General features: G+C 40.7%; 6 protein-coding genes and 4 long non-coding RNA genes across 21 annotated transcripts; 4 read left to right on the top strand and 6 right to left on the bottom strand.

Moving 5' to 3' along the window:
* Nucleotides 1-423: 423 nt before the first annotated feature.
* On the bottom strand, nt 424-511,888 carry LOC129047029 (uncharacterized). Its single transcript, XR_008508975.1, has 3 exons — nt 511,865-511,888; nt 83,066-83,136; nt 424-912 (listed from the first exon to the last, which is right to left on the bottom strand). It is a non-coding gene; the product is annotated as an uncharacterized LOC129047029 (long non-coding RNA).
* Nucleotides 75,438-76,468, top strand: LOC118691995 (uncharacterized). The gene is made up of 2 exons (XR_004981110.1): nt 75,438-75,553; nt 76,148-76,468. It is a non-coding gene; the product is annotated as an uncharacterized LOC118691995 (long non-coding RNA).
* LOC129047030 (uncharacterized) lies at nt 131,430-163,337 on the bottom strand. The gene is made up of 2 exons (XR_008508978.1): nt 162,982-163,337; nt 131,430-134,691 (listed from the first exon to the last, which is right to left on the bottom strand). It is a non-coding gene; the product is annotated as an uncharacterized LOC129047030 (long non-coding RNA).
* On the bottom strand, nt 151,092-154,582 carry SOX1 (SRY-box transcription factor 1). Its single transcript, XM_036391258.2, has one exon. The coding sequence runs from the start codon at nt 154,457-154,459 to the stop codon at nt 153,341-153,343; it is 1,119 nt and encodes a 372-aa protein (XP_036247151.1). The 5' UTR covers nt 154,460-154,582; the 3' UTR covers nt 151,092-153,340.
* Nucleotides 164,400-166,092, top strand: LOC118691942 (uncharacterized). The gene is made up of 2 exons (XR_004981103.2): nt 164,400-164,611; nt 165,185-166,092. It is a non-coding gene; the product is annotated as an uncharacterized LOC118691942 (long non-coding RNA).
* Nucleotides 511,889-554,784: 42,896 nt separating the features above from the next.
* On the bottom strand, nt 554,785-671,314 carry ARHGEF7 (Rho guanine nucleotide exchange factor 7). Of its 5 annotated transcripts, none has more exons than XM_036384079.2 (23): nt 671,061-671,314; nt 656,043-656,129; nt 626,121-626,155; nt 625,005-625,089; nt 622,440-622,570; nt 619,804-620,005; nt 610,770-610,858; nt 604,594-604,688; nt 604,224-604,319; nt 598,057-598,179; nt 588,456-588,594; nt 587,511-587,570; nt 586,166-586,312; nt 584,233-584,319; nt 580,729-580,807; nt 579,261-579,400; nt 578,394-578,618; nt 577,258-577,351; nt 574,359-574,448; nt 571,005-571,181; nt 561,702-561,801; nt 561,021-561,075; nt 554,785-557,877 (listed from the first exon to the last, which is right to left on the bottom strand). In XM_036384079.2, exons 6-23 carry the CDS (start codon nt 620,000-620,002, stop codon nt 557,755-557,757), a joined length of 2,118 nt encoding a protein of 705 aa, XP_036239972.1. In that variant the 5' UTR covers nt 620,003-620,005; nt 622,440-622,570; nt 625,005-625,089; nt 626,121-626,155; nt 656,043-656,129; nt 671,061-671,314; the 3' UTR covers nt 554,785-557,754. The 5 variants fall into 5 exon arrangements, with proteins under 5 accessions (XP_036239972.1, XP_036239983.1, XP_036239947.1 ...); XM_036384090.2 differs by lacking the exon at nt 671,061-671,314 and adding an exon at nt 656,220-656,372; XM_036384054.2 differs by lacking the exon at nt 626,121-626,155 and having other exon boundaries at nt 671,061-671,307.
* A 36,678-nt stretch (nt 671,315-707,992) lies between these two features.
* Nucleotides 707,993-745,760, top strand: ANKRD10 (ankyrin repeat domain 10). Its single transcript, XM_036406491.1, has 6 exons — nt 707,993-708,296; nt 714,097-714,249; nt 722,634-722,725; nt 737,488-737,723; nt 741,129-741,224; nt 744,106-745,760. Exons 1-6 carry the CDS (start codon nt 708,096-708,098, stop codon nt 744,570-744,572), a joined length of 1,245 nt encoding a protein of 414 aa, XP_036262384.1. The 5' UTR covers nt 707,993-708,095; the 3' UTR covers nt 744,573-745,760.
* A 37,431-nt stretch (nt 745,761-783,191) lies between these two features.
* On the bottom strand, nt 783,192-789,832 carry ING1 (inhibitor of growth family member 1). Of its 3 annotated transcripts, XM_036390711.2 has the most exons (4): nt 786,540-786,735; nt 785,148-785,168; nt 784,970-785,039; nt 783,192-784,830 (listed from the first exon to the last, which is right to left on the bottom strand). In XM_036390711.2, exons 1-4 carry the CDS (start codon nt 786,651-786,653, stop codon nt 784,127-784,129), a joined length of 909 nt encoding a protein of 302 aa, XP_036246604.1. In that variant the 5' UTR covers nt 786,654-786,735; the 3' UTR covers nt 783,192-784,126. The 3 variants fall into 3 exon arrangements, with proteins under 3 accessions (XP_036246604.1, XP_036246624.1, XP_036246596.1); XM_036390731.2 differs by lacking the exons at nt 784,970-785,039; nt 785,148-785,168; nt 786,540-786,735 and adding exons at nt 788,773-789,488; nt 789,705-789,832; XM_036390703.2 differs by lacking the exons at nt 784,970-785,039; nt 785,148-785,168 and having other exon boundaries at nt 786,540-787,028.
* An 8,983-nt stretch (nt 789,833-798,815) lies between these two features.
* Nucleotides 798,816-833,913, top strand: CARS2 (cysteinyl-tRNA synthetase 2, mitochondrial). Its single transcript, XM_036380384.1, has 15 exons — nt 798,816-799,033; nt 799,607-799,657; nt 803,769-803,886; nt 806,464-806,535; nt 807,099-807,204; nt 807,922-808,005; nt 810,435-810,564; nt 812,819-812,952; nt 815,913-815,980; nt 818,629-818,695; nt 823,139-823,277; nt 825,227-825,350; nt 827,304-827,402; nt 830,736-830,996; nt 833,749-833,913. The coding sequence occupies exons 1-15, from the start codon at nt 798,816-798,818 to the stop codon at nt 833,821-833,823; spliced, it is 1,746 nt and encodes a 581-aa protein (XP_036236277.1). The 3' UTR covers nt 833,824-833,913.
* Nucleotides 833,914-834,969: 1,056 nt separating this feature from the next.
* On the bottom strand, nt 834,970-886,235 carry NAXD (NAD(P)HX dehydratase). Of its 6 annotated transcripts, none has more exons than XM_036401828.1 (12): nt 886,159-886,235; nt 884,242-884,822; nt 882,685-883,056; nt 879,142-879,292; nt 878,036-878,081; nt 876,299-876,387; nt 863,559-863,667; nt 848,874-848,924; nt 848,691-848,795; nt 848,214-848,334; nt 839,651-839,771; nt 834,970-837,210 (listed from the first exon to the last, which is right to left on the bottom strand). In XM_036401828.1, exons 2-12 carry the CDS (start codon nt 884,801-884,803, stop codon nt 837,060-837,062), a joined length of 1,878 nt encoding a protein of 625 aa, XP_036257721.1. In that variant the 5' UTR covers nt 884,804-884,822; nt 886,159-886,235; the 3' UTR covers nt 834,970-837,059. The 6 variants fall into 6 exon arrangements, with proteins under 6 accessions (XP_036257721.1, XP_036258490.1, XP_036256929.1 ...); XM_036402597.2 differs by lacking the exon at nt 886,159-886,235 and adding an exon at nt 886,053-886,132; XM_036401036.2 differs by lacking the exon at nt 886,159-886,235 and adding an exon at nt 885,475-885,568.
* Nucleotides 886,236-920,419: the final 34,184 nt, after the last annotated feature.

The raw sequence follows: 920,419 nt of genomic DNA, 5'->3' as shown, positions 1-920,419 counted from the left end.
GCAATTCCATGCTCACTAAAACTTTCCTGCTTGTCAACAAGAATTTTTTAGGAGATGATGTCAAATGACTTGCTAAAATCAAGGTAACATTTTCTCCACAGTTATCTCCTCATCTACTAAGCAAGTTGTTTCATCAGAGAAGGCTACCATCCAATATGGTTTGCCTTAGTCACCTTTTTGACCTAAATTTGCTTGGACATGCTTTTCCTGGGAAAAGTGTGAGCTTGACTGGTGTGTAGTTTCCCAGATCTTTCTTTGGTAGATGATCATAAATTAGACTTTTCCTACTTGTCTGGTGCTCTGACCTGCATGATTTTTCAAAGATGATAGAAAGCAGTTTTGCATTGAGGTTAACCAACTTTTTCAGCTCCTTCAGCTGCATCTTATGAGGTCCTGTTATAAATGATCAAATCGAGAGCCAAATTTATAAGAAAATTTAGCAATGATTTATTAGATTTTCAGCAAAACAGAGTTTCGATCAGAAAAAAACCACCACAGCCTCGGGCAGCGTCGAACCTGGGATCGGCGCTGGGTGAACCTGGATCTGACCTGCAAAATGTCAGAGTCTCCCCCTTGGTTCACCCCGACTGCTTCATGCAGCGAGCTTATATACAGTTTATTCTGCCTGAGGCAGAGATGACAGAATGTTCCTCTGTGTCCCTTCACACGTAGAACTGGGGCCATACATGTGCAGGGATAGACAAAAGTGGTTCCAGGTGTTTAGATGTTGTCAGAACACTTCGGAGAACTTGGCATTCAGATGTAACAGGGTGGCACCGGTGCTTGAGTGCAGTAGATGCAATCTTCGAGGTGCAGAGCACTCCTACACTCCAGGGAAGTCGTTGATCATCGCCCAGGAAGGTCCCATTCATACGTTAACAGGCTTGATATTATCTGAATGTCCTAGGGGAACTAATTGAATAAAAATTAGACTCTGCTCCTGGCTGGGGTGGTCAAAAGACATAGCTTGGATTTTACAATATTTTATACATAAACAGCATAAATTATCTCTACCATATACTACAGTCCCATAGCCTTGTATATACTGGGTTTGTATAGATGGTCTCTAACTCAGCTCTCCTCCACTTCTGGTAAGAATTGCATATCTACATTTTCTGTTTTTCTAAACCTCCTGATACATAGCTAGTTGTTAAAATGAACATTCCCTGTGTGGTGGTTTGACAGGAAATGTGTTTTTTGGGATGCTGTGTTTTTGGCCAATGGATATTCAGACTTTAATCTTGGCATTTAACCTGGCCATTGGGACATGGACACGCCTCTGAGAACACGGGGTTAAAAGCAGAGCTCTCCCCTGGGAGGGTCCTCTTGGGTTTCCGGCGAGAAAGAGTTCGGGTCTCTCCCCCGGCCCAGCTGCTGGCTGGGCAGGGGGAGGGGAAAAGCCATGTGGCCGAGAGAGGTAGGCCTGAGCCCGGGGGTGGAAGGGAGAGAGAGAGAGAGAGACACCGGGAGCCATCGGGCAGCCCCCCCTGAGAGACACAGAGAGAGAGAGAGAGAGAGAGAGAGAGAGAGACACCGGGAGCCATCGGGCAGCCCCCCCTGAGAGACACAGAGAGAGAGAGAGAGAGAGCCGCTGCCTGGGACTGTAACCTTGAGACTTGATAAACATGGGCCTGCGCCGGCAGCACGGCTGGGAAGGAGAAGAGGCGGGGGTTCAGCCGGCCGCTTGTAGGAGCTTTTAACCCCTTTTTGGAGAATGAGAACTTTACAGAACATTGACCTTTCCTAGAAGATACAGTGGAAGATGAGGAAGGAAATGGGCCAGTGTGAGAGAGGTCTGGACGAGTGAGAGATAGTAGAAGAATAGAGAAGAATCCTAGTGGGAAGAGATGATGGAGTAGCTTTTGCTGGACTCTTTTTGTATAGCCATGGACAGAACCATGTTCCTTGTGATACAGAGACTGCATTCTAGAGGGAGGCAATGGCCTCAGAACCAAGAGGGTTCAGTGTTGATGCCCCTCGGCCCCAGGGGGTGAAAAATATGGGGGGGACAGGTGTCCCAAAGGAGAGATTGTGGGGACAGGTGTCCCAAAGGAGAGACTGTGCCTTTTTTGGATCGGGACAGAGCATCCTTAAAAGACAACCCTAGAAGCAGTTCTGGTCGGTGTTCAGTGGTGAGAGCACTGGACATGAAAAGGAAGAAGTCACGATGGCAGATGTACTCCGGGCGGTGCCACGAGTGACACAGAAACACACGAGGCTTCAGCTGTGTTTCCAGGGGAAGCCCATGGCACAAGAAGGACTCCTCTCCTCTTGATGAACTGAGGATTGATTGTCTAAAAGGTGGTGCTGGACCGAGAGTTGGTGATTTGAGGAACCAAATGTATTGTGTTGGAAATTTGGTGGGGGGAGGAGGAAATGCACTTGTGAAGTTTTCATTTTCCCTGTGTGTGTGTTCCTTTTTATCTGTAGTTGTAGAGTAGTTAATAAAGTTCTGGTTCTTTTTCCCTAAGTAGGAGCCTGCTTTGCTTATTCCTGGTCACATCTCACAGCAGAAACCAGGGAGAAGGTATCTTCATGGGGGCACTGGCATTGTGCCAGTGTCAAACCATGACACCCTGTCATTGAGCTATTTTATAAAAATGTAGCTTTTATTTTAACCTTCCTTTTTTTCTTATTATGATTATAGTTCTCTTGTTAAAGACAGAAGAATTTATGCCACTTGACACAATGCAGCTGCAAATCAAAATACTTTATTTTTTCACATAGAAGTCATTGAAATAGTTTTTGTGGACAAGTGAATCCAGGCTCTGCACCAAGAGCTTGGGATACCTGGGTAAGAGCTGCTGAAAAGCCACAGAGGGAACATTAAATAACTCTGTGAAGATGATAGAAAAGGAAAGTGGCCTTTATTTTCTGAAACACCGTTTCTCACTCATGGCTGAAATTCAATAGTAAGAACAAAGCAGAAGGCTCTGCCCTGAGTGTGTGTGAAGTTTGGATGTGCTGGGCTGATGGGGAGGGTTCAGTGCTGGTGCAGGCAGCGCTGGTAGCTGCAGAGCTGTGCTGCCTGCTGGAAAGGCAGGACCAGCTCCGGGGCTGACACGTCTCCCAAGGAGGAAAAAGTTTTGCAGACTTTAGGAGCGCACTGAGGCAAAATACAACGCAATAAAAGAAGGGGGACGAGGTAAAAGCACAGGCACTGATATGGCCACACGCAGCCTGTGTGGTTTGCAAAGTGAGGGTGAGGCAAGCAGAGGACTTCAGTTCGCAGACTTGTCCCCAGGGAAAAATTCCCACGATTTCACTGGAAGCTCTGCCAATGTGAAAGCGAGGAGTGGTCCCATGTGAGGTTCCACAACCACCTCACGGCACCAGAGCAGAACCACACATTATATTCAGGAAGGGTATGCAGGCTCCTCGCTAAACCCACAACAAAGCTGATTTTGAAACGGTTTTAATGATAGACAATCTGCATACCAATTGACTCATTTGCGTATACAATAGCTTGGAACAATACCAGAGAAATATGTAAAAAGTCTGCAATGCTGTATGACAATAGCTTCCAAGTATGCTGACCTTCGGCAAACGAAACAAACGAAAAGTACAGTACTCTTCTGATGAGGCATTAATGACGGATTAAGAGCGGATACAGCTGCATCACACGAGCACTGTTTTCACTCCACGCCTTCTCCGTAATTACAGCAGAAGCGCTGTGTGCGGCAGGCAGCGAGCACAGCCTGGAGCACACCCGTGGTTTACAGCGCCCAGGGGCGCCGTGTGGCGGTGTGGGCCGGCCCCGCTGTCCCCAGCCCCGTGTGGCGGTGTGCCCCGGCCCCGCTGTCCCCAGCGCCGTGTGGCGGTGTGGGCCGGCCCCGCTGTCCCCAGCCCCGTGTGGCGGTGTGGCCCGGGCCCCGCTGTCTCCAGCCCCGTGTGGCGGTGTGGGCCAGCCCCGCTGGGCTGGTGTGGCCTGGCCCCCGCTGTCCCCAGCGCCGTGTGGCGGTGTGGGCCGGCCCCGCTGTCCCCAGCCCCGTGTGGCGGTGTGCCCCGGCCCCGCTGTCCCCAGCGCCGTGTGGCGGTGTGCCCCGGCCCCGCTGTTCCCAGCCCCGTGTGGCGGTGTGCCCCGGCCCCGCTGTCCCCAGCCCCGTGTGGCGGTGTGGCCCGGCCCCGCTGTCCCCAGCCCCGTGTGGCGGTGTGGCCTGGCCCCCGCTGTCCCCAGCCCGGCTGGGCTGGTGTGGCCCGGCCCCGCTGTCCCCAGCCCCCTGTGGCGGTGTGGCCCGGCCCCGCTGTCTCCATCCCGGCTGGGCTGGTGTGGCCCGGCCCCGCTGTCCCCAGCCCCGTGTGCAGCCGCGCCACGGCACTGCCGGAGGTTAAACAGACGGCAAGGATGTGACACCTAGAGAAAAACATTATTAAAAAGTGAACAGAAAGGACAGAGAAACTTGTGCAGCTGCTTAGTCACCAGTGTTAGGAAAATTAATCCACAAACACCAGAGGTTTGTGTCCAAAAAGGAGACAGAAATGTGTCCTTTTTTGGCTTTATTCGAATTAAGAGAGAGGCCATGGGGCATTCCCCTGGGATCTCTCGAATTTTTGGAGGATGCAGCCTTCTTTTTATCCTAATTTCCCTTCTCTCTTTCCCCATTGGCTGAGGTACTTGAGAGGTACAGACTCCCTGATACCAAAGATTTCCCTCTAATGTATAACCTTTCCTTTTAATTTTTAATTCTTACGGAACTTAGGGGTTTTTCTTCCTCATTGTTTCTTTCATCTTTTAATGTCTAATTTCATTTATCAGCAAACCTAAGTTTATTTGTAAAAGCAAATATCTTTTTCCATTCATCAATCCGTAGAATCCTTCCCATTGTTACTTTTATCTCCCGGTGCTAGTTTTGTCTACCAGCAGACCCACCGCTTGTTTGTAAAGACAAATCTGCTATTCCTCTCACCGGGGATCTGACATTGCCTGTAACAGCGGCCTCCAGAGAGCAGGGCTGGTGGAAGAGTTTGTAGGCTGGACCACAGTGTTTCTCTGTGCAAGACAATCTTCATGTGTGCCACTGCCCCCATTCATTTCAAGAGACTGGAGCTGCTTGAAGTGGTGCTCAAACCCTCAGTGACTCCTTATGGTTTTGCTCTTACCCTGCTGTCCTCCCTGGGTATCTGCCTCCAGAGCAGGGAGCCATACCATGTATTTATGGAACATAAAAGTATATATGCATATACTTCCTTTTTCAGGTCAATACACCAAACAATGTGAATAAAAATTTATTCAGTTGAATAAGACTGAACTTGCAAACATGCCAGGAGACTTCCTGGTTTAATGAACTGACTTTGAGTGGTTCAGTTCAGACACAACCTGGATCTGCTTCCTGACTCTTCCCCCATGACACATATCTAGGGTAACTCCCATGGAGCAGTTTTCCAGACAAAATGTTGCTCTCATTTTTTTTCCCCCCTTCTGCAGAGGCTTATGCTCTGATTTGGCCCCAAGTATGCCTCTAGAATATGCCTTCCAGATGAATGATTACTTCTACTTCTCAATTCAGTTAGTATTTGGTACTTCTGATCCCATGCCTTAATGCCATTGTTTTTCAAAGATGATTAGGGGTCCAGCTGGGAGCATTATTCTCATTGGCATTACTATTTCCTCAGTACCAAGTGTGGATAGTGCTTGCTCCAGCTTCAAGTGCAAACTTTGGTAGCTTTATGTTTCTTCTACATTTGTGATGGAGCAATGTTCTTGCCGTTCCCTCCACAGAGTCCTGACAAAGATCACAGGGGTGGTATGTTTTAATTTATTTGTTATTTTCAATGCAGGTCATTTCAGTCATCTGCCTTAGAGCTTATCCAGGCTGCCAGCAATGCTGGGACAAGCACAAGTGAGTGCAGCAAAGAGGCAAGTGTCACAGACATCTTTCTATGAAAATCCTTTCCTTGGGATTTTTTTCCTCCTGAGAAGCTGTGAGGCCTCAGGGACAAAATGTAAACAATCATTGTCTGCTGCTGTGGAATGCATCAGGTGGATTTTTGACTGGCCCATCTTGGATGTTTATAAGTCATGGCCAATCACAGCAGCTGGCTCAGACAGAGAGTCTGGGACAGCTGCCTTTGTTATTCATTTTTTTCTATTCTTAGCTTAGCTAGCCTTCTGAAATGAAACCTTTTCTTCTATTCTTTTAGTATAGTTTTAATGTAATATATATAGTAAAATAATAAATCAAGCCTTCTGAAATATGGAGTCAAATCCTCATCTCTTCCCTCATCTGAAAACCCCTGTGAACATTGTCACAGGCAAGAACAAAAAGATATACTTCTTAAAGGTGTATTTCAATGTTAGTCTTTAGGTAGAAGAAAACTTTAGTAGCAACATCAGGAGCCATTGGAGCCACAAGCACAACAATATGCTTTGAACAGGTCTTAAGTACCAGTGCTTGAGACAACATGCTTTACTAGACCTGTGTAGGAAATTATTTCCTGTAGAGTACAGACTTGCCCTGAGTGAGCAATTTAACCTTTCCACAGCTATTATTTAACAACCTCCTGGTGATTTTTTTTCCTGTGGAGGTTGTTAACACACATCTTATCTGTGTCATTGACTACTAATTAGTCCAAATCAAAAAACACTAGAATTTGCTGATAATGGTCAGGACAACAAAGTGTTTCATACATACAGATACACATTGCAGCCTTTCCTGTGCTCAAGTCATTAACATTTAACTGTCCAGTTATTGTATTCACAGCCAATATTGATGCAATTGTAGAATAATAGTATCACAGAATATCCTGAATTGTAAGGGACCCAACAAGGAGCATTGAAGTCCAGCTCCTGACCCTACACAGAACACCTCAAAAGTCACACCATGCACCTGAAAGCATTGTCCAAACACTTCTTGAACTCTGTCAGGCTTGGGGCTGTGACCGCTTCCCTGAGGAGCCCATTACCATGGGCAGCCACCCTCTGGTGAAGAGCCTTTTCCTGATATCCAGCCTAAAGCTCCTCTGACTCAGCTTCAGGCCATTCCCTCAGGTCCTCTCACTGGTCACCAGAGTGAAGAGATCAGTGCCTGCCCCTCTGCTTTCCCCTGCGAGGAAGCTGTAAACTGTGATGAGGCCTTCCCTCAGCCTCCTTTACATCAACTGCCTTGATGTGCCTTGATGTTGATGAGTATATGAGTATAAAATTTTCATGAGATGAAATTTGGGGCAGTCTGTCAAGCACGTTGGAGGACGGATTCATAACTCAGAATGGTTTTGGTACACTGAAGAGATGGCCTGATATTAAAAAAACAGGAGAAAAAAATGAATGCACATTGCATATAAGAAGAAGAAATCAATGCACAAATGTGGAGAATTTTTCTTTCCAAGTGTCAGCACCATGGCTTCCCAGGATTAACAGCCTAATCTGAACCAGTGAAACAATCCTGTTTCAGAAATATCTTAGAAGAAACATCAAATATAAGACATAGGAAGACTCTGGTAAAACTTACAGTGGAATCCTATGACTGGCTTTGCACACTGGACTTCAAGAAAGAGGCAAGCAAGGAAGACTGCCATGATATCGGTCTTGCAGTACCTGAGAGGACAGATGATTATCCTGGCCTGTGGAAGTTGTCAAGAAGCTTAATTGGCCATAAAAAAAAAAAAAAAGTAGCCTAATTGCAAAGCCAAAATTCCTAAAATAATTTAGCCAAGTTGATTTTCTAAGACTGGTCTGGCAAAATGCAGTCTGATGGTGATGGCAGCTGAGTTGAGCTCTAGAGTGGCATAGGTTACTTGGTCTCAAACTCCTGCTGCTGTCACTTCATTTGCATATGCTATGGATATGCCTGAGCAATTTCCACCTGAAAGACCAATCTTGATCTTACAGCAGGTCATGGGAAATTGACTAAATGACTTTCTGAGGAACCCTCCAGCCCAACACTGACATTTCAGAAACACCCTTTTCCAGCCCTCAGTTACTGCCTTAAGTCAGATGTCCGTTCGTTGTCATAAGGTCTGTGCTTATCATGAGAAGTGCCAGGGTGGTCACAGTCAGCATAAGTTCATCCAGAACCTTTGAGAGAAATGTGAAGCTTAAAACAGTTCTCAGCTGATCAGGGAGCAAAGGGTGAACAAAATTTTACTTTTCATTGGATTCTGTAGCTATAAATGTCTCATCTTTCTGTCCACCTCTATTAAGAGTAACAGCAATAAAAGACACTCCCAACCTACTAATCTAGAGCACCTACAAGTTTTTTTTGCAGATGAGCTTTCTAGCAGTGTAAGATCTTCTTGTCATCTTATTGCAGGGGTTCCATACTGTCACCTCCTTATCACAAAAATTTCATACCTTCTTGGTGTTTCTTGTGGGCAGGTCTCCCAAGCACTGTCTCTTTCTTCTTCATAAAGTAGCCAACCAACACCAGTTCCCTTCTCAAGCAACCAATCCACTCTTTTATACCACTCTTCTTCTCACTGGTTACAGCTGTGGCCTGTTAAAATCAGGCCTGTTCCTAATCTTTGATAATTGGTCCAGCTGCAACTCCTTAGGGGTAAGATTACTTTCATCACTATCTTTATTTTCTTATATTCTATCCCCCCACAAGGTCTCAGTTACCTATTGTTCTTACTCTTGAGATATGTGCTGGGTGAGAGGTTACACCAGGTTCTCCTACTTTTTCAGTTGGGATTTTTTTGTCTTCAATTAGTTTTACCTGCTTTTCATTTCTAACACTGTATTTGTACAGACCCATAGTTCTGCACAAGAAAAAAGGTATGCAAAATAAGAGTGGAGGAAAACTAGCTAATCTGTCTCCTTTAGCAGTTATCCTCATTCCTGTTGAGGTGGTAGAAGTGGACTAGAGCCAATTCCTTTTTGCATGCCACCAAAATGTGCTAAATTCACTTGTGTATCTGCCAACATTTATCTTTATTTTCTTTTTTTAATTTTTTTTTTTTTTTTCCCCAGCTTTATCTCCAAGGCACCTTACTCCTATAGAGCTTTTTAGCTCACTAAGCGTTCTTTGGTAAGAGAGGTGTAGGGATGCTATCAGAATAACATTGCATAATCCACCCCAAGAGATTGTCTAGGAGAGATGATCACTAGAAACTGTAGTGTTAATTTCTGATTATGTCTCAGTCATAAGAGCAGTTTAACAATAACTTGTTGTGAAACCCATGGGCATAATAGTGGGTAGATTGACTATAAAGATCATTCAAATTGTAACCTTCTAGGAGTCAAAAAAGCAAAAGGCAAAATTGTGACCAATTTGAACTTTCTTGGTTGGGAACTTAGAAATAGCTGTATTAGTTATGAAGACTGGTCCTAAATTTCCTTGCTCTTAGTAAATAACCAGTATCTAATGGTTTAGAAGATAATGGAAAAATCTTAAAATACTGTCTTGCCTCTATGATAGTGAATAAACTATCACCACCATTTTATATGCTTCAACAGTTGGAGTAAAAAATTAGGAAGAAAAGAGAAAGTAATTATCTGAAAAGAAGACCACTGTCCTGGGCTTTTCTTAACAGATATATCCATCTAGGCTACCTTTTCCAAATGAGTATCACCTCTGTTCAAAACACAGCCTTTAAAAAGACTGGGCTGATTTTCTCCTTGTTTTGAACACTCTCTGAAGCATGTAAATTGCCGTACTAGCTCAGTCCCAGTCTTTATTTACCACAGATCTTTATGCTCTAAAGGAATCATGCAAATGCAGTAGGTGATGGAGTCTCACCTGGTGCATTAAAACAGAATGGAGCATACCCAAACTGTTCCTGAGAGATTTTTGTTTATCCTGTCCTTTAAGAGCTTCAGCAATAAAAATGCTACAGGGCACTGTGCTGGAGTTTTCCAGCATTCTGCCATTAGGTTGGAAAGTTTTTTACTCACTTAAATCTCCAAGGGTTCTCTTTTCTTGCCTGACTTGGAGGATTTTCAAACCAGCTAGGGATTTCTAAGTAATTCAAGCAGGAGGGAGGCCTGAAGGCCAGTAAATTACAGTGGTTGAATGTCCAGGCAAAAAGAGACAGTGAATTGCATAGCTGGAAGTGCATGAAAAATAGAAAGGGATGAAAGTGATTGATTAGAGAAGGTGGTAAACTGAGATTGTTGTGACTGAAACCAGAGGTTTTTTCCCTCCACATTTTTTTTTCAAGACACCCACACACTTTTCAAGTCAACTGAGCAGAGGCCAAACACAGCTGTATGGATATGGATGTGGATGTGGGCAGACTCATGGATTTTGGTAAATGTGGGCATGCTGCTGTTAGGTACAGTAAGAAAAGGGAAGAAGACCAGGAAAAAGTGTCCAGTGTGACAAGAAGTGTCTGTTGGAATTTAAACACTTTTTAGAAGTGCCATAGAAAGCCAAGTTAAAGATAACTTGCTCTGCCAATTACTGATTTTATTAACTTTGAGAGTATCTTTAGATATATGGAGAAAGAGACCTGCAATTTGGCAATATACACCACATACAACGTAATAGCTTGTTTTAAAACACAAATGATGCTGACTATTATAATGTGAACTGTTTTCCAGATGAAAAGAATGAAAGGGATGTAATTGGAGAAGTATGCAACAGTGGCTAATATGCTATTATTTGCAGAGATATTACAACTTATAATCTTCTTTCATGGGTTTACGTTGTTAGTGTTTAATCAGGCGTGTGAGTGTATTCAGGTGTTAAACCATTCTATTAGCTAGGAAAATTGCACTATTATTTACTGAACTGTTTGTGATATATTGTTGTTGGTTTTTTTACTTTCTATTTCTCGGCTTTGTGCAGTTTATGCTATTGTCCTTTCTACTTTTGTCTTGTATGGTGGCTTGTAAAGTGTCACTAGGGCAAATGAGACAGGTAATAATCATGGGTTTTGAGTTTTGCTCTTAATAAGTTATATGAGCTAATTTTATGTCCCATCTTGTGTTTTGGAAGGCACCAAGCTACAAGATGGTGCTTTTGATCTGTTATCGCTTTCCATAAAGTATTTAAAAATATGTAACAAAACACATAATACAGAAGTGAAAACACATGGTCCTCTCCATTCTTCTAGCAAAGAGTGAAACGTAGAAGACTGGTCATGGACCAACCCTGCATGGGTGGAAGTGCTAGCAGAGCAATCTGACTGTGGAACTAGCCTACCTTAGCTGGGGTTTTGTGGAGACAGTCTTGGACAGGCCAGTTCCAGGAGTGCTGTCAAGAAGAGGTCAGGATCAGTGTACCTGTACAGAAAGAGACCCAGGAGACCATAACCTTTCTGTGGGGGTACAGGGAGGTAGGGCTGCAGTACCCATGAAAGCTTAGCAGCATCCACAAAGGCAACATGGATAGAGCTCATCTCCTCTGCCCTTGTTTCAGATCTTGCCTTGCACAAGGAAGGACGCAATTAAGGAAAGCCTCTAGTACTGAATTATTAGGTGTTGCCACCAACTACTCTGAGGCCAGAAAATTCACTTCCCTTCTTGTATTACCCATTTATACTTGTAAGCTCTAGTGCTGCTGGAGGTGGAAATCCACAGGACATGGGTGACAGAAGAAGCAGTCTGTGGACACAAGAGTGTACAACTTGTTTACACAACATATAATATGGGATAGTCCCATTGTATGACAAAGAAAAGTGGTGCTACACCCTATGGTTAGCATGACAACATGTAGTTAGAGTATTTAATGATTACCAGTTTAGAGATCACTTGTTTAATACACAGCACTGAAGACTAAAAGGAACTTCCCTCTAAAATTATTTGGTAGGATGATTTAAAATCTGATAGAAAATTTAGGGAGATCTTGATAAATTCAGTATAGGGACATTGAGACATATACACTAAAATTAATTTTCACTTGAAAAGGGGAATTCACTGAAAGAGATGGAAAGACTCTTGTTACTTTTGGTGAAGTGAGGAATTCACCCAAAGGGACCATATGCTTTTGAAGGGTACACCCATCTGAAGTGAATGCTGAACGCCAGGAAATCTTGTGAAAGTGCACTGAGAGCATTGCTGGACAGATCCTTGTGTTCACATCTCAAGACTTGGTGTAGAACATGTCTTCTGGGTTGACCTAACATCTTTGTTAAATTAAAACCTTTCAGGGGAGAACAGGATCTTGATATTTCACCTATCACATGATTTCAGATCAGGTTCTGGATCTGGATTCTGGACAGAATAAGTAAAATGTGTTGGATTGGCTGGATCACATGAATTCTGGGGATATGGCTCAGTAGATAAAGTCAAGATGCCCCAGTACAGAGCCTCGGGGCAAATACAGTCATGTTCTGACCATAGTGGAAAGAAATCTTCAAGACTATGAGTTTTGGCTAGCAATTTCTGTCTGAAAGGGCAATATTTTGAGAAAAAGAGAAGTGTGGTAAAGTACAGTATGGGAGGTGTTTTAATGGACTGAGATTAAAACAATCTCAAAAATTACCTTGTATGAATTTCAAAATTGCCTTTGCTGGCAGAGCTCTGTCTTCATCTGCTTTACTAAAAATATCTACTGAAATGCAGATATTTCCAGAAGCTACTGCACTATTCTTTATAAACTTTAGGTTTCTTTGCTAAACCTCTGTTCTGTCAAAAGTGATCCTAATTATCTGATGTTTAATGTCATTCATCAGACCAATTTTTCATTCTTCACATGCTGTTTCAAGAACTCTGATCCCTAATTTAATTAATGAATCATTGTTTCCTGAGTTATTAGCTGCATCTGTTCTTCTTCACTTTTTAAAACAATTGCAATATTTTTTCACTTGTCTCCTTAAAAATAAATGCTGAGAATTGGTTGAGATATTCAAAAGAGCTGTTGCTTTCAAGCCATTCTCCCTTCCCTTCCCTTCCCTTCCCTTCCCTTCCCTTCCCTTCCCTTCCCTTCCCTTCCCTTCCCTTCCCTTCCCTTCCCTTCCCTTCCCTTCCCTTCCCTTCCCTTCCCTTCCCTTCCCTTCCCTTCCCTTCCCTTCCCTTCCCTTCCCTTCCCTTCCCTTCCCCATGGGGATGAATGTGACCCCCCTGAAAGCTTCTATGGGGTCAGCTGCAAGCTATTTCATCTGTGGTCTGTCTTCTAATGGCATCTGTGCCCCAGTGAAATCCGGGAACATTTTGATATCCAGTGTTTTATCTCACATTACAGCTAATTAATGCATGCCTGTGAAGCACTTTGAAATTACAAAAACACTTACTTAATATTGTTCTTTTTAATGGTTTACTCATCTTAACTCACATGAACTTTGAATTAGAGGGTTTCTGTCTTTGTGTTCTAAAATCCATCTTATCAAAGATTGACAAGTTGTTTCCACTTTTCAGAACATGCCTTTTCAGTTTTGGCTTAACTCTGCTATTCACTGAATGAAACACCATGAAAACGTGAGCTCACCAAAGTCAGCAGGGACCATGAGTCCATACAGAAAACATCACCTCAGCCATGACTAGACTCCTAAAGTGGATGCAAGGAAGATTTTAGGAAGTTGCATGAAGGACCCAGGCTTAACTTCCCACTTGTGGGATCTGCTCTGGTTTCCTGCTATGCCTGATCAGCCTCGTTGTGCAGCATTGTGGGGCGAGAGCGCAGCCCAGCCCCTCAGGCTCTGGCATGAGTCAGGGGGTATGGGCTGGGATTTACACCTGCTCTAACTCTGCCTAGAAAATAACACTACAGTGTGGCTTGGGCAAATGGTGTTTTCATCCAGAACTTCCAAACACTCTATTTCTGCTGAGGGCTTAAGGGTGCCACAGATCACCATATCTGCAAAAAAATTATTTTGTAGGAGTAAGGCTGAGCTTTTGATTAAAGTAGGACAGGGACTTAAAACCAGATTAATTTTCATCTAAAAGCTGTGGCTTCCTTTCAAACTGAGCTGTGGTCTTAGGGGATATCAAAGTGCAGGTGGTGGGATGAAGGAAGACCTTGTGCTTATTACCCCTGACATAGAACAGGACATGGTTATGCTGGCACTTAAGATCATGTGAGCATTCATTGCTGGCTCAGGCAAGGCTGCAATGAACAGACACTTCCCAAAAAACATGTTGAGAAATCATCTTAATTGTGTCCATTGTTAAAATAGGTGGTTTTACCTTAAGCAGTGATATTATTATTATTATTTGTTATGCATATTATCATACTGCCTACTTGCACTTGTATGTTATTTGAAAGTTAATTATACCTCTCATCCTTTCATCGTCTCCACTAATTTTCAATTTTAATGCATTAATGTGTTATTCTTGTATGACATGTATCCTAGATTCAGGAATAAAAATTAAATTGAAATCTTAAGGTAAAAAGAAGGTTCATCTCAGTTAATTAATATTTACCTCCAGCAGAACACTGACTAATTACACTGGTGCTGTAGTGGGGAGAGACCTGTATGAAGCTGGTTACCCATTATCTGCCCAGCCTAAGGAGCAATCCCAGCCCCTGTGAGCTGATGAGAGTCCTTGAGAGGCTCCCAGCTGCAGGGAAAGCACAGATGCTTTCTCCCTCTGTACTGTGCTGCTGAGGGACCAGAACAGAGATGGCACCAGCAGCTGGAGGCAAACAGCCCAGGCTGGTGAACAGGCAGAATTTGTGTGGTGCCCTGCAGCACCAGGGAAGGGTGAGCACCTTTCTGCTCCTGCCTGTCCCCCTCCTGGGCTGCAGTGTGCACTGGTGCTGGGGAGGGGCACGTGGCATCTCAGCTCTGGAGATCCACAGCATCACTTCTCTTGGAGGGACTGTGTGCCCTGGATCCCAGGGAGTGTCTACCAATCCACTTTCCTCTTAGGCTGAGGATGGCTGTGTCACGCTGGCTCCTTTCAACAGGTTACTGAGGAATCATAATAAACGGCACTTGCCAGCATGTCCTGGAGTCCCCCTTAGTTCACCTTAAGCTAAATGGGGTTCTCTTATCATTGGAAGGAGTGGTGGGATAGGGAGTGCTGGTGCCACAGGCTGCAGGGCAGCTCTGCTTGTCTGTCTGCTGTGATCCTCCAGCATCACAGCACAGCAGCCCTGTGGTCCAGCAGAGACAGTAACCTGTGCTTGGGAAGGTGGGGCTTAATCCTCAGTGAAATTTCTTCCCTGCTGACTTCATTTTGGGCAAACTTTTCCAATTTCTCCTACACCAACAGACCAGGTCAAACACTCACTGGGCTTACCAAGGTCTGTGGATAAGCAGCTCAATGGTATTCCTGGGAACAGGGTGTTCCTTGTGCAGACGGTCCTGTGACTGCTGCTGAGAAGCTGGCTGGCATTAGGAGAAGACCTGAGTTCATAGCTATGAGATTCCCACAGCCAGAACAGGAGGAAATGGCTGCACTCGTAAGCTACATTCTGTTGGCAGTGCTAGGATGGGGATTCCTTACCCCATGCATGTGCCCCCACTAGAACCAGGGGGCCATGTAAAACAAACAAAATCACCCAATTTTCCATGCAAAGGACCATTTTATATCTACCTCAAGTATGTCTTCTGTCTTGATGGCCTAACAAACTCACAGGACTGAGTAGGCATCTTTTCTCTAAATCACTTTTGTCAGATCTTTTCATTAATCATTGCTGATCTGAACAGTTTGATTCCACTTAAGTATGTAAAGCATGTGCTCAGTGACTGACTTAGTTATGGAGCCACCATTTAGTCCAGAGGTTAAATGCAAAGTTGTATTACACACAGAGTATTGCTAAAATAACCCCAGGCTTTTAGTTTTGATTTCCACTTTATTGATTTGCACTAGGTAAATTTAATTCCAAATATTAGAGATGGCTGAGATAGTCATTCAATTTTGTTATTGTAGTGAAGAAACCATTAGGAAAATGGAGTAGTAAAGGTCACAGTAATCTTTTCTGGAATGAAGAACCAATTTTATTCAGAGGTCAGATTTGTACCAAAAACTCTACGGCACTCTCACTGTATCATTATTTAAGCATTTACACTGTTTCATTGATATACAACAACTGTGAAACATGACATTGCTCAATAGAAAATGAAAACGTGTGAAAGAGCTTCTTTCCTTCCACACATGGGCTGTGAATTTCCCATGTTATGCAAGCAATTTCCTATGTTATCTTGCTTGCACTCCTGAATTTACTCGGCTGTGGCTCTTGACAACAGCAAGCTTCTCTTTGATCTCAGACATACTTCTAGGCATGGTGTCAACATCAGTGTGTTAAAAGAAGGGGACTGATGAGGACTGGGTCTCGTCCTGGCTTTACTGCAGACTCCTTGCATAACTCCAGGTAAGTCCTGTGGAGGCTTTGTTCCTTCATTAGCCAAAACAGGACTAGCAAGGCACCCATGTTTCCTGAGGTTAAGGTAAATATAATCCATTTCTAAATAGAAATATGTGTGAGCTGCAAACACAAAATAAATATCTGTAACTATACTTCTTCCTCCTTTTCACACAGTGAGTTATCACTAAGTCTATAATTTTAATTCTTATGTGTCTTTATTGTCATGGGTGAGCATCAGAAATAATGCTTATTTACATAATGTAAAATTACATATGTTGAGGATTTCACTTTCTGCTTATCATCCTGTCCACTAAGGGTCCCTTCCACCCTTATATCCCACAGGACTGTTCCTGTTTGATCCATATACTGTATCTTTCCCAAAGGGAAAAATGGGCATAAAAGCAAATATTCTACAAAGGTCTGATAAGCAATTTTCCCATGATTTGTATGAGTGCCAAGATCAATTGCATAAAGTGTGTGAAGAAATATGCTTTCCTAAAATTTCCTCAGAAGTGGACTAAACCTATGGCATAATTTATATGCTCTTTTCTTCAATTGTTCTACTGAATAAAAATAAAAATATTTTTATTATATCAACACATTTTAGTTAATAAAACATTGTATTAAATTTTCTGGTTTAGATTTTAAGCCCTTTTGTGACATTGGTGCGCCAGTGATTTTCAAGCATTACTTTGTCTGAAACACACAGTAACATGGAAAATGGCTTCAGAATCCTGGATTAGCTGTCACTGATGGCATAAGTCTGTCAATAGCAGCCGGTAAATGCAGGAGACTGACTTTCTCCTCTTATATTTATTTATAACTGCCATTTCAGAATAGCAATAAGACACTGCAGGCCATGCATTTTGAAGGGATTATTGCACTTCTCTTATGACTAAAGTCACCTGCCCTTTAGCCTTGTGTCTTATAACACCTCCTGAGGAGTTCAGTAGCAGTCCAGAAATGACAGCATGCTGTGTCCTATCGCTTCAATGTATTTAGCTTGATCATATGGAAAAATAATGACAAAGTAAGGGAATGTGCAAGAAACCCACCCTAGCTATTCCATTCTTTTCCCATTCTTTTTAAACCAACTTACCAGTGAAATAATTTGCAGGTTGCCAACTGTTTGTTAAAATGTACATGAAATGTGGAATTGTTACAATTAGGGTATCTTGCAGTATATATGAAATACCAACCTTTTAATACAGTTTGGATTGTTGTGTAATATAGAAATAATGCTAAATTCTTAAAAGGGTTAAACAGTTCCATTCTGCCTTAAATTACCACTGTCATTCAATTCATTAGATGAGTTTATGGAGTTACAATATGTCTGTAATTTATAGCCTGCTTACTGACAAAGCTTAATGCTAACATATGCCTAATTTGCCAAGGTTATCTCAAGCCCCATTCATCTCCCCCACTAACAATATGCTGCTGATTCCATGCTTCATGGATGAGGTACATGCGGTTTCATATTTAGTGCTATCAATCACAAGTAATTGCCTCCAGCTCCCCGCCTCAGTGTTCAAAGTGATTTCTCTTCAGCCTCCGAGGCTTGATGAGAAGGGAGTGTGTGTAGCCAGAGGAGGGCATCCTCCTCCAGCCTTAGCAACTGCGGGCCTCAGGCAGCTGCAAATCGGAGAGCAGCGGCAGCGGGCATTCCCAAACTTTCCTCTTCTGGAGCACTTGGCAGTCAGGAAAGTGCATTCCTGGCTATGTGACTGTGCAGCAGCAGCAATTGTCTATGGGAAGTGAGTCGGCTTCTGGAGTGCTGCCCTTGGGATTTCCCCGTTCATGCAGCTGGACTGATCTGGGACACCTCCAGCCCAGGTCCCTGCGGCCCAGATCTCAGTTTGTCATGCACCACCCCAGTCCTCAGCCCTGGGTCTGGTTGCACTGGCATGTGAGATGCGGTAGGACCAGAGGCTGCCGGAGGAGATTACAGTACACACTTTATTTTCAGTATCAACTGAGTCTTCTCAGTGGGATTGCCATTCCAACAACCAGCTGTACCTTATGTAGCATAACAGCTTTAAATCAAGAGAGTCCCTGTCTACCACTTCATAAACCTGTGCCCAGCTTTGTTTCTGGGAAGAGTCCCTTTGGTTTGTCTTGCAGAAGTGTGTGCTATATCCAGGTCTGAGAGTGACTAACTCACAATTCCCTGTTCTCTTCCTCTTTGCCTGCTTGCTGTTATTTTCTGCAACCTCACATTAAATTATAAGGGCCTCTTTTATCTGCATGTACCTACCCCTCTCCCTCTTCAGTTAAGCTTTTGTGGTATGCCTGTGGTCACCCTTGAAGGTGGACACTGACTGGAAAATTCAGCTGCAGTGTCTGTTCCTGAGCTGTTTATGCATAATCTTATTGGAAGTCATGGGCATTGCTCACAGTCTCGTATGACTACTAAAATTTGTATTTATAGCACGTGGATAAAAATTTCAATTTTATGAATGCAAGCAAACACACACCACACACATTGTCTGTCGAATGAGCTGCTGAGCCATGCAGTTATGTAGGCTCCTGAGCCTTCAGATACATTCCAGATAGCTCTTAGATCACCTTAGAAAACACATAGAATGAGTTAACAAATATGTTTTGCCTAAAATATATCTCCCACTTCACTCTGGGATCCAACAAAAGAGAATATCAAGGGAAAATGTTTCCTCTTGGATGCTCTGCTATCAACTAGCTGGAATCTCAGATTTGTTGAAGATGTTTTGTGCTTGATATTCTGAAACTTCCCCAGAATAATGGAGATTGTTTGGCAGACCCAGTGAAACTCTCTGTTCATGTTAATTGACTGTGATCTGCAGTACTGAAAGAAATGACTGCAGCTAAAACAATCCTGAATGAATGAACAGCTGTATAGGATTTAAAACTAGAGTGATGTTCATTAGTTTCACTGCATAGAAACACCATAAATTTCAAGTCCACTAGGAAAAAAAAAAGCATTCTGGGGGGGAAAAAAGTTTATTTAAAGAAATAGCTGACGCTGATTTTGGTTGTTTTGTTTTTGGGGTGGTTTTTTTAAGAATGAAAAATCATTGTCCTGTATGGAAGTGACTGCTGAAAAACAGTGTTAGCTTCTGTTAGGGATTTGGGTTTTTTTCTTTGTTCCTGTGCTGGGCCAGAACCCAGGGGCATGCCATGAAAGGATAGCAGTCATGGACTTCACATATGTTTACTTCAAAAAGAGCTAACTCCCATAGCAATCAGAAAAACTATTGCACTTGCAGAAGAAAAGCCCAGCTCCGTGGCTGTGTGGTTCATTGCTGCTATGCTTGTTATGAACTAACATTTGGGTGGAATTTAAAACTGTGGTCCTCGCTTGTACTTACAAAAGATTTTATTTCTTAAGAGTCTGATGGGATAAAGTCAAAGAATCTGCTAAAAATTTGTATCCATTTTACTGCCTGGCCTCAGATGAAAGGTCAACAATTTTATTTTTGTAGTACAGGTCTAAATTTTTAGGTGTGCTTTTTAGTGAAATTGGGTGAGTAACAGAAATACATGTAACACTGTTTTCCATGTAATTTATTAATATACTTTACAATTTAAGAGGGCTGCACTGTATGGATACAAAACAAATTCCATTCAGAGAATTCAGTATATTCAATAGCTATTAATTACCAGATGGGTTGGATTTTTTTTTCTATTAGGAATATCTGAAATAAACATCAAAACAAATTAGAGAACTCAGAGAAAACATGTCTGAAATGGAAGTTTTTTAACGCAAGTATTGTGAGGTTTCAATAAGATACACATTTATCAAACACAACTTAAGCAGCACCAGCCAATAAATAAAGTATTCAGAAAACTTATCTTTTTGTTTTAAATATTGTTTCTTAAATCAGTGGCTGGAAGGAAATGTCTTTGTGAATCTTTGCATACATTCCAAAGGGCTCTGAGGCTAAGTGGCTGCACTTTGCATAGCGTCTGCTGACTTCCCATTCAGAGCCCCTCGGGCAGGCGGGGGGTGGAGGGGTGCTGTGCTGTGGTTTGTGGGAATAGGCTCTTTCAGTTCTGGTTTATTACATGGCTAATTAACCAAGGTCACCGAGCTCTTTTATAAGCCTGCCAATAGAGACATCACTGGTGCTTTAACAGATCTGTTTATTATATTGCATGCCCTGATAATATGACATTGATTAAAAAAAATATATGGGGCAGCATTTACCTGGAGCATTGTATAAGCCTGCAAATATGGGAAACAAACAAAAAAAATCCCTGAAATAATAGGCAATACAATATTTTTACATGTTTAATCTTAAAACCATTTCCTTTCTATATTGTTGCACAATGGCTTGATGAAGCAAATATAAACAACTGGGATTTATAAGCTGTTACATTAATGTGTCACAGTAATAACCTGACTTAACCTGTGACAAAGGATCTTCAGGAGATTGCCACTCTATGTACAAATCACCATGGAATCGCCTGGCAGTGAACAATTGGTGAGTAAAACAAGGGACTGCACCTCAGGATTATACATCAGGCTAAAATCAGCCTGTGTCCCTGAAACTGCTGTGAATGCAGAATAGATCTCCTTACTGCTGGCTCTGCACAGAGCCATCTTGCAGGGTGTTGTCACCCTCATTTAAGTAGCGAAGGACTCTCTTAAAACTAGTGAGAGCACTGCTGTTCTCTGCTCCAAAATGTCAGGTGAGAGTCCTCCTCAGGCTGTTCTTGGCATGCCCAGTGTCCCCTCATTGCCGCTCCAGCCCTGCCTGTGAACACAGGTGTGTGTGACATTGTCCCTGTATGAATGACAAGTGCAGCACTTCCCAGGGGAGCTTTGGCAACAGCTCATCAGCCCCACAACACCCAGCTTGTACCTTCCTCTGAGTGACCCCTAGCAGCTGTGCACTGCTCCTTTCTCATCTGCCAAGAGGAGCTCATGGGAGCACTGCTGCTGCACGGCAGTATCCTGAGCATCAGCAGGGATACACACACCCTGCTGTGTGCCAGCCTCTCCTCAGACATGGGATGAGCTGCAGCTCCCATGTCTGACACTGGCAGTGGGGGTCTCTGCAGGTTACTGATCCTGCGTATGAGGTGATCCATAATGGAACATGTTTGTCCATGACTATGTGGATATGGCAATGTGTCTCAAAAGTTCCAGCTGGAGGTTGCCGGGTGTGGTTTGACCCCCACAATGCTACAGACTTGAACTGGAATGATTTCAATATGATCTGCAGAAAGGTGAGGAATATCCATTCCAGTCTTGAGTGATGGTATGGGGAGCAGTCTGAACAGCCTTATCTGGAGATGCCAACCTGCACTTCACAGAATCAGATTCACAAAATCACAGGGTATGTTAGCTTGGAAGGACAGTGATTCATCTGGTCCAACCTCCTTGCTTAAACCAAGTCCCTAGATGGTTCTTTAATATCTCCAGTGTTCAGTCACCTGCACAGTAAAGTTCTTCCTCAAATGCAGGTAGAGCTTCCTGTGCATCAGTTTCTTCCTGTTCTCTCCTCTCCTATTGCCTGGCACCACAGAGAAGAGCCTGCTGTAATGCTGTATCCCTGTACGGTTTTGCTTTATCCAGGAGAGACAATTCTTCCTATAGTTATCTGGACAGAAGCTTTTGCTCCTTTGAAGTATGAGCTGCCAGGAGAAGCTACAGAATGGTTATCTGTGCCTTATAATCTGATTAACACCACCCTTGGAGCTGTTGCTGGTCATGGTGGACCACATCTGCAGTAGCCACAACCAGCAACAGTAATTTCTGTTATCTTTAGAAGAATCTAATGCAGAACTAGACAAGATGCAAAGAACGACGAGGCCCTTTCATAGGCTTTTACAGTTCATATGGGAAATTGCATCATTACAAATCACTTCTATATACTTGGTTTCTATTCCTTCCTGTACCATTTCTGGTCTTGTTTCTTGGACACAAATTGTCAGTATGAAAAGAGAAAAAGCTTAGAAACACAAAACAATTTCCCTGAAACATTCAACCCAAAGAATTACACTCTGCCAGAATGAAGTGTCAGTAGGAATCAGACTTCTGACTCCATGAAGATCAGGCAAAGAGAAGATTTTTGCCGTCTGTCTCCTGTACTTCATCATTCAGTAAATTTAGCAGATGAATCTGGAATTATATTTTGCTCTTTAGCTGTTTAATATCCTGTCACAGTCCTTGGAACATGGGTCAAAATACTGTTCTAGCCATGAGAACATAGGACAGGCTAGTGACCTTGATTAGAAACAGAGAGATACTTGTTTGCAGCTCTTCGGTCACACATAGATTTGCTTTCTCACTCCCAAGAAGGAAATTCAAGCACATCATTCATGTCCTGGGTGAGTGAAAGGATGGAACAACTACCTCTCACCTTTTCAAAAAGGAGAAGAGTGATGGGTTCTCCATTTTTTATGAAACAAAATGATATGCACCCTATTTGGTCTGATTTGATTTCAAATGTAATTCTATTTTTACTCACTGTGGCCTAAGTACTTTCACATGCAGTGAGTGCAAACAGGCTGTCCTTTTGAGGTGGGGGTTGCAGGCTCACAGAGAAGGTCTCCACAGACTTGTGTCCTGACACATCCATGCAAATCATACAAGAAGTTTAATCCTCTGGAGATGACTGTGGTAAAGAGTAGTTTCTAAATATTTTAAATTGGGAGCAACTTAAGACATTGGCTTGTTCAAACCAGTATAAAATATGTTAGTCTTATCAGGATCTTTTTTTCTGTGATTTGTCTGATTGTGGAGCCTTGGATGTTCAGACTGAATTGGCACAACTTTTTTCATTTCACTCTGAAAGGTCAAACCAAATACATTCTGTTCTTACTCATAAGTACAGTTTGAAAGGGAACCTCGCTGTTGCTGCCACTCCAGGTGTAAGGGCAGTGTATCTGTAAACATTTAATTACCTATTCTGTAAAACCTAAACTAATGTTTTATAGGAAAAATCAAACCACAATGTTTCTGGAGAGGAACATGTTAAGACTTTTATTGCTTTTATTTTCTTCCAGCAGTGCCTAATATCTAAATGACATAGATTTAAACAACTTCCAAAAGCTTTTGACTTGAGTAGGCCATGCCAACCATTTTACCAACAATCTTTTCCTTCCACAACTATATTTTTTCCAGTCACGTGAAATCTGCTATGTTTGGTATTAATATTCTGTAATTCTTTGGGTAAAAAAGGTCAACAATCTTTTTATCCTAGCATCTTTTCTTCTGAACACCATCCTTTGTACCTGGCTAATAACTTGAAGTAGTATAAAAATTTAAGCAGATAATGTTTGTTCCCAATGTTTCTCAAGAGTCCTTTTGGTTTTAGACACCCACACATGGTCTCTTTTTGTAAAAAGAGGTGTTTTTCCTTTAAGCCCCCATACTCTGTTTGCTAAATCCTCAGTGAGCTGAAGGGTTTACACCAGCAGGATGGATACACATGATCCTCTGAAAGCTGCCATTAGAGCAATTCATAAATGTAGCTAACAGAGTGGTAAAGGCACTGTGAGTTCTAAAATACCTTCACATCTTGGATCTTAAAGTTCTCCTAAAACACTCTATTACTGCAGTTTTGACTTCACTATCAGTAACAAAATTACAAACATTATGTTACCTCAACAAACTGCTGGAAGACCTGTTAGGAAAATTCTTTAAGCTTCTTAGTCTGTAATGCCTGAACCTCACTTCTTTCAGCATAAAATTCTTTGAAAGGCCTCTAAGCCTTCATTGTCCCTCTTATCTGCTGATCCCAAACCCCAGGAGCATTATGTATGTGTATGTATATATATCTCACATGTGTCTGTAGGGGGATAGAATATAAGTAAATAAAGGTAGTATAGAAAATAATCTTACCCCCTAAAGAGTTGCAGCTGGATTAATTATTAAAGATTAGGAGCAGGCCTGACTTTAACAGGCCACAGCTGTAGCCAATGAGAAGAGTGTTATAAAAGCGTGGATTGGGTGGTTGAGGGAAACTGGAGTCGGTTGGCTGCTGTGAGAAGAAGAATGTGTCTGTGCCTAGAGGAGCTGCCTATGAGAAACATCAAGGAGGTATGAAACCCTCGTAATAAGGAGATAACAATATGAAATCTTTGTAATATAATGACAATACGTGTTATTGTTACACGTCTGAAACTTGCAGCAGTGCTTGGAGAATCACTGCATACCCAAACTGGGCTTCTTGTTGCACAGCCCCACAAAATACTTCTGCCTCCTTTAAAATATCCTTCTGCTGCCTTGTGTAAAGTGGAGGCCAGTAGTCTGCTTGTTGGATGGTCAAAGCCTCACTATATTCATTTTGCTCTTCAAAACACAGAGTTCGCTCCTCCCAAAATTGTTATCAGGTCAGTACAAAAACTTCTTTAAAGGGACCATTCCTGTGGCCAACACCAGGGTTTATTTGGCTTCTTGAAAGAGGATGAAAGTTGAGAAGAACTGCTGAGAACTTTCCTGAGACCCCTTTCAACAAACCCTTGGAAAAGATGCTTGGAGCTTCTCTGCTTCCAGCCAGAAGAAAGGGGAGCAGGAGGGTCTTTGTGCAGCTTGAGGAACAGAAAGAACATTTGGGCCTTTTTTTTGCTTTGATAGTGAAAGACCAGTTGGTCAGTGGGTTGAGTCAGGAGGATTGGGGGCTGTTGTTTGTCTTTGTCTTGAATGTAGAGCAAGGGAGTTGAGGATTTGGTTGGACTAAAAACATCTCCAAAACCTTTGCTTTTCACACAAACTTCACATAAAAGGAAAGTGGTGGTTAGGAAAGGGGTCTGGCTCAACTTCTGGAGCAGATTTCACTTCATGATGTTGAGATGTCAGCATCAACCATTTTGATTGCCTAATTCTTTCCATTACATGCGAATGTTTTCTTCTGTCTGCAATTCTGCCAAGTTTCTGTGACTTGGGATTAATTTTTTTTGCTTGCTCTCTGCCAGTCCCTGAATAAAGAGAGGCAAGACTTCCCTGAGAATGATGTTAGAAAAGGCTTTTGTGATCCTTTTCAACTTTTTAATATAAATCTTCACTATTTTTATGATTTTGAGTAGGTATTCAATTTGTCATGATCTGGGAATAAGGAGGGGTTCTTTTTGCCCCATGAGACTCTGTGTGGATCAGAGCAAGACAGGAGGAACTTCACTACTTCATTCTGTCATGGGCCTGGTCTATCAAAAGTGGTGATTCATCTTAGGTATCTCAGATTTTGCTTCTCTGATTTGAGATATGTGAAGGAAGTTGGGAATCTGAAAAATTTTTAACAGTGTCACTTACCATTTTAAAAAATAATTATTTAAATATTAAAATATACCTAAATTTATTATTTAAATATAAAAATATTTATTTAAGGTATAAGTAAACTCTTCCAAAATATTCTTGCATCCTGCTCAGTATTTCCTTCTCTGCTACAATATTTAAATTCTATTTTTGATGTAGGAATTGACCTATTTAACTTTTTCCCTTAGCTATTTTTATTTTCATATGTATGTATTTTATACTGTGAAAAAAGAACCTGTCTTCACTCCAATTATGTATGAGTACTTATCTCTGTATGTGTGTGCTTACTTAAAATTAAATGTCTTAATGTACTCAACAAGATTGCTTTTCCAAGAATCCTAAGCATGCCTATATTAATATTTGAGGATAAGAATTCTTTTTGAGGTTAAGAATTCTAAATTCTTTTTGTAATGTATTTGCCCTGAAAGTAGAACTTCTCAGAAAGTGAGAGAAATATTGTTGGGCCTGCTAGGGAGTCAGCTTTCCAAATCTCAGCCTGAACTCTGACAGGAAGAAATAAAAACATAATATATCCTCTACAAGTTGGTCTGAACCAGCATATATATATTTATTTCTGCATAAGAAAACTGATTTTAAAACTAGCATTTTGCCTTTGACTATATCATGTTATTCTTAAACACATCTCTTGACTAGCAAAAGCCATGCTTAGGCTGGGAAAAGAAGGATTGCAATTATGTAAATCTTTCAATCCTATATAAATATAGCCTATCTACAGAGGCTTGTTGAATCTCTCTCAGTTGCAGAAGTGGTTCTCATCAAGCCAGGAAACATTATATATGTTTCCTGGAAATATAACATTATGACCATGCTCAAACTACAACTCACAATTCCAACTCTGATTATTGGATATGAATGCATTAAAAATGTCACAAATTATTTAGGGTAAACATAAACAATATTCAATGTTAATTGTTTGACATTTTTAAATGAATCTGAAGTAGTACAAATATTTAGTGGACAGAAAAGATTTCATTGTATAACTAGTAACTTAATTATTTGTCTCCATGAAATAAAAAGAACACCTGAAAATTGTTTTCATGCTCTTTTGCTGATCTTGGGTAAAGGCCCTTCTATGGTTTACAAAACTTTTTAGGGAGGGGGTGTTTTCATAACAAGTAAGATAGACAACTAGTTCTGAGACTTTCATTACCCCACCATGTTGAGAGATGCTCAAAAGATGCGCATGGGGTATTTGAATTGCACCATTTTGTACATCACCTCCCTTCTGGGTACTTCACAGCTTCACTTCAGGCTCTCTCTCTCTCTCTCTGGCTGCTGACCTGACAGAAATGTTTATACTTTAGATGCTTCAGAGCTGCCATTCTTCAAAATTGCCTGTAGCTCTATTTGCTCAGTTCTGCATGCAAGGGGAAGACAGACTAATTTTCACCCTGTTATGTGTACATTTGCTTGTTGTTTGTATTTGTTGTACTTCTATTCTGGGCTTTCATCCAATACCTTTTATTAACATTTTTTCTTGGCTGTCTTTCCCATTCCACATCCTATTTTTAATTTATTCTTATTTTTAACTAATTTCAACACTTGTATTTTTTTTAGCACATCCTGCAGTCTTTTTCACTGTTTACTGGCGCTGTTTCCTTCACAACATTCCTCAGCAAAGTCTCCATGTCTCAATAACAATGTTCCATTTAAGGTCTCTAAAGAAATTTTTTTTGCATCATCATTCACTGACATAGGATCTCCCTGTCCTAGAACTCTGAAATGGAGTGTATTCAGCTTAAAAGCTGGTTTATTGGCCAGGGATTTATTTTGCATTGAACAGAAATAAGGTGCTAAGCTTCTTCAGTGGAGTCCTTTTCCACCTTCTGACAGAATACCAGGAAAATATTGCAGCTGAGCCTGGGACACTGGTGATAGATTTTTGTATTTGTACTACTGGTCTGAAAAGTCTAGTCTGGTTTGCCTTCAGATTTAGAGAGCTGGAGAGACAGATCAGTCCAACATCTACACTTTTAACCATCTCTGGTTAATCTCCATCTTCTGTTAGGGTCATGTTCCATTTCCTCATGGACTAGGAAGAAGCCATAGAGATTTGAAACCCTGAGAACTAGAAGATGTTGTCAAACAGGCACAGAAAGATATAAGGTCCCTGTGCACTGGGGGCTATCTCATCCTGGCATCTGTCTAACAAACCCTTCTTCACAGAAATGGTCTTCTTGAGAGGTAGCAACCGTGGAGATTGCTGTCCTCTACAGAAGCATTGTCCTTGTGACCTGACTGGCTCAGCCACCTTTTTATGCTCTGGAGACATTTCTATGGATGGGAAGGTACACATACTAGAGGAGATCCCCCTTCTGTCCCTGCTGTGGCTGGCATGGGATTCTGACTTGCAGAAGCTGTGTCAGATGCCTGGCCAAACCCAGGTCCACATAATTCCAGCTCTACTGAAGCTTTTGATGTTGATTGACTGTTTAATTTGGGCCACCAAATCACCTTGGTGTTCATCTCCTGCTGCATGAATGGATCAACCATGTCTGCTTCAGTCTGGTGGGAGCCACTCTGTGCACTAGGGAGCACTAGGTAACAAGGGTGCTCTTCATTCACTCTCTGTCTCTTCAAGTAACAAAGGTAAAAAAAAAAAGGACACAGGAGCGAGTCAAGGGAAGGCTCTCTGGAGCACGTCAAGTAGAAAGAGTTGCACAATGTGTTCAGTAACCACAAGCAACTAAAGCATGCGATAACTGAGCTGGTAACAAACCCACGGTTTCCAGTCACTAAAATGTATGTGCGAAAGGTAAAGATACGTGTTTTAAAGAAAATTCTATAGTTGTGCCATGGGAATTGTAGGGTATTGCCAGGGCGGTGGCTGAGGAAAATGCACAGTATGCTAGAGATCTAATATTTGATAGTCAATGAGGAAACCAAGATGTAGCAGGGCAAATCATCATCCCAGGTATGTTTCTTCACCTTTCTCTTTATTTTATGATTCCATGTGTCTTGCTTCTGGTAGGGGAGATGTTGAAACAGTTTGGGCCACCATGGCAACATGGTTCTGCTTAGCAGTTGTTTGTTCAGTCCAGGAGGAACATCATTGTTCCCCATCAAAAGCCTGACCAAGCTTAAGATGAAGGTATGAACAAACTCACTAAGTTTTAATCTGAGCAAGATCAGAGCTGGTGGTGAAGAAGGAATCTGCAGGAACATGTACATCCTGGGGGAAGAGAGATTTGATGTCTTGGTGAGCATTTGCCTGTCTTTCCACGAAGTGCTGGCGGTAAAGAAGTGTTTCTTACCCTATGTGAATTGTGAGTGAGGTGTGGTGAGATAGGCATTGCCTTACCAATTTCTGGAGTGGAGTATTTCCTCTTGCTGGGTGTATCCTTGGGGCTGACAGGGAAACCACTAGAAGGTATTCCAGCTGAGATGTGCCATACCGGAACAAGGCACTTCCCAGGGCTGTGTCTACACTAGCACAGCTCAACAGTACTGTTGTGTGGAGTGCAGCAGCTAAATGGTTTGAAATCTACCTCCTTCATTTCTTCTTCCTCCCCAAGACAGAAGAGGCCAACAGGCACTTGAAGAGGGATTCCCCAGGTTTAATTGTTCAGCAGTTTCTAGCAAGACACTTTCAGTGGAAAACTCTTGACTCTGAGTTTCTCTTCCAAGGAAGCCCAGAATGGGTTCATTGACCTGTGGGGTACCCACAGGCTTTCACCTGAAGCAGAAATGGATAAGTTGGTTTTGTTTTGGAATTACACACAGAGAAAGGAGAAAACCATTGAGAAGCAGTGATTTGGTGAACTTTGTGCCTCAATTCTGGGCTAAGCATGTTATACATGAAATGGAAATTAAATGACAGGTAACACAAACTGCATATTAGCTCCTCACCTCCATCATCTAGGTTTTTTTTTGAGCACACACTTTTTAAAGATGGGATCTTGTGGTACTACCACCCCTAAAGACTCAGCCTCTCAAAAATGGAACAAAAAGCAACGGAACGTCTTATCCCCACTGGCCATTCCATTAGATTGTGTTTTGAACAATGGTATTAAAAATCACTGTACAGTATAAATGTTGGCAGACAAATATGTTTTCATAGCCTGGGTGACCATGATGTCCCAATTTGAATAGACCATTCTGAAATCCACTCATATTTCATGGACTCCAAATGCCAAAGAGCATCAGAAAATCCACTCCTTCTCTTCTCCCTCATATTTTTCGTTGGCTCAGCTTACCCATAGAAGAATCATGCAGTGTAATTTACTCTGTGATAGATATTCTGCACAAATCTAGTAGCATGCTCTTCTGCTGTGGATCATTACTGAATTAGACTTGCAGGCAGAAGAATCTGAATGTCAAGCAATGCCAGAATTTATGATCTATCATTTCATCTTGCTTTGCACTTTACAACCCAAGCTTGTAAGTAGGTGTATCTCCAGTGACTTCATTAATTTCTGACTTCACAATAGATTTGTCAAAGAGAAATCCTGCTCTTTCACACTGGCAGGAGCTTACAAACTGCAGGAGAGAACAATCTCATGGTAATACCAATGATCAAGAATTGGAATCTAATGGAAAATAATCCATGCATGTGCCAAAAATGAAGTAGAAAATTTTACTTTCTACAAAGGCAGAAATCTATGTGGAACACAGAAGTAAGCTGGAGATTTTTTAATTTATTTTTTATTTTATCTGAATTTTTTTTTAGATTATTTCAACTGGCTTTTGTATAGAGTACAGACCCTTTGAGAACTCCTGGGCTAGAGTTGAATTGGAGAGCTAAATAGTTTTTCCAGGCTCCTAGGCTGGGATGCAAACTCTACCTGCATTTTAAGTCTGTGTTGGAGTGAGATGTATGAGCCCATTGTAACACTGCTTCTTCTCTAGCAAAGCAACTCTTGTGTATGGGCTAAAGAGGAGCTACACCACATTCTGTGAGATGCCCTCTGCAGACAAGAGGTATCCAGCCAGGATGCAGACTTTGCCAAGGCAAACAACTGCAAAGATGCAAGTTGTGGCTGCATTATTCATGGTAAGGAGAAAATTAAGTTATTTTCAAACCCAGTAACCTGAAGCAGCTTGAGAGGTGGACTTAAGAAAGAGTTAGGAAGGGAGAGAACACTTTGAATTAATTAATTATTTGAGATTAGGAGATACTGCCAAGTATCATGCTGGTAATGTTGCTTCACATTTATAAAATAGTTCAGACTTTACATGTCACAGTACAAAGATGTACAGGGAGGGCCTCTGACAATTTATGCAGGAAAAGTCATGGAATGTACAGGCCAGAATACCCCCAAATTGCTTGTGTCTGTAAATTTCCTTTTGCACTGAAACTCCAACTTGCCAAGATTCCCCCAAAGCCTCGTGAAGGAATGAGGCTACGGAGGTTTCGTTCTGGATTTCAGCAGCTCCTTGCTCTGTAATCTCTACTGCTGCCTGTTCTTGGAGAAATTTGCATTCCTAAGTGATTAAGGGATGCTTTGTCCTTCAGGTTTTTTAGGTCATTTCATTATGAGAAGCTTGCAATATTTTTGCCAGAGTTTCTACCTCTTTCTTTCTCTCTTTCTCAAAAACAAAAAACCCAACTAAAACCAAACCTGATCTTCTTATCTAGTACCTTAGAAGAGTCATTGGTGAGATCAGAAGCTTTAATGGCACTGTTTATTGTAGTTCAAATAATCTCTAGCAGCATCTTCCTGGAGCTATAACAATGGAGGGGTATTTTATAGCTTTGAGCATAATAGTGTCATATGGAAAAAAAGAAAACCTTGTTATCTCAAACTCTTTATCAGACTTAAAGTGCACACTAGAGAGACATTTTTTATATATATTTAACTCAGTACTTAATATGAAGAGAAATAGACCAAAGAACAATCTTTACCTAAATTACTGAGCCTCCTGGACTTCTTACCTCTTTGTGTTTGAATGCATACAGACAGTTTGAAAACAAGCCACCACTCCTGACAAGAGTAATTATTTTAATCTTTGTCCTGGAAACATACTGCATTTATTCTTTGGTTGTGGAGGAGCCAATTGGGAAACATTGTCAGCTCAAGTTTTCTTTTCAAGAAAAAGTCCCCATGTCCTGTACCCTGGTCCTTGGCAGGAGCCCATTGGACACCTGTGCTCCCAAACCTGGCCTGCCAGAAGTGCCCACTACAGATGTCAGAGCTCTTTTGTTGACTTCCTATTAGGCGCCACTTAATGGATGTGAGCCGAACACAGCTTTGCCTAAGCACTTATCAATAGACAGCAAACATTCTTCTTTCCATGGGCAAAGGGTCAGACTGTTTTGCCTGGCTATAAAGCTGTGCCAGATAATTGCTGGTGATTAGCAATTTTAATTACCAGGTGCTAGGGGTCGTTTCTTGTGGAGCTTTTTTTGCTGTTGTTGTAATTGGGCAGGCTGTCAATAGGTATGGCTTATTGTACACATGGTGGGTATTTGCAGATACATTGAGCATCCTTTTAAAGCAGGTAAAATAAAGTCAGTAGCAAACTTGTTTCTATTTGCATCTGATCAGCTGCATAGTGCTCCAACAGGTTTTGTGATAAAACTTGTCTGATACGGGAATCTTTAATACAAATTGCTAAAGCAGCCTTTAATCCTCTTGTAAACACTAGTATGTACTATTGTTATTGAAGAGAGGCAATGATTTTAAAGTCTTTTCCTGCTACATTGGTCAAGTTGGAACTAAGCTTGTCAAACATGTTCTACCTCATTGGTTTTGCATGCAGACTTTTAGGAGGTTTTCATAGAATCACAAAACCAATGGCACAATGAGCAGCAAACTAATCTTTTCCCGTATTCGGCAACAAAATAGGTTCAAAATAGAAGTGACACAAAAGACTCTTCTCTGATCTTCCTTTCCAGAGACAAAGTAAGCAACTACAATACTTCTGTATCCGTTTTTACGAAAATTTCCGTGTATTTCCTTTTACCTACATTATTCTACATCACAAGTCTTGCAGACACATTGAAGGTCTCTGAAAGATGAATGTACTGTTTAGTAATGTGTTAGAAGAATAGGCTTGTTCTTTGAGGCAATAAAAAAGGATGAATACCTCTGCAGTACAGAGTTCTAGCTATGTTTTAATTTGTTCTGCAGTAGTATCTTGTCATCTCCCAGCTCCCATCATGGCTTTGTTTTTTCCAGCAATAGCTAGGCTGCTTGAAGGAGAAAGGAGAAGCTTACAAGGAGGTGTGAAACTGTAGTGCCAGGCCTCTTTTGTATCAAAAATTGAAGGTGTCTTAATGCTTGAGATTGCTATATTGGTGCTTATGAAGTTCTTCAATGTGGCAGATTGTGCAGATACAGATTATCCATACTGATTCACATTCTGCCACTAGTAAATCAGAGCTTTGATACATTTGAAACCTGCACTAAAAAAAATAAAAGAAAAAATAAATTAAAAAGTAGTTAAATAGTGCATGTAGAAAGATGCCCCTGGGGAGGAGGATGCCATTTCCAGGGTGCTCTCATCCCATGTTTTGTGACACAGCTACACCCTGTGAAAAACATAGTTTTTCCTTTCTGCTAACTCCAAAAATCTGCTGCAAAACCCTAGTCCTGACAGTACTATAAAGAAAGCTGCAAAAAATTAAGATTCCTGAGAAGTGGGACAGCCTGGAGCAGAATTTGATTTCCTGAAATCAGACTTTGAGCAGTGGGACATGTAAGACCCTGGTAGGAGATGCATCTATCAGGGGCAAAAAATGTTGGCCATAGGACTAACACGTAGTCGTGATGGGTCAGTTTTCACGAACAACCTTGTTGTGGTTCGTTTTATGTTTGTTCAGTCCCCCCCATTGTTCTCTTAGAAGGTCGTGCCCAGTTTCCAGTTTATGTCAATCCCCAAACCCCTCCCCAGTTGTCTTGGTTATGAAATGTATCTTTCTTGTTCCCCTCCCCTGGCTGCCTGCCTGTCACTTGGCACCCCTGCCTCTTTTTCCAGAAGCTTCTGGCTAGGGTGTCGGGTGATTGGGTTAGGAGCCAGGGCCCCACCCACAACTGTTTTCTATTGGTTCCCCAGTTATGTCAGTTCCCAATGTATCTTTCCCTTCCCTTCTCTGATTCGTTGTCCCTCACCCCTCCCACTCCCTTTAAAGCCTGAGGCTTTCCCTGCCTCGGGGCTCTCAGTTTCTTCTTCCTCCCCTGCTCCTACCCTCCATGTCCCCTACCAATAAAGCCTCCTACCCCGAAGAGACTGAGAGTTGCCTCTTCCTTCCGTCCTGCGACCTTGGAGTCTTACAGCGGCCAACGTCCGCAAGGCCTGTCATCGCCTTGGGCACACGGCCCCGGCTTCGTGTTGGGGAAGTGCCCTATTGGCTGGAGGTGGGCTGGACACTTGCTAGCCTGGGCGTTCCGATTCTCCACCGGCCACTGCTCCAAACCTTTGTTTCCAAGCCTGAAATCTGATATTTATTATATAAACAAATTTCTTAGCTCAGATATGAAGACATTGGTTATACTTCCCTCTGTATCAGCTGCTGGAAATAGACCATTTTTCTTCCTACATTGCATTCTTGTTTGCTTAAAATCATAGGCTGAAGAGAAAGGTTCTTAATACTGAAAACCACTGATGCCAGTTTATTTTGGTTTCAACATGGACTTATATTCCCTCTTTTTCCATTTTCCTGATATTGGCAGTTCAAAAAGATGCAGAAATCATCACAAGGCTATCTACTCCTGTTGCCACAAGAAGTTCACAAAACAGGTGTTTTCCTACCTCTATGTATTGGTTGACTCTGGCTGGATGCCAGACACTCATTAAAGCTCCTCTATCCCTTCCCTCTACACCCGGATGGGGCAGAGAAAATACAATGAAGGAAAAGGGCCAGGAGAGATCACTCACCAAATGCTGACACAGGCAAAACAGACTCAGAATGAGGATAGGTACTGAATTTACTACTAACAAAATCAGAGAAGGATAAAGAGAAGTAACATAAATCTTAAAAACATCCTTCCCCCACCCTTCCCTCCTTCCAGCTCTAGCTCCTCCCCACCAGCAGGGTAGGCAGACAGGGAAGAGAAGGTTACTGTCTGTCCATCACAAGTTGTTCCTGATGTTGCTCAGGGAGAGGAGTCCTTCCACTGCTCCAGCATGGGGTCCTTCCCATGGGACACAGATCTCCATTAGCTTCTCCAGTGTGAATCCATCCCACAGACAGTGGTTTTTCACAAACTGATGAAGTGTGGGTCACCCTTCCACAGGGTGCAGTCCTTGAGGCACAGCCTGCTCCAGTGTGGGTCCCCCCACAGTGTCACCAGTCCTACAAGGAAACCTGCTCCAGCATGGGCTTCTCTCTATGGATCTGCAGGTGCCTGGCAGGAGCCTGCTTCAGCCTGGGTGTCCCATGGGCTCACAGCCTCTTCCCAGGCATCCAGCTCTGGCATGGGGCTTCTCCATGGGCTGCAGGTGGGTCTCTGTGGGGTTCCATGGGCTGCAGGGACAGAGCTGTCTCACCATGGGCTGCACCACAGACTGCAGTAGTATCTCAGCTCCAGCTTCTGGAGCACCTCCTGCCCCTCCTTCTGTACCTTGGTGTCTGCAGGGATGTTCTTCTCACATATTCTCTCTCTGCTCTTCTCTGAGCACAATTACAACTGCCCAATAACTTTTTTTTCTTCTCAAATATATTATTACAGAGGTGTTACCACCATCTCTGATGGGTTCAGCCTTGACCAGCAGCACATCCTTCATAGAGCTGGCTGGCATTGGCTCTGCTGGACATGAAGGAGGCTTCTGGCAGCTTCTCTCAGTAGCCACTTTTATAGCCCCCTTGTTATGAAAACCTGGCCATGCAAACCCAAAACTCCACTATGCCCCAGCAAGCAAAGGGAAATACTTAGTTACTTAAACTCATTCATCCCAAACACCTGATGTGATGATCATAGCCTGTCTCCAAAACCTCAGGTTTTGGCCTCAAGTGAATACAAATGTCAGTAGATGGTATCCTTACCAGTTATAAAGCAATTGATAGGAATCTGCATGTAACTGTAACAGTAGGTTTGCTTTCTCTCACTGTTTGTGTGGCAACATGGAGCTGCAAAGGCCCGAGATGAGAATTCAGCTGCATTCACAAGGCAATTCCTGAAGAGAGTGGATTATGGATAGAGTTTACCCTTAACTTTGAATTGCCTTGCTTTTGTAGATTGAAGTTAGACCCATACAACAGTATTTGAACATAGACTGGTGGTACTTTGTTGATATTAGTTACCTACTGTGACACACAGCACATGGCAGTTGCAGTTTTGTGCTCTGTAAAATGCAGGTATTGTACACCTGAATTATAATCTTGCTGTGATAATATGCCTCTATTGATTCAACAAAACAAGTTGTCTATTTTGTCTTCACTCAGACATCTCTGTGAAGGAAAGACTGACAATCAGAATGGTAAATATTTTGGACTTCACAACCTGTGGCATGACAAAAAGGATAAAAGCACAATAATTTTGAAATGAGACCTTGCAGACAATGCCACTCCATTTGAACCAGTGAGATGAACTTTCTGTAAGATATGTTTATTATACAGCCATGTTAAAATGTAGTGAACAATCATTTTTAAAAGTATAAAGTGAAAAATGATCTATTTAGTATAAAACAGTATGTTTTATACTGTTAAAAGATACTGTTTGAAGTATAAATATGAAGGTAGAGAAATGTAAAATGAAGCTGAATTTTGAACTTTTACAAAATGGATGGTGTCTTAATCAATGAACAACAATGCTTTACTTTTTATGAGGTTTTTGTATTTATTACTTAAATCAGATAATGTACAGGTTTTGAAGATAGAATTGTATTCATAGAACACTAAATTTAGGGTCTTCCTTGCAAATTAAAGTTTTTTAAAAAGTAGCTTTCTTATAAAATATTTCAGTCTCATTTTACATTGACTTAATTTTAAAATTTTATTTCTGTACCTTCACAGTAAACATGTTGCAATCCTAATGGAGCTATACCGAATAGCATGCCTGGGGAAATGATAACCTTTGGCAGGACATAGGAGGTATTTTATTTTTATTTTTCATTGCTCAGTGCATCTTTTACACCACCTCAAAAAGAAAGGTAGTTCCAGTGGAACATGAATGCTACTTATTTTCACTACTTTATATCCCCCTCATATGCGAGTTATTCACTGCAGTGCTCATGAAATAAAGTTGGGGAAAAGACCATGTACCAGAAACTTAGGTGCTTGTACAGGGGATTGTACTGCAATTCCTGGCCTGAAGGAAGTACTCAGCAGGATGGCAGGACTGTACTTTGAATGATTAATGTGCTCTGGGTCCTGAAAGTGTGCTGAAGGAAAAAAAGCTGTCACTCATCATGCCAAAGGAAGATAAAAGCATCCAAACACAGCAATGTAGTGAGGTGTTCAGGAGAAGACCACGTTGTAGTGAGTCCAGTTGTGGGGTAGAGGAAAGGGAGATGTCTTCTCTCTCATTCCTTATGATGAAGGGAATGATGTTTTGTGGCTGATGAGAATACCAGCCACTGAAGTCAAGTCATTTGAGAACGATGCCTGGGTCCACAGCAATGGAAAACCGACAGAAATTTGTTCATGTATTAACAGGGCTTTCAGGGATTGGAGGAGGAAGGACAGTGTGTGGCATGCAAGGATGAAAGAGGTTAATGTGGTAGATGGTGGTGAGAAAGAAGAAAGGAAGCAAGTCTAAAATTAAATAACTAAAAGATGAAGTGATCAATGTCCTACAAATGGCATCTACTTTTCTAGTCAAAGTTTTTCCTGAAACAGAGAGCACAAATTTTTATATACAAAAGTAATATATCAGTGACTTTTTAGAACCTTTTGCTATTTGTGAGCCACAGTAACTACAAGACAGATAAGTGGTCTGTAAAAGCTACTTTAAGATGTATACGCCTTTTATATTGAAGAGAGAGTTGCAATTGTCTGTTGCCCTCCTTATTGCCCTGGATTTTACATTTTTGAAGACTGTTGATCAGTTCCCTCAATCTTCCTTTTCTGGCCATTCCATTTCCTCCAACTGCTCTTTTGGTATGTCCTGATTAGGGCTCATGCTTCATATCAACTTGAGTGCAAATCAGTCCCTCTATCGACTCAGTGCTGTAGTTGAGGCTTTATCAGCCTCAAGTAAAGCAGAAGGATTGCTCTGTATGTCTTACAGGTGACCCTCCTGTTTACACATTCCAACATGTTGGGATTTTTTTATTTTTGCTGCCACATGATGTCTTTGGCTGACGTTCAGCTTGTGACAACTCCAGATCCTGCAAAGCTCTTAAGCAGTCAATCATTTCCCACTCTGTATTTAAGCAGCTGAAATGCAGAAATGAATGTGGAACTTTTAATCTGTTTTTTTCAGACAATTCCAGTTTCCTGAAGTTTATTCAGAGTCTGATTCCTGACCTCCAAATCATTTTCACCTACCTCCTACTTGGTTAGAGTCAGATGTAAATATACAATCTCTATTCCACCATCTGAGTTAATAATGAAAATACTGAATAGAGCCAGACAGAGGACAGACTCCTGGGAAATCCTTCTCAATACATCCTTTTAATTTGATAACTAATTTCCTGGCACAGCTTTCTGGCCAGTTTTGCCTCCACCCTATGGCTGCTATTTTACCCCAGTCCTGCAACTGGGGCTAGTTCCTGTGAGCACCTGGTATTTTGTCAAAAATGCTTCTTTTTTTGCCGTCTGTTGTACTTGCACACTGGTTACCCCAGGAAAGAGTAGCAAGCACACAGTGTCTGAGGAGCTTCTCTGGGCTCTCAGACAGCCAATTAGTACACTTGGGGTGCCTGTGGGCAATTTGTCTTTTCATTTTGCCACTTAAATTTAATTTGGCATTCCAAAGAAATGCCCTCAGTGTTTAGGCAGTTTTTTTTTCATATACTGCTGTCCTCCTCAAAGGAAGGAAAGTAGTTGTGTGAGAGTGAGCTAGTGATAAACACAAGGATTTTTTTTCTCTTCTTAGTCCTTGATGTTTTTTTCCTTAATATCGATATTCTGTTAATGGATTTACTATCCAAAAAAGAATGTAAAGAAGGGCTATGTGAACCCAGATAAACAGGTTTTGGTTTTGAAGCCTCAAATACATGTTTTTAACACTGCTCAGGTAAAAAATTAATTCTGTGGAAAATTAGAAGAAAGCTTTTTGCTTGGAAAAATAATAAGCCAGGTGTAATACTAGATTTTTTTGCTCTTCAGCTCTTTTTTAACAAACTTGTCAATAATTTCTCCAGACATTTTAAAGTTCTGAATTGAGTCCTTCATGAAATTAATGTACCCTGTAAGTTAAGGACGGCGCTTATCAGCGAGGACTGATAAAAAATCATCAAAAGTGGATATGGTTATGGATGTGGTTCAGGGGTAATGGGCATTACCAAAGGTCAGAATGTTGCTGTAAACATTCAGAGCAAGTGGAAACAAAAAGTCAAAACCTTTTAGATATTCAAAGATATACTCCCCTGAAGGTTGGATCGAGGCATTTTAATTCCTCATCTTTCACAAGAGGAGAAGATGTGAGCTGAAGAGAAATGTTCTGAGATATAGTTCAGGAGTCATTCAAATTTGTAGAGCAGTGTGTATGAACACAGCCTGCTCCGTGTCCCACCTTCAGAAAATAAGTGTTTGTGAAATGACTTTTTATTTAGAAGCACCTCAGATCTTGCAATTACATAATTTTAGATGTCAAAAGCCTGGATGTGGATAAGTGTGAAGAACATTTTAAAAAAGGAATCTTTCAGATACTGAAGTTTAAATCCCATATTGAATGAATAATCCACTCTAGAAATGTGGAAAATATTTAGTGAACAGCTGGAGTGACTGCAGTCAATTCATCACTCTTTTAACATGGGATAGAGGTCAGCAAATGCTAACTATGTTTAAGTGGGGATATGAAAATGAGTATAATCAAGAATTTTTAAAAATATAAACCATCTGATTAAAGGAAGAGAATTAGACGATAATTTTCCAATATCAGAAGCTAAGCTAAGGGATAATTAGGAGAGCAAAAATATGAATTTTGAACTGCAGAGAACATTTCAGCTATCAGCAGAACACACAATGAGGCTAACACAAGCCTTAGCTCCACTTTTAGCAGAGTGGGGACTGACATATCCATTTTCACCCCAGGCAGTACAGTCCTTCTCTGCAGCCAGGGAAGAGGCTGCTGTATTCCCACTGCTGGAGAAGTGGCATGCTGCAAACATCCTACTGCATGTTGCTGCAAAAAGGAACAGCACTGGGGCTTTAAGGCTTGAACCTTCAGCTGGGTTGTGAACACCAGAAGGATACACTTGCCTGGCTGAAACAGATTCCTTTCTGACATTTTTACTGTATTTTATTATGGGCTTTCCTGTTCTGTCTCCACAGTAATTTGGCCCTAAGTGAGTAATAGAGAGGTTTGCACAAAATAGTAGAGTTGTAGATCATCATCAACAAAAATAATAAAAGCACTTCTATCATCTTTAATTTCCAATCAATGAACAAGTGAGGTTATTGGCTGAATAAGGGGTAGAGGATTGTCAGGCTTTTTAATTCAACCATTTTTCTGGTCTGACTCAGCTGTCAGAGCTGACTTGAAGGAAATGGTTGAGACAACACACAATCTGAGTTGTTAGAGGGCAAGGAAATCTATAGAATGAAAGCAATGATTATGACTTCCTAGGAACATTGATATGCTAAATCTGTGAGTGAGAAAGATATCTTGGTTAAAACTTTTAAATAAATTCAAGATTTTTGTAGAGAAATTAGCTTTTCAGGCCCACAAGAAAGCTTGCATTTTAAATGTTGGCTGCTTGGATACACCTCACCTAAAGGAATTGTCTTGTGTGATTTTTTGGTTGCTAAGGATGCTATTGCAAACAGACAGAATTTCAATTGGAGCCTAGAGCAGGCAGCTAGCATGCTATTTCTGGTGGAGTGTGGAGTAGGCTGTTCTTGGTTATTTATTATTACTTTCATAGCAAGGTATGAATTCCTGGAACTGGCAAAGTAATCTGTCTTGGATGAAGTGTCTTCCATTTCAGGTGAGGAGATTTGGGATAGCACTGCACAAGGTGATTTATTTACCAGATTTATCTAAAAAATAAAAACAGAGAGAATTTTCCAGGGTGAAGATTTTTAGGTTTAGTGCTCAGAAGCTTAAGAAGGCATATTCAGACATAGCAGATTACTACTGACAGTGAAATTGGGGCAGCATGAAGCTCAGCAACAGTGTGCCCAGCGGGATGAAGGCAGCAATCATCCCCCTGTACCTGGCACTGCTGAGGCCACACCCCAAATTCTCTGTTCAGTTTTGGGCCCCTCACTGTTGTGTGGGACATTGAGGTGCTGCAATTGAAGTGTCCACAGGAGAGCAATGGAGATGGTAGAGGGTCTGGAGAACAAATTCTATGAGGAGCAGCTGAGGGAGTTTGGGTTGTTTAGCCTGGAGAAAATGAGGCTCAGGGAAGGTCTTATTGCTCTTTACAATTACCTGGAAGGAAGCAGTAGTGAGCTGGGTGTTGGTCTCTTCTCCCAAGAAACAAGCAATAGGACAAGAGGAAATGGCCCCGTGTTGTTCCAGTGGAGGTATAGACTGGATATTAGGAAAATCATCTTCACTGAAAGGTTGATCAGGCACTGAAACAGGCTGCCAAGGTGTACTGGTTTTGCATGGTCTGTTTTTTGGTGCAGGGGGGATCCATAGACGTGGCTCCTATGAGAAGATGCTGGAAGCTTCCATTGTGTTCAGCAGAGCCAGCTTCTGATGGCTCTGAAGATGGACATGTTGCTGGCCAAAACTGGGCCCATGAGAGAGGTTGGTAATGCCTCTGGTCAGAGGAGAGGAGGAAGTGAGAAGGACACGTGAGGGCAAACAACATGGTGGCACCAAGGTCAGTGGAGAAGGAGGGGAGGAGGTGCTCCAGGTGTTGGAGCTGAGATTCCTCTGCAGGATGTGGTGAGACCATGGTGAAGCAGCTGTGCCCCTGCAGCCTGTGGAGATCCATGGGGGATGCAGGGATCCACCTGCAGCCCATAGGGGAGGTGCCCATGTAGGTGCAGGTGGATGCCTGCAGGAAGCTGTGATCCAGTGGGAGTCCTGGTGGAGATAGGGGACCTTTGCTTAGAGGCTGGAGCAGCCTGTCCTTGAAGGACTGCACCCCGTGGCAGAGAGGCCCATGCCACAGCAGTTTTTTGGGGACTGTGTGCCCATGGGGGACCTCACACTGCAGCAGGTGTGGTTTGGCTGCTGCCCAAGAGAGTGGACCCAGGCTGGGGCAGTTCATGGAGAGCTGTCTCCAGTGGGAGGGACCCCATGGTGTCACAGGGGAAAGACTCCTCTCCCAGAGCAGCAGAAGAAAGTCTCAGTGATGAACTGACCAAAGCTCCCATGCCCTGTTGTCCTGGCTTTGAGATCACCCCAGGACACCTGTCTCCCTGCACTGTTGGTGGGAAGGAGGGAGGGGCTGGGAGGAAAAAGGATTTAAAGGGTCTATTTTACTTCTCATTATCCTCCTCTGATTCTGTTAGTAGTAAATTCACTTTGCAACTTTAATTGAGCCTGTTGTGCCCTTGGAGTGTTTTCTCCCAGTCCTCATCTCAACTCATGAACCCTTTGTTGTTTTTTTTCTCTCCTTTACAACTCTGGCAGGGCAGGGTGAGTGAGCAACTCTCTGGGTGCCTGGCATTGGCCAGTATCAAACCACAACAGTGGGGAAGTGGTGGAGTTACCATCACTGGAGGTGTTGAAAAGACGTGTAAGTGTGGCACTTGGGGACATGGTTTAATTGTGGACTTGGCAGTTCTTGGTTAACAGTTGGACTTGACCTTAGATGTCTTTCCTAGCATAAATAATTCTATGATTCTGAGGTCACAGGTGGGAGAAAAATCCCAGTAAACACACTGAAATCAGTTACATTAAGTGGTATCATGTCATAGTTATACAGCCATCAAAACCCAGCCAGTTTTAAGCTGACTGCAATATTAGCCTAACCTTAGTGGGGATTTGCAGTGCAGGAATAATCTCAATCCTTTTTTCCAGAAGATGTGAGAATAGATGTTGCCTAAGTTACTGTTGTTCACAGAGACATAAAGATGTCTGTAAGCTCCAGGCTCCCACGGAGGCTTTGAAATTTTTCGTCAACATCGCTGTCACTGAAGAAGAGCAGGCTTGTTCTGTCAGCAGCTGTTAAAAAGTCCCATTAAAGCAGTTCCCAGTACCTGCTCTGCTTCTGTTGCCCTAATATCCTAAAGTCAGGTAGTACATTTAGGTAAAAAAGTACTCTCCTTGCCTATGGTTTGGCGACAAGTCTTAAAGACATCTTTAAATAAACCTATTTAGGAGACTATATCCAAACAGATGGTTACTCACACAGTGGCAATTCTCTCCATTTCCAAAGGCCTCTCTGGATGGAAGGAGGAGGGAAAGAGGGCACCTGGCCAGCTGTCAGAAGCTGTGAGCTCCTGGCTGCTTGTGTGTCATTTTGCACTGCTTTGCCTCCCACCTGCCCCCAGATTATGCTCTGGCAGTGACTGACAGCAAGGCACACATAGGCTATCATTGCTTTTAAATGTGAGATTCACTGTGAATTTTAAGAGTCAGCCTGTGGTTGGTCACTGTGTATTTTTCTGCTCCTACCTCTTTTTCCCCATCCTCTTCTGGATATGCTGTTGAAAGTCATTCTTAAAGGAAGTTTGTTGCAGTGACTAACCACTGTGACTCCAGAGACATGGAATTACTTTTATTTTTTAAAAAATCCAGGTAAGCTTTTCTTTCTTATATGGCAATAGATAGCCCTTCTTATTAATTTGAAATGTATGTAATTCAGCTTAAGTGGGGGGAAGGGAAATCAGAAGGAAAGGATGCATCCTGTTAGAAAATGGAAAATACTGTATTTATCATCTTAAAAAGAACAAAAAGATCTGCAAGTTATGTGGGTTTCTGTGACAGTAATTATCCTTCTATTCAAGAATGAGTAATTACATTATTCTGCATGCTATCTTCCCCCCTCCCCAGTTATGTGGCATGTGCAAGCAGGTGCACACACACATGCAATGTGCTTGTACCCTGAAAAATAAAACCAGGGTGCACTAGAAAAGGTAGCTCCATTTTCTTGTTTTTTTTTTTTTTTTGAATAATGGTGATTATGCTAGTTCTTTAATTATGCTAAAGATAATGTTTAGCATAGGAAGGGGAAGGCAAGCTGAATTTCCTTATTTCTTTTAAGGAAGCTGAGTACTGCTTTGCCTTGGCACTAGCCTGTGCAAAGGGTTCACGCCCTTCTGCCTATAGTGAGAATATATTAAATATTGATTAAAGTAGAAGACAGTTTGTGGAATGTGTGTTGAAAGAGAGAGCTTTTGGAGCTCATTGCAGAATGACTATCTGCTACAAATATTATTTCTGTGTTCGTTCTAATTAAAATGTGAAAAGATAACATTTGAATGCATCGTTATATCCCAAGTATTTTTCTGCCAATTGTTTTTTTCAAATTATTCTTACTGACTTACTAATTGACAGAATCATTTAGGTTGGAGGAGATGTTCAAGATCATCAAGTCCAACTGTTAACCCAGGACTGCAAAGTCCATGATTAAACTGTGTCCCCAAGTGCCACATTTACACATCTTTTCAACACCTCCAGTGATGGGGACTCCACCACTTCCCTGAGCAGCCCCTTCCTTTGATTGACAACACTTTCCATGAAGATATTTTTCCTAATATCCAACCCAATCCCTGGCACAACTTGGGGCCCTCTCCTCTTGTCCTATTGCTTGTTTCTTTGGAGAAGAGAGCAACACCCAGCTGATTACTGCTTCCTTTCAGGTACTTATAGAGAGGGATGAGGTTGCCCCTGAACCTCCTTTTCTCCAGGCTAAACAACCCCAGCTCCCTCAGGCACTCCTCAGAGCATTTGTGCTCCAGACCCTCCTCCATCTCCATCGCCCTTCTCTGGACATGCTCCAGCACCTCAATGTCTTTGAGGTGCTGTTGACTCACAGATCAGCAAAGAACAAGGGCAGATTCTTAGGAACATGGAAAAGGAGGAAAAAGGGAAAGAAGGAAGGAGAGGAGAGGTGAGGAGAAGAAAAGGAAATGGAGAAGGAGAAGAGATCTAACACAGTAATCTAACACAGTGATCAGTGAATGCAAGGCTTAAAAGAACCCGAAGACTGGTCACAGGAAAAGCACAAAGCAGGTACAGCTTTATGGAGAAGATACAGTCACAAACAAGACACTCAACTCATCAAAAGACATTTCTGCATTTCTATGTGCTTACATTTCTGAAGTACCATCTCCAGAAGAAAACAAAGTTTTCCTTTTAGTGAGTACACAGCACACCAAGGCTGAACAATTTGTTAATGTGAACATTGGAGAGAAGAGCGATTGCAGCAATCAAGGTTCTGACACATCAACTAAAGTAGTTGGGTTAGACTAAAAATTCTGTAAAACACCCATGTGCCCAACTTTGTGGACAAAATTTATATGACTGGAGGGAGTGTGTGGCTTTGTGCTCACATATTCAAGGACAGTGAGGGTGGGAGCACACCTGGGTTAGTGTGAGTTTTGTTGCTGGCTTTGTGGATGCAGGTTTAACTGCACACACAGCCCCAGGAAGCCCCTGTTCCCGGGGAGACTGGAGACAGGAGCTTCACTGCTATGTAGGTTTTAACAGTTTTGTTAAGAAAATCTAGTGAGAGTTTTTGGACAGAAAAATTGCAGGATTTAGCTGGAATGTGAGGAATCTTTGGGTCCCTAGTTAATTATGATTTGCTTTGTTATAGTAACAGAAATAGTTAGCGAAAAGAAGACAGTTCTTGTAATAATAAGCGTAGGCACTCTTACTCATTTTTTTTATTTGTATTCTTCCTTCTCAAAAGAAGCTGCTGTAAAGAACCCCAGTTCTCACAGCCACTCCTCATAAGACTTGTTCTCTTGTTCTCTAGAACCTTCCCCATCTCTTCATCTTCCCCATTCTTCTATGAACATGCTCCAGCACCTGAATGTGAAGTTTACCTTTAACTTGTCTTGCTTTTTTCACATGCTGGCTGTGTAAAGCATATGAATCTTTGCCAGACTTGGTAGCTACTCACAGATTAGAGCTCCCCAAGGAACTTTTGCCTGCTTTTACAGAGCCATCCTTGCTTTATGCAATGCTGTGCTTCTGAGCAGCCTCTTGTTTAATCAGTAATACTCATTTCTCTATCCTACTTATGATGCACCCACAGCAACAGTCATAAAACCTCGGTAGAGCCATGGATGCAACCTCAGGTCTTCCCAAAGCAGAATCATCTACACACTCCAATTGCTTAGGGAGTCTCACCCAACTTGTTCTTAAGCAAGCAACCTGAAGTTAGAGGTCCCATTTTCCCCTCTGACCTTCTGTCCAACTGTTTCTCTATTTCTCCTTTCATTTGTCACTCCTAACCTGAAGTTTTTCTGCTGCTCTTAAATCTGTGCTTTCCAGCCCTCACAGATCACATATCAATAAAGAAGTGTGGACAAGATGTATCAATAAAAAATGAGTACTTACAATAGCCCTCTACATATTTGAAAACTGTTGCTGTATCTTCTCTAGGATAAATCTTACTTCATTAGGAAGTGTGTTTAGACCTCAAAGACCCCTGTTTCAGGGCAACATGCAAATGTAGCTCATTTTTGCCTGTAGCCAAGGACCCAGAACCTGACACTGCTCTAGGCAAGTCTTCACCAGTCCATCTAACCTACTCACCCACTCTGAACCTAAATTTTTCCTGGCAAAGGCAGCATTCTTTAAATAATGCCCTACATTTCTAAAATTCTATCTCAGAGAAAAGTGAAGCCTAAGACAGGGTTTCCAATGTAGACTGAGAGATTTCCCCTCTCTAGATCATCAAATCTGTCTATCTATCACTTGGAAAAGTCTTTCTCCACTGCTCAGGCCTCCTCCTCCCTAAAACAGTCAAGTCACATCCATGTGTGGTGGGACACTGGGTCTCATGTGGTGCCCCTTTAGACCTACTTACTATTTTTCATGTGATCCTTCAGTTCCAGACTTGAGAAGTGATGAGAGGGCTGTGCCACAGTCCCCTAGAGCAGTGGTTTTCCAGCACAAACCCCAGGCTGTGGCAGTATGTGGGGTGAGGGTTGGCAGGGTGGGTGAAGGAGGCTGGGGCTGCGTTTGGGAGCCAGGCAGGTTGCAGCAGTGTCACCCAGCCTGTCTGCTGTCACCACTCTGTCCCCTCATGCTGTACCTGGATGCTGTTTCATGCCAAAAAAGAGAGTTTAGGAGCATGATAACACAAGTACAGGACCAAGGATTTGTCTGGGGAGCGAGGTCAGTCGACAGCATGGGTGTGCATTGTGTTAGGAGAAGGCGGTTCTGTTCATAACATTTTTAGATACATACTTGAAAAAAAAAATGACTGCAGGAACAATCATGAGTCATGGTCACAGTAAAAAAAAAAACTGTCTTAATTTTTGTTTATCTGTCTCAACAGCTTAAGCCCACTTCAGAGCACTTCAGAGAAGAAGTCATCAGCCTCCTTTATTTTTGTGGGACATCTGACATTTAACCATCTGACATTTAACTATGTCAGAGAAAACCATGGCATAAGGAATTGAGATGATCAATGAAATTTCTTAGGCAAATGTTTGTTAATGCTCTGCATTTAAGCCCCAACTGTATTTAAATGCCACCCCTGCATTTAAACCTAACCCAGATTTATTCAAACATTTATTTGCCCTACAAATAATTTTGTTATGTCAGATTTCTTCCCAAGCAGTTATTTGAATTATTAGAGAATTAATCTTCTCTCATAGTTAGCAGAAGAATAATGTTGAGGTATTTTTCCTTTTTTATAGTATTTGCTCTCCTGCCCAGCTATTGCATATAGTATCCTGGTAGAATAGGTTGCTTATTCCTAGCCTTGAACTTATTTACCAAGAAAACATTAGTTTTAACAAGAAATTTTCAAGTGTCTTGTAACAAGTCATTATTTCACCTTGGTGACTATTTCCTTTGATCGTATTCATTCTGTGCTGAGAAAAAACAAAGTGAAACAAAGAGTGGAAAAAAATCTCAAACCACTCTGAAACAAAAGCCAGATTTCAAGTGTATATGCATGAACTTTGATAAAGTTCTTGAAATAAAAAAAATGCAGGCTTTGTGTAGGTTGTCCCATTACAAACAACAGTACCAAAACATGCATACTCAGAGATTAAAAAAGAAAATAATATTTTGTGTGTTTTGAGAGGGGATGCTGGCATGCTGGTCCAGGAATAGAATTCCAATGTTCCTGGCAAATAGGAGACAAACTGGAAAGGCTGGGAGTATAAATAGCAATAAAAAAACTGGACATGTCGTGTCCAGTTCTCTTCTTCTGCTCTGCATTAGCAAAGCCTTGTATGAAATGTGTCCAGTTTGGGGTGCCACTTTTTGGGAGGAGTAATTGGAGGAGGAGCAGTGAAAATGATCAGAGCTCCAGCAAACAGCATCTCAATCCTGCTTGCACTAGCTGAGTGAACACTGAGGTGCGACATGCCGGGTTTTTCAGTACGTGAAAAGCTGCAGTAGGGATGGACTGAACTGTTCTTGTCTAAGGTGAATGGGAGAGAAACCACAGACTTATACTGCAACAAATACAAATTCAGGTCAGACACAGAAAAAACCTGCCAACTCTGGAAGCAGAAATATTGCAATAACACTGGGAGATTTCATTATTACTGAAGGTATTAAAAACATGTTAGACTGACATCTGTTAAAAAGGAATCGGAATGTTTGAGCTTCTTTGGGCATAGAGGACAGGGGTATAACCAGGATTTCAGCAGTCCTGTGGTTTTACAACTGTATGAGTAGTCCATCAAGATAAGGGAATCAACATCAGAGTAGAAGGTAGATCCAATCACTTTGTCATCTACCTGCAAAGAAAAAGCTGCTTTCTTTCTTCTTCCTGCCCCCCAAAAGGCACTGGTGACTGGAGAATTTGAAAGATCTCCTAGAACTCGCAAATGCAGATTTTACTTTCCTGCTACTTTCACAGACACTCTGTGATGGTGCAAATATATTTCTGAGTTTCCATGTAAAACCATACAGGATAAAAATAAAATTACATTATATCTGGATCCATGAAAGCTGTGGGTGGGTGGGAGGGCTGCTGCCAAAGCTGTGATTTTAAGCTTCATGAATTGGGGAGAAATTGCAGCTCCGCAGTGAGATTGATTCCATGACTGCTCAGCTTGATAAGCTCAGCAGAAGATCGGCAGGAAAAAAAATCCTAAAACCTGTGGGGATTTTTTGTTTGAATAAAAGCCCCTGTTATGAAACTGTAGTACTGCTTGTTAGTAGCTTTCGCTGTTTGACAAAAATGCTACCCATCAGCTGATAGCATTAGTGATTATTTATTATTTCAGCCTCTAGTTAACAAATATAATAATAAATTTCTGCTGAAAATACCATTGTACTTGGCAATGGATACTTTTTAAAACTTATTTCATATCTTCTACTGAGACACATAAATAGAATTCAGCAATAGAAATGTTTTTCTGCACAGTTGGGGTAGAAAAAATGGTTGTGTACATTTACTTCCTAGTTTGAGAATTAAGGACACAGAGGAGCTTTTGGATTTTACATCTTGGCTTTAAAGGGAGCTGGGAAATCTACACCAGGCTTCGTTGTATTTTTCCTGTAGATCTCCATTCCCTTTGCCATCTCTCCTCCCTCTTTTTAAACAGGCTTTGAAAGTCCTTATGGACCAGATAGAGCATTGCTCTAGGAGTTTCCTCATAACCAAATCCTGTCACATGAGGATACTGCTAAGAGAAGAAAAAGCACTAACAAGTTCTAGCAATGCCAAATTACATTCAGTTCTTGTATTTCCACTTGGCATGGTAACACTTCCAAAGAGCAATTGTTTCACAATCAGAACTTCTGCAGCCTGTTCATTCCTTTCTCTTACTTAGCTGTTCAGAGACCATCAGACACCAGGCAAGCCAATAAATGTCCATCTGAGTAATTATGTAGCTTAAACATCAAGTGAGACAAACTATTTTTTTCTTGCAAGTACAATTTAAAGGGACAAACCTGATAGTATCACTAGAAATAATTCATTTGCATAGCAATTCTTTTCTCTTTAGTGATCTTCAGGTGTTGATTAAATTAAAGGTCCTGACTTTTAAGAAAGCTCTTCTCCTAAAACAGTCCCTCTGTCATGACAGACATGGAAGACAATTCTCTTAGACAAAACTCAGTATTTGCACCATGACTTGTTTGACATTTTCAGCAAAGTACTCAAGAATATGCTAGCTTTTCCTAGGCTATTTGGACTTAAATTTACACTGAAAGTTATATTTATAAATAAGGAGCTTGGCCTGCAAAATTGGAAATAGAAGAAAGTCTCTTTTTAGACTTGTCACTAGAAGAAACACTGCTATGCATAGGGATTTCAATGGCTCTTCCAGGAAGGACGACTGGCAACATAATTTAAAATGTTTTTAATAAAGAGATTGAGAGATTTTCAGCCCTTCCCTCTCATAAGCATTTAAAGACAAGAAATTCCTTTACACAGCACAGCAGATGTGCAAAAAAGATGATTGATGCTTACTATCCATGCTGATAGCCATGTTGCCCAAAGGGAAGACCTGAGCAAGAGGGATTTCTGAACTGAGCACTCTGAGGGAGGAGGAAACCTGATTTGCTAATTGGTTTTGGTGGGATACTTGTTAAAGAGGTCAAAACCAGATGAGTCTGGTTAATATGTCCTGCAGTGAATTACAGATATCTGCTGGCTCCATCCTTTGTTTCAGGGTCTGTGTGCAATGTGGAAGTAAATAATTGACATTAAGTCTATGTTATTCGGAGTCTCAGATTAATTGTTGTCCTTAACAGGACAATGACTTTAAATCACTTTCATCCCAGTAAACTCCAGGTGTTCAGCGAAGGGGGCCATGCTGCAGAGTCACCAGGACTAAAACTTGTATCTGCTAGCTTTAGATATCCACAGAATAAATTTCTGTGTGCATTCATGTCCCTGACTGCCTTTATATTAATTGGAAGAGAGTTTGACCATATTTTTGGCATCTGCTTTAAGATGGCATGAATCACACCTTCAAAGTGCTTCTTTCTCTTTTCTGAGCAAGCAACCAGTTGTGGCCAGCTTAGGGACAGACATTTAACTATCAAATCTATTAGGTTAGGACAGATGAATCCCAAACAAAAGTGCAAATATACACAGTGTGCCTGGACACACATCCCTTGTGTTGTGGTACTCTGCTGATGCCAAATGACATCTGTCTGGGCAGTGCCATGGGGCACTGCTGGGTGCATGTCTGCCTTTCACCAGGAAAGTGGACAAGAGGGAGGGAGGAGAGAGTCTGGCTGCTGCCAAGTTTTCATCCCAGTGTGGTATGGCAAAGTGGCTGCAAAAGCCACCCAGACCAAGAACTGACATACTCTGGGGTCCCAGTGTGTAGAAATAGCCCATGTGCCAGCTATAAAACAGATGTAGTTCAATTCACAAGACATCCCTTGGGCATTAGATTAGGACCTCTCAGCTGGTGGCTTCACTCCCTCCTTACATGACACTTGTCATAGAAAAAAGAAGTCAAAGGCACTAAGGCTGAAAAATAATAGCATCAGCTTTCCTCTGTTTTAATTTTCAGATAGAGGAAATTATTGCTCAGCAAGAGAGGCAGTGTTAAGGCAAAACCTCTGCCTAAAGGCCCAGGTGTCTTCTCTGGCTGCAGAGCTATTGCTGTTTCAACACCAGCAGTCTGGCACTGCACGGGGCATTGCTCCAGCTGAGGATGGCTGGTGGGAGCAGCACTAGTGAGGCAGGTCACCCTCCCTCATTGTTCTTTGACTTTGCTTTCAGGTAATTTCAGAGAGAGGTTAATAAAGACTGTTTTTCTTTGAGCAAGGCTTGCTTTCTGTGATCATTTTCTGATAATATCATTTGTTTTCAGCTTGGCAGTAGGTTTGTGGAATGAGATCCCCCTGGACCTCCATGACTTTGTGTTTTACCTGGCAGCAAACATCTCAGTTCTTTCTCTTGTCACTTGATCTGGGATAAAAGAAACCTATGCTTTTCTTAAGGAGGGAAAAAAAAATTAAAAATCCCAGAGGGAAAGAATGATTAGAGGAAACATGGGATGTTCACTGTAGTGGGTGGCCATTTTCTGCCAAAGCCCTGAACTCAAACTCTGTTTATCAAATAAATGAAACATTTCAGCATGTGCAGTGTGCCTGATTCTGCAGCAAGCAGCAGAAACAACCCCATGTGCCAGGCAAGGGGTGAGATAGCATTACACTTCTTCAAGCTCTAAAAAGAAACCTTTGTGCCAGCTTTGGTGCAATATTTGGTTTGCTTGTAAAAATTCAGCCTTCTGTAATTTATAGTAGGTGTAATGAAATATGTGTAATTTGATGGAAAGTCCTTGATAAGATACCAGCAGTGGCAGCATGGGGTTATTTCCTAACTGGCATTTGAGAGAGCCAACATGATTAAATCAGGGCTCATTTTAAGTTGACTTGTAATTGCCTGCACAGGAAAGGTAAAAAGTGAGTTCCTCTGTAACTATGAGATTTTGTTCTCCACATCCAGATGGAATATAATATTGCTGCTGTAGCTTGTAGGCTTTTGGGGTTTAAATAGTGCCTGCAATCTGGTGCCATGCTGATTTACTAATCCTTGATCTTAGTTGAACATGATCACAGTCCCTGCTTCTGTTCATAAGGGATAGGCTTACTGTTAATTGACAGGCTTTGGCGTCCTACCAAAAGAGCTGCTATGGAGAGAAGGAACTAAAACTGAGCAGAGGATGTGTCGGACAAGCCAGTTTGGTGGGGGAGAAATCTATTCAGTAGATCTTTATGCCAAAAATTATTTCTATTTTATTGTGTCATTAAAACTACAGTATGTGATTTGCATTTTAAGATAAAACTAATAAAACCAGAATAATCTGAAATGTGTTTGCAGAGTGATTAAGTAAATAAGACGTGCTGTTTGGAATCTTCCCAGCTACTCTGCTTTCTGTTTATTTAATTATTGTGTGAACTTCCATGTTCGTGTCTGCTCACAAAACTTGTGTGCAATGGTACATGCATACCCAATCTCATATTTGTAATATTGCCCACAGGTTTCAAAGAGGTTGTATCCCAGGGCTGGGGACTGCATGACATTTTATCCAGAATTTTTGAAATTTGATGGGAAGATGTTAGCAAGCTGTAATTTCTTTTCCAGTAACTCCCCAGAAGTTTCAGACTTTCTTCTTTTTATTTAGAACTTTGTTTGCCCCAAGTTTTGATCCCTTTCTATAGCTTTCTAAACCTGGCAAAACCTGAGAGAAAAATAATTTTGTGGGGAAGGCTGAAATTCTTTAATGTCTATCTTCAAGACTTCTGCACTGCTGGCCTTGCAGGCTTCAGGTATGTTAAATTGAAGGACAATATTTAGATGTCAATGGTACTCTAGGAGTATACAACCTTCCACCAAATAGTTTTATACCTTGCAGTCTTCTATAGCCTTCATTGGCTATAAAATTGTCAATGTAGATGTGTTTATTTGTGGACAACTTTGAACCTATCTTGTGTTCTGTATCTGCCACTCCTGCTAACTTTGAGCCCACTTACCTACAGGCTAGTATAAGTGCTTTGAAATCCCTGGAATACAGTTTTTACCCTGGGTGCTAAACTTTGGGGGATTTCCTGCCTAGTTTCAATATTTCATTTAACCAATGGAAAAAGGCAGGGTAACTCTGAAAACTGAACAAATTATTTTGTGCTGAGCCAGGGCTACACTGTGGAGCAGGGCAGTGCAGTGGCATATCTGAAGGTCTCACACCAAACTTAAGCCAGTGAGTTGAAGTCAACTCTGAGCCTTCCCAGCTCTCAATTGTTTGAGATGCTCAGATGGTGCATTTTCCATGATGGTGTAGAGAATATGCCTTCAAAGTGGCCAAATAGGTGTTCCCTGACTATGTTCTCACATAGGGAAATTGGAGGGCAGGGTTGTGATGTCAACAGTCATCTTACATGGGTGTAAACCCACCCGTGAAGTCTGTCCATATTAGGCAGACATGTCTACATCAACATGGGGTTTTTGTTCTCAGGATACATCAGTTCAATAGAAAAACAACCCTTCCTGCAAGCCAGTCCATGGCCTCTGGGACGGTCCTAGGCCTCCAAAGCCACATCAGAGCTATTGCCATATATCTGTAGGTCTGTATAAACCTTTGTCTTAGAGGCAAGGTCATAGTTTGGAGTGTGGCACATGAGAAAAGAGTTCATGTTCACTCTCATCTATGTTCCTGAGCTGTGTCAAATTCTTCCAAACTCTGAGATCAAAAACTCTCTACCTCAGGCTTAGTCAGCAGTGCCAAAGCAATCTTTCCCTCATCATCTGACCAGTTGGAGGATATCAGTATTTTGGTTCCTGTAAGGTCACGGAGTGCAACCTTCTATTGTCCTGGCTGGTTTTAGCAAAATCTCTTTCTCATCCCTGCATATTTCTCATCTCTGCCAGCCATATCATTATGGAAAGAATGGTTGTCTTCATCTACCTCCTGTGAAGGGTTTTTATAAAACTGCTCTCATGCCTGGGGCCTTGGTCTTCTATGGAACCTGACTTGGGTATCAATGAGATTTAGAGAAATCCTGCTTCAGCCTACCTGTGGTGGTGTCTATGATTTTGCCTCAATAATTCTGCAACATATCCTCTTCTCTGGCACCCCAACTGGCTGGATTATGCTGAGATATGGCCCAGCTCTTTCCAGTCTGTGGTCCTTGGTTTTGTCCATGAAGACAAGAGAACTAGAGTGAGGAACTGAGCTAAAGGGGGTGCTGTAAGCCAGATCCTCCCCTGTCCTGGATTTGGACACAGCTGGGGTGCACAGCTAAATGTGGGAGCTGGGAGACATTCCTGGGTTCAACAAGAGAAAAATGAGCTGGAGTATTTTCTTGCTCTCTAATTATTCTTAAGCAGGTTAAAACCAGCAAAGGCATTGCCAGTCTTGACAGATCAATTCACACTTTATGACTTCATGAACTCATATTGAGGTGTCACTGGAACTTCAAGGCAAAAAACTGTAATATTTTTGTATCAGACAATTGTCAGTGAATCATTGAGTGTCCTGATTTGGAAGGGATCTACAAGGATCCTTGAGTCCAACTTCTGGCCCTGCACAGGATAACCCCAAGGACCACACCATATGCCTGAGAGCACTGTCCAAACATCTCTTGATGCTCAAGCAGACTTGGTGGTTTTCATTGCTGGCTCCTTTGCCTCCTGTGGCTGCAACAATTCAAATATTGAAAGACTTTTGGCTTCTAACCAGAGAGGCATGGAGGCATGTATTGTATGGAAATACCAATTGGGCTGTTTCTGGAGCTGTAAGAGAAGTTGAAGCTTCTCACCTTGTCTTAAGGCTACTGAACTTTCTTTTTAACTCTGAACTGGTACTAATAGTTGATAATTTTTTAACAATCTAAGAATAATCTTGTTGTGATCACTCAGAAGATATCTTGTGAATGAATAGAGGTATGATATTAAGTTAAATCATATTAAAAAACTTACCTATACATTCTCATTCAAAATTCAAAAGGTTTTAGTTCTTGGTTTAATTTATTTCCTGCTGTGATGGTTTAAAATTTTTTAGGTCAGGACAACTTTAATTCTGAAGAGAAAAGCACACAGGCAAGCTGAATAAGATTTACCTAAAATGCATTAAAAATTTAATTTGAATTAACTTTAAGAAATTCTCTTACCTTGAGTGAGTAGAAAACATATTTGAAAGTTGAAAAAATCAACTTTGTCACGAGAGGAACTTAAAAATGGGAGGTGGAAAACAAGGTCTAGTCTCAAAAAAGTTATTTTTTACAACTGTCTATATAATTTAGGAGAGTTTCTGATAAAACTAATTACCTGGAAAATTCAACTATTCCCTGAAGAGTCATTGTGTTCAATTTGGAGACACCACTCAGCCATTACAGTGTGAAACACCTTTGTTTTAATTGAAAATCTCAGAGCAGTCTCCTCCAGGAAGTTGTTTCCCACCTTTCATTAGTAAGATTTCACGGTGAGGGGCACCTGCAAACAGCTGAAAACTGCCTTATTACAAATATTTTATTCAAAATATTTTATTCAATATTTTATTCAAAGTACTTTTTTTATAAATAGCTTTCTGTATTGGCAGGGATTTTGAGTAATGTTAGAAAATGTTAGCTACAATTAAGTAGTTCACTAATAATTCAAAGCTAGAGAAAGTTATCAGAAGGATGCTAAAAAAAATCTCAGGGTAGAAATGAGGGCATGTATGTTTAAAGACAGTCCTAGGGGGAAAAAAAGTATTGTGGTGAGAATGTAATGTATTTATAGAGCTCAAAAGGGTGTGCTCTGTGAAGGTATTGATAGGCAGTGTGTCCTTTTTTCAAGTCTTATCTTCAGGGTAGCAGAGCTCAAATGTGCCAAACACTTCTCGTGTTCAACTCTGATTGCATCTGTGCAATTTTCTCTGAGATTTATGTCTGGTGCCAATGAAAGCAGTGGGCATTGTCTCACTATATTTAACATATTTGTTAGATTAACTGATTGCTTAAATGTTTTTATTCTTATCACATCTGCAGTGCCAAAACTTCACTGATCAACAAAAGGATGCTGGCTGGACAGATAGCAAAGTGACTGCTGTTCCAGGCAAGAAATGCAGGCTCAGAAGTGTGACTGCTGCAGCCAGGGGAGAACAGAGCTCATGTGCCTGCTGAAGTTGTATTCCTGGTATTATATTGGGATTTTCCTAAGCGTTCTTGGGAATGCACCCTCTGACACATGTGCTTGGCTTCTTCATTTAGGAGAGACTGTAGAAAAGACAAAGGCATCCGGAGCAGGAAAGTCAGAAGATGCAGTAACAGGGCAAAAATATTCACACTGTGACTTTTACTGGTGTCCTTTCAGTTATAATATCCTTGCAGAATATTTAATACCCCAGCACATGCTCTACTACCCCAGCACGTGCTCTACTACCCCAGCACACATCTGAGTTAACTGAATGTGGCTACTGACCATGGATAGAGGAAATCAATTGTTGTTGCTGTGATTGTGTCACAATTTTTAATTACAGAAGTAAGTAGCTGGTTGGCTTGAATTTGGGCTTCTTTAGCTTTCTGATGTGACTTGTGGGGTCTGGAGTTCTCAAGGCACACATCTAGGTGCAAAGAAATCATGCCTGCTGTTCACTGGTGTTCCTCTCTCTGTTGCAAGTGGGTGCTCTAGAACATTGTGCTGCTGGTCTTTCAGAAGAGGTGAGTAATTTACTCCAGGACTATGCTTGGTCATAAAAAAACTTCCAGCATTGCATAGCATGATTATATATATGCCATCAGTAGCCTCTGTGTGGGTAATTGAAGTAACCTTCATTGGTGTATTTGCTGTATTGCACTTGCCAGTGTACTCTGGGACTGGATGAAGTACTATGTTTAATCTTTAATTTCTGCTCTGAGAAGTGGGCTGTAAATGGTAGATATGGGAGAAAGAAACCATAAATGTACCATCTGACACACTTTAGTTCATCTAGTTTCATTTCATCAAGTGCCCTTTATCCCTACCATTTATCACTGGTTCATTTCTTGTAACTGCTGTGGCAGAGAGGGGCTTGGGAGGTGATTTAAGAGAGAAATAAATAAAAACCTTACAAATCAGCTCACTTGGAGACTGCCTAGAGGAAAAAGCAGCTACTGTGGTAGGAGATCAAACCAAGGCTGACATCCCAGCCAGCAAGGGGACAAAATCACTGGGGTGAGAGGGGCAAGAGAAACAGAAGAAGACATAAGGTTAATTAGGAAGGATAAAATAAAAGCATTGAGCTTGAGAGAGTGAAAGAGAGGAAACTGTTAAACAGGTCATGGAACAGAACATCAGATAAGGGAAAGGACATTTGCCATTTTAGCTGCAAAACTACAGTGTGAGCCAACTGTTCTACCGTCTGGTTTAGTCATTTGAGAAAAATTTTTTGCCTGGGTTGTTCCAGAGTTTTCACTACCCTTTCCATGTTCAGGGTGACCAGGACCATTTTCTCTAGATTTTTATGTCTGCCTTTCTATTCACATTAGCCAAAGGAGTTCATGGAGACTTAGCAGGTATCAATATCACAGTGGCACAGAAGTAGAAGTTATCTGAGCCCACATCAGGCCTTGTGTGGCTGATACTGAGATTCATGGCTGCATCCTTCAGTGCCCCAGCAGTGCTTCTCTCAAAACACATGAGCAGGGTGGAGTATGAGTACTGAAAAGCCACAGTAATTTCAAATTTACTTCTCATTCAAGTTGACTGTCATTGTTTAGATTGTGTAGTTCTCCTTTATGTTCTTGCACAAGATGTGTGCAGGAACATAAAGGAGAACTACAGGAACATTCTCAGCCAGAACACAACTGATAAGCTTTGAAACCATATATATTTCACAATGCTCACAAAATCCACACAAAATAGACATCTTATAATGCCCAAATATGCTCATTTAAAAGTTGATGGAGGAATTGTCCAGAATATAGAATATCACAACAAGGTTTTGTACAGAGCAATTTTTTTAATGAGGCTTTTGTTTTGTTGTTGTCGTTGTTTCTGTTTTAATTCTTTGAAAATAGGATTTGATGCTGATCTGCTGAAAGGCCTTATCCAGCAGTACTGCTGGCACTAAGTCACAGGGTAAACACAGCCTGGCGGTGCAAGTCACAATGGACCACAGCTTGAAAATTACTGGCCTAGCAGCCTGGGAGTGGGAGCTCTCAGAGCCCTGCCTTTGAATCTCTTTTCTATTTCCTTTCTGAATTTCATCATGAATAGTACAAAAACCATCATTTCTGCCTCTGCTTTTGCCTGTGTAAAGGGAAAAGTGCAAGCACGGAAATACATTGCCTTTTCCCCCCCCATAAAGTCTTCATTCAGATGCTCATCAACCTAATTTTTCCTTCCTTCTCTCTGCTCTTTGCTCGTGGGCTTTCAGCTCTCCTTTGCCATATCCCCCTGCTTCTGTTAGCATTGCTCCTTTGTGCCTCGTGTTGTTTCTCCTCTCAGCGTGGCCTGCTGATGTGCTGTCATGCTGAGCAGAGGGGCTGGAGCAGGGAACAGTCCTGCCAGCACTGGAGGAGAATGCTGTGCCTCCATTCAGTGCCACATTTATGTTCACTGATTATCAAGAGGTGCTGGATCCAACTGAGCCACTTCAGCTTGGTGTGAGAGCATATCAACAGAGTAAGGAGGGAGCCCCAGGCCCTGGCACACACTGATCCATGAGAGCATCCCACAGCAAACCTGGACTCTCTTTCCCTCTGGCCAGCAGGGACTCCATCCCTCTGGTGCCTGCCTGGTGAGACTCTTTTGTACCAATGTGTTTGTACTGCATTACCTGTCCACCTGGCAGCACACAAGAGACAGGGCTAAAGATTTGATCTCCTGCATAAGTTCCTTGGATGCTCTCCAAAACACATCTGCTTAGGCTCTTGGCTGAGCACAGCAGCCTGCAGCAAGCATGGCCTGTCCTGCTGAAGGCTGGAGCATTTCAGTGTCCTTTGGGGCACTGCAGCAGCTGCTGTGTCTCAGCTGGGGGACACGGGCTGGCTGAGCTGCTGGAACCTTGCTTGCATTTGGCTGTGGCTCTCCAGCCTCGAGGGAGATGGTGGCTTGCACTGCCTGTTTCCATCAGCAGGCTGTGGCACTTAGAGGCCATTTGCCATGGGGTTGGCTTCACTGTGCCACCACAGTCCCCTGCCACTGGGGTGACAGTTCCATGTTGGACTTTCAGTCACCCCCATCACTTGTACCCCATTTGTATGACACTTTAGCATTTTGATTGTTCCATGGGTTTGTGCAACATTTATATTCCCACCCAAAATTCAAAAGAAGGTGTTTGTTAGCCTACTGAGCTAGAATTTTTGTTTGAATTTTTTGGGATGAGATGTTGTTAAACATATTTTCCCACAAAGAAAGTAATTTGTTGTAATTTACTGCTTAGGTTGGTTGATCTTTGAATGTTTACTGCCAGGCAGATGTACATAGTTTGTTCTACAGTTGATCATATCCCAAACCTTGTCTCAACTTTTCTGTGGACTGCTTGAACACTTCAAATTCATGCTGCTCAGAATAACAGGATTATAATTTATTGAACAGTTTCCTGTTGCATAGTATATTTTACACTTCCATAGATAGCCTCTAACCTTTATGAGAGGCATGTCCTCAGCCTCTGCATCCTTTCCACTGTGATTATTTTTGTTATGATTGGTTCAAAGTCTTTTCACAAAGTCCATCTTTTGAGATGTGGGCATCTTTGACAGTAACTTCAAAGAAACAGTAGAAAAGTTAGATTACTGAAAGGATATTTTTTCTTTGAAGAAAAGAAAAAATAGTCAATGGAAATTTTAAGCCTCCAAGTGTTCCAAAGGATTAGGAGAACTATGACAGAAATGTAAAAAATAGCATGAAGGAAAAATTTCAGAGTCTCTTTTCTTGCATGACAGCTTCCTATTTCATCACAAAATCTGTTATGTTGTCTTTCAAAGTCCTGTCTTAGCTTCCACTCCAAATCTAATCCAGTAGACTTTTTTGAGCTAGGTGTACAGATTTAGAACCGTTGGTAATACAAGGGTTTGTCTCTTATTCTCACCTCAAATAATTATGCTGTTGTTTTAATGCATTCCTTTTGTGGCTGGTGAGGTGCCATTTTTATTTACTGGTGATTCTGGAAAACATTTTGTTGGCAACAGAGAGGTCCCAGTGTATGCCTGGGTAATGCCCTGCCTCCCAGCCACACTGGGGGAAGCAGGAGGTCAGATCCCATGCTGCAAGGGCTGAAGAGTCAGGTGTGCCCAGCCCTGCCAAACACTGAGCAGGGCAGGAGCTGTTAGAGATGAGAAGAGTAAATGGACTTGGCTGGCAGTAAAGCTGAAATGCCTCTGAATCAGTTGTACTCTCCAAGGGGCCAGCTGAGGGATTTCAGTACCTGAGCTGTGATGGGAGTGGATGAGTGTGCACTTCTTCCAGGCACAATAATACAGTTTTCTTCTGGGGATAACTGTCAGTGCCTAGAGAGAGCAAGGAAAAGCTCTTCTTTGCTCTTGATGATCCTGCTCAGCATGGGATTTCCAGGTCAGAGGTTCTCTGCAACCTCCCTTGTGCTCCCAGGAGAAGCCATTTACCCTTCCCATGGCTTCTGTTTTACAAGAGGTCATTTTTTTAAAAAAACTCCATAACAAAACACAAATGCTTGTCCATTTATTGTCCATTTATAATAAAATAAATGTATTTTATTTTCTGTATGAATTTATGATCATCTTGATCTGTGCATATGTCTTGGGAATGTAGGCATTAGCTTGGGGGCTTGCTACCCTTGACCTGAAAGATCCCAAGTGTGTAGGTATGCTTTGAACTCTTTCTCTCAAATCAGCTTCATTTTTGCACTCTCTGTGTGCTAAAAGCCCAGCACATAACAACATTGAGCCAAAACCAAGTACTGAGTACCATTTTAATCTGGGCTTCAGGTACATCCACTTTTATGGACTGTAATAATTTTATAAGTTCTTATCTCCATAACTTTATTCATAGTTACCTTGGCATATTGTTTGCTACAGGTTTTGGGCTGCAAAAAACTCTGCTGAAGGGTCTTCCATCAAATTAATCATTATTACATAAATTTTTTGTGCACTTTAATAATTTTTCAGCTGTAATATTTTCCTTATGATGATATGGTTTTCTGATGTGGCAGTTCTGTGGAGCATACCTTTTAACATGACCTGGTTGAGCCTTTTTCCCTTTCAGTATTGCTGATTTTTTTTTTCTATTTGTTTGGCTGAGTTTTTACTTTTTTTTTCCTAGCACTACAAGTAGAAAATGGTGTCTATCTTATCTTCAGCTTGCACTAATTTTTTTCTTCACATGCTGTGACTCTCTTTCTGCTAGAGCACTGATTTGTCATGGTAAATTATACACAGCTCAGTGTCATGTGGATTTCTGTGCTTTAAGTTGCATCCTTCACTATTTTTCTTAGTCTAGCACCTTCCATCAAACACATTTATTTCTTTTGCAGCTCAAAAAAAAAAAAAAAGAAAAGAAAAAAAAAAGGAGAAGAGTAAATAACCTTCTGCTATTCCTGAGGTGCTTTGTTGCAAACCCTACAGAAGTTTTTGCAAACTACTATTTATGCAGAGTAGGATATGCTAAGGGATACCACAAATCAGTTCTCAAAGAGAAGTGGGAATTTCAGGAGCACTGTTACAGTCTCTTTTTGACTCTTCGCCCTGGCCATATTTCTCACTTGCTCTCTGAGCGTTTTGTGGCATGATTGCTGTTATTTGGTATGATTTATTTTGTCTCTGGCTGGTGAGCTGTGGGCTGCTGGGGTGGCCTGATGCCACTAAAAGCTGGTGTGGTGGGACAGAGCTGCTCACAGGGCTGCTCTCTGCTGCCTTACCACGCTGCGTAAAGGAGCCCACATTGTGTTGAGCAAATGGAGAAAGGATCTTCTCATTGCCATTGAGATGAAATTGCTTGAGGGGAAATTTGCTGTTGGAGAGGAATGGATGAGGTAGGAAATAATCTTGCCCTGGTTTTTCCATTAGAGTGTGGAAAATACCCTCCCTTCTTTGGCAGGTGGGTCAACCTTTTGGCAGGCCAAGGGAGGAGCCAAGCCCACGGTTGCAGGTGCAGGTACCTGGCAAGGGAGGCTCACAAGGAGCTTTGCCGTGGCCCTTGTGGTGCCAGAGTGGCTCTGGGTATGATCCCAGAAGCTGCTGTAGATACCACTTAAACCCTTGCTGCTACAAGGGGGAGACAGACTCCTGGTCCTTTCCTGCCCGAACCTCAAACGAGGGGAGGCAGAGGGAATGGGGAAGAGGAGGCTGTGTCCATCTCAAAAGAGATGAAGCTCCACCCCCAGGACAGCTGAGTTGCTGAAGAGAGAAATGACATTCCTGCTGAGGTACACCAGCCCTTCACACCTCCCTCCACCTGTCCCCTGACTGCAAAGTAGCCACTTCAAAGGACTATTTTATACATGGAATAATTGAACGGGTGAGCTGTGGAAAATAATTTTTTGTGGACTTCCTAGTTCCAAATTATAAGTGCTGCATCTTAACCAAGGAATTCTTACAATGGCAGAGTGAGGAGCAGATAAAAGCCAAGTAAATAGTGTGTACATGTCTCTAGTTTAGCACAGTAGGACAAAACACAAAGTAGGAGCTGCATTCAAAAAGCTGTAGCACCATGACAAAAAGTCTCCAGATTTGCTTTAAAGTGAGGGCATTAGCTCTGGTCCTAACTCTCAGAAGGGGGTGCTATTACCTCATCTGAATTCTTTGTATTTTATAAGTATATCTATATGGTGTGCATGCATATGTATGTATGTATATGTAACACCACTGTAGTTTTAAAAGCAGGCTAAAACCCATATTTCACTTTGTCCACTGCTTTAGTGAATGGTTTTTATGAAAAATTATCATAAAGTTGCTGCTTTTTTTGTTTTAATTACTCACTAGTGCAGTAGGCAAAAAAAGTTTCAGCAATATGGGGTTCTTTTGAAAAGTATGGGAAACCTTGAAAATGGAAAGCCAGTGGAACAAAAGGAAGAAGTGGCAGAAAAAAAGTAGTACCTTTATTTTATATTGCACAGTGCACAGAAAAATTTACTGTCTTGTGCAAGAAGTGAGAACAACATATTCATATTAAGTATGTATGAAAAACACTGGGTTGAAATCAGTGCATTTTACTATGCAAAAATATGATGGTTTAGATTATGAAATCAGATAATTTTAAAAGTCTGGATATTGTTGCAGTATTTCCACTAATTTTTATCTCTTGACATTCATAGCTTGGACATTAAATAATCTTGTTAATTTCTTATCTTGTATGGACATTTATTTATTTAATTTGTGCCTCTAAATTAAAAAATAATAGTTGCATATAACTGTCTTGAGCACACTGCTGATGAATGTGACTTCTTTTCTTCATGTCTGCCTGCCCCTACTAACTCTTAGAGGCACATCACACTTCTTCCCTACCATGGCCTTGCTTTGGAAAATACTATCTGGGTCTGTAGCCTCTCTCTTTGGGCAAGAAAGAGCTCAGGTGCTCAATATCTCAGACCGGGCCCAGTAAGCAGGGAAAGCTGCACAAGCAAAGGATCCTGCTGAATCTGCAAGGCTTCCCCAGCACTGCTGGCATGCTCCCTGCTATTCCTGACCATCCATGAGGTTGGTGGGTTATGGTGTCCATGGTGGGTTATTTAACACCATGGGTTATGGTGTCCAGCTGTACCTTTGGAGAGCAGCTGTGCCCTCAAGCTGCTGGTTTGCAGGGCTTTGAACTCTTACACGACCAGGACATCACCCTGACTTGGAGCCCAAAATACAGCCTTAGCATTAACTGATAATAATTAAATGCCACAACCTGTGACTCTGTAATTAGCAGCAGGATTTCTGTTTATTTGGGATTGCGGCCATAGTCATGTTCTGGGTTTAATGGGTGAGCACAGGTGCTCCTAATCATTCTACAGTGTGGAGCATGATTTCCCACAGATGCCTGCAATCCAGACTTGTTGCAGAACCCAACCACTGGCTTCAGTGGGTACTTAGAAAAGAAGCATTTTAGGGATGGTTCCTATTTTGTGTAGGGAACTCCTTTGGCAGATATTTGGCTAGTGTCTCTGAAATATTGTAAAAACAAAATTTTCATTGTCCTGAGGATTGCACTTTCTAGGTTTCTTCTGCCCTATTGTCTCCATTGTGGTAATGTCATGGAAATTATTACCTAGAAAGAAGTGTAAACATAGAGGTAAAATGACATTGAGACAATAACCTTGCCTACTATTCCTCACTTATCCAGAGATCACAGCTGGAATTTGGATGCAGAAAAAATTGAATGTGGAGCTTCAGAAGAACAAAAGCAGCTTCTCGTAAATATTTCTCAAATCTTAGTTTTGTAGGTCTATGAATTGTTTATCCTCAACCAGGAATAAGATCCCAATCATAGATACCTACTTTAGGGTGAGATGCCTCTGGATTTGCACATTTCCTTTCAATATGATAAGAGGAACTCTTAATTCCAGACAGATTAATTTAAAATGTTAAAACAGATGAATTCTACTGCACCCAAGACCTTTGTGAGGAGAGTCTGGCAAGTTTCAAATTAAGAAGTGTCTTAGTCTGGTCCCAAAGAGCTGGCTAGTGTGACCTTGAGCACTCCATACCTTCATGCCTGGGATTTGGACTGTTTCTAAAAGTCCTCAGGATGAACATGAAATTGCCTTCTCCAAGGACGAAGTGTCTAGAGAGTGTCAAAGGTGGATTTCACTTCATAACTTCCTTGAATTTCTCCCTGTGGAAAAGGTGGACTTTTAAGGAGCTGAGTAAGAGAAGGCTGTTGTGCATTCAGAATGGCTGCAGGAAGACTGACAGGGAATGAAGAGCAACTGTTCAGTTTGAGAGACTTATTTCACTCTGGGTACACATATATATATTTTGAAATACCATGACCATATTTTTCAGGGTCTAACTTAAAAGATCATCCCGTGATGCCTGTAACAATCTCATCTGGAATTATCCAGTATTAAGATTCATATGTTTACTTTCACAACTAAATACTACATACTACAATGATCTCATTTGCACTTTGTATTTGTTAGCAACTTCTAAATATAGAATTTTAAATCCTTGGCTATAGTTTTAGAAATTTGCAGGTTTGTTGTCTGAAAAAATCATTCCATCTTGCATAGCAGTAAGCAGTCATCCATAGGAGTTTTAGGGCTCTCTGTGCTGGATATTGCAAGCTTCTCTAGGCACTGCTGGCTGGGTAGTCATCATCCTTGGAGCACAGCGTGCGTGCTCCTCTGCCTTGTGCTTTGTGCTGTGATGTAAGATCTCACTTTCTGTTCTCATGTCTGAGACCTAAACACTTGCTTCTGAGCCCAGGAGCTGGCTGAAGATAATCCCTGCTCTTAACCCTGCACAGATACAGGGATGAAGGGCCCCCAGGGATGCTGGGCCAGGCCATGCCTCTTGGAGAGCAGACCTCTGGAGTGTTTTCTTGCTGGGGAACATGCAGTTTATACTTGTGTGGTCCAAAAAACATGAGGTGCAGTCATCTATGTGTGTATGAATGGCAACCTTCTTCTGTTTGGTTATCAAGGTACTAGCAGGCAGGCTAAGATGAGGCTTTCTGCCAATGAGATATAGTCAATTAATAAAAAGGATATGGTAACATCAATGTGAAGCAGAATGTGCAGTCTGCCTTTTGGTAATGCCAGTGCAGTACACAATAGTTGCTCAACTTGCACACCTCACCACTAACAGCATTGAAGGATACAGGAAGAAAACCTTTCTGGAGGCTCAGACTGCTTAGGTGGGTGTCAGGAAAAGTACATGAGTCCATGTTGGAAAGGACTGATACAAACGTCCTCATGTGTGCAACATGACAATGCCTTCTTATTGATTTTGTCACTTCTTGTAGCTATGCTATAAGAATTCTTGGGTGTAATCACCTTGGTTTTCTGGTTTGGGCCACAAAACTCAGTGCAGAAACCCAGCACAACATCTGTTTTCAGCTGCACCACCTACTTGTACCTCTCTTCTTGGCTCTGGCTGCAACTCACGTTGTTGTGTGCATGTATCACATATCAGAGGGAAAATCAGGCCCTCCATGTCTAACACCTCTTTGCAGCAGGGCTGAGCTCTCCAGTACCCTCTGATAAGATTGCGCTATAGAACAGTCCATGAAATGCAGTGTAAAGTGATTTCAGATACCTTCCAGCATTTTACCAGCACATAAATAGTTAGCTGCCATTGGAAATCTTAAGCTACAGACAATGGGAGATGGTAACCTCTTGTGCACAGGATTTAAAACTATAGGATCATTGACCTTGAATTGTGCATGTAGCCTGGGAAATCTAGAGTTAAGCAGCTTGCAAAGCCATAAAAGCCAGCCACCAGTCTGAAGAATAGAAGCCTTCTTCTAGTTTTCCTGCTGATATTCAGTGTTGTTTCAATCAAAGTACAGGTAGTACTTGAAGAATGACAGATCTTGTGAGCTTTATATACCAGTAAAATGAGATTATGCTTCATGACCCTGCTGCATTTGACTTTTACATTAGAGAATATGATTCAGGATTTCATTTGAAAATCCACAAAAATATAAATTAAAATATTTTTATTGTAATTGCTCATTTCTCATTAATTGCACATCATAACTGACTCACAGGAAAGTGAGAATCATAATGAAGAAAATCAGAAATAAAAAGGAACTCACGATCTTAATGTGTATCAGTACTGAAAAAATTACAAAAAATATAATGAAAAGCATAGAAAACTATATTTTTCTTACTAGCTTTATTCTTATAATATCACATTTTAAAAATACAATTTTAGAAAAAAAATGAACTATAGCTTTTTGCAGTGATAGGCGACAGGTCAGAAAAGCGTTTCAGAATAATTTTACACCTTTTAACCTTAAAAAATACTTTGCTGACAATTGAGAAAGGGCCTTAAAAGAAGCACTGATAGGCATTCTCACAGCAGGGTTGCCATGTCCCATCACATAGCAGAGGGTTTCTGCATAATGTATCCTGTAATAAGAAGTGTACTGCAAATCACCGGGCTTGAGTAGCAGTTTTAAGAAAGTAATCCTTGGCATGAACTGCTATTAGTGATGACACTGAAAGTTTGTTACGTAAAACTCTTCAGAAGACACAAAGAAGGTAAACTGTTTAAAATTTTGATTTGAGCCTTGAAAGAACTACTTTATCATAGAAATTTATCTGCATTTAAATATATATTTAGTCTGCTCAGTTGTTTTTTTTTTTCTTTATTTTTGCTTATGCTTGGACAGACTCGTTAAATGGAAACTGCAGAGTTTTGTTAAATGAATGTCACTTTTCTCTCATTCCATGCCACAAATGGTAATTGTTCCAAAAGCGTCTTAATAATTACTGGTGTTAATTATGAATGTTAATATAGTCAATGATCACTCAGAGCCCCCATGTTGCAAACCCTTTATAAATGAAGTAAAAACTAAAAAAAAAAAAAAAAAAATATAAAAAAAATTAAGAATTGCAGAGACTAAACAAAGACTGAATCAGTCCATCAAAGCACAGCAAGCTATATTCATGTTTTAATGGCTAGACTAATCAAAATGGGATAGGAATCTACAAGAAACCTTCTTGTTGAAATTAATTTTGTATTTGTCTGGAAATGTAAATAAAAGAAAACGTGAAGGGGCCATTTCCAGGCAAGTTCTTTTCAGTGTTAATGATGCAAATCAGTGAAGTTTCTCAGTCCCTGGGGAATCTTTTTGTCTTTCTCATTTCCATAAGAATGATTTTTAGGTGATTAAAATAAAAATCTAGGGGAAAAAAAATAATTCTTTATACTTTTCTTACAATACACTTTAGTTGATATCTGAAAAAAAAAAAAAACCAACTAGCTGGAATTGACTTTAGAACTATAATAAACCTTCCTGGGAGAGTATTGGTCACAAAATGTTTTTGTATTTCTAATGGAGACATTTTTTGTTGTCTTTAGAAGTATTTGATACAAGTTGCAGTCATTTGAAAGCTTGATGTTTCAATGTAACTCCAGAATTTTCTCAGCAGCTAGTAAGGGGTAATGAAACGTTTCATTTTGTTGTTTTCTAAGTGAGCAGTATGAGAAACAGGCAGAGACATAATATTTAAAATTTTGGCTTTCTATATTTCTGGCAAATATTTTTTTCAAGGCTAGATTCTTCCTGAAGATCAAGAACTGGATTGATAGTGAAATGCTGGAGATGTGTTGATCATTTTAATCTTCTTTTAATCCCATCCTTCCTCCAGAAAGAAATACCTGAGTGACTCAATAAAAAGCTTCTATTAAACCATGGCTTTACTAGAAGGCAAGATACACCCCACAATGGCTAGGACTGGCTTCACTTTCCCTCTTTTTCCAGGGAATAAGAAATAGCAAAAATAGAGATTATCATAGTCCATGTTAGCCCCATGTCCAGCACAGATAACGCCTCTCTCCCTCCCATGGCAGTGTGTAGGGAAAGGACTAAATAATGTCCAGCTGTCCTGACCCACTCTGCACAGAGAGAGAGTGGCAATGTCCCAGGCTCTGCTGGCACACACGGGACACTTGTGTGCACCTCCTCATGCAACAGGGGCAGTGACAGCCTGCAGGGAGCACGGGGAGCACTGGCCCTGCTGATGCCTCCCAGCAGGCAGCACAGCTCTCCCTCACGCTGGCAGGAGAGGGCAGGTGGCAGGAATAACCCTGGAGGGAGCTCAGAGCAGGAGCTGCTGCTGGGCTGCACTTCCAGGAGCAGAGAAGATGGCACCAGAGAAGTAATATGTTCTTATTTCCAGGCAGTGCTCAGCCAAAGTGGGTGTCCTCAAAGTTCATGAGTTGCCCAGGCCCAAGCAAAGAAGCAAGGCAGTGTCTTTGGTGTGCACTGTCAGGGTCTCCAGTGAGAGAAGAGCAGGGATGCAAGAAGCTGCTTTGGCACAGGCAGGGATCCCCACTGTGGATTCCAGGCTGCACAAGGAGGCTGCAGGCAGGAGACACAACAAGGAACCAAATCTCTGTGCTAGCCCCAACCAACGCACTCTTGTGGAACAGGGAGCTGCTGCCCTCCTGGAAATTCACATAGAAATGGAGTTGGAGATTGCTGTTGATTGGGATTGGATTGCTTCCCACTGGGTTTCCTCTTCAGCTGCTAATGAGCCACCAAGGAGAATCAAGTTGTTCCCAGGAGTGCTTGTGTCCTGGGTTTGGGTTGTGGAGGAATGAACAGAACTCTTGGGCTGCATATGGGATCAGATGGTACAGGGCACGACTGTTCGGGGAAAATACACTGGTGTCCGATGCCTCCATTTCCTTCTGATTGCCTTTGAGCTGATTTCCTTCTTAATTGCCCTTCATAGCTCCTGGCTGAAGACTTCCTCTCCTGCTCCAGGCTTCCCCAGCCATGAAGGGGATCTCCCCCTGCTCCAAAGGGGCAGACTTCTGAAATGTTCCTGGCTGTGGTGAAGTCAGAGGACGTTCAAGCTCCATTATTCAACAGACAGTAGTCAAGGGTCACAAAACCTGAAATGGTGTCTAAAATCCCAAAATGAACAAAACCAGAACTAATTTTTTTATAATTCTTTTTAAACAACAGCACTTGGAAATACATTTTGATGTTGTTTTATTAGTTGTTGGCTATCTGATGGTAATATTAGACAGGTGACTGTTTTCAAGCTATTCTCCAGACCCTAAGGCTATATATTTTCTTGTCTCCTTAGCATGAAGAGAATATAAAAGCCCAGACTTTAAGAAGAAATACGCTATATTTCATGAAATCATGATTTATGACGACACTGCCAATCCATAAGTTTAATGCTGTTCTTACTCCTCCTGTTTGGGTGAGGCAAGGAACAAATTACAGGACAGCTCTTTGAAGTCTTTAAGGGAAGAAACTGCTTTCCATTTGCCCCTCCTCCTCACAGTGTGGTCCTGAGCCTTATGCCTTGCCTCTACATCCCCACAGACCCCTGAACAGCTCACACTACATGCAATAAGCAGCAAGGTGAGAGGGAGGGTCAGAGTGAAGTGCTCCTCAAGGCAGCTTCCCCTGACTACCCTGGAGTCAGCCCTGCCTGCCTGTGCACTATCCTCTGCTCACCTCCCTCATCATGGGAGGCTAAAACATTTCTTCTAACAAAAGTAAACACACACAATTTCAAATGTAGGACATGGCAGTGCTTTATAAAATCCTTTACAGACACCTACTGTCCAGTGAGTTTTCCTGAGGTTTGAGGCTCTGGTCCCACCCCTTTGTGGAAAGATGTTTTCCTCTGCTCCCAGAGTGTGCTTGCTGCCTGGCTAGGAGCTTGCTTGCTGGAGCATTGCCACAGAACATCCAGTCATTTGCTTTCAGTGGCATGCCAAAGAGAAAGAACATGACCCTCTAGCCTAAGGACTGAGTGCAGATACTTGGGATTTTCTTATGTTTCAAAGAAAGATCTGAGAGCTAAAATCAGCTTTGTTCCCAGCTTTCCTTCTGAGCACATGTAACCTATATAGAGATTGGGTAACCCTTCAGTGAGGTATGAGTTTGATTTCTCTTAGACAGAGAAAAGATTGTACCTAAATCTGCAATTTCCTAAGGAAATAGAAAAGCACTGTGGGTACTGGACAGATACTGATGCTACATATTACAGGGATCCTGGTCTGGCACATCCCTGGTCTGCTCAGCTTGCTAAGACCTTTGCTGGTTGCAATCTAAACTCTTCTTCCCTGGGCCTGGAAGGTGTTATCTGGAAGGGGATGTAACTGGTAGCCTGAGAGTGTCCCATTAGGTCCTGGCTGTGCCTGTTGCCAAGTGACACTTTGCAATGTGCATCCTGCAGCCAGTTGGGTACAACTCCAATGTGCTCTGCTCTTTGTCCTCAAAATGTGGCATTATGGATTGCAGCCTTGTAGCTGCCAGGCAGGGATGAGCCTGCTCTGGGAAATAGGTCCAGCAGATCTGCAGAAAGTGTAACTGGATGCTACACAGCTGACACGAACTGATGTGGAAATGCTGTCAGCTCATCTAGTCAGAAACCTGTTTGAGACTGTGCCATGTGCACACTCCACTGGCTGCTCCCAGCCGTGCCCGCTGCAGCTCGGGGCTGGAGACAGGACTGCTGCTCCTGGACCTCAGAGCTGCTCCTTTCCCTTGGCAAGGACGTCCTGCACAGCCCTGTGCTGTGGGCTGGGGCTACACATGGTGATGTCAAGCTGGGGTGAGCTTTCCAGTCAGATGCAGGTTTTGTGAGTACACATTGCTCAAGAGATGAAGAGGCTCAAGGTGTCTGCTCTGTCCCTTCCCTGGGCCTTCCATTCATTTCTTTGTGCTAGTTTTACAGGAAATATCCCTGCACCTTTAACAGTGAGCCATAGAAAAGGCAAAATGAGGTCCTATAAGAAAAGAGATCTGGCTGTAACACGTACTTTGCTTCCCTCATCCTCTTCTCCAAGACTGGATCAAGAATTTCCTTGTGAATCCCAGGAGAATCTGCAAAGAAAGTTAAAGGAGTGGTTGTTTTCCAGACCACTCACCTTGGAACAGAAAAACAAGTGGTCTGCATATTTTAGAGCAAATGGAAGAATCCTGCAAACATTAATGTTTCCCTGGGGCTACACAGTCTCCAAGCAGGAATAACAATTGTGAATTTAGACAACTTAAAATGCCTTTATGCTGTTTCAGGGGCTAAATCCCACCTGACTCTGTTGGGGTATGATTAGGACCCACTTGAGGAGAACTTCAAGGCACAGAGATAGTGAATTCTTACCAGAATTTATAATATCACAAGAATGAAATTGAAATTTCTCTCCCAGTGAAATGGTTTTTAGTGATCCTCTTATGGTGTTGAGAAGATCCTCTGGAAGTTTTCTGGAACGATCCTTTCGGGATGAGTCCTGCACATGCTATATCCCTCAGAGAAGTGATATGAGATGGGATAGCTCTGGTGCAGGTGCAGTAGGAGAGCTTTAGAGGTGTTAGAAAAATACATTCGGAAGTGTGAACTTTCTTCACTAGGAGAGTAAATCAGTCAGGATAACAAATCCTGGTACAATTAATTAATTAGTGCATCTTAATTGGAAGGACTATGAAAAGTCTAGCTACTTATCCTAGAAGACAGGCTGAAGCCAACACTAAATTTACATTTTGGTAAGGACAAAATATATCCCAGAGGACGTGAACAGGAACACGAGTCTGTTTCACATTTGCAGAAAAGTGTAGCTCTGTTGCTGTCCCACTGCTCTCAGGTATTCCCCAAAAGAGGAATTCTCAACAGGAAGCTCCAGTTGTTTGTGTTTGTCTCCAATATTGCCCTAGCACAGTTTTTCATGGAGGAGGCTGGAAATGCATCATACTTTTGCAGAGGTTCTAATGAGCAGTTTTGACATAGTTCCCAAGGCAAAATGTAGCCACTGAATAAGCTGTGTTTATGGTAGAGATGGTTTTGTTCTAGGAATTCAGGCTTAAAACTCCAAAGAAATTTGGAGTTTTAAGCCTGCATTACTGAAACATTTCACTTTGTGGGGTTTTTTTGTCATGGAGAGTGGCGTCTCAAACCGCACAGCCCAACTCCCAGGAAATTCACCCACGTCCCAGCCTTAAAATCCACGCTTGCCTTAGGTCCACAGCTCATGAAAAAGTTGTCCTGGGAAAGATGTCTCCCTCCCCTCCTCCTCCTGCAGCCTGCAGCAGGACCCATTGTCTGCCGGCGGCAAGGCATAAAGGAGTTAACGAAGGAGCCGGCAAGGAGGTATGACGGGGTGATGTCAGAATATTTCCAGGGAAAGAATGTGCTGGGGGCGCTGGCCGGGCTGGGGCTGGGGCTGGCGGCCCCCGGCCCCACCCCGACATTCTTCTTGTCCGGTTCCCACAGGCGGAGAGTGGCACGGGGGGTCAGAGTGGACGAGCACAAAGAGGGACCCCCTGCTGCCGGGGCCATCGTGCTGGGCTGTCACTGCTACTAATTCATGACTTCACCTTTAATCTCACTGATCCATTATAGGTTAAAAAGAGACCCATTTTACAGCTGACAAGATTGAAGGGAGAGCAACCCAGGAACGGGGGGGCGGGGGGGTGGGCATGGGGTCGGAAAAAAAAAGAGGGGGGGAGAGAAATAACCCCCGCTCAAGTTTGTACAATTGGGACCATCTGCTAAAAATAGATTTTGTGGGGTTTGTTTGTCCTTTCCCTTCACTATGACAATATCTATTTTAAGAGGAAAGCTGGTAACTGGAGCTAAATCCAAATTTTAGCACACAGGGTCAGAGCAAAAAGGAATGGGGACGAGAGGGAAGACCCGGGGAAAAAAGATTTTAGGGCTGGGGCTGCGCAGGGGAAAGGATGGGAAGCATTCAGATAGCTTAGTGCTGCTTTACAGCATGCTTGGTGAGGTCATCATGAGGAAATGACTAAGAAATTTATGAAATGCTGAAGTCAAAGGTAAGCTGATCAAATCAATATTGATTCAGCAGAGTAGTAACTATATGTGTGTGGCACTTGCAGCATGTTTATAATGACACAAGTGATGAATTTTCATAAATAATTAGACCTACTGTGCTGTGAGCTGTAGATGAAGTCTCCAGAAGCAATTCCACTACTTTCATTAGTAACATAATCATGTTCAATTTGCCCTTTAATGAAGGTTTTTATGCTGCTACTTCAAGCAGCTAAAGCACATATTTTCAGTGAACTTCAAGAAAGTAAGCAAATTGGAAATAAAAACGTGGAGTCTCTGAAAAAAAAAAAAAAGCAGCAGAGGAATGGTGATTTGCCCATACCTGCGAAAAGAATTAATTTTTACCATATAGCAAAAAATTCAACATTCTTGCATTTCTTGGTTTTTGTTCTATCATTTGTTCTATGTCAGTGAGGATGCTGGAGGTAGCTATGTGTAATGCTGGTTCGGGGGGTTAGGGCATTGCTCCTTTTTGCTTCCTCTAACTGATGCTCTTTGACAAAACCTTTTAATTCCCAAAGCATTTTTACCAAGTCCACCAAACTAGTCAATCACTCCTACTGTCCTGATTGTATCAGAGAGCATTGAAGCTCAAGAAGGAAATTGTTTGCTGAATTCTCCCTGCCTTTTGCCCTTGAACTGCTGGAGCTGCATCTCATAGGATTTTGCAGTGTAAGTACGTAGTTTAATACTGCCAGAAGTTCAGAGCTTTTGCATCTGCTATAACACCATGTTCCTTCCTTTTCCCACTCCCAGCAGAGGAACTCTGGGAGTTATTGGCATCATGGTTGCCCCACTGCCATGAGGTGAGGGTGGAGAGTGGGGAAGTTTATCATGAGGATGCAAAAGAAATTTGCAAAGATTTTTGGGTTTCTGATATTGGAGTCTGTGAATGAGATCAGCTGCTGGTGTCTGTTGTGGGAAGTTATAGGAGGGAATGGGGACCTTTAGCATAAGCCACTGTCAGTTGAAGTCAGTGATGAAAGTCCTGTTGAAAAGAGCCTCTGGATCAAACCAAAACCTGTTTTCCTGAGAGTGACATTGCCTGCAAATGGAGGCAGATTGAGGTCCGTAACTGGCCAGTGCTTTGGACACATTCTGCTTACTTTAGTCACACAAAATGACGTATTGATGCAAGTTTCCAGGATCCAAACAGGCAGCCCTTTCATAGGCAAAAGCCCTAATGAAGTCACTGGCAGGCAGCCTCACTGGCCTGAGGCCTGCAGGCTATTTCCCTAGTCAATACACTGGACCTAATCTTATACCCCTTGAGCATCAAACTCCCTGTGTATTTTCTGCAAGTGCTTTTTCTCTTTCTGCAAAAGTGCAAGATTTGTGTGCTGTAGAGTGTGGTGTCAGTGAGCAGCTGCTTCTCCTTCAGCATGAGTTGTTCAGCACACAGACTTCATTGGCTACTGGTTGGACAAAACCACACTGCAAAGCTGAGGCAAGGAATAGGGGGCTGCCAAATACAAACCTCCTGTTTTAGTTTGGAAACAAAACAAAATTATCAAAGCAAAAGAAAATTTTAAATGGCTTCAGCAAATATTAAGAAAATATATATTTTTGCCTGATAATCTGACTACTTTTAATTTCGTGGAACATGTTAACTCCTCTGGTTAAGTTGAATGCAATCAGTGGAGCTGATTAACAATGAGTTAAGGGTTACCTTCCAAAATGGATTTCATTAACTCTTTGTACGCTTAGTACTTCTGGTTTCTGATCAGTCAGCTGGAATTATTTTTCCCATTCCTAAGAGTGTAAGAAATATAGATTGGAATGGCAGCTACATATATTACCTTGGTTACATAGTGTCATAAAGCACTAAGTTAAAATTATAAAAATCATAAGGATGTTTCCATAAGGATGCTTTGTTTTAGTCAAGGAACTTGTATTTGTTCTTTCTTTCTGGAATTTTTGATTTAAGTGCTTCCCACAAGGAAATGTTATAATGCAATGCCCAGATATACATATAAAAAGCATCTTTTGGAACTGAAAAATTACTATCTCCTTCACACTTCTGCCAGAAAATTATAGAATGAATAAAATCCTTCTCAGATTTTTTTTTTCTAAGTTTTGCACATGTTTAACAATACACCTGTAGGCAGATGCCCAGAGGAGCCAAGAAAGCAGCTTTTGTGTTTATTGGATGGATTAGGACTGAACTGCTGAACTGGATGGCAGCAGCTTGGCCTGGAAGTAAAGGAGGAGGGAATGAAGGTGATCCAGATGACCAGATTAATTGTGAGTCCTCCCTGTTACCACATCCCTGACACTTGGTAGGATAAGTGCTTGCAGTCCATGCAAAACAGCCCTGAAAGGCTCTGCCTCTAGCTGTGCTAGATCTGATCTAAGCCCACAGGCAGGATCTCAGCTCAAATATATCTGAAAATATGGGCCTTAAATATTTAGCTTTCTCTGGGAACTAACTTCTGACAACTTGCATCCATGTTGTCATCATGCTTGGCATGCTATAAATACATCCATGATCTTTGTTGCCAATCAACTAATACCAGGTCCTTATCACAACAAGCTCATACACCTCACAGTGTGCTCAAGGAGTTATCTTTCTATCTCCTTTTTAAAGATAAAACTAATCCATTGTAAGCCCCATAACAAGGAGCCACTCACAGGGTGAAAGTATAAGTGCAGTTTTTAAATGGTATTGTATTTGTCTCATGGTGCTTGCCATTAAAGACACAGGTATGAAAAGATGCTCTCTGTTTTTATGCAGCACTGCTGTGGAGATAGAATACAGTTTTCCTTGTGCTTGCCAAAGGAGTTGTGCATAGTTTAATTAAAATGTATTATTATCCTAAGGCTTTTTCTTTTTTATAGTAAAGTGAAGCACCCTACCGAAGACACAGGACATTCATACACCCAAATCTGTGTCAGCATCCTGCTGGCAGTAAGAGCTTTTGCACAAACATCTGATTGCAGAGTTAGAATTCAACAAAGCAAGAAGGAACAGGCTGAAGAGCAACTACCTAAATACATACAGCAACACAGAGAGCGGGAAGCGGAACTGAGAGAACAATAAATGAAGAAACAATGAAAAGGTCAAGCACTTACTCAGGATTCATAAGTTGATTCATAAGTACAAATGTTGCAGTTCAAGCAGTGCAGGTGAAAAATGAAATTTTGTCTCTTCACAAATTTTTTTTTGTCTCCATATTTCTTTTTTCCAGCTCACGAACACCACTGAAGGAAATCTTGCTTATAGTGGAAAACCCCGAATATGAGGCGCAAATAGTACATGGGGGCATTGAGACAGGACAAAACCACATTTTTGTGACTGTCTTCATGAGAATGCACTGAATTCAAAGAGAGATACATTTTGTACAAATGATGTTGAACATCTGATGCACAAACATGATCTTCCATCCTTTCTTTTCACATAGTGTTGGTTCAGTCAGAAATGGTGGATGGCAGAACCCTCACTTACTGTGCAAGACATGTGTGGTGATGATGATTCTCCAAGCTCCAGAGTTTTGAGAGCATCTGGAGCAGAGTGCTCCCTGACTGTGGGGGGCTCACAGGTGGCTTGTGTGTCCACACACATACTGAGGCTGGGTGGGAGCAGGGGGCAGGCATGCCCACATGTAGGTGAAGAGTTGTTGAGGAAAATGGAAGAAGGAAATTGTCATATCAGGAGTTGTGAAGTCTGATACTACTTGAGCTACTTCTACAGCATCAGACCAAGCTCTCTTGGAAAGGATAAAAGAAAGCCAACATAGTGCATTGAAACTCCTGTATGTGGTATCTTCAAGGATTCCCTTCAGCAGTGGTGTACCCCATCACTGCTCCTTCCTGAGGAGAATTTATGTCCTTTCCTCAAATATTCTTCAGTGCTGTTGACATTTCTGATCTTCTCCATCCCCTTCCTGCAGTGCATACGTTCCTCTGCTCTCTGGTGTTTTTCCTTTGGTACATGTTTCCTTGGCATGTGGTCCTTTCCTCCTCTGGACCTCCTGCCTCATCACCTTCTCCCACTGGCAATTCTGGCCCCACTGGCTTTTTGTACAGTGCTTGAACAGTTCTTTCTTCATGCTCTAGAAAAAGCAAAGCAGGGGTGCAGTGTCAGACAACCCCTGATGAAAAAAGAAGGGATGGATCTGACAACTCCATGAATCTGCAAGTCCCTCACACTTGGAATCCTCTTAGCTCCTGCTGGGACTGGTTGCAGTAGGTGACTGAGCTATAGGAACTGGTTTACGCAGAGCTGACAAGACAGCAAATGGTGTACCACAGCTTTGAGAAAAAAGTGTGATTACACAGTACCCTAATTGCTATTTAAATATAATCCCGAATTGCTCCTGCATTTCTCTGACAACATGGAGAGATAAAAAAAAAATTAATTTGATTTATTTAAAAAAAGAAAATAAAAACCAAGTGAAAGCAAACAAACTTTCAAATTATTCCCCTTACTAACTGCATTGCAAGTAATGCAGTTACATCAGGGCTTCCTTTGGGTCAATATTTTCTTTTGCCTGAGGGCCAAATAGGTACTTAAGCATCACCTAATAACCAAAGACCAAATACAAGCACCAAGCTGACATGTCATCCATGTCCCACCCCCTCCAGATTGTTTCTGTCTGTCTCATGCTCTTCAAATGGCAATGCAAAGCCCATATGCTGTGGTGTCAGGGAAAAATTCCCAACACAGCATCTGGCTTCGTGGCAGATCCCCAGGCAGTTGGTGTATCAGCTTTGGAGCTGCCTCTGCTTTTGTCATGTACCAGGGATTGGAGATGGGACTGCCTTGTCACCCCACAAACCCCTTTGGATTCCAAGGAATCACTAGGTTTGTGCTTGTCAATAAGCTTCTGCTTAAACCTCTCATGAGATCTCTATACAGGCCTCCTTTTATGGCACAATAATGAGAATTTCTTAACGCCAATGTGAGTGTGTTCAGCAGAAATATGTGGGTTTAGTTTAAAGTGGACCTCGGCCTGGTACATACAGGTCACTGTGTACTTGGATTTCTTTCTCAGAAAACTCTTGAATGCTCTTTGAAAAGGTTTTTTTTTTTTTTTTCCCTTTGCTCACCAGTGTAGAAGCCACTTCTTGATGAATAGGATCCATAATGCCTGGAGATATTTGAGATCAAGCATATGGTCCATTGAATATGCATGGAAGCAGAGTGGGAGGGAATTGGTGTGCAGCACTGGGGAAAGTGTGTCTGAAAGTTAAGCAGAACAGAGTTTGGGGCAGCCTTTCTGCATATTTGGGGAACCATCACTTTCTGTTTCCTCTGATATACTGGTTACTAGCTAGCAATTCGTGGTCAAAAACATAGCTGGGGGGGGGGGTTTGAGCACTCAAAGATTTGGTTGTAGCTTGTGTTAGACAGAAAAATACCATTTCACTTGTGGTTTCCTGCAAAATGCTTACTTTTACAACCAAACCATTAAACAATAAAAACTCAAGTTATTCAGAAGTCCATAAAGATAAGAAACTTATTTAACTGACAAATGACCAATTCTTTGCTAGGAGAGAGTCTCAAATGACTCTTCTTCACATTTAAATGAAAAGAGTGCTTGGAGATTACACATTCTGGTAAGTTTTCCTTACCAGTGGAGAGAGAGAAAAGGAGACAGGACTGAATAGGAGCGATTGGGCATGAAGTAGTAACTATGAGGTCCTGGAGGCAGGAGAACAAGAGAGGGAAGGAAAAAAAAAGACAAGAGAACCCAGAAGAAAGGCAAGGGGGAGGAGGGGTGGAGGAAAAGATATGTAGCAGTTATTTAAGTGATGCCAGGGAAAACTGGGATGTTTGTGTGTTTGAGAAGAAAGACAATTTTAAAGTACAGAATTTGAGCCAGGAACTATGAAGATTTACTGGAAATAACCCTGGTTAAAATGTTGCATCTCTGAGATTTGAATGAGTTTTGGGAGGGGAAGGGGGGTTGGATTTTTTTGCATCATTGCCACAGCATTATTTTACGTGTCAAAATGTGAATTAATCTCTAAATCACCAATATGTTAAGATTCATTTACTTCATGGTCCAGAATAATGTATCACACTGCATTTATTTCTTATGGTTGCTGCAAGTTCTACAGAAATGAAGAATTAAAATACTTTTTAAAGTAACCTCTCCCTCATATACAGGATGTGACAGTGGGGCAATCACAGTGACATGCACCATTGTCAATATTCCTACCAAAGGAAACATTCATTTTCTAATCTTACTAGTAAGAGTGGATATGGGAGAGAAGAACGGTGCTTCATTACTGCGTGTAATAGCCCTGAATAAATTGCACAAAATTGACCTCTTGCACATCTGAATTCAGTCCTGCAGATGTACCATTTTGTGCAGGGCAGTGTGTCTGTGTGTGTGTGTGTCTGTGAAAAATGCCTGTGTGGGGTCATGTTTTAAAATAACCTCTATGTCAGAACCAACACCATTCTGAAACACAACTCTAAACCTTTCTGCTGTCTTTCTGGTGCAGGACCGACCCTTCAGCATTCATCCATCTCTTAAATCTGATTTAAAATCACAAAGGTGGCGGGAGGAGAAACACTAGGTACATATACTCTTATTTTTGTCTACTCAAGTAGGCATTTTCAAGGGTGTCTTTTCAAGAACAGTTCTTCCTATCTATGGGTCGTGTGTGAATACTGAGGATGACAGCTTAAAGTAAGACCAGTCAATCTATTAGACCCTGTCCTGTGCAACTGTGTCCTTGGGAGTGCTCATGCATGTGTGATATACTTACATAATATAGATTCATTTGTTTTTATATGAGTTTGCTTTACACACACACACACACACATATATATATATATATATATATATATATATATATATATATATATATATCTGAGGAAAGCCATTCAAATGTTCAAACACTTTCTACAGTAACATGAACACATTCAGGGAGATATTTGTAAGGTACTTAAGCTAGAGTGTTTTAAAAATAAGCAAAAAGAGAATAAAATGGTGAGTCTTTTAAGGCATCTTCATAGCAGGCTGGAGAACAAGCCTCCTGGCTGAGCTGCTCATGAGCAGTGATTTCCTCCCAGGAAATTCCATAGTGCTACAAAGCCAAATGCATTCAACCCTTGGCCCATCTGAGTGTGCTGGAAGGAAATCCAGCCTTTAGCTGGATTTCTTCTTTACAGATCTCTTAAATGACTCCAAATGCTGTGGTGCCTGTGGTGGTGGGGAGCCTGGGGGCAGGACTCTACTGTAAAAGCCATGAGTCACGCGTAATGTGCCACTTTCTGCAACAGTCCCTTTCAGCACTTTCAGCATCAATCCCTCTAGAGACTTTTCAAAGTTAATGAACATCTCTGGGTGCAGTGGTCTCATGCCTAAAGTTTGAAGGTTAGCAATGAAGGTTTACCATTCATTAGAAAACTTTATTTCAAGGGAAAATTGTGTAAATGCAAGGTACTTGTCCTCAGAAAATTCAAAATGATGCATTTTGGATCTGTTTATGTTCAAATCCATTTGCTACAGTTCTGTGCCCAAGAAAATTTTGTCCAAGTAAACTATAACTGTCAGAATCTGGTTATATTCAGAATGTTTTCTGGGTTCTTAATCACTGTGGATCCTATTTCACAAAGATCTGAAATATGTGCAGGAGTCCAAGAGGCTTCCATGTAATTTAAGCTGCTGTAATGTAGGCTTGGCCTCCAGCAGTTGCTGAATAAGCACAGGAGGGCACACACATGCTTGGATCCAAGAAAGTGCTTGGGTGCTGCACCAACTCATGGCCTCCCTCTAAAACCTGACTTTCCATCGCTAAGGGAGATGCTGCTAAAGGTCTGGTTTCCTCCAGGCACACAGTCCAGGAACAGCATGCCAGGCAGCGCCCCACTTTCAGGGAGTCTGTGCTGAAGAAGGCAGCTCTGTGCAAATATTGCACTGGAGTCACAGGAGTTACAGCATGCATGATCACCAAACTCATGCAAAACCCAGCACTTTTTTCTTAAGAGACAGGGGGAAATGTCTACTCTTGCACTCTTTGCAGATAAAAAGATAGCACTTTCTGCTCAGTAACTAGAGCCTTAATTAATTGCCTTACTTAAACTAAAGAAGACTAAGAAAAGTAGATGTATCTACAAAAAACTTGTCCCACATTCTAATGATGTCCTTGTATTGTACACATACAACTGATTCTTGTATGCTTGCTTTTCTCTTCATTGATCATTTTTTCTCTGAGCTTTTACCTCTACTTCCCCTGTTTAACAAACAGTCACTGTGAGAATGATGTACACATTACAACCCCTCGTTTTGCTGCTGTAAGTCCTGACACATGGCACCAGCAACATGTGGACTCAGGGAATTATGCAGGCCTGTACAGAGACATTGAAGATGCACCAAGGTAAGGATGGCAAAACCAAGAGGTCTTGTCACCTTTGAGACAAAGTGAAATGCTTGCCCAAATCTAACTGAAACACATTTCTTGATTTGTGTTCAAAAAAATTTACATGTACAGTGTGTTAAATACATATTAAAAACAGAAGAACTACAAACCCAGTTACTAGACTAAAACTGACTTCTGCTGGCAATGTGTGATATAATTTGTGAGTTTAGCTATGTTGAAAAGTGTGCCTCTGATTTTCCCTCCTTGGGTCTTTGAGTCCTTCCTAAAAATTTAATCAAAGCTAAACAACTGCAGAACCTGCACTCCTTCATAAACAATGTTTTCTTTCCTATTTGGATATCACAGATGTACAAGGGACAAGCTATTATCCTACTCAGATCCTGTGGAACAGTCATGTGTCGGACACTGGACAAATAAATTGGAATGTTTGGAAGCCTGCTCCCTGCTGCTGGTGGTCAGCAGCTGTTCTGTGGCAATGGCTGTAGCCAAAGGCTGAGGAAGGCACTGCAAGACTCTGTTTCTGAATTGGTCCCTTCTCTCCTTTGTCCTCCCCAAGATCTCACAGCTCTCTTTGTACCTGCTGTGAAGAGGAAGGGGGCTCAGTGGAGCTGGTATTCCTGTCATCCAGCGGCCCTAACTACCCAAATTCCTACCCTTGCTGATACCTGCTGCTCACTTCCCCAGTAAAGCAGGGCAACTTTTATTTCCTTTGCAAATGAGGCATTCATAAGAACAGTAACCAGGGCAGGAATTTTCCAGCAAAGAATAATAGGCATTTCCTATGTGAACACAGGTATATAACAGCACAGCTTGGGCTTCTGTTGTATGAGGTAATTTATATCAGTGATTGTAGAACTGGGGCCAAAATCTCTCAGCACTGGTGCTGTATTTCCACTCATTTTGTACTAGGGTCTTCCTGTGAATCCCCTGTGGGAGCAGTTCAGTGGTACTTAAAGAGATGGTATTTCTGTAATTATCTAATTATTGCTCTAAGGTTCTTTCTTGTGCTTGTTAAACCTTCATACCAGTGAAAGTGTAACCCCACACTACTGAATTTGGATAAAATGTGATTGAGAATCAACATTAATTCCCCTGTAGTCTTTGGAGTAGGTACTGTTGGCTTACTTTTATTATTTCCGGTTTGAAAACACAGAATTCAGACTGAATCACGCTGAATAGAGTGAAAAGTTTCAAAGGTAGTGGAGTGTGCAGATGGGGCTATAATTCTCCATTAGATTCTTTATATTAACTTAAAAATTAATGGGACATTTATTTCTTTAATGAATATTATAACAATTACCTGAATTCCTGTTAGTTGCTATCAATCTAATTTCTAAATTCTGATCTTTTTTTTATTGCAGTAAGGAATCAACAGTGAATTGGTTCATATTTATACTCAACAACCTTCCAGTTACTTACCTCTTAATTAATATTGTTTTATGCTCTTTATTAATTCCTTTATGAGTTCCTTCCCCCTAGGACACAGGAGTCTAACACCAAAAAAAGAAAAAAAAGAAAAATTAAGGAAAAATTAAGGGTGTCTTGGGTTACTTCTTCTGTTTCCTACTTTTCAATTCACATTTCACAATCAGCCTTAAATATTACACCTTCATTTGAATTTTCAGCTGCTGAATCATGATCAGCTGAAGATCCAGTAGCCCTGCACTACTGGATATAACTCAAAGGGTTATGCTGTTTTTACTGCTTGGCACATACTCAGGAATGGCAACTTAGCTTAGCAGTTGGAGCATATGGCAGGGGGAGATAGGCCAGCATCTTGGATGAAGATGCATATATTTTGTACTCTCATGGTATGATGCATTCTTGTGCTTTGCAGATGGCACCTCAAAATTGTGGCTCTGAAAACTAATTTTGCCCAGCCATGCAGGTCTGCTGACACAAGCACAAGGATCATCTGTTTCTGCAGACACTACTGCACACTGCAGATATCCTAGGCAGGAATTTTTCTGAGAAGAACACCTGCATCTCAGTTGCTGTGGTAAGCAGGGAAAAAAACCTCAGGAACCTCTGACCAGCCTTTGTATCTAGAGAGAACAATTCAGGCAGACACGACTGCTACCCTCATGTAACACTTGGTCGCCGTTTCTCCTGCAAGTTTATTACATCCTGGTAGTCAGGGCAAGAGTGGTGGCAATACATTGATCTTATGGCAGCTGGAAAGAGGGATTTATTCTAATTGACAGACATCTAACCTTGCCTTTGATTTGCCAGCAGCTTCCCTGCACACAGACCAGCCATCAGACCTCAGAGAAACTGCTTTTGCACCACATAGCAGGGATTGTAGCACTAATAGTGCCTCTCTCAAAACTTGTTTGTGTTTTATGCCTGCCTCTCTGCCTCCACAAAACCAGCAAAACAAAAACCAAAACCAGCCTCTTGTTATGTGTGCAAGTGGATCAAGGGCTCGCTAGACAGGTTCCAGGCAGCAGATTCTGTGCAGCTAACAGAACTGCAGATTAAGGTATGAGCACTTTCTGTTCTCTGCCATAATTTGCATTACTTAAAATCATTCTGGGAACAGTTTTTAAATGCACTAGGCTGGAGTGCACTTTTTCTCAGAACAGTACTGCTTCCTCTCCAATCTCATTCTTTGTGGTACTGTGTCAGTGATCCGATCAGGGAGATCATTTAAGAGTACATCAAGCAGATGTATTTTTAAGCATAATTTTCCTGCATGTGCAGTGGGCTTCACATGAGCTACTGTCAGGTCTTCTTAGCTTTCTTTTTTTTTCCCAAATTTCTGTGCTCTCTGTCGGACAGACAGCCTCAGTACTAGTCTGTGCTTTTTGCTAGATATTCTCCTGAAACAGTAAACAGTTTGGCAGCAAATAAAGCCATGGGTGGTGGACACAAACAGTTAAATTCTATTGTCTACCTGCAACAGGAGAGCGAAAGGAGAAGGAGAAATTGGAATTAAAAACAGATCTGTCAAGCAATAAATGGGATAGTGTCTGGAGTAATGTGAAATTACTGCCAGCTTACAGTGTACCAAGGGGCTTTTTTTTTTTTCAGATGATTCCAAAGAGCTATTATTTACAGTACCCCTGAGCAATTGTTTCCACATTGAGCTAAGACAAGGGAGCTGTTGCTGGCACTACCAATAATATATGTCTGCCTCCTACCAGCAGGCTGGAAAGCTCAAACATCTGCAGGGTAAGGGATGGATTCTGGGGAGGAACCTCCTCTCGTCAGACAACTTCTGTGGACACAAAAGATGCACACATTTTTGACAGCATGAAAGTAGATAAGAGCATTTGCTGCCTGCAAATGAAATGCTAAAACAGCAGAGAGGTGCCATAATACCTTCCTGCATTCAAATGTTGTGTAAATTATCAAGAGATTTCAGAAGGTACCTTATTACCCTCAGCGAAAGGAACCAATGTGCTACAATCATAGCATAGATTTAAGGCAGATTTGAAGACTTAGAATAGAAAAATATCTGCCCTCTAAATTTATGGTGCTCTGTCTCCCTTATTTTTCCCATTTTTAGATTTCAGCTGATTACCTGGGGTGCCTCATTTAGGCTTTCTGACTACTATTGCATCCAAAATCTTCAGTGATTCAGACAGCTACTGAGAAACCCTGGTCCTTTGTACAGTCACTGGAGAGAAGCAATTTCCATGCCTAAGTGCAGATCTGACTAGGACCCATCATTGTATTGTCTGTTTTATCTCCACAAGCAGGAAGAACAAATAATTCTGAAGCACTGAGAAAAATCTTTTCTACCTTCCAGGGTCTCATCTGTCATGCTTTCCCTGGGAAGAAGACAAGAAGAGGACCACATATTTAATTTTTTCTATGGGTTTTGTTTGCTTCAAAGATTGAACTGAGTTTTCTTTTTCTTTCTTCTTGTATCTGAGGGGCCCGAGAACATGAGTAGCTCTTCTCTTGAGCCCATTTCAAAAGTATGTTAAGTGCAGGAGCATTGTAGCATCATTTGTTCATAGTGTTCTTCACAAGTGTATAGAAATTAAAATTCAGTTATAAAAGGGTGCACAGCACCAGTATAATAAAAATCTTTTTAATTGAGTTATTTAAGAGAAGATGTTTGCTTACTCCTTATCTCAGTGACCAATCTATTTACATCCAGACACTTTTCCACAGTGCATTTTTGGAAAAAAAAAAAAAAAGGCACATGAGAAGATTTTGAAATCTTTAGAAACAGAAAAAGTCTTGAAAGTCTTAGGTAGTTTTTCTCAAAAGGAACAGAAAAAACCCTGAAAAAGGCTTTGGACTTTGCCATAGTGATCTCTATTTTCACTGTAACTAAGTGAAACTTTGGACATGGAGATTCTGAGGGGGTTGTTTAATGCTAAATGGAAAGTTTCTTAAAACTTTAAGGAAAAAAATAGCGTGAATGAAAAGCGAAACCCAGTTTGGGATTTCCTTTATCAGTTCGCCTATTTAAAGTGGAAACCCCAGAGGTGAAAATAAAAGAAACAGTGGAAGACATAAAGAAATCAAATCAAAAAAATGATGTAAGCAGATGACTAATGAGAAAGCGGCTGTTACCCTACTGAGAAATCTGAGGCTGTTTTATAACATTTGCCATGGCTTTGTCACAGCACATAAGATCTGTCATATACATATTGTGTACCTTATTGGAATGGTCCCTTAAAATAATTTGTGCTGTTTCATGATGTAAAACATAAAAAAGGCAACAAGAATGGAATGAGATGTCAGCATAGCACTGAAAATAATTTTTCAGCATATTATAGGAGGAGAAGCCATGGCACCTGAAGTTGAATATCTATGAGACAGAGCAAATTTGTTTTGAAACAAATATCAACAAAAAATACTTATTAGGCTGTCTGAGCCCTGGAAAATCAGTCATTGACACAGTGAGGTTATTTTACCAAGCTGATACACTGTAATGATTATCAAATGTGTTCAAGGAAATAAAATCCTGTAGTCAAGTCAATCCCATCCAGAACCTGATTAGCTTTTAGAGCTCAAACTCGATTACCTGATTTCATTAGTAAAAAACACCACAAGACTACCAGACACTTAGAACCATCAAATGATTTTTTTCCTTGTGATCTCAGAGTGGATGTCACGTGAGAAGGCAACAAAAGACTGACACAGACATTGATTCTTCTTCAGGAGATTTGCACAGGGCTTTTTAACTGTCTTTTGGCTGTGAAGAAGTTGTCAGATGCACTTTTTTCCTTGAGCTTCTATCTGTAAGAACATGTGAAAAATTGAGGTATACTGAGGGAAATGGTTTTAACACTCTAGACAAACACAAGAGAAGAGCTTGTGTACATGGAACTGCTGATGGTGCAGAACATTTAGACACAAGCTGCTTACAGATGTTCCTGTAAGCATCTCTTTTTCTTCTGAAAAGAGAAAGACATGCTGTAGTCTAGTGTGAAAAGTCTGTGTTGTATCCATTTTTCTTATTTCCCTGGGCAGGAATTATGTTTTGTCTGAGAATGTTACCTGGTAAATAGATAATGCCTTCTTACTGCTGCTAGTTGTCTCATTGAATGTTCAGCTGGCAGACTACATGGATATACAGATGAGGAGATATTAAAAATTATATGTAGCAAGATACTAAAAAACAGTCTGGACATGGCCCTGCTTTGGGTGCCCATGCTTGAACAGGAGGTTGGACAAAATAATCCCTGGAGGTCCATTCCGACCTGTAATTCCATGGTAAGATCACAAAAGCTGATCATTGTTTTAGCTCAGAAAACAACAGCTCATGTCACACTCTTATGATGAAAATAGTAACCATGTGAGCCTTAATTTTAGTGTCAATCCTCTCTTTTAATATAGAGATGTCAACCTTCTTGCAGACAGCTACTTGGTGGTGGTTGTGGGCTTGACTGGTGTCAGCAGGTATAATCTGGGCTGATACTACATCCCAATGAGACCTAATGAGCCCATTTCTCATTTATGTCCCACACATCTGGCATGGCTTCACAGGACTTTGTGGAAACATCCTATTTATGTTGTGGGTAGATGTACTTTGGGATCCAGAGTGTCTCTGCATCATGTGTAAGCTTTTGGGAGGGTAAGCAGTCATTCCTCCTGCCAAGCACCAGACCTGACAGTTTGTGTGGCAGCTATAGAACCACTGCCCTGGGAAGACCAGTCTGTCTTTGAAGAACCTTGTGCTGCTGTCATTGAGAGACTGGAGCTCTGCCAGCACCCACATTGCTATGAGGGCTGGTGGGTAAATAAGATCCTTGAGCCTCTCCTTCCCACAGCCCTCCCACACAGGTCTTTGCAGAGCTGAGCCTCAGCTTTCAAACCAGTGCAATTTTAAAAAATACTCCTTGTATAGCCATTTTAGTGCCTGATATTGTCAGTTATTAATCATAAAAATCCTCTGATGGAGCCCTGCAGAAGGAACTGGAACTGAACCCAATCAGATACCATATTTTAATTATATTGCCTGAGCAAGGCAGCTTTGCTCATGGTGATTTTCCATACAGCATTTGCAAGGTTGGAATTGTCACAGCTCAGAGTGCAAACAATTAACATACTATTTAAAACTTAATATTTGAAAGGTATATTTCATTGATGTTTCATGTTGCAAAGAAAAGATGGTCATAGATTTCACAAACATTCCTGCAAATAGTTCTTCCCATTTTTCTGATACCTATGATGCTGGTAAAAAAATAGGAGCATTTCTGGTTGTCACTGGGAAGAAAGAGTAGAAAAATTAGAATTTTTTTTAAAGTGTTCTTTTTTAACATACTTCTATTTTTGTGGGACAAATTAAATATAGTTGGGGCTCAGAACATGAAGGTGTTTTGATAGGTGAATGTTGGCTCTATACTCAGAAATTATCAGCTTCTTCCAGGTAAATTCTTCTTGAGGACATTTACTTCCCTGGGACTTCAGCAAATTGCATTAACTAATGAATGTTGAATGTGCCTAAACTTTGTCACTTAACAGAAAGTGGAGAACACAATTCTGCCTTCTTCTCCTGGCTCCTATATCGTCCTTACCTTTGGAATCCTTTACTTCAGAAATGCATGGATGTCTGTGCAGGGGGTGATTACTGCTGAGTGGTTGTACTGTGTTTCAGTGTGGCATTCTTGATGGTTTGTGTTTTGAGGGGTTTTACATGGAGGATGAGCTTCATTTCAGCATGGCCCCAGGAAGCCATTGCTTTTAGGGTGCTACTGCCTACTGCTGTTGCAAAGAATGCAAGAGGAGGACGCAGCAGTGATGACTTTTATTAATAATGATAACTGCTTTTTAGTTATATTTCCGAAATCTACCTTGCATACTATTTAGTGTAGTGGTTCTGATACACATTCCAACTCCCACATGGAAGTAGCTACTCTCAGTACAGTTGCAGTGAGCTGCCTACACTTAAAATAATCCAGCTGATCTTGTGTTTTCCTGCAGGATGCTTTTAGTAGGCACAAAAAAAATGTGGTACAAACTTGTCATGGGCTTTCTGAGAAAACTTCTGTGTCCAAATTCCTCAGCCTGATTTCCTGTCTTACATGTAGTTTTACCATAATTCTTTGACCAGTGGACAAGGAGCAGCCTTTCACAGACTATCAGGACATCAAGTAATTTCTTAGTAACTAGCAATTCACTTCCAGAGCTAGAGGTGGTCTAAACTGAGCTCCAAAGTGACCATTAACTTTTTCTCTTTCAAGTAGAGCCAGGGATTATTTTTCCCTCTGGGTGCACACTTGCATATCTTTACAAACAGGGCACTGTTAGATTTCTACCCTGCCATAAACCCTGACTGTAATACCTCATCCACTACTGACCTGAAGTGAACTCCGAGGAGAGGGAACAGTAATAAAGCGAAACCCAGCAAACAGTGTGAAGCTTTTGTAAGATCTTATATAACTGGATTGGCTATATTGGGATCTTGCCTTTGGTTTTAATTATAGATTTAAGGGTGCACTTATCGGGCTCTGTGCCATCTCTTTGCTCCCTCCCTTCACTCTTGATTTGCTTTATATAATGAGCAGCCACTACAAAAAGGATGTTTTTCCCCCCTTCCTTTTAGGAAGAGGACAGGCCGACAAAAGTTCACTGGGGGTTGGGGAGGTCTAATGTGTTAATTGTCTCATGTGTCACTCTGGTCTCAGGCTTCAGCCTGGTCCCTCCACAACATTTCAAAGATCATCTGTCAGAGCCCAGCAAAAATGTGTGGTGTCCAAAAACTGGCCAATGTTTCTTCCCAAAAGCTGGGGTTGAGTGACAAGTACCTCTTTGAACTTGCAGAAAAGTGTCAAGAGAATGACAATCCCCAAATCTACCCAGATCTATCACTTACTCACATCTGTTCACCAGCATACACAAAAATTACTTCCACGGAAGCAGAGCCAGAGCAGATGCAAAGCAGCAAGGTCTTTTGAGGGCATCATAGAGCACTAATGAAACCTGACTTGAGATTTGAGGAAACAGGACTTGGATGCATAAAAAAATTTAAAAGATAACTGAGTGAATTTATGCTGCCTGAGCATCACTTCTCGACTTAATCTTTAACTCAATTTGTATTCATTTTCCTGGTGACTTTTACCTCTCAGAGCATCTGCTCTACCAATTGTTATATGTGCACAGGGAGAGGGGCTTGTAAAGCAATAGAGAAGCTGTCCTGCAGAATTACTCTGGCTGTGCCTTAAAGGGTAGACACCTGCTGCCTCCTTTGAGGGGTCCCAAGCTCAGAAATCAGGTTTCTGAATCTGTTATTCATATCAGAATCTAGTCCTCTGAAGGGCTATCTGGAGATAACTGCCCTGCCACAGTCAAGAAGGTGATTATAGAGCTAGTGGCTATCCCCCTGCTCTAGCTTAGATGTCTTCAGCTTTTTGTTTCAATCTTGTGAATGGATAGGGGTTAATGAAATCAACAGAAAAGTAAGCTGAATTCCTCTAAGTCAGTGAAATTAACAGTATTAATCTCCACTATCTGTAGTTAGGAGAAGGGTTCTGTGATGTAAGGGTAACGAAAGGAGGGGAGAGAGCAGGATACCTGAGCATCTCAACACAAAGGCAGGCCAGATGCACTATGGCTGTCCCACAGCCTAGAGCTAAAAAACTCTGCTTGCCTTCCTATTGCTTTAAAATCTAGGTATAACATAGCAGGGGAATTAAGAGTTCACTGTGTTAACAGAGTTTTTTTATCCTAGAATGTTTGTAACAGTCCATCTCTTAAAATATGAATGCAGTGGCATAGCTCCTGGTTATCCTTTCACTGATACCAAGTTAGAAATATTGCTAAGAAGGACAGCAAAACTTTGGAAAATGGTGTACCTGACTCTCCTTAACAGCAGCCTACTTCCTACCAGCCCTGTGACTACTGAAGAATTTGTCATTCCAGAAAATTGTACATCGTTTTGACATGTGAAATCACAAAAAAAGACTGCTCCTAATGAAGCTGAAGCTGAACAGACAGAAAGTTTAAATGCTAAGGCCTTACAGAAGACACTGCAAAACACAGTTTGGGCTTCTAGGTTGCTATAGGTGTACATGCTCTATAGCAGAAGTGGGAGTGTTCATCCTTGCTCCCAACTCTCAACTGGTATCACTGCATCCAGTTTTGTTTTCTTTTTTTATGCTTTTTTCTAGGATGTGACTCAGTGCTTTTCAGAAAGCAGAGCCTTTGTCTCCATCATTTTCCCTGCCAATCCTTTACATCACCTGCTTGATCCAGAGTTGGGAGTGACTCATTTTTCTCATCCAAGCACATGTGCACACAATGAGCTGTCTCTCATCTAATGGCCCTTCACAGAAACTTATATGTAGGGTCATGATTGTGTTTTGTTGCAGATGCCCAGTGCCCATCTGTAGAGGACAGTCTCTGTCTGTCTCAAGATTTATATTCTGAATGCTTTAAAGGCTTTGCAAGTGAAAGCAAATGATTTATTTTTTTTTCCCTTCCTCCCTCACTAGCTAATTTTGTATCTATTATTTACTGTGGGAAAGCTATAACAAGCAATCTCTACATTTTGTTCTGAGGCTGATTTCCATCCTAAACTATTTACTGAAGAGAGCTTGAAACTGGAAAAGTTTCTGGAAAAGTTTCACACCACTCACTCACTCACCACCTTGCCTTTGTTGTTGGCCCTGTATGTGAAGATAGTTTTAATGGAAACCCCTAAACTGCATAGAGACTCTTGTGACAGACTAAGTAACTAAAATTTATATATGAATGACTGAAATCAAGACATGTACAATGCAGACAAGTGAACTAGTCCACCTCCTCTTTTGCCCTGTTAGAGTCAATGGAAAGATGTAAGCTCCTCCCAGCAGTAATTTGGCTCAACCTGAATTAGACAGCTACCATAGGTCACATGGATTACAACAAAGAAAAGGCAAAGCAAAACAGCTTTGGTGCAGATGTCTACATTTTGTTGGTGTCTATTGTTAGGGTGCCTTACATAAATTAAAGTTAGTAAATTCATTGTTGAATAGAGCAGAGATTCAGGAATTTCCAAAGAGGCAGACCTCAACATTATCACAAAATGATACCATTTTAATTTTAGATTTTGATTCTTCTGCTGAGAGTTCATTTATTCTCAGCATTAGGCATAGGCATCTCCTGTATGTACTTTGACAGTAACACCGCCAAGAAAAGATGCAAATTTTTAGGATAGAATAATGAAATTTCTTAGATTGAAAAGGACTTTTAAGATCATCAGATCCAACTGTTAATCTAGTGCTGACAAGTGCACCACTAAACCATGCCCCTAAGCACCCTGTCCATGTCTTAAATACCTCCAGGGATTGTGGCTCCCCCAGTTCCCTGGACCTGCTCCAGTGCTTTACAATCCTGAGGATTTTTTCCCTAATATCCAATTTAAACCACCCTTGGCACACCTTGAAGCCATTTCCTCTTGTCCTATTGCTTGTTACTTGGGAACAGAGACCAGCCTTCATCTCAATACAACCTCCTTTCAGGTAGTTGTAGAGAGGGATAGGGTCCCCACTCAGCTTTTTCTCCAGGCTAAACATCCTCAGCTTCCTCAGCTGCTCCTCATCAGCCTGGTGCTCTGGACCTTTCACCAGCTCCATTGCCCTTCTCAGGATACAATCCAGCACCTCAGGGTCTTTCTTGTAGAGGGGGCCCAGAGCTGAACGCAGGATTTGAGGTGTGGTCTCACCAGTGCTGAGTGCAGGGAGATGATCACTGCCCTGGTCCTGCTGGACACACTGTTCCCCTGGTTACCCTGCACATGCTGTGTGATGGCAGTCAGGATGATCTGCTCCATGTCCCCCCAGAGGCACGGAGGGTGGGCTGAGAGTTGTTGTTCCCAGAATGCTCCATCTGGCTCTTCTTGTAGATGGGCATCACATTGGTCAATCTCTGGTCAACCAGGACCTCCCCACTTAGAACTGCCAGAACTGCAGGTAAACATTGAAAAGTGGCCAGGTGAGCTCGTTCACCATCCCCCTCCATAGCTTTGGGTAGATCTCATCCAACCCCATCGACTGCTCCAACAGCTTCTCAGGGCACAATAAAGACAGATAACTACACTCAACAACCTTCCAGATTGCCCTGAAGAACTGCATCAGTAGGACTCAGATCAGCAAAGAGACTGACCATGTCTCCAGGCATCTATTCTCATATCCTGGCTGGATGAGAGATAGCAATGGAAGAACAGGAAAGATAAGGGCAACAGCATCATTCATGGACTTACCAGGAAACTGGATGGACTAGTGAGATGGCTTTGAACCTCTCTGTCAGGAAACATTTCCACGTTGTCCTATCTCACAATCTCACACATCTTCTCTGCTCCTCCTTTGCACCAGTGTGAACTCATAATGTCTGTGATACTGTACTGTGCTCAGGCCCAGTGGAGGAGACCCGACTTCTGGATCATGAAATGTCATCAGCAAAGAAAGGAAGATTCAATATTCAGGGTCCCAGAAAACTGATAGAAGGTGCCAAGGTTTTATAGAAAATTTTAGTGATATCTCAGAGAGCCGTCTGGAAGGCTATCTGCTTCCCTCTTCTGTCTCCCAACAACCTGAGGAGAGTGAGCTGAGAGCCTCTACATAGAAACAAACCTTGACAGTTTATCAGGCGTGGGTTGAATTTTGATGATGCTCGCAGCAAGGCTGAGGCAAATTTCTCATTACTTTTCATGTAGAAGAACCCACTTTGTTTGTCTTTGTGCTCTAAGAACCTTGGAAAATGATAGCCTTGGAAGTGCCCATTTCCCAAGAGATGCAAAAAAATTCTGATGCCTCTTGAAGCTCCCTTGTGTGAGCCATTGGCCATGTGTTTTTGTACTGTTTTAGGAACAGGCCAGAAAGCAAATGGCTTGGTGAAAGTCCTGACACAGAGACAGTGCTTTCAAGGCCTCCCTCTCCCTGTGCAAGGACAGCCAGAGATAGAGAGTACTTCTCATTTCCTTGCTGCCCTTTGTGCAAGGCAGGTCACAGACTGCTTGTTTAGTCAACAATTCAATATATTCTCCAGGCAATATTTTTTCCTTCTGCTGAGAAGATTGTCTTTCCTTTAATCCATTTATTCCTGATCTGCTTTTCCTGTAGTCCTCATGCTCACTGAACACTGTAGCAAATCTGCTCTTACTTGTTGTTAAAACAATGGAATTTTTTCACAAGACAAACCAAAAATGGGTGGCTAAAACTTACACAGTTCTTGTTTTATGCCTTTTTCTCAGGAAGCATGGAATATTTTAGAAATTCTTCTATCTGATTAAGAGTAAGCCTTAAAGACAGAGCATAAGAGCACTTGTTCTACCAGCAAAAGCTTGTTTTCATGGGGATAGCAGGGAAGAGCACCTGGACTCTCTCAGGAGAGCTTTGGAGGAAAGAAGGTAGACATAATTGTAATGAGCCAATATGGCCTTTGTTCATCTATTGTCATGTTTTTCTGCTTCGGGTTTCATTCCTTTTGTGATATATAAAATATTACTTGAATTTTGATTGTATCTCAATTCCATGCAGATATTTTCAATTATAAAATAGGGTAATGTAAACTTCCATGAATAAATCTAGTGAGTACTACTATAAGATTGTTTTCCCTTGCCTTTTCAAGCAGCAGTCTGAAATTCTTTGAGGAGACAAGATAACAACCTGACATGGAATGGAGTAATACAAGATGAATGTTATGAATTTTTGTTTTCTTTCAAGCAATCTTTTACATTTGCTGTGTAACACTTTGATACTGAACTCACAGGGGTATTAAGGGATGGGAAACCATTTCTGTAAAAGGTTTGAAACCACTAGTTGCTGGAGCCCTTTTTGGAATTTGCTTCTTTCTAGTAACTTGTCCCTTGCCATGTTTGTGACAGACCTTTCAGAGTCATTTTTCCAGATTATGCCATAGCAGTACAATTGGACATTCATTTAAAGAAGCTATATTTGCATCTCAGGACAAGAAAAATTATTGAATGATTTAGATTGGAAGGAGTCTTTAAAAGTCATCTAGATCCCATCTCCTTCAAATATGCTGGGACATACTCAATTCAGCTGGGTTAATCAGAGCACCATCGATCCAATATGCCCTTGAATATTTCCAGGGCTGGGTCTTCCACTACCACTCTGAGCAACCTGCTCCAGTGTTCACCACCCTAATCATAAAAAAATCTTAAATGGCTTGGCTGGCTGTCTGTTTGCAAGTCTTGATTGATTTGCAAGTCTTACACTTTACAACCTTGCACAAACATACATGACTCTGTTCTGAGAAGACAGCAAGGCCTGAACTCACTGCATGGTTTGAAAATTAAGTCCCGAAATGACCTAGCCATCAAATGCTCACTTGCCCTTCTCATGACTTTGCTCTCAGTGAAAATTCAGCAATTAACCACAAGTTGCAAGGGTGTGAGTCTGCTTTTGCAAAGTTGCAAAGAAGAGAGGGGAAGAGAGCACAACTTCTCCAAAGGACCTCTCAGTGTACCTTGCCCCAGTGAACCCTCTCTGTGGGGGCTCATTCCTGGGATGTGCCCATGGGGTCTGCTGACCCCAGCATGGCCACCTGTGGCAGCATGAGGGTGAGAACATCTGTCCTTCCCAAGTGGAGTGGGACCACCAACAGCTCCCACAGGTCAGCGAGCACAAACCTCACTGATTGCTATAGGTATTCCTCTCCACTGACCTACATGATTTGGTCTGGTGACCTACTGCTTTTGTTTATTTTTTAGGTTATAAAATATGCTTATCCACCCTCTATAAGCAAGCATGCAAATCTGAGAGTTGTAGTTCTAGAAATCCACTCAAAAATGCCAAGTAAAGGACTGCTAACCAGGCCTCTCTTGCCCTTAAGCACCTGAACCCTTACAAACATGCTTAGAGGTGCAAGATTGCACATCCTATTAGGAACCTGCTAAGCTAGCCTGGCATACCAGCTGGATTTTTAAGGTACTCTGTGAAGATCATAATCCCCTTCTTTCTGGGAGCAACTTTATTACCCCAGGGAAGCAGCTGAGTCAAGATTGTGCCAATATTTCCATTATATTGTTAGCTCTCTCTTTTTTAAGCCTTCATGAAAAAGAAGTAATTTTGTCCAATAATTAAAAACCAAAAAACTTCTCATGGCAGCAGATTTTGTTTATGATTTTCACACAAATATTTTTGACAGCGTTGACATTTTTACAAGCATGACTAACCACACATTTACCCAGTTTCTTTTTTTTTTTTTTTTGGCACTTAAATGTGCTAAAGATAATGTAAGCTAGAGAATTCTGAACTCTGGCAAGAAGTTTACTACATGCCAGGGACTGTTTTCTCTTATTTTAAAAGACAAGTAGATAGCCAAGATACTGAATTTGAAATGACACCTGCTGAGCTTGCATCATGGTGACTGTGACAAAGGATATTCCTGTCAAAGAAGAATTTCTTAGTAACTGTTTTCATTCAGGGCTTTGTCCCATGATTTCTTTGCCATGTTGGGTATGGCACAAATTTCACAGCTTTGGTTTCTTTCTCTGTGAAATGAATTTCATTACCTACTTCACAGGAATATCTGCTGTGTAAATTATCAGTACTTAGGCAATGCTGAGGGAGGAAGGGACTTTGCAGCCTGGAAAGGACAGAAGGGTGCCTGCACATGGCAGGGGTATGCACAGTGCTAACAAATCTGCATGTAAAAGGCTTTACCTGGGAGCCAGCTAAGGATACAGATACCCTCACTCATCCACAAATACCTTCACCACCACTTCCCTGTGATATTCTATGCTGCTCCTTGTGAAAGCCACTGCTTCTCAGGAGTCCATCTCAGACAGCTGAGGAAATGCCCTGTGCTATGAAAGTCACAGAGCAACACACTTCCTAAAGGAGCTGTTTCCCAAAACTGTCCCGTCCATGCTGAGGGTGATATCACAGTTGTGATATGTGTGCTCCAGAGTTAATACCTGCCAGCACCTCTGACACAGTGGTCCTAAGACACTTGTTTATTGTCAGTTTATAGTGTTAAGGAGATAGATGAGTGGTCTCTTGGAAACTGTTGTGCACAACCTGCAGACAAATGCTGCCATTTATGGTGGTGCTGTCTGAGAATTTTAGGGAGTGTGATAGCTGTGTATGACCAACCCCACAAACCTCCTGTCACTATACACTGGTGCCACCTTTAGCTCTCTCTGCCCCCTTCAATATCTTCTGCTTTTTAGTATGCCAGTACCACACTCCTGCCGAGCAGCTGCCTGTTTGGCATGACTCATGCCAGACATTTGGCTATTTTGGACAAATGGGGATAGGCTATTTATCCCAAATAGCTGCCTGCCCTGGATAGCACATTATCCTGAATAATGGAAGCACTATCAACCTAAAAATCCTTTAGAATTGTTCTGCCTGCACCCACATACTGCAGCAAAGAACTCTGGAAACATTCAAATAAACTATTAATACAGCAGATGACGACAGACACACTTTTGAAATGATAAATTGGTTTGATTTGGTAGCACCCCCGCCAAGGCAAGGAGGCCACTTTCTCTGGGTGCAGGGTCTGGGAACTACTCCAGAGCTCTGTGCCCCAGCCCTTGAGGAGCTCTCAGGAAAGATGCAGGTACCCTGGTGACTTCTCTAGAGCTAGTGCTGGTCCCTGGCTCCCTGGTGGCAGGCTTGCCATGGAAACGTTTCTGAATTTTTTTTTTAAGCTGTTGATTCACACACCAGAAGGAGCAGCTTTGGGTTTGAAAATCTACTGGGCATGTTCTGCCCAGGGAAACCAAAAGCCATACAGTTTGGGTAAAAATTAGGACCTTCTTTGCCCTGTTTACCTGCAGATGGCTTGTATAGGATGTGAAATTCAAGGGCGTCCTCGAAGTTCATAGTGTCTCAGACACTATGATAAAGGGGACTTGAAAGAATTTTCTGTCTTGACACAGACCCTCCTGGGAGAGCTTTTTTTTCCTTTTCGTTTGCACTTTTTTTTTTTTTGTTAGGTTTCCCAATCTTTTAATGGACCCATTGTAATTTATAGTAGATCCTTGCCTAATGATGAATGATGTAGTTTGCTAATGATGGATTTGGTTACAGTGTGTGTGTGTTGTAGAGTGAGAGATGATTTTATCTTGTTCTGATGGAGGACTCAGGTTACCAAGAAGTCTTTATAGCTCTTTATCAATCCACCAGTGGAGCCACCAGTTTAAAACATAGGATTTTTCTCCTTTCTCCTGCAAATCTTAATAAATTTTAAAACAGTTTTAAAACTGATTATTTCAGAACACTGCTGTCCCATAGGTATGTTTGTCATCATTTACACTGGTCAAATTTCCACTGGTTTCAAGGTCTGATGGGAAGAGTGCTGGGTATGAAAAGAATTTGGGGTCAGACCCAGAGAGAGAGATAGAGATGGACCAGCAGCAGGGCCAGTGTCCCTGGTGAGCATTAGGGTGAGCTGGTAATAGCAGTGGCAGCTAGCAGAGGAAATTGGTGGTAAATGGAAGACTCTCACATGGATTAACCTGCCAGGCTTGTTTTTAGAATCTGTTCTTCATTCACTTCAATGGCTCATGGGCATCCCTTCCCCCTCCCCATCTCACTTAAACAGTTTTAATTTATTTTTGTGTTTGGGAAAATATGTTTTACATCACTAACATCCTCTATAATTTCCTCATATTTGGTGTGTTATTTTATTTTTTAACCAGTATGGTATTTTTTTGTTATATTTATAAACTAATTGGAAACACTGACAATTTTTTATCAGATTCCATGCATATAATTTGGTTATATGTATATGGAGTTAATTTATAACAATTCACTAGCATTATTCAGTCCACTATTTTTCTCTTCTAAACACTTTTTTCAAAGGCAATTTTAATAAGATTGGCTATTTCTTTTTCCTTGAAGAGGGATGGGGAAAAATATTTGCCTGCAAAAGGCTTTGAAATTTTAGCCTTAAAATATGAAATTAGTAAATGAAAAGATGGCATTCAATGACACTATTTTGCAAAGGTGTATGTGATCTGCCACAATCTGTTTGCCTATGACAATAAACAGAAGTGTTCTGCATCTCTTATCACAATTTTTTCTCCAGAAAGGTTACCAGTATGCTGCACACAATATAGAATTTTCAAATTTTGAAACATTTCGTTATTATAGTAATGGCTATTGCTGTTCCTAACATATACCCTGTCAGATGGCTTAAAAAATTTATGCCTTGGTTCATGCAAAAAAAAAAAAAAAAAATGGGGGGGGAGGGGAAAAAAAAAAACAAAGGTCAAAACTTTTAAAATGTCACTTCTTCTACAGTTTTGCATAGAAAATACATTGAAGCAGTGGGAGGGCTCCTTGCCCATAGAAACAGGCTGTAAGAAAAGAATGTTATCCTGCTGCTGTAGTTTCCACTTTCACTGGCAGCTGCGGGCTGAGCAGAAAAGCACTGTGGGAGCCTATTGTTACCCCAGCTGGGTAATAGTTTTCTTATTTTACAGTCAGCAACCGAGGGGGGTTGGGGTGTCTCAGCAAAGTGCCTGAAAATATAACTCCTGCAAACAGATCACTTTCTCCTTCCCCATGAGAAAGAGGGATCCATAAATCTTTTATTTAATTTGTTTCCTCTACCAAGGTAATTAACTATTTCAAAAAAAAGATGAGTTTATTTTCCAAATAAATTTATGCTGTGTGGAGATGTTGCTCTGAAAGTGGTAAAATCCCACATCTCTATTGAAAAACTCAATAATATTCTCTTTTGGTGGTGGTGGTGTTTTTTTGGTTTTGGGGTTATGGGGGTTTTGGTATGAAATTTGATTTCTGAAAAGTAAATTTTGCAAGAATAAGCCTGTATGGATGGCAAGCCACATTTTTACCACAACAAAATTTTGATAGGAAATGGGGTAAACTTCACAAAGCCTTTCTTATCCTGACAGGGAAAGTGTGAGCACCCCTACAAAAGTAGCACACATTGACTTTATGCTGAATGGTTATAGCTTGTAAGTCTGACTCTTACAAGACTTTAGGTTTCTTTCAGTGCTGGCCTGTCCAAGTGAGGGCAACAATTTATGTCACCACAGCAACTTAAGTTGAAGGAAGAGGAACAATGACAAAACCATTTAGCTCAGCAGACTTTGCTCATGTCTTTCATTTCCTACCAACTAGAATTTGCAAGACCAGCTGCAAAGGAAGTCAGATCTTGCCTGTGGTGTGAAAGTTGACAAGCTGAATGATTTATCTCCTCAACTTTTTGATAGACTCAGGTGTCACCACAGTTCCCATGTGAAGTCCTGCAGAGCACTCCATCAGCAACGTGTAAAGGCAAACCACCCTCTGGTCAGTTGGATGAGAGCAAAGGTGCAGTGCCCAGTTGATGGGCAGGTCAGAGATGATCAGAAAACTATTTTGATCAGAGGAGACTGTCCCCTGGGCTTTTTCCTGTTGCAAATCCTTTGCAGCCCCTGGAAAGAAAGGAGGATCTGCTCCAAAATGGGGTGGATCTTGTTGTAGCCCTGTTTACTATCCAGAAGCATTGAGGTGTTCCTGGAACAAATCTCCCTCTCTAGAAGTGATGCAGGGGAGTAGGCAAAAGGAGTGCTTCCCTTACCATTCAACCTAATCTCTGCAAAGTGCTCTCTCTGTGGAGCTCAGCGCAGAGGAATGTCTGGATCGTGCCCAGGCTCCTTATATTGATGTAGTTTGCTTTAATCTTGTAGTTGGTGGTGGTGGCTATGTCACAGTATCACTGGGTTGATGCTGCTGAGCCCCAGCTGCCTTTTGTGGCTGGGTTACAGCTTGCTTGTCTGTGTTCTCCTACTCCTCCAGACCTCAGGGCAGACAGAGCTACAGCCTCTCTCCCTCACTTGCCTTGCAGTGTCTCTCTTCCATCTGTGCCATATAGTCAACTCTTGCTGACTGATGTGCTGGCTGAGTTCATGGGATGATATGCAGAGACGTGATATGTGAGAGCAGGTCTGATGCTCTGCTGTTCCTCATTTTTCTCCAGTTCCTGCATCTAAGGTTCTCAGGTTGGTGGAGACACTGCTCCCCTGTTCTACAGAGAAACCCTCTGGGATGGACATGTGCTGGGTGCATGTGCAGCTAGGATGGACTCAGCTATTTGTGTCATGGGAAGATGATGGCGTATGTGGTGGGAGTTCCCTGGAAATGGTCTAGCACTGCCAAGGTCACAGCTCAAAGCCTCGGGAAGGCTGTGGCTGTGCTAAATATTTGCACCTTATATCAAGGTCTCCTGGCTGCCAATACTGAAGGTTTGTCCAGCACACATTCCTGGATCCCAGAGGTGGGATATAGATATAACCTGTCTGTTGTGCAGGGAGAAAGGGAGGGCTGAGGCTTTGATAGGAAAAGAAGCCAAACTCCATACATTTTCTGGATTATCTTGGACAAATGAAATAAAAATGGTACTGTGGAAAAGAGTGATTCATTCCTTGCTTTCAATACTTCCTCTGCAGATATTTTCAAGAGAAAGAATGAGCAGCATTACAGCTTGGCATTTAGACCAATGACAGCAACATAAATTACATGCACTTGTTACATCTGCCAGCATGGAGCCTCAGTTCAAGCTGTGGCACGTACTTGCTTTTACAGGCCCTAGATTCAAGCCCAGTTATTAAACAAGCATGGTTTTGGATATTATGAATATTCATAACAGCAGGGTTGAGCCAGAACTGAATAGGTCTTTTTGCAGACCCAAGGGATGGATTTCCAAAATTTCACCCTGTATTTCAAGATGAAAAATTCTTTTCCTTTTCTCCACAAACTCTCATCTCAGTTCTAAGCCACACCAACAACCACTCTGGCGTACCACACACAAGAGGAACCCACTTTGGCTTTTATCAACCATGCTCCCACTGTGTGAACCACCAGAATCAGGGCAGGCTGATAAAGGAGACCAATGAGCTCTTTCTCTGCTCAGAGGGCTGGACCAGCTTTCCTACCTAAAATCTCCCTCATGCCCTAAAGAGAAACCTGCTGCTGGGAGGTCACACCTGAGGGCATCTGCTTGGTGATGCAACAGGACAATGCATCATGATCTGTCAGAAAGAGGAATAGAGCATCTACACCATAGGAAGTTTTGTTAAGGTTTAAGGACCAGTTCATGCAATGCTTGTGAATCTTCCCCAGCAGAATTCACACTCTTCTAAATGTTTGAAAACATGATGAAAGACTGCAAGCCTGAACTGTGGCATGAGAGTGCAGTCGTTGCAGTAAAATGGTTGGCTACTCTTCTATGATTAGTGGATTTTAGGTTAAACTTGTCCTTTATTTCTAAGAACATTTCTAGCTAGTTGAATAAATAGCTGAGAAGCAGAGGATTCCTGTACACTAAGTATCTATTCATAGCAGTGCTTCAGACTCCAGTACACCTGTGACCTTTTCATTCTGGGTAATAAGTAAAAGCAGTGGTAAAGGGAAAGATGGGGCAAGGAAATTTCCTGTTTTATCACTTCAGGAAACGGGGTTAAATACATTGTGTAAACGCACAGAGATACATACACAGGTATACACAAACACACACAACAGTTCCATTCATGTTATTACTTTAAATTTTATCTCTATAATTACTTAAAATCTTCTTTTGTTCTCTGTGGAAGTGAGGCATTAATTAGAAACGCCACCATCCCACCTCTTTACCCGGTGGGTGCATGAACTGGGTGGCTGGCCAGACCAACAGATACACATGCAGTCAGTGCTGTAACTCTCTAGGGCAGAGTTTACAGCTCCCTCTGTGCTGCCTGTTCTGCACTCACAGAAGAAAGGACACAAGCCAGCAGGTGCTTTCAGTCTATGGATATGTCTCCCTGGATTTGTGCACTGCTGGTGCCACAAGCTGAGCAGAGGGGGTTTTACTGAGTCTAACAAAGCACAGAGCTGGAGCTGGAGAGTGTTCCCAAGGTCCTAGGTATGTTACCTCAGACTTGGCACAATATCATCTTGGTCATGCCATTTTGGGTCAGGGCATGGAGACAGCTGGTTCCCATCTGACTGCAAAATGGCCTGTAGCCATCCCCTGCACAAAGGAGGGTGGGGAAACAGATGGTGGAGCAGTTTGCCCAAGGCCACACAGGAGGTCAGCAGGAGAAGTAAGAGTGGAGCAGACATCCCTGTGTCCCACAACAATCTTCTGAGTTCACTGCCTAGTAGAGTTTCACTAAGGAACAGCATATTTAAAATCTAGGCAAAACTCCATCTATTTTCTCCACTGCCACGTCTCTGTGGGCAGAGTCACTGGGTATTTGTGTCTGGGAGAACATGGGAAGTTTGTGTAGAGCTTTCTTTGATTCATTAAAGTTTGTAATAAACAATCAAACACACAGAAAGAATCTAACATCATCCAAAGAAGGACCAACTTGCACTGTAAGCTTTTGAAATTGTTGTCTACTGACACTACCTTAGTAGCAAATGGTACCCTCATGGGCAGCAGGCTTTGTCTCATCTGTCTTCAGGCATCTAAATGGACAACCTAAGCCAGATGTCTATGTCTCTGCTAGAACCAATGGAGAGAAACAGAGCTATCTAGTTTAGACACCAGTCTAGGGAGGACTTGAGTTGCTCTTCAAGGTCCTTTTGTTATAAAACATCTTAGTCAAGTAGTTTGGTCTGGAAAGCCAACTTTTAGAGAGTTTACACTTGATATGAGAAGTTATGCTTTGGGCATAATGCTCTAACTTCAGTAGGGCCAGGTTTCACTCCTTGGTTTTGCCTGTTTATACAATATCTCTATGTTCAGCATCCAAATACAGCACACATCAGATTAAAATCTGTCTTCTCACTCAAAAATCCATGCAAGTTTTTGAAGACTTGAACTTTCTGGGAGCCCAGTAATTAGAATGGAGTTTGTCATCAGCCTCACTCATAAAAATCATCTGTGTTTTGTTTATTTTCAGATTATTCATCCTAAAAGCTTTAGCGATTGAAGGATTTAATAAAACTGAAAAAAAAAAACTTCCTTTAATCCATTTTTGCTTTTCAAGGTGAATTACAATATATTTATGTAGGTAAGTGGTTGTTCCCCATTTGAAAACATAAGAAATACTGTTGACTTACAGAAGACCTTTTCAGTTTGATAAAGTTCCATGCATGCATTAGGCAGACAATTAGTTTTAAAAAGCAGAAATACAATGCCTGAGTTGCAGACTGTCTACTGTAATGTATTTTTATTTTTATAACACTTTAAAATTGCTAAGATTTTGCACTGATTCCATGTTAGGTATTATAATGTAGCCACTCTGTATACTAGAAAATCACTGCTTCTTCAGGAGCACTTGTTCGTGTAGTTTTTGGGCACTGTTTACTGCCATTTTTTTTTTTATCCTTTAACTACAGGCCATTTCCCTTAAATTACCGAGAACTTTATTTGAGCTAAAGGAAATAAGATGCTGGCCTTTAACCCCAAGTTGAAGCAGAGCTATACTGTGGTATTCTTAGGAGAAGAATCTTGTATTTGACAAGTTTCAGGCACTTCATGCCTTTTGGGGAACTGAATGGACTTAATGGTTTTCCAAGAGAGCATTAGGTCTACTTGGAAATTTTAATGAAAAACAGACTCTGACACTGAGGATGGAAAACACAGACAGAGGTTGCCTAGAGGGATAGTGGATGCCCTATCCCTGGAAATACCTGAGATCAGGTTGGATGGGTCTCTGACCAAGCTGATCAAGATGAAGGTGTTCCTGCTCATTGCAGGGGATTGGACTGTAGATGTTCCTTCCAACCAAAACTGTTCTTTGATTCTATGACTGAAAGGGTGATTTGAAGGGAGTTGACATGTTGCTAATTATGCATTTTAACAGGACCAAGGGCCTACAAATATTTTGTGATATTCTCCTTTTTCCACAATCTTCATGTGCACAGGTTATCTCAAAAGTACATCTTCAAAATATGTGTTTAAAATTGTTTAGAGAAAGTAGCCCCTAGATGTGTCTTTTCCCATTGTCTACCAAGGGAGTCTTTGGGTCAAATGAATACAGGGCATACACATTGGATAAGATGCTCCCAAGAATATTCCAGACAGCTTGGAAAAGCATTAGCCCATTGAGGAGAAGTCACATATAATGTTTGTCTATCACCTCATTATATTGAAGTGTGGCTATTCAGAAACACAGATTCATAGAATGGTTTGTTTATAAGGGACCTTAAATGTTGTCTAGTTCCAACCTCCCTGCTGTGGACGTGGAATATTCCACTAGACCAGGTTGCCTGGAGCCTCATCCAGCCTGGCGTTGAACACATCAAGGGATGGGGCATCCACAACTACTCTGGACCTCCTGTTCCAGGGTCTCACCATCCTCATAGTGAAAAATTTCTCCACACACTTAATCTAAACCTACCCTTCTTCAGTTTAAAGCCATTTCCCCTTGTCCTATCACCACATGCCCTTGTAAAAAGTCTCTCTATGGCCTTCTTGTAAGCTCTCTTTAGGGCTTTACTGGTTGGACAGTTCCTACAACATCCCCTGGGACCTTCTTTTCTCCAGGCTGAACACTCCCAAGTCTCTTAGCCGGTCTTTGATCATCTTAGTGGCTTTGTCTGGACTCATTCCAACAGGTCAAGATCTTATGTTGGGGGCTTCAGAGCTGGATGCATCCCTCCAGGTGTGGTCTCACTGGAGCAGAGCAGAGGGGCAGAATCCCCTCCCTTTCCCCTGGCCCCACCTCTTTAACACTGCCCAGGATGCAGCTGGTTTTTGAGTTATGAGCATGCACTGCTGAGTCATATTGAGCTTTTCTTCCACAAGCAACCCCAAGTCCTTCTCCCCAGGGCTGATCTCATTCCATCTTCCCCAGGGCTAACATCCATTGATAAAGGTCTGTAAGCTGCAGCATTTGCCTCTTTTGCTTTCTTTTGTCCCAAATCTGCCATTTGCCTTTATTAATAATTCATATGTCCATTTTCAAAATGGAAATTATCTGGTTTTCCTTTCAAATTTAAACAGATTCTATTTGTCTTCAGAACTAGCTACTCTTCCCTTTTTTTCGTATAGAGATGTGACTCCACAAAAACATCTACTCCCTGCTTGTCTTACAGGAACATGTTCATTTTTTTGTAGGAGGATCTGCAGAAATACAACTGAATGTAGAGGATGATGAAGAGGAAACAGTCTGTTTTTTTTCTCAAATGGAAACTGATGGGGAAAAAAAAGCTACTAATATAATATTTTTTTAAAATATATCTCTGGTAACAAAGGCAAGACAATCAAGGTGTGGGACTCAGTTGCTCATACAGAAATGTTTAGAGTTGTTTTAAACATGCATGGTACCTATTTAGTTGCCTCCATCTGCTCTTCCATAGGTAGCTCAGAGCTCCCTAACATGCCTGCCAACATCTGACACTGGCATCCAAAGTAGTTGATCAAATACTAGGGAAAATGCTTTCAAGTGGCATATTGTGTCTGTGTTTGCAAAGTGAATCTTGCCTTGTCTTTTTTGTTTCATTTGTGGCAATTTGCCATTGTGTCTTCTTTTTTCTTAAAAAAAATCTAATTTTATATTTCTATGTTATTTTTCTTCAGAGAAATCCCATCTTTGATATATATACAATATCGGTTGGTCTCAGGCACTTCTCAGTAGAGACTGCCCAGAAAGTGACTGGAGATGCAACTTCCAAACATCACTCACAAGTAAATTACCAGACATACATGTTCTTTTAGTAATTATCTCATGACAGAACTTTTCTGCTTGAAGTATATTTGTTTGTGGACTAGTGATTCAAAAATTTGTGAGAAGAGATCTGAGACTAAACACTTGCAGGCTAAAGGAGTCACTGAACTCTGACACTTGCTCTCCTTTGGGAAGATGCTGCCCAGTAGGAATGATGTGGAAAAGTCACCACCATGTTTTTTCTAATGTATATGTTTTGAAAAGAAGCAGTGAAGAGTAGAATAGAATAACCCTTTCATAAGAAACATGCCACAGCATAGGAGAAGAACGCACACTTGTTTGAAGACAAGTCACCTTCACTGCAGACCACAGTAAGATCCTGAAGTTCTGCAGAGGGCTGAGCCCCAAGAGGTGTTTCTCTTTCTAGTGTTTCTCTTGGCTGACTCTTGGCAGTGCCCTGCCCAGCAGGATGGATGTGCTCAATGCCCTCATCTCTGGCCCATCTCTCTTCTGTGTAAGGGCCTGGGGGTTCCTTTTAGACTCCTCTTGAAAGCCCATGTACCCACAATCATCACATCATCTAATGTTTAAGAACTGTGTCCTCTTTCTTTCCATTCATCCACTGTAAAAGACCTATATATTATAAACAAACTGAAATCACCACATTATTTTTATACAGACACGTAATGTCTAACAAGCACAGCAGATTTTATAGTCATAATATTCCTTTGATGACTACTAACCTGAGCTAGTAAAGCCCCTTAAGCAGTTCCAATTGTCATCAAAGATCAGATGGGATTGTACAAACTAAAGGTGATGAAAGTGTTGTATGAGATGTCTCTGTAAAAAATTCTGTCTTTCATTCAAGTAATTTCCTGGCAATACCCCTGTGAGCAGCAGTGAGAATTTTGTGTGAGTAAGAATTGGTTGAAGATAGCAGAGATAGATCTACACCCTGGGCATTTCTACCATGTATTGTAGTACTGGGATGTATCACATCCTTAATTCATAACAACTAGTAAGTTGAGGCTCTTTCTCACCTCGGTTTACATGAAATATTTCTATTCTTATCTCTTTTTTGCCATTGGATCTTTGCTGAAAGGGAGAGTTTGCCCTACTGTGGAATGGGTAGCCTGCTCTGCTAAAGCTGTTCTTACCTGCAGGGATCCCTGGTTCTCCAAGAGAACCAAGGTCTAGTAAAGCCACTGATGCCCTTTGCCTCTTGTTCAAGCCCCTCCTGACAGTGTCATTGCCTGACCTGCAGAACCTTCTCTGAGCAGCAGCTTTGGCAAGGCTGCTTCTTCAGAGCCACATCCTCTCACACACCCCTTGGTTTCCCCAACTTTGGGGTGAGTTAAGGCAGAAGACGTATTTCTCTTGGCTGTGCACCATCCTTGGGAAGTACAAAGCCAGAGAACATTTTTGGGCTCCAGCCTTCTCCTGGAGGGGACTCTAGAGTTTTCTGTGGAGGCTGGGAGTGGCATCACAGCTGCTGATTGCCCCACACACCAACACAGATCTCCATGAGTAAATCCTCCTGCTTGGCTGTTTCCCTGCTGTAGCTGGTACAAATACTCTCCCATTCCAGAGCGACAAACCCTTCCCTTCATACAGATAGGTCCATAAAAGTTCCACCACCCTTACAGTTTTGCCCAAGATGCAACATTAACTGACATGAATCATGTTTTTGCAGACATTTTTCTATACATGGAAAAATTAATTGACCCTTTGTAAGAAGTTGCCTTGAAATAGAACATAAGATACACGCAGCTTTTCTGTGGCTTCATTTTTTGTTTCTTTGGAAGTGAGAACCCAGAAAAATGTTTCCTTAAGAAGCTTTATAAAATTTCATGTGTTAGTAAGTGTAAAGGTACAGCAAAACAAGGTATGAGTGGATGGAACAACAAGCAAATCTGTTTAAAGAACTCCTCCTCTGTAAAGTTAACAATGACTGAATAGTAAATTGTTTTTTAATAAGTTTTGTATTCTCCTGGGGTATGGTTAAAGGGTTAATTTAACGCTTGACCCATTAAAACCGTTGAGTGCAGTGAGAACCTTGTAAGGCTGATCAGATGATTATTGCTGGAAGATAAGTGGTTGAAAACCGAGCCTCACTAGTTCAGGTAATCAAGGGAAATTGGCATAAAAGAGAAGATGCGGCTGAGTAAAGACAGAACAGCTACCTGAGATTCTATTACTTGTCGTCTTTCAAGCATAATAATGAGATTATAGTAACCCTAAACTGGCTGAAAACAGAAATCTGGCTGTCTGTCAAGTTCATTGTGTTGAGTTTTACAACACTCCAGATCTGGTTCCTCTGAACCTATAATAATTATACCAGGAAGACAGGCTCAAAGAAACCCTTTTCAACCTTGGACCTTTGTCAGGTTTTGGCTTATGACCAGAGTACCATTGTTTATGTCATGGGAAAGAAAAAAGAAAAAAAAAACAACCAAAAATATTGTTAATGTTTATTATTATTTTTTCATCATGCAATTCTTAAAAAAATATTGCCACAAGTCTTTCCTCACTCCAGCTGTCACATTGCCTTGTGATTTTCTGAATGAACTTGTTATAGAATCACGAGGCCCTTGGCTTCTCCGTTGTTATTCCAATCAGAGCCTTTTGCTGAAATAATTTTTTGTGCCTTTCTTTGACACACAGTCTTGCATCACACACATGTGTTGTAGTACTCCTACCTCTCAAAAAATGAAAATCTACCTGAGAGGCAGAAACTCAGAGTCCATCATGCTAACCTCAAAGGAACATCTGTTTCCAGCATGGCTAGTTTTAAACTCAGGTTGTTTTGTTGTGGAGAGTTGTCACATACATGGGATATGAGATCCTGTTTTGAGACCAGTTTGAGATAGTAGCTGTAAGGCTGTAGTTCAGGAAAGCCTTTAGGCACATTTTGAATCCACTTGGCTTCAGCTCTGTCAGTTGCACCATTTCTCCTGCTCAGAGGGAGCCTCTACCTACCCTTCCTTCTCTCTTGGTTTATACTCATATAAATGCTTTTCCAGGTCAGTGAAGGCTTGGGCTCCTAGTAGGAAGAGATGTTCACATCTGTTACTCACTTCAGACTGTGAAAAGATGATCAGGTTAAAAGTCATTAATTACTGTGGCAAGAGCTGTGTCAGAGGAGGGTGTCACCAACTTTTTCCTGGAGGTCACCATTGCTGCTGTTGCATGGGCAAAGCTGCCTGGGTTAGCCTGGATGAGCTGGGCAGCTGGCATTAACCTGGCTGCTCCTTGCCAAAGTGCTTTACAGGATTGCTCACACAGCCAGAGCTGCTGGAGCAGTAACCTCCCACCATGGTCAGGGATCAGCACCTCCGCACAGTACTGCTGTCACTCAGAATGGCAATAAGAGGGGACATCTTACACAGCTTCAAGCTTCCATGCAAGAGGTGCTGATTTCCTGGCCTCTGCTGCTGGCAGAAAAGCTCTTTGGCTTCATATGTTTTGTGGTCTTCTGAGCTGATCAAACTGAGTTGCCAAAGAACACTTTCTCTTGCTCTGAACTGTATCTCCTAGAGGGAGTCAGAGCACAGGCATGTTAATTTGCAGTTCCAAAAAGTCCTTCAAGCACAGATCAGGCCCTAAGCACAAGTATGGACTTAGGAATATGATTGCATGCTTTGTTCATATGGAGATTGTGGTTGGAACAAGTGTGTTTTAGACAGACACCCAGCATGTGTTAAGGGTTGTGCCCACTGCAGGCTCTCCCATGATTTTATATAGGCTATTGAGTTGTGACATCGTTCATAAGCTGCTTTTAGTCCCACTTCCAACTTCCAAATATGCAGGCAGCAAAGAACCACTGTTTGTTGAATAAGGATAATGACTATCACTGATCTACTTTCCACGGTTGCCATGAATTAGCAACCACTGGTAAATACTTCTTAGACCACAAATATTTTTAAGATATAACAACAGATGTCAGAGCCTACTTTTCAGTACTCCTATTTCTTAAATGTGAGGTTTTTATCTCAGTGCTTTTTCTGGAAAGGCTGCATTGTATGGGCCTTTCTCATGTGAGCAATACAGAGCAGTCCTATGGCTTTAACCTTAAAACTGAGCAGAATTTCTGGCAGCAGTGTGTTTCATGAATCACACACTAAATGTTTTTTATTGCAGAACTATCTTCCCTGTTGGTTCAGAAAATCAGATTCTTTGTCTCATAACTAATAAGCAAGGCCTTCAAAATCACCAAGTTTATGTCAAAGCAGAGCTAAATTATGAGCAGCCTTTGCAGTCTCAGGCCTGTTTCTCATAAATCAAAGTCTATTCAATTATGCCTTGCAGTATCTGAATCACTGGCTGTGAGAAATGAAAATACACTGTACTATGGTATTTGCAATTAATACAGGATCTATGGTGCCAAAACTTCAGAGCCCTCCAAGCACTAGCTCAGGAAGATGGAACACTGCAGTTAAACAGACTGGCAAATTTGTCATCAAATAAGATATTCTCCACTCCAAAATTATGACTCATCAAAATGGAACTATTTCTTAGATGTCTGTGTTTTAGCAAAGCTGCCCTGGGAGAGTTTAACCCAACCTCAGAGGGAAGGACTGGTCATTATGGAAGGAGACAGCAGCTTGAGGCCAAGAAGTGAGCTGAGCTCAGTGCCTGCAAACAGATACTAGTAATGGCTTTTTAGTTTACTGCAGATTTTATTTCAGGTAGAAAGAAAAAGCAAAATGAATTCAGTTACTAAAAATAGATATATATCTAAAATATTGAGTGTAAAATCCTAAGGCTTCCTGGAAAGGCCATGTTGTATGGGCCTTTCTCATGTGAGCAATACAAAACCCTCCTTTCCTGAGGAGCCTCCCTTCTAGGGCTCAGCAGAGAAAGATCACAGCACAGTCCAAGCTGGCCAGAGAACAGAGGGGGGCCCAAAATGTTCCACACACAGTGCTCTGGCTTTCCCTCCCTAGCCATGTACCTGATCCTGTATCTACTCTCTTGGAATGAGGAATAACTCACAGATTCCATGCTTCTGCCATTTGCATTGAGTATGCCTGCTAAAATGAAATGCATTCATGCTCATTTGCACAGGGAACAGCAAGTTTGGCTAAGGTAGAACTGAGAAACTCATTCTTCACTCTTCTGTCCTGGAAGTATACTGGTTCATACATACCTGACACGATTCAGTTACTGTTTAACATTAACATGGATTTAGGACCTCATCTTCATATACTAAAAAAAATAAATTACTTGCATGAGTAAATGAAAGAGAAATGTGAAAAGATATCTTTTATATGAATATAAATACTTGAATACTTGAAGACCAGCACAAGTCCTGAAAGCGAGGACTTAAGTATGCTTCACTTCAATTCCTCAGTATTAGCAACTCTGAAAAAAAAGAATGTTTGTAATATTGAATGAACCTCTGCAGTGATGTTAAGGCCAAATATTATGAAGGAACTACGGGGAAACTGCAGAGTTAATAGAACTGAATTGAAGCAAGGATTTTCAGAAGTGACTTAATCTGAGGCTTGAAAACTGAAAGAACTTTAATCCTTGTTGAGAAACTGCTGGCTCCCTTCACCCAAACATATTTATATAGATATTTAACTGATTTCACTAGTGAACAAGCTAATGTATTCTAGAACAATTTATTTTAAAATGTGAACTGTAAAATTATGCTACAAAGTTTATTAAACTTTCAGGTGTTACATTTTGACATACTCAGATCTTTCCTTTAACAATGACAGAATGCTACACAAAAATACTGCATTTCATCTGGTGCAGGTCTTTATCTTATCTTGACAGATTATTGTTGGTTAAATTGTAGAGCTGATTTAAAGGCAGGACTCTTCAAGGGAGTGAGAAATTAAGGCTTCACCAAATGGTAATAAAGCTATTAAAAATGCAAACAGAAAACAGCTACACTGTACAGGTTAGACAGCTAATCCAAACTAGCAGTTTAAAAAAGCAGAGCAATTACACTTTTATTTAAATGCAAGGAATATGAGCAAGAATAGAATGAGGTGCCTTGTTTAAATGCATTCTTTTGAATATTTATTAGAAATAATACATGTAGTTAAGCCACTTATCTGATTTCAGTGAATAAGTAAAATGAAAAAGATCAATTTTCATAATTATACTAAAGAAGTCTGTCTTTCATAAAAATCTCATTAATAACACCATTATTACTGAAGAAATATCTCAGTATTATTATTGTTATTCTAATTATCAGCAAAATGCTACTGATAATGTTGTCATAAAATTCCTTTTTAGTATCCTATTAAGGAAGATAGACTAAGTAGTGGTTTAAGTTAAATCTAGATACTAAGTGGCATTTAGAAAAAAATATTCTTTGTGTATTTGGATAAAATACATTATGTGTATAATTACATAAATTACTTCAGGTTTGGGAAACAAGAGGTATATAGATAATGGTCACATGCATATGTATTTTTATATCTATAGAACTATATAGCCAGCTTGGAAGGAAACACACTGAGGCATGCAAGCAGAGTAACAAAATGTTGCCTGAGGACAAAAATAGTTTCCTCGCAAAATTTTAACAGACATTTTCACTTATTTTTCATCATAATTATTAGAGGGTCTGTCAATCCTCACAATTTTTTAGTACTCATCTGGATTTATTAAATTGCTAAAGATCTGGGGATCCTCTAGATATTAATATTAGAAAGGGCATATTACCTTGCACAGGAAAGAAATTTTAGCTGCTTATATCCATTTTCCAGCATGATTCAAAACTAGGCCAGCGTGGGCTGCAGCACAGAGGAGGGAGCAGGAAGGATTTTTGGAGCTGGAACCTGACAGTTCTTCATTCTTATGGCAGACCAGGACCTGGACAGCCAGCATGGCTGGAGAAGAAAAGAATTTGTTCCTGCCATGTAATTCCCACCGGAGGAGCTGACACCATGTTGGGGATCAGCAGGGATGGAGATCCTTGGCCAGGCAAGCAAGACAGCTGGTTCCTCATCCGAATAACCAACTAATAAATTATAGCTATGGTAGCAACCAAAGTCAGTAAAAACCAGGTATGCAGGCTTCCTTGGGAGGCCCAGGCCTGTGAAGAGCTTTCTGAAGCAGGAGGCATCTGCAAGATGAACACACAGTTGGAAATGTTGCTCAAGCTGTCATGGGGAGGCAACCTGCTGCCCTTCTGCCCTCTCTGGGCTCTCACATCATGCAAAAAGAAAAAAGCCACTGGTAGCATAGCAATCTTGTAACCCATATCTCTGGAAAGATAATGTAATAAGACATATTCAGGTTTGTGAGGCAATAGATTTTTATTGATTTAGATGGTTCTGGCAATTTCTGGTTCTGCTTTCCTAGCCACAGCAACTTAAGTAATAGTGGAAGCAAGTTCATTTGACAGTACAAGAAGATGCTGGTGTGTGGGAGGCAATGAAAAGAGCAGACTAAAGGACACTTTTCTGGCCAGGTCTTCATTATTGATATACACTTGTCTTGAATGCACAAAAACATGGAGGGCAGTGATTGGAAGAATGGCTGTTTAGCGCTGATTAAGCAATGCCTACAGTCATGATTAGGGAGGATCTAAGCAAAAATTCAAGGCTTTTCCTGAACAGGATTAGAAAGAAACACATTCCACAGCAGACCACAAACTGTTTTTCTCTTGATACATACTATTTTTTGTTAATTGGTATCATGTTCTGAAAAAAAAAAGCCCTGGCAGGTAAAATTTGTTTGTGTCTATGACTTAACTATTTTCTCTTGTATTAAAACACTTAGAGAAAATTCATCTGAGTAGAGAGAGTCAGGTAACTTTCAGAAACAACTTCCAGTGTATTGCAGTCACTGGATGCAATAGAGATAGTTGTACTTGTACCAATGTGTCACAGGTCGCATTTTCCACTATGCATGAGAGTTAAAGCAAACAGAAACAGCTTTTATCACAGCAGAATGTCATGATCTGCACTTAGGGTTCAATCTTTCCATCGACTATGTGGGCAAAAATTGACATGCCTCAGAGAGTAGGATTGAATTCTCCACTTGTTTTAGAAAGTGTTCTAAAAATAAAATCAATATAGGGAGTTGTAAAAATAACTTTTTTTTTTACTTGCTAGGGAGAACTGCATAAATTACAGCTTTATTTCCTTCTACTTGAGAATTATGTAAGTTGTACGAAAAGCTCAAAATAATTTCATACAACCACTGTGCTTTTGCATCTGCGTGTCTCTAGCGATTTCTTTTTTCCTCCTTTTTTTCTTTCCCCCTTTCTCTTGTTCTCTCTCCTCCACTCTGTCTCTCTATGACTCAGGCAAGCACACACATGCACACACTCTTCAGTAATAAGGGCATATTCTGTAGGCAACCCACAGTTTTCACGTTTGAAAGTGTTCCTGTGGCTTCCAGTGTGATTTTTCTCAGCTTTGATGTATAACCACCTACCTCTGCAGGACAAATTGATTTCAGTTGATCTCTTGGGTGCACACTTAGGGCAGGTTTCACTTAGTCAATCTCAGTCTCCATCCCACTGTTTGGATTTACTGTGGATACTTTGTAAACAGTAGCCACTTTTAAGGAGGCAGAATACAAATAAGACGATAATAGCAGTGCATACTCTTCAAGGCAAGAACCATCTCCCTTTGTCTAGCAATATTTCTGTTACAGTAACAAAGCAAATCATAATTTACTAGGGACCCAAAGATTCCTCACATTCCAGCTAAATCCTGCAATTTTCTTGTCCAAAAACTCTCACTAGATTTTCTTAACAAAACTGTTAAAACCTACATAGCAGTGAAGCTCCTGTCTCCAGTCTCCCCGGGAACAGGGGCTTCTGGGGGCTGTGTGTGCATTTAAACCTGCATCCACAAAGCCAGCAACAAAACTCACACTAACCCAGGTGTGCTCCCACCCTCACTGTCCTTGAATATGTGAGCACAAAGCCACACACTCCCTCCAGTCATATAAATTTTGTCCACAAAGTTGGGCACATGGGTGTTTTACAGAATTTTTAGTCTAACCCAACTACTTTAATTGATGTGTCAGAACCTTGATTGCTGCAATCGCTCTTCTCTCCAATGTTCACATTAACAAATTGTTCAGCCTTGGTGTGCTGTGTACTCACTAAAAGGAAAACCTTGTTTTCTTCTGGAGATGGTACTTCAGAAATGTAAGCACATAGAAATGCAGAAATGTCTTTTGATGAGTTGAGTGTCTTGTTTGTGACTGTATCTCCTCCATAAAGCTGTACCTGCTTTGTGCTTTTCCTGTGACCAGTCTTCGGGTTCTTTTAAGCCTTGCATTCACTGATCACTGTGTTAGATTACTGTGTTAGATCTCTTCTCCTTCTCCATTTCCTTTTCTTCTCCTCACCTCTCCTCTCCTTCCTTCTTTCCCTTTTTCCTTTTCCATTTTCCATGTTCCTAAGAATCTGCCCTTGTTCTTTGCTGATCTGTGAGTCAACAGCACCTCAAAGACATTGAGGTGCTGGAGCATGTCCAGAGAAGGGCGATGGAGATGGAGGAGGGTCTGGAGCACAAATGCTCTGAGGAGTGCCTGAGGGAGCTGGGGTTGTTTAGCCTGGAGAAAAGGAGGTTCAGGGGCAACCTCATCCCTCTCTATAAGTACCTGAAAGGAAGCAGTAATCAGCTGGGTGTTGCTCTCTTCTCCCAGAAACAAGCAGTAGGACAAGAGGAGAGGGCCCCAAGTTGTGCCAGGGATTGGGTTGGATATTAGGAAAAATATCTTCATGGAAAGGGTTGTCAATCACTAGAAGAGGCTGCTCAGGGAAGTGGTGGAGTTCCCATCACTGGGGTGTTGAAAAGATGTGTAAATGTGGCACTTGGGGACACAGTTTAATCATGGACTTTGCAGTCCTGGGTTAACAGTTGGACTTGGTGATCTTGAACATCTCCTCCAACCTAAATGATTCTGTCAATTAGTAAGTCAGTAAGAATAATTTGAAAAAACAATTGGCAGAAAAATACTTGGGATATAACTATGCATTCAAATGTTATCTTTTCACATTTTAATTAGAACGAACACAGAAATAATATTTGTAGCAGATATTCATCCTGCAATGAGCTCAGGAAGCATCATCTCAGTGCAAAAGGGCCAGAGCTTCCTAATACTACTTTTATACATGAAAAATGTCATTTTTTTCACTTAGGCATTTTTTAAGAGATGAAACAAAACATTAGAGAAGTAATTGCTGAGTCCAGGAAATTACTGCAAAGTGATGTGAGACACATAATATCTATCAGTGTTACTGCAAGTGAATGTGTTTTGGGCCAGATTGTGGCCAACCACTGAGAATTTCAGGAGAGAGGGAGCAGGCTACAGCAAGCAGATAAATGGCATTTTTCTTTCTTGAAATTTTCTTTCTATGCTATCTGACTACTGTGTCCCCAGGGAGAGAAGGTAGGAAAAAGAAGATTTTGTAAACCACTGGACGTTAGGCTAAGACCAAAAAAGCTACTCCAGTCAAGGCAGACTCATAACTTCTGCTTTGCTCCGAGGAGCAAACTGGCCCTTGGAAATGTGAACTGAGCACGTCAGGTGCACAAAAAGAAATACTCACTCCAAAGAATGTCAGGGAGCATTTGACAAACAGCCCCTTGAAAGTTAGAGAGAAACCATGTCCATTAATGCCCACCAAGCAGTCCTTAGATGCACCTGTTATCCTTTCTCCACCAGTATTAGCATGAATTAACTGCCTTGGCTTGTTTCCTTTGATTTCTAAATCTGATGTGACCTTTAAACTCCAAATCTTTTCTTTGTTCTGTTACACATTTCAGGTTCTCCATGACAGTTCCTGTAAATTTCACCATGGTTCCATACATAATTTCTCTTCACATGAAGCTGTTGTTGACTTAACATTCTACAGAAAAACATATACCCCATCTCTCCAGGCTCTCCACCCTAATTTCTCCCCTGGTATTGGAGGTGTATTATGACTTTTATTTCTATTTGCCATTTTAGAGGAAGGATATGTTTATAATTTTGATAATGCATATGCTTATGGTTAAAGGATATTTTCTGTCTCCAAGTAGGAAGGCAAATAACCGTCTTCAGTCACTACTTATTAAATAAAATTGTAGCTAGTAAATGGCCAACTTTAGCCATTTTTAAGTCTAGCCATTCATTTAGCATGGCATTCCCATCTAGAAGATATTTACCCTTAAGAAAAATTACAGAAAAAATGGATATATGGGAAGGCAGAGGGGGACAGAAAGATTCATAGAAAGAGTCATGGCTCCTGTGGAGCTATTCTTTGTTTCACAACACAATCTGTGCTGTAATCCTGTCTGCTCAAAAAAGAGTGAAAAAGGGTCTGTTATTTCACCCCTCATTTACATGGTAAGAGTGTGTTTTGATCCCCAACTGCTGAACAAAGAAAATACAGTAGCCGATGCTCTTAATTTGACCCCTTCCTTTATGAAAAAGCATGTTACTGTAAACATTAACTCTGCTAATAGTCCTCAGAAACACTGCTTTTTGTCTTTGCTGTGACAAACTTAACCCTCCTTGGATGTGAGATTTGCCCTCATTTGAAGGTCCAAGGCTCCCTTACAAGTTTCCCTTTCCAACCAGTGTAGCCGATGAGCTGACCCAGCATGCGCATAACTGCTGCACCTGTGGCATGTCATCCTCATTGGCTTGGAGCTCCTCAAACCATTAAAAACATGGCTCTTTTAGGTGAATAAACTTCACAGAATCACAAAGTGTTTATGGCTCTAAGCAACCTCCACAGACTGGTCCAACACTCCTGCTCAAGCAGGGACACCTAGAGCCAGTTGGCCAGGACCATGCCAGGACAACTGACATATCTCCAAGGACAGAAACTCCACAAATCCTCTGGACAACCTGTGCACGTGCTTGATCATCCTCACAGTAAAGCATTTTTTTATATATACAAGGAGCCTCCTGAGTTTCAGGCTGTGCCCTTTGCCACTTGTCTTGTCACCACTGAAAAGAGCCTGTCTCTGTCCTCTTTGCACTTTCCATTCAGATATTTTTATACATTGATATGATGCCTCTGAGCCTTCTCTTCTCCAGGCTGGTTAGTCCCAGCTCTCAGCCTGTTTTCATATGAGAGGTGCTCCAGCCCCTTAACAATCTTGATGGACATCCATTGGAATTCCTCCAATATGTCTGTGTCCTCTTGTACTGGTACTCTCTCTTGGAGAGCTCAGAGCTGGACACAGACATCCCCTTGTGCTGAGGACAATGCCACAAGTACTGAGGAGAACGATTGCCTCCCCTGACCCACTGGACAGCAATACTTGCTCCACAGCTGGGCAACCCCCAGCATGCACTATACCTGGGATATTTCTCTTCCCAGGTGCAGAACTTTTCACTTCCCCTTCTTGAACTTGATGAAGTTTTTGGCAGCTCATTTCTTCAGCCTGTCAAGGTCCCTCTGGATGGCAGCATGACCCTGGCATATCAGTCAATCTTCCCAGTTTTGTGTCATCTACAAATTTGCTAAGGGTGCACTCTGCCCTGTCATCCAGATCATTAATGATGATGCTAAACAAGATTGGATCTCTGGGGTACACTGCTGGTGAGAAGCCTCCAACTAGACTTCATGAGACTGACCACCACCCTCTGGGGCCAGCCATTTCATCCTGTTTTGAATCCACCTCACTGTTGGTTCACCCAACTCATAATTCAACAGTGACAAAGCCTTTCTTAAGTCCAGGTAAAAAATATTCTCTGTACTCGTCTTGTATATCCTGACAGTCATTTCAGCATGGAAGGTTACCAAGCTGGTGAAATATGACTTCCCCTTGATGAAGCCATGCTGACTACTCCTTGATAACTTTCTTGTCCTTCAGGTGCCTGGCATTTATTTTCAGGATGGTTCCAACACCTTCCAAGGGATCAAAGTGAGACTGAGCAGCATCTGCTTCCCTGAGTCCTTCCCTTCTTGGAGATTGGAGTGGCATTTGCTGTTCTCCAGCCTTTGGGAAGTCCTCCCAAATACCATGACTGATCTAGATCATTGAGAGTGGCCTCACAATTCATAGTGACAGCTGCTGGTTCCTCTGCACTTGAGCACATATCTCATCAGGCCCCATGGACTTATGTATGCCTGGTTCATTTAAGTGCCCCAAGATCTGATCCTCTTCCACCAAGGGTACATTTTTCTTGCTCCAACCTTTCCTCTGGTCTCTCAGACCTGGGATTATTGAAGGCTGTTCTTGCTAGTAACAACTGAGGCAAAGAAGACCTGAAGTACCTCATGTCCTGCATAACCAGGTCCCTGATCTCCCTCAGCAGTGGGCCCCTATTTTTGTTAGCTTTCCTTTTTTTACCCATATACTTGTAGAAGCCATTCTGTTACCTTTGCCATCCCTTACTGCATTAAGTTCTGGTAAATCTGACTGTGACTTTTTTCCACTGAATACTGGGCTACCACATTGGGTTTCTGCAGCCCAGGGGATAACTGTGATAAAGTGTTGAAAGAACATCAAGACCCAGAGGATGGTATTCCTGTCATCATGTCTAACTGCAGACCTGGAGAAGCATCAGTTAAAGGGAAGTTGCTGCTAGTGCTGCTACCAAACACTGTGACAGGATTGTCAGCCTGGGTTGAAAACACCACTGAACAAGATCTTGTTGGGGTAGATGGGTTGGATACTAAGAGAGTGGCAGCTGTGTTTAAGTCTGTTTAAGTCATAAAGGCTGTGACACTAGACACTATCAGTCTAGTTTTACTCCTATAACATACATGGTCACCCTGATATCTCTACTGTATCCATGCTAGTTCACACCCAAATCTTTTCTCCAGTAAGTTACCTGTCTCCCTGTGGAGGGAAATCTTAGTGCAGCTGATAGGCCACTTTGCTGAAGGAGACATGAAAAATAAGCCACCTGGCTATGGCGAATTCTGTCTTGAGCAATCCTGTAAACTCTCCCACATGTCCTTGCACAACCTGGCACCCCCATGCCATCATGCCCCCTCCTATGTCACACATCACTTATTGTCAGCATCATGTTAGAGAACCCCTCTGCTGTAGGTTCTGACCTGTTTTATGCTGAAAAGTCACTTTATACTGAAGTCTACAAAATTCTGTGCAGAGTGATGTCTGAGAGTCACTCCAGGGTACCAGAAGACACCTGGATTAGGCTAGGGCAGACAGCATTATGCTAGGGCCGGGGAGTCACCAGCCAGCCTCACATTTGACAAGGGTCCCAAAATCTCTCACCCCAGCAGCTGTGGATACAGCGTAAAATATAGACTCTGTGTCTGTGCATTTTAGTTTATACTGTTTTTCTTATTGGCACTAAATGTAACTGGAGGAAGAAGAATGAAAATAAAACATCACCAAAGAAAACTCACACATTGTCCTGTAGGTATTCAAGGGGCAAGCTCCCTACTGTGGAGCACTGTGATTGAGGGCACCTGGCACTGACAAAGGGACAAGAGCCCACCCAGCTGGGTGCTGTGGGAGATCCCTGTGAATTCAGCGGAGGGAAGAGAGCTGATCTCCAAAGACTGCATGCTGCAAAGGCAGCTGCCTAGAGATGCCACAGGAGGAGATCTGCCTGAGCTCCTCAACACTTCTGCAGGCAACCACTTCTGTGGCTTCAAGTTCATTATTAGGCTCTCTTTGAGGAGTTTTTGATATTTCTGGCAAAAATGGTTTTGTTTACTTTCAAGTAAACAAAAGAAAGAGAGAAAGAAAATTTCTCTTCTGTCCTAGAATTAGGGGGTGTTTAGATACTTTGAATGCATTTAAATCATTAAGTAGCTCAGGCAAGAGGTTAGTCACCAGAATTTCCAGACTCAGGATTTTTAAAGATTGTTGAAAGCTAACTCTGAGTACCTAACAAACTGAGGCTGAACAGTTTTGGACAGTTACCAAGGAATAGAGAAAAAATAGCCTTGGAGACCCTAAAACTTTGTGTAAAGCATTAGGCCAGTCACTGGAGAGCAGAGCTGTGATTGATTGGTTAAACTGATTGTTTCTCAGTTTAAAACAAAGATATCCCTTGTGATTATTTGGTGGCTTGGAGAATGTCATTGGGCATTGCATTTATACCAGCACTTGTGCTACATTCACACAGCACTGAGGGTGCCATCACAGAGCAGTTGCCAGTGTGATATATGTTCTGAAAACTGGCAACGGACCTCTGATGTGTAAAGAAGCACCGTCAATGTCAAAATGAGGTAACAGCTTCTTTTCGTAATATATAACAAGGTCAAGTAATATGTCAAGTATTTTTGCTCCTGTTATCCAAATACATTTGACAGACTTACTTTATATTTTTCCCTTAATTCTTCTTGAAGTGGGATTTTATTATACCATTTGTATTAGAGTTATGCTGTATGGTTCCTCATCTTCATTGCTGTATAAAGACAGAGGCTTCTTATTTATGAATTTAAAAAGATGTATTACATTTCTATCCCAGACAAAATGCTGAAAAATTTATGAAAATAAAGAAGGCAAGACAGTTGCACCCTGTATCAAGGTGAAAGTGGTATCATAATTTCAAAAGTGTTGATAATTTTATATGTGTGTTATAATGGTGATAAGAAGTTTTCCTAGATGTATATCTCCTACTAATGGTGTTCTCCCTCAGAAAGAGACACATTAGAATTGTCACGTAAATTACTTTTCCCCTGTTAAGCTGAACTTGTCTCCACTAGATTCCTTTAATTGTTCAACAAATCCTACAGTATCTTGTTTACTTAAAGAAACTTTCCTCTCTCTGACCGTTCCTCCCTCAGACAACTCATCTGAAGCCTGAACATGTGTGCCAGCAGTACCTGCAAGAGGACCTTGTGCCCCTCCTCGTGTCCTTCTGAATTTGCTGCTGCTTCTTGTTCACTTGTCAATATCACAGCAGAAGACAAGCCCCATGGATCACAGCTGGAACTGTGATGGGGAGCCCTTGCAGGGAGCTAGCTGTGTCCTTCCCATACCAAAAGATACAGAGGGATCCACACTGTGTGACAAATGTTTGTGGCAATCTCAAGAGGGCAGCCAGCATCAGCTTTCTGAGGGTGCAAGGCAGATCCTTCCAAAATAGGGTGAATTTTGGTGTGGCCCCCACAACATCTTTTTCTTTCCTTGGTATGGGATTCCATGCAGTTGTTCCTATTGACTGTCCATGAATTGGAGACTGGACCAAATGTAACTCAGTCTGTGTACATATTACTGCATGGCTGTAGGTTGTGAGGGAGTGCAGCAAGGAACAGAACCACTGAGCACAGATCCCACTGAACACCAAACAAAGACACGGTAGCTCTGCATTTATGCAAAAGTGACAAAACTGTGTGGGCATCGTTTTCATAACCACGAATTCCCTCAGAACCTCTCCCAAAAGGCCCGAGGAGCAAAGACCTGGTCATGCCATTCAGAAGGAGGATTTACATAAAAGTGTCACATGTAACTGCTTACATGCTATTGGCATGTGTTTATATAATTATATTTTATACTTTTTATTATATTATTTATAACCTTTATTAATAATTTAATGACTCAAATATGTGAAAGATGTGCCAGAAAAAGCCCAAAGAAATCACAGTATGTTCCTTTCCCAGAATAGCATGAAGACTGAACTGAAGGCGAAAAGGAGCATTGCGACCATGGATCTAAGAAGAAAATCATATAATGAGTTCCATCAATGAGACATTGACAACTTCCTCAGCTGTCCCTCCTTATGTGTTCTTCTTCAAATGGAGGAGAATTAGGAAAAAAACCCAAATTCTGGGAAATAATATTCCTGATATGAAGTCTCATCTCAGAAACTGAATGTAAGTGCTTATGAAAAAGAAAAATATAATGAGTATTGGATCTGATCTTCCGCTGGAGAGCAGAAAAGTAAGGAGGCAACCAAGAAAAAAGGTGGAAGAAGACCTGGTGATTGGAAACAGATTTATATTTTGATAGTTTCCAATGTTACAACATTCAGTTTTTTTCTCACTGGCAATAACTCAGCCATCTTCACCAAAGGGGAAAAAAAAAAAAAAAAGGGGAGCATATTTTGAGGAAAAAAACATTGTCTGATGGTCATTCTGACCAGCCTCATCAGGGAGGTGATAGCAAAGTGATGCTGATCCTCAATGACAAAGAGTAAAGACTTTGAATTCATAGGTGACAGACATGGGTCAAGACATGTGGATTGAAGAATGGGTCAAATAGGTGAAGCAACTGTGAGAGAGGACTTTCAGAAAGCAGAAAATGTGTAACTATCAGAGGAACAGGCATGTAATAAATGAAAATAAAATATCACAGTATGGAATATAATATCATTGTTGGAAATAATTATATTAGTCTCAGAAAACACATAAAAATGGGATCATAAGAAATATGGCAGTGTTTGTTGAAAATCAGAGACATTTAAAGGTGAACCAGGTGAAGAGACAAAGCCACATTTCTAGGGAGCCTCAGTGCATGGCAGACCCAGAGACCCATGTACAGCCCAGTAAAACTGACTGATGGATAATATTAGAGACTGCTAGGGAGTGAGGGGTACTTAGCAGAAAAAGGTGTCAGCATTCTGTCATGCAGCAGATGTCAGGAGAACTGCAGTTGATCCCCAGAATACATTTTAAGATAACAGAAAAAGCAGTGATTATGCGGTTACATTAAAGAACAGGGATAGCAGAAAGTTCTGAACTGTTTTGTTCTTGTGCTTGAGCACAGAGCATGGAATCATTTGAGAATTAGACCTTTTTGTAATGCTAGTGAATGAAAATGAGCATTAAATTTGTCCTAAGCTTGTGACTTTATATCATAGACTCCCAGGAACAGCATATCAGAAAAATTTATTTGTTATTCCTGCTGACTTTCAAAGAACTCTTCTATATTTCTGATAGAATTGAAGGCCCATGAATCTTGAAGCTTGAGCTGGGTAGGCTTGTCCTTGCCTACAAAGAAAAAGAGTTTCTATTTCCCAGTGGGAAAGCAGAAATTAATTCATAATTCCAAACCCCTATTTATTAGTTCCACTCACCAGTAATGGACAAGAAACAAATCCGTGTGACTTGGGGGACTGGTTACTGTGGGAGAGCATTAAGCATGAATAGTGAAGGCACAGATCCAACATGCAGTGGGCTGAAATTGGCTGAAATATGTTCCCAGCAAGTATTTCTTGAATACTTATAAGTAACAAAAAAATACAAAAACCCCTAAACTGTTCCAATTGGTTTGTTAACCATAATAGCCCATCATTTGGTGAACATACTGTTTGCCATCAACTGTTTGTCCATCCCTCCTGCTGATGGAAGAGAGCTCTGGCTGAGTGGACAGATGTTTTTTTCTGCTAACTTTGACAACACTTGGGTCCATGGTCCTTGACCAAAGGAACTAATTAAGTAGTAAAATCAGCTCTTTGTAAGACAGGAAGAAAGAAAGGGGTAGAACCACTGAAGAACGTGAGGCACTGATTAACTCACAAGTGTTTCCCGTGTAATGCAAATCATTAATGCTTAATCGTCTCTGAGACTAATAAACCAGAACCATAAATATAACAACAATATCACAAATCATGTATGAATCCTACAGGATTCTACAGGATCTTTTTTCTTTCTTCATTAATTGTTCAATCTGTAAGAATAATTTCTTTAACTTATTTACTAATCTCTAAATTCAGATTCTATACATCACAACTGAACTTAGCTGGCAGGTTCTTTGTAGCATGGGTAATGGTGAAAAAAAAAAAAAGAAAATAGCTCTCCTCAAGAACTGAAATGTGGAAAATTTGCCAGAATTATCACAAACGCAGACTACAATCAGCCTAATATTAAAGGAACACTCACTGTATCTTTCCTCTGCCTGTTAAACTACTAATTGATGTGCTACTGATGAATAGAAGGGCTGGCATTTCAGCCATGAACTCACTTCACCGCTGTGGTTTACTGAGAGCCCCGAGCTGCTAAGCTCATTACAGATCCCTTCACTGAACTGGCTTTACAGGCAATTTTGTGAAGGGGCAGCATCAGAGCTAGCCCACTGATTGGGACTCCATCGGCTCAGCGGGGCTCCTGAGCTCAGGGAGAGAGCACAGCACTGAGCTAAAAATACGTCTTTGCCTCTGTAGTGCCAGGAAGATTGCCTGGCTGCGCTAATTGGGAGGGACCTGGAGATCTGGGTGGTATTTTAGGCTAATCTCGAGGTGGGACCTCTGCAGCATGTATGTGGCTCTGAATACAATCTCCTTCAGCACAGTCATTTATACCATTGCAGGCGTTTATAATCAGAACCATCCTTGATTGACTCGTGGTTGTTGCTGCACCTTAGACTCATCTTGCAGGAGTGAGGGGGGATGAGAGAAAGTGAAATGGCTGTGCACTGAACACTGTGAAATTTTAATGTGGTGTTGAAGTTATAAAATGGGACAAATTGCCCTGGCAGGACCAGGGCTTAGTAGGACTGCTTAGATATACAGTCCTCTCTCAGAAACTGACTGTAGAGTTGCACAACAGAGAGGATTTTCTTAAACCCCCTCTGTTGAGATTTGTTTTTCAGTCCTGTTCTCTTTCCCTGTGTAATCTTATTTTTAATTCTCTGAACACCCTAGCCCTGGTATCAGCTATCTCACCAGTATTTAGAACCCAAAACTCCAATGTTTGAAAACTGGCATGGTCAGAAGAGTCTGTGTTTCTGCTCATCCTTCATGTACTTGATAAGGCAGAATGAAATAGAGGACAGAGGAAAACAGAAGGAGTGTAAAGAACAGGGATAGACTGAAAGCATGCATAAAATCAACAGAAGCAGAAGTAAAAGTCTGACAGAAAAAGCTAGAAGAAAAACTCAATAATGGGAAATATTGAGCAGCTAAGCATTTTTGATTAAGTAACACACTGAACTACTTCGTTTGTTTATTTGTTTGTTTGTTTGCTTGCTTGCTTGATTGCTTTAAGAGATGTACACTTTTACAGGGTATTTCTTGTTTTACTAGTAAAATGTTTTTCAGCAAAACAGAATATGTCATTCCTCCAATTTTTTTATTAAGTGACTTCATAAAATACAAGCATGATTAGATGAGAAATGCCAATTGCTTATTCATTGCATGAAATATCTGTACCATTGACCAGTCTACCAGTTGTCAACCACAGGCTGAAATACCTAAAGAAAGTTTTATAAGTCTCTTTACATGTTACTGCAACATTTTCATGAAAGAGTTGCCGCAGAGATTTTACAGCATGTATGAATGATAACAGTGTAATTACTCAAAGAGAATGCAAACTCCATTAATTTTAATGTGCTCTTTTTACCCCCAAGCAAAGTGCTTTGCAAACTTTAGTGTACCATTTCTTTGCACAACATCAACCCTCCAACCATGCTGCTGCAGTGATCTTGGCAGTGGACATAAACACCAGGCAACCTTCCAAGAGAAAGACGGAGAACGGTGCCCTCACACAAAGCAAGATGGAAAATTTCAGGATATTAAAGCACACTTGAAAATAAATGAAATGAGAAGGGTTTTAGATTTTGAAATGGCACCTCTTTTCAGGCTGCTACATCTCTATTTAGAAACCCCAGTGAGGAGGTTGATGCTGTAAGTGCTGAAGGCACGAACGCCTTTTATTTTCCTGTTAAGGCCCTGTACCTAAAGTTCTAGCCCTGAAGTAACAGCTGATATGCCACTTCCTTTGTTTTTTACAGTCGTTGCTAGTTATTTCTAATGACTTCATGATAATATAATTCTAATAAGAACTTAACAGGAGCCACTGCTCTGGGTTTAAAATGGTCCTAATTCTGCACAACTGCTCGGGAACATCTGGCTATGAACCTAGAGGAAAGATTTCAGAGGAGAACAAGTAGCATGGTTGAAAGACTGGAAAGCATTACTGGCAGAGTATGTAGAAGAAAGGGAAAGTATTCAGCCTAGATAAATCGTATTAAAGCCCATGTTAACAGATTATTTGGCCATGTAGTGTCTGTATGGGAGCAAAGGGATGGCTGTAGAGGACTCTTCAGTCTATCAGGAAAAGGTAATCATGTTACACTGCACCTGGAAGTTCCAGCTAGACAAATTTTTGTTTAAAGAAAGGTCAAAATGGTCAATGCTGATGGCAATTAACCACTGAAATTGTCTACTGAAAGTTGTGGTGAATTTTTCATCCTTGAAAATTCTCCAAATAAAACATGTTTCCAAAGTATACTTCATTTTAACCACAGGCTTTTGATTTGAAAGCAGAATTATTTCAGGAAAGATCAGAGATATTCATAGACCTAACACCTATAATATTTGCTACATCAATAAAATGTAATGCAAAACACAGCAGTGGGCCAATCATTCCATTTTACTGTTCAGTTAAATTCTATCCAGAGAGCCATTGGCAACATTTTGTCCAAGGTTTTGTGCAAAACTGTCACTGATGCAGAGCAAGAGAAGGGAATTGCAGGTACATCCTGATTTCAGATCTACAGAAAACAGTGTAATTGACTTCAGTGGGAGTTGGTCCAAGGTCTTACTGAGGATTTGAGAAAACAGAAACATTTTTTTCTGGCCTCATGTGTAAATGGGTAAAGGTTTAGAATATTTATAAAGGCTTAGAATCCTTCTAATTACCATGGGGTTTATTGTGTCAGGCAGATAAATTTTCTGTGATCTCTCAGGTATAAAGTCAGGGATAAACTTGAGTATTTCAGAAGAAGAAATTTAGCCCTATCATCAAAGCTAAAAGTTATTTTGTCTGTAGTAAATAATTTAGTTTAAATGTATTAAAAAATGTACAAGCTGAGTCCTAGAATTTAATTTCATATGCTAAAAATAATGCCGGGTATAGAAATCTTCTCATCGTTTTTTTACCAGATGCTTCCATTTCTACTTCCCTGATCAGATAGGGTAATCTACTAACTTAAATTTTTGAATGTTACATACTTTTGATTTAATGTGGTTCTGAAATCTGAGTTTTTAATAGAGCCATGGACTCAAATTTTTGGTTCTGTAAAAGCCCAGAAGGTAAGGGGCCAATGTGTATGTCTCAAACACTGACTGCTGGATAGCTATGGAGCCAACCAAGGATTTTTGGTAAGAACAGTCTGTGAGAAGGATGTGGCTGGAGAGATGAACCATATGAAGGTAGGGCAGCACTTTTCTTGAACAAATACCCTTGTTCTGGCTCCTGGAGAAAGCACAACAAGCAAGTGCAAGAATGAGGTTGAGAAGCAGGCATGGCCTGTTGACCAAAGGCCAACCCAGTAAGGGAGGATCAAGGCCAAAAGACCCCAAAGCCCTCTTACCCATTTCCAGAAAGGTCTAGCAGAATGAAATGCCCATGACAACTAATTTGTGTCAAAAGTGAGAAACTTAGCTCCAGGTTGGGAAAGCTTGTCTGTAAGAAGGTGGCCCTGTTAAGCCTGGGCAGCATCCCCTCAGGAGCCTGGGCAAGCCATCAGCTGGATTGACGCTGAAGCCAGGACTTGTGATCTTTCTTTTTTTCCTTTCTTCCCTTCTTTTCTCTCTCTCTCTCTCTGTTAAATCCCCCTCTCTTTTCTTTGACCCTACACATTATGCAAAATGAACCATTATGTGTTTATGCAGTAGGATAAGGGACTTGCAAATCAATTTCCAGGCCATGTGTATAATTTACTAATAAAACTTAGTGAGTTTTTGCAGACCCTCTGACTTCTGTAGTTTGTTTTTGACCACAGCTGTCAATGAATCTCAGGTCTTTCCTTTCCTTTTAAGGTGGGATGTCACAGGGTTCTGTAAACATATGTTTTCTATATATGAAATTAAGAAAGGGGTAAAAATACATTTAAAAGCAAAATCTCACAAGCTCTTAGATTCTACTGGAACTGTAAACTCTCCTTTTACTGACAACCTCTGAATTTTTTAGATTTCACAGTGTCAACTTCTCCGAGCAGAGTGAGACAAGCTGCATTCATACAGAGAATGACCTGATGAATTCTCTTTAAAGTCATGCTGAAGTGAAATCTGGACAATAAATTCCAAAGATGCCTAGTATATAGTGGCAGAAAATAGCATCTTGAATGTATTAGCACGTACAAAGCTCGCTTTTTAAAACTGGTTCATTGTCTGCTTATGGGATCATGGTGAGTTCTAGATGCAAGAGGCATCTTTTATTAATGCTTCCTAGTACAATACAAAATATAAATCCCATATAAGTCTGTTTTACCACTGGGTCCTGCATTTTTCACCCACCTGAAACTCCCACAATGTATGGAATGCACAAGAAAGATTTGAAGGAGCCATAATATCAAGTGACTGCAGTTCATCTGCTCTGGTAAAGGCAAGACCTGCACATAAAGTTTCCACTCCTGTGAGTTATGGGTCATTTGCTCATTAACAAAGTGACTAATCCAGTAGGGAAGAGAATGTCTACTGAAAATAAATTACATTATACTACTGACTGCTGTGATGGATTCTTTATATGCTCTTTGTGTTATCGTTCAGAGGAGCCCTTTTACCCAACCCTTGGTGTTGCTGCCATGTTGTAAGGAATTTTATCAGAGCAAACAGGAGTCTTCATGAGGCAAGAAACAATAGAACAAGCAGGAAATAAATAATAACCAGATAACCAGGAAACAGCAGTAACACAATAGATGTCCAGTCATTAGTTTAAACTGTCGCATTTGTCCTGAAATGATCAGAACAACCACAGTGGAGCTGCAATAGTGAAGTTTATGATAAATCCACGCTTATGCATTTCGAAGGCCACTTCAGGAGAGTTAGAGAAATAAATAAGGGTATCGAGGGCTAAAGTTGTTGATGAAAGTAGGTGAGCTGGGAAACATCTCCAAACATTTAAATTCTGTAACATTTTAGAAGCACTTACCACTGAAAAGAAACATTGTTTTGCTTACCCACCACTTATGATGACCTAACACTAATAGGGTAAACTAGATGGAATGTTTAATCACCATGGTGTTTCCTTCCCCACAGGTTTTCTTCCCAGATGGAGTTTAATGAAGCAAGCCTGCTCAGCCATTTCAGTCCATGTAAGTGGCAAAAGATAGTTTTGACTCATTGAAAGATCTTTATGCCACTGTCAAAATTTTATAGATTATAGATTTTTTTAACCAAGCTACATTGATCCTGGGTATTCAAATTCATAATATTTATGCAAACAATGTAAACTCTGAAAACTAGAGTCATTTATGACAAGATTTTTTTTATAATTTAACCTATTCAGTGCATACAGGATGAAGAAAAAGGAGTAGATTTGAGTTTGCTTTATTGCCTATTGATGCTTACCAACACAAAGGGATTCTGCATTATATTTGTAGTGTTCTGACTGCTTTTTCCACTTTGATTTCTCTCTTGTACCTCTTTTTCTGGAGATGCTTAAAAGGAACTCTACCAGTCTGTAAATAAAACAACCTTTAACAGTGAGCAGCAAAGTTGTGGCTGCTTTGCAGCTCTCAGAGTCAAAGCTAAGTTTATACAACCTAATCTGAGTCATCACCAAGGAAAAAAAAACCAAACAAATTCTTTCCTCCCTGTACATGTTGCAGTACAAAACAGAGAGAGATCTGAGTTTTTAGTTGTGGTTGTTCATTACCCTCTTTGGTAAGACTTGCTGAATTTCTATTTATGTGCTTAACAACTGGAACAAGCTCCGTTTATTACTGCATAAAAAGTCCTCCTTCATCACTTTCTTCCAAGCTACACAGAAGCCTTGATCAGTGAAGATATGAGATTGCTTTCCTGACATTTATTGAATAACTATTATTTAAAATTTTTTGCTTATTTCAATGAATTTGTCATATATTGTATTTTACAATAGATTCTTTTTTCACCTGTTATTTACATTAAAATTTCAATGCTGTGTTGCTAGAAATAAGGCAATGAATGTATACAGGCAAAATTGAGATTCACCAAAAAAATAAAGAATGAGTGACAATACACCAGAAAATGCAAATATTTGTGTTGCTATCAAATTACATTTATTTGTAAGAAATATTAAAAGTTAAAAGTATTGCTATAAAAAGTAACCTTGAGCATCTCTGTTCAAGCATTTCTAATTCTTTCCAAGTTAATCTGGTCTCACAGGAAAAGAAAGATGTAGCAAAAATAACCTTTTTCAGCCTAGTGGCAAGAGGCACAGTGGTGTAAAAGCCCTTGAACCGCAGCCCACCAGAAGTCATTATACAGTGACATCACTCAGGGTTGGATCAAGGCTTTAGCAAAAGGTATTTGGAATTTTAAGCAGATGTGAGACCAGAATCAAGTTGAATATATAGATATCAATTGCACTGAAATGTGTTTGTCTATTTTAGTAGAATTAGAGAACAATTCTATCAGTCTGCATCAGTACCTGCAAAACAAGTTGCTTTTCCAAAGAAATCTGAGTAGCTGACAATTTGCTCCCCAAAACTATTTCCTTTCACAGTTTCATCAAAGCTATAATTCAATTTAGAAAAATAAAATAAATAAATACCCCAAACAGGTTTTTTGTAGTGTTTTTATAGTTCAGAATTCTACTCTGAAAAATGAAGTAGGAAAACCACAATGTTATATATGCAAATAGAATTAAAATACCTGAAGGTTTACTTTTCCATAGTGTAGACATTGCACAATAACTGACAGGAACTTAAATTTCATCATTATCATGCAATTGTAGAGTTTCTTCAAAAGTTACCTTGATAGCTAATTTGAGATTGCTGACTTAGATCACAATGCAGTAATTAGCTGAAGTTAAAATTAAAGTAAAATTTTAAAGAAAATTAATCAAGTAATACAATACATGGTGTAGTACTTTTTCCATGGGCAACTCAACTGATAATCTTACAGCTCATAAATTATCAGGAAAGACATATGCTTTGATTGTACAACTTTGTTACAAAACTGTCTTTGAATTAAGGTGGCAATGCAATAGGTGCTATCTTCACTGAAAATACTATGTGTGGGTTTTTATAGTACTTTGAAGAGGTATTTTGCATCAATTTTTATTGTGGCAATAAAAATAGTAAAGGTTTGAGGACTGCAGGATGTCTTGTAGTTCTCTACTGCTTTGGAGGAGTGTGATTAGTTATATATCACTCACACATATCTTACAGTAAAATAATTCTTTGAAAGGCTAGAACAAATCCTGAATAAAAAGAGTTAATGCAAACATTTTAAAGTAATTCTGTTCCTTATCTGAGCATGAGGTGAAATGAAACAGGAGGAAAAGAAGAACTTGTATTTCAGCAGAAAGGGGTTCTTGTCTCTTCCTGGCATCTCTGCTCTCCAGTAATTTTTAATCTCATAACTCAGAGTTTTGATCATTTTTCATGACAGAGAGTTGCTTGGCTATCTTTTCTACATAGTTTTATACTGAAACTGGAATAAGAAAAACAAGACAAAACAAAGCCTAAACCCTGTATGCTCCATTTGCTGAATACATGGTTTTCTTCCCCAAGTGTATGTGTGCCAGGTAGCACCACACTGGACTGGATGATAATAAACATGAAAAAATACAGTCAGTGCATGAGCAGAGATCTCTGTGGCTGAATGTACCAGGACTAGGGTTGGTATAGGGATGGGGCAGAAGTTCCAGCTGTGAGAGAAAAGCAAAGTTCAGCTTCTCAAGGGAGGAGCTGATCTTGTTTCCAATTAGTTCCTCCACCCAATGTTGGGCCACTGGGAAAGGAGGTTGTCCCTGCTTATCTGAGCACCCTGCCTGAAGGGCAGATCTGGGGCCATTTCCCTCCCAGTAGAGCCAAGGTCCTTAAGCTGGGGTGATGGGAACTGGTTTGGTTCCATGAAGGGACAAAAAGCCTGAGTGGAGGTGGGTAACCCACCTTTGGGCTGACACCCCTGGTGTGTGAGGCTGGCAGGCTGCTGAGAAGGGCTGAGGTCCAGCTGGCAGCACGAGCTTAGAACAGGGCTCTTGTAGAGATGGACATGCCTGAGTCCAGAGTGTTGACATGACCTTGTGGGCCCCTGTTTCCCACCCTTGGTCTGCACCCTGAGGACATCATCCATCTCACCATCAGCAGCTGGGAGTTGTGGTGGCCACACCCTCTACATAGCCCCATGGCAGCACCTCCATGGAAGGTGTGACCAGAAGCTGCTCCTCTTTGGAGTTCCTGCTTTACAAGATCTTTCTGGAAGTGCTTTGGCAGAGAGCCAGATGAAGATGCACCTCTAACAAGAACAGGGCATTTGGCCCCTGCTGTCCTCTGTGTAGGCACTGGCTGCAAAACATTGCTTTTCCTCTGGGTTTCTGCATTCAAGTCAGTAAGTGACTTATCCAGACCTGAAGCATGTCCGACACTTCCTAGAACATAGGTTTTGAGGGATCCAGTTGTCTAAGAGGAAAAGTTTTGAGGTGCTAAGTAAACAAATACCTGGCAGAGAAGGGTGCTTACAGTGCATATCATCTTTACTGAAATATTTGTATGAGGCAGATAGCAGTCTGAGTTCTTGCATTTGACCACAGGGCTTATGTAGTGGAAAACAGGCTTTCTTTTAACATAGTAGTTATCCTTGGAAAACTCTCTCTGGTGAGGGGAAAGATCTTCCAGCCAAAAGATGAAACGTTACCTGCACATTAGGTTATTTTCCCCATTCACTTTCATCTCTCTTTGGTTTTGTTACTCTCATCTTTTCCTTCATATCCACTGCTGCAGTCTGAAAAGGGCAACTTTAATTTCGGGAAGCCAAACAAATCACAGTGAATAATTATTTAATTTTAAATAATTCCATCCTTTTCTTCCTTTGTAATTTATGTGGTGCTGCTACAGAATGCACTAACCAAGCTAAAGGGAAAGAGCCAGTTTAAGGGGTAGGAAAGAAGCACTGAATTATTCTTGGTCCTGCAAAGAATGCATTTAAGAGTTTCTTAGCCCAGCTCCCTTAGACCAATGAAACTTTCTTCTCTGCTCCCTCATGAGCACTGAACTGTCTGCACTGAAGGGTGACCACTCTCACGTGTGACTGCTGTGTCTGTGTCGTAGGCAGTGTCAGAGGCTGGGCAGGATCCATCTCTGTAGGCTCACTGGAGTAAGACTATCCTTGGAGAAGCAGCTTTGGATTCACTGACTCCTTTGAGATAAGAGACTGGGTAGATGAAACACAACCCCCAGCGTTTTTAGATATCGATGGCACAGACCTTTGCTCCTTGAGCACAGGCTCCTGACATGAGGGTGGAAGAGAGGGGAGTTTCCTCTGCTCACCACATGGTGATCACAAATGTCACCTACAGACAAAAGAAAATGAAAAGGAACAATAAGTGAAACACGGGCAATGATTTAGTCTCCTGAAAATGCACATTAATCATCTGACAGCCCTCAGCTTTACCGAACTGAAAGTTCGTTTCTCATGGCAGAGTTAACTTTGGGACCAGTGCCGGGAGGCGAAGCTGGAGCAGGGCTGGCAGCAATATTCAGGAGCGACAACTGCATGAGTGTATTGAGAAACAGAGTATTCACAAAAACTCCTTACGGACCCATAAATACCCAGCTTAGTTGCTGGTTTAATCACTCGCAAAGACATTGCCTGACTCTTTCAAAGCCGCGAGTATCTGAAGTTTTGGAAGCGATTGTGAATAAATACTTCACTGCCTGCTCACAGCGACGTTTCCCCGGCGTTAGCTCATTAGAGTGCCTGAAAGAGACCCGACAGAAAATAAGTTAAATGCAACTTAAATCATCACCCCATTCGACGCTAAAAGCGACACGAAAGGCGAGGCGTTCACCAAAAGGTTGCAAAAGGAGTCAGCTGCACCGCAGTTAGGAGTGGAGGGAGCGGGATTGCGGGATGGGAGCGGCCAGCGTGGCTGGGATCCCAGTCCCCAGTTGTGGTGGCACTTTTTTTGCTCTTTTTCCTCCACACGATTTTTTTTTTTTTAGTGACTTCGAAAGATGTCACGGCAAAGTGAAATCTTTGTGGAGAGCTGATCATGCATTCAGACTGTAGTGTTTTCAAAATGTGATGTTTTGCAATGATGACATTAGAGTAGCAACCAAGGGTCCGAGACAGCAACGCCTGCTGCAGCTGGGCTTCGCTTTGAAATGCCCAAGACAATGGGGGCCACTGTTCTTCATCGCTTCGCCTTTCCATTCCATTTGCATAGTCTGTTCTGCCTGATTGACCAGCTTGGGCTGTCCAAGGGACCAGCATTGTTCACAGATCACTTCAAGATGGCACAGATGACAAGATTCAGGTGAGAGATGAAGTGGGATGATTCTCAAATGCCATAAGAAAAAGCTACCCTGGGAACTTTTAGCTCAAGTGAAATAATTCAAGAATTAAAGCAGTTAATTTTTTTTTCAAGAGAACGATCATATTTGGAACTGCGCCGTCATGACACACAAATAAGTAATAGGAGGTTTGTGGGTTTCGCTGAGGTGTTTTAATTTGTTTGTGTTTGGTTGTGTTGGGGGGAATTTTTTTCTGTTTTGTTTTTTTTTTTGCCGGGTAGTTTGCTTTTTTTTTTTTGTCTTTTCCATCCCAGATCTCACCTTCCTCAGGCTAGGACGCGAACCATGCCACTGGAAACCTTCGTGAATAAAAGTTTGCTTACAAAAAAAAAAAAAAAATCTGAAGTCCAATATAAATAAAGCTCATCATAGAGGCGAGTTTTTAAATTCTTTGGTGCCCGCTCCGTAACTAAATGCCAGTTTAGGATTACTCAGTTAACGTTCACAAAGCGCTTTCGAGGAGGAAAAGCCTGGCAGAAGGGCGAAGCGCGCCGGGCGCTGCCGGCCAGCCCTGCGGCGGGACGGCGGCCCCAGCCCGGGCTCGGGGCGGGCAGCGAGGGGAGGCTGCAGGGCGCCTCGCTCTTCCCCAAGAAGTTGCAAACTCTCTGCTGGCACAGATTCGCCACTGAAATGTCATGGTTTCGGCTGCTTTTTCGCTTTTTTTTCTTTCCCCCCCATACTCAGGTTCTCAAGTAAACACACACACACGGTAGCGCCCCTAAAATGAGTTTCATTTGACACCGATGTTTTGACTTCATCTCAAAAAGACAAAATCTTTGTCGTACAAGTATGTTTTCCCTGGAGGGGTTTCCAGCACAATTTGCTATAATTTCTTTACACCTAACGGAACTGATGGGATCTGAGCAGTAAAACATATTCCCACAGTAGTTTCGCTCTCTCGCTCTCTCTGTTACCCTCCTGGGGTTCAGCTCACTCTCTAGCATAAATATTGCCAATAATTGTGCTAATACGGTGATTCTCGGAAGGCAGCAGAACTCTCTTCTCCTCGTGTATCAGACCTAAAGACTGATGCGACTCCTGCTTAATCTCTGGGTGTATTCTCTCCTAGCTGCTCGTCTTTCCCCTGCAGAGACTAATACACTTAATTACATGATTTACAAGAATTGCCAACAAGGTCCCAGGGGCCGCTAAAGACCGACCGCCGCCCGACGAGCGGGGCGTAAGGTGCATGTCTGACTGCTGCACGGCACCTCGAAGGGAAGCCGCCTTCAGCGGGACTCGGCTCTTCACATTTATCCAAAATTTCAGGTCCTTCTTCCCTGTTTTACACACCCCCCTTTCATGTTGTGCTCCGGTCCCAGGTTGGTTTGAGGGGTGCCGTCGTCCCCGCTCCCCCTCCTCCCTAGAAGGTGGCTAAAAGCTGCAGAGGAAACTTAAGTGGCTCTGGAGTTTGTTTAATTTCCCTCCAGTGTTTACTGATAATTCGAGAGACGCTTATCTCGGGGAATATAACGATTAATACAACCGCAGGTTTCCAGATAAGTGATTGTGATGGAGATTGTTGGCGAGAAAATAGACAATTATCCGCTGTTAGCTTTACATAAAGATCGCATTAACTTGAATTAGTTATCAGACAAAAGAACATCAGAAAGCTGCACCTTTCTGCCAAGGCAACCGCTTGCAGGCGGTGTGCTCCGCACAAGCAAACGCACCGCTGCCTCCCCAGCATCTCCCCAGCATGAAAGGGGCGGCGGGCCCGGGCCCGGGGGGGCCGCGGCACCGACACGCCGCGCTCCTGCCGAGGGAGGCACGGCCAAGCGCGGAGCGGGGAGGGCGAGCCCCGGGGCCGGGGGATCGCTTTAATATCAGCTGCCCGGCCCGGCCGCTTTCATTTCCATAGGGCGAAATTAACATGGACGTGGGGCAGGCGCTGGGGCGGGGGCAATGCGCCCGGGGAAGAAGCGGCGTGGCTGATCGCCAAGGAAACCTCGCTGAAAGGGAAGGGTAGAGCATGTGGCTATTAAAACCCCGACACAATAATAACATTAAGAGGGGAAAAAAAAAATAAAACCATAATGATAACTTGGAGGCAGCTCGCCATTTGCATATGAAACCAGCGGCCAGAAGCGCGGCAGCCCCTTGCCGCATTATGTGCTCGGCGGTCCGAGGTCGTCCCCCCCCTAGCAAGACTGAAAAGCCTTTTGATTATTTCTCCTCTCCCTAGGAAAGGCTGATTCCTCCGTAATTGATAGCGGGGAAGGGCCGTAATTAATTTTTCAGGGAAGTACAGTGCAGCTTCTTCTCTCGGCTGGAGGGGAAGGGCTGAGAGCGAGGAAAGGGGGCGAGGGAGCGGAGGCGAGAGGAACTCCTTCCGAGAACCCCTAATTAAAAGTAATCACGCTTCACCCTCTCCGGCACCAAGACCCCCCTCGACTCCTCGCCACCCCCTCGCTCGCTAGGGAGGCAGGAAGGGCAGGGACCGTGGGCTGCTTTCACCGAGTCAGAAAGCATTCACCAGGCGTTTGTATTGCGGGAGGTTTCTGTGGGAATCGGGTGGCTCGAGTAATTGGGAGGGGAGGAGGGTGCACTCCCGGCTGGCTTCTCTCTGGAATTAAAGGCAGTCTTCAAAATAGGGTGTTTGTTAGAGAACTTCAGCTGGGAGGAAACCTGCCATTTCGGATCAGTGCGTTTTCTGTGCTGGGCTTCCAGACAGACCCTTAGCACCGTGTTCATCTGGGGAAGGGGAGAGGAGCAGGAGGGAGGCTTTTCGTGTGGGACGGGGCAACGGGGGAGAAAACGGCAAGGTGCTTCAGGCGGCAGGCTGAAGCCTAACAGATGCTGGGAAACAAATAATTTCGGGGGAGCAGGGGCACCTCGGGTTCGTGCCTGAGGCAGCCGCGAGGGGAGAGGAGAGAGGATGCCAGGTGAAAGGGCTCTGCTCCCACCCGGGACGGAAAGCCCGTCCCCAGCCTTGGGACGTGCCGCTGCCGCCGCTGGGTCCCCGCTGAATGGAGCGGATAATGATCCCCGGTTCCCAAGGCAGGCTTGCTGCTGCCTGGTGAGCCTTGGATTTGTGTGGTCCAAGCCTTTCCCAGCTTGTCCCATTCTGTCACCGGGATAAGGGGCTCCCTCGGCTCGTTTGCACCTGCGTCGCTTTTGGCTCCTTCAGGAATGCGCTGAAGCTTGTAATCAGCTTTGTGAAGCCATTGAGTGCACGGCTGAGTGAAACTTCCAAAGCTCGCAGAAAACTGGCCCGCTGAATAGGAGTCAGCATGGGGCTTCTCTCCAAGCCCCTGGCCTGCCAAATTCCAGCAGAGCCCCTCACAATCAGTCCACACAAGCTTTACTGCTCTCCCCACACTGAGAGAAGCGAGAAAAGAAAAGCTAAAATACCAGTCACCGAGGTTAGCGGTTTGTTCCCAGATTAATGGCAAACGCCTCTCTGCCCGATGCTAACCAATTCATTCGGCTGATGTGTGTGTACATATATATATACACACACACACATATATAAATGCATATATGTATGTGTGTGTGTGTGTGTCTGTATGTGTGTGTATGTGTATAGATATACGTGCACATGAATATCTATGCAAGCCTATGGCTATAACATTAAAAAGGAAATAAGGGAGAGTTATTATTATTTTATGTGACCGCAGAAGTTCTCATGGCAGCAAACAGGTAGCAGGCTGTTTTGCTATCCCACAGGGTCATGCTATTCTCGTCTCAGTCTTTTCTGCACCCGTGTGGTTTCAAGACTCTGGATGAGTGACTCTCATCTGCAGTCTGGTTTTCCATCTGGAGGGGTTTAGTATCAAACAAAATTCCGGAGGAGAGCAAAAGGAAATAACGAGCAGGTTAAAAAAAATAAATAAATCACCAACCCCACCATCACTAAACCCACTTCAGAATAACTCAAGAGGACCAAGGCTCTGGGGCACTCGCAGGACGGGTTTGCCATGCCCAAGGCTCACGGCCACCTCATGGTCCCCAGCTTGGGGGAAGAGGGGATTCTCCACTGCAGCCTGGATCACTTCCCTACTGGGGAAAAGCGTTCAGGAAAGGTCCCATTTGAAGCAATCCCTTCATTTTTAACATCCTTAACACTTGCAACATGTATCCCTTCACTCCTACTCCCACCATCTAATTGCACAGGCAGGAGTGACGCTAAACAACCCGGGAATACATAGCACAACTTCATCACACCTCTCATCTGGGTTCTGTATGGGGTTGAAGATTCACATTTATTAGGGGAAACAATTACTCGAGTTATAGAAACCCATTCCTTTCTAAAGCAAGTTCTGTCACTGTAATAAACGCTATGAAATGTTCTTAAATCTAAAAGTGTAAGACGTGTGTAAGCACTGTGACATCAAGTCCATGCGTATAGACCAGCTCAGCAAGGCTTTGTCTTCTGGTCTTGGGACTTTTAATTCCATTTATGTCCTTCCTCTTCTACATGTATCTAAAACAATGAAAACAACATTATGACAACATTAATATTTTTTGCAAGCCCTCCTCTTGGGCTAGCATAAGGGGGGAAATGTAGACTTCCAACATTTCCAGAGATGATGTCTCCTGAAGGTTTTAGCCATACCTCTGAATTACATAATGGAAATCATGTTTTCTTGTCATCCACATTAAAACAGCCGTGGCAGAAGGGGCAGAACTAGCTCCACTAGAACTGGTAGATGTTTCTTGTGAGTTCAGCGGGATTCTGTCTCCCTTTGCTGTCATGCTTTGGGCGTCTTCTCAATTACCGCAATTTTCAGGAATGTCCCAGAAACTGATGACAGCAGTAGGTATTTTTGCCATTGCTTTCTGACGAGTTTGTAGGGCTCATTGGACAGTCTCTTACACAGTGGGTGAATAGTTTAGCAGCATCAACCCTCTGTATCGTGGCCCGCAAGTCACTCTAAGGATAGGTAACCTCTGATGTAAAGAGTTAGGCAGCAAAAGCGCAGAGGACCATGTCTTGATGTTGAAGTCCTGACCCTTCCAACTGCTGCTGCACAAAAACTTCTACACACGGCTACAAACGGTTTAAAGCCACATTTCTTTCTGTCTGTAAAGTTTCTTTTCTTTTTGGAAGTTTGATGTGCTATTTTCGACCGTGTTGCTCCTTCCAACCATTCTCAGTGACAAGTCATGAGGATATGCAGTAATTCAGAAATTAGTGAAATTTTATTCTTGGTGGGGGCGTTGGATTAAGAGGCTGGGAGAGTGTGAAACAAGTCAACGTGTAATTGTATGATAAGGCTCTCACGAGGAATTTATTGGCCAAGTTGCTATTTCTATTCCTTCCTAATCTCGTTTAGCACATTCATTCTCTGCAATCTGTCTCCATAATCTTCTGTGACAGAATGGCAGCCAATAGAAGCATGCATGTTTGGAGAGAAGAGAAAATATGCAGAGGCGTGATAAACTGATGCTAATTATCCATATTTAGGACACCGAGTGCAGAAGATCAAGGTTTACAAATAACAAACCAGAGCCAATGATGATGGCTTCCTAGTGTGGAATATATTGGAGGGGACAAGATAAGGGTTTCACATGCAGAAGAGATTTATTGGTCAAAGGGTTCACCTTCCACTTTTCCACTTTTATATAGCAGTAAATTATTTGGGCTAAATTCACCAGAACATTACTCTTTTATTTGGCAATGTGCCATGACTTGCTCTTTCTTTGTGTCCTTTCAATGCAAATCCTTGTAGTGTAACATCAGTTGATAAGAAACAAATAATTGAAGTAATAGGTAATTCCCTTTAAATTGTGCATATAGGACAGTAAGGTAATCATCTAATGTAGAATGAGACCGGAGTATAGAGCAGATAACTGAAAGTGAAACAATATCCATCTCGGCTATTAAATTACATTTATACTGGAGAAAAATAACCTGCAGAAGGCTGAAGAAGAGACAACACTAGTCTAGTCACCCTTAGGCCATTTTCCTATAGACTTCTCAAATTTATTTAATTTTAAAAGACAGCTTACCACCATTTTCCTCGCTTCCCCTTTCTCTCTCATTTCTTTTTTCTTTTTTCTTTTTTTTTTTTTTCTCGAAAGCTAACATTTAAATTAGTGATTCTGCATTCCCCTTTTAAACAAGTGCTGGCTCTGAGAAACAATAAGGGAATTCAGTTTGGCAGTATCTGTGTAGTATGGTTGAGGGTCAGTGGAATGATCTTAGCAGTCTGCAGTAATTGTATTGTAAAGATTCCAAAATGAGAATAATATTAGTTGAGTTTATTTTATTTACAAGTTCAGAAAGTATTCTGTACAGTGGCAAAATTCTAAATGTTGTTTCTGTTAGCACCTTATTGTCAGGTGGAGGTAAACTGTTCTTTAAGAAATTCACTCTTGAATTGTGTGTCAGCACTCCTGGCTTCTCGAATGGTATTTTTCCTGTGTTGGTGGTACGAGGATACTCTGCAAAATACAGAACCCCGCTGTCAGAGCAGAAAATACAAAGGCCCTTCCATTAGGAACACTCTTTAAAATATCTCTTCTTTGATATCTGAAAAGACATTTCTTCCTTGACTATTCTTTTAAAGGAGAAAATTTTCTGACTTTTTGTTTTACTGCTGAATGACTGTGGATTTATTTCTCTTCCCCTCTGAGGTATTCCTTTAAATTGGTTTGTGTTTTGTGGAGAGGCAGAAATACTGCATACCAAGCTGAACATTTTCACAGGTTTCCTAAAAATATTTCCAAGGGCTGTCTCGCTTTTTCAAGTTCCAATAAGTAGCTGACTTCCCTCAAAATGACCTGAAACACATCGTTGGGGAAGGAAGGTAGGCGAGCAGACAGAGTCTATGACAAAAGTCATAGAAGTTGCCATTTGGTCACTAGTGGACAAAAATGAAGGGCATAGGGAGCGGAGAGCAAGGATGTGGAGCACGACAGCCTGGGGACAAGCCCGGCTCTGGGGCTGCCCCTCGCAGGCGGTGCTGGCCCATGAGACGCTCCCGGGCCCTCTGGACAGGGAACGCCCGGGTCCCGATTCACCCCCGCTAAATTCCACCGGGACCAGTCCCACCTGTCCCGCTCGGGGAGCGCAGAGCGGAGCCCTCGCAGCCCGGGGGCCGCCGGTTCCCTGACCCAAGTCAGGTGAACCTTTGTCCCTTGTCCCCTCTGCAGGGACAAGAGGCGTTTATCTCCCCGGCAACGCCACAGCCCGGCCCGGAGCTGCTCCCCGGGGACCTGGGGCTCCCCGCTCGCATCCTGGCTGCCACCACCGCACCTCCCGCTGTCCCCCGCCAGTCCCACAGCCCGCCTGCCCCCGCGGAGAGGCGGAATGCAGCTCCCCACGGGGAATGCGGGCGGGCCCGGGGGAGCCCTGAGCCGGCTCAGCCGGGGCGCCGGGGCAGCGCCCGGTGCCCCCCGGGCGGCGGGGCCGCTCACTCCGCCTTCTGTAACAAACTGTGTGGCGCTGCCGGGGGGGTGACAGGGGGTGTGCACGGGATAGCGGCTCCTGGGCTTCATTAAATGACTTTTGGCAACTAGCTTGTCTAATCGGGGGGATTTTGGCAGTAACGGGCTCAAATCCGGCCCGGTTTGAATCTGCAGCCCTTTTGGCTGGAGGCAGAGCGGCAGGAAGCTCTGCTGCAGCTGTCTCCAACCCCCCTTTCCGTAAGAAAGAGCTTTCTCTCCCTGTTCGTAGGGAAAAGGCAGACGTCTTCCACCGCAAACTCCCAGAGTGTTGTTGAAATCAGCATTTCAGAGTTCCATTTGCCATCTCCAGAGACTCTGGAAATCCCTGTAAGCCTGGTGTTCTCGCTAAGCGAGGCGTGCGCACCGGCGGAGGGAATGCCGAAGTTTCCCTTCCAGGGGTTTTGCGGCTGCGCTTACTATTTGACGCTCATTGAGGGAAAGGGCTCCGTTCCAGATGTTGTCCAACTCTTTCACAGAATGGAAACTGAGCTTCTGTAATACTTTTTCTGCTCGTTTTTCATTTGTTAGAAATTAATATGTTGTGTACCACAAAAGACAAACACGATCCTCTGTGAATTTTAGCTCTGATTTTCTTTATACTTCCACTCAAATTTCATGCCTGTAGCGAGTCCTCTTCCTGTTAGGCAATGAGAATGTTATAATAAAACTAGCAGGTATGGCAAGACACCTCGGTTTGACGGTACCTGAATCTGGTGTGCAGCCATGTAAGCATGGAGAGGGACTTGCATTCTGCAGCAAATCTCCGGAAAGTATGATGGGATGCACCCAAGGACATGACGTCATTGCATATATTTGTGAAGCAGACACAATTTTTATTACAGATTTTTTCTTTTTAAATGTGTCTCCTTGTTAAAGGAGATCAACAAGAATACCCCGAGGAGCAGAGACCGTTTTTTAAACAACGGGCTCTGAGTTCGTCCATTTTCATGACAATAGGCTTACCTTTCAAATGCAGTATTTTCTCTTATTGAACATCTAAGGCTCCCCTAAGACAGATGATAAATCCAGATGTCTAAACAGGAACACTTAACCATGAAAACATGAACACATCGTTTAGATATTATGAAATATATAAAACATGTCTGAGACGCACAGACACATCTAGTTTATCTACCTGAAACTACCCACTGAACAGTAAACCTACATAGCATGCTTCTACTGAATTGTACAGAACTGGGCTCGTTTGGTCACGCAAGGATGCCTTTTGCAATAATGCCACTTCATCGCTTTCCTATTCTTAAATATGTGGATTTATGGCACATTCATCATAATCAGCTTGTCCCACTTATCTAGTCAGTTTTGGTCTGTGAGACCAAAACTAAAACTGAGATGCTGCTATATTCAGGAAAATCAGGCAGAACTTTTCCCTGCCGCTGCTTAGTTAAAACAAAACAAATAGGAAATTATTTGCTGTCACCCAAACTTAGTCTGCTAAAGAGACATTTTCGTTGGAGGCATAGCAGAAACTTCCTCAGCCTTGCTAGAAAGTTAGAAACTGAGAGGAAGATGAACGGAGGAAGCGCTTTTGGAGGGAGAAATGCATGTTCTACTGTCATTACCTCGTTCCCGGCTGTTCCATATGACACGTAAGTAATTATTTGGCACGTGAGCACAGAAATTTCACGTTCGGAAAACGCAATCCATGTCCATATCCGTCTTCACTCTTATGGCTGTTCAAAACACTGCTGAGGAGTTTTTTAGGCTCAACTCCATGCTTCCCTTATTCGTACTCTGTCCTGACACATGTAGGCTTGAGCTCACCTACAACTGTGTATTTTAAAAGACGTTTCCCACTTAGTTTTCCTTTTTATGGTTCTTCAAGGTAGAAAATGCACGTGTTCATAGTGACTCGATTGCACAACATCTTGGGGTTTGCATTATTTCCTACATTCTGTCATCGGGGAGGGAGGGGGACCATGACAAACCATAAAGCTTTCACCTGCCCTGTGACTGAAAAGCCATTTAGGGGAAGGTAAGACTGATAATGCACGAAGGCACAGATAATTTAAAAAACCAAACAAACAAGCCCTTGACAAAAGTAAGCCCTCTTTCTCTCTTCCGCTACCTACACGTAAAATAAAAGGTAATAAGGAACGTTAATCTGATCACGGGCTCAAGGAATTACTCAAGATTGTTCCAAAAGATAAAGATACCCAGCGAGCAAGGAAAGAAGGAGAGACCATGTTTGAGGTGTATGTAACTCGGAAGTACTGTAGATGGTTTCAGAGTTTTCCTCACCAGGTGGGAATTGTGTTTTCGTGTCTATACTTCGTTTTGAACTCCCGTGCTTGGGGTTTTAGATCTTTCCTGGCCTTGGGCTACTTGTGTTTGCAGCTCCAAAACTGAACAGCCATTCATTCTTCTAATCTGATTAGGATTGAACTATCCACTCACCAGTGGTTTTAGCGGGACAATCTTCCTATAAACTTTTTCTACATTGGATAGATTTAAAAAAAATTCCAAAAACAACAACAACAAAAACCATCTCATCAAAACAAACCCTTCTGAAATCTGTGCAAGACAATTTTTGGGTAGGAAATAAACTTCTCCCTACACCTCTCCTGCAACTTCACCCCCTTCCTGGGATGTATGGCGCCTTTGTTCACCACTAGTTCCTAGTTGCTATGGAGTTTTACGCCTTGGTAAACTATATTTCACCTCCTCCCGGTGAAAGCTATTCTTCCCCTAAATGCACACTTTGCAGACTCCGGTCCTTCCCCCCCCCCCCGTGTCGGTCGCACTTCCTCAGCCCACGCTGGTCTGCCCCGGGCTAAAGCCGCGTTTTCCCACTCGGATCTCAGCTCACCCTCTAGCACTTGCCCAATTGTTTGACCACGGACAGATGCTCTCCTGCTTCTCCTCGGTTTTATTGTCCTTCGTTTTATTTTTTTTAAGGTTTCTGAGGGGCAGTCCCTCTATCTGAGAGCCGCAGTTAACCGTGGCACACGTCTTCTCCAAATCAATGAGAGGTGTCCGGGCTGAAAGCGTGGACAATGGGATTTTACCGAGCATGAAGCATATTACCCCCAAACCCATCCCGACAGGCCGTGCTAAAGCATTTGAATGACTTTCTTGAAACGAGACCCTTCTGAAGGCTCCTCCCTCCAGAGAAATACACCATCTAGGAGAGATAGGCATGAAACTGCACGGGGGCACCCAAGGCTTTGTAAATTGGGGATGGGGTGTGTGTCCTTTGTCACAAAGCTCCACTGCTTCCACCCCAAAGCCAGGGACCAGTGTGTTTTACCTTGGGGGCTGCCCCTCACTCACCACAAGCTCCGGACATGTTAAGGGATGGGATTTTCACTTTAGAACTTCCAGACTTTTTGACGGCACATACCGCCGTGTAGTTCACCTCAGTCAGCTACAAATTTCTAGCCTATCCTACAGAGGCATCTCCAGGTGTGTCCTGGTTTTAGACATAAAGACTGGGGAGGACTTCCAGGTTTCCTGCTTGCATTTTGGCCATGCAGCTATAGGAGTGGGCCCCATATATCACACTGCTCTTACACCAAAGATCTTCAAGATCCTCCAAAATTTAGTTTGTTAATCTTTACTTTTGCACAGTTTCCTCCAACAGTAGAGTGGTTCAGTGCGTGCAAAGTCAATGGGCTTTCACTTCAGCCTCTAAAGAAAGCCTCCCATTGCATCTGCACGCCTCCTATGTACCTGCACGCCTCCCATGTACCTGCACGCCAGGTTCCCCAGCTCCTCTGCCAGCTGTCCCGCTACTCGGGGCCGCCCTAGTGTTCCGGCTTTTCTTGACACTATTGAGCAGAGGCGCGACGGGGCTGGAGCCAGCAGGCAGGCAGGCAGGCAGGCAAGGCCCTGTCCGCTCCGCACCCACAATCTGTTATCCTTCCTACCCCCCGGGCACCGGGTCGGCTCCCGCTGCTCCCCCACCACGCCCCTGGCTGCAGATACTCGGTTCGCACCAGCCTCCCGGCTCGGAGCTCTGCAAGACCATGTCCTGCCTCGTTTTCTGTTTTGCCTCCTCTTTCTTTTGGCCTTGCCTCTTCAGAAGTGACTTTTCAGCCAGGCTTGGCTGTCTGACTCCTCTCCGCCTCGGCCGTGTGAAACCTCTTGCCTCAGACTTCAGTTTCCCCACGGAAAGCAGCATCCATCCCTAACCTTAGAACAAACAGAGTGAGAGCCGCTTAGTCTTGGCCGGTACCCTCCTGTCCCAGCCTGGCTGTCCCGGGCGCCAGCCTCTGTGGAGCTGCGTGAGTCCCGAGGCGCTGGGGACACGGAAAGGCAGCGGGGCGCGACGGCGCCGCGCTTTGCAGGGTGGGGCCACGCGTGGCCGCAGGTGCCTGGGGTTTCACTCTGCACTTTCATAAGGGATGTCTCCGAACCGGGCCAGGCCCATTGGCTTCAGATCCCCTTCGGTTCGGACGATGCGCACAGAGACGCTCGGTGCTGCTCGTGGGGTAGCGCCGAACCACCCAGCATCCTCGTTTTTTGAGGTGCTGAGTTTTCTGGTAGAGGAGGAGCCAAAATGCCGCGAGGTGGGGGGACAGCTCGCTTCACTCTCCACCACCGACCCCCCCACCAAAAAAAGGAAGCTAGCTTGTGTCGTCTGCCCGCCCTGTGCAGTGTCTGTGTGCGTGGGCTGTGCGCGGCACGGCGGAGCGGCGGCGCCGCTTCCCCGCGGGGCGCGCCCCGGCAGCCGAGGCGCCCAGCGCTGGCCGCGCTCGGCGGCCCGTCGGGGGCCCTCTCTCCCGCCCAGGGCCATCCCCCGCCCCCGGGAGACGGGCAGCAGATGGCTCGCGGTCCGGGAGGGCGCCCGCCCGCCGGTGAACGCATGACTGGAGCCGGGCTTTGGTGCCGCCCAGCCCGGGAGGGTCCCGTGCGGAGTTCAAGAGCGGCCTTTCCCGGCGGACAGCAATGCGCTTGTTTTGTCCAGCTATCTCGACCCGCCCCCGCCCCTCACGCCTGGAACTCTCCCTCCTTCCCTTCTTGCCCTACTCGTCCATGGGAGACTCGAAGGCTGCGGTCGGGAGACGGGGCGCCCCGCAGCATTCCCCCCACCGCCATCCGGGCAGCCTTCCGGCCTCCCGCTGGGACCGCTCCTCTCGCTCCTTCCCGACTGTGGCGTCTCCCTTCTCCCCTCAGTAGGGCCGGGCCCTCCCCCACCGACCCCACTCGCTCCAAGGGGGGGGTCTGGTCCCGCAGGCTGCCCGGCCGGCCGCTGGCTTGCAGCGGGAGCCGTCGGTTTTCCGCCGGTGATTGTAAACGGGTTTGACTGGCCGTTGATCTCGGGGTCAGGACTCTCCTCGCTAATCCCTCGCTCTCCAAACACCGCCCCCCTCCTCCTCCCCACGCTCTCCCTCCCTTTCTCTCACCTCTCTCCCCTCCTGCCACCCCCGTTTTCCTCCTGCATCATTCATCTGCAGCCCCTCTGACGGCATCGGGGGCACCTCGCTGCCCGGGGCCGCGGCTCGCAGAGACCCACTCGCACCCCACAAACAACATCCCCCAGGCCCACTGCCCCGTCACTCCGGGAGCAAGGAGGGCCCTCCCTGCGAGATCAGCCCTCTGCACACTGACACGGACACACGGACACACGGACACGCGGACACAGGGACACAGGGACACAGGGACGCTGTCTGTCCCCACGGGACGGCCCCGTCCCGGCGCTCCCCACGTGATGCTTTGTAGGAGGGAAGGGGAGATCTGGAGATTACTGGGGCGAGCTGGCAGAAAGTGTGAGGGAAGGGGGAGGGAGGAGCAGAAAAGGGCTCGGGGGAGTCGGTGAGTGCTCGGGAAAGGCGGGGAAATCGTGGGGCGTGGGAGAGCGTCGGCGCCAGGCCTGGGAGAGCATGCCGTCCAGATAACCCATCAAACCCACAGACACCTGCCAGTTCGCATCTTTTAGCTCCGTTTTACTTTACAACAATGCTTAGATCAGCCTTTTGGTTTGGTTTTCGGCGGGGGAGCGTGTCTGTGTGATGCTGCGGTGCTTTTTTTCTTTTATAGATTTTTTTTCCTTCCGTGGCAGTTTCCACGTAATAATAAAATGCTGTAACCGCGTCAGACGTTCAGGTGACCCGGCCTGATGTCGCCTGCATGTGGCGCAGCTGGGAGGGAGGGTCCTCCCCACCCCCCACCCCGCCCTACCAAGGAGCATTTTGCAGAGCTTCTTGTCCCGCTGTGGCCCTACGGGCGCCTTGGCTCTGATTTCTGGAATCGTCCCTCTTTTTATCTTCATGGACAATTTCGTGTGCCCTCCTCCCGCGCTCCGTTGCTCCCAGAGGCTCGGAGCCGTCCCACCGACGCTCCCCCCCGGGGCTCGTTGCGATGTGACTCCGGTTGAGGGCGCGGGGGAGTGGAACTGGAGGGAACGGCTTTTCCCCGGGGCCCGACGCCACTCCTACGAGCTCACTGAGGCACGCACGGTGGAGTGGAAGGAGGGGGGAAAATGTTTTTTAAAACAGGAGAACCGTTGGGAAAAGAGCTATGGAGTTCAGGCCAAGTTTGGGTTTTGGCTCGAAGTTCGGAGCGGATCGAACCTGTTATCTCTGAGTGCCTCCTGTCCTCCTGGCCCCTCTGCCGCCGTCCCCCTCCCGGGGCACAGGAGAGCGGTGACCGCGGGGTGGGCTCTGGCCCGGGGGGGCCGTGACCCCAAGCTCCCCACGCTACACGCAGCCGAACTGCGCGGAGAGGGCACCTCGGCCCCGCTCCCATCCGCCTTACTCCCTGGATTTTCCTTCCTTTTACTGAAAACGAGATGACTTTTTGCTTTAATTCTTCCACATACGTGATTTTAATAGCTCTGTCAATCATGCTATAGGAGGAACATTTCATACAATTTTAGATGTAATGTACTTAAACCATAAATTGCTTAAACCTATTCTTAGTTTTGCATATTCAATTATTCTCTTATATATAACTCTCATAGCAAAAAGCCCGAAGATATAATTATGTTACTGTACCTAACCCCAACTCATCTGCCTAGGAAAGTTGTTTTGTTTAAATACCCAAACAAGTAAGTTTAACTCAAATTAAACCGAACTGCCAAACCAACCAATAGACCACGAACAGCAAAAAAATTCTTGACACCCCGATGGTGTCTCAGTGGGGGTAAGATGGGTAGGTAGTTTTTTGGTATTTCGTGGAGATGGGGGGGTTTTTTGGGGTGGTTTTTTTTTTTTTTGGTTGCTCGGCTTTTTTTTTTTTCTTTTTCTTTTGTTTATTTTGGTTTGGGTTTTTTTGTGAAGGTTTGCTTTTTTGTTTTGGTTTTTTGGGGGGGCGGGGGGTTTGGACATTTGCAGAGCGAACTGCATTACATTGGAAGACGGGCTGAGGGTGTTTGAATCTTATTTAAATATAGACGACATTGGGTCTCTTTAATCCCCTTGTGTTGAAAGTGCAGGTATTCCTATTATTCTAGGCATAACGCCATTGAGCCGCTAAATTGTGATGGTAGGAGGGAAAACTCATTAAAAGGAGCTAATTTAAGAGAGTTATAATTTTTTTTTTCCTTTTTAAAAGAAAGCACTTCCCCACAGTATTTCTGCTGTTTGGACGCAAATGAACAGATGTTTGTTTGCTTTTCTCCCTTGACCGCTCCAATCCTGTTCCATCAGTCGTAGTCAGCGATACAGGATCGTCTCGCTGGGATTTTTCTATTCTACATTGTCATTAAATGTGATTTTCAGTAGCTATGACCCTTAAAGAAAAAGGCACGTAACAAGGGTGCATCAGACGTGTATGTGTCTGCATGTGCACGTCACACACACTTCTCTTGGTCACGACGCTATCTATGGTGTGTACAGATCTTTCTGAGTATATGCACATGAAGGACAACAAGAAACAGTTCAACAGGTACCCAGCTTAATCTGCATACCTAAAGGTACAGCTATTTTTAAGATTTCATCTAAGACTGTGCTTGGCTGGAGGTGATCAACACCGCAGAAAGTTTCCCACAGGTTCCTTTCCTGCTTTCTGTATGCACTCTTTGGTCGCTGAGCATTTCCAAAAGTAGTCTGCTGACTGCCTGAACCCGCACACTCCTCCATTTTAATAACGGCTCGAATAGTTAAGAAAAGAAAAGAAAAAAAAGTTTGGGCTGAAATCAGCGGACAGCTTCTATGAAAATTTTGCGTTCAGTGTGAGTGATTTATACAAAATCATCGACAGGAGTCCGAAGAGTTATGTATGTCAATTGACATGTCCGCATTACAGAAGTGCAATGTCTAAGACAGACCAAACCCGCTCCTCATTAGCTAACTAAAACTTCCCCACTCCTGGACGGATGCGGTACTCATTCACCAGAGCTAAAAGACGAACAGTCCTACAGCCTGTTGGGATCGACTTTGAAGTCCTGGAAGTTAATTATTTTTCCTTTTGTTTAAGTAGCTATGACTACTTTAAAAATTCATTTGCTACAGTAGTTTACAGCAAACTTTTAATTCTAACATATAGAAAAGTATCTCTCAACAGCTAGAAAAAAAATTTAAATTAGATCTCAAAGCATTAAACAGCATTCTGTAATGAAATGACACGCATCGTTTTGCTCGACAGCTTTCGCACCAGTCGCTAAAAATGGGGGGCGGGGGGATGGGGAAGGGGGAGAAAGGTGTGACCCCGCCGCTCCCCGCTCGCCCCCCGGAACGCTCCGGGTGGATGGGGCTGCTTTTCGGGCGGGAGGTTTAGAGGTCGCTTTTCTTTGCGGGACGCGCAGAAGGAAGCGCTTTCACTTTCCGTGGTGTTAATTAGAGGGGAAGTGCCGCGCTGGACGGTGCCCTCCCGTTTCCCGGGGAGCTGGGTGTCCCCCGGGACTCCCGGCCGAGTGGGGGCCCGAGGCGAGAGGGGCGGGCAGCGCCCGATCACCCCCCAGGGGAAAAGTCAAGGCTCCGGCAAGGTCCGGACCACCAGCCCAGCCATAAAATCCACAAAACGAACGTTCACGGCTAGAACAGTAACGCAGTAAACTGCCTTCCCTTGCAGTAGGGAACGAGTATTAAAATAAATCTACCTTCACCCCTTCTGATTTACACAGGTTAGGGAACATCGACATTTACTGCAGATTGCACTTCATTCTCTTTGCCGCTGCTGCTTAAAACTTCCTTCCCAAAATCTAGGTTTCTCTGCTGTGTTTCCAGGTTTACCATGGTAAACACCACTATGTTCGCCAGTTAGCTTTTCTTTTTATACAGGTGACTTTTTCCGCTTTGAAATTTATTTAATCAAAACAGAAAAAAAAAAAAAAAAAGGACCGCATCCTTAGGATTTCCATTTAGCAGAAAGGCTTTTTAGTAAACTATATACACAATCTGATTTCCTTCGTACCGCCTAAATAAAAATTATTTCACAATGCATTTACAAGACATGATACAAAAAGAAAACAAAATCAAAGAGAAAACAAACAAAAATATCCAGATACAATAAAGTTTAACGAACCCCGGGAAAAAAAAATGGAGCTTCCAAAACAAAACAAAAAAAAGTTTTATAAATAAACAAACAAGTAACGAAAAAAAAGCCCAACCCCAGCCCAAAAAACCCTCGAGAATATCTAAAAAAAAACTTTTAAGTGTTCTTTTGGATTTGTCTTAGTACATGAGTAATAAATGAGAACTGTTTCCTCATCAACTTCGAGTTAATTAGTCAATAAAAAATCTTCGCAAGAAGCGATCCGTGACTGAAATCGTAGCGGTTCCGCGCGGTATAAAAGTTGGCATCACCTACAACTTTGTGTCTTTATTATTGGTATTTTTTTCTTTTCGCCGCCGTTTCCCCCTTTCTCTCTTTCTTTCTCCTCTTTTGCAAATAAACGTTCTATGTCTCTTGGGTGAATGATAAATACTGTACAAAAAGTCTCGATAAAACACAGGAGTTCAGTCTAAAACTAGTTTCATAAACTAGTTCTTCTAAAAAAAGGTAAGTAAAGCAACCGTTACCTTTTTTCTCTCTCGTTATTATTATTATTATTTATTATTATTATTACAAGAACATCAAAACATTTCTGTACAAAAAGGAAGGAAGAAAGAAAAAAAAAAAAAGAGAGGCGGGGGAGGGCGGGAGGGAAGGGGCGCGAGAGGCAAAAATAAGAGGGGGGAACCTGGGAGCGGGGCAGGAGCGGCGCGGGGCCGGGGCGCGGGCGGGCGGCCGGGGCTGAGCGTGCGGTGGCAGCGGCGGGCGCGCAGTCCTGCAGGCCGGCCCGGGGCCGGGGGCCGAGCCGGTGCCCGCGTCCGTGCCTCCCTCCGGCGCTCCGGTGCTGGCGGGGGCTCAGATATGCGTCAAGGGAACGGTGCCGTTCACCCCCGTGCTGGCGCTCTGGTAGTGCTGGGGCAGGGAGTGGAGCCGGCTCTGGGCGGCAGCGGCCGCCGGATCCCCGCCTTCCCCGGCCGGTAAGTACATGCTGATCATCTCCCGCAGGTCCCCGGGGCACGGGGCCCGCGAGTGAGAGGTGACGGGCGGGCTCACGCTGGGCTCCGACTTCACCAGCGAGCCCAGGGCGCCCAGCGCACCCGAGGAGGCGGCCGCCGCCGCCGCCGCTGCCGCTGCCGCCGCCGCCGAGTTCTGGTGGGGCTGGGAGCCGTAGGGCAGGGCGCCGTAGCCCGAGGGCGAGGCGCTCATGTAGCCCTGCGAGTTGGAGATGGGGCTGTACTGCAGGGCACCCATGTCGTAGCGGTGCATGGGCTGCGGGTTGTGCGGGTGGTGCGGGTGATGGGGGTGCGGGTGGTGCGGGTGCCCCCCGCTGCCCGGGTGCTGGCTGTAGGCGAGCTGCGCCTCCTGCATCATCGCCGCCGCCGCCGCCGCCGCCGCCACCGAGCCCGGGTAGGCGCCGTTGGCCCAGCCGTTCATGTGCGCGTAGCCGCCGCTGGCCGTGCCGCCGGGGCTCTCCAGCCGCTGCCCGACGCCGCCCGGGCTGACGCCGACGCCCATGCCCACGCCGACGCCGGCCGGGCCTCCCCCGGCCGAGCCGGCGCTCAGCAGCCCCCCGGCCAGAGAGTACTTGTCCTTCTTGAGCAGGGTCTTGGTCTTCCGCCGGGGCCGGTATTTATAATCCGGGTGCTCCTTCATGTGCAGCGCTCGCAGCCGCTTCGCCTCGTCGATGAACGGTCTCTTCTCGGCCTCCGACATGACTTTCCACTCGGCCCCCAGGCGCTTGCTGATCTCCGAGTTGTGCATTTTGGGGTTCTCCTGGGCCATCTTCCGTCGCTGGCCCCGCGACCACACCATGAAGGCGTTCATGGGTCTCTTGACCCGGTCCTGGTTCGCTTTGTTTCCCCCGCCGCCGCCGCCGCCTCCGCCGCCTCCCGCTCCGGTCTGCCCCGAGAGGTTCGTGGGGGCCTGGGCTCCGCCAGGGGAGTGCAAGTCCGTCTCCATCATCATGCTGTACATTCAAATAGCTTTTTTATTTTCCACCGGTGCCAGACGTGAAAAATGAATCAAACATAGAGGAGCCCGGGAGGCCGGGGAGCGAGCAAGGCGAAACCCGTTTGTATCTAGGTAGCGACCGCCGTGCGGCAAAAAAAAAAAAAAAAAAAAGAAAAAAAAAAAAAAAAAAAAAAAAAAAAAAGAGGAGGAGAAGAAAACCGCGAGGAGAGCGATCGGCGACCCTGCCGGCGAAAAAACTTTCTCCCTTTCGCAAATCACTCTCGGGGCTCGGCGGCGACGGGGGTTCGAGCTGCTCAAACAGGTGCACGGCAAACTTGCTGCTTCACTTGGCGCGGCGGGAGGAGTGTGCGGAGCCGTCGGCGGTGTCCTCCGCTCGCCGGCGCTCCCCGGCAGACGCGCGCACACCCCTCCGCTCCCGCTCTTATCCTTAACGGAGCTATTTTTTTTTTGTTCTTTGCTGCTAACTTGGAGAGAGAGAGGGAGGGAGGGGAGGGAGCGTGTGTGACTTGCATCCGCTGATCGCAGGTGAACGGAGAAGAGGAGAGGAGAACCCACCGCCACGCGAAAAGGAGGCGGAAAAAAAAAAAAAAGTATTTCAACGTTAACTGAAAAAAAAAAAAAAATGCAGGAGGAGGATCGGGGGAGGGAGGGGGTGGGGGAAGGAGCCCAACCAAAACACGCGCCGAGCCCGGCGGCCGGGGCCGGCGGCACAGTAATTTGCTGGCGGTGGTCTCCCTCCCGCGGCCCGGGCGGGACGGGCCGGGCAGGGCCGGGACGGGGCCGCCTCGGGAGGAGGAGCCGCCGGGCGCGCGGGCGAGCGGCGCCGCAGCCATACGGCGCGCGCCGAGCCCGCCTTAAATCGCCTGACGGCGGCCAATGGGGGCGCGCCGGCGGGAGCTCATTTGCATATGGCGCGCGCCGAGCGGTGACGTGCGGCGGGGCGCGCCGCGTTCGGAGGGGCGGGAGGGGCGGCCGCGGCCCCTGAGGGCGCCCCCGGGGCGGGGACACCCCTCAGGCCCGGCCACCCCTCAGCCCCGCCGGGCACCGCCGCAGGGAGCCCTGGAGCCGCGGGCCGCCCCGTCCCCGCTCACTGAGACGACCGTCGAGCAATGTTTAGTGGGGCTGAGGCGCCCAGGATCTCCGCCCCGCTCCCGCAGCCGTGCGAGCGGCAGGTAAACATGCTTTATTGCGGGACTTCGTTCTGGAGATTTCTCCGGAGCCCCCTCAGACGTCTCTCCCAGGTGTTAAAACTGCTGCCAGGCCCAGGCATGCAGAAGAGGCTGGACGCAGTCGTTTTTCACTTAGTCCTAGGGGAGTTAAAAGCACCTGCGACTAAAGAAGGTACACGGAAACATGTTATCTTTGTATATAGTAAGTACAGGTGTATGATTTTTTTTTCCCTTGAAAACATTAAAAGACTACCTTTGTGCCCTGGCTGTCCTGTGAGATTATAGTTATTTTTATAGGGAGGAGAAAATAGTCCACGTGGAAATTCATGCTGCAGTCTTTAATTGCAGCCATAGGAATGGCAAGTCCGTCGCACAAATGCCCACGCATGTATGAAGGGCCGTCCCCATCATCTTCTGCCAGGTGGAGAAAGGCACACACAGCGTGCCTGCTCTTTTCATGGTCCGTGTTAATTTTCCTGACCCTAGTGGCCATCCAAGGCTGGAATCACGCTGCAACTCCCCCAATTACTGTTATTACCACCAGAAGTTTTATGCAGGAAGAGTATGCACCGCTCACAAAGCACCGGTCCTAGCATTGGGCTAGGATTAGACTCTTTTTTTTCTCATTTCCAATGACTTGTTATGATAATATGGGTTTGCTGGGGAGAGGAGAGTGCCTCTCCACTTCTGACGGCCGAAGGCTCAGCCTGCTTCCAGCCTTTGAGCTCAATCTGAGTGATGCTGTTAACTCGGGTGCCGATGCTTTTGGGAGGACATTATTCTCTCCCAGTCAGCCCTAAGGGGGCAGGGGAGATGGTGCAGGAGCCGACCCGCGCTCCTCCAGCTGATAGTTTCTTAAGTATTTACCATGGCAAAACACGGGAGCCCCTTGTGATTGCTAAATTATGTATTAAAACTACAACTGCTTGGGATAGGAGGGGAGGAAGAGGGGGGAGAAGGTTACTGCAGAAAGGCACATTTCCACTTGGATGGACAAATGAAGGTATGAGGAATAAAAACTGCGAGATACGATGGCATGGCTTGCAAATTATCCACCCAAGGCCCTAGTGGTATTTTTCCCTGAAATTTGATAGAAAGGCACCTAAAGGCCTCCTTGACAAATAAATGGGTCGAATCACTGTGGGGCAGTCTTTTCCGGATGAGTCCTATGCATCCTGCCAGCCAGTGGATCCTGTGGGAACACACTCTTATCCCTGGGAATTGGGGATGCACACCAGCTTCCCTCCCCCTCACCTTCAGGGAGGAGGCAGAACTTTCCCTTCCCTGGTGCAGAGGCAGCTGCTAATCCACACCCTCCCGGGGTCTGTCCCCTCCTGGACTTTTACTTTTTCCCGGTGTGGGGTTTACGCCCTTTCCCCTGACCCCCGGCAAATAAATATAGGATGCCCCTAGAAGCAGCCGAACGACCACGAACACGATAGCGGGGAGAAACGCGGGCAGGGAGCAGAAGCGAGGATGTGCTGCTGCCTGAGTGCCTCTGGCCCGGGCGCACCCCGCTCACCTGCTGCCAGCGGGTGTCTATCGACTGAACGGGCGGGAGGAAGGTGTAAAAGCCAGTTCGAGGGGGCAGCCAGGGGCTTTTCTTCCGTGGTAAAGGTAGCGCAGATCCCGATTCACGGAACTGGGAACGAGGTCAAGCACTTTGGCGAGTGTCGTTTGACAGGGCTGCGGGGCTGGGCTAGTGCAGGCCGGGGCTGCGCCTGGAGATGAGAGGTCCTTGGACTTTCCCCTGCAGAAGGTGTGGTTGTCAAGAATCAGGAGTCGGGCGGTGGAGGGAATAGGTGGGGGCGGCCGGGAGTGTGGGGTAAACGCTGCAGGGAAGTCAGAGGGGAGGCGGAGAGGAGGTCGCGCACTGGGAGCAGGACCAGGTCTGGCCGCGGCCTCTGTCGCCCGCCGGGCCCGCGGAGGGGACAGCTACCGGCGAGGGCTTCTCGCAGGCCGGTGGCAGTGACGAGTGCTTCCCCCGGGCACGGCTGCCCCCCGCCTCCGCGTTGCCAGGTGGGACCGCCTGGGCGGGCTGTGCCTCTCCCGCACCCGGCTGTGCCTCGGGGCGGGGGTCCCGGCCTCGGGCCCGGCTGGCGCTGTGCCCGCTGTGCCCTCCGCTGTGCCCTCCGCTGTGCCCTCCACTGTGCCCTCCGCTGTGCCCTCTGTGCCCCCGCTGTGCCCCCGCTGTGCCCTCTGTGCCCCCGCTGTGCCCCCGCTGTGCCCGCGCAGAGCGGAGCGGGCAGCGGGCGGCGGGGCCGAGCCCGGCGCCCCGGAGCAGGCGGCGATCGCCGTCTGCTGGCTGCCGCCGTGCCTCCCTTGCCCTCGGCCTGCGTCGGGGCCGGCGAGCGCCAGCCCGCGCCGAGGCGATGCCTGATCCCTCGCCAGCCCTGTCTGAAACGTGAGGCGGGGAGGGAGTGGGATCGCTTGCAGCTCCTCTGGCACTTCACTCCAAAACCCGCTATCCAGAAGGAAATGCAAAACACTCCCTCGCTACAGGGGTGCCATTACTGGGCTAAAGCGAGCGAACCGGGAGGGAGCAGAAAGGGCAGGCAAAGGAGAGACAGGAAGCATTTTCCTGCCTCGGTGACTTGGCGACTCGGGGATCACAGCTTTCAATGTGACCTGCTTGCTACCCAGTCGAGATGGAATGGTTGGAAAAAGGGTGCCTGAATAAAGTCCCGCTTTCTTTTGCAGCGTTAACAACTGTTCTGTGCCATCCTACAGCATCAGTCCTAAATCAGCTACAGGCTCTCTCTGTGTTTTGTTGTCTTTTCTCAGCTTGCTGGGTAAAAGCGTATGGAGAATCTCTGGAGCTTTCGAGTAGGGGCTCACCCTGTGAACGGTACTCACACATATAATTCAAATTTCACAGCTGACCTGCTCTGAAAACCTCAATCAGCTTCTAATTGAAGGGAAAACAAAATATTGCTTCCCTACAGCAGAGCTAACGATTTAATCATTATATCAGACATTATAGCTTTTAATTAGGCTAATGCTGATACTGTATGGAAAGAGATAATTCAACACAGTTCTTGATGAATTCTGTAATTGGGTTAACGGAGGAGCAGTTGGGGGAAGAGACGTCAATATTCAAGCTGCGTCTATAGCCACCAGGTTTATGAATGAAAGGGAAGGGAGAAAAAGAAAAGGGGGGGGGGGGTGGAAAGGGCTAAAATTCCCTGACGAGAAATGTCTCCCCCCTTCGCCCGGGAGAGCCGTGCCAACCAACTGGAAGCGTGAGGAGAGTAAGGGCTGTCCGCCTCGGCGCGCCCCGCTCCCGGCCGCCGCTCCCAGACAGCCCGGACTGCTGCGACACCAGCGGCACCCGAGAGGCAGCCCCGCCTCGCTGCGGCTCCCCGGAGCGGCTCGGGCGGGGGTCAGTGGCTCGCAGGCCGCTCTCCCTCTATTTCCACCCCAACCCACGGGTCGCCCACCGCCACGCTGGGAGCCGGGTACGGGGCAGCCAGGGCCACCAACACCGAGACTGTCCTGCGGGGGTGCCCCTGGGCAAAGTCGGGAGCCCGGCGGGGAAACGCGGAGGGTGGTACGGGACGGGGCCGAAAGGTTTCTGAAGTCCTCATGAGAGCAGGCAGCTGTCCCGCACCGCCGGGCGGGCTCGGCTCGGCTGCCGGGAGCGCCCGCCCTGCGGGGCAGGAGGCGCGACACGGAGCCCAGGGGTGTGCTCAGGGCCAGCCCGCTCCGGGCAAAATCAAAGCGGCCGGAGGGCAGGCTGCTGCTCCTTGTAGCTACTGCCATTTATTTATGTATTTATTGTGTCACATAAAAGGGCGCCTGAAGCCACTTTTCTAAAGGAATTCTGCATCACCGCTCTCTCCACAGTGTCGATAAATTGCCTCTTCCCGAAGAGTTTCTATATCCCAGCCTTTCTATTTTCTCTCCTTCCTTTCTAGTTTTCACTGGCTTTGAAAATAAGCTTTATATTTCCGTCGCGCCTAAAAGAAGTAGTATCGATCTCCCCGCACGTCTGATCTCCGCAGCAGCCGCGGCCGCCCCAAGGGGACAGCGGGTCCCGGCCGGGCGGGCGGGTGTGCCGGCGGTGGCCGGCATTGCCGAGGGAAAGGCGAGGCGCACCTCGCTGGGACGGCGGGACGGTCAGACCGCGCCTAAGCAGAGATTTTCTTCCCCCCTTCTTTTCCCGGCAGGACATTCTGCGTGTCCCCTCGCCTTGGAACGGCCCCGATCCTTCCCCCAGTGGGACTTTCGAGTCGGTAGAAAAAACAGAGTCGTCTTTTTACGAAGTTTTGCCAGCAGGAGCATTTTCTAAAATGTTTGTTTATGCTACGCATCAGCCCGACTTCCAGCACAATATTGTTCCGAAAGAAGAATATCCTGTATTGTTATCCATCCTTGTCTAATTTTGTTAGTAATTACAGTTAAATTGAACAAGTAATTGATAACATTCCAATGACACAGCTCCCTGTGATTAACAAGCTGAATACACCTTCCAACATTACACGAAAGTTGTACTTTTCAAGTCTGTTCAAATTTTAAAATTTCTTTTAAAATTATTATTACTAAGGCACACAGCAGGAATATGTGCTGATCAGATGGCACAGCATCTCGCGGGAAATAAGGGTTTGCACTATCCTATTTTTCACGGTTTGGGGTTTCTACCTAAAAGGATAGCCAGACCATTTACTTTTTACAGTCGAGTTATTGAGTGGTCCTTTAGACAAAAATACGTCACATCAAAAAACAAAAAAACCCACCCACGAACTGAAAACATACCTAGCAATTTACTTTCAACCAAAAGAAAAATATTTAAATATAGTTTAGTTTTGTAACTGTAAACTTGGAAAGGAAAAGGAAGAGCTGTGGGGGTGGAGAGTCTGTCGGACTAGAACGACATGCGGAGTTATTACATAGTTAATCTTTAAAATTGTGCTGCTGAAATGTCAGTCACGGAAAAAGAGCTTCTCAAGCCCAAATGCGGCATCCCATTTGCAGCAGGGCAACCTGGATGGTTATGTCTGTGGCGCGTCGCTCAGAGCACCATAAAGGTAGTATTTCTGGTTTGCATCCCCCTCAGTTATCCCCAAACTGCAAAGGTATCATTCAGAGCAAGTCAGAATGAATTTGTGTAAAAAATAAACGAGGAAAGAAAAAAGCCTAAATAATATGCTAGCTTCTTTCTTGCAGGCCATCCTGTTATTGTAAATTAGATTAGCTACACAGGCTTCAATATAAACATGACATGAGGTTCACAGGAGAGCAAAAGTATCATCCACTCCAATCTCTCCTTTCATCGAAACATCCCACACAAATTACATCTCCTCGTTTAATACACCTTTCAATGAGATTAAAACATCACTTTGACACGGTTTCAAACCTTTTCGGTCACGCATTCAGTGCTTACTTAGGAAAACAGCAAACAAGGGCAAAACTAGAAACATCTAAATAATCTCAGACGGCTGGTCTGGAAATTAAAGGTACCCAGAGGAAATACATGATCGTCTTGCTCCATCCAGTGCAGCATTCTGGCCATGGGAAGGCAGATAGCGAACCCCAGTGAAGGGAAAAGAAAAACCCAGTTTATTTCCCACCAAAGGGAGATCCCGGTTACTTGGTCGGTGTTGGGATCCCGTCTTTATTTGCCTTTTGGAAAAGGGGTGTTTGTCATCTGTTTTTCAGCAAATTTTCACAGTGTCCTTAAACGGGTGCCGCCCTAGTAGTCATCGTAAAGTGGGATAGTAAACAAACCGCTCCTGACATCTTTAGCAAATATGTAATTTACAGCAAAGACCGGCAAACCTGAAAAAGGTGCTGGAGCGGAGCGGGGGCGGGGGGAGGGAGGCAGGTTGTTAATGGACGGTCCTGTTTTAGGAATAACAGCGCTTGCAAATAGCTGGGGCTACAGTTCAGCTGCACCCACAGCCTGACCCAGCCCGCAGCCGCTGCAGGGCGGTATCCCCCGCCCCCGGCCGGACCCCTCCTCCCCGGGTGGGAAGCGCAGCCCTCACGGGAGATCCTTTCTCGAGGTGGAGATGTCAATTTTTGCTGCAGGGTCAGCGCAGCCGGGCGGCCCACGGCGGGGAGGGGATGGCGTGAGCCCCCCGGGCCCGCAGCGGCCGTTCTGCCCCTCCATGGAGCCGGCACCGGGAGCGGCGGGCGAAGACGGGGCGCGCTGGGGCAGCCTGGCTTGTTGGGAACGGCAACTCACTGGCTGCCCAATTTGCAACCACTCTCCCTATCCCCATCCATCCATCCATCCATCCATCCATCCATCCATCCATCCATCCATCCATCCATCCATCCATCCATCCCCCCAGCCCCCCTTAACAAAGAGGCTTTCAAAACATAACCTTTTATGGCAGCCTGTGGAATCAATGCGATAAAACGGGGTTTTAATGGGTTAATTGACTGGAGCCGCTATCATGTTTAAACACCTGTTTCTGAAAAGAGATTCAGCCAAAACGCGTCCCCTCCCTGATCGATAGATGTACAACCTTGCTGCACTGCCTGTTGATCGACCTCAAATACCACCCTCAATTATGAGAGGGAAAATCCATTTTACCTTTTTTTAATATCCCAATATTTTACAGCAATAGTGAGAAACTCTACAGCCACTTTGAAGCTGGGGAGGGAGAGTAAGACCCTGGGTGGGACCACGCCAGATAACGTTAACCTCCGGGCTGGGACTTGGCTTCGAGAGGCTGGGCGCAACCTTCCTGTCGAGAGGTCCCGGCTGTCACTTTCACAGAGGAGCGGATCCGGGGATCCCCTTTCCTTGGGAAGATCGAGCCGGCCTCAGCCCGGCCGCAGTAGCATTGCTGGGAGCCCATGTGAATTCTCTCTCCCAGGGGGAGAGATTAAGCAGGCATTAGTTGTAATAGCTGAGGGCTGCTCTGCCTATTGATTTCCCTTTTTTTGGCAGTATTAATACAGCCAAGCCCGCCGGTCAGTCACAGCGAAATTGATTCTTTGCCCAAGACACCTTTCACTAAATGGCACCCGTGCACCGACATGTTAATTTTGGAACGTGTGAGCGGAGCGGGAGCTGCGCGCTCGGGAGGCAGCGCCGCCGCCCCCGGCGTCCTCCCCGCCCCAGCCCTCCCGCAGCCCCCTGCCCCTGCCCGGCCGCCGCTTTCCTCCCCCGCCTCAAAACCCAGCGAGGCGTCTTCCCCAGAAGGCGGAGGGGGGCAGCCCAAAACGCTGTCACACCACACCCGCACCCCCCCAAATCCGTGTCACAGCCGATAACCCAGTGACTGCAACCGGCTCTTCCCTCCTTGAAGCAAAAGTAACTTGGAAGCCCTCCCCTCGCCGGCTTCCCCTCCTCCATTCCCAAGACAGGGTGAAGACCCCCTCAAAAGTTAGAGGCACACTTACAGTTGCTCTTCCAGCTCCAGCCTCCTCCCAACATATCATCTGAAGGGGCAGCCTTATTATTATTATTATTACTTTTTTTTGTTTGTTTTTTTTCCCTCTGCTCTAGCCTAACTCACACCTTCCTCCGAGCGTGCCCGCAGGTGCAGGGAGGGCAGCGCGACACGGAGCCGGCGGTCTCCTCCTCGCCCCTCGCCCAGCCGCAGCTCCCAGGCGGCTGTGCCCGAGCCACGAGTGCCCGGCGACACACGCACACTCACCATTCGCGCTCTCTCGCTCACTCGCTCTCTCTCTCTCCCCCTCACACACACACGCGCACGCACACACATACACACCGCACAGGAGAGGGGGAGAGAGGGAGAGCGGGAGACAGAGAAGAAAACGAAATTTATTATTGATAGAAAAGACTTTAAAGACAATTTCAAGTTATTGTTTCGGTCTGCAGAGAAAAGAAAAAAAAAAAAGAAAAGGAAAGGAAGAAAAAAAAAGGAGAGGGGCTTTTCTCCCCACCCCAACATAATGAAACGCCTTTTGTGTGGCACCGAACAATACCAAACAAGTATTCTAATAAATAGCCACTTTTTTGTTCCGTCGCGGCAGTGAATAGAATTGAGCAGTTGGTTTGAGAGCAGCTGGAGCGCCGCACCGAGCGGGGAGGTGGAGCCCGGAGCCTTCGTCCTCTTTCTCTTCCCCTTTCCTTTTCTCACACGCACTTTCTCCTCTAACCTTGCATTTCTGCCTCTCCTCTCCTGCTGGGCCACTGTCCCCTGCCCCTTTCTGTGGGAGAGAAGCCTACCGGAAGGGTAGAGCCACCCCTAGGTGCTCCTTCCCGCACCTGTGTGGCTCCGCGGGGCTCCCCGCGCCTCCTCCCGACACTCACCGCGTCTGCCTCGGCCGCCCGGCACGCCGCTCCTGCCCTCCCCCGTACCCTGGAGCTCCCCGGCTGCCCAGGGACCCTGCTCCTGCCCTCCCCCGTACCCTGGAGCTCCCCGGCTGCCCAGGGACCCTGCTCCTGCCCTCCCCCGTACCCTGGAGCTCCACGGCTGCCCAGGGACCCTGCTCCTGCCCTCCCCCGTACCCTGGAGCTCCCCGGCTGCCCAGGGACCCTGCTCCTGCCCTCCCCCGTACCCTGGAGCTCCCCGGCTGCCCAGGGACCCTGCTCCTGCCCTCCCCCGTACCCTGGAGCTCCCCGGTTGCCCAGGGACCCCGCTTCCGCGCCCCCCCCCCCCCGCCGTACTCTGCCTCCGACAGCTCGGGACCGCAGAGGCTCCGAGCCCGGCCAGACCCTCCTTTGTTGACAATAAACTTGGATTTCACAGGGAGGCTCAGAGTCCCCCTCCGCCCTCTCGCTCCCCCTCTCCCGGCCTTCCCTCTGGATGGAGCCGGGCTTTGTCAGCCTCCCCCTCTCCGCTCAGGATCGCTGCGGAGGGTCCGCTCTTCCTCCGCCCTGTACCGCTCATTGCCATCACCTCCCCTTTCCTAGAGAGCGCCGTTAGTTTTCTTCTTGCAATTTTTTTTCTTCCCTCCCTAAAACACTCTTTTCCAGTCCCTTTCTGCCAACATGACAACCGCTCTAGGAAAGAAAGTCGATAGAGGTTATTAAAATGGACACAAGTCAGCTAAAGATTTTCAGGTAAAGCGGGGAGTGCCCCGTTTTCCGTTCTGCTCCGGCTGTGCGGGTGTGTGCCTGCCCGTCTGTGCCGAGGATGTGCGGCGAGGAGGGAGGGAGGGAGGGAGGGAGGGAGGAGGGGAACAGAGGGATGGCTTTGGCCGCCCGAGGAGCCGGCTGGAGCATCCGGGCGGGTCGTGGCTGCCGGGGCTGAACCCTGCGGGGGAGCCAAAGGAGCCGGGGCCCGAGCGCTGGGAACGGACACCGCGGGCAGCCCTCTTCCTACGGCCCGACTGTCTCCTTCTTTTATTAGGGGGTGGATCTAGTCCTCATTCAAAATATAAATTAATACATGCACACCCCCCCAACGCCCCGCCACCCTCCGATTCTGTTGCCAGCCAGTGCCTTGCTTGTCTCGCAAAAACTGCGGGAAGTACCCGAGTTTCAAATACACCCCAGCAATCGCTGCACAGGCTCCTTAGCATGCAGGGATTACCTCGTCAGCTATTCTGAGGTGCTGAGTCGCATACAATCATTAGAGATGTTGGAATAAAAAGCAGATTGCTTTTAAGTTTAAATCACCGTTGCCCTTTACAGATTCGTATTGACGCTCGGAGGGGGAGCAGGGCAACGGACGGGCGTGTATTAAGGACCAGAATTAAATGTTACATCCTCGTCCGTGGCGCTAGAAGTGGGAGACATCTCGACCAAGGCTCAGCGCTCGCCCTCCGCTAGAGCCGATCCTTGCACGTCCTTCCAGAGCTGCCCAGAAGGACCCCTGGAGGTGAGGGCAAAAAGCGGGGGACGGCCGCTGCGGGAGTGCCGGGATGCCCTCGGTGTCCCCTCCCCAGAGCCCGTCCCTTTTCCCGGGGGGGTCTCGCTGTGAGCCGTGCCCGGCTGCGTACCTCTGCCTGCACGGAAAATTCCTCTCCCTTCTTTTTCCACCCCCCTCCCTCCCCTCTCTTTTAAGTGGATTTTTGCTCTCACTTCAATAACACGCCGGCTCTAATTAGCTGCAATATTAAGAAACGCTGCTAAATGACAGTTTTATCGGGTTTGTGCAGATAGGAGGAACGCGGGGACCCGGCGAAATATCCACCCAATGCGTTTGGCGCTGGATCCCCGCCAGCAGCCACCGCTCGCTCTTTTTATATGGAAAAATGGCAACATTTTGGAAAGCAGCTTTAAAACTTTGACTTATATTTTACATGCTAAATAACGGGGAGAATGGCGACAGCGTTACAGAAAGCTTCAACCCTGCAAATATTTGAATGGGGCTTTTTTGTAAAGTAGAGCAGCTGTCAGTCAGCTGGCTTTGACAGCCTGCCACAATTTTGTCATTTAATAGTGGGTGTTAGGCTAAGTGCAAAACACTCTGGCAAACAGATGTCAAACCTACATCTCATATAAATGGGGGTTGTAAAATTGAGTTTTAACCCACATATAGGGTTTTAAAAAGCTGTGCCAGTGTGTAAACTGTATACAAAATAAAGATACTGACAATCTCCCGTGTGGGCTTGTTATTTAAAGTAGGCTTATTTAGAAATCTGACCTCCAAATTATGCTAAATCTTCCTACATTTCAAACAGTGGAATATGAGAACAGTGCTTGGGAAAGTCGAAATTAAGGACAAATGTGATGGCTCGTTGAAAGGGTCTGATTGCCGCGTGTACGGAGAAACCAAGGCTGTTAATTCATTAACTTGTTGTTACTCCTCCAAATGTGAAGGGAAGGAAGGAAGGAAGGAAGGAAGGAAGGAAGGAAGGAAGGAAGGAAGGAAGGAAGGAAGGAAGGAAGGAAGGAAGGAAGGAAGGAAGGAAGGAAGGAAGGAAGGAAGGAAGGAAGGAAGGAAGGAAGGAAGGAAGGAAGGAAGGAAGGAAGGAAGGAAGGAAGGAAGGAAGGAAGGAAGGAAGGAAGGAAGGAAGGAAGGAAGGAAGGAAGGAAGGAAGGAAGGAAGGAAGGAAGGAAGGAAGGAAGGGAGAGAGGGAGGGAAGGGCTTTGCAGGTACAGAGGTTTTAGGGACTGTTTTCTACAGTGGGACCCGAGGGATTTAATTTAGGAGAAGGTGGCAGGGGAAGGAAAGACCGCAGATGCAGGGAGCAGGCAGCTGCAGAAGCACAAACTCCGTGGGGTGAACGACGGACCATGCAATGAGGTGGCCAGAGCCACTGCAAAGGGTGGAGGGCACTCTCCCAGGACATGGCAAAATATTATGAACGGTAGCAGGAACATATCAGTCACAATTAATTTCTTCAGAAGTTACTATTAGAAACATGAGCTGCTTTTCCTTTTGAACTCACATTTCCAAGACTCATATCTACACCGAGATGTGGTTTTCCCCTGTGCTTTGAGGGACCTTCCTGACAAAATTCCTTTTAGCATCTAAAAACTGTCATAAGTATTTACACAAAAAATTGTTCGTTGCCTCAGTTGGTTTGGACAAAGCAAGAAGAGTAAAGATGATAATTCATTGCACGAATGATATTATATGGATTATATCAAATTCCTCAGAATAAGTCTGCACCCACATTATCATTTTGGAAGCTAGACATGTAGTTTCCTAGACAATTCGATATGAGGGGATTAAACGAAACATTTAATTGAAAAGAATTGTTCATATTAATAATTAACCACAGTTTAAACACACACTCAGCTGATTTCCTTGTCGAGTACTCGCTTGCAATATTTGCACTGTCCTAGCTGATGTTAAATGAGTAGAGGAATGCACACGGGGTGATTATTGATCATATGCAGTTACTGCTGTTTACATTTAAATCCCATTTGATCCGAACTCTCTCCACGCTCGTCTCCAAATCCCCAGAGCTCTGCTGCTTGATTGCAGCGTTTTCCCCTTAGCAGGTTTTTGTTTGTTGCTTTGCGGGGGCTTTCGACACTTAGTTTGCAGAACGACAATGAGTGCCTGAGCCTGGCTAATCCTGCCGCAGGTGTTCGGGCAGCACGGGCAGAAGGGGATGCCCGCAGCCCCGCGCCCGGCGGGAGCTGCCCCCGGCCGCAACTGCGGGGCTGCAGTTCGCACCCAGGGCTGTCGGAGAGGGGCTCGGAGCCTTCGCCAGCCCCTACCAGGCTCTTGGGTCAGTACAGTAGACACTCTGTTGCTGGGTCTGACCTGAAAGTTGCCGCTTCAGAAACCCCAGATTTAAAAAAAAATATATAAAAAAATTAAACCCCCCAGCGGTTCGCCTGGAGTGTCCCACGCTGAGGGCACTGGGGACTCCTCGGGTTCCAAGCAGCAGCCCCGAGGTAAGGTCTCTTCCATGCCTTGACAACACCGACTACAGCCTAGCACCGCATCACATCATCAAAGAAGAAATAAGGTTTTATTCTGGAATAATTGCCGCTGAGTTATTTTAAATCAATTGTAGCTGCAACTTTGATGGGCAGTGTGGCTGGCTCTGCGGCTGGCCCCTGGCTCCAGAGAGGAGCCTGGACTGTCTTTATTCAATTTCCTCATGCAGAAAAATGCCTGTAGCTGTTATCCAGCCCATTTGCCTGCAAAGAAAGGCTATGACAAGAACATCACCCTTATTTTCAAACAAGTAAGTGATCAACAAATCTAGAAAACAATTATTGCCATCCTTGATAGGTATTAAAAATCTTCTCTTGCTGCTTAAAAATGAACATTCTGTTACCTCTAATATGTTTGCTTTTTTTACCAATATACTTATATGAGTGCTTTCCATCATAGACACAGCTGTCTCTTTTTCAGCATTCTGCCATGAAACAGTTGCAAGCTTCAGAAGTCAAAACATAATTGACACAGCTAAATATTTTTTCCTAAATGCAGCAGTTTTACCAAGTCTTTAAATTAAGTCCAGTGACAACCTGAGTGTCCTACAATTGTTCTGGAATACAGATCAGCACCCTCTCCAAGAGCAGTGTCATGGGAAATCCAGGCACTTGTGTTTATTCCATTACTTCAGATGTTAATATTAGCATGTTTTCAATGTGGAAATATCATTGAACAAATTCAAATGATAGAGCAGGGAAATTACTAAAACTACATTGAAAATGTAAACAAAGATGATTCTAATTTTAATGTTTAAGGATTAAATGGGGTTTGTGCTGTAGACAGGAAGAACAAAGTTCACCAAAATTGTGTCTCCCATGGTTTTGGTTCCTGTGATTGCTGTGGAAGGATGCCTGATCCATACTGGAGTGAAATCAAAGGGAAGCTGTGACTTCTGTAACATGCAAGCTATAAAAATCAACAGGGGAAATATAATTGTTTGTTTGTGTTGCTTCTGTCATTTAATTTTAAAGCAGTACACAGTAATGGAATTGCTTTCTCAGTGTGGTGTTTTTTTTCTTTTGGAGGGAGAGTGGAGGTGGTTAGGTCTTAGATTTGTTTCCCCTTTCAGTAGGGTCTGAAGTTGAAACCACAACATTCAAGTGCGAAATATACTCTCCAAGATCAAAGTGCAAAACAGTTTTTCAAGTGGCTTATGAGCAGAAAGTATGAGTGAAGATTAGGTTATCCCACTGCAATGCAATCCAGTCATTTGATGAAATCACCAAAGCTGAAGGCAGTGCTTTAAAATGGAGCATGGCTTAGCATCAGGCTTAGCTTCAAAGAGACCAAGGCAACCTAACACTCCTCACTGAAGTGTTTAGAGAGTGTCATCATTGTCATGAACCCACCAGAACATGTTACACATTTAAGAAATCAGTTTCTTTCCGAGTATCCAAGCACATGTACCAAAAGATCATATTTTTATGGCAATGGTTTCACATATTTTGTATATATTTAACATAATATATTTGTATTTCCTGAGGAAGGAGACAGTATACTCTCCATTTGATGCCCCAGCAGCATATGCAAAATGGGAATCTATATTTTCTTCTGTTTACTTTGTAGAAGTTCCAGTGCTGGAGAAGCTCCTTCTCAAACCATTGGGATGAGTAGATCACAATGAGGCATAGCTTGCTGAGAAAGTGACTGCTCTGACACTATTCAAATCTTTCAGCTCCTCTTCCAGTGAGGATGATTCACTTTTGCTGCTTTACCAGGACTGCTCCTGGGTCCCCTAGGGGATTAGATTGCTTTTCTGTTGCATTAGGTCCAGCCTGCTGTCAGTTTGTTGCTTTATGTTCCACCAAAGTGTCCCAATGCTCTGATTGTTGCTACTGCAGAAATCCTGGGCTTTTGGCTGGGATGGACATCTCATATCCTTGTGAGAAAACCTGGAGGAAGGAGAGAGGATGGTTTTCTCTGAAGCCTTCTTCTCAAAGGCAAAATATGGATATGAGCCAATCTGAGCTGGGAGTCCTGGACTCAGACCCTGCTTCAGCTCTCAGAAGCTGCTCAGATGCATTGAAACAGTGCAACCAACTGGCTATTAATAATGACTAAGAAACAGCCTGAGGTCCCTGCTAAGTCCTTTGGGTTTCAGCATTTGTAGGGCTCCAGAATATTTAGACACAAAATTGTCACTGAAATGAACATAAGCTCCGCATCTACATCCCTAGACTTACGTATCCTTGGCCTGAAGATGTCAGATATCTGACTTAATCTCCCCAAGCCTCCACTGAACCATAGATACACTGGCTACTATAGCACACAGGAACATCACAGGGGAATTATGAGAACAAACTTGCTAATACTTTTAAAGAGACATAAAGAGGTATCAAATGTACTCAGGATTATCATTACTATTTATCACCGTGACACTCACTGGCTGGGAAAGCAGGAGATAATGTTTAGAAAAATCTGAGGAATATTGTCTTGTTTGAAAATATCTCTGCTACTAATGTGATGACTGTCTAGTGGAGTTGTGGTTGCTGGGAATTCACATACTGATTTTATGGAGAGATAAAAGAGTGGAGTTTATATGGAATAAACCCCCTTTTGAATAAAACAATCTGCATAAATGCTTTAAGAAAGCCTATAATTATGATAAAAATGTTGCTCAGAGTTAAAATTATGAAGCAATCAAAATTTATAAACAGTCTCTCATCGACTTTTAATCATACTTTCTCATATACAAACTGTACAAAACATATAGTAGCAATATCTAACAATACATATTTTATTTTTGATAATTTAGGGTGCCATGCCATTCTCTTTAATCAGACAAAGCTTGTCTTGTCAAGCTCTACAGTACTATCCTTAAATGTCAAAAACCACATAAAGTTCTCTAGTTTTATCTACACTTATCTGAGGTTTTATCCTGCTGGCAGTTAAACACCCCTGCAGAGGTGTTGTGCCCTGTTTGGGCTAGATCCAAAACTTTGTATGGTGATATTTCCACCAAGAATCTCTGGATCAGGGTCTCTACCCTCACTGCCTGCTCTGAAGATACTCTGTCAGTGTAAGACAGGATCCTACCCACACCTCCCCCGGAAATCCCTTGTAGACATTGCTCTTCATTTGTCATTCATTAAGGAGAATGCTCAAATTAAATGCATCATGTAGGACTTTGATGGCAAGAGATATTCAAAAGAAGGAATATTTGTAATGGGAACTAATGGGAACCTTGCCAGCTTGAATGTTAGCCTACCATGTCTATAAGCTCCATTGTTTCCTCTGAGCTGAACTAGCTGAACAATTTGGGATGCATCCTGATAGTAACGTGTCTCCCTTGGCAAGTTTGTAAAATTCACTGGTATTATTGTGTTATGAAAAATATTACCACAAATGTGGTCAGATGGGTCATTATAATGAAATATTTTCTTCAATACATATGTATTTTTAATGCAGTATTACTAGATCCTTTTCTGGAACAGAATAGCATGCAGAGTATTCCATCTGAATTCCATATGAAAATGAGATCTATTGAATTGACTGGCACAGCCCTTATTGATAGGTTAACTGTTCCAGTCCTCTTAATTACCAGAGTGAACAGCCTTTTCTGCTTAAACATTGATTCAACTGTTGCTTTCAGCTAGACATAATAAGAAGTAACAACTGCCCTGAGTCTCACAAGGTTTACACCTTCCAAACAGAGTGTGAAATCATGTCCATAAATACATGCTTCCAATGTTTTCAAGGGATGACATCCTTCTAGGACTTTCTATTGATTCCATTTGTCTTCAGGTCCTTGTGAGTTCATTCTCTTTTCACTAACCAACAAAAGTTGCCAAGTGGACTAGTGGTGAGAGGAAGGACTGGAGAAGTCTCCTTTCACAGTCTGTGGGGCCAGACCCTAAGGGGTGTTCACCCTATTAGCCTCTGGAGCACTATGAATACTTTGTGGCTTTTTCAAAGAAATCACGCTGTATTTTATATGAATTCTGATGCTTGAAAGGGCAAACGTTTTTGGCTTGGGAAAGTAAAAACTCAGCTTGATCCTCAGCTAGATGATTTAGATGGCAGTTTTTGAAGGACAGAGAAGCTTCGTAAGTGCAGTAGATGTGCGTTCTCTGATAGGGTTTGACTATCAAGCAATGGCATTCTTTGATGTGCTTGCCATGCTCCTGCCCATGTCCCAAATCCAAGCACAGTACAACTTATTTTTCAGCCAAAAAAATTCCTTGTCCCTTTGGGACTTTTTGATTTTGGGAGAGACAGGCAGATTTTTTTGTTTTCTTCTTTTACAGTCCAGTTTCCTGACACTTAGCCCTATTAGGGGTTCACCTAATAGGTGAACAGAAGGATGGATAGAAGTTATTTTCTTTGATTAATATGACACTTCATTTAAAAGACTTCTTTACTATGAAATCTCTACATTTAGTAGTATATAATCACTAAATATAAACATCAACTCTCACTTTGTGTCTATATGTGGGCCTAAAAATGAGGTTCTGTTTCCAGCTGAGACAGATGAATGTCATGAGTGCTCTGTGTAGGATGCAGGGCAAAATACTACAACAAAACCTAAACAAACCTAAAGCATAAAACCAAACATTTTGTACACTTACATTAAAATTATACTGAAAATTGGGAGCATGAACTACAAAACTAGGCTTTTTTTCTGTTTTACAAACTGCAATGTCTGTTAAGAAAAACTAAAGCATAATTGCACATTGGAATTTCCTGCCTATTCTTACATAGACATTTGTGTTTTTCTCTTATCATCTCCCACATGTAAATGGAGCAGCTTCCTAACCCTTTTGTTATATATCACATTCAATGTAACAGTTTAGCAAATTCTCCAATTGTGTTGGTGTTTGCTTTCACAGACATGGAAAGCAATTTGATGTGTCCTTTTAATGAGTCATTTTCATGCAAGGAGAAAAACAGTGGTTGGGGAAGTTCCTAAAGCATGCTGCTCATTGATTTAAGATTCCCTTTTGAATCAAGGTTGCTTAAAACTGAGATTGTTTTGTGAGAAGAGTTATTCAAACCATCTTTTCTTCTAACTCATAAGTTTGAAGAACTCCAGTTTCTTTTGCTCCTTTGAAGGGACTGCAATTTTATCACTGAATTGACTTTGCCACAAAACAGTGAAGTGAAATTCAAGGTTTAGTTTATAAAGTTTTTAACACTTGGGTTGCTAGTGGTAGCTGTCAAAATGTTAGAAGGATGCAAAATCATCTCTTCATGAAAGGGCAAGGGAAGTGCAGATGGAAGTCTAGTAGGGTAGAAGTTCTCTTCATCTGTAGCAGGTGTTGGCTCTAAACTATAATGGTGACAATATAAATGTAATTTTTTAAGCTGTGCTCCTGTGCTGATCATTTCAGTGGGGTCTCTAATGAGTGCAGAAACCTACCAATCTTGCTTGAATTCTGCCTTCGACAAAGGGTGGCTTGAGAAGAAAACTAATTGCAATGGATAGTTTCTTTAGAGGAACAGGGAATTTGGAACCCAACAAAACAACTGAGAAGAACAGATGAGCCAGACCTCCTACACTGGTCACTGAAGCAACTACAGTGGTCATCAAACCCTACTTATGGTCACATGTGCTCTTGCACTAGGGTTCCTCTGGGGTTTCACTCAACTGACAAGATGGAGAGATGGCACATACTGACCCTTCAAGCACCAATAAAGGAGGGCATGAAATTTTGGCTACAGTGAGCCACATGAGCTGTGTCACACTGAAGAATGTAGGGGTGCTTTCCTACCTCTTTGCTTTGGTGAGGCAACTCAGACATGGCCGAGCTCCACGACAGAGGTAGATTGAGGTACACACCATCCAATCCTTGTGTTCAGCTTTTGTTTCAGATGTACTGACAAAGACCTGTGGCATGTGTGGCAGTGAGTCTCCTCATCTAAAACACTGAGATTCATGGCTTTTGGGCATCCTACAGCATCCTACAACAAAGGACACAGCTCCAGCCACATAAGGATGTGGGAGAATGTGCAACAAAAAAGCACAAAGGAAGGTAGTTCCTGTAGCATGTTGCATTCCCACGTGCACGTGGCATTTAGCAGGGGCTGCAGGCAGCGTGTGTGTGCAAGGGATGAATTTTTGGTCATGTTACCAGGGCAGCAGGGGTGTGCACTGGGCACTGGGGAAAGAGCTAGAGGACACAGACTGCCAGAACAACTCATCCAGATTACAGCTCCCTCACTGGGACAAGCTGGTGGGTCACAGGGAATAGGCTGCAGGATTGAATGAATGTTTTTCTGGATTTTGCTTGCTGGATACATGCAAAGCACATCAGTGCAACTTGTGACTAGAACTCAGTCTTGTAAAAGGAAATTTTGCTGGAATAAGGTACCATTAGAAAGCAAATTCTCTAGAATTCATGTGAGCCCATTTAAAAGCAAAATCATAGCTCATTATTTGTCTTTTAAACTAAAGGAAAATCTTCTAAAAGCAAGAATTGACCCTAACTTAGTTGAAATGTAGGTGAAATTGGTAGCTGAAGCTACTGGTGAACATAATTTATAGTGTGCAGACTCCATAAATTGTGTTCAATATATTTTCCAAACTACACAGATAAAATGACAATTATTTATTAAAAACACTACTTCAGTACAAAAATTTAAAGTTTCTTTTTGGGCACAATGACATTTGCTGTACTTAGAACCTGTATATTAGAATGATACAGGTCATAGTGAAATTGTACAAGTCTTACCAAAGAGCGAAACCACTGCATAGAAGCTGAACTACTTAACCCAGCCATGAATTGTCTAAACAAAATAATTTGATACTGGCTGTTTTCCACATTTTAATTAGCAACTGCAGACGGCTGTTGCATAATCCTATTTAATGTCTGTGCTTGATACCTCCCAAATAGCTCAGTGATTGAATTCATACCTTAGTGTGGCTAAATGCATTAGCTGAAAGAAAACCACCAACACTAAGATTCACTTTCTGACATAAATCTAATGCAAGCATGTCTTCTTCACTAGCTTAACAGAGAAAAAGCTCTTTTAATTTACAGTCTGTTGGTTGCAAAGATGCCCCAAGGTATTTTGTATAAATGCATATTGATGTCTTCAGAGAATTTTTCCTCCCCAGCAGAGTTTCTTTGCAACAGAGATCACAGTGCCCCCATTAGATAATCACCACCTCAATGACATGCAGCCTAATCATGCAATTGATCACAGTAAATCAAAGATTCAGGAATTCTCTGAACAGCTGTCTGCAGCTAACCCTTTCTGTGCACTGGGCTGCCTTGGCCAGGTTTGCCCTGGAGGCAGAGCTATGGGAGGGGCAGGAGGGCAGGTGTGCAGTTTGCAGCCCACCTGTCTGAGTGCTGGGCCCCAAGGTGCAGCCCGGGCTGTGCCGCTGCTCCTGCTCCCCACTGCTGCTGCCTCACACTGCTGCTTGCCACAAAGCAACCAGCTCTCCAGTCCTGCTAATTATGGTGGCTAACAAGCTACTCACATACCTGTGTGCAACACAAATCACATTAATTAAATTCTCATCATTTAAGATTTTTGCAGTCACAAACAGTGACAGTTCTACCCTGCCTACCTACTGGTAAACCTTTTTTTTCCTGTGCTTTTTTTCCCCCTCCACACAACCCTGCTGTTTTAATTGAGGTTCTGAGAAACAAGAGACAGCATTGGCATCTCACTGCTGCTTACTTATTTGAGTGCTAATGCTCAAAGAGTATTTTGTTTAGTGTTCATATAAAAGGGTAGAGCTTTAAGTGTTTGCTTTGCCACACTAGGATATATATTTTAAGATGCTTAACTGCTTCTTCACATGAGAAAATCAACTTGCCAGTTGCTTAACAGGGGAATGAGCATAGGTAGAGAACTTATGTACATTTGCTTAGCCAAATAAAAATTTACCTAAAAATAACCTTTAAATGTTTCCAAATGTAGAAATGCACATGATAAAACATTCTAAGTGATTAAACAAGATTTTAATGATTTTATTATCTCAGCTCAGTTTGTCTTTAAAAAAAAACAAACCCAAAACTACCATAAAGAAAACGAATTATGTTATGTTTTATCTTATCTCTCCCAGAATATATTTTATTACAAAAGTCTAGAACATCTGTTGTACAGCTTTCTGTGCATTTTAATAACTATTTTAAATTTTTTTAAAGGGAGGGTACATATTTCTGTTTATTGAAATATTTATTGGATGATAGAATGTACAGATCTCAGTGACATAGTACATATGATTATAAAAGAAAATAGCTTGCACTGGGTTTGTCTTAAAACCAAAGGGTTTCTTTCTGTGGCCAGCATAAAGTTACAAAAAACTACACTGGCATTTTTCAGAAACAACAAGGGACAATATTCTATCTCTTGTCAGTGGTAGAACAGATATATAATTTCATGCTTGATTTTTATAAGGAAGTCTGTTTTCTGAATGTACTATGGCTTAGTAATAAAAGAAAGCATCAACATAAATTTGTATCAACATAGACATTGTTTGCTGAGCCAAGACTACAAACAAACCCACCAAAGCTTTTATGCTGTTCATCTGGAAATTAAGGAAAGCCTACTTCTTTCTGAAGGTCAGCAATGAAAGCTGCTACCCAGGTGCTCTGTTAACTGAACTTCCAACAAGACCAAGAGGTATTCATGTCCTCAGGACTACCTCTGCATTAAATACCACTCCTGGCTGTACCTGCAAAATGCTGCTGGCCAGTGTTACCTGGACAGTGTCATTTGTCCAGGGGGCAAAGAAAAACACAATCTAAGCCCAAATACATGTTTGTGGACAGGAACTGAGGTGGTCATCTCAGGAGAAAAGATATTTCCCAAATCATAAAATGGCTTTTATGGTCCTGATTTATCAGTCTTTTTTTCCCTCAGAACTCCTGCTGGATGCAAAAGGGAGTTCAGTGGAAGAAAACGATGGTGGGAGTGGATGAAGTGGAGTGTACTAGAATAGATCTAGAATTAAGATAATGTTCTCTTGAGGAGAAGGTGAAAGCCAGTGCTAGAGATAGTGTAATAAATTATTGGTCCACAATAAGATTTTAAGATGGTTTTGTTTGTGTTGTTTTAATGCACTTCTCTTTGGGTGCTTTATTTCAGGCAAAGTCCATGAAGAAATTTATAAAGATTCCCCTCACTCCATCTATGTCCAACAAATACTAGAAAAAAAATTACAAAAGCAGGCAAGGACACTAGATTAATTACAGGGAACACAGTGCTTGTTCATGATTTTCATGGTATTTATTTAAAGACACCAAAATAAGTGAGAAGGATCTTTGCATTTTATTTATCTAAAGCCTTGTGATAACAAAAAGTTTGTGATTCATTTGAGCAGCCAGAAGTGGCTGATATACAGTAATGAGAAAGGAATCTTATTCAAAATACCTAATATTCAAATAGGTTAATTCTTAATCTCCATTTCTACTTCTTCCATTTCTCTCTACACTTCCAAAGTCAGTTTATGTGTTAAGCTCTGACTCTCAATGTGAAACCAGGTATTTCCTAAAGACATGGGAGTACATGGAGAATCTTTAGGAATTGAGAGACCCTCAAACTCCATGCCTTTATTTTTTCCCTGTTGGCTTGGCTTGGTTTGGAAATAAAAGCTAAAAAGTTATCTTATGAAAATCAATTGCATGTCTTAGAAAACACAGAAAGTAAAAACACAGTTCAAGTAGTGAATGGAATAACTTCAATTGTTTTTGGTTTGGTTGTACTCAGTAAATTTCACTTATATAAATGTGTTTTAAAGTTAATTATCTACTATAATTCTAATCTAAATATATTAAAGGGACTTCTTTATCATTCTTAGTCTCCTGTGAAGTCATTTGAGTGTCCAAGTGATTGAACTCTAGCATAAAACTGTTGACATTAAAATAGGGTGTAATAAAGAGAGCCAGTTAATTGCTGGAAGGTCAATGAAGAGAAAAGGATTGTGCTCAATTTAACAGTACCATGGCAAGTAATGCTAGGAAGTGCAACAGCTGCCAAAGAACGGACATATGGGTGACCTGCAATGAAGAAAATGAAAAATGACAGATCATTTTCTTATTTTCAGATAATTGAAGTTGCAGATGGTTCTATGATTGACAATTCATACAGAAAAACTGAGAGATGAACTTTGCCAGAAGCCTGTGTTCTCAAAGTCTGTACCTGAGCTGGTCATCTGAACACCCTCTGAAGTCAGTAGGAACAAATGGTTTCTTACTAAAGTACTTGTCTAAAACGTAGTTCTCTAGAACTACATGTATTTTTCTTCACTGGAAATGAAGAGATCTGGAGGTAACAAGTTCAGATGCGAACATCTAAAACTAGATGACAGAAATCCTACCAAAGGCATGTCTGATGCTGGAAAACCATTAGCAGTGTAGGTGGGACAAGGGAAGACCAGGGAGTAACAGCCTTGGACACCTACCAACTGCTGCCACACCAGATCTTCAGCAGAGAACTTCAAGACTGTCCAGTAACACTACATAAACTTAGCTATTGTTCCAGACCTTGGTTTTATAGAAGTTATACAGACTATATACTGTGGTTCTGAAGTTAGAAAGTTGTTTTTAACTTGTTTCATGATTCTGTTTCTAGATCAAACTTCATACAGGAAGTACTAAATTGCAGTCTGCATCAAAGTAGTCTTGAAAGGAGAAATCCTCAGGAAGCAATATATGCTGTTAGTGATGCATGAAGCAGTTGGAGTAGGACCACAAATCTTTAGTCCTAAGAAGCCTTAGTCTTGCTTTTATCATCAGCTCAAAAATATATGCTGAGATGAAGCCATTGTCTGTAGATAGGGCTGGTCATAAGCTTCCTTGAAGACAAATCTAATTCTTCCTTGAAGACAAATCTAATTCATCTAATTCTCTGTGAATTAGACCAAAGACCTTCAGTTGTTTTCAAGTTAGACTTTGGAGGTGTTTATTTAGAAGTTTACATGTCCTGCTGATTTTATTGCACTTCTTTTGATCTGGGGAATGCGCTGTAATACTGTGCTTTGTAATCTGCAGTATTATCAAAATATTTTTCCACTGTGATTTTCAGCTCTTTGGGTATTTGAAATGTTAATGCTTTGCACTCACAATTCACTCTTGAGCACCAGCCTGCTTTCCCAGGCCATGGCCATGATCAAACAGGTAGGTGAAAGTGCAAGTGTTCAGATAAATATTCATGTATTTATACTGTGATCATGAAATTGAAAAGGCTCTTTTACAAGTACAAAATAGAAGGTTAGGTCTCTCTTCAGCTGAACAACATATTCTCCTCCCTTCAGCATCTTGTTCCCCATCAAACCACCAACATACACAAAGACTTGCTCTCCACTGTGCAGTAAAACCCAACTCTTATCTTTTTTCTATCAGTTCTCCAGTGCTATCTTGGGGCAAGAATACTTCTTATTCTTCATTTTCTCTAGTGAACAAATGCTTAAAATGTCATAATTTTATATGCTGGCAGTTGTGTCAATTTATATAGGTAAAGTTCCCCCTTCTGTTTCTACTTAAGCACACAGAATCTGGCATATGTCTCATCTGTGCTATGGTATCTTTTTTATATGTCATTGTTGAAGATACCTAAGAATTGCAGCCCAGCTTTTGATTATTTGCTTAATCTAGATTCTTTACTGTCTAACTCAGTTAATTTATTACTTTTATCATATACTAATGCTGTGATATGATCAAATGTCACAGAATAGTTATAATGCTGTTACAAATTTAACTTGATTGGGAAAATACTGTTGATACAGGCATTGAAATTCTTCCAATCAAGTCTAAGAAATTTAAACTGATTTGACATTATCTTTGGGCCAAAGAAGCTTAAAAAAAGTCTTCTGTGTAAAAACTACTGATTTATATCTCTTCTTGATAGACTGAAATTTACTCTTTAATTTACTGAATCTTCACACTCATTTATTCCCACATGGTCTAAAACTCTTGACTTTGTAAATAGTCCCTGAAAGGTTTCTGCATGATGCTTGTAAAACTGGGGCTCTCACTTTGCTGATCCCAAAGATCCCCTCTTCTCCATGGTGAAAGAGGGTTATTAGGCATGGTACACAAGAAACAAGTTCACTTCAAAGGACAGAGAGAAGAAAGCAAGTGTGCTTGGAAAGTGTCCTGCTAAAGATGAGTTTTTAAAATAGGGACTTTAGTAGAAATATCAGTACTTCTGTGACTATGCAGGCTATGGATCTCGGTTAAAGTCTAGATTTATAGACGGAGCAGGTATCTGTGCTCTTAGATATAGATTGATGCTAAAGACAGACAGGAATACAGGGATTGAGGAGTTATGCCTATATTATCGTACACTGATGATGCAGACCTTCAGGCAGTTTTCTCCAACAGTTTTCTGCAAAGGACCATATAATGGGATGATAAGGACAGATGTTAAAATCCTCACTTAAAGAGTGAGTGTGGTAGAAAGAGAACAGAACTATATGGTAAGGCATTTGGGCTTCTCTTTAAGAGAGAACATCTGTACAGTAAGATTAGATTTTTACCTAACAAAAATGAAACCAGACTACTGGCTTGGAAGACTAAGTACTATGTGTGCTTACTTAAACAAGGAGTGGGAAGAAACAGGTGCTGAGAATCACTGAGGTTCTATTAAGACATCTGTTTGACATCCAAAGTTAGTAGCATTTTTTAGAATGGGTAACACCCAAGGATAAAAGCTGTAACAATTACAGATGGACTGAGGAATACAAAAGTAACTCTTTAAAGTTCACACAAAAAATAAAGAGCATGTGATGTGGATAAGATAATAGGGGGAAGGCTGTAAAAAAATAATAATATCAAATAAAATGCTAAATAAACATTGGTATGTAGATAAAGATAAAATTCATGTAAATGTCTATGCACCGGGAGGCCTAAAATTAAAAACCAATTTGCCAGGAATTGGAGAACCTATAATCTGTATTGCATGATGGCATCACAAAAGAGTGGGACATTGTTTGTGACACGTGTAGCCATACGGAGAGATCAGACTGACAGAAAGGTGTGGGAGTGATCTTGCACCTGGAAAAAACCCATAGATTTCATTTACACAAACTTTCTGAATAGGAAAGATCACATGTCAGATCTTGCCTCAATACAGACCTCTGCCTTCAGAACCACTGTGTGGAAGCCAGCCAGAGAAAGCCTTTGGATTAAATCCTGACACCAACGAGCACATGACTGGGTTCAGGATTTTACTGCCTTTGCAGTGCCCTGAGGCTGCTGGGATAACCCTGCCTGCTCCCTGACTTCTGAACCTGCAAGAGCAGCCCTTGGTGCAGCAGGAGCAGGTTCTTCATTCTTCACAGCATCCTCCCTGCCTGAGCACACCCAGCCAGGCACAGCCCTGCCGGCGTCCCTAGGATGTGGGTGGAGCAGCTGTAGGGATGGAACCCCGGCAGGAGTCCAGTGCCAGGACAGTTTAGGATAGAGTGGGAGGAGACATCGAATTTTATGGGACTGGGAGAACAAAGCTTATTCACAGAGATGCCAGAGGGTATGACATCTAAGTACCATAAAGTAAGTACCAGTTGCAGCAGAAAGCAACTGTAGTGTTTAATAGCAACAGTGACAGCAATCATAGAGATGATAGAGTCTGAATTAGCACACAAGCTACTAAATTATTGATAAGTTCAATGTAACTTTTTGGAAAGCTATTCTCAGAGACAAAGTCTCTTTCTGATTTGATCCTAGCAGTTAAAATGTAAACTTTTCAACACTCTGCACAGAAGGTGATGTGTTAGTTACTGTATAGGAAACAGGAAACAAGAACCCCTAAATGAAATTAAACGTTTCCATAACACACTGGCACAAAAAACAACCAGTCAGAAGGGAAGCTGCCAGAATCTGTAGGCTAAATCATCCCTAGCAGTATGAAAGAGATCTCAAATGAGGGGAAAGCTGTGGGAGAAGTTGCCTATTTAGAATTGTGTTCAGCTGCTGCCTTTGTTGTTTCTCTGACTTTTCTGGCAAGGCTGGTAGATTTTACTCAGAGTTATGAATGTAAATAATTGTTCAAACTCACACTTAAATTAGGTAGTACAGGAGGGAAGATATTAGCCCTAGTTTTTTATCCTCATGGTCTTGAAGGTTTTTAAATGTAACACAGAAGGAGGTGGTTTAAGGTAAATCAAAGAGAGTATCTGTGTTTTCTTTATCCTTAACAAGAGCTTTGTTACAGATTAAATAAGTACATCCTTGCTTCTTCCCTAGTACTTCCTCTCCAGTTAGTGCTACTTATTTTTGGACTAAAGTCAACTAATACAGTGAAATGAGCAGGCAAATACCCTTTCCATGTCTCTTGAACTGATCAGCAAAAAAAGATACTTCAAGAATTAGAATGATTTTGGGGAAAATACACAGTCAGTCTAAATGTTACAAAGATACATATCATCCTAGGAAAATCTGTTGAAAGTACAACTCCTAAATCCTAAAGGCATTAGAGATGAAAAAGCCCCAAATTTTGTTTTCAGACTGTAGTAGAAGTGCTGGTACATGGCACTACCTGCAGGGAGATGGTAGCTGTCTTGTAACCTGCTCCTCCAGAAGCTTCCCTGGGCCAATTAAAGTGTGTATAATTTACTCTGGATCATTATGGTTATGAAGGATGGTGATGAATATGTGAAGACCATCAGATAACTCACTTTATGTGACCTTTATGTGATTTTCACTAACAAATTAACTTCCCCTTAGAATGAAAAGGTGAAAAACACTGCACAGAGAGATATAAAGGCTGGTGAGTCATTTCGGTGACATTATTACTGAAGTCTTTTCCAAACAAAAATGGCAAGTGCTTGCGCTTTCTCTGCTAGTTTGCTGAAACTGGCTAACCCAAAGTTAATACATTCTTCATCACCAGCCACCATTCTCCCTGCTATTGTCATCGCTGTTATTTAGAAAAATATCCCTACAGAGCCATATTTTCCCTTCAGCCCTACTGCTGGAAGGACAGGCCATTTAGACCACTGGTGAGGACTGAAGACATTTGATTTAGAAAAATCTTTTGTTTGGGACAGTGTCTAATTGTGTATATTCTGGATTACAGTTACAAAATATTGTTCCTCCACTCAAAGCTCCTAGGAGCTATATCTCAGAAAAAACGAAAATAATCCATAGTGGCCTAATTTTGATTTTGCTGTCATTACTATTACAATAACAACATGAGGCCCCAGACAGAAATAACACCTTTTGGAAACATTTAAGAAGATTCACTACTTGCCACAAAAGACCTTATGGTCCCAGAATTACCTATAGAGCCCAAGTCAGCAATACAGAGGTCCCTTTAAAATACTTGCACTTGAAGAAACCTTTAGCTAAATGGTACTCTACCAGTTTAAACTCTCACAGCAATGAGTTTCCTCCTCTCTTGTGTGAACAACCTTTCTTACAGAAGCACATTAATAAGAAGAGGTGTGATCCTGGTAGATCATGAAATACTGAAAATAAGTAAGATGGAACCTCAAAGGGGATTTCTGGGATTCTACACTACAGATCCCTCCACAAACTACACCAGCAGTACAGCAGCAGTGCTGCATATCCTGTCACAACCTTTTTAGGGCTTTTCTTTTTTTAGGAGAGCCACTGTTTGGAATAAGGAAAATGTTCTGAGGTGAAAAAAAATCCCAACATAAAGAATGCATTTTATATTTTGAAACTGCACATCGCTTTGAAGGAGAAGATAAATTTAATGATGTTAAAGAAGATAGAACTGCTGACTGATGTAACATTTCAGGACTGATTATTGAGCCTATCTTTCCAATGGGGTCTGTTTTTGTGTGCCAGTTTTGTGAAAGAGTGAAGGCTTTCCTGTACACAAATGCCCTGGGGCAAAGGGAAGGTTTAAAATCTCCCACACTTTACCCTGAAAGGTTGGTGCTAGATAGCAGTCTTGACACTTAGGCTGCATTTAGACAAATCAATTGTATCTTTCTCCAAAGGTGTACACTATTCTGAGGTGTACACCATTCTGAGGTGAACACAAAGGAAACCAGCAGCAATAAGGTGAAAAACAACAGAGAAAAAAAATCACATTCCTTGATTTGGGAATACTAAATTCAGCCACGAGGTTTATTTGGGGAACATTATCATTCTAGGCTCACTCTGTAATCAACAGAGAAGAACAGGCACTTCCAGGATGTGATTTGAATGAAGAATGGTCTCACTTTTCCTTCATCAATTTCCTTTCTCTTTCAACCTCCTTTGCAGAAGGCCTTGAACAACTCTGCTCCTGACTAGGCAACTCTGCTGCTAGTCTCAGGTGCTTGTCACTGGGTGTGAAAAGTCAGGAAATACGTTCACATGTTTTTGGTGCTTAGTACAAATTCAGGCAGAATGAAACACTACAGTCTCCATAGTCTGTCAACCATGTCTACTTGACTGTATGAGTGCCTGTATTACAAATTAACAGTAAAGAATACTTAAACAGCAGTGACAGCTGGGACCAAGACTCAGGACTCTCTCATGCCTGCCCTCACCAATGGGCTGAAAAATCAAGCTCCCTCTTACCTATTCTTTTTGTGCTCCATAGCCTCACACACTGAGCAGAATGAAGAACTTCCCTAGCCTGATGGGGAGGATAAACTCTGAGGAAAAAGGAATTGCAGTTCAAACCCCTTCAGTCCAAGAAAGGCTTAAAATCCATGTTTCCCACTTCTTGTAAGAGTGTTCAAACAATGAAGTTATTCTGAAGTGGCTGCTGCCTCTTCCTCCCCCATCATCAGCTGCTTGCTCTCAAGAGACGACTCAGTGCTCTGCATTTCAAGTGGAGGAAGGTGACTGAGGTTCAACACTTGTTCAGATCAAAATGGAGAGGTTTCCCAGGTGATTGGTAGGTGGAAGTTTCAGTGACCTGCTCAGACAGTGGAGAAAGAAAGGTTCCTAGCTGCTTTGAATTATTTCAGAAGTGGCCACCTTTCCGCACCCATTGTATTTGGAATGGAGATGTCTATCTCAGAGGCTCTGAATCATCCTGCTGGGCCAGGGGCTGCCTAGAAGCATGACAGCACCAAAGCTGAGCAGTTCCTGTTGACAGTTCAAATACTGCCTTCACTTCATGACACAGTTCTTAGCCATTTCCTTTGAGCAGGTAGCAAAGAAGTGGTGCTTCAGTGACATATCTCCCTCACCTTCCATGATCTAGATCAGTAGGCTGGAATACAGGAATGGTTGATTTAAGCAAAACAACCCTGAAGACCACTGATTCAAGGTAATTTGTTTTAATTTCTCAAGATTTCCCTTCCATAATGAGTCAGTATATTTGCAATCATACTGCTGAGCTCACTGGAGAACTGAGAAATGTATCCAGCACATACATACAGGTATGTGCTGAATGCCAGCCTAGACATGACATTCTCCAGGCCATCCATTAGCATAGCAATAAGCATAACAGGTAGAGAAAGTGTGTTCACTCCACTATAAATGGCTAGTTGCATTAAGTATAACATTTACATTTGCTTGTAGTTGTCTGAATTCAGAAGCAAATTTGACGCACTACACTCATGCCAGTAGATCCTCTATTTCCTCCCCCCCTCCACTTAATTGCACACTTTTTTTGCTATCTACTCTTCCCTTTTCAGTCCTCAGCATGCAAATTATGCCCACTTTCACTTATTTTCTGACTAATTTAGAACTAAAATTTATGCTGCCGTTCACGTCACTGCTGAAATTGGCTCAGAGCTTTCCAAGGGAGTTGCACTTGTTGACAGCAGGTATGAATATATTTCTTAGCTTTGAATGCCTTCATGTGAAAAAAAAATTGCAGAGCACTGTCAAAGCTGTGGCTGATACACTGCATAAATGTATAAAGTAAATAACCATACTTACTATGATGAATTCTAGTCTTAGTCCCTAATAACCACCTTTTGCAGGTAATAGTTGCTGAACTTCTATGTGGAAAATATAAGCCTGGCACCCTAGCATTTATGTACTAAAAAGCAAAGGCTGGTTATCAATATGCTTCCTTACATCATGAAATTCACCACATGGCTAGGTGGTTAAAATATTACCAATTACTGCAATATGATCATGGGCTCCTCCAGTGGGAACAAGAAGGAAATCCCCCAGGACAGCATGAGTCTGAGAAGTAAGTTCTATTCTAGATATTTTTTAGGTAGAAGGTGCTGAGCCTCCTTTCATAGGATATTGATTTGGATCTTTGTATTACATATTGACTGGCCTGATTGACCTTTGCCTGAACTGCAGCTGAACAGTTTTCAAAGCATCTGCTTACCAGAACAAAAGTAAACTGCAAAAGCATATTAGATACAAAGCACTGACCTCTCTAGACTGGTTTTTTTCTTTGTTTGCTATTTAAACATCAGTTTGTAGCCTGAAAGACTGCTTACGTAGGCTAACAAATTAACTGAATGAAATGTTAATGTTTTGGTCATAATATATAAACTTTTTGAGAAATTTTACTGTTTAAAAAATGTAGAGACTCTCTACTTTGCTAGCAAATAATGTAAGAAAATATTTCTGCTATGAAAGAAGCTGGCAAAGACCAAAACCCTTTACCAGTGCACCTTTTTGGAATGAAACATTCCATACATTGAGAGGTAAATACTGCTGATAAGAAATCAGTAAAAACACCAGCCAGTGTTTTTGGCTGTAAGGAAATTAGTAAAAACACCAGCACCAGTGCACTTTTAGACACCCATGAGGAATACAGGTGAAATAAGGAGATGTAGCTACTGTCATTATTCTTCAAAAGGAAGTATTTATAGTAGCCCTGAAAGCATGTGATTCTCCTTGTTACTTCACATTTGACTTTAATAAACATTTAGCTTGGTTTCAGCAATGTACTTACTACATTTGAATTTAGAAAGATTAAATAAAAAAGGAAAATATACACTGCAAATAGAAAAAGGGACAAATTTTAAAGATAATCTATCTTTCCCATTAACTCTACTCTAGAGAACAGAGCTTTTAAGTGAAATACCACATACAACACCCTGTGAAAACAGAATTGAAAAAGTCCAGCAATGAACAGGTTTCACTCAGTCACTGTTTTCCAATGGGATTTACAGCCACCTTGCTGAATGAGTATCTAGAAGGCCCTGGACCCACTCTATCAGGCAGCAGTAGTTATACTCATGGCTAACAGATATGGGTAAGCACATACACATGCACTAAAACCACAATTCCATTAATTATTCTGTTAGGTAGGAAAGAAAGAAAAAAAATTCAGTTGAAATGGCTGAAGGCATAGGGGCTGGACCAGCGTTTCAATACCTGGAGTATTGTCTTTCCCTGGGCCTTGTGCTGAGCTCATTTGGTTCCTGACTGCTCTTCTCATAATTAAGTTTTCCACAGTACAATGAATATACTGAATGCTGAGGTCAGAACCAGGCTTAGAAAAGACCAAGGATCTTTGCACTTGCCACTGGGCAGAACAACTTTCCAGAGGCACCAATGATTGCCCTAGCTCCCAGAAAATAAAGCAATTTTCCATCTGCAGGCTTAAAAGGCTCTAAGGCCACCGAATGAACTGTTGTGTGTTGACCCTGGCAGGCTGCCAGATGCCCACCAAAGCTGCTCTATCACTACCCTCCTGTGGAGTTAGGGAGAGAGAGAAAGCTGGGAGTTAGGAGTGAGAGAAAATATAATGAAAGCCTTGTGACTAGAGATAAGAGCATGGAAAGATCATTCACCAGATACTGTCATGGGCAAAACAGACTAGACTAGGGAAAAAAATTATTACCAATCAAATCAGAATAGAATAATGAGAAATAAAAACAAATCTTAAAAACAACTCCACCCCTCCTTTCCCTTCCTCCCAGGCTCAGCTTCACACCCGGTTTCTCAACATCATCCTCCAGTGATGCAGGGGGATGGAGAATGGGGGCTGTGGTCAGTTCATCACATGCTGTTTCTCCTGCTCCTTTCTCCTTAAGAGGAGGAAAAATGCTTCCCTGCTTAAGCATGGGGTCCCTCCAAGGGGGACCCAAGTCCTCCATTAACTTTTCCAACATGGAGTGCTTCAACAGGCTTCAGTTCTTCACAAACTGCTCCAGTGTGGCTCCTTCCAGGTGATGCAGTTCTTCAGGAACAGCTTGCCCCATGGGGTCATAGGTCCTGACACCTGCTCCAGTGTGGGCTTCTCTCTCCATGAATCCACATGTCTTGCCAGGGTAGGCTTCAGGGTAGGCTTCCCACAGAGTCACAGCCTCCTTTGGTCATCCAGCTGCTCCGGTGTGGGGTGGTCCAGGAGCTGCAGGTGGATATCCCTCCACTCTGGAACTCCATGGGCTGCCTGCCTCACCATGCTCTTCACCACAGGCTGCAGGGGAATCTCTTCAGCACCTGGACTTCCTCCTCCTTCTTCAATGACCTTGCGGGGGTCAGCAGGACAGTTTGTCTCACATATTCTCACTCACCTGCATTTGCAGTAACTTTTGCCCCTTCTTAAATACATTTATCACAGAGATGCTACAGCTGTCACTGCTTGGCTTTGACTTGGAGTCTTCTGACATTTGGTCTATGAGACATGGGGGAAGATTTTAGGAGCTTGTCATAGAAGTCTCCCCTGTGGCCCCCCCAGTACTAAAACCTTGTCATGCAGACCCAATACTAGTCCTTAGGAAAAATAGTCTCTCCCACCCCTCAGGCACACAACCCAGGTATCTGGCAAACTAAGCAGCTGTTTTCTACTTTCCCTAAAAAAAGTTAGAGTCAGAAAGAAGGTCAGGGTGGGGAAAGAGCAGAAGAGATGAAGTCAGAGCTAGTACCCAAGGACAGTTGGTCTCAGAGGTACTGTGAGACACAGAGGTACAGATGGCAAATTGGGAAGAATATTTCTGTCTGAAAGTGATGCCAACCCTAACCAAAGTGAATGAGCTCTGGAGAGACGAGAGGTTTGTGGGTTACGCCCTCTAGCATAAATTTTTAGCAGAAGGAGGAAGGCACAACGCAGGAAGGAGGTATCAAAAATTTCAAGTGTTTTTGAGAACAAACACTTATGCAAATTATGCAATAATACAGTATCTTCTGTCCCTGAAACCTGGCATAACAGAGACCTCGTTATACCTGAACTAACACATAAGCAGCCCATCCAGGTACACACTGGTCCATCACCTGAACTGTGGGTACCAAGCCAAACACTAAGTAAATAACATTTGACGCAGAGACTCAACTCCCAGAGAACATTGCCAAGGCTGGCCAATTTCCTTGCTCTCTCTTTGCAGAAAGGGAGGACCCAATGCATGCCAAAGTCATGGACTGATAGTATGTGTATAACCTAAGCTGACATAAAGTAATGAAAAAGGGTAGCAGGAGAAGTGGGTATGGGTCAACAAAACTTAGCTGCAAAATTCCAGAAATTTCTTTGTCCAAGTCTCTGACCTCCATGACACTAATGCATATGGCTGATGAAAAAAAACCAGATGTGCCTTTACTTTCAGTACATCATTATTAGGCTTTCATTAGTATAAGCATGAGTAAGAATTTGCTGCAGAGTCTTATTAAAAGTCTTCAAAGGTATCTGAAAAAAAAACCACTTCACTATAGCACCATAGATACTGATAGCTCACCTGCAAAAGTATGATACTTTGTCACATGAACACAAAATAACAAAATGAGCACTGATCCATTAAACAGATTGTTCATGACAGGGCATGACATTAGGGCAGAATCTTTTAAAGAGCAAATTCATGTAGTCATGTCTAATTAATTAGCTGAAACAAGAGACTGACAAAACTTATGGTTGCAGCTAAGCAAGATCCTGAGTGAAGTACAGTATCAGAATTTATTGCTACTCAGTCAGATAAGACCAACAGCAAACCACCACAGAGAGAGCAAATCAGGGATAATATCTAAGTCATTAGTAGTTAGGTTCACTGTGTCACACATATTCTGTGACCACACAAACATGACCCATTTACACCCATTTACAACACACCAGAACAAGGAAGCATCACAACACGTACAAAGGCAGTTAAATCCTGGATGGGCTCACTTATAACTGTGGACACTTCTTTTGTAAATTTAAGAATATCCTTTTTCAATCCACTTGTTCTCAGGGCCAGATTCAGCACGTCTACTTCAAGGTTTCTTAAGTATCAAAATGCCAGATTCTAGGAAGGTGGTTCAGGTCACACAAAACTATCAGCTGGGAGAGGTCAAGCATCTTCAATGATCAAGTGGTGATCCAAGTCTTTGCCTATGGGGTGAACTTGCAGCTCACTGAAAGAAACCACAAAGAGTGGACTGCACCTCAACCAATATCCTGAGCAGGACATTGGGACCTGTTTTGGAGCTGCATGTATACAGAGGGAATAAATTTTAGTAACAAACTTACATCTGCTGTTTTCCTACTTGTACACAATGCCTTCAGAAATCCCAAGGTGCTAGGAAAAGATGTAGAAAGAATTCAGGTCATCTTTATCCAGATCCCTAAAGCACAGCCTTGAGTCAGGCACTTATGCCTTGATTTTGATGGAATCCAGGGACAGAAACAAAGAAGAGCCATAAACCAGTGAGGCTGGCAAGGGGTTACTTTCATCTTGCTTGGTGGAAGTGAGATGAAAACTTCATATGTAATAGGAAGACATTCAAAGAGGCACTGGAGCAATCCATTGGCAAAGCTCCTGCTGGAGGTGTCTGAGGGAGCAAAAGATGGCAACAATTAAGGGAGCTGTGGCAGCAGGAGTAGGCAGAGGATTTGTCTTGATGATTTAGGAGACAAAGGAGATGGGAATGTATTTATAGAGGCAAGCTGGGTTGGAGAAGGTATTTTCAAAATAGAGGTTGCAAGAACAAGGTTACCGTACTTGTGTCTCTGCCACTGAGTCATTGCGACAATTTCCCCATCTGTAAAACTGAGATAATAATACTTACCTATCTTACAGAGGGAGGGGAGTGTGTTGTGAGGATTAATTAGCTAAGGTTTGTACAGCACTTTGAACATGTAGAGAGCGATATAAGTGCTCAGTACTAAGATTATTATTAATATGGAAGGAATAAGCCAGGGTGGGGGTGGAGAGGCAGTGAGCAAGCTTTTAAAAGAAAAGAGGAAGGAAGTAATAACAGGATGACAGAGAATAGGAAGGGATGGGATTAAGGGAGAGTTTCTTAAATTAGAGGTAAACACAGGGAGACTTTACTGGAAGCTTAAATAAAGGAAGAAAGCATTAGGAGTGGAACTGTTAAAACTAGAGGCCTATGAGCTCTGATATTATTCTCCTCTCATTTTCTCCTGTTTTGTCAGCTTTACACCACATTGTGGGATTTTTGTTGTCTTCCCAGAAGTCTTTATCTGGAACACTAGCTGCAAGTAAAATAGTCTTTATCTGGAACACTGGAAGTGAAATAAACGTGAACTGTCAAACTCAAACTTTAGCTGTGGCACTACAACTCCCACCACATGAGTAAGTTGTGGATCTGAACCCAGAACTTAAAAAATAAGCAGTTTCCTATTTGTGTAGTTTATGTAACTGTATCTCCCTCCTCCCCGGTAAAACCTGAAGAAAGAAAAATCAACCTCTCTCCCAGGAATGCCGTTAAAGATGGAAAACTCATTTATTTTTAGCAGGTCTAAAAATCACATATTTAAGGCCATTTTGATCTCTTATTTCAATGAGGTAAAGTAGGTGAGGGTATTTTACTGGCCAAGGGATTGTGATGGGTTGTTTGAGACTGGCAATTTTAAATGGAGTGCATGCTGATTACACATAGAATTATTCCAAGACACTCTGTAGTCTGTTTCTCCAAGGCACCAAGCAATTGCAGTGGTAACTCTGACTTTGTTGTCCAGGAATTTATAATGGGAAATTATATTTCCCCCTGCCACATTCCCAGCTTCTATTTTGTAACAGACAACTCATAAAATAACTTAAATTGTTCTGAATTTTACCCAGAATAATCAGATAAAACACTGGAGGCAACACTCTGTTCACCCAGCAGAGGAGATACAGTACAAAACATTTTAACTAAGGTGGGCAAAACAGACTTCAAAGCCAGTGCACCTTACAGAGCTTGTTTCAGCCTAATAAAAGCAATGCCATTGAGACAGATTATTATCCTTACAGACTAGTTTGTCCTCAACCTTTCTTTGGGGATCATGGATTGAAACTAGCACGGTTCTTGATGTATCTTTTTATTCTCTTGGTAGTAACAGCACTTGAAATGACCTTTTAGTTTATCATTAGGTTTATTACTTTGTATAGCTGCCTCCACACACATGATTCCATTCATAAACATAAGGAGACACAATTTCAAGGAAATAGCACATTTTTCTGCTGTGCTCAGATCCACAATAACAACCAGTGGATCAGGATAGGGTAAATGATTACTAATACAATGAATGTTCTCACTAAAGGAACTGGCTTGAAGCAGGAAGTTTTTATAAAGCTAAGTATTACTGAAAAATAAGTCTAAAAGCTCAAGAATAGTTTCCATTTGCTGTGACACTGGATGATGGTAGCTGGTGCTAGTAGGAGGGGTGTCTGAAAGAGCCTGAGAACTCACCTTCTGACAGTGAAGATCCCTGAAGTCTCTCAAGCTGGTTATCTCTGATACAAAGGCTGTTCCCATTTGAAAATTTGGTCCTAATGTAACAGGAGAATGAATCAGAGCTTTAAGTGAAGCAAATACCCATTTGCCCTTGAACTGTAACAAAATCCAGTACAGCAGAAAAAAGGGAGGTTCTTTGAAGAGCTTGTGAAGTTGCCTGAGAATACTGTGAAAACACTTTTTGCAGCTGTACTATCAGGGTTATGTGGGCATTTACTCTTATTTATTTAGGATGTTTACAATAGAACCTCATGGCTTTCCCTCTTGGCTCCATGTTGTTAACAATTGTCTTCAATAGTAAATTATGTATTTCAAAATAAGTATGCTTTTAGCAAGGCCATACTCTGTCTTCCTATCACTAACAGAACAAAACACTCACCTCACCATGTGCAAGAAAACAAAATGCCCAACAATAACAAGGGGATGAGGGTGGCCCAGCTGTACAGCATAAGTGAATGCAGAGATTCAGTGCAGTTTGCATTCATTCCTACAAAGGTGTCCTCTCCCAATAATTCCAGTCATAGCCTACCACTGCCCAGGTCAAACTAACTGATTTGGATAACTACATAAATATTGCCAGTTTCTTAGCCAGTGGTTTGCATGAGAGACAGCTTACCCCTTCAGGTGTGAGTGTGTATTACAGCCCAGTCTAGAAGAGCAGTAGATCCCTGTGTAGTTAAAGGAGTTGGCAATGTGGTGCCCTCCTATTTCTTCCCTTCCACAGATTTTGATTGAGAAAGACATTCATGCAACGTTCCTCACACAGGTCATTAGGACATTTTTCCAAGGAAATGCCAGCCTGGCTATCTAAGCATTGTTTTAGCCTTCAGACCCCTATTCTTAACCTTACACCCTTATTTTGGTGTGCCACACTCCTTACTCTCTTACCTTGACAGGCCTAATGCCTAAAGACCAATTAGCAGCCATGCTAATTTTTGCAAAGGTGACCTGCTGTTATTATTAATACTGTCAGGTCCATTCATTTCAGGGGTTTATAACATCTGCATAGCATTTAAATGACAAAATGGGATAGTGTATTTTGGGCATTTTAAAATCTGCACGGTGCTTCAAAGACATTGTGATGCCTGGGGCAGAATTCATAGCTCTTACAACAATTGATGTTTTAAAAAGCAATACATTTTAAAAAAGAAGGCAGATATTCATGAAGGTAATCCTGAATAATAGTTCTTGGTGAGACTTTGCAAGTAAAAATTTGAGGGTTTGTCCATGTGAAGAAATTAACTATGGCAGAACTACAGCTGTAAAATTATAATGCTGCAGCAGCTACTGCTTGTGTAACTCTCTATGCTCCTACACAGACAGTATTCTGGAATAATAGACTGTATTTTGGGTTTTTTTTGGTAGACCTTACACTGCTTTGGAACTAACATAAACTCCTTCTGTCTCATAATCACTCAGCCCCCTACTACTGAAATCAGCCTTCCATTTTCTCTTTTGTGCAAATGCCCCTTCACCAAATTACACTTTTGCAGCATAACCAATGACTACAAAAAATGTCTGCAACTACTAATTATACCCCCAAAAACCAAAAACTGACAAAGAACCTGACATGGTAAGGGAGGGCAAAAGCAGGAAAGAAGGCCAGAGCCAAGGCTACCATATTTTATGTACAGTACTAAGGAGAATGTTTAAAGTGATCTCTGACCAGTAAGAGAAATCACTACACCCCATTAGAGGATATGAAATTCCTTCCCTTACTTTTCTGGGATTCGCCAATTTATTGTGTGTAGCACTGGCAGATGAGCCCTAAAAAGTTTGTGGCAGTGATTTAAAAGAGAAGCAACACATGGTTTAGGGAAAAAGCTGAGCCAGTTCAACACAGCACCTTCAGTGAGTGAATTTCAATTGACTTTCAACTTAGTATCGCAGGAAACTTTGAGAGAAAATGGACTGAAGTATTTACAGTGCATATAAATCACAATAAAAAAAGGGAATACTTTTCCAGTTATCTACTTGATGAATAAGGTGGAACAATATTAAGCTGGAAGCTTAAAAATTTAATATGGGATAATGCAGAAGCAGAATTGATTCAGCTGGGGATCTGATATTGTAATAACCAAACAAAAATGGACCTTGAGTGGTTTATGTGTGTTATCAGAACTCTTCCGGTGAATCGAGGTTTTAGTAAGAGGATATACTTTTCATGTAAACTCTATAGTCTTCTGATAAATGTTTAATATTAAACTTGTCTAAAATTCTAATAAAATAAAACATACAAGGACAACATCTACACGAAGTAGTTCAAGTTGCTTTTACCACGGCCCTAAACAGTTTATATTGTGTTTGTTATAACAGAACCCTGTTTAATAAAAAAACAGGAGTTGGAGTCACATGGATCAAAAAATGGGAGTTTCTGTTACATAAATAAAAAATTCTCATTCACCAGACGAAACTGGTCACAATACATTGTGCAGACTGGTCCATCAGTGTGCACCAGACCATGGGCTGCATCCTACAGAAATAGCTTTAACTGAAAGGTTTTATAATTTTGAAGTTTGTAGTCCCAAATTTTTTATGCTTGCCAGGAATGGGATAATAATGAAAAGTAAACACTATAGCTACAGAATATGCTCACAAATATTTGTATTTTAAGTGGCTTTTCTTTTCATATATTTTTAGGACTATATACTTTTTCTTCTAAAAATGCTCAAATAATCAAGTTTATTGGTAAGAATATAATTAAATAAATAAAATATAATTAAATATATATTGCAAAATATTCCCTAAAATAAGCTCTTAGCAAGAAGACATTTATCTTTTCCTAAGTACTTTCCTCTTCCTAGCAGAAGACAGAAACATAGCATGTGAACCATGTATCTTAATGCAAGAATTTGAATTCTGAATCAGAAAATGGTCTGAGCCAAACTCCAAAGAAGAAAAGGTAACATCTAGTCACACTTCCTATGTTATGATCTCCCTCTCCTAGTCTGGAGAAAACAAGCAGGACTGAAGCTGGTAGTGAAGTAACCTGCCAGAGTGATAGAAAAACAAGGATTAAGAGTCCCAGATTCCCACTCAAGCATCATCTGCTGTGAGCTGCATTTGTGCTCACTCCTATAGTTTGTTCAGCTTAGAGAAGACTTGTGACTGAATTTTCTTAGTTAACTGATGCAATATAAATTCCCAACTAGGAATGTATGATCAGTGTGAAAACATGAGAAAACTTGAATTGGGATCAAGCAGTCAGTTAAGGACAACATTAAGAATTCACATACTTGTGCTGATTTTGCACGCTGCTACTACAAACCCCACAAAGTCCCGGTTCCATTATCCTACCACAGCTAAAAGAGTTTATTTGTCTAAATATGTTTTCAGGAAGGTGCCTCTGTCAGGGAGGTGCTGGCAGCATTAGTGCTCGAGCCAGCCTGCACAAAAAATGGTCTCCATTGCTGGGAACTTCAGAAATACTCCAGTATTTCAGCTTTTGTTACCGTCTCACCCTTAGGAATGTTGTGCTTTGCTGTGTACCAGTTAGTCTGTATATTACCCTTACTGCAAGTTTGGCAAGCATAGAAACAATCACAATTTTCTTTTTTTTTTTGGTTACAAAATTCCAACTTGACCACATATTTACAAAGGATAATGAAGACCCTTGAAGACAGAATAAAATCACATTTAATGTAGTTATCCCAAGGCTGAGTAAATGGTCTTTTCTGCTATATGTCTTTATTTCTCTGACAAGCTGTTCACACTTAATTTGTACAGAGCACCATTCAGTCTTGATGTGCACTCTGTCTTCCCAGATTAGTTTAGTCAAATAGTCACCTCATCCAAACAACTGTTTTACAAGAGATACTTTATGGCCAGTCAACAGAGAAATCTTAGTGTATGGTGGAAAAGAGCTGCAGAAATTGCTTCAAAAGGAATGAATTAGCAGATAGTATGTTGGGAAGGTGACCCAAAGACACAAGCAGCAAAATGCATGAGAACATGAAGCTACTGTGTTGTAGTCCAATATTTTGTCTCAATGGCAAAAGGAGATGTCATTCATGGACAGTATGTGAGCCTAGTCATTATTTGCAGTCAATTTTCTTTTGTATTCCCTTAGCAAACCAATAAATACACCATGGATTTCAGAGGGCACCTCCCTGTCTAGTTCTTTTAATCACTTTATGGACTTGTCCATAGTTCTTTTAATCACTTTATGGACTTGTCCATGAATTTTTCTGACTCCTGTTTTGGAGACCCTCTGAGGGTTTGCATCTGCAATCTCTTGTGGTAGCAAGCTCTGGAAATTCACCACACAGTACGTAAAATGATTGGCTGCTTCTTTGTTTTAACTCAGTTTTGTACTGTTTTCACTGAGTAGCCTCTATTTCATATAATGTGGAATTTGGTGAACAACGGTTCTGCATTATCTTTCTACCAGAACTTCACTCATTTGCCACCTTCCCCCCTTTCTTCTCCAAAGAGAAGAGAGGTATGACTTCAATTTATTACACAACTCTTGATTAGTCATATGATCAAAACCACCTGTTGTATGTATTTTATTTTAGTAAAGCATTTTGAACTTTTAGACAATGTTGTCATAATCTTTGAGAAGCTTCAGTTAAAAAAAAAACCTACACATCAATAGTAATGTTCATTTTTCTCTCCATGTGGAAGCAAAAGAGAGAACAGAATGACTGAACATTTCTAGCTGTTTTTAAAGGTGTTCATAGAAATAATATAGTTTATGTTGTGAGATTTGAGACTAGGTAAGCAATCATGAAATTAAGGACTGAACTATAATATGCACGGAAGATAAGAAAAAACTTAAATTGTGAGATCATGGAGCTCCTCTCAGAATCAGCACCTCAGAATTAAAGACAGTGGGGACTAAGATATGACTGAGAATGAAAGGCTCGATTGCCCTCTGACATATGGGAGCCTGGATGTCTTTCTCTAGGAAAAAATCCTTCACTATATAATTTCCTGACTTTCAGCATCCATTTGAGTACAATTTAAGCATCATCATAATATTTCTCTAATATAACTTTATGGTGTGACTTTTCTTTCAAAATGTATTCTAAAATACAGAAAAATTCAAATGAACTTCATGAACATACACCTTCCTATGTAACATTATACCATCTGCTGAAGGTATCTCCTTTCCTTTAACCTTAAAACCTACTTTCATTATCATCTAATCAACCACAGCAATGTATTACACCTCATTTTCTCTCTTTTATCCCTACCTTTGTAGTATATTTTCATAGAAATACTTAACCTGTGCTTACCAGTGACACAAACAACTTGAGTGCCACGTCCTGTGAAGTCTGGGGACCAAGGTCAGGTCATTGCCTATTTCAATATCTATGTCTCCACACATGCCCCTGAGTAAGTCAGGCACATATGCACAGCATTTATTTAAATCCTTTCGTTGCTCATCTCAAAACAATTGTTTAATAATGGCTATGTGCAGACTGAAAAGTTTAAGCCATATATTTGACTCGGTACTAGAAAGCAGAAAGAAATTTCCAGCTTGTTCTAGCTCCAGGGACCTGCCAGGCCCCTCTTTTCCAGCCTTTGCTGACCCCTGAGCCCCTGATAAACACAACCAGCTGAACTTGGCTGCTTCTTTGTCCTGGGTGTCAAAGGAATAATCACACTCTAACTGCTTAACCTACCTTTGGTTCCTCTTGTGTCTTGTTCCCCTTCCCATGCTCTGCTTTGCATTGTAATTCCTTGGCTTTCTGACTGCTGCTTCTGACCTCTCTCTTGTTTTGCCCTTCAACTTGGTACAACCGTATTGAGTTTCCAGTCCTATGGCTTGGCTTCTGCTCCCAGCTCTTGCCTAGATGCTTACCTTGTGCATCTTTAGCCTTCTGTTGCCTGACTTTGACTTGCCTTGCTCTGATTGGGCCCTACATCTAACTCTAGCCAGATCCTGGAACTATATTTGATCATGTGTTCCCAAATGCTTGTTCCAAGTCTTTGCAAAAACTGCTTGGACTTTCAACCCAAATCCTTCTAGTATTCTGTGATTCTTGTGGTACAAGCAGGGGGGCATTCACAGAGGGCTGAATATGGGCCAGTGGCCCAAACACAAGTGACAGCCAGACCTTGTTATGCCCAAGTATGCTGACAAATTTTCCTCACTTTAGACACCCCACAGAATTTGGAAGAAGAGTATAAGGGTTATCCACTAATCATCTCTAAAATGATGATTTATAGAGTTGTCAGCTCATGATGGGATATCTAATGTGAAAAGATAAGCAGAATAAAAGAGTATAGATTTTAATTGCTTTGTTGTATATGGACCTTTTCTACTTTCACTGAATTTAGGAGAAACATTTCAAAAATGTAACCATCTAACTAGACAACGAATTTTGCTACTATGGCTGCATATGCATACAGATGGTGAGGTCTTGGCAAAGCCAAAAGTACTTGGATCCCACTGTTTTTGAGAACTTGGAGGTTTCATGCTCAGAAAAATAGCCAATTTCTGAATAAAAGAAACTGGGAAGAGGGAATTACTTGATTTTGTTTCTCTTTGCTGAGATAATGAATATTTTACTGAATGTGGGAAAGCACTAATTCTCTACTTCGTGTAATTCATGGAAAGCAACCTGAAAACTGACCAAAGACTGGAGAACTATAATGTCCTCTATCCATCCAACTCTGTTTCCCACTATATTCCCTTTTTTTTTTTCTAACTTTCTTTCCAATCTGAAAAGAAGGGACTGGTGCTAAGCTTCCTCTGTTCTCCAGTCCTCAATTTAAATTTGTGGATCAAAATCAGTTTGATCAGTTCTTATGCAGGTGTCATCACTTGTTAACTTTTGATAAACTTGACTCATTTTTGTAACATTTTATGTATTTTCTTCTAAAATATTTAAAATGGTTTCCTCCACGTAGGATATAAAGGACGTGGGTATTTACCCACTTACATGGGTGATGTTGAAATGTAGTGCTGTTTGAGGTGGTATGAACAAAGCCATTGCATTGATGGTTTTGTCATGCCTGAATAATGTATCCAATCCAAATTAATTTTGATAATATCACTATACCAAACCACGATATATAATTTTTATATATTCTAAGTATTTTTTAGCTACATGTGGTATAGAGTTGAACAAAAAACCCTACCCCTAAATGACATAATGACATTACTGAGGCTGGTTTCTATGAAAATAGTACTTACAAACTATAGTATAGTAGTCTCTATATATTCATTCCCTCTCCCATCACTTAATTACATCACCCTTTAAGACAGACATATAATGTAATTAGAGATTTGAACAGTTCACAGCCAGATCACTTAAAGTAACATTGTTAATGGGCTTTAGAAGTTCTCCCTTTAATATTGCCAGTGTTATAACTTCTAATTACCTTTATAATTAGGGCTGTGTCATTCATGATTGAGGTAACAGTTGCTACCACTAATGGGTATTAGAGGTCTCTCAGAAAGCATGTTTTGATGTTCTCACTGAGTTGCTTAGGGCAGGCAAAAGCTATTTGTCCTTAGAAACCTAGTGGTTGCTATGTGGTGGCCTGGGCTGAGGCATCCTTACTATCCACTTTAATACTGCCACCACCACTGCTGTTTTCACTGAGGAGTGACTGTACTAAAGGCACTCACCACGCACTGCCCTTGAAGTGCAAATGTGGCACCTATGGATGAAATCTGTTGAACTGTATTTATTATTGCTACTACTGCTGCAAATAACAGCATAAACTTGAGTGTCAAACCTGACTGATATTCAAAGAAATCCATAGGTAATTCTTCCCCATTCCCAAACCTACAAATTAGCAATGGTTATGATTTGCAAAGTTTAAGATGACACATTTTTTTATTATGCATGAGTAATTCAGAAGAGTAACTACAGCTAGGTTAAAGTCTAAAGGAAAACAACTGGGATTTGCAGCTACTTTGCCAAGATATAAGGCTAGAATAATCTTTTCAAGTATGTTTTTTCTAAAGACTTCTGGTACAGATTGAAATCAAGTCTTCTATGAAGAATAAGAGTCAAAGGTTTTCTCCTTGCTTATATGAAACTAATTCAGAGATAAAGGCCTGTTCTTTGGCCATGCTACACTTTGAGGCTTAAGAGTTCATTCACAGGAGAGTGGAGAACTCAGGATTTACTCTACTTCCATACCTCAAATCACCAAGATTTATGTAACTGGAGAACAAAAAAGGTTTGGAGAATTATTAAATACAGGTAGATAGGAAAAAAAGTCAACTTCATTGGACAGACTTTCACCAAACTGGTTTTAATAATCAAGGTTGTCCCTGAGGACTGGGGACTGAATTACTTCTCTTATTTACTTTGATTCTCAGAGCTTCATTACACTGCATTATATGACTGTGATGGAAAATATTAAATCCTCAGGGATTGGAGAAGCATTTACTTCTTAGATTTGTTTGTTTTCCAGACACAGATTCAACTGATTTCCTGACTCAGGTTAAATTACACTGAACAGGTAAAAGGGCAACTCTGTGATGCAGAGAAGAATGCCCTGGGGATAAAAAAAAAAAAAGATTGATTTATCCCAGTCCCACTAAAAACACCCAGGAACTTAACATTTATTAGACTGGACATGAAGGACATACTCATATAGATAAGATACACATGGTAAATTAGCCCTTTAAGGTACAACATTGAAATCAATACACTACACAGACACCACAAAGACACTCTCATTCCTCTTCATCTAAATTAAAATCTAGGTAAAAAATAGAAAAAAAAAAAAGAAAACAAATCCCAAACTCATGTATCTACTTGACCAACAGGTATGAACATTTCCCTCCCTCATCAGGTAAATATATAATGTGCTCATAGTTGAATCAGATTTAATTTCTGCAGACTTACGATATTAGTTTGGCAAGTATCTTTGCTTCTTTGTGTCCCTTTTCAGTGAAAACAAAGTAATTATAAGAGTACTACCTTTGTCTGCTTTGACCTGAAATAGTACTAGATACACTCCTTCAGATACAAATACAATCTCATCAAGGAAAGAATTCCAGTTAAGAGTGGTCATATTTCCTGTTGATTACAATACAGAATTCCAGGATTTAAAAAAATACCTATATTAAAGTAATCTTAAAGACTTTTAGATCAGCAAGATTTTTAGATCATACACATATCTATGTGTTCATACACATAGTGTATGTGCATATGTACTTATGTAGACACATACAACTCATACAAATTATAGTGACATGAGTGCTGAACATTTTGCTCACACATTCCTAAAAGTTTTCAGAAATCTTTACTAGCCATTTGGCTACAAATCTATTCCATTAAATTTCAGAGCAGTCATGACATAAATTCTACTGCTATATTCTTAAACTACAAGACAAAAGGTATTAGATCTTAGATCACATGAAACGATGCCAAGATCATTTCAGGAGCCTGAAGCTACTTGTAATGCAACACAAAAAACAAGTAATTCAAACTACTCTATGCAATATTTACAAATATGTCAATCTTAGATGAACAAGCTGAACAAAGCATACCTGTACACATACTGTCATAGAGGAACTGAAAAATGTCTCCCTCAAAAGGAATAGCAGTTCAGACTGATTTTCAACTTTAAAAAAAGTTATTTTGTATTTTGGGTAAAGGCTCATGGTTAATTCAATTTTTGATTTTGCATCATATGGATAGAAAATAATTGCAGTAATTGTATAATTAATATTACACACATTCTTAAAATTACCTCCAAATAAAGGACAAGTAAAGGCAAGGAAAAGGAATGTGATGAAAGAGAGCTAAATCTATGCCATCATTATGCTGCCTAAGTCTTCGTTTAAGTGATCATAGGGGCAAGCCTTATTACACCTCAATCAGATGCCTCCATCTGAATGATCTTTAGGTTTTCTTCATGTTCACTAGAGTGGAAGAGGTACTACAAAGGGCACAATTTATCTCACCCTTGGTGGAGAGCCCAGAGAAGTTATGGAGCCTGTTACTTGCTTGGAGATACTCAAAACTTGACTGGATGTTTCAATCAGTTTGGATAGTTTGTGCGCTACAAGTGTGTCTATCCCTGTCCACTGGCAGTAGAAAAAATGAGATGATGAGGAGAGCTCACTGATGAGGAGAGCTCCTGATGCTGCCCCTCTGCCTGCCCTCAAACATCTCCTACTAGGTGACTCTGCAAAGTCAAGCACTGCCTGTGTTTCAGGACCACAAAGTTCCCTAGACATACAGAGAAGTTTTCATGGTCTGGAAATGGTTCACATAGCTCTTAACTGTCTTTTTGAAGGACTTTGGAGCAGGAACAGATATGGCAAAAACCTGTGTAAGTCTGAAGTAGTAGACAATCCACTGCAGAACTGCCAAAGCCAGTGCAAAACACAAGAGTCTGGATCATTTTAATCACAAAAGGACAAGAATGGTGACTTTTTTTCATGCTGCTTACTCTATGAAGGCCCTTACTTTATTTTGGCCTAGCTCATGTGCACCTCAGAAAGTGTTCTGGTAGTCTATATCCCAATTAGATGTCAGTAGATAATGAATGAAATGCTTTTGTCTAGGATATCCTAAAATGGCAGTGTTTCACCTGTGCATGCACATGCTTTGTCTAGCTGTTGGAATGTATGCTCACATTGTACCATACAGTTCTAGTGCCCTCAAATCATCCAAATGGAGGCCTGGCCAGATTATTCAGTGGTATACAGCCAGATGCATGCGTGTCCTTCCTTCCAGTGAAAGCCAGAAAATGATGGAGAAGAGTTACTGGTATGGGTGAAGACAAATCTCTGTTAATACCAGTTTAAAAAAAAACCCAAACCAACTGTAACATTAGTACCAATGTCACACTTTGCCCTCTGAGATCAAGAGGAGAATTTCATGTGACTTGACAAGAAATCTGGTACCTTCTCATCTACCCCTAGGAGAGAGATACAGCCAGAAGATGCATCCAGATGCAGAAACAGAGAAACACTTCCAGGTATCAAATACAGGCTGGGCGAAACTGCTTTTACCACCTATTCATCCCTCAATCAACAAGCTTCCTCTGCAGCTTATTCTTACTGCTGACATACTCATCTCCTGTGGCACCCCAGATAAGGAAATTAGGAAAACAAAGATAAGATAGTTTCCCCCATATTCCAAGAGGATATGAAGTTCATGTTTTCATCAGACCTAGTCAAAAGTTCACTAAATTGGAATATCTTTCGAGTACTAAAATGTCTTACATACATTACAAATGCAACCCATAACTGAAAACCTTTTACATACATGGAGGATAAACACTTAAAAAATTCCATCAGTGTTTTCTTGGAAGAAGCAGTAATGGTTAAGAACTTCCCACTAGGCAAAATGAGGATATCTCAAACTGCCAATTCTATTGATCTTAGTTGAGCTAAGAAAAGTTTATTCAAACATATCCTTCTAAAAAAGCCCAGCAACATGTCAATGCCACGCTCTGCCACTAGAGAGTAAAAGGAGGAAAAAGCAACCTCACTCCAAATTCTACTGTGATAGTTTTCCAACTTCCAAAAAGGCACAAGCAGTATTTCCTTCTGGTATTAATATATCCAGACTACCAGTTTTAATAGTGTTTAAGGTGAAACTACTTAATTCTATTGTCCTCATGCATCAAAAAGTCATCAATGGAGTTAATAGAAGGCTGAACATCTGCAAGTTTATGAAGAAAGGAGTGATGATTAAGATAAAACCATACCCTTACTGATCTCAGGCTGCTCTTTCAGATTAAAAGAGTAAAATTAAATAATATCATAACATGAAAGACGTCAGAGCTTTCTGAGAGTGAGCTCATGACAGGCACAAACACTAATAACTCCATCTATCCAACATTCTTCACTGACAAATCATTATACCAAAGGCACATGCCTGTGCACATGGATACACATAGATTAATTTAAGCATACTTCTTTTTGCTATAGGATTTCTACTTATTTTGTTCTTTTTGAATGTAAGTATATTACTCCATCAAAAAATTTCAACATCTTGAAAAATACTGGAGAAATGAATAATGTATGCACAGGCTTGTATGCTATGTGAGTGTTGTATGAGTCAACTGCAATTCCACAGGTCTGTTTCCTTGCACAGAGTTTCATGCTAAATAAAGCCCCATTTCTGCCCCTCTCTATCATATGATTTAGCAGGTGCACTTTTGAAAAAATGGGTAATTGCATTTAAGTCAACCTGCATGCACTGAAGTTAAGCACCACTGAAGTGTTTGCAGGATTAGGGTTTAAGCTTCCAATTATCCCCATTGCAGCTGTGTGACATAGACCCCAATGAATGCATTTCTCATCAGTTTTAATTCACGTTTTCTCTTTCTGGGGACTGAAAATGGCAAACATAAGTAGAGGCTGAGTGGTGTTGTTTCTGTTAGGCCTACACACCTAATAAAACATAATATTTACTCTCATTATTATCATCAATAACTGAGTTAGAGATTCACTATATGACCCAGTGATCATGCTACACAGGCTACCTCACTTTAAGAAACAGCCTCAAGTTTTAAATTCAATATTGGGTAACTTCATAAAATATATATATATATATATGTGTGTGTGTGTGTGTGTGTATAGTGGATTCAGTATGTTACTAGAATGAAACCAGTGATTGCTAGAGAGGTTTTGTGGTTGGTGTCATTCAGAAGATCCCAGTACCCCAGTCCTACTGATACCTAAAAAAAAAGGCCAGACTACATTTGTTTACCACTAGACCCTGCTGTGGTCATATATTCATATGAAAAGCAGGGAAGAACAGCTATCATACTGTAATTTTTGTCATAAGGTACTCACATAAATTAATGAAATCAGGACCTTGTCCATATTAACTTGAAAAGTGCACGAACTATTGCTACTACATTACTAATTGAAATTTAGACATATGTAAGTAAGCTGAATTTATTGTCTGATGGCAGTGAAACCAGCAGAATGTCCAAAGAGACATCAGACAACTCTCAGAAATCACTAATACTCAGGATTCCTGCCAGAAAAAACACCAAACCAATGAACAAACAAACAAACAAAAAAACCCAAGCAACTCTTGAAGGTTGTAAAGATCTGACTTTTTTTCTTTGCTTAAGTCTGTATTTGATGGACTTATTGACATAAACCCTGGAATCACAGTGTTTTACCCATTAGAAGACTATGGTCTTCCATACATGAATGGACATCTGGATGCAGAGATGTAAAGGTTAAGTTTGCTGCATGTCTGGCTTTCCTCCAGATAGTCTAGACACAGCCAGCATGAAGATGAAATCCAATAACTTGAGAACACTTCAGAATCTGATAATGAAGACACGACTCAATTCACTGTCAGGTTTAATGGCCTTTCCTTGTTCTACCTTCCTCTTAGGAGGATTCAGGTTTGGTCTCAACAGGAAGTCACAGAAGAAGTCCTCAGACTTTTGGAGTTTCTTCTTCACAATGACCAAGGATAGCTACTGAGCAAATGTCAGTGAGAACTGTATTTTAGTTTCTTATGTTACATATTGTAGAACATCAAGTGGTTTGGATTGGAAGGGGCCTTAAAGACCATCTAGTTCCAACAAATCTGCCATGGGCAGGGACACCTTTCAGGTTCCTCAGTGCTCCATCCAGCCTGACCTTGAACACTTCCAGGGATGAGCATCAACAGCTTCTCTGGGCAACCTGTTCCATTGACTTACCACCCTCACAGTAAGGAATTATTTCCTAATATCTAATGTAAACCTGCTCTCTTTCAATTTTTACTTCATTCCCCCTTGTCCTGTCACTACATGCCCTGTAAAAATTTCCTCATCTTTCTTGTAGTCTCCCTTCAGATACTGAAGACTGCAATTAGGTCACTGCAAAGCCTTCTCTTTTCCAGGCTGAACAATCCTAATTCACTCAGACTTTCCTCTAGGAGAGTTGCTCCATCCCTCTAATTATCTTCACGGCCCTCCTCTGGACTTGCTCCAACATCTTTGGATGTGTCAAAAGACCCCAAAGAATGCCAAGTCCAACACTTTTCCTCCCTAGATGAGCAGCAGATGCTCCAATAATTAAGTTTCCTGATCTTATTGATTTACATGAAGATGGTTGAGTTATGGTGATACAACAGAATGCAACATGGTTGAGATTCAACCAATGAAATCCAGATTTCCATTTCTTTCCTCTTGCACAAGGCATAGTGTTTTCTGACCTTTATCTTTTTTCCATCTCATCTGCTCCCAGTCATACTATTTTCCATTGCCCAGCCATTTTCCAAAGCATCCTTTCTGTCCCTTTTTGCTTCCCCTGGGTCATTTTCTTCTTCTCAATGATTTTAGTCCAACCATGCTCTACATTTGTACTCTTTCTCTCCAATTCTTTTTGCCATATTTGTTCATTGGATCTGTTCCCTCTATACTGCCCTAGACAACTACATCTGTATATATCGTGTTGGTCACCATTCCAAACATTTGACTTCCCATAGCTTCTAATACTTCATCTGGAATCTGATTTTCATCAATCTAGTTTTATTTTAAAAAATGACCACAATATTATTTAACAACATGAGGTACCTGAAACAACAATTACTAAAATATGTTAAAAATATGCCACAGAAAATTTTCTATTACCTTGTTACTTTGAAAAATACCCATGTGTCCCATTTTTTCATTATGAAAGTGTTCCAATCACCGGTGTGACAAAATTGTATTTGTCTTTGCAAATTTAAAAGGTTTGTAATAAAAATAGGGTTTTAATTGCAAACTTCTGAAAATTGTAAATTTGGGAAATTTTGACCAATAGTTATACACAGACTCTTAAACACTTGCATGTTATGTTAAAAACAATTAATTTAATCTTAGAACAGGCTGATGAAACAAATAGTGTTTTAGTGGTAGACATTTGACACTTTCCAAAGTGAAACTCACAGGTCCCTACGTGCTTGCATTGGGTCATTGGACAAAGACTACCCAGAAGATGGATGCCACCAGACACTGTAGACACTAAATTTTGCTCTGGAATAGGATTTTGTTTCTATGCATATGCACATAATTACCAACAAACCCATCCTTAATAAAGTATATTTTGTTGGGGAATTGGTTTATGAACACTGGCTAACATAAGCAGCAGCTATACTCAGGTAGCTTTGCAACACAACACAGGACATCCATCCCAGAAGACCCATTCAAGTGTTGGTAAGATTTCTAAACAAACCAGCAGTCATATTTCAGAACTCCTGTCCAGGTTAAAGGGAAAATAAAAATCAGAGACTGGAATAAAATCTAAGTCTTCTAGCTTTTAGTGGCATTTCTTAATGAAGATGTAGTTACTGCAGCTCTGTGCTCGGAAATAAACTCACCATGCACCCTGTTATGTTCAGTCTCAGCAACAGAACCCAGGACTCAGTTACTGGAAGTTAGAAATACAGTCTTAACCCTCCTGTTTGTTTTCCATATAGCACACAGGAAAGCAGTGGGGAAGAGAAATACTCATTGTCAGCCCCCATCATATTCTGCAAGTATAAAAAATTGTGGCAGACAACAGGGAAGAAATTAATATATTTAAATACTGAAGTGAGAGAAGGAGCAGAGAAAATGCATATAACACAACAGATGACCTCTATCAACATAGATTTTTAGGTTGCTGCTGCTGCATTGGGCAAGAAAAATGTCTATCAAATACACTAAACTGAAATACACTAAACTTTAACCTGCAGAGGGTTTGTAGGAATATTAATGGCATAGTCCATCCCAAGAAAACACTGCAGAGAAGCTAATAATTAGAAAAGGACTTTGAAAGAAAAAAAATCACAAAAAGAAGAGTTGTCATGCATTATTTCAGTCAGCTGGTACATAATAGAAACCAAAGGCAAGTAAGTGTTAACAGTAATTTTAGAGAATTTCATCATTTTTAACGCAAGTTTTCACATTTTCTTTGCCCACAAAAAAGTGCATGCATGTCAAAAATGACTGAAGGCAAAGCCATTTTACCTTACGGATCTGACCAAATAACTCCTTTACCCTTAGAAATGAACCTGATAACTCTGTAAGACCTCTGTGATATAGGATATCGATTCAGTGCCATGATATGATAGAAGACCAAGTCTATTAAGAGGTGAGGCCTTTCTTCTGAAATCAGTTTCACATAAATTTGTAAAGTAATGGACTACCAGGTTAGGAAACACACATTCCCTAAAGCTGAATGGGATCCTGACTGTATTGCAAGATGGTGAGGAGGGGATTAAATTCTGCTGCATTGCAACTTCTCACAGCACATCTTCATAAAGCCACTGGTAATTGTAAATGTGGAAAAGGTGCACCATTTTTGGAAGTCAGGGTGAGAGAAACAGGATCTAGATGGAAAATTTCTATCAACTGATATCCCACCTGGCTAGGACATTGCTAGAAGCATGGAAGAGTACTACAGAAAGAGCAAGGCTTATCAAACTCAGTTGGAAAAGGGACAAAAAAGGAAGGTTTATCTTTTCTCTAATTAGTCTCTGGAATTGTGGACAAGTAACAAAATGATGAGTCCTAACACATGAGCACAGTACTTGTGCAGTCATTTGGCCAAAAGGCTTCATCAGAGTAACCCTTTGTTTTCTGTCTTCTAGCAGACAACTACATCATCTCAGTACTCCCAGTGGTTCAGCAATGAGCCTGCATAATTTCTCTTTTATCAATGTCCATTTAAATGGTCACAAATAAGAAGGGCTATAACATTTTGTGGGGAAAAAAATTTATGTCCAAGGGGGTAAAATGTAAACTTCAACATACATGCAGATGCAATTTTAAAATGCAGAACTGTAATTATTCGAGTTGTGGTGATACCACGTATAACCCACGTTCACTCCATTTTTTATGAGTGTATCAACTTTTTTTCTCTCTACTCAGTTGTTTGGCCAGCTCCATAGTGCACCAACGTTTTGCAACTTAGAAAGGCTGGCCATCATTAGATCATAACAGCTGGGTCCATACTAAGGCATTAGTACAAGTAAATTAAGTGAATTAGGTATTACTATCATCACTAGTGCAATTTTGCAGTAATAAAAAAGAGAATAAAAATGTTATAACTGCTATTTTAATTCTAGTGTGGAATGTATCTATTTAAAAAATGGCACCACCAATATTCCAGTTGATCATCATTAGCGTGGTAAGGGATCTGGATAAGAGAATTTTGTTCCTATTTGTGTTTGTTTCCATCAAATACACATACAGCGCATACTAATTGAGTGCTACAGCAGTATCAAAGTACAAGAAGGAAAATGGTACTTGCTAATTTAGCAAGCAACATTATTTTTTGTCCAAACAACACAATTTTGCATTTTAGGAATTCAAGAGAAACACCTGGCTTTACCAAGACAAGAATCTGGATTTAAATCCAAGCATTAAATCCATCCAGGAGGAGACCACACCAGTCCAACTGCCCTGTAAAGATGGTGTGTGTAATGTGCCAGCAACAAATATTGGAAGACATCCTGCCACTCTGTGTCCTGTGTGATTAGTAACATGTAAGAACTGGGTCCACGAAGCTGGTTTTTCTTTTTCCCTCAGAATTCTCTGATACAAATTCATCTTTCAGTTTACAGTGTTTGAGAACCTTTTCACAGTAAAGCTCACATTTTGTTTGCAGATTTTCATTGCATTTCATAAAGACTAGTCTTAAAAAGAAGAAAGTATGAACAGAGCTGGTTTTTCTTCCTTGTCACTTAAAGGGTACAAGCACTGCCTCAATTTTTCAGTTACTCTATAAGTAATATCTCACTGCATTTTCTTTAGGAGTATATAAATATGCTTAGCTTTGGTTTCTTAATGTACACAGCTCATTCTGCTAAGAGATCAAGGCAAGTTCATGCCTCATCTTCAAACGCTCTAATGCGTTAGGAAAATGCTACAAACATTTGGGGGTTAGAAGTGCACACAGAAATTACCAGTAACATTTCCCCTTCGATTGCCATCATTGTGAACAAACACTGTCAAAGTAGAAAGAGAGCAAGATGACATAATACATTATGACACTACCAAAAACATACCTGTAAATGAAAGCTTTGAGAAAGTGCTATATTTTAAAATAGGAAATATAGATCACTTGAATGAATACACAATACTCTCTGAGGCTTTGAATTAAACAAAGACCTTAATAATTACCCTAATTATTTCTGTTGTGATTCTACCTTTGAGCCTATATGAAAAAAACATCTAACAATTAGTTACACTAATTTAATCATCTGGTTTTAAATAAATGGCTGTTAGTATTTCTTTTAACAAACTTGTTTTAGAAAGACCAAAGACAAAATTGGTTGTTTCGATTTAGCATCCAACATGTCATTCAGTTTGGTCTAACATATTTATTTGGGTTTTCTGCCCAGCAGCTGAAGTCCTCTATCTGGCGACAAAAGACACGCAACAAAAGCCAGAGCAGAAGGTGGAACACATTATTTGGTAACATATCTCAAGCACAGCCTGGACAAACCACCTCTGAGGGTAAAAATATACATCACATTTCAGCTTCCAAGCCCTATTTAGTCTTCAGTCTCTCAACTGAGCCTGTCAATTAGGGTGTCAATTAGGCCTTGATCCAGCAGAGCACCGAAGCATGTGTGTAATCTGAGCATGTGAATAACCTTGTTGCTCACTGCAAATCAGGATGATAGTGACGGGGGAGAAATGAACAGGACCACCAGTTCATTCTCACATGCAGCAATTATAACACATTTTAAAATATTTTCTTGAGGCAACATACTGGAAAATTGTGGCATTTGTCATCTCTGCTCCTTTCAGAGCCACTATAAACCAGGGCTGCCACTCTTTTTTTGTTTGTTTGTTTGGCAGAAAGAAATTAGATATTCAGTCCTCTAAAACTACATGAAATATCACCTCTTTCCAAATTACACCTGATGTAAAGTGTCTCTCTTTATTGAGCTATATAATAATAAATATTTTTCTTATGTGTAGTGCAAATGCAAGATTTTCAGTATCTGACCTTTTAGTAGACTTGAGACTAGCAAGGCTGCTGCTTCTAGATACGTAATTAGAAGTGATTCACTATTTTGTGCCTCAGCTTGCCTGTACCTAACATGAAGACCATGATCCCTCTCTTTTTGCAAACCACTCAGGTCTCCCAATTAAAGAAGAATTCCTCTGGAATAACTTTTTGCTGTTGTTGCTTAGGCATACATACTGTGGCTCCTGAGGCAAGTCAGTAGCCACTGCAAACTGATCCATATTCCTTCCCATGAAAGTTAAAAGTGTAGCTATGGCATGAGATTCTTCAGTTAGAGAATCACAAAGAACTGCACAAGGATGTGCCTGCAGAAGTGCTAGTGGAGGCAGGGCTGGGAACGTCACACTCAGGACTCCACTGGACTGTGGCCATAGTTCTACTCTCTGGATGCTCCCTTAGTAACTAGATGAGAAATACAGAAATGTCATCTTTAAGAATGTCATCTTTTCTCCTGGACTCTTTAAAGCTTATTCCCATGCCAGTTTAAAAATACCACAAATGTTTGGGGTAAACAATGCAACATGGAACTTGCTAATGACAGAAACAAGACAGCCTTTACTGGCTTTCAACACACTTTCAACACTAGGCGAATTCAAGTAAAAATACCATGACAGCACAAATTCACATTTTCCTCTCCAAGTCTGATCTTAGCCTGTGACACCATCAGCCTGACAAATTATTTTTTCTTAACTGCAGAGCAAGTGATGTACCAAGGAATACAAAACTAGTTTCGGGGTTTTGCGACACTCAAGTTACAAAATGATTCCATGCTGGGTTAATTCCACTCAGAACGGAAAGGGATCCAGTAAGAGCCTAATCTTGCTCCCACTGGAGTTTGCAGCAAAACTTACGCAGAAAGAGAATGAAACCTAAATTTGACACCGATGTTAAAACTGATGGACTCCTTTCTATAACCTGTCAAGTCAGTGATAGGTTGTTTGTACCTTTGATTGTTACAGGGAAATTACCAGATCAGAATTCTGAATCCTTGTAATAAATGAACTTCTAAAAATGTAATACTTGCTTCTCAAACACTGTGTCATATGTTTTGTCAGGCTAGTGTAACACAAAAGGTTGTGATGTATACATTAAGATTTAAATGCACTCTCTGGAAGTGACATGAAATGTGCAGCCTTTCCATTGTTTTTACACAAGAAAATTAACTCATTATTTCTATCTCAAGATTCAACCTTCAAAGTATCTCAACAGCAATGTTTTTTACCTTCTGAAAACTGCTGCACATGAAATGTTTTTTTTTGCAGCTTTCTACTGAAGGAAGAGTTAAAAAAAAAAAAAGACTGATATTGGCAAAAACTTTTCTCCCCAGTGCATTGGCATGTTTACTTAGCCACACATATTCAAAGCTCACCAAAACATCCTTCCTCTTTCGAGCAAAAACATCCTCCTGATTTTTTGGTTTAAGCAGAAGAAAACACATGGTGGAAGGTGCACACACTCTATGAAAGGAGAAAGCCACTGAGCCAGAAAACAATTCTAAAATGTGTACAGGGATACAACAGTTAAATCTCAAAGCTGCTGAGAAATTGCTTGGATGCTATGAGCAAAAAGTGTGGTTCCAGAGTATAATCCTAGTGATACACTATGTTCTTTGCAAAAGGTTGTGAGGCCTTGGCCTAATAAGCATAATCTCATTACACTGCAAATAAAAGTTTCCTATTTATCTCCAGATTTCAAATGAATCTAATAAGGCTTATGATACAGTCACCCAATACCCTAATCATATTTCTGCCTATCTAAAAGCAATCAGTAATTGTGTTATAGCAGAACGTGCTGACAATACCTCTGACACAGAAAGGAGAATGAGAGCCCAGCTGTACTAATTAAATTAAATGCTAGGCTGATGGAATACATTTGCTGAAGCTTGGAGAGTATGGGTGCAGAATTAATAAGCATTACAGCTTAGAGCAGGAGATGATATCATAATGGATGCAAGGTTTTGATGTGGAGAGCCTCATTCAGATTCAATGTACCATAATGTACGGATGTGACAGCTGCTTAGAGAGGTGCAGAACCTTGAACAAAGTGCACAGGAACTTTCTCTCCCCCCCCCCTTCTTTTTTTCCCCTCCTCTTCCCCCTCCCCCCATCTTTTTTGTTACTTGCTTGAGAACTGTATTTTTATATTATCTGTGAGCTAAAAAAATACTGTTGTGGCCCACAGTTTATTATTTATTGCAATCCTACTGGTTTGCACAGTGATTTATTTTCTTCCTATCTCCTCCTGTCTGCCGTTTTAAACTTACCATCCCTGCAAATGAGAGAAAAGCCCTTCGAAAAACATTTTATAACGCAGTATGTGTATGGTTAATCATAATTTCGCCTCTCTTCCCTTATTTTTAACGCCAGAAACCCCGAATGCGGGGGTTAATCCTGCGAGGGCAACGAAAATCCAAACCCAGACCACTCCTGCCACTGCGGCCAAGCTGCTGCAGGGAGGGCTTGGGAACGAGCAGGACCCCAGGGAGCGGAGCCAGAGCCGCCTCCCGGCCCCGAGCCGCGGGCCCGCCGCGCTCCCGCCCGGCCCGTGCCAGCGCAGCACAATCTCCCGCTCATAAATGGTGCCGGGAGCGCCGGGCCGGGCTGCTCCGCCAGCTCCGCCGGCCGGTGCTCATTACCATGAGAATTTTGACAGGATATTAGATTTACTAATCCTGAACTTTCCGGGCTGACCCCTCATTCGCGCGCAGACAATGCCGCTGTCTGCCGGCCAGGCCCCTCCGCCTGCCCTCAGCACGATTCACCCCCCGCCCCCGGCACACGCACAACCCACACACGGACACCCCCGGCCCGGGGCTCCTCTGGCCGCCACCGCCCCTTCCGCCCCGGCCCGCCCGGCTCTGCAGCCGCCTCCCGGCGCGCTCCGGGCCGTGTGTGCCCTCGGCCGGGCCGAGGCGCGGAGCTGCCGCTTCCCTCGGGAAGCCGAGCCCCGTACGGGACTGACCGCAGCCCGCTGGAGGGGCTGCCCGCGCCAGCTCTCCCCGCCGGCCTCCCTCCCCCCCAAAACCGGCCCCTCCTGAAAACACAGTGCCTATTAAGTTGCTGAAAACAGCAGATTTCCACTGATACTATACAGATAGAGCTGACCATTAAATCGCAATTTTACATCCCCAGGCAGCAGTGGCTGCTGACAACCTCTAAAGCTTGTAATCCCATTTAACCCCCTCCTGTCATGAGCAGGCCCACCCTTTTGGAATAATGCAGGCCAAATTAAACCTGACACGGCAACAAGAGAAATAAAACCCCCTTTAGCTTAAAAGTCATGCCACAGTGGGTAACCCTGACCTTCAGCTTTCCCGTTCCCTTCTCTAGGGAGCTCCCCCCCGCCGCTGGCGTTGACAGAGGCGGGAGTGGGGAATTACAAGGCGGCTGGATGGCCCTGGGGACAAATTAAAGGGAATTTTGCTAGACAATAGAAGGAAATTTCACCTGAGGGGTTTTCTTTCCTTCCCCCTTTTAAAAAAGTCTTTCTATAGTAATAAAAAATAAGCCCTGATCACTCCTTGCCAAGTGCTCCCTGCCTGACCTGACCGCCAAAGGCCATCCCTGCTGGAGCGGTCCCAGCCTGTTTTGCAGCCTCCCTGCCACGGAAAGGAACCTCAGCTTTTCACAGCCCATGGCTGGCATTTAGTGCCCATTTCAGAAGGAAGCTGACCACTTCTAAGGTCCTTTAAAACAACGCCCCCCCCCCGCCATCCCCCATAAAAATAAAAAAAAAGAGTTCCTTTCCTAGCTCAGACTCCTGCCTGTAAGTTGTCTGCTTTGTTAGAAGAGGAGGGAAAAGGCACTGGCAGAGTGAGACTCGTCCTGCATTATTCACACACAGCTCCAGTCCAGGAGTACAGGGAGAGCTTTCAGACCTAACCCAGGCAACACTGTATTCATTACTCTGATCTCATTTGGGAAAATAACACTGTTTTTTTGACAGTATTTTCAGGAATACCGAACTATACGAGCAAGCGTCTATAAACAGCGTACATCCCCACCACTGCACCAGTGCTTGCAAATGTGCAAGATGACCTTTCACGCTTAATCTACACACAAGCAGACCACAACAAGTTGCTCCCCAGTTCTCCTCTCTGTTTACTGCCTGCTGAAGAAAAGAGCCAAAAGTCAGAAAGCACCTTGAACAGGTAAAGGCCACATTGCCGCTCTATCTGCATTTTCTTATTTCTCTTTTTTACGAGAGGCACGGTGGGAATACAGTTCTATAGCCAAATTACAAACCAACACATTTTTCTACCTGTCCATCTGTCTGCAAGTACACGCCCGTAATCAGCACAACCTGCCCTTGCCATCCAACACACTTTTCTCAGCACTCCCCCACCTGCCCTTATTTCTGTATGCTGAAGAGCATGCGAACGAATGCCTTCCAAACCAGAGCTATGCCTGCAGCAGGAGAGGTAAATCCCCGGATTGAGTGGAAAGTTTGCTGCGGAAGTTTTCGAGCAGCATACAGCGAGACTCTGCAAAGGACCCTGTCTGTACCACACCACTTTGCCCACAACTCACCGAGTCACTCTCCCAGAGGCCCCACAGCAGGAATGAACTTGCAGCGTTTCTAAACTGGAGCACTAAAAAAAATCAAGCTCATTACCTGGACACATGGCTTCTCATTACTTCATTGCTTCAGATGCCACATCCCTTGACGCTGCAGATCGGCTCAAAAATTTGAAATACTCCTTCCTTTTTCTTCCCCATTTCCCTTTTTCTTTCTTTCGTTCATTCTTTTAAAAAAAGTAAAAACCAACAAAAAAAAAAAGGATGCTTGACTAAAGTTAGCTTAAATTTGTTAAGAATAAAACTGGTATAAATGTTTATTTCGACTTCCTCGTGCAGCAGTGTACCGAAGCCCAGCCCGCCCAAGCCTCTTTAGCAATGGAGTGGTTTATTTAATTTGTCAGTATAATAGAAGCAGCTGAGTGAGAGACAGAGAATGCAGTGTGGTATAAAAGAAACAAAGGCTAAAAGTACCACTATTTTGATTCCCTTTTTAAAATTACTTCCAAAGTGTGGTATCTATTGTGAAGAATAATGCTGAACAAAGCACAGTGTCTTGGCAATATTCACAGAGCTCATTCACAGAGCCAGTTCTGTCTGTACATTCAGAGGTAGAATACACTTATAAATGATGCATTGGAAGGACTATAGTTCCTATTGTATTCCCAGTGTAAACAAAAAGACAGACAGAAGCTGAATGGCATATGGGCAGCAGGGCAACACTTTATTCAACCATTCCAGCACCATTGTGAAGGTAAAATGGGAGTTCTCTCTTCAAATCCAGTGAACACATTTTGGGTTAGGCTAACAATTTATATATATAAAACACAGATCTGGTTGTACTTTTGAATACTCCTGTGGAAAAGTGATCTTTAAAGCAATCTAAAACAGGGATTGCTGTCAAGTTTTGGAGGTCATTCCCAATAGGATTATGTAGCCTCTGGAGAAGACTGTCTGAAAGAGGGTCTGTGTGGTGGCTGTGGAGGTGGGGGCTTGATGCACAGAGCCAAAATGGCTTAAAACAGCAGGAGCAAAAGCTGACAAGGAGGCCGAGGTGCTCAGGATCTGACCTACCTGGAAAAAAGATAAGCTATTGGAAGGGGCATTCTTTGTATAGAAGGATAGACTGGAGTCTATCCTTCTTTTCCCACCATCGTGCCCTGTTTTCTAGGCAGCAAAGACTGTCTGATCCTGCAAAAGGAGATTGGAAATTGGAAACTTTGCCAGATGATCATAAATTGCCTTTACTAAGTCAGGCATTGTCCCTGTTGAACAGTTTATGGTCAGAGAAAGCCTCTTCACTTTGTCTGAGGGGAAGAAAAAATCACTCCTGAGGAGGAAATATTAAAATTAGATGTGTCCTTTCTGCCCTTGCTGTGTCAGTTGATGCCAGGAAGTTTTATGATCACTAGCTCCTCTCCGTCCCTTTATATTTTCTGTTGTCACATAAAGGCTCACGTGCTGAAACTACTCACAGGATCCAGTCTTTCTGATTCATGCAGGCAATGCCTGTGTCTGTGTGATACAGCATATCTGCTGCACATCACACTCCTTGGTTGCATTTGGAGGGATTTGCTTGAGTAGGGCAAAGGGACTGCCTTTTTTTTTTTCCTTTGTTTTTTTGTTTTTTTTTTTTTTTTTTTTTTTGTTTCGGTGGTGTTGCTTTTGCTCATTGCTCACCATGGGTGATCACTGACTGGTTCCAGCAACCAGATTAGGAATTGCATATTTGGTTCTGTCTGATGGCTTTTTTGCGCTCAGTACAACTGGGGCCAGGCAGGATTTCACACCTGTTTGAAGTCACTGGTATTCTCCAGTAGTGTCCTTTGGGAGCTAAGGGAGGGTTCCTGCTCATTTGGGAGCCATCTGGAGATGAGTCTGCCTGACCTGTTTTGGAATTAAAAACTCTGGCAGAATGTGCTTTCTGATGATGTGATGGAGATTTCACGAGTTTCTGCCTTAGATAAGTCACTGTCTTATCAAGATCTAACACGATCATATAAATACAAGAAGGCTTCCAATGAGGATTACTCAGCTTGATCCCTAAAGCTGAGTGCAAGCCTCTCTTTATGAGTATTTATAGTCTTTAATTAAAATAGAATCTGGAAAGTCTGTGTCCCTGAGCACTTTCTTAAATTCTTTGATTCTATTCACAAGAAAATAGTACTTGGATTAAAGTATGTTTGATGTTTCTAGGAAAGAATCCCAGCAAATACTATGTTTTCACTGAGGGCTGCTGTCTGCCAGAACTGATGCCAAGAAACCCAAAATACTTTGGTGACTGTGCTTAGATGTCAGCCTTGATTACAGATGTTTGTGTCCTCCCACTAGGGTTTTCTCCATGAGGGTCAGGTTAGCAACAGTTGAAGCTGTTAGAAAGAGTTTGCAGCTGATGTAGTACCATGGTCAGAGCTTGAGCTTGAGTCTGTCAGTGCACTTCATGAACTCTCTTGCACAGCACCAGGTCCTAGGCAGAGCCCTAGGCAGAGTAGGTAGTGGCATTGCATATGGCTGGAGGAGTGGGAAAAAAAGGGTGTGCCAAAAAAACCCAAAAAGGGTGAGGGGTGAGTGATCAAAAGAAAAAGGCTTGGAACTTGAAGAAGACCTGGACTGACTCACTACCATTCAGAAGGTATGTTCTCTTGTCAGCTGGATGGAAATTACATAGTTTTGTGCTGTAAATTAGAGATGCAGATGGACAAATTTAGTCTATTAGAAATTGACTTTAAGTGACTTTTAAAAACACAGAGCAATGACATATGTGTGGAGATTCACAATTTTTTGAGTGTTCTTTACTCAGTGCCTCAGGTAGGCAAACATATTTCCATTCCAGTGTTGTGGTTTAATACCAGTTGGCAGCTAAGCACTTTGCAGCCTCTTGTTTACTGCCCCCCCTGCATTGGGATGGGAAGGAGACAAGTGGAACAAACATAAAACTGATAGGTTGAGATAAGAACCGCTTAAAATTTGAAATGAAGTAAAATATGCTACTATTACTACTACTACTAATTGTAATGAAAAGCAAATAAAAAAGAGAGAGGAATAGAACTCAAGACAAACAAGTGATGCACAATACAATTGCTCACAACCCACTGACTGATGCCCAGCCTGTTTTCAACCAGTGATCAGTGGCTCCCAGCCAGTTAAGCCCAGTTTATGTACTGAACTTGGCATTCTGTGGTACGGAATATCCCTTTGGCCAGGTGAGGTCAGCTGTCCTGGCTATGCTCCCTCCTGGCTTCTTGTGCAGCTCCTCAGTGGCAGAGGGCAGGAAACTGAAAACTACTTAGCAACAGCCAAAACATCAGCATGTTATCAACATCATTCTTGTGCTAAATCCAAAACAAAGCACTGTAACAGATACTAGGAAGAACATTAACTCCATCCCAGTTGAAACTAGGACACTGGGAGATTAAAGATGAACAGTTGCCAACTGGACACCACAAAATGAGGGCCAAAAAGTTATTGCTGGAGACGTAGGTGTGTCTTAGAGGTCATAGAATTTGGACAGGTAACACAGACTTGTCAGACACTTATCAAAATCAGTGATGAAAAATTGAACTTCAAAATAAGACAGCCTTTGCTAATATTTTCCAAATCTGTCACCCCTAGATATTCAGAAAAGGCTGCTGAGTCTTCACATAGAAGGGACCTCTGCACATTTCTGCACACTAGAAGGAATAAGTGTGAGCTAAGTATTTATACAAATATGTTCTTTTTATTTGGCATGTCACTATATATTTTTTCTGTGGCTATGCTATGAAAATGAAAAATAATCTCTTTTTCAGTCACTTATATTATGACTGCAGGATTCCAATGCAGATATAGTCATCACTATTATAGGTTAAAGTATTAGAAGTAAAGATGAAACCAACTCACAATATCTAAAAATTGTCAGTGGAAATAGGTATTATTTGGTGTTCTGGAAAGAAGAATGAAAATTTGTGTTGTTTATTTTTGACCACCAAAGATTCATGTTAAGGTATAAGGAATTAACTATAACCTGGTACAGAGGAAAAAATGTCTAATCAGCTACTACATCACTACCACTCAATGTGTTCTGAAAGACAACATTCTTTCTAGGACTTTCTAGCACTTAAATTCTTCAAGACATAAGTGAAAACCCATAGCAGTTGTTCTTTTAGGAAGAAAAATTTGTGCTGTGAACAGGCAATAGATTTTAGATGCTGAATTTCAGTGACTGCCCTAGCAAACTGAACATCTTATTAGGGTACTGGTTGAAGTGTAATGTTTGGAGAAAATAATAGAGGAAGACATTTCATGGAGAAGATTTTAATGCCTTATAGGTAACCTGGTTCTTAGAAATGTGTTTGTCAGGGAACAGAAACAAAAACTCCTACTTTGTATGTCCTATTAAAACCAAAATAATTTAATTCAAATTTCAGCTACTTTCTATCTACAAAAAGACCAAGAAAAATTTAGAGAAATAATTTTTTGGAGAAATTGCATGGGGATTACTTTTGAATTACATATACATTCAAGAAAATTATAAGATGATTGAAAATAATTCATTAATAGATAAAGACTGAAATAATTTAATACATTATTCATGATATATTATTCTCTCAGTTCCCTTGTTGATGACCTTCTTGTTACGTTTTTTTAACAGTGCTAGTGGAAGCTATTCTTTATAAATGAATATCCAGAATTCTTGACATAGCTGAAATAATAAAATGTGGACATCATTGTACAGAAAAGCCATATTTTATCTTTTGCAAGTGATTATAAAACTTCTTGCATCATGTCAAAATGGTATTATTTCTGATTTATATCAGTGTAACTAAGCTTAGAAAAGTGTCTTTTCACCTCAGAGGCGATGCAGCTTCCACTTGTTTTCCTTTGTAAATTTGTCCTTCATGAACAATTTCCTCAAACACTGTTCTAGGTAAGCATTTAATGTTCTAATGGCATTTCATTCGGTATAGTTTTTATCAGCACACAGGTGAAGGCACTATGCACACTGAGGAAACAGGAAACGAGTAGTTTCAGGAGGAGTGGCTGGGTGAAAGCCTGGCTTCCCATGGATTCCTATCCTACATTCCTAGAGCACCATGCTGTAAGGAGTCTGCTTTTCCTTCCTGTGTCCTGTGACTTTCCCTCCCCTGTGGCCTTAGCCCCTCCCTAAGTCCTCAAGGAATCTCCTTCCTCTTGTTGGCATGTAGCTCTTCTCCACTAACTCACTTTTACTATATATTGACCTCCCTCCAGCATTTCTTAAAGTGCTAGACAATGTCCCAAATTTTTTAAGGTCCCTGATAAACCTTCTACAGATCACCAATTTCCTCAGTTCCCTCTTCTGTCTCCAACTACCAGCTGAACAAGAGGCAGCATGTTGTATGGGTGATTCTGTGCTGCATCTGTGCTTATTAACTTCACGATGTTTATTTACTGCTTTCTGAAGAGAGAACATCTGTGCATATGCTGCAATCTTCTGTCATTGGTGGGTAGGGATTGATTTGGATTTCTTGCCTCTTCATAGTGACTGCTTTCCTTGAAACAAGAAAAATTAGATATCTCCGAGACACTCTTGGTTAGACTTGGCAAAAGCTAGTAAGGATGAAAGGGAGATGGATATTTGAAGAGCAAAAATGCATAAGGCTACTCATTTTAGGAATCCAGGCTCAAATACACTTAATAGGTAGAGAGCATTTGAGGCTATTAAGTGCACCATCCATTTGTTTCTCACCTCATTTCAACTCTGTCTTTATCATTTTTTGACCTCCAGTAAAACAGAATAGATGGAGCAAACTTGTCCAGTCCTCCAACCTTCACTGAACTGCCTTGTAAATGGACATATGCCATTCAAGTTTTTTTTGTTTTGTTTTGTTTTCATCTCTTCTGTGTCCCCTAATTTCCTTCTGTCTGACGCTGTTTCATAAAGTTTTTTATAGTGTTCTTTCCTTCCTTCCTAGCTACATTATATTAAAGCTTCTCTGTTCTATTCTAATCCTTTCTATTGCTGCCTCAAATCATCCTTTATTACAGAATGTGGATTCTTGTGCTTTTATTCAATAAGTAGCTGTTACCTTACTTTCATTTTATAACCTTGCAAAGCATCTTTCTGTTTTAGCTATCTGTTTTCTCCCCTGCTCCATTTTTTCTCCAATTTTTTACTCCCTTCACTTATCCTTCAGTTGTCTGTATTCTTTCCTCATCATCCAAGCCCCATTTCCCGTAGTAAAAATATGACAAATTAGTAAATATTAATGCTACCTTGTATGCTCTATTTGATAGATTCTTGTTTGAAAGAATATTATGTTTGTTTACAAAATGTCTGAATGTTACTGGCTGCTGAACTAATGAGAGCAAGTTTTCAAAGTTCTCTCTTCCACAAGAAGATTGATTCCTTACTTCCTATAAGAAAAAAGTAAATTTAAACTCATGACTGTAAATTAAACTGAGGATTATAACATTTTTCACTTACAAGATACTTTTCTTCCAGATATTTTTATGTAGATGGGTAAAAGTAAGTGCAACAAGTATTACCTTTCTTGACATGAGAACTCAGATTGTATAAGAGCGTAGCAGGAGGGAATTTTCTGTCCTAAATTCCTATTCTAAATGTGTTTGACCACACACTGGTCAAAAAAAAATCCAAATCTGCCACAGGTAGCAGCTGCTTAGCCTGATGTACTTTGGAGTCATTTAACTGGTTTTACATGCAGTCACAGGTGAGTTAAAGATATGGACTTATGGGAGATGTCCCTAGACCTGATATTTGGAGTGGCAGTCATTTCTAGACAGATTGGACTTGTACAGATTGTCCTTCAGTGTCTGAGGGCAGAGGGTAGATGTTTGCATCTGTGTGTTTCACCATGCTGTTGCAGTTTTTTTCCATTGATTCCTTTGCGTTTTACGTTAGTTGTCTTTTCTAGAATGAGAATTTTCTCTCTTACACACTACCTGCTCTGGTGTTACAGTCACAAAAAAATCAAAGGTAAAAACGCTAAAAGTTGTTTTCATGGGAAAACAGACCAATTGTATAATTCCCCATCTCCTCAAACTATATTTACTTTGGGAAAAATAACCACTTTGCATCTTAGAAATATTAAATTATTAAATACAATCCCAAAGGAATTACTGGGGCAAAACCCATTAGTCTTGCACTGTGCAAATGTGATGGCAGGTTGCACTTCCCTGAGGCTGTAATAGATGGTAATAGTCAAAGAAAGGTAGGCAGCAGAGGAATTCTTCTTTGATACAGAAGCCAGCTTGATCCTAATGCATCTAAGGATTTGACTGCAATTAATCAGTGTATACACTGAAGCAGCAATGTGATGTTGATGGTTTTAGCAAGGCTACCACTCATTAGGCTGAGATAACTGTGCATACCGTTTAAGGTCTGCTGTGGTGCATTTAGAGTGGAGTCTTGCAGAGAAAACACAGTTTGGTTTCCACAGTCTGCCTTGTCTCATCTTTGCACAGAAAAGAAAGGAAGCAAGCAGCAAGCATCCCTTTCAAATCATGGGTATGTTTTCTGGACATACATTGGCTTTCCTCTTATTTGCATAGAAGAAACACATTTCTTCAAGTTGTGGGGCTTCAAACTCTGCTATGTATGCTACTTGGAATTCCCTCTGTAAGATTGTGCTGTGTGCTAGAGATGTACCTTCTTGCTTTAAAACTTTGCAGAGTTCCCTGAGTCATTATTGTCCTTTCTGGCACACACCATGGCACCTGTCTCTAGTGGCTATTTGTCAAGAATATTGAAAGCCAGGAGTTCCTGTAAAGGTGGGCTATGAAACAGTGGTTTTGCTGAGTAAGGACCAGTGGACCAATCATCCAGAACACTCTTTGTGCCACTAACGCACTGTGGACTTGCAGCAATTTTCTTCCTTTCTGCAGCCATCCTTCCTTTCTGCAGTGCCTGGAGATTGTTTAACACAGATTACCCGGGAGAGGCACAAGAACCATCATTTCTGTTGTTTTATCTTAAAGCTGGAGTTGGAAAAGAAAATGTCCTGTAATAGTGCCAATTACTAACCAACAGTGCTTCAATATACAAGTGGCTGTGGTTGATGGAGAAGTGAATTTTAAAAATCAGGGGCAAGTGATGGCAATAAAAGAATTTTTGGAAAAATGGTTATATAATTGCTTTTTTCTTCTAGAAGGTGTTTTATTAAGTTTACCTTTGCTACAGTCATGGATTAGAAACATCATTCATTTTAAAACCAGAAAGAGCTATTGCAGTCAGGTGTTATGACAACTGGTGTAGCACAGGAGGTCAGCTTTGTGGAATAAAGTTTATTTGATGTGATAGATAATATTTCATAAAGTGTCAAGTCTTAAATAAAAATATCCAGCACCAGAGAATCAGGCATAGCTATAGATTGTTTGAGGCACTAGCTATGTTTACTGTTGAGGACAAACATTCTGTTCCTAAACTATTTGTCACCCTTTAACTTTGTACCCTGCTATTGTAGTTGGAAGAGTTCTCCACTAGCATATTTTATCTCCTCATGTTTATACTTTCAAACTGTTGTCAAGTCACTTCTTAACATCCTTTTTTCAGTTAAACTAGTTGAAATGCTCTTACTCTAAATGATGTTTCCAAGTTTTAAAACATTCCTGTAGTTCCTTAAATTCCTTCTAATTTGTTCTCCTTTATCTTGAACGAGGACATGACAACCAAGTAGAGGATATGAAAAGCAATCCAGCAGTCCTACTTTCTGCTTTAATTTCTTTATGAATTGAAGGTATGTACTAATAGTATGTACTAGTATGTAAAGTAGCATGTACTAATTTAGTAGTGGACTGAGAGTTTCTGTTCAATTTGCTACCCATCATGACCCTTAAGTCTTTTCCAAGATAGTTTTTCCAGGAATGGAGAATTCTAATCTTCAAATGATCTTCCAGCTCTATCTTATGGAAGAACTGTCATTTGCTACTAACCCATTTTCATCTTCAGGGCAGATATTTTACAATTTTAAGACACCCATTAATTTTACCCTGCCATGAATTGTCCTGTCCAGACTATGTTGTAAAAGAATCCTGCTATTTGAAAGACTTCAAAAAATGTCATTCATGTTTGATGCACTGTCTTGAACTTTGAGAAAGGACCTGCACTCACTGTGAAACCTATTAAGAAAGCATTTGGCTGAGTGTTGAGTGTCTTTAAGGAGGGATTGGCCAATAGTTTGTGACTTCTGCAATGTGTAGTCTATCCCTTTTCTGACAGTTTCTAGCCCTTCTGCCCATATGTAAAAGATCAAGACCTTCCAAAGGACATTTCCTCTCAGTTCTTCCAATAATTTTCCCAAACATCTATTTCATAACTATCCCCTTCTTCAGACATCGTTCTTGTTTTTATCTGTTCCCCATTCTTTTGCCTTCCATTCCAGTCCCCAAAAAAGCTTCCTCTCCTCACTTCCCTTCTTAGTCTATAGCATCATGTTCTGGAGGAAGACTGAGTTAGGAGAGGCTACATAGTCAAGGAATGGAAGAAGGAGAGCATGGAGAGATGCTCTTCTGGAGCCAGCTGAAGTAATTGATCACAGCACTCTCAACTGCTGGTCTGCCAGCTGAGATGCAGCTCAGGAGAAGAGCTCAGTGGATGTCCCTGCCTCTAGCAGAGAGTATGAAGTTAGCTCAAGTCACAGCTAGCACTGACTAAAATAACCTGTCCCAGTTTGCGTGGGATTACTTGACTTCCCTATGTCATTACCTCACTAATACATTACTTGATTTCACTATGTCACCTGGTGCTGGTATGGAAACAAAACTTTGGGGATGGCAGATTCTGAAACTGGTGCACCTGCTGGCAAAGTGCATCTGGATTAATTTGATCAATCTGAACTGGTTTACACACTCTACCTTTACAGTTCAGCCTGAATGTCTTTGTGTGCAAACGTTTTCTTACTGGCTTAAAAATATTTGTATTTTTGGTCTAGTTTGGAGTTAAGTATATATATTTAGCTAATGAAAATCAGGTTAAGTTCTAGTATATTCTCAAATTGAATTGTTGTATTTGATATAAACTCCTACAGCACTGTAAATAAAGGAAGAAAGAAAAAGTAACAGAGAATAAATGCATGAAAGTATGAACGAAGGAATGAAGGAGCAACTTTTTCGATTTAACAAAGCAATTGATTTAAAATTCATGAGGGCAAATATGTGCCATTCTTGAAATTATAGATTATGTACCAATTTAATCAATGAGGTTGATCACAAATTCTCTTTGAAGGAAGGACTTAATACTGTGTGAATGAATGCTTACTTTCAAGCATACCAGCATTGTTGTTGCTTGAATGCTTACATTGGACATATTCTTATATGCTGGAACACAGCTGCAGCATGCAGCACTGAGTCTAGTTACAACCTGATGCTGCTATAACTTTATGTTGTCCTCATCTTAACACAATAAAATAGTAGAGAGTTATTAGTCTGAATAACATAGCCAAAACATTTTAATAAAATAAAATTTTTATGTCTTCAAACCAAATGAATTTAAATTGATTTTTTTAAAGAACATCTAATGGAATTCTTTTATTCCTTAAAAATAACTGATATTATAAAATATTTTACATTATTTATATATTTAAGGCAGGAAGGAATTCTTTCTCCATGGAAGAAGCAGCAGATGATTTAGCCAGAATGCAAACCAACCAAAATCACCACAGAGGACAGGAACCCAAATAATCAAATTGTCAAATAAACAAAAGTAAAGAGCTAAAAGCATGAGGTTACTATAAGCTATTTTCTATAATAACCCTCCCACTCCTTGAAAGAAGAGAGAAAAATCACTAGTCTCTTTATAGAGTACATCAAACCTCATTTTGTTCTAATGTGTTAAAGTGCACACTGAAAAAGGCAGAGTTGACTCCTGGGGAAATAATGTTAAATCAGTTCAGAAAAACGAAGTTTGGAAAAAGACTTTCATTTTCCTTTTAGTATTGCAACAAATGTATTCATCTGCCTAGATAATCTGGCATTTTAAATAACTTCACTCCTAAGCTCTGTCAATTTGATCTCCCAAGGTTAATTGATTATTTCTACAACAGTCTTGCCAGAAAAGATCAGAGCTCTTACATCTTTCCATTAATCCTTGCTGTTCAGGGAGAGGGTGCAAAATGAGAGTACTACTATTGGCTTAAATCTTTGCAGGTGTCTTATTTCCCCCCTCCCTAAAGTTTTATCATGTCTGATTAGTTTCACATCATGGCACTCCATTTCATTAGTTTCACTGACATGGCATTTCAAGTAGGGCTGTAATGATGGGAACAGCAAATCTACTGTCAAGCATCCATAGCTGGTCACAACCCAAGAGCCCTAACCCCCTATTAAAAAGGGTGCTTGAGTCGAGGGTAGGAAAGGAGCAGTGAAAAACTGAATTTACTGGGAGAAAAGGCAAAAAGTTTTGAAACATCGCTCTCCTAAAGCTGGCATTCAGCATTTTTCTGCGGTAAACAACCGTCAGCATGCGCCACAGCCTCTCCGGGCTGTTCGAGAAGAGACCAGCTTTATCAGCAATTGCCGTCGCAGTCCTTCTTTGCGGTGGCATCAGCAACACAATGGGGGATTAACCCTCACACGAGGCAGTGTGACAACTCATCAGTTGAAAAACAGAACCTGGTCAAACGACAGCTTTTAAATCAGCATTAAAACCGCTGGCATAGACAATCCCTTAAAAACAGCTAGACAAATGCCCTGCTGTGGTTTGTGGGGAGCCCTCATTTATTTGAAATGATGGCAAATTGTGTTTTCCTGTCTGGGAACAAAAATATTTCCAGCCCGTCAAAAGGCTGGAAATAATCAGAAGACAGAGATTAGTTTCTGTTATCAGCTCCTTCTGTTTTTCACCTCTCCTCTTCCCGTAAATTTGTCTGGCAGTTGCACCCATTAGCTGTTTCCCCTGCCTTTTGTTTTGAATGAAAATGAAGATCTGACTGCCTTAAAGAGATGTTGGTTAAAGACACACGTATCAGTGGAGGTAAAAGTCTGTGTCAGTGGCACTCTTGTGAATGGAAATTGCAGCAGGTAAAATTGCCAGCCTGTAGGTGGTCGGAGTTTGGTGCTTCGAGAATGCGGGAAGGCTAGCAAGGTGTGCCGTGCTCTCTGCTTCCCTTCCTTTCCAGCTAAACTCACTACTGTCTTAAAATCTGAAAAAGGGGCTACAGCTGTATTTAAGTAACCCTGGAGGTGTCACTATCAGCAGGATTCTATCAGGTGTATTAAGTTATGCAATGAAATACTAATGACCATCTCCCTTTGCAGAGGTTACACTTAGATCAGCAACCACAAAGTCATTTAAAAAGATCCAGGGCACCAAAATTAAAACATGTGTAAATTAAACACATGTGAAGTGCACAATATGTGGCAAATTAATACAGAAAATACTGAGAAATGTGCATCTTCAGGGCTTGCCTGCACACCATGATGTGACAGGTATTATTGCCCTTTGTACAATTATTTAAACCCTGTAGGAATTCCCAGTGTCAGAGTATGTCAGCATACTGTTATTAGACAAGTTTAATTAGGATCTACCCTGCTGCTCCTAACAAGTATTTAATTAACTTCTAGGCAGGGTAATTAGCTTTAGATTGTGGCTGATTTTCTGCCTCACCTTCTGTTGACACTCGGCCTACTGTAAGGCAGCTTGCTTTCCTGACAGTGTAATGGATAGTAGCTTTGGGAAGACTAATATCAAGGCTGACTAGTCTAATAATAAAAAAAAAAAAAGATGAAAAGACAAAATAATGACTATCAGGTCAGGGTCCAGAGGGATAAAAACAAAAAGCCACTCACCACACAAGTAGACAGAAGAGCTTGGTAATGGGAAAGAAGCAATCTGATTTTAAGCATTGCAGAATAGAGAAGAAAGCATGATATTGATAAACCAAGCAAAGCAAAAGGACTTGAAAAATATTTATTTCATGTATTTCTTTAAACTGGATAAAAGATGCAGCTTAATTCCTATTTACATAGCACTACTGAGGTGTGCCTGTACCTTTCTGAAAAAGTCTCTCCAATATAAATGAATACTTGAATCTCTGCTCTAAAGAAATATGCCTCACTTCCCATCAGCACAGTAAAGAATATGCCACAAAGTGAGCATTTAAAACAATTAGCATAGACCAAATGAACCATAGCAAATTGGTCAGGTCACCATTTAACCCGTTGGTGGCTTCTTGAAGAGCTCTGTGATTTCCAAGGGTGTAGCTTTTGATATATGGTATGCTATTCTTCTACCCAGTCCTGATATATCATTAAAAATAATGGGACTGCATTCAGTGCCACAGCTACAAAAATTTTGGGGCTAGAGGGAGGGAGCACTCAGGAATTTAAAACCCTTTCCCTATCATTAGGACAAAAGGGTTATAATTCTCTTGCATTTTGAAAGAAGAATAATTTTTTAAAAAGTCTTTTAATTTTTTGCTGAGTGCCCCAGGTATCAAAGTGTGTTCTTCCAAACCTGCCTTCAATAGAAATATGCCAGCATTGCTCCAAAGCATTCCCTCTTGCAGAAATACTGCTGCTGGGGTTTCCATCATTGTTAGAGTAAGAGAATTTTCTTCCAGTCAGGCTCAGCCTGACTATTAAGATTAGCCCAGAAGTATCCAAATAATCACCAGAATATTATTTGAAGGAGGACACACGTGTTTCACATACATTTTCAATATAGCACTCCAGGTGACTTACACAGACTCTTGTTTGTTTCACATTTCTGCAGCGGCTCTGCTCTGTGAAGAGGTGGCAGCACTGTTGAGCTGAGGGAGGGGAAAACCAGAGTTAGGGCTGCAGTGCTGCTTCACAGGTGTCCACTGCAGATCCAGTGAGGGTGGCATGCTTGGTATTTCTCACTGAGGTTTAAGAAATTTCATACTGTTAGCTGACCATCTCCTTTACAAGGCCAAGGACTGGACTGCAGTTATAATGAGATGGTAAGAATTTTATGCCTGTATCCCATTTGTTCACAGCCATGAAAAGCTGACTCCAAGACCATTGAAAGCAGTGACTGAGGGCTTTTAGCAGTCACTTACACTAACAACCATAATTTTGGATAATTTTAACAATAGCTAACTTCCTGCTTGGTGAATAATGACATTAAAATAAATTCTGAAATAGATATTTTGGTTGTGGGGTATTTTTTGTTGTCGTTGTTTTTTGTTGTGTTATTTTTGTTTTCAAGATTGCTAAGTTTGTACTTCTGTCATCAGTAGAGAAAACAGACCTCTTGCATCTAAAATAGGGTTAACAAGGAAATGCCCCAGCTGACTGTAGCCTTCTTTTGATGTAGAAGTCTGATTTTATGCTGTTCTGTAAAACAAGCATGTAGCTGGAGTTAGGTTCAGGACCCTGGGAGAAACCTATGTGGCACTTTGTACGTATTAAAGAAAACTCTGTGGAGTAAGTCATTATTCATTCTTCTCTCTTATGCAAGTAGGTCTATTAAGAAAAATAAGAACAGGAAAAACTAGTCAAAATGTTCAAGGATTACTAGGGGTACACAGATCACACTTCCCCTTTCCTGGGCTATTCAAGTGCACTTGCTAAAACATTTTAAGGGTGTTATATCAGACTTTGACAACTGAAATTGCTGAAGGAATTTTAATATCTTGTGGTGGGTTGACCCTGGCTGGATGCCAGGTACCACCCTAGCCTCTCTGTCACTCCCCTCCTAAGCAGGATAGGGAAAGAAAATAAAACAAAAGGCTCATGGATTGAGAGGGAGAGTCACTCACCAGTTACTGTCATTGGCAAAACAGACTTGACTTGGGGAAGTTAATTGAATTTATTACAAATCAAATCAGAGTAGGATAATGAGAAATAATAAAAAAAATCTTAAAAATACTTTCCTCCCACCTCTGCCTTTTTCCTGGCCTTAACTTTGCTCACAATTCTCTCTCTTCTACCTCCAGCAGTGCAGGAGGATGGTGAATGGGAGCTGTGGTTAGTTCATCACACCTTGTCTGCGCTACTCCTTCCTCCTCATCTTTCCCCTGTTCCATTGTGGGGTCCCTCCACAAACTTGTCCAATGGGAGTCCTTCCCATAGACTGTAGTTCTTGACAAATTGTTCCAGTGTGGGTCCTTCCCATGGGGCACAGTCCTTAGGAACAGACTGTTCCAGCGTAAGTCTTCCATGGGGTCATAGGTCCTGCCATCAAACCTGCCCAGCATGGGCTTTTCTCTCCATGACTCCACATGTCCTGCCAGGAGCCTGCTCCAGCAGGAGCTTCCCATGGGATTACAGCCTTCTTTGTGCGTCCACCTGCTCTGGGTGGGTCCTTCACAGACTGCAGGTGGATCTCTGCTCCAATATGAACCTCTGTGAGCTTGCAGGCACACAGCCTGCCTCACCATGGTCTTCATCACAGACTGAAGGGGAATCTCTGCTCCAGTGCCTGGAACATCCCCTTCCCCTTCTTCTCCCCTGACCTTGTTGTGTACAGAATTGTTGCTCTCACATATCTTTGCTTCTCTCTCCAGTTCCAGCCACACGACAACTTTTTGTCTTAAATTTGTTAATTCAGACATTCCTCCACTGTTGCTGATGGGCTTGGCCTTATCCAGTGCCAGGCCTGACTTGGAGATGGCTGAAATTGGCTCCTTTGGACATGAGAAAGTTTCAACCAGCTTCTTACAGAAGCCACCCCTGTAGCCCACCCACTCCTGAAACCTTGCTATGCAAACCCAATACCTATCTATTTCCCTATCATTAGGATGCCTGCAGCACTACAGCCTGAGTCAGAAATGCACGCTGTCTGCGTGGAAGCACCTATGTCACTGCACAGACATAGCAAACCTTGAAGATACTCAAAGTTTTGCAGGATCTGCACTTTGATAGAGCTGCCCATTGGATGTTGCCACACCCTAGTTGCCCAGGAAGGCGAGTTGGGCTATTTGACTGTCAGCTCTAGCATGGGCTGGTACCAGGCACCTGTACCATGGCTGATACTAGTTCTGGAGTGTTTATTAGACTCTTTATTAGGTTTATGTAGCAAAGTTTCTGTGTTGGAGTGGGGGGGCACAGGGATGACTGACTACTGTGAGAAGACACCAGGAACTGTTCCGATGTCAGAGACAGACCAGTCACCTCCAAAATGTCTTTTGTTTTTAAATTGCCTTATCTCAACCTGCATGTTTGCATTTTTGTTTGGTTTTGGTTTTTGGTTTGGTTTGTTTGGGATTTTTTTTTTGTTGGTGCGTGTTTGATTTCCCCTCTATTTTATTTTCTCCTCTGTCCTGCTGATTAAGGGGAGTAATGTAGCAGCTTGCTGCAATACATTGCTGGGAACCTGGCTTCTAGCCAAGGTAAACCCCCAACAACTCCCCAGGGCAATGACCACTCTTGGAGAAGTGGAAGAGGATGTCGAGTGTGCACCATAATTTCTTCAGTCTAGATTTCAGGAGGAAGAGAAAGAAGCAGCAAGAGGAACCAGTCATACATTGACACACTCTTTCATATGTCAGTGCCAACAATAAAGGAATTCAGTCTTCAGAACAATCATAAAAAGTGTTCTTTAAAAATACTTCACTTTAAAATAGATTGATGTGCTTCAGTGAACATTTTAGAATGCAGACCACAACACTGAAGAATGTAAATGAGCAATATGACCTAATAGATGAGATTATTAATTCTGTAATTTCTGTCACAGAATCACAGAATATGCTTAGCTGGAAAGAACCCAAAAGGATCATTAAGTCCAGCTTCTGGCCCTGCACAGGGCCATCCCCAAGAATCACACTCTGTGACTGAGAGCATTGGCCAAACACTTGAACTCTCTCAGGCTTAGTGTTGTGATCACTTCCCTGGGGAGCCTGTTCCAGGGCCCAGTCACCCTCTGGGTGAAGAACTTTTTTCTAATATCCAACCTAAACCTCCCCTGACACAATTTCAGACCACTGGTCACCACAGAGAAGAGATTAATGTCTGCCTCTTCACTTCATGAGGAATCTGTAACTGCAATGAGGTCTCCCCTCAGTCTCCTCTTCTCCAGGCTGAACAGACCAAATGCCCTCAGCCTACACAGCTTCCCCTCAAGGCCCTTCACCATCTTTGTGGCCTCCTTTGGACACTCTCTAATAGTTCAATGTCTTTTTCTTATTGTGGCACCCAAAACTACCCCAGCACTTGAGGTGAGGCCAGCCCCAGCTCAGAGCAGAGCAGGACAATCCCCTCCCTTGCCCAGCTGGCCATGCTGTGCCTGATGCCCCCCAGGACAGGGTTGGCCCTCCTGGCTGCCAGGGCACTGCTGACTCACGTTCAGCTTGCCATGGACCAGGACCCCCAGGTCTCTCCATGGCACTGCTGTGCAGCCTCTCATTCCCCAGTCTCCATGATGTCATTTTCTGTCTGCCAAATACCCATTGTATGTTTTCTAGTGGAACCATCATAAGCAAGAGATGAATGGACCTTCCATAGCAGACAGATATAATACCGGCTAATTGAATGAAATTAAATACCGATTAGCAGGGCTATCAATAATGACTAGGAAAAAGGCAGTTTCTTTGCAAGTGAGTTCCTTTTATTTTTTATAGTTCTGCAGGTAAGGATTGCATACCCAGAGGAGCTTTTGGATAGCATGATGATGGATCCCTGCCTATAGGGCTTGTAGACAAGACAGGCAGCTAATATGCTACAGCTTCTATGTGTAGTATAGTTCTCAAACCAAGTGGCTACTCCTGTTGTCTGTCAAACATTTCAAAGTAGACAAATGTATGTAGGTCAGTGTTCATGAACATACATATCTATAATCAAGATGAATTGCAGAACTTGAATGAGGCTGGTTAAACATTTAATTTAATTCTTTTCCGAGAACATGAAATGCTCAATTTATCTCATAACGTCCTTGGCTGTAGCTATCAGGAGCACTAATCACACCACTGTGGGATTAGAGGGAATTGGCTGTTTCTCCTTGCCTCATAAGACCTCAGAGGTGTGATTATCTCATGGTTACCACACCCCTGTTGTGTCTCACTACTTCAGTGAAATAAATGAACTGTTAAATTGACAGTTATAAATGAAGTTCCTGCTGACCAGCTGACTTTGTGGCTTTTTATAAAAAAAAAAAAGGAAAAAAAAAGAGAGATATTAGAAAATAGTAATTTTTTAAAAATTGTTTTCTAATTATTTTGTAGCTTGTTTCCTCTTGAACTTGTAGTATGAAACTAGCATGACAGAAAATTGTCCTCCTGCTCTGTGTTCCTTGCCATGAAATCTGATATATAGGAACTCAGAAAGCTCAGCATGAACAAGCAGAAAAACTAAGAAAAAAAATATGACTGCTAGCTGTCAGAAAAAAAGTCATTATATAGAGTGTATTAGTAGTTCAAATGCATCAGTCACAGGAGACTGTTTGTCAGGTTACATCTCACCCAGAGCAATGTATTTGGCTTTTATCCTTGTGACAAATGATTTCTCAACTTCTGTACTGCTGGCAACCAGCCAAGAGACTAAAGTGACTGTAATATGCCCCCCCTCCCACTGCTGTCTCACCCAGCAGTGTCTTCAGCTAGAAGCTCACTCTCTCCTCCCATGTGCACGTGTACATGGCCTGGCCACAGAAATCCCATGGGCCAGCTCAGGGGACAGCAGCAGCTCCCACAGGAACCATCCAATTGTGCTGTTAATTAGAAAAAGGTACATAGGGAGGATAAGAACAAATGTGTTTTCCTTTTCTCTCTCATTAACCTCTTCTGGTATTCATCAGTTTTGTACTTTTTTCCCCTAAATACTGCAGATAACTGAAGGATAATTTGCCAGAGGAAACTTTTTCTCTCTTGATTTTCACACACAAAACCTGTGCCTGCAGCTTGGTCACTGCTGCTATTGAAGCCCATAGGAGTTGCACCTTGTTCAGGAAGGCAAATTAAAGACCCCTTTAGATGGAGATTCTCACTCTTAGGATGTGTTTTACACCTTTTAAGTGGTTCTTGTCCTTTTTCTGGGAATCACTCCTTGAATCATGTTTACAAATTGGGCCATTCCAGCAGAGGCAAACTAATGCCAGCTTCAGTAATACGCTGTTCTATGCACTCCTACCCAGTTTTCCAAAGATGGCACTGGGTAGTTTTGGTGATCTACTGGAAGCACATTTTGCTTTTATTATCCACCCTCCCCTACAGCTATTTTCCACTTCTTTTCCCCGCAGTTTTTTCTTTTCCTTGTTGACTCATACCTCGGTGTCATCTACAACACCATCTGCAGTATGACCTTGTAAATATTGTTTAGGCAGCAGACTGGTTTCTGTCCAAGAAGAGTCACTGAAGTGTCACCTGGTAGAGTTTGGTCAACTCCCCACCTTTAATTCAGACCAGAATGGCCTTATTTTATGGATAAATCCAGATCCTTTCATCTTTTAATATACAAATGCTCATTTACTTATGGCATTTGCCTGCCACTTGCAGAGTAATGCAATCATCAAATGAGAGGAAATGATATCCATTTCATGAGTATGTTATGCTGACAAAGCAATGTAAAAAGGTTTTATAAAAAGGTGGAGTTGTGTCTGCTCTATAATCAGTTATATAGGCACCTTTCAGCAGAGCTGAGAATCTGGTGTAGTGGGCAAAAAAGGCCTGTGGAGCTGTGGTTCTCTACAAAGTGTCTACCAGCACGGTATCTCGGCACTCCCGGGGATTTACTGTGGAAAACAGACCCCAAGAGATCCAGTTAAGGGAAATGGGCATTGCATAAAAACTTGCAGATCTGGATTTCCACTTGAAGGTTATGTCCTGCTGTTAATCTTCCCTTTTCTCCTGCAAAGCTTGTTGCTTTTGCTTGGGTTCTCATTTTTACTATGTCCTCAGTTAAAACATAAAATTTAAATAATTTTCCCTAGGTCTGGCTTTTCTTACCCTTTCTGTAGCAAAAACTATTATGTGTCTTTTAGGTAGCACACAGCAAGTACTGCCATATATATTTATGAACTCTCTATACACATGCATTTTTCTGAAGCAGTGACAAATGTATCTAGCACCAGTTATGGCATTGAGCTGAAATATTTAAGTGCAGCTTTTGCTTGTTGACATGTCCCTGAAACACTAAAAATATTGTACTGTAGTAGCAGAAAATACCATTATTATTTAAAGAGAAAAATATGTCTGCAAGAATTACAGTTTGCTACTATCATGAGTTTTAAAATAAGATACTAATTTTAAATAATTGATGATTGACATCTGATTGAAATGCTGTAGAAATAAATAACACTTCATTGTTTATTGTGGGAGATAATTGTATAGAAAGCATTTTTTATTTTCTTTCCTTTACTCCCATTTTGCCTGTTCTGTACATCAGACATATGAAAAAAACCCCAAACCTCGGGGAAATGAAAGTTTTCCTCTGTCAAACAGAACAGCTGTTTCCCATATCTGCACATCTTTATCCCATCCCAGTAAGGCAAAGTCTGGCATATTCCTCCTGGCAGTGCCAAACTTATGGCAATATCTTGCTGACAGTTTCCAAAATGTGCTGCTGATCCAAATTTATTGCAGCTAAAATTAGTCTTTTATCTCTGGAAGTCTCTAAAGCAACCTTAAGGAGAGTGGCTTTACCAAGCTAAAATAGTCCTTAGAATGTTGTTTTTTTCTCTTACATTTCTACTTGTAAGGTTAAATGGGATTCTCAGATAACCTTATGACTCCAAGAGCTAGAATTCAAGGAGACTCCTCAGCATTGGAAGGCATGGGATACCACTGTAAAAGCTCTTGGTGCTGAGTCATTTTAAAAACTGCAATGGGAATAGAAATGGGTTGGCAGAGGAAAACCCCACTAAATAGTTTTTTCTCTTTCTTTTCCAGATTTTGATTAACCCTTAACAACCAGGATGTCTTTATTTCTGCATGAGAGAACATCCTTGGACTTAGGGAACACTGAATTAATATTGTTTTGATGACATGACTCTTCTCTGGTAACATTTAATTTCTGCTTCTGAAATGATACACAGTCAAAAGGGTTTGATACCTGATCTGGTCTATTAAAAAAAACCAAACAAAATGAAATGAAAAGCAACATTTTTGTGTGGAAGTGTTCTCATGTCTCTGTGTGAAGACATGTGTGAGTGTGTATGTGAATGCACACACTATGCTTCACGTATTTAAGCTTGCCAGTATTAAATTCTTCAATGAGACATTGGGACAGTTTACTGAAGTAGAAGTCTATCTGGCAGCTTTTTTTTTTTTGGAAGCTAAGAAAGTGAATTTTCTGCTACATGCTTGCTTTTGTAGGTTTTACCTGTGAATGCAATAATCTCAGATTTTGCCAGACATTATGGCTGCCAAACAGCTCATGAGACTGATGGAACCTGCCTAAATCCCATGTTGTTCATCTTTGAAGAGCTCATCCTCAGACTGCAGCTGGGAACTTTACAGGAGGCCTTGCAGAGGTACAGAAGAAAAGTGGCAGTAAAATCACTGTGTGCCTGTGCTTGGGGCTTACCAAATGGTGAAGAGAACCAACTCACAGACAGTGAAAATTAAAAAGGAGCTATCCTCAGCTTACCAAAAGGAAAAGGAAAAGAAAAAGGAATATGAAAATAATTTCTTTCAGTGTAGGTGGCACCCACTGAATGAGAAGAAAAATAGATTTGGATTGGTGGTATATTTTGGTAACTTTTTGTCATCAAGGTCTTGTTATAAGATTGCCTTTTAAAAATGTGTGTGTCATATGTGGCCTGCTGAACAGTGAAATGCAACTGCAACAGTTTTCCCCCTCTGCTCCTCAGACTTCCCTGACATTATCTTAGGGATAGCACTTTTCATCTGCTCTGCACAGGACTGCAATGTTGAGTACAAATTGGAAAATAAATGTGTGGATAAAATCTGCAGATACGTGTGGCAGAGGGTTCACAATAATTCCATTGGTAACAGTCCCTCACCTTATCTCCTGACCCTGAGAGGGTCAGGCACAACCTCCCATGGTGTCACACTGAAAAAATGCCACTGTCCTGGGCATTTCTTTCAGAGGTAACACATGGATGAAATATCCACCAGTCAGGGGAGCTGCTGGAGATGGGAACAGTGGAGCAACTGTTTGAGAAGGCCCCTCTGGCAGCTGATGAAAGTTCTGCCCTTCAGGAGCTGCCCGAGGGATGTGGGAGGCTGGGATGATTGCATTGCTCCAGTGCATGCTGTGACAAATAGTTCCAGAGAAAGGTTTTGATGTGAAGGGGCCTGACTTATGCTGCTTACACCTCTGTTAAACACCACAGCTCTGTTTTAACCACAGGAATTAGTAGCAGAAACCACATACGGTCTTGGAGCATGATTATCTTAATATTTCAAATTAGCACCATGAGGGAAAGACTGAAATGTTTTGCAATTACCTTCTGTTTCTCTTTGCTTTAAAAAAAAAATCATAAATAATTAGAAAGAGTGAGTTATTAAATCCTGTGTGAGGCCCTGACTCCATGGAAGATGGCAGTAGCTTTGCCACTGACATCACTGAGATAGGATCTCCTCACAAATATCTGGTCATTATTTTATAGTTCTACTTCGATATAACTTGTAGAAGCAATTCTTATGGTTATTAGGTTAAATTTACAACTTTTTCAATTGCAGAAGTGTTTTAGGACATGTGGCTATCATGGTTTGCTTATCACTATATTTTCTGAGAGTAATTATGCCTTGAAGAGTTAATTAGAAGTTTATCCCCATATATTCACACACACACACATAGAAGCAGCTAAGCTGGTTTTCCATACAACCATAGCATTTTTGAGCAGTGAAGAATTAAAAAGGCATTTGTTTAAATAGCAGGTAATTTTATAAATAAAAACTTCAAATTTTTAATTGTTATATAATTGGTGTTCTCTGATTAGTACTGAAGAGTAAAGGATTGTGTGAATATTTGGAGCCATTTTGGATCTTTGTGTGATCTCACTGATCTCACAGCAATTAAAACATGAGATTTCTGTGAAACCACTCTATAAGGTCTTGAAGAAGTTAGAAGCTTTATGTTTTACTGTTACTGATATTTTAAATTTAGTAAGCCTTCTTGTCTTTTAGGACAGATACTACAAAAGAAGCATGAAGACCTGAGTATCTCGTTTCTGTGTAATTTGCTAAATTTACAGGGAGACAGAAAACTCAACTCAGGGCAAAATATGTAAAAATCCTTATGATAAAATTACTTGTATCCCTCCCCTCCCCCTGCCCCCAACCTCTCCTAGCTAGAGACAATGCTAAGAATAAATTTCATTATAAGATTTCTTGCTGGATAATATGAATCACATATGCCATATATCTCATGTAAGAAACTCCAGGTGACTCTACTGAAATGAATCAACCTGTATGCCATGTTCACAGCTCTCCTGATTTAGGTATTGCAGTCCATGAAGGATTAAACTATGATCAAATGTATACATTTCTGTAACCAGCCATTTCAAATTCCCTGAATTGGTGCATTCTACATAAATAAAAGGACCTGATTTTGTGCTTTGAAATCAGTCCTTTGCCTTCTGTTTGCTGCACAATGCCATCTGACTTCTTAAAAATTGACTGATCCTTTTTTTTCATCTGCACCTGCTTTGCTTCAGAAATATCACTTAGGGAAATCTTGGGCTAGTTCTGTCTGCTATGACGTTAGCTTTGTCTTCAAGAGCAAGGAAGATGTGAGGTGAAAAAAAAAAAAAGAATGTGTAATCTAAAACAAGGAGAGGGAAGTGATTCATTTGAACAATCAGCGCATTTCAATTTCATTTGACAAAAGAATGAAAAGGCTCCTAGACCAGTGTGTTGGCAAATTTCTTGCAAATAGACACATCAGCTGCTATCATCAGCCTACATAGGCTGTATGCTTGCACTACCAAGCCACTTAAGTAGGTGCTTTACTGTATGTTTTTTATTGTTTTACCTACTTTGTCAAGACAATTCAGATGTATACATTTAATTGCTTTGGACTAGAACTCTATAAAGTGAATTTATTTTTGTGATATAAGAAGATTCAGCCTGCATCATCCCCAGCATTCTTTAGCTGGAGTGAGATTTGAAAACTGCTGTACCAAGGAAGTGCTACTGGCTACAAATTCATGAGAATAATGGACAGAGAGGCACCTATAGAGTAGAGGGAAAGGCACCATTAGGTGACAATTAAGATCTGACGATGTCAGGCTTTCTCCAGGTCTCCATCAAGACTGCCTGAATCACCTCCCCTTCTGACTTGAAAGATGGGTAACACATGTCAAATTCCCAGGTGTGTCACTAGTGTGAAGAAATTTCTTTAACTGAAGGGAATTTATTATTTGAAGTTTAAAATAAATTTGCCACTTACTTTTCCGCTGTTTAATATTGTTGCAAGGTGCTAGCTTCAAAGGTAAACCTTTTTGCCAGGATTTTTCCTACAACTTTTTCTAGAAACCATCTCATTGTTATGAAGGGTTTGGTCTGTGTCTCTGTTTAATATCTGTTTTCTTGAATTGCTCAGGTAAAGGGAGAAAGTGGTGTGTGCAGAGGTGAGACACATCTGGGATGCCTCAGACTCTTGCTGTTTCACCTGGGAGGGAGAAAGAGACTGGATTTTCACTGAAACTGATATTTCCAAAGTGTTTACACTTGGCCAGCCATGCCTATCATGGCCAAGACTGAACTGTATAACTTTCTCCTAGGAGATTTCAGCACTAAGGACTTCACACTCCAGACCTTTCCTTGACAGGCAGATCTCAGGAGGTCAGACAAGTGAGCAGGGAAGCCAAATCAAGAGGCAGAACCGCCTTGGTGCAATGTATGAGTAGTGAAGAACTGCTTTCCCAAAGGATCTTGTAGGAATAGGAGAGAGAGAGAAGGTGGACAAGGATGATAGGAACATGGCTTTGTAGAAGGAGAGGTTAAATAGACTAGAGCCCTTTTGCTTGAGAAAAAAATGATTCAAGAGGTTTATGGATATCGAGTGAAATAAGGAAGGTAAATGGAAAATAACTGTTCTCTATTTCTTTTTATACACAAGCTAGGAGGAAACAAATAGAAGGTCTGGAAATTAGTTCAAAGTAAGCAAGGAAGAAATTCATTGTAGAATTAACTAGTAGAGCAAAAGTAGAGTGCACAGAAAATATAGTTATGCAAAAGGTCCTTGGCTTCAAGGATTAGATAAGATCACTAAAGGATAATTTGTCCTGTGGAATTACATTTGAGAATACCTCCTCTGCCTTTGGCTATCTCTGAGCCTGTGATTTCTGAGAGCTATGAGGATGTGAACTCTGTGTGAGTTCCCCTGGCCTTAGAAAGAAAGGGCTGCCGGAAAAGGAAAACAAGGAGAAAACAGTGGGATTGAGAGATGAGAAAATTCAAGGTGCAGCTCACAGGCTCAAAAGTGTGCAACTGGGAAACTAGAAGGAGGCTTGACAGTTCCCACTGCTCCCTGAGCCTGTCTGAGGTAGAAATGGAGTTATCCTTTCTGCAGGCCCAGTAAGAAAAGGGAACAGAAACTGATCCTTCCCAAACTTCCTTCTGCTGATGGAGTGAAAGACCAGCTTGGCTGAGGCCAGGAGGAAGTGATGGAATGGTCCTGGGGACTTGCTGGGTCTCTGAGAGGAAGAAGGGTAGGAGCTTTGGGACGACAGTCACTGTTGGAAGCAGGGTCCTGCTCCTGAGCCCCTCAGGCTGATCCAGTACAGCTATTTTCAATCTCTGCACCTGCAGTGGCACTGCTCTAGCTGTGATGCTTTTGATATGGTAATGAGGTACCTTTGGGTAAGTAGAAAAGCAGTCATGAAAGTTTGTCAGAAAAGACAAAGAATCAAGAGAATTTAGGAGTATAGCTGATATAGTCTGTATAGCTTTATACAGACTTCTACATTCTCTAAATAATACGTTTTCATAAATAAAATCTGTCATTTCACTAGATGATGTAATGTAGGGTTAGCCTTGTGTTAAAATGACATATTTGCTCTACTGTCATTTACAGGTTTTTGCTCATTTCACAGGATCATTTACCTCTCCTTTCTCGAGATCCTTATCCTTCTGGTAAAAAAAGATCTTTTTTGTTTTTTCCTCACATGTGGTAGTGTGTTCCTGTTGCAATCCTGAGGAAGGACCATTCACTCAGAACTTTTCCATCCTCCTATCTTCAGGGATCAGGCCAGAGAGACACAGAAAGATGGAGCTGTACTACCGTGCATGTTAAAAATGATTTTACTTGATAAGTGTGAAATTACATCTAATTACAAAGTTAATGTAAGTGAATGTAATCAGATACTTACAATGGGTAATGACATGATATTTACAACTTATAATGATCTTGTTATTATACTGTATATAATGATATTATCAAAATTTCTTCTGAAGTTTTCTCCTTTTTAATTGGCCTTTTCATATAAAAGAAATTATTTTAAATGCTTTATAATATTCTGTGTAAATCCTTTAAAGTCAAACATATAGGTTTAAAGCTTTATTAAAGCCTTGGTAATATCATGGCTATTTACTCTTTCAGGTTTTTTTAATGAAAATAGAAAAATGCAACAGCTCTTTTTAAGGTGGGGTGCAAGAAAGCCTTTGAAAAATTCTGATTTCCATTCTTTTTATTGTATACCACTTGAGGAAGTGAGCAGAATTGTTAATAGGAGGCAGCATGTGGGCAAAACCTTACCTTAGGTAGCAAATGACCTTGGAGCTATTCTCTTGGGTAAGTAATTTTACTTTTTTATGCCTTGGTTTCCCTATCTGTAAATGGGCTATGATATTTCATTTCATCTTTAAAGTATGTCATAATATACAAATGAAAACTGACAAATATCACATGGAAAGGAAATTAAGAATTCACAGAAGGAATGGAGACAGATTTTAATTGGAATGAAGGCGCTCCACTTTAGTAAACACCAGCCTTGCCTAATTTATGAATATTGGTGCATGTCCCCTACCCCCTTCACACAAAGCTCAGATAATTGGTCTTTGTTCAGCGAACTGCCTATGGGTTGGAATAACAGCAGGAGCTCCCTTTGTGAGTGCTTTGGGCCCAGCTCCAAAGGTCCTCTCAATACTGGTGTATTCAAGGCTGCTGCAAACACGAGGCCTGATTCATGTCACCCACGTTACACCACTTCTATGCCAGCATAATTCCATTTAAAGTGATGGACTTGCTCATGCAGCATAATACTGAAGTAATTCACCTGATTTTAGTGAAATTACTCTGGCATAGAACTAGAGTCAAACAAGGACTGATTGGGGACTGTAGGGCTTGAATTTTAATTGTTTTCTGAAGTCTCCCGGGTATAAAATGCTGTATTTTGACCTGTGAGCATTTGACACCTTCTCTGCATGGAAGCAAATGACCCCAGTGAGAAGGCCAGTGCTTTAATCCTTCTTACCACTGCCTCATGGTCCCTTTTTTAAAGTAAGGATCAAAAGGGCCAAAAAGTGGTTGCTAAGCTTGCTTGACAGCACAAGAGAGCCGTCCAACAGGCCAATTCTCCTTTTTCTTTACTCTGGACAGTAAGCCTGGGGCAGTTAGAATATAGTTGAGGCTCCACCAGAAAGGCTCTATCCAAGTCAAAGACCACACTGCAGCTCCAGAAAAGGCAGCATCAGTAAACAGCTGTCCTTTGAATTCAGAAGTGGAGTTCTAAGTCTGTGGGAAGCATGGCTGTCCTACAGTGCCTTTACATTGATAATGACACAAAGAAGCAGAAGCTCTGGCTTTTCATCATTTTACATCTTTACTGTAGTGTAATAATGAAGCCTGCCATGTAACATAGCCTGAAGTGGCTCAGGTAGTTAAAAAGGGAGCAAGATAGAGGCTAGAGAAAGCAGAGGTGCTTAACTTAACCAGTGCTGGATGTCCAAAGCAGAGGTGGTTACCCACAAACACATGAAGAGACACCTCTACTAGGTATGGCTGACTAACAATAACTTGCATAGAGCTGAAATTGCCATGCAAAGCATGATTGGGTGCAGCATTAAAAGTAAGGAGAAGAAGGAGGTCTAGGTATGGCCATCACCATTCTGGGTTGTGGTCTGAGTGATGATTAGGTTGCCTCATCCATTAGACCTTTTTCAGCAAAGGAGAAAGGATGCTTGTGAGAATGGAAGGACCTAAACCACTGGAAAGTACAGACTTAAATCCTTGTAGAAGGTAAATATCAGGGATCATTCCTGCATGCAGAAGTGGATATGAAAGGTGAAACAGAAAAATAATTAATAGATGTTTTATCATCACAAGAGAACAGAAGGTAAAAGGTAAGACAGACATACTCAGGAGGAATAGTGTTTGAAACACTAGGTCTGCTTGTTTGCTTGCTTTTGGTTTTTTTTAACAATAAATTGACAACAGTAGTGTAAGAAGATGATGTTAAATTAGATTCTGAGGACAGACCACTGCAAGAAGGCTGGTAATTTTCAGATAGTCTCTTTTGTCAAACACCAGTTTGAATCCAGGTAATTTGTGGAGTCAAATTACCTGGATTCAAACTGGTGTTTGACACAAGCTGAAATACACTCCCAGAAATACTGCACCAGAAGAATGTTCTCATGATCTCAGATTTTATGTTGCTGATGTACAAGGAAACATATTAATTCTAATGAACAACAGAAGAATGCTTGTATGCAACCCAAGGAACACAAGATCTCCTGTAATTCATAATTTCCCAACCAGTTATAAACTGTAATTTCTATAGTTTGGCACTCACAGCAGGATATTAAAGCAGCAGGCTCCATCAAATTGATGGTACATTTGATCACAATGTACCTTCTTCTAAGGAAGGCAGGAGAGCTGGAAATGCTGTCCTTGTTCAGCAGCCCAAGATAAGAAATATCTGAATAAAGAATATGCCAAGAAGACAACATGTTTGATATAGACTCTCCATGTGTATCCTCTGAGACTACTGACGTGCAGATGTAGTCACTGAAAATAAGACAGTGCCTTCTTTGATGATTGAGGCTATTATTACATGGTTTATCCATTGTGCAAGGATCCACTGCTATGATGTTCAAAATTACTTCCAAAACAGGAGGCTATACTATCTTCACATCTTAGAGTGGACACAGAGGGTTTCCATTTGTGCAATGAGAGGAGGTCATTAAGAAACATGCAAAAGAAAGGATGAAAAAGAATAAAGTAATGCACAGGAATGATAGTTCCATATTTTCTGCACATCTGTGGAAGCCTGAGCATCTTTGAAGCATCTAAGACACCAAGATGCAGTCTGCCCAGTTGGACCAGAAAAGAAAAAAAAAAAAAAAGAAAAATAAAACCAAACCTGAAGTAATGTCCTACATTTCCTAAAGGTCTATTATCCTGGATTATGAATCATATTAGAAAGGAGCTAAAGTCAGCATCATTTCAAAATCAGAAATTCACAACACTGGTAAGAATCTGAGAGGTCTGCAAAGGGATACAAATGGAATACTTTCAGCTGGATAGCCAGTTCAGTCCAGGAACTCAGAGTCCCACTGATTCATTTGTGAACACAAGATGAGCATCCAGTTTGACCAGGAGGAAAGTCAAATGACTGGAGGTGTGAACTGCTACCAGCAGATTAGCCCCAGTGCTTCTCTATGCATTTATCAGCTGCTTAGGTAGGGTTCTGAACATCAAAAATATTGATTCAAGCAGTTAGAAAACTAAACACTGGCACTGGCATGAAATCAAGGAGTAATGAGAACTGAGGGGATGTTGTCCTAAGGCAGTTACAGAAGTAAGAGCAATGGACATGGTAAAGACTGCTTGAGGGATGGATACTCTGAAGAATATCTTCAGTTGTCATTACAGCTTTTGGGAATGTCTTTCAAGAAAGACTTGTAAATAATGGAAAAGGAGACAATATTCAGAAGGAGACAGTGCCTAGCATAATAGATTTTCTGGCCAATAGAATGTGTTGGCCCTCACCCACTCAGGAGTATGAGGCTGAAGAGAAATTATGAGCAGAATTCTTCAGGACAGGGGCTAACAATAACGTGTTCAGTATTTTCTTTGATGGACACTCACAAGAAGTGGAAGCAAGTTGCCATATTTGTTGACAGAAAAACAGTGTCAGGGAGAAAGCTTACTTAGTAGGTTACAGCATAAATCAGATTAATTCCTAGGGACAGGATAAAGTCTAACTGGAACACTGCAAGACCACGTGCCCAATGCATACAAATAACCAGATTTTCTTAGCTATACAGCAAGGAGCCAGACCTGTTAGAAGCAGAGATGATGTCTATTAAGGTACAAGGAAGCCTTGTATAGAAGGAAGGGTATATGGAAAGCCTTTAAGTCACCTTTATGATGCAACCAAGAAAAAAAGAAAGACAAATATTACTCTACCTGTAAGGTTATAGGTTTCAAGTAGAGATGGAAATGATGAAAGTAATTGAGCTTCTATGATAAAGAACCTATGTTAAATGAACTGAGATCAAGTCTTAGCAGATACAGAGGTTTTCTTCAGTAATCAGGAAAGGACAGCCTACTTTGCAAGAGGAAAAAAAGAGCTTTGTTTGTTTAGCCGAAGAAAACAAAGGTTGAGAGAGGGAATTTATTGTGCTCTACAGATATGTCAAGTGAATAAACATCAGAGAAGAGGGAAAGTATTTAACTAGAGAGCAATATTGACATAAGAATAAAAGGCAGTAAACTAGCTAGGAATACACTTAGGCTAGAAATTAGAAAACTGTTGGAAACATCAGACCTGTAGGACTTGAAAACAATCTTCCAAAAGGCTGTCTGGGCGAAAATTCCCAGCCACTTTGCAGATAGAGACAGTGGTCTGTTCATGCAATAACATCTGCAATGCAATCAGCTGTGAGAAGAGGGAATTTCATTTGATGGTTCTGAAGGCATCTTTGAATCCAGTGCTAGAACATAGATACCCTATGTTAATATCTAATTCTATGCCTCATCTTTAAAATTTGATAATACACAATATTTTAATTCTATTTATAGAAAGAATACATAAGATTTTGCACATATACTCTAGTAGTTATGATATAAACTTGTTTATAATAGTTTTTCTTAAAACTAGTTATTGTGCATGACAAATACTGACTACAGTTTCCAGAATCCCCGAAAATCTAATATAATGGTTTGTTCACACCTACAGTACTGTCTTTAAAACAATGGGTTTTGAACTAAAAATCACTACAAGGAGAATAAAGATTGACAGGGTGATGTCACTCAGCATTTGATGTCTTCAGTATCATATTGTTCAGGGCAAAAAGCTTGCAGGTAGATACAAAAAAACCAAATCCAAACTAAAGGGAGCCACCTTTACATTCAATTTTAGTTTATTCTCAGCAAATAAAGCTTGATTCTAACCCTTCATAACAGTCATGTGTAAGTCAAGACTACTTGATACTAGCTAGAAAAGACAGACTTGGCCATTTACTGCAAATCTATGTTTTCTAGCTGCATTATTTATGAAAATATTAATTATAAATGAGAAGCCTGCCGAGTATGGACAGCAAGCAGTGAGAAATGGAGAGATGTCCAAAGGAGGAATGTGATCAGTTTGAGAGCACTCCTTGCTGCAAAGCTTGGCTTGGCTGAAATGTGAATCCCAGCGATTTCTCTCGGTTCAGACCTGCAAGCTTTGCTCTGTCACGGAAGAGAAAGAAGCTTATCAGTTTCCTGTTGCTCCCAGATAGGTTTCCTCCTGGCAGGGGAGTTTTGCATCAAGCCTTCTCTACATTTTCCTCTGACAACTCACCATTTGGTTTCCGACATCTCTATTAGCAGCAAGATTTTTCCCCTCCACAGTTTTAGTTTCAACAGGTGCCAGGACTCGAACTGGTCAAAGTACAAAGATGTATTCTTTCCTAAATTGTTGCTATCACAGCCATGACTGTCAAAGTGTTGCCATTCCACTTCCTAGGTCAATTCATGGCATGAATACCCTGTCAAAGGCACAATGATTTATTCATTCCCCTCAAAGGTAAGTATCATATGGTGGGGCTCATTATATGATTGATTTCAGCTTATTTGAATGATTGCATTGCTGATGGTGGACGCAAAGGGAGGCAGCAGAGTTCTGGGAACTAGACACATAACACCAGTGTGTTTTTCATGGGAGCACTTACACTCTAAATCTCAGGCTTCAGCTGGGTGATTCATGTCAGTTCTAGTAAGATTGCCAGAGCCCCTTAAAAAAAAGCAAAAAAATTTCTAAGCCAGTTTTGCTTAAATGCGATATGAGATTTTTAGGGATCCTTGGAAATTTGTGCCTGTCACTCCTGATCTCTCTGATGGCAGTTTCACTAAGTGCCTGCCTCAGTAAGATAGCAAACTCCAGGGAACAGAGCAGCCTGGGAGGAACAGAACTTGTGTGGTTTCTCTGGCTGCTTTCAGATCCAGGTCTTTGCTGCTGGGAGATGGGAAAAGAAGTGGATAACTTTGGCTCTGCTGATCAGGCATGGTGCCCCTCTGTGGTTCCACACACCAGCAGTTGTTTCAGTGCAGGTAGAGCCTTGTAAAGATATAAGTGGAATTAAACTTTTGAAATGGTATTGAAATGGGAAGATTAGTGGCTTGGAGACAAGTGGAAACTTTGTCATATAAAATAGACAGTGTCTTGAAAGGTACCTATATGACACATGCAGCTTTAGTGCATAAATGTCAGGATTTGGTCCACACTGTAAAACACACTTGCTGTTTTGAAGAATACATTTTAATGAGTTGTTCTACAGTGGAAAGCTAAGAACAGATATATTTTAATGAACCTATAAACTGGATATTTAAATGAAGCCCAGTCCTACATATCACTTCAGCACTTCACAACATTGAGACATTCAGACAGTAAATTCTTCTTGGGTGTTAAGAGTGCACTACATTCCCCCTTGAATTCAGAGCAGTAGTGTGTTACTGAAGTAAATCTCCCAGTTGCCTCCGCTTCCACTTTGTTTTGCATTATGAAGCAGTCTCAGAGTAAATGAACTGGTTTCCTTTCAAATGAAACTAAAGGGAAAGGTCTGCTCCAGATGTGCACCTAGAGGAGTCTAATCACAAATAGGCAGAGGACAGATAGCCTGAAGTGACCTCCCCCAAAAATCCCACTCTGAAATGTGCACCTAGAGAATGTCAGGTCCTCAGGACTAATTACTCCACAGAGGCCCACTCCTGCTCAGCCACACTGCTTGCTGAAAGGGCACACTCCGTATCAGTCTGGTCCTGTGGACAGCATGGTCCAAAAGACTGGTGTGACAAACAGGGCCCACAGTTCAACCCTTCGTGAACACTGAAAGCAGCATTTTCTTAGCTTTTCACACAAACACCACTACAGCCTGTCTAAACTAATTGAGTTTTTAGGTAAGTGTATTTGCTGTAAGTGTATTTGCTGGGTAAGTGTATTGCTGCTGGAGCAAAGTTTGAATACAAGTATTGATAACAGATCTGCCCCCATCCTTTCTCCCTTCATGTCAAATCCTTGAGAAATTTAGTGGTTTTTTTAAAGCTGCTTCCCAATTTTGAGAATCAGTGAAATGCAGCAGACCTGAATTTCTGTTAAAAAATTTGGTTTTAAATCTTTACCTTGCACAGAAAAAATTCAAAATGCAAAATCTAAAGAACCAATAGTGAATGAAGGTCTCCCTTTTTATTTTCTTTTCTATTTTGGGTTCTGGACCTGCTTCCTATCTTTCCAGGAACACAAAACTGGATAATAAATTTTTATAGTTTAAAAATGCACAAACAGTTCTGTTTCATACCCAGCCTCTTCCCAGGTGTCCTCCCACCTTTGAAAGCATCATTCTGTTTGTACTTACAGCAAATTTTAGTAGATTCCCTGGAAATAACTGAGTTCAGTGATAGTGAAATATTTTGCAGAAACATATTTTCTCAAGTTTAATGGGATACTTGCATAAGAATGGTGACTTGCAAAGTGATCTGCTGGGTCTGACACGAAGAGACTATGCTGCTGATGCATGCAGCAGGTGACAGGATGCTGTTTACATGCTGTTCTCTGGATCTTCTGATGACCTTGGTTTATTTTCACCTCTCTTCCCCCAGAGTGATGGTGAAATACAGCTTTAACTCATGGATAGACATATGCAGGCTTGTTGTGTTTTACGTCATGGACCATACAGAAATATTGATGTGGTTTTATCTGTTCAATTTTGAACCAGTTATTATAGCTCCAGAGAACCCTGATATTAAGCTCCTCTTTGAGTTTTATCCAGGCATAATGTGCTTTCAATTGAAAGGCTGGCACTGTGAAGAAGATGCAGAGGGTGTAATCACAGCCATTACAGAGAGCCATCAGTGGAGCCAAACCTACACTTTCCACAGTCAGCCGTAGGCAGCTAGATGAAAAGGAACTATTAGAAACCAAACCCAGTGCCCGATGTGTAATAAACGGCCACAAGAAAGCCTATTGAAGAACTGTTTCCACAAAAGGCAAAATGCTGTTATACAGAAAAAGAAAAGATTTGGGGCTGGTTTAAAAAGGTTAACTTTTCAGGATAAACTGACAACATTGATATTGGAAAGCTGCCACCTTTACCATCACTGCTTGTATCTTCAAATTCTGCCCTCCAGCCTTTGTAGAGGGGCAGAGTTTATCAAAGGGATGTCTTAATAATTTTCCTTTCTCCCTGCTTGCCTCATTTTTTATTTTCTTTTTATTTTGGAGGTGGATTACCCTTAGGGTCATTTTTAGGTCATTTGTATTCAATGATTAAAGGAAGTCAGAGCACTCTAGGTCTTTCTCTGTCCTCCCTGCCAACAGTGCTTTGGGAAAGTGCAGCTCCTCCCACCTTCTCAGCATGGGGAAACATCAGTGACTTCCTGAACTGAGTCTCCACAGGGAGGAGAGGAGGTCAAGAGCAGTGTTAATAATCACCTGTCAAAAGAGGAGCAATAGCCAGTGGGGCTAAGAATCGTTTAAAGGCAGTGTTTCTGAGAAGTTTGTGTTCATTCACATCCTCTACATGAGGACCAGTCTTTCCCAAGAAATTGTGGAATCGCAGGGCTGGGAAACATCTTGCCAGGTATTTAGCCCAAGATCTGTGTCAGGTGCACTTTTTTGCTTAACATGCTATTTAATGTGTTTTCTGAGTCTGGCTTCTTTGATGCTGAGGTTTCTGCAAGCTCTGTAGGGGACAGAAAGTATTATAGACCTCCATATAAAGAGGTTTCTGCCAGTTTTAAACAGTTAGTGGATGCAAACAAAATATATTCATAGTTGAGAAATCCTTGGAGAGGTGAACTTTCCCACTGACTGAATCCTAAGGATCTGGTTCAGTGTGAAGGTTTAGAGTGGAATAAAGAGAAGAAAAGGGACGAGATCAAAGGTGAAAAACTCTGCTTTTGAGTTCTTAGAGCAGTGCTAACAAGGCAGGTACTGCCCTGCTCAAATCCCTTTTTGCTAACATAACATGTCACCCTCAGCCCATACGTGACACCATATGAGGCTTGACATTTTTTCCCTTTTTAATCAGTGGCATGCCTCTTTTTAATTTTTAATTATTTTTTTGGTAGTATGACCCAGCACCAAGTGAGCATGTAGATATGCAAAATGTATTTCAGGAGCTTACCTGAGTAATGCAATATGATTAAAGCTAGGATTCTTCAGTGGCCTCTGCAATGTAACCTGTTCTCATGGAAATTCACTGGTATTTGGATGACCACCTCCCTTAGGCTTTTTAAAAAATCCCAGCAGAACTACAACTGAACACCAGAAAAGAGCACTCTTTGAATGCTAATGAAATTAATCTAATCTTCATTAAACAATTGAAAAAAAAAAAAAAGTGGCTTAGGGTTGATATTGCCCAAAGTATTGTAAACAGAACACATAGTAAGAGGATTATGGTAAGCTCTTGTGAGAGGAGCAAAAGCAGGAGTAGAAACTGGAGTCCTGGACTGAAATAATGGCTGACTTGTTTCTAGAGATTTATGCACAGTGAAATAATAAATTTTACAAATAACACACCAGATATCCAAAGGAGTTCACCCCAAAGGAGTTTAACTCAATTTTTGCAATGAGTTCACTTTAAGAAGCTGAAGAACCCTTGAAATTCTTCAAAATATTCCATAATGCAACTCGGGTAAGTGATTTTTATGTACAGTGGTGCTCCCAGTATAAGCAGAAACATTACTTGACAGTGCTGTAGCATTTACTATAAAATTAAATGAAATTGTTGCCAATTCAGCTCCTTAAAAATGGAGCTGCACTTGCTTTTTCAGGCTAAGAATTTCAGAGAATTTTCATGTTCAGAAGTTTCAGTTTAATTATGCATTTTCTAAAGTAGTTTATCACCTCCCATGCGTAAGCCCTACTAGCTCCTTAAATATGTGCATTTTCTCTCATCTGCAGCAGATGTTTTGGTTTGGCAGGCAATCTCAGGGTTGATGTTGGCGCCCAAAACCTTACAATCCCTAAAGAAGGATGTGGTGCTTCTCAGTTCTTGTACAACATCTGGGTGGCTTGAAGGTTGACAAGCCAATTCCCTTTTCTACCCAAATCCATTTTACCTTGGTGAGGTATGGCTGCTCTGCTTCCCTGCCTCTCCCCTCCAGTTTGCTGAGGGTGCTCTTCTGTGTGGAATGCCTTCTTGGCAGAACATAAGGAATGAGACTGAGCATGGCCTTCTGAGCCCATGGGTGCAGCTTACTCTTGAACAGACTAAATCACAAGGTCTCAAGGTTTGCTTGTGCCTCTTATCCAGTGCTGGGTGTAGGTAAAATATAAGACTGTGTAAGAACATGCAAGATCGGGGACTGGCAATCACGTTTTCTGTCTCCTGTAATATCCCTTGTTCACTCCTACATGCCTTCTCAGTTAATCTTTTAATATTACTTGTACAAAGGAACTGCTTCAACTGGCAAACTAGAGAGAATTCCTCCCACTTCCTACATTCACTCCAGAGATACTTGTATTCCCATGGTATGTCCTTTTTCTGGATTGGCTTTTGCCACATTTTGAAGTGCTTTCTCTAACCACCACTGTTTTTCACCTTGTAATGGCAATGACAGCATCTTTTGGCTCCAAATTTTAAAGAATGAGAATGATTCTTCCTCTGTTTTTCAGACCTATTTTCGAGGGGAAAATAGGACAAGCACTGAGTGAGCTGGTAAAGGCAGCAGTTCCTCATCATGGCGCCCTGAAACTTGTACCTGCTTTGGTCTTACAGTGGGGGTGAAGAACATGGGAATAGAGCAGAAGCTCTCTAAATGTGGTGGCAGGCAAGAGATGCTGCTGAAAGAGCATTGCTGGGAGATGTGGTCATAGTGGTTGGAGGTGATCCCAGCACAGAGAGCCCCACCATTATCAGCGCTGTTTTGCTGGGGATGGTGCATCCTGTCTGCCTTGAGGAGGCTGATATTCTGGGGGAGAAAAGCTTCTCTTCACTTCTCTTAGTGAGCTGCCTGACAAGCTTTACTAACTCCTTAGGAGAGGCAGTGCCTGGCAGGATTTTTCAGTCATGTAAGGCTGGTAAAACGTTAAAGGGCATAAAGAAATTGGGGAATGTAGCAGCCAATGAGGTGGGTTAAATATTGTGATACATAGCATGAGCACAATGTATGCCTTTGTTCCTGGTTTTCTTGGCAGAATACAGCACTCCAGCCTCATCATCCTGCAGCACATCAAACAAGTCACTATAATTTGCATTTGTTCATTCTGTGTAGTGCATACACAGCTTACACATGCTAGTTACACATGGGGGCAATGCAAGCAAAACTCTCCAAACCCTTATGACATCCCTGCTATAGCAGGGATTAGACAGAACTGTTGGAAGAATTAGGCACCCTCCCTTAAGAAACAGCTAGTCATTCCTGGGAGGATTTAGAGCTGGCATGTAATACACTTCCACTAGCCCCTAGTTACACAGCCAAACCCTGGTCTCTGCCCATACTGACCATGGGGCTCCATGTAACTTCAGGCAAAAGAGGAGGGAAAAGGACAGCAGATTATGTGATCCAGTGGCTGATCTCAGATGATTCTGCCCACATTGCTCTCCTAAGACTGAGCAAATACTAACCTAAAGATTCTACCCTAAAACTGAAGTAAACTACCTCTCTTTTAGGTTAAGCCTATATGAAAGTTGCATGGACTGGAGAACAAACGAACTGGGTCAAATGAACAGTCTATACACTAACCAGTCTGGAGTCAAAATATGCAGCTGGCCACCACTGGAAAGGAAGTGTAATGGGACAGGACTCCTCTGAGGGAGCTGTGTGTCAGAGAAAAATAGTGGGGAGGTCAAAGAATCATGGAGAAAATGTGAAAAGAGGACCTAAAGACGCCAAAGTGCAATATTTGTAGCAATATCCTAAGAAAACCCACTTGTGAGAGCAAGGACAAAAGTTCATGTGTGTTTTTAAGAATGAGGACAACCCAGCAACTTGGAATGGCAAGCAAAGACCTTGCCTCTGGATACTTAGGGCCTCTTTTGTTTACTTAAACAAGACTTTGTATTACTCTTCTTTGTGGCTAGATCTGACCTTACCAAAGATATCTGTTTGCTTGATAATTAACATGGTGGTGACAGCCTGTGAAGGCATAATACTGGTCAAGGATTCAAGTGCAAAGAGGAGATTCAATTCTTTTACTTTTCAGTTCAATTCACTTTTTCTGGCAACTTGCTCTTGTGTATTGAAAAGTTCACTTTGCTTAGCACTTGGTGAACTTTCCCTCTAATTACTGCATGTCATTAAGGTAAAACTACCTCTTTATCCTAAGGAGAAACCACTAATGACTATGCAAGCTTCGCTTGCTACTCATGTCACCAAGTCATTGCACAGCATAATCTTTGGGTAATTTAATGCCTGAATCGGCTTGGATCTAAGCTTAGGCATTTTTACTACTGAGCCAGGATTGGTCTATAACTCATTTATGTCATGTGTAAGGAGCACTATGATATGATAGATGTGTTTCTGTTTGAAAACCAAAAAGTAATCTGATCTTACTAAGTCTGATGATCTGTAGGTACATTCTCCACTAGATGTGTTTGAATTTGATATTTAAATTATGCTTCACAGTCCCCTGATCTCTTTGCTGTACACAATGGTAGACAGAGAAAGTTCAGCAGTAACAGGCGGGACAGATTGAAGGAACCGTCACCCACCAATGGTGATGACAAAGAGCCTTTTACAACAATTATCTAGTTAAAACACCATTAGCAATTAATGACATGCGTCAGAGAACTTACTGAACTCATTTAAGACTAATTTACTAGCCATAAAAATATGGCATTAAGTATTTATGGATCATTAGCTTTTATTCCAGAATGAAATATTGCTATCTGAAACACTCGAAAACTGTTGAAAAAAATCACTCATTAAAACCATATGAAGTTAAATGAAGTAATGACAGGAAGAAAGGTAATGGAGGCATGGTTTCTAAATGTTTGAGTAGAGGAAACTAACTTGTATCACTGAGTGGATGAAGATTGCATTTTCAGACAAGATTGAAATCTACACAAAAAAATTGTAATGTGCAATAAATCCCTTTTTAAATGAAGAAACATTGTATCATTGATCAAAATTCTTATCATGGTCATTAATCACAGCAATTTTTTTTGAAACACTGATACAGAGACTATAACAATGTTAAAATTAATTATTTCCTTCAAATTTTTAATACATAAATGCAAGTTTAGCAGCTGCTCCAACCTCATATATATTACTTCAAATATGCTTTGAAAACAACATAAGGCTATTAGAAATGAATTGTAGCTAACTACAATTTCCACTTCACTGTTCCTCAGTAAGACTAACTCAGAATGCAGCTTCACTTCCTTGAAATAGGAGAATTGTAAATGTCACATACTCTAAAATTCTAGAGAGCTTTTAAAATAAGGTGAAATACTTGCATCCTCTGCATCCTCTGCACTGTTTCTATGGGAAACTTGGTTTCCTGAAAGACTGACTTCTGTGTTCTGCAACAATGACAACAGTAGTTTCACAACATTTTCTAGATTCTTCCAGATTGAGTGAGTAAGGTTTGAAATATACACTTGAATGGCAAACTCCCTTGTCATTGACACCAATTTCATTCTGTAACTTCTGTAACATTCTGTAAGCTACCTCTGAAGTACAGCACAAGGAAAGAATTTGTCTTTAACTAGATTGGGAAGTTTGATTTATAAAGAAGAAGGGAATTTTGGCAAGCCCTGTATTTAATATTTTCTATTATAAAGTTTTATCTGCTTTTCCACAGAAGTTCAGGTGTCCCTCTGATTTGCAGAAAGATTTTGATTTTTGACAGGAGAAGAACCAATTCACAGGATAAGCTAGTGACAATATTTAATTCAGTTGAGTAGTTTCCAAATCAGAGTCCAAATTGTAGTATGCAGGGGTTTTGGACAGTCAGAATCACCTGGAGAAAGTCAAGACAAATATCCTGGACTGTCTGTAAAGAGCTCAAGTAACTTTTAGAGTAGAGACAGGTTCTTCTGTAAAATTCAAAGCCTCATGGCAGATACTGCCACAGCCTGAGAGGCTTCTGTCTGTCCTCAGTGACCCTTCAGGTGAGTGCCCTTAATATCCGTAGCAAAGTGGAATAGAAGGAAGGGGGGAAGGAGAAATGGTGCAGTGTTCATGCAGCCACTGGGTAGGAAAGAACACAAAGGTCCCTGTCCAGGAAGAAAAGCAACACACAGCAATAAAATGACCCAGTGTAACTCTGTACCTTTAAAATGTGTGCTATCAGTTAAGGAGAGTTCACAGAGTTGTAATATCGCCATATTCTTTGAGCATCTGCATAAAGGACCTTATTTTACCCCAGAGAGGTAAGTCTCCATTGAATGCATAACTGATGTTTCTAGGACAATATGTGATTGTCAAGAAATCAGATTTGGCACTGACTCCCTTCCTTTCCCAATACATCCCATCAGCAGGTTATGCAAGGCTGCAAAACCTTCAATGCAAGCAAACTGGGAAAGCTTTATGATATCAGCTCTGGATCTGAAAACATGATGGTAGATTTGATAAAGAGATGATCAAAAGGAACATGTTTTATGGTTTCCTCAATATTTATTTTACTCTCTCAGCACAAACTTCAGCAAAACCTTTTTCCCAGTCTTAATATTGTCTGTGTTACTGCAGCATTTAACAGGACTAAATACAGCATTTATTAGGACACAATCCTGTTGTTATTTGGGATTAAAGAGGGACACAGATTACTTTTGTAAAAAGTTAGTACAGAGTATTTTCAGGGTATCAGATGATTTTCAAAACACTATGTGTTGTATGCTTGCAGCTTTAACAGAGCTTCATTTAAATCTACTTTTAAGTCAAAAACTTTCCTCAGAGCTCACCTATTAATCATTATCAAACCATTTTACAATATGTAAAATTGATTTGATATAATTATAGGAATTCTCTGCCACTTAAAAAATGCCTCCAGGATATTTCAAAACTTAAAGTCATAGAAAGGCTTAGGTTGGAAGGGACTTTAAAGATTGGACCTATTCAATGATTACATGCCTTGTCAGAGTGTAATTGTAATTTGCAATACAATGCTACTCTAGTTTAGTGTCTAACTATAGAAATCAATACGGTTTGTTGTATTTTCAAAATTCAAATTTTATTAGATTCTTCACAAAATTGTGCTTTGGAAGAGTGGTAAACATTTTCACATAGAACAGGGAAGGACCATTTATGTAAAACTTTGACCAAAAGTCTGCTCCTACAGCTGTACCACAAAAACCTGTAGTAAACTACACAGGTGTGAAGAGGTACAAACCAGAAATAATTGCCATTGGGATCATGGAATCATAGAACAGCGTGGGTTGGAATGGGACCTTGAAGCTCATCTAGTTTCACCTCCCTGCTCTAGGAGATACAACTTACTGTATAAAACAATTATTTTATTTGACTAAAATGTTAAAAATCTATTCTCTCCTTTCAGATAGAGTGTGTAAGGAAAAAGACTCCAGCAATATCCTTTGGTTTTGGCAGGATCTGATCTCTGTGAAACTATAAGATAATTGTGTGATAGTGAAATTAGCTCAGTGTGAGAGGGCTAAAAAAATGATGAGGAAATAAATGGTGCATAGGAGATGGAGATGTAAGAAATTTTCTTTGAGAAATTTAGAAGACCTGCCGTCACCTCTTTAGGTTGTTATTCTGAGACCACATGTTCAATCTCCTTACTGTGAGGATGGAAGACAAACACTTGGGGGTTATTATTAATCTAGTCTGAGATATAATTCTTCCTGGGCATGGCAGAGCATGTGGCTTCTCATCTCTCTGTAACATTTGTCATAATTCTGTGAGACCATTAGTAGGTGGTGAAATAGGGATTAATCTGTTTGTGTGCATGCATGTGTGTGTGTATCCACGGTCAACACTTTTGATTTGGGTTATAAAAAACTAGACAGATAAGAACCACAGAAAATCATATTAAAATTTGTTTTCTTTGTTCTTCTCCTCTGTCTTTTCTTTCTCTTTTTATATGCAAAATGAAGTTTAGTATAAGAAATTGAGGTTACTTCCTGTTTATGAAATAATTTTCCTCTTTGCTGAGAAATGAATTCTGGGGGTCATTTGGGTATTATTTCATTAACTCAAAGGCCAAAGACCTTCTAGTATATTAGCAGAGAGTGTAATTATTACTAAATTAAAAGTAAGTACCCTTGAGATATTGTGGGCCAAATCCTCAGCTGGTTTAACTCAGCATTACTCCACTGAAGTAATAGCAAGGTGATGTGCATATTCACTGAGAAACAATCCAGCATTGATTATAAAGAGCCCTAGGAATGATTAGCTTAGTTATTGTGAAATAACTTCCAAGCGGTTAACTCCATCTACTTTAAATTATTTTAACTAATTTGGAGCACATAAATTAAGGAGTTTAATTTACCTATACAGCAGTAATAGAGACAAGGAGGCTTCTTCAGAGGGTAACTGAGAATGGTTATCCATTTATAATAAATGGTTATCCATTTATACTAGGGCTGAAATTAGTTGATTATGTTCTCTGTCAGGAGATAATAATGTGATTGCATTCCCAAACAGATGTATGACTTAGCACTTGCTCACTGATGCCAGAGAGCGAAGCCAGAAACAATTTCTATGGGCTGATGTCACACACCATATAATTGTAGCTAAAAATTATGCTGGAGCTTATCTTACCAGTCATTTGTCCCAGGGCTACAAGAGGGGCTCTGAAAGTTACCATCAGCACAGAGTGCCATGTGCTGCTTCCAGATTTTTTCCTCGTAAAACATAGACCCAGTGAAATGTTTTAATCCGAAGTGTGATGATGGAAATACCCCTCAGAGGGTCACTTTTTTTTGTCTTCCTTCACAGGGAGACAACAAACATACCTGCTTGCTAATGTGTTTTTTCCCCTAACAGCCCTTCATCCTTGTACCAAATGAAGTTTTGTAATGTTCTGAGCAATAATTTCTAGAGCTTCTCTTCAAGACTTTCCTGCCAATATCTCTGCTAAAGCCATTCTGCTGTAAAGTTATCAAATTCTTTTTGTTCTTCCCTTGGTGGACATTGCAAACTGATTCCTGTGCTCTCTGTACATGCCTTCTACAGCACAGCTCAAGCCCTCTCAACATTACTGAAAGCTGACAGCTTTCAAGGAGAAAAGCTAAATTCAGACTGTGCTTGCAAAATGTAGAAAACCAACATTGCTGCTCCTGTCCCAATATTAGATTGTGACTCTTGCTTCTGGGATCTCCTCTTCCTCCCCAGACCCAGCCATAAGTCTACTCATCCAAACCCTTGGTGGCAGCAACAGCATCTGGTAGCCTGACTTTCTAGGGCGCTGTCAAAACACTGGGAGTAGCCAAAGGCCATTTAGGTGTCTCCAGCCTCCTCTGTTTACCCACCACAGAACTCTCTCTGCTTTTGCATGTTGAAGGATTGCTGTGTTTCTTCCTTAACTTGGTCTTTCATTCCTGTGTCTCTGCTGGCTTCCCCTTCAACTGTTTTTGGTGTGAAGTATGTTGAGCAGATGGGGCATTGAGGTGCAGTGGAAGCCTGACTGACTGGAAGTGGATCAGAATCAGCTGTTGTTGCTTATCTTGTCATTCCTCTGAGTTTCCTCCAGCATTAGATTTGCCTTATTTTTTTTTTTCTCCAGGAGCGTCACAACTTTTACTCATATTCACTCAGAAAACTTCTGCAACAGCAGGTCCCTTTCTGATGGATTGCTGCCTCTTCAGGTTTTCATTTTGTGATTGTGTACCTGTTGTCTTTTTCTTTTTGGTGTAGAAGAGCTACACCATTTGCTCTGCATTTGTCTTTACTGAATTTCAAGTTTAACATCCAATGTATCAAGATCAATTAGTTTTCTAATAATGTCTTCCCTTATGGGCTTAACGTTATGTCATAAACATCTTAAGTGTATTCTCTATTTTATCACCTGAGAAATTCATGAAACTGGATCTAGGACAGTTCAGTGCAGAATCTTGCTTGAATTATACCTACACTGGTAATGTATTTGGGACTTCTCTGGTTTAAATGAGCTTTAAGCTATTTTATGGGGATTTTATTTAGCCTATATTTCTGCAATCTGTTTATGGCAAGATAATGCAAAACAAACTCAAAAAATATATCAAAGTATAGGTATATCACAGATATTACTTTCCTTCTGAAAGGGTGAGTAGATTGATTTGATGTGATTTACTCCTGACAAAGTTTTGTCAGCAGTTTTAATCACTTTCATATCCTAAAGATTGTTTACACACTGATTATTTGATTCTTTGTCTAATGTTGCTTCTGGACACTGACTGAGGTTATGGTCTCCTATTCCCCCTTTTTAATGATAGATACTATGCTGACTTCTCTGCAGAATTTGGAATTCTTTCCTTCCCCTCCTGAAGTTGTCAAAGATAGTTCTAATGCCTCAGGGGTTGCTTTGGGTGATTCTTTAGGTTCTCAGTGGTGAATTTAATCAGGAACAAATTTAAATACATTTGAAATAACTAAATGGTACTGAACCCACCCTTTCTCTGTTCTGGCCCTCATACCATTCTCTTTCAAATGAATTGCTGTAACATTTGCTCTCAGTGAATCTTTTTCGTGAAGACTGAAGCAAAATGGGAAGATTTGGCTGCCTTTATGCCTGTTATTTTCTGTCCTCCCCCATTAATTGGTGAGCCTATACTTTCTTTTAGCTCCCTCTGATTTTAAATGCATGTCCTTATTGTTATTAATTAATTTTTGCACTTTAACACATCTAATTTTTTCCTCCATGCTTACATTGCCTCATTATACTCATCCTGTGGGTATAGATGTGAAGCTGCATCTATACTACATCTCATCTTGTTTTTCCTATTTGTCTTTTGGTTTTCAAAGGACTCTGTATTTTCATCTTGCTCTTCTTCCTACTTCCTTCCACATTGGCATTTCTGATGTTGTGCTTTTTATGTGACACTCTTCAATAGCTGCCAGATCTTTGAAGTTCTGTTCTCAGAGTTGCTTATCCAGGAATACTTCAAGAAAGTTACCTAAGTTTACAAAATACATTTATTTTGAAAAGTATGATTAGGTATAAAAAAAATTAAATTAACAAAATTAAGATAACAAAATAATATATTTTAAAAGAAGGCTGAAATATTTCTCCCCTTTAAAACATAGATCTTTTATGTGAATCAAGAGTTTGAAGACTTTTTTTGCAATTAGAAAACTTTCCAGACACATGACTCAGACTACCTTTTAGTTCACATGGTCAATTGTAATTTGACATGCATTCTAAATGAGCAGATATATAAAGTAGTAAAAATTGTCTTAGAACTAATGCATTTAATTCCCATATTAGTTTCTACTTGTCCTCTATAAGCCCTGATTTGCATAGCAAAACTGAGTGGCAGTGAAGGGTTTAAAGTAAGAAAGTGAGCTTTGTTGCTGCAGAGCTCTCAAACTTGAGTGTGAAGCACGGGTGGTCTCACTTGCTATTCTCAGCCTTTTCCTGGTTTTGTGAAGCAGTTGTCAGAGAACTGTTCAGTCTTCCCATGGCATGGTTAGTACAGCTACAGTCCTGAAGCAAAGAACATTTGATCAGATGCTGTTGCTAACAATGTAGAAGGAATTGGTATATTGGAGGAACCAATCAATTATACATTTAAAAGAAACTAATAGTAGTTTCAGAGAAGGATTCTCATTGCCTTTAATCTGCTACATCCTTGTAGTGTTATTGAATACCTTTGGAATGAGTGGTTCGGAGGATTGCACTGTTGTGTGCTTAAAATTACTTATCAGCCATCATTTTATTGATATATAGATAAGAACGCCACTGTGAGCACTTTAATTGTTAACTTTTTCTTGGCTGGGGAAAAGAAATTCTTTTACCTACAAGCCAGAGTGACATGGTGAGACTAATTAGAATTCAATATACTTTAATATAGTGCAACAAATGTGTAGCCATACTGAAAGTTTAAGGAAAAAAATCAGCTCAGAATGAAGGATAAAGAATTAAAAAGGAAAAATGTTTATTTATTGTTTTCCAAGATTTTTTTCACTTCATCTAAGGGAAAACGGTTTTATCTGTAATGCCTATGACATCAGTACAAGAGAGTTCTTCTAGGAAAATACACTGAACTAAGTTTTTCTATATTGCCCTTCATTAGAGAGGTCAGTTTTGAAGTGGCAAGTACTCAATTAATTCCAGTTGCAAAAGAGTAAGCAGGATCTCAGCCTCTTAAAGAGAAGGAACATAAATGAGAGATGTTCAATCAGCTAAACCTGATTAATTTCTTCTGAGAATACTTAAAGAACTGACAGATGAATCATATGGCTGTTCAGAGAACTTTGGAAGGGTGATGAATTGCCAGGAAATTGTCTCTGGACAGCTATGGTTTCTATCTTTAAAAGAAATAGTATTGAGAAATTATAGACCACCTGAGTAACTTCAATTTCTAAAAGAAATGAGCAATCAAAGGAATTATTTCTAAGCACCTGAGAAATAATGAGATGAGGAATGGTCCCCATTGATTTGGCAAGAACAAACAACATGAAATAAATATAATTTATTTCTCAAAGTGGGTAACAGACCCAGCTCACTGAGAAGAAATAACAGATGTTATCTTTTCCAGATCTTAGTAGAACTGACACTGTCTCACATGATATTTACACAAACAAGCAAAGGAAAAATATTAATGACAAAGAAATTAATGGACATATAGCAAATGAGTTTGAAAAGTGTACTGAGACAATAGTTAGTGATGCTTTACAGTCAAAATGGAAGGCTAAATCATATGGACTATGACAGAAGTCTGTCCTGGTTGTTGTACTATCTGATAGTGTTGTTAATAACCTGGATGGTGGAAGAGATGAATATCCATTTTAGCACTGCAAGAATGTAAATCCTGGGCCAGAGAGACATACCTTTGTTTTTTTTCTGCCTTCTTGCTTCAGCTAAGTAGTTAGAAATGCACTTATGCTAGCTTCCCCACTTAAGAGAGCTCCCCCTCTAAAAAATGCACCCTGCCTTATTCTAGAAGGGATTGGGCAACCCCAGGCTGGTCTCCCAGAGAGAGGTGCAGAGTCACTTTTCCTCCAGCAAAGGTTGCTGGAGTCCTCTACTCTCCACTCCTCTACAAGGAAACTCCCCACACTCAATAAGCATGGCTGCATATTCACCAAATTAATGTAAATGTTGCTGTTTGTGGGCTGAGTGTGTGGGGAGAGGGGGAGCAAGCACACTGTTCAATGGCTGTGCTCATGTCAGTCATAAAAAGTGAGTGGGCTGCAGAACTGATGAGCATTTTCAGATGTGACATTGCAGCCAATTGGATCAGTTGTCTGACTGCCAAACACATCATTAATTTAGACATAATGGCAGTGAAACAATCAGCAAATAAAGGGGGATGGGTCTGAAAGGCAAAAGCCAATAGGTTTCAGAAAAAAAAAATCTAAAGCAAAAAAGGATTTTGTTTGGCTTTCTTTGCTCTCATTTGCTGGTATGTTGAACTCTACTAATTGATTCCATTAATAGGCGACCTGTCTTTGTGAGGAGACTGGAGTTTTAAGGACAAATGCTTTTGCAGGTTGAGTATATTATAAAATTGATGTATTTGGCCTCTTAGGCAAGATGCAAAACAACATCCTTGAAGTTCCATTAGCAGAACACAGTGTTTATATGTCCATGATCCCCATAAGGACTTCCTTACCAGCATAGTTTAAAAAATAACCAAAAGTTGAGAAAACTGCAAGCAGCATTCCTAGAGCAAGGATATCTACCATATTCTTCCAATAGGAAGATCTGCCTCACTTTCATTTAGACAATGGAAATTTCTAAATCTCAGAGAGCTCGATGTCTAGGGTCTGCTTGCCCTGTTCTTCAGCAGTGCCCTTAAATGCCTTTACCATGCAGTCAGGCGTGAACTGCTCTGTTTTGCAAAGCCAGTTGGTGTATGTTTTTAAAGGGAACTTTTTAGGACAGAAATGAAGATTTGCATTGTAAATTACAAAAGGCAAACTCTCTGAGGGAGAATGTCTCCTTTTGTTACGTTCAAGATGCTACTGTCACATAGGAAGGCATTTGCTTAGGATAATGCGATATTCTGCATCGCAGTCTCCAGAAGTCAATGGAATAAGTGGAATTTTTATTGTGGATTAATAATATCCACAGATCAGGAAAACCACTGGGCTCACACACTCAGGGCTCATGAACCACATGTGTTGGGCAGAAAAAAGATTCAGGACAAATGTTAAAAAAAAGTATGGTAGAGTTCAATAAATACTACTGGAATGTCCTCCAGTGTATTGCCAGTGAGATGGTCCATGCTCAAACATATCTATCTTGAAGCAGAAAGAAGTGATCTTGTTCCTTCCAGTCCACTGTCAGGACACTCTCTCTGCTGGCTAAGACCATATTGTATTCAATACTCCACATTGTTGAATCAGCTTGCTTTCTTTCCATCACATACAGAAGAATAATGCTGACGACTATAGACAAAAGCACAGGTCATCAAGAAATGGCCTTTTTATACAAATGGCCATGTGGAACACATAAGAACACTGGTAATGCTTGACCAGGTTTATACTCTTCCTAGCAGGAGAAAACACTACATGTAAAACCACAGAAAAGGTACCAAGAATAAATTAAGACTGATGCAATTCATAGGAGAAGTTAGATCCAATGTCCTAGTTTCAGCTGACATAGGGTTAACCTTTTCCTTAGTAGCTGCTACAGTGTTGGGTTTTGGATTTAGTATGAGAATAATGTTGATAACATGCTGGTTTTCTGCTAAGTTGTGTTTACCCTGCGTCAAGGACTGTTCAGTTTCCCATGCTCTGCCAGTGAGGAGCTGGACAAAAAGCCATGAGGGATCTTGGCCAGGAAGGCTGACGTGATCTGGCCAAAAGGGCATTTTATAGTATAGAATGTCATATAAACTGGGGTATATAATTGGTATATAAACTGGGAGGGGGATTGGATCAAATCATTCCCTGCTCAGGGAAGGCTGGGAATCTATTGGTGGGTGATCAGCGAATATACTGTGCATCACTTGTCTGTCTTGGGTTTTATGCCTCTCTCTTTTTCACATAATAATAATAAAACTGTTCTTATCTCAAACTATTGGTTCTACCCTTTTTCCCCACTTGGTGGGGGAAGGGGGAATGAGTGCATTGTGCTTAGCTGCCAGCTGGCATTAAACCATAACATCCAGGCAGAGAAACCTGAGAGTAGTGTGCTTCTGGAAACAATTTGAGTACATGAGGAATTACAAAATATTCCAGTGACTGTGGAAGTTTATTTAATTGAGTGTGACAGACCCCTTCATCAGGGTCTGCCCCTACAGCAAACACTGGGGGATGTCCTGCTTCCAGTTTGTTATTGGATAATAACAATAACTTCTTGTTATTGTCTGGTTTCAAGGGATCTAGGCTGGATTTTGTTGTGTAAAAATTGGCATTAGTCATATCTTACTTATGGACAATCTCAAAGTTTTTCAAAATTAAAAAAAAAAAAAGATCTTCACATTGTTTGAAGACCCTCCCTGTGCATCTATATGCAACCTAGATGGTAAACACTATGTCCAAAATATAAGGAGTGATGGTCTAGCACCCATGGAAAATATAAACTAAATAATGTATCCTGCCACTTCAGAATTTGTCTCCATGAAGGACTGCAATGGTTGAAAATAATGTCTGCTTGTTAGAAGAAAAAAAGGAAATTCCATCAACTCCTGAAGTTCATGCTCTGTGAAAAAGAGTTGTGGTCTTGGAAATTACTATCTATAATCTATCAGTGATATATTTGAATGTTAGTAGTGTGGATTAGCAAAAAAGAACTTGCAACTGGACAATGTTCCTACAGACAGAATGCAGTGGCTTATTCATTTACCTGGCTTTAGGTCCATGGTGAACAAGGCTGTGTATGAATCATTTGTCTAACTGATGGAGGAAAAGTGGGTCCTCCAAAACTTTCTTTCCAGATACAAATACACCAAAATTTTAATGAGCTTTGGGAACACAAAACTGTCTTTTAGGAAAAAACCTCCCAGACTTCTATTAAAGGTCATGTTTTATGATCAATGGAATCTACTATTCCTCAATTAACAATAGTAAGGAAAGGGTTATATGCATAGAAATTAAGCTATGAATATGTGCTGCCAACAGAATGTTCTCAAAACTGCTCACAATGTGGCCTGTTAGAGAGTAAGACAGTACTTTTAAATAGGACCATGATTTTTATTCCAAGCTGATTTAATTTTATGCGTTTTTTCAATATTGTTTCTGTTATTTAAGTGTCAAAATCTTACTACTTGAAAAAAAAAAATCACATTATTTAATTAACATAAAGCTGAAAATATGTGGAGCAGCTTCTGACAATTGCCTTCTATAATTTCAAACTTTTATTTTGTTTTGAAAGATAGCACTTCTTGGTAGAAAGAAAATCTTCTGAAATGTGGATGCTGCAGTGCAATTTCCATGAATCTTCTGGCATCCAGACTGAATCAATAGTTCTAAGAGGAAGGCAAACTTTGCCATTCATTTTAATGCACTGTTTACTTTGAAGCCTAGTTATAACCTTGTAAATATTATTTTTATTATTTATTGATTTACTGTCTTACTAGAATGAAAGTTCAACCTTTTTTCTGTAACAAATTGAGTTTTTTGTGTGTAGTTTTTGGGCTGCGCTCTCTCCTCTATCTTGTCTCCTCACCCTGGCAATTTTGCCAGTACACCCCAAAACACCAGGCTGGTTTTCCACTCAAAACCACACTTCTAAAAGGTAGAAGATCCCTAGAAGCCAATGCCCATGAGAAGTTCAGAGAAAGGAGGGAATAACCAATGGTCTTGGCAAATACAGTTGCCAGAGCTGACAACTGAGAAATCAAAAGCTAGCAGCTGGTTTTCACCAGAATCAGAACAAGGCCTGGTGGTGTTTGTTTTGCTCCCAATGACAATTTGTAGATTGCCTCATAATACTGCCTGTTGATGTGAGGAAACAAGGATGTCCATAACTAACAAAACCTTTAAACTATCAGCAGAGAGTAGACAGAAGCAGCATCAGAGATAAAAACAAAGAAATTTATTCCTGCACGTAAGTGCAAATTTGGGTGGAGGGAAGGTAGATGAAACAAACCATTGTCATCTTTCATTGTTGAACATTCTTGAGTTTTCCAGACTGGAGAGTGATTTTTTTTTTTTTTTTTACATAATGTGAACTGTCGGACAATACCCTTTTGTAGACAACTCTCAACAAATCCATTTCCCACCATGAACCTTCACTAATGTTTATTTCTGTAACACAGTCACATGTAACACATGGATATGCATCTGTGTCAATTTACTTCATAGTCTTGCTCTCTGATTAATTTTATTTCAGTACTGGAAATTTCACTAAAATGAGAAATATGAAGTGACACCACAACTCCTGAAAGTATTCCAGCATCTTAAACTGGTAAAACATACTTCATGCTGAAAAAAATAGGACACTAGTTTTACATACATTTCCAGCCAAGAAACAGTTCACACTGTGGGCAGACAACTGTTATGTCCAGTTCACTGATGAAGCAACCACAGTCTCTTTATTAATGAAGAAGATGGAGAGGTGAAATACTTTCACTGACAGAGAAACTCTGCTGCCAGGGTTAGAAAGGCATCCTTAGAAAGATTGCCCAAATGACCAGCCTCAGAAGAACAAACACTCCCTCCCTCTGTCTGACAGAAGAGTAGTAAACCTCCAACCATCGCCTCTTACAAACCAGGAGAAAGGTAACTCCACCAGAGTACAGGTTAACAAAAACAAAAAAGCTTTTGTCCAGCATTCATTTTGCTGTGGGAGGAGCTGACCCTTCAGTGGACTCAGACCCCCTGGGGGTAACTCAGCACCTTCCTCTCCCACTGATGGCAGAGATCTTGTGGCAACTCTTTTTTAATCTAAACTGACACAGACCAAGAAACAGGGTTTGTTTATTCTGTAAGAATAGCTTTTCTCCCATTTGAATTCATGTTAGAATGATATGAACTGGAAATACAGGGTGCATTAGGGAGTTGCATAGTCTAATCTGAAATGGATGTGCCAGATTCCATGGCCAAAATCCATGATCAGCCATGAGATAGTTCAGCAGATAAGTCTGATCCTGAGTAGGTGTCCCTCAGTCTACATGCTTTTCTGAACTGCTATTGTCTCAAAAAAATCTCGTGACATTTCTCTCATGGGCTGAAAGCTTATCCCAGTGTCAGTCAAACAGACAGTACAAAAATAGAGCCTCCCCTTGATGTAGCAGAAGAGCAGAGACAATTCCATAGTAGTCTAACCACAATCCTGATCTGCGAGTGGTCCATGCAAGGTGTAATATTTAGAAGAAGCAGCAAGGAGTCTGTGAGGGACGGTCAGAGAACAACTTTCTTACAAAAGACACACCAAACCACAGAGGACTTCAGCATGCTCAGGACTGGGAAGTTTCCTTGCCCTATACCCAGAGTCCTGAGTAAAAAAAAGTAATCCAGACCTTAGGCCCTTGCAGTTTTGATCCACAAGGTCTACCCTTGTGGATCAAAACTGCAAGGGCCTAAGGTCTGGATTACTTTTTCCTGAGAATGGTGATGAGACAGCAGTTAAACTCACTAATGTCCTCATGAATCAAGTTTTAATTCTTTGGTGGTTCAAGACTAATTAAAGCATTTTGTTATAAAATCTCTTAAATAAAAACTCCAACACTTTAATTTCTAACAGTGCTTCTTTATATGATAAGGAAAACAGACATTTTCCCTGACAATCTTGAAGCAAAAAGAACTTTTGGCAGATGTGGTGACTTCTTTCCTGTTTACTGATCTTTTCACTTCCAGAAGGCCCAGTGGAACCACTAATTCTTTCAAAACCATCCTGCTCCACAGGTATTTAGATAATGCATTATTTGGTGTCTGTGTCTTTCCATATTTACTCCTGAAATTCCCTCTCAGCTTTCCTAATTCCTGTCTTGTCTTTAACCTCTTATAAATTGTGCTATTGTCTTCAATTTGGTTTGAATTCCTTTCTCCAAAGGACATGTCTCTGATAGAATAACAATCTTAAAGCCTGCCATGTAAACTTGTTTTTTTTTCAAAGTTTCCTTTTTAATTCCTCTTTGGCTTAGTTATTTGTTCTTTCTGTTAATCTATCAGAATACACTTAGGTGGTTACCATTGCTGATTTTACATCTGCTCACTCTTAACCATACCACAAGAAATTAGGTAGAATCAAATTTGAATAAAAACAGATCTGGTTTTTTAAAAAAATTGTAATCTCAGTTTTCAGTCTAAGTAAAGTTTAGCTTTAGGTCAGCATGAGTTAATGTTCTGTCCAAAGCAGATAGTCCAACCCTGTCCAAAACTGTAGCATCAGGGTATGGTATGTACAAACACTAGTGTATGATTATTTAAATAGCAATCCCTCATGCTTTGCAGTTTTCATTAGTTTCCTTATATAAGTGAAGAGCCTGTGAGTAGTGACTGAAGTAGAGAAAATGGGCTATTTAGGTCTTTAAATACATTCCAGAGTTCTTGTATTTGCTACAAATATAGAAGTCAAATATAGCACATCTAGTGATTCAAGGATCTCAGTGTGATTAATATTGCTTGGATGACCTGAAACACATCTTGATTTCAAGACTGGCTTGATGACATGACCACAGAATCATTAGGTTGAGAATAGCATCACTTCTATTAAGATCTTTAAGGCAAAGATATTTGGATAAATGCATTAGGCATCTTTAGTTATGAAAATGCCCTTCATGGCAACCTCCTTTTTTTTCATGTTTTGGTTTTTTTAAATGATTTTGTGATGTCATAACCTTTAAAAAATTCACTTTCACGGTCTGCCAGTGTTCAGATATAGACATAGGCTGGGCTTCCTGATTTACCTGCATGTAGGTAACATTTTGGAATTATTCTTTTGGTGTTTCTTCTCACTGTCATACATGAGGAGAAGCACTGCTTGAAGAAAATATTTCCATTCACAGAGCATCTGTATTCTCTACTCCAGGTGTGTGTTAAAATCTGTGAAGAGACAAGTGTGTGTCAGTGTTGATGGCTGAGGCCAGCAGGTGCCCTTCAGCCCAGCACTGTCCCTCAGGGCAGCCAGGTAGGATGAGGGTGCCAAGGGTCTTACATAGACCTGCAGCAGGGCCAGATCAGATTTCTGATCAGAAATTTTCAAGAAAAAACTATTCAATGGAAAAATGGAGAATGGTCCCTGGCACTGCTCTTGGCAATATATGATTTTGTTCCCTCAGCATATTTGCTTTCATTTGGTGTCCTTCAGTGTACAGTGAGCTGTTTTAGCCAGAGGCTGGCATGGCTGTACCTTGTTGGCAAAGCAGATCAATTGACAAAGAAGCTGTCTAAGTTAGAAATTGAAAAGCCTACTGCTCTCATGAAGGCTCAGTGTTGCAATGAAGGGCTCCCTAAGCCTCTGTTGTGAATCTTCTTCTGAAATCAAGTGTCTACAACAACCACCTTTTCCTATCCCCTGCCTGCCTTACAAATAATAATAAACTCAGTGACAAGGACCTTGAACCAACTCCAACTATGGCATGATCCAGGCTCTGAGTTCAGGGTTGCTGTGTCCCAGCATCTTCTGATGAGATATTTTCACTTTACATATAAAACTTCATCTCACTAAGAAATTAGATGGATTCCACATTCCTTTCTGTATCAATACCTAAGTTACTAAGGTAGTGAGTTATTATCTAGTTTGTCCTTAAAAAATCTTATTAACTCCAAAATTACTGAATTTTTTAGTAAAAAAGACATGGAGACAGAGGTATCCCATTTCCAAGAATACCCTGTCTTTTAGAGGGCAATCACTTTTCTGAATCTGTAAAAGATACATAATCTTGTCTTTTCCTGCAGAGGAAAAAGCTGGTGCCAGCTTTCTGTACAGAAAAGTCTTCAGACAAAAAGGGGAAAGGGTGGCATTCATGTGTTTTCTGGCACTGCCAGATTAGTGTTTTAGGTTGTTTGTTGGTGGTTTTTTTTTATTTTTAATTCATGTGGGTTTGGGCCTTGTGGGTGAGATAGGCCTCTCTTTTGCAAAGTCCATGAAGGCTTAAACAGAATCATGATGCTTAACTGCTCTGTGCTACTTTTGACTTTCCTTTTCTATATATGTATAGAAACAGGGATGAAAACACCTTTGAGACTTCTCTGGTATGTGTACATAAATGTAATACTTTTGAAATTTGCAACAGTTTTGACCATCAGTATTTTTGATCCAGCCTGCACCCTATAACTTGTATTTGCAACATGAACAAGCAAAGTATTGTTTCAATTAAATTAGCACCTTCAGAGAGTTCACACATGAAATTATGAGTGATTGAAAGTGGAGGAAACTAAATTAAGACATTTAATGTGTGATTATTCACTTAAAGGGTTGTATTATCATACTTAGAAATATGGTGAATTCCAGTTTAATTTTTAGTGTTGTGAATCCTGAACCACTGAGCCAAATGTTAAATGTTGATCATACTCAGCCATGCAACACTCACACTGAATATTTTTGTTTTTGTAATGTTTCTTCAGTTTTCCCAAATACCTTGTGGTATATCTGGGTCTTAAGAAAGATAATTTCAGCCAGTAAATACAGCAGATAGCTGTGTTTACCTTTTAAGACCTTTGAGAGATTATAAGTATACTGTCATTGAGTTTTGTGTCCCATTGTTTCCACATGGATGAGCAGTGCAAATAATAACCATGCTGTCATGCTATAGTCTCATTATCTGGAGTGATCTTCTCTGCTTGGATATTATGCCATAATCTAGTTCTTTTCCAATACTTCTCACCTGTCTTTGTCTCTACTTCAGACTGCAATATTTCTGAGGTAAATATTGCTTGTTGATGGATATATGATAGATTGATGGATATATGAGCTTCTTGTGTGTTTTGAATAGCTCAGAAGTATAAACAAATATAGTATTGCTGCTTTATTTTTACTTCATGGGGGAGAGATGTATTTCACTATGTGAAAAATTCCTCCTCCTGGCATTTCAGATAATCCTAACAGCAATTCAGTAATAAGCTTGACCGTGACTTCTGGAGGCCACACTGAGGCTTAGCCTGAAGTTTGCAGCAGGCCCAACTTTGTGGCTAGAACTGGTTGCTCAGGGGCTTGTCTAGCAGTGTGGTAAGTATCTCCAAGGATGGAGATTCCACAGGCTCTGTGGCACCTCTGCCAGTGCCCACCCATTTCCTTCATGACAATTCTTTTCCTCCCGTTCTGTTGGAATATCTCTGTTTGCCTCTTGTATTTTCTACAACTCTATTCCCCTTGTGCCACCTTCCAAATCCTGTTATCTGATATTTTAGTTTCTTACAAGAGGACTTCTCCAAAGCACAGATACCTTGCTCATGTTATTTTGATAAGAAAATGTCAGTTGCAAGCTCTGTTCTTGCTGTTCCCTTCTTCAGCACTGGAAACTGGAGACTTCTAGGAGGTCTGTGAGTATGTAAGAAAGTATTTCTTGGAAGTCCATGTTCCTTGCTCAGATGTCTTGTAATACTCTGAAGACTTAAGGTCCAAGCCAGATTTCCCCTAAACATGTAGTTTGTTACAGGACATGCAGCTGCTGTGTAACTCTAAGGACACACAGCCCTTACCATGGCTGGACACGTCCATAACATATGCCAGAGGTCTTGACAAATAGTGGTGTCTTGATGCTGCTTATTCTTTTTAATTTCTTACTTCAGCTTTTATGTTCCATAATGCTCAAAATGGAAGAAGAAAATGACATCTGTGACCTTCTCCAGTTATTCAAGTAGAGTCAGTTCTAATTTTCCATGTTTTTTACATATTTATTCATGATAATGCCTGAATGGGTACTATTTTAATTTGCTTCTCTTAGAATTCTTTCCTTTATAGTTAATGCTACATAATTAACACACTCATCTGAATATACAGAAATCTGACAATCATAATCTTTAGGTCAAAATGGGAAATGTATTTGTACACCTGCAAAACACTTAATTAAGAGCTTGCTCATTAACTATTCTTTTTCTTTTGCTTTCTGATGTCTCTAGGAATGGGTGTAGGTTTTGTTCCTACCAGAACTTTTTTGTCTCACTATGATGCAAGATTCCTTTTAAAATAATCTCATTATATTTTCAGAGAGTAACTATTCCTTTACTTTTTTTCCCAATTTCCTTTGTTTGTATTTTTTTTCATCTGCGTAGAAATAAGTGTAGAAGGTCCCTCTCCCTTCCTCTCTCTATCTGTGCATAATACATACATCTATCATATTTGTAGAGGCTGAAGAGGTATTTTGTGGGATATCTCTCAGTGATGTAGTAAAGGTTCTTGAGAGGGGAGGGTTTGTATTATGCTTCATAAAAAGACAAACACTGCAATGTTGCTGTATATTCATTTATCCATGCTGTGGGTGCTCAGAATGTGGAGGAACATCTTTGTGGACCTTGGATTTGATAGAGGTCACACAGTCTAGAAAGCTGTTGTCAGTATGCTTTGGAAGTCATGACTCAAAGCTATTCTTCTCTGGCAGAAACAATTCAGTTTTTTCACATGTGCGAACATCATGTTCTAATAAGTTCTCAGGAATTATTGATTTGTAGATGGCTCCTATGACCATCCTTTGAAGCAACTTGTAAAGTATTATAGTCTACCTTCTTTTCAGCAGGAATGATTTGAGTCTAGCAAAAAGTGTGCCTTCACTTTTTCCCCTTGAAATAAGTGGTGAGTGCAAAGCCAATATTTTAAGATTTCAGACACAGCAGAAGGAAGTTAAGTTTTCCAGCAAACAGGAGGTTAAGTTGTAGTATAGAAATTTGTTTCATAGTGTATATTGTGGTGGTAACTACTTTGTGAATCATTCTACTGGCTTCTAGTTGGATAGTGTTGAGCTTCACAACACCCACATATAAACTATCCATGGATAGATTCTAGAGCCTTACATCTCTATAGAAATAATAAATTCTGAAAAAACCCCAAATTTTATATAAAATTATTAGAACTTATTTATAAGACAAAACAGGTATTTAGGACCAATAGTCAGCAGTTGGGTACTAAAAATACTTTCAGTGTAACTATGTGGATTGCAAGAAAGTCCAAATTTTTTTGGGGGGTCTGTACTTTTTCTCAGTGCTGTCACAGTGGCACTAAGATATCCAAATTGTTTTTTGAGGTCTGTACCTTTTCTCAGTGCTGTCACAGTGGCACTAATTCTCACTGTCACAATCTGCATGTCTCCAGGACTGTCCTACAGTTCTTGATAGAGGTTTAAGATCGGCATCTGCCTTTACCTCACCTTAATGACAGTAATGACTCAATGTCTGGAGAAACATGTATTTGTGCGATAGCCTTTGGCCTGCCCAGTTACTGAAGCATGGACTGGGGATGGAGGCAGAAATAGGTGAGGAGGAATCATAGCTGTAACCTGCTGGCATGCAGATAAATCTTGCTGCAGAGTTCAAGGGTTAGGTGATGATAGAGAGAGAGATGCCAAAGTATTTTTGGTGTTTCTTTCAAAAAATACTATGGAGGTAAAAGAAAAGTGAGTTCAGGTGATTTCTAGGAATGCATTGAGAGACCTCCACTAAGGTCAGGTACCCAAAAATAATTCCAGCAGGAGAGGAAGGGACATGTCCTCATTCCTGAAACCACAAATGTCAGCACTAACATGCAATTTTTATTCTCTTTGTAGCTCCAGGGACCAAGATAAAGCTCCCTACTCTGCAGTGCTATTATGGCGTGTAAGAGCAGCCTCTGTGCTTTTAAAATGAGTATAAGCCATCCTGTCAAATATGTCTATTTTTTTCATGTCCCAAGCATATATTTTAAAGGAAAATATGCTTTTCATCCTCTGCCTTCCACATCTGTTCACACCTCTGATATTTACCAATACAGAAAAAGATGATGCATGTATAAAAGTAATATTTAGAAAATTATAACCAGTTAAAATGTACAAAATGTAATAGTTTCCAACCAGTTTGAATGAGCCCAAATAAGCAGGCAACAGAGGTAAGATTAGAGGCACTTGAGAGTGCAGTGACATGGTTAATGTGAAGAAGTGAATGTGGCTTGCAATGAAAAAGAATCCCAATGAGCATCTAGTGTCTACTGTAAGCCACAAAAGGTTGCTGGCAACAATACTTTGGGGAATAATGGCCATTACATTTTCATGGTTTTCTACTCAATTTCTCCCCAAATGCTGTCATTAAATAAAAACCCTTCCAAAAAGCCATCACACCTAATGTATGTTCAGAACTATTTCTGAAACTATCTGTTGTCCCTGTTCTGATTTCAGTGGTCAGGTATCTACACCAAAATCACTGCTAATTTATTTGGCATACCATGACAGACTTTTGGTTCATAGAAAGTTATGTAAAGCTAATTTCCCTCCCTACACTACACTTCACTTCACCCAAGTGACAATTTTAAGTAATTTCTGAGAGCAGGTCTTAAAAAGTCTTTCAGGATAGATGATCAAGCAGTCCTGCAGAACCTAACTAGTTTGTTGAGGTGTCCCAGTAAGTAATGCAGCTGACAGTGTGTTGTAACCTGAAAGCTGTTTATTTTTCTATGCAAAGTAGTTTTGTAATAACTGCTCCTTATAGAGAAAGCATACAACACAGAGGAAAATACACTAAGTCATAGCTGGACTGTACTAGCAGTGAAGGTTGCTTGGAAAAGTTTATAAATTTCATCTGTTCTGTGCAGAGGGAACTTGAACTTCTAGGGGTGCTACTGTGGGTGGGTCCTGCCTCTTGTGCACCTTGATATTTCCAGAGTTCATCACTTATCAACTCAAGGCTTCACAAGGCCAAAAACAAATTAAATTCAAGAAATGGTAAGAAAATGATGTATGACAAATAAATTTATAAATTAATTTCAGGGCACCAAATTTGGGGAACAAAGTATTTCTTCTCCTGAGGCAAGCAGCCATTTCCCCACTGCCTAGGGAGTGAGTCTCATTCTGTACCTGGCTGTAAGCAGCCTCCTCTCCAGCCCTGGTCAGTTGAAACCATAATTTTGTCGCTGTTATTTGTGTGCCATGCTAGGAACTTGTTGTTTTGCTTACACCTAGAGCAAACCCCCTCCATGGCATTACCTCAAATGCTATCACAAATAGACTTCTTGGTTCTGCTTCAAGTTGCACAGCAGGATAAAGAATGAAAATTCAGAAGATAGGAATTTTATCAGTGGTGTGGCTGAAGAAATTTGTCACAGACATTCCCCTCTTATGCTGCCATCAATTTGCATGTAGTGTGGACAGATAAAACTCATTAAACTTCAGCACTGTATATCTTCAGGACTGATTCTAAATACAAGTAGCCCTCAAAAAATAGCACAAAAGGTAGAGAAAAACAAACAGTGAAAATAACTGTAAGCTAATAATAATTTCTGTAGAATGTAACACATAGAGACATGTGGCAGTGTTTCCTAGCTTCTAAAAGAGTAGCTTTGTAGAGTTAACAGTTCATTAAAATGAGAATAGCAGGGAACCTGAGTTATTTTGCTGATTCATGAACTCTGCAGACACAAATGCTGGTAGAGTAGTTATTCAATGAGCTTCCATTACATTAACAGAACTGTTCTGGGTATTACTACTAGAAAAAACAACCTATAGAATCAAGTACTTAGAATCTGATTTTCAAATTGCTCTCCTTTTTGCATTTGCATCGATGTTTTGCATTTGTTTGAAGCTTGCATCTGCTTCCAAACAATAAGCACTAATTTTAAACCTGTTTAGTACTCATTTAACCCAGATAGTTCTTTTGTGGCCATTTCACATGCATCTGGGATTCAGTGCAAAGAGGTTGCATGGAACAAAATGAGAGGAAAATGCTACTAACCAGCAGCTGCAAGAAAGGGCCAAAAGAAAAAAAAAGTGGAAACACTATACGAATATGTTACCATTATGACTTGAGAAGCAGGCACATATATAGTGACCCTGTGATTATGTTAGGTAGAGGCTGCTGTGGATGATGACTCGCTACTGGGAAACCTAAGCTTGATTTGTGTCAGAGATACTGTCACTGATTCAATGGATCTTTGATATGCCTTGGGTAATTTGCACTACTTACATGTCATCTGAGGTCAATGAAGCTTGCCAGAGCTTTATACTGAAAGACATACTAAGGAATAGAATGTCACCTAATGTAAACTAGCAGAACAAGGAGTCTCTTTCCTGCAACAATTAAAGCATCCACTGGAAGGGTGGTGAGACACTGAAACAAGTTGCCCAGAGAAGCTGTGGATGCCCCATCCCTGGACCCATTCAAGACCAGTCTGGATGGGGTTTTGAGCAACCTGGTCTAGTGGAAGGTGTCCCTGCCCACAGCAGGGAGCTTGAAACCAGGTGATGTTTAAGGTCCCTTCCAACCTAGGCCATTCCATGGTCTTATGAAACATCTAGTTTACCACTGACAAAGGCTATAGTCACTTTTGATATTTCTAGTCATAAACCCCAAAACTAATTGGATTGAATAGCTGAATACATGTAACCTAGACACACCAGGGTCCACATGCAGCTCTCATTTAATCAGAATAAATTAACTGGAAGGCAATGATGTGACCCAGGAAAAAATCCACTGGAGTTGAGGATGGATGTGTTCAGCTATACTCTATGAGGCAAAAATCATGGGTGAGAGCCACCTGTAATATAATGCAGCCTTGCAAAGTACCTGTGATCCAAATGGTACAAGTATAGATATTCAATCCACTCTACAGAGGCGTTTGTCTTCATTATGTCAGTGTTAATGGGGCTATGCTTCTCAGCCTGACACAGTGGTTGTATCCCTGGATCAGCACCTGTTGTAAGGTGAGCTCTTGCAATCTCTCACCTCTGCTCCCACACTGGGTTTCTTATTATGTTTTTTGTACAGAGACTCAACACATTAAAGTGTGACAGACATCTGAAACAGGTCACAGTGCCAAATGCCACATCATCTGCTGTTCCATTTCAAGACAAGGAGAGGACAATGTTAACTGCTGCTATTTACTATCAGCCACTTGTGAAATTAATGGGAAAGCAGTAATGACAGAAATTTTCATCCTGTATTATCGATTTCTTTTTAACCTGTCGGCAAATGTGGTTCATAAGGTGTCTATTTTTATTCCAGCACATTATGTTTATGTTTACACTATCTTAGCATTATCTTAGCATATTGAGCTGATCTTGCTCTGACTTAGTTAAAAAGAAGAGTAAATCTTTAAGCAAGAATACATATTTCCATATCATGAGGTCTCTCCTTGCTGTACAGTGGGAAACTGAAATGAGGGACTGTGTTTTCAAAGTAGTGTGTGTAGAAGAAGTGTGACTTCAAAGTTTCATTCTTAAGTATTGTTCCTCTGAGACTAGTGGAGATTTACAGGAGTTCAGCACATTTGATGCAGCTCTCTTGTTTTATGCTACTTAGAAATACACAATTTTCATTAAAAACTACATTTTGGAAATTTAGGCTTGAATTAATTCCTCATTTTTTACTTATTAAGAAGATGTCTATATTAAACGAATCTGACCTTTGCATCTTAAAGGGTGGATAAAACAAAACAGTTCAAATAATAAGTAAAAAACACCAGATTTTTTAAAAGACCTGAATTTTCTGTCTGTACAATTTAAAGCAGAAAAAATAGGTCTCAAAATAAAAGCAGAAGAACATCAGCTGCCTCTCCTTCACCCAAGGCTTGCACTTATTACTGGATCAAAAACATGAAAACCTTTAATGGAACGCTGCCCAATACAACACATATAATTGAATAACCTTGAGAGGAAAGATTGGGGATTTAAGGGAGAAGATCAATTTAAAATCACTTAATGGATGGAGGCATTTAAAATTACATAGACTGAAGAAGGTGAAAGGTGCTATGGAATAATTGCTTTCATCCTCTGGAGATAGTGTCTTAAGATGTAAATGAGTGCCCATGTTTCAGTAATTTATTGTATGAGAACTATACCATCACCAAAGGAAAGAAAATTGTGAGATAAAGAAAAAATAATTTCTGAGCCCTGTAAAGACCACCTCACCTAAGTTTGATTCAGTGTCCACTGCAGTCTGTGGGAGATTTTATTCCCTTTGAAAGATGTCAGTGGACTTCAGTAATCTTGCATGAGCCTCTTATGATGGTATAATTTTACAGGAGAGAAATAAATTGTTATAAAAGATATATCAGCTCCTGAAGCTCGAGTCTGTAGCACTCCTGCACATAAGCAGACTCCCTGAAATGCAGATATTTGGTCACATCAAAAGCAAAAATCTTGGAAGTGAACAGCTTTGTCTTTGGTGGACATGGGTACATGGCCTTCTTCATCCATCACATGCTACACATCCTTCAATGTGCATGTACATGGTAAGACTTGCAACATCTGTGGGCCAGTAGATTACAAATCCAATAACACCTTTTACTATGCAGCAGCATGAATGTATAAAGAGGGCCTTGCACTGGCTGCTCTGTCATGGATTTGACATTTTTGTCCCTAGAAGGCAGTCTTGGGCATGTAATGATCTGAGTAAGTCTGGGCAGTCATGTGTGGCTCTTCCAGGCTGAAGATATATATGGGTGTTTGGGATTGTGTTAAGGATGGCACAAGCCCAACTCTTTATGCCCTGAGTTCATACAAATTCCCTGTGTAAAAGCATCCAAAAGATCAAAGCTTGGGAATTACTGGCTTCCATGAAGAACTGAACATACTCTTAAAATCTATATATACATCTTCCAAAAAGAAGTAGGAAAGAGTCTTTGACAAAAATGCTTCTCAAGGATGAAGACGTTTGAGGTGCATCAAACCCAGTTTGGGACAGCTTCTTGCATAGGGTGCATTACATCTGCTACAACCAAAAAAGAACTCTGTAAATAGCTCTGTGTGAGTAGCACATTACACTTTTCAGCTGATAGAAGCAAAATGACATACCAATCATCTTCTAACACATCTAGAAGTATTGCACCAAAGTCCTAATCCTCCTTTTCCTTTGTGTGTTTTCTATTTACTTCATGAGTCACTTTATGCCTGGTGACTAACTCCTGACTGGAGGAAAAAAAAAAATCACATAACCCCAGGAAGTTTTTTTTGTCAATAGACTTTAGTGTGGAAAGTTCTCTTCTCAAATGCATGTCATCTAATATCTGCCACCCTTGCCAGACTCTGAAGAAACAAGTTTACAGAGTGGTGATCCTCCTAACTGCTATTTCGCTCTCCCTAGCCCTCCATCTCACAGGAAATGATTCTTTCTCTAAACTCTGACACTGCTGCTGCTGAAGAGCTCTTCAGTTCTGAACACGTTATTTTACCATTCACAGGCCTTTGAACTGTTGCTTTTAAATGTGGCTGTTGAATTAATGAATAATTTTGCCAGGTGTTAGAGCACATGAAGGGAATACCAGCCACATGCTTTGGTTGATCTCTGTTCATTTTTACATTACAAGATGTTTATTATGGTAAGATAAAAGGTCTGGCTCATTCCCATACCTTTAATATGGAATTCAAATAATGAAGGCAGAGTTAGTAAAATCTTCTGAGAATGAATGAATAAATGTGATTTACAAAGCCAAAGAAAACAAATAATTTGTTTATATGCAAAACTCATTAAAAACATTGCTTATTTACTCTGATTTAGATTAAAGGAATAATGCTGTTATATCAGGTTGTCACCTTTTTTCTGATGAGAACCATGACATATCAGTGACTATAAAATACATAAAGAATTAGAGAGCCTTCAGGCGTTGAGATACCTGAGGTGTTTGATTTTTTGGAGGAAGCTGAAAAAATATTTAGTTGTCATTCATTCACTGATAAAAGAATATCCATCTTAACACTTCTGGCTTTCTGTGAACAAAAGCCACAAAGGAGTTCTTCCAGGATGGACTGCTTTTCATTAGTGGTGGTGGGGAAGCAGAAGAATTGTCCTTCTTTGAAGTTTTGGACAGAGGCCTCACCTAAGCACAAACTCTGAGTGCATGGTAGTATCAGAGATGGAATTTGGTTCTGGACTGTGCCTGGACTATTTGTGCTGCCATGACATGTTTGGAGGTCCTAGTCTCCTCCTTATCCAGACTAACACCTTTGTGGGACATTTTTGTCCTATTCACATCTGGGTTACAGGCCACTGTTTCACCTGTGTAGAAATCTTGATACAAGTAACAGGGGAACAGGTTCCTCCAGAGTCTTTCTCCAGTAGGAGGTCTGTAAGAAGAACTGAAGGATGCTCACTGTGCGAGCTGGCATAGATTAGGCCACCATGATACTCCATGAAGAGCTCTCCATGGACATCTTTCATGTCATTAATGGCACCACTTTTATTGTCCAGAAGGAACATTTGCTCCTAACAGGACTGATAAGATTTATCAATACTTTTTGTATTCTCCTGAGGTGTGGTCCACTTCCTGGGATGTCTGAATAACTGACAATATGTAGCATAGGATATTGACTATCCTGAGATTATTACCTTTCTTTTCTAGTGGCGAGGCATGGCTTTGGTGGCTGCTGATCGTTTGTGCTACAGTTTCTATTTCTGTGCTACTGTTAGCCAGCTTTCCTGATGTGCTTTGTCATCATGACTCTTGTGCCATTGGATTTCAAGAGAGCAGTGACAGATTCACACTGCCTGCTCTCTGGGGTGTCTTGCCCCTGGCTTTCCTGAAGAGAAACAGCCTTGATGCTTAGGCAGCAAGAATCTAGCTGGAAGGGCCTTGAATTTTTGTGGTGAGGCCATGCTTTATGTGCTGTTGAGTAAGTGGCCTGGGGAAGTCTCCTAGGCTGAATCTCCATTGCACATCTTTCTGTAGTGTATAGGGTCTGATAGTCCTTCCCTAGTCTGCTTGCAAAGCCAAATCTACCACATTCACAATTCTTCCCCTGGAGGGTGACAGGGCAGAGAATGAAATGTGCAACAAAAGTTGTTCTCATCAGAGCTCATCCTCTAGAACCACAGAGGCAGTATAAGAAGCTACATAGAAAATAAACCTTACAGGGAAAGACCGAGAAAAGATAATGAAGAAATCTATGACCTGCAATGTTTGCCACATTATAAAGTTTATTATGATGTGCTCAGATCAACTGTTTTGCTATCCAGGGAATAATGCTTTCCCCTCTGCTGGTCTTAACCAACAATTGCTACTTAACACTGAGAAACAGGCATCTTAAGAAAAAGGACAGAGACAAAGAACCTCTTCTTGAATACACTGATATTAAGATAATGAAAGGTTTCAATGGTAGTATTATTAAAGGTTGACAATACTGGGTTTTATGATTCTCTTTATACAGTTCAGATAAATTAAATAAAACTAGCTCTTATCTGTACAGCTCCTAAAGCCACACTGTAACAATAGTCTCAAGATCGTCTTCAGTAAGATACCCAAAGTCAGGGCAGGTCTGTGAGGAAGGAGCTAATGTCAGGTGCTGTCTTTAGACTCCTAACAGAAGTACCAATAGGACCAAAGTGATGACCTACAAATTTCCTGTATGTTGCATGTATGTCAAATACAAAGAGAGACTAATCAAAATAACATGGGAAAGATAAAAATGACAAAACATGGCTGGTGTAACACCACTGATGCCTTAACTGATAGCTCAATGTCAAAGTTATGATGCATGTGTTGCTCACTGTAAAAATGTCAGCATTCTTCAGGTATAACATCTCCCAGGGACTGACTGACACATAGGTTAAATTGCAGATTCTGCTCCTTCAACAAAAAGTGATTAAGTAGAGCTTAAAAAACCCCTTCAGATAAATAAACTATGTTTAAAACCATCTTCAGCTTCTCGTTGGTAAATACTGTTTCTGTCTACTAATATATATTGACAAAATTAGTGTTTTCATGCAATATTTTATGGTACATTACCTAAACTCAATGAGCAACTCACACTCTGTTTTTTTGTTGCTAACAGTGGTTCACAATGTTTCACAACTAACTACGGGTGTCACAGAAATAATTTGACAAGCAATAAAAAGAGAAAATGTTCTTTGGTGCAGTTTTTATGGTCTATTCTACACAGTCTCAATCACTGAAGTGGAAAAAATGAAGACAAACAGCTTAACTAGTATGTTTACATGCATCTAACCAGGTATTTTCTTTTAAGATTAATTGAATTTTACATATAAATAAAAATGCTTTGATTATGATTTTGTGAATTTGAAGGAGCTTTGAAAGAACTGTCAGGTTCAGAAAGGAAAAAAGCTCAATTTTTCTGACACTGAAACACGGTGAAAAAAGGGCCTTGCCTTTTTGATTTGTCAGTTTCCAGAATACTACACCTTAAGTTCTTCCTTAACTATTAAACTAATGGTGAGATTTTTGATTTCCAGATAAAACTGAAAGAATCCCTTCAGATTTCCAGGACAAAAATCTGAAGCCATTTTAAGGAAGCCAATATTGCTTCAGCTCAGCAAGGTACATATAAATATAAAATTCAGCAGGATGAATTGCTCTGATGTGCTGAGAGGATCCTAAAGCAGGGCACATCTGGCTGTTTATTTGCTAGAGTTCTGTAAACTATTGTTAAAGTTTCACAGGTAAGAATTAAAACCCGGGAAATACTGGAGAAAGGGTGATCATTCTTATCCCTTGTTTGTTACAGCACAATGATTAGTTAGCAATTTGTGAGCTATTCCTTTGAGCTACATGGTTTAATGCCCACTGACTGCCCCTATACCTTGGAAGAAGTAAGAGAAGAAAGCAGATGTAGCTAACAGGATAAGTATTTAAACAGCATCATAGCCTTTTTGCAACAACCAAGGTGACAGAACATTTAAAGCAAGAAGGAAAAAAATCCCTAAAGATGTGTAGAAACCACTGGTGGAAGATGTTAATGGGATTGATCTAAAGCAGTCTTTTACAAGTGCATTGAGAAGAGCATGGACTCTATATGCTAAGCAGCTCATATAAGAAGGGAATATACCTGGCTTTTAATCTGCATTCAAATATTTCTATTAGAATTATTTTATAAAAAGACCATATCTATCTATGACATGAACACAATTCCCAGCTCCAGATTTCCTAGGACTCTTTCAGGACAATGATATGAGACTGTCCAGCACCTAGGCAAAAAGTCATTCTCTAGAGTGTACAGATCTCTTTTTCAGGGCACAGTCTTTAAGAGGAAATCATATTTTTTAGCACAAGGCATCCAATGTTACCAAGTTATTTAGTAGAATGTAATTGCCCCTCTACCTTACGTAGCACTTGCTCCAAAAGGTGATTTTCAAGAGCTCTTACTGACTGACATGGACTTCTTAGGAGTCAGCTTCAAGAACAAAAGAAATGCCTAGGTGGTAGAATATGGGGGCTTAAGTATTTGGTGTCCATGGTGTGATGCCCTGCTAGGCACACACACACACAAACACAGACACACAAACACACACATATGCACACAGAAGACAAATCAAAGACAATTTTCATGCCAAATATTAAGGAGCATTTGCAGTTAGCAGCTTTGTGGCCATCTGAAGAGATTTAGAATTTAGAAATCTAAACCTTGCTTGAGTGTCACTAAGATTTCAATGTAGCACAATAGAGGTCTTGAGAAATACCAGTCATTTGGGATATCCCAGCCAAGGTGGATACCACACTGATGTGTCTGCCTGACATCTTGTGCCCGAACCAACTCACTCAGGGCTTAGTTGAGCATCAGTGTGTGGTATGTACTGTACCATGTAACATGTTTTTTTTCATGGAGAAGTACCTAAAGGTGTACTACACTCCTCTTGTTCTCCAAGCGAAAGTCATCTGTTGCTGTTACACAGTTTTACATTTTCCCTACTGTGATGACTCAACTGTAGCTGGCACACTGAAGGGAAGAAGCCAAATCTCCACTCATTTCCTTGCTCTTCCCACTCGCTCTCCATGAAAAAGAGGCATTAGCAGCTGTGCAGAATCACTGTTATACTGCTGCCTGCTGCTACATGCAGCCCACACAAAATCTTGCTATTAGTAAATAAAATAAATGCCAAGATAATTTAAAAATGATAAAATAACTGTTAAGTGAACATTTAAAACAGCTTGACAAATAGAGGCAAATTACAGTGACAAAGGTATCGACCACACTTCTAAGCTCATTGCTCATAACAACGGAAATGACTCCATCTTATGATGAAGAGAATGTCAGACTGTCTGTTTTTAAGGATTTTTAGGAAAAAAAAACTACGACAAACCTGCACAGGGGAAGAACCTCCTAACTGGAAGGAGAGTTGCTGAAACAGAGAGGGTTTTTTACACCTTCAGTCTCATGATAGACCCTGGGCAAAAAAGCCCTGTTCCTGATAGCCAAGACACAGACTGTCAGGACTGGAAGACACCTGGAGTGCATCCATGTTCTTCATGGCCTAAGGTGGAAACACATCCAGTGAAAGACACCACTGTCTCTGGAGCACCAGCTGCAAGGCTTTGCTACTCCTGTTTTAAGAAGGTCTTCTGCATATTCAGCCTTTGTCTCCAATTCATTTTGGTGAACAGATTTTTGCTCTGCAGGTATGTTTCACATACTTGAAGGCTGTTAGCTTCTTCCCCCATCATCCTTTCTGCCAAAGTTTACTGAATTTCAACCCATTTCTAAAAATATATTTTCACAGGTTTTGCCTCTCCATTGCTGCTCTGCTTGACTTTCTGCTGTTGGTCCAAATCTTTTCTGAACTGTTTTAATGAAAGAACAATTAGTACTACAGAAGGGACTTCATGAGTGATAAGCTGCACTGAAAACCACAGAAAATGTTCTCTTATTGTTTTCATCTTTAAGTAACCACTACTTTAATTTCTTGGTCTGTTATGGGAAATGTGTTGTAATGAATTGTACCTGATGTTAAAGGAGGAACTCAGACACATCCAGAGGGATTTAGGAAAAATGATTCCCCCTTGAGTTATTGTTTTGGGCATTTAATTTTCTTTCAGAACAGAAGTAATTCCAATGATGCAGCTGAAAAATGCTGATGCATTAATAATATTTAGTTAAAATAGTGAAGACAGATATTTTTTTGTTTTCAAATTGTGCTGTGTGTTGGTGGCATTTTCATAGTTAGAAACTCACACACAAGTCTTGAAAAAGACTTAGCGAAAATACCAGAAGAATTGCCTAACTGCAGGTACTTAAAGCAAACATCTTAAAATTTGGGGAGCCACAAAAGAATGAGACCTGCAATGAAATCTGGTTATTTAGAGGAGTCTGGTCTGTTTCCTGGGATAGCAGGGTAAATTCACTTGTTTTATGAAAAGTTAATTTGTGATTCTGTGAACACGGACCTAAAGATTAAAAATCTAATTAATGCCAGTCAGTATGGTATCATGAAAAGTAGGTCTTGTCAAAAAAACCTGATAGCTTTTTTTACAAGATTACAGGTCTGCTTGATAAAGGCAACTGTGCTGACATAGTTTACATGGATTTCTCCAAGGCATTTGACAGAGTACTGCATGATTAAAAATCTTAGGTTACAGGTGCAAGTTGGGTGGATTAAAAATTGTTTCAGTGACAGGTCTTAAAATGCAATTGCTAATAGGAAGGCATCAGTGAGCATTACTGCCAGAGCTTCTAGGGAATGGTCTTGGTCTCACTGCATCAAATTATTTTAATCATTTACATAGGTAAGTAGCTCCCAGACTTTTCTGTTTGTGGCTTTCTGTTTCACTCAGAATCACAAATACTTCCAGGTACATAAAAAAAAAAAAAAAATGTCTTTCAGGGCTGGTTCCTCTGCTCTGTATTGTCTCTCACATACCCATGCCCTTGTTTAACTGTTGCAGCACCACCACTAGAACCCGAATTTGGTTGCTGCCATTTTAGGTAAAGTCAAACAATGTTTTTAGTACATTATCAGAGGGTGGAGTAAGGTGTAATCTACTGCTATGGGCTTTATGTGGCATGGGCACATTTAGAAACAAACAGCATTTGGAAATCTAGGAATTAATGTTGCTATATGAACAACTTCTGTCTATATTGTGGAAACCTGTCTTGTAAAATTCTGAGGAGATTAGTGTTGCCTTCAATAACTGCCTAATCCTGAGTTTTATTTGTGATCCTGTGACCAATGTAGACCTCACGAATTAGAAATGTAAACTAAAACCCAAGAACTGATTTTTTTTCCCTTGATGAGACTTCTATTAACCCTTGCGTCCAGCTTTGGTATACATCTTTTGGAAAAGGGGGTGGGGTGTGGACAACACACCAAAAAGCTAAAAAATGGAAACACAGAAATATTTCAGAGATGGAAAAAAATCCATGTAGTGTCATTCTTGGGAAAATCCACTCTTTTTTTTTTTTTTTAAGCAAAAGGGTTGATATGCAACTTGGTCACTCTCTTTAAATTATCAGACATGGAAAAGATATTCTGTAGGTAGAAGCTATTCACTCTTTCAGACAAATATATAACAAAAACTGGAATACAAAGTTAAACTGGAAAAAAAAAAAAGAATCCCTAGAAGCAAAGGAAAATAATTGCTGGAGATTCTTACCAGGGCAGGTAGCAACCTTGTTAGTCTCTGGAGTGCTTAAAATGGTCTCTTTGTGCAAGATAGGTTGTGTTCCTATTTCTAGGAAAGATACAATGTCCTGTATGAAGAGGCAATCCAGCCAAATACTGAAGCATGTCTTTCTGCTCTCAGTCTATAGATTTTTGAATGAGGGAATAAAATTCAGAAAGACTTTTTCTGTTTTGGGGGGCAGGGAGAGTGTTAAATTTGGAGATAGTCTGGTTCAGGTAGGGCTCACTGACATCACCTGCAGACCCATGTGCTTTCCTACCATTTCTTTAAAACCAGGCCTATAAATTTGAGACACCTTCATGATATCTGAGATGAAGTGGCACCATTGTCTGCCAGATACTGCTATTGCCTGTACCCAGCTCTTCAGGTATAAGGAGAGAGTCCCTTCTTGTGCACACTCCCTGTATGGTTGTTGGGTTTTCTTGCTGTGGGTGGTGACAGACATTTAGCAGTTAATCATTTTCACTGTGGCTAGGCCTTAGACTAGGAATCATCTCCTTAGGCTGAATTAGTCAAAGAAACTGAGCCACCAATTGAAAAAAAAAAGTCTTCTTGATTGCTTTGTCCTTATCCAAAGCAAGGTCTGCCACTCATACCCCTCTTCTGCCTTTCCCACCATGATTACTGTTTCCCATCCTTTCTATAGGAATCTAGGATGCTTTTTACTCTCAGCACCAGGGGTTCCCATTCCTCCTGGGAATAAGGCTGTTTGCTTTGGTGTGGTCTTTGTAGGCTCCTCACCTCTTTCACAGGCCCTTTGGCCTGTGAAAAATACCTAAGAAAGAAAACTCTTCTTAACAGACATGACTTTGAACAAGGATATAATTTAGTTTTAACTAATGGATTATAGAAATGGTAGGGAGGGAGACAGCAAAAAAAATATTATTTCATTCTCATTATCACTGTCCTTTAAATGTTGCTGTAGATCATTTACCCTGAACTGACTTTTAAACAGTATACTTGAAAATACATTATGCAGACTCTACTTCTTCCACTTCTAAGAAAAGAAGAAAGCAAATACTTGTGGCTCTCCAACCAGGGTAATGCTAGGTCCTTATGCAAAGAAGCAAGGCAAGAACAGCAAACCAAAGACACTGAGGATAGAGAGTAAAAATGCATTTCTGAATACAATTACCAAGAGCACATTCCAAAGAGAAATTCAGTACACAGATAAATGTGACTCTAGACAATGCTGTGTAGATGCTTCATATGCATCCTGTCATCTAATTATCTTGGGATCTATGCTTAGTGAAGAGAGATGACAAACTAGTACATAAACATACACACCAGGCACACTTGTGCCATTAGAAAGTCATGAACATCTTCGTTTGGTACAAGGATGCAATTAGAAGACATTTTGGATACATCAACTTAATTCAAATTTTACTGCTCTCTCTTCCTTCTTTCAGTGCTTCTATAATGTTCAACACTCCACTTAGTAAGGAAGTCCAGCCCCTAAAACCTTTCCTGCTGTACACAGACCTGCCTTGTGGCTGAGTAGCAAAATTCGACTGGAAATGCAGAAAAGCCTTGAAGAGGTATGTGCTCTTCCTTTGAAATGTGAGTCACTTTTGACTTGGTTCATGTTTACAAACTTGATTCTACTTCTGTGAGAAAGCCTGACCAAAACCAAAGCATGAAGGCTTATTTTTCATGAAGTTGAAATAGGCATAACTGTTTTTCCAGTTCATGTCACGATATCAAGGAGCAATAAGAGAAACAGCTTGGAGAAAATATTCTCCACCTCACCCAAGTAGATCAATTACCTGCAGCAGCTGTGCTACAAGAAAAGCTGGAGACTATTTTTGAAATTCATGAGTAATGTTCGGTAATGTTACAGTCAGGCACCTACCTGTGGGTGTCTGCCATGCAAAAGTCTACAGGGGAGGAAGGTGTTTAAGCTCTTGTTGTACATAGGATGTACAGTCAAAAGAGCCTAGACAATGCTTTGGGTGAACAATGTTCTTGTCATTTTTAGGTGACCTAGATTCTAGACTGCATCTCATCTACATCTACAATACTCTGAATCTGGAGTTTCTTCTATCCTAGAGCCAAACACTGGTGGTGAAAGGATTGGTAAGAAGGCAAGAACACTTGGGTTTATAGATCTAGTTTTGAACAGTGGAACTAGAAAATTAAGAAAAATTAAGATGATTGTTTTTCTTTTTTCCCTATCAACTAGAAAATACATGACCTTCATGTAAACTGGTGATTATTTATTTACAGCTCATTCATGTATTTCATATTAATAAGACTATATTCCTGATGGGGATAGAACTCTATGCTCCTAAACAGTGAACTTTCACTAAATGAAGACCTGCTGCAGTGAGTGATTTTTATGCTTTTCTGACTATAACCTCTCAGAGCACATTCCATCTGCTCTGCTGAGTTCAACACCGCATTTGGATTCATGTGCCCTCTAGTATCAGTGCAGGAACTTTGACATGTATTTACACACTGATCCAGCCAAATAGATGAGGCACAGCAGGAAGCAAAGAAGGAATGGATATTCTGCAAAGAAAACCTCAGTAGGGGGAGGTGCTCAGGCTGAAGTACATATTTCATTGTTCTTCTAGGCAAAAATTAGAACCAATCATCAGGCTCCAAGGTTGCACACTCTGTCTGGGAAAGGCCAGGCTGCCTCCATCTCCAGCATCTCCATCTGCTGGAGTCCTGTGAACTTGAAATTATTTTGGTTCATATTAGGAACAAAGATTAAGCTCCAGTTTGGTTCCTTACCTCCCTGCAATGCCCTACAACTTTCCTTGCCAAGAACAAAAAAAGAAACTTTCCCATCCTCTGACATTTCCATCTAGACTTCAGTTGAAGTCACACTCATTTGGTAAGACCAACCCAGCAGATACCTATTGGACATTGTGAAGGCTACCTCTCCTTTTCCTTCCTCCTCTTCTAATCTCTGCTAATATTTACCATTTCTCAACAACCCTTCAGAACAGGAAGCTGCACCCAGGGTAATGGCAGTGCTTGTTTCACTGAACACCTGGAGGACGACAGGGCACAACAGGTCAATGGGAACAACCAGCTAAGTAGGAGATGCTCTACTGATTTCTTACAATGATGTACAGTGATATAACATTTAGGAAGGCATTGGCTGGGCCTTCAAATGAGAAAACATCTAATTTCCAGTTTGGTTGGGTTTTTTTGTTTGTTTTTGTTTTGGTTTTTGTTTTTGGTTTGGTTTGGTTTGGTTTGGTTTGGTTTGGTTTGGTTTGGTTTGGTTTGGTTTTTTTGTGGAAGCAACTGTGGTGCCTCCTGGGGCCTCTTCTGAAGTTAGTTTGTAATGGAATATTAATAATGAAGTACCTGTCTAACTGCAGTCACAATTTTCTTGCAAATTATTTTACAAAGCATTTTATGTCAAGACAACCTGCAGTTACTGATCTTAGATTTTTTTCAATTGACATTTTTTCTTTTTAACCACAAGAAGTGGGGTGAGATTTTTTTTTGCAGCTGTGTCTAAAACGAGTACCACTTGGATAGATTCTACATGGAGTCATAGTGTTAAAAAAACCCAGAAACCCAAACCCTAAAATCTGAAACACAGAACACTTCCTTACACTTCCTTGCTTGTCATGGAAAGGAAATGGGCCTTACAAGAATTGAAGCAATCACTTGCACATGCACGTTTAAGTAGTTTATCCTGCAGAAACAGAGGATTCTCTTGGTGCATGGTTCAATTCTGTTCTTGATGACTACCACCTTCTTGCAAGAACATGTAAATATTGCTCTGGAAGTGCTGCTGCTTGTCTCTGGAGTTTGGACTGGACAGTTGGCTTCTGGATGACAAGAACTCAGTTGAAATTAATTTACCTTACAGTTAAAGTTGATAATAACCTTTTCCATAAGCATATATCTGCAGACAACAATTGTTCTAAGCTCTCAGCTCAACTTTTAGCAGTAATCTGGTATGTGGTTAACCAAATCCTTTCTGCCATCTAGTCTTCCTCCTTCCAGCATTTTACCTTGATTTCATTCACATGTGCAAGGTTTAAGTGCAGCAATAAATGCATAATGCCCCTTTTCCTTTAACCATCTAGCCTTTGTTCAGTCCCCCTGTTGCTGTCTTCTGTCACTTCAGACTATTAAGTTATTCTTTGTTCTGCCAGGAAAACTGAGGCAAGTAGTTCAGGGATAGGTTCTTAGCAAGACTCTCCTCTACACTATTTATCTGTGTTCTTCCACACACATGGAAACAGTTCTGTTTTTCTTCTCTACCCTATTCTTTTGCTCTTCATAAGCCACTTCTGAAAGTGATACTTAAAAGAATCAGCCAAAAAATAGTGGTTAAACAGCTCTGTAATGACAACAATCATTATTTATTGATTTATAAAAGGGATATGTGAAAATTATTCAGAATCATCAAGCTGTGACATTACTAACCTGTGTAATGAATAGTAACCCACTATTCATTCTTTCTTTCTTTCTTTCTTTCTTTCTTTCTTTCTTTCTTTCTTTCTTTCTTTCTTTCTTTCTTTCTTTCTTTCTTTCTTTCTTTCTTTCTTTCTTTCTTTCTTTCTTTCTTTCTTTCTTTCTTTCTTTCTTTCTTTCTTTCTTTCTTTCTTTCTTTCTCTCCTTCTTTCCTCATTTATGCTCACCTGTGTCTTGGATCAAATTAGAAAGTAAGCTCTTCAAATCAGAGACTGCATCCTCCTATATCTTGGGGACTGAGATAGCAATAATTGTGAAAAACTGAGGTTATGTATAAAAGTTATCATTCATTGGAGGCATTCATAAACTGTGAATAATCAGAATTAATTATATACTCTGGGTCAAGAATGATACAGCTTGTGAATTATCAGAATATTAGAACGACCAGAACAAGCTTGTATCATCCTCTGCAGGAAGAGTTCTCAGTAGTGGTACTGAGGAGGGAGGCAGAGAAAACAAATGAAATATGAAATAGGAAGAGGATACTACACCTTTGTGTGGCAGCCTGTTTACTGCATAAAAGTTTTGAAAAAGAATGAGCACCAAATGTGGTATCTCTGTTTCAGCTCCAAGAAAGAACACAATTATTTCTCTTACCCTGACTGGAAGGCAGCCATGCATCTACCAGCCTGAAAGATGCTTCCCATGCCCTCCAGTGCCAAATTGTGTGCAGCCTGACATACACCTGTTACACTACTGCTGCACCTGAGTGTTCCCAAACACAGCAGCAGGCAGTATGGCCAAAAGACCCTGTGAAAATTTGCACAGGCAATCTGCAGTATTCCCCGCTTAATGTACCCTTCAGCTATCTCTTGCAATCACATTGTGGCACATTCCTTTCACTGAATTTCCTGAGGTTTAAACAGCAGTTCAGAATCTGACATAATTCCTCATGTTAGACATTCATATGGGAAGTAAAAAAATGGACATTCCTTTTCTGGAAAGAATACTGGTTTTCACCATTGAAAGGAAGATCAGGAAATGGTTGTCAATCCCATGTGATTAGGGGAGAATGCCAGGCTAGGTACAGCTCATAAACTTGCTGTGTCTGATAAAACTTTTCCTGAAGAGAAAAGATGGGCCCCATAGGTGTGGAGGTCATGTGCTGGAACAGCATGTGGCAGAGTTGGCTTATTGAGGGTCTGGTCAAATTTAACATTGACCAAAAAACCTACATATTATTCATACTCTCTAAAATGACATTGGGTCTGGGAACAGCAATCATTTTTACAGGGTTTCCATTGGGATTATAGAGTCTGAGAAGACCAAAAAAAGAGGAAAATCTCACATAGGAGAAGTAGTTTCTCACTGTAGATGCATACTTTATGAGAGCAAAGTTTAGCCCTACTCACTAAAAAAATATGCACCTGTATATATGAAATACATATCAACTTCTTCCCACTTGTCAAATCCTTGAGGCACATCTGGCTTTCCATTCACAGAGGCAAATTCTGTGTTAGGTAGTAGTATTAGCTTTCCTATAAAATTCAGCATGGTGAGGATTTGTTCACAGACTAGAACATATTGTCCTTGCTAACACAGTACATAGCATATGTCCATTTGAAGGAAAAGTGATTTCTTACCCGTTTTGGAAAATACTCTGGTTTCATCTGAAACTGCAGATCTGTCAACTCAAAATTATTGTACATAAATATTTCCCTAACTTTTAATTGAAATTAAGATAAAATAAGTTTCTGTTAGAAATGTTCATAATTTCTCTCAGCCTACTTGGTAGTCTTCAGAAGAATTTGTTGTATGTATATATGTATGGATCTCTGTGTGTGTGTGTGTGTGTGTATGGTTTATTTATGTATTTATGTTATGAGAAAGTGATACACAATTTTCAGTAGGCCAGTTGTATACCTAAGTAAGATAATGGATATGTGTGCCACATGGTAAAAAACATAAGGAGATTTTTTTAAAAAAATCACTTCTAAAGTGACTGTTACTTTGTTATAAAGAAAAATTTTTAGATTTTGGTGAGTTGCACTAGTCAAGCAGAACTGTTTTCACTCAGGTAGCGAGTATTTTGTATATGGAAAATTTTGTAGCCAAATTCTTTTTGCTTGCTGTTGAAATAAAAAGTAATTTTTCTGACTGAAGTGGAGTCACACAATGGCAAATGGGAGAAGAAGAAATTTGACTCTGGGGAATATCCAGAAAATTGAAATATATGATGGCATGCAATTATACTTTTAAAGAAATAACTTACAAAGTGCACTGTGTTTGCTCAGTAACACCTTATACACACCTTTAGTCATTAACTGTGAGGGAGAAATAAGTCACTGAGGCTCAATAACAAAACACAATGCATAGTGTCAGGACTGACACCATGGTTAGTCATTTTGATAAAGATGGTTATTCTGCAGATTTTTCCTCAGCTGTGGTATGGTTTTAGCAATGTGATACACCTAATCCTACCAGCTATTAATATAAACTTCAACTGTCACTTGCAGACTCAGCAGCAAAAGCAAATTAATGAATACTTCTGATATTGTGTTTGGTCAAATGACTGCATTTTTAATAGGAAAATATTAAAGTCAAAGCCACAGTATAGGTGGTGTTTGCACCATTAATCAGAAACAGCAAGACAGTTGAGCAGATCTGGGTTTGGTTGGCAACTAATATATTTTATTTTAATTATATGACATTGTATATCCACCAACATGCTGATATCAGTGAATGGATCCATACTGAGACATTGAATTACCAGACATCCAGTTTGAAGGGAATATTTAAAAGTTTGGCTCCTATTCTTCTCATCAAAATATAAACAACAGGAAAAATAAAGGAGTGGATACAATTGGACTTTTTCATACATTACCAAGAAATATTGGGGTTTTTTGTAAATCTGCAGCTGCAGATATCTTGGCCTTGCTTCTGACCCCTTGAGCACCTATCGATTTGTGATCATATTTTAGTCACAAAGGTTCCTCCTAGACTCAGATCCCAGTCAGAGAGGTGAAATCCCCTGGCATATGGAAGAATAACCCCCACCTGCTGAGCACCCCCTTGCCTCTCTTGCCATCACCACAGCCTTGAATGTCTCATAACAATTATGCTGCACGTGAATAATTTTTTAATGTTTGGCTTAATACACACAGATTCTTTAGACAATAATAAAAAAAATCCAGCAAACATCATCACAATCTGGAAATCTCTTTCTTAACTTAGAAAACGGTTTCTTAATGGCACAGGGGGAGAACACGACAGCAAGCTTGACAACATAATTAGAAGATTGTTACAAGGAAAGGGAAAAGCATTCTTTATACAGCTCTTACTACTTTCAATAAGATTATTCTCCCTGAATAGCTAATCAGCTTTTCTAGCTTCCCAAATCCATGTGCTTTAAGCTGCTCTCCCAGTTCTTCTTAGTTGCTAAATGGCAAACAGTGACACCTCCAAAAGGGAAATTTAAAGTGTTAACCAAATGTGAGCAAACAGCATGATGGAGACTGCAGATAAAGAGATCTTTGGCAGATTAGAAGCAATTTAAGAAGATCACACTGTCACACCTGGGTTGACAAGAGCTGACAGGGTTTGTTGATCTCTGCTCCTATCTCCAATTTGAGTGTCATGTTTCAACAGAAATGAGAGGAACACACATAAAAAAATCTTTTTAGTACCGAACATTGGCTTTACAGCAAGTGTTTATGGCAGCTGAAACAAAAAGGAGCTAAAGTAGATGAAAAGATTAAAATAAAACTGTTCATCTCTAAGTACACAGTACTTCCTCCTAATGCTGAGTATCCCATTCTCTCCCTTGACAGAACCTCACTCATCCCAGACACTCACTACCCACTTTGATGTACGGAGGCTTTTTCTGTTGGCAAAATCTTCCAAAATAATAAAGATTGAATTAGAACTAGGAAACAGGAAGGGAAAAGTAAGCACAAAAATCTCTGTAACAATAACATTGAGGACTGGTTTTGCATTGCTAATGATACAACCTATTAAAAGGCTGGCTTTTTTTCCTGAAAGTCAATTACCAGGCATTTATTTACTGAGACTTTGGTGCTCTTTGCTTTCTATCTCTGTCAATAAAGAAGCCCTCTTCAGCTGAACTTTGTCGCCTTTGTAAATTTTAGAAATAATTATTGATATGGATCCTCATACAGACTCCCTTAAAAAAAAATAAATTATTACTCCCCTCTAATAGAGAACAAGAGACACATGAGGGTCCCCAAGTGGCACTGAACTCAACATGAAATAAAAAAGGAGTAAAGAACCAAAATGTATCTGGACATCTATAGAGAAACACAGCTGGGAAATGAGTATATCTGTTTTCTGCTAGGCCTGACAAGTAACATTCCAGCAAGCTTAAAACAGCCTTAAAGTGCATATAAATACAATTTAGCATCTTGGGGAATCAAGTATATGTAAAACTCTAAAGTTTTAGAGTATTCTAAAGTTTTAGATCAAGTACATTGTCATGGTTTGATGCTGGCGCAATGCCAGTGTCCCCATGAAAATACATTCTCCCTGGTGTCTGCTGTGAGATGTGACCAGGAATAGAGCAAAACAGGCTCCTACTTAGAAAACTTTATTAACTTGCAACTATTTGTAAAAAGAAACAAACAGAAAGAATGAAAACCTTCCAAAAAACATTTCCTCCTCCCCCCCACCAAATTTCCAATACATCCATCCCTCAGATCACCAACTCTCAGTCCATCACCACCCTTTAGATAATCAATCCTCAGTTCATCAAGGAGTGAGGAGTCCCTCTTGGACTTCCCCAGGAAACACAGTTGAGACCTCTTGTGTTTCCTGTCACATGTGGCACTGCCTGGAGATCATTTGCCATGGTGACATCTTCCATCCATGCCCAATGCTCTCACCACTGCACATGGACCAGAGCTGCTTCTAGGGCTTTCCTTTTAAGGGTGCTTTGCGCAGTTCCAAAACAGAGCACAGTCTCTCACTTTCGGGACACCTGTCCCCCTCAAATTCACCTCTTGGGGCCAAGGGGTCTCAAGAACAGAGATCTTCTCCTCCACTGAACATCGAGGGCACCAACCACCCTCCTCACCCGTTGTCTCTGTTCATGCACTCCTATAACATCACTGCACTCCCTTGGCTCCAAGCCATTGCCTCCCCCTAAATGCAGTCTCTGTGTCACAGGAAAAAATGGTTCTGTCCATGGCTATACAAGAAAAGTCCAGCCAAAGGCCACTCCATCACCTCCTCCCACCTAAGATTCCTCTCTCATGGCCTATTTCCTCTTATCTCATCTCTATCTCTCTTCTCATTCAGCTCCAGGAGGATCAGCATTTGTAAGGTTTCCATCATCCAAGAAAAGGGTTTAAAATCTGAGGCTCTGCCTGTCCAGAACTCCCATGGCTGCCCAGTGTCTCTTGGTGCTCCTCCACCCTTCCATCCTCAGGCCCCGGCCTACCTCACCCGGCCGCATGGCTCCCCCTCCCCGGCCCAGCCACAGCAGCTGGGCAGGGCAGAGGTCTGACCTGTTTCCCCGCCGGAACCCAAGAGAAGTTTTCATGGGAGATCTCTGCTTTTAACCTCCTGTGTTCTCAGAGGCATATCCATGTCCCCCGGTGGCCACACCAGGTGCCAATATTCAAATCTGAGCACCTACTGGTTTGACCACAGCATTCCAAAAACTCACTTCCTCTCAAACCATGACATAAATCTAAAATTCAAGTAAGTGGCTCCATGAACACTATCCAGCAAAAAACCCTGCTGGGCAGATAAGGAAAAGGAACCTAACAGTCCTTAAACTAAAGGTGCTACCTTGAGACAAGAAATGCGAGGAACTGCGTAGAGGGGCATGTGGTGTACCTTTAAAACATTTTGGGGTAGATGTCACCCTCTGCAAAAACAAGTTGAACCCACCTTTGCTTTTCAAGGTTTCGATTCAACTTTGTGCTAATCTATTTCAAATGCAGCTACTGTTGACCAGGCCAATTGCAACTTTTTCCCATCCCATGACTCTTCCAGGGCTGTGCAGCTATGCTGTGGTCCAACCATGAATGGCTGATTAGTTTTCCAGTAGTTCATCAAACAGATCCAGGCCACCAGCATTCAATGGATCAGGACTCTTCGAAGTGGATGGAAGGGAAATGGGTACAGTGCCATCCTTTCTACCATTAGATTATAGTCAGCATGGTATGAAATTGCACCATTAAAGGCTTCATGGTCAGATGAAGACAGTTTAAATCCAAGGCTCCACTAGAAGAGGTGGCTGCACTTCCTTCCAAATGTAGCTGCATGGTCATGGACCCTCCCTTGTTACCTGCACAAGTGGCTTTTTGTAGCCATGACATGGAGGGGATCACAAAACTTCTCTGAACTTTTTTCCTAGGTAATTTTAATATGTCATATTTTCACGGGCAGCTGTGTGAACCTTGCACCAAGAGGGGAACACAGCTGGCATAAGGTACACACATGTCCACTCAGGAGCAATGGTAATGAGAACTGCTTCTTCAGTGGAATTCTAGCCAAAGCTGATCACTAAACTCAGGTAACTGTATTCTGTAATTACAAACAAGAGTTAATTAACCTGGGTCCATTACAAGACAATACCTGAGGAAGCCATTATCTCTCTTAAAAGGGACCAAATTCCAGTGTCATGCCTCTGCTCTGTTTTTCAAGACCCAAGAGTTTTTTATAACTCGGTCCCTTGGCTACTGCTACTGACATCAGTGAGTACAAGTGTAATCTTGGGAAAAAGCGTCCACAATGCAAAAGACTTATTTTCTGCTTAATATCCCTACAAAGACAGTGCAGACAGTACATTTCCTCACTGTGTGAGCAGACAATATGAAATTTAGTCATGCTATCTAAATGGAGAATTAACCAGTGATCACAGGAATGGAGGGACTGATGGAGAGCTGGCACCGTCAGTCATCTGCAGCAGGACTTTAAGGCCTAATTTTCCCAAGAGAGAATGCACTTTCCAAATTGCAGTGCAATTTTCAAAAAGTGGGAGCTGAATATTTAAATGCCTGCTTCCTCCGCACCCAGCTGTGCTTTCACCTAAAGTCAATTTGGAAACAGCAATAAAAAACATTTTGCATGTAGTTTACACATATAATGGCATCTCTAGTAATGCACAAATCCTTCTAACTACAGTAACAGTTCCTTATTTTTGATACACAGTGTAGAACCCAATTAATATAACTTATATTAGAAATATTTGTATCCCAGGCCTTGTTCCAATATCTAATCTTTAAGGTCACATAAGACCAGTAAAGCAATTATGAGTAAGGTTCAAAATATCACTATATTTCATTCAAGCAGTTATAAAACTTATTTTGTTTATTAATGGGAGCTCTCTCCTCCCTCCTGACATGATGTCAGAAAGACCTGAAAAGTAGGAAGATGAGGTGCCTAATTTAAATGGGCATCAGCACATTGGTTAGATAGAGTCTGGAGAGCGAATCTGAAGATATGAGTCATGACTGATTGAAGTTGTCTTGGCAGATAATCAGAAAAGGGGCATTTCTGCCCCTCACCTCACAGTGAACTCAGGCTGCAAGACTTTGCACATTTTCATTTAAAATGAAATACAGCAAACCAAACAAATATCAGCATCAGTGTTTGCCAAAAAAGGTGTGAAACAAGGTATTGCAGGTCACCACAAGTAATGTCTAAGAGGTGGGCTTGAGGAAAGAAATGTTTTATTCTAAAATTTTGTTCATCCTATTGAAATCCTTTTTAGGTGTCAGATACAGAACCTAGGGGAACAATGCAAACTGCAGAGCATACATTTGTTGCTCTCCTTTTAGCTGTACTGTTTCCCAGCTGCAGTGACACAAAAACATTACATTAGGACAATATATATTTTCAGAGAAAGCATAAGGCTTCCCAGTTCAGAAACGACAGGGTACCTGCTAAATTGTGGGGCAGGACAGGTGGTGGCTGTCATGCTTTCACACCTTCCCACGACACTGGCTGCTGGCAGGCACATCACAGTGCTGGCAGACAGAGCCAGTGTGCTCTTTCCCCAACAAAACATGCTAATTGCTAGCCAGTGGATTTGATCCAGCTGTTGGCAGGTGTTTTGGGTGCATTTATGAACACAGCTTTTGCTCAGAAAAAGTAGAAAGATGGTGTTTCAGGATGAGGAAAAGGCAGAATTATTATGAACCACTCTGAGGCAAGAGATATAAACCACTGGCAGTGCAATATCCCCCTGTCCATGGAAGATGTCTGAGGCATTACTGGAAGCCATGTGTGGCTCTGCTTAGCTGCAGACCAGAGTCTCATCCTCTTGTTCATCCTCAGAACCAAATTCTCCCTGGACATCTGTCAGGAGTGACAGAGGTTCTGGAGGTAATGTGATTATGTGAAGGTTAGGCTGAGGATATTAACTAACTACTCCAGTTTTTTGGCTTCACTGTACATCTAACAAAGCTGTTGCTGTTAGATTACCCTGTCCCCTAGTCAATTATATTAATATTGACAAAAATAATGCAAGACTGTATCATTTTTGTTCTTGCCAGCTGAAGAGACTATAATGGACATTATATTTATGTGTTTTCCAGATCTTCTGAAATAAACTAGTCTATCTTTTTAGACAAGCAGCTTATCTTGGGGTTCTTTGAGTGCCATTTATTTTAAAAGTATAAAGTATATAACTAAGGAAAGGCACAAATATTTCACAGCTAACACAAAATAGGAAGATGGATAATTTATTTCCACAGTTGGCTTCCAAATAATATTTTTTTACAGTTTTAAATACATTCTTTATTTTGTAATATGAGGAAACAGTCTGAGGTATAAGAAGATTAGCTGATTACATTGATAGTAAATATGTTACATGAATTCCTACTCTGAAAGCAAAGCAGGTGAAAGATTACCACAATGAGAAGAGAAAACTAATCAGTCTAATACTAAATACACATTGGTACCAGAATCTGAAACAAGGGAAAAGAAAGAGAACAAAGATCATCCAATCTGTTTCCCTGCAACTGTGAGATCATCTACTCTATATTTTGCCAGTGCTAGAGACTTTTGACTTTAGTGTCTTTATAATTTTCTTTTTCACAGCCTAATAAAAGTGAGGATTTTCCTTGCAATAGGCATTTTAAGTGTTTTATTTATAGTGTTAATTACAAAATTACAGCAACCACAAGAAACACATGAATATCTATATCCAAATCAATGGGTATGTGAATGTTATGTCATTCTCTGATTTTCCTGCACTCTGTGTATCACATTAGTCATGGCTTAATCCAGCAGTAGTTTATATATTTATGTTTATACCTCAGTCCCCCCAATCTTTTAATCAGTTTTGTTATTCTTCCAAATTCCCTTCAGATTGGCAGCCTCTTTTTTGCTAAGTGATGGCCAGAATCGACTTGAGTTTTCCAGAAGGATTCACAGAAGTTCCTTTGGAAAAAGGATGCCTTTGAGTAGACAGTCCAAAGTAGTATTCAGTATTATCCCATCACTATAGCAACAAAGTATTCATCACTACACCTTCCACTCCATGGTTTGGGGTTTTTTTCAGTATTACCACTTTCTGTGTTTCTCCTGCATATTGAGTAATATCTCTCAAATTATTATTATTACAGTGCAATCAGTCACATTTTCCTAAGACAAATCCATATTATTTCCGTACCATGCCAATGTTTTCAGGATCTATATGGTTCTTTCATTATTTCTTTGTTTTGGCAGTTTGCATTTCTAAGAGTTGTAGGGCTAGATGAGGAGCTTGTACCATCTCTGAGAGCTTTGCAGGAGTGCAGTCGCTCAGAAAGCAAGGAAATATTCACAGCACCCTGGATAATCTCACCAGCTATTTAATAGAATTGCTGTATGAATATCTACTTCTGCTCATGGGATTAAGAACTTCTGGAACAAGGTAAACATGTAGGGATTGTGGTTTGTCCTGATGATTTTCAGGGAAATGTTCTCGTACCTCTCCATCCATGTTCTTATGAGCCCTTGTAAGGGGTATTGATGTTCTCAGCTTTACTCCTTTCATGATCCTTGCTAAAGATAAAAACTGGGGACTCATCTCTGAACCCACTGAAAGCTGAACCATCGTGTGACAAAGAAAATGCAAACTGGATGTTCACCATGACAGATTTTGTGAAAAAATCACGTTTTGGTTGGGGAGCTATCAGCCAGCACATCATATATGCCAGATTCCAAACCAAGTTCCTAAAGATGTCAATCATGCAGAGATGTTTTCTGACAGAAGAACACAGTGACTAGGACAAATTCTACAATTGTCTCAAAACTGTGATTGACAGAATACCAAAACACAACTTACACTTTGTGATGGGTGACATTAATGCCAAAGTAGATGTGACAACTAAAGAATTGAAGGAGCAGCAGGGAAGTCTGGCAGAGGGACGTATCAACCAAATCCGAGGGACCTTGATACTGTGTTTTATGTCTTACTGTATTCTCCTAAGTAACCTTTTCCTCCTAAAATGGCAAATATAAAATGAACATGAAATTTGCCAGACAGAGAGAAAATCCCAGGATATTGTAAATCTCTGTTCTTTTTATCCTTTAAAGAGACCAATCACATTCATATCAATTTAAGATCCAAAAAAACTATGCAAGATGCAGTGACTTATGAAGCATTCAAAACCAAAACAAGTACACTTGAAACCCAAGAAAAAATGGTCAAGAAAAAAATGCCATACAGAGAAAGGAATGATTTGTTTATCTAGGCAACCTGCTACTAGTCACAGAAGACCTCAAGAAAGAAGTAACATCAAATATACAGCACAGAACTTGCTGGATTTGCCAGTTTACCAGAATAGAGATGTATAGAACAAAACCAGGTCAATATGACATCGCAAGAGATAATGCAGCATTAGAGAAGGAACCAGGCATCTCTGAAAAGCACTGTCTGTTTTAAAATAGTGGTTTTTTAAAAGACAAGAAAGAGAGAGTGAAAGAGGGAAAGAGAGATATAAAGAGAGAGAGAGAAAGAAAGAGAGAAAAGGAAGGAAGGAAGGAAGGAAGGAAGGAAGGAAGGAAGGAAGGAAGGAAGGAAGGAAGGAAGGAAGGAAGGAAGGAAGGAAGGAAGGAAGGAAGGAAGGAAGGAAGGAAGGAAGGAAGGAAGGAAGGAAGGAAGGAAGGAAGGAAGGAAGGAAGGAAGGAAGGAAGGAAGGAAGGAAGGAAGGAAGGAAGGAAGGAAGGAAGGAAGGAAGGAAGGAAGGAAGGAAGGAAGGAAGGAAGGAAGGAAGGAAGGAAGGAAGGAAGGAAGGAAGGAAGGAAGAAGGAAGAAGAAGAAGAAAGAAAGAGAAAGAAAGAAAGAAAAAGAGAGAGAAGAAGGAAGGCACTGGAATGGTTTCAGTATAGTGGAGTTAGTCTCTAATCAGACAGACAGCTCTCCCTGATGTGCCTGTGTTCATTCTTGCTCAGATCAATGTTATACATCCAGCAAGGAAAAATGTATGCCAATGATAAGTGAATGTTAGTTGTCACTGCCATCTGAACCAGCTGAATGAACCACATAGGCCTTTTCAAAGAATTGCTGAGGTTTCACATATCTTACCCAAGGACCTTTACCAGCTGCTGGCCTAAGTAAAAAAGAGTAAGCAACTCATTCTAGCATATCCAGACATGAAGGCGATGCCTCAGGTTCACAGCCAAAAGGCTGTTTGTCTTTTAATGTACTATACAGGTCCTCTTTTTCCTTCTATTACACAAGCTTCAATACAAATATTTAATTTTATCACATCAGCCTATTGTGGAATGTTGTGTAAAAATTTAATTTTGATGTGTCTAAAACAAAAAAGTATATCAATTCTCACATGACTGGATACCTTGTAGTACTTCAACTAGTGGTGCAAGCTGCTGAAGGGCTATGGATGAAGAAATGTCATTTACAGATGCCAGCTGGCAAGTACCTAGAGACCACCTCAACTTTCAGCAGCATGAAAAGCAACCAGAAGCTCTTTAGACAGTGCTACTGAATCTATTTTCCTTAAACACTTCCAATATGAAATTTCTTCCCTTAATAATTAATACAAATGATTATCCCTTTGGGCATAACAATGCAGGCTCTTAAAGCTTGAGCTGGAGATGGTTTTCCTCCCATGGAATGCAATCTCTGTGTGTGCATGCATGCAGACATGCTCAAGTGTTTTTGTACAGCTATCACTGCCTGACCAAAGCCTTTTTAAGCTTTGGCCAGTCTCAATCAAATTTGGCAGAGATTACAGATCTCAGAGCTACAGGTTATATGGAAACAGAAATGGAGAAGGATGATTCCTGCTCTCTGTAAAGTCTCCTATATGCAATTAATGGACACTAAGCAATTTTCTTCTCAGTTAAGATTTCTATTCCGGGTAGATTTTCATGTTTTTGTTGAGGCACAGACCACAAATCTCAAACTTCTATATACTGAGATTTTTTCACATCTCTCCTATTTGGATTCTTTGGTGGTTATAAAGAATGTTTGTAAACTGCATTTATTAGTATAATTTATTTTAAAAGTAAATTATCAAGGACACATGCATTGGAAAGAAATGCTCCAGTTTTCAATAAACAATTTCTTTCTATTAGATAACATTACTTTTTAACTAAAAGCACTTAAAAGGATAGTAAGAGAACATGCTAAAACTGAAAAAATGGCTAACCAACATTCTCATTTGGAAAGTCATACCATACGGACTTTCCTAATTTCAGACGTTGTTCCAAACTTTGTTAGGAAAATGTCCTAAAGCATTCAAGACTCTCCCTCTTATGTCTTATGTCCCTCTTTATCTTCACATAAAGATTTCTTCTCTGGTATTAGTAAAAAAGCCTCCTGTGAAAATTTTTCTCCTGCAAAAATTCTGGTCTGTGTTCAGGCATTAATAGGATTAATATTACCCTGTGTGAGCCACTCCCCTTGAGAGCCAGCACCAGGAGTTCAGTCAGAAAAGTCTGAAATCTCTATCATAAGAGCTTGAGCAAATCCCAGAGAAAGGTTCCTGTGTGTCTGCATTGGCCCATGATGAAGTCCAATTCAACTACAACAAAACTTAAATTTCTTAGTTGAGTTCAGTTAGTCATGGCAAGATGATGAAACATTATTGGTATTCACTTAATAATCAACACTGGGTTCCACCTCTGGTTTTAAGCCTTTTAACTTTCAGTGCAATCCAAACCATGGTCTCCTGATTACCTGTGCAGAAGTTCATCTGGCTCTTGGGCTTGCTTTCTGCATTTTCCCTCAGCAAGGACTGTGGGCATTATGGAAAAGGTGGCACCTTGTGTCAGGGTCTGAACCTGCCAAGATGGTAAGGACTCAGGCTGCAGCCCAGGCTGGGCTCCCTGCTCCAAAGCAGTGTGCAGGCATCAGGATGACATGAATGCAGATGTCCCCCTAAAGAAGCATCCTTTCCCACACAGTGTAGATGCAGTCAGCTTCAAGAAGCAGTGTGTCATACAACATGAAGAAGGCTGGTAGGAATTAGCTTTATGTCTCATTCATTTCAGTTCTGAATTATTTTTCACAGTTGTTATTTACAGTCTAAGCCTTTAAAATTTGAGCCAGCAATATAATTATGAAATAAAGATTAATTATAGAAAATTTCAAGAGGAAAAAGCATCTTTCTTTTTTTTTTTCTTCAGAGGAAATTGCTAAAAGCAATGATCTCAAATCCCATCTTTTCACAAGCCATTATAAAGGAGAAGGCTCCAAGCTGCAGTGGCCTTACTCATGCACAGACCGGAGGATTTACATTAGCTAGTATGTTTTCCTTCACTGAATATGTTTACAGAAGGGGCAGCTGTCAGTTCTGAATTGGTTTCCCTCAGAATTTTTCAGTGTTCAGAGCAACCACTGCAGTCTCAGATGTGAGCTAACTCAGAGAAATTTACATTTACAGGGAAAACCCATCTGCCATCAGCTGGGTGGAAAGGTTGGCGTGTCTGTTGTGGCATACACTGCTGAGACAGATGGAAGACCTCCCAGAACCCATCATCTCTCTCCTCCCAGGTCTCAAAAAGCAATGCCACATGCATCCTGCCCAGTTGTGGGGATGGTAGCAGCTACACAGCTTCCCCTGATTCTCTCACACAGCTCCTGCTGCTTCTGAGCATGTTTCATTTTAGTGCCAAATCCCAGAGTGGACTATGTGACAAATCTTCAGGAATTATTTAACATTGAAAATTCTCAGAGTTAACAGGGAAGTCTGAGGGGATAGACAGAACTCAAGTGATACCTTGAAAAGAGTCTGTTTGCTCCTTTCAATACATTACTATAAGCACAAAACCAAAGGGCATTCATAGGAACTTAGTCTGTACAATTCTAAATTACAAATTACTTTATGAGCAATTATGCTTTAGAAAAGGCTTTCAAAAAGACATTGAGGTTTTCAATGTGTGTGTACTATAATTTCCTTGAATATTGGAAAGCTGGCAGTGTTGACATTAATCTGCACAGTGTGAACTTACAGGCTCAGTCCATTGCAATAGGAAGGGAGAAGGAGGGTAAATCACTGAATACCTTCTTTTAATCTCTTACAACACGAGTGCTTAAATTTTAATCCTGTCATATCAGCACTTAAAAAGAGCATTTCCATAACTGAAGGAGATCTGATGATATCTGTGATAGCAATACTTTAAAAATTGAAGAACAAGACTGTGTCTAATAGGCAGACATTAAACTGATCTCTAATCCTGCATTCAGGATTTCATGGACCCTAAAGTACTGACATATGACTCATGGTAAAGAAAAGTAGAATCCTTTGGATTATTACATGCACATTGTGAAAATGAGTAAATAAAAAATGGAATGGAAGGTCTCCACATTGCCTGGGATCTGTATTATAGGAGACATCTGCTTTCATGCTTCCCCTGCATTAAAGCTAAGTGTAAAACCTAATCACTTCCTATTTATTAATTTATGTTGATATGAGTAACTACTCCCTAAGGTACTTAGGGTACTTACATTGTCCTAAATCTACTCAATCTAAAGTCAGTGTTTAAATTTCTACTCACTTCAAAGAAAGGAGAATTAGAGTAATAATGAGGGCTTTGGCAAGTACATACAAACTATAAGGTGGTTACTAACTAAAGCAGGCACAGAAAGAAAAGGGTCATGGAAATACAGAAGAGAAGCTATAAACATTAAATTTTTGCTTCTTTCCTATCCCTTCAATTGGCTCTGACTGCACAAATGTAAAATGTAATTTTGATTCAGTATAAAATAATAAGCAATAGAGGAAAGTGTTGACGTGTCAGACTCTCAGCTGGTTTAAACCAGCAGAGCAATCTATATCAGCTGAGAGCCCAAACCCATGAGATTGTTAAATGATTGTTAATTATTACAAGAAAATAGCTCCTTTCATGGAGTTTTCCCTATTCACCCCCAAGAAAATTCACATAATGGTTAATTCCATGCTGTCAATTTCAGAGAATTTTTAGACTTTAATGTAAGACCAGAATAAGAGAATGATCTTTTAGCATTTTATTTATTAATAAATTTATTTATTTATAAGGAGTGGGAAGAAGACAAAATGGCTTCTTTGCACATGTAAAGATAAATGATGAGAAAAGCATTTTTGAATGCATAAAGACAAATTATTGAGTGGCTGCAGATGATGCCTCTGTAATGATATAAAAAGAGAACCTAGTTACAAATGGTCTGTAAAACTAAATCTCTGAATGAGATAGAGCAAGAAAATATTTAAAATGCATAAGGAAGTTAAAAGTATACAAAGGAATACTACAGGACTTTTACTAAATAAGCAAATTAGTATTAATTAGTCAAAACCATTCATGAGCAATACTGACATTCCAGTCTGTTGATAAAACATTTTTACAGTATTAATTTTAAAATCTTTATATGGAATGTAATAGCAGTAGTTTCTATGTTATAAACATTCATGTAATTCAGACATATTGGTGTGTTTCTCATTTCAATTCATATTTATTTTCTGTGTTCCTGCTTTGTTTCAACCAAGCTGATCTTAATTGTAATGATGCTGAAGAAGAATACAGCCAAAGTTTCCACAGGTGGTGTTGAAGATAAGCAGCAATAATGTATGGCTCAATCAAGAACAGGGAACCAGAAGAGTTAAAAGAACTTGAGTAGAGTTTCACAGTTAACATGTCACTGAAATTTATGGTAGAAGGTCATCAAATGTGTCATAAGTACAGACACATATGTGCTTAAAGAATGGTTATGAAGCCAAAGGGGAAAAGCACATAAGGGAGAGTAACAACTTGTTCTAAAGAGAGTCTGCTCTGCCACATCATTTAGTTCTGTACTAGAATTTTCTTTAACCAGGAGGAGAGATGAACACCAAAGGAATGAAATTTGTTGATGATGCATAATAGGAAGGAGCAATCAATAAAAAAAATAGAAGGAAAATAAGTAAAGATGATTCTTAACAGACAGTGCCCTAAGGAAGATAAGTGCCTTATGCAATTAAATATAGAGAGGTGTGAGATAATGAGATTAGGGACAGAAAATGAGAGAAAGTGCTTATGGCCTATGTAAACATGTGGTACAAAAAAGTGACTAGAAGCAGGATCTGCAGACAGACTGAGCTCAAAAAGCTTCAGGACAGTGGTTAACAGTAATATAAAATATTACTATTTTGGTTCAGAGAGGTAACAATAACATCACAGATGAAGTTATTCCAGCTCTTGCATGAGGGATTTATGAACAAAGCTGTATTTGCATACTATGAGGAGTTCTCTATGCCTTATAAAAATAGCAGATGCAAAGGGTACTGGACAATAGAATCAGGTAGACAGCAAACTTAATTATTCATAAAGGTCAGAGAACAAAACAAAATTGCCTGCAGTCTTCACAGAGGTTAAACAAAATGGATCTTACCGAGGAATATGTGGTCTGGAAAATTTCAGTGGAAACAGAAGAAATTTTACCACTAATTGATCTACTAATAAATAGAAGAGTAAAAAGCATGGTTGGAAACAGTCAAATGAAACTGAAAAAATATAGAGTGAAGTGTGGATAGTAAATAGAATATGCTGTCCAAGTAGCGAAAGCAATAGAAATAAGCATAATTCCCCAGAATTTGTTACTCAGCTGAGATTTCTTTCCTATCTAACTTTAGGTAGCTAATAGTTTTTTAAAAGACTGAATTCTAGGTGGACTACCTCATTCTCTAAATATTCCTTTCTCTCACCATTAGATAAATACTGAGCCAATATATATGACTTCATGTAACTCAGGAAAGTTTGTATGTTGCTTAAATTTTGATACCATAAGTGTGGTTTTCAAGAATTGCTTAAGTACTAGGGCCAGAATTTCAACGTTAGGCAAATGCCTGTCATAAGAATCACAATCCTTAAGTCAGACTGAGCTGTCTCTTGGCTTTGGAAGCACTTGAATTTTGGTGACACCATGCTCAAAACTTAAAATTTCCCTTTAAATGGGCCAAATGTACTTGGGTTATATAAAACTATGTTTGGGTTATATCATGACCATGCTTTACTGCAGATGGACTCCAGGAACAAAATCTTTGAGATTCATTTATGTGTACACACTCCCTGCTGTGTGCAGTTACGCCCATTTCTTTCTTCTAAAACATTTTTCTTCTCAGCCACCTTCCTCTTTTTACTTCACAGCTGTCCAGCTAGAAAACCTACACATAGGGAAGATGGTGGGTTAGTGCTCTCTTCTTTCACGAGAGGATGCAAAGCACCACCTCCCACATGTCCTAACCTTGTGCTTATAAACTCTCATCCTGAGGAAGAGGAAGTGCATCACAGTTCGGGAATGGGCCCTAGAAGGATTTAAAATATCCACATTCTTTAAAAGTAGGATTAGTAGTGCTTCCAGTTTCTAGAAATAATGTATATTATTCAGAGTCAACTCCATTTAACCTTGGAGAGAAAGGAGTAGGAGGATCGATCAGAGCTGCAATTCTCTTCTGCCTAGGTGATGGCTAGACAGCAGTCCTTCTCCCTTTTAGTCCCTTTTGTAAATTTTTCATTCCTTTGTTAATAAAGTCACAAATTCAGCCTGAGTGATGGCAATTGTCCTATGTACCAAAGCTTCATGAGAAGATTCAAATTCACCAAAATCTAATTTCCTCATCGATTTTCAAAGTCATCTATATTAATTTATTTATAATATATTTATATGATATTATTTATATCAATAATGATATACAAATTTTATCACAGTGGCTCTGCCAGCCAAGTTTAAAAGGCAAGAAATGAACCTGCAAAGGAAATCATTCTGCAAGCCTACCTTTAGCAGGGGTGGACTGTGAATGCCCAGGCAATGGAAAGGTTTGGTTGTCTGTCACCTTGAGCAACACTTGACAAAATGAGAGATTCACCTCATCTGCAGTGTTTTCATACTGGCTCTGTGCTGACCTCAGGTAGCTTATTTATGTCTCTCCTGAGCTATCAAACAGTCCCCTGGTGGAGGCCTGAACAACCCAGCTCAATGTAGTAGATCAGAGAGGTCTTGCAGATCCAAGAGCTCCTGAACTCTCTTTATAGATTTATCTCTGAGCCCATCAGACAGTGTCTGTCTGTATGAGCACATGCACGTGTGTGCAGCTGTACTTCTGTAAGCTGAGGGCATGTGTGCATTCTGTCTCACCTTTCATCTAGTGCCAGCTTCACTTCTTCTGTTTTTAGTTTGAAAGCCTAAGGATTACTGGAGTGGTGTTTCTTCACTGCTTTTTGTCATCCTTTCAGCTTACAGCCTGGACATATTGGAACAGCTGCTCCTTTTTCACAGGCTAGGAAGGACCATATGCTTGATATCAACACAACCCCAGCATAACAGGTGGCAAATGTATTTTTGTTGCTAATAAATTCCCACTTAGGTTTTAAATTGCTTGAGGTCCAACTCTCTTTATAGCAATAATACATGAGAATTCCAACCTCTGCTTTCTGGCAATCAGAATGAACTGGTTTCATTTGTGTTCGCTGATTTTATTGATATAATGTTTTCTGCTGGAGCCTGTATCATAATATGAATTTCTGACATTCCAGGTTATGACTAGTTTTCATAGATTTGTCACTTATTTTCAGATGATTCTATATTTACAGCATTATAATATAATTATAGTATTACAATAAAATAATATGCACCATAAGCACAGGATGCTCAAATGGATTAGCTTTTTAATCAATCCAGTAAAATGCTGACAATGGAAAGGGATAGTATTTTTGAGGTGTACAGACCAGAATCATGAGACTGTGCAAGCATATGCACCCACCAAAATCTGTGGGAGCACAGTCCTTTCTATAAGTTTGTTACTAAAAATTTAATTCCACTGAGTTTTTATCTTTTTTTAAGATTTTTTTAAAGATTTTTAAGATTTTTAAGACTGATTTTTCAAAAGCCCTGAAACTTAGGGTGCAACAGTTTGGCATTTTTTTCCAGATACATTTTTTTTCATGAGCTACATAGAGATTGTAGATCTCTTCAAATTATAGATCACAGCAACAACAAATAAAGGGAGAAACCAAACAACCAACATTATTGCCAAAATGAATTCAAACTGGTTGATTTTACATTCCCAAAAGCTGTTTCTTTAGAAGATACTGCTGAATTGAGCCTTCAAGTCAGATAATTAACTTTTACATGGAAGAATATGAAAAGTGCTGATTTATCAATTTTCGAGTGGAATTACTTTATTTCCTCTATCTTTTAGCAGCTTCAGAATTTTCCAGCCTTTTTGCAGTCTTCATAACAGGTAGCAGCATTTGGTATGGTTTTGTTGTATATTTGTACTTTGTGTTTTTATTACTGCGCCCATTTTCTAAGCATTGTTACATCAAAAGGCAGAAAAAGTGTAGCTTCTCTGATGGTCAGGGAGGCTATAATATAGATAGACTTCATAGCAATCTGTCAAGGCAACTGATCAGTGTATCTTAACACATGCTTTAACTCTGTAAATGCTTTATATAAAAATTTTGAAGTCTGGATGCCAGCCTCCACAGACACAGATGAGCAGTAGTGGCTGAATGAAGGAGTCATGTAGATGAAAATGTTTATCAAAGAGAGAGATTCTTGTGGTGCTTTTGAGAGAGAAAGAAGACCTCATGAGAGAGTTTAGGTTCTGGAGCCTGAATGTGTGAGGATGATTGCACACACCTCATCCCATGGGATCCCCTTGCTGCAGGGAATCCCCCTGTCAAGCCTTTCCTCTCCTCACAGGCACCGAAATGCCTCCCTCAGGGAAGTACCTTTCACCTTGGCAAGTAGGGATGCAAACCAAAAATCTGGTGCTTTGCTCTTGTGGTAAAACACCAATCACCAGTCCACCTGTCATGAAAATTTGGGTGCCCTATTTTATCTGAAGGGAATGAGGAGCATTCATTTTGTAGTTTGAAAGCTGGGAGCATAAAGAGGCAGTTTGGGGCTAATGAGTGACAGCAGCTGATCATAGCATAAATATTAGAATAAAAAACCGGGAAAGATAAATATTAGAATAAGATCAATATTAGAATAAACCAGGAAAGTGAAAGTGTTGGCAATTAAAGTGATTGCTTTTTTATTATATATCATTACTATTACTTATTGCCATGTATTGGGATCAAAAACCAGGTAATTTCATTTTGAATTTTTCTTGATTATACTCAGGTGATACTTGAAGTTATGTCATCTGCTTTTCTTCAGCAATTTTGCTGTCTCTTGAGATTCATATACTATGCCACAAGTCTACTTTGGACTAACATTTGAGACCTATGTTCTATCAGAAAAAATGTTTTAAAGCTTTTAAACATATTATTTTCTCTTCAGGCTGCCATCAACTGAACATTTATTTGAACAGGTCAAAGAGGAGAGGTGCTCAAACATTTGAACTTGATGCCTGAATTTAAATTTAGTTTAGTTTTAGTTTGCTGCAAGCAGTAAATTAAAAACAGGATGGGCTTTTGAGCATGTCAAGATGGTTTGTTCCATTGTGGGGAAAAATGTTTTTAAACTTGTATTGTCAGTACACTGGTATTTAATCCTGTGCACAAGATTTTTGCAATACAAGATCACCAAGAACTTCCTCTTGGGATCAAGGTCTCAGCATGTTGAGTACAGTAAAAGCATTTCTGAGAATATGATGGTCATAAGAATTTAATGTCTAAAAATACAGGTAATAAAAAGGCTGAGGAGTAAAACTGATTTAGTATGGTTTTTTTGTACAATCACATTTATCAAAGTATATGTCACAGGAGCAGCAGCAATCATTATATGATTATTTATCTCATAACAAAATGACATTGTGGTACCTATAGGTCCTGAGAAAAGACTGAAAATATGTGTGAGAAATGGGAAGAATTCCATACATAAAAGAGGAAATAAGCTTTGTATAAATGACATGACAAACAGGAGGACACAGAATGGAAAATATAATAAAAACAAATAGAAGATAATGAGAACAGTAAATGTATACATAAATATACACACTTTTTAAATAGATATACACTCATAGATACACACCTGAAAATGTATAATAGACAATAAGTTAGAAGTTGCTAATACATTACAGATGCTGAAAATCTGTAACAGTGTGGTCACAGACCACAGACTGAGGCAGACATTTACTACACTTTAATCTGGATCCAAAGCTACATGAAGCAAGACTGAGAGGGGATCTTATCAATAAATATCTGAAGAGAGGGTGTCAAAAGGACAGAGACAGGCTTTTCTCAGTAGTGCCAATGAATAGGACAAGAGGCAATGGGAAGAAATGGAGGCATGGGAAGTTTCACCTGAACATGAGAAAGAACCTCTTCACCCTGAGGGTGACTGAGCACTGGAACAGGTTGCCCAGAGAGGCTGTGAAGTCTCCCTCAGTGGAGATGTTCAAAAACTGTCTGGGCACAGTACTGAGTAATTTTCCTTAAGGGAAATCCTAGGTAACGTTTCTTGCTTGAGCAGGGGGGTTGGACTAGATGTCCTCCAGGTCCCTTCCAACCTTTGACATCCTGTGATTCTGTGATTCTGTAGGGTCAGCAGTCATCATCTACCCCCTTCAGTGGGATTAATTTCAGTTCTTTGCTTTGTGCCTAGGCATAGTAATAGTTGGCTTTAATACAGTCACTATGAGCAGGTATTATTGCTGAAGAGCATGTGTCAGAAATGGGCAGTGTTTTTGTGGAGCACTGCTGTAGGATATACAACACATCTGCTTCATGTGAACTACTTGAGCAGCAGTGGAGATCCAGTGCTGGAGTTGGGTTTGTTCCCATGAAACGATGGATACTGTCTATTCTGCCATCAGTGGTTAAGTTTCAGCACAAAAACCTTTATCTTCAATTTGAGTTACACTGACAATCATTTGCTAGTTTAAGGCAAGCTATTGATTGACATGTGGATGTGGAAAAAACATATTTGGAGATGGAGAAACGATAGTGGAATACCCATGACAGAAGAAACATTATTCTTCACAAGACAGCACTTACAGAACAATGTCAAAAAAGACAGAGGCAGAAAACTAAACAGTTTTCTAAAACTACATCAGTGTTGAAAAAGAGATCAAACTTCGCATGAACCACAAAACTTTAAAATGAAGCAAAGCTTCAGTGTTCAGCAATATTGTCTTAAAAGAGATGTGCCAAATAGTTTGGGATTAATTAAAATATTTCCTCAAATGGAGACAATTGCAATTGGTTTTGGAGAAGCTTGGCAGTGTAGGAGGATCATCCTTGAGAAAATATAGATTTAAGGCACATTGCTGATGAGGGTGGGACTTGGTAGAAACCACCTTCTAAAAGTAAACAAAGAGGAGCAGATAAATGATATTTTGCACAATAAAGTCAATGAAGTAAAGTCCAGTACTGGGAGTAGTAGCATAGAAAGATCACCATCCTTGTTCTTTTCTGTATTTTGGACTTTAAATAGGGTCTGTCTTTGTTACATTTATTTTAAGTTATAACCATGAAGCAATGGTGAAGATTTAAACCCACTGTGATTCTCTCAGGATTTTATTCTCATATAAAATCTTGGACAGTCTGGTGCTCTGTACTTAACTGTGGATATACTTGATGTTACCAAGTTTAAAAAGTCATGGGGGATAATAAAGATTAAAAAAAGAACGAACAAAAAAACCCCAATCCCCAAAACCACCCTCCCCACACCAAAGATTGCTTCAGGCTGATGCCCCTTGTATTCAGGTAGATTCTTCAGGAAAAAAACTACTGGGAAAAAAAATTGACCTTCTTTGCCATTCATATTGCCAAAAATTACTAGAAGGAGATTGCCAATATCATCAACTCTTCCATCATTTTTGTCCACAACTTGCTGTAAGACCTCAGGGTTTCTGGAGCTTATTTCATGTGTGCAGATCATATGGCAAGTAGGGATGGACCTTTATCAAGGCTCCCTTAGAGTGACCTCTCCCTGCTCCTCATTTTTTATGTACTGAAAGAGTAAAAGTGACTATAAAGCTGTAACTAATGATACTGTCTCTCCAACACAGTGCATCAAAGACTTGTACATATCTCTTTTGGTGAGTCACAGGCACTTCTACTCCAATTCTGCTTCAATTAATGTATATCTTAAAAAATACATATACTTGAGTACAAAGATCTTGACTTTGAGCTATTTGCCTGTTTAGTCTAAAAATGCAAAAGTGATCAATAGTTTCCACCTGAAAAGTGAAAATAGTTGCCATCTGTATTGTACATTGATGATAAAATTGCCTTCATTCATAGAGTGATTTAAGCAGATCTAACAGATTAAACAGCTGTCCTACAGTCTGAACCTTAAAACTGGCATTTAACTTAATTTTTCCATCAGTATAATCTATTCTCAAATTCTACCCAATACTTGTAAGTCTATAATTAGCAGGAAGTAATGCAGACAGTAACAGATTAAAATGAAATCTAAATTGTTCCATAATATTATCCAATACAATTCCATGCTAAGTCTTCTTCTATCTGCAAATACAAAGAGGTGTTTTGCATGTTATTTTGGTGTGAGAATTTATTCACCACCGATACAGAGAAAAGCCTATTGTTTTCTCTCAGTCTATCATGATGTAGGGCAACACTGGTAACCCAGGAGAGAGGAGAGGGGACAAGGTTTGCATTTACTGTCTGGGAAGGGGCAGCTAATGGATGTGTCTGCTCAGCCAAAAGCACTGCCAGCTTGAGTTTCTGTCCTCTGCTCCCTCATTGGAAGGCAAACTCCTGCACTGGCCTGAAGCACTGCTGTCAGAGGCCAGGGCTGTCCCTTGCATGAGTTTGCCACCCAAGAACAGGGGCGAGAAGTGAAAATTCCTGATGCAGCCTGAGAACAACTCCAGTCTTCCTACAAGACCTGTGCTTTCCGAGGGGTGGCATGGGAGTGTTGGGTCAGCCATTTCTGGGGGTAAAATTTGGGCTTCAAGTCCAACACAACCACATAGAGTAAGTACAAACTCATGTTCTTAGATGTAGGTGCCTTAAAAGAAAATTTAAATCTTGCATGGTTTTCTGAGATGTTCTTGACTGCAAGTTTAAAAAGATCCAACAGAAACAAAATTATCTGGTATAATCTTGCTAACAATTATATTTTGTGGTAAAAAAACAGAGTAACTGGAACAATCTCATATTAAAACATGTACCAGTTGGCATTTAAAAAATAGTCTAACTACTTAAACAAATGGAACAGCTGCTCCTTAACAGGAGAACTGTATCCAGCAAACCTTGACATCACAGGCTTTTGTGAAGTTTGATGCACTGGCAATGCCACTTCAGTGTTTCTGAAAGGATTTTAATACATTGTATTTTGAAACAGAAGAGACTGTGAATATCACAGTGTCATTTGTTCTAGACATAAATATGACAGCATTTTTAATGTCATACACTCTTTTCACAGACAAATTTAGTCAAGCAGCCCTGATGAACCCAACAGCATTTGAGGGCAATAATGAAATTGAAGAGTGAAGAATTCCATCCTCAAGTGAAGGAATTTATGAATTAATTGCTAAAACAAGATGTATTTCTGAGGAAAAAAAGCATTCAAAGCTGAAAGGAAGTAGAGGACAAGTATCAAATAATAAAGACTTGACATAGATTAGAGGTGATCAATAAATGAAAGCATTTTTTACATCATGGTTGACTGGTGATGAGTCTGAATGATGTTGTCCTTCATAGGCATCAGTAGTTGCATATATCAACTCATACTCCAGTTGGTCAAATTACAGTTTAGCTGGCTTCAAGCTGAAGTCTCTTTCCTGTATTTGTTACATAGGCCCTGCTGGTAATTAAAATGGCTCACAGTAGGTAAGATTTTTAGCAGTCTCAGCAGGGTCCTAGTTTAAAAAAGTTACAGCTTTCTTTGCTGAAATTTACTTTTACAAAGTACTGACAAATATGTCACACAAATATGTTCTACAAAACAGTTTATTGCCTTCATTATGTGTCTGATCAATCACAAATAACTAAAGTAAATCAATTTGTGTTCACTCATAAAAAATGGTGCATAGAGTTTAAAAAGCTCACCCCAAACTAATCAAATACTTTGAATAATGAACAGATTAGACAAAATCATGGTCTGCTCGTGCCTGCACCACAATCAGACAGAGAAGCTTAACTCATTGGATGCATTATTCATCGGGAATTATTTGCTCTACCTATTGGTGGGGAAGCTTGCAAACACTACTGCTCTATCTGTTATCATCTAACAGCCTGAAGAAGGAGATCTGATTGCCTTTATCATTACACAGCATCTTGCCATTGAGATGAGAATTCTATTTATTTATGTTGTCTGAGAAAAATGTTGTCCATCAAATGCTCAAATGTGTCAGAGACAAACCAGGATGGCTGATGTAAAGACAAATCATGCATCTTCAATCTACCAGTATTCTTTGCAGAAGTCAGGAAATGAATAATAGAGAACCAAAAATATGGTGGGTTTGGTAGTGAGTGAAATTTACAGTAACATTTTTTTTCAAAAAGGGTAATGAAAAAAACCACAAAATTGAAATAAAATTAGGTAATGTGCTCTGATGTAGAAAATGGAAAAATAGCAATACCTAATATTTCAGTTTCAAAATGTAAATTAGTTAAGACTGTATAAGGTAAAATAATGATCTAGATAGGACTATAGGGTAAAGTGATGATATTTGTATGTGAAACAAAATTTAAAAAATTTAGATCCAGTGTGGATTGATAGAGAATCTGGGAAATTATGTGACTATATAGTAGAGTAACAGATGAGAAAACTGTTCTTCCACCTGATATGTCTTGAGTTATATTTGATGAAAAAGATATTTAAATATGAAAACATATTTCTTTTTCTATGTTGACTGTACTCTGTTAGCATCTCACATGAGCATAAAATAAGAACATTTACACAGAGTTGAAATGCTGATTTAGCTTTTATACATGTTATGGAATTATAAATGAACTTCAAATGAACTGAAGTCCTTGATCATTTCAGAGCAGCAATGAACCTGGCCCTTATTCAGAATCCTGTAAGAAGGGGACAACCAGTAATATTTAAAAGCCCCATCAACTATGTATAAAATTTTCTCACAAAGCTAACTGCTGCTAAATTTTATGAAGACAGAGTGCCTAGTAAATCAACACAGGATAAGACATCAACTTTCGATGAATAATAAAACTCTCCCTCATTTTTACAGCCTACTTGTAACATCCTTGCAAAGTTTTGATCATGTAATGATTCAGGCATCAAAACAACTGTTAACTTCAAGAGCATGAGCAAGGCACTCATATATGCAATTCCTAACCTGAAAAACCATGAATTTATGTAACTGTTATCACTGTGGAATATATATATAATTTTATCTGCTAATGATGGTAAGATATTAAAGAGAAGTCTATTTTAGATACCATGACCTCATTTCAAATGTCTATTAATGGAAGGAACATGACAAAATGTAAAACAGTATTAGACTGCAAAGGAATGGAAGCTTCTATATTGAAAAGTTGTCATCTTAGCCTCTTCTAAAGGAAGAATGGAAAGTGGCCAGCCAAAAGAGTGAATGGTAGCCTTCCTCCCTTCCTCCCTTGTCAAACAATGGCTTTGAAAATGTAGAAATGAAAAATTACTGAAGTTTTCTCCCTTTCAGGACTGCTCATCTTGACTTACATCATTTAGTTGTGTACATGTATTATTAACCCAATATATTTCATCAATAGAGATGCTGTATCAGGACTTGCAGGTGAGGAACAATAATTCTGGACAGAACAATTTCACTCTCACGCAGCACAAAACAAATATCTTAGTATAAATTTTAGGACACTCTTTTGGATGGTGCTCCTTCAAATGAACCATAAATTATCTCTCCTAAAACGATGTTATGTGTTTTATGCTGTCTCTTTTGTCCTGGCACAAAAATGAAAACTATTTTAATACTAACCTGAATAGTCCAGCTCTTTGGGCATTTTCATAAGTGGTGATGTTTACTTAGAACTCAAAAGACAATTTTAAATTGTTACATTTCCCACTTAAACTTTAATAACCACTTCTTCAAATTAAATGCAAATTAAGTCATTATAACTAGCAAAGATAATACATGCAAAATAACCATTTCTGGTCATGTTCTTCTTATGTATTCCTTAATGCTCCAAAAATAAAAAAGAACAACACCCAGCATATTGAAAGATGTCTAAAAATCAGGATATTGCTGTTACTTTGTGAGTGCAAAATTCAGTTCTGCATCATTTTTGGTAGAAACCTGCTATTAATATGAACTTTAACAAAGCAATAGTACAGCAGTGGTATCAAAATATAATGTAAAATGCTTCAGTTCCCCCAACAGTGTAAGACATTGATGTTAACAGCTTAAAAACATCCTGAGAGATGCATAATAGTTTGGAGTTTAAAAATAGGTAATATTATCAGGTTAAGTTAGACAAACATTCATGTGGCATCTTTCTAAGCCTCTCTAGCATATAGATGTTACCAAAATGTTTCATTACTGTTTTCAGAAATTGGGATAATGGAAAACTACAGTTTAGAGGAAACCTCAGGAGACCTCTAGTCCACCTTCATCCTTAAAGAGGAGTCAGCAATATGCTTATATGAAGTTGCTCAGGAATTTATCTTGTTGGATCTTGAAAATGACCCATAATGAAGACTGCATAACCTCCCTGGGCAGCCTGTTCAAGGGTTTGACAGTCCTCATGGTGAAAATAGAAAAAAATTACTATTAGTACCATCAAATCCAGCAAGACTTAGGTTTATGTTCAGATGCATTAAAGCCCATGAAGAATTGGGTTTTTGCACTGCTTTCACAAATAAAGGCAGTAGGTAATTCTTGCAGTTGCCAAATATGTGCCTGGACTTAGGCAAAGCCTTCCCCTCCTGCTTTTTAAATCTGCTCACACAGTGGCACCCATGGCTGGAGCACAGCGAAAGCTGTGCTAACTGAAATAAAATATCTCATCAAACCAAAGTAAAGAATGGAGGAATTGATAAGAGAGAAAGCTGACCTAAGATGTGTAGAGGTGGTTATAGTAGCAAAAGGATTATTTGTCAGCAGAGCTTGCCCAAATACTCAGCAGCTGCACCCTGAGAAGACTCTTCTGCCTCTCTATGTAGTTTTGCTGGCACTGCTGGGTGTGTTACTCTTCCATGACATCAGGTCTGAGCAGTGTATACTTGAACTACCCTTTCTGAACTTAAAAAACAGCCTTGGATTGTACCCCAAGAAATGGGCAGAGAGTTACATGGGCTTAAAGCTTCATAGCTCACTAAATGCAGTAAAGGATTTAATATAAAATCAATCAGTGTTCGGTTACCATAAAGCTAAGCCCACAGGGAATGAGATTTTTGCCCTTTTTCAATAATTTTTTTACTAAGTGTATTCCTTTGAACACTATATATTTTTCCATGAGAAATTTCTGCCTTCTTCAATTAAAAACTTCATTAAATTCCCAAAGAGTCCAAGAGCAGCCTCTGCAGCTAAGCTCCCCAGCACAGGGCCGGGAGGCACCTTTAGATTGCCAGCTGAGGAATGTCACCTCTGCCCAGGAGGACAGAGGGGTGACACTGTCTGTGCTCAGTCACACTTGTGCCACAATGGGACCACCATCACCACTTCCTCTTTTATAAGGCCAAAATCCAGCTCCTCTTGGGGCCTTTCTGGGTCGCTGCGACTCCGAGATTGTTAAAAGTCTCTTTTCTCAGCTTGGGTGTTTGAAGAATGAGTTGGAGCTCTTCAGTTCTCAGTCTCAAGGTTATTTATTGCGTCTTATCTATAAAAAATTTTCTCCTGCCCTGCGAGGTCCATCCAGCAGGACAGTTCCAGGCACACTGCCTGCCCCCGGGGTGGTGTTATGTCTTTATACTAAAAACTAAGTGTACAATGTTTACAATTACTTTCCAATACCTATCACCTATGTTAGACAGTGAGCTTCTACTCTAGACCAATCTGTAAGTGCCAACAACACAGCAGAAGATGGAGGCCAAGAAGAAGAAGGAGAAAGGCTGGACATACCCAGATCCCTCCATCTTGCCTCCTGAACCTCCACACCAAAAATCTAAAATCTACTTTTCCACCCCGTGATAACTTCACTATTATTCTACCTAAACTGTTGTGGCTTGCCGATCTTCATATAAGGTTGGTAATTTGCTCCACAGGTCATAATCAAACGTACAGGTGTTTTGGGCTCGGTCCCAGGGCTTCTGAGCCCCCTGGCAGGGGTCTTGGCCGTCCTGGACAGCCAGAGGGATGTCCTGGGTTCCCACAAGCTCCCAGTGAGGAAAGTGTCTGCATTGCAGAACCAGGGCAGCTGGTGTCCCTGCTCGGGTAAACACACTGGGGAGCCAACACAAGGAAAGAACACCTGCCTTTGGGCAGAATGTGCTGCAGAGTTTCACTGGGAGGGGTCCCCCAAAACTGGAGCAACCTTGAAGGGGGTCCTGGCACCCTGCAATTCCTGGGGCCTGGCACGACCCCCCGCAGCCCAGTTTGGGAGGAGGAGCTGAGGGGAGCTGCTGGAGCTGCTGGAGCCAGGCAGGCCCACGGGCAGGCACAGAGCCCTGGTGCCTCCAGCTCACAGCTACCAGGACAGGCACATCCAGGACTGCCGGGAGGGGAATGCCTCGCCTTGTCCCTGCAAAGAGCCCAGCAGGGCAGCTTCACAGAGCTGTGCATACTGAATGCTAAATTTCCTTCACTCTCTTGCTCCTCTTGTGGGAAAGCAAGGCTTTCTTTTCCAGCCCAATTTCATTTTCTTGTTAAATTGCATTGGCCATCCCAGCTGATTGAAGAGGAGCCCACTTATTGGGATTTTTTCAAATGATTCTGACAGGTACATTTTGTCTAAAATATACCACAACTGTGGCTGTCTAATCCCAAAAAGGCTTTGTTTAATTTTAAATGTGTCAGTGCAAAACATGACCAAAGACAACAAGCAACTATAATCAACTGAATGTGTAACATGGATGCTGAATTATTGTTATGCTTCAAGAAAATCTTTGTTATTCCTTTCTAAAAGAAAAAAAAATATGAAAAGTATGAAAGTGATATTAAGCAGATGTTAGACTGGAGTTGTCAATCTTGTCTAAGCATGCAGGTGCTAATGTGTTATAATTATCCCTTCTGGCAGTTGATATTTAGAATTTTGGATCCCACCTAGTCAATCATAGCTGTAATTGTTAAGCTTCTTACATAGCTAATATGCTGGGTAATAACCAGATCAAGATTTAATATTTGACGTTTACCATCAATTATCTTTTCTTCTGACATACATCTCCCCCACTCAAGTTCTTGCAGATCGGAACACTTTTCTGATTTCAGTAAAATAAATAAGAATCTGGTTATAGAAGAAGACTCAAATAAAAAAATATTCCCATCATTGCCTCTTATCTCACTGCTTCATGTTTCTTAAAGATCAGTAAGATATCTCATGTTACAAGCTCTACAGGTATAATAATTGGATTCAGAACAATTCCTTCCCTTTTTACTTTTTGATGGATTTATTTACAGAAAATCTCACACATGCTATTGCAAAATCGTGGTGTAAGCATGTTAACCTTAGTCAGGCATATTTTCAGGTGACAATATTTGCTATGAAACAAAATGTTGGCGTTTGTTTTGTACATAGAATATAAATGCATTTGTTCAAACCACATATATTATACCAGAGGATTCTTTCTGCTAAAAGCACTGTGAAAATTAATTCTGTGATTAAAATACTTTAAAATTAAATTTAGTGTGCCAGTTCTGTCTTTTTTAGTCTTGTACGAAGTAAAATATGTGTTATAAAATTTGCTCCAATGAACACAAGTAGAACGTGAGGATTTTTTCCTGAATGTTCTGAGATCTCCTCCTGTGTGATAAGGTTGAAGTGCTCAAAACTTAAACACTTCCATTCCAAATCAGCATGCAGCACTCATAGCATGCTCAGAAGTTAGGTGTAGCTTACAGGTGGCTGGTAAGGAACTATGTGACCAAGTTTTCAGTCTCTATAATTGCATGAAAAGACTTTAGATTTGCATCAGAAAGAGTTCTTTATTTTTATTTGCCTCTAGTGATAAGACATGATTCTCCCCTTAGATGAGAGTGGGTCTTTTTCTAGTGCTTCTAATCCTGTCTCAAAAGACCTTTGACAGAAAAAAAGTAAAATACACATTTGTCTTTGGTGCTGATTCAGCAAACTTCTTCAGTATCTGCCTGTATTTATATACACTGACTGTGCTCTATTTTGCATTTTGTATTTCCTACAAAACAGTTCAGGTACACAATTTTAAAGATGAAAACATTTTTAGTTTAAATTAAATAAAGACTATCAAATGTCAGGAAGAATATATTCAGTCCAGACTCTCACCTTTACTCACCTTTTTGTGTTTCTACAAGGATACAGAACACTATTTTAATGCTTTTAAATAATTTTCGGTTCTAGCTTCCATATGAATGCGGACAAGTACTGTATGTTAATTACAAAACTGTAATTTTACATAATCTTTTCCTTTACAGGCAAGCTAGTACTAAAGCAAATAACAGTGGATAATATTACAATAGTAGAAGGCAAACAAGTAAGCTTGAAAATGGTGCTTTTACAAGTGAAGTTCTCCCTGTTGTCTAGAGAAGACAGTACCTTCGTTCAAGGGGATCATGCACCAAGTTTGAACAGAAAAAGGCTGCAGTCAGGCAGCCAAGGGACAAGAGCACTTCAAAGCAGAACAAATGAAACTGGACCATGCCATTTAGCAATAAAATGTGAAGTCATGTAATAGTGCCCTTTTAAGCCACTTGTGACTTTTAAGACTTCAAATGAAATGCTATTAGCACAGACAGATAAACATGCTAAGCTGTTATTTGCCTGGGACAATACCCTTGTGATTTGTAACAGGCAAAGAAAAAATAGTAGCCTAGGTGTTCAGGAAGAACGACATGAATACCAGTAATCTCTTCAGACTGATGCCAAGACCTCTGATAACAAATCCCCCAGAAAATCTTGTGTTAGTCAAAATGACTGGGAATTTTTTTAACTTTATTATAGAAATTTTCTTAGATAGAATGGAATTTCTAGAAGATGAAGAGGAAAGATGAAATTTGTACAAAAAGAAAAAAGTATTTATATCAACCTCACATTCAGTTTTGAGTTGCAAATGAAAAATAAAATCACTATGACTATTTATCAAAGGGTTCCAAGCATCTGCCTTGATTATACATTGTGGCACCTCAATCTATTTGCCCAAGCAAACCCACTGAAAATGTTGGCAATATAATCTCTCTGGAATTTGCAACACAATTTACAGAACCAGGAGCTTGAATAGAAACCAGACCACATCTGGTTAAAATCTTGCAAATAAGGGGACAGGTTCACATCACATCTTATGTGAAAATTTACTCATTATTTAACCTGTTCTATACTTGTGTTGACTGGAAAACAGTCAACATTTCTGTGTTTTAATTTTTCCCCAGCTCAAAGCACATATGTATTTCTTGACTGAGAAAGCAAGAAGGATGCAATATTGAATTTCTCTTCATGAAGTTTTGGGTGACATTTATAAGAGACAGAAAAAGCACTGCTTTGATAGAAGGCTGTGAAAGAGCTCAACCTTCCTAAAAAAGAAAAGGGAAGTCCCATCTTTTTCAGAGCTGCATCAGAGAGCTCTGTAAAAGAGGTGCCAATCCAAATTAACCTGGAGTCCCACAATAGGCCAGGGGTAAATTTAAACAAAAATCTGGCTAGCAGCTTCATTTTTTAACATAGGCAGTATATCTAGTCAGTAACTGATGTATGCTCTGTTTTTCCAGCTGGCACAGGCTCTTGGGGTATGCAGGCACATATTTCCAAGCATGTTGTTCTTCTGAGTTGTTTGTGCTTGGACCATAACTGCAGTCTCGGCAGCCAAAATAAAAGATGCCAAGCAATACTGGCTGAGGGACAGACGGATTGGGCTGAATTCCTGCCTGATACAATGTGCCTGACATCGGTGGAGTCACACAGTGACAGTTCATTGTTCTCCACTTTCAAACACAAAATATGGAGGGGCTTTAAGGCAGGACGGTGAAAGCATTGCTGCCTTCCTGAAATTTCTTTTGTTCTCACCTATAGACAACAGTTACCAGCCATGGGGATTCCCTGTTTGACCAAATTTTGTGTCCTGTGTGCAGACAGGACCAGTGGCCCTGGATAGATACAGATTTACCTGGCAAAGGATGGTGAGACATCCAAGCTAATTTCCTCCTCCCACCCCTCAGTAACAGTGTCACATGCCCTTGAGTACTTCCCCTGGTGCCTGCTGAGGATGTGGGGCCACTGAAATCCACAAGAGAAGCCATGTCTGCCTTATGGATTGATCTGTCAGCGTTGATCTGACAAATCAACAAAGTTTCTCTTCCTGGGTTCACCAGGTGCAAAACAGAAGTAAACAAATGCTTGCCTGCTGATGTAATGCTTGATATTCAAGTAATGAAACTGGTGCACATTTTAAATAAAGGTTCAAATAAACTTTCTCAGCTAGGATATATTTGAGATGTATATGGCCCAACTCCCTTTCATCATATGCAATGAAATCTAGAGGAATTTTCTTGGCAGGGAAGGTAGAATCTGGAAAGAAAACATAGAACGGCTTTCTTGGTGTGCCATATGTTATGATTAAAATCTAAACTAAATATATATGAGCTCAAGTAAACAAAAATTATCTCCTGTAGTTTGCTTTAAAGTACCATGCTATTGTCTCTTTAAATAATAATGAAAAAGGAGAAAATATTCTACAACTTCCATAAAAAAATGTCATATTTGTATAGACCCCAAATCCCCTCTGTTTAAACAGGGTGATTAATATCAGCTCCTGTAGGAAATTAAATTCAGGGAAGAACAGTAATATGCAGATATGCAGATTTCTAGGCAGAATGGCTAGCCCTGGGTAAGAGAGTCAGGTTGATTAATCTGCATCCTCAGAATACAAAATGAAATGCTGGGCTCTCCTGGGTAGTACCAGAAATGACTTTTCTTTCTTACATTAGAAATAAATGGACAAACACAAACACGTATATTGCAAAAGGCCTTAATATCACATGCAGTGTTTACAAAAGGTGATAAGAGTTTAATATTTAAAATATCCTATTTCATCTGAGAGGGGAAAGAAAAAAAAAGAGCTGCTTCTCATTAGGATGAAGAGTTTTCTTTATGCTAAAACAGTATTTTTTTTAATCTTTCATAAAGATGACAAAATTATAAGGAAATCCTGTATCAGCATGCAAGGAAATCTTTAATCTGTTAATAAACATTTTACTGAAAGAATTCTGGGAAGATATTGGACACTAACATGGTCAGAGTGTGGAAAAAAACTGGAATTGTAAAACAAAAATAGTCAGCCCTGGGTTTTTAATATAAATTTCAGTGCATTTGCTTTTTCATTTCAAAATTAGAAATACAATAAACACAATTCACTAAAAGAATGATTCCACAGGCTTAATTTCCACAAATACAAATTCCTCCATAAATATAACCTTTCTCTCATTTCAGAATAATAGCATTTCCCCATTACTAAGAGTAAATATCAGATTTTTAATAGTTCAGTCTTTAAAAAAACACCCCCAAAACCTCAGAAAAATATTTACAGCAAAATGCAGAATGTCATTTTCAGATTTTTTTCCCCCTGTCGTTACTGGAAAACCAAGCCTGTTATTTAAAATCATTCAGGGTCTCTCCAATAATTGTATAGAAGTAGGCATTATGCTATATTATTAAAGCTGTAATTTCCTGCTGAATCTGGCTGGATGTTTCTTTTTATCACTTGGCAATTTCTATCTAGTTATGGCATAATTAAGTTTCCTGACCCTTGCTCACTCTCTTAACAGGACGCTTAGAAATATACTAGAATTGCAGATTTTCAACCTGATGTCCTCTCTCCCCACACAGTAATGGAATAAAATTATTAATCCAGTAATTGTACAGAACACATTACTTTGCATTGAATGTTCCTATTTCTCATTTTCTGTTAGTGACAATCAGGCAGGGGTACAAATCATTTCTGCAGGGAGCAGAGCCCTTGAAAAAGCCCCTCATTCACTCCACTGGAGCTACCTGTACAGCTGTGATTATTCAAAGTCTTACACAGTACTGGGCTCAAGCGAACAAAACAAAGTTAATAAAATGGAATAAGGAACAAGATATTTTCCTGTCTGCAGCCTCCTGTGCGCCAAAATTAGAACCTTACCTCCAAATGATAAACCACACTTCCCGTTGGGTTTTTATAACAGGACTAATGAGCCTTGGCCAAGCATTTCAGACTTGGCTGGCCTTAGCAGTGGCCACCTCCTGTGGGGGTACACTCTGCATACCTGGGCCACTAAGGGGTGTGGCTGGGAAGGACAGGAAAGAAGTTGGAAGGACAACAAAGAATCCCTGTTCTTGAACCTTTGTATAAGCCCCAAGGGTGAGTGTCTTCATGAATTAAAGTCTCTACAGAAGAAATCCAGTGAGTTGCAAAATCCCAACTGAATTCAGTGGAGTTACTCTTTCCCACTAAGAAATTTGAAATTTAACTTGATACGTCTTGAATTGGATCTTGGTTTGGTCATTGTCTGCATGGAACATCTAAACTCAGTGAGGCTTATCCCAACATCTATTATGAGCTCCACCACTTGCAAATGAATAAAAGCTTGGAAAACAACTTGTTTGGTTTTTTTTAAACAGACATTTCCTCAAGCAGCTCACCTAATAACTTTCGTTTATTTAGAGAGTAGCTACAGCTGGGGTGGAAAGGGTAGAGGGGAATGTTCTATTTTATCGCCATTTTCTATGAATCCTAGTTCAATCTGATCATGCACAGTGTTTTGACTCCAGCAGTGGATCTCCCTAAAATATGTAGTCATAATCCTTGCACTGGTGTCTTTCCTCTTTCCTGATTGCACCAGACTTATCCCCTCTCTGCCTCTTAGAAGAAATATATTATCACACTAAAACATCCTGGTTTATTGGACTGAAGTCCTGCAAATATATCTTCAGTGTGCATTTGAATTGATGGAACAAGCTAGGGAGAAAGTCTCTGAAGCAGCATTGCTCCTTTAATAAAATTCTGATCTTAGAGAGGATAAATAGCAAAACAAAATCCTTATCTTCATGAAAAACACTAGTGATTTTATTCAGATGCAATAGCACATTTCAAACTGAAACAAGGCAAAGTGCTGTGTATCATTACAGAAAAGAAACACAAATAAAGCCCAGGATGATGCATTAGGATATTCCATTTGATCACAGTTCTTTCTTTGTATTTTTCCACGCTCTTGTCCTCTAGTAATGAATATCTTTGGGTTTTTCTGAAGCACACTGCACAGCCAGAGAGTGCTGGTTGCATAAGCATTTCCATTACAGGCTGTCAGGTTTATAAACTCATCTGTGTTCCTTGCTTTACATCTGTACGAGAGGAATGTGTGCAATTTTCATGGCTCTGGTAAATCAAATTGATCAAATAATAAAAATACTCTTCTAAAGTGCATTAGACAATAGGCCATTTCCAGTGAAAAACAATACTGCAGCAGTTGTTTCAAGGTGGCTTTTTTTTTGGTTGTGTGGGGTTTATTGTTTTTTGGGGTTTTTTTCTTTTCTTTTTACCTTCCACAAAATAGCTCTGGTTTTATTTCCATGGAGTCAGTCACTACAGAAAAGGTAATCGCTATAATCACAGCAAAGATTTCTGTTTGTCTAAGCGTCTTAAGTGACTGCCATCACCATAGTGTCTGAGCAGATTCCAGACAAGTCATGTTTCATGGAAGGCTTGTTGTGAACTAACTTTGTTTAATTTATAAAGCAAATAATTTTGCCTTGGACTTGTGTGGTCAACTCAACCACTTATACTATTAATAATCAGCTTTTATACTGTGAATGCTTCCCAATCTGAGGTAATAAAGAAGAGATGGGGAAAATAAAGCTGAGAATTTTAAAAATATTCATTTCCCTCTCCTGCACTCTCTTTAATATAGCATACACTAATTGAAGTTTATTCTTCTTTCATATCTAGAAAAAAGCACCATTTGCACAGATCAAGCTGCAAAAAATAATACAGTGATTTATCAAATTATCTCCTTGCTCATATTTGCAAGAGCGTAGTGGATAGAGATGCATGATATATGAGTGCATTACATAAAAAATATACATAGGTATTAATCCACAAAACAGTTGTTAAGATTATAGCTTTAGGCTATTGGCTTGGTCTGAGGCTTTGCCTTGGCAATAGGATCATGGTCAGCTCTATGGACACAAGAATTATATATTTGTGCAAACCATAAACATTTGTTTTCTACAAAGATCTTTATGTACATAGATAATATTTTCTTTAGCATATCTGCAGGAAGCATAGTCTTTCTGCTCAACTTGTTCTAAAGTATGTGGTTTTCCAATAAGGAGGTTTTGCACTTCCCCTCCTAAACTTTTCCTTCTCTTCACAATAAGCACATCCAGGGACAGAGCACTCTCTACTCAGCCTGGTCTGGCTGCCCATGTGAGTGCACAGGGTCTGGCACACTGCATAAACTGCTAACGAGCATCATTCTCATTCTCATAGTCTGATGATATTTATTTAGGATTGTTAAGCACCCTAAACACAAACATCATAAACAAATGATACATATGTAGTCCATCTGTCTAACCAAACAACCAAATAGTTGCATGACATCCACTCTATTGCATGTGTTCCTACAGTCAAACCATGCCAGCTCTTGTTTGATTTCACCTGTGTGAACCTACTTAATTTTACCACCTGACAAGAGAGTGATCTTTGAAAATGACATGTTGATGTTGTAATTTCATTTACAGTGTTTTGCTTAATAAGAGACTAACAGTGAAACAATTACAAACCCTCCAAATCAGCTACTAATAAATACATGCATTCATTATGAGGAGGTGGCAGGGAAGAACTATCACTTATGTTCCTATAGTTTCATTGATAAAAACGATCTTGGAAGCAGGGGAATATATTAATTTTTTCCTTTTGGGTTTTTTTTTTATCTAGAAGTCTGGAAGACATTTCTAAAATAGATCTATTTTCTTTTCATTCTGCAGAATAATGCATGAATGATTATAACATATGCTCTATCTCCAGTTTTTTCAACCAGTGGAAAAGTGCCTGACACAATAATCACAACTTGTTGGGTTTTCAATCTGATGCTGTCCTATTTTATCATGGTAGTTAAATGTCCATTCTTGTTCGGCGTGATAAATGTTATGGCCATTTAACAGTACCGAAAAAGAGAGACATGTTAAACCAAATATTGCTTCAGATTGTGTCTTTTATTCTCCTTTATCATCATATCTTAATTTATAGTATAATCATCATTATCACAACTGTCAGCCTCATTTAACCTTCCCTGCTCTCCCATGATTCTCCGCTGTCAGGCCTGATTGCCTGCCTTCTGCTGACGGGCTGATAATGCCTGACTGATTAGCCCTCCCCGAGAAGAAGACAATGATATATAGAAGCGCGCCTGCTCGCTCTATATATTAATGAGGAGCTGGCAAAGCTTTGATAAGGCACTGGAATAATCCATCAGCCAGAGAAGGAGCTTGTAAAACTGGTGGAACATTTCATGGGAAAAACACCTGGGAAGGATGTAATGACCCAGCAGCTAAATACCTCTCAGCCCTCCTTCCCCTCTTGTAATTAACATCAGATCGCTGCTGCGTGGATGGCACCCGGGGCGTTATCAGTCCCCAAATCCTGCTTACCTTCTCCCTGTTTTGCACCCAGGGCTTTAGGGCCTTTATGATGTCTTTAGCAAGAGGGCAATTAATAGCTCATTTTCCTTGGCGTTGGGAACTGTTTATCTTCTGAACTAGCTCTTATCGCAGGCCGCTACCTATGAAAGGCGGGAGTCATCGGCGGTTTTGCGCTCTAGTTGTTACACTTACTCAGCAGAGGCCTGCTTTGCCATTAGATACAAAGCTTCTGATGGCTACTTGAGTTTGAATGCACTGTTATTACAGGTATTATATGAAATTGCTTGTGTTATGTGAAGGGGATTATAGAGGTTTTGGATCAATAACTTCAGTGGATGTTGGGAGTGATTACAGTGCTCTGTCAATTTTTCCCATTTGGCTGTCAGTACTGATTTACAACACACCACCTCTTTTATTCACATCAAATCACTCATTTCATTGGTAAATTCTATATATCTCAATTTACTTAAGTAGCTGATTTGGGTAAAATAAAATGACTTCCTCTCTTGTATGTATGCAGGAGTGTGTGTGCATGTATACACACAACAGACATAACCCTATAGAGCTATAAAAGGCACTGACATTTCCAAAGCTTTTTGTCCCCTTAGAAAGGACAACATGCAACATCATATAGGTCACCTAAATAAAAACAAATAGGTACACTCAAATAATTTCTCCAGTGGCTAGGGTTTCCTTAACACGCTTTTTTCTTTCTTTGCACAAAACAGCAGATCTGCTGAGGTGCAACTGTGCAGAGGATGCTGAGTATTTTACATGTCCGTAAAAGTCAACAAAGAAACAAAATAACTTGAGACATAGGCCATGCATCACCAGATAAACATCCCAAAGAAACTTCCCCTGGCATTTCAGGCTTCCATCTGGTGCATCCTGCTGAAAAATGCTCGAGTTAAAGACATGGAGAATATTCAGGACACCCACCCCATAAGACTGCTTGGATTGATTTTACAGTACCACTGGGGACTGACAGAGGTTGATTCTAAAGAGGACATTTTGCAAAGTCAAGGCAAGTCAAGATATTTTAAGAAAATATCAAGTTTCCTGTTTCCAGAGATGTGTACAAAGTTACTGAAAAAGAAAAAGAGAACTCTTAGGAATTACCAGTGATGAATCACATATGGCAAAAGGAGTAGCAGTGAGATGAAACATGGTGAGATAGCCAGGCCTTTATGTACCTGTAGAAATTCTGTGCTAGAAGACAGAACATGATGTGCAATCCTTCTAACCAATGTAATTGGAGGTATGTGTTTCCACTGTTATGTCTATATAATAATTTTATTTCCTGTTGAGATATAGATGTATCTGTACTGTTAATTCTGGAATAAAATCTAATAGTATTTTCTATTAACCTTGGCATAAAAGGGGCCATATATTTTTTGTTTAAGGAACAAGCAACTTTTAGGGATAGTCTATAAGGAGCAAACAATTAAAATTTAACATCCCTCCCAACTAATCCCCAATTGATTAAGATTCAAAGAGTTAAATTGATAAAAAATGGATTACAGAACAATTAACTCAGACACTTTTGAGTGCTAAAGTCATTACACTGAGGTAATAGATTATAGGCATGGAAAAATACATTTATTCTCATCCCTGGAATATAATGCCTTATGTATTTTTATTGTTGCTTCCATTAAAGTATACAGATTAAATTTCTCAGATTTATAACTCATTCTTTTTCCATCACTGCAATATATTTCCTGATAGTGCTTAGCTGTTTTAAAACAAAATAAACAGAAAAAATACAGAATGATGCTTAAAATCTAACAAGTCAAGTTTGCATAAACTGTGTTTGTGTCATAAACAGTCATATGACTACAGGAACTCTGTGTTTAGTATATGATACTGAAGTAAGTGATCTCTGAAGTCATCTTTTAGTTTTTAGAGACCTAGCACATGACCTTTCAGAGGACTGCTAGTATTTTTACTAACACAAAAGCCCACAGGTTATAGGTTATATTTATGTTTAAATTAAATGTTAACTGGGAAAAATGCTAATGAAACAAACTGTCTCAAAGTATTCAGTCACTGGAAATATAGAGAATGTAAACATGAGTCAAAAATTTTATATCCACTCATCTTTCAAAAGGCTGAGCTAGTTGCACACAGAAGTAGCAATCAACCAAAATCAGAGCCCAAAATAACAATTAAACTGAGAAGCCATTTATCCACAAAAATGCAGACTGCTACACTTTGTACTGCACTGTATCTGAAGATCAAGGGCAGTTTTGCCAATATATCTTGTGGAATGAGCTGGTGCTTGGCAGGAATAATGTTAGTAGTATTGACTACAGGGTTGCACAAAATTAGTTATTTGTGCTTTAAAAAGTTATGGTCATATAACTTTGTTCTGAGGCCTAGAGGACTTAAATTTGAGTTCTGTAAGGTCATACATAATTATTCTGTGGTAAAATTAGGCACAAGTGTAGGTAGCTAAATAAGTCAAAGCTTTATCAATCCTTTACATGGATTTTGGCTCTACGACATTTGGACCATGTATGAAGCTTGAGGATACATGCTGCATTTGAATAAGTTGTTAAATAAAGATTTACAATAGCCAAAGTAATAATTTATGTGTAGCTCCAACAAAGACATCACATTGTCTTGGCCAAAGAGTACATGTTGACAAAATGTCCTGATTTACAAATGGAAAATAATAATCTTGAAGATAGTGCTACTGTATAATGGTAAAAGATTTCCAATTTACTTAAATACTAAATAGCTATTCCTTCAAGAAAAGCATGGAGTAAACAGAAATTTATGAGAAAATTAATATTGTCCCCTACCACAAATTTATCTACATATGTTCACATCTCTCAAAGCAGGTATATGAAACTAGTACTGCTTTCAGCAGAAGGTGGTGAAGACAATTTCAACGTAGGCGAAGAAGAATCGTAAACAAATGTATAATAGCATTGAAATGTATTTTATGATTCTGATCCCTTTGGCCTGATTCACATGTTCATGGTCATGCTCTTTGGCACATCAGAAGGGCAAGTTTCCTCTGTGGCATCAGCTTGTAGTCAGTTCCTCAGACATGTTATGTTAGCTGGCAAGATGATAATTTTGGGGAGAGAGGTGTGGAGTGTGGTGTGAGGGATGCACTGCCCTGTGTGTGCTGGTTTCCAACTGAGATGTGTCACTGCCCACATTCCTCCACGGGAAGCTGCTTCTGCCACCTGCAAGCTGAAACCAGACCTCTCTATCTTCAGCTAAGTGAAACCCAACGAGTAGTCATGGTCTTCTACTTCTCAATGAAAATTTAGACTTCCCAGAAAATTTTTCACCCCAGCTGTTTAAAGCAAGCTGGGAGAGAGTATGTACAGCAGGGAACCCATTCCCAGCATCCGGCAAGGTCAACACAAGGCTGATGAAAACATGACTACCCATAAAACCTTGAGAAGGCATTGTAAAGGTAGTAAAGCATTGCATCAGGTTTGTAAACCTCTTTCACACTTAAATGATGCTGTGCAAGTAAAAGGCAAAAACCCTATTGTTTTGATGAAAAGTTGAGAACCTCATATGATCATAGAGCTCTAGCATTCAGGGGCTGTGAGACAGAAAAAACAATTGTGGGGCTCATGATGAGGCTGCCTGCCAGGCTGGAGCCATGGGCAGGTTGCTGGGAGGTGATGAATTAAAAACATGCAGGGAAGCATGAACAGTTTAAAAAGTAACTCTAGGAAATGTGTGATTATCTGAATGGTTAATGGCATAGAAAAAAACCTGTTAAAATTAACAAGTAAAAATAAAAAGAAATCCAGGAAGCGTTGAAACAAAAAATATCTAAATGATACTACAGTCCACACTCAACTGAAACCTGTTTGAACAGTTTTAATGCATAAATTCTTACCAGTAACATATTTATTAACTGTCTAGCTCCTTAATAGGGCTTCATGTAATCTACTACAAGGGTGGCATTACATGTGTAAAAGAGAATTGGTTGGAGATTGCTTTGATTTATTCTGGTTTTGACAAAGAGAAAGTCAGATGCTTATTTGTACAGCATCCTTTGAACTAGAACAACTTTATACATTTTATTTCAAAAGTAAACTTTTTGTTTTTGGCTGAAGGAATATTTTCAAGGTGTGTTCAAGGATGTTCTATTGTCTCTATTATGGTCAGCTCTTGCAGAAAAAAAAGCTGTGTGCTACATGAGATCATATGTATACAAAAGCCACAGGGATTATTCTTCCTGAACACTTGCTTGTGTGAGTTAATTGCCTAAACAGGCAAACTTAGTTGCCTTACTTGCCTAAATAAGCAACTACTCTGAGTTAGGTGAGGATATCCAGGGTACCTCTCAGTCATCCGTCCAGGGCAGTGCTGGTCTTCCACATGTCCTGCAATTGTACCTGGCAGCATCATAAGGATGCATCAGACAAAATGGGTTTTCTCAAATTGTTGTAGCTGTCTAGACTTAAGCAACTGAAGCAAGGTCACAAGATTGCCAACCATTGCAATGTATCTTCTGATCCAATCTTTGCTGCTGAATGCTGTTTGCTAGTGCCTCTGAGCACTACCTATATGTGTAAAGTTCCTGTTCACTTGAATAAACTCACTACAAAAAATCTATAACTGCTAAAATTCCACATTTGGTTTGCTCTATGTAATTGATTTAGCACAACTAAGTCCTAATTAGTTTTTCTGCAGAGGAGAAAAATTAATTTAGCTGTAGATTACAGAAGCCAAATGTCTTGTCCAGACTCACATAACAGCAGGTTCAGGAGTTATGTCTCATGGCTTTCAAACTAATACCAGACTTTTCAGGAAAATATCTTCAAGGCACTGATTTGATAATAGTTAAATTGTACTTCAGAATGTTGCTTCATTTCTGAGACTACTGCAAGATGTTCTATAAAAGTTGTCTGAGCTTAAACATAGCTCATGATGAAACATTATTTTGCATCAATGGGTCTTCCTCGAAATTGGAACTATATTTGCATAGTTGACCATTATGTAACAAAAAAGAACTTTGCTGCAGCCAAGAAATGACCTGAAAATTGTGGACCTTCCCCAAACATCCTGTGCAACTGTATGAGGACAGAGTACCTACTTAGTTGTGAGAGACATATGAAACGGAATGCATACAGCAGCTTGTCACTGTACTGAGTCATTGCTAATATCCTTTCTCACATTAATAGTGTTCTTTTTTTCTGCTTTTATCTCTGCCCTCTCAGACATCGCACATTCATTTTAGAAGATATCCTCTCTGAAAACCTAGAGCCAAAAGCTTCCTCTGAATCTCTTCCCGCAAATCCATGCACTCCCAGAAGTCACAGGTCAAGTACCAATGCCCCTTGTCTTTTAATCCTACAAAAGAGTAGCAGGGCTAGAAAGTTCTTAGAAGCTTTGCCACAGATCATCCTTGAGGACACTTGTGCACAGTCCTGAGCTAGTGTGAAAGGTCTGGGAAACACAGACCTCTGTTTCTGTTTGAAAAAAGTAAATTTCAAAGATATAAAATCAGTAAGATAAAGCATCTTATCCTGAGCTGAGCATTCCAGGTGTGCACTAACACACAGGTTTTTGTGGCTTTTGCTCATCCCCTACAGATAAATGTGCCACTCCAAACATTCTCTGTGTCAGTACATCTGTATAAAATCAATAAATCCTCCTCATTTACCTGTGTATCTTTTACCCTTGGGTAGATGATTATATCTTGTGGTTTCTGTTTCGGCACATCATCTGAGATATGTGATGTCCAAACTAGGACACACACGTGGGCTTTCAGTTTAATCTGAACTGCTTTTCTCCAGTTCAGAAATGCTTTTACCTCAGATGAATGTGTCTCAAGCATAGCTGAGGATTTTATCTAAGCTGTTTGCTATGAAGTTTTCAGTTCAACACTGGGTTTATGATCCCAGAGCTCATGTTTAAATTCTAGTTGTAGCTGTCATTCAGTCTCAATCTCAGCTTCCTCAGCTGTCAAATGGGAATAATGACTCTTTTTCCCTGCAGGCAAAATGCCATGAAGGACTGAAGATTACTTATCATCATATGCAGAATCATAGAATGGTTTGTGTTGGAAGGCATCTTAAAGATCTAGTTCCAACCACCCTGCCATGGGTAGGGACACCTCTCATGAGACCAGGTAGCAATGCCCCATCCAACCTGGCCTTGAACACTTCCAAGTGATAGGGTATCTGGACAACTTCTAGGGCTTCTCTGCACAACTGGTTCCAGTGTCTCACCACCCTCAGGGTAAATAATTTCTGCTCAATACCTGCCCTCTTTCAGTTTGCATTCATTACTTCTTGTTCTACAAGAACTGAACTTATCACTACAGCTCCTGACAAGGAATCCATCTCTGGCTTCTTTGTAGGCACCCTTTGTAGGCACTGGAAGGCTGCTATGAGGTCCCCAGACAACCTTCTCTTCTCCAGGCTGAACAGTTTCCAGTGAGGATCTCTGTCCCCTTCCACAGAAAGGGCAAAAGCAGTAGTTGAAGGTCTCTGTGCCTGGCCCTGCAAAGTAGGAGTAAGAGACACCTGGGAGATGCACTTCATGCAGTGCTCTGCAAGGAAATCCTCAACTATTCAGCCAGACAGAATTACCACAAAAATGTGTCTGCCTGCAGCATCAGCATTGGGTAATTGATTTGAAGGGGAGCTATAGGGATACCAGGAGAGTTGTAGGGATAAAATTCTTGGGTGTAGAAATGGGAAACCAATGCTAACAGGTCAGATCTTGACCTGCATTTTATCTGCTACCTCAGGTAAAAAAGAAGTCTGATTTTCTGGATCATTCTGCTATGGGTGACCTGATGGGTTATATTCCATACACCCCAATGATGCCATTTGCAGTTAGAGGATTTCCTAGGAAATAAAATATCAACTTGAGGAATTAGTGAAAGAGGCTAGAGACAAATATGGTCATAAATTCTTGTGTCAAGAGCTTTCTGTGTTTAGCTTAGTGATTGCATATGACTGTCACAAACCCACCTTCTTCATTTTATCAAATGTACGTATTTTTTCACACATATGAATATGCAAGATCATTATTTTATCGTGAATAATTTCCACTTCTTCAAAACCAGAAATGTATCAAACATGGTGGAAAGGCTGGGGACAGATTTGGCCCAAAGTTTTACATTGAACCCACTAATTCTGGAAACAGCATGCAAAACCAAGTTAAATAGCAGTTACTACAGTGAATCCAGAGTCAACTTTCTTCTGATTCCAGCCATTCCATAGACATATGTTTCTCCCCTTCTCCTTATAATTCCTGTCTTCTCCAGGAAATGGAACAAAGAGGATATTTAATATATTTTATTTCTTAGCATGGGAACACCTGGAGATTAGCTACACACCTGGTATCAGGGATTGGTACTTGCCCTTTTGAGCAGTGATGCTGACATCAAACAGTGGCTCATTTAAATGAGCATTCTCAATTGAAATGCGCAAATCTGATTCAACTGAGATCAGTCCAGTATTCTGATGCTGCACTTAATTTATGGATGAACAGATACTTTAGCTTTTTTAATATTGCAGGTGTTTTCCTCGCTGTTAACAAATACCAATCCATCTTAATTTAGTTGCTACATCATGGTGTTTTAATTTGAACTGTCTTCTGATAGGACAAAGTTCTTCTTTATTTTAAACACGGTAATCTATGTGGGTGAAAACAGCAATGGGGAATTTCTCTGTGACATATTTATAATTCAAATGAAAAATAATTGAATACTTTGCAGCTCAAAAGTGGTTTATCACCATGGGTATTGCAGTGTTTAGAGTTACTCAGTTTGACCATGTTAAAGCAAGAATAGATTGTTCAGTTGTGAAGCATATTATTTGTTGCCTATTTAGTCAGCTGTTTCTTCCAGAGAAAAATCCTCTTCATTTGGAGTAGAAAGCTCAAACCAAAATGTGTAGGGACAGTGAAAGCTTGCCATAATAAGCCCTTACCTAATGTGAAAACATTAGTTTTGAAAACAAGATAATTTGGGAGTCTGCCTACACTTACTGATTGCAAGCAAAAGTGACCCTTACTACCATCTTAGCAGTTAAATATTTTACTACTCAGCCTTCTATCTTTATGATGTTTTCTGTTGCCAGTCTTCTATGCTCACCTTCATTACATTGATCATGGAATTGGGTATTCTATTATTGTGATGTTAATAAGCTTTCAGGTTAGAATCCATTTTTTGGCTTTGTTTGCTAAAGGATTCCAGGCACTGTGAAGGGTCATTAACATCATGCAACAAACCCATGACGTTGGGGCAGCATTCTGTAATCCCTACTTACAATTATCTTAATATATATTGCTCCAAGCAATGTCAAAATCCTCATCTTAAAAAAAAGAAACTCTACTCAGATGATAACTTTGAAAAACTGATGCCTTTTGCACTATGAGGGTCACAGGTTTGAGAGACTGTTCCTTGAAACAGCACTGAAGATGCCAATCCATTTTCTCGTCCTTTAGTAATCAGATTAATATTCAAACACATCAAGCCTTAGCTTCCCACATGTAGGCAAGCGCGCAAACACCTCACAGCTACTATGTAACCAGCTGATTAGAAGCTGCTTTTATTTCTTTTATTACAGGTTTTGCTCAATTTTAACCCTAAGGTTTGCTTTATGGGGAAGTATCTGCATACTGCCTTCCTTTTGTCTCAACCAGAGGGTTTAATAGCTAAGGTAACTGAAAAGGACTAGCACCAGAAAGGCTTTGGTTACCAGAGTAACCGTAAAAACAGACCCCAGTCTCCATGGCAAAGAGAAAAGCTATTTGCTGCAGCCTTTTCAGACCTTGAACAGACACTGACAGTTTTCCTATAATCAGTGCAGATTATTTGTAGCAACTAACTATATTATAATGTTAACTATAGGAGGTCTTTGAAAATATACAGGGCAAAAAAAAAAAGGGAGTAAATATAAGGATTTTTTATGCTAGATTAGGTATGACTATATCATACATTTAGAAATTATATAGAAATCAACCTAACATTGTATTTCCAGTGAAATCACCTCATTCTAAATGTTCCCTCCCCCCCCCACCCCGTCTTTTCTGTTTGCTTTTAATTTTCTGCAGGAAATTGGTGGGTTTTGTGGTTTTTAAATACCTAGAATTCTAGTGAATAAGTTGTTATGATAAATATATATGCTACTGTTTTACTGTATGCTGACTTCTATATGTTTTCCCAAATACTAAAATACTATACATCAGTGATGCTTTATCTTATCTGAATGACTTGATAGCTGTTTCTTCTTGGTGTCTGTTTCAGGGTCTGTTCAAATTGCACAATATATATTTTTTAAAAGATCTCTGTAATTCATGGGTCAACAAACCCTGCAATACAATTACCTAAATTACCAGAGCACATTGTAAGTGCTCCTTGTGGCTAATCATTCTGTCCTCAGTGAATTGCTTGACTTGCCAGTGGCTTATTCTCTGTAATGGCACTGTTCAGTCTCTGTCTTCCAAACCAATGTCTGTGAGCAGAGTCATTAGTTCTAATATGACTTATGATGAAACCTTAAGTCTTAACTGGTTTTAGCTATACCTGTTTAAATAGCTTATGGTTGCACTGGGGAGAGATCTATTACAATATATATCCCAAATCAGTTTGTTTCAAAAGAATAATCTAAAATAAGCATTTTAATGGCGTGAGGTACAAACATAATGAATAGAGGAAGGAAATATTTAGAGGAATAGTTCATTTTAAAATCTATGTGCACACATCTAAAATAATGCCATAAACATTTAGAGCACCTAAGGTGTAGGCGTGGAGGAAACAGTCTTAAAAATCATTTGAACTAATCTGTCCTAGATTATACTAGCAACATAAAGTTTAAATACGTACTTTAAAAATTGCAATACACACATAAATATGAATTTGTAGATGTTTGTTTACATATGACAATTACTTATATAAGTTAAATACAAATATATAAAACATTAAAAAGCCTATAAAATTCAATATATGTCCTTCAGACAACTTATAAAATTGGCCAAAATTGTATTTCAAATAAAAATTAAAATTAAAAAATAATGTTTTTATTTAAAATAAAGAAAAATAACTATGTTGATTATGTTAAGCTTATTTTTCACTGTCTGTATCTGTGTTGTTGTGAAGGAAATAATTGTCTAAATAATTGAATGAAAATTATTGCCAGACACCTGTCATAGCAAAAAAAGAAAGCTTTTATCACCTTGTATAATAACTTTGCTATAACAGACACTGAGGCAACTTTTTTTTGCTTAAAGCCACAGAAGTTCAAACACCAAATATAACTCAGCAGACCAGCACCTCATGTCATGGCCCAGGATATGATTCTTCAACTTTTCTGTAATATAAATGTTGATAAAGTGTCTTCTGTGTTTTGATGCTGAAATTAAAGTCACAGAACTATGTACCATAAAGTAATGTAATTTCTCAAAATGAATGGTATAAGATTAGTGGTGGAAGGCTTAGAGCACTTATCCTTCAAGGCAGGGTGGATATTTTTAACTGGAGGTATTTTCACTCCAATTAAAAACAAAGAGCTTCACTGGGAGATGAAAAGCAGAGTTTACTGAAATAAAAGCTAAAGCATTGGGATAATGTTTCATCATTTTATCTCAAAAGTGGCATCTTCACATGGTAAACAAAAAAAACCCCAAACCCCAGTGTCTTATTAAAGTCTACTAATTTCAGTTAACTCTTTTCTGGAAAAATGCTATCAAGTGTGGTTAAAATAGAAACAGATTGAGAAGGCTTAAATCCAGAAGAACCAGAGATAGAAGATGCTTGTTCTTTTAAAATGACTGCTCAATGTACTCGGTTCGGAATGCAGAGGAAGAAAGAGCATTAAGGGAAGGTCCTCAGAATGGGCAAATGTCCTACTACTCTAGACCCTGGAAGACATGCACCAGTACCACCTCCTGCAAAGTCTCTTGCCTATTCTAGATTTCTGCCTCTTTCTAGTGCCTTGGGGCACTCTTGGGGCCTATTTAAAGTTAATAAATAATATTCCCTGAGGGAGGCTGTTGGAACAACCTCAAGACATCTGAGCTTCAAGTCCCTATTGCAATGAACCGCTGTTGCCAGAGAGATCCATCCAGAAGAGCCAACAGCCAAAAGAGTAGGCTAGATTATCTTTGGGAGAATAGCAAAGCAGATGTTCAAAACAGAGTTTCCTACAATTCCTAATTGCTTGGATTATGAGGCCATCGGCTGCTCTGAAATCCTTCTTTTCTGCCTTCTTCATCTTGATGTGGTTTGGAATTCTGGGAACTTCAGAAAGTTTTGACACATCCAGTGCCAAATCTCAAGGCTAGTAGAGAAGAACATCATCATAAGTTTTGCTAGAGGAGACTTCCTGCTGCACCAGTTTGCCCAGTGTTTCCTAGGATATGGGAAAATATATTCTGAGTACTAAGGTGAAAATAAAAACCTTCTGACCCAGGCCTCTATTTTAAATTGGTCCTCTAGAGCATGAAAAGGTAGGTGTACATCATCAGATAGCCTTTTCTGTATGGATTGTGGCTTTTTTTTTTTTTAATGCTACAGGCTGAAATAAGTCTCTTGAAGATAAAAAGAAGAAAATGTAAAAACAAGTCCATAACAGATAAAATACAATGTTGAATTCTAAGTATAATGATGAGCACTCCTGATGCCCCTTATATATTTAAAATTGCCATTCAGCTGCATTGAATGTAATTCACGCTATTTTTCCAAAGTATAATCCCACAAGGGTTTTGACCAAACAAAAATGCTCTAATGACTGCAAATGGTTCAAATATTCTGTCCAGTGAGTTGAAGTTAAGTGATAAAAGTTTTCATGTTAAAAGAAATAATAAGTGGAATTTCACACATATTATAGTAATCATGAAGCCTCCAATTTACATAGAAATAATGTAAAAGAATTCTGACCATGATGGTTTAAGTGAATCATTACATGCATCGCTGATACATTTAGAAAACTGCAGCATGCCAGGTATGTTTCTTTTAGCATAATAAGTCTTGTAATGGAGCCTTTAAAAGCCTTAAATGTATAGTTAGATTAACCTTTCTGTTTGGATTAAAAAAAGGGAAGAAGAAGAAAAAGAAAAAGAAGAAAACAGATAATCGTTAAATAGCCAATTAAATCAACATTCATTTCCCTTTACAAGTTAGTCTAGTTTCTTTTGAGTGTCCTCTCCAAGAAACATTTTGTTATTTACACTGCACTCACATTTAAATGGCTCTGCTGTGCTAATGTATTTTAGTTCCATAGGAGTTCACTCCTCCTCTCTGGATCAGTTACAATTCACAGCTGTACTGAGGTACCCAACCCTAGGTGCCATTCCCAAGTAGTTGTTTAGCACAGACTGATATTAATACACAGCTGTGGGATCTGAGGTCTCAGAATTCAGGTGGACAGAAGTCTTCAACTACACAAATCTTCAGGAGCTGTCACCTTAAGGTGGCAAGACAAACTTTCTACAAAATGCACGGGGAAAGTAACTTGCCTGAGAAAAGTTATAGAGCTAAGACTTGTTAATGTTATTGTATATTTTTTCAGGGTTTTATTAAATTATTGACCCTGACCTTGTCTTTCAATTGTAGATTCTACATTTGTGTATTTTGGTGTGTTGCTGTTGTTTTGTTTGGGTTTTTTTAGAATGAAAAACATTTTTGGTGTTATGAAAGGTGTGCTGAAAACAATAATTCAAACAAATCAATCAATTCCATATCCCAAAGAAGCGCATTTTTATCACCACCACTGTAGAGCTCAGAAGGACATATTAAATTACATGTGAAGAAATTTGACCATCACATTGTCAGTCCCTGAAAATCAGACCCCTCTCCCAGGCTGTTTCACCCCTATTTGGTTTTATTTCTTGTGTGGTCTGTGATTATCACACCATTTGTCTTTACCGTTTCCTTCAGGCCTCATGGGAATGCAAAATAATACAGATCCCAGAAAGAGACTTGGATTGAATTTGATTCTTTCCAATAGAGAGTTCAAACAGCTAAAGAGGGTCACAGAATCAATATGCTCAAAAAATGGGTATTTCAGAGAAAAACTCAGTCAGGATGCAAGAGGGAAAAGCAGCTGTTCTTCCCTCTTCACCTTCACCCTTCCACACTGTTGCTGCTGTCATCCTCTTTCCCATTTCCCTCCCTTTTGGAAGCTGCTTTCTATTCTTTTTTTTGTGTTCCCCTCCTCCTGCAGCCAGCTCTCTCCCTCTCTGGCTGCTGCTCTTTCCTAATGCTGGCTTCCTCCACTGTCTCTACAAGGCTTTTGTGGTTTTGCATGTTAATTCATAGGCGTGAGATCACAAATAAACTTCAGGTTTAAAAGACTGTTTCACTCACTGAAAAAAAACCCCAGTCTGACTGCTTTACATGATACCTTGTACTTTTAAAAGGTACATTTTCAGCATGATGGGGAGGCAATATAAAGATGCTTACCTAACTTAAAATCCAAGACCCTCCGAGATGAAAGATTTTTAATATTTCCAAGTAGATACAGAAAAAACCCTGATGTGCTAACTTTTATTTTAACAGATAAGAGCACAAGTGAATCAATTCAAAGTTGTTTACTCATGGTCTCATTCTATGACTATTCAAATTCCATGTAAAGCAGTGATGCTCCCTTCAAACTGTTCCTACTGATGACTGTTCTAAAACAACTTTTTTAGCATCCACAAGCAGACTAGCAATATTCATTTGACTGCTGGTATATTGGCTTTTTTTTAAGTGATGTTTATTCACATCAATTCACACTGAACATCCTCCACACACTAAGGTACAAATGCAGCAGCCTTCACAGGATCCCTGTACCATCATGAAGCATCAGGATGAACTTGGTGTTTTCTAACTCCAGAATGGGTGTGGAGGAGAGACAAAGCAAAATAATACGCAGGCTTGAACACTTCTAGTCCTAGAGCAGTCAGCAATGCCATGGGCATATTTTAGCATGGAATTACAACCAGAGGCTCTCCTCCTGGAAGTACTGGAAAGAAGATATGGCTGACAAACATGGTTCTCCTTTGAGATCCACCTTAGCCTCCAAATGCCATTCTAAAATGGCAGACATCACCTACAGGAGCCAAGTTAGATCTGACATCCTATTGCAAGTATCTTGTATTCAGGCACCTGAATTACATAACATTAGAGGTCCGTGGAGGGTAGTTGAATTCATCCTTGCAAATTTAAATTTTCACAATATCTCAGAATTCAAATTTCCACATCAAAAGAAAAATGTATAGCTATCCTGCTTGCAGAGTAATTTAGAAAATACAACCTGGGTGTAACCAGTACAAGTTGAATCAGTATGGGAGACAGAAGCATCTCAGAAGTATTCACAGAGTAATTTGGTACTAAGAGGGTGTGAGGTCTTGCAGCATGCAGAAAATTTGTAGAGCTTTAAAGAGATAACATAGCTGACTGGTTTCCTTAGGGTGTCTCTGCAGAGCTGATAGCTGATGATGACCAGCTGACATGGGTCAGACTCAGTTCTTCTGCAGGTACTGCATAATGACACCAGGATGATGAAGCTGTTAACCTGGCCTTGCAAATTCAGTCCATAACCATAAGTGGCCTGAACAACTTTATTGTCAGTGCCTGCTCTTTAGTGACCTCCCAGCATATGTAACACAGAAGTGGAAGATGTAACACTTCTGCAAGTGGAAGAAGGTGAACTTTGGAGGCAGTCAACTCATCAGTGCATGAATTAGTACCTTGAATACTGGTGATTCAGGCTGCTTTGGAATCTGAAAAGTCCTCTACCACTTCCTGTGCTAGAAGAAGGAAATACTCTTGGCAATCAGCTGCAGGAATAACAGAGGAATGACAGAGGGAAATGTGTTCTTGATGTAGGTGAGGAACAGGGCTGGCAAAGATGCTTAGAGCTCTGGGTTCTTAACATCCACTCCATGATCAGAGGTTGGTCACAGATAGTTACAAAATGAGGTAGCCACAAAGAAGGGACAACACTGCTAATTTATGCAGTTTATCACATATATATGTCACAGCAGTTTGAAACACAGTGACAGAGATGGTTTCAGAACAGAAAAAGGCCTTTTGTTCCTGTCTCTTTCATTCCTAAGAGGGTAAATCAATAAAAAAAAACATCTCTTGAAGTGTGAAAAAGGGTACCAAACTTCACCTATAGAAATAAAAGTTTTAAAATTGTATTGCAAGGAATTGTAAGTGACCCATTGGAAAGGAAGGGTTTACTGCTCTACTATGTAATGGCAATTTCCTAAGCCTCAGTTCAATGAAGGGCTCTGGCACTTGCCACCCTAAGCATATGAATAGTTCCACCAACTTTCAAACCACTTGTATAATTCATGCCAAGTGCATGTTTGTATCAGTGTCCTGTAAGGTGCTAGGAGTCATTCCTACAATTTTCTGTACTGCAAGTTGTAAAAGATGAACTGAATTTGAAACAATGTTTCTTTCAGGGATTCCATTTGGTGGCTGAAAGATTCTCGTAACCATGAGAGCTAAATGAGGGATACTCAGGAATGTGTTCCACAGCAGAAATGTCAACATAGAAGAAGAAGAAGATGAAGATGAAGAAGGTGAAGATGATGAAGAAGATGAAGAAGAAGATGAAGATGAAGAAGATGAAGAGGGAGAAGAAGAAGTATTTAAAGAGAATACAATAGGCTCCAGCTATATGGAGTACTTAGCACAAAAAAATACCACTTTAAAAACTATCCTTCAGCAAGAAACTAAAAATGCCTTAACTGTTCTTGGTGCCATACTTTGCATGTTCTCCGCTATGGTAGACTATTTGTGTTACCTGATGAAAAAAAAAATTATTAGAATGCTGTGAAGAAGCTTATATGCTAGCAGTCATATTGTTAAAAAAGCATGTTTTATGGATATATGTAGAACATATCCTTTATGTTATTTAAACACCCAATGATGCTTCTGAGAAAAAAAAATCAGGTCACTAGATCTAGTGGAACAACAGATTTCAAGAGACAGCAGGAGGTACCTAATTTAATTCTGTGTGGTGGGCATATGTGTAAGCCTAAGGAACCACAAGTGATTACAGTAAAATTATCTTTTCATCAATTACTATAACTGGTCAAAATTGCTAGAAATATAAAAGAAAGCACAGAAGTGTTTTGTGGGAACATATTCTTTAATCATATCCCTTAATAGAAATTCACCAAACTGTTTCATTTTTTTAAGGATTCAAGGTTTCATTCTTATCCAAGAAAATATTTCAATAAATGCTTTAAATATCTCAAAAACATTTGCAGAAGGAAACTTTGCCATTTTTCTAATCCATGCTAACAGGAAATCTTAGTAAGGGTAAACATTCTCCATGAAAACCCAATGAGAAATTCTGGCCAGTTCTAAAAATGGTTTGAAAGTGGCACAGAACAACACTGCACACAAATCAATACTGCAATATTAGTTCTAAGCACCTCTTCCTCAGATGTTAAATCAAAATATTTTCAAACTGCCTAGACTGACCACTTTCTTCCTCATCTTCTTAGAAAACAAGCGATTCTAGAATGGCACTTTCCCAATTCTTAATAAAAGCTCTGTCTTCCAAATTGATTGATGGTGGAGAAGAATTGATAAAGCCTAGGTTGCTGGTTCCACTCCTGGAGAGGCCATTCACTTAAGAGTAGGACTTAATGATCTTTGTGGGTCCCTTCCAACTCAGAATTCTGTGATTCTCATGGATTCTAAGGTTCTGCGGCACACAGGGGATTGCACAGAGCATCCTTTCCTGATTTTGTGGTGATGTCAATGGTCACTGTCTCACAAGGCTATTAACTTTGATCACAGCTTCTCCCCAAAATGGCTGAAACAAACTGAGGGTTAGCTGGGAGCCTCAGCTCCACGATGCATTAATTTAATCTTCTGCATTATCTGAAAGAATGGGTCCTACAGGTGATTGCTGAAGGAGGATGCAGCAAGAGGACTCAGCTCAGAGCAGATAACACTGATTCTCCCCAGTATTTATCAGCAAAGAAAACAGGCTTGAGTTAAAGATGTAGGAAGAAATTTATCTTGTCTCCAGACCTAAAATTTACTTTTTTTACCACCCCCCCTTGTGTCAAGTGTCAAATCTTACAATTCAGTCACAAAAGCAGGAAATTCTGTCAGTCTGGTATCTGATACAATCAGAAGAAAATGAAGGAATGCATAGACAATGCTTTTTAGAAGATTTTGGGGTACATCCGGATGCACAAATTTGCCTTGTCTTGCTCTTGCTCTCAGCTGGCTGCATGTGAACAAGCTCTGGCCCATGACTTCTATAGCTGTGCATGCATGGCTCCATGCCCAAGCTGATAAACCCCTCTGGGAACATGGCCAGCTTGCAAAACAGTCAGGTGACCATATATCTCTCTGCATCTGGCCCCACCAATACATATTTAAAGATCTATTTATTGCCTACAAGAAGATTCTATTCAATACACACATACACTGATGTCCCTAGATGCATGCAGAATACTCATGTCCACATATATGAACATCAGTGAATGCAGCAAAAAAGCCTCATATTCTGGCATTAATGAAATTCACACCTGATAAACACAGAGGTAAAAAAAAATAAATACTTAGCTGATTTTAATTTCAGCATATAAAATATCAAGCATGTAATACGAATACTAATGACAAAATCTTATCAAGAATACCTTTTGGTTCGGGAGAGATTACTGGAAAATACTACAAAAGAGTTATTATATGGTGTAATAAATGCAGTTGTTACAGCACTGGGAGGACAGTGGGTGGTGGCAATTCCAGCAGACTTAGTGGCAGCATAGGAAGAGGTATTAGAGAACACCAGACTCACTCACAACCAATTAGTAGCATGGAACTGAGGGGAGCACAGCAAGGAGACCTAATAATAAGAGTTCTTAAATATAAGAAACTGATGCAGAGGACAAATTAAAGTCAAGTGCCATGATTTTTTAGGAAGACCATTGTAGCTTAGCATCTATTTAGTGTAGTTTCTCCTGCCAACTGAAGCAAAGCTCATTACCTGAGATTAATACCATATGTGTTTGAACTCAACTGCGTTCTCCATGCTACTTTTTGTTATTGTGACGGGTGTATCTTTTAAGCTAATCAGTTAAAAAAAGATGATGATGTTGCTTAGTGATTTTTTTCTCCTATTTTGTACTATAATGAGTGCTCATTTCACTCTGAAATGATGATTAAAAAACCCCGTCAGTGTAAGTGATGACTATCCACAATAGAATCTAGTAATAAGCAAAGTTCTTAATTCTGGAAAAATAGACTGATGATTCAATAACAAAAAAAAGATACATCATCTTTCATTTAGATTTTATTTCATTCTCAGTCCAACCCTTTACATGAAAATCCAAGTTCTTGTACAGAGTTTAACTAATTTCAAAGGAATACTTATGGCATTCTTAAAAAGGGAAATGGACAAGGTTTGTTTAGCAATTTTTGAAGCAAGAAATCACTTTCATGACCAAAAAATAATAATGAAAAAGAGTTTCCGACAAGTCAAGTATACTTGGAACTTGCAATTAATTAACAGTTTCTTCCACAAAAAAAAGACAAACCCTGAAAAGTCAAAATTATTTGCTACAGCATGTCTGAAACATTTACTTTTTCAGTTCAGATTCACAAGTTATTTTTATAGTTATATTCATATTACTGCCAGTCTTGAAAAAGTTGGTATTAATTTTTATGCCAGTATATGTTTGATTTGCAATCTCAAAATGCACAGTTCAGTGGACTTTTTCTGTTTATACTGAGAGATGCCAAGAGAAGCTCATTAAAAATATCTTTTTAAAAATCAAGACTAACCTATACACTCGCTCTGCGTGAACCAGCCTATAATTTTATTGTGATTTTTGAAACTTCTTTTGGGTGATCATTTCATTTCAAAGAACTTGGAATTATAGAAAGCGAAGATCAGAGATTATGACAAATCTAATTTACTAATAAATAACCCAGAAAAAATGATTAAAAAAAATCAGCTGAATAAATTCTACAACTTTGTTCCAGGGAACCATATGAAATTTCTGGTCAAAAGAGAAGTAAAACTTCTTGGTACTTTTGTTTCATAGGAAAAATAGGGCAAAAACCTGACAAAGAAAAAAAGACATGAAAGAAATATTACTATTTCTCTACTGTTGTGATAAGTCTTCTTTTAACTAAGTGTCCTTAGTCATTTCATCAACTTAAAATAATACCCTGGAAGCTAATTCCTTTATTTAAAGCCAAAAAGTGGACCCATCTTCAGGAGATACTTGCTAGTCATAGAGCTAGTTTACCCTATGTTAACCAGTTAAACACATATTCATCATGAGAAATCACATTAGCAGGTGTCACAACTGAATAGGAAGATCTCTGGGAACCAGAGGAGTGGCTCATTTCACTCCTGAGCAGCACAGTTACTCCTGCCTGATGTTGGGTAAACCCCCCCATGAACTGTCCTTACATGGGAGATGAGGGCAGATGTGTGCAACTAATTATTTTAACAGTTTCAGAAATGGTGTGACACTGAGTTGAGTATTTCTTGGATGCAATATTTTGCCTGTCACACAGACAGATCTAAATCTGCTCTCCAGCAGTCAGGAGATGTGGGGTTGTTGAAGACAGATGGTTCTCCTTCTCCCAGACTCAGTGCCACTTTGATGGTTTCTCAGACCACACCAGATATCTGTCAATATTTCTCTTGGTCCATCTGGCCAATGCCTTGATTTTCCTTCCTGGTTTATGTCATATCTTCTACTTCTCTCTCTCCTCTTCACACCTACTCATATAATATTTCATGAAGCCCTGTATTAAAACATTCAAATGGCCTGTTGAACAGGGATGGGTGTTTTGGTCCTACTTGATGGTCAGTTGTATAGGTTAATGCAGCCCACAGCAATGTTCTTCCTAGCGAGCTCAGTGGAAACATCTGGAAGCTGTTCCTCTCTAGTGCACAAGAAACCACCTTCATGCATGCAAGAAATCTTGTTACCCAGCTGCAGCACTCCATCCAGCTCTCTGGTCATTATCCCTGCCTTCCTGAGCCTTAGGGGATTTACAGCTGCACTTTTGGTTTCTGTGTGCTTACACAGATCTTACACAGGGCCTTTACAGGTCATATAGCTTGGCATTATAAGATAAATGACCAGAAGTGACAGAAAACCCCCAGAACTCTGTAAGTCTAGAAATCCAAAATTATAGGGAGAAGAGGAGCACTGGCCCTCTTAATCAACTGAAATACCTTGCACAGCATGAATAAAGCTTTGTAGGTGTGGCATCAACTAATACAATTCTGAAGTACCTAGCCTAATAAAGGTAGCTAATTAAGAGTATTAAATGATAAGACATGGTTCTGCACCTTTGTCATGTTGGGTAGGATATATTTCCAAGAAACCTGGCTAAGTTCCTTTAGCCTGAGGAAATGCAAGAAAATCTGGCATAGTCTGGAATAATGAAGGGAAAAAAATACTAATGAAGTGAAGAAAAATTGCTAAAAGGTTGAACAGTGGCAAATAATTTATGACAAAAATTTATTCTGGTTGTAAATAAAAGATTCCTCTGGTAGCCACCATTTTACTGCTTGATTTTTGTAAACAGACATAGTATGACACTGTACACTGTACTGGTACAATACTGTCAAAAAACAGGTGATAAATAACTCTTTTTTCCTTCCTAGATACATTTATCACTTATTTATAGATTTATGTGTTACAGTAGGTCTTTGGTGGCACTAGGTCATGCACACTGTCCTCTGAGATGGGCAAATCCAACACCTTCTGATGTACCAGTAACAGTAGATATGAATTAATGAGGACTATCAATACAGCTCACTCATTTTCAAAACCTGTATTTCAGTGTGTTGTAACAGAACCAAAAAATTCAGGAAAATAGTACTCTTTTCTAGGGAGGATGAAAGGGCAGTTGGCACCTGCAGATGAACAGTCAGAGGTCTTGCTCTTATCATTCAAAGGAGCACTGGTCAGAACTGGCAATAAAGGAAAGAGAAAGAGAAGGAAGGATGCTTTTTAATACATTCTGTAGCATTTCCTCACTTTCATTAGACTGTCTTTAGACATTAGACTGAGTTTCTGTCACCCAAGCTGCTTTTACTAATAGCAAGATAAATGTCATAAGGAGTGCTGATTAATAAATATTTGATGCAGCTTTATGCTTTATCAGTAATACAATGCTGAGCATCAGCTGTGTGACATCCAAGGTCTTCCAGCTTCATTTATTACATCTTAAGTTTCTGAGGAAGAGTGGAGCAAAGCTTACTGGACTTCTGTCTGTCAATAAATACACTGAAAATCAAAACAACCCTTTTTGAGATATATTTTTCTTTATACCCAATCTGGAGCAACTGCAGAAATATTCTTCCTGTAACTTGAAAGAATGTGTGTTTGATACTGGTATATTATTCTCCATAATTTTGAAAATGATTCAACAAACGTCTCATTATAAGGATTTAATTTCTGAACTCTATTTTGCAGCATACAGCTCCACCTGTTGAAAAGGTTCTAGGAAGATAAACTCTACTATACTAGTTCACCTTGCTGTTTCTGAGAACTTCACAATTTCAAGGTCTCTTGAGCAATTCAAAAATAAATTATGCAATAATTGCTGACAACTCAAGCATAAGAGACAACATACTGCCAGCCTCAGTAGAAGTCAAAGGGAATTGCCTCCAGTCAGCAGTACTGGTGGTGATGTATTTCTGACAATATTTTAGGAAGAGAACAGTCCTCTCATATCTTTCTGTGAGAAAGGGTTTTAACTGAAGTAGCCTGCAGATGAACTTACAGTAAATTAGCCTTTGATAAAGTGAGTTCCTATTTTTCAACACAATTAAGCAATGAAGCAGGCATAAGAAGTGTTACCTTTGCTTTGAAGTGTCCATACTTTCAGGACAGAATGAAAATGTTAATTATCTAATTAACATTAAGTATGTAAAAATTCAAGCTACTATACAATTTTGGAAGAAATTTATAAGCAATATAGTCTCATGTAGTATCAAATAGAAAATGTCCATAGTCACCTTGGAAGACATAAAAATACCATTGGCCAGATACACTGAATTAGGACTAATCAAAAATACATTTGTGGAAGCTGACAGGGGGTAAAGGAGAGGGAAACAGATTTCTGCCAGTGCTTTAAATGTGCTACCAAAGTGAAAGAATAGTTAAGAATGTCCTGTACATATCGTTTCTACCAATGATTCTCAATAACATAACTCTGTAACTGATACTTACAATTATTGTTTTGCTACCATCTCTCCTAGGTAACCTGCTGGTATGTAGGACATGAATGCCTCTTTCAGTTATGCAATTACAAGGGCTCTGACTGGGCTTCAGTGGTGAAAACTTCTAGTAATTCCAGTTGAAAATCAGTATTAAAGGGAGTATTGTAGGGTCTGGTTTTCATGTGCCAAAAACCAGAAAGGCCACAAGAGACTTCATTATAAAAATATCTTAAATCAAAATGCATATATAGACTTAACTATATATTTACAAGATTTTCTTATTAGCGTCTCATAATACCGTAAATAAATAAATAAATTCAAAGTGAGTAAGTAGTTGAGATTGTATCAGAGATTTATTTTATCATTCTCAGAAGATTTTGATGATGTCCAGAATCATGTTGTTGCCTAACCATTGTCATGTTAATATAACTGGAAGGGTGTGTAGTAGGGGATAGATTGCCTCAAATTTGTTTCATTTTTCACTTCTTCAAAAAGGACCTAGAAGTTCATAAGAAATAATTCAAAAATTAAAATGCTTTAATTACTTCCATTATTCTAAGAATTATGAAAATGAGAGATCTGTGCTGAATGACAAGGAAATTAAATTGCTATTTTTACTGAAATACCTAAAGGTCAGTAAAATAAACAAATTTCATTGTGTACAGTAATCACATGAAAGCTCTTGAAGTATAAAAAAAATTACCTATAGGCTTTATGGTGCTAGATATTATAAGCTTTTTGACCTGTCTCACCTCTCTTTGCAATGCTAATTTCTGGCAGGCTGAGTAGTACACAGAAAAAAATATTGCATTGGCAAAATGAGCTTGCATTTGGCAGAGGTGAATTTGGAAGTAAAAGGAATGTAGTGTTGGCCAAACTTTGAAATGTGACCATCTTTTCACCGATGTAAAATTTTCATAAAAATGTGCATTAACTTGAACTCAATTTATCTAAAGATCCACATGAAGACACCCACAATGCATTGATATTTACCTTTTATTTACATTTAAATAACAAAATTTTACTGTACTTGACAATAAAATGCACCTGTGAGAAGCTTTATGGAAGTTATGGCATGCAAGGTGCACCTGCCCTTCAGGCTGGTCCCAGTAGCTGGTCCTTGAAGTCCTGTGGCCAGGGGCTGCCTGTGGTGCATGACAGGGAGCCCCTGGCTGACGAGGCTGCTGCGCATCGTGCGAGTTACACTGCCTGTCCAAGAAGCCCAGCTGCAGCATTCACAAGGATTTCTACTGTGCATTTCTGAGGTTTAGCCAGAAAATTTATGGGGTTTGTTTTTGGCCAGTTTTAGCTTGCTTCTTTTTTTCTACACTGCCTCTTTTGAACTCTTTCTTTTAAGGAAAAAAAGCAAGACAATAATAACGTTTCCCTTCTCCCTCTCCCCTAAGCTTGTCTCATACACTGACTGATGTCCCAGCAAATCCTATTTACTAGACTCGCTTTTCTTATCTTTTGACAAAGTGTACAAAGCCAAAGTAGGTAAGATTTGAATAGGTAGCTGCACAGCATGAACAATGCACAGTAAGCAGCAGCCTGCAAAGTTTACATTCACGTAGTTCTTTCATGTAGATGCAGTCTTGACCTAAGGGAAGGGACACATCTCTAGTGTACACATATACTGCCACAAGCAGAGCTCCAGCACAGAGCTGACACACAAGACATGTTCAGCTGATGTAGGTAATTATGATATAAATGTAACACCTTCATGAACCTTCAATTTTACTGCATCCTTGCCATGCCAGAGCTGTAGTCAATATCATCAGCTGACATTTCTGAAAGCCACATGTCAAGAAAAAGTGGCTGTAGTGATCACTTGCAAACAATCTTTGGTAACCAGATGAAGGCAGATGTAAAATTTCCCTTTCCAAGATTAAGAATTCTGTAGCGAGGACTACACAAAAGTACACACGCCCTTCTGGTAATTCACTGTTCCCTTTAAGAGTAAAGGTAGTGCAGAGGCTAAAACATAAAATCTCATCCTCCTGAAAATCAGGATAACACAAAGCAAATTCATTAGACTGAGATGTAACTAAGCTGCATTGCAGACATTTTCGACTTGCTACATGAAAATAGCAGGTTTTAGGTAAGAATTTGAAGGTTTAGATTATTTTCCCCTGTTAAAGTGTTTCCCTTCTCATACAAAATTCTTTTGTGTGGTGCTGTAGTGTGCCTGATGCAGAAAAATGCACTAACAAACAGTAACTTCTTAGATATTTTCTTTACAAAGCATCATGGAAATCTATAGTACTGCATGAATAAAACACAGTCCTATTAGCATAATGCTAAAAACCCCAGACTGTAAATGTCGAGCTGTGACTTTGGTATACTGTCACCAGTATTTTATGCAATTTATGTTTTCATCTGTGCTTTGACAACTTTTCTTTCTTACATACTGGCATCTAATTGAAGAAAGATCCTGCAGCTGGACATCACAAAGGAAACTGCCTTTTTTTAAGGACAGTTGAATCTAAGGGTAGGCTTCTATTAAATATTTTTCCTAAAATGATGTGAAAAGGAGATTTTAGAAAACTGAACAGAGCCTGAGGGAAAAGTAATGTCATTAAGAATGAACAATAATCCTGAATGGAGAGAAAAAAAACCCAAAAAAACAAGACATACTGAGTTTCATTTTAAAGTTTGTTTTACCGGGTATGTGTGCAGTTAGAGGTGATGATGCCAGTATTAGCAGATAAAGACTTCACACTATCTTTTTCTGAAACCTTAGGAGAAACAGACTGTGTTATTTCACTCTTCTCTTCATGTGAAACATATTAACCTGTCAGAAGTACTTCCAAACTGTGCCTGAGGGTAAGAGATCATCAAAGGGGACAGCAGAGTCCTAGGGAGTTATACTAAGTTCTCATGCCAAGGCTAGAGAGAAAAGAGGTCATGGGACATGGAAACGTGGAGATAGGCTGCTGTTCAGCGATTATCCCTTTTCTCTGCAAATATTGCCTTCAGTGCATTGTGTCAAGGCTATTCCCTCGAGTCTGAATCAGAGCTGCAGTGAATGGCAGCTCTAACAAAGTGTAGGGGAGGTGGCAGTTCAATCAGGAAGGTACAGACAGTACATTCTATGGGTAATTGCAGGATTCCCTGTAGTATGTAAAGCAAATTAGAAAATACAAATAAATGAGGGGCAATTACTAAAATGTTTGCTTTGGAAACCAGAAATATTTTTTCCCCATTGAAACAGTTATTGTCACCTCATTCTCTCATGGACTTAGAAATGGGTCTAAACCAAAATTTTATAAATAAGTTGCTTTGTGACTAGGGAGTGTTTGCAAAACCGTGGCTCAATTTCTTCCGTCCAATGGAGACTCTATGAAGTCTAATAATATGTTTTAACTGGTGCATATTTCCTTACTGTGGCTGTCATTTTCAAGAAACTTGACAAAATTTCATCGGTTGAAAACTTCATTTCCTCAGTTAGATTTTAGTGGAATGGGTCAAAGCATTTGTAGTTTATATGTGGTAGCTGCTTACAGGAGACAGTGCATCCAAATAATTAACCTTTTATAGAAAACAAGTAACACCAAACAGAAAATCTGTTACTTATTTCCCAAGAAACTATCACAGAATCAAAACAGTTGTCAAGAATATTTTACAGTGGATATTCTCATAATTTTACCAAAGCAAAAAGGTAAACTGGAAGGGGAGAACAGTACATGAGATTCATTACATGACCCATTTAACTGTCCACAGATTCAACCCACGAGAGCAAGTTTCCATTTGGGTTCTGTTTATGCTACTGAATGCAAGCAACTTTCCAAGCTGCTGTGTCTTCTCTGGCTTGATAACCTGTTAGACATGATAGACAAGTTACATGCCTTTTGTATCAGAGATAGCCAAACACCACAAAGCATTCCTGGCCACAAATAATTTTTGAAAAGAAAAAATTAGGCTGAAAAAGCACTCAGTATTCTGATCCTTAGAGAACAGGCAGCACAGTATAAATACTCTAAGAATTATTAGTTGAATAAGTATTCAGCACACTCAAACGACTTCCTTTTATTGTTTGAGGCTTTTTAAACATCATGAACACTGCTAGGGTTTGTAAGCATTCATTGAATACTGGGTGGGTTAAAACTACACCATGTCTCTGTTTTCCTAAAAAGGCATCCACTGCATGTGCTTTGATGCTGATCCAAAAACAGCATTCTGTGTTTGTCTCATGCTGCAGGGTTTTTGGCTAATCTGTGCCATAATGTACCATAGCAAACAGAATCAGGCATGTGACAGTTTGCTACATCTGTGCTACGATAAGTCATTCATCTCAACCTGACACTTTTCTCTTTTCCAAAGTGACACTGCAATAGAGAAATATGCTTGCTCATTTATGGGAAGGAGAGTAATAAGTCCTGGCAAATGGAGTTGAATTTCATTCATATAGCACATAACTCGCAGTTTGCACTTTCCTTAAATTTCCATGGATAGTGTCCCACTAATTTCAGCCAGAAAGCTACATTTCTAAAATTATTTTACCATTGAACTGTAAAATGGGGTCCTATGAGGTACTTTAAGAGACATTCTGTAGCACCAGGAGTAAAAATAGCAGTACTTTCTTCAGAAAAATTATAGCTGCCAGTTCCAGATTTTCCATGGTAATTAACCTAGATGCACTCAAGTGATGAGTACTCTCCCTAATGACTCTATTGGTTCAAAAAGGGAACATTTTCCTGTGATCTCCTCTGACAGTATCATCAGGATGTTGTCAGTGCAAACAATACCCTTATCTAGCTTCTTTTCAAGTCACCTGATTAACTGGAGAAAATAGAAACAGAAAGAAAAGAGCATGTCCTTGCAGAGAGGCTGTAAATGTCACTGAAAGGCCAAGGGACCAGTTCCACCTGTCCTTCCTTCGTTAGTTCAGCTCCTCCTGCTGAAGTGGTGGCTTACTGGGGTGCTTTATTTCCCAGTCTCTCAGCCAGAAGGTGGATCTTTACTGTTAGAAACCCAGTTCATGTATCCTGGTCACAAAGGCGCCTTTGTAAAGAGAACAGTGGGTACAGGGCTTGAAAAACAACTTTCCTTCCCATTTAGAACCCTATAGGCTCATTATTCAATAGCACAGTGGTAACATAATGCATTTTCATTTACTTCACCCTAAATGTATGTAAATTAAAGGGTGGATTTTTTATTAAAAATAACACTGATGTGTTTTTTGTTATTCAGAAAAGAAATTGTATTAGTGAAAAACAGCACTAATGACATTTCACATTCAAATTTGCCACTTGCTGGAAAAAGGCAGGTCTCACCCTGTGCTCAAAATATAAAAAAAACCCACAAAATCTCTACTAATTGGTATTGTCATCCATATGGTTAGTCCATATGTGTGTTTTGCTTGTTTTAACTTACGGTTGTCTCTTTAGATGCAAGAATTGCATCCTAATAAAAAAATGCTGTGCTCTTTGCAATGAAAAATAGATCTGAAATGAAGTGGCAGAATCACTACACACCCTTGCTGAAGGCATTTTGGGTGGTAAATGTCATGTTTATCAGGAAGGATTACACATTTATATGTGTTTTGGGCTTTAGGAAACCAGGGACACTGCAAGATGTGACAACTTGCCTTTAACATTTGAATTTTTGAAGCACCTGGGGCTTTAAATCTAATCTTATTTAGCCCAAACATTTAAATGGCTATATTGTAAGATCCTGTTCCTGCACCCAATTGAGTGTTTGTCTTCATAATCAAATCAAGCAAAGATACTTCAAGGCTGCCTCACCTGTGTGAGATCTGCAGATAAATGATGGATTGTCTAGGTAATTACGAGGTATAGAGAGACAGTGTACGAGCATAGATTGAAGTATTTACTCACATCTAACCTAAACTCCTTCTAAAGCTAGAACATTTACTAGTCCTCTCAGTTTGCTGTTTGAAGCTCCCCTAGTCACATCCTGGGATGAGATGAACTCACACACAAAAGATAAAGTATATAAAGAAGGAAAAAAAAAAGGAAAACCAAAAGACTTTGACTATATATATTTATGGCAAAGTGAATGAAAGCAAGCCAGAAAATTTAGAGTTTTTTATTTTATTCTCCAGATGTTCAAGCCTATGAATTTTTATGATTCAAGCTCTCATTTTTGTTACTTTCCCGTACAGTTCTTTTGATTCTAATGGATCGTCTGTCACGACAGTTGTCTCTTCATGAGACAGAGAGGAGAACAAATGCTGAAAGAGGTAGGATCAATCTCATGGAGAACTGTAAAAATCAGAAGGGGACCTTAAACCATGGATCAGAATTCAAATGGGTGAAAACTGAACCCTAAGATTTGTTCACAATTGACTTTTGTTCTCAAGCAGGCAGTTCCTTGACTGGTTTAAATTCTTTTCAAGGTGTTCTGTTTCATTCCAAATATATTGAAATGAAACAGTCAAGCCTTGAAGTCAGTTATGTAAGACAGTAGGGCCAAACATCAGTTCAGAAACAGAGAGCAAAACTGCAGATGAAAAGTTAGAAATATTTTGGTGGAAAAAGAATCAGGACATTGAGCAGCCTCTGAAAGTCCAAAAGATCCTACTAAGTGGGGAAGCAATTTAGGAGACTCAAAGAAGATACTCTGAACAGTGGGGGAGACTCTAAAGTAAGCAAGTTATTGTGAGAGCTATCCCTGAACTCATCTGTAACTTGCTAGTTTTAATCTCAGTAACAGTTTTGGCTAGGCAATGAAAAAGTGCAAGACGTCTTTGTTAAACAAGGTACAAAATAAAATTCACAAGCGGATCATGAAGAGGTAGATGCCCACTGCTTTTGTCTTGATCTGTGGTTTTCCAATATCTGTCATCTCTATTTAGATTTTGAGCCTGTAAAAGAATTACTTTTCTGTTGACATGAATAAATATGACAGCAAAGAAACTCATTGCACTTTTATGAAAACAAGGAAGAAAAGATACTTCTGTTGAACCTCTTCTGCCACTTGTGGACTGGGATACTTTTATTCAGTTGTCAGAGAAAGGTGATGGTGTACCTTATCTGTAAGGAATAAGCATGCATGTGATGCTTCTGCACCGTGTCTTGGATTTGAGTTTGATTGGTGCTACTGAAATTTCATGAATGACAATAAATTATACTTATGCTGGTCCTCAGCCACATTACTCAGTACAGTAATTTTAGATTAAGTGGTAGCCTGAAAGTTCAGTAGCTTGAGTTACTGTAATGTTTTTTGAGATATACAGTTGCTATATAGCCTACTCTAGTCTCCCTCTGTTTTTACTTATGGGAGTAGAGACAGCTAGCAATTTCTTTCATGACATCATTCTGTTACTGGGGGGAAGGGGGGCAGTACACTCAGCTTTTAGGCATCTTCTGACACTGAAATCAGACAGCTCTACCTCGTGACCCAGTAGCCCATTTGAACACAACAACATTGTTGAGAATTAATGGTCCTCAAAACACAAGAAATTAAGTTTCAGGGCCAAAGCTGTGAATTCTGAGTTAAACAAACATTTTGCACTGTGAGGCACATGATACTTTCTTGCATGACATTTAATATTAGTCTGGAAAATGTATCTTCTAATTTTTTCTCTGACATCTGCTTTTCATTCTCAAAGCATTTTTGTCCTGACTCACTCTCACAGGTAATCCCAGAGTGGCAGAGAAAGAAGTCCATTGACAGGCATCTTTTGTTGTAATTAGGGAGCAGTGCTGTACCTCAGATGTCTTACTATTAAAATTTTTTTTGGGGGGTGGGGGGAAATCTAAAAAACAGTGCAAAAGGATTTTCTATAAAGACATCAATCCATACTAGATATAACACAGGCCTTGTTAACTTGCACAGTTTAGCATACCTATTGGGGTTTTTTTTCAAAAAACGATGAATCTCTGTGCTCCCTCTTAAAGAAAAAAAAAGATGCTTTATAATTCTAAAATAAAAGTATATTCCCATTAAAAATTTCACATAAGCACTGGCTGACAGCTCAGCAGCATCTAATTTGGATACACAAATGTCACATTTTTATTTATGAACTGGGTTAGTGAATGAAAGTCCATGTGTGATCATTCATAAGAAGTAATCAGCATTGGATGTACTTTTCTTTGAAAATGAGGCAAAATTTCACAGCAAACACAGCTATAGCAAGGGAAATGCTCTCAGAATCTGTCTTCTGTTCTTCTGTTACATAATAAGTCAAGGTTAATCACTAATGAAAATAATCTGGGAAGCACAGCTACTGATTAAACATCAAAGTCATCTGTGCCATGTCACTAAGGTCCAATATAAAATAACCATAATTATTAATACCTTTTGGTGTGCTTTAAAAATTATTTCTTGTGACATGAATATTCTACATGTAAACTCACTTCCAAGGGACAAAGTAAAGGTCTAAAAGGCCTTTGTGAGTTAATGATGGAATTTAATTAGTGCTGCCTAAAATGGATCCACAGTCTCCAAGTATGCTGAAAAAGAAAACTGTAAAACTAATTTTCTATGTCTTACTGGTATTCTAATATGAATAAAAGCTATTAGAGTAATAAACTCAGTTCTAATTGGAAACACTGAAACTCTCAAAAAGAACAAAATTTGGAGTTCACTAAATGTGGTATTTTTGGAAGGGTATATATATGAGGTAGAAATCTTGGTTTTAGTTATCCTGTATTGTATGGAAGAAAACTTAAAGGACAAGAGAGTAATCCTGAGAACTATACATGAGAAAGGAGAGTTGGCTGCCCTTGTAAACTTCACAAGATACAGTAAAACAAAATAATTTCTAATAGACTGGCTGATATAAAACAAACACTGGGATTCTGCATGGACCATGCCAGTTTGTTGTGAGTATGAGGCTTGTGTATTTGCTGGGGTAGCATCCACAGAAGAAAGATGCAGACCATAATAGGCCACTTTCTTAGATGCGACAATATAACACAGCCAGGCAAAATCTGACCACAGAAAATTGTGAGCTTTTCCAGATGAAGCACTTACCAGCCCCACTTCAAAAGGTTCCTAGGAACACTGTGGCATGCAAATTCATACATGCCTAGTAGGCCAATGGATGTACTCCATGTTCAGAGGCCAATTGCAGCATCTTCATTTCCATGAAGAAATCATTCTGACTATCCTAGCTAAATCCCCCCAGGTGCAAGCAGAGGCAATTTCCTCAATCTAGAAGCAGTTTCTTGGGAGAATAGGCCAATATCCACCTGCCTACAACCTCCTGTTGGGTAGTTGTAGGCAGCAGTATGTTCTCTCCTGAGTCTCCTCTTCTTCAGACTCAACAACATCACGTCCCTCAGTACCATCATGCTGCACTTCTGCATCATAGAAAGCAAAAATGAATGTATTTTAGCCACTTCTACACTGTAGAGATAGTAAAGAACCATGCAATCTTAGAACATAATTAAAGGTAAATCTGACAATGTTTAACCAATTTGTAAAGAGCTCTATTACAAGGTGGGACACAACACAGGTATGTGCAAGTCTCCTCTCCTGTCTGTTCTTTCAGAAGGGAAACAAGGCTTTGTATCCCAGGTGGGGTGCACCAGCAGTCACTTCTGTGTAACTCCAGGTGTGTCTCTGATGAATAATAAGGTGATGCAAAGGACCAGAGAATGAGTAGGTAGACCCTTTACAGTCTAAAACACAGCAGTGGCAAGTCTTCAGGCAAACTGCGGCAGTACATCATATGAGGTTTTTAACCTATGTAACAACCAAGGGAATGAAGACTTAACTATTTATGGAGCAGGCTTAACTATAAATGGAGCAAGTATGCACCATTAAACAAGGATTAACAGTAATTAAAGAGCTGTAAGTAAAACAAGCTTCTTTATGTGCTTTTGGTATCCTTTCAACTCAAATGAAATATGTATTGCATCAGCTTCTATTCCCACCACACTTAATCAACCACTTACCACTGTAAGAATTTTATATACCCTTTTTTTTTTTTTTTGCATGGGGACTAAACTCCTACTGATGTCATTTCATAGAAGTATATTGAATTGCACCACAAATTAATTTGGCCCTGCACCTCTGCAGCTGTGTGGAAGATGTTGGCTTTTCACCAAGATCACACAAAGATGGAAATATTCATTTTCCACCAGTAAATTGCAGCTCCCACATTTGTCAAAAGCAAAAAGCATATTTTTACTTCCTTATTTATTTTTCCCATGAATACTGTTTTTGCAAAGCACAAACAGAAAAAACCCCACAAATAGAAAATATAGCTATCTCCAATCATAAAAATTCTCCAAATTAATGAAAACTTGCAAATATGTTAAAAGACACAATTTGAACACTTTGAAGCAAATTTCTGTAATTCAGAGAATTTTGACAAAATATATCCTCTATGAAATCTTAACAAACTCCTTCCTCTGCTCTCAGAGTGGTCCTTGCTTATGGCAATAAGCATCCATACCAGATCTGTATCTTTCAAGCTCAGCCCTAAAAGTTTATTTACTGAGACCCATGGGGGTATGTACAGAGATAAAACTGAACAGGAATGGGTGCTGACACTGAGTCAATTCAGTACTCAAAAGTCAGCCTGGATTCCATGATCTAGAAGCAGGTTAGTGTTTATGGATCTACTGTCAACAATGACCGGGCAAAAACTACAGGATGGAACTGATAAACACAAATGTGCTAAATGAGTTCAATAATTAGCAAATATTTAAATGAGCATTAAGAAGAGATACTGCTGTACTCTGGATCAAGTAACACATGAACCATGTTCTAGAACAGACACAACCCCTCCTCAGCCTTTAGCTCCACACTGCCTAACCTTTCTAGAGGGGAGCTACCTAAAGCTCCCTAATAAGACACAAAAATGGGTGGTGTGCACCCAGGGACAGTGTGTGGCATATCTGATGGGGCTGCAGTGACTGAGTGAAAGATGTATTTGAACCTGTGTGACCAGTGGACTCACAAGGGATAAAAGGTTGCCTTCCACTTGGTCTACCCTACTATGAATGGTCCTCAAGTAAAAGACTTATATTAACCAAATCTCATTGTTTTACTTCTTATTAAATTACATTCATTGCAGTTCCATATTTTAAGATATTTTAACATCCAAGCTCTTTTAAATTATATGTCTTCTTCCTTTTTAGTTTGCTTTTTCGGGGTTTGTGGCAACAATGCCAGTACTAATGAGAAAATCATGATCCAGTTGATTTCAGAGATAAAACTCTCAAGGGCTTTAATAAAATTTGAGTTGTATCCCTCAACATTATGCTGAGCTCTCCTACAGTTTTGCTCAGCAGCTATTGCCAAGTCAATTCATCATTATGTGCTCTTTCCTCTTCCAGATTAGACTGTACACACTTGCACCAGCAAGTCCCTCCCCTCTGCTTCCTAGAGGTAGTTGGGAATTCTCCTACTAAGTCAAAACTCTGTCAAAATATAAATTCAGAAGCACTTCCGAGTTTAATAAAAGTTCGAAAAATACTTTGAAATTGTCAGAATTTTGACATTTTCCAAGGAGAAAATTACTTTGCACGCAATTGTGTCTTGGGTGGAATATATACATGTTAAAAGATAACCAAAAGGCGAAGGTTAACACATATGAAATTATTGCAGCCAAACTTTTTAATTCAAATTAATGTCTGGATGGGCTTTCAAAACTGGAATATCAATTTCTTTAAGATCAGGATGGAATGGAAATTTTTTGAGTTTTAAAAATTTTCACAGGATGGAAAAATTATTTTTGTCCATCTCTGGCAGCTTTTACAAAGATAAAGAGCTGAAATGTGGCTTTTCCTTTCTGACTGGGAGTAATAATTTTTAGTGTACAGTCATGTCATTATCTCCTCAAGCCAAGCTGTTTGTTAGTATGGGGATAGAGGATGAATAGCAATAAGTCTTGTATCTTGGATATGCCTCCTGCTTAACTGAGTTCTCAGAAATTAGAAGTTATGTGTTTGGTGTAGTGATTGTTGCTTGCTACCCCATAAACTGCTTTGGATATTCTCAGTTCCCACTGCATTCAGGGTAGAAGGAGTATCCTAAACATCCTATGATCACCAAGCATTATCCTTCAGGCTCTTTCTACAAAAGATGAACAATGTCCTAAGGGCATTATATCACATTATTTAGAGAAGAATTTGCTGTTTATATATATATATATATATATATATATATTTATTTATTTATTTATTTATTTATATATATATATTTTTTTTCCGTTTCACTGTAAGAAAGCTAGTGCTTTTTACCAAAACTGTTCTTTTCTTCTTTAGACCTTACAAAGTGCCAAATTCTGTTAGTCTTAGTCTACTGAACAGCATGCCATGCCAGGATTGGCATGACCTCAACAGAAATGGGTGTGTAACACTTGGTAGTGAATGTAGCAAAGATGTGGGACTCAGCTTCCTAAAGAGTTGCTGAAGTTACTGTATTTGAAAACATCTGAATAATGATGAGCTTACCTGTGTTTCATTGCCTTTAAAACACATGAGTAAGTTTTCAACAGTTAACAATTAAAGCCTATAAAATGAGGTCATTGTTGTCAGGTGAAAAATATAATTAACACCTTCACATCTTCAGTGGACCACACAATCATTCCAAATTTGGGGCTTTTTTCAGTTGCAGTGTGGCAGCTACCCACAGCCAGCACTACTGATGCTCCATTATGGTGTCATTTCACTTGCCTGGCTTTAATTCTGGGACTGAAAAGCACAAACCCCTGCCCTGTTTGCAATCCAGAAACTGTCACTGCTGCTCCCTCTTATAAACCAGTACAACCTGGCATCAATGAGACAAGCATTAAAAGGTGAGAGCACAACACCATTTAAAAAAAACATAGATATTTTATGCGTAGATATTCCTATTGATTCCCAGCCCACAATATTGGGACCAATGCTTAAAAGGCGGATGGAGGTTGCAGAGGTAAAATTACACAGTTGGACATTAATCAATTTTACTGGAGATGAGCTTCATTAAGGAAGATAAAAGCAACATCTACATAGAAAATTCCCTGTTCAAATGTCCCTGATGGTCTCATGTTATGCTTGCAGTAGATAAATAAATAAATAAATTCTGAGAAAGCACAGATGAACAAGTTTTCCAAAGTTCCAGTACCTGGTATATCTCTCTGTCATGATGTATAGACACCACATCAGAGAGCTACAGTCCCAAGAGAAAAGAAAGGATATTGATGGTCTTATAACCATAAGAAAAAGTTAATGTTTGTTACTTAAAAAAAAAAAAAGCATTACAGCACCAGTGGGAGAGTAATGACTAAATTATCTGATTCAGAGAAGATACCTGTAATGTGTAATAAACACTAACATTAGAGCCTGACTTGCAGTAATAATAAGCAGCAACTGATTATAAGCATTTTGTCTTCAGTGTTTATTTGTCTGCACCTGAATATTGCTGCTTGGCAATAATTGGATTCTAATCACTCAATCAAACTTTAAATTTACCAAGTGTGAGCAAAACATGCTATGTTCTGTTTACTCAAGAACAAACAGATCTCATACAGAAAAAAGATGTCTGGTTGCCTCGCCCGACAGGAAAAAAAATCAACTCTGCAAAGTAAATTAAACTGACAATTTTCTTTTAGTTGTCCCTAAGGGACTTACCTGAGTAACTGTCCAGGTTATTTGGGTTACAGCTATATTTTTCTACACTTCTAGGAAGTCTTTTAGTAATCCACAACCTGGAGACATCTTGGCAGTATACCTTACTCTTGGCAAGTGTTTTAGAAAAATAATTTTCTTTTGAATGGCAGTATATTAAGAAATGCCAGTCATCTGATATTGCTATGAGCTCTCATACAGCTAATGAATGGATGCTATCTTTTCAGACCATTGGGGTTTTTTTTTGTTTTGGTTTTTGTTTTGTTTTTTTGGCGTGGGGTTTTTTGGGGTGTTTTTTTTTTTGTGTCCAGTTTCAGTGGTACAAGGAGATGGGATCAAATATTTACAGGTGGCTCATGGGCACCTCTAGTGTCTGTCAGTCTTGATCAAATGCAACTACTGCATAAATTGAGTATAAATGGTACCTTTAGGGAAGTGCCTGTCATTTTAAGGGGAGAAAAGACCCTCTTGTGAGGATGAACTAAATTTTTAGGTTTATAAATATTCCCTTAATCAGACATTTTAACCATATATTTTTAACCAGTCAGGCATAATCAGGCATGCTTAAAAGCTGTCCTTTGGACTTTGCTATGATGGGTGCTGGAGCAATGCATAATTAAAAATGAAAAAGGCTTTTAGAGCCTGTTTACTTCGGTGACTACTGTGAAACAAATGTTTCTTTCTCCATGCATCGCCCACCCACAGAAAGGGAACAGAACAAAGATGGCTCTGTCAGGCCTCTTTCCACTAGAGAACGCCTTGAGAGGCCAGAATGTATTAGGGCCCTGCTGAGCCCATTCAGCTTCACATAACACTCATACACACCGTACAACTAATTACATGTCAGATTAGCGATTTCATTATTACCACACTACCACTAATTAAAACTGCTTTGATATTTCTCAAGTAGTTTTGTGTGTTTACACAGTTTTAAAATCTGTTTTTTTGATTTTTTTTTTTTTAGAAAAATCAAATTGGTATTTCTGAAAGGGTGAAAATAACACATCGAGGAAGCAAAATCTATACTGTCACTTTTCTCCTGAAAGCCAACTTTTTGCTAGTGAATTCTAAGTGTAAAGTCCCAACCATACCTTAATCTGCAAATTGACATATTCATGTCAGCTTTCCATTCCTAACACTGCCCAAAGCTTAAGTTATCCAAGTAAGTAAATTACAAAAGTTACATCATTTTAATCTACATTCATCATTTTAATTGCCTGAATCTTCACTCAGACAAAGCAACACTGTAGTTTTATGGTATTTGATTAATGAGGGCAAGAAAATTGAAGTTTTGCAATAAAACTAAAAAAAAAAATCAACAGACTTTTATAGTTTTTTCCCTTATGATTTTAATTTAATGGCTCATGTTTTCATTACTGCAGAGGCTGTACACTTTAGCTTGCAATTATGTCCCATCTGTGAAGCACTGTGTTATTACAGTTTATTCTAGTAGCTTTTCAATCACTTTTGAGTTGTGCTTTACAAGTATTCTTGCAGCAGGTGGGCTTACTGGCATGGGACCAGAAATACACAAAGCGCAAAGCTGGAGTTTAATGGCAGCCATATGCATGTGGCACAGAGCGCCAGCCTTCCCCCATATGCTGCTAAGCAGCCCCTTCAGCCTGCCAGTCACTCTTCTTACTGACTACAGTCTCTAAGTAGTTTTCTGCCAGGGAAAAATATACCAAGGCAGCAAATTTCTCCAGTGCACCATCCTTATTACTGAGACAACCCTGTCATTAGCAAAAGCACAATGAACCTGATCTGGAGATGCATACCAATTAGGTTGCATGGAGCACTTTTCCTTCTTATCTCTATGGAAACTCGGCCTCCCTGGCTGCAGTGGACAATCAGTAATGTTTCATCCACCCATATGTCACCTAGTTAACACTGTACACTTTTATGTAAACCAAAAAATCTGCTCCAACCCTCTCAACAACGCAAAGTAAAGAAATTAAAGAAAGGGACCAAGCAAAGTGCCCTGCACAGTTTGGAGCAAATGTGCCTTTGACTGTACAAACCTGTACGGTCAGCACTCCTGGCCACACATAAAGCAGCAGGAATTGCAACTTTAGCAGGAGTGAACACAAAATCTACATTCCCCAGTTCTACATCTGAAGAAGCTTCTGTAAATAACTAGAAGCCAACTTGCCTGTAGCAATGGATATGATATTTAAAACATCATAGAAATGCTGTGCCACCTGCTTTGTCCAGGAAAGTGCTTTACACTACTTTTCTCCACATACTAGCCTTAAATGTATTTCCCCCCCTCCCCCCATGCACCTATGGTATTTTTAGAAAGCTACATTTTTACCCTGAGATTAACAAATATTTTTATTCATGTTTCCCTGACTAAAGAGGAAGGACTTTGGGAATAAATACACCTGATTAATTCCTTCTGTGCTTATTTTTATGCCTTTTTCCTATTTAAGCTATTTGCTCCCATTTCTACATTTCTTTGTTTAAAAACAACAACGGGAGGGACTGGGACAAGATTGCCATGGTATTGATTTTAGCCACTACAGGATTTATCTGGATTTTAACATAAGAGAATGGATACCATTAGACTTGCCAGAGTTGCATCAAAAGCTACAGTTTTGATAGTACACACACCACATACATTGAAAAAATACAGCCTCTTCAAGGCAAGAGAAGGAGCTTTATAGCTGTTTACAATCCATGTTTCTCACCTATAATGTATCACTCCCATTTGCTTTGTCCTGCAATATTGTTTCTTCATTTTGGATACTAGATAGCAAATAATAAAGTGTAGAATAGCTGTACACGGGGCAACAATACCTTCCCTAGGAATGAATGTCATCTTTATAGCAATATTTACTTTGTAATTAGCAAAGAAACACCCCATAGATAGATCAAATATTGACTGAAAAATAGAACAGGTCATAAATGTCAAAAGGAAAAAAAGGAAATCTCCTTTTGAAAGCATACAGAGCAGAGTGAGTACAGATTTTGAGAATACTCCAGATTAAAAGCTATTAATGTGCTTAATATTGGCAGAGGCATATTAGCAGAAGTGAATTCCTATTCCAGAAGAACAAACATTTAAAGGAGCTGAATGGAATTAAAATAGAATCTATCAAACAATGGGTGCTGAAAACTAAAGCCAAGCTGGGAACTGGTGGTGACTCCGGAAGCTGCATGAAAAGAAAAAGGAAGAAAAAGGAGCTGAAGGAATGCTGGTTTCTCTCTCAGAATTGACTAGACTTATGTCAGTGCTGTTGATATTCCCTTGATACTGTCACTTATAGAACATTTAATTTTTATTACAAAAGCAATTCTGGATATGTGTAAAATTCTAAGTCTTCTAGTGGGAGCAATTTAAAACTGGATAATGCTGTCCTGAGGGGATTGTACTACTCCTTGGGTTTTGTTTTAAGGTTTAACTCATCACATGGGAAACTTCTTCTTCAGGAGTAATTATTAATAGTTGTGACCCTTGAGAACAATGGAGAAATACTTAGTAGAGAGCTTTGTGGGAGCTGTACATTCAAGTGTTAAATACGCTCTTAGCAAAACAGAGAGGACTGGAAATCAGATTGAAATGGGCCAGCAGAATTTTGGCCAGTCTGATCAGGACTGTTACCAACCTGCTATTCAGCTATATATGGGTTGCTATAAGCAGAGATTCAGCCAATTTATTTGGAGATTTAATTTTAGAGATACAACAGTGGTTTTTTTTCCTGTAAAAGATGTTGTACCTGATGTGAGCCTTGTCCTTTATCAGAAAAAGAGAAAAAGAATTACAGAAAATAACGTAAATATTTCACCTGCATCTCTTTCAGATAAGAAATCCATTGCATTTCTCAGCCTGCAAAATGAGATCTGGTATGCTTGCTGTATTTGTACCCTATAGCTCTAGAAGGGTAATGTTTCAATAAGAGCCAATTCTGTGCTCAGTGAATAGGGTAAGGAGCACTTTTTAAACAAGCTTCCCTTTTTCCTTTTAGGATCCAGTCATTAATTATACACATTTTAGTTTCCAAAATAATGACTGAAAATGCACTGTAGGTGACTTGTACTAAACAGAGAATAAGAAGGAGAAAAAAAACATTCCCATGGGATTTTCATTATTATTTGGTGGAGACTAGAACATCTTAAAATTAAACATTTTGCTAAAAATAATCATAGAAATGTGATGCCAAACTAAGACTTTTTAAATACAAACTATTTACAGAGGATGGACATTTATGTAGTAGAATAAAAATAACTACCGTAAGGTTCAAAGTCTCTGGAATTTCACAATCATTCTTGTAGCTTAGCAGCTCTGTCATAGTTATGTGCTAACTGTGATTGCTGTGTAATGAAATACAGAAGTCTTCATATATAGTTGGTTTTTGTGCTATGGAAACGTGTTCCTAGTATGCTTTTTCAAATATGTCCTTAGATCCTGCCAGGAACAACATTTAAATCCTTGCATCACATAACTCTTGCCCCCCAGCCCTTGATTTATTTCACACTTTTTCTTTCCTTAAGACATATTCACTGACCTTTTATTTTTATTTTTATTTTTTTCTGGGACAATTTAATAAGATACTTTTGACAGGTGGGTAAAAACTGCCCCTTTATCTTGCTGTTTATGATATTTGTATAGAAACTTTTGAATTTAGAATGGGTCAAGTCAGGATCAGAGGTTATTTCAGTAAAGAAAGGAAAGAATGTAACTGTCAGTCTTCATGGGCAGTGGATAAAATGGACTTCAGTCAGCATAACTACATATTTTATTTTACTTGAAGATGTGAGGATCAGTTCAATACACTACCTTAATTTTTTTCTTGATATTATATCACTTGCACTATGTCAAGTTAACATATTTTACTCTCTGGTGTTGCTGTACAACTTAGTGAGCATTGTCTCAATGCAAAACAAGGCAAACAAGTGACATAAACTGTGCTCTGCTCAGGACTTGAGGAGAGGTGGAAAGGTGTTTGAGCTGCTTTTCTCCCATATGATTTCAGAGCAATATTTGGAGCATCAGGAGCACATGCTGAGTTACAGCAGCTGCAAAATTAATTAACCAGCTAAAGTGCAAAAAGCTTTATCCGCTTTCTAATAAAACCAACCTAACTTTAGATGTAGCATTGAAGAGCTGAGTTAGGAACTTGCCAAACTCGTTTTCCTGTATAGCTGGTAAAGGACAAAGCCTTCAGCCTGACAGTAATCTGAGTCTTCTTCTGAAGGAGAACTGTACTCTCCATGGGCAGTCATGAAGTCTGTGACAAACGCCCTAGCATTAATTAGCTCCTGAGCCTAACTTTGGCTGGGAGTAAGCTAGACATGAGTGCCTGACCCTTTCCACAACTACTGTGGCACCCCGGCCTCAAGAAAGGGACAAGACTCTCTGTATTGTTTGTAGTTAAAAATCATAGAATTGTTTAGGTTGGAAAAGACTTAAGATCATTGAGACCAACAATTAACCTAACTCTGCCAAGTCCACCACTAAAGCATGCCCCTAAGTGTCACACAGGCACACTGTGTAAATACCTCCAGGTATGGTGACTCACCACTTCCCTTGACAGCCTGGTCCAATACTTGGAAGACCTTTGGAGAAGAAACATTTCCCGTTATTCAATCTAAACCTCCTCTGGCACAACTTGAGATTGTTTCCTCTCATCCCATATCTCTCATTATTTGGGAGAAAAGGCTGACTCTCATCTGCCTACAGCATCCTTTCAGGCAGCTGTAGAGAGTGATAAGGTCTTCCCTGAGCCTCCTTTTCTTCAGGCTAAACAACCCCAAGCCACAAGCACTGCTGTGTAAGAGGGGGTTTCCTAAGAATCAGTTTACTCCTGATGGAAGTGATCTGAGTGACAGGTCTACAAAATGAAGTTGTCTACTTACACCAGCCTTTACTGAAATGGCCCTTCAATTTCCAGCTATTTGAAACCATACCTTCTTTTTCAAGAAGGCCAAGTATGGCTTGTTATTGACAAAATAGAGGAGGATTTTTCTGCTTGTTGTTCCACCTTTTTTTTCCCTCTGGGGCAGAGTAGAAGCACTACCTCAGCTGATTGCTTCTGATGATGCTAAGTGCTGACTTATATTGAATTCAGCTTGGGTGTAAAGTAAGGAAACTTGGAAAGTTACTACATATTTTTCTGTCTCATCATCCCAGAAAAAAAGCAAAACCTATTCAGTAGCTAATACTAACTTGTAACTAAGAGAGAAAAGGTCATATACATATACTAATGAAAATTAATACTGAAAATCCAGAAAATGTAAAAGGAAATAAAATTCCTTGGGAAGTAATGAAATGCACAGTCATGATCATGACACAGGCTTGAAGTCCAATCCTGGCACAATTCTTAAAAACAAATGCAAGTGTAACATTTCCATTCACAAAATAAGCTTTTAATGTTTTTTCTCCACAGTGCAAAAAGAAAGTATTTTTTCTGTAGTTTTACAGAATCTAGCCTAATTATTATATCCTTCATTATTCTACCATATGGGGACAATAAAACACTTTGCCTCTGAAAGTCCAAGATCCAGAAAACAGTGGAATTATTCAAGAAAACTAAGAATATGGTTTCATCTCCATTGAATATACCAAGCACAAATTGATGCAGTTTTGTGCATCATGCAGAAAGGCATTTCTACTAAAGATATGACTTCCAGACATGATTTAGAGAGCTGAAGGGGAATACTGTGCATAATATAACAAATGTGGTACATTTTCTTGGAATAAATGTAAATTTTTCAGAGGGAATGTTCTAAAAAATGCCACTAATATGGAGAGTTGCAAAGTTAGTGTAGAGATGAAGTACCAAAATTATTCTCAGATATATTGTATAATTTATGATATCAGATACAAAATCAGCATTCAGGCTTGAGATTTTCTTTGCAATTATTATCAGGCTGGATTGGAAATGCAGGCTATTTATCATCACAAATCCTGGAGATCTTAGGAAACATGTTGATAAAAAGATAATCTTATCATTGAGGAAAATGTATAAAGTAAGGATGGAGATATGTCAAAGGCCAATAGTTCACAATTACTCCAGTCAATTCAGAGTGGTCTTTAATATTTTTTATCTTTAATTATGTTTTTCTAGTTTTTGTTCAATCATGACTGACTGCTTTTTGACAGATAATCATTCTGTGATCTGCTTGGAAGCTGGTTGTCCTAAACCTGTCTTTTTATTTTCAATATGAATTGATACAACACATAAACAGGCTTCGCTGCAAATTTGTAACTTTACAGAACTTTTGCAAAATTTGTGATGAAAAACATCAGTGTGCTATTTATTCAGCTTTAATTCGTGTAAATTAGATTGTTATTTAGCATTTAATGGCTATCAGTTGTTATATGATATTTTTACCAGCTCTTCTTTGGATGTTTGTCCAGTTGAGCTACATAGCTGAATACCTGAACTGTATCATGTAATTTCTGTTCTCTTGAAAAATGCAAGCACACACACATATATGTACTTATGTATACTATTTTCTCTCTCTATTCACCTATTTATATATGCACTGACATTTACATACACTTATATATCTACATGTACTGATAAACACACGTGTCTGCATTTGTGCATTCACACAAACACATAAACACACACACAGATCAGTGCCATGTCTACTAATACCAATCACTACTTCCCTTAAAGAAAATTATTTCTCCATCCAATTACAATATCTACCAGTCCTTAGCTTCATTTTCCATTAGAATGGTCCCAAAAGGGGATGACATTTGCAGGAATTCTCAAAACTCAGGAACCAAGATACTAAAATCAAGATATTACTAAGATTCATCCAAAACACTATGGGTCTTCTTCCCTGGGTGCTGACTCACCCAGTATCCTGTGCTGTAAGGATTCCTCTTGCCATCCAAAGAAGGACAGCCTTCTCAGGGTGTGTGGAATGCCCACACAGAAATGCATGAGGAGTTTAAGGGGAACTGTTTTCCTTCCCTGACATGCACTATATGAGACACTTACCTTGCCTTTCTGCTTCCTTGCAAATGCCTTGCATGAATCTCTTTTTCCTGGTTTATGTGCCATCCTAAACCCAAACCCAAAGTGTTTTTAAAGACACTGTTGACAGGCAGGAGCACGCTGGGAGCACCATAGACCCTGCAGTAAGTGCACACTTCTCTGGCCTGACACACCCAGCCCACCCTTTCCTCTACCTTAAAGGAATGCTTCCCTTTCCCTTCCCTATTGTTAAATCCATTCCTCAAATCAATGCACATATATTAATTATATGCACAAATAATAAAATAAAGTAAATCCTTTAAAAGCACACCTAGTATCCATCTAGCTAAGAAAGCTGAAATAGCCAGCATCCTCCTTAGGCCTGGGGCAGGACATGTACAGCATACTCAGAGGCAGAGAAAGGTGCACGTCCTTTCTCTCATAACTTATTTTCTGCATGTCTGCTAGGTGCTCTGAAGGAAGCAATGAGGACGTGTGCCTCACAAGATAGGAACAATTAGCCTGATTAGGCTGATGGACAGCCTGCCCCCATACTGGTGAATGGGCAATGGAGCTCAAGTCTCTGCACTGCTAGGCAATGTGACAGGTTTCTGGCACGGCATTGGCCCATGCTTTCCATCTGGTCTGCTTCCAGCCATGCCTGGGTTCTGTAGCCTGAAGTCCCAGTACCCTCATGAGCCCAGCTCCAGTTGCAGGCACTGGTTGGCACGTGGCCACCCTGATCCAGACCTAAAGCCACAAACATGGGTGGCTCTGCAGCTCTTGTCCTCAGTGACACAGGACTGTCCTAACATGTTTCATTTGCTGCTTGGGATTGGAGCTGCCTGTACCTACTTGTACTTTTTGCCATCAACCTGAATAATGCCTGTCATATTTAACAGGGATACGCCAGCAACCTTCAGGATTAGCTATCAGTGGACCTAGAAAGTAGCAGGTAACTGGGCAGAATAAGACCAAAAACAGGAAGTAAAGGAAAGAAGAGTTGTCTCCCTTCCAGATTACACAAATTACTTAGTCCTCTCCAACAAAGGGGAAGAATTATCCCAGTTTTGCATTTTAGGTACACAGCTTCCCTAAGTTAATTATGGAGTCAATTCAGCCATGTATGACTTATATGAGGGCAGCTCTCCACCCTGTCCTTCAAAGACAAGATAGTACAGCAGGAAGATAGCTAAAAAGCAAAAACTGACAAGAGCAGCAACACAAAAATTTAGGAAAGGTAATGGCATTTATAGAAAATTGTGTAATATATGTACTTCAATGAGAGATGAATGATCACAGAATATTCTGGGTTGGAAAGGACCCACATTGGTCATCAAAGTCCAGCTCTTGGCCCTGCAGCCTCAAGAATCCATGTAAATTGAAAGGCTGCCCACTTTCAGGATGTTATTCTGCGTCTTGTGCTGTTTAGTGTTGTTTTCCTCTTAAAGCTCAGAACTGAAGTGATTACCTGACTATCTCAGCTTAGTTAAAAAAAAATAGGCAAGAACATAGTTCTAAATGCAAAGAAGAGTTTAAAATGTAACTCGTATTTCCCTTAATCAGACAAAATATGTCAAAACACAAAAGAAAAACCAGTATTTTTTCATAGTTGGTTTTAGTACCTTGATTTGTAGGATGATTTATCATGTGATAGTGAGCAAGCCCAGCACTTTCCAACAACACACCCACCCACTCTTGAGTACCAAGCCCAGTCCGGGGAAGTATAGGGACAGGCTTCCTCATGCTACCCTAAAATCTTTCCAAAAACTATTTCAGATTCCCAGAATTCTCTTTCTGGACTCCGACTCTAGTCTGTACAAAAGCAGTGTTCCTCAGAAGTGCAAAATTTCTGACTGACCTTATCCTTGGCTTGCCCTATTAGGAAGCAAAAGTATAAACCTGTCTGTACACTGTAATAGAAGAGTTGTCTTTTAATAGGTGCAAAAATATGCAGGGATTTGCAGCTTTTTCTATTTTTACCTCCATGCTGATTGAATGTCCCTGGTTAGTCTTTCCAGTACATATTCAGTATTCCTAACCTATGCGTTCTCTTACATAGCTCACATAGTACAGACAGCAAGACAGTCTTCAAAATTTAATCAATAAATCTCAAAAATCTGACTTTGGACCAGGAATAGAAAGCTGCAGTTTAAAAGTTTGAAAACACCAGAACTAGCCTTATGTAGGATCAATGTCCTAAGAAGGTTCTATGAACATAGAGCTTATGATAAATATTAAGGCAAAGGGAAGAGATACCCATTTGCTGGCTTTCAAATGAACGCTACCTGCCTCCCTTTTTCACTGCTGTATGTCTTCTCAGTTCCCAGAAACCTACCTAAAAATACTCTATAAAATTGCATCTATGTTAAGACCACGGATAGCAAGTCATGGCTTGCTCCATCTGAGTTAAACCAGACAACTAATGACTCTTCAAAATTGAAGTTTTTAATGGAAATGCATTTCTGAAAAAATGTTGGCCCCTTGAACACTGGAAGCACCACAGGTCTTGCAGTGTGGCCAGGCTGAAAGCCTACTGAAGCCAGTGCAGAGGCATCCATCAACCTGAATGGCCTTTGTACAATACCTTTAATGTTATCTCTTTATATATAGAGGGAAAGTAAAATGTTTATAGCAAATCCTTCCTAAGCACAGAGAGAACTTATTATGAATCAGCTATTCATGATTTGTACAGCTCAATCAGTAGCATTTTTTCTTTATGAATTTTCCCTTTGCAGGGGATGTGCATATTGCTTATAAGACAGAAAAAATAACAGCTCTCTGCATCATCACTCCTTTTTTGCATTCATCTTACTTTACACATACTGCCACTCCACAGGGCAAGCTTTCTGTGCAGGACATCCCCTCATTATGAGTGCAAATAAGTTATTCTAAAAGTGGATTTTTAAGAATATCTGAATAATATGCCATTGTTCACCACCAGTTCATACAGTGTGTTTACAACAACAGGGCCTAATATTTGTTTCTCAATAGAAAGTAAAGTGTAGCATTATTCTAGAGATGTATCTGAAGTAAGATATTCAGATTAGATGTCCTCAGGCAGGTTAAACTGGAAAATGTTAGGCTAGCATCTGATGTTATCTTTTTTTGCCTTTTTGACCAGAAATGACTACACACTCTTTAAGCTTATCTATGAAAACCTGACAGAAGGTAGCAATCAAATATCTGACCACAGCATCAGTTGATTAAAAAGAGCAGAAAAGGTCCAAAGTAACCCTGGGAAAAGTGAAATTTCCCAATGTACCCGTAAGTTTCGACCATTGTGGCTTCAGTATATCTTAATCAGCTGAAACAAGTACACCAAGCAAATGAATTCTTTTTTCTTTCTTAAAAGAATTAAATGGTCTTTATGTACGTCAGGACTTGAGGTTCCTAGCTAAACTAGATAAACTACTCGGAAATTTAACAAGGAGGCACAATCTGGAGTCTGTGGAAATTCTGCCTCTGCAGCAACTGATACTTTCAAGTTACACCTGCAGATGTTCTTAAACTCTTGAATTTTCTCACAGTATTCTATTTCAGTAATTTTTAAATGAAAAAAAAAGATGAGAAGACATTAAAAAAGAGATATCTTTTCTTCTCCCATCTCTGTCCATTAAATGACTGATTCCAATTTAATGCACTGAAGTTGAAGGTCTTTGAAATTCAAAGATATGTTTCTCTTTCCATCCCTAATGGGATAATAGCACATACTAATGCACATGCATTTGTTCTTTTAGTCACAATTTTATAAGAATTGCAAGTTGCAAACATTATCGTTTTATGATTATTGTGCAATTAGACAAAAGAAGACACACAGAGACAGGCAAATGGAGAGGACAGAAGATGATGATATCCAATAATATAAGATTCTTTTTCTTTAGACTACACAAAATTCCATTTATAGTCTGCATATTTCTCAAATTCACCCTTTCAAAGAACTCCAAAAACAAATCTTATATATGGCACTACTTATATTGCTTTTTTGCCCTTTCCTTAAACCCTTCACGTCATACAGAGCGAAAAGAAAGCGTGATATCCTGGTACAGCCATGTAAAATGTACAATAACTTATTTTAAAACGGAAGCACTTAAATGCTAGCAAGCACCAGTGATCTGCTTCGAAGCTGTCATGAAAGGACACTTTAGACATTAGAGTGCATTATTGGGTAGTAATAGTAAATGGCTTTATAAAATCTCACTGGTCATTATTGCCATCTCATAATTCTCTTTTGTGTTTGCAAAATGGATAAATGAGCATTTTCAGGCTTTCAGAACAAATAGTATAACTCAAAATTGATAAAATAATTTTAAATAGTTTTCACTTTAAAGAAGCATTGTTTTGATCTACTGCAGCACTCCAACTATATGTATGCACAGCATATCTTCATGGAAGTTACTGAATTTAGCTTACTGAAAACTAAAACTGGAATTGTCTTTTTTTACAGTTTCAGGCTCATTACACTGTATAAGCTCAGGATTTTGACTCATAGATAGTTGTACCATATAGGAATTTGTCACAGCCCATCATGTTTCATCTCCATGTCTAACTATGCATTCCTGAACTGTACAGACTTCAAAGGATACTCATGTGTACCACTTTTCTTATGACTGAAGCACAGCTTCTGTAATGCTTAAAAATACATTTAGTAGACTGCCTTTCCTTTACACTGAGTTTAGTCCCTGGAGTGCAGCTTGGGAACAGGATTTCACACATGCAATTATTTATCCAAATGGCAGCCTATGCACCTACCTCTCAATTACATATGCCTGTCCTTAGATACAGCATAATGAAAAAGCCCATAAATCTAAGAACAGTGCATCATTTGTTTGTGGGCAAACAGGGTGCCAACAAGGTTTACCCACAGAAAGGAGGAAAGCCATGGAGAGGGGAATCTGCTGTGATTATCCATGAGTGAAAGGAGTACACCCCGTGGTTTGGTATGCACCAAAACAACTCTATGTTTGCTCAGCAGGGTTGGGGTGTGCTGTGGATGGGAAATGCAGAAGGCTGGCATGTCCTTCTTCATTTTCCCTCACACCTCTAGTAGAGCTCAAAAAAAAATCTTTATTAGAGAAACTAAGATTCCACTTAAACAGTGAAATCCTCTCCTCATGGTACTCAGGGGGAAGGTCTGTCTTTAACAAAATCATCGAACCCATATTCAAGATCCTAGAATTAGTCACAACATAGAAAAAATTCTTCCAGAATTTCATTTCAAAACATTTTCCTGCTCAAAAGAAACACACCCCAAACCCCCAAAATGCACGGGAAAAACTCCCCCAAACCTCAACAAGAAGGAAAATTGGAAAAAGATTAGTAAAACGTTGCTCTTTCTGCCCAGAGTCAGAGACTGGAGCTCCCGAGAGCTCTCTGCACTGTGAGATGGGCAGAGTGGGACGCTGCCACACTGCAAACAGAGCAGCTTCTCTCAGAAGGAAGCGCAGCTGATTAATCAACTTGATATTACCCAACTGATTAAACAATGAGACATCCTGGGGTTTTGCTGTCTGTCCTGATGAGTGCTCATCATAACTATTAGTACAAAACCCCAGCATGTCTCCCTTGGGAGTAAACTACCTTCTAATGTTTTTCCTCTAAAGATTAATTCCATTGTTATGGAACCTGTGTATAAAGGAATTATAAACTAATCATTAGTCATTTTCAAACAATTTGACCTTTCTGGCTTTGACTGGTGGAGTGTTTTTGGAAGAGGTCTTGTTCAGTTTGCCTTATTCACGTAAGCTGGTTTACTTAGACAAATAGAAAAGGGACTTATACATTTGCAGTACTACACTCATTTCAAAAGCAGAAAAAGTGGATATTTTTAAATGAACCTAATTTTTGTTTTATGAAGTATTGTTTAAAGGATTAACAACTGTGGAAACCATGAAAACCTTTACTTTGTTACACAAAATGATCCAAACCTCTGCCTAACCTTCAATACAATAAGCTCTCTCTCTGAAAGGTGCCATTAATGTGTTACCTGCAAAAGGAAACAGGTTTTTTTAATGTGACCTCAAATGTTAAACAGTGTATTTGTCTCATGTCAATAAATAATTTCTAAAGTTAAAAATCAAGTCATTCTTGAAAGGCATGTTCTCTGCATGTTTAAAAAGAGTTTCCCTTGTCTATCAATCTGTGTTTTATCATGATTACTGGTCTGTTTATATGTCAATTACTCAGGTGCAGAGAGCAAGCATGAATAAATTATCCTGGAATTCCTCTTTTAGGAGGAGCCCCAACTTTCTACATTCCAATATATCCTCATAGGTGTTACCAAATATAAACATTTCACCTTGCAGCAAGACCATTCACAACTTCCCTAAAACTCTGCTTGTAAGAAAGCTTCAAGCTGACTGAGACCAAGGGCAGGAAAAGGCAATTTACTTCTAACTTTGTATTCAGGCTTCCCCCCTCCCCCAATTTCCAGTGACAGCAGCTCTAAAATGCTAACAGCTTTTTAGCTTAAAACAAATTAATATCCATTTTAATTCAGATGTGTAGTTTTAAAAGCGGGAAATATTTTTTATTCTGTAAAATCTGCCAGTCCCCAGGGAAAAGAATTTTAAAATAGTCTTATGCCTGAATTTTGACTGGCTTCATCAATGAATGTTCTACCATGCATATCCTCTGGACATATTCTAGGTTTCTCCTTTCTCCAAGTTTTTCTGATATGTATGCAGGTCAGAGCAAACAGATCCATGAAAAGTCCAAGCCCTTGAGCACAAAGGACACAAAGAGCAGCTGTCCAGCTTCAACCCTGCAGGCATAATAGCAGTAGACTCGTGATTCTCAGTGCTGCAGTTCCCCACAGGGACATACATCCCCACACAAAAGCTTGCAAGGGGTTGGTTTTTTTTTTTTTGTTTGTTTTTTGGTTTGGTTTTTTTTTGGTGGTTTGTTTTTTTCCGTGCTGTTTTAAAGGTGTGCTCTAGCTTAGAGAAATGACATAATAGGGCCCACTCACATTCAGCGCTCACAAACTACCAGATACTCAGATAACAAATAAATCCAGAGGCAAGTGCTAAAACTTATTTCGGTTCTGAATTGTGCTGATAGCTTTTGAGTTATTTATAGCCTTAAATACTCCTAAATCTTTGGAAGTATCCACTTGTTAACTTTCCTGGTAATCACCTAAAATGAACTCATATTTCTATAGTCTATCTAAAATGGATATCAGCTCAGCACACTGATATTTGTAATCACTGTTGTTTAGATGCTTAAACTCCTCCTCATTTTACATAATTGCATCTAAACACCTACACATATTTACTGCAGTGAATGTCATATAATCAAAATGTTTGACAAAACACATTCTCCCCACCCCCCCAAATACTCCCATAAACCTGAAAAATGCACCCATGGGGACTAACAATTCAATATAGGCAGGGTTTTAGACATCAACATCAACACCTTTTCCTTTGTTTCACAGCTGCATTTTAATCTTTTAGAAAAATCTATGGTAAAAACTTGACATCTTAATTTTGATAGAGCCAATGAAAATTTTGCTCAAATATGGAACAAAACCTGAGCTTTTCAAACTATGCTGATGAAGCCCAATGGTCTACACTATATTTCTGAAGCACATTTGAAAGTTATGTAAGAAAACCCAGACTATTTCCATAGACATTAAATGTACATGAGTTCATTGAAAAATATTATTCCCATTTTAAGAAAGGCTGACAATCTTATAACCATAAAACTACATTTACAGTTTGTGGACAAAACAGATAAACCAAAGTGGTCCAAATTAAGATATCTTTTCTGTTTCCTCAAAATAAAATAAATTTATGGATATTTTTCTCCATTAAAAAAGGGTTTTAGAAGTGTAACATTTATTTCAAACCTCCATTCCATGAAACAATTTCCTTTGATTGTACTGCTGGCAATTTAAAATACAATTTATGATTAATCTTTTCACATATAATTTTATAAGATTTCTTTCAATTGCAATTGCAAATTTTTAAAGCTGTGAATAGGGCCTGTAGAAAATAAACTACTACACAAGTTTTTCTAAAAGCCAGCAATTTCAGCTACCTATACAGTAGGTAACTCACACTCAGCTTAAAAAAATAAACTTCATAGTCCAGCCATGTTCCCTGCCTGTCCCGCGAACAGTGAGATTTCATTATTTGTTTACTGCGTAATAAAATCTATTAGCAGACAAGGTACTGCAATTGCCAGAACATCAGTATGACTAGTTGAACTTCAGATGCTGGTTGACTTGGGATGTCAAAGCTCCCAGGGTTGTTGGGAGCCTGGCATTAAAAGAACAGATACAATCCTAAGCCTAAGTGTTAACAAAGACTGTTGGCATCCCAGAGGAGATTAGGTTGCTGATCTTGTAAGGATCAGCTACTTACTTAGTGATGTTTACACTGACATTGATGTAGTGACATCCTGATCTAATTACATGTCAATAAACCACAGTCCTGATGCCCTGAGAAGATCAGAAGAGGATTACCAGAACTGCACTGCCAATCTTTAAAGCCTAAGGAAGAAGCCCTATGATTTAATTACCATGAATTCAGTAACTGTAAAACTATTGTTTAAAATTGGACAATTCTTTTCATAATTAGATTGCACCCCTCCCTATAAGTATCACCTGCAAATTTTCCAAAATTCTGCACCCAATTCACTGCCTATGCAAACTATGTGTAAACTTGTTTTGATGTCTTCATTTCACTTGTGTCTAAGATTCTAATTTGACTTTGAGCCTAAATATTTTAAAGGATTTGTTTTAAATGTGCATAATTATTTTCATATTTGCTGGTATAGTACCAGAGAGTAACTTCAGGACAATTTGACACTGTTGTGGTGTGTTGATCCTGGCTGGATGCTAGGTACTCACCGAAGCTGCTCTATCACCCCAATTCTGCAACTGGACAGAGGAGAGGAAATACAGTGAAAGGTTTAAGAGTTGAGATAAGGACAGGGAGAAATCACTCATTGACTACTGTCACTGGCAAAACAGGCTCAGCTTGGGAAAATTAATGAATTTATTGCCAGTCAAAAATCAGAGCAGGATGATAAAAATAAATAAAACAAATCTGAAAAACACTTTACTCCACCCCTCCCTTCTTCTTGGGCTCTACCTCCTGTCCCTCAATGATGCAGGAAGATGGGGAATGGGGTTTATGGTCAGTTCATTGCATGTTGTTCCTGCCTCTGCTCAGGGACAAGAGTCCTTCCCCTGCACCAGTGTGGAGTCTGTCCCAAGGGAGACAGCTCTCCATGAACTTCTCCAGCATGAGTCCTTCCCATGGACTACAAACTGCTCTAATGTGGGTTTCTTTCCAGCTCTTTCTGCTCCAGCATGGGCTCCCCAAAGGGGGACAAATTCCACCAGGAAACCTGCTCCAACATGGGCTCATCTCTCCATGGGTCCACAGGTTTCTGCCAGGAGCTTTCAGTGGGGTCACAGCCTTCTTTTGGACATCCACCTCCTCTGAAATGGGTCCCCTCCATGGGCTGCATGTAGATCTCCTCATTCCCATGGTCCTCCATGGGCTGCAGGGGCAGAGCTGTCTCACCATGGTCTGCATGGTGGACTGCAGAGGAACCTCAGCTCTAGCTCCTGGAGCACCTCCTGCCCCTCCTTCTCCACTGACCCTGGTGTCTGCAGGGATGTTCTTCTCACATATTCTCACTCTGCTCTTCTCTGAGCACAATTACAACTGCTCAATAACATTTTTTTTCTTTCTTAAATATGTTATCTCAGAGGGTCCACTACTACATCCCATTGGCTTGGCCTTGGCCAGCATCACATCCATCTTGGAGCTCTCTGACATTGGCTCTGTCAGATGTGGGGAAAGCTTCTGTCAGCTTCTCACAGAAGTCACCCTGTAGCGCATTCCCCCTCCTCCCACCGCCCACTAAACCAGCCTATGCAAACCAGTACAGTCAGGAGGGTTGTTTATCTCCTTAATGCCAACAGCACTACATGACCCATGCTGTAGTCTTGGGGATGGTTATTTCTGCTAAGGGAAAGGTGGAGTTATCATCCTCGAGGTGGAAAAACATTATTTCGCCTAAACAGCTGGGAAACTTCTTGATAGCTTTGCTGTAAATGTGAGAAGGGTTCAGATCTGTAGAACAAACACAAATTCCTTTAAGCATCACACTATGGGTGAGGCTAGTACCACTTTTAAACACTTTCAGCTAAGAAAAATGCAACTTAATTAGTCCAGAACTACTTTTTTTCTGCTAGTTATTATTGTGCTTTGAAGGCTTTATTAAGCAAGGTTTGACAAAGGGAGATGGATGTAGTTTCCTTTATCTTTGGATTTTAAGTAACTGGAATTGCCAATGTTATTGAATCCTAAATTAATCCCCTACCCTTTCTAAAATCTCAGAAGGACCTCATTCTGAGCATTGTGTCTGCCTCACTTATGTGTGATTTTGGTCATGGTTTTACTAGAAAAGGCAAACTTCTAATGTATTACTGAAGTACAGGTTCCTGTAGCACAGAATCCTCTTCCAGGACAGAGTACTGCCAAATGTTTTGCACAAGAAGCTGGATATTTTACTTCATTCCTTAAACCCTGGGAGGGTGGGAGGGGCTGCTGGAATTAGGGGAAAGAAACCCATCTTGTTTTGTACAATTAATCTTCCTAGAGTTTTAGAATATAATTTTTGTTTAAAAAGGAATACTATATTCTGTCTGCCCTGTTCTGCCTGGGCTGTTGAACCAGATGATTTCCAGCTCTGCTCCTCCAGCCTTGCCTACTACTTTCTCTACTCTCTTTTTTCATCATTTTATTCACTCTTCAAGTAAACTACTGGGTAGTGATGCATGAAGCTTTCATTATGATATCCAAAGGTTCACAACTATTTCGTATTACTGGAAAGGACCCAATCTTGAAGAGCAGCTGAGTAACTTACATGTCTAAGCCCCACTTTCATAAATGACTCATGCTCTTTGAAAGTCAATGTTGTAGTGCCTTTCTGTGGGAGATGACAGCTTTCAAATATTTCCTCTGATGAAATAAATTGAAAATAAAGGAGATTTTTTAATGGTAAGCTTTTGAATGAGGAAAGCACTAGGGGGGATATGGGTGACATTGAAAACTGACTCCCGGACAGTTTCAGTGATTTTGCAGATACCTTTTTTTTCAGAAGGAGATTCTAGTGTGACTAAACTTGATTTTATGTAATTTGTGTTACAGTTCAACTCTGATGAATTTCTACTGCCCTCATTCAACGCACAACTGGGATAAGCATGTGCCAAGTTGTTTCAGTGTATGTGAAATAACTACTCTCCATGAAAAATTCCATTCCACACACCTACAACGTGCTCTGTAATAGTAGTAATAACATGAAACACTTAATGCTTTCATCTTCAAAGCACACTGCAAACAGTAGTTAATAGGAGAAACTCTCACAAAAGGACTGATGAAGAAACAAAAATTTCTTGAAGTAGATAGCTTTTGTTGTATGTCAACTGAACTTTCATGAACTCAACAACTTTGAATATTTCAATTCATAAAAGACTGCAAAAAGAAAATATTTTACTGCAACTATATCTAAATTTAATTAATATAATATACTGCAAGGACAAAAGACCTCTAGCAAAGGCTGCATCTTTGCTAGAGGGTACATCTTCCTGAGCACAAAGCTCTGATGCTGCAGTGGACTAAAGGCTCTAAAGACTCTCAGCTAATTTTAGCCCTTAAAGAAACTTAAGTTCTAAAAGCAATAGTTCCAAATTCCACCTTAGTTACAGACCCAAAATAGCTGATGTGGATGTCTGCTCTCCTCTGAGGGTGTCTGCCTCTCAGTTTGAAGTGAACTACCTACTTATGGTCTTTCCTGAGACTTTGTGGTAAAACTGGTGTGCTTTGGAACTGAGAGCAGTTCTAGACTCCTTGTAAAGACACAGTAGACCTGGGGGAAAGCCATTCATGTACAGTTAGAAAATAACCAGCATTAAAAAAGACTGATGGCATAGTAGTCATTCAGTGTTTAGTTCACTGCCTGAACCCTAGAATATCTGTTTTCAACTTGTTTGATTCAAATTGGAAATGTGAATAAAAATGTAAAACAACTCAGCCTGAAGGAAGAATCATATTGAAGTTGAAGAAAAAAAAATCTGGGAGAAAAGTGCCATCTTTAGGAGCTGATGGAGAAATTGCAAAAAAACCCTATATGATGCAGTATGCACAAGTTCAGCTCTGTGTAACCACATAAATTCTGTTTAATGTCACAGAATACTCTCCAATACTTCTTACCACACCTCAGTGGAGGGCTGGTAACATGGAGCTGTAGTTTTCCCATTGCTTCTCATCTTCACCACAGCATGAATTCCTGCATCTAACAGGTGCTTCTTGGGAGCTTTTGCATGAGGAAAGGAAGCTAACAACTTACCTTTCCCCAGACATGCAGGAATAAGTTGCAATAGATATGTTTTATTATCACCAACAACAATCTAATTAGCTTCACCCTCTCCCACAACTCAGTGAGAACTTGTAACAGATACACAATGAAGAACATCAATGGGAAGGGAGTGTAATGGTGATAGAGACTACATCAAAAAAGGAACATCATTTAAAAGGCTAATATACCACATTAAGCTCAGAAGCTGAACCCTGATCTAAAGTCTGGGCTCAATATATCCATTTGTCTAATTTCCTCGCTTCTGAAATTAAGCATTATATAAATGTGTCGCAGTGCTCCAGTTGTTCATCTCTTAAGAAATGAAAAGCTCTGAGTCTCATTCTGCATGTTTAAAGAAAAATAAATTGCAGCTGAGAGATATAGGGCTGACCGAAATTGGATTCAGTGTTTATCTAAAGTGGGCCTCCTTTCACTGCACCATGGGCAGCATTAGGATACAGCCTACATGGTCCCCAGCTCCTTCAGTACACAAAATGAGAACAGTGAAAACAGAGCATTTATTTAGGGTTTTTTTTTTTTTTGACAGTGCAGATTTAGTTTGCTCTGTAAGATTACAAATTTTAGTGAGGCTTTTCTCCATTGTATGCTACAGGATATTACACAATATTACTATCCAAGTGAAAAAAGAACACTTTTCTGTAACCTCAAGTAACTACAAAGCCCACTGAATCACAGACACTGCCATCCCTAGTCAGTTCTTGTGCATGCAACTTCGTGGGGTTGTTTAGAAAATGAGAGAGCTTTTACTTGTGAGAAACACAGCAGATTTCAATTAATACGGTCAAGATTTACCACACATGTGGTTCTAAACCATTTTCCATCAACACAAGCTATAACGCTTATTAGCCAAGTCCTCCTAAACTGTGCAATGAGCTATACAACGAGGATGCTTAGGAATTTAAGTGACTCAGTCTTTCGAAAGGAACCTTGAAGCAGCTCTTTCTGCAACTCACCCTGTTGCAGTTTTAGGATTCAGGGACAGTGACTGTCCTGGTTCTGGCCAGGACACTGTTAATTTTTTGCAGTACCCAGGAGGGGGCATGGCTATGACTCAGAGGTTATTCTCTCTCACCTCAGGTCATTTTCCAAGGATGAGGGAAAGGGTCTGTCCCAGATTAGGTAGTATGGCAGAAGGGGCAGTTGAATCTTTTTGGGGGTGAGCACTTGTGCACAAACAGTTTGTTTCCTGTACAGTCTATTATTAGTATTGCTGTTATTATTGTTCATTTTTTAAATTCTTATTGCTCTTTCCAGTAAATTGTTCTTATCCCAGCCTGTGATCTATCTTTGCCTTTTGTGCCTCCAATTCCCCTTTCCATCCCACCACAGGGGAAACAGAGGGGGAGGGGGCAGTGAGCAAACTGCATGGTTTGGAGTGTTTCAGCGGGGACATTGAATTGGGGGATGTCACTCCTAAACCATGACAGGGACAAATTGAACCCATGCAGTATCAGCCAGTGTCTGAATCTTTATTCCTTGTTTTGATTCACCAAAGGCAAATCGTGCTTGAGAAACCTGATCACCTTCTATGACAGAATTAGTTGCTTGGTTGATGACGGGTGGGCATTGTCTACCTGGATTTCTTCAAGGCTTTTGGCATGGTGTGCCACCTCCTATAGAAGTGGATGTGTGGTGGTCTGGACAAGTGGTCCATGTGATGGGTGGGGCACTGGCTGGCAGGCTGCACCCAAGGGTAGTGGCAAATAGCTCCCAAACTGACAGTCTGTCACCAGTGGGGTCCTCCAGGGGTCAACAATGGGTCCAACACTGCTTAGTATCTTCATAAGTGATCTGGATGCTGGGGTTGAGTGTACCCTTGGTGATATTAAACTGAGTGGGGAAGTAAACACTTCAGGAGGGAGAGCCACCCTAAAGAAAGACCTGAATAGGCTGGAAGGGTGCGTTAACAAGAACCTTAGGAAAGTCAACAAAGACAAGCGTGAGGTCTTGCAGCTGTGAAAACCTAATCAAGGGGTGCAGCACAGGCTGGGACCTACACAGCAGGGAAGAGGTTTGTGGAAAGAAACCTGTGTTTTCTGGTGGACAAGAAATTCCATATTAGTGAAAGAGCGCGATTCTGCAGCAAAGAAAGCCAACAGGATGCTGGGTTGGATCAACAGGGACTGCACCAGCAGAGATAAAGGAGCCATTATCCCACTGTACTCACCACTGGTTAGGCCGCACTTGCAATACTGAGTTCAGTTTTGGCCCACAAAAGAGATGTGGAGAGGTTGGAGAGGGTCCAGAGAAGGGCCACAAAGATGATCATAGGATTGGAAAGCTTCCCATGTGAGGAAAGGCTGAAAAAACTGGTTTTGTTCAGTCTTGAGAAAGGAAGACTTAAGGGAGACATTTTCACTGTGTTCTAGCATATAAAGGGCGGCTTTAAAAAGAAAAAAAAAGCAGAAACTCCCTTTTTACAAAAAGTCACATGGAAAAGACACAGGGCAATGGGTACAAGTTACTCTAGGGGAGATTCTAACCAGACACAAGAGCAAAATTTTTCACAATGAGAATGATCAGCCATTGAAATAATCTTATTGAAGAGTTGGATTCTTTGACACTGGATTTGTCTGGACAGGGCTCAGGACCATTTTGTCTAGACCATGCTTTTACTGAGAAAGTTTGTGTTGTGGTTCTATTTTTAGAGTCCCATACTGTTGTTATCAGATCTCTAAAGTCCATACCTCCTCGGTATATTCTTACAGCTGCAGATCTTCACAGCACAGACTCCTTCTTCTGCACACTACTCTCTCTCAGCTCAGGGCTCCTCCAAGGCTCTCCCTGACTGGCTGACCCACCCCCTTTTATCCCAGTTATCTTCATTGGTCACAGCTGCAGCCCAATTAAGCACATCACAGCTGCAGCCCATCAAGGGCAACCAGGACCTCCCGGGGCAAAGCCTCTATACAGATATTCAGGTACAATACATTTTGCTAGGACTCAAAGGCCACCTCTACTATAAGTTTGGACCAGATGATCATTGAGATTCCCTTCCAGACTGGTACTGTATGATCCTATGATTTTTCCCAAGGGTTCCTCTTGTCTGTAGGGCATGCAGTGCACATTTTCTGATCCCACACCTCTCACTGTGTTATGCGTGCAGGCAAGCAGCTCTCTCTTTTCAAGAACTTTCAGAGGTTTTTATTGAAATGCACCTCCTCAGTATTTGTTGGTTTTGAATCAGTTTCAAGTATAAACCTACACTTGTTGGAACAAATTAAATATAAGAAGCATTGTTTTATCACTTCACTCCTTGCTGTTAGCAATCAAAGCTCTGTAGAAATTAAATTGTAGTAGCTCATAAACCCGGTATTGAAGTGAACAGCTCTTGTTTGAATACAAAGATAGAGAGATACCATTACTGACAATAATGTCAGTAACTCCTGACTCTTGGCCACTCCACAGAGATGCAGAGGAATCTCTTGGCTTCTCAGGATGCATTTGGCCCTCCTCACATTGCTTCACCTTTAGAAAAATCAACATTTAGAAACCCTGGTCTCGAGCAAGGACATTTCATTGTATAGGGGCTGTGAAGAGGGAATCATATGCAATCACATAATATCAAAATAGAAAACTGCTGGATGGGAGTAAATAAGAAATTTCTGCTTGTGCCCAGCCTCTTAGGGTTGCTTGCAATTAAATGAAAGAAGACTTAGGAGACAGCTCAAAACCAGAATCCTGGTTTCCCTTACTGCTCAATTGCAAGGTCTCACCTTATTTCCACCTACCCTTTTTATTTTTCCTGAATTATTTCTCCTTGTCCTTTTGCTGGGCACCACTGAAAAGAGCCTGGTACCTTCTTCTTGACACTTGCTTTTGAGACATTTATACACATTAATGAGACCCGGAGTTTCCTCTTCTTTACACTGACCAGGCCCAGCTCCCACATTCTCTCCTTATAAGAGAGGTGCTCCAGACCCCTCATCATCTTTGTGACCCCTTGCTGGACTCTCTCTAGTAGCTCCTTGTATTTCTTGTACTGAGGAGACCAGAATTTAACACAATACTCCAGATATGGCCTCAGCAGGGCCACATGGAAGAGCAGGATCAACTCTCTTGATCTGCTGGCTACACTCCTCCCAATGTCTCCCAAGATACCATTGCCCCTCCTGGTTGCAAGGGCAATGCCAGCTCATATCAACCTGTCATTCCCTGATACTTCCAGGTCCTTCTCTGCAGAGCTGCTCTGTAGGAGGTCAGCTCCAGCCTGTGCTGGTACTTGGGGTTATTCCTTCCCAGGTGCAGGACCCTGCACTTGCTCTTGTTGAACCCCATTAGGTTTGTCTGCCCAATTCTCAGACAATCACGGTCCCACTGAATGGCAGCACAGCCATCAGGAGTGCCAGCCACTGCCCCAGTTTCATATTGTCAGCAAAATTGCTGAGGGTACATTCTATGCCTTCCTCCAGCTCACTGAGATGCAAGTTAAATAAGACTGGACCCATTATTGTTCCCTGGGGAATGCCACAGACTACAGGCCTCTAGCTGGATTCTATTCCACTGCTTATGACACTCTGAGCTCTGCCAGTTCTCGATCCACCTCCCTGTCCTCACACTCCACATCTCCTGTCTCACCTACGAGGATGTTATGGGAGACAGTGCCAAAAGCCTTGCAAAAGTCAAGGTAGGCAACTTCCACTGCTCTCCCCTCATCAACCCATCCTGCCATGCCATCATAGAAGGCTATCACATTGCTAAGACATGATTTCCTCATGGGGAATCCATGCTGGCAAGACCTGATGACCTTCTTTTCTTTTGCATGCACAAGCCAGCAGGCCACTGTCAGTGCACAGCCATTATACATTTGGGCAAGACTTTCCAGATCTACTGAGAAACTGGAGCCACTTCTGCTGCCACACAACCCTTTTCTATCTGCAAAAATAGATAAATTAAGTAGTATTAATTCAAAAGGCTCCTCAATTCTTCTCTAGAGAAACCTAGAGGTATAAAAGAAGTATTGTCTTCTTTTGAGCCCCTATTTCATTACCTTCTATCCAAGACTTCGATAACTTTTTCCCATTGTCAGTGTATCAACAACACTTGTAAAACACCCTTTAAAAATTCTTAAGGAAATCTTAATCCAACATTGTAATCTTGTAGATGATATCACTGATTTTAAGCTCTGTGGCTATCTTCTGTGTCACATAATTAGACTTTCCCCTGGTTTTATATTTTTAAACAGTAAGAAATTACTTAGAAATAGATGCCCTCTAGCCTAGTGGCTATTTCTGGAACTGTAGATCCCACGTTGGCAGAGAACTCCAAAGAGGAGACAGCCTGCAGAAGCAGAAAAGGCAGAACTCTGGAAATAATCTGCTGCCTCCTGCATTGCCTGTAACAAATCCCACCACAACATGGCAGCCAGAAAACAACACCCACTGCTAAATGGGCAAAAGTCTATCCCAAATGAATGCTGACATTGAATTACAGTGTCTTAATCAGAGTTGTAGCTGTCTCTGTAATGTATGGAAGAAGATGGTTCATGGGGATGATTCAGTTAATTTAAAGCCTGAATCACTTTCTGGAACGGTACATTTTTCTCCACTGCATAAGAAGGAACATTGCCTTAAATTAGGTAAGTCAGCTGCGTGCTAAATTTAAATGGGATGAATGTTAGCCAAAACCCCCATCTGCATTAAGTAGCTGGGCCAATACTCAGCTCATCTCCTTCTTTAGGAACTGATAGACTAGAATACACTGGGGCATCGAACTGATTTACATGCCTTTACAAAGGCCTCCAAATACCTGCACAGAAGCTCCCAGCCTCTTCTTTCACAGGACTTGTGTATGGTTTCTGCTGCTGCCCAGGAAAAGAACAGTGAAAGTCTTTCCTAAGTAAATAATTGCAGAAAACGGAGGCAGAGAATAACAGAAGCAATGTTTTAATAACTGCAACAGAAGACCATAGAAGTATGTAAATGAGAACTAATTTCCAGGAAAAAAGAGAAGTATAAAATATTCCTGTATCAAATAAAAACATTTTCCTCTGTACATACAATCTTCAACTCAATTTGACAGGACTGCAAACCCTCATTGACTTTGTGCATAAGAGACAGCAACTGAACTGAAACTTTTCTGCACTGAGTCTCATTTTCCAGGAAAGAAGAAGATGGGGATAAAAGGAAGATAGAAAAGCATCCACAGTGATTACTTTAAAAGAGAAGCAAAGAAAAACAGTCTGGGAAAACAGATTTTTCACAAGCTGAGGATAAGCTGCTCTGTGACCAGCTACTAACATATAATTAAGGCATTGTCTCTGTAGCAACAAGGAGAATGGGAATCTTCCTTAGCAAGAAGATGCCTGTTTACACCTTTTCTTATTCACAGTTAGATTTTGCTTGTGGTTGTATATTTTTTATGGTTCAATATTTACAAAAAGACTACAAAATTAAAAGAGATCCCACAGTTACAGAAGACAACATAATTATAAGGGTCAACTTGATAAGACATATAATCTTCAGAAACCTGCAGGTTTGCCTAATAAAATATTTATATCAGTCACCATAGGACACCAAGTGAAAGCAATGGAAATGAATTCCTCAGGTGTAACTTCTCAGTATATGGGAAATGTCAAAGAAATATTGTATTTGGGAAGATTTTCAGAGGAAGCCAGTATTTTTCTCTTTTTCTTCCTTACTTGACATAATTGCAAATTAAGTTAGCACTCTCTCTGAGGCATATTGATTTATTTCTTATTTTACTGTCAATGAATTGTTGTTTACATATGCTACATATATACAGTTGATCATAAATTTGTATAAAACAAGTCAGTCTCTACCATTTTAAGATCAATATTCTCAGCTACATGCAAACCTCAATGTGTGCAGTGGAGAACACTTTTGTGCAGCCATGGGACAGTTAAAAGAGAAACAGAATCATTTCAGCTTTAAGTTTTAGTGAAATACTAAGGATCTACTTTCAAATTTAGATTTTTAATTTAACCCTATACACATATCTTTAAAATATCTCAGGATCAACTCTTCAAAACTGGAAATCCTAGTAAAAAGATGAAAGAAAATAGATAACAGGACTATTAAAAAAACAGGGGAAGAAAGAAATATTAGTATGAAGCATAGACCTGAGACTAGATACATCACTTTTAGGGAAAGGCAGGGAAGACACAAACAAATTGCTGTGAATCTAATTGAAAGCTATTTCTAAAAACTGTGTCAAAGTAACTAAATATCAGGTTGTAAAATTGCATTGAATACACTTGCTGCAGTGTCTAATACAGCAACATCTTTTTCTTGCAATAATACTATGGCATTGAGGGCAAACAGGAGCTTCTGACTCCTCTGTTCAAGAGTGCTAGCAGAAACCAAATTTTGGGGTCTACTTTTGAAAAGCCAGACTTCCAGCTATGTAAAACATATTGAAATAAATTATGGAGAGATTTCTGAAAGGAATAGTTCATAAGGAGCTTATTGCAGAGGGATGCAATAAAACACAGGAGTAATTTAAAACCAGTGATGGGCTTGTGAGAATTTTTTTAGACTGAGGGTAAGGGTGTGTTTTTCATTGGAGGTATCACCAGACTCAGAGACACATAGAATGATAACTCTCTTTATCAATTCTCTTAGCAGATGATTATGAATGGTCTAAACAGAAGCAAAGGAGGCATGTGGATGAAAAGACAAGAATTTCACAGGCAGGAAGTTAAGAATGGGGCTCAAAAACTCCTTCTGTGGTGGAACACTGTGAATGATGTGGTACAGCAAGGGATGATTGATAGACACGAAATCAGGTCGATATTCACACCCTCTCTTTCATGTGTATGTGTATGTGTACGTATATGTGTGTGTGTATGTGTATGTGTGTGTGTATATGTGTATGTGTGTGTTTTTAAGACATACTGCTCTAGAGTAGCACAGAGCCATTACTATCCAGGCACAAATCTTTACAGAAGTGTCTTTTGTAACTTTCTGTTTTGTACGGAGACAAAAGAAAAAAGCAATCAGTGATGAGAAAAGAGAGAATCAGCCAGCTCAGTTTAACAAGTGTCACTGCTGAGCCTCTTTCTGGGTGGTAGGAATTACAGTGCACTTCTCTTCTGGTATGTTTCAAAATATAATTGCAAATTAATTACTGTATGACAATAAACAAGCAGCTACAGTACACAGCACATTTACTGTACAGAGCTTTATTCCATCTCTCTAGTACTCCAAACAGGTGTTCAGTGTTACCTACAGCTAGAATTGGGGCTACAAATCAGCATGAGATTCATCAAAACGGATCCCTGCCACTTCACACTATTACTCCAGCAGATATAATTCATACTGCTCAGCAGTGGAAGCATTATATGCACCTTCCCCCAGCCTCTTTCTCCCTCCTTGCAAAAATGTCAAGAGAGACAGAGAGAGAATATCGAAGGAGATCCTGAGTGTCAATGAAATACCCCACGGTGCTGAAGACAGAGAAAACATTGGCAAGCTGCTTTAATAAAGGAATTCTGTTGCACATATCCAGGTTCTAAAAAGATGGAGCAAAACTATGGGAAGGCAAGATAGGAAGAAAAGGGAGATTATATGTACCGGCTACAAGATTTATATATAAATACTCAGGAAACATGTAAAGGTCTGTATACTGTTTATCCATGCTGACATTTCAAGAACCAGTTACTGGAGGTATTACAGAGCTTTTTAAAGACATTATACATGAGGCTAAATGATGAAAATAGCATTGTATCTTATTTTAACAGATGATGAAAATCCAGTAAAGTTGTGTTAGTTTAGATCTCTATTTGTAGGTTTATAATCCATACTGATATGCTTATGCTGACTGTTGCACAGGCTAGTTCCACTTGCAGGAAATATGGACATAGGTCCAAACTGCAAAAACAAATCCAGATGCTCAGAGCCCTTGAAGAATTTAATTTAACCTAGCACACTTTTCTCCTTGCTGCAAGGAACTTCCACATGACATTGCAGATCCTTTCATTCAAATGCCACCTGAAATGCCTGACCTACTGTGACAGACAATTTTCTCTGCTGTGCTTGACTTTTGGTCCCTGTCAGCCTCAACTGTACTATGGAAATGACTGCAAAGCCTAGTGCCCCCAAAAGACACACTGAGATGATTTCTCATGGAAATCATGAGACATTTTTACCTTTACGAATGCTGTGGTTAGGGACCACCTCTCGTGAGACTTTCTTGCTATCAGTCTGTAGCTCCTGAATGACAGATGGGAAGGATGTGGGATAGAAACCATCATGGTGTCTTACAAATTCTGGGACTCTTACCAGTCTGATGCCAACCCCAGAGATGCTCTAGATATTGTCCTGCCTCTATTCCTCTGCCTTTTTCTTTTAGAGAAGGAAAGTGATAATGGTCCAATTTTTACTGTTGCATAACCTCTTCTTTCCATTCCATTTCAACCTCATCTGTATCCTAATTTAAGATTCCCCACCCCCCTTCAATTTCCAAAATGGAGGAAAAGTTACATTTTAGGATCAAGTCATTCATATGGATCCCTACAGCCCTTTGACTGGTGAAGTGAAGCACTGATCCTTTTCTAGATTGCCCAGAAATTAGGTGGGTGATATTCATTTGACCAAACTATCCCCCTTATGCTGGCATCATTACTGGTCAGCCCAGCTATATGACACAGCAACAAGGGAGCAAGCAGCCTTCCAGCTCCTTGGCATACACCAAGAAAGAGACTGTGAAAGGAGATCCTGGGTGTCAGTGAAGTATCCAGGGGTGCTGAAGACAGAGAGACAGTGACAAACTGTTCTGGTCTACAGCCCTATACTTTCAACTGTACATCTTGGCAAAGTAAGATAGATTTGGTGTTACCAACAGTAATTTAATGCATAGACAGAAACTGTGATCAGAACAAATAGGTCTTTTTAATCTGCATGCAATACAAAGAATAATGCTTTTCTTTTACTTATAGACCCGTTATGATTAGACATGGATTTGCCAGTTTAAGTTTAATAGAACATATTGTATGCACCTACAGTCTAAGCACTATATTTTAAAGTGAACCAAATGCTGATGTTATGGGTTTGTTTTTACCAAAAAAAAAAATCTGACCTGATTGTATCTTATTCTGCAATATCATTTCTACATAGCACTGTTGATTGCAGGCTGATGGAGAGGTTTAATCCAAAACATTCAAACCTTCATACCTAAATTTAAGACCCTTAATCTATATTTAAAGTGTCTAGAATTAAATGGCCTGATTTTCAGCTGTGCTGAGCACTCACAGGTGTTTCAAATATCAGTGGGAACAAACATTAACATGCATACAGAAAACTGGCTGAAGCCACAGTATTGATACGGAGACATGCATTCCTGTCACATGCCACGGAGATGGCACCAGTCTTGAAGAGATTAATAAGGAACTAGAAAGGGTGTCTCTCAGCCTCCTGCCCTCTCCCAGTAATCTGTCCTTCACCAAGACAAAAGTGAATTTATAGCACTTCCAGTTCATGCTGTAGTATTCGTGCTTAGGAGTCTGCAAGAAACTTCACCTGTGTTCTCAAATACAGGGAGATCAAATCACCGTCAGCGCTCCTGGCAATCCTGCAGTATCCATAAAGCATTCCTCTCTGTTTCCTAGACTTTGAAGAAAAACTAATCTTTTTTTCCCCCAGAAAACATGCTTCAAGGGTTCATTAGCTGACTGGTTTGACTCTCAGCTGGTGTACATCAGTATAATTACATGGTTTTGTGCATCAATGAATATAGTACTGACAAATATATTCCCAAATTTTCTATAGCTTTATTATCTCCCTAACAGCATAACAGCAATAGCAAATAAGAGTGCATTTCCCTCTTTAGGAGATGAAAAGTATTCCAGGATACAGGGTAGAGACTTGTGTTTTAAACCAGTTGCAGAGGAGGATGAAATCCTTCCGGTCCTTTAAGAACTTGGGCATCCTTGTCCACCATTGCCTTGTACAAAAATAATTGAATATTTGACATATTTGACCATCAAAATTAAACTAGTGAATTTCATCAAAAGAGCAGATTGTAGATTTTTTCCTTTTAATAAGGAAACCAAATGTACATATAATTATCTAAAGTTTTGGCTCTTATGGGGCTGTGTTTTAGGCTGTTAGAATCTAAAAGATTGGGCAAAGAAACTTCAACCAGTTCCTCTATAGAATTCTTTTTTTAAGAAAACAATTAAAAGTAGCTTCACAAATTAAGTCAGTGCAAGATTATGATTTGAACAAAAAAAAGGTAATGGTTTCCTACTGTTTTGGGGTTCTTTTTTGCTGTGAAGGAAAAAGCAGTCTCTTGCATACATGAAAACATGATTCTTGTCTTCTTCAAATGTATTATAGCAAAAAAAAAAAAGAAATTTAACTATTCATTTCAATTACATTCAGCACTATATAATAAATTGTAGTGTCTGGAGTTATGCAGACTTAAGGCCCTTGAGTGGGAAGCAGAAATAAATGAAGTTTCAGAGTAAAATGTTCATTACAACTCTCACAAGCTAGACACAAGAAAAGCTTGCTTCTCCTATTACTTCGAGTCAATACATAGCAGTACAATATAAGTGTCTTCCATTTTCCCCTATTTCACGCTAGATTTGTCTGATAGATGAGTGTACTTAAGTAAACAGCACATGCAATTTTAATAGGACAGGTGCTCTGAATGTACAGGGAAGGTCACTCCTATTATTTCAATTAACAGCATAAGCTACAAAAACACATGAGGGTGAATTAATTTAAAGCTTCAATTTAATGCTACTAGTAAGGACATCCTTAGGCCTCTTGGTTGTCTTGACAACTCCTGCATCCCAGCCTGCAGAAGCCAATCTCTGCTGCTCCCCTTCTCAGCATACAAACAGTTCAGATAGTACATTAGCAAAGAATATGATGCCCATGTAAATGTTGAAATATTTTTGTTGCCATAGAGATAAGAAGAATGGCAAAAATACAGGAGCACTTGACATACTCCAAGGCAGACTTTTAATTAAAAAACCTCAAATGACAATGCCAAGATGGCTGAACGTACCATAGTGCTTTTATACTAACCTATTGCATACAAAATCTGAGTCCAAATAATATACTTGCTGCTGAAGGGACTAAGAAGCACAGACAATTAGTAAATTAGGAGATCCAGGATTTTCAAGAGGCAAAATAATAAAGAATTTTTTAAAAAATTAATATTTATAAAATGTTTCAAAATAGTAGACAATTCATTATGATACTGTGATTTTATATTTATTCAGAGAAACAAATGTCACAAATATTACTGGAAAAAAAAGATCTATGCTGGGAAACAACGGAAATTAAAGTGTCTTGCAAATGATGTGACTAAGCAAAACAACCTTGTACCCATCAGGGTCAGTACTTCAGCTCTACATCTACTTTAAATATATGGTCACTTCCACACATACACTTGCAAACTTGCATGTAACACCAGAGTCGGGTGAGTCACAGCAAGTAATCAGTTCAGCATCTAAATTTTGAACATGCCAGGAATTACTTAAACTCAGCGTGCTTTTACCTGATGAGACAGAAAACCAGGCCTGAAAAAGGGTAATAAATTACCATTCTATTCAGTGACTTTCTATGCTCCTCTCCAGCTCCACTAACACCTTTTAAATATTTGACTTTACAGCCAAAGTAAAAGTGGGGAACAGGACTGCTCTGATGAATCCCCAGCAAAATAGGAACCATTCTGACATGTGACTAATAGACACAGAATCCTGAGGGGTTAGAAAAGTATATGCTTAATTAATGCTGCTGCCATTTTGTATAGAGCTGTCTGACTTCAAAATTGCCATAGAGATGTCTTATTTACACTAAAGGCATGGAAATGTTGGCCTGAATCCAAATAAATATTTTACACACTAAATGTAATACTGGAATTCATTTCTGGGTGAAATACAAGGTTTTAACGTACAGCATATTTTAGCTGGTCTTATTAGTTGCATTTGGGGTTTTTTTCCCCCTCTCTGAAAGTTTGTAGATGGGCTCATGTTCTAAATACTGACCTGGACAGCTTATGAAGAGAAAAGTTATAAAATGCTCATGCATGGCTCTATTACTGTTGGTATTAAGGCTGAATTTGCTTTCTTTCCCTGTATGATTGCAAAGCAGCTGGCTAAATTTTCACCTCTCTCAGAAGAGACAACTCTCCCAAAACATCTGCTCAGTTCATGAGCAGACCTTAAGGAAATCTTACAAGCATCTGCTTCAGAAATTGTATCAAATGTATCTTAGAAACTTAGTTGAATCACAGATTTCTATAACACTGTCTTGGTCAGACAGGTTTTGCCCTCTCAGAAAATGGCATTTCTGTTATGGTAGTTTGGTGTTATATACATCCATCAATTTACATCTGTAACTCCTGGGTCAGTGCCTTATCTTAATACATTTTGTTCTTTCTGTTCATCTCTACTGCAGCAAGGCTACTGGCTCTCCCCACATGGAGGGAAATATCTCTTTGGCAGATCACCTCTGAATAGTCCAAGGATCAAGGAAATGTATTTTATGACCCAGGGAGAGAAGAAAACTACACTAGTGACAGTAGCAAATTGTGTCTGAACCTTCTTAAAGCAGGAAGTAAATGTGACGCTGAACATGTGGCTTAACCTGGGCTCCAGGTACTGCCAGTGGCTCTGACATTCAGCACCACCACGTCACCTTTCCCAGGCTGGCACAGAGAAGAGCAGTCAGTGAGTTACTCAGATAGGCTATGAAAGGGAACTTATGTTTCAGCATAATTTCCTTTTTAAAGGAACCACAAAAGCAGAATTGCGCAGGAATACATAATTCCAATTGATTGACAGATTTTGTTAGGGAAATGTGGTTTTATTTTGATTCAGAAAAAGATTATGCATTTTAGTGGATCTTAATGAAAAGTAAATTGATGCCACCAGCAGTGGGACAGACCTTCTTGGAATTTCCCTCCCAGCCTCACATGTAGGAAGCTCAGCCTAGGGAGGTATCAGGGCACCTGAATCTTTTCAGGCACCTGACCTTATTTCAGCCATCTCAAAGGAGTGATTTGACCTCCAAAGTACACCAAATTCCAAAGCATTTTGTAATAATTCTTCAGCCATCTCTGCAGTTTTATTTGCCAAAGAATTTTCTGGCAGTATTAGCTATGTGTTGACTAGATTACATCATAAAATAAAAGAAACATAATCTTTTTTATGTATCTTGCTTGCTGTCCATCTCAAGTATCATTCCCATGGGTAATTCACATGGTTATCTTTCAATGACTGCCATATTCAGAACCACTATGAGGTCAGGTAAGCCATTTTCTGAAATAAGGCTGGGCATAAAGAAATGCTGTCTTGATCGTATAAAAATTTCCCTCTATTAAATGCATTCAAATAAAAACATAACAAAAACATAATAAAAATTTTTGCCTGTGATTGTTGAAGTCAAATCCTTGAATCAGTCTTACAATGCCTGCCAGATGTATTACTCTTAAAGTAATATGCCTGGATAATTCATATTTTCTCTTCTCTAGTCCTTACAACCTTTGGCCTACAATTTTATTATTCAACACTTACATGTTTACAAATATGGGAAAGAGCATGCACAGAAGCCAGGGCTCACCATGTTTATGTTGCACTTCCCCAAATTAACATGTAGATCATTAAATGAAGAATGCAGAGCCAGGTAAAAATGCTTAATGCATCTCTGAATATCCATTTTAGCTTGGCATTCACATGAAAAGCCACTTAGAATTGTTACGCTTCAGTAATTCCCAATCAACTTACTGACAAAAAGATGGGTTAACAGGTCTAATTGGTCTTTCCATTTCAAATACCAGTAATGCAATGAATAGATTGTTCATAGTAATAATAATCAGTCAAGTATTTATGACAAATCTCTCAATATGTTTGTATTAAGAGAGTCTAAAAATTATTTTGAAATAATGTGTGTAGAGGTAGGAGAGTTAATTCCAAGGTAGTTAGACTGCTTCTTCCTTGTGCTTTTGTAGGAATTTAAATGAGAGATATTTTTGCTAAAAGGTAAGTTTACAACCTCCCTCTGTAATGGTTTCAACAAACTTTCCTGAGAGCCTTTCAGTAAACAGTTCCTTTATTGGAACACTGTCTTTCTGCATGAGAATTGAATTAAGAATTGCTTTATTTATTTCCATTAATAAAGAAAGTGGATTCCAGCATCTTTGGAATGGTAGATTCAAGCTAAGAGGCTTACACAGAGTCAGTCTACTTTCTTCACAGTTGAAAACTGTACTGAAAATGCTCAACAACATTGAAAATAAATACAGCACACCATAAACAGTGAAATCATACAGAGTAAGATGAAGTGAAAATGTGTAATAGCTTGTTGCAGGATATAATGGATAGTTTCCTTGGCATGTTACAGAAATTAAAATAGAAAAAGCTAAACATACCAGTCTGACTCACTCATTTCCTTAACAAAGCAGAATTTGATGTTGTGAGAACCAGATCCAATATACTCTCTGTTTTGATTAGGGTGTAGATGGCAGAGCTACATAACTTAATTTCTCTCATTTACTTTCTTCTGTTATTGATATTTTTCTGCATTTGTTAACACCAAGTGTTCCCCTCCCCAGTTTCAAATATCCAATAGTAATTTTCCATTCTGACTTTTCTCCAGCCTTAGTGGTTGTGTTGGATGATCACATTCATATTTTCTCTGCCTTCAATTGCCGGTATGCCTACCGCCACTTTTTTCAAAGCTTCTTTATATCTTGCCAGTATACAATCTAATTATGTGTCTCAGCAGGTTGCAGTTACAGATAGGATGCCTTCTTTACTTCAAAATATCTTTGGTGCTTCTTACTTGAGTCTAAATCTCACTCATCTATAAGCGCTTTAAATGGCAGGGTTTATAGGGAGGAGTAATATCATTTATTAGCCTAAATGTCACAGTTGGGAAAAAATGTTTCCAAGCCCATAAGCCATTGCTTGGGTCATTTTTACATACTATAATGCTTCTAATTTCTTTTCTTCCCAGAATTACACTTTTTGCTTTATTTCATATGCTGAACAAAATCAGAAAACATTGAGCTAAGCTATTATCCTGTGTTTCCTCAGTTTTGACCCGTGATGATACCTTGCAGAAAACTTAACCATCAAGTGAAAGAATCTCCTAGAGAAAAAGGAAAATAATCTAAAAAATATGCCACAGGCAGCAGCTAAGGAAAGGACTGGTGGGAAATGGATGCACAGACACACTGCAGTTGTAAATAAAGTTCTAAAGGCAGGAATCCTGCTGCCTGAAACTGGGTGTCACAAGTTGCAAAATAATAGTCTACTCAGAAGAATAGAAGAAAATGCAATGGAAAGTGACAGGGTATGGGTGAATTTCAGGAAAAAACAGAAAAAAAATCAGTGTCCATGTTTGCGCACTCTGGAAGTCCACTCAAAAGTTGTAGGAGCATTTTTAAGGAGAAATTCTCATTTTTTTTCATTGATGCCAAACATTTCCTATGCTTGCAAAGCACCGGGACTCGACAGTTTTATCCTGTGGCATGTTTATACTGAGACAAGTTGCTTTATGTCAATTAAAATGGCCTCTCCGATGACTCGGGATCAGAGTAAAAAAGCTTTGCATTCATAGATATAATCCCTCCTCTTCTCATTCTCCCTACAATAAAGCATTTCTAATAACATTTACTAAATGTCAATGGTGTATCCCTGTTTTTTTGTCTGTAATCTCTGGTGACACAGGAAGAATGCATGTAGACCAAATCTTAACCTCCATTTCTGTTGACCTGTATAATTCACAGGTGACTTGGTCCCCGATGATCCCAAAGGATACACAAACACACTATTGTGTGTCCTCATTCCACGGATGATTGAGTGAGAAGGAGAGGAAGAGGCAGAGACAATATGTGATGTCATGGTACTGCAAGTCTATTTGGGATGGTCAGATTGCTCACAGGAGCACAGCCAATTCATTCTGCTGATCCTCTGTCAGTCACACATGTTGTGAAGCGAGGTCCTCTTACCTCCCGTGCCACGGGGCTGAGAGAGGCAGGCTGCTCTCAGGCAGGGATTGTGCACATGAACAGCAACAGGGGTGTACACAGCATCTCCAGAGACAGAGTCCTCTGCAGATGAGGTGCCACATACTGCTAAGAAGAACAAAAGACTCTCAGCTGATACAATAGCTTGAGAAATGACTATACTCAAGCTCAAAAGAAGCTGAACTGCATAATGTCAAGGAAGGGAAAGCAAAAAGGAGCTGGGTTACTGAGGACTGTAAAAATAAAGGCTTAATCTTCAAGGAAGATCAAAAATCATATCATGAGCAGTCTCAAGTTTGCATCACTTTGTGAGCAATGCTGCTTCCCTCTGCAGTGCAGCCACAGGAGGGAGGGAAAGTTACGTGCCGCCAGTGCACATGCTGCAGCTTCCAGGGTTCCCCAGCAGCTGTTGGAGCATGTGAAGAAGTTTGAAATACCATTCCAACCCCCACCTGTGTGGGAGGCAGGGTGCTTACACTCTTTCATCTGCTTTGCCCCAAAGTGTCCTTTATTGTATCAACCCTCATGCAATTGTGGAAATAACAACTGTAGCCCAACTGGCTCAGCATCTTTCAGAGCCCAGGCTGGAGCAAAGCACTTCCATTCTCCCTTATCCTTCAAAAATGGCATCTTTTGGCCTCATTTTCAGAGGTGACTAGTGATTTTGATCACTGCGCTGACGTACCAAAGGACAAATGCCCTGCAATTTTCAAAGAATAGGCTGGTTTAAACCATCTAACATCTTTTGAAATTTCAGGCCACATGACTTGCCTAAATTGACACTTATGCAGGTGTGTGTGTACAGGGATGAGGGAGGAGGAATTCATGTATTTATGAGAGGATGCATTAGCCCACTCCTGATATGGAATATGAAAACTGTCTGATTAAAAATAGAAGACTATTCAACCACCACTAAAAATAACATTAGACTACCTCTTCCTCATGCAGCCATGCAGGGGACTAGGCAAGCTGAGATGAGGCAAACTAAACTAGAAATCATAAAATTGAATCAAAAAGAAAAATATACTGATGGAAATAAGGTCACTAAGAGAAAAGTTGTAAATGCTGGAAGCAAAGTAAAGATACCAAAGGTAAAGATATCCTGTAACTGCCCATAAAGTGGTTTTACTTTATGGCTGAATGAAGGAGAATGATGTCGAAACTCAGAGGAAAAGGACACATATGAAGAGAGCAGAATATTGAGGCAGAAATTGTTGTAATTCTAAGGTTTTTGACCACTTCCAACCACAAAGAAATAGCAGAAAAAAGGAAAAAAAAGTCTGAACTGAATCATACTTTTAACCAAAAAGGAAAAATATTCCTGTTTTTCACAGACCAGATATCAGCTGATTCAAACAAAGCTGAAACATAATGATTTGACAATTACTACGCAAAATATAATGAAACATCCTCACACTTTATGTGGGATCTTCGCCTTCCCCTTTATGAAATGGAAAAAATAGAAGATATCTGAAAAAAGACACTCTTCATCTTGTTTTTATTTGGAAAAGTAGAGGAGACACTTTCCTTCACATGCTTTCTCTGGGTTTTGGAATACAGAGTCTTCTCCTACCCCAAATTCTTGCAATGAAAAAATAATCCCAACTATCCTCTTTCATATGTTCCTCATTGCTCTTTGAAGTAAGGGAAGACAGGCTTAGAAGAACAATAGTTTTTCTACTTCTTTATAGAAGGGAAAATTATAATTATGTATGTATCCAGAAGAGCTAATTCAAAGGCTTTTGCATTAATTCTCTGTTTCTTATAAACTGGGTCAATTCAAAAGGAGGAGTGAAAAAAAACCCAGGTACAAACAAAAAAAAATTAGTTTTTGCCTAAACTATGAATGCCTGAAGCATTACAAAAACAGCAAGGAAGCTCAAATAGAAGTACATGAGAAATTTTTGGTGAATACTGAAAAGACTACAATTTAGCAAGGAAAAATACCCATTGCAGATGTTGGAGAAGGCTGAAAAATAGCTGGTTCTCCATGGAACACCCCACATCACAGAAGTGTATATCCTTCTAAATTACAAAAAATGCAAAAATCTTGGGACAAAGGGGAACATGGCATGACAGACTTCAAATTGTCTGCAGACTCAAAGAGCAATATTTTCAAAAGATAGAGTTTTTATCCATTCATCTGTATGTTTGGTATATAGAAAAGACAGCAGATAAAGAGGAGTAGCCTCTTGAGGAAACTGGACAAAGTAACCTGTGCTTCAATTTTTTTAATTTTTTGAAGCTTAAAGAAAAAAACAGAATATATTTTCCCCATTTTATAAAGATTTGTTATTTCAACTTCATTTTTGAACCCTTTATATTTTTTGACATTTTCTATTATATGTTTGTGCATAAATTCAAGCACCCATTTTGCATTTCAAATTTTACTTTTAATCTAAAACAAAATCCATTTACTTAGGAGTAAATGGAGGCAACATTGCTTCCAACAGAAGCAGCAGTACCTGACCTCTAATTAGTGTTTAGAACTAGAACCCAGCAATGCTGTGATAAATTGATCTCAGTCTAAGAATAAAAATCAACTTCCAGTATTTTAACATATGCATCTGTATGTAAATACACAGATAGGAAAGCCTAAATTTACCTCTATTTAAACTAAATGTTGTGATGATGATTAAATCTGTATTAATTTGTCCTGGAAAAGGTTGTCTGGAGAAGCTGAGGAATATCAATCTTGAAGATACACAAAACCTATTTGGAAGTGGTCCTGGGCAACCTGCTGTAGCTGACCCTGCTTGAGCAGGGGGCTTGCACTTAATGACCTCCAGAGATGAACTCCAACCTCAGCCCTTCTGTGATTCTGTAAATCTCCTGGGTTTCATCCATTATTCACATATCCTGTGTTGACATTTGAAATTCTAAAGCCATGGGATTCAAATCATCAGCAAAACCTAAAGGCATTTTTTAATTCTCTTAGAAGGGACACTTATGGAATTATCAACTACATGCACATACATCTAGAATCACTGTTGGCAATCCTAATTACTGCAGGAAAGCATTTTAAAAGGAATCTGAGCTGAGAATAAATGGAAATTGAACCAATCCTCAGTACATTTCAACTTAGAGCTAAACTCTAGAATTTCACTGATTAGCTCCAGTACATTACCAGTAGGAATTATGACAGAGAGCCACTGCACCTCACAATCAGATTTTTTGCTGTTTTTTTATTTGACTGTGTATAAATCAGTGAAAAAAATATTTTTCTCCTTTTGAACTTTAATAATTAAGGACAATACTTAAATTAAATATCAGTTGGGATCAGTTTTCCTCTTAGGCCTGGACCCTACAAGTTTTGAAGGTCATAGCAAAATTTCAACTTCAGTCACACACAGCCAGGCACTTTGCCCATGAATAAAGACATTAGAGCTGACATCATTCTATTTTAGCATAATTTTGCTACTTGAAATTGAGAAAACCTGTCTGTATTTAGCAGCTGTGTTTCCTTAACTAGCATTACTAGAATAAAATCTTGAAGAGGATCATTTTATGTTTATGAAATATAAACATTTTCCAGGTTCTACTGGGGCTTTGAGATAATCACTAACACAGTCAAACTAAGCAAAACCACAAATACCACCCTACCTCAACTAGAAAAAGATTAGCATGTCAGTGTTCATTAAGTCTGTTCTCAAAGGAGCATGTCCATTTTTATTGTCACACAGAGCAGCTAGGATGACAAAATAATGTCCCATGAATACCATCAGGAGTTCACCACAGCATATCAAGTAATGTGACAATCCAATCCACGGATTAAAAACCAAGATGCTGCCTGTAAGAATAATTTTTAGCTCATTCTGTATATCATTGTATTTCCCAATCTGGCACCGTGAACCATAAATAATCCTATCATTTATTAATTACATTTTCTAACCTAGTCAAGAAGAATCCTGCAGTGTGAAGCAGCAGATCATGAATAAATGGTTCATTGAAAAGCAACTCTTATTGCCAAGTAGTTGTAAATTAGGGTTGTGATAATTGCTTACTTTAACCTTTTTAAACAGGTTCCTCTAAAAAGCTCCAGGACGGATGTTTTATTGTTACAACTTTGACCTCCAATTTGTTTTGCATTATGACAAAGGGATGGTGTGATTAAAAATTCAGTACTTTATGTTATAAAACATCCAAACAGTATGTTTGTGCATGTTTATAAATATATATACAGATTTACACACATATGCATTTAACCATAAAATACTCGTGCATTGTGTACAAAGCACAGCTACAGAAAACACAACAGGCAGCTGAACTGTAATGTGTTGGTGCAGCCAAGATAGCACTTTGCTAAATATACTGTGACACCTTTACAGAAAAAATCCATGTGTTGCTCCTTCCCTGCTGATCATATAAGCTGTGATTAATGAGCAAGCAGGATGAAGATTTGTTAGGGGAAGCAGCTGGTGCTGGGGACATGAAATCTGCATTCTTCAGGTGGTTTTATTTCAGACTGGGTCTGTTTTATTCCCAGACACAACGTGCCTATTAGTGGTTGGAGTGCATTAGGTGATTCCCAGAATGCAGCTTTCAGTTTAATCCAAGAGGAATCCACATACCAGGAGGCTGCTCTGCAATGGGAACCACAGTGCATTACATGGAGTCGAAAGGCTGATGGTCTCAAACACATGCTCCTGGGCCAAAATAAAACACAAATCCTCTGTGCCAGCAGCACAAGATCACACACCAGCCCAGGGGCAGCATAGCCATCAATGCTGCTAAAATGACTGCACACCTTTGCACCAGAAATTGGCTCCTGACCCCTGGCATGTGGCTAGCTGTACCTGTCCCTGCTGCCTCAGCAATAATGGGACTGTGCCCTGCCACAAGATAGCCAAGGCAGCAGTGGAGCTTTAGAACACGACAGAAGGAGGATGACAGGAGAAAATTTACTTCTTAATGAGCTTTCCATGCTGGTCATAAGAATCATCACATTTCCCCCTCTGTTTCACCATAGAAGGACTGGCTTGAAGGGAAAAATTGGTAAACACCTGCCCTAGAAAGAAAATAGCAATTGCATATATGGCCTTTGCTATTGATGGCAAGAATTGTTTCTCACTTAAGCAGCAGAATAAAAAAGAGTTTTAGGATTCAGCAGAGAATTTAGGAGGTAAATTGGGGTTATCAGCAAACAGTCCTGTTCAAACAGTGTAAACAGCAAATACTGCACAAACCCTCATCAAAATAACACCAAAACTATCACTCAAAAATCCTCTCAAACCTTATCTTTTTATGTTTTATTGCTAGCCTTTCTGCCACATGGGAGGTCTTAATTTTAGATTTACTCATTGTCCTCTGTTTCCCATACTACTTAAGATTAAAAGACCCAATCATGGACACCACTCTGGAGCTCTCTTCCAAGTTTCTCACCAAGCTTTCCTAGCATTTGCTAGAACAGTGGGTTTAGCCTGCAATTGTGAAGCCATCATCTACTTGGAAACTTTTTGTTGAGTTGTCTTTCCAGTCATGTCAAATTCACCCATTTTATAGCTGTGCATCACCTCCTTAGTCCAATCTGTTATTTAGCCAGCCGATACCTGTCAAGGTAAAACGTGGTTTAAGTTTTACAGTATTTCAGCACTCCTTTAACGTACAGAAACAGAAATGTCATATTCCGTACGTTCCCTTCTTCATAGAAATAACAGGAACAAAATCCATTGAAAGCAGTAAGTTTGCCAGTCAGCAGCAGAAGAGGTGAGATGTTTTGTTACTGTTTGGGAGAGAAGTACCGTACTCCCAACTCATGCAAATGTGGCCTGGGATTAAGCATCATCCTTCTGCCCACTTTGAATGTATTGAAAGCGGGATGGAGGAACCATGGCTGGAGGAATTGCCCTCTCAAGGAGCTAAACATTACTCCCATGGACAGCTTTGGACACCCAAGGAAATGTCTGTGAAATACTTTGTGCTGACAATGTGGAATTTGCTCTTTCTGAACTAGGGATGACGTGCCCTAAGAAAAATAACTTCTGTGCATTTACTGCAGTTGTACTAGGCCTTGTTTAAAGTATCTCAGACCATACCTTACTCTTTTAATGCAGACAGAGGTACCAGACAGCTCCACTGGGCTGCAAGTCTGGCCCTGCTTCACTGCTACATACAGGTGCCTCAGAGCCACCTGTGTTACTGGGGTTTCTTTCTAATAATGAGTTTCCAGTGGTATTTTCTCTCAAACCAAAATTTGATGAAATGCAAAATAGCAAAGGATAGATTTCCTGAGTACATGGTTTCCCTTGTCCAGCCTGCAGCATGAAAGCCTGAGGCACAAATCCCATCTAGCTATAGGCAAAGATGGACATGAAAGGGCAATTTAAATACCCGAAAGCACAAAAGAGCTTCAAAAGCTACTTACTGACATAGAAACAATTAAAAAAACACAAGACATGCTTTTTTTTTTTACATGGAGCAGAGCCCTAGACAGATAATAGAGCAATGTGAGATTTTTTTGAAAATATCACTGTGTTATCATATTTCAGAGGAAAAGAAAGGGTATTTAATGACTATTTGTCAGAGTAGAGTCATGGAAGTAACTATCAGCTCTATGACTATGCACAGTATCAATATTTGCTTGTTTCTACACCTCAAAGATTTAAGATACTGGAAAATGAATGAATGTGTTTTTAATAGGTTTTATTTTTCCTCCCTAGGGATTTTTTCCAACAAAAACATGAGTGGCAGAAGTAGATTTAATGATGACATTTCAGCTCTCACTTCTTTGGTAGCAATTGTAAATGGTTTCATGATATGAAACAGGTGTTCCAGCATGTTCTATTGGGCAACACAAGGAACATTTTTCTCCCTGATGTCATTGTACATGATGTGTTAAATAATTGCTATTTTCTGATAGCGAATACCTGTAGATGTGTACTAGGAAGAAATTCAGCTAGCTTGTATCTTTTGGTTAGTCTGTTAAACAGGAATTTCTTTATTTTCTGAACCATATCAGCTTTTCCAACCCTTGCCAAGTGACAAAAAATCATACAGGAAGGACTCGCCTTTTGATTCAGTCACAGTGAGACTAAGAGGACCCATTGACTCATGATAAGAAACAGATAATTTCCAGGATGTTTTCATTTTGTGAAGACCAAACATTTGGCACCAAAACAACTGAAATAACACATCCAAGGATGTCCTGAAATGACCCTTGATGACTCTCCTTAAATATGAATTGAGGGATGCAAGAGTTTATAGGCCCAAAATGCATCTCAGTCCTCTTTTATGCTGTGATCCACTACTTGATGAACAGAGATTTCCCCTTCTAACACTCTGTTCTCCACCAAATACAGGTCTGGCACACAGTCAGAGGGCTGACTGTTCAGCATACTCATATACTATCCAGAGTACCTCTATGTGCTTAAGGAACCAGGATTCTGGGATGTACTAGGCACACCACCACAGCTAAATCCAGCTTTGCTTCATTGCTGGCAGTGACAGGAATACTGAGATGAAAGCTTGAAGAACTACTAGGAAAAGCAATTTTGGGAAAGTATCACCTCAGCAAGGTTAGAAGAAGAGAAATAACACCAATTATGATATGATAATTACACAAATGATAAAGCAAGAGCTGTTGGCAGGATGAAGAAGCAGGTGTAGAAGAGGACAAGAGGAACATAAGGGCAAAGTCAGCCATTAGACTCCTTGGGCAGCCATCATGCCAGGCAAGTGTGGCATTTACCAGGACTACCCATATCACAGCCTGCCCTCTGCTTCTCTTTTGCTGCCAGAGCTGCCTCTTCCCAATGTATGATCCCACCGGGTTCCAGGAAAGGCTGGTACAGAGGCATGGCAGAAGCTCATAGATTTAATTACAAAACTAAATCTGAGCAGGTGTCATTGCTAAAACAGTCTTTGTCATCAGTTCAGATGAAATTCAGCAAACACAACAATGGATGCAAAACTCATTCCCAACTGATCTTTGCTAACAGTCTTTATTCTGAAATAGAACTTGAATTGTTTTGAAAAAGGAACAGTCATTTTGCCAAAATCAGCAGGATGCACTGAATCTTAAGTTTCAGCAAAGATGACTTTTTTTCCCTCAGAAAGCCAAACTTATTTTCCTTCTGTACTAACCTAAAATGCAACTTCCTTCCGCTGATGTTTTTAAATAGGCCACCCAATAAATATTAACCATATTTCAACATTTTTTTACAGGCATACTACATGTTAACAACATTTGAGGTCTGCGTGACACATCTTTTCCCCTTACTGAGAATTTGGTACATAAGCATCATTGATAGTACTTCTCCGTTCACCTTGCCAAAAAAAGCCCATATTGTTGAAGATAAACTGTTTTAATACTAATTCTTTTTGTTATAGTTATGTATTTTATCTTTTCTTTGACACGTAAATGTTGGTAGTACTGTCAGGTTTGAAAGATAAAAGAACACCTTTCTGGATGTTTGTGTAAGCAGCAGAAAAAATACATTTAAATAGTATTGTTAAAATCCCACATAGGCCCAACAACACGTATTTACATTGCAAACTATGCTGTAAGGGAATAAAATAATTGCTACACTTTATAGCCCAGATAAATGGTGGAATAGCAATAAATAATCTCTTTGGTGTGGAATCAGTCTCCACACATAAGTAACTGTTCCCTGTAAGTAACCAGCCTCTATTGTTTATGCAGCAACCAGCAAATGATCAATTTTCAAGGATATGCTAAGCACAGGCAATACCCAGTGCTGGCCTTGGACAGTAAACATCAGACATCATCAGGATGTGAGCTTCCCTTAAACATAACTGCTAAACCCTGGCTTAGCCAAAGTCAATCACAAAATCCCCATTAACCAAGGTTAGGCCTGGTTATGCATTTGGCCTTCCCAGTTACAGACCCCAGTCACACCAAGGCATGGATGAAATACCTGAGCTCCCAGATCCTCTGCAGAAAGTCTGTGGATGCAGGGAACCTCCCAGTTCTTCTTGACTGAGGGGTATCCCTGAGACCCACTGCTCAGCTTCTGCACTGCAATATGTTACCTGTCCACCTAGAGAATCAATTCTCTGCTCTCCTATTTTGAGGTGGCTTTAAAAGCAAATTTCATTGATTTTACACAGAATGAAATGCAAATCCAGACACATGGCTCAAATATGCAGCATGTACAGAACACAAATATATCCATTCCTGAGACTGAATGCAATTAAACCAAGCACACAGACCTTTTCCCATCATTATCAAAAGAAAAACCAAAACCAATCCAACAGGTCAGAAAAAGAAATCCGTAACTCAGCCCTTTCAAATTCTTTCCAACTTTCAGGTACCAAGCACAATTTACAATGAAGAACAATCTGAGAATTGTTTTTGCGTAGTGAGTGACGGAAAGTAAATACTGGGGAAGACCCATGTTAATTGCAACAAGCAATGCTGATGAAGGTTAGGGCAGTACAAGTGTCTGCACGCTGTCAGACAGACACCTTGTCAAGCCTGTGGGCAGAAGGTAGGCAGCTCCTGCTCTTCCACCCTCTCTGTCATTAACTATTGATCACTTCCTATTTTTAAGCTTCACACCAGTGGCAAAGGAATAAATTGACAGCTTAATAATTTGGCTGTCCTAAAGACATTCCCAAAGCCTATCCTCAAGGGGAAGAGCTGCCTACAGATGAACATATAAATCCAAATGGGAAAAGCAGAGATTCTGAGCAGAGATTCCAGAAACAGTGAGCCATTTCTGAAACTGACTGACCTCTCTTTACTCTTCAGTTAATGCAGATAAATGCAACCTCCCTTGGCTCCAGGAAGCCAAGTGTACTGTACCTTTAGAACCAATTTCAACACAAGAGGAATTGCATGTGACCAGGCAATGCAAGATCAGGCCAGACTGCTATTGTTTGAAATGGGAGACTCCTGTTCCTGGTGAATGTGGACCTGCAGCCTTTTGGGGATGGTCTGATAGTCCCTCAAATAGATTGGAATCAGAATGACAGAAACACCTGGATGATGCCATTGCAGAACTTCCCAGAGCACTCTGCTGGAGGAATGGGGTTTGGCCCCTGACCCAACATGTATCCCAGACCTCAGGGCTCTCAGGAACCTTCCCCAGAGTATCCAGCTGCCAACACAGCACCTGCCACCCATCCAAGGCATGGGAGCACAATGCCAGCAAAGCAGGGTTCTCTAAGAGCTACCCTAGCCAGGCTGAGAAGCTTTGTAGAAAGACAATTCAGCTTCTTTGTAAAGCTTGTAGAGCCACAGAGGGACATGTATGACATGTCCTTCTCTCTTGAGCTTCACAAAGTGCCTACTCTCTCTTCTTCCATGGACTGGAAGTTTTATTCTCTTATTTGTCATTTAACTGCAGGAAATTATATATTCCAGTGTTTTACCTTTGATCTCTCCAGTCTTACATAACAGCTTTCAGAGGCTCACATGGAAGCTCATGTAGGCAATACTTTCCCTTTCTGCTGCCACAGACATTGGCATCACCCTCAGTCGAGGTAGTTCAGTTCAGTGTAGCAGCTCAATTGGCTCTAACATCCTTTTTCTGGGGCTTTTGCTCTTCTTGTCCCACTGAAAGCCACTGCTCAAAGCAACCATTTCCCAGCTGGCACACCTTGGTGATGTGGACTAAGGGTAAGAAAAATGCTTTCTTTGTAGAACTCCGTGACAGCTGGTAATTATTATAAAAAACCCTCACCTCTTAACGTTAAGGTCTGTTCTGTGGAGGTACAAAGTAGCAGGGTTTAAAATCCCCTTACTACAGAGGCATGGCAGAACTCAGAGAAAGCTGGCTGCCTAGTTGTGTGGGACATGTCCACTTCATTGCAAATCCTAATTAATTACCATTTGGTAGCTGTCTTGGGTGTAAGGATCTGTTAGATTAAAAAAAATACAATAATCTTGGTAGGTAGCTACAATTTTATTTGTATGCATGTATTGCACATAGGCAAACAGGAGTTCTGTGCTTGTACTTCCAATTTCTATAGGATTTTACCCTGCACACTTTGTTTAGGTCAAGAAACTTCTCTAGGACTGAATAGAAGACAATGTCTGGAATATCACTGCAAATGTAATGGACGGAGTAAATTGACAGCAGCTCCAACTAAATTACAGTTTAAAAGACAAGGGAAGACTCAAGGGACATCAAACAAAGGAAACTCTAGCTGACCAGCGCTCAGGTAAAATTGAATTGGAAATGTTCCCTGACTGATTAACATAACAAAAGTCCCAGTATTTAAAAAGAAAGTCATTCTGCAGAAATAAGGGGGGGAGGGGGGGTGGAAGAAACAGATCTTCCTCCAAACAACAGTAGGTATCTTAAAAAATATACATTCAGAGAAAGATCTAAAATACAAGAGTAAATAAGGAGGTTTTTAACAGTTTTTTAACACTCAGAAACATATATATTTTTTAATAGAATATGATTTGAAAATGTCTCCAGCATCATTCACCCAGTTTATCAGACATAAATAAAAGACACTGCAATTAAAGATTTTTAATTAAAATTTGGAAATATAATTTTTTAAAATACAAAGAGAAATTTTAAATAACTGAAAATTTAAAAAATGTTTCAGTTTTATTTCTTAAAATAATTAAAGTTGCATGAAATACAACTATTGAGAAAATCAATTTTTATTTAACATATCTGTAAAATTAGTGGGGGTGTTTAATACATAAGAAAGATATTTTATCTCTTAAATATGTAAGAAAAAGGGATAAATACTGATGTTTCTTAAACCAAGTATTTTCTGTAGTGTTTCCCTAGTCAGCCCACCTTCTCTGAGACAGGGAGTTCTCGTAATGATGCTCAGACTGCTTATCCCAAGTTCCCAGCTCACAGTGGGCCCTTGTCAGCTGCCCTGTGCAGGGAAATGTGAGAGTCATGTACTTCATCTAAAGAGGTGCTGATGAAATAACAGGTAGCAGTCTTTTTGTAGTATATTAATTCTCAGGTGATGGACACGTTACTTAAAGTCTGGATCTACAAGCAGATTCAATTCTTTGAAAAACCAGCAATAGCAAGACTCAGAGCTCAACTTAGATTTATCAGTTTCTTGCTTCTTAGTTATTGCTAACAAGTTTCTGGTTTAGCTGGGATCTCAAGTGCATCACCCCACTGAGAATGGGAGCAGGTTCTAGTTACTGGGCACAGCCAAAGAAAGAATGCTCAGAAGAGCATGAACTGGGGAGGGAATGTGAACAAGCAAAGCTTGCTTTGCTCAAATGTTTTGCTGAAATATATCTAAGACTCAAAATGAGACTTAATGAGAAGATTTCTTTTCACAGACTATAAAAATGTTGAGTTTTGTGAGACAGCTAAAAATAAAGCTGAGCATTATAACTAGCCATGGCAGGGGGATCTGCTGGACCAGGTTAACCAGTAGATTTTGTCTTTCCTACTTGTGTGGAGGTACTGCTGCTGTGCCTCCTTGTACTCTCCAGTTCCGTCTAACCCTCTGGAAAATGGCAATGAACTTTCAAGTCTGACACACAGAAAATCCCCACAAGTTCCAAGACCAGGGTGTCAGCAGTGGTAGTCTCCTTACTAATGTACCACTGAGTCAGGAGAGAGGGAGGACATGGAGGACTACCACTGTGGCCTCCAGGAGCAAGGCAGGAGAGAAAAAACTTTAAGAAAAAGGTCGTTGGTATTGCACTACTCAGAGTAATGCAGTAATTTAATAAGATTAAATTATTCTTTAATTTCTGTTTAATGGATGGATACCAAGAATAAGAGGCAGTTGCTGGAATAGAGGTGACTATACAACTCTAAACCCTCAAATTTGTTTTTCTCAGCCACCTGCTGTCATTCTAAAGAGTCACAGCCTTCTACCAGGTCCAGCTGTCATATTCCAGCCCAAGGTGAGTGTCTCACACACCCTTGGCTATGCAAAATGCCTTCTAAGACATAGAAGGCATTTGCAAATATATCCAAAGTGCTCCTCAAATAATAGCTACTTCAGGAGGTACAAGGTGATGCTCAAATGATAAACTCTCTGGTTCTCCTATTTCATAACATGGTCATTCCTTCACACAAGCCATGGACACACATACACAAATACACTTGGAGAGGCTTAATTTTCACAGCACAACATTAAGTAAAATTCTGACTTTGACCATATGCTAAACAACTGCATCTGACACAGCCAAGAGGGTCACAATCTCTCCACTGTGCTTTAGCCTCCAACACTGAAATGCATGCTAAAAAAAAGATTTAAAACACAGATTCTTCCTTTTCTTTGAGAATATACTTGCAGAATCAAAAGAAAAGGACAAACTAAAAGGGACAGTCAATTAATAAACTGTACTTCATTATTTAACTGTTAGTCAATAGAAAATGTGTTAAACAGTGTGCCTGGTAGGACAAGATGAAACAAGCATGTGTGGGGGATAAAGAGTGGGATGGAGGATTGGTTCTGTAGAACAAACACAAGACACTGAAGAGAGGATTTGAAGCCACATGTTGTCTGTGAGACCTGCTTGAAGAGAGGACAAGATAGCAACATCAAGAGTTTGACACTATTTTGCTAACATGTGTTAGCCAGGATATTCTGACTATATGATACAGCCTGGAAAATATTTCATACCAAACCTTTAAATACAATGCTAACTTCATAAGCAGCTATGATTGTGTTTAGTACTTACTTGATGTCCTGGTTTCATCTAAAGAATAAGAGGAAACCTTTAAAAAAATTCAGGAAATAGCATTCTGAAATGAGTTCTTTCTCATACTTTAGCACAGCATTTAGATAGAAATATCAAGCCTTGTTTGATCTCTGGCTACCTCCTTCGATTTTGAAAATTATTTTTCCCTCTCTAGAAAGATGTTCATGCTTGGTGTCTACAGGATTTCCTTGAACTGTCTTCATGCAGCCAAATCCTTCCACGTACCCAATTTGGTGACTTTGCCCAGAACAGTTCTATTTCCCTTCTAGTTCATCTTTCACAGCATTTTTCCTTTTCTGTTCATTCTTTTAGCAAAGTTGGCAAGCAAAGAGAGTCTGAATTATCACCATTTTACTTTGGATTATGTTTCTCATGGAGAGGAATATGGTGGGTGCTTCTGCTGACGTTCTGTCCTTTGGAAGCTTCTGAGTATATACACTGAGATTGCGCAGGCATCGAGCATGCCTGTAAACACTTGCACTGCAGAGCCAAACAATTAAATAGTTCAGACATCAATCACCCTCCTCAATTATGCATTTTCTTCACAAACACACATTCTTTTCTGTTGTTCACAGAGGATGGCATGTAGGAAATATGGGGAAGACATTGGGAGATCTGTGTTGAGATGAGATTTATTTGCCACCACCGCCTGGCTCATCACATCTGTTTTGGAGGTATCATTTACCTTTAACAGCAGTTTATTTTAGAAAGTCTTAATTCACTTCTGTCAGGCAATCAGATTGTTGCAAAATATATAAATTCTATATACAAATACCATCAGATGATGCAGCAGGCAATCACTGTGGTAATTAATCCCACATTTTTGTAGTTGAAGTAACAATTCTCATTTCAGGATAGAGTTTGAGTAAGAAGAGCCTATCTATATCTGTAAATGAATGATATCATTATTTTGGGAAATGAAAGTTTAAGCTCTGTAAAACATACAATCCCATGGAGATCTCAGCAGGGGAACTTGTACGTGCAGGTGTTTAATGTGATAAGGTACGTTACCATTTATCTGTGTACTTACAGACAAATATTAACATAGTCATGAATTAAGCTTTTAATCCCTTTTATTATAAATTGAATATCTTTATTTTAACAAACATCAACAATGCACATTATTGTGCTCCAAACTATTCATTACTATTCCCCACAGTGTACCATTACATGATACGCCATAATACATGTGTTAATATAATGCCAAGCATCTGCTTGAGTATTCCATAGTATATTTCATTCTCTCCCTCTCTCTCTTTTTGTTTAAACAAAGAGGCAATCTCACAAAAGACACTTTCTATATAGGAAACCACAGAGCCATTCAGCCTCATGCTGGAGAAGGACAGTAACACAGTGTGTGCCATTTTCTGATGATTCAGGCTCTAGTTCCAAGTCTTCAGATTCCTTGACAGCAAGAAATAGACTTGGGAACAAAGAAAATATAGAGGTAGATGTGAGGAGGTGGATTTAAGTGAGAGTGCTCAGATAGGGTCACCAAAACAATGTGCAAGCAATTTGTCCATGATCTCCAGGTGCTTTTCCTCAGAGCTGCAGTACCAGGACCTGCCGGTGCTGGCACCTGGAGGGAGAGTCATTTACTCAAACAAGTAACACCATTAACTTCAGAATTAATTCCTCAGGAAAATTACCTTTGCCTTAGGATCAGAGAATCACATACTCATTAAGGTTATGAAAGATGTCCAAGATCATTGAGTGATCAAAGGTTGGGCTTGTGTTTCAATTTCCAAAGAAAGTCTCATACTGAAAATATTATATTAGTAGTAACCCCTGATGACTTCAGTTTTGCTGTAATTCAAACTACCAACTGCAACCTTGTAGCTGTTTTCCTTGCAAAGGGATTAAAACACCCCCCATTTGGAGTCGGCAAAAACATTGAGGCAATATCACTGCCAGCAGAGAAGGTGGTACATTTCTGTCTAAACAGCTAACTAGCTTGTTTGTTTTCATTTTTGTAGAGTTTTTGTTTTTCTTCTAGGCAAGCCTGTTAACAAAAATGACTCATGATTGTTGCATTAAATGAAAGGTTATTGTTCCAAAGACATTATCCCAGAGATCTCGTCAATTACTGTAAAGGAATTCTGCTGGAAACATATTAGAATAGTTCAAATAAATTGTAGGTAAGCAGGAAGAAAAGGGAAAATGGATGATGGTACATGGGTTATGTTTTAAGAGCTGTACATTGAATCGAAACAATTCAGTGTAATCTGCATTATCCCCAAAAAGCCTTTTGATTGTTTTATTCCTTCAAATGTGCCCTATTTAAATATTTTTCAAGCTTTACATATTGTATCTATGTTATTAGCTCTGTAAAGTGTTTACATGTAGTCTCAAAACGCAATCCTCAAGGAACTGTAATTTACAGAGAAGCTAACACTGTCATAATAACATTTTTATCCTACAACAGATCAGAGCTTAAAGTAATATTGCAAAGTAAAACAAATCCCATTAAATAAATCAGAACTACCAGCAATAAAATTACAGTAAGCTGAATCACCCTTGAGAGAGCACTGTGGAAGCCAGGCTGTGAAAGGGTGCTGAAGCAGAATGCTGGAGCAAACAATGGGGAGTGAAGGGATTACAGACTCTGCTAAAAGTTTCTTTCACCTCTGGGTCTCAGGGGAGAACAAAGCCAGACTTCCATATGTAGTAATTAAAGCTGTTTAGTGACTTCTCTTTGAACAAGTCTATGGCCACACAAACGTCCAGGATTTAAGGGGTGAGTATGTATTTTCTGCATTGCAAGGAACTGACTCCACTACAATAAACAGCAAAACTGAACAAATACAGAACTTTGTGCCTCCAGTTTTTAATTTGCTGTGCTAAACCTGCAACATTTGAAACATTTCTTGAATTTCACTAGCAAATAAAGATGTGTCCCACTGCATGCAAACAAATAGCAATAAAACCCCACAAGAGTGCAGGGGAATCATCAGGCTAACATGCTTGTCAAAAAATACCTGGAACAAATCCATGATTGCAGTGGTAGGGTACCATCAGGTTTTGGGGGAATTAATAGTATTTCCAGTTTGTTTTCTGCTATGCAGTTGTCACTACTTGTAACGTGCACTGTAAGTGCCACCTTCATCCTCTGACTTTGTGAATTGCTGGCTGGCAACCCCAGGCTGGCTGACCACATTATTCTCTGCAGTCTCTGTACCAAATCTAACATATTTTTTCAAGATAAATACTGCAGAAAAAAAATTGACATATTTTCTCAAAAGTTACTGAGTAAAATTTTAGATTCTGTGAAATATTTTGCATTGACTTCAGAGAGTCCAGGATTTTACTCTCTTGATATTTATGTGCATGTTAAATGATTGCTGTTACTCTCTTTGTACATGAAAATAATTTCATCTTGTTCTGAAGACCTAAGATAAACCAAAATGATCCTAAAAAGTCACAATTTGCTCTATCTCAATTTGCCTGAAATATGTCTCTGCTGAAATTTCTTTCAAATGCAAAATATCCATCACTGCACTGATTAAAATAGGGAGAAAAATATTATTGCAGAATAAATAATTCTTTCTCACTGAACTGGGAAGGATTTAGAAAGAAAAGGCTGGTTTTAAGTATAAACAATTGACTTTACAATGACCAGTGCCATATATTTAGGACTGCAGACCAGTCTTTTAGTATGTTGATAATATGTCCCATCAGCCATTTCCTCTTCAAAAGTGTTTTTTCTGATTTAAGAAGTCAAATCAAATCCGAGCTGTCTTGAAAAAACTACAGCTTTCTCATTTTTAAAGAGTCACATTCTCTTCCTTGGATTAGACTGCAGTAGCTCCTTGAAATATGACATCATCTGTTTTGCACAAATCCAAGCACTTGTTCAACACACTATAAGCAACAAATTTATGATCATGTTCAGCTATCCGTATCTCAGATCTTCAGCAAACTTAAGACTCCTCTGAGTCTTATGGCATTACTAAATTTCCTTCATTTTCTACATGAGGGATATTCCTCAGACCCCATTATTACTGCACACAAGTAGTCTAAGATGAGAAGAACAATGACACGTGCTTCAAAAAACAAAAACCAAATGGAACCCAAACCACCACACCATATAATGAAAATCAGAAAAACATCTTAGTAAATTCCTTTCTCTGCTCACAAAGATAAGAAAAGGAAAAATAAATCCCAACAGACTGTTCTTTACTTGAGAAACTGGATAACATTGTGGCTAGGGCATAATCATAAGGTTGAAAGCTGTCTATGCTCATAAAAAGGTTTCCATCTTTCTGCAAGCATTTCCAATCCATTATTTTGCTCCACCAACAATATGTAAACAAGCTAACTTATAAGACCTCCATGCTTAAACAAGTCTCTTGGAAAAATTCCTCTAGCTAATGGATAACAAAAGCAAATAAGCTCTTTTCTGTCAAACTGAATCCAGAAACATGGAGTAGGTCAGTTCAGGACCACGGAAGGAGTCAATTCCAAACAAATAAAAACATTTTACACTGAAAGAAAACTTCCTTCACCATATAACAGTTATGTAGACCTAAAAAGAAAAAAATGAATACTACAGTAGTGTTACATGTTTGTAGACAGCAATATTTTCATCCTTTGGGTGCATATTCTAGATGTCTGTGGTAGTCTGTGCAATTAGCCAGTGGCAACCAAATGTCTATGACCATCCTATAAGATCCTCAGTGAGATTCCTGACACAGAGGAGTGTGGCTGTGCATGGGCCAAGGACAAGCCCATCCTGTGAAATGCCATGGACACTCAAGGGTCACTGCTGCCTCGGGGCACTCCTTGGAGCACCTCCTAACTAGAAGGACAGAAAGGAGACCCAGACTCTTTCTCCTTCTTTCCAAAGGATGAAATACAAAATTGTTGAATTAATTTCAAAGCAAAACGCCACCATTAATTCACTAAAAAAGTAGTTTCAAATGTTTTTCCCATTCATGGACCTTCAAAGCTCCCACGACAGAACCTGATTCAAGCTTCTGTATCTATAGGCCATTATATAACATAATACAAAAATAATTTTGTTTAAAAATAATTTTTGTTGTTCATTGAAGTAGCCCAAAATTCACCAGGGAGACATGGACCTGAAGTTTAAAGCAAACAGAAAACAAATACACTTGTTCTATCTTCAGCACACAGTAGACCACAGGATTTCCTCATCAGGGTCTTCATTACTGAACCCAAGTGAAGGTATGTGAGATATAAATAGTTTTGATCTAAAGACCTACAATCCTGTAAATATTTCATGACGAGATAATTATCAAAATGAAAAAATTACATTATTTATTTCTAGTCTAAGTCTATTTAAGATGAGCTTCCATCTGAGCTATTCATGCTTTCTCCCACTTTTTCCAGCTCATACACCCACAGTGTAAAGAAGATCTAGACCAGCAATTCAAAAGGATAGTAACTGTACTATATAAGAGGAAGCCAATATGAATTGGGTTGGGTTATCTTGACATTACCATCAAAAAATTATCATAATTCCCACTTTCTATTACTGCAGTGTCAAGAGGAACCAAATGATGAGCAGTAAGTTGCAAACTGCTGTAACAGCACAGGCCAAACACAGTCACCAATGCCTAGTGTAAAGACACTAAACAAGGCTGGTGGGGCAGCTAATATGATGGGGATTTTACTGAGTGAGACCTGAATGACAAAGATCTGTTGAAAGCCAAAGAGGCAGTTTAAGAGTTCCAGGATGTTCCAAGCCTCTTAAATCTTATCCAAATGTTTAAATTCAAGTTCTTCTCAAGTTACTCTCTGATTTATTTTCTCAAACCCATCACTCTAAAGTTTTAGCAGCAAAATTTTAGTAGCGAAATAAAGTTTGCAACTCATTCTGGGTCTTCACTATGATCTGAGTAGTTTTCTGTGAAAATACTCTGTCCAAAAGTCCAACTAACTTGGACTTCTTCTACATAATGTACCTCTTGGCTGTTAACTGGGGTGGTACACAGAGATTGTGGAAACTCTGCAGCTAGACAGGAAAAAAGCTGTAATTTCAAACAACATACTTATGAAACAAAAAAGATTAATTTACCTTTACAAATCACTCCTCTGTGCCACTTGTCACATCTTAACTAGGCTATCCTGAACTTTCCATTTGCAAAATGACATTCAAACATGAATTAATTAATTCTAAATTGACTCCCTGATGTCAAGGCATAGTGTAATAAGTTATTCTAGTTCCTTTGTTGATGGAGAAATCTGAGACAGAAGTTAGAACCTCAATGTCTAGCACATCAGAGCAGTTTGAAGTTACGTGGCATGATTACCAGGGCTAGATCTAAAGAGATTTACAACATGATGTTTCCTTCACAGAGACTTTCCAAATAATGCACCAACAGAGTTCGGTCCATCTCTAACAGAAAAAGCTGCTTGTACTTTTTTTTTTCTTTTAAACAACATAGAATTGGAAAAAATCCCACAAATAACCAAAATGGAATAGGATGTATACATTTTATACACACAACACACATTATTTCTTGCAGAAATAATATTTCTTGTGCTCTATTTAACTTACAAAATCTCACAGGTCTCCTGAAGTCAAAGTATATTTGTAAGTAATAAACTATCTAAACTGGCTTACACATTAATAAACAAAAAGGCTTTAGGCCATGCTCACATTAAACTACAACTGTGCCATCAGTAAATGAACATCAATTGAAATCAATTTAGCTAGGATAAAAAGTCCCTTTCCCCTGCTGCTGATCATCTGGTGTGCTAACAGCTCCCAGTGATGAAACAGGTGCTTGTAAATTAATTAGCCTACTGAAACACACCTTAAAATGAATTTCCCAGAACACCCTGGCAGTGAGCCATCCTGGTCCCATGAGCTGATCAGTGTTCTGTAAATATTGAGATTTGATAAAGTAAACGCTACTCTGGCAGCAGATGGTTTGGAATGCTCTGTTGACATTGCCTGCGATTACTTGGATATGAAGACTTTGCTTCTCATAGACCTCCTTTGGGAGCCACTGGAGGACTTGATCCCCTCTCCAGCTATTTGCCTTCTAATTGAAAATCCTTATTCCCAGATGGAGCATAATGCTACTGCTTCAGGCGTCTAGCTCTGCACTGCTTGACTGTTGATACATGGGTAATTGCTTTCAGTAATGCAGGTTAAATGTGACATTTAGTGCTTAATAAAAATCATCAAGGCCAAAGCCGTTTATCATTCTTACACTTGGGCTGTCAGTTCTAAAGGAATTTTCAATTCATTTGAATTCTTGTTGAAGAGGCAAGTAGCTCCTCCCTGGGAAAGGGGGAGAGGCTGGAACCAAATTTGGGCATTTTTCTGCTTTATTTCTAAGACATGTTTGCTAACAAAACCCCTTTAAAATTAACCTATCAAACATGGCAACTACCTGCCTTTGTAGTTAGTATGTTGGTGAATAATATATAATCAGCAGCAACTGTGTACACAAAGCACATAAACCAGATGCACTAACTGCACCTTCTGTGGGTGGCTGGAAGCTGGAAATGATTCCTCCTGTAGCATCATGAAGAAATGAACCTGAAAGGAAAATAGACTGTGCTGAACTGAATCATTTCAAACTCTAACCATTTATAAAATAAGGAGGGCAAAAGCCTCCCTCCCATGGTAGGCATGGCAGCCTCACTTCATTGAGAGTGTTTAGAATACTTGCCGAAGTGCTCTATCATTGTTTGGTTTTTTTAATCTGATCATTCCTATTGGGGCAAACAGAGTAACATTCTTGTCATGGATTAGTGATCTGATAATGCTGCATTCCACAAAGGTTCAAAAGAAGAGATTTAAAATTAGGATTGACTGAAATCTGCTGATTGAGCATTAACATCGCAGTAACATCCCTGCTTTCCTGTCTTGACATCAATTTTACAGGCACGATCTTTGAAAAGGGCATACAAACCTCTGAGTTGTGAATAAGCAGATCAACATTTAGATCACTTCTACTGCCAAAAGTTCATTCCCTTAATTCAGAGACTTGCTTCTTTTAATGTCTGTCTTGTTTTTCCAGAGAACTGAAATAAGTAGCCAGCTAACTACATCATATTTGAAGGGATTTTAAGACATCTCTTGGTAGACTTTGTAACAGTTCAAAGGGAGACAGAGGCACTGACCTTTGTGCACTACCCAGTTTGACAGAAAAGGGGCACAGGAAAGACAAAAAGACTATCAACCAGAACATCATCCTTGGCTACCATGAGCTTTTACTAATACCTTTCTCTTTCAGCAGAACCCCCTTTTTCAAATTAAGAAATTTTGCTGAAGAAATATTTTTTTTAACAATAGCAACAACAAAATCCAACAACAAAATTAGTCCATATTTTGGTCATATTCAACTTCGTCTTTGAACTTCATATAATTTGGAGCAGGCCTTGTGTCCTAGTTCAGGGCAAATTTGGGAGAGATAGTTATTGTGTGTCTGTTGCAATACGTTATCACTTTATTAACTAAAGCAAATCTGGGCATACCAGTGATTTCAACAACTGAAAGCCAACAGAGTTAGGAAAGTGGTAATTTAATTAAAATTAAAATTGTATTCATTAAAATGATCAGTAATTAGAAAAAAAGTATTTCTCCAGACGCTGTTAGTGATGGTATGAACTTCAAATTCATAACCTGATCCTGAGTGAGCAGTTTTCGTAAGTTTCATCTTCTCCTTTTGGAAGGAGCTTTTATTTTCCCCTTTGCTCAATTCATTTTGCAAAGCTCAGGCTCTCCTCTGTATGTCCCCATTACAATCAATAACTAATTATCTTATTTTCCAGAATTTATTGCCCCTCATATTTTGTTCATCATGTTAGATTGTTTGCCTCATCATGGAAAATATAAGAATTTTGAGTTCACCTCTGCCTTAGAGGAAATCTTGTGAAACTGAATTTCTCCACTTTTGAGCAACCAGACTTGTGTGTCTACCAGACAGCCCACACAGGGAGCCTGGCAAGTCAGAGCAGAGGACTCATTTCAGCCAAATATGACCTCTACAGAAAGTAGCAACTTCTGGTAGACATCTGAGGGAACGTGAATAACCACTTTTCCACCCGCCTTTCTTTTTTCAGGAGTAACTGCAAAGATCCCATTTGTTTTTGAGGTACATAATCCAGTACAAGATCCCTTTATTTGTATTAGGTTTCTAGTAGGATTCTCCACAGAGATTCTGCACTGCCTAAAAGATGTAACAGTGTCCCTGGTCTGCCTTCTCCTGTTCTTCACTGCCCACCTGCACCTCTGATATACCTGCATACCTCTAGAGCTGCCGACTCTAAACCAACACAGAAAAAAACACTTGCTATAGAAGTATTTTGGGAAAACATAGAAATAATTATTTCCCCTTCTCATAAAAAAAAAAAAAGCAAAGCTCTGCCATATTGTCCATGAAGAGGTCCAGAACAGATCTTAGATTTAGAGAGGTGTATGGATCTGTCAGCACTCCTACTGCTGACTACAGCACTTCCTAAATTATAAGGATTAAATTTGGCAAAAGATTGTTTGCTGTAGATACTTTGCTCTTTTTCCACTGTGCTGGAATACCATATATTAGGAATTCCTCTTGGGAAAATAACTTTAAAAAAAATATAGTGGATGCTAAGTAACTTAATGGATAATAAAGTGCCTTGCGCTTCTGGGACTGCTATTTAAGGAGTAACCTGATGTTTTATGTAAAATAAGTATTGCAGTCTTGGGACTTCACCCCACATTTCTGTAGGATTAACTACAGGTAAAGCACTTTTTCCCAATAAGAGCACACATTTCTATGAGTCATTAACAAGCTCCCACAGGACAAATGGCCTTTTTTGCTGCCATCTCCTCCACTCTCCCATTCCTCCCCCAAAAACTGGGAGTTACTAAGTAAAGAATAGTAAAAAGAAAATCAGTAATGAAGTATCAATACAGGCTGGTGATGAAGGGATTGAGAGCAGCCCTGCCAGCAAAGACTGGGGGGGACTGGTGAGTAAAAAGCTGGGTATGATCTGGTAGTGTGCACTTGCACAGGAGGCCAGCTGTGTCCTGGGCTGCATGCAAAGCACCGTGGCCAACAAGGTGAGGGAGAGGATCTGCCCCTCCACTCTGGTAAGACCCCACCTCCAGGGCTGCATCCAGCTCTGGGGCCCTTAGCACAAGAAAGATGTGAACCTTTTGGAGCAGGCCAAGGGAAGGGCCACAAATACAATCTGAGGGTTGGAGCACTTTCCTGTGAAGATAGGCTGAGAGAGCTGGGATTATTCAGCTGGAGAAGAGTAGGCTCCAGAGAGTCCTTATAGGAGCCTACCACTACCTAAAATGGGCTTGTAAAAAAGATGTGAACAAACTTTTTAGCAGCGACAGGAAAAGAGCTCAGGTCATGTTTTTAAACCAAATGAGGGTAGGTTTAGGCTAGATATGCCCTAATTTTTTTTTTCAAATCTAGTGTTGAAACACTGGAACTAGATTCTCAGTGAGGTGGTGGATACCCCATGCCTGTAAGCACAAAGGCAAGGCTGAACATAGCCCTGAGAAACCTGATCAAGTTGAATAGGGCCCTGTGCATTGCAGGGGGTTTAGAGTAGAAGGCCGTTGAAGGTCTCTTCCAACCCAAACTCTTCTAGGATTCTCTGTAAATGCCTCCTCAGCACATAGGCAGCAGTGCTAAAGTACAGACTCAGTTAAATGTAGCAATACCAAAAATGTTGTATACAAAAAGTATTTCTTTGTCCTCTCATGTAACATATTAAAATTTGCAATTACGCCGTTCTAGTGGATATACTCTATTGCATGCAAGCTCACTTATGACTTGAGTAGGCTGCTCATCTGCTGTATTCTGTCTTGACATAGGACACTGCAAATGTCTTTAGCACTGAATGTCAAAGAGTGTTTGTATGGAAATTTCAACTATCTTCAGAAGCAGTGGGAAGAAAGCCCTCATATTGGATAACTGCACACAGGGCATTGTTATCATCTATAAAGGCAGCTGTATCTAACCATGAATATTGGGCTAGAAGCTAATTTCCAAAAATGAGACAGAGGAGGAAACATAGGGCACAAAAAATCTATTGGATACTAGGCACTTAAAAAGAAAAAAATATATATCCACCAATCTTCATTTATTACTTTCTCCTTATACAGATCCATATTTTTGTTTCAAAATGAAACCTTATTTTCACAATAGTCTTTGAGATCTTTAGAGAAAATGTCTCATGGTTGCTGGTCAGGGGAAGCAGAAAGTGGGAACTGGTTAGAAGTGGGAACCGATTCCCTCTTCATCCTCTTAGAACAGTGATGTTACTCAAAGCTGAAGGAAACTTATTTCAAAGATGTGAAAAAAGAAAGGTTGAAGAAAGGCTCATTTAGATTTTGTGGCTGTCACTGCCTTGGTTGAAGAAAGAACTCCTTGAGTAAAACTCACACTTCCCTGACACAAAAGAGAAAATTACTTCATAATATTCCTACCAATATGAAGAAAATATTCATCTTGCTTCATTTCTCCATGTGCTCAGTAATCACAGCCACAGTAAGTTAAATACAATAAATAGAGGAAACGTTCTGAGAATGGCAAAGCATTCTAACAATGAGAGGTCCCCCTTTGGTCTCCAAGCAGCTCCTTTGCTGCTTTGGAAGAGCCAGCTGCAGGGTTGGCAAGGTGGGCAGGAGAAGCAGGGCCATCTTCATTAGTACACTCAGCAGAGATCTGGAGCTGCTACTGTTATTCAGAAAAGACACATTTGAAATTCCAAGGAAGTTCACCTTAAAAAAAAGTTTGACTGGGACAAGGCAGTCAGTTGGAAAACGGTGCATCAATAGAAATCATGGATTTCTCCTCTGTGTGAGTCTCCTTTCCTATGGTTTAAACTTTCAAGTTCACTTTAGACTTGACTAGTAAGGTTTGAAGTGGCAATTCCTCAATACTAATTGATGACAAGTCTAAATTACCTACTTTGTTCCAACATTTTGCTCTCTTGCTAGGCATGGTATGAGTAGTGACAGTCCCTCATTAGCCCTGATTGGCTTCTTTCATAGTTGTATGTGTATGAGCCTGGAGTGGTAAGAGCACCACTGGAAGAAGTCCTTGCGTCTTATTGTTGACTTTCTACATTTTTATCTACCACCATCAAATTCTCTCAAAATGCACAAGCCTCCATGCAATCGACTTGGTCTGTAAGGCTTATCTCCTAATTTCCCTCATCAGCTTTCTTCAAATGTTACCCCTAAAAATCTTTGTGCTGTTACTTTATTGTCTACCAGACAATTCTCCTCCTCAACTTTCCTTCCAACATCTCTTGCTTTTAACTTACATATCTTTAACCAGCTTTAATCTCTCTCTGGCCTGGAAACAATTTCTGGTCTATATGTCTCACTCAACTTTGAGAAAATTATTTCCAGCATTCTGTACTTTGAGGGTTTGAGCTGCCAATTTTTCTTCTGACTTCTTCAGAACTTACAGGTTTTGCACTTCCTCGGCATCATCAGTCCTTTTATTTTTTAAAGTCCAGATGTGCACCCAGCCTGCATATTTATTTAGCTAGTCCTACACTATTATACCCATATACATGCTACCAATTGGTATCTTTATTACTAATATAGGTATGCATTTTAGTCTAGTGTAATATATATCCCCTTGACACACCTAATAGTGTAGGAGAGGTGACTGTCATGATGCTTCATACATGATACTATTAGAATAGAGATTGCCCTGAGTATTAGACAGATATTTCAATTTCACCTCAACAGTGCACTAGCGTGAGATCTCCATGCAAAAGTGATTGAGACAGGGTTTTCAATTTGGGTGGGGGAAGGAGTTAGTCCTTAATATCACCATTTCTTTTCACTATGTGCCTGTCTCCTGACTAATTCCACTGCTGTTTCCCATCACTTAGACTCCATGTCCTAGCCCCTGGCAGTATTATCAACCTCATCTACCCAGTAGCAGGTCCAGCTTTGACTCTGTAAGTGAAAACAATCTTTTACATTTGTTAATAACTAATTAGCTCTTTTTAAAAGAATACAAATAAATGGTTCTGAAACAAGAAGAAATTTTACCATGCTTTTTGATGACAAAACACTTTTTTACAAGTGTTTGGTTCCAAATGGCCTGAACAACTGTTTTCGAGGTTATCAGCAATGTTACATTTTCAGAGAAGATATTTTATATCTATACATTGAGCTGGCAGAAGTATGTTTGACCACTAGTGTTGATTCTTTTTCCTAGAAAGGCAAGGAAAAAGGTCTTACCACAGGTTGGCTGCCATTATTGTGGCCCCATTGCTGATATCACCCTCCCCCAGAATTACTTCAAAACTAGTTTTCAAAGATGCAGATTTTACATGGTAATAGCCAAGAGGTGCTGAACTTCCTTCTGCAGCAATCATTGTGTGGAAAAAAACCCATCATTCTTCATAACTGAAATTTATTTAGACATTCCTTATGTAAAATATGATATATAAAGAGTAGGTTTTCTATACTTGGCATCACAGTTTCAGTGGATGTCCCCTGTGCATTTGCCCAAATAAATAGTGCCTGCTTCTTAATGCTACATCAATGTTAAAGAATTTAATTTTACCAATTTTTGGTAAAAATATGTGAATCTCTTTCTATACCTGTTTGTTGTGAAATAAATCAGTTGCTCAAGACTTCTTTTTTAATTTAGACTAGCGACAATGTATAGGTTGTTAAACTAATTTTGAAATAAATACTTGAAACATGAAAGATAAAAGGGAGTTATTCTACTGCCTCTTAAAGTAGGAGTTTCGTCTATTATTATCAGTTTCTGACTTTTTCATTGTGTGTGAACAGGTTTAATATGAGTTTTTAATGGCTGTAAAAAGTCTTGAAATTCTAAATACACTTTTAAATGCTGACATATAAGAAAGATCACTATTATAAAAGATAGTTAATTATGTTTGGTCTATATTAAAATTATACAGGTAAAATTATTCATCCATATGATAAAATAAGAAGTTATTAATCAACACCAGACACTATCCAAGTAGATTAATTGTATGGTCAGTAGAATGAAACAAAAAAAAAGTGTGTATATTTTCAAATCTGGAAAGGATTGTCAACAGCAAGTGCTAAAACAATTGTTGAAAAGGAAAACTGTAACATTGTTATTATGGTTTTTAATTAAATATTCCTATCCATACTATGTTTAAAAATATGGTTTTATCTAAAATGTTGGGCAGAATTATTAATGCTAGGAATACATCTACTCCTTTAAATAACTGTGTAAATTTAGAATTAATTGATTATGAGCCACTATCCCTAGCCAAGGATGTAATTGATTGCATCTGAAATGCACTTTAGTTTGAAGTTTCTAATATTGTAATAAGCCAAACCTGGGTAGGCTGTAAAAAGTATAAGATGCATTAGGTTTATGCACAGATCTCACATATACATTAATAATTTGCTAATAGATCAGTTTAAAAATGGGTTTGGGAGTGGATGCTTACCTTTACTGTAAGAAAAGAAATCTAGCTTCTTTTAGAAGGACAAGAGAAAAAGGTGAAAACTGAAATTCTGCTTCAGAACTGAAGGAGTCTGGCAGGCCCACAGAAGTTCATACCAAAATAAAGGGCCCAGGGAGAATATCTATAATGTAATGCATGTGTAAAGACAGGTCTTTCCTGCCTCTGGAAAGACTTCAAAAATTCCGAATATTTTCAAGGGAAATCCCACCAACACTGTGAAACGAAATACAATTATGCACCACAGTGATAAAATAAGAAGTTATTAATCAAAAAAAGACACTATCCAAGTAGGTTAATTGTCTGGTCAGTGGAATGAAACCAAGAAAAGTGAGTATTTTTTCAAATCTGGAAAGGGCTGTCAACAGCAAGTTCTAAACAATAGCTGGAAAGGAGAAAAGTTTTCTTGGCTTTATATTTTCACCAGTGCTTTGGACAGGTTGAACTTAATGGGGCAAGCACTATTCCTGTGCTTGCAGTATGTTAACCATTTCCATCCAAAAAAATTCAGGAATGGCTGATTTCAGAGCAATAAATTTCAAGTCAGTGTGATAGATATGGTTACCTAAGACCAAGTCATGGAGCCAGACCCTAAAGGAGGTTAAGAACATAGAAAATATAAACCAAAATATCTGTAAGGTCTTTAGCATAACTGATAAAATTCATACCTAAAATGTCACAGGCAGGGGCTTACAGCCAGTACAGAAAGATAAAGGAAACAAAATATCTGTAGGAATTATGATGAATGTATAGCTACCATCTGGAAAATATGAAATTACAATACAGTACAAAAGTCACCAAGAGATAAATACATTTAATAATAAATCCTGTAAGACCAGAAAGGTGGACTTTCTTCCATCTACCGAAAGTATTTGGGTTGTCCATCCTGACCTCCAAAGATAAATTCAAATATGTGATTTGCCTGGTAATAATGATTGTGTAATCCAAAACTACTGAGTTTCTGGTTCATCAAACAGTTAACATTTTTTGTTTGGCTTTCAAACTGTTCATACAAATGAGGGAAATACCAGAGGCTACTTTGCTCATATTTGAGCAGAAATATGTTGAAAGAGTTTAAAGACAGGCAAGGAGGCACCTCTGTCCAGAAACAGAGATGAGTACCCCAGGGCAAACTGGGAATCCTGAAAGTAATACCCAGAAGTTTCATCTTGACATTCATCAAGGCTCTTAAAACTGCCCACCCTTTCTCCAGACGTTGATTGTGTGGAGAGTCTTACAGTATACTTAAATTCACTACAAATAGTCTAATAGCCAGCCTAACCATGGAACTTCTGTGCCTTTTATTAACTAATAGCAAATGTAGGCCAATTTATATATCTCATTTCTCTGATTCTGATGATTAGACACTAGTAAACACACTGTAGTGCTAAGTGTTGCTATCACAATACTGAGAATGTGACTGATATTTCAGATTGATCAGATTTAAAATGACCATGATCTACTCAAGGTTTTCCCTGACTCAAGGGAGAGCCCTGGGGGAGAGCTGTGCTTGGTGCAAGTTAATGCAGCAGTTGACTATGTTTAAGTTTTTATGTTTTAAAATGCAGAAGACACTCACAAAGCAAACAGATCTTTCCTGTCATGAAGTTGTCCTGAGGAACCCCTGGGACTACAGGTGTCCAAAATTATTGATTGCATGAGGGCCAAGGGAAGGAACACCTGGGAGTGATGCAGCCAAGAGTCCTGTGACTTATTTCTTCCAGCCTCTTGAAATGTGAACTCTAGGATGGAGGCTTATGGTCCTCTCAGCTAAGCTCCTGCACCAAACTGCAAAATTCGCCTCTGAAGTTTTCCAGTTTGACCTGTGGCTGGCCTTCTAAAATCAATACTTTATATTATCTTTCTTTTGCTTTTATGGTGTGTGTTTGGTTTGTTTGGCTTTTTTTAACCTCATGCTATTTATTCTCTGTCCTCATTCTGCATGCTATGGCTTGGTTTGGAAGGGACCTTAAGGATCATCTAGTTCCAACCTACCCACATGGTAGGGATACCACCCACTAAACCAGGCTGCCCATCCAACCTGGCCTTGAACACTTCCAGGAATGGAGCATCCACAATTTCTCTGGGCCACATGAGTTCATCTCCCAGTCTGTGCTCATGCCTGGAATTGCCCCAACCTGGGCAGAGCACTTTGCACTTTGACTAGCTGAACTTCAGAAGGATCTTGTGGGCTCATTTCTCAAGTTTGTCCAGGTCCCTCTGAATGGCATTTAATCCTTCTGTTGTGTCAGCTGCACTGTTCAGCTTCATGTCATCTGCAAATCTGCTGAGGGTGCACTTGATCCCACTGTCTTTGTTATTGAAGAAACTATTTAAAAGAACCAATACAGACCCTGAGTGCTTATCACTGGCCTCCACCTGGACATAGGGCTGTTAACCAAAACTCTCTGCCAGCCAACTCCTCATTCACCAAAGTCCACCCTCCAAATTCAAATCTATTTGGAGACAAGGATGTCACATGAGAGACCATGTTAAACGCTTTGCAAAAATCTAGATAGACAACATTGCTTAGTCTGCCCTTGTCAGCTGTGGCAGGCACAGAGGTGAGTCCCACAAGCTGTAGTTCCCTGGGTTTTCCTTTCTATCCTTTTCAAAAATAGGAGTGATTCTCCCTATCATCTCCAGCAGGCAGTCTGTTTGCTTTAGCTTTTGTGGAAAACAAGCAAAAGGCTCCATCTGGCCTCTGCTCCCCAGTCCTTGCAATAGTGGTAGTGCCACTGCTGTAAATGTCAGCTTGTGAGAGCTCCTGGCAAGCCTGGGTCTTGATCTCTGTGGGTTCCCTCTACACTCCTTGCTTCTCCAAACTGCCTTGAACCAGGAAGCCTGAACCAAATCCTCTGCATTAACATTCCAGAGGATGTGGTCACTCACTCCCTCTCCTTATGAATCAAGTCCACAGGGTGACTCCTGCTAGATGATTCAGCAACACCAATTCCTCTGTAAGGAGCTCCCCTTCATAAGGCACCATGGAAAGCAGAAACCCACCATAGCACTATTTGTAACCAGGGAAATTTGAACAATCTTGTATTTTTATCCATGGTTTTCTGACTGGTATCTTCAAAGATAAGGAAATGTCATCTATGTGGAAATTTCTGAAAGCTCCAGCAATCCCAAATATAGCTTTAAACTATGACTTTAAAAATGTAAATTTTTAAAACTGATTAACCATGATTTTCTGTCTCGACTCATTTGCCTAATCCATAAGTGGTATTTTGCTGGAAGGAACACACAGCTCTCTCTTACAGGTAAAGTTAAATTCTTAGGAAACAGAGAATAATATGTATGTTTGCTTTTCTGAAACATGTTGTGTGAGTTTCATACAGCTATAACAAATGTTTTTATATTGCCATATACATAATGATGTTTTAAATGACTCCATGATAGCTCATAACATTTTCAGTGGTTTTCTGTAAAATCTGTAGAATTAAAATTAGTAATTTCATTATCTATTTCTCTATCTCAACGGTTTATCTTTACAACTTCAGATTTTTAAAGGATTTAAGTTGACTCTGAAGATTACTGATTTAGGAATATCTAGACACATTAATTTAGAAATTATGTCTTTTTCAAAAATTGTATTTTTCATGATCTTTCAATGTCTTTAGAATGTCTTACCAAGTAACAGAATTATGCATGTGTTCATGTTCATTACATCCTAGTAGATTTTTCAACTAATATTCCTGTTATAACTAATATTTTTTCAACTAATATTCCTGTTAAATATCATGTGTGTGATATTTAATTATTAGTAAACATTCTGTCGAAAGAATCAGAACTATGCAGTTGGGTATGATTCTAATTTATCACACACAGAGATAAGCATAGATTTTCACTCATAATGTCATTCTGTTTTCTCCAAAATTACTGTGTTGCATGGTCCTTAGAAGACTTGTCTGCTGTTTTTAGAGTTGATTTACCAGTGGAAAAGTCTCTGCATTTCTCCCTCCAAATGTTCCTTCTTGCATTCTGCAGGGCTGAAACTCAAGTGAAAATCTTTTTTAATCCCTATGTGAAATGACTGTTTTCTGTAGGAAAAATTGCTAAGGAGTATGATGATGAGTAATGAAATATGAATGTGTTTTTACTTTGGTCTAAAAAAAGGAAGTCTTACTGAGAAGGAAAAATCCTTTCAGGGCTGAGAATATAAACAAATAATCCAGAAATTTCAGTTCAATTGTGTGTATAGGGCACTCAAAGAACAGTTCATATATTATTTGTCAGAATACAAGCATACAAAGATTTACAGGCACAACTCTGATGATAAACAAACACAATTTTAGGTAGATCACAGAAAGTCCAGGGGTTTGCTTAGCACAGCATGCTAGAACATGCTAAAGCATTAGACCAGACACAGAGACAGCTACTGTGTGATGGATGGCCTCAGAAGGACACTTTTCTTAACAGCCCACCTAGCCACCAGGTGCTAGCCACCAAAATTCACGGGCCCCAGGACCCATGAAAATCCCATTTGTACCAAGTAACCACCTTCATGATACCACATTTTTCACCATCCTTGGACTTCTTAGCACACAAGCCTACTGCTAGTTAAAGTACTCTGAGGACTAGGACTGGTCAACACTACAAAATCATTAATTTATCTCCCACCTTTCTTGTAGGCGCTCCAACTACTTATCTCTCAGTTAAATCTGAGAGGGTTTGGGTGGGCAAAAAATGCTGTTTTACTTGGCCCAAGGACCAGGAATCACCCTAGAAGCACACACCGTTTAATAGCATGGACAGATCTAACCTTCTCTGATATTCTAAGCAGGATGAGCAGGTGATGCAGGTGATGCTTATGCTGACAGTCAAATGGACCATGTACTATGGCAAAAGTCACCTTTATGGGGTTAACCTTTCCTCCCCTACATCAGAGTTCCCATTAGGAATAGTCTGTGCAATGTACTATCCCCTGGTCCATGCAAGGGTTCATACTACAGCTGATGGTGGGACAATGTGGCTTGGCTGTGCTCTATTTCTAAACACAGCACCACCATCTAGTACCTCTCTCACACCAAAGAAGCCCTAACCAAGCTTGCCCTAAGAAATACTGCAGCATTTCCAGCATGATGGATTTCCAACTAAAGGCAGAATTCCCCTGGGAGAAACTGTAATCAAATGCCTCATAATTCAAACCTTCATCTATAAAATGGAAATGCTTTCGTTATCCCGTTACTGCCAGCTGCACTGCTTCCCTCTGCCATAGCTACAGACACAAGTTGGGATTTCTGAATGTAGCTTAGTAGCCAAGAGTGCTTCAAGCACCTCTGTAGGGATTGGTACCCAAAAAGAGGTTAACAATTGCAGTGCCACTTGTTAGAAATCTGCATGTTAGAAATCTAACAGGGGAATCTGAAGGTTCAGGGTCCACATTGAAGTAATGATACACGTGGGAATAGCCTAACGGCAGGATACGATAGGTTTGTAACGAGTTAGTTTTATTCAAAGAAAGTGAATGGAAATGAGATTCCTGTTTCATTACTATAAGCTCTGTATTATGGTGAAGCATGCAGCTAAATACAAATAATTAGCTTTTTGGTTATTTCTCATCTGTTATCTTTAGAACAGAGAGAGGAAATCAGTTTAGTAGGTTCTTCTGAAGCTTGTAATACAATTCACCATTTTTGCTGCAAGATTATATCATGGATGATCCCACCAGCATAAAAGTTCAGTAGAAAACACATTAAAAAGTCTCCAATCAAGTTAAATGCAAAATAACTAAGAGCATTTAATATTTAAGCAAAAGGTTAATGTTTAGAATGTAAGTAGTTCTAGTGGAAATATTCAAGTACTTCCAGCAAATCTCATGATAAGTCATCAATTAAAGGGTTAACTGCATTAAATTACTGCACACTACTTTAGATACCCTTCTCTCAAATTTCTCTCACCTTACAATGAGAAAGGTAGTTCCCCAGATACAGTCAGAAATACCCAGTTTTACTGAATATATATCTTTGGTGTTCACAGTTTCATCTCAGAGACAAATGTTACGTGATGTGTAAATGTTATCCTATGTAGTTGAGAAAAAATAAATCAGTTTTCCTTTAAGGAATAAAACATATATAAAGCCACAATGTAAATAAATTGAATTGCTGTTGCTGTGGGAACCATAACTTTGAATATCCTCACTATTGTACATTTAAATTTCCTACCATAATGTTGCATTAACTTTTTTTCTTTTTTTGCATTACATTTATATCTAATGTGATTCCATTTCCCACTCTTTACAGATGCAGATTAGCTACTGTAATGTTCCTGATGCAAAAACTGTTTTTGGTAAATCATATCAAAATGTTTCATGGAACTCACTGAGAAGTGTTGATATATGGAAATTGGTCTTTTAAAAAACTCTTCCTAAACCCCAAATTGCATATTTTGAATGGCACTCCCCCCTCTTTCTAACACCACTTCCCATATATCTGAAAAATTAAAGGGAATGGCACATTTGTGACATTTCAAAAGGAAAGTTCCTATTATTGCTGGCCTAATGCTTATTATAAATACACTGTACAACATGTTAGAGTAAACTAAACAAACAAATGTTAGTAATAAAAGTTAACATCTTCCCAAATTTATCAGGCTTGCATTGATAAAGAATCTTTCCCAATGAACTGTAAAGATCCTGATATATGAAAACACTGCATAGCTTTGGAGCTTATTCATAAGAAAATAATTTTAGATTATAATTTGTGACCAGTGACCTATGAATCAACAATTGACTGTAAACTTATTATGGCATTGAATATATGCATTTAAAACATGTTGTGTGGTATAACTTTCACTGGAAACAGTCCCTCCAGTGTTAGATAAAACCTTTGGAAATTTTCTTTTTTTTTCCCTAGTAATTTCTTGTCATTTTGGCTTCTTCCAGTTCAGAATAAGATAATGACTAGTTAATTTCAGCTAAGAGTCATATTTTTCAGGTACTACATGTAATATATTTATAATGCTTATAATTGTAATTGTTTAGATTAAGGTACTTAGGGACAAATAGAGTAGGTTCCAGAGAGAGTATTACAAGAGGGACTATTAAAATCAGGATAGAGCATAGATCAATAGTACTCAAGAGACTGGTTGCTTTCAAACAATTCATATGAGAGAGGTTAAATTATATCAATAAATTATATTATTTCAATGAACAGTATTGGTAACAAAAGTTGAGAGCACTGAATCAGCTAGTGCTCAGTTCATACCAAAATATTTTTCCCCTAGAAAAATTCTTACAAAGTTATGCTGCAGTGGAAATGAGGCACAGCAGTAAAAAGCAGAGTGTTTTGTTCCTCACTGTAATTGAATAGAAATGGCTCTGCACTTTTCTTTTTGCAGCGTGCATTTAATACTGACTTCCTATGGAATTGCCTGTGGGTTTCAGGTCTGGTCTGCTTGTCCAAAATCCATCCATAGCAGGATCCCACTGATTTAAATAGTCTAATGACATGCAAAATAATATTAATTAAACCAAAACAAAACCAAAATCTTATTGAAGAGAAGGCTCTACTTGAAACTGTATTTAAGGCGAAGTGGGTGTGCAAACATATGAATGTGTATATCTATGTATGTACACATATATTTATACAAGCACAGGTCTGCATTTCTACACTGAGCACCTACAGACAGGCAAAACAATACACATTAATTAAAGGCATCATTAAGAAGAGTATATGGAGGGAAGAAATGAGTATATTACACACTTCTGTAATTTGAAATTGATCACAAGTCATTCTTAGACGATCCATTTATTACAGTGTCTTGCTAGCTCTGACTTATATTTATAATCTATCAAGCACTTAATCAAAATGTTACACAGCTTTGACAGAGAACTTTCCTATACTCTACAGGATATGACTGTAAAATGTCTTCCTTTCTTTGACTGCATGATTGAAAAATCAAGCTTTGAAATTTTATTTTAATAACATTGTTAAAGGTCTGTGTATTTCATTTCATTGTCAAAGTCTAATAGAATAATAAACCTTGATATTTCATCAGCCTTAAGTGTTTTCTTTTCTCTCTCTCTCTTTTTTCCCCACATAATGGTTTTAAGATTTTAGTTACTTAGTAGATTTAAATTGTTCTCTTGGCATCTTTGTTATTGATTCAGGTATCCTTAACCTCTCTGAACATGTCGAGACATCCTTTCATACTTGTATAAGGTGGAGATTTTCACTAAAGCTCCATCTAATTTATACAGATTCTCCAAAAACCCCTCAGAACTTGATCACTTTCTGGATTTTCTTTAACCTCTTCTTCCTTGACTTTTTCTATATTTTGGCCAACATTAATAAAGGAATGAGTGTCATAGATAAGGCTGAGTAAGAAATGTTACAGTAATGTTTCTCTGAAAGTGATCTTCAACTACACGCAATTCAGAAATAAAAAAAATGAAAACAAACCACCTTTTTGATCTAGTATTTATCATCTCTTTAAATCTCCAACAAAAATGCTCATGCACGTTTTGTTTTGTATATGTAATTGCTAATAGTGATCACTAAAAGGAGCAAAAAAGTTTTTTGTTGAGAGCTTGAAATATTTGAAAATTGGTTTAAATTCTGTCATGGTCCAGTTAGGACCAAATATAAAACAGTTTTCTGGGGTTTTTGGGGTTTTTACCCTCCAATATTTTTTTTGCCTCTAACAATTGAAATAGATGTTTCAGTATTACATATTTGCACATGGCAATTTTCATCTGAAAAGCCAAAATGTCTTCTCCCCAGGTTCTATACCTGAGTTTTGCCCTAGACAGCTTTCTTCATTATTCTCCCCCCCTGTTGGTATTATTCTGAAAAAGGGGAGTGATAGGGAACTATTTTCTGGCAGGTGCACATAGGTACTTTGATACCCATTTGAAACTGAAACCAAGGTGAATGATGGGAAATGTAAGTGAGGACAGATATATTTTAGCATTTTGGCACAGAGCAGATCTTTAAAGAGTGCACTTACACTTCTTCAGGGAATGCTTCCAAATCAGAGCCCACTTCCTCCGTGAACTGGAGGGGCAGGAGGTGCAAAAGGACTTTAGCACAATCTTAGGCTGTAAATATTGTGTAATTGCATCAACTCTGCTTTAACCTTTTAGTTCTCACCAGTTCCTGATTTGTCTGCTTTTTTGTGTCCTTTCATATGGCAAGGTGAAATATCTGTTCCCCATTTGTACCCCGCAGGCTGACCTCTGATCTAGGCTGCTCACTCGGAATTCAGTTCCGAATGACTACTGTTCTGTCAGGCAAAATCTACATAATCTGCTGTCAGAGACTGTCAAACAAATGGTTGACTTCACCCCATTTCAGTAAAATGATCAAAACAACAGTAAGAAAAAAAAATAAAAATCCTTCCTTGGGCGCAAAAACATGGTACAAAAATTGAGAAAATGGCCTGAAAATTAAAGGAACCGTTGAAAAGGTAAAAATTACATTATTCTTTTTAAGATGTAAATAGCTGCAAAATGCTGAATGGATACTCTTAATTTTACTTCAGTTGTGGGAAGAATTTCTCCTATTTCAGAATTGAATTCTGCAAATTTATTTATGTATCTATATATAGAAAATGCTTTCAGATCCAGACTATAGTGCAATTAAATATGTGAAGACATACTAAAGAGCAAGCAATTATATGTGATCCAACAATTGCATGGGAATAATTATTTAAAGTCCAAAGGTCTTTGTTTAGAAATGTCATCAAACCGGTTGATTGGATATAAACCACCATTAAAAGTAAGTTTACATATTAGTTTTCCTCAGGGGAAAAAGAGCAGTTAATACATCCATTTTTAAATGTAATTACATTTCCAGTTCTACAGGTATTTTATAGCACAACTTGTATCTTACTAAACAATTTTCTTTTGTTCTTGTAATAAAGTTCCTTGGAATGTTAAATGAAGAAGCTGTAGGCATGCTCCATTTAATCTGCGTCCGCTAGAAATTACATATTTTGCTTTCTAAGAGCTTTACATCCTTTTCATAGATGAGGTTGTTTTCTTTTTTCATACATGAGGTTGTTTTCTTTTATTGGTTTATATGTATAACAATTTCACTTTATTCTGTCTCTGTGGTTTTGGGTTTTCTTTAATTATTAAACCTTCAGAGATACTTTATGCTTGCCCCGAGAAGCAGCAATTCACTCTGCTAAAGGTAATGTGCTATTTTGTCTCATTATAATAAACATCAATGTTTTTACAACTGCAACAGTTCTCCACCAGTATTAGCATATTTTGGCTGAGGTATTGTTTTACTGTGACCTGTATAATAAGTGTCACATTAGCAACACAACAAATCAAACGTTTGTTAATTTCCCTCGCTTTCCCACACAGCTGCTGGTGTTATCGTGTCACCAGATTTTAATTAATATGATAAGTAACACTTGCAAGACAACAGGCTGATTTTTTCCCCCGTGTGTATGTGTCTCTGTGTGCACACGTGTAGACCAGAAAAGCAGCAAATAACAGACTTTTGTGGCAATTGCCTCGTTCACATTTAAAGCAACTCAGTATTAAAAGATAATTCTCTTCCACCTTGCCCTGAAAATCCAGAGGATGAGTCTGAAAATATGCTATAAATGTATTTGATTTACCCATTCTACTGGTTTTTTGTATTTTTAAGCTTTCATTGCCTGAGATATACATGGGAGTCTATTTGAATCTGCCTCATTTCTTTTGCCCCTATATAAGTAATAACAAATATGTGCCTGACTTACAAAAACCCCAGCAAGAGGGGTTTTTTCAGGCATTGCATGCTTCTAACTGAATTGCTCTAGTACAAGTCAAAAGTGCCATCTATTTGTAACAGCCAGAAATGCACCAGAGGCCACTGCTGGATGTTGTGTGGGATAACCACATTCCTACCCGGCATGCTGCTTCCCAGCCCACCCTGGGGTCACCAAAAAGCCAAAGAAGAGCCAGGAAATACCTTGAGGGAATTGGCATGGGAGGTTAAAACCCATTTTTGTTCGTAACGTGTTAATCACATCACATATCATCAACCTCTAGAAAGAAATTCCCCACTTCTGCAGAAGTACCTAACTGGTTTTTCAGTCTGCCCTTGGAAGCACAGAAAAGAACTGACTTCAAATTAAATTAGGGAGCTTGCCAATTGCATGGAAGGCAAAGATCTCAGCAGCAATTCATTACAACACATTTTTAAATATCAATAGCAGCATTAGAGATAGAGGTATATACATAAACCCATAATTTTGTCTTATTATTGTTAAATTATACAATACACAAACGCATTCTTGTTAAAGATAGGGCACAAATGAAACTGCAAGCATCAAGTTAATCCTTCTAGTACAATTTTCACTAGACAGAGTGAAATTTCCTGAAGATTTGTCCTCCACCAAGACCTCCCAGTAAGTGGAAGGATTCTTTTCAACATATATGAAAAACAGGGCCACTCCTTGAAGAAGTTTTGACGTCAATTGTGTTCTCTATTTTAAGGGCAATATCGAGCTTCCTACAACCTTCAAGTGGGAAGGTTGAAGAATATAACATATATCAAAATGAAAGGAGAAAACCCTGAGCAGCAGGGATCTGAAAGCAGAAAAGTGAGATGGGAATGGGTCTTGCAGAGAAAATTCCCCTGCTGATATCAAAGGAAATAAAAGTGCACACACAAAAATAAAAGACACAGAGCTGCCTTTTACAAGGCCCTGTTATAAACTACTGCTGATATTAGGCTGCTGAATTTTAATTCCCTCCTCCACTAAAATGCCCTTTCTCTTTTAACCTACTACTCATTATAGCTTGCGAACCGACAAACTCCCCAGAAAGAGACTGCTGGGAGAAAAAAAAAAGCCCTTATAAACTCCCAGAATCTCTGCACCAGGCAGATCCCAAGTTAATTCATTTGTGTGCCAGAGAAAAGGAATGGCACTTGGACATTTTATTAGAGAAGAAACAAATTTTATTAAGCATTTCAGAAAATATTTAATAGTCAAAAGGAATACATCAACTGTGATTAAATACTGGTAGATATTATGACCTTAAACTAGTCCTAAGGAAAAGGCACATCAAAGCTGTACAATTCCCAAAGGAACATTAAAATATATATTCAACCCAGCCTGGCAGGCTTAGTCTGTTGCAAATGAAGTTAATGTGATATTTCCATTCATATCAGGAATAAGACTGAAGTAGAGTGCACAAATAGTAGCACATCTCCCAGAGCAATGAATTTTGCTAGATGTCTGGACAACACCTCGGTTAAAGAGTGTTGTCTGTAGGACAAATGTAACACCAGAGGATAAATGGATATGTAATAATAATAGCCATGTCTTATGTGCTCTAGTAGAATCAATAAGGCTTTTTATTCTGTGCTTAAAGAGCTGTGAAAAGGCTGTCCCAACATGGTCCTGGATACAGACACCTAATCCCCCGAAGAAGAGATCAGTAAATTGATGTTTCTGGGCATATAAACTAAAACACGCAAGAATACACACAATAAAAAAATAAAGGGAAAAAAACCCAACAAAACAAACAAAAAAAAACCCCACCTGCATGTTTGATACTACCGGGTCTAAAACCAAACAGGTTTGAGAATCCAACTGGGGGAAATTGTTCAACATCTTGCAAAAAAAATTAAAAGGAATAGTGACCAATTTCATTGGCTAAGCAGACAAGAGTTACTTCTATGACTAAAGGAACTAACTTAAATATGTATTTTCAAACTTTGCAACTCCCTGAGCCATACCAGTAACCTACCGAAAGCCAAGTGCCAACAAAATTTCCATAGCTATTTACATAAATCTAAATGCAAATCATACATCCATACAGACATAATACTGTCACTGTTTGCATTTTTATGCCCTTTGACTGACGAACAGCAATTGCTTTTCTTTTGAGTTATTCAGCAATTATAAAAACCGTGACAAGAACAAGCCCAGAGTGGTCTAATAGTTGCCCTATCCTTGGACTTGTGGAGAAAGACAACATTTGGAGTAGATGCAGTCCAATTTCAATGAGGGTGCCAGCATGTCCCACAGCCCCCATCACGCTACATGTCCAAGAAACAGGTCTTGGCCACCAGATGGGAGGGCTAAATCTGCACTTGGAAACCCTTTGACCATATTGAAAAGGAAAAGACTGCAAAACAGCCCACAGAGCTGGAGGCTGCCTCCAGCTAGAAGCTGTATGCCTCCCCCTTCAATACTTCCAAAGGTATTCTTCACCAACCTGGCAATATTTACAAACTGCTCTCAGACAAGTTAATAATGAGAAAGTCTTTTCTACCCCACATTACAGCTAAATAAATATTGATCATTCCTTGAAGGAAAAAAGCTCAGATGGAGAAAAATGCTCAGAAAAGTTGACTGAAGGATATCCTAGGCACAAAACTCTTCCAAGCATGCCAGTCTTAGGCACAATTGTGTTACTAGTTAGCTACTAGCTCTCGAGTAGGTGACAGTATCTCATCTTGAGACAAAAGTTAACCAACAGAGACAGGGAACTAGTTCAATCAGCTTGCTCAATCCTTGCTTTCCTAAAACACTAGGTAGGCTGTTGAAAACAGTGGCTTTTCTAAAACACAGGCTGTGATCACAAGGGTAACTCTTTAAACTCTGTGGCATCCAAAAGCCACTCCAAAACAAAAGCTTCCAACCAGAAAGTCATCAGTTTCCCAAAATTGAGTGTAACTATTGCAGTACAAGAGAGCTAAAACTGCCCAGGATATTCTACATATGGATTTAAGTAAGGACACTCCCACTCCGTGGAAAACTTTCACATTTATGTTTGTGTCTAAGCTGAAGTGTTTAAACTGGATTTTTATGTGCAGATTTGCCATTCATCTGATAAATGTCTACCAAGAGAGACATCTATGGTCTGTGTGAGCTCAGTTTTGCTCAAATACAAACTCTCATTCAGGAAAAAATGTCAGCTTTAAAATTTTGTTTCCTGAAAATGTTAATTCATACCCTCCCTCTAATTCATACATTTGCGTCAGTTGTCAGCACTGAGCTGGTAAAAATCTCTGCAAATTATCAAGCAAATCTTGATTCTCTCTGAGCTTGGCAGTCAAGCCAGCCTTTCAAGGGGCATTTTTAGCAGCTCAACAGAAGATATGACCAGTTGACATGCTGAATCACTGATCTCCTCCCTCACCTGTATAGTTAGTTCTAAGTAATTAAAATAAATAGAAGATAATATTGTGAGTAATGTGGAGCAAGTTTTGCTTGGTCAGTTAAGGTGTTTTTGAATTTATTGCAAAATTTTAGGAAATACATTTAAACTAAGAACTTTTTTTTGATTTAAATAATACACACTATTGAACCTAGAGTGTTTCTCTTTAAGAAAGTGACTAGTCTAGTCTGAACACTGCATTATGAACATTCGAGAGGTCTGAGAAATCATGTGAGACAGTAAATGATGCAGTAAAATAGTGTTCTTGTGCTTTTTTTTTTGTTAAATTCCTACAAAATTGTACTTGTAATGTAACAATGGCTTTGTCATGAATAGGGCTCTTTGTCATTTGTTAGCTGACCCATCTCTGCTGTTGCAAAAATCAAAAGAGAATTGATTTTGACAAACTGGCATGCAGCTTTAGGGTAACACAACCACTAGATGAACAAAAAGCCAGCTTCACCACCAGTAGGCAAATCAATACTGTACCTGTGTCAGGTATATGTGGTTATAACAAAAGAAATAGAAAAAAACCCCAAAACTACACTCCTCTTAAAATCTGAGAATTTCATTTGGTCTTGTATTTTTCTGGGGGTTTTCTGGTCTTCTCATCAAAAAATTTTTATGTCTTAAAAGAGGAGGGATCCTACCTACAGCAATGCACATAAATTCATATGGATGTCTGGTCAAGAAATCTTGAAGACATAGTCAACACCTTTAACCCTCAATGTTTCACTCTCCCATAAACAACACACCTGAATAAGCAGAGAATACCATTTCTGTATTTAAACTGATACTAATAATAAAAATAAAATTATCATTCATTACACAAACCATTCAAGTCAGTGCAGGAGAGCAAGAGGGAAAAATTAAAAGACCATTACATCTTATGTGATTCCTATTTTTTTTTCTAATGTTAAGTGATTGCGTTTAGACTGGACATCTCACCGGCATCTTTTATTTCTGCAAATATTAAGTTCAGGAAGCAAGTGGCTATGAGGCTTGCTCCTGATTCATCTGTCAGGTTTGCCTTTCATTTGAAATAGAAGTGGCAATGTTAACTGTCAAGACTAGGTAGAGTGGATGATTGTATTATAAACACAAGTTATGATGTACTGATACATGTCACGTTGTAGAGCATAATTTTTGATTGTATCACAATGACATCCATATTCTCTATCAGATGCACGTAGTTTTAAATATTTTTAGAAAAATGTCCCTGGTGCCAGCATAAAGGAAAAAAAATGCTCTCAGAAGGGTTCACAAAGTATAAACAGATAATTAGATGTGCCAAAAAGGAAACCATATTTTCATTATGGCAGCACTGAGGGAGAGCTCTCTTAGACATGTTGCTGTCAAAGGGGAATCATTCCTACAGTCTTTATTCACCTGGAACATCTTCACTCACATTAAAGGAAGGAATCAATTGAAGAAAGGCTTTTTTACTGGGTTGGGAAGATTCAGTATTGTCCATTCATTTATCTACTATGTTGCCTTTCAGGAAAAAAAAGCCAAACTTACCATAGTTCCCACCACTTTTTTGCTCTTTGTGCATCTTAAATAATATTAAGGGATGCCAGGAATAAGCATATCTAGGGAGCTGGGGTTGTTTATCCTGGAGAAAAGATGGCTCTGAGGAGACCTTATCAATCCTCTACAACCACCTGAAAGGAGATTGGAACCAGGTGGGGCTCAGCCTCGTCTTCCAGGCAGCTAATGACAGGATGAGAGGACACAGTCTTAAATAGCACCAGGGGAGGCTCAGGTTGGGCATCAGCAAGGATTTCTTCATGGAAAGGTATGCTAAACTTTGGAATGGGCTGCACAGGGAGGTGGTGGAGTCACCATCCCTGGCAGTGTTCAAGAATCAACTGGGCATGGCACTTAGTGCCATGGTCCAGTTGATGAGGTGATGATCAGTAAAAGGTTGGACTCAATGATCTTGGAGGTCTTTTTTATCCTAAATGACTCTGTGATATGTGCAAACAAAAACTTTATTTAATAAAATTATGTAGCAAGAAAATTCTTCCCACACTTCATATTAATAGGACATTCCTAATTTTTATTTCACAAATCCAAAAACAGACATGTTCATAATGATCCAATTCACTTTTTTAACTATTCTATAAGTCAGTTACCTATTTGTTCTTAGATGTGTTCATTTGTGTCTTATGAATGTTAATGATATACATGTATTAGAATGCTGTCATGTGAAAAACCTTGATATATTGGTATCTAAAAACTTGATAGCATGCATGAGAATGAGCAGCAGTTAATTTTATTCATAATTTGTAAGAAAGGCTCTCAAACATATCACAAAAGCTTTAACAGACATTATTTCTGGTTTATTATTTAATGGGGGAGGAGCATGGGCTTGTTAAAAGTCTCTTCAGTTATACAGATCTGTTCTTACACCTTGGGAATGCTTCACATACCTTCATATGTAGACTAACATCAACTAATGTAAATCATATCTAACTGTGTATTTATCTGAAAGACCAGAATTACCCTGAAGCATTTGTTTTATTCTCTCAGAATTATGAGAAATGCCTTTAAAGAATTACCTTGTTATGGAATATTTGCCAAAGAGACTGGACCCCAATACCTTTTCTTTTCATACCAGCACTGAATTTCTTTTATGCTTCTATTAAAAATACTCTTGGGTAAATTTGACACAAAAAGCTGTGATTAAGTAATAATATAATGGTGACAGAAACAGAGAAATCAACAGTTAAAGCTCCCATTAGTGTATGCACCTGCTTCACAAAGGTATATTACTTCATATATCAATGGAATATGTGTGACAAAGCAGAATATGTTTTCCTTGAATATTTTAACCTATGATTGTTTGAGATAGTTACACATCTCCCTGCTGCAAATAAGTTGAAAACGGAAAGTTGTACCCAGACCCAGTTTTGCTCTGAACAAGTCTGCTTGCAAAAAAATTAAATGTCTGTGATGTTTTCTGTGAGCCCTAAATGCTACACAGTACTTTAGTTATGGTGGAACCTGACACAAGGACATATTTAACTTCATAATATTGGTGTTTTACAGGGAGACTCCATAGCAAATCTCTCTGATCTTGCCATTTGTTGAGCAGCCAGAATTATAAATAAATAAATGAACTAGAGTATTAATTGCTGCTGGCAACTGTCTCAGCAGATGTCAAGCTGGATGATGAATGGTGCCTGAGAAATGGCAAACTTCAGTACCAACTTGGAGTAAAGTTGGATAGAGATACTTCAACTCCCTTTTCTGTCAGAAATGTCATGAGTAAGGGACCAGTGCTCCAGAGGACTCCCACACAACTCTGGAAGATAGGGACTAATGCAGCATTAATGAGTGATAAATAATAGTCATGTAAAGAACATAGGAGGCAGTTTCATAGCTTATCAAATGCTAAAAACAAAGCAAAACAAAAAAACCTGCCCCAGACCTTAGACCAGGTGAAATAAATGAGTTATATATCTCAGGGGATTAGATTCTAAAAATGGACATAAGAGTTGTTGAAAGGATTAGTCAACTAAATAGAACACATTTTTGTTCACTGATAAAGATCTATAAACTTACCTAAAGATACTCCCATTAAAACCTCAACTGTATACCGTGAGTTTTGAAAGAAAAGTTTTGTTATAGACAGAATATATGACTGTAACATACCTGGATGTCAGCTGCTGCCCTGTTGTGCATCACCTCCATTAAAGGAGCTTCCCATTTCTAAATAAACAAGCAAGCAAGCAAACAAAGGTGTGGGTGCCAGGAAGAAATCCCTATTCTAAAAGTAATAATTGTGAAATTGCCATTTACTGCTTTCATGACTCCTGATGATATTGTTAAAACCTGGAATTGCTCCTTAAGAGTATTTGATGTTTCCTTTAGTCCTCTAGCAGTTCTAGTTTAGCTGCATTTTTGTATTCTTCATCCCCTGTGAACTGCACCCTGTCTTTAAAGGGAAACTATTAACTCAGAGGAGTCTTGGCATCACTTGCATCACCTATTCTGCCCTAAAGCTGGAGAGGGACACTTTAGAAGGGCATGATAATGGTAAAATAATGATAAGATAAGGGGGCATGACTTCCAACTGAAAGAAAGTAGGTTCAGATTAGATATTAGGAAGTAACTCTTTACTGTGAAGGTGGTGAGACACTGGAACAGGCTCCCAAGACAAGCTGTAGATGCCCCATCTCTGGAGGTGTTTAAGACCAGGCTGGATGGGTCTTGAGCAGTCTGGTTTTGTGGAAGGTGACCCCATGCATGGCAGGTGGGTTAGAACCAGATGATCTTTAAGATCCCTTCCAACCTAAACCATTCTGTGGTTTGTCAGGGTTCTGTGAAGGACATGAGCAATGGAAAACCTTTCAATGCTCTTAGATTATAGTGTTTATCCTGGAGGTCAGCTGTAAGATTGACAATTGACACCCACTTATCCAGTGGTGGATAGAAGAGCACAACTCCCATTGCCTTTCTGGATGTCAGAGATCAGGCTGTCAACATGCTGGGCAACAAAGATGATAGAAAGGGCTGGTCCTGAGATTGAAGGCAGCTTGTGCTGAAGCCCTATATTCATGCTCAGATTGTTCAATGCCTTGTATTGGACAGACTGGCAGTCCTACATTAAAAATGGGACAAGATAAGCTCAATATTGCTCTTCAGCTCTGGGATGAGCAGAGACTAGGTCCAGAAGGAACTTATTCCCACCTTCCACAACAAAGCTGTAGAGGAAAAATGAAATTTTATTGTAATCAGTAGGCACTAAAGGAAAATGAATTACAAGATAAAAAGGCTAGGTAAAACAGATATTTAACTGGTCTGGATGCGGCCAAACTGTCTACCTGAATAGAAACCCACACTCGTCAGTTGGGAATCTTTCTGAGTCAAACAGGGGATGGTAAGTTTCCTATTTGCTCCGTCAAAAGCTCTTTCTCAGGGAATTGGGGCTGTTGTAATTTCTTTCTATTCTCAATTTCCCAGGAGATCAGACCACACTCAAGTCTGAAACTGCCTTTTAAATAAATGAAAAGGAAGAGAGGGTATTTGCATCCAAGGTGCAAAAATACTGTATTTAACTCAACTTTTCATACTGCAAGCCATATAGCAGAAATCAAGTTTTTATTCAAAAGTAGACAAAAGAGTTTATTAAAGACAGTATAACCAGGGTAACTGAAGCTTTTGGCTTAAATATTACTTAAGATTTTTACAAAAACTATTCATTAAGTTCTAAATTGAGATACTCTGAATACAGTAGTCTAGAATATGACTTGATCTAATACTTCTGAAAAATTCTCAAAAATCACAACCTTGCTGCCAAAGACTAGATATAATTGTACACAATTTATGCCCTCACATCACACACAGCATGTTCATTTTGAACTTGAGGTGTTACTCTTTGCAGTGAAGAGCAACTAAATACTGGGCTGCCCCCAGTATTTAGTTGTTCTTTAGTGGGAGCAAGAGGACAACCCACAGGTCAAGGGAGCTGCTCTGTCCCTTCTGCTCAGCACAGGTGAGACCAAATCTGTGGCAGAAGAATGACATTGACATAACTGGAGCAATTCCAGCACAGAGACACCAAGATGGCCAGTTGGCTGGAGCACCTGATGTACCAGGGGACACTAAAGGAGCCAGCTTGCTTGACTTTGGTGACAAAGGTAAGGGCCTTATTGCTATCCACAACTCCCTAGTGGAAGGTTTTGGAGCAGATGGAGGCAGATTGCTCTCAGAGATGCACAATGGTAAATTAAGAGGGAATACAAGCTGAAATATGAGACTTTCTGATTTCCTGTGAATTAGGAATTTATTTTTTTTAACTATTTGCAGCTAGAAGTACAACAGGAAGTGGCAAGAGTGCAAGGTTGTGCTTCTGCCCCCAGCTTATGTGTCTGCCAAAGAGGTGGTCTGATAAAACAGACACCAAAGCTGTAAACATGCCAATGAAAACATGATGTTGATGATGGTAGGCACCACAACAACCATCAAGTTCTTTTAATAACAGAATATACTTGTAGAGCCCCTGATCTACAGAAACACATAAAATATAACTGCTTTATTTATTTGTTTGTTTTCTTAATTCCTAGAACAAATATGCAAAAAGAGACAAAGCATTCTCTTAGCTAACAGAGCAGAGCAATACAAAAACCTGTGCCCAGACAGGTTTCTGGCAATTCTGCCTGTTGTCAGCAGAGAAAAAAGGCCACAAAACCAAAGATGGCCAGGCTGTACACGTTTTTGGAAGTAACAGGGTAAAATATAAATTTTAAAAGGGAAAGGAAAATGAAGAGAGAAACACAAGAAGGAAGATGATTAGAGTTTTAAAAAAGCCATGGGAAGAGGAGGTGAGGAGGTGAATATTTCTGGCTTTGCAAGTGAACTCTGTGTCCAAGAGCAGGAAGGAACAAAAAAAGCTGCACACTGTCACAGTATTGGGTTGCTTGTGCTGTGAAGGGAAGATGCTGCTGCCCCCGGGAACAAAGCAACAAGGGCTGCTCTCTGCTGCACTCTAGCATACCTTTCTTGCCATTGGTGTCCTGTGGTCCCTTTTCAAATCACCAGCATAGTCCTGAGAGCTACAGAGGGTCATGACTCTTTCAGAATATAACTGCAAACATTTTAAGACCATCTCCTAATATTGCAAAAATATTTTGCCTTCATATAATTGTGCTATACACATCTTTCTACTTAGCAAGTGCACACTGGATATTTTTTGTCCCTTTCTTACCATAGTCACCCAGATACTAATTTTTTCTCCCCGCTGAGTGGAACAATGAGAATTTTTTTACCATTATTTCAAATGTTTTTTCACAAGCTTGATTCAAAAAAGGATAATTCCCTACTATATTTTCAGTCTGATTATCAGATGATGACGGACAATAGATTGATAAGAGTCACTCAAGAAGATGCAAGCTCTTGTATATAACAGCCACTGCAATTATCAGACACTACTAAACTGTTATTGATCCTGTTCACATTGGGTGATAACTGAGCATTTTCCACTTATTTAAAGTGCTGTTAGCCAGAAACTCCCATCAATAAAAAGCAGTAGACAAATTTCTTCAAATGGGGTTCGATAAACAATAATGCATATAGAAGGTGCATAGTTCCTTAATGCCAGTGAAACAGCTTACTGTGGGGCACAAATGTTCCAGCCAGCTGCTGCTAAATGGTTGATTACAATAAAACAGGAACCTCCACAAGGTCATTTCATATGTAACCCAAGTATCACTGGCAGAACAACTGCAACCGTCCATGAAAAAAAAAAAAAGAGCTGTTGCCTCACATAGTTTCAATAATATCAAGAAGAGAAAAAACCCTCTCTGGATCCAAAAAAAGTGGACTTTTCCCTATAAGATCATGGGGTGGATCTCATTGTCTTAATCACAGAAGCAAGGTTTCTCATATATAATTGCATTATTTCAAAGGTATGTAAAGCTGTGTTTAATATTAGCTGGTGCATTTTGATAGAACTATAATCATAGGAAAAGTGGTCCTTATCAGTGAAATTCATATTACTTTCATTTTGTTCTCTTTAATACTGGGGACATACAGGACGTGATCTGATACTGAGTGTATTATATTTCTCAAGCAGGGCCAGAAGCAACATAGCAGTGGTCTACATGTAAAACTGGCTATTAAGGATATTAACTAGTAATTGCTTAGAGTAATCTCTCTAAATAATCAGTAATTAAAAAAATAAATAAAACGGCTGACCATTGTGATTTAAGCTCAGATTAAAATTGATCAAAAAAGTCAATTGGAATAGTTTTAATTATTTATGGGGCTGTATTTTCCTCCAACAGAAATGTCTTTTATTTTACTGTGGACAAAATAGATAATTTGTAGCTACAATAGAACCTCTTTAGCAGTTGAGCTAGTAATGCACAGTATTTCGGGTCAAAAATATCCGTTCTTGATTTGAATAAACTGTTAACAAACCAGTTTTCTTTGAATCCTCTGCCATCACAACAGCAGGACCCCCCCAGGAATATGCATAGAGTCTGAATGAGCAGATTTGGTGAAAGACCCAGATACCTTCTCAGCAACTTTTAGAGATAAATTTTTGCAGCTTATGCCCAAGGGCAGGAACATAGTGTACAGATATGTGTTTGCCATAGTGTTTGGACATAGTGTACAGATTATGTGTTTGCCAGACCACAGCTGATGATTCGTGCTAGCATGACTCAGCTTGGCCTTGGTGGGGCTCAGCAACATGGGGATTGGTCTTGAAAGAATGACTGCAAGTCTTCAAGAGTCCAGCTCCTGCTTCTCTTCATCCATGAAAAGGCAAGGCAGAGGAAGAGAGGAGGACATCAGACACAAGTTAACAGTACATTTTAGAATAGCATAAGTACTGGCTTGAAAACCAGTGCAAAAAATACACAGTTTGTTACCAAAGACTGTTTATACTGGTGCAATTTTAAGAAATATATCTCTGGCATCAGTGAAAGCCCATTACAGCACTATGAGCTGTACGTGGTAAAGAACCTGGGAACAGAATTATGAGCCTAAAAAGACTGAAGGTGCTTATAATTAAATCTAAGCATATCACATTAATTGGGATCTTGGCACTTTCATTTGGGCAGTATGTATTTCTGCCACTGTTAATTTGATGGGGGAAGCTGAATACTTTTGTTGTACTATTCACTAACTGCTGGACACTTGAGTCATTCTTATTTAAAACTGAAAAACACTTTTCAGACATTAACAAATGTTGATAATTCCATTTTACATTAAGGAGGCAAAAAACCTGATTTCCAAAGTTATTTTCTGAAGATTAAAATTCTCAGACCAGCTGGGGGAGGAATCCATTGTTTTGAACTCAGTGATAACATACTAACATTAGACCAAACCATGCAGCACTAAAGTAGATTCTAGAACTTCAAATCTGCTAATTTCATCAACACAGCCTAAAACAAGCATCTAAATAGCATAAGCTGAATTTTTAAAAAATTATAATAATGTAAACTCTTGGCTCTATCTTGACTGCACACTCTTTTTGGGTTTCAAAGCCTTCAAAATACAGTTGGGTCTGTTTTTCAAATTCCTTGACCAAACACGATTCGTTTTCTTTTTTTTCCTCACAATAAATACTATTCCCTTCTCTGTATCCACCTTTCTGTCTTATTTTAATGCAGGCTGAGACTCTCCAATATTTACTTTGTTTTCTGAAGCCAGAGCTTAAGTTACAACACCACATGGCATGGGACTGTCATAATGCTCCTGAGGGCAGCAGTGCCAGAGCTGCTGCTGGGCCCCACAACCCTCACTACAGGAGAACGTGCCCCACTTCAGGCTACTAGGGATGTCCACCATTGCACAAGTAAATTAAAGGTCTGACCCAACTGCTTTTTGATGCCAGTTGGAAAGAGAGGAGATATCTGTACAGTTATTCATCAATGCCTTGGACCTAGATAATTTTTAATGTCCCTTCCAACATAAAACATTATATGACTTTGTAAGCATTAAAAAGCATTTAATAACACCGCTGGAATTGTACTTATAAACCTTGTTTTATCGATTAAAAGATAATTCTAGTCCCCTTTGGTTTGTGGGGCTTTTTTTCTTATTTTCCCCTTTCTTCCCTGATCCTCATTTTTCTTTGTAATAAAATTTTTAGAGAATATGAAGAAGGAGGAATAAAAAAAAGACAGGGAAACCAAATTAATTGTAAGGATGAGAAGAATTTTCCTTGAGCACTACAATGTGTTAATCTGGTTCAGTTAGGTCTCCTTGTACTTAATGAAAAATAGAACAGTAGACAAAAAAAATGTTTGAAACACTAACCCAATTCACCCACTTCAGTTTATCTTCCAAGTCCTTTTGGATGCACACTTTGCTGGATAGTCTCAAAGATGTACACTGAAAAAAAAACTTCTTGTGGGGATCTCAGAATGGCAGCAACTGTAAGATCCTGGAGGGTTTCAGGACTTCATTGGCTGAAGTTCACTGCAGATGCAGTGCACACCTCTCACTGCTGAGCTGCATGCATAACGGAGTGACAGAATCCTACCAAAAGAATCTCATAAAAGTAAAGGGCACAACCAAACAAAATCAGGCTTATGAACAGAACTGCAATACCCTTAACTTTAAGTAGAAACAGTTTCTGGTCATCTAGCAGCATGGCACAGAAATGCAAGAGGAACTAGTGAGTGAACAAAGAGAGACTTGACATTCGCTTCCTCTTAACACAGACGCTGAAGGCGAGAAGCTGCAGTTCAGTATCACACAATTATGTGGCTCATTCATTAGTACCACATCATTGACTACACCATGAAAGAAATGACAAATTAGCAATTTCACAGGACTAGCATAATACTATCATTTGTATCACAAAGTCAGCAAAATCTAACCTCCAATAATTCAGCTCACTATTCTAACCCAGGGCAGGCCATCAATACGGTTTTATGTGGCTTGTACTAATCACTAAAGTCAGATAATATGCAAGGTTAATGGTTGCAGACAGTCTGGGGAAATATCCAAGATCTGATAAGGAAACCCCACATTATTGCTGTTCTATGTGTGTATATCCCAATCAAGAATAGGCAAAGGAAGGAAATCAATGTCTAAGGCAGTTATAATACATCTCTTGGTGTAACATATAAATTGGCCCTTCATTGCCCATTCACATTTCAGTTAATAAATAGTTCAGACATAGGACACATGGATAGTGAAAAAGTGTAACCATTGTATGTTTGTCTCTCGTACTTTAGATTTATGCTGTCTTAGTACAACAGACTCTATCCAGTGTTTTTCAATTACTTCACTAGTCCTTTAAAGAAAATAAGAAGTGATGCTTAATCCTGATTGGTACTTTGTTATATAGTCCACCACCTGAAAGGAACTTGATGCATTTTTCCTCATTTAAACAAACAGATAATCAACCAGGATATTCTAATTCTAATCATACCCCACCACTGCTTACAGCCACAAATATATATTTCATCTCCATCGCCAATAATAAAAGTTCCTTTTTTAATACTAGTTACAGCAGATGGGTTGTTGTTTTTCTTTTACATTTAGCACTAAGCTATCCAAGGATACCCTATGGTAATTTGCAGAAAAAGACTGACCTCAATACACTCATGCATATATTTTAGAGTAGCATTGCTTATAAAATATAAAATCACATCATTTAAACCCATACCTGTCTAGTGTACCTAAAATGCCAAATCCCACACTTTGAAACTTTTTTTGAGTGGGTCCTTTTTTCCTTCTACTTTAATTACATCACTTTACTCTGCACAAACCAAAACCAGGCAGGCAGTGTATTTAATTCATAACTGTAGCACTCAATGCAAATGTAAAATTGGCAGCTTTGATGTTGCAGCATTAAATATAGCTTATCTCACCAGTGACAGTGAGAAACAGGCACTCTCTTAGGACTGTGAGTTATGACAGTCTCTCCAATGAGTGAAAAATCATCCCTGTACAGCTGTCACTGATGAGATTTTCCTTTTCTTTTTCTTATGGCATGTGAGTGCTTCAGCATAGTTGCAGCCACCTTGCTAGTGGCAAAAATGGAGACTGCTTTGATGCAACAAAGGATGCCCTTTTGTTCTGCATGGTTTTCTTTGCCATATTAAAAAAAATAAATAAAAAAAAACCCCAACAAACCAGAACCAAAACCAAACTAAATTTTTCTTAAGAAAGAAAACAAAACTTGTTAGATACAGTAACTATCTTGTATTAAACAAATGTACTATTAAGGGATTAGAAAGTGATAAGCACACAAAGCCAAAGATTAAGAGATGTCTCCAGTGCTCACATCATTCAGATCATGACTTTTTGCAGATGTGTATAAGTGCACTTTCACTCACTTCAGCACAAGAAATACATAGCATTTTTCTTTAAGGAGAGCATCACATTACCAGTGAGCTTCAGGGACAACTGAGCACACTGTGTAAACTAACTCAGTACAAGATGTCTTTCCAAAAAGTTTGCAGTCTGATAAAAAGTGTTTGCAATTGATATCTGATGCTGAGAAGAGGGCAGGTCAGTAGAAATACTTCTAAATTCTGGGAAGTGAGGCTCTTTTCATTATGCAATTGTGAAATACAGACGCCTCTGTCTTTCAAAATATTCTTGGCTGTTTCAGTCATAGCAATTTTAGATGAACACTCGATGATAAATAAGGGTAAACAAGGGAGAGCAAACATGTCACACATACCTTAATTTACCTGCTTCTGTCTGACTATGTGGCATTACATGCCTAAAATCCCTTCTCCGTCTCTGCTTGGGCAACAGATATTGCAGAAGGACTGATGGTCAAAGGACACAAGTGGGAAGACACAGTGCAATCATTTCTTCCACAAAAGAGTGCAAGATCCAGACTCAGTGGGCTGCACACAGACTAAAAGGATAAGGGTCTGCAGAGCTCTGTGTGACCAAACTTGCTGTTGCTTTACCTATTTCCTACATATCTTTACTTGAATATGAGTTTATTTAATAATAAAACGTTTGGAGGCACCTTTAATCACAGACCCACATATCATGCTCTCCTTTCTCCCTCCAAAATTAGTTTCCTGGGAGAGAGCATGTATGCTTGGAGCCTTATGTTCACATCCCAGGGAAATGAAAGGGAGGGAGTGCTGACTCTCCAGTGTTCAAGCCTCAGAAGTTTCTTTATTCAGAAGGCAATCAAACTTCTTATTTCAGGTCCCCACACTAGACGAAACAAAAAATGCATCTCATATGCAGCCTATTCTGCAAGTGTGATACTGTCCTGTGACTGCCCATGACCCATTTGTAAATAACTGTGCAAGAACAGCCTGTACAGCTTTGCTTCCTCCTGCTCGTACCTTCCAGCAAACACATTCCAGTAACACTCATTGCTTGATGACCAAGTATACAGCCAAGTCTTCCTCAGCCCAAATTTTGATGCCCCCTCTCTCATGACTGCTCCGTCCCTCTCTGACCATCCATCATGTCCCCAACTTCCCCTTTGTTAAGGGCACTTCTAAGTGAAACACTCTGCTGCCCTCAGCTTTTCTCTTACCTTGATCTAGCGCTTCTCAGGAAACCCCAGGTCTATCTACTACATCCAGTATTTTTTATTTGATAGCAGGAAGGGGAAGTCTGTTCACTCTAACAGACAATTGCCCTAAATGTGTAATTTTTTTCAAATAATTTTTCTTATAAGCTTTTTATGATTTTTATGGTTTGGTTGACCCCTGCATGAATGATCACAAAGCAACCCAAATGATCTTTTTCAAATTTTTCCTCAAAATGCTCATCCAAAGACAGATAGACTAACAGTGGCCTGTGGGTACAGACGTAAAAATATGCCCAAAATACTGTCCTTGCTTTTATGCACTCTTCATATATTCTCCATGCATATAACACCTCTTGTGTTTTACTTAGGAGGAAAATTTTGGGGAATTTAAAATTTGTTCGTTCTAAGTTATTCTAGGACCTTTTATAATGGCTAATTTAAAAATTGATGAGCTGGCTTGGAGGTCTGGGGATTTCCATTTCAAAATACTTCATGTTCAAATGAGAAGTCCAACGAACCTTCATCCCCATTTTTCTAGTTAGAAAATCAGGACAGGTGGAAACTTTTTACTGCATTCTAATAGCAGAGGATTCATACCAGGATCAAAGGTAACCCTAGCCAAATTTGGACAATGTGGTATTTCTCTGGAGCCCACCCATCTCCTGCTATCTCTTGCATGTTCATGGTCAAAGCTGCCTCTTTCAGGAGCAGAGACTCTGCAGCAACTTGCAGCAGCTCTCTGGTAAAAAGAAAACTACCCTGAGAATTGCTCCATTATTAAAGCAAGCAAGCTAAAATTGAATCCTAGACCTGCTGTCATACTGAAAAAGCAGCCAGGTTTCAAGGGGCAGAGAATAATAATGCAGTTATTCTTAAAAATACAAGAGAGAATTGACCATCAATTTGAGTTTTTCTTTCCCTCACTCAGAAATAGAATGCTGCAGTCCTAGATTAACACTATCAGAAGAGAAACGAGTATGCAGAGCATCAGCAGTAATGCCTGGAGACTTCAAACAAGATAAATTCAGTCTGAACCCTTTTGCCACCATTGGGCAAAAGAACTGCAAGAGGAGTACAAGATAGTAAGGCATGAGGCAGCTGGGATAGTGACTGGCAGAAATCTGAGCCAAAGAAGCAGGGCCAAGGTGACAAAAAATTTACCATAGTTTTAAACTCCCATGAAGTATTTATTTGTACACAAACAGAGCTTTTATGTAATTCTCAGCCATACCTTGGTCCCATGGAGAGGGATTTCCTGTTGACCACAACACAAGATTCAGCCTCAGCAAGACCCAAAAATGAGTTCTGATTTACAAAAGAGATTACCCAAACTGAATGTACAAAGAACTCTCATGCAGGAACTCCCAAAGGCTAGATGATTTATTTGAATACTAATAGGAGGGCTGTCTCTCCAATACCAATATCTTTCAGTGCTATTTATGTTTTAGCAAGGACTAAAATATTTATTTCTGTTTATCTGAGGACTAAAACAAGATCTATTTGGGTTTTTTTAATACATAAAATAGTGATAAGTTTCACAGTTCAACAGGACTAAAATTTTTCTGCAAATGAGCAAGAGCTCATTGTGCAAAGTACTGACACCTCCTTTAAGGATAAATGAATAATAGCTCTCTTCAAAATCCTGAAAATAAATGTCTCGCATTGTTTCTCTCAACACAAAAAGAAAAGGATGGAAGGATTGAAAGAACAATTAAAAGATAAGGACAGAAAATTGTCCAGCAAGTTCATTGCAACAGCTAATTGCAGCTGTTTTAAGGTAGCCTTTCCAATTCTACTATTAACAGTACTTCCTTTTCATCTCATAATAATGCAACAATGCTTAATTGTTTCCTCTTGGTCTCAGGGATGCTGGATAAGGTCATTATATAGCTATGTTCTATCTTTATTTCATTCATACTTATAGCTCATAAATCATACTTTCCCAAAGTGTGCATTTACAGAAAGAATCTGATTTGATCACTAAAATTCCCACTTTCTTTCCCTCCTTTTTGAAAAGACAAAATTATGATGGTTAGGTTGGAAAAAACACCCTTTGTTTTTCTAAAGTGGTTAGATCACAAGAACAATTTTTGAAATTTGAAAATGCATTTGAATAATGCATTTCTGAAGATGCCTTCCTGAATTTGAAGAGAGCCTGAAACACCAGTTCTGAGGTGCAGGCTACCTCATCCACTGCAAGGACTGATAACTCTGTGACTAATCACAGAGCTGTGTCTGTCACTGTTGTTAATTACATCACCACTAATCAAGGCTTAAAAACAGAAGCATTGTCAGCACTGGTGCACAATTCTCAGTGATATAAGTAGCTAACCAAGTAGAAACAGTTGTAAAGTTCAGAGGAACAAGCTTTGGAGACTCTAACACTTAGAATTATGGTGAATTACCTCAGAGAACAACATCTCATACTAGAACATGACACAAGATATATTGGGAGAGGCAGTAAACCCGGGGGGCTGGGAAGAGAAATCTTCTACCATTAAAATTCATGGCAAAACACTGATGTGAAAAGAACCAGTGTTTCATACCATTTCTCTTCTCTTGGCCAACATAGTTAGTTACACATGGGACATGTTGGAAAGAATAAGTTTCAATCCAAAAAGGAACTGGTACACGGCAACTCTATATTCTCTTTCTCATTTTCCTGATGTACTTATTTTGTTAATTAGATTTAAAACATTACTTATACCAATACAATGAAAATAGCATCTAGATGTTATTTGCTGCTTAGATATAGAGTAAAAATTTTCAAACTAAAGAAAGTGTCAAGCTTCCTAATTTGTTATTATATTAACAGAGATGCTTCTGATGGGAAAATTGAAATGAAATGAAATAAATAAAATGAAATGAAATGAAATGAAATGAAATGAAATGAAATGAAATGAAATGAAATGAAATGAAATTTGCCCAATCATGAGCTTCTCCCATCAGAATTTTTCACTCTTTTCTTTCTATTTTTATTTTCCTTTTATTCTTTTTCTTTCTATCCATTTCTTCCCATGAGCTTCTTCAATTATTAAAGTAGATTTTTTCTACTTTTCACTAGTCAACAGCTCAATGCAGAGGGCAAGATGAGCAAAGAATTTGACCTTGGATTGTTCAATAGATGGGACATGGGCCAAACAAACATTGGTCAGACTTCTACAGCAAAAGTCCTGCATTCATAAAGTTTATTAAACCCTTCAAGGAACTCTTCAGTGTTATTATCCTCATTGATGAAAGGTTTATGAGAAAGCACTGGGAGTAACCCTGGATGTTTCAAAGTTTCAGCTTTGAGTATAAGGATTAGGACAGTTTGAGGTCTGAATGGGCATACAGTATAAACATAAAAAACAAGGTGTATCAACCTGGGACAATTGCCTGGTCTAAAGTGAGTAATTTTTGTTAAGGAAAACTGAAACAATTTATCAAACAATATTAAGCATTGAAGCACTGCTGACCATGCTCTGAATGAGTGGAGGAAGCTTCCTACTCAGCAGTGGGAATGTGGGGATATGGGCCTTGGTGGGTCTTTATCAGAAGCTTCTGAAGCTTGCCTCTAATATTGGTGGCTGGATAATGATTAACCATTTTTTTACCTTTTTTTTTTTGAAAGCCTATCATCAGTACCTCTCCTACCCCAAATTTTCTATGGAAGCAATGGGGACCAAACATTGCTGATTGTGAGCTTGGAAAAAATGTGTAAAGAGGTTTTGATTGTAAGTGTCAAGAGTGAAAATTATAGCTGTCTGCTCCTGGAAACTGAGTGCTTTGACACAGAGGAGTAGCTGAGTGAATATACAACCTCAGCTGTACCTTCCCTATTCAAGGCTGTATCATCTTTCCAGAACCTTCTGCCATAAGGAACAGTGCTGCTTCTTGGAGGGGAACATTTTGTATGAAGTTACATAGCACATGGAGTTTGCTGTTCAACCTGATAACTGATGTCAATCAGAACCTACATATTCCTGGGAAATTATTTTTGTTGCCTTATATGGGGTCTGTCCATCCCAAATTGCACTCCTAAAAAAGGAATTCAATAAGTAGCAAGCTTACCTATCACTTACCAGCTGACCATGTAAATAGCCTGCAAAATAGTAAAAAAAGGCAGGTAGTAATCAAATGGAATAATAGCTCAGGGGAAAAAAATATGCTATTAGCCCTGCTGGACTCCACACGGCAAACAGCCCTTCCACTCATAAAACCAGGAACAGATCTGCTGCACAGCAAGAAATCAGCTGGGTTCAGCAGCATGTGTCAAGGCAGGGAGGGAGTGAACCTGCTCTTGTGAGACAAAGGGCTACACTCTGTGAGATAAACAACATTAAGGCAGCATGATCAAAGAATATTTAAAAATAACCACATTAAAGAAATTCAGAGGGGAAGAAAATATTCAAAAAACCTAAATGGAATCTCATTGAAAAATAAAATAAAATAAAATAAAATAAAATAAAATAAAATAAAATAAAATAAAATAAAATAAAATAAAATAAAATAATCCTGCCATACTCGTGCCAAAACATTGAATCTGCTACCTTGGAGTCACACTTTTTGTTCTTCTTCCTGCTGTTTCAAGGAAGCCAATACATAAAACAAGGCACAGAAATGTAACCTTTGCCTGTTCAGCCCAGGTTGGTACTGGAAGCTGGGAAGCAGGGTCACCTATCCCCACCTCTGGGAAAGTGCCAAGGAAGAGGACAGAGGTTCTAAACTAAAAGAATTCAGTTATTTTGCTACTTTGAGCCCTTTTCAACTATGAAACAACACAGTAATGATTTGTATTATTAGAGTCCAGCATGAGATTCCATGTGCCTATCCCATCTTCCTGTTCACCATGAGGAGTCTCATCATGAAATGTTGGGGCTGGAGCCAATGGAACAGTTGGCTACACAACAGAAAATTCTCTGTGTCCTTCAGCATGTCCTTTAAGACACCCTTGTCCCCCATATCCACCTCATCTCTAAAACAGGGGTAACATGACTTATTCACTGGCTACTCCCCAGCTGCATTGATGGCTGGGAGGCAGCTGGGGATCCTCAGGTAATGTAGCATGGACATCACAGGAAGGATAATTCAAAGCAATGGGCTGTCTGCATTTCTTGGTGCCAAGGGAAATGGCCTAGCTGCAGGCAGCAGGTCACCACACCATTATTAAATCAACAGCTGATTTCTAGTAAAGCAGAGTATTTACTTGTGTTAAGTCCTGATGTTAAAGTCCCAGTGCAAGAAACTGTTTGATGTGTTTCATGGAACACTAAGGTATAGTACAGACTCTTTTCCTGACAGATTTGCTACACTTATCTATGTCTTACATTTACAGCTTTTCAAAGCTCACACATGTAGGATCTAAAATGTTTGAATTTTACTTCCTTGCTATGGAAATGGTCTGTATTTAAATCTACTAATTCCTAGTGTCACTGGAAAATATGCACTCAGTTTATCTGCTTACACACAGCTTGAAGCAACTCAGCAATAAAAGATTACTTTAAACACCTGAAATAGGATTTTCTGAGGTGCTGAGTGCCCAAACATCCAAATGTCCAATAGTAGCTGCAGAAGTTCAAAGCCACAGAAAAACTGCCTCCTTATTTTCCTGTCTGATGTATGTAAACAGATTTAATGAAGGAAGGAGGAGGGAATAAGGAGTTTGCAATTAGTTTACAATTAGTTCACTGTTTCAGGGCAGATAGTGCTCTTGGAGGTTGAACAAAGGCTGGAAAACAGTGGCTGATGGAAGAATAAGCAAGAGCAGACATTAAAAGCAAACATTTAAGAAAAAAATGCCACCTGCATATTTTCTCTGTCTGGGACAGTGGCACATCTCTCTCCGTATACACACATCACTTTATAAGCATGCTGACTGCATCACCAAAGCATCTCAGGTACAGGTGAGAAAAACACAGAGCTTTAGCTGTGTAGAAGGAGTTCAGAAAACCAGTAAATCCTTTCAATATTTCAGAAGACATCCAGGAACAAGCTGTTTACTAGTCTTCATGCTCACTACCTGGAATAAGTTATTTGTTACCAGAAGGTGTGTGGACACTGCTTTCAGCAGTGCTGCTTCCACTCTCTCTAAGTTTTCTCTTAGAGATATCTTTTGACTTGTTTCACTGCAGGACAATGCAGGCAACTGCACTGGTCTTCTCTATCAAATTAAATATTTATGTATGCTTATGTCTAATGAAGAGCACCATTATACTGACAGGTTAATCAAAAGAAAGAGCAAAGTATAGGGAAAGTACATTCTGTGAACATCAAACTTGAATGAAAAATTAAGAATGATAAGTAAAACAGGGATGAATTTATCATCCTATTTTAGTCTCTGACTCTCTCTCCTCCACTTCTTTGTTTGCCTTGTCTTTAAAAGATGAACAACCATAATTTAATAGAGACTTACTGTAGACACATCAGTACAAGGTTTCAAATGACAATCCTGAAAAACACTCCTCGAGTATTTTTTAAAGTTTTAATGAAAAAACAGTTGCAAAAAAATAATGGCACAAGCCTACCGATTTTTTTTTACATAAAGTACTGAACTGGATATACTCAAACAGATCCTCAGGGTGGTGCCAGCCACAGGCAAACTACTCTGACCCTGTGTTTGTTTGGTCAGACCTCTCATTAAATTTCATTATTTGGCACTTGTGCTTCTTCAGACTATAGCAGGTAAGCTTACAGACCTGAGGTCCACCTATTTCCTGAAGTGTCCTCTTCTACATCAGTCACATTTTTTACTGAGACATGTTTCCATCCCTCTTTCTTGAAAATCTCCAGCCCAGAGAATGAAAAGCACAACTTTATACAAAGATAACATTATGCTCTTTTCATACCCTTCAGCCATCAGGTCAGTCTGAATTTGTGTTTGTTACAAATAAGAATCTGTAACACTATGGCATGGAGGGGTAACCTTCTGTCCAATTACAGTTATGTCCTCTGTGTTTTGTGCCCTGAGGTACCATTACACCTCTTCCTGAAGAGAAGACCAGTAGAGCATTATCTTACCACCAATGGGTAGCTCAGTGTCACTGACAGTGTCAACTTGTGCTGACACTTCTGAAGAGCTGCTGTACAGGCAGGGTATTCACCATGATTAAGTGTTTGCAGTCATTTATGGCCCAGGTACTTGGTGAGGAAGACAATTTTTCCAGCTGCCTACATTCCAGTTTCTCTTCTACCTGTTAGCCATATATTGTCATAGGTGCAAAGCAGACTATCAACAAAGGAAGTAAGTAAACAAAAGGTCCTGTCGTTCACCCAAGGAGCAAACATCTGTTAAACAACTGATACAAAAGGTTAAACACTCCTAATTTTGTAACATTCAAGACAATAGAAGAAATCAAAGCAGGTACAGCCCTGTCAACATCCTTTCAAAATGGGATGATATTATGCACATGTTCATCCCTCAGTGGGGTGGCAGCTCACATCAGTGTAATACCAGGTGGGTATGCACACAGCTCAACCTGCAATCATAGTCTGCTTTCAGCACCTAATTACCTGGCTGAGGCTCTCAGACCTCATTCCCAAGTTCCACCAGTCCCTAGCCAAGGCTCTCTTTCTCTGACAAAAGCAGCTTCTTCAGCCCTCTCCTCCAGACAACTCAAAGTCTCTTGTTTAGTTGTGAATTGATGCCGCCACCACCACCCAAATTGTGCCATGAGCTCATTCACCATGAGCTGACTGCTTGTCTTCAGGAACACCTCAACTTTCCCAGTGACAATCAGCCATCCCCTGTTGCCAGCCTGAGTCCTGATAGTCAAGAGTCACAAAAAGGAGGTGCCCAGCTCTCCTCTCCTCACAGTGAAGGCAGCACCAGGTTGTGCAAGGAGGGGCACAAAATAAGCACAACAGACATGTTGCATAAAATGAGCCATACCTGTGGTATCTGAGAAAATATTTTTGTCTGTATTGCAAGACTAGCTTATAAAGGCAGAATTTAATTATTAACAGTTCATGGAAAAGCAGCACTGAATTTCTGAGAAGCCAGCAAAATAAAAAACAAGAACAAGTAAGAGGTAATTAATTCATTATTTTATACATTAAATCAAATGTACATATTGAAACTGCAGGGAACTGAGACAATAATCTATATCCCTCAACTTAGAAACAAGCAGAAAATTAGACTTTGCCATAGGTAATACCATCACTGACAGGAAAGGAAGACAGGTCCACTTCAGGCTAAACTGGTGCTTACTGGTTTTAGAAGAGATAAGGCAGCAGAATGTACTAAGTCCAAAATGATAAAAGGGGAAGGCTGGGGGAATGTTCTCATCTGGTTTGTTCAGTGAGTGCATTGGGCTCAAGTCAAATCAAGCAGGTCTGTTGCACTGGCTCCACTATTAACCTAACTGCTCTGTCATTACAGTTTGGAACTGCTTTCACAACAAACACATTTTGCTTTGTCAAAACAGGTTTGCATCAACTGCACTTTCATGCAGAAACCAAAACCCCTTCCTCCAGGCTGCATGAGGCCTGGTACAGCTCCAGCAGTGGGGACCGGGGACCCCTGCACAGCAGCCCCAGCCCTGTGGTGAGAGCTGAGGATTAGCACTGAGTCCCACTCAGGCAGGGAGCCTCCACTCTGACAGCTCTGGCAGGTGTAAAAGGCATTCTGGCAGGACCAATGGACTGTGAAGGTACATTCTTTTTAAAGGTGTATTCCTTTTTCCAGACCTTCTTAGGGTTTGTCTCTCCTGCTGTCCCCTCAAAGCCCCACTTCTGCAAGTGGAGTAGGGATGTGCAGCCCTCACCAGCAGCGCCATGGGAGATAGTACAGAGTAGCTGATTCACTGCAAACTCATGCTTTTGCATACCACATACAATCTCTCCCATGTAAATAAGCAGTTTAAATGTCACCCTTATTTCTCCACCAAGGTGTTTATTGTGGACACAACACTGACAGCAGGAAACTGGTGCACTGAGACTTAATTCTTAGACTTTACACTTGGGAAAAGCTAAAAGGACAGCCATCATACATGGTATTCTATGTGAGATTGCTTACCTACATCTCCATGTATCTGCAAAAGATCCTGTTTGTAGGTATATGACTCAGGAGCCCTCTTGGGGCTCCAATCTTTCACAGAATCAGAAGGGGTCAGATGGGAAGGCACCACAGGGGGTCACCTGGTCCAACCTCCCTGTTCAAGAAGGGTCATCCCAGAGCACATGGCACAGGATGGTGTCCAGACAGCTCTTGAATATCTCCAGTGAGGGAGACTCCACAGCCTCTCTGGACACCCTGTTCCAGTGCATGGTCCCTCACACAATAAAGAATGATTCACATTTTAGAAACCCCCATGCATGGAAGCAAAGAGACTTCACGTGTTTTATAAAATTACTCTTAATGATTACTTGGATTTCAGGTACATCCAGAGAATATAAGTATTTGGGAGACTGATTAAAATGACCAAAAAAAAATATCAAAAGTGATGTAACTTTTTGCTGTTATCAAGCTTGTGCCCTTGAGCATTAGTGTTGAGAGTTTTGGAGGACTCCATACAAAGAGAATTAAAAGCACTTGTAGCATTGCATCAAGGAAATGTTCACACATATACATGTATAGGAATGAAAGAAAAGATAGGTGGTAAAATCATAAAACTGGTCATAAGGATGAGTTAGTGCATTCTTTAGAGACCTTGAAGTAAAGAGAGAGAAAGAAACCAAGCAGCCTCATTGTCAGAAGAGCATTTACATCCTGCAGAAATCCATTCTGTCCTGTGTGGGAAATGTATGCGCACAGCTCTCCACTCTGTTGCTGATTGCTGCCCTGTTCATCCCACACACTTCCCAGGGCAGCAAAAGTGAACTGACCTCATGTGACACCAAGCCAAATGTTAGTTGGACTTGGCTTACTTTACTAAATAAACACATATACTTGCTATTCTCAAAAGCTGATATTGAGGAACACAGAAATGCATGCACAAATTTTTCTTTGCTTATGCAGTTATATCAGTTTTTGCCCGAGTTTCTGGAGAAATTAGGGTTTTTTGAGGGGAATGGTTTTTGTCACTGTTGGGTTGGATTTTTTTTTTTTTTTTTTTTTACCTCCAGAGGCTTCTTGATTACAAATTCAAATTCAGGCATCATAGTTGCAATCAGTATTTCATAATACCCCAACTTCATGGGTAGCTTGGCTGGCCATTTTTCCAGTCCCTATTATCTTTATCTATTTAATGGCCCAGATGTCAGAACAATAGAACATGTTTAATATTGACACTGGGAAAGCATAAAGAAAATTAATATTGCTTTTGTTTATTTTTATTTACTAGTAAATGCTTGTTTTGGTGAGTTACTCTAAATACTCTGCACTGTTATGGAAGGGTTTTTTTCTAAAATTAACTGCTATTCACAGGTTAAACCAAATTCAGATGTCACAGAAATTAACCATTTTACATTTTAACAGTTGGATTACCTTATTAATCCCATTAATTATGGCTAGTCTCGTGTCAGCTGCATTGTGTGACAGATATTTGCTCAGCTGAACAGCATGCATTGCTTCTGTTTGCAGTGATCCTACCTCCACCAGTCTGTTTTTATTTACAGATACTTCTATTATCACTTGCCTGGCTTTATCCCACTGCTAACATCCCAGAAATCATGATACAGCATGTTTAACTAGAGCAGCTGCTGCAGATCAAGGCACAGCCCAGTAACTCTTCAAGCAACTCAGAGTCCTTAGAGCATATTTCATTGAACTATTTATTTAGGGGGAAAACCTGCATTTTCATCATCTCATGCCAGTATTTACAATCTGAAAATACATTTGAAAATAAACTGCTTCTTTGGACAATGCAATGGATGAAGAATATAAATATTCTGGACAGAGTTTAAGTTATTTCAAGGTTTTGAAATAGCTGGTACAATTCATTCTGGTTCTGGTTTTAAGACACAGTGCAGGGCACACAAGGCCATTTTTTTCCCTTTTATATCCATCCTGTTTCTGTGGGACAAGCCATCCAACTTTTTGAATAATTTTCTCATAGGAACATTTAATAAATGTTTATTTAATTCTCTTAGAACTCCAGAAGACAGAAAATGAAGGTGGAAAATGCACTGCTGTTTGCTTTCTATTGATGATTTATAATATTAACACATTCACAGACAATGACTGGGTGATGCCCTATTAAGAAGGTGGTCGATGACATATTTGCTTTGAGATTTCTTCAGAAATACAGATAACATGAAAGTAGATCTTGGCTCATTATGGTTTACTTCATCTTATCATAAGATATCTTTTCAGTGGTGTCATTGAATAGGAGGGACAACTACAGCCCACCTTTCTGAGATTCAAGTCTCCCTAACCACAGAATAAATCCAACTCAACCCAGCAGGGCTGAATGAACCTGCTAAACAGTTTTGTTTGCAGACCATGGGCACCTCCTCTCCAGAGAAACTGCAGGAGGAGGGAGCCTAGCATGGTGAGAGGATGAGGTGCTTCGAAAACCATCATTGCTTCAAGTCTGTATTGCAACAAGGGCATTTTTAGCTCAGGACTGTAAAGCAACATTTTAGTTTTAGTCTCGGGCCTCCTTATTGACCTGACTTTGTTTTGTCAATCTGACATGTAATCTAAGAAATCCAGCCCAGCTACACAGCCAACTTGTGCTGATTTAGCCACCCTGGTGGCTAAGCACTCCCAGGAGGCTCAGGAGGTCTGAGAATGTCCAAAGGCTGATGGTGACAGTCTCATTGTTTCCCTGCTGACCCCTGAGAGTGGGCTCAGCTGAGCCTGAAAGACTTCCAGCACCACAGAGCAGTGACCAAAAACCTTGTAACCCTTGTCTATTGGAGCTCTGCATTTTGAACACTGAAACCCTGAGGCCTGCAGGTGCTTCTCACACCAGTTGCTCTTCTACATAACTTCTCTCAAACCAACCTGTCCCATCAAACATTCTGTTTCAAAGAATAAGGCATTTCTCCCCACCATGAAATGCTTTTTGACGTGTTATCTCTGCAACACTCAGGAGTGAATATCAAGTTCAGCACCCTCTGGCCTTGAACATGTTCCACATCTCTGACATCCAGCAGTATCACTGAACAGGTTCCTGGTTGTGCAACAGAAAGGAGACAAAAGGAGCAGCTATAGGTTTCTAGCTCAATAACGGGTTTTGGCACAATTTGCAAGGATTGCAAGCCACAGAGCACTGCTGTTTGACAGTGCATGTTGCCTAATTTATTTATATACTATTTCAAACAAAGACAAGTAAACAGGCACTGCACACCAGAGCACAGTGGAACTAAAGGCACAATGGATGCAGGAGTGTATAATAAATACTCCAATAAGGAGAAAAAAAAAAAATCTTAAAAAAACGTTCAAAGAGCCTACTCAAGCATTCAGAGATCAGAGAATACACACCATAGGGCTGTTTATACAGTCAGCAGAAGGTGCTGTCCAGAAATTCAGCAGCTCCTGCTGCAGCTCCATAGGTTTCCCCAGACACCTCTCTCTCCTGCCAGGACTGAAGGGTGCAGAAGGAGATGGCTCAGATGTCCTCCAGCCCAGGTGATGCTCTGTGAGCAGGTTCCCCAATAACTTTGTACACACTGAGCCCAGCACAGAGATGCTGCCAGCTGCAGGCAGCTGCAGGAGGGCAGTGCATGGTTGTGCTGCACCCAGGTGTGATCAAAGGTTACAGCTGAGGTCCCTAAAATAGAATTAGACACAGTCTTTCCACAGACAGTCTTGCCCAAGCACAATGCCTTTGAGCCCCGTTTTTTCCTTTGCTTCTTTTATTTTTTTTTCCTTGAGTTAACCTTTAATGTCAAGGAAATCATGTTAAGAAAAAAGACAGTGAACACTTGCATTTGAGGGGAAAGGAGGAGCAAGTTCAAGTGACATACACTTTGGGATGATGGTTTATATCAGCTCAAAATTAGAACTGTGAGATATTCATCCACTGCATTTTTTCCTGCTTTCAATGTGACTGAGACGGTCATCATTCCAGCTGGAATTATTAAGCAGAAGTCATATCCTAATGCATCAATAATGAATCATTTATCTAATTATCTGTATTTGTCTCTGTTCCCATCCAGTTTTGCATATTGAAAAAGATAAGCAACAAACATGATCTATTTTTTCTCCCATTTACACTTTTAAATATTAGCTTTTAATAAGAATTCATAGGGAAAAAAGCATATTATAGCAACTAAAAATGTTGAGCATAGTGCTGTTCTTTGCTGTTCTTTGTGCTATTACACAATTTAAAATAATACGCTGCTTCTGATTTGCATTCTATATCTCATTGCTGCAACTAGATTTTTCCAAAGAGAAAAAAGTTGACACAAAAAGCACTGGGGCAAGAGCATCTGGAAATTAAACACAGAAAACCTCTCCCTCAGCTAAAGAAAAATGGTCTAACACTAGCTCTGTGCCAAAGTTTAAATCAGAAGAAAACAACTAGGCAAGGCTCCTATCTAGAATTCCAGACTAACCCTGATAAGGGGAAAAAAAAAAAAAAAGTTAAGAAATAGTGATAAAAGCAGTATGAAGGGATCAGGTGGGATGAAAAGGTAGCTGAGAAATAGGCACTTGAGAAGAAAAAGCCATAAATTGGAGCTTGAGGATACAGAATTTGATTCCAGAATAAGAAATAAGCAATTACAGGGATTCGGGAGATGAACAACATTGACTTAGACACAGAACTGTGGGTCTTTAATGTCCATGACCATCCTCTTTCAGAACAAAAGCAGAGAAAGCAAAAGATCATCCTTTTAAATAGCATATTGGTGCTCAGGGAGCATTTTGATCCTCAGTGGAGGATGGAACAATTTAACAAAGGACCTGGCCTTGGAGGCTTCTGAGGGACAAAGTGCCTTGGGGCCAAGACCCTCTGGGCTCTCTGTTCTCACCTTCCGTCGCTGCCTCACACTGGCTGCAGCAGTCCCAGGCTGAGCATAGGTCAGGGTTATGGTAAGCAAAATTATTATTATTTTACTCAAAATTTGCCATCCTCGTGTCCTCAGCAAAGCCTACAGGTGTGGATTTGCACGAGCGAAACCCGCTGAAGCCAGCAGCCCCCGCGTTCCCCATCCCGCCCGCAGCCGGTCCCAGCCGGGCCAGGGGGGCTCCGAATTCCCGGCACGTCCTGGTGCTCCCCCCGTGCCTCCTGCCACGGGCGGCAGCGCCGCAGCGGCCCCGGGGCTGCCCCATCCCGCATCCCGCGCCGGCAGCCCGGCTGCTTTTCCAGAGGGATGCTGGCGACATCTGGTGGCGCCGGGAGGGACGGCCGGGCCGGCGGGAGCGGCGCGGGGTGGCCGGGGAGCCGCGGGGACGGGGCCGAGCCGCTGCCTCAGCCCCGCCCCAGCCACCGCTCGCCCCACCGTGAATCGAGGCGGGGGAAATAAACCTCGAGGGCTGAGATAGGAACAGTTTTGATAATTGAAGCGAAGTAAGATATTATAATAACAAACATAATAATTGTAATTAAAAGAGAGAGAGGAATAAAACCCAAGACAGACAAGTGATGCACAGTACAATTGCTCACCACCCACTGACTGATGTCCATCCCTGAGCCCATCCTGAGCAGCGATCAGCGGCTCTCAACCCGCTCCCTGTTCCATTTAACACCGAGCATGACATTCTCTGGTATGGAATATCCTTTTGGTCAGTTCAGGTCACCCCCTGGCCACGCTCCCTCAGAGATTCTTGTGCACCTGCTTCTTGGCAGAGCATGAGACACTGAAAAGTCCCTGACTCAGGGCAAGCACTTCTCAGCAACAACCAAAACACCAATGTGTTATCAATGTTACCCTGATACTGAATCCAAAACACAGCACTGTACCAGCTCCTGAGAAAAAAAAATATTTACAGTATGCCAGCCAAAACCATGACAGATGATGAGAGGAAAAAATATACTGGGCCTAAATTGCTGGCTCCAAGCAAGTTCAACATCTTAGGGAGCTCTAAAGGTCAGATAACAAGAAAAATCAGGTTGATCAGGTTGATTGGAACTGAACCATCTTTAAGGTCATTCCATTCTATGACTCAATAACTACCCCCTTTGCAGTTCTTGCAATGTAGCCACAGCAAACAAGATGTGTGAACCCAGGTGTGAGCTCCAAACTCTTTAACAGGTTGTGTCTCATCATGCCAAGATACAGAACATCTTTCAGTGTAGAAAGAAAATACCTTAAAAAATACTGGTGATTTTACTGGAAATGTAAATCACACACAAACTAGGTGTTTAAGTATATTTCAAATATAGCAAGCTTATAAGAATTTAAGACTTTCATAGAAACATCATTCTGCTCCTGAAACAAAGTAAAAGAGTAAACAATTTGTAAGCATCCTGAAGAAACAGCTATTAGTCCATTTCTCAGTTGGAGTTTTCAGCATACTTTTTTACAGTTGCCATGTCTGATTGATTCTCATGCTGCAAAGGAAACCCCAGAAAAAAAATGATGAGTTTTACCATTTTAACCAAGGAAGTTAATGGGATTCTTGTACCAGACTCTAGATTACATCTAGTTTTCCCAGAGAAGTTGTGGATGTCCCATCCCTGGAAGTGTTCAAGGTGAGGTTGGATAAGGGTCTGAGCAACCTGGTCTAGTGAAAGGTGAAGAGCCCTGTCCATGGCAGGGGGGTGGGAACAAGATGATCTTTAAGGTCCTTTCAGCCCAAACCATTCCATGATTCTATGATATCAGTAAATTGAGTGCTATGAAATCATAAATACTTTCTCCCCTAAACTGATAGCCATTGGAGGTCACTAAGAACACCTATGCACACATCTTTCAAACATGAACTAGGTCTGGTGAATCCTTCCTCATCTGGACTCATAACATGGGCCAGCTGACCTTCCAAGGTCATGTTGAGGAAAATGGAAATTTTAGGCTAAAAAGTTTCTCAGTTCTGCCTCCTGTTAGAAGCACTGCCAGAATTCCCAGACAGCAACAGTTTCCCAGACAGAAATTCCCAGACAGAAACAGAGCCTTTCTACCTTAGAGGAACTTTCAGAAGAGCTGTAGTTACTTAATAGTCGGTCATATCCACACATTTCTTAGATTTGAACATCATAAATATTCCACTAAACCTCTAGCCACTAGCTATGCATGGAACAGCTAAAAACCAGAGGCATTTTGAGGTTGCCCTTCCTGGTACATTCAGAACCATCACACGCAAATATAGAGAAGAGAAAGTACAATTACTATATACATGGAGTTTGAATTTGGCTTGAGAAATGGAGAAATGCCCTGAGGAAAGGATTATAACATGGTTAAGCTCCAGGACAAATTCTTTGCCTGAATGCTATAAAGGTCTTCTAAGCTGGTGAAAAAAAAAAAAAAAAAAAAAAAAGAAAGAAAAAGAAAAAGATCAGGCTCTTTGCTTCTCTGAACTGTAGGAGAGGGATTCTTGTTTGGGGCAGTTTAGGACTCAATTGAAATAAGTATTCCCAGAGAATTCTTTTGCTGAAGTTTCCTCCATATATCCATGTACCAATTGCTTTCCAAGAATCATAGACATTACAAAGAGAGGGAAGCACGGTTGGAAACTTGGGAATGACAGAATTGATGTGTTTCCACTTTCCAAAGAAGGCAACAATGAGTCAGCCCTGGATAATCACTGAAGCCTTGACTCCAGCGTGCTGTGAATAATCCACAGTTAGAAATCAAGGAGTATGGAATGCTTTTCTCTATAGTGGTAGGTGTGTTGCTAAGAGTGGGGGTGAAGGGGAGAACATGGCAAGGACTCTCTTGCATCTCAGCGAGTCTTGACTGTTGGAGTGGCCTATTGACACTGCTGGCAGATGATACAGACTGAAGTACTTTGTGAGCCACTCTGTCTTGCCTGACAGGGACTTCAGCTCTACTCAGCGCTGCTAAGGCAGCAGCAAGAGTGTGATGTCTAGTTTTGGTCACAGCACTTCAACAAAGATGGGAGCCAAATGGAGAGAGTCCAGAGAGGTAATAAGAATGAAGAGAAGTGTAGAAAACGTAACCTGAGGTAACAACTTTCCCTAAGAGAGAGAAAACAGAAAATACAGTCCATGAACTGTCTTCAAAAATGTAAGCAGTTACTGCAAATAGAGAATATATCCTTTGGGGTAGGAAAAGGAGTAACAGATTTAAACTGAATCAAGGGTACACTACATTTTCCTCAGTGTTCAGAGCAGTTACACCTTCTGGTTTTAGCTGGACATAAATCATTGCACTGCCTAAATATAATCTCAATATTTTATTCTTAATTATCCTATGTGCATTTTTCTCTGTTGCCTTACAAAAGTAATACATACAGTCAAAATACTGCTAACAAGTTCAGTGTTTACCAGTACCTTATTTTCTGTATACATCAGTTTACAGCATTCCTATCTACTTCATACAGTTATTGTGAGACCTACTCAAATACCTGCTAAGCTATTTGAAATGTGCAAGTGTGAATAGCATAATTTTATTAATCCATAATGATATTGTGTGTATTTATTAATAGCATATCTCAATATATGTTTAATTGTGGTTTTTTATATATTATTAACAGAATCAATAAAAAATGAGAAAAATGAGGCCCCAAACTGTGACCCTGCTTTCATCAGAAATTTTTCAGTCTGGCATCTTATAGTCATCTATAATTACACAAAGCTGACAAAAAGGTTGTTGGAATTGTATTCTAATAACTGAGGAAAGAGACAGGGTCAGTAGAGTCATGCAGTCATTTCAACAGACCAACATCAATAACCTACTTTTCCAAAAGAGAAACATAGTCAATAAAACATAAAAGAAAAGCATTTAAAAAATTTAAAAGCTTTTCCAAACACAGAAAGTCCATATTATGACAGCAACTGGCCACTCCAGGATGCACATTATCAAAGCATGAAAGCACTGCTGAGGTGACTGAAGTCACTCTGCCTTTAGTCTTGTGTCTCCCAGCACACCCAAGGCACACATTAATGGCTTAATGTGTTATTGCCTAATTAAATGATTGAATGCCTTGCATGTAAAAGACAATCTGTTAAGTGGTAGGTTCTGGCACGCCTCACCCTGAAAACACATTAAAAGCTCTTGCCATCTGAAAGGGAAAGAGGGCACAAACATTTGGGTCTACACTATACAAAATAAATCAAATAAAAAGTGTCAAAATTTAATGGCAGTGATAGTGAGTGCACAAAATCATGAACTTGCTTTCAATCCATCAGAAGGGAATGAGGAAACAAAAAACAAAAAAGCCTGAATTCATTGTAAACCAGGTGGCAAATGCCTTCTAAATCACTTGCATGCAGTATTTGTGATGTTTTCTGGAAATACATGCCAACACAGAGGTAAAACCTAACCTTTGTACCAGGAATTTGCAGGTGCATGTTTTTACTAATAAAATCATTGCTGTTTGTGGTTTGACTACATATGCTACACAAAACACCAAAAATACACTATAGCTATACCTCAGTGAAATTGTCTTGCACTTTAAGGGTGGATTAGCATCATCTAGAGATTGCTAAGGCTAAGAAAACTGCATTAGCTCCTTTTAAGTCCAGAAAACCTAAACTCAGTCCACACCACAAAAGATTACTAGGAAGTATGGCTTAAAACTGGGCCTAATCACAAAGAAAAAAGGGCTAAATGGCCCAGTTCATCACCTGGTTCTCCCAGCTTCCACAATCCTTGTATTTCAGTGGCAAAACTGAAATGGGATTGCTTAAAGCAGAGCACAGCTCTAACTCTTGTCAACTGTACAACTGTACTCTGTTGCTGCCTTTGTCTCATTGGAAACTTCAAAAAACTGCATGCAGTGCTAAAAGAGAAGTCAGAGGAACCCTTAAACCTGATCCACCAAAAGTCACAGAAGCAGCAGAAACCCAGCCAGTAGCAAATATTTTTCTTTGAAGCAAAGCTGAAAAGAGACAGTGCCCAAAGTAACAGTGCGTGTGTTCAGGTCAGACACTTAAACCATAAGCAAACTTTATTTTAGAGTTTTTTCTAAAGATAAGAGCTTGAGGATGACATTGACTTTAGGCAGAAAATGCTGTAACAACCACCTGAGGACCCTGGAATCCATCCAGTTGGCCATGTACAGTTGTGGATGTCCCAGAAGCCAGGAGGCTGAGCAGCAGGATGGTAGGCAGCAGCACTGCAAAGAAAACTGCAGTTCTGCCAGCATGAAGCTGAGCTTCACCACTGAAAATTGCCTGCTGGTCTACTCTGCTTTTAAAGACAGGATCACAAGGCATTTCTGCCTACCTGGACATGGCAAACTCCCAGTTTGGCTGTAAGAAACAGCAGGCCTCAGTTCAGGTGTTCCCTCAGGCAGAGGGAGCTCAGTGTGTCACACCTCAAGAGAAGCTCCTGACTGGAGATAGGCCTGGAACAGGAGACCCTTCTCTCCATGTAAGCCACTTCACTAACAAAGCTGACATTGTGGTTGCCTTGCATTCTTGTTTTATTTTGTAGAATAACATGTTACAGAAGATGGGTTGCTCAATGAGCAGAGGAGCATTACAAACTCCTAAGCCCAAAATGCAGCCACTGCTGCATAGGCACTCACATCCCAGCACCCCAGAACATGGCTTGGGTTGGAAGGGATCTTAGAAGTCATTGATTTCCAAAGCCCCAACTTCCACTAGGCCAGGTTACTCAATGCCCCATCTAAACCAGCCTTGAACACCTCCAGGGATGGGGCATCCACAACAGTATTTCAAATGTCAGATTTTGGGTGTTTGATGTGAAGAAACACTTACATCAAAGATTCTGTAGCCGTAGATTGTTCTTTAATGCTCTGGGTTTAACATATAGAAGCTCCTTTCAAACAGTTACAATTATGACTGCTATGAATTACAGCCTAAAGTTTCACTCAGATAGTGAAGGCCAGGAATATGTGCAGTGTTATACTCCTGAAAGGCATGTTATCATCTGAGCATGACAGGAATGCCCTAACATGACTCACCTTCCCTGATTATGATCATCAGTGAAAGCTGCTAAATTTGGCAAGTGTGAGTCATTTTGGAGGCTATATATATGTAAAGAATTGATTGTCAGTCTTTGTAGTCTCCTTGAGTTTAAAGTATTGAAACAATGGTCTGCTCTCTCAATGAGCTGCTGAGTTTACAGGGAAGGTAAAATATATGTGCTTACCTGAGAAGGTCACATTTTCATGAGGGAAAATAAGAAGGGGAGAAATTTAAAGGAAGTAGAGGTTATTTCCATTTCCCTGATCCCTTTCTTTAAAATCAGATATCCCCAAAGCATTTGTGATAGATTTTTGTCTCATCTGTTTTCAAAACACTGCATGAAGGCTGCATGATCTTCTCCCAGAACAGTCACATGTGCTTATATTTACTATAAGAAAATATTGCAGTTTGTCTAACTTGAAGTTTGATGCCGTTAAAATTCAGTTTCTTATCTTGTCAGTACAGCATGTAGAAAATAGTTTCTCCTGGTTCTGCAACTTTTTCATCTCTTTGAAGACCAGTTCCCCTTGCCACTTGTTGTAGATTAAATAATTCCAAATTCTTCAATATTTAGTAATAAAAGTTTATTCTGTCATTACCAGACTCATGTTTTTTCAATGAACTTCTTAAGTTTTGATGCCTCCCTAGCAGTTTATCAAGGATTCCAGCAGAGCCTTCCTCACACCAATTAGAGGAAACAACTATTTCACAGTATGAAAATAATTCCCATTGTTTTCTGTTTCCACTAGATCTCTATGCTGTAGTCCAGCAGAATCAGTATTATCTTCTAGTATTTTTTACTGTGCTTCTCATCCTTACTTAGCCTGGGGTTTTATCACTTTCTGTCCCTGCCTTCCTCTGGTAGCCTGTATTTCATGATACTGAAGTTAATCCAGTGCATGGTTTCCTTTGGGTTTGTTTTTTTTTCCTGAGCAATTTTCCAATTCATAAAAATAATTTTGAATTGACACTGTCCTTCCTTATTCCGAGCATCCTTTCCAGCTTAATACTGCTTAGAAACACCACCACACCACTTCCATCACTCACTCACCATCACATTCACACAGTATTCTCCATTGAAAATACTGAGAGGTGCCAGCCCAGGAGACACTGTGAATACAAAGGTTGACAGCAAGTCAGTAGCTGGAGAATTAAAACATCCTTATGCTTTCCCATAGACATTAAGAAATGGAGGGCCTTTTGCTTTGGTCATCCAAGGTCACAATCATGATTCATCAACCCACAAGGTTCAACAATGTCCCTATTTGCAATTTGATATTTGTTCAGCTTATCAAATCTCAGTTGTTCTTGTAAGGACTGCAGAACTAGTCCTTGTGCAGAATGGATTGGCTCCTTTTTCACTGATTCACCCAAAATGTAGATTATTTTTCAGTGTTATTAAAAATATAATCTCCTTAGCTGACCTCCAGCAGAAAACAAAACCAGAGATCTTTCTATAAAAACAGCTCTAAGACACTACATCATACTCAGGCCTCTCATTGGTTTAGTACCACTTAGTTTTGTCCCTGGCATAATATTTTAACTAGATGACTGGGCAACAGACCCTTTAGAACTGCAAGTCAACCCTAATAAACTTGGACTAGTGATACAAAACAAATTGAGTTTGACTGCTGTAATACATGCTGTTGGCATAATTTCATTCAGGGAAATCAGAAGTCTAATGGATTGGTCAAGGTCATTGCTGTGATGATGCTCCCTTCCTTCATGCCCCTGCTGTTTAAGGGATGCCTGCTGAGATAATGAATCAGATTAAGTATCTTGATGACACTTTTGATTATGCTCCTTCCTCAAAAAGGTTATCAGATTTTGGCTGGTGGCTGGCAATCAGCTTTGGAAAGGCAGCAAATTTCAGAGACACAAGCTGTCCCTTTTTGCTAATGTAGTGACCTAACAACAGCAACATACACACATCGGGCCAGAAGGCTTGATTGTTGTAATTCTGTCCTAGCAGGACCTTTCCACAGCTTGCAGGGGGTTCAGAAATGTGTACATGCGCTGGAGTCAGCATCACCACCTTACTCAGAACTATCATTTCCTACAGCAATACTTTCACCTCAGTCAATGGAGCTGCTCCCCAGCCACTTCCCAGTGACAGAGTTTGGGAAGCAAAATCCTACAGTAGAAAGCTGTCCGTGTTCCCATATACACCTCTGCTACTTCTCCAGGATCTGACACACATAGAGGGAGGCAGGATGTCATATACATGTGATATATATGTGGCCATAGAAGTACAGCCACTTGGTTCAGGGGGGCCGTGGTGAAAAGGAGCTGCCACCCGTTCGTGCAGCTCCTCTGAGCCACCGCCAGCTGAAGCATCACAGCTCCGCACCCTCGCCCAGCCTCGGCACCCACGGGGGTCACAGGGGTGTCACAGCGCGCCCAGGTGTGGTACAGGTAATGCTGTGACACAGGGCACACGATGAAAAGCCCCCTGGTTCAGGGTGCAGGCAGTGCGGTGAGTGAATGCAGGCACAGCTAGAAAAGCAGCCGCGTGTTTGGGCACTGCTCCGCTCTAAGCAACATCTTCAACATCTCAGCACTAGATGGCGGCGACCTTCACAAATTTCTAATCAATGAGAGCTTTATTCTCAAAGTGCTTGCCGAACCTCTGCTTTCTCTCTTTCAAAACCACTAGAACTGCTTTCTCTTCTACATAAGAGTTTTCTGCAAAATGTCTCTGCAAACAATGAAATAGGTCTGTTTTTCAGTACAGGTATTCTGAAAAGTAAAAGTATGTTTCACTAAAACTGCATTATGCCTTTGAAATAAATCCTATCTGTCTGAACAGCGAATAAACATCCTCTTCCGAGCTTACATCTGATTTCTGTTTTTATACACAAGTCCGTATGGAGAGAATGCTTGTAGTCTTCATATAGATTGATCACTTATGCAGTTCACCTGTGTTATTTTGATGGGACTATTCTGTTAGAGAAAATTCTGCAAAGTCTTCCCTTTTCCTTCAAGTTACCATTAATTTTTCTAGATGTTTACAAAAGTCATTTCACTCAATCTATAAGGGGAAAAAACCCCACAAAACACAAAGGAAGCATATCTATATAATAGGTATTCCACAGCTCCTCAGAAAGTCCTTTGGCCCTGTCTAGCAGACCTGCCAAGTGCCACACTTGTGATATTCACTCCCTTGGCCCAGTTACACATTCCCTCCTGACCTCTCTTGCAAGTCACAGGAGTACTGTAACTTATCCCCTGCACCAAAAGCCTGCACTGTCACTGGCATTTCACTGATCCATCAGTCAGAGGTTTGTCATACAAGGGAACCTGGGGCTGAGAAGCAGCTCTAGTACTGCAGAAGCCCAGAATCTGATGCCCCTCAGCACACATGGTCTGAAGTACCTAACTGGAAGATGCATGCATCCTAGCTGCAGGCTTGTACCACAATTCCTCCACCCCATCATCTGACCTAGCATAGAAAAGGCGCATCCACTTCATGAGGAAGCAGTCATGAGCCTCAGGAACTGAGTAACAACTGTTGGGCATTTTGTCTTTTTCAATCCTGTGATAAAGCTGGGGCACAGTGACACAGAACAAATCTCCTTGAGTGACAAAGGGACTGAGCAGACCCCTGGCAGTAACCATAGTATTGAGACCACATCAGATCTGGAGCCAATTCAAAGTTTAGCCCTGGATACCAAATTAATAACATCAGCAAGGGTGCAAAGGTAGTTTACTGTGGTCCTGAAGCTCAGAGCAGAAAGAAAACCTGCTTAGAAGGAACTCCACCTAACCCTGCATGTCAGTTCAGAACAGACCTTACAGCACTGAGCACAAAGTACACATTGGAAATATATGGTAAGATCTAAACCTAAGATAATAAACTGAAAGAAATCATGCTTGTTAAAATTAATATCTGTTCTATTTCTGAGATTTGTTTCATACATAATTATACAAAATATACATAATAAGACTAAAAATCTAGCTTTTCAAAAGTAATTCTTTTCACTGCATACAGTCTTGCAATTTCACAGCTATTTAATGCTTACTCAAATTATAGTAAAAATGTAAGTAATCCAAGTTCATTATTAAGTTGATCCAATAAAACCATTTTACTATCATATTTTGTAGTTTAAGGATTGATTTCTTTCATTGGTGCTTGTGTCAAAACCAAATTTGAAGCTGAAGACTGAGACTTTTGAGACTTTTCCTCAAAGTTTGTCGCCTAAGAAACCTCTCCAGCTTGAATGTCTGCATAAGATGAGTTGCAAACAATTATATATACCAGAGACCTCTGCAAGTCAGAGGTCAGGTGTCGCAGACATCTTTTTATGAAAATCCTTTCTTAGGATTTTTTCTTCCTGAGAAGCTGAGAGGATCCAGGAACAAAATGTAAACAATGGTTATCTGCTGCTGTGGAATGCAACAGGTGGATCTGTGATTGATCTCGTGTGGATGTTTGGATTTAGTGACCAGTCACGGCAGAGCTGGCTCTCGCTCTCTGTTCGAGCCAGCTGCCTTTGTTATCATTCTTTTCTATTCCATTCTTAACTTAGCTAGCCTTCTGAGATGAAGCTTTTCCTTCTGTTCTTTAGTATAGTTATAATGTAATATATATCATAAAATAATAAATCAAGCCTTCTGGAATATGGAGTCAGATCTACGTCTCTTCCTCATCCTGAAAACCCCTGTGACCACTGTCACAGTCAGGCTCAGCCATGGATGGCTGATAACGTGGGCACAGCCCAGGAACACATGGAGTAAAGAGAACATAAGGCAAGGGTGCAGTGATTCTTCTTCCCTCGTGTCCACCAGCTGATCTAACACGGATGGGGCAACTGATGGGCCGTGGACAGAGCTCACATTAGGTCAAAGGGAAAGATTACCATTGTCTTCCTGACAGTTCAGTCTCTGGAATTTTACAAGGTTGTGTAATTTGATATTCCATGTCTCAATCCATGAGGCTTTCCTCTCTCTCCACTTCACTGTAAACATCTAAGAGACTGCCTTTAATAGTGCATTTTGCCTTCAATTTCAGCAAAAAAGCAGGCAAAATGTATGTATTCCCCTGTACTTTAAAGAAAAACCTAATGAATTTCAAGGGAAAATATTTACTTTCCCCAAGCAGGGAAAAAATATGGGAATGATATCTGCAAGCTTCCAGAACTGCAGCAGTGTTCATAATATATTTATTAGAAGCAGCCCAAAGTAAATAAATTTGAGTTTATCAGAAGTATTTCAGTTACTCAAGGTATTGTTAAATCAGATCAAACTCTATCAGACAATTGGAGGTCCAAGGTTTGGTCCCAACACTTCTGAACTGACCCCAATTGCCAAGAGTCACTTGTCTCAAAACCAAAATGCCACAAGTTTTGATAGTCAGAAATTGTGAAACACTTATCCTTGCAGCTTTTTCTAACCCATGTAGCACTTCAGACTGAAAAATGATCTCAAACATAAACTTGGAAAAAATCTGCTGATTTGTATTTGAAAGTGCAAAGAAAATTTTCCATCCTGAAAACCTAATATTGCTTGATTTTATATTTTATACTCTTCAGTGTGAATAGCTTGACTCAAGACTTGAGTCTGTACATAAAAGGGTTTGTTGGAGATGTGCAGGAGAAGGCAAGATGAGAAGCCATCACTCAGCCTGCTGCAGAAGACATGTTTTTGCCACACAGCTGTTTGACCATCCAGTTAGGTACAGATCAGAGTCCTGGTGTACCACCAGCATACCTCTGAAAATATGAGTCACTAAGGACTGACTTAGAAATCTAGACTCAACCCACAAATGGATCTCCATGGCCCACTTTCACTTTGTTTGGGACCCAAACACTAGCAAGATCTGCAACTCTGGAGGGTCAGCATCCTTTGTCATGTAAAGTTCTGCTCCCAAACAGCCAGAAAGAAGCACAGCCATGCTGAATATACATTTCAGAACAGCTTATATCCAAGCATAACCTGACTACTTTTAAAATGAACATTATAATCTTAACCTTATGATATTATTGAGCATATATACTAAAACTGGAGCAATACAGAGAATGTTAGCAGAAAATTAGAATATTTTCTACCTGAAAGGAAGTCGTAGCCAGGTGGGGATCAGCCTCTTCTCCTAGGCAACCAGTGACAGGATAAGAGAACATAGTTTCAAACTAGGCCAGAGGTGGTTCAGGTTGGACACCAGGAAGAATTTGTTCACAGAAAGGGTTGTTAAACATTTAAAGGGATTGTCCAGGGAGGTGATGAAGTTGCCATTCCTGGTGGTGTTTAGGAAACAACTGGAGATGGCACTTAGTGCCATGGTCTAGTTGACAAGGTGGTGATTGCTCAAGGTGTTGAATTCAATGATCTCAGAGCTTGTTTCCAACATAACAATTCTGTGATTCTGTGAAATTATTACACACCCAAAGATAATCTAAAATCGAATAATTTTTTTTATCAGAGTACAGGCTTTAAGATTTTTCTGACTTCCCCATACACTTAAATTCCTAAAGCTCCATTCTGATAAAGATATTGACATAACCCAGTCAAAAGCACTGCATAGCACAGCCCACAGGTTTACCAAGGTCTGACTTCAATACCAGCCTCAGCCAAGAATGACAATGTTCCAATTCCGAATGCTGTTTTATTTTTTATAAATTATAAATGGATACCATGCCCACAATGATAAAATGATTACTCAAAGGCTGAGTCAAATACACAGTACATCCATTGCTTTTAAGAAAAGGAAGCTCTCCAGTCAAATCAGAAACAGATGGCAACATGGGAGATGGAAAATTCTTCTGCAAGTGTCAATTCCCATTGCTTTCCAAATCAGCTGTCAAGGGACCTTCTGGCAAAACAGACTTAACCAGTTCAAATCCCCCTTTTCTTTACACATACAGTGTCCCACAACATTCCCTGGAAAAATGAAGCAAACCAAATTTGGTTTTCAAGACTGTAAAACTCAAAATGTTTGGTAATCTTTTTGTAAAAGCTTCTTCCTTGAGTTTCTCTCACAGAACTTTATTTTCCTTGGATTAGTCCCAACATCTCAGATTCCAAACACTTTAATATACTTAAAATTCAACATTTCTCAGTTTAAGTTACAGTATCATCAATATATTTCTCAGTTGTATTTCAAAGGAAATTTGCATTTGCTTTCAGCAATACAGTTTCACAAGAGAACATCCATACTTTCAAGAGTGAAGACTAGGAACTGTTGAAAAAATTTCTACCTAAAATAAAATAACTAGGAAAGAAAAACGTTGAAAAAAGAAAAGCTTTATTAAATGAATTTTGTTTCCACATTTTGTTTGGTAGAAAACTGAAATATTACTCTTTGTATGGATTATTCACTGTCTATTGAAAGTATCTGTGTGGTTTTAGCCTCCCATCTATAACTGCAACTTAATGTATGTTACAACCTGCCATGATTTGTGGCTCTGGTCTTGAGAAAGAAACTCCATGATGTATCAGAATACTATCTCTTAATTGAGAACTCAGTCTGTGCAAAATAATAGCAGCAGGAAATAATGCAGGATATCCTGGAGCTACTGTGAGTAGCTGTGAGGCACAGTATGGCATTTTTCAACACAAATTTTTCAGCATTCAGTTCTACGTCTTCTCATGGAAGATGTCCTCTTGCTACCTTCACTGCTGCTGTAAGAGACTTAAGGATCACAATTGCCTCAAACAGTGTCAAGGCCACAGAACGAACTTGCCATAAGATAAGCTATCACAGCTGGAACTTGAGATAAGAAATATCTGGGACATAAACTTGAGACAAAAAAAAAAAATCACTGAGACATGAACTCCTATTTGCTTTGACTAAACAGTGTGGATGCCACTGCAAATTCGAGATGTTTCTTTTCATCTGTTGTAGTTATAACACTTGAAGTCACCAAGAATACCCAGTTTGCATGATGAAGTTAAAATAAAACCAGATCATCTGTTCTTACTATATCAAATCCCAGTCAGAAAGCCTTAAATGCTTCAATGTAGTTACTTGTTTTGTACAAATAGATGCTGTCATCCCATACCTTGTAATTGACAATCACTTACTCAAAAATTTTACCAGGTATATGACGCGAATGAAAAAATTCTGTTACTTTAACAGCAAATGGAACCTGTGCTGAAAGGTGGCTTTGGACAGTAATATGAGATTTTAGTTCATTTCTTTAGCAAAATAAAATGTAAAATAAAGAGTGAGGGAAAGGGGGAATTGGGAAGAATCCATTGGTAAACACACAGTTTAAAAAAATGTAATAAAATAAGAGGAAGTCTCCAGAACTTTCAACTTCTGATTTGTATGAAAAATCTTGAAATCTTTTTTTAATATATGGAGAGAGAATGCTTCTAGAAACATAGTAGCAAACGTGACACTGTATACCCCATTTCACCCTCCAGTTACTCATTTAATATTCAACGTTAAAACAAAGACAAGAAAGAAGTTCAAAGGTCTTATAGTAAATTCCATCTATTCATTTTTTTCCCTTGTGTTTTTTAAAGTTGTGCCTATGCATACAGCTTTTACCATATACTTTTTCCTTGCTTTTAAAATGTCATGCTGGTCAAATGCACCAGAAATTAAAACCACGTGAATTTGCCTCAGATGTAATTTGAATTCTGTCATGCTGGAGCACTCAAAACTTTGCCAGTATGGAATTATATGACTGAATACATAAATGTCATATGTTTTTCCATCACTCCATGAATGCCTACATTGGCATATCAAGACATATCTCTCCTCTAGAAATACCCATATTGAAGTGTTAGAAAAGCAAATGCAGGTTAACAAGCAATCAAGCATATGCATGATGCAGGGCACTGAGTTCCTTCAGACTGTTAGGTCATGCAAGAAAACAGAAGATGAGTCAGAAAACCTTTCCACAATACACCTGTCATGTTTCTTCAGGAACATATCCAAAATTCCTTAAAATATACCCAGTCACACCAAAGCATTTCTAGAGAACACAAACAGTATAAAAAAAGGCAGTAGGTTTTAGCTTTGTATGATTGAAGGTGCATTTTAGACCTATCTCTATGATTTACTATTTCTTCAGTACTGGACTGCATCACTTTCATCCACGTGCCCTTGATTGGGAGCTGGTTATCCCCATTTTTGCAAACCTCTAGCACAAAAATTATGGATATCTTCTTCCCCATTCCAATAAAACTGAAACCCAGGGGACTTAGCCTAAATAGCACCTGGGAATCTGGCACTAAGAATTCTAACAAGATCACATTGCATGCTGGGGAAGAACAGAACTCCTAGATCTAACCACGGGGTCTCCCTTCTCTGAGTGCTACAGTACAAGCCCTGAATTTGAGTCTGCTCCAGCAAAACACTGGATAACTGCTCTTGCATCAGCAGCTGTCTGGTATGAAGTTCCTGGGAAAGGTAAAGGGGATCCTATTCCCCTCTTGACACCAGGTGGGATAGCTTCACAAGAACAGCTGTAACTACTCTAAATGCACTGACACATCATTAAAAATTCTTTTGTACATCTGTAACATAAACAATCCATACAAGAGTTCAAAATAAAAGCAAATCTGTTTATTGAAGACACACATAGGAGAGCTTTCAACCTAACCAATCCTTCTTGTTGCACCATTTTCTTAGACATTTTGAAAACCAGACAGGCAATACAAACAGTATGCCTTACAGTAGGATTCCTTTGAGTCCTAGAACAGCATGAAATGAAAAACAGTTTTATGTATGATTCTAGGATAATACCATTGCAATATTTATTATTCAGACTGCAAACTCCAAGAAGTGTTCTCTCGCATGCCCTTGGTCCACACCAAGAGGAAAAAACGCAATCAATATAAATAATTTAAAGTCCTGGATTTGGAACATGTATTTTCCCATACAGGATAGCCTCTGGTACTCCAAGCACTGCTAGAACCAGTCTATGAGCATCATGACTGACTGTTCAGCTTACATTTCTGCAAGTCTCAGGCACAGAAACTGAGATAATGCAAACAAGCTGTATTCTCATCCCCTCAAGTACTTTGCCCATCCCAATGCTCACGGATGGCCTGGTCTAACAGGCTGCCATTTGCTAATGAGAAAATGCCAATTCCAGATCTAACAACCTAACCCCCATCCATCTTGTGAGCATTTATGGATGACCTCCTTTCACTAACAAGGATCAGCTCATCTCTCATTCCCATCATACCAACCTACTGAGAGCCACGAGGGAAGCTGGGAGCTTGCTCTTCTTGGAGTCATTCTCAGCACTGGCTGCAGCCCAAGCACACTGTCCCTTCCTGCTCCTCACCTTCAGCAGCGCTAAGCAAGAAATAATCTGTCACTTGTAAAACAGATTAGAGAAAAGTATGTGTTTTATGTAAATTTCAGGGAAAAGTCATCAGAACTAATTGCTTGAAGTGATTGGGAACGCTGATGGAATTAGGTTGCTGTAGGGATTTTTTTTCTGTTCTACAGCAGGGAAAACCTTGAGTACCTGGGCTCAGTACAATATTTTGCATATCAAATAGGTACCAAATTGCAAGCACTAAAAAATTTGCAGTCCAGCCAAGCAGACATCTTTCCGTGAAATATGAAATAAGAAACCAACTTAACCTGAGCAACATTTGCAGTCCAGCCAAGCAGACATCTTTCCGTGAAATATGAAATAAGAAACCAACTTAACCTGAGCAAAACAAAGGCTTCTTCTTCATCTTCCTAAAGTCCTTCTTAAGAAAAATATATACCACTTTAGGGCATGCAAGTTCCTCTAAACATTTCACTCTGTGTGTTGTATACTAGATGTCAACTTTCTATAGCACTGAACAGTTATCACATCATTCAGATTTTCATGAGTGGCAGGAAATGTCACCACTGTGCCTGGACTAGATGCTGAGTGCAGCCAGATTAAGAGCTCTGGGTTCCCATTGTTTGGTTTGGTCTGACCAGAGCTGACACTTTAAGGATAAACTAACCAGCTATATAACTGTTCTCACACTTCATTGACCAAGAGTTTTCTCTTGCTGCTTTGCCACAGACCAATTATTCTCTTGGTGTCTCTCTGTCTCTCCCAGTACATTTTGGATGTCTCTAGCTAGTTATATCTCATTTTGTTCCTTTGGCATTTCTGATGTTATCTTCACTTGCTCATCCTATCCTTTTATAAGCTCCTTTAAAATGAGACTCAGCCTGGATTGTGTGTTCCCTTCTGTACGTCAGGGCAGAGTTTTCATTGTCTGAGTTTTTCAATGCATCTCCTTCTTTTTTGTCTCTCCATCTCTGCCCATCATGACCATTTCTTTTTTTATTCTTTTGTGAATAGCTATTCAGTTTTATTTGTGTTATTTAGAAATCCTGACTCTGCCACCATGTACTAATTGCTTCCCTTTTATTCCAACTTTGTCTGTAACACCTTTCCTTTATCCTACTTGTATTGCACTGGTACATTCAAAAATATTTGGAGTTAACTTGTTTTTTTGTTTGAGCTAATCTTTTAATCATCTAACTGTATTAAGCTTTTTAGGAGCTTTTTTTCTTTCCCTTTACTGAGCTCATGACAAAACCCGGAGTGTTCATTTGCTTTACAAGTAGGAAGTAATTTTTTCCCCCAGCTTGCATCTCAGTTCACACTACTGAGGACAAAGGGGAAAAAGTATGCTTCAAAAGCTATTTTTCCAGCCATAGGTACTTAGATAGTTCTAAATGCTGAGTGTATTACTTATCATTGCTGGACAAAATACCGTGCAGACTGTCAGTCCTTTAAGGGCTTACCTTGTTTCTTGATGTTTGTTGTGCAAGGGCTGTAAATGTGCACCCTGGTGGGGTCGTAAGGTCAGAGGGCATTTTTTATGAATCATGCAAGTCATCCAGCCTTCAGCCTTCTGTTTGGAGGAAGTGCTCCTATGAGGAGCCTGTATCTGCTGGACAAAGCTGAGAACAGAGAGACACTACTGTGGTCCAAAAAAGACCTGCTCTGTACCATACCTTGGGCAATGAAGTGCACACAGATGCTTCTGGATTGTCATTATCTGGAAAGGATGTGCCACTCAGGGAACTCAGACATTCAAAGCTTTCTTCAGATGTTGACCAGATATAGCACTGGGTGGTTCACTGCTGGATTAATTTATCTGTTTATCCTTGCCTTGGAGTAGACACACAGCCTCAGTTGTGAACTTCCCATGTCCAGCAGCACCAACAGCTTCTAAATCTTCCTGTCCAACTCTGTCATTGCTTAGTAACCACCTTGTCCTCAAGAACAGCAGAAGCTGGAAGGACAGAGGTAATGCCACTGCTACTGGAGCTTATTTTGTCAATAGTCTCTTCTTGTCTCCTAACTCTTCCTCTACCCAGTATTCATATTGCCATTATTATCGGCTCCAGCACAGAAACGCTCACTTTAGTCCCAAGTTCTTTCTCTTGCAGACTGCTGAAGCTGATTCCAAAGCTGCCAATGGCATAAATAGCATGCTAGTCCATGTCAAAGATGCCTATTATGTTGAAGCTTCTTTTGCATTCAAGAAGTCCTAGATGGTTTTGATTCTGAAAGCATCTTCCTCCAGTAAATAACAACAATAATAATAATTGCACAACCTCACTACATATAGAGACAAGATATCTTGCTTTTCCTAACAAATTTACTTACAAATTTTGTGACACTTATTGATATGTCATCTCCGTGTCATGATGATGTCATCATGTCATCTCCACTGCTTGAGCTATATTCCTCAGAGCTGTCATGACTGGCTTTCCCTGTACATAATATTCCAGTGTCATCATAGGGCACAGTCACAGAAATTGAAGGATGTTATGGCATGGTACAGGGAATAGTTTAAATGGGAATTTCCTCCTCTGGAAGGTCACACTTTTGCACAAAGCCAGTAGAAGTACTCTTTACAGAAACTGCAGAAAACTAATGACAAAATAAAGCCATATTGATCAAGCTTTGAAGAGTAATCTTGAAAGGGATGAGTTTTCAGAGAGGAAAGTAAGGTACATGTTATTGGAAATCAGATGTTTCAATTATTATTTACAGTCACAAAATCTCAGTCAGTAGTTTCATACTTTTAAGATTTTCCAGCTGCTTATTTGCACATTTTGGGGTGTTTTTCCCCCCAGTTCATTTTAATACATGCTAACAAAAAAAAAAAAAATCCTGTATGACTCAGGAAACATAATTTCAATGGAAGTCTAAAAAAAAATCATCCAAAAAAATCCCCCAGAGTGAGAGAATAAGGATTTTGAAACACTACTGCAGCTATCTCCACATCCATCTCCCTTTCTAGGAAAACTAGCAAAGTATGAGGCTCTTAAATGCAAAATAATATTTTCCCTATAACTTTTTATTTGCAGATAAGATAAGCATCTGCAATTTAGATAGAGCTGTGAATGAAAGTTTCCAATCTAAGTCTCAGGAGTTGTTAAGTGATTGATTTGCACCTGGACAATTTGTTATAAAGAAACAAATTCTAAAATAAATACACTTCAGATGTATCACAGCAAATAGTTTTACCCAGCTCTCTGAAAGAATATTTTCTTAAAGCTTTTCTAGCAGAATATGAAATCAGCAGTTTTCCATTTTGAGCAAAAGCAAAAATTCATGCAAGTTATTGTAATAAAACAGTGAAGAATTTCTGCACACCTCGTAAGTTTCAAAGGACAAAAAAATCCACCTTAGCAAGATAAGTGCATGCTAGATAGCCTGCCTAAAGTAATCTAACTCAATGTAATTGCAATATGAAAACACAGAAAATGAAATTATGAAAAAGTAGTGATGTGAAGTTTCACAGTGAGCTAGAAGTAGAGATGGGAGCAGAAACAGTCATCCTGGGCTTTTTTCTCACAATGTAGTCCATGGGGAAAAGCAGACAGCAACTTCACTACATCTTAAGTACTTCAAGACTGCGAATAAAAGCATCACAACATAAATGAGGCTTTGACTTAAGAATCTTTGAAAATGTTATATGTGGCTCAAGATATTTTTTCAGGTTAACACTAAGGCACATTCCACTGACTGGTGAAATAACCACAGTGCACAGTAATGTTTAATGACCTGTTTGAGAGCATTCATAGAATGCAATATTAATTATCCCTCACTGGATTCTTATTCTTTAATGACTGACCTGTAACATTTTACAGCAATGAGAAAGATTTAACACTCCTGTCATTGAAAGACACAAAGACTTCCATGTTTCCTGTGAGCTTTAATGAGCAGCCAAACATAATTCTGAAAACAAAGCTAATGACCACTTTAAAAATTCTCCCCAAAATTCAATGCAAGATATTTTGCTTTTGCATTTCAAGCAGGTAGGTATTTAAGTATCTATGCACATTTACCCAGTTTCATTTATGCCTACCAGCCTCTGCAATGTTTAAAGGACGACATGTATTCCGGTATTTGAAAGACAAAGTTTTGAACATCAAATAACTTGCCCTATGTTTCGGCATCTATTTAATCCCACTGTATTTGTAAAGGAAGAAAAGCACTCACTGAAAAGCATATGCAAAAAGGAGCCTGAGTGCATAAAGCTGGAGTGAAATACATCCTTAGATTGTCCACCCAAGGCTTACTTCCCTGTTTTGAATACCTGCTCTCTGGAGAAGACTCATTTCTCAAACAGGACGTTTCACAGCTGCCTAAAACTCCACCTCCAGAAGCAAAAGAGTGTAAGGGGGCTGGGCAAGGCAGTGCTTGCACATCATCAGCTGCTGTGACAAACCTGCGCTCTTTTTGTGTACCTTTGAGGTGTACATGCCTGTCATTCACCCCAGCCTCCTGAAGGATGATGATGGTAGGTGGGCTGCTCCACTGATAAAACAAGCACTAACAACACATAGGTGTGGAGAAGACTGAAAACCAGCACAGTTTGTAGCCAGCTGGCAAAGGCACAATGTGACAGGTCAGGAAGGGAGGTCCCAGTTAATTTGGGAAAGGCCAACAGCAGAAACTCTTGCTGAGGGGTACCTTAGCAGTTCTGGGGAAAGATGGTCCCTGAGAGAAGCAGTGTCTAAATGAGGGTACAGAGAAAAATGTTCTGCCCTGCTTTGCTTTTCCAAACTGCATGGACAGAAGATATACCACTAAAAAGCTGGATTTGTGAGATACTTGATTTGGAGGGCACTGCTACTGCATGGAGTTACTATGCCCTAAAATTTAGGAGACATACAGAAGATGAGCACTCTGTAGGTGATCCCCATAGCTCCTTCTACAACTGATGGACAGAAACAGGCATCTCTAGAAAATTATTACTTTCACACATTTCTCTCATGCTGTATTTGCCACAAAACAAATGCAGAAAAAGAGGAGAAAAATCTCTGTTATGCAATGCCATCTGAAACCCCTGACCTCACTGCTCTCCGTGTAAAATTCAAAAGCCAAAAGGAGAGGAACAAAAAGCTCCCACCAAAGCTCCAGCGAAAAAAAATTTCTCATGATGTTGCTATGGCCTTTTATCATTCCCCATAGTGACTGGCACTGTTTTACAGAGCTGTGCAGAGAGGCAAGAAGAATATATCTGGTCCTGCATCACCTCAGGCTCAGTCCTCTGCTTTTGATTTCAAGTAACTATCAAATTGGGAGTACAGTGCACTTGAACTAATTTCTCCCTTCCAAATATGGGTAATAAAAGGAAACCTACCCTGCCTCATTTTCTACATGCAGAAAATAAAAGAAAAAGATCACCTGCACCCAGAACAATCTTCACAGAAAGGGACAGTGGTGGCAAAGGACTCAGTGTGCTTCCAAATACTCACTAGTGCTACAATATCAGAAGACATCTTTAGCAGGGAAGTGAAAACAGAATTTTGTTCTGTGATGTGTATAAGAGATCAGTCAGACACATAACTTTTACTGGCACTGCACTGAAAGGCAAAGTTTGACTGTAAAGGCAGATGGGGTAATTTCTGGCAGTGTCATTAGGGTGAATCTTTTTCTCTCTGCCATAAATCAGTTGTAAATAACACACTGTTGTTCTGGAAAGGTAGTTCAGAGAATAATTTCTTTACTACCATAAATGAAAGCAACATGGGGCATGTACAGCTTAGTGGAATTGAATAGTTAAATTGCAGTTTGTGGTGCTGACTTCTCAGTCCACATTAAACTACTTCTGAAAATAAGATCAGAATCTCAATTCTTTTAATTGTCTTTAGTTATTTGGAACAAATAACCAAGCCCTTTTTGAGTTCATATCATAAAAACTGAAGTTCATTTTGGATTCAAAAGGGGAATAGACCCATAAAGGCTCCATTGCAAAAATACTGTTGACCACAAAGCATAATCAACTAAAAGATGAAGGAGCACAAATGGAGGCACTCTGTTTTCTGATCAGTAAAATTACCTGAGGGAGATAGTTTAGGACTGCATTTATTCTTATATTTTTGGAAGGACTATGGACCAGAAGTAGCTTCATCAGAAAGTTATCCTACTACTGAAACACTGAAAATCATGACATGATCTTATATTGCAGTACTACAGCATGATATTAGTTTTACATTATAAATTATATACATGTGTTTCCATAAGAGTCTATGGTGTCCCATTTTAGGTAATATACTCCAAAATACAGTTTCCTTAGCAGAAAATCTGCTAGAAAATTTATTTCTCTGATGTGAAAGGCCAGAATAAAGACAAATTGAAGAAGAGTGAAAAAACTTCTTTTGATCATACCAAGAACATGCAATTTTTTTGTTTATCAAATGCTTTCTAGATTTTTGGAACCAGAGCAGAAATAGCATCTCCCAACAACACTCCTTCATTCAGAGAACACACAAGAAGGTTGGGCAGGAAACATCACCACATGTCATCACACACTGCCCATGCTGTGAATGTCAGTGATAGCAGCTTTCCATTAAGACTGCTGTATTGACTAATAAAATATTCAAATTGTTGCCAGTGATGCTTGCTTTTCTTCAAGTATGGTAGCAGAGAGCTACCAAACAAAACCAAATGTTGACATAAATGACAGCCTTCTAGCACTCTGAAATTAATTTTAGTGAAAAAATGATTCATTTTTTCATAATGCTTCCAAAGTCATAAATCCCACAAAAGGTAGCCAGGCAAGAGTAAAAAGGAAAAATGCTTTTTTACAAAAGAGCTTTTTTCTATTTCCCCATCCAACAGGTGGATGTTTCACCAAGATGACAGGGAGAATTGTTATGATGATGACTTGAGAAGTGCCTTTTATTTGTGGGTTTCTCAGATCACTCCTCCATCCTCAAAAAGTGAACTTGGGAGGCATCAGGTGCATGGTCTAAGAGAGTGGGCTGGCTGCAAGGAGCCCTAGAAAAATCTCACCCAACTTTTGTCTCTATCTCTCCCCTAGAGGGACGTACTCTCCCCTCTTGCAACTCCATGAACTTTTTGAGGGGGCATGTGAGGAACAAGTAGAGACTGCACAAAGGCTGGGTGTATGGGAGGTGCAGGCATGGAATATTATCATGGGATTTTTTAGCTTTGAAAAGACCTTATTATCTAATCTAAACCTCCATGTGCCATCAAGATGCTCATGTTCTTCCTGCTGGTCTGCTTCCTGTGTAACTGGACACTAAGCAGAGGACTGCCTGATATACTGCAGTGCAGTGTAGCTTTGCAGGGATGTGAGGAACAACCCATGATCCCTGCTTTCATCGGGAATAACCAGTGATGATAGACAACCACAAACTTTCAAACCACCACCAGAATGCACAACATGTTTGTCAAGTCCTACAGAGCACTGATTTTGTTTATTGTCAGCTTTTTGGTCTTTGCTAAGTTGAGAGGCCCGAATAACAAAGCCATAGCTGAAGGAAATTGATATATGTAGTGAACCCAAATCAAAGCTGTGACACTCTTTTTCTCTGCTCAGTATCCATGATAAAGCAAAGGACTGTTCATTATGCAATATAAGCTCTACTTTAGCAGATTATTTCTTTCCAGTAGTGCTATTGTTTTTTTAAACTTACCCATTATAAGCAAGCAACAGGAAAAAAAATGCTTATACATTATTATGATGGAACTTATTTTCTTATTTCTTAGCTTAAAAGTGGTATTCAAGTGTGGATCACGTGTGAATTCTGTTGTAACTGAGTAAACAAAATGTGAATGACTTAAGTTCCTCTGAACCTGCAGCCTTCTCAAGACAGAGAAATAGGCTGTCATAAATATGCCTGTAGAATAATATGAAAAAACTTTCTCTAGTCAATGTGCATTCAGCAGGAATAATGCATTCATGTTATTTTCATTTTATTAATTTTAATATGGAAATCAGAGCTTCATTACAGTGCAACAAGAAATACATGATAATATAAAATTTCAAAGCACACAAATAAAATTATGCCTTACCAGCTTTCATTTCCCCACAGCACTCCACAAATAATACAGACAGAAGTTGTGTTTCAGGATCGGTGTGGCATAACCAATTTTGCTCAGGCAGAGAGCCAAGAAAACACAAGTTTTAATCCCTACCCTCAGGCTCTCAGTTCAGCAAGGCACTTATGTTCCCGTGTAACTTTGAGAAAGAGCAGTGTCGTTGCAATGAGCCTATTTCACCATTCATGCATTTTTTAAGTACTCAGCTGAGGTGCTAAGCTCCTTTCTGCCATTTTTTTCACCTGTAATGGGAAATATGCTCAACCATAGCTCAGTGTTGCTGTGAGGTTCCTCATCTGTACTTCTGATGCAGCTCAAATACCATGGAACGCCAACGTTTTGAGGCCTTTAATATGTTTATTTTCCAAAACATAAATTCCATTTTACTAAGATATTGCCTCCTGATTTTAAGCAATGCTAAGCACCTCTCTTCTTATTATTACAAGAGTATAAGTGAACTTCCCTTGCAGCCCACCAGTCTTTGGTGAGCCCACCTGAACTCTGCTATAGTCCCTCCACCACTTTGTACCCATCATTGCTGCCCTCCTCCTTGGGTTTTGTTTGAGGGGTTGCCTGTCTATGAAGATAAAGCATCATTTTAAATTTGGACCAAGCTTGCCTTCACTGTGTCTCTACAGCTTCACATTTGGTGACTATCTGCACCTTCAAACCTCTATCTCCTGTTTTGCACTAGTTTTTGTCCTGGTTCCAAGGATTTCCTCCTTTCTGCACTCAACATCGCCTCAGGCCCTTTTAAAGCTGTTCACATCCCTCCTACAAGGACCAACCTTCCAATTCATCATCCCAGCTGCTGTGATCCACTCCTCCAGCTCCTTTGCTGGATTGATGGATCACCTCAGTAACAGGCTCTCACAATAAGCCCAGCACTCCATGGAGTACTTCAGCACACCTCTGATCCTTGCTTACCCCTGACAGTAATGCCACAGCACACATCATTTTCTTGCTTCATTCCAAAGTATTTCCCCAGTTTTCCAAGCTGTCCTAAATGTGCTTTTAGTCTCTCAGTACCTGTGACATTCTCTTAAAAACCATCAACCTGACATCAACAAGGCAAAATATGAGCTGAAATCTTTGCTTTTCTGTGAAATTCATTATCCTATGCTCTCCTCTACTCCAGCTTAATTTTCCTGTTTCTTCTTGTCTTTCCCTTACACTCAGCTCACTTGTTTACTGAGGTAAGATCTGTCTTCTTGCTTGCTCATGACTGCAGCAACATCCACAACATATATCCAATGAGCCATATCTCCAATTAGCCTTCCTAAAGGCCTGTGAAAAGTCAACCACTATTTTTTGAGTCCAGATCACTTGGTCATCCCCTTCTGCTCTTTCCCAAGGGGACCTCCTCCATTGGACACTCCCAGGAAATCAGCACCTACCCATGCTATGCTTTGCTACTGTCCCACCACCTCCCAGTTCAATATTTTACACACAATGAGGATTATCAGCAGGTTATTCCTTGCTGTCTTTAGAACACTGTTTTGTGTACATGGCTGCTGAGTACATTGTATTGTGATAAAACACAAGACTTTTCAAAGACTGCAGGTCTATAATAAGATTTAAAAGCCTGTAATATTTGAGAAGGAAGGCTGAAACTTATTCAAATGCATTTTAATGATGACTTGTTTTCAAAATATTATTTTTCACTGTGTGACTGTAAATTACTTAGCTGCATATTCCAATTTTGCACCAGAAGTGGCAAAACACTGTCAGCAGATCCATACCTGTTTCCCATATAAATACTGGACTTGTTTCACAGTGTCCCAGAAGGATAATCTTAAGGAACATCTACTTGGAGGTCATTTTCTTCCAGATATCTGCCCTCATTGTTGCAGCTAGACCACTACGTATATTCTGGTGAATCCAAAACTGGGTTTGAGGCACCTCTGTTCAAGATAGCCTCTCATTTAATTACAAGTGCTTAGACTTTATTTAAGAAATTAAGGTAGACTGACTATAGCTTCTTAGTCCTACAATGCTGATGGCATGAGGTCTTGGAGGATGCTTTCAATGGGGTTTTAGAGGCCAGCTGAACATTCTGCTCTATGTCATTCCAAACAATTTTCTGGAAGTTTCACTGATATAAAATCAGCACAGGAAATCAAAAATTAAAATCACTGGTTTCTTTATCGCAGAGAGGAGCCTGAGACAACACAGAAGATGCAACCGCTGCACATTGACATGGCCTGCATTCACACCTCACTATGTATCAACAGAGAAAGATAACCAGCTTTCTACTTTTAGCACACTTTCCAGCACAAACTCACTACATTTGCTTCATTACAATATTTCCACCTAAGACTAATAAGCATCTGTACACAGGCTTGCATGGCCAATGCACCCAGAGCAGCAATAGAGCACTGGAGCTTTTAAAGCATTAATTTCTGAAAATAATTCAGCCACTGGGAGGTAGTGGGCCAGTGTTTTGGGATCACTGCTTTTTCTAGAAATAAGACAATATTCACATCCTGCACTGCATTAGGGCTGCATGTTGTCTGTGGGTAACAGAAGGGGATCTTTACCCCCCCAGCTCACGCTGGTGAGGTACATGTGATGTGCTGGCTCCAGTGCTGGCCTCCTTGCTGCAGGAGTGACATAGACTTACCTGGGTGAGCACAGAAAAGGGCCAGAGAAATTATGAACTCCTTGAATCATCTATTATATGAGGAGAGGCTGAGCCCAGCACTATATCAGTCATTTCCTCAGATATGTCACAGGATTTCAGCTACAGAAAGATTTCTAAGTTTTCTTATCTTAGACCAACTTTAGTGCTGCATTGCTAAACAAGCTCCTCTCAGAAAAACACAAACACCAGAAATTGAAAGGAGACAAGACTCTGCTAAGCTCTACAGATCTAAACAATCCTTGCAAACTTTACTTTTTCCACTGTGAAGCTGGGCATGGGACAGAAATGAGCCATAAATATTTAAGTGCTACAATATCAAGTTGCCTTTCTACTGGTTCTCCACGAAGATGAACTTTATTCCTAGTTTAATGGTCTCTCCTAGTTTATCTGAAAAATAGGTCTGTTGACCTCATGCTCATACACATCAGTCCCACCCTCTCTTGTGTACAAAATTTTTAGGTAGCTACATAGGGTTACTTCCTGGCCCTCTCACATCCTGGATCCCCATTGTACCACCCACCTGCCATTTGTCTGAGGACCCTGCACAGTGACCTGATAACCAAACTGGCTTTCAGAGATTCCTCAATGGCAAGCATTCAACTCAAAGTTACAGAAGCACACAGAGAGGGACTCATGTCAAGCCTTCAAATCATATAGGATTTAGTGTATTAAATAACACAGCATCCAAGCACTTCCAATTCTGGAAACAAAGATGGCATCTTAGCATAACCCTCCATGTTTAGGTTTATATTTTATTCCTCAGAAACAGAACAAAACTACTTGCATTTTATTTTTTTCCTGTCTTTCCATACATTTCATTCCTGTGCAATCAATAACTTCCAAAACGGAATTCTAGTCAATCACTCTCTCTTTGACAAGCCTACCAGAGAAGCAGAGAACAAAGCAGAAAATAAAAAGTGAGCTCATAGATGCCTCTAAAAAGTTAGGCTTGAAAAACTTCAGAGTGGAGAGGACTTTTCATGCTTTGTGAAGGAATAGGACAGACAATACCATAGACCCTTACTTCAACCCAAGAGCAAGTGAAACGTTATTCTGACACTGCAAAAAGCTGTGAAAAGCTAAAAGGAGCAGAAGTTAATGGAGATTAACACCAGGGGAACACCTTTATTTTAAAATACACTCCATCAAATCTCATTCTCCATCACTACATAATAAAGCCTCTTATTTGGCCTTATCATAATGCAGAGCACTAGGGCTCAGGAGCTCAGTCCCTGAGTAGGGACCAGGTGCCCGAAGCTAGCTCGCTCATGCCAAGGCCGCAGGGCTACCATCTAGCAAGCATGGTGATTATCAGCTCTAGAGTGATTGCAAGCTCTCAGGATTTCAGCTCTGCTTGCTGGGTAGTGGTGCCCTGGGCCGGAGGCTGCAGCAGACGGAGAGAGAGAAGGAGAAGGCACAGGCTGTTCCACGGAGATGGCTTTATTTGGGGAGGTCCGTGAAGGGTCTCTGCTCTTCTTCTTTCTCAACTAATGGGGTACAGTATGCTTCTTTTATAGGGTTGGAAAGGATCCAAGCTTGACCAATGGGTAAGGGGTTAACATGACATTGCCTTATAGGGTTACAGAGGTAGGTTAAGGGGTGGAGGACAAGAAAACAGGAATTTTCTTTTGCTGTTTCAGCATTCCTATTGTTCATATCCTCCATGGTGCTTTTCCTAAATCTATGGGGTTTACTGCAACTACACAGGGGTTTCAAGCTTCTTTTTTTACTGAAACCATCCTCTATGACACTGCACAAGCCCTAAAATCAGTTGTCTGACCAGACAAATACAGTACCTGCCTTGGTACAAGCAGCTGGAGACAGCAGAGGGACCTGCAGAGCTCTGTCTTCTCACACACATCAGCACCTGACTGGATGGCCTCAGCAGCATGGTGGTTCTGGCTTTATCAAATCCTTATGTAAATGCTATTAAAATTATTTCACAGTGTTGCACAAAAGTTCTGTACTGGATGCACAAGTTGCTACTCATAAATTTTCAAACTTGTTAAACATAAAATGAAGAACATAAAACCAGTCATAATCCATAAAATAGGAAGTCTTTAATATAATTAAGATTATTTTTTTCCTGTGTTAATTTAAAATATTTCAGCTAACATCTACCATATTTCACTGAAATATTTATGGTAATTTACATTCACCAGTTTTAGTCCCAGTTTTCAAGATTTAAAATTGTTGAGATATTGCTGCCCAATATCCATTTCCAGGATGTGCTCATATTGCATTCATGAAAATATCTGCTGAAACACTCAGGCGTAAGAAATTAAATTCCATATCATTTTTTTTATTTTGAAATTAAAGGTCTTGCTGTAATCAAATGGAGGAGTTTATAAAGGTAGACCAAAATAAACTAAGAGTTTCTCATATTTCTCAAATTGTTTTAGTGTCATCTTTCAGCTGGTGTGTATTTTATCTTTCTACAGGAATTACAACATAAGTATGGGATACTAATATTTCCAAATTACTACCTTTGCAGCTAATGTATTGCAATTACTGATTATTTTAATATATTGGCTTCCATTAATTAGATTATAATAACAATATTATTAGACAATCATTGTTGGATCATGTGGCTCATGTTGTTGAATCTTACACTGACTTGATGAAAATCAGACTGTTTCAGGAATATTCCTATTGTCACTTGTAACACACCTTCAGTCACAAGTCACAGGTATTTGTTTCTAACTGCTGCTGGGTTTCATCATGCCTAAATCATTGAGAAATGCTTGCAAAGTTAGCCCCTCAAACCAATATATGTGAAAACATGGCAATACTACTTAGCTTCAATGTACAGAGGAAAACAACAGCTTGTTAAGCTATGCTGGGAATGAAGACAATGCAAGTTATTTGCCCAAATCTGCTTTTCTCCTGAGTAGAGGGTCAGCACAACATCTAGTCTCAGTCAAGAGCAAGCAAGGATATGCATATGTTTATGTCATTTAGCTGTTTGTGTCAAGTTTTTTTTTATTGCAGAAATATACAAGATCATTGGAAAAAAACATTTTTTATTGACAAATGCACATAATTCAGTTAAGAGAGATGAACAAGTTTTATTCCTCAGTGAAGCAAAATGAAGTTACTGGCATAACATGAAACATCTCCAATGATGTGAGTTCATCCTCATCTGTATTTAATTCTTCGCAGTTTTTAGGGAATGCAAATACTAAAAGACAAAAATAAGCATGTGGGGAAAACATAACTTCCCCATGGCTTCTATGGACCGTGTGATGTGCCTGCTGTGCAGCTTAATGGAAGTACAAAGATGTTTCTGATGCTCAGATACATGTTTTTTGAAAAACCTGATTAAAGAAAGTTTTGAAGGCTAGTGACTTAGAGATTTTCCCCAATTGGTCAATTTCTGATGATAATAGTAATAATGTGACATCACATTACAAGCTTTCTATAGATAACCCATTCAGTTGCTTTGTTCACTGAAAATTATTTAAAGACCATGTTCCTTACCTGAACTCACTTCTGTGTGCCAGCAGATCTAGCAGATGCCTCTGCTGAAACATGCACTTAAGAGCTTACTTAAAGTACTAAATTGAACTTCAGCCCTAAGAGTGTCTTAATATGAACCCAAAGCAGGCACACTTTAACTGTGAAACAAGGGCCTTTCCATCAGGTCAGCAAGCAAAACATCCTGCACCTGGTACCTCACAGACTGACAGCTCTGCACAAGTCAGGAGCCAGCTTTTGCAGAGCTCCATCCTACATCAGAGTATGAGTCAGTAGCATGGGAGAGATCTCTTCTTGTTATCAATGAACAGCTGAAGGCACTCCAGAAACCCATGCCCACAAACATATCAAAGAAGCTCGAGATGCTCTGCCAATGTCACTGCAGAGCCCCAGATCACAGCGTCTTCCCAGCAGGTTAGAGATGACAGCAGAAATTCAGAATGGCACTAGATGATCAACAGCTTAATGGCCTAGAAAGACCTAGCAGGATTTAAAGGAAATTAAAACAATGCAGAGATTTATCTTCCTTTGCTAAAAGCAGAGAAGGTAGAAGATCAAAAGAAAGATAATCTCTGTGGAGCTTAAAGGATCCCAACACTTCCTTGCCAACAGGTAACAAAGCCAGCAACAGAAGAGAGAGCAAAGAAAAAGGAGAAGATTGTCCTGATTAAGAGAGGTGATTGTTCCCTTTTCAACCAAGTCCTTTATGCTGTCTGGCTTTCCCTTTCCTCACAGTGAAAGTCAGGCAGAAAAGAAAGACACTCATTGCTTTTTCCTCTTCTTCCTCAATACTAAAATGAGATGAGCCCTGACAGCATTTACTTCTTTTCATTTAAGGATCCAGCACAAACTAAAACAAGGAAAGCCTTCAGTGAGCAGGGTGCCAGTGAGGAGGGGGGCCCACTGTAGTGCTCTGCAAGGCTGTGTCTGTATCAGGCTCAGGGAGTGCTAATTCCTGTTACATCTGTACCCAGATGATGCAATACCACTGCTGCACAAGGTCAGCATCCACATGACAGGCTACCACAAAGAACTGGAAAGCCCTCATTGCTGCTTCTGACAATCAGCTTCAGTGGAGCATAAGACAGTAGCCCATCATCTACTGAGAGAAGCATTATTGTATAAAGCTAGTAGATATTTCACTCTCTTGCAGAATGAAAATCATGGGAAGCATTATGTCCCCTGGACATTCAGAAAAGAAACACAGTGGTCAGATACAGAATCACTACAGCATATCACAGCTGCTAGAGCTTAGTAACTGAACAAATATCTTTCTATCTTTAGGTTTCTATGTCATATCCAGTCTGGAATGAGACCAGCTGTAAGTTATTGCCACCTATGATTGTGCCATGGGCTATCCCTTAGGAACAGCTAGTCTCGAAGCATTTCTATTTGTCAACATTACCCAGGAAAACAGTCACTTGTGACTTTCTTAAGTTGAAAAAGGAAAAGAAGTCATAGGCTTTAAATTCACACATTTTTATAACACAAAAGATACAGTTAGGTCCACCTTTCCAAACAAGTCTAATGTTGTCTTCAGAGGATTTTATACTGTGTCAGTTTTGCACAGCAACAGCCACCCTCTCCCAGCTACCTGGAAAATGAATACAATTATTCAATCACAGAGTTGACACATCTCCTTCCTGTGTTATAAAGCTCTCTCATGTTCTATTTAGTAGTATTTTGAAAATTCCTTATCCCTTTCAGTGCTGGATCCATGCCACAAACTGTGCAGTGATGTTCCTGATTTCCTGCTCAAGCCTGCACTACCCACCACATCTTGTTTGTGTGATGAATTACATAACAAAGAGTACTTGAGCAAGAGTATTTGGGCTTGAGCACATCTGCCCAGGTAAAGAGAGCCTTTAAAAACACACAGTATATCCACAGAATGTGTGTAATGCCCATGAAAAGACATGTCCCCAAAAACGCGGCAGGAAGTTCACAAAAGTTCACAGAGTCTATCTCTTTGCCAGTTTCTACAGTGGCATTTGGATGGGACTTTCAGCAGCCTGTCATCACCACGTGTGTCCTTTGATCCAGGTCCTCTGCACACAACCATATCCCTACTTTCAGACCATTTTAAAACATTTTTTCAGTCCATTTTAAAACATGGACTCTTGCAGCTTAAAGACTCTTTCACTTCTTTGAACAGGACTTTTTCCTTTTGCTGTGCTGCCATCCAAAGCAGCATTGACACACACAAAAGCTTGATCTCTAGGGACAGCAGAGATCCAGTGTTCCAGAAAATGAGATCTCTTATTGCATTAAAAACTTTGGTCTTATCTTTATAAATAACTAAACTTGCATTTTTCTAAGCTTTCATATAATGTTGAGAGGAATACTGAAAGAGGATCAATGCCCTCTTTCCCCTACTCACACAATGTGAGGTACAAATACCTAACTGGACAGAACTTCTGTAAGATGATGTACTGGTGTTATTCTGGAGTGGGTTGACATCAAAAAATTGAGTTCCAAATGGTTTTTCAGGAGGATAAAAATTCAGACACATCCAAAGTTGAATGTTTATCTACCTAGTACCACAAAAAAATATGGTCTGTTCTGAATTAGACTAGTATTGAGACATTGAGGCAGCATCTTCAGCAAAATGTGCTTTCACTGTCAATAGAAGACAAAAATTGGTCAGCCAGAATTGAACCTGTAATGGGAAGGTTTCCACTAGATCAGAGATCTATATCAACTGGATCTTTTTCTATATCCTTTCAACACAGTACTTTTACACTCCAGCCACAAGACTGATGAGGACGCTGGCCATCAATGTCAAAGTCTCTGATGCACATCTCAGACTTGAGTAACTCAACTCCCACATTCCTATTCTGTTAGACTAACCAGAGTATTACCTGATTTTAAGTGCTTTATTAAATTAACAGGCAGTAGTCTCATTTAAAATGCTATTCTGGATTGGAGACCTATTGAAACTATTCAATTCACTTTAAAAACTCATTACAGTAAATCTTCCTATGAGCTGACAAATTATTTTAATGATTTCAGTACAGTTATGTCAGCTTATGAAGTCAAGTGTTAATCAGTAGTCCATTATTCATCTTACATATTTGCAGCTCAGCCTAATAAAACAACTGAAGAGTCCAATGTCATTTTATCCTTTAACATTTATGGGCATGTTTACATTGATTTTGTAAAAAATTGTCAGTTAATGCAACATAATACCACATTTCCAATATGGTTTAAATGCAACATTTTCACTATTCCAATATGGTTAAAAACTTCCATGAAAGACCTTGATGAAAGATTAAGACCAACTCCAAAGAGACACTGGAGATGAGCTCTCAAACAGATAAATCAAGACACATTTTGCTAGCTGCTATGAAATATGAAGTATTTGATGTACTTTATAAATGCTTTGCAGCTGGATGTTCCATTTCCTAGGGAGACTGTAATGACATTTTTGTAACACTCTCTAAGTTTTGGATCTTTGCTGATTGGTAGAAGTATAAACTGTGCTCTTTCTTCAGTGTAAGCAGTGTTTGGGAAAAGGCTGTGTAAATTGTCTGAGGAAGGCTGTTTAATGCTTCAGATGTGCTACAAGCCTAGACAAAGGTGAGTAGCCATAACAGTTACAGTAATGAGTATCCCTAAATCATTGCTTCTTCTATGGTACTGTGTAGTGGGCACACCAATTACTTCCTGCTCCCATTATTCTGAAATGGTTGCTCTCTCTTTGGCTTCAGTGTGGCAGTGAGAACATATTTTTTTATAGATGACCTTAACACTAGCAAACATGGATGGCTTAAGGAGCAAAACAGAAAGGCTGTTCAACTTCAATGCTCTTACATTTGACAAAAGAAGAGACCTGAAAAACTTTTGCAAAGCTAGCATTTTAGTCTGAGTGCACACCTGATTTCCCAGTGTTTCCCATCACTTTCACATCTGATTTGAAATTAGTTACAGATATTTAAATGATGGAATGCTCTGGGGAAATTAGGACCAGCACTTTGAGCAAGGATAAGCTAAAATTAAGAGAAAGTTTTAATTGATTTCAGAGAGGTGAGAAAACCAGTGGGGGGAAAAAAATAAAATCCATGTATGGATAAAGAAAAAAATACATTCATCACAAAGGCCATCACATCATATATTTAAAAAAAATTTACTGTTTCATGCTTTGCGGTAGTCTTCTCCAGATCCCTAAGCACTGCCAGTTTATATTTCCTCCTCCATGTTCATACTCAATATGCATTGGTCTGATTTTGCAGCATGTATTCTTTGACCGGTGGCATCAGAGATGGACCTAGAAATATTCTGAGAGATCATTTCATCAAGAATTTACTTCCTTAAAGATCTGATTCTTCACAGCTGTGTAGTGTGACTAAAACTCCCTACAGTTGCAGTGGGTGCTTTTTGCCCATTTATACCACTGTTATTGTGGGGTAGCCTGCAATCCCAGAAACTTGTGTCCAGCCACCATTTCCTTCTCCTCCAGCTTCATAATCTAACCTGGAGGATGCCCAGGCCTTTGAACTGTAACCCAGCTGCCATGCCAGCCTCCATTTTTTACCTACTCTCTGAAATCACCAGAGAAACACCAAAGTACTAGACACAGGAGGGTTAGGATCCTGGCTTCCCATTTGTAACAGCAAACTGGAGGAATTCTGCTTCAGGTCACTGTTTAGCTGATTTTCCTCTGCTTATTTCCAGCCCATTTTGAACTTCTAAAAGCTATTAAAGTAGAATACCTCCTTTCTTTCAACTGCTGAAGCCCATTAAGTAGCCAAGTTCCAGCAAAAATTTTACATTTATTGACTTATTTGTACTGTGTTTCAGAGGCTTAAAGCAGAAAGATGCTGCTCCAACTACCTTTAAGAGCAGTTTGGATAAAATGAGCTGAATTATGCTGTAAAATAACATGGCCCTCAGGCTATCACACTAAGAAAAGTTGAGGAACCAGCCCTCCTCATAATGCAGAAAATTCCTATTTCAAAGCAGAACATTGGCATTCAAATAGCTACATTAAGAAGGCACCACACACAGAGATCTGCTCTTTTTTCTGGCCACATTTCATAACGAGGAAGTAAGAGTATGTTTACAACAGGTGACAATGCAAAGCCTGAGCTCTAGAAGGCAAAGCCTTGTTTACAGAGCTCTTGCTGGATGTCTTAATAAAAATACTCAAAGCTTTTCATTGATATGCACCACGTGGATTCAAGTACACAGATAAGGCAGAGTGAATTCAAAGCTGAGAACACAATAAACATTGAAGTGTGCTAACCTTACACCTAACTTGAAAATAAAAAGACACCCATAAACAAGCTCTCAGTTTTCAAGGACTGAAGTAGACAGATGTGAAAGTATTGAAACTTCAGGCTGTTCTCAACTTTTATCTCTGCAATTTACATAAGGAAGTACAGCATTTTACCAAAATCTACACAGTTTAAGCAAAGATAATGATCAGAAGAGCAAAAGCAGGAAGGTGTATGAAACAGCATTCTACAGACATTCATCCACAAAATATGGGTTGCACTTTTGTGACCTTCATTATCATAATTATTGATGAAAATCGTTTAACATATTTTTCATCTTACATATTATTTTTACACATTTTAAAGCCTACCAGATAAGCTGGTGCCAGAGCTATTCTAGCACCAGATTTCTAATTTGAATAAATTATCCAGATATGCCTTTACTGACGACTCCTTTTGAATAAACAACTGCATGCAAATCCAGCCAAGGTGACCACAAACTACTTGAAAAACAAGGCTGGAAAATTTAAATACATTTAGTACAGAGAAAGTAAATATGCAAAAATATGTTTATACTTAATTCACTTGGTTTACCTTCTTGTGTAAAAGGTCAGGACCTTTTTTTTCCCAGTAGTAGGGTGCATTCATTAGGTAAGATATTCCAAACCTGAAGATATTAATTTTTATTTTACTACAGGGTTTGATGGCCTTCAATTACACTATTGCCTGCAATGGTTGGAACCTGCTTTTTATTGCAAAATAATTATTATCATTTGCCTTGTACCTCTAGGGAAAACTGTACTCAGTAAAGAATTTAGATTCCAGCATCAGCAGAAACTTAAAATTTCAAGACAAATGTATAGAGCATCATCCAACCAATTATGTCAACAGGGGACAACTTTGTGTGTTATAAGTGACCTGTAACTTATGGCTGCCTAGACTGCAAATGTGTTCCTTTATAAACTTACAAATGCTGACTGCAATTGAGAATATCTGCTTTTGTGAGTTACAGCAGTACATAAAGTTAACATTGATAAACATCATATTTGTCTAAATATGATGTCTAAAATAGGCATCATGACATAAGTTTGGAGGTCTTACAGTGTTTCTCTGTTAGGTACTTATTCCTAATCCATAACACTGCTAAATAACAGAATAATACTTGGGCATGAGATGCATTAGCAGCTCTCTCATGGGAAGCTTGTACTTTCTTTAGTGTACAGCTGTCCCACTCTGGTGCTGTCAGTGGGGGAAATGTCTAATGCGAGTGAAATTTAAAGACGTGGTTTGTTTTTATGGATGTCTGTGCACATACCAGAGCTTCATTAGAGCACCTCATACCTAAATGAAACATCCTTTCTGTGCATCATTTTTTCCGAAACCCAGAAAAAAACCTGCATTTCCATGACAAAGGTGAATCCAACATCAGAAACATTAGGAAACATACTCCAAACAAATTCACTAAATCTTATTCAAATATGGCAAGAGAAGGAAAATTCTTTCTGAAGCTGTAGACAGAGTGGATTCCTTGGCAAACTTGTTTTACCTATTGTGTGGTTTTGGTGCTTGGACAACAGTACAGTCCAACTACAACTGAAATGTTTCCTCCTAAAGAAAACTGATAATGCAATGTTCCAGAACTTGTAATTAAAAAGCTAATATCACCACCACATGTCAGTTTCCCAGTGAAACAAATGCAAAACCACATTGCTAGATAGTTTTTACCAAAACAAAAAGATTGGTTCTGTTGAATAGACTCTCTGTTCTCATATTAGTAAGTACCAACAGATGCTCTTTTATATGCTAACATACATTCCATTCAAAGGCACTTGAAAATTTAGTTATATTATCATTCTTTTAAACACAAGCAATATTATTTATCTCAATTCAGCTTTAAATGTAATATAAAGCAAATTTTCTCATTGTGAAGAAAACTGGAATTGAGTGCATGCTACATTTTGTCTAACCAGCATTTACCCACAATTTTTTGATTTTAAAGATTTTTCTCTAGACAGAGTTAACCCAATAAGCTACAACAATTAAATACTTGTAATGTTCACAAATATTATTCCAAATGCAGCAGTAAAACATATACCAGTCTTAAAACACTTTGAGAAATAAAACACTGTATTTCTGGGAGCCAAACACAGAGGTATGTTAAGTGAATAATAAAAACACATTTGTGTGTACTAATTGGATAATGACATATATTGCTTTGACTGTCAGTTACCACTGTGCCTTTAAAAGTTCCTTTTGTTAAGCATGTAATTTCACTGTTAAAAATGAATAAAAACCTCTGCAACTACTTCAAGACAGCCTTGCATACGGTACAGATCTAATGTCAATGTTACTTTGAAAATAATCCCCATTGTAAGACTTTGCAGTTGACAATTCTCATTTAATTTTATCTGCCTTGGATACATTCTGGACTGGCAAGGGGGGGTGGGTTTGTTAAACTTTTCTAAACCCTTGGGTAAGTTATAAGGAGAACAATGCACCTGGTATTAATCCATTTCTTATTTCAGTTTAAAAGAGCATGGCTTGCAGAGTCTGGGTTACAATCCCTTCCACTGTAAGAAAGCCCTTTGCAAAGCTGCTTCTGACTTGCCACCAAGACACGTTCAGTCCTCCCTGCCACCAAAATCCACAAGTAATGGCACAGTTTTGACCAGCTATCGTGTCTCACCCTGCTTCTCCCTGGGCACTCTGATGAGTGGCTTTAATATCTAATCCAGCCAGGAAGACTAGTCAAAATTCAGCTAAATCTTTAAGCAGTCTCTCACCTCAGCGTTGGTGAGGCTGATCAAGTCTTCATCTTATATGTAAACAGACTCCAAATCAGCATTTTTGCATGTCTGTGTCTGCATGCAAATTTGTCACCACTCAGAGCTCAACACTATCAAAGCTATCAACAATTTAAAAGCATAAACTGATGGAGAGGAGCGGGAAGGAGGTAATTTCAGGTACTCAGACTGAAGTTCACCCTCCACTCCCCCCAAGCTGAAGCAAAGAAAAAGAGTCACTACAGACAGGACACGGTCCCAGAGTTTTCTGCCAGTCTCTTGCCTTTGCTCACACAGCCTATCGGGGAGCAACCTCCAGCCACACCAAGACCTTTAGCATCGAGCCACAAAACACAGATGTGACAACGAGGTACGCCAGTTCAACCAGAACCAGTGCCGAATCAAACCTCCAAAGTCTCGCCCAGCTAAGAAGAAAAAAACACCGAACCCCAAAGCAACATTTCCAAGAGCACCTCACAGAGCACTTGGAAACCCTCACTCCTTGCCCCTCACATCCTCCTCCAGCCCCCGCTCGGCTCCAAAGTGGCTGAGCCCACGCCACCCTCCCAGGGGCTGGGAGCCTGTTCCCCACCAGCGCTTGGAAAATTCCCAGCCAAGTTGTCCCGGCGCACGCCTTTCCTTACCCTGAGGAGAGGGCAGGCAGGCTGCCTCCCCGCGCTCCGCGCTCCGGCTGCGTGCAGGGCGCACAGTGATGGAGAGCAGGCAACTCTTCAGTGATAATCAACGCTGAGAGGCTGCTCCTGTGAATAGTGTACATCCTGTAGCAGCAGGCTCTGTTTCTAGCAGCTGGCAGCAGCTTTCGCAGGAGCAGTGATGAGCACAGCTTGAGATCTTCCACAATTAACCAAATATTGTATAGCGGCAACAAATCAACAACTAAAACCCTGCTCGCAAATAAAAGCAAAGTACAATTTCAGATGGGAGCTGAAAGCTTAAGTCACCGAATGCTACATCTCTTCTTCAAGATTATTCCAGCAAGCTCCTTCTGCTATTTTTACTGTACCATAATGCACTAGGTCTGGCTTTTACCCTATTGAAAGAACATGAATATATTATTATCCACACAAAAGAGCAGGTTATTGTTTATGAATTACCAGCCTTCCCAGCAACAAAGGCTATTTTCATAAGAAAACTCAATTTCATTTTAGCTCCAATTTGATTACCAGCTGAAGAAAAGCAGCCCTGCGCCTAAACCTCAAAGGATTTTTATTCATACCATTGAATGGGCTTTATTGCTTCCTTTTCAAAACTGATGTAGAAAGCTTTTAGAGTAAAACATTGACAAAAAATTATTGCGCTGCTATTTTGTGCAATAACAGAGCTGAAGAGGGGCAATGATTTCTCAGTCATCCTTCACTGTACTTCAGAACAGTAAAGGCTGGAATTAATGACAGACCATAGAGAGGAGCTAAGCCAAGGTCTCACAATGCATGTCAAATCTAAATGATCACTATACATTGAAAAGACCCAAAAAAGCCTGCAGCTGATTGATTCATGGCTTTCACAAGAAAGACAGGCTTGAAGAGTTTATTGCACCACAATTTACTCTGAATTATCATAAAAATGAATGTAGAGGCTGAATGTCACCCCGGCACACTCCAAAAACACACATCCAGGGACAAAGTTCACCCAGGAATTATAGCAGTGCTGTTCATGCTACTATAGTTAAGGGTCTGTCACTTTTCTCCTATTATAGGGGGTTTTAGCTCAGCTGTAAAGCTGTGCTCCAGAATAAAACTTGGCACAAAGGTCTCATTTTGAGGGAATATAATTTTTTTAAACAAATGTTAAAAAACCCAAACCTTCCTGGCTGTTTTTAAGTTAAACATTTCTAAAAGCTGCTTGCTAATTTCTGAGGCTTTTAACAAATTTTATAACTCCAAATTTGGTTCAGGAAATGAATGATTTTTCTTTCTTCAAGAAATAAAAATTAAGCTGTCAGACCATAAAGGGCATAAATTGGTTTTATTGCATTGGACAGAAAGATTTTTAATTTTTTTTTTTTAGGATGCTTTGTAGTATATGTATGAGAGAAGAGTAGAATTGAAATGCTAGTGCATGGACTTTGCCAGAGACACCTGGATGCCACATTATGAGAGCAGCCTCTGTACTACTACAAATTTGAATTGGCTCAGTTACTAAATTAAGAAGTCCCCACAAAAATTCATATATAGCAGATTGGAATTACTCAAATGCAGCAAATTTAAGGCTAGTAATTCTGAGACAATTTCTCTCTTTTCATAAGTACCATAAAAATGCCATTAATTCATTTTCATCTTTCAATCGTTGGACATCTCCTTTTGAAAAGCTAAAGTGGAAAATAAACTGTAGTGGCTACCATAGGGCCCCATTTGGGGCTCTTTGTCTAACACAGAAACTTTGAAATAAAGTCTCGGTTCATGCTGTGTTTATTCCTTTTACTTCATTGTGCATTTTTTAACATTACCTGTCCTGAGCAAAGATTCACATTTCAGGCTTTCCTCTCAATCTCATATATATTTCAGAGGGAAAGAAAAGGTTATCTTTAGGTTTTGTTGGAGTCCAAACCTGGAATTTCAGAATAATCTGAACTTCCTTTCTGGTTCTCTTTCAGAATGGGCACAGCTCACAAAAAAGCTGAAAGGTTTAAGCTCTGGCTAAAGGCAGATGCTACTCCTGAGCTTCATCTCTAGGTCCAAAAGGGTTTAGGCTTGATGCTCATTTCAGTGAGTCAGAGTTTCTGTACTGGGATGGTCTGACTGCAAAAGTCCTTTGTGAATTGCAATTAAGATTAAAAAATAACCTATTCTTCTACATTTCAGTGAGTATTCTTACTGAAAAATATCTGGAAAGTTTATAAAAGCAAAGAAGCCTGAAAACCCCTTCTTCAGTGCCAGAAAGAAAAAGCACGTACATAAAAAGAACTGATTTTTTAGAAAAATAGTGCAATTTGGATTTTTTACAGCTATTTCTGACAGTCGGGTAAGCTCGCTACAAAATTCAGTGTACACACAGGCCACTGTCAGTTGACAGGAGCTCAGTACAAAGGTGTATTTCAAAATTCCAACATACAGCTTGCTAAACCGTCTCATCTCACATCTTCAAGTATTCTCATTCTTTCATTTTATGTTTTTTACTGTGTTTGAAACTTTTCTAAGGAGTTGGTGGCAATGACTATGCCTTTGCTTGAGACAAGCAAACTGGCAAACTGATGTGGAAACTGGAAAATTTTGCATCCAAACCAAGGAAAGAAAAAAATCCCCAAAAACAGGAAGCCAAAAGAGAATGGCATAGACCACAGACAATGAACAATTACTCAGTTTTCAAATTCAAGAAGTTTTAACTCCACAGTAATTTAACACCTATAAAACATTGAAAATGTTGTTCACTTGTGTAAGTATACCCAAGTAAACACAGGAGGGCTACAACCACTTGCATTCTGAAAAATACTGTTTTTAGGGAAGTGTACTGCAACTAGGAAAAGCTATTTGTCTACATAGAGCAATTCCAGTTCCTACTCACAAGGCTTGTTGGCACATGAAGGCACTAGGAGCACCTGGTACAATACCACTGCCCAGGCACTCAATTTTTGACCACAAATTCAGTTATTCTTGGCACCATTTCTGAGTGAAAAAACTACTGAAGACCAGAAGAGTATTGAGCACCAAAAGAGAACTCATACTGTTGTGTAATTAAATGTGTGTGTGTACACACATGCAGACTATAAAAGTGGTATATATATCCACATATATCTGCACACAAAATCTAGCTGGGTTTGCAGCACTCTCATAAATTGTGTGCAACCATTATATGCAGCCACACACGTGCGCACGTTTTTGTTTACAACAGATGCTTTCTGAAAATATCTATTGTCTCATAGCCCACATTTTTTTAAACAGAGAGGATCTGATAGACCAGGGAAAACTTACAAATAGACAGTATTTTACTATATTGCTGCTCCCTGAAAGGCTGAGCTGACAGTGGGTTTGGACCCTTCTAATAATCCATAGGTGCACTCTGTGTCTCTTCTCACTTGTTAACACTAGCTATCTTCCTTTGGGACAGGTAATGCTCAGGACAGGTGTAAAAAGTCCCTCACACAAGGCACCGTGCAAACCAGCAGCAAACAGCCTGCTGTCTCCTTGGTAAACCCCCACTCAGGAATGGCTGGCATGGTGCTACACCAGTGGACAGCTCCCGTCTAAAAGACCAGGGTGGAAACCCATAATAGTTTTCCATCCCTCAACACCCACAAGAGACTGATGTTTTGGAGCTGGGAGATTTGAATGCTATGGTTATGAATGTGCATTAAGTATTCTGCCAGGACAACAGTAACTAGGGAAATAGTCACAGGATTTGTCCACACTGTTTCATTAGAGCATTGCACAGGAAAAACCAAGGGAAGCTGCCAAGCCACCAGTAAAATACAAGAGCTTATTTAAAACAAGTGGACTTGCCTGTATCAAGTCTTCATTTTTAAGCTTCCCAAAACAGTGATAATACAGAGTTATCCCTCCTATGCCTTCATTCTTGGACAAAATATGATCAAGATGCCCTTGGGCACACAGAAGAGCAATACCAGGGTTTCAAGCAGACACTCTGTTGCTCCACATGGCTTCCTGATCTTTAATATTCCCACAAGCCTTCACTGTAGGCCCTTTCAGTGTTTCATAGAGTCACAGAATTGATTGTGTTGAGAGGGACCTTAGAGATCATCTAGTTCCAACCTCCCTGCCATGGTCAGGGATACCTTCCACCAGACCAGTGGGCTCCTTGTCACATCTAACTCCAGCAGCAGCCTTAAACTTTGTCCCAGCACATTCTCCCCTGCAGGTAAAAGCTGTGCTTAGGATCTCCCTGCAAATCTTGACCCTCCTGTTCCTAAGTGACTGCAGTGAGAGTGCAGGCACAGGAGAGAGAGAGGGATCTTGACCCTCCTGTTCCTAAGTGACTGCAGTGAGAGTGCAGGCACAGGAGAGAGAGGGAATAAGTCTCTGGGTGCAAAGCTAGGATGTAAAAGCTGCCCTTACCTTGAAATAAAAAAAAACCAAAAACTAGAGGGTCTGACCCGTTAGAACATGAGTAGTAAATTCACTACTTGGCCAATACGGAGAAACTGTTGCTTTGCAAAAGGAGGTGACACAGTGCATTTTAAACTGTTTGAACCAGCTAGTACTAGGCAAGTGTCAGCATTTTAGAGACAGGCTCACTGTTCCATCATTGCCTTACAAGTGTGGGTCAAAGCCCTGTCAGTCATGCACCTGCTCTGCCAGATCCCAGTTCAGCCAGCACTTCAGCACTTGGATGCTAAGTTACACACAGGACACCACAGAGGCTTTTTACAGGAGAAGGGGGAGGGATAGGCACTGCAGAACTTGAAACTACAAATTAAATTTCTCTTTTGATATTATCTCAAATTCAACTAGGATCAGATAAATGTAAGTCAGATTAATTAATTTATTGAATTTTTATTATTCACACTTTTTAATTTTTGCCAGCTCTCTAGGAAATGCATTAGACTTACTACTAAAGTAAAAATAAACATCCTCTCAATTTTCATAATTCTACCATAGGCAAACCTTCCAGCAGCCTTTTCCCTTTTTCAGCAGTTTGGGAATCTCAAGCAGAGATCATGCTTCTATCCAGTCTAAGTCCATGGACAGAGAAGAAGTTGGTACAAACTGGCCAACAGCATTACTATTGTGCGCGTGAAGAGGTAAATAAGGGTTCACCAGCACCTTTTTTTCTCTCCCCTCTCCCAAAAGGAGAGGGATTTTGATGGGATCTTTGGAAAAAGAGCCAAGAGGTACTGTGTCATTGCAGCTTGCATTATAGCAGGGTGTGGGAAATCTGCTGATGGACTCAGAGCCCATTATATCAAACTGTTCTCTGGCATGGGGAGTGAATAGCCCAAAGCAATGCCATGGATGTGGGAGCAAGTGAAGTCAGACCCATTGACTGTGTTCTCCCTGGACATCAGATCTTTAATTTCATTCATGTTTTTGTAAGTATTCCTGGAGACTCTGATTTTCCACTGGAAACCAGATCAGAGTTTGTGCCTGGTGGAAGGTAACCAGTTTTTCAGTTGGAGTGGCACAGGGCAGTGTTGAGCCACTATGCAATTTATTAACACAGAGACAGTCAGAACTAAACCATGCAAACCTAAACCCCAGTTTAAGTATTTGTAAGGATGCAGGCAATTTTCTGCTCCATAGCTGAAATCCTTTCTCCCTCACCAGAAAAGTATTTACTTTAGAAAAAAAAAAAATATTTATCAGAAATGCTATTTCAACTCAGAAAGCAAAACTCTCTTGTAAGAGGTAGCTGGCAGAAAAACCCACGCAAACTAATGTAAAAAGAATGTAAAGAAAGAGTAGCTGTCAGTGGGAGGAATATTCAAAGACAGCAAGAGAAAAAAGCAAGCTCAATTCAAAGGGAGGTTGTGATAAATGACTGCCTGAAGTACACCTAAATGGAAAAAGACAACTTAGAGACACCAAAGAGACAAACACTGAGGACAACAATCCCTACAGTATAGCCAGGAATCACAGCTAGGTAGTTGAGAACAGTTCCAAACAGAAGCAGCTGGTTCAGGGCAGTCCTGCATTTCTAACATAAAAGGAAAAGAAAGATTTTTTTTCTTTGCCTAAGAAAACAATCCTCAATAAATAGCCTTATTTGTGACAGAAGGAAATTACATCTTGCTTATCTGGTTCTTTTCTTCACTGTGTATAAACATACTGAGAACAGGTTTGTTTGAAAAAAATGTACTCATTGTGGCAGTAGCCCACTCTTTTATCTTTCTTACCTCGGGAAGAACAGAACCAGGAATATATTTTCTACCAATATTTCAAAATAAAAGATAGTTCTCTAAACATCACAGATATGGTTTGTGACAGGATGCAGTGATATCTGGTGCAGTGCCACTGGAAGGAATTAAATTTGTTCACAGTGGAGGGGTCTTTTTTGAAAATGAATAAGAACTAAAAAGAAATGGGAAAGGAGGCTGACAGCAAAGGTTGAGGAAAACACAAAGGATCTATTGGACAGCATTTCTATTCTTCTCTGTATGGTGCATTAAGTGCATTATAGTAAAAATGAAGGAAATTTCTTTCCGTCTCTTTAAAGTCCAACATTATTGAACTTGAAACCTTTAACTGTGAGCAAAGCTGTGGCTTTTCTTTAATACAATTCTGTTATTGATTTCTTCATGCATTTCATTCGAATGATTCTGACAGTTTAAAAAAAATACATTACCTTGATGAAAGATACAATTTTTCTCATGGAGAAAGGCATTCAAGTAGGTATGTGTGATGTACCAGACATGTGAATCTTAAGAGATGCTCTCAAGCACCAAAAAAAAAAAGAAAGATATTTCAAAGAATGGTGATCCAGTTCTTCTCATTGAATGGGACTCTGCACACACAGGTATCACAGCAGCATCTTTGGCAAACACAATCACTTCTTTCTACTGCTTCCCACTCTCCTAAATCCCTTTCTGGTCTGTTGACCTCTCTTCTATTGTGTTTCTCTCTTTCATTTGGTATTTGGTCATTACCACATTGCATTAGCTTCCTCTTTATGCAAATTGAGTTGTTTTATCTTTAGTAATGGAGAAAGGTGTATTTTTATTATGTCTTAATATCCTAGCACCAGCTGCTTTTTATCACCCTATAACCAGTCTCCCCATTTCCCATCACAGTCATCCCATTTGCACACATGCTCATTTGAAAAATGCTATACCTTTAGCACATAATAAAAAGGCTTCTCTTTCTTGCAGACAGGAACTACATAAAACTCACAGACCTGAAGGAGAAAGGAGAAAAAGAAAATCATCTAGTCCAACTTTGTGCATTATAGCACTATAAGATTGTCTTTCTATGTGTTATTTCAAGCTCAAAAGCCTTTCTTGTACTGGAATGTATGCCTGAATACTGAGCTAAAATTTGTTCAATGAAGGGCATTGCTGACCTTGATAAATTATAACAATGGTTAATTTTCTGTACTGTTAGATTTTCCTTCATCATACTCTTACTTTTAGGCTGAATTTGTCTTTCAGCCACTATAAAGAGGAAGGCTCTATTCAAGCCTCTGCAGCAAGAACGTGTCCTGATTTTGTTCTTATTCTGAGGACAAATATATCTGAACTAGCAGTGCTGCTCGCTCTTTCTTCTGTACTACACATATCCCCAACACACTTGAATAAGTCACTTGTCCTCCCAGCCCACTGACAGCTGGCCAGTTGAAGGCCTCAAGCAGTCTGGTAGAAAAGTGCTATGGCATTGGTAATACCCAACTTTGCAAACAGGTAACTGGAATTTTCATTTTTGCAAAGCTGCCTCCATGAAAATGACACAGCAAAGGATTCCCTTTGCAACCTTACCCAGCTCATTAATTCTCTTCGGTGGAGCAACTCAACAAATCCTATGCATACAGATTCCAAGAACTCTAAACTGACCATGATGCTCCTAAGAAGAAAAAAGATTCAATGCTTTTCTAAAAACAGTAAATCAAGTTATCAATCTCCTTATCTATATTTGGGGAAAAGAGCAGCTGTTTGGAATGACTAGCACTCTGCTGGGGGCCTGGAGCAAAAATTTCCATTTCTATTCTGAAATGTTTACATGTTCTGGTGTCAATGTTCTTCAAAATTGCATTTCTAGAAAGAATGTCTTGGTCCTGTCATACTATGCGTACAAATCATAGCCTGTGGTTGCATGAAGAGAAACTGGAACATGGCAGATGGAGAACAGCCTGGTTAGACAACTGCATACACCTGGAGTTCCAACTTCCCCAGCTGCAATGCAGAGAAGTACAATTCCAAGACTCCCACCGTTTCCTGCTGCACAGGAAAGTGTTACAAGTTAGGTTCCCACAAAGGAACAGAGAAAGACAACAGAAGGCAGGGAAGGGATCCTAAGTGAAGCACTCCCTCCCAAAGCATGGATGCCCTATCCTCCCAAGTGGACCCAGCAGAGCCACCAGATGCCCAGACATGGAGTCCATGGGATGAGTTGTCAGGAAGAGCTCTCCATGTCATCCTTCTGATTTGGGGGAGGGGCTGCCAGGGGTAGGGCATATGGGGTGCAGGGAAGTAGTTTGGGATTATCCAGGATTTATCATGAGACACTTAGGATAGAAAACAAAGGTGGAGAAAGAAGACATCTAGGTGATTTGCAGAAGGAACAAATGTAGGAAAATAGAGGGATAAGCAGATGAAAAGGGCTGGATACATGTAAATAGGGAGCTGGTCAGCACACTTGTCTACCCATGCCTTTTGCCTGATGAATACAGGCCATTTTATTCCCTAATTAAACTCCTTTCTCCTTTCCTGGGTGCAGGCTCTCTGCTTTCTGAGCACACGTGTGTTATGGGGTGTGTTATGGGGTCTGAGTGCAGCAGCCCAAGGTGAGCTCGGTTGCAGGGGGTCTGTATGTCCATGGCGGACAGTGAGTGTGCATGTGCTGGTGAGCGTGCAAGCACGAGCAGGGATACCTGTGGGGACATGAAGTGTGAGCCAGGTGTCCGTCTGTCTGTAGTGGTGAGACCATGAGAGGAGCAGGTTATAGGTGGGACCAGCCGAGCCTTATCAGCTCCCAGAGTTAGTGGGGTCTCCAGGACCAAGACCCACTTTGTGTGTGTCTCTAAGGGTGACACCATGTGTGGTGGTGGCTGTAGGCCCAGAGGAGACCCAGCCAGCTCAGGGTGTGGTGGGGGGGGGGGTTGAGATGAGTGATGTGGTCTTTGCTGGCAACTACATAGGAGGTTTCATACATCCAGAGGCCAGCAGCTGTGGGACTGGGACCCAGGGGCCATCCATGAGGCAGACTGAGTGTCTGAGCTGAGCCATTGGAGTGATCCATCCTGTTTGGGTAGGTATGCTCTCTCTAGAGACCTCCTGGTTCTGCTCAGGGATGAGCAGGATGAGGCTGTTGTTGCCTGTGTTTGTGTGAGTGCTCTGTGTGTCTGTCTGTGACCTTGTGGCCAGCCATGTATATACAGATGTGGTGTATATGTGTGCTCCATGTGTCTGTGCCTCCTGGGAGTACATCTCCTGCCTCACAACAGGGAGGAGGTGCAGGCACATAGCACAGGATACTGCAGCTGTGTACCTCCCCTGAGATGCTGGATATGGCATATTTTGCTCTAATAGCCTGAATTATCAAACCATTCTGAATTTTTTCTTTATACAAATGTAAAGTACATAGCAGGGTAGAACTCTACCCCGAGGTCAGATGACACAGAAGCAAAGTGAAAGTTGAAGATACAGACTTTGTCAGCAGGTTAGATCAGAGAGTGACAGTCACAGAGAGAACTACTCCAACTGCAGTAGTCAAAGTTCAGCAGATTTTTATCCTGTTATTCTACTATCCCATCCGTTTCTGTGTGAATATTTAGGACCAGGAAAGAAGAATAACCAAAATCTTCAATTCATACCTTGCAATGTCCAAAACAAGATGTGGGTGACTTTGCTCAATTTCAACACTTCCTATTCCAAGGTGAGAAACCAAGGACTGTGCAGAGAAGATATCCCTCTTGAAGGCTCTTCTTGCAAACTCTGTAATACTTTTCCCAACTCGCCTCCATATCTTGTTCAAGAATCAACACTCCAAGTGGAAACATTGTCATCTGCCAGTCAGGCAAACTGAAATTACAATCAGATGTCCAATGCAGAATTACATATTTCTTCATATGGAGTTTGTGGGGCCAGGTTTTGGTGTGCAGAGGGCTACAGGGGTGGTTTGTCTGAGAAGATGCCAGAACTTCCCCCATGTCCCAATGTAGGCACTGCCAATTGGCTCCAAGACAGACCTGCCACTGACTAAGGCTGAGTCCATCTGTGATGGTGGAAGCACCTTGGGAATAACAGATTTAAGGAGGCAAAAAAGTCACTGCACAACAGCAGTTGTAGACAGAGCAAGGAGTGATATGTGAGAGCAGCAGCCCTGCAGACAGCCAGGTCAGTGAAGGAGGGGTTGGAGGTGCTCTAGGCAGAGCACAGATTCCCCTGCAGCCCGTGGTGCAGACGATGGTGAGGCAGCTGTGCCCTGCAGCCCATGGAGGGCAGGACACCATGTAATGAACTGGCTGCAGCCCCCATTTCCCATCAACTTGAGCCATTGAAAGAGTATGAGGTAAAGAATCAGGAGGAAATTTATGTCCAAGAAGGAGGGAGGAATGAGGCAAGATTTTTTTTTTTTTTTTAACTTTCATTTTACTTTCTGCTCCCTGTCCCGCTCAGGAAGGACTGATAGAAAGGCTTTGGTGGGAACTTGGCATCAAACCCACCATATACTTTCACTTCATAAGTCCAGGGTCACTGTGTTTGAGGAAGTCAGCTTTTGCTCTTGCTGTCATGAGCCCCCTTGGTAAAACAACCTCAGAACTGCCTTTAGAAATATTACAATAGATTGTTCTTGGAACATAATGCTTACAAAGGTTTTGACAGTGCTGAGATTATTCAGTATTACTGCAGTGTTATTTTAATGATGCTCTAGACCTAAGGATACAAAGGAATATAAAACCCCAGAACCGAGGAGGGCAAAAATCAGTTCAGAATAATATCCTGTTTCTGATGCTGGCCAGCAGCTGGAAATATTTGTCCCCAGTATATCCTCCCCCTATCATTGAGAAGCACAGGGGTTTTCCAAGGCAAGCATCACAGTCAAATAAATACATGCAATAGCCCAGCAATGGACTTATTCTTGAACTTCTCTACAGCTTTTAAAATAATTTTTAAAACTATTTTACTGGATCCTGTGACAGATAATTTAATTACACACTATGTTCATTTTAAAGACAGGATGTTGACTTTGCTCTTCTCTTGTGAAAAATAACGAGTAATAATTGCCTTGTCATCTTTCTAGATCATCCGCAAATTTATAGTCCTCTATTCCAATTCAGTTGGAGATGACCGTCTCTAAACGCTTCCTACAGAAAATCTAGAAGGCTTGGAGAAGCCTTGAAGGTGGACTTGGACATCTAATTTAAACTTACTAAAATTAATCCTATCTTTTAGTGTCCTGAAAAATATGGTCTGAATATGGCTATTATTTGAACACTCATTAATTTTTATGATTTTTTTGAATTGCATCCAACTAATGAATCCCCTTGGTTTTTTGAGAGCATTGGAAATTAACATAAAGTCTTAATACGTATGAGCTGCTATGCATTGTATTCACCACATAATTAATATACTGGATGTACAAACTTAGGCATTCAGTACATAATTATGAGCTTTTTTAAAAACATGACCTTTTTTCATACCCATCATAGCAGAAAATACTGTAGAAAAAACCCTAACACACACACACATGCACATAAACCCTCTATTCTGTATTATGGAATCAGAATTGCAGAACGGGTCAGGATGGAAGGGACCACAGTTGGTCATCTGGTCCAAGCTCCCTGCTCAAGCAGGTCACACTAAAACACATTGCACAGGATAGTGTCCAGCTGGTTCTTGAAAATCTCCAATGAGGAACAACCCACAATCTCTCTGGACAATCTATTCCCAGTAAAATCTATTCCTTGTGTTCAGGTGGAACTTCCTGTGCCTAAGTTTCTTCCCATTGCCTCTCTTTGTATTGCTTGGCACATCTGGCACCTGGTTCCATGCTCTGACACCCTCCCTTCAGGGAATGACAGACATTGAAACCTCACTGCTAGTTTACAATGTAAGTTATCTTAGATAGAAACTCAAAGATTAAATTTCCTTTAGCATTCATTACAAAAATATAGAAATTACCATGCTAGAGCTACTGCTGATGAGGACTACTGTGACTATTTAAATAAGAGGAATGTGTAAGCTTCATGTTGTCTTTGTTCAGTATAAGTGTTCCTACAGTTGACAACAATTCATAAATGGATGGATTTCATTGCAGAGCTGTGGCACATTTTTAGTGGAAGCTTCGTACATAATATCTTCATTGGAAGGCCCAGTGTAGGGTACCTGGCCCCTGAAGCATCAGCCAGAATGCCTTGTTCAGCACCACAGCTCCTTTCAGAGCCACAGGCTGAGCTGGGAGCCCCCAAGCAATGACCTTAACAGCTCCAAGCCAGCCTCACAAGGCAGAATTCCTGTGGATTTTCACCAGGGGCTGAGTTGTCTAAGTGCATGTGGCACAGTTCCTGGAAGACCAAGTTCTTCAGAGGCAGGTACAGCTGCTGATAGACCTTCAGCCATATTAGGCATCATCTAAGCAGCCATGTGCTCAATCTAGGAGCCATCAAAGAACCTTGGAACTCGAGCTGGAAGCACCATATAAGCCTCCAGGCTGAGGGGGCTACTAGAAGGAGGGAGCTGGGGGTGCAGTATTGACCTTCAGCACCTTAAATCTTCCTGCGCTTCAGTTTGTCCCCAGGTGCTCTACTTAATCTGGTCCTTAGCTACATGGGTACCCAGAAAGTTCAGGATTTGGGGGTCTATTTGCACTACAGAAGAAACAGGCCACCACCAACACTCTACAAGAAATGAGGAGACATTCTGCTGGGTGCAGAAACCCAAACAGATTAAACTCATCTGTGGGGAAAAAAGAGTTGTAATAAAAGTATTAAGATTGGTAGGAATGGAGAGTGAATGGGCATATCTGGAAGTGGAAGGAAAGGAGGGAAAGAAGGAAAACCAGAAGCAGAGCTGTATCAGTGGCAGGTGTCAACCGTACCAGATAAGCAAGTTCCCAGCACCCAGACACATACCTCCACAGAGCACCCAGGCAGAGAAGGCACCTAGACTTAAATAAAAGACAGTGTGCATTATGAGGAGATGCCAGAAAGGCGACAGGCAGGGCTGGAATATTAAGACAAACATAACAATCTAAAAGGGAACAAGTATTAAGGAGTTACACAAAGGGGTCAGGATGTCTGAAAAGACCAGTTGCAGTCAGTTCCTTAAAGGCACATCTTGGTGACCTCAGCTTGTCAACCAAATGCTGAAAAGCCCAGGACATCCAAGGAATGGAAGATAACTGGCACCCATTATCCTCCTGCTCTAGCCAGGCCCTCTGGACATGCAGCTCAGGACTTGTGAATACAGAGGCATGAGTAGAAATTAGCTATTTTTAAAATACATGTTTAAAAAAGTTCACATTGAGCTTTGCTATGGTTTCCCCTGGATTCTGGAGACACCAACACAACCTTTGGATTGGACTCCAGTTGCTTTCTCCCCTGGTAGCTCTGAAAACATTGAAGACTCTTTAGTACCTTTGCCTCTGCACATCAGCCCAGAGTCTTCCCAGACAAATGGTAAAGTGAGGGGTGAAACCACTCACAAAGCCAGTCTGCCTCATGAGAGGAAGCATATATCTCATGGAGGCACAAATCACAGAAACTATTCTTGGCTGACAAATACAGAGCTATCAAGTATCTCATTTTGGAGATCAATTGCTCACTCTGGTAGTTATTCAGAGTATTCACAGTTGATCTGCCAGCTGCTAATGAATTTAGAGGGGCTGAATACTTGATATTGAGGAGATTAAATGATTCTTGGTCATCAAGGGTTGACTTCCTTCAAGGTTAAACTCAGCCACTGTTGCTGTAATGGAGACAGAGCACTGGGATTGTGGGGAGCAGTGCCACTGCTCTTTAAGCTGTGGCAGCATAACATGCACAGTTCCTTCTCTGCAATTCCCCATGAGCAAGTGAAGTGCGTTTGTGTACCTAGGCTGTTATTTCAGCTGAGCAGTGCTACACGCATAGGCTAACAGGAAAATAGTCCCTGAACCTTCAAGTATATTACCTGTGGTAAATTCATCATTTAATGTAGGTATACATTTATGTAATGTTCGCCCAAGAGTTGCTCTGGAATTCTCTTTGAATAATACACAATTAGATTTAAATGTTTTCCTCAATTTTCCTTTCATGGGCGTATTTTCCAAATTTTCTCTGATAATTCATTCCATAGCTGCATTTCAACTGGTTTGTAAAATTTTACTAACTCACAAAGATATAATTTGCATAGAAATGAAATACAGACAGAAATACTGAAGAAAAAAGGACATTTAAACTAAGTATAGCATCACAAACAATTTCTTTCATAGGTGCTTTCCAGTGCAGTTGGAAACAGTCATTTAAAAGAATACTATCAAAGAACATGCTGTACCAAGAAATGGTATATTATAAACCCAATTCAAACAGCCACATCTAAATTCCACATTCATATGAATTGAATGATTGACTGATTATTGCTGGCATTTATTTCACAGAAAGAGGGCAGCTTAATAAAAGTGTATTATTCAGTCAATGGTGTGCTACGATGGATAAAGAGGTGAAAATCACAAACATTTAAATCCAAAAAAAGGCAGAAGGCAAAGCAAGTACTGAAAAGGAGGGAAGAGAATTCATTGCTAACAAATCGTCTTTTAGGCTACCCTATTGACAATCTACTCTAACAACCAGGCTCAGAAAACATGGAAAACTGTGCCCAGGCTGGAATTTACAGATGACTCTTGGGTAAAGGAGGAGCTGCTCGTTATTTTTCCTCCTGCTTATTGCATATCTGCTCCCATTGGTCTTTACTTGCTGGCAAGATAAGCAAGTTGATTAAATCTTGTGTGGGCTTCCTAAAAGCAAATCAAATTAGAACAAATGTTGGTCTTACAGGAAGCCAATGTGTGCACTAACATTTGCACCACATCAGCCAGAGGCAACCTTCAAACAGAGCCTTAAAACCACTTTTCTCCATGTGCAAAATTGTCTCACAATTAACAGGCTGAATCCAGAACTTGAGCTGTGCTCCTCCAGTGGCCTCAGAGCACAATCCCTCATTGCTGGTCCTGAGGATGCACAAAGCCTGTAGGGAGCTAAGTTGTCTCTCACCCAGACTACACCTTCACATCACCTGGTGTTCACAAAAGAAGGGACTGACAGTCACATACAGATATTCTCTTTCTCCTAGAAATTTCAGCTTCTACCCATGCTCCTGTCCATGCCCCTGTGAGGGCCAGAAGTGAAGCACACAAGACTATGAGGGACAAGATAGGCTAGCAAAGAGTGGCTGGGAGGGCACTTATTTGCTTACAGTCTCCCCACAGTAGTGTTTCACAACAGCCAAAACTGCCTTCTGCAATGGCATTGCAGGAGCTTCTTCTGGGGGCCTCCCATCCTGACACATAAGTACATTATCTCTCCTGCTTAAAAAAAAAAAAAATAAATATTTATCACAGGTCAGCCACAGGGACAAATAGAAGAGAAAAAGCATCACATTGATCTTAAAAACACTCCAGCAAAAGCTGGAGAACTAAAAGATTTGGGCCACAAGTGGATAGTGTTTCATCATGCACCGAGGAAGAGACCCAGCTCAATTGCTGAGAAACATCAATGTAGCACCCACTGCTTTGCTTCAGCAGATTCTTAAAGCACAAAGAAAACAACCCACTTCCATCTGGGGAAAAAAGATACATTGACTTCCTAGTTCGAACAGAATGAATTTTTATTTTTAACCTGAGTTTTCAGTTATAAAGAAGTCTTTGTATACACACAAGACAGTTTCTGAACAGCTATCACTGATCTCTTCCCCGACCACAAATTATACCTAAACTATGCTGACAGGTCAGAGTAATGTGAACTGCATTTTTCAGGTTATTCAATAAGTCCAGGAGCTTGCACAGTTATCAGAATTTTTCTTAAAGAAGGGTGGAGAAAACATAGTCCACTTTCTGTTTGTTACTGCAGTGGTTTCTCACACAAAGGAGATTGGAGTGCCATTTACCTGAACAGTACTTTATAAATCCTTGCATCTTGCAACTATAACATTCAGTTTCTACTTGGAGATTTGGTTTAATGTCAAAACAAAAAGAGCTGCTAGAATCACTTAAGTGAGTAAAAACCAGTATTCATCTTTATATTTCCAGTTTCCTCAGTCTCTATTTTTGAACTATAAACCACCTTACCAAATGTTTGTTTTTTTTTTTTTAAGCACCTTACAGGACATTTCTTATGACTAATGAATGGAGCTGGGAGAGGTGAGAATGGCAGAAACTGATGTAACTCCTTTGCTCAGATTTGGGCTCTTAGCACTAATAGTCCCCAGTACTAAAAGATATCCTTCTGTGTCTATTCTTGTAAAAACAAACCCAGCAAAGAAGTCCTGAAACATATTGCTAGGTAAGTGAATCTTTTAAATAGTCCATTCTTTCAACATTTTCTGGATGCATGCCAAGTACCTGGAGTTAAAGAATTTTAATTATTCTATTTTTCCTTTATTTTTCTTTTTTTAATTGCTACTGGGTAACAGAAGGTATTGTTATCCAAGACCTTGCATATTACTGTCGTATCGTTAATGTCCATGGCATGTACAAAGTAATGCCACTGATGTTGGTTTTATACTTTGTTTTATCAGAAAGACTTTAGTAATGAATAGTTTCCATTGCAATACTTATGAAAAGCAGAGGTTTCTAAACAGATTTTTAAAGTGTACACTCAAAGAAACAGCAAACAAAATGCTAGCAAACATCAAAATATTAGCTATAGCAGGGCACCAGTGTAACCTATCAAAAATAAATCACACAATTTCTTAGACATTTAAAATTGAATATAAAACACTGGAAAAGAGCCTTTTAAAATCTTATGCTTACAATGGAACTTGGGGAATGGAAAAGTATTGATTTGCGTACTATCTTCTTTCATATTGCCAACACATGTCAGTATTTCTACTGAAATGACACATTTTGAATGATATAACTATTTTATTTACATTGTTATTAGGCTTCAGACTTAGCATCTCAATTACAACAGAGCAGCCATTCACAAAGTCCATAAGCTATTTGCACAAATTCAGGAGGACAATGAAATAAAAGAAAACAAATTTTTGCAGTGGTAAGCCCTTACTTTTTAAATTCCCATGTGGCTAGCATAGCTATTAAAATAAGTGACCAAATGTAACATTACTTTATATGTAGCTTTTATTCAGAAAAATAGAAATAATTAAAATAAAGAAAAATAAAATAAATTTTAAAAAGAAAAATTTAGTTCTTTTTTAATTCTTTTCTTTTCCTTTTTATTCAGCCTTTGCATTAGACCAAAGGTTAGTCCAGGTGATCTTTTGAGATGCCTTCCAACATAAGCTAGTATATCATTCTGTGAAATTGTCATTGTATACTAGACTCTTACTTAAGAGATCTTGGTTTGGAAATAATTTCCCTCTATAAGTCTCCTTTTGGGTGAAAATGAAAATTTAGTGCCCATTTGGTCCTCACTGGAATAGCAGGTGCATGTCTCATCTGCCCATTCTCCCTCTGCAGAGGAGTAGTTTTCAAACTACATGTATTATTCTGATTGAACTACCAGTTAAGTCCAGGATGATATTTCATATTTGCTTTTCGTGATAGCAAGCGGCCAAAAAAAAACCAAAACAAGAGCAATCCCATGGGGGTTCTTATGAGTTATAACGAATGGGTGTTCACACAGACATATTATTTCGGTCTCTTGCAAGTTTTCATAGTAAAGTCTGATGCTTTATTAGAGAGAAAAAACACCTCACTCCTCTGTCTCATGGTTATATTGTGAAGCTGGAGTTACCCAAAAACAGCAGTGAAAAAGACTTATCAAAATCTCCTAATTCAGGAAGAACTCAGGATCTCAAATGGACCTGAAACACAACCAGAGGAAGCAAGGTTTGAGCAGAAGCTGGACCATGCAGCCTTATTGGGAGAACGATGTCACAAGTGCTGTAGATAAAGCACTGATTGATTCTGCCCAGGGTTCAAGAGGAATGTTATTGCACACTGTGCTTTCCAATCTACCCTCACTGCCCCTTGTAGCTCACCACACTACTCATACAAGACTCCTTTTGCAAATAAAGCCCCTGTAACTTTACTGTTATCACAAGACCTAAAGAAACCATGAAGCAGTTTGCTTCCACAGCTCTAGAAGTACAGCAGCTTTTCAATCATTTCAATCTGCAGCAGCAACTTTGAACAAAAAGGCACAGCCAAGGCTATGATAGTCCATACAGCATGGCTAAATGGAAGCACACACTGGATTCATTTTTTGCCCAATAAAGATTTTTAAGCCATATGTAGCTTAAAATCATTCAGAATATCTAAAAGTAGCCTGACATGTTCATGTTCTTATCATGTGCTTCTTTATAGCAAAACTTCATCCTATTCAATGGTAGATGAGTGAATACAAAGGAAGAAACACACCTGGCAGCTTCAGAATGATAAATCCCTATCAATATATTTTTTTCAGATTATATCACAAGAAATTAGGTTTTCTTTTCTAATAGTGACCAACTGGAAGAGTTATTTAACATAACTTCTAAACTATTCAGCCCTAGGAATTAAAAGCCATATCAGAAACTGGTACTACAGGAATCACTGGCCAACAATATTTTATAAAAAGCAGGAAACACTAGGAAAACAGGGAACACCTTAAGCTTTTACACAGCAGCTACCAAAACACAAACTCCTTCAGAAAACCATCAAGTAGTGAGAAATCTGTGATAGAGAGGCTGAAGGATACCCACAGGAACTCTTAACAGCAAGGGAAAAACCAGTCCCTCTTCCACATCTAGCTTAAAACTCCAGGACAGAGTGTAAGAAGGCACCTTTGGCTCTAGACTAGTACTGGCCATTGCTGTCACCCCCTGTGGAACTAAACAAGCAGCACACTTGTTACAGCATAGATCACAGTGGAAACAGCCACAATACACAGATATCGCCATACAATAGCAGAAATCTTTCAGCATTTGCCCAACAGAGTAACACCATACCTCATCAGCAGGCTTCAGGCATCCACCCATTCAGAGTAACATCATATCACATCAGAAGGCTGCAAGAGTCTGCCCTTCTTGTCCTTTAGCCCAGCCTTTTATACCCCTCATGTTGATGCATTGCACCTGTGTGCCCTCTGTTCCCTTTGGTGATTGCTCAGTGCACCTGGGCCCTCCATGGCTCATTGCTGTCAATGCTGCTCACCTGCTTTTCACAGCTGTGGCCCATTGGGGATGAGGCTCAGCCACAGCCCCACTCCCAATTACCACAACCTGTGTGCCTGCACTCACTGATAGTGGGTAAGGTAGGAGCACTTGGAGCACTTTACTTTGAGCTACTGGATTTTGTTGGGCTTTTAGAGCAAAAGGGCAGGAAAGAGGGTAAAACAGCTCTTTCCCACTTTGCATTGTAACATATCCCATGAAAGTGAGAAATGCAATAGGACAAAAGAAATGGGAGCATCCATACATTGAAAGCAAGGGTAGCTCTGAAGATTGGCAATTTGGGACAAGGGATAAAAAAGAGACTATTTTTACCCACTAAACAAAGGAAAGTGGGGCAGAATGAGAATATGAGATCAGGAGAGCCTGGATGGTCAAGATACAATCAAAGTTGCCACAGAAGAGAGTAAGAGAAAAGCACATGCTGCCCTTGCACAAGGCTGAGGAATCTCTTGTGGCCAGCACCATCTTTCTGATCATCTTAAGACATTGAGAAATTAAATAAAGACAAAGAAATTTTTCTAAAATGAAAATAACAACAGATCAGGAGTAGGTGTAGTGTTAATACAATTACTTTAGATAAACTGGAATTTATATGTTTGTGCAGATGGAGGCAAGCCTTGCTGCTCACTCATGGTCTAGGAATCACATGATGAAGAGTATTCGGTATATTTTTGCATCTCTTTTTCTTCAAACTTGTTCCAGATTTTACTGAGGTGTTGAGAACTTTGCCAGCTATAAACCTTTGACTCAGCAGGTTTTTAAGATCTGCTCCTCTCTGACTAAAGACAGATCCTGAGAAATGATGCGGAGCCTTCTCCGACCACTCAAACCACCAGGAATAAATGAAGCAATATCTGTTTCCAGAAATGAGACCAGTGCATCCTGCTAATGACAAAGCAAGAAACAACAGCCACAGATTCCTGAGAGAATGAATGTTTCAGTACATGAAATGGTCCAATATAAAACATGTGATGCCCTGCACAGCAAAGGGTCTCTTCACTCCCTCACCCACAGTTTCCAGATAGACAAGTTTGGCATGTTCCACACTGGAGGTTTCTCTCTGGCATCCATTCTATAACACTCCACACCTGGGCTGCCCCTTAATTGATAATGTAATTATCAGCATAGTCATATTACTTCACACTAAGCATTTTCAACCATTTATCACAATGTTGATCTTTATTTTAAATATAAATCAGGCAATCATTTATGTCTTTTATGTTCTTTGTATTTATTCAAGAATATTTAACTGTAGACAAAAGGTGACTTATTCATTATTCATCCTGAACAAGGCAAGTATGGCAATTTGAAAAGCCTGACATTTGAGCTTTTTGCCAACACTAGCAAAATTATATCCTTCCCATTGTAAATCAATGAAGTAGAATCATTGTGCACAAAAGAATTAAATTGCCTTGTCACTTTAATAAGGCCACCTTATATACAACCTTCAGCCAATGCCATTGTGCAGAAAAAGGGTGCATCCTTTGCCTCAGCTGTCTCAGATCTCAGTAGGCTTTCCAATTAAATGAACATCCTCTTAGTCTTTCACTCCACTCCACTCTTTCTCTTTTTTGAGAGGCAATGTCAGAATGTCATAGGCATAACTTGCTATCAGTGGCATGCACACATCAATGTGAATTAACTTCCTCCAACTCCTGCTTTCTTTTGGCAGCCTTTTTAACTTGTTTGTCAATTCCAAAATGATGGAACTCCAAGAAAGGGGATTTTTTTTTTGTTGATGTTTACTGAGCGTAGATAAAAGCTGCAAATAGCTATCTGCAAACCAAAAAAAACTATACAAATGTGAGGATCCTTTGCAGGCAATGTAGATAATGAAAAATGGCAAAGAAACAACATGTCCAATCAGGCAGAACACAAGTGGCATATGCCAGGAAGAGAACAACTTTGTATGTTCTCACTTCACAGACTAGGACTCTATTTTACAATCAGACCTGATTTTTCCCATCTAACACCCCTTGGACACATTTTGCCCTGAGAGTAGAAACCTTTAACCAGCCATTTCCAGGCTTTTGAACGACTACCCAGAACATCTATTTCATAAATCAACAACAGACAGCTGCCCATAATAGTCACATGCCTGCCTGCCCTTCCTTTCCATCATAGCACACAGAGGTTGAAAGAGTAACTTCAGCCTGCATTTTTCTCAGAATCAGAGAACTGAAAACAATTGAACAAAGCCATGCACATCAACAGCATGGTGAGTGAATCTTGATATTTCAAACATACCTAAAAGTCTACAGTTTCACAATTGTTTTGGAGTCTCAATATTTTGTCCTGTTTTGATAGTTAACTGATAGGTGCATGGTAAAGAAAAAAAAACATGTGAGTATAGAAACAGTGATAATATTCTTGATGTTGTTAACATTTTGGATTTAGTCAGAAAATGTTAATAACAAATGACCTTTTTCTGAAGGGTATTTTAAGGAGAACAAGCAATTTTCTGTAATGTGGTTACCATAGTGATTTGCCCTCTAAAAAGACCAGAAAAAAAAGATGTACATCTGTAATCAACCAGCTACTGCAACAACAAATGGTCTGACAAAGCAACACTTTAATTCAAGCTGGAAAGACACTTGGTTTGAAGTTAAGTATAAAAGAAATTATTTATGGATGCAAAATAGGTCCTCTAATAACTATTACAGAACATTTGTGATGATTCAGAAGGGATTTTCCTTGAAAACTACATTAGTGCACAATAGATAATTTTTTTCTTAGAAACTACTTCATCATCTGTACTGTATTGAGCCAGTCAGAAGAAAAGCTCAGCAAGCAACTGGGGATGGTAAATAGGGACCTCTGCCTCTTTCACTCTCTGTCTCTTCCTTTCCTGGAGCATACCTGGAAAATAATCAGTTTAAAGAAGTGCTACAGTTTTAAACATTTCTGCAACTAGACATACAAATTAACACCACAAACATTTTCAGCCTGCCTGTCCTGGTAATGTTGGTATATTTAAGGACAGGAACTTCAAATCACCCATTAAAGAACACATAACTTGACATTCAGAGTATTAAATTAGAGTACTAAAACTTCAACTGTCTTTCTAGTTTTCTTCATTGTTTCTTGACATTGGGCAAAAACCATGAATATGTCCCTTTCCATGCTGAAATTCTCTGGAAGCCTTATGTGACAAGCCTGCCCTTACTCAGAGAAGACCTAGCCATGGCAAGATGCTGCAGCCTGAAATCATGTAATGCCCAGAACAATCCCTCCTTTTGTAACCTTCAAGGGTTGGAACATGTCTTACAAACCCCAGCACCACAGTGCCAAATATCAAGTGATTTTTTTTCCTTTGTTTTAAGGCATTTTAAACATTGTTTAAGCTTATAATTTCCTGGGCTCTCCTTGCCCTTCTTGAAGATAGGAGGGACATTTGTTTTCCTTCAGTCCTCAAGCATCTCTCCCAGTCACCATTATCATTCAAAGATAATAGAGAGTGGTCTCTCAAAAACATCTGGCAGCTTCCCCAGCACTCATGGGTGCATCCTATCAGGCCCCATGAATTTATGCAGGTCTGGTTTGCTTAAGTATTCTCTAATCTGTTTTTTTCCTACCAAAGCAAAGTCTTTCTTGCTCCAAACTTTCCTCTGGGTCCCCACATTTCTGAAGGAGGATCTTACTATTAAAAAGTATGCACTTAGTAGTAGTGGATACTAAATAGTCAGAGACTATTCTTGAACTAGAAGGAAGCAATCCTCCAGTATCAACCAAATCTCCTGAACCCCTTTTATCTCCAGGGCCATCTCCCATAGGATTATTCTAAGCATATCCCTGAAGAAGCCAAATTCTGCCCTTCTGAAGTCTGAGCTTACTGTCTGGCTTTTTGACTTGTTCCCTCTTCTGAGGATCCCAAAGTCCACTTTTTTCAGTTTTCTGAAAAACTGTTTCATCTACTTCTTCCTGCTCGGGCAGTGAGCAGACGCCCACTGCAACACCATCCACTAACCCTGATCCTGTGAGTGCCAGGCTGGCTCATCATCCTTTCCTAGGCAGGGCTCTATGCAGTCCTGCTGTCCTCTCTCACAAATGCTGTCCTCTCTCCTTGTCTTCCTAGCCTGCCCCTCTGCAGAGCCTGTATCCCTCCACTGCAGCACTCCAGGAGCATGAACTACCCCACCACATCTCTGTGCAAGTGCACACAGACCTCTAAACCTTGTTTGCTCCTGAGCTGCATGCATGGCTGTAGAGGCTCTTCAGAGAGGCACCCAAGTGCACTGACAGCCCAGAAAAGGTAAGAGCTTTGCCCACCATGCTGTCCTGTAGGTATTTCTTCATTTATGTGTATACACTCAGAGGTCCTTTCAAGTCCTCTTTTGCTGTTTGCAGGGTCTGTCTGGACAATATCACCCTGCACCTTTTACTTGCCAACCACCAACCACCTCACTTGAATGTGGTCATCAGCTCTCACTCCTGTTATTCCTTCATAAAGCTCTTCATACCAGGTTGGTCAGCTTGTTGGCTATGATATATTTCCCCCCTTGGTCAGGTGAATTATCTCTCTTCTTAGACCTCAAATGGATCCCATTTTTATAAAAGCTTCTTTTGTAGGTACCAGCTACAGAACCAGAGTTTCAGAATGGCTGGGTCTGAGCTGGCCCCTGCCTTTAGGGAAACAAGGACAACCAGGTGACTCCTCATCTTTATTTCACGCCTGTTGCTAGAAAAGGCCCTCCTTTTATGGATTCTCTCTACACCAGGGAAATTAAATACATTCTCTTTCTTTCCTTATTTCTGCTGATTTGATGGTTACAATTTTGAAGAGGTCTGCTTAGGCTCATTCATCGGGGTAACAAATTACATCATCCAGCTGTGATGTGACTCTACAGATAAGCATTCTGTGTAAATACTGGGCAACACCTAGTTTAGGAACATAAGAAATTGAAAACCCTCTCTGATTTCTAGTGATAATAAATATTTGTGCTTTTGGACCCACAACAAGAGTTTCTATGTTGCTATCTCATCACGTCTTTAAAGCATGTGAGTTTTCTAAATATATTAAACAAAGAAAAACTGATATTCACCAGGCAGGCAGGCAGTGGGAATGACATGGCCATTATCTCATTAATACAACAGCAATCACATTATTTTCTTTTCCAGCTATCATTTAATTGACTTTAAAAACAACAATTTATTTGGATAAATGTTTTAAGTCTCTATATATCATTTAATCAGCCATTATTGACCAGTTTATAATGAGAGAATATCACGCTGCCAATGGTTCCATATTAGTTTGACTTTTATCTGATACTGCTCTAAATTTCTTGGGATAATTTGATTATTTCAACATCAAAATATGTTTGATGAAAGTATATAATTGAATGATTGCTAAAGCCTGCCTCTATTAAATGAATATTGATTATTGATTTATGATAAACCACAAAACAAGTCCCTGGTGGTTTTTTTTTAAATTCCTGGACAAAGTATTTTAACCAAAATGACACATTTTTTATTTTTCATTGGACCTCTTCATATAAGATAGCAAACAACATGTTATAGGCATCTTCCTTTGAAAAGGAAGGTTTTAGTTTAAAAACTAAAACCTCTGTCAGGAAGGACAAAGTTAAAATCAATCAATCCAGATGAAGTAACTTCTTTAGACTCCTACTGGAGGGCCAAGAAACCCTCTCTAGAAATGCTGGGACTTAGAACATTTGCAAGATCTTAACTTGCAACCATCCCATAGTGACCCTCCATTTCTCCAGTCATTGTGAAGCAATTGTTACTACCCATGGAGCAGAGGGAGGCTGATATTAATGAGTGGAAGCCTAAGGCACAGGGGGAAAGCAGTGGTAAATATTGCCTGTGGACCTTAGTCACTGTACAATGCAGCAAAAATTATAGTGTGGAGAAGCCAAATATTGTTTCCATTGGTTTAACTTGTGTAACAAGAAGAAAGAAAGACTTCAGCCACTGTTCAGCCACAAGCAAACATCACAACACTCAGACTTTGCACAGCCCTACACCTCACAACCCCCAGTGTTTCTAAGACCAGGAGAAGATAGTATAAACAAATTCACAACCTCTTTCCCCATTGTCCCATCTAGGAATTCTCAAAAACCTTTGCTAAAAAAATATCCATCTGGCTCCAAATTTTCATAAATAAAAATGTAAAAAATCTCTGCATTTATGAGTACTAGAAGTCCATAAAGAAGTTATGTCTCACCATAGGGCCAAAATCACTAACACAATTCCCTCACAAATCCCAGAGAACACACTGAAATCTTTCAAAGGATCCCTTTGAAGTGGCGATCAGTACCTTATAGACAAATTACCTTTGTGAATGAATGAGGGAGACCAGAATCTTTTCAGTAGGTTTAATTGGTGTCAGGAATATTTCAGGACCTATGCAGATGGCAGTCAGTGTGACTACTGTCATTGAGATGAGCTGGGTTTTCTGAGTGGCTTCCAGCAGGGCAGAGATTTCACGCACGTCTTCTAAGACATCTGCATGAGGCTGAAAATGTCTTACCTCCCTAGTACACCAGATTTGTCAAGACATGCTTATATTTTATTTAGGTAACTGGAAGAAGTTCCACTTTTCAGCAGAGTAATGGGCCCCAGAGCAAGGCTCAGCTCACATCCTAAAGCACGCATCAGATGAATGACTCTCCAGGCTCCACAGACTATAGTGACTTGCTGTCAGGACAGCTTAGACACCTAGCACACACACAAGGGTGCCCACATTTAGATGTCTTAATTGCAGCTGAACTGCACAGTGAGGGCAGGATCCAGCTGCCTGAGCAGCTCAGCACTGTCCAAAAGAGCACAAATCATTTTTCTCAAACCCTCCCTCAAGTGGGATAAAGTCATCATCCATCCATCATCCTTTTTCCATGGCTGAAGGGAGTGAGTTGCACTGAATCACCATCCAAGCTTACAGCATACTCAAAACAGCCTGGTTGTGCCTCAGCACACAGTTAATCCACATACCCTATCTTCATTCGGTATTCCCTGGGCCAGCAGCACAGACCTTTCTGGGGATAAAAAAAAAGCAAAAAAGAAAAAGAATTCAATATCTGTGAAAGCCCCTATAAGCTTGAAATCAAGTTATATATAGTACTAATTCAATTTTGGCAAAGTCAACAGAATTACATTTTCCTCATAGAGTAAAAGCACTCACCTGCTGTATACATAAATATGATGAAGATGCCCAGGACAAGTATTATCAAGTTGGCAAGCACTTTCACAAAGGCTGAAAAACAATTACACTCTGTCATCTACAACTCCTCAACATTATTTCTTCCTCCTCCTTTAAATAATGATGGCAGCAGCCTGCACATTACATACAGGAGTGGCATGGACAGCACACACTTAGGGGTGTGATTAATATTAGGTGTCACTGGAACAGTTTTTCTCTTCCAACATGTGACACTTGTTCACAAGTTTGAGACACTTGTAGGGTACTATTGGAATAGTATGGGTGATTTAGACCCTTAACTGGGACTTCCTTCTCATTTTCCTTAAATGAAAAGTCTGGTCTCCATCTTTGACTTATAACAAGGAAATTATCTTGATTAGAAGATTAAGTGACTGATTCCTTTCAGATAGACCCAGAAAAAAACATATACAGAAAAATAATGATTTAGAATCTTACAAGATTTTTCCTGCAGTCTGGAAGATAATTCTACCTCTGGAACCCTCCACAAAATCATACTTTTTAGCCTTGCTCATTAAGGAAAAAAATAAGTTTATGCTAAAAGGTATGGTGCCTAATAAAGGAGCCCCCTTATGTATCACTAGAGGTACTGTTAAAATTGTTATAACTGCCATGACATTTAAAAAAACTCAGTTTTAAAAGGCCAGAGTTTGACTGCTGAAACACTAGCAAAGTCACAAAGGCACCTTAGGACACATTTCCTTTACTATGAAGGAATCAAGTCCCTGAATATCTTTGTACTGGCATGTAAATAAACTTACATAAAACAGGAAGCATTTCAGTGTTCTATTTACCCAGCCAAGGCAAAGGGTCAAGGGATTTCTATCCCTGCTTTACAGACTCACTGGCATCAGGACAAGGAAGGTTTGAACCTGTGTCCCCACCACCCAGCAGATCCCTCCCAAGGTTACCACTCAGTAAGGGAGGAAAGCAGCACGGCATCCTCCCTGCACAGACCTGCACTGTGAACCCATCCTGAAGCACTGTGATTTTTTTTATGGGTCATTTCAATCAAGCATTGCAAAATGTCATGTATTTTTCCCTCTTTTGGCCAAAACTATTCATGTGATTCAATCTGAGCAGCCACAATGAAGCAGCACTGTAGTAAACCCCATAGATTTAGGAAAAGCACCATGGAGGATATGAGCAATAGGAATGCTGAAACAGCAAAAGAAAATTCCTGTTTTCCTGTCCTCCACCCCTTAACCTATCTCTGTAACCCTATAAGGCAATGTCATGTTAACCCCTTACCTATTGGTCAAGCTTGGATCCTTTCCAACCCTATAAAAGAAGCATACTGTACCCCATTAGTTGAGAAAGAAGAAGAGCAGAGACCCTTCACGGACCTCCCCAAATAAAGCCATCTTCGTGGAACAGCCTGTGCCTTCTCCTTCTCTCTCTCCGTCTGCTGCAGCCTCCGGCCCAGGGCACCACTACCCAGCCAAGCAGAGCTGAAATCCTGAGAGCTTGCAATCACTCTAGAGCTGATAATCACCATGCTTGCTAGATGGTAGCCCTGCGGCCTTGGCATGAGCGAGCTAGCTTCGGGCACCTGGTCCCTACTCAGGGACTGAGCTCCTGAGCCCTAGTGCTCTGCTTTATAATAACGCCATTATGAGGCTTTATTACAGCACTTTTGTGGCAAAGAGATTTCTATGAAAAACAATACCCTTTTTTGTGCACAACAGTTCTTTCAGCAAAGTCTCATACTGAGTCTGAGTTAAAGGTGCCCTATGCCACAAGAAAAAATACCACACACCATCTTCCCCACACTCAGCATGAACCTGCTACTTCAACAGTGAGTAAATTAAAATAAATGGGGAAATGCAGAGAAGAAAATGTTGTAACATGTGAGATAACCCCGATCTCAGAAATGGGTGCTGAAGGACATGCATACACTTTTGTGTGTGTTTCACACTTGTTTCACAAAGAGAAAGGAATTATGAGGAGAAAAAAATAAAATGAGGGGCATGTTGGGTCTTGTAAGCTCATAATGCTGTGATCATAGAACAGCCTGAGTTGGAAGGGACCATAAAGATCATTTAGTTCCAATCCCACTGCTATGGGCAGGGACATGTTTTTGAAAATGAAGACATGCCTGTGCAGCTCATTTTGGTGTTCCTTGAATACCTTAAATTGTATGTCAGAAACCTTTTTCTTCAGTGGGAAATTAAAATCTGTTGAGCAAAGATGAGTTCCTCACTTGCAAGGCTCTCCAGGCTGAAGAGTTATAGGTCAGTAATTTTCCCCTTTTTGCATTTCCCTTTATCCCATTACCCACTTTCACACAGATACTGTCTTCATTTTAATATAATTTTTTAATAAAAATGCCTTTCCTATCTCTGGCTTTATACCTTTTGTATATTTATTTTTCATTATTATTTGTCCAAGCTTCTGACAGAATATGCTGAGTTGGACGAGACACATCAGGGTCATTGAGTCCAACTCCCAGTTCTGCACAGCACCATCTCTATGAGTCACACCCTGTGCCTGAAAGCATTGTCCAAACACTTCTCAAATTCTCTCAGGCTTGGTGCTGTGACCATTCCCTGGCTCAGCCCTTTCTAGCACCCAACCACCCTCTGAGTGAAAAAGCTTTTCCTGATATCCAACCTGAACCCTCCCCTGACATAATTTCAGGCCATTCCCTAGGATCCTGTCACTCGTCACTACAGGGAAGAGATCAGTGCCTGCCCCTCTGCTTCCCTGCACAAGGAAGCTGTAGCTGCAACGAGGTCTCCCCTCAGCCTCCTCCAGGCTGAACAGACCAAATGCCCTCAGCCTACACAGCTTCCCCTCAAGGCCCTTCACCATCTTTGTGGCCTCCTTTGGACACTCTCCAATAGTTCAATATCTTTTTCATATTGTAGCACCCAAAACTGCCCCCAGCACTCGAGGTGAGGCCACCCCAGCTCAGAGCAGAGCAGGACAATCCCCTCCCTTGCCCAGCTGGCCATGCTGTGCCTGATGCCCCCCAGGACAGGGTTGGCCCTCCTGGCTGCCAGGGCACTGCTGACTCACGTTCAGCTTGCCATGGACCAGGACCCCCAGGTCTCTCCATGGCACTGCTGTGCAGCCTCTCATTCCCCAGTCTGTACATCCAGGGTTGCCTCATCCCAAGTGCACAATCCAGCACTTTCCCTTGTTGAACTTCATACAATTGGTGATTGTCCAATCCTCTAATTTATTGAGGTCTCTCTGCAGGGCCTCCCTGCCTGCAAGGAAGGCAACAATTCCTCTCAGTTTTTTATCATCTGTGAACTTGCTCAGTACCCTGGAAGTCCTTGGAGGAATTCTTGCACTGATCTAGTTAACTTTCTCCAGTCAGTCCAGGTAGACTTCTTATATGGAAACCAGATATTTTCAACAAGATTTTTAACAACACAGTATTTAAAGAATCATAGAATTGCATGAATACAGATTTAACTTAGATGTGCATAACCCATATGGGAAAAGGTAAGGGAAAATTGTCTATCCCACTCCTCTCTGAAGATGCTCTTTTGCAGGTTTCTATCTCCTTCATGGAGAAAACATGCCTGCTCTACATTTTTGCAAACATCTTCAATAATTTTTCTGAGTAAACTTATTTCTGTCCCTTTACTCATAAAGATTTTGTTCTCTTCTCTGTCTCCTTGTCCTGTGGCTCTATAAGAGGAAGCTGAAACCAGCCCTCTGAAATGCAAGTACATGTCAATTTATGAACACCAGCTTACATTTTGGACAGAACTCATACACTAATCAGTTCTTAGCTGCCTCCACACAGACTGATTGCTCAATGATTAATATACATAACGTGTCCTGGACATTTTTATAATGAGCCTTTAAATATTTTTAATTGGAATCTGGGTATTATTCCTGCAAATTTTCCTACCACATTAGCCACGCAGTTGATGAAGTTCTCTTGGTTATTTTAGTATGAACAATGTGATGGCAGTCATCAGAGGAGGATGCAGGGGCACAAGGGCATCAATAATTCGAAATAAGAGCAGAAAGACTGTGGTGGACTTCATGGGCACAGGTCCATCTCCTTCTGCTTGAGACACGAGCACCACAAAGTTGGTCCATGAAAAGACATTAATCCCAAAATAAGAAGCAGTCTGACATCTGAACAATGTTAGTTGTGTGATAACCATCTCACCCACAAAAGGAGCAGGGTCTGTGGTTACATACACCTCTCCTGGGACTGTTTGGTGATGTATTTCATAAGCATGCTGTTCAAAAAGTACAAAATAGAAAACAAAAAAAGAAGAGAGGAAAAAAAGGCAGTGGATTTAACATTAACATTTCATTTAACTTCACTGCAAGTGGCTGCATTATCTTCATAATCACTGAAAATGAAATCTGTAATGCATATGTAGAATAAATTAAAGTTTGAAGCAAACAAAATAAAGGTAGAATTGACTATTCATAACAACACAGTCTACAAGTCATAATACACTTCAGTGGAAGACTCTTGCTGATGCCAGTCTGAATAGTCCAGTAGAACACAAGACAGACTGAATACAATAGAAATGTTGAGATTCGATTTGTAATATATAATTATTCCACATTTTACTGTATTATAAGTTTAAATTATCCACATCAGAGGTTTTAGTATTTCACGTCTGTGTTATAGAATAGAATTTTACTCCCATTCTGACAGAAAAGGAGGAAGATAATGAATGTGTACCACAGAAAAAGAATAAAGAAAAGTACAGCTCTGTGACTGACCAATTTCAATGTATTTACAAGTAGTTCAACATTTTAATCAAGAAATCTTTTTATAATATAAAGTGGAAATGGAATTGAAAAATCAGCACAACCAGGTAAAAGACTAAAACTGGGGGGAAAGCTATGTGCTAGCACACTGAAATGCTCATACAGGACACTGCCTGCAACAGGAAAGGACACACTGAACCCACATCAGAGGACACCTCCCAGATGCAGAGCTAATATTAATGGAACACAAACATTGATGGATCAAAATTTTAAAAGGGTTTTGTTACAACAGAAACCCTTTAGAGCTGTGTTTTTGGAGGTGCCTGTGGTCCAGAACTGTAGGCACGACCTGCAACCCTGCCTCCTCATAACCACCAAGAAGAAAGGGAAAGCCCATTCCCAATTAGCTCTGTCCCATTTTAAAACTTAAATTTATATTATGGAAGTAGAGGCATTGTAGTGCACCATCCCAGGGTATTTTATGCTGCAGTACACAGTGTGGCTGTGGCATAGGGGCACATACCCTGATGCTCAACACGAAGCAGCCAAGGGAGCACCACACTGTTGTTTGAGCTAGGACCAGCACCAGCTACACTGCAGCCTCACAGATGTGCCCAGCCTGTCTGTACTCCTGCTGTTTTGAATAATGTTCCCTCAGCAGCATGAGCAGTTCAAGCCCACTGGCTTCTCTGGTGAGTTTTTCATCCCTGAGGGTTTTTGAGACCTAATTGGACAAAGCTTTGAGCAATCAGACCAGACCTCAGAGTTGTCCCTGCTCTGGGCAGGAGGCTGGACTAAAGACCTTTCAAGATCTCTTCTTGCCTGAACATTTTTAATAATGTACCTAGCCCATAACAAAGCCTGTACTGCTTCAGCTGATCCTACCACCAGTGCTTAGGTGGAGATGAGGAAATTCAGGCTTGTTCCTCTCTGCTACAGTCAAATTTATAATCCCAATATAGGCCTAGGAGCTCTGAAATGTAGTGACTATGGCAAATGTCAGCAAAGGCCCACCTCTTTTTTTTTTATTTTTCATAAAGCAAGCACCTGGGAATCCAACCTAACTCTGGAGCACATTTGGTATGGGTTTAATGCCTGTCTTCCTGGAGTCAAATCTTGACTAAATAGGAAAGCTAAGTTAAAAAAAAAAGGATTAAAAGACCAGCTTGACCAGCTTGCTCTGTCTTTCTCTTGACCAATGGGGAAATTTTCTGAAGAACTAATAGGATTTAGATATTTAAATATCCTTGAGCTGAAACAGGAGACATAGTTTGGAAGGACGTTTTTCTTTTTCAATATGGGTTCAGGTTTTCTGCGCCTCACTACTAACACAAGATAGTGCTCCAAATCCCAGTTCCAACTAGGAATAAAACTTCCCAGTAATTCTCAATACCACTTGTTGGGGTGCAGCTATCCTTGATGATAGCTGCAGGAAAAAATTTGGATCATCATTTTTGGGAAAATGAGAGCTATGGTGATGGAAACTACCACACAATACCACAGATCTTCCAATTCATGAGGACCAACAAAAGAATATTCTATTGAAAATGGACAGTGAACATGCAAAAGGTTGGATCCAGCCAGACGCAGTCTCTAGAAACCTGTGAAGCATCTGAAAGCTGTACTTGGTTTGATCAGAATCTATTTCTTTTTCCTTGTAGTAGTCTGTATGGTGGTGCTATGTTTAGATTTGTGATGAAAGCAGTGTTAACACAGCGTTATTGCTGAGCAGGGCTTGCACAATGTTAGGGCCTTTTCTGCCCTAACCCACCCCACCAGCAAAGGGGCTGAGGGTGCACAAGGAGCTGGGAGAGGACACAGCCAAAAGAGCTGACCCCAAGTGACCAGAGGGATATCCCACACCATATGGTGTCATGTCCAGCATGTAAAGCTGGGGTAAGAAGGAGGAAGGGGCAGGGGGACATTCGGAGAGATGGTCTATGTCTTCTGAGGTCACCATTAGGTGTCGGGCAGCCCAGCTTTACCAGAGATGTCTGAACACCTGCCTGCTCACAGAAGTGGTGGATGAATTCCTTGTTCTGCCTTGCTGGTGTGTGCAGATTTTGCTTTGCCTGTTACACGGTCTTTATGTCAACCCACGAGTCGAGTTTTCTCAATTTTACCCCTCTAATTCTCTCCCCAGTCCCACTGAGGAAGACGGAGTGAGCGGCTGCCTGCGGCTGGGCTGCCGGCTGGGGTTCCACCACAGGAAGGCAGACAGAGCAATGAAGAGAATGCCAGACCAACAGGAAGAGGTGCTGAGAGAAGGGATAATTTGGGAGGATTTGAAGCACGGTCCTGTTTAACCCCTCCTTTCCCTGACTGCCGCTGCGCTCTCTGGGCCCCGCGCCCGCCTGAGGGCGCGGCACGGCCGGCAGGGGGCGCCCCTCCCCCGCGCATGGACCCGTGGCTCCTTCCTGGGAAAGCCCGCCCGGAGCGCGGCCCTCCCTCAGCACGGGCAGGCTGGGCTCTGCTCTCGAGCAGGGGTAAAAATGTACATATAGGAAACACCTGTGACAAAAACAGAGCGCGTTGTTTCCTCAGCACGGGCAGACTGGGCTCTGCTCTCCAGGACGGGTAAAAATGTACATAGAGAACACCCGTGACAAAAGCCCGCCCGGAGCGCGGCCCTCAGCAGGGGCAGGCTGAGCTCTGCTCTCGAGCAGGGGTAAAAATGTACATATAGGAAACACCTGTGACAAAAACAGAGCGCGTTGTTTCCTCAGCACGGGCAGGCTGGGCTCTGCTCTCCAGGACGGGTAAAAATGTACATATAGGAAACACCTGTGACAAAAACAGAGCGCGTTGTTTCCTCAGCCCAGCGTGCTAAGGAGACTCCGATGTAGCCCAGCAGGTGGGATTTTGCCAGACTTGCAGGAGGAAGATGTATGGGAAGGGGTCTCCTGGAGTTCAGAGTTTCTTAGGGCCTTCTGTATCTAATTTGAAGGCGCTAGTACAGTACAGCTCATGATGCTGCTTTGCTGCTCCTGACTGATGTGATTCCTCCAAGTCCCACTGCCCTCACGTCGAGCACAGAAAATCTTACACGCAGCAGCTTGTTCTCTGTCCTCTGGGGACTCAGTATGACTTCACAAAGATGTTTCTTTTTTCCACTTGTACTCTGTGAGCTGTCCTTAATTTACATCTTCTTCATGGGATCCTTTTCCCACCACTGCTCCTATGTGCCACTGCTCCTGATCCTGGTGTAGTGAAACAAAGTAATTCCTGCACTGGTGGTGAACAGCCACGCTTGGAGTCACCTCCTCACTGCAGGCATTCCCAGAGCCCCAGGTGAGCTGCCCTTCAGAGGATGCAGGTATCCAAGTAGCCAAGAGCATTATCCAGGAGCTCTAGGGAATTCATGCAGGCTCAGTGCACCCAAGTATCAGAATAAAACACACATTTCATTGTCTACTTCAGACACAAATGGCACAACCCTGGGATAAGTACAAATGAAAGAAGAGGGGCTAGCAGATCTCCAGTTTCCCCAGCCTGTATCCCTACATCATGGTTTTTGTTAGGATTGTGCTTGTTCCAAAGATAATGCAACATATATGACAAGCTTCTCTGGACCTGGTTTTCTTTTTCTACAAATCTGTCCACACTGAAAATGCATTCTATTCTATTCAAACCACACAATCTCCTCATGATGCAATGTCCCATACAGTGAACAAAGATAAATTAGACTTTGCTGAAATGTTCTGTGAACCTTATCTGTCTGTCATGTTTCAAAATCTTGTCAATTGCACCAGATTTCAGAAGCACTCAGCTTTTGCAAAAACTCTCCCTTTTTGTTTTTCTGATGAGTACAGGACTGAACTGCAACACTGCACTTCTGGATCCTGTTTAGTGCTTTACCACAGTTAAGAGCAGTGGCATGACTCATTTACAATATGTACCATTTTGTGGTGAAGTGCTATAATATTGACTGTTTAGCTTTCAGAATTATCTCTCATCCAGTGTGGTTTTTTTCTGGCCCTGAAGACAGGTTGTGTATTCTTCTGGGGCCTCACATAATGGAAGTACAGCATTTGCTTTTGGCACTTTAGGCATGTAAACTCAAAGTAAATATTTTCATCCAAAGCAGTTTGCTTCCTAAGCCACAATTTATGAAGTAACAACTTGTCCCATTTATCACTATTTCAAAGCCAAATGCTCAGAGATAACTTTCTTTGAGTCATTTCCAAAGCCTGGAAGGAAGGGAAACTCACAAGATTGTCAGTCATTGTATTCCAGGTATGTTTTAATACTCCAAATTTGGCAGAGGAGAGGGAAATACTAACCTACACAACAGCATCAGCTACAGCAAATAGATGGATTCAGTCCCTCATATACTCAATTTCTGCAGTTTTCACCTGTACATGTATCACTTCCACAAAACAGGGGCTAAAGAAGACATCTGTCACACAGGAGGGATTTTATTTTTTGTTTTACAGAACTTTTCATTTACTTCTCAGCTTAATGTGGACAGTTCTGTTGGTTTCATATCCATCTAATCAGATAAATGTAAAATATTTTTTTGTGAACAACTGTAGAACACATCCAAACAACATCCTACAATTACTGCTCCAGGACAGCAACTAAGCAGCATCTAAGCAGCCAGTGGTGAGTGTTTGGTTCAGACCAGGGGATTTCATGGAGAGATGAAAAAGAGGCAGGTTCAGAAAGAGATATGATTGGGGTTGCCTGGAGAGCAGCCCTTGCAGAGGCCTTGAGATGGATTAAAGAGTTTGTCCAGGACCACATCAGCCAGCACAAAATGCATGGACTCTGCAGTCAAGAGCCAGCAATCAAAGGGGGAGAGAGAGTTTAATGGGAGGGACAGACCCTGAGCCATGAGCAGGAGGACAATGCACCAAAGACAAGAGGTGCAAGTCTATGACAAGTTCATAGAGTGGGATTTATAAGTGTAGTTTTGCTCTAGTTAATTTTGTTCGAATTGCAGATGCTTCCTCTAAGTCAGTGGATTTCCCTCAATCAATATGCCTCAACTTTTTATGTTTTTATTTCCTTTATATTTTCACAGCATTACTTCACTCTGAATAGGGGGACAGAAGCCCAGAAACAACATTCCAAAATTGTTGGGCAGCTGTTCTTAAAACAGAACTTGGCAACTAAACAAGCAAAGTGTTACTGGCTTTAGAAAGGGGATTTTAGCAGAACTGCAAACATCCACAGAACCCTATGGCTGTCCACAGGCACAGCCTCCAGCAGCTGGCAGGCTTCAGCTGTGCTGGGCAGCAGCCACTCCCACACAGGCACCCACATCCCAGCACCCCACAGAAACACAGAGAGGCTTAGCTTAGAAGGGATCCTAGGGATCATCTACTTCCAAGCCCTTGCTATAGACAGGGACACTTTCTGCTAGACCAGGTTGCTCAGAGCCCCATCAAACCTGGCCTTGAATATTTCCAGGAATGGGGTATCCACTTCATTACCAGGAATGGGTACCCAGCTTCTCTGGGCAACCCATGCCAGTGTCTCATTGAGGTGTCTGACATAGCCCAGCTTCATTGTGTTATTTTCAGTTGTTTCAAGACTGACAAGTAATTACTTGGTTCATTACAAGTCTGTACACAGTAATGGTACAGACAAACACCACAAAATCTGGTGAAAATGGCCAGCTCCTCTGCTTTCCATATTCCCTCCAAATCTGAAGGATTTCTGAACCTCCTGATGGAGGATCAGACTTCAACCACGTTTGGCAAAGGGAATGAGTTCTTTTAATTTTCCATAAACCAACACTCATTAGACCAAAAAAACCCTGCAAATTATTCTCCCTAATTCGAAATTAAAGATTTTACTTGTTAAGGCTACTCATAGAGCACTTCCAAATGCTGCAAGCCACAGTCAAGGCAAGACACAGAACAGTCTTAAAGCAGCATGTTTCTTCCTAGGAGCCAAGTAATAGCTCACTGAGTAGTTTAATGCATTACCACGTGCACAGTAACTGCCTGCACAATGCATGAATGCACAGAATAAACTACATCTCTGCTTTCTAACCTTACTGGACAAGATTCCCAGTAGACAGAGATCCAGATCTCCCCTGTGGAGATCTTGCGTGAACACAGACAGTGAATTTACAGTCAATGATGACCTGTGACTCAGAGGCAAAGGCCAAACCTGGAAGCTGAAGGGAAGCTGTGAGGAATCACACTAGCAAAAAGTGCTTCTTCATGGCAGTCTGCTGAGTTTGTTTGCAAAGCTATGAAGAGAACTTTCAGGAAAGCCATGGGTTCAGTTGGAAATAAAACAGAAAAAAAGGCACAAGGGATTCTAATGAGGTTGAGAAAAAATGATGTGCTCAGTGCAGCCAAGATCAGTAGCTTAAAGGTTCAGGGCAGAAGCTTTTCCAGCTGCTCAGGACTGCATCCCACTCTTTCCCCACAATGTGGGCTGATGCTCAGTAAGGTCACATGGTGTTTCACATAGCATCATGGTTGTCAGCACATGGACATGGGAGGCATAACATAGAAGAGAACACTAGCAGAAAAGAGCAGAATAAGGAGCTCATGTTCTGTGGACAAAAACCCTCCAAAATTTCCACCTCCTCTGGGACAGTGCCTGTGGGTTGCAGTGTTTTCAGTCCTGCTTCCCCATCAAAGAAGCCTGTCACTCCAACCTCTTCCACTAGCCAGGGTTTTCAGTAATGCCAGGCAACAACTTGTCTGCCACTTCCCACTCAAGTTTTCACACTCCTGTTCTTCCCAGTGTGCACAGCACACAGAACATGCTGCCCTGCTGGAAGGGCATTTTCACTGTGGTTTTCTTGCATCACAAGTCAGCCCCATGTCACAGCTCCCTGTTTCCTTTGTCATGTCCCCCCCACAGTGCACCTTTGCACAAGGCTGCCTACTTTTCTGTGTGCAAATCCACTTTCCTGTGTGCAAACCCACTTCCATCATGCTTTTGGTTTGGAGTGCAGCTCAAAGCATGACTGTTGTTTCCACAGGGTGGTTGAACTAGCCTTCAAAAGTTTCTGCCAAGAAGAATCCTCCTGACACACACCACATCAGGCTGTGCACATGATTCCAGCCTTACAGACACATATAATGATTAAGGTAGAAATCACTTTTCCTCCTGCCATAAACCAGTGCCTCTCAACTTACCCAGATGCATCTGAGCTCTTTATATACAGACTTGCAGAACACAGAACTCTTCATGTTAAGTATTTCATGGTGGATGTTGGTAAAATCTGATGCTCTTACTAAGCAGGAAGTCATTCCAAATAGCCAGAGAATTACATGTTTTTTCTTTCAATCGAGTGCTTCCCTACTAGTGGGAAATACACTGAAATACATTGAAATATTACATTATTTCTTGCATTGAAGAAATATTGAAGAAATTTCTTGCATTTCTGTTCCTAATAGAACCCAGTTCATCTGAATTGTTTTAAAATCATGTCTAAACAGATTCCAAAATACCAGTACCCTAAATGGAAGAGGGAGATGGGGAGCAGAACGAAGCTCCTATAATTGAAGATCTGCTACATTTAGTCACACGAGCCAATGGGGCTGAATGGGACTCACCTGAACATACTGAGGGAACTGGTAGAAGTCCTCATTGAGACACTTTCCATCATTTCACAGAGTCATAGATGGGTCAAGATTTAAAAGTACCACCAGTGGGCCATCTAGTCCAACATCCCTGCTGTTTACCTGTAAAGCCTTCAAAATTGTCTCTTGCAGCATTTTCCTGGAGAAACTGGCTGCTCATGGCACAGATGGGTGCACAGCTCAAGGGCTGAGAAACTGTCTGGATGGCCAGGCCCAGAGAATGGTGGTGAATGGAGTTGTGGAGCTGCTGGATGGTCACAAGTGTTCCCCAGGGCTCAGCACTGGGCCGGTTGTGTTTAATAACTTCAGCAATCTGGATGAGAGGATCAAGTGCACTCTCAGTCAGTTTGCAGACAAGACCAGGCTGGGCAGGATATTGATCTGCTGGAGGGCAGGAAGGCTCCAGAGAGATCTGGACAGGTTGGTTTGATGGGTTGAGGCCAAGGGTATGGGGTCCAACAAGGCCAAGTGACAGGTCCTGCACTTGGGTCACAACCCCAGGCAGCTCTACAGAGCAGAGAGGCTGGAAAGCTGCCTGGAAGAAAAGGACCAGGAGGGGCTAGTCAACATCAGCTGAACATGAACCAGCAGTGCCCAGGTGGCCAAGAAGGCCAATGGCAGCCTGGCTTGCATGAGCAATAGTGTGGCCAGCAGGAGCACGGCAGTGATTGTCCCCCTGTACTCGGTACTGGTGAAGCCACACCTCAAAGTCTGTGTTCAGTTCTGGGCCCTCATTACAAGACATTGAGGCACTGGAATGTGTCCAGAGAAGGGCAATGGAGCTGGTGAAGGGTCTGGAGAATGAATCACAGGAGTGGCTGAGGAAGCTGGAACTGTTTAGCCTGGTAAAGAAGGCTCAGTGGGGACCTGAAAAGTAAAGATGGGACAGACAGTAGAACAAGCAGCCAGGTCTGGATGCAGTGGCAGAAATCCTGCTGAAAATCTGGTCATGGCAGGGCAAGAGCACTTTCTTGAACCTGTGTTTTCAAACACTTATCTTCAAGCATAGGGAAGTTACCAAGCTCCTTCAATGCACTGCTCTTTGCGCCTCCCAGCACTGTTAAAAAACCTATATCATAAATTCCCAGCAGTGATGAAACCAAGTGCAGTGGATGGAGCATGCATTGCATCATGCCAGTTTTCTCAATTCAATCTCAGAATGGAGATTTCACGTATTACACGTTGTAGCAGTAGATTTTTCTCAGTCCCTCTGAAATTCTGCCTATTGTAGACCAAGGCCAGAGATTTAAATGAGGTAGTGATCACAGAAAATTCCTTGCTTAGTTCTGCCTGACAATAAATCTGATCCTGTGTTACCTCCACACTGCATTATGCTGAAAGAGCCCTTGTGATGCTGAATGTACAGATGCTATAACAAGTCATGTGTGCCATCGGGAAGTGCTAAAAACCCCACACAAATCCCATGGGCACAGCTTGGTCAAATGCTACACGAACACTTTCAACTGTGACTGTCTACCTCTGTACTACAGGACAAAAGGTATTTAATAGACTGTACCTACTGCAGCTTAAAATCTGCTCCAAAATATACAAAAAGCTAACTCCATTTGGTTATAAAGCATACAAAAGTAGAAATATTAACAAATTCAGAGAAAGTGAGAAGTTTCTGACATAGGAGAAGCTAACACAGTCCCCTGCTGGAAAAATATTGCAAAAACGCTATTTCTGTATTGTTCATCTCTGTCTACTGCAAACACACAGCTATCACAGGCTGCTTGGCTAGCAATACAATAAGAATATCACTTGGCTAGCAATACAATAAGAAAAAAATTGACTGTTTGGGGAATTGCACCAGGCCTGCATATGACAGTAGAATAGACATTAGGAAAAGGTTTGTCCTGGTTTCAACTGGGACAGTTAATTTTTGTCTTACTAGCTGGTACAGTGCTAAGTTTTTGATTCAGCAAAATGTGCTTCCTTTCCCAGGCTGGTTAGCACTGCCATGTTATTGGAAAGCCAGCAGATATGCCTGCAGGTGTGCACACCCACACAAATGGGGACAGATTCCAGACAGCAGATACCCCAAGTGGAAAAGAATACCAGAAGTGAGCTCTGCCATGCACAAAGGAGAGCCTTTGCACATTCAACAGAGAAACACAATGAGATCAGTGAGAATGTGCAGGAACTAATGGGAGCACCTGGGCAAATTTTGGACTGTGAAGACCTGCACTAAGTAATTAGTACCAAAGTTGTAACTACTCATAGTAACTTGCAGAACTGTAGCTCTTGTGTCTTCCTAAGGACACAAGAGTTAGGCCTGGACAGTGGCTTTAAGACAGCCACACAAGGTAAAATATGACAAGCCTCTATCCCTTTTCTAGATGATGAAGCATGTCTTGCAGAGCAAATTCATCTCAAATTTCATATCAGCATTTCTCCAAAGTGCAAACTCCCCTTTTCTGGGACCCTTCAGCATCAGCACTGTGGGACTTAGGGAGTATCTACAGATAAACACATACACATATTAACCCACACAAGCCCTGCCTATTGTAGTGAGGCCCCTCACTCCCACAATCAAGGATTACATGCTCCTTCTTTTCCCTTCTCATGACCTATCACAGTGAGTGAATTTGTGACAGTGGGTAACAGCAAGTTCTGCACCTGAATTTCTGAGCTTGGTAGGTGTAGCAGGTTCAACAGGATGTAACTGAGACATCCCTTGAACAAGCAGGACACAGCTAAACCTCAGACAAAATGGTAGTGCCTTGAGGAACACCCATTTTAGAGTGCAGCAGTGAGGGAGAAGTGCAACAAAAAGTCCTGTAAACACCCAGGTTGGAGAACAAAGGGAACAAGGTGCTAGAGGTGCTGGAGAAGCTCCCCTGCAGCCTGTGGAGAACACCACAGTGAAGCAGGTTTCCCCTGCAGCCCATGGAGGACTCCACACTGCAGCAGATGCACTGAAGGATTCTGCAGTCCATAGTGAGCCCTCAGTGGGGCAGGATCATTGGCAGGAACTGTAGCCCAGGATGAACCCACCTTGGAGCATATCTATCCTTGAAGGACTGCCAGCTGTGGAGAAGACCAACACTGGGGCAGAGAAAAGCATGAAGAGGGAGCAGGAAAGAGGAATTGTTATAGACAGACCAAAACCCCCATTCCCACCCTCCTGCACTGCTTGGTGGGGGGAGAGGGGAAGATAGGGGCAACAGAAATGGAAGAGTCAAGTTCAGCCTAAGTGGGGTAAGGGAAAGGTGGCTTAGTTTTTTTGTTTGTGAACAATAGGAAATCAGTGTTTTTTATCTCAATGCACAAGCTTTTCCATCTTATTCCTTCTCCCATCTCCTGCTGAGGGAGAGGTGTAAGAGTGGCTGTGTGAGGGTCTGGCAGCCAGCAATGGTCAACCCACCACAATAAAAAACATTCAAAAAGAAAAATCCCCAAAACACTTCAGGTAACAAGGAAATGACCATTTCAAATTGTGTAAAATATTCATCTTAACAGTGATGAACCCAAAGAAAAGTTGCAAAGTGAGACTTCTGAGAATAATTATAAACTGCTACAAATAAAGTCCTCTGTTCCAAGTGTATCTCCTTGCTGAACTAAGCTGGAATAAATCTATCATTTCACACACCCAAGATGTTACTAATCCTGTCAAATGCTTTGTCCAAAGACTGAAACCATCTTTTCAAACAAATGGCTCTCTGCACTTTCCTCAACCCATCCCACCATCTGGCATAAAGCCACACTGATGATTCTGCTACCATAAAAATCACCCCACTCCTCCCATTTCAGGCAGCATCAACCCCAAAATGTCTCTATGGCACATACATCACAAATTTCTGTCTATTCAGATAAATCATGCATGTAGACATTTTTTACTCAATTGATGCAGTTTCTAGTGTTTCCTGCTTTTTTTCCTTTCACTATTTTCTGTCTTTGATCTCCTCCATTTCTTACATTACCTGAGCAGGTCAGGTTGCCAAATAAAGTGAACATTTCTCAATGTAAGACAGTTAAGATCCTCCTCCTCACCCCTCTAAACAACACTTGCTTTGTTTTTATTTTTTCTCCAGGAATCAATTTACTATTATAATAGACCATGAAAAAACTCTTTCAAGATAGTATAGCAGCTACTAAATTGGAGAGGTGCTTATTTGTATGAATGGCAAAAAAAAAAAAGCAATTTCCCTTTATCTCATAGCCCACATATTAGATGAAACATAACACTTCATAGGGTAAGGGAAAAAATTCATGGTTTAATTACAATGTAGCATAAAAGCTTTAGTAGTGGATACCAGGATATTATTGTGACATCTAAACTAGAGTTCTTCACAGACACTGTAAACAGATACTCTAAATTCCCTAAATGATTTGCATTAAAAAGGTTTATACAAAAGCAGTCAGTTATTCAATCTTTAGGATGTCATGACATGGTGAGACAAACACACATACATCAGTAAGTACAGAGAAATGTTATGCTACATTTTGGACAGTTCAGAACTGAAAGTGCTTCACATCTATAGGATAAGAAATGGCTTCATCTCCTCATCCCTAAATGATGAGAGCAAACAAACAACCCTTTAATAGGTTAAATAAACAGTGCCCCATTTATCCATGCTTATGTAAAGTTTCCAACAATTCAGAAGGTCCATGGTGACATTTACAATCTATATACACTGTAACAAATTGTCAATGAAAACAAGTTCAGGTACTTCTTGGTTCCCTAAAGTCGGAAGCTGCTCTCTGCACTAGAGACAAAAGCTACCTACAATATTAGGTCAGTTTTCTTTTCTGCCTCCTTTTTCTTGTGTGTGTGTTTGTGTAAAAATTAGTCCTCTCAATCCACCTTGAATAAAATCAGTCCCTAAGTCCTGGTCATATTTAACAACTGCTTCATCCCAGTGTTTAAGGCATGTTCATTAGATGTCAGTGTAGGGGTACTGTCAGAAATTATAATATCACAGGTACTAAGAGTCAGCAGATTTACATAGCAACACCACTCTTTACAATATAATGCAAAAGAAATTGTTATGATGGAAGTTGTTCCTGAGTTAAAATTTGCTAAATACTACTAAGCTTAATGTTTTCCTTTTATACTTCTTCCTCTGGAATGTCCTTTCACATCTGCTCAAATGAAAATTAAAAATCTCTCTGAAAATACCCTGGATGTCAAAGTGAAAATGTTAGCAAAATTCTAATTATATTGATTTTCCCACGTCTAAATTTGGCCATGATAGTATGCATTTTCAGGGGTTAGTATCACTTAGTCTTTAGCAAGGATATTTTCTAAACGTGAAGATAAATAAAATATCAGTCCACAATTTTGTGCAAATATCAAAGGAAGATTTTGGTAACAATAAATTACAAATTTAAAGTTCTGTGAAGATATAAAACTGGTAATGTAGATATTTTTCATTTTCTCCTCCTTTCAAATTAAAGGAAAACATTTTTAAACTGCAGGAACACAACACACCTACAAATATATTCACCTTCCTAAAAAAAACAATTTGTCTACTCAGGGTTATGAAGCATCCATTCCTACAGAATTGTTTCTCAAGTATGTAATCATTGACAGAATTTCCTATTTTAAAAAAGCTGTTCTTGACTGAAAAAAGTGGGTAGCTTTAAAAGTAGATTTTTCATTAGATTCAAAATGTGCATTACAATTCTTACAACCCAAATCATCCTGGCTCCAACTCACTAAAGTTTGTACAAACATTTGCTGAAGTCTCAGCATTACATTTAGCAGGCGTTAAAAGAGCAGTAGAAAATCAGAATGACGAAAGGTGTGACTCAAGTCTGTGCTATACCTGCACTTCTGACTCAACTGAACACAAACCCCTCAGAAAGCTGCACTGTCTGGAGAGAAATCCAAAGTTTGATGAAATCCATGAAAACAATGAGCTTTAATGGGATTAGTATTTTAAGTGCTTCATCTGAAGCTCACCGTTTGCAGTGATGTATCATCCATCTCCTATCTTAAATACAAGAAACTGCAGTGATTGCACCTATCAGACTAGGGAATTAATGTTCCTTTATGCATTTTAAAATCTGTCAGCAGTGCAAATTATGAGTTACAGTACGATTAAAAAAAAATCTTCCACATTTCTTTCCATTTAAATCCCAGTAGGACAGAAATCAGCAACATGCAAAGAAAAAAGGGTGGGAAAGGAATGACTGCTTCCACAGTATGGGAACTCCAAAAATTATATAGTGGTATAGAAACAAAGCTCTGAATGAAGTTTGGCCTAGTCCATGTGTCTTTTGCACAAAGGTTAGCTAAAATTTAATTGCTGTGACCATAAAATATAAATAGCAACAATTTATTCACATAATTCTGGATTAGATTGATTTTTTCCTTTAACAAACTGTATGATCTGTTATCAGCCAGCTGTATGTTTAAGCACAACAATAGAAACTGTAGTACATAAACACCTAAAAATCACAGTCATAAAAAGCAGGCAAGTACATCAGTCTTTTGGTGGTCAAAGCACAATAGATTAGTCTGCCAAACAAGTGTATGTGAATGTCAATTGTGGGCATTAGATTTGCTAAAAATTGTTTCTACTGTCAATAAACAATTTCCTGTATTTTAATACTGTTCTTAAGGAACTGTAAACTGTTTAAAGTAACAGGTAACAGTAAAGGATTTAAATATAGTGGTAAATAGGAAAAATAGGGGTTTAAATTTGCATGTGTGGTGAGTGGGTAATTTAGAAGTAATTCATAATTATCCACAAAGAACTCTGACCTTTCTTAGGTAAGACAGTACTGCCATCATTTCTAACACTTGTGACCATTATAATAACACAAGAAGAAAACCCCAACATATCAGCCCTGATACATCAATCACATATGCATTCTAAATTACAGCTATTTACATGAAAAATATATATTTAATTAAAAAGCCACTGAAAAACATGGACTTTTAGTCAGGTGCTGCACTTTCTGCAAAATGAGGTAATTTGGATGCAAACAAATTAAGTTTAGTAGAGTTCAGGATCCACAGTCTCCATGCTTAAAGTACAGATTGCTGCAGTAAATGGCTTGACTCTTTCTGTATGTTCAGAGCAAGAAATCACTAGATCCAGTTAAATCCTGTTTTATAGTGCTCTTGATGCAACACTGACTAATGTCAGAAGGCTTCCCAGCTCAGTTCTACAACTGGTCTTTCAATAGAAAGAAGAAGGGGAAAAGAAAAAGTGGTTATAAGTTGGTTTCATCCCAAGATGGATCATTCATATTCTTTAAAACTTTTCTAACAAGCTTCTCCAAGTCCTTGCGAGCTCTTTGTTCCTCTTCTAATGATTTCTTCATCTTTTTGTTATCCTGTGCAACAGAGACAGAGATATTACTGGTTGGCTTTGGGGGCTTTTAACAGATCTCACTACACATACACTGTCATTTAAAAACTCTGAAGGCTTTTCCCAATAAAACTGATATTAGCTGTACAAAAGCAAAGCTTCTATTAACTTCACAAGTTACACACAGTTATTTCACACAATGCAACAAAAGCTCCCAAATGGAAACTGAGCTACTTCCTATTTGTACTTAGGGGGCCTTTATACAGCAAGTGCTACTACCAGATGGCCAATAATCATGAATTCTTCTGCTCAAATCTGATCAGTGAGGAGTAGAATATATCTGTTGCTAATGGAGAAGGGAAATGAGCAGTAAGCAGACTAAATATCCCCTGTAAGAACCTCCTGTGATTTTAACTGGTCTCAATCTCCAAAGAGCTTAAAACTTAATGCAAATCAACTTGCTTCATTAGGAATGTAAATAGTTGAAAGGAGTATCCTAAAACCAATACATTCTCTGAAAAGTGTTTTGTGACCAGATTTTAAACTAGACTGATGACTTCCAGCAGTCTAAGAGTAGTTTGAATTTCAAGGAACACCATCTCTCCACATGTATATTAACAAGTGAGTTCTCACTGTTTAGTGCCATCAGGCAATATTGAAATAAATGAACAACAGGACCATAAGGATGACAGGGATCAACCCACAGGAATGCTCACATTGTTTAATCCTGTACAGGTCAAGGTGATGCTGGGAATAGTAGAGAAGCAACCAGAAGGTAAATAACATGGAAATAAGGCCCCAAGACAAGTCTAAAGGTTTAACAAACACAGGCCTTCAATCCAAGGGTCCAACTGGACTCCCTTTATGCGTCCTTTACAGACATTTTAGAAAAAGGATGAGATCATAAAACCATAGAATGAGTTGAGTTGGAAGGGACTCATCAAGATCATTAAGTTCATGTCCTGACCTTGCACAGGACACCCCAATAATCACACCATGTGCCTGAAAGCATTGTTCAAATGCTTCCTGAATTCAGACAGGCTTGGTGACCTGGGCCTGGGGAGCCTGTTCCAGTACCCAACTACCCCCTGGGTGAAAAACCTTTTCCTAATATCCAACCTGAACCTCCCCTAACTCATTTCATGCTGTTTCCTCAAGTCCTGACACTGGTCACCAGAGGAGATTGGTACCTGCTCCTCTTCTTCTCCTCACAAGGAAGTTATAGACCACAATGAGGTCTCCCCTCAGCCTCCTCTCCTCCAGGCTGAACAGACCAAATGCCCTCAGCCTACACAGCTTCCCCTCAAGGCCCTTCACCATCCTCATGGCCCACCTTTGGACATTCTAACAGCTTCAATGTCTTTCTTTTATCATGGGACCCAAAACTGCCCCCAGCACTCGAGGTGAGGCCTCCCAGCTCAGAGCAGAGCAGGACAATCCCCTCCCTTGCCCAGCTGGCCATGCTGTGCCTGATGCCTCCCAGGACAGGGTTGGCCCTCCTGGCTGCCAGGGCACTGCTGACTCATGTTCAGCTTGCCATGGACCAGGACCCCCAGGTCTCTCCATGGCACTGCTCTGCAGCTTCTTGTTCTCTAGTCTGTACACACAATAATGGTCTGTCACCTCATTAACTGCATTCCCTCCTCAAGTCTGTTAAGAAACTTCATTATTTGGAAAGTTCATTATTTTATGTAGGAAGAGATTTAAGTTAAGTCTGCCAATTCAGGACCAGCTCAAGTGTATTGCCTGTGGAACAACAGCTATGAAAAACTGATGGAAGCTGCCCTAGGAAGGATCCCACTTTGCAGTCTGGTTCCTACACCAGCCAGGACACCATGTACTCCCAGAGATCCTTTATCCAAGCCCTTGCCATCTCAGAGATTATTTCTGCCCCTTCTTTGGTTGGCAGCATCAGAGCAGTGGACCAATAAATGCTTTTAAGAAGAGATTCCTGAATTCCTGATATGTTAGAAAATGAAATCAGGCTTTAATATGTTTTAACTTGAAAGATGTAAGATTCTGAAGAACATCTATTTGGAAAGGCACCAGAAAAGAGAGCTGTTACATGAAGCTCAGGAGAAGGTGACTTTTTATGTAAGCGTCATGGAGCTGTGCAGAGCTTCAGTGAGGCTGCACATTTATTCTCCGTACAAAAGCAGGAGGCCAGCAGGACTATTAGTGGGCTATTACTGCTGCTTTTATTATATGAATTGTGTTTTTTTAAAGACAGCCAAATTCAGCTCTAACCTGGGATACTCATTCTTTATATGCTGAACCCAGCAAAATTTAAGTATGCAACACATCAACTGTCCTATTTCAAGGAATATGCATGACATCCCTAGAAATACTAGGCATGGTTACAGATGACAAAAAAAAAAAAATCACATTTATAGCCCCAGACCTGAAGAAATTTGAACACAAATCCTATTTAAATTAACACAAGAAATTTTATCCAACTTCTGGAGTCAGAGTGGTAAGCAAATTCACACCTTGCATAGTAAGGAAAATCCAATGCTTCTTCTCACCTATACATTAAGCCAAGTCTACATGCAGCACCATTAACATGGTTAAAACAAGCTATGCCCTGATAAAGTGATATTTTTATTTAATCATGGTGGATATTTAGAACAAGTGACAAAAAAGCACCCAGAGCTATTGTGAAGCCCTGATTAAAAAAAAAAAAACAACACGTGATAGGCACTGAAAAGGACTCTTGTCTCTAGAAATGAGCAGTTTTAAGAACTGATCCATAGAGGTGTTCAGGTTACTTTAAGACTGTATCATTTTAGAACTATAAATATCTGGTTCTATTTAGGCCTTTATTAGTGTTCTCGAGCAACTGTGATTTCTCAGTCTCTGTAATCTTACTTTGCTGGTGATATAGCACAACTGAATTTGCTTAACACTTCCACCATTTCAGAAACTGCAATATCCAAAACCAGCTTAGTAATTCACTTCAGAGAAGCAGTCCTCAATGCTATTCTCAAAAGTCTGATAACAACAACAGGGAGTGCTTTTTTGCAAATGATATTTTACATTTAAAAGAAAATCTAGGCCAAAATTCAAGCTCATGACTTTTAAAGTGAACTTGCAAGCCATATTTAGTTTTATAACAAGCCTTCCATCTTTTCTTTCTCCATGTTGCTATAAATGTAGCAAGTTACCAACCTGTCTTAACTCCTGTACTTCATCCTTTAATGCATATACTGTGTCAACAAGGCTTCTAAAATGAAAAAAAGAAGATAATCTGTAACAACAGTTTTCAGAAATACACATCTAAAACTATTATTAGACAAAACTGTTTAATGAAATGCAATTAAATAAAAAACACCCCACACCTAATAGCTAATTTCAGACCTGTGTTAAAAAAAATACCTGTCTGTAATCCTTATTTATATTCAGTAAGGCAAGGACTTGTTACCAGCTTCTGTGACAAGAAACACCTGTCAAGCATTTATGGACCTCCGCTGGTTTCTGTATTAAAGCTTTTTAGAACAGAACTGTAGTTTCACTTCCAATGTACACTTTACCAAGAAAGTTGAATGACACCACAGGCTAACTAGAAGGATGACACCAATTTAATACTGAAATCTGACAGCACTTGGAAAAACTATTTGTAAGTGAAGCACATCACTTCTTGGCATGGGTGGAATAGCTTGCACAGCGTATACAAAGAACCAGACATTTAAATGAAGGCCAGCTGCACTGAGAGGACTGGCAGCATACTCCAAACAGCTCTATTCCAACTACAAACACACCACACCCAGCCTGCTATAATGGGAGACAGGAGGAGGAGGAAGAGTACAAAGTTTACTACTTTAATTCATCATTCATTAAACATTTTCTTACTTCTCTTCTATAACAGTCTGACCATTACTTTTAGTTTCTTCTACAATAATTTTTTCTTCTTCTGGAAGCAGGACTTGAGGAGCTGATTCTTTACGGGAACCTGTTGTAAAAATAAATTACAAAGTGAGCAACTCACAAATATCCCTGGGGCATTTTAAAGATTATGTTTTCATTCACCACATTATACATCCCCATGACCAAGGTATGCCACTTTCCATTTCTCCCTTCCCTCTACACATGAGTTACTGACACATTTTTTACTTTTGAAACCACAGCCTTACAACAACAAAAGGTTGTGTGACACCCCTACCCCACTGGTGACATAACTCCCGAGTCATGGACGGGGATGTTACACTGTTCAAGGAACAGCGCACTATTCAAGCATCAGTAAAAGCTGTGCAAATTCCCCACAGCAGATTGAGAAAGACATAGCTGTGTTTAAATAACAGCAATTTAAGTGTCAAGGACAGATTCTGATCTCACACTGATACAAATCCAAGATATAATTCTGCTCTAAACCCACTACTCTGTCAGTAAGGAGCAGAATAGTGGTATCAAATGACACAGCAACTAAAAAAAAAGAAGTAAAAACCATTTTCCCCAAGACACTGTAAGCATCCCACTTTGTGTGTGCACACATATACATGCAAATACTCTTACAGAGAACCTTTTAATCCTACAATACATTCCTACCAAATGACACACACTCTTTGTATTTAATAGGTGTTTTGAAAAGCACTTCATGGTTTGATGATAAAACTCAAAACATTCCAACATCTTCAGAACTTTCCACATATTACAATTTATAACATCAAAATAAAACATAATTATAAAAATGTAGTTCTGACTAGAAAAACTACAACTCAGAAATGTGCATCCACCCATAATTCTATAAACATTATTCGATTCAGCTGCAACAGATTACAAAGGTTTGGGTTTTTTTTAAGAAGGTCTGTAAATAAATTGGTGTCTAAGCATTTGTTCAGAATTCAAACACTGCAGATAAAGCACTGAAGTTCTTACATTTTTTAACTAAGACATCAGTTTTAACAAACAAGGTACACCTGTCACAAATTTACTGTAGTGAACTTTCATTAACCAGGAATTTCTCAAGTCTCATACAGTTGAAACTGATAACTTGGTACTACAGAGCACTTGCCTGCCCAGAGAAATCAGTGGCTGAACAGCTGCTTTGTGCTAGCAGCACTTTTCTTTGAAGGTTCATGGTAAAATACAAAATATTAACAAATAAACAAAAATGTTGAATAAATCACAATAATTGCAAAATATTAACTTCCCAAACAGCTGCAGTCTTGAGTTCTGAACAGTGAGCTTGTAGGGATCCTATCTTAGCTGTACATGTTTAGCTATTTAAATTATTTTAGCAAACAATGACAAATGTCTTTAATGCAGAAAAAAGTTTCCTTAAGCTTACAGTAAAGATCTAATGTATCAGTATGTGATTGTCATAATTATATAGACTAAAGAGAACAGCAGATTTGAGAAAGGATCTTGTCCTCAAAAGCTGTAAGTTCTTCTTACGGAGCGAAGAAATCTTTTAAGGGTTAATACACTTCCACTTATTTTCCAGGAGGAACAACCTATAAAACAAACACATCCAAATTCTGTAGGGAGCTCAAGGACACTTCCCTGTTTGTGCTGTCAGCCTCTGTAAAAAGCTCTCATGTTTATTTCAGTTAATTGCTTACTGCTCTGCTTTATTAGCCTGGCAGCTACCACAGAACTGAATTAAATGTTGTATTAGGAATTAGTTGGCAGCAGCTGCTACCAGATCACTGCATTTTGGGTCTCTGTACTGATGTGAACTGTACCTCAGCCCAGCACAGGCCAAGGAGACAGTGACCAAGGGGAGAGAACTGGCACAGGTTTCTCACCCGTGACTCCCATCACCCAAATGGAGCACATGTTTTTCCCTTTGTACAGAGCTGCATCCAGCTGCCAGCCTGGGCAGGGTAATGGGTCCTTGCAAAGCACAAATAGCATGGAGGAGACAGCTTGACAGCAAATGTCCCAGCTGTTCAGTTATACACACACATGCATGTGAAGCAGATGTTACAGCAGCACATCCTGATGGAAGTACAGCAGAGCACAGCACACAACACTGCACAGACACACAAAGCACTTCACCAACATTATTATACACACAAGGAGACCTGAGGCTACACAAACACACCCAATGGAACACTGCTGCTGCCAACACTGACCTTCCTGTGCCACAGGACAGTAACCACTGCGGAACACAAGTTCCACTCCTGCCTTCACTGCTCCAATACCCGTGGTCATACAAACCCTTATCTGTATGTCAGAACTCTTGCTGCTCTTATGGTTCATACTTATGTAAAAACCCCCACACTTTCTTTCCTTGATCACAGTTTGGGTTTTGTGAGCTTTGGAGGGTTTTTCTTTATTGCAGATTTTTTTCCTAAACCCCACAAGCACATTCTGAGTATCAAAGGTACAAACACACATCACATCTATCCTGCCACAAAGGATCTGGTCATCAAATGAGTACGTGCACAGTAACACAAGACATGAGGTGTCAAGTTCTAAAGGCAAAAGAAAGCTATTTCTAAATCCTGCTTTTCTGCACCATTTATGCCAGCAGCGATCCTTTTTTTAAAGGTTTTGGGTTTGTTTTTGGTTTTTTTTTTTACTTTTTGCAATTACACATCTGGAAGTAACTTCAAGCAGAGTCATCACTGGCACTCAGCAATATCCCCTAAATTCCACCTTGTGCCATCATCAAGTTCTTTAGGCCTACACCCTGTGCAACCATTTCCCTCTGTAAAAGCTACAGCTTTAGGACATGAAGAGAGGGTTGTGTTACAGTACAGTGGGCACTTCCCACTGAATTAATACTGAAACGACAGTCTGGGAAGTTTGTACAGCTCAGATAATCCTGAACACCTTTGAGACACACTCCACATTTTCATGAAATAGGGTGGAAGAATCAAATTACTTTAACTTGCCATATCTGCTATTCCTCTATTCTAAGCACCCAAGTTTCACACTGTATTTTATTACAAGACCCTATTCCAAGTCAAAAAGGCCAAATGACTATATTTAAATTGACCTCAACTGCCCAATTCACCTTGAGACAACATAACAACAAGTACTAGTCAGTTAGCTTGTAGGGATTTTTCAAGTGGGGATTTCTTGTTGTTGGTTTTTTTGGATTAGTTTGGGTTTGGGGGTTGGTTTGTTTGATTTTTTGGTTTTTTTTAAGATGGGCACCCTGCACCCCAAGCTACACAAAACAGGGTTTTATTTGGTTTGCAGGTTTTTTCTGGAGGGGGTGGGTATTGAAGGAAGTAAGGTAGATGGGAGGAGAAACTATGTTTGACAAACCCAAACAATTATTTCAACATTAGCACGTATCAACAAATATCAAGGCAAAATAAGTTGCATAACTTCTCAATAGAGAATTCTTAAAACCAGGGTCTTGGAAGAATGACCCCGCTGTTTAGAAGTCTGTTGAGTAATTAAAGCAATTAACTGACCACTACAATCATGAGTCAATTAAGTTTCCATAAATGAAATTCCATGATAAAAAAGAAAGCTATCTATTCAATATCAATACCTCTCAGCACTAGAGCGGAGAATAAGAATTACAATGCTTTTTGACAAAACCATACTCTAAATTATAGATTTAGCAAATTTAGCCTCCAGAGTAAAGCCAGGAACAACACAGCCCATTTGACATTCAGAGCAGGGCTACAGGCCTTAGTAATACCCCCTACATTATGTGGTAGAATACCTGAAATACAAGAATAGGCCCCTGAGGAACGGCCCCCTGCTTTTTGTTTGCAGTGTCTGATCCCCTTTCCAGCTAAATCAATCTGTCTTAAACAAGCAAGCAGTTCTGAGCATTTCTATAAATAAGGAAAGCTGGAACCTGTTTGGGTATTTCCATGGTTAAAAGATTTCATAACAAAAGTCCAGTTTATACCTGCCTAAAACAGGTAGAGTGTCACTCCTTGCCCTGGAGTATGGTCTTAACACCAAACCAGGAAGAGACTGAATGTCACAGTGGCTCTCACTGATGTCTGTTTGCAATCATAACTCACAACCTCAGCCTTTCATTCACTCCCCCCCAAAAGGAGCATGACATCTTACAAAATGGTTGACACAGAGTCAACCCCCTGCCATGGGCAGAGACACCTTCTGCTAGACCAGGCTGCTCAAAGCCCCATCCAAACAGGCCTGGAGCACTCTCAGGGATGGGGCATTCACAATTTCTCTGGGCACCATGCTATTTTTATATGGCACCATCCTGGCTCCTGACAGAAGCCAGGCTTCAGAAAGAGCTGTACTGGTAAACAGCCTGGTCCTTTCTTTTGAATCATTTAGCAAACAAGTATGAAGGGAGTTCAGAAGTTTTGTAGAAGGAAGAAAGAAAAGGGGGATGAAATTCAGAAACCTTTCTGCTTTAACTGGATATTAAATCTCTGCCTAGGTCCAAAGACCATGTCTGTCAGGAAACATTTAAGCAAAGAGAAAAATGGAGGTGGTTATTCACATTATCTGCTAAAGTAGCTAATCTCAGGGCATCAGTTAAAAAGACAGCTCTCCCCAGTCAACCAAGAACGGTTTCCTCCAGCTGGTGAAAGGGAGGAGAAGGCTCATAGAAGACTATGAGTGTCCTAATTTAAGGTACGGAAGTGAGAGGTGTGGGCATGGTGGTAATTTCAAGAAGTGCACAGTATTATCTGAGGCCATGAGCAAAGACTCTGTTGCATGGCTGTTAAGTATTGCTGTTTTCTTCACTTCTTCATACCTTTACTCTGATTAGGAGGGGTAAGGAGGGGAACAGGGCAGGGATAAAGGTCAAAAGTTTGAAACAGTACTTTATACAGTTCTGTTTTTCAGCAACTTCACAAGCTAAGAAGCTCTCAGAAATTAAATTTACTTGAGTTTCAATGACTGGAGTGTGACTTGCCACTGAAAAACAAGTGTGTGCATACACAACTGTTCAGATCCACCATTAACCACTGGCATGTACAGGCATGTACTTTTCTTAGTGAAGCAAATTTTAGACAAAAAAAATTACTTGTCATTTTAAATATTCAGTGTGCCACTGCATTTGTTGTATTAAATATGTTAAAGCAGATGATCAGACATGCCAAATTAATCTTCTCTTTCTTAATAAATTTTTCATGAGGTTCTAATACAAACAATTCTAAAAATGCTGCTCCCAGACTCTGCACGTGTTGAGATTTAAAAATTGGAAAAATCTGTGCTACAGATCTGCCAAAATCAAAAGGGTATCCTTTATTATCTTTGTAAAGAAAACACAAATCAGAAGCCAAGTATCAGCTAAACTTTAGATCACTGTATAAGATACATCATTGTATCTTATATATATTTGCAAATTCTTGGGAATATTAAAAAAGATTTGGGCATGAAGTTGTTTTGTCTTTTTTTAACCAACAGAATCACAAACAGGAATTAAACCCCACATGACTCAGATGACTGATTTAGGCAGTTTACAGCAATATGCTTAGATGAGTAAAATGGAAACAAAGTGGACCAAAATATAACTTCATATGTGTTAGTCATGTAAGAACAGAATGAATAGTTTGAGAAGACAGATACACCATCTAAAGACATGGAAGATCCCTAAGACAAGATTTGGAAAGAGCTACTCCACTAAACTGCCTGTATTTCACTAACCAATGCAAGAACTTCCAAGCCCATAGCTGCAGGACTAGAGCTGCTACAATCATAGCAAAACAACGTTATGACCTTTTAATAGAGAGGGGTGGTTATTAAATTTATTCTGATGTAAACATTTTTAGCACATATATTAGCTTACTGATTTGTTTAAATTCACCCATATGTAAGCAACTTTTAAGCAGAAACATTAAGTATAACTCTTGCTTTTAAAATAAAAATGTTGTCATATTAAATCATGAAAACACATTATATACACCCTTAGTATATTAATAACACTTCTTTCTGACAATAGGACCTGCAGAAGTAGATTTTTGATTGTTCCAATAATTCAGCCCATGCTTCTACTGAAAATATACCAACAAAAAAAGACCCCACAAAAAAAACCAACAACAAAAAAACCGCATGCCAAAAAAAAAAAACCAAAAACAACCAACCAACCAACAAAAACAAACAAAAAAAAAAAACCTAAAAGGACCAAAATAAAATCAATTTAACAGGAGAGGAAGGCAACAGAAAAGCAATCTATAGATGGCAATGTCTCTGAAATTATTTTTACAAAAAAGAGGATATAGAAGAATACATACTTCCCATTACACTGAATTTCCTGTAGATGTGAACTACATTAAACAAAGATTACACACTTATGTCAGAAAAGGTCTTTCATGTCAGCATTTGATTCCTCTGGGAAGAAGGGAGGAAGAGAAAGCAGGCATAGGGAGAAGAGGATGTGTTAAGTTACAAGTTCTGATGTCCTTTCCCCCTGTGTAATAATTAAATATTAAAGTCACAGTCTAGCAAATGCAAAATTTATTTCAACTGTACATAACAGATGTCCTTTTCATATAAAACAAAACACTTAATTGATATATGCAACCACAAACAATATGCATTACTGTACAGTACAATGAAACATTCAGATATACATCCATTTTGCATTTTCCAAAGGCAGTCACCTACTAAAGATGGCTTCTCCCATTCACAAATGAAGTGCACAATATATATTACTCTTTCTATGTTTTACGTCACTATATACACATTACTGTGTTTTGGCAAGATTATGCAAAACACCCAATCAATACTGGCTGGCTTCAGCTTATGGTAAGTACTAATTTATATGGAAACACTGCATAAGCCATGAGAAGAGGGCCTGACAATGGCTTGAACCTACCTTCCAATTCAGGTTCTCCATCCTTCCAGTGTATTTGTAACTGTACACATACAATTTACAGAATTGCATAAACATAAGGTACTGTTATTACCATGACTAAAGTTCCACAAAAATAGAAACACTGAACCTTTGGACTGAATACCATCATTTCCACATTTGTCCTTTTTTTTTTGTTTGTTTCAAGCATTTTGCATTAATACTCCTGATCAGTTCACAATAGTTTACAGCCTGTAACATTGAAGACGTAGAATGGTTTTAAATGTGCTGTGATGTTAATATGAGAATACACAATATGAGAGATCCTAATTATGATAGTACCTAATGACATAAATGCTACAATAATTAATGGTGGTAAACTGTCAAAGCTTTGGTGCATAAAAAGTCAAAATCTTCGGATCTGGATAACAAAACTTTCTGTGTGATAAGGAAAGTTCAAGTGCAACAACTGTATTACAAACTCATATTTACACTATATAACATGAAACAGACATAAAAGAATTATCATTTATCCAGTGCAGAAAACATTATTCAACTAGAACACCACATCATAAGAAACAGGGCAAAAAACAATCCGTACTTGCCATATATGTTAAAAAAAACCAAAACAAAAAAACTGACTGAAAAGAAGAAGGGAGTGAAGTGGGTTACAAATGTGCTGTGAAATGATATGGAGCACATCTACTTATCTCATTCTCTAAGCAAGACTCCTCCCTTTGCAAAAGGTTCAACATACACAAGTTCCTGGTCATTACATTAATATATGACCAGCAGGAAAATGCACCCCTGAAAACCCTCCTTGGTAAGCACTACTGCTTTTGTTAGTAACATTACAGAATGCTAACAACAGTGAGAGAAGATAAAGCAGGGGATCAAACAAGACTGAACATAAATTGAAGACATGAAATGCCTTGAAACATCTTCTCCACACTGACCACCTTCTGGAATCATGCACTCCTAGCAATTGCAACTTTCTGATCATGTGACCTGCAGAGAGGTACTGATTACCTTTTAAACAGTGTGATCAAGTTGCCAGGCTGCAGTTAAATTTCATCACAATTACTCTGAACTTGTTCATAGAGTAGTATCTGAACACTGGATAGTATGATAAGGGTGTTGGCACTTGGGAACCCTGTCGAAACTGAGAACTGTTTCTGTCCTTTCATCATTTTCACCACACTTTTCCCTAATGCTTACCAAGATTTGGAAAACATGCCATTTTCGTTTTGATGCCAATTACTTTAACAACAAGTCAGAGCACACACACACAGTTCACCCCAGCAGTGCCCCAGGTGCAGGTTTGAGACCTTCAGCTGTGCACAGCATGTCACAGTTCTCTGAAAAAGCCAACATGACTGTAAGTGAAGAGCTGCTGCTGAAAACAAACCTGCTTATGAGAGAAGTTACAAGACACAATAAAATCTGTCACAGACATGCTCCAAACAGTACAACCCAAAAGCCAAGCATTCTATTATTCAGAACTTCAAGCAAGCCAATTTGATCACAGTTGTACCTAGAGTTTCAGATGCTGAACACTGGAGCCTCCATCAGGGGAATCATTTTCCTCTCGTCTTTTCAAGAAGAATGGTCAATTGAGAGTTGACAGTTGTGTATTTTAACAGGCAAGCAAACATCTAAACCCTGCTTTCTGCCACACTACTGCACACAGTAAAGTGACAGTATGACCACAGGTAACATGAGAGTACCAAAACACTGCATGTAATGAGCATGGACTGCCAGGTTTTCATGACAATTGCTGGACTGGGGTGGGGAAAGAGCAGCAAGGTCCTTCATATAAACGTTTTAAGCAATGAGCAAAAGACAGCAGTATAAAACCAGAAATTTTTATGGATTAGCAAATGCTCTTCCAAACAGGCCAGATATGTGAATATCTGAATGATTTTACAGCTCTTGTACTGCTAATTTTTAAGCTGCATTTCACTTACTCTACCAGCTATGTATTTTGTTAATAATATGTAGAAAATCCAACCACTACCACTAAGGTATTTCCATATAGCTGGCACTCAGCTCTCAAACCAGTATGGCTTCAGTACAAAATATAAAAATGTGCTTATCCAAAATAAAAAGAAAATAAAGGACCTGTTACTACACTGACCAAGTTAAAAGAAAAAAAGACCATTCAGAGCTACAAATTAACATCTGTCAGTTAAAAAACCCTCAAGAAGTATCATCCTTAACAGGATATACACTTTTTAGAATGACTTATTTGTACGTGTACTGAATTGACAATAGAGCCTTCCACCAGGTATAACTGAAGTTTCAGGAGCTCCCTCAGAAGTTGTTAAAATATCACATTAAAGAGACAAGGAACAGCAAGAAAACATCTAAGAAAAGCAGGCTGTGATACAACAAGCATTTGTTAAGAAAAAGCTCAGAAGTGCATTAGTTCTGGTGAGAGATATATGAGCAACAGCTCTTACGAGATGTAGACCCCATTCTGTAACTATGGGCTGTCCATATACTGTCATAGTCAGAGTCTTCTGAGAGGTCTGAAGGCTCCAAACGAGAAAGGCTACTGCGACGACCCAAGGAGTCTAGACTTGATTGGTCATCATCAGCCAAGACGTGATTATGCATCAGGTCAGTGCCTTGCCATGCTAAGGATGTATAGGTGAAATGAAATGGTGGATGTGGATAGGCAGAGGTGGGATGAGGAGGAGAACGTAAGGAATAGCCACAACCAAACACATGAAATAAAAGCAAAAAGGTGATGGGAAGAGAAGGAAAAGAGAAAATATTGTTAAAAAGGCACCAAAGTTGGGTTTTTTCTTTTTTTTTTTCTTCAAATTTGTTTGGGGTTTAGGTATAAATTACACTCAGCATATAATGTTTGAATGGTTACAATACAATTTTGAAGTGGTTTTTAAGTTTCTAGGCAGTCTCAGTTGAGAATTTTGAGTAACAAAATATTGTTTGAAAGTAGAATTTTTTGAAGAGGAAGTCAGGTTCTTTTGAAATACAGAGTCAGTTCTGGTCTGGGGAGGATTTGACTGGGCACAGAGCAGTAAACAAACACAGTAAGCCAGCATGATCCAGCACCAATGTGAAAAGCAACAGCCCCTTCCCCATCACGTATCTGTACCTCATCCTTTCCCTCCCTTGCAATGACACAGTCTTTTGTACAGCTGCTTCATGAGCCAGGTCAGGAAACAGCTTCAGATGAAAAATCTTTTGTAGGGTTAGTTTTTTCAAGCAGGTAATTTTCCCACCAGCTCACAACACAGCCAACAGAAGTGCTTGTGTCACCACTGTGAAGAGGAAAATGAAGGGGGAAAAAGAAAAGCAAAAGTTCTCATGCAGAGCAGGGCTGCTGATTACTAAATCAGCAGCAACATCTTGCACCCAAAAAATGTCAAAGCACATTTTTTTCTGTGCCCATACCCCTTGTTATTTGTTAAACCATGTGGCAAATTAACTCAGAAAAACATGGCCAAGAGCCTAACAATGACACAGCCTAGCCCATTCTGAGCCCTCACACACCTCTTGCTACATGCCTGAGTCCATCTCCCCGATTCAATATTTTTAGATCTCTAGGGTCATTGGTCAAACATAGTAAGGACAGGTTTTTTAATTTTTCAAGGCCTGGCAATATCCAAGGATTGAAGCCATCTAAGTGGCCATGTTATGAGCCACCATACACATGATATTGCAGAGGATTTTAAGTCTTCATTTGAAACAGAAATGCAAAATAAGCTCAGTGTACAAAAAGTGCAAGAAAGACAGACTCTGCTCTTTCATTTCCATCTACCTACACAAATTAAATCCCACTTTTTCCCCACCCAAAAAACTGATAAAAAGCTGCTTTGCTACCTCTAATACCACACCTTACCAGTTTGCACTGGTGCCATAGCTCTGCTGTACTGACACTGCCAAAAGCAGCAGATTAAGGTGCAGTAGGGGAATTGCCCAGTGAGTGCTGTCAGGGACAGGCAGAATATGAACTGGGAGGTAAGAATGGAGTATGTAAAAACCAGCATACTTCACAGATGACAGGCAACTCTCTCATTCTATTATTCTACACTGACTACTGCTCCAACAGAAGCAATTTCAGCTTTATTGGTTCTTCCCCCATTTCCAATTCCAGTTTACAAATGGACCTTCTGAAACCTAGTCTTAGGTGACAACACTATGCTTTCCAAACAAAGCAGCTGTGTGCCTAATCAATAAAAAATTGTTTCTTGCTGCAAATAAGAGCAAATAAAAGAGCTGACTTCTGATGTATGCAATGATACCCACAGCACTATGTATATTTCTTAAATATACATAGACAGGAAAAATAGGCAAGCAAAAAAAATCATATCCACTTCATATCTGCACACACACACACTACTGTGCAAGTGCAAATGTTTTCCCAACCATTTCTTGTCACATTATCCTTGGAAATAACAGAACACAGTTGAGGTGTTTAAACAGCAATCATCTCACTTGATTTTGTTTGGAACAACAGCATATCTTCAGAACTTTGAACTCATTCATTCCTTTTATCCAATTAAACAACTACTGAAATGACTGTAGGACTGTAAAAAGATTAGTATTAAAAAAATAGTAGTAGTAGCTGACTTCATGATCTTGGAGATCTACAGTTCATTAAGACCCAAAAATTAAAATTAAGGCTTTTTTTGTTACTTGAGAAGTGTTTACAGTCTAATATAATTACCATATTCCCATAGTAAGTTACATAGGAATACAAAGTAGCTGTGTTTTTTTCAAGGTGGCAATAGCAAATAAACATGTATTAGGAAAATTCAAGAACTAGGTATGCAATTGTGCTTTAAGACTTCAATTGTCAGCACAAAGTGCTTTTGCTGGGAAGCAAAGCAGGCCTAGAGCACTGTAGGCAGCAGTAAGAGTGATTAATGTTGCAAAATTTAAACATCTTTAGTGGACAAGAAGTTATGATGTCCAGCCTTCTAGTTCCAGCAAAACCAGCCAAGTACCTCAAATTCATTACACTGTGTTCCAAGGATCTCCAAATTAAATTTGTATTCAACAGTGCAAAAAGGAACAAAGGCAACAGCATTTTCTCCTTCCTTGTGTAAATGGAACACATGCTGGTGGACTCCCCTGCTTTGAGCAATGTTTTACTTACAATACAGAGGAACTCCACATGGCAACCTTGATTTGGATTAAATGAAGTAGGACCCCAGAGGCACGTTACAGGTTTTCAATATGCTAGGTATTGATCTGAGAAACTAAAAATGGCTTTAAGCAACACACATCTGAGAACAATTTCTCCTGAAATTATGAGACGGGATTAAAATTTGTAATTAATGCTAAAAACAACTAGTGGCAATAAAATTAAAGAAATTTTTATAGGTCTAGGTTACTTTTCCATGGACGAAGTCTTTGTTGAACAGAACACATCAAAAATACAGTCCTCCAAAATTACAATGACTTCTTCATTTCTCCTACTTACCAGCTTCTTGAAATTTATCCAAAAGCATACTGATTAGCTGTTATATTCAGTTCAGACATCTCTTATTCATTGGTAAAGCTTTAGTAAAATTTTAAACCATGACAAATAGCTACATTTAGGTTTTTGTTGTTTTTGATTGTTTCAAAACACTGAAAAAATGATAGCCTCTAACCACGGTCCTTGGCATCCAATACATAAGCACCTGACATTGATGTTAAACCAGAAACAGGTTATTATTATTTGCAGGTCCAACTTACTATTTGCAAAGGCCTGAGAATATACAGAACTCTCTTTTGCAAACTATCTTATTGATGTTTTAGCTAGAAAGTATTGAAATAGGTAGAAATGGCTAACTTACTTGAATTTAATGTCTGACGTGTTTTGGCACTTGTGCAATATGCTTCAATGACTTTAAGAATTTGAGCATCTTCTTCTAAAGCAGCTGTACCTAGAATCAATGGGAAAAACAGAATCTTAAACGTGGGCATGTTTCTTAATATAGAAAGGCCTTTGTAAATCAGTACAGTTCAGTTGAGTCCAAAGTTCAGCCTAATCAACCATTTAAAATTGTTTTAATCATACCATTTTAAAAATGAAACTTCAATGAACAAAAGTAACGGTCTAAAAAGACAAATACTATTTTGAAATGCTTAGAAATAATTCAGTTCAGAGTAACCACCCACACATTCAAGAAATTTTCTGAGCATCTGATATTGTACAGAATGTGTTTTGAAGGGTGAGGACTCATTCTAATCCAGTCATTTTACTGAAAAAACCCTATATATTGAAGTCATTATATAAACACACAATTCAATATGCATACTATTCCATTAATTTAATCAACAAAATCAGGGAACAGAATACTAATTCACAGAAAACATCTTGAAAACTTTTTGCATTTGTGTGTGCATATATATGTGTTTGTATATGTGTGTGTGTATATAAATATATGTTAAAAACCAGATTTATCCCCCCAATAGCACGCAACTGAAAACAGAACTCAGAATTAACAGCATAACTTCAGTGCAGCATGGAGAAGGGAACATGCTGCTATCATGTATATATATCTGTGAAAAGTGACTACTCTAAACTATTCAGACTTCAACAGAAATAGCACTAGTGAACAAATTTAACTAGTCAAGCTTAACATGGCAACATTTTCCAAAAGGTAAAGCTCCACAGTAAATCTCAGTGGGTGACTCAGTAAAAATAGTGTCAAATTGTTCACTCACAATAGAGTGAACCTCTACCTCTACCATTATTACTTTAGATTAAAGCAGAAGTCTATGTGCAATAAAAGACAATCTGTTGTTTTAAAAGCATTTTTCCTCTTTTCCTGTGAAATAACTATGTTTGAAGATTTCCTGCTACATGAATCTGAGGAGCCTTCAACATCAAAATGCAGTTGTATTCTCTGCCAGCCAATGCATCCTGTTGGGTTTTGTGATTTATCATCACCAGAACAAAGCCAACTTTCCAAACATTTGTTGGGACAAGCTAACTACTGCAGAAATTATCTTGACCCAATATAATTTTCCTACAGCTTAAGAGATGCAGGAACTCTAAAGTATGGGTTATCCCTCTTTCAAGGCAGGAAAAATAATTGGATTTTGTAGTTACAATGCAGCACCATATAATTACAGTGGCAGGGCAAATAGTAGACTTCTGAAATAGCATCTTGAGGGCAGTCAGTTGAAACATCTCAGTTCTTTTGTCTGTTGAAATGCTAATTTGACACAGCAGTTCTCAAAACATAGCCCATAAATCCTTTGGATCCCTGAGAAGGGAAGTAACAAAACCCAGACCTCTCTATCAATGCTTTAAGTTTGACAGAAATAGGAAACTTTTACAGCTCCACAAAAAAAAAAGTTGAGAATGTTGAAGAAACACTAACAGAAGCTTCTAATTACTGATTAGGGAAGATGAATACCAAGAATATGTAAGAAACACACCAAAAAATATCTTTCAATAAAAGTTATCAAATCAGGAGAAGAACAGTGTATTTGCAAGCTACAGACTCCTTCCTTACCCCAAGTAAAAATCCTTAACTCCTCCCATTGTGTTCTTTAACAATTGCTAAACCTGCAAGTTGACAGCTTCACCATCATCACTACAACTACTGAATCTCCACTCTCCAACTATCATCTGAAATGATACTGTACTATAGTACTTTCATTTTTCCTAAACAAATACCTTGCTGTAAGGATAAAACATCCTGAACTACAACATCCACTTGCTCATCCATGAACAGAGAATCATTGTACTCATTACCTTACCTTTTCCACATGAAATTCACAGAACATTCAGAAGGACTAACACCTCAAGACAAAACAAGAGCACCCTGAGGAAAAGCTTTTTCTCTCCAACTCTATATAAGCCTGTGAGAGACAACTGCCACAATAACACTCGTCCTGCACTGAACACTCATGGCACAGACTCTTAAAAAGCCCATGAGCAAAAGACAGACACAGAGAAGCAAAAGCTACAGCAAAAATCTGTCCAATAAAACACCCTGTCTTTTATTGATACAAGTAATCGGATTATTCATTCACACACATTTATCTAGGGAAGAATTACAGCAACACTGACAAGTGAATACTGTGCTTGCTTGATAACATTAACACTCCCTCCACTTCAAATTATCCCAACATCCAGATTTTGACCTCTCTCTTTCTGTACATTACTAAGTCTCTCTCAGATCAGTGTTTTTCTTCATACTTCAGGCAACCTAAATATCTGCAATTTATTTAGATACAGACATTATTTACAGGAGATAAGAGAAGACTGTTGGATCCTAGGAGTGATTGTGGAAGCAACCTCAAATCAGCAGCAATAACCAGCTTTCCAACACCCAGGACAACAGAAGCTCCTAGCAAGACCAACTTAAGAACACAGCTACGAAGTATTCTGCATGAGTGGTTCAGTATCTTCACCTTGTTGCTTACAGTACTAAAAGACAGGTTTACCTCACTGAACTTCACCTGGCTCTCTAGTGAACCTCCCTTCCTCCTGTAACAAACAGAAATAGGCACTTGACAAGCAGACATCCACTGCAGCAATCAGTAAAGCTCTGTAAATGCCATCACAGCAGAAGATGACTATAACAAACCATCCTCTGGACATACCTACTCCTGTCCCCTGACATGAGAGAAGAAACCAGGCAACTTGCTTACACTTACACCTAACTCTTACAGAAATTAAACTGATGTTAATTCCAGTCTTTGTGTTATGCAGATATTTGCTCAAGTCTCTCTTACTTTTTCTCAGTGCAAACTCTTCATCCGATGGCTTCCGCTCTGGCTTGCGTTTGGGAAGCAGCTTTTTCATGGTTTTAGGGCTTTTACTGAGATCCTGTACAGGAAAAATAAAAAGTAGAGCTTCTAGACAGTATTTCAAAAATTTAACTTCTAAGATGCATGCAGGAATTATTAACTAAAACCCTTTTAACAGCACCAAAATTCAGTTTACTAATGCTTTTTTGCCATGTTCAATTCGCTTGAATTGGCTGATTTCCTCTCTACCCTTCCTCCAATTATACATAACACCAAGTATTTTATCTGTTCTATTAAGAGAAATATACATAAAACCTGCTGCAAAGGCACTCAGCCTGTTTGGGAGCTAGAGTGAAGAGAAGAGGCAGGAATACATTGACAGGTCTTTTTCCTGAGCAGTTGAAGAGACAACTCATTTCACTTGTCTGCTGGGAAGCAAGTAAAAGAGGGACCTAGCAAGGAAGCTTGGCAAGTACTACACTCTTCAAAGCCAAAATTTGTAAAAGTCTAGGTCTGTTTTTACAGAGGTCTACAGGAAAAAAAAAAACCCGAAACCAACACAAAAAACAAACAAAACCCACAAACAGCAAACCCAACAGCATTTCTGCTCAAAATGTGGTCATGGTAACTTATAGGAACAATACTAAGTTTCAGGAACAAAAGGAAGATGCTGGTCTACCCTTTACCTTAAGGATACAATACATGTTCTGTGAAAACACAGAACAAGAAAGTAAAAAGGTGACTGAGCAGGACCTACCAAGGTTGATCAAGACAGGTTTTGGATGTTATGGTAGGCTAAACACTATAAAGATTATTGAAATTTTAATGCATTGTAGAATTTAGTGGCCTACACATGAAAGCATAAAAGAATTTCAAGTTAAATTACAAAATAAGCATATAGTACAACCAAACTGATACAGCCAAACAGAAGAATCTCTTACAGCAGCGAAGTTGCAATAGAAATCTTGCACTGCAGATCAACTCTCACTTTTTCCCTGTTGTTTACGAGATTTACAGAATTAAAGGAAAGTCACATACACACAGCCACCACAAAAAATTTACAACTTCCCACTGCAGGCCTGCCACAGTGTGCTGTTCCTTGGCTGCCGGCCCTCACTCACCTCTTTGTAGCAGAGAGCTGCTGAAGGGCGCAGAGGAGGGGCGGGCCGCAGGCAGCTCAGGCTCCACGGCTTGGGCGTTTTGGGAGGTTCCAGAGGCCCCCAGTTGATTGTGGTGTGTGGAGTCCCATGATGGGAGGGATGAGGGAGAGTGTGGTAGGCAGGAGTCAGTGGTATTGGCTTGCTGTCTGAATGCTTGCTGGAGGGAGTCACTGGGTGGGAAGGAAGCTGTCAAACATGATGGGAAAGGAAAGGAGGCATATTATCATAATGGAGACATAGTGTCATCAAGGACTGGTGAAATAATCCCACTTGCTATAGAATTCTTGTTTATTACAGCTGGCCTTCAAAAAATTTTACACTAAATTATTTTTTGGAAAAAAGAAGCTTAATTTTTTTTTTATTGTCTACCACAGACGGAGCACAAACTAAAGATAGAACAGCTACAAGCAGCCCTGCTCCCACTTCTCTCACCACTAAGGGTGGAGCTAAATTTAGAATCATTCATATCCAACAATTCAAATGCAGAACCCAAAAGAAATTACTGTTTCTCCATAGCCTGTCAAGTACATCACCAATTACAACCTACTGTTCTAAGTATACTTAAAAGATGGTGATGTAGGCACTTGGTCAAAACAGAAAAAGTAATGATAATGAACTTTCTTTCACCCCAGTTAACTGTTACACTGAGTTTTAAGCATTTTATTCTTTGTTCACCCAATTAAAAACAGAATTATCTTTTTACCTATTAAACTACAGTGACAAAATTCAGTTCTTGTTACTAATGGCTAAAAAAAATTAAGGTTTTCCACGGTGTTATATTTGCCAGACAACCTAATTATAACCTATTTCTGCTCATTCATTTCTTACCGTGTGAGATGGCACAGAGTGAGGTTTAATGGTGGGATTCCCAACAGTTGTGACTTTGGTTTGCTTCTGCAGGTGATCCACCCATTCATGCAAATCTTGTTGGTTGTTACAAGATACTAATATCCTTTCAATCATATTTCCTATGTGATAGACACCAGAAAGACATAGGAAATGAAAAAATAACAGTTTAGTCAATCTGACATGATTAAAAAAGATACTTATTTCTTAAAACATAATGTCCTCTCAATACTAAGCAAAAATTTGAACCATATTTTCAGTACAACAGCATCCCACTTTTCCAGGTTGTAACACACACCGCCTCCATGTATTTATTCTTAGCCTAGCACAGGAGTTCTACTTTTTTCCCCTAACTCTAGTAATTAAGCACAACCTTAAATGACAAGAGTAGGAGACAGGCTCATCTACTAGCCTTATGCTTCTCCATCCTCCCCAGCAAAGCCAGCACATTGCCTAAAATGTTATTCTTGAGTCTGTACACTACAACACAGGAGAAGTTATAAAATAAGGCATAAAATTAAAGCTAAGTCAAAAGTCACTTGGGAATGTAACATCAACCAAAGATAACTTTCAACTTCTGCACTTAACACCATTTAACCCATTGCATTCCCCTTGAGGTCAGCTGCATAGTTATTATCACAAAAAACCATTTTTTTCTCAATATAAACAATTTTTCCCCTGTGACTCATGGCATTGATATCATACTTGAGATAGTCAAATTCAGTTTCTTTAAATGCAACCTGCTTGGATGTAGAACTGATCCAGGAATTTAATGAAGATACAAAACTCCACCATGGGGACCCTGCACTGTTCTTTAAATTGTCTCAGGACACACATGCTGAAATAAATGACTCAACAGATAGAAATTACCTAAAACAGAATGGCAACAATCATTAACATCAGAGATGCTAAAGAAGCATCTTGTTTTCTCAGAAAAAGGTGGAAAATTTCTAGAAGAAAACTCTTGCTCAAAGCTCTTCCAGAGCCTCTTGAATTCCTATTCTTTCAGTAAAGAGCGTACCTGGAACCGCTTAATCACAAAACATCTTCTCCAAGGCTACACCTCCATTTATTAAGATACAGAAATTCTAGGATGAATCCCATGCAAAGAGCTCCTTAACTGCTTAAGAGAAGCAGTAAAAAGCAGCCTTCAGGTGAGGCTCTGGGTGACTGTGTTACAAAGTCTGAATAGCCACAGGATGGCTGAGGCTGTAAGGGACCTCTGTAGGTCTCCACTGCTCAAGCACAGGCACCTGGAGCTGGGTGCCTGAGATCATGGCCAGGGAACTTTCCAGCACCTCCAAGAACAGCCATCTCCCCAGGCACCCTGTGCCAGTGCTTGGTCACCCCCACAATAAAAAAGTTTTTTCCTCTGTTCAGAGTGAGCATTTGATGTTTGAAACAGTATATGCTTGAATAACTAGTAAATAAAAATACTAATGGGCAATACCTGATATTTCAAATGCATTTTTATGGTTTTCACTGTCTTCTAGCTTTGTAATAGTCATTCCTGTCATAGGCAGTTTTCCCTTAAAAAGAAAAAGGATGAGAACATCGACATTAAATACAAAATACATAAAAACATTACCAATTAAAGAAAATATAAACTTTAAGCTCTGACAAAAGACATTCACAGTAAATTGACCCATACACCCCAATGGGTTTAAAAACATTCAAAAATCCATACAAACATCTCACAATGGCAATTTTTCATATCTCCAGCTTCTGCAAATGACATCTGTGATGTCACCAAGTCTAGCTGACACCTATTCAGGCTACAAAATCCATACAAACACAATAGTGATCACTTCTCAGTCTCAGGTTCTTGAAACTGAGACCTTCAGGATCATGTTACATGACAACAGTGAGATGCAACAGTGACTCTTCTTTAGGCATATTTGTTTGCAAACTGTCTTATTAGTCCCCAGAATAAGGTCTGTAGAACAAGTAAGTTTATAAAGGAGTATTTCACTAAATAAATGCATCAATTATTTACTGAAGACTTATTTCTCTAATAAAGCCACTACTAAATCCCCTCATGGAAACACTTTGAGGGGAAAAAAAAGCAGTGAACACCTTCAAATTTGTAAGTTTTCTTCAGAAGAACATACTAATTTTTCAGGAGATCCCATTTTAAACCCAGTCAAGCAGGGAAAAATAAGTCAGTTTAGGATAACTTTTTGACCCTTTAGAAACACAGATGAATAAATAAAATTGAGTATTTTTTGGAAGAAAGGCTTTACTGAAACTTCAAGAGAAGTTCTTTAAGACATCCTGTATTCTCCTGCACAGAAACACTATTCAGCAAATACTGGCAAGAGCACAAATACTATGTACTGTGGAATTTTGGCTCCAACACAGCAGAAAGAATAAAAACCAACTTTATGTTTTCCTTTTTCCTAAAGACAGCAGAATGGACAAAGGTTTCTTACAAGCTTGAAAACGAAAAAGCATTTGGTATTCTGTAGGCACAGAGCATGCTCAGGCCCAAGATACCAAAGAGAAAGGAGGAGTTCTCTTGTGGCAACTTCCCCACTGAAGAAAACATGGTGGCCATGTGCACTATTAAATGCAGCAAAAATTTGCTCTTTTGCCTTTTTTCCCATGTTTGCTGGTTCATGAATAACACAGCATAAAACCACAACAAGAGAGATGTGCAAGAACTGCTGACACAGGTGGGGAGGCAATATAGGGGTACACTGGAGACAGAGATCCCCTGAACCACAGGGCAAGAAAAAGTACAAAGTCAGCAAAATAGAAAATGTAAGTGAACTTGTGAATCATTTGTATTTCCCTTCTCTTAACAAACAATTGTGCAGCCCTCCTAAGAAGTATGGTCCTTGCTCCTTGTGACTTCAGTTTAGCACTACTAAAAGTTCTTCCCCTTAGCTCCTGTGGTAGATATCAGCACTATCAACCAGAAAATCTGAAGCCTGACAACAAATGGGCTATTCAGAAATGCAACAAAGTTGTCATGTAGGATGATGCCTCCAGCAGCATAATTTCCTTGAGAAAGACTGGGAGAACTGCATCATCTTCTGCCCATATCCATTCCAGTTCTGAGATGTGAACCTCAGAAAAAAGGTCCAGGAGGCCCACATTATGCTCTCTAGACATGGGCTCTGATCAACTGTCTCAGACACAAACAGTGATGAAATAATTTCACCTTGCTGTGAACGTGCAGTCATTAAAATCTGAGACATTCTCAGTGCTGGGACTATCACACATAAGGTTGTGAGGAAATTAAGAGTTTTGCTTTCAAGAGATGGTTGGATAGTGAACACCAAGAAAGGACTGCAGCTATTCTGAATAGAAGCTAAAGACAAATCACAGAAAATGGCTTATTTATTCAACAATGCTGTACATCTAGGGGATAAAGTGAGTGGGAAGAAGAAGAAATGGAAGTGATAGGAGAGGAAAAATAAAGCTTGACAGACTCTTTAATTTCATGTTGCTTGTTAACATACTAAATTTCCAGTCAGCTGCTTTGTAATCAGTACAGAAGAATCTATCCTCACCAGAAATTCTGTCTGTGCCACTTGGAACACAGAGCTACCCTGCCTTTTCTACCATCTTTTTCCATCAACATTGGGATAATTAGCAGGCCACAAACGTAACAAACTGGACTGTCCTCTTGAACCACCTAATGTAGCAGCATTTCAGACAAATCCATCTACAATTGTGGCAGGTAAGGTACGAATCCAAACACAAATTTTGGAATTTAATTGCTCTTAATTAAAAAAAAAAGAAGCCACATTTTTGTGACTGACTGTGGCTGATCATGAAGGAACACCCAATGACCAACCTTCAGCATTCCTTTGAAGCAGGCAAATCACTGCTCAGGAGAAAGGAATGAACTGTTCAAGTGTCTGTTTTATAGAAGCATTTCTACTAGGTGAAATCTCTGTCTCCTTTTAGAACTTGGTTGCAGCTTTTCCCTGTCTTATGGTATTTTACTGTGATGCCCCAAACCTGCATGGCATTACTTGAACATTTACAAGGCTTGGGAAGTCATGGATTGCACATTTGCCTCTCTCAGGAGTCTTTGCAACTATATACCCAAGATGCAAGTGTTTTTGTGAAACACAGCCTAGAGCTACAGGGAGCCCAGATAAATGGCACCCCTGCACTACAGCACTTGCTCCACCTCTGGAACAGGCCTGTGGGACAACAGCCACAAGTGCTCAGCTAGGAAACTTGGGAGAAAGCTCAAAGACTCTGTCCACCAGCTGTGAGCAGAGGATTGGTGAAGTGAAACACCTGGTGCTAAGGCCCCTAGGGCCAGCTTGTAGCATTTCAGGTGCTGTTACACTGGGGAGCCTGAGGCTGGGGCCAGGGACTGAAGGTCACTCCATGTACTTGATCTTTTCCCATAGTTAGAGCATCTCAAGCATACATTTGGAGCATGACTTCAACTTCATCCAGATGGAATCTAGTCTGTGAGCCCCAAAACAACTCCTACTCTGTGACTCAGTGCTCATTAAACAGAAAAGATGAATCTTGAAAGTGTGCCACCAATTCCAAGATAAAACACGAATGTGGATGCATCTGAACAAACTGATGGTAACAGCCCAATTCACACTAATGAATGGTTAAGGGGGCTGTGCCATTTTGTTAAGTCTCAAGCAGCAGTCAAAGAGCACTAACAAACCTATGCAGCAACACTGGTTTCCCAACAGATCTAAAAAGCTACCAGTACTTCCTCTCATCAGCTACTACTAACAGAGTAAAAAAAACTATGTCTCTTTGGTGATAGTCATAGCTACAAAGAAAATCAAACCCTGGGCTTCTAGGCCAGAATTTCATAAGACAGATGACCACTTCTTATTGAAAATATTACCTTCCATCTTTATAAATGCAAAAGTTTAATAATCCTTCCAAGTTTCTTATGAAATATCATTTGGAAAGAACACAACCCCAACACATTTTTACACATGTAAATGTATTACTTTACCTGATAGATAAAGCCACTCATTCTTGGGCTGGCAGACAACATTAGCAAAATGTTAGGGAAGAGAAGAAGATACCTTTCATTCTTTTCCTTGTTAAAAGAAGAAAATGAAAAAGTAAATACACCATCACAAGTCCCCTCTCCCAGTTTTCTATTACTAAAAGCTATCAGCATTATAACTGGATGATTACTCCACAAATATTTGCTCAGTGCAAAGCTATTTCTCCATTGTATTTAGAAAAATAAAAAAAAAGTAAGAAAAAAGGACAGAAGTAGACAGAATTACTTATTTTCCATTTGAAAAGTGCTACTAATACATGCCTATACTTTTTCCAGCAGATTACAGCCTTGTATTTTAAAACAGGAATTTTACATTCTGGGTGAAATACTGACCTTGCTTAATATGATAACAACTGTGTGGCCAATTTCAGTAAAACCAAAATTACATACTGGATCTATTTCAGCCTATAATTTAGATGGATACTGTTACAGTCATTTCAAGACTGTGGTCTCTCAAATTAGAGATCAGATTTTTAAACTGTGGATTATTCCCAGAAGCAGAAAAAGCAAAGGAATAATTAGTATAGTCACAACAAAAGCACTCATTACTTTGTTCTGGTTTTAATTTTCTGGTTTCATGTACAAAGTTATCCATTGTGGTTTTGTTTTAGGGTATTTTTATGGAAGGAGGAATAAGTTTACTCTGAATCTACTGCTATAGACAACAAAAGGGAGAAGCATTAAAGTTTAATATTGTAATGACAACATAAGTATATCAACTGACAAAGCCACCATCCTAATTTCAAGCATCTTTGCAAAATTACAAGTCCTTAGCAGGTTTTAATGGTTTTAAGTAAATATTTGCAAATGGCTATATCATTTTTAGAAAGACAAAACCAAACCCAGTTGCTGTTGCACAAATGAAGCTGTTCTGTATCTTGCCAAAAAGCTGTGATGCTAAAGAGAAACTTCTAGAAGTCCATTACATTTGACATTTTACCTCATGATGAGAGTGGGGGATGGTGATTTGTTTTGCTGGCTTCAAAAAGAGGCATGACTGCAGAAGATGCACTATCAACTCTATTGAATCTTATTTATTTACTTTAACACCTAACAAAATATCTGAGAGAAAAATATCAAGTGACTAACTTCTAAATAGTCAGTTGCATAAACACTTTACTTTTCCTTCATGTTTATGGACTTCTTTGTTCTAAGGGAGGAAATGGACTGAATGAGGTTGCAATTCAAAAGCCCTCATCAGATTCAAAGCCTCATGGATTTTTCAGGAGAACAACAAGCAATAAAAACACGTCAGTAACCTGTATAACATTGCCTTTCTGTTAGCACTTGCTTTAAGAGTTTTTTAACATTAGTTCTGGTAGGACAAGTTTTTCTTAACATTTTATTTGCTGTTTTGGTTAGGAAAAAAATCACCGGACTTTGTCACTTTTAACTTTCTAATGTATCTCCTTATTCTATTTCTCAAAGAGCATTTGGTTCTCAAGCTTGTATTTCAAGATTTACTACTTGAGCAATGTGCCCATAACAGTCAAAAAAGAGTTTGTCTCAGACACCTCACAACATAAAACTTTAAACCTTTTGCTATTTAAAACACACTGTATGCACCACGATCCTGTAACATAACAACACATGGAAAATCTTGTACAATCATGCCCTCTGAAAAAAGCCCTGCAAAAATATTACAGTATTTATAACTGTTGTATTTAGTCACTTTTCAGTAAATTTTACAGAAGAGACCATCCATCTTCGAGGAATTTTATTTCAGGTTTTGTAAAAACATGCCTTAAATCAACACAGGAAAATTTTAGCTTAGATTACCATCTCTGAATCACTCTTTTTATTTCCGCTGTGTAATGATTATAATGAATTTCATTCAAAATTGGAAGAGTGAGAGTAAAGATGAGAAGGACATTACCTCACTTCCAGCACACTGGATCATGACTTGGGACATGTAAATCACATTGCCAAGTGTTTTGATGTCCTCTCCCTCCCAACAACGAATAGCTTCTGTCAGGATTTGCAGTTCAAGTTCTTTCCGTTTCCGTACTTCTTGACATTGTGCCTAACAAACACAGAGAAAACATAATCTCTATAAACTCTACCAGTTTGGAATGGGTTAAGGGTAGAAATACAACTACAGTTGTATTTACTGCTGCTGTGCTTGTAATGCACAGAAGACAGCAGCTTACTTGAAGCACTTTCATTTAGATGACTGCTACCAATATTTTTTATAAACTAGTTTTACTAAATTAAATATTACAGCTTTTCAATACATTGATTTCAATTACCATTCCAAATTCAGTAATAGCTCTCTTACTCAATTTTCTCCTTCCTTTATACTTCAAATTTTGGTATGACTAACCAAAAATGGACATGCTCAGTAGCAGTGAGTAACACAGCTATCAGAAATACACATCTACAAAACAAAGCATCTTTCAGTAAGAAGAGACATGCCACCTGTGCAAACCCGAGTGTTTATAACCTTGTGTTCCTATTTTTATTAAGAAACTCCAACCTGCTCACATTATTTGAATTTTTCTCAACAGAAATTCTGTTGAGAAATTTTCTCAATTGTTTTCTCTTGTTTTTATAGCACTCAACAGGATGCAATTCATAATCCTCTTCTAAACACTGATAACACTAAATTTCTAATTTAAAAAATAAAAATTTTCAGGTTATCATCAGCATACATTCCTAAGAGGAAGCACAACACATTAAGTTTCTTGTAACTGAGACTGCATTAATCATTGCTTGTTGCAGTTGAGGCATAGTTTTTCATTTTTTGTGAAGACAGTAGCAGACCGCTTATCTGTTGAAATTAGGCTTCCTGTTCCAATTATTACTAGAAGTTTGGCATCTTCTGAACTTCACTAGCACTTTTCTCTTCAACCTCTCTCAAATCCAATGCCATTCCCTGAGAAGGAATGCATGTAGAAAAAAAAAAATCAAAACATGCACTCGTTTATTGTAAAGAAGCCCTTCTTCAGGACACTAGTCATGCAAGCACTAGTAAAAAGGGAGATGAAGTATGATGAGAGGGCAGACAAAGAGGTGCAGAATACTTTGCACAACTCTTATACCAATAGGCTACTTACTACAACTCCCCAGCAAATTACCATCCTTAGCTCTGCCTACACACAGCATTGATTTCCAGGCTTTAAAAATTTATGAAAAAGCTTCACTCTTTTAAGTAATAAAGGAAGAGGTAATTAGAAAACATTCTACTTAAAATATATAATCTATTCTTTTATCACTCTTACAGAAAGATTTTTGAAGGCAGTCATGGATTTTTGAATATCTGGACGATCCGGATGATAATCCTAAAAAAAATGGAGAAAACATATATAAAAGGTTCAGTTCTAGCAAAAATAGTTTTAAAAACTGTTAGAGGCTTAACTAAAACCAAATAAACAATTCTGCAAAACTGAAGTTGTAGACTGATCTAGTCTCTTCACGGCCTTCCTATATTAAACACTGGTGGGTCTGGCTTGTAGTAAAACCGCAGTTACTTAGCACAATGCTAGTTATACTTAAAATAGAACCAAAGAAGTTTTACAAGACCTAGTGGATAAGAGATTTTGAAATCTCAAGAGGAAAGCATTAAAAGAATTTTGTCTAGCAGGTTAGCTTTGTCACAAAGGTGATTTCCTACAGACTACCTAGCACATTCTGCTGTCACTGGCTGGCAAAACAATCTGTGTGACAAGACCCCCACACTTGCTATTTCTCTTTTTTTCCATTCCAAACATATAATCTGTAAAATGCAAAGGTGAAAAGAGTAGGTCCTCAAAGACCTTCTTGTCCTGTAAAGATCACTTTTGGACAGTGCTCACTAGAAGTCAGAGGGACTATTTTGCCAATGTGTTCAGCACACTGAGGTGAAAAGCAGCACTCCCTCTGCAAGATAAAGGGGCCTCGAGCAGAGTGCAGTGGACACATTTAATGTCAAGTCAACTGGAGATCCTGGTAAGACTATTCTAGGAATGATGATTAGCTTTTCTGGATAGTTTTACTTTAAATGTTTATCTTCTAGAGGAATTTTTACTTCACTGACTTTCACATAAACCACTGCAGCCTGCAGTTTAGAAGGCTGACTGAAGAGCAAGCAAATGCAATTTTGGGTCCCATCATGTTTGACATGTACCTTTAAAATAATTGTTGTCAAATCATCATTAAGCTGGAACATAAATGCTGATAAGATATACCTCCATGTGCCTTTCAAGTTCTTTGAGTAACGTGGGGTATTTATCCAGACGCATAAAAGGTTTGCTGAGGCCCGTGGTCAGTACAAGGATCCCAGGGCTGTTTGCACCTTTCATCTCCATGAATTCTCCTAGTTCCTCACTGTGTACACAAGATATTTAAGCAAATTAAGATTAAATCATCAAAACAAATAAATTACATAGGATTCACAATTTAATCTTTCACCTGCAATGAAGTATACCAATAAAACAGGAGGCCAAATAAAAAATTAATTCAAGTGTAACTTAAGTGCTGTGACCAGTTTGTGTATTAAACAAAATACAGGAACAAAGCCATGTGCAGATTTGGGACCTAACCAGGGAAAAACACACATAGGAACAAATCTACTGTTCTAGATAACCAGTGCTCAAAGACAGTTCCTAAATGCTGCACCATTCAAGCAACAATTACAGAATAAAGCTGTATTTTATTACTCAGCTCTTTATTCTAGTAAAATGATATATGACCTTAGAGGTAGTTTACACAAGTAACACACAAGCAAGAGTCAAATGCTTTATATACAATTAAAAAATAGGTATTTTCATGGTGTCAGGCACTAATAAGACAGAAATTTTCAGTAGTTTTTTTCTCTCACACTTACATGTTTAGTACTCATCTCACATCCAAGGCATTAATGCAAAAAAAATTACCAGCATTGATAAAAATGGTAGAAATAATCAGTGCAGTCTATTCTCTAATGAGCTAGGGTTTCATTAAGTGTGGACTTATACAACACACATCTTTTCACAGCAAAGCCACTGTAAGAAATCCATTCTCTCTTCCCCTCTCCAGATATTTTTTGGTTATTTGAATAATTCAGAACAGGCCCAACCCCTCAACTTTTACAGCAACTCAGTTGAAACACCAGATCTGAGAATTTCAGCTCCCTTTGCTATCAAAGAAACAAAATAGCTACATCTTCTGCTTACAATGCAAAGATTTTAAAGGACTGTGGTGGAGGAGGACTAGCTTTTCAAGAGTTTAAATCACCAAGAACAAAATGAGCCCTCTCCATTCAGAGTGGAAGATATGGCAGCATCTGGGCTGATTGCCAGGCTTCATAAAATACAAGTTGTAAAAGAACACAATTCTAAAGGCAAAAATCTATGTAAAAACTCAAGTCATTTATTAAAAATGTAACATCTTACTGCATTCAAGACACACACACTCCTTCCCACTGCAGAACAAGTGACACTGATTATTCATGTCATTTGTCCAAGTAAATGAAGACAACAGAACAAGAACACAAACATGGTGCTTAGGGGTGTGGTTTAGTGGTGGATTTGGAAGTGCTGGGTTTACACTTGGACTCTATCTTAAAAGTCTTTTTCAATCTAAATGATTCCACAGTTCTATGAGCTGTGAGCTTCCCACCCCATCCCAATGTAAGTGCTCTACCCACCATCCCACCTGGATCCTTCACCTCTCAGACACCTAAGTTTCCCCCAGTTCACAGAAAGGAACGTACTCTTCCACACAGTTTACTCCAAGTTTATTTGTCTTTGGATTAGTTAATTAGAATTTACTTACACTACACCTTACTTATGTATAGACAGCATTGTTTCTGAATTGTCAGGTCCATCATCATTTCACACCACACTTTCAAGAGCTTTCTGTCCCCATTCTAAGGAGGCCCAGGCTCTCCTCATTGTATGCATTTGTGCCATTTCAGCTGCATTTAACTACAGAGTGCAGAAAGAGGGTGAGGGGATTTCTCAACATCTGCTGTGCATTTTAGAGATGCAAAGAGAAGAGCTGGGCACACTTGGGAAAGACCTTGCATCCCTCTTAAAACAGGATATATCAGCAACTCCAGGCCTTCTGAATCAGCTTGTGACATAAACAGATTTTAGCCAAAATTAAAACACTTCGAAAAACTTCCTACAATACCTTGCATGAAGGGTTATTATAATGCAACACAGATGAACACGAGTACTTTTTGAGCTTAAATTTAAATTTAAGTAAAGCTGGGCAGCTCTGAATACCTAGAGGCTGAAGACCTACTTTGCCTAACGCTTCCTTAATCACAGCCCTTGTGTAGCATAAAATCACACCACTTCAGAACTTGACAGCTGACTGCAGTGGCACCCTAAACAAATGTTTACAGAGTTTGACTTGCATTGTGTCTTGGGTTTAGATGATATACTACTTGGTCAAGTATTCAGGGTAATTCCCTGAATATATATAATACTTCATGGTCAAGTATTCAGGGTAATTCCCTGAAACACCAGGCTTCCTGGCTACAGTGTGGTGTCACCTCCTCTCCCTCCTGACTCAGTTAAAAGAAAAGAAACTGCTTCCAGCAAGTAATAAGGTATGACACCGAGTTTACACAGGAAGCTTTACCAAAGTTCACCAGGAAAGCCCTTTTGCCAGACAGCACTCACTGGTTTTAAATTTCAATTCCCTATGTGTATGACACTCATCATGTGCAAGTCATTACTTTTCTGTTATATCCATTCATTGCACCTGTAATCAGCCCTACCCATTTCAGCGTCATAAAGTCAGGTTACAAACAGTACTCGATACTTCATCTTAATGTTAAAGACATTTCCTACAAGAACCAAGAGGAAGTAGCTGTTTAAACTCATTCTTTACATTTTGTTTGCTTCAGTCAGACACAGCCCCTGCTGCCTCATTCTTCCAACTCTGCCCTTTTACAGTATCTACTACTCTTCCCCATTTCAGGCAGCACAATCCATAAGTGTGTTACACAGATTCTCTCACCCCTACAAAGCTGCATTTCCACAGGATGTGCCAATCTCAAATACCAGAGGCTACTCAATTTAACAGTGCTCTGAACAGTCCTCATTTTTGCCCTTAGACTGCTAAAGGGCAAAACTCCCCATTCCTAGTTACTTCAGCCATCTCCATACTGTTGAGTGCATACAAATGCTTTATGGAAATAGTATTTGCTAACCTATCCACTCAGACAATGTACGCACTTCCCCCTCGCCCTTTTTTTAATGCTTTTACTGTAGGAGAAACTTTGGTTACTTTTGCACCCACATTCACATTTCTAATTTTCATTATCATTGTTGCATTTCTTCAACTTCAGCATTATGAAAGATATGTGAAAAAACATGGGGAAAATTTACTGTAGCTTGAATTAAGAATGACTTCTTGGAAACCTGAAATAAAAAGCTGGTATTATCTTGTTTTCACTGTCTACTCTGCAATCCCTTTAACTAAACGCACTCAGTGGTTATGCCATTCTCCGCTCAAGTGACACTTGGTGTTGATCATCACCTTTTTTACTTAATCACAATATAGCAATCTATGAAGCAAGTTTAAACCTCAGCTCACCTAAAACATACACAGTCCTGAAAAACAGGCTTAGCAATGGCATCAACAGGGAGCAGTGTTAATAGGTGTAATTAAAATTGAATGACGAAGTTTTCCTCCCAACATTCCCAAGAGGACAATGTTTTCTTTCATACACTTCTACGCTTCCCTCTGACAAGTTTTGACATGCCTTCTTGTTCAAGCTCTAGTCTGAACACAGGCACACACTCCTTTAATACAATAGTACCCAAAATTTTGTCTGAGCAGTTCCTTCATGCAGACCACTGTAGCATTCTACTCATGCTATACCAACCTGGCATCTCTGCAGCTTTGTGGACATAAAATATCCATCAAAATGTGGATGTTATTTCAGCTCAAAGCTTAAAGCGAGTGTCTTTCATTCAGTCACAAAAGACAAATAGCATACCGGACACAATGGAAGGGTTTACTTTTACTTTCAGAAACATAGGGGGTTACGATGCTGTTTGAACATGACAACAGCTCACAACTGTTTTGTAATTAATTGCAACATGAAAAAAGCCTGTGTCAGCTGCTTTGCCAAAGACAATGGCTCTTTCATGTCACGATTTCAATTGATGCCTGCGAGTACCACAGTCTCCTAGGCAGTATGTGCTAAATTAAACTCCAGCCCACAGCTAAGAGTATGTTTTAATAAAAAGCTATCATTTAGCTGAACAGGAAAATCTTTTGAACAGTGAAATCATCAACTCAGTCACAACTGCCTAAGCAAGTAGCTTTTCAGAAAGAGGCAGATGAGACTTTAATTCACTACTCACGTCACTTTACACAATAAAATGCAGAGAAGCATACAAAAGTCCTGTGCTTCATTTATTCTGAAATCACAAGCTGAAGAGTTCTCCCCACTCCAGACTGGAGTTGGTTCACAGCTTGAGATATTTTAAAGGTCACCATGAAAACTGTCATTAAGCCCTACTAATATATTCAAATCCTTCTCGGAACAGCTGCCTCAAAAGCTGCAAATTACACTGGAAGAGGGAAGAAAACACAGTTCAGATGTGCCTACAAGTAACAGAAGGAAAACAAAAAAAAAGGCTATTGAACCTTGAGGAAAGCAGATCCAGGAACTAAAAAGGCAAACATTTAAAATCACAACTTACACTTCTGAAGGAGGTCTCTGTTTGTAATAGATGGAGCATGAGCTATCACTGCTGAGGGGTCTGAGGACTGCACACAGGCACCGCATTTTGAGAGCGTTGTGACACAGCTCAGCTCAGCAACCCCTCTGCTGCAGCTTTTAGTTTCCTAGGGCTACACTTCCCAGCCCAGCTCCTCTCCCAGAGACTGCTGCTCAGCCTATGACATCAGCCTGCACACTTGCAGGCTCAGGGATCCACCAAAGTGGGGGAAGCACAAAGAGTTTTCTGACTCAAGCTGATCTGTATTCCACGCTCCAGTTACTCAGAGTAATTGTCATGTTCCAGCTCCACAAATTTTATCCAGACTGCTAGGTCTGTGATGCAAGTGTAGAATATGTTTGGGACATGTTATCTCAGAGAACAGAAGAATCTAGCAAAATTAATGTTTCAACAAGTAAAGATTTGTGCATAGCTTTCTTGCTGCTGAGAACTGGCTTGATATGTGCCACTTTGCAAAATAAAAAAAAAAAGGCAGGTGTGTGTTAGTCATTTTCAACTGCCTTTTCATCAAATCAAATTTTCTTCTGGTAAGATTTTTCTTCTATTTTAAAATCAATATACTGCTGTTTAAACAAAGTAAAAAAGTTGAACACCCCACTCTACCCCTCCAAAATTACATACCTGATGCTGGTTATTGGGTCTGTACTGTCCATATTTCCTCAAAAGAATTTTTTGTCCACTGATCAGTGGAGCCTGTTACACTTGTTTTTTTTAAATTATGTTATCAAAACTCCAGTAAATCCCCTACTCAAGTATCATTTTTGGATATAGTCCATACGAAGTCCCAGTCCTAGCTTCTGCCTGCTCTCTTTTTCCTTTTCACTAGACTTTCTTGTTGCACTGAACTTTGTGGCTTGTGATCTTTTCCAGCTAGGTAGCATTTCATGTTCCTGGCACTCCTTATCCTGCTCCAATTACCCATTTCTGTACTTTGTATCCAACTGTGCATTTTAATCTGCAGGACATTCACTCTTTCACACCTTCAGTTGCTTGTTCTGTTACTTCTCTTACTGGAAGGCAAGCACATGTTTATGATCAGAGGCACACACAGGAACAGTGCTAGTTTGACTGAACTCTAGACCCTCAAGGTAGTACTGGTCTCACCAGCAAGCAAAATTATCTCCTAAAAAAATACCAACTATTGGAATACCTATCCTTGGATGTGAACTGGGATCTTCAAGCAAAACTAAACCTGATACAATGGAGCCAAAAAGCTGAGACTGTTGTGGAATAAAGTAAATAAAACAGGGATGGTGTACAGTGGCACTACAGCCACTCTGAGAAGGGAACGTGGGAAGAAACTCTGAGCTCTGTCAGAGCACCACCCAACTGTACCTGGCAAACTCCACCTCTTCAGCTCTAGCCAGTGGCTTAAGAGTCAATTACAAGATACAATGACAAATCTGAGGAAAAATTACTTAATCCTTCAAAGACCTTGATTCATTAAGCAGAAGGAATTTAAACGCTGGGAAAAAAGTATGCAATAGCTCCAAAATAATTCCTGAGACAAAAAGGTATCTACCAAATTTGAAGAGAGTATAAAATAGGAGAAATTATTTTGTACACAAACTTTAACACCTGGATAAAACTTATAAAGCCACAACTGGAACCAAGAAAAGAATCTGTTCCCAAACTTAACAGAAAGATTTTGTTGTTGCTGTGATCAGAGGCAAATAGATCTCAGAAACACATAGCTCTGGAACCTGAACTCACATATGGGCTGCATTTGGCTTTATTCCCCTTTCTTCATGTTCGCATACACTCAGGTCTCCAATGACTTTAATAGTCTTTTAATAGTCTATTAATAATTTAACTTAATGAAATGAAAGGTGTTTGTGGCTTTGAAGATGTGAACATGATAAATGTCTTATTCTTGAAATAACAGAATTGACCCCCTTCAGCCCAGACTGTGTATTTACATAAACATGCACATACATGAACATATGTGCACACACAAACCCTTATTCTGCATTAACTGAATGAAAGCCCCCATGCTGCTGCTGCATATGATCAAGAAACAAATGACAAAAGATAAAGTGGAAACAGATTTGCATTCATAGTGGATGGCATTTAAAAGAAAGGGAGAAATAAGACAGTCAGATTCCAATTGAATGCCCTTCTTTTACATCTCCAACCCCACCCCAGGAGTGCTATTTAGAACAGACTTCACAAGAATGCTATTCAAAGAAAGTTTTTCTCTACAAGTGTACAGTACTTCTGAGCACATTAATATCATGTTTTACTTACACATAAACAGAGAGACTTTACAAGGTGCCAACAACATTTTAACAGATCTCACAACACTGCCTGAAGAGCACCATTGATAGCTCAGAAAATGACATGTAAAATCCCCATTACCAAACCAGACAACTGCTTACAATTTTAATGTAAGTGATCCAATCACTCTGAAGAAAGAAAACAGTTAATGCTTTAGCCAATTTCTTTAAAGCTTTTTTTAGCTAGTGACAGTAAAAAAAAAATAGTAAAAGTCATATATTTAAAAAAAAAAAATTAAATCTGCATTTAGAGCAATTATCTTGGAGATTTTTTTGTTGTTGGTATGGGTTCCCAGAAAAACAAGCACCCTAATAAACTGAGAAGAAAATACTAATTTTGTGATATAAGAATTTGACATTTGCTAAGGGCTTTTTGTAAAAAGGCTTTCAGAGGTACAGTAATAGTATATGTGTTCAGTTTATGAATTGCACACAGCTCATGGCAAGAAATAACCTTCTGTAGACAGTTAGGATTTATGTTCCAAATCAAACTGTTCCAGACAGTTCCCTTTTCTTCTCTAAAATGCTACTGAACAGCACAGATGCTACCAACACGACAATAAAGTCCAAGTATTCCACATACACTTATTTCTTTGCCCTATTTTTGCTAGTATTAAAACACATGGGTTTGGACCCTCTTCTAAAATTGTACTGACAAACAGCCAACTTATATTGCCTTTCCTTAAGAACCTTAAACCTTGGTATTTTACCCAGTATAAACTGCAGTGTAATTGTTTCACCATTACTACAATTATGGCTGTCCTCAAACCTCACAGCAACTTTAAAATTTAGGTTTATAGGGGACTTTTTACACACTAAAATCATTTCAGCTAAACAGACAAAGAGACAGTTCTGAGTATTTTACATTTCTTCATGCCTCCAACCAGTTTGTTATTTCTCTCTTTTCCTCTGCTCTGAAACAATGTAATTCAGAAGTTTTCCAGCATTCTGAGAGGCAGAGATGCAGAACTGCTTAAAGCCACCTTCTGATTTCTTCATGGCAGCTGTCTCAAGCAGAATATTTAGACAGGCCACTTGCTACCTCCAGCAATGTTGAACAACAAAAATTAAGGTAATAGAATAATAAAAGGTGGGTAATCAGAAAGAACAGGATGCAATTCTGTTGGCTCATGCCTAGTAACACAATAGCATTAAAACAGAAAACTGTCCATCTCAACTTGTCTTCCCTTGAGCTATCTCATACAAACTTCCAGAACCAAATTATCCTTTATCATACTTATATTCTCTCCACCAGGATTTGATGTCAAGCTGACTTTAGAGACCTGAAGCTGAATTTTTCTTAGGACATCTTACACAAAAAGAAACATGAAAGAGAAGAAATGTTTCTCTTCTCCGTTTGCAGAAGAAATAGCTTTCCTCCCTCACATTTCTATCACCGTTTCTCCAAGTTCTGAGATAATCCTTTACAGACATCCCCAAATCTAAAGAAATGTAGATGATCATTTTGCTGTCACATTCATCTTCCATCTATAGGTTAAATCCCAGACATCTGGGAAAGAACACAGAGACTCAAACAAACAAAATTCTAATCCCAAGAGTATTAAAAACCATTTACAGAAAATGGTACTAAGAGGGTAAATTGAAAGAAAGCAAACACACAGGGATTTCATCAGGGAAGTTTAAAAATATTTTTGTCTTGCTGAATTTTAATGACAAAAACTTACCTTCTTTCTGCCTATACTGTAATGTGAATTTGCAGCTTGGGGTTTTTCCAGCTGGCGTTGGAATATATAGTTACATGTATTATTAACAGACATGAAAGTTCAGAGTATTTGGTCACTAGAAGGTTTTTTTCTTCATAACATTATGAGTAAAGCTCACAAACGTACCACAACATGGCTGTTAAAACAAAATTTGAGTTCCTGAAAGAAGCTAGCACTACAGAAAAAAAAATCTATTGTGATTCTCTTGGTCTTCTAAGTGTTAAGAGTACTCAAAATATCTTTACTTTAGTCCAACACATCAAGACAAAGAGGAGAGGGGTGTGTGAAGCAAGAAGAACATATATCCTGTGAGAATTTGTACTATAGCTGACCTCCAAGAAGAAGTCAGGGCTCTGTCCTGCACCAGAAGCAAGCATAAATAGCCCCAAACTGACAGCTGCTTCAGCACAAGGTTACTTCAGAACACAAGTATATAGCAAAAGCTTGTCAAAGCTGACTATTTTAATCAAATTCTGGCCTCAGTACTTTTCCCTCAAGATGATATAGGGCATCTTCCATGCAAATTTAAGGTCTGTCCAAAAGCTGAGCAATCTACATCACGTTAACTAAGCATCCTACTTCTTACAGAAAATAGTGATTTTGTAAACCTCACACTTCTCTCTCTCATACCACTCAAAAGCAAAGCAAGGGCTATAATACATTTTGACATATATACAGGCATCTACAGGGCTAAGTTACAATGCACCAACTGTCTAAGAAGCCTAAGTCATGTCAGTTCTGCCATAATTGCACAAACTCGTTTTTATCTCAACATTTTTATAACAAAGACGACAATCAGTAAAGATTGTTTTACACATTCAGAGTGCAGCATGCGTTCTTTCAATGAAAAAATTCTCTCAAATAGTTGATAAAACACTGCCAAAAGTGACAAGCTGTCCTGACCACATGAAACAGCTTTGTTTTATGGGGCATTTAGTCTTTTATTTACAAGTATAGGGTTTTTTTCTCAAACAAGTTCTACCACAACAAACATGCCAAAAGAGATATCACAGCTTTACAATTCAAGTGTATTTTTGTATTTTCTCAAGTGTGTATTTTGCATTTTTGTGTCAGACTCAGAAGACCACAAAGTTAACATACCTGTGTTCTGTGAGGACATTTACTGCTGATGGGTGGTTGGCACAGTATGTAAGGTATAAGCTTTTCATTTGTGGCATCAAATTTAGAAAACATCCTCCAACCCTCTGCTGAGCTTCAGGCAATCTAAAAACAGAGTAATAAACATAAAAATACTGTAATACCAACCAGACAGAGAAATAAATTAAAGCCAAAAAAAGCAGTGTATATTTGGTTTGGCTGGGGTAGAGTTAATTTTCTTCACAGTGGCTGGTAGGGGACCATGTTTTGGATTTGAGCAATAACATAAGAGTGACAGAAGGGATGGAACTCTTCTTTTGAAAGAGCAGCTCCCACTAGAAGGACTAAGCCTCTTCAGCAGAAGGCTGTGTGGCCAATTGTATAACCCACACTGAACTTAACCAGAAGATGGGCCACCAGCTTTCATCAGTCCTAGATTACAAACTTATTCCTGACATCTTGTCTAAACCACTGTACATGTGCAAGATGAAATGTTTCAATTTCTCCATGCACTTGCTCTCCTTCACAAAGGCTGCATAAAATAAATATGCTGAATTTTTGCTTCTTTGCAAGACATGGCAGTGGATTTTACTGTTGTTGTTAATCTTTTTAACTACTCTCAAAACCAGTACTTCACTCTTCACATGAGCCCTCATTGAGTACTTGATGCAAATACTGCTAACAGTCAAAGAGCTTCATTCTAAGATTAGCTCCAACAATTCTTTTTGGAATAATATTTTTTTTTCCTGGAAAAAAAATTTTACAGAAGTCAGTATTTTCTGTTGTTGTCCCAGACGTGTACATAAAGTTCCTAAACATCAATATTAAGCATTTCCCCTTTAGAAAAAAGTGAGAGATGTTCCAGTGAACTTCAATAGGAAATAAACCATTCAGCTTTCCAGGACAACCACTCCTGCAGGCAGGGGATGTTCCCATTCTGCTCAAACACAGTCATCTTGTCCCAGTCCTTAGGTTTGCTCACAGCAGTCAAAATTCAAAGTTCCCAAGCAATTCTCCCCTGAATTCCAAAACAGTAAGTCTGTCTCCTAATCAGCTGTTCAGTCCCTCTGCACAGTGTGGGAAGACCACCCAAAATGAAGTAAAAATTGACTGTAGAGGTGTTCCAAATGTGAGTCAGAGGAAACATACTCTCTTATTTGAGAGCAACATTCATTACAGACACCCAGAAAATGACAGCTGAATGCCCAGCTAACACATCACACCAGACACACTCAGGTCACAGTATCAACACTCCCTATATCAAAGGCTAGGACTCATATTTTAAGACTGCATCTTTTATTTTTAAAAAGTTTAGATTCTGCAGTCAATAGAGTGGCTGCTTTTGCAGGTGTTTAGGGGAAAACCAAGCATACTGAGGGAATGCTATTCTTACAGCCTTGCCAAGCAGCATTTCCTGCCAAGCAGCTGGCCCCCTTTAATAAATCTAGCATGAGCTAATAATACATTCTTTGAGTAATAGATGCAGCCAAAGCCTCAAACTCTGAAGACATACTCAAGGCATATAACTCAGTATTAAATAGCAAGAGGCTCCAATAAACAGTTGCTAAAAATGGTTAAATTCCCATTTCATACTACAGTGATGGGGGTGGAGGGTGAATTATGGCTGTTTGCACCAAGCAGACATCTGTGTCTTCTCAGTCTGCTGTTCTTTTAGCAGAATCAAAGACTGACATTATTCTCTTTCACATGTTGCACATGCATTGCCACTTTATACAGCACATTCTTTGTTGAATTAAAATAATTAATAGACTTTGTAAGGGGGTGGTAACTCATCCCCTTTAACTTTTCTAATCCGTGCATTTTAGTTGCAAGTGCTCTACTATTTTCAGGAGATAAGCTATCTATGTGTCTTTTACCTGCTGAAAAAAATCAACAATTTAATGCCCATCACCACATCATATAAACCTTTTAGTAATTAATGTGCTCCATAAAGACCATAGTTATTTTACAGTTTACTCTGAAGTTATCATCCCAACATTATTCTCATATTTAACAATTCCATTAAAAAGGAATCACATATAAATATTTACAGATATATTTAAGTTATACCAACTTCTGTTAAAAGAAGGCCAGATACATGTTTTAATTCTATTTGCAAATGTAAATGAACCATAACAAAGCCTCTGCTGTTGTACACTTGCTAGAGGAATCACCATGTGACTACATCTCACCTACCCAACATTGTCTGCTTGCTGGAGTTGCATCCAACAGCTATCAGTTCTGTTCCTGCAGACTTACAACAGGCACCCAGTGCATGGCAATTTGAAGAAAGAAATAAAAAGTAAGTGTAATTGAGCCCCAAAGGGTGCAGTTTGTGAAGAACTTCCTGAGGCTTCACAGTTAACAAAGTTACGAAATAAGGGGCCACTGCAAATTTCTGAGAGACTCCTTGCACCAATTAGGCACTACTCAACTTATTCACAATCCTTCAGTCTAATTTTCACCCTCTTCACTACCACACCTTTCACTAATTGTCTAATTGTTTTATCTCTCAGACATCAGTTACTATGCATGTTTGTCTCGGGATATCTAAAGACACTGCAATCAAATTCCTTTAATATCAATAGCCTTATTTCTGTTGATACTCATGATAACCAAAAGTAAAGGATGATACTGGGACTTAGACTTAATTTGTATCTGCACTCCAAAACAAAACCTGAAATACTAGTGAGATTTGGACTAGATTTAAATAGTCTCCCCTCACACTCTGGCCTCTCCTCTCTGTTTTTGTTGCTTGAAGTTTTTTTAAATTCCATTCCACTTCAGAATCATCCCCAAACATGAAATATCTGCTTGCACTTAAACACAGAACAAGACAACAGTTCCTGTGGCTGCAAGAGCAGGGACATGAGGGAAAGAGAGGACAAACCCTCCTTGCCCCTGGCTGTTACAGGGCAAGGAGATAAGCCTGTGATACTACATAAAGGACTTCCATTTGCTACAGAGCTCATACCTAGATCATATCTATCTATCTATGATCTATCTATGGATCTAGATCATATCTATCTATCATATCATGTCATGTAGGCTGCTGTCACCAGCCAAGCTGTGTGTCATGTGTCCCTCCTTACTGAGAAATACAGCCATGGACTGACAACTTCTACTACCAGGTGAATGGAAGAATCTTTTTTGGAGCAGGAGATCAAATCAGGTCCACTCTCCTGCTACAAAAATACCCAAAGAGCAACACTTCCAATCAAGATCATTTGTATCAGGCCAGAGATCACCTGATGGACACTGACTTTGTTCACAGAGACTCTTCTGCTGTGTGACTACTGCAGAACTGATCTTTGGCACAGGACCACAGACCTGGAATGAGACCTAGAGCACTGGACCACCTTTTATCTTCAAGAGACCAGAGCAAAGAACACTCCTGCTATGTTTCACTGTCAGAAATCTGCTCTTTCACAGCTGAAGGCTCCAACAGTATCTCTCTGCCTTGTCTGTTACAGTTCTTTTCCGTCCTGAACCAAGTGCACTGGAAGCTGATCAGCCAAAAAAAACCACCTTTGAATGTCAGCTAGAAGATTCTCACTCAATGCTATTTGGACTTATTCCATACACTACTTTTTAAGTAAATTAAGAAGAGAAGTTACAAAGGTGGAAATAACACCAACCTGGAAAGTTCAAGAGGACAAACCTTTAACAATGAACCAGAAGACCTTAAAGGCTGTGGGCAGGGTGGGAGAGTGGCACAGAACTAAACCCAAACCACACCCAAACAACATTTCCCCCAAAACACACAAAGAACCCACTACAGCATCATATGCACAACCCAATGTTTAACACCAGGAGGATTAAACAAGCCAAAGTGGTGCAGGCAAAAAAGAGGAAAGCACAGGAAAATTTCTGCCACTGAAGTACATGCCAGGATTTGTTAAAGAGAAAACTCAAATGACAAACTGTCTCAAGGTGGGTGTGGAATTCAAAAAACATTTAACTCTCATGCCCAAGAAAAGGAATTTGTCAAGCAAGGTAGGCTGGCAGCATTGCAATTGGCAGGATGACAGCATTTGGTCATTGTGACATGGCAAGTTAGAATAAAACACCACACCGGATGTTGCAATATGAAGTGCCTCAATGATGGAACTATAAGCTCTCTGCCAAAAATAAAATAAAATGATAAATCCATTTTCAGCCTGGGAGCTAGTCTGAGTTTACAGAACAGGTTCACCAGCCAAAAAAACATGGCAAAATGACAAGGAAAAAAAAAAGAAGGCAGCAGAGCAAGCATTCTTCTACATGATGGGAACCATGATGGATTAGTGGATTAGATTCCAAACAGGAAGATGCTGTATGCTCAAGCTAATGTGCTATGATGAAAATTAAACTGAAAATACAACTCAGCATGATGAGCATATTTATGAAGTGAAAATAAGACAAAATGTTTGCAATAACGCTTCAGTAACTCCAGGGCATCACTTTCTCTGCCCACCTACCAGTACTCAGTATGTTCCTCTAGTTTATTATATAGCAACATTTCACTTAGCAGAAAGAAGAAATAAAGGACATTATGAAAAGGTGCTTTAAAACAGTTTAAGCCAAGCAGAGTTATTAATGACGATTTCTGAGCTTGAAGCTCCATTATGATATCACTTTAACTTACATTGCAGGTCAAAATGAAGTTTGTATAATATTTGTTTAAAGGTATAGTACAAAGGTATATATAAAGGTATATTTATATATATATATATATATATACACTCTTTTCCTCTCATTTTTAAGACCACCTTAAAAAAGTTTTAAAAGATTACAGCCAGTTCTATGCAAAGTATTTCATTTCCCTAACTTGTGATACAAAGAGGCAAAATCATGGTAACAAGCAAAGGAGACACCAAAGAGCAGTGACAAGACACAAAAGGAAACATTTGAGTATGTCGACAAATGGACACTTTCAGAGATTTAGACATTTAACTGATCAAGTCAAACTTTCCAGAATGACTATCCTTCTTTCTCACAGCATCAGACAGACCATTTCAAGAATGGTTTATTTCAAGAATACACACCATCTTCCCTTCCCCTCTCTCTGGTCTAAGTTATCTAGAGGCAGGAGAGAGGGACAGAAGACAGGTGCTGGGAGGACATGGGACCTCAAGTCAGCAACAGTACCAGGAATATGTCACTGCCTAGGGGAGATGCAGCCTCTCCTTTGTCATGACAAGGCTGCTTCTTCACACAGAGCAGCTCAGGGAGAGGAGGGAGAGGTCAAAACAACACATACTGAGGTGATCCAAAGCTCAAAGGGGTATTTTCTTCTCCATCCAAGACATTAACTTGTTCTCACAGCAAACTGAAACTTGTTAAGCCCTCAGTAGAACTTCAAATTACTAACTTGGCAGAAACCAAGAAAATTTGTATTAGGAAGTTGTCTTAGCTCCCCATGTGGTCAGACAAAACTAGAATATAGGCAAAGAAAATGACACAACTGAGGTAATGAATGTAAATCACACTTTCAGTGAAGTTTTAGAAAATTGTCAGGACAATCCAAAGGCAGTATGGTCACCTTCTTTCTTACATGTCCAAGTTCTGTGGTAACAAACTGAAAAATACCAAGTTACCACTTCAGCCTAAATTATGGAAGGAGGACTAGTGTCTTCATGCCCTTCTTTCTGTGCTCCATGCTTCCTATATGGTGCAGGACAAGCACTGAGGGGTTTAATTTAATTCAGATTGCTCTTTCTGCCTATCCTGCACACCTCTCCCAGCACACTTGGATGACCACTTTTGCTCAGGCCAGAAGAATACCAAGTACAAGCATTCTCACACAGTGTCCTGCATCCAAGTCACTTACCTCCTTCTCCACTGTTGCACCACCACATAAGGTTCCTCCATTCTTTCTTTCTCTTACTTTGAAGAAAATATTTAAAATTCATGTCCCCAAAACCAAAACCACCACTTTCCTACTGGTATGCACTTGCATCATGAAAATCCAAAACTTCTTTTAAACTACATCAAAATTTCTATCTTTTAAATTGCAACATGTATCTGTACAAACAATCAATACATTCTCCAAACATCTATTACTGTGCTGCTCTGGCAACAAGTCTTGAAGGAAAAAATATCTATACCCAACAAAATAAGTAACAAGTACAATAATAGAAGATATTTGTATGTTAGCATTTACTCTGTCCAGTATGCATGATACTTACTTGGTGCATTCTTCTAAAGACTGTACAAGCATTTGCTGGAAAGAACTTATTTCTTCCAGGTTTCCCATTAAGTAAGAAGTATTTGTCAAGGTTAACCTGGAGCCAAAGCAAATAAAACATATTTAGGTTTGCAGCTATTGACTAACTGTGCATTAATACTATCTATTGCATTAAAAGAAAATGCTTACTGGTTCTTAGATCAAGGACCAGACTGTTTCAGTCAGCAAGCAAGCTGAATAAAAGCAATCCCTGCCTCAAGAATCACACAGTTCACAGAGGTAAATTCACACTGACATCCACATTTTGACCATGTTAACCCTCCCCAATACATGAGAGATATCAATTTAAAACACAGGACAAACTCACATACTTTTCACTGGCTTGTAATGGTCGCAGGTAGTTTGAAAGCATTGTTTGTAGCTCCTTAGCATATTCATTTTCTGTTTCTAATATATTTTGTAGCACCTACAATAAATGACAATTGCTAATTGGTACTTTTTAAGATATATCAATACCAGTTTTAAAGCATACTAAAAATTTATCATGAGAAAAACTTAAATGAGAATTCCTACTTTAAAAATGCAAATATCAGCAAATATTGAATACTATGCATCTATGAAATTCACAGGGGAAAAACCCACACTACACCAGATGAGCCATCCTTTAGCTATATACAAAAAAAAGGTAAGCCTACAGGATTATCACTACAATTTTGCAAAATTTGAGTTTCACAGAGCTTTCCTCCAAAACCAGGTGTAATTATTCCCCCTATGTACCTCAGAACAGTCACAGATCATCAGAGGATGGTAAAGCACAATAGAACTTGCAAGAGAAATGAACAGCGTCAGTTTCTTAGTCTCAATTACAACACATTGCAACTAATAGTGCTAGTGGAGTGTTCAGATGCACTAAATAACCTGCTAGAACACCTGAATATTAAGAGATTTACAAAGATCAAGTAATTTCCAACTTCACTTACCAATACAATTAGCACTGTTACATTATTTTTAAATAGTGCTGCCTAACCTTACACTTGGGAGTACACTACCATAAGAAAATTACAATAGACTGATGCAAAACCAGGTATTTATAAAATACAGCACACACACTTGGGTTTTGGCTGAATATAAATCAAACAAGTAGAATAACCCCAAGTATGTACAGGAAAACATTTTACTGGGCCATTTCTTGGGAGCCTGCTTTAGGACATCCTCCAATATAATCAAATCAGGTCCTACAGTGCTTTTAGAAGGCAACTTATTTTTTGCCTCCAAAAGTTATTTAGTAAGAGAACCATCAGAATTAAATGCAGTTTAGTGAACAGAGCTGAACTTCAAAAACTTACTGCTAGTCAGTGGTCACAAGCTGCAGCACAAACCTCATTTTGTTACATGCCATATTTGCCAAGCCTATAGTAATATCTCATTTCAGCATTTATAGGAACAACTGTAATTGAGTGCATTATTCACTGTTGTAGTCAATACTCTTTCTTAGGAAATAAAAAAAGCCATTCATTCCTAAATGCAAACCTGATGAAATAACTTTAAATAGTTCAGTATGTCAATGAAGAATTCACTGTTCCTTTCATTGGTGTCACTGATTCTGCTTATTCCTTGAATGCTTCTATTCATTTGGGGAGAGAGAGAGAGAAACCATTTTTGAGTCCATTCTTTTGTTGCAAGTCTGAATCTTGAACTGAAGATTAAAATGTCTCCATTCTCTGCTAAACACTATGACAGAAAAATGTCACAGGGAAAGTAATGGCTACTTGGAACTTACAGCATAAAGTACAATATGGGCACACAAATTTTTAAAAAGCTAAGAGGGTTTTTTGACCCTTTAGACCAGGGAAATAAAATATCTCTGCCAATCATAGCACTAACTAATTCCATATTCTCTTTTATATACATAAACAAAGAAAGCAAAGAGTTCAAATGCAAATATAAAAGTACTTGGCATCCATGAGGTTCAAAACTAAGTGCAAAACCAATATTTTTCAATATGGTTTTTCCCACAAAAATCTCCCAGCCCAAAGTCATTACACTGGCAGGAAAAATTAGTAGGGAAAAGGAGACTGAAAGCCAGGGACAAAACCACAGTGTCCTGATGAAGATCCAAACAGTTTTAAAAGACTCTGAAAGATAAAAATCAACAAATTTGCTAAAGATCTTGAAAGACTGCAGCACTATTCCATTTTCTCAAAGATAACTTCCATTCTGTGCTATAAACAGCTGTCTGAAAAGCTTGAAATCAAACTAGTTTCATGTTGGACACACTTCATTATTTTCCTTGTGCTAGTTTGGATTTTTCTTTGAGGATATTCTTTGCCATATGGAGAACATGGGATTAGAGGAAAAAGACTTAAGGGCAGGGGAAAGTAATAACAAGAAAGCTTAAAAACTAGAATTAGTAACCTGACAATTAGTGGAAAAAGGAAAATGAATGCCACTGTAAATAAAACTATGCTACAAAACCTGTGCAGAGTACCAGGTGCACTCACACATCTTTTTATTCTAGTAACTCACAATGTTACACAATACTTGAGATATACAGTTTCAACAGTCTCCAGAACATATTAAATCTATTACCCTTTCTTTAAAACAAGTACAGTTTTCACTGCATACAAGTTTGGTTTTTTTTTACTTTGAATACATTTTTTAAAGAATAACCTTGCTTACATAGCTCTAAAACATAATTTCTGTGATATCTTGCATTCTTCCAGCTTGACTTACCTACCTCACTGAGAAGCTGTGAGGATTATTGGACTGTGCTTTGAAGTGACAAGTAGTCATTACTGCAACTCAGTATTTTGGCACCAGAAATCCCTTACATTCCTCACATCCACATCTCTTCCACATGATCTAATAATCACCTTTCTTCCCTTTCCTGCTCTCTGAGCACTCTGGCTGCTGCAGGACCCCATGAGAGCTCCCAGACCTCGTTTCCACAGCTCCACCACAACATTTGCAGGATCCTCCCGGGTATGACAGAGCAGCATTGCAGCCTTTGCAGCCTGTCACTGATGAATGGCAGGCACACACAGCTGAGCTCAGAAAGCACCAGCTCTCCCAAGCACATGGCATACAAAATTCAACATGGTTAACAGTCTGTCACACAAAACCTCAGCCTTCTCCCTACCACCCAAAAAAGGATTTACCATTACCTACACGAAGATGATTGCCTTCCAAATCAGTGGGAGAAAAGGCAGAGTTCAGAGATACACTTGGGCATGATCCTGTAGCACACTGACATTTTATCACAGTAGTATGGCACTTCACCAAAATATCATAATGTTGAGCAAAATTGTGATCAGTATGTCATTCTCCTGGTTCACAAGAATTTGCTGAACTCCTTAAAACAGGCCCTTGAGAGGGGCATTGTAAAGCACTGCACAAGTATACCATACGAGGGTCCTCAAAATCTTACGTGAACTTCAGTAGACAACTTGATCCGACTTTAAAAGTGTGACCTCAAAAGGAGTGTTTATTTTCTACTACTTCTCAAACACTTAAAAGGAAACAAGGTTATCCAAATACTCATAACTGAAGAAATTTGCCCATTTCTTCACCTGCTTTTAGAATAGCTACCTAATTTCAAAGCAACTGTAAAGGGAGAGAACCTGATTTTATTCTGGATACAGAGTTAGAAACTCTCAAGGGATCTGAAGCAAAAATAAAACTCAGAGTAATGCCTGCTCTGTCTTCAGGGAATAACATGCAACAATACACCCACTTCTTCAGTAATAGGCTACTAAATTACTTCTACATGGAAAATGCTTCATCACAAGTCTGGTTCATATTACACACTACTACTATAGACTTGTACCATTTCATGGAGGACAGAACCTCAGCATTCTCTACTAACCTGAATTCCTGAGCCAGGCCAAATGCACATACATAACAAATGTGTCTGCTCAGCAACATGTAGTGCAAGGAGCAACAATTAAGCACACTGAGACTAGAAGCATGTGATTTGTCTCACGAACTCCAGACGGAGCTGTGAATCCACAGAAGTAAAGAACGTGTTTACAAGGGGGCAAAGAGAAAAGTGGGGAAAGCAGTCTCCTCTTTATGTTAAGTATTTTCCCTTAACCTATCCCAGTCCTCCTCCCAGAAAGGGAGCCTCTCCTGTCACTTTCTGAATGGCCTTTTGATTTTGTCCTCAGTCTAAAAAATGTATCTTCAAGTGCTGCCTGCACAAAACCTTCCCCAGGGTAAACAGCAATAAATAACTGGGGTGACTATAGAGTCTCAGCACATCCACGTGTGGGGACAGCCAACAACCCAAAAATAGTACATAGTCCCAGAGTACCAGTCTCAACTCCAGCTTAGTAGCCAAGAAAACCTTAAACACAGATTTTAACATTTACTCCTTCACTCCAGCTACATCCTTTCACCTACCAGTTGCCAAAAGTTTTTTAGAGATCTTCTGCTTTTTCCTCAGCTTTATTATCAGTACAGACTGATGACATATAGCACAGGGAAGTCCCATGTCTGCAGCTTAGATATTAAGATAGAACAAAAACTCAACTCAGAATTTCACTTCAGTGAATGGCTTTGCTGTTTGTCTTATCTACATGCAAAACACGCAAAAATCTTACATATTTAATAGAAATTGAAAATATTCTATAGGTATTTTGCCATCAGAAGCACAAAATGTATCTCAAGAAAATCTAAATGGCAACATGTCTAATTTAGGTTTCAGACACAGCAATACAATCTTACTTCTCTGAAACAATGGGCAAGGTACAGCACAGCCTCTCATTTTCTAAACCAGAAGAATAAAATGGTGACTTAAAAAAAAAAAAAGTAGGGTCATTTGCCACACTATGGAAAAATGTGAAAATGACAATTATCCAATTCATTGCAGACAGACTCAAGGCCACCACTCTAGCATCAGTGCTGTGATTTACAACATATTTGTATATTATTGTGAACTGGTCCTTTTCACTCCCTACAATGTCATCAACAGTTAAGTAATTAGCAGTCAAAACAGTTGGCATCTCATTACATCAGGTTAATTGTACCAAGAAAGTTGCACCTGAGCAAGACATAAAGTAAACTAATCCTAAGAGTAGGTATATGATGGTCACTAGGGTTTGGGACCCTAGTGGCCGTCATATAACTTTTTTGGGTTTTTGTTTGTTTTTTAATTAAACTACTTAAAAAGCCAGCCACAGCTGTGTTTCCCAAAGTATAGTACCTTGAGCCTCCACAATTAGAAAGGGTTATCCAGGGAACCATTATAAAAATCACACAAACCAAAGGTGATATTTCAAAATTGTATGGTATAACTTAGGTGCCTGAACAAATTCAACATTTACTTTCTCTTCTTTTCACTTAAGAACGCTTTCATCTCTCAAATTTGCATCCACACACTACAACAACTTAAAAAGAAAAAAAAACACTATAAAGAGATACAGTGAAAACAAAAATAAATTCAATCGATCCACTATTTTGTCACTGGATATAGCACAGCAAGATCTTTATTTCCTGCAGTTTGAGGGAAGGGTGTGCCTGCATGGATACTTTCCATTGTGACCAGCAGTTATGGGATGCAGTAGCCAAAGAACTGTAGCCCTCCCTTCACCACAGAATTGCAGCTACTGACAGAGGCAGGAGCAGAGCCAGATGGAGGAGCAGGAGGCTGCTTCACAGCTTTCAATTAGGGACTACAGACAAAACCCCTCTGCTCTTCCAGGTGCTATTCAAGCCACAACCACACAAGACAAAACCAGAAAATGATGCTTTATGATCTTTCTTAAAAACTGACATAGAAATGAAAACCCATGACAGCTGCTGGAAGAAAAGGGAAGGAAAGGTTGTGGTTTGGTTTTACACCAGCAGGGAGCAGTGCTTAACAAAAACAGTAAGATGCTGTTTAGCTTCCCAATGTATCTCCTCGATAAATAAATGATTCTCAACATGGTTACAACACACTTAAAGACAGAGTTGGGTATGTTTCTTACATGCAACCTAGTACCTGAGTACTAGGTTAAGAATTCCTGGGGGGTGTGCTAAAGGCTCACTCTGCCTGTACTGCCTTGCTGTGAAATCTATGCACAGTATAAGGGAGAGGTTCCTTAGGTTAGCAACAGAGTTGATTTACAAACATCAATACAATGGAAGCAAACTGAACATTTTGAAACAGTCTCTTATTCAACAAAAAGGACAAAAGTATACTTAATTAGTTTAACACAGCAGAATTTCAGTAATTCAAGGAGATTGGGGAACATTGTCACATGTGGGGGATGGGAGAAAAAAAGGAAATTAGGAACTAGCAAAACATGAGCATAATATTACACTAATGAATATCACTTACTTTAGACTGTAATTTTTGCACCATGTTTAAGAATCTACATATGTGATATTCTATTAAACAAATAATGATCTTATTAATATGAAAATCCACCAATACCCTTATCTAGTTTTGGTACTTCCTGGCAAGACTGCCTTGTTTGCTTTTTTTTTTCCAGATAAGAGCATTTAGTTAAATGACATTCTACGGTATATAACAGCTCACATGGAAGAAAAAATGATCACTCACCACATTGTAGTAACTTTTGTTAATTGCAGATGTATCAAAGCCTTTAGGTGGACTCTTCAATGTACCTGATTTGGGGGAGACTGGTTTTTCTGAAATTAAAGATATTTTGGGGTCAATGGGGTGCAATTTCACAGCTCAACACTAGAGGTCAAACAAACTGCTTTAAAATATTTATCAAGATACAGTGAAAAGGGTGTTTCACTGAGAAACATTCATAATTGTACTTGAAATTACTGGCAAAGAATCAGTATGTTCACAATGAATGAAACTCTAGCTCATTGAAGGCAAGCAGAAAAACTGCCATTCTTTTTCCTGGAACCAGAAAGGCAGTTAATAAAATTTGCACTTCCAAATGTATTTTTTAAAAACAAGATGTTGTTATAAACTGCAATTAAAAAAAAAAAGGCAAAAAGAAAAAAATCAGTAACAGCCATTTCCAAACCATATACACACTTTCAGACAATAGCAGTATTAAGTTTCAATATTGATTTAATGAACTCTGTGAAAGCAAGTGACCAATCAAAAGCTGAACACTCCAGAAGTGAGACATTACACTCAGTCTCAAAATAAGATTCAAAACACTGTACTAGTGAAGTGACTTACCTTATGCCCAGAAAAATCATCTTTTAAAACAAATTATCTTTTAAAACAAATTATCTTTTGCTATTAATGAAGGATAAAATAAAAATATTTTTGCACTTGAGAACAGGGTTCTTCATAAAAATAAATCCTTCCTATAACCCATAGGGAATCTATCCCTCAGTAGTGCATACTCTTCCTAGAAGGACAACATAAATCTGCAAATTAGATCAAAACAACAGTCCTGAGAGTTACCCAAGTGCTGGCCCAGATCAGAGAGACAGAAAATACACTCCCCTAAAGCCTTCCCTCCCACCACTGCCACTCCTCTAAGTCAATTACAGAGGAACAAACATGAGGTGAGAGAAAATCTAAAGCAACATGCTGCAGAAACAGCAACTAAGATTTGCAGCATCTCTTCTTGATCTCTCACACTTGACTGTGCACTCAACCAACTGAAAATGCTTGTGAGACTCTGTTTATCAGGACATTTTGGTTTGTCTATTTCTGTATGTTTCTTAAATAATCAGGCTTCTCTAATATGCAAATGTCAAATAAGCATTTGAGTAATTTGCATCCAAGCTATAAAACAGCAAATTGTCAACTGAACTGCTCCAAACAAAACCACAGAAGCATCACCAAATCATACCTACTGAAGGCTCTACCTTTATTTTAAAAGCAAGCTCCTGTTTCAAACACATTTTAATAAAGATATATGAATAATTTAAGTCTAGTTTACCTGATACCTCAGGCTAAGAATAAATTATGCAAGTCTCAAACACCTCTCCAGGAGAAGCCCAGTCAGCCAAGCCAAGGACCAGCTATGGAAAATTCCCATGGACAGCAGAGCTGACCAGGGAAGCAGCATCATAAGCAGAACACCTCCCTGTGGTACCTCTCCTGAGCAATTTAGGGCTTCTTCAGGCTCCCAGCTGCAGCCCATGGATGATGCCAGCTTAAGCAAGCTGATTCCAGGTGCAGATCACCCTTTCATCTCCAGTACCAGGACAGCCTGGCAGCCCAGAGGCTTTAGCTAACAGCCCACAAAGAGCAGCTCAGTCCCCATAAGCACACAAATGCAAGTATCTTTAAGGGGATTTGCTCTGTATTGCAGTGGAACTCCCCTCAAAGAAGCTAATCTAAAAATAAAATAAAGTCTTAAAACTGCCAAACATGTGCAAAGAAAAAAAAAAAAACAACACATTCTCCTTACCACATTCAGGGATGACAGTAAAACCCTTTTGGTTAATATCCCCTGCCTAGCCAGGCCACATCAGATCTAAGCTGACACACAGCACAAAAACTGTTAGAGCCAGCAGTTCTCCAGCTGGGAACACTGGTGCTCTCAGCCACCAGCCCTGCAATGCATATGTGCTCTGCTATACAGCCAAGTAATTCCAAATGACAGGACTCCCCCCACCCCCTCAGAACCAAGCTGGAAACTCAAGCAGATTTGCCATCAAACACTCAGTGTGAAAGGACCTAAAATCACCTCATATGTATGGTTACTCATTTATGTATTCATCTATAATGCTTCTCTATATGGGACAATTAAAACTCTTTTCTTTGTACTGAATGATGAAAATGATGTCATTCCCACAAACTTGGTAATTTGCTTTTACACTCTGTGGAAGCTCTTGAACTTACCCTACAATTTATAGTGACTTTCACGTTCACTAAATACCTCAAGGTTTATTATCATGTGCCAAAAAACATGAAAGTAGAAACCAGAGTTATTTAAGGATAAAAGTAAATACTTGTCACAGAATTTATCATAATACAGATGTCTTGAAAGGAGGAACAAGAGTTATTTAAGGATAAAGGTAAATACTTGTCATTGAATTTATTATAATACAGATGGCTGATCATTGTTAAGCTGGCTGATCATGGAATTCTTGTTCTTTGTTATTTAAAGGGTGCAAAAATACCTCTCCACTTAAGCTGCTGAAGAAAGTGGGAGGTTTTTTTGCTGAAACATAGAGTCATTTATATTGCCAGCTGTTCAGCTGATTCAGTTATCCATCAGAGGCACTCACATGTCCAAATTCAGATTTAAAGACAGGACAGAAAAAAAGAATCACACATTCATATAATTTTGCCTGAACAGTTATAATCAACATTTAGTTTTTAAAATGTAAAGGCCATTTCTATTGCAGAAACACAGAATCAGACACAGCAAATTAGTCCATCTGTCTATCATGTCTGGTATTCTGCCTCCAAGCAGTGCCTTGCTTCATAATGAGGAATAAGAAACAGTCTTGCTGCAATTAGCTTATTGCACAATGCATTACAGAGAAGAAAATCCTCATCTTGAACATAAGAAATCACTTTCTTTGTTTATGCTAAGTTAAGTGTCGTTTATTATCCTTGGTAATAGAACATTAGAGTATTTTGCAAACAGAGCATATTTCACTAAACATTTCAAGGAGGAACCACCCCTATTCAGCACACTACATCTTTATGAAGGCCATGGGTTTCTGAAACATCAGCAAAAGCCTGGCACCTTGCCCACTCCACAGAGGCTCTATTTCTCAAAACTCTGGAAGAGAGTGACCTCAGCCAGACACCAGCTTTTCCCACACAGATTTTTGCATCTCCCTACTTTTCTGCAGGCACAATGTGCATCCCTTATATTAACACTGAAAGCACAGTGAAAATGGCTCAGCATATGATCAAATCCAAAGCTGGCAGGCATCTGCTCAAGTATAGGAAGAGATGGTATCCTGCTGGTGACTGAAACCAAGAGCTAAGTTCCCACTGTCCATCTCTCTTGTGATCAAAGCATCACATTCAAATGCCCTCAGCCACACTTGATAATGCATTGTCTAGTGGCAAACCAGATGGACTTCACTGAACAGATCATCCATGGGTGAGAGAATGAGGGTAGCACAGGCTTTTAACATTATTTTTCCAGGAAATAATTATCCTCAGTGGAACCAACTGCTTTTATAACCTTCCCCTAAGTGGTATAAGATGCCACAAACTCCCTAAAATGAAGTTATTTTATTCTTTACAAATATCTATTGGCTGTAAAAAGGAAATTTACCCAATCCTTCCCAATACTGTTTCTTTCTATTTTAACTTATATGCCTTCACATTACCTGACATTCCCACATTCTCTCTCTTCTGTCATGTCTTCAGTTTATGCCATATTCATTTTCATGCAACACTCTACTTTGTGCTACTCCAGAGAGAATTTATTCCCTTCAGAACGTACTTTACTAAAGCACTTTGACCCTACTGCTACAGAACACCCCTGAGTGTTTCTGCGATTCCTGCGCCATGGGGCGTGATCTAGATAAAAAGATCCAGTTTGGGATATTTCATCCCACATTAGGGGAGGAAAGGTGTGTCAACAAGAACACCAAAAGCTGTGTGGTCCCTATCAGCGAAGTGCTGCAAGCAAGCTCCATCTTCCTAGACTAATCAGTTCAAGTCCAGCATCAGGAGGGCAGACCTAAACCCATTCCCAGTTCTCAAGAGGGCTCCGGCACTGCTGCAGAGCTCCACTCTGCAATACAGACAACACCAACACTTCTGCCCCAACAGCATTCACTGGTGCCAACCTCTATGTTATTGATGTCTGTAGAGTTACACTTGACAAGAGAATACAATACTCCTCTGAATGTACATGGTTGGGGAGAGAAAAACCAACATTCTTCATGGGGTTTTAGCTATTTTTCCCTTTGCTTTTTTTTCCTCCCAAGCCAAAAGTGTAATTTCTCCTTCCCTCACACACCACAGGATGGAAGCAGCTGGCACTCTACTCCTCCACTATATTCTGACCTTTTCCCCACACTGATTTTGTTTTTTAACATCCAACTAAAAGAAACACTACCACTGTAATTTGCACTGTGCCTGATACCAATAACTCTCAAGAAAGCATAACAGAGGCTAGAGCAGTAATGATACATTAATTTCTGCAAAGAATTAGAATAAACTTTGTGACATATCAAATGTAGTTTGTCCAAAGCTGTATTCCCTTCTGAGTAATCTCATGCCATTTAAAGGGATTATGCTTGGACACAACTCAGTAATGGACCATGTGTTTTGTTGGTTTTTTTAAATCTGATTAATATCTGACAGTAGCTAAGCAAGTGCATCCCATTCTGGCTAACCACCCTTCTCTTCATTGCAAGGGAGCCCTCAAAACTAGGTCTCCAAATCTCTAAGTACCATGTGAGACAGAAGCAGCACTCTAAGAGACAAGGCTCCACCTACACCTTCACCTCTTCCTGTTCCATTTTACGTAAGCAAAAACAACCTCAATAAGGCCACACTGTCAAATATCGTAAGAAGTTTACACATTATTTTCTACCCTCTGTCACATGTAATAGTAGAGCAGGATAAAACCAAAATCCTTTCATTTCAAAGTACTTCCTGACTAGAGATCAAAGAACATTTAAAAACATAAGATGTTAGAGGGTTTGAAAATGGAAAACACAGGGAGGAGGGAGAGAGAAATGAACCTTTTTTTCTCAAGTTCACAGTGAAGGCATGTACCTGAATAGAAAACAGTTTTGGCTTTTTTTACATATTTGATCATAACTATCACAACTTTAAACAAATCCTCTTTTTCTCCATAGGTCAGGGAGGAGGACAGAATAAATACACACTCAAAAGCAAAACAAAAACAGTTTTCTATCTCAACCACATTTATTTTCCCCCAACATAGTCATTGTCTAGCCTAATAAAATGAAATGCTGGGCTTTGTTCAACAATCTCAGTATGTGTCCTACAACCATTTGTAGCTCACCTCATTAGCATTGTGTGCTAACTCTAATCACCCAGGCACAGCTAAACAAACAAGTTACAGCCATGGCACAACCACTGTGAGATACCTTATCATGTGATATTCTCTGCTGGTGTCATTTATGTAATGCAGCTTATTTTTCTTCTAAACACTTGAAGAAATCAATGTGGGTAAAGGCAGTTCCATTGCCACATATCTATTTCTTCCCTTCCTTGAATATATAACTTCAGAGCCACTGTAAAAGCTAAGATTACATATCTACAGGTTTTTTACACTAGAGGATTTTAATTTAGAACAAAAATCCATTTATCTAAACATCTACTGCCTATGAAGTTTGTGAGAATTAAAACATAAACACACATGCATAAAAAACTTCACTAATTTCTTCTTTTACTCAATTTACAGAAGTCAGGTTATATCAGACTGAGGGGATTTAATTTAGTGAAACCCAGGAACTTATTTAGTCATGTCCTGGGAGCTCTCCATAGAATGCATCATCCTATACAGAATTTCTAAGTATTTGCAGTATTTTCAGCTACATTTCAGAGAAGAAAGAAGCCTAGAGTTATACTACCAATGCCAGACCATTTTACAGAGTATGTTGAAAACAAATGAGATGTCCAGGATGAACATTTTTTTCAGAGAGACCTTAATCAAGAGCATGTATTTCAAAAACCCTATCTGGATCTTTTTTAAAAATCAATCACTGATAGAAAACACTGATAGTAACACTGATAGAAAACACATTTTGAATTTGAGCTAGCACGGCTGCAAGTTCTAACCACTTTTAAAATACGTAAGGCAAAAGAGTACTTCTGTATTTCAACCTCATGCTTGAGGCATAAAGGCACTTAAAATACTTCTGAATTGGGGAAATCCTGAAGTGAGGTGTATATAGAGTTACTAGGAAATAAAGAAAAGTGGCCAGTGTAAGATTATCAACTCAAGAAATGCCAACTCTCCTAATGAAGACAAACTAAGAAGAGCAGGGACACAGGAAGGCAAGAGAAATTACATTTAACTAAGATGAAGATTCTCATGAACACCTACCTATTCAAACAACTTCAGAGCTTTGTAACAAACAGCATTACATCCTTGTTTCCACAAGGACAGCAGAACAAAAAAAGTCCAGCAGCAGGACAGTGACAATGCATTTGGATACAGAAGGGAGGAGAATTCCAGAAAAGCCCTCTCTCTAGGATCTTCAACAATATCCATAAAGCAAAACTTAGTTGAAAATAAAAATGCTCATAACACGTTTTATGGAAACAAGCAATAAAAGAAAAAGTGCAGCAAAATTACAACAATGGACTTGAAGTAAGAAGAAATCAGTAAACTTAAAAGTATGGATTAAAAAAGAAGTCCCACTAGTAACAACATAAGCAGAATAGGCTCTCGAGAATGATAATTCCTTTAAAAGTTAGTGGCATGTCAAAAAAAAAAAACAGAAAAAGTGGATGCAAACTGAAATGGAGCAAATATCACAAATATATACACTGACCACAATCACACAAAAAGAAGCAAAAGTAAGCAGAGAAGTCAGGTCACCATTTAAAATACAACTAACATGGTCATGAGGGTAGTAGGAACAAAACATTTCCCAGCATGCATACATACATGAAGGGGTAAAGCTAATCTGCATCTCCACAGTTACTAACACACTAAGAAGCTCCTGGTATGTCATGCTTCCTTCCACCACCCCCCATCCTCCTCATAAAAAAAATCAACTCCAGACAACTCAAACGTATACCTACAAGTGCATTAAAGCAGGTTAAAATTACTATTTTGATAAATTACACAGTACCTCTTGTGCTGAACTGATAGTAAGAGAACTAGCTATATCCATATCTGAAACCAGAGAGGACAAGTGAAGTTCAATAAAGTACTGGAAAGAGCCAACCACGGTAATTTTAAAATGGAGGAGGAAAACAGAGAAAGCTAGTGAGCTACAGCTCAGTCATTTCAACTTTGTAATACTCAATGAACTAAGCTTCCTGAGCAGAGAAAAGCTTGGGCACAAATAGAAGAAACTTCCATAGAAGAAATTTAACGTATGAGACAGCAGTCCAAGAATGCAAGAAGTCTTGCAGAAGCCACAAGGGATAAACTTTTGTGGCAGAGAGAATACACCTATGAAGTGGAAGGAAAAAGATTTGGGAGAATTTTCATCTGAGGGCAAGAAGTGAAAGTAAAAACCATGCCAGCCCCAAGGATCACACAGGGCTGCAAGGAGTCACAAGCATCAGACTGCACTTGGCATTACAGCTTGTCCCTTCCTACTTACTTCACCCAAGTGCAGCATTCTTAAAACAAGAACCACTTAATTCTGGTTACTGGCAACTTCTGGTTCTTGCATGTTCACTGTTAAAGCATTTCTATTCTAGAGCTTAATTGCCTACCTAGGTTCCAGGAGTTGGAAGAGGTCAAAACTGATGAAATTCAAACAAAATCTCTGCAGCAATGATTTAAATTAATAACAATGAGACAAGAGGGTCATCATGGCTGATGCAAAAACACTACAAACCAAAAACAGGCTTCAAGAATTGCTTCTCAGCATAAGTTGCATCTGAGGGATCTCTAAAGAACTTTAAAGCCAAGTCTTACATTGTGACTATGTCTGGGAGAAGCTGGTTGAAAAGGACAATGAAGCTGCAGATCTAAGACTAGCATTTTGCAGCAACAGACTGGAGATATTAAATCAAGGAAGAAAACCAGAGGATGCAACCAAAGGAGAAAATATAAGTTTTAAAATGGACTTTTGCTCCCAGAACCTCACTGCAATCAGGCATCTGAATAGCTGCCTCATAATGGGGGGGGGGGCAGAAAAAAAAAGCCATGCCAAAGACTCCAAGACTTTAGCACAGCCCCAGAAGATGAGTGTTTTCACTGGAACTGTAACAAAGGAAACAGTGGTAAAGCCTCCCAGAGACCCTGGGTAATTTTATCCTACCAGGCTTATCCTAATCTCTGAAAATAAGCCAAGACATGGGGTAAAAAAAGGAAATAAAGGAGACAGAGAAATTATGTCACCCACAGCAATATCCTAGTGGATTAAAAAGGAATGTTACTTCTGATATTCAGATGACATTTACAGAAGGTACTTTGATTGTATAAAGTTCAAAATAAAACTTCAGTGGAAAGATGAAGCCTGTATGAAGAAAAGCTAAAGGCACATGAACAAGAAAGAAAAAGAAAAATCACAAACACATTAGCTTTCAAAAGAAGATTTTGATAGAATTGGGTTTCCCTCCTGCAGTTGTTTACTTCTAAGTAATGGGATGCGCTGAGTAAATTTTTGTTAGGTTTGGAGGTCTTTCTTGTTCATTTTTTTGGTTTTTTGTAGGAAATCTCTCACTGTTTAAATCAAAAGCACCAATTCAAAGTCTGTCAGCATCTGAGTCAAAATCCCATATTCTAGGAATTTAGACCAAGGAAGTGAGAGCAGCCCAAACATGACAGACAAGCAAAGAGAAAGGGGACTTTTCTGCACACTTACTGCTGATTCAGAAGCCACTCTATACAGTGAGCTGGAGTGGGGAAGTGCAAGTTCCCAAGCATTAATCATTGCTGTGAATGACCTTCAGTAAATAAAAATCAAGCTTAAACAAAAAGCATTAGAAGTTTTAATGAATCAACCACCAACCATCAACCTCTACCCAAAGCAAGAATTTCTGCAAATATGCTCTCCCCTTCAAAACTCACCATTTGATTTAATTTCTCGTACGTAGTTACTTGGAAACCATCCTGTTTTTCCATTCAAAGTTCCTTCCCACCAGCCTCCTTCTTCCACTCTTGTTACATGAATAATATCACCTTTTGAAAAAGAAAGTTCATCTTCATTTGTCTGTTGAAAATTAAATTTGGCTCTCACCACCAACTGATGGTTGCCGTTATCTGTCATGTCCTAGGAAGGGAAAACAAAGAATAAAATGATCATTAGAGACTTAAACAATATTTCCATGTGCAAAACAGAAATGTCTATAAACATAAAGCAAGGAAGTAGCCTTTGCTCCACACATAACAGTCCCCACACATTTTTACTCAAAAGCCTTTATAAGGTGCAATTTAGCATTTCCAGTATTTCTGTAATTTTTAATCTACAGATTTTTATCAGTCATGGGAGTATCTATTTTACTTATTACAACCCCTCCAAATCAGAAAGGGTTAACAGCTAAAATGAGAGTAATTATTTCTCTCACAAAGAAAAAAGCAAACATATACATTTTTCTATAACTAACATAAATTGAAACTGCCTTGGACAACTACAAAGAAACAAAGGCTTACATTAGAGAGCATTTTCCTAAAATTCTCTCTGCTGCAAGGAGGGAGAAGCTGAGTTGGGTTTAATTTAATTTTAGATATATCAAGATTTTGCAGCACAAAACCTTTTCCTTTTCTTTTTTCCTGTAACAGATCAGGTTAGTGGATTCCACAGCTGAAGGTACAAGTCTCCACAGCCTGCCAAAGAAGGAGTGTTCTTTCACAAAACCTATGAAAGAGTTACACAACTTACCTTGACTAAGTACTCCCAAATAATTTTTCTGAAGGCTAGCAAAGCTGGAAGCCTGCAGCAGTCAGACTTGCAGCTGTCCATATACACTATGTATGTGTGTATGCTCATCCCCTACCATGGGTGCAAAGGCAGATTATCACTCTGTCCTAACATCTCAATGTTCTTTGAAGTAACTAATTAGTCTTTCAGATTAATGATTTTCAAATTTAGCATTTTGTCCTTGGATGTCAATTTTGGGTATCTGCACCATTCAAGCATTTCATGAGAGTTTGGGCAAAGCTTTATGCTGAAAAAGTGCGATACTTGGACAACTTTAAAAACATTGCACTGGAACTGAGAGAACTACAAATCATGTTTGCCTCTATGATAACCAAGAATCAATACCTGTACAGCTAAAAACACAGCTTAGTGATAAAATGACTGTGTAAGCAGTCCTAGTCAGCTATCCAGGTACAAGAATTTCCCCTACATGTTGCCTATATAGCTGAGGTAATGAAAAGACTGCATGTTGCCACTAGGATCTTACATGTCAGCTTAATTCATAACCCCAGCAATCATGTTATTGTATCACAACTCAAGATGACTTTCATCAGAGTTAGCAGCTGAGAAACTACAGGAAAATGAGGGCAAACACAGCTTTGAAAATGTGCAGAAAGTCCCAAGACAGTGCAAGTCCCAGTGTTTGACAATTAGACTGGCACATTTTCAAGTGCCTCTGCCTTAGTCCTCTGCTGGTACATTATGTGCTTTCATTCTCTCTGCTCAACAAGAGAGAATGTTTTGGTTTAGTAAATGGTAAAAAGCCACTAAATAAGCAGAAACACGGCACAGTGAGGTCAACTACAAATCCTACGCTCTGCCAGGATGGCTTTCCAGCAGAGGAAATGAGTTCAAACTTGGTGGGAACAGTTCCAAACAGATTATCTACACCAACAAAACCAAACTAGGAATTTCCTGGGTTTGGCCACTAGTTTTTTTTCCCTCCTTCTTGCACCTCTCTCCTCTAACTTTGCACAGAGCAACTCAGATCACCCAAGTGATAGAAACACTGAAAACTCTGATCACTTCAGTGATCCAGCTAACAGCCAGTCCCACCAACTGCTACATCTGCAAACTGAGTGGGCTGTGAACAGCAGAACAGGAGCTTGAATTAGTGACCTTGGGCAAAAACTTCCACAGGCTCTGCTACCTGATAAAATACATTACACACCTAATAAAGCTATAGATAAAGCAGCTTTCATTAGGGACCTGAACCCTCCTTGCAAACCTTCAGTGATTAAAAGTACATTTTATCACAATTTCCATGAGGTATGCAATCCTGAATTCAGCTGGACTATAAAACAAAGGCCCACACAACTCAGTTACCCAAAGGCAAGTTGAAGGATCAACCTTGAAATATAACAGAAAACAGGAACAACTACCACTACTGCCAAAACTAGAAGTATCACCTTCACAGAGGTTTGAAAAACATTCAATCATCACTTCTAAACTCTGAGAGAAAATGAGATTTTTGCCTTTGGAAAAGCAAGTCCTTACACTGAGAAGAAAAACACAAATCCACAAAGATACTGTCTATGCAGACAACATGGAGCACTAAAGGAGGAAAAAATAGTTTGAAGTTCACAAAAAGCTGCATGTATTTTGAAACATCATATAAAAAGCTGCAAAACAAACTCACAGGCTAAAAATACAGAACTGAAAGAGAAGAAACAGTTACTTTGCTACACTATAATTTACTTAAAAAGCTCATTAAAAAAGAAATGGGGAAAAGAAAGAGAAAAAAAAAATACCACACCACAGCATATTACATTCACACAGAACTTACCAAACTCCGATACTGTCCCTGAAAGAGTTTTGAAGTTCTACTGTGTGAAGACTGGGATCCCAAAGAATCAAAGGATTTTATCCGATGAGATGAGGGACGTGCACATACAGAGTCACTGCCCAGCCCTATGTCTGTAGGAGGGTGGGGAAAAAAATTAAATATTAGAATTTTAACAATCTGCATCTAGAACTTCTGCTTATCTCTGTAACATTCACATGCTTAAAGCAGATTTGATGTATCTGCAGTTACTCAGTAATTCAAGATTCAAAAAATGATAGCAATAAATAACCTAAAATCCTGAGACATCAACAATTTCTTCCCCACACAGACAAGAAAACAACTTGGCCTGTTTAGAGAGAGAAGGGTTAGGGTTGTATTTCTCTATTCCTACTCACTACCAGTCTATTTAAAGGTAATTAGCCAGCATCATTTTAGCTAGTAGCCAAGAATTTTAACTGCATAAAACTTGCTTGAAGTGAAGCCAGCCACATCTGTTTCTTAGCTCTTCCCACAGCCCCCCATCTCCTTCTCAATTAAAACATTCCTTCCACCGTCTTTTTTCCTACATTCCTTTGCCTCATCCCTTTTTTTTTTTTTTTTTTTGCCAAATAAGCTATGTTTTCTTCTTTGGAGGGAGGACTAGGAATAGAAAAAAGGAAAATGCTGCTTCTCAAGTAAACAACACCCTCCCAAAACATTTCCCCTCTTCCATCTGTCTCCCCTCTGAGAAGCACACCCATATGATAAGTTCACCTAAAAGGGTTGTGTGCCATCAGGGGCTGCTGGGGTCCCTTGTGGGCTGGGAGGCACTGAGGGAGCCGCAGAACAGGGCTCATCACACCATCCTAGCCAGGAGTGGGGCAGCTGGGGGCACCAGGGCAGCCCCAGCCCTGGACACTGGGCTAACACATCCCTGGGATGAGATGCTGCTGGCCAAGAAGGGTGGCACAGCCAGCCAGGGGCTGCACCAAAAGCAGCTCCCAAGAGCCAGGTTCAGGGCTGGCTGCAGCCTCCTTCCTTGATGCCACCACTCCAGAGACTGATACTTCAGTGGAGTGAAAACCCACACAAGTCCTTCATCTGCAATCATGCCCCTTCCTCACATTCCTCATATTGTAGGAAGGCCTATCTCTGAAGAATCTGTGTATGCCTGAAATTCTTGCAGATCCACATGGGAATCTGAAATCCATCTTCCAATAGCAGAGCAGAGAGATACAGTCTAAAATGCCTGCTACACATTTACCCAGTTAATGAAAATTGTTTAGAAGATCAAGAAGGTTTATGCTTGCTCCTAGGAACACCACAGCTTGCGTGTGGTTTTGATTTTTGGTTTCCATACCACCACCCCATGCCCCCACCGTGAAAGGGATCAGCCCAGGTCCCCTCTAACCAGCTGCAGTTGTGGCTCTTTGACATAGGCCTTAATCCACAGACATCTGGACAAAAGAGCCACACTTTTTCTTCACTTTTACAGCAAAGGCAGCAATGGCCAGTTACAGCAGATTTAAAGATGTACTGCACTGCTTTGCATTTGCACTTACACTTGAGATGAGAGGCAGTATCTCCAACTGGTGTAAACAGCCTCAAAGAAGTCAAGGGTATTACTCCAAACCTATTCATTAAAACTAAGATTTGGTTGCAAAACTTAATTTTAAGTGGTGCTTTCTAATGAAAGGAAAAAAATAACCCACCAAACCACAAACTCTCCCATGAAACAGATGAGAGATTATAAATGTGACAAGATACTTATCTCATTAGTATTAAATCAAGCAACATTATGCATCACTGACTTTTCTATCACCTTTTCTTCCTTGCACAAAAACTGACACATATTTGATTTTAGACTCAATTTTGGACTGTCTCTCATACTCTGACCTGATGACCAGTACTGAAACTTGCTGCTGATGGTGGAACAGGAGGAAACCAAAAGGGCCAATGTCAACATTTCCTGACTGTCCCAGGGTCCAGCTGGCATAATTTAGCACAGCCTCACCCTACAATGATGGATGGACACCTCTCACCTGTCTGTTAGTTCTACAGCTCTCTCCCTTCCCACCAAAGAACTTAAGGTGAGTGGTTCATGACTTCTAGCTGCTAAATGAATGAAATATGTGACTTAGGGGATCAAAGACATTGGATATCCTTTTGTTATTGGCAAGAAAGGATAGCACTGGGAAGTGTAGGCTGGGGAGGGCAAAAATCTTGCCAAGCTGTTCAAATAGGAGAATGACAGAACGGAGCAAAATTCAACTTTAGTAGTTCAAACTTGGGAGGGAAAAAAAGAAAAGCAACCTAAAAAACAGGCCTTTCTGAAAAATACAATTTTTCTAAATTGCTTTCCAGCTTAAAGGCTTAGCCTTAGCTCTACCACAAAGCTTCCTTCTGCAGAAGACATGACTAGAGGACCCAGAGCCACTGCAAATTTTTAAAAGCATGAACTTCAACAAAAGCTTGTTTAAAATGCTGCATATGTTCACTTTATCATGGGTACAACACAGATATAAATATACACTGATGCAAGTGAAAGTAGCAGTAAGCCAGCACAAGACAGAACAGTCTACTTACCTGCAGTCACCTTATTTAAAGCCACAAGAGAGCTAAGAACTTTGCTGAAATTCTGTCCCTGATACAGGTCATTTGCATCAAAAGTCTGAAAAAGAACCAAAAACCAAGTAGTTAAGTAGTTAACAAACAAGCCTTTAAGCTTGTACATACAAACCACAACTGTAGAAGCTATTGCATGATGAAAGTATTGAAAGTATCAGTCTTTTGGTGGTTGTTATGAACCAGTAAAACGGGGGGGGGGGGGTTTCTCCTTAAAAAAAATTTAACCCCCAACAAACTATGACACTTTTAAATGGAAAGATAATATAGCAACAGCTGCATTTGTATAAAAACTGAAGAACTGACAAAGTAAATATATAGAGTATCATTTAAGTTACAAGAATGCTGAATAAAACAAGTATCAGAAGAAGTTTTCCTAAGATATTTTGGCCAAAAAAGTTACTATGTACTATTACTCTTGGCATACTCTTCTTTTTCTGTGGCAGTGCACAGGCATTGTACCTGATTTTTCATAATGTACTTTGAAAATAATTACTACAACCTACGTGCTATCTCTTTACAAGACACAGAGGAAAACAGCATTCCTGAACATTAATGAATTTTAAAAGAATTAAATTGCTGGACAGGTTAGATCAAGGATGAGGTTTGGGAAGAGGACAGATGAAAGGAGAGGTCCATTTTATTTTTATTTTTTAACTGCAGTAAGGCAATCCAAACCTTGAATTATCTTGCAGAAAACACTCCAGCAACTTTCAAGCACTGGGTGATGACATGAAACATCTGGATTTTTTTGGGGAAAAGAGGACATTTTTTCAAAAAAGGCAAAAACCCCACAAACCCGTATTTGCCTGAGGTAATGGAAACACTCATCCAAAGTCTCATGAAAATAGCTCTTGCAATAGATTCTGCATAGGTTGAAAGAACTCACAGTACTCCTTTGTACAAGACTAGAAAGCTGACAATAAAAGACAGCTGCTGCAGTTCTTCCAACTGATTTAGGAAACAAAGATATTTAGTTTTCTGCAATGAAGCAGTTTTTATCTGAAAAGTCAACAAAAACCAGTTCACTTTTCTGACAACAGACCCATCCCACAGACACTATCAGAAAGTCCTTACCCAGAAAACAGCCTTCACAGACAGGAGAGGAAAAACTCATAATCCCAGGGGAGAAGCGAGAAAGGAACAAAGAAAGGCCAGTTTAACCCAAGAGAAGCAAAAGTGTTAACAAAAGCTATGAAAGTAACCACAGAAGGGGCTGCCAGACCAGTTCTGACTGGTGATGCAGTATCACAGAAAAGGTAGAACAGATTTAGGAAACATTTAACGACTGTGTTAGTCAGTTAAAAAAGAAAAAAAAATACAAAATGACACAAAACTCCCAATGCATCCACATTATTTGAGGTATCTACCATGCTCATTTCTCCCCCCTCAGACTGAGGATCATCTCTGGTCCCAGAAAGCAGCAGTTCTAGCTGGGCTGTACAGGTGCCAACATCCCTCAAGCTTGAGTAGCACTTACACAGCTCAGAAAAGCAATGCCACACAACACACACAGCATCAAGCAGTCAGAGCCACACAACAGTATACTCTGAGCAGTTATTGCTCACATAAATAAAGTCAAATAACTACTTCAACAAGTTTCACTGGACTACAGATAATTTTAAAATACTTCTCTTAGTTATTTGAAGCTGTAAGGAGTAAGGAGAGGCACCAGGGAATTGCCTAGATGTGAATTTTGTAAGGCTTTTCCTCAAACACAAGGAATAGTAAAAGACTATGTACACAAAAAAGGCATTAAGGAGAAAAAATAATCTGGTTTAACAAACAGACATGATAGGTTTTATTAATAGCATAATTTATAAAGTCAGGCTGGAGATCAGCTTAACCACTGCTCAATTTGGGGAAAAAATTAAGCTGCTATGGAACAAAAAAGTATTAAGAGTGTGAAATTTCCATCATTGCTACACACTTATTGTAGTAGTTTTTAAACAAACTTGAAGTGTGAACAGAATCACAAAGCCTAGCCCTGATCCTAAAAAAATTAAATACACAAGACAGGTGCTCATGCAGAAACCAGAACTGGATCAGAAAGGGACAACAAGGGAGAAAGAGAATGACTAAGAAAGGGAACATTTCAAAAAAGGTTACAAATTATAGCTTAAACTCACAAAACCTTAAAACAACCCATTTTAATCTCACCTTCATTCTGGATTCTGATAGAGCCAAGAGCTCTCCACAGTCAGGCTAACTTGAGAACAAAAGGTTGAGAGGAAGCCCCGTTTCCTGCTACACTCAGACTATAGGGGGTACCAAGAACAATTTGATTGGATCATCCCAACACGTAGAGTGCCATAAAAAACCTGTATCCAGGACATGCATCCAGCCTGCTCACAGGAAGCAGCACAATGGGAGGATGCAAGAAACATTTGCTTCCTTGTGATTTTACATGAAGCAGTTCTGACAGGAAGCCACCCTCAGCAGATCATGGCCAGTACGTTCAGCAGCAGCCTACAATAAAGGGGGAGGAGGACATGACACCCTCCAGAGGGGTCTTCTCCTAACACAGCAAATGTTCAAGAAATAACTAACCTAGAGAGGTAAAAGGAGAGGGAAATAACGTAAGTGTTCTAAAATTTTAAGGCTAATTATTGATTATAAACCCCTTATCTCAAAAAAAAAAAAAAAAACAAAAAAAAAAAACTAAAACCCAAGGAAATACACAGCCCATAACAAAGCAAAACTAAAAAACCCACCAAAAACAATCCAAAAGACCCCACCAAAATAAAACACCAAACAAAAAAAAAAAAAAAAAAAAAAAGAAGCCCTGCTAACCACTTACACCCTTCTCCCATCTTAGTGGAGGTTTGCTCATTTCACAATATATCTGAAAATTTTGACAGAGCAAGAAAATCAAGTAGCCAGAGAAAACAATCTACTCCAGGTTTTCACGGGAAGTCTGATTTGCATGTGGCCTGTAATCTTTATTCTGGTAATTATGGACAAATCAGCTGTAGAACTGACTCCTACAATTTATCTTGATGTTAAGAAGAATAACTTCTCATTCAGTGACACTGGATAGCAAACTCCCCTCCATCATTCAGCATTCCCAATTCTTCAATCGCAAAATCAAAGCTGGATTTTGAGATCCAAATATCAAGCCAAATTATTTTTATAACACAATATATTACCAAATAATAAGGTCTGCATAACTAGGTCTGCATAAATTACTTCTATAATACTGGCATAACCCACTTTTCTAATCACAGCAGAAGCACAACATGAATTCAAAGCTGCACATCCCTACAGCTCTGTAAACCTAAAACTACAAACACTTAGAAAGGTATTGCTTTGCAAATATTAAGATTTGTCTTTTGAATAGTATGCAACAGCTATATATAGACATTAAACAAAGGTTTATGGAAAAAAATATTTCCAATATGTCCTCAACTTCCAGGCAAACAAAATTTATAACTCTGTAGACTCTACCTGTGACGAAATTCACCCTCTTGTTCATTCAATCCTTACTTTCCACCAAGAGTCAGATTAAACATTAGAAGGAATACCAAAATAAAACCATCATAAATCAGATCAGATGAGGACCAAGCTAAGCCAAATCTTTTGAACAAAGTATTTAACTTCACCTTTGTTATTAAATACCACAGAACTGCCCACATGCACATAAGCATTAAGATGAGAGGAGGAGAATGGGGTGATGCTCAGAGCGATGGTGTTTGCCTTCCCAAGTCACCACTAGGAGTGAGGCAGCCTGGCTTTCCTGGAGCTGGCTGAACATCCATCTGCCTGCTCATGGGAAGGAATGGATTCACTCCTTGCTCTGCTTTGCTGGCATACACAGCTTCAGCTGTACCCATGACACTGCCTTCACCTCACCTGGGGAGTTTCCTCTCACCTGTACCCTTCTGCATCTCTGCCCCACGCCACCAGGGCAGAGTGAGAGTGTGGCTGCACCACAACACCCCCCAGTGGATACCATGCTCTGAAGGCAGAGCAGATCAGGCCAGCAGTGACCTACAAACAGCACTATCAATAACACCCTAGAGCACTCTGGCACTTTTGGTCACTGACTGGCAGGGCCTGCTACTTGCCTACCCCCACCCACAGATCCTGGCTTCCCTTTCCACACACCACACTAATTCCAAACACACAAGCCTGGCTTCCCACAACTATACAAGCATTTTCTGCCCCCAGATTCCAACTGGCTCCATACTTTATTGATAACAATTCTATGACCTCTTCCAGGTCATTAATGAAATGTTACATAATGTGGTTAAGTGGCAACAGCAGCAAAACCCCTACAGCAAGATATACACGGGATGGTCATTCTCCATTTGAAATTTTAATGAAGTTTTATTAATAAAGTCAGATTTCAAACTCTTCATCACAGCCATTTTCACTTTTCCATCACTGACATTTCTTCAACACCAAACAAAATGCCTTAGAGATTCATTCCATCCACATACTGGCTGTTCGACTACCACATTTACCCTCTGATTTTAAACAAGATTAAACTCTGCATGGATATACTTGAACTCCATAACATTAAAAATTACCTGAATGTATTATTAGGATCATTTTAAGTCATCTAAACCACTAACCCCCAGTGGATGGAGACTTCTGTTCAATGTTTCTGTCTAATAGCAATAAGGAAATAAAACTAACATAACAATGCTTATCCCTCATGTCCCTGCAACAACCAGTACCTACTGAAAGAAAAAAACACTACAAGAGAGCTTGATGAAAGAAAAAGGAAATGAGAAAATAAAGTTGAAAATATATCTGAGAGCAGACTACAGCAAGCAGTAAGCCTGCAGCAAGATCCTTTTCTTCAAATCAGTCAGTTTTAAGGCCTCATGTAACCTTCATACTATTTTATTTCCCCCTTCTAGACCTTAAAGTCAGAATCCAGTTAGGAGGAAGTATTTTTAAAATAAAAGGTACTTCACCTGATTAAGCAATGTCGATAACTGGAGACAGAAAAAAAAATTGGGGGTGGTTCAGCCAAGCTTTCTTCTGACACACACTTTCTTCAAATATGTCTTCTACAAACCTTAACTTGCTTGTATCCTTTAACCAGCAGAGCATCAGTAAAGTTGCATCTAACAGTCATAGCAAGAAAAGTTCATATTCTGGTTAAGAGTAAAATAGAGTAAAATAGAAAGGTTTTTCTTTGCTAAACTACTGCCTTGAATATACCCAGGTACAGTATTCCCAGCAAGCATTAACACTTAAATCATCTGACAAAAACAGGTGACAGCTTTCTTTACAGCGCTGCATCACCAGCTGCAGCAGCTGAGGAGCAGCCCAGGCATGTGGCAGCACAGACAGGGCAGCTGCTGCTCACCTCCCCAGCCAGCCCCAAAAGAAGCTGGAAGCCCTGGGCTGTGTGTACTAAAGCAGCAGGACACTTTCCAGCTCAGTTTTGCAGCCTCAGGCCCCCAAAAGCAGAGGAAAGAGAACATTGGCTCGCTCAGCCGGAGGAAATAAGAGGAAATGAGCAGAGTGGCCTGACAAAGCGCAGTGTGACACCACAACGTGTCACTGCACCTGCTCCACTCACTGCAGTGCTCTTGGCCATGGCAGCATGAATAAAGAAGTGGTAGAGAAAAAAAGCAAGTCATGTTAAGAAACAGGTAATTGCAAAAAGCACTGGGAATCCCAACACCTTTCTTTGTTGGGCCACAATCCTTGGAGCAGCTGAAAAGAGGATGCCACAGAGGCCATCCACAGTTCACCTTCCAGTGATGACATCTAATAAACCCAAGCTGAATAAAAGATCCTGTAGGTAAGCCCAGAAGCAAATGACAGATTTGTTCATTTATTCTCACATTAGGTCAACGCTAAGCAGTGCTGCAGCTATTATGCAGCAGCTGCTGCTCGAGCTGTGCATTATCATCTGAAAGCTGCAGCAGTAAAAGGAGAGATAAGAAAAGCAGGGAACTATGACAACTGAGAGGAAAGGAAGGGGTGAGGGGAGAAGAGATGATTACAAATGTTCTGGAAATCTCTATGAAGCATACTGCTGCCCAAATGTAGCACTGTACAGCACAAAAGAAAGCTAACAAAAAAATAAGTTCTCTTTCAAAAATTAAGAGTAAGCTAAAAGGAAAGGTTGGAAAATAACTGGAAGAACAGACCTGCAGTACATGATTTCTCTGCCATTTGGTAACATTTCACAAGAGAAACATCAGTGGTAAAGAATAAATAAAACTTAAGAGATGGTCTGGAATAAGTTTTGCTGCTCATACAAACCTGTTCCTCAAAAGTAAAAACCTAACTCTATTAAAACACCACATCAACTAGAAAGCTTTAATTCCTGCAGCTAGTAATGCTTTAATTCCTGCAACTAGTAATGCTTTTAAGACATATCCACAAAAACAAGCAAAACCAGCTGTAAAAATGTATGTGGAAGTTTGTAGAGTCTGTGTGCACATCTGTGTGTGCATGCATCCAGATACACACTTAAAACACAAATCCAAAGAGGACAAAGGTTAAAAAACCTGGTTTAGAATTCTAAAGCTTTCCAGCTCCAAGAATTTTTGCCCAAACCCAGACACATCAAAGCACTAAGGAATCTACAGAGCATTAATTTCAAATACTAAACAACATTTTACCTAAGAAAGTGCTTCGAAGTCAACTTCTCACATACACAACCTATTTTTCATCAACACAAGCAAAAATATCATTTCTAAAAAAGAAACACAAAGAAATGCTGTTTCTTTTTGGAGATGAACTGTACACTTGCTTAAGCTTTCAAAATCTTTTTTTAGAATGTAACACTGCAAGTTAGTATCCTCAAATGAATTCTTTTGTAAGATGTCATAGAATTTTGTATTTTTGAGCATAAACACCAACTACTTTGCTAGTAGTAGCAAAACAAGATGTAATTTAAAAAGCATAAATAGAAAGCTTAGCACTGCCTACACTTCTGTAAGTAAGAAAACATAAGAACAAGCCCATTCCAAATTTCTACCTGCACAGCAAAACAAAAACTACATTTATTACAATCTTCATCCTAAAACACTTTCAAATTGCTTTGTAGGTTTTGGTTTATAGATGATATCACAAAGTGATAATCTCAGCTGACAGATAAAGACATTCAGTAGCACACAGTATTAATACACAATTGAGTAACACGGCTTAAGGAAGCTCACACTTCTAGAACTACAGGCAAAAATAAAAGTTCTTGGAATTAAATTACCAAAGAAAATTTGATCGGGACACTGAAGCTGAGACATCTCAGTTCTTGCCAATGTAACAGGTTACACCTACATGCTTGGCTGAAACAGCAATTGCATAAGCACCTTCTAGTGCCAATGAAGAGAGGCACCTCAACAGGAAAATTGGCCAGAAACATACCCTGAGAAATTCAGGTTATTCAGCCAGCAAAACCCATCTCTTACTGGTATTCACAGACAACCATGTACGCTAGTCTCCTAAAATAAATCAGGAAACACAGATGTGGAAATGCAGGCCAAAATGCAAAGGGAATACTGTGTCCCAGTAAGAAGACACACAGCATTGAGGAAAAAAAAAACAAGTATACATTTGGAAATACAGACAGCTCTGCTATCAAGCAGAGTAAGCAGTCAGTGATAAAAATGGTGAAACTTAATTTTCACTAGTAACTGCACAAGGCATACACTGCCAGTACATCTTATAAACATAAGATATTAAATAGATATTTTCTTGAGAAAATCACATGAGCAAGGTAAAGGATTTTCCCAAATGAAATAGACTGTAGAGAAGGAAAGCAGCTTCTAGGTCTTACTACTCTTCCTCCAACCCTATCCATCACAAAGAACAAAGCTAACAGCTACTCCAGGACTGTGATGCTGATTCTGAGAGCAGACACATCTATTTCATGAAACCAGTGCCTTCTTGTATGAATAGTCCATTAAAGATCAATGTCACATAAGAAAGCCTATGAAGTCAGGTTTTAGGGCTGCCTGCAAGCCAGATGCTGGTACTCTATTTCAGTACATTTGTCAATAATTTGAAATTGCAAAAAACCAGAAGATCTGGCAGATTTTGGTCTTCCAAGTCCATGTGATGTCTGTAACACTATAAACTGATCACCTTCCCAAGACTACAATCCCTCTTAGACATGAACAACTGCAAGTAAGGAGAGTAGCTGATCCCTTGAGTGGCTGCACTGCTCTTTAAATCATAGTATTAGGTTATGATTTTGGGAAGCTACTCCTCGATTCCACAGCTCCTGCAACTTCAGACTCTGTTGGGCAATCATCCTGTCACCACCCTCATTCAACATTATCCTGCCCTGTAGTACTAGTGCTAGCTCACAGATCAGTGTCCCACCTTCTCCATAATACATGAATGTCCAACTTTCAAGTAAAGTTACTGCAACAGAATCTGTAAACTGTTCCCATTTGAGAGGGGAAACATACATTATGGCATCATCATTTTTATACATCTGCGATTTCTTCCTGACTTTTCTTTGTTCTTTCATTAAGACTTTTTCCTAGCTTGTTTCTTTTTAACTTATTATTGAGGAAAAAAAATCTAAAAAAAGGTCTCTGGCACAAACTCCTGACCAAGGCTTCATGCTAACTAAAAGTATCAGAAGCACTGAAAAGGAAAACTGACCTGAAATAGATCAGTCAGTCACAGTGGAAATCAAAATCACACAAGAGCAACAAGGACAGTGATTAAGACTACCAAAACAGGATGCCCAAAGGGCCTGGCCAGGGTCTGGAAGTAGTTAATGAACATAAGCACTCAGAATGAAATCATCTCCTTCCCAATGGCTGAACTGAGTAGCGACACAATAAATATTTTAAGGCTCAGATTAAACCAGTTCCTAGGAAAGAGGAAGTTGATATATTCAGGAAATTTTCAACTAGGTTTCAAATGTTACGAAGGGAGAGTCTACTTCTGGCATACTTGAATTGTAGATTTATTTTCTAAAATAAAAAAAGTACACATCAGCTAAACTGTGAACATCTCCATACTCTTACCTAAAAACACAGGAAGGATGGCTTGCCATAACTGATTTCAGATGCCTTCTGTCTAGATGCATGTTCTGCCAACATGTCTCAACTAATTTCTGAAGTATCAGCTTAGTTTCATATGTATGGAGAGATGAAGAGAGGCCTATACAATGAAGCAAAAAAGCTTAATTTATATAATGAAAAATTTTGAGAGGGAAAAAAAACCCTAGGAAAGCCTATTATTTCCAAAATAGGGATTGTTACCTGCAATCCAAATCTCCATTTGCAAGTCCAAGTACCACAGGCACACAGTAGGATTGCTGAGGCAGACTTGACTCAGAACAGTAGTGTTCAGAGACAGGGTTTTTACAGGCATGCCCAGAGCAAGAGCTGGAGGTGGGTGAAAGGAGGCATCTTTTTGCAAAAGATTTTCTACTACATGAGGTTATCATCTCCCTCCTAAAATAGTCTGCTGGCTGTTTTACTACACTACCACGTGCTTCAACCACAGTTTAAATGCCATCACATGCTCACATTTCATCTGGAACAAATGTGTGCAGCCAAGTGATCAGATGATGCAGGGATTCAGCATCAATGGAGAATGAACCACGGACGGAGCACGAGCCAGAAGCACAGACCCACTGACCTCAAGTGTGCTTATTTCCCCCCACTGCTTATCAGCTGGGGAGTCTCTTTTTGCTGTGTGCACACATACTTTTTTAAAATAAACATGTTAACAAAAGAAACAGGAAAATCCTTAACATTAAGTATGTACTAGTAGCCAAAGAAAAAAGACTGAGGGGGAATTGATATTCTGGTAACAGTCAGAATTTGACTAAGTATGATTAAACACAGGTAAAAAAAAGTGGGAGAGGGGAATAAAGATAACAAAGAAATGCAAGAATTAAAGGGAAAATAAAGAAAAAAACATGTTACACCCTTCTGGTAAGAAGGGATTTAATCAAAAATCTCAATTGCTTCGTTAATACACTGTGGAAAGTGCCAAAAATTAAGAAAAAAGGCTGACTCAATTTTCATATAGCTTGTTGAAACTTTCATTTAATTTAGAATCACAAAATGGAAAAGAAGTAATTCTCAAGCAGTTAGCAGAAACGAACAAGCCCCAAAACCAACACTTCAGGTTTCAACTACAGTAAATTAATTTCAATACTTCCCTTTTAAAAATTGATTGAAGAACACAGAGCTGTAGGCAAATCCCTGAACTACAGCTCCTCCCCAGCACATCCTTTTCCCTCCCTAGGTTACCATTATGACTCCAGCCAGAACAAATTATCTTTAAAAAGGGGCCGAGGGCTGGATCTCTCCCTCTCTCACAGGTACCTGCAACAATGTGATCCAGCATCCTTCACCATTTATTAACACCCACTTTGAAGGAGCAGGCACAGGACTTTATCCAGGGAGCAGAGACAAGCCTCACCACCATCTGCTGCAGTGACCAGCCCCTCCTGCTGGGGCAGGGCTGGTGGAGCTGCCTGGGCACCCCTGGGGCCCAGTGTCTTTGGCCAAGGAAGAGAGGAAACTGAAACTGAAGCCAATTTATGCAACAGCCTGTAAGGTGAGGGCATCCAGCAGCTGCCAGGCCAGCAGACAAGTCATCTCTGAAGGACCAGCAGACACCTCAGGGAGAGACATGCAGCACACGTCTAGGTAAAACCATTCCTGCTCTGGATCTGCAAGCCCACAGATCAGTGCAAGATTTCAGGAGCAAAATCTCCCAGACCTTCTCTCACACCACTTTATATGCTTTTCACTCAGGGGAGGCATTAAAGTGAACTCACAGAAAACTAATCCAGCAAGTAGAAAGCTTGCTGCAAATGTCATGAGCTAAACCAGTCCAGCATCAGACAAGACCAGCACCTGAGCAAATGCATGGGAGAGAAATATCCCATATATCCCATCTGCCAGGGGAAAAAAAAAAAAAAAACAAAAAAAACCCCCCCCCAAAAAAAACCCACAAAAAAAAAAAACATCACAACCAAACCCAAACACTTAGCTACAGTCCAGCCACAGCAAATCATCCAGCATCATTCAGTAGTAAGTTTCTGTAAGAAATTCAAAAAGAAATTCAAACTTCATATTTATGGGAATATTTATAAGAATTTCCACATTTCAAACTAATAAAAGTTGCCCTCTAGCAGGTTACAAGCAACCACAAAAATTCAATCCACACCAATTCTACTTATTCATAGTAATGTCAGGGAATTCAATTGGAAAGAAATAAAGATAACTTCCTTTAAGAAATTAGCTATTGCAAGAATTTAATAGCTCTGATTCATCAGGTGATACACTACATGATGGGCTTGGGTAGCCAAGCTGACAAGGGCAGCTAGAGGTGACACTGTGAGCAGTCAGGCCCAACAGTTTATCCTAATTCCTTCTTAACAGTCTCATCTCCACAGTCCAGGGTTCTCCCAGCCTCGTCACCTCGCCCACTGCAGATGCCTTAACTTCAATGCCCTTTCCAAAACACAACCACTCCCACTCCAGCCTTCATAGAACAGAGTCCCCACTCCAGCCTCTCACTGGCAACACACACTGCCTCACCAGTGCTGCCTGGGCCCTGACCCAGAAAGCACATCCTGGGTTTCCTATAGCCATCCACTGAACACAGCAAGCCTCAGCCACCATCAGATCAATGGCAACCATACAGAGACATCCTCATCCTATCACCTGAATGACCACCTGAATGCAGGCACCCAATGCTGAGGAGTCCAGGCCCGTGGTGGTTGATGCCCTGTATGGTCAGGAATGTGTCTGTCCACAGGCACTAGAGCTTGGAATCTGTTGCAATACTCAGGTAAGCTACCTTGTCCTTTTACAAGTTACAGCAGTTCAGGGACTGGCAAAGATGACTTTGGTGTGAGCCCTTTTGGTAATTTAAGTGCTGCTCCTCGACAGCAAGGATCTCCAGCAGAGGGCATGCACTCCTCCGAACAGCAGCTAGCGAGGCCATCTGTGGAACCAGGACAAGCACTGAAGAAAAATCAGTGACAGCCTATTCAGGCCCAAAAGCTGCATCTCAGATTTGCCAATAAGGAAGAATAGAGAAAGGCAAATATGATATAGTAATACTTCATCGAGGTTTTTTCCAACCATCTGTCTCAGGGACTATCTGCATCTAAAGGTCTTAAATGGATTTTTTAGATTTCTATAGTCACTTCATAAATAATGCAATTTCAACTTCTACAAAAACCACAGAAATCATTTGCACAACTTAGTTACAAGGTGAAGAATCACTTCCATTCATTTGTTATGACCTTGCCAATTGCTTGGGTTTTTTTGAGTAACCCTTAGCTCCTCTGCAAAGAGAAATAGAAAATAACCTTTCCACTTTCTCCATGCTGCCTGTTACTGAGAACCTATTGATCTCACATATTCATCTCTTCTGTTGACAGAAGACTCAATTTATCTGCACCTCACATGGACTCTATTCCTTCATTTTCTTGTAACAAGTTCTGTTAAGTCTTGAAATGGCAGACTATTCCATTTCCTTTAAATACAGCATTTCTCCCAGGCACTGCTGTAAATATAATTCATCTTGATGCTAGAATTCACAGAATAGTGAGTGACCAAGCACAGCATCTTTGTGATTTGCCAGGACTCCATGACACCTGTCAGTAAAAGAACTCAGACACTAAATTGAAATTTTAACTACAGGGAGCAACATAATACTTGGCACAGCCTCAGCAGCAGAGGAATGGAAGGCAGAAAACATGAACCAAGCATTTAAAGATCAAGGAAGGAAAGAAGGGAAGAGGTCCAGAGATCTATAGACCAGTAAAGCAAATGCCTAAGCTTGGTAAATTATTAAAAGTTGTAACAGAAAAAAGAAAACAGAATTGGTGAGGTTGGCATAAATAGGGAAATAGAAAAGAATTAACATTGCCTTGGTAGAGGGAAGGAGCCTTTCCAAAATGCTTCTATACATCTTAAAGCAATTAGCCAAACATAGGGCAGTTCAGATAATACACCATATCTGAATATCCTTTGAAAAGATAACACAACAAGGACTGGTTTTATTTTAAACAAGGTCATTTGAGCTAGGAAACTCCTCTTGAAGATTCAGAAATGCAACAGAAGAAACAAATAACAGTATACCATCAATTGCGTTTGACCATGAAGGGAGTACCAAAAGTGACCAATAGTGATCTAACTTGGGAGCCACATTACTCAACACAATGTACCTGCAATTTCACACAAGGCAAGGAGAGAGAACTTTAATGAGCATATGAAATTATTTGAATTAATCAGAACTTGAACTCACAGAACAGCCACCATACAATGTCATAAACAGCCAAACATTAAAGTGAGGGACAAAATCCAGTGCCAACAAATGCAAAATCTACCCCAAGGCAAAATAATAGGGAAAAAAAACCCCAAGCTCCATCATTATACCTGTACAGAAATGAGTTCTCAATTAGCTATTTACACTGACAGGTAAAAGATGACACTAAGACAGCAACCTCAGGTCATTAATTAGCCAAATCATGGAGTCCAAGAAAAACAATACTGGTAAGTTAGAGGCAACAAACTGACTTTTTTACTATTTCTGTACCTAAATACAGCTGTGGTCCACTGTGATACTACAAAACAAAAAGGGGTACAGAGATGCAAACTGTTTAAACCAACTAAATTAATATAACGGTATTCACATGAGGAAAAAGTGAACAAAATGTGTTCATCTTGGAAAGAGATAGGATGTAGTGCAGTGCCTTAATGCCATGTGAACTCACATAAAGCATGGAGATCTCCAACACAAAAACAAAGGCACCCACTGCCACCAGCTGAAGAAGCAAAAGGAAATTATTATAAAATAATAATAGACATAGGATTTACTGCCATAGGATGCTGTGAAGGTAAAGAGAGCTCAAAGTAGCATTAGAAAGCTATTTAAATAAGCTACAGAAGGAGTTCCACTGAGCTGTTAAATATATAGAGATACATCTGTGACTCCACAAGAAGCTCCTCAGCTATGGACTGTCAGAAGCTGGAAAGATTTAACAGCAGGCATCATGCTCTATTTTTACTAGCTTGTCTGGGATTTTTACCATTTCTTCCAGGCAACTACTACAGACCTGCATCTCACAAGATAAGGTAAGCTAGCCTTTGATGTGAACTTGCATAGTTATCTTTAGGTCATTGAAGGCAGTAAGACTATTTCTACATTTTTAATGTCCAAAACCAAGCTAAGTAAAAAGTTTTTTATGCTAGTGTAGTTATGACAAAAATCTTCTGTAAAACAGTGCTTGAGTAACAGTAATTAGCATTTATTTCCCAAATTCTCAAAACCATGCATCAAATTTTGTTTCACAATTATTACAGGATTTAAAAGTTGAGCCAAGCAATTAAATTGTCCAATTAATATTAGAAGACATAGAAATATTCTGAAAGCAGTTACCCCTGAGAAGACTGAGAGAACACTGTAGCTAGCTCAGCCTGACTGCACCCTGTTACTCCAATGGCCAGTGCTGCCTCCACAGGTGTGCCCCCCACACCTCTCCACTGTGGGACCTGGTCACAGATCACAGAATCATGGGGTGAGTCACAGAAAGTGGCAGGGCTGTGTCTAAGACTGTGGACTATTGGGATTACCTGATTTCACACTAGCAGTCCATAGCCACAGCAAAAGATGTGCAGCAAACCTTGCTCACCACCAAAAGGGGCAAACACTGTAATGCTAATACCACTAAATGCACCCCCTAAACACCAACATAAGTTTGCACCACTTCAAAATTAGCTAGCAATCATGTCTAACCTTAAATAACAGCAAGGAGATTAGCAAGAAGAAACAGCTCCAAATATCACTACAGCAATATGTTAAAGTTATGGCACAGAAGTAGCATTTTGTTAAAAAATTTCATGTGATACATTAACACATGAGAGTTTTATCCCCACTTAATCTTTGCTATTTAAATACCACAAAAAAGTTAGCCTTAGTCTAGAAGAAACAAGTCATGGATTATTATACTGACCCATCTTCACACTTGATACTGTGCAGCTGAAGTTTATACTAATGGGACTTCTGTGGGAGGCTCACAATTTTCTAATATGCAAAGTCAAGTTTGCTGAGTTAACAATGAGGCTTCAAGTACAACTGAAACCCTTACAGGGAAGCATTTAAAACTGAAACTATGATTTACATAATACTTTCAGATGAAAGGATACCAACCAAAGCTCATGGATCTACACCATCCTCAGAAACACAATTCATCACTGTAAAGCCATAAACGGCTGTAACACTGGCATTTAGCACAAGTCTCAGAAAAAGCCAAACTAAGAGCATATATAAACCATTTTTAGATTATTATTTCCATTACACTCCCCAAAAAGCCCATGTACAATTCTTAGTGAGATCACTAATGTGACTAATATCAGTCTCAAGATGTCAGCCTCTTAGCTGTGACACCAAAGCAGAGATCCAGTTATTTCCAGAGTCATGCAGCACTGGAAATCTAACTTCTACAAGACATGCAGACTGCAAAATATTCTGATTTATTAACACAGAATATGCCAATGCAATGAAATAGAAAAGCAAAAAGTTGCTCATTAAAAGCAGTAACTAGGGTTGTGATGACAAAGATCCAGTCTCAGAGGAGCCCCCTCAAAGGTGCTGTGTGTGGCAAAAGGAAGCATCACATCCTGTGTGATAATGGAGTACAATGTGCCATTCTAGAAACAGGTTAAAAGGTAAACAAATCTTTCCAACTGGATGCTCCAGAAGCATTAAGAAATGCAAAGACATGATTCCAACAAAGTGGAACTGCTTAAAAATCTTCAGCAGTTATCTCAAAATGGTATTGCCAGCAACTTATCTTTATGGATGACATCATCAAGAAAGTGACTTGTGTTCCAAAAAACAAAACAAACATCAAAAAGAATCTTCTTATGTGGGTGAGAAACTCTTTCAAATACACTGCAAGAAACAATGCAAAGCAAACAAAGCACAAGTTAGGACAAAATTGAAGTTTTCCAAGAGATCACAACTCCTAGTGATCAGTAGCAAGAGAACACTCTTTTTAACCTCTATTTAGTAACAGTAGCTCTGGAAATAAACATACACTTTTAAAAAATCTGACACAAAGTATCCATTAAAAGTACTTCTCATTTGTTAAGCACTGACTGAATATGCTTGTTCTGTACTATCAATCTGCCAGGTAGAATTTGCTTTGCCAAGCCTTGGCCAGGCTTCTAGAAGAGCCTGCCTTATTTTGCACTGATTGGACTGTTGCTCAATACAACACACCTGATACAACAATACACATACACTGTACAGGTACAGTACATACTCCTCATATTTGTGCCCTGCAACATCATTAGTTTTAGTGTACCCCAACAATAAATATCCCATCCACCCATGAAGACTGTGCTCAAAGCTTGCAGCACTGGTTTGCACACTGCCTTTTACAAGGACTTCCTTTCAGACAGGCATTCAAACCATAATCCCAAACTTGATGCCACCTTTTAAAATGGAGTTAAGCCACAATGCAATACTTGGATTTTACCAAAGCAATTCAAGTCCTGCTTCATGGCAATTCACCCCCCTAAACTCCATGATTCTAGTGCTTTCTGAACAATTTAATTTCCAAGTACTAGAAGCCACTGGGTCTTCCAACACAAGAGTATATCCTTCCCAGTACCACCTGCCACCCCAACTAATGGCCAAGGTATTCTGTCAAAAACTCTTCCAGCCATGAGAGCAGGTGAGCAGCCATGCTTTCTCCAAGTTGCTTGAGTGCAAGTTCTCTGAATGTCAAACAAGCCACAGCTCACTGCCTGTGGGAAGGCTGCATCTGCTTGCATAAATTCCCTCAGAGAGACTTTTTAAAAGGCAGGAAAACAAAGGAGGAGAGAGTTTCATGCTGTGATTTCACATCCTTCATTAACTCACAAGAAGGGCACCCAAGGCTTCCTCTTCTGGACCACAAAGCCTCCCTATTCTACAGAAGAAAAAAAAATGCACAAAGATAAAAAAGTGTCTGTAATATTAAAACCAGAATTATTTCAAACAAACCTCAGTATATCTCACTTCAAGCACCATCACAGTTACCTGAGGGTAGACACTGCCATGAAAATATAATTATTTCCCTTGGGTCATTTATCTAGTGAAACTATTAGTATTCAGTAGGTAGTGAGGACACTCCTTGATGAGACCTGCCTTAACTACTACCAAGAACAGACTAAACTTGAGAGCAATTACAGCAATTAGATAGAACTCTATCCAGCTTCAGCACTTTCAGTAGTGAAGTAAAACAAGTAAGACCCTATCTGAAGGGCTGAGCATGGCAGTGCATTCCCCCAGTTCAAGCCAGTCAAAGTCTCTCACAGGGCACAAGTAGAGGTCTGACAAGTTTTACCTCCAAGAAAAAGCAACTGCCCAATTCAAACCATGTAAAACAAAAGCCACACCCAGAAATGAGGAGGGGGAGCTTGCCAGACAAAGAATGACACTGCCAGTAATAAGTTTTACCTAAATTTAGGACAGTATTTTTCAGCTGTCTGGGTCAATGCCATCTTCTTTTGCATCCCTAAAGACTTGATCCCACCCACCACAGGTTATCCTCTGGAGAGGCTTCTGTTGTTGACCATAACAGGAAGCCTCTCCATAACTAACTTTAGCTGGGATCCATGAGACAGAGCTGAAGCCACGGGGAGGAAAGGATAGTGTTACAGACACCTGCAGCCTCTGCTAAACCCACTTGCTTTAACTACACACTCAGCTACAAAGTTGCACTCTCCCTTTCCCACTAGTTTTTGAGCCCATCAGGCCCCCCTTTGCTGTAACAAACTGAATTGGCTAAAAAGTAAATCAATCCAGTTTTTTTCCTGGAATAGTTCTCAGCGATTCAAGCACCTGACCGGCATCACAGAGTCTACAGTAAGCAGTTGCAACAGACAGAAAAATACTTGTCTCTTTGGCCAGAAACAGCACTGACCTTGGAAACATCAGAAATCAGGGTTAGACAGCTGATTGCTAAGCTAGGAATGACAGGAATGAGGAAACAGAGGCAAGTCACCTAGGAAAACACTGCAGAAAGGAAGATTAGAACTCAAAACACAAGTGGAAAACAGAGCCAACAAGAAAGAATGGGAGAGGAGAAACAAACAGTTACTAAGAACTTGGTGTAGAAGCCAAGTCATATCATCTCTCTGCTATCAACACTTAGAAAACACAGCAGTTGAGAACATGCCCAGCTCAACACAAAGCAGAAACCTGAGCTTAGCACCACTGGCAGATAAGCTGACAGCTCAGGTGCAGAGGCTGAGATGGAGACACAGAGACACACATCTCCCACACATCACCAAGCTGCCACAGAGAACTTTCTTTCTCCCTGCTTTTTTTGAAGTCTAGGATCACCTAAAGATGATCTACATATTCACTGCACAATAATCTATCCTCACATTTTGTGCCAGCCCCAGCTCCTTCTTGACCTCCACAAGGTCAATTTGGTAGGAAAGCAAGCAGGTTAGCAGGGTTATTTCTACCAGCTGACTTCCTGCACCATCTCACCTTGGAGCCTGCCAAGCATCCATGCCAGACAATGGATGGGCAAGAAACAGGTAAGTGATGGCATGTGTCACTGCTGCTCTACTGCCACAAGGGTTTATCTACCCCTAGGAGCACAGCCTGGCTTCAGCCTGCTCTGCACTCACAGCTCCAGCTGAGGCCCAGAGGAGCTGTGTCAAACCAGAGACACCCAAGGCTGCAGCTCAAGCACCATGAAACAAGGGTAATACCACTCCTTCAGAAACCAAACAACAACAACAACAAAATACTGTGGAAAGCACTACATTCCTACAGCACCTACTAATTCTGCCTCCAAACTCATACTTAAATCCAAGTCTGAGACCATCCAATGGATAAAGGAAGAGCAATGAACAGCTTTCCAGCTGGAACCAGGCAAGGTTCCTAGAAAAAAAATGAGCAATTACCTGTTTAACAAAATGCACATACAGAGGGAGCCCAATAACACTTAAGAAATTGCTATGCCAAACCCAAAAAGCAACATCCACATCAGAAATGGAATTGAGGGTAGTGTGATGTGCAAAAGTTAAGCCTACAGTTGTTCCAGTCTTGCAATGCTTTTACAATACAAAGATAAGTATTCCACTTACCTATTTTAAACTAGACCAATACAAAAGCTGATTTATTTACACCTGTGCAAAACAACACCAAATTACAGTGTTTTGAGTGTGTCAATTGAAAACAACAAAGTGCAGCATTCTAAGTTACAACAGTCTCTCACTTCTGTCCCAAAGTGTACTTTCCCAAGACCTGAGATTTTTTTGAGTGCTCTAAAGGCACATAAATGTTGTCTGCATTTGCTGACAACAGCTATAAATAAAATGACACTAATTCCCTTAGTTTTGAATGCTATAGTGACATTTGAAATACCTCTAGCAAGAAATATTAACCAAAAAAAATTAAGAGATAAGCCATCTTAACAAGCAAGTACAGGCAGGAAACAACTAGCTGACTGGCATCCTCAAAACTGCTGAGCCCTCCAAGCCAACTAATTAACTTAGGCCATAAATAATACGTAGATGTGGTCAATTTAACTATCAGCAGTTTACAATATCAAAGTCAGGTAATTACTACAACTTTGTATTTTAACAATGAAGAATTCTCTTTCAGTTTTACTGCCAAGTACAGAAAATAACTTTAGCTGCATTTATCCATGAAATTTATCTTTTGCAAAATGTTCATGTGACATCAGGATGAAGAACTAGCCTAAGGCAAAGGGTGTGAAAATGCATTTTCTTGTAATTTACTTTATGCTGCTCACAAGCCCACAGGGTGGATGGATTTAAATGGCCTATTCAAATAATGATTAGATTAGTATAGATTTACATCCTGTTCCATGTTTGTAATTCAAACACTTTCCTAAACCTTTGGCATCAATCTTTAGAGAAAAAAAAAGTGAACAATTACCCTATCTCCACACACTTAAATGCTTTAATATACATGATTTAAATGCTTTATCAACAAAGGCTATGATGAACTATACCATGATTTCTGCAGAGGCTTGCTTTTAGACAAAACACGGTAGTTGCCTAAAGTGCACATTTTGAGGGCGCTCTATGACACTAATAAACATATAGAACATGCAAAAAAAATAAAAGGCATTTCAATGTGTTTTGAACAGAAAGCCAGTTAATTTAACAAGTAGGAATCTTTGTGCCTGATGATTTAAAATCAAATGCTTCCAGGCACTTTCTGCTAAGAGACTTAAGACTTCAGAACTGTCTTTTTCTTACCTCATTTCTATTCATTAATTAAGTGAACACGTGGGGGGGTGTGATAAATTCCACTCCCTCTCCCACTCTCTTTGCTTTGTACTGACTGAATGAACCTCAAAACACTTGAAGAATAGGCTGCTCCAGTTAAAAAGTATGTAAAGGTCTATTTATTTGAGATTGGGTTGCTGCTGTCAAAAGAGGACATCCCAGACTCCTCCCTTCTCCACTGAGTCCTCTGTGCCAACCACTCAACTGATCCAGTTCTGAGGGCCAGTCACAACTGGAAGAAAAGTCTAATACACATACTGGCAGGGAAGCAATGAACAATTTACTGGGAATCTGTCAGATCATCTAAAAACAAAGCAAAATGTATTTCTACTCCAATTTCTTTAGAAATAATCATGAAACACAATGTAAACTCATCTAGATGATGTAAAAATAATACACAGACAATACACACTTGCTGACACACTTGTGCCCTTCTTTGCCATGCTCAGTCACTGCCAGGCAGGTGGGCAACAAGAAAACATATCCAGAGTACCCATTCTTGAAATTTTTCAAAAGGGAACTTAAAGAAGGGGGGAGGGGGAGGAAATGAGAGATAATTTAATTAAAGCTAGAGCAGTGGTTCAGTTTTCAGCAGTACTTGCCTAGGAGAACTGCTTTTGCTGGCATTTCCAGCCAACACTCTCCTAAAAACATCATGCAAAACAACCTAGGGATTGCTGTGAAGCAAGAGTGGACATCACATGGAGAAGACTTGATCAGGCAGGAATTCTGCAAGTTATTTAACAAGTATATATCTGGCAAAAATTATTAAGCACATTATCACCATATTCTCACTAAACATCACTAGTCCTCTCTCTGATAAGTCTTCTATCCTCCTCAAGAAAAACATGTCAGGGTAGGGGACAGAAAATAAGAGTGGAGAGCATGGGAATATTTTTTTTTAATCTAGATATTAAAAAATCACTCAGCACTAGCAGGAGAGGATGTGTGAAGATGCCCTTACATCAGCTAGTAATAGCATGTATTTGTTTTTGGGTTCCCTCACCTCTAGTTTTTCCTTTATCATTTCACAGCCTAAGGCAGCTGCACCACTACCTTTTATAGGGCTGCTGAAGGAAGCAGCATTGAAGATTTGTATCAAAGGAGCTTGGCTCAGTATTTAATGTTTTATTTGTAAACTGGACTCAAAGGCAACTGCTACTTAACAGTTTCTAAACACTCCATTCAAAGAAGTGTGGCCAACAACAGTCAAAAAACTGGAAGAAGTCTATTACTTCAACTGAAGTTTGGGAAAAAAGAATTAATCAGGGTTTCATCTACTAAACATGAACCTCTAGCCCAGGGCTGAAGAAGGCAAAGGGTACCCCAAGAATGCTTCACCCTCTCCCTGTTGGTCCCAAAAGTAAAGACACAACACAGGCTCCCAGCAAAAGCTGCCAGCAGGGCAGAGCCACCTCAGGACAGCGCTCAAGCAGACAGCCCTGCACAAGAAGGAAAACCCCTCTTCTTTCCAAGGCACCAGTGCTCAGGCCCGTGCATTTACACTTGGCCCACAAGATGGCACTGACAGAAACACTTTGCTCCCTCTTTTTCCCTCTGTGCCTGCCTCTCCCTGTCACCAGGCTGACCACTGGCCCTGGACTGACTCAGAGAAGGACTGCCACCTACTGAAAACACCACATCATTTTCCCACACAGCTGAATCTCCCTCCTCACCTGCCCCCAGGTTACCCAACCAGCTGGATCCTGCTGGCTTCATCCCAGAGGAAGAGGCACACAGCTGAAGGCAGCTTTTATTCAGTAAAAAGTGTCCAAGGTTTTCAGTACTACAATTTTCCCCATGACCTAGAATTTTTCAGTATTTCCTGAAAAACAGAAAGACCTGGGAAAAGCTAGAAGTGTTAAAAAACCATGCTGCTCTTCACACAAACTCCAGCTCTCAGTAATACTGACAGGACCAGCCCAATATCTGATGAAACATCTAAACACAGTTAACTAGAGAGAAATAGAGGGCTCAAGCTGAAACATGCAAGTGCTAGAGCCATTTGTGTATTCAGCTGAGCACAATAAGATAACTCCCCTTAAGGAAATGGAGAAATCACCATATTCTAATATTTCTTTTCCTTTTAATTAGAGCAATGTGCTTTTCCCCTGTCCTCAACACCATCTTTCAAAATCAAGCCTGTGAAAACTACACTCCACTGCAGAATGCATATCACCTTTCCCACACATGCCAGGATATTTACATGCAAGCCAAAGTCAGGAACAGTTGCAAAGCTGGAAGCACTTAAGAAATCAGAGCAACTCATAAAAGACCTAGATTTGTTACTCCACAATTTACAGATAACTGAAATGATTTATGTCAACTCTTAAGTTCAAAGAAAAGTCAAAATATTCTGGCAAAATGACGGCAAACAAAAGCAGCAGCCTGCTTTGCCAGGACGGACTCTCTCCTGCACAGTCCTCATCTGAGGTAAGGTTCAAAGCAACTGCTCTGCCAGAATTCCTCCCTTGCCAAAATGATGCAATACAGTCATTGTCACAAGAGGAGAAAGTTTTCCAGGTTCCTGAAGAGACTGAGCACTGTTATCTCATGCACTGCAGGATGCACTTCAGCTCTGAGGACTTTCTTAGTCCGAATGCATACATTAAGGAAACATTTTATGGCATTAAGGTCTGCAGGTACCCAAGTTTTCTTCACACAACACACCACCAACTATAACCTATTTTGTATGGGGTTTTTGTTTTCCTCAGTCACACACATGATTGGGAAATAACCTGACAGCTAATGACAATGTAGCTGTGTTCAGTATACACAATTGTACTTGTACAGTTCAAGATTTATCTACTTTTCTATTTTCAGTATGCTTGCCAGCTAAAAAATCTCTTCAAAACTATTCAAGAGAAAAAGTGTATGTGTAGGGAGGGAGTCTGAGACCTCCCAAGTCCAACCTCACAAGGCACTCATAAAAACTACAACTGCAACTAACAAGACCATAGCCATCCTCTGGGAAGTAAAAAGGCAGGCAGGTCCTGACAGAAACAAGACCTGACTTCTGAAATGCACTTCTCTGCTGAGCACAGCAGGTGCCACACTGTCCCAATGCCATCTCCTACTGTCCCTGCTGTTCCCTTGCTGAGAGGGGCAGAGCAGCTCACCTGCTCCCCTCCCAAGAGCTGCCTTCACACCTGGCATCCCCACCACCTCTGCACTGCTTGCTCCCTGCTCAGGGCTAATCAGAAGAGCCCCCCCTTCCCACAGCTCCCACCTTCAGAAAACCAGCAGATGAGCAGATGCTCCTCACTGTGCTTCACAACAAAGGAGGGCACAACAGAGCTAAAGGAATCAGAGAGCAAGAAGTCCTCTGACAAGTCAGGAGAACAACCTATAAATCACAAAGCACACTCTTCTCCCTTTTTAAGCCTTAAAGGCTCTGAAGTTGTGCTCAAAACCCTCCAACTCTCTCTACCCACCCTTTTCTCCCAACTTTCCTAGTTACCACACCTTCCCTCAGATGATTAACTCTTCTATCAAAGAAGCAACCAAATCCTCTTGTGAAAAGTCTGCTATATTTGAGCATAACACTGAAGTCTTCTGTGTTTTTACTATTAATAGTGCAATACATTTTAATTGCTAGATGAAGGTTCATTTTATTCTCAAGATCCAAAGAAACACCACAAATGAAGCAGTTCCACAGAAGCCTCTCCCAAAGCACAGAGCAACTCATTTGCAAAACTGCTCTGAACAGATCTATCCTAGTGCTGTGGTTTGACCTGGCAGGAAGCTAAACACCACTGAGCCATTCACTCACTCATCCCCTAGCCCACCCCCCAACAAATGGGATCGGGGACAGAATTGGAAAGAAAGGTTAAATTCATAGGTTGAGATAAAAGCAGTTTAATATGGCAGAAAAGGAAGAGAAAATAACAATGATAAGGGAATATAGAAAAAATGTGATGCACAAGCACCTGTTGACCAGGGCCCAGCCAGTGGTCAGGAGCAGCAGGTGGACACCCCCCAGTCACCTCCTCCCAGTTTGAGTGCTGAGCATGACACCACACGGTGTGGGATGTCCCTCTGGTCAGCTGGGATCAGCTGTCCTGGCTGGGTCCCCTTCCAACCTCCTATCCACCAATCTCCTCCCTGGCAGGACAGCACAAAAATCTAAACAGTCCTTGCTTTAGTGTAAGCACTGCTCAGAAATAACAAAACAGTGAGTTACTAACGTTATTCTCATTCTAAATCCAAAATTCAGCATTATACCAGCTTCTAGGAATAAAATTAACTCAATCCCAGCCTAATCTAGGAGGACTAGTTAATATTTACTATGTCACTACAACTTGCCTTGTGCATGCTGACCACCAAGACATGTCTGAAACATTTTGGGTGTATTCTGACACATTAGACTCTCCTTCACATTTGCTTCATGCAGCAAAGAAAGGAATGTGCACCCATGATAGATCCATTGTGCCAGTCTCCATATGCACACTGTCTTATATGTTTGTGTTCAAAGTACCACAAATCGGGCAATACAAAAGAACTGGCAGGAATTAAAATATTCATGGTCTAATTCAAAATTTTTAGATTATTTTTTTTACCTTGAAAGTACTGAATATAGACCTCAAGCAGCAAAAAAAAATAAACCAAACAAACGAACAAAAAAAACCCAACAACATACTAGCACATTAAAAAAAATACTAGCACTATTTGTTACATCATTCATTACAAAGACACTCTTGTAATCCACTATTGTTACTTGATAGCTTTCTTCTAAGTATCCACTTTTGTTACTTGATAGCTTTCTTCTAAGTCTTTTCAAATTATCGTGTATCAGGTGCTTTTGAACCTGTACCCCAATAAGGAGGTTCGTTCTTCTCTTTAATGAAAGCCACTGGACACACTTTATTCAGGAGGTGATAGCACAATATCATGCTACTGCTGATGCAACAAGCTCACACCAGGCAGAATCACAAGAAGTCAATTCTCACAGAAAGAGCAGGAAGGTTTAAGTGAAAAGGGAATCACGTAAGGATTTGAAAAGCTACCATGCACATTTGTGTTTCAGACTGTCTTTTACTAAATAAAACTGTAACAGTTTCTGATACTACCATTCCTCCCTGTCCAATGCCATATGTTCCTGCCTCTGTGTCACCTTCTCAGCTAGCATGACATTATGCACAAATGGTATACAAGATAAGGAATTGGGTTAATACCAGAAAAAAAATACTATTTTTCCACCATTCTATCTGTAAGACATCCTTAAAGTAGTATTCAAAGACTTCTCTTCCATAGGAATACAAAGGATTGATAAACACACAAAACACAGTCTCAGTGTTTAGGCCTGCCACTCCGTCCATCATAAAAATTCTCTGTATCACAAGAAGACATGCTTATGAAAATAATGTAAATAAGTCAAGCAACAGCATCTCCCTGTCTTAAAAACACATATTTACACATGAGAAAAAGGATAGAAATTAAGGGTGTGAGAGAGAGAGAGAAGTAGTCACACGTCAGAGGTCTGTACATACAAGACAAGTTGCAGAGACACACGGCACTTTGCTGTAAGCAATATCTAAAATATATTCAGAATAGTTTAGTGAACAAGTAGAAATCAGAGTGGGAGTTGGGGGGAAGGAATACAGTAGACACATCTTAATTAAAAGATACAACTTTTCCCCTTTGAAAAATATACCAATAAAATCTCAGCCTCAAAATAAAACCCCACAATGTGCAGTCCATAAGCAAAGAATGGTAACTTTAAAACATTGAAATTCTGGAAAATGTTTATGACATTTAAGAATCATGAAGGCATTTGGCAGCACACCTTCTGGGTTAGAAAAGCATTATGTTGGAATAAACCCAGGAGCAAATCTAAGGAATATTGTTCCTGACAAAATAAAGATCATATTCTGAACAAGGGCTGAAAGGATAGGTAGATGATTTAATTTCTGTATCATCATCCTAAGACTGGCATGAAGGTCTTCAGTACTAGAAACCTATTTATTCCTAATTCACTGACAAGTGAATGTCAGCCAAGTCCATCCACATTAGCAGCACAGCTCTACACCTTCCTTATACAAATAAGTCTTTGAGAGTCAGCTGGCAGAATACCTTTCCAAGTCCACACTGGCAGCAGGATTGTAGCCATAATGATCTAAAGAAGTGGGCAAGGCTCAGGGGAAAGAAGCATCACCTAACAGATGAACTGCTGTGTTAGGTGTGGGTGTGAGGGAAGAAGACAGACAGGTTCCCTTGCTCCCCTAAGCATACCTGCTCTAACAGAGTGACAGTGGCGCCCCTCACAAACTTTTCCCCAAGGCTGGAGCTCCATTATAGCCATTCACAGGCATTTGTATATCTTGATTAAATCTTGAGTGCTATGAATTTTATTTTACAAATTTGCATGCAGTGTTCTGAACCTTAAGGGCAAATCCCTCTTGTTCAAGAGATTTTATAATATACAAGCGCAGGATCTCAGACTGTGTAAGACTGCCAGGTTTGCTTCATTTCTTCTTTGGTTAGTTTATTATAGAAATAAATTCCTGGGCTTGGCATTGCTGCCTCTGTAATAAAATGACCATCCTTGAATCCTAGAGGCAAGCAGGTCTCTTAGCAGATAGAGAAAGGGTTCTAAGATCCATGGCTTGCCTTTTTCCATTAAGCAGTTGCTATCTCACCCATCAGTATAAAAGTCAGAAATACAAAATATTTTTGAGCTCAAGAAACCTGTTAACATTCAGATAAGCAAGCATTAATCGTTTATTTTATGAAAGCCAGAAAAAAAAACCCTGCAAGATGCTACTTACGGAATTTGATCACACAGACTGTGGCATTGTTCACAGGATATGTCAAACATTCTGCCCTTTAAAAGGCAGATACTAACATGGTTTTCCATTAACCTATTTTTGTTTATTATTCTACATTCAACTGCTCCCTCAACAAACTTCACTGCCGTTGAACTATACAGTGATTTCTCCAGGGCCAATGCAAGCTGTCAAACAGCTCTGGTCATAGAATAAGAAAAGACAGCATTATATTCAGGAAGCTCAAGCTCCTTTGAAAGAAAACAAAACTAGAGTAACATGACACAGCTACAAGATAATCACAATGGCAAAACTTGCTAGGGCTCAGGTAGAAATAAGCCATCACTTTTTCATTTTTCTCTCCTCTGCAAGATTTCTGTGAAAGATACACCTGCAGTGAATTCCTTCTTAACTATACATATCCACCCACATTCTTCTAGAACTAAGCCCCTCAGGTACAACAAGTATCTAGGACCCTGTTTGGAAAAGCAGGTCATGCTCCTCAGAAGGGAGTACAGTTAAATGTCTTCCCACCCAAAGAGAAAACTGGGTGAGAAAACAGCCTTTAAAGCAAAAATAGCAAGAACAGTAGCTAGCAAATATCATATTTGCCTAAGGAAAAGGCGCACAGTAAGATGTGAACTGACAACACAGGTGGCTATTCTACAGTCCCCTCCATCTATACAGACATTCAGCAACAGCACTGAAGGCTCAAAGTAGAATAAACTACTCAACACTACAATTATTCTAAGGATGCACTAATGGCTTTCAGAAGGGAAAAAATATGGAAATTCAGTCCCTGGTGGAGGTCTTAGGAACATTTTTTCATTAATGGGTCTCAGTTCCTTGTACCCGCATACAAGAAAACTGTTAAAAATAATTTTTAAAACCCAATACTTGCAGCACATTCTTCTGGTTATTTCTGGAATTATGCTTTGCTGTACAAAGATTGCTGCAAGCTCCAAATTAAGTATTCTCTTTTCTATGGAAAACTTAAATATCAAAAAATACTGGGGGGTGTGGGAAGGGAACCATTCGTTTCCTTTGAGGAACAGCAATCCTCCTCATTAGAATTTGAAATACACTTTCTGAATATTTTATTATCTTTTTAACAACCCAACCTTACTGGGAAGCAAGAGGAAGAAAACAAGAACAACTTTTAGACACCAGCACTTTTCCAAACCAACAGATTTTCTCATCTCTGTCCCTTATTTTACATGTAGGAAAGCAACCAAAGTTATCATGTCCTCTAAAAAAGGGATGCACAGATGGAAGCATCTCTAAGAAGCCATCTACTGCTGTGCAGCTTTCCATGAACCACAGCAGTTTATCAAATTCTCAATCGTGCTGTAACAAAGTCCCCTAAATTGGAGACCTACAGAGCTCCAGCAAGGCAAGGAGCTCTGACATGGCTTCTTAAAAAACACATCACCACTGCTTCCAAGATGAGCTCAGATCTGGGAGCAAGAAGTGCTTGTGCAATGCTGATCTTAGGCTAACCAAACCACTACCATGCTTTCAGCAGGCTCACAAAATCACACACAGAGAAATCATCTGATCCAACTACATATAATTCACATTCAATGTAAGGCTCAAGCACAACCTGTATAAATCACAAAAATCTCCACATTGTGGAACACTTATTAGGAAAAGTACCACATTAGTGCACAGAATAATGTCACATCTCCCCACACCACCCTAGAGCTTCCTCTGATACCCATATTGTCCAAATGTTTCTATTATTTAAGATACCAGATACACATCTAACCCTTTGTCAAATATTTGTACTCACCACTAACTCCTTTTTAGCTCATCTGCCCTCTCTGATAATATCCCCTAAAGCGGTTCCAGAGATGCTCCTCACACTCTGTGCTCAATGCAATCTCTACACCCTGTCTGAGGCTCAGGAAGCATTACTCAGACCCTGCACAGGGGAGCTATGGCATCTCCCCAGTTCCCACGGTGAGGAAGGCTCAGATTCTCCAGGGCTGACTCACACCTTGTTAACAGAGGGAGGGGAAAGAGCCCAGGAGTAGCGGATGGCCAGGAGGCCCCTGCCAGCTACTCCCTAGTTGAATCCAGGCTGCCATTGCTCTCATCTTTGGCCACAGTTAGGGGGTTAGAAAAATTAATGAGAAAACAACAGGGAACAGACAACATACAAACCATAAATACACACACAAGAGCTCCATAAGCCCAAGCATTTGTGCCCCTTCTTGCCAGCTTCTGAACTCTCTGGTAGCTTGGGAGTAATTCCTGTTCCAACATGCTGAGCTGGAAGCCACTGCTGCCAGTTACCTCCACGTAAGAAAGGTGTTTCCGGCACTCTTGCTGAGAAGCCCCTGAGGCCAGGTTAACAATTTGACTATTCCCAAAGATACTCAGGCTCTCAGAACAAAAGCAAAATTATTTTTTCTTTCAATCATTTTTCTTCATTTTCTCGGCACCCCAAGGAAAGGAGCTGACAAAAGCTTTTTGCAACTAGAGACCAAACTGCAACACTGTAACTATTCCCAGCCTGTCACAATTGCAATAGCTTCAAGCTTTGTGAGAGACCTGATAAAGGAAATTAGTAAAGGGGAGAGGACGATATTAATGCCATTTCCCCCCTCTTTAACATTTACAACACTCAATTTATTTCTGCATTGAGATCAGAAGTACCTCCTCCCCCAGTCCTCCCCAGTTTATGAATATCTACCACCTGAAGTTTGAATCTGCTCACACCCTTGAATGCTCAGAACATGAAAAGCTCAATGTGGCCCTAGAAAATACAAATGGGAGTGACAGCTGCTCCAAAGCAAAAAGAATGCTTGACATAATGCACTGTTAACCCCAGAATCTGGTTTCAGAACTTAATTTGGTTCTTCTCCCAAGAAATCCTAAGGGATTTTCTACGTATTTGGCAGGGAGAAGGGAATGAAGGTAAAAATGTAAGGGCTTACTCACAAGAGGAGTATTAAAAGCGGTCTTAATTTCCATCTTTATCCATGAGGGAACCTAAGATAAAGGGCAAGTCCTGCAAGTATCATTTATTTCACTAATGATACTTTACTGTTTAGAGGCCTCAGGAAAGCAATCAGAGTCTTTTTTTAATGACATTCAGTTACTGCCTGGCAAAATCACAGGCAAGACCAGAGGTACCATAAGACCCTGCAAATTAATTAAGACAACACTACATTAATTTAAGTCCAGAAGCACCAGAAACCAATTTTTCCACCAAAAAAAAAATGTCCCCAAGAACTGAAATGACAATACCTCTCACTTCCCAATGCAGAGAAGCTGAAACCTGTTTTTAATCTCATCAGTTCCTTCCCACACACCAACATAAAGTAAACTCGACAGCAGTATGTACTTGCTATAGCTAAATATACCAGCAATATTCGAGAACCTAATTTGCAACCCTGGGAACACACGTTCGGAAAAGATGGCAGTTTGCAGGGCTTTTATGTAACACAAATTTAAATAGAAGAAACAGCACCTGCCATTTTCTTCAATTAGCATTTCGCTCGGTTGTAGGCAACTTAATTTCTCTAAGCCGACCACTGCGCTTCCAATGCGATTCCACGAATAAAGCGGACACAATGTATACGTACCGAGAATTCACTCGCACGGAACAGCAGTGGTTTTAGGCGCCCCGGGGCCAGGCAAACCCCGTCCCCGGCACTCGTGGCTGCAGTGACACAGGGACGGGGCGCGCCCTGCCCGAGCAGCGGCGCGGCCCTTCCACACACGGCCTTTCCTTTCCTTTCCACGGGCGGCCCGGCCCTTCCCTTCCCTTCCACGAGCGTTCCTTCCACGCGGTCCCTGCCGGGGCGCGGCCGCCACCGCGCCGCATCGGGCAGCGCCCCGGCAGCCCCGGCTTCCCCGCAGCCCCCCGGGCCCGCAGCCAGGGGAGGGGCGGCCGCCACCATCTTGTCAGCCGCGTCCCCAGGCACAAAGGCAGGGCGAGAAACCCCCCGTCCCCGGGACCGAGCCGGGCGCCCCCAGCCCCGACTCACCTCCAGGCGCAGGGAAGCACCGCAGCCCCGCAGGAACTCGCGGATGTTGCTCAGGCACTCGCCCTCCGTCCGCGGCTCCGGGTACACCTGCAAGAGAAGAGGCGGGCGGCTCAGCGCGGGGAGGAGATGGGACCGCGCCGCACCGGAGCGGCGTCCCCCACCCGCCGCTCCCCTCACCTCCCGCTCCCTCCGCAGGCAGCGGCGCCGATCGATCCCACTGGAGGCTTTGAACCGGGAAGTAAACACGGAGCACAGGAAATGGCGTGCGAGGGCGGGGGGCGGCGGGCAGGAGCGCGGGCAGGGGTGCCCCGGCCAGGCGCGGTCGCGGGCGGCTCTGCCCCGGCGGGGCGGGCGGAGGGAGGGATGGATGGATGAGGGAGGCGCGGCCCCGCTCGGCCCTGCCCAGCCCCGCTCGGCCCGGCCCAGCCCAGCCCAGCCCAGCCCCGCCCCGCCCCGCCCCGCCCGCGGGCTAGAGCGGCCGCGGGCCTCGCCGCACCATGCTCCTGAATTTTTCAAATTGCTCCTGCACAGACCCCCGTGCCGTGACGGGTCTGGCTGCAGGGCGAGCGGCCCAGCGCGCAGCCGGGGACAGCCCCTGCTCGGGACAGGCAGTGACCGCGCCCGGGGTACAACGCGCACGCCGCGGGTGGCCGGTGTCGCCCGCGGGGCTCGTCGGTGCCCTCGTTGTGGTTCCGGTCCACCCTTGGGTATCGGTTTTCTAACGAGGAAATACATCAGAAATGCTCCGAAGACCTCCGCGGAAAATACCAGCGCCCGGAGTTAATAATCTACCAATTCCAGGGTCTGATGTTAACGTCCTTTATCTGTGGTTTATTTAACAGCCCCTTCCCACCCCAGAGGAAAAACAACTTCACATAGAGGAAACCCTTGACTGAATCTAAGACAGGTTTTGGCAAGGCAGCCGTCAGCTCTCTGCAGCTGCACTCACGGTGCCTTCAGCTCACACTCTGTAGACCCCAAAAGCAAAGTGTAGCCCTTCCACGGAAAAGCAGCCTGCCCCAAGAGCTTCAGGGACGTGGCTTAACTTACCACAGCTGGACTAAATTCTGTGTGCACATAAGCGTCGTTTCACAATACATTCATTGATTTCTGTGAAGTAGTTTAGCAAACAAATCATTGCCCAAACTGGACACCTTGCTCTGTCAGAAGGGGAAAACCTAGCACAGAAGTGCACTGGCAAGCCGCTGGAACCCGAGGTGTTGCAACACACAGTGTCACACGGCCTTTGATCATGCGTTACACTCGGAGGAGGTTTTGTTACATGCATGTGTGTCAAGGTTACATAAACTCACAGCATAATCCACCTGCATAGCACTGGGAACTTCACATAAGGTTGACTCCAAACATTCTGTCAAGCTGAAACCAAGGTAGTGCCTTCCCACAAAGATATCTCTGACCCACAGAGGTACTTTTTGATACAGAATTATTACCACAGAGGTAATTTTTGATGCCACAAAAATTAACAAATGTGACAACATGACAGGGTGAATCTGGCACAAAGAAATTTAAAACACAAGTCACTATCATTTTCTAAACAAAATTCAGATGAGTCTTATATGAAAGCCACTAGTCTGTAATACAAGGAATTTGGTAAGGATATGAGTTGAAGAATCTTCCTTTCCTCAAGGAGAGAGCACATACACACACCCTCCAAACTCCTCAAATTGTTTGGTACTATGATAAATCACTGTGATTAATAATAACCCTTTACTACACTAAAACATAAAGGGAATCCTAAAGAAGCCCTACGGAAGGACTACAGCCCAAAAGATAAATTCAGTAAGTTCAAAGGACACAAGAGGTGAGAGAGCCCTCCTGAAAACACCACAACCTTCATGTCTCTTGCTTGAAACACTTTTTGATTGCTCTATTAATTTATTTCTTAATTCTAGTTAGAAATCTAAAGCTATCATGCCAACATCCCTTGTTAGAATAAGATGCTGGGAATTTTTTCATGTTGATGCTTCTGGTATGCTCTCTCCTGTATGTTCTTAATATCCACACAACAATGATATCATTACAATTTATAACTGTTTTATCTTAAACTATTTGCATACTAACTGAGGTTTATCTCCTTTTACATGTGCTACTTCATTGCCTCTTTTTTGTACCCACCATTTTCTTTTTCATCTACTTTGTTCATCAAGGCCTCTTTTCATTCTGAGAAACCTTAATATTACTTCTGCTCTTCAAACACGAATAATGTCTCCCAAGAAATCACAGTAAATCCAGGTTTCTCTTAAAAGAAGCAAATGTCTTGTCTCGTAATCCACATTAACTCAAAATGTCCCAAAGTCTCCAACACATTAAACTCAGTAATTCTAAGAAACCCAGACAAGTACTACCACCTCATAAGAGGCCACACATAATTCATAAAAGACTGAGCAATAACTGGAAAAAAGACGCCAAAAAAAAAGGAGGGAGTTAGGAGGAAGAAAGGGGAGAGGGTAAGGAGAGACATGATTAGAGAAAGGCAAAAATTTTCAATTGAAGATTAAAGAAACAACAAGGAAAGAAAACTCAAACCCTGCAAATTGTTCCCTATCCGATCTGGAAGCTTAAAAAACATGCCAAATACACCACTGAGACCTTAGCCCCACCAGCACTGTAATGCATGTTTTCAGTTAAAAATCATCTTCCTCAAAACAATAAAATAAGTTACAGTAAATCTTTAGAGATATCATTTCTTCCTTCAAAACAAGGGAAAAGACTTTGGAATGATAAAAGAAGCAGGGTACATAGCAGGGTACATTTTCTCAGCTCTGTGGCTGCAAGCATTTTTATACAACAGAAGACAGAAGCATATGGATAAAGAATTTAAAAATATCTTAGCATTTGCATTCTGCTAGAAATGTAAAGTACTAATGATCCCATAAAATGAAGCAAACCAATTATTTACCTGGAAAATCTTAATGTGATTTTGGTAACCTTCTCCTATAGACAGCTGAGAAACACAGTAAGGGACCTGAAGAACAAAACCAGCCCTGTGACAGAATGTTGAAGTGCAGTTATGTGGGCCAGGCCCATGATAAAATCACACATATGGTACATGATATCCTTTATAGTTACAGGAAGCTCAGGAGCATGACCTCTCACACAGATCACATTTATAGCCTCACAGACTATTCAAAATGTACCAGAACATCATGCAAGCAGACCACAGGCAGGTAAGTCCTAGTCCACCTGACAGACAGATAATCAGTACAGAGACAAAGGATAAATGAAAGTGGGGTCATACTCCCAAATTGCTTAGCTTAATAAAAAGTAGGTTGCATGTACATAAAGCCAGTGAAATAAAGAGGTTAGGTATTTTCCTCTCCAGTATTTGCTTCATCCTTTTCCTATCATAGACCAACACCATTAGATCATTAATGGGGGTTGTCTACTTCTTATATGTATACACAGCTCTTTGTACAAAGAGACCTCAGTGTCCAACTGGAACCTCTGTGTGCTCTAGTAATACAAATAAAAAAGGTTACTAGTAATTAGAAAAGACAGGGATTCCAGAGGGGCATGACAGATTCTTAATTAGGGACCAGGGTGCCACAGTGGAATCCAAAGAGATGAGAGGAAGGTAATATGCAGAGCAGCCACTGTTTAAACCACTTCTTTGTGGTTCAGGGACAGGTTCTGATTAAGATTTAATCTCTTGGGGAGCAGTGCTAGAAACCACAGCTAGTTCAATGAGGACACTTATGTGATGCACTGTAGCTATCAAGGAGCAGAGTACATTTCCCACTGTCCAGAAAAGGTGGGGAACAATGTGCAATGCAAATAGATGGTACCTAGCTAAATGTCACATCCCTTTAGACCAGTTTAAATCTATGGTTTTAATCAACATAACAAGTGAATAAGAAAGGGCAATGCAAAGAGGCTGCATCCGGAAAAGGTATGACAGGGGTAGTCTTAGAAAAAATTAAAAGGCTACTATAAATTCATTTGGACAGGGAAATTATATGAAGAAAATTAGCAAGGAATGTGTATAATAATGAATAAATATTTTTTTTTTTTAAAACCCAAGCAAACCCACAGTTCTTTGACTGCAATCTCAAGTAAACATGAGATATTAATAAAAAGTAGGAGACATCTTCAGCTATATGTGTTGGAAATCAGCTGTTTACTTGCATTCACTGCTGAACAACTTGACAAACTGGGTCACAGAATGAGAAGTGTACAAGGCCTTTATATAGAAACTGGAATCTACCAGGTAGAGTGAGTAAGAACACAGTTCCTACCTGCAAGTTACATCAATCATTTATCTAGCATAACATATAAAAAGTACAACATGGTTTACTATGTAAGAAGACAATCTCAGAAAACTAGAAAGCAGAAATGAATAGAAAATGTAACCTAGCTGCAAACTAGTAGCCAAGTTCAGCAGACACTTAGAAACGTTCTGTTCAGGTGTATGGCTGCTTGAGCCTGAAGTTCAAAGACTGAGCCCTTAAATAGAGAAATCCTTTTCATCCTGCCTGGACCCTTTTATATCAGATTCCCCTAGCAGCACAGAACAGTTGTCTCTCCATGTTTCAGAGCACCTTGTACACACAGAGCATTACCACAATCTAATCAGTAAAAATACCATAATTGCACAATGCAGCAAAGCTAACAAAAGGCTCCTATTGATCACATTCAGTCCCACAGCAGCTGTGTTTCCCTTGCTTCCAACCCCTTTGACTGGTCAAGGGCAACTGATCTTCCAAGTGGGGCAAACACCTCCTGCACAAGCACTACAGGCTGGGATTTGTTGCCAAGGTTTGTGTTCAGGGACAAAAATGAGATTAAAAGCATCATGAGGAGGAAGCCTGGCCATTCTCACACCAGCCTGGGTGGTGAAGCTGCAGGAGATTGTGCAACACCTCCTGCCGTTTCCTTCCCTCCCAGCTGCTGCCTCCTGCCTGCACCTGCACCCATGCCCAGCAGGGCCCATCCCTTCGGGCATTCGGGTTTCCTGCTCGGTCCCAGACCACTGGCCCTCACAAATTGCCAATGTGAGGCACAAATTTGTGAGGCACAAATTCCCTGGGGATTGTGGGGGTGGAAAAGAAAGAGTGGCTACACAGTTACACAGGAAGACATCCTCTGCTTCTCGAGGAAGCATCCACTGCTGGGGACCAATGGCAGGTGCAGCACTTCCTCCACAGTCAGTGAGCAGTTGGGCTGACAGGACTGGAGATGGGAGTCCCTGCTCCTCCCAGGACGGCAGGAGGCACAGCTGCACTCCTAAGGATCGCATCTTCCACATCTCCAAGTAAGGAGCACTCTGCACTTGAGCCAAATCACTTAAAGAACTGTACATCCTACTGATGGCACATTAGCAGGATGCTATAACTAAACTAAAAACATAGATCAGGATTCTCAATGAAGTGCAGCTCTGTTTTAAAATCAGGTTGACAGAGCACCAGACCTTAGCGTGATACAGTTTCTGCACTACTGTAGCTCTTTAGCACTGACTTTTCCCACCCTATAAAACCTGCAACCCACAAACTTTTCAATAATAACCTGCACAGCAGTCAGCACAGACTACACACCTGTATTTTGGCTTGAGGGAACCCCCCATGCTCTGAAAGCACAGCAGCAGGCAGTCAGACAGACAGACAGACAGACACATAGATAGTAAGAGCTAGATCCAGCAAAAGACTGAAGCTTCTACAAGTCATGCACTAAATTTTTTTTATGTGCTGAAATTTTACATTTCTATACATCAGCTAGGCTCTGCATACAATACAAAGAGGAAGAAAGGTACCTTATGATATGCTCTAAAATTCTTATTTGCTGAAAAGGATACCCAGACACCAAGTTAATCAAGACACAGCAGTAGGTAAAAGCAGGTATCTACTTAGTGTCCCAAATTCCAGTCATCTCCTAGACTTACAAGAGTCCTTTGAGTGTCATTTGGAAGAAGTCTCTGAAAAGTGGTTAGTGTCCATTTTTTATTAACAATAGAGCATAAAGGTTCCCAAACCTCTTGCCCTTGGACACCACTATTGGTGACAGCCACAGAAGGGGCTCTTAGATCTCATTACCTCACTCCAAAGCCATCAGCATGACTAACCCCACATCTGACACTCCTCTGCTTTACATCCTACCATCCCCACACCAGTCCCTGTATTCCATCTTTCCATCTCTCCCCCTTCAGACCACACACACCACCACTCTCTAAATCAGCAAATGCAATCCCACATTTAGCCACACAAACATAACCCACCACCTCTTCTTTACTGCCCAACAGGCCACACCAACTCATCAGCCACCACTCTGTGCTCCCTCAACCTCCACTTTGCTATCTGAAGCCAGAAGCACTTTTAGTTGGCCGAAGACTCCTCCAGCTCTTCTGATTTTTTCCTCTGCACACGTTCAGAAATGCTCCTCTGCCTGACTGGCCATCATTAACAGTGACCTACATTCAAACACACAAATGTTCTGCTTTAGCTGCTTCAGTTCTTTAGTGTAATAGCCCTCAAAATATAAGTTCAGCTAAGTTTGCAAATGAAATGTGTAGTTTGCTTAAAATGGCAGCCAGGTCTTGTGGCAGCCTTTATAAATGGGACCTTATGCAAAAATTAGAGCTGCTTTTTTCCATTAATCTGCCCTCCAAAAATGACTCTGTAAAACTGATTCAGCTGTTTTGAGTTCATCTTTTCAGATATGTACCTGAATTAAACAATATTCAGGAAAACAGTACTTTTTTTTTTTCTTGCAGTAGAAGTACAGTACTTTTGCCACTTCCCTTAGACCCTGATTAAATTCCCATCAATGTACGTAGACTCAAGTTGCATCAGGGAAGGCTCAGGTTGGACACTAGGAGGCTTTTCTTCACAGAAAGGGTGATTAAACATTGAAATGTGCTGCCCAGGGAGGTGGTGGAGTCACCTTCCCCAGACGTGTTTAAGGAAAGACTGGATGGGGTACTTAGTGCCAAGGTTGACTTAACAAGGTGGTGTTTACTCAAAGACTCAATGATCTCAGAGGTCTTTTCCAACATGATTGATTCTGTGATTTTGTGAAAGTCTATAAATTGACTTCCATGAAGCAGGTTTTAACCCAGCCCTAAGACACAAACACTGTAGTCTAAGGGCAGGCACCATGGCAGTCCGTATGGTACTTTTGTTTTCTCAAGTTTCCATCTAATTTTTGTATTTCAGACAGAAAACATAGGTTGGCACAGCATTAAGAAAATCAGAATGCCATGCACATAAAACTTACAAGCTGTCTTTGCAACTGCTATTAGGGACCCTGAAAGCCCCCCTGCTGTGGCCTGAGCTAGGCAGGAGTCCTACAAGAGCACATGCATGGGAGTGTGCCTGAAGGATGTGATACATACACATAACAGAGTCTGGCTGCAGCTGCAGCAGTGAACTGCTTCCCCTGCCTTCCTAAAAGCTAAGAACTAATATTCCTAATTCCTGTAGTTTTGCTTATTTTCTTGCTATTTCAAAGAAAAAGAGAAAATCAACTAGCATGCAACTGACCCCAATCCCAAGCAGCATCATCAGCCTCAGGCTGCAGAGCTCCAGGGGTGCCAGCATTAAATGTCCATGGGAAGATGTGTATTTCCCTGAGGTCAGTGCATGAAAAAAGCCTGATGAAGTGCATCTCCAGGTGTGGGCTTGGCAGGAGCTGAGCCAAAGAGATTCATTCCCCTGTGAAGGAAGCCTGGTGGGGAAGGGTTTTGCACCCCTTGTCACGTAAAGCCTGCAGTGTTTGCTGTGGAGCATCGCTGTTCTGATGCAGCGCAAGCTCAGGCTTCAGGAGTCCAATCACTCAGGGTTTGTTTACACTGGGAGAGCTCTGCTGCTAGATATGCTGGCAAAGCTCCTCAGTGTGGATGTAACATATGCCAGAGAGGGAATTCCTCTGCCAGTCTAACAGTACCACTTCCCCCAGCGACATTAACAAAGCCAACAAAACCACTTCTCTGACAGCACAGCTGCACCAGTGGGGGGTATATGGTTTTTACTGCTTTCCCCCTCCCCCCACCCCATGAAAATATTCCATGGGACTACCAAAGCCCTACAGAAGGGATGGATTCTCTTCTGGGCAAGCTGCCAACATCATCCAATAGCACTCACTGCAGAGCAGGAAAATGGAGACCCGTATTAAATGCACTTAGACCCAAGCAGTGTTTCATTGGCCAAGAAGGGACAGGGGCCTCTGCCCACGGGGTGTCAGTGATCCATGATGAGGAGTGGCACCAAGGAAACTTCCTGCAGATGAAGCTGGCCACCCCTGCTCAACTCCCCACCACAATTACAGTGCTGAGGCACTGAAACAGGTTGCCCAGGTAAGTCATGGGTGCCTCATCCCTGGAAGTGTTCAAGGCCAAGCTGGATGGGGTTTTGAGCAACCTGGTCCAGTGGAAGGCGTCCCATGGCAGGGGTGTTGGAACTAAATGATCTTTAAGGTCCCTTCCAACTCAAACCATTCTATGGTTCTGTGACTCTGGTGGTGGGTAATGGCAGCAACCACATCATACTGAGATGTGGAGAGAAAATGGCTTTGCCCTAGGCAGCAAAGTGAGGGAGAGAGCAGAAGTGTCACCCTGGCTGAGGATCAGGGAGTAAAGCTCAGCCAGCCAAAGTGCAAGACACTGCATCCATGCTGCCAGCTCACAGTATTTTTGCAAGCCCTGTCATGCTTCAAATGTTTTAAAGTTACAGCTCTTCAAATCACAGCCACTGAATAACAATTAATTTAAATTTTTATTTAAGGAAGATATATATTGAATTTCCCTCAGTGATTCATAGCCAGATTTTAATAATATATATGCATACTATATTTAATATATATAAATTTATATAAATATATACATGTGTGTATGTATAAATACACTTACATTCATACCTGGTCTGCACACTTCAATTTTAAAGCTAGACTTCCAGTTTTCTAAGGCTGGAATTACAGTCATAAACATTTTCAGCTGAACAATGTGGTGCCATCAGCCACTAGCACGCAGTGTAACCCGAGGGGAGCGTGCTGGTGGCATCTCCACAGTGCTTCCTTTTCTCCACACACACACATTTGGAGGATAGCCTGGGTAGCAGTAGGGCACCTGAGGGCTAACGTTTTCGTTGTCCATATTATGTACAGGCATAGAAAGAATGCATATAAAAACTGTGGAAAAGACATTAGTGAGAGTAAGACCAGCAGAACTACATTATTTTTCCACGTTTTCTCACAAAAAAACAATTTAATTGCCAACAGTTTCCTTAATTGCCCCCTCTTCTTATTGAACTCAGTCCAGGTCTTTATGCACTGACAGGATCTGATTTTCAAGAAAAAAGCAATGCACATAGACAAGTCCTCTGCTTCCTCAATGAGCACAGGCAGACCATATTTCATCGGATAATATCCCAGTTGCCAGAATTCCAGAGCCAGTGCATAGACAGGAAAAGCAAGGGCATTCTCCTTCAAAGCATTCCTGCATCCCTGCTCTCACAAGGCAGTAGGAGTAGCACAGTCAATGACAAGTCTGTAACAGTACCAAAGAATCCTACAAAGCTCACAGTATCACTGATGAGAACAGCATGTATTCAGGAAAAAGGCACCCTAATGACTTTGTTTGGGATAACTTTTCCCCAGGCTCTCGGCTCATCCCTGCAGTGCCTCCCCCCTGGAGCAGCAGCAGTGCTCATACACAGACCAGCATTCCCCGAGCACGCAGCCACGGCAGGCACACCTGTCCACCATGGATTATTCTTGCCAGAAGCACAATAATCTCCCTGGGAGGACTGTTGCTGAAGGAAGGGAGCATATGCACATTGAAATGCAGATTTTGCTTCCTGTCCTGTGATGACCTGCTGCTGCTGCTGCACACAGCAACCACAATACCTTCCCAAAAGATTTCAGTGAGCAAAGGCAGAACAGCCTTTGGGGTCAGCCAGGCAGACCCAAACAGTCTCACCAAGGCTTCAGGGTGACAATATCCTGCCAGAAGAACTTCCAAAATGTTGGTTGCTCAGGGCCAAATAGCACCTGGAAATTTCTACCTTCTGGTGGGATGTTCTCAAGCTCTGTCTGGGCTCCACATTCAGCCCCCAGCCAGCATTACACCCTTTGCAAATATACTGGGCTACAAAAATCATCACTTGTTATTAACTCTGGGTCCAAAACACTTTTCCTTTCTTCTTCCTTCTCAACACGTGAAATATCATGTTCAACACGTGACATATCATGTTCAGGTCACACCTTGTCACAGCAGGAGAGAAGTATACTTAGGCCTGATATTTACGTGTGAAATGAGAGATAAGTGAGCATAAATATCCCTTTGCCCGAGCCTAGGGGCACACGCTCATCATGGGGACAAGGCTGGTGACATGGCTGCCACACGTGGCAGCCCAAACCCTCAGTGCTTGTGCTCATACACAACAGTTCATTTGCCTTGTGAATCACAAAGGGTTAATTTATTCCTAAATTACAACTCAGAACGCCTCATTTAGCCAAAGACCTCTCCCATTAAAAAGAGAATCATACAGATGTATGAGGTATTTGTACAAAGATCTTAATCTTTGCTGCCATCAGCTCTGGTACTAGCCCAATTAATAACCAAATTAATGTCAACGCCGGTACCCAATCCTCCTCAGGGAATGGGGATGACGTTTCCTTTCGGCCATGCACCAAGTCCCATCCAGCAGGAGGCAGAGCCGTGTGTTTTCCCGGGGCCAGCCCGTCTCCCACCTCAGCGCGGCGGGCGCAGCCGGAGGGAGCGGCTGTGTGTTGGCTCAGCCTCCCCCGCGCAGCAGAGCAGCTCCTGCCTCGCTCAGTCCTACGCTCGGCGCACCCCTGGCCATGGTCCATTGGACGGAGGGGGCCCAGCCGCCCATCCCGCTCGCTCCATGCCCCGGCTCCGAGCCCCGAACCAGCCGCGGCCGTGCCCTCCAGGAGCCCCGGCGGAGGGGGGGCACCACGGGGTGTCAGATGGCTGCTGCATCACATTGCCCGATGCGTCTTCTGCGTTTTCCCCAAAAAAAGAACAAAGCTGTCCTCAAAACGGCGCTTTCTGTCGAACAGCTGACCAAAAATAAAAAGCACAAACAAAACTTAATGGAGCGCGAAGCCTCATAAGACAAGGAAAATTCCCGCTCCAATTCTGATCTCTGTTTACAGCGTTGAAAGTGGGTCAAACTGGTCTGCGATGGAGGAATCTGTTTGGAAAATGATCTCTGAGAGGAAAAGCATCTAAGCGGCAGACAACTGCACTGCAATGCTTCCACGGGGATCCCTTCCCTGCCATCAAAGTAATTCAGTTTTAGCACACAAGGCTGAAACCCTCTAACTTGAAATTATGGCTTTTTTATTCAAATTACTTAAATTCAGCAATTCCCTATCTTTTGGAGCAAATCAACTAACCACGTTTCAGCATAGATCTCCACGCTTTAAAAAACTAAGACATAGCTGGTTTTGGACAGGGTGGGGGAAGCTGTTGTCGGTTTTGTTGATTTTGCATTGTTTTTTTTTTAATAATTGCCCTCACTTTTGTTCATTTCCTGTGTTCAGGACAAGGTTATTGTGCAGTACCATCACACTGCCTAACCCAACTATTTTGTTTTACCCTGTCATGGTCTCTTTCAAAATGCAAAGGAATGATTATGACATAAAATGTGAGCCCAAAAATAAGGAACAGTCTGTAACAACATTACTTTTCAAGGTATTTTCATTCTGACTTAGAGAAATCTAGTCAATTTAATATCTGTCCTTTCCTGTTCAAGATAGAATATGATTGTAATGTAAACAAATTCAGCCAAAACTTCCTGGCAAGAAGCTTTGTAGGTTGTTCTGTGCAATGCTGGTATACAAATACAGAGCAATCTAAAGAAAGAATATACTAACTAGCCTTGAAACCCACCAATTTGTTGTATTGACTTATGAAAATTCTGTTCTTTGACCTTCAAGTGCTTGATTCCTTTTATGGTCGCACAGTCTTTATTTATTAAAAATCTCCTGCTAATTACTCTCAGGGTACCCAGAGGCTTTAAAAAACACAAAATGCCAAAAAATTTATTACTACATTCCTGCATATATTGAATCCTCTTTCTAATCTGTTTTTGAAAGAAAGAAATACATTTATAACATTTTCTCGCAAACATCTTTAAAAGCACTCCAAGCTGATAAACATTCCTTCATATTTATATTTTGTAATTTTTTAAATGTTCTCTTTGGCTTTAGTTACTATTTTGTATTTAGAGAAAAATGAGCTCTGTAAGTCTTCAAAGTGTCTGCTAATGTCAGATATTTATAGAAAGTTATGATCTGAAATGATTTTAAGAACTGAATCAATCTATATCTGTGGGACATCCTTATATCTTTTAAACTTCAAAAATGTCCAGTTTAAACTAGAGACTTTGCGGGCAAAGAAGGAATAAAAAGGCTCATATTTTAAATGCACTCAGTATAAAAGAAGTAACAAAAAGTAGTAGCCAAAAAGACTTGGAAAAAAATACCATGGCACAGTAAAGGATGTAAATTTTATATCTGTTTACCAACAAACAAAGAGAGAGATTAAAGTAACACGGAAACAGCTCAGACATAACATAGATGAGAACATGAAAGAGGTATGGAGTATAAATTCTGAGTCTACAGATAAAGAATATTGAAAAAGTTAGAAAAATGAGTTTGAGAGACATCTATGAATTAGAAAGTGCTTTGTGAGTGACCCGTGGAAATAAGAGCAGTTACCCTCACAAAACCAAAGATCCCCCTAAAAAAAATTAAAAGGGCTATTTCTCCCCAGACTTACAACTAAGTAAGAGCCACAGGAGACACCCAGGGTCAGCGGGGACTCCTGTCCCAGCACCCTGCTGGACACGGGGCGAGCTGGCGGGGTGGGAGGCTGGGAGATGCCAGTGTTCCTGGTGCCCTGCTGCCATCCCAGCCCGCTGCAAACCCCGCGCTGCTGCACCGTGATTCCACTGACGGCTCCTCGCACCCAGGCTGGTGTCCTTGCTGGCTGCGGGGAGCTGTGAGCCTCTGCCACCCCTCCTCTGCATGTGGGTGCTGTGAAGGGACCCCCGCCCGAACATGAGGGGTGTTTGCTCCTCTGACATGAAAAGAGAGCCTTTCATTCAATAACTGAGCTGTCCCAAACTGTACTGTAACAGAGGAGCACATTAAGTTGGGAAACACTCTTTTAACACTTATTTCTGTTATGCTCTTTCGTTTATTTTGTTTTTTGGTAGAGCCTCTTTCCCAGATTGAATGCAGGACCCCATTTTACTAGGCTTGACATCTACACAAAGGGGAAAGACCTTTCCTGCCCTAAAGTTCAGAACCCAAAGCCCAAGAGGTGCTCAGGGAGCGTGCCTGGAGCAGCAGTGTGGGAAAGGCTGCCAAAACCCTCCTTGGGCTTGGTGCCACCAGGCAAAAGAGCCTGGGGACAGGGAGGCACGGGCGGAGCCTGTCAGAGCCAGTGGATAGTGAGGCGGAGGAGCCCCCACTTACCCCCATCCCCACGTCACACGTGTCACCCCGGATGGCAGAACAGGACATTTACCCGATGGCAGAACAGGACATTTACCTGCTCTGGAGCCCCACTTTGCAGCCCAGTGCACTGGACAGGAGTTTGCACCTCACGTACCACCTCCACAAAGCTGCAGCCCCTTGGGAGCAGCGACATCCTCTTCAGCTCTACTGCCTGAACAGCCACTTAGGGGGAAATGGTGGTGGGGAAAGCTGGCAGCAGCAGTGGCAGGGGCTTCAGCTGTCTCAGCTAGCCCCGTGGCCACCATGGTGGTCCCTGAGTTACCCACACTCACACAGCCACAGACACACTGTGCCCGCTCTCATCACTTCCATCGCCCGCCAATAGCACTGCGGGCTCCTGTGAGGTTTCCACATCCCCACACCACCTCCCAATGTACCTGCAAATTCGGGAGGCAGGAATGATCTACTACATCTGCAGAATGGGACTCCAGTCCAGAGCCAGGACCTCCACGCTACAGTACAACACAAAACAGTAACAACCCCAGTGGGTGGCGAACTGAAGAACCAAGGGGGACAGCCCAGCCCCAGTGTCCTGCTGAGCTCAAGGCACTGGTTACAACTTTGTGGGTCTGAGCACTACTTGAAGTAGAGCCACAAAAGGTAACAAAAGCCCACTGTCAGCAGGCTCCAACAAATGGAGCGCTCTGCCAAGTGCAAAAGGTGAAAAATTGGGTGTTATTTACAAGCAAGAATTCATCCCATCATCATAGCAGATGACCTTCATCAATCTTCTCTTTACTACCTTAGATTGGCACACGAGGAAAGTTTTTTGCCAATACGTGGATCTCTGCGTGCACTACGTTATTGAACATCAGGTGAGACAACGGAACTGTCCCAAGTTTTGAGGCACAACCAAACCCCTCTCCCTTTGGCTGAGTTAAGACAGGAATTACGTACGTTCACAGAACACATAAAAGTTACCTGACAGACTACGTTTTCTTCAAACACAACGCAAACTAGAGCTGTAACGCGTTTTCTCAGCCTCCTCCCAAAAAAAGGATGAGATTATTTTCCACAGGCTACCGAACAGAAAAGGACCCAAACAACGCTAAAACAGCCTTCAAGAAAACTAAGCATCAAACGCTAAAATGTCCTTCAGAAGCTGAAAGGGATGAGCTGAATCACCTCCCCAGCGAGGTGAGGCACCGGCTGTTCCAGCAGTTGCGTAGATAAGTTTGCAGCCGGCTCGTGGCACGCAAGGAAGGGTCCATAGTGCACCCCCCAAAATGAATGCATCTCCCGTGCACAGCTAGGACTCCGCTTTGGAGAGCGGAGCGTTGGTCCAACACTTGCACAACAGTGGCCCCTCAGGGGGGAAGCCCCTCCAGCCCGGCTGCCGCTCCCCGCTCTCCCCCGGCCCCCGAGGGGAACCGGCCCCGCTCCGCCCCCCGCTCCCCCCGCCGCCCTCCCCGGGCCCGGGGTCCCCCCCGTCCGGCGCGGGGGGCGGCGCGGGCGGGGCCGGGGGCGGCGGGCCCGGCCGCACAAAGGGCGGCGGGGCGGGGGCCGCCGGGCACTTACTTTGTCTATGGTGCCCGGGAGCAGGCGGTCGAGCAGGCGGCACAGCACCACGCCGTCCTTCAGGGAGGACTGAAGGAAGCCCTCGGGGTCGGAGATGGTCTTTTTGGGCGACTCCAGCACGCCCAGGGCGATCAGCCACGTAACGGTCTGCTCCGCCGAATTCATGGCGATGGCGGCGGCGGGCGGGGGTCGCGGCGCCCCGCGCCTCGCGTGGGTTTTGTGTCTCCCCCGGCGGGGGCTTCAGGCGGAGGCCGGCGGCGCCGCCCCCATGTGAATGCAGATGACGACGCCCCGGCCCCGCCGCTACAGACACATGCAGCTGCAGTGCCGCCTCCTCCCCGCCCCCCCGCCGCCGCCGCCGCCGCCGCCGCCGCCGCCGCGGCCGCCGCCGCCCCATGACATCACTGGCAGCGGCGGCGGGCGGGGGCCGCGCGCCCGCGGAGACCCGCGCACCGCTCCGCGCCCGCTGCGCGCTCCCAGGGGCGGCCGGCGCGCGCCCCCTGGCGGGCGGTCCGCGCCTCCGCGGGCGCGCAGCGGGGCGGGAGCGGGAGCCGGAGCCGCCGGCGCCGCCGGCCGCGGGGAAAAGTTGCGGGATACCCCGGCCCCTGGTTTCCTCCTCGGACGGCGCCGTCGCGCAGAGAACGAACCCCTACAAAGCCTTCGGCGCCAGGCTCGGGCAGACCGGTGTCGGACCGTCTACCTCTGGGAGCACCGGCAGCGGGTTCCGGCCCGACCGGCCGCACTCATGCGATCTCTGCCTTTGCCCGCCGTTCCCTTGCGCACGGAAACCCGTTCGGGAACCTCGGCCCAGCGGGCGGGTAGCGGGCTCGCCCCGGTGCGCGCCATCCCCGCCGTGCGCCTGCCGGGATGCTCCATCCCCGGAGCGCCTCCCGCCAGCTTCCATCCCGATGGGATGCGGCACCGCTTGAGAAGCCAGCGCCAATACTCAGAAGTACTGTGAAGGCTAACCTGAAACAGAGCCTTCCTGTGCCTTTTATTCTGACAAAAACCATTCCTCGAGGCTTTGCTTGGACAGGGCACTATGAGCAATCAGTATTTTTTTGTTAGGAGCTGGCTGGTGTGGGCTCCCAGGGTCCCTCCGTTGCCATCAGCCTCCCTTGATGCAGCACACACGCCAGGAGAGGCGATACCACCACAGTCCCTCCTTTCCCTTCTCACCCCATCTGACCCCCTCGAGGGGCAAAACGCCTCCAAGGCAGAGGTAGAGGGAATAATGCCAACCCAAACTCATCCTTGCTGTTCTGCTTCCAGCCTGGTGCACTGCATCCACCACCATCACAGTCCCTGAGCAGCAGCTCTGGTACGTTCTTCTGACCCAGAATCTCCTCCCAAACCACTGGCCAGCCCAGAAAGACAGAAGTGCATTTCAATTTGATACAAGATAATCTAATTTCAACACTCAATCTCCTCCTAACGCATAACAGGTGCAGATTTTCTTAAATTCTGACACTTCAGGTAGATACCTCTTCCAGAATTTGTTTTTCCTTTTGCTCTTTGTTTTTTGGTCGAGGTGAGAGCAGTAGACTGTCCTCTGCCAGTATTAATGCCCACCTGGGCTCAAGCAGGATGAGAGAAACAAGTACAATGCACACAGCAATGGTCAGAAGGCATTTATTACCTCAGCAACCCCGAAAGGGGTTCCCCAGTAGCTTCCCAAGCAAGGTGAGCAGCAAGTGGGGCCATCCCTGGCGCTGGCCCACAGTAGAAAACAATGGGCATGAGTTTATGAAGCTTTCATGTGAGAGATGTGATGGGTACATGAACAAGGTGAAAACACATGGCAGATTACAGCAGAGAGCATGATGTGGGAAAACCCATCCAAAGGCAATGGAAGTAACAACATATTACAACACAGAACGTGATCTTAACAAAGCAGAAAGGGTTTAATTATAAGCAATATCTGGGTTGTCACTGACTGACATCCATGACCTATCTCCTCACCATTCTTCTGCTCTTAACTGTACACCTTTCCATATTTATTTTCAGCAACAACTTCTGATCCAATGATTTGCCAGCTATGAAGAACACAAACATGGCAATTCTTTGCCATTGGAAAGATTGGATGGATTGCCTGGAGACTTCTAACAGAAGCTTGACACAGGTCAGAAAACCATTTCCAGATCTTTAAAGGAAAAAAATTAAAGTGCCCAAAAGATTTAGGAGCATGCCACTCCCTTCTTGGCTTCCTTTCTTGTCAGACTTTCCCCTACAAGGTATTTACTGCAAAGCACCTGAACTCTCTGCACAGCTCCCTTGTTTCATTCTTTCCTTCTGCATGTCCCAGTACTGTCCATTTATACTACAACCTTGTAGGACAGACAGATATTTTGCACCTGCAGTATCTGGCAAGTGGAGCCCATGCCATGGTGGGAGTTTTGAAGTAACACACACAATGAAACATACAATTATTGCAACTCTGCACTCTTTCTTTGTTTCACAATTAAAGATGTTCTGATTCTCTTATGTCTTGACTCTGGTCCCACTGTTGCTTCTAAATCATAAACTCATGATATCTTTATTCAAGCATCCATTTTGATAGTATTTAAATAATCTAAATTTTTTGTGAAGTTGTCATAGAGGGATGATTTTAACCACTTTTTTCTGCAAAACATTTTAAATTTATGCAAAGATGAAAAAGTAATTTTGGTACTGGTTCTCATAAACAAAGGATATATATGAAGCATGCAGGTAGGTTCAGGTAACCTCCAGGCCTTAAATCTGTTCACACAAGCAAAAAGATTCTTATATTTGGAGGGGGGAGGGGGGGGAGGTGTCTCAGTTTAATAAAATCTGGACCTCTTCTGAACAAGAAAGAAATAAATGTTCTCTGAAATACATCAGGCAGCTTTAGCAGAGGTCTAGTAGATTTAACAGCACATAATTTTGTATAAATAAAGATTAAGCAGTTGACAATTTATTTGGTCTTTCCCAAGCTTTTGTCATATTCTTATGAGAAGTTACTAAGGAAACCAGGTAGGCGTGAGGTAGAAGGTAAATTTCTGTCATGGATTAGTGAGTGGTTGAAAGACAAAACATCAGGAATAAATTGCCAGTTTGCAATTTGACCAAAAAGTTATCAGCAGAGATACTACCTCTATTCTGTGGTATGAATTAACTGAAAGTCTCCAAAAGATGACTATACTTCTGTGGATTTTATTTATTCTTTTAGCTTGAGCAATTGGTTTTGGAGGAGGGAGAACAGGAGAGGAAGGAAAGAGCAGGTAAAGAAAGCTACTCTTTCATTTTGGCTTTCCATTTTCAGCTGTTAATGCCTTGTCTACCTGCCCCTGGGCAGCAATGAGGTGCTTTGGCCAGATGCACAAATCTCTGTTTTCCCTGTGCCAGGCCAAGGTCAGGATTTCAGTGTGGAGGTAACTGATTAATTATCAGTCCAGCCTGAACAGAAATTGCCTTGACAATCTGTAATTAGCTATATAGGGGTCATACTGGATCAATTGCTGTGCTGGGGTTCCCACGCTATACATAATTATCTCTGTAGTTTTAGCCTAGGGAGGTTTACATCTCTCTGTAATAAAAGCCTCACCCCAACAAAGCACACTTCTGTGTTAAACTCAGAGATGTATTTCCATGCCATTTAAACCTACCTTTCAAAAGAATCTTGAGGCTTATAGAGGAGCTAGTCTTTTGCAGGTCCTGAAAACAGTTACCACGAGTTCAACATCACCAGCTCTCTGCTGTTGATTGACTACCTCTCAGCTGAAGGGGTCAGTTGAAGCCCATACACCAAAGATTGTGCTGGTGAATTTGGGATGCAGATCAATGAGCTGTGTGGTACTGCCACAAGCCTCAATGAATTAAAAAAAAAAACAAACCAAAACAACAAAAAACACAACAGAGAGCAAATTATTTCATAATCTTCCAAGTTGCAAAGTATTTTAATAGGCAGATGAAAAGTTTTTTTTGTCCTGAATAAATAAGTACCGTACAGAGAGCAGCTAAAGTGCTGATGCAGAAACACAAATCCAGGACTCTGAGAGCAGATGATTGACCAAGGGTGACAGCAGCATGATGCTCAGGATTGCCCTGCTCAGCTCCAGGGCAGCACCATGGGTGCCCAGGCAGGCTTGGGCCTCTCAAATAGGCATCACAGAATGCAGTGTGTTGAATATACCAGTGTCCAAGCTATCCCCAAAAACAAAAACAAAAACAAAAAACCAAAAAACCCCAAACAAACAAACAAACAAAAAAAAAACCACACAAAAAACCAAAGAAAAAAGATGCTTTAAAACCACTTTCTTTCATGGAGGCTGCAGGTACCTGTTGCAGAGTTTGAGGGAAAACAGGGATGCTTATCATCATGAGAGCTTTTAGCTGGGGGAGAGATGCCCCGGAGATCAAGTCCCTTATTTATTTCCCCCGATTACAGATCTCAAGTCTCTCAAGGATCTAGTGCACTTGCCCTACTGCCTCCTGTGCAAGTGCCTTTAGGGCCTACCCAAAAGCAGAAATACTGTCACCATGTCTTTACTTTAAATCAACGCAGCCTATTGACACTATGCTCTGATTGAGCTCCGAGTCCAATCTGCTGCTAAGTCTTTGGCTATCTTAATCCTATGCAGTCAATTTTTTTGTTAGCATTTGCTTGATTTGATGAGGCAATCCTAGCTTTATCACAGTCACTCGTGCTTTTGTGGCTTTTACCCTGTCTATGATCTTTAGGTGGAAATATACAGAGTCCTCTGGCAAGTCTGCAGTAGCCAAAATGTAGCTCTGCTTTTGCACTCCTGAGAGCATCAATTCAAGAGCTGCCTTTGTCTTCTAAGTGCAGTTCAGGAAAATGGCATTGATCCACTACATTCTTTATACTTTCAGAAACCAGTAAGTGTCTCTGCTTTCGGCAGAGATGAATATAAAATGAAGGTCCTTGCCATGAAGGGCTTAGTCTAAATCACAGATGATGGAAGATGAAGGATAGACCTGAAAAAGGAAGAAATGAAGCAGGACAATAGGCAGCCGCACAGTCACACTTAGGCTGTCTCCACAGGAAGAAACTTGTTTTAATTGCCATTTCAAAAGCTTTATTCACATTTAATAAGGTCTGAGAAAAAAATGAAGGACAAGAATTAAGCAGCGAGAAATCAAAATTACTAAAATGAATGAAAATGTTTTGAATTTAAACAAACAAAAAAAGGAGCTGAGATTCTTGGATGTTTTTAAGCAAATGCATAATGAATGAAAAGTATTTTCCAAATTCTGCCCCATATTTTGTTAGCATGAGTTGGAATATGTGCTTTTTTAACACTGCAGGCTGGACAGAAGCAAATCGGTGGTTCCCCTGTGGAAGGACTTGGGGGAGGGGAGTTGGCAGTGAGCTCCACCATTTCAGGCCAGACGCAGAGAAAGCTGTGTCCTGCAAGCTGAAATATCAGATGCAGATTCCCAGCTGGTGGAAGTTGACACAGCTCCCTTAAAGTTGATGAATCTATGACATTTTTAAACAGCGAGCTCAACAATTTGCAAAGAGCTCTGATCACAGGGGACTGACATGACTATCCATAAAAAAAGGCAAACTGGATTCTAAACTGTATCTGGTGAAGAATTTTGGGCAGAGTAAATGTAAGAGTGTTACTGAGTCATCAGTAGAAACTCGTTTGGATTACAGCACAGAAACTTGGACACTTGTTCTCTGGAAAAACTAAATCACACAGCAATAGAGTCATTAGAAGACTGACAGTGATCTTATGGGAACTCGGTTTGTTTGCCCTGGTGAAACAAAGCCTTAGAAAGGGTACAGGAGGGCCAACTATAAATATACCAGTGGGTAAATATCACAGATAGGCATGCAGCTATCTAAGTTTCAGGACAATGCTAGCACAAGAGCAAATGGATATAAAGAGTTCCTGAATAAATTTGTGCTGGAAATCAGTAAAATATATTTGTTTCTTCTAGCCATAAAAATTTTCAATGCTGATAAGAAAGAGCAGGGCAAATAACGCAGCTGTTTTTAGAGGGGTGTAAATGTGCAGGCTAAAGGGATTCTATGGTTTGAGTGCAGTGGCAGGACTGGACATTGCCCAGGCTCTGTTCCCCAGCAGACTGTGCATTACTCCTACCAGAATCAAAGTGGGCCAAGCATTCATCATGATGGATAAGTTTAGTGAGAGAAGTCAAATAAGCAGAACCGCAGTCAAAGCCATTCTCTCACTCTGAGTGAATGCTAATGACACCCGTTCATTTCTGCTTGGAAAATGCACTCAGTGAACTAGGTTAATGGAAGAAAACCCTCTTCTCTGAGATATAGGCTCACAGAGATGGAAGCTACACATAGTGACCCTTGGATTTTATTTTAGAGCCCTTTTGTATTCAAATTTTTCAATCCTATAAAAGTTTGCTATGGATCTATGCCTCTTTTTTTTTTTTAACACACAGCAATTACCAGAGTGAAGTAGCATCCTGCTACTCCACTGCCTTTCTCCACTTTACTCCAAAATCCTAGGCAGTAGGCAGACAGTTTTGAAGACATTTTTGAAGTGTGGGCAGATGGAAGGGCAGCACAGGGAATGAGACAGAGGAAGAGAATGCATGATGATAGAAGCTCTTAGTCAATGCATGGAGCAGGAGCATCAAAATATACAGCTCTTCCATGAGTGTATTTATGACAAGATTTCCACACTTGGCTCAGGTAAAGAGAAGGAGAACTGATTTTGATGGGATTGGTTGGCTGGTGAGGTTTGCAAGAGGATTCTTATTCATAGTTGTATGAGTGGACAACATACTGGATACATTTGCTAAAACTGTAAAACTGGATTACTCCCCATTCACAGGGGAAATTGCTGTCTCCCTGTAGGACAGCAAGTGTCACCATCTGCTGGGTCACCCTTGTGCTTTTCTGGGTGTGGGGGTTGCACTTGCTGCCACTGACAGCAGGGCATGCTCAGGGGAGGGTTTGGGAGCCTGCTCCCCTGGCACTGGGCCAGAGCCCCAGCCTGGCGCGCAGCAGAACATCTATGGCTCCATCAGGCTTTCAAGAGCTCTCTGCACTGCTTCTGCAAGAGACCACGGGAGCTGATGGAGCTGTTATTTTTAGTCCTACAGTCCTATTTGTTGACTATGCCTCTTTCCTATGCAGGAGGTACTGAAGGGCCAAGGCACTAGAAGCCTTCTAATGATTGACCAATAAATGTTACAGTCAATAAATGTTACAGTCAATAAATGTTACAGTCATTAAATGTTACAGTCAATAAATTGCACTATCTGCCTTACAGTTAGCATCTGCATCCTTCCAACCCGTAATGATATATTATATGATATGATATATGATATGATATTTGATATATGTTAATTTAGCTTATAGACCTTTGTATCATCACCAGTTCAGATGTATTTGTGATACTCTCAATCAGTAATAAGATGGTTTTCTAGTGCTCCTTTCGAAAGAAACCAAATACTAAGTCCTGCCATAGGCTTACCTAGCTTATGGGAGCCTCACCTCCCTACACTAAAGGGTTTTCAGGGGTGCTGTCACTGGGTACCAAGAAGAAGGTGGAGGCCCAGTTGTAGAAGCTGCTCAGACAGAATATACAGAGATGGAAACAGCTGAAACCTTGTGCTTTGCCCCAGAATCTCTGGATACCTCTGGCTACTTTCTTTTTTTCTGATTAAAACTACAGCCACCCAACAAATATGGATTATGATTATTTGGCTCAGCTCTCTACCATTTTCTCTTCAAGCTCTCAGTGCTTAAGGACTTAATCTTGTGTATTTTTCCTTGGCTTATAGTCCTGTTGGCAGCAATTATAACTCTCAGTGCTCTTCATTTTGGCCAAATAAAACTAATAAGTATACTCTGATAAATTAGCATTTACTTGACAAGCGTCTTACCAAACAAGGTCTTTTGGAGGGCTTGAATCCTAAAGATCTACAATGTTATAAAAGCCAAGGTGCACATACAGTTACACCAGAGCTGATTAGAAAGGAGAAATAAGTATCACTGGCATGCTGAATTTCCTAGAGTTCTCAAGCTCAGGTGCCACCACCATATAGCAAACAAACTCTCTGTAAGGTCTGCCCTCATAGGCCATATTCTCCCCTGCCATGTTCTCCTTGCAACCTTTCCCATTTCAATTGGAACAGGCTACCTGGGGAAGTGGTGGAGTCACCATCCCTGGAAGTGTTCAAAAAACAAGTAGTCATGGCATGTCACAATACAATTTAGTGGGCACGATGGTATTCAATCCAGGGTTGGACTTAATGATCTTGGAGGTCTTTTCCAACTATAATGATTTCATGATTCTAGGATTCTAGGTGTAACCTCACAGAAATTATTACCCCATATAAAAATGCCCCTTATAAGGAGAGCATCAGGCTTTCATTACTTGTTGGCCTTGTCTTAAATCTTATGTTTCCAACCAAGTAATGGGATATTCCTGCTTTTAAACACAGGAACTGGACTATGAAACGTTGAAAGGGTAAAGATTGCCTGAAATTTTTGTCTCCTTTTTCTTTGTCCATGTTTTCTATGCTCCCAGTGGAGAGTTTCTATATACATGTAAAGCCTATTTTGAAGACAGCTCTGCAGACATTGCTGTCACATTTCAGCCAATTTCCAGAAGTTCCAGCTATTCATCAGATACTGCTGCAGAAAGAAACAACATTGCATAGGTAAGAGAAGCTTTTTGGTTTTAATTAAACAAAGTAAGATTTTCAGTGTTTACCTTGAATTTTCTAGAGCACCCTCAAAGCAGTGCAGATCTCTGTATTTTCACCATGTTTCATGTGATGTCTTGATGTGATGATATTTATAAACCTGTACTAGATTAATCAGTGATTGATTTAATGGATTGACTCTCTACCTAGTTATCTTTCAACCTGAAGAGTGTTCAGTCCATCTCTGTCAAGAATCTCTATCTGGTCAGTGAAACAGACCATGATAAATGCTGTGTAAAAAAGCTTCCTTCTTTACTAATTGGACTGGACTTGGAAACCAGAGGTTTCCTGGGACCATTGCCTATTTTCGTCATAATTATTTGCATATTCAGTTCAACAACAAAACACTGTAGTGTCTGTAATTGTTCATTTCAGAAATTAAAATCTCCTTATCATGTATGTCAGTCAGAAGAAAATGTGCAAACACTGCATCAGTGCCAAACAGTACTAAATCGGTACTACCCGCACTAATTTAGGATTAGGAAGTGTATTAAACAATAACTTAAGAAGCAAAGGATGTTAAGGGAAGGAAATTTGCTGGAGACATTGTTTAATGTATCCATGTTAGTACAAGGAAGAGTTTTTCTACTGCTCAACATGTAAATTATATTCACTGTCTAATTACACAAATTGAGGCAATCTGAGGTAGTTTAACATTAAGAAACGTTTTGTAACCAATTTGTATTTTATGTTTAACTCACAACAGTATCGACATAATCTTAAAATTTAATAATATGGGTGGGATCAGATCTAAATGGGAGCCTTCTTCTTTGATGTCTGACATAAATAATGTACACAAGAGGTGTTCAAATGCTGCTTTGCTGTGCTGCTGTGGCTTGAATGTCACAGCTTAATGCCAGTGGGAAGAAATAGCACCACCAAAATAACTTGAATCCACCTATTTAACCTTCCAAATATATACTAGGAAATGGGATAAAGCCTAAAAAAAATGTTGGTGTGAATGTAAAGAAAAAAAAGCACCTGAAATAGAGTGTAATTCTCACCATTCAAACCCACATTATTTTCTCATGATTTTGTTCCACCCAAACTCACAAGACTGTCTCAACCAGATTTACACCACTACATTACAATATAAAGATTTAGTCAAGTCCTTCTTGAAAACAGGATTATTTAATTAACTAACACAGAAGTCAAAACACCAAAGTTCACACTCAAGCAAATTTGCCCAAAGTAAATAGGAGTTTTACATGAGGAAGAAGTAGCAAAAGAATTCAAAGCCAACTTCTGACTTTTTTTCTACCCTAAATTTCAGTACAAAAGATGAAGTATAAAATCTCATATTATCATTTGTTCAAAAGATGTCACAGCAGCAGACAAATTTCAACTGTGGCAACTTCTGTGTATGAGAATAAACCATTCTATAAAACTTGTAGCTGAATAATATTTAAAAAGTAATTTTCTTGGCTGCAGTTTCCCAGGCTGAGGATTTGATCATATAAACCTGTATGGAATGAGCAGATACAGGAGAGACAAATTTTCACGGCTCAGACGATGTAACAGATATGGCACAGATGAGGCTGAGGCTCCAGAAAGCAGGTCTTTCACAAGTGGGCTCCCTTGAGCAGTTTCAACATTTTGTTCTTGACAAGAAAGCTGTTCAGAAGTTAACTCCAAGTTTGGAGTTGTTTTCTAAACCAGCAGGGAGAAAAATGCCTTTGGCTACTGTCACACCTGTACAGCTGTACTATTTTTGCTCAAACAAATATAAAAATACTTTTTTAAACAAAACTTTCATACCTATATGAAATATTTCAAATGAAAAGGCAAGCCTTGCTGTTTCCTGCCATTCCTACAGTTCTGAAATGGCAAATGAGAAGTTAGAGACACCATTCACTGCTGCTGTTGCCTGAAAAGAGGAACGGGGCTGTTTGCCAGTGCCAGTGAGGACAGACCCCTCTGAATCTGCCCTGAACCTCCTTCCAGGAAGGATGCTCCTCTGCAGCTACAGAAATCTGCTCATACATGACCAAACAACACTGCACTATCCTGAACTGTAGAACTGCACAAGAATGAGAGAAATACTGACACAGGAAGATTGTACATTTCCCAAGCTTCATGGCTCATTATGTTGAATACCGAATTTCATTTTTGCCAAATTAAAAGGCAGTGGAGAGAACTGTGACAGGACTTTTATAGAGATTCTCCTTCCTTACTCTTTCCTATTGTCTTTAATGCATGAAGAAATAATTCATGTCCAGGAAAAATTGTCCTGAATTTCTCTGGATTTTGAATACTGGTTGGTCTTTATGCAGAAGTTGCAGCAAATTTTGAATTATTAAGTGCAACATTGTGTTTGGACCATAGCTAAAGATCATGCATATGTAAAAATAAGAAGTGAAAGTAATAAAGTGATGAATTCTACAACAACATGAGGTCTATCTATCTATGCTCTTCCAGTTAGTATCCAAGTTCATTCAAAGGAAAGGTGTTAGCATTTGAAGACTCCAACTGGAAAAAATTATGAATCAAGCAGTTCAACACCATATATATTTATTTAAACATTGCACACAAACAGACTGTAATGTATTTGATTTAACAATAGCAGCCACAAAGTGATCCCATATTTTTTACTCGGTCCTAAATAAACACACTGACATCTTTGCCTTAACAACTGTAAGAGCAGATCTTCTGTAGCAGTAATCAAACATAATTGAATAATGTGTGACAAGGCTGGGATAGTCTTATTCTCATGGAGATTGGCTTTACTCCTCAAAGAGACACAGCAAGACTGTTTGAGGAGCAGATACTGTTCCACAAAATAAAGAAGTCAAAATTTGAGCCCAAGACACTTTTATTTAAGACTTGGTTTGAACTTTTTAATTTGCAAAGCACAAGATAATTTGCTTTATTTTAAAGTACATTTTAGAGGTGAATTTATTTAACAGTGTAGGTTATCTGAAATACACATATTTTTACATTTAATTTACAGCCAAATAACCTAATGAGTTGAGAAACTATGGTACATCATGCCTGCAGGACTACATAGCTGGCTATAATTTAGCTTCCTCTTCCAGAATGAAAATAACAACTAAGCAAACAAACTTTGAAAGATTTCCACTTTTTGTAGTCAAATATTGTTCTTTTACTAGGTTTGTAAACACTAAAATCTCACACAAGCAAATTTAGCTTCCACAAAGGCATTTGTTTACTCCAAATCACAGCTGTATATCTTTTTGATCACCATGTAAGCCAAGAGAAATCCTGTTTCAAGTTGAGACCTAAAAATAAGATGGCTGTCACAAAATATTCACTTTTAGACCATGAACTTTGACACTGACCTTTAGTCATAAGTCTAAAAATAAATTTAAAAACCCCAATGTGCTACAACTGTATTTCCTGTAACAAATGTTCACGATTGAGTTATCTCACACAGGACGTGCTCAGATGAAATGGAAACTGTCCCTCCATGACAGCCAGTTGAGCTCCCAAAATAAGGGTGATAATAATAATTCCAATAAAATGCAAAAGCAAGTATTGATGTTTCACTATCAAGAAGTTACTCACTGTGAAGATTCTAACTCCAAGTACTTGAGTCAAAAATGAAAGGACAGTAAGAATAACAATAGATACATGTGCTAATGAAGCTACTGATAATAGCAAGGGGAAAGTGAGAATGCAAGGCAGGAACAACAGCACAACACACAAAATATATGTCCTATGCAGAAAGATGGAACATATCTTCAGATACATAGAAAGGCTGTTACAAACCATATGGAAATAATGTGTTTTTCATGTCTGTGGTGCATGCAAGGAAAAGGAACTGCAGCAAAGCAAATTCAGATTGGACATGGGGAAATGTCCTTACAGGTTTCTGGAGAGGTGCCATAACCTTAGCATTGTTAGCAATCTTTAAGAAAACACTAGACCAGTATCTGTCAAAAGGGATATATCTACACATGTTCCTGCCTGGCAACAGAAAGATGCCCTAGATGAACTTTGATGTCCTTTCAAGCCAAATGGTTTCATATAGAAACTTCCATATATCAAACAATTAAAAACCCACAAATAATTCCCTAAATCTAAAATACAATCTAGAATACAATCTGAACCAGAATTACAGCTATAAATTAAAGATCAGTAATTAATGGATTTTAGAGAAAAATAGCCAGTTTTTCCTTGTGATAGTATTTGCTTGTGGGAACTCATAGTAATCACCTTTACATTAAAAATTATATATAGGAATAAGCTCAAGGCATTTTAATACTCAGTATTGAATAAGCAGATGAGACAGCATCCCCTTATCAAGCAGAACCTCTGTGACTCTGACTTGAGATGTGACCTGTGTTGAGGAGAATGTCAGGCTAAATAATCATCATTCTCACTTCTGGTCTTAAAATGCAGGCATAAAACAGATTTCTTTTTGGTCACCAAAGACCAGAAAGACTGAAACAGTTATGGTGATTGCATATGATTTTCCAGGACAAGAAGTTGCATTCACAAAAATGTGTCTGATCTACTCTTCAAGAATATGCAAGGAAAAAAAAACAAAACAAAAAAAATCCCAAATTTTTAACATATCCTTCCTGCTAAAGAAAACAGCAACTCAAAATTAACCTCTTGGTGTTAGCAAGACACTATACGATTTCTTTAGCAGGATGATGTTAGGCAACCAGCATCTTTTTTCCTTTCTCTTCCTCTCAGCTATTTCAAGAGGTTACCTCATCCAGATATCTAATAAAATCACAAAAGCTGAAAAGCGTAGTATGCTGAGCTCACTGATGTTCTTAGCAGTGCCTCTTAATAGTTACTCCTACAGTGCCTCCCCTTAGCAGTAAGATGAACTCAATGAAGGGGAATTAATTTCATCATGTGTCTCTGCCAGAAGCAGCTTCTCCTTCCTGTCACGTTCTGGCAGTGAAAGGCTCTCCCCAACTGGGGAGTTCACACTGCTCAGTACATACAAATTTTGTTCAGGCAGTGTGAATTCTGTCCCCACTGATTTTACACATACATGTGTGCAACAGTAGCTCAAAATAATACAGCCACTGCATGATTCTCTTAATTCTATTGTAGTGTAATTGTCCTACTCTACTTTAGCAGTGGATAAAGGCATTTTTGCAAGCAGTTAAAAATAAGTGTATTTGAAGGCTAACCTGTAGCAAATAAATAGTGATTAAACAAAACCTGTTTATGTGAAGATCTTTAAAAATATCCAAGCATTACTAACAATCAAATAAACCTACTGATTTTGTAATTGTTAAAATAAGATTGATAAAAAGAATAATCTTTCTCAGGACTTACTGTAAATGGTATATCAATAAACATTTTAAACTTCCAGATAAGAAACAAGCCCATTCCACATTGACTTTTCCCTAGCCTTTAGCTAAACATATATATATGGCAGTACTGTTTGCACATATAAAGTAGTGAAACAGAAAGCATTATTTGCATTTGCACAAACAGGAACAATTTTTGAAAATATAAGAACTATAGAATCATAGCAAACTCACTGAAAGAATATGTATGGATGATGCCTTCCTTAAGAATACTCTGTCTTATGTATCGCTATGAATTACTTTTATTTAGCTGGAAAGTAGCATGGTATACATGGTATATTTGGTATATATGGTATATATGGTACAAATAAACTGTCTTAGATGTCTTTCCTGGCATCAGTACTGGGCACCAAAATCAGGTACTGAAGAGAAGGCTCAAGCTCAAATCCCAGGCCTGAGGGTCAAACCCCAAGAATAACCATTCCCACTCTGACTCCAGTCACATGGTGTATTTCATACTCTCTTTCTTGGCATTCTCTCCCTCCTCTGTATACACTTTACTTATCCTCTGTGGGTTTTTTCCCCTTTTTCTTTTGTCATTACTGGTAGTTATGTTGAAACATAAGCTTTTCTGCCTGCAGGAATTTGACTACACATGCACATAGAAATAGGTGGTTTGTACTGCCCACACTATTTCTGTAACCAGAGTTCAGACAAACTTGGGATTTTAAGGGATGCAGAATGCTGAAAATAATCAAAAGCAAATGAATGTCATGGCCACTTAAACAATATTTTAAATTTCTTTTTAGAAAGAAATTGTATGTTTTGGTTGGCAGAAAAACTCGTTATTTGGTCTGCTTTTGAAAACTGTCCAGTAAGATTAGTAGAACTATCTTCTGATGGAAAAGTGTGACATTGGCCATGTCCAAATTTGCCTTGAAATCTCCTTTTTAACAAAAAATAATAGCAGTTTTAAAAATTTTCCTTGAGTTTCCAAATGAAAATACTTTGGCTTTCTCAAATTGTAAGCCAAAATCCAGGGAAATTTTTGAATCAAAATTTTTATTTTTTGTAGTGGTCCATACCTTTTAGGGACAAGATTTGCTCAGATGCATTTTCCAGTTTACCCCTGTCCTTTTATCCCTGATTTTCAGCTGTGTATTTTCTGCCAGGGATTGGTAACTACAGTCACAGCAGTTCACAGAGCTGAACAGTCATTCAGACCATTTCCACAGCATACAGGCTCTCTACCAACTAGAGAAAATAACCCCCAGCCACCTGTTCAGAAGGTAAATGTTAGCTCATGGGCTACAGATTGGGAATCCGTGCTCCAGCATGGACATGGTGAATCAGCACATCCCTCAGCTGCCTTGACCACAGCCCCAGGGCTTGAGCACTTGCAGAGTCTTCACAGCAAGAGTGTGCCAAGAGGCTCCATGCCAGGTCAGCTCCTCTGCTGCACATCCCTGGAACCTGTGCCCAGGAGGGCTGCTACTGCTTATGCCTGAACCTGCCCCAAATTCTTCAAATAAGCAGCAAGGCCAATGTAGGACAGAGGACTGGAGGGCACATTTTCTGTGTAATGAAGCAGTGACCAGCCAGAGAAGTGGGAACAGAGACAACAACTGCAGGTTAAAAAAAGAAAGGTCTTGTGATTACTGCGTGTGGGCTCCACACCCAGACAGGGATGCCTGAGTTTGATTCACCACTGGGGCTCTAGGGTGTCAGCATAAAATAGTATACAATCAACACAGTCCAAGCAGGCAACAGGTATGTTAAACAAATAGCTGGAAATAAAAACAAAAATTTGACAGTGTTCATAGCTGCCTATTTAACAGGTTAGAAACATCATGAATGACTTCACAAATTGCTGCTCAGATATAGTGACAGCATTCAGCTGTCTAGGTCACTCAACTGGACATTTAGCACCATCCTTCAAGAGAGTAACATGAACCTGTTACTAAATATGTTCCTAAAATGTCAGCAGTCCAAAAAACGCACTAATCCTTTTCCTGCACTTCAAGAGCGTCACATTTGATTGGAAATATTACACAGATAAAAAAAATAACTGCAAAGTGAAGATGCATAGGCACGTGGATTATTTGAAACAACATATAAATCAGGATTTTTAGGAAGCTTGCTCTGCCTAGCCTTCATGCAAGCTTTCCAGTCATGTAACGTGATGTAAAATAGCAGAGAACACAAAGTCTACCATGTAGGGTAGTGACCCTTTTTAAGTGGCATAATAAATTCTTTACAACCTTATTACATCCACAGACCTGTTTAGAATTTTTTAACTTATGTATACTAGTATCTTGGTCCTCCAAACAATTCTATAAAGTGCAGGATTTGTCCTTTTCAGGACACAATTCTTTTTTAAAATCTACCAAGATAAATTTTCCTAGTTTGCAAAATATGACAGAAATAATATCAGAACCTCTATGAACTGGCAGAATATCATCCATCTTTGACCTAGATATAAGACTTAGCAGAATATAGAAAACCCAGCTCCCTGTCAGCAGATTAAGAGTAATAAAATATGTTTACCTGGAAGAATGGAGATAAAGAAATCCATAGTATTCACAAATCTTGCTTCAAATCTTCATTAGAAATGAAAAAAAGTTTTAAAAAATCATGAGAGTTGCTTCAAAATCATGATATCTGCTATACAAATAAATTTGGGATAATTTATCTGCCATTGAAATTTTGAGCCTCTAGAGTGTGCTCCAGCCATATTTTCAAGCATTTCTCAGAAACTGTGTAGGTATTTAATGTCCAATGAAAGCTGAGATGCATTCATAAAGGTAGTAATTCAGAACAGAGAAACGTGATTTCTTAAAGAATCTGAACATTTGAAAAATATTTTTGAAAATTAATAAGATTACATAATTAGTACTACAGTAGATTATTAGAAATATAATAGAGGAGGAGATAATTAAACTGACTGCAGAAGGCTGGAAATGTATAAGCATTTCTGAAGAAAGGAAGAAAAATTTCTTCTGGTGCCAAGGAACATAAACTCTAGAATTTAGGGGGTAGCTCAGCAAGCCACTTGGGGTACCAGTTCAGTTATCCACTCCATAAGTATTAATACCAACTGCACCAAAGAGAGGCTTTTCACAATATTGAATGCTCTATGCCTTTACAAATTCTGAACTGATTCCTCAAATATAGAGAGTTGGCTTGCAAAAAGTTTCAGATTTGCTTTACAACAATTCATTTTCAGCTGCTTTTATTTGCCTTTCAAGGCTCTTGCCACATTATTTTAAACATTTCAAGACACTCCAATATCTAAGACTAAAAAGTTTGCTTTTATTTAAAAGAAAGCAGGCTTTTAAACAGCAATAGAATCGCCAAATATCCCACCTTGGAAGTGTCCTCAAAATATTGCCTGGCCCAACATCATGATGAAAGGGAGCCTTGATGAGATTATCTAGCACACTGTCCAATGGCATCTTGAAAATCTCCAGTGGTGGGGGTTCCAACACTGGGGAAGTTGTTCCAGTAAATGATTGTTACCATTGCAAAAAAAATTTTTTTAGACAGAGATGAAACCTCTCCTGGAGCAGCTGTTACTGGAATACTGTGATGATGCCCCCCAAGCCTTCTTTTCTCCAGGGAGAAGAGGCCTGACTGCTTCAGTCTTTCCTTGCTGTGCGGGTTCTCCAGCCCTTTGATCATCTTTGTGGTCCTCCTTTGGACCCTCTCCAGTGCATCTGCCACTTTCTGGAATTGTGGGGATGAGAACTGAACACAGCACTGCAGGTGCAGCCAGACAGGCGCTAAGAGGAGTGGGATGAGCACATCTCTGTCTCTGCCACTCACAACCCTGCAGATACAGCCCAGGATGCCTTGGCTGCTGCAGTGGCACACTGCCAAGTCCTGCTCAGCTTGAGTCCACCAGCAGCCCCAGGGGGCTCTCAGCAAGACTGCTCTCCAGCCACACTTCCTTAAACTTCATACCACTCTTGCTTGCCCACTCTGGCAGCCTGGCCAGGCCCCTGTATGAGAGGGTTTTATCTTCTGACATGTCCATCTCAACCACCCAGTTTAGTGTCACCAGCAAACTTGGTGAAGCTGCTTTCAGCCCCATCATGCAGACCATTTATGAAGATGTTGAATAGCATGGGGTCCTGTTTTCATCCCTGGGGAATTCTACTTGTGTCAGGCTTTCAGCCTGAGTACGAGCCATTGATCACTACCCTCTGAGTGCCACCTCTCAGCCAATTTCATACCCATCTTGCAGACCACCCATGCAGTCACTTGCCACTTTGTGCAGGAGAAGGCTGAAAGAAACCATGTTGAATGCTTTGCTGAAGTCCAACAAAAGGCTGAAATCTTAAGGAAAGCACCAGAAGTTGCACTAAAACCATGAAGGCTAGCAACCCTGCATCCTCTAACTCAAGCATTTACTTAAGACCTAACCGACATGAGATGGCAGTGCCTGGTGGCTCTGTCAAGTCCACACTAAGTCCCAACTGTTCTGTTCACAAATAAGAAAGCAAAATGTATTATGCATTAGATGTGGAATACAAATCAACCATGCCAATAATCTTCTAATTTTCCCAGCAGTTCTGCAATAAGGATGTAGAATTAACCATGGTAACAGGCATAAATACATTCAATTAATTTTTGTTCACTGACATGACACATTTGCTCACTGAATGCCTGCATGATAATTTGATAAGCTACAAGCTTTTAAGTGGGGGAAAAAAGGCAGGGCTCTGCTCCTATATATTCAGACTCAGATGGCCAGTTTATTTTCTATGCAGAAGTCATGTAAATTTGAATCTAATGGAATATTAGATCTACTGTCCCCAAGCTGAACATACAGCACTTGAGAGTCTCCTTAAGTTTCCCATGCTATACATTGGCCAAGCTTCAACTAGAGCAATGAATTCTTTTGCCCTCAATTCGACCTAGAGCCCAGTGGCTAAAGCACTCCTACAGGCAATAGATGGACACTGGACTGCTCTGCAGCTTGTGACGTGTGTGTTGGAAGTACTAAAAATCAATAGAGTCCTTCTATTGACCTGGCAAGAGCATGAATAGCTATCAGATGAATCTTCTTGTAACTTAAAGCTATTAATTTCTCTAGTAATGATGGTAGTATTTATGTTAGATTGGTAAATGAGGATAAAAAGCTCTTCTTTTCTGGCATAACAAAAAAAGAAAAAAATTTAACACACCTTAAAAGCTGTGTGGATTCGGATCTAGTAGCAGGTAATTGTTGAATTGTGAAATATGGCTCCATAATCATCTGACTTGTCACTCAGCCCTCACTCAGGTAACACACACAGATTTATTCTGGAGATTTACTTAAGTACTCACTTCGGTATTCACATGTACACACTTCATTCTGCAAAGCCACGCTTCCAAGCAGGCTGGAACACAGCCAGATTTCCTCATACAGTAGGGAGAGACAGATTTCCTAAGGGAGAAAAACTACTGTCCAGAGTCTGACAAACAGTTCCAGACGCATGAACCACTTCAAAGGCACACAGGTGCAGCACGTGGGCCAGGAGAGGATAATGAACAAAGGATTGTGAAAATATCTTGGCAGAGACATGGCCAGGAAACAAAACCACATGACAGTAGGACTCTTCAGGGTGCGTGGCAAATCGCTAATAGATTTTTGTACAGAACAAAAAATTAACAGGAACTGGCATTGGCCTCCATTTTCCTATTCATACCCTGTGCAGGGCTCCATAAGAATACTAAACACAATGCCTCAACTATAAACCAGTACACAATAGCCCCATGCCAGGCCTGTGGATCACAGAGAGCCTTTAGCTTCTGCAGTCTCTTGATTAGGTCCCTGATTGGGCCTTTTTCACAGTGCTAACACAAAGACACACTTTTCTACCCAGCGAGTTAGGCTTTGTCCTCCCTTCTCTTACACCTGCCACATGTGCTTTAAATATTAGAAAGACAAAAAGCTTGAAAATACTTCTGTAGCAAGCACTGTAATTCAACTCCATTGCAAATTTCATTATTTAAATAAAATGCTATTACTAAGCAAATCTCACGTTGCTCATGAGATTGTGCACCAGCTAGTAATCACAGTGATTTTTAGCTGAGCTAAAAGAATAGAAAACAGGCTGGTAAATACAAGAAAGCTGGTACTGAGTTCATGGGACACTTCACTCCAGTACAATGTACAAAGAACTGAAAAAAACCCTATGCTTTTATGAACCAGCTAATGAGGAGTGCTACTGAATGCACACTGCTAGTGAGCTCGCTCGGGGATTGACCTTATAATCATCAGCTATAGAAACGTGTATGCAATGAAATAACGCATCTACAGAGAATCAAATTCTTTAAAAAACCCAAAGCATATGATTTTGGCCACTCTGAAAATGAAAGAATTTAAAACATCATGAATTATAACAAAAAAGTGTAAGGGGGAATCAATGTGAAAGCAGGATGCAAAAAAGTATGGGTAAATGACAATGAGACTTGTTATCCCTCAGTCAACAAAACAGCCTTGACAGTGAGTGAAAATCATTATTACCTGATAGTTGTGTATTATAACTTTTAAGTGAACAATTCCAACAGTCTCTAAACAAGCCTCCATAGGAACGTGCACACACTACCAATTTTTTATTGCATTTGATCTCATTTCTGCATGAACTCCCTAGAGACAAACTTTTGCTATAACAAAGGCAATCTTCAGAAGCCTGGATGCACTGATGGTGAGGAGTGCAGACTGCCTGTTGCCTCTCCTTGTTCTGGTTCATGCTCCAAGGCATGCAAGCACCCGTAATATTCTTCTCAGGGCACAGCAAACAAGAAGCGAGCTCCTTCAGCTTCTCATCTGTGTTCCTCACAATTCTTTAATACCTGCCTCTGCTTTCCTTCAAAGCTAAAGTCAGTTCTGCCCCTACAATCATGCACAAAACATACAAATTCTGCAGCTGAGTTGCTTGGACTCAGGTAAATCTCCTTCTCCATATTATCCAGTAAATTTCTTGAGTTTATCCCAGTTTGCTATTCCTTCATCTAGCATGCCAGGCAACTGATTTAAACCTTCTCAGTATTTAAGTTCATATGGGTAGGGATTCAACACTTACAAGTAAAGACAAATCACATGTACAGTACAGTCTGTATATTAGTGTTTCTAGCCACAGAAAAATGTAAGGCAAAAGACTTGACCTAATTATGTATATCTGTATTTGTTGCAATACACATTTCCTGGCCCAGCTACAGTACCGTAGGGCACTGCCTTTCCCCTAAAAACTAAGAACCAGTAAGGTTCCTAAGCATGACTATAAGAAGCCACACAAACTTCTCATTGATCCATGTGATAACTTCTGTGTTTTGCAAGATGGTTTTTGACATCAAAACCATCCCTATTTCTCAAAATTATTGGCAAACATGACTAAGCCATAAGAAAACAAGTTAGACTTTCTATTAAAACACACGTGAAAGGCTACCTAACTTAATTTGAACAACTATACTACAGGTTTTTCCAACTTCAGAACTAATTCTTTGAAACTTAGCTGAACCAGAAACATTGCATTTTGGTCTCTTACTAGGTATTCCCAATTGAAAGAAGCCATAAATGGAGTTACTCTTCTAATATGCTGATTACTTCACGATCTCCCTCTCCCAAACCCTCCCATAACAATCATCTGCTCTAAACACTAGAGCAGCCATATGTTGATGCAGAATATTCTTTTGTTAAAAAGCTCTCCTTTTCTCCAGACTGGCTGCAGGCACAGAAGTTCAGACTAAAAAAGCTCGTTCAACATTTGTTGAGACATAAACTCTTCAACGTATTCCACGTTTGTAGATGGGCTTTTGGCTCTCCACACTTCTCACCATCTGCTGGAGGGCAGGATGCCCACTGATGTTAGCCAGAATCTGTGCCAGTTGCCAAAAGAAAGGGTTATATAGTCCTTCAAGTGACATCTGTTTAGCCAGAAGCTCTTTTCTCCCTGAACAATGTTTCACTTTAATCTCAGGCACACTTGTTAAGAACAGCATTAAAAAGACAAACTAATGAAAAACCCTGGAAAGTATTGAAATGGAAGGGAAACATAATGATGGTCAGCATAAGGGTACATTTCACAAATCCATGGAGAATTCTTTCAGTATTAAGATGATGGGAATATTGGAAGAAAATTGTAGGTGCTCTGGCTATATGGACAACCTCATGGCAGATGAAGTCACCAAGGGATAAGAGTAACTACAAAGGGCTCACTGTAATTTGCCCCAATACAACAGCTGTGCTCTTAAAGAGAACACTGGAGGAAAAGGCACAACTGAAGTTTAATAAGATAATGCCTTTTCACATGTATGAAAGAGAGAAAAAAGAACAAGCCATTATGTACCATTAATCGAATCTTATTGATTCAGTGAGACACATGGCAGTTTGTGTGTGAGTGGAGGGACACCAAATGATGCAGGTTGTCTGTCTTCTGTTTGTAGACTTATTGGCACATCTAGAAGTTGAGTCCATAATGCAGAGCAAACACTGTTCAATCTACTAACATTCATGAGATTTCTGCAAGAGAACACAAAGTCTCTGGCAGTTACATCCCAACTAGACTTGAGAAGTATTACCAACAAATGGAGCAGAGGAAAATTGATGAAGAAAAGAGGGAGATCATCCAGTAGTCATTAACACTTATAGAAAGAGAGAGATGAGTATGATACAGTGACTGTTTCTGGAATGGTGAATGAAAGGAGAGGATATAATCCAACAAGATACAAAACTCATGTCAGAGACCTATTGACTGCATTCACTGAATCTTCTGTGCATTAAACACATACATCATATGTAGAAATCTACACCATAGACATCTAAACTGAGTCTGGAGTTGATTTGAGCTCTAGGAGCAGGAATTCCTGTTCTCATTCAAGATCAGTGATGACTTGTCCTGGATGTGCACTTCATCAGAATATGTAGCTGGGTTAAGGCTAAGGCATGTACCCACACCAAAGAGCCTGAAAATGCTCCTGAGCTTCTCAACACAGAATAATGATATAACCTCTTTTCCATCCAATAATCTGAGTCCATTGAGGTAATTGATAAAAGTCATCTCTCCCATTCCCCCAAGATTTTTGTTTAGTTGCATCTGTGTCAGTTGGAAAACTGAAGTACTACTGTTGGCAGAACAATTTAATTTAGTTTAAGGCAGCCCAAAAATTATTTGGGCTTACCTTAATATACTTGGCTGCAAATTAAAGAAATTCAGCAGCTGCTGCATTGAACAGCTGAACTATCTTTGCACTGAGGGTGGAAAACCCCGTGTCATGGGATGGAAAGGACAGCTGGGAGCAGGAAGTGTCACAGCCATCACTAGATGAGCCTCACCATTTGTGATTCAGCACCCTCACTGCTCCTATTCTTAACACACTGCTCTTACAAATATGTAGTTCTGAACAACAGGCTTTCCCATTTATATTCCCAGCAGTATTTCATCTGTATAATAGTAACTGTAGAGTCTGGGTGACACTAGAACACCTATATTGTGCAAGAATTACATCAGTATTAGAAAAAACATCATAAAGCATCATAGGAACTCTTGGCAGTTACAGGTTCTTTCCACAATATAAGACACAGGGGAAAACTGAGTTACTTTCAGTTAAACTGCCTGGCAGTAAAACCATGGAAAATCTGAATAAAATTGAGGTAATGCTTCTAAGAAATAGCTAAGTATGTCCCAAATCTAAACTGCTGGATTAAACTCAACTAATGGAACTTATTACATAAGACCTACCCTGAAAGACCTTTTTAGTATTTGGTCAGAATAGTCCAAAGGGGTAGCTAGAGGTGAGAAATATAAAGTCAGGCTGAAAAAAATCATTAGCCTTTTCCTTCCTGATTCTCATTTTCAGGAGACATCCTATCTGTTTGAGACTCCAGCACTGTGCCCTTTCCCAAACCGTCAGCTAGCTACATCTCCCTTTAAAAGCTCTGCTCCTAAATTCACTATAGGCCTGATCAGCAACCATCCTTACAATTCCCCAGTGAATTTACAGACTCATATTCCTATTTTAGTTAGGCTTTTTCCCAAAAATGAAAATTTTAAATATACTTTCTTTTCATCCCAAGCACTATACATTTTGAAAAGTATGCAGGCTCTGAGACAAGGTTCCAAATACACATGGTACATGGTACATGCATAACTTTAATTTTGAAGGTCACACTTCTCAGCACATCTTAGAATATTTAAAACCATAAACAGTGGCAAACATTCTCTTTTTTTTTTTTTTTTCTTCTAGTCAAAACTGAAGGTAGAACAGACATTGACAATGAATCATAAAGATCTTGGTCTTTGGTCAAGGCTGAAACAGACTGGCAGAGCAGTGATTTTTAACACCGTGGTCCTGCTGCTGCCTTTACCATGTCTTGTTCTACAAGGGGTGAACCTCAGTCTAGTACCATCAAAAACCTTATACATTTGTTCTACAAACTGATTTAGATGGAGCACTAGTACATCTAACCTTGGATGTTTTCATACCCAAACAGGTGCCTTGGCTCCTATATAGTGCAACTTTGAATGGAGGGCTAACCCAAGTCAGAATGAGCAGCTTAAAACAGCAGATTTGTTCCTTGCCTTCCCCTGAGAATGGGTATGGATCCAGTATGCTGAATTTGCCTCAATGAGCCAGGGGTGATGCTGGGACAGAGGGCATCACATATCTCATGATGTACGTGCCTCTCAAATTGATGGGCATTAACCTAGGCTCCAGTGATAGCGAGTGAGTGCTAGTAATTAGTCACCTACATTGCTCCCTTCCAAAGGCAGCAGAAATACTTTTAGAAGAGGCAAAAACACACCAGTGCTTCCTGTCCTTTGGAAAATAGGTATCACCTGGTGAGAGAGCTATTTTTAAAAGTGAGAAATAATCCTTCTTGATTCTGAGGTACAGGTAAACAAATAATTGTTTAGGTTATGATTTCTGTAACTTGAATGCAAATCATACACTGTATTAAGCTAAGAAAATACATTATTAAATGTGTGAAATGTGTGCAAAAATCATGTAATGATACGCACACAGAAAGCAAAGAACTATTGTTCTGCATAACTATATATCACAACAGCCTGGAATTCTTTCAATACTAATTTGCTTATAGCACCAAATGTTGGGGTTATTTAAGCCAAATGGCTCTTATCCACACAAAGGGCTTTATTTTCCTACAATTTCATTGAGGAAAAAAACCCAAAGCATTTCTCAAAAGTTTTATAGCTTGTACTTTGGGGGTTTTGTCGGGTTTGCTTTTTTATTCCAGTGATAATACGCCTTTTGGTATGAATATAGTACAGCTTTAGTATCGAAGATGTTTTCATGGGTGACGTATTATAGAAACTTGTAAGCTTTTGTTTATGTATTTCTATTTCTGTGTCCTTGGCTTGGGACTTTACATAAATTATACTTTGCCTTGCAAATCTTGTGGAACAATGGAGTCCCAGCAGTTCTCCCAGATATTTTCCCAATGAAAATGGACCTAGGTGTAGATCCACAGAAGGTTTTAAGAAGGCAATTACTATTTAAAGAGGGTTTCAGCTGCTACAAATGGAAGCAAGAGTCTTTGTAGGTCTGGACCAGTATGTCTTCTCTGGGACAACATAAGAAACCTCAAGCAGTGAATGAACCAAACCAATTCTACCAAAATGCAGGCTGGTATCCAAACTGCTTGGATATTGCTCAGCTTCTCAAATGCTTGAAAGTCAAGGCAGATTTGCAAGTTTGGCCATTCATTTAATTACTGTGATTAGCAGAAAATTATTCCCCAAGCATGGAGAAAATTACATGTGTTTCAAAGAAGATAACACATTTTAGACATGGTACTATCTCTCATTTCAAAACCTGGTACAGCTAAAGATCTTCAGCATCAACTTTTATGCCAACGTGTGATATCAGACAGCCTCTCATGTCCTGTCAGGTTGCTTAAAATAACACATTGCCATTCCTTTGGGGTTACACCACTACTTTATGTTGATATAAATAATGGCTGTGGTTTAAGCTTCCTTGTAAGATGCTCCATACAACTTCCTAGGTCTAATTTCAGAAATATCTTCAGAATGGGAACACCATGACTAAACAAGATATATCTTTTCTCCCTGAAATCTCTGTACCTGTCAGAAAGATTGGTCAATAAAAAGAATATCTGCATGTTAGGATATTTTGATACAAGAATGTTGCTACTACAGCCAGCTAGACTGCATCTGATAGAATAAAAACTACTCCATGGAGAGGCTTCCACGCTGCCATGTTGGTTTGCTCTGCCTAACCAAGCAAATCAGCTTGGTTTGCTTTCAGGCCAGCATTTACTCTTGGTACTTCCTGCTGAGAACTGTGTTATTTCAGAAAGTATTCTGATACACCCAGCAGTCTGAGGAAAATGTACTGAAGTTGCACATAAGGCAAGGTCTTTGCAGTCACTTTCTACACAGCTGCAATTGGTCCATAACCATTTCTTCAGTCCAGCCAAATAGTTATCACTGGCACATATTTATACAGTAAAATCACCACTTCAAAGCTGTTCTGTAATTTGGTGAGTTCAGTGCAAATTAACATGATTCCAATCAGATCAGAACCTGGACTTAGATATTGCAGAAGAGATGGCACTGCTGAAAGACAGGCTGGTGTCTGCAAGAACCAAGGGCATGCAATAGGGTTGTAGCAGAATTTAGCTGATTTAAATGAGGTCTGGCATCTACTGGATGTGGTAAAAATACAGTATACTAATCAAGATTAAAGTTTTATAAAAAGGACCAAATCTTCAATTGTTATAATATAATACCAAAGTAAATGACAAAAAGAGACAGCACCCATCTGAAGGTGAATTCACAGGAAATATCACTGATTAACTTCCACTGGACTCTCTGACTGGCTATTCATTACCATGTACATGATATCTGTAAACTTTTCAGAGCACAGATAAAGCTCCTTTTCCTCCAAAGATGTTCGAAATGTCTCTCTGTGTCAAAAGTATTTTATTTTTAGCAAATCAGGAGTTTACTATTGAAGCAAAAGATTTCAATCAAGTAAATTACACATTCATTTAATATGTCAAGGTGCAAAGAGAAGCAGGGAGACAAATAGTTTCATTTTTGGATGAATTTCCAGATTGTGGCATTGCAACATTCTCTTCCAGATTCTGCCATTTAATTATTTCACAAAACAGTTTAAAAATGCTTTCCTTACTGTTTTGAATAACACAATTTTTGATTGCTAACTCAGTGTAATCATAGTTAACAGAAACAAAAAAATCTGGACAAAGGGAACTATAAGGCTGATCTGCTGAAAGCTTCCATCAACAGTGCATGGCAGTGATTTATTCCTAGGGAAAATCCTACTCGACTTCTTGTTTATTAATATGGAAGCACTGACCTAGGTAAGAAATGTATCTATGACTACAAATTCACTTAGCAACAAGAAACTTCTGGATGCTGAATCCAGGTAATTCTAATCAACTCTGATCAGTTCTGTTAAATGAGTACATGCTGGTACTTTTCACCAGCTTTCATAGAGTTTAGCACTCTAAACTCTATGAAAGATGAGTTTGGAGCTTCATTCATTTAGTACTGCATTCATCCCTCTGAATGCAATACTTTAAAAAGGTACTCACTTCCAAGCAGTCTATTCTTGCATTTGATCCTGTTTTAACTTCTTTACATTCCACGTTTCTTAGAATGTGTGTTTATTCTCCTCTGAATATGCTGTAGTTGTCAAATTTCTGGACTTTTATATGCCTTTTCAAAAAAAAATTCCACAACTACATCTGTCTGGGATCTATGAATCTGTGATTTCAGTTTCACCAAAGTAAACACATGTTTTTGTGGAAACATAAGAAAAATAAGTTTTTGCTTCCAGTACCATTCAAATATGTAGAGACAGAGGTCAAGCTGTGGTTCTAGGTAACTGGTGGATGTCTTGAGAGATGCACAGACTCAGTTTTTGAAAGGAGACTTTCTGTATCCAAACAGCTACAGAAATTAGGCAGGTTAATCAATATTATTTTAAATAGTTATTCTAATCCATCATCTTCCATAATCCTGGACATTGAAAGACTTGCTTTCCCATATAGCCGCATATTTGTGTGACAAATAATCCGATATATATATTGTTTTTCTTATTCCAGCACTCAGAATAATCATCACTGTCATACCAGCAAAACTTTTGGAGGGAAGATATTTTAACTTATTTGCTTTTAATCTATTTCCAAGAAATAGATTACAATCCTCTCCTACATGTTTCATTCCAGAGATTGTATCTCCTTTACTAGTGCAAGATAGAGAACAGTAATTAAAATAGAAAGTAAATATCTATGATTATGCATGAAAATTATTGTTGCTTACAGCAGAGCAAACACAGTCTTACTGATAGATTATGTCCAAATTCTATATGGCATGATACCTGTCATTTCCCTGCTTATGCTCTCTACAATTGTGGTGCTTCATTCAATTAAGTAATTTTCTCAAACACTGAGATATCATTTGACTGTTTGATCTTATTTAGAGTGACATTGAAAATGATTTTTCCATCTCAAGAAAAATACAATTTTTTAAGTCTTCTCTTTAACTGAGAAGAAAAAGTAAAGATATCAGTAAGATATTTAAACAATGAAAAGAAACTTAAGCATCTCATTTAACAGCTTAAAAAATCCCAATTTTCGTATGAAGTTTTGAACTATTTCATATTTTTTAAATCAGATTTGCATTAAAAAAGTTATACTTAACAAAGAAAACATATTCTGAAGGAGCCCACACATATTTTTCAGTAAAAAAGCAATCAGTATTCTCTGATTGAAAATTCTATCAGGTTTAATTTTAATCCAATGTCTCAAATACTTTCCCAAAATATATTTTTACAATGTCTTTCCAATCTAGATGTAGTAAAAACTATTACTAATCCTGTCTCTCCTAGATCTCAAAGTCTACCTTCCACTTCAGCAGGAACAAATGTTAGTCTCACTTCAAACCCCAATTCCAGATTTGCATTTTTCTAGAATAATCTTTTCTTCAGCTCTGAGGAACACAATAAACCTCAAACGGCACATTCTAAAGTAAGACTTAACTTATCTGTTAGTTGTCATATGTGCACAAATTTACCACAAACATAGATTCCATGCATTTTTGCCTTCCAATCAGTATCAAAAAGCAATAAAATAAAATCTGTAACGTTTTTCTGTATTTTCAGCAAGTTCTGGTGATCCTTGTCCTGGATATTACATTTAGTTACTAAAAACTGCAGTAGGCAGATGGCTACCGAAGCTGAATCATACATAACCTTACTCAAAGTTATTAGGGAAATTGAACATGAGACTGAAGCTTGTGTTTATATGGTTTAACTAGGGTTATTTGGTGGGGATTTTTAAAAATATATTTAAATAAATTGATACAAGCATCAGTGAGCTAATCTACATAAAATCAATTTGCTTATCTACTCTGTTTTTTGTGGATTTATCACACTCTAAAACTGGTAAGTGCTATTGTGTATCAGCAAAGAGGTGAAGAAATCTGACTGCTGTATCATCTAAATGTTGGCTCCCCAAGACAAATTAGAAGTCCAGGAGCAAAGGGTAGGGATGCCTTGTACCTGGAATGCCCAGAGTTCCTAGTGAGCACATTTCAATGAAGATTACATATCTATAGATAGATAGAGGTAGAGATAAAGATATAGAGATATAGACATAAATATAGATATATCACTTAGCATCACAAACAGTTCCACTAAGAGCTGTATTTCAGAGGACATGCTCTTGATTGTTAGTTTAAAGCAAAATTTAGAGTGCAGATTACTGTGTTTGTCTGAACAGAGCTCAGAGGACTAGAAATTGCTGGGATGAACTGATTAGCAGTGAAATCAGACTGAACACATCTAGTTTAATCCTGTATGAACAGACAGATGTGCTATTTTAATTCAGAAGATTTGGTAGAACTGAGACCTGATAGAAGAAAATTTCTCTGAGTAAAAACATTTGAAAGGTCGAGTGTTATTTGGAAGGTTACATTTCTAAACAACAGAAGAAAAATCTTTACAGAGGTGTAGAAACATGCTTCACTTCCACTTTCCAAGGCAATCTTACAGCAACATTTTATTTTCAAAGGAGACAACCACAAGATGGCTCCTTTCATATAATGCAAGCTGAAATAGAAACCATTTCTGATAACACAGGCTGGTTAGCTTTTTTTCAATCCCTCTCCTGAAACACCAGGCACCAATCTCCAATGAAAATGTGGTGCCACAATTGCTTTGTTAAACCACAGTTTGGGGAAGAGCATAGTCCTTTTGAGAAGTAAGAACTAAACCCCCTAAATACATCTGATCTTACTGCCTAGGGTTTCAAGGTTTCAAGAACGGGTTTCAAGAACACTTGCTAGGCTCAGAGACAGATGTTTCATACTCTTCACCTTCCTCTGGATTTTTGTTTCCTCTCTTTGTCAGTCAAAATGGCATTTTCACCTTTATTAAATACTTTCCCATGTGAAGGTTTCTAGATTATTACACAATTAACCCATTCAGTTTTCCAGATAGGAATTACTTACTAAATCCAAAATCAGCAAGTGAGATTTATATTCACCCTAAATGTTAACTTTTTATTTTATTTTATTTTTATTTTTGCAGTCAGGACACCATTTGAAGATGAGGACATTGAAGAACCTTCTTGTTACTGTGATTCAGGCTCAATATAAATGGAAATGGTTTGGTATTGATTTCTTACAGTACTGTTTTTAACCACAATACTGGTATTTTGCCACTCAAGAAATGTTAATTTTCAGTTAAAATTGGTAAGGAATGTGGGAAAAAGAAAGGTAGTTTGTCAAAAAGCCAAGAACTATAATTAACTTATCTTTTAGGGACCTTCAGACCTTATCTTTTAGGGACTAGACCTCTCAGCTGAGCACAGCCCAGATGATTCACATATGAAAAAGAGGAGAGCAGAGTTGCACAGAGGCAGAATTGACAAAGCCTTATGATGAAAAAGGTCACTCTTCCCAGGCTCATAAAAGATGGCAACTTTACAACTGTAGTGCAACAAATCCGTTTTTATTTATTACCCACGAAATCGCATCATTTCCTAAGCAGCAAAGTTTTTAAAAAGGGCTTCTTTACGCATGAGTAAATATTTTCCCAATGAACTCTTGGTTTGTCTTGCAACCCAACCCTAGTTTATTTAACAGTGAGATTGCTTTCTCCAGGGAAGGCAGTCAGAAATGGGGGATGGGAAAGGGAGAAATTGGCTCTGTCTACAGGGCACAGCTGCTCTTTGCTACTAGCCTCCAACAGAGTAATACATCAGTAATTATTTGAAAGTCAGACAGATTCCCTGCTTTTCTTGCCAGACAAAACTCTGAGAACTGAGGAGTGGAAAGGAGGATAAAGGATTTTCAGTTTACTGTTTTTCCACTCATGACTTTTTTTTTCCATGTTAGCAGCTACTGCTGCTATTACTTTTCTGATCTTTGTACCTCCAGAGGCCTCACATACTATGCACACTCAGTTTTATTACTTGAACACCAATGTTTCTAAGTTTATGAAATTAGCTTTTACAAAATGTTTCAGCTCTTTTACCCAATAACTTCCATCTGAAAAAAAAAAGTGTTTATTTCTTATTCTGTTTTAGAAGTGATTTAAATAGAACACTTGGTCTTCACTGAATAAAGGTGAAGACAGCTAAAAATCAAGATAAGAACAACATCCTTCAAGTGGTGCATCAGTCAGCTGTGGTTTAATTTAAGCAAAAATAGGAAGTAAATCTAATCTTTGAACTGCTCCCTGAAAATTATGAGTCAGTCTCTACACTAGAAAAATGATGTAAAGTTCCCACCACTGCTAAAAAAATCATGGCATCTAAAGAAATGTCACATTTTCGTTACAGTTCACTGAGAGTTTTAGGGGAAAAAAAGGAAAAAAAGGAAAAAAGGAATAAAGAAAAGAAAAAAGGAAGATGAATAACATCTTAATAAGTTTGTCCTTTGGGAAAATCACCCTCAAAGATAGGAAAACAGAAGGAAACACAAGTAGCAACTACAATGACCCACAGACTCAGAACTATACTTGGGCATAATGTAGGATGTAAACAGCAACTCTGTGACAACCACCTTCAAAGACAAGAGGTTAATGGGACGCAGGACCAGACAAAATTTGAGGAACTCCTTATGTAACTGGGCACATCAATTTAAATGACATTTGTGGAGAAGTGTTAGCCTAAGAAGCCTTCAGACTCCCAAGATATCTATCAGCTCTGTGCAGGCACAGCAGAGAACTTGTGTAAACTTATCCTGTTCTGCAGCAGCAGCTGGCAACAGGAACAAATACTCTTGGGCATCTCAAATGGCACTAGAATGTATGTATGGGCAACTAAATAAAGCCCTAAGTGTTAACCAGTGCAAACTTGCTACAGCAAGAATGGAGGAATTTGAATGAATTCTGTATTTGATTAAATTCTAGAGTACTTTTTACAAAAAAACAAAAAACACCCAAAAAACCAAAAAAACCAACAACAACAAAAAACCCCAACAGAATCCTGACTTTGTCCAGTACAAGTTATTATAACATGCTCCATATTCAGCCTGTCTGAAAAGAAAAATGGGCAAATATAATTTATTTATATCAGAGTGGCACAGAGAGGACAAGTACACTACAGGTCAGTAACACAGCAAATCCTTTTCCACAAACCACATGTTTAAAGTAATATTTACTTTAAACTTTAAAGTTTACTTTTAAAATATACTTGTTAGACTAATGAATATTCAAGAAGCCTTCATTTATAGACCATTTTATTTCTGTGCAATTAGCCAAAAGAGAACATAATAGCAAACTTAGCTAAAATAGAGCCAATCTCTTCCACTCCACTTTGCCTATAAGCTCCTCTGTCTGTTCTGCTATTCGAAATTTAATTCTGTTAAACGCCCCAACAAAACATGAAGTCTACCTCCTTGATCTGACAGAAACAGAAACAAAGCTTCTCACTTCCCTTAAAAGACCAAGAATAGAACTGAGGATGAAATTAATGCAAATAGGACTGCAAATAACTACGTTTTTCAACTATGTTCTACTAAGTTTAGTAGGTGAACTCTCTGAGTAATTTAAAAAACCAAGAATGTATCTTTTTAGTAAATAATACTGTAACTATTTACAATACTAATTACTGCATTCCAATAAAGACTTCAGCTTAAAAAACATTAAAAATATCAAACACAAAAATGTCTTTATATAAAACAGCAAATGCAAAGAACCTGAAATGTTAGAACCTAGAAAGAAGTTAGAATCACAAAACAGATTTATATTTTATGTATCTGATCTTTTGCACAGCAAGACTGTTGAAAAGCTTTTTAAGATGTGTCTTGTTCTGTACAGAATTAAGCCACAATAATGATAAAGAAGTACAAAAGAATAAATAATAATGTAATTGTAAGGAAATGTTAGAAATCCCAGAATTTCCATGTCCTCAGTTTCACAAGGTATGACAGTAGTTAAAGATTTTACTTCTATTAAATTTAATTTACTTATGAAGTCCATTGCCAAAATATTTTAAGGAAGTCAAATGAAATGCAAAATATCAAAACATACATGCTTTTACGTGTATCTGGAAAATGATTCACATTTCAAAAAATAGAGAGACAAATGTGATTTCACAAGTCATATGCCAACTACAGACTGATTAAGGAATCAGTCTCATATAGAGAGCACTGTGCTGTGCTATTTTGGAACTTTTGGTGTAGATCACTAGCATGGAACTAAAAAAGATTGACCTCATAACAAAGAATTTAGTCACAAAACAAGATATACCAGAGTTCATTTCCACATGCTGAATTCCTGCACAGCATTGTTAAAGCCTCTTCCCCTCCCTGCATTCTCCTTCCACCCCTCCAAAAGTGGTAGTTGTCTACCTTGTAGGAATCACTGGCAGGTAAATGAAGTCACTGCCCATAAGGAAACTAGCCAGACTACCTTTGTCTGGTGTGGCAGTTTCTATATCCTTGTATGAGACAAAAAACACATGCAAATCGTGAATATTAACCTTCTCAAGGCCAGGAATCTTTTTGTTCCCCTTCACTATAACCCATGGTCTTTACATTTATTGCCTTTTATGATAGTTATAAACAAGATGTGAACAACTATGTCAGTGCTTATACACTACACTATAAAAAACATTGCTTTTTCAACCTGGGAAACCATGTCCTTTAATACCAGACATTTTGGTAAGGTCCACTTTTATGACATAAGCTGTGGTATAGGTTGGGGGGGTTTGGTTTTGTTTTGGCTTTTTCCCTGTTTGTTTTTGGGGTTTGTGTGGTTTGGTTTTGGTTTTTGTGTGGTTTGCTTTTTTTTTATTTTTTTCTTTCAATTGCTCCATCATATAGGATCCGCATTATTTAATCCCCAAACCAGGCATGCAGATATAAAAGTGTTAGCATCTGCCTAGCTGCATATGGGAAAAAAATCCCCATGACCCAGGATCAGAAGTGCATCTAGTATGATGAACTTTCAGAGCTTTTGAAAACAAAGGCCAGGTCCAACATAAAAAGGGGCCAATAAAATCTTTATTTTTGTAAGGCTAAGGATAAGGGACTGAACTGAAAGTTGCTGTAGCTGAAAGTACTCCCTCCCCTGGCCAAAGCATTTCGCTTTCCCATGCTTCAGTGTCACCATCTATAAAAGAGCTGATGTGTAATCCATCCTCCTTTGCACATTATTCTGAGATCTATAACTTGGCAGCATTCTAGAAGCTGAAGTGATACTTTATTTTGGTGAATATATAATAATATATAGGGGATGTAAATATCAGCTGCAGTAATGCCTCATGTTGAAACGCCTTGTCTACATATCACAGTGTTATGTTTTTTACCTTAAAGCACTTTGATTAATTGAGCTTCTTACCACCACTCAGAACAGGATTTTATTAGTCCTCTTTTGCAGATTAAAAAAAAAAGGAAATAAGCATTTACAGTTTAAATAGAAAGACAGCTAGGGTTAAAGCAAAAGTTTCTGAAAGCAGAATTTCCATCTTCATATTCTGACTTGATACAGCTATAAAAATATAGCCACATTTCAAGTTAATTATTTTTGTGAATTTGGAGTTAAATATCTTGATACCAGACTTGTTCTTCTAGTCCTAAATACAGAGAGCTGTATGTTATTATGTGCAGATCAAAACAAAACTTTGAGAACAAAAAAAAGGTGTTTCATTTTGCTATTATTTTTACAGTCTAAATCCATGGTTTGAAGCTCAGGCCGTCCCTGTGATGTTTTTAAGGAAAATCTTAAGCCAAATCTCCAGTTTGCTGTTGCAACAGCTTTCTGGAAAGGATCTTCTCTACATGAGAGCAGTACAATCCAACCAAACACCCACTCTTTATCAGTGCCTTTCCACAATGAATGAATTCCTTAATCACCTTCTTGAATGCTAAAAAATGGCCCCATATGCTGGCTGTCCAATTCCTTTCCTAAGACTTAACATATGTACAAAAAGAGTACTTGCTATGGGATGTATATGCCAGAGGGGTGTTTCATGCTGGGCTGTAAGCCAAGGTGCAGTTCTTCCTGTCTGCAGGTGTTTTTCTTTGTGCTAGAACCTTATCTCTGAGCACTGGGTACTGTACACACACAGCTTTATACATGCCAAAATGCAAAGAAGCCAGGTAAATGTGAGGAATGCCTACAGAATCACAATTTCTGAGAAGTCAGAAGTCCTATATTAAGAAAAAGATATTTCACAGTATCTTAATGATCAAATTAGACTGACGTTAAATAAAAGCTTTTTAAATCTCTTGACAATTTAACAGAAATTTATTTGTTCCTTCATTGCCTCAGAATATAACTCCTGGTTTGCATTGCTTAATAATGTATACTGAACAAGGAATACTCCTTGACACCCAGAGAAGTTTTGGAAGCCCCTGGAAGTGTTCAAGGGGGGGTTAGTTGGAGATCTCAGCAACCTGGCCTAGTGGAAGGTGTCCCTGACTATGGCGGGGGGGTTGGATTGATTCCTTCCAACTGAAAGCATTCCATGCTTCTGTGATTCCTCGATTTTCAGCGACAGGTGAGTGAACTTACATCGAAACAATTGTACTCTTCATTTATCAATTAAATTTTACTAGTGTCAGAAAAAGACATTAACAAAGAAAACAATTAGAGCAACAAAGAGAAGCTCCTTAAAAATTCTGCGGAGCCATTACTCAGGGACTGACTTCTGGTTCAAACAATTTAAAATCAGGCACTGTCATTTTAACCAGACACTGACAGGTTTATCCTTTGGTTTGCAATCCACTGAGCAGCACAAACCCACAGCGATCTCCGAGTGCTGAAGCTGGCTTGACAGCACGTCCGTGGTGCACGGGAGCAAACCACGACAGCCGCTACCCCGCGGCTCAGCCCTGTAGTGCTGCCGGCACCTTTTCCCTGCGCACACACGGCCCGGCGGGGACACACGGCCCGGCGGGGACACACGGCCCGGCGGGGACACACGGCCCGGCGGGGACACACGGCCCGGCGGGGACACCCGCGGCCCGGCGGGGACACCCGCGGCGCTCCCGCCCTGCCCCGGCCGCTGCGGCCACACCGGCCCCGGGCGGCGGCGAGAGCGGCTCTGCCGCTTCGGACAAGGGAAAATCCGGGCGCGGGAGAGGAAAGGGAGAGAGAAGAGCGGAACGGAGAAACGGGAGGGAGAGAAGGAGGGAGAAGGGGAGGAGGGAGAAAGAGGAAGAGGGAATGAGAAGGAGGGAGAGGATGAAAGGGTAGGGGAAGGGAAGGCGGGAGGGAGGAAAGGCGGAGAGACAGGGAGAAGAAGGAGGGACAGGCGAAGCCGGAGCGGGAGGCGTGAGGAGGAAGGAGCACGAACGGGAAGGGACGGGAGGGTGTGCAGGGGAGCAGCCGCGCGCTCCCCGCTCACTGCACCGCGCCCCGCCTCACGCCGGCCCGCTCCGCCCGCCCTGCTCCGGGCTCCCTGAGGGCCGCGCGACCCCGCCCTTCGGGGGGCGGAGCGTCGCGCGCGGCCCCGCCCCGCTCCCTTTGTGCCGGGGCCGCGCGCGCCAGCCGCAGTCGCCGCCGCTTCCCGCCAGGGCAGCGTGCGCCCGCCCGCTCCTCTCTCCCCTTCTCCCTCCCCCATTCCTTCCTATTCCCTCTCACCGCTCTCCCGCTCGCCATGTCGCTGGGAGCCGGCCCCGAGGCGGGCTTCTCCAGCGAGGAGCTGCTGACCCTGCGCTTTCCCCTGCACCGCGCCTGCCGCGATGGGGACCTGCCCGCCCTGTGCGCGCTGCTCCAGAGCTCGCCCCGCTCTGACCTGGCGGCCGAGGATTCCTTCTATGGCTGGACGCCCATCCACTGGGCCGCGCACTTCGGCAAGGTGGGGCCTGGCCGGGCTCAGCCGGCGGCGGGAGCGGGGGTGGGAACGGGAAGGAGAAGGGAAAGGAGGGAGCGATTCCCGCTCGCGCGCATCGCGGCGCCATCTTTGCCCCTAGCGCGCGCTGTGCCGGGAGGCGCCGCCGCCCCCCCCTCCCCTCACCGCCTCCTGCCGCTCCTCAGGGAATCGGGCGGGATGAAGCGGACAGCCCTGGTGCTTGGCTCCGTTCCGGTCCCCGCGGTCAGTGAGGCGTGGGTGGCGCAGGTCACGGGGCTGGGGGCACCTGCCGTTTCGGCATCATTCATCCCCACCCCCGCTGCCGGCGGCAGCCGCCCCGCTCCCTCCCCGCTGCTTTCCCGGCTGGCAGCGGCGGCCCCGCGCCTCGCCAGGGCCACCGGCACAGGAGCGAGTGGCGAGGAGCGGCCGATATCCCCCGGACACCCTCGGGGGACGCCGGCCATGCGGGCTGGAGGCACCGCCGCGGCGCGACCTCTTCCCCGCCCTCGGCTGATCTCCCTGCATGCCGGCCCTGCCTGCCGGGGCGCTTTGTCTGCGCGCGGTCCGGGCCCTGCTCGGGCTCCGCGCCTGGAGACCGCTGTGTTGTGGTGCCCGTGTTATGACAACCGGCTCGTAGGAGTTTGGGCAGAAGGTGCTGCTTGTGCCTGTAAGGCGCTCCCCTTTTGCCTTCGGTAGGAAAAATAAATCGCGGTTCATCCGTATGGAATTTTCTGCATTGGCGCCGTTGCATTGCAGAAAAGACCAAAACATACGAAGTAGCTCCGCTAACTTCACATCTTAGAATGAGTGGTATTCTAATTCCTGGATTTTAATATAGGCGTTTCCTGTTTCTGATGCAGTGAGTATTTCAGACTATGCAGGATTCCAGCCTAGAGGATTGGGATCTGTTTTTTTCCCTTCATTGATTTGTCTGAGTTTAGAATTCGAGGGGCTTTTGTTCTTGTTCTCCCTCCCATTTCCCATATACTTCTATTTGCTTATTGGTTGTGTGCCAGAGCAGGAAGATTGATGTACTTAGGCAGTTGTCATGGTTTATAAAAGGACATTAGGAGATGGTTTCTATACGTTATGTGATCTTAGCTGCAGTTGTTTCTTTGAGAAGCTTTTAGAAGCAGCTTTAACTAAGTCGTCTTCCAGTCCTAAAACAAAGGCAAACAAAAAACCCTAAAGCCACAAAATCCAAAATGTAGACTAGTCTTGTATCGGTTGAGAAAGAAGCTAATAATCTGCACTCCGAAAAAAAGTGGAGTGCCTTTATTTTCCTTCTGAAATACACTCGCAGGAAGTATTAAGGTACTGATTGGCCTTACGGTCTTCTGTTTCTTTTTTCTGTCTTGTAAGAATTTCTTTTCAGTATGAGCTTCTGACAGTCGTGCTTTTGCGAGGTAGTATTTACTTAATTATTGGATATAGATTTTGGATAGTATATGTGTTTTTTTTTTTCCTTTAAGCATCTTAAGTGGCTGCTAACCATCGTAGGTTGAGTGAGCTTTTGTGTACATTCCAGTTTCTGTTGAAGAGACTTGCAGCAAGAGCAAACAAAGGGAACAAGTCGGCCTCAACACGTTGTGCTTGTATTTGCTATTTTCATTCTTAGGTATGGGCAGAATTTGATGGGTAGTGGTGTTACATATGGGGGGGAAATCTGGCAGATGAAATGTGTCTTACAGAGATGACATAGGCTGTACATGGGTTTTACAGAATTTTTTTCATATGTTTTGTCCTAAAAGCCATCAGACCCAGGCAGCAATTTGTGGAAGTTATCTACATACTTTATAGTCTAGTTAAATTATTTTCTCAGAGCCAAAGGCTGCACAGCACTTTGAAAAAGTTAGAGTAGTGTATTGGAGCCCAAATCCGACTGGCTTTGTGTTTGTGTGACACAATTACACTTGTACCTTTCACCAGTTAACAGAGTGTTGCCAGCAGTGAGACAAGAGCTGCTCAGATGCATGTCTTACATTCGCATTTATGGCATTTTTGTTTCCCGAATTCACATTCAACAAAAGGAAATGGAAAATTCTTCTGTTTCTCATAGCACCACGGTTTTCAAATGTTAATTTTTGAAGCATTGGTTAACAGTTACTAAACAGGTCTCTTTCTCTTCACTTCTTTGTTTTTCTAGATTTTGTGGGATTTTCACTTGTTTGGTTTTTTCTTTTCCTGGAAAAAGCTATATATGATGACAGAACTTTGTGTCTGTCTGTGATACAGGGCCAATTAGTAATGTGGTCCACCAGACCATTGCTTCTCGCTGCAGCTCTCTAGGACACTCAAAAGACAAAATTGGTTTAGTTCTTTCCTGGAGCTACTTGTGAGCAATGAAATCTAACCCAGTTCATACATGTACACACATGTGTGCCTGCACACACAGCAGGAGTCCAGATTTGATGAACTTCAAAGAAAGTTTTCTTTCCCTCTGCCTGTGGCACAAGTTGAACATAAGATGGCTCTCCCTGCATCAAAGGGCAGTACAGAAGGATTTTACAGTGAAACTATGTAGAGCTAAATTCTTGCATATAGTTGTAGATATGCTTCAGGAAGGAATTAGCAGCAACAGTCAAGTTGGTTGTAAATGAATATGTGAAAGAGAAAAGGTGGCTTATGGGGGAGAAAATACTGCTGTAACACCCAGTAAAAATGGGGTCTCTTACAACTAAAAGTGAAAACAGGGTTCTTGAATAACTTATTCTAAAGCACACTTCTACAGTTTGCAGGTAATAGTTAAAATACCAGCAAAGTCAATTGGAGGTGATGGATATTGCAGTTTGTGTTTCTAGTTGTAATATCTGGGCATTTAATGACAGTATGGAGCTCCTTTTAGAGATAGCAGCAAGTGCAAATTTACTTGCTGTGTGGAGTACCTGTGGTGGAGTTTGCATTTCAGGACATTCCCTGACTGCAGAAAAGTGCTTGTCTCCTGAGATGTGAATTAAATCCCATTAGAGTTTCTGTATTTTAATTGGAGTTAATTATATGGTGCCCTAAATTACACTGGTATTCCACAGATTTCTGAGAAGATGGGTCAGAATGTAAAAATATTAATAGTCTAAAAAAGCTACCAGAGAGGTAGAAAATACAGAGCTTGCATAAAAAATTGATTTTGATATTAATTTTAGTTCATTGTTTTGGACTAAACTTAATTTTCTTTTTAATCACTTGCAATTGAGTTTTTATTTTCCCTGACCACATCTCTTTGCTTGTGCTCTTTGCCCACTTTTGTTTTTTGTCCTTTGACTGTTCACATTATAGGAAGCAAAATAGTAAATATGTTGTTTCTTTTGGAACAAAAGTGGTAGAGATAAAAATGCCTGTCTCCTGCTTGGTATTTTTCCAGTGTTGTGGCCTGTATAGAGGCCTGTCTTTCTTCACTAAATCAGTTTAACATCTGCTTTAGGTTGGAAAATATCTACTGTATTAAATTTAGGTCATTTAATGAAAGTGGACTTGTGTGTCCTGATCTCGAGCATAAATGATCAAGTGAGGAATTGTTTTTTGTCATGATGACTTTTTCTGTTCATGGATGGAATTAATCTCATTCTTCCATAATGTTGGAAGAAGCAGGTTTTTCTGACAGCCATGATACAGAAGAGCCATACTCAACCTTTAATGGGATGAAACGTATTCATAGTTGAAAGCTCTATGACTCTAAAGTCAGAGTATTAAAAAAAAAAGGAAAATGTTTAAAAGTGAAGTTGCATGGATAATCATGGTGTGTGGCCCTCTTAGATCCAAGCAGTGCAGGGTAGTGCTGGTGAATCAGTTTGTGTTTTTTCCTTTTCAGTAGATGGACTGTAATGCCTGTCTAATTATGGAATTCTTTCAGCCTGGTGCCTGTGCAGGAAATATTATTCTTTCCTGAAGTTGTAATGCTTGTCTGGAAGTGTTTTCAAATGAACTCTATTAATAAAGTCTATTGTTCTAAAAACAGGCCGAAATTTATTTTTGCCTTCAGTTGCCACAGATGAACCTCTTGGTGTAGCTGAAGGGGTGTTTTCCATCACATGACTTATTAATAATTGAAGTGTTACAATTTAATTAATACCTACTAAAGATTGACAACAATATTATGAGTACTAACATGTGAAGATCATGGAAAGTCCAATATTGGCAAGTACAAAATGTAGTTCAGTAGTCTAGTGTTGGAGTTATAAATTTTCTTAAGTTATTGGATACGTTGGGTTTTTTTCCCCAACAAAAGTGCTCATTTTCTTTTGAAAAGGTACTTTCTCTTTGGCAATGTTGATGTTTATGGAGCTAGATTCATTAATATGCAATATTTCAGTTATCCTCACCCTTACTTCGTGCAGTTAGTGAGTTCCTGGTACAACTGTGTCCAGCCTTAACTCCATTACAGTCCAAAAAAATGACTTCTGTGTGTCCAAAGGGATAGGGTTCACATGTGTTTTGTTTGAATTATATGAGGGAAGGAAACAAATAAAGTTGACAATGTATTTGCAAAACTAATTAAAATACTTCATTACAGTGTTTGGTACTTTCATCTCATTGTAATTCAGCAAGATCAGGAATTTGCAGGTTAAGAGAGGGAAAAAGAAAGGCTGACACACAGCAACAGAGAATGTTATCCTGATGTTGATGCTTCTATCTGAGTCAAGCTGCCAGCCCACATTCAGATGATTTTTAATTGCTCCTTTATGGACAGACTATTCCACAGCTGTGGTGTGGCTGATGTTTTCTTTAATGGTGATACACTGAGACAACCACAGATTTGTTTTATATGAACCAATGCCTGAGCTGGTATAAGGGTCTTTGTTTTGCTGCTGCATCTATGTGCAGGGGTATTTGTTTTCTACCCACAGTAAATGGATGCCTAGACTAAACTGTTTATTTCAGCATGGTGAGTTTCTTTTCCTATCAACAATACAATGTTACTGTGTGACAGGAAAGGAGTGTTGTTTTGACTATTTTTGAAAGTTGAGGTCATCGTAGCTGTGGTTTGCCTAGTTTCTACAAATGACAAGTTATGAACCTTTAAAAATAGTATCTGGTTATCTGACACTTCTGGTTAGTATGTTAGGAAAAAAGGCAGAATATAACTTGACCATTACTGCAATTTTTTAAAGAAAGAAAGCTTTTATCTTTATGGTGTCACAAACAAGCAGCCTGTTTTGTTTTAAACAGTTTCTTATCTGAAATAACAAGAAAATGGTGGAATTGATTCCTTTCATAGATTTAACACATTATATGTATTCTTAAGTATTATTTTTCTTGACTAATCTTCTGTCATTCCAGGAATACAGTAAAGAAATGAAAAATCTCTTGTTTTTATGATCTAGCTTTATGTAAACTCTGCTGGGAGTACGAGTCCAGCATCTATATATCTCCTAACAACACTTTTGTTTTGGCAAATGTTACCTAATAATATCTGGTTAGCATTATGTTTGCTGGATCAGAACTCTCCCCCTTTTTTTCCCCTACTTTTCTTTCTTCCCTTTCCACCCTCTTAACAAAAGGAAACTGAATATCTCTTGTAGTTAGGATTGAAGGGTTTATGTCCTCTTTTTCTCTTTTCTGAAATTAAAGATGAAACTCCATTTTGGAGGTGAGAATTAAGTACTTCTCAGGTGTGGTCTATGACCAAATGGGGAAGGAGTGAAGGAGAAGGGAGGAAGTCCTAAATTTCATATTCTGTCTTATTTTTCATTCATGTAGTCTTACTAGTAAATCTAGCTCTTCTGGGTTTTATGTATTTATTACCACATGTTAATTGTCATAGCACATCTGTGTAACATTTTTGGTTTTATTTTCCCTCATGTCTTTAAAGCTGGAGTGCCTAATGCAGTTAGTAAGAGCTGGAGCTTCTGTAAATGCCAGTACGACACGTTTTGCTCAAACACCAGCCCACATTGCTGCTTTTGGAGGACATCCACAGTGCCTGAATTGGTTGATTCAAGTGGGGGCCAACATAAACAAACAGGTACGGATTAATGTGTATTTCATGTGCGCATATAGTTCTGCAAGGAGTGTCTTGATCCCTTTTTATGACATGTATGAGCCTTACATTAACATACAGATGCTTCATTTTTGACATCAGCTGAAGTCAAGTGACTTAATTATCAGTTATAGACATTTTACATTGAGGTAGAGGTAGGACTAATAAATGTCCTTTAAGCCTCTAGGGGTTTGGGGGATATTTGTTTTAGGAGTTGACATCTTGCTGCTTCTCAACTAAGTGGTAATGTTGCCTTGTATTGGCAGCATTAGCAAATACCCTGATATTGTAGTGCTGCAGTAGGGGCAAGAAAAAGACTAGTGAGGAACATAATACTTAATAAATTTGCTAATAATAGAAAAATTTACTATTACCTACAGAACCATGAGACCTTTGTGGTGCTTCATGATTTATCATACATCTAACTAGTAAGAGCTGCCTTGATTTATTTTAAGGTGCATCTGGTTTTATGTTGTTTTTCTTTTAGATTAATTCTAAAGCTTTTCTAGTAGCTTTCTGAAAGTAGATCAGAAACATGTACTTGACTAACAAAGAATGAATAGGTGATTTTAAAAATTTCTTTTGCCCATTTTTTTACTATAACTGTAATTAGTTTAGGTGAGTATGGAATTTATTTGGTAGCAGGGAGTGCATTAATATAGCAAAATTCCTGCAAAGGAGTGTTGTGCTCTCTGGTACTGTAACAGAATCAATACCTAAAAGCTATCATCATGTTTTTGAAGAAAATGTTTATAAAGTACTGAATGAATCTGTTATGTATGCTGGTCATCCATAACATCCTTTTTAATGGTAATCAAAAGTATTTTTAATAATATTCTGAGAGTAATAATACTACAGCATATGCTGTTGTTAAAAGCTGTGGTATAGCACAGCATCCATAAAATGTCTGGCCTGTTAAATCTTGCATCATACTTTTCTTAAAATATTTAAGGGCCAGACTGCGTTTTATATGCAGTAGAGTTAAGCTAAGTCTGCTGAAGAACTAAAACATTTGCATTTCTAGAGTTTGGTTCTTTTTTTTTTTTAAGCTGTGCAAAAATAAGAAATGGGGAAGTTTGTGTTGAGTTTTCAGAAAAGAAGTCTGGTGCATTGAGAACAGCTGTGAGACATCAGGAGAATTGTAGAAACAATGAAGGTGGCTGGATGCAGAGGCTATAGATGGCATCTTCTCCTTGATACCTGACAAAAATAACTTATGCAAAAAGTTATTGCTGCATAGTGGTAGAATCTTCAGAAGAGAAAATACAAGAGCTGTAAATGCATCTGGAGACCAGGTAAGAATGTAAAGAAATGGTGATTAGAGAGGAAACGTGGCATGCACAGAATAAAGATATACAAATAACTGCTAAATGAGAAGAGAAGAATGAATGAAAGTGAATGAATGAGAAGAATGAAAGTTTCCAGCTATGAGGATAAAGAGAAGAACTGACCAGTGAGGTTGAAATGGAGTTGAAGAACAAGCTTGATGTCCTGGAACATGAGGGGGAAAAAAAAATCACATGTAGTGAGTGAGGTTGTAGCAAAGAAGAAAAGTAGCAGCTAGCTCCCAGAAGAAGAGGAGAAGAGTGTGGAGAGATCTCTCCATGGGCTGAGGGCAACATGCAGATGACTGTAAAAGAAAACAGAAGGCAGTATAATAGGCAGTTAAAAATGGGCAGGAGACTCATTCCAGCTTAAAGAAGTTACCTAGGCAAGACAGTGACTCAGAAGTCTGTATGTTGCTGGCTTGTTGCCAGAGCAAATGATCTTCCACATTGTCAGGTTCTCAGATAGTGATGATAGCATCTTATAGACTTATGTGGTCAGACTGAGGCAGTGACAGACCACGGACATAGCAGAGGTGGGTGCTGAGAGCTGACATGGTGGGTGCCTTCTATGTCATTAATGGTAGGCTCAAGTTACTCTCCAGTGTAGTAACTTTTTTTTGCACCCACAAGATACTAATGGAACACATGACCAGAGGTATTTCAGACTCAGTTTAGTGACAATATAAGGTACCTCTGGTTAATTAAATGGTAATAGAAACAGAAAGTCTCTGAAGTTTGTAGGATACAACTGGTCAGTCACCCTGTTTGCTCATGCACAAGCACTGAAAGCTAGGCAGTGTGCCTTGGTGATAACTAAAGCAGAAAGCTCATCCCACAGATAGTTGGAATGTTGCATACATGACTATGTAAAGCACAGTGCATGCTTTGCTATCCCCAGTTTCCTCAGCTGTTTATTGAATTGCAGTCAAATTCTACTATTCTTGTTTGATTTGAACTCCTTAAATGATCTCTGTTCCTTATTTAATTTGCAAGCACTTTTAGGTGATCATCTAGGGCTTCCACCCACACTTTTGAGCTTTTGGAGCACTATTTCCTGATGTGTATTTTGTTTATTCCTTCCAGCTCGCTGACTGATGCTGTACTCCAAACAGACATAGTCACTGGCTAATGCTTGTGTGAGGACAAGTGTTCCATGGACACTGGATACAAAACACATGCTGAGAAAGATCTGGGAATGCTTGATATTTAAACTAGTAAACTTTTCCTTCCAAAGTGACTTCTGGTCATTGGCTACAGACTAACCCTTCACTTCTGGAAAAAGAAAAGGATAGCTTCTGAAAAGGAATCCACTCGAGTCTCTCAGTTTTACCGTAAACCTCCGGTACTCAGTAGAGTTTGCATGCATGCTTTCATATCTGCCCTGAGGTATTGTATTGTAGCTCATGCTGCCCTGAAGTTTAGGAAAACTTAAACATGTTTTATCTTGTTGCTGGTGAGGGTTGCCCAGGACATTTCTCAGGCAGCAGCAATGAAGGACAAATGCTGAAAACTGCTTGTCCCAACTTCACTTTGCTCCCCAAATAAATTTTGTGAGTATATCCTGTGATGCCCAGCCCTCTTATGTAACTGTTTGTGCTGGCTAGAATCACATCTGTCTCTCATCAGTGGGCAGCTCCTTACCCCCAGGATCACCATATAACAATACACAGGAGGAAAGCTGAAGTGCCAAGCAGTGGTTTGTTTCTACCCATCAGTGTATTCAAGACAATGTCCTACTGTTTCTGATTTTTCTTTTTTTTTCCCCTCAGTGGGCTGTGCCTGCTAATAGTTGTTAGTAGTGTGACTCACGACCTGCATTTGGCTGCCTGCCTGCTCTAGTTCACTGTAACAGTGCAAAGCAATTATCCTGCTAGTTTTCCTGAGGATTTTTTTCTGATTTATCCTTGTCACAACACAGATTGGTTCTGGGCTGTTGTATATGTTAGATACATCAGATAATAAGTACTTCTGATTTAAAAAACCATTAACTTCATTTAAATATATTTTCCCTCTAGCCTCAGCCTATTAAACATTTCTTTTGTATGTTGCCTTTGTTGATTGGCCAAAAAAAGTGTTGTGTGGCCTGTCATAAAGGGAAGGGAAAAGAAATACTGCACCCTTACAGGAGATGCAACTTACTATTCATGCAGTCAGTTAACATCACATGGCAGTGGTGTCAGATAGTTTTAGGGGAGGGTTAGACTACCCATAGGAGCAAGAACTGTAAATAGGCTGATATCCTTGGTAGGGAGGAAGAAAACATTCTTTGGGTATATTACAGTTTTTATTTTTAACAACAATTAGGTCTAAATCCAGATAAAAAGATTCCATAAGTTCTCACTTGCGCACAAAAGCCTTTTTAGCAAAGGAGGAAAGGTACTCGGTGTTCTCTAGTTTCTGCTTCCTAGCTTCAGAAAGGATAGGATACAGGTTCTAAGAAATGAGTAATCTTTGGAAATGTGATCATCTGATAGAGGATTGAAATTCAGTCAGTTCAGTTAAGGAATGGGGTTAGTTTGTATTTCTTTTCAAGTAAGGGCTTCTGTGTCTTAGTCAGGTATCACTACTAGAAATATTTTAGAAGTGCTTGCACAGTGTTGAGGTTTATCCCCAGTGGATACCTAAGCACCACACAGCTGCTTCCTTCTTCCCCCACCCGGTGAGGTGAGGGGGAGGATCAGCAGGGAGGTGTGAGAACTCATGGGTTGAAATAAAGACTACCAGGTTAACTGGTAAAAAAAGGAAACAAAGAAAAAGAAATCCAAGAAAATCAAGTGATAAAACATTTTTAAAAACCTCACAGCACAGCACAAAAAGCTTTGTTGCTCACCACTACCTCAGTGATGCCAGCCAGTGCTGGAGCAATGGCAGCCCCAGTTCTACTTGCTGAGCATGGCGTCACATGGCATGGGATAATCCTCTGGTCCTTTGGGTCAGTGGTCCCAGCTGGGGCACATCCCAGCCTACTCCCAGCTAGAACATTGGTGTACTAAAAACACTTTGCTGCTCACAAGCCCAAAACATCTTACCAGGTACTATGAAGAAAATCAATTCTGTCCCATCCAAAAGAGTATTCATAGTTGAAAGTTTTCAGTGTAAATATGTGTGGGAGCTTTTTACTTTAAAAATAAATTCCTGCAACTAAGTTGCTTTTTGCTGGGAGGGTTGTTTTGGTTTGGGGGTTTTTTTGATTATTTTTGTGTTGATTGTTTTGGGGGGGTTTTTTTGTTGTTGTTTTTGTTTTTTGGGGTTTGGTTTTTTTTTGTTTGGGGTTTTCTTTTATTTGGGTTTTTTTATTGTTGTGGTTTTTTTTGGGTTTTTTGTTTGTTGTTGTTGTTGTTGTTGTTTTTTGATAAATGGAAGGAATGTAAGGGTACCAGTGAGTGAAATCAATTGAATCATGTCCAGGGACTTGGAATTTGGAGAATAAAATAGGAAATGTGCTCTGAATTCAACTGGACCATCCTCAAGCTAACAGAATTCAGGTCCCAAAAGACAGAAGGAGGAAAAAATGGAGTAAAAAATGGCTTTAGACTGAAATGAAAAAAATACCCATACATGAAAGAGGCCTGGGAAGAGAGTTTGAGAAAAGTATGTAATCAGTAGAGGAAGTGTCTTTTGAGGTTAAGAGCATAGTGAGGAACTGGAAACTGATTAGTCAAGCTGAGATAGATTTACTGATTAAAGCCAAAAAAAGCAAAAGACTCTTTAGCCACATAAATAAAAAGATAATAAGGAAGGAAGCTAGATGTTTATGCAGTAAAATGAAATAAAAGTCAAAGGTAATCTAGTCATGATGCCAAGCTGGAGAAGACTGCCCTTGTCTGTGTGAGAGGGTAGCCATTCTTTCCAAGGGAAAGGAGGAAGGCATTCAGCAATGGGTTGCAAAAACTAAATGTGTCTGTGATGGTTCATGAATTCTTTTTGTCATTTCTTCAAGAGCACTGTGCACAAAATATGTAGTAACCACAGAACCAATCAAATGTATTATCATGAATGCTAAATTAATGAAACTTAGTTTGAGTTTCTACTCATTTATTTAGAATGCATCCTCTAGATTGTGAGACAAGTTTGGGCTGTTTGTGCAGTGTTGCAACAGAGGGATGAGTTCTGCTCTAGTTGTGAAAGGCCAGTACGAGTCATTGATGCTTCTCTTCCTGGAATATTATTACAAAAGGGATTGTTTCAGACTCAAGCACAGATGGGGAGTGTGACCAGTTTAAAGGATTATGAGGTGTTATCAGGGGTAATGAGGAATTAATAGAGCTTCTCAAAATAAAAGAACTTCTTTTGTGAGATAAAAGAGATAGGGAAGAAGTATTTTACACGTGAGAATGTGCTGACAGGCTATACCCTGAACCGCTCGCAGAAACTTCTTGGAAAAAAATGTTACTTTGTTTTCCTGTTAGGTCACATCCATTCCAGTTGTTGAATCAAAACAATTGTTCTGAGACTCATACAGAATACTTTTGTTTTCTCCTCTATGCATTGAAAGATATAAAAGCCATCTTTCAGTGGGATGTATATATTTTCCCATGTGTATTTTCCATTTAGTCAAACTTAAAATCTAGAGAGAATTTCTGAGGAGAGCTAGGAAAGTGTTTCAGTGCAAATATATTTGGCCCCTTATGAGAATTTCAAAACAACATAATAGTAATGACAACTGAAATTTGGGTACTGTAATTAAAAGGAATGCTATAAAAACCTAAGTCTATTCTGTTGTTTTTTAAGTATTACTTGAATTCCTTAACTTCAGACACATGGTTTTCTGGGCCAGTGATTAAAAGCAGCCCTTCTCAAGACATATATTCCCTTCTGAAATACTAATCTTTTCTGTTTGGTGATGGAAGTGGTAGCTGCTATAAGCTTAGCTCATCCTTCTAATGCAATGCTGGGGAGTCCTTTTGCAAAGGTCTTGTCTCATCCTTTTTGTGTGTCCCCACAGCAATGATGGAATTCAGTTCTCTAGATCTTACTGTGGGCAGTGCCAGGTTTTTAGGGCTCGGGAAGATTTTATCTCTGCCATATGCATGGCCAACTAACCCTAACCTGAACTTCATATTGAGTAAATCTATTGTAACTTAGACTTGGGCTTGCAGATACTAATGCTGACCAAAAGAGGCAAATCACTTACTTTCTATACTTTGGCCATTTTAATAAAAGGGAGGAGGGGAGGACACTGTAACAGAATGATGAATTGAAGACAGCTTTTATGACTGGAAAATTTATTACCCAAAGAAAGTTTTTCTGGATAAATTAGCCTCAAATAAATTTCAATGTATGATAGTTTAAAAATTGTGTCCTCTCTTAAATTTCTTTCTCTTCCTGTTACTTCAGGAGAAGTTACAAATAGGAAAAATTTGCATAAACTTCATTGGAAAGCAGTCTTCTATCCATCAGCTGCAGACATCCACTTTGGAAGAAGGGCTTTATAGCCTTTTTCTAATCTCTAAGACATTGCTGCTCTTTCCTATGTCCAAACTTTGTCAGCCTCAACAGTTTTCCTTATTTTATAAGAAAGTAAACTTTGGTGCCATTGTTGTTCCCTGCTGAGTGTGCTAAGTAGTTCACTGTCTGGCTGAATATATGTCTTAAGCACTGGCTTACCCTCCATGAATTTGTAACTTGTTATAATGATATTTCACCATGAAATAAAATTGTCAAGTAGAAAATAGAGAATACATACATTATAATCCAAAATTCATTTTCAAGTTATACTTACATGGCCTAAAAGATAGGATTAAATTTCTCAAAAGCTTGGCAGACAATTTTAGACACTTAGTAGCTTCTAGGTAGTATGATCATATTTTGCATGTATTCACATTTCAAGTAGAGCTAAAGTCTAGCCAGTACTGTGGAGTTAGGCATGAACACTGTTGTGTGTAAACACTGGTGAATCAGTAAAGGTGCTGTGTTAATTTAATACCTAATGTTGATATTTTAATAAAAGGAACAGGGAAGCTAAACTGAGGCACATACAGTTAGAGCATGTTTAATATCTGGAACAGACTAATGAAGCCTGTCAAAAGTTTGGAGACAAAGAGAAAGGGGAAGAAAACAAAGCAAAAAAAAAATTAAAAAAAAAAAAACCCACCCAAAAAACCCTTGCTACACTGTGGAAGTGTTGAGGATGAATCACATTAACAGACCAGTACATTTACTTGCTATTCCAAGGCAATGTTTCATTACAGATTCTTCTCTGTGGTTCTTAATACTGATGGTTAATTGCAAGTACTAAACTTCCTCTGCAGCCTGTAGATCATGATGTATGAATTTACTTGCTGCTTGCTTGGATTTGTAAAATTGTTGTAGATCCTCCCTGTTACCTGTAAGAAAGACGGGGAGTTGCCTGAAAAGCAATACTCTACCCCAGTATGTCTGCACATTATGCAAAAGAATTGAATTACTGGATGTGCTGGTTAATAGTAATGGAATATAAATTGACAGAAAATCAGAAAAGAAAAATATATAGGATGTGAATCAATGTGTATGTGTTGGGGGAGATCTGGCCTGTCCTGTGAACACTGGGCATACCTCTATTGCAGTAAGCTCTGCGTATGGGCTCCTCTCCTGCCGAGTACTGATGGTGCCAGCCTCAAGGACTGAGTCAGTGTGCCAGCAAGATCTGAAAGCAGCACAGTCCCACAGACTCAGCCTTGCTGCTCCCGAGCTCAAGAGGGCTTGTGCAGCCCAGTGTATTGGGAAAGGAGTGCCAGGAAATGAAGGTGTTAGAGTAACGTCTTGCGGTGGTGGATGTTGGGAGGGTTGACCAGTTTTCTGAATCTGAGTCTGCTGATTGTTGAGCTATTGGATAAAGCTTATCTTGTGAGTTAAATGTCTTTAATGTTACTTCTTGCTAAAAGTCTAATGTGCTTGACAGCCAACTGCAGACTTTAAAGTAATGATGAAGTACCTGGTGTATTTACTAGCTAATAATAAATGCTGTTTTTATATATCTGCTATCTTAATTAAAGTAATGTAATAATAGTACTTTAATTTTTAGAAAGATTATGCTTGACAAAATGTAGTTTGTCTTTACAGGATTATGTTGGTGAAACTCCTATTCATAAAGCAGCACGGTCTGGTAGTATGGATTCCATAAGTGCCCTTGTGGCTCATGGTGCGCAAATAGAGTAAGTGAGGTATTTTTTCTTGTTGTTGATTGTTGTGTGTGTAGCTGACTAACTTAGATTGGTAAACATAGATACTAATTTCAGAAAGAAAAGTCAAAACAGCAGACACATGATCCAAATAATAATGACAGCTAGACATGTCCAACTGTAATGAAGCCTAAGATATTTTGCATGTCTAGTAATAAAGTTAATTTTAATTAAATGATACCATTGTGCTACATTAGTGTTGCACATACATCTGATATAGTAAAATATTTATTGTGCTTCTGTCAGATGACCCCAAACTATACAGTTTATTCAGCATGTAGTTATTTTTTACAAGAAATCTACACCTTGCACTGATGAATAAATATAGAAAACAATGCAAAAGCAGCATTATGTGCAAAACAGCAATTCACACACTTCACCATTAGTTTATTACTGTTTGTTAGTGTATTGTGTATTTGCCCTGTTAACTTTTTTCTTTAAAGGTTTATGTACTGCAAAAACATTCAGAAAAGCTCACAAACTTTTGCAACTTACAGCATGGACAAAATGGATGCAGTTTTCACCTAGAAATGTTGAGTATAAGCTCTATGGCTTATAAATAATATCAATACTTTAGCAATATGTTTTAATTAGAACTAGCTTTATTATCTTAAATGGTAACTAGTTACTGTATTTTAACCTGCACTATGAAACTTTGAAGTTGTAAGTGAAATAAGAATCATGTAGTTAATTTCTTGTTTTACCCTTTGGTTTCCATCTTACTGTTTTTGTAATGCTGCCTTGATAAATCTACCATAAAATTTAACTCTTTTAGCTGTGTCATAGAGTATTCAGGGAGTATATTACCTTTAGGTTAATAGTAGTGAACTAATTGCTTTGTATGAAGAGATTTCTTTATAGAAAAACGAAATAAGCTGTCTCAGTTATTGACAAGCACAATAAATCAGTCTTGAATGTATAATTTCCCATTTTTCACTCACTTTTGGATATTTTTAAGGTAAACTTGGAATTAAATTTACTGTGGAATTGAGCAAACCTTAATTATCATCATCAATTAGTATGTAATCTTGTGGTTTTAACAAAGTAGCCAATCAAAAGAAAAGTTGTGGAACTACATAAACAATGTGAAATGCGTGATACCTGTCTTTGACCAAAGTTATTTGCAGCAGAAGCAGTGTAGATTTATAGCAGTTTTAATGAACAGGAAAACAACGTGAATTCTCAGTTTCCTAACTTTGAATTCCATCTATGTTTCAAATAGGTAATTAAACATCAGGTCCTATCATGGGAATGGTAAAATCAGGGATGCAAATGCAAAAGGCTTGTGGAGCAACCCAAGTTTAATCATTTAGAGAATAAGGACTTGGCCCTGTCACCTGAGGGAGTTAGCTATTGACTGATAGGGATGAGGATTTTTTTTTCCTTAGTTTCCAGGTTCAGTATGTTAAATTAGGCCAAATCCATGTATATGCTTTTGACACTGATTAATTTTGGGTCATCTGGTTTTGAAAGCTGGCCCTGATTAATGGTTATGTAGATTTCCTCATTTTTGTAAAAACATGAAAATGTAAATGCTTTGGAAGTTCTGATTCCTTTATTTTATGATTCCAGTTAGAAGAAAAGGAGAGGGATTTTAGCTGTATATTTGAGTTTTAATTTGTATATATTAACTGAAATGATAATTGACTGATAAAATTGACTGATAATTGATTGATAAAACCAAGGCAAGAACTTTATGAAATACAGAACATAGCACTAACTATAATTAAACTACTGATCTGTACTGATGATGAATAAGTACTTTCTATTTTTACTGGGATTAGATCCTCTAATCCATTTTTTTCTTTATTTCTTAGTGTAGTTAACAGTATTGAAGTCTAGTTTCATAAGGATGAATGGAATACCCCTTGGGACTCCAAATAGTCCAGCACCTTTACACGGTATTTATAATATAGGTCCAAAATGCCATCATCCCTAGTTTTTTATAGCAAGTAGAACAGGGATGCTAAGATTTCATTATTACACAGACACTAGTAACCACTAATGTAATATTGCAAGAAACGTATTTTTTTGTTAATTAGTGATTATTGCTGTTAAAATGAAGTAACTTGGACTAGAGAAACCTTATTATCAGTGTTTACCACATTTCTACTTTATATCCTCCTTTGGTTATATTGGAAGACAAAGACTATTGATAATAGTCAAGGATAAAAGTAAGAATTTTAGTTTTAATAGAATAGCCTCAGTTGAATTTTTCTAGTTTACTATATTTCAGGCTTGCTACTAGTGTATTGCTTTTGCAGAGAAAGACAGGATGTTGCAGTATAAATCTCATTAAGCTTGTTGCATTGTTTTCCTAATTGATGAGAGAGAATTTGGGTCTCTATTCCTGTGTAAATTTTTAATAATATTAAAAAATAATAATTGTACCCTAGTGAAAATATTTTGATTTTTTTTGTGGTATTTACCTTCTCATTTTAGCTGAAGCATATTCTGTGCACAGTATGTCCTACAGCCATAAAAATGGTTGCTCCACTAACTATGGTATTCATGGACCCTTGAAGAGGGGGAAGCAGGTGGTCACAATGTCCTCATATGAGTGAAAAGGTTTGCTGTGTAACTGACTTTTTAATGTGGATAGTACCTTTTAAAGTATCCATAATTACTGCTGGATTTTCACTAAAAGGCATATTGATGCAATTTATGTATGGTTAATTGTGTATTATTTATCATGGTGACAGACAAGTGTCCACAGCTCTGTATAGAGGAAAAGCCTTCTTGGTGCCATGTTTTGTTTTGCTCTTTTGCACTCTTATGTAAATGCTGTGTTTTAATGTAGTTATACAGCTTGTATCACAGCATATTTAAAAATACAAAATTCAGCTGTAAACACAGGACACTGTTGAATCAAAAAGAAGCAGATGCAACTATTGATTATCCTGACTTGCTTCATGTCCGTTTGCATATAGTGCACTTGTGCATTGTGTCCACTTATCTCTGAATAAAAATTCTTCTGCAGCTGTCATTTAAGCAGATGTGTATTCCTTAGTGTCTTGATTTAGAACTAAGAGAGAAGTTTCAAACACTGTATTATCCTGGGATAGAGAGAGGTGTAACTTGTGGAATGGACTGTGGTTTGGTATGTACCCATCCAGTTAAACACAAATTCTTGACTGCTTAAAGGTTTTACTGATCATGATATTTGAATAGTATTATAGAAAAGCTTTTTATTTGCCTGCAAGAAATCTTCAGGTTTTGGGTAAATTTGGGTTGTATACTACGATTGCATGTTATGAGACATATTATCTAAAGAGATAATTTCTAATTTTAATATACTCTGGTCTCAGGGTTTGAGTAGAAGCAGTGACATGCTGAGATAAATAAACCAGTACATCTGTTTCCACCAGATGACAGATTCATGCAGTGATGTTGATTTGGATCAGGCAGACACTTCAGCCACTTTCTTGTTAAAGCTGTCTGGCATTCATCTGAGTGTGTAAATTCAATGTCAGAAATGTCCTATCACTGATACTAAATTTTTCAGCAAGACCTTTATTCTCATTCTTTGACAGAGATTTACTTAACTTTATTTCTTCTTGTCAAACTTGTGTGTCACAAACTGCATTGTGTTGTTAAAAAAGGCAATATTAATATAATTTTTCTTCTTCACAACTGCTATCCATCTTCCATAACAGAAATCTGTCTGCTGTGATTTTTTTAGTGCTGCTGGATTAGTCCTTTGCGAAATTCTTGTATTTCTGTTCCATGTGATCACTCTTGTGATATCTCAGCTTTTATTCTTCTCATTTGTAGTTTTGAGATTTCTTGACTTCTGAAAATCAGTCACCTCTAGTGAAGAGACAGTGGCGTGTTGTTCTCATGACAGTGCAGAAGTCAGCCATTCCTTTCTGATGCAAACCCTCAGTTCCTTTCAGTCTGGGGGGGAAGCTTACATGGCCTCTTTTCTTGAAGGGTCTCAGGGTTCAGAAATCTCCTGTCTTAGTTAATGGATATCTTCTTGATTTCTTAAGATCCTAGGAGCTGTTTGCAGGTTTTTACTGTGAGCTTGTTTTTCTTGCCTAGCTAACTTAATTACCAAACTTTTAATATTGAACTGCAGTCCATTTCTGGTGTTAACATACTTGTGAAGGGCCAGAATGATGTCACCTCTTTACTTCAGAAGCTGTATTACAGCATAGATTCAGTGTAGAAGAAGCAACATTCTGCTTTCTTACAGTCATTAAATTAACCTCATCTTGAGAGTAATGCTTCAGGATCTTACTGATCATTTGGATTTAGGTGCTTTTTCAGCTGAGAGGTTCTTATCTGTTAATTAGTATATTAGTGTTTGTATAATCTGTTTGGTACTTTCCAAACTCAGACCACTTCATACACATTCTTTTTATAAACCTGATTGCCTCCAGATACTAGTTAAACTGCTGGATTAATTGCTGTTGTTGCATTATTAAACGTTGCTGTATAATTAATGAGGAATATATGGCAATTCTTTTTAATTGTATGTAACAAGCATTTTAAGGGCCATCACTGTAGTATTCTTGTAGTGACCATTTTTCAGTGTAGAGGATACACACGTTGGAATTTATTCTGCCTTTCCCATTTTATGTAAATTGTTATGGGAAGGCAAATTCAAAGTGGCATGTACATTTCAGTGGTGAAACACTAATTCTTCTTTAAAAAACTGCAAGTAAAGATTGGCAAATTCTTCCATGTTTGGTTTCCTGTTTGGTTGCTATGGTTGTAGCAGTACTTGGGGTGGTTTGTAGGAGCTTGTGATTATGAAGTAGGGCAGTAATTTGGATTTAGTCTGAAGAAAAGATTTGGAAATACCAAAGCAGAATGTATATGCATGGGTGACTGATAAAAAATGAGAGGCTCAGTCTTAGAGTAAACCAGTCTGGAAAAATGTAGTTTTCTGAGTTACTGGTATTCCTAATAATTGCAGGAAGCTGAGGCAAACTCATACCACTGAATTCCTGTTCAGTTTGAATGCAAATTATTCTTAGTGGGGGTGGAATAACAGCAGTGATTACTGGCATCAGCTGGAAGATAGCACAGAATATGAGAGGCTGTGCTTTTTATGAATAAAGTAAAATCCATCATTAAAGCAATGATACTTATGACCTTTCTGAAACATAGAGATAAAATTCACTAGATACATGTGAGCTTGATAGTTTAGCTTATTCATTAGTGAGAAACCCTATAGCACTGGTTTCTTGACTTTGTTCAGTCCAAGAGAGCTGGGTAAAGAATATGGAAGCGTTACCAAGACTTTTATGTGCAGATGGGTCAGATTTCTGACAGGAATGTTTGGGGTTTTTTGTTGGGATTGATCTGCCTTCGTGTAAGATATTGTGCTGATGCTCACATTAGTGTGTGCAGTTTCCCTTAAGATAGATTTTCTTTTTTTCCTGCAAGATAGGCTATTCTGTTGCTCTTCTGGCTACAGAAACCTGGGTACAGTTAAGTCAAGTGGAGAAACCAAAGTGTTACGAAGTGGAGCTTTGCCAGAGTTAAATACAGTGAAAGAAACAATTATATCCCAAATATAGTAATCTTACTAGTTCTGATGGTTAGTCCAGATGTCAGTGGTGGTGATTTGTAGGGGTGCTATGCTTGATCTGGCAAGAGTTTTTGACTAGATACATGGTGAAAGGATTGTTTATTGCAACATCTGCTCTAGCCTGCCGTGTTGATTTGGGTTTTGTTTGCTGATCTGGTTTCTGTCTTTTCAGTAAAGTTGTTCGTAGACCAACTAGTACATACTAGCCTCTGGACAAAAAAACCAGGAGGTAGATGTGGTATGGCCCAGAACATGTTCAGGTTGGTCAGAAGAGTTTTCTTATGTGTCATGCACTACTGATTACAAGATGTATCTCATGGCGTGGAGGCTTAACAAACCATGGAAGAGCTTTGGTAATCATAACCTAGGGAAAATATTACTCTTCAGCTTCATTCTGTTTTGCTTGATTACACTTATATACGATGGATAAATTTTCTTATAAAGGGAGAAAAATCTAAGTTCAAAAAACTTTTTTTCATGAAGCTCATTTAAACTGGTTTTGTGCACTTCAGCAGTTCATTAATCCGGAAGATTTTATGTCTGCTTGAGTAAACACACCAAGTTATTTTTCACACAAAAAAAGTCCAACAAGACTGTGTAGTTTGATAGTGTCCCTATTATGGGAAAATAATGAAACCATCTACTACCTGTAGTCCTTTCATTCTTGATTTTTGCTCTGCTTTTGGTACAAAAGTACCGTTACATTAATTTACCTCTTTATTTTTATTTCCAAACTTCCACTGTCCATGCTGTTTGTACTGAACAGCTTGAACTTTCTTTCAAGTTTGGCACATTTGAGAGAAGCTTGCTTCCTTCATTTCTCTAATTCTAAGCTACCTTTGGGTAGCTATTTGCTATGTTGAGGACAAATAATGTCATTTTATTTGTTACTAAAGTCATCTTGGTCGATATCTGTATTGTAAGGTTGTTTTATCTTTTCAATTTAGAGTTTGCTCTGAACCTGTTCTCAGTAGTTTTCCATTACACTTTCTTCATTGTTAGCAACTTCATTTGTAATTCTTGCTCTGTTCCTAGAAACCTGAAGTTAACAGCAGTGATAGTTCTCATTGTCATAAGGTTGGCTAAGTAACTCTTACATTCTCTTTAAGTGGCTGCAGTACTATTATTATTTGGAATCAAATTTTGCTAGTGATCTAGGAAATACTTTGATTTTAGTAGGAAAGGTCTTTTCTGTTATGCTGTATTGCAATCAGACTGTTGTTTCATGAATTGCCATAGTCTTTCCTACCTTCCCTTTGTGAATTGTTATTAGGAATCACTTCTTAAATAATGAAATATGAATTTAAAAACATTGTTGCTAGAACTAGGCCAAGTCAAGCCTATATTGATCAGGGGAAGGTTTACTTGGAAATGTGAATATTTTGTACAAAAGGTACTGAAAATGAAGTGCACTGCTTGAGGTCTTTAGTAAAGCATATAAATGGGAATACAAATAGAATAAAAAATCCTGATGGTAATGTTTGTTGTAACTGCAACGCTGCCTACCATGGTTAATGAATTCTTTCTTCTGCCAGTGTTTGCTCAGTCAGGAGCTGAAGTATCTAGGAGCTAATTATAGCTGCATAATTCATAGTGAACTTTGATTTTCCTGTGGAGAAAGTGGCTTCACAAAACAAGAGTCCTTCTGTTCAGTATATTCCTCTTGCTATGATTTTGGATGATGTTCACAGGAACTCTAGCACTGGTTTTAAAAGTGTAAAATAATTTCAGCTGCCAGATGCTTTGTTGTGAAATAAAAACTTGGCACCAACTTGTGCTTTTGTAGATGCCCAGTGTGTAATTCTAGCATGAATTTGTATAACTGCCCCAGCAGTGACACACATCTGTTTAGTTAAGATTATTTTTCTCTTGGTATCTGGAAAAAAAAAGTTTGAAACAATTTTATAACTTCTGTATTTGGACACCAAAGGGTTAAAACACTTAAAGTTTAGTATTTTAAAATAATTTTGCTTTAGAAATTTTACACTAGTATTCTACTGTTTATATAGGAAACAATTTTTCTCACTGTGGGCGTTTTAGTGTTCTGATCTTTTTTTCTCTTTCTTCTTTTGTTTTGTTTTAATCCTTGTATCTGCTAATTTTTGTATATAGGAATAGCTACTAATTCTTTTGAGATACAGCCTACTAAATTTAAAGTAATTGAAGCCATGAGTTGACCGGTAACTTTAATCCATTCTATATAAATTTCAGTGGAGAACTGAAAAATTGGTTTCAGGATGAAAGTTATAATGCTTTTAAAGGCATAAAAGGCTTAGTATCTTGTTGTTAAGGTGGTCACATGATAATGGCTTACATATTGAATAATGTGCTACAGCACTTTATGTATGTTAATGTACTTTTAATCTTAATGTTGCCTGCAAATATGTGATCCCTTATGATATAAGTTTCCTGTTTATGCACCATTGCCCGTTTAAATCAAACAGAAGATTCTGAAACTGTAAAAACTACACATGTCAATGTTTTACAGCTACGTAATTCGAATTGACTTGATTTTTTCAAGTAATCCTAGAAAGGGGGAGCATTCCATATAGAAACTGCTGAAACTGCCACAGGTGCTTCTCCGAAAACCTTACAGTTGTGGCATTGAATGTTCAGTATCGCTTCCTTTCTGCACACAAGGCATACTGTTGAGGTATTTGTTGCGGTGATTGGTTTTAATGCTAATCTAGGAATTCAGATATAGAATCTATAGATTTGCATGCTTTGCTTACCCTAATTTACAATTATCTACATTTTTATTTGTAAACTAACAATAGATAAGTTGAGATCAGTAATTTTTAACAGATATTACATTGATATACGAAAACTGTGGTTTATTTTCTTAGATTGTCGCATGGCATTAACAAAAACACAGTAAGCTGTAGGTGCTGTAATCACTATTTCAAATTAAACATTCAGGAGATTTTTTTTACATATATGATTTTCAAAAATATTTATTGTTGACTTTTTGTGTAGCAAATGTTTGTTTTGTTTTTCAAGGTATGTGACATTATAAGTTGAAGATAGTGTATTTCTAAGATATTTCTATGTTAAAAAGAAATCTACCAGTTTTTTTCTGCCAATGAATATGAAAAATGAACAGTTGAAGCAACTTAGAAGCAATTTTTTGAAGTAAATTGAATAGCATTTATAATTCAATATGAGAAGCACAAGTCTTTGTTTTCTTTCTACGGATCTTTCAAAGAGTAAATTCTGTACATTACACTGAACTAAATCTTTGTTGCACCAAGTCATATTTAAACAATTCTAAATTTTGAGTGTTTCTTGGTTTTGGTTTTTTTTTTTTTTTACTTTCCATTGCTTAGCCATAGTGGAAGCATCTTGAATATTCTTTAAAAGCTTGCCTCAATTTTTTCTTCCTTTAGGAAACTTCTTAAATTAGGTTGATATAATAAAAATTTCCTACTAAATAAAGCTAAGCTGAAAGTTAAATTTGTGTTTCTGTACACCAATCCTGTTTGGCCAGATAATGCACATGTCTCTTGGTTTAGAGCGACAATTCAATTACACTCGCAGCCAACATTTTTGAAAAAGCATTTCAGAAGAAGGAAATACCTAAAGTCATGCTTCATCAGTGTCCTCTTTATAGCTGCTTTAATTGGGTACCAGGACTCTCAGATGAACTGGGCATTTAGAATGGGAGTTCAGATGATGTCAACCCAGAGGGAGAAGAATGGATCCTAAAAAAAAGTCCTCTTCATGCCAAGATCACTCAGTTTTGAAGACTGCCTGTGGACATCACTTGATGGGAGAAGAAAAACACATTATAAGAGTGTTTTAAGCACTGTAGGTCTGTGAATAAATGCATATACAAAAGTCAGAGCGTTAGCTCAATATATCAGTGTGTGTTTGAAGTTTATTTATGAAAACACCTGTCACTACAGAGTGTGATAAGCAAGTGTCATATGTCAAGAAACTTCAAGATCACCTACTCATCCATATTCAGACTTTCATCGTCTTTTCTCATGGATTTTTTTCTATTTAGAATAGCTTTGTAATATGAAAATGTATCCTTCCTTACATTTGGCATTCTTTTTTTGCATTGGAACTAGCATCTTATACTTCTGTACTTTGAAGAAAACAAGATGTTCTTATTCTCAGCTCCTGGATTTTTAGCCTACGGGAAGGCTGAGGGTAAATAATAGTGTGCTTCATGATTTTAATTTGTTTCTAGTAATAAGAATTACATGGGAACAGTGAATAAAGTATATAGCAAAAAAATGCTGCTTAGTGAAAAATCCTGAACACTCAGTCATTTTTCAAATACTTTAATTGCCTTGGAAGGGATGCAAGATATGTGTTTTCTAAACATGGAGTGAATTGACTTTCTGATGGCTGCCTTTAGCCCTGGGCAATGTTAAGTAAGGAATTTTTCTCCTGTTTGTCAGTTCGTGCCTTCATGTATATTCCTGTCTGGAGCAGGTGCCAAAAAAGGAATGACATTTTCAGAGCTTTTGTTTTCAGTGTTCTTTCTTCAGTTTTTCTTTCCACCTGTTCATGTAGCTAGACTGACCTTCAAAGTTGTGTTTAGTTTTTGACTTTTTTACTGGAGAGAGAAGGAAGTACGCTTTTGGAGCACTGCTCTCTGATTTGATAGTTACTAGGCCAACCTTTAAAAAATTCTGCATCAAGTCAGTGAATACTGCTGAGTAAGCATAAAACACATGTCAGTTTCCAAGACTTATTCTGATTTTCTTACTTACGTCTTCCTTCCATCCTTCCACACCTTCCTGCTGCTGGCTTCTTCCTTCATAATGAATTCATGTGAAAAATGCAGTGTTTGTGACCGGCTGTTTGTCTTTTTTCAGCTAGAAGCCTAGCTGAGAGACAAACCTTGAAAAGAAACATAAGCTTGTCCTGAAGTTTGGCATCTTTGTCACAGAAAGAAGTTTTTTAAAAAAAGCCAATGACAACAAAAACCCCTACAAAACAAAGTATAAAACATGCTAAAATTTCCGTCCCCATTTTTTAATTCCAAGTAATGCAGTTGCAGAAATAGACCTCTCATATTTGCTGTATGATTAGCAGTAACAAAAGGACAGTTTGCCTGAAGGTTCAATATCACTGTTCCAAACTTCTTGGAGCTTCCACTATTTTCAAGGTATTTAGGATTAAAGATCAAAGCTGGTACCAGAGAGATTTTTATCTCCAACTAACTAAAAAAGCAGAGGATTGTCGCAGACATCTTTCACTAAAAATCCTTTCTTTAGGATTTTTCCTTCTGAGAAGCTAAGAGGCCTCAGAGACAATGTAAACAATGCTGATCTGCTGCTGTGGAATGCAACAGGTCCACCTGTGATTGGCCCATCTTGGATGTTTATAATTAATGGCCAATCAAGGACCAAGTTATCTCGGACAGAGTCTGAGAGCTGCCTTTGTTATCATTCTTTTCTTTTCTATTCTCAGCTTAGTTAGTTTCTGAGGAAACCTTGTCCTTCTTTTTAGTATAGTCATAATGTAATATATATATCATAAAATAATAAATCAAGCCTTCTGAACATGGAGTCGACATTCTCATCTCTTCCCTCATCCAAGAACCCCTGTGAACACGGTCACAGAGGATGGGTGGAAAAGAAGATTTATTTTTCAAGACCCATGACCTTTAGGTAGTTCTGTCCATGTTGTCCACTGTTTCTTCCAGTGTTTTTCTTTTGCAGCCCAGGTCTTGAAGTTACTTTGAGTTATAATATTCTTTACCAATCCTTATTCTTTATGTCAGCAGCTACAATAAATGAAGTACCTTTCAAGGGACACCTATTAACTGAAAGAGCTGTAAATTTACTAGAATATAGTGATTATCACTGAGTTTCCTGCTTGTTGATTTTTTTTCCCTTTTTTAGCCACGCATTCCATGTCACCAAGCTACTACACATTGTAGCCAAATGAATCACATACTATTCCCCCTCCTTTTCACTTGATAGTCAGTTTACATATAATTGCAGTTCATAACCAAGGGCTGACAGGGATTGCACATAAGAGGTTGAACTCCTCTTATGTGTGGCTGAGACAGTGAACTATTTCTATTTTCATCCATATAATCTAGTCTGTCTACAGTAATGACACTTAAATTCTTAGCTCCTGGGATAAGCTGAGATAGACATTTCACTGCCAGACATGGGCAGCAGATTTAGTATTAAATGTGTTCCTAGTTCCTTGTAATTACAGGGTGGTTCCACTCCAAGTTCAGATTAACACTTATAAAGAATGGTCTAGTAGGTATGCTGGCTTTTTAATTCATTCAAGTACTCCAGGCTTTCTGGAAGGACTGTATTACACTGTTTTTCTCTTACAGACTCAGAATCCTTACAGTTGTTGACAGTATTTCTAAATGATTTTGAAAATACATAAACTATTCCAGTCTGGTAAAACTCCGTGATATCTGTTAAGAGCATTTTCTTTCCTATTCTTTTCCTATTTACATTCGCAATTTTTTTTTATTACTTGCATTTGGTTATGATCGGCTATTATTGCACAGCTACCTCTTGCTGCCTTTTGTGTTCCCATTGACAGATTTTTTTCCTCCTAGAGAAATCTGCTAAAGAAGTAGGTCTTTTTTTTTTCTTTCTCACCTGTTTTTGAGAAAGTGACGGAAGGTTTCTGCAAAATTTTTCAGCTTTTCCTCTACTGCCTCCTGTTAATTCAAGGCAGTCTAACAGAAATTTGAAAGTATATGAAAGTCCAAGAATAATCAGGCTTTGATTAATATCATGGACTTGGACAGCTGGATATAGGAAAAATATTCATATTAGTGTTCCCACTGTAAGAGAGCAGAGAGAGCATCTGTGTTGTGCTCCATAACATTTGTTCAAACAGTTTTCAGAGTCATCTAGAACCTATAATCTTTTATTTCATTGAACTTTTTTTCCTTTTCATTACTAACTTGATAGGCTAAATTCAGATTCACACATTTAAAAGAGGTGTTTCTAAACTTCAGAAGCAAGAATGTTAAATCCAGTAGGCTTGAGTCCCTTGAAATCTATGCAGTGCTTCCAGGATATTTCTGTAAAACAAGCACATCTTTGTCTACCTATTAAGAGTAATATTAGTTCAGGAAGAGGTAGGAATGGACAGATCTTTAAATATCAAAGATCATTACATTTTAAAGTTATTCAACCTCTAAATCCTGCTTATTTTTTTCTGGGAAATTTAGTTTTTCTTTCCCCAAGTTTGGTTGTGTAGCTTTACACACTTTGATCTTCGTTTATAAATCTCCAAATGCCTTTGGCATCTTACGTTGACGATCCTTTGGAAAATGGTGACTGAACAGTCAATTTTGCAAAGCAGAGTTAGTGTTCAGTAGTACTTGCTAAGTAATAGAATTACTTGAACTTCTCTTAAATTAGATGGCCATTCAATACCATTTTGGTTTTGTCATTTTTATCTTTGCATAACTTTGTTTATTTTGCTCTTGCTTAGATTTCTTTTATTGTTCTTTTCGGGCTCAGGAGTTTAGAAAAGTCAGAGAACTGAGCTTTTCTTCTTGAACAGATCTGTTAAAATTTCTGTTTCCTAAGCTGTAGATTAATTGTTCTACATCCTTAACGCTGCACAAGTAAATCAGAATTGGTAAAGGAGTGTCAAGTATTTGTTGCTTAGCAGCAGCTTCAACAGGTCATCTAGTTCAGCAGGGGAAAGGATTGACAGTAGAATTTCTGATATCATAGGCAGCTCTTAAAATGAGAAGAGACTCCTCTCAAGATTCAGCATCATTTATACTCTAAAACTTTCTCCTGATGCTAGCTTTAATTCTCCTTTGTTCATATTAATCCCATTCATATACTGCCTACACTGGATGCTCAGCACTTCGCAGTTCTTCTGTAGGTATTCAAAACTAATACCACATTGAAGTTTCATTTCTTTTGATTACCTAGGTTTTCCAGTATTCTGAAGTCTTACTTTCTAGAGCACTCTTGACTGCTGTGCTGTGGATTTTCACTTGTAGTCCAAGTAAATAATGACTTAGAATAGTACAGTATGGAATGAAATTAATCCTGGATTAGATTATGGGTTTTGTGATTCTGTAAGAGTTTCTAAAGGTTTTCTTATTTATAGCAAGTAAGTTACTATGATCTAGGAAGCAAATCTGGGCTTTGTTCTTTGATTTCTTCTCATGAGCTGGAGTTTCAAGAGAATCAGATCTATTAATCTGAATTCTTGTTCTGTTAGCTGGTCTGTTTCTGGATTTCTAAGTAAGGGACTTGTCTAAATGACTGAAGCCAAGGAAAAAAATTCCTCTTCTCTGACTAGTTACATCTCTCTGGAAAAATATTAGGAAAGAGTAATGGGCATCTTTTGCATCACCATCTAGTTTTGTCATTCCTGGCCTTCTTGCCTCCACTTTTATGCTCTTCCTGATGAAGTTAGCCTAAATTGCTGAGCACAAGGCATCCTGTGTGTTTGTGTAAATGCACATGATTCAACACTTTTTCAAATTAAACCTCCGCATAGCTACATGTCTTCCCTAATTTCATTCCTAACCTCCTTGATGCACTAGAATATGGAAAATCCAGTGCCATTCTCTTGTGCACAGAAAAGTCTTGGTTGAAATTACCAAAGCAAGTCCCAGTACTTATGATGTCACACACTTTGAAATGAGAAACAAACCTGCAACAAAAGCATAAGCAAAGCACAGCTAAGTATAGCATCTTTACTTATCTTTTACTGTATATGTATGTATTTTGTTGTTAGGAAAAATAGTGATGTTGTTGTTACCTTAGAAACCAGAATGCCATGGACAATTGCCAAGTCATGTTAAGTTTGTTTTGAGTATTTGATCTTTTGCTGAAGTTAAAGCAATAGATTGCAGAATAAACTGCAGAAGATGGTAAAATTCAACACTTAAATTAGTCTGAAGTTTATGTAAAGATTAGCTACTTCAGACTATTTTAGAGTAAAGCATTTTGAGAAGTTTAAATAGGAAGATGGTTTAAGGCACATAGTATATTGATTTTATTTAAAAGTGTATTGTCTCCCAAATTTTGCTTAGAAGTGAGATATATGTGCAAAAAGTTAAGATAGTTATAAAACTAAGATTGATAACTAATTTCTTAATGGAAAATTTGCTAAGTGTATGTTTTCTCTCATCACCAGCAGATAGATAGTCAGTAAGGGCAGCAGCAGCAGCCAGCTAGCCTGATGAATGAGTGTAATCCAGTTTCTTTGTATTGTGCAGCTTGAGAAATGCCAGTGGCCTGACAGCAGCAGACCTTGCACATACCCAGGGCTTCCAAGAATGTGCCCAGTTTCTCTTGAACCTCCAGAACTGTCACCTGAATCGTTTCTATAGCAATGGCACCATAAATGGGGTTCATCAGAATGCAGGTCCCAATCCATTCAGTGGTGGGACAAGTCGAAAGAGATCCTTTGAAGATATGGAGTCTGCTGGAGTGAAGAAGGCTAGAACAGAAGGTGAGACCCCAGAGGTAAAAGGGATGGGTTGATACTGGTGCTGAGAAAGGAAAATAAACGTTTTAAAGTCTTTTGGAGTGGATGTTGAGTATTTTTGACAAACTCACATATCTAAATTACATATTAATACAAGAAGCAGATTAATACAATTACTCCATGCCACAAGATCCCAGTTCTCCCTGTCATCATCCTGGCTTGTTCAGAAATTTCTATTTCCAGAGAGTGCTAAAGCTGCATGATGCTGAGAATAATTATGCAGAGGAGTAGGAGCAGAAATTAGCTTCTGCTTCTTCCACAGTTTCTTCAGATTCAGGAGGGCCAAGTAGTGTTCCATTGATTCACAGAGATGCTTGGATGTTCTGATAATAATTTCCCATTCAGGGATTAATTCACAGTTCAGAGACTGCTGCATAAGGTAGATGGAAGAAATTGAATGCACAAGAGTTTCCCAGATCAAGAGGGGTAATGTCTGTAAATTAACATACCCTAAGTTTCCAGAATTGTTTTCCAAGGGGAGCTGCTATCTTACACAAGGGTGTAAGAACAGAATGAACCTTAAGGTTTCCTATCCAGCCTTCTATGTTGAGGACACTGCTTTGCCAGTAATGATGAAATAGTAAAACCTAAAGATACTTTTTGGTAGCTCTGTGTAGAAATCTTTTTAGATTTTAGGTTTTTTTAGAAACACCTTGAGTAACATGATGGAGGAGAATTATCTTCCTTTCTATTGGTCATCCCAATAAATTCTTACTAAAAACAAGGGAGTAATTCGGCACTCAAACCTCCTTTTTCCTGATGATGCTAAAGGATGCTGTTCTTTAGCATCAAGAAAGGGACTTCATAGGTCTTCATTGAAGGCACTTTTTTCAGTTAAAGTTGATGTTCTAACATAAGTTACTTCGAGTGAACCAAATAGAATTGGCTTAAACAGTGCTTAATTCCAGATAGCAAGGGCAGAATTGAGACCTAAACCATGTTTCTAAATATGACATAGGCAACATAAATCACATCAATATCAGTACTACTGTTTGTTCAGTACTTGCTATCCAAACACCACTATACCAGGATCAGAGACCTTAACTGGGAACTCCATGGCCAATCATAAACAGGATATGTGCTTCATGTAGCTGGTCTAAATGATAAATTTCATTATGGAGAAGAGTCTCTGGGCAATTAAATACAAGACTTTGGGAATAAGTATTTCTTAAGTAGCTACATAGAATAAGAAAACTTGCCCAGTACACAAGTGTCCATAACAACTGCAATAAGATGTTTTCAGTTGTTGATCTACCGGGAGGCACTGCTTGAAGTCAAGTTAACGTACCTTGCATTTTGAAGAGCTGCCCCATCTGAGTGTTCCTGAGCTGCTGTCTCTTTCAGAATGGGCCCCAAGCTAGTCAGTGGGCAGCGTTTCCCCACAGTCAGGAGAGTGGCGCTGTATCTGCCTTACCTTTCACTGTTCAGACTTGGTCCAGCACCTCAGTTAGACTGAGCAATAAAGACAGTGCTTGAAGTGAAGAAGTGCTCCTGAACAATTACAGAAATATTGGAAAAGCAATTGGAGTAGGTTATTTTTGAAATTGTTAACAATATGACTCTTTAAGACCTTCACAAACAAATGCAAAAGCTTTGCTGCTTTTGCTTGAAGGTTTTTGGAGTAACTAAGAGATGCATCCCAGCTGTGGGAGTTTCTAATCTGACGTGTTTGCCCTCAAAGACATCAGCACCAGTAATAACTATTGCATCGATGTAAAAAGTCTCTTGCACTGAGAATGAGTCACTGTTCCTGAGGCATCTTGGTAAACAACAAATAGATATAATAATAGAGCTGAGTAATGAGTTATCAGTACGTTTTTGTGCTCAGCTGGCCTTTTTACAGAACAAGACCAATTTTATGTTATTTTTAAACCCTTACTAAAAGCACACTGGTCTGTTGTCCTTTAAAGACAATTTGCACAGGAGATTCCAGATGTTCAGAGAGTGAAGCCAACCTATATTTGCAGGGAAAACTCAGGTTTTGATAGCCATACCCCAAATTGGAACAATCACAAAGGTGTGCTTTGCCCTGGGATAACTAAACTGGGCAGTGGATGGGCATTACTTGTAATAGTTTATATACACACAGGTGTATCTGCTCACATGTGTATAGTATTAAAAAAAGCCTTAAACCTCAAACGTAGGCAACGCTGATACATGATACACTGTATCAGAAGCTAATTACTCAAGTGTAATTAACAGAAGTAAATTGATGACCACTTTCAGAATATATGCCAAATAGTTTTTAATTTTAATTTAGGAACATAAACTGAATTTTATGTCCATATTTCTGAAATCAATTCCAGAAATTTCATCCTGCTTCCTGGGAAGATCAGCAGAGGGTGCACAGGTTCAATGATGATGATGATGCCCACTGGGCCAACTGGTCACACACAGCTGTGTTCATGTCAGTCATAATCCTGACCCCTGTAATCCAGCCCTCAGCAGGTTGTGCTCTGCGATGTGTGTGCTGCTTATAGCCACTGTCTGGGTGTCCCAAGCCTCAGCACAGATGCTTTGGGTGTTCTCTGTGAGGTGTGATGGAGGGCATTTCTGGAACTGAACCTTGGAATTGGCCAACATGAAATTGCACTTACATATTCCTCTAGTTAACTAAAACAAAAAGTCTTTCCTTTCCTGGTTTAGGGTAATTTGAAGCCTGCTGATCCAAGGTCCCTGAAGTCATTTAAGCCCTCAGTGATCTCTTTGGCCCTGGAACACTTCAGGACTTAAGGACTTCTTTAAAAATTAGTAGCTTATGAAAATTTTGGTTGTGCCCAAGATAATAGGAGCTGAATTGCAGTCTGCCAAAGCAGGCACTTAAAACATAACACTGAGAGTGTGTGCAGTGTATGTAGAAAAGTGTGTCAGTGTCAGTGTGAGAGCAGGGCAGGGCCTGCTGGGGTAGTAGTGGAGCAGTGCTCTGGGTAGGTACAAGAAGTAGTGAAATCAAGCCCATCTTATTAAAGCATTCCCCCCAGCAGTCTAACCCCTTGGCAGTTTATTTCAGAAGACAGCTCTGCTTGTTCAGCTCTTGAAGAGATCCCTGGGAGCAGTCTGGTGTGGATAAGGGTGGCTTTTGGGACCTGGCCCGTGAGAGTGAAAAAGGGAGCAGTCTAAAATGACAGTAGACAAACGTGAATTGGGCAATGTGCTTGTTTTGCCACAACCCCTGTAAAGCCTGAATATCTTAAATTTCTCCTCATTGAACCTGTTTGTGCATCCTGCTAGTAACTTTATTATGTAGGTGCAAAGTCTGATACGTACCCCGGTAATTTTCTGTTCTGCTTTAATAATCAAAGTACTCATCTTTTTTTTTGGCTAGTTTTCAAATGGGCACTTATGACTAAACATGACTTTTTTTGTCAGCTTACAGCTTTGATGGCTTAATACCAGTGCTGAATGGAGGAGCTGAGGACGATGCTGACAATATGCACGTTGATAGAGAGTTTGCTGTTGTATCAGGTGGGAGTGGACAGTTTCCTGTTAACTACAACAACACTCAAATGGTTGAAGACACCAAACAACAGGAGAGTACTTCTGTTGGACCAAAAGAAATTGAAATATACACTGTTTCTGCAATGCAAACTCCTTGTCGTTGCAAGAATCAATATGCATTTTATTTTTAAGTATAAAACTTAGTCCTTTATTTTTGCACATTGTTGTCTGGAGTCTTGAAAGCTATTGTATTGCTGTAACACCCATTATATTGGGAGTTTAGTAGGTATCGAAAATTAGCTGTTTCATGCAATGTATTGTAATGGTGAAAGAGAAGGTTTATTAGTAATTTCTTAACATTTCAAGTAAACAAGTCCACGATGGCTGTTTCTCTTTTAACCTGAGGCTTGTGTTACGTTGTGCCTTGCTTCTAGTTGCTATAATTTTGAGTTAAAGGAAATTCAGAAATAAGTTAAATTATTTGTTTAATTTTGATTGAATAGATAGTAAGAAGACTTGATAGGGAAGCATATTCTAGCTTTGAAAATAATGTTATGACAAAACTATATTCAAAATAATACAATAAATACTACAGAGAATAATCTAGGCAAACACCCTGTGTTCAGAACTTGCTCAGACACAATGACATAAGTGCAGGATCCTGCTGTGGGGTTTTTTATGTAAATAGAAGACCAGACATCACAGTTCTAATCTACTATTTCGAACTAGTATACCTGGGAAAACAGATTTTGTGTTTTGTACCAATCATAATGAAACAGTCAAAATGTTACTAGGATTGGTCTATATTAATGCTCTAGATTTTTTAAGGGCTGCTTAATCAAGATGCTTTTGGTGAGGGGATGTATATAGAGTTTGATTAAAACTGTCTTGGGTCAGCCTTTTTTGCACTTTGTAGTTTAAGACATGGAGTTACTACAGTCGTGCATTATTACATTCAGAAATTAATTTCTTATTTATCAATTTTTTCTGCCAGAAATATGTTTATGCTTTGTACCACAAATCCAAGTCAACAAAGGGAATGATAATAATAGATATTTTAATATATTAGGAATAAATAGATATACATATATATAATCAATACTTTAAAAGTAGACTATGGTATTTTCCAGTGATAATTACTAAGTGTTCTTATTTATGGAAAAATTATTTTATTTCATAAATATATACTATTGCTGTATTACTACAGGTGCTCGTTTTTAACCAATAATAACATTCTATAATTATCACTAAAACTATTCATTAGCTACTTTTGCATATTACCTAATAGAAGTGCCAGATTTATTAAATTTGATATGGCAAAACCAGCCTATAATGGTTTATTTTTAAACAGTTAAAAGTTTGCACTTTTCAGTTAATAAACACTATATGAAACTCCTTCTGTGCGTTTTTATCCCTGAAGTATTAACTGTGATGTCGTGATGGGTTTGTGGGGTTTTTTTTCCACTTTTAATGAGAATTCATGGTTAGCGAGGTTGGCTGATGTGGTTATTTTAACTGATGTAGGGACTAAATGGGGAACTCCAGTTAGTACATCCAGGGAGTTACAAATTGGACACATTTCTTTTGTAACATACTGGTGTCTGTGAAGTATCAGTGTTGTAATTCCTACTTCAAATAATAGCCATGCAAAAAACAGAGAGAACCAAAACTCCAGATTCTTCCTTGTCAGACAGTGGTACTCATTATGTGTCACTTAAATGGGAACCCAGTGTTTTACAAATGTGGGAAGTTGCCCACAGACTAAATTAACTGAATTAATTTGCATACACGCAGTAAATGCAATCCTGTTTTGCACATGGGTTTATGCATTCATGGAGGCATAAACATATGTGCATGTATCCAAGGATAATGACAGAATGTAAAATCCTAAAATGTCACCACATAGCTCTGTAGTTGCTATGTTTGCCTTGCTCATCTTTACCAATATAGACATAAATTATATTTTAAAGGCAGAATGTATCATGAATTTTTTTTGCTAGTACTTTTGAGTACCACTGCAAAAACATGCAGTTCAGACAGACTGATGAAATCTGTTCATGGAAACAAAACCTACTGTGCTAATTACTAACTTCAAAGGGGAAATTGCTTCAAAACAGTTGTCAGTGATTTTTGCATGCACATTTTTAGAATTTTGTTTCCTACTAGTATTTTTTAGTCTTCTATACACTCTGCTGTTGCTGTTGTATGGCATTTTGCATGTGGATTGTACACATGCTGTTATAAACTTAGCATTAAATACAAACCTGCCCAGTATGTTATTTAGCAAGCTGCTAGGGACAGTGAAGTACTTTCTGAATAAAGGAACTTGGAAACATTTTATCTTAGCACTCTAATGTAACATTTCTATATGTGACTTACTTCAGTGCATACTGTACTTTGAGAGTTACAAATAAAAATTAAAAAAAGCCAAAGTTAAATTATGGCTGAAAAATGGAAAAAAAACCACCCTTCACCGTCTCACAGATACTCAGTTCTTGTATGTACTTAATAATCTTCCATCCCAAGAGGGCATTACAGTTAAGGTGGAAAGATCACTTTTATTCCTCCTTTGAAAACACTGTCCAGAATGTTGTCAGCTGCACTTCTTACAGTTAAATGAAAAAAAAAAAAAGAAATCTGAGAAGTTCACATTGTCTTTGCAAAGATTAATATAGGCATATTTTCAAAACAAATGTGGATAGATAGTTGCATTTTCAACATAAGAATCCAGCCACAAATTTACTGGTCAGATCTCATTACTTGGAACTACCTGCCTTGTTATAAAGGATAGATTTATTTTCAAAGCTGTGTATGGAAACATTTTTAAGTAAGTGGAGTATAGTGGAGATGTTTTGATGTATTTCAATTTACTGTTAATTGTTGGTGACAGGTGTATTTCTTAATGCAGATATGAATAGCAGTAGCTCCATATTGAATGCACTGACAAATGGATGTGCCATCAATGGACATTTGGATTTCAGCGCCGCACAGCAGCTCGGTGGGATGGATGCCAGGCGTGAGGAGTGCTCGGCATTAGCACCCAATGGTGTCATTCCTGGGGTCACCTCTCCCAGCAGGCACCGGCTGCACACCGCTAACGGCATCGAGGAGCCCGAGAAAGCCATGAGCAATTCCACTGATATGTGTGGATCCCTGCACCTCAATGGGAGCCCCAGTAGCTGTGTTTCTAACCGGCCCTCCTGGGTGGAAGACCCCGGGGACACTTTGCACTATGGACACTATCATGGTTTTGGGGATACTGCTGAGAGCATCCCTGAACTCAGTAGTGTTGTTGAGCATTCCAATTCTGTCAAGGTCGAACAGAGATATGACAATACTGTCCTAGGCACAATGTATTTGTACCACGGTTCCTAGATGAGTGACATTTATATCAAACCATATTGAAACTGCTACCAAATGAAACTGGGGGGACAGAATCCTCACATAGCATTAAATTTGAAGATCGCAACTTGTTGCTATTTTTACACTTTGTTTATATGAAAAGTAAACATTTAATTTGATGGCCTTATACAATAGTTGTAGTTTGTTGCATGTATGGGGCTTATTTAGTGATAAAATAGGTGCTGTCATGATGGAATGTTTATTGTTTTTATTTTTTTATTATGGAATGTTCTGGTTTTGTATTTTTTTTCTAAGCTTGTGAACACTATCTTTCCCTTTTTAGAGCTGTTTTCCCTTTTATTAAAACAATGTTTAACTGAATTTTGTGAAGAAAATGCTACATATGTGCATCACTTAGAGGTAATTTTTTTTCTTTTCCGTATCTTCTGCTGAAGCTATGGTAGCAATATCAATGCCAGCTCTCACTATGCAAGGTTGAAAGTGGCAATCTTCTGGAGCTTCTCTGACTTTATAGTTTGTACATTTGTTTGGTATAATTAGATGTTCATCTTTAAATTTTTCGAGCGAGTTGTTTTAAAATGCGGAGACAAATTTGGAAGAAGTTGCTGTTCACTTTCTGTAGCGTAGAAATGCTTTTTGTTGTTGTTGGGCTCTTTGCATTACAGAGTGGGAACGTGAGCTGCCTTTGTTCGGTCGCAGTTGGGTGTGCCTCAGGTTAGCTCTGTGGTGGGTTTCTTTGGCTTCTCTCCTTTGTATGTGTGCTTGATGTTTTACCATAGCTCACAGACTGGAGGCATGTTGGCACTGTTCTGCTTTGTACGCAGTTTAAAATTGCTGTTACTCGTTATAGAATTTGCCAAGTCAAAATATTTGAGTTTGACTGTCCTGGGTATACATTTATTGTCTTTTTTTTTAACATATGCTTTGAAAATGTAACGTTGTGTACTCTTCGGGCTATGCTCACAGAAAATACATTGTATTTAATGCTTAATACACAAATCAAAATTCATATAAGTGCACTATATGAGCACTAATACTATAAGTTGCTGCTTGTGTTATAAGTGAAGAGTAGGGAAGAATATGGTAAATGAGATAAGCCCTCTGAATTGTGTTGATTTTTTTGTTCTTGTTTTGTTTAAAAAGGGACCTTTACAAATTGGATTTTAAAAAAATAAAGAAACATATTACATTGTATCTGAATATTTTGTTTAGATGTTATTATTTTAGCAGCAAGTTGAGAAAGCATTCAGTAGTTTATAAGTAGTTTATAATCTTGCTCAGTGCTGCTGGTGAATTTCTTTTTGTCAGTATATGAAAGCAAATGGGAACAGCCCAACAAGTTGTCCTTGATTGAATTACGCAAACACAAACCTGGTGTATGACAAGTCACATCAGCCTTCAGCTTAAAAAATACTGGGTTAAAATATTGCCTGTCTGTAAATAAAAAAAAAATTATAGTCTCATTCAAACATTTTTAAGCAAAGTGCTACTAATTGCAGAGAAGTCAGTGTTTGAATTAGCCTTTACACTCTGTATGGGTCACTAGGCACAAGATGCTCACAGTATATTCATGTTGCAAAAGTAGAGCTCTGTGACAGAGGATGACTCAGGCAAGAGCTGAGATGTATAAATTCTAAAACATCAAATAAGGATGAGAATTCAAAGATGGCAGGTGCTCTTTGAGACAATATATTTATTTACTGCAAAAGCCATCTGAAGTCTTGTTTTTAAATTATCCCATAAATCTTCAATGGAACATGAAATAGGGAATCACAGATCCCAGCATGGCTGAGGTTGGTGAATACATACCCAAATGTATGCTGCTGTTGTGAGCCCGTACCACACTCACAGGAAAAAAATTTCTCATACTTCCTTGGGATTTTCTGGATTTCAGTTTGCCTTGTAATTTGAGACACATGTGAGCAATAAGTTATATGAGCTCAGCAGATCCAGCTGCACTTCTGTGCTGAGCTGGTCGGTAAAGGATTGTCAAGCACAAAATGAGTTCTGCCAGGCGCAGCTGTGTCTTTCTGTACCAAAGAATCATGGAATGGCTTGGGTTAGAAATGACCTTAAAAATCATCTACTTCCAAACCTCCTGCAGTGGGCAGCTACATGCAATTATTGATGATGCAGAGGCCTTGTTTTTAAGTATCTTGCTGTTAAAATGCAGAAGACTTTCCTGGGGCTGCTGTGCCAGACCAGCTGAGGCAGTCTGAGAAGGCTGTCAGCTCCCAAGCCCTCCTCAGGCCTGAGTTACCGAGTCTCAGATTCTGCTGACAGCAGTGCTGAGCTGTTTGAATGAAGCTGTGCTTTGCAGTTCTGAAGAGGCTGCTGGGTTTAAAACACCTGGAGGTAAAGTCTCACCAGCTCTTTGCCTGCCAAGGGCAGTAGTATTGTAGCACTGTTCATATTTGGGCCTTGTGTCCAAGTCTCAAATTCTCAATACTTGCATCAAGCAAACTTTTTTTTTTTTAGGCATTGCTTTGTCTTACCTTGGTTCTGGAAGTAGCTGTCCAAAAGCAAAGTTTTCTTTCCATCTGCCAGATGTAACTCGATAGCACCACTGCAAATGTCATGTGGAGTTCAGTAACTGGTTACTCTTACCATCTTCCTCATAATCTCTTTGACTCTCAATTTTGTGTGAAATTTCAGTTTATTTCTTTCTGGCTGATACAGATGTTTTTGCCCTAATTCCCCCTAAATATAGTTCCCTTCCTATTTTTTTTTTTTCAAAACCATTTGCAGAATTTTGGCAGAAGTACAAGTCAGTACAGATTCAGGCAGTATTTTGATACAGAATATTTCTGACTGAGTAGTTAAAATTAGCAGCACTGGAAGAGGGAAGTGTTACACTACTTCTTACGTAGTTAGAGTCCTTAATATTTTTAACAAACCCTGATTCCAAATAAAATCTAGTCTAAACTTCCAACAGTGAGGAAGGAAGGCTTTCATTTGAGATAGGTATTAGATTAAGATGAGATGCTGCTTGGCCTCAAGAGCAGGTACAAATAACTTTCACACCCTGTGAACTTTCCCGGTTGCTGGTCTTGCATCTTACTGACCAAATCCTTGTCCTTGCTCTGTCTCTCATTCAGTAAGCTAGCAAAGGACACTCTGTAATCCAGTGTATTTCACTGCTTTAACAAACTATTGTCCTCCTGCAGTCTGAAACTGAATACCACCTTCCTGTTTATAGCCAAGTTACAAATCACTACCGAGCTTCTGTCATTCCAGTTACAGATGTAATACATCCAAAAGAGCTGCCTCACAACCATGGGAATAAGTCCTGAATAGAAAACACACCTAGAAAAAAGGGTTTCTTGCTGTCCCACAGGGGACCACCTCCAGTACAACTGCTACACACACACTTGTCAGCTGCAGCCTTGCACACATCTCCACCTCTTGTGTGCACTGCCACTTTCTCCCAGTGGGTGCAAACCACCTTCCCCAGCCCAGAGCTGCCCAGGTTGTGTTTCCAGGCTGGCACAGCCAGGGCAGTACATCCTCTGGGTGCCCTGATCTGGGAATGCAGGGCAGTAGCAGCAGAGGGTGAGGGGGCTGGAGCACTCCTCCCTCCCTTGCTGGTGCCATTACCTGTGACACACACTGCAGCTTCCCACTGACATGTTCAAGCCCTGATACATGTTCTCCAGGCTGGTGACTAACCCGGTGAAATTCTTTTTAATTGTGCCTTTAGGGGCCTTTGTGACAAAAACCCCACACCTTCTCTGGCACTCTAATAAGTGATTTTTTGGGTTTGGAGTGTTTTGTAGTTCTTTTTCTGTTATTTGCCCCTAAATCCAAGTATATCTTTGTGTCAAATTGCAGCTAAAATTAATTTCTTGATGCTCCAGGGTGGAAGTCCTGGATGCTATGTTTGGGGTCAGGTTACCTGGGGATGGAGCAGCGTGGTGGATGTCCTACAGGGCCAAAAAGGAATAGAAGTGGCACCTTCCTATTCTGGATAGTGCTGTGCAGCAATTGGGCTGAAGCATCAGAGGCAGGAGTGGAAGATGGTACCCTGGGAGCATCCCATTCTGCTGCTGCTGCTGCAGGACTGGGGAGCACAGATTCACAGAGCCAAAATCCTTGAGACCCAGCTGAATCAGGGAAAAAAAAAAAAAAAAAGGAGTCTTGTGTAAGCAGGATTTACTATTCCTGGCAACTGGTAACTACATTTCTGCTGCACTGCCTAATGACTCCCAGACATTTCACACCTCTCCTTCCTTTCCCAGAGTTTCCTGTCTCATATTGGTGCCTGCTTGTTCACAGGCAAGGATCAAAAGAACTCTGGTTTAAGGCAGATGGTTTATTTTTAAAGCATATCTGGCTTTAATTTTTTTTAATACAGTGGAATAATTTATAAAAGAGCCATCTACTTCAGTTCTGGGAATGGTAATTATTAATATCCAATTTAAAAGCTTTATCATTCTCAAAATCATACCCCATTCCCCAAAAAGCATAGTGAATGTTACCTGTGGTATGAGAATGAAAGCTGGGCATCATCTCTCTCATCAAGAAGCCTAACTGTTGATGAGTAACTTCTCTTTGCTTCCTTGAGATGGAGCTGCACATCCAGGACTTGATAACCATTTCCAGATCAGCAGGAATTAGGTTTAGCTGGCTGAAGTGCAGTCACTGAAGACAAGTGCCCTGGCTCTATCACTAATCTGAGCAGGGCTCCACAAGGGAAATAACCAAGTACTTGAAGCTGAACACAAAATTAAGTTGCATAGTCTTAATTATATTTCTTCTTGCCAGCTAAAACTATAAGTTGAAGGAGAAAAATAAGTTTGTCTGAGTTTCTTTTGCTGCAAAGGTACAATGTAATCTTACTGCACAGGAAATACCATGTATTAGAAGAGTTCTCCTTGTGATGTTACTGAAGGGTCAAGTGCTGTTTGTAAGTGCTAGCTGGCAGCTCAGTGTCACCAAAGACACTTGTGCTTTCAAGCCACAAACTTCATAGTGCCTGCAGGTTTTGTATGGGGGAGGAGAAGTTGAGGTTTATTTCCTTTATTCTCATTGTTTCTAAAAGGTGTTACAACTTGGATCACGTGTCAGTACCTTTAGCTACCTAGCTTAGAACTGAATTTATTCTGCTTCATATTCGACACACAGTATAATACAAATATTTTCTAAAAATCAGTACCAAAAAGACAAATTATGAAAATCAGGAAGGTACACAATCTAAGAAGAACCAAGCAAAAAGTATATGCATGATGTAGAAAAGCACTTACTTAAATGGTAGTTCCTGAGATCAAGCAGTTCTTCTTACTATAAGATGTCATACCAGAAAATCCTGTAAATTCTAGGAAGTGTAAAATCCTTTGGATTTTTTATATACAGTATATCTAATAAAATGCCCAGGGATTTATTTATTGGACTATATTCATAATTAATATTTCAAATCTGCATTTTCAGCTGAAATTCTAGTATTGATAAATCACAGAGATGTTTTCCATTAGCTGATGGGCTGGACACTGTTTCACTGAAACTGTCACCATTTCCTGGATAGATCTTTACTCTTCATCTCAGAGCATCATCCTGCAGGTACAGGCTGGCAATGACATCAAGTAAAACATCGTTGATCACCCCTTTTTTGAATGCACAGCAATTCTCTACATGAGCAGTGCTGCCTCCATCAATAGGGTAGATGGCAGTTTTACAGGAGGCAAGAGTGTTCCAACTGCTCTTCTGGAGCTAAAGAATCACCATTATCCATGCTCGTGTGAAAAGGAGCAAGGATCTGGACCACAGTGGCAGCACCCACCTCCACATTTCCAAGGTGCCTGCAAAGCCAGCTTCTCCTGGCAGGGCAGCCCTGCCCATCAGCAGGGTGGGGTTGTGCTAGACCTGCTGTGTGGCCTGCAGGGGCAAAGGGCTGCAGGATGGAAGGTTCCAGAGGGAAGGAAAGCAGCAGTGGCAGCATGGCCCTCACCCCTGGCAGACCCCTCTGCACAGCAGGACCAGCACTCCCAGTCCCTGGCACCAGGCCTCCCCTGCTGGGAGTGGCACAGGCTTGGTGGCTGCAGCAGCCCTGTGTTCCTCAGGCTGTTGGTGAGCTGCCCTGAGCAGCCCTGCACAGCCCCAGCCAGCTGTGTGCCAGCTGTGTGCCAGCTGCGTGCTCTGTAACCAGGTTAGCGTGGCACCAAGCCCAGAGTAACAAGCTCCATTTGTTAGGTCTTTGGTAGTCTGCTGAGGTTAAGCCTGCCATGACCCCAATAGTAAAGGCAGAACAGCTGAGGGAATAATCCTGCTGAATCCAGAGACTGGAGAACAGGATCATCCCTTGGACTCGATTTACAGAGTGGAGGAGCCAAGTCATGCACAGGGGACCTCTTGGACAGCTGGGTACTGACCCAGGTCAGCTGGGTACTGTGGGACTAAAGACAGTAAACATGAGCATGATTGCCTCTTTTCATCCTGAAAGAAGTTCAGAAAACAGCAGCTCCAACGTGGAGTGGCAGTAACACTGAGATGTTGTCTTTTCTCCTCCTCTCCCATAGGAACCTATTTGAAAATATCAAGTACTCTGAATGTTACAGATTGTGTCCCACAGTGATTATGTGCAAGTTTGATTTATTATACATTTAAGAACAGTCTTCCTCCACATCCTGCTCCTGTAACATGTCAGTCTGAAAAAATCCTTCCTTTACCTCAGATTTCATTTTAAGACCCCCTTCTGACTTCTCAGGCAACACGAATGTGTAGGATTCCCCATCCCTCCTTACATTATTTATTGTCTGCAGCCCTGAGTACAGCTCTGCCCTCACCCCATCCTGGATTCTCTGCTGCTCCCTGAGGGTGTGCAGAGCTTGGGCAATACCCTAAAACAGAAAGTGAAGAGGCACCAGCAAAGAGAGAGAGAAATAAGCCAGAACTGAATATTCCAAATCTGCTAGGAAAAAGAAACCAAAACCAAAGCAAGGACATACAGTACTTAGGATACCAAACTGCAGCAATGGAGGTGCATAGCTCACAGGAGGAGGGAGGATGGGAAGGAGGTCCCAGTCCTGGAGAGGGCTTCCTTGCTTTGTGGAAGCCTAAATGATGCAGGAAGACTCTGGAGCAAGAAGAGATTCCACATCCAATTTCCCCCCTGGAATCGATTAACTGGGTCAAACAGGACTGACAAGGAGGACAACCAGCCAAGAGGTTGGAAGAACCCTTCCAGCAGCTACTCTGTCTGTCTGTCCCTTGCAGTGCCTGAACCCAAAGGTGTGCAGAGCCACTGGCTCTTCCTAGCAGGATGCACACAGCTCCTTTGTCCCTGTTGCCTGCAGGGAGCAGATGTTCCCCACCCTGCCTGGGGGGCAGCAGCAAGGGGCAGTTCCCCTGTTCAGCACAAGCCACAGCTGCCAGGAGAGAGCAGGTGCTTTTTGGGGCAGATCACAAGCAAGCTCCAGTCACTCCCATCATTTCCACTACCAAGGCTTTCAAGGAGGTGTGCTGGTGCAGGTGAGAACAAAAATCCCTCTCAGATAGTGAGGGGAGTAAATTGGGAGACTGTTGTGAGAACAGATGTTTGACACAGAGGAAAAATGGGAAAGGACGCCCCAGCTTCATTAAATGTTTTTTGTGCACTCCCACACAATCCCTTCTCCACTCCAAATGGCTTAGAGGTGGGTTTCAGTGTACTTAGGAACCTCTGAAGGAGTTTAATTGTTGCACACTGCAGGAAGGGGAACTCAGCATGTGCCTTGTGCAGCATTTAAGATGTGGGAGGTTTCTGTCTTGCAAATTATTACGTGTTGGGTGTACTGGCTGAGTTGGTCTCTGGTTGCATCTGTATTTCTGCTGTGCACATCAGCTCTGGTGCCCTCTTGAGAACCTTCTCCCTGAGACTGCTTTGTTCTGTAAATGGGAGTGGCATTGTGCCAAGGAGTGTGTTTGGGCTTGCACAGGGGACTGCAGAGCACTCTTTCTAAATAGTGGTTTGCTATGCTTTAGAGCACATGGGCTATGGAAACATATGGGCCTCTCTGCACAATTTAGATGTTAGGAAAACAAGCCTTTGTAAGGAAAGAAATGGCATTGTATAGGCAGAGAGACAGACTGAGTCCTGTGCCAGATCCTGGGTCAGGGCTATAGAACTAGGAAGCTACTGAATGAACTGAAACCACAGTGAAATGGGGAGAGAGAATTATCAATAAAAACCCAAGCAAACAAACAAAAAACAAAACAACAACAAAAGATTAAAGAAAAGGAAAAAAAAAAGACTCATCAAAACAGATTCAATAAAAAAACAGTGGGTGTCAATTAGGGTGCACAATAAAAGCCAAATCCAGAGAGAAATAAACCACTATTAGCTGAGGAGTCTGAAGACAGAAACATGCTTTCTATTTTGATGTCCAGAATGAGAGCAAGCGTGAGCCTCTGTTGGCCACAGGCCACCAGGAGCTGCTGGTGGCTGCCCACCACAGGCACTGCGGTCCATCTGCCCAGGGCCATGGGAGGAGCCATCCTGCCTGCTTGGTGACCTGCCAGGGGATGGAGCAGGTGGGAACAGGGAAAACACCACAGAATCTCCGTCCCTAGGTGCCAGCTGTGGAGATCAGATCACTGGAGCTCAGAGAGCTGACTCAGGAGAGCTGTCCCTCACTCTCATGACCCTCACACAGCTCTAAGGAAAGCCTGAATCATCACTACTTGCTGCTGTGATTAAGCCAACAAAGGCAGCAGAAAGCTCCTCGGGGATCTCTGTGGATTACTGACTGCTCTACCCATCCTCTGACAGGTGGCTGTAGTAAAGCATCAGAGAAATACTCATGCCTGTTCTGTGAGCTACTGGCTCAAGTGGCTGAATTAACAAATATCCCAGAGTCCAACCACCTATCTCTGCTATGCCAAGTGAGAACCGTGCACAGCCTCACTCCCTGAACCCCTTACTGTCACATGAGCAGTTTAAATTAGGGCTTGTTGTAATGGATTTATGTGCATTTTTCACCACCTTTCCCCTTTTGAACATGCAGTGTTGCACATGTGGAACACAAATGGTCACCTCAGTCCTGGGTTCATTCTCAGGAGGGATCGAGTGCACGTACTGGCAGATTCCCTTGTCCTCCAGTTTTCAGGACACCCCTCCAAGGATTCCCTTGTCCTCCAGCCTTTCATGACACCCCTCTAAGGATTCCCTTGTCCTCCAGTCTTTCATGACACCCCTCCTAGGATTCCTTTGTCTTCCAGTCTTTCAGAACACCCCTCCTAGGATTCCTTTGTCCTCCAGTCTTTCAGGAGACCCCTCCCAGAGCAGTCAGACACTGTACTGTTCATCCCAACCTCGGCTCCAAGGAAGTCACTGAACTCCAGCTCCTTCACCCCTCTGTCCATACCTACATGCCTCGTAAGCCCTGTCCTTGTCCTTCTCCACATCTGCTCTTACTTGGTGAAGACAAGATGAGGATAAATATCAGCCCACAGCAGCTAATGATGGGGCCTTCATGGGTTTCACTATCCCATCAGCTAGTGCTGCAAATCATAGTGAATAAATGTTTATTGAAATAAGGTTTTGAGCTCTGACGTTCAGCACTCCAGTCCCTCCTGTGGCTGGACTAGGGCAGCTGCTGGAGATGGCCCAAACAAAAGGCCACTTTTGTTTGGTGCAGCTTTCATGTGTTATGAGTAAGTATCTCTTGTGGAACCACTTCAGCCAATTCAGAGGCAATGGAGAAAAAAAACACCTTACAAAACCTCCATGGAAAAATAGATCCTGGAATGCATTTCTGTTACAAGGTATACATTTGCTAGAGAGAGAGTTGGATGTGAATTGAAGACTTGAAAGAAATTAAATTACTTGACAGGATACTATAATTGAAAAGAAGAGAAAAGTGTATGTTTGAAATAAATTTATTTGCTACCACTGGAGAACTGTAATTGAAAATAGGAGAAACTTGTTGAGTGAAGCATTTGGAACTGATTTGAGAGGGAAAGAAAGTACAGGGCTCCTGCACTCTGAAATGAATTTCTTGCTTGATTTGTAGTATCAAACTTTGGAAACATCTATATGGATTAATGTGGAAGTGTGATGTCTTGCCCTAGGAAATCAGGCATTGCTGTTTAGGGACAGGGAAACATGATGCTCTAAGTCTGCTCCCCAGCTCTTACACAAAGTGGAACAAGGCATTGACTAAGACACAATGGGGTCCCACTCTGGGCTCCTCTGTACAAAGGAGACACAGGGCACTTGGACTGGGCCCAGTGGAGGACAGCAAAGGTGTTTAAGGGACTGGAGTATCTCTCTTGAGAGGAAAGGCTGAGGGAGCTGGGGCTGTTCAGCCTTGGGAAGAGACACCTGAGAGGGGATTCTGTCAGTGTCTGTCAGTGTCTGAAGGGAGGTGTCAGAGGATGGAGCCGGGCTCTGCTCACGGGTGCCAAGCAATGGGACAAGAGGCAATGGGCAAAAACTGAGGCACAGGAAGTTCCACCTGAACATGAGCAAGAACTTCCTTACTGTGTGGGTGACCATGCACTGGAGCTGGTGGCTCAGAGAGGATGTGGAGTCTCCCTCACTGGAAATAATCAAGAACTGTCTGGATGCAATCCTGTGCCCTGTGCCCCTCTTGAGCAGGGTGCATGGATAAGATAACCACTGAGATCCCTCCTAACCAGACCCATTCTGTGCCTCTGTGGTTCTGTGATGGCAGTGCTAGGTCTAGATTTCAGATGCAATGTCACCAAGGTCTTCTTCTCTGCTGGGAAAGCCCACTTGTGCCTAACATTTACCTGAGGGTAAAATGAATGTGCATCATCATGAAATGACTCATGAGCACACAACTATCTCAGAGAGTCCCATGGCATGAGAAAAACATTTGCCAGCATCTGTCTAGCACTTGATGGTGGAGCTGGTTTGTCCTTCTTATAAAAAGCTATAAAGATAAGAAGAAAAAAGGACGAATACTGCTGAACAGCACAGAGATTTCTCTGCAACCAAGAAATGGTTGGAAATGTCTCTCACACTGTTCCCATACAGCATCTGTTCTGTATCAGTAGGTGAGCTGCAGCCTCCTCACACCATGGACATTTATGAAACATCACCCAGGGACTTCCAAGAGATCAACAGCTCTTTAACTGTAGTTTCCACTTGCAACTCTTTCAGGAATTCACTCAGTACCAAAACATGGGCTGAAATTAGGTGGAAAATGGCCTTGTGTGAAATTAGGTGAAAAACACATCCGTGTTTTCTACACTACAGATCCAGTAGCTTGGGTTGCTCTGAAAAACACCTGTGCTAGATCTTCTCAGCCACAAAACCTACAAACTCTGCCTAGGAACACAGGTCTGAGCTGGTTTTTTTTCTCTGTCTGATACACTACTGAGTGCATTCAGGACTGTGCAGGGTACTGAAGGCTTTCATTGACACCTCTGCAGCCGCAGGGCAGGAGTGATTGATTGGCTGAGTAATAGGAACTTGCAAAAGGAACCAGCTGAAGATGTACAAGACAGAATGGATGCCTTAAACTACTTTCTCTTCCTTGAAATACCTCCTCAGGATAGACATGAATCAACTGCAGTTACAGTTTTACACTGTCATAAGGCTCAGGTCACTCTCAGGCTTCAGGGTTTCTCCTCACATGCTCTGTTATCCCCAGAAATGTCCTCCAATTTTATAAAATTCAATTTTTTTCTTACTGTCTACATTTATTTCTTTGTACGAACACATTAAAAATAAACAGATGCATTGAATTCAAATTCCCGTCAGTCTTGTTCAATATAATATTTTACCTCATGTATTTTCCCCATTTCTGACCTCTGAAAATTTTTCCTAAGGAATTGCGATTACAGAATCAGAGGATAAGAGGATAGGATCACTGGGAAATTCAGTCTGGAAGGGACCACAGGAGGTGCCTCCTGCACCACAGCAAGCAGGGCCAGCAGTGAGGTCAGACCAGGTTGCTCAGGGCTTTGCCCAGCCGGGTTTCACAATCCCCAAGGATGGAGCCTGCCCAGCCTCCCGGTGCAGGACCTGCCCTGTCCTCATGGAAATGTTTCAGTGCCCAGCCTGAGCCCTCCCATTTCAGCTCCTGCTGCCCAGGGCTCGGCTGCCTCCTCTCCCTCCCCTCCCCAGGGGCTCTGGGGTGTCTGTGAGGTGCCCCCAAAGCTGTCTCTGCCCAGGCTGGAGCAGCCCCAGCCTCTGCTCATGGCCAGGCTCCAGCCCTGAGCCCCGCAGGGCTGAACTCGCTCCGGTTATCGGCGTCTGTCTGCCCTGGGGCACCAAACTGGGGCTGCCCAGATGTGCCCTGACAGCGAGGGCTGGGCACGGGCTCCTGCCCCAGCTCCTCACTGTGCTCCTGCTGTTGCAGCCCAGGTGCTGCTGCCTGTCTCTGCCACCAGCTCCTGCCCTGGTCAGTGTGTGTCTGCACACCAGTTTCCCATATCCCTTGACTGCCTCCCCTCCATCAGTTTGTCCCATTACTTTTGAAGCTGCTCATAATTTTGACTACTACAACATCCTTCGCCAATGAGCTCAAAAAAATCAGTATTTTGTGAAAATTCAATTTTTGTTGAAAAGTGCTCCTTTTCATTTGCTGTCTCTGATGGTTTCATTTGGTGACCCACAGTCCTGTGAGAAGAAGTGAATAAATTTTCTTATGCAGCACACAATTTTGTAGAGCTACATCATATTTCTCCTCAATCATCTGTTTCCCAAGCAGAAGAATCACATTCTGTTCAGCGCTTTTTTGAAGTGGATCTATAGAGCATATTCTTGTTATTTCCTGTGCCTCTTTTCCATTTCCATGATAACCTTTTGAGATGAGATGACAGCATATGAAAAGAGGATGCATCATAAATTTACAGTGTAATGATGCATGCTGTTTTGTGCTCCCTTCTCTTCCTAGTAATTACCGAGAGTCTCTTTACTCCTTAACACTGAAATGGTGTTCTCAAAGCACTATCAGATATTTCTCATGCATTTAGAGGAAATGGAGAGCCCACCAATACTTGTGTGTATGTAGTTAAGATTGTTTTCCTCACATGACCTGGGGTGAATGCTGTAACACCAACTTTCACCTCTGCCTTTAGTCACAGTTACTTTGTACCATGAGATCTTCTGCAACTGTCTGCAGCTGGTCACAGTTCAATACCTTGGGATAATTTTGCAGATGTGGCCCCTTAGGAACATGGTTTAGTGGTGGACATGCATGCTGCTTTAACAGGTGGGCTCAATGGTCTGAGAGGTCTTTTCCAACCTAAACAATCCTATGATTCTCTGACCAACAAACCCTCCCATCTCATGGTGGATGCTTTTCTTCACACATCACTTACAAGTATTTTGAATAATGTAGATAGCAACATAAATTTCTCTCAGACTTCACCCATATCCTCCTTTCAGCTGCTTATTTATCTCTCCTTTTATATCCCTACTCCTAAAGCTAATGTTAAAGCTTTTCTGTCTCCTTGTTTCTTTGAAGGTCTTGGATAAAGTGACGTGGGAGAGGAACCAAAGGCCAGCACTGTCCACTGGCCTGACCTGACTTTTCAGAGAATGCTCAGTCTGCAGCAGAAGGTGTCCACAACCTAAAATCTGCATCACTTGTTAGAAACTGCATGGAACTGGCCTTTCTCAAATAATGCAGGCTGTTTAAAGGAGTGTTTAGTACAAAGTCACTTTTACCAGGGCAGGTAAGTGGCATCACATCAGTGCAAGCCTGGCAGGAGGAGACCTGGGTGTTTCCCTTTGGCAGGACAAAGCCTCCTTTGAGAAAGCTGTGCTTGGGTGAGCTACAGGCTGTGCTGCCACAGGGTTATCACAGCACAGGAGGGCAAGGGTCCTGCTCACTGGCTCATCCCTGAGACAGCAGGACAGTCCTACTGCTTTGGGCTGCCCGGTTCTGGGCTGGGGGGCACCACAGCTGGTCTCAGCACGTGCCTCTTTGCAAGCCATCAGAGTCATGGCTTTGTTGGGGAAGAGGAAGAGTAGCCTCTGCCTGGAGCAAACCCAGCATTTTTCTATCACCTTCCTGAAACCCAGGTGGACCTGGTGTACACGTGCCACCTGTATGCCTTCTACTGGAACATTTGAGAAATGCTTTTACACCCAGGGAGACTCTCTTATCAGGGAGAAGGTGCATGTTTTAATGGAAAGCCACCAGGAGAACTCACCTAGAAAAGCCCTGAAAGCCTGAAGCAGGTAGCAGACAGCTGCTCACTGACATGGGCTAGGACTGTGGTTGTCCCCCTGTGGGTCACCAGCCTGACAGTGATTCCTCCTTATGAGCAGAGCAGGTGGACTGGGGGAGTCAAGGGAGATGGAAAGTTGGCAATGCTGGAGCTGAGGGCATCCCTGTTAGAGCCACAAGACCTCTACACTGTCAGCCCAAATAACCTGGGGTGGCCTTGCCAACCTTCTGCCCTGGAAGCCCAAAGGTGGCACCTGAGGGAGGATCATGCCTTGATTCCATGGCAGCACCGTGCACTCTGTGCAGGCACGCTGCAGGAGCTCGTGTTCGTGCACACACAGCATCAGTCACACCCCCATCCCTGCTCCTGTAGCCTACAAAAGGCATGTGAGAGAGCTGAGATGGGGACCTGGGAGATAACTGCTCAGAAATGCCTGCCACAGCTGCACAGTGCCATCAGTGCAAGGGCAGCCTGGTCTGGGATGGGCTGGAAACTGAAAAGCCACACTACCCATAAAGGGACCCTCCTGCCAGCCCCCTCCCTCATACACCTCCTGGGCTGCCAGGATAAAAACCCCTTGCTTCTTCATGCAGGATGTGCAGCTCTTCTCTCACCACAGGGCAAGGAGAGCAGCTCTCCCTTAGCCAAGACCTCCAGATGTTTCCAACCCACAGCAAATTGGGCACCCCCATCCTGCACACATCACACTGCTCACTCCTGGGGAGGGCTGGTGTGCAGCACTGGGACAGAAAAGCTGTCTGGGGCTCATCCCTGGTCCTGCATGTCCACTGCTGGGGGAATGCTTGAAGCATGAGGGATTTCTTGAGCTACTCTCCACCTGGATGAAGCCAACAAGTGAGTAAGGAAACTGATGTTAACCCCGTGTTTGTCACAGCACAGACAGACCAGCTCACCCACTCCTTGGTTGTTTGTTTGGTTTTTTGGTTTTTTGGGTTTTTTTGTCTGCTGTTTCTCCTACAGCCTAACCTAAGGGCTACAGAACTTAATTCTGAACTCAGTACTCAATATAAGACAGAGGTCTGAAGACCCTTCAATTTTTATTACTTTATTGGGAATGATTACTGTTTAGAGAGACAAAAATCCCTTTAAATAAAAAATAGGGTTTTTTGGTTTTTCTTTTTGTTGTTCACTAGCCTCAAACCATGTTAGCATTGAATTTTAAAGGTCAGGGCTGGAGTAACACAATTCACCAGTTAGATCTTCACTAGCCTATTATTGCACCAATTTCAGAAGGAGAAATCTGAAAAAATTGCCAAGGGAGATTGAGATCAGGCTGGTGACAAAAAAGCTGAAATGCAACAATGAGGCTCATTGTGTTGGTGACTTTATTTAGTTTTTCAACTTTCTCCTGAAGTGCACTTCTCTAACAAAATTTAAACACCAATGCTCTGCCAGAGAATCCCCTGGCACCTGGCCTGCTGGGTCAGACATCTGTGACACCCCAGTCATGTGCAGCCCCTGCAGACACTGAGGGCACCACATCAACTACACAAATAGAAGTGTGTCAAAGTCAGGCATTTTAGACTCTGTAAGTGGCAAATTTTCATGCAGCTCACGAAAGGGTTCCCATCATCTCTGAGAAGACAAAAAAGTGCTGTCCCCCAGGGCTCCTTCTGTATGTGTGATTTGTAAAATGTTAGGAAGTCATCTGATGGTTGCAAATTGCTTGACACTTGAGAGAAGGGGTAAATAGATGAGGGAAACTGGAGATCAAGGACTCTCTACTCAAACAGCTCACATTTAAAAGACACTTCATTAGTATAAACATATCAACACAACATGGAGGTACTCCACTCCTGTAAAGCCACATGCTTTGGCACTTCAAGAGCACAAAGATAAAATGGCCACATGCAAGCAGGAATAAAACAGTTAAGAAAAGGATTCTTTGCTAAAAATATATTATTTTAAGTAAAGCTGTGGCAAGCAGGGAGAAGAGTCAGAGAGAAAAGAACAGCTAAAACACAGGATGGGCAGCAGGTTCAGTCCTTTGTAAGCAGGCTAGCACTGGTTTATTTCCATTTTGAGCCTTGTCTAGCAATAAAGTGATCTCAGAGTAAGCCAGGAGGTGGTGATGTTCCTTACAGAAACAGTGAACTGCTGAGCAGGATGCCTTGGGCCAAAGTAACTGTGGATGCAGTTCAGCAGGTGTGTGACACAGAGAGGTTTCTGTCATAAGGCATCTGGCAAGTGTGAGAGCTGGTAATACCAAGTGATAGCTAAAGGAGAAATATTTTCTCTAACAACGTCTTTGGCAAAAATCTGCAGCTTTTCCACAGCTGAGAAGAATATGCTCAGTGCTCAATGAGTAAAAAATAAGCTGAGGGCACATGAAATGGGAGGGTTCAGTGCCTGAACCTGGGTGTGCAGTGCCTTCAGCCACAAATGCCTCTGTTCAGGCATGGCCCAGCAAAGGGGCCCTGGCAGCCAGCCCATGGCCCTTGCAAATGCCTCTGATGGAGAGTGACTTGCAAGGGAGGTTTTTGTGATTTAAGGGGACCCTTTATTACCTCCTTGGCTCTAATCAGGTTGATTTATGCCACTGAAGGATTTGGGCCACGTACATGTCTGAAAAGTGTTTGCAATACCTCTGATTTGATGATGGTTGTTAGCCTGACCTGCTGGCCCTGATATCCACACTATGGACTGTGATACATTCAGTGTTCAAGTACTTTGGGGGATTTGGGGTAGTTTTATCAGAAGCCCTGGCAGATGGTTGAAATATCACAGTTTTGGATTTTCCTGTCTCATGTCAGATGGCTTTTGCACTCCAGTGCTAACAAATTACTGCACTGGCCCTTCTGAACCTCAGCTTTACTACTACAATGTATTAGAGAAAATCACAGTGTGCAACATCTCCTGAAGGTGGGCTCATGTTGCAATATTAGTGTCATGTAATTCTTTCTAGGTCAGCTTTGAATGGCATTTGTGCATTTGTAAGGGAGGAACAGCCAGCTAAAAACGAGGTCCTGGACTTTCAAATGACTTGGCATGGCCTTCTGGGCCTGAATGTCAAGTCCAGCTAAATATGTCTTCAGGGGTCAGATTTGAGTTTTCAGTCTTCAAAAACATGTTGTAGTATCAATATCCCTTCTGCTTTTGCTTCCTGGGGCATTTGGAATGATCATGCTTTGCCTGTGTGGTATTTTACCTCCTAAAAGTTTTTTAAGAGGTAATTCCATCAAAAGCAACGTTGTTTAAATTTTTTTTTGTTCGCTTACTTCTGGGCCTTACACTGTGCTTGTTCACCGTGTGTGGGTCACACTGCAAAGTGACAGAATCCACTTAATATATGGCCCCAATGCTGGCTTTGAAACTCCATCCATTCTTTCCAGACCCACAAAGCTTGTTAATTAATTCTCATTTTCAAATCCCAAATACATTTGTGTGGATTATAGCAGACCACATGTTTGCTGACATTGGGATGAAGGAAATGATCTGATTCACTGTTTGAAAATTATGAACATACCCTACAATATCTCTGAATGTCAGCATTCATTTTAAAATGCTCCAAACTAAAGGCACTGTAAGGACTAATTACTGTGCTGTGATTCTAGGTGTGTTACAGCAGTCTCAATAATGACATGCTTGATTTAAGATTGTTAAATGTTTGTATTAGGATATTGTTTGTGGCAAATGGGGCATCAAATATAAAAACAGTTCTCTCCACAGTGTTAGGAGAATCTTTTCTCTTTGTCCTACAGGGCATACTAAATCACCATTTTCCTCACTTCAGTGCTGAAGTTTTCTGACATTGTTGGGAAGTCAGAGGGCAGCAGGATTTTATGAAGAAATGTGTAGATTGAATGGAATAGATAGAAATGGTAGGAGTGAGAATGAATCTTGATATAAGAAAGGATTTGCCAATGCCTTCACAGGTTTAGGCCGAGTTAAAAAGAAAATAGCTGGGTTGGTCTCTCTTTTATCTGAAGAGAAAGTCATTTTGCTTACAAGAATTAAAAAGAAACATCCTTCAGAACGTGGACATAAGTATTTTTCAAAGTTTTAGCACTCTGCTTGTGTGCCAGTTTTGTCTGGAGAAGCTTTCCTCTTTTTGCATGACTGAGTTTGTAATAGCAAACAGCACCATCCTGCCAATGGGGAGGGCTTGAAATTCTCTGTTGCATTTCTCCTGAGAGCATGGGCTCCTGGCACCCTCTCACAGCACCCAGCAGGTGTCTGCCTGAACCTGAGGGCTCTTCCCTTCTGCCTGGACACACATGGCACCTGGGAAGCACCTGCAGAAAGAAAAGCTGAGCTGCTGCTGGCAGCTGAAGCTGGGTGCCCAGCTGAGCCTGCAGAGCTGCTCGTGGCTGAGAAAAGGGAGTTGGTCCCACTTCTGCTGCTGCTGACCCACTACCCCCACCTTGCATGGTTAGCACCTCCTTAGACCCTCTCCTGTTCCCATTCACCCAGCAAAATGGCCAAACCTGGCCACTGCTTTTGCTCAGAGAGGAGCCTGGTGCATGCCATCCCTGGCAGAGGTGCTGGTGGGAGCTTTGGCCAGGGGCTGGGATGGGAACCAACCCCTTCTGGCAGCAGGGAACTGTTCTGTTGGCTCACACCCTCTCAGGAAACCTTACCCCAAGACAGCTGCAAAAGGAGGAAGAGAACAAAGAGCAGCCTGGAAAGGAGGCAAAGCAGCTTCTTCCATCTCAGCCTGGCTTTTCTTCTGTGGCAGTTGGCTTTAAGAAGCTGGTGAGGGGACAGGAGTAGAAAGAACAACAGTAGAAAGAACAATAATAGTGGACACAGGTGCCCAAAAAAGGTGCAGCACACAGCAAAGAGCAGATTGAAACCCTGTGTGCCATCTCCAGCGGTGTGTCTTTAGAAAGAAGCCATTCTTATCCAGGAGTAAAATATAACTTCTCTTAAGGAAAGGAAAGCACAAGGATGAGTTCTCTGGGTAACCAAGAGCTCGTGGGACTGCCCAGGACAGCATCCCTGCTGCAAGGGCCATGTGGTCTTCTCCTTCCCCCTTCATAAACTGCAGACTTTTGGTACCCCAGAAAACAGCCCTGAGATATCCATGGCTATAAGGGCAGTGTGCAGGTCTGGGGCTGGTTCCCAAACTGCTCCACAGAGGTTAAGGGACAAAACCTCAAGCTAGATTTAAAAATCCCTTAAGATGCAAGGGATACTGATGGTAGCTTTACTCCTACTCCTTTGCTCTCGCTCTCCATTCCCCCTTATATTTCTTCAGTTGATATTGATCCATTTAAGATGTATAAAGCAAATAACTGTATTTAACAGCCCTAGTTGTGAGCAATCAAAGAGCTCTCAGAAAATCTCAGAATGTGAATCTACAATGTTTACCCTCAGGCAGGAATTCCATTAATAATTTAAGATGTCTGTGTGCAATTGAACAGTAATGGTAATTTTCAGCTACAAGGGATCAATCTAACAGTGTATTCCAGATGTCTGTATGCTGTGGAAACAGTTCTCCTCTGGGTAAATGTCATCTTTATATACAGTGAGCTCTGAAAAATTACAGCCATTTTTCTCTATGGTTCATTTACAAAGCTTTCTTGAATCCCAGGAAAAGCCCTTACAGTGTGACCCTCAGCTTGCATGCCTATCACTGCCCTGCACAGCCAGCAGAGCTGCTGCTGCTGCTGCTCTGACCTGTAACTCCAATGCTTCTTGAGTGTCCAAAGCCTCAGAAGGGAATCACAGAATCACAGAATACCCTGAGCTGGAAGGGGCCCACAAGGGTCATCAAGTCTGAATCCTGTCCTTACACAGGACAGCATGATGAATATCACCATGTGCCTGAGAGCATTAAGTGGGGCACACTGGCTCCAGCCTCCCTTCCTGAGGAGCAGCACTGGATCCACCCAGAGCTGGATCAGCTGCTGGCTCATCCCAGGGCACCATCACACATTGCACACATAGGGTCAAGCAATGCAGTTATGCATCAGGCAACGTGCTGCTCCTGCAAGAAAACATCTTTCAGTAGGATGCCTGGCTCCTCCCTCATGGGGAGGATTGGTTGCATAGGTACAGAACAGCTCCATCAAGAGCAGGGTGTAAATGTCTCCAAAAAGTACTTTCAGGGAGGGCAACAATTGAGAAATCAAGGAATATATCAGTGCAAATAAATTCCACATGAACTTAACAGCTGTGAGAATATCCAGCCCAGGCATCTCCTTGTCTGGAGGCTCCTAAAATCCCTGCTGGCATGGTTTCCCAGGCCTCCAGGTACTGGAAATAACACGTCATAACCCCCTCTGAAAGGATTACACCATGAACTAAGCTTTGGTCCATCCTCTGCTGGCTGCCTCCAGCTGGAGGATGGTGCTCAAGCCTGCCTTCATCCTCCTTCAGAAGATGCCAGATGCTTTCCATGCTTGTTGTCCCTACTAATGGCCTTTGAGCTATGGACATTGTACCAGCTGTGGTTAGCACTGAAACAACGAAAAAAACCAGCCTGATAGCCAAGGCTAATGGTGGGGGAGGGAGAAAAGATTCAGTTTTTACTGGACTTTTCTGAATCCAGCCTCCCTCAACAAGGATGATTATAGCTAATTAGGCAGAACATGGTAACAACACTCACATTTGGATGTGTGGTGTCTCGATGGAAGAGGAAATTAAATAGGAGAGCTGCAGACAAAGGAAATGAGGCCAGCCCAAATGAGTGGCTTTTCATCAGAGAATGGATGAATAGATCAGTCAATTTATTTCGTTGTACCTAGAACATTAATAAGCATTACATAGTATTGTAATTTGCAACTCAAGGAAGCATCTGCCATACCATCCTTGAGGGCATTGTTTTCCTCCTGCCCTGAGCAGACAGACAGACACAGACAGACACACACACACAGACACACAGACACACACACACACACACACACACACAGAGACAGACCCTCTTCACCTACAACAACAGCAAATGCAGTTGTTAAGCACCCAGGATTGTCACACTGGGAGGAAGCCAGGGCTCAGTAAACTGAGGAGCAAAATAAGGATTACAGGATCATTAAGGCTAGAAAGCCCCTTGAGATGAAGTCCACCAAGGAGGTGCAAGGTGGACCAGGTGACTGGGTCCAGTGAAGGCACTGGCAGCTTTGGCACAACTGAGGCAAAATTTCTGGATGTCTTTTGATGTAGTACAAGGAATTTAAATGTGAGCAGAGACTTGAGCTGCTTTGGTTGTGAGCAGGTGGGATCCCAACTCTGAAACACACAGCTCTGGTCCGACCATCCTGCAAAACTACATCCCCAAGCTTGTAGTGACTCTTGAAAATGTAGATCTCCAGGCAAAGGTCTTTTTTTCATTACTCTACTATATAAGAACTGGGAAGCATATATACCTTGGCCTGACAGTACTTTTTCTTGCCTGCTGCTGGCAGTGCCCCCAGTGTGGTCAGAGACAAGAAGCAGGAAGAGGTGGAAGCAGGAATCAGGCTCTGTCATCCTCCTCAGCAGGAGCAAGCAGCAGGATTGCACCTAGTGGTCACAGTTTGGGGTCATGATCAAACACCAACCACCTGTCCACGTGCTGCTAAGGCAGAAAGCAAGTGATTGAAAGATTCTCACTGATTAAAGGTAGTGCCAAGGGAAATCCCTCAGGCTATGAATTCTGCACAGCACAAATTGGGAAATTTCATCCAGAAATTCCTGCTTCACACTCCCCCCATACTAAAATTGCATCATACTTTCAAGCTGGGCACCTGGCTCTGCATGCTGTTTTTGGACAGTGATTTTCTCTCTCCTGTGAGCTGAAAGAACAAAATCACAAACAAGCATATGAGAAAATTATTGCCTCAGCAATAACCTCTCCATAACCTAGTGGGGAGGAATTGTGTGCAAAAAAGACTTTGCAGTAAGATGTTAGAGTTACCAATAAAAACTTCAGGGCCATGTCACTGAAGCTGTATATTATCCATGCAATTTACAGAATCTATTTTAATTTAGCCACTTTCCCAAGAATATGAATGAGGCAAAACAAAAGGTTTCACAGGAGCAGAAACAACAGTGAAGGTACAGAGGTGTCCAAGAAGGGACTGGCAGCCCAGGCTTCAGGCAAGATGAAGGCAAATAACCCAAGACCCAGAGCCCAGCAGAGTGTGGCTTCTCCCAGGTGCTTCCTGCTGCAGCATCATTCCTTGCAGGAGAGGCTGGACACAGCCACGGGAGGAGGGCAGGGCAGATGGTGGCTGCCTGGACAGGGAAGGCTGGGCAATGTGCACAGAGAAACTGTCCCCAGACTGAGGGACAGGGTGCTGCTCCCTAGGGCTGCCAGACACCCCTTTCCATGAGTGCCCTGATTGCTGAACAGTGTTTTAAATAATAATAAAATAGAGTTAAAATTTAGCCAAATCTTAAGGTAAAGGGAAATAGTAACCACAGCCCCATTTAAAAATACATTGGCTTCCAAAATGTCACCTTCTGCCCTGCCCTCCTCAGAACACGCTGCAAGCTCCCAACTTGTTCCATCCATGCTTCCCATCAGCTTGCTCTGCCACTTGAACACATTGATACCTTCACTTCTACATAGGGATGGTGTGATAAACTTATTTTTGCAGACCACATGGAAATTCTAAAGTAACAACTTGCTGGCCTTTAAAAGCAAATATTGATATTTTTCAACTCTTTCAAAAATACGGATTTCATTTGTTCTAGCGCTGCTGCTATTTTTTAAATTTTATTTTCCTAACACTTTTCTTCAGGGAGGGCAACAATTGAGAAACCAAGAAGAGTTAGAGGTTTGTGAGAAGCTGCTTGAGCAATAATAGACTGAGAACATCAGTGTTTGACGGGGGACCTGGCCATTCAAACCTCAGCTCATTCACATTCTCCAGTAAAGCACCCCTTCTAATACAGCATGTTTGCTGATTTGCTTATTTCCAAGAGAGAAAAAACTTATTTAATACCTAGTTCAGACAAACAAAAAACCAAACAAACCATGTTAAAAAAAATTATGGGTCTATAACAGTAGCCAACAAGCACAAATGGAAAGCTGGCCTGCAGTTAAAGAGCTTACCAGTTGCACTGCCCAGCTGAACCAGGCTCCAGTCAGTACATGTACTCATTTGGATCAATGGTTATCCCAGGTTGCAGAGAACCCAGTGTCAACTTTCCACTCACAGAATCCTTTTTTAAATCTCCCTTTCTTTCCTTCTCTTTCTCTGCCACTAGCTGCTAGCTGTCTCTGTTATTTCATGTCTTCCTTAAGGCTGAGTGTGCCATAACCCTTGCAGATCTCATTCCTACACAATGAGGAGGAGAGCCACAAAATGAACACAAAATAAGCACAGCCAGGTCTGCTGGGGAAGTGACAAGAAATGTGTGACAGGGCTGGCACTCCCTGTGCCTCACCCAGGCTCCCTCCCCTGGCTCCTGCCAGCAGAGCGTGGGTGGCCCTGGCCCCTCGGGAGGGGACTGGGGTGGCCAAAAGCTTTTCCTTTGGGGAGTCTCCAAAGGAGAGTCTCTCTGAGTGTGTGGACAGGGACTTCCATGGGCCCAGTATGGACTGCAGGCAAATCTGCTTTGGCAGAGGTCTGGCTTTGAGCTGCAAGCTGCAGTGGAGGGACAGATTCCATTCCCTGGATGGCATCGTGGGACAAGGTGCGGGGTTGCCTGAGCAGCACAGCTCAAGTCAGCTCAGGTCGGTGTCTGGTCTTTCACGGTGGAAATTCAGGTCTTGGATCACAATACAGTGATAACTGAAAAGTGCTGATACTGGAAGTGAATCTGATGTGAGGCAGGTGAATGCAATCAGATCTTTGCTCGAGAGGGTAACAGGACACAGGAGCAGAGACGCGTTTTGGTATGAGTGTCTCAAGGTTTCTATCTATATTGAATTCAATCTTTGCTTCTGTCCTCATCTAAAGAGTCACATTTTAAGTGCTACCAACCTATTACATTAATATTTTTAACATTTTAGTAAGCAATTTCAGATTACAGACACCAATTTATTTTCCTTGTTGGTCTGTTTGGCAAATTTCTTTTACTTTCCCCATGGTATGATTAGCAAATCTACACTTACCCAGGTATTGTGAGCAAGATGACAGAGGAATCATAAGGAGCAATTTAATGTGTCCAATCTCAGAAAAGCCCACTAACATTTGCATTGTGAAAAATCAAGACCTGCTAATAAAACAAAATGAATTCCCAGTGGTACTGATCCTTGTGAAAACAAGACTTGTACTTAAAATATAATGTAAAACATATTTGAAATTCCATGTGGCTTTAGGGAAAGCTGTAGGAATTCATTTGGTGGCAAATTTGGTCACAGAAGATGGAAAGGATGGCAGGGACAGGGTGACAAGAGACTGTGCATGTAGATAGTAGAGCTGTGAGATATGAAATCAGTAGGAGTTGTGCTTGTGCATGTGAATGACAGTTTAGTCCCAACTCACAGCCTTCTACAGCAGCACCTGTTCTTTGGGTTCATTTATGTTCATTTTCACTCCTGATTCTCACAGTAGGCTTCCAGCATGCACAAAAGAGCTGGCTGGTCTTGCTCTGGGCTAAATAAATTCAAAAGTTGCAGAAACAGCTCTCTATTAGCATAAAGCAGATAAATCACAGCAAACCAATAAACTGTGGCTTCACAGGCACACTACCACAAGGAAAACACCTCTGGGAGGTCTGCATGTTCTCTAGGGCTGGGCATGACCCCGTGGCCATCTGGAGCACCTTGCCCCATGTCCTTCCAGGGCACACAAAGGGACAGGGACTTGCCCATTCCATCCTTGTCTCATGCCAACCCTCCACAAGGCTCAAAGCTGATACTTTTGCAACAGGATTAAAGTGCCCTTCTCCTGCTTTGCCAGACACTTGCACCTCTCTTCTGGCCTCCTAAAGTAAAAATGACACAAAATATCCAGCAACACCTTGCTGCTGCAGAGGACTTTCCCCAAGCAGTCCCAAACATGACTGTGTGCCTAAATAAACCTGCTGTGTGGGACCCTCTCCACAGCTTCTCAGAGACACTTTGGACCACAAAAGTGGACCTACATCACCAGTGCTTGAGTCTTTCATGCCCAGGTCCCAGGACACGCAGCCTTGTGCACTTAAGCAAGTGGCATCCCATGGATGTCTTTTGGATCAAGTTCAGCTCCATTGGATACATTTCATTGCTTCCCAGAGCCTCTAACATCACTGTAGTTTGGGCAGGTGTGGCAGTGCAGCTGTGCACACACGTCCAGACCTCACAGCAGCAGCAAACACAGCCATTCCAGTGAGAGCTCACACCTTGCACAGAGGACAAGGTGACAGAGGCATCAGCTCACAACCCACAGTGTAGGCCTGTGTGCAATTCTAGGGCGTTTTCTCTCACCCTTTTCATGAAAAATTTCACCTTCCTTTCCAATAAATATGATGTCTTCACTGGAAATCTCCTGTTTCCTGAGTAACAGGATATATAGAAAGAAAATTGCAATAATGAAAACACCACTCCAACACCAGACAAGTTCCTCCAAATTGCTCCAGTCATATGGATGGCTAAGCTCAGAATTTCCCATTGCTATGGAAGTTTATTTGAGGAACTCAGAAGCAGTGCTCTGGCATGAAACTTCTTGCTACCACTATAACATTTCAAACAGCTCTGTTCACTTCCAGGTGCTGAAGTAGTAATAAAAATACAGCAGCCCAAAATAGCTGTCAAGTTTTGAATCTGTCGAAAATTTATCATAAACAAGATGTGGGAAGCTGTGAAGTTGCCGGAGGCACAGCAAAACTAAAACACGAATAATTACATAAAAAAATTACATAATCCAGGGATTCCCTTCTCCTTCATCCCAATTACAGAAAAGGTTTAGAAAAGATGGTGATATATTTTCATCCATTTCTCTTTGAGAGAAGCCAGCATGGAATATCTTTGTCCAAGGAGAAAAACCAAAGAAGACACTTTGCAGAGCTGTAAACTTGTGTCAGGACCATTTCAGCATGGGCTAATTGGTTACTCTGCTTATTTGCTTTTTCTTTCTGGTGCTGATGCCCACGGATGAAGCAATAAGCTTGTCTCTAGTGCTTCAATGGATTCTGTCTCTGAAACAGGAGTTAGTGGGTGTTTCCCTGCAGATTTCTGGAGAGCTGCATGAGTCCAGCTGTCCTTGTTGAGCTGCACAGCTTCCTGCCTGATGCCCTCGCCAGCCTGTCCAGGTCCCTCTGGAGGGCAGCATGGATGGTGCCATCATTCCAGCTCAGTGACACTGACAGCCTTGCCAAGGAAAAGGGCTCTGCAGCACTTCCCCAGGGCAATGGTGTCACACAGGACAGGCCACAGGACAGACCTCCACTCAGGACCAGCTCCCAGGAAGAAGGTTTATGACCCAGTGATCCCCTGAGCCCAGCCATCCAAAGAGCTTCTTACCCATTTAGATCCCCACCCATTCAGACTACAAGTTCCAAATTTAGATACATTAATATTATGGGAGACAACATTTAAAAGCCTTGCTAAAGTTTACATGAACTGCACCCACATCATTAAAGCTGAAGTAAATGGGATCCAGCGCTCTCCCTGCATTCACAGCTGTGGTCATTGTATCACAGAAGGCAAACAGGCTGGGCAGGTATGATTTGCCTGTGTAAAGTTGTGTGAGGGCTCTCTCACATTCTTTTTCATGTGCCCAGAAATGGACTCCCTGATTTCCCCAGAGACTGAAACAAGGTTGATTTGCCAATCATTCCCCAAATTTTGTTTCTGATTCTTTTGAAGACAATCATATACAACAACCTTTTCCACATGCTGCTACGTACAAAAGGTCATCACACCTGGCATAATTTATGTCAAGTCTTTTCACCTCTCTCCTGTGGCCACCTTTTTGATCATCCCAGTTTGCCTACAATTATTTGAGGGGAGCAGAAGGGTGGAATTAGAAATGCTCACGTCCCTTTGAAGGGAAATTCTCCTTCAGACAGCTGGGAATCCAATCCTATAACAATCCTTTCTGCTCCTACTGCAGAAACCCAACTCTGTTCCCTAATGCAAGTTTAGCAGTGCCAGCCAAGGAGAAGTGGCTCTGCTGTTACTGTCACCTCGTGCTGCAAGCAGGTACAGAAGTTGCCAATCCAGTGTGCACCCACTACCACAGACTGTCCACCAGAAGCAATGGACAGGTAAGGAGAAAGATAAGCTTTCAAAAGTTCATTCAGAATATTGCAGAAAATGAAACACATCCACTCATCTTGTCTACTACAGCCTTCTGAAACCCACACCCACACACAAAGAAAGAGTGAAAAATAGAGTGTGTGTGTGTCCTTGTCTACCTACCAGGAGCATGTGTCCTAAGTGGTTTCCATTCAAATAGATACCAGAAACAAAAAACTTTGTTGACCAGGGTTTTCAAGGTGCTAATGAAACAGCCTACAGCAGCTGCTTGCTACAGAGTAGGGATGCCTTACCTGTATTTTCTCTGGGGGAAATCTCTGCTGTCCAAAAAGACACAGGTGAAGGTCCAGCATTGAAAGGAGCCCCTGCACTGGTAACATATCTGAGTCTGTGGCTCTGGTTCTTACTTCAAGCAAGAAATTGATCTAAAAGGCCCAGTGTTTGAATGGATGGAGCAATGAACCCTCCTAAAGTTAGATGAAACTGTTGAAATAATATTTACATCAGTTTTACGAATAAAGATACACCTGTTCTTTCTGAGTTTTGGTACAAACCTATTCAACTTGTCCTCCAGAAGTTCCTTTGTTTTCATCTTCTATCACTAATAGCACTAGATAACAGACTTCTTCACTTAATATTTCCAGAAATACAAATGTCTGACATTTGCCTCAGTCATCTATGGAAAATATGAACAGTTTATTCATGGAAGTTAATATTTGTGGTTTTTTGAGAACCTTGCTTAGCCATGGCTTGACAGTGAGTTGTCAAATATAATTTTGTCTGTTTCTGCTCTGTCAGACACAGTAAGATAACCCTTGGCCTCTGACTTGAACAATGACAGTTCTTTGTCTTCCCTTGAAATCTCCATGGCCATGAGTGCTACCTTCTGGCCAGTGGTGCCTTCCATAAAATAACAACTATGGATGGCAGGACACCTTGGAAATCCACTTCCAACAGTTCTTCTGTATTCTCTTGTACAGCATGACACAATTCTGGCTTTGCAAAATGTCACAACTGCCCTGACACATAACAGCCTCCAGTCCTTTCATCAAAGCTAGTAGGAGTGTCATGTAATTTGTGTTTATCTTTTTTTGGAAATTTGATGCTCTATTTCCTTCGAGCCCATTTAGATAGAATTCCTTTAAATCTATTATAGCCCAGGGAGGATTACTTTTGAAAGTGAAGTCCCATGGTTTACCTCAGTATTGTAGCCTTACTTCCCCTCTTTGCAAGTCTTTCCCTTTTGTAAAAGTTCCTTTGTGCTGAATCTAAGGGCTCAGCATAAAAGAGCTCTCACCACACCTTCTACATTCCCAGAAAAAAAAATATCAGTGTGGATAACAAAGACAGAGAGCAGTATCAGTAATTTTACTTTAAAAATACTACTTTTGTCTTCTTGAAGCTGTCTCCAATCCAAGCAGAATAGGGTCAGCAGACAAAAACTGAGACAAAACATAAAATACATAAAATCCTCATAAAGCATGGAAATGAAAAATCAGGGCATCCCAAAAATCCTATTACTCTTCTGCAGTGACACTATGCCAAAATGATATGATCATGATCAAAGTTTTAAAGTACTTCTGACCATACATTGGACTTGATTAAAGTTTAAGACATGTTACATTTATTTCCTTCTACTTCCAATGTCCTCCAGAGACACCTCCAAACGAAAGCATTCAAACTCAGGGGACTTTCCTGAAAGAATTGCCCTTAATCTTTTAGTTGTTGAATAAAATCACTGTGTGGAACATGAATCTAACAATTCATCTTTTACTGATAGGGCTCTTGCTAAATTGTCTGTTCCCAAAGTCATAAGACTGAAGAAGCTATTATGAGAACAGAGCATTTTATTTCAGATGCAACCACACAAATCTCAAGGAGAGAGGAGGCTGGCAGAAAGAAAAGTCCCCTGATATATATCTTTTAATTAACATTGCAAAACATTCCTTTCTGTATGCAGGTGAATAATTTACACACAATTCACTTGTATTTCTAATCCTTATCACTAAATACCTTTTTTTTATTCTGAGTTTGATTTATTTTGAAAAAAAATCGAACTAGCAAAGTGTATTGTATGATGAGAGAATTTGGGATGTATACCACTGAGGGTATTTAAATTGCATTAATTCTTCCACAAAGTGAGAGCATAAAGGTGACTCTATCTGTCTTACCCAAGTTTTGCATTATTCACTTAATGGATCCAAGTTTATTTTAAGGTTTTTGAGGTTTTTTGGTTTTGGGGTTTTTCCCATAATGCTGAGCTGTGAGCCTGGTTTATATTAACCTTTGGAGGCCCCATTTGTCAGCAAGCCAAATGCAAGAGACAACTCCATATTCTTTGCATCAGGATCCTTTCCCCAGAGGAAGAAGCACAAGCAGAAGTTCAGGTCCAGTTCAGCCAGCATCAGTGTTGGACAACTGATGTGCCACCACCATGCAGTCACCTACTGCCTGCATCCTCTGCAGATCCCACAGAGTGTGTTCCAGCCCTCACTCACCTGATGGCCACTGGTGACTTATTAAAGTAAACTACAGAAAATAAAACTAACAATTTAAAGAACCTTAAAAATTAATGCTACTGTCCATAGGGCTACATGCAGGAATCACCTTGAAACATTTTTTGAGTGAGACAGACTCAGTGCACAGGCACATGGTGCTTACAGCACACTCATACATGACACAAAATTACTGTACTGCAAGAAATTCTGCAGTACAGAAATTCTGCAGTAAAGGAATTTCAGAGATATCTTTTGCTCCCTACATCACTCGTTCCCTAAAATTTGGATGAAGGTTAGATTTTCACCCCAACAACTGAAAAGAATTTTGACTTCTGCAAAGTGTCCATCCACCTGGGTGGGTTTAATTTTATACTCTCTGTTACTGCAGTATCTGTAGTAGTCATCTACTGTGACTACATGTATAGTATGCAAGGTCTTTAAAAATGGTTGCCCTGAGCTACCAAGGTACTGGAGAGGACACCAGAGGCAGCAAACCTCTGAAGGGTGTGTAAGGGGGTGACCCTGGCTGGATGCCAGGTGCCCACCAAGCCACTCTATCATGTCCCCCTTCTCAGCTGAACAGGGGAGAGAAAATAAGATGGAAAACAACTCGTAGGTTGAGATAAGGCAGTTTACTAAAACCAAATAAAAGTCTGCATGCACACAGGCAAATGCAAAAACTCCAAAGAGTTACTTCCCATCAGCAAGTGATGTCCAGCCACTCTCTGGGAAGCAGGGCTTCAGGACACATAGCAGCTACTCTGGAAGGCAAACATTGTAAATAACAAATGCTCACCACTTCCTCCTCCTTTTCCTAGCTTTTATATCCAAGCAGACGTCATGTGGTATGGAATATCCCTTTGGTCAGCTTGGGTCAGCTGGCCTAGCTGCGTCCCCTCCTAAGACCTTGCCCACTCCCAGCCTACTGGTGTGGGGGCAGAATGTTGGAGAGGCAGAGCTGAGGCTGTGCCAGCGCTGCTCAGCAGCAGCCAACACTCTGGAGTGCTATCAGCTCCTCTCCAGCTCCCAGTGCAATGGGGAAAACAACTCCACCTCAGCCAGACCAAATACAATCTCCACCCCTTATTCCATACCATTCATGTCCTACTCAGATCTCACAAAATTTAATCTTCTAACTATTGCACTGTATTTACTTCTCATTACTGAACTCCCTTTTTACCAACACTTAGACCTTAAACTACACCCTTAAACCACCTTTATACCAAACATACACATCCATACATTTTCATTAATTATTATCCCCAGTCCTTTCACAGATAGATATCATTTTCCCATTCCATGGGCTTCCTCTGCTCGTCCATATGTTCAGAAACAGTCCATGACTTGGATTCCATTCCATCAGGATATGTGCTCAGGACAGGAGGAGCAGCACACTTGACCAGCCTGGCTTGGGTTGTCGTCACACTTGCCTTGCCCCCCACAAAATTCACTCTTCACCAGTCCATGTCACTCTTGCTTCTTTACTTCCTGCAACATAAAACTCACACCACAGATTATTTTTCTCCCAAGGTGAAATCTGCTTGAGGCACACACCAGGTCTCCCCATCCTTCCACATTACCCACCAAGTGCACCCAGGTCCTTGGGCAAAGACAATCCCACAAATGGGTTTGCCTTTTCCGTGGGAGGAGAAATCCCCACTGACTCCCCCAGCTGCTTCCCCATGTGTAGCACAGGGACCTTGTCTCCTCCCACAGCTTGGGCAGGACCAGGGCGGTTAGCAGATCCCCTGGTGTTAACCAGCCAAGTGGCTTCTGCTAAATTTGCATCCCAAAGCTTCCATGCCACATTGCCCAACAACTCTCAACATAGTCCTCAGCAGTGCATTATACCTCCCAATCTTTCCAGAGGCTTGTGGGTGATAAGGGATGTGATACACACATGGAAGATCATAGGGCTGTATTTCCACCTCCTGGGGCCATCAATTCCAGGTTTATTTGACACTCTCCACACTGGATAACATGTCTGATGTCTGATTCAGCAGTACTCAGGGGTGCTGTGACTTCATTTAGGCCACAATAGCCTATGCTAACCTCCATTCTTCATCAGACTTTTGCAATTGCCATATGGGAGAGATACAAGGTGAGTGGGCCTTGCTGATAAGTCCTTGGCTCTCCAGCTGAGGAATCAGCTCATGGATGGGAGCCAGGGAATCTCAGTTGGTGCCACACTGCTGCTGATGCACTGTCTTGGTAGCAATTGCCACCTGCTGTTCTTCACCTTGCAGCTCTCCTGCAAGGAAGGGTTGTTCTAAGAGGCCAGGCAGGGTGGATGACTACTTTATCTTCTCTGTATTCTGTAATAGCTACACCAAAAAGCCACTGGTACCCCTTTATGTCCTTGAAGTATCCTCTCCTGAGACAGTCAATTCCAAGGATACAAGTGGGCCAGTCACAATGGGGCACTTTTCCCACTTGTCCCCTGTTAAGCTCCCTTCAGCCTCCAAAACAGACAATTTTTGGCATCCGCTTGTCAATCCAGAGATCCAGATGGGTTCTGAGCCCCTGTACCCCAATAGCACCAGCGTACACTATGCAGCAGTATCTACCAAAGCCTTGTGTACTTCTCTGGGTCTGATATGCCAGGCTATCAAATCCAGTACATCCAGTCATCCCTCTCCTCCTCCTGGCAGAAGGGAGGGACCCTCTATTCTTTTTCCTGGTTGGAGCATTCACTGTCTGACCCTCACAGTGCCAGACCAGAAATCCCCTCGCCAGGATCAAGAGAGGTAATGTCAGTTCTTCTGTGTCTGGGGGGTTGCTGATTGCTGTCTTGTGTCTGCAGAGACTACTCTGACAGCTCTGTGGGATGGCCCCTTCTCTCTTCTCTCACAGCTCTCCTCTTTCTCAGCTTTCTTCTCTCTCAGTTCACGGACACGGGCTTCCAGCTTAAAGGTGGGTTCACCATCCCATTTCCTCATGTCTTCCCCCTGGTCACACAGAAGGAACCACAGTGCACCACGTGTCATGTGTCTGGCGCTCTCTTTCCCTCTGATCAGGGCAGGAGAAGACTGATTTCTTGGACTACCCTTAACAGCTGAGGCGCTGGCCTGGGTACAAAGAGTTTCTTCTAAGTTTTGGAGCCAAAAAGATGCTCTCTCTACTGTTGGTGTCTCCATTTCTGGGTAATACATTGCTGCCAAACTGTTAGAATATGATGCAGGGGCACTTTGAATTACCTTCCTCCACATGGCCATTGTGCAAGGGACATCTTTTGGATCTTTAGAGATGTTATCATTTTTTAGATCACTGTAGATGACTTCTAGCACTGCTAATTCTCTCAGGTACTGGATACCTTCATGTGCAGTGGTCCACCTTCCTGGGGAGTTCACAAGATCTTCCTTAAAGGGATATTTTGCCTTCACACTTGAGACAAGTCGTTTCCAGAGACTGCAAATTGCTGTCTCTTTTCCAATTCCTCTTCCAATTCCCCGATCTCTAGCAAGGGATCCCAGCTGCTGGGCTTCCCTGCCTTCCAGCAGGTGACCATCAGCCCCACAATCCCAGCATCGAAGCAGCCAGGCAGAAATCCGCTCGCCTGGCTGGCGGCTGTACTCTTTCTGCAGGTCTTGAACTTCTGATGATGTCAGAGACTGGGTAATTTCTGTTTCCTGTTTGAATTCTTTCACTCCTTTCTTTGATCTATTTGTTGAAGGACTGGTTTCTTGATCAAACCCTTCCTTTCCTGATGATTCTTCTTTTTCTTTTTCTTCTTTTTCTTCTTCTTCTTTTTCTTTTTCTTCCTTTTCTTCTTTTTCTTCCTTTTCTTCTTTTTCTTCCTTTTCTTTTTCTTCTTTTTCTTCCTTTTCTTTTTCTTTCTTTTCTTTTTCTTCCCTCTCTTTTTCTTCTTCCTCTTCTTTTTCTTCTTCCTCTTCCCCCCTTTCTAATTGACAACAAGGACTTGTTGCTCTCCTTGTCCACCTTTCCTTTTCCATTACAGGGACAGTTTCAGTAGTAGTTGTGGTCTGGGTTCCTATCTCAACCATCATGTCCTCACACACAGTTTGTGTCCCTGCCTCAGCCACAGTCCTGTGACAGTGCAGAACTGTGGCTCTGTAGGCACAGGCCAGGCCCCAGCACAGGGCGAGAAGCTGCTGGCTTTCATTGGGCTGGGCAAGACACCCCTCTATCAGCTGATGGGTCAGTTTGTCAGGCTTGGTTACCTGCTCATGGGTAAACTCCCAGGCAATGGGAGGTGATAACCGCCCTAGGAACCTGCCCAAATCCTTCCACGCACCTTGCCACCCAGGAACTGACTTCTTCAGGAAGCATTTGGATGTCTCCTCACTCAAAATTTGTTTTCTCATACACCACCATGATATCAGATTCCACAAACCCCATGATAAGCTTACAGTACCAATTAAACAGATCATGTAAGGATGAGCAAGGACTGTGGGAGCCTGCATAATAAAAGAATCCACATAAATTCTGGGTAGGAAGAGAGAGATGTATTCCCTCATTGTCTCCACAAGATAGCTCCCCCAGCACAGCAAGGCCATCAATGCCAGGGAAAAGCACAGAGCCGTTGTTTGTATTAACATGTTCCCAAACTCAGCAAAATAAAGAGATAAGCAGTGCAGCTGGCAAACTGCACAGGAGCTTGCTACTGGATAACTAACACTACTACAGCAGGCAATGTATGTAAATAGGTGTCACTGTCCCACCCCACATCAGGCACCAAAAAGGACTGTGGTGGGTTCACTCAGGGTGGATGCCAGGTGCCCACCAAGCTACTCTATCCCACCCCCCTTCTCAGCTGGACAGGGGAGAGAAGGATAAGATGGAAAACAACTCGTAGGTTGAGATAAGGCAGGTCAGCAAAGCAAAAGCGAAAGGTTGCGCATGCACAAGCAAAGGATAAAAAACCAAAGATTTTATTCTTTACTTCCCATCAGCAAGTGATGTCCGGCCACTTCCTGGGAAGCAGGGCTTCAGGAAACGGAGCAGTTCCTCTGAAGGTAAATGTTGCAAAAACCAATTGTTCCCCACTTCCTCCTCCTTTTCCTAGCTTTTATATCCAAGCAGACGTCATGTGGTATGGAATATCCCTTTGGTCAGCTTGGGTCAGCTGGCCTAGCTGCGTCCCCTCCCAAGACCTTGCCCACTCCCAGCCTACTGGTGTGGGGGCAGAATGTTGGAGAGGCAGAGCTGAGGCTGTGCCAGCGCTGCTCAGCAGCAGCCAACACTCTGGAGTGCTATCAGCTCCTCTCCAGCTCCCAGTGCAAAACACAGGGCTGTGCACAGGGCTGAGCTCCATCTCACCAGACCCAACGTGGGGTCTTAAGCCACAAAGTTAACCCACAATTCTCGAGCAAGAGCTGGAAATTTAAATACAGGTACCTCTTTTTAAAAGTTCAGTATCACCCACCTTTCTTCTCCTTCCACCACTGGCAAGCTGCTTATAAAGTGAACCAATGGAATAAATTAATCTGGGAATCCTGGCTGCAACTGGGGAATGCCACCAGCCCCTCCTCAAAACTGCCTTGGCCACTAATGCAGCTTTTCTGTGGTGAGACAGGACACAGATTCCTTTGATTTTTTTAACTGCCATCAAAAATAAATGCTTACTGGGAAAAGTAATCTTGGAAATGTAATCTTAAACTAGGGAGAAAACCTTGATACTGTTTACAGCACTTTCTATACATACTGCATTTGCTCTGCAGCTCTTCCTCATGGTATCATTCCTCCTGCTTGTTATATTTGGGACTTCAGTAACAGCTGGGAAGGTAGGAAACTGCATGGATCATTATTAGCTTGCTTATTTCTTTTCATACACTACTTTCGCTCACACTACTTTTCATACTCAGAAATTACCAGCTCTTCTGAGCCATTCATGCACAAGGGTGGGGGGAGGTTTATGTACATATAGCAAACAGGCCATGAGAATGATGATAAATCTAAAACAACAGAATTCACTACAAAGATACATTGTTTTGAAGCATTTATCTTACAGAATTTTTTAAATTATATTCTTTGCAACTGTTTACAGTGCTTTTATCTCTTTCATTGTTACTACAACTTAAAAGATTAACTAAAAATACCCTATGAAAAGTCAAACAGTGGAGCAGTCCAATTGGATTGTATTTATTCTGCACACTCCAAGAAATTAGGATACAGGTTATCAGCAAATGTGCTTAATTAGTAAGAAACCTATTTAAGCCTAATGATACCAGCAGTATGGTGAAGGTTGCTGCTGCTCAGTGGAGACAGTAGTTCTGCTTGACTGGGATGCTTTCAGATGGTGCAATTGTTGAAACTGATGCTCTGCTCTGCTGGTTCAGGCTTGCAGTGGTTCTCTCGCTCTCTCCCCAGCTGGCTGGGAACATTTTGCAATTGGAGCTGACATAGCACCCAAAGGGCTCCCTGACTGATGCCTTTTACTTTCCAACTTGTGCCTCCAGCAGCACTTCTGCACTGCCAGCTGGCCCACTGCACAACAAATCTGCTGCCGAGGACAGGGACGACTCCGGGGCAAGGTCTGCTGTCAGCTGCCTTGAGTGTTGAACCACCACTTTTCAGTAGTTGGAACGACTTTATCATCAGCTCAAGGGTTCAGTAACACAATACAGACATACCTGCTACCCCTACCACACAGAAGAGCAGCAATTACAGCTGCCTGAATGATTTCAGTGAGAAGCTAAAGAAGTTTGTGACTCCTGCTGCTATGACTTCCTCCTCAGAAAACACCCAATGATTTTTATACTTTGCATTGATGCTGCAACACCTGAGAGCTGTTTACTAACCCGTGGGAAATGGAGATGAAGCCTCAGCTCAGCTCCTAGAGGAGCCTCCCTCTCTCACAAACCTTTTGTTGGCAGCCTCAGTGGGAAAGGGTCAGCAGGAGAGTCACATGTTTTCTCAAACCAGGCAGATGATCTCCCCAAATCACTCTGCTGGCCAAAATAAGAAATTTTTCAAAATAGCTGATCTGTCACGCAGAAATTACAAAAATTGGCTCAAAATATAGAAGTTTCTTGTGGCCATTGAATTCACTGTGAATAACTAAGACAGCATTTTAGACGAAGTACCAAAGCCAGGACAGAGTTTGCACAGTCAGCAGCGCTTGGCAGTGTGTCAGTATAACACAAGATGGCTCCACTTCCATCAACAAAGAGCTTAGTGCCACTGCAGAGCCCCTTGCATCCAACTAATCGTGCCCATCGACTGAAACCAGACCTTTCAGGCTGTCCCGTGCCAGTGCACTCAGCCCTCAGGGCCAAGAGCAGAACAGTGCTGCAGCCTGCAACAGGGTGAGCTGGAAGGTAACACAAGCCTGGGAAAAAATGTGGAAAGGGACGTAACTCCAAGCTGCTTTACAGATCAGCAGCTGTCTTCAGCAAAAGACTGAAAAATGGGAGACCACAGCCAGCCTTCAGTAGCTGGAAATATTTAAGGGCAGTATAAATATGGCTCTACTGATCCATCTATAGCTGAACATTCTTACCATCCTCTTTTGCATTTTTGTTGTTTGCTTCTGGCTTTTCACATTTAAAATATCCCTCACAATCAATGCAGACATTTTGTGGAAAAGGCTTGGTTTGAAACCTTGTCTGCTCTAGTTCCTATATAAAGTTTCACTGGGGTTTTACTAGTACAGCCCTGCTGCTAAGTATTGATGTTCTCAGCATAGGCTGGTGGGAGAACACCAGAACAGCTGAGGCAGAAAAGACCAGAAACATCAGCATCAGCCACAACAACAGCAGGTGGAGGCACAGAAGAGCGGGACAGACCAGTAAGCGTGCAGGGAGAATGGAAAACCAGAAGGCTTTAAAGATGAAAGGAGAAGGAAATGTAAGAGAGTAGAAAAATTACACACCAACCCTAAACCAGCTCGGGAGCAGGAGACGATTCGATGCAGACACTTGCCCTGGGTACAGGTGCCTCAGTGTAACCTGACAGTCTGAAGGGGCTGGAAACATGACTGCAGATGCACACACTTAGTGCACCTATTTAGAACTAAAACAGGACTACTGAGTTATGTTTTTCCAGCAGGGAATATCCATGCAAGGTGATGCAGTGCATTTTGGGGCCCATCAGTACATTTTTAGAAAACACTGAACCCTTTCAGCTGTCTTGTGTTCGGCTAGATCCAGAACCTTACTCCCTACAGAAGGATTTTTTGGAATACAAGGGTCATTTCAGTGGTATGGTTTCACTGTTCAGGAAACAAAACACCACCATCATACACAGAATGTTCTAAAAAAACCCAATCCCAGGCTCCCATCTTTTTATGTGAGTCTTTCACCTGGTCCACTGGATTTCATAACTTTCACTTCCACGGCCTTCCTACTGCAGGTCCTGCCTGCTCCCTTCTCACCTGGATGAAGGCCTGCAGGGTGACAGGGAGATGAAATCTGCTCACCAGAATGTTGGCCCCTCCAGCCACAAGGTGAAGGAAACAGCCTGACCAAGCTTCACTGTCCATCCAAGGGACAGAGCACTGGGTACCTGGCATAGCACCTGGCCATAGAAAGCAGGTTTTGGTATGGGGTGACCATGAAGAACAAAAAGGCCTGCCCTGGAACAGCTGCAGGAATACTTGGAAAATGCCAAAACACAAAAGATCCCAATAACAAACATGGAATCACTTATATCCAGTGAAAAAAGCATTAAAAAAACTGAACAATACCAGCTCTGTACTATTGATTTTCAGATAAATGTCTGGGTCTGGGAGTGACTGCAAGCACAAAATGAGAAGATTTGGATAGAAAGCTGAATGCTATTTTGGCTCTCCTATGACCTTGCTGGCCATACATTCTATGAAGATTATCAGAACTGTAATTTGGTTACCACTACAACAGGTTCAGGCTTCCCAGCAGCAGCTTGCTGCAGCTGCTGAGGTCAAAGATCAATTTCTTGGGTTTTTGAGCTACATGAATGATCATTAAACAAGACTGCTAAGGAAGCAAACTGTCAAAGTCATTTCATTTATTTCTTAATATCACATCTGTACAATTTTCATACATACAGCAGGAAATGCACATTGGTTACACAATGGCATTTGGCTGCATTTCCAAGTATAATACAGTAAGTGCAACTCCACTTAAAATGTACATTTATACAACTTAAACAAATTAAGGATTGCTACACCACTATCTGTGACAGTATAAAGCTTCATTTATGTTATGTCTCATTACTAAACCACTTCCTGGTTAAATACAAAACATATTCAATCATTTAAAAATGGCCTTTGTGGTACCTGGCCAGCATATAAAATATCTGTTGTTTAAAATTTAACCATTAACTTTTTGTTTTAAAAAATAATCCTCTAAGCCTATTTAAACATTTGCTATTGAACTGTTATACTGACACTTTGTAGCAGGAACCAAATTTTACCCTCCTTTTGTTTGTTCTTGCTTATCACCAAAAGAAGTTACTTTTGCAATGTATTGCAGCTTTATTCAGATACAGCCAGGTGGTTAAACTATTTATCAATTTTACTCAAAATGTAAATAACATTTTTCATTAAAGAAAACAAAATTACATTTCAGAGATATTTGTCAAAATTTTAATGGGTAGAGTGCTACCAGCACTAAAAAAAAAAGAAAAAAAAAAAGAAAAAAAGAAGAAAAGAAATAAAGAAAATTATTAATTTATCTTTTAAGAAAGACCCGAATATTCTTATAATTTTACTTTTGGAATACATTGGTCCACAGACCACATTCTTGTTACAGCTTACCAAATGAAACCCAAAATTTCTTATTGCCGTCCCTGTAACAGGAATGGTTCAGTTTTAAACCTCCTTTAAAAATATACATTTTACAATCCTTTCACCTCAACAAAGGTGACACTGACAATAAATACACTGGTTTGGTGGGTTTTTTCCTTCACTATGAAAAGTCCACAAACTACCTGTTGTATGCCCTTTCTTTTTTAGATTTCTCCAACGCCTTGTCCATAGTTTTCTCGTTTTCTCCTCTACATTTGGGGCAGTACCATTTGCCCTTTGGTTTATGGTTGAGTCCCACACAAGAAAAGTGAAACCATTCAATGGGGCACTCATCATTATCACATCCTATCATTTCTCCATAGGAGACTTGGTTGCACAAGCAGTATGTTGGCTCATTAGGGTCAATAGGAAGGTCAGGGGGAGAAGCTTCCCGCTCTGCTTTAGCCTTGGATCGTTTCTTCTTCTTGGATGTTTTTGCTTTCTTCTCCTTTGGTGTTCCTGAGGTGATGTCATCATGATCATGATTATTTGAGGCATTTTCTCGGTTCTCATTATTCCGTTGCCTCCTCGATCTCTTGTTGTTGGGCTTTTCAGCCTGTGTGATTGTCTCATTCTTCGACTTATCCTGGCTGGCTTTCCCGCTGTTCCCAGTGGTGTCATTAGTCTCTTGACAAGTCTCAAACAGCTCCACGTGGCTGTCCACTTGCCTTGTTCTGTTCTCAACCAGCTCCACCATCTGACTGACGATTTGGATCTTCTCATCCCCCAGTTCCTGACTTCGAATCAAGGCTCTCTGTATGCAGTGCAACATTCTCCTCTTCTGCACAGCATCTGTCTCCCGTTTAAATTTTTCATAGTAATCATCCAGGTCCTTCAGAATCTCTGCAAAGAAGAAATAAAAACTATAAATATTTTTGACAGGGAGAATGGCAAAACAAAACCTCCCATTTTTCCTTCCATACAGCAACAACTTCTTGTAACATGCAGCTCCAATCAAAGACAGATGCCCTGAAGCTTGTACCTGACAGCAGCTCATGGCTCCACTGGACTGCTTTTGTTCTAGGTGGTCCCACAGGAATGGAATGCAAATGCTGATTTAGGAGAAAAAAAGTGACTAAATATATTTTTACGTATGTTGATAATGCTTCCCTTTAAACTTTTCAGTAATTAAAAAGAAGTAACTAAACCAATAAACGTACCATCAAAAGTTCCAAGGTTAACTGAAAAATTAGAGGGGAAATTAGTGGACATCTTCCATATAACAACATTAACATTTTCAGTTAGAATGACAGAGTGGGAGAAAGAGAGTGGGACAGAAAGAAAGCACAAACCAGCCTAGGAGCACCCTGCTGGGTTACTTGACAGGAGATGCAGAAGCACCAAATACATGGTCTAGACCTAAAGCTATTTCATCCAATACTGTCGAGCTATTTCTGCTGAAAATATGAGGCCATGTAAATCCCTGGATTGCAGAACTAGGATTACAATATCCAGGATGTTTAGATTATTTCCCACCTATACTTTCTGTAAAATACATGTTGCTATTCTTTAAAACACAAAAATATTATCTTCATTAACTACTTACTGCAGAGCAGGAAGTAAAGTTAAAAGAACATTAGAGATGATAGGCAACAATGGGGAGCAGCTAGAGCTTCTGCTTTAAAATATGGTACATCCTGAATTGCACCTCAAGGATTGTTCTAACAGTTTATAAAACAACAATGCACAAAGTATCTAAAGCTTCAAGAATGGCTCTGGAAACCTCTTTTTAAGAAGATGTTTTTGAGTTTCATTATGATACCCAAATGAACTACAGCATACAGGACACTCAGCACTCCATATTAAGTCCTCAAAAACACACTGAATGTTTTTCCTGCATCTCCTTTCTTCTCTGAATTTTCCCTTTCTCACAGGTTAGAACAGTCTGTCTTAGAGAAGCAAAATATATTAAATATACATATATAAGATCTGACTTTAATTCATCTAACAGAAACTAGGATCTCTCATACATGCCAATGGCATTACCAAAACGTTTTTAAACTTACATTTTCTAAGTATTTATTTATTCATAGGAACATGTGACACATATGCAAACCAAGAGTTATCCCGTGGTTTAGATTTTGGCTTTCCTCGGCAGAGTTTTTAAACATGATTTCCAGTGAAGACATGGAAATATTACGCAAGCTTTATTCAGATTTTAGAGCTGCAGCTTGCGCTTCACACATTGGTTAAGCACGACCTGTCTGTCAGCTGGCTCTGCAGTATAGCCTATCTGACCAAATCAGTATTCCGATATGTTATTAACCATTTTAAGCAACTTGTGTTTTAACCTACAAAAAAAGCCCAAAACAAAAATAAAAAATACCAAAAACTGTATGCCCAAGATGCCACCAAAAGATCCTTCAAACATACAGCAGATTCTACATTCGGGAAGGCTGAATACGCAGAGTTAATGGTTTTCAGTGGCTGAAATGCAGTTTTCTGCGTTAAGCTTTGGCACTTGACTGATGCCATCAGTCTAACCCGTCAGAATCTGGTGGGTGGGCATCTTCTATGAAGAACGGTCTGTCTGAACAGCACAAAACCATTACCGACGGAAGTTCGGCGCCGGGAAAACTTCGGTTCCAGCACTGCCCGCTGCCATTCCCGCCCGGCTGCGGGCTGGGATCGCGCCGAGCGCGGCCCGGCCCGGGCGCGTTTGGCATGTGCGACACGGAGCGGGGGCCGCGCAAAGCCGAGGGCGCTCAGCCCCGGCGCCGGGAGCGCAAAGCCGCTCGCTCGGTGCTGAGGGAGCCACCGGGGCCGTGCTGCGGCTCGGGCTGGCTGCAGCTGCCGCCGCGGGAGCCTCGGCTCACGGCGATTCCAGGAACCCGCGCTGCCGCGCCGTGCTGCAACAGCGGGAGCGGAGAGCTGCGCTCTGAGGCACTGGCGAACGCGCGCTCCCGGCATCACAGACACCACTCAACCGGAGGGAAGCCATGTCGCTACCAGCGCAGCTCCGCGGCCTCACTGGGGCTCCGACGCCGCGGAACGACGGCGAGCGGGACGCGGGCGAGAGCCCGGCCTCCTCCCCGCCCCTCTGCGGCGCCCGGGGCCGCCCCGGAGGTGACGGAGCCGCCATTGTTCTCGGGCAGGAAACCGGGACGTCCCCGCGGAACCCGCGGCGGTCCCGGGGGCGCGGGGGGGGGGGCGGGGTGGCCCCGCCCCCGCCGTCCCGAGCGGGGCCGAACGGGCTCTCCCGGGGCAACAAACGAGTGATTGACAGGGAGCAGCGGCCAATCACGGCGGGCGGGAGCGAGCTAGCGCCCGCCCCCTCCGGCCAGTCACGAGCGAGGTGCGGCTGGAGCAGCGGCGCCCACTCCCCCCCACCCCGGACACGTCAGTCACTCTCCGGACGGCCAAGGTTGCCCCGCCTCCTACTGTGAACCCGGCCAATCAGAGCGCGCCGGCCGGGGCCGGCCGAGATATTCAAATCAACCCCACGGAAAAGTTGCTTCTCGAAACGTCACGACGGGGCGGGGGCGCGGGACGGGTCGGCTCGGCCCCGGAGCCAATCCGCGCGGGGAGGCGGAGCACGGCCGGCCCGTGGCGACGCCCCCGCCCTATCAGCGCCCCCGACGGGCGTGGCCAACCGCGATATGCTAACGAGGTCTGTCTATAAAAAGAGCGCGGACGCCCCTTCCTAGCACAGCGCGGAGGTGCCAGCTGGACGTGGTTTCTTGGGGCGCGATGTCCGCCTTGTCCTTTTCTTCTCTTCCCACCCCGAAAGCCCCCGCGGGCTCCTGAGGAAGTTTCCCCCGGACCCTTCCCCCGGGAGCTGACGGGCTCCCATGGTGAGCTGCCCGAGGAGCGGCTGAGGCAACGGCAGGCAGGGCTCGCTGCCCGCCGCCCCTAAGGCCACATGCACGGGGGCGCGGGCAGGGAGAGGGGGTCCCCCCTCCCGGCACCCCGGCTGTCACCACTACCTCCGGCACAGAATAAAGCGCCCCCCCTCCCCCTGCTTCCGAGCGGACGCCAGCGACCAAGTGACAAAGCTGCCCCGAGTCCCGCAAACCGGCCTTCCCTCCGCCCGTGGGGACGGGGACGGGGACGGCGTGCCCCGAGCGCGGGGAGGGAGGGGGGCGCTTCAGCCCGGCCGTAAACGCGACCGTGTGTGCCGTCCCCCCCCATTCACACCGCACACGCCGGTCCTGCCCCTCGGCCCCCCCGCCCAACGGAGCGGGGCTGTTTCACCGGGTGAAACGAAACCCACCGAGGAGGGAGCGAAGAAAGCACACCCTGCCCCCCACTCTCGCCTAACCCCCCTCTCCTCCCTCCCTCCTTCCCTCCCTCCTTCACTAGCTGCCTCTCTCCCCTACTACAGCCATAATGAATACTGTACATTCCTAAATGTTGTGCTGTAATCTCTTCCCCCTCTATCCACCCAGCACTTTCTTCCGTACCCCCAAACCCTTCCACCTCAGCCCCACGGCCAGGGACGGCCCCCCTTTGTGCACCGCACACCCCACTTCCCTGCCCCCGCCTTCTTGGCCAGCAATTTACACAGAAAAGCAGAGTCCTTGCTTAATAAGAAAAGCCGGAGACCTTTTGTTCCGCCCCATGACAAGAGCTAACGCTGCAGATCAGTCCCTCTCTCTCCTCGGATCTTTCCTCCCGGCTTTCTTCCTCCTTTTACCTCTCAAAAATAAAGCTACCATCCCTGTGGGGTGCAGAGGGGCAAACGGAGCCGAGGCTCAGCTCTAAAGAAAAGAAAGGGAAAGACACCCTCCCCCCCTGAGCCCCAAACCACATACACGGACACACAGATATATAGAAAACACTTACCTTGATATTTGGCGTCAATTTCCCTCATCAAGGAGACATTTCTCTGCAGATCGAAGGGCATAGACTCGATGGAGTCCAGATAATCCTCCACATAGTTCACTAGGTGAAGCTGGTCTCCGTTTGCAGGACTCAACATTTTCATCCGGCAAAGAAACAAAAATCCTTCCCCACACCTCTCCGTGTGAGAGCAAGTGCTGCTCCCTTCAAAGACGGTAACCCCGATGAAGGTCTCACTCCCTGCCCACCTCTCTCGGTAGCTCCCCCCAAAAAAACCGAGGGAAGCTACATCTGACTCCTCTTGTGTGAAAAAGAGGGAGAGAGAGACACACACACACCCTCCGCTAGTCCCCTACAGCCAGCAGCAGCTGATTGAATGGCTGTCGTTGTGGGTAATTCACGAAGGAGGTGGTAAGAACAATCAGAGGGATTTGTGTGTGTGTATGTGTGTGTGTGTGTGTGTGTGTGTGGGGAGGGGAGGGGGGGAGGAGGAGGAGGAGAAAGGAGGGGGGCTTAAACCAGCTCCTCCGAAACAATCTGGAAACAAAATGTGCTCTGCAAAGTGTCTGTCAGAGGCAGCGGCAGCCCCTCTGCCTGCGCCAGCGCCGCTCTGCTCTGCTTCTCCTCCGCTCCCCCCTTCCCCGCTCTCCTCCTCACCGCCGCCGCCGCCGCCGCTCCCCGGCGATATCAACGCAGCCTCCTCGCTCCCATACGCCGCGCTAGATCCAACGTGGAAAACCCAAATACCAGTTTCAAACACTTGGGAAACATTCGGCCCCGCCAGCCAGGGCGCATGCGCTCTCTCCCAGCGCTGTGTACACACACACACACACACACTCTCTCTCTCTCTCTCTCACACACACTCACCGCACACACTCAATCCCTTCCCCCGCCCGGAACCTCCGCATATCCATCGGCCCGCCTCCCTTACTCACGTTTGGGGAGGGAGGGAAGGCGGCGGGGATGCGGGCCGAGCCAGGGGGCGGGCGGCGCAGGGCCGGCGTGGGCGTGGGGTGAAGGAAGCCCCGGGGAAGGCGGAGGCTCCGGTGAAGTTGTGCGGAGGCTGCGAGGCGAGCGGCCCGCGGGGAGGCTGGGGGGAATCGCGGGGGCAAGTGAATGCTTTTGCGGTAGGGTACCGGGACTTTGGAGGAGTCTCGCCTCCTGCCAGCTCGCCCCGGGATGGAGCGGCTCCGAAGCCCTTCCTAGGAGAGGGGAACACTGAGAACCATGCGACGCCACTCCGCGCTGCGGGCAGGGCTGTGACCGGCGCGACACCGGACGCTGAGGGGAACCGGGGAGCGTTCCGTCCCTCCCTCCTCAGCAGGCACCCGCATCCATCACCCCGCGGCGCCTGACAGCCGCCCCAGCCAATCACCGCGCCCCTCGCGTCCCGCCCCGCGGCCCCCTTGGCCAATCCCCGCTGTGACACCGCTGCCCGGGATACCGCGCGCCGCGGCAGAGGAGGCGGTAACGCCCGAGGGAAGGGGGCGGGCCTGCGCACGCGCAATTCCTCTGGCGACGGGGAGAAAATGGAGCCGTTAGGGACGCAGCGCGACTACGTTTCCCAGCGGTCTCCGGGCGGGTGCGCATGCGCGAGGCAGGGCTGCCTGGAAGGCGGGAGGGAAGGAAAAGGGAAGGAGGGAGGGTGTCCGAGCCAGCGAGCTTGCTGCGGCTGCCTTGTCCCGTTCAGTGGCGAGGGAACGGTCACCGGCGGACGCCGCCGGGGCTGCGTTGTACAGGAGGCTGGCGGCGGAACGCCCCCGCCCCGCATGGTTGCCGGCGGAGAGGGCTTACTGCCGGCAGAAGGGGAGGAGCAGAAGGGGAGCTCGGGTAGAGCCCTGTGCTCTCCACCAGAGTGTCCCGGCGGTCGTGCGGAGGAGCCCCGCTGTCGGTCAGCGTTGCCTTTGTGTCCTGGAGTCGCTGCCATGTCCCGGAGGCTGCAGGCACCCGTCTCTGCCGGGATCGAGGAGCGGGGAAGGCGGGGCTGGAAGGACCTACCCCAGCTCTGCTGAAGCAAAACAATGTGCGCTTTCTGCCTCTTGTTGTTTTAGCAGACGTCACCGGCAATCCCCTAATTTAGGGGAGACTGAGTCATCACTTGTGAGCGCCCGGACTCGCTGGTGCAGTCGCTGCTCAGTGAGGCCCTGGCGCTGTGCTCGCTGCAGGAGCGGCGGCCTGGCCGGGCACCTCAGCCCAGGCTGAGCCCTGTTCAAAGGCTCTGCTGCTGCCAGCAGCTTGGTGTGTGAACTGGGGCTCTCAGGGAAGAACAGGCACAGTTTAGCAATACTTCCAGTATCCTCCCTCCCACCCTCCAGTGGGGAACATGCACCCAAATACTTCTGAGGAGTGGAGACGGTACCACAGACCAAACTTTCTGAACTGATACCGACCTGCTGTTTCGGGCAGATGTCAGAGGGCACTTCCTTGTTTTCTGAAGATCCCTGTAAGTTCTCCCGTTATTTTCTTCCTCTTATTTTTCTGTTTCCAGGAGTTGCTGTAAAAAAATGAGTTGCTGAAGTAAATAAAACCCACATACACAAGGTCTCAAGTTTTTAACTTAGAAGCACCATGGCATGTAGGCATTGCTCCAAGCCAGTGTTTCTGGACCTGTGTGCTTTGGTTTACTGTGGCATAGAGAGGGAGTTGTCTAATGGCTGCACTAGCCTGGGAATAGGTATTCCTATTCCAATTCTAGATTGTTGGCACCTATCTGGTTGTTAAAGCCTTCTTACCTTCAAGAAGGTGAGCCACTGTCAGCAATTAAAGGTAGTTAACAGTCCCCTGGGTAGTGTAAGAATCCAAGCCAATAATTATGACTCAGTAGAGGCAAGACATCTGAAAAGAATACAGATGAGTCCTAAAAAGAGTAATTCTTGCAAAAAAGGTAATCATCATTCTAGACACACACAAGTAATTACACGTATAAATAAAAAATGGTTTTGTAAAAGTACCTGTTAATTTACTAAACAGGAACTTTTGTCCCTCCTCTTAATAAACAAAAAAAAAAAAAATAGGAAGGAAAACGCTGAAGTGTAATGGTACCTTGCTAAGTTGCAGCAATACTATCTTTCAACAAAAGTATTGATAGTTTGGATGTGCTGAGTTGAAAGAGCTTGGTATCATCTGTCTCGTAAAAGAGTTGTCTGCTATCTCTGTTAGCTCCTTGTATGTTACTAGAAGAGTGACAGAGAAAACCATCATGGGACTTTGCACAAGTCCTTGGGACAGGAAGGGACTGAGCTCCCCTGAGAATGCATTTGGACCTCTTCGAAGGTCTTCTTTTACAGCTCTTAAAGATAATACTCAGTGCTCTGTATAGTGCTGTAATCAAATATATACCTGTACCCAGAAATCTCAATTCTCTGCACCCCCCTCTAAGCCCAGCAGCAGGTCAACCATTGTTTTAGGAAGCTGAGTGGGGGGGGGAGGGAAGGATAAAATCAGGTGTGTGAGTACATCTCTAGAGTGGTGTTGCAGTGTGACGCCATTTCCTGCTTCACCTATCCCAACCCCCCAGGTGTGCCAACCTCTCCTTTCCCTTCCCCCTTTGCCCTCCTGCTAAGAGCTGTCCATCAATCTTAACATTCCAGCAGGGTCCTGGTGTGGTTGGCAGAAGTTCAAAAGATGCCCCTCAGGTCCAGGCTCATTGGCCTGTCCAAGTGTCTTTACCCCTTGAGCCTTCCCCTCCTCACACCTGGTTGGTGGCTCACCTGTCCCTTCCCCTCTCCCTGTCCCCGGGCTCAAAAGGAGACGGGACCATGCGGTCTGGATTCTGTTGGGAGCTGTTACAAGATTCAGAGGTCTGTCATCCTGGAATAAAACTCTGGATTAAAACTCTACGGCAGAGTCCTCTCCTTTTTCTCTTCACCGTCGCCTGAACCTTTTCCACCAGAGGTAAACTGAGTTTCTACTGTGCCTGGATTTGTTCTGAGTGCCCAGCTGCAGCATCCAGCCAGCCAACGGTATCTCTGGGGTGAAACACCACAGCTGCCGCCTTTGGTCCTGCAGCAACGGTCAGAGGAGCCCAGGCATGTCCCACCCGGAAATATTGCGATTAATATTCCATAGAGTGGAAAGTTTAAGAAGGTGTGGAGCTGATGCCCACTGCCCATCTCTGCTTTTCTTCCTTCTTTGTTTTCTTCTTATTTTGGCCTCTTGCCTCTGAACTACAATAGGTGAGAGATGGGAGATTTTGAATAGAGTTTCAGATGTTCTTTTAATATTAGGGGCCCATTTCTTACTGTGGAGAAGGGTTTACAAGTAGAAATGAATGTCATGTATCAAAGAAGGAAGAGACTCCTGCACTTAATTTTCTTCCTATTTCCTATATTTGTCTAGAGGATAAAAGTATGTATCTCTCCTCCTTTGGCTCCCAAGCCCCTTTGCTCAGTTTATAAGAAATCTTTCCTATTTAGAACCCCAGTCTGAGGTCTTCAGAAGTTTCTTGAAGCTGTTGCCTTACTACAGCTCTAAATTCACAGCAATAGGAATCAAGGGAACTTACTACCAGATCAACAGCTTGCACAACTGCTGTGTCATATACACACCATGTGTGTATACGCAAAATAGACTTCATATAATATAAATTTTTAGTAATTATAGTCGTTCCAGTCATTATGGTAATCCCAGCTAATCAGCACAAAGTTCAGAATACTTGATACAAGGAACATAAAATCCCAAACCTCCAAACGTTCCACAAATGCACGTACTGCAGAGCTGGTATTCTGGCTGCCTTCTTTCTCCTTCTCTGCCTTAGCTGAGTACTGCTGTATGAAATACTATGTAATCATTGCAGCTGTGTCTCTGTTTATTAGAAAAGATAGTGTCTTCTGATCATTTGTCATTATACTTTATAGTACAGATGAATTAGATGGGTTTTTTCCTGCTAATGAATTGCTGTTTCCGCACCATTTAATAGCTTAATCCCTCTTCTATAGTTACATATGCTTGGAGGGTTTTTTCCTTGCTTGTTTGTCTGTTTATTCTTTATGAAGCTAAATTCATGCTTACGTGGATGATGGTAATAGAATTTTACAAGCCTGTTAATTTTGCTTGTGGTTGTAAGTTTTGAAACAAAAGTACAAACAATTAACATGCAAGATGAGCAGAGCTGAGGTTTGCAAGTACGAAGACCAGCAGAGTCATGGCTCACCCTCTCATGCAATACACATTTGCCCTGGCCAGTATATACTGTTTACAGATATTTAGGCCAGAAATACCTGTTCATGTCACCAAATAATGTTGGATGACTAGATTCTAAAATCTGGAAAACAAATCTAGTTGTGTTTGTCTTTTGCTGCTTCCCAGTAAAGGCTCAAGAACTTAATGAACTTTCCAAATGTCTACCTGACATTGGCCTGCTGTTCTAAACTTCTCCCTTTTTAATCAGATATTTCACATCTCCTTCTCTGCTTGCCCCAAGGCAGTTGCACTCACTGCCTCTTCTCACACCTGTTTCCTGGCTACTGCCTTCTTTTACTTGCACCTGTTGCACTTCTAAAGCATAGTGAGCTTCAACTGGCATTACACTGACATTAAAGGTCAGCAAAAATTTTGACTGGAACAAGTAAATGTGCATTGCAGTAGAAGGCCAAAGCAAATACATCTGAGTTGTCCCAGAGTGTCAATGGAATGAACACAGATCAAGGGCAACATATTCCATGGGATTCACATTCTTTTAGTGAATTCAAGAGAGATATACCTCAGCAGTTGGAAAACACTGACAAAGACACCAGTCTGAACCCTGACTGAATTCTTACCAACCCTCAGACTTGTGGTCAGCTGTGGTGCAGGACCCAAACACTTCCAATGAAAAACAGGCAATGTATGTCAGAGCAGTTGGTGAGTAGGTTTTCTGAACAGCAGCAGGTTGTGCTAAGAGCTAATAGACTTCTGGTAAGAGCAAGAAAGTTTAATTGGTTATATATGTCTGCCACCAATGAATTTTCTTTTTCAGTGTTACGCCCTGTCCCCAGAATTACTCTTTTCAAATAGATTTCCTCAAGATGATTTCTCTTTTATAAAACATACTCTTGTGAATATTTGGTGGAATGGCCACTCAACATTTACAATATTTCTGAGCCAAGCATTTGTGATAAGATTCAGGCAATTTTTAGTCTCCTTTTAAAAATCAAACAAGATTCTAAAACAAACTAATAAGCACCTAGATTTTCTAAAAATAAAAAGACTATAAAAGTTAAGTCAAAATGTGTCTGTAGTTACAGATTACTGCAGAGCACCAGCAGAAATTCAGTCCACTGCAGTGCATTTAGCTCATCTTTGCTTTTGGTTTGTAATCTGTCTTTATAACCTTTGCCCCTGTATTTTCTCAGATTTGGCTTCCTTGCCAGGTTTCTGAGCTAGAACTTGATGAGAAGGGCCACAGATACTGGAAACATGCTCTTGCTAACACAGCAAATGCAATCTTTTTCCTCTGTCAACAATTCTAAGATGGTGTGGCTGAATTTTTAGAAGATAAAATACAGCACCTTTAGCAATAGGGGCAAACTGTAAAAAATTACAAAGCATGTGTCTACTAATAATACATGGAAAGGGAAAATTGGTTTTTAGCTTTATTCATGTATGATACAAAACATGCTGTGGGATCTTACCTCTGGGGGCAAATCTTATAGGTATTCCTGGGACTGGAAACTGGAAAATACAGAAGCCAGGTGAGCCAAAATCCCCAAAGATCCTCCCTGCTCACCACAGAAATGTTGCCAGCGCTGCTGTTGGACAGCACACACAGCTGTGCTTGTAACAGATTCCTTTTTGATCAAGGATGGAGGGGAAACATTGCTGTCTTACATACTCAGATAAAGGAACAGAAAACACAGGAGTCACCCCTTCACCTTTGAGTTTCAGTTTTTCATTTAAAGGAAGTTTTAGCCTTGATGACTCTTAAGAAAAACATGAGAACATGAGCTGACGATATGAAATACATGTGTGTCCCCTTGAAACAACAGTTTACCTGAAGCTCAGGCAGACATGCTGCAGTGGGAGTGTGACTAAGAGCTGCACTGCTCTGCAGATCACATTTCCTCCTGGCTATTCAGCAAGTGCTGAAGTAACAGGAGTACAGCAGGCCCAGGCCTGGCACTGATCTTGTGTACCTTGGCTCCAACTGCTCGCAACCTCCAAAGGCATCTTCTACTCCAGGTGGATGCAAAGGTCTCCTGATGGCATAAAGCCTTTTGCTGCTGTTCTGCCTTTCTGGTAGATGACTGTTGTGTCCTTACACATGTCCCAGAGCAGGAGTAAGGGTAGAGGTACAGGTGGCATAAAGTGGAGGTATGCTTAGAGCCACAAACCAATTAATTCTGAGAATGCTGGTATTTTTAGCATGAATAATTTATGGTTTTTATCCACCAGGATTAGTTTTGCTTTCATTTGAAATTAGGTTCTTTTTGTACTTTGGTGTTTGAAGAACACTTTCCACCATTCCACTGGATGTATTCTTTTGCATTAAATCTCAAGCATGAATGATGTTAGCTGTTTATTTCAGGCATTTAATAACTGTGGCTTTTCCCACCATCAGAAAATAACATTTTACAGCAGGACATAGAGGTTTTGGGACTAAATGCTAAAAGCCAGTCTGGCTAGCACAGACACTAAGCCTTCTGAAACCAATGGGAAAGAAAAGGCTCTTGCATTCTTCTGATCTGTTGGCAGTTTCATCCATGGTAGCTAAACCTGGAATTAAGCCTAAAAAACATCCATTGTTACTTAGTATTGATTTGAACTCTGACGAAGTGCTCAGAACCATACAGAACAAAGAAGACAACAGAGTTAATGACAAGTCTTAACTAGATGTGTGTTGAACAGCAAGACATCAAAACCAGCTCATTATGGAAGCTGAAATAATTGGCTTGTGAAGCTTCCTGAGAAACATACAAAGCAAACATTTACAAAGGTTATTGGATGGTATCCTGAATTTCATCCTAGGTAGTCTTAAATTAACAAGCCCATAAAATAGGTATCTTATTTGATCAAAATGTTAAGATTGTTAAATGACAAATTCTACGGAAAGTACCTATTAAAAGAAAAAGGAAACATTTGCCACTGGTAGGGCTTTATATCTGATATGCTCTAAAATTAGGTAAGGTGTAGACAGACATCAAGTATTATGTAAAAGCAATAATTTTAAATGATCTTATTACTTACGAGAAAAATCTATTAAAGTCATCCCTGGCACATAGAAGAGGAAACAATACAAACACTTCTGTGAGGCAGCTCACCACAGGCAGACCTGCAGCATCCAGTCCAGAAAAGCTGTGTGTGTTCAGTATTGCCTTCCTCCCAAAACCAGCAAGGTGCCTTAGCAGGTAACACAGTGGTCTGAGAGACCTGAAAAGGCTCTCCCTGAACAGCCTGCGTAGAAGATTGTGTGAAAGACAGTCAGGAGCAGGACAGACAACACACTGGCCCTGGCAGTTCACTCACTCTCCTTGTACAAGAGCAAGGGTGGCCATAATTGGAGCTCACAGGCCTTGAGTTCAACACATGCCAAGAGGGTGCTTCCTAAAGAGGGCACTAGACCTGCAGTGCTCTTTGGCAAAGCCTGGGATTGATGTGGATTCACAGAGAATGGGGAAATTAATAGTACAGCAATCTGTGAGGATGGGTACAAAAACCTGGGGGGGTGAGGCAAAAAAAAAAAAAATCACAAGATATTCAGTTAAGGATGCCATCTGGTTGGGAGCTGGAAAAATATCTGGGAAAATATTCACAGACTCGTAGAAAGGCTTAGGTTAGAAAAGACCTTAAAGATAATCCAGTTTCAACCCCTCTGAGCAGAGACACCTGTCACTTAGACCAGGTTGCTCAGAACCCCATCCAACCTGGCCTTGAACACTTCCAGGGATCAGGCATCCACAGCTTCTCTGAGCAAACTGTTCCAAAACCTCCCTACCCTATGAGTAAAGAATTTCTTCCTGACATCTATCTAAATCTCTCCTCTCTGAGTTCAAAACTGTTCCCCCCCTTGTCCTGTCACTATCTGTACAAGTAAAGAGTCGCTCTCCCCTTTTTTTTGTAAGTCCTCTTTAGGTACTGGAAGGTGCTGTAAGGTCTCCCTGGAGCTTTCTCCAGGCTGAACAACCCCAACTCTCTCAGTTTGTCTTCATAGGATACCTGTTCCACCCCTCTGATCATCTTTGTGGTTATAAGCTTGTGGAATTCTCACTTGTTTCCTTGGTATCTGTTCATATTCACTTTTGGAAACAAGGTTCGTATTCAAAAATACTTTTGGTACCCTTATGTCTGTTCCATTACACTGTTATTCATTCTAGTTGAGTAGCTGTGGTTCAAGGTACTGCAGCCGGTTAAGCTCCATTTCCTCGATATGCTCTGAAAGAAAGAAAAAAAAATCCCCAGTGAGAAAGCAGACCTTGACAGTCAGCCTTTAGGGTACCTCCCAAGTACTCGGCAGCACTTGCTGTCATTTTTGAAAACGTCTAGGTCAGGTAACACTTTATACAAGTACGTGGGAGTCAGGGGGGTGCTTTAAGTGTTTTCTAAGACTCTGATTTATTAAGTCCAGCTTGGGACTGTCACACCATGTTTTATTTTCAGGAGCTAACAGGCTGCCAGCCGTTCTCTGACCTGAAAGGCAATGCAAAAAGAGATTCATTCCCTAAAGTGACCGAATTGACTCGACACAGTGGAGACCATTATGCTGAATTAGTCACACATTTCCTACGAACATCTCCCTCAAAAACCTCGCTAGGAAGAAGCCGCGCTGGGGTTATACCAAAGCACAAGGCTGGGTACGCGCCGTGCCAGTGGGGCCCTGCCGGCCCAAGCCCCGCTCCACAGACCGCGCCGGGAGCGGCCCCAGCGGCCCGGGAGCGGCGCTGCCCCGGCGGGAGGCGGTGGCGCCCGGCCCGGCCCGGCCCCGCCCGCAGGCCCCGCCCCGCCGCAGGCCCCTGCCCCTTCCTGCGCCCCGGCGGCCCCGGCCCCGCTCCGCCGCGGGTCCCGCACGGGCGGCGCGGCTCTGGCGGCGGGTTGTGCCCGCTCCCCGCCCGCGGCCGGGCAGCCTGCGGGCCATGCTGCGCGGGGCGGCGGCGGCGGCCGCCCGGCGGTGCGGGCTCGGCCCCGGTGCCGGTGCCGGCCAGGGGCAGGCGGGAGCGCGGCGGTGTTCGGGCGCTGCGCGGCGGCGGCAGTGGGCGCCTCCGGCGGGGTGCAGCAGCGGGATCGTGGCTTACAACAGCCGGAGCCGGAGCAAGGAGCCGCTCGTGCTGGCCACGGAAGGAGTGGCGACCTGGTAGCGCCTTGCGGCGCGGCGGGCAGGCGGGCGGGGGTGACAGGAGCGGTTTGTGTCCGGAAACAGCTCCTGTGTCCCGTTCTGGGCTCCAGTACACGAAAGACATGGAGCTGCTGGATAAAGGTCTAGAGAAGGGTCACAAAAGTGATTAAAGGACCGAAGCGTCTCTCTTGCGAGGAGAGACTGCAGGAGCTGGGCCTGTTTAGTTTAGGGGAGTGAAGACTGAGAGGGGATCTCAGCAATACATATAAATATCTCGAAGATGGGTGTCAAGAGGATCGTACGAGGCTCCTTTTGGCATTGCCTAGTAGCAGGACGAGGAGCCGTGGCCATAAACTAAAACACAAGAAGTTTCACCTCAACATGGGAAAGAACTTCTTTATGTTGAGGGTGGGAGAGCACTCAGGCTGTCCAGGTGGCTCATGGAGACTCCCTCTGTGGAGACATTCAAAACCTACCTGGACACATTCCTGTGTCACCTGCTGTAGGTGACCCTGCCTTGACAGGGGTTTGGACTGGGTGATCTTCCAACCCTAACAATTCTGTGATTCTGTTTGCCTCCCCTCTCTGCAGGTACAGCTGTGGGCCAACGGTGTATGACCATGCACACCTCGGGCACGCCTGGTGAGTCATGGATGGCTCCGTGGGGGCATCCAGGCGCATACACAGCACTGGACATCCCACGCCAGGGGTGCCAGGGATACAGTGCCGGACATCCCCAGGCTGCAGTGTGTGTCCTGGTGACAGAGCTGTGACCGGTGACACGAGGCCCAGCCCTTTGCCTCCTGTGCTGTGCAAAGGGCAAAAGTCTGTTTGTTATGTATTTTTCCTCTTGTGCTGGGGTAGTCCATAAAGGGGCTGTTGGGTCTGCTGCCTGGCTAAGGCAGAGACAATGTGTGTCTGTGTCTTGGGAAGAAGCATTAGGAATGTGTGCGGTTTGTTTGGGTAGGGTGAGTTGTTACAAATCGTATCAGCATAGTGTGACCTCTCATGTGGAGGAGTTGTGATCCTGGAGCCTCTCAGCTGTGTGAAAAGATAGTTTCACCTCAGGTTAGGTCAGGCATTGTGTTTGCACCAAGGAAAAGCCATGCAGGGCTGGCTAATAGAAAAGTGCTTTCAAGGTTCATAGATGAACACATCGCATCTTAAATCTCAGAAAGTCCAGGTAGCTTAAAGGCCTTTTTGCAGAATAACACTGTAGTGGCTTACTGTGTTTAAAAATAAAAAACCAATCCAGAGCAGCACATTTTTCTCTGTAGTTCATTAGGATTGTTAAAACAATAACCTAGCTTCATTATAAGTAACTTTGAAAAAGTACTTTAAATACACCAGAAGAAGTTGCTGGTACTTGTTTCAAAACAACATGCCTGATGAGTAGACATGCAGGGTGTCTGCTGTTCCTGTGAAACTGAGGAGAGTTGCAGCAGTAGTTAAAGCTGCTCTTAAGGTTCTTAAAGAGCAGGTTGTGTTGTGCTCTTTGGAAGAGCAGGGGTTTATCAGATAATTGCCATCTGTATGAAGATCAGATATTGTGCATTTCAGTAACTGAATAATTCCCATTCAATGTAAGGGATTTCACAGCTTCTCATCCTGTCTCAACTTCATTCAGAAACTTGTGTTGAATCTTGCTCATGTTGAACTGAGCCATCGCAGTAACTGCACAACTGCTGCTTTGTTCTGTAAAAATACCAGTTATATGAAAGTACTGTTGTCAGTGCTGATGTTAATGCTGCTGTACTGTTGTGTATATGTTGTGGTGTCTTTTTCCTCCTTGCTTTTGTCAAGTCTCAGCAGAAAACTGACCTAGCTTTTTACTTGTGACCTAAAAATCAAGAACACGATATCTTGGACTTGTTGTTTGTACTTAGTATTTTCAGGAAAGTCTTAGTAATTGGTGTATTTAAATCTACAGCTCTTTGTGATATGGGCTACGTTACAGTTTACCTTGAAATAATCACAATTTAAAATCATCACTTGAAAGTAACTGTGTAAAAAAGATGGTTATAAGTTTCTTGTCTTTATCCCTCAGTTGAGGTTCTCTAGTGTGGTAGGGCCTGTCTTCCCCGACATGGTGTAATAGGGAAGGGAATTGCAGAGATGCTTCTGTCCTAAGGGGTATAGTTGATCTAGACCACAATGTTTTATAGAGGTGGAGAGTTTAACCCATTGGTCTTGCAGCTCTCTGTAGCTTTTAAATGTCTGTTTTTTCAGTGGTCTCTTGCCCTCAACTTCCTTGATTAAAAGAGGGAGTAGAAAGGCCTTGCTTACACTTGCTGGTTTTTTACCTATCTTTTCTTACCCATGTCTAAACTAGCAATTTCAGGCTTTCCCACTGTGGAGGTTTTCCATACATCTTCCTCACCCGGGTCTGACCTCTTCACGTGCTAATTTAAGAAAGGATGGTTAGTACTGAATATTGCCTTTGGTGTATCATGCAGATACACCAGGTATAATTCTCTGTTTTAGCACATCTTTAACCACCTTCACTTGTTGTTCCTGTTGCCTGACAAGGTGTCTGCACTGAAGACCTTTTGCTCTCTTTTCTCATCAGTTAAACCCTCCAGCGTGGGAGGACTTGGCTGTTCCTTTCCAGTATCTCTGGTCTTACACATGTCAGTGTTGACATTCTGTTGCTCAGCTGATTTGTTCAGGATGGTGGAGCACTCTTGGTTCTATTTGTTTATTTATTTTTAAAAATGGTATCTTTTTTTCCGCAGTAGCCAGGTCCAACCATAGAACAGCTGAAATGTGTTCTGCTGTTGGGGGCCAGGAGAGGCCCTGGGCAATAGCAAAAAGTCAGATGGAGTGGTGGCTGTTGCTACTCTGCTGCTCTTGTTAAATACCCTCATTTTGATGTACTTCTGCCACATGTTCTTTTCTTACTAGAATTCCCTTTTTTCCCCTCTGTCTTACATGTGCCAAACACAACAAATGGAGCAGGTAATAAAGCAGAAATGGATCATGGAAATGAGTTTGAGATCCTTGAAGAGAATTTGGAAATAATGGCATTATTTTTCTTCTGTCCTGTTTCCATTCCACAAGGAGATCTTTTTCTCTAAATAATTTAACATTCTCTAGTATGTTGTGTATCCAGTCCTAAAAACAGATGCTGTCTGCCTCCATATGACATCCAACACCCATTCTATATAGAGAAAAAAGTAAGACAGGCAAATAATAATATTTTTTTCCCCCCAGTTCTGGGTCTGACCTTGATTGTACTGGTTTGACCTGCAGCCTGGTTGGCATCCAGGTTCCTGGCTGAATGCTTTGAAGTAAGAGTAAAACCAGCCATGAGAGATTTCTCTTGCACGTGCTCTACCACCCCCTGATCTTGACTGTCTGTTTTGGCTGGGTTTTTTTATCAGTGCTGAAGTGGTAAAGACCCTGTGGTATCAGGAATTCTGCTCTTGTTCTTGCAGAGTTTCTTCCATTAATTCAGTTGGAAGATGAGAGGACAGGGAACAGTGTGAAATTTGTGCCTGCTCTGGGAACAGTGACTGCAGGGCTGTTAAATCTAATATCAAGCTTTTGATGCTGGCGTTGTTCCTCTGAACAGGATCCAAAGGCCAATTTAATATTCTTATGGAATCGTGTCACCACATTAGATCAGCCTTACTCCCAGTGAGCTGCTATTCATTAAAAACTATCTCCCTGGCAGCAAGGCTTTCAAAAAGTCTTTTTTTCAGCATGGACACGGCACAAACAACAACTAAAAGTATTTTTCTTCATTGAGATATTCTGCATCCCTAAATCAGTACCTTAGTGCTACCTGGCACTTGCAGGGAAGGGTGCAAATCCATTTCTGGAGTTGCTTACACTTCTTTGTTCTGGCAGCCATGGGAGTTGCAGTTTGTGTGATACTGTGAATGAAATGGGACCTGTAGGTCTGTGAACCTCCTTGCTGGCTTTGGAGAAAACAGCCCAGAAAGACTGAGGATTCTCATCATCTTGCAGGGCAGACACAGAAATTTTAGTCACCTTCTACTATCCCACCTGGTAATTTAGTTTAAATCAGTCAAAGTGTGTTTGAGAATTAGAAATGGAGAGTCTGTGAGCAGAAGGAGCTGCAGCAGCCCTCTACAGCTTGTATATCCATCAATCTATCAGCATTAAATACTCTGCTTTGTGGTAAAAGCCCTGAATAAATTTCAGAATAACTTTTATTCTCAAGTGTAAATAAAACAGAATAAGCTATAGAGCATCTACTCTTTGCTATCAGAAAAGATCTGTGGTGGTCTATGAATGAAATACTTTATTGGTGGATGGTATCTGTTGTTACTCAACCCTAAGAAAAGTTAATTTGAATCCTGCTTTATTTCTCCCTGTTCTTTTGCTGCATGACTTTTGAAAACCTGTTAGGATATACTAAGCCTAAGGGATGTATTTCAAGAATATCTGATCTCTGTGTCTCATTTTGTCCTGTTGGCTTTGAAAGAGTCTCCCAGCTCCTGTAGCTTGTGATACCCTTTGAATAAAGAGATGCAACAAAAGAAAACACTCAGAAAATCTGATGTAATGTGTCACTAATGCCAGAAGAGGGTAGGCCAGTTCAAGAGAAATTTGCTTGACTTTTGTGCAGGTAGCAACTGGTTTTGGAAAAACACCTTATGTACTGAAGATCTTCTCATTGCAAGTGTTGGGATTAATTAGATTGTCCCTGTGGCTGTTGGTTATTTTTGTTTTAGTTTATTCTTACTACTGCATGTTCAAAAGCTCGTGTTTCTTTCTCTTCCAGCTCCTATGTTAGGTTTGATATAATTCGAAGAATAATGACAAGGTTTTTTGGAATTGAAGTTATCATGGTGATGGGGATCACAGATGTAGATGACAAGATAATAAAAAGAGCCAATGAGGTAGGTGTGTGCTGCAGTCTTTGACTAACCTTTTGGTATTTTCTAAGCTGCTTATATAGGAAAATTAACCTGGGTTTGGGGTTCTTTAGTTATGTTTGTTTTAATTAGTAGGTAATTCTTGTTGAGATTTCTGGTCCCCTAGTGTGGCTGTGATGGGTCTGGGAGTGAGGAGGGCTGAGTGTCGAGAGCTGGGGAGTAAATGGGTACAGAGCTGTGTGATGGGGAGAGGCAGAGAGGACGCTGCCTTACAGCACCCACAGCTGGGATTTTCCTGCCCTCTCCCCCTGCCTGAGAAGCTGGAAGGGAACAAAAGCCCTGTGTAAATCCTCAGCACAGTGAAACTATCCCAAAGCTTAGCAGCCAGAAGGGCTCTGGGTCAGTTCTGGAGAAGTGTTGTGTGCCGTGATCATGCAGGGCAGCACTGTAGGTACAGCACTGCCACGTGGGGCAGAGGGCAGTTCCTGGAAGGTGCCGAGCACCATCTAGCTGCAATGTCAGCACCTTGGAAAGCTTCACCAGGCCTGGCTGAATTTGTCACCCACAGGAAAGTTAACATTGTGTGTACAGGTAAGTCTTGATAAGACTGGGGCTGTAAGTGGTTCTTGGCAGAATTTTTAATATGACCTTTTTTACCAGATTAGCTTGGTGAATGATTATTTAAATAACTTTTTTTAAATGGTTTTAAAAACACTTTTTGAATCCTGAAGCACTGAGTGTATTCTGTGTTTTTATTCTGCATTTTGAGTCCTTTTGTTTAATTTGATTTTAGAATCTGTAACTCATGTCTTTGGGATCATAAGTGAATGTGTGGGATTGAATTGCAGTTGCAAGCTTTAAGATAGTTTCTTGGAGCCAGAGAATTTGACAGCTGTTCCTTTTACTTATCTTTAAGTAAACAGTTACTTTCTCAGTTAAATATAGGCCCCTGCATTCAAATGAATACTAGCAGAAATATGTCTGTTCCCTTAGTCCATTTACTTGCAGTTTTCTAAGGCAGTAAACAATTCTAAAACAAAGAACCCCCCCCTCCAAAATTCAGGCGTATTAAATCCATGTTTGCATTTTAAATTTTTTCCTTATTGTCAGAACATCTTAGAGATTTTGTGTTTGAGGAGGGGGAAATAACATGTTCTTGAAAGATGTGTTGCTTTACTACATTCTTTGGTTCTATGAAGTCATCTTTTCTTGGCTTTTTTTTTTCTGACCTTTTGAAGTGTTTGCTCAACCATTTGTTTTGGATGGCCAGGGTCTCTACCTCAGTAGCCTGCTTTTGTTGTTGGAACCTGAAGCATTACAGTGGTAAATCAACATGTCTGAGCTTGTTCATCATTCTCTGGTGGGGTTCATCTTGAGGAAACCTCAGAGTTGGGTACTAGTTGATGATGAACGTGCTGTATGCCATCAGTGGCCCTTTGAGAGAGAGATGAGTCTCTTTGTGCGTTGAACATGGGAGGAAATTCACCATCTCCTTTCTGGAGGCACCTTTGTTTCTTTCTTGATCAAAGCAGCAGCTAAGCTGTCTAGAGAGGTGAATCCAGTCACTGATCTGTAGGCAGAAGCTTGTCTTTGATTTTTGGTGCTGAGCATTGTCCTCATTTCATTGCTGCATGAACATTGTCTTCACCAGAACCTGCTTTGTCCAGGAGTTTGTACAAACAGTGGTACCCACCTGCTCTCTCAAAATCAGAACCCATAGAGATGCTCTAGTAGTGAATTGGAAGTGATGAAATGAGATTGATACTGTTAATGATTCAGTTACCTGCAAGGTGGAGACTGACAGTATGTTGTCTTCTCCCCAGTAGTTTGTTCTCAGAGAAGATGTAAAAGCATGCATTTGAAACACTTTGATACCATGCTTTTGCTTGCTAGGGCAGGTTCTGCTGTCATGCATCTTTCAATCCCTGGTCTCTTCTGAGTATTTGAGAACAAGTACCTTACCAGGTGCAAGTTCCTTTCCTTTTGGGTTGCATTTTCTCATCCCCTCTGCAAGAGGAACCTGTTCATGTCCCATGAATGAGAAGTGTAGAGAAGGTGCTTGAGAAATGCTGGACTTGGCGAAGCGTGGAACTGGCTTTCAGTATTGAGATCTATGAGTACCCATGATCTGCTGAAATAGCTTATTTTTCTTAATCACTGAAAATGAATATCTTGTCTCATCCTGCAAGTCTCTGATCTGTCTTTCTGACACATAGGTGGTATTGGTGTTTCCTGTCAGTAAGTTGAATGGTTTTTATGTCCTGTGTATGGTAGTATATTTTGTCACTGGAAATGAAAGACCCTCTCAAGAGGAAAATAATAAGAGAGGGAAGGAGTTTATTATTTTAGTCTTTGGTTGCTTTCTCTTAAAAGAGATATATTAATATTTTGTAAATTAAGAAGCATAAATGAAATACTACTTCTAAGTTATTTATAATTTATATCTCCTCTCTGTCAATGTTAGATTAATAAGCCTTTCTGACTCTACCTTGGGGCCTCTCTAAGTCTTCCAATTAGCTATTAGCTGTCTGAGAAAAGATTGCCATATTTTATATCATTACTCTGAGTTATGATTTGCCAATCTGCTTCTCTTTTTTTCAGATGAATATATCGCCAGTAGCTCTTGCTCGTATTTATGAAGAAGACTTTAAACAAGATATGGCTGCCTTAAAGGTACAAACACTCAAGATTCTAAATTTAAGAGTATTTTCTAAGAAATTATTTTGGTAAAGAATCTGGTTTTGAGAGTTTGATCTGAAAAAATAAATTTGTTGCTTGGAAACTGAGTGCTGATTTACTTTTCATTCTTCTGGAATGATTTTGCACACCTTTTGAGTAAGGAGATGTGGGGAGAAGCAATCCTGAGCTTTGGAATGAGCAAATGAAACTTTGTAACAGTTTTTTTCCATATTCAGTAGATCCTTGATTCACAGATACTACTATAATGCAGAAACAGCCTGATTGAAAGCACAGGAAACATGAAATCTTCTTTCATTGATTTCAAGTGACTTTGCTTCTTGTCTCCCTGTCAGAGGCAGAGAATGAGCCACTGGGAAAATCAGGGTTTATCTTTGCCACCCCTCTGTGTGTATTATCTTAAATACTACTTATGAATTTTTTATGATACTTGCAACTTTTTTTAAAGATACAATTGAGAAGAACGTTCTTTTATTTTGTTTCCTAGAATGAAGGAACTCATTGGCAGTGTGTTAATGCAATGTTAATCTTTCTTTAAGGTCCTTCCTCCTACAGTATATATGAGGGTGACTGACAATATTCCTCAAATAATTTCCTTTATAAAAACAATAATTTCCAGTGGACAAGCTTATGCAACCTCGCAAGGTAAGACTTTGAGCAAGGCAACTCCTTGTTCAGCACATGAATAGGAAGTCACTGCTCTTAGTAATCCTGTTTTGGAATCAGATGAGATACCTTGTGCCAGGCTTTCCTTCTGTTGCTTAACAGGGTGTGAGTGAATTGTTTGTGATGACATGAGTGGGCAGAACAACTATTACTCAATTTCTAAATTAAATGTAGCTCATTATTTATTATAATTGTTTACTGTAATAAACTGCTGTCTAAACTCCTTGGGGAAGGCCTGGCCTGGTTTCTCTAAGAAAGCTGGGGGAACCTCTGAAGAGGAGCTGTGTATCTCCTATGTGCTGTAGAAGATGTGTCTGCAAAGCAAAATGTGTGGGTTTCTTTTTTTAGCAGAGCTGGTGGTTGTAGAAGAATTCAAGTGCATTGTAACTGGACTAGGTGTAGCTTGAGTTGCAGTAGGGGAGGGGATTGCTGGTTGTGCATGGGCAAGGAAGAGCCTGGGAGATCCCCAGAATTCAAAGTTATGCTTTGGGCAGAATGAGTATGTGCACAGAAGCTACTGAAAAACTGGATAACATGGGAACATCTGCTACTACTTTTGCCATATTTCTAAATTTCTAAATCAGAATTTCAAATGGGAGTGGAAGAGCGCTTTGTTTTGCTTTCAGTGAAATGTTATCAAGTTCTCATCAATGTGCTCCATCTTTGTTATTCAACTAAACATTTCTTTTGTATTAGGCAATGTTTATTTTGATGTTAATTCCTGGGGAAAAAGATACGGAGTGTTAACTGCTATTAACCCTGATACCCAAGATGAAGCAGGTAAGTTCGTGGCATGAGCTTGTTTGTGTTAATGCATTGTTTGAATGCATTTTGCATCTATGTGCAAACTTTCATTCAACAGTCTGAAACAGTTTTCTAACCCATTGTGTCTAGCTAAGTTTCTGGTTAATTAGGATTACAGTGCTTTCATAGTTATTTTTTGAGGCACTCACTGTTGCCAGTGCAGGAGGAAAATTGGGTTTTCTTCTTCCTTTTGTCCTTCCCTCTATACCTTTGTTCTGGTACCTTAGAACAATTAGGATTCTTAAGCAATTTTAATTAAATACTTGGCAGTGGTACATAGAAACTTCACACTGAGGTGGTGTTCTTGCTGTTGCAGTAACCAGCAGTGAGGTACTCAAGGGAAAACACAGGGAAACCTCACCTACCATGTTCTTGTTGGGGCAGTTGCACTACTCTGAAGTTAACTAGATTAATTGCTTCCTTCATTACTTGTCACTGGGCTAAGCATCCTCTGTGTGAGGGCGAGCAATCTCTTCACAGGCTGTGCTAGAGCAGGCCTGTACCCTGGGCTGTGGAGATTTTGCTCCAGTTCCTGCTTTGCAGGATTGCTGAACCTCTGTTTAGCAGGGTAGTAAGGGTCTGATCAGGTTTCTGCATCAGAGAATTTGATTCAGGTCTTCTACATCCTTTTGCAAACTAAAGTAAACAGTATTTCATCATTAAAAAAAAATCTGTTTGTAATTACTGAAAATGCCTTGGGGGCTGATGCTCAGGTGCAGCCAGAACTTCTCACAGCTCTGCTCTGGAGTTGTTTCAGCGTTACGGCGCACAGAGGGAATGCATCTTGTCAACAGTTACTTAGAGGTAATTACTGAGTGCAGAGAGCCAGCTCCTCCTGGGCTGCACAGGGAGGAGGAGCATTGCCAGCAGCTCAGTGGAGGTGGTCCTTCTCTGCTCAGCACTGGTGAGACTGCCTGGAGTGCTGGGCTCCCCAGAACAGCAGTGGAGAAAGCCAGCAAGGGGTCACAGTAATGATGAGGAGCATCTTTCATCTCCAAATACTGGAGCATCTTTCATGTGAGGAAAAGCAGACAGAGCTGGACCACTGAGCCTGGAGAAGAGAAGGCTCAGGGGAATCCTACCCATGTGTACTCATACCAATGGAGTAGAGCAGATGGAGCCAGGCTTTTCTCTGTGGTGCTTGGTGATGGGACAAGAGGCACTGATCACAACTTGAAACATGGGAAACTTTATTTAAAGCCAAGAAAAATCCTTTTTACCCTGAGGATGGTTAACACAAACCATGTTGCTCAGAGAGGCTGTGGAGTCTCCATCCTCAGTCAGAGCCTAACTGGACACCATCCTGGGCAGCCTGCTGCAGCTGCTCCTGCTCTGAGCAGGGGGTTGGATTAGGCTGTCCTCAGATGTGCCTTCCAGCCTCAGATGTGACTGACTATGTGTTTTACCCTGCTTCCCCTCTAGTCACAGCTGAGTGCATTCTTATTTCTAAAGATTTTGACACTTGTTTTGCTTAAAACTGAGATGTTGAAGTGTGCTCTTTTATAGCAGTACACTCAAAAAAGGGCAGAAGAGGGTTGGAGTCAGCAGATCCTGGTCACTCAGAACTAGGGATCTAGTGAAAGAGCCCAGGTGAAGATTCAGTGGACAAAACTAGGGTTATATTTCTGTATCTTTAGTTCTTAGGAATTTTGAGTTGTATGATTCTAAAAGTGAAGCCATGTATTTGTCAGAAATAAAGTCCAGAGTCCAGAGCCCTGTTCTGTGGCTCCTGACAGGGGTTGCTGTGTGTTTGACTGGAGGTTAGGAGTCAGCAGATATGAACAGTCCTGCAGTATTGTAGCAAAAAGGACTGCATCTTTGGCAATGTAGTGAAGGAAGGAACAAACATAGCTGTGAGGAAACCTTTGTAGAAAACCCATTGCTGAAAACAGTAGTGATAAATTGCTACTGTCCAAGAATAGTTTTGATTCTTACCTCTGTGCACTTCTTTGTTTTATAAAATCTAAAACACAAAGTAATTGTGTCCCAGAGAAAAAATTGTGGGGGTTTATGTTTGTTTGTTTGTGTGGTTTGGTTTGGTTTGGTTTTATTACCTTTTCTGCTATAGTGCAGTCAATTTGTCCTGGGGAAACTGGCTGATATGTAACTAAATGAATGAAAAATAAGGCAACCAGGGAAGGATAAAAGGACTGATAGGGTAGGATATATTAAGGAATCTTGAATCCATCTTTGTAGCTTGTCAAAATCTATTTCAATATTCCAATATTTCAATATTTCAATTTTCCCCTGTGTGAGGGGGAAGAGAGGGAAGTTGTAGTGAAAAGAAGTTGATTGAAGGGGATTAAAATCAGAGTAGTTCACTAAATACACATTTCCTCTTGCTTTCATTGGTCATTTTTTTTCTTTGAGACATATCCCATTAACAAATCACTTATTCTTGCCAGCTGATTCTGACAAACGACATGGTAAAGATTTTGCCCTGTGGAAGGCTGCCAAGCCTCAAGAGCTATCTTGGAATTCTCCCTGGGGAAAAGGACGACCTGGATGGCACATCGAATGTTCCACAATATCAAGGTCAGATTTCTTGGATTTTGATAAATCTAATGCTATTTTTCATTTTCAGTCACAGTACAATGGTAGCAGCAGTACTGAAATTGTTTTCTGACAGTAGGTAGCACTGGTTTTAATGTGACCATTTTATAGAACTTGGGATGTCACAGGTGGCCCAGATAAACTCTGCTTCACCTTACTGTCACAGCTGCCTCGATGTTTTGGCACCTTCTCTAGAGTCAGACTTGGTGCTTAAAATATGGCACACGGGATCACACAGCCCATTAGCAGTCTGTGGACTTGAGCTGAGTAACCAAAGGTGTGGTGAAAGTTATGGTACCTCTTCCATTCACTTCCCTTCCACTTCTAGCAGTCTCCATCAGTCCTAGTTCAGGATATAGGTGTCAGGAGGACAGGGTGTGGGATTACAGCTTGATCTATGAGATCTTGCTGGCCTTATCTTAACAGCAGCTGTGGATGTTCATGCTCATAATCAAAGTGTTATTCAGCATTCTTGCTGAGTAGCGTTTTGCTGGCACTTGGTTTGATGTAATTTGCTCTTAATTTAAAGTTTCATTTTCACCACAGGAGAAAAAGGTCTTCTCTCCTTGAAGATTGATAGTGTACTTAGTTTTGCATTAGTCTCAGATCTTTTTTTGGAAGCTAATAAGAAATAGTTTAGATCTGACCTTGTTCAGCTTAAGTTTTCAGCTACAGCTGAAAGAAGATGGAACCAGCTGCCTTAGGTTTTTCTTTTATATGCTTTTCTGGTGCACCTGGGATTGTTAGTCTTTTCCACCTGCTTGTGAAAAGTGTTTATAAGGGTGATTTTGTGTCTGTAAATAGTTTCAGCATAGTGAGGCAGCTCTTAAAGCAATCAAAGTGCACAAAATCATGCTGTGTTTGATGTACAACCTCTGACAGAAGTGCACAGATAAGAAATGCCAGTTACAACATGGCTTGTCTGCTAATGCAGTGCTGTTTATAGTCTGCATTTCTTTCTCTAAAAATGTATTTTGCTGAGGCTGGATGAGGCTCTTGCCATATAAATAAAAGACCCATGGAGAGCATGATTGTAGTAATCTTGGACTGTGAAAAATGGAGAGCTTACTTTGGTAAGTGACCTAAAACAATTTGTTGTCCCAGTCAGCTGCTGAAGGCCCATTTTTAAGCAATACTTAGTTGTCTGTTTTGCCAAATATCTCAAAGCACTTTAACTATGTTAGGTGAATTAATTTTGATAAGTCTGTGAATGAGGAGTCTCTGGTCTCTAGAGCAGCCCTGGAGAGGGAATCCCCTGCTTTGATCCCCTCAGGTCTGTCATTCTCTTCTCATTTTCCCTTGTGGTAGGTGAGTGGCTCCTCCTGTCCCTGTGCATTTGGCAGATCCATCTGTCACCTCTCTCCAGCTCTTAATGGTTTTGCTGGAGGAAACAGGAATTGCTCCTCTGTACAAGGTGGCACAAGGGGAGGTGAGGGTCAGTCCTGGGAAGATTTGTGCTTTAGCTGGTTTTGAAGCAGGCAGGAGCAGAGAAGGATGAACTTGGGAAATGGTGACAGCTGCTCTTTCTTCCTTGTCTCTTCTCCTCCTTGTCTTTTCCTCCTGTGCCCCAACAGCTTCTGCAAAGCCATCATGTGGCACAGTGTTAGCAGCGTGTTTTGTCTCAAAAAAGGACCAAAGTATTAATGTTTAGTCAGCTACCAGGATCACCTTGTTAAGGTGACATATGGGAGGCCTGTGTGTTTGTCTGTGGGCCTTGCATCTTTCCTGCTTGAGCACTCCTGGTTTCTGAGCAATTAAGGTTGACTCACATCCCTGTGAGGCTGTAAGTGTAAACTTTGTTTAACAGGCAAAATAAAGTTGCTAACCTGCCCAGCTTGACCTGACTGCGCACACTATTGTTTGAATTCTTACAGAAAAGGTACAAGATAAGGAAGAGTAATACCAAATTTATAGATGTAACTTGTTAGGTTTGCACATAAAGGCACCTGTCTGATGATGAAACTGTAGCAGAACAAGGAAAGGAGACATCCTATTTGCTGTCCTTTAAGGAATTGCTTCTAGTAAGGAGAAGTAATTGTGAACAGATATGGGGTCCTGTCTGTACAAGTTCTGCTGCAGTTTTGGTATCCAAGGTATGTGTAAAATCTTGTTTTAAAACTGCAGTTACTAAGTTGTACACTTAAATATATGTTGCTTCATCTTATTTTTATTTGCATTTCTTTTTACAAAAAGCTTTTGTGGTGTTTGCTTACTGATCAGGAAAATATTGTTACAGTGCAGTGTTTGGAAAGCAGCTGGACATCCATACTGGGGGAATAGATCTTGCATTTCCTCATCATGAAAATGAAATTGCACAGTGTGAGGTGTATCATCAGTGTGAGCAGTGGGGGAATTACTTTCTGCATTCTGGTAAGTAAAATATTGATCACTTGAGAGGCCTGTGCAAATACAATAATTTGGGATTTTTAAGTTTGGCATTTCATGCTGTGAGAACACATTACACTGCCTGGCATTGTGTAGGACTGCTCCTTGCTCCCTCTGCATAAAGGAGCTTCATTCAGTGAAGTTTGTGCTGTACAGTGCTTTGAACTACGTCACTGATGGCTCCAGCGCTGTTCCCATTGATGGAAGCCTTGGCATTTGTTCTTCCTGTTGCTGTCGTGCTGGTTCTGGATGGACAGCTGAAGTCAACAGAAAGTCAGATTCAAGTCTGCAGCCTCTCTTGCTGATTAGTATTTTGGGCAGGATGTCTCTATGAACTCTTGAAGCTGGTTCTGTGAATAGAAGAGTGGCAGAGTTAAGCCTGTGGTGCACTCTGGGAATTACATGAGCTTTCATTTTTATATATTTGTACTGTACGGGATGAATATTGAATTCTAGTTTCAGTTCCCAGTGTAGAGCCTGTTGTAAATCAATAGCAATTGTCCAGAGGCTGGTACATCCTCCAGGGTGTGCTTTGTTCCCAGGGTGCTGTGGAATCCACTGCACTTCCACTGAGATGCACTGGTTACTGCCAAGGGGAGCCTTCTGTTGACAAACCAGTGAATCTGGCTTTTCAAACTTGGAACTGAATCTGTAGGAGAAATATTTTTTGATACCAGCTAAATAAAGAAGAGTCAATTAAAAAAAAAATAAGGAGAACTTAATTCCAAGGGCAATTTTTACAGTGAAGTTCTCTAGGAGCTGACAGATTACATTCATTAAGTCAGAAAGAGTTGCTGGAGGATCATGGTGTGAATTATTTAGGGCAAATGAATCAGCTTCAGAAACAATTTATTCTGCTAACAGACTTCAGAATTTTAGCAGCTCAGAATTGGAGGAGCAGTCCCCATTAGAGGAAGAAAATCCCTGCACTGGGGATAAATCTTATAAGGACTTTATTTTTAGACTACTTGTACTCTGGGAAGAGCGCCAAATCAAAGTATGAAAATCCTTGTATTTTGTGTTCTTGAATGAAATCATTCTAAGTACTGAAACTCTTGGAAGAGGAATATTAATTCAAATTCAGATGGTACTGGTACATTTTTAGGAAAACACAGTCCAACTATTTTAAACTTGTTTGCCTGAAGTTAATTAAGTCAGTATTTAGGCACCTTTGCAAAAGAGAGAAAGTAATCTTAGCCAGGCTCTTCCCCTTCTCCCAGGAGAATTTTGGCTGTGGGTTTTACTTGAGTCCCAAGAGCTGCAGGTGTCCAGTTGTGTCTGACAGCCTGAATATGCTTATTGAGTGTCCCAGGTTTAATGATGCACTGGTGAAAGTGGCCTCACCTGCTGGCAGACAGGACAGACAGTGAAAGCAAGGTTTTTTGTCATGGGTAGCTGCTCTAACTGGTTCTGCACCCATGGATTTTTTGATTCATTCCTACTCTCCATAGAGTATGTTGTACAAAATGAAATTTTGAGTAGGTCAGGATAGGACTTCACATGGTGAGTTCCTGTTGCTTTGCATCATTATCAGAAATAGCTGAGGAGTGAAACAATGAGCTTTTCAGGTCCAGTTATCAGGCCTGAGCTTGTTGTTTTCATATCCAGATGAGTGTAATGGGGATTTTATCTACTTGTGGAAGCAAGAGGGTTTCAGGCAAGGCTGCAAAGCAGCTCTGTGTAGCAAGTAGCACAAAATGCAGACAGCTGCATGGGTTGCTGAGCAAGAAATGCCACTTCTGTCACCACTCATAAAAGCAGGAGCATGATCGTATGTTGTCCTTGCACTCTGAGGCACTGGTAGCCCTGGGCTGCCAAATGTGAAAGAATGCAGTACTGGTAGGGTATTACAGAGCAAGAGAAACTTATGCTTAAAAATCTGCCTCAAAGTATGAATAAGTGCTAGATGCTGCAGGTCACAGAAGTGCCTAAAATCTCATGTTAGTTGTGGGTGGTTGGTAACTTACAGAATTACTCTTTCATTAGAAGAAGTCTCTTAAGGCTTTTAATAGCATTTCTGAAATTATGCTGAGTAGTCTTTCAGTGGCAGCATGTTTGCCATCTCTCTGGTGCTGTGAATAATTGGTGTTTTCCAGCAGTGATGCTGCCATGGCTCACATGGATGAGACCTCTAAGCAGGCAGCCTCAGGCTATACTTCTCCTGTCTTTCTTCGACAGAGCTTTCAGTCCTAAAGCCAAGCTCTACATACTCTTTTAAATGCAGTGTTACTACCTTTTTCCTGTGCTTCAGCCCTGCAAAGCAGTGATCTGTGTGACTCTTCAATGTTCTAGCAGTGCTCAGAGGTCACACTTCAAAACAAACTAATTCAAATTAGATATTGTAGCTGCATCACTCCCTCACCCTGCTTTTTCTCAGTCTCACAAGTCTGGAGAAGTTGAGAATCTGTAGAAAATTCATTTTGCATTTAAGATATTTTGAACCAGTGCTTTAAAACTTTGGGGTAAAAAAATAATGTTAACAGCCATCAGCGAGTAATAAGTACAGAAGATGAACTTTTAAGGATTTTTTAATGCTAGATCACTGGAAAATATTTCTTAAAATACTTCTGAAAAATCAAGAGTAACAGATAAAGTACTTGTGAAGCCTGAAACTATTTCCTTGCTTTTTTTTATCAGTTTATTGTCAATTCTGAGCAGGGGGACTCATGGTGGTGGTGGGTGGTTGTTTTTTTTTTTTTAATGTTTTAAATGACTGTGTTTTAAAATCCACCCAGTGGAAGTTTTGAGAATGGAGACATGTGCAGGACTGTAGGCAAAGCTTTTGAAACGTGTTCCCTATTACATTGAAATGTTTGGCATGTATCCATCATAGCATATGCTGCCTCCAACATTTCCAGTGTCTCAGTGCAGTCTTTCTCATTTGCTCCCTATTCAGAAGCACGCTTGTTTATCCTGATTAATTCAGGTTTTTTTTTTTACTATAGGGCACTTGCATGTTAAAGGAAGTGAAGAAAAAATGTCAAAGTCATTAAAAAACTACATAACAATTAAGGTAATTTCTTTGTTTGAATTGAAGCAATTTTTTAGGTTTGTAATATGTAAATATTAATCACAGCCCTCTTTTGAGAAAGCTTTGGAGTGTGGGCTTGTGCTGCAGTGTTTCTCTAGTACTGATGTATCTGTTTATGTGGATCTGGAGATACCTGTTCAGATTCATGGTTTGCTTATAGCAATGGATCTTGCTGAGCTGAGAGTGTTTGTGCCCAGTACCAGAATCCTGCACTGTACATATGTGGCTGGACTTGACAGTCTCAGGGGTCTTTTCCAACTTGAATGATTCTGTTCTGTAGTGATGGGTTCTCATCAGTCTATCCTTAATAATGCTTTGAAAAAGCATGGACACAGAAAAGAATGGATGTTTTTCTTAGTCCTTCTTTAGGTGAAATGGGACATAGTGTCATTGTTTTGTCAGGAAGTTGCTGAGGATCCTGAACCACGCTGTTGCAGCAGTCTCTCCCATTACCTTTTATATGGTGACCTTGCTGAGGCACAGAAGCTTTGCCTTTTGATACCCACGAGCCACGTGACTGTGTGATATTTCACTGTGTCCCCAGGTCTTTGGTGTGGCCCAGAGCAGGGTTTCTCTGCCAGCTGTGTGTGCTCCAGCTGTGCTGGGGTGGCTCCCAGGATGGCTGATGCCTACTGCTGGCATAGGGTGATTTCCTTCCTTTAGACAAAGCTTGGGAAACTGCTTTGGCATATGTGTTCCCCTTTGCCCTCTTGGAAAAAATTAATTAAAATCCCTTTAAAATGAAGTTCAATATTAGCTGCTTTATTCCTAAGTCTTCTGATGCTGTCTGGGGACAGTTAAGCCCTGTTTTCCTGGAGCTCACAATTTTTACAGAAATCTCATGTCTCAGCAGATGTTGAGGACAGGGTGGAGAAATGACCACAAATTCAGTGCATGGAGTTAAAAGCAGCATATAAAAATGTTCCTCTCCATGTCCCCCATGATGGCACAGCTTGTGTTGAGGAAACAAGTGTTTCTGGCCTGTCTCTCTTTCCTTGTAGGTCCCTGCTTTTCATGTCTGCCCTTACACATGGGTAACAAGTATTAATCTTTCCTGAGAAGTGGTTTTCAATCCAGTGAAACGATTTTTTCCTGTGCAGCTGCCTTACACCTTGAAAGTTAAGCCCTACATGGAAGGTTTTATGCCTGTGCCCAAAGAGGGCAGGTCTGTCCAGGATCTTCCCTTGGTCCAGCAGGTTGCCATCTGCATCCCAGGCTGTCACCTGGGCACAGCAGCCCAGCATTCTCTGCATCCAGCTGCCCTGTTTACCTCCCCTTGTATCCTACTCCAGTTTTTTATTTCCTTTTTTTCATAGCTAATTAAAAAAATAAATTAATTTAAAATTAATTAATTTAAAAAATTTAATTCTGACCCTGAAAATCAAAGAGATTGTGATAACACAGGGCCAAGCAAGCTGCTTTCAAAGAGTGGTGATTCTTCATCTGTTCTCTGTTTTAAAGGAAATTCAGAATTGTTTTTTCTAGTTTGGATGGTCCTTTACCAAATTTGAATTTATTTCTGTACTGTACTCATATTGTTCTACCTCTGTATATTAGTGTAAAGCTGCTGGGCATATGGGGTACTCATTTATATCCAGTTTATTTTAAAAACCCACAACAAACAAACACCCACCAAAACAATCAATACCACTGTTTCTTGATTGTGATTGCCTCAATTATTTCTATTTTCACTTGAGAGACAGCACATTGCTGATGCTTTTCCACTGTTCAGGCTGGTTTGGTCTTGTATCAGAAGACTATTTCAAAATGTGAGGTTTAAGCAAATAACACTTTCCATATTTTCTCACTTGTACTGTCTTCTTACTATTTTTGATTTTTGTGGTGCTTTAATGATCCTCACCAGTTTGCAAATTAAAAAAAAAAAAAAGCAGAAGTGCAATAGTCACAGTCAATCTACCACAGTGCCCAGCCTTGCTGAGAGCAAGGTTGGAAGTGATTGAATGTTTTATTAGTGTACCTTCCAAACATTTAAATAGTTCATTATACTGTTAATATATGTTAATTGTACTAGTAATAATACTAGTAGTTTACTGTTTACTGGAGTAAATTATTTGTAAAGCTAGACTAATATTTGAGTGGAGTTTATTAGGCTTCATAATTAACACAGATAACTCTTTTTATAGTGCTGGGATTTATCTTTGTTCACTCTCTGTGTTTCTTCATATTCTAGTCCTGCAGAAAAAGCACACTTATTTTCTTTTTCAAGAAATCTTTTTTTTTTTTTTTTTGTAAAGTTTGCAAAACTCAGGAGCTTTCCTCTGTGTAAGATTGTATCCCAATCTTAGTCTGATAATTTCATTTTGGGTTTTCTTTGCAAAGGTGTTTTTAAAGTGTATGTTTGATTGTACTTGCAAAGTAATTTTCACTATCTTATATTGGACATTGTGTGTGTATTTATATCTTGTATATATGTATGCACATCTGTCTTACATGGAATTGAATTTATTTAGTTTAGGTTTTAAAGCAGTGTTAGAGTTTAAAGATTTTATGCCTGTCTTAAATTGCAAAGATGCATTATTTTTCATGTTAGTTTGAAAAGCCAAGGGGTGGAAGAGCTCCTGAAGAAACTGATATCATACTAAAGCTGTCCTTTTGTGCATGGAGTTTAGGATTTCCTGAAGAGCTGTTCGTCAGATCAATTCAGAATGTTTTGTTTGCGTGGCAGATACAGCTCAGGTAAGGAGCAGCCCCTTCCTGCTGAGCTGTGCATGGCTTTCCCCACGCCTTTCCCAGTTTTCCCCACGCCTTTCCCAGATTTCCCCACGCCTTTCCCAGATTTCCCCACGCCTTTCCCAGTTTTCCCCACGCCTTTCCCAGTTTTCCCCACGCCTTTCCCAGTTTTCCCCATGCCTTTCCCAGATTTCCCCACGCCGTGCAGGTCCCTGCGGTTCCCAAATGCAGTGGATGGAAAGGGTTTGGTGGTGCTCTGTGGGGCTGCTCTTTGACTCACATTTAGAAAATTGTCTTTACTGAGCACAGTACATAACCATTCATTTAAATACCTTCTTGAGCTGCAGTTAGTTGTGACTCGTAGTTAATTGCACTTTTAATTAATGAATTCCCTCTGTCTCTGATTTGCGTCTGTTGTAGTTACTTGTATTGCAGTCACGATCAGCTGTTTTTGGAGATGTATCTAGATAGAGCTGTGGCTTATATTCCTGTAGAGGGTATGATGAGAGCTGGCTAATAATTTTTTATCTCCCTGCTGTGTTACCATTTTTGTCCTGTGGAGTTCCTGAGTGTTCAGGCAGTTCTGTGCAGTGCAGCTGGCTTAGACCAGCGCATGATAACCTAATGAACACCTTAGTCTGGCAGATCATCTCTCTGCTGATGGGGAGATTTTGTCAGCTTCCCTGGGTACCCCATAGTGTTTCCAGCAGGTAGATGCTACTTTGAGCTGGAAGAGGTTTTTGTATGTCTGTGTTCCTACCAGGTTATTGGGACCTGCCAAAAGCAGATGGTAGCTCCTTAACCATTGCTGGGTCACCTGGCTTATTGGCTGTCCTGGCATGGCAAGGGAATGGTGGAGCATGGGGCTGCAGCTGCTGTGGTGTTCCAGTGGGCCTTGGATAAAGCACCTGTAGCAGTGTGACTGTGAGAGCTGGCATGGCCAAGGCTCTGGGGCACTGCTCGTGCCTGCCATTGTGCAGTGTGCTGCCAGTCTTTGTAGTCGTGCAGTCATTGGACTGAGAAGTCTTTCTGCTTGTTCATACTGCTAACTGCCTTGCAGGAGCCACCCATGTGATCTTGCTGGTGGATCCTCCCTCTTCTAGGGCAGTTGAAGGCATCAGGAACTGAGTAATTGCAGTATTTCAAAGCATGGGATAGTAAAGAGAGAGGTGGTTATTAACTCCCCTTAAACTGTCACAGAAAGAGAGGGGTGCATCCAATTGAAGATCTGCTGCAGAGCAGCATCCTGTTGAGGCATGCAGTGGATTGGTGGCATGCTTGGCTGTTTTGGGGTGATGCTGCAGGGCAGTGGCAACTTGGCTGATTGTTTCTTTTAGGAGATGAAATACCTTGTGTACACTTAGGTGTCTCCCTGGCTGGGGGCACTTGGGAGTCGTGAGTAAATGTGTGTTTAAAACAAGAGGAAAGACTAACACCTGCTACTACTGTCATGTATACATGTTTGTCATGTGAGCAAGTGCTAAGTGTCTGGTAGTTTCTAACCTTGCCTCAGGATAAGGAATGGCACTGGAGCCCTGTAATGGAGAGGTGCCTGCAGGCTTTCTTCACTCCCTGTCAGCTGGCTGCCTTTGAGCCTGTGGTTTTTGCATTACTTCTAGGATAAACACTCCCCTGAGGCAGAAAAAGAGTGCTACCTGTCTGGATGTGGGTGGCTTTGATGAAAGGATATGGTGGTGTCATATCAGAGTATAAGCCAGTTGGCAGGTAAGGGTTGCTCAAAAGTCTGCACTTCCCACCTCCACCTTACAAGGCCATGTGCATTATTAGTTTCCCATAAAGAGCCAGAGTTGGTCTCTGCTGAGCCAGGTATTCACTGTGCTGCCTGTCAGCTTGTGTCCCTGCTGTCAATATTCACTTTGGTCTAAACATAACTTTACTGCACTCCTCATCTTGCTGTCTGCTCATATTTTTATTAGAGGTGAGATCCCAGGCACCTTCTTGTTTCTTAAAAGGTTTTTATAGCCTAGACCCATGGGTAATGGCTCCTACCACTCCTACCTGCCAAAGAAAGCCTTTCATAAAATCCAGGTTTGGGGGTCAGGTGGTACCACAAACATTGGATTGAATCTGTAAAAAAGATCTTTGTAGGCATGTGGATGAGGGCAGCTGCTGACAGCTGGGAATGGCTCATGCTTGATACTGTGTTTTCTTTGGCTTGGAATGGGCCTTTTTTATTGTCTGGGCTACCCCCCTGTCTCTGTGTGTGCTAACAGGCACAAATAGAGACAAATGTGAGTCCCAACTTCCCTAGCCTTGGAGGGGCAAGGGTTGAAAGGGGTGTGTGCAAGGAGGTGCACGTGTTTCATGGGTGTGGAGTCCCTTCCTGTGATGATCATTGTCAGAGGGAGGATAAAGCTGCATGCCTTGCTTGTGGGGAAGAGGAGAAAAGTTAGAGAGAAGAGACTTTTATCATCCATAGTGTATTTTTGTATGAGGTTCCTCTGCTTCATTTTCTGCCTCTCTGGTGGTGGGGCAGAGCTGCTCTGGGTGCAGCTGAGCTCTGGGGGCAGTGGGGATTATCTGGGCTGTCAGTGACAAAGGAGGGAAGGAGTGGGGAGCACAATGGTTTATAGGACCAGTGCTGTGCTGTGGGTTTGCAGTGCCTGCAGGCAGTGATTTAGGAGTATGCCCTGAACTACGGATGAAGAATGAACTAAAGTAGGTTTCATCAGGATAAACTGTTATCAAATATTCCTTGCAGAATTCTTGTAACCAGGTTAATCAGTTGAGTAATGCTAGTGTATATAAATGATCATTCTCACTGTCTCACTGTGTTGTAGAGGTGTATACACTGATCTTTTTGAAAACTGAGTAAGACTTGATTTAATGAAGCAGTAATGCAGATTTTTAATTACACACAAGTGAAAAATCTGACAAATACAGCTCCAGACTTACACTTTTGTTACACTGGGGTAAATCCTGTATAAAGTCTGTTTAAACAGTTAGGCTTCCTTGGGATTTAGGCTAATGGAAATGAGATTGGGTCTCACATCTGGCTGCTTTTTCCCTCTTACATCTGTCCTCTTGGTAGAACTGTTTGTTCTAAAGAGTCTGTCTGGGCAGCGCTGGGTAATTCTACAAAGCAGTTGGATGCACCATGGGCAGGACCAGAGGTGAGATTTCTGTGGAAGCTATGGGTGATGCTCAGTGCTGATGATACCAGGAGTATGCTGGCAGCTGTAGTTTGGATGTACCTTATTGCTGAGATCAGGAGTGCAGCAGTGAAGCAATGCTGCTCTGGCCATGGATGGCTCTGGTGTGGGGGAAGGAATGGGGGAAGGAATGCACTCAAACTTAGGCCTGTCCTAAGGACACAACTTCCACGGAGGTCTGGTGAGCTCTCTTATGTGGGGTCCAAAAGCTTTTCTACAGAAAATTGCACATTCCTGTACAAATAAAAAAAAAGCCTGTCGCTGATAGCAATTCCCAGTAAAAGTGACAGTGAGCTTGTCTGGCACCCCTGCACTTCACAGGGTGCTGGCAAGGCCAGGGGAGCCTGCTGAACTCCTGCCAGCAGGAGTGGACTCTGGAAGCTCCCAAGGTGGAATTGCCTGCCAGGGTAGGGTCTCCCTGAATGCAGTGGGGATGTCTGTGTGCATGGATGCCTTGTTAGTGGTAGGGCTGATGTTACTGTGGCTGCTGGAAGAGAAGCTCTGTAGGGTTCCTGTATGGCACATCTCATTGCAAAGTGGAGCTCAGCTGTGGATGCAAGGAATCATTTACCTTGAGGTTTTATCTTTCTTTCAGTGGCCATAAGAGGCTTTGATATGTGTGAGTGTGATGAATCCCATCCTAGACATGCCCTTGTGAATTTAAGCAATTTGTATTTTCTCTAAAAATAGCTTTCTCAAAGTGGTGTGGTCAGTTCAGCTTTGATGTTGTGAGGGAATTGTTCAGGAGCTAGACCACAAATTTTGGGTTCATCTAGATTTTAGATGCTGGTGAAGCAGCCCTTTAAGCAGAGTTGCTAGTGAGGGTTAGGCTTCTTTGGACATCTCCAAATACAGATTGTGCCTACCTAAACTAGAATTGGCACAAAATTAGAGATACATGTTGCCATTACTAGAACACTTAGAAGTATATTAAATCCTGCTGCTTTGAATTGATAATTTTGCAGAGAAATTCAAAAATGGAAAAAAATTCAAGTTAAAGAGTGATTGCTTCAGTAAACTTCCAGATTCAACTTTTTGAATCAGTTTGATAAGTGTTCCAGTAGGTTATACTTTGTCATATGTAGTGATTGTCTTTTATATTGATTTAATCCTCCTGGTGTGCATGAAGAATGGAGCTTTTAATTAAATGTGCAATTAATTGTAAGAAGTTTGCTATGCAAATAGTAACAAACTTCTCCTTTGTCTCCAAATACTGTTCCTATGTATGACAGACAACATTCTCTCCATCGTAATGCCTTGATTCCTTTTTTCTTAGCAGTAGAATTTAGTGAGGAGAGCATGGAAGATGCAAAGAACCTTCTTCAGGCAATCTCCTCATTTATTAGAGATGCAAATGCTTATATAAAAGGACAGCTGATGTGTGACCCTGTTAGAGAAGACATATTGTGGGAAAGGTAAGTGCACTTCCTGTATCTTAAAAGATTGTGATTATGTGAGCAGTAGTTGGCTGACAGACTCCTGTTTAAGAAGCAGGACAAGAAGGACTAAGCAGCAGTCCTCCCTCCCAGCCCAAAAACAAGGCAGGTTTTTAAAAAATTCTCTTTCTAGCCAGCTGTTTTTGCTCTTAGTCTGCTATCCTCAGTTCACTGTGGTTTTGAGATCTGTGTTACTTTTCTGGTGTGCCTGTCCTCACACAGTCTTTGCCCCTCGTGGGTGATGGAGGAGGCAAAGCTGTGGCAGTTGTGAGGCTCCCCAGTTGTAAGCAGAGCTGGGCTGTGGTGACTGGAGAAGAAAGAGGATGAATGGAGAGTGACACACCTTGGGCACCTGGATTTGTAATCAGGCTGGCTGGCACTGTGGTGTGCTGCAGAGGGGCTACTAAGAGATTGGCCATGGGCAGGGATGTCACAGGGCAGGAAGCAATTCCAATTGTTGTGACCTTGACAATGCTGAGGAGAATCCTTGGGAGTCCATTATGAAAACCAGATTATCTTCAGGACTGAGATGTGCTGTGTGCAAAGCTGAGAGCAGATCACAGAGTCAGGGTAGGAGGGCACTGAGTGCCCTGAAGCATGGTTAGTGCAGGCAGCCCTGGGCTGCACAGTCAGAGGGGAGACAGCCTGTGCTGTGGAGGTGAGAGGCAGCTTCTTGTGGCTCAGGCACCTCGCTGTTGGGGAAGCTTGTGCCTGCACTGACTGAGGGTTGCAAGGGGCATCGGAGCACATTACAGGAAAGTGGAGTTGCATTAATTAGCTGTGGTATTTGGCAAAAGCAAATCCTTCAGGCAGGAGGCTGCAGGAGATCTGTTGGTGCAAGATAAAGCTGAGAGGTGTGAGGAACTTGAAATGGATAATCAGTAGGGGATGTGTGGGAGGGCACAACTTGTGTAGTCCTAGGTGTAAAAACAACCAAAATGAAACAAAGCTCATAATTAGGGAAGTGTTAGATACTCAGTGGAGAGGGGTAAGGTTGCAGGGAAAAGTGTTAGGAAGAATGAATTAGAGCAGCAGTCATCCAGTATCTGAGGGGAGGTAGGCATTCCAGGCAAAAAAGTACAAAAACAGGTAAAATAAGGCCCAGGAGAGCCCCAGAGATGCCAGGACAGCTTGAGGTTCCCCTGTTCCTTGCACTGTTTTGGGAAATGGCATCCTTGGGGCAGTGCTGTCAAGCTCTGGTTCACCTGGCTGTGTGTGGGAGCACTCTGCCAGCAGCTGTTTGTGGCTCCCCATTTATCCCTGCTGCTCTCTCATCTCCCTCTCCAAGTGGCTGCAGCTGCTGGTTCTGTGCTGATCAGTGCTGGTTGCCCACTGGCTTTTGGTACTGTTACACAAATGGTCCTACTGGACCCTTCCATCTGGGCCATGGTGAGTGCAATCCCTTGGGACTGGGGTTGGGCTCTCCTGGGAAATGAGGAGGCAGTGCTTGGTTCTGAGTTGGATCCTGCCAGCAGGATTCCTGGACAGCCCCAGGACAGCTTCCTTGCCAGGCACTGGAGAGCTGCCTGTGATGTGTCTTTGGAAGAGAAGCATGCTGTTAGCATGATTAATGGACTGCTGGAAAAAAAAACAGAACTCAGTAAGATCTTTGATATGCTTAATATCAGTCTCATTTTCCATCTGTTTTTAAATGATTTAAGGCAAACTTTGCTCTGTTGTTGTTGGCCCCTCTGATTAGCCATGTATATTTATTGAATGGTTGTAACATTAGGATTTTGACATGCATCAAATTTTTCCCTTCACAGCAGAAAGATGTATTCTCCCTGATGAGTGCAGCACTGCCCATCACAGGACAGCTGGGAAGGAGATGGCAGTGTCCTTTCAGTGACTCCCTCTGGCTGAATGGCTGATGAATACTGCTGGCATCTTGTTTGTCTTATCTTAAATGTTACCTTTTCTTCTTGAAGGCTAGCCAACACAAAAGTAACCGTGAAGGCTGCGTTTGCAGATGACTTTGACACCTCCAGGGCTGTTGCAGCAATTATGGACCTCATTCACCATGGCAACAGACAGCTTAAGGCTGTTACTAAGGTAACCCATTAGGATACAGAGATCAGAAAATGACAGCTGTCCACTGTCCTACTGCTTAATGCAGACAGATTAGTTTATTGTTCACATAAGAAACCAGCAGAAACAAAGCTCCATAAATTTTTGACCTTAATGGAGCCCATTTGTCCTGACCCTATCACAGGAATTGTGCATGGCTATTGTTTTGTGCTCTGTTGTGTCCAGAGGATGTTTCTTTCCTGCTACCCTGTATTGCTTATACCTAAGCTTTTGGAAGTCCTGAGGCTGTTGTGACCTGCTGCTAATTTTAGTGCTGATTCTCTGTTCTTACACTGCTTCTTTGCTTAATACCCATGCACAGAAATTAAGCTAAACTGGGAAGGGTGTGGGGTGGTTGCTGCAGGAGCTTTGGCCAGCAGCCCCAGGTGCACTGGACAGTCTTGGTGGTGAGTTCAGTGCTGGGGACTGAGTGGCTTCTGCTGTCTTCTGTAACTGGCATCAGCACGAGTCTGTCTTCAGATGGCTTTTGGCAAGTTAAGACCCTGTTAAGATCTCTCATACTGACTCAAATAAAGAATCTGGTAAGGACAAGATCTGAGCAATAAACACAGTCTGAAGCACTTCTGGGTTCTCCATTTACCCACAGCTCCCTTTATCACTCAAGGCGAGCACCTCAGCCTTGTTGCTGTGCTCCTTGAGTACTGGTGTCATCATATTCACCATGTTTGTGCAGTGAAAGAAATGTTGTGTACGTGATAATAACTGGTTTTAAGAGAGAATTAACCTGTTGGTTTAGAAATCTTGCCTCACTCTGGTCTGGTTTTGGCATTGGCTTTCAATTTTGTCTTTAGCCTTATCTTTACAAATAAGCAAATCTTTACAGATTAGCCTTAGCCTTATCATTACAAATGATCTTTACAATCTGAGTGAATCCCTGACCTGAAACACTCTGCAGCAGGGATCTGTAATGGCATTGCCACTCCTAGATACAACTACCCCCATTTTGTCAGTCACTGCTTCTTCCCCCCGAATTCCTCCTGTCAGTTGTTTTGTTGAGAATGGGATGGGATATTTGTGGGGCAGCTGACTTGGATTTCTGGTTGAGGTGGTGGAGCTTTTCTGGGTACATCCCAGCTGTCTGGAAGTGTTCCCTCTTCATTACATGTGTAGTAAAGTAAAATTCCTTAAGAACTGTGAGTAAATCCACATAACTACTTATTCCTCTCTTTAGCCTTCCTGCTAAGCATTTCCCACCTTAGATGGCACACTCCTGCTCCTTTCTCCCAGTGGCCTGCTCCAGCTCCTCCCAGTTCAGACCTTCCTATACATTTTAGACTATAGCTTATCTCAGGCCTTAGTGAAGATGTCAGATAAAATCCAGTACCAGCTGCTGATTAGCTTGTGCATGTCATCACTCTTATTTTTTAGACAGGGGTTAGTCTCTTAAATGGCTCCTCAGTCTGTCATTTAATCCTTATTGTATTGCTGCTGCTGATTGCTGCTGCTACCAGGGCATGACAAAATGCCATACACTATCTCAAAGGGGCCTCCACATGGATCAAATCAATAAGATACTCAAAGAATTTGGTTTTAATCTTTTATATTATAGGTGTCCATGAATGTGGGATTTTGTTCTTTTTATTTTGTTTCCATACACACAGCCCTTTCATGCCCAGAAGTGCTATTTTTAGTTCTAATTTACTGCACACGTGTAATGTGTGGCAGCTTCTCACATCTCTTCTTGCTGCACAGGCTGGTGATCAGCTCTTCCCTTCCCTTGCTTACTTAAATCCCTTCCCTTTGTGCTGTGAGGTGCTTTTGTATCTCTGTAAGATTGCTTGTCTGGGCAGGTGTTCCTGATAGAGGTAGATCTTTATAATTAGTAGTAGTTTTCCCTTGTGGACTAAGCTGCAGAGAGATGCTGGGCTCTGTAATATGTATTGACTGGACAATCTCTTTTGAGTGTTTTCTTAACAGGATGCTGGATCTCCTAGAAGCTCTGTTGTGTATGGAAGCATTATTTCCTATATTGAAGGCTTTTTCAGTGCCCTTGGGATGTCCTTTGAGGAAAGACAGGTAATGAAATATCTCTTCTATGTGTTCGAGGATATGGTAGCAGCCCCAGTGTTTCATAGAGTGCTTTCTGAAAGCATGGGATGTAACAAAGTTATTTATGGTTTTAGTAAACCTTTCTGCACTGCTTGCACTTTCTCCTCTGATGTTTTAGGAGAGTGTACGAGCAGGTGGAACAAAATGGGGGCTTTTTAGTTCTTGGAGGTGTTCCCATGTGACTTCTGTACCAGTTTTGCTGTGGAAATGAAAGACTGAGGAATGAAACAAGAAAAAGTTAGCATTGGAGGCAGTTACATCGTCCTGTTATGTCTGGCTTTCCTCAGCTTTTTCTCTTCTTCCTGATGGTTGCATCCAGGGTGGCTTTGATAGCTGTGTGAATATTTGCAGTTGTGAGGGGTCCCACTCCTCTGCAGAAAGCCAGGGGAAGGGGCTGCTCTGCCTTGAGCCATGGGGAGGATGTGGGGAGGGGAGGACAATGAGCTTACATAACTAGTTCTTGGAAAGATAGGAATGGGGAGAGGGAAAAAAAAGGAGAGAACAGCTCAAAGCAAAGTACTGAATGGGAAGAAGAGTCATCAATATGGGGGTGATATCCCAATGTATGGAAGCATTTAAAATGACACAAGGTGTTGGAGAATAGCAGGGTGTTCTTTGCTCCTCTCCTGCTCAAATATGCAGCTGAATGCAAAGCAGTGGAAAACTTTCTGTAGAGAAACTGTTCTGCAAAACAGAACAGTTATTTTGGGGAGGGGGACAAGAGAGTAAGAAAATGTAACGTTATTCATCCTTTGAAAATCAGGCAGTATAGTGGTAAATGTTTTTATTTAGTTTGCCTCCATGGATTTTCTCACAAAATTTCTTTCAAAACAGTGTCTGGATGTGATTTGGCTGTGTGTTACTCCTCACAGCCCATAGTTTGCATGTTAATTTTTAGTGGCATACTGAACATTTACATTTTTTTGTTAGCTGGATGGCAAAGTCATTCCTCCAGATTCCTCTGGGCTGTCTGTATGCAGGCATCTGCTGCACCTATATTTTTGCTGAAACAAGTATCTGAATGCTTTTCTTTGTTTTAGGCTGTGCTAGTCCCTTTCTCTGTGTGGCAGGAGGATCAGCAGAAGATGCTGGTCTGAGATAAGCAGGAAGAAAGGAGCAGCTCATCAGACTCCTCTCTGTTCCTCTGCTCTTTCACCTTGCAGTAAAGGAATCTGTCAAAATCTTCATCAGAAAGGTCCATGGGCTACCACAGTTTAGTAAATAAAATGGTGTAGGAGTTGCTCCCTGACTCTGAGACCAGCCAGAACAGCTCAGCATCCAGCCTTTCATGCCTCTTAGCCAGGTAGCCCCAGGCATGCAGCTTGCCAGGAGCAGTCCCTGACCACAGTGGGTGCTGCCACGTGTGGGAGAGGGCTGCCTGGCCTGGACACTGCTGTGCTGACAGTGCAGAGGATACAGGCAGCAGTGTTTGGGCCCCCTTGTTTGGATGTTTGCATGTAGCCTGTGGGTCTGTCTTGCTCCTGAGCTGGGATTCATCTCAGCTAATCAGCCTAATGTAGCTGCCTGTGCTTCTGAAGTATCAGTGGGGATGCTAAGGAATGGCTCATCTCAGTCTGGTGGCTGTATTAATAAGAGAGCCTGTCTCTCTCTCTGCATTGGCAAGAGAAGATCTTATCCACAGGGAGGTAAGATGGATCCATGTGGAAAGGTGATGAGTGAAAACCATTGTGCCTGCTTTAGAGCTGGGAAGCTTTTGCTCTCCCAAAGAGTGCAGTGTTGAGTGTATTGCAGGTGCAGCTGGGGCCAGTCTGTCGAGTAAGAAAGGGCCAGAAATTTGAGATCAGCCCTGAGAGGTTGTTTTATGTGGCAGACTGGTTCATCTCCTAAAGCTGCTCTTCCTTTTGAAGGCTCTAACTCCAGTAGGTGCCTGGTTTGACCTCTTTCAGTGGTGTTTCTAGAGGCATGTTTCTTGCTCCCATCATTGTGGCTTTCCCTTCTGTATTTAACTATTTATCCTGCCACAGGTTACTGTGGAGTGTTTCTGACACTTAGATTTATTACCTTTTTCAATCTCTTAAACTTCTTTAGTATGGTTACATGTTTTGAAAGCTTGAGGAATTCACTGCATTTCACACTCTTATCTTCAATAGCTTCCCCCTCACTTCCTCCTCCTGCTCCTCTTTTTTGTCTGTGACCTCTGAAGCTCTGCTCCCTTTCATTTCCATCCTGCTGTTTGGTGACTAAACCCAGACCCTTCTGACTTTAATTACTCAGCAGCCCTTCTGCTCCCAGATGATGTTGCTGCCAGGAGCTTTGCCCGTGGCCTTGGTGTGCTTTGTGCTCCCACTCTCGTGTCCCAGTGATAAAACACTGCGGTGAGGTTCTCTTGTTTCTTGGAGGTTTTTCCTTTTCCTCCCCTTGGGAGTTTGCCTCTAATGAGAAACAGAGATGGTGTCTCTGCCAAGAGCAAGACCAGGAGCCTGGCTGTGCCAGTGCTGAGGAGTGGCCTTCCTCTTCAGCTGACTGCCAAGCTCCCATCCTGGCAGCTGTTGGAGCAGGACTGAGTCTGTTCCTTTGCTGAGCATTGACCAGTGAGACTCCTGCCAAGCCAGAGGAGGCCAGGGAAGCTTGGAAGTGGCTGAGGGGAGGAAGGCGCTTGGCTGCAGCCAGGAAATATCCATGCCCTGGGTGCAGTAGCTGCTGCTTCTCTCAGGTTTTTTTGAGTGGCTGAAACTTTGGGTAATGTGGATCAGATGAAAGTTCTGTGGATTTGGGAAGGGTTTCTAAAGATGAAGGGAGAAAGGATAGGATGGACTGGAGACTTAAGGGCAAAATACTTACTTTTCCTGGTTTGTGTTTCCTGAAGGAGGTCTGGAGCTCAGACAAAGTAAAGGGCTGATGTGTTCTCTGTCTTTGGACTTCTAGAGCCAAGGAGCTGTCTGAGCTGGTGGCTAGGCTTCCCTTGCTGTGTTGGATTCCTGTTGCCAGGCCTTTCTTTACATTAACTTGTCAGATCCCTTTTTAAGTTACGTACGTTTCTGGCGTATCCGGGGTTTCCTGTGGAGATGAGTTCCCCACTTGGGTTATGCTGTGTGTTGTGTTCACGTGAGAGCACTCTGCTCCAAGGTAAATGCTTTCTTGTGCAGGAATATGCTGAATTACTCCCAAGTGTGACTCCACTGTAACTTTTTGTCCAGCATTAGTGAGACAGTGACATTTTAATCCTACCAATATATTGAAGATGCACAACCAAGAGAGGTGATAAAGTCGCATTGCTATGGAGATGGGGTTGATTTTTTTAATCTCAGATGTTTGTAAAGCCCTCTGTTTGATTTCTAGGTGGCTGTGGGAGGAGACAAGTCTGCAGTGCTCTCCAGTGTCATTGAAGAGCTGGTGAGGTTCCGCTCCAAGGTCCGGCATTACGCGCTGGCTCTGCCTGAAGCAGCGGACGCTGCGCCAGTGGAGGGTGCAGCAGGAGCCCAGGGATCCAAACAGGAGCAGAAGGAAAAGAGGAAGCAGTTAATGCAGGAGAGAAAGCCCCTCTTGGAGGCTTGTGACAGTCTGCGTGGAGACCTTGCTGCCTTTGGAATCCACATCAAGGTAGAAGACAGTAACTCTCTTTGTGAGACTCTCAATCACTTTTTAAGATAACACATATTTTTGTCCTTCATTCCCCTTCAGCAGCTTGTGGTGTGGTGCCCTGCTCCCTGTGCGACTGCAGTAGCAGGAGGTGGAAGTCAAGCCCTTGTTTGGCTATACTTCTCTTCTGCTGCCTTCTCTTCTGCTCCCCCTCAGCCTTGTTGTTGTGTTTCCATGCAAGCCACTAATAATCTCATAATATTCAGAAATCTCTAAGTTGCCCAAGTTCAGTCCAGAAGGAAGGGTGTGAGTAATGTGTGCAGCTTTAAAGATTGCAAAAGAACTGGAAAGTAAAGCAAGATGACTTGTGAAAATAATGCCTTCCTTCTACCTAGCCCACACTTCCCACAAAAAATAAGTCTTCATGAGAAAGCCTCTTCCATCTTCAGCAGCTTCATTTCCAATTGTTCCTGAGCCATGGGGACTCTGCCCAATTCCTGTACCACTCCTCTCTCTTCCTGCTTTCTACTTTTAGCCTACACCTAATGCCAGTGTTCTTTTCCATTATCTCAATGGCATCTCTGGCTTGGGAGAAGACCCTCTATGGCATTACTGCCTTCTCCTTCTTCCAAGGACCTGCATTATTTCCTTAAGTGCTGCTTCTTCCAGTTCCTCTTGGTCATTGCCCTTCTTGCTTCTGTGAGGTGAGGGTCAGTGTTGCTCCTTGAGTGCAGAATAATCCTCTGCATTCTCTCCCTCCATCCAGTTTATACTGTCCATTTTTCCTTTCCTTGGGAACGGATGCTGGCAGGTCTGGTTCCATAGTTCCACCAGTGGGAGGATGGAAAGCACAGTGACATCAGGGAGTGACAGCACACATGCTCCAGCTGCTGAGCCTGAGGGCTGTCACTGGTCACCGCTCCTGTTGCAGCGCAGCGCGGTCGGCGCTCTCCTCTCTTGGGTGGCAGCGAACGTGCCGGCACAATCCGGGGTGAGGGCCAGGGCGTGGTGCTGGTGGTGGTGAGCTGCAGCTGAGGAAGGAAAGGGAAACTGCAACATCTGCTTCCTTTAACTTGTTTGTAAATCCCCACTACACTCACCTGCCAAGCAAGTTGCAAATCCAAACAACTGTGCTGAGACAAAGTCTTGGAGAAGCAGCCTGCCTTTTCATCTATTGGGAAAATGCTGCAGCTCCACCTCCATCCTTTTGCAGATCTGTTTTGGTTTGTTTTTAAGGAGATTTACATTTGAAAACCCTACAAATGAGCCAGGATTCAAACCATTCCATTCATTAAAAAAAAAATTTAATAACATGAAGCTCAGCATAATTTGACCCAGACTAGATTGCTCCAGAAGACAAAGCACAAATGCACTTAGGAGCACACACAGAGCAAGCATCCAAAGCTGAACTCCTGCTTTTTTTTGCTGATACAGTGGAAGTGTCTGAAGGAGTGTTGTGAAGTTAGTTTACACCTTGCTTTTGCAGATCCCAAAGAGTCCTGCAAGCTGAGTGATGCAGCTCTGCAATTCTTCACACAGGCTCACTAAATCATGTGTGCAAGGAGACACAGCCTACACAAAGCAGGACTCTCCCCACCCTCTTGCTCAGCATGAGTCTGCCTGGCTGGGGCAGCTGATGCCAAAAATGCCCTGGTAGAACAGCACCTAACAGGGGTCCTGCTTGCCTAATGATTGCTTGAGGAAGTTATGTGAATTTCTCATTTCTGCCCAGCCCCTCATTTCCACAAAATGTTTGAGCCTCACACCATTCATGCATTAATGCCAACACACTGCCTTCTGTCACGTGAGGCTCAAGCAAGGCAGCAACTTCTGAAGTCCATGTGCAGGTGGAAAAGCAGCAGAAGAGATGAAGCAGACAAGCCTCAGCTCCATCCAGTGCAGACTGGGACCCCCCTGATTGGAGGCAGGGCAGGAAAGGGGTGGCTTGAATAGAAGCCTAATTTTCTTAAAAATCAGCTTTGTAGAAAGGGTAGTTCCTCTTTCAGGTTCTAGCTTGTGATTTCCCTAGTCTGGTCTCTTCTGTCAGGTTGGTCATTGCAAAGGATGTTGGCTGAAGTTACATATCTTGCAGCAGACTGATTAAAAAAATCCATGTGTCTTTTCTTGTCATTGTGGCATGCTTGGAAGCTGTGCTACCAAGTGAAATGTATTTAGGCATCAAAAAGTTTTCATTTTCATGTAAAAAAAGATTCAACAATTCCAGCTGCTCTCATGAGTCAGCACTCATGGAACATCATTGTGTGTCAATGTTCAGATTAACTTTAATTTTCAACCATTGCAAACAGCTGGTTCTAAATAGAATGTTCAATTTAGCTGTAATATTGCCTTTCAGAAATATGACAGTATCACATTAGATAGATTAAAATCAACAGGCTTCTGTCCTGAGTTCAGATCAGACATGGTCAGCAATACATTCATACGTATTGAGTGTTTTTTAAGGAACGTGAGCCATTGAGACTTGAAAATACAATTGCATGAGTTGAGTGTAGCTACTCATGTGAGAGGCTGCACTCCCCTGCAGCATTCCATGCTGAAGAGGTGACATTTCTACTCTGTATTTCTTCCCTCTGAGCTAGGAAAAATTGTCTAGTTTTGTTTAAAACTCTGAGCATTATTAGTAGCAGTGGCATTCCTGTGAGATTATATTCCCACCTCTTTTGCTCAACTGAATGAGCAGCTTTGCTGAGTGAATCTTGGTTAAAAAACCTGTGATCCACTTGGGCTGGACTGACCTGCTTACTTTCTCTTACAGGACAGAGCTGCTGTTTCAACCTGGGAAATTGTGGAAGGAGGGCAGACAGAGAAGCAGACTGAGAAAAAAAGCTGATCCTTCATCCTTGGACTTGTTTTTTATTTCAGCTACTTCAGCAACTGTTGTAAATACTAATTCTTTCAAAATAAAATCTGTTGAACAGAATGGCTAAAAAGGATAGCATGTAATTTGAGGAAAACTGTTGGCACTAGTATTTGGTAAATAAATACAGGCCTTGCAGCACAGGTGGTGGAAGCACCCACAGTGCAAGGCAGCACAGGAGCAGCTGAGCTGATTTAACACCATGAGGCATGGGTCTGTTCTGCTGCAGGAAGTGCCCCAGCCCAAAGGCTGTGTCACCTGCCCTCAGCCCGTGCTGCTGACCTGACACAGAGTTTAAACATTGTGAAGGCAGAGGCAAGAACTTAGGCCTGTCTTTAAGATGAAAACACTTGAGTTTTATGCCTTTTGGTCTGACAATTCTGTTCCTCTCAGACATAGGAATGGGGGATACTTTTAACCTCAAAGTATTTCCTTATTGCAGTGGTGCTGCTTTGATCCTGTGAAACCTTTACCTGTAATATGATGGTATCCAGTTACCTGTAAGGCTTGGTACTTTTGTTTGCTTTTGCACAGAATACAAGGAGACTTCTCTAGCACTGGGAGTGTAGCACGCTCAGGATCTCTCCAGAATTAGGAAGATAAAATTAGGAGATATATATATATTAGTATAAAGTATATTTAGTTTTTACCTGTTCAGTTACCTTTTTGCTGGCCATGGCTGCTGTGGGTATGGGCAGAGCCTCTCTTACACCTGAGGTGAGCTGTGTTCTAGGGCCTGTGTTGATACAGGGCTGGTACTTACCTGGTACCTGCACTTTCTTTAAATCAGTTTACAAAAACGTAAGAACCAAAAACATGGGTTCATCTACAAGGCACTTGTGTGTTTTCAAAGTGTCTGTTCATAAGGATAAAGGCTTTCTCTTATACTGTTGAGAATAGAATGTGTAGCTTGTTTTCTGCTCCCTTTCTCCATTATCTGCACTTCAGGAGAAGAGTGGGGTGTCTCTTCATTCAGCACTGGGGCACAGGTGCTTATTTGACACAGCTGGTATTGTACATTTTCTCGTGGCAGTGTTGTTCCAGCAAAACAGAGTGAATGGTGAGCAGCAGCTCAGCTGCTGTGGGAAATGGGATCAGCACACACCAAACAAAGTCCAGTCCATTTGCTATTATTTTTATTTCCTACCAAAAGAAACTGCTACATTTCCAGAATGTTTAAAAATTGTAACAATTCGTATACATTAGTGAATAACGGAGTTACAACTTCTGTGTAGCTTTAAAACAGGGCAAGTTGAAATCTGTACTGAGCTCTGTTAATTGATTGACTTCGCCTACTCATCATTATAATACCACTGATGTTCTAATTACAAGAAAAAAATCACTTATTTTAAAGGCAGCAGCTGTTTTAAAAATCAGTTTTAACTTTCTGATTTCATTTAAAAGTAGTCAGGTTTCTCAAATACATTTAAGGGGAGGATTAATAGCTTAAGTTTCCTCAAAGATGCAGACAGTTTACAAAACTGCTTAAATTAAACACTAAAACCTTATTTCTTAAGAGTAGTCTGTGAACCCTCATAGAGCAACACAAGCAAACATTTAAAAACCTATTTTAAAAATAGGTAACTGGTTTAATAAGAAAAAGAAAAATGCATCAGGGTGAGGTAGTAGTCACAGTGCATCCATAAATACCAACTCTAAGGGCTGAAGGGAAATACTTGGAGTAGCCTTTCTGATTCTGGGTGCTTTCTGCAGGCAGCTATTGCAAGGAATGAGAACAGTCTGACTGGTCTGAGACACCACATTCCAGCTGAGAGCATTGCAGGGGTGGCTGTGCTGAGCAAGAAACATCCCCTGCAGGATCCAGATGCATTATGTGCTTGTTCCAGAGCTTTAATGAGCAGCAACTCTTGGAGCTGGAGTGGAAGGTCAAGGGCAGCACCCATTTAAATTTACTTTGCATGAACTTGCCTCCCTCTCCAGTCAGGTTCAATCTCTACAAGCTTTGACTAAATCTCCAAAAATTTAAGGAATGGTCCTGTTCAAAATCCCACAGAAGTTCTGCTTTACACCTAATGCTTGCCTGCTCTGCCAGTGTGCCAGATCAGTGTGGCCCTGACAGTGGCTGTCTGTCCTGCAAAGATAAGTAAAAGCCTCTATGCTTTTTGCTCTAAAATCTTCTGCTTTTTGCAGTGCTAAGGACTGCACCTGAAGCTCAAACACAGACCACCATTTCTGCTCCTGCCTTTGACCTGCAGCACATGCTGCCTGCAGTGTGCTGTGAAGGCACAGGTACGAGCCCTGGGCTGCCTTTTGTTCCTCCAAGTTGTATTCCTGCTGGCTCACTGCTGTCCACCTACAGATCTGTGTGCTGGGCTGCTCTGAGCTCTAACCCAGCAGGCAGCTGCAGTTTTAGAAGCACTTCACTGTTCCATGATCACTGAGAGCTGAACCAGTTCTGCTGGGTATCACTGAGTTTCGTGCCCCACCTAGTACCTCTCCAAATGACAATTTCACAAGTTCATTGTGCTGAGTCAAGACCAGATAAAGAAACAGAAATTTATTTCTTTTCCAGGCAAGCCTAATTATTGTTTAATGAATTTTACTGCCAAGATAACTATAGCATATCTTTATTCTGCCAAGGGGGAACTTAAAAAAAATAAGAAGACACTGCAGGAAGGGATGCCTTGTCTAAATGAATGCTGCCTCTAGGACCGGGAATGGGAAAAGGCAACTAATTACATTCAAAATCTACAGCAACTCTCATGCATTCCCTTTCCAAAGAGGCTTACTTTTTGCTTCTTATTCTACTAGCATGGCAAAAAATGAAGTGCAATAGCTAATTCTAGACAGAGGGTCTAAGAATGACAAGTGACAACCTTGGTGAAATCCAAGAAATTCAGTTGAGCTGGTGGAAGAATTTCTTCTAAGTATCAAGTGCATTTTTTTTTTTGCTGTTCACACTTTAGTTATTGCTCAATAACTATCAAAAAGAACAGAGGAATACTTTCAGTTCAGTTTTATTATATTATAACAGATCTGCAACTACAGCTTATTTCAGCCAAAACATTTTTGTATCCCAAACTCTTAAAAAATATCTACATTAATCATATTTTTCTATTCTTAAAAATAAAAAAATCTACCTAACATACCAATGCTGCTACAGTACTTGAAAGGGTGCATTATGTAAATTCTACGGTACATGTAATTACTCTTGCTTGTACATTTTCTTCTTCTCTGCTGCTTTGGCTTCAGGTTTCAAAAAGTTTGTTAAAAGCTGTTCCAACTTCTGAAACCATGTCAGAGGCTGTCATTGAACGTCCAAATTTCTGAAAAGCTTGCTGGTTAGACTGCCTTGTGAGAGAGCAAGCTCCAAATGCAGCCACTAGAAAGGGATTTTGACTGAAAGGAAAGAAACCAAAGAACAACATTATAAAGAGAATCCCAACGCTTCTGTGCAATCTGTGAGGTGGTGGACATCATCTTAATACCCATAAATGTTATCAGTGCCAGGAAGGCCTCTTAAGCAAACATGTTCTCACTCTTGCACTAAATTTGTCTGAATTTTTTAAATTAAATTCTTTCCTACCCATGGCACAGCATGTGATGAGAAACACCACCAGGGCCAAAGCACCCAAAAGGCCAACAGGCTTAAAAAGTGGGGAAGGTGTTCCATGTCTAGTTTAACTGATGTGAAGCTTCATGCTCTCCTTCAGAGGAAGACTGAAGGCTCACCTGACAGCCTTTCAACCCCCTTTCCTCTCCATTCTCTGGGTAACTCCATTTAGTTTTTGTCTTGCAGAGGTGGGGATGCAGACAAGAGATGATTTTCAGGAGGGCCATAAAGACTGCTCCAGGGCCTTCATTAGATCACCTTAAAAGGGGTACAGTGGCAAGTGAAGACCACAACACAAGCTAAAGCACTGCTGTAATGCCTCCTACACACTTATGAACTGCCCAAGAGTGTACCAGACCGAGATCTGCAATGCTGAACCTCCCCCACAGAAGCCAGCACACTCCAGAGCCACCTCCACCCTTCACCTCCAGAGCATCTTTTCATAGGCTGGGCCATGGGAGTCACTTCTGCTGCCTTAAAACAGAAAACAACTGCAGAACAGTTCAGCAGCCAGTGCTGTGCTTCAGGTCTGGCCGATCAGAAACCTCACAAAGACCTCACAGAAACCTCAGCTGAGCATTGCTGCCTGGAACACACTGAAGACCTCCTGACTCCTGCCAAGTGAGAGTTTTGTGAAGGATCCCAATGTAAAACACAGACAAAGCAGGACATGACTTTACAATTAGGTGCTACCCTAAACAAAATCTCCATGTACTCATCAAGGTGCAGGAGTATTTAAGACACCTTGAGAGTTAATCCTGGATGCCCAAATACTGCTCTGAAACATGAGCTGTGTACAGGCTCCTGGGCTCAAAGCTGCTAAAGCACCAAACACATCAGCATTCTCAAGTGAGGAATCCTACCTACTGTGCCACAAGCACCCCTGAAAGCCAGCACAAAGTCAGTGCTTGAAAACCTCTCTGTACAGACCCATTCTGAAATGCCAGAGGCAGGCACAAGCTGGAAGGACTGGCTGGGCTGCCTGCAGTGCAGTCTCCAATTGGATGCCCTGACTCACTGAACCCAAAAAGCTCCTCCTTTCCTGCAACACATGAGGTAGGCAGGATTGGTACAGCAGGTGTCTGTGAAGGGTCACCTTAACACCACTGCAGGACACACAATGCACTGCTGATGCCAATTGTACTTTTCCTTCATCTATAAAATAAAGGAGTTTCGGAGCGAGCTGTTTAGAAAAGCCACAGGAGCTCAAGTCAGGAGAGCCTGGAAAACACATGCTGTGTTTGCTAATCTCTCCAACAGTTTAATACTGCTGTGCTGTACCCCATGCAAAAATGAAGTCACTCTTTTAATGACTTAAAACAGAATTCCTCCTTTAGTGGCAGCTGCAAATTCAGATACCCAGAATGACAAAGGAAACCAAGATTGTGTACGTTAGACTTCAGAATTTTGAAGCCTGAGGCACCTTGTGCAGTGCCCTTGTGGTAACAAAAACACAGCCTGGATAACTCCCAGGGATATCTGATACTGTGCACATGCAGCATCCCAAAGACTACAGGTCTGCACTCCTCAAGCTTCCATAGCCCCTGACCTACTGAGAAAAGGAACTGTAACTCCCTGACTGCTAACATTCCTTTCCACTTTATCTGAAGCTGATGCTTGCACAGAAAGACTCCATGACTATCTGAACCAGCTAGTTCAGCAGGAACTGACATCATTTAACTAAAAAGCCAAAAGCCATCTGCATGGCTGCTTTATGTACAACCAGAGTGGACTGCCATTTGGCCTTAAAAGATTTACTCTCTCTGAAATTGTATTTTATTTGCAAGTTTCAACATACCTGCTCCCCTGAATTACACAGCAGGAGGATTCACCAAAATAAAAAAAACAAAGCCAAACAACATGTCTTTTGAATTACAGAGATGTTATTGCCAATGACTACCACGTATTTATCCTTTCTACTTTCTGCCTACATTCCAAAGTTTTGAAAACACATACCTCATACATAAATGTCCTTATGAACAGATCCAGAGGCTCTTCTTCTGCCTCAGACTTGGGAGATGTTAGATTACTGAAAGGTTTGTCTTATTATAATTCTTACTGTTATGTAGATTGTTCTAGAACACCCTTATACTTTTTTAAAGTACATGTATACTTTCTTACCAAAATCTCCAATTTCATTTGGAATTCATATAACAGCAGGTCTACAACAGTTGCCATAGGTGAACACAAACTCACAGCAATTAAGTTATTAATTAATATTCATACCCATTTGTTTTTTCAGCTCCAGCAACAAATGCCCAGTGTGCCAAGACGCCAAGAGAACCAGAAAGGAGGTCCCCCTGTCCCCCACATCTCCGGCTGCTTCCTTCGTGGCTGCACACAAGAACTGTGAACACACAAACCAAAAGCAGTCAGGTGCCTTTATCCCTCTGCCTACAGTGACAGCACTGCAGCTGCCAGGGTTACCCTCTGAGGCACACAGCAAGTAACAGGTGGGAGACTTAACACAGGCAGCAGAATACACTGAAATACACTGTTCTTAAAAAAAATAATTGCATTAACATTTTTTAAATACTTTTCTCATTACCTTTTAATCCTTTGCATGTAACATTGCACAATGTGGACACTTTTTCCACTTCACTCAGCCTGCACAGGTGAGTTTAGTTATTCATGTGGCATCATGAGCCATCACCCCAAACTGACCAGGTCCTTCCACAAAGCCATTGCACAAACATAATTCTTCAGGGTCTCTGACCTTCAGAGTTTGCCAGTGTAAACCAATGTGTTTACAAAAAGCAAATGCAAAACAGAACTAAAATCTCAAATGTTCTACTGTATCCATCATGAAAATATTTTATTGAAACAGCCCTTTCCTTAGGCTTTGTAAAAAGACATGCAAGACAGATTTATTTTTGTTCTGCCAATCGACAGTGTCCTCACCATCCCTGTACGTTTCTGTCAGCACTGTCACTGTGGATAAGCTGTGTCAGGATATCAGATGTTACACTTCTATTTTAAATATACAAAGGACCTTGATCAAACTGATCTCTTTGTGTAGCTTTAACTATGAGGAACACACAAATGGTTTCACTACATTTAACTCCTTTGTTCTCCACTCTCAACAAGCCCAAGCAGGAAGCCTGGAGGACATATAAGGCACATAAAAAGAAAATAGCACCAATTCTGCTACCCTTCTCCAAGCTCTCTTGTGGGTATGTACCTACCCTTAGCTTTTTCCTTGCTTAGTTCTGACGAAAAAAAAACCCAGGAGAAATTATTTTCCTCTCTAGGAGGATGGAAGAGCTGGCAGAATCATGACTGGCCAAGTGTGATCCTTAGCATCTCCAGTCAGCTACTGCAGGATTCAGGACTGTGCACACAATCCCTTGTGTGCTGCTGAGCATGCCAAATATACCAGCAAAGGATAAAGCAAGAGCAGGCATTGCTTGGACAACAGCTCTTACCTCAAGCCTGGGCTCAGTTTCTCCAAAGAGTATAAACAGAGCAGCCCAGGTGTTTTAGAGGGAGTACTGCCCATATTTTTAACATTTGAAATAATTTTTCTTTTTCAAACTAATGCAAAAAATTTGCACAGAACTGAAGGAATTGCAGATACATCTTTCTAACTAGCAAGTGGTAAAAAACTACATAATGCCAATAAATCCCTTTCAGTTTGTTATGTGCAACACCAAAGAATTGTACTTCACTTCCATTTCCTAGTGATCCTTCCAGCAGTAACTGTGGGGCTCCCAAGGCCAGGCAGTTGTGCGTGTTTGCTGCCACTGAGAGGGCAAAGATTCATTAGTCACCAGGAGCACAGCACCACTGCAGCCCTGCCAGCAGTTCATTTTCCCAATCACTCTTCTCCCCTTCCCCCTCCCCCTCTCAAATTAAGATTCTGGATGTGTTTCTCAGTGAGCAGTAGCTAATGTCAAATTTCACAAGTGTAATGCCCTTCTGAGTTAGCTATCTGAAGAAGGTATGCCCCTTTAGGTAGAGTGATTTATTCTTATTTTTATTTTAAATACAGTGCTTTGGAGAAATTACCTCCAATTCTACTACTTTGAAGATGTTATCTCACAGGATTTTCACTTTGAGGGCTTGAACTGCTGGCAGGAGGCAGGATGGAAATCCTCTGTTCAAAAGCTTTGGGGCCTTCTGACTGACAGCTGAGCACAAGCCCCTGCTTATTAGCTGTATGTCACCATCTGCCACTATTCTGTAGCCCCATAACCTTCCAGTCATTTTTGAGCTGTACAGGAAAGCAAGATCTCAAACTAGGCCAATTATAATACTCTGCTAAAAAAAAAAAAAAAAAAAAAAGTGGTCTTTTGTTTGTGGTTCTAAAAAGTAAGTCTCAAATATGTGCAGACTACCTCACAGGCAACAATAAAAGCAGACCTTTGTACTCTGCACACAGATGCTGGAAAACAAATCCTTGGAATACCTTCAAAGAAGCAGAACTAGAGGAAATTCACTTGAATGAGGAGGGAGATATAACACAATTCTTGTGCAGCGACTCGGCTGATCAAAGAACATCTCAAAATAAAAGGATGATGAACATGACAACAGGCAATGGGAAAAGGATCTAAAAACACTTCTGAATTACAGCCATTATTAAGAGCTTTTAAAATCTAAGGAGTCCCACAGTGGCATCAAGACAAACTGCCACACTGCCAAATCAACACGGGATACTTTTCTCACCCTTCTAGAGCAGCAAAACAGAACTGCTGTCTTCACACTCTGCCAGTGCAACATCCCCCAGTGCATGTCTGAGCCTGCTCTGAGGACCCTTCCAGCAGCTCCTTCAGGACACAGGGGTGATGGCTTTAGGTTGCCCTGAGCAGTCACAAGCAGTGGCAATGTTACAAGACCTTGATTAGCTGGACATGGCTGGATAGTCAGCTGTGATGCCAAGAAGGTGGGCAGCTCTGTTCCCTGGAAAGGTGCACAATGCTCTGTTTATGTGGGGATGAAGCTGGTTCTGATGTGTTGTACATCATGTACATCAGCAAACATAGAAAACATGGTTCTTGGAAGAGCTGGGGAGACCAAGATGACTGCATGTGGGACAACAAGGAAACCACAAAGACTGAAATCAGCACACTGTGTCAATTCTGAAAGGGCAGCAGCCAGGGCCACTAGGTCAATTAGTTTGACACCAGTCTGGATGAAAACAATGGAGAGGTTCAGTTATAGCTCCACTCACAGAAACACACAATTAATGCTGGTCAAGCTGGCTGTTACAGCAGGGTGTCCAGTTCTGTCTTCTAACAGGTCTGAGCAACCAAATCTGATGTCATTATTTCTCAGGTTAATGAATCAAAGAAAAACCACCTCAGTATAAGTAGCAGACAGTTTTTTAATGAAAACTGATTTATACCAAGTAACTCTCAGGGAAAAAAAAAAATTACCCTACTCCCTAGCACTTATCCATGCAGCACACATGGATACACACATCAGAAGAAAAGGCTAGATGAAATAAAAATGTCATCACTGAAGAAATGCCTGCAAGGAGATCTGCTAGAGTCAGAACAGCCACAGTCCTATTGAAGAGTTTCAACACAGTCTCAGCAAGTAAACATCACATAAATACTGCCAGAGCTTTAGGCAGCAAATACAACACGTCCCTCACATATAATCACATGGATTTCTTGTGTACCTAAATCCATGGAAATAATTTGTACTGAAATGAGTGTAACAGAAACAAAAAATTGAAGGCTGTCATACTGACAGAATACTGTAAAGCAAAATTCAGGAGGAGGTTTAGGCTTCAAACCATTCAAAACTCTGCCCCAGACTTTCTGGGTAACTATGGTCAAGTTATTTACTAGGTCTTTGTTTAAGATATCTTCAAGAAGTGCTGAAAAGGGAGTGATGGTAAGATACACATTAATATTTGTGAAAGCATTCAGACCATGGTGTCACACCTAGCTGTATCATTGCCAAGTTTTAAGCTGAAAGAACTCCCAGCCTAAATTTTGCTGCTGCCAAAAGCCCAGAATTACCTATTTAGGGGTATTGTATGCTTAATTAAAAAACAAAACAAAACAAAACAACAGTCTCTTATATAATTGAAAATAGCTGTTCTCTCTTTGAAGGAAAAAAACCAGAATGCAGTAGGTTTGCTGACTTCAAGCACTACAAGTTAACTGGGAAGTACAGATTTTGATATGGCTGGATGCAGGCAGCACCATTTACAATGCCAGATCCTAGATACATCACAATTAGAAAACCAAAATTTTTCTAACTACAAAAGATAGTGTGTTTCTGCTTGTTCCTGATTCACCATGTTCACCCAGTAGTGAAATAAATAAATGAATCTCTGGGGTGGTTTTTACTTTTGCATTTAGAGCACAACATGTGAAATATGGGACAGTTTAGGTGTGGTCAAGAGGGCTGAAGAGCTTCTGTGAAATATCACATTTATTGAGATGGCAGACTGAAAGACTGGAGATTTAAATTTAACTCCTGAATCTCAGATGTCCTGAACAAATTTCCAGCACTTGTTTTGCTCTTACAGAGGAAGAGTATTACACTCACCCTAATGTGGTCAGGAACCCATGGATGAAACATGACCATTCTAACTTCTGATACAACCCAACTGGATCAGCTAACAGCCACCCCACACAACAAACACACTCCAGGTTAATTAAAAGGCTTAATATTTCCATTTTCTATGCAAATAATGTAGCTACCAAGGATCATTTTGCCCCATCAATGCAAGATTTAGACCAATATCAGATTTCTTGTATAATCTCTTACCAATATACATCTCTGACCTAGCGTGTATCTACACTAGTAATACATTTATCTTTTTCCTTTTGCAAATTAGTTCACAAAAGCAAATAGCTGGAGATCATGGATTCCCAGGAACATGTCCCAGACTGCATACAGACAGGGAAATCAAGTTTAATGACTCTGGCTGGAGAAACAACTCAACTGATGTGGAAAATGTAAGTTGGCTTTTATATAAAGGGTGCTTATACTTTTTTATTCCCTAATCACACTTTTAAAACTTAGGTAAGTCCTTGAGTGCGAGATAGAGCAGTTAATTTGAGATGAAAATGTCCCACATTTTCCATTAGTTTTGTTGGCTAGGCACAGGAGGCAGGGCCAGGTGGGCAGTGCCAGGGAGAAGCTGGCTGGGCTGCACTGCCAGAGCCAGCACAGTGGCACCAGGGACAGGAACCATCACCTTCCCCATTCTGCTCATTCTGCAGAAGCAGGACTGGAGACAAAGGTGCTGCCTCTCAGTTATAAATCTCTCAATTATAAATCTCTCAGTTATAAATCTAGGTGAGATTTGCTCAGCAGCTCTGAGTGAGCCAGGCAGTGACAAGCTTCATTTCCAGCTGTGTGGTGAGATGAATGGCTGGAATTAGAAGCAGCACTTGGGGACTTATGGCAAAAGTTGGCTTTTTAGCCCTTTGGCAGTACTCAGTATTCTGCCTCATGTGCTTCCTTGCTTCTTTTGACCATAAAGCTGCACCTGAGCAACTGAAGTTAAACCAAATTTGGCTACTGGCTCCAGGTAGAAGTAGTCCCAGGCAGTAGCAGGATGGTCCCCATAAAGCCTGGCTTTTGGAAGGGAGGAGGGTCAAATACAGAAAAACTCACTGTAATGTTTAAAAACCAAAATCCAAATACTCTAATTCAAGGACCTAACCAAATTTTAAACATGTTAGGAACTAAGGCTGGTATAACCACACTTTATTATTGACCAGTTCTCCAAAGAATAATAAAAAGATAACCTTAGAGAGCTGTGCCATAGTGAATAAAAGCTGACTTACCTTTTACCCATAGGCTGAGTACTCATTCCTACCCTGGTCAGTGATGGCACTGATATCACCTACCAAGAGCATGGTGAAGCTCATCTTTGTAGAGCAGGGAATCAACAACTGTAGACCAAGCTATAATGTGAAATTGCAAAAGGAAAGAGAAAAAGAGTATATAAAACTTAATTTAAAATCTGGGTGATTATGTTCACAGGCCAGTTGGCAGCTCACTACTGAAATGGAGACAAATTTTAGAAAAACCTCCTTTATACTGGAGGGCTGCTACTGCTTTCACAGAGGCCAGTATGTGACTCTGAGGCCATCTAGTCTGATCTGTGAAAACAAACTCTAGATGTATCCAGACACTTCAAAGTTGTGAATCTAGCAAAGTTTCAGGTATGTGGCTCTACTAGTTAATTTGTCTAAATCTTACTTTGAGTTTATTAAACTTCAGCTTCCAATCAAAATTTCTTGAGCCTCTCTGTGTAGATTACAAAGCTTGTTGCTGAGAGTAGTACTTCAGCAATGCCTGACACCAAATCACCTGGTAACCCTTTCTGTCTTCAGGTAGCAGAAGTAAACTGTCTACTGCATTTCCTACAGACACATGAATAAAACTACTGTGAAAACAACCATTACAATCACTCTAAGCTATAAAGCATTCACAAACCCAGTCTTTCCTGCTGCAAAATCTGGCATCTTCAAAAAGCCTTCCTTCCTCAACAATTAAGCATAAAACACTAAAGTTACATAGTTAAGTTTGCAATTTCTCAATTTCTGGTTTTCCTGGAGAGCACTGAGACTTACTTTTCTCTTTTTTATTTTTTTTTTTCCTGGAAAGCACACATGCAGTATTTTCCCAAAGGAGAAAGTTTAAAAGTAATATATGCAAACTACAGTGTCAGTATGCTGAACAGGAGGTCAAACAGGAAATGCCTAATAGGCAGGGCTTAAGCACTACAAATGGATGGTGACATGACAAATAAAAGGCAAGAGGAGTACACAAATCTTTTCATAATGTTTGATTGTGCTCAGAGGACACTGGCCCAATCCAATAACCTTGGATTTCCCTGATGTATGTAGTCTTAGCTGAAAAAAAATGACATCAGATCAAAAGAAGAGACAGATGAAAAACAAGAGCAAAAAAACCTGAAGAATTCGAGGTCAGTGACAGGACAACATATTCCATGTTTGGCACAGAGCACACAGTAGAATCTCCTTTCTCAATGTAATTTTGCATTTGAGAAGCTTTTAAAAAAACGACCAGCAGATCAGACCCAAAGAACATTGTTAAAAGGAAGGTGAAGTCTGTAGTTTCTGCAAAATTCTCAAGAACCTTCTTCAAAGTCATGCAAACTCTAAAAACAGTTCTTGTAACAGACATTATAACCTGCTTTCTTAGCTCAGCAATGCTGCCTGTAATGTCTGTAATCCAACAAAGCATCAGTGATAGCACCAAGGTAAGAACAAGAAAGCAGCCTATAGCTGGACATCAATCAACTGCTATAAAGGCACAGAACTGTTTTTATTTCAAAAACAAAAGCCACTTCACTAGTAGAAGAAAATACCAGAACACAACAGAGACAAATAACAAGGTGGGGATAAAAACAAAACCAATAAAAAACCCCAAAAGCACACAAGACATACATGAACTTGTGCCACATATGAACATTCAAAATTGAAACTGGAAAGAACTTCACTTGTTTCCTGGGGTTTTTTTTTAAATCCTGCATGACAAGAGACATTGGAGACCTGTCCTGTCTCTCCAGCAGGTGTGGGATGCAATTATCTCAAGAGTAACAGTTTAAAAGGAGAACAGACATATAGATAGATATACTAGATAATGTACTCCAGCTAAAGTGCTCACCCAGTCTTCCCAATGTTCATTTAAAAAGCAACAATCCTGAATAAAAAGAATATTGTTGACATAAAAGCAGAGGAAGAAGACAACTACAATGCTCTAAAGCTCTCTAGCTGGCATAGACTGGAGTCAAGTCCAGCCAAGTTCATCCACCCTTAAGCCTGGCCTGACTGTCCATGGTTACAAATCAAGTCTGCTGCGGGTGCAAATATGACACAAAATTCTTCCTGTGGGGAAAGCTGGGTACTGTGTGAGGAAGTGCATCTATCTTTCCCACACAGATGTAACCATTCTGCTTCCAGGTCCCACTTGTTGCACAGTCTGCTACAGTATCTGCCCTAACAGGGTACCTGGAAGGTGGCTCTGCACAAGCCAGTTGTCACATTACATCTGCTTTTCTGTTATATAAGACTTCCATGGCTCCCAGTAATGAAAAATTGACTGTATATACAAAACAGTTCTGAAGCAGCATAAACATTTATCAGAGATTAGCATTTCAAGCAATTAAAAGCAGAGCTGCTGCTTGTTATGTATGTGAAATAAAACCATGCAGGCAAAATGTGACGAAGGCACTCGTGAATTAATTTTATACTGATCACAGTACATGATCAGTATAAAAAGCATCAGACAAGCAGCTAATTTTATTAAGTATACTTTAAACCATACTGGTATGAGACTGTTGTGATGGCAATCTAGAGTTAATTTTTAATTTGTCAGGGCTGCTGTGAAGAACATATACAAGTACATGCTAATCTGCAGCCCTATGATGGACAGGATCAAGGAACTGAGCCTTAAGACATCTTCACTTCTCACACACACTGATACATCCTGAACTAACAGTATTATTTTGTATCAATTTAGCAATGACAGATGCACTTATATAAACCATCTCAGCAAAGAACTTTCAAACAGTGCACAAAGATTAATTATTTAATTTCTCAATGCCCATGTAATGTAAAATATAACATCTATAAATGCAAAATAAAATCAGCAACTCTTTTCAGCAAATGAATTTAGTTGCACTCTTAAAATGTTAATTTACACAAATCATCTAAAGGTGATCAGCAAAGACAGCAATCTCTCTAATCTTCATGAGAATACTGCCAATTGCTAGACACTCTACAGGACTCTGACTGAAAGCAAACAGAACAGAACAGTCACATTGCTAAAAGCAGAAGGCTTCACTTACCCTTCTCTCCATCTGAAATAAGATCTCTTTCTCCCTTTTGCACAACTGTCAAATTCCCCATGGCTTGGCTGAGTCTTAGTACACATCCATGATGATCACTACTGTCTACGGGGTCTCTAAGCTACAACACAAGAATTCCATACACAGTACATATTTTGCTACCAGAACAACATATTCTAACACATGCTAGTTACATATGCATGAGGGAAAAAAGCAACATCATCAGTCTTTCCCTGTATTTTTTCTATACCCACTGCATGGGTATAGTGTTAAGAAATGCATGAGAATGGATCTTCTTTAAAAAAAGCTCAGTTTAAGAATATGCATTGCTTTGGCAATCATCCCCTGAAATAATAACCCAGAAAGTGTTTCCCTCACACACAAGAAATAGCACATAATATTTAAGCAGGTAATAAGTTACTTATTTTTAAGGACAAAAAGACTAAATACATAAATACAAAAAGGGAAGCAGCTCACCATGGCTTCATACAGTCTACTGAACTCCATGTAGTTTGGAGTAAGAATAGCTCGCTGGTAGCCTTGAATAAGAGAAGGCTGCTGGGAAATGAGCCACAGTCCATCCTGCAAAACACAGTAAAAACATTTACTGAACAGATTCTTCAATGTTAGACCACTGACTGAAATAAAGAAAATACTTACTGCATCAATAATGATAGGAATTCCTTTCATTTTCGATTTCTCTATAATACCCTGCAAAAAATGCAGATACTTTTAATATGCTTGTTAATTTATATCTTATAAGATCCAAACCAAATTCATACAATAAATCTGACCATGCAAGTTGTTTTTACAAAGTGATAGAAAAAGATCTGTTATATTCTGCAAACTAATGTAAAACACTTTTATATCAGCAGGTAATTTTACAGTCACAATGTCTTCTCCCTGGGTTAAGTGTCCACAGAGTTGGTATGTGTATTGGGTATTCATGGCAAGGTTTTGGGAGGGGGAAGAGGGGCCACAGGGCTTCTACAAGAAGTTGCTGGAAGCTTCCCTCATGTCTAACAGAGCCAATGCCAGCTAGCTCCAGTTCTGTCACTGGCCAAGCCAAGCCCATCATTGACAGTGATGGGATCACAGATTTAAAAACAGGATAAAGTTACTGTGCTGAATCAATTGCAGCCAGAGAAGAGAGGAGTGAGAATATGTGAAAGCTACAGCCCTGCAGACACATGAAAGGGGAAGAGGAGGTGTTCCAGGCTCTCGAGCAAATTCCTCTGCAGCCTGTGGTGCAGTTCATGGTGAGGCAGCTGTGCCCCTGCAGCCCATGGAAAGCCACAGGGGAGCAGAGCAGGCAGATGCCCAAAGGAGGCTGTGACCCCATGGACAGCACGCACTGAAAGAGGCTCCTGGAAGGACCTGTGGCCCCATGGAGAGAGGAGCCCACAGTGGAGCAGTCTGTTCCTGAAGGACTGCACCCCATGGGAAGGACCCATGTAGGAGCAGTTTGTGAAGAACTGCAGCCCATGGGAAATCCACTGAAGAAGTTTGTGGAGGACTGTCTCTTGTCAGAGGGACCCCATGGTGGAACAGGGGAAGAATGTGGAGTCCTGCCCCCAAGGAGGAAAGAGCAGCAGAGGCAATATGTGATGAACTGACCAGAGTATCCATTTCCTGACCCCCTGCACCATTGACAGCAGGGAAATGAACAGTTTTGGAGTTAAAATAAGCTTGGGAAGAAGGGAGGGGTGGAGGGAAGGTGTTTTATCACGTGGTTTTATTTCTCATTATCCTACTCTGATTTCACTTGTCATAAAACTCAATTTCCCCAAGTTGAGTTTGTTGCAATACTTCAGTATAACAGTAACTGGTGAATGATGTCTCCTGTCCTTATCTTAACCCACGAGGAGTCTTTTGCTGTATTTTCTCTTCCCTGTCCAGCTGAGCAGGGGAGTGGCAGAGAAGCTTTGATGGGCACCCAGCATTCAGCCAGGGTCAACCCACCACAACAAGCAACCCAAACAAACAAGCAATCTCACCCACTCTGCCTGCTGTAGCAGGCATGTCCTGCCAACACAAATCACACACAGTAAACATACATCTTCAATTAAAATAAAACCAGAAAAATCCCAGGGAGTACAGCCTTGATAGAAATCTACCAATAACTATAATAACTAACTTCAGTTGCTCTGCTGCTGACAGCCCCACTGCAGTATTAGTTTATGTACAGACAAACATCTGAGACAAGCAGTATATATGAAGTCATTTCACCTGTGGGTCTGGAGGTTTTATGCTTTGAAAGCAAAGCCAAGGTGGCCCAGACATCAGACCATTTGTAAAAGTGTTGTTTTCAGCAAGCAGCATCTTTGAGCAGACTGTCTGCCCCTGTTCTCCCTCCTAACCCAGCAGCAGCAATGACTGATCCTGAGGCTTTTTAATGAACAGTGGCCAACAGTCAAGTTTTCTTCAGTGTTGGTTATTACCAACTCATCTTTGAAGCTGGAGGGTTTATCTTTTTCCTGTATAAGATAACAGAGCATGGAATCCATCCAAAAGTTTAATTAATTTTGAATGTTATTAAGCTCTTCAGATTAGCTATCATACAGCACTGAGCTTCACAGGTTAGCAAGACATGATGTAAGGAATAAGGAAGCAATTTTAAATTAATATTCAGGGTACTGAATATCTCTCTTTTTTTGTATAGTGGTCAAAATAAACACCACCCACCTAAGTCCCTGTAAATTATTACATATGACATACACATATCCTCACAAACATTACTACTGACTCTGATTTTTCCAATACCAAGGGAAAGTATTTCCCTTCCATTTTCTTTGTTGGGCACTGTCTGCCGTTTGGAAGCAGGAGACTGCTCCAAGCCTGGGGACTTGTCCCAGCACACAGCTGTGGCTACAGCAGAAGCTACTAGAGAACAGAAACCTTTCCAACACAGACCTGCACAACATGGGCTGTGTGTCAGACTGCCAGCTGCTCACCTCCTTTGGGATCCCTAGGGAACACCACAGAGTCCTCTCTTGTACTCAGCTACTTGAATAATTTTGAACCAATTGCAAGTTCTACACAACTCATACGGTTCAGCTACTGCTAAATTAGTCAAATTATTAGTAAGTACACTTAACAGCTGTGTGAGGATGGAGTCTCAAAACACATCTAGAATTAACTGTGACATTCTGAAAACCAGAGTGCCTTACTATCAAAGCTTTCAAGAAATGTATAAGAGAGTAATTTCTTAATTCATTCATGTTAATCTTCACAGATGTGCACAGCTCAGTTTTCCTTCACAGAAGCTGCACTGCTTTGCCCCTGCTATGTTAAGTTCATTAACAATTATGTTGAACTTGGCTCACTTTGTAACAAAAAACAAAGCTGTGGATCTAGCAACCAGATTTTGTGTTTGCTGTTTGTATTTTCCTTGTATAAATGCATGTTATAGATCCAACAGCCCAATTATTTTTGAATGATACTAAGCTCTTCTGATTAGATATCAGAGGGCACTGAGACCCAGACCTCAGCAAGATCATCCTCCCCCAATCTTTGAAGGTACAAATACCTTTTGCTGCAACCTGGTTTTCTAACTGGTTATAATTAGAATATTTTTGTGTATTAGCAGCTTCACCAAACTCCTTCAGTACACTTAAAATGCTTACTGCTCCACTTCCCACTAATATGAATCACCAGTTTATTCTAGTATGTCAACCTCAGTAAGCCAGTCTTTCATGACACTTGATGTTCTTAAACTAAAAAAGATTTCCACAACAGAGTCAGTAAGGAAGTCTGAAGGAAGACACAGATCTCAGGAGTCCTTATCCTTCCAAACTGTTCTCTTAAATGCATTACAAGCAATCTAGGGAAGGAATTTTGCCAAAATTCTGTTCCCAAAGAAGCTGAAGTTTGGCAGTAGCTGTTATTGCTTGGCCCTTTTTCATGCTTCCTCATAATTGTCATCTTGGATACTGCAATGTCTTGCTCCCTCCTAAATAAGCAATCCTGGAGACCCATGGTATACCAAGAGAATGTAAGTATAAGACAAAAAAAAAAATAAAATGGAAGTTACAAAGCATGACAGTATATCTACAGCTAAATAGCATCTGGGAGGCCAGATCACTAGTACACTTCAGAGAAATAAGGCATTGTTTTCCTAGTCATGTTTTGAGTTCCTACCTCTCTAGCATATCCTCCACAATCCTGAAACATCTGACCTCCACTCTAAAGAGAAATTTCACCTTGCTATGTAAAACCACTGGGCAAGCAACTTTTATTGTGTACCAAGTCTCTGAGGTGTCCGTTTCTAATCTAACATACTGAATGATCTTTGCTTGCTCTTCCTCTCCTGATAAAACAAACAATCAGGGGATACAAAGTTGTTTGTCTTATTTAGAAAGCTCATTTTTATTTAAAAAATGCCAAAGAAAGAAAGAAAGAAAGAAAGAAAGAAAGAAAGAAAGAAAGAAAGAAAGAGAAAGAGAGACAGAGAGAAAGAAAGAGAGAAAGAAAGAGAGAAAGAAAGAGAGAAAGAAAGAGAGAAAGAAAGAGAGAAAGAAAGAGAGAGAAAGAAAAAGAGAGAAAGAAAGAGAGAAAGAAAGAGAGAAAGAAAGAGAGAAAGCCCCTATCCCAATCATTTTCCTTTCCTCTTCTTTCCTTTAAGCCAGAGAGAAACTGCTAGGAGACAGACAAGGAGCCTCACAGAGGAAGTTCTGGGGAGGGAAGGGGTGATTTCAAAACTGTAATAAACCACTAAAGATCAGGGAACCCCCATAAGACAGCCATACATTTGAAGGACACCACATTCACAGGAGAAGCCCTGTTTCCTACTGCTTGTGGACAGGACCACTGGAGAGCAGTTCATCCCATGCAGCTTAGACACCTCATCTAGGGTGAGATGTACAGCCAACAGACATACCTGTCTCTCCTCAGCTGTCACAGGCCATGCAGGGACACCTTACTGTTTTGTTTCTAGACACCAAGAATTAGGTGAGATGAAGCCTACTTTTAAGCACTCTATTTCTGCAAATACCATATTTAACAAAAAAAAATAAAACCCCAAACCCTTAAATATTGGCAATAAGAGGAGTTTATGGCAATAATGGCAACATCCTCTATGCAGAGTATTAGCAAAAAATCGATTTTCACCTGTATTTGTACCTCAGTATTTGGCATGGACTTTTTTTGGTTAATACCTGTAGATAGAGAAGAACCTTCACTGTTAATTGCCCAATTAATACAGCTCAGGCTAACTCTGCTTTCACACCAAAACCTATTTAACAGTTCCTGATAGAATTCTATGTATGAGCAGAAAACATCTGTTCCGTTTTATCCAATGTAACAATTATTTCTGTGAGAAAGCATTTAGAAGAGAACATTGGCAATTAAAAATATTAAGAAATGTCACTAAGACAAAAGCTGAAATCAAAACACCATTGACAAATGAACAGCAACACATACAGATATCAATGATAAGCTCAAGACATCATCCCTTCTCTTCAAACAGCATTTTGAATATTAAGGATTTGAAGATTCTAGCTCCAGGATAGCCCAGTGAACAAACTTTCTGTGCACAGAATGTATTATACTACAACAGTGATGGTTCAGCTGGGAGCAAGGCAGGAGAACTTCCTTCAGTTGATTCCTAAGCCCTCAAGGACATCCAAAACTGAAGCACTGGACTCACAAGGCAATCTTGGCATGAGTCAGAAAGCAGAGGGGACAATGATGAGAAGAAGAGGATGATGCACTGTTGTCACCCAACCTTATGACCTACAGCCACACTGTGTAATTAAGATATCAAAGACTGAAATTTGGATTCTTCCTCTGCAATTCACAGCCAGGGCCAAAACTCAGTCTGTTACCTTTCATATTGAGACTCTTAATAATGGGGTTTGGGCAATCTCTTGCAAGAGATACTCTTCTTTGCATCAGCTGGCTAAATACTTGGTAGTGCTCTGAAACAGTGATTCAACATTTGTGTGAGAAAAGGAAAAGAGGTGTCAATCCCCTCTTATTAAAATCAGTGATGATTAACTGTATTGCAAGACTGCAGTACTCCTGCTAGAACAAATCTGTAACAGGAGTTTCCTCTCCTAATAACAAGACCAAATCTGAAGCTTCTATCCTCATTAAGCCAAACAGGAAATTACCTGGGATTCACACAGCCCACGAAGATGCTCTATGGGACAAACTCTCTCACAGTTATTATCATTTGTTAAAAGCACCAAATCTTTGACATTTAGAATTGCCCAAAATAGTATTTCAGTCATTGCAGTTTTTGATGGTGGTGGCTGAGAGGAAGAAAGCCAGAGAGGGTAAAATTAACCTGAATCTACTCCTACTCTACTCCTGAAATACACTGTTTCCTGAAAAAAACCTTTTCTTTGACTCATTATTCAGGACTTCTACACAAGCAGCCTACTCAGTGAGAGCTGAAAAAGAACTTGTGTCACAGTAGAAACCATTGGTCTGTGGTAAGGAAAGGTAACTCTTTACTGTAATTTCAAAAATTTATAAAGTAAGGATCAAAAATTCATGTGTTTTCATTATTTTTTATTATCATGGAAGCTATTCCCCTAAATGCAATGCATTCATTGTAGTAGAAATCTGTTTCCTGTCCCAACTTTCACATGGGAATTTTAAAACAGATTCCCAAACCCAAATTCCAAACTTTAAAAGAAACCCAAAAGACAAAGTTGAAACACAAAATAAGCAAAACCACCAAAACAAAACCAAAACACACCAACCAGCAGACTTCCCCTAAAAAAACCTGAAACACAAAACCCCCAACACATGGGTACATGTACAACACACACACAAATGCAGAATTATTCGGGCTGGAAAGGACTGCAGGAGGGAGAAGCCTGAAGGAGCAAATGGGCAGGATACTGCTGAAAGAGGGCACAGTAATGCAGAAAAGCATGATGTGATTTAACCATTTGATAGCCTGCAGCTGTGCTGTGAAACACAAGATTCACCTGCACTGTACCAACATGGACATCCAGGACTCCTGCACACTTCCACAAGTACTATGGAAAAGGGAATGGGGCTGAGATGAGCCACTGGCTGTAAGGAACAGCCACATGGAGAATAGTGGGGAACATGTGAGGGAGGAATAAATTGCTATGGAGCCCCTGAGTACAGGCAAAGGATTCCTTATCAGCCATGGAAGTGTTCACAGAGCAGCCACCCTGAGGCCCCAGGGGCAGAGCACAGTGGTGCTCTCTCAGCCAGTGCCCACAGCCTCTCGGAAAGAAACTCTGCAATCTGGACTGCTGCACCCAAATCCACGAGGCAGCAGTAACACCCATCCTATTTATGCTGCCCACATGCAACAGCATAAAAGCTGCTTCTGCACAGATCCACAGAAAAGAATTATGTAGGTTTGCCACACCTAAGTCAGATATACTTTTCAGCTTTTTTAATTAGATGTGGATTAGCAGAAGAATGCCTGCAGTGACTTTTAATATATTAATATTTTTATCACTACTTATGCTCTTCCTCATGAGCTAGTTCAGCTACAGAAAACTTTGGCATTTGGTGTTTACAAAGGGAAGAATCAGGAAATTAGAGCCAGTCATTTAATTATAAGATTGAATTTTAATGAAATGAACAGAAAACCAGACTAGCAGAATATATAAAGCAACATCTATCCCAAAATAGTAATTAATTTTCACATTGCCATCTCTCTACCTAGCAAAGGAAAGATTGCTTTACTTGACATCAGCAAAAACACTGCATTTCCTCAGTCCCTTCAAGAGTCATGTCTTGACCCACTCTCAGGAAAAGTCTTATTCATGCTCTCAAAGAGAAATTCAAGCCTTAACATGCCATAATAATGGACAGTATTGACCAAAATGACATCCAAACACTTTAGGAAGCAGTGCCTTCAGCCCACTGAAAGTCCACTCCACTGCAACCTGCAAATGGTGATTATGTAATGACACACTCTGGCTTGGTAAAGACATGCAAATGTGCCTAACCTGGCACTGGGAGTGGCAGCCCCTCTCACAAAGAACCCTCTCCTGAAAGCTAGGCTCAGAAACTGCTGTTGAAACACCACCTATAATCTCTTATATTTTCTGCATGGATGCTGCTCTCATCCAGCAATCCTGAATCCATGATTTTGTCTGAAACAGGGAGATAAAAGAAAAAAGAGTCAAAATTTTCCTGTAAATGCTGCAGCTCTAAGCATTTCCACACATCCTCCTCCCCAAGGTGACTGGGAGGAACAAATAAGTTCCACCCCAACACGCTGCAAATCGATTCCTACAAATAGGCACTGAAAGCCCTAGGAAGCATTTCTGCCTTGCTTGCTTCAAGTCTGGATAAATGCAGAGTTAGCAGGGACTCAGCTGCAATAGAGGTCAGGATGCAGCTCTCTGGTGGAGATGCCTGGAAAATGGCCTTGGCAAGCAGGAATTTGTAATCTTGCAGAGCTAGAAGTAGGCAAATAGCCCAGGCACAGGCTACGCTGGAGGCTACAGCCCTAGCTGGCAGAGGGGAGAAGCTTCCCTTAATATATTCTATTTGATGCAAGAAGTTTGAAAAACATTAAGAATGGAGTTCTACTGTTTGAGATTCTTCCCATTAGAGCCATATTTTCACAAATTTCAAAACTGCTTTTAGGCTTTTACTGATTCACTGACTAATATGTGCAGTTGTCTCTTAAATGTGCTTTTATTAATTCCTACAAGCTGATCCAAAGACTCATCCTCCTTTCAAAATTCAGCAAAGACAATGAAAATCTCTCTTTGTGGACAAGATATATATATATATATATATGTATATATATATATATATATATATATATATATCACCTTATCACCTTCAACTAGCCTAATTGCCTGAGTTTTAATGTATTTATTTCTGTATGCACACCTGTCACTAATTCCTTAATCCTCCACTAAGCCCTCAAACCTCATGCAATAAATGACCACCACTTGTGAATGAAGAGTCACCTAATACAGATGAATATCCCTGCTCTGGAACAAATAGGTTCTTCATCTTGTGGTTTATGCTCCATTCAATTTCAGTTGGTCTTTTGTCTTTTAACTGTAGTACCACATGCTAGGCCCTGTTTTCCAAAACAGATTTTCAGGTGCACAGCAAAATGTTTCACTTAAGCCAGGCAGAGTGTGATAAGGACTCTAAAGAGTATCCCTCTACCCCATCAGGCTCATTAAGTGCTTTGGGAGATGTTAGAAGCTGGTACAATTATCAAAGCTGAAAACACTGTAGATGGCAGCTAATCAAAACTGCTATTCTACATTAAAAAAAAAGATGAAAATTATTCATTTGTAGATTCTTTCTTTGAATTAAAATTAGATCACTTGCCTTGAGCATGGAAGAAAACTGCAACTAACAGTTTCTTAATATCAGCTTCAATCACATGCTAAATTTCAGAAGAAGTGACATAAGCCAAAGTAATGCCTGAACACAATAAGAAAAAGCAAAAGCCTCTGAAATACTGTCCTAGTTATGAAAAAATCCAGAGCAGTCCTTTGTGCCTGTGCTCCCCCAAAATCATGGTTAACCAGAGACCATTCAAGAAGCTACATTTATACATGTATTTCATTCCTAAATACATGAACATCCACTTTTAAGTATTAATCCTTTTTATTGCAATCCAAAGTATAAATATCTACCTCAGAATAAATAAAAGCAGCCATTTTTCTCATGCTCTCATTCACTTAGTGTTTGCACTGACAATGAAAACTCTACAAAGTTTCCAATTTATAGCTGATTATGTTAACTAGATTTGGCATAAGATATTCATGGTCAGCTGTTGGCACTTTGTCTTAAATAAACATAAACTTAAAATGAACTTAATGAACTGAATTTATCACTGCCAATTTCTTTTTAGGGTTTCTAGCTGAATGAGCTCAGAAAGAGCTGAAAAGGCATCCAATACCAGAGTTTTGCTTAGAAATGCTTTTGAGTATCAAAGTCAAATTAAATAACAATATAAGCCTACATGCAGAAAGCCAATAAATATCCCACTTCACTATGAATGACTTTCATCAAGATCCATTACACATATTAGAAATAAATTCTGTTTGCAAGCTGCATAAACCTGTATTTAAGGTACTGTTAGCATATATTCAAACACTATTTTTCTAATCAAGACATCTCTGAGGAAGCCACAGAATACCAATAGTTCTTAGCAACAGCAGCAGTAGTTTCTTGGCATAACCAAGAAGGCATCTCTGCCTTGAGCTGGTGCTCCCAAGCTTCATCCACAGCAGTAACACCATCACAAAGACATCCTAACCCAGCACCTGCCCCACCTTAGGTGACAACATCCACAAATCCTGAGTCTCATCAGAATTGCCTTTTGAAAACAATGAAGCTTGGCCAGCTGGAGATGAGTTTTTCACTGGGTTCTGTTTGTGATCTGTGCATCAATGCTGGGCCTTGGGTGAAGGCACACACTTTCTCACAGAGATGGCACACACATTCTCATTGGGTTTTGCCCTTGCAGTACCCCAAACACAAGGTCCCAGCTACCTCACCTCCTCCTAGCTGAGGGCTGAGAAGAGAAAGAGGCATATCCTTGCTGCTACTTCAGTTCCCTATGAACTGCTGAATCCCCACAGCAAGAACTACAAAGGGTATAAACAGGGAGGAAGCAAATACACGACACAGGCTAAGGAATGAAGTTTCTGGAAAATAATTCTGCTGATTTGAGTTGTCATGATCAGTGACTCCAAACAATAATACATTCTCTTGGTTCATATTTGTACATGGTGGTAGAAAATTAATTACTGTGTGGAGTAGTGTGAAAATTTTTCCACAGGCAATACTATTAATCTGTCACCTGCAACATTCACCTGGGACACTTCTCAGGTGTCTTACACCTGTAGTACAAACAGAAATGAGAGGGCTACATAGATAACAAGAGGAAAATCCTTTCCAAGGCCCACAGTGACAGATTCAACTCTAACTGACCTATATGATAACAACAGGTGGCCCTGTATTCTGTGGTGCTCTTGACCTTGCAGAAAAGTAGTGCAGAGAATGCAGTGAAGCACCTGGTCCCATTCTCACAACTTATTAGGGCTGTGAAGTGTTGCCTAAATCTTGAATGCACGAGGCTTGAAAGGGGAGAAAATAATCCAGCTAACCAAACACAGAAAGGCTGATGCCTCAGTCAAGGTGGAACTGAGAATCCACCCATCTGAAAATTTCAAATGGGTTCTCTCTGGGCACACCTGATGGAGATGATCCGTGACAAGGGCCCAAACCTCTCTCACCATGTACATGTTAACTACAGGCAAGACATTTTAACACAACTTTAAGATGATGTCACAAGGGGTGGAAAATGAGATGTTGTAATTTATATCCCAAGAGATAGCAGAGATCTTTAAGGGCAAATGACTGCCTGAAGGACGCACTGCAGGGCAAGGGGGCTGAGGGAAGAAAAACAGCAACAGCAATAGGCACAAAAGGCAGCTAGGCAGGGCCTCAGCCAAAAGAAAACCCAGGCTGGTAGTCCTGACATGTTCTGGAAGCTAAAACAAAGACTGAGAACTGAGCAAGAGGAACAAGCATATGGTTTGAGAACCCAGTCAATTTCATCATGTAATCTGAATTACACAGAGCTGTTCTTGCCATTAATCATTACCTCTCTCCTACAGGAGGAAAGCAAGCATGCTCTGCTGAAAACTGCATTCTGATTTCAAGCAAGACACAGGAAGGCTGGAAGACCAGGGTCCAGGACTTGGTGCTGCCACTTCAAAGAAAGAGGCAAGGAACCCAGTGACAAGCAAGGAAGATTCCAACATGGAAGAGTTCAGTTAAGGAGAGGGCTCTTCATAATGGCTCTTTACTAATCCTACAGGATGAATGCTTGTCTGTGTGATCCCTACAGTAACTGCTATTCCAGCAGCAATCCCAGATCAGTCCATCTGGCCTCAAAGCCAGAAGGAACAGGGAAAGGAGATGACAAGAGATGGAAACTGATGAAGGACAAAGCTCAGCCTGTAACTGCCTCACTGCTAGGTGGCAGCAGAATGCAGAACATCCTGGAGCATCAGGCAGCTCTCCTGCTCTCCCTCGAGGCTATGCAAGGAACATTATTTTTGACAAAGTCCTCTTGGAAGCTGCTCTCATCACCCTGCAGCAGAGGAACCTGGTTCTCTCACACACCCAAGCTCTTGATAGTACAGGCAGAAATTTCCCTACTTCCAAGCTTCTCCTAGAAGGAAAATCAGATCAGAGTAAAGCCAGAAGTGCAAGCATACATGCAACAGCTGAATGGAGTAAATTGTGATTGGTAGGTATGACAGGGTTGTAACACTGCTGCTGTGGGAAAAAAAGGATAATATCCAACAGCTTTGGAAATATGCTGCTTCTAAGCAGAGGACAGTCATTGGGATCTTGGCCTTGCTTACACATAGCAGCTAAATGGGTTCTCTTTCTCAACAGGCTAAACCACCAGCAGCACCACTCCAACTGAGCTGAGCTCAGTGACATAACATACTGGTATCTCTGGCCAGAATCAGTCATGGACACTGAAAGGAATAAACAGATGGCCTGATGTCCCCAACAAGAAAGCTGACATTGTGGCCAACTTTCACAATGGATGTGATAAAAGCATTTCAAAAGTTTGAAGTAGTATGGGGAGCAGAAATGCTTCAATCTGCATACTCCAGAGCTGAGAAGTGGAGCAGAAATGTGGTTTTTTTCTATTTTCTCTTGAAGAGAAGCTGCTTGGACTGCTTATTTGCTTTGGAATTGGAAGGTCTAACCAGGCTGAGACTGGAATTGCCACATCTGCAGGGAATCCAGGTGTACAGCTATCAGGACACAACAAATGCCTTCTTTTAGGGGAATTTTCTGAAGCTGCAGCTCCTGGTCTCACAAACCCATGGCTAGAAGGCTCTGACAGCATCAGCTCCAAGCAACTGAGTAACAGCATGTGAGAGTTCTGGCACAGACCCACACAAGTAGCTTATAAAAGGAGGATATAACTTGGAGACCAGCTTCTTGTAACAGGACTTGTAAATGGAATGACAGCCAAACCCACAAAATTGCAGGAAGCCAGTAAATATGTATTCAGAGACTATCATAGTGCTCAAGGAAAAAAAAATCAAATCAAAGGAAACTGATCACAAGGTGGGTTTTTTTAAATCAGACTGTTGAAAGGAGCTGAAATGCCACAGTGAGCAGTGCAGGCGTTAAGAATGAGGGAGGCAGGTGACACACTGAAGATGCTGAGGAAGCAAAGCATTCTTTGATCTGGAGATGATGCACCATCTGGTCAACAACCACTCAAGCTATTCCACAACAAAACACTGTCTCTTGGCCATATACCAGAAATTGAAGGTTACAGCACTAGTAATTAATTTCTTAATTTCTCAATGCTCAGAAGAGAGAAGCAGCCCAAACACATGACTGTTTGGAGAAGCACATTAATTGGAAATGTGCTGGCACAATACTGACAAGAACTGACATAAAAACAGCTTTAGAGAGATGCCAGAACACGATGCCTCAGCACCTTAATGGGACAGAAGGAGGCAGAGGGGAAGCTCTATCTCACCATCACAGGCACTCTGATAGAAAACCCTGACCAGAAAGCAGACACTCACCTACCTCCCAGCCTGGTGTTCCTACGTGCCACAGTTAGCTTAAAGGGAAACCAGAAAACTTTATACTGAGCCAGCCTCCTATAAAAGTTTAAAATAGCAATGCTATCATCTCTTGTTTTTGTTTTTTTTTTTTTTCCTTGACACTTAAAATTCAGTGTTGAAGCAGGAGGGAGACTCAGCTTTCCCTGAGCACAGAGAAGCAGCACTCTCCCTCAGACAGGCAGCCAGGGTTCACTTGTCCCCAGTGGCACGTTAAAAACCTCAACACTGGGTAACTAATGAACACTTACACAACTACAGAGCAGACAAAGAACTTGAGCTTTAATGTGACTTGAAATTACTAAGGCCAGATCCACAGCTCATATGAATGTGCCCTGAGATTTAAGCACGAAGTAACTTCCAAATGCCTTGTCTTTATTGGCTGGGTTTGTTTCTTTAACTCTAAGCTGGCTTTCACAGGACAGCCAGACTGAAGTAAAAGTATGCTTGTAATTTACTAGGAAAGCAATATTATTTTTAGCAATGAGGAAAAAAATACAATCAAGAAATCTTCCAGATACTTCGGTAGTACAGATAAGCACATAAACCCTGGATGGAATTCTGAGATAAAAGACGTTTATCTTAGATATTCCAAATGAATTCTTATTTTCTTTTGTTTAAAGTTGTTTTCCTTTAAGAAAAAAACCCCATCAAACTTATAATTTTTAGCCAAGAAAAAAAAGAATTGCCTCAGATATGTTTTCTGTAAAAAAATTCTGAAAATCATGTTTTCAAAAAACAATAAAATCTGTTTAAATTTTTCACTCATAATACAATTTGATTTCTTCATCAGCTGTAATAAATTTATTTTCTTTATTTTCAATCTTTATTAATTTTGACTTCTGTACCATAATATATACATTTTTCCCTCCAAAAAAGTTAACGAAGCAAGAAACTCCAATAGCAACTTTCTCTAACAAAATCCTAGCAAAACAACCATTCATAGGTAGTTTTTTCAAGGCATTCTAAACACTTGGATAGCATGGTCTCCAGTCTCTTGCCTGCTCTGTTTCATGATTTCACTGTGTAACTGTCAACATTTCTGTAAATTATATTAATTCCACTTGTTAGTGCCACTGATTAATTCAGTAATACTGGTCAGGAAAAAAAAAATCAAATTGTACAAAATTAGATTGTCATTAGACTGAAAGACACACTTCAAACACACAAAGATGTGTTGACAATAATACAAAACATCATTGGGAAGATGGTCTAAGTATGTATTATCTAAAGTAAAAGACTATCTAATCTCCTGTTTCAGCTCTCCACTAAGGCTTGACAGAAAATAGGATTATCTCTTTATCCACAGTAGAAATCTGCAACATTTTATAGAGCATTATTTCTTATTGCAAGAGAACACAGTCCCTGTTCTTTGGTGCATCTGATATGAGCTGTCAAAAATTATGAACTCAAATCCATATTTATGTACTTACAGTACTGGTGCTTTGCACCTAAGAAAACACAGAGCCTTTTATCTAAATATGCCAACACCTACTTCTTAATTAGTGACTTTGACAAGCTAAACAAAAGCAAACCAGAACAACCATACTGGTGCCTAAAATTCAGACTGAAGGCTACAGTTTAACAATGAAGACCATGGATAGAAACTGTAATTCCCAGTCAACAATATTTTATTAAATTTGATATTTAGCAACCATAACAGGAATATTTGTGTAATGATGCAAAATATAGGAATGGTTAATACAAATCAACATGAAGACACAGGATAAAACATCAGTATGCACATTACCTTAGCGTTCTCAAGCAGAACTTCATCTCTGCCTAAGCCAGGTCCTATGACAACCGAGTGCAGCCGTGGTAACCACTTTTCCACCTCATGGACAGCATTGGGACTGTCACTACAAGGAAGAGTGGGAAAAAAAAAAAGTTTGAAAAGGCTTCATTTTAGTATGAAGTATCTCGAGTGTCAGGCAATTTTATCCTCCAAACTACCAAGAATCTGTGACCCATAAAATATAAAATGGTTTTCCAAATAGCTAAAATGAAGAATTTCTCTCAATTCATTCTTTAGGGGATACCACATAAAAATGAGGAAGTAACTGCAAGTATCCACTACAGCTGTTACAAAATAAAAAATAAAATCTAAGCAGGAAACCAACAATTTTTAGAGTCTGTCACAATTCCCTATTTAATGCTTCTTTGCAGAGGTTATACCTTGGAGAGAGATCCACCATCTTGCAGGTAGATATTGCAGCTTGCTGGAAATGATGCAATTGTTTATTACCCCACATGGCAGAATGATAAATCTACTCATATGCTTTTTTGTCAGTTGCTTCATAAGAATTTGTTCCAACTGAATTACAGCCAAATTGTCCCCTTTCCCCAAAAGGCAACAGGAGAAACAAGCTATTCAGTATGGGCATTATCTGCTTGTAATGCTTAAAATTTCTATGGCATTCTGGTTTTTGTCTGCATTGGAAAAATGATGAGAAAATTCACTGCCAAATATAGCTGTCACAATACAGCATTCAGCCACTGACCAGAACTGTTTATTTTGTTCTGATCAGTTTTGTTGTGTAAATAGGTCAGAATATTTTGAAAGCACTGCCCAGCATTTGCAGTTAATCCTTACTGACAGTATGCAGGGAAAATTTAGCCTCCCTCCCCCCTCATCTCTGACATTAGTGACAACAATAAATGAACCTCCTAACTGAAGCAGGGGGGAATAAAGCTCCCTGTAGGCTGAGCAAGGGGGTACTGCCTCACAGTATTGCTCAGATTATTGTAAGCTTGCAATACACCAACAAAGCTGTATTATTACAGATGAAAGCCACTGCATGTTTTTCATAACCAACAGCTGTCCTGATGGGACACAGCACTTAGGAACAAGTGTTTAGGTTGTGTCTGGCAGAATCAGCAAATTCCACAATGATTTCTGTAAGTGCCAGGCAGCAGCCCAAAGCTTTTGCAGCTGCAGGGAGGGAGGCATCCCGTCAAGGGCGCAGGGATGCGGTGCCTGGCCGCAGCCCCGAGACCCCTCCGCTGACAAGAGCTGCCTCAGAAAGCCCAGAGGTGCCCTGTGCTGACACACAAAACTGCTCTGTCAAAACAAGGCTGCTGGGTGGGAGTGAGGACCCTGCAAGGGCAAGGGAGACAGTGAACAGCAGGACATCGCTGTCCCTGGAGCAGTCCCTGTTCCAGCAGGCTGAACTGCTTCCATTTGAGCACTGCAGCTCCCTCTCTCCTCATCTACCTCTCGTGGAAACCAGCTTGAGAACTGTTAAACAGCTCCCTTTTATTTTTATTTATCTCTGTACCATCACCTATCAGTTTATGATGTAGATAGAAGCTGGAAATAAAAATGATTCAAGAAATAGCTAAAGCACTATTAAAAAAAAAAAAAAAGGAAAAAGGACAGGTCTTTAATATGTGGTAGGTTGAACATGTGAAAAACCTCCTGCAAACCAAACTCTAATAAAACATCATAATTTCTGAATGCAGACCACTTTTCTTTGTTCACATACTGAACTTATTTTATCTTTGAAGAGCAATATATATCTCAATATACATATACCATGTAGTTGTAAGAACACTGCAACTTCTAGATATATAAGGATGTCTGGACTCAACATACCTTTGGATAGTAGAAGCCAAATACACTTAAAAAAAAGCTTCATTAAACATAAGCTAAGAATAGAGCCACAGCTATTATCATAAATGCTCTGCTCTTCTACAAATATCTTATGCAAATAATCTAACCATAAAAAAGTTTGTCAATTTATTTATATTCAGGATTGAAATAAGATAGTTTTGTCTAAAACTCAATTGATAATGTGCACTTTTCAAAACAAAGCCATCTCTTGGGAAATAAACAGTCCAATATTAAGCCACTCCTGCACACTTTGCCTCTGGTAATAATAAAAACCTACTGTGGAGCTTTTCATCTTCCAAGCATCTTACAAACATTATGTTCGACTCCTTTGCAATGTCACATCAAGAAGCATTTCAAGATATGAAGGGTCAAGAGATTAAAAATGGTAATAATGACTACTACATTGCAAAATCAGCTATAAAACCATGCTGTAAATAACTGATGGATTTTATATCTTCATCAAGAAAGCAGAAAAATACTGTCTCACAACAGCACCATGCCAGCTTCATTTCAGGACACTGGATGTTCACAATAGCTGTGCTACACAGCTACAGACACTGCAGCAATATCCTGCTCCTATAGCTGCTCTAGAAGTGGAAGGGCTGTTGTGTTATCTCCAGTTTATGTCCACACATGCACATCAAACCAGCAGCATTTTAAAGCTGATAGGGTACAAATGATCAACAAGCAGCTTCAGGCAGGGGTGAACCTTGAATGTTCCTGACCACGGGATTTAGCACAAAGGCAGAATTCCTCTAGCTCTTACCAGCTACAGTCTACGCACGATGTTTGAACACACCCAGAAAAGCTCTCTGACTCTGAGATCAGATGGTCTCTGCACTCTCAGGCTCCCAAACAAAGCTGAACCTGCCTGTTGGGCACAGTTTCTGGACCATGGGAATTCCTCATCAGTGGAAAAAGTGGCTGGAAGAGGCTAGCTGGCATGGGTCAAAATCCTTGCTAAGGATCATTTGGATAATTTGCCTGTACAGATAATTGTGGCTGGGTGCTGAGGAATAAATATTTCTTGGCAGTATTTAGTTTATCATTACAGAAAAAATCAATGCCTGTTCTTGTTTGCCTGTGGATCAAAACTAGACAGAAATGTCTTTGGGAAAAGCTACTTTGGAGGCACCAGGATAGAATGCCAGGTCAGGTCCTCAGCTGCTCTCGGTGCGCTGTGCTCACACAGAGAACAGAGTTAACCTCCTCTGTCATGTCATGCCAATTTCTCTGCCTGCTTACTAACCTGACCTCAAGCATCTCCTTTTACTTAGGACCTCCACTGCCCAAGACATTGAAACAATAACTGAAATTAGCACTGTATTTAAAAAAAACCCAATATCTCTCTAGAAAGATACAAGGTATGAAGAAGACTTCCCCTTGATCAAAAGAGATGTGATCTTCAAGCTTTGACAGAAATTAATCAAGTAAACAAGAGTCACTATTGTCTTTAGAAGTGCAGAGCCATATGATAATATGATATCCAACTTGATTTTTTTTCCAAAAGAGATATCATAAATGCAATACCCCCACTCTAAAGTGAATAATAATATAAAGAGGAGCAAGAAAATTTCTTAAGGCCAGGAGAAAACAGTATTTCAATTTCTGAGAAGAGGGTGAAAACCTTTAAGATAGACTTTGATTAAATAAAAATCTGGGATTTTCCAAAATAAAGCAAGTTGTTTTGGAAGGTGATAGGGAAAGACTTTGGGAACTAGTCTGGCTTTCCCCTAATACAAAAATACAAACTCTGCACCATGAACATTCACAATAGGAATAATTGGGAAGCTGAATCCTAGCAGTAACACCTGTAAACATGGAGAGTGAACTACAGTACCATTGTGCAGATGTGTGCAAAAAAAGATTCTAGTGACAAAGCACACCAGGGAATAAATGGGGAATGAACAGATCTCCAACAGCTACTTCCAGTCACTCACTAGGTGTTATGTGACATGTTATCAGATGCCATTCTGATGAAAATCTAGATTATGACAACTCACTGTTGTTCAATCAAGCAACTAAGCAACACACCTCCAAACTCCCAAACACCTCCTCAAAACCTTAGCTTGTCTGCAAAGCAACCAATAAACCTCAGACTGCACACATTAAAGAACTATCACAGGGTAAACACATAAATAACACCTGCAAGACAACAGAATAACTATAAGAAAAACTGAAGGAGCTTCTGTAATTTGTGTCATATCTGTGAAGCTGTGCAGGTAAGAGAGAGCCTAAAGCTAATGTCAGCAATCACAGAATCACAAATTGTCCATTAGTCAGATCAAGCAGACAGAGGGGGTTACATGGAGGCACAGGAGGGAAAAGGACACCAGAGATGGGGTCTGATCAGCTTTCCTTCTTTGTTAAGGAGAGGCTGAGATGACTGATGATCTCTGGGGAAGGCAGACACAACACCTTTATCATCTGCTGTCCCTGAAGCTGCTGGGTAGACAGAAGCTACCAGGTATGGTGCTCAGTATCTTGCATGTTTCTCTCTTTCCTCTTTTCTCAGCTTCTAGAATGTATTGAGGAAACTACTTTCCATGGACAAATAGACAAGGATTCTTCAAATTAAACATCATTGAGTCTCTAAAACAGTGAGGACAAATTTTCTTTATAAATTATTAGTGGCTTTAGGTAACTTTTGCCACATTAACCTCATGAAGTTCAAGGAGTGCAAGGTGCTGCACCTGGACTGGGCCAATTCTAGATATGAGTACAGACTGGGTGAAGCCATTGAGGGCAGCCTTGAGGGGAAGAGCTAATAAAGAAAGAAGAACTAAGTTAAGCTTTTATAAGCTTATCTTCAGAACTCTTCTATATTTCACTATGGCACAATGAAAATTATCCTAAAACACAGTTCTGTAGATCTTCATCTTAGGGAAAGCTTGATGTAATAATCTTTCCAAAAACAGACAAAAAACCAAAACCTCATAATATTAAAAAAAAACAAGAAATCCCCAGCAAACACCAAAGATGGCGGGTACTGCCCTAATATCACCCACAGTTCCTAAGCATCTTCTGGAGCTGTTTGTATCAGATACCTGACAGGTGCCATCTGCTTGAAAGTCTGCTCTAGGTTGGTCACTGCCCAGAGTGAGGGACACTTGACAGCTAGGACCTGAAACACCACTCCCATCCCCAACTCTCTGAAGAAATCAAATTTTGTTCTATGCTGCATTTTATTCAAAGACTGGCTTTTACCAAATGATCAAAAGCCACCAAGCAACAGCTTTAAATAATCATAGAAAGCTCTAAACACTGCAGCTTTCCCCATTCAGGATGAATGACAGTTTCTGTCACTGCTTTCTGGAGGAGGGAAAGGAACAAGAGATAAGGTGCAGCCTTGTCAAATTTTACATGGAAACAAGAAAATGTGAAGCAAAGTCAGCAAGGGTATAACCAGGAGCTACAGAAATAGTAGATAAGCATGAATGACAGCACAAACAGGAGGCAGCAGGACTGCAGCTCTTCACATGGGTTTTAGGCAGAGCTGGTACTGCCTTAGCAATCAGAGATGGGGTTTGGACACCAGAAAATGCCAATCAGTGGGACCTCCTGCTAGAGAAGAACACGGGACAAAGCAAGACTGCTGTCACCTGATTGACTATATGGCTCCTCACTGGAGATGACATTATTCAAATTCTGCTTGTTATCTGTACACACTTGGTATGACTGAGGCAACTCCAAATGCATTAAGATGTACCACTGCACAAGCCTGTTTGTGCAAACTCAGACAAAGCCACACTAAGGGGGCAGTTTCATAGCAAACCTACAGACTTATCTTCAAAGATGGAAAAAGTTTCTGATCTGAGAATGAAAGAGTTTCAGTTTTGTTTGTCCAAACACTGCAGGTAATTATAATTAATGTGAATCAAATGTTAGAGCGGCTGACACTTGGAACTTTCATGTAATGCAACACATCAAAAGAGCCAAAAATGGGACACAATGTGTAGCTCTAGAACTGAAGTAATTCTCTCAGATAACTAATTGTTCCAAATTGTGGTAAACCATGAGTGAGGTTTTCATTGGGAAAATAAGATAGGGAGTGAAATTATCCTGGAAAGGAGGGGTCAAAGAAATCAAAAGCAAACCCAAACAATGCAAAAAAATGTTGAGCATAATTCTCTATTCTAAGAGTGGCTGTATTTGCCAATGTTCTTTGCCAAATCATCTTTCTCAAACAAATTTCCAGAAGCCCAAGGGCTTCAGGAAGCTTCTTTCAGTCCCATGAACAGAACTAGAGATAATAGCTTCTTCTAGAGAAGCTCATTGAGCCTATTATCAACTCTTGTGTCTCTCACCAAGCACCTCAGTCAGGTAGAGCCAATTACAGAGACAACATGCTGGCATGAAGCTGTCTGGATGCAATTAGAGAACAAAAAGAGATACGTGTATTAAATTAGGATTAGCATATTAAAATGCCCCCCCAAAACGTTTGGAAGACAAGAGAGTCTTTATTTTCACCTGTTTAAATCTTTAAATTGTGCACAATCTGTAAACACTGGATAGACAATATGTATTTTCCAGCTACAATTTGATTAAATAACAGGGAAGAAAATGAAAGAGAAATAAAGACCTTAATGAGAGAGGGATTGAATTCTATTCAAATCAAGTCTTCTTTTCCAGACATTGAGTAAGTTAATTTAGACACCAGAAGTGAACCTGGTAGGCTTCTTCTGTTAGCAGCAGCAAGAACAGCAACCCATTATCCAGGAGCAACAGGGGTGTCACAAGTTCATAGGAAAGGACTGCTCTTAATGTGCAGATACCAGAATCTTGCTCCCTATTCTACCTTCAAGGCAGTAAAAGCATGAATGACCTATTGATGGAAACATTTAGAAAAAAATGCCATATTGACCACATCGTTGTTTTGGGTTTTTTTCATAATGACAAGGATTGAAAGTGTTTTCTATAGCTGCTACTTCCACACCAGACTCTCACTTGGGTATCAGATGTTCTGCTACATCAGGAATTGGGTGGTCACACACCAGAGGCATCGGAGATAACAACAGCCCCTCTAACAATGAACTCAAATGCACTACACAAATGGGATCACCTCTCTTAAACAGAGCAGAGCCTCTTGCATCTTGTGAGAGAGCCCCAAAGGAGAAGAAGCTGTTGCCTGACTCTGTTTCCTGAGATTTCTCACCCAGACATGACTACAGCGCTGAAGGTCAACCTTATCTAGCCTTGTAAAGATACCACAGCTACCAACACAATCATTTTATGACCTGCATTTAGATATATACAAATACTTAAAGCAGTTGGAGTCTGTTTTGATCTCAACGACAATACCAGCGTGTATTATGACAATCCTCTCAAAAAGCACAATGATAACCAAATGTCTTGACCTCCTATTTTCAGAGCTCATGGAAATGGTCTTGACCCATTATGCTTCCCGTGAACAGAACTGATAAATACAATCTGGCTGATTTTTTTCAAATGGACAGCAGTCAACCAAATTTGTGACATTAAAAGCCATAGAATGAAGATGACAATGTAATCTCCCTCTGAAAGGAGCACATTTTTAAATGTCCCTAGAAAAATAATGCCCCTTTTTTTTTAATTGTTAAAACCAGTAAATAAAGTGACAAGCTTTTATCACATTGGTAGCCCTTGCATTCAACCCTTAAGGCACAGATAATAGTTGAATACCCAGAAGGCTGGAGTGCTTCCAGTCAGCTGTGAACACATGAGAAGACAGGACAGGTCTCAACCTAAATATCTGCTTTGCTTATTGTCATCCAGGGAAAAAAAGGGGGGATCCTAAAACCTTCAAAAATAAACCCCAGGGATGCCTGCCTTCACTCAAACTCAAGAAAGATTGAACACCAAAGAAATTTGATCCCAGTTTCAAATCACAGCAGTAGGGCAAGTATTCAGGAAGATAAATTTGGCCAGATCAAACTGGAGTACATCTACTTCTGACACATCAGAAAGCAGCAAGGACAGCAGCACTCCCTGCAGCAATGCTACTTCTCACACTTTGAGAAGGTGACAAAACCTCTGCTGGAATCACATGGGACCTCTGCAACAACAGGAAGGAAAGGGACTATAGCACAGGGTGAATACACCTCCCTGCTTTTATTCACTCTGCAACACACAGCAAAGAAGGAGCAGTTTTTTGCCAAGGAGGCTGGACACACGAAACAGGTCCATAAGCAAGTTTTAGCCATGGCATTGCATGACAGAACAAGAAAGAGTTTAAATATATAAATTCTCTAAGTCAGCACATACAAACTGACCTTTATCTCCCCCTAAGTACTTGAGAAAAAAAAATGGACTTTTTTATGTGATTCCTAGCCAGGCTGATGTCTAAATGAGGCTTTGGAAGAAAGATCACAAAGTTTGTATCTTCCTCCATCTTTGCTGCAGGTGTAATAGGGACCCAGCACCCAAGTCACTTGTGAGACATCTTTCTGATTGTTGGAGGGGTCTCTGTTTATTCCCTGACTTTCCCTGGTGACAGTAAGTCTGCACCTCTTCCAGCAGCTGATCCAAAAGTGAGGTTAATGCCAGCATTACACCAAAGTAGTGTTTAATAGCTATCCTTAGCTAACACAAATAAAAGGTATGAGCATCTCCCACACTGCATCAATGCTTTTGCATCTCCTCTCCACATAATAAATTACAAGAGACCAAAAATATTAAGATTATTGCTGAGCCTTCTATAAGAGATTTGGCACTGATTCAGAGTGCTCAAGTAACTTATCAGGGCCTCAACTACCCATGATTCACATTCATAATTTTTTCAAATGCTCAAAACATAGACAAAATTCAATAAAGCTAGGTAAAATATGTTCCAGAAACCCTGATCTTCATTGAGTTTCTTCATTAAAGATAACTGGCCTCAACAAACAGCCCAGCCTCAGAAGTATTTTCTTCCCAATTATTCTTATTTCAAACTCAAAAGAATAATCTTTTCCAAAATGCAACCCAAAACCTGAACTCTGCAATTAACTGTAAGACTTCAAGTAATTCTGACAATCTTTCCTAGTCCACACAAACCCAGAGATATAACCAGCTAAGAGGAAGGTTTTAGTTCTAAATCCATGCCTTGTTCAAGGGTGGCTTTTTTGGTGGATAATGTAGAATTACATCACTTCTTTGGCACCACAAGAAATTAATGACCTCATTCTACTTCTCTGATAAAACCCTGGAGATCAAGGAGTATATTGATTGTTGACTTTACAAACTGTCTGATAACCAGCTTACAAGGGGGCTACTCAGTAGTAGCTGGCTCTTTTCAGGCCTACAGAGAAGAAAATCTCTGTACAATTATGAAAAGTCTCTGCAAAAGGGGAAAATAGCCCAATAGATTTATTCTGTCTTCTTTTACCATACAACCACCTGGGCTCATACAGCTCATTTAGCTCTGTGATCACTTGCCTACCAGGACAAGATAAGGTGACCCAACACAGGTATCCAAGAAGTCTATTCAATCTGATTTGAGCCAGCTGCTAAAAACTCTTCTCTAGAAATGCAAGAAGGAAGCGTGCACACATCTACAGCAGAAATCCACACAGAGAACATCTGCAATAAAACTTAATTAAATGCCAAAGCTAGGTTTTACCTTGCCAGTATTTGTGAAGCATTTACAGTAGGAGCACATTAGCTGACAGAACAGGAAAGTGCAGCACAAACCTGAGGTGGCAGTGACAAGAGCAAGGAGAGCAGATGTCACCAAGACTGGGTATATTCCACTATTCAAAGACCCCAACTTCTGCAATACACATTTTTTGCTTCTCCACAGGAAAGCAAGAAGTTGGACATCAACAATATTGAACTGGTTACCTGGTCAATTTTTTAGTAATACCAGGTCCTTGTGGAAGGGGCCATAATGCATTTGACAGAATCCCTGAATAAAAAGGAAAAGTTACTATTGATAATACTGACTATTCACAGCCCCTAGACAGCCTGCTTTCATTATTCTGCTCAGGTAGTGAGGACACAGAGCCAGATGCTGAAGTTTCATTTTTCCAGATCCCAGGCTGTCACATGCAGTCCCAGTTCTCACATTCACTTACAGGGAATGAAGTCAAGAAACAAAAACCACAGAAAGTGGCACTATGGGTGTCCCCAGCACGGAATGTCACACCCAAAGGATTCCTGGGATGGACTGCATGTGAGATCATGTGGAATTGCCCTGGCAATGCTGCAAGATGGATGTCCCTTTCCATAACCCTCCTTCTGCTATCCTGTTCAATCATTCTCACATAACATTCTCTGCATCCTTCAAGTGACAGACAGTTGCCAAAGACCTGAAACGCCAGGTCCAACTTCTAACTCTCCCATGCCTTCACCAGTCATGCTGGCAAAGATCCACAAGAGCAGCTCTAAGGAGCCAGAAGAGCCCAAGCACCCAGAGAGGGCAAGAAAAGAGCATTTTTTTCCCTTGAGGTGATCCCCTGTGAGGTGAAGGCAGTAGAGAAAGCAGTGGCAGCTAAGATGATAAAATGTCAGACTCCCAGCAGTACAAAATGGCAGCTGAACCCTGGCGAAGTGCCAAGCTGCTCAAACAGGGAGTTGAGCACACGAGGCCATAATTATGATTAGCATAATAAGAGAGTGGCACAACAGCTACCTAGTTACTCTGAAGGGTCATGGAGAACTCATAACAAAGCAGAGTTTTAAGGAGAGCCACAAAAGAAAACAATGGCATAGCTGCTGGTGGGTTTTACCCGGAGGTTCCTCCATGCGTGAAGCGCGGCCGGGAGGAAGCACAAAGGCTGTTTAAGGGATCAGGCTCTGAGTCAGGAGCAGCCGGCCATGCCTGCGGAACGCCAACGGCCCCACCACGTACAAAGGATCATATGAACAGTGTGACACTGAACACAAAGCACCTCACAAGAAAAATAGGCTGTTAGTGTAAATTTCAATAAAACCTGGGCTCAGTAGAGTCAATCAAGATTTTTTTCCTTTCTAGCCAGAAAAGACTGTTTTCTCTTTCCCTCTGTCCCAGTTTGAGAATGAAGCAGAAGAGATAAAAATGGGAGATTTAATAAATAAAATCTGAACACTCAGATATTAGCATTTTTTTTCATTTTGAATGTCACATAAACAATATTTACAGATCCATTGCATCATGCAATTAGCCCAGCTGTCTGCATGAAATTAATCACAGTTTTAATAAAAGTATTAAATACTGAGTCACAGACTTAAAAGATATATGGACATGAAAATCTGCAGATTAACTATACTGTGTATGTCTAAAGGAACTCATAGACAGAGCAGAAGTTTAAAATCAAAAGTTCTCTTGACAGGTAAAAAGATCAGAGTTTTCACTGAAATCTGAATTCCACAGAAGACACTGAGAATCTGTGTAAAAAAAAATCCCACTCTTACTTAGCAGGCCTGATCTGGTTCTTCATGAACAGAAAGTTTACTGTTAACCCTATTTTCAGTTCCCTTTTCCTCTGTGCTGCTTCTATATCTCCTATTAACATTTTCCATTACCAGACATCAAGCAGCACTGCATACACAAACCAAGCTTTTCCCAAGGCAAGGTCAACTCGTCACCATACAAGATGATCATCTGCTGTACCTCAAGTGAAACACATCCAGACACCCCAAGTTAAATGCTAATATTGCCATTAGGCTTCTCCATTGCATTTGCTATCATAAGATATCAGACAGAACATCAACAGAAGAGATGCTTTTTAGACTGGAGAGATAAACAGTCATACTGGTAAAAACCCTACCCATCTCTCCTTGCTTTCAAACATCATTTTTATTTTGTCTGAAATCCATAAAGTTATGGGTTTCTTCTATCTTTGGGGAGTGGGGGAAAAAAGCAGCCAACAAAACACAACCCTGTTTAGCTGCCTTCCTTCTAAGCACCTCTGTCTCCAGCACCAGGAATGAAGCCCATCTTCAGAATGCAATAAACTTACAACTTCCAACGCAGACATCCCCGTAAGGAAGACCACATTCTTGTTCTCAGACACCAAAATATTCCTACTGTCATAAATCCTTCCTGACAGCAATATCTGACAAACATGTTTTTAAATCATGCTGTTCCTACCCTCATCACAGCTTTGCTATGTACACCAATAGACTTTGACACGCACTGGTGTGAGCTAAGCTCACAGGCATACACTTAAGGCACACATCTTAATTCCAATTTGCAGTGCTCGTTGCAAACAATCATAACACCTAATTGAAACAAATTTATCCTATGAAAGTTCATCAATCAGTAACATATTTCAGAACAGAAATTTGGAGAAGCACACACACATAGACACTGATTTTGCCAATTAGAGGACAGTCACATATTAAACTTTTCCTCTTCTTGTTAATTAAACCCTTATTTTATATAATTTTGGAATGTCTGTTTATTCCCAAGAACAGGTGTGTATTTCAAGCAACACACTCATGAAGAAAAAAGAGAATTGGCATCTCTCTTGCCTTGTAATTTTACCTAGGTGTCTATATGCACAGTAGTGAGAGGGAAACAGACACACTACTATTAAATACTATTAATACTGAAGAAGCAAGAGAACACTCCATTTGCATTTCAAATGCAGATTGCAAAATGCTGACTTGTAGTAATATGTAGCTCTGGATCTTGCTACTGTTCACTGCTAAATGCATTACAACCACAGAACAGGTCAGAAAGAAGCAGAAAGAAAGATCTCTGCTTTTTAAAACTTGTACTTTGACAGTGATGAAAATAAATTTACAGCTGACTGTCCCATATTAAATATTCAACTGGTCATAATGAAAGGACAAAGCCTGGAGTTTTTGTGATCTCCAGCTCATCCATCCAGTAACTCAGCAAAATAAATAACAAAAACTAATCAATTATCAGACTGAAATATTAAAAATAGTAAGCCTGACTAGCTCATTTAAACAAACTGTAAGTCACTTACAGAACTGGATGAACAATCAGCTCTGGACTATATGATTTGATTACCGTTGCTGCATCTTTGGTACAAAATACATGGGATAAATCTGCACCCTAAAAAAGAAAATTTGCAAACAATATTATCAAATTTATACTTAATAATAACTTTATCATTCCAAAGATTACTCAACCAATAATTCAACTGAATTCTTTCTTCTTGATAGTTTAAACAAATTGTATTATGTTTCTTCTATTTTGGCATAGACTAGTATGAAACGTTCTGGTTTTTTTGTATCTAACTTCCAATATAATTTTTTTCTGTTTCTCATTAACAGGATGGCTGAAAACACAAATCTCAAATTTTTATTCATTTGAGAAATGTTTCTCATCTGTAGATGAGCAAAGACTACAATGCCTCATGTACAAAAGACACAGATGAACATGAGTAAAACTACTTAAGAGAGCCATAATACTATTGTAACATACTTGAAAATAAAGCTATGGTAACCCATGAATACATTTCTAGTCCAACCATTTTTACTCAATGAGCCAAATTCATACATGAAAAAGGCTGGCGCAATTTTGGCAACACACCCTATGTTAAACAAACGTTAAAGCAGAAGAGTTGAGTCTCAAGCTTCTGCTACCAACTCAAAAAATCAGAACACACATAGAATTATATAAGCAGTGACCAGACCAGTGATCTTGTATTGGTCATGTGTACTGAAATTTCCCAGTATCAAGGAAGTGTCTTCTCTGTTTTACTACTATATATTGAACATTTCAAGGCACTCTGACTGTTTATGTGCAGGTGTAATGGTCTGAAATTCAGTGACATCAGTAAGGAACCTCCTAGTATTGCCACTGGACTTGCACATAGTGGACAGAAAGCTGAGTGGCCTTGTGATTTTATAATAACATGGTTAAATAACATCATTTCAGTTTCAAATCTTTGAGGGTTTGCATCCTGAGAGAAGAAGTGGTTGGAAGTATCTGGGATGGTTACCTGCATATTGAGAGAAATCTTCAAAAAGAAAAACAGACCCAATGAGCTGAAAGTACTGACACACTATATATAGCGTTCTGAAAATCAGATGTATTAGGTAAGCATGACTTGCTTACATTTAAACAATCAGCCTGTATTTATGTAGTCTGTTTAGCCATTTAATATGTCAATAAAATAAGGAAGTTCATGCTTCTAGGAAAAAAATCTTAGAAAGTACTTCTGCTGAAGATTAGAATGCAAATAAAATGTGCTATTAGAAATTACATGGAATTCCACCCACAATCTTTAAAATTACCACATATAAAAATTTTACTAGTGTAAAGTTTTAAATTTTGAAAGAAAGTTATTTCATTCAATACAGTTATCAGGTCCAGAAAAAATTTCCAAAGAACTCACTGTAGCACAAAAACGTAACTCTAAACAATAATCTAAGGTTATTTTATTGTTCACTTTTGGAGAAAATATTTAATCAAGTCTTGAAATTTCCTATCCAAGTCCCTGAAATTGTCGAATTTTGGAAATATTTCTAACTTCACCTTATACAGAGGAAGGAAACATGGTGAATGAAACACAGTAAATGACACATTTACGAAGTATTTCTAGAAATTCTGAACTAAGGATTTTCTTTGCTTATAAGAAGACCTTCTAGAGCTCAAAGTTCATGTGAAATACAGAATGAATGCTATTTTAAAAATGACACCTAGGCAACAGAAATTATGAAAAGTTCATTTTGGACTTGTACAGAAGAAGACATACCACTTTGAGGGCTGTAATTGCAGCAAAATAGGGTGCTCCAGTGTATCTAAAATGAAATAGAACTGAGGTTAGGAACCACAGTAATGAGATTAGATAATGATCTTTCATAGAAATATTTACACAGATCATGCCATAAACCAGCAAAATTTTCAAGTAGCAGAGGTAAAACTTCAGAGACAAACAAAACAAGAGCCAAAAACTGTTTGCAAGCTAAATATGGGATCTGTGACCTGGATCAATCCCATCTGGCATTAGATGCTTAACTGAAGTGCCTAAACTGTGATTCCAGTTGCCCTAAATTCTCTTTTCATAAAGACTGAAGAGAGAGACATGAACACAATCACCCTCCAAAAGTTCTTACTTCAACTAAGAGGTAAGAACCTATGACCATTAGCTTCTAACTCCTGGGTATTCAACCCAGCTATAAGACAGCATCTTTTTGCTCTTTATGGAATGTTTATTAACAGCAGATGTCCAACAGTAGATATCCCTTAAAGGAGAAAGATGTCATCTCTCTTTCAAAAGGGGAAAATGAAAAGAAGGAAGGTGTAGTGGCTCGTTCAAAGTATTGTGGACAATATTGGTTCTAGGTCAATACAACATTTAACTGATTTATGCAGTACATTTTTTCTCCCCCGAAATAGGATATTTCCATTACTCCAGTACATAAAGCAAGAAATTGACAGAATCTACTAAACACCAATATTTATCAAAATAAAAAGCCCACAAGAAAACACAGCATAAGAAAATAAAGAGACACAGTTCCCAAGAAGGTAAAAAATCAGATGTGCCGCTGTCTTACTCTATTTATTCTAAAACTTCACCATGGAATGGGAAAAGACTAACAGCTTTTGGTGGTCAAAAAAGACAGAGAAGGTAGACACAAATAGCATTTTAAGTTCCCATAACATTCAGTATAAAAACTTTGCAACACATCTGCAAGGTACCATGTTCTTTCCTAAGTATGCATGGTCATGATGATGGAGTCCTAAAGCTCTCTGGAAAACTGTGGTTTAAGTGTAAGGTGAGTTTGAATGGCTTCTCCAAGCAGTTATGAAATCCTCAAGCTTTATCAGAAGCAAAAATCAAATTTCTATTTAACTTACTCTCGACATCCTCCAACAATGCCTATACGACCATCTTGACCTTTATGCTTTTTCCCTGTGAGAGGAGGGATAACATTGCGCACCAGCTGGAAAATATTCTCCATATCCTTCAGAGTGTGTGTTCTGTGCAGTGAAAAAGACCTCTCTATAACTGAAAGGAAGAAAATAAGTGTTACTTCAAAGAATGTTCTGCTTTAAACTACTGCCAAGCATTTCTTTTAAGCACTCATGTACACTAATAAAATCACACAAAGATACACAAAGTGACATACTTCTAAAATCCAAACACTTTGTCACTTAAAGGCCTTTAAAACAGTGAGTAACTAGGGAAGGTGATGATTATAAAAATGCATTCAGGGTCTGATGAAGAGAACATTCTCACTGACTGTTCACAGTCCTAATTTAGGGCTCAGGTACAGAAAGAAGCAACAACCCAAAATAGTTACATGAACATTTTGTAACTAGAAATACCTTCTTAGTTCAGCCTGAAATCAGTTCCATAATTAAACTCAACTGAAATAGGAACACTTAATAAGGACTAAACACATCCACAGAGCAAGCACAAAGCAACTGAAACCAAATTTTAAATGTACACCCTACCTTATATTTCGCTTCCCCTTAAAGACTTCCACCTCTTAGCAGAATCAGGGCCTATCTCACTGCTTTGTTATTTTGGTAGGCGGTTACAAAGCATAGTGAAAGTCTTTCTGCAAAACTATAATCCGACACACTAGATGCAAACATCACAAATATCACACAAAGATCATTTTTAGCTATAATACATCTCCAGATCTCTGATGCAAAGCTACATGTCAAGCCACATACTAAAACAACTGCACACTCAGTAGGCTATGTATCAAATTACTCTTTCCAAAGGCTACAAAAATTTAGAAGAAAAAGTTACTTCAACAATGACAACTAGAAAGAATCAAAACATTTACCTAACAAGGGAATAATGTAAGGATCACTACTTCTATCAACGTGTTAACTATAAACTGCAGCAAATACACTAAAAGAGCAAGTTCTTAAAAGCTCATTACCTGTAACATTTTGCTCAGAAGAGTCTTATTTGAATGCTAATATCAGTGTCCTAGACCATAGCCATAGCTTACTTTCTTTTGTACAGATCTTCTAAAAAGCTTTCAAGGAACTGCTACACACGTGTAACAAAATTATGTAGAAAATAACTCCCATGATATTCCTTATTTTCAGCTGTACACAACTCAATAACCCAAACCCCAATTTCAAAATATAGAGGGGAGGAAAAAAGAAGGGAAAAAAAAAAAAGAAATTTCTCTTCCAGAAGTACTGGGCATAATAAGGGGAAAAATGTAATAAACAAGAAAATTCCAAATCTGTGTGCTATCAGCAAAATACATCTTCTTCTCTGTCTTTCACAGAATCTAAACCAGAAATGCTACTCTTCAGTAACAGTATGTTTTAGTCTTCAATAATGATAAATACTCTTGGCTGATCTTTTGCTTTTGAATACAGGCATCCCAGTCTTACTGAGAAATAATAAAAAAGGGGGGGTAAAAAAAGAAAGGAATGAAAATAAAAGAAAAAACCCACAACCTGTTCTGGATTATGGCCAAAATAGCATTGCAGTGACCCAGAGGAGAACAAAATCCTCAGCTCCTCTGGAAACAGGGCAGATTATTTTCTTTAAATCATACTTCACACAGTTGCTGGTTTTCAACCACACAAAAATATTATGTAGCTTGGGACCCTTAAACTGCAGTGTTGCTAAGAAGGCCTTGTGTTTATTTGCTGCTGGTTCTTGTTCATGTGTGAATATAAAATGACTACATAATAAATGGAGAGAAATCAGAGAATTATGCAAAAAGCCATTCTTAATATAGCCCTACTCTACCTACTGAATCACTGTGGCATATTCAGCTCTTAACAAATTAAATCTTAATTCCTTAAAAGATATGTTGCCTGAAGCATTATACTCACATTTTAGCATAAACACTTTTTACACCCTTTCCAATTAGAAGATTAGAATCTCAAATTGCTCTTGCTACAGTTAAATAAATAAAATGCATTTTTGCATAGCGCAATATGTCTGTACACCTATATGATGAAATCCAACAAGACAAACTGAACCTCAGTTTCAGGTTGCTACATAGAATTAAGCTTTTCAGGAAAAAACTTTCAGAAGTAATGGTAAGGCCTTGTAGGTAGGTACCTTCAACCCCAGTCTAGAACCTTAAATAATTTCCTATGGGTTTTTCTAAAGCACACCAGCTTTCCTTAATTTTAAAAGTAAGAGCATTTGAGACACTGTATCCATTCATATCCCATAAATCATCTGCAAAAGTCTGCTGCCACCAGGAAATCCTACACACCAGCTATCCACTCAAGGAACACAACCAGATCTGCCAGCCTAAACCCTCAACAGGCCTAACCACCAAGTCTGCCATACATTTTACAGGGAAAGAATAACACACAACTGAAAGGACCTCTCAGGACTCAGGGAATGCCCCTTAGGATCTGGCATGCCAGATTATTATTCAGCACTGATGCTGGCTGCTTCCTTTTTTTTTTCCTCTTTTCAAACTACACTTTTTTCCTTCCAAGCACTGTGAAAATCAGAATTAGAACAGAATAAGAGTTTTTGCATTTCCACATGGCAGGCTACAGTCACTAAGCCCCAGTCTGACTTTATTTCCAGCACTGATGGAATATCCCTGATTTCCTCCTGCCCATGCAGTCTACCTCCAGGTACAAAGAGACCATAATGAAGATAAATGCCACAGGCATACAGATCCCAAGAAGTTTGTTAATGATTGCTACCATCAGCTTCTGGCCCACACATGAGGTACAGAAGGAAGTTTGTGCATAAATACCAATTCTTGAGATACTGCTCTGCCTTTTACTTTAAAGTAAATTCAGATGCCTATAGAATTTATAGAGCTGGTGTAGAAAAAAAACATAGGCAAATATTTTCATCTTCTATTACACCTACTACAAGAATACAATATTTAATTTATAAGATTCAGAATTTTGTTGCAAAGAAATTTATTTTAAAGAAGCTAGATCTTAACATCTGACTTACTTCAGCGTAGGAAAAACTCCACTCTTTTCCCAGCCCTGAAAAAACACATGCATAGCCTTAACTTCATATATTGGGTTATGCTTGGTAACTTCAAGCAGAACAGCAGCAATACTTCTGCTACAGAGTAACTCACGTTTCCATATTGCTTCCAGCAACTCTCCTACCTGCCTTTTACATATATAACTCCTCCTCACTTCACTGTACAGAGACATGAATGTGGAAAGAATTTCCCAAGGTTTACAGGGTTCCAAAGGTATAATTTTGCTCATGAAAATTTGTTGTAACTAATGTACCTGTATTAAGTAATCAGTACAATGGTACGAATAATGATTTAATTTCATTCGACATCAGACAAACACCTTCACCACAGTATTAAATAATTCCAATTAGCTTTTATTTTCAAAAGCTGCTTACTACCAGTGCTTTCACACAGAAGTTTTAAAAAGTACCCTAGCTTTTATTTATGCTGTAGAAGGAAGTACCTATCGGTGGAGAAAGTGTTGCTGTCATAGCATTATAATTAAAGTTATCCGCATATGAACGATGGTTCGCTCTCCGAGGTGGACTTGTTGGTATAGATTGTGACCTCTGTGATACCGAAGAAGAAATTCCAGCCAACATCTGTCCCAACATCTGTAACATCTGGAGTTCTCGAGCATGCTCCGCTTCCCGACGCTTGTCCTCAATTTTGAGCCTCTGCTCTTCGAATCTGTAAAATTTCTCATCTGTATCCATGCTCTGCTGCAGGAATTTTTCCATCATTTTATCCAATGTCAAATTGGTATGGCGTTTTTTTGATCTTTTGGGCTGATTGAGAGGTGGGGTAATAGTTGGAGCACTGACTTCTTTAAAGCCTAAAGCAAGGAAAGAATCTATTATTTTTCTGATGGAAAACAATTTTCTAAGAGGAAAGCAGCAAAAATTCTCCCTACAAGAGGTGACCTAACATCTCACAATGCATTAGGTTACACTTTCCCAATGTGAGCTGTATTTATGTGAGATAAACAGTACACTTCTTTCAGAGTACCAAAGCAAACCCACAAACTTCTACCAAGCTGCAAGGGTAACACAAAAATCACAGAGCCATTTTTTAATTGTTGTAGTACTAAACTTCAACAATGGGAGTCTTTTTCATCTTCTAAAAAGGTTTAAGTGAAGGTTATTAAATAGTATAGCCTCATTTGTCTATTGCAGATAATTACATTAATCTAAATTGAGTTTCAGTCTGTTGGCATTCTAGATTTGCATTTCAAAAGAACATTAGTGTAAACAACTCTTTGATGGGGTTTAAATGTAAAAAGAAGGTTGCTTAAACGTCAACCAATCGGCTGATTCTTAAGTCATGTCAACTTCTGAAGACAGGTTCATGTTTTTATTAAAAATCCTGCATTAATCTAGACTGAAAACAAACAAGCAACATTTCTCCTGCTGCTCCACAATACAAATGTGGAGGGTAAAGAACGCTCAGGGAAAGGACAGGCTTTATCCAAGTGCTGTTTCTGTCCGCAAGCCGGTAAAGTTAGAAACAGTGTTTCTGAAACAACCCGTGCAATTTATTAGGAAAAAGCTCTCCCGTAGCTTTCCGGCCCAGCTGCAACAATAAGGAGATTTTTCAGGTATTATCGTCATCATCGTTTTAATACAGATTAGCAAAACTGCACTCAGTCTGCAGGGAACGGGCAAACACTCCAGCGAGAAGGATGCTTATTTTCTGGTACAATGCTACCTGACACTTTGTCTCGATAATCTCTGCGCTAGTTTTCCATGGGTTTCCCATTGACAAATACCGATAAAAACTCACTAGGGTCCCTGTCTGCAGCCTCTCCCCCTCCCCGGTATGCAGCACCCCGCTCCCCAGTTCACGGGGACGCGCAAGGTGCAAGAGCGGAGGGAAGCACGGGCGGGTTTCGGAGCGCCAAGGACGGGGCAGGAGGCAGCAGGATAAGGAAAAAGCCACTCAGAAGCGCCGACAGTCGGGCTGCGAGAGCCCGCGGGGTGAGGGGAGGACACCCGGCGCCGGGAGCCCGCAGCGTACTCACCGTCACCCGGCGGCACGGGGATGGCGAAGGACGGGCACTCCACCTTGATGGGGTGGTCGGCGTAGGAAGAGCACTCGCCGGAATCCTCGGTGAAGTTGTCCCGGGGGGACTCCGGCCCGGCGTCCTCGTCCAGCTCGGCGTCCAGCGAGCGGCTGTTGTGCGGCGTGCCCGGCGTGGGCGGCGCGGCCAGCGGCCCCGCGGGCGGCTGGGCGCCGTCGGGCGGCGGGGCCAGCGGCTCGGGGCCGCCGTCGGGGCCCCCCCGGCAGCTGAGGATCCGGTCCATCTCGTCGTAGTACTTGCATATCTTGCGGGCGTGCCCGTTCTTCTTCAGCCCGTCCCGGGCCTGGTAGTACTGCCGCTTGAGGCCCTTGATGCGGATGCGGCACTGCTCGGGGGTGCGCTCGAAGCCCAGCTCGGCCAGGCGGCACGCCACGTCCCGGTACACATGGCTGTTCCGAAAGTTGCCGTCCAGCGCCGACTGCACGTCCGCCTCGCCCCAGATCTCCAGCAGCGCCCGCGTCTCCAGATCCGACCACAGGAAGCCCCGCGTGTTCGTAATCATCCTTGGCCGGCCGGGGTCACTGCAATGGCCGCGCACCGGGGAGAGGGAAGGAGGGAGGGAGGGAGAGAGGGAGGGACGGAGGGGGCGGAGGAGGGCGGCGGGGAGGAGGGAGGGGGTTTAATGCCCGCACGCGGCTCTCCCAGGGGGCGCCTACGCCAGCCCCGGCAGCTGCGGTGCGGCGGGAAGCGGCGGAGAGCCCGGCCCCGGGCCCCGCATCCCGGGCCGCCGCCGCTCGCAGCCCGCACGCACGCGAACAAAACTTTCCAGGCGCCGCTTTGAGCTGCGGGCACCTGCAACAAGAGGGGTAGTGAGGTGGCAAAAAAAAAAAAAAAAAGAAAAAGGAAAAAAGCCTCTTCCCCTTGACTCGCCCCCTCCGAAAACGATGATGATAAATAAAAAAATAAACAAGCAGGCACCCGGCGCGGACCCGCGGTCCTCTCCTCCCCCCCTCTCAGGCAGTCATTCGTGCGCTGTCGCTCCCCCGCCCCGGGCTCCGCTGGGAGCGACAGGACGACGGTGCTGGCTGGACTTGGAGGCTCTGCTCATCACAGTGCGCCTGCCTCCCTCCCTTCCTTCTCCTCCCTCCCTCCCCGCCGCAGTGGAGCGCGATCCCTACACACACACACCCCCCCCCACACACACAGGGCGCTGCAGCTCCGCTCGGCGCCTACCTCACCCCCGCGCATCGCCGTGCCGGGCCGCGCCGCGCCAGCGCGGGCAGCGACATCGCTGCGCCCCGGCCGCCGTGCCACCGAGCCGGGGCGGGCGGGCTCCCCCCGCACCCCGCACCGGCGCACAGACGCGCGGCAGCGCTGCCCCTGCAGGCCGCCACCACAGCCGCGCCGCAGCCGGCGCCGCCCGCAGGCCCGCGGGGAGCCGGCAGCCGCTGCCCTCGGCAGACCCTGCGGCGGTGCCGGGGGTCGGGTCTGCGAGCGTTTCCCCCGCCCCCGGCCGTCCCTCCGCGGAGCAGGTGAGCGGCCCGGCCGGCCCTCGCGGCAGGCGGGGGTGGGCTGCATCGCGCTGGGCCCCGCTGTCGCCCCTTCGCTTTGGTTTCGCTCTCCGGCAGGAGCGTCACACGAGGCCGCCACCGCCTCCCTCCCGCCTCGGCCCAGCCCCCGGCGGGGCTGCCCGGCCCGGCAGCCTTTCCTTCGTGGGGAGCACGCACCGGGCCGACCGCCCGGGGCTCCGGCAGCACCCGGCGCCCACCCGGCCCCGCCTCCCGCCCGGGCCGGCGCTCGGAGGTTTGTACCTTCCTCACGCCGCAGCCAGAGGGCCGCGGCCAGTGCGGCCAGGGCGATGGCAGCGCCCCGTCCCCACATCCTGGCGGGGACAAGGCAGCGCCGCTCCGCTCTTACCTCGGCCCAGCGCGGGGCTCCGCACAGCCGCTGCCCAGCGCGCACAGCTCATCGGCGCGGCTTCCGCCTCCGCTCCGCTCCGCGCCGCCGGGGCCGGGCAGGGCTCCGCGGGCGGGCGCGCCCTCCTGGCACCGCTCCGCGCCTCCCCGCGGGCCGCCCGCGCCGCCGTCCAGCGCTGTGTGTTAGTGCTCGGTTCGGCCCGGGAGGGGAGAGCTTGGAGAGCCTGGCCCGGCCAAAGCCCGGCACTTTGGGGCTGTCTTCCCAGCCCTTTAATTGGCAGCTCTTAAAAACTCCCAGGAATTTAACATTTATTGTTTCACGCTCTTACCATCCCTCACCTCGCCAGGTGTTTCTGAGAAAACTCCTGATTTGCAATTATGATTTGCTTCTAAGGTGGTATTTCTTGCGCAGATACATCATTTTCCCCTATACACAGCAGTTGCCCTATACTCCACTGGTGAGGCCACACCTCAAGTACTGTGTCCAGTTCTAGGCTCCTCAGTCCTGGAGCAAGTCCAGAGAAAGGAAACAAAGCTGGTCTAGAACACTAGTCCTGTGAGGAGCAGGCGTTTTTTAACTCGGAGAAAAGGAGGCTCGGGAGAGACCTTATCACTTTGCAACTACCTGAAAGGAGGCTGTAGTCACATGGGGGTCAGCCTCTTCTCCCAGGTAACCAGTGACAGGACAAGGGGACATGGTCTTACACTGGGCCAGGGGGGTGTACAGGTTGTACATTGGGAGGTTGTACATCAGTAGGAATTTCATCACAGAAAGGGTGCTTAGACTTTGGAATAGGCTGCCCAGGGAGGTGGTGGAACCACTATCCCTGGAGGTGGTTAAGGAAAGACTGGATATGGCACTTAGTGCTGGAGTCCAGTTGACATGTGTGATCCTGTGATTTTATAGCAGCCTTCCAGTATTATTTTCTTTAAAACAAAACAGAGCTGGTGAAACTACCATCTGATGTTCACCTCAGCTCCTATGGCACCTGCTTAATCTACACAATGAATCAAAATGCAGTGTCACCCAGGAGAAACTTCAGATTATATGCATGAGAAATCTGAAACATTATTTTAAAAGCTCTAAACAGCTGTAATTTCTGCTCTAGACTCCTGGGTATTTCAAGAAAGAGTGTTGTTATTAACTCATAAAAGCTTGTAGCCTAACTGGCAGTAAAATGTCAGTGTTTCTATTAATACTTAGAAGGGGTGAAGACAGACAACATTTTCCTTTACTGCCCTTTGTTTGACCAGCTGTGGTCAAATAGACCTGCTGGTGTTACCTGGACCAAACCCAAGCACGAGATATTTATGTCTTTCAACTACAGAAGCGTTGTTTGAAGCAGCCGTGCTGTGTGCAAAGTAGGAGACAGACAACCTGAACTCTTAGTGACCCAGGTTGATCAGTAACCCGTGTTCCGGAGCAGGACCTTGGATACCTGATGACTTCACTGTCAAGTATTAACTTGTTTGTTGAAAAGTTGTTCTTCTATAGGTCCTGGTATCTGGTATGATTTTAAAGCCAATACCAAGTCGGTAAAATTTTCCCTTCATTCATTCAGCACAAGTAATGCTTTTTACCCTCTGATTATCTGAGTGGCAGTGCAAAAGATAGATTAAACAGACAACCACATTTAGTTTGCACATGAATTTTAACCCAGAAAAAAAATAGTTGAACACCGCATTTCATACACTCATGCTTTGATTCCAGCTGGAAGGATAATGAATGTGTAGATTCCCATAACTCCAGCACTGATTTAATGTCTGGAAGAGAGAGGGGGAAAGAATAGTGTGGATGTTTTTTTCATCCCATCAGGTGTCCCTACCAAAGGCATATCTTGTGCCCAACAAAAGACAGGAAGAAAGATATAATTGTAATGTTTTTTGCTGAATTCTCTGGTTTCCTTTGTAGCAGAGGTGGAAGGGAATTCTTCTGATGCTGCAGGCCCCTCAGAAGTTGTTTGTGGAGAACCCAATTCTTAATTTGTGTGTGGAAGAAAACTTAAGGGTGTCTGTGGGCTTCCCCTATGCCACAGTTCTTCACCTTCTTATGCACAGCTTTGTTGTGCACAACAGCTTTGTGTAACCACAGGAGTGTAAAACCTTTGAGCAAAATGTGTTGCCACTCCTCTGACCTTCTCCTGCCCTGTATGTAACTCAAGGTACCTTCTTCTAGTATAGTACTGGCTGCCATCTCCATACCTTGTACAGTGTAAATCCATAACTTCTGGTGCCACCTCTGAGTGCAGCAACAGCAATGCCACTTAACCAGCAGATGAGGCAGGGAAAAAGGGCCTTTAACAGAACTACAGAAGGTAGGAGGTGTATGAGGCAAAAGTTCACACTCCCACCAAAGAGGAAGAGAAAAAGCAGCTGCAAGAGGCACTTATTTCTTCAGGTGTATATTGTGCTTGTCCAGTTTTTTTTTTAATTGAGCTTTCTTTTCTGACAGTCCTGTCACTGTCTCTGCTTGTCTCTCTTACATGAAAGGAGGAATGACCCTGCAGAGTTCCATTTCCTTCTTTGTCAAAATCATTCTGGCTTCATTGCCTGTTGCTAGTCCCTACCACATCCTCAGTGACTTTTCCCTCCTTCCCCAGCTCTTGATCTCAACCTTGAGTTCCAGCATTTTAACCCTTCCCTAGCTGCACTGTCAAGGCAGCATATCCTCCTCATTAGTGGATTAACTCTGTACCTCCCATGCTACACAAAAGAAGAGGCATCAGTAGCCAGCCTGAGAATGTCCTACCACTGTCAAGGTAGACAAGAACTTGTAGGATTGACTTTGTACTGCATGGCAGCAGCCACTGACAGCTGGTGCTTGCTGGGAATAAACAATATGGGGAGGGATGGACTGTAAGCTAGATGTCTCTAAGTGGAGACCCCAAAATAGTGACCATTCAGGACCATCTTTTCTTCTGCAGGTTCCTGAATCTTTGTTGGCTCTTTGCTTCTGATGACTTGGCACCCAGTCAGCACTTCAGTCCTTTCCACCCATTTGGTAACTGTTGTGCAGCCCTGCCTACCAAAGCCATTCCATGGTGAATGTGGACAGCAGGTGTCAATAGCAGAGTTTGCAACATCCTTTGATTGCACTCTCTCCGCTCAAATAATTAACAGCCTGTACTGGAATCACCATTTAATATCATAAATATTACAAACACATCCCTGTCAACATATGCATATTAATAATGGCAATAAGAGGTTTAAGCATACATGTGGAGAAAGGTAATGGAAGAACTCAGAAGTAATAAGTAGCTCTAATTGAAACTTCCCTTAAAATACCATCAAGGATTTCTTTGTTGTTTTAATGTGAATCTGGAAACACCTTTCATTGTGAAAAAGATAAAGGAAGTCTTAATTTCATTTGAATGATTACTTAGCTAAATTGCAGCTGTTAGAATTGATAGTGTAATAGAGAAGGCAAAAATGGTATAGGTATTCTGATAATAAGAGAGACAATCCTGCAGGTGTTAGTAGTGCTATTTAGTGTTTTTAAATTGAGTGGAATGAGCATGTTTTACACCACTAATGTGTTTATCTTAGTACAGAACAAAATGTGGCTATATGGTGTAAATTTTAGTTTACTAATTTGATGTCTCTCTAGGCCACAAAGAAACTAGGAAAACATGAAGCTATAGTAATTATTCCTGTCACTTCAATTTCTGTATTTTTATATTCAAGAGAAAGGATAGCAGCAAGCAATTGACAACAAGCTGTTACAAGAAACCACCAACATGGCTTTGGTTTCCCTATAAAGTTTACTAAACAGGAATGTTGTATGGGCTGAAGAAGGAAAATAATGTTTCTTTCCAAAATGTATATGGAAAGAAACATACCTACACCTGATTACATACTGTGTTAAAAGTTTGTCCCTACAGCTTCTGTGATTATTCATATTCTTACCAGGGCAGTACAGATATTATCACTTCTAGACATAGTCTAATAATGTTTGTGAAGCCCTGTGCTTCACTAGTAATTTTTGTTTTACCCAAAGTGAACACTCTTTCTGCTGAGTGTTAATGGTGAGAAAAAATAAACATGAAGGAAACAATAAAGAGGCTGTTTCTGGTTTGTACTCTCCTTAGAGCAGGCAATAAGAATGATCTATGTAGTGCAATAGTAGTGGAGAAGGTTTTTTGGACTCACCCAAATCCTTCAAACAAGTTCCTGATATCTAGTGCAAACAATTATGTAAAACCTCTTAAGCAACAATCAAAATGTTAAAACAAATGACCTCTTTTCCAATAGGGAATAATGAGACTCTCAGAAAGTTGATACTGGGCAGTTACACAGTTTTTTTAAAAAACTGCTTTATCTTGTTCTTTGGTGGCAGAAGGTGACATTTGCCAAATCCATTAATTTACACAATTTAGAAGACTGATATTATTATGAAGTATACCATTTATATAAGTTTTTTATTGTTCAGTAATGTCATTTAGACATTATTTAACTTGTGTTGTAGCTGAGCCTGAAGGCTTTGCCTGGGCATTGTCTTACCCATTGTACATATACAAATGTCAGCCCCTTGCTCAAAACAGTTTTATGTGCATTTAAGAGTGAGTGATACAGCTCAGTTCAGTCTTGGAAAATCATGGTGGATATTGAACGTGACTGCTGGAGGAAGGCTACATGCTGTATTCACAAAGGGATTTAAACACTGAAAGGTTCCTCTTTCAGGTACCTCACTTCCCTGGGTTTTTTTCCCCCTGTAAAGTGTTGCTAGTTATCTCATTGATCCAGCATATGAACTTTAGCAGTTGTGTCCCCAGGTTTCTCTGAAGAGACTGTAGTTGCTTTCCCTGCAGCCCCTAAGCCTTGCATTTGTAGTCAGGCTCAGACTGCTGTAATGCCACGGGTGATGTCTGCCTCCAGTTGCTTCTGGAGTTGTGCATAATCTTTTTGCCCACAGGAAAAAGCTGTAGTTCTCTTTCCTCCCTGTTCCTATTACATATTCCTGAGCTCTCATATATAGAAAATATATTCTAATCCTTAATATGCCTGCACTTTACAGGTGTTAGAATTAAACACACGTACCCTGGTTTTGGTTACAGCATCTTCTACTTCAAAGTCAGCATATATGCATGTACATTATCACTTCCTGTGATTGCCACAGCTCTGTAAGTGTATGGACAGCAACAATTCATTTTCTCCATGCCAAGGCCAGCTCTGCAAGTTCTATTGGGATAATTAATCCCATTGTGGGAGGAGAAGGTCATGTAAAAATAAAAGCTAAAATAGGGTAAGAGGTTGTATATAACTATGTCGTTACAAAGATGACACATCCAAATGATAATTTTCCTTGCTGTATGGGAATAGCTATCCCAGGATAAAGCACCTTTATACAAATACAGCTATAGACTTGACATGTCAGAAGTTGAGACAGCAGGGAAATTGCATTGCTTTAGTTCATCACAATAATTAAAATAGGACCTATTTATTTTGTGACCATCCCCAAATAACGTAGAGCAATATAAATTACTTCATTTGGCAAATGGTTTTCTATAAAGAAGCTTATTCTTTTGTGTGAAGTAAACTTTTCAATCCCCCCCACTTCCATTTTCTATCCTTCATTGCTCTTAACACCCTTCCTGAAGGGCACACCACATCAGTGAATCCAGTTCTCCTACTAGCACATCTTCATGAAGAGTGGTTAATGAAGGAGCAGTAAAGATCAGAAGGGTTGGAAAGGAGAGCCTTGATGGGTGGCTCTCCAGGACTAGGTCTGCCAATGTCTTGTGTCAGGAAAGAGGATGTGTGGCCAGGGAGGAAGGGAGGCAGGTATCCCTTCTGCCCTGAGCTCTTGCTGTTACCTCCAGGTTCACACCAAGAGTTCAGACAGCCATGCCAGAGTCACCACTCTGTACCAACCCACCCCTCCTGCTCTCTCCCACTGTCTTCCAATGTCTTCCATCAAACCCAAGTCTTGCTGACAGATTAAAGTAGGACTAAACTCTACAGTCAGGGGAAAGTCTTACTGCCCTAAAGGCATCCTGCTGGTGCTCCCTAGCTCCAGGCCTTTCCCTCCATGCCTGTCTGCTCTCAGCCCCTTCCCTTGCCAGCCCTACTGTGGCTCAGCACTCGGTGTCAGCTGGCCCCAGCCTTCCCATGCCAGGCCCTGAGGCTGTCCCCAGTGACCTTCTGCTCCCATTCTCTCTGGGCAAGAAGAAGCAGCTCCTGCTGCTGGCAGTCAGGCAGACACAGCCTGCACTTCCTCAAAATCCACCCAGGCACCATCCTAATGGATGGAAGGAGGTGTCTGTGGCGAAACCTGGACACCTTAGCAAGGAATAACCATGCCAAGCCCTGGTGCTGTGGTGGGGGAGACTGTGACAGAATGATAACTGGAGTGTCTTTGGTGGCCAAACCTCAGCAGGGCATGCAGAGCTCCAGTGAAGGTGCAATATCATTGTGCATCATCTTCAGCCTGCAGTGTTGGCTGATCTCCCATCACACTAACCCACCCCTTCAGCACCCTGCAGAGAGAGGGGGTACCCCCTCTTCAGCTACCTCCACTCTGCAAATGATTCCAGGACATTGCTCTTACCTTGTCCATTCTTTAGTGATACATTCCACTCCCTCAGGCTAGCACCTCTAACATTTTATCCCTACTCTTCCCATTATTTTCCCTTGAATACCTCCTTGTCCCACTGTAGAGCCCACTTGGATCCCTGCTGTTTTCTTTTGTGAAGTGGATGCCAGCACTCTGCTGAATGTGAGGAAAAGGCACCACAGCTGGACACTGAGCCTCCCACACCTTGACCAGAGTGCTGAGCATTCCCAAACAATACTGCACATGTCACAGGTGAGCAGTTTCTGCAACTGGTAACAACAGAGCACCAAATCTGTAACGTGCCTTCAGTCCAGTTGTCAGCTGGTGAGTTATGTGCTGTAAAAAAGCTTTTTAAGACACTGTCTTCTGAGTGGCCATGAAGGCTTTGTCCCATTATATGGAAACCAGATTATTGCTGAACTTATTTGTTCCATTCATAGGGAGTAATAAAATACACAGTTTGCTCAGTAAAAACTCCATCTGGTCTCTGAGATATATTGGCATGGCAAGCATCCACCTTCCATTGCTGTCATTTGCAGTCCCCATCCAGCCACTTATCAGTTCATCTGTCACAAGAAGCAGAAAGATTTCCTTTGCATAGACAAAAAGTCACCTCCCTGAGGCTTCTAGTAACTTTTCCTGCCTCTATTCTGGCAACTGGAGTGGCACAGTTTAAGGCTGTAACAGCCTAAAAAGGATTCATCAGACTGCCCCTTCTGCTCAGGCATTCAGAATTGTCTCTGTACAAGGAAACTGTATGGGGAGGAAAAGCATTGGGAATTGAAAATTAATCACTCTTGTTTTTTTTTCCTGTAAGAGCTCTTTTGTAATGCTTTAGAGCAGACAGGAGTTAGCTGGTTAGGAAAATCAGCAAACTGAATGCCTTCTTTTGAGATAAAATGTGATTCATTTGCAGCTGTGCAGACACAGTCTTAATCCACCCCATGTTTATCAGGTTCAAAATCACTTTTATCAAATTCACCAGAGAAAAAGAAGTGCTGCAGGTTTGAGCTTAACTATCCTTCTGATACCTGTAGGTCAAGGTTGAGACCTCAGGTCTTTCCTTTCATAGAGGGGGACTGACTTCCCTCCCTCTTGGTCTAAGTTTACTGAACTTTCTGGCCTGTTACAGTTCATTGTGATTACAAAAGTGACTCAGTTACTTTTCAAAAGTGTCACATTATTTCAAGACAAAAATATTACTGAGTAGTATGAAGACCTGTTTGTCAGGTTTAACTGATGCTTGGGGTTATTAGTTTTTATGTTGTGTGTTTCTGAATTTTTCTTGCTCAGACATGCCCTGCCAGTGTGCTCTTCTCCCTCCCAGCTTTTTGCCCTGTTGAGCTAAAATCCATTATCATGTTGCTTGAGGGCATTAGGCTTCCCAGTCTTGTTCAGTTGTAAGATTATTCTTAACTACTCTTTTAGGATCTCAGAAGGACACCTATTGATCCATTAACCTATGAACATTTAATGTGTGGGGGTCTGGAGATAAAATTTTTGCTTTTTCTGGGCTTTCAAAGTCTCATATCTTTTTGTAAAAGCAACTCTTATACCATTCAGTGTGAGTAAAAAGGTTCAGAACTGGAGGTCAGAGTGACAGACAACAAAGTTGACCTAATTGTGGAGGTGTGTGAGGACTGTTTCAGAGCAGTGGGAAAAAACGGGAATAAAGGAGGTCAAAGAGTTCCAGAAGATGCTTCTGACTGAGTATTTTTGCCAGGTCCTGAGCTGTAATGGGAAATATGGAGTGTAATTCATCTCCAGATTGCAGACATCTAAATTTAGGTATTAAATATAGGTGACTGCCTGTGAGCCACATATCTCAAGTTCCATTTCAAGCAATGGAGATCATGTCCTTAGAGTTACTGGGGCCTGGAGAACTACTGAGCTCATCCTAAATTAGTCTCCTATCAGGCCAGTCTGCCAAAGAGCCAGTCATGCTGCTGCTAAGATACTTCTTAAACTTTGACAAGTCTATTTTGCACATCCCAAGATGCCCAGGGTTCCCCAAAGACAGAATAATCACACACATCTCTCTGGTAACCGTGTTGGCAGGGGAAACTATGATTGTGTTTGCCCAGCCAGAAACACACCAGATGGCTGGAGCAACTGAGTGTAATGCATCCTTTGGGGCAAACCTCCTTGAATTTCCCAAAACCTGCCTGTATACTTGCTCATTATACATGACAGACACAAGAAGGGTGTAAACATGGCATCAAGTGCTCCTGGGCAGCCACAGAGTCAGTTCACAGCCTCTCTGCCAGGCCTTCTTACTACCATGGCCATAGTCTCATCTGTGGGGCTATGGACAGGAGCTGTAAGGCTCTTTGGTAAGAGTGGCTGGATATCTCTGCAGTAAGCACTATCAACTGCTAAGACATGGCAGGATGACCCTGGCACTGTATACACATGGATTATATATGGAACATATAGGGAAGGCTAAAACAAAATTTTATAGCTCCAGCACTAACATCGGTAGCTCACTTGTTTGCAAGAGAAAGGGCATGCTCATCATGTATTTCTCTTTCAGCTTACCCTCGACTCAAAAAGGTTAAAAAAAAAAAAAAGAAAAAGCCCAAACACACCCACAATGGCATGATCAGAGCTTATTTTTATCTCTTTGTAGAGTTCACTTACAAGGTTACAAATCTTTTTGGTATATTGCACAAGAATTACAAGAATTCAACTACTAATGAATTTTCACCATAGAACATGAGTACTGAACATTTCTGGGAACATGGTATGTTCATACTGTTCAACATAAAATGTGTGAACACACAAATACTTAACAGAATATATTAAGAATATATGCCATCAATTAATATAGGAGGATATATAAGTAATTGACTTGTACTTGGTGAGAAGATCCTTGGTCCCTCACTGCTCATTGCACATTCCCTTCACAAGGCATTTGTGGTACACATCTGCCTTGAAAACATCACCAGCTTTGTCTGTGCCACTGTTTTTACACGGTCTTGCCCTTTCTTGCTGTTGTTAGGCTTCTGTTTGCAACTAAAGGCTGCTACTTCCATCTGCTGTGGGCAAAAATGTGCTTCTGAAAGACTCTCACTGTCCCTTGGCAGCGTGCCATGGAAATGTTTCTCCACAAAAACAGTAGCTGTCAGCGCTGGATTTTAGGGACTGAGAGGTCATCTTGAATACTTTACAGTGTATCTTTTCATAAATTATTACTAGGTTTGGGCAGAATTTTCTGGGCCTGGACTTCTGAGCCTCTTACACTTTCGAGGTGAGCAAAGTGACTGATGTACAGCTGACTGTTCATGCAAACAGAGCAGCCTGACAAGCTGCAGTCCTGTGAATCTGCTTACTTTTCTAACTTTCAAGAGATCTTGAAAGAGAAGTGTTTCATCTTTTGTAACCCATACTTCTCACTGTACTACTCGACAAAATATTTCTTCCCTCCAATACCCTTTGTAATTATTATTGACAGCACAATTCTCCTGATTTTTCATCAGATTTATAACCTGAGACAACACTTGAGTGGGCACAAACAAGCAGACAGGAAAATAGAGATCTTTGAGAAGTCATGGATGGTCAGCATGGGGAGGACAGTACTTCCAGCACACCTGGAGCATAAGAGTTTCAAGGTTTTTGCTGGAAAGCTTTGAAAAGCACAGCACATTCACTCCATAAGTGCTTGTGGCATTCTTCACTCATAATGTGATGGCTGAAGGAGGAAGTGCCAAAGGGATGCGCTGAGAAATGTAACAGGTGGCCAGTTATTGGCTGGAATCAGCATCTTTATGGAGAGTGAGGGATAACAACACAGTGCAAACATGCTAAAGGAGTTCTTGAAAATGAAGACAAGGATGTGTTTGATGGGCAAGAAAAAAGAGCAGAGAATAAATGTGTGGAGTTCAAAGACAAACTGATGGAAAAGACCTGAAAGAAACAAACAGAAGGCAGGAGCTGTTACATAATGTGGTAAGATTTAACTCAGCAAGTCTCTAAGCTGCTGGCTATAGAAGAAAGAAAGGAACCCTTTCTCTGTTTCTCAGGTTTTGCTCATCTCTGGCTCTCCACAGGTGATTTCAAGGAGTGCAAGGTAAGGTTAATATAAAGGAGAAGTCTTGCAAGTTAGGAATGGTTAGGAATTTGCACTGTCAAATATTATGGAAATTTTGCACAGAAAAGTAATGGTCTCTACATTATTTTCTCTAAATATATCTTTCTAAATTTCTCTACATTTTCTCACCTAATGACCAGCAGTACAGTAGGTGTTCAGGCACCATGTTTTTGTTACCAGGACAAATAGGAGAATAAAGAATGTATATAGGGTGTGGAACTCAGCACCAGAAACTTATCTGTATTAGTAACAAATGTCTTAGTCTTAGTTAGCTTGCTAGAGAAAAACTGTGACATCTGACACTGGTATCCAAATAAAACATACCATCTGGCACTGGTATCCAAATAAACCCAATTCATGCACAATCCACATCATATTATTTGTATGATACAGAAATCTCTTAAATGTGCTGAATTTTCCCTCCAACCCCTCAGCGCCTTTTGTGCTATAACATGTTACCCCCAGAGCTTCTCTGCCATCAGAGCCAGTCACCATCTCTCAGCATTTTCCCCCTTAATATAAAATGAAAGAAGTTTTGAAGCAAAAATTTAAATGCTGAAATTCTCTTCACCTAACTCTTATTATTTAAAATTTAGCCTAATAATCTAAAAGTCAGTCTACTGATTCAGTTCAGGGTGAATAAATTGAGAATGGTTAATTTGATTTCTTAAAAATAAGTATGTGCTTACCTTTGCAAAGATATTTTAAGCTCTTTAATGTACAACTTCAATTGTTTTTCTTGACCTTGATATCAAAACCATGGTTCAGGACACTAGAGGGAAAATCCTGTATTCATAGTCATTGATTGCCCACATGAGGGGAACTGGCAGAGGACATCACTTTCTTTCTCAGGTATCTGGGCCTTCTTTCTCAGGTATCAGGTATCTCCCACTCCTTTCTCAGGTATCTGGGCCTTCCTTGGGTGGAAAACATGTCCAGGGAAGGAAAAGCAGCACAAACACCTGGCTTTTCCACCCAAGTCAGGCTGGAGTCAGAGTGGGTATCTACTGACATAGTAGATGTTTGATCTGTGACATATATTGTACCAAATAATCTCTCTCTCTTTTTGTTATGTGGGAGTGGTGACATTTTTTGAGCTGTCAGACACAGTATGAAAATCTGAAACTCCTTTACAAAACAGGTCAAAAAACCCAGGATAAGGAAGGCTGTATTCAAAGATCTTTAGCAGCCATTTCTGTCTCTTTCCTGTATTTTTTATACTAATATTTTGAAATTTTATGATGTTGTTTTCATATATTTTTCCTGTGTTTATTGCTGGAGAATATGAATATATTATTATTGAGCTGTTTAGGCGTCCATGGCCACTCTTGTAATGATTCTTCTCATTTTTAGTAGTCATTAATACTTTTGTTTAAGGAAAAAATAAAAGAAGCATAGATAGAATAATTTGTATACATAGCAAGCTTCAGAAAAGCTGTTTGTGTTTCTGAGCTCTCAGATTTAATTCTGTCTGTCCCTTTAATGTCAACTGAACACTTAATACTGATGAGAAGACAGCTGGCTGCTCAGACATGGATGTACAACATCTGTTGGCTGCTGTATGAGCACGAGACTTGGAACAGCTTCCATTCACTGTGCACCTGACTTTTTTGAAAATGATCCAGTTTTTGTGTTTGTGAACTGATTTGATGCCTTTATTCATCACAGAGCATCTCTCATCCCTTCTTTATCCATCCTTGACTGTGTGCCACACCATCTGAAAATCAAAGATTGAATTGGAAGGATGACACTTGTTTTTCTAGCTTTTACACAGTTCATCCAATATTTTCTTTCTTTAAAACAAAAGTAAATGAGTTTTGGAGCGTCTGCTAGTCCGTGTGACTCTTTGTCTCCCTTGCCACAGGTGGCAGAAGTAAGAAAATTAAACCCCCAAATGCTCACAAGCTTAGAGCTAGGAGCAAGGGGATGATAAAGAATCCACGTAGGGATGGAGAGTCTCTGCTTCTGCAGCACCTGAACTGTGGTCTCATTTCTTTGATGAAGAAACAGGTAAAGCTTGTGACTGGGAAGAGTGCCTGAGAGATTAGTTAAATCAGCAGTGTTGGAATCCATTGCAATAAAAAATTTAAAGAACTTCTGGGTCCCTGAATGTAGCTGGGTAATCCTCCAGCAAGGAGAACTCTTTTTGGGGCTGTAACCTGCACTCAGGATGCTGCCCATGCTGCTGGCAGCTTCCAGCAGAGTATCACAAGGTGTGTTGCAAATGCTGAATATGTACATTTGCAGATGATGGCTTTCTAACTCTGAAAATGCTTTCTTTCCAGCACACAACACATGCATGTAATTCCATGCCACTGTGAATGTGTCCATACAGTTTGCTAAAATCATCCTTTATGTTATGGGGAGATGGGAACTTTATTTGCCATCAACACAAAAGTAAGAGGGATGCATGTCATTGCTTCTTTCCACTTCACCTAAGGCACCTTCTCAGGGCAGGAGCTGCACAGACATACACACCTGTGTAATCTCCATACACACCTGTGTGATCTCAAGTGCAAACTGATTTTCAGGGTGGGGTGGGGAGGTGTTGATATACTCAGTCTTAAGCAAAGGGCTTGTAGACCCAGAGCTGGGAAGGTAAGTTCTCCTGGGACATACATTCCTAAGCAGCTGGGTGTAGATATTGTCAACAGCATGACATCCAAAATTCCTGTAACTGTGTTTGCTGCTACCTTACTTGAGTGTGTTGGTCATTGTTACTGGCTGCAGATGGTGCTTCATGAATGCCTCCACACGTGTTCTGGGCTGAAGTTATCTCACTTGAGTGAGGGTGAGGGGAGCTTACTGGGATAGGTACTAGGTGTTATCCAGGGTCCAGCATAGCCAGGACTTTGGGTTTTGCCCAGAACCTGTAGGTATCATTGCTATAGAAATAATCCTTTTTGCCTACTTTGTCAAGATATGAGAGGATTTAGGCTATAAGCATTTCAACAGGTGCCTGCTCCTTCCCTTTGACAGGGGAAACAAGATTTCTTCCTTTAGCTGGTCTACTGCAGTCCATAGGTCAGGATAGCCAACCCACTCCATCTACTTTTTAGCTACAATAAACTCTGAACTGGAACCCCTAAAGTGTGTGCTTGATTATGCTGGTACACTTCTGGGTGTGTGTGGATGGATTTGAAATTTTTTTTGTGCCTGTTGTGACTTTGTTAGGTCCCTTCTAAACAAATCTGAGGAAATATGGGCACACCAATTTCCATTTTTTATCATAGACAGAATCAGATGTGAGCTTATGCCAGTGGTTGTGACAAGGCTAGAGTCTGCATGTGAAGATATCCAAATCCTCTTGACATGTGTTCTCTATGAAGTCTGAAAGGTAAGGGTAGAACCCATTTGCTTTAATTTAGGTGTTTGAAGGTGATGTATTTAGCCTTAGATTACATTATAGGCTCTTTTCATAAGCAACAAACAGGGAAATGTACACTCAAAGCTGATATGTGTCATCCTAAAATGAATGCCTGTGAGAAGTTAGGCAAGTACAAGGGGCAATTCCTGTTTCCTTCCATCACACTTGAAGAGAGCATGGGGTACTAGCTCTGGCTGCTGTGGATGACTGTGGATTGGTGGCAATATTTCAGTGCTTATGGAACCTGGCCATAGAATCCCTCTTCAAAGATGACAGAAGTAGAACTATGATGGCTCCCTCACAACTACTACTAAGAATAAGAGCCAGCAGACCTGGGATGACAGACATTTGCAGTGACCATCTGGACTGGATGGCTCTCCTCCAGAAGGGATGAGGAGTGGAACAGCTGACCTGCTAATAAATATCTACAAGTGTTCATCTCACATTTATTATGCCACACTGAGATGAAACCCTAACCCTGACTCTAACTAACCCTGGGAGTGCCAATTAAGGTATAGATATTTTATTTTTCCATTATCCTGAAGAACAGAAATACTGCTAGCACTGAACTCATGCTAGAGGAATTCCAAAGAAGTCCCAACCGGAATAGTAATCAACAAACTCATTGAGAATAACAAAATAATAAGGGGCTTACACCTTAAGAGCAGTTTTCATGAAGAGAAATTCTGACTACTTTTGTGTCCTTTTTTTTTTTTGGTAGCAAATTTATAAAGGGAGAAAGAAAAGGAGGCAGATAATTTACTGGCTGAACTTTCACACAATAAGCAGTAAAAGAAACTTCAAAACCACATGATTGCAGGAGCTGTTCTGTCATTAATCAAACTTGCAAGAGAAAGGACTCAAAGGGTAATAAAATCAGTTTGAAATTAGGTTAAATTTGAATTGTTCAAGTAACCACTACACATAAAATTTGCTTGTGTGCTATCATCAGAGTTAAAAACAGAATTAGCCAATTATTATAAGAAGCTGTATAATTACTTAGCAAACTGTTATGGATCTAAAAAATTATTCAGAGTCTAGCACTTACTTTCATCAAACTTCATTTTATTAATCTGTGCCACGAAACCTTCCTACAATATTAATTTATGCAAGAATCTCATGGAGTGAAGAAGGATTCCATTTCTTCATACAAATCCCTGGAATTTGCTAGGTTTCAGGTTCTGCATTTTTTGGTGTCCATGGGGTAGGATGGGAGTGCAGCTGGTTGCAGCTGCTCATGCTTTATACCTCTGGACACCTTAGGGCCTGGCTGTGAGCCGAGAGCGTGCCATCACGGATATGTTGTCTCAAACATTTGGCCAGAGGCGTGCAAAATAGAAACCCTAATGCCACAACAGTTGCACTGACCAGGTGTCCTCAGAGGTTGGCTGGGGACAGAGACGCTTCTTTTTACACTTTCTAGGAAGCATCCGGATGCTACTGAGTGAGCTAGGAAAGAGAATCTGTTCTTCATTCCTTGGAAAGCTGAAGTAGTGTGGAAGAAAAGCTTTGGGTTTTCCAGAATGCATTCCTAAAATGGTTTGGTGAAGAAGAAGCGTGTTTGACCAGGGAAAGGGGCAATGCAGTTTCACGTTTTTGGAGGAGTGGGGTGAGTGGTGGAGCTCCTGCTCTGTGGAAATTACCCAAGGTTGTTCTTTGATGCCTTCTGTGCTTTGTGACACCACCAAGTTGTCACACAATGGGAGCCACAGGGTCTGTCTCTGGTAATGTTACCACAACCTGTGGAGCTAGTTTTATTTATCTGCCCTTTCCTTCCCAACTGCCTACTGGAATTGAGTGGAGAAGGTCTCGGAGGGGATCAGCTTCTGACAGAAACATTTCCTTGTCTACAAGGATGAGAAAAATGGGTGTAACTCAGTCTGATACTTTCTTAATCTCATTGGAGTCCTGCTGAAGACAGAGTCTTGACCTTACCTGTTCTTTTTGCACACTCCTGTCCTTCAGCCCTTGGAAACACAGAGGCTTTCTGTATAAGAATCTTTTGTGTAGCTGAGGGAGCAGTGGCTTAACCAAGTGATCTGCTCCAGAACCACAGTCAGCATCATTGACACATCCATTAAAGCCTGAAAAGTGCATGCAAATAAAATTTGTGAAATATCATATGGTCATTAGCCTGTATGCAGTGCCTCTTAGATTGTCAAATAAACTGTTGAAGACTAGAGCTTTGTTATTCTCTTTATTGTTGGCATAAACCAAGGGATGGGATAGTGAGGAAATATAAAAGTCACTTCTAAACTTTTGGCCAGGATGTCATACTACCAACAAACTATTGAAGACTTTGCAACATCCCCTTTTTTTTTTAATACCTTCATGTGGGGTGAGGGTCTGTAGTGATGCAGAGTCCCCAGGCAGGTGGAAAGCAGAGCTGCTTTATTGCAAAAACCAGGCCTTTTAAAGCAGTTAGCCCATTATCAGCTATATAGTTTTAAATCATAACAAACATAGTTCAACCAACCACCATACACCATGATGTGAACACACAAGGGTTACATAACTTGTTTTTCTACCCCTAATTCAGCTGAGTCTCTTTCCCACAGTCCTTTTCTGCTTAGCCAAGGTAGCAGGCCTGAGCCATGATTGTACAAGGCCTTCTCTTGGTAAGGTTTTACCTATATGCAACACCTTCAGATTAAAATGCCAATGGAATTAATCAAAATTAGGAGTGTTCAGCAGAGCAGGAAAGACTGCAGAGTGCTGCTGCTGCAAAAATTAATAGAGACATTCTGGAACCCTGGCTCCATCGCATGACTGAGTCCGTAACCTCAGCTATCAAAAGTTCATTATATATGTAGCTTTGGGGGATTTAACAAACCGTTTCAAAGATTGGAGATTATAAGAAAAATGAAAAATAAATATGTTCATTACAGTATCATTACTTGATTTTGCCTTCAGAAACTGGCACGTACAGTTTGGCTGAACAGACATGGAACAATTTATTTTGATCAGTATGAAATACAATGCATTTTACCCTGCTCCTCTTACTCTTTCCATGGCTCAGGTTGCACAGAGTTTGATTAATGTGCATGCTTTACACAGGGTAATTTTTACTTTTATATCCCCTCTCATAGTCATATAAAAAGGCAGTATCTACCCTGGATAAGATCTCCCTCGTGTTAGAGAAAACACACACACATGCATTTTTTTCTTTCCTTGAATTTTTGTTCTATGGTTTTGAAGGAAATAACTTTCAAGCTCATATTTTTTGTTCTTTAGTGAATATAGTATTGGGCTAGGAAGAGAGCAAACCTAGAAATGAGTAATCAGAGTCTTCAATAGAATACCACCCTGACAGCTACAAGCTTGGTCTTATGGGATGCACTTTAATATAGTTCTACAACTAGTAATTGAAGGCAACAAATATCTTTTTGGCCCTACCAAGACCATTTGATGTACTAATCTAGTTTTAGGTATCCAAGTAAAATCTGCTGCTCCCAATGTTCTATATTTTTGTGACTGGAGTGTGTGCATTTAAATTGGTAAATAAAATTGAAACCAATGGATTATTTTTATGGTAATATTTATACCACTGATAAAAGATAGCCTGCCTCCAAGTTGAAAAAATTCAACAATCCCTTTTCAATATTGACAAAAGTAGATTTTTTTCCCTCAAAAAATTAATGCAAAATTTAATTTCTTCAGTGTTGTTTTTTTTCTCATATAGATATATACCTACAGGCTTCAAAGTGCTCCATGAAAAGTTATTTAACTTCAGAAGACTTGTCTAATAATCTCCGTTGGTGTACAAGAGCTATTGCATTGGAACTATTTGGGTTATATCAACATTTACAATACTGCAGGTGTTGTTAGACACTGACTCCTTGAAAGTACAGCAACTTTTCAGCTTTTTGCTTCACTGCTTTATTTCTAATGGCAGCACTACTCTGTGCCTGACTAAGAATCTGCTTTCTCTGATTTTGACTGTGATTTTCTGATTTTGACTGTGATTTGTATTTCAAGGCAGCAGAAGTTAAAGCAGCTTTTGTTTTCCACCATCCCACTGACATAAGGGCATCACCGATAAATTGAAAACAAGTCTGTTCACCTCTTGCAAAAGTGTTTCTGACTGGTTGTGTCAGTGCTGCTCCTGTGCCCTGGCAGAAGCTTCTCCACAGAGCTCTGTAGCAGCCATGGAGAGCTTTTTACTCACTGTGAGCAACCACTGAAATACAATTAATAGAATCCATGTATTAACATTAGGCTTATTTAAAAATGGATGAGAAAACCCAAAATCACCTAAACCTTTCAGCAACACAGTTTGCATCTAAGGAAATCCTCAGCTTGTTTTTGACCCCCTGCTTCTGCTTCTTTACAGCAACCTTTGCAATTCAAGGCATCTACCCAGACTTGGGTTAAGACAGTAGGATATTTAGACCACAACTAAATTAGAGGGGTTTGCATATTTTCTCACCATATGAGTGGCTGTATTTTTTCATGCTACCAGAGTGCTTAATCCAGTCAGAGAGTCGTTTCTGAGATATATGATGAAACAATGAACAGACATTTTGTTATTATAAATATACTGACATTGTTTAGAGATAGAAATCATGATTTGGGAAGCAGGGGATACAGAGGTGAAAAATGTTGTTTGATGGCTGACAAAGTAATTGGAAGCTGACTTGACAGCCTTCACTCCTGACAGCCTAATCCAGTACAGCTGCTTCTTCCCACAGGCTGTGCACTGAATGTAGGGGCGAATTCTTCTTCTCAAAGCCATAGAAACACCATCAGGTGTTTCCACTCTTGCAAGGTGAAGGCCTCTGTGATTCTTGTGGCCAAGGCAGTATGCATCCATCAGGACCCTGCTCTGGAGCCCCCAGGGTTTTCATTCTGCCCTGGCCACTGTGCACAGCTCAGGCACCAGAAAAGGGCTTTGGCACATCTTGGAGACAAACTTCCTCCACCACACAAAAGGGTGTGCAGAGCTGGGCTCTGCAGCAGCCATGCTGCTCTCCTGGGGTTTACAGTGCCAGGGGAAAAGGACAGACTGGAGAAGGACTGACAGAGGTCCATGTTAATTTTCCAGACAGTCCCAGGATGGGCAGTGCTGGCAGCCTGCACACAGAGCCCCTGCACCAAGGCTGTCACCTGCTGTTGGTGAGAAACATCAGAGTTTATACATGTGTGTAAGCACAGGAGGGGAAAATAGACACAGCAGCAGCCACAGCACACACAGCACAGGGGATAACACACAACCTGAAACTTATCCAGCAGGAAGCAACAGGACACCTGACACAGGTTTTGTTCAAAACAGGCTTAAGCAAGGTATATGCATGCATAGGAGGGAGCAGAGAGATATGCCAAGCCAACATGACTGTAAGAGTGGAAGCAGGCAATATAACATGCACTTTAAAGGAGGTTATTTGTTTTCATGTCTTTAAGGAATGCTGTCAGTCTCTATGCTCATCAGACACAGACAGCAAATAAGTTTTTCCAGAAAGTGAGAATGATCTTAACAGCATCTGACTGCACAGGTGAACATTTTCTGAATACAATGACATTGCCATTGCCTTTTTACATAAAGCATCATTGGGAAGAGTACCCCATGACAGAGTATTTACGGTAAGAGCAGTGACTAAAGGAGGAAACCCATCTTATTTCAGGAGCAGGCTGTTTGAAAGCTGAGATCTTGCACTCAGCTCCATTTCCAGAGTGTGAAGAGGGTCTCACAGTGGTTGGTGAATCCCCAGGCAGCAGCAGGCACTGGGCTGCCATGACAACCACAGGGCTATGGCCACAGGCTCTGGAGCTAGCACACACTGCATGGCTGTTGGCTTTATGACTAATTCCTTACCATCAGCTGACTCTTGCCCTCTGCCAAAGCTTCTTCCAGTTCAGAAAACATGGGAAGTAATTTCTACCAGGCAGCTCATTTGTATTGCTGACTTAAAGATACTTTTCTGATTAGTGGAACCAGTTTATTTTACAAAAGAAGGCATCAATTGGCCTTTTTATGAATGGCCTAAATATAAGACAAAATATAAGACAAAAATATACCATTTTTGTCTCTTTAATTTCAGTGGTGGCCTCTAAACCATTTCTTTTCTAGGCCCAGGACATTCTTGATTACTCCAGCAGTGACAGAGTATATGAACAGCAATAGCCCAAGAATGTCAGCATCTCAGTGCAGTATGACTGCAATACAAATTATTTTGGATTCATGCTGTGACTCTTTAGGGGAAGAGACTCTCCATCTCCACCACAGTACCTTCACAGAGCTTATCAGCAGAGCTTTTCCAGAGGGTGGACAACCTAGGTAATCTCTGCTGTTTGAATCATTCATCTTTGTCAAGTATTTCTTGCTGTGATAAGCTTCCAGTTTAATTTGTGTGTAGAATAATTCATATTTAGAGCGGTGGTAGCAGAACTGTATCCAAGCAGGATAAATGCTGGTCCTTACTTGTCACAATACCATGCAGTTTCAAGATGCTGCTGTTTGCTTAATTAGAGAGAGGGGAATAAAAAGCTCTGTAGTTCTCCACTGGCACATGAGGGGGGTGAGCAGCCCCTGTTCACCAGTCCACATCTCAGCATTGCTGAGACCAGCACTGGACTGCAGCAGGGCCCCAGCAGCCAGTGCCACCTCTCCCCTTGTGTGAACCCCTCTGAGCAGCTGCAGCAGTGGCAGCCCTGGACACAGACTCTGGGCAGCTCTAGGTCTCCCTCTCCAGGAGCAAGGCTGATGAAAAGGCAACTGCTGAGGCTGACCACCAGGTCCTTCATTTGCTAGCTTCTTCAGAATGTAAGATTGTGAATCCACCACTGAAAAAAATCTTATTGCACTCACATGACTGTTATGTGTTTGAGCTTTCAGGTTAAACAGTTAGAGAGCAAAGTGTAGCGAGGAAATACTAAAGAGACAGACAATCTCCTTGGCCTTCAGAGCGAAGAGACGTCCCCTGACTCTTTGCAGTAATTTATTTATTAGCTGCTGGGAAACAGCAATAATAATAACAAGCATGTGTTTATCATTATTATTTATCAGAACTTGTCCCTTCCCCATGAAGTGGGACTGGCACTTCTGCAAAGGCACACAGAGGCTCAGCAGGTCCACAAGGGGCTGGCAGACTCCACGCAGCAATGGGAGCTCTGCCGAAGGTACTGCTACCTGTAGCATTGCACCAGTTTACTTAAATTTAATGGAGTGGCACCTTAAAACACTATAAACGAGTTTTCCATTATATGGTTTCTATGGCCACTTGATTTCCATGGGAAGTGTATGCTTTGACTCCTGAGCAATGTCCCCCTTCCTCCTTGGCTCGTGGCACTCACATTTCCCTTAGCTGCATGACTTTAGCAGTCACCTGGTTTTCAGACAGACCTGGCCCTGGCCATCAGCAGCTGGGCTGGTCTGGCTCACTGCTCCGCACTCACACTGCTGTTAGCTCGGGGGCCCGAGCACAGAGACCCAGGCAGAGCAGAAAGCTCAATGTGCTGCATCCCTCAACAAGATTCCCCCTGAGCCTGGGTTGCCCAGTAGCCGTTTCGCGTTTGGGGCCCGGTACAATGTTGAGAAACGATGCTGCGAGGAGGAAGGCGAGAGACGCGTGGGCAGTCGGGCTGCCTCCCGCCGTCCTTCTGGCAATCATTTGGGTTAGCAGGTCGGAAGGAGCGGAGCCCCGGGCCGGCCGAGGAGCCGGGCGAGCGGAGCCCGGGGGCCGTGACCCGCAGCCCACAGCCCGGGGCCGTGACCCGCAGCCCGGGGCCGTGTCCCGCAGCCCGAGGGCCGTGACACGCAGCCCGGGGCCGTGTCCCCCAGCCCGCAGCCCGCAGCCCGGGGCCGTGTCCCGCAGTCCGTGGCCCGCAGCCCGCAGCCCGGGGCCGTGACCCGCAGCCCAGGGGCCATGGCCCGCAGCCCGGGAGCCGTGACCCGCAGCCCGGGGCCGTGGCCCGCAGCCCGGGGGCCATGACCCGCAGCCCGGGGGCCGTGACCCCCAGCCCGGGGCCGTGACCCGCAGCCCGGCGCCGTGACCCGCAGCCCGAGGGCCGTGTCCCGCACTCCGTGGCCCGCAGCCCGCAGCCCAGGGGCCGTGACCCGCAGCCCGGGGCCGTGACCCGCAGCCCGAGGGCCGTGTCCCGCAGCCCGGGGCCGTGACCCGCAGCCCGGGGCCGTGACCCGCAGCCCGCAGTCCGGGGCCGTGACCCGCAGCCCGGCGAGGCAGCGCGGGCCGGCGGCTCTCGGTGCGAGGCGCCCGTGCCGCCACCTGCCGGCCCCGGGCAGAGCCCCGGCATCTCCCGGACCTTCCTCTGCCCCCCTTTGTGCTCTTCACAAACTAATTCCCATTACACTCGGTATGTTTTATCCGACTTGGTAAGGTAAACGTTAATATCACATAACGGGAGACTTCGGGAAAAAATACAGCTGAGAAAAATGGCAATCACTTCTTTTTCTTTGCGAGAGCTTGTTTCAGAAGTAATCCCTCCAGTTTTTGGCTGTGCCAATAGTGTTGTGGCTTATATATTGTATACGTGCTGCAGTCTTGATTTTCCTACTTGTCCAGATAAAGGCACTAGCCCAAGACTGCACCTGCTCCCTCCTGTCTGAGCATCAAGTTTTCTTTTACACAGAAAAATGAACAGCAAAAGGACAGAATTGGTCATCTATAAAATCTGGACACAAATTCTTAAGCACCCAGACTCAACAACAGAGAGATGCCCTCATGCCCCATAATGCAGTCACATTCTGAACATCCTATTGTAATTGGAGTGGTTTACATTTCCAGGCACAACAAAACAAATCTGCAAAATTCCCACAATATGTAGTATGAGACTAAGCACTAAATGCAATTATTGTTTCTTCAAGGATATTTTCCAATAGTATATCTGTCTTCTAAAGGATATCCCCCTGCTTCAAGTTCTTTCATTTATCCATGCCCAGAACAGACAAAGCAGAAACTCAGAGAATCTTAAACAGATTTAAGAGAAGAGGTAATGCAATAGTAGATGAACTTTATTGTTAAATGAGAAATCATTCACCCTTGGGACACCTAGACCTGACAGGGTCTCCTACAGGAGGCCTTCAAAAATACCTCTTTTCATTGACTGTATAGAATGTGCCCAAACCATTCAGTCTGGGAACTGAAGAAGAAGTGTGTCTCACAGGCTGAAATCAACAGGCTGCTTTTAGGACAAGGTACAACATGTATCCATAGCTCAGTTCAGATCATAGAATTATTTAGGTTGGAAAAGATCTCTAAGACCATTGAGTTCACCTGTTAACCCAGCACTGCCAAGTCCATCACTAAGCCTTGTCTTTTAAATACCTCCAGGGATAGTGACTCAACCACTTCCCTAGGCAGCCTGTTCCACTGCCTGACAATACGTGAAGAAATTTTTCTTAGTATCCAATCTAAACCTCCCTGGCACAACTTGAGATAATTTTCCCTGATCCTGCCATTTATTAGGGACACCTCCTTTCAGGTAGTTGTAGAGTGATAATGTCTCCCCTGAACAACCCCAGCTCCTTCAGCCATTCCTCACATGACTTACTCTGTAGACTCTTCAAGGCTCCACTGCCTTTCTCTGGACACACTCCAGCACCTCAATGCCTCAATGTTTTCTGCAAAAAGGGGACTCTAAAGAAAGCTAGAATGCAATTCTGCTAATACAGATAAACGACATCAAAACTAGAGGCTGGGTTGTTGGTCCCTGAGTGATCCTGGTGAACAGTAACTTTTCTGCATTTGTTATCATGTTATGTTAATGCAATTAATATGCACAAAGAATAGCTATTGATCAACTGCACTCAGAAGAGGCTAGTTTTTTTTTTCTGCCATCAGCAGCTGAGTTTGTCAAGGTCATGAATCATCTCATTCTTCAGCAATGACTGATTTCAGAATGTGACCAAACCATCCTCCATCTACTGGTTAATAGTTAACAATTTCAAGTGTCTGATAAATTCTGGGCCAGATCTGAAAACACGTGAGGGCTCAGAGTTAATATTTATCTTAGCAGGGTGAAAATATAAACAGCTTATTTCTGTAGCCTCTTGTGATATGTTTTCATTTTCTATATGAAACAAATGGGCACAAGCAGCCATCTGTCTTGTCAGGGAGACAATAAAAGAGTTGATCAGAAAAGTCTCTCAGAAATAGAAGACCAGGTGGGAGGAAGCTACAAGGACCAGAATCATAATTTACCACCACTAATCAGGTAGTTTAAGACCAAACATCTACCCTCACCTAAGTTTTGATCAAGTTATGCAGATTTTGCAAAAACTTTTATCTCTATCTGGAAAACTACTATCTCTATATTTCTTTGCTCAAATCCAGTATAGATTGTATTTCTGAAATCCACATTACTTAATTATTTTTCCTTTCAGCCACCTGCATCATGACAATGTAAGTTTTATGATCCGTCCAGCTGGGAAGCAAGAGAGCACCTACAGCTTGAAAAAGAAAACCTTGAACAGTAGTTAGACTCCATGTGGGTCATGTGGGTCTAGTAGCTTTATACTGGAGGATGTGACAGGCCAGAATCTGGGAGACCTTTGCAGCCCCTTTTTACAGTCACCTCCTGACTCCCTGACTGCCTCAAATCCTGAGAAGGGACAAATGAGCTGTCATTTTTATCTCCTGAAATGACACACCTGGTAAATTTATGCATTAAGGTAAGCTGGCCCAAGCAACATATGTAACATCAGCAGTTTGGGGCTGCTTTGTAAAACCATTCCATTCACAGCGGTGAGGAGGGTTCAAGTGGGAAACAAAGCAAGCATACCAGAGCTCTTTCCAGGTAAATGCTGCTCAGAATTAGCAGCTTTGAGACTTACTGATTTTCATTAGTCTAATCTCCTTTTGTTTATTTTAACTTTGACCTCCACAAGGCAAGAGTTCTGCAATGTACTAATCATGCAAGGCACTCAAATGATGCACTGAGAAGAAACAATTGTTTCCTTCCATTTTAAACCTGCTACCACAAGACTGGAATGGCTTCTCTCAGTGCTGGCAATTTCCTGCTAGTTTTTCATCCTTTGTACTGGCAATTTGAGGACAGAGACAATGAGGAAAAGGTTTTATCTGAAAAACAAACTCCACTCCACTTCCTGAATTGCCTAAATTCTTCAATTTTAAAAAGTCCTTCAGTTTCAAGTTCTTGCAGCTCTTGTGCCTTCATGCAAAGGTTTGTTACAGATCTTTTCTCCTTCATGATCACAAAATGTACTTGCAATGAGTATAAGCACACTGTGAACTTGTGTGCCTTATGCATCAAAACACAGGCTGTGACCTGAAGCTCACTGAAGTGGATGGATTTTTGCTCCTTGCTCTGAAGAAAACAACTAACAAGTGTTCATTGCAATTTCTCCATCTGTGCTCAATTATTTCTTTTTGTTAGTATCCATGATCAGTGTGTCCAGAAGTTAGCTAATTTATAACCCTAATCAAAAACTCATAACAGAATTTAAATTCAAGTCCATCCTTCTTCACTGAAGAATTTTAGCATAGGCTTCATTTAGGTGTGCTTTTAACTGTTAATGATATTCCTAAGAGCTTCAGCACCCAGCTGAATATGCCATGGGATTAAGTCCATACTTGCCATTTCACTGAGAATGGAATTCTTTTTCTAGGCTCACTGATGCCTTATAATCAGACTGAGTATTCCTATTTCTTTTTATTTACCCTCTTCCATTCTTGTTTTCCATGCATTTATTCTATAATGAAGGTTTGAATAAATATTTTGTAGTCTTTCTCTTCTCCTTTGGACATACCCCCTTCTGTTTCACCTTTTAATTTCAAGCACTTTTGCCATTCAGTGTCATTTGTCTATATTAAATTAATCATCACCTTTCTCCTTTTTCTGATTTATGAATAGTGGTGTTGCCATGTTATTTTATAGTAATCCCATCTGAGCTTTAGAGAATTACAGGCTTCCTTATTTGACTTAAATAGGAACAAGCTTACTCCAATAATAATAATATCTTATGTTAACATCTCCAATATGTTCTAAAAGTTTTCTTTACTCTGTATTTTTACTCCTCAAATAGACTAGCTTTGACAGAAGCTGGTGTTTGAAGTAAATTAAATTATATAATATTATATCTGGAAAGACTTTTACCCAGCACTTCTGTTTAGATTAGGGATTTACATTAAATATCAGCTAACATTAATAATTTCTCCAATGTCCTCTATCTCACAGAAGTTGTTTTCTCAGTGTCTTAAAAGGATACATATTATTCACATTCACTGAAGAAAAATCTCATAATAGAAACTTTTTTCCTTAGTATTTTCCTTCTTCTTTCATCCTTTAGAGTTCCAAGTTTTCCCTCTTGATTAAGAGTTTCTTGTCCTGGGTGTGAAGGAGGGTTAGAATATTTTATATATATATATGAATGATATTATCTATATTTTTATATCTATCTATAAATATATATAGATTATTATCAAAGCTCTGGAACCAATCAGTGATGTATGAGGCCAAATACAGAACTGATTTGCTTCCATAAGCAATTTGAGCAATGTTTTAGGGAGGCTGGTTTAAGTGAAAATGAGCACAGATTGTGGTGCTGCATTTCTGCAATGCTCTGAAGATGGAAACATCATGACAATAGTAATGAATACTGATAACAATGCCAAAGAAAGCCAATCCACAATTATATTTACCTCCCACTTGGCATTTCAAATGGAAAAAAGCAAACAAGCAGACTTTTAAATATTTTCAGAGCTGAAGCCATTTCAGGAGGTACTAAATCACTTATTTCAGCAACTTGCTTTTGTAAAGAGAAAAAAACTCAGCAACAGATTTCATTTCTAGCTGACTTCCCAGGCCCCAAGAAAGACAGCAGCCTTTACAGCCTGGAAAGATGTTGAAGCAGCAGCATGCAATTCCTAGCAACTCATGGGTGCCAAAAAATATACTGCTTCAGCAAACATAGCAAATTTACACATAACAGAACTACAGAGAGAATAACTATTATAGCAGGAAAAAAAGTTTAAGTTTCAGCTGCAAGCACTAGACACTGTTTGTCAGAGGCAATTTAAAGTATTTTTGCTCTTGAATTTACAGCAGAATTTTCTCTACATAATTAGATTGGAGAATGTTTTTTGAGATGACTGAAGGTCAAATTGCATCGTTCTTATTTATACCTTGGCTATGAATAGTTCCACTGATCTCAGTAAGATTTTTGGAGGAGTATCCAAGGTGAGTAATGATTAAAACCTTGGTTATTAAAACAGAAAGAGTAGAAGCAAACCAGAACACTTTCCTATGATCAATCAACAGCAATTTTTTGAATGGTGACATTGAAATGCACTCAAAAGAATAAAACAGAAATTAATTCTCAGGAACACTGTGATGTAAAGTAATGTGCTGGGGACTGGTGCACTTCATTTTAATCATTAATATATTGTTAAAGATACAAAAAAGTAGGAAATTCTGACTGCACCATCTTTATGTAAACTCTCTACAGGATATTATGGTATGGCAATGTTTCAAATGTAATGAGGTTGCCCTCATGCTGTGTTTGAAACTATTTTAGTAAAACTTAGCATTTTTAGTAGGCTTTTAATGCCTAGATATAATGTCTGAAACAGCAGAAGTCCAACTAACTAGCTAGCAACTAAAATCTGAAATATTCTGGGGTGTTTTGTCACTCTTTATACAGTTTAGAAAGCAGCCAGGAAGCCCTCTTTCATATTCTAGGAAGAAACGATTTTCTGTTACAGAATTAACTAAGAAAGTCATCATAGGTTCCTTTTTTCCCTAGTTCTAAACTAGGACTAGCAGAGAACTGGAACATTTTATGCAGTAAGTTTCTAATTTGAATGCTATAAACTTGACAAGAATTTCCAGTATTAGTCTCCAAAAACATGCTAGTATAAATTATATTTTTATATTCTAAATTCCACTTTGATCATCCTTTTTTCTTCTAATCTCAAAGTCACATCTTCACACATGTAAGTAAATCAGTACTATCTTTATGCTTCTAATTGCATTAATATTTCTTTTCTAAATAGTATAATAATTCTTTCTATTTCATTATCCATGAATAGCTGAGGCATCTGTCATCCAAGGGCCAGACATGGCCAGATGAAACAAGAGCCCATGAAGGGGTGCAATACTTTTAGGAGAAGCCATTGTGAAAAATTTCATTTCAGAGTGGTTAATTTACACTTTGAAGGTCACAGTGTTGTCTTTCTGTAAGGGGATAAAAAGAGGGTAGCTGTTTTATCCTGCCAAATGCAATCAATTTTTTTCAACTTTAACGTGCACCAGGAGGAGAAATCCCACTTCTCTCTACAACTGCCAGTATGGGTGGGGAGGAGCTCAAAGAGGAAGGAGAAAAGGAGATTGCAATGGCTTGTCCAGCCAAGAAGTGAAACGAAAGTACAGTAACAGGGCTAGAGGCAGGACTAAGTGTAACTCCTGACTGGATGTGTGTCACAGTTTAGGAATGATTCCCCGATTTAGTGTTCCCAATGAAACACTCCTAACCACATGCCCCACACTCACTCCCCTGTGTCCCCTCCCTTTCCCTGCAGGGAGATGGAGAGGAGAATTGGAGGCTCAAAAGGTGAAGATCATGGGTTCAGACAAGAACAATTACTGGAAACAGCAATGAAATAAAAATCTGAGGAGTAACAGCAGCAATATTAATAACAATGTGTCTAAGAGGTGAACAACTCACATGTGAGTGCTCACCACACAGAAACCCCTGACAGCACCCCACCACGTGGCCATGCTTTGAGAGCAGAAGGGACCCCTTTCCCTGCTCCCAGAAAATGATGTGAGGTGGTATAGAATTACCTCCAGGCCCTAGCCATGATCCCTTCTGGCTACTGCAAAAATTAACCCTGTCCTGTCTGGAACCAGGGCAATGGGATTTTGCCCTGAGGCAAATTTGTCTGTGATGCTCTTCAATGTCCTTTTCTTCATGACCAGAAACCATGATGGCATGCTTGGCACCATGTGAATTTATTCATAGGGAATAGCTATGGCTACGGCCTAGAGAAATGACTTCAGGTAATGACTTCAGGAGAAATGACTTCAAGATCCTTGATATGCATGCATTCCATTAGGAACGAGGTGGTCCAACTAAAACTGTTCTGTATATGTTGCTTTTTTAATAATTCATACAATGACAGAATTGAACTTGCAAATAAAAATTAAATTATTTCAACTGTCACAAATGTGTTGTGGAAATACCTTCACATTTAAAGGTCACAAGTTGCACTTTTTTAAACTCCTATATCATTTTTAGTCAATAGGAGCCACGCTTTCTGATTCTGCCAAATCTGCATTCACATTCCCATTGTGGGCCACTGCAGTCCATAGGATATCTCCTAGACACATGGGTCTGCTTATTATGGACGAGAATCTTAATGAGTTTATAAAAACTAAAGCAAATTCTGTCTTACTACTGGCTAACTTATTCCATCTCCTTCATGATGCCAGGAAGAGTGAAAATCTAATGCATTTTTTAAAGGCCATAATTCTGTAACTTCTTGTAAGCTTATGTGTACCTTTGTACACATCCACACACAGTGTCCTATTAAACTTCAGGAACATGATAGTAGGACATCCTTGGATTCTTGTGTGCTGGTGGAGTCAGACTAGACCTTAAAATGCTGCAGTTAAAAAAAAACCCAATCTATGCAAAACTCACGTTTAGTGCATTTACCAGAACTTCTTGCATTGTGATCACTTTGAATCACAATGCTTACTTTTTGATTGAATTTCCAGTCCTATATTTCTGTGTCATTTATTGAGTTTTCATTGGCATCTCTAGCACCTGTGCATCAGGGAAGAGTTTATTTTTGCTCACTCAGTGGCTGAGTATAGAGCTCAGGTTGCTTCATGGTTTCCATCTAAGACCTGATGTTCAAATCCCTGTAACACAAGAAAATTCTAATCATCCAGGTCAGGCTTTTTTGTGATAAGGATCTCTTGAACTGGTTGGTTTACAATCTCACTGTCAGAGTGGTGTGATTCAGACACCAACTCAGGCAGGAGTTATACAGTGAAATACTTTTCCAATCCTGGTGAAAGAAAACAGTCCTACAATTGAGGTGCTCCAAAACCTGCAAGGTTTGAAGATGAGGCAGAGCAAGAACACTTGCCAAGGGAAGGTAAAAGCCTGTGAGCAGCCAGCACTCCTTAGCTGAAGACCCAGGGGACTGAAGCTCAGTGTCTGCAACCATGGGCTGCCTCATCAGCCTCCTCTGTGCCGACCATAAAATCAGCAGAAAATTACAGTCACTGCTGAGCTGGTTTTTCATCAGCTTATCAAGCTCAATTGTCATAGGGAATAGTCAAGCCAAACCTAATGTCAGCCTATGAAAAATGCCAGGAAAAGGAGAAGAAAGGTGTAGAACTGCAACCCTAGAGAAGGGCAGACCAGCTTTTGATAAGCAGTACAGGCAATTTCCCTTGATTAGGGCAGTACAGGCATCTAGATAGTGCACTAACCTGTGGGGTGGAGAGGAAGAACCTAGTATATGTTAGGATAAATATGTAGGCAGAGCAGTGGCTGCATGAAGAATAGCTTTTACAGGCTACATGGCTACTCATCACGTTGCCACTGCTCTGTCTACATATTTCAGGCTTCCTTGCCTGAAAGAAAACACCTTGAGAGTGAGCTCTAGTTACAGCTGTCTGGAAGATGATGAAGGCAAATATTTCTGTTTCATGAGCATGCATACTCATTAAACAGAGTAAACTCATTGCTCATTAGAAGAAAGAAGTCATAAAGGAAGGCAATAAGCAGAAACAAAACCAGAAATTGCTGTGGTTCACCAAAGGGTACCTGTTTGTAACTTCTGCGGTGACCTCATGCTTCATGAAGAGGTACAACAAAGTACTGGTGTTCCAGCACGTATTAAGGACAAGGAATAGGCCTCCCTTATTGTCCTTCTCTTTGGTTTGTAAAGCCTTGTCTAGGATTCAGTAGGTAACTGAGGTAGAGATGGCTCTAAGTTATGGATTCTTCCATGTTTTAAAAGTAGGATGAGTTTGTACCACCTTTATCATTACAAACAGTCCCATTGAGGTCACCTGTGGTCCCTCCAGAAAGCACACATCAGGTCATGGAGATTCAACATCTCACAGAGATGGGACAGAGACACTGACAGAGGACAAAAAGGAGGCAGGTTGAGGTGCTGAACACCAAGTCCACAGCACACCTGTGACATGTTGGGGGCAGCAGTTAGCAGCTGACGTGACACATCCTTTCAACCACTTGCTCAATTTGTCTCCAAAATAAGATCAGCTCAGCAAAAAAACAACCTTGTTCTGTGAAAAACATTTCACCTCATGTGAACTTACAAAACATTGTTAGCCTGAAGACCAAATGAGGACCATAAGCAGGACAGTACATATATATATATGTAGAGGGAAGGCTGGCAAGAAAAAAATAAACAGGCTCTAATTTTCTCCTGCAATACTAAGCAGCTTTCATACTGCAGGAGACTAAAAAGGTTGAGTTACCCTGACGTCAGTACAGTCATTATTGGCTCAGGTTTTTGGCTTGTGTACAAGGCTAACATTCTTACTCTTGGGAAGGTCTTACTCTAGCACAGAAGTGGGTAAGAAACTTGAATGTGTTGTCCCTCTTTGTATCCTAATCCAAGTGTCTGAATTTCAGAACATCTGGAGACCAACCATGGTAGCACATTGTCACACTGGCAGGAAGGCTAATGAACAACCTCCTTGTAATTAAAGGTGTCCTCAGATGCTCTAAAATGAAAAACACCAGACAAAGTATGTAGTCCACATACTTGCACTACCTGGAGAGTAAATTATTTCATATTCCTTCCTATCAAGCAATTTGACATTCTTCATGCCCATACTGACTACCGTGGAGACGTCTTGCTACAGACGACTCAGTGATTTGGGGAAATTATCTTGCAACAGGCCAATACATCTGAGTGCTAGAGAGCAAATTACAGGCTCTTAATGTTTTCCCAAATATTTTCACATATGCTCTGTTATTATTTATATTGCATTACAGACTATCGTGAGCCATTTGACTTTAACCAGGGGTGACTTAAATTGCACGCTGTAGTTTGGAGTGCATTCATCCAAGGCGGCATCGGCAGCAATGACACAACACGCTGTGCTCTGCCCAGTGAGCGTGCTTTCCTGAGGTCAGTGGGAGCTCAGGCTGCTCAGGACTTCACAAACTTGACTCTTTAAGGGCTCACCTCAGGGGACCTTTGACATACCTTGACCCTGTTCAGATCACCACTGTCCTAAATTCTCCAAAGGGTCTGAAACAACACACAGCACCCTCCAATCCTGTTGCACCTGATTATTAGGGACAGATTGATGTGAAACAGAGATGGCCCTTTAAGTAAGCAGTGAACAGGAGGTGAATACTGGTGGGATAATGCACATCCCTTGCTGAGTGAGAGTTGTTAGTTGTGGCACCAGGTCCAAACCAGTACTGGACCAGATGAATTTGGTGCCTCGTTGAGCTAGGCTATGTTTAACATACAAAAGCGATACATTGCCATCAGTGACATTTGGCTGGTGACACTTTCAGGAGAGTCCCCTGTCTGTCTGACTGCTGCTAGCTGGAAATACACCCACTCAAATATGTGGGGATGTAGGTATGTGGTTCAAGAAACTGTGAAAAACATCGTGAAGGGAATGGACTTCTCTTTTTATAGAGCATGTTATTAACAGAGCCTGTTGCATCTAAAATCCCAGTTGCATTTTCACCCTATTATTCAGACTGTTTTCTGTCCTGAGTTTATTATTATTCAGACTGTTTTCTGTCCCTATTATTCAGACTGTTTTCTGTCCTAAGTTTTTGCTTACTTTTAGAAAATATTGATACTTGTTTTGAATCCCAGAAAGACCTACATTTCACTAGTACTGGAAAACAATTCAAATACAGCAGACTTTTACAGTAAAATTCAGAAATAATTGTTTTAAGGTGCTTTAACTGCTAGGATTTGGTAGCAGAAGCACTATTGTTTAAGCTTTTAAGTATTTTGTTATTCTGTGGACAGTTCATAAGGCAAGAGTACATAGATCCAGGAATCTTTTACAGGTGCAGATCCTTATGGTCTAAACTCTTTGATACAAGATTCTTCTTTTCTCTTTCTGAAATGGCATCTGCTACTTCAAAAAGGTGAAACATATTGCACATGGGAATTTGCAAGCAGTATCCATACAAAGAGAATTTTGTTAGTTTTGCACTTTCATAGCAAGCACCCAGAAAAAACCTACTTGCTTAGAGGTATGTCAGAGAAGCACTTTGATCCAATGAGTGTATTTTTCTCAAGTCGAGGTAGGAATCCAGGCAGAAAATGGGAATCTGAGGCAAAGGCTCTATATGCCACATAAAAACAGTGCCACACAATTACTCAAGTGCAACAATTCCCCCCTCTCCCTTAATTAGTATTGCACACAGCTCTGAATCACATCCCATATTAATATCTTGAAGTCACCTGAAAGACTTTTTTTTACCTAACCATTTAACATCCCCTCTCTTTGGGTATCTCCAGTACTTTAAAATCTGAAGCATATCTTATTCTGAACTGAAATTACATATTACTTGGTACAGCTGCAAGATTACAGATCTGGTCAGTAAAAGCAGAATAAGCAAAAGTAAGTAGGCAAGGCTTAAAAAACCCAGACTGTCACACAGTTAATCCTTTTTAGCAGGTAGGCAAAAATCAAAGCATCTCATAAATATGAAGCCTAGACTGGCTAAAGAAATTCTAGCAGTTTCAACACAAGACATGCAAGAGTGAGGATGCATGTTCACTTATTAAGAAAAGTGCTTCTATTTGACAATTTTTCTGTGGGGAGGGAGAGAAAATTAGTAAATGGTAGGTTCTCTTAGGAATACTGTAACAGTTGGTTCCTCCCCCCGGTTGGTCTACACGTTATCCCTTTATTTGACCCACATTTGTAGCAAGTTTATATTCTATTAATATTTTTTCCCAGATTTGTTTGGCATAAAGAGGACTGATGCAAAAATGATAGGCTAGATCTCTGGATCTCTGTAATGGAATTAATCTGAATTACAGCAGCTGGGCAACGGACTGTGAAATTGGGTAGACCTGCCCTCGGAAAACAATCCCTGACACCTCCCTCTCACCAGGGCAAAGGTATTTGCCTGGCAGCCGTCACAGCTCTGTGAGAGATCTTAATTTCGGAGCAACTTTCTGCCCCTCCATGTACACGCCAGGAGGGGAGCGGGATGAGCGGGCTTTGCCTTGTGCTCCGGGAGGGCTGCGGAGGTGGTGTCTGTGCCATCTCCAGCTGGAAGGACGCGAGCATCCCGG

The sequence above is a fragment of the Molothrus ater genome, chromosome 2, assembly GCF_012460135.2.
Source record: "Molothrus ater isolate BHLD 08-10-18 breed brown headed cowbird chromosome 2, BPBGC_Mater_1.1, whole genome shotgun sequence".
Lineage (NCBI taxonomy): Eukaryota > Metazoa > Chordata > Aves > Passeriformes > Icteridae > Molothrus > Molothrus ater.
Note: the sequence above shows the minus strand (reverse complement) of the source record. Positions and strands in the feature narration are given on the sequence as shown.

What these genes read in the sequence shown, in the direction of transcription:
- SOX1 (XM_036391258.2), bottom strand. Translation starts at nt 154,459, where the DNA reads ATGTACAGCATGATGATGGAGACGGACTTGCACTCCCCTGGCGGAGCC.
- ARHGEF7 (XM_036384054.2), bottom strand. Translation starts at nt 671,225, where the DNA reads ATGAATTCGGCGGAGCAGACCGTTACGTGGCTGATCGCCCTGGGCGTG. An exon ending in TTTAAATAAGGTGACTGCAG is followed by an intron (nt 622,571 to 625,004) that starts GTAAGTAGACTG and finishes ACCCTCCTACAG; the next exon opens with ACATAGGGCTGGGCAGTGAC. An exon ending in AACTTGAAAGGCACATGGAG is followed by an intron (nt 587,571 to 588,455) that starts GTATATCTTATC and finishes CATTTTTTTTAG; the next exon opens with GATTATCATCCGGATCGTCC.
- ANKRD10 (XM_036406491.1), top strand. Translation starts at nt 708,096, where the DNA reads ATGTCGCTGGGAGCCGGCCCCGAGGCGGGCTTCTCCAGCGAGGAGCTG. An exon ending in GAAGAAGGCTAGAACAGAAG is followed by an intron (nt 737,724 to 741,128) that starts GTGAGACCCCAG and finishes TTTTTTTGTCAG; the next exon opens with CTTACAGCTTTGATGGCTTA. An exon ending in AGAGTTTGCTGTTGTATCAG is followed by an intron (nt 741,225 to 744,105) that starts GTGGGAGTGGAC and finishes TTCTTAATGCAG; the next exon opens with ATATGAATAGCAGTAGCTCC.
- ING1 (XM_036390703.2), bottom strand. Translation starts at nt 786,897, where the DNA reads ATGCCGGGAGCGCGCGTTCGCCAGTGCCTCAGAGCGCAGCTCTCCGCT. An exon ending in CCGGCGCCGAACTTCCGTCG is followed by an intron (nt 784,831 to 786,539) that starts GTAATGGTTTTG and finishes TCTTCTTTGCAG; the next exon opens with AGATTCTGAAGGACCTGGAT.
- CARS2 (XM_036380384.1), top strand. Translation starts at nt 798,816, where the DNA reads ATGCTGCGCGGGGCGGCGGCGGCGGCCGCCCGGCGGTGCGGGCTCGGC. An exon ending in TGATACCCAAGATGAAGCAG is followed by an intron (nt 808,006 to 810,434) that starts GTAAGTTCGTGG and finishes TATTCTTGCCAG; the next exon opens with CTGATTCTGACAAACGACAT. An exon ending in CCTTTGGAATCCACATCAAG is followed by an intron (nt 830,997 to 833,748) that starts GTAGAAGACAGT and finishes TTTCTCTTACAG; the next exon opens with GACAGAGCTGCTGTTTCAAC.
- NAXD (XM_036401036.2), bottom strand. Translation starts at nt 885,530, where the DNA reads ATGTCGCTGCCCGCGCTGGCGCGGCGCGGCCCGGCACGGCGATGCGCG. An exon ending in AACACTTTCTCCACCGATAG is followed by an intron (nt 879,293 to 882,684) that starts GTACTTCCTTCT and finishes TCTTCCTTTCAG; the next exon opens with TTATAGAGAGGTCTTTTTCA. An exon ending in CAATTACAGCCCTCAAAGTG is followed by an intron (nt 876,388 to 878,035) that starts GTATGTCTTCTT and finishes TTTCTTTTTTAG; the next exon opens with GGTGCAGATTTATCCCATGT.